General features: G+C 37.6%; 5 protein-coding genes, 1 non-coding gene and 1 pseudogene across 12 annotated transcripts in view; 4 read left to right on the forward strand and 3 right to left on the reverse strand.

Annotated features, from left to right (window-relative positions):
- IRAK4 (interleukin 1 receptor associated kinase 4) overlaps positions 1–1,280 on the forward strand; it is a 31,034-nt gene extending 29,754 nt beyond the window's left edge. For all 3 annotated transcript variants that reach the window (XM_060024611.1, XM_069541197.1, XM_060024612.1), the window contains one exon: positions 1–1,280. This exon is cut by the window's left edge and continues 620 nt beyond it. The gene's annotated coding sequence lies outside the window, so the exon portion shown is untranslated.
- Positions 1,281–9,690: 8,410 nt separating this feature from the next.
- Positions 9,691–22,679, reverse strand: TWF1 (twinfilin actin binding protein 1). The gene is made up of 9 exons (XM_060024614.1): positions 22,578–22,679; positions 20,844–20,921; positions 18,737–18,915; positions 17,472–17,567; positions 16,222–16,326; positions 14,406–14,531; positions 13,988–14,138; positions 13,698–13,819; positions 9,691–11,780 (listed from the first exon to the last, which is right to left on the reverse strand). Exons 1-9 carry the CDS (start codon positions 22,600–22,602, stop codon positions 11,610–11,612), a joined length of 1,053 nt encoding a protein of 350 aa, XP_059880597.1. The 5' UTR covers positions 22,603–22,679; the 3' UTR covers positions 9,691–11,609.
- An 18,929-nt stretch (positions 22,680–41,608) lies between these two features.
- TRNAE-CUC (transfer RNA glutamic acid (anticodon CUC)) lies at positions 41,609–41,681 on the reverse strand. The gene has a single exon. It is a non-coding gene; the product is annotated as a tRNA-Glu (tRNA).
- Positions 41,682–64,106: 22,425 nt separating this feature from the next.
- TMEM117 (transmembrane protein 117) lies at positions 64,107–599,049 on the forward strand. Of its 5 annotated transcripts, none has more exons than XM_060026169.1 (8): positions 64,107–64,413; positions 73,572–73,876; positions 157,460–157,592; positions 342,265–342,364; positions 395,668–395,765; positions 501,632–501,791; positions 585,746–585,875; positions 597,101–599,049. In XM_060026169.1, exons 2-8 carry the CDS (start codon positions 73,600–73,602, stop codon positions 597,748–597,750), a joined length of 1,548 nt encoding a protein of 515 aa, XP_059882152.1. In that variant the 5' UTR covers positions 64,107–64,413; positions 73,572–73,599; the 3' UTR covers positions 597,751–599,049. The 5 variants fall into 5 exon arrangements, with proteins under 5 accessions (XP_059882152.1, XP_059882153.1, XP_059882157.1 ...); XM_060026170.1 differs by having other exon boundaries at positions 73,572–73,603; XM_060026174.1 differs by lacking the exons at positions 585,746–585,875; positions 597,101–599,049 and adding an exon at positions 556,684–557,044.
- An 83,907-nt stretch (positions 599,050–682,956) lies between these two features.
- On the forward strand, positions 682,957–683,295 carry LOC132434500 (E3 ubiquitin-protein ligase RBX1 pseudogene; annotated as a pseudogene).
- Positions 683,296–695,184: 11,889 nt separating this feature from the next.
- On the reverse strand, positions 695,185–1,071,601 carry NELL2 (neural EGFL like 2). Its single transcript, XM_060024615.1, has 20 exons — positions 1,071,139–1,071,601; positions 1,070,570–1,070,698; positions 1,020,455–1,020,605; positions 983,471–983,647; positions 983,288–983,384; positions 980,829–980,901; positions 980,576–980,658; positions 979,215–979,343; positions 977,624–977,726; positions 929,561–929,652; positions 926,333–926,435; positions 919,527–919,655; positions 871,714–871,839; positions 817,723–817,845; positions 814,863–814,958; positions 737,638–737,778; positions 716,291–716,484; positions 714,624–714,800; positions 712,903–713,127; positions 695,185–695,895 (listed from the first exon to the last, which is right to left on the reverse strand). Exons 1-20 carry the CDS (start codon positions 1,071,191–1,071,193, stop codon positions 695,845–695,847), a joined length of 2,454 nt encoding a protein of 817 aa, XP_059880598.1. The 5' UTR covers positions 1,071,194–1,071,601; the 3' UTR covers positions 695,185–695,844.
- Positions 720,658–722,530, forward strand: LOC132434501 (protein adenylyltransferase SelO-like). Its single transcript, XM_060026175.1, is given in 3 exon segments — positions 720,658–721,926; positions 721,929–722,027; positions 722,030–722,530. Coding segments are annotated over 3 exon segments (1,662 nt in total). The 5' UTR covers positions 720,658–720,731; the 3' UTR covers positions 722,398–722,530.
- Positions 1,071,602–1,153,433: the final 81,832 nt, after the last annotated feature.

Genomic DNA, 1,153,433 nt, shown 5'->3' on the forward strand with positions numbered 1-1,153,433 from the left:
AATCATTCACCATAAGCCAGTTATGCCCTGATGATACTCCCATGATGATATGGCCATTGTTAGATTATGTTATATGGGAAATTTGAAAGCATTTGCAGATGCAGTTATAGTCCCTCATCAGCTGACTTTGACTGTCAATAAGGAGATGCTGCTTTGGGGGCTGGACCTAATAAGGTGAGCTTAGAAGAGCTTACAAGAAGTCTGAGAGATTCTCCTGTAGGCCTTGAGGTAAGCTACCATGTTGTAGGAAGGCCACATTGGCTAAGATCTATGGGTGGACTTTAGGAGATGAAAGCTACCTTCCAGCTATCAGCCAGCAAGACAAAATTGGAACCTTCGTTGTACAGCGTCAAGAAACTGAATTCTTCCAACAACCTAAATTAGCTTAAAAGAGTGCTCCAAACTTCAGATGATACCATAGCCCCCACTGACACCTAAATTTCGGCCTTGTGAGAACCTCAGTAGCAAACATGGACTTCTGTGCCTGGACATGCAGAACTGTGAGATAATAAATAAGTTGCTATAAGCCACCAAGTTTGTGGTAATTTTTTATGCAGCAATAGAAAATGAATACAGATATTCTCATGATGATTCTCCAACGGGGATACCCCATCATGTTCACAGGTTCTGTCCACAATACCAAGTATCTGCAATTATTCATTCATTCAATAATCTTGGTATCATTAGTTCTTTCATTAACACACTCAAAACAAGAGTATGTAGAGTGAGCTATAGTAGAAGATGATCATCCTCTATATTGTACTGTTTAGACCTTCCTAAATGCTTTCTTGGGAAACAGAGATAGTACTGTTTTCAAATCACCTTTATAAACTAAGCATTTAAGCAAAAAACATTTGCTAGTTGAAAAGCAAAATAAATAAAATGACTTGGTCACATTAATCTCAACATGAACTCACATAATTTGAGGCACAGTATGGCTTATAACCCTGAAAATAATAATGTTATTTTAAAATATAATGAGGGACTTCCCTGGTGGTCCAGTGGTTAAAACTCCATGCTCCCAATGCAAGGGACACGGGTTCGATCCCTGGTTGGGGAACTAAGATCCCATGCCCCGTGGCATGGCCAAATAAAATAAAATTATTAAAAAAAATTTTTTAAATAAAATATAATGGGGCTTCCCTGGTGGCGTGGGGTGGCCCGTGAGTTAACTATTACTTGAAATAAAAGCATATATGTAAAATGCCATGGATGTAGCTGTGGTTATGGGCTGTGACCAAACCATATTAAAAATTTTTTAATGAGTAACCTGTTTCATTGATTTTGAAAATTTCACAGTATAATTTGGTAGATGTTTCCATTCCATCAAATGGAATTGATATCAGACTTTCCAAAATTAGGCATGGCTTCTCTCTCAGGATAAGACTGTACCTTAACTCTTTTGAGAGCCACAATACAGTCAATCCAAGATTCCAAAGCAAGATTCCACACGGTTTCATGCCTGATGGTGTGTGATGCATCGTGGACCCTTGAACTTGTGTGACTCACTTAACTCTAGGAATGAACAGCAGGGGGGTTGCCCTCAGCTTGCAGCTGAGCAGGACTTGACTAAAGTTCTGAGGAGAATAATGTACAGGCTCTTTTCACTGTTTCCTCAAGGCAGAATTTAATGGCCTGTGGCATGGATCGAGAAAATATGAGAAATGATTAACAAGGACCTAGAAGAACTAAAAAACAAACAGTGATGGACAACACAATGAATGAAATGAAAAATACACTAGAAGGAATCAATAGCAAAATAACTGAGACAGAAGAATTAATAAGTGAGCTGGAAGACAGAATGGTGGAAATGACTGCCAAGGAGCAGAATAATTAAAAAAGAATGAAAAGAGGGCTTCCCTGGTGGCACAGTGGTTGAGAGTCCGCCTGCCGATGTAGGGGACACGGGTTTGTGCCCCATTCCGGGAGGATCCCAAATGCCGCGGAGCAGCTGGGCCCATGAGCCATGGCCACTGAGCCTGCGCGTCCGGAGCCTGTGCTCCACAACGGGAGAAGCCACAACAGTGAGAGGCCCGCGTACAGAAAAAAAAAAAAAAGAATGAAAAGAAATGAGGACAGTCTCAGAGACCTCTGAGACAACATTAAATGAACCAACATTTGAATTATGTGTCCCAGAAGAAGAAGACAAAGAGAAAGGGTCTGAGAAAATATCTGATGAGATTATAGTCAAAAACCCCATAACATGGGAAAGGAAATAGCCATCCAAGCTCAGGAAGCACAGAGAGTCCCATACAGGATAAATGCAAGGAGAAACACACCAAAGCACATATTAATTAAACTAACAAAAATTAAATTCAAAGAAAAACATTGAAAGCAGCAAGGAAAAAGGAAAAAATAACATACAAGGGAATCCCCATAAAGTTATCAGCTGATCTTTCAGCAGAAACTCTGCAGGCCAGAAGGGAGTGGCAGGATATAATTAAAGGAATGAAAGGGAAAAACCTATAACCAAGATTACTCCACCCAGCAAGGATCTCATTCAGATCTGACAGAGAAATCAAAAGCTTTACAAGCAAGCAAAAGCTAAGAGAATTCAGCACCACCAAATCAGCCTTACAACAAATGCTAAAGGAACTTCTCTAGGTAGGAAACACAAGAGAAAAAAAAAAAAGACCTACAAAAACAAACCCAAAACAATAAAGACAATGGTAATAGGAACATACATATCGATAATTACCTTAAATGCAAATGGCATAAATGTTCCAACCAACAGACACGGACTGATTGAATAGAAACAAAAACAAGACTCATATATATGCTATCTCCAAGAGACCCACTTCAGACCTAGAGACACATATAGACTGAAAGTGAGGGGATGGAAGAATATATTCCATGCAAATGGAAATGAAAAGTAAGCTGGAGTAGCAATACTTATATCAGACAAAATAGACTTTAAAATAAAGACTGTTACAAGAGATAAGGAAGGACACTATGTAATGATCAAGGGATCAATCCAAACAGAAGATATAACAATTGTAAATATTTATGCACCCAACATAGGAGCACCTCAATACATAATGCAAATGCTAACAGCCATAAAAGGGGAAATCGACCGTAACACAATCATAGTAGGGGACTTTAACACCCCATTTTCACCAATGGACAGATCATCCAAACTGAAAATATATAAGAAAACACAAGCTTTAAATGACATTAAACAAGATGCACTTAATTGATATTTGTAGGACATTCCATGCAAAAACAACAGAATACACTTTCTTCTCAAGTGCTCATGGAACATTCTCCAGGATAGATCACATCTTGGGTCACAAATCAAGCCTCGGTAAACTTAAGAAAATTTAAATTGTATCAAGCATATTTTCTGACCACAACGCTATGAAATTAGAAAGCAATTACAGGAAAAATAGTGTAAAAAACACCAACAGTGGGCTTCCCTGGTGGTGCAGTGGTTGAGAGTCTGCCTGCAAAAAAAAAAAAAAAAAAAAGCAAACAATAAAAAACACAAACATATGGAGACTAAACAATATGCTACTAAATAACAAAGAGATCACTCAAGAAATCAAAGAGGAAATCAAAAACACATAGAAACAAATGACAGTGAGAACACATGACCCAAAACCTATGGGATGCACCAAAAGCAGTCCTAAGAAACTTGACAGCAAATTAATCCTACCTCAAGAAAAAAGAAAAATCTCAAACAACCTAACCTTACACCTAAAGCGACTGGAGAAAGAACAAACAAAACCCAAAGCTAGTAGAAGTAAAGAAATCACAAAAATCAGAGCAGAAATAAATGAAATAGAAGTGAAGAAAACAGTAGCAAAAATTAATGAAACTAAAAGCTGGTTCTTTGAAAAGATAAACAAAATAGGTAAACCTTTAGCCAGACTCATCAAGAAAAAGAGGGAGAGGACTCAAATCAGTAAAATTAGAAATTAAAAAGGACAAGTTACAACTGACACCACAGAAATACAAAAAATCATAAGAGACTACTACAAGCAACTCTATGCCAATAAAATGGACAACCTGGAAGAAATGGAAAAATTTTAAGAAAGGTGCAACCTTCCAAGACTGAACCAGGAAGAAATAGAAAATATGAACAGACTAATCACAAGTAATGCAATTGAAATTGCGATTAAAAATCTTCCAAAACGGGCTTCCCTGGTGGCGCAGTGGTTGAGAGTCCACCTGCCGATGCAGGGGACACGGGTTCATGCCCCGGTCCGGGAAGATTCCACATGCCATGGAGTGGCTGGGCCCATGAGCCATGGCCGCTGAGCCTGCACATCCAGAGCATTTACAGGTTCCAGAAAATAGGACAAATCTCAATGAATTTCAAAATATTTAAATCTTACAAAGCATGTATTCCAACCACAGGAGAATGAAATTAGAAATTAATAACAGAAGGAAATTTGGGGAATTCACCAATATGTGTAAATTAAACAAAACACTCTTAAATAGCCAATGAGTAAATAAGGAATCATGAGGCAAATTATAAAATACTTTGAGAGGAATGAAAAACACACAACAAAACTCATGCAGCAAAAGCAGTGCCCAAAGTAGACACAAAAATTTCCCCCCAGAATTCTAGCAAGCTGAATCCAGCAACATATAAATAGGATTACATACCAAAACCAAGTAGAATGTATCCCAGAAATGCAAAGTTGGTTCAGCATACAAAAATCAGTGACTATAAAACACCATTTAAATAGAATAAAAGACAAAACCCACATGATTACATCAATAGAGAAAGCATTTGACAAAATCCAACACTCACCAATTAAGAATAGAAGGTAACTTAACTTCCTCAATCTGATAAAGGCCATCTAAAACAAAATAAAACAAACACCCCCTCCCCCCCATTAGTATCATATAGAATAGCCAAGAATAGCCAAAATATTATTTAAAAAAGAAGTACAAAGTTGAGGACTCACATTTCCCAGTTATGAAAATACAGTAATCAAAACAGTGTGATGCTGGCATAAGGACAGACATATAGATCAATGACATAGAATTGAAAGTCCAGAACTAAACTCTTACATATATGGTCAATCGTTTGCCAAGACCATTCCATGGAGGAAAGAATGTTTTTTTCAATAGATGGTGCTGGGACAATTGGATATCTACCTGGAAAAGAATGAGTAGGACCCTTACCTCACATCATATACAAAAATTAACTCAAAATGGGTGAAATACCTAAAGGTAAGAGCTAAAATTACAAAACTCTTAAAAGAAAACAGGTGTAAATATTTGTGACCCTGGATTAGGCAACTGTTTCTTAAATCTGACACCAAGAGTACAGAAAAAACAGAAAGAAAAAAAAGGATAAATTGGACTTCACCAAAATTCTAAACTTTTGTGTATCAAAGGACGTCACCCAAGAAAGTGAAAAGACAATCAATAGAATGGCATATGTGAAAATAATATGTGATTAGAATCTACTATCCAGAATATACAAAACACTCTTACAGGCAATAATAAAAATAATTTCAAAATAGGCAAAGGATTTGAATAGAAATTTCTCCAAGGAAGATATACAAATGGCCAATAAGCACATGAAAAGGTGCTCAGCAGCATTAGTCATTAGGGAAATACAAATCAAAACCACAATGAGATACCCCTATAGCTATTACAAATATTGGTGAGGATGTGGGGAAATTGGGAACTTTGTACATTGCTGATGGGAATATAAATGGTGCAGCCATTGTGGAAAATAGATTGGTAGCTCTTCACAAAGTTAAACATAGAATTACCAATGACACAGCAATTCCACTCCTGGGTGTGTATCCAAAAGAACTGAACACAGGTACTAAAAAAATACGTGTACACATCTGTTCATAGCTTCTCCCAGAACTGGCAAATAGTCCCAAGGAAGTAGTAGCCCTACATACTGGGTTCATCGCTTTGGATTTATGTTTTCTCCCATATCTTGGTTCTATATTTCATCACTACCTTAGTAGCACACTGATGCCTTTGAGCAGAATTTTTCCCCTAGTTTTCCTCAGGGAAAGGTTTGATCTGAATTACCCGATATTTTCCTAGTTTAAGTAGAATAATATTGATTCTATCCTGGATACTCTTCTTTCTAGACCTTTGTATCTTATCTACTTATGGAGTTTCAAATATCATCCATATGCATATGGATAGATTCTTGTAGTTCTCATATTTAGCCAACCAGTCTGAAATATATACCTTTCTCCCAAACAACTGCACTTCCTGGAATTTCTTGAACATGACATCTGTGTATCTGGGCATATGGTCGTCCATCTTTCTATTCCGCTTTGAATGCTCTTCCCTCTGCTGTCCACCCGGCAAACTCATAACAGTTTTTTAAAATTCAATGCTGGTATCCACTCCACAGTCTTTTCTGATTCCCCATGCAGAAGTAGGTGCCTCTCCTCTGTGTTCCCACAGTATCCCAAGAATAATTAATAATAATAATGTTATGTACATTAATTTATAAACTTATAATTTTAAAAAATTATATGTTGCACTGTTTTTATTAAATAATTTAAGGACTATTCAAAATGCTTCCCCTATATTAACTTATCTCTCATAACAATCCTATGAATCTGATGACATTATTATTCACATTTTATAAATGAGGAAATTGAAGTGAAGTAACTTGCCCAAGATTATGCAGCTATTAAATTGCAGAGCTGGAATTTTAACTCAGGCATCTGACATCAGCCTGTAAACCTTTACTATGCTCTCTGTCATCATATTGATCATAATCATCTTCTCTGTCATTTGCTGGGCTAACTGTTAATGCCAAGCATTATGTTAAAGGGCATGATCACATTTTAGAGCTCTATAATGTAGGTCCCATTTTTTTCTTATTGAGGAAATTGATGCCCCCAAATTTAAGTAACTTCTCCCTTATGTTCATTGTGTTAGATTGCAATTCTCCACTCTTCCCTAGATCCATGCCCTTTACAATATGGTTTTGTAATTCTTCCCATCAAGAGGTAAATTTCATTTCCCTAGTCCTTATATCCAGAATGGCCTTGTAATTTGCTGTGGTCAACAGACTGCAGGAAAAGTGACGTTTCAGTTCCAAGCCTGGGCCTCCAGAGCCCCTGTGCACCACTTTTCACTTTCTCTGTCATGGGACGCTGCCACTGCCATGAGAACAAGCCAGGGCTAACATGCTGCTGCTGAAACCATGCTCAGCAGAGAAAAGTCATCTCAGATGAGGTCATCCCAGACCAGCCAACCTGCCAGCAGACCACAGATGTGAGAGAGGTCAGCCAACCGGAGACATGTAGAAAATAATTGCTGTTTTAAACCCCTACATCTGGGGGTAATTGGTCATGCATTAGTATGGTAGCAATACATAACTGATTCAGTCATATAGCCAGGAAGTGACAGCATCTCTCTCTCTCTCACACCCACACACACACACACGTGTGCAAAAGTATGATCCATGTGCTCTTATCCATACAGCTTGATAATAGGAGAATAAGAAATTAATTTAACCCCCATTCCTGAAGGCATGAATGTGGAGGGGGCACAGGGAAACCAGCACAGGAGGTAACATAGGAAGGAAGAGGAGGGGAGGGGCCACGAAGAACTTTCCAACCCCTTCAAACTGACTTGCCCTCTCTCTGTCCCTTTCCTTTTTTTTTTTTGCGGTACGCGGGCCTCTCACTGTTGTGGCCTCTCCCGTTGCGGAGCACAGGCTTCGGACGCGCAGGCCCAGTGGCCATGGCTCACGGGCCCAGCCGCTCCGCGGCATGTGGGCTCTTCCCAGACCGGGGCACGAACCCGTGTCCCCTGCATCGGCAGGCGGACTCTCAACAACTGCGCCACCAAGGAAGCCCTGTCCTTTTCTTAAGAGACCCATCCCTCGACCCCTCCCTCTTCCCTCCCCCTCCCCCAGACCTGGAGGATCCTTCAGAGGGAGGTTCAGACCTCTTTCTCTTCCTTTGCTGGTGTAAGCCATGGTGGTGTGTGCTTCTGTGTGAGAAGTAGGTTTTTGAAGTTCCTGTTCTTTCCGTTCCCAAGTCTCTGGGGCTGAAAAGGAGGAAAAGATATTAGTTATCAGATTTTTAAAATGTAAATAAAATATACTCCCCCCCCACACCTCAGAAAAGCACCTCTTCCTGTTAAGCGTCCGGAGGTTTATAAGGCACTACCGCCAGACTGGATTCTAGCAAATGCAGATGGTAGTGGATCAGCATTAGCCATTGAGTAGAACTTAGCCTTTGGTCTTTCCAGAACAGAGTCAGCTGAATGAGGATCCCCACGGGAAGACACTTGCTGCTCAGGAATGAGTCAGTACTGGAGTCTCCTGGGGTAGAACCTATAATCTTCCGAGGGCAAGAGGTTGTGTCAGTGCTAGTGATGTTTGCTCTGCCCAGAAATACAGCAGCAGAGGCCAGAGCCTCTGTCCTGAACCTACCACTGCTTCAATGTGCTCCCTTCCCCACTGTCCAAGGAAAGGTAAAATCTCATTCTTTTATTTATTCAACAAATAAAATATCCACTATGTCCGAGACACTGTTCCAGGTGCTGAGGATGCATCAGTGAATAAAACCAAGTCTCTTTCCTCCATCAAACTTGTATTTTAGTGGAGGAGACAACCAATATATATACATAGATATATAATTCCTAAGTGCTTTGAGGAAAAATAAAGCAGATTAAGGTGAGAGGACAGGGAGTACACTTGAGCAGAGACCTGCATTGAGGGAGGAAGACACGTAGATATTGGGGTAGAGGAAGCCAGTGTGAGAACAGTACACTCAGCGTTCCTGAGGCAGCAGTGTGCCTGGTCCTTCAGAGGTCCAGCCAGCAGCTGAGCTGCAGCAGACTGATCAAGGGAGGTGGAGATAGCCATGGGCCAAGTCATGCAGAAGTTAGTGGGCAAGAGTGAGGGCTACATTTTTTTCTATGAGATGTTACCTTTCATTGTAACCACTATAGACCAATATACAGGAATACTTAGAAAGTTTGTTGACTGAACGGGGGGAAACCCTCACTTTATATCATTTAAGACAAACTGTACCCAGTCATGGCTACACATGAATCATCTGTGTTACTATGTGACTCCTGGGCCCACTTACTCATCAAAATCTCTGGAGATGAAGCCCCAGAATCAGTACTTAAAAAAAAACTCCAATCCTCATAACATATGGTTGTATATGCAAAGAAAACGTGTGAAAGGATTTATACCAAACTACAATATGAACCTCAGGCACATGATTTTAGTTCTGAGTAGAAATGCCATAAAGAATTTAACTTTTTAAAATAGTTCTCAAAATCATACCTTTTAAGGACAGTTCTGTCTTGGTGAAACTGCTACCAAAGACATCCATCTTGTAATATAGCTCTAATAAAAAGGATCAATTTGATACTGAATTGCAAACTGGAATGCACTCAGTATTTGCTGGGTGAATGTCTTTTAACAGCTTACTGTCAAGTATGTCGGTCACCCTATTGTACTGGGTTGCTGCTATCACAGTAGGAACTAACTCATGACGTTTCCATTACTGCTGCAGTAGTGGAAAAGTTCTAATCTAGGAAAGCACTCTATTGACACAACTTGCTTAGGTTTCAAACTATTTAAAATCCTTTTTGATTTAGATAGGTTAATTAACAAATAGATGAGTGGGCTATCTAACCTATCACCAGGTATTGCATTATGCAGACTTATCCAAAAAAAAAAAAAAAAAACAAGGTTATACTAGAAAACCAACTTAGTACACAATTTAGAGAAAAAAATTTTATTGCAATATAAAACGCACTTATAAAATGTCCACAGAAGGCATGTAATTCTTCACTGCTATATAAATTCACTGGGAATACTTTATTCACCTTCTATTGTTATGATGACATCACCTAAAACATAAACGATGAGTTATACTCTATAACAAATGCATCATTGATTTTCAACAATCATTGGTTTAATAATAATTAGTTTAAGATTATATAATCACATCTATATTCTGGAATGTCCACTTACTTTCATGTAGTGTAATAGAGTTTAAGAGCATAATTGCACATGGATGGTAGAGAAAAACATTCACTACTAAATTATTTTATACCTTCATGACAGGTTAACTTTCTTCCTGACCGAAAATAACAGCTTCAGCAGCTTGGCCTATGGTCGACAACACAGCTCCAGGATTCTCAATGCAGTAGTTTGTGTGTATGTGTGTCTATGTGTGCACCCACGGAAAAACTTAAACTACATCTTTCATAAACAAGTGCAACATTACCGTCAATTATTTTGCATTATAGTCTGATTATTTGTAAACAAACAAAACCCCACACACTCTTAATTCTAGAAAACAAAAAAATCTGTCAACTCATAATTATTCTAACATGCTTTTAGTTGAACACACATTGAATTTCTGAAAGGTGCATATATTACCTTAGATAATAAAGTGTAAAAATGAGTGTTTCATATTTTATACTATGAAATGTACATTTCTGGTATCTGTTCTATGCAGCATAAAGTTTAGATCAAGAAATTCTAAATCCCGGATCCCCACAGTTCGTTTAGAAAAGTCCTCTAAATTATGGCTCTTGCAGCAGGTTTATCAGATTAAACATGGTGAAGTTTTCTAGCTCCCTCTATTTCAAGTATCAGAGAAAAGGAGGCTCAAAATCTCTGTAGGTTGTAATTGAAAATGCAAAGCTGTAGAAAACAGTTAACTGTGTTTTGAAATAAGATATAAATTGAAACAAGATTTGTTTATCTGTGTTAGGCTGATGAGTACTAGGACTTTAAAATAATTTTGTTAAATCTGAATATTTGCCTATAAATATATGGTTTTAGAGAGAAATCAATCGGTTTAAAACTTTTTCAATATTGTTGACTTTAGTTTTGTTTGCTTTTGAATGATATTAATTTAATATTCAACTGGACATAAATATTTGGTCTCACACTACCTATAATGAAATGACTTACTTTTGAAATGGAAAATTTTTAAAGCACTAGAAAAAGCATTTACTAAAGCAGTTTCAATGTGTCTTTCAACATCATCAGAAATCCTGAAGTATATATCTGGTACCCTTAACGTTTCAGAGTGAGTTGATTTTCTGAAATTTTAATGCCATTTAAAAAATGAAAAAGTCAAATAGAAAAGACTGCTGCAATAAAGCACTGTTTCTAAAAGTTGTAGACATGATCTCACAGTCTGAGTGAGCACTGCTCTTCAGAGCACCTTTTCCTAGGCACATGAAGTTTTCAGCTTAGAAAATAATCTAATCTGGTCCTTAACATATTCATTAAGTGGAATGAATATTTTAAGGTCTTCCTCTCTCCCTTGAAGAAAAAAAAGTGATGTATCACCGAAGAGTAATAAGAATTGTATCTTACTTTAGATTTTCTGGAATTGGCCCAACTCTATAAAATTTTAAGAACTATGTGAAAGTGTGGAATCATCACTCTATGAAAACTGTGATGAAATTAAACATCATTATGTCAAACCCTTTTCTAGCTTTAACTCAAAAATAGAAATCATGAGTCTTCTATAACATTAATTTAAAAACACACAGAAGTGAAAAGTGCTGATTTTCAAAAAGTACAATTTTTTCCCCTACTATACATCAACGTGGAATGATTTCAGTTCTCCTGTACTAAAAGCTGGACTTTTAAAAAAACTAGTATTGTAATAATTTTAATCAGTAGTGGCTTCAGTTTCAGCTGGACCCCTAATTAGTCTTCGAATTCCTCTTTTTCCTGAAGGACCTTTTGGTTTTGCAAAACTTTGTTTATGTGCATGCTGCTTGGGGTGTACTTCTTCATAAAGGAAGTCTGCAGTCAACTCATCCCCATTGTCTATCTCGATCTGTAAGAGATAAAATTAGCAAAGTGTGATGCAATGTGAGAAAACACAACATTCAAAACCTAATACAGATTTGGATAAAGAGGATGTGGCACATATATACAATGGAATATTACTCAGCCATAAAAAGAAACGAAATTGAGCTATTTGTAATGAGGTGCATAGACCTAGAGTCTGTCATACAGAGTGAAGTTAGAAAGAGAGAGACAAATACTGTATGCTAACACATATATATGGAAATTAAGAAAAAAAAAATGTCATGAAGAACCTAGGGGTAAAACAGGAATAAAGACACACACTTACTAGAGAATGGACTTGAGGATATGGGGAGGGGGAAGGGTAAACTGTGACAAAGCGCGAGAGAGGCATGGACATATATACACTACCAAACATAAGGTAGATAGCTAGTGGGAAGCAGCCGCATAGCACAGGGAGATCAGCTCGGTGCTTTGTGACAGCCTGGAGGGGTGGGATAGGGAGGGTGGGAGGGAGGGAGACGCAAGCGGGAAGAGATATGGCAACATATGTATATATATAACTGATTCGTTTTGTTGTGAAGCAGAAACTAACACACCATTGTAAAGCAATTATACTCCAATAAAGATGTTAAAAAAAAAAAACCTAATACAAGCAATGAGCCAGTTTTCAGGTGTAAACGCTCACCAATAAGTGCATAATACTCATTCCAGCAAGAGAGAACCAAGGACCATGTGAAAATAGTTCACTTTCATCTTATTTGGGGGGAGGAGGAGGGAGCTAAATGAGTTGCTTGAATATATAATTAGCTATACTCATTTTCTATTTGGTTCTCTCTTTCTTCTCCAATTTAACTAATGTTTAAAAGTAGTACAGTAGGAATCACCACTATATTCTTAAGTTGTTCTGCTTTGGTACACTACATATTTTCAAGAAACATTACTCATGGTCCTTTCATCACTTGGGTCACTTGAAATCACTCTATAACACGGGCTGGTGAACGATGGCCTGCAGGCCAAATCTGCTCAAGTTAAGAGAGTGTTTTACATTTTTAAAGGATTGTAAAAACAAACAAAATAATAAAACAAAGAAGAATATGTGACAAAGACCATATGTGGCCTGGCAAAGCCTAAAATATTTACTATCTGGTCTTCTGGTAGAAAAAGTCAGCCAGCCCCTGCTATAGAAAGTGATTCTTAAGAACTTAAAAAGCTCTTAAAGGGCTCAGTACCTAAAACACTGGTAATTTGTAAGGACCTGTGTTTTAAGAGTTGAAGGGCTCAAGAATAAACCATATCTTTTCCCATGCCTCACCTGCATTTAAGAAAATAAATTTAAGGAAACGTAGCTCCCAAAATTCATGTTTATGCCCATTCTCTCCTTTCCCAACAACTGGAAAGATTCTCAACCACCCCATGGTTCAGTTATAAATAGAGACTGTAGTTCCTTATTAATAAAGTCTTGAGACAATCACAAGTATGCAGCTTGAGTAGCACCATCCAGCAAAACTTCCTGCAATATGGAAATGTTCTCTAAATTCTGCACCATCCAACACAGTGCCATTGGCCACATGTGGCTAAAATGAGCACTTGAAATGTGGCTGGTGCTTTTAAGGAACTGAATTTTAAATTTCGTTTAATTTTTATATATATTTAAATTTAAATAGCCACATGTAGCTTGTGGCTACACATTAGAGAATACAGATCTACAGGGAGACTGGGGTCATGATAGGCCGTCCTCAAGCACTTAGAGGAGTTCCTAAGGATTTATGATGAGAATAAGAAAAAAAAACTTTCATTTATAAACCACAATACATCACGAACTACACGAAAGACAATAAAAATGTAACAAAAAACTGAAAAATTAAAAATAGGTAGGTATTAAATATATTAATAAGATAAATTAGATAAAATAAATTAGATAAATAAATAGATAGGTAATTACCTTTCTAATGACATCCATTTGTAGTTGTCTTTCTACAATCTCTAGCAGAGGGCTCTTGCAGCTAGAATACAGCATCCGTTCTCTTATACTGCATGTGTATCCAGGCATTGAATAAATAAAAACTAAATTAAAATAATAATAAATCCAATTAGCAGCATATCAATTAAAGCACACACTAAACCTCATAAAGCTACAACTAAGCCCTCTGGCCAAGAAATAAGAAAGAATATAGTGATGAAATATCAATCAGCAAACAAAGTATTACGTTAAAAAAAAAAAGTATCATATACCTATAGACTCCAAATAGTCTCCTTCATGGGAATGTTTATACAGAAAGAAATGATAACGTGCTGAATCTCTGGGAATCCTCTTTGGCAAATCTTTTAGTTCTGTATTTATTGTGTTGGCCAAAATTATAATTTCATTTTTTATATCTATTTCCTGTCAATAAGAAACAAAATGCATTTATTAAGACAGATACACAGAAATTTAAAATTTATAAATTAAAAAACAAGGAGACAAGGGGAAACTTACACAATTTCACTTTTTCCACAGTGAATATATATTGCTTTTGTAGTTTAAAAAAAAATGAATAAAAAATAAAAAGGAAGCAAATAAAAAGATTTAAAATCCATTAAAAACAAACCTTATACAAGCCATAGATACCAAAAAGTGAAGCCATTTCATAACAATCATTATATCTCTTACCAACTGCACATAGTTGAGCTGTCTGTTATTCAATTTTTCCAAAGCCTGAAAAGCTTCTCGAGAAATAGGAAATGCTACTCCTTGTAGTGTTTGATGCTTAGTGTCCACACTCACGTCAGTTTGTACCTAGTATGACAGATTCAATTTACCGATGAAGTTTAGCATTTAGCAGTGTCAGATGGCAAAGAGAAGAAAACCCAACCTCTACAGAGTGAGGGTCATTCCACCCTTGCCCATTTTAATATAATTAAAATTAACAATTAAAACACTATGAACTTAAAAAGCAAATAATTTTCACATTTGTTTCAGGTTCTGCTAGCACTTTGTCAACATGCAGAGTGTATGCCACATTTTGATGAAAATGCCGGAAGTGAACATCTGAGTTGAGTGTGCAATGTTAGTGGGGCTTTGCTTATATGTTTGGTTTGGCACAATTGCCATGAGCTACGTAAGCTCTCAGAAGTGTCTTCAGATTACACTTTTAATTACAAAGTTTTACTTGATAAAATTTATGAACAGTGTGATATAAATATAATATGCATAGAACTTTACTTTGTTCTGCTAGACATAAAATGCAACACAAACACCATGCACTGAGTTGAAAGGAGTACAAACAATATACAAAGACACAACACAGCTCAACAAATTATACTACTGCAGAAGTTCCACACTTAGAGCTTTCATTACTAAGAACATGGGTGTGCACGTATCGGAAGAAGAGAAGAGTACGTCAAGAAAGCTTTCAATGCACATATTTAAGACTTTTATACTCAGTAAATGACAGCATAGTATAGGGTCTCATTTGCAGTGTTGCAACAAAGTCAAATAGAAATTTTACTTTAAAAAAAAATGAATGGAGATTCTACAGCATAAATGGTATTGTATAATGAAAACATCATAGAACATATGCAAATGCATACCCCAATAAGATCCTCTGGGTTCTGATTGCAAGGAATAAAACAAACTATCAAACTTGTAAAAAAAAAAAAAACCATGTAAAAATCCATACTCAAATAACTTGAGTTAAAATAATATAAAGATAGATCCTTGCTATCAGGTCAATATTAAATAATATTCAATCACTTTTCAGACTGATTCTTATTAGTCTGTTACTCAGACAAGTGAATAGTAGTTTCTGCTACTTGTTCTTTTCTATAAAATTCCGTTAGAAATACAGTAGCTATTCTAACTTAGAATTGCTGCAGTAAACACATTAGAAATATGATAAACTATAATATGGATGAAATTTATTGACTCTAATATGCTAAACAAGTACTCAAATAACCATCTCCCATATATATCTATATATATGCACACACCCATCCAAGTAATGTCCATAGAAGTTAATTTATAGAGCCTCTAGAAATCCTAAACACACTACAGCATTTATGTTTTACTCTCTTTAGTCGTCAGTATTCTCTGAAATAACAAAACAAACCTTCAGGCAACCTCATTAGATATAATATCCCTCACACTACATGGGTAACACATACTTTTCCCATTTATCGATATTTAGTATTCAAAGTACAAAGTTAAAAACAGTTGTACTTCTCACAGGAAGATTACTAATCTATAACCTACATTATAAAGACAGGAGAAAGCTATTTATGAAACTGACATGAAGTTTAATATTCACTTTTAACTTTTTCCTGAAGACACATTGAGCACAGTCTTGTCAGTCTTGTCTCTAAACTGAACAGAATAAATGTAAGCTATCTAACTTATTTATTCTCTAGTTACCTCTTCATCGATTAATTAAAAATACAATATTTTTAATCACTTAGAATCTTGCAAGGTTTCAAAATGGTAATAATACCTCATTAATTTTAATCTGTCGTAATTCTTCTTCAGCTGCAGTCAGTGGGGCAGGAGAAGACTGTGACAGCAAATATTTCTTATATCCATGTAATGACACATCTTCCTGTGAGCACAGAAACTGACTGTTACTAGTTGTGAGGCTACTTTAGGAAAACAAAATCATTAATTTAACAGAAAATATTTTAACTAAAAATAAACAGTAACAATAATTTTATTACTTCTTTTTTTAAAAAAAAATTCTATTCTACAGGTTTCAAAAGTTTTAAGGGGATTAGCTACACTTCATTTCCTAAAGCTTTACAATTATTAGATCTTTTGTGAGTGTGATGGTGGTAACGCCAGCCACATGACAAACCTGATCATGCTTCAAGTCTATAGGACAATTATAATTAACCTGGGGAAGCCTGCCCCATAGTTATTCAATAATCAACATATTCAGATTCTGAATTCTGTACTGTAATGAATTATATAATTTCTCTACAATTATTCATAGAAAATAATTACAGTTCTTATTTAAAATAAAAAATATTCCAAAGAAGTTTACTTCTCATCAAAATTTTGTGGTTTGGAAGACTGAGAATAGAATTGAGAAACCAGGCCACTTCACAACTGATGTGAATAAGCAAAGGATACCCATCTAGTCTCGTGCTCTATCCACCAGAATACATTACTCCCTGAATCACAGTAAAAGCTCTAAAAAACAAAAAACCTGTTGAAAAAATACACTGTAATTTTCTTAATTTGGGAGTATATCTATATACATGTATTTACCATACAAATTTTATAATGGAGTAAATTCTTAATCATAACTAAATTTATTAATCAACAATTACCCCAATTAATTATCAATCAATTTACCTGCCTCAATGTTCTAGTTCAATTAATACAGCTATTGCTTCCACAGCATAAGTGTAAACATCCAAAATATCTAAAACCTACTATCTCTTTTAAGTAGTCTCTCATTTTTCTGAGCCTATCTCCACATCGTTAAAATGAAAAGGTTGAACTAAATGAGAGGTTGAACTAAATGATCTCCAAGGGATATTCTAGTGTTTGAAGACTAACAGAGGAGATTCCAACATATTTTAAAAGTGTAAGTATGATGTTTCAGTTAACTTGCATATCATATGAAACGTAATATTTTCTCTTATTCTTTATGTTTACCAATTCACCAGTCATAATTCACATTAACTATCCCATTACCTCGGTGCAACATGCAGAATCTACATAAAAGTATACGTTTTGTACCTTTACTGTTCCAAACACTTCATCTTTAATGTGGCCACCTCCAAACTCCTTTTTCAGAGTTGCTCTTGTTGCTGCATACAACATTTTTTGACGAACCTAGTAATTGTGAAAGTTTACTTATAAGTTTATAGATGAAAACTATCATTACAAAAGAAAGCACTTTATAAGTGTATGAAAATCTTCAAGCACATTAAAAAGAAATTAAACTGTGACAAAGCTGAAGTCCGTTGACTATAACATGTTAAAATATGTATATACAAATAACCATCATAACATCAGCATCTAAAATATCAACAGCTACTAAGGAAGACTTCAATTTATAAGTCACATTTTTTGAAAAGTAGAAAAAAACTAAATTTTAGAAAATCATTCATTTTTGTCAAAGTATAAAATGAATTCAGGAATTAAAAAAACTACTTAAAACACTATTTTAAAATCACTGAAATGAAGTAAACTTGATAATGACATTTTACTCAAAACAAGTCTAGGTCAGACGCTACTTATTTAGTTGTTTAAGAATCAAATATTCGTGGCATAACTATGGCATAAACCATTCTATGAGGGACAAAGTAGAAAAGAACTACAGTATATACTATTATTAAAGAGTATGATAGCATCTATGGAAAACTACTAAAGATAACTGCCAACCAATAGAAATCATTTCATAATTTTGTACTGGCAAATCCAGTATTTCTTTCAGACAGCATATACAGAATTAAATAGGAAGTGATGACTTTTGAGAATGATATCTACATAACTTTTAAAATTATTTTTCTACAATAAACAAGAGAATTAATTTTTAAAATATTGAGCAGTATCCATATACTAGCTTTTTATTTTATTCTATTAATCAGTCTACTAACTCTCCTAAGAGAAATACTTGTTTGTGTGCATGCCCATCACTTGAATGGTAGCTATTAAGAATATTTAATAAAATGTTCAGTTAGTTCTATAAGAATTATTTCAATTATTACTCTCAAAATAGTAACCTTCATTCTTCAGAGGTCCACAGAGTCATTTATAATTGCCACAAATTTTTCAATTTAAAATCAATAATAATTCTACTGATTTCAATCAAGGTCAAGATTTCTGAATCTAAGTACATTACCCCTGATTCTACATTACCAATCACAAGGATTTTTTCCATGATCATTCCCATCTATGAGATATGACTGTTGCTTCTTAACTTTCTCTTGGCCTAGGAATATTTCAGAAAAAAATTTTCTAGCTTTTAATGTTAAATAAGTAACCAAAAAATTACTTACATGAGAATGGTCTGGAGACCACGCAATGAATATCCATTCATATCCCTGGGCATTCTGAGAATCTAACCTGAATAATACGTAGCACGGTTGTTTGTCCTCCAACAGGGGTAAAACAAAGGAATCATAATCCTTATCCCAGGAATCTAAAGGCTGCCTACACGCTCCAACCACAAGTTTCTCTATGAAGAACAATTTTTAAAAGATATATAAATGGTTTAAAATGCCAGATGGTAGAATAATGAAGAATAGAAGAACAAATTAATAGTTAGTTCTTAATTGCTATTATTCACATCAAAATATAGAAAGGGCAAAGGTTGTAACACAGAAAATAAATATAATATAAAGCAATATTAAAAACAGATATAAAAATTATAACTAGCATAGTTAAAATAATGTTATAAACACAAGAAAGGAACGTACAAAAATGATTATAAATAGTTGAGTTGGATGGCTGAAGAGAGGGTGATTATATTCTATTGTCCAAATATTTATGCTATAAATTATCAACAAAATATATTTAACTAAGTGTCCTACCGCTCAAAGGTATAATTTCTGAAATTAAACACTGAATTGTACAGTTAAGAAATACTAAATAAAAACAGGTTTAGCTCCTATTTGGCCATAATGCTACAAATTTTAATATTTGTCCAGAAACAAATTGGTACAGCCACTTTGAGGCATTATTGGGCGAATCAAGTGAAACTGCTAATGTACTCTGCATAGAGAATCTCTTGCACATATATACCAAGGTGTTCACTGCAGCACTATAAAATAACAGTGGAAACTGAAAATAGCCTAAATATTCATCAATAAGAGAATGGACATATAATATGTGGCATAATCATATTATACAATTCTATTCATATTTAAAAAGAATTAGTGAGCCTCTATCAAAACTAATTATAAAAGCAATGTTTACAGGAAAAGGAATGATGCAGAAAAAGATGTCAGTTTATGTGAACTTAAAAACTCTAAACAGCACTATATGTTATTTAGGGATACATATAAAAAACAGATTGAACAAAAATAAGGTTCCTAACATAGTTGTCTCAGGAGAAGGTCAGGAAGTAAAACTGTTTAAAGCGAATGTTCTTATATTATATTACAACAACATTAAATTACAAAAGGCTTGAAGCAAATATGATAAAAATGTTAGCAGTTAATAATTTAAGAAGAGAGGGAGGTATTGTTATTTATTCATAATTTCCTTATTTAAAAAATTTTCTCAAAACAAAAATAAAACCAGAAAATAGTGATATTCTAAAATATGCTGCTTTCCAGTATATGTTTATTCTTGTTGAGTGTGTTAACGTATGTAGAACAACTGCCTATTTTTCAAACTATTTTGGTATTTTTAATATATAAGAGAAAATGGAATGCAAATTAGATTTACTTCCAGTTTATGAAAGAACAAGGTATTTTTCCAAAGCAAAATATTTAAGGTATTTAAGAAATTAGGTCAATGGAATATTTTAACATATTCATTTGAGATTAATTAGTTATAATATTAATTATTCACACTCAAACCAGCTGAATTAAAAGACTCTCCCACCCAGTGAATTTCCCTACGTACAGCTTTATTTTGAAGGTATCGATTTATAGTCTGTTACACTCAGAACTTTTTCCCATAACAAGAAAGGGGAATCATTTCTGCAGCATACACTGCAATCAGGTTGAGAAAACGGGAGAGTTTAAAATCCTTCCTTTCTACCTCAAAACTAACTTTACTGAATAACAATTCACAAGTAACTTTTCTTTTGTGTGGGATAATCACCTGTTACTGATTTTCATTCCAGAGATGCAAGCACTGATATTAGATACAAACTGTGGTACAGAAACTGAGACACAAAAAGTGTAAGAGGAAGATGTCACACCAAAAACAACATCTTTTTGTTTCCGTGAGAGTCAACTACAGAATGCAGAAGGTAAAGTAAGCAGGGGCCCGTAGGACATGTCCAAAATGTAGAGGAGCCAAGTTAACTAAAGGCGAGCCCTGAACCTGCTTCACATTTATTAATAGTCCGAATCACTGACAATGATTTAGAAGTTTAAAAATACAACAGCCAATAATCCAAGGACAAACAACGTTTAAAAATGCTTAACTAACCATTTTCAATCGATATCTTCAGAAGTCTGTATTTTCCATTTCTTGCTCTGGCAAAAATATCTTTAACATCCTCACTTGCTGTGGAAAAAGATACAGAAAAGTAAACCTATTTTTAATACTTACGTATTAATACTTTCTGATGCTACTTGAATAGGGAAAAAATGAAATGTAATACAAAGAAAACATCTTGAAGATGCAGTATTCTCTTATCAGTAATTTAAATTACAAAAATTAAAAGGTGTAACAGTAGACATTGTATACAGCTAAGAAACATAAACATATTTTAAAAGTATATTAATTCTAACCTGTTTTACCTAGATAATTCCATAGCAGAAATTTACACTGGGAATGAATATATTAAAGTTTCTCAAACCCAATAATCACAAATCACAATTTTGAAAAACACCTTTATTGCTTGTTTGAAAAATGCTGAAAACCTGCTTTCACTCTCTTCTGGTCCAATTTCAAGCTTATAATAAACAAACACACCTCCTTCATCAATTCATTTTTACATTTTCACCTTTAAAAACAACAATTAATGTCAAACACCCTATCCTGATTAAAGAAAAAGACAATTCATTCAAGCTCGTACTTCTGGTCATACTTCTCTAATTCATATTTCTTAAAAACCTGGAGTAATCTCACTGAGCAAATATATATTTAATAACCTATCCCTTGTGCTATTAAAGCTTCAATTTCGTTCTAATTTTATTCTTGAGTTGTATATTGAGAACAAGAACCACTGTTTAGTAGTGCTTGCTATAACGCTCAAGCATGAAAGTCAATAATTATATATATCAAAACTAACGCAGACAAAACAATGCTTTTAGATTTGCGACTGTTTTGCTTGTGTTTGTGCGTGCAGGAGGAGGTGTGGGGTGGTGTCAAAGGCCCTTAAGAACAAAACACAATTAGACGTTTATCTGGGGAAAAGATTCTTTGTCCATTAACAGGAGGAGCTTGTGTTTACATTACAACTCGTTAAGTGATCGCGAGTAACCCGGGACATATTTGATTCTGATGAGGTGAGCGCTTTCAGACCGCCCATTTTCAAACCAGGAAATAATACAGGTGAATTATAATTGCACATTCAACTGCCTGCCCGGGACGATTAAACGCAACCATACAGATCAGACTTTTCAGTTCCCTGGGTAGTATCTAAGAACAACCAAGACGCCTCATACTCAAGATACAGACAACGGTGTTGATGTTCCAATTTTGGAAGAAAATGTGGAAGAGTTTGGGAAGCACCCTTACTGGAAATGAAAAAGATTCCCGCATCTTTCTTTTCATAATCCAAATCTTGTAACAACTCTAAAGTTGGACCGTGAAAAAGAAAATTCGCCCGTCTCTCGACAGCAAAAAGAGCCCCAGTCGCCTCCACGGTTCCAGGTCTTCCCAGTCCGATAAAAAAGGGGAAAGTTGGGCTAACGGCGGCGGCGGCGGCGGCAGGCACGCCCCCTTCACCCCGGCCGCCGCGGAAAGCCATTTCCTTCGCTCCGGCGAATTTCGGGTCCATCGGCAACGTGGCGGCGGCCGGCCCGGGCTGGGAGGGTGGCAGGCCGGGAGCGCCCGGGACACGAGAGCGCGGAGAGGCGCAGAGGCCCGGCTCGTCCCCGAGACCGACTCCCTGTGCTCCGGGACCGACTCCGGCCCTGCCCATCCCGCCGCCCGCCCGGCTCGCCGGGGGCCTCCCAAGAGTCCCTTCCCCGCAGGCAGCGCCGGCGCCGTTACCTTGGATGCCGGTCTGATGGGACATGGCGGCGGCCGCGGGCTCCCGGCTCCGGCGCTGAGTGCTGCGAGCGGCCCCGGCCGGCGGCTCCAGGAAGTGGCGGCTACTCCACCAGCCCCGCCGCGTCATCAGCCTGCGACCCGCCCCGCCCCGCCCCCGCCCCGCGAGGCCAGCGGCGTCCTCGCGCGGCCCCGTCGCTCTCGCTGCCTGCCTCCTGACACCCGTGCAGTCTTGGCGCAGCCGGACTGCAGGTCCAGACCCCCGGCCCGCAGCTTCAGCTCTCTGCCGGGGGTCACAGTTCACGTTTTTTGCCGCCGTTTCTCCCCCTCCACCACGGTGAAACACTGCTGCCCGGCAGGATGGCTTTGCCCTCTGGGGTCTGCCCTCCAGTGACCCTGCCGACACCGCCTTTCACTGGTTCAGCAAAAACGTTGCTCAAAAACAGAAATGAACGTTTTACTGAACACACGTTTTCAGCTTTAAAAAGATGTGCATGATATCCTTTTTGGTTTACTCTTCCTGCAGTCTATACAATTTAATGTAAACGGTCACTCCCCGCCCCTTTTTTATAAAAAGAATTAATAGATAGGCAGTCTCCCATGAAAATCCCCCACGCTTTTAAATTAAGTTTATCTCAGACTGTTAACTATCCTTTCTTTACTTGGGCACATTTAGACACCAGGTTTTCCTTTCTCTTCATTCCAAAAAGAGACAGCCACTGAGAGTGAGATTAACTGACTTGAGTACTCCTCTGTGGTCAGTTCTATCATTGCAAACTATAATACTGCTCTGCTTCAGGTTGGCGGTTTATTCTTTAATCAGGTAATTACTCAAGATTCATTCGTAAGGATGAATTTGTAAGGTAACAGCAGTTGTTATTAAAAATTATTTTTCATTTTCTGCTTTTATGAGCATGTATTTCCCTTTCTAAGGATAATTTTAGTAGTTATTTTTGTACTACTTTTCTAGGACTCTTAGATTATAGTTTCCTAGGTGGAAAGCTGGGTCTTTTGTTTTTAGGGCCTTGAACTGACAAGTATACAAAAGTACAATCTGATTATCAACAAATACTCTGAACAGGCCAATAATATAAATGCAAGTTAACAAAATCACTCTTCAAATGCAATGTATTTTTAATTAGTTAACTAGCCGCTGGGTAATTGATTTCTTTACGAGGGTCACAGCAAACAACGTTGCTATGCCCTGTTTCTTGTTACTTCAGCCTTATTTCTCAAACACTTCCTCATATTCTGGAATAAGCAAAATGTAATCTGAGTTTTATAACTTGTTTGGATTTAAGAAATGTAGGGAGGTGTTTCATGCTAACCAAATTCTTCCTGACACAACAGTTCACCCTAATTTACCAGTTTTGATAGCATTGTTGAGCACAGAGAGTTCATCTGCAATTTTCTGACTGATTGATGTTATTGTGACTAGGGAAAATTGCTTAAGGAGGTTGGCACTACTCAAAAGTACTGATGAGAAAAAAATAATTCTCCCATATTCATGCTTAGAAAAGACCCCGGTGTGTTCAGCCCTGGAGAGGAGGAAAGTCCAGGTAGGTTGGATAAGACCACCACGGCATCCACCAGAAAATGCTTATTTTCTGCCAGTACAGTAGTTTGACTTAAAACTGCAAGGGGCTTGGGTGCATTGTTTATGAAACAGCAAACTTCCTCTAGCAAAACAGGAAATCTGAGAAGGGAAAATGTTTGCTAAGATGTGAACAGCATGGCCAAAATGATCTTTTTTACTGTCCATCAACATTTCTACATATAGTTAAATAATTTCCTCTATTTTACTGTATTTTCGTATGTGCAACAAATGGGTTCTTGATGCTTTCATAGGATATTGTTTTATGCAAATGTTTCTGGTTGATATTGACCATACACTTAAATCTCACTAATTTATTATGCCTGATGTTCATTTCAGATTAGATCATTGTACTAACTTTAGAGAAATGGTTTATTGAGTATAAATAGTGCTAGTGGTGCATATATTTTACCTATATAAGAGAACAGATTATGATAGAAATCCTGTTGATTTGGTTAATCTCTTGCACTTACATCTTTAATTTGATCCCAATCATATGACTGCTCACCTTATCTTTTTAAAATATTGTGTTAAAATACACATAACAAAAAATTTACCATCTCAACCATTTTTAAGTGTTCAATTCAGTAGTGTTAAATACATGCAACCACTCTCCAAGACTCTTTGCCTCTTGCAAAATTAAAACTTTATATTAACATTAAATAACTTTCCATTCCAACCCAACCTCCAGGTCCTGGCAAACAACATTCTATATCTGTTTCTATGAATTTGACTACTCTTAGTACCTCACGTAAGTGGAATCATACAGTATTTGTCTTTTTCTGACTGGCTCATTTCACTTGGCATAATGTCCTCAAGTTTCATCCATCTGTAGCATGTAGAATTTCCTTCCTTTTAAAGGCTAGATAATATTCCAGTGTATGTATATACCACATTTTATTTATCCATTCATCCATCATGGGCACTCAGGTTGCTTCCAACCTCAGTATTCTGAATAATACTGCTATGAACATGGGTGTACAATTAACTGAGTCACTGCTTTCAATTCTTTTGGGCATATGCCTGGAAGTGGAATTGCTAGATCGTATGGTAATTCTGTTTTAATGTTTTTGAGGAAACTCCATACTGTTTTCCATAGTAGCTTCACCATTTTACAATCCCACCAACAGTGCACAAGGTTCTAGTTTCTCCACATCCTTGCCAACACTTGTTATTTTCTTTTTGATTTGTTTTTATAGTGGTCATCCTAATGGACGTGAGGTGGTATCTCATTGTGGGTTTTATTTACATTTCCCTAATGATAAGTGATGTTGACCATCTTTTTATATATTTGTTGGCCTTTTGTATATCTTCTTTGGAGAAATGTCTATTCAAGTCATTTTTAAATTGGGTTGTTTTGACGTTAAGTTGTAGGAGTACTTTATATATTCTGGATATTGACCAGATATATGATTTGCAAGTATTTTCTCCCATTTTGTAGTTTTCCCTTTCATTCTGTTGTGTCTTTTGATGCACAGAAATATTTAATTTTGATTTTGTCCAATATATTTTATTTTTGTTGTTTCTCCCCTTAACTTTAGAATATCTTTCCTAATCTTTTGAATATCTTCTAGCTTTCCTTCCCTAAGTTTCTGCTAAATGTCTTATAAATATCATCTACAGTTTCTCACCTCTTACTCCTTCAATCCAGGGTTTCCAAACTGTGTGCAGAGATGCCCCAGGCACAGTGAACTCATAGGAGTGCCTGGGGTATATTACACAATTCTGAGGGAAACACAGTAGTACTTGATGTCTTTCTGATACCACACAAAATATTAGCTCGGGATAGTTTATAGTTTCAACATTAGATCGCTCTACGTTGCTTTTCATAATGTCATATCTTTGAAAAGCTGGATATTCAGTGGTTGCTGTGATAAAAGCAATTACAGGGCAAAAATCAGTGTTGAACAGGAAATGACAGTGGCTAGCATCTTATCTAATTCCATAATTTAGGAAGTTCTGTGGTGTGTAACAGGTGCATGCATCCCGTTAGTAAGTAACTGATTATTTAAAAATAAAATCAAATATTTTTCTTTCAATTTTTATGTATTACTTTTCAAACAGCATCTAAGTTGCTAGTACATAAATACTGATTAAGTTGCTTGGAACTGACTACTTAATAAACTGAACTATTAAGTGTTTCTTTTGACTTAGGAATACTATGAAAAAATCACTGAGTTATGAAAGACTCCATGAACTGAGAAAGTTTGTAAACCTCTGTCTTAGAACCTTTGTATATGGCTTTCTCCATACCGCTCTGTTGAAAGCATTTTCTTGAATATGACCAATGTCTTCCTTCTTGATAGCAAAATCGATTCTATTATTCTCAGATGTTTTTATTAGTTTCCTGTAGCTGCTAATTAACAAATTAGCACAAAGTGGGTGGCCTAAAACAACAGAAATTTATTCTCTCACAGTTCTAAAGGCCAGAAGTCCAAAATCATAGCTGCCATCCCTCTGAAGGCTCTAAGGGAGAATCCTTCCTTACTTCTTCCAGCTTCTAGTGGCTGTTGGCATTTCTTGATTTGTGGCCACACCACTCCAATCTCTGCCTCTACGGTCACATTGCTTCTTCCTCGTCTGGGGGGTCTCAAATCTTCCCCTGCCTTACTTTCATAAGGACGCTTGTCATTGGATTTAAGACCCAATCAGATAATCCAGGATGATCTCTTCATTTCAATATCCTTAACTTAATTGCATCTGCAAAGAACCTTTTTCCAAATAAAGTAACATTCACAGGTTCCAAAATTAGGATGTGGACATATCTTCTGGAGTGTCACCATTCAACCATCAACCTGCTACAGATGTTTGAGGCTTTTGATACTCTTGATCGTTGCTTCTTCTTGACACACTCCTTTTTCTCTTCTTTGACACTGCACTAAACTGATCCCCCTCTTAACTTGGCTCACAGTGTCCAGAGTATTATTGTTGTACATTACTCTGGATGTTACTGTGAGGGTGTTTTGGGGATGAGATTAAAGTTTAAGATGGTAGACTTTGAGTAAAGCTGATTGTCCTCCACAATGTGGATGGGCCTCTTCTAATTAGTTGAAGACCTTACTAGAACAAAGACAGAACTCTCTAGAGCAAGAACAAATTCTGCCAGCAGACTGCCTTTTGAATTGAATTGAAACTCTTCCCTGAGTCTCCAGTCTGCGGGATTACCCCATCAGATTTTGGACTCGTCAAGTCTCCACAGTTGCCTAAGCCATTTGCTTAAAATAAGTCTCTCTTTCTGAATATACACACATCCCGTTGATTCTGTTTCTCTGGAGAACCCTGACTAATACCCTTTAACTCCTTCTCTGTCTTCTTTACCTCATTCGTCGACATGTGAAAAATGAATTCATTATATCTTCATCCAACTAGACCTACTCTAGACTTCAGTGTTTCTCAATGTGATATCATCACTTAAAAACAGGTCCTTCTAACCTGCTACACAGCTGACTCCAGACCTGGGAGGCCTTGCTTATATTAACCACATCGCATGTATCAGATACAAAATTAACATAGATCGTAATTAAATTGCTCAAATTTGGAACTTTGAGGCTGAACTCTTCCATATCCAATCTATATTCAGTGAACCACTCTTGTCAATTACCTAGCAAAGTTCAATGAAGTAGGCGATTAATGTTTAAAAAAAAGAAAAAGAAGACAGAATAGGCAATTAATGTTAAAAAAGAATAAAGTATCCCATTTACCCAGTCCCTCACTTATACCTCTTTCAAATCCTCACATCTGATTATTTTCCAAATCTTATAGATTCAACCATTTTACTTTCAGAAGCAAAACATCTTCGGGTTCCCTTTTTTGTGTCTTGTTGCTCTACTCTTCTTACCTTACCTTATATTATTTTCTATATTGACCCCATATGAACAAATCCGTGCTCAGCTGTCAAGTTCATTTCCTGAAATGCTCTTTGACTGGTCAATCCTCCACATGCTGACTCTCAGTGCCTCCCCCTACCTACAGAATATGGTCCAAGCTCATCAGCCTGGCACCCAAGGCCCTCTGCCATGTCTTTCCTAACTGTGCCCTATGCCCCAATCAAACTACACTGCACTGTCTTATGCTGTTTTACTGATCTGGAAGACAACTCCTTACTCCCTAACTATACACCCAGCACTTTTCTGCTGTCTCTGCCTTTTAATAGTTAACCCATCCTTTGGAGCCATATCAACTTCCATGAAACCTTTTTTCAGTGTCAAATATGTAAGAAGTCTTGTTTCTTTAAATGCCTTTAGCATTTTGTGTGTCTGTTCTAGCACCTCTCTTACTCTTTTCTGTAGTCATAGATGTACTTGAACTTACTGCAGTCTTCCTATTAGACTGTGTAATCCTTGATATCAAGGACTTTATCTTGCTCCTTTTTGCATCTCACATGTATTTATTACTTATTTATTCATTTGTTCTTCCATTCAATACACTGTTTCTCAAATTGGGGATATAATCATGATCACAGTGCTCTGTAAACATTTGTGGAATTTAAAAGATCTTGATGACTTTTATTTTACATGTGGAAATGAATGTTGATAAGTCGCTTATCCTCAGTGGAACTGCAAAATAAGGATGCTGAACAGTTTTCCAAGAATGCTTTTTTAAGTTATCAAACTGTATGATTCTTTGGTAATTTAAATGATTGTATATCCACTCAGTAAAACAACTGTTTGGAAACAGTTCCAATTAGTTTATGCAATTCAACCAAATTTCTTTTGAAAAATCTGCATTGTAAGATTTTTCTTTAAAAAACCTTTATTTTTATGGTAACTATTTTTATGTTTTTAGCGGTGACTACTCAGACAGTTATAAAAATTGCCTCCTCTCACCCTACCTCTTTCTTTAAAAACTGATGTAAAACAGTGGCACCTTATTGTCGGCCCTATCAAATTATGTATTCTTATTCCTATAATTTATATGTATGAATCCTCTGCTCTAAGCATGAATATTTTCCCACTTTTCCTCATCTATTATGTCTCCAGATGTTAAACATTTGTCAGAACTGTCATAATAATAGTACCTTTGATTTGTATAATGGTTTAAAATTTTGAAAGAACACAGGTAGACTTATTTGAGCACCAATATAATCCCATCTGACAGGCTGAATGATGTATTATCAGGTTTTATTTTTTAACTTTCAGAGATTTGAAAACCTGAGGGATAGAGAGAGGAAGTCAGCAGCTTTTAAGGCTAGGGCAGGTGTTTACAAGAGACGGAAACCATTTTAAGCCAATGTATGCAAATAACAGGAGAATCTCATGTATCCCAAGAGCCTGACTTCATTTCTGCTTCTCTCTTTTTCTCTCTCTCTCCTAACAGGATCTCTCTGCTTGTGCACTCAAAATGACAGAACATGGCCACCTTACCTTCCCAATTGACTGTCATAGTTCTAGCCATATGCAGAGATTGAATAGTTGTTTCTAAGTTCCAAATTCCTAGGAGAGCATATGATTGACCCTGCTTGGCTCAGGTATCAAATCATCCTTGGCCAAGTTGGCTGGTTTACCCAGTGCACACTGCTCCATGAATGAAAGGCAATTACCGTAGGAGGGGAGATGGATCTTGGATCTGAAAAATAGTCTTAGAATTTATACGTTTTACAATTTGGTGGAGCTGGTGCTTAGAACCTCAGAAGTCACAAATCAACTGCATCCCAAGGGCAGTTAAATAACATAAATGAAAAAAGGTGAGAGATGGAGGCTGCAGTACCCGGATGGGCCACAGGCTCAATCTAAAGGGAGCTGCTACTACTCAACTCCAGCTCCATGGGAGTATGGGCCTGGGCAACCAATCTTCTGATTTTCAAATAAACTCAGAAATTGGGATTTTATGTAAAATCTCTGTTTAATTTTTTTTAAATCCCAATGAGTGAGAAAAGAAAAGAAAAATAAAAGCCATGACTGCAGGTCATATCTGAACTATCAACTTGTAGTTTAGTACTTCTGACCTAGATCTGTCTGGTCAATTGTCAAATAATGACATTGAAAAACTCACATCCAAGGTAGCTTCAAGATGGCGGAGGAGTGAGACGTGGATATCACCTTCCTCTCCACAGATACATCAGAAATACATCTACCTGTGGAACAACTCCTACAAAACACCTACTGAACGCTGGTAGAAGACCTCAGACTTCCCAAAAGGTAAGAAACTCCCCACATACCCGGGTAGTGCAAAAGAAAAAAGAAAAAAAGGAGACAAAGAATAGGGATGGGACCTGCACCAGTGGGAGGGAACTGTGAAGGAGGAAAAGTTTTCACACACTAGGAAGCCCCTTCACTGATGGAGACGGGGGGTGGCGGGGGAGAAGCTTCAGAGCCATGGAAGAGAGTGCAGCAACAGGGGTGCAAGGGCAAAGCAGAGATTCCTGCACAGAGAATCACTGACGACCAGCACTCCCCATTCCAAGAAGCTTGTCTGCTCACCCGCCGGAGTGGGCGGGGGCTGGGAGAAGAGGCTCGGGCTTCAGAGGTCAGATCACAGGGAGAGGACTGGGGTTGGCGGCATGAACACAGCCTGAAGGGGGCTAGTGCGCCACAGCTAGCCAGGAGGGAGTCCGGGAAAAAGTCTGGACCTGCCTAAGAGGCAAGAGACCATTGTTTCGGGGTGCGCGAGGACAGGGGATTCAGAGCACCGCCTAAAAGAGCTCCAGAGACGCGCGCGAGCCACGGCTATCAGCACGGACCCCAGAGACAGGCTTGAGACGCTAAGGCTGCTGCTGCCGCCAAGAAGCCTGTGAGCAAGCACAGGTCACGATCCACACCTCCCTTCCCGGGAACCTGTGCAGCCGGCCATTGCCAGGGTCCTGTGATCCAGGGCCAACTTCCCCGGGAGAATGCACAGCGCGCCTCAGGCTGGTGCAACGTCACGGCGGCCTCTGCCGCCGCAGGCTCGCCCCGCCTCCGTACCCCTCCCTCCCCCCCGGCCTGAGCGAGCTAGAACCCCCGAATCAGCTGCTCCTTTAACCCCATCCTGTCTGGGCCGGAAAGGATGCCCTCAGGTGACCTACACACAGAGGCAGGGCCAAATCCAAAGCTGAACCCAGGAGCTGTGAGAACAAAGAAGAGAAAGGGAAATTTCTCCCAGCAGCCTCAGAAGCAGCGGATTAAATCTTCACAATCAACTTAATGTACCCTGTATCTGTGGAATACGTGAATAGACAACAAATTATCCCAAAATTGAGGTGAGGGACTTTGGGAACAACGATACATATATTTTTTTCCTTTTGCTCTTTTTGTGAGTGTGAATGTGTATGCTTCTTTGTGTGATTTTGTCTGTATAGCTTTGCTTTTACCATTTGTCCTAGGGTTCTGTCTGTACTTTTTTTTTTTTTTAATATACTTTTTAGCACTTATCATTGATGGATTTAGTTTTTGGTTTGGTTTTTCTCTTCTTTCTTTTATTTATTAATTTTTATTTTTTAAAAATTTTAATAATTATTTGTTATTTTAATAACTTTATTTTGTTTATTTATTTACTTTTTTTCTGATTTTCTCCCTCTTCTTCTGAGCCATGTGGCTGACAGGGTCTTGGTGTTCCGACCGGATATCAGGCCTGTTTCTCTGAGGTGGGAGAGCCGAGTTCAGCACATTGGTCCACTAGAGACCTCCTGGCTCCATGTAATATCAAATGGCAAAAGCTCTCCCAGAGGTCTCGATCTCAACGCTAAGACCCAGCTCCACTCAACGAGCAGCAAGCTACAGTGCTGGACACCCTATGCCAAACAACTAGCAAGACAGGAACACAGCCCCATCCATTAGCTGAGAGCCTGCCTAAAACCATAATAAGGTCACAGAAACCCCAAAACACACAACCAGACATGGTCCTGCCCACCAGAAAGACAAGATCCAGCCTCATCCACCAGAATACAGGCACCAGTCCCCTCCACCAGGAAGCCTACACAACCCACTGAACCGACCTTAGCCACTGGGGGCAGACACCAAAAACAACTGGAACTACGAACCTGCAGTCTGCGAAAAGGAGACCCCAAACACGGTAAGTTAAGCAAAATGAGAAGATACAGAAACACACAGCAGATGAAGGAGCAAGGTAAAAACCCACCAGGCCAAACAAATGAAGAGGAAATAGGCAGTCTACCTGAAAAAGAATTCAGAGTAATGATAGTAAAGATGATCCAAAATCTTGAAAATAGAATGGAGAAAATACAAAAAATGTTTAACAAGGACGTAGAAAAACTAAAGAACAAACAAACAATGATGAACAACACAATAAATGAAATTAAAAATTCTCTAGAAGTAATCAATAGCAGAATAACTGAGGCAGAAGAATAGATAAGTGACCTGGAAGATAAAATAGTGGAAATAACTACCGCAGAGTAGAATAAATAAACAAGAATGAAAAGAATTGAGGACAGTCTCAGAGACCTCTGGGACAACATTAAACGCACCAACATTCGAATTATAGGGGTCCCAGAAAAAGAAGAGAAAAAGAAAGGGACTGAGAAAATATTTGAAGAGATTATAGTTGAAAACTTCCCTAATATGGGAAAGGAAATAGTTAACAAGTCTAAGAAGCGCAGAGAGTCCCACACAGGATAAATCAAAGGAGAAACACACCAAGACACATATTAATCAAACTATCAAAAATTAAATACGAAAAAGAAATATTAAAAACAGCAAAGGAAAGACAACAAATAACACATAAGGGAATCCCCATAAGGTTAACAGCTGATATTTCAGCAGAAACTCTGCAAGCCAGAAGGGAGTGGTAGGACGTATTTAAAGTGATGAAAGGGAAAAACCTACAACCAAGATTACTCTACCCAGCAAGGATCTCATTCAGATTCAACAGAGAAATTAAAACCTTTACAGACAAGCAAGAGCTAAGAGAATTCAGCACCACCAAACCAGCTATACAACAAATCCTAAAGGAACTTCTCTAGGCAGAAAACACAAGAGAAAGAAAAGACCTACGATAACAAACCCCAAACAATTAAGAAAATAGTATTAGGAACATACATATCAATAATTACCTTAAATGTAAATGGATTAAATGCTCCAACCAAAAGGCATAGACTGGCTGAATGGATACAAAAGCAAGACCCGTATATATGCTGTCTACAAGAGACTCAGTTCAGACCTAGGGACACATATAGACTGAAAGTGAGGGGATGGAAAAAGAAATTGTATGCAAATGGAAATCAAAAGAAAGCTGGAGTAGCAATTCTCATATCAGACAAGGTAGACTTTAAAATAAAGACTATTACAGGAGACAAAGAAGGACACTGCATAATGATCAAGGGATCAATCCAAGAAGAAGATATAACAATTGTAAATATTTATGCACCCAACATAGGAGCACCTCAATACATAAGGCAAATACTAACAGCCATAAAAGGGGAAATCGACAGTAACACAATCATAGTGGGGACTTTAACACCCCACTTTCACCAATGGACAGATCATCCAAAATGAAAATAAAAAAAGGAAACACAAGCTTTAAATGAAGCATTAAACAAGATGGACTTAACTGATATTTATAGGACATTCCATCCAAAAACAACAGAATACACTTTCTTCTCAAGTGCTCATGGAACCTTCTCCAGGATAGATCATATCTTCAGTCACAAATCAAGCCTTGGTAAATTTAAGAAAATTAAAATCATATCAAGTATCTTTTCCGACCACAACGCTATAGTTCTAAATATCAATTACAGGAAAAAGTCTGTAAGAAATACAATACATGGAGGCTAAACAATACACTACTTAATAACAAAGGGATCACTGCAGAAATCAAAGAGGAAATAAAAAAATACCTAGAAACAAATGACAAAACACGATGACCCAAAACCTATGGGATGCGGCAAAAGCAGTTCTAAAAGGGAAGTTTATAGTAATACAATCCTACCTCAAGAAAGAAGAAACACCTCAAATAAACAACCTAACCTTATACCTAAGGCAATTAAAGAACAAAAATAACCCAATGTTAGCAGAAGGAAAGAAATCATAAAGATCAGATCACAAATAAATGAAAAGAGATAAAGGAAACAGTAGCAAAGACCAATAAAACTAAAAGATGGTTATTTAAGAAGATAAACAAAATTGATAAACCATTAGCCATACTCATCAGGAAAGAAAGGGACAAGACTCAAATCAATAGAATTAGAAATGAAAAAGGAGCAGTAACAACTGACACTGCAGAAATACAAAGGCTCATGAGAGATTACTACAAACAACTATATGCCAATAAAATGGACAACCTGGAAGAAGTGGACAAATTCTTAGAAAAGCACAACCTTCCAAGACTGAAGCAGGAAGAAATAGAAAATATAAATAGACCAATCATAAGCACTGAAATTGAAACTGTGATTAAAAATTTTCCAACAAACAAAAGCCTAGGACCAGATGGCTTCACAGGCAAATTCTATCAAATATTTAGAGAAGAGCTAACACTTATCCTTCTCAAACTCTTCCAAAATATAGCAGAAGGAGGAACACTCCCAAACTCATTGTACGAGGTTACCATTGCCCTGATACTAAACCCAGAAAAGGATGTCACAAAGAAAGAAATCTACAGGTCAATATCACTGATGAACATAGCTGCAAAAGTCCTCAACAAAATACTAGCAAACAGAATCCAACAGCACATTAAAAGGATCATACACCATGATCAAAGGGGTTTATCCCAGGAATGCAAGGATTATTCCATATACGCAAATCAATCAATGTGATACACCATGTTAACAAATTGAAAGAGAAAACCATATGATCATCTCAGTAGATACAGAGAAGGCTTTTAACAAAATTCAACCCTGATTTATGAAAAAAACCCTCCAGAAAGTAGGCAAAGAGGAAACTTACCTCAACATAATAAAGACCATATATGACAAACCCACAGCCAACATCGTTCTCCATGGTGAAAAACTGAAACCATTTCCACTAAGATCAGGAAGAAGACAAGGTTGCCCACTCTCACCACTCTTATTCAACATAGTTTTGGAAGTTTTAGCCACAGCAATCAGAGAAGAAAAAGAAATAAAAGGAATCCAAATCGGAAAAGAAGAATTAAAGTTGTCACTGTTTGCAGATGACATGATACTATACATAGAGAATCTTATGGATGCTACCAGAAAACTACTAGAGCTAATCAATGAATTTGGTAAAGTAGCAGGATACAAAATTAATGCACAGAAATCTCTTGCATTCCTATACACTAATGATGAAAAATCTGAAAGGAATCACTCCCATTTACCACTGCAACAAAAAGAATAAAATATCTAGGAATAAACCTACCTAAGGAGACAAAAAACAAAAGTATGCAGAAAACTATAAGACACCAAAGAAAGAAATTAAAGATGATACAAACAGAAGGAGAGATATAACATGTTCTTGGTTTGGAAGACTCAACATTGTGAAAATGACTATACTACCCAAAGCAATCTACAGATTCAATGCAATCCCTATCAAACTACCACTGGCATTTTTCACAGAACTAGAACAAAAAATTTCACAATTTGTATGGAAACACAAAAGACCCCGAATAGCCAAAGCAATCTTGAGAAAGAAAAACGGAGCTGGAGGAATCAGGCTCCCTGAGTTCAGACTATACTACAAAGCTACAGTAATCAGGACAGTATGGTTCTGGCACAAAAACAGAAATATAGATCAATGGAACAGGATAGAAAGCCCAGAGATAAACCCACTCTCATATGGTCACATTTTTGATAAAGGAGGCAAGAATATACAATGGAGAAAAGACAGCCTCTTCAATAATTGGTGGTGGGAAAACTGGACAGCTACATGTAAAAGAATGAAATTAGAACACTCCCTAACACCATACACAAAAATAAACTCAAAATGGATTAAAGACCTAAATTTGAAGCCAGACAGTATCAAACTCTTCGAGGAAAACATAGGCAGAACTCTCTATGACATAAATCACCGCAAGATCCTTTTATTTATTTATTTTTTTTTACATCTTTATTGGAGTATAATTGCTTTACAGTGGTGTTCTAGTTTCTGCTTTATAACAAAGTGAATCAGCTATACATATACATATGTTCGCATATGTTTTCCCTCTTGGGTCTCCCTCCCTCCCACCCTCCCTATCCCACCCCTCTAGGTGGTCACAAAGCACCAAGCTGATCTCCCTGCGCTGTGCGGCTGCTTCCCACTAGCTATCTCTTTTACGTTTGGTAGTGTATATATGTCCATGCCACTCTCTCACTTTGTCACAGCTTACCCTTACCCTTCCCCATATCCTCAAGTCCATTCTCTAGTAGGTCTGTGTCTTTATTCCTGTCTTACCCCTAGGTTCTTCATAACATTTATTTTTTCTTAAATTCCATATATATGTGTTAGCATACGGTATTTGTCTTTCTCTTTCTGACTTACTTCACTCTATGACAGACTCTAGGTCCATCTACCTTATTACAAATACCTCAATTTTTTTTCGTTTTATGGCTGGTTAATTTTTGACCAACCTCCTAGAGAAATGGAAATAAAAACAAAAATAAGCAAATGGGACCTAATGAAACATAAAAGCTTTTGCATAGCAAAGGAAACCATAAACAAGATGAAAGGACCACCCTCAGAATGGGAGAAAATATTTGCAAATGAAGCAACTGACAAAGGATTAATCTCCAAAATTTACAAGTAGCTCAAGCAGCTCAATATCAAAAAAAAAAAAAAAAAAAAAAACCAATCCAAAAATGACAGAACACCTAAATAGACATTTCTCCAAAGAAGATATACAGACTGCCAACAAACACATGAAAGAATGCTCAACATCACTAATCATTAGAGAAATGCAAATCAAAACTACACACCAGTAGAATGGCCATCATCAAAAAATCTACAAACAATAAATGCTGGAGAGCGTGTGGAGAAAAGGGAACCCTCTTGCACTGTTAGTGGGAATGTAAATTGATACAGCCTTTATGGAGAACAGTAAGGAGGTTCCTTAAAAAGCTAAAAATAGAACTATCAGTAATCCTGCTACTGGGCATATACCCTGAGGTAACCATAATTCCAAAAGAGTCATGTACCACAATGTTCATTGCAGCTCTATTTACAATAGCCAGGACATGGATGCAACGTTAAGTGTCCATCGACGGATGAATGGGTAAAGAAGATGTGGCACATATATATAGTGGAATATTACTCAGCCATAAAAAGAAACGAAATTGAGTTATTTGTAATGAGGTGGATGGACCTAGAGTCTGTCATACAGAGTGAAGTAAGTCAGAAAGCGAAAAACAAATACCGTATGCTAACACATATATATGGAATCTAAAAAAAGAAAAAAATATGGTTCTGAAGAATCTAGAGACAGGACAGGAATAACGACGCAGACCTACTAGAGAATGGACTTGAGGACACGGGGAAGGGGAAGGGGAAGCTGGGACGAAGTGAGAGAGTGGCATGGACATATATACACTACCAAGTGTAAAATAGATAGTTAGTGGGAAGCAGCCGCATAACACAGGGAGATCAGCTCGGTGCTTTGTGACCACCTAGAGGGGTGGGATAGGGAGGGTGGGAGGGAGACGCAAAAGGGAGGAGATATGGGGATATATGTATATGTATAGCTGTTTCACTTTGTTATAAAGCAGAAACTAACACACCATTGTGGAGCAATTATACTCCAATAAAGATGTTAAAAAATAATGAAAAATAAAAACTCACATCCTCCATAAAGTTTTTATACAATGGAAGAAAATACAGTGTGTACAGCATTAATGTAAGTAGTACACATTTGTATATAATGGGTATACACATAAAACATACAGAATCATTCATCCACCTTGTGTCTGAATGAGAAACTTGATGGAAGCAATCATTTCTTCTTTACTTTGTGAGATAATTTATTATAAAGAGCTGCACTATTTGCTTTAGGCTTTCATAAAGAACAAACCCTGTTACAGGATAAAAAGCCGTGTAGAAGCTATATGTCCCTGAACAAAAATTTTTAACCTGAGTCTCAGTTTTCTCTTATGTCAATATGATGTCTCATGATTGTCATGGACATCAAGTGAGATACGATTTTATAAAGCTTTTGACATGTATTAGGTGCTCAGTGTATGTTAGGCTTCATATCTGCTAGTTGGAATTAAGTTCAACACAATACTGTATTTTTGAAGCATACAGTATGAAACATACAGTGTGTTTCAAAATAATGTCATTAAAAACAGAGCAAGTAAAGTTAGATTGAATTTCCAAACATCAAAATCAATGATCCAATGTTGGTTTCTTATGTAGGTTCATAAAACCACAGTATCACTGTTAACTGCTTTGTCTCATTTACATTAGAGTTATAAAGCATCAAATAAGAACAATAACCCTTGGTCATTAAAAAAAAATAGATCAAGCATTAAGCAACTTTTTATATGCATGTAATTATAACCCCCAACAATCTGTAATAAACACCTGGCAATATTGCTGTAACTTTTAACACAATAGAGTATACCACAGAAGATTCTTCCATTTCAGTGAGGCTCTGTGTGTTTGAGTGAATCACCAAGGAAACAGAGCAGTTTGGGTTAAAGATCAGTTCCAGCAAATAATATCGCTTTGTTACTCTACCTGAGTGAAATCTGGGCTGAAGTAATCTTAAGTGATATGTACTTTCTAATGAAACAGTGAACGCTTTGGTTCAAAAGAGCTGTTTATAATGACAAGGATGCATATTGGAATCAAAGTGCAGGAAAGCACAAGGCAACCAGCTTTTTCATGCATTATTTAAAGTGGGATTTTTTCACCCTGCTTTGGAGAAGTGCCTTGGCAACAGGATCTTGAACCTCATTCTCATTATCTCTAATGTCTTCATGTGAGTAGGATGGTTTAAATGGCTAATGGGGGTATTTGCAAACTACTTTGAAAATACACTACTCTTTCCTTCCCTGTTTCTTTGTCTTTTCTAGGGATTCTAATTCACAACTAAGCTCACCTAACATTTTAAGAGCACGCATGAGAAAGCCTCTCTAATACTAAGTCCAAAATGGGGGACAACCTTCTATGTCCTTTAAGTATTTTTGTAGTCACAACAGAGGCAACTTCAGCATTTCCATATTAGAGGAATTTAGGGCTGGAATCTGCAGTCTAGTTTGAAAGCAGTGCAAGGGGTTGTGAAGCTGAGCTAACCTAGCAGGGGGTTTTGTGCTTGTGTATGTGCATCTGTGTGTGAGATAAACTTGAGAAAACCATTCATATCAAATAATTGAGGGGGGGTGGAGTTACAGCTGAGCAAGATTATGGGAGGGTTAAGGCCCCTTCACGCTCATCCTAAACTACCCTTTGGAGGTGTCTGAAAACCATAATTTCATTGTTGGGATCCAAAACGGATTAACATTTTACTAAGTACAGCTCCTTAACAAGCTCTTAACAAAGCTTCAGTGTATCCTATTCTGCTTTTTAGGGGTAGACTAGATTCATGTGGTGACTTTTATTTAGGGATGTGCCAGTAAAGGAGTTAACTTACATTTTATATGTTAATGATGGGCACAGTAGTACAATGAATTCCAGGAAAGGGAATGTTCAAAAGTCATTGAATAATTATATTGAATCATATGTATTTTTAATAGCTTTCGGTGAGACTTGTGGGTACTACACAATATTCTTCTTTCTTAATAAGAAAGCTCAGATTTTATTTGGTATGGCAAGGTACCCAGATAAAAGTTTGCAATTCTACCTCACTTGCAGCTTGATGTGACCTTGTGATTAAATTCTGGCCAATGAGATGGAAAAGCTGTTAGGTGAGTCTTGAAGGCTCCTTAAAAAAAGGCTAAGTAGCTGGTGAGGACCCTTTTTAATTTCCCGACTTCTCCTGTTTCCTACTAGGATGAGGATGTGAGGGCTGAAGTTTTAGCTGCTGTCTTAGACCTGAGGCAACCTTGATGAGAAAAGCCACAAATCTGGAGAGTGGAAAAGAAAGACAGAGGGGAATCTCTCTCTCATATCAGACCTGGCATGCCTACCTTCAGACTTCCTTTACATGTAAGCAAAACATCTTCTGGGACTTCTGTGGTAGCGCAGTGGATAAGATTCCGCGCTCCCAATGCAGGTGGCCTGGGTTCAATCCCTGGTCAGGGAACTGTATCCCACATTCATGTCACAACTAAGAGTTCACATGCCACAACTAAGGAGCCCATGTGCTGCAACTAAGGAGGCCGTGAGCCGCAACTAAGGAATCCTGGAGCCGCAACTAAGATCCGGTGCAACCAAAAAAATAAATAAATATTTAAATATTAAAAAAAAAAAAGAAAAACATCTTCCATCCTATTTAAGCCACTATTATTTCCAGTCTCCGTTATTAGCAGCCACATATATTTCATAAGTGAGAGATTTTGTTTCACCAAAACTGTTCCGTTTAGTTCATAGAGACCCAGGATAGCAGGTTTGTAAAATGAGAGGTGTTGTTATCCAAATCCCTTTGGTTTCTGAATTTTGGATAACAATGAGCGAGAATTTGGTTAGCAAGGGTTACATGTAGTTTTAAAGGTGAAATCACAGCTAGTTGGTATTCTACATTCCCTGTAATCACAAGATAGAAAGCATCAAAGTTTTCCTTTAACTTTGCTAAATAAGAGAAGCAAATCCTCCTAGACGTAAAAATATTCCTTTGTACAAAAGCAGATAAATATGCATTCTTTATCAGATTTAGAAATACTGTAGATCTTACAAAATATATAAATGTTTCTCTATTCTTTAAAAAACCATTTTTAAACTTTAGCAAGACTCACTTCTATAATAACTGCAACATTTGGCATATATTTTTTGAATTTCAACATTTTCCTAAATATTGATTCAATGTTATTTAGGAACTCAAAGAGTCTTCACTGTCTTGAAAAAATATTTAGGAGTCTGTTTGTTGCCTAGCTTTGCCAAATAGCATTGTAAACAGGTATCAATATTCCCTCTCTGAATTTATGATGTCATCTTACAATCCTGGTTTGTACCTCCTTCTTTGTTACCTACTGCCTTAGACTGGACATTATTTTATCTGTTCTCTCTTAAATGAGTTCTCAGAGACAGCTCCTAAAAGAGAAAACTCTTAGGAACAATTTCTCTCTGGTGTGTCATGTCAGTTATGTCTGACCTGTTGTCAGTAGAGAGTCAAGCTTGTTGGAGAATTGAGCGGAATGTGACCAAGGACTCCTCAGGAGCATGGAGACTCGTCTCACCTTTTCTTTCTCTTTACTCACTGCAATGCAGCACATTTTAATACAAATCATGTGCTCCTTGGATTTACTACAGTAAAAGGAAAGTGAAGGATATATTGATATACCAGAGAAAGAAATGGCAAATTCTTACTTTTGTGCTTGCTATTCAGTTATCAGGTTGGCAAAGTTTTCACTAGTTAATGGATTCTTCCATGTACTTCTCATTTCTACCTCCCAGTTCATCACTAGCCTTTTCACTTGGCAATTCTGATCAATCCTTTTTTTTTTTTTTTTCCTGGCCACACTGCACGGCTTGTGGGATCTTAGTTCCCCAACCAGGGATTGAACCCGGGCCCTCGGCAGTGAGAGTGCCGTGTCCTAACCACTGGACTGCCAGGGAGTTCCCTGATCAATCTTATTAAACCAGTTTACTTTGATCCTAGGACTAGGCTGGTCTCTCTCATTAAGAGCAAGCTGAATCTGCCACTCACCTCCCAGGTCCAGTTCCATTTGGCCTCACTATTAGAACTGTGCTGCTTGGAGTCATGTAACTCACTGGCTCAGTGGGTCCATACACCTACCTACTACTCATAATAATACTTTTACCAGTCTTCCCGATGATGCTGGGTGCTGGGTTTCATTCAAGTTTTCTGAACTGTTTTTCCTTTTCACCTTTCACATCCTGAACTCTTCTTTTTTTTCCTTCCTCAGAAATAAAGCACAGCTTATTCCTTTATGCAGTAGCTCTCTGCTGTGGCAGCCCACATCAGCCCACATCAGTCCATTTCTTTTGCCAGGGTTCATTAGGCTCCCTCTCAAAGAAACTCATTTCACAGCCCTTACTCATTGGCTGTTGTTTCTTCCTGAACCATTCTTTCACAGGACAACACACAGGTCCAGTTAAATCACAGTTCACTTTCCCTGGCTCTAGACACGATAACCTCCAATCCACTTTAACTTTGATCCTGTTTGTTTTTAAAGATTGTTTTTCTTCCCTCCCTCCCATCCCGTCTTTCCTCCCTCCTTCCTTCCTCCGCCCCACAGCCATTGTCAGTGCCCTGGTGTTTTCCATGTCACTATCCTAGCTCATTAACAGTGAAGTGGAACAGAGGGAGAGACTCCCCAGGGGATCCTCAGGTATATTCTTATTGTTGCGGCTCATCTTAGATGTTTATAATGGCGCTAGAATAAGTGTTGTGGGCTGCACCCCACAGCACTGCAAGCCCTGTACTTGCCCAGCCTCAAGACTGAAGAGCCTAGAGTCAGCGACAGAACCGTCTATGGTTTAACGGATGGTGGGGAGGAGGGCTTACGTGTCTGAGGCGGGGTCCTGGAGCAACACCGCACCACAGATGGCAGGCAGGACATGGCAGCCGTCTTCGCTACTGGGGAGGGGGCGAAGTTATAGGGGGAACTGACGTCAAGTTGGCTCTTCTGTTACCAGGGAAACCAGCAGGGGAGCGGGGGGGCCCCTCACCTCCCCTTTGATAAGCTATCATAGAGGAATTGTTCTGATCTAAAGATTAGAACAATCACTAGCTGGGGCAGGGCAAGTATGTAGGCATTTACTGATTAGGCTCTATGATTAAGAGAGAAGGTCAGTCATGTGAGTAGGGTGTAGGTGAGGCAGGGACTGGTGGAGCAGGGATGTACAGAGAGCAAGAGAACTGCCATCTTGGGTGGCCTGATCATACAGTGTTCAAAAGGATGTAGATCTTTCTGTTCTACAGTTCAAGTCTGGATAGAAATACATTTGAGAGAATGGGTAATGAGCCTGAGAAAAATACAGCTCAAAGTGAGGTAAATTGCACTTCTAAGAATTTAAAGTCTGAATGTGCAGATGGGAGGCTGTATTTCCCCGTGGGAGAAGCTCTGGGTTCTACTCTCACATCCATGACCGCCTAGCTGTGTGATGTTGTATGTGAGGTGTTAAAGCGGGTAAAGAAGGGGTGAGAGCAGCATAGTCATCTTTGAGCAACAATAGATCCCCGAGTTGTTTTGGTACTTTCTTATCTTGCTGGGTTTTTTCTTTCCATTCTCCTCACTGCTGTCCTTCTAACATTACAGTAATTTTGTGATTCTTCCCTGGTTTCTCTGGGTGGTGTCTCACCCCAGCCTGCCGGTGCTGGGCCCTCTGCTCTAGACTGTACCTTTCATTCCTCCTACCACAGCAAACTTGTCCAGGCTCTCAGTTGTTAAGAATACCTGCCAGGTAACCGGAAGCCAGTCTGGTAAACTAATTCACAGCAAGGTGCTCATTCACGGATTCATCAAACATTTACGGAGCATCCCAGCTCCTGTGCTCAGTGTGAATGACTGACCAAGGCCATCCCTCTGCATTATCAACATACACTGTGGCAGCCTTGAGCTTTGGGGTCAGACAGTCCTGGGTTTGAATCTCACCCTGTCACTTGCTAGAAAATCTTCCATCCTGAAAAAGTTACCTAATCTCACTTTCTTCATCTGTATAATGGATACAAGACAGTAATAACTCCTTGCAGGAGTTTTTGGGTTTTAAGGACAATGACATACAGTGGCTAGATCAGAGTAGATGTTAAAGATATAGTGACTGGGCTTCCCTGGTGGCGCGGTGGTTGAGAGTCCGCCTGCCGATGCAGGGGACACGGGTTCGTGCCCCAGTCCGGGAAGATCCCACATGCCGCGGAGCGGCTGGGCCCGTGAGCTATGGCTGCTGAGCCTGCGCGTCCAGCGCCTGTGCTCCGCAACGGGAGAGGCCACAACAGTGAGAGGCCCGCGTACCGCAAAAAAAAAAAAAAAAAAAAAAAAAAAAAGATATAGTGACTATTATGGTATTATTGGTTATCCTTTCCGTATATCATTTATGGGGACCTTTCACATTTTAAATGTGGATGTAAATTGACAGTGCCTTAGCAATAATAAGAATTACAAGGCATATGACAGGTTGTGAGAGACATTTAGTGAGTCAGAAGTCTTTCCCCACCTCTCACCCACACCAGTTGTCTCAGTTCTGACACTAGAATACGCAAGTATCAGCTGTCTGAGGAACTGAAGCAGAGCGAATTGCTGAAGACACAGGAGAGGTGTTAAAAGGATACACAGAGGTATGTTTTCAAATGAGGCAGCCTGGCTCTAAAATGCCAGGAAACAGCAACAGCAGATCATGAAGTGAAAAGTAGGTCACTTGTTTGGAGTTAAGGTGTCAAGTAGCATGCAAGGTGAAGAGCCTAAAGCCATAAACAGTAACACGCTGTGGAGATTGCTGCAACAGCCGTAAACCAAATGGCTGCCTTCCTGCATATGCCTGATGGACAGAACTGCTGGTCACTGCAGCCATCTTTTTGCCACACTTTCACACATGCAAAACAACAGCCAGCCATCAGCAGTATCATTTTGAACGTAGAGGACAATGATAAATCAAGAGACCAGATAGCTGGTTATGCACATGGCCAGGAGGGCAACTCAAGAGAAAGTGGGAATAAAGCTCTCCATTTATTTAGTTTGCCACCTAAATGTGTGTTGTACTTTTCAACTGTTTATGGCTTCAGATTTTAGGGTGTCAAATTTCAGAGTGCCTAAATGAAATACCTGCTTGTTTGCATATTCTTGTACGTTGAGTAGGCCTCCTACTATTGTAGGATGTTTCTGTGTTGTGAAAATTTTTTAAAAAATACTGGTTTTGTGTGCAGGTTATAAAGAATTTTAAACTCAAAGCCTGGGGCTACCACTTCAAATGGCATTTGAGCAGTCATCTGGGACTGTCATCTTGGGGGAAAGAGAGGAGGGAGACAAAATGCTGTTTGGATGGTGAGGGACACTAGTGGGCCGTATGTTCTGCTCCATTACACGCATTGTCATCCCACAGTTCTCTCTTCTTACATTTGCCTCCTGCGCACTACCCACGACAATCTAAAACTCTGGAGAGATGATTGAGATAAAAGAGTATCTGAGGGAACAGGGATTTTGGTGAACCCCGAATTTAGGAACTCGATGCAAAGAAAGAAAAGACTTAGCTATCATATACCAGTGAGTCATTTTGGCCATTTGATTCAAGCAGAATCCTCCACATTTCTTAGCCTCCTGATATTAACTGCATTATGATTATTACTTTTTAAAAATGACTTATCTATCATGAACTAAAGAGTTCTTTACAGTGATATATTAATATTGTTGAAGTTACTGAAAATAAACTGCTTGAGACCCAAACTATGATGTGATGCTAACATTATTTTCTCTGACATCTGATACATATTAATTTTATTGCAAAAGGGTGTAACTAAAATTTCACACAACCTGAAGTCCATGAAGAACTTAAAATAAATTGAAGTTACTAGGACACTAGGAGCTGTGTAAGAATACAGAAATATCCTAGCTTCCCTAACCCTTTCAGTTGTCAAGGAGCACACTGGATCTGGAGCATTCGAGCAGATAAAGGGCCTTCGAAAAGTCAGCAAGTAAATGAATACAAATATTGGTTCAAATATGCTCTTTAAAAATAAGAATAAATGACGGAATTGAATAAAACTTCATATAATTTAAATTGCTAGGAAAAGCAATTTGTGTAGGAAGTGTGACTGTTAATCTACTCTCAGAAAGTAATCTTTATGGATCTCTGTCCAAGGCATTGGCCTTACCTGAAAGGATAACAGGCTGATAAGGGAAATATATTCCTGTTAGTAAGAGTTATGTTTAAAACTTAATTGTTGAATAAAAATTCCTCTTGGGGGCAGAATTGAGGGTGATTTAGGAGATATTCCCTTTGTTGTATGATGGGGAAGAATACGTACATTTGTTTATTTTTTATTGTTTTTGGAGTCCTGATTTGACAAGAGCAAAATTTGAATTATGGCCTTAAATGACTGGAATGGGTTTAGGATTTTCATAAATCTAGACAGCAACTAAGGAACGCTTCCACTCTTCCTAAAGGCAGTGGAAACTATTTAAATATGTTAGAGTCAACTGACAAGGACCTACACCATTCTTTGGAGTTTTTTTAAAAAAGAACTTTTATTTTTCAGACTATAAATTATGTTAGTATATGAACATCATTGTCCTGGAGTATTTTGGATGGAACAGTCATTAAATGGGTTGATTCCACTTAGCATCGATGCAGAATATATAAAAGCATGTTTTTTTCTAAGCTCAGGCTTACACTGAATTATTTCTTTATTTCCCACTAGCATAAAATTTACTTATATCAGCTATATTAATGCAAACATAAGAGCTTTATTCTTCAGAGAGGTTAGTTTCATGATCTAAATTTAGAGCTGCTTCTCAGTTTACCTCATGAGTGATTATGCTATTTTTTAAAAAAAATAGTAGAAGCAAAGAAATGTTATGGCCACTTTTGATTTATCTTCTTGAAAATGTGTTCTTAGTGGTAGAACAGTTATATGCTTGCACTTACTTAGCAGCTCAAAAAACTGGGGGAATAAGGTCTTGCTTTTCAAAGATGCCTCTCTCATGAGTTTGTAGAATCTTAAGCACACCTTCAGAGTGTTATTTTTAAAAAGGACTTTGGTTCTTTTCCTATATGCACTTTAAAACTTGCAAGTAAGTTTATACAAATAGATTCTCACATCTACCCATGTATGTATGATTAGTTCTAGGTGTCTGAGTGAATCAAGTTTCTTGTGGAGAATAGAAAGTACATAAAAGTAACTGCTGACATTTTTTTAACATTCCATTTACTGGAAAATAAAATGAACTTTTCAACAAATGTTTTTCTAATTTATAAGGAATCTGCACTCCCCCATCCCCATCTTAGCCTTCTCTTACTTTTTAATTTTGTATCAGTTCTCTTAATCTTAACATTTTAATATCACCCTTATGGGCTCAGGTCAGATTTTGATATATTTTTTGACGGAGTGAGAAAAAGTGATTAGAGGGATGTATATGTCCATAATATGTTAAAGAACTACATATCTTCATAATACCTCTCCACTCTTGATTTCTTTTCATCACTTTCCTTTTCCTTCCTTGTTCTTTCAACTTGAAATACCTCTCAGTATCACATCACTCTAGTGAAACTGATGGGGTTTCCATAATTCTCCACGATGGACTGCATAAATTGAGAACACGGGGTTAACATGAAGCCAAAGATTCTGAATTGCAGAGGGAGAGGCAGCACTAGTTCACAGCTACTGATTAAGTCACTAAATAAATGGGAGGGAGGAGGCCTTGTTGAACCAGTCGTTTGTTGACCTAATCATTCACTTCCTATGATGTGGTGTAGACACAGTCTATGCCAAGCTTTTACTTGTTTTCTTGCTTCTTAACTATGGTCAAGGAAGAAAAGAATAGGGGCCTCTACCTGTCTCGGAGTCTTTCTATTTATTGCAGGTTCTTCTGATTTTCAATTCTAAAGCTTGATTGGTGGCAGACTCCACTGTAAGCTGAACTTCCCTATCTTGTTTCTCGGAGTAGTATTGCATTTCCCCTTATGATATTTCAGAAGGGATGTTTGACCCAACAGCATTGATTTTCTCTATCATCCTAGTTGTGATGGGGTGGTTAAATTGCAATATGCCTCGTTACAGCACATAACTCTGTAGGCTGATGCTGAATTCTAGAAAGAGTTGTATTGCCATTCTAATCATTTTGTGGTCCTTTTCTGTATGGAAAAGATCTAAGCTTATATTTCCCAGATAAAGGCAGTTGCATAAATATGGTAAGATAAAATTAGAAAAAGAAAAAAAAAAGCCTATGTTTTTCAGATATTCCAGCTCTCTAGTCCTTACCAGTATGTAATTAAAGGAATCAATGCAGAGCCAATGCATTGCTGTAGAAAAATAAGCAACAAGCATTCGTTATTCTGCAGATGTGCAGAATCTGCATCTTGCCCATGTTATTGTCCTCATGATCAAAAGACATCGGGAGGAAGAGCACTGTTCTCTCATAGGTATAAGACAATTAGTCTCAAACATACAGAGACAAATAAGTGATTTAAATCTTTACCAAACCTGTCAATTTATCTATGAGCAGTTTTAAGACACAAAATGAATAAAATTTGCGTTTATTACCACTCGGTATAAATTATTTATAACTAGAATCTTAGGGATTAAATAGGCTTAATTATCTGTGTCCAGTACCGTTATTGTTCACGTGAAGAAACCTTGTGTGTGTGTATTCGTAAAATTACACGTAAGTACATGGAGTATAAACCTTGGGTGCATTAGGCCCTGAAGGCACAGAGATTAATGAATTATCCAAGGTGATACAGATGGGTAGTGGCAGGGCTTCCCTGGTGGCGCAGTGGTTGAGAGTCCGCCTGCCGATGTAGGGGACACGGGTTCGTGCCCCGGTCCGCGAAGATCCCACATGCCGCGGAGCGGCTGGGCCCGTGAGCCATGGCCGCTGAGCCTGCGCGTCCGGAGCCTGTGCTCCGCAACGGGAGAGGCCACAACGGTGAGAGGCCCGCGTACCGCAAAAACAAAAACAAAAACAAAAACAGATTGGCAGTGGCAGAGCTAACTAAAACCCACCTTTCCTGACTCCCCTTTTAATTCTCCTTTTGTTGTATTTCAAATGTGATTATTTGCAAGAGTACTGAATTATTAAATCATTGTGTTTCTTTAGTGGGGAAGGGCAGGGATTTGGATCTCCTCAAGGAAGATACATTTTTATAGTAATTTATTTTATTTTGTGTATTTCTTGAGTGTCAGCCATGAGAGTATAGAAGAAGACCACTCAGGGTGAACAAGCTATAGGTGTGCCCATGTGGGTGTGGGCCTACCATGATTCTGTTTGTGTCTTTCATGGGGACGACTACAAAGAAGTAAAAGATGATGGGTCTCAATGTCTTTCCATAAACTTTAGGAGATCTGGGCATTTGTGGATATGGAACTGATATTCAAGATTTCAAGACTTCTCTATGGGCACCCAAGGTTCAACCTACGGGCTTATGTGTATCTTTACTAAGGCACAAATGTGAGTTGACTTCTGTGAGAGACCAGTTTCAGAAAGATAGTCACTTAGCTATTGTGTGAACCCTGATAACCACACCCACATTAAAACAAGATGTTTATTTTCTTGCTGTTAAATCCCGCAGAGGAACTCATATGAAGTATTAGAAACTTTGGTTTTGCAGATTCAAGTAAATTCATGATTACTGCTTGTTCAGTAATGATAATATTGTAACATAGGTCAGTTACATGACAAAACTAACTTTAATAATTTTAAAAATGGCTATAACTTAGTATTTATAACATCATTAAAGGTCTAAAGAGTTCTTTAACGTTTTTATTATGTTTTACAAATATTTTATGAAAAAGTTATATGATATAATGATACTTTGGAAATGAGGGAATCTTTTTTATAAGTTCCCTGGATTTCTCTCCCTTAAATGCAGTAAATCTATTTGGGGACAAGGCATTCATACACAGAGCAACCTATGCATTCACAGAGAAGAACGCAAATTAACATAAAATAATATACAAGTAAAATGCCATTAAAACATGCTCTATTCGTAATGATAAAATTCTTTTCCTAGTAATCTTATACTATCGCCTGTTACTACTTCTGTGGCTCCTTCTATGTCTCTAGGCAAATCTAGTGGTTCATAGGATACTAGTTCCTCAGTTTCTATGTTGTGATAGAATGATATGTATCTGGTCTTTTTCTCTATAAGATAAGCAGGATAATGCTATCTTAGTTGTTCCTACAGTACAGTACACAGTAAATAGTTGCTAAAAGAATGAATTAAATATTGTTTGAAGTGGTGATCCATTGAAATTTGAAAATCTTTTTCTCTACAGAGAATTCTATTGTACAAATTGAAACATATAACATACATAAGAGGTACTGAGTAAAAGTCATGGACCCAAAGGGGTTCATGAGTTTCTCCATTAAAATTTTGGTGAAACATTCATATAGGAATTTTTTGGTAAAAATGTGAGGCCTTTCACTAAAGCTGTTACCCATGGAAATGAAACTTAAAAAGAAGGAATAGAAAATGTACAAGGATATACCAGATGTTTTACTATTTTGTTTAATCCTTCCTGTGTTCCATAACTTACATATTATTAGCCAGATATTTTAGACAAGGATATCTGTTTTAGATAGAGTATGTAGCAAAATACTATTTGAACCCAGGCCTGTCTATCCAACTCCAAAAAATCTACTATGTTTTCCTTATACTACACATTCACTCAAGGTAAGAGATGAGATGGTCAAGAATATTCTTTTGAATAAGGCTGAAAACTATCTCAGACAAAATTGTATGAGTGAGTTTTATTTTTAATTTTTGTGTGCTAACAATAAATTAACTGAAACACTTTCCGCATCAGTTCAAATGCTGATTTTCAAGTTTTCCCCTGTTATTGTAGAGAGAAAACACTTTGTGCCAGCTTAGCAGTTTTAAGTGACAAATTGCTTACATTAATATATATATTCTCCCAGCACTAAAACACTAAAAATTACATGCAAAGGTCTAGCATTGCTATTTTCAAAAATAACGACCAATCCATTAGCTAATATCTGTGGATATAAGGGAAACAAGAGGCTCTAGAAAGTTCATTATTACAGGGAGGAACATGCTTCTCAAATTCCTCTCACCAAACCGAGCCCTCCACAGACCTAAGGAAGCTCTCTGGTTAAACAAACCAGCGCTGCTCCCTCCCAAAGAAGAGTGATTTCACTGCAGTAAGAGGCTTGCCAGGGTTCATTCCAGGGAACCCAGGTGTCCAGCTGATTTGTGGTAGCAGGGAGCCTAGCCCTGCTGGTAGAATGCAATAGTATCCATATCGGTGTCGGACTTCACCTTGGCCTGAGGTGAGTGCTGCTTCCAGGGCAACTGCCCCAGTTCTCGCCATGTGACCTGAGATGCTGGCAACTACGTCTCCAAGAAGTGCGCTTTGAATCAGAGGATAAAACCAGCAGGTGAGGTAGGGCCCGTTTCACATGATTTCCCCATCTATGTGCCGTGCTCAGGGGGACTTCGAAATCTGTGACAAGAGGCTAGGGAGATTGGGATGCAGGGGGTGGGGGAAGCTGAGAGGATAAAGCCCCTTGATAGAGTGCGTTATAGGCCTCTAATATCTTCAGCGGTCAAGGGTCCAGGTATGTAACTCAAATGACTGCAGAAGGCCATTTTGGGGCAGCTGTTTTGCCAATCAAGAATGTAAGTCCAGCAAAGCCAGTTCTTCAGGTTTTCATGAGAAGCTAGAAATTCATTTTTTTTTAATGTGAAATCTGTTGGTTTTTAAATATTTGCAACTAAGAGTTTTTTGTTTGTTTGTTTTGCTTTGCTTTTTTGGCCTCGCCGCGCGGCACGTGAGATTTTAGTTCCCCAACCAGGGATGAACCCGCACTCCCTATAGTGGAAGCTCAGAGTCCTAACCACTGGACCTCCAGGGAAGTCCCCAAGTTAGAGCTTTGAAGTAGTGTGAGGTCAAAGAAAATAATTCCACAGGCCAAATTGCCACCACTTTGTAAGCTTTGGTATAAGGCATCTATCTGGGACTCTGGAGGGAAAGGACCTGCCTCATTCCCTCTAAGAGAGATGGATTTCATTGGTCTGGGATGCGTCCCAAGCATCAGATTACCCTAATGTAAAGTTGATGTTGAGCCCTACTCACTTAATAGGTGGCATGAAGTGATGGAATTCCAAGTGCTGCAGGGCCGTATCAACAAGGCTTCCCTGGCTGCCTTTTCTCCTACATTCTCTTATGCAACTTCATCAACAGAGCCATAACTTCAATAGTTCCCTCTACCTGTGTTTCTCCAACTTAAATGTGCACAAGAATAACTCAGAAGCTTATTAAAATAGAAATTACTAAACACACTGCAGGAGATTCTGATTCAGTAGATGGGTTCTAGAATTTGCTCTTAACATCCACCTTAGTTTACTGTAACACAGATGGTCTGGAGACCACACTTTAGAAACACTGACTCATGATGGATACTGATGGCTGGCACATCTGTTATTTCAGGCCTAGTTTCTTGCCTAAGTTATAGATCTGTATACACAACTGCCTGCTGGAAATCTCCACCATCTTTACCTGGATATCTCAGACTTACTGTCTGAGTCCAAGTGTATTATTTTCTTCCAAAGCCTGCATACAGACGTATTTTTTATTTCATTGAAATGCATCATCATCAACTTAGTTTCCCAAGCCAGAAATCTGCATTTGCACCTTTGATGGGTGGGGACTAGCATTCAGGGTGTAAGGGGTATACGGTGGGCACCAGCATGCCCACCAAGCAGCTGCTTTCCTATCCAAGCTTTGCCGCGTCTGCTCAGTTATCCTACCTTGGCTTTCTAAGTGTAATCCAGTTCTTCTGGGACAAGACAACAATAATAACAGCTTTATTTATTGAGGTTTACTCTGTACCAGGCACTCTTCTAAGTGTTTCACATGTATTGATTCAATCTTTTCTTGAAGCCACTGAATTCTCTGTCTAGTTTTTGCCAGCTCCATACCCCCTGAAGCTAAATCTGCTCCCCGTCTTTCCATCTGCTGACTGCGACCTCTGCTTCAAAATAGATAATGTCATCTTTTCCCCACAATCATACCACCCACCTAACTACAGACCCTGGGATCTAGGATCCCTGCTATTATTTTCTACTCATGATTCCAGGGATATGGATGGCTTCCTGAATGAAATCATATTTAACTATGGTATGATAAATCAGGTTGCCACCTACTCTAAAACAATGGAGTGCTAGAGTCAGAAGGGCATTCAGAGATTGTCTAGTCCAATTTCTTTACGTTACACACTTGGAAACCGAGGCTTCGAACCACAAAGTGATTTTCTAAGAGTAAGAGAGAAGTAAGAGAGCTGGGGATCAAACCTCAGTTTTCTGTTTTCATGTCTAATGCTGGGATGCAAACCCTATTCTAGGGGAGCTACCTGATACTGGGGATTTTTGTTGTGTATTTTCTGTATCTGCCTGCATATAGAATAGTGCCTGGAATAGTGCAGTGATTGTGAATATATACACCACAGATGCATCGATCTATGCTTGACTGTCAATACAATGACCAGAAAACCCCTCTGACATGAAGAACTGTGATTACATTGCAGGAATTTTATTATGTTTAATGTAGTATGTGGACTATTTAGCACCTCTAGTAAAAATGCAATGAAGGAAATAGATATAAGATTGTGGCAGCAAGGAGCTAGCTTAATTATTCTGTACAAGTGTCCCTCAAGAGAAACCTGCCCTGGCCACCCTTTCTAAAATTTCCATATCTTTCTCCATGCTCTGATTCTACCTACTTTTATTTATTTATTTATCCTTTTTTTTTTATTGAAGTATAGTGGACTTACAATATTATATTAGTTTCAGGTGTACAGCATAGTGATTCAGTGTTTTTCTGATTATACTCCATTAAAAGTTATTATAAGATAATTCCCTGTGCTATACAATATATTCTTGTTGCTTATCTATTTTATACATAGTAGTTTGTATCTCTTAATTCCATACCCCTAATTTGCCCCTCCCACCTCTACTTACTTTTCTTAATAGCATGTCTCACTACCAGAAATTATATCATTATGCATTTTGTGTTTACTATCTATGCAATCACTAAAATAAACTATATGAGAGCATGGGCTTTGTTTATTTTCAACACCGCATCGCTGGAAGTGTCTGACACAGTAGAGCTTCCTGAAAATGATGGTTTTAAGTTTTGGAATGGAAGCTTAAATAACATGCAACACTTCGGCATTCAGAGGGCTAATATACCTCTGCAAATAGAAGCAAAATAAAGACCCGGGGCTGTACAGTGCTGGAGTCGTAATGTGAGAGATTTGGATAACATTACTCAGAGGAATATTTTTTTTTTACAAAAAAACACTTTATCATTAAGTAAATGACTTCTCCCATGTGTTTTTTACCCTGTATTGGAGGAGTAACCCAGTACTGTAAGTAAAATCATGACATTTGGACGGGGGATACTTGCTTATTGGTGAATGCAAATGTAATAAGTTAAATAGTGTCCCCCCAAGATTCATCTTCCCTTGGTAACTCAGAACATGATTGTATTTGAAAATAAGTTCTTTATAGATGTAATTAGTTAAGTAAGGATCTTGAGATGAAATCGTGCTGGATTTGCGGTGGGTCCTAAATCCAATGACTGTATCTTTATAAGAAAAAGGAGGGGGAGATTTGGACACAGAGACAGAAGAGAAGGTGACATGAAGACTGGGGTGATGCACATATCAAGCTGAGGGACACCAGGAGCCTCCAGAAGCTGGAAGGGGCAGGAGAGGGCTCTCTCCTATACTCTTTGCGGGGAGAAGGCCCCGATGTCACCTTGACTTCAGACTTCTGACCTCCAGAACTGTCAGTGTCTGTTTTAAGCCACCATTTGTGGTGATTTGTCATAGCAGCCTAGGAAACGAACACGGTGAAGACAGGAGATATTTGCTTACTTGTGGACAGGAGGATGTGGATTGTGCCGTAGATAAATTAGTCCACAATATTTTGAAGTTAAGTATTATAATACCTAACTCACTATAAGAAGATAATGCTCTCTGTCAGACTCACCCTTTTTTTTAAATTAATTAATTTTTATTGAAGTATAGTTGATTTACAGTATTATATTAGTTTCACGTGCACTACATAGTGATTCAGTATTTTTGCAGATTATACTCCATTAAAGGTTATTACAAGATAATGATTATAATTCCCTGTGCTATAAAGAATATCCTTGTTGCTTATCTATTTTATGTATAGTAGTTTGTGTGTTAATCCCATACCCTTAATTTGTCCTTTCCCCTTCCCTCTCCCCTTTGGTAGCCACAAGTTTGTTTTCTATGTCTGTGAGTCTGTTTCTGTTTTGTATATATATTCATTTGTATTTTTTTTTGATTCCACATATAAGTGATATCATACAGTATTTGTCTTTCTCTGTCTGACTTATTTCACTAAGTATAATATCTTCTAGGTCCATCCATATTGCTGCAAATTGCAGAATTTCATTCTTTTTTTATGGCTAATATTCCACTATGTATGTACACTACATCTTCTTAGTCCAATCATCTGTTGATGAACACTAAGTTTGTATCCAAGTCTTGGCTATTATAAATAATGCTGCTATGAACATTGGGGTGCATGTATCTTTTTGAGTTAATGTCTTCATTTTCTTCAGATATATACCCAGGAGTGGAATTACTGGATCATGTGGTAGTAGTTCTATTTTCAGTTTTTTGAGGAACATCCATACTGTTTTCCATAGCGGCTGCACCAACGGTGTACAAGGGTTATTTTTTCTTTGCATCCTCTCCAACAGGTGTTATTTGTAGACTTTTTGGTAATAGCCATTCTTACAGGTGTGAGGTGGTGTCTCTTTGTGGTTTTGATTTGCATTTCTCTAACAATTAGCGATGTTGAACATCTTTTCATGTGCCTGTTAGCAATCTCTATGTCTTCTTTAGAAAATGTCTATTCAGGTCTTCTGCTCATTGTTTGCTCAGGTGGTTTATTTTTTTGATATTGAATTGTGTGAGCTGTCTATATATTTTAGATATTAACCCCTTGTCAGTCACATCATTTGCAAATATTTTCTCCCATTCTGTAGGTTGTCTTTTCATTTTGTTAATGGTTTCCTTTGCTGTGTGAAAGCTTTTAAGTTTAATTACGTCCCATTTGTTGATTTTTGCTTTTGTTTCCCTTGCCTTAGGAGACTGATTCAAAAAATGTTGCTACAATCTATGACAAATAATGTTCTGTCTGTGTTTTCTCTTAGGAGTTTCATGGTTTTCATTCTTACATTTAGGTCTTTAAACCATTTTGAGTTTATTTTTGTATATGGTGTGAGGGAATGTTCTAATCTCATTATGTGCCTCTCCAGTTTTTCCAGCACCACTTGAAGAGACTGTCTTTTTTCCATTGTATATTCTCACCTACTTTGTCATAGATAAATTGACAGAGGTGTGTGGGTTTATTTCTGGGCTCTCTATTCTGTTTGCTTGATTTATGTATCTGTTTTTGTGCCAATACTACACTGTTTTGCTACTGTAACTTTGTAGTATATTCTGATGTCTGGGAGGGTTATGCCTCCAGCTTTGCTCTTTTTTCTCAAGATTGCTTTGGCAATTTGAGGTCTTTTGTGGTTCCATATGAATTTTAGGATTATTTGTTCTAGTTCTGTGACAAACATCATGGGTATTTTGATAGGGATTGCGTTAAATCTATGGATTGCTTTGGGCAATATGGCCATTTCAGCGATATTAATTCTTCCAATCCAAGAGCATAGGATATCTTTAGATTTCTTTGTATCATCTTCATTATCTTTCATCAATGTTTGTAGTTTTCAGAGTATAGATCTTTCATATCCTTGGTTAAGTTTATTATGATTTTTTTTTTACTTTCTCTTTCTGATATTTCATTATTGGTGTATAGATTTTCAACAGGTTACTGTATATTAATCTCATATCTTGCAACCTTACTGAATTCATTTACTCTAATAGTTTTTGGGTGGAGACTTTAGGGTTCTCTATATAAAGTATCATGTCATCTTTATTTTATTTATTTATTTATATTAACTAGAAATAGAATTTAGTTAAATATTTAAGAAAACAGAATAGAAGGCTACGTAAAAATCCCACATGGTAAAACTTAAAAAAACCACTTATTCCTTTTAACAAAGGTTTAGGCGTATTATTTAGAGTTTCACTTGTCTTCAGTAATATTAATAGCATGTAAGATAATATTGGATGTTGTATCTGCTATTTCACAGGTAATATTCTATGCCACTTAACACATTTTGACTCATTTATTCCCAACAAATCTATATCCTAGATACCATTATTATCTTTATTTTACAAATGAGGAAACAGAAACACAAAGATGAGTGAATTGACCAGGGTTAAATGACGATCATATCATCTTAAAACAGTGACACTTTTCCCTGTCACTATTTGCAGAGACATCTTTTTTTTTTTTTTTGCGGTACGCGGACCTTTCACTGTTGTGGCCTCTCCCGTTGTGGAGCACAGGGTCCGGACGCGCAGGCTCTGTGGCCACGGCTCACGGGCCCAGCCGCTCCGCGGCATGTGGGATCTTCCCGGACCGGGGCACGAACCCGCGCCCCCTGCATCGGCATGTGGACTCTCAACCACTGCGCCACCAGCGAAGCCCAGAGACATCATTTTAATTACTTTCTAAAATTTGGAAGAGTGAGTGAGCCAGGCTTCTGGGTTGAGCAGTTCTGATGGAGGAGGGGGCCCCAGGCACTGAGAAAAAGGCTTTTGAAGCCCCTTTTTATTTTTTCATAAATTGAAAAAGTGGAGGATGGGGAAGATGGCTCCCCCTAACCCTTAGGGGAGGCAGGGAGAACAGCCCTTCTGGTCTATGGGTAGAGTCAGGCTACTGTTTTTTATTTCATGGCTACATAAAAACAGGGCCATTGTCGTCAAATACAAATCATTTTCATTTCTTATTTTTTTAAAAAATTCCTGGTGCTAATTATTTCTCTTATTATCCGCCTGCCCTGAGTCCCTTAGTGCTAAAATAGGTAAAACTGAAAAGTACATTTTCAATAATCTGGCTTTCCTTACTTCTCCAAAGACATAATTCACTATCCCCTACAATCTGCTCCTGTGAATGGACCATAACATTCCTGATCCTTTGAGCTTCTTCTCTTCATCCCCTCCTCCCACTTTCTCTCCTACTGGTCTTCCCTCTCTTTCTCCCCTGCTTCAGCATGTATTGATTGAGAACCTTATGGGGAACAAGCATTGTTTCTGTGCTGCTCCCCTTTGCCTGGAATTTCTTCTTTCTCCCTTTGCTGCTTATCTAAATTCTCCTTATCCTTTAAAGTTTGCTTCAAGCACCGTCTTCCATTTGGTTAATACAGCAATTACTAAGGATAGTTTTTTTTCTCCATTTCAGATTTCTATAGCTCTTATGGTCAGTAAAATGCATTTGGCCTTGATCACATGTCACCTTTTATTACTGTTTATGGTGATTATAATCTATCTCTTGTCTGCTCATTTAGATCATGGAGTTTCCTGAGGAAACAGACATGCTGTGTTTGTCTTTGAAACCTCAGCACCTTGCAGTGCTTTGATGGGCTAGCTGCTTTGGATATGTTTATAGATTGGGTGGTATATTTGGTACTTTATATGAAATCAAGAGTTTTGAAGGCTCTCAAATCAAGCTTCTCCCCCTTGGGCTAGGTCTATGAAACCTGTCAAAGCGGGTCTGTTGCAAACAGTCTGAAGAAGAAAAAAAAAGACCATTTGTTTTAGGAGAATCAAGCAGGAAGAAAGCGAAGGTCAGCTCAAAACTGCCCAAAGGCAAATTTGCCATTTAAAGCCAGCAGTTGCATTCCTGTGGATGAAGTCATCCCCAATCTCAGTCAAGTGCTGCTTCTTGGGAGTGAGGCACTGGTCAGTTCTTAGGGTCTCTTGTATTTGCAAGAGTGGGTGAGAGGCAGAGCACAGAGCAAGTAGAGGCAGTAAAAAGAACTGAAGGGAGTGGCCAGTGAAACAATTGCCCCTCTCTGTCATCATAACAGAAATGGTTCTTTGAAGGAACTGTTGCATTTATGCAGATTCTTCAGGACAGGGGTGAGTCAGGGCTGATGCTGGCCACCAAGTATGTGGCAGCTCTACTTTTGCTATGACTGCTAGTCCAGGCTTTGTTTGCATGACTCCTTTGTTTTAAAAACTGTACAGAAAAATCCCTTTGCCCGGCCATTTATAGGTTGAAATGGAGGCTAGGCGAATCAGTCATTTGGTAAAAGAAACTCTGTGGAAATATAAGCAGGGCAGGGATGAGATAAATAATTATGATAATAAAAAGAATATTTATGGAGAATTTAATATGAACGAGGCCAAATGTTAAAAGTAAAACACACATTATTTAATCCTCTAACAACCTGTGAGGCAAGTACTAAGTAATTTGCTTAATATCACATTGCCACTATCTGTGCAGAACCAGGATTTCAGAGCACAGGCTCTAATATTCCAAGCAGTAGACATGTAATGATCTTCTCCCAAGCAAAATTCAGGACATGTGGACTAACTAAAATATATCAGGGACTTGCCTGGTGGCGCAATGGTTAAGAATCTGCATGCCAATGCAGGGGACACGGGTTCAAGCCCTGGTCCGGGAAGATCCCACATGCCGCGGAGCAACTAAGCCCGTGCGCCACAACTACTGAGCCTGCACTGTAGAGCCCGCGAGCCTAGAGCCCGCGCTCCGCAACAAAGAAGCCACCGCAATGAGAAGCCCACGCACAGCAACGCAGCTAAAGAAAGCCCGTGCACAGCAACGAAGACCCAACACAGCCAAAAATAAATAAATTTATAAAATATATCAGTGTATTCTGGGTACAGTGGGGCTCGACATTTACAATTACGTCTGCTGAGGAAAATCCTGGCAATAGAGTCATTGACCTTTAAATACCAGAAGAAAATTATGGATCAGTTTCAAATTTCTATTCTTGCCTCTTTGGAAACAAGGGAATTATGCTGTTTATATTTGGAGTGTGCAATAAGCATCATCTTGGTTGACCTGTTGGAAGTTAAAAATGATTTTGCTTGGAGTACATCAAATCACTGATGAAAGGGTTTCCTGATAGACTTGATACAGACTACTGATACTTCCGCCTATAGTTTCCTCTTGCTTTCAAAGGGCCATTTAGAGAGCATACAGTTTGGTCATGATCAAAGTTTTCACCAAATTTTGAAGTGTATATTGAGCCTGTCTTTTCCTTTTTTTAAAATACAGAGTATAACTGTATTATTAATCTACTGGGATAGATGAAGCAAACAGAAGAACATCATCTCAGGTGGTTACTTCTAGTTTCTGCCCTCTTGGGTCAGACTGTACAAAGGAATTATATATAAACAAGACATATTTTAAGCCTGTCTGTCTGCAGGGTTGACTCTGTATGTGGAAGTAGAGTAGGTAGAAGACTGGATAGTGGCATTTGAGAGTTTCCTACTTAAACTATTTATATCATTGCCCTGACATTGTCTGAAACTGTGGTCAGTTTACTGCCTATAAAGAAAAGAAATGGAGTTGTCTGGGTTAAAATATGGATGGGATGAGTGCAAGATATGCAGCTCTGCCATCTTGGTTTCTTCTTGGGGCTCCTATCTATAATACCGTTTTCAAACACTGCTGACCAACACTAGAAAAATAGTTAATTTCTGTGAGTAAACAGTCACCATCTGTGCACTGGACCAAAAAATTTTGGTCTGGAGGAAAGTTTTCATAGAACATAAGGTTTGATGGGAAGGAAGAATGGCCTTTATTGAGAGCCTATCATGTACCTGGCATTCTATAGGTGTCTTACACACATTAAGGCACTTGAAACTCCCAGTAGTTCTGTGTGGTAGGTGGCAACTGGGATGGAAAGAGACTGGAGAATAGGGAGAACAGTAGCCTAAATCCTGAATAGGATCTGTCCTTGAACAGGCCAAAAGACCTATCTTGGGCCCATAAGTCCATGTCCAGGTGTAACATCTCACCACTTTAATGGTGAAGAAAAGAAGACCTAGGGATTCTTACGGTAATCTTATAGTAGCAATTTGCTCAGAGTTGCAGCTAGGGTTGTGATGGGACCAGAATTCACACCCATATTCCTATTCCAGGTCTCCTAACTGTAATACCCACATCCTTTTTGAGGTACACAGGGGGGACATATAAGATGAGAGGTTAAAATGTGGGCTGGCGAGACATACTGCCTGGTTTCTGATCCTTACTCCACCACTCTGGCTAGTCGAGAGATCCTGCATGAACTGCTCAGTCTCTGCTTGTCTCTTTCCTCAAAGGCAAACATAGAAGTGAAACTAACTGCAGCATCTCACAGGTCTGTTGCAGAGATTAAACATTTTAATACATGAAATGGGCCTGGTGCACAATAAGTCTTCCATAAATCAAGTTTTTATCACTACATGTTATTGTGACAAGGATCAAGTGTAAAGGCTATTCTCCTGTCTGGCTATTAGACAGGGGTGAACTGGAGATCATGGATGGCTATTGAAGCAAAGAGCACAAGCTTCTTGGTCAGTGGTAAAAAGGGAGCATTAATATTGAAGAAAATCCTGCTCATTTCAATATTTTGCCTTGAAGTGGTCCTGGAGAACTGTATTCTTTAAAACTTGAGGTCTCTAAATTAAGAACAAATAGTAAGCATTGGTTACGTTTATTCTTAAAATTATTATTAAAGGAAGCCTGACCATAAGTTAAGAAGGCAGGGATCTAAAGGTAGGGTAATGAGTACCATGTAACTGAGGCCAGACATTTCAGTTCTGATTAACTGAAATTCACTCTAATAGATACCAGAGTAATTCAACCAATCATGGAGTGGAGTGAGTTCTATTTTTCAAGTAGACAGAAGAGAAGCTGCTCAATGATTTTTACCCCAATATCCTTTGAAATACAATGTGTTGTACACACTGTCTTTCAGGAACAGGAAAAGTGTCTTTTGTTTTGCTTTGTTTTATTTTTTTGGGGGAGGGGGTGATAGTTAAGAATCCACAGTCCTCAGTATTATGCTGTACAATTTTTGAAGCTTTAATATTTTCCAGTTTTAACTGATTGAAGATTCTTTGCTTTAAATGATGACATAAGGAAAATATAGCATATGGTGAAGAGGTGGAGAAAAGGGAAGCCTAGTACACTGTCAGTGGGAATGTAAATTGGTGCAGCCACTATGGTAAACATTATGGAGATTCCTCAGAAAACAAAAAATAAAACTACCATATGATCCAGTAATCCCACTCCTGGGTATACATCTGAAGAAAACAAAAACACAAATTTGAAAAGATACATGCACCTCAATGTTCATTGCAGAATTATTTACAATAGCCAAGATATGGAAGCAACCTAAGTGTCCATCAACAGGTAAAGAAGATGTAGTATGTGTACATATATATATATATATATATATATATATATATAAAATGGAATACTACTCAGCTATAAAAAAGAATAAAGTTCTGCCATTTGTAACAACATGGGTGGATCTGGAAGGGTATTATGTTTAGTGAAATAAGTCAAAGACAAAGACAAATATTGTATGTTATCACTTATACATGGAATTTAAAAAATAAAGCAAATGGATGAATATAACAAAGACTCACGGATATACAGAAAAAACTACTGGTTACCAGTGGGGAGAGGGGTGGGGGGAGGGGCAACATTGGGTAGGGAATTAAGAGCTACAAACTACTATGTATAAAATAAATAAGCTACAAATATATATTGTACACCACAGGGAAATATAGCCATTATCTTATAATAACTTTGACTGGAATATAATCTATAAAAATACTGAATCACTATGCTGCACATCTGAAAGTAATATAATATTGTAAATCTACAGTTAAAAAAATATATATATAGCATATGGAACTTATGTTAATTAGTTACATGGTTTAATAATTTTTTGTAAAATAATCCTGATTACAGTTACAAAACCACAGTAGACTCTAATAGTTAAACTGTGGAATTAATCTGCTATTTATTGAGCCATTACTATAACTCATTATGGTAGGTATTGAGGATGCAATGGTGAGTAAGATTTAGTCTCTGCCCTCAAAGAGTTTATTGTTTAGTGGGGGAGAAAAAGAAGTTGTAAAAAAGTACAGCAAATGTAAGAAATGTCACAGTAAAATGTACAAAGTCCTAGCATAGGAAATAACTTTCTGGGAAAACTTGTGAAAGCTTCACTATGCTGAGAGTTCCATAAGATGATCACAAACTGTGACTACAATGTAGATATATGCGGTCATTCTTAGAAGTAGAACAAATGTCAAACTAGTGAGAAGTATGGCAGTGGACTCCCAACGATCCCTGTGTACACTAGCTACACTGCAGGACTTGGAAATGGCTCTCTCTGTACCATCTCAAAATCTGCTGACATCTCAGCTCTCCCCGTTGCTACCCAATTTATTCCTGAATCATGCTGCCAGTCCAGGAGAGAGACTGTTCTCCTCCTAAGTTTGCTACTGTTAAGTAGGAATGAATTATCCCATTTTCCATTTGACTATACAAACTAGCGGTCACTTCTGTTAGCATGGAATATCAGTATGCCGGATAGCCGTTTTTAATACATTATAAGCAACCTGTAAATTGAGGTAGCAGTTGTTATTGGGTGTGGATGGAGACAAGGCCACACACATATATAATGGAAAAGACGCTACAACAGGAAGAAAGGAACCTGTTAAACGTGGTCAGAGGGTCTTCCTCCTGCATGCTGCAAAGGAATCACTTGAGCACTATAGAATTATAGTTTATTGAGAGCTTCAGGCTGCAAAAAGGTTAAAAATTGTGCTCCTGTGTGCTTCCGTATATATGTGTGCATAAATGCATGTATGCATTTATATATGTGTGTATACATATGCAGCTCACTTCTAAGTGTGTATGAATGTGTTTGTGCTTATAAAAGTGTGTACATGTGTGAATATATGAGCATATGTTTTGTGTAAGTTAGACAGGCTGGAAAGTAAGTTTCAGACTTCTCAGATCGTCGCGGGCTCTGTCTCTTCCCACCCCCAGCCCTCCACGCCACCAATAGACAAAAGCAGGAAGGATGCCCTGTGACCCGACCGCGTTAGAAAGTTTGCAGCTCTTAGAGGACATTCCACCTGGGAACCTCATTGGTTGCCCGCAGGATGGTGGGTTTTATAAGAAGTCGGCCGATTCCCCCCGGGAAGAAGGGGCTGCTGTTGACAGGCTAGGCTGAAGCCCTGCCGCCCCCGGCCGCCACCCCCTACCCCTCCGGGTACCGAAGTCGGTCCCCGCCCGTCGCCGCCGCCACCGGCTCTGCAGAGGAGGGCCCGGCCCGGGCAGCTCGGCTGCGGCGCAAGACCCGCGGGCTGGAGTCGGGCCGCGGCGCGGGCCCGAGAGGAGGGAGCGGGAGGGCAGGGGCGGGGGCGGCGGGAGGCCATGCCTCCAGCTGCGGAAGCTGCCGCACAGCTGGAGCCGGCGCAGTCTGCGCGGCGCTGTCGCCCTCGCGCTCCCGCTGCCCGGCCCGCGGCCGGCGGACTTTGCGGAGGGCCCCCGGCGTAGGCGGCGACGGGTGTGGGCCGAGCCGGTATTTATAGCTCGGTGACAGCTGCGGTGGCAGCGACGCCGCCGGCCCGTCTCGCCGCGCTTCCCAGCGAGGCCGCGGGCGCGGCGGAGGGCTGCGCTCCACCGGGTCTCCCGAGTGCGGACGCCCCGAGCCCGCGCGGCCCCCTTGGTGAGTACGCGGCCCGGGCGGCCGCGCGCGCCTCCCCCGCCGCTCGGTCCCGCTGCGGCGGAGCCCTCGCGGTCCGGCCGCCCGCAGCCGCGCCGCCTCCTCGTCCTGCCCGCGACTGCGGCCCCGGCCGCGTCCCCCGGCCCGCTGCCCAGCGACTCCTCTCCTCCCTTCCCGGGGTCGGCGCGCCGAGGGGCAGTGCAGTGCCCGGGAGGGGGGCGCGCACCTGCCCTCCAGCAAAAGGAGGAGGAGGAGGGCTAGGGGAGGGCTCGGGGCTCGGGGCGGCGCGGGGGCGGGGGGCCCTCAAACTACCGGGATCCGAGGGTGAGTGTCGTCGCCAGGACGGACGGTGAACTTTCCTCGCTTCAGGGGTTCCTAGGATGCGAACAGAGTAAAAGCCCCAGTATTGTTCGTTAATTAAATTAACAGGTTGTAGTTCAGGAGTGTTCGCCTTAAAAAACAAACCCCTCCAAACCCCACAAAACTTCAGTGTTTGGGTGTTTACTGTCTTCATCGTGATTAATAAAGCTATTTGTCGAGTCCTATTTTTGAAAATGCCAGAGGCCCACAAGTGTGTTTGACTCATGTGGGTCCACTCTGGCTGCCCTTATTCATTCTACTCGCTGTGGAACAATAAACGAGTGTGCGTGTATGAGAGAGAGATGCTCGTAAACATCACATGCTTATTTTAGTATTTATGTGTAGGTAGAAGTCTCATGAGCAACATTTTTTTTTCGAGTAAAAGTATGTTGAATAAATGTATTTGAATAAATGTATTTTCCCCCTAGTTATAAATGATATGTTGTTTGAAATCCAGAGAAGGACTTCCAGGAAGATTTCAGGGTTTTGTTTTGTCTTCAGAAAAAAAGTTCTTCCAATTTATTGAATGTAAAGTGTAGTAGAATCCCTGTAAAAGCAATTTTTGTTGTAAAGTATTGAATTTTTGCCATGCTTATACTTTCCAGCTCTATTCCTTCTCCCCCAATCTTTGTACTTTAAAGGTAATTATGGATTTTGACATTTTGCCTCATATTTATTCCCACCCCATCCCACCTTCACCTGATCCTTGTGATCAGAAACCAGTACTTGTTTGTTGTACTTAATTTGCTTCTTAAAACTGTCAGTCAATTAAAAGCAATTTCAGATATGAATGAATTTTATTTTATTCATTAACTGTTACTTTATTTGGTGTTGTGTTTAGAATATGAGCATGGCAATTAATTTTTTATCATCAACACATGTAATGAAAAGGAAGTCTAAATATTTTTAAAGAATTCATTGGTGATTATTTTTCAACTTTAGGACATGAAAAGGACATTTTGATCAAAATCTTGCCATTTTGATGGAAAGTTGGCTAATGTGTTAGTTCAGAGAGAACCCCTGAACTGCTTTGCTTTCATGTTTTCTATTTTAAACACTTGCATGGGTTCAGTGCTTTGTTATGCCAAAGACTGAAGGACAATAACAAGGGAAGAACATAATTTAAAGGTTGAAACTATGTGAAGAGAAAGTCTAGGAAGTGATTTATGGATGCGATCCTCTGAATTAGCTAGGGTACCACAAATACAATCCTGGTATTTGTACAGAGCCACTTATGGTGGTTTCATTGATTGACTTAAAAGGTTGATTCTTATTTAAAAGGCTGTATGGTCTCTTGCATTGCACTAAAAGTAAGAAGTTCCAATTTTACTTCTGTTATTACCGCTGTTTGTATTTTTAAAACCTGTATTAAGCATTTGCATTACATAAAAATACTGTGTGTCATCCCCTCATGCCTGCCTGCCTTTTCGTCGAACAATTCAAGATAGTAAACTAAGACCTATCCTTACCTCAGGACTGGTCCTGAGGTTTTCTCACCTTCTGACATTTCTCATTTTACAGACTTGGATATTCCATTATCCAGAGTCTGTTCTGTCTGGAATGGAATATTCAGTGCTTTTTTCTCACCCAGGACTGGTCTGTTATCCAACCGTCATCACACAGTTTTTCATTTACTCATCCATCAGCAAAGATTTATTGAGTGCCTACTAGGCGCACATCATCACCTAATTCTTACCCTTGCTCCCTCCCCATTGGAAATTTATTAGGTGTTATACTTTTCAGGGTAGGGAATACACAGTAATTAAGAGTATTGACTTTGGGGTAATAAAGAGATAGTTCTCTCTGCTTCTGCCAATTGGTAGGTGTATGACCTTGGGCAAATTATAACCTTTTAAAATCTCTATTTCTTCACTGGTGAATCCAAAGGTTTGGTCTAAATGTTAATTGAAATAATGCATGAAAAATGCTTGCCAAGAGCCCAGCACATAAAAAGCACTACAAAATGTTAGTTGTTATTATGTTGCCTGTCTGCTCCAACAGTATTCATCTCAAGAAATGCATTCCCATCTCAGGAAATGGCAAATCCATTCTGGGGTTTGCCAGGCCGTGTCCACATCCAGTCTATCAGTACATCTTGTCATCTCTTCTTTTTAAATGTACCCAGAATCTGATAAATTTCCAAGCATCAGGCAGAGTGGTCAGATTGCCTGACTCTCTGCTGCCCATCTCCCACAGGGTGAAGCCCACATGGTAGGATGGCCTCAAGGCCTGATGGTGATGCTGCCTCCCAGACCTCGAGTCCTTTCATACTCCTCTGCACCCACACCCTGTCCAGTCACACTAGACTCCTGGCTGTTCCTTAAATGCACTAATGCACCCAGCACAGGCCTTTACAATTGGGAGTTCCCTCTGTCTGGATCACTCTTTCCCCAGATATCTGCTTGCCTCGCTTCCTTCTTTCACGCCTGGGCAATTGTCACCTTATAGTGAGGGCTTCTTCAACTTCCCTCACTCCTGACACCCCCTATTAACTTTCTCCTGTTTTAATTTTCTCCAGCAACTTATAACTTTCTAAAATACTGTGTGTTTCATTTTTCTCTGTTTAATGTCTGTTTCCCTCAGTTGAGACTCTAAGATGCAGGGCAACAGGGGTGTGGTCTGTTAGTAACCTTCCCACATAGGCCAGTGCCTGGCACAAATAGGCAATTGGTAAATCGTGAACAAATGAATGAAGAGATTATGGAATTAGCATGGAATTAACAAAAAGTGGACTTCACCACTTTCTGTGTATGATTTTAGACAAGTAGCTTGACCTCTCTGAGCCTCATTTTCAATATTTGTAAATTAAGGAAGATATTCATCCTTTATGTTGTTATATTAAAATCCTTTGACACTGAGAGTAACATGTGAAAAGCACTCAGTAAATGTAATATAGAGTTGATATTATTTTCATGCTCATGTTTAATGGGAATGACCAAGAGACACTTGTATTTTAATAGTGGTCCTCAGGGTAGGAAGTTCCTGAAAGTGACCAGGCACTTTACAAATGAAATCTCCTTTAGTCTTCACTACAACCCTATGAGGAAAGTACTTGCATTAGGATTCTGCTGGTGAAGAAATGGAATCTCAGGGCGGTTAGGGATTCCCTCAAGGTCACGGAGCTAGTGAGTAGCAGGGTCAGGTAGAACTGGACCATATTCCTCTCACTGCCATTTGTTTTGCCTTCCTGATTCCTTTGATCATTTCTATAAAGTCATTCTAAAGGTGTGATTTCACCCATTAAGAACACTAAGAGGTAAAATGTGACATAAACATAGGCTATCGTTATTTATCTTTTAAGGAAACAGTATTCAATAATTTAAAGTTCTGTCTGCCCTTTTGATAGGCAATTTTAAAAGCGATGATTTCCTAGGGATTAAATGAAATGATTGTAAAAAGTGTTCTGTTAACTGCAAGGAACTTTACATACATTAGCATAATACTATAGCTAGGTAACTGAAGAAAATACCCTTTAACTTTGTCTTGTACTAATACAGCCAAGAAGTGTCCAACACACAGCTGTCTGCTGCACAAAGTGCATACTGCAAAAAGTAAAGCACAAGAAGTCTTTTTAAACATTATGCTTTAGGAAATTAGACTCAAGGTGCTGGAATAAAGTTCACACTCTTGGCAGAGACAGGCGCAGTCATCTTTAATAAGCCCTTTGACAAGAGCTAAGAAGGGTTACAGGTGAATTTTCAGACATAAATACCAGGGAGCTTCAAAAACTTTGGAGAAATTCTTTTTTTATCCTAGAACAGTGCTCCACAATGAAAACGATGTTATTACCTGGTTAGGTATCACTAGATGCTAAGACCTACGTTAGCAGAGCTGGGCTCTGAGGGAGTTTTACTTGGCTAGTAACAGTGTATTTTGTATAGCATATTTTATTAGTTCTTCAAGGACTTTGCCATATGCATTCATAAATTTTTTAAAATAGAAGTGATACGCTCTATCTTGAGGATACTTGTCATTATGCAAAAAGTATCACCTGAGCCAGGGTTCCTGCTGAGAAAACATGAAATTCATACTCCTGAAGTCCTTGAGTATTTTCACTTATTTGTAAAATAAGTAAGGAAGGCAGGGTACTCTTGGTGTAATCAAACAAATTATTACAACAATTATTAAGGTATCGATGTTGTCCAGGTCCAGGACGTGCTTATCTTTTACGTAAACTGTTGGAGGTGCCTCCAAACTAGTCTCGCCATTTTCATCACGCCTCATACCAGTGGATCATTTTCCAAGCTGGCAGAGAAATCTTTTTAAAACCCTGCTCCAAACAGTTTCGGATCTGAAAACTTTGAATCCATAGTGTCTACTCAGTAAAATACAGAACAGTACTTTTGTATAATCTTCCTTGAACTGGCCCCAAATTATCCTTAACTCTCCCAGGATACTCCCAAGTGCTCTATGTTCCAGCCCCACAGAACTACTGATACATCTCTGTGCCTGTCCCAGATAGCCTTTCCTGTGCCTTTGCTCAGCTGATCTTCCCAACTTGAGTGTAATTACCCTACCTTCCATTTTTCCATTCTTAGCCTTTAGTACCAGGTGAAATACTGGCTTGTAGTAAAATGCATGACATTTCTAATATCTACTCTAAATAATAGTCCCTCTAGAGTTGGAAACCATGACTGAAGGCCTGTGGATTATCAGACAGTATATAAAGTTTCAGCCTGTAGTTAACCATCATCTTTGTCACTGCTATTAGGTGAAAAAGCAGAGGCTTCCAAGGTATTGCTGGGGGCATCTACCTAATGATGATATTATCAGGAGAGAGAATTGAATGGTGTGAATTAGTCTAGTTCTCAGAGGTGCAGTGTTCTCCCCAAGCAGAGTTGGAAAATCACAGAATGAATATCAGTGATGCGTCGCAAAAGGACAATCAGATCGACTCAACTACTTATACTGATGCTCAAAGAAGGAAAAAATTCGAGGAATCCCAGTTCTTTCTGATCATGCTACCGAGTCAGTTTGAATAGTAAAAGTAGACTCATTTATCCTACAAGTACTTTGAATCTTTTATATCAGTGGGCTTTATTATTAGGAACTTTATACACAACATGAAAAGGGCAAGATTTTGGAATGTCTGTCTTCGCGTGGGGAAGGTGTAGCATAGAATGTTGAAGCCACGTAGCTGGGATGTGAATGCTGGCTGTGACATAGGCTTGTTTTGTTCTGTCATGCAAGTTACTAAACTCAGCTTCAACGTTGCTTACAATAGATTATCTCTTCATTGGACTGCTATGAAATTTAAATGAGATGTCTGTAAAGCTCATTAGCATGGTGTGGGCTATATGCTAAGTCCTGAATAAATGTTAGCCTTAGTAATAATGATAACAGTGCAGAACCTGGGGCTGAAATGAGGTAAGAACTGTAGGGGTGGGCATGGGGTGTGTTAGTGCTTGTTCCTGGCTGAGTCATCCTTGCAGTCTTTGGACTCAGCTGTTCTTCTCTTCCCTTAGTGGAAGGAATGGCAGATTGCTCTGCCTTCTCGTCTCACCTAAATGAGGGGACTGATCTCCGCTCAGCTTATCCACTAGGTGCTTACTGATTACCCACTATGAGCTCAGCACTTTGCTTGCTCTGAAAGTAAACAGCCCCTTCTCTGGGGACTTTGTGTTCTAGTGAGGGAGACAAACACATAAAAAACAAATCATTTCACTGTGATCTGCTAAGAGCTACGACAAAAGCACATTTGTTTATGATAAAAGCTCAACTGTGGTAGCAGAATTGAATTTTAAAAAATTAAAAAACATTTTTAGACTGTGTACACAGTGGAGCATTGTCAATTTGAACCACCTCAATCCTGGATTGTTAACATTAGAGTCACCAAATGGTTGTACTGATCATCAGGATGCCTTATGGGAACTCCAGAGAGGAAAGCAGTTTTGGTGCTCTGGATAACAGGCCGAGATCACTTGGCAAACTTTTGGCAACCTTGTGTACGAAGTCAGGAAGCGGAGATAAGCACAGGTGTTGTTTAAGTTATGATGTAGGTTTGGAAATTTGGGGCCCTCTAGAAGACGTTGCTTCCCTTTAGTGTATGAGGCAAGAATAAATAACCACGTTTAGCATAAAATAAAAAGACCAAATGATCCTGTTCACTAAGCTAGTGTCTAAGTCACTGAATCTAGTTAGGGGAGATGAAGACTAAGCTGTAAACACGATGGGAACTATTTATTGCAACAAACACTTCCGGCTTTGTTGTGGTATATTAGATCAAGGGCTAGGAATGGATTTTGATTGAAGTGCTGGCTCTTCCACTCGCTAGATATGCAAATTACATAGGCAGCACCTGCTCTGCTCCTTTGTTTTCCTACCTGTAACATGGGAATGATAGTAGCATTCACAGCATGCTGTGGGAATTAGGATCTCTACTAGGGCAGGATTGTTTCCAGTACTATAGCTCTCTCTCTTGAAACAATATAAATATTGGAGAGGAACAGCTGTCTCCAAATTGTTTGAATGTTGTAATTCAGTTTGGACATGTGGACATTACATAGCCCACAAAGCAAGGTTCTGAAGTTAACAACAGCAACAATAAAATAAGTATGTGCCAACTCTCCACAAAGCATTTATTTAAAAAACAATCAAGGTTATATGTAGTCAGTGTTCTAAATCCTGCTGCCTTGCTTGTGTGTGGGTGGGGAAGGGAGGTGGTGGGACAATTACACCAGAATTCCTCACTGGTAGGAGAAGCAATGTAGAAACCTGTTAACTTGTTAACTGCCACCCCTGTCCAGTTCTGATGGGCATGTAGGAACTACTCCTGCTTCAAGACTCATTGGCCTTGAGGTATTTCTATGTATTCTCTTCTAATAGTGGTCTTTCGACATTTTCAAAGATGTTGCATAAAATCAAGTTGACAGCTGACCCATTCTGGCCTTCTAGCCTATTGAATACTGTGAAAATGCATGATGTGTTTTCTTCTTCATCACTTTCTCTGCTCTCTTTGGTGTGAGAACCACACAGGTCTTTGGGTGATGAACCTCACATTAAAAAAAAAAAAAAAAAATCACCATTCCTTAGCGATCTGGGCTACAGATGCTGGGAACAGATATTTTGGAGTATTCATGAAGATCACAAAGGACTTGTAATTGCTTAGAAGGTTTAGAATCCAAGGCACAGTAACTATTTGTTGTGCTAAATTTTACTGCCAGTTGTTTTGTGTGTTTACGTAGCTTTTCTAAAATAGCTAAGCCAGGTCTTCATTAGCTTAGATAGTGGGTTTACTTGACATTCATCAGCCCAGAATGCTGGACTGGAACTTGGGAGCCAGCCTTGGAGCCTATCCTCAGATCTTCCATTGACTTCCAGTTACTTCAGGTTTTTGACTTGCTCTCTGTATTTTTAGCCACATGTAAAATGAGAATTTCATTATTATTATTATTACCCCAGATTTAATCAGCTTTCTTGCGGGGGAAAAAAAGAACTATAGCTTAGTCTGAGCACCAAATGGGCTCACCAAAACTGAACCCCAGAATTAGATAGACTGAATCACCCAGTCCCACACCTGATGGACCTAGACAGGCTTGTGTTCCTATGGGCAGGCTGGCTCCCAAAGAGGAAAGAGAGAGGAGCTGAGCAAGACTTAGGGGGTGGGGCCTGGACATCAGCATTTTAGGAAAGCTTCTGTATTCAAAGTGTACATCCACGTTAGGGCCTGGCCCTTTAGGCATATCACATATTTTGCAATGCCTCTGTGCCTTTGCACATGCCTAGATTGAGCATCCTTGCCTCCTTCACTGGGGAAAAAATCCTACTGATCCCCCAACCTCCAATTTGGGTATGTCCTCCTCTGTGAAATCTTCCCCTTCCTCTTCACTTCCCACAAGCAGAGTTGCCTAAAAGCTCTCCTACATGCAACTACTCTGCCATAGACTTAGCTATTTCATGAACCATATTCTGTGTTGAAATTATTTGGCAAGTAGACTGTGAACATTTTTGTAAAAGCCCACACACACACACATTTTTGTCAATGTGAAAAAAAAAAAAAGAAAAGGTCTGAAAGTATATCCATCAAATTATTAAGGGACCTTAACTCTGAGGAGAGGGGTTTGGTCAGAGGAGGATTTTTTGTTTTTAATAAATAAATCAATACATTTATTTATTTTTGGCTGCGTTGGATCTTCATTGCTGCCCACGGGCTTTCTCTTGTTGCGGGCGCGGTGCGCGGGCTTCTCATTGCAGTGGCTTCTCTTGTTGCAGAGTACGGGCTCTAGGGCTCAGGGCTTAGTTGCTCCACGGCACATGGGTTCTTCCCGGACCAGGGCTCAAACCCGTGTCTCCAGAATTGGCAGGCGGATTCTTAACCATTGCGCCATCAGGGAAGCCCAGGAGGATGTTTATATTTTGTTAATATGTCCTCAGTTTACCTCTACATTGCTTTAATTTTTAAATGATATGTATTATGATTGTAACATAAAAAGGATAATCTAAAATAGGAAGAGTGTTGCATTATTTTTTTTTTTTTGCTGTATATTGCCTCCTGAGATGATTTTTACCTATGGTTTCAGTCATCATCCCAATTTTGGACCATGATCTGCCCTCTCATGTCCCTCCCTCTCCCGCTACTCTTTCCAATACTCTCCTTCTTTCCTAAATCCCCATAGATCAGAGGTATGACGAGATGATGGGGAAGGGACAATCCTCAATCTCAGGCTTGTCTTGGTGCCATAAATAGGAACAGGTCTTTTCCAAATACCTCTCTATTGAGCTGTTATAAATCTGAACAGATAACAGGAAGACAGAGACTACTTGTTTTTCTGCTCTAACCCTGTGTATCTTTTCTTATGCAGGTAAACTACGGAATTGAAGTTTTGAAGGATGGGTAAAGACTTCCGTTATTATTTCCAGCATCCCTGGTCTCGGTTGATTGTGGCTTACTTGGTGATCTTCTTTAACTTCTTAATATTTGCGGAGGACCCAGTTTCTCATAGCCAAACAGAAGCCAACGTTATTGTTGTTGGAAACTGTTTTTCATTTGTAACAAATAAGTACCCTAGAGAAGTTGGCTGGAGGCTTTTGAAGGTGCTTCTATGGCTCCTTGCCATTCTCATAGGACTAATAGCTGGCAAATTTCTGTTCCATCAGCGTTTGTTTGGTAAGTACCCATGAAATGTAATGCAGATAATTATTTAATTCTATATTCCAGGATAGAGCTTTGTTATTTCTAACTGCCAGTTTAGAATGCATTTCAGTTTGCCTTCCAGCCTTAATTAGTTATGTGCTGTTGTAGCTCTGGTTCTTCAACTGTTCTGTGTTTAATGGTGTACTTTTCTATGGCCTTAGGAATATTAGCATGAGGTAAAATTAGTTCTAAACTTAATTTTATAAAATGGTGTTACATCTAACATGATTGTATGTGTAATCTTATTTAAAGAAGACATGTAAATAGCTCTTTTCCCATAAGTAGTACCTAAGTATGATATCATAAAAGGTTTGTAAATCATAAAGAGAATGCTTCCATATCACACCACATTCTCATTAAAGTAAGTTAACCATTGCCCATATATTTACACATATTGTTCATTCAGGGAATTAGAACAGGAACTCTTATTTTTTCCCCTCATTTCTCTCTTTCCTTTTTTTTTGTTTTTGAACATTGGCTTTAGGATGTTTATTTTGAGCCTGATCAACCACAGAACACTATTATAGTAAGGAATCTCTTGGTAGTAAGCAACAGAAAAAGAGACTAAATTTGTTTAAGTTTAAAAGGTAACTTACTATACGGGTATTGGGATATTTCACAGAGACCAAGAGTAGAATTTGTTTTGATAAATGGGATAATGGAACCAGTGGCTTGAATTCTACCAGGATGTTTTTGTCTCGACTTCTCTCTCATATCTGCTTTATTCTCCTTTCACACTGAAGATCAGTTTACATCCACTTAGACAGACTGGCTTGACTCTTGGTCCCAAGCTTAAACTCTTAGATTTAAACGAAGTTGACCCAGGTTGGGTGTGGTTCCTACCTCTGGTCCAATCGATTTTGGCCAGGAGGTGGGTGCAATTTATTCAACAAATTCATTGGTTACTTATTATGCCAGGCACTATTCTAGACATCGAATCAAAAAAGCAGGGTATCTGCCCTCATAAACACATCCTACAGGAGGGAGAAAGGTTCTAAACAAGTAAATGTATAAAATGCAAAGAGGTGATAAATGCTATGGGGAGAAAGAAAGTTTTAAATGCTACTGGGTCAATTAGGGAGAGAACTTAGCAATGAAACTTTGAATTTAGCAATTATAAGATCATAGGTGACCTAGTGTGGGTATTTTCAGTCTAGAAGTTTGGTGAGAAACAGATGGCAATGGTTTAGGGAATAAACAACAAATATATATGCATACATACACATAACATTATATATATATTCTTCTCAATCTCTACTCCTCAAACTGTTGCCATCTGTTTCTATTGCATAAACATATAAAATGTACATATTTTATATTATAAAATATGTAGTTTCAAGAAATTTGATGAGGAAATGGAAGAAGGAAATGGGAAGTAGCTATACATGGAAAAAAGGCTAAGGGGAGATTTTGTTTTTCTTGTTTTTTTTTATTTTTATTTTTTGCGGTACGCGGGCCTCTCACTGTTGTGGCCTCTCCCATTGCGGAGCACAGGCTCCGGATGCACAGGCTCAGCGGCCATGGCTCACGGGCCCAGCCGCTCCGTGGCATGTGGGATTCTCCCGGACCGGGGCACGAACCCGTGTTCCCTGCATCGGCAGGCGGACTCTCAACCACTGCACCACCAGGGAAGCCCCTCTTGTTATTTTTGATGATGGTGATTTTATTTGAGGAGTGAGATTAATTGATCTGCTTGTCATGGGGAAGAAGCTAGACTGAAGTGCAGGTAAAGATATAGAAGGAAGACAGCATCTCTGAAGGTTGCTTTGGTCTGTGACTTAGGACACAGGCCACAAACAGTGGCCTTAGAGAGGACAGGAGGAGACACCCCGGTTCCTCAGAAATAGTCATGAGTGAGATCAAGGTTGGTACTCTAGTACATTTGAGTTGGAGGAGTAGAGAGGTGAGTGTGCTCCCACCTGGTGATTTCTATTTCACTACGAGGAAGGAAGAGCTAAAGATAAAGATGGAGGGATCGATGAGCAAGGGGCTTAAGAAAGTGGTCCAACTTCGGAAGAGCTACTCTAGGGAATATAGATGTGAACTGACTAGGACAAATGAAAGGGTTACTGATGATCACCGAGGGCTGAGGTGGTTAGTCGCTATAAATTTGAACCATACCAATCTGAATAGTGGAGCAGCTTTCTCTGTGAGAGCTCAGTCACCTGGAACAGAATTGGAGTGATTCACCTGGTCGGGGAATACTCAGGCTTGCTGTACTGGAAACAAATGATGGAAAATCAATGGAGAGTTCTAGTAAAAGAGGTATTGATTTGATTAGTAGGGGGTTCTGGCTGGGTGTGGAAAGGAGGTGAGGAAAACAGTGGTTTCGGAGGAGTGGGCAAGGGCCTGAAGATTTGGATGAAACGGAACAGGTGAAACGGGAGTAAGAGGAGGGAACGGACTGATGGGTGTGGTTAGATGGCATGTTGGAACAGAAGTATAGGCATTCTTTAGTGGTGATTCCCAACTAGGGTGTGTTCTTTAGAGAGTGGGCGCTAAAGTTAAATGGAGAGTTGGGGGTCATTGACACAGAGGATAACTGGGAACTGGGTGTGAGCTGGGCCATCCACTGAACATTGAACAAGCATGGTGTTGTTTATAGTAATCATATGGATGGAAGAGGTCAAGGGGAGGGGGTAAGCGAGAGACAGTCAGTTTTCAAAAGTGGGTGAAGGGTGCTGAGCAGGCAAAACAATAGATATCCATTACAAGCAATGGCTGGATGCATCTGTAATCCATTCCATAAACTTGCTCAGGGTAGAAAGCTAAGGCAAGCTTAGACCAAAATATACAGTTTGGAGAAAAGTTATCAGCCTATATTATAAAAGACTGAATGAAAATCATATGGTGGAGGTAATGATATTAATAATAAGGGCAGATCATTTGGTTTTGTAATTACTGCATTTCATTAAGTTATTCTATTGCTGTCCTATCTCTTATACTAAAATCACATTTAGTCATGGCTTACTTTTTTCTTTTTTTTTTTTTTTGCGGTACGCGGGCCTCACACTGTTGTGGCCTCTCCCGCTGTGGAGCGCAGGCTCCGGATGCGCAGGCCCAGCGGCCATGGCTCACGGGCCCAGCCGCTCCGCGGCATGTGGGATCTTCCCGGACCAGGGCACGAACCCGTGTCCCCTGCATCGGCAGGCGGACTCTCAACCACTGTGCCACCAGGGAAGCCCCATAATTCACTTTTTTAAAAGGCCTTATTTAAACCTTTAACAATTTGTAGGTGCAAGTTTGTGGTAGGTGGTGGTAATGGTAATGATGGTGTATGTATGTTGAGAAGAGTGGGATTGTTCACTACAAGTACAGAAATTTTTGTTACAGAAATTGGAATGGTTTACAAAATAATTAGAATCATTTTGTGTGATCAAGTAAACAGTTTCTTTTTATTTTTGTAATTCTCCAATGAAATGCCAAATAAAAATATTAACTAGAGTGCCACTACCGCTTTCATTTCATTCACTTGAGTCTTCCCTCACTTATTTTATTATGGAAAGTCTCTTCTTTGTAGATTCCAAAAAGACGACACAATATTGCCATTTTAAAGCATGCGTGAGGAAGAGTGAATGATTCCGTGATCACTTGATTTAATCCAGTTCATTGGTTATAAATTTTATTTTTTATGAGACATGAATATTACAATGCTGTGGCTATTTAGTTAACAACATGAAACCCTCTCATGATTTATAATTTGTAGTGGGATTTGTCCCAAATAAAAATGCTGACTCTTGCAAATTGGAAATTGCTTTTTTTAAATTTTTTAGCATCTTTATTGGGGTATAATTGCTTTACAATGGTGTGTTAGTTTCCGCTTTATAACAAAGTGAATCAGTTATACATATACATATGTTCCCATATCTCTTCCCTCTTGCGTCTCCCTCCCTCCCACCCTCCCTATCCCACCCTTCCAGGCGGTCACAAAGCACCGAGCTGATCTACCTGTGCTATGCGGCTGCTTCCCACTAGCTATCTACCTTATGTTTGGTAGTGTATATATGTCCATGCCTCTCTATCAGAGACAGAAACGATTAAATGCATTTAAAACTATTCCCCTCTCACCTGTGCTGTATGATTGGAATAAAATGAGAGAGTTGGTTTTCCTACATAGTAGCACTAAACTTGTAAGACTTCAGGCTGGTCACAAATTTCCCAAATGCAGAATATAATTTAAGAGCACATGTGAAATGAGAATTAATACATTTTTTAAAAATTTCTTTAGGTTTAACACTGAATCTTGTTGAGGTAAGTATTATATCAGGATTTATGAAAATTAGATTCCATTGGAATATCAGTTTATACTTTTCCAGTGCCTCTCTTTTCAACTTTTTTGGATGATTCCATTGTTTAAAAAAATAAGTGTGTGTTCAAATAATGCATCCTACCCTTTTGGAGGATTATACATTTGGGATATCCATGAATAGAGAAATCTAAAATTATTATGCTGATAAGGCTTACATAGAAAGGGGAACTTAATTTTTTGAGCTTATTGAAGAAATCATTTTTATTCCAAAAAAAGAATTGAAATGACTTACAAAAGCATTTATGTTTAATACAATAGGAATAGTAAATGAGTACCACAGAATCAAATATGTTTTGATTTCATGAGTTTTGCTACCGTGTTGGTTTTGAGCTTCCTTGGAGGCAGGGCAAAAGGGGAAATGTGGTACATTACATATCTTTGGATATCAGAAATGATAAAAATTGCAAGTTTCATGGGGGAATTTTTCTTTGCACTAAATTCTAGAATTTCTTGCCCTAAACTCTGGTAAGGAATTTTTTTTTTGGTATAAGACACACTGCATGGTGAGGTGGCAAGTGCAGAAATGGATTTCGTATTCTTGTGTTTTAAAGCAAACTTTCATAAAAGTTTAGAGTATAACTTTTAAGCATAAAAGAAATTTGTGATATTGTATTCACTGAAAGTAATTCTATGAAGGGCAAAGTGATCAGGGTCTAAATAATGCCTTCTGATTGAATAGCTTTATCTAGGGATGGATATTAGAACATCAAGATTATGACAAATGTATTTCTCAAACAGACTGCTCTTGCTATTTGTATCCCTTCATTTCTTTTTGTTTTCTAACATGTGCAGAAAGCCTCTATTAGTTGCACTTTCCTTTTTTACATGGATGAAGGGCAGGCCGACTTAGACTGCTCTGACAGGTATAGTGTATAGTAATGATGCTGGACCTGTTAATATTGCATAGTTCCTTTTTGGAAACATATATATTCATGTATATAGTTATTTGCCTAATTATTTCATTAATGTTTCATGTCTTAGCCATACCATAAGCCGCACAAGGGCAGAGATTGTGCTGTGTTGCTTATCATTTAATCCTCAGTGCCTAAAACAATGCCCGGAATGTAGTATTATTTGATAAATTTGAATGAATAAATAAATTAATATTCCTTTGTCTTTTACATGTTATCTTTGCCAGTGTTGCCTTTTTACTGTAAGCTATAGAAGAGTATTCATTTGTTCATTTATAAAATACCAGACATGGTCTCTGCTCTCAAGGAATTTAAAATCTGGTTAAAGAGATAAGATGCATATGCATGAAAAATTAATTACTCTGACAATACAAGGAAATGCACATCAAGTATCAAATGTACAGACTGTGAGAGTTGTGGGAATTCAAGAAGGGAGGTCACGGTGGGCCAGGAAGGGGAAAGAAAACTTTGCTGCCAACGTGGGATGTAAGGGAGTCTGAAGCATGAGTGGGATTAGAATAGTCAAATATGGTGCAAAGAATTCATTACAAATTTTAGGTCATGAGGTAGATGGTGTGAGCAAAGGAGGAGAACAGTTTAGATTTTTTTTAGAGTGGGGGAAAACTGAGGAGGTCATGCTCATTTTGACTGGAGTGAAAGGTTTGTGTTAGGAAAGAGCAGGAGTTGCAACAGCAAGGTAGGCTGAGTCTGAATTCTTTGTCTTTTTCTGCCAGTCTTGTACTTTGGTCTTTCTCCCTTCTACTGCAGTATTTGGATCAAGGAAAGTATTTGAACAAGATGGGAGATGATGGCAGGATTAATCTTGAAGCAGAATCTAGAGGGAATTGGAGAGGGAGAGGTTAAGGGAGTAGAAAAGAGTAGGAAAGTATTTTTGGAGGCTTGTGCAGTCATGCGGGCTTGAGATAGTTCAGGCCAGTCTGGAATAGGGGTGGTACAGTGGGCATCAGGGTGGGGACTCTCGGAACCTTGTGAAGCCTCAACAGCTGATGAGATGTGAGGAGGTGAGAGTAAAGGTGAAATTATGGGTGACTAGGAATATTGGGATGAATGACTAAGGGAGTGATTGTCTTATTAAAAAAAGAAAGACTCATTAGGGGAATCCAGTTAGAGAAGATAATGAGTTCAGTAAATGATGGGTTGAGGTAATGAGAACATAGGCAATGGCCCATTTACCTTGAATAGTACTCAGTACAGCACAGTATGGATTTATGTACCTTAATCCAAGCCCACCATTTCTTATCCAAACCTCGAGACCAGACATGTTTCAGACGTCAATGCATGTGCTTACATTTAGTAGCTTGCCCTATGGGACTGAGGAAATACTCCATCATCAAACACATCGATATATCTGTAGCTGAATGTATATGTATGTGTATGTGTATGTGTATGTGTATATGCATAAGTATTCACATGAAGTGGTATAAAGGCTATAAACAGCCTCAAATCAGTTCAGGTTAGGTCTTGCTGCTAAATGAATTCAGGTTTGGTCAGGTCTTACCAACACATCAGTTACAAATATAGAGTCTTTCGGATTTCAGAATTACAGTAATTGGATAATGGACCTGTACTTGACTATAAGCAACATTTCGTATAAATCTTTGGTCCCCCCAAGATATCCACCTGCATAGAAATCACAATTCTTTTTTAGAAGGCTGTGATTTAAAAAATTATGGTTTGACTGATAACTAGACATCTACAAAAGAAAAATACATGTGGAAGGTTTTTTCTTTGTTTATATTATGCAAAATATTAAAGAGTTTGCTATTTTCTGTGTACCTATGTCTGTTTTAGTTTTAAACAGGAAATTCTAAATAAAGCATTGTCAATACATCTAGAAATCTGAGGAAACAAATTCTAGGGTTTTTTTCTTTCATTTTATTTAAACAAAAAGCTGTTGCCCATAAAATACCAAGTAACTCAACAATGTTTTGTCATTTAATGGATTTAATAAAGGTAAATGCTTGTTTGTTTTCTATTGTCTTAGCTTTAAGTCTAGTTCGAATTTTTTTTCTTTGTGTTTGAGCTACACATGTGATTTTATCATTTTAGAATAGAAAAGTTTAAGACATTCTAGAAAGTGTGGGTAAGATAGTCTTGGGGATACAGGAAGATCAACACATGAAGAAACAGATTTCATCAGATATTTAGGAAGGAAAAACTATTATTTTAATGCAATGATGTGGGTACGATCTGACCTCTTTTGTGTTAATTTAAGATCTGAATACCCGAGTAGTGTAAATGACTCTGCTAGTTGATAGTAACTATCCTGATAGTTTATAGTACATTAAAAATAGTATATTTATTATTACCCAGGGTGATTGTCAACAACTGATTATTTTAAGTATTGCATTCTCAAGACGATAAGTACTTCCTTTTGCAGGAATTACTTGAACAAATGCTATGTATGTGGTCAAATGATACTTAGATAGAATATCTACAGTTTTAAGCTTTGTCTTCTCGAGATACAGTGTTTGATACTCATGATCGATATTATTTAAATGTTTATTACCATCTTCATTCTCAACCAATGTATACACAGTGCCAGAATCTTCATTTTTCTACATGCTTGCATTGTCAACACATAATTCCTTTTTGTGGAGTAAAATAATTTTGAGCTCAGAGTGACCACAGAATTCATGTTAGAGAAAATGTTATACCATTGCTTGGAGTGGCCTTTAACATGGGAGAAAAAAAGCAAGGTTTTTGATATGAGAGGTTAGGAAAGGTGAACTGGGAAAATGATATTTAGCATTAAAATAATCCCCAAGGAACACCCCTCTTCAAAGGGGAATTTGATGTCTAATAGTTACTGAACTTGGTAGCCCTTTACAAAAAACTTCTCCTGTTACTTTAATGTTCTCTCTCATTGAGCAGGAAAGGAAGGTGAAGCTGGAAACCCCAACTGTACAGCCGCTTCCTCCCATACCTGTTTATCAGGTGCCTTCATTAGTTTGCAGTGCAGCCATTAACACTAAAGGGCCACCTGCTGCAGCTTCCAGTGTGCTGGGACTGTCTGGCTGCTCTAGTTCTCATAGGACAGAGGATACAAACGCTGTAAAAAGATACCTCGAGGACTTAATAAAACTAACTCAGGTTAGAGCATTGTAATTAAGCAATTATTAACCAAGTACCTTTCTCGGTACGTTTTACTATACTTGGTAGAGATGAGCAATTCAGGGGCCAAGGTACTCTTTGCTTTCCAGGTCCAATCCTGGCCTCCACTTCTTCTTCTCATTTCCCACCTATGGGGGGTAATGGCATAAATTTCTTACGAAAGCAGCTATCAAATGGAATTGCCGCAACTAGACCCTCACACACGGTGCTAAGAGAAACCGCTTCACTGATGAGTGAAATATAACTTGCCAGGGTGGAACTAGCCAGCTGGTTAAACAATACATAGTAAAATTGGAAGCGAAAAGTGCTTGATCACTTGTTCATTTAAAACCACATTGATAGAAGTTTTGTTTGTTTTTCAAATAATAGGGTAAATAGTCTTGGGTGGGAGAGGAGTGTGATTTGAAAGGACACTGACAAAAGTTTTCCGTGGTTTGTTTTCTTTTCTCTTTTATTAATGCTCATACCTAGAATCATTTCTTGAATCAGGTATTTTCACTGGCTTGAAGTCTGCGCTACTTGGGAGGGTGATGAACTAACAAGGGTGTTAACAGTCGGCATCATCGGGAGATCTATTTCGAAGGGTGAGTGTTGGTTTATGGGAGAACGCAGGAGAACATTCTGATGTGGTAGCTGTGTTGCTTTGCAGGATTCCAGATAGAAGGGGGAAAAAAGGCCATTAGAAGACCTGGGGGTGCACAAGGGGTCAGGCTGGAATACGGGGTGCACAGCCTTGCCAAAGACAAAGTCTAGTTGCTTTCTGGTGGTGGACTTGAAGCTGCATATTTGATTCTGAGTATCAGTGGTAGTCGAAGCAGTTCTGTTGTTTTTGATTTATATTTTTATTGTGGCTGTGACTCAGACTTATTAGTGATGGGTAAATAGAAATGTACAGGGTTGATTTGCCTGGCTCCAAGGTCACAACAATAGCCAGCAGTAAAATTGGAACATAAACTGAAGCCTCCTGGTTCCCAGACAGGTGCCGTTTCAGGCATCCCAGATGGGGAACAGGCAGCCGGTGAGCCTCAGGACTGGGTTGTGCAAGGCCACTCCCCACGGCTTCGCTCCACTTTGCCTGCGTGCAGGGATCTTTTCTGGCACCACCTCCTGCCTGACCAGCCCTCTGTTATGGACAGAGAAAGTCATTTAGTTGACCCCGCGAGAAGTTGTACAGTTCCCGGACAGAGCCTGTCATTGGTGCTGACCCAGAAGATCTCAGCATGGTGTTCTCTGCCCTGGCAGCCATCAGTAATCTCACAGCCTGTGCTGGACTTTACTTCTTCCCTGGATTCCAGAGGAATGTGATCACGCTTCAGGATTTCCCTAGGCTTGTCTGTGCTCGTGATGATTCTTTGTGTGTCCTTGAGGACATGCCTATCGAAATGGATAGACCCGCTAAGAGTTAGGTGAGTGTGTACACACGGAAACCTGGGAGAGCGAGTTTGAACTTACCTTCCAGCAGCCCGGGGAAATTAACGTTTGTACTGTAAATTTTAAACTCCATATTTTCCTGCTGCTTCCACATCCCTATGAACAGGCTGTGAGCACCTGACCCAGGTGACCAGGTGCACCAGTGTGAGGAGACTGGCCTTTGCCACAAGTTCCCCTTCTTGTCCTCCCCTGACTGTGGCCTAGTGACATTCAAACACACCAGTCAAATCCATCACACCTTTTGATTATGTGGCCCTGACCGCCCGTAAAGGTACTGGCCTGCGGGTCCTTACTTTCTTGCACCCCGCCTGGCTGATTGAGATTGCTCCCTTGGCCCTCCAAGCCTCTGACCCTGTGTGGCCTCCCTGTGGCATGTCTCTCTAGGATCTGTGAGTATAATAAATATTTTCCTTTGTCTCTCTTTGTGTTTCCTCTTGTGACTGTACCTGACTGACCATCTCATGAGAGAATATAAAACAGTGCCTTGCTGCTTCATGACCTATCTCCCTCTTTCTTTTATGTCCTTCCCAATTGATTCCTGTTTGAACTGTACCATTTTTCAGCATCATCACTGACAAACATCAAGTACCTCTCATTTGCAAGGGACAGTGCTAGGTGCCATGAGACACTGTCTTTCAGGAGGTTGCAGTGAGCTAAGAGATTAGACACATGCATGAAAATACAGCTGTACTATAACTGCAATGCCAGCATATGATAGTTGCCATGTAAGCAGGATGGGCAGTCTATTCTGAAGGGGCAAGAGGTCATTCCCAATAGAAGTGGTTCAATAAGTCTCCTTAATAGGAGCAAGAATTCATGGGAACCATAGCATCTCAGTGTGAATGGAGTTGGTGAGAGCATCCTTGCTATATTTTCAGCCAGTATTTGAGCACCTCTAATAATGGTGAACTCACCATCTCCCAAATACTGTGTATCTGACCACTGTTTCTACAACAGTTCCTGAGTCTGAATCTGAGCCTTGCCTTGCACTCCCAGTAGGATTCTGTTGGAGAGAGAAGGAGGGCATTCTAAGCTGGAGAAATGGCAAGCACAAAGTTGTGGGGAGGAAAAGGACAAATAGTTCTGGGGTATAGTGTGAATCTGCATCAGCAGATTTGAGGCGGGAAAGGGAAGCTGCAAGGCAAATTGTGGAGAGTATTGAGTTTCAGGTTCAGGAGCTTAAAATTTATTTTGGAAACGACAGCAAGCCATGGAGCATGTCTGTCCCTTTCAAATTTTAAATTACAAAAGTAGTACAATCTTGTTGTGGGAAAAAACCCAAACCCTAAAATATGTGAAATCAAAGAAGAAAATCTAAATCTTTGACCACAGGATGACAAGATCAAGGTACTGTTGTAGGAAGATGAACGCAGGATGAGTTGACCTTGAGGCAGGGGGTGTGCTTCCGTGGCTGGGGTGCACCTGCCCTCAGGTGATCAAGGCTTGATTTAGCAGAGGCAACGAGGATGGGGTAGCAGGGAAGGAAGGAAGAGAGGGTGTGAAGGAAGTTCAGGCACACTCACTATTCTTCTCCTTTTATTGATAAAAATAAGATTTGATTTCAAGTACTGCAGTTTCCTGAGTCCATGCCTATCATTTACCAAACATAAGATATATCAATCCATTTCTAAGATTGGAACTTAAATTATCATTAGATCATCCTACCTTCTTTTCTAAGTTTGCTGAAAGAAATGAATATATTATTCTGGTTACTTGTAACACTAGAAGACACTTTGGGAAAAAAGATTTATGCTCACAGATATAAATAAAGCTGTGAAGACACTAATGGCACTGAATTTCTGTTTTGAAGCTTAGTGTCTGTTTGCCCTTTTCCACTCCTTTGAATCATGCTCTTTGATTTGTCTCAATTCACTTGCAAAGTATAGGAATCTTGATTATATAGGGCTTTATTTTGTTCATTCTGTAAATATTTACTGAGCATTTTCTAGGCCCTGGGGATCCAGCATTGAACAATACAAAGCTCCTACCCTGATGGAGCTTATGTTTTAGTGGGAAAAGATGGACAATAAACAAATAAGTCATCACATGTTATGTCAGAGGGCAATACCTTCTGTCATGACAATAAAGCAGGAAAACTCTAGGGAGGGGTCTGGGAAGTTGCTGGAATTCCCTCTCTGAAAAGATGACATTTGAGCAAAGGCCTGAAGGAGATGAAGAAGCAATCCAAGTAGATTTTTGGGGGGAAAAACTACAGAAGAGAGCAGGGCAAGCCCCAAGGCACTCGTGTATTTTGAGTGTTTGATGAACAGCAAAGAGGCCAGTGGCTGAGCAGAGTGAGCAGAAATGAAAATGGAAGTGGGGTTGAGATGTGCTGGCAAGATCACAGGCATCTCATTGTAAACAGTCCTTTTCCCTTAAGTGCAAAAAGGGGAACACCAATGAACAAACACATCAGCGTGACTTTAAGAATGTAGTTTCTAAGATAGATATACTGTATTTAAAATCGGTGTTTTAGTGAAGCCCTTGAGCCCTGCTTCTTGGTTTACTCTGAAATAGTGCACAATCAATGATTTTTATTCTGGCAATTTCTTTACTCTTCTGAACTCCCCATTATGGCTCTTTTATGGGGGTTGTCACCTCACCTCCCTCCCTCCCTCTAGTGGGATATAGAAGGGAAGAAAGCTGCTTTTTTAATGGTGGGTTTTTAAGTGATTTTAAAATTTTAAAGGCACTCTACTCTGTGCCTGTTCCCATCACTGCCGCTAGCAGTATTCACTCTGTAGTGGTATTTTCAGCAGTGGAGGTGGGGAAGACGTTCCTGGCGGCAGCCCCAATTGTCTGTCCTGACTCTCACATTTCCCCCATAGAGTTTTAAGCATCTTTTCTTTCTCTAGGGATGAATATATGTTCTGTCCATATAAGGGGGTGGGGTGTTGTAGAGATGGAGGTTCACAGCCCTTCCTAGGTTTTTCCCCCATTATAACCCCAGCCATGAGTCTGTTAGTTTAGCTCCAGGAAAAATGACCCTATTCATTTATTTCTAGGTTGCTTTCCTGCTTCTATTTAGAGCCTAAATAGATTGCTAGACTGTCCCCTTTATTAAATTTTGGAAACACAAGCACTTGACAATCCTTGTTTAAACCAGGACAGAGAATTTATTTAACAGCTGAATTTTAGATGGCAGATCAAATTGAAAATGAAAGAAGAGTATTCTTACTCTTTCTCAGAAAACTATCAGCAGTGGGTGGAGGGAGATTTTCAGACAAAATACTTTGAGCAAGTCTAGATTTTCTAGCCCTAGATATACAAGAAGGATTAATGAAAGAGATTCATTCAAGAGGTATTTCTAGAGTGCCTGTTTTATGGGAGACCCAATTCCAGGCACTGGGGATACAACAGTGAATAATAATAAAAACAAGAAGACACTCAGGATTCTTTTTCTCATATGTTGTATGCTCTGGTGGGGATATATAAACAATAGTGGTCATTCATGCAGTTCATCAAATATTTCTGTCTCACACATCTCTGGAACATGGTGAGATTGTACTTTGTGGTCTTGTAATTAATTCTGACTGGTTAGTTGTGAGCAGGAGTGGTATGTAGCACTTCTGAGCTAGAGCATTTGATTGCACATGCAAGACACTCTGGTCTTGTTTCCTCATTTCCTCAGCAACCAGCAATGCTCCAGATGGTTGTTGCTCTATTGACCTGAGGCCCAGAGTGAAGGCAGTGTGGAGTAGAGCTCTTAGCTGACCCTTAATGGACGTGTAGTAGGAGAAAGGAATAAACTTTTGTGCTTTAAAGTCATTGAGATTTTGGAGTTGTTTGTTGTCGTGGCATAACCTGGCTTATCCTGACTGATATAGTAAGTTAAAAATAAACACAATTTAAAAAAGAGATAACTTCAAATAATGCTATATTCTATAAAGAAAACAAGACAGGGAACTGTGGCCGAAAGTGCCTGGAGTACGGTATACAGGCTCCTCTAAATAGGGTGAGGAGGTTAGATTGGAACTAAGACTTGAATGATGAGAGGGAGCTAGCTGTGGGAAAATCTGGAAGAAGTGCACTGAAAATTGAAGGAAGAGCAAATCAAAAATCAAAAAGAAAACCTTTTTGGTATGATTGAGAAACATCAAGGATGTTCATGGAGACTAGAGAGGGAGGAGGAAGAAGAAGTAGGTAAGAGCTAATGTTGTAGGAGTTGGCAGGTCATGGTCAAGAAATGTTGTCTCATTTTAAGACTAAGCTATCATAGGGCTTTGAGCAGAGAAATGACATGATCTGATTTTTATAGTAATTATTTGGGTTGCTCTGAAAACAATGGCTGTATGGGGGAAATAGTGAAAACAGGGAGACTAACTTCTAACTGGTAGTTAGGAGATTGCTGTATTGGTCCTTATCAAAGAGTATGATGGTTTGATTCAGGATGGTAGTATGGAGATGGGAAGAAGTGGATGGAATTAGGATGCATTTTGGAGGTTGATCCTATAGGATTTGATGATGGATTAATTGTGGGTGATACACATAAGATTTAAGGATGGATCGTGTGTGTGTGTGTGTGTGTGTGTGTGTGTGTGTGTGTGCGTGTGTGTGTTTGAGCAACTGGGTGGATTGTGTTGCTATTCAATAGAGAGATTGGGGGAATAAAAGATTTAGGTATGAAAAATCAAGTTTCTGTTTTGGACACATTGAGTTTGAAATGCCTATCTATATTCATTATTCAATACATGTTGGGTATGTTTGGGATTCCAGTTCTAGTAATATGAAGTAGCTTATATCAGACTAACCTTCTGCAGATAGAAATTCTAACTTTTTATCCTTTCTCCTCCCCCAGTACTACTATTTTGAGGCATTGGAGAATGACCAAAATAAGGCAGAAACAGGAGGGGATTCAATCTTGTTAAAAGGCTGCCATACTTGTGAGATCCATATAGCTTTAACCCTGAAGGTACTTCCCAGCCCATTAAGCATGGTAACAGCTAAAACTCCAGTAGAAAGCCACAGTTCTTTTGATTTGAGGACTCAGAATATGCAGTTCAGGGCTGATGGAGCAGTTGGAAAGTAATGAGGGAAATCCTGGAAAAGTCATATCCACAGAGTAGAGTGCTCCAAATTTTATGTATAAACTCTGCTTGAATTCTTGACTGGCCCTGGGCTGTACATTCTTGGTGGAATCTTCAAGAATCCCAACAAAAGCACTAGCTGGAAGGTTGAAGGAGCTGAACAGAGATTTTACTGGCTGTCTACCACAGGAGAGACAGTTTGGAGTTTGACTCAAACTAAGTTAGAAGGATTGGTAAACACCTTGGGCTTTTCATTGAACCTCCAGAAGGGCTGTCCCTTAGAAGTAAAGGCTATATCCTAGGGCTATGGGATTTGCCCCAGGCCTGAGGAGGAAACCAGCACAGACCCAACCTAACCAAGTATAAAATCAAGCCTACACAAGTTCCAGGTGATTAGCCAATAATTTAAGTGAATGATAGAACAAGAAATCAACACTCTTTAGAGGAAGATAACAGAATGCAGAGTCTCTACAATGTATCATTCATAATGTCCAGCATAAAATAAAAATTGATTATATTTACAAAAACAAAACAAAAACAAAACCCCTGGACAATTTGACCCATAGTCCAAAGAAAAAGTAGTTAACAGAAACAGACACCTAGATTACGCAGAAGTCAATTAGCAGACAAAGACTTTAAAGTAGTGTTTATACATTGTTCTTAGGCAAGGAGGATCATACGAAGAAGACCACTAACAATTTCATAATCAAACTGCTGAAAATCAAAGATAAAATGATAATGTTGAAAGCAGCTAGAGAATAAAGTCACATTTTATATAGGGGAATAATGGTATGAATGATGGCTAACTTCTTGTTGCAAATAGAAATCATAAATATGGGGATAAGTTAGAAGACTATTTTTTCCTTTTCTTAATTTCTTTAAAAGACAACTGGATGTATAAAGGAAAATTTATAATATTGTATTGTGAAGCTTTATAAAATATGATATAAAATATATGACAATAATAACGCAAAGGATGGAGGTAAATGGAATTATACTGTGGCAAAATTCTCATTTTTATGAAGTGGCACAATGTTAATCTTGAACTATGATAAGTTAAGGAGTCATGTTGCAATCTTTAGAACAATCACTGAAAAATAATACAAAGAGGATAGATCAGAAATCTAATAGGAAGGAAATTAAAATTAACTAAAAAAATATTTGATTATGCCAAAAGAAGACAGGAAAGAAGTAGCAGAGTAGCAGTATACAGATGGGATAAGGATAAATCAAACAGCAGAGTGGTAGACCTAAACCCAAACATATCTATAATTAGATTGTATGCAAAAAACCTAAACATTACAATTAAGAGGCAGAGATTGTCAGACTGAATTTAAAAAGCTTGATCCAAGCATATGCTTACTGTTTGTAAGACATAAACTTTACGAAGACAGAGCAATTGAAGTTGACAGGATTGAAAATGAATATATCACATAAACAGTATAAGACAACTGGTGTGAATATGTTAATGTCAGACAAAGTAACCAAGGTAGACATATCAAAATGATGAATGGCTCAATTCATCCAGAATATATAGCAGTCATAAATATATATGTACCTGATTACAGAGGTTCAAAACATCTGAAAGTAAAACTGATAGAATTAAAGAGAGGAAAATCAAATCCATAAACATTGTTGTATAATTTTACTGTTTTCCTTTTAGTAATTGATAGAATTAAATTAGACAGAAAAATTAATAAAAATATAGGTTATTTTAAAACTAATATCAAACAGAAAACATCATAATACACATTCTTTTCAAGTGGAATGGAATATTCCCCAAGGTTTATTCTTCTTTAAGCAAAAGGGAGAATCAAGGATTTATATATTTATTTAATTTACTTACTATGGAACATACAACAAGTCTAGATGAATTTCAGAAGATACTCATACAGAGTATGTTTTCTGATCACAGAGGAATTAAATTAGAAATAAACAACAAATACACACAACACAGAACACATATACACACAGAGAGGAAATCCCCAAATATTTGGAAATTTAAAAACACAATTCTAAATACTTATGGTCAAGGAAGAATTTACAAGAGAAATTAGCAAATATTTCTAACTGAATGATGATGAAGATATAACATCAAAATTTATGGGATGTAACAAAAGCAATGCTTAGTGGTAAATTTATATTTAAATGCTTGTATTAGAAAAGAAGAAAGGTTTTAAATCATTGCTCTAAGTTTCCATCTTCAGAGGTTAGGAGAAGAAAAGCAAATTGAACCAAAAGTAAGTAGAAAGGAGAAAAAATAATGAAAAGCAGAAAGGAAAGAGAAAAAGGACAAACAATGGAGAAAATTCACAAAGCCAAAGGTTGATTATTTTGAAAAAATTAATAAGACTAGAAATTATACTAAGATTGACCAAGAAGCAAAGATAGAAAACAAATTACCAATACCAAGAATTAAAGAGGGGGTGTCACTGCAGATTCTAAACAGATCAAAAGTGTAGGGAATGCCAATTTATTTATGCCAATAAATTCCCTCAAACCCCACAAGAGAAATAAATTTCTTGATAGACATAGTTTAGCAAAACCGACATAAGAAGAAATCATCTGGATAGCTTTATATGTATATAATAAATTGAATTCATTATCAAAAATCTATCCACAAAGAAATTTCCTGGCTTAAATGACTCCATTTCTTGTGGCCTTGAGGACTTATAGGTGTTATCCTCTAAGCAAAAGAGAGAATCAAGGATTCATTCGTTTAATTTATTTTATACTTGTATAGTAGTTATGTGCCTGGCATTGTTCTAAGCACTTTAGAAATGATAACGTATTTGTCAGATGTTTACAGTGGTAAGGACATGGAGAGATGAAGAAAAATTTCAGGAATGATTACCTCCTACAATATATGCTATATACTTAACAGAACTGAATGCTTCTGGCTGTTTTCTGCCCACAGATGTCAGAAATTTGTGGGCAAACTGGAACATGCTTTCAAATGTGTACTCTGAAGTTGTGATCAATCAATCGGTGTCGTATTCTCATTTTCTTTCTGCATGCAGAGTAGAATGCAATTGTTAAAATCCGGAATATGAGGCCTAGTTGTGTTGCTTTCTGTTCCCTGTTCTTGCCTCATCATTTTCTGCCTTTCAAATTCATGCCGTCTGTTCCCTTGCATCTCTACATGTCAAATCTTATCTCTTCATTACAATTTATTCCAAATATTGCCCCCGATTTGTCTTTGTATAAACCCTTTTCATATTGCATATTGTAGGGGTTTAATAAGCATTTTATGAATTGCATGAATAGATGAATGAATGAAGGCAGGTGTCTATTATGTTAGATGATGCAAAGAAGGAACCTCCTCTTTGCAGCTTTATCCTCACTGGTATCGTGCTTTTATGACTAGAAATTAACTCTGAATAAAATGTCTAGTTTGGCTGCACATCAATGACTAGCATTTAATACAATTGCTATTACAGAGCAATTTTGCAGCACTTGAGAGTGGATTGCCTTATTGATTTGATTTTGTAATTGATGTATGCCTACAAGAAGTTAATGTTTCGTAAAAGATTAATTGGAGGTATTTTTCTAAGCATTTATTTATGTTTGGAACACAGTATGAGGCCTTACTGGGTCTTCAACAGTTCATCCAGATATTGTTCTGATAGAAAAAAAGCATGCTAGCAGTTGATAAGCTTTCTGGGTCCTATCTTAATTCCTTCATTCCTTAGACAACATATTTGTTAATTATTAAATATGTAATTGTGCTAAATCATAAATGGTAATTGCTCAAAGGCTATTGATGTAAATGAATGCAGTAGTCTCTGCTGTTTCATGGGATGAGTTGTGAGTAAGGCTTTTCAAAGTCCCCTATCTTCAGAACCACCTGCTACATATACAAACTGCAGGCTCATCATTTTCCATTTTTGACTTATATCCTGTAGTAATCAAGGATTGGCTTGGAAACAGTACAGGCACAGACCGTGATTATGAGCACAGATACTATTCTAAAAATAAATGAAAAAATTGTCATAGAAAACCTATGACTAAGGCATTGTATCTATTTGGCCAATGTAGAATGCAGTGACACAGCAGGTATTAAGAAGCAGGAAAATTTTTTTTGGCAAGATACTTTATTTTAGGCATCTAATTTGCTAACTTTTAGTTGAGAATTTCTGATTATCTACGTTGTGTATGTGTTTTTGTTTTTTGTGGTTTTTTTTTGTGGTATGTGGGCCTCTCACTGTTGTGGCCTCTCCCGTTGCGGAGCACAGGCTCGGGACGCGCAGGCTCAGCGGCCATGGCTCACGGGCCCAGCCGCTCCGCGGCATGTGGGATCCTCCCGGACCGGGGCACGAACCCGTGTCCCCTGCATTGGCAGGTGGATTCTCAACCACTGCGCCACCAGGGAAGCCCCGTGTGTGTGTTTTAAATGGTTTTTTTTAACAATGATCCTGACTTTCTTTAATATTTATTTATCCATTCATTTGTTCATTTATTTATTTATTTTGGCTGTGTTGGGTCTTCGTTGTGGCATGCAGGATCTTTGTTGTGGCATGCGGGATCTTTTTGTTGAGGTACGTGGGCTTCTCTCTAGCTGTGGCGTGTGGGTTTTCTCTCTCTAGTTGTTGTGCCCAAGCTCCAGAGCATGTGGGCTCTGTAGTTCTCTCTAGTTGAGGCTCGTGGGCTCAGTAGTTGTGGCACATGGGCTTAGTTGCCCTGTGGCATGTGGGATCTTAGTTCCAGGGATCTACAACCAGGGATCGAACCCATGTCCCCTGCATTGGAAGGAGGATTCTTTACCACTGGACCACCAGGGAAGTCCCTGTGTGTGTGTTTAAGTGTTACCAGAGAACTAGCTTACTCAAGAATGAAAAATTACAAATCATTATATGACCTACTTGAAGAGGTTGAGCGTGATTTGTTGACAATACCCCGGTTGCAAAGGTAATTTTGAATCTTTCCATCTTTAAATAATGGCATTTAAGATAATAATGTGCCTCCCCACTCTACCGTCAAGTAGTATATGACTTGCTCCATGGTGCAAAGAAATAATGTCATGAAGTAAAATTTAGCCATCTTTGAATTCTTAATACCCTTACAAGCATTATGCAATTTCTATAATATCCATAGATTATAGCCTACTTTTCTTCTTGTGATTCTTTTCTGGCAAAGAGAGAAAGAAAAATGATGATACAAATGACGTATTTTACTGCAATGGAAAATATATTGAAATAGAATATTATAAAGTCAGAGTCTGAAATGTAGGGGCAGTAGTCAAAGAGGATGGAGGAAGACCAGAAGTGAATTCTTCAAAGATGCCATGGGAGACAAAATTTTAAGAAGTGGGTGCTCAGTAGAAATGAGTGCTTTAAGAAAGACAGAAAGATGTTGCAAATAGAGAAAGAGTCATTAAATATGGTGATAGTTAAAATAGCAACAACAGTTTATGATAGAAAACTGCTTCCATTTTATCCTTTTTTATGGAATGATAATGCTTTATAGATTTAAATTCTTAGAGTGTTATCCCTCAGTTTGAAAAGGAATGAAAATCTGACTTTTCTTTCTTTTAAAAAAGCTTAGTACAGTATAAGATGGCTCATTGAACAAGTACTGTGCAGCACAGGAATTATTTACAAAGTTAATTATCTGTTTAAGAATCTACTTTAATCAAAACCTTTAGTATATGAGAGTATATTTACATATATCTGAAACCTTTTAACTGTAATGTATGATATAAATGAATCACGCTCATCCAGCACGTTCACATGTTCACAGCTCTGATGAAGCTCTAATTTATCAGTTATTTTTTGTATCAAATGTAATAAAAAGATTGGATTTCCTATTGTTTTTGCTTGTCATGGATATTAATCAAAATCTGCGACTTATACTGAAGCAGGAAAACATTTTTGTTAATTTTATCTCATTAAAAAAGAAATAAGCTGCTCACTTTCATTTTAATCTTTTAAAGTTTTTTTCTTTCTTTACTGTTTCTACCCATTTTTACTGTATCTTTTTTTGTTAGCTTTTATTTCTTACCTTTTGTTGTCATTTCCTGTTTCATTCTGCGAGTTTGTCTCTTGCCTTTTCCCAACATCAGTACTTGAGTTTTTGCTATTTTGTTTCTTGCATTCTTTTTATTCTAGCTTAAAGTTATCTGCATATACTTGTTTCCTTTTTTATTTCTTTTTATTCTTTCAATCATCTTTTACTTATTTATCGTTACAGCCCCCAAGTTATAATTGTTATTTTGTAATAGCTTACTATTAATCTGAACTGAAAAATCCATATATATCTTCACTCACTGTCCTCTAATCTATTTTGACTTCCTTCTTTTCATTTCTTTATTTCACTCTTCTTTTCCTATCCTAGTTTCTCCCTCTTTGTAATTGTTGGTGTTTTTTTTCTTTGGACTAGTAGAACTAAACTTTCTTACTTTATAACTTTATAGGAGGGAATGAAAATAGTGAAAAGAAGAGAAAATTCTGCTTTTCTATCACAATAAATAGGAAGGTATTATGGAACTTCAATTTGTCTCTTCTTTTCGGGGTGAGAGCTTCAAAAAGATGTATAAGCAGTATTAAATCCTGGAAGATAGCGTCATCTAGTCTGTCTGTTTTCCCCAATTTCTATTCCCTCTTTTTGTTTTAATCTAAACAGGTTCTTGGATAGTTGATCCTGCATTCTTAGTGTTCTTTTTAATTTGACTTGTTCTTCAGTTAAAGTCCTTTGTTAGTACTTGGCACTCATAACACGCCGTACATATCAGTTGAGTTAATTTGAGCTACTATCTAATGTACCAGCTTCATCACCATCTAAATACACACCCAAACCTCTAATTTCTGGAAGGGTAATGGTGATACCAAATTGGATCTTGTGGGATGGAGTAAAGCCAGGGTAGCCTAAAACCCTCTGGGGGTGCAGGTGGGAATTATGTTTTCTCGCTAGTAAATAACATTTGATATTTAATAAGTTTTCTCTCCTAGTTTCTCAAGTAATAGGAGATCCCCAAGGGAACTGAACTGGTTAATACAGACTGTATTAATTCTCCTCTGTGAAATACAAGTTAGCCTCAATCATTTAATAGATACAAGTTACCCCAAAGTATTTTATAAATGATGCATTTTTAAAAAGTGAAATACAAATAGTTTCTTTGTATCATTAAGATTTGCTAAAACCCAGGACAAGGGGTTGAAAAGAACGGTGGGGAACGATGTGTGTATGTGTGTCTGTGTGGGGTATATGTATGTGCGTGTATATGTGTGTGTGTGTGTGTGGTGTGGTAATGAGGTGTGTATAAACAGAGTCAGAGACTGGTAGGTCAAAAGGATAAGCAGAAAGGGCTAAGCCTAAGCTGAGTTTTACAGGAGGTCCAGTAGCTGCATGTCTCCTACTATGCATAGTCCTGGGTGCTCAGACCCCTGGACCAGATGTGACTGAGTTTTTTTTTTTTTTTTAATTGGATTAAAATTTCTTTACAATGTTGTGTTAGTTTCCGCTGTACAAGGAAGTGAATCAGCTATATGCATACCTATATCCCCTCCCTCTTGGACCTCCCTTCCACATCTGAGCTTCTGAGATATGTTACTGCTTTATGCTTCAGTAGCTCAAGCAATTCAATTTGGCTTCTGTGTTTCTCATTTCCATTCTAAAAGTCATGCAAGATCATGTCTAACGGAGTTTCTTTCATAAATTCATTTCTCAATCTCTTTATTTCCTTTTCCCCCTGACTATGACTTTGGCTGGATTGAGCCTGGATCTGCTTAAAATTCAAAAAATCTAATTTGGGACAGAACCTAGAACAAAAACATGTTGGGCTGCTTTATTTGTTGTTGAAAGGAAGAGTGACAAATTATCACACTGTTATTGAGTTTGGCGACCAATGAGCAAGGGAAAAAATTGTGAGGCCATTTTGCCTTGTCTTTATATCTCACCCTTTTCCCTTTCCTATTATGTATTACTTTTTCAGAATGATATGGGTCCACAGGCCCAATCCACTGTGTAGCTGGAGCCTCTGCCTTTAGTTCCATTTGGTAAATGTACTCATGTGGAATAATTTGAACAGCTTAAAATTTTAGTCTGTTCAAACACCAATACCTTGCTGGGGTAGTTTTGATTGACTTACTCCCTTTGGGTAAATTACTCATTATTTCAGATTTCCTCTCCAAAATGTCATCTTGAGGTATGGTAGAAGAGTGTGCCTTTCATGATCTGCATGGTGTCCAATGGCTCATCCTGTCTCCATGGCTTTGTCCCTTTCGTTCTGGCTCTTGTGTGTCTTACTGGCATTTATGGTAAAGATTGGCCGCTGATAAAACTCCTGATTTGGTTTCTCTTAGATTGTTCAGGTGTGGTGGTAATCCCTGGCTGATTGGGCTCTCTGGGTCTTGACCGGTTCCTCTGTTGGCTCCCACCCTAGGTGTTCCACCTCTTCTTTGCCATGGCTGGCCTCAGCCAGGTGTGGGCTCTCCACTCAGTTTCCTTCGGTGGTGTTCTCTCATCTCTAGGGTCATTCAGGAACTTAGGCTGGTCTTCAAGATGTGGTTTTCAAGGGCACCCCTCTCATTAATATCCAGCTGCCAGACAGAGGACAAGAGGATGGACAAGGCATTCTTGCTTCTAACTACCTCTGCTTGGAAGTAGCACACATTATTTCTGGTTATATTCCATTGGTGAGAATGTTGGAATCTTAAGATCTGAGTCTTAATATTCTACTGCTTACTTGCTCAGTAACCCTCACTGGCCATGGTAATAGATTAAATTGTACAATTTCAAGTGTTTTTTTGAACTTTTGACCTGCCCTCTCCACCTCCTAAAGACTCTCTCTTTACCCTTTCTGAGTGCGTCTGTTCTCTTTCTGCTTTCACAGACACACAGTAATTTTCATTAAGTTACTGCCTTTATCAACACTGTGCTTAGCATAATGCCTGATATATAGATACACAATAACTATTTTTTGGATAGATGTTAGACAAACAAAAATATGAAGTGAAAAATTATACTTAATCTTACCCCAGAGAAATAACTATTTTTGGCATATCTTTTTCCTCAGTATCCCTCTCTTTGAAATTATTTTACAAAAGTGAAATTCAGTTAAGTATTTTCTTTCTTATTGAGCAGTATTTTTAGAAACATCTATCCCTGTCAAGAAACATGTATTTTCAAAAATTTTAATGGATAGCATACACTCAATTTTAGTGTATGCTTAGTGTTCCATTGGGTGTGCCCAACATAATTCAATAGTTTCCTTAAATTTTGGGATATTTCCCATTTTCCTCTTTCATAAAGTTCCAAATGATATTCATGTACATGCATTTTGAAAAAAATCTATGCTCCTTTGCTCAATTATTTCTTTCCTAGAATCAGAATTTGTGAGTTAAAAAATATGCAAATTTTTTTGGCTTCCCTGGTGGCGCAGTGGTTGAGAGTCCGCCTGCCGATGCAGGGGACACAGGTTCGTGCCCCGGTCCGGGAAGATCCCACGTGCCGCGGAGCGGCTGGACCCGTGAGCCATGGCCGCTGAGCCTGCGCGTCCCGAGCCTGTGCTCCGCAACGGGAGAGGCCACAACAGTGAGAGGCCTACGTACCGAAAAAAAAAAAAAAAAGTATATGTGTGTATATATATATATATATATATATATATATATATACAAATTTTTGAGTTGTTATTTATTGCTAATTTGTCCTATGAACTTTGATTTTTCAACTTGAAGAAATATCTATTAAAAAGCAGCTATAATCTTTGACCCATTAATTGGGAGAATCTATCCTATAGAAATAAAAGTGGTTTTATGTAAACATATGTGTAAATATTTATGGGACTTGTAGCAGCAAATAGCTGGAATCAATGTGAATGACCACAAATAAGAAAAAGGCTGAATAAAATGTGGACCATCCATGCTACATAGTATTATGTAGCCATTAAAATTTTCTATGTCTATTGACCCATGGTGATGTCCATGATGCTAAGGGAGAAGTACAAGTTCCAGAGTAATGTGCCTGGTATAATTTTGTATTTGTAAAACCAAAAAGCAAAACACATGCACACATATATACATATAATCACACTTTATATGTTATATTTGAGTTAAATTATAAATGATAATCATAAATGCTAGTATACATGCTGATTTGTGAATGAGTTTGTTAAATATTACTAGACTAGGGGTCTGAACACTACAATGTTAATATTATTTTTAAATGGTTATATTTCAGCTGCACATATAAATAGTTTTATCCATGGCATATGTTGAAATTATTCTACTCCTGTAAGAGTTTCAGAATTTAAACTCTGCTATAAATTCAACATAGGTCATAAATTAGTGGTAACGTAAGTTAATGAATAAGGCAGATTTTATCTTATATTTTCTAAAACTTTAAAATCAATAAAATTTAAAGCATTTTTTATTCAAAAACTTTAAAGCATTTATACAACTTCATAAGCAAAGAACTTTAAAGTACTCAATGAAATTGGATGGTGAAATAGAAATGAAAAGCTTCTATGGTGGTTATTGGTGACCACCATATGCATCAGTATATAATTCTTTCTATAATCCCATTGCTCCCCATTGGTAAAGTCAGTGGGAGTACCACATCTCTCTGAAGCAAACTTTTTTTTTTAACATCTTTATTGGAGTATGATTGCTTTACAATGGTGTGTTAGTTTCTGCTTTATAACAAAGTGAATCAGCTATACATATACATATATCCCCATATCTCCTCCCTCTTGCATCTCCCTCCCACCCTCCCTATCCCACCCCTCTAGGTGGTCACAAAGCACCGAGTTAATCTCCCTGTGCTATGCGGCTGCTTCCCACTAACTATCTGTTTTACATTTGGTAGTGTATATATGTCCATGCCACTCTCTCACTTCATCCTAGCTTACCCTTCCCCCTCCCCTTGTCCTCAAGTCCATTATCTATGTCTGTGCCTTTATTCCTGTCCTGCCCCTAGGTTCTTCATAAACATTTTTTTTACATTCCATATATATGTGTTAGCATACGGTATTTGTTTTTCACTTTCTGACTTACTTTACTCTGTATGACAGACTCTAGGTCCATCTACCTCACTACAAATAACTCAATTTTGTTTCTTTTTATGGCTGAGTAATATTCCACTATATATATGTGACACATCTTCTTTATCCATTCATCATGCGATGGACACTTAGGTTGTTTCCATGTCCTGGCTATTGTAAATAGAGCTGCAATGAATATTGTGGTACATGACTCTTTTTGAATTATGGTTTTCTCAGGGTATATGTCCAGTAGTGGGATTGCAGGATCATATGGTAGTTCTATTTTTATTTTTTTAAGGAACCTCCATACTGTTCTCCATAGTGGCTGTATCAATTTACATTCCCACCAACAGTGCAAGAGGGTTCCCTTTTCTCCACACCCTCTCCAGCATTTGTTGTTTGTAGATTTTTTGATGATGGCCATTCTGACTGGTGTGAGGTGATACCTGACTGTAGTTTTGATTTGCATTTCTCTAATGATTAGTGATGTTGAGCATTCTTTCATGTGTTTGTTGGCAATCTGTATATCTTCTTTGGAGAAATGTCTATTTAAGTCTTCTGTCCATTTCTGGATTGGGTTGTTTGTTTTTTGATATTGAGCTGCACGAGCTGCTTTTAAATATTGTAGATTAATCCTTTGTCAGTTGCTTCATTTGCAAATATTTTCTCCCATTCTAGGGTTGTTTTTTCATCATGTTTATGGTTTTATGGTGCAAAAGACTTTAAGTTTCATTAGGTCCCATTTGTTTATTTTTGTTTGTATTTCCATTTCTCTAGGAGGTGGGTCAAAAAGGATCTTGCTGTGATTTATGTCATGGAGTGTTCTGCCTATGTTTTCCTTTAAGAGTTTGATAGGGTCTGGCCTTACATTTAGGTCTTTAATCCATTTTGATTAAAAGAATTAATTTCATTCTTTTACATGTAGCTGTCCAGTTTTCCCAGCACCACTTATTGAAGAGGCTGTCTTTTCCCCATTGTACATTCTTGCCTCCTTTATCAAAAATAAGGTGACCATATGTGCGTGGGTTTATCTCTGGGCTCTCTATCCTGTTGCATTGATCTATATTTCTGTTTTTGTGCCAGTACCATACTGTCTTGATGACTGTAACTTGGTAGTATAGTCTGAAGTCAGGGAGCCTGATTCCTCTAGCTCCGTTTTTTTTTTCTCAAGATTGCTTTGGCTATTCGGGGTCTTTTGTGTTTCCATAAAAATTGTTAAATTTTTTGTTCTAGTTCTGTGAAAAATACCAGTGGTAGTTTGATAAGGATTACATTGAATCTGTAGATTGCTTTTGGTAGTATATATAGTAGGATTAATTTGCTATCAACTTCTTTCTTAGGACTGCTTTTGGTGCATCCCATAGGTTTTGGGTCATGTGTTCTCGTTGTCATTTTTTTCTATGTGTTTCTGTATTTCATCTTTGATTTCTTTAGTGATCTCTTGGTTATTTAGTAGCATATTGTTTAGCCTTCATGTTTTTGTGTTTTTTACAGTATTTTTCCTGTAATTGCTTTCTAATCTCATAGCGTTGTGGTCAGAAAAGATGCTTGATACAATTTCAGTTTTCTTAAATTTACCAAGGTGTGACCCAAGATATGATCTATCCTGGAGAATGTTCCATGAGCACTTGAGAAAAATGTGTCTTCTGTTGTTTTTGGATGGAATGTCATATAAATATCAGTTAAGTCCATCTTGTTTAATGTATCATTTAAAGCTTGTGTTTCCTCATTTATTTTCATTTTGGATGATCTGTCCATTGGTGAAAGTGTGGTGTTAAAGTCCCCTACTATGATTGTGTTACTGTTGACTTCCCCTTTTATGGCTGTTAGCATTTGCCTTATGTATTGAGGTGCTCCTCTGTTGGGTGCATATTTACAATTATTATATCTTCTTCTTGGATTGATCCCTTGATCATTATGTAGTGTCCTTCTTTGTCTCTTGTAATAGTCATTATTTTAAAGTCTATTTTGTCTGATATGAGAAGTGCTACTCCAGCTTTCTTTTGATTTCCATTGGCATGGAATATCTTTTTCCATCCCCTCACTTTCAGTCTGTATATGTCCCTAGGTCTGAAGTGGGTCTCTTGTAGATAGCATATACATGGGTTTTGTTTTTGTATCCATTCAGCCAGTCTGTGTCTTGTGGTTGGAGCATTTAATCCATTTACATTCAAGGTAGTTATTGATAGGTATGTACCTATTACCATTTTCTTAATTGTTTTGGGTTTGTTATTGTAGGTCTTTTCCCTCTTTTGTGTTCCCTGCCTAGAGGAGTTGCTTTAGCATTTGTTGTAAAGCTGGTTTGGTGGTGCTGAATTCTGTTAGCTTTTGTTTGTCTGAAAAGTTTTAAATTTTTCTGTCAAATCTGAATGAGATCCTTGCTGAGTAGAGTAATCTTGGTTGTAGGTTTTTCCCTTTCATCACTTTAAATATGTCCTACCACTCCCTTCTGGCTTGCAGAGTTTCTGCTGAAAGATCAGCTGTTAACCTTATGGGGATTCCCTTGTTTGTATTTGTTGTTTTTCCCTTGCTGCTTTTAATATTTTTTCTTTGTATTTAATTTTTGATAGTTTGATTAATATGTGTCTTGGCACATTTCTCCTTGGACTTATCGTGTATGGGACTCTCTGCACTTCCTGGACTTGATTAACTATTTCCTTTCCCATATTAGGGAAGTTTTCAATTATAATCTCTTCAGATATTTTCTCAGTCCCTTTATTTTTCTCTTCTTCTTCTGGGACCCCTATAATTCAAATGTTCGTGTGTTTAATATTGTCCCAGAGGTCTCTGAGACGGTCCTCAATTCTTTTCATTCTTTTTTCTTTATTCTGCTCTGCGGTAGTTATTTCCACTATTTTATCTTTCAGGTCACTTATCCGTTCTCCTGCCTCAGTTAATCTGCTATTGATTCCTTCTAGAGAATTTTTAATTTCATTTATTGTGTTGTTCATCATTGTTTGTTTGCTCTTTAGTTCTTCTTGGTCCTTGTTAAATGTTCCTTGTATTTTCTCCATTCTATTACCAAGATTTTGGATCATTTTTACTATCATTACTCTAAATTCTTTTTTCAGGTAGGCTGCCTATTTCCTCTCCATTTGTTTGGTCTGGTGGGTTTTTACCTTGCTCCTTCATCTGCTGTGTGTTTCTCTATCTTCTCATTTTGCTTCACTTACTATGTTTGGGGTCTCCTTTTCACAGGCTGCAGGTTCGTAGTTCCCACTGTTTTTGGTGTCTGCCCCCAGTGGCTAAGGTCGGTTCAGTGGGTTGTGTAGGCTTCCTGGTGGAGGGAACTGGTGCCTGTGTTCTGGTGGATGAGGCTGGATCATGTCTTTCTGGTGGGCAAGACCACATCCTGTGGTGTGTTTTGGGGTGTCTGTGACCTTATCATGATTTTAGGCAGGCTCTCTGCTAATGGATGGGGCTGTGTTCCTGTCTTGCTAGTTGTTTGGCATAGGGTGTCCAGCACTGTAGCTTGCTGCTCGTTGAGTGGAGCTGGGTCTTAGGGTTGAGATGGAGTTTTCTGGGAGAGCTTTCGTTGTTTGATATTATGTGGAGCCGGGAGGTCTCTGGGGGACCAATGTCCTGAACTTGGCTCTCCCACCTCAGAGGCACAGGCCTGACACCCGGCTGGAGAACCAAGATGCTGTCTGCCACATGGCTCAGAAGAAAAGGGAGAAAAAAAGAAAGAAAGAAAGAAAGAAAGAAAGAAAGAAAGAAAGAAAGAAAGAAAGAAAGAAAATAAAGTTATTAAAATAAAAAAATAATTATTAAAAATTAAAAAGTAATAAAGAAGAGAAAGAAAGAAGAGAGCAACCAAACCAAAAAACAAATCCAACAATGATAACAAGCGCAAAAAACTATACTAAAAAAAAGACAAAAAAAAAAAAAGACAGAACCCTAAGATAAATGGTAAAAGCAAAGCTATACAGAAAGAAGTCACACAAAGAAGCATACACACTCACAAAAAGAGAAAAAAGAAAATAATATATATATTGTTGCTCCCAATGTCCACCTCCTCAATTTGGGATGGTTCGTTGTCTATTCAGGTATTCCACAGATGTAGGGCACATCAAGTTGATTGTGCAGATTTAATCCACTGCTCCTGAGGCTGCTGGGAGAGATTTCCCTTTCTCTTCTTTGTTTGCACAGCTGTCCGGATTCAGCTCTGGATTTGGCCCCGCCTCTGCGTGTAGGTCACCTGAGGGCGTCTGCTCAGACAGGACAGGGTTAAAGGAGCAGCTGCTTGGGGGGCTCTGGCTCACTCAGGCCATACGGAGTGTGGGGCGAGCCTGCGGCGGAAGAGGGCAGCATAACGTTGCAACAGCCTGAGGCGTGCCGAGTGTTCTCGCGTTGAAGTTGTCCCTGGATCAAGGGACCCTGGCAGTGGCGGGCTGCACAGGTTCGCGGGAGGGGAGGTGGGGATATGACCTGTGCTCACACACAGGCTTCTGGGTGGCGGCAGCAGCAGCCTTAGCGTCTCATGCCTGTCTCTGGGGTCTGCGCTTATAGCCGCGGCTCATGCCCGTCTCTGGAGCTCGTTTAGGCGGTACTCTGAATCCCCTCTCCTCGTGCATCCCGAAACAGTGTTCTCTTGCCTCTTCCGCAGGTCCAGAGTTTTTCCTGGAGTCCCTCCCGGCTAGCCGTGGCGCTCTAGCCCCTTCAGGCTGTGTTCACGCCGCCAACCCCAGTCTTCTCCCTGCGCTCCGACCGAAGCCCGAGCCTTAGCTCCCAGCCCCGCCCGCTCCGGCGGGTGAGCAGACAAGCCTCTGTGGCTGGTGAGTGCCGGTCGGCAGTGATCCTCCATGAGGGAATCTCTCCGCTTTGCCCTCCACACCCCTGTTGCTGCGCTCTCCTCCATGGCTCTAAAGCTTCCCTTCTGCCCACCCCACCGTGTCCACCAGTTAAGGTGCTTCCCGGTGTGTGGAAACCTTTCCTCCTTCACAGCTCCCTTCCACTGGTGCAGGTCCGTCCCTATTCTTTTGTCTCTGTTTTTTCTTTTGCCCTATCCAGGTACGTGGGGAGTTTCTTGCCTTTTGGGAGGTCTGAGGTCTCCTGCCAGTGTTCAGTAGGTGTTTTCTAGGCGTTGTTCCACATGTAGATGTATTTCTGATGTATTTGTGGGGAGGAAGGCGATCTCCACGTCTTACTCTTCCGCCATCTTGAAGGTCTCGCTCCTGAAGCAAACTTTTACAAGCTGTCCTGGTGCAGCACCCAAAGCTGTAAATAAATATAGTTCAGCTATTGGGTGAGGCAAGTGTATCATTAGTTAACATGAAGAGAAGTGCAGTTCCTGCCTGCTCCTCATTGTGGGTTTGATGTGGGCTATGGCTTTTCCACAGAGACTTTGGATTTTAAATGATCTTTTACCTACTTGCTGTATTTTAAGGAGAGCCTGTCTTCTCTCTGCAGATTTCATCAATGTATACTTTATCAGAATGCACAGTTTAAAACATTCACTTATTCAAGTTTATCTAACACAGATAACTGCTAATTTGTTTCTGCTGCGTTTGGGATAATCTATCCCTAGACCTTTCTGTGTTATCTGGAATAATTGAGAGCCTGCTGGTACACAGAGCCACAGTGCTATAGAAGCTGCTGCTGAGCTTCCAGGAGGCTCCCTTTACTGGAGGAAGATTGAGAGTGATTCTGGCTGGCTAGAAAAAGTGTCCATGAAGGCTGTAATAGACCTTGAGAAAGGAAATCTGTTTCACCAAGACAGAATAATGATTCATATGTAAGGAAGGTAAATATTTTTCAAGTATCATTTTATTTTTTAATGTTCCTTAGTTTATCAACTTTCAGTAGGAGGCTTTCTGAGTCTTAGTTTTCTCATTTATAAAATGAAGTAGTAATAACTGCCTTCAATTCTGCAGTTTCGTGAAGATCAAGTAGTTAGGGGGATGCAAAAGCTCCTATAAATTTGCACACCATTCTAAGGCATTATTTTCTTTCTTGGTGTTTGTTTTTTTTTTTGCCTTTTTATTACTTTGATAACTTCCTGAACTAAATACTACTACTTGAATACAACATATACCTAACTATGTTACATACTTAGAGGACTTTTTAAAAATTTTTATCTTTTATCTTTTATTTTTTTCTGTGCAGAAAGGAAATCAGCCTGCAGTCACTCATGTCCAGTTTCAAAATTATCTTGTAGAATTAAGTAGTTGAGGCTTTGCAGAAGCCTGGGGAACATGAGGAATGGCAGGTGAGTGCCCATTCCTTCTGGATGTGCAATTCCTAAGGAAAGTTATATTGCCCACTTCCAGTTAGTTGTGCCTTGGAACCGGGTGCAGGGGTCCCTGAAGACGCACCTGCAGTCCCAGAGGCAGTGCTTTCTTTTAGCCACTTTTCCATTGAGCCAGAGTGTGTGACCTCTTTCTGCTGCAGGTTCTCAAAGTGATTGTGTTTCACTGCTCTCATGAACACATCTTGTAAAAGAAACAAGGTTGTCTTTTAAACTTGTGCTCCTGTTGACAAGAAAAATAAAACCCAGTCTACTTTCAGGACCTTAAGTCCTGAAAAGGATTCTTAACAAAAATGAAAACGATTGACTTCTCTTATGTCCTAATAAGAAGTCAATCCTCTCCATTTTTGTTAAGAATGCTTTTGTATCAACTTCCCATTTTTCATGTAGAAGTACAGCATATTATGAAGAAAGAGAATCGGTATTGATAAATAGGCCATTTATGCTTTTTCTGTCTGGGACTAGAAAATTCTAACTAGCAGGGCTGGTTAAATAGAGAATTCTAAAACGCAAAATGAGAAGATGCTTGTTAAATCCACTTTTTAATGCTTGTTTTTTGTTTTCATTATTATTATAATCATGACATGCAATACCCATCTTGTGTACGTGACAGCATGCGACTTTTTGGTCTGCTATACCTTCCTATATATTTTATGCCTGGCTATGTCAGTAACACAGATATTATTAAATAAGGCCAGGATTTATTTTATTCTCCATCTATAGGTTATGCTCCACTTCAAAGTTTATAGAGATGAAGGGAATTTAGACCAATTATTTTCATATGATTTATAACAAAAAAGCACTTGTGAATTCTTTTGTGTCAGTAGGGAGGGTAAGAAATCTGTTTGCATTTTTGCTTATATATATTATTTGACCAAATAAATATAGGCTGAATGTTTAGTTTTTTAATCAGAAATTAAGTGTGGTGCTAAATGAAGTAGGTTAGATTCTCTAGACTCTCTCTCTCTCTCTCTCTCTTTTTTTTTTTTTTTTTTTTGGAGCAGAGAAAGTTTTATTGCAGGGCCAAGTGAGGAGAATGGGCAGCTCATGGCTCGTGTCAAGAAACCTGAACTCCCTGATGGTTTCCAGGGAGTAGTTTTTATAGAAAAGATTTGGGGAGAGGGCTACAGGATATGTGACTTTCTTCAGATTGGTTGGTGGGGAGGTAACAGGGCGGTGCTACAGGAATCTTGTGCTCAGCCTGCAGTTACCATCCTTCACCTGGGTGAGGGCCTTAGTAGCCATTGGCCACATGTGACTATTGAGCACTTGATGTGAGGCTGGTACAAATTGACATGTGTTGGACAAGTAAAATACACACCAGGATGAGTACAAAAAAAGATGTAAAATATTTTACTAATAATTTTTATATTGATTACATGTTGAAATGATATTTTGGATATATTGATTAAGTAAGATATATTATTAAAATCAATTTCACTCTTGCTTTGATTTTTGACTGTGGTTCCTAGAATATTTAAAATTGCATATGAATCTCATTATATTTCTATTACACAGTAGTGCTCTAAACAGTCTTGGTATAGATGTATTGTTGAGATCCTTCCCTTCATTGAGTTCCCTCATTTAACCCCTGATTTTGAGGGCAATTTAGGGAGATGTGCACTTTCTGGAAGCATTAATTTTCATTGTTTCACATCAAAAATTTCATTAGAATTATTTCAAAAGTTTGCTTATTTCTTAGAGGTTTCATTTATAGAAAGTCGATTTTAAACTCACTTTGGGTCAGTGAGTATGAACATTATGCAGTTTAGCTGTGTATATAAAGGAGGCTCTTCTTAGGGAGAGGGCACCGTCTTGTGGAATGTACTGACTATAGCAGTTTATTTCAACGATCAGTTGTAGTTTTTAAGATCCTGGAATAGGCAAGTAATTTGGAGAAAGAAACTAAGACTAATGATAAAGATATCCACTTTTCTGTAGCATCTTCTTTCACAACTAGGTATCATTTCAGTTCTGGGACTTATTTTTCCTAGTTATGCAATGCTTAGTTTGAGACAGTGTAATAACATGCTGATTTGGTATGCTTTTTAAAAATAATGAAGCTCCCATTCAAGTTCTTGACCTATTTTTTTCCCTCCCCAAATTTCCAACTGAGACTTCTGTATTTCATTATAAAAAGAGTTCTGTATTTTTGTCTTTTTTCTTTGCAAAACATGAGGGTGTTTAAATTATTTGATCCAAACAAGTAAGCTTCATTGGATAAATGAGGGAGAAAAGATAAGTCATTAAATTCTCAAGAAATAATTTTAGTTATTTTGTAGACACAAATTTTAAAAAGGGAAACTGTTGAAAGAGTCTGGTTCATGTATTTCTTGTTTTTTTTTTTATGTTTCTTCTTGATGTATTATGTGTACATATAAAGACGAATTATTCAATTTATATCTTTTTATCATCACATTTCATATTCAAAGCCTGTCAAAAGTAACTGCCAAACCACTGAGATCTTAATACTGAGAACAGAATAGATTTCTCATGATTTGGAATTACAAACAAGTCCAGCAAAACAATTAGGATATGAGGCAACATCCAGCCAATCAGTTAACCCAAATTCTCCAAAGCATTTGTTGCCTTTTTAAGCTGATGTAAGAGAGACTAAATATAAAGAATGGCTATGAGGGAATGGGTCAGTTGGATTTTCCTTTCATTTGGAGTCCCTGGCAGCCCATTTCTAAAATTGTGGTTGTTTTATGCATATTACCTTCTTCGGAATCCAACAATAATATTAAAAACTATGAAAACATAACACAGATACCAGGACAAGACAGAACCAAGGAACTAGCCAACCAAATCTGTCCTAAGAAGGAAACATGAGATTGGCTTACTGCATTAGAGAAAGGAGCCAAAAGTTACCCATATTGACAGCAAGGAGGTGAAATAATGGTTTCATTCTTATGAAAATATTATTGCTCTCTATTGCTTTTTAGTTAAAAAGCTTTCATGCATTTCAATGTGGGAACAGACTTTAAAATCACTATTTAATATTACATAGTATTTAATTTATTTATTAGATAAATAAATTCTCGATGAAATAAAAAATTCATTCAAACTCACTTTCCCAAAAAGTCAACTTTTAAATTTACAATATTAGTTTTAGTCATAGCTATTGTTCAGTTCTATTTCCAGAAACAGCCTCCAGTAAAGGCTTCTGTTGATGAGAGACCTTGACCCATGTCCTTTCAAGAGGACAACATTTTTTTTGTAGGGATTATCCATTTAAGTGGAGTCTTCCAAGCAACTGTCTCCACCGTCTCTCTTTGTTCTTGCTCCACTCCTACTGTTTTCGTTTTTCTGTCCCATCCCATTTGTGAAAGCAAGGCAGTGAGCCAAAAAACACCTCATGGATTAGTAGCAACCACAGTCACTTGAGAGCAGGGTGGCCACCTGGCCTCTTTTGGTGTGAACAATTCAGCTCTGTGTGTATTGGTCCTAGTCAGGGCGGGCTCTGTAAGGACACTGTTTGAGAACAAGGTGCCCCATGCCCAGGTAGGCTTGTTGTCAACACGTGAGTGCTTCAAAGAGAACAGGATGCAGCTTCCCCCTTTGCTGTTCTCTTGCTCTTGATAGAGATGGAAGGGCCTCACCTATTTTCAATGAGGTGTTCAATGCTTGCACCAGCTGTCATTCTTTCCCAAAGTAGGAATCAGGACTACTGCTTGGAACAAAGCTAGAATCCAGTTCTCAGGAGGAGATTTCCTAGGAGAAAATGTTATTTGGTATCTTGTAAATAGCTTTTCTCTAGGGACAGTAATGATTAATGCAGGCTAAGAATAAAGAATGTACTTTTCTTCCTGCTATTTCCTGCCATGTACACAAAACTGCTTGAAACAAGTCGTTGCAGGTTGTTGAAACAGCATCATGCAAAATTAAATAGTTGGAAGGCAACCTTTGGTGGCAAATATAGGGGCTTTTACAAGAAGCTAAACTAAATAGGCTTTTTAAAAAGGTGCAGCTGGAGTCTGCTTAGGGTTCAGTCTGCTTTGTGACCAGGACTTTGAGCCGGTGTGAGACACATGAGAGCTCAGAACAGGGGGCCCAGCTGCAGGAGAGACAAACACTCAGACTCCAGCAGATCTAATGTGCTGCTTCTCACTGCCAGGCCTGGAGGACAGGAAGGGGTAGCAGAAATTACATTCATTTGGAATCAGAGTGAGGGCTGGTGTAGCCTCAATACCCAGGAAAAAGTCAGTCTACTCAAGGATGACAGGGGTGAGAAGACAGATTCCATGGACTAGGCTTGGAAGCAAAGGGAATGTGGTATTGAAGAGTAGATTGAAGATCAAATCAGGGATTAAAGATTCCTTCTTTCTGCTATGCTCTGCAGGCGGTGGTCTCTTAGATGGCTCTGTGTGTCTTTGTATTGCTGGTATGCCAGAGGTAGCCTCTGTATGGGGCACACCTGTAGAAGAGGGGTGAAGCAAAAGAGATCTTATAGAACAATACAAAATATCTATATGCAGAAAAACTAAGTTAAATATTGGTTCTACCACTTAACAGATGGGTAGCTTTGAACAAATTGCTTTCTCTGAGTATCACCAGTTTCATACCTGCAAAAGGGCATAATACCTACCTCATAGTGGTTTTTTGAGGATTAAATATAATATAGTATATAAAACACTCCACATTGTACCTGGCATGTTGTAAATGCTCAGTAAGTGCTAAGTTACTATTATTTATCAGATTCTATATACTATGAGTACGACTTTCTCATACCTATTGATCAGATACATCATCCGTTTACCACACACGTTTCATATCGCATGCTCTTCACTATTAGGAGTTTGCATCATCAGTGCAAATGCATGGCTGTTATGGGAAAGCAACTCTAAACTCCTGCCCCATTGTTAATGAGTGGAGAGAAGAGAAGGGATATTTGTTGGGCTGTTACTGTATGCTTTTGTGTACGTCACCTTAGTTTACCTTTACAACAGCTTTATGAGATAGGTGCTATTATCTTTCTGTGAATAAGAAGAAACTGGGAATCAAAGAGTTTAAGCTGTCCAAGCTCACATGGATTAATGGTGGAACTGGAACAGTTTTTTTGAAAGCAGGATGTATGCTTTTTCACTTTTATCACATTTCACTTTTATTAAATAAACTAAATTTTGGGGGGAATATACTGTAATAACCACTTTGCTGAAATTGTAAAAAAAAAAAAAGTAATGCATAGATTCTATTTACATTTCATTCTTAGGACAGCGGGTGAATCATTCACCTCCCAGGCAACCATTGGATGCCAGCTGGGAAGGGAGCATGACCCTGGTGATGGGTGAGGCAGCTCTCTTCAGCAAAGGGTCATTCTTGGAGAGGGCTGAAAGCTGAGAGCTGTCAGCTGACAGCATTCCCACCTGAAGAGAAAGCATTTTGCGGTACGCGGGCCTCTCACTGTTGCGGCCTCTCCCGTTGCGGAGCACAGGCTCCGGACGCGCAGGCTCAGCGGCCATGGCTCACGGGCCCAGCCGCTCCGCGGCATGTGGGATCCCCCCCGGACCGGGGCACGAACCCGTGTCTCGTGCATCGGCAAGCGGACTCTCAACCACTGCGCCACCAGGGAAGCCCAAGAAAGCAGTTTTGAAGGGGGACTTGGTAGGTGTAGCCCAGCATCCATGACACCTTTGGTGATACGTAATTTAGAAAAAGGAGGAAAGTCACATTTAATATAGGAATACAGATTTATTTTCAGTGTTCTGTTTTCGAAGCAGTTATAAACTGTTTGAAGCTTAATTTTCTGTGTTTTCCTTTCAAATGTTAACAATTCCCTTTGCAACTTCTATACTAGGTTAACTGTTTCCACACGTTGGTTTTGCCTCTAAGACCGCTATTGAAAATCTGTCAATAAATCTCACTCCAAGCAGTGTAAAACAGTGTAAAAGTACTTTTTCTCTCCAGTTCACATGAAGAGCATTTGTACGTACAGCCATTCTGGATGGGTTTAAGATAAAACTAGTGTCCTTTTCTTTTTTCATCAGGTTTTAGGCCTAGAGATAAGGACTTTATCTAAGGATTATTTTCATATGAATATTATTAAAGAAGGCACTGATTCAGTTCAATTCAATTAGGTATCATGTTATATATATTCTAAAAGTATTTTAGAAATTCCTATTACTTTTTTATCTAAAGAAGAAATCTGGGTAGAAAGATAGTGCTTTTTGTTACTCTTATTGGTTCCTTAATGATTTTTTAAGGAGATGAGGTCCAGAGAGGTGATCATGGACCTTGCCTCTTCTCTTCCAGGACCTCCTCCTCTGCCCCTCGTAGCCTCTTACTTTACTGAGAGGTATGAGATAATCATATTTGACATCTCTCCATTTCCTTCTTCCATACTGCAAGCTCTGTGTGTTTTTTATATGACCTTTCTTCTTTCCTTACCATTTGTCGAGTACATACGATGTGTTAGGTTCTCTTCTAGGTGCTTAGAATATGCCAAAGAACAAAATACACTGAAGTCCCTGCCCTCACTGAGCTCACAGAATAACGTACATTTATATTAAATAGGTCCTTATTTCCATTCTTAAGTCCATCTCTTAAATGTTTTCTTTGGGAAATTCCTCTTGAATCTATAAACTTTCTAAAAGTATACTCATATTCACTTACTTTAATATATATATATTTTTATAATCAGGCTACCCTAAAACCACCACACTCTCTTATTTTTCTCCTCCATTGTCTGAGTAGTCTGCATCTAGTGTCTCATCTTCTTTAGTTCTCCTTCATTCCTTGTAATCCAATGTCTTACCTTGAAAGTTTGCAAAATTTTTTCTGGGAAACTATACTCACACATTTACCTCTTTTAGCTTCCACTGCTGCCATCCTGCCTCTCTCGGACCATTGCAACAGACCCTTTCCTAACGGGCCTCTTTAGCAGTAATTACTTCGGTCTTCAAGTCTACCTTATAAGCTGCTGGCAGAATATGCTTTGTGATGGGAAGTCCCCAACACCATCCCCAGTTTTGATGACTCACCAGGACTCACAGGCCACAGTATATATTAGTACTCAACGGCTGTGATTATGTCAAAAGAATACAAAGCAAAATCCATGAGGGGCAAAGCTACATGAGGCAGAACCCTGGGGAAACCAGGCACAAGTTTCCAGAGTCCTTTCCCAGTGAAGGCACACAGAACACATGCAGTTCTTCCAGAAAGGAGTTGTAACACCATGTGTGAAATGTTGCCAGCCCAGGAAACACATTACAGACTCAGTGCACAGAGTTTTTATTGAGGGCTGGTCACACAGGCACCCTCTGCCTCTGGCACATATCCAAATTCCAGACTCCCAAAAGGGAAGCATGTTTTCATTTTTTTATTTTTAATTTAAATTTTTTTAAATTCACAATGAAAGCAAATTTTATTTTACTATCTTTTGTATTTAGTTTCATTTATCATAGCACTAGAGTTTAAATTATATCAATTTGACTCATTTGGCTTAATTTCACACTTAAGAGACAATGCAAATTTGGAAATCACACTTATACGTAGCATACAGTTGAAATGTTTTTAGCATGGTCATATTATTTACACAAACAGTTTAGGTACAACGAGACAGCCTTATTAGTTATAGAATGGTGAGAATTTCCAAATCCAAATTCCCACATGCCAGCCAAGGGCCAACTTTGCAAGTAGGCCTTTCTAAGGATGGCAGTTTAGGCCCTCTATGTTAACTCTGGTCTGCACACTCCTCTTAAAGAGTAGTTAGGTACTAGTTAGGTACAGTGTTAGGTACTAGAGATGCAGTAGTGAGCAAAATAGATAAAATCCCTATCTTGGGTAATACAATTTCAGGTGGTAATCAAGGTTATGAAATAAAATAAAGCAGTTTAATGAGATAAAGCAGTTTAATGAGATGGGGTGGACACTGTTTCAGATGGAGTCACAAGGGAAGGCCTGTCTGAAGAGGTGAAATTTTAGTAGAGACTAAAAAGAGGATTTTTGCAGAGGGAATAGCAAGTGAAATGCCCAGAGATGAAAACAGCAAGAAGATTACTACCGCTGAAGTGGAATGTGGAAGATTACTACAGCTAAGAGAGTGGAAGGAGATAAGTTTGGAGAGATTGTCAGTAACTGCACTATTTCTCAAAGCTTTTGGAACAGTGAGTGACATAATCTAACATATTTTTAAATGTTCGTATTAGTTGCTGTCAAAAACTAGGGCAAGCGTGGAAGAACACTCTGTTCTAGAAGTCTTAAGATGTCATGGAGGGTTGGACTAGAGTGGGAGCAGTGGAATAATGAGAAGGTATTATGACACTTTACTGCTTAAGAACTCCAGTCACCCAATGGCTACAGTATGTAGTTATGATACCTTACTCTGAACTTCAGTGCACGTTTGATCTTGAACCAATCTCCTAACCACCCAAAATTTCTCAAAATTTCCTCTTATATACTCAATATTTAAATCAACCTAAGTTTCTAGCCATTAATTAAATATGATATATTTTCCTCACCTCCATAATTCATTTTATACTCAAGTCTTCTTTTTTTTTTTTTTTTTCGGTACTTGGGCCTCTCACTGTTGTGGCCTCTCCCATTGTGGAGCACGGGCTCCGGACGCGCAGGCTCAGCGGCCATGGTTCACGGGGCCCAGCTGCTCCGCGGCATGTGGGATCTTCCCGGACCAGGGCACGAACCTGTGTCCCCTGCATCGGCAGGCGGACTCTCAACCACTGCGCCACCAGGGAAGCCCTCAAGTCTTCTTGTGAAAAATTATGATCCCCTTTAGCTAGTCTTTTACATCCAGATATTACTTATGCTTCAAAACTCCTTTTCTATGCATCCTTCCTGATTTTCCACTTTGGAATTAATTTCTCTTCCCATGCATTTCACTTCTCTACTGCCACCTACAACTCTAACTTAAACTTTGTGGCTTCAAATACCAGTTTTACTTTGCTCATGATTTGTGGGTCAGAAATGCAGGAAGGGCGCAGCTACATGGTTCACCTGATGTGTCGTCAGCTAGAGTAGCTGAGACTGGAGGATCCATTTCCAAGATGGCTACTTCACTCACCTCAGTGCTTCTTGGCATTTCTGCCTCTCCACCTGGTGCCTCACCCTTCAGGGCTTTGGTTTTTCACAGCATGGCAGCCTCTCACATGGAGCCTGAGTCCTCTAAGAGACCAAGATGGAAGCTGCCAGTTTTCCTAAAGGTTAGGTGTGGAACTGACATACCATCACTTTTATCATACTGTACTTCTCACTGCAGTCACAGGCCAGCCCAGATTCAAGGGAACGGGGGAAAGGCTTTACTCCTTGTCAAGAGAATTACATGTGTATACAGGGAGGAAAGGAATTAATAGCAGCCATTTTGGAGAACCTATCACACCATAGTACTTTACTCAAATATCTATTTTCATAGTGTTCTCTGGTATTATATGTATTTGTATAGATGTCTCATATGTCTTATTAGATTGAAAACTCTTTGAGGGAGGAAATAATGTCTGGTTCATCTTTGTATTGCTAGTGTCTAATCTGTTGTCTGATTTTCAATGCTCATTTCTTGAACAGAACTTACATGGCAATATTCTTAGAAAATACATACTGAAATGAAAACATAATTCAGTTCAACAAATAATTATTGAATATCTACTAAATTCAGTAGGTAGATTAATTGTAGGGTTTGAACATTTCTTACATTTGAATAGTTTTACAGTTTACAGGTGAATTAAAGTCTTTAAACATTTACTGGGTAAACTTCTGTGATGTGTGCTATGGGGGATATGAAGATTAATAACACCTTATTTAACATCCATTTTTAAATTTGATTCTCACAACCATGTTTGAGGTGTGTGGAAAGAATTTGCCAGCCTCATATTACAGATGAGGAACAGTCAAGGGAACTTTTGGCAGATCTGGGCCTATAATTTAAGTTATTCTCTTTATTTCCAGGGCAATGATATTTCCTACACCATGTGGAGATCTAATGCTCAGGCATTAGAGGCCCTGCATAATATGGCCATAAACCTACCCTTCCATTTATACCAGTCACTACTCTTTAAATACTGGGTATTCTTGTCCTGTGAACAGACCCAAAACATTCTCATAATTTTGCTGATGTTTCCATCTAGTTTCCCCTTACTTATTTATACTTATTAACATTTAATATTAAAATATTAATATTGATTGAGATGCTACTTGGTGAGATACTGTACTGGGCACTAGAGATACAAAGGTGAGAGGGAAATGTTCCTTACCCTCAAGGGGTTCTCAGCCAGTGTTAGAGACAGTGTCTCCTAGATAGGGCCTCATCTCTCTTCCGCTTCCTTTTCTCATCTCTTGTTGAAATCCTACTCATTTTCAGATGTCAGAAAAAAATGTCACCTCCTCTATGAAGTCACTTTCATTTCTCTGGTCATCTTATCACTTTTATGTAGTAGTTTTTGTATTGTTCACAGTTTGTAATTGTATGGTTGTCTTCAATTTCTTTGAGTCTCCGACTCTGCTGACATGGAGGAAGAAGCAACATTTGGGTTCAGTTTATAGGACCTAGTATGATATATGTACCCCCACAACTTGGAACACTGATTGAATTATAACAGCTACTCCCAGGTTGCCTTATGTACCCCTGAATTATAACAGCTACTCCCAGGTTGCCTTATGTACCCCAACAACTTGGAACTCTGATTAAATTATATCAGCTACTCCTAGGTTGCCTGAAACAAACACATCTTTTGTGGTTCTCCCCTCCTATAGACCCTTTTGGAATTCTGCCTCAGTCCATGGCCTCTGCTAATGGCTTGGTGACCATGATTATCCCATGTGACTTCCCCTTACTGCTGTTGATTGGACTAGGAGTGTGCACATGACCCAAGGCAATGAACTCATTAGCTGAACCACAGCTTATCAGCTGAAGCTTGTCAGATTCTCTAATGAGTTTGCACTAAGACTGGGAAGTTTCAGTTTGTGGTAGACATTCGCCCTATAATTTAATCTGCTTTTGAGTCAAACGACCGTATTGGTCTGTACACAAAGAGGGAAGACAAAAATTAGAGACTCTTGAGAGGGTGGCTTTGGCTGTAGTTGTTCCTCAGTTCAAATTCCTCTACATTTGAACTTCACTTTAGTTTCTTTCTTTATGAGATTGCCTCTCAGATGATTAAATAAATCCTCCTTTGCTTGAGTGTTTTTTGCAATCCAGAATGCTTTGACCAAAACATTACCAGATTCAATCTTTTCTCAGTCCATATCTTCCTCAGTCTCTGACCACATTTTTAAACTGCTGGACCACGTTCTCGAAATGTATGTTTTCCTTGGCTTTTAAGGTATTGATTATTCTAATTCCTCCCTCACCTGACATCTCCTTCTGTGCTTGCCTTTCTTTTTATACTACAAAATATAGGAATTCCCTGTGGTTTTTCTCTTGGCTTTTGTTTCCTTTGCACATACTTCTCTCTTGTTCTTATCTATTCCCGTGGTATTAGCTGTCATCTCTATGAAGGTGACTATTAAATATACTTCACACGCGCGCACACACACACACACGCGCACACACACTTCATAGCCTTGACTTCTCTCCTAAATTCCACTGTTTGCTTATTGACATCTGAAACTCAACAAGTCAAAGTGGAATTCTGTATCTTTCCCTCCAGATGAGTTCATATAGCTACTGTATACTTTTAAAATTAATCCTATGAGTCTGAGTCCTCATGACTTTCTTATTTTCTTTTAATAGTGTTATTTTTCTCTTAGTAAAATAGCTAGAATTTTATTTATGCCCTTCTGGGTACTTTCAGTGTCAATCTAGACTTTCAGGATATATTATGATTAATAATGATTGATAATAGACCCTACTTGAGTCATGATTAATAATAGTGAACCCTACTTGAAGTACACATTTCTAGACCTGGCCTAGATCTGACTGTGGGGTAGGAGGTTGTTTTCATCTTATCTGTGATTCATTTTAGATATCTAGGGTGTAGGAAAATATTGACTCCAGAGTCCAAGCGGTGTGTGGATCCTGACCTAATACGCTATCCCCTAAACAGTTCTGTATGGGTGAGAGCACCTTGTGATGTTGGTATTGAATAACTTAGTTCACAATGTCCAGCACAGTAGTTATTTGTGCTCTAACAGACTGCTTCTCTTATACAACACTTCTCTTGAAATTCAACTCCTGAACTGATTTGTTAACATTTGCAATAGAACCAGAGAGTCTGAGACCTACAGAAGGTAGGATTGGCTTTAAGATGCAAGTGGCCTTACAGGTAGTTGGAAGAGCAACCTATCTGACTAATTCAAGAACTTTCAGACTCTTAGTCCAGCTAAAGAAGACAGTAATCATCTTCCACTTGGCGTGGAGCAGCTGCCAGTCAATGGGTATATATCAAGTATACGCGATAACCAAGCATTACGGCAAGATCAAAAAGATCTTGAGAATGAAGCCTCTGCCCCCATACAGGTACTTTTCAGACTAATGAGAATTCAATACAAGGCCTAATTCAACCATGTGAGAGCAGCTGATTATTATGCTGTTTTGTTTAAACTCATATTGCTTGAAGTCTGGTCCTGAACATGTTTAATAAAGAAACCTAAAATATTTCCTTTGGCTCCAGTTGAAGGCATCGTAATAGCAAAGAGCTTTGTAAGGCATGAAGTAAACATCGGATTATCTAGAGCACAGTTTCCTGAATATCTTACTGATGGGTCCTCCGTCCAGAGCACAGTGGCAATTTATATCCATGATTTGTGAAAGATTCCAAACCGTCTCCTGGACTATCAAAAGACCAGCTTATTTTCAGTATATGTTAGAGGATTTTGTTGTGTAAAACACTGGTAGTCCATATATGCATTTTGAAGTAGCAATGCTAAACAGCCTTATTTCTTTTTTTTTAAATTTTATTTATTTATTTATTTTTGGCTGTGTTGGGTCTTCGTTTCTGTGCGAGGGCTTTCTCTAGTTGCGGCGAGCGGGGGACACTCTTCATCGCGGTGCGTGGGCCTCTCACTGTCGCGGCTTCTTGTTGCGGAGCACAGGCTCCAGACGCGCAGGCTCAGTAGTTGCGGCTCACGGGCCCAGTTGCTCCGCAGCATGTGGGATCTTCCCGGACCAGGGCTCGAGCCCGTGTACCCTGCATTGGCAGGCAGATTCTCAACCACTGCGCCACCAGGGAAGCCCCAGCCTTATTTCTTGATCATTCTGAATAAACAGAAATGTACTACATAGTAAATTCAGCATATTGGACTCACATAGGAAATTGTGCTTTGTTTTCTTAATGAGCAAATTCAATGAACGGAAAGCCTTTGAAATTCATTTTAGGTGCATTTTCCCCACATTTTAATTCTTTTTGAAGAGAGAATGTACAAAAATCACTAACTTTCAGCAATTGTAAAAATAACTGTCATTATTGAGCACTTGCTCAGTGCCTAGCAAGGTACTTTATATACATAATTCTCTTTAGTTGTCCTGTCTTGAATTAGCAGGATCATTAGGCCTAAGTAGTGTATTAGAAAGAAAATGAGCTTCGGAGGCCATCAGATCTGGATTTGCCACCACGTAAGATCTGCAACCTGTACAAACTACTTTTCTTATCTCTGAAGAGGTTTGTCATAAGGATTCATGTGTATTTGTTTTATCCTCATATGTATATTAATATAAAGCTGGTCAAAATCAGTAGCACTCAGTAAGAGTTTACACTAATCCCTTGGATGAGAATTGAAAGTGAGTTTTTATTTTGAAACTTGGAGCCCGCCTACAGTTTTCTCAATCTGTTCTCAAACTGTCTGATTCTCCTAACAGCAGTAAAAATCTACTGGTGGGTTTAGACAGCTGGAGCTTGCTACCTTGTATTGCATTTGAATAAGGTATTTACATACAGTGTTTTTGGTGTATTTGCTTGCATGCGTTTTTCTTAAGATCAGCCTTAGAGATCTGCTGGGACCATGTTCTGAGGATAGGAGCAGCCACCACACAGAGGCAGATTAAGAAATTGTAGCACTGAGTGCAACTCTTTTGGGAACCATCCCTGTTAATTTATTAACTATTTAAAAAGGGAAATCAATTCGATCCTTTATTATACTTGAAGATACTCTCATGCTTTTAAAGTATTTTATATTCTCTATATTTTTTTCCAAGTTAAGAGCAATGCATACTTAGTATAGAGCATTTGAAAACTATAGAACCAAATGCTCATGCAAGAGAGAGAGAGGAAAGAAGATTAAAATCATCTGCCATTCCACCACTCTTGACTAACCAGATTACAGTTTTGATTCTGGATTTTGCCCATTTTATTAAGTATTATAAGGTAACATAATTTAAAAAGACTGTATGGTTTCCCAACATATATCTATCCTGTAATTTATTAAAGCGAATCACATTGATTACTTAGGTCATTTTTTTTTCTGTTAATATAAATGAAACATTTTTGTGTATAAATCTTTGTCACAATATCTGAATTTTTTAAGGGAAGACCACTAGAAAGGGAATTATTGGTTCAAAATAAATTGAATTTTTTAAAAAATCTGGAAACAAATTGTGCAATAGCTTTCTGAAAAGAATGGAACAAGTTACATTTCCACCAGTAGCATATAAGAGTTCCTTTTTTTCCAGATGCCTTCTTTTTCAACAGTAGAGCATTCATTTGGCCTTCTTTAACTTATTTGCATTTACCATTTCCCTCACTAAGAAAATTAAAGTTAAATTTGTGTTAGTGTACAAAATAAGAGAGCAAAGGAATTTCAGAAATACTAATTTTTTAGAAGGATTTATGAGGAATAAGTGAAGCATCTGAAGGCATACTTAAGATTTGTTTCAAAAAGAAAAAAGTGTATATATTCCATGAAATTATTATTAATCCTTTTGCCTAATCATTTTTTGGGGGGAGCCTAGGAGAGAACGGGATTCAATTTTCAGCAAATGTTGTACCATTTCTTATGTCATTGTCTAAAATTTGTACTTCTTTTTCTGTTATGTGGTTATAATGATGTCATATATAGAGAAAATGATAATGTTAACATTTCATGGCTTTGGTAAGACTATTGATTATTCAACCTACATAAGTTTAGAAATCTATCAAAAATCCTTTTTGATCAATTATGCATTCCGTTGGTATTGGTGAATTTCCAGTTGGTTGTTGTATATCTTGAGACAGAGTCAGGCGAGACAGTGTTCACTCCATTGGAACAGAGGAAGTTTAGGGGATCTGGAAGTTGGAACTAGACATGCCCCTGAGTGGAGGAGGTTGAGGATGGGATAGGATGTGGGACCAGGACATAACTACAGACACCGGGGGGGAATCCATTCAGGAAAGTACTTTGGGGTACACAGAGAACAGATGTAATGGTTTTATCAAGACAGAGAACCAGGCACAGAGGGAAGTGAGCAAGAGACCCAGTTACCACAGCAAGAGGATCAATTGGGACTTGGTTTCAGGAACAAGCCAGAAGCCTAGTTGTTAAAACTTTGCCAAAGGATCAGTTATCAGAGTTGGACTAAGTAAGTTTGACCTGATATCTAGTGCCCTGTATTGAGCCAAAGTTCCCGTCTCATGAGGATGCTATTGATCCAAAGCCTGAGATAAGACTGAACATCCAGGAGAGATTAAATGGCTCCCACTGTGGAGAAAGGAGACATGGGGGTAAGAGGGTATTGGAACCAGACAGACCACAATAGTATCACTGAAAAGTGACTATCAATGTTTTAGAAGAAGTTAGATGGATATATGGTGACCCAGAGGAGACAGGCCTCGATTTAGTGCTATTTAACACTCACATTAAATTGATAAATTAGAGAACAAGCCATTAATTACTCAAATGACATTAAATAAAAATAGTAGCTTGTAATTTGGGAAATAAGATTTCAATATTATCTTGAAAAACTGGATAAATGATTAAAACCCAACAGTAGATAAGCAAGGACAAATGCCCAACAGTAATTTAAATAGAAAAACAAGTGCTACCAATCAAGTATTTCTACTAAATTACAGACTAAAGGATTGAAGACCTTTATTTTATGGTTGACCTTTTCTGGAAAACTAATGAGCTATTAATGGAATTTTTAAACTGTGACATTCATAATTTTATTCTTACCATTTTAATATCTCTTGAAATTTACTTGATTTTGTAGTGTCCAGTTACATTTAGAACAAGAGTAAAATATATATCAGACCTCTCTTGGTGCTACTTGGCAGGTGCTTTTCAGAATAAGTATTATGTTTTTTTGGCTCCAAGTTAAAGAAAGTGGATACCATGAAATTATGAAAAGGAAAATCTGGTTTCTCTAGTGCTGGTTGGGAAAAGGTCACTAAGCACTACTGATTACTGCTTCTTCTGGTATTTTAATGAGAACTTTTATAAGATATTGAGTTTTGAGGACATGAGGCCAATTGAATACAAAAGGGAACTATTGAATATAGAACAGAGAAAAATACAAATTAGCTGAGAAGACATCGGAATGAGTCATCCCACTTTTCTTAAATGGAAATATCAGTGCAGCAGAAAATTTTATTTGAATGATTTTCATGTGTTGCACTAACAATCTGCCTTCAATTTCATTTAATTGTTACAATACTTGAAAAAATATAACCCATTGAAGTGGATTTTTAGATAAAGACAAGATGAAGAGGTTAGTGATAAGGGAACATTTATAGCCTAAGATGTGGGCTTTTCAGGAGCTCTGACATTAGAGAAAATGTAAAAATGTCTGATATAACTGCACTTTTTTAAAAAAGTTTCTGCCAGTGGGCTTTTTTTCTTGGAGATGATTCAACCCAAGTAACACTCTATCTGGCGGCTCAGCTCTGCCTGGGCCATTTATATGCCTAGCCATGGTTATCTGATTATCTGACCTTTTGGAATAGGAATCCTGTCCTTTATAATCTTCCTACCACCAAAAGTGGGTGAGTGAGTGTTTACTTCTGCCTCAATGTCTCCTTTATGTACTCAAGTACCATTCTTCTGATGTCTTAACTTTTTCTTCCACAAAATGAAACAAAGCTCAACTCTTTAACTTTATCACTATCATATTTAAAGATCGTGCATTCACAGAGTATTGCGTTTTATCTAAGTCAAAGCATGATCATCTTGTCAGGTGGTATAATTTAAGAAAAGAAACATTTTGATTTTTCTAAAATTGGTTTGCCTAAGAAATCTTAGCACTGTCACAGATTAAAAAGGATGATTAAAAAAAATCTTTTCAAAATCATAGGATAAACCAGATTCTTTAAATAATTCACTAAAAGAAATTTTATTTACTTAAAAACAACCATTCACTTTTAAAATCCTTTATGATATTAGTGTTTTAAATGATAGCTTCATCCTTTAAATGGGAATTTCTCAGTATACCCGGAATTGCTGGCAACCATTTTATAATGTAGACAGTTGGTTTTTAAAAGATTCAGAAACTATTCCTTTCATTTGTGCGTGAAACAAGCATTGAAATTGGTGGAAAAATTCATGGCTAGACAGATAAGGCATTTTTCTGTTTTTAAATCCAAATAGCAGAATGTGTTTGAATCAGAGAGATCTGTTGAGAATGATTTGATTTCTGAGTTGCCACTGAATCTCCATGGCCTGAAGAAAAATCTTCACCCAGTCCAGGGAAATGTTTACATTTCAGTTCAACATGCATATATTAAAATACATTTAACTTCAGGCCTAAAATTACATGAGTGCATTAGTTGGCCTATAGCATAAATGTTAAAACTGATTTTGATACTACCAGCGCTAGAGTCCTCACCATGCCCTTTCACAGGGGAGTCTTCCTCCTGAGGTCCTGGCCAGCTCTTTTGTACCAGTTGACCAATATTAGCATATCAGAAGGTCTGTTTTTTGAGCACAAGGGTGTGTGTTTGTGTGTGTCCAGTCTCAAGATTTCTAGTTCCCTAAATTTTGCAGAGAAAGCTTTGAAATGGTGGCTTCAGTTGAAAGGCATCAGATGAGTTTCTTAGTACTTAAGCTAGAACACTTGAAGATTCCTTGTTCTTTCTCTTATCCTCAACATGTACCCAATTGAGCTTTTGAGGCACACAGTGGGAGGGTTGGTGGGCAATGCTGATGGGGAGTGGGGAGCAGAGGATAATTTTGCTTCTCTTCCTGACCGACCCCATGGATCCAGACTTTTCTCCCATTACATTTCTCTCATCAACTGTTATATCAATTCACATATACTATTTAAACCATTTGTAATTTTTTATTCTATTTTATTTGTGTGTGTGTAAAAGAATAATGCCAGAAAAATATCATGTCTGGGCTTTTTATCTGTAGTTTAATTGTGTTAGAAATAACCTGAAGTGTTCAGATTAGAGAAGGATGAAGACTAACTTGTTCATTTAATTTAGGACAGTTATTTAGTCTTGGAGCAAGAACTTTCTTTTCCCATGAACTCCTGGATCTGGCTCTGACATCTCCTTATACTTTATAGAGAAGAGAGTAAACTCTGCCCCCAGCCTATTCTGTTGACAACCCTATTTTTCATTCCCTACATGTTATCTTATGATCCTGTACTCCCAAATACCTAAAATTTTTCTGTTGCTTTTGTTTAGATCAGGTGACTGAATATAGTCAGGAAGATATATTTTCTTAGAATTATCAAGCACATAATATCCTTTATTTCTTTATTTCTATACAATATGTTGTGGTTACCATGATTCTGTTCATTTTTACCGACTATCTTTACCAGCATGTTAAGCATTACGTTGTATTTTGCCACTAATAGTTTTCTACCCAAATATTATCTTCTCTATATTTCTTTTTATTTCTATTTTACTTTTTCTATTTTATTTCTATTCATACTTATTCATAGTTGACCAATGTATGTTAGATGAATTATTAAACAAAGATGGTAGAATGGAAGCTCCATGAAGGCAGGGATTTTTGTCTGTATTTTCAACACTTACAAGAATGCCCAGTATATGGTAGACACTCAATAAATATTTGTTCAATGAATGAAGAAAATGTGATTCCCCCCCACCTTGGTTAATATTGTCCTTAAGGTGCTGATGTCTTTATTGGTGCTTTTCCATGTGATTTTCAATTAACATGTAGCCTTTAATCCCTTTTATGTCCTTCAAGAAAATTAGTCTCATTACTTTATATTTTCATTTCAACCAGAAATAAACTTCACAGTTTAAGCATTTACCTATCATATTTTTACACTGTGATTTTGGATGACTTTAAAAACCAGAGCCCACTCGAAGGAAGACTTGGCATCATTGAGATTTTTCACAAAAGATGTCCTAGGCTTTGAAACATTCCAAAGGAAAAGTTCAAAAACTGTTTCGAGCAACTGGAAATATTTTGAGAGATGCAATACTTTTTATAAGCCCCAAGTCAGTGGTTCTTAACCTCATTGGGGCCACCAATCCTTTTGAAAATTTGGCATCTATCAAACATCTGACCCTGCCAAATGGACTTACCAACGTATAACTCAGTGCATTTGCTTTAAGAGGTTTATAAGCTTCTGAAAGCTTGGACTCTGGTTTATAAGGTTTATAAGCTTCTGTTCTTGGACTCCGGTTAGATAACCTGACTTTAAGGACATAAGTACCAAACTTTAAATCATTGAGCTGGGTGTCTGATTCTGATTCATCCTCCACCACGGGAAAGTGCCTTATGCTTAATAAATATTAAATGAAATGATGTCTAGTAATAAAAAAGTCATAGTTTTATCATCATATTTTAAACTTTTTACTGCCCACATATTCACACAGGTTAATAAAATTTGTCTTAGGTGTCTGTCCTGTCATGTTGTGATATAAAGGACCTAATTATATCCAAGGGGAAGGGAGCTAACTGAGAAGGACTTTTCTTTATAGAAGGCTGGGGCTATTTGAATGGCATTTGCACAGGAACTGGACACAGAGGAAGCTATTAGAGGTATATTTGACTGTGTGCAACTGTCACTCTATTTAATCCTAACACCCAGTTCTCTGAAGTTTATGAGTCATTTCCATTTTTGCCACTGTGTGACAAGTTGCCATTACTGCTAGACTGTATTATCTCCAGAAAATCAATATAAATTGGATTTAGGCAAGGCACAGCGTCACACAATATACTTTAATACGAGAATAAAGGAGAACTTGATGTCTCCTTTTCATTAAGCACTTTGTTCACTTCCATCTTGGTAAAAAGAAAAATAATTTTTTATTTGTTTATGGAAATACAGTTGAGAGCAGCAATATTACAGGCGAGAGAATGTTAAATATATCTTGTCAAATACGATAAAAGGTATCATGGGGACTTCCATTTATATTGATGCATTTCAATAGACTTAATTCTCCCATATGTTTTTGGGATGTTAGGTATAAATATCCAGATGTGAAAGGTAGAAATGCTTTATCCTTTCCACTGTTTCTCTGGTGCATCCTGAGGTAGACAAAGGATCACAGGAGAAGGCTTGGGATAAATTCAATTAAGTGCAAGCCCAGATCCTGCAGCCTGATGTATAATCGATGTGTGGAGAGCAGGGGACAGGAAGCGGGGTAGGGAAAGAATAGGTGTGGAGGGCTTGGTGCTAGCAACACTTGTCTATGGAGAAAATAATGGAGTTAGTAAACTTGTTCTGATTCTGCTTTGGTTTTTACTCCTCTTCCTCACTGTCAGTCCTTATTCCCCTCCTCATACCTGAAGGTGTCTTAAGAATGAACACACTCCGCATTCTTCCTCGAGATTGTGAGCACTTCTTATTCTTCCTTAATCTTTGCTGCAAGTCTGATATGGTGATTGAATGAACTAATTCATTCATTTCTCAAGTGATTGTGGAGCTCCTACTACGTTCCAAGCACGGTGCTAAGTATTCAGTAGAGAACAGAAGAGACACAGTTCCGGCCATTGGAACTCTCAGCCTCTGGTTAAATGCATGATAGAGAAAGATATGGGGAACAGTGGGTTACTCTTACAGTCCCGGACTGATAAATCTCTATATGGAAGGGTGCCAGGATTGATGAAATTGGGCAGTAGCAGTGGCTCATCTTTCTTCTTCTGTCTCTCATTGATGAAATCAATTCAATTTTAAATCGAGGCTCTGTCTAAAATGCATTTGAGTATATGGAAACTTTGGGATCAAAGGGAGAGGAAGCAGGGAGCTTCAGAGGGTAGAGATTTGATCATATTTGACTTTGTTCATAGTGTAACAGTTATGGATCACTCGATAATACTCAGTGGTGTAAATTCACCACCACCACCTCCCCAAGCCCGCAAATTTGAATTAAAACCAATTATAGATCTGCATATCAGAAAGTACGCAGTATCTCCTTGGGGATTTCCTTCTCCTTTTGATTTGCCCAAGAACCCCAGCAGCTTATACTCTAAAGGGACGGTCTGGGTGCCTTCATCCCCAAAGCAAAGCACCGATGTTTGAACCGTATTATTGCCATTTCTTTTTCTGCTTCTACACCTTGTCAGCATTAAGTGAGGGTCCTCTCAGGCCTACAGGTATCCCTGTTCTGCACTGCCCTCAAGGCACAGGTCCTACCCATTGTTCTATGAAGGAGGTTTGGCCCACCCTTCAGTGACATTTACCAAAGGAGCTTCACACTTAGGTTTCCCCTTCAGTTAATATTCCTGTGATCAGCCATTGCCCCCTAGGGTCCAGGCACTGTGACAGGTGGCTGGAAATGGAGCACAGACCAAATTCGTCCCTCTACTGTTGACCCTGGACATCTTGTTTTGAGTCTGGTTCATTAGCCATAGCTCTCCTTGCCTCAAGGTAATTTTGTTTCTAGACGTTTATTACTCTTCTTTGCCCCGGACCAATAAATCTCCCTAACTTCAAACCTTAGTGGCTCCTTATGCTCATTGATCTACATCCCCTTCAGTGATAACTTTGCATAGCCAAACACTCTTGCTTGATCACAAAAGAGATTATTGCACCTTAGTCCCGGGATAATGGCTGTCTACTAACCCTAGAATTGCCTAATTTAGATGACTGCTCAGGTAAAGGAGGATAGAGAATGTTTGCTTCCATTATTGAAAGAAAGAAAAAGAAAGAAAGAAAGAAAGAAAGAAAGAAAGAAAGAAAGAAAGAAAGAAGGGAAAAATTCAGTAATGTTTATTGAGTATATATTATCCTCACGTAGAGGAGGAGGTGAGGGTAAGGAAAGACTTTTTTTTTAATGAGAGGATATGACCACATTTCTCTGTTGCTACTATAGACATTGCCACTTCCTGCCCCTAACACTAACAATTCTCCTATTTGATCTAGAAAAAGAACTGCCATGTCCATGATGGTGAATAGTGGCAGGGAAAGGGTGAGGACTGGGTAAAGAAAAAGGGGAGGATAGAGTCCTAGCAACTACTAACTCATTCTCCTCTCCCCAGCTCTGTTTTCGGGGCACCTGATTGTACTGGTCTCTTTGGCCAGCAGAAGAGGGAAAGCATGGAGGGAGACAGGTGCAAGGGGAAATGGAATGGAGAGAGGGGAGGGATTCCCTGTCCCAGCTGTTTGCTCTTCACTGCCAAACATTTTCAGTGACTTAAAGCAAACCATGTTAACCATTTTTTTTTCTTAAAAAAATATTGCTTATATTATTCAGCTAAAATAAGAATATTGTATTGAATTTAGAAAATGTAGGAAGATTCAAAGAAGGAAAATTCTCTTGTAATCCTTTCATCTAGAGACCACCACTCTTAATATTTTGATGTGTGTTCTTGGGAATATGTATTTATAAAATATGAACTTAGACTGTGTATTCAATATTTATAATAATTCCATCCCTTCCAGGTCATTAACTATCATTTATAAATGCATCTTAATGGCTGCATGATTTTATCACTTTATTGCACCCTGATATTTGGTTGAACATTTAGGATGTTCATAGGATGCTGCCTTTTTTACTAGTTAAAACACTCCAATGTGAACACCTTAGTCCATAAATTTTTCTACATTGTCAGGAAGATAAACACAATGAAGTGCTGTTACATTACTGCTGCTGGAATATGTAACTGCTAGGTCCTGATGGGGCTCTCTCTGCAGCTCCTGGGACTGAAAAATCAAAGATTATCTATTGCAGCTTTCCTACTCCATCCCAGGACTCATCTATTTCCCAGGGTTGAAGGGGCTAAACCATAAGCCAGGTAGATATACTGGGCAGAGCCTCTGCTTCCTTCTGATTTCTTGTTGTCCTGAAGTAGATGTAAGCTTCTTCTGGCTGATACAGTTTCAGTATTACATTCAATGCCTACACTCCCCTCTGCTATTCCTCCGTGGTCCATCCTTCTTTCCTGCTACAGTTAGATCCAGGTTAGGGTTGCAACCTCCTAGAGCATATTCAGATTATCTGACACCACTTAGGTAAGACCCTTCTATGCCCAGTTGTAGATGTGATGAGTTGCATGCAGAGATAAAACAATAATAACAACTCACCTTGAGGGCATGCTTTGTGTCAGGCTCTTGGGTAAGTGATGTATAAATTGCAATACAACCCTAAGAAAAATCGTAAGATGTGGTTAATATTAGTACCCTCACTTGGCATATGAAGAACCAGAAGTGGGGAGGGTTACATAGCTGGCTCTAGGTCATCCCAGTGGGCAGTGGCTAAACCACGATTCGAGCCTTGGTGGTCTGTTTCCCAAGCCCTCACCCTTACTCATTATGTATAGCGTAAACGTAGGTGTATAATGTTTAGCTTAATTTATTTTTTTTTAAGTTCCTGGGCTAAAATAAAACCAGGAAGTTTCATAATTCTTACGTGAATTTTCAAACCAATTATTTTATTTATTTCTAACATTAGGTTTCTTTTAGACTTTTATCAGGCAAAAAGCAAGAAATTTTATAAGGATTTATAAACTCACAGAATGTTGCAGCTGGAGTGAGGGATCTCAGCGATGCCCTTTTCTTATGGGCTGGTTGTATAGACTTAGGTTGTGATTTTAGACCTTGGCTGGTTGAGGTTGATTTAGATTTCTGTTCTGATCTCTATTCCAGTCTCTCGGTCTGTGACATTGAATCATCCTTACTGGTTTGTTAGATTGATATCTTAGTGTTCTTCTCTAGTGGGTAGGGGAATCCTTCAGTTTCTATTTCCACTGCATCAGAATACACTTATCCTCAAGGACACAGCCTGTGATAGAACATAACTGCCAGACACAGTCACATTATTTGACAAAAATATTGCATACATGGTGCTGTAGGACTCCCGGCAGTGCTGTGATCACGGCTTTCACCAGAGACCTCAGTCTGTCCTCGCCCAAACATTTCTTTTTTATTTTTATAGTTAGTGACTGTGCACTTTTTGTGTATGCAGGCTCCATCTGGTGTAGTCTGATGAAAGTTGATGGTTATTTTTATGTCATCAGCAATCATATTTTTTGGTTCCATTTTTAGAACATCTCTTGCAGGAATTTTGAATACCTTTTTTAAAGAATTTCTCTTTTTTAACTTGTCACCAAATTCCAGCAAAGTTTTTCAGTGCCAACCTCACCTGAGAATTAATCACTGCCTAAACAAAAGGTTATTTCACCATACTAACCCTTTTGGATGGCTTTGTGTAACTGAGTAGTTAGTTAGAAGCTACTTCTGATTCTATATTTCAAGATAAATGCTTTCTGGACTCTAGGCCTTTTCTTTGAACTTTTCCCCCCTCTCCTTTTCTTTCTTTCTTTTTTTTTTTTTTTAACTAATTTGATACTTGCTTGGTACAATGCTTGAAGTGGGTCTGGGTTGCTCTTGGCTCTATGCCTGCCTCCTGTACACAATTTTTTTTTTTTTTTTGGCTGTGCCTCATGGCTTGCGGGGTCTTAGTTCCCCAGCCAGGGATTAAACCCATGTCCTCAGCAGTGAAAGCACGGAGTCCTAACCACTGGACCACCAGAGAATTCCCTCTATGATTGCCTCCTTAACACTGGGAATTACCTGTGTTCTACTGAGTTCCACAGCTGTCTGCCTTAGCCACCACTCAACGCCACTTTAACATTCTCACCATACTTCTGGAAATGCTTTCTTCAGTCTCAAGTGACCTGTCTTCATTCTTTTAATCTCTGTAAAATTTGATAGTCTTAACCGTACTCTCCTTGAGGTTTTCTTATTTGATTTCCATAGTAAACATTATCTACTATATTACTCTGCTTTTTTTTTTTTTTTGGTCTCCTTTTTTGGTTTCTTAACTTCCAGTTTCCTACAAAGTACTAAGTGAACCACATGACATAGCTGCTTCTGTGATTCAAAAGCTCAAACTTCTATGATTCAGACACTAGTGTTGTATCTCTAGTCTTCCTCTCCATTCTTTTCTTAATGGTTGCTGTCTCTTTTGGTGACTTTATTTACTCTAAAGAACTCACTGATTAGCTCTGGGTTCGTGCAGGCCGAGTTCATATCTCTAGGTCCAACATCACTCATGATATTTCCATCTCTTTTAGGACCTCTCCATTTTGAGATTTTACTAGAACTGCAGATTCAGATTTGACCTCTGATTCCTTCCCTCCACAGCACCCCTACCCCAGCTGTCCTTCTCTGTATCTTTCCCTTCTCTGTTACCGCCATTACTATTTCCCAGTTTCCTGAGTTTGAAACACTGAAGCCATTCTCTGACCTCTCTTTCCTTTATACTCAAGAGGATATCAGTTACCAAATTTTATGGATTTTATCCCTTAAATGTCTTTGTACCTCTTCCTACCCCTCTCCTTTTTTCATTCTTTTTGCCATCATACCACTTCAAACCTGTACTATTTCAATAGCATTTTAAAGTCTGTTCTTTACAATGTGGATAACTTTGTATAAATTTATCTTCTGAAGCATAACTCAGAGAATGCCTCTTCTCTGCTTGGAAACCTAATTATTCATTGTGTTCACAATTAAACATAATACTTAGCCAGATATTTGAAGTCTTCCACAATCTGACCCCAATTTACCTTTTTGCTTTCCCTCCTGCAGTCTGCTTCCTGTATCTTATACTTCATTTACACTATTGCTTTTTGTTAGTCCTTGATCTATATTTGCTTTGTATATCTTTTACTCATGCTGTCCTCCATAACTGGAGTCTTTGGCTCCAGTTATAATAAACCTGCCCACCTTTCCATCTTTTATTATGCTTTTATTGATTCTCTTAAAATAAGGTGATCTATCCTCATTTGAACCCTATAGCCTTTTCTGGTTTTTCTGTTGTGCTTTTCCTACTTAGCTCTGTATTATTTGCATTTGTTGGTCTGCCATCTATCTATCTCTCTCTGCCTAACTACCTATCTCTAGCCTAGAAGCTTGAAAAATGTAGACACATGATTTTCTTTCTGATCATTTCCCTCCAGCACATGCATGTACTCAGAGAACATATTCAATAAATATTTGGTGGATGCAGATGAATCAATGTGTTTTGCTCCTTTTCCAGCGCTTGGTTTCCCTTACATACAGTTTCTTATATTAAAAAAAATTATTGTTTGGTGGAAAGAGAAAAAGATTTGGAATCTGATAGAGCTACATTTAGATCCTAGACTTACTAGTTATATAATCCTGGACAAATTATGTAATTTCACTGAGCCTTTACTTTCTCATCTGTAAATTGGGGGCAGTCATACCTAGTGCTTACTGTGACATTTGAATGAGGTATTATGTGAAAGACCTTGGAAAAGAGGAAGAGTGAGTAAAAGTTTTATTTTTTCTACTCTCTCTTTCTTTCATTCTTTCTCCCTTTTTCCTCTATCATCATATATTAAATAACAATGCAAGTGTTATCTAATCATATTTTGTTATTTACATTTTGTTACTGTGTGTCTCATCTCCCCAACTAAATGTCAAGTTCCTTGAGGGAAGTAACAGTTTTCACATTCATGACATAAGTTAACATTAGGCTCTACATAGAGAGTCGCTCAACACATATTCATTGAATAAATGAGTTTCACCTCTTTACTCAGTTGACATTCTTTCCATTCAATGACTTTCTTATATTGGCTGCTTTTCCATCTTTTCCTGTTTGGTTGCTTTCCTCTTGTTCTTCACACATCTTCCAAATGCCCGCTCTTATGCTCTTAAGGTGACCTTTCTTCGTGAACTCTACTGTACATAGTCTTAAATCTTTCTTTCTCCAAATTGCCTGCACGAGAGCACCTCTTGTCAGCAGGACCAGAAAAAAGCACAATAGGGAGTCTTTTCGTTGGATTTAACACTGAGTCAAATATATCTCACAAACTGGTTTCTCTTCCTAGTCATTCCTTTTCTTTCATGTTAGAAGACAGCATGCTTGCAATGGATTCTCTTAATAGGAAGGGCTGTACATTTAGGGATTGGAGCAGTAACTTCGTTGTCTGTAAAGGTTGATTATGAATCTAATTATTTCTATTTTTTTGTTTGCACTTAAGGACATTTTAGAAAAATAAGACATCCTTGATGACATCCTGATAGTGATGGAAAACAGAGAATGCTACTGAAATTAACAAGCAGGCAAATCTAGCCTTATTTGTGCTTCTGGTTTAATTATACTTAGTGATGTAAATGTCTGCGTTTTTTATTTTTTTTAAAGCAAAGTCATTACACTAAGGTGATGAATTTGGTGAATTTATGTTAGCATGACATCACCTTAATATTATGTTTCAGTTGGTCTGAAAATCATCTTTGCTTTGAGGTTTTCTTGGTTAAGCCATGTTAATTTATTAACCTTACCTTTGCCTAAATTCTTTGAATCTCCTTATTGTGACTTCAGACAACTTAGGTAGTTTATATAAGTATAAAAGTTGGAATTCATGAAAATGCTGGTTATTGTCTGGGTGGTTGCATTTTGTCTTTTTGTAGAGTATTTGGTTGTTCTAATCACTGATGTTTTTAAGTCCTTTAGGACACCCGAGTAGAAGCACCCCTCTTCTCTGCCCAAGTTCTAAATAAATTAAGAAGTAAGACAGAAATAAATATTATGGTGACCAAGATATTACCTCTATTCTGACCATGTACTGGAGAATGTAGCTTGTATCTGCAGACAAGAGGACTTCTTAACACTCACCTCCAGAATTAAGTAGGCTTCCCAGTCCCAGGCAACACTGCATGGACACACCTCCCCTGGAGGAGCAGAGCAGAATTTGTCAGGCTCTCTTGGAGAAACTGGGTCTCTCGAGAAAAGATGCTAAGCTATACATGCCAGTTTTCTTCTTCCAGAATGATCAGTCAGATAACTCACTTCCCCTCTGAAGTGAAGAGAGGTGAGAAGTAATGTACCTGGTGGAGTATTTTCTACCTGGAAGGAAACAACCTGGGGTAGGGAATAGATATTCCCCAATAGTGTTAATCATCTTGTGATAATTTGGTGGTTAGAAAAAATGGTATGAACAGTTATAATGGATTTATCTTGACATATGTAATAAAAGAAATAGCCGAGATTTCAGGTAATACTTTGCATTTAAAAGCTACCTAAAAATTTTTTTTTATGTATTTGATGTGCAAATTATGGTAACATCTGGTCACACATTGGCAATTACACAAATGATTCCCAATGTGGTCCTACAATAGGTATCACTGTTTTATCTTATGTCTTAATGATAAACCACTGTAGCATCTAGCCTGTTACAATATCAATATTCATCACCACCAACACATCATAAGTTATTACTTCCCCGAGGCACCGACAAATAACTATTTCTAAGACTGTACAAGAGACTAATTCAAATGAGATTATATTTGGAAAGATTTTCCTACTGATCTCTCTGAAGCTGCTGGTTTGCATACTTGATTGAATAAAAACAGAATTTTTCTGTCATAATTTCAAGTTGGTGTACTTCAGAAATAGTCAATTCCATTTTGTATAGTCATGGAACTGCATTGAGGACAAATAGTTCTTTGAATTGAAGGTATTGAAATATACCAATATTCTAACCACAGATTTTTCATGCCCTCTCATACAGAAAATAAACGTCAGTAATATTCAACAGTGATTAAGTCATAGAAGAGAAACAGTTGTGATGTTCAGGATGGGAAAGCAATTTACACTATACAAATATTAAATATTAAATTATAGCCATCAAAGCTTAGAATAAAGCTACATAAGTAACCCTTTAATAAAATACCTATAACACAGCCTAGAAGACCATAACACTACATAAGTGTCTATTATATAAGAACTAAATAAAATAATGGATTCTGTAGGAGTAGGATTTCAAGCAAAAGTGGTACAGTAGATTCTAATGGGTTGTATACATTTATCTCTTTTCCGTAAATACAATTTGTAAATGCAGAATGTGGTGTGATTCTTTGTTTTGCTTGTTCATCCTTTTTATATCTGAGATACATTATAAATATTAGTAGATTAAAACTTGGAAGTAATATTGCCTGCATGCTCAAAGACGAAAAAATAACCCTAACATCTAAATTATAATGCATTGTTACTCATTCAGTTTGCATAGACACTGATGATCTAAAGTAACTCCTATATTTTTTATTTTATTGGTAATATATGCATCAAAACTCTGGCTAATAGTGTATAAAATATAGTAAGAAATATGACACATTATGTGCATTATAGAAGAGATCCAAAGAAAATATCATTAGTGACATTTTCTCCACAAAGGTTGCCCTTTGAAATTACTCAATTATCTCAAGGCTTTTATGCTATGACGGTTATTTCCACAGAGGTTTTTTGCTCTGTCACCATAATGTCAAACACTTTATTAAGATAAAGTAAGCATTTACACTATGAATAGTGTACTTTTATTTTCTATTTTGTGATCTCAGGTCTTTCATCATAAAAATCATATATCATATTAGGTTTTGGTATTTCCATGCTTCACATTCTGAAGTGGCTCCTATTAGCTTTCGGAATAATTACAGAGCCTAGAGTTATGTATTGCTGTGTAACAAATTATCCCAAATTTTAGAGGCTTAAACAACAATAAATATTTGGGATCTCACACAGTTTCTCTGGGGGAGGAATTTGGGAACAGTTTGGTTGGTTCTGCCTTGGGAATCTCTCATGAAGTTGCTATGAATATATCAGCCAGGGCTACAGGCATGTGAAGGCTTGACTGGGGAGTTCTCTACCAAGATGGCTCTCTCAAGTGAATGGCGAGTTGGTGCTAGCTGTTGGCTGGACCCCTCAGTTCCTTACCACATGGATTTTTTTCATGGGCGACTTGATTGTCCCCAAGACATGACAGCTGATTCCTCTCGAGTGAGAAATTCAAGAGAGAAACCAAGGTGGAAACTGCAGTGTCTTTCAAACTTTGTCTTGGAAGTCACTCATTGTCACTTCAACCATATTTTATTGGTCACAGGCCAGTCATAGTTCAGTGTGGGAAGATTCTACACAAGGAGTGACTAGCAAGAGGTGAAACTCAGTAGGAGCCATCTTGGAGTTTGGCTATCACAATTTACAAATGTGTGTTTTGGTTAAAAGTATTGAATTGGGTTAGAGGATCATATTTATGTGCATAACCATTTCACTGACTCTTTGCAGCCTCTAATTTCTAGCCTTCTTTAAAATCTCAAGCACTTATTTCTTGTAGTCCCCAGGGGCATATCATATGGGCTGATGAAGCTATATTCTGTTCTAGTGCCTTCTGTTGATGTCTAATGCCTGGAGGTGGAGTGGGGTTGAAGCTGGTTGAGGCTGGTGCCTCCATTGCTATGGCTTCATGTTTTAACCTACTCCGTTTGAGATCCATGCCTATGCTGTGGTTTCCAAGCACTCCCAAAATTATAAGCTCTCAAGCTGCTAAAATAAAGATGAACTCCATGAAATCCTTCTTATTTTAAATTTGTACCAGTTTCCACCCAAGAGTGGAAAAAAGTTTCTATTTGCATCTCTGAATTATGTACTTTATTCCTAAGTACCCAAAGAGTATGCTTCTATGTCTCACAGGGCTCAGACCTTGATCCACAGGCTGAGCTTTACCATAATATGTACCACTGTGCTTTAGAAACAGTGTTGTCTTGCCTGTTTCATTTTATACTCAGCTAGAATACCTCAAGAAAATAAAGTATTTAAATTATTAGGAATTTTTCTTTTCAGTTCATCAGACCTGTCTGAATCCCAGCTTAGGCTCAAACCAGCCATCTGCACAACATGGCATGTGTTTAACATATGTATCCCCAGTACTTTCAGTAGCTGTGTAAATAATATTTGTTGGAAAAATATTGAACTTAGAAGATTGTTAACCTATATGCTCATTAAATGTATGTTGAGAAAAATCCAGCTTTGGTTCTGTATGTCTTGGAATTATTCATTGCAAACATCTGTCAAGGTATCTTTGGTACTTTAATGGAATAATTAAACTCAAAATGGGCAGTGTGAAACTCAGGAGAAGCACCCTGGCATATCCTTCCCAAATACGGATAATTGATTTTCCTACATTTTATGTAAAGTGCTATGTAACTGTAGGTTCAACACTCTTCTTCCCTCTTCCAACCAGCTGCATCTACTAAGCTCCTATCCTGTAGAATTTCAGGAACTGTAGTGCTTAAGTTCTTCTGAGAAGTTTTTTTCATAAGCTGTGGAATATGTCTGAGAAAACAAATAACAACATCTGAATTTCACATTTAAATTAACAGCCATCATAGTCAATATCTACTCTTTTAAATAGACATTTTAATGAATTATAAAATCCTTAGAGGAAAGAGTTTTTGAAAGATTGAAATTATGTGTTACTTAAATGTTTAAAAGAACTCCATTATCAAACCGTCTAGGCATGCTATTCTCTTTATAAAAAGATGTTTGAACTACTGAAGAACTTTTTAATAGTTTTAGAATAATTCAAGTTTTATGCTTCTTTAATCAGTTTTGGCAAGTTAAATATGTTTCAAGGAATTTGTTCATTTTGGATCCCTGTTGTGTTTGTGGTTATGTACCTTTTTCATTTCTAGTGCTTTTTATTGCCTTCTCCCTTTTTTCTTCATCAATCTAGTAAGACATCTGTGTGTTTTATTAAACTTAAATTTTTTTGGCTTTGTTGATTCTTTGTATTTTATTTTTACCTTCAATTTAATTAATAATTGTTCTTGTCTTTAACATCACCTTACAAGTTTATTCTTTTTTTTTTTTTTTTTGCTGTACGAGGGACTCTCACTGTTGTGGCCTCTCCCGTTGTGGAGCACAGGCTCTGGATGCGCAGGCTCAGAGGCCATGGCTCACGGGCCCAGCCGCTCCGCGGCATGTGGGATCTTCCCGGACCAGGGCACGAACCCGTGTCTCCTGCATTGGCAGGCGGACTCTCAACCACTGTGCCACCAGGGAAGCCCAGGCTTTCTTTTTTAACATAAGCAATAGATGACTAAATTTCCCATTTTGTAATGCTTTCTTTTTTATTCTATATATTTGATGTGGAATATTTTAAAAATTGTTCAATTCTAAATATTTCTTCATTTCTGTTAAAATTTTTGTTTTATGCATGAATTGTTTTGAAATACGTTTTAAAATTTCTGAACTGTGAGATATAAAAATCACTAACTTTTTGTTACTGATTGCTAACTGTATTTTGTCTGGAAATGTGGTCTGTGTGATATCTGATCTTTGAATTTTGCTGAGATTTCTTTCGTAACATAATACATGGTTAATGTGTAAAATTTTCAATGCATGTTTGAAGAGAATATGTATTCTCTAATTGCTATATGGAGGGTTCAATATAAGTCCATTAAATCACGTTTTAATTTTATTATTCAAATATTCTATTTCTTTGTTAATGTTTGTCGTCTGCATGACCTATCAGTAAATAGCAGAGGGATGTTAAAACCTCACACTATGATAGTGGGTTTCTTAATTTCTCCCTCTAGTTCTATCAGACTTTATTTATATATTTTGAATCTATCTCATTTGATGCATTGTGCCAACTTGAAGATCATTGTATCTACCTGGAGAATTTAATGTTTGTCATTATGTGGTTATTCTCTTTGTTCCTAATATTATTTTCTCACTTAAAATCTATTTGTCTAGAATTCATACCCATTCTAGCTTTCTTTTGGTTAGTTTTGTCTGATATATACTTTTACACCCTATTACTTCCAACCTTACTGTATTCTTGCACATTTCTCTTGCAAACACACATCTTTGATTTTATTTCTCTGTCAGTTTTCTATCTTCTATCTAACAATTATTGTACTATGTAAGATCAACATATTACATTTATATTACGATCTGATTCTCCCACTTTTTTGTGTGTTTTCTATTACATAGTTTTTCCTTTTTCTTCTTTCTTTACTTTTTTGGGAAGGGGGGATGAGGGTGATTGTATTTTGTTCATTTGTTTGTTTCTTTCACTTTTCTATCCCTCCTCTACCTCTGCATTTGGTTTATAATTTATGCTTTCAATACCTATTCTTTTAGTGGCTATCCTTGAAGTATCGCTGTTTCAAGTAAAATTTAAAAACCTAGCAACTGTACAGCTAATCAATGTCTTAGTCCTCTCCCATATGATAAAAATTCTTAAAACATTTTAACTAAGGTCAATGTTTTCTTAGTTACATGAGATTGTTGTTGAGTATTCTGGTTTATTTTTATTTTTTATAAATTTATTTATTTTTGGCTACGTTGGGTCTTCATTGCTGCACGGGCTTTCTCTAGTTGTGGTGAGCAGGGGCTACTCTTCATTGTGGTGCATGGGCTTCTCACTGCGGTGGCTTCTCTTGTTGCAGAGCAGGGGCCCTAGGTAGGCGCGTGGGCTTCAGTATGTGGCATGCGGGCTCAGTAGTTGTGGCTCGCAGGCTCAGCAGTTGTGGCACACAGGCTTAGTTGCTCCGCGGCATGTGGGATCTTCCCGGACCAGGGCTCAAACCCGTGTCCCCTGCGTTGGTAGGTGGATTCTTAACCACTGCACCACTAGGGAAGTCTTCTGGTTCTCTTTTTAACCCCATAAAGTAGACAATAACATTTTTATTATTTTATACAAACAGTGTTTGTTTAGATTTGATGCGTGTTGATCAGTTTATTTTTTCACCATTCTTTCTTGTCTCAGATATTTCTTTTGAGGTCATTTCTGGAGTCAGTTTCATTTTCCTTGAAGTACAACCTTTAGAAGTTTTTTGAAGGTATATAGAAGATATACTCTCTCAATTTTTATTTTTCCTTCAGTTTTTAAATCCTTGTGACAATTGTCTTTCAATTACAATTTTTAGTCCATTTGTACTTATGTAATTACGAATGTATGCATGTTTGAATCTATCATTTTGCTACAGACTAGCTTTTGATTTGTCTAATATTTTCTAAGTTCTTTTTTTCCTCCTCTTTGCTTTCCTTTGGATAAATAAAATATGTTTGTATTTTATTTTTTCCCACCCTATTTCTTTGTTGCTTATACATACTTTTATTCTTTCAGTGATCACCCTAGAGCAGTGGTCCCCAACCTTTTTGGCACAAGGGACCGGTTTTATGGAAGACAGTTTTTCCATGGACTGGGGGGTGGGGGATGGTTCAGGATGATTCAAGCACATTACATTTATTGTGCACTTTATTTCTATTATTATTACATTGTAATATATAATGAAATAATTATACAACTCACCATAATGCAGAATCAGTGGGAGCCCTGAGCTTGTTTTCCTGCAACTAGATGGTCCCATCTGGGGGTGATGGGAGACAGTGACACCCAACGTGTGTTGCTTATATCCAGTCTACTCCGTAAGATGCAGCTTAATTGTCACTTGCCACAAGGGTTTTGATATGAGTCTTCAACTTATTGATTTATTATGGTCTCTGTGAATCAAACCTCTCTGCTAATGATAATCTCTTTTTGCAGCCGCTCCCTAGTGCCAGCATCACCACCTCAGCTCCACCTCAGATCATCAGGCATTAGAGTCTCATAAGGAGCGCGCAAACTAGATCCCTCGCATGCGCAGTTCACAGTTGGGTTCCAGCTCCTATGAGAATCTAATGCCACTGCTCATCTGACAGGAGGCGGAGCTCAGGCAGTAATGTGAGCGATGGGGAGTGGCTGTAAATACAGATGAAGCTTCCTTCGCTTGCCCATCTCTCACCTCCTGCTGTGCGGCGCAGTTCCTAACAGGTCACGGACCAGTACCGGTCCATCGCCTGGGGGTTAGGGAACCCTGCCCTAGAGAGTAAAACACATCACTGACTTAATGAGTCTACCTTTAATTAATATTGCCAATACTTTACAAGACCTTTATAGCTTTTAACTCCATTTACTCCCTATTTTTGTCATAACTTAAATTCCACATATGTGTTAAACCAAAAAGATAATATAATTATTGTTTTTTTTAAAACAACTTTATCAAGGTATAATTGGCATACAATAAAGTACATATATTTAAGTATAATTGGCATACAATAAAGTACATATATTTAAGTGTATAGTTTTGACATATGTATACATCTGTGAAACCATCACCACAATCAAGATTAAAGTTTCTCCATGAGCTTTTGTAATCCCTTTCTCTTATCCCTTCAAACCTCCGGGCAACCACTGTTCTGCTTAGTTTGCATTTTCTAGAAATTTATATAAGTGAAATCATATAGTATGTACATATTGTAACTGCTGTTAAATTTATCTATTGGTTATTAATTTCAGTTATTATTTTTTAGTTTAGACCGTCCAGTTGATTTCAAAAAATAGATTCCAGTTCTTTGATAAAATTCATAATCTTTTAATCTACTTCTTGAACATATTAATTATAGTTATTTTGACTTCTATGTGCATCATTAATGAGTTTATATTATCTATTTTTTTCTATTGGGTTTTCAGTAATTTTTCTTGTCTTGTCCTGTGTGCTTCTTTTTTTTAAATTGAATATTAAAGATAATACGTGAAGAATTACAGAGGTTCATGATGATATAATCTTTCCCAGGGAAAATTTAATTTTCTTCTGGAATGCAGATAGAAAATGAGTTTCAGGCTTTGTTTGGGCTAGTCTGTTTCTGGTTTGTCCTCACTGTTGTGTTATAGCCCTTAATGTACCACATCTGAAATCCTAGACTTCATTCAGAGTTCCTGGTGTATCCTGAATTGGTGTATCCTGAATTCCAATTTTTGTTTCCTCAACATCATGAGACTGCTAAAACCTATGCTTAGGGTTTTTCTCTTAGTTATTCTTTGCTTGGTATTACCTCTCACCTACATGTCAGCAAATACTCTATAGGAAATTGTGTTAGAATTTTGGGCTTACTTTTGGAGTTTCCCTTTTTCTGGTAGTTCGTCCCTTGTGTCCTTGTGGCATTGGTAGCCCAGAATTTCAATTTCTGTCTCTCTCACCCAGTGAGACTGCCTCAAATTATAAGCCACAGTTTTCCATATGGTCTCTGAAAATCAGCAAATCTCCCAAGGGGAGAAAGCAGCAATAAATGAGAACTTATCTAAATGCATTTCTCTTTCAGGGATCTTGGCCTTCAATCTTGGCTGCCTTGTTTGCTCTTTGGTGCCTTTAAATAGCTGCCTTTGTTACAATAGACACTTTGCTAGGTTGACAGTTATTTCCTCTCAGCACTTTGAAACACTGTTTTATGACATCCATTGTTACTGTTAGGATATCTTCTATGGGTATGGTTGTTGTTACTTTGAAGAAATCTGCCTTTACTGACTGATTTTAAGATCTTCTCTTTGTCTTTTTACATAAGTGAGCCCTCCAATTACTCCAGTTTACCTCTTGGAGAGAATTTCCTGGCTTCAATGCAGGAAGAGGGAAATCAGGCAGAGCCTGGTGTCTCCTTGAATTGAAGAAAAGGAGTGTGGTGTGTGGGGAGGCCAAGACAGCTAGATTTCACAGGGCGGAATACTGGAGAGGAGAGAGGAACACAGCGAAATAACTCCAAAGATTTTTCAGATCTCCCTTGAGTCTTCAATTGAGTCATGATCAGCATATGCATGTGAGGAAGCCACCCAAGGTGCCACTCAAAAGGAGCAGGGGTAAAGTCCTTGGCTCTCACACAGGGCCAGGAATAGTTTGCGTCTCCACAAGTCAGAGAGGAAAAATCTGGAATTTATGGTGCATCAGGTAGAGTACTCAGAACGATGGTAGTGGGACAAAATTAGCCCTAGATTAAAGGCTTCTTTGATCCTACCTAACAAAGTCTAAAAGCAAGACTCGATAGGATCAAACTGTTTACAAGTAACTTAAATGCATCTCAGAACAAAACTCAAAAGTACTAATAGGAATACAGAAATATCTAGCACCCAAGAAGATGAAAATTGATAATGTCTGGAATTCATTAAAAACTTACCAGGCATGCAAAAATGCAGGAATATATGACCCATGATGGAAGAAAAATTAATCAATAGAACAAAGCCAGAAATGACACTGTTGACATAATTAGTAGACAAAGATCTCAGAAATTATTACTGTAATTCATATGCTGAAGAAGGTAGAGAAATGCTAACATGTGTTGAGACAGCAGATTTTAAATACTTCATATTTGGTAATTCCAATATCTGAAGTCCTTGTATGGTCTAAATATTTTATTTGCTGTTTTTGTCAACTCTCACTCATAGTAACATTTCTTTTTGTGTTTGGCGAGTATTAATTTTGAACTAATACTTTAAAAATATAATCTGTGGGAATTCTGAGGATTTAAATTAGGCTTGTTTTCTTCTAGAATGTATTTGGGTTTGCCAAGTTTGGAATCCAGGAGACACTATTCTTTTAGGACAACTTTAGACTCTTTGGAGAATTGTGATTTACTGTGGAGACTCATGTTCAGTTCCTAATATGCAGTATCTCCAGGTTTAGTTTTATTTCATTTTCTTAGTGCTCTTATGGGCCTTTGGCCCTAAAGTAACCCTAAATTTTAAATTTGCTCACTAGCACCCTTTAAATTTTAGCTTACTATACTTCCTGCTTCCTGCTCCTTTGCAATACATGAAAATGTACATTTGTTTTATTTTCACAATTATATTTATATTATATTTACATTATATTTATAGTATATAACACTTGCCAAGCACATAGTAGGTGTTCAACAAATGTGTAAAATGAATATTTTTATTGTGAAATTATTACCAACAAAATTAAGAATTTTCCATATAAGCTACTATCATAAACATCAAAATCTGTTTTTGCTTTCGAGTATGCCTTGTAATTTTTTTCTTGATAACGGGACATGATGTACCAGGTATACATAGGCCTTTAGTAATATGGTGGTAAGATGTGGGGGAAGAGGAGGCATTCTATAGTCCTATGATTAGGCCTCAGTGTTTTAGTGAGCCTACGCCTCTGGACTGTGGACTTACACGTACTTCTTAGTTCCCCCACGGTTCTCTAAGGTGGGAGAGGATGGCTAGAGAGGGCTAGAGTTGGGTATTTCTTTTCCTCCAGATCACTTAGGTTCTGATTGAAATTCAGCAAGTTAGGTCTGGTGAAGTAACTTCTCCTGAGGGCAGTCCTTGTTAAGAAGAATAGATTCCATATAGGGGCAGGACAGGAATAAAGACACAGACGTAGAGAATGGACTTGAGGACACAGGGAGGGGGAAGGGTAAGCTGGGACAAAGTGAGAGAGTAGTAATATACACTACCAAATGTAAAATAGATAGCTAGTGGGAAGCAGCTGCATAGCACAGGGAGATCAACTCGGTACTTTGTGTCCCCCTAGAGGGGTGGGATAGGGAGGGTGGGAGAGAGATGTAAGAGGGAGGGGATATGGGGATATATGTATACATATAGCTGATTCACTTCGTTATACAGCAGAAACTAACATACCACTGTAAAGCAATAATTAAAAAAAAAAAAGAAGAATAGAGTGTTCTGGCACATTTTAAAATGAGCCCCCCTCCTACCCCTCCTATGGCTAGGTTTCTCTGGAGTTTTTAAGTTTAAGTCTTGTACACACTAAGCCCTCCAGCAATTCGTTAATTACAGTTCAAGTCTTCCTATGCCAGCACTGGTTCCCAAGGCAGTTTTTTTTCGTGAGTTTCTGCTGCAGTCAGCTGTGACTCCCTGTGTTCACTTGTCTGCCTCTCAAATCGTGGGGGCAATGGTTTGACCTCACCTCTGTTACAGAAAAGTTATTGATTTATTAGAAAAGTTATTGATTTTTCAGTCTGTTCATATATATGCAGAACTTGGAAACTGTTATGAATTTTTAATATCTTTATTTAGTAAATCTATAAATGGAATGGGTAGAGAAAACAACAAGTTTGCAAATACAAGGAGCCAGTCTGAGTTAGAGGACTTGTGGAAAGCTGTGAATGAAAGCGAAGTTCAGGATAGCAGGAAGGAGTCATGTATACATGAATACAGATGATAGGATACTGGAAATGTGGGTGACATGACAGAATTTTGGCCTGGTTTTTCCTTCCCAGTATTTACGGTTGTGGGAGGACCAGTCCCTCCCGTCCCATCTCCACCTGTGATCAGGGAGCTAGTGTCCAAACCTTGTGATCAATCAGGATTGCTTGAAACCATGGAGCAGCCTTCAAGGGATTACTTTTGACAACTTAACTTTTCTTTTTCAGTTGGATCAGTAGAATGCCCAACACTACATAAAAACCTATTTTAAAAGTATAAGTATTATTATTTTTCAAAGCTGGTATCCATATAATAATGATGATGTAAAAATTTCATAATAATAGTGATGATATTAATGTGTAAAAACAGGAAGCTCTACTTTCTATCCCATCGCCCATTTCAAAATACAAAATTGTGATAATAACAACCTGTATCATTTCCAAAAATATTTTATTTTTTACTTTTTTTTTGACGGGTTTTGACTCCAAAAATGCTGTTTAATATGATTCCATTTAGTAGATACCTAGAAAAAAAGAACAAATTGATTTCATCAAAATTATAAACTATTATAATATTATATGTGTGCATGAATTAAGTGTGCTGCTAAATCTTATCTTACAATCTTATCTTAGGCTACAAGCTAAGATGTAATGTTAATTTAATATTCATTTTATTCAATAGCTCCTTTCTCCTTAAAAGGAAAAGTAACAGATAATAAGTGAATGCCTTTTATTTCCTTTTGGAGTTATGTTTTTTTCCTCTTGAGCAATAATAAGCAACTTAAATCAATTAATTCTAAGAATGATCTAGTGGAAAGAGCCATATTATAATAGTAAAATATAATATTTGGACTTTCTCAATGAAATGGAAGATTTATTCCTGTTTTTCCTGTGGAGAATAATTTATGTCAATATTTGTTTATTTAGTGGATACACAGTTTACTCAAAATTATTGTAATACATACATTTTTAAAAATTGACATTAAACTCTAGATCTGAAAATACTATAATTTTTGCTGTTTCTAACTGTGGTCTTATTTTCCTTTCTTTCTAGAACCTTTTGAAATACATATTATAATGCATACTTTTAGTATCATATGCAATTATATTTCAATTCTTCATATTTGATTTTCTGTCGAACTCAGTGAATCACAAACATTTTCTATGTAAGCACCTACTTCTAATAAGGGATGATAACCATCTGTTCAATGTTTTTAAATTCTCTTTGTACACTGAAATAACAAGATTTGATCTGAATATTAATGAAATGGGGCCCTTATGGTACAAAAGTTTCATCATTTTATACTTATTATATAAAGCCATGTTTATCTAACTAGAATATCCTTCATCCCTAATGATATTCTGGTGTGTTTTGTTAGATAATTTTCTTTGTTGGTGTCCCATCCGTGGAATCATTCTCTTATTTTAGTTACTTTTATTTTATTGACATTTTAAAATTAGTAAATCTTAAAAAATATCATGTTCTTATAAACTATAAATTTATACAAATCAGTCATGAATTCTTCATATACTTATTTTAGTCTGATTGGAAGTAAAGTTCTATTAATTTTCAAGTGCTCTGATCCAATTTCACTTTATACTTTACTATTCTAGATATAAGAAATAGGACATATCAATTGTCACATATTCTAATATTTAAAATGTTAAATATTAACTTTAAAGAATCTTGTCAGTGTGTTACTTTGGGTTCATTTTATATATTAGGCATATGATGACAGATAAGACATAAGAAAGAATATTGTTTCTCATAACGGGTAAGACTAATTTCTTTTTTTTTAAACTAAAAGTCTTTTGAGTTAGCAGACTTTGAGCTAGTCTCTCACCAATACAACAAACCCTACAATCCTCAGATTTGACTGGATCATAAAAATCATGTAATCCAACCCATTACACTTGGCTTCAGTAGCACCCATTCCTCCTTGCTTGCCCTGAAGGGAACTTACTACCTCCTGAGAGAATCGATCCTATAAGCTCTTCTGATGATTACTCCAATATATGAAATATTTAACAGTGAGGATGATTTCGTAGAGGAGCTCATCTCTGACTTACATTTTAAGGCCCACAGGAAATATAGGTGTTAGTTGAGTGATGGGAGAAGAAGAGTATCCCAGGCAGAGGGTCAGCATGAACATAGGAAACTGCAACCTGTTTAGTGTTTATGCAACTAGAGTGAAAGGTAGGGAGTGGTGAGAGAGGAGAGGTAAATGTGGGTCAAGTCAAGCCTTGTATCCCATGATAAGGAACTTGAATTTTATACTGTAGGAGAAGAATGATCATTGAAAGATTTAAAGTGAAGGGACGATGTGACCATATTTATATTTTAGTTAGATTTATTGGGGGTGGATTGAGATGGGAAAAGAGGCTGGAGTAAGGAAGACCAGTTCGGTTGTTGCAACAGTCCCATTTAAGAGACAATGGGAATCCAAATTATGGGAGAAGAGCATGCATGGAAGTTTATAAAATAATAAGACTGTTGATTGAAATGGAAGGTGTGTAGGAATCAAGAATCAAGAATGAATCCAACCTTTAGTTATTTTGAAAATGATAAGATGGCAAAGTCAGAAGTAGGGGTGGATTTAGGGACGGAAAAGGTCAGATTGGAGATGTGGGTATACTGTGTGTTGGGACGAGAGGTGGAAATTTTGAATTCTTTTTTGTATACTGAGTTTGAATTGGCAGTAGGACATCGAGGAGGACAGTGGGTAGGTGGCTCTTCCAGTCTGAAGATCAGGAGGAAAAGTCTATGCTGGAGATATTGGGTGTTAAACCCACAGAGTGAGTGAGCCTGTTACTGAACCCAGGTCCAGCTGCTCGCAGCTTGAAAACCAGTTCTTGAGAGACAAGTGTTGGTAGGAAAGGAAAGGTTGCTTTATTTCGGAGGGTGGCAACCAGCGGGTAGGGCAGATGCCTGTCCAAAGGCCGACTCCCCCCTTGACAATCAGGGGGCAAGAGCTTTTATAGACAGAGGGAGGGGGCTACATGCAGAAACAATATAGTCAGCTCTGACAGTCATCTTGAAATTGGTCATCAGTGGTTTGACCAGCGTCATCTTGGTTGTTTTAAGTACAGTTAATCTTTAGTTCCAGGGTTTGTTCCTATTTCTTTGAGGCCAGTTCTCGGAATTGTGGCAGCTTATGTCATGACTTCAATTTCATGGCTTCAATTTGGTCATCATGTAGTTATCCTCCTCCACTTGGTGGGGGCTTCAGTGTCTGTAAAACAGCTCATAGGATATGGCTCAGAATACTATCTATAGACCTTAAGGAGGAACTAAAGGTCCTTGACTATGCTTAATGATTAAACTATTATTATTTGGTCTCCTTTGACTGTTTTCCTTTGTTTCTGCATTTTCTCACTTCTCTGATTAACTTGTTTTTTTTTTTTGGCTGTGTTGGGTCTTCATTGCTGCGCGTGGACTTTCTCTAGTTGTGGCGGGTGGGGGCTACTCGTTGCAGTGTGCAGGCTTCTCATTGCGGTGGCTTCTCTTTGTTGTGGAGCACGGGCTCTAGGCGCATGGGCTTCAGTAGTTGCAGCACAGGGGTTCAGTAGTTGTGGCTCGCGGGTTCTAGAGCGCAGGCTCAGTAGTTGTGGCACGTGGGCTTAGTTGCTCCATGGCATGTGGGATCTTCCCGGACCAGTGCTTGAACCCGTGTCCCCTGTATTGGCAGGCAGATTGTTTTTTTTTTTTTTGAGGTACGCGGGCCTCTCACTGTTGTGGCCTCTCCTGCTGCGGAGCACAGGCTCCAGATGCGCAGGCTCAGAGGCCATGGCTCACGGGCCTAGTCGCTCCACAGCATGTGGGATCTTCCCGGACTGGGGCACAAACCCGTGTCCCCTGCATCGGCAGACGGATTCTCAACCACTGCGCCACCAGGGAAGCCCTGGCAGGCAGATTCTTAACCACTGCGCCACCAGGGAAGCCTCTCTGATTAAACTTATTCTCTGGCTAAAGTTTTTCCACAGACAAAAGGCAGGCTGAGGACATGGCGGGGTGGCAAGGACCATAGGGTCCTGCTCCATTTCAAGACCATGTAGTGGTATGACAAGGAGAAAGACTGAGGGCAGACCATGGGGAACATTATTGTTTATGTGACAAGCAGAAGAGATGCCCCCCAAAGTGATAAGAATAAACAAAGTGGAAAAAGCACAAGGAGTATTTGGTGTTAGGGAAGCCAAAGAAGTAGAGTGTCAAAAAAGACAGAGTGGCTACTGCAGTGTCAGATGCAGCCGAAATGTCCTGTAAGTTAAAGGCCGGTATATTTCTATTGCGTTTGGCAATGGTGGGGGCCATTAACATTTGCCAGAACAATTTCAATAGAGTGTTTGCATTGCAAGTAAGATCTCAGTGAGTGGGGCTGACGAAGATTACTCTCTCTTGAAGTCTGGATGAGAAGGGAAGTTGAATGGATGGTAGTTCAAGGATATGAGGTCAAGAAAGCCTTGTTTATAGGATGGACTTAAGAGGCTTTAGAGGCAGAGGGAAGAGAACCCGGAGAGTGGGAGAGATTGGAAACACAAAAGAGGGAAAGAATGGATGATGAAGCAAGGCACCAAGAGAGAGGAGGGTATGTTTTTAAAAAGGTACACATGGTGTCTTTTGCGGGAGGAGCACGAAGAAAAACAGAAGAAGAAAGTAAGAATAACAGAGAAAGTAGATAAGTGGATGAATGAGTGGGAAGAAGGTTGAAGGAAATCATATTTAGTAGTAGCAATGTTTTCTTGAGGTTGAGACTAAGGTCATATTCTGAGAGTGAAAGAGGCTTAGTAGGAGTTTTGAGATGAAATTTGAAATGGATGTATTAATGTGCAGTGCTGTGGTAGCAGCTGAAGTTGGGGATCGTGATTATGTAGTAGCTTATCAACCCATTTGTGTAGCTTTTTCCACAGAAGTTTACTGAAATTGGAGAAAACAAATTGTAGCTCTGAATCAGAGTTGGGGTTTTGAAGGGCAAGTATAAAATAAACCTGGGGTGCACAAGAAACAAGGGTGCTGCAGAAAAGGAAGTCTGATAAGGACACAGGAGCTTCATGCTGAGTAGGAGGGAATAGATCTCAGGAGGTAGTTAATTTATGGGGAGAAAATGAGGAGGAGGTGAAGCTTGAAGAACAGCAGGGCTCACAGGGTGGGTGCGGTAGGCACCAGATTTACAAAGACAGAGAGCTTTTAGTCATACAGTGGAATATTGTTTGTTGATTTGTTTGTGTGTCCCTTCCTTTTTAATCTATTGGGCAAATATTTATTGATTTAAGACATTCTATGTGTCAGTGCCATGGGGACACCAGGGGAGGAAGACAAATATGGCCTCACTGTGTTGCAGCTTGTAGACAGGTGTGGTGCACGCACAGTAGACAGCAAACTAGACAGTCTTGGGCATTAGGTCTTTGAGATTGAGTGGTCTGAGTAATGACTACATCACTGCCAACAAGATGTGTTTTCCTGCATATTTTACTTGTAGAATTTTTCTTTTGGAGGACTTGAGGACAGGTCTTAATTTTCCTTCTAGAATCTGCCCATCAGTATTTCATCCAATATAAATAGTTTACCATGTGTTTTGCTGAGTACTAGGGACATTAAAAAAAAAAAAAAGAAGTAAAGATTTCACTTGGGCTATTTCTAACCCCATTTTTTCTTACCATCTCAGGGCCTTTTATTCACTGGTCATCTTGTATCTGGTAAGACAATGCTAACTACAGTAATAAAACCCTACAAAACATAGAATTGACTACATCTCAATTGAATTTCTCGCTCACTTAAGCCCAAAACATGGCAGGCACCTCTGTTCCAAGCAGTGATTCAAGGACCCAGGGACCTTTCATCTTAGGGCTCTACATTTTTCAACTTGTTTGCCATACTTGCCTTGCATTTGTGGGTCAATGTAGCGCTAGGGAACTAATTTCATCTGGCTCTAGGAGTGGAGCATGTGACATAGACTTAGTTAATCATTGCTTTTCATAACTCTGGCTATGGTGATTGGTTCAGGACCCAAACAAGCCCAAGTAGATTTAATCACATGACTTCTCAAGAAATGCTAGGGCAGTAGCAGTATGCTTTCCTCCCCAGACAAAAATGAAGACATATTCGTCAGGATTGCTACAGTCATTTTAGGGTTACAAAGAGTATGTATGAATGTGCTGGAGGAGCTGGCTGAGATGGGACCCCACCCTGAAGGAACAGGGCTGGAAAATGCAGATAAATCAAACCTTGGTCATATTGTCTGAGTGCTGGATAAAGCCTTTCTTGAAGTCATATTATTGTTTAGTTAAACTAAATCTACATTAGTTTCTAAACATTTATAGTAAGGAGAAAACTATTTTTTGTTCAGGGAACAAATATCCTTGTTAGGAAATATGAGAAGCCTGTAGACTTATAGTTTAAGCTGGTATTAGTTTTTTGTTTGTTTTATTTTTGTTTTTTAATTTAAAAATGATATTTACTTATATCTTTTGTAACACTGTTTTCGGAGCACATCTGAAGTCCAAGTGTTCCGTAGTGATTAAAAGCAAGGATTTGGAACCATTGTTTTTGTTATTTGCAACAGAAAATATTCTTACTGGTATGTTAAATGCCTGCTATGCTGATTTTGACTGCTTTTTGACCCCAACAAATTAAATATATTCCTTTAAATAACTGCAGATTACATTTGTTTCTTATGTATATCTATGTATACATTAAGTAGTTGCATGTACACATTATGTATACATTATAATGGGCTGCATCATATGTAGGATATTTTGCAGCAGAAGACTTAATGGATAGTAGTGTTAACTTCAGTTTAGCGTCCTCTTGAGGAAAATGCCTGCTTTCATATTTCCTGGTCAGGGTAGTATGTGAAATGCCATACATTTCCCTCTAAATTAAATAAATCTTGCTTGGACTTCCCGCTCATCAAGGTGAACAGAGAGTACAAAATTGGTAATATTTTAGATCATCTTTTTTATATCTAAAGTTTAAAGCAGTCCCAGGGCTTATAGGGGTCCTGGAAACAAATCCTTGAGTCTGCATTTACCTGTCTTCCCCTCTCCCATTGCTGCTTGGGTGATGGTCTTCTGCCTCTTCTTTAGCACAATGGTGCCACCTAAGAGAGTGTAGGTTTGCAACCTCAGGAACTTCCTGGGTGAAATCTTAAACTGGCCCCGTTCTTGGAGGGAAAGGACAGACCAAAGAATGAGGCAGACTGCTCCAGATTGGTAGGTTTAGCAAGCAAATGAACTTATGTATGAGGCTTGTCTTGAGTGGCTGCAAGACAAGTAGATCTCTATACCTGCCCACGAGGGTCAAAAGTTTATACAGAGGCCTTAACTGGGTTCGTCACATATTCTGTGCAGATGGTCTCAATAACACATTGCTCTCTCAAGACTGTCTTCTTGAAAACGGTCCCACTGGAGGTGCGGTGGGCAGAATGTACATTCCAAGGCCAGGGGAGGGGGTGAGGAACCTCTGATTGCCCAGGTCCAACTCCTGGGTCAGCCAGCTGTCACGTCCTCTCGATGACCTCCACCATCCTAACCAGGTCACTGTGTTCCTAACGAAGGTGGGCGGCTGCTCTATTGGCTCCTTCCTTTGGGGCCAGTTCAGTCTCCTTCCCTGAATTCCAAGGCCATGACCCTTGACACTTTGGCCTTCACCAGCATCCATGGAATCAAACCCAAATGAGGTTCTGTCACCTTGGAGGCCAAAATCTTTGTATCCTCAGTGAATCTAGACACCCTCACCCTATTTAATCTTGCCTTAACAACTTCCCAGGAGTACATTAGTCTCTTCCCTGGAAGCACAAACACTTCTACTCCTTCTCCTCTGAGATTGTTTAGTTTATTTCTTTGTTCAAGGCCTCTTTGTGAAAATTATGCCTGAAGAAAAGGAACCCAGAACTTAGCATAAAAGTCTGGCTGTGAGGTACAAAGGAAATGTTCCTTTCTATTATTTTGCTGATGAGAACACAGCAGCAAAAAAGACAAGAAACCAAGTAGTCTCTCTGTAATTCTCTTACACTCATCTACCTCTGTCTTCCACAGTATATGTGAGCTCATCATATATTTTAAAATATGCTTTTAGGTCATTATCCTTGTTAGAAACTTATGACGTCTTAGTGGTTCTAAACCTACTGTATCTCCAGGAAAGATTCTGAGGTTCTAAGCTATTTCAGTTTACTTTAATCAACATTCGTAACAATTAATCCCTGTGCCCTCCAACCCTAACCTCCAACACAGATATAGGCTTGTGTACCACCTTGACGCTTCAGGTTGTTTTAAGATTTGTTTTCCAATTACCTTGACCATATCAAAGATTATAGTCCATACAGTGCAAGACAGATTTTATTAGTAACATAAACATACACTCAGATTTACAAATATATCTATGATTAAAATAAAAGTCGTTATCACCTTGTCAGAAATGTACCCCTCCTAGTGATGTCTTTTACCTCTGTTGACCTATGAAGACTGTTTTCACTCAGTTATCTCCTGAAACTCCTCTAAAGTGTTAAAAAAAACTCTGAATTCTGTGACCTATAGGAAAGGTGGCGTATAACTTATTGTCCAAACCAGTGCACTTCAGAAAGGAAGGGGGCGCTATTAATAATTATTCTAGGACAACAGTTATAAGCCACTGATGTCCCAGGGAAACCAAATATATGGTCACACTGCAGGGGAGGAGATAGTGCATTTTCATGTGACATCCTGGGGTAACTCTGAGGTTCCTAGTTTGATTAGATTGCATGGGGAGTCAGCTGATGGCCATCTGTGTATACAGCTTTCTATCATTAGGATGGACACTCAATGAGTTAAGTTGAAGTAGCTTATGGGAAAAATTTTTAATGTGATTTGACTCAACATTTAGGTCACACCAGTTCTGGCCTTAATATATTGCAGTACTTTTATTGTGTGTTTCAAGTGAATTGCAAGCCGTGTTAACCTGCCATTTTGTTCTAATGACTCTAATGACTGAAATTAGTGCCAGGCAATGAGTTTGGCAATGACAGCTTAAATGGTACTGTCACATTTCTCATTTTACTAACTCTGTATTATTTCAGCCATGTACAGTTAACCCACTGTATTTTATTTGCAAAGCACTCTTAACTCACCAGCATTATTATCTGACTTTTAAAGTACATCCATTAGTGAATTTTTTGACATATGCATACGTTAAGAAAGAAATTCGCATTTAAATTTTCCAAGAACTCTAATTGCTGGTCTTAGCAGTTCTTCAATATCAACTGCTGAATTAAATAAATAGGTCAAGGCTGAAGGACTTGCAGCAAAGGGAACATTGAGTCAAATCAGTCTAAAATAAGATCACATTTTCATTAAATATCCAAATGATGGTTGACTGTGAACACTTCCTACCCTGCTCACAGCTGTATCTCCAGCACCTAGAACCACAGCTGGCATGTAAGCACACATTTAATATTTGCTCAATAAGCACACATTAAATATTTGTTCAAAGAATAAATATTATTCTCTACAGCTTGCTTTAAGATATTCATGGCATGGGTTTTTTACTCTCAAGCATTCTGTGTTAAATATCTATTTATAATATTCCTGTCAATGTGTTGTGTGGAGACGTGCAAATCCCTGGCTTTCTATAATTATTGATTCAGTTAATCAACAAGTTCTGTAAGGCTGTAATTTGCAGCGTTAGTATCCTTTGCTTCAGTAGAACATTTTCCACATTCTTCTTTCAGTTATAATTCACATTCCCCCTGACTTTCAGATTTGTCCTTTGCTTCTCTTGTGCAGGCCAAGAAACCAGATAATGTAACCAAATCCGTTTTTGCTCCATTTAAAGTTCTAGCTAGGGTAGTGTTTCTGTGAGCCTGGTTTCCAAATGAAATCTGAAGTGCTATTTTAATGAAAGAAAGGGACAAGGGAAAATTAGTAGTTAAATCTTAAAAGATGATTTCTTCCTATGCTCAGTGGCCTACATGAGAGCTACTATCTGTCCCTAGAGAGAGACCATTTACAGATGGAAATATACATATTTTCCCCATACGTTTAACATATCATCAAAAAAAGGGAATATTTTCTCTAGTGAGAAATTTTGTTGTTAAGGTTTCAGGCCTACCCTATTTGAATTGTAGTTCCTATATGTGAATCATCTCCTTCATCATTATTTAGATAAACTTTCTCTTAGGAGAAGCCAGGGTGACCTATGTTTATTTTTTTCTTAATCCTGTTTTTTTTTTTTTTAAATCCTTCTCACCTTTCAGGATACTAGTGCTCTCAGTTCTCTTTATCATAAATCAAAATATTTATCTGGACTGATTATGATACTAGTAATTTTTACTTTAGTGTTCATCTTAATACATTTTCCTCTTTGAAGTATTTGCATTTTAACATTCTTTTTTTCTTTTTTTATTGAAGTATAGTTGATGTACAGTATTATATGTTACAATATTATACACTGTTTTACAATGTTTAAAGGTTATACTCCACTTATAGTTATTATAAAATATTGGCCCTATTCCCTGTGGTTTACAATATATCCTTGTAGCTTATTTTATACACAATAGTTTGTACCTCTTAATCCCATACCCCTGTATTTCCCCTCCTCTTTCCTTCTCCTCATTGGTAACCACTAGTTTGTTCTCTATATCTGAGTCTGCTTTTTTTTTTTTGGTTATATTCACTAGGTTGTTTTAGTTTTTAGATTCCACATATAAGTGACATCATACAGTATTTCTCTTTCTGTCTGACTTATTTCACTTAGTATAATACCCTCTGAGTCCATCCATGTTGTTGCAAATGGCAAAATTTCATTCTTTTTTGTGGCTGAGTAGTATTCCATTGTGTATATACACCACATCTTCTTTATCCATTCATCTGTTGATGGACACTTGCTTCAGTATCTTGGCAATTGTAAGTAATGCTGCTATGAATATTGGGGTGAATGTATCATTTTGAATGATACATTCAAATGTATCATTCAAATGTAAATGTGGGGTTTTTTTTTGATATATACCCAAGAGTGGAATTGCTGGGTCATGTGGTAGTTCTGTTTTTAGTTTTTTGAGGAACCTCCATACTATTTTCCACAGTGGCTGCACCAATTTACATTCCCACCAATAGTGTACAGGGGTTCCCTTTTCTCTGCATCCTCACCAACATTTGTTATTTGTGTTCTTTTTGATGATGGCCACTGTGACAAGTGTGAGATGATATCTCATTGTGGTTTTGATTTGCATTTCCCTTTTTTTGATGATTAGTGATGTTGAGCATCTTTTCATGTTCCTGTTGGCCATCTGCATGTCCTCTTTGGAAAAATGTTTATTCAGGCCTTCTGCCCACTTTTTAATCAGGTTGTTTGTGTTTTTTTGATGTTGAGTTGTATGAGCTGTTTATATATTTTGGGTGTTAATTCATTGTCCGTCATATCATTTGCAAATATTTTCTCCCATCCAGTAGGTTGTCTTTTCGTTTTGTTGATGGTTAACTTTGCTGTGCAAAAGCTTTTAAGCTTAATTAGATCCCATTTGTTTATTTTTGCTTTTATTTCCTTTGCTTTAGGGGACAGATCCAAAACAATATTGCTACAATTTTATGTCAAAGAGTATTCTGCCTGTGTTTTCCTCTATGAGTTTTAGGGTTTCCAGTCCTACATTTTGAACTTTAATCCATTTTGAGTTTATTTTTATATATGGTGTTAGAGACTGTTCTAGTTTCATTCTTTTACATGTAGCTGTCCAGTTTTCCTAAGCACCACTTATTGAAGAGACTGTCTTTTCTCCATTGTATATTCTTACCTCCTTTGTCATAGATTAATTGGCCATCCTTTCCAATTTTAGCCATTGTCTTTCTAAATGGAATTTTAGGTATCAGGTAGAAATTATGTTTTGCTAGGAGCCATACCAACTCCATAACACATGCACACGCCACCAGGCCCCACACACCCCACAGACTTGGGCACCAGCCTGCATGTGGTTATGATATTTTAGCTAAGAGTAATGCTAAGGCTTCTGTCTCTTACGACAGAAACTTTATTTTTACTGTCCATGTTTTCATGTACCTTTAACAACTGGATCTTCTTATAAGTGAAGTATGACTTGGTTTTATCATCTGGCCAGTACTGGGAATGGCTCTATGGAAGCAAAAGGGAATTATATGGAATTTATGCAACATCGTTACCATTTGCCTTACTTAAGTAGTTTCAGTAAATGAACCAAAAACATATTTGTGACATAAAAATAGCAGGTAATAGTGTTCTAATTAATTTGTTTTCATGCCAGCCTAGTGAATGATTTCTGTATACCAGATTCTCATACTAGTATTGTTTGCTCTAGGATGATGATATGGGAGTTGTCTTGGACTTCACTATTTATGTACAAAAGAGCAAAAAGGACATTAGATAGTGGTTTCACCCATAAGACAAGTGCTAGGGCAAAGGCTTCAGAGTATTTGTGAGATAATAGAGATTCACTAAAATAAAGCAAAGCTGTATGGATTTTGAGTTACAGTGTACACTGATTTCCAATAATATTTATATTGCAGGTCAGTTGCTTCGGTTAAAAATGTTTCGAGAGGATCATGGATCGTGGATGACAATGTTCTTCAGCACAATTCTCTTTCTCTTCATATTTTCTCACATATACAACACGATTCTTCTAATGGATGGGAACATGGGGTAGGTTGTCTTTCCCCTTTCTACTGTGGTGAGTGTTATATTTGAAACTTGTAAGAATTCAATAATTTTTTAGTTTGTAGTAACCTAAATCTTCGTTACAAATATTCTACCCTAATAGGGATAATCTGTGCATTTTTCTGAAGACATTTAGAGTCTCTTATCCAAGAAGCTTATCGCACTTTGCAATACTTATATAGTGTTCCTTATTCTTTAGGTCTTCTCTGTGGAGTAGTTTGAGAGCAGGTAGTAATTTCATTATAGTGACAGAGAGTATGAGAATCAGGAAATCTTCTTGACTTGTTTATAATCACACAATCAGTAGAACTGTCCTAAGATGTAGCTCTCCAGGTTTGCAATTACATTGCTTTACAATGCGTGGCTAAATAAAAGTGTTTGATACTGGTGGCATTTTTTTTTTTAAACTCTCTTGGCAATTCCAACAGAGAGAGCTTTGTTATAAATGGGCCTTTTTAAAAATGGGCCACCCTGTATTAAGTCCAAGGTTGTAATCTATACTTATCAAATCACTAATCAAATCACCATGGCATGAAGGTGTGCTAACAAGTAGATTGTAGATTTTTTTTTTAACTTTCTCCAGTTCTTGGTTTGCTCTTTACAAGTTTTAAGGGCAGAATGTAAGGAGAATATCTTAACTTACAGCTTTAAGAATTAGATTAGTGACAATAAGAAACCACTTTAGATACTTGTTGTACACTGAAGTAGTTCCTCTAGAAGGTTTTGATCTATCCTCTCCAATAGATTGGAAAGCTAGCTCGTATCCTTTTCTTCTAAATGTAGGCCAGGCAAGACTGCTGGCCAGTTCCACAGTGCAATTATTTTGCTGTTATGTATAGATTTTGTCCACCACTGTTCAGTGCTGAGAGGGATAACTCAATTAAAATTTTATTGTTTTCTTCCCACCATTAAAGAGATGAATAGTAAAAGAAAAGCAGGTACTTCACAAGGTTTATACTTTAGTCCATACTAACAAGTGGTAAATTCAAGAATGTGATTGCAGATCAAATATTCAGGCTTTAGGAAGTTACTAAAATGCTTTGTCTGTAATTATTTCTTGGGCTTCAAATGACGCCATTCCTACTGGGTCTATTTTTCAATGATGGAGTTACAGATTCTAACCCATGGCCAGTCAGAATAAGCCTCAGCCTTGGAACAGTGCCTGTATAATGGAACCAGGTAATGGTGTTCTTGGATTTATCTAACACAATCAAAAGTCTCTCTGAGAGGAACTGTGCATTCTCAGCCCTGGGACCAGAAGAGGAAGTGATCCATGTAAAACTTACTCTTTTTAAGCTGTTGCTGGAAATAAAATGTTAAATAGTATATGTACATAAAATATATCCTTTGCTCTGAAGTTGACTTTTCATCTAATTCTACTTTTTTTTTAACATGGAGCTAATGAGGTCTGTGCTAACCAGAAGTGCTTACTCTCAGGAAAGAAGCAGAATTAAAAATAATAAATTAAATGCAATAATAGATATTCCATGGCACATTGTAAAACAATCAACAGCTAATAACAAAGCTAACCTTAGTGAGAGCTAACAGTTATGGACCACTCAGTAAGAGACACAAATTGTTTCAAACCTCACAATGACCCTCTGCAATAGGTATTTTTATTATCTCCATTTTACAGATCAAGAAACTGAGGACCAGAGAGGTTTTGTCACTTGCCCAAAGTTACATGATAATTAAATCTCTATTTTAAGCAGTAATAGAGCAGGGGTTGAGCTATTAAGTAGTGAATTCTAGTAATACCGCCTGCTCTTAAGCTAGCACACATTTGATGATGGTTGACCCTGTTGCTCAATCACCATATGCCTATTAGCCTTTCTTTGTATTTTTATCATTCAAGCTGAATTTGAAAATTGAAAGAAGTAGGAGATATGTGCAGGAAATAAGAGAAGAGTTAGTCTAGAATTTATGTGTATCTGTCGTAAGTAAAATTGAAGGTGATTGTCTTTTATTCTCAGACTACATAAATTCCATAGTCTTATGTAACTCGAACTCTTCACCAATATGCCTCATCTTTGTTGAAAAGGATTTTTGCTTGAGAGGACATCTTTGATGGTGCTATACTTTTTAAAGAAAAATCCAAAGCAAGGGGAAAATGGTTTATTTCTACACATTTAAAAATTAAATCTCCATTTATAAAAGATGTATTATCAACAGTTACAACACATGCCATTTGACCTAGTGAGCGCTTTAATGTAGAAATGCAAACCTGGAGGAAAATCAGTTCTTAGAGCAGGTGGATACCACTGTGCCTTTGGGGTAGAAGCACCGTGTTACCTGAGGCATTGGCCTATCCTGATCAGGACAGGGAATGATGGAGCCAGAGGGTACAGAAAGGACAACAGGCTGGTTTTATATCAGAGGATTGCTGGTGGTAGAGAGGAATTCTGGCTTCTTTACACCGAATCTGATTTGCATTGGGGATTTCAACCTGTGCTGGTCTGTGGATCTTTCTAGGAATATCGGTCTAGAACCATTTTGAAAAGGATTTCAAGGATTTTCTATGATGGCTAGACTTGTGTTTATGTATTTTAGAACTCCTTTCCAAAACAGAAGCCGTGAGGCCTACAGAGAGTGGATTTAGGATTTAAGAAAGGAAAAAAAGAAGTTTCCCTAGAATGATTTGCTTTTTTCCCTCCCTTTTCCCCCCCAATTTTAGAATTGTTTGTAAATTTAGTCTCAACCAGAGTCCCTTGATCCCTTGTTACCGAGAACAAAGTCCCTGGGTTTATCTGATCAGAACTGATAGTTTTAGCCAGAGCTCGCTTGATAAGAGTCAAGTTGAGTGCTCCTGGAGCTCTCATTACAGTGAGTGCCCTGAAGTGTACACTCACTCATGGCTTCAGCCATCTGTGGGAAGCCAGGCTGAGAGGCAGTGAGATGGAGAGGGAAAGAGAGGAGTTAGAGATGTGCTGAAGGGACCAAGACAATCCCTATTTCCTACACTCGGGAAAGTCTCCTCTCACCTTTGATTCTCCCTCCACACCTCCTGCCACCAAAGTGCTGCTTTATTCTTTAAGTCACCAAGATGAACTCAATTCATCTTCCATAGATGTGTGAGGTCGTAGGTGAGGGTTCTGCTGCAGAGAAGGCTCTCATCCTGGGCAGAGTTTTACATCTAGACATTTTATGAACAACTTCCTTTTTACAAGGTGGCAGACTAGCTAACCTGAAGCCTCTCCTCCCACAAAACCTTCAGGAATGCTGAAAAATACAATGCAGACTTAGACTTCTTTTCCCTCTTCATTTAATATTGCTTATTTTTATTTTTTAGATGCGATTAACATTGATTGATTGATTGAAATATAGTTGATTGACAATATTATGTCAGTTTCAGGTGTACTGTATAGGGATTTGACATTTGCACACATTATGAAATATCACTATGATAAGTTTAGTAACCATCTGACCCCATACAAAGTTATTACAATATTATTGACCATATTCCTTATGTTTAATATTACATACCTGTGGCTTATTTATTTTATAACTGGAAGTTTATACCTCTTAATCTCCTTCACCTATTTCGCCCCCATCACTTCCCTCCCCTCTGGCAACAACCTGTTTGTTCTCTGTATCTATAACTCTTTTCATTTTGTTTTGTTTGTGTCTTTGTTTTGTTTTTTAGATTGCACATAAAAGTGAGATCATATGGTGTTTGTCTTTCTCTGTCTGACTTATTTCACTTTGTGTAATACCCTCTAGATCCATCCATGTTGTTGCAATAGCAACGTTTCATTTCTTTTTTTTTAATGACTAATTATATATGTAATGCCACATCTTCTTTATCCATGCGTATATGGATGGACATTTAGGTTATTTCCATATATTAGCTATTGTAAATAATGCTGCAGTGAACATAGGGATGCATATATCTTTTCAGATTAGTGTTTTTATTTTGGGGGGGTAAATACCCAGAAGTAAAATTGCTAGATCATATGGTAGTTCTATTTTTCTTTTTTTTTTTTTTTTTGCGGTACGCGGGCCTCTCACCGTTGTGGCCTCTCCCGTTGCGGAGCACAGGCTCCGGACGCGCAGGCTCAGCGGCCATGGCTCACGGGCCCAGCAGCTCCGTGGCATGTGGGATCTTCGCGGACCGGGGCATGAACCCGTGTCCCCTGCATTGGCAGGCGGACTCTCAACCACTGCGCCACCAGGGAAGCCCCTATTTTTCTTTTCTTGAGGAGCCTCCATACTGTTTTCTATAGTGGCACCATTTTACATTCCCAGCAACAGTGCACGAGGGCTCCCTTTTCTCCACATCCTCCCAATGCTTGTTATTTGTGTTCTTTTTGATGACAGCCATTCTGACAGGTGTGAGGTGACATCTAATTGTGATTTTTTTTTTTTTAAGTTTTTTTTTCTTTTTTTTTTCTTTTTTTTTGCGGTATGCGGGCCTCTCACTGTTGCGGCCTCTCCCGCTGCGGAGCACAGGCTCCGGACGCGCAGGCCCAGCGGCCATGGCCCACGGGCCCAGCCGCTCCGCGGCATGTGGAATCCTCCCGGACCAGGGCACGAACCCGCGTCCCCTGCATTAGCAGGCAGACTCCCAACCACTGCGCCACCAGGGAAGCCCCTAATTGTGATTTTGATTTGCATTTCCCTGATGATTAGTGATGTTGAGCATCTTTTCATGTGCCTGTTAGTCATCTGTATGTCTGGAGAAATGTGTATTCAGGTCCTCTGCCCTCTTTTAAATCTGATTGTTCTTTTGATGATGAGCTGTATGAGTTCTTTGTATATTTTGAATATTGACCCCTTATCCAATATATTGTTTGCAAATATCTTCTATTTAGTAGATGGTCTTTTCATTTTGTTGATAGTTTCCTTCGGCTGTGCAAAAGCTTTTTAGTTTGATTTAGTCCCATTTGTTTATTTTCACTTTCGTTTCCCTTGCCTGAGGAGACAGATCCAAAAAAATATTGCTAAGACTTATGGAAAAGAGCATACTGCCTATGTTTTCTCCTGGGAGTTTTATGGTCTCAGGTCTTACACTTAAGTCTTTAATCCATTTTGAGTTTAGTTTTCTATGTGGTGTGAGAAAGTAGTCCAGTTTGATTTTTTTGCTTGTAGCTGTCCAGTTTTCCCCAAACCCTGATGGACTTTTTATAAATGCATAGCTGAGCTTACCCAAAGATAAGGAAAAACCCTGAGGCCAAAAATGAAGAAGGATCTGAACACCAAGGCAGTGAGCCTGTGAAGTGACACTCAGGCAGTGACTCAGGAACTTGAGTTTTAACTTTCACATTTGCATCAGAAACAAGGATCTGGGCTTGTATAAGTGAGAAATTGAAACAGAAGCCTCCACATTAGATGGTCCTGCAAACTGCTACTGAGAAAGGATGGAATGGAAAACATCACTAGCACAGGGAACATCAAGAAGCTTGTCTGACTTAGATTGGGCTTTGGGTAGAACACAAAAATCTTCCAAGAACTCGTAGCCACAGGTGTGGTTTTTATGGTTTTCATGTACATTTTCCTTTGGACTTTAGAACCCTCCACCCCCTGCCCAAGTCTCCCTGGCTGTTCTCTTCTCCCAGTTTCAAGTTTCTCCTTCTCTCTGGAGTACCTCCCCACCCTCAAATAACTTCCAGAATTCCTCTGTTTCCTTATACAGAGCAATTTAGTTCCCTCCAACTTTTGTCCACTTTGATTTATCTGGGGCTTTTCCTTTCATGACCAAAATCATATTAATCCATGTTCCAATCAAAAGGGCCAATACTCTGAGATGAATGCTGTTGACGTCTCAGAATATGAAGGGGCTGCTGCCGTGGCATTTTGCATATTTTAAAAATAGCAATTGTCCTTTCTCTTTTCATTCAGCTGTGTATTTAATTAACTGTCTCTTGGGAGAGAAAAATGAAGATTCTCAAAGAAAAGGGGGCAAAGCAAGCAACCAAGTTAAAATTAGTGTTATGTAGTAATCACGGTTCAACAATACGGTGCCTTGTTTACATACAGGACTGAAGCTTCAAGGCAGCGAGACATAAATAGGAAAGAAACACGAAACCATTTTCCCCTACAGTTACAGGACTTGATTAAAATTGATTCTAAATGAATCTCTCTCCAATTTAAAAAATTTCCTCTGTGTTCACTAGGTGCCTTATAGCCAATCTATTAGAAGTTCTTTATGGATAGAAATGGAGAGCTCTGCTCCCAAGTCCAGATTGAGGACTTTACTGACAGAAACTGAGTGAGGCACATAGGGCTGGGAAGGGTTTTCAGTGTTTAGACACTTCAAACCCCTTTTGATGTTGTCTTTCTGAAGAACTTCTTAGTCATGGAACATTTTAGCATCCATAGTATTACGCCCTAATTTAGGAAACGCTTGCTTGGTCTTTTCAAATATACCAGTCCCCCAAAGGATAACATGTGTGTAATGTGTGAGAAATGAAACGGTGGGAAAGAAAAGCATTTGCACCGTGGTTGAGGCTTATAAAAAGATTCTGAAAGCAGCCACTTGATGGCAGCAAAGGGCATGTTTTCATCACTGTTTCATTGTTAGCACCGGCAGGTTTTCTCTCCTTTGAAAAGAAGACTCTTCCTCCTTCTGAATTTCTGCAACTTGGTGTTGAAATATTTGCTCTCTTAGTGTTTAATGGCAATTTTTAAGAAATCCACATAGTGAGCTCTCTAATAAGCACCTCTTTCGTGATGTGCTTGGCCCCCTTTTATGTTCTAAAACAGGTTTAAATAATAGCATATATAAACATCTGTTTGCACACATACACATCTATATGTTTATAGACTTATTCCAGTGTTACAAGGATAAATATCGTGTTTCTCACTGAGGAAATTAGACACGACTCACTGATAAAAATTCTTCTATGAACTAGAATAAGTGTCCAAAGAGTGCATACTCTTTAGAGTAGGATATGAAGAAGCTGATGTTTTCTAGTGTCAATCACAAAGAAAAGTTTTATTTTTTCCAGATACAAAGCCTTTTCCAGAGGAGTTTTACAAATATTAATTAATATATCAATATGTGTTAAGTATTGCAGGGACAGAATTTGAGAAATTAAGACAAAGTGATTCAGGCAATTTCAAAAATAAATATTAGTATTCATATTCAGGACCTGAAAAAAATGGAGGTAAGAATTAAGTGATGAGTGTAATGAAAATGGAGTAAATTCTATCTCTTCTGTTTTCTTTCTGATAAGTTTTAGTAAGAACTTGTACGGAGCACTCACTGAATGAGCGCCGTGAGCACAGTGAGTGGGATGTGATAAGGGTGCTCGGTTGAGGAGAGGAGACAGGAGGGAATATTTGCAATGGACACTCTCTTAACATCTAAAATGCATGGCTTTTAAGTACAGAGGTGGCAGCAAAAGCAAGCAAGGAAAAATAAGAAAAACAAGTGAGAGACTGGCCTAGACTACTTGTCTATAGGTTGCATGGAATTGTTCAAGATCTAATAATGCTTTGTAAAGTCCATGTGTACAGCTCACCTAGGCCTTAGCCTGTCGCTCTTTTATCCTCGTTTTTTTTTTTTTTTGAAAGAATGACCATACTCTGGTCCAACAATGTGTCCATACATTGTATCAGAAAAGACTCTGATTTATAGCTTCAGTTTCTCTTGTCAGGGATGTATGTTTCAGCAGGTTATTTTGCCCAAAGCTGAATTATTCTTTAATGGAAAAAAATCAGGTGAAATTTTACTCCAGGCCATACTTTTTTCTTTACTAAATTCACTACTTTTAAAACCTTCACTAATGCTTTCAGATTCCTTAATCAAACTTTTCCTCTTTCTAGTCACCACTGGTCTAGAAATAGGAGCCCTGGTACATGTTTTTATTGTTAAGAACTGTGATTTTCATTTGCTTTTGCTCTTCAGTACAAAGTTGGTTGACCTGCTACCACTGTTTATACTGGTAGCTTCATCCTAAGGAAGGAATGTTTGTGAATTTGTTTTGAAAGATGCTATATTTATTTTGTGAAATGACAAGAAAAAATTTAAATTGTCTTTAATAATGTTAAACTATACAGTTTGTGTATGACCTAAACTGACAAAATAACTGAAGTACAAATGTATCCATTTAAATTGTAGTAAATGAAAAAAGGGATCGGATGTTACTTTCAGTGGTATGTAATAAAACACCAAATTTAGGGATGGGTAAAGGATGGACGCCTGGGGCAGGGTTCAGGAGCTGGGGTGGGGAGAAAGCCTAGCTGTAAGTGTTAGTGAAGCCTGGAAGTACTTGAGTCAATGGCTGAAAAGCTTGATTGGCTGCTAATACAAGGCTGAATGCAAATTTTGCTAGAGTGGTGCTTTAAATAATTTGTTGGCTTCACTCTTAATTAGGCTAAACATTGACTTGCTTGTACGTTTAATTCACAATAATAGCACAATTAATTACTAAGGCTGGGAGGAAGGGGCAGAGCTGGTTGCCCAGAATGGGCTCATGAGAAGAAAAGCTGGAAGTGAATGGCTGAGTCTGGTCAAGACGGCTGACCCAGTGGGGTACTGGGGAGAGGACGGGAAGGAGGGAGGCTGGTGAGAAAGAAAGGAAGGGAGAAAGGAAGGTGGGGAGAGAGAGAGAGACAGACAGACAAACTTATTTAGCCAAAGGCAGTATAGCACCAGGGCTCCGGTGGCTACTTTTAATACCATTGGTTGCACGTTACTTGGTTTTGATAGTACAAGGGTAAAATAGCGCAGTGTGCCCAAATTGTCACAGGTTTACTGTTAGTGTTGTCTGCATTGATGAAATTTTAAAACATTAATGAAAAACACAACCAATGTTGCATCCTTATTACTCTATGGCATACATTATCATCTGTCCAGAATCGACATTGATTTGACACACTTAGGAGGTATTCTGTGATCATTGTTCATAGTTGCTTATTTCAGCTCTCTTATTAAATAGTTTATCAGCTTGTTACTGGGGAAGAATTCTGATCCAGGAATGAGATACCTGGGTTGGAGCCCCATCTTAGCTACTTACTGGCAAAAATAACTCAGAAAAGTTAAACAGTTTCCTTTTTTTTTTTTTTTTTAGAAACTGGTCGTTGTGATAGGGTTCTTATTAGTATTAGTGTTATCAGCATCATCATTATTATTATTAATCTGGGGGAAATGCGTGCTTCTAAAGTGGAGAAACAAACTAAATTAAAGATTGCTAAAAATCTTGGTTGCCTTTAGTTTTGCTTGGTATGGAAGGCAATGTGGTGTAGTAGAAACAGCATGGACTTTTGTCCTGACACCCTGTATCTGTGTGACTCTAGGGAAACTACTTCCTGAGCCTGAGTTCCTCCAGCATACAATGGGGATATTGGTACCTACCTTCTTGTTGTTGTGACAATCAGAGATAACAATGTATGCAAAGCAGTTGATGTGGTTCCTGCCATGCCACGAGCTCCTGATAAATGCTAGTTGCTGTTATAATAAGAGAACATTTTAGCTTCTCAAATCTTTAGCTCTCATTAAATATCAGTTGTTATAGTAACAAGTACTTTGGTTAATGTAATGAAATGACATAATTTATGGCAATGATCTTACTACATTATAATCAATTATAATAATTACTATCAATTTCATAAAAAATGCCCAAATCAATGCCTGGCACCAGTAGGTCTTCAATAAGTATTAATTTCCTATGCCATAAAACATCATACATCATCTTAAATTTACTTGATTTAGGAGTGAAATTAGTACATGGAATACGTAGCACCTGGCTCAAATGCTATTGGAACACATCTTTATGAGTGCACATGAGCTATTCTTTCATTTTTCATCAGTGAAAAGTAAATACAGAAAACAAATATTTCATTAGGATTCAGAAAAGCAAATCAAACACATATTAAGTTACTCAATGATTATCTGCTAATTTTGACCTTTTTGAAAGGAGAGGGAAAATTTGGTGGAATTATGGCTGACATCATGTAAATTAATGACATAGTGGTCTCTCTGTGTGTGCGTGTGTGTTGTGTGTGTATCCATCATCTAGAGACTATATAATAATAAACATCTTTAGGTTCCTTCTCAATTCCTTTTCCTCAGTGGTGAACATGCAGGAAATAAATACTTTCCAGACATGAAAAACTGATGTATATGATAACCCAAGGTTCAAGGTTTACCAAAAGTTGTATAGTTAAATAAATTAATAAGAGATGACTCAGCACTAGCTTAGAAGTGACATTTCTGTGACAAGTTATCCCATTTGTAATCTATTAACCCCGTAGTTATTCTTGAGGGATTGATGAAAAGCAGTAAACAGAGTTCTATTGATAAAATATTTCATCATTCAAAAAGTTCCCTGTTCTAGTAATGTCAATGGCAGAATAATTATATACACTGCTCTGGTAGCTTGGTTCAGAATGTCTACAACCTCTTTTGCACCAGAGCAAGAGGATAATGACCTTTTCATGGTGGAGAAGAGCAAGCCTGCCTGAGCTCTTCTCAAGGGGAGAATCACATTGAAATCTCTCTGTTTCAGGCTATCATGAGGGTACCCTGACACTCTACTTTTTTTTTTTTCTAGAGAAGCAAATGTGCATAATACACTGGATTAAGTTACTGTCAAAAGACACAGAAAAGCATAATAATAATTGCAATATTGAAATTCCTTAGAAATGGGATGCCCAAAGACAGATCCTGATTAAAGCAACATTAAATGAATATTCTTACCTAATTAAAAAAAAACTATATTACATCCTTTATAATAAAAGATCAATAATATAAAAAAATTTGAAGTAAAGGGGTATTAGATTTTGACTTATATTTTGTAGCCTACATATTTTAATTCTCTCTCCTTAAAATATGTATTTTAAAAGATTAGGAGGACGGTTCTCAGGTATGTTGAAAAGTGTAAAATATTCAACATCATGTGCAGTTAACAGGAAAAAATATATATCACATATAAAATGATTATATTCTTTTAGCAAAAAAATTAATGGATTTGTTTGCTTCAAGACTGTCCATATACTATATTTAATATATATTCTGTTTTTTTGATATATTATAAAATATACATTATATATAATAGTATATATTATTCAGTATACTATTATACACATATATGTATATATGTATAAAATGTTAATTATTAGGTAATCAAATCTATTTATTAATTAAGTCATTTACTTTTATTAGAGAGTTTGATGTGTAAACTTAAAGCTAAGCACCCAAAATAATTCACTGATGATAAAGTTATGAGTAACTACCTAGGGAGAAGTATGTATGTATGTAGTATGCATACATACATATGTATGTATGCAGCAGTATGTATGTACTGAACCTTATAAAGTCATCGTAATTGAATATGTGGATATTCATAAAACTGAGAAATAAGTAAGATTTTGTAGGTGTTAAATGAGGAACAGATGTGATATTTATGTTGGGATTATATCAAATTAACACATACATAGGGTTCAGAAAAAGGAGAAAGCTAAGTCAACTTCTTAAACAATTTAAGTGTCTGGAGAAGAGATGGTGTTAATCATCATTTCACTACACCATCTACAGTGGAGCCAGTTTAGGGTAAGTTTATGAAAATCGACCTAAACTAGTGAAAAAGCTAGATTTGTGCACCCATTTGGTGAATTGCTTCCGGGGAATTTACCTATTACTTAGACCCTCAGGCTATGGGACAGTTCTTAATTGAAATTCACAATAGAGGGACTTCCTGATGGTCCAGTGGTTAAGACTCCATGCTTCCATTGCAGGGGGCATGGGTTCAATCCCTACTCAGGGAAATAAGATCCCGCATGACGCATGGCACGGCCGAAAACTAAGTAAATAAAATAAAATAAAATTCACAATAGCCATTTCTCCTTGTTTCTTAGGAACACGGTCTCAGACAAAGTCAGGCTATTGACACTGTTAATTTCTCTGAGCTTGGCCTCATTGATTAAAAAATACACTTTTTGAGTACTTCCTTTGGGTACCAATCACCAGTTATAGTTTAAAGACTCATCTCCCTGAGATCAAAGAAGTATCCAGAGCTGGTTCAGGAAGCAGGTTACGGACACATTTAATCATAGCCAGACAATGAGTGATGATGGATTACAAAGATAAGGTAAGAATGTAGGAGTAGGAGATCCAAGTCAAGGTTGGCAACAAGAGATTATCTGTCATGGTTATAGACTAAATGTATAGATTACTTAAGAGTCAACCACAGTTAAAAAAAAAGAAGAATCAGCAGCAAAGTAGAGATAACATCAAGAGTTTTGGAGTGTCTAATGATCACTGTGTACCCTCTTCCCCAGCCTCCCAATTTTTGTGTACAATATGAGGATGTTTATAGACTTCATGTTGAGAGCCACAGAAGTAGGTATCTCAGAATTAGGACACTAAATAGGAGGCTCCAATGAAAAGATCTTAAAACTAAGATATATCAGTCAGGAGAGGTTAGTGTCTGTCTCTACTTCTACTTCTCAGTAACAAATATATTGTACTTCTCCTTCCTATGTACATTAACTTTAATAGCCTTCTCTACCTTCTAACACACAGTGTCTTTCTTCCTATGAAGGGAATAGATATATAAAACTATTTTTTTAAAAAAAACATCATCCTGTGATTTGACATAACAGGCAAAGATGAATTTTTCATCAAAATCTAATACTTATTCAATTGTATATGGTGATAATATTAGATGGCCGATCAGGACGTTAAGTGTGCCATGATTGATCAGAGGAGAAATCTGTTTGATAGCAGGAAGGAAAGATATCAAAGTTAGTTAGATTGGTGATTAGTATGCCCTTGGTTTGGTTCTTATCTATAGCTAGTATACATTCTGATTTAGTGAATGCATCCATTCTGATAGGTACTTCTCATGCCAAGTCTGTTCTAAACACTTTCAATAGCATCCCTGGTTAATAGAAATAAATGAGTTAATGTAGTGAATTCGGGAGAAAAGACACAGGTCAGTGAGATCTTAGGAAGATATGGATAAAATGTATAATAAGTCAGAGGAATTATGAAGTGTCTTACCTTATTATGACTACAAAAATGAGATGAGTCAAGAACACAGAATTTGATCAATTAGAATAAAGGAGCCAACTGAGGCTGAACTTATGCAGCCCTTCTGGTTTCCCTGGCAACAGGACCCCCTTCCCAAGCAAGTAATGTTATAGTATGGGTGAAGTAATAACTGGAGGTAGAAGAATATGTGTTCAAGTCAACTCCTACTTCTGGGAAAGGGAGGAGTTTGCTAAAGGCAAAGGATGAGGTCATGAGAAGGGAAGAATTTAAATTAAAAAAGAAAAATAAAAGAATTAAATTAAGTCTGAGCTTGAAAGCTTCTGGGCATAGCACTGCACATAGCAACGTTTCTTCCCTGATTTTGGTTGAAACCAGGGTAGATAGTAAATCGCATGGCTGAATAGCTACATTATCTTTTCCATCATAGCCCAGAAATGGCACTGAGAAATGGTGATCTGTGTAAATTGGCTTGGAGTGAAGCCCTATGCTGTGTGGATAACTGCCTGTTTTTACAGTTACCAAGGAAGTTCTCATTTGCCCAGAAGGATCAAGAGGCAGTCAAAACAGGCTTGCCCATATATTTCTGTGAATTTAGTTTACTTTGTTTTCTGTAGGTTTTATTTTTCCTTGCTAAATACATCTTTTCAAAATCTGCCCAATGGTCTGAGCCTTTTCTACTTTTATTAAATGTATGTCATATGTGCACCACTGCTTGGAGAACCAAGAGGCTGGGAAGAGTCCACAATGGGACAATGAGAACCTCACTCTTTCAATTCTATTTTTCCTTCTCTGAACCTTTTTCACTAGAAAAAGAAGAGGAAAAGGGGTGTACCCTCCATTCCACTCTCTATAGCTCCCTAAACAAATCCCTATAAAAAACAGAATAGAAATAAGGAAAAAAAAACCCACACAGTATTACCTAAAAATAGGATGATTTTATAATTTATTATCCAAACCAGGACACTATTGGAAATGAAGGGGAGGGCTATTAATAGTAACATGAGAGAAAAGGCATAAACTGTCATGTTCAAGGCTAATTGAAATGTATGGTTACCCTACCTAAAATCAGTAGGTGATAACAGAGAGATCAGGAGGGAAAGAAGATCATTCGGGGATGTTCTAGAAGAAAATCTTGGCTTTGATGCACACTGAGTATTTGAGTTTCTGGACAGTTGTAACTAATTTGCAGTCAAGTTCTATTCTAATAAGGACCATGAAATTCTTCTTTTTAGCTACATTGTGTTTTATTGTTTTGGATTGGTGCCCACTTTTCATTGTTTTATCTTTTCAGTATTTTCCAGAATAGCTTGAGGTATAAAAATTACATACAATAAATTGCACATACTTAAAGCCTTCGATTTGATACCACCCTCCTGCCTTTCCCCACCCTGACCTTCATCCCCGGGCACCACTCGTCTTTCTATCATTATAGTTTAGCTTTCTTTTACTAGAATTTTATAACTTGAATCATACAATATGTGCTTTTTTTGGGTCAGGATTCTTTCACTCAGTAAGATTGAGATTCATCCATGCTGTTGCATGCACTGACGGATCTTTCCTTTGAATTTCTGTGTAGTATTTCTTTGTATGAGTATACCACAATGTGTTTATCCATTTGCTTGTTGATGGCTATGTGGGCTGTTCAAAATGTTGGGCTATTTGAGCTTATTTTAAGATTAAAGATCTCTTGGACCTTTTCCAGAAATAACCTGTATCAGGTTAAAATGTACGAAGAATGAGTTATTAGGCAAAAAATGAAGTGATAGGGATCCACATTCATAGTGAAGCCTCAGAAAGGGCCTTAGTGATTGACCAAAGAATGGCCAAGGTTAAGGGCTGATGTCTGCACCCATGGCTATAGCTTAGGAAAATTAAAATCAGTTCCCTTTTGCTTAGGGCAAAGCAATGAAGCACCATTTTCTCATCTTAGATCCCAATAAGAGTGAAGAAGAGTCCCTGTAATGTGAGAAAATGACTGTAACCGTGGGCAGTGTCTGAGATGGTCCCAATGATCCCCACTCCTGGTGTTCAAGCCCTTGTGCTCCCCTCCCCTTGAGTGTAGGTTGAACATAGTGACTCACTTCTAATGAATTGAATATGGTAAAAGTGATGGGATGTTCATTCCAAGATTAGACTGCTGTCTTGCTTTCCCTTCTGTTCCCTTCCCTTCCCTCCCATCCCCTTACCCGACCCCTGCCACCCTTACTCTGGGGAGCACACTGCCCCACTGGGAGTTGTCTTATGGAGAGGCCCTCTTGGCAAAGAACTGTCTGCCAACAACAGCCAGCAAGGACCTGAGGCCTGCCAATAGCCAATAGCAAGCCAAGTGAACTTGCGACCAGATCCTCCCCAAATCAAGCCTGGAGAAGACTATAGCCTCAGCGTACATGGTGATTATAGCCTGTAAGAGGCCATCAGCCAGAGGACCCAGTTAAACTGTGTTCATATTCCTGATCCACAGAAACTATGAGATAATAATTGTTTACTATTTTAAATTACTTCAGTTTGGGATAATTTGTTTTCCAGCAGCAGATACACTGTGCTTAAAATAGTGAGTTAGTTCTATGTGATGAAAATGTTCAGAAAGCAGAGCAATATATATAAATATTTAGACACGCACACATCCAGAATGGCCACAAAATCCCTGTGTATGCTGGATGGGAGTTTTTCCTATGTTTTCCTCCACTCTGTGCACTAATTTTTATTTTCAGCTCTGTTTTTCTGGCTGTCTTCTTTCATGTTGATGGTGGAGAGACTTTAGAGCAGTCCTATAGAATATTAACAAATAATCAACAGGTAATATCAGGCACAGAGACCATATGTTGTATCATACGGTGGATACTTAGGGGAAGCACTATTGATCTTTCTTATGGAAACGGTAGAGAAAATTTTCCAATGAGTTTTCATAGAGAAGACCCTCTAAAAATATAGAGAATGGCATCCTCAATGACATTTGTAGCAATTTCCTTACAGCAACTAGAACATTAGTGAATTTTAGTGAATTGGTTCTTTTCAAGTGTGTCAATATGGTCTTTATTTCCAGTCTTAAGGACTAACCTAATTGTAGGTGTGGCACCCAAGGGGAACTCATTAGTTTCCCAGGAGAGCATCTTACATATTGGGCTTTTTCAACAATATCAAGCATCACAGCAAAGGCGGTTGTCAAATTTTTTCTGCAGGTGGATGGTTTCTTTTAGACGTAAAGTTCTACTTGTGAGCAAGGAAAAAGTAGCTGGCAAGTAACATCTTAACATTTTTTCTAGTTATATAATTCCATGATTTGTTGTCCAAAACCTATTTTTTTTTCTTTTTTAGTATTGTTACAAAAAAGGTATATATTCAGCTTGAAAACCTGCTGAAGGAAGGTTAAATCCAGGTGACTTCTCGTCCTATTCTGACTATAGGGGTAGCTAAAACTCTGCAGGATTTTTCTATTTCTCTCTTAAGAGCAGCACAAATTCTTCGAGTCATCAGATTACAGGTGCCATATACCACTTTAATTTAGGAATAATTGTGCAATGCTCTTTCAATCAGGCCTGAGAAAGTACCTGTATTTAAAACTATTTCCAGACTTGGCAGCTTTTTTACTGCAGCCTGCACAAGAGCAAATCATTCTTACTAAAATCACTTAACACTTCCTCGTGAGCTTTGTGTGACACACTGATTTATATGTATATCCTTTTAGCAGGAAATGAGTTTGAATTTCACTTCAGGAAGTAAGAATGATATTACAAGCAGAAATATAAAAAGATATGATAAAACACCTTCAGTGAGTAATGTCATAGCATCCCTTATCGAAGAAAGCACAACAGAGCCCTGGGAATATCCTTTTACTTCGCGAATGAAGCAGAAGATTCTCTGTAATAGTTTTAATAAAAGATAGGAGCAATATACTCCTTGTGATAGATGTCTGCTAGTGTGCTGCAGATTGATTATCATCCCTTCAAGAATCAATTTAAAATTATACCCTACTCTCATATAAAAACCCTTGGAGGCTTCTGGCATTCACTTTGTAATTCTTCCATCCTGTCATCTGGCAACTTGCTGATTATTCTCTCACCCACTAAAAGGCTTTCGCACCTGTCTCATAGTCTTGCTCTTTGCTGTAAATCTTGCCATCGTTCGGGGTGTATCCAAACTCCACATGGTCGCTTACCGACTACTTGTAAAACCATCTAATGTATTCTTCTCAGTCTTTATTTTACTAGACCTCTCCTTCTCGCACTTGTCACTTATGATCATTCCTGCCTTCTTGAAATGCTCTATATTCTTGGTTTCTATGTCCTCCTCTGTTCCATACAGCGAATGGCACTATTATCTAACTAGTTTCTAAGGCCAGACACTTAAGTACTGTTCATTCTTTCTTGTCTTTGCTTATTTCCTACATGTGATAAATCGCAAAGGGTCTTTGATTCTACCTGTTAAATATCTCTCAAATCCATCTACTTAGGTCTGTCCTTACTGCTACTCCCCTATTGTTTCTTCCTTGGATTTCTGCAACAGCTGCCCCTTCCCTTTCATTCGCCACACTATGGTGATTCCTCTAAAACATGGATATCCCTGCTTACAACTCTTCAGTCGATTTTCATTGTTTTCATAATAAAGTCCAAGTTCTTCCATGGCTTAAAGGCTCAAAATAATATGGCCCCAGCTTACCTCATTATTTTGCTGTTTTGTTACTTTTGCCCAAAGACTAAGTTCCATCCAAAGGGAACTTTTAGTTCTATGAATAGAATGTTCTCTTTCTCACCTCTGGCTAACTCTATTCAGATCTCTGCTTAGACATCACTTCCTCTGAGAAATCTTCCTAACACTTAAAAGTCAGGTAAAATGTTCCTTCTTTATATTCCCATAATTTTATGCATCATCCACATCATAACATTTCCCACACTGTGTTTTAATTGCCTTTTTACCTGTACATATTTCCAGTCAAATTATGGGTTTTATGAAGGCAGTAGATTTTTAATTTTTGTTTTGTTTTGTTTTTAGGCCGAAAGGCACTTTGTCGACATTTGTGTACATTATGAAATGATCACCATGATAAGTCTAGTAACCATCTGTCCCCATACAAAGTTATTACAATATTATTGATCATATTCCTTATGCTATATATTGCATCCCCATGACTTTTAAAATTTTTTTTTTTTTTTTTTTTTTTTTTTTTGCGGTACATGGGCCTCTCACTGTTGTGTTGTGGCCTCTCCCGTTGCGGAGCACAGGCTCCGGACGCGCAGGCTCAACGGCCATGGCTCACGGGCCCAGCCGCTCCGCGGCATGTGGGATCCTCCCGGACTGGGGCACGAACCCGTGTCCCCTGCATCGGCAGGCGGACTCTCAACCACTGCGCCACCAGGAAAGCCCTAAAATTTTATAACTAGAGATTTGTACCTCTTGATCCCCTTTAGCTATATCCACCCCTCCTTCTCCTCTGGCAACCAACTGTTTGAGTCTGTTTTCATTTTGTTTTGTTTGTTTGTTTTGTTTTTTAGATTCCACATAGAAGAGAGATCATATGGCATTTGTCTTTCTCTGTCTGAATTACTTCACTTAGCATAGTACCCTCTTGATCCATTCATGCTATGACAAATGGAAATACTTCATCTTTTTATGGCTGAGTAATATTCCATTGTGTATATAGATACCATATCGTTTTTATCCATTCATCTCTGGAAAGACACTTGGGTTGCTTCCCAGAAGTGAAATTGCTGGATCATATGGAAGTTCTATTTTTCATTTTTTGAGGAACCTCCATACTGTTTTCCATAGCAGCTGCACCAATTTACATTCCCATCAATGAAGGTCCATTTTTCTCTACATTTTCACCAACACTTGTTACTTGTTGCCTTTTAGATAATAGCCATTCTGACACATGTGAGGTGGTATCTCATTGTGGTTTTGATTTGCATTTCCCAGATGATTACTGATTCATGAGTGAGCATCTTTTCATGTGACTGTTGGCCATCTGTGTGTCTTCTTTGGGAAGAGAGTCTATTCAAGTCCTCTGCCCAATTTTTAATCAGATTTTTAAAAAAATGTTGAGTTGTATGAGTTCTTTATATATTTTGGAAATTAATCCCGTATTGAACATATCATTTGGAAATACCATCTTCCATTCAGTATGTTGTCTTTTGGTTTTGCTGACAGTCTCCTTCACTGTGCAAATTTTTTTGTTCAGTGTAGTCCCATTTGTTTATTTTTTCTTCTGTTTCCCTTGCCTGAGGACATGAATCACCAAAAATATTACTAAGAGTTTACTGCATAGGTTTTCTTCCGGGAGTTTTATGGTTGTAGGTCTTACATTTAAATCTTTAATCCATTTTGAGTTTATCTTTGTATATAGTGTGAGAAAGTAGTCCAGTCTGATTTTTTGCACAAAGCTGTTCAGTTTTACTAGCACATTTATTTCAGAGGCTGTCTTTTTCCCATTATACATTCCTGTCTTCTTTGTTGTAGATTAACTGACGATGTAAGTGTAGGTTTATTTCTGGGTTCTCTATTCTGTCCCATTGATCTGTTTTTATGCCAGTACCATACAGTATAGGTGAAATCAGGGAGTGTGATACTTCTGTTTTTTCTTTATCAAGATTGCTTTGGCTATTTGGAATCCTTTGTGGTTCCATACAAATTTTAGAATCCTTTGTTGTAGTTCTGTGAAAAATGTCTCTGGTATTATGATAGGGATTGCATTGAATCTGTAGATTGCCTTGGGTAGTATTGTCATTTTATCAATATTAATTCTTCCAATCCATGAGCACAGTATATCTTACCATTTGTATGTGTTCAGTATTTTTCATCAATGTCTTATAATTTTCAGAGTACAGATCTTTAACCTATTTCATTATATTTGTTTCTAGGTATTTTATTCTTTTTGAAGCAATTGTAAATGGAATTGTTTTCTTATTTTTCTCTTTCTGATAGTTTTTTATTAGTGTACAGAACTGAAACATATTTTTGTGTATTAATTTTGTATTCTGCAATTTTACTGAATTCATTTGTTAGTTCTAATAGATTTTTGGTGGTATCTTTACGATTTTCTATGTATAGTATCATGTCATCTACAAGCAGTGATAATTTTACTTCTTCCTTTCCAATTTGGATTTCTTTTATTTCATTTTCTTGTCTGATTGCTATGGCTAGGACTTCCTATACTGTGTTGAATCAAAGTGGCCAGAGTGGGCACTTTTGTCTTGTTCCTGATGTTAGAATAAATGCTTTAGCTGGCTCTGTCATATATAGCCTTTATTATGTCATGTTCCCACTATACCCACTTTATTGAGTGTTTTTATAATAAATGAATATTAATTTTATCACAAGCTCTTTTTCTGCATCCATTGAGATGATCATATGATATTTATCCTTTTTTTGTTGTTTTTTTTGCGGTATGCGGGCCTCTCACTGTTGTGGCCTCTCCCGTTGCGGAGCACAGGCTCCAGATGCGCAGGCTCAGCAGCCATGGCTCACAGGCCTAGCCACTCCGTGGCATGTGGGATCCTCCCGGACTGGGGCACGAACCCACGTCCCCTGCATTGGCAGGCAGACTCTCAACCACTGCGCCACCAGGGAAGCCTGATATTTATTCTTTATTTTAAAATTTGGTGTATCATATTGATTGATTTGCAGATACTGAACCATCATTGCATCCCTGGGATAAATCCCACTTGATTATAGTGTATGATCCTTCTAACGTATTGTTGGATTTGGTTTGCTAATATTTTGTTGAAGATTTTTACATCTATGTTCATCAGTGATATTGTTTGTAAATGTGTGTGTGTGTGTGTGTGTGGTGTCTTTGTCTTTAGTATTGGGCTGATGCTACCCTTGAAGAATGAGTTAAGAAGCATTCTTTCCTCTTTAACTTTTTTGAATTGTTTGAGAAAGATAGGTGTTAAGTCTTCTTTAAATGTTTTGTAGAATTGTCCTGTGGAAAAAAAAAAGTCCTGGATTTTTTGGGAGTTTTTTGATTACTGGTTCAATTTCATTACTGGTAAATGGTCTGTTCCTATTTTCTATTTCTTTCTGATTCAGTCTTGGAAAATTGTACATTTCTAGAAACTACTCATTTTTTCTAAGTTGTCTATTTTATTGGAGTATAATTGTTTGTAGTAACCTCTTATGATACTTTGTATTTTTCTTGTTTTGGTTGTCATGTCTCCTATTTCATTTCTGTTTTTATTTCTTTGGGCTCTCTCTCTTGTTTTCTTGATAACTCTGGCTAAAGGTTTATAAATTTTGTTTGTCTCTTCAAAGAACCAGCTCTTAGTTTCATTGATCTGTTCTGTTTTTTAAAAATATTCTCTATTTTATTTATTTCTTCTTTGAGCTTTATTGTTTCTTTCCTTCTAACTTTGGGTTTTGTTTGTACTTCTTTTTCTAGTTCCTTTAGATGTAAGCTTAGTTTGTTTATTCAAGATTTTTCTTGTTCAGAGGTAGGCTTATATTGCTATAACCTTCCCTCTTAGAACTGCCTTTAATGTGTCCCATAGATTTTAGAGTGTTGTGTTTTCATTTTCATTTGTCTCCAGGTATTGTTTGACTTCCTTTTTGATTTCTTGAGTGACCCATTGGTTGTTTATTAGCATGTTGTTTAGACTCCATGTTTTTGTGTTTTTTTGCAGTTTTTTCATGTAGTTGATTTCTAGTCTTATACCATTGTGGTCAGGAAAGTTGCTTGATATGATTTTAATCTTCTTAAATTTATTGAGACTTTTTTTGGACAAAGCCTGTGATCTATCCTAGAGAATATTCTATGTATATGTGAAAAGAATATGTGGTCTGCTGTTTTAGAATGGAATGTTCTGTATGTACCTGTTAATTCAATCAGACCTGATGTGTCACTTAAGACCAACGTTCTTCTGCCTGTTTTCTTTGCTGCAGTATTAACGGCCCCTACTGCGGTGTCTACCTGGCACATACTAAATAAATATTCGTTGATTGAGTGGACTTATTGGATTTTCTTTCCAGAAGATGTATTATTTAGCAGCCTATAAAGGTGACATTTTAAATGATACTACAGTGAACTGAAAGAATTAACATAATTATCAATTGCCTAAATTGCTACCAGAGAATGAATATCCAACACATATAGGAAAGTCTTATACATGTGTCAATGGTATAGTACCATGGCACTAAATTACCAATCAAGAAATAATAAGCTGATCACATGTTAATGAGATCTGTGTTTTGAATGATTTTTCTAGGACTGCTGTGTCTATAGAACTGTGTTTACTACTGGCATTTTACTTATTTATTTCTTTAGCTTCAGTGAGCCTTTCAAAACTTTTCAGCTCACTCATCATATTTTGTCAGCATTCCTCCATGACATGGAGTTTGCAGATAGGGCAAAAATATAAAGCTGCTTTACAACCAAAAGTTTTTACCCTAAGTTAAGTGATGGATGCACCCTTTTTTACAACACTGAGAGATTTTTTAACATTAGTACCTTGATATCTGTGTGAGGTGCCAAATTGCAGATATAAGACCCCAAATAGCCAAAGAAATCTTGAGAAAGAAAAACGGACCTGGAGGAATCAGGCTCCCTGACTTCAGACTATACTACAAAGCTACAGTCATCAAGACAGTATGGTACTGGCACAAAAACAGTAATATAGATCAATGGAAGAGGATAGAAAGCCCAGAGATAAACCCACGCACATATGGTCACCTTATCTTTGATAAAGGAAGCAAGAATATACAATGGAGAAAAGACAGCCTCTTCAATAAGTGGTGCTGGGAAAACTGGATAGCAACATGTAAAAGAATGAAATTAGAACACTCCCTAACACCACGCACAAAAATAAACTCAAAATGGATAAAAGACCTAAATGTAAGGACAGAAACTATCAAACCCTTAGAGGAAAACATAGGCAGAACACTCCATGACATAAATCACAGCAAGATCCTTTTAGACCCACCTTCTAGAGAAATGGAAATAAAAACAAAAATAAACAAATGGGACCTAATGAAACTTAAAAGCTTTTTTACAGCAAAAGAAACCATAAAGAAGACAAAAAGACAACCCTGAGAATGGGAGAAAATATTTGCAAATGAAGCAACTGACAAAGGATTAATCTCCAAAATTTACAAGCAGCTCATCCAGCTCAATTACAAAAAACCCAATCCAAAAATGGACAGAAGACCTAAATAGACATTTCTACAAAGAAGATATACAGATTGCCAACAAACACATGAAAGAATGCTGAACATCATTAATCATTAGAGAAATGCAAATCAAAACTACAATGAGGTATCACCTCACGCCAGTCAGAATGGCCATCATCAAAAAATCTACAAACAATAACTGCTGGAGAGGGTGTGGGGAAAAGGGAACTCTCTTGCACTGTTGGTGGAAATGTAAATTGATACAGCTGCTATGGAGAACAGTATGAAGGTTCCTTAAAAATCTAAAAATAGAACTACCGTATGACCCAGCAATCCCACTACTGGGCATATACCCTGAGAAAACAATAATTCAAAAAGAGTCATGTACCAAAATGTTCATTGCAGCTCTATTTACAATAGCCAGGACACGGAAGCAACCTAAGTGTCCATCGACAGATGAATGGATAAAGAAGATGTGGCACATATATACAATGGAATATTACTCAGCCATAAAAAGCTTTTCATTTTGATTTTTGTGTGGCTTTAGCTTACTTGATCAGGGATAGTGTTAATGTGTGCACAGCAAAGGTTCAAATGCTGTATGTGTCAAATAACCACAGCTGGCACTCCTCACTGCAGCAGTTCAAAAGAATGGTTGTCTGTGGCCATTTTGATCACCATGAGCATGAATATGGCATTTACTTTGAGATATTTTCTGTAGTGATTCAAGATTTAAGACAATCTTCCTGGGCTCTCTTGCATTTTTTTCTTCATGGAGAAATATAATTTTTATTATAAATAAACATGTCTGGGAAGTTACATTTTTCTCCATATATTTCTTGCTCTTCTTAAAAAAGGGAAAGCATACATAGAGGAACCAAGAGGGCAAGACTTTGGAATTGGAATAATGGACAGCCCTTGCTGGTTTAGGAGATTTGGAGACAGTTAATTGGGCAAATGTAAGTTTTTCAGTAAGATGGTGGAAGTTTGAGTCTTGGCTCTGTTTATTAGATGTCAGATCTTAGGCAAACTGTTTATGTCTTTGAGCTTCAATTTCCATATCTATAGATTGAAAAAATAGCTCTTAGACCTGTTTTGAGGAGCATATGAGATGAAGATGGTGGACTTGAAAGTGTTCATGCGGTGTAAAGTGATGTAACGCTTTCAAGGATGATGTTTTGTTGTTGTCGATTTTTTTCTCTCCACATTAAAAACCAGTTACTACTTTGGAGTGTATTTAGTGGAAAAATCTGAAACAAGACTGGCTGCCCTTTGCAATGGTATGTACTTTGGGACTGTCACATGCTTACTGCTGCAGAGCTTGGCATTCAAGCCTACTCAGGCAACCTTGGGTCCTTGGTTTGGGATTAGTTTCCAAGATGGTATACTTCTTACTGAGATACTTCTTTGGATGCCTGCTATTTAAAGGAAGCTACAAGTGATCTTCTTTGACTATTTCTAAGTCAAGATTATGACCCATTTTTATATGCCAAATTTTAGTGACTTTCTTATTTTTAAGGTAGTGAAGTTTGCTTGAGTACTGAGACATCTGAAAAGCTAAAATAGACAGTTTTGCATAGTTTTGTCAGCTTAGGTATATTAAACAAGGATTCTTATGGTTTGTAGTAGAACTGTATGTGACCTAGTCTTTTCCACAGAACTATTCTAGTTGTCAGGCAAGAGAAAGAAGGGCTTAATTAGATAGAATAAATAACTTTTTCTATACCCTTCAGTCATTTGAGTTTAAGCCACAGGTGGAAGAGTTTCCTGCCTTTGTTATGCTCTGGAAAGATCTGTCTGTGTCATCCTACCTGGCTTTTCACCTGACACAGAACTGTGACATTTCACTCACTATCTTTTGTCATTAATCTCAGTGTCTAGAGAAGCCCTGATTGTACACCTCTGATTGAGTCCTAATGTTAGAGACTTAAGTAAACTTTAGCATTTTAAAATTTGATTTTATTCAGAAAACTTTTTATTTTATAGGAGAATATTGATGTTATTGTTTGTTTAAAATGAAAGAATATGTAACTTGGAATTATTCTTTGAAAAGTAAGTTTTATGAAGGACTTACTCTATTTCTGAGTTCTTGGTTCTTTAACATATTTTTAAAAGAGTGCTTAGTGCTTAAATACTGATACCTGATAATAGAAGAATGCTCTTTTCTGTTCTCTCAGAAGAACAGAGTTTCTGTCCTTAATTCTCTTTGTCTTCTTAATCTGATAACTAAGATAAGCAAAATTTGTGATCTGTCCCTCTGTCTTACCTTCCCTTGTTCCAGATGTACATTTTTTGTTGTCTTTCATCCCAGTTACCATGTATTTAATACATCCTCCTCAATTTTGTTAAAACATGGAGATAGATTTTTTTACTAGACAAGCATAAAGTAGACAATTATGTATTTTTGTATCTTTACATTCTTCCTCCCCAGCTTTACTGACTTATAACTGACAAAAGTTGTTTATATTTAAGGTGTACAATGTGATGATTTGATATATGTAAACATTGTGAAATGATTCCTAAAATCAAGCTAATTAACATATCCATCCTCTCACATAGTTACCTTTTTTCTGTGGTGAGAACATTTAAGACATAGTCTTTTGGAAAATTTCAAATATATAATACAGTATTATTGATTTTAGTCACCATGCTACACATTAGATCTCTAGACCTTATTCATCTTGCATAACTGAAATTTTGTGCTCTTGGACCAACATCTCAAAGAGGTAATACCTCATTGTGATTTTGATTTGCATTTCCCTGATGATTAGTGATGTTGAACATTTTAAAAATATATCTGTTCAACATGTGTGTGTCTTCTTTTGAGATTTATATCCTTAGTAATATGGATGTGTCTGTTAATAAAATGTAATGCTAATGAATAATTTAGCCTCCTGAGTGTAAATTTAGGGGCAATCTAAAGCCCAGGAAGTTCAGGGAGGTATTAAAGACCAGAACAGTTTATATAACCCATCAAAGTCAAAATGCCATTCAGCATTGCCCTCAAATACTTAGCAACAAAGGAATTTGTTGCTACCTCATGAATGTCTTGCCTTGAGCTACCGCTTATCTATCTTGTAACTCATCTTGATCCTGTGACCCAGTTCTTAGCCTGGTTTTTGTCCTTAAGTTGTCACTATAAAATCTCTAACTGGCCTATGTCTTTGTTTCCATTCTTCCTTTTATTTGTCTCAAAATCTTATTTCTATTTGCATCAAAGGATATGACCAGGAAGACTAATTGTATTTGCTAATAAGAAAAAATTAGTTCTATATGTCCTTGACAATGCATATTTGTAATAGATTTGGGGTCAAACTCTGCTTCAAATCCTGACTCTGCCACTTTTCTAACTCTCTTGTCTTTGGCTATAATAATTATAGATAATACTTATCAAAACCTTACTATTTTCCAGGTACTGTGTTACATGATTTATATGTATTATTTTATTTAATGCTCATGAAAATCTTATTTAATGCTCATGAAAATCTTAGTCCATTAACAAAGGTTAAGTAGCTGATACTGTGTTTGACAGTCAGAATTCAAATGCAGGCTGTCTGACTCCAGAGAACCTGCAGTTTTTGCCACATTGAGTTTTCCTAGCTGTAAAGTAAAAATAGTAATACCTACATTATAGGAGTCATTTGGTGATTAGTAATATAATGTGTGAATATGATTCTTTTCTTTTTAAAATCAACCTTTAAACACCAAACATAAGCAGACTCTCAGGGTACATTGCATTCTCCACTAAACAAAGATGATTTTTGCCGGAAACCCAAATGCCTTTGTGATACGATTCATTACCTTATAGTGAAAAAATAGAGTGTTTTGGTTTTAGGATGACATGGAGAAGCACATGTTAAAAAGACCAATAGCCAGATGACCCTTAGCATCTCTAATGGTGTGCCACTGGGCTCTGGATCTGCCCCTGGCCCGTCAGCCTATCAGTAGCGTGGGTGATGGTAAAGAGGCTGAGGAACTTGGCTAAAGGAATTAAGAATCCTTTCTCCATAGACTAGAGTGATGGGTTGAAAGTAACAGGAAAATTAGAGGCAACTTTAGATCCTACTCTTGGATTCTACCAGAAAAATACAGGTTATATTCTTAATGGAAGTTTGTTTAGTAAAGCTCTTAAAGTTTTAGCTGACTGGAGGCTGAATGGGAATCACTAGTGTGTCATGAGTATTAACAGAGCTAATACCATAATACATAGAGTTGTTTTCCAAAATAAGGAAAAGATTTGTACTCTGCAGTATCAGACCATGTCTCACACATTTTGATCAGGTCTCGGTTCATATGCCCAAAGGTTTATGGGCCATCTGCTTGTATTTGGAGACCAGACCACACTAATAAAGGATTTTCTGACTATTTGATTTGAGGAACTGTTAAATCTGGGTTTTAGTCCCAGGAATGTTATCGCTATTTCAAATACTTGAAGAACTGTCATGTACAATTGGGAATAGTCTTAATCTTTTAAATGCCAGAGGGACAGAAAAGAAAGATGAATGAATCACAGTTACAGAGAATCAGTTTGGGCTTAATATAAGAAAGAGCTTTTTAACTATTAAAGCCATCTGAAACTAAAGTGACTGTTCTGTTGGTAGAGCAATGAGTTAGTTCCCTGCCAGGATTCAAACAGCTACTAGATAAACTACTTGTCAGGGAGAATACAGAAAAGATTTTTGCTTTGAGTGACTGTTTAAACCTGGTGAACTCTAATGTCTTTTCCAAGTCCAAAATCCTTGATTGTTAAGAAAAAAGGAGACATTAATTTTTGCAACAGAGCAAAATATTGCCTCATAAGATGAAGTCTAAATGAGGAGAAAAATGGGTTCTACTATGAAAAGTAATATCTACTTTTCAAGAGATATTAACCTTTAGTTTTGTAATTTGTACAATTTAAAAATTTATTTTATATGTATTTAGTTTTACTTGTACAGGTAAATAACACTTTCTTTTTATCTATAAGTAGGAATGTGAATTTATTACTTTAGGACAAAACTCCAAATGTCAGGAAAACTGGGTCAGCTTAAGTAGTTTCCTTGAAGAATGCAATATTGGAAGTCAGATTGTCAGAGGGATCCAGGGTGAGTCTGAATCTGAACAAAGGGGAGTATGTGCATAACTGAATGTTTACTCACATCACGTTCTAATGCCTCCATCTCCACAAAAGGGAGAGGTCTGCTAGACAGGCTCAATCGACCCATTGACTTGACAACTACCCTCTTTACTAAGTATAGGAAGGGATAGGTCCAACCAAGAAACCCACACACTCTTGTTTTCTGGCCATTTCCCTGCTAATTAAATACATTAAAAGATAGTACCTTGGATCAAGTTATAGTTAAATCCACAGTCTTGTAGTTAGTTAGTTAGTTTAAGGTACTTTTATTTTTGCTTGGACCCTATATTTGTGTTTTATTGCCCAAATTTCTCATGAAGTACTTTATTATGACCCATTTTTTAAATTTTTATTTTTTTAATTAATTTTTAAAACTGAATTATAACTTCAATGTTGTCTTAGTTTCTGGTGTATAGCAAAGTGATTCAGTTATACATATATGTGTATATTCTTTTTCAGATTCTTTTCCATTATAGTTTATTACAAGGTATTGAATGTAGTTCCCTGTGCTATACAGTAGAACCTTGTTGTTTATCTGTTTTATATGGAGTAGTTTATATCTGCTAATCCCAAACTCCTAATTTATCCCTCCCCCATCCCCTTTCCCCTTTCGTAACCCTAAATTTGTTTTCTATGTCTGTGAGTCTGTTTCTGTTTGGCAAATAAGTTCATTTGTATCATTTTTTAGATTACACATGTGTGTGACCCGTATTTTAAAATTGCCTATTTTGATCAGGTTTCTATAAAGTATCTAAGAAGCCCAGTGATGAAGTCTCTTTTTAAATTGATGGTGAATTTATTATGATTTAATTTTTTACATTACTATAATTATTTTTTCCGTGCATATACTTGACAAGTTTTTGAAATGTCATCGTAATATTTTTTCACTTTGCTCATACTAGGGAAAGGTCTCTACTTTCTTTCAAAAGTTATTTTGTCTGCCTCTTTTCTTCAGGAAAAATTACATCCCGAATTACTCAGTTGCAATCTCTCTTGGGAGCAACCTGGGAATAAAATATTCTTTCTTTTACTTCCCTTGTGATATCACCAATCAGAAAATAGAGAGTATTTATGTATTATATATTTTGTTTAGACTTGAACTACATGAATTTTTGGACTTGAGCTACATGAATTTTTGGAAAAAAAGTCCTTTGACCCCATTTCCCCTAGTTAAGGATTTTCTTAATATGTGTCTTTTTAAGCAAATTCTTATTTAAAAATCTTACTACAAAGATGAAAATAACTATGCATTTGAAAAAGCTGCACAATAAACCACCTCAAAATTGAGTGGCTTAAAGCCAACTTATTTAGTGGCTTAAATGAAATAGCCATTTAATTTGTTCATGTTATCTGTGGGTCAGCAATTCAGGTTGGGTTAGCGGGTGTTCTTTTGCCCATCTCATGCAGCTGTAGTCTGTTTTAGGATGACCTTACGTGTTTGTCTGTTGGTTCCTGCTGTCGGCTGCACCATAAGTCCCCAGCAGGGTTGTATAGGCTTATTCACATGGTGGCAGCATTTCAAAAGTTGCAAGAGAGAGTTCCCAATAGCAGGAAGACAAGTCCAATGAACAAACAATTTTTAAGCCTTTGTTGGTGTCACATTTGCTTATATCTCATTGGTCAAAGAAAGTCACATGCTGGTGAGGGAGTGGGCGGTGCAAGGTCATGGATGCAACAAGATGTGACAAATTAAGTTGTTACTATAGCCATCTTTCATATTTGTGTGTACATTTATTTTAATTTTTTTGATGCATTTTAACTTTGGTTTTGGTCAACATAAGATGAGCATAGACTCTAAAGAAAGTAAAAGTGGTATGGACAGGAGGGAATAAAATACATTGAGAGCTCATGGTGCCAAGAACTTCTCATTTAATTTTGTGAATCAGAGTGAAAAAACTGAGTTTAAGAGAGGGTAAATAACATGTCTAAGGTCACAGTTAACAAGTCTAATGGTCTCAAAATCAGTTTAAAACAGAAAGAATAGAGTAGAAAATATAAGTAATGATATATATGAATGATATCAACTGTTTTAGAAACTGTCTTTATTTTTATGTGTTGGTTCACAATGCATAATAAAATTCTTATAATGGATAGCTTTTCAAAAAACTTTCAGGCCACTCTATTAGCCCGTATGGTCTCCCATGAGCATGTGAAACCAGAATGCTCATAACGAGGGGGGATTAAAAATGTACCACTATTTCCCATTCCTGATTTATCTGAAAGGTGTACCTTGACTACTATATTACATTGACATAGTGTTTTAATCAGGTGATGAGAACCTGACCTTTTCCACTGCAGCTAATCTCTTTTTATCAGCATCTACTAACATTTCTTTGAGACTTAAAGAAAATCATGACCTTAGGAAAGATTTGATATTCTGGAGTGGAAGAGATTAGAACATAAATTTCCCTTATTGATAGACACTTTTAGAAACCAATAAAGAGCAAAGCAGGCATTGAAATAGTTTGGATGCAACGCTGGTTTGAACTGAAACATTTGTTACTCAGATTTGGTGTCTTAAAGAGGTGAGGAGAAAGCATTCTATCACAATCTATTACTGTTTCTTTTTAATCTCATTTTTCTTCAATCATGCAAAATGGGACGTTCATTTTAAAATCACCCCGCATACTAAAATGTCTTCTTTTATTTGCAAAGTGGAACCTTTCCATCAAATGTTGGAGGAGAAAGAGACTTTTAAAGAAATATCAACAAAATAGGAGCATTTCCAATGGAAGTTTCTTTGAACTGAAATAAGTTTCTGCTTGATGGGTTTATTTGAAGCTTCTCCCTTTGAGATTATTTTTTCATATTTACCCAATATGAATAAAGATTGCAAATTAATAAACTGGAAATCACTTGGTAGAAAACAATAGCAAGAAAATGTCCATAAATTCCTACAAATCTCTGCATGCAAAGAATTCAAACAGTAGCTTGAAATTCACAAGAGTGCTTTATAGATTGATTAGAGATTTTTTAAAGCTGTCATCTTCTGTGCTCACCAAGTAAAGTGTGGGCTGGAAAGTTATTTTAAAGTTATTTTATTGCAAGGAAAACAGCAGGATTCTGCCATAGCCCAAATGCTAGTAAAATTGCAATAAAACATTGAAAATTACAAGGTCGAATCTTCATATGAAAGTAATATTCAGACAAAAATGAAACATTGAAAATTACAAGGTCAAATCTTTATATGAGAGTAATATTCAGACAAAAAAAGGTGATGATATTTCTAAAATGTGGCATATTCCAAAGAAGCACTGAGAGACAAAATGGCCAGCTTATTTGTCATGATATATTTTGATAATTACCCCCAATTTAAGAAATTATAGTGAAGAGCATAACTTTAAAGACATGACAAAAAAAAATAAAAAAATAAAGACATGACAGTTTTTCATTTTAAAAGTGCTTGTGAAATGTAATTGTGGTGTGATTATTTCTTATTGATTTTATTTTCAAATATTGTTTTGTATTTGGAGTATTGTTTTGGAAGGAAACATTCAGCAACAACAATCAGTTTGTAATTAGTGCCTGATACATTAAATTAAAAAAAAGATGTTAGTAAACAAATGATAGAAATTGAAAATGAAGGTGATTAAAAGAAGGTAATTTCCCAAACAAAATAAGATTAACTGAGTATGGAACCCCAGCAGGATTCCTACTTTGGCTCATTGGGCCATACTTTTGACTGCTGACATAATAGGCTCATCCATGCTGGAAGAACAAACCATTAGGAGAGACCCAGTGTGGCCACCTTGAATAGAAAGTTCTGTAATTTTTTGGTTCAATAATATTTTGTTAGTACAATGTTCTAATTGCATTACACCCGGATTCCAAGTCACCCTCCCACTTCTTGTCTTAAATTGTCATTTTGGGGTCAAGAATAAAAGCCTTTGAATGACTATTTAAATATTTATTTAGGTTTTTGTTTTTTCACTTTGTGAAATTATACTTTTATTAGAAATACTTTTACTATTTACAGTCAAAGTTATACCGATCAGTAAACAACCCAATACAAAGAACCCCCTTCACTATACATCATTTAAACATGAACGATCAATTCAGTTTTCTATTAAATCCACTTAACATTTTTAAATTGAAGTATAGTTGATGTACAATATTATGCTAGTTTTCAGGTGTACAACATAGTGATTTGACATTTAAATACACTATGATATGATCACCACAATGTCTAGTCCCTGTCTGTCACTATACAAAATTATTAGAGTATTATTGACTATATTCCTTATGCTGTATATTACATCCCTGTGGCTTATTTATTTTATAACTGGAAGTTTGTACCTTTTAATCCCCTTCACCTATTGCACCCAACCCCCAAACTCCCTCTGCTCTGGTGACTACCAGTTTGTTTACCATATCTATGAGTCTGTTTTGTTTTGTTTGTTCATTTGTTTTATTTTATAGATTCCACATAAAAGTGAAATCATATGGTATTTGTTTTTCTTTGTGTAACTTATTCACTTAACATAATACCCACTATATCCATCAGTGTTGCCACAAATGGTAAGATTTCATTTTTAATGGCTAAATAATATTCCTGTGTGTTTGTGTGTGTGTGTGTGTGTGTGTGTGTGTGTACGAAATCTTCTTTATCCATTCATCTGTGAATGAACACCTAGGTTGTTCCATATTTTGGCTATTGTAAATAATGCTGCAGTGAACATAGTGGTGCATATATCTTTTCAAATTAGTGTTTTCATTTTTTTCGGGTAAATACCCAGATGTGGAATTTCTGAATCCTATGGGAATTCTATTTTTCATTTTTTGAGGAACCTCTATACTGTTATCCATAGTGGCTGTACCAATTTACATTCCCACCAACAGTGCGTGAGGGTTCCCTTTTCTCCACATCCTTGCCAACAATCGTTATTTGTTGTTTTTTTGATGATAGCTATTCTAACAGGTGTAAGGTGATATCTCATTGTTATTTTATTGGCATTTCCCTGATAAGTAGTGACATTGAGCATCTTTTCATGTGCCTGTTGGCCATCTGTATGTCTTTTCTGGAGAAATGTCTATTAAGGTCCTCTGCCCATTTTTAAATCAGATTGTCTCTTTTATATTAAGTTTTATGAGTTCTTTGTATATTTTGGATATTAACCTCTTAACATACAAACCATTTGCAAATATCTTCTCCCATTCAGTAGGGGGCCTTTTTATTTTTTAATGGTTTCCTTCCCTATGCAAAAGGTTTTTAGTTTGATGTAGTCCCATTTGTTTATTTTTTCATTTGTTTCCCTTGCCTGAGGAATCAGACCACCAAAAAATATTACTGAGATTGATATCAAAGAGCTTACTGCCTATGTTTTCTTCTAGCAGTTATATGGTTCTAGGTCTTACATTTAAGTCTTTAATCCATTTTGAGTTTACTTTTGTATATGATGTAAGAAAGTGGTCCAATTTAATTCTTTTGCATATAGCTTTACAGTTTTCCCAGCACCATTTACCGAAGAGGCTGTCTTTCTTCCATTGTATATTCTTGCCTCCTTTGCTGTAGATTAATTGACCATATGAATGTGGGTCTATTTCTGGATTTTCTATTCTGTTCCATTGATCTTTGTGACCATTTTTGTTCCAGTACCATATTGTTTTTCATTACTAAAGTTTGGTAATATAGTTTGAAATCAGGGGTGTGATGCTTCCAGATTTGTTCTTCTTTCTCGAGATTGCTTTAGCTATTCAAGGTTTTTTTTCTATACACATTTTAGAATTATTTATTCTAGCTCAGTGACAGATGCCATTGGTATTTTGATAGGGATTGCATTGAATCTGTAGGTTGCCTTGTTTAGCATGGCCATTTTAACAATATTATTTCTTCCAAACCATGAACATGGGATATCTTTCCATTTATTTGTGTTGTCTTCATTTGCTTTCATCATTGTCTGATAGTTTTCAGAGTACAGGTCTTTTACCTCCTTAGTTACATGTATTCCTAGGTATTTTATGGTTTTGATGCAATTGTAAATTGACTGTTTTGTTAATTTCTCTTTCTGATGCATTGTTATTAGAGTATAGAAATGCAACAGATTTCTGCATATTAATTTTGTGTCCTGCAACTTTACTGAATTCACTGATGAATTCTAGTAGTTTTTTGGTGGCATCTGTAGGATTTTCTATGTATAGTATCATGTCATCTGTAAGCAGTGACAGTTTTACTCCTTCCTATCCAATTTTGATCCTTTTTGGGTTTTTCTTGTCTGATTGCTGTGGCTAGGGCTTCCAATACTATGTTGAATAAAAATGGCAAGAGTGGTCAACCTTGTCTTGTTTCTTATGCTAGAGGAAACACTTTCAGCTTTTCACTGTTAAGTATTATGTTAGCCTTAAGCTTGTCATAAATGCCTTTTATTATGTTGAGCTATGTTCCCTCTATACCCATTTTGTTGAGAGTTTTTAACATAAATATATATTTAATTTTGTCAAAAGCTTTTTCTGCATCTGTTGAGAGGAACAAATGATTTTTATTCTTCATTTTGTTAATATGGTGTATCACATTGATTGATTGACAGATATTGAACCATCCTGGCATCTGGGATAAATCCCACTTGATCATCATGCATGATCCTTTTAATGTATTGGCCTGTAACTTTCTTTCTTTTCTTTTCTTTTTTTTTTTTCTTTTTTTTTCTGTGGTGTCTGTCTGATTTTGTTATTAGACTGATGCTGGCCTTTTAGAATGAGTTTGGAAGCATTACTTCCTCATCAGTTTTTTCTGATAGTTTGAGAAGGATAATTTTTAACTCTTATTTAAATGTTTGGTAGAAGTCATCTATGAATCTGTCTGGTCCTGGGTTTTTTGAGAGTTTTTGAATACTGATTCAATTTCTTTATTAGTTACCAGTCTATTCAAATTTTCTATTTCTTCCAGATTCAGTCTTAGAAGATTGTATGCTTTTTGGAATTTATCCATTTCTTATAGGTTGTCCAATTAGTTGGCATATAATTGTTCATAGTAATCTCTTATGATCCTTTGTATTTCTGTGGTGTCAGTTGCCACTTCTCTTTCATTTCTGATTTTATTTTGTCTCTATTTCTTGTATTTCTGTTCTGACCTTTATTATTTCCTTCTTTCTACTAACTTTGGATTTTGATTGTTCTTCTTTTTCTAGTTCCTTTAGATGTAAGCTTAGATTGTTTGAGATTTTTCTAGTTTCCTGAGGTAGCTCTGTATTGCTATAAACTTCCCTCTTAGAATTGCCTTTGCTGCATCCCATAGATTGTGGAATGTTGTGTTTTCATTTTCATTTGTCTCTAGGTACTTTCTGATTTTCTTTTTGATTTCCTCAGTGATCCATTGGTTGTTTCCTAGTATGTTGTTTAGAGTTCATGTGTTTGTATTTTTTTGCCATTTTTTTTTGTAGTTGACTTTAAGTTTCATTGCATAGTGGTTGGAAAAGCTGTTTGATATAATTTCAGTCTTCTTAAGTTTATTGAGACTTTTTTTGTGGTCTTGCATGTTATTAATCCTAAAGAATGTTCTATGTGCATTTGAAAAGAATGTGTATTCTGCTACTTTTGGTTGTAATATTCTATATATATCTAATAAGTCCAACTAATGTGTCATTTAAGGCTAATGTTTTATTATTGATTTTCTGTCTGGGTGATCTGTCCATTGATTTAAGTAGGTATTAAAGTCCCCTACTACTATTGTATTACTGTCAATTTCTCCTTTTATGTCAAGTAAATATTTGCATTATGTATTTAGGTATCTCTCTCTTATCCTTCTGAGACCCCTATAATGCAAACATTAGCATACTTGATGTTGTCCCAGAGGTCTCTTAAACTGTCCTCATTTCTTTTCATTCTTTTTTCTTTCTTCGTTCAGTGGTAGTGATTTCCACTACTCTGTCTTCCAGCTCACTGATCCATTCTTCTGCCTTATTTAGTCTACTATTGATTCCTTCTAGTGTATTTTTCATTTAGTTATTGTATTCTTCAATTCTGTTTGCTTTCTCTTTATATTTTCCAATTCTTTGTTAAAAACTACTAATTTCTTGCTCTGTTCATCGATTCTCCTCCTGAGTCCTTTGACCATCTGCCTATCTCCATGGCACTTAGATTTTCTTCTGAGGTTTTATCTTCCTTTATCTGAAACATATTTCCTGTTGCCTCATTTACTCTAAATTGCTGTTTGTATTTTTAAGTATGTGGTAGATTAGCTATGTTTCTTGACCTTGTAGAAGTGGCTTTCTGTAGGAGACATCCTATGCATCCCAGCAGTTCTGTCCTCTCTCATCACCCAAGGGCCAGGGGCCAGCTGGTCCCAAGGTAGTGTTTGGCCTACATTTGCAGACTTGGTCTGTAGGCTGTGGGACTCTAGTTTTCTTGCTTCTGGTGTCTTCCCCCTGGTGGGTGAGGCTGGGTCTTGGCCCTCTGGTGGGCAGCACTCTGTCTAGGAGTATGTCTAGAGGCAGCTGTGGGCTCAGAAAGTCTTTAGGCAGTCTATCTACTGATGGGTGGGGCTGTGTCCCCACCCAGTTTTTCATTTGGCCTGAGGCATCCCAGCATGGGAGCCTACAGGCTGTTGGGTGGGGCCAGATCTTGGTGCCAAGATGTCAGCCTCCAGGAGGACTCACGCAGATGAATGCTCCCTGATATGTTCACCACCAGGGCCTGTGTCCCCAGGGTGAATCACAGCTGTCCCAGCCCCTGCCTCCCCAGGAGACCCTCTAAGACCAGCAGGTAGGTCTGGCCCAAGCTCCTATCAAATTACTGTTTTCTTGTGGGTCCTGGTGCATGTGAGATTTTGTGTGCAACCTTTAAGAGTAAAGTCTCTATTTCCCCCAATCATGTGGTGCTCCTACAATCAAGTCCCATTGGCCTTCAAAGACAAATGCTCTGGGGGCTCCCCTTCCCAGTGCTGCATCCCTGGACTGGGAGGCCTGACATGGGGCTCAGAACTTACACTCCTGTGGAAGAACCTCTGTAATATAATTATTCTCCAGTTTGTGGATCTCCTACCCAGGGTGTATGGGATTTGATTATATCTTGAGTCCACCCCTCTTACCCATCTTGTTGTAGTTCCTTCTTTATGTTTTTAGTTGTAGAAGATATTTTCTGGTATGTTCCAGTCTTTTTCATCAATAGTTCTGCAGTTACTTGTGATTTTGGTGTGCTCATGAGAGGAGGTGACCTTAGGGTCCTTCTACCCCATCATCTTGGCTGCTTCTGTTTAATGTTAATTGTTAATGTTAAAATATTAGATGTTAAAAGCAACATTGGCTCACTGTAGAAGTTTTTAAAACACAAAAAGTATAAAGAAGAAACAAAAATCACCTACAATTCATGTACTTAGAAGTAATTATAATTAACTTTTTGGTATAAATTCATGTACTTGTTTGTTTGCCTTCTTTTTCTGAATGAAGGTGTAGCTGGATATGGAATTACAAATGACTGTTATTTTCCTTTGGCACTTTGAAGATATTATTCTGTTGTCCTATTACATCTATTGTTTTTGACATCTATATAATTTTTATTCTTTTCTAGATAATAATTGTTCTACTTCCATTACTGCTTTTATGATCATTTTGTGTTTGAAGTTCTGCATTTCCCTGCAATATGTCTAAGTGTGGATTTCTTTTCATTTATCTTGCTTAGAATTTTTTTTGATTCCCAAATTTTAGAATTAACATCTTTTGTTATTTTTGGAAAATTCTCAGCTATTATCACTGTAGATATTGTCTCTTCCTCATTTCCATAATATCCTTTCTGGCATTTCAATAAGACATAAATTGTACCATTTCATCTTATTCTCTTTCCTTCTTAATTATTTCTTCTTAAGAATAAGATCTTCTTTTTCTATCTATCTCTCTGTGCCATATTATATATTGTCCACAGATGTTTTCCAGTTCACTAATTACCTCTCAAAACTTTGAACTAAACTTCTGCTGTTTAACCTACCACTTGGAGTTTAAATTTTAGATTGTGTTTTTCATTTCCATAAGTTTTATTTTATTTTAAAATCAGTCTTTTTCCTCCTTCCATACTGTTATGGGCTTAACTGTGTCCCCCCACTGAAAGATTTTCATCATGAATTTTGTCAAATGTTTTTTCTCATAAGACAATCATGTGATTTTTATTCTTTACATTTCTTTTTGGCAGTTTTTCTTCAGCACTTTGAATAGGTTATCCCACTACTGGCCTGCAGTGTTTCTGTTGAAAAATTCACTTATAGTGTTATGGTGGTTCCCTTGTATGTGACAAAGTCACTTTCCTGTTGCTGCTTTCAAAATTCTCTCTTTGTGTTTAACTTTTGACAGTTTGATTATATTATGTCTTAGTATGGATATCTTTGGGTTTATCTTTTTCTTCCCCAGACTTGGGACATTTTCAACCGTTATTACTTTGAATAAGCTTTCTTGTCCTTTCTCTCTTCTCATTACAGGACTCTAATAATGTGTATAACAGTTCACCTGTTGGTGTCCCATAAATCCCTTAAACTTTCTTCACTCTTTTTCATTCTTTTTTTTTCTTTTTGCTCCTTTGACTTAATTATTTCCAATGATATATCTTTGAGTTCACTAATTCTTTCTTCTGCTTACTCTAGTCTGCTGTTGGATCCTTCTGGTGAATTTTTTAGTTCAATTATTGTGTCCTTCAGCTCTATGATTTCTGTTTGGTTACTTTAAAATATATTTTCCACCTCTTTGTTAAAATTCTCCCTTTGTTCCTGCATTGTTCTCTTGACCTCGGTGTTTACTTTTATGACAGTTATTTTGAATTATCTATCAGGTAAATCATGTAAGTTTTTTGTTCTCTATGGTCAGTTTCTGAAGCTGTACCTTATTCCTTTGCTTGTGATATTTTTGCCTGATTCCTCATTTTTCTTGACTCTGTGTGTTGGTGTCTGTGCACTGGACAAAGCAGACACCTATTTCAGTCTTCACAGAGCAGCCTTGTACAGAAAAAGACACCCATAAAGCATCCTTGCCAGCAGTTCTGGAGGCCTCTATGAACTCTGTCCATTTTGAGGGTGAAGTAGGCATCTTTTGTTTTAGTCTACTTGTTCTGTGGTGAGCTGGGGAGGAGGGAAGAGCTACAGCAACTATCAGTGCAAACTGCTGTCTCTGTTCTCCCTCAGCTAGATGACGCTTGACCTGTCAAAACTTCAAAACTGGTAAGACAAATGCTAATTATTTAGGCATCCCTGGAAAAGTTAGGGCACTGGATGTATGGATCAACTTTCCCTCCCCCAGGGGAATCTGACAGTTGGGATTTTTCATCTGCTTTTGGTATGTTGAGCAAGGGGGAGGATCTGTGGTGTCTATTAGCCTAAGGTGTCACCTTCATTCTCCCCCAAGCTACTAGACTGTGTCAGACCCCATTGGAGCTCCAAGATTGGCAAGACAGATGGTAGTTCTTTAGGTGGTCCCAGAGAAGTTAGGTCATTGGACATACAGATCACCTCTTTCCCTCCCCAGGGGGAAATAGAGATGGGATTTTTTCATCCACTCACTTGTGCTTAGCAGGCGGAAGATCTATGATGCCTACCAGCCCAAGACACCATCTCTGTTTTCCCCTGGGTGGCTAGTTTGTGCTGAATCAGAGCTCTAACAGTCAAGACAGAAGCCATTTTTCTCGGGAGGCCCTGCTCAACACATGAACCGATCCCTTTCCTTTCCTGAATGAAGCTGGGTGTTAGGGGGTTTCTTCCTGATTATATGGCACTATACCAGGGACAGGACTCTGACAAGAGGATGTCCAGAATCTCCCAACTGGCTTCATTAAGTCTGGTTTTGCATTCTCCAATGTGTAGGAGCCTTCCAATGAGTTTCTTGATGTCTCACAAAGGTAATTTTTCTGGGAATTGTTGCTGAATTACTGTGTTTGGTGGTGATGGAGGGAGGAAGAAGGGTTCAGGGCTTCCTACTCCACTGTCTTACTGATATCACTCCATTTTTCTAGTTAGTTTGTTTCTTGGGAGTCTTGTGTGCCCTAGGTGAGTTTATAGAAGAATAATCCAGTGGACAAAAATCGAATCTCATTTTAATTTGTTTTACTTTAGGTACTAATGAGTTAGAACATTTAATATGCTTGCTGACTACCTGCATTTCCTCTTTTGTAAAGTTAGGGTGAGTATACATATTCATCTTCTGGAAACAAAAATGAGTTCATTTATCAGCCTACATTCTGTTCTGATGATTCAGTGTTATCCATTTCTGGGTTCTGTCATATCTGCAAGTTATAAGTCTTTCTTGGCCTCCTCCAGGAAGTTGAAAATTAATATTCATTTCTATATTTGACAGAAAAACATATGAGTGTTTGCAGATGGGGTGGAATCTTGTTTTTAACTCTATTTAATACCTGCCATTAATCATAGAAAACCACCAATTTCAATCTGTTGAGATATTGTTACCATATTCTAATTTTGTAACAACTAAAATAATACCCTCCTTTTGGGTTAAAACCCTTTTAGAATCTTAGCCTTAGGAAAAGAAATTAGTGCTTTGGAAAACATGAACAATTGAAACATTGTAATAGAAAAATTTCAGTTAAATATCTTCTTATAAAAGAATAAAATAAGATACTGTGTGGCAATAGTTCTCCACAAAAAGGGCACATAAGATTCACCTGTTGATTAAAAAATATATCAGATGCCTAGCAGCATTTGCAAACGTGAGGTCTAGATATATATCTTTGTGTTATTTAGCCCTTGGTTTAGAATTACTTTTCACAAGAGATAGAAGAGTGTGAGTTACAAGGTTTAACTTTTATAAATTACATATATGTCACATATTTTTCAATTTTTAATGACGGAAACTTGGCAGTGTTATAATTTATGATTATACTACGTTAATATGGTAGTGTTTCATTTGCTGTTGTTGTTTTTCTTTAGGAAAGCTATTGTTAACTTGTTGTAAATTAGAATGAAAACATTTAGACTTGAGGAAATATGAGAGATTATAATGCCTTAGGAAGTTCTGTAAAGAATTGCACTAAATATTTAACAGTGGTTACCAGTGGGAATTGCATGGGGGATAGGTTGGGAGGTCAATGAGAGGTTGCTCTGAATGATAACTGGCATTTTTCAAAACTATTGTATGTATTTTAGTGTTTGTTAAGTGTTAACACATAAATGAAAAACCACTACTTTTTATTTATAAGTAACTTTTTTTCCCCATTGAATTTCTAAGTTGGGCATGGGGAAATAGATGTCACCTCAGAACCAACTTCAGTTGATAGGTAGTGACTATGTGGGGGCAGTGTTTTAAAGAGGATTCAAAGACCTTCTCTGAGCAAGGTGCTCAGCGGGAAGTATCATTTTCCAATAAACAGTGTTTACGGTGCAAGAGGAAAGGGAGGGATGGTATCAGTGTGCGGTGTTTACTGACACTGCTACAAGTGCTAATAAGATAGAAAATGTAGCATCTAATTTTTTATTATTTGGTTGTCATAAAATATTTTAACAATAGATTTACAAATGGCACGACTTTATTCCTTCCAACTTTTTTTTCATATTTCTGGGACAGGTTTTCGGAATTTGTTATTCTTGGGCATATGTTTATTTTCTTCATTGCTTTCCAGTCACTGCTCTTGATTCAGACCTTACTGGAATTGGAATTAGGCTGACTGGCAGTTTTGCAGTTATACTTTCCTGATAACTCATTTGTATTTGAAATTGAGTTCTGGTTTTACAAATGTGAGGCCTAAAATATCTCTGCTGCTACATTTTTTTTTAACTGCAGTATTATTCCACATTCTACCGTTTATTCTACCCATGGCTGGTTTCTCTATCCTTTTTCAAAAAATGGTTGATAGCTGTGAATGTAGCTTAACATTTGGGTATTGGAGATTTCAGCTCTGACTTACAAGATTCCGATCAGATTAATGACCTCTTTTCATCTGAATATATATATTTTTCTGGACAGTTGTCCTCTCTGTTAGGGGATTCTGCAGTTAGCTGCTTAAGCCTTCTAAAATGTTAAAGCTCTTTTTAGCAAATTCTGGCTCCATAGAACCTGCTCCTCTATTTCTCGGGTAGTAGTAGTAGTAGTAATAATAACAATAATAATAATGATGATAGTTATTATTATTACTTGGTTTCTGCCCAAGATTTCATCCTCAAATGACAACATGGAATGATTTACTTACATTTGTGAGCTTAGATCTTAAAATCTCTTTTATCTTCAGGATCAGTGGCATTTCCTGACTCCTAAAGAAAGATTTTTATTTCTGTATTATATCTGAATACCTTAAAGGCAATACATTTGAATGAAACAATGACTATATTATATACTTGCTCTCAGATAGCGTTTTAGGCTGTATCTCCAAAATGGGAAACATGCCCTTTGGTAAGATTTAACCTAGTACATAAATCAAGCCAGCATTTCCTAATGTAGAAGTTGATCTGCCTTAGGAAATATTAATTGTAAGAAAATTGATTTAAAAAAAGCTCTTAAAGGCAGTTCTTGGAATGGAGGGTATTAGGGCACTGGATCATCACCCCTCAGTCTAGAACGCTAGCATTCCTGGCAGCTGTTAACCCTCTGCCTGCTTTAAACCCACATTAGAAATGTAGACAAATGTAGGTATTGAGGCTCAAGCAAATATGAGGTCTTTTCTCTTGCAGCTTCAGAAATTAGACTTTGAACCATTTTATCATCCAAAAATGACTTCAAGGTAACCGCATTTCCTTTTAAAATGCTATCATGAGATATTTCACTATCCTCTGGAATTTTAGAAGAAGATGAAATTTAACACTACTGTCTTTTAATCTAAATGGCGTGAGCATTTAGAAAATGATCTTGTATTTCAATGTTTTTATACTTCACACTGTAGAAGTTTTTGTAAAGTTTATAATATCGCAGTCCATTCCTCTGAAGTGTATACATTAATAGGATTTGTATACATCTTTAATTCATTTAAATTAATTAGGATTTAATGTGTTGGATCTTTGATCCAGAGATCTCAAAGCCTCTTGCCTGTCTATATGAGCTCATTATTTTTTCACTGTATCCCTGTGAGGTAGTTGTTAAGCATTATTCCTTATTTTACAAATGAGGTACAAATGAAGCTGAGAGAGGCTTAAGGGACTTGCTTGAAGTCCCAGAGCAAGTTAATAGCAGAAAAGCAATAAAGGCATAGTCCCCGGACTTGAGAGATTTTCAATCTTTCCTCAAGACATATTCCTAATTCCACTCTAAAATGCTACATTGTCCATGAAAATTAGCATATTATTACATGCCCAGTGCTTTAGGAAATTAAAATGGACCTAAGAGGAATTTAATGAAATATCTCTTTCTCTCTATTACAATTGATAGGGTTTCCAAAGAGCTATGTGTGATCGAAGTGTCCTTACTGCACATAAGTAGGTATTTTCTTTTGTCCAGTCATATAAGGAGCCCTGAAAGATGGCATCAGAAATAGTAGCCAGAAGAGAACATGGTGACTGTAAGTGTGGTTGAGATTAGTGGTAATTTTCTTACTAATGGAGATTCTTACAAGCTCAGGGATTTTTCTATTAATTAGCAGGTATTCGTCCTTTAAACTCACTGAATCATACAGTCATTGAACTGTTAGTGTTATTAGGGGCTTTAAAATTTTCTGGAAGCTTACACAAAATGCATGATTTTGTTCCAAAGCATTCTTGACAAGTCATCACACAGTCTCTGCTTGAGCACTTTGGGAGATGGAAACATCTCTTTCCAAGAGACTTTGTTCCACTGGTGAATAATTGTAATAACCAATGCACAAATATTTATTGGGCACCATATATATTTATATATATATATTTCTTTTATATATATTATATAATGAACGAAATATAAGGTAATGTCTCTGATCTTGAGAACCTTGGCCAAGTTAATTTCTGAACCTCAAATTCCTCATCTATATAATGAGGAATTGTTTTGAGGACAAAATGAGTCAAACATAAAACTTTTAGGAGAGAACCTGCTATGTAGTAAGTGTTCAATAAATGTCAGTTCTTATATTCTCTATGGACGAGATGAGAGAGAGAGAGAGAGAAAGTTACTTATTTATTTATTTGTTCCCCATCCCATTGCCTTAGATCAGCCCATTATCACTTCTTACTTGAATTACTGCAGTAGCCTCCACACTGGTCTCCCTGTTTCCAACCTCTGCCTTTGCAGTCCATTTTCCCACATCGAAAGAAAAGAGAATTTAAGATACAAATCTGAGCATGTTAATCACCATCTTAAAAGTCATTGCTCTGCATGTACTTCAGTATGAACTGGTTTATATGACTGATAACGCCCTTGTTGATCCAGCCCCTGACTGCTTCTTCAGGCTTATTTATACTACACCTGTCCTCTAACTTATAATTCCACATTCTGAAATTTAGACAATGTGGCAGCTCTGCATGCTGTCTCAGGTCTGCAGGTCTCCAGGTCTGGCCTGAGCTCCCATTCCACTCCTTGCCTGAGCTGTGGTACACTTCCCATCATCTGATCCTATTTTACTTCCTTTACTAAGGCTTTGTTCTACTCTTCTGTCAAGTTCAGTTTATACACCTTCACCAAGAAGTAATTTGATCCCTAAGGTGCTCTCAAAGACTTTTATTCCTACATTCCTATCTACTTACCACATGGGGTTACGATAACATTTTTTCACTCTCCACCTCTAAATTCAAGAGCCTTGAGATAAGGGACCATGTCTTATTTGCTGGTCTTTCCCCAGAGTCCAATTCTTGGCACATGGTGGATATTCAGTAAATGCATGTTGAATGAATAATAATAGACAACAGTGTGGAACTGTTAAATAATTGCTTCAGAAAAATAGTGTGATAAAAGTTATAGAAATGGGAGACTGTCCCTGACTATGAAGGCAGAGAAAGGAGCACAGAGATGGAAGTACTTGAGCTAGAATATTTTTCTTTCTGGAGTAAAAGGCATTCAAATAAAACTCTAGGGCATCAGTTACTCAAACTGTAGCTTTTGGGCCAGAATGTAATCCCAATTTAGCTACTTCCTAGCTGTAAGACATTACACATCTATACAATGGATATTATAATGATATCTATTACTATTATATACCTCAGCTCAATTAAACCTATTCTTAACTCTTTTGAGAGATAGACTAAGGAGATGTAAGCTGTCTTCCTAAGCCTGATGATGGGGAACACATATATACTTGGTATATACACTAAAACTTATGTTAAGGATTTGGGATTGAGCAAGGAGCCCTGAAGAAGATGGAAGGGGTGAAAGGTCTGAGGAGAAAATGGAAGGGAAATGAAAACATAAATTACTCTATGTATGTATATATTTATGTCTCAGAACATTTATAGAATTATGTATGTGAAATTCTTTTCAAAATACCTATAGTTAAGAAACTTTTTTCTTTTAAAACTCTAGTTTTATCATGAGAACGTTTGATTTGTTGTATTTTTTCATGACAATGGAGATGTTAATGTAGAATATTTTGATATTCTTTTTTTTTTTTTTTTTGCGGTACGCGCGCCTCTCACTATTGTGGCCTCTCCCGTTGCGGAGCACAGGCTCTGGACGCGCAGGCTCAGCGGCCCAGCCGCTCCACGGCATGTGGGATCCTCCCGGACCCGGGCACAAACCCGCGTCCCCTGCCTCGGCAGGCAGACTCTCAACCACCGCGCCACCAGGGAAGCCCTATTTAGATATTCTTAATCTAAGCCAGGGATGAACCCGAGTCTATTGGGACTTCTATGAATAGGAGTTCTGGATGGGATTACTCCTGGAAATTAAAAAAGTGCAAAAGTTTGTTAATGCATTTCTCTTTCTCTGAGGAGAGAGACCATTTTATTCCCAAAAGGCCCCATAGTGTTACAAAAGTCAAGAATCACTGGTATTTCTATACTTTCTCTAGTCAGAGTCAGGTAATGAGCTGTATCTCTGAGGAACAGAGGTGTGTTTATTAATAATAGACCCCTCAAAATATTTAGTTACAGTGGAATATCATGATTCAACAGACTTGATATATCTTTATCTTCTAATATTCCTATTTCTCATTATAACAAAAGAGAGCTTACTAGGTCATTTTTAATTTAGCATTTAACGATGTATAAAAATTCTTTCCATAGAGTAACTTTTGTATAATCATTAAGTTTTATTATTTTCCAGGATTAGAGCTTGGAAAGCAAGCAGACAAACAAGCATACACATAAACAACAGCAACAAAACAGTAGTAAAGTCCAGGATTTTGGAGATTGGGAATAGCTACATGGTCTTGGCATTTTGTATTTTTCTTTCTTTTTTATCTAGTAGTACATTTCAATGCTCCTTTTCCTTTTCAGTAATTGAAAGGTTTCTATTATCCCTTTGTTAGAGTGAATATATATGTTCAAGGGAAATCACATTTTGTGTTTACTTACCTGGCACACGATTGTTCAAACGTGGCCTTTGCTGGGCTTGGGAGAGGAGAGGAGGAGAGGGGTTAGGATGGGGGTTGAAGGAGAAAAATGGACTTTTGATTCATGCCTAGTGTGTGCCAGGCCCATCATGCGTATACTGCAAGTGTTAGCTCATTTAGTCCATACAGCAATCCTGTTGTATGTTAGAAGCAGCATCTTTGTTATAGGTGAGAAATTTGAGGCGTCAGAAATTAAGGAATTTGCTGAAGGTCACACAGCTTGCAAAATTGGCCTTTAACCTCAACTTTGACTCTGAAGCCTATAAGGTTCCCTCCGCCTCCCCCCGACCCCCAACTAGATACCTTTTGCAAAAACTGGTATCTTCCAAAGGCCCTTTTAGATGCCTTAGTGTTTACACAGGAAATGACATTACTGTTACCAGATAAATTGAAACTATTTTCCCATACTCTTTGGAGAGCTAGAATAGCCCTCAAAGATGAAAGCGTCCCCAGAGTAGTTAGTTGTCTTCTCATTAGCTAGTCTAGCTAGTGATCTGGACTTCGTATGATCCGTAGAATACTGAATGATCAGAGGTCACAGGCTATAACAAAGTAGACTATTAACTCAAACATCACAGAAACAATAATGATAATATGATAAACAGCCAGATTATGAAATTAGCAGCCTATGTGATTTTAATGGGTCATCTCTGAAAACTTCCTCTTGCAGCTCTGTCTTTAAATAAGTACATAAGACAACTTTCACAGATCCCACAGAAGTCACAAAAGAGTTTATAAAACTTCTGTCTCAGGCTCAAGGGTTGTTACTAGGGTTATAAACTGAGCTGGGTATGAACCTGAGTCTCAGGTATTGCAGGATTTAATCTGAAACAAGTATAAAAACAACAATAATAACAACAGAAATCTTTTATTGTTTTCCCTCTGATTATATAGGTAATAATATAAGCCTGTTTAAGAAAAAAATGTAATACAGTAAAACATTTTTATGAAAATGAAAATTATTTGATTCTTTTACCCATGAAAAACACTGTTAATATTTTAGTGCATTTTCTTACAATGATTTTAGTATATATTATTTTCTAAAGTTTAGATTGCACTCTATATGCAGTTTTATATCCATTTTTACTCAAATTTGATGTATCCATTTTCACTGAAACATATTATTAAACTTTTTGTAAACATTATTTTTATATTTAAGTGGTTTAAAAATATAAATTTAGTGGATATCTATGGGATTTTCTGCTTAGCATCATCTTGTCTCCTGTGTCTGGTCCTCCACTGCCTGCATGGTTGCTGTAGAAGCAACCACGTTCTCATTTAACCATATTCCATTGGCTGTATTTGGTTGGATTGGAGGTGGGCACTTGGCCAAACTAAATTACTGCTTAAGAATTACAGAGACAAGGTAATCTAGACATTGGCAGAGGGAAAGGCAAGGACTGGAAATGTTGTCAGAGCTCCAGCCAAGAGTATAGCTGTCAATGGAGATCTCTAGATCCAGCCAAAGAATTGAAATGCATTAGAAAACAAAGGCAAAGTCTGGTTGTGGAAACTAGCTGATCACAAGCAAGGCTGAATGGGAAAGTTGAAGAAGCATGTCTGTGGGAGCCATGGTGTTATTGCAGATGTGTTAGCATGTAGGTGTGCTATATTAGTAGGGGTTCTTCAAAGAAACAGAACCAATAGGAAATCTATATATGAAAACTATATATAATATATATGAGAAAAATTATATATATGTAAAAAATGAGATTTATTCTAAGGAATTGGCTAATGTAATTAGGAGACTGGGAAGTTTTATGATCTACCATCTATAAGCTGGAAAGCCTTCTGTCTAAATTCCAGTCCTAGTCCAAAGACCTGAGAACCAGGAGGGCTGATGGCACAAGGCTCAGTCCAAGGGCAGCAGCCTGATATCCCAGCTGGAGTAGTTAGGCTGAGAGAACAAATTCTCCCTTTGCCTGCCTTTTATTGTTCTATTCAGGCCCTCAACAGATTGGATCATGTCCACTCACATTGGGGAGGGCCATTTGCTGTACTCAGTTCACCAGTTCAGATGCTAGTGTCATCTGGAAACAACCCCACAGACATATCGAGAAATAATGTTTAATCTGAGCACCCCATAATCCAGTCAAGTTGATAGATGAAATTATGCCAAGTAACAGCCTTTAGAAAGACTAATTTTAGAGTGTATCAATGAATCGGCAAGACCAACGATGTGGAGATTAGCCAGCACCTGCTTAACCACTTGCTTGCTGACTGTCCTTTAGCAAATTATTTCACCTCTCTAAGCCTGCATTCCCTTATCTGCAAAATGAGGATAAAAGTATCTATCCCATACAGTGGTTAGGAGAACTGAATCAGCTTATAATTTATATGTAATGGGATGCTATTTTGAAATATTAAAATAAAAATTCTTTGGTTTAAAGAAGGGAGAGTAGGAGGAGAAATATATTAGTCAGGGTTCTCCATAGAAACAGAACCAGTAGGGGATGGAACGAATACACACACACACACACACGCACATACACACACACATACAAAATGATCCAAGGAATTGGCTCATGTGACTGTGAGGGCTGGCAAGTATGAAATCTGTACAGTAGGTCGGCAGGCTGGAAACTCTTAGGCAAGCGCTGATGCTGCTGTCATGAAGTAGAATTTATTCTTCTTCAGCAAAATCTCAATTTTGCATTTAAGGCCTTTCAATGGATTAGATGAGGCCACCATACATTACTGAGACTCATCTCCTTTACTTAGAGTCAGCTGATTGTAGATATTAACCACACTTACAAAATACCTTCACAGCAATGCCTAGAATAGTGTGTGAATAACCGGGTTATTCAAGTGGCTCATAAAACTAACCATCACTGGAAGTAAGAGAGTAAGACACCTGCTGCTGATGGCTACTGAGAATACCCAGCAAGCTTTGCAGGGAAGTGGCACAGGGAGAAAAACTGTCTCCTCAGACACATTTGGGGACCTTAGGGAAGGGAAGTTCTGTGTCTTGATCATTGTGTACAGCCAGGGAGGTGAGATGCCATGCTCAGTAGCCTCTTCATTCCTAGAGCACAGCGGCCATAGAGCAGAAAATGTTGCAGGTTGATAAGCCAAGGTAGGTGGAAGGGCAAGGCAACCTTACAGAGTTCCAGTGGGAACTCTGATGCAGAGAATAACAAAATCCTTTCCATCCTTGCCTCTGACAGTGGTATGGACATGTTCCGTCCACAAGTCAGATGAGATGGGAAGGATGAAAGGATGAGAAAATAAGAAAGGTGGACAGAAGACCTTAGACCTGGGCCATTGAGGACCTGCATTTATTATAACTACCCACCCTGTATCAGGTGGGTATTACGGTCTTCTTTTCAAAGATGAGGAAACTGATGCCTAAGATCAGACTGCTCAGAATCATCACAGAACTCGATCACAGGTTTTCTGAATTCTGCTTCCAATTAAGGTCAATATTTGATCCATCACAATGGATCTCAAACTGTAGTGTGCAGCAGAATCACCTGCAAGACGTGTGAAGAAGACCTAGATGTTCAGATTCAGAAGGTCTAGGGTGGGGCCTGAGAATTTCTAGCGGGTTCCCAGGTGATGCTGATGCTGGTTCTGGGAGAGTACTCTGGAAACCATTGTAGTATGTTATAGCCAACTTCGTAACCTTATATGATTTGGTAGGTATAAGTAGCTCAATGCATGATCAAAAGCTATGATACACTACTCATTACCACGGGTTGTTTATCTTTTGAAACTTTATGATTAATCACCTAGATGTTGCAAAGAAAATGGACACTTGTATTTCCATTTCTTGGTTACTATTATTTTTTCTTTCTTTGATGTTGTGCTTTTATGTTGGCTCTTTTCTTTCTTTCTTCATTTTCTTTGTTCTCCTTACTGTGATCTTTCTTGAGAAACTGTGTTTGTTGTATTGTTTTTCCCCCATGTTTTGTAAAATACTGTGATAAGTATGTGAAAATAATATAATATAATTAAGCTTAAGGTGAATTATCTTGCGTTTAGCCTGAGAACAGCACAAAGCCTGCCATAATTTCTATTATTAACTTCACTTTGGAGGTTTTATTTGTTGAGGGGCATCATGAAAAACCTTAGAAACTTAGTACAGAAAAAACAAATTGGGTGACTGCAGTAATAATGTATAAATCAAAGATTTGAGATTTCAGACACAGATGATGAAGTTACCATGGAAAACATTATTTTCTCCCACTGGCTGTTATCACTCGGTTACTAGCTATAAGAACTGTCCAGGAATAGTGCATCGTCTGGAAGAGGGGAAGCTGGACTTCAAAAAACAAAAAGAAAATAGAAAATTCAAATCAGAAAAAAGGCTGTCTTAAATTGCTCATTATTGTGTCCATACAGATGTCCTTAATTAAAAAGAACAAAACCAAGGGAGGCCTAGATTGATTCCTCAAATAACATATTTTTGTGTCATGCCCAAGTGAGCAGTGATTAAGTTTTGACTGTATAATAAACTCAATGATATTTACTAGTATTTCCCAGATATGAACTTCTTAGATTGTATAGTTCTGAGACTTTTAATATACAGTCATTTCAAATATGGAACTTTGTTCTCGGAGCATTTGCTCAGAGGACTCTTTTTTTTTTTTTTTTTTTTTTTGGTTTATCTGTGTTGAAATGACAATTAAAGCAGCTAGAGGGCACTATGGATAAACACTTGCACCAAAGATATCTATTCAGGAGATCTATTGCCTGAATTTAGTTGTACAGGAAGTTTTCAATTACCCATATGTACTGTTCCAAAATTTTGTTTTTAAATTACTCCTTTGGAACTCAAAATGCATTTTTCTGACAGAACCAATAAAGTAAGTAGTGATATATTCCTAAGTTAACCTCCAAGAGTCTGTTCAATACACATTGTAACTGAGGTTTATTTGCTATATCCAAGTAAAAATGACAAAACAACAGAAAAGCCCCAATAAAATTAGACAACTCATTTATATATAATGGGGTTTAAAAAACAGAATGTAGAGGTTTTTTGAGGGGCGAGGGGACCAGTTTAATTATAGAAGCCCACTTGGCTTAGAAATACTGCAAAGCTGCAATCTCTACTTGAAAAGTGATAGAACAAAAATACTCAGTCATGAGCCGCTAATCCGTGGGTGCCCCCACTAGCTAGATTGCTAGCACTAGCGCCCCCCTCCCTTCTGTTGTTGGTGGGCTGGGTTGACTGCGTTCTGCCTCCCTAGAGCCTGATTAAGCTACTTTGCTTTCTGATGACCACCACTGCTGGCCACCTCTGCTTCCCTACCTGGTACTCTTCAGGAGCATTTGTTGCTTTTTTTCCTTTACCTTAAAGGGCAACCAGCTGTCCAGACAGCAGTATGTGTGCAGTTATTTCCTCCTGGCCTCAAGCTAGCAAGGGTGGTTTCCTTTAGCAAACATCTCCTCCAGATCTAGTTTTGGGAATTCCACTCAGCTCACTTCCCAGGGGCGCAGGACCACCCCGACAGACACAGCAGTCTCCCCTCATTCCCTCTGTTCCTCTGCCCCAGGAATGGTTCCCTCTTCGACTTTTGTCCTCCTAACTTAATGACTATTTTTGGAATGTCCAATTTTTTTTTTCTCTAGGACTTTCACTCCATTAGTCTACACTTCAATAAATGACTATTTTGACCTAGATGGGAAACAACACCATGCTTCCCTTTGCTCTTTAGCCAGAGTTGAAAATCAGTTTTCTTTCTTCTCCTCAGAGCTCATGGGGGTGAAGACGGAGGTGAATGGTGAGCAAAATGTCTGCAGGTGTGTGGATGAGAGGAATGTCCAGAGGGGCTCTTCCTCTCTGGATGGTAAACACCACAACCACCCTCATAATTTAGGTTGTATCAGTATCACCTGGGAGTGCTCGTCAAAAATGCAGGTTCCCAGAGGTGTGGAGTGAGACCCAGGAAGCATCCACTCCGAGGAGGGTGGTATTCAGGCCACACACTGATAAATTATGCAATAGCCCTTCCATCCGCAAGCCTCTTTCAGGCGAATGTGTTGTGATTTTAGAGTGCAATCTTTTGTTTATGGGTTTTTGTTTTAAGGCAGCACATGTGTCACTATCACCAAGGAGACAGGAAAGGTATTTAGTTGGTTTGTTTGGTGACGTTATGAAAAAATAACGTTTAGTAAAAATGGGCATCGATCTCATCTGCCCATGTAAGTATTTCCACCTACACTTTTCACAAAAGGGGAAAGCATTATTCATGAAACCTTCTGCGTGTGTGTTCTTTTTAGATGATAAATAATTGAAAGTAAAGGTTGGCATCAGTATGCCATGTCAAGCTTTTCTTTTCCTTTCTTTCTCTTTTTTTTTTAAGGGTAATGAGGAGACAGATGGTATTTTTTTCTACAGACGCCAAAAAAAAAAAAAAAAACCTCCCAAATCTCACAGTTGTGGAAGCAAGTCTTACACAATTTCTAAAAGCAGCTCTCAGATGCTACCGGCCCCTCCTTAGCCCCCTAGGACAGTGAATTTCATGGACAGTAGATTCGCGTACTCTGACTGCCTAAATAGAGGGGCTTTGGTTGAAACCAGAGCTTTCTAAATATACAGAAAATAAACATGTGAGAAGTGAGAACCAACTGTGTCCAGCTGATCAGTAGTGGCTAGATTTCAAATATGCTGGGGTTTAAATGAATAATAGGAACTGCACTATCACCCTATGCACACTTCAAAATATTGCTTCATTTTAGTATTTATAGCCTTTCACAACATCAAAAGTAACATTATTCCTTAAATAGAAGGAGGAAATCAGTTTTAGAAAGAGAAAAGTTTTTCAGTGTGTTTTGGCTAGACAAATGATGGCAAAAAACCCCAACTTTCTGATGCATCATTTTTATAGATCACTGAAATGAGAGAACTTTGATCTTTTTCAGTGTTCTTTTTAACATTTGACAAGTCTAAGTGCTTCTGTCTACGTAAGTCACATACTAATTAGCAATTACCCACCGTTATTTAATTAGGCTATCTAGTTGGTGGAACATGCATTACTCACTTTCAATTTGGTGCGTGCCGGCTGCTTGTGGTGACTAGACCACTCTGCTGGGCTCCATTTCCTGCTGTGTGACATGCAGCCACAACCTTTTGCTGCCTTTGTCTTGAATTTGGAGAGGAAACATCAAAATGGGTGGAACTGTGCTAACCCTGGCTAGTCAACTAGACTTCCAACATGGTTACAAAAGACCAAAAAGGAGTCTTTGCTGATTGAATGAGGAAAGGACTCTTTCATTTAAGAGATTCATTACATTTTCTTCTTTCTTAAGCTTTGGATTTGCTCTCAGATCATTTGAAAATATGTATGCTTTAAGGAAAGGTCAAAATTTTATCTTAGACCTACTGAATTTGCAGGAACTGTAAGCACGCAATAAAAACTCAAATTTTCAACACTTTTCTAAAGTTTTTGGTAAATAGGTTATATTAGATGAAATACATTTGAAAGAACTTTAATTAGAAATGGCCACGGTAATTTGGAGCCAGTTATTTTAATAAAAATGTTAACGATTCTTAGAATTTTGAAATGAACTCTTCTTCTATTTTTATTAGTTTATTTTTATTAGTACTTTTTATTCTATTAGGTGTTATGTAAATGGAGACTACTGCTACTATGAATTCTTCTAACTGCATATAGTATGTCTTGAACAACAACTCCAAGGACCTTATCAATTATTGTATCCAGAAGGTACTCCTGATAATTAACTCTCCACTCTTGTAGCTGCACTTAACCATAAGTAGACTTCATCTAAGTCAGTGGTTCCCAGCTCTGGGCAGAGGTCAGGGAAGGAGGTGATCCATGTATCCTAATTGTCTGTGGAGGTTTTTCGCTTGCTTAATTGTATTTCTGTATAGAAGACTGTTGTTTCCATGGGGCTGTATGAAAGGCAGCCATTTTTTCCAGATCTTGGGGCAAGCTCATCTGGTGTGACCAGACTCATCATTCCCCCACAATGTGAAACATGCAGAAACCTGAGGTAAAGATCATTTCAGGCAAATCTGTACAGCAGTCAGACTTCCCTCAGTGATCGCATACATGCAGTTCTCTCTGCTCCAAGACCCATTATATTTCCCAAGCATGCTCACCTACAGCACCCCAGAGAGAGAGGCAGCCTAGAAACCGACGCTCTGAGAAGATATTGACTCATTCACATTTGCACTGTTAATAAGCCCTGGCATCAGGACCAGGACCCAGATCTTTCGATACCTGGTCTGCATTTCTCTTCAGTGTACATTTCTCCACCTCCTCCTTATCTTCTTCTTTTATCTTCTTCTGAATAAAGGCATTTAGACAAAGAAGTTCAAGTTTAATGTGGTCATTATTTTAAGTTTTATGTAATGATTTAGTCCATAAACATAATTTTGGATTAATTTTTATTTCTCTAAAATGGCAGGTTCATCAATCAGCATAAATATTTATGGATTACCAACTAGTCAAGTGATGCCTTATATACTGCATACATTCCTAATTATTGAAAGATGGAATTATATCTCTGGAAGTGTTTTAATAAAGGTTCTATGAACATGAATAAGGAATCCCCCTAAGCTGCTTTGACTTTCCTCATTCCATGTATGGTAACCCCTAGCTTCTTTGAACAGAATGAAGGTTCTGTTCTTTGGACAGAATGATTGTTGTCACATTGTGATAGAATCTGATGGTGATAATACTCAGCAAATAGAAATCCTTCATCCCTCTACCACTCTAGCATAGGAAATGTTTTAGTCAGTCATAGCTTTTCCTTATAAATTTGCAGTTATTAACTACACTTATTAAAAATAAATTAAGAACAAACTGGGAGACTTCCCTGGTGGCACAGTGGTTAAGAACCCTCCTGCCAATGCAGGGAACATGGCTTCGAGCCCTGGTCTGGGAAGATCCCACATGCCGCGGAGCAACTAAGCCAGTGCACCACAACTACTGAGCCTGTGCTCTAGAGCCTGCGAGCCACAACTACTGAGCCCACGTGCCAGAACTACTGAAGCCCATGTGCCTAGAGCCCTTGCTCCACAACAAGAGAAGCCACCTCAATGAGAAGCCTTTGGCACTGCAACGAAGAGTAGCCCCCACTCACTGCAACTAGAGAAAGCCCGCACACAGCAATGACGACCCAACTCAGCCAAAAATAAATAAATAAATTTATATATACACATAAAAAAAGAAAAAACTGGGGTTAAAGAATTCCAGGTCTTTTGGACAAATCCAATCATCAGATCTATGATATCTTTGATAAGAGAAACAGCTTACCTTTTTAAAAAAATTTTTTAATACAATTTTTAAAGGTTACTTTCCATTTACAGTTATTACAAAATATTGGTTATATTCTCCATGTTGTACAATACATCCTTGAGCCTATGTTACACCCAGTAGTTTATATCTCCCACTCCCCAACCCCTATATTGCCCTTCCCCACCCCCACACTGGTAACCACTAGTTTATTCTCTATATCTGTGAGTCTGCTAGAGAAACAGCTTAACTCTTTCAATGAAAATAGTAAGTTCCTCTGTTAGCAGTATTCAGATATCACAGTCAGTGAATCAAAGTTATTTTATGTCTTTAAATTACATGGAGCCCCATCTGACAAGAATGAACGTTCTAAAAGAACACATGGTGTTACGTCTCATACTACCTTCTGTATATTCGTCCTCTGGTCAAAGATCAACTGTGAAAGATTTATCACATAAATAGTAGAACGCATTGTAGAACTCTAGCTCATTTTGAATTCAAGACTCCTGACTTCTATCATTGGCTGCCATCTACCATTGCGATCTTGGGACATCATTAACTCCCATCTATAAATTGAAGGAATTGGCCTAACATTATCGTTTATGCCTTTTAATCCTAAAGTTTTATGTGAATATTTAAGTAAATATGCTTCAAATTCTGGGCAAACTCCCAGGCTATGAATGCTGATTGAAACCTGGGACTAGGGAGTTTTCATTTAAACTCCAGTGATTTTACAGACATTCTTGAGTTCTCAGTAGTCAGGGTATTTTATGGATATTTTTAAGGGGTTGGCACTTTGCTAAAATTAGCTAGCAGCTAGAACTTAGTCCACAATCTCTACTCCGTCTGGGAGAATGCTGATAACACAATGGAGACTATGATACATAGAAATGACAAAATCCAAAATTGTTCTTCAGTTTACTCCTCAGTTTGTTAAACCAAAAATGTATGCCATGATTTCTAGTGCTATTGAGGTTGGTGATAGAAATTACAAAGCTTGCCAAACCCAGGTATTTATTTCTTTCTACTCGAAGTCTGAAATCAGAGCAGGACATATGAGCTTGTTTGTTAAAAATATAAACAGGAGTAAAACTCATGTGTTTAACTATTATTCTTTTCCACAGCACAAATTAATTAACATTCAGTCTTTAGAGTGGAGATTTGTATATTATTATGTAAATGACCCAAAGATGGCATCTGTGTACGAATTAGTCTAACAAGGGCTTCTATGTTCACTTCATAGCAGGCTAGGATAGTTAGCTGGCATCAATCAAATTCTCATACATTCAGTTGCTTTTCTATGTGTCCGGTGTGTTCCCCCTTGGGTTTATCCTCCTGGGACTCTCTGCTTGGTGACTTGGGTGACTGTTTCCTTTCCCATGTTAGGGAAGTTTTCAGCTATTATCTCTTCAAATATTTTCTCAGGTCCTTTCTCTCTTTCTCCTTCTGGGACCCCTATAATGCTAATGTTGGTGCATTTAATATGGTCCTAGAAGTCTCTTAGACTGTCTTCACTTGTTTTCATTCTTTTTCCTTTATTCCATTCTGTGGCAGTGATTTCCACCATTCTGTCTTCCAGATCACTTATTTGTTCTTCTGCCTCAGTTATTCTGCTATTGATTCCTTCCAGTGTATTTTTCATTTCAGTTAAGTATTGTTCATCTCTGTTTGTTTGTTCTTTAGTTCTTCTAGGTCTTTGTTAAACAATTCTTGCATCTTCTCTATCCTTGTCTCCATTCTTTTTCAGCAATCTTGGCTCATCTTCACTATCGTTATTCTGAGTTCTTTTTCTGGTAGGTTGCCTATCTACACTTCACTTAGTTGTTCTTCTGGGGTTTCATCTTGTTCCTTCCTCTGGGACTTATTCCTCTGCCATTTCATTTTGTCTAACTTTCTGTGATTGTGGTTTTAGTTCCACAGGTTGCAGGGTTGTAATTCTTGCTTCTGCTGTCTGCCCTTGGGTGGATAAGGCTGGGAGGGACTCCACTGGTGAGTGGAGGTGGGTCTTGTCTGATCCACTGATGGGCAGGGCCATGCTCAAGAAAACTTTAAGCAGACTGTCTGCTGATGGGTGGGGCTGTGTTCCCTCCTTGTTGGTTGTTTGGCCTGAGGTGTCCCAGCACTGGAGCCTACAGGCTGTTGGGTGGGGCTGATGGTAGCTTCTGGGAGGGCTCATGCCAATGAATACTCCCCAGAAATGCTGCTGCCGGTGTCTTTGTCCCCACAGTGAGCCACAGCCACCCACTGCCTCTGCAGGAGACCCTCCAATGCTAGCAGGTAGGTCTGGCCCAGTCTCTTATGGGGTCACTGCTTTTCCTCCCCCCTGGGTTTTGGTGCACACAGGACCTTGTGTGTGCCCTCCAAGAGTAGAGTCTCTGTTTCCCCCAGTCCCATGGATTTCCTGTGATTAAACCCTGCTGGCTTTCAAAGCCAGATCCTCTGGGGGCTCCTCCTCCCGTTGCTAGACCCCCAGAATGGGAAGCTTGACAGGGCTCAGGACTTTCTCTCCTGCGGGAGGGCCTCTGTGGTACAATTGCTCTCCAGTCCGTGGGTTCCCGCCCAGTGGGTATAGGATTTGCTCTTATCGTGATTGTGCCTCTCCTACCATCTCCTTGTGGCTTCTTCTTTGTCTTTGGATGTAGGGTATCTTTTTTGGTAGGTTCCAGTGTTTTTCTGTTGATGGTTGTTTAGTTGCAGTTTTGGTGTTTCTGTAAGAAGGGATGTGCCCAGGTCCTTCTACTCTGCCATCTTGAGCTCCTCCTGACCAGTACTCTTCCAAAATGTCAAGATCTTCAAAAACAAGGAAAGCCTGAGAAACTGTCACAGCCAAGAGAAACCCAAGAAGACAGGACAGTCAACTGTAATGTGGCATCCTGGAAGGGATCCTGAGGATAAATATATTGGGACAGGGGAGCCTTGTATGTGATCCTCAAACCATATCAGTGCCACACAATCCTTTCTCACCTCAGGGGGCTCAGTGCTCAGTGCTACAGCAAGTTATGAAGGCTGAGAAGTCCCACAATCTACTCGGCAGGTTGGAGACCCAGGAGAGCTGATATTTCAGTTCAAGTCCAAAGGCAGGAAAAAAAACTGATGTCTCATTCTGGAGGCTGGAAGGTCCAAGATCAAGGCACTGGCAAATTCAGTGTCTGGTAGGGAGAGCCAGTTTCCTAGTTCAGATGTGGTATCTTCTTGTTTTGCTCACATTATGGAAGCTCAGTTGCTTTAAATATATCCCCAATAAGCATATTTTTAGCCATTTAGAGCCTGCCTACTTTACGTACCCATGAAACTGCACCTAACATCTACTAACTATAGGTAAGACAGACTCTAGCTATGAGAGACCTCCAACTCTCTTGCCCTTTGGAGTTCTCTGACCCAGAGACTCTGCCCCTTGGTGCTGAGCAACATCATCTAGACACATAAATCCCCTCTCCAGTTTCTCCTGCCCCATGAGGTCCCTTGCCCTATTCCCCTTCTGAGTGGTGGCCGGTGCTGCTGTTTCTGGAAGGTCTGTAGTTGGGAGGAACTTCCCCTCTTAAGCAACTCTCATGCTGTCCAATAAAGCACGTTGTGTGTTACTGCGTCTCATGGCTCTGCCTCTTCCTTGATCAACCCCCAAGTCCTCAAACTTACCAGATATGCTCTGATGTATGTCTATGAGTATATTTTTTAAAAACAATGAACCAGATAGACTTGCTTTAGTCTGGGCATGGAGAAAAATGAATCTATATAAATGATGTACTAATAGTTGTTATTCCTTCATGGTGTGAAATAGCAATTTGATTGATTTATGTGAACAATAAAGGCAGCATGATATAGTGAAAGGAGTTAAAGTCAGAAGCCTTGAGTTTGAACCTTGACTATTTATTACTGTGTGACCTTGGACAAGACACATAGCCTCTCTGAGGTTCAGTTTCAGAGCTATAAAATAATGATGATACTACTTACAATCCTTTTTATTGACCTCATGACAATACAGAGGTGACAAAAAAGGCATAAAATAAGTTGGTAAACTCTAAAGCACTGTGTAATTAAGAGTATAGACTCTATCTTCAGATCTTAGCCATACAACTTAGGTGACCTAGGGGAACTTCCCTGAACCTCATTTTCTTTATTGCCAAATAAGAGTAACAATACTACTTCCTTCATAGGGTTGCCCTGAGGATCAAAAGAATTCTCATTCAAATATTTCTAGTGAGCAGACATAAATGTGTATTATGTATGTGTTTCAATGGTAAAAATATGTGAAGTACAAGTATCATATAAGACATCTACAGGTGTCATGAGGCATGTGAGCATATTACAGGAGCAAGATGTGTCAGAGTATGTGATAGTTCTAAAAAGCCATTAAGACTTTGGGCAATAATTCTGCATTTATGTGAAAGACAACTCTGAAATGTGAATAGTATGAAATATTAAAAGGAAATAATATTTAAGAATAAAAATGTCCTCAAATGATCAAAATAATTCTCATATGTCCCTTTCTCATGGTTCATATATATGAAGTCTTCACATATATTATACTTAAACCACAAAAATATTACCCAAGTACGGAGATGGATTAAAAAAAACAAGTAAGCTTCCTGTTTTAATTTCCAGACAGTGAATTACATCAATGAGTTCTGACATCTAATAAAATACCACAAAAATAGAAGCAGATTAATTATCAGACTACAGTTCAGTGGCTGCAACATGATGCTGAATGCCTTTCGTCATGTTGGATTGATGAAGCCCGTCCTTTTAACAGAAAAAAGCAGAGACTGTGCTTGAACAGCAACAGTAAGGTTACTTAGTCTTCCTAAAACTGTCCACATGAGGATGGGAAGCCCTTTCCAGAAGACTAGCGTGGTAAAGTGGGATCAGAATACACAATGAACTTTTGCTCTTTGTGAGCCAATGCACAATATTGCTAAGTGCAGCTATTAGGAGGTGTGTACACTTGGTCTGGTGCACTGCATTAAGGGGGTTACAGCAAAGACAATGTAGCTAAGACGAAGTCAATTCATACATCTACTTAGACTACATGCTGAGCAACAGAAATGTCTTTGATGGAAAATGAAGAAATAAAAATAAGGTGACCTGGACAATGTATATGATAAAAATATTATTGCTGGATAGGCAGATGTGAAAGGGAGCACTCCTTAACCTTAAAGTGTTTATTTCTGTGATGAATGTTTAGAGCAGGGGTCCCCAACCCCTGGGCCATGGACCAGTACCAGTCCTTGGCCTGTTAGGAAGTCGGCTGCACAGCAGGAGGTGAGTGGCAGGCAAGCACACGAAGCTTCATCTGTATTTACAGCCGCTCCCCATCACTGGCATTACTGCCTGAGCTTCACGTTCTCTCAGATCAGTGGTGGCATTAGATTCTCATAGGAGCATGAACCCTACTGTGAACTGCACATGTGAGGGATCTAGGTTGCTGCTCTTTATGAGAATCTAATGCCTGATGATCTGAGGTGGAGCTGAGGCAGTGATGCTAGCACTGGGGAGTGGCTGCAAATACAGATTATCATTAGCAGAGAGGTTTGACCGCACAGAGACCATAATAAATCAATTGCTTGCAGACTCATCAAAACCCTATCAGTGGGCTTCCCTGGTGGCGCAGTGGTTGAGAGTCCGCCTGCCGATGCAGGGGACACGGGTTCGTGCCCCGGTCTGGGAAGATCCCACGTGCCGCGGAGCGGCTAGGCCCGTGAGCCATGGCCACTGAGCCTGCGCGTCCGGAGCCTGTGCTCTGCAATGGGAGAGGCCACAACAGTGAGAGGCCCGCACACCGCAAAAAAAAAAAAAAAAAAAAAAACCCTATCAGTGAGTGGCAAGTGAAAACAAGCTCAGGTCTCCCACTGATTCTGCATTATGGTGAGTTGTATAATTATTTCATTATATATTACAATGTAATAATAATAGAAATAAAATGCACAATAAATGTAATGCACTTGAATCATCCTGAAACCATCCCCCCGCACCAAGTCCATGGGAAAATTGTCTTCCACGAAACCAGTCCTTGGGGCCATAAAGGTTGGGGACCACTGGTTTAGAGAGCATAGATTGACCACATGCACTGATGAAAACAAGTTATTAAGAAACAAAAGCAAGGAGTTTATTTAATGTCTGTTATATGACAGATAGGTATGCTATAAATCTTTTGGGGAAGAAAGCAGGATACAGCTGAATAAATGCAAGGAAGGAAGGGAGGGAGAGAAGGGTAGAGGGAGGGAGGAAGCAAAGGAGGGAGGGAAAACAAATAACAGATGAAAAGAAGTCAAGGGATTATGGTGATTGAGGAACAAACTTACCCAAACATTTCCTACTTGATTTTTCTTAACATATGGATAATTACTTTAACCATTAGTCAGTATAGGTATAAAATATTGTATCTTTGAATGTATATATATATACACACACATACATACCTTTGAATATGTATATATATATATATATATATATATATATATATATACCCATATTCTTTATCCATTCCTAAATATAGACTGATTAGATTAGTTAGATTTCCAGTTACAACTAAAAGGTGAATAGGTTGCCCCACCACTTATATGATAGGGCTCACTACATAGTAACTAAGTGAGTGAATGACCTTAGACAAATAACTTGATTTTGCTAGGCTTTAGTTTCCTATTGTATAGGATGGAGATTGTAATGCTCAAATGGTTGTAAGGAGTAGATGAAGAAATGCCTGTAAAATATTGACATACATTAAAGACTTAATTTTTCATCATCATCATCATCAACATCATCAAACAATGAGGGAGAAGACAAGTTGAACAGATAAAGCCTAGGAGCATTTGATCATCATAAGCAAGGAGTATGCAACTGTGTAGATTCATGCAATACTGATTTTCATTTAAGAAGGAACTAGGTAAAGTTGAGATTTGTTTAACTTTTCATAAATATACATCCTAGTCAGCCTTCTCCTTCTGCTAATATAGAAATAGGCAGAGTTGAGACTTTAACTCATGTGGAAATTTAGGAAAATAGACAATGAGGGTAAATGAAAGATATGGAGAAATGAGTAAATGTTAGAATTGAATTCACTTATTTAAAGGTAAAAAACAAGAATGCAGAGAGAAATTCCTCTTTTTTCATTGCTCTAATGATTGGTGTTGAAAGGACTTTTCATGAGTTTAGGAACATTTAGTAATGAAATGCTGGGACAATTTGCAAATTCAGATGTTGTATTTTAGGACAAAAATGATGCTGGCAGCCTGTTGGAACACCTCATATTTTATTCTACTAAATTTGTATTAAAGAATCTTTCCTTGAGAAAAGGAACATTTCTAGAGAAGATTTCTGAAGTTTAAATATGATAACAGATGGTATTTCAAATCTTCTGTCAATTACATATGTGATATAATTCCAAATTTAAATTCATTGCACAGCTGCAATTCTTAACTGAAATATTATGAAATTCAGGTACCATCAAAGGGATATCCATCTCCTCATGGACCACTTACATATGCGTTTGGAGGAAATTTCAGCTTGCCCAGGTCGCCTGTCCTTCCCATTCAAAGATGACTCTGGAGAGTGATTACTCTTTAGTTGTCAACACAAATCAGTGTGGGACCAAAAAGCTTTTCCACCTTTTTCATGGTAAAGCATATCGACTAGTGTGAGGCTGCAGCAAGCGACCCTGTTAGTCTATAACTTATCACTTCTTGGCCTTGTGATTATTCTAACTCTTTCACTCAGATGAGAAGTACGGGCTTTTACCTCACTGTGGCTATTTTCTAGATGTCTACAGTGGTATTATCAATACTTTGTTTGACGCATGTCCATATGTCCAAGATAATACATAGGCTATTCAGATTTTGTACTCCTGCAGCTTTGGCTCCCTGCTGCCATACTTTTTGTTTCCCCTGTGTTTCCTTGTAAATTTAGACACTGATTAAAAACCGGAGACCCACTTCATGACCTTAACACATACTATCCCATATGCCTTTGTTGCTTTTCCTGAGGTTTTCATGTGTCTGTGCATGTATGTCACTTGCTCAGAAAGACATTCCCTGACTTTTTTATTTTTTAATTTTTTTAATTTATTAATTTTTATTTTTTACATCTTTATTGGAGTATAATTGCTTTACAATGGTGTGTTAGTTTCTGCTTTATAACAAAGTGAATCAGTTATACATATACATATGTTCCCATATCTCTTCCCTCTTGTGTTACCCTCCCTCCCACCCTCCCTATCCCACCCCTTTAGGTGGTCACAAAGCACTGAGTTGATCTCCCTGTGCTATGCAGCTGCTTCCCACTTGCTATCTATTTTATGTTTGGTAGTGTATATATGTCCATGCCACTCTCTCACTTTGTCACAGCTTACCCTTCCCCCTCCCCATATCCTCAAGTCCATTCTCTAGTAGGTCTGCGACTTTATTCCCATCTTACCCCTAGGTTCTTCATGACATTTTTTTTCTTAGCTTCCATATATATGTGTTAGCATACGGTATTTGTCTTTCTCTTTCTGACTTACTTCACTCTGTATGACAGACTCTAGGTCGATCCACCTCACTACAAATAACTCAGTTTCGTTTCTTTTTATGGCTGAGTAATATTCCATTGTATATATGTGCCACATCTTCTTTATCCATTCATCTGTCAATGGACACTTAGTTTGCTTCCGTGTCCTGGCTATTGTAAATAGAGCTGTAATGAACATTTTGGTACATGACTCTTTTTGAATTATGGTTTTTCTCAGGGTATATGCCCAGTAATGGGATTACTGGGTCATATGGTAGTTCTATTTGTAGTTTCTTAAGGAAACTCCATACTGTTCTCCATAGTGGCTGTACCAATTCACATTCCCATCAGCAGTGCAAGAGTGTTCCCTTTTCTCCACACCCTCTCCAGCATTTACTGTTTCTAGATTTTTTGATGATGGCCATTCTGACCGGTATGAGGTGATATACCTCACTGAGGTTTTGATTTGCATTTCTCTAATGATTAATGATGTTGAGCATTCTTTCATGTGTATGTTGGCAATCTGTATATCTTCTTTGTAGAAATATCTATTTAGGTCTTCTGCCCATTTTTGGATTGGGTTGTTTGTTTATTTGATATTGAGCGGCATGAGCTGCTTGTAAATTTTGGAGATTAATCCTTTGTCAGTTGCTTCATTTGCAAATATTTTCTCCCATTCTGAGGATGGTCTTTTGGTCTTGTTTATGGTTTCCTTTGTTGTGCAAAAGCTTTTAAGTTTCATTAGGTCCCATTTGTTTATTTTTGTTTTTATTTCCATTTCTCTAGGAGGTGGGTCAAAAAGGATCTTGCTGTGATTTATGTCATAGAGTGTTCTGCCTATGGTTTCCTCTAAGAGTTTGATGGTTTCTGGCCTTACATTTAATCATTTTGAGCTTATTTTTGTGTATGGTGTTAGGGAGTGATCTAATCTCATACTTTTACATGTACCTGTCCAGTTTTCCCAGCACCACTTATTGAAGAGGCTGTCCTTTCTCCACTGTACATTCCTGCCTCCTTTATCAAAGATAAGGTGACCATATGTGCATGGGTTTATCTTTGGGCTTTCTATCCTGTTCCATTGATCTATCTTTCTGTTTTTGTGCCAGTACCATACTCTCTTGATTACTGTAGCTTTGTAGTATAGTCTGAAGTCAGGGAGCCTGATTCCTCCAGCTCCGTTTTTCGTTCTCAGTATTGCTTTGGCTCTTCGGGGTCTTTTGTGTTTCCATACAAATTTTGAAATTTTTTTTCTAGTTCTGTGAAAAATGCCAGTGGTAGTTTGATAGGGATTGCATTGAATCTGTAGATTGCTTTAGGTAGTATAGTCATTTTCACAATGTTGATTCTTCCAATCCAAGAACGTGGTATATCCCTCCATCTATTTGTATCATCTTTAATTTCTTTCATCAGTGTCTTATAGTTTTCTGCATACAGGTCTTTTGTCTCCTTACGTAGGTTTATTCCTAGATATTTTATTCTTTTTGTTGCAATGGTAAATGGGAGTGTTTTCTTGATTTCACTTTCAGATTTTTCATCATTAGTGTATAGGAATGCCAGAGATTTTGTATCCTGCCACTTTACCAAATTCATTGATTAGCTCTAGTAGTTTTCTGGTAGCATCGTTAGGATTCTCTATGTATAGTGTCATGTCATCTGCAAACAGTGACAGCTTTACTTCTTCTTTTCCGATTTGGAATCCTTTTATTTCCTTTTCTTCTCTGATTGCTGTGGCTAAAACTTCCAAAACTATGTTGAATAAGAGTGGTGAGAGTGGGTAACCTTGTCTTGTTCCTGATCTTAGTGGAAATAGTTTCAGTTTTTCACCATTGAGGATGATGTTGGCTGTGAGTTTGTCATATATGGCCTTTATTATGTTGAGGAAAGTTCCCTCTATGCCTACTTTCTGCAGGGTTTTTATCATAAATGGGTGTTGAATTTTGTTGAAAGCTTTCTCTGCATTTATTGAGATGATCATGTGGTTTTTCTCCTTCAATTTGTTAATATGGTGTATCATGTTGATTGACTTGCATATATTGAAGAATCCTTGCATTCCTGGAAAAAAACCCACTTGGTCATGGTGTATGATCCCTTTAATGTGCTGTTGGATTCTGTTTGCTAGTATTTTGTTGAGGATTTTAGCATCTATGTTCATCAGTGATATTGGCCTGTAGTTTTCTTTCTTTGTTACATCCTTGTCTTGTTTTGGTATCAGGGTGATGGTGGCCTCGTAGAATGAGTTTGGGAGTGTTCTTCCCTCTGCTATGTTTTGGAAGAGTTTGAGAAGGATAGGTGTTAGCTCTTCTCTAAATGTTTGATAGAATTCGCCTGTGAAGGCATCCGGTCCTGGGCTTTCGTTTGTTGGAAGAGTTTTAATCACAGTTTCAATTTCAGTGCTTGTGATTGGTCTGTTCATATTTTCTATTTCTTCCTGATTCAGTCTTGGCAGGTTGTGCCTTTCTAAGAATTTGTCCATTCCTTCCAGGTTGTCCATTTTATTGGCATAGAGTTGCTTGTAGTAATATCTCATGATCTTTTGTATTTCTGCAGTGTCAGTTGTTACTTCTCCTTTTTCATTTCTAATTCTATTGATTTGAGTCTTGTCCCTTTTTTTCTTGATGAGTCTGGCTAATTGTTTATCAATTTTGTTTATCTTCTTAAAGAACCAGCTTTTAGTTTTATTGACATTTGCTATCATTTCCTTCATTTCTTTTTCAGTTATTTCTGATCTGATCTTTATGATTTCTTTCCTTCTGCTAACTTTGGGTGTTTTTTGTTCTTCTTTCTCTTATTGCTTTAGGTGCAAGGTTAGGTTGTTTATTCGAGATGTTTCCTGTTTCTTAAGGTAGGATTGTATTGCTATAAACTTCCCTGTTAGAACTGCTTTTGCTGCTTCTGATAGGTTTTGTGTCGTCGTGTCTCAATTGTCATTTTTTTCTAGGTATTTTTTGAATTCCTCTTTGATTTCTTCAGTGATCACTTTGTTATTAAGTAGTGTATTGTTTAGCCTCCATGTGTTTGTATTTTTTACAGATCTTTTCCTATAATTGATATCTAGTCTCATAGCGTTGTGGTCGGAAAAGATACTTGATACAATTTCAATTTTTTTAAATTTACCAAGGCTTGATTTGTGACCCAAGATATGATCTATCCTGGAGAATATTCAATGAGCACTTGAGAAAAATGTGTCTTCTGTTGTTTTTGGATGGAATGTCCTATAAATATCAGTTAAGTCATCTTGTTTAATGTATCATTTAAAGCTTGTGTTTCCTCATTTATTTTCATTTTGGATGATCTCTCCATTGGTGAAAGTGGGGTGTTAAAGTCCCCTACTATGAATGTGTTACTGTCAATTTCCCCTTTTATGGCTGTTAGTATTTGCCTTATGTATTGAGGTGCTCCTATGTTGGGTGCATAAATATTTACAATTGTTATATCTTCTTCTTGGATCAATCCCTTGATCATTATGTAGTGTCCTTCTTTGTCTCTTGTGATAGTCTTTATTTTAAAGTCTATTTTGTCTGATATGAGAATTGCTACTCCAGCTTTCTTTTGGTTTCCATTTGCATGGAATATCTTTTTCCATCCCCTCACTGTCAGTCTGTATGTGTCCCTAGGTCTGAAGTGGGTCTCTTGTAGACAGCATATATATGGGTCTTGTTTTTGTATCCATTCAGCCAATCTGTGTCTTTTGGTGGGAGCATTTAATCCATCTACATTTAAGGTAATTATCGATATTATGTTCCTATTCCCATTTCCTTAATTGTTTCAGGTTTGTTATTGTAGGTCTTTTCCTTCTCTTGTGTTTCTTGCCTAGAGAAGTTCCTTTAGCACTTGTTGTAAAGATGGTTTGGTGGTGCTGAACTCTCTCAACTTTTGCTTGTCTGTAAAGGTTTTAATTTCTCCATCAAATCTGAATGAGATCCTTGCTGGGTAGAGTAATCTTTGTTGTAGGTTTTTCTCCTTCATCACTTTAAATATGTCCTGCCAGTCCCTTCTGGCTTGCAGAGTTTCTGCTGAAAGATCAGCTGTTAACCTTATGGGGATTCCCTTGTGTATTATTTTTTGTTTTTCCCTTGCTGCTTTTAATATTTTTTCTTTGTGTTTAGTTTTTGAAAGTTTGATTAATATGTGTCTTGGCGTGTTTCTCCTTGGATTTATCCTGTATGGGACTCTCTGTGTTTCCTGGACTTGATTAAGTATTTCCTTTCCCATATTAGGGAAGTTTTCAACTATAATCTCTTCAAATATTTTCTCAGTCCCTCTCTTTTTCTCTTCTTCTTCTGGGAACCCTATAATTCTAATGTTGGTGTGTTTATTGTTGTCCCAGAGGTCTCTGAGACTGTCCTTAAATCTTTTCATTCTGTTTTCTTTATTCTGCTCTGCGGTAGTTATTTCCACTATTTTATCTTCCAGGTCACTGATCCGTTCTTCTGCCTCAGTTATTCTGCTACTTATCCCTTCTAGAGTATTTTTAATTTCATTATTGTGTTGTTCATCATTGCTTTTTTCCTCTTTAGTTCTTCTAGACCCTTGTTAAATGTTTCTTGCATTTTCTCTATTCTATTTCCAAGATTTTGGATCATCTTTACTATCATTATTCTGAATTCTTTTTCAGGTAGACTGCCTATTTCCTCTTCATTTGTTCAGTCTGGTGGGTTTTTATCTTGCTCCTTCATCTGCTGTATGTTTTTCTGTCTTCTCATTTTGCTTATCTTACTGTGTTTGGGGTCTTCTTTTTGCAGGCTGCATGTTCGTAGTTCCCATTGTTTTTGATGTCTGTCCCCAGTGGCTAAAGTTGGTTCAGTGTGTGTGTAGGCTTCCTGGTGGAGGGGACTAGTGCCTGTGGTCCTGTGGATGAGCCTGAATTTTGTCTTTCTGGTGTCAGGTCCACATCTGGTGGTGTGTTTTGGGGTGTCTGTGGCCTTATTATGATTTTAGGCAGCCTCTCTGCTAATGGGTGTGGTTGTGTTCCTATCTTGCTAGTTGTTTGCCATACGGTGTCTAGCACTGTAGCTTGCTGGTCGTTGAGTGAAGCTGGGTGTTGGTGTTGAGATGGAGATCTCTGGGAGATTTTCACCTCCCTGACTTTTATATCGTTGGTTCCCACTGTTCCCACCTTCCACCTGTTTCTATTATTTCTTGTTTAAGTACTGTGGGTTTTCTTCATAGCACCTACCACAATTTGTAATTATAGTATATTTACTTTTTAAAAATTTGTTTCTCCTCTACAGTCATGAAGGTGGGCCCCATGTCTGCCTGAAACATTTTTATATTCCCAGATCCTTGACTGGTTAATAGACATTCAGTTATTTTCTTATCCATTTATTTGACATAATTTAAAACTTGTAAAGAAGTTGCCGTAATAGTAGAAGAACTCCCAGATATCTAGATTCACTATTACCATGATTGCCATATTCTCCCAATCATTTTCTCTTTATATATACCTATTTTTATTATGTATAAACCCCTAAATATTTCAGTTTTACCTTTTTAAAATGTCCCTTTAAGGACATTTTTTTTGTTGTTGTTTCTTATAAAGACAAGCCAATTGTGAAGATCAGGACACTTAACACTGATATGATATTAATGATTAATCCACAGTCCACATCCAAATTTTGACAACAGTTCCATCGTCTATCATAGCAATTGTTTAACCAGTCCAAGAACCAAGCCAAGATCACACATTGCATTTAGATATCATATCTCTTTATTCTCCTTTAACATGAAATGAATCCTTAGCTCTTTATAACCTTGACCTTTTAAGAGAGGATAGTTCAATAATGTTGTAGAGTATCTGTAAATTTGGGTTTATCTGATGTTTCCACATGATTGGATTCAGGCAGTGCATTTTTGTCAGGAATATTACCTGAGAGAAGTTTCCTTCTCACAGCATCACATGGGGAGGCACGTGATGTCAACCTGCCACATTTTAATCAAATTTCTTTTTTTGAAAACATTTAAGTTCTGTTCTCTTAGCAAATTTCAATTATACAATACAGTGTTATCAACTATAGTCCCCAATATTGTACATTAGATCTTCAGACCTTATCCATCTTATAGTTGAAAGTTTGTGCCCTTTTACCAACCTACTTCCCTCACTTTCTAGCCCCTGGCAACCACTTTTCTACTTTCTGTTTCTATGAGTTTGACTTTCTTTCTTTTTTTTTTTTTTAAGATTCCATATATAAGTGATACCATGCATTATTTTTCTTTATCTCTCTGGTTTATTACTAAGGAATTTATTACTAAGGAATTTGTTAATCAAATTCCTTAACAGTGACTTACTGAGTGAATGGTAGAGGGTTACATTCTAGAACTTCAAACATACTGTTAATCAGTATGCCTTACAAGTGGTTTTAATGAAACTGTTCAAATATAGAGATGACTTGTGTGTGAATCCAGGCCTCTAGGGTCCTTCTGTCAGGCCTAGAGTTAGATGTTAATGCACTCTTAGGTTTTCTATATCTATTTGAAGTATATACCTGTTATTTACTGTCAATAAGCAGTTTGACAAGCAGTTTGACAAGGTTATTGTTCTTTTAAAAAATATTATATATTTCCATACACGCCTGTATGGCTAGAACATAGGCATGAGGTGAATGAATCAATGAATCTATCAGTGTTCACATTTAGATTTATTCTGTGATAACATGCCATTTCTGAATATTAATCCTTTGATTGTCTCCATAATATGTCCTTGATAGAACCATACTAAATCATAGCTGTAGGGCATTTCCCTATTTCCCTCAGCCATTTTCCTCAGGTAACAGATGAAATAACTGAGGTCTTAAAATTATGGAGTGGTTTGCCAAAGTTCACGCAGTGGCGTGATTGGGATCCAAATATTTCCTTAACAGTGGTCTCCAGATTTTAGGGTAATTCTCTTAATCTCTTCACCAGAAAGGATTTTCTAAGTGTAGAAGCATATTTTGACATCAGCTTCCAAGTTTCTTCTTTCTCCTTCAAGGATGACAAGAGAATCTAATAAAAATGCTTTTACTGTAACTCTCCTTGATTGGAGAAGGGTAATGGACTGGATGGGGCTCTGCCAAATGGGTGTTCTCAACTCGCCTCAGCTTAAGGATGCTGGTGATTTTCTCAAGATAGAATCAAAGTCTATTAATAGAGCTTGATGTTTTCTTCAGTTCAATGGAGAAAGAAATGTACTGATTTTGTTTTTTTGTGATTCTCGTCTACCTTGTCAACAGCAAAGATCATTTGTCATTATGGTATTATCCATTCATTCTCTGATGCTGTTAATCTTAGAGCACTGTGTGCGTTTTTAAATACCTCAACAAAAGAAAGATGAGAAAAATAAGGAGATGGAAAATTCATTTCTTCTTAGGAAAGAGGTTTCCTAAGCCATTTCCGGGAAGCCATTTCCCGGTTTTCAAAGGTTTCCTTTACACAATTTCACTTAATGAAAGACTGACATTGGTACCTGTTTTCACTAACCAAAAAAATCTTGCTTTTATGAGGCAGGTGAAAGTGAAAATAGGGTTTAGGGTTTGTTTTGTTGCAGTGAGTCATTATGGAGACAGCACACACCCCAAGCAGCAAGAGAGCCACTGCCAAACTCCTTTCCTGGGAACTGCAGGTAGCATCTCAGCATCAAGCCACCATAGCTTTGAAATGTGTCTGTGAGCATCAGTGCTTTTTCTTGATTTATTTTGTGCATCCGTTAGCAGGATGTGTCCTAAGGTAACTGCTTCTTCACTTTGCATTTTTTCAGCTTTCGAAAGGTTTCACAGGAACCCTCTACTTTTAGATAGTGGGGGAAACCTCTACTTCCACTTACTACATTATGACCGATTTTACATCGGAGAAACCCTCCTGCTGCAAATGTCTAGAAATGCTGGATAAGAAACAGCAAACATACTCTTATGTTAGTAGCTGAGACCATAAGAGAGTAAAAGAAATTCACAGGGGCCAAACACAGAGAGTCATGAAAACAGGGGTTCTGTCCTGGGTTTTATCAGCCTCGCAGGTAAATCAGTAACATTTGGCTTTTCATGTTATTGTATTAGTATTAGAGTTAAATCATAGATATAAATAATAAAATAATATATATATAATCAATATAAATAATTGTTTTTAAATTGGTCCAAATAAATTAAAACATATGTGTGGCTTTAAGTGCAGTTACGTTTATGGTGATTGCTCCTAAAGTCATGTTAGAATTCTGTAGATGCATAATTTTGTTTCTGGTAGCTATGGTAGACTTTAGTCTTGGGCTCAAAAACATTGCTAAGAGAGAGGGCTCACATAACATTTTAGTGGTTGAAAACCTACCAGAGCTATCCATTCAACAAATCAAACTAAAATAAAATCAAAATTCAGAAAATTAAATGATTATTTTACATTTTGAAAAACATGAACTTTGTAAGAAGGTACTATAGTATATATATTAAAAAAATAAAGATTCAAACAAAACAACTCTCTAGGTATTTGAGAAGTCTTCATGGTCTCAATTTTCTCACCTGTGAAAATAGAGGAGTTGAGGATATGAATGTTTATGTATTGTGATTAGGATTTTGTTCATTTTGTATCTATTAACTGTTTACCATATGCCTGATGCTGGCATTTGAAGATGAATAAAGTATTGCTCCAGCACTCAAGAAACATGGTCTAGTGAGGGAAACAATCATATGCTGATCATTAAGACACAGTATTATATTTACCTAGAAATATACATAGAATGGACTGATTAAAGAAACTTGAAGCAGGGAGACTGGACAGAAGACAGCTGCATTAGTCCAGGGTTAATACTGAACTGATTGTTCTCATTCATTGCTGTTACCTTAACTTAGCATTTTAAACTGAAATATGCTCCTTCTTTAAAGTCCATGGTCTTTATCATTATTCTCAATCTGGGTGAGATTTAGATGACTTTCACCTGCTGGCAGTGCTACAGTGTTGAGGCCTTGCAATGAGCTAAACCTGCTATGCCTGATAAAACCTTCGGTGGGTGAGAATGGGATCATTCATTCCCTCTGTGTGAATGTCATTTGATAACAGATGAAAACAACTAGAATCACAGTAGAAAGGTAAAGCTGGCAATTGTAGAGACTGTTGAGGGTCTCTTGAGTTTTCTTTTTTTTTTTTAACATCTTCATTGGAGTATAAATTGCTTTACAATGTTGTGTTAGTTTCTGCTGTATAACAAACTGAATCAGCTATATGTATACATATATCCCCATATCCCCCCATCATCCATCTCCCGCCCACCCTCCCTATCCCACCCATCTAGGTGGTCACAAAGCACCGAGCTGATCTCCCTGTGCTATGCGGCTGCTACCCACTAGCTATCTATTTTACATTTGGTAGTGTATATATGTCCATGCCACTCTCTCACTTCGTCCCAGTTTACCCTTCCCCCCCCCCGTGTCCTCAAGTCCGTTCTCTACATCTGCATCTTTATTCCTGCCCTGCCCCTAGGTTCATCAGAACCATTTTTTTTTGATTCCCTATATATGCGTTAGCACACGGTATTTGTTTTTCTCTTTCTGACTTACTTCACTCTGTATGACAGTCTCTAGGTCCATCCACCTCACTACAAATAACTCAATTTTGTTTCTTTTTATGGCTGAGTAAAATTCCATTGCATACATGTGCCACATCTTCTTTATCCATTCATCTGTCGAATGGACACTTAGGTTGCTTCTGTGTCCTGGCTATTGTAAATAGAGCTGCAATGAACATTTTGGTACATGACTCTTTTTGAATTATGGTTTTCTCAGGGTATATGCCCAGTAATGGGATTACTGGGTCATATGGTAGTTCTATTTTTAGTTTTTTAAGGAAACTCCATACAGTTCTCCATAATGGCTGTATCAATTTACATTCCCACCAACAGCGAAGAGAGTTCCCATTTCTCCACACCCTCTCCAGCATTTATTCTTTGTAGATTTTTTGATGATAGCCATTCTGACTGGTGTGAGGTGATAACTCACTAGTTTTGATTTGCATTTCTCCAATAATTAGTGATGTTGAGCATCCTTTCATGTGTTTGTTGGCAAACTGTATATTTTCTTTGGAGAAATGTCTATTTAGGTCGTCTGCCCATGTTTGGACTGGGTTGTTTGCTTTTTTGATATTGAGCTGCATGAGCTGCTTGTATATTTTGGAGATGAATCCTTTGTCAGTTGCTTCATTTGCAAATATTTTCTCCCATTCTGAGGGTTGTCTTTTCGTCTTGTTTATGGTTTCCTTTGCTGTGCTAAAGTGTTTTAAGTTTCATTGGGTCCCACTCATTTATTTTTGTTTTTATTTCCATTCCTCTAGGAGGTGGGTCAAAAAGGATCTTGCTGTGATTTATGTCATAGAGTGTTTTGCCTATGTTTTCCTCTAAGAGTTGTATACTGTCCAGCCTTAAATTTAGGTCTTTAATCCATTTAGAGTATATTTTTTTTGTATGGTGTTAGGAAGTGTTCTTTTTTTACATCTTTATTGGAGTAAAATTGCTTTACAATGGTGTGTTAGTTTCTGCTTTATAACAAAGTGAATCAGTTATACATATACATATGTTCCCATATCTCTTCACGTTCTAATTTCATTCTTTTACATGTAGCTGTCCAGTTCTACCAGCACCACTTATTGAAGAGGCTGTCTTTTCTCCATTGTATATTCTTGTCTCCTTTATTAAAAATAAGGTGACCATATGTGCCTGGGTTTATCTCTGGGCTTTCTATCCTGTTACATTGATCTATATTTCTGTTTTTGTGCCAGTACCATACTGTCTCGATTACTGTAGCTTTGTAGTATAGGCTGAAGACCGGGAGCCTGATTTCTCCAGCTCCGTTTTTCTTTCACAAGACTGTTTTGGCTATTCAAGGTCTTTTGTGTTTCCATACAAATTGTGCAATTTTTTGTTCTAGTTCTGTGAAAAATGCCATTGGTAATTTTAAAGGGATTACATTGAAGCTTTGGGTAGTATAGTCATTTTCACAATGTTGATTCTTTCAATCCAAGAACATGGTATATCTCTCCATCTGTTTGTTTCATATTTAATTTCTTTCATCACTGTCTTATAGTTTTCTGCATACAGGTCTTTTGTCTCCTTAGGTAGGTTTATTCCTAGGTACATTATTCTTTCTGTTGCCATGGTAAATGGGAGTGTTTTCTTAATTTCTCTTCAGATATTTCCTCATTAGTATGTAGGAGTGCAAGAGTTTTCTGTGCATTAATTTTGTATCCTGCTTCTTTACCAAATTCATTGATTAGTTCTAGTAGTTTTCTGGTAGCCTCTTTAGGATTCTCTATGTATAATGTCATGCCATTTGTAAACAGTGACAGTTTTACGTCTTCCTTTCTAATTTGGATTCCTTTTATTTGTTTTTCTTCTCTGAATGCTGTGGCTAAAACTTCTAAAACTATGTTGAATAATAGTGGTAAGAGTAGACAACTTTGTCTCGTTCCTGATCTTAGAGGAAATGTTTTCAGTTTTTCACCATTGAGAACAATGTTGTCTGTGGGTTTGTCATATATGGCCTTTAATATGTTGAGATAGGTTCCCTCTATGCCTACTTTCTGGAGAGTGTTTATCATAAATGGGTGTGGAATTTTGTCAAAAGATTTTTCTACATCTATTGAGAGTATCATATGGTTCTCATCCTTCAGTTTTTTAATATGGTGTATTACATTGATTGATTTGCATATGTTGAAGAATCCTTACCTTCCTGGGATAAACCCACTTGATCATTGTATATGATCTTTTAATGTGCTGTTGGATTCTGTTTGCTAGTATTTTGTTGAGGACTTTTGCATCTATGTTCCTCAGTGATATTGGCCTGTAGTTTTCTTTTTTGTGACATCTTTGTCTAGTTTTGGTTTCAAGGTGACAGTGGCCTCGCAGAATGAGTTTGGGAGAGTTACTCCCTCTACGATATTTTGGAAGAGTTTGAGAAGGATAGGTGTTAGCTTTTCTCTAAATGTTTGATAGAATTCGCCTGTGAAGCCATCTGGTCCTGGGCTTTTGTTTGTTAGAAGATTTTTAATCACAGCCTTAATTTCAGTGCTTGTGATTGTTCTGCTTATATTTTTTATTTCTTCCTAATTCAGTCTCAGAAGGTTGTGCTTTTCTAACAATTTGTCCATTTCTTCCAGGTTGTGCATTTTATTGGCATATAGTTGCTTGTAGTAATCTCTCATGATCCTTTGTATTTCTGCAGTGTCAGTTGTTACTTGTCCTTTTTCTTTCTAATTCTGTTGTTTTGAGTCTTCTTCCTTTTTTTCTTAATGAGTCTGGCTAATGGTTTATCAATTTTGTTTATCTTCTGAAAGAATCAACTTTTAGATTTATTCATCTCTGCTATTGTTTTCTTCATTTCTTTTTCATTTATTTCTGGTCTGATCTTTACGATTTCTTTCTGTCTGCTAACTTTGAGGTGTTTTTGCTCTTCTTTCTCTAATTGCTTTAGGTGTAAGTTTAGGTTGTTTATTTGAGGTTTTTTTTGCTTCTTGAGGTAGGATTATATTGGTATGAAATTCCCTCTTAGAACTGCTTTTGCTGCTACCCATAGGTTTTGGGTTGTTATGTTTTCATTGTCATTTGTTTCTAGGAATTTTTTGATTTTCTCTTTGATATCTTCAGTGGTCTCTTGGTTACTAATTAGTGTATTGTTTTGCCTCCATGTGTTTGTAATTTTTACAGTTTTTTTTCCTGTAATTGATATCTAGTCTCGTAGCATTGTGATCAGAAAAGATACTTGACACAATTTTCTTTTTTTTTTTAATTAATTAATTTATTTATTTATTTATGGCTGTGTTGGCTCTTCGTTTCTGTGCGAGGGCATCCTCTTGTTGTGGCAAGCGGGGGCCACTCTTCATCGCATGGGCCTCTCACTGTTGCAGCTTCTCTGTTGTGGAGCACAGGCTCCAGATGCGCAGGCTCAGTAATTGTGGCTCATGGGGCTAGTTGCTCTGTGGCATGTGGGATCTTCCCAGACCAGGGCTCGAACCCGTGTCTCCTGCATTGGCAGGCAGATTCTCAACCACTGCGCCACCAGGGAAGCCCCCAATTTTCTTATATTTACTAAGGCTTGATTTGTGGCCCAAGATATGATCTATCCTGGAGAATGTTCCATTAGCACTTGAGAAGAAAGTGTATTCTGTTGTTTTTGGATGGAATGTCCTATAAATATCAGTTAAGTCATCTTGTTTAATGTATCATTTAAAGCTTGTGTTTCCTCATTTATTTTCATTTTGGATGATCTATCCATTGGTGAAAGTGGGGTGTTAAAGTCCCCTACTATGATTGTGTTACTGTCAACTTCACCTTTTATGGCTGTTAGCATTTGCCTTATGTATTGAGGTGCTCCTATGTTGGGTGCATAAGTATTTACAATTATTATATCTTCTTCTTGGATTGATCCCTTGATCATTATGTAGTGTCCTTCTTTGTGTCTTGTAAGAGTCTTTGTTTTAAAGTCTATTTTGTCTGATATGAGAATTGCTACTCCAGCTTTCTTCTGATTTCCATTTGCAAGGAATATCTTTTTCCATCCCATCACTTTCAGTCTGTATGTGTACCTAGGTCTGAAGTTGGTCTCTTGTAAACAGCATATATGTGGGTCTTGTTTTTGTATCCATTCAGCCAGTTGTCTTTTGGTTGGAGCATTTAATCCATTTACATTTAAGGTAATTATCGATATGTATGTTCCTATTAACATTTTGTTAATTGTTTTGGGTTTGTTTTTGTAAGTCTTTTCCTTTTCTTGTGTTTCCTGCCTAGAGAAGTTCCTTTAGCGTTTGTTGTAAAACTGGTGGTGCTGTAAAAAGCTGGTGGTGTTGTAAAGCTGTTGGTGCTGTAAAGCTGTTGGTGCTGAATTCTCTTAACTTTTGCTTGTCTGTAAAGGTTTTAATTTCTCTGTCGAATCTGAGTGAGATCCTTCTCAGTAGAGTAATCTTGGTTGTAGGTTCTTCCCTTTCATCACTTTAAATATGTACTGCCAGTCCCTTCTGGCTTGCAGAGTTTCTGCTGAAACATCAGCTGATAACCTTGTGGGGAATTCCCTTGTATGTTATTTGTTGCTTTTCCCTTGCTGCTTTTAATATTTTTTCTTTGTATTTAATTTTTGATAGTTTGTTTAATATTTGTCTTGGCATGTTCCTCCTTGGATTTATCCTGTATGGCACTCTCTGAGCTTCCTAGACTTGACTATTTCCTTTCCCATATTAGGGAAGTTTTCAAATATAATCTCTTCAAATATTTTATCAGATCCTTTCTATTTCTCTTCTTCTGAGACCCCTACAATTTGAATGTTGGTGTGTTTAATGTTGTCCCAGAGATCTCGGAGTCTGTCCTCAATTCTTTTCATTCTTTTTTCCTTATTCTGCTCTTCAGTAGTTATTTCCATTGTTTTATCTTCCAGGTCACTTATCCATTCTTCTGCCTCAGTTATTCTTCTATTTATTCCTTCTAGAGGTTTTAAAATTTCATTTGTTGTGTTGTTCATCATTGTTTGTTTGCTGTCTAGTTCTTCTAGGTCCTTGTTACACTTTTTTTGTATTTTCTCCATTCTATTTCCAAGGTTTTGGATCATCTTTATTATCATTACTCTGAATTCTTTTGCAGGTAGACTCCCTATTCCCTCTTCATTTGTTTGGTCTAGTGGGTTTTTACCTTGCTCCTTCATCTGCTGCATATTTCTGTGTCTTCTCATTTTGTTTAACTTAGTGTGTTTGGGGTCCCATTTCACAGGCTGCAGGTTCGTTGTTCCATTGTTTTTGCTGTCTGCCCCCAGTGGGTGAGGTTGGTTGAGTGACTTGTGTAGGCTTCCTGTTGGAGGGGACTGGTGCCTGTGTTCTGGTGGGTGGGGCTGGATCTTGTCTTTCTGGTGGGCAGGGCTGCATCTGGTGGTGTGTTTTGGGGTGTTTGTGAACTTAGTATGATTTTAGGCAGCATCTCTGCTAATGAGTGGGGTTATGTTCCTGTCTTGCTAGTTGATTGGCATGGGGCATCCAGCACTGGAATTTGTTGGTTGTTGGGTGGAGCTGGGTCTTAGCATTGAGATGGAGGTCTCTGGGTGAGTTCTTGCCGATTGATATTATGTGGGGCCGGGAGGTCTATGGTGGTCCAATGTCCTGAACTTGGCTCTCCCCCATCAGAGTCTCAGGCCTGACACCAGCCTGGAGCACCAAGGCTGTGTCAGCCACATGGCTGGATCCACTTCCAAAGAGCAAGAAACAGAAAGCACTTCCTCAGAACTAAAAGCCTCACTGTTGGCCACCTGTCTGGGTCTCTGCAACACATAATCCCTTACGTCATAAGCTGATGGCATGTCCAAAGCATTGCTGTCGTCTGACTGGCTTCCTGGAGTGACATCCTGAGTTGCCATAGTCCACTCCACAAGAGCAGCCACCTTAAACCGGAAGTAGTGGCACCATGTGTGCTATGGGAAAAGTGGAGTTTGAAAGGAAGTTGCCTGAAGCATATTTTCTCTTGAGTTTTCTTTATGTTTTATCAGACGAAAGATATGGCAAGTATTTTACTGCACAATTGGAGGCCATGTCCCATTCTCTCCCACAGAGTGTTTTCAAACTCTTTACTGTCAGTGGTTTAGCTCTGCACTCTTCTATACAGGTATTTGTGTGCTAATAATATAGCCGAAAGTTTCTAGATCATCGGGATCATTGCAATTCTCAGAGATTATCATCTCGAGAATCATCAAGACAGAGGAAGAGTAAGATGCAGAGCTCACCTTTTCCCCACCGATACATCAAAAATGCATCTACATGTGGAACGACTCCCACAAAACATCTGCTGAATGCTGGCAGAAGACCTCAGACTTCCAAAACACAAGAAAATCTCCATGTAACTGGGCAGGGCAAAGAAAAAAGAAAAGAAAAAAAGAGAGACAAAGGAATCGGGACAGGAACTGTGCCTCTGGCAGGGAGCTGTGAAGGAGGAAAAGTTTTCACACACTAGGAAGCCCCCTCACTGGCGTGGATGGGGTGGGGGCGGGGAGCTTCAGAGCCACAGAGAAGAGCAGAGCAACAGGGGTGCAGAGGGCAAAGCAGAGAGAATCCTGCACAGGGGATCGGTGCCGACCAGAACTCCCCATCTTGAGATGCTTGTCTGCTTGCTGGGGCAGGTGGGGGCTGGGTGCTGAGGCTTCGGCTTCAGAGGTCAGACCCCAGGGAGAGGACTGGGGTTGGCTGCATGAAGGCAGCCTGAGGGGGTTAGCGTGCCACAGCTGAGGGAGTCCAGAAAGAAGCCTGGGCCCGCCGCAGAGGCAGGGGACCATTGTTGGGGGGTGTGTGAGGAGAGGGGTGGGCCTGCTATAGGAGCTTCTTTCTCCGTGTGCTCACAGACAGCAGGGCACTGCCTACATGAGCTGTAGGGGTGGGCATGAGCCACAGCTGCTATCTTGGACCCCAGAGGTGGATGCAGCTCCTGCCACTGCCACCACTGCCACCAGGGGTCCTGTGAGCAAGCGCAGGTCACTGCCCACACCTTCCCAGGAGACTGCGCAGCCCACCACTGCCAAGGGCCTGCATCCACGGCCAAGTTCCCCGGGAGACAGCACAGCACACCCCAGGCTGTTACAACTTCCTGCCAGCCTCTGCCGCTGCAGGCCCTCCACCACATCCCAATTGTGGCTGCCATATTCATCCCTCTCCCCGGCCTGAGCGAGTAAGTGTGCCCTAATCAGCTTCTGCTTTTGCCCCCTCTTGCCTGGGCCTGGGTGGGGAACAGTTGCCTGAGGGTGGCCCACACACAGAGGTAGGGCCAAAACCAAAGGCGAACCCCGAGGACAGTGCCACCAAAGAAGAGGAACGGAAATCTCTCCATGCAGCTACAGGAGCAGTGGATTAAATCCCTTAAATAGGATTGGTAAACCCTGCATCTGTGGAATATCTGAATAGACAATGAGTGTTCCCACAACTGGGGCTGTGCACTTTGGGGGCAACTGTGGACTTTGGGGTCAAGTACATGCAGTGGTTGAGGGGGGTCAGAGTCTGAGTTGGCCCTACAGCAAGTCTAGAGACCTACCTGGGGGTGTTGGAGGACGTCCTGGGCTGGCAGGGGATGGCTGTGGCTCAATGTGGTGGCAAGGACACTGACAGCTGAGGGCCCAGGAAAATATTATCATTATTACTATTATTATTTTGTTTCTTTTTGTTCTGTTGTTTTTTATTATTCTTTTAATTCTTTTAAAATTTTTTCTTTTGTTTTTTATCCTTTTATTTTTACTATATTTTTATTTTGTTTTTTTCTATTTCTTCTCTATTTTCTTGGTTATATTGTGTTTTTTTCCTTGTTTTTGTCCTTTGTTTTGCTTTGTCTTACCTTTTTAAACTATATTTTATATTTTTCTGTTTTTACTTCACTTTTTTGCTGTTTTGTGTTTTTTCCTTTTGCTTCTCTTGTTTTGTTTTTATCTTTTTTTAATCGTTTTTGTGTGTCGGTTTTATGCTTTCTTTGCCTTTTTTTACTTTGATTTCTGCTTTCAATTTGCTCTTTGTTTTTGTTTAGTTTTTATTGTTTGTTTTTGTTTTTGAGGTCGTTTATATTTTGCTCTCTTCTTTTTTGTTTTCTCTTCCCCCCCCCACCCCGTTTTTGTATGTATGTGTGTTTCCTTGTGTGTTTCTGTCTGGTTCTGTTTAGTTTTGTATTTATCATTTGTCTTGAGGTTTTGTTTGTCTGTTGATTTTCTGTCTTTCTTTTTTCTTTTTTTCTGTACCATGTGGCTTTCAGGGTCTTGGTACTCTGGCAGGGGTCAGGCTTGAGCCTCTGGGGTGGCAGAGCTGGGTCCAGGAGGTTGGAACACCAGAGAACTCCTGGCCCCAGGGAATATTAATTGGCAAGAGCTCTCCCAGAGGTCTCCATCTCAACACTAAGACCTGGCTCCACCCAACAGCCAGCAAACTCCAGTGCTGGACACCCTGTGCCAAACAACTAGCAAGACAGGAACACAACCCCATCCATTATCAGAAAGGCTGACTAAACTCATACTAAGCTCACAGACACCCCAAAACACACCACATGATCCTGCCCATTAGAGGGACAAGGTCCAGTTCTAACCACCGGAACGCAGACACCAGTCCCCCCTGCCAGGAAGCCTACACAAGCCACTGGACTAACCTCACCCACTGCGGGCAGACACCAAAATAAGAGGAACTATGAAACTGAAGCCTGTGTAAAGGGGACCCCAAACACAGCAGGTTAAACAAAATGAGAAGACAGAGAAATATCCTGCAGATGAAGGAGCTTGGTAAAAACCCACCATACCAAACCAATGAAGGGGGAATAGGCAATCTACCTGAAAAAGAACTCAGAATAATGAGAGTAAATGTGATCCCAAATCTTGGAAATGGAATGGAGAAAATATAAGAAACATTACAAGGACCTCGAAGAACAATAGAACAAACAAACAGTGATGAACAACATAATGACTGAAATTAAAAATAGTGTAGAAGGAATCAACAGCAGAATAACTGAAGCAGTAAAACGGATAAGTGAGCTGGAAGATAGAATGGTGGAAATAACTGCAGCAGAGCATAATAAACCAAAAAGAATGAAAAGAATTGAATACAGTCTCAGAGACCTCTGGGACAACATTAAATGCACCAACATTCGAATTATAGGGGTCCCAGAAAAAGAAGAGAAAGAGAAAGTGTCTGAGAAAGTATTTGAAGAGATTATAGTCAAAAACTTCCCTAACGTGGGAAAGGAAATAGTCAATCGTGTCCAGGAAGTGCAGAGTCCCATACAGGATAAACCAAAGGAGAAATGTGCCAAGACACATATTAATCAAACTAGCAAAAATTAAAATGAAAGAAAAAATATTAAAAGCAGCAAGGGAAAAGCAATGAATAACATATGAGGGAATCCCCATATGTTTATCAACTGATTTTTCAGCAGAAATGCTGCAGGCCAGAAGGGAGTGCCAGGATATATTTAAAGTGATGAAAGGGAAAAACCTACAGCCAAGATTACCCTACCCAGCAAGGATCTCATTCAGATTCAACGGAGAAATCAAAAGGTTGACAGACAAGCAAACGTTAAAGGAATTCAGCACCACCAAACCAGCTCTATAACAAATGCTAAAGGAACTAGTTCTCTAAGTGGGAAACACAAGAGAAGAAAAAGACCTGCAAAAACAAAGCCAAAACAGTTAAGAAAATGGTAATAGGAACATACATATTGATAATTGCCTTAAATGTGAATGGATTAAATGCTCCAACCGAAAGACACAGACTGGCTGAGTGGATACAAAAACAAGACCCGTATATATGCTGTCTACAAGAGACCCACTTCAGACCTAGGGACACATACAGACTGAACATGAGGGGATGGAAAAAGGTATTCTATGCAAATGGAAAACAAAAGAAAGCTGGATTAGCAATACTCATATCAGATAAGGTAGACTTTAAAATAAAGACTGTTACAAGAGACAAGGAAGGATACTACATAATGATCAAGGGATCAATCCAAGAAAAAGATATAACCATTATAAATATATATGCACCCAACATAGAAGCACCTCAATACATAAGCAAATGCTAACAGTCGTAAAAGGGGAAATCGACACTAACACAATAATAGTGGGAGACTTTAATACCTCACTTACACCAATGGACAGATCATCCAGACAGAAAATTCATAAGAAAATACAAGCTTTAAATGCCACAATAGACCAGATAGATTTAATTGATATCTATAGGACATTCGATCTGAAAGCAGCAGAATACACTTTCTTCTCAAGTGTACATGGGACATTCTCCAGGATAGATCACATCTTGGGTCACAAATCAAGCCTCGGAAAATTTAAGAAAATTGAAATCATATCAAGCACCTTTTCTGACCACAGCGCTATGCAATTAGCAATTCATTACAGGAAAAAAAAAGTTATAAAAACCAGAAACACATGGAAACTAATCAATACGCTACTAAATAACCAAGAGATCACTGAAGAAATCAAAGAGGAAATCAGAAAATACCTAGAGACAAATGACAATGAAATCATGATGACCCAAACCTATGGGATGCAGCAAAAGCAGTTATAAGAGGGAAGTTTATAGCAATACAATCCTACCTCAAGAAACAAGAAAAATCTGAAATAAACAATCTAACCTTAAACCTAAATGAGCTAGAGAAAGAAAAACAAAAAAAACTCCAAAGTTAGTGGAAAGAAAGAAACCATAAAGATAAGAGCAGAAATAAATGAAATAGAAACAAACAATAGCAAAGATAAATAAAACTAAATGCTGGTTCTTTGAGAAGATAAACAAAATTGATAAACCTTTCATCAGACTAATCAAGAAAAAGAGGGAGAGGACTCAAATCAATAAAATTAGAAATGAAAAAGGAGAAGTAACAGCTGACACTACAGAAATACAAAGGATCATAAGAAAACTCAAGCAACTATATGCCAATAAAATGGACAACCTGGAAGAAATGGAGACTTCCTTAGAAAGCTATAACCTTCCAAGACAGAACAGGAAAAAACCGAAAATATAAATAGACCAATCACAAGCACGGAAATTGAGACTGTGATTAAAAACCTTCCAACAAACAAACTCCCAGGACCAGATGGCTTCACAGCCAAATTCAATCGAATATTTAGAGAAGAGCTAATACCTATCCTTCTTAAACTCTTCCAAAAAACTGCAGAGGAAGAAACACTCCCAAACTCATTCTACGAGGCCACCATCACCCTGATACCAAAACCAGACAAAGATGTCACAAAAAAGGAAATTACAGACCAATATCACTTATGAACATAGATGCAAAATCCTCAACAAAATACTAGCAAACAGAATCCAACAGCACATTAAAAGGATCATGCACCATGATCAAGTGGGATTTATCCCAGGGATGCAAGGATTCTTCAACATATGCAAATCAATCAGTGTGATACACCATATTAAGAAATTAAAGAATAAAAACCATATGATCATCTCAGTAGATGCAGAACAAGCTTTTGACAAAATTCCACACCCATTTATTATAAACACTCTCCTAAAAGTGGGCATAGAGGGAACTTACCTCAACATAATAAAGGCCATATATGGCAAACCTCCTTCTCAATGGTGAAAAGCTGAAAGCATTTTCTCTAAGATCAGGAACCAACCGAGGATGTCCACTCTTGCCACTATTATTCAACATAGTTTTGGAGGTCCTAGCCATGGAAGAGGAGAAAAAGAAATAAAAGGAATACAAATTGGAAAAGAAGAAGGAAAACTGTCACTGTTCACAAAGGACATGATACTATACATAGAAAGTCCTAAAGATGCCACCAGAAAACTACTAGAGCTAATCAATGAATTTGGTAAAGTTTCAGGATACAAAATTAATGCACAGAAATTTCTCGCACTCCTATACACTAACAACAAAATATCAGAGAGAGAAATTAAGAAAACAATCCCATTCACCACTGCAACAAAAAGAATAAAGTACCTAGGAATAAACCTACCTAAGGAGGTAAATGACCTGTACTCAGAAAACTGTAAGACACTGATGAAAGAAATGAAAGATGACACAAACAGATGGAGAGATGTACCATGTTCTTGGATTGAAAGACTAGTACCCAAAACAATCTACAAATTCAATGTAATACCTATCAAATTACCAATGGCATTTTTCACAGAACTAGAACAAAAAATTTTACAACTTGTATGGAAACACAAAAGACCTCGAATAGCAAAAGTAATCTTGAGAAAGCTAAACAGAGGTGGAGAAATCAGGCTCCCTGACTTCAGACAATACTACAGGGCTACAGTAATCAAGACAGTCTGGTACTGGCACAAAAACAGAAATATAGATCAATGGGACAGGATAGAAAGCCCAGAGATAAACCCACATACCTACGTTCACCTTATCTTTGACAACAGAGGCAAGAATGTACAAGGAGAAAAGACAGCCTCTTCAATAAGTGGTGCTGGGAAAACTGGACAGGTACATGTAAAAGAATGAAATTAGAACACTCCCTAACATGATACACAGAATTAAACTCAAAATGGATTAAAGACCTAAATGTAAGATAGGACACTATAAAACTCTTAGAGAAAAACATAGGAAGAACACTCTTTGACATAAATCACAGCAAGATCTTTTCTGTCCCACCTCCTAATTAGAATAAAAACAAAAATAAATAAATAGGACCTAATTAAACTTAAAAGCTTTTTCACAACAAAGGAAACCATTAAGAAGATGAAAAGACAACCCTGAGAATGGGAGAAAATATTTGCAAATGAAGCCACTGACAGAGGATTAATCTCCAAAATATACATGCAGCTTATGCAGCTCAATATCAAAATAAAAACAAATCAAAAAAATGGGCAGAAGACCTAAATAGACATTTCTCCAAAGAACACCTACAGATGGCCAAGAGGCACAGGAAAAGATCCTCAATGTCACTAATTATTAGAGAAATGCAAATCAAAACTATAATGAGGTATCACTTCACACTGGTCAGAATGGCCATCCTCAGAAAATCTAGAAACAATTAATGCTGGACAGAGTGCAGACTAAAGGGAACCCTCTTGCACTGTTTGTGGGAATGTACATTGATACAGCCACCGTGGAGAACAGTATGGAGGTTCCTTAGTGCAATCTCACTAGTGCACATATACCCAGAGAAAACCGTAATTCAAAAAGTGTCATGTACCACAATGTTCATTGCAGCACTATTTACAATAGCCAGGTCATGGAAGCAACCTAAATGCCCATCGACAGATGAATGGATAAAGAAGATGTGGCACATATATACAATAGAATATTACTCAGCCATATAAAAGGAACAAAATTGGGTCATTTGTAGAGACGTGGATGGACATAGAGACTCATACAGAGGGAAGTCAGAAAGAGTAAAACAAATATTGTATATTAACGCATATATGTGGAATCTGAAAAAATTTGTATAGACGATCTTATTTACAAAGCAGTAATAGAAACATAGAGAACAAAGGTATGGATACCAAGGGGGAAAGTGGTGGTGGTGGGATGAATTGGGAAATTGGGATTGACATATATACAGTATTGCCACTATGTATAAAATAGGTAACTAATGAGAACCTCCTGTATAGCACAGGAAACTCTACTCAATGCTCTGTGGTGACCTAAATGGGAAGGAAATCCAAAAAAGAAGGGATATGTGTATACATATGACTGATTCACTTCACTGTACAGTAGGAACTAACACAGTATGGTAAAACAACTATACCCCAATTTAAAAAAAGAGAGATTATCTTCTCACCTTACATTGAGAGCTACTCTCCCACCAATATTGCTATATATATTACTCTTTCTAGAATCGATATAGGTATTATAAAACATACCTAAAATGATATGTTTTATATATTTTATAAAACATATAAAACATATCATGTAGCAGAGTATATAAAATATTTGCAAGTTTAAAGAATAATAATGAAAGGAACAATCCTCTACCCACCACTCCGCTTAAGCACAAGGACCTTAGCAACATCCTGATGCACTCTCTGGGCACCCCCTGCCCCCCACTCCCTACGCTGGGGAAATTTCCATAATTAATTTTGTGTTTATAATCGTTTGCTTTTCTTCATATTTTATCACATATAAATGCATTTAAATGAATATACTATTTATTTTTGCATTTCTGGAACTTAATATGAATAATGTATGTTTCCAAGACTTGCTTTTCTTCACTCAACTTATTTTGTCTGAGATGTATATTGTTCATGACTAAGGTTTATTCATTTTCAGTGCTGTATCACATTGAAGGAAAATACCACACATAATTTGTCCTTTCTGTTCTTAGTGGAAATTTTGGTTGTTTGCAGTTTTTTTGCCATTTCAAACATTGTTGATAAGAATATTCTTTTACATATCTCTTTGTGTACATATGTACAAATAGCAAATATTAGTAGGAGTCAAATTGTAAGTTGTAGGTTATGGGCATCTCCACTTTGTTAGATAACAGCAAATTATTCTCCAAACTGACTGTTCCAATTTACACTCCTATCAGCTGTAGATCAGTTCTTATTTATTCACATTGTCATCATACTTTTAAGTTTTTGCCCAGCTGGTAGGTGTAATATGACATCTGCTTGGGGTTTTAATTTGAATTCCCTTGACTATAGATGGAGTTGAGTGTCTCGTTTTATGCTTATTGATATCTCATATTCTTCTGTGGAAAATTTTCATGTCTCTTGCCCCCACCCTTTTTTTGTGACTGAATTCTTTAGTTTTTTAATTAAAATTTTTAGGAGTTCTTCAAATGCTTTGGAGGTTAATCTTTTTTCTAGGTATATGTGTCATTAATAATTTCTTCAAAGTTGTGGCCTTTTAGATCTTTTATTATGAAACATTTCAAACACACAAAAGTAGAGAGGATTGTGCCCTGAGCCCAGGTAACCATTGCCCGGCAACAACAGTATCAATTTCCTCCTCAGTGTGTGGTTACTCTTGTTTCATTTGTATCTCGACCCACAATCCAATCCCCATCCATCAAGCAAATCCCAGTTGTCATATCGTTTTATTGTGGTTTGTTTTTCACTTTGTGGGTTGTTCTTTTGATGAACAAAAGTTCTTAATTTTAATGTAGTTGAGTTTATTAACTATTTTTCTCCACAGATTTTGTGTTTATATTTCTTGTTTAAGAAATCCTCTGTAAACTTAGATCATGAAGATATTCTCGTGTCTTCTTCTGTATATTTTAAAGCTTTCTTTTTTTTTTAAACATCTTTATTGGAGTATAATTGATTTACAATTGTTGTTAGTTTCTGCTTTATAACAAAGTGAATCAGCTATACATATACATATATCCCCATATCTCCTCCCTCTTGCATCTCCCTCCCACTGTCCCTGTCCCACCCCTCTAGGTGGTCACACAGCACTGAGCTGATCTCCCTGTGCTATGCGACTGCTTCCCACTAGCTGTCTATTTCACTTTGGTATATATAAGTCCATGCCACTCTCTCACTTCATCCCAGTTTACCCTTCCCCCTCCCCATGTCCTCAAGTTCATTCTCTACATCTGCGTTAAAGCTTTCTTTTTTCACATTTAAGTTCTTATTACATTTGAAATTAATTTTTATGTATGGTGTGAGATACAGATCCAATTTTCTTTGTTTGCTCATTTTGTTTTTAAATAAGAATACCTCTTCGTCTAAGCACTAGTTATACTAGGTACCCCCTGCCCTTCCCAGCCAATCTTTAATGCTATCTCTGGCATGTATGAATTTTCCAAATTTGTGAGGATTTGTTTCTGGACTCTTATTATGACTCTCTACTAATGCCATGTTATCTTAGTTACAAAAACTTTATAATAAATTATTAATAAAGTAAAAGCTCTCAACCTTGCTCTTCATCAGAAATCTTGGCTGTTCTTGGACCTTTGCTCTTTCTTATAAAGTTTTGAATTAGATTATCAAGTTCTACCAAAAACTTTTGGGATTTTTATTGGTACCACAATCCACATATAGATAAATTTGTGGTGAAATTCTATGTTTCAAATTTTGGGGTTGTAACATGTGAATGTGTTGCTCTTTTCCATTTGTTTAGTTTCTTCCTCTCTTTGTTCTGTTCTTTAATTTTCTTCTTCTCAGTGAGGTCTTCCCTGTCCAGCCTACTTAAAATTATAACCCCTCTCCTCTCCTGCAATGCTTTTATTTTACTCCCATAGTGTTTAACCCCATATTACATATTGTTTCTCCTTGATATAATATAAGTAAGAGCAGATTTTTATCTGTTTAGTTACTTCCTGGAATAGTTCCTGGTACACAGTAGGTACTCAATAAATTAATTTTTATAATATCCTCCATGAAGATCTTTAACATCTTTTGAGAGATTTATTCCATGGTTCAGTGATATGCTGGTAAATGTTTAACAATAGGCCTTCTGGGGTAGGGGAGAAGGGGAATGATTTGTAGAGCTTGCTAATTTCCATGGTGTAAATTATCCTACCATGGCCAATTTCAAGCTACTAATGTGAATGCAGAGTTGGGAGGAGATGTGAAGTAGCACAAAATTATAGTATTCCCACCAAACAAAAACAATAGATGTAAATAAACTCAAGGTCATAGATAATTGTAAAATATTTTTTTAACATCTTTATTGGAGTATAATTGCTTTACAATGGTGTGTTAGTTTCTGCTGTAAAACAAAGTGAATCAGCTATACAAATAATTGTAAAATTTAATAACATAACTGAGTATTTAATTGTACATTTATATAATTTATTTTTTTGTTTTGCGATACGTGGGCCTCTCACTGTTGTGGCCTCTCTCGTTGGAGAGTACAGGCTCCGGACGCACAGGCTCAGCGGCCATGGCTCACGGGCTTAGCCACTCCGTGGCATGTAGGATCTTCCTGGACCGGGGCACGAACCCATGTCCCCTGCATCTGCAGGGAGACTCGCAACCACTGCGCCACCAGGGAAGCCCTATATAAGTTAATTTTTAACAATGGCTTTGCTTAACAATTGGCTTGCACAATTCTTGAAAATTTAACAATGAGTTTTTGCAAGCTGTATATACCAACTCCAGAATACCACTGTCTAGGTTGTTTCTGTTTTGTGTGACTATTCTAAATATCTTTTCTCACTTTATGAAATTATGTTTTCTAACACTTTTTTTTTGTTGGTGTATAGGAATGCATTTAAGTTTTACGTAATGTCCTTATATCTGGCAAACTGGGTAAAACCTATTCATAATTTGAATAATTCTAGGCTTCTTTGTAGACAATCCTATGATCTGTAAATAATGACAGTTTTATTTCTTCACTTGCAATCCTTACATATTTTATATCCTATTGCTCTGTTATTGCATTCACATGAACCTCCAATACAATATTAAATTTTAGTGGTAAGGGAAAATGTCTTACTTCTGATTTTCAATGAGTGATTTTAGATTTTGTTTCTTTTTGATATCTTCTTAGTTAGACAAAAAGTTTTCTTTTATTCATAGATAAGAATTTGTTTTCTTTTTTCCATGAGTGGGTGTTAAATTTTATGATATGATTATTCTGCATCTATTGAGATGATCATATACTATGTAGCAAAAAATGTTAAACTTGCCAGGAGTATTTTGTCACATACCTAATAATATAGCATCAAAATACAAAGAACAATGATTAACAAAAGTAAAAGGAGACATGGAAAAATAAGTACACCGAAAAAATAAATGTATGTGAACAACATAATTAGATACTTGATCTACTGGAAGAAAACTGATCACCCCATTGAATAATGTAAGAATATATAGTATTCTCAAATCACATGGAATATTTACAAAAATTGGCCATTTAATAGGTCAGCTATAAAGCAAGTCTCAGAAAACTTCACAGAATCTGTATCATGCAAGCAGTGTTCTCTGACCACATTAAGTTTCTTTACTACCTCTGAGTAATGTCTTCATATGTATATTCCATTTCACTGATTCTCCTTTCAGCTACATATAATTTTCCTTTTAGCTTATTCATTTTTCTTCACATTTATAATTATAGCTTTCAGTCCCTAAAATTCTATTCGTTTTTTGAGGGGAAATCTGCTGTGGTTTATTCACTTATTTTTAATAATCTCTTAAAATCTTTGCAAAAAGTTTCTTCAAATATCATTAAACATAGTTATTTTATATTAGATTACATACTGAATATAATTTCAACAATTTTTGCCTGATTTTGTTGTTGTTTCCTGCTATTTCTGTATTCTGGTTGTTTACATCCTCATGTTAATATAATATATACACTTGAACTTAGAATCCGTGGACTTTTTTGAGCTTTGCATTTAAAGTGCTTCACTGCTGAGAGAATTTGAGTTTGCTTCATGCATAACTATAGCCTCTAGCAACCTTGGATTACTTGATATCAGTATCTCAGCTTGAGTATTTTTTTGACCACACAAATATAGTGAATTCAGTCTTCAAATCCCTCACCTCCATCCATATTCAAGACAAGTACACTTTTTTCCTCTCATTCCCTTTTGTAGGGTGTATTTTATTTTCTAGTTCATTATTTTGTAGAGGGTATTACTTTTTCAAAATTCTTACTTTGTTCAGGAGTGTATAGTTTTACTAGCTAATTTTCATAGTCCATAGGCTTTGTCTCCAATCCCTTACATGATTATTGACTATAAAACCCAAAGTGCTAGGCCTTCAGGGAAAAATCCCAAATTGATCAGTGTTCCATTCATTATATGTATTACTGGGTATGGTTGGCTGACTTTGTTTAGGATATTTGCGTTTATGTCCACAGGTGAAACTGACTTCTAATTTTCCTTTTGCATCAATTTCTTATCAGAATTTAGTATCAAGGTTATGCTGACCCAAAATAAGTTGCGACAGTTTCCCTTTTTACCTATTCTCTGGAAGAGTTTGTATAAAGATGGCTTTATTTTTTTTCTCTAAATGCTAGTGGTATTTCCCAATGAAGTATCTAGGCTTGAAATTTTGTTGGGAAGAAAATTTTAATTACAGGTTTAATTTCTTTAGTAGTTATAAGACTGTTGAAAAATTTTTTTTCCTTACGCCAGTTTTGTTGTGCTGTTCTAGAAGTGTATTAATTTTATTTACATTTTCAAATTCATTATCATAAATGTTCTAATAGTCTTATAATGTTAATATTTATAGATTTTTATAATGATGTCCCTTTTTATTCCTAACATTATTACCTTTGCTTTTTCTCTCTTAATCTTGATTGGTCTTTCCAAGGGATTATCAATTTTATAGTCATTCCAAAGACCCAACATTTGGCTGTGTTGATCCTCTATAATTTTTCTTTGTTTTCTATTTCTTTAATTTATTCTCTAACATATGTTAATTTTCTTTTTCCATTTTATTCATATTTATTTTACTGTTTTATGACTTGTTGAGAGGATATTTAGGTCATTAATTTACAGCTTTTTTCTTTTATATATATTAAAGGCTATACACATTCTTATACATTTCTACAACAGTATTAGCAGAATCTGACAAATTTTGGTATGTAATGTCACTTGCAGATCTTTTTTTTTAGCTCTTATGGATTAAAACTGTTTTCATTGCACACAAATACACGGCAAAAGAGTTAATTGAACAATAAATATTTCAAAGCATGTTCAACTCCTAACAAGGTAGTATGCGCATTGGTTAAGAAAAATTTTAGCTTGGTAGAGTAATACCAATTGGCCAAAACCGTGCAAAGTGTATTTGTCACACTAGCTGTCAATGGCTGTGAGCATATTAACATTCAAAGCATAGGAGATATAAACACACATCATTTGGGATGTTTCTTTCTGGAAAAAAATAACACTTTCAGAAACAGTATTACAACAAATCAGTATTTCTTAGGAGTGGCATTTAATGATGTAATGATGTTTGTCTTTATATTCTTCACAGCTCTTGGCACAGTACTGATATTTGAATGGGCAGTATTAGAAAATATATATTAAACAATGAATAATTCCATCCTAATTTTAATGGTGGTTGAAGAATCCCTGGGTTAACCCCTATCCATGTGTTTATTTCTTTGCATGTGATGTTATGTGTGAGTACCGATAGACAAGTTTATATGTATTCATGAATAAAATAATGACATTTTTATTACTCTACAAAATCATTAATCTAAAATTTCAAATTGCCTGTAAAAATGATTTGTACCCTGACGCATATTCAGAGTATAATTTGAAGAATTAAATAAAAATAAATGATTATAGTTTTACAAATTATTATTGTGGGATTCAGATTAGGAAATACCTAATTTTTAATATTTTTAAGGATTAATCAAAACATTGTGTTCAAAATTTATAAAATATTTTTAAGACTATTGAAAACAAAGAAAACAGAAACAAAATTTAAATATAGTCAAACCATTTAAGAACCGTGACATCAAACATAATCATTTGTGCCCTCCTTTGAAATGAAAGCCTGGGTTAATGGGCTTTTCAGTTGGAAAGAAAGGCCAAAGAATTAACTTAAGATTTTGCCACCTTGCAAATAAAAAAATTTCCAGAGCAAATAACGACCAATGCTCAGTGAATAATAAAGCTTTGTTTTATTTGGCAAATGTTACAGAAAAGTTAACTACCGTCAATATTTGGTTAACCAGGGTGGTGGAGGGACAGATAAGGCACAGCAGTCATTAATTCACAGTTCTACTGCAGAATGAAGGGAAGTGAGGTGTGGTGGCACCACTGGAAAGCTAGGAGCCCTGCAGGGGAACAAGCTGCTGGGTAGTTGGGGAACCCAGACCACAGTCTTTGTTTGCTAGGTGGGACTTTCCAAATGGCAGCTACAGCAGGTCAGAATGTAAAACAGGTCAGTCTACCTAGCAGACTCGAGGTACTGAAAAGTTGATTTGTAGATGAATCTCTTTCCTGGTTGTCTCTCCCAGCCCTTTGTCCCTGTCTCTGGGAATCTGTTTCTGTCTCTCCTTTAAAATCTTTTACAAATCTAATATTGATGGCACAAGCATATTTTGAGGCATCGTACTTGCTAGGTACATGATCTCAAGGAATTATCAATCTGGTAAGAGAACCATTCAGAGATCTGTTGCTAATAATATAGTTCTAAAGAGTGATTTCTTAAACCATTTTTAATCTGTCACCTTTTGTTTCACAAAGAATGTCTTATATTCCCTTGAGTTAAGAATTTACATCAGTAAAGAGTGAAGATTTAATCTTACTGACAGCCCTGAGGACATTCAAGGGCAATATCACCCATGTTCTGGGAAGTTTAGGAGTGAGAGTGATGGCATGTATTAAGGATATTCAGATTGCTACTTCTTCTAAATGAAAATTTATTATTTCATTATTCCTGAGCCTTCATTTATTACGATCCTTGGGACTTGAGATAACTGAAGACAACAATAATAATCCCTTTATGTGTTATGTACTGTGGAGCCATTCATTTTGAAGGATTCCCAAGTGTGTCGCAGGCTACATATAAAGTTCAGGGTGGGGAGCTCTGGAATGGTGAAAGAAATGTACATAGACGTACACACGGATGCCCTTGATATCCTGAGGGGAACTTGCAGTCTCAAAATATGACAAATCCTGTGGAATGTCAGAGGTGTTACAAACCCTCCCCCCTAATTCACAGTAGCTATGGCAATTGGATGCTGGAGAGGGTGATAATAATAATAATGATGATGATGACGATAATAATAGATAATATCTACATTTGTTCTAATGAACAACAGTAGCAAAAACTATGCTATATATATATGCAAGAAATGTCAAGCCTCTTTTCATTTCTCAAGAAGAAATGAATAATAAAATATACTGGAAGCCTGGGGGAGCATAATTAAAAATTATTGTAAAACTAGGCTCTGGCAGGGCTAATGTTGTAAGAGGAAAATTGAGCATTATGTATTCTTTCACTACATATTTCCCCTCAAGTGGTAAATCAGGTAACCATTTAGGGGCATTATTTAGATTTTCCATGATCAAGTTGTTTGACAATGCAAATCATATCATCCTGGTAAAGAAGTTGAGATGCATAAAATGGTAACTAACAACTGTGTGAATGGAAGCAATGGTGAGACAGAGATGGGGACAATATGGGGGCATTAGTCTCTGAATGGCCGTGTCCCACATGCACCCCATTTATTATTCAAGTTAATGGAGAAACAGTTGAACCTGAGTATGTAGTAGCAACTTTAAAAGAAATCATATGGACTTAATCAGCATTATCCATTTTGTCAATATGTTTTTAAAAACCTACATTCAGTTGGCAAGCTAACATGATACATTAATTAATGGCACCATCACTGGTGTCAAAACGATCTGGATTCAGAGACCAGCTCTACCCCTAAGTAGATGTGGAATATTGGTAAGTTACTTCGTTTTCCCAAGTTTCAGTTTCCTTATCAAATATAAAGATGAAAATAATAGTAACCATAGTTCACAGAGTGATCATGTAGATTAAATGTGTGTGGCACATAATAAAACTCAGTAAATATTAACAATGCTGGTAAAGTTATAGGAAGATATTTATCTCATTGAATGATTCATTTTCTTCAAAATGTTCGAGGCATTTTTTTTTTGCAGCGGTTCTGTGGGACTTGTTCACCCTTTCCAATCCCCTTTGATAAAATAAAGGCCATATCACATGACTTCTCTGGCATATTTTATGTAAAAGTAAATTCATTTGGCTACTTCTAGTCCCCCTTGAAGTAGGCTCAGTACAGTCAGGGGCAGTAATCAAACTTCCCAATGTGCTTAGTGAAAGCCCCTTTCCTTCTGACTCAGGCTGCTTCAGGCTGACTGCATGCAATGGTTGGCCTCTTTATTTCATCATCTGGCATTCTGATTTCTTTTCCCAATTTTCTAGGCTGCCTCTGGCTCCTACAGCAAAGGAAGGGCCAAGAGGTAAGGGGTAGAAAAAGTAATAATTGACTGTAGCTGTCATGGTCAGCTTTGCCGGCACTCTCCAGGCAGTCGTGGGTGCTTTTGTGAGTTCTTTGGAGATCCTCATGCAGCACAGCTGGAAATTTCTCCCTCCTAGTTCCCTTGATGTGGATCTCTTTGACTAACAATTCTGGTTCCACCCTCATTTCCCAGAATGGTCTCTCCATTGGCTAGAATCTAAGAAAACTCTTGTTGGCCCTCTGAAATGTGGCCCATCCTTGACCCAGGGCAAAGAGTCACAAACACTTTAGCTCAACTCGTTCTGCAACTGTGGCCTGTCCCCAGTGCAGGGACCACTCTGGTCAAGGGTGTCGGGTCAGGTAGCCAGCCAGAGTCTCTTCCTTGTTAGATTTCTCAGTTGTAGACCACATACCAGCTGAGTGTATCATCTTAGTTCTAGAGACACATATGCATCTCTCCGATATTGCTTTCCCAGGGCTTATTGTTCAAGAACATCACTCCTTAACTGTCAGGAATACCAAGAGCTCTTATAATTTCCAGCCTCTCCTCTCAGTCTCTCCAGCCTCAGATGTGGGTATTCAGGTCAGGGTTGTAGAAGATGTTCTTTATCACCTCCTTCTTTAGAGGTCTCTGACACCAACTGGGCATCCTACAATTCAATTCAATTCAATTCAATTCAGTTCAATTCTAACTACCCTAGTTAGCACACACCCTACAGGTTAAGGGTCTGAGTTCCACAAGACTGTTCTCGTTTCAGATGCTAGCTGCAAGTCCTCCATTCCAATGCTGCCTGCACTTCCGTCCAACTTGGCTACAAATTCAGGAGTTTCCACAATCCCCCTTCAGGTCTGAAAATATACTAGGATGACACAGAACTCAGGAAAGTACTATACTTACAAAGACTATTTTATTATAAAAGATACAAATGAGCAGCCAGATAGACTGATACTTAGAGTAGCAAGTTCTAGAAGAGTCCTGAGCACAGAGCTTCCATGCACCCTCCAGGCACATCACCTACCCAGCACATCAGTATGTTCTCCAACCAGGAAGATCTCCAAGCCTCAGTGTTAAGAGTTATTCTCTAGGTTTTATTTCACAGGCATGATTGAGTAATTCATTGGCAGTGTTATTGAACTCAATTTCTAGTCCCCTTTCCCTCTCTGGAGGTTGGGGAGTGGAGCTGAAAGTTCTAACCCTCTAATCCTGTGGCTGGTTTCTCTGGCAACCAGTCTTTCCTTCCAGAAGCTACCTGGCCATACCCCACCCCTCCCTCTCACCACCATGTGTCACTTCACAAGCGTAAACTTCGGTATCGTCCAGAGTGGCTTGTATGGAAAACAAAGAGACTTAGGAAACCCAAGAATTTCTGAAGCTTTTTGTCTGGAACCTGGGACAAAGATAAATATATATATTTTTATTACACCACCACCTTGAAATTTGGGAGTTATTGGTACCTACTGTTTAAGGTCCCAGCCAAAAGTGAGATGGGAAGAATCCCACTTAATATCCTGTTAACAGTGAAAGTGCAGCATAACTATTCTGATGTAAATGTTAGTTCATATAGGACAAGTATGACCTTTAAATTTGGGTGAGATAATTTTAAATGTTCTTGGAATTTTGTAATCATAAGTGAAAGGAAATGAGGCAAATCAAAGCACTAGTTGAAAAATGGCATCCCTGATAACTAGTGACATATTTTTAATGTTTGCAGTAAACACCATGAAGGTCTTACCTTTGGTGGACCAGTTTGAATGGAGATCTCCTGGGTACCAAAGCATATATTGAGAAAGATATTTTCCTATTTTGAAAGGTTTGTATTTAGAAAGAATCTTTGTGCCTGTAAATCTTAATCAAGTGTTAGAGAGGGATAACTTATCTGGTAATTTGTAAATTTTCAAAGATGTCTGAGGCAACTGAAATGCTTTGACTTTGAAGAACACCTTGGGGTCATACTGAGACTTCTTGAAAGGCTGCTCTTTTCCATCATCTGGAAATTGATTTTCTTGCAAATCTCCCTGAATATATGAACAATCAGTTTTGAAATTCAACTGAACTGTGTCAAAGCATTGGTTATGATAATTGTGAAAAGCTGCATGGACAGGTTATCTTAAAAACCGTATGTCATATTTCACAAAAGATGTCATAAATAGAATTAGGAAACTTTGGAATTCTTTGCAAAATATGTATTAAAGATCAGAAGTATCTGTTATCACTTGGAGCACTATTTTCCATTAGCTTTTAAGCTTATGAGTTAGGTTGTGTGATGAATGATATTTCAGATAACAATAAGACTGTTGAGGTAGACTTGCCCTGTTCTCCAAAAACTGTCCACGCCGCCAAATACGAGCGTAGTCTGCAGACCAGCCACACCATAAGCTAACCTGTGTTAACTCTACTCAGATATTTAGCAGAGAGCTTCATATGAAATCAAGGGTAATCATTAAACAAATCCATTTCGTCTGCCATCACTAATCAAGGTTGTTTTAATTGTTGCTACAAAAGAATTGCATGTCCTCAAAAGGGCATATCACCTACATAATAAGATGTTTGCCTGAGTTGTTTTCCAGGAACTTGGAGTCAGCTATGTCTAGTCTGAACTGAGCTGGTTAAGACTGGATAGGACCTCTGACCCTCCAGCTGGGCATGCGCAAGAGTCCACTCAGTGACCTTTTGAAGTCAGGGGGTTGAAAACTCCACCCTCAGGTCTTGCTAAGCGCCTTTATTTTTGGACATGCAGAGGCCTGTAGCTTAGTTACACCTGCACAGAATGGCAATTACCACACCTTTTCCCCACGCTCCCCACATTCCCCACACTTTAGACCACCGCACTTCTTTATTCTTTATCCCATAAATACCCCTAGCCCCTCGCTTTCAGGGAGGCAGATCTGAGACTCATTCTCCTATCTCCTGGCTTGGCTGCCTTGCGAATAAACCCTCTCTTAGCTGCAAACTTAGGCATCTCAGCGGTTTGGCCTGCTGTACATCAGGCAATTCAAACCTGGTTCAGTAACATATTTATTACTTTATTTATAATAGGTAGACGATTGTATGATTCAAATTCATACTGTTAACATAGAAAGCAACTTAGAATAAGGCAAGTATAAATTTGTGGTACAAATTTTAAAAAGTTAGCAGGAAGCTTTTTATTTTGTTAAGTAGAGACAGGAAAATTCAAATTAGACAAACCTGTATTAAATAAAACCTTTTTATTTCTCTACTGATTATTTATACCTATGACTTTTTTTTTCATGAAAATAAGTACACACTTTGGTGAAGAATAAACATATAGCTGTTGGGAACAGTTTTCCTAAAAATAATACAATTCACTGTAGAAAAATTTAAAATATAAATAGTCAAAAATCATAGATAGTCAAAAATCAATCTTAAGAAAAAAATTTAGTGAATAAGAGCATGGACTCTGGAGCAGAACCCTTGAGTTCAAATCCTGGCATGTCCACTTCCTAAGTGTGTGACATCAGGAGGATTTGCTTCCCTCTCTGTGCTCAATATTCCTCATCTGTAAAGTGGTAACAATAATAACACCTTTCTTAAAGGGTAGATATGAATATTAAATTAGTTAATGTTTGTAAAGTGTTTAGAACAGTGTCTGAAACATATTGAGTGCTATATAAATTTACTTTAAATAAGGTATATACACATGCTCTTTGAGCAAAAATTTTATCCTACTGTACTTGTTCCTGTTTTTTCATGTATGTTATAATCATTTCCACATCTTTAATATTTTATACAATTTAATTATTAAACTCTTAGAGCAATTTATCCATGTTTAATCCAAAAATTGTATATCCTATTATTATACTTTTGGCTTTGTTGACTGAAAGAAAACACACAATGTAAAAGCTGTGAGACGAGTTCATTCACTGTCTTAGTGAGGACTGTAGCCTGGGAGACAGCCTGTCAGGTAGCTCTCAGAAACTGTTCTGAAGAGGTAAGGGCGGAGGTCAGTATAAATGTGATTTTGGTGAAGGGGGTCCATGCAACCATGCACACATGCCACTAGAAGGTTGCTGCTAGTCATGAGAAGTAGATATCTTAGTTAATGATTTTAGTACTTTTCTAAGTATGGGAAGATGCAAGAATCAGGTTCATAAAATTTTTCTCCTGAAAATGTCTATCTGAAGCACTGTTCTGCCAGTTTTCCCAGAGCACAGAGTGCCTCATTCCTGATCTCCACCGTGAACTCCTTTCAGGGTGTGTTGAGGGTCAGCAACTGCAGTGGCTAGTGACTTGATTTGTGTAGAACCACGTAGCGAGTGACACTCTTTAGTTAGCAGCTCGTTTCCAGCTTCTTATTCTTTAAAACAAAGTCATAATGTGATTCATACATGTAAATTTGTAGCAGCCAGGATTTTAGGGTAAACTGTAAGAAGTGGAATTACAAGACACATACATGTATACACATTCATAAGCATTTTTAAATAAATTTAAAAATTGTTTTTTTAAATGTCTCACTAATTTTTTTCCCAGGATCAGGGAATGAGGATACTGCCACCCCTTTTAAACCTCAGTTCTCAAACTACCTGTTTATACCATATTGGGAAACCGTGTTTCCAATAAAAACTTTCTCATTTGTCAAACTAACATTTTACCTTATATTTTAATCTTTTTTCCTAGAGATTAAGTATTTTGAAGTCTTAATTACACTTACTTGCACAGAGAGTTGGAAGAAATTTTGGAATGTTAATAGCAGTTGTGGGTGTTGGAATACAGCTTTGAAGAAGTGTGTGGCAACTTTAGCAGATAGCAGGGACTTGAGCTTGACTGCCTCTTTTGTATTTTAACATAGATTTATACTCAGACGAGACATCTGTGGAAAAGCGCGTGACACAGGTGGGAAAATGAACAATAGGTCGTCCATTCAGCCTGATAACAACTAACACTGTGTGCCAGGCACTGTGCTGAGTGATGTGTGTGTGAATAAGTGATGTGTGAATAAGTATAAATAAGTATAATATAAATATAAATAAGTATAAATATAAATATACATAGCACATGTGTTTCACAGAATTTCAAGTCTTCATAATACCTTTATGGGACAGGCTGTATTCTTATCCCAGTTTTGAAGACCAAGAAACTGAGGTACAGAGAGGTTTTATAACTTGCTCACGTTTCCTTAGCTATAAGTGGTGGATCCTCACAATTTAAACCGGGCAGCCTGGTTCAGACTCTATGCATGACACATATTACCTTTCCAGATTCCTTAATCCAGGAATCAAAGGCAAGAAGGAAGCCACAAATTTGACGTGTGTGGAAAATTGCCTTCAGAAAGTGGAGCTATAAGTGGAGCCTACATCATGGTTTCAAGGATAGAGAAATAGCAGCCTCATTTAGGTCACCTGAAGGTTGAATGAGCCGAGCGTGAAGTGAGGCTTGGGTTGCACTTAAGGCCGGCACAAGCTGTTATATACAGAGCAGACATGAGCAGGTGCCTATATGCGGGGTGGAGGAAAGGATGCCAGAGCTTGATCAAAGAAAGTCTCATGCCTATGAGTTATCTCGGACTCTCTGGGAGAAAGCCAGAGACCTCGACCTATTTGTGCCTAGGAGTTTTGAAGGAAATTACTTTATATGATGGTTCTCTTGCATTTCTGTAGCTTAAAAATTTGTATTTTACTTTGAAGCATTAAACCTAAGGCGGTGGCTGTGTGGTGTGATTCCCTGACCCCATTAGAAAAGTAAGCTGTGTGTCTAAATTACCAAGGTGGTAAGAGTGTCTTCTGAATGAATCACTGATTCAATAAAAAATTTCTTGGTCACCTACTATGTGCCAGTTATGGTCCTGAAGTTCTGGAGATTCATGCCTAAATAAGACAGAGATATAAGCCTTGTTCTTAAGGAACTTCTAGTGGGAGGCAAATAATCTGCAAATACACAAGATAATGACAGATCAGAGGGGGAATAAGTGGTCTCAGGAGAAAACAAGGGATATCATTGAATAACTGCTTTGTGAACTCCCCAAACACAAACTGCTTTGTGTATACACCACTCGTATCTCTGAAAGAGTAAAAGATTTTCTCCTCTAAGTTAGCATGTGGTGGCAGATAATGTCACAGAAGTTCTGAGAGAAAATTTGCTGTAAAAAGTGCTATGTGCTATGTGCTATGTTTATGTGCTATGATTATGTGTTTTGGATAAAGGCTAGAAACTGTATGGCCAGCTGACAGTTTAGAAAACTGAAGATTTGTCCCAAAATATGTCAATTGCATTTAAATTATTGAGGACAACCTGAAGAACACTATTCAAAGTATTTAGAGATCTAGGCTCTGGGCCTAATTCTGCCATTGATAAGCTGTGTGACTGTGGGGGAAACCATATATTTCTCTGTTCCTTGGTTTATTTATCTAAAAATAAAAATATAAAATATATGTCAGGATAAAATCAGATAACAAAGCTTGCATGAAGCTGACTTGTTTCGCATTAAATGGTGTCTGTATTTTAAGCACCGGTGACTGAATCTGGTCTATCCAGCACCTATATAGGCTGCAGTTCACAATATCAGGATTTCACCAGTTTTTCCAATTTTATTTAACCAAGGTTATTCTATGTAAAAATAAGTCATCGCTGAAACATTTCTTTCATTCCAGTTATGTTGATAAGAAGCCATTTGAGAGCAGCTGTGTTTCATTATTTATTTTTATTCAATATTTAATTTGGAGAAAACCAACAATATAGAGATGTAGGAAATAGAGGTGCTCTTTTCTGGAACAATCATCGTACTTGTTATTGACATCAGATATTGGATAATTTAACTTGCTCAAAATAATATATTCGCTAAGAATCTCAGCAGCCTCTAGTCAAAAAATGAAAGCTCACTTATACAACAAGAGATAGTCAAATCAGTATGACAGAGTCTGAAACCTGTGTTTTCTCGCTGAACATGATCTTCTATAATCACCATAGAAAGCTATTTCACCAGGTGTCACCCAGGAAGGCATTGGTAGGCGATATTACCTGGATCAGTTTTGCTATGCTGTGAATACCAATGTCATCAATTTCTTGGGTTTTTGTATTTTTCTCCACTATCCATTTAAAGATGAACCGAACACTGGATCTTATTTTCGGGATACTTCTTCCTTTACATTGTTTCAAGCAGTTAAATTCATATACTGAAGGAGTAAAAGTTGTCATGGTGATTTTCAAAAAAATCCACATAGATACATTCATTCTAAAAAGTGTTTCTTCTTTAGCAGGGAAGTGGTTTCTGTAATGTACAGAGTTATTGCAGTAAACTGCAGTTGTGGATATGAAGCTGTTGTAGACTCATATGGATTCTGCTTTTAAACCTTTTCTTCAGCTTTTTTTTGGTTCACTGTATTGTCAATGTATTTTGTACATTTTCCTCTGTCAGCTTTGCAGATCAGAGGAATCAGTTGTATGAACTAAAGAAGGAAAGAATGTATTTTAGTTTATTCAGAGCATCTACAGTTTAGAAAGAAATTAGAATAACAGATACATTTATAAACAAATGGCTTATTGACACCCACCTTCTTGTCACTTTATCAAAATCACTTTAAGATAAAGCCAAAATGTATAAATAAATAAATGTGAAAGAATTATATATCACATTTTTTTCAGAGTCCCCACTGTTATAAGGAGAGAAGCTCATCTTCTGAGACAATTCTGCCTACCTTTGTGCTAGCAAAAGTATTGCAGTAGTTCAAAAACACATGATAATCGGACTCTTTCTGTTTGGGGAGGTCCTTACTTTAAAAAAACAGTGTAAATGGGTTATGGCATCATTTTGTAAGTCATTTACAAAAGTTTGCACCATTTTACCTCTTGTCACATTGAAGAAATAAGGCATAATTTTCATTTTGTCAGCAAATCACTCTGTGACAGGCAAGTACCTACATAGTGTATACAGCAACCTTCTCTAATGGATTGCAGGTCCCACATGAGAACTTGCACTGTGCTCATTAAAATTACAGCAACAGAAAAAGCAGAAAAAAAATGCCACCAAGTATTTGACTATGACATTTATATGTACTTCTTCTTAACATGCCTATGGGCATGTCACTGTAAATTGTCCATGAGGATCATAGTGACAGCTTTATGACTAAAGTTAGAGACCCATCCTCTCACTCGGCTAAATGGTGACAGCCTCAATAAGAAGAACATAGTGAAAATAGCTTATATGTAGCTGTATAATTCTGTTATGACACATTTTAGGCATAGACTATCCCAAGTACCTTGGGAATTTGAAACAAAAAATGAGAAAGTGAGTATCATCAAATGATTTCCAAATATGACAAATAGAGAGGCTCCTAGCCCTGGAACAATTACACATGCAACAATAGTATCTACCTCTTAAGAGTATTGAGAGGATTAGTGAAAGCTTCTAGCCCAGTGACTAGAATGTCTGAGAGACTTCATATATATTTCACTTTTCCTCTCTTGTAGTATTACCCATCTTTTCCTTTACCAAACTATGTAGGGAAACTCATGTGAGGTGCAGAAGGTGTGGTATCAACAACAACCAGTGCAGTCATTCAGGGGGAAAGTTGGAACAACTGAAGAATCAAGGGAGAGGCAGAACATGGTCTAGTCTTTGAAGGGACTTGGAATGTAAGTTAAAGTTGGGGGAAATGCAGAGATTATTCTAGACGAGAGGACCTGCAAGAGCAAAGGCTGAGCAGCAGGGGTTCACTTGGTGTTTCTGAGGGTCAGTGGAGGAACAGCTGAGGTTGGAGGCTGATGGCAGAGGGCTTCAGCATGATATGCCCAGAAGACTGTGGACTTTGTCTTCTAGGCACTGGGAAGTTGTTGAACAATTCTACTTGCTAGAACAGTGGCAACATTTAGAGAGAAAAGTTTGTCTGCAGAGGAGCTGTTTTCAGAGATAAGAAGACGATTCATTTTTAGACATAGGAGATTTTAAGAGAAGAAGGAGTAACAGGAGAAAGTTTAGGGCTGTATATGTCAAAGCCACAGAGTTGGTGAGTTTTCAGAGATATGTGTGTGTTCAGAGACACACACATAGAGACATACAGAGAGGGAGGGGTGAATGGATGGAGGGAGGGGGAGAGAGAGAGAAAAAGAGAGAGGCTAACAAGAAGATGAAGAAGAGGAGGAGGACAGGACCCAGAGGGGAAAATACAAGGTCTTAACTAACTGGCATATGCTAACATGTAGCATATCAGAGGAGACAAAACCAGTAAAAGAAAAAAGAATGGTCACTGAGTGAAAAGGAGAAAGGAGAACAGAGAAGATTGTCAAGTGTGCTGGGCGGAGTGGGAGGGGGTGACTTAGCTCCTACTAGGTTCAGTCACTGTACGGTGACTTTAACTCACTTTATTTTTATAACAACCCAACTGTCGCCAAATTCCAGAACAGAAGAGGAGGTTTTGGTTATTAAATCAGATCATCCATGCAGTTTTTAAGTGGCAAAGTTGGATTTACACCAAGGATTATCTGACTTCATTCAAACTCTGCTTTTATGATTACATCCCCAAGGCAAGAGTTCAAAAAGGAAGGTTTTAAGTGGTTCTGAGAAGGTACACAAAAAAGAAAATTAGACAAACCCATTGGCTTTGGTAGTTAAGAGATTTTTGGTGAAGGTCAAGAAAATAGTTTCAATTGAGAGTTGAAAAGTTTCATTGCATGGGAATTAAGGAGGAGTTCGTGGTTAAAAATCAGAGGCAGAGGTCCTATATTCTTTGGGGAAATTGGGCAGTGCAAAAGAGAAATATGATAGTAGACCTTTGGTGTCTGGGGTCAGAGGAGGGTTTTGGGTAATGATATGGAGAGCATTTTATCCTCTTAGCAACTCATATGAGAATATCTTTGCAAGATGGGAAGACCTTTTCTGAGAAGATGATTAAGAAGAAGCTGCTGGAGCTTGGCTGGGCTATGTTTTATACGGAAGCAAAAAAGTTTTACTCTGAAAATCAGCTCTTTCTAGTGGGAGGGTTTCCAGACAAGATATAGTGGCTGGGGTCAAGGAAAGAGACTGAGGTAGAGACGTGTTTAATGGAGATTTTTTTTAGTGAAAATTTATATGTTGTATGACATGACACCTTCTGTTATCCTCACACGTTTCAGTAAAACGACAAAATTCAACATATAGTTGGTACTATTAGTTGTTTTTTCTTGTAAGATTTATATCAGTGTTGGTGAATTACAGAGATAGTCACTTCATAAGGAGGACGGCTCATAGTCATAAGCATTTAATTTGTTATGGCTGTTTTATGTCACTTTAAGATTAGAATAGTTGAATTAATTAATTTATGGGGTAGATGAAGGAAGTAGTAGAGGGCAAGAGATCAAAGGTACAGTGAGATTAGATGGACTCAAAAATAGGTGTGAGGAAGCACGGTTGAATGTTGGGCTTGAGGAAGGCAAGTGTTTTGGCCCATCTGAGTGAACAAATGAATAAAATGATTGCCAAGCAGCAGAGACAGATAGTTGTCAATGCACGAATTGCATTCGTTTTATAAATTTTTCTAGCAATGTTGCCATTTGGAGTAGAAATGAATAAAGTCTAGGGATATATTTAAGTAAGAAGGTCTATATGCTTGCTTCAGATTGTATCAGGAGGGCATATGTCAGTTTTCTTAAAAGAGAAAGTCCCACTAACTAAATGTATATGTCTTAGGGCATCTAATTAAAGTATCTATGTAGGTGTCCATATCATCTATGAAATATCTCCATTTTTTTGTCTCTGAGACTCTACCCTTTGTGGAATAATCCAAATGTGGTTAATCTCCCCATTAACTACTTCAGTATTTTGCTCTTATGGGCTATTTTAAATGTTTCATGGCGTTTTCTCTACCCATTGTCCCTTCTAAGAGGAACGTTCATGTTTAAAATTCCCACTGAAGGGATGGACCTGGGAGCCATGGTTTTAACCAAATTGTCTGAATCTGCCCTGGACCACAGCTGATTGGAATATGGGAGTCCCCTGACATGCAACAGCTAAGCAGTACTTACTTAGTGACTTATGGTCCATGGCTGAGCAAGAAAAGAAGAGCTGGGCCAATATGTTTCTCCCTCTAGAGAATCTTATTTGATAAATGCTGTGACAAAAAACTGCAAGTGGTTATTGAAATGGAAAGAATGTCCCGAAGTTTACTTGTGGCCGTAATGATGGGATAATCATAATTCTAGATCCAGTTTCTAAAAGGACCTGAAGATATAATCCTAAAAATATAATTTTAACACTTTGTTTTTAAAAAGCATTAACTCTCCACCTCATGGATGAAAGGGTGCAGTGCCCCTGCTGTCGGAGCTGCGTGATGTCTTCTCACTTGAACAGTCGGAATATTTAGCTGAAACTGAAACAATGCGGTCCCACCTCCGACAGAAAGTGAATGCTCTCAGAACCCATAAAGAGACTCAGACTCCAAATACTGTCTCCAAGAATCTTTTATCATTTTCTTTACTAAAATATGAGGACTGTACATTAGTATTTCTTCAATATAGAATTATTTCTATTTTGAAGTAAGAAGGAAATTTTAGGAGTATGAAAGAATGCTGAAGATCCATTAAATCCCTCGTTGACAGTTTTTAGTCTCTGCATAACCTTGAATATTTTATTAGCAATGCCAGTTTGCTTTTCAGTATGCAATCTTACTGCTCAAAGGAACCTCCAACAGACTTGCCAGTTGAAAATATAAAGTTTCTATGCGGTTAAAGAGGATAAAAACTTGTCACTCCTGGTTTTATTTCTTCACTCTGTATATGGTTCTTACTCCATTTCATCCTTGGGAGATGTAATAAGGCCAATTAAAATTATACGCAATTTTCTGATGTTGTAAAGGATGCATGGCTCTGAGGGAAGAAAGTGGCTAATGGTGGTTGCCAGGGGCAACCAACAAAGAGGCTGTAAATTAATAGGCTTGCTTCTTTCAAATATGGCATTAATTGGATGGAAGGAGGGAAGTTTAAAATTGTTTCTTAGGGGAAAATCTTCATGCATTAGGGGGATTCTTAGATTCTTAATATGTTTGCATGCCAAGTGGAATTTGTGGGCCTCTTGGGGATCTCCTTGAAGAGATTACTGAGAAGCAATTCTGAAGAGAGACCTATGGTTTGCTGGATCAAAAAAGAAAACCACAGAGCATGAGGTGATTCGCTAAAAAGGGATGATGACAAACTTCAGGAGTCAAGCCAAAATTAAATAGTTTGGGTGGAGGTTTTTCCTTAAAGGCAAGGACACAGTGTCAATCAGTTGATGTTATTTCTGTTTTGCTTTAGAAAAGTTTAAAGAGCATCTGCTTAAATATTGATGTTTATTCTAAGTTAATTTAAACTTTAGCTATTTGCATAATATATGTGTTTTTAATTGCAAAAGGATTTGGAAGCTCACGCTAATTTGTTATTTCAATAAAGTTTAGGGCTTGCAATTTAGAGCAAAAACAAATCCATGATTCTGCCACTAATTGGTGCTAAAGTTATTTAAATTGCAAGGGTATTTTGTCAAGTGGCTCCTTGAGGAAGGTGTGTGCATGTTCTGTAAGTCTGTTGGTGAAGACTTTTATGAAATGTTTTGCAGTGTCATGTGTATAATGACTCAGGTGATGAATCCATTTTTTAAACAGAATTTTCTCTTCTGAATGGTATGATTCTCAATGTGATATGATAAACTACTGTTTCTCTCTTCAGTTTTAAGCAGTAGGAGGCTTATGCTTAATTTAGTGCACAATTGCAAAGTCCCTATTAGGTTACTTTTAGTAATATGACCTGATAAAATAAAGATTAAAATTAATAATAATAGTAAACTATAAACTCCATGAAGCAGAGGCTTTGGTTATTTTCACCATTATTCTCAGTGCCTAGAATAGTTTCTGGATATATTTGGAGTTCAATAAATATTTATTTATTTATTTGAAGTATAATTGACCTACAACACTATGTTATTTCCTGGTGTAAAATATAGTGATTCCATATTTCTATACATTACAAAATGATCACGGTATGTGTAGTTACCATCTGTCACCATACAAAGTTATTACAATATTACTGTGTTCCTCATGTTGTACATTTCATCCCTGTAATTCATTTATTTTGTAACTGTAAGTTTGTGCCTCTTAATCTCTCTCACCTATTTCACTCAAGCCCCAACCCCCCTCCACTCTGGCAACCACCTGTTTGTTCTCTGTATCTTTGACTCTGTTTCTGTTCTGTTCACTTGTTTTATTTTTAGAATCCACATATAAGTGAAATCATAAGATATTTGTCTTTCTCCATCTTACTTATTTCACTTAATATAATACCCTCTAGGTCCATTCATGTTGTCCCAAATGGCAATATTGCATTCATTTTATGGCAGAGTAATATTTCATTGTGTGTATATATATATATATATATATATATATATATATATATACACGCCATGTCTTCTTTGACCATTCATCTATGGATGGACACTTAGGTTACTTCCATATCTTGGCTATTGTAAATAATGCTACAATGAATATAGGGGTTATGTATCTTTTCAAATTAATGTTTTTATTTTCTTCAAAAGATGCCCAGAAATTGAATTATTTTTAATTTTTTGAGGAACCTCTGTACTGTTTTCTATAGTGGCTGTACCAAGTTACAATCCCAGAGGCAGTGCACAAGGGTTCCCTTTTCTCCACATCCTTGCCAACAGTTGTTAATTGTTGTCTTTTTGATAATAGACCTCTGACAGGTGTGAAGTGGTAGTTCATTGTGATTTTGATTACATTTACCTGATGATTAGTGATGTTGAGCATGTTTTCATGTGTCTGTGGGCCATCTGTATGTCTCTGAAAAAATGTCTATTCAGGTCCTCTTTAACTCTGGTAGTTTTTTTCGTGTTGAGTTGTATGAGTTCTCTGTATATTTTCGATATTAACCCCTTATCAGATAAATTGTTTGCAGATATCTTCTTCCATTCAGTAGGCTGCCTTTTCGTTCTGTTGATAGTTTCCTCAGCTGTGAAAAAACTTTTTAGTTTGATGTAGCCCCATTTGTTTATTTTCAGTTTTGTTTCCCTTGCCTGAGGAGACAGATCCAAAAAAATATTGCTATGACAGATGTCAAAGAGTGTACTCCCTATGTTTTCTTTTAGGAATATTATGGTTTCAAGACTTACATTTAAATCTTTAATCCATTTTGAGTTTATTTTTGTATATGCTGTGAGAAAGTGGTCCAGTTTTATTCTTTTGCATGTAGCTGTCCAGTTTTCCCAACACCATTTATTGAAGAGGTTGTCTTATTTTCATTGTATATTCTTGGCCTTTTTGTAGATTAGTTGATCATATAACTGTAGGTTTATTTCTGAAATTTCTATTCTGTTTCATTGATCTACCTGGCTGTTTTTGTGCCAGTACTATACTCTTTTGATTACTTTAGCTTTGTAGTATACTTTGAGGTCAGGGATCATGATACCTCCTGCTTTGTTCTTCTTCCTCAACGTTGTTTTGCTTATTTGGGGTCTTTTGTGTTACCATACAAATTTTAGAATCACTTGTTCTAGTTCTATGAAAAATTCTATTGGTGTTTTGATAGTGATTGCCCTGTATCTGTAGATTGCCATGTGGGGTATAGTTGTCTTAGCAATATTAATTCTTCCAATCCATGAGCATGATCTATCTTTCCATTTTTTTGTGTTGTCTTCAATTTCCTTCATCCATGTCTTATAGTTTTCCCAGTACAGGTATTTACCTCCTTGGTTAGATTTATTCTTAGGTATTTTATTCTTTTGGATGCAATTGTAAATGAGATTTTTTACTTTTTTTATTTATTTATTTTTTTGCGGTACGCAGGCCTCTCACTGTTGTGGCCTCTTCTGTTGTGGAGCACAGGCTCCGGACGCGCAGGCTCAGCGGCCATGGCTCACGAGCCTAGCCACTCCGCGGCATGTGGGATCTTCCCGGACCGGGGCATGAACCTGTGTCCCCTGCATTGGCAGGCGGACTCTCAGCCACTGTGCCACCAGGGAAGCCCAAGTGAGATTATTTTAATTTCCATTTCTGATAGTTTGTTGTTAGTGTACAGATTATGTATATTAATTTTGTATCTGGAAACTTTATTTATTAGTTCTAATTTTTTTTAGCATTGTCTTTAGGATTTTCTATATACAGTATCATGCCATCTGCAAACTGACACTTTTACTTCTTTCTTTCTGATTTGGATTCCTTTTATTTATTTTTTTCTTGTCTGACTGCTGTGGCTAGGACTTCCAAAACTGTGTTACAAAAAGTGGTGAGATTAGGCATCCTTTCTTGTTCCTTATGTTAGAAGAAATGATTTCATCTCTTCACTATTGAGTATAATGTTGGCTGTATGTTTGCCATATTTAGCTTTTATTGTATTATGTTCCCTGTATACCCACTGTGTTGAGAGTTTCAACATAGATAAATGTTTAATTTTGTCAAAAGCTTTTTCTGCATCTATTGAGATGATCATACAATTTTTATTTTTCAATTTGTTAATATGGTGTATCACATTGATTGATTTTCAGATATTGAACCATCCTTGTGTCCCTGAAATAAATCCCACTAGATCATGATGTTATGACCCTTTTTATAATTGTTGAATTTGGTTTCTTAATATTTTGTTGAAGATTTTTGTGTCTATCTTCATCAGTGATATTGACCTATAATTTTTCTTTTGTGGTATGTTCGTCTGATTTTAGTGTCAGGGTGATGCTGGCCTCATATAGTGAATTTGGAAGCATTCCTTCCTCTTCAATTTGTTTCGAATAGTTTGAGAAGCATAGGTGTTAACTCTTTAAATGTTTGGTAGAATTCACCTGTGAAACTGTCTCATCCTGGACTTTTATTTTTGAAAATTTTTTTGATTACTGATTCAATTTCATTACTGGTAATTGTTCTGTTCTGTTTTTTCTATTTCTTCATGCTTCAGTCTTAGAGATTGTACATTTCTAGAATTTATCCATTTTTCTAGGTTGTCCATTTTGTTGTCATATAATTGTTCATAGTAATCTCTTATTATCCTTTATATTTCTGTCGTGTCAGTTGTAACTTCTCTTTCATTTCTGATTTTATTTATTTGGGCCCTCTTTTTCTCTTGAGTCTGGCTAAAGGTTTATCAAATTTGTTTATCTTTTTAAAGAACAAGACCTTTGTTTCATTGATCTTTTCTATTTTTTTAGTCTCTGTTTCATTTATTCCCACTCTGATCTTTATTACTTCCTTCCTTCTACTAACTTTCAGTTTTGTAATGTTTTGACATCATATTTTATATCTTTTTATCCTGTGTATCCCTTAAGTACTTATTGTGTACATAGATGATTTTACTACTTTTGTCTTTTAACATTCCTACTAGCTTTATATGTGGTTGATCTACTACCTTTCCTGTATGTTTGCCTTTACCAGTAAGATGTTTCCTTTCATAATTGTCATATTTCTAGTTGTTTTCTTTTCTGCTTAGAGAAGTCACTTGTAAAGCTTGTTTAGTAGTGCTAAGCTCATTTAACTTTTGTTTCTCTGTAAAACTCTATCTCTCCTTCAAATCTGAATACCCTTGCCTGGTATAGTGTTCTTGGTTATAGGTTTTTTTCCTTTCATCATTTAAAATATATCATGCCACTTCATTCTGGCCTGCAGAATTTCTGCTGAAAAGTCAACTGGTGGTCTTACGGGAGTTCCCTTGTATGAAACTAGCTGCTTTCTCCTGCTTCTTTCAAGTTTCAGTTTTTATCTTGAATGTTTACCATTTTAATCACAATGAGTCTTGGTGTGGATCTCTGTGGGTTCTTCTCAATTGGGACACTGTGCTTCCTGGACCTGGATGTCTGTCTCCTTTCCCAGGTTAGAGAAATTTTTAGAGAACTTCAAAATTTCTCTGCTCTTTTCTCTCTCTCTCTTCTCATTCTGGGATCCCTATAATGCAAATGTTTTTATGCTTGATGTTGTGCCAAAGATCCCTTAAACTTTCCTCCTTTTAAAAAAACTCTCTTTTTTTTTCTGTTCAGTTTGGGTGACTTCCACTACTCTATCTTCCAGATTGCCGATCTATTTTCTGTATTATCTAATCTGCTATTGATTCCTTCTAGTGTACTTTTTATTTTGGTTATTGTATTCTTCAGCTCTGTTTGGTTCTTCTTTATATTTTCTAACTGTTTGTTAAGCTTCTCACCGTATTCATCCATTTTCTCCTAAGTTTGTTGAGCATTTTTATTATCATTACTTTGATGTCTTTACCAGGTAGAGCTTATTTTCACTTAACTTTGTTCTTCTTCTGGTGTTTTAGTTTGTTTCTTTGTTTGGAACATATTCTTCTGTCACCTCATTTAGGCTAATTTTCTGTTTTCATTTCTATGTATTAGGTAGATTGGTTACCTTTCCTGACCTTGTAGAAGGGGTCTCATGTGGGAGACATTTTTTGGGGCCCAGCAGTACGTTCACCTCTGGTCACTAGAGCTACATCCTCTTGGGGTGCCCCCTATGTGGACTGTGTGGGCCTCCTGTTGTAGTGAGAATGACTACTATGGGCATGCTGCCCTGCCTGGTTGGCTGTCAGACCCTGTCTCGTGTGGTAGCTCCTGGTCCTCTGGTGGGTGGGTCTGGGTCCTAATGCAGTTGACTGTAGGACCTGGGGGGCCCAGGACTGGAAGTTAGCCAGCTGCTGAGCAGAGCTGGGTCCCAGTTTGATGACTGCATGGGCCAGGGTGTCCTGGGACTGGTGCTGGCCCACTGGTGGTGGGGACCAGGTCCTGCAGCAGCTGGCAGCAGTTCCCAGGGGACCCAGAGATGTTGCCAGCCTGCTGGCGGGCAGAACTAAGTCCCTGCAAGACTGGCTGCTCAGCCTGGGGGAGTCCCATGACTGGTGCCAACCGGCTGGTGGGTGGGTAAGCCCTCGCACTAATAAGCTAGAGAGAAGATTCCTAAATAGTGTTTACCAGCACCAGTGTCCTCGTGGTAGAAGGAGTTCCCCAAAAGGGCTCTCACCAATGTCTGTGTCCCCATGGGGAGTCCCAGTTGCCTCCTGCCTCTCTGGGAGGCTCTCCAAGATCAGCAATTGGATCTCACCCAAGCTCCTTAAGATTACTGCATATGCACTGGGTCTCACAGTGTGTGAGATTTTCCATGTGTCCTCTAAGAGCAGAGTCTCTGTTTCCTTTAGCCCTCTGGCTCTCCTGTACACAAGTCCCTGCTGTCCTGTGCAGGACCACTAGGCTGGGGAACCCAATGCAGTGCTAAGACAATTTGCACCTTGGGGAGAACCTCAGCAATTGTGATTTTCCTCATGTTCATGGGTTGCCTACCTAGGGGTGTGGGTCTTGATTATACTGGGTCTCTGCCCTTGTTGCCAGCTTATTGTGTTTCTTTTTTTTAATCTGTGGTTGTAGAAGACCTTTTCTGCTAAAATTCAGGTCATGCTCATCAGTAGTTATTCTGTAAATAGTGGTAATTTTGGTGAGTCTATGGGAGGAGTTAAACTTAGGGTCTTCCTACTATATATACCATCTCGGCCACCCAGTCATTATTATTTCTTGAAAATATTGGATAAATAATTCATAGAGAAATATATATATGATTATAGGCTTATATTTTTTATTTCGAAAAGATAAAACTCCAGAAAATCATTCAGGGTAGGGAACTTCATAAAAAGTGTTGAACTGAAATTTTCCTTGTAATCAAGAAAGAGTTCATGTGGTAAGCAACAGAAAAGAGATAAAGAAGAAATCCCACTCTTGTGCAGATAAACAAATGTAGCTGAAATTCAGTAAAGTTGTTACTGAGTTCAAGTTTTTACTGCTTGCCACATGATAGACCAGTAAAGTGAGAAACGAGTTGTTGGGGCAAGGAATAGTGACTTTATCTGGAAAGCCAGCAGACCGAGAAGATGGTGGACTAGTGTCCTAAAGAACCATCTTACCTGGTTAGAATTCAGGCTTCTTTTATACTAAAAGGGGAGGGGGGTGGTTGGTTGTTGCAGACTTCTTGGTGTCAGAATCCTTTATTCTTGCATCTGTCCAGGTACGTCAGGTCATGATGTTCCTGTAAACCTGCAAGAGGACAAATGTTGTTGAGGACAAATGTTGTTGACGACAAGTGTTATTCTCTGTTCTGCAATGTTTTATCTCTATGTAAATGGGCAAGTGTTATACCTTTAAAGTCAGAGCCTTGAGAATGGACTATCCTGTATATTTCGCACTACAGGCAGCATTCTTAACTTGTAGCAAAAGCAATAGAATAGAGAGGTTAAAGTAAAAGAAATGGACCCAATATGGAGTCAGATTTGTTCTTCCCTATTGAAAAGTGGGGCAGTGATTTACATTGTTACCTTTGTAATGTGGTCCCTCTCTCCATGGTAATGATGTTATAAGGAGAACATCACATACAAATGAAGTAAACAGTAAATTAGTTTTGAGATCCAATTAGGATCTTTAAGAATGATCAGGTGAGGCATCTGGCAAGGGTTTGAGGAATAAGTAAATGAGATTATGGCTATGGGCCTTAGTTTTAGAAGCAAAAGATGGTGTTCTAAGCATTCTCTGGAATTGTTTGTAGAGTTGTTTATCTTCCTGCTGACTTGGTGAGTCAGACTAAACAAGCTAACTGTTTTGAGTTACCTGTGTCACCTGTTCTTATTTGAAGCCATTGCTTAAATGGAGGAAACCCCAGGCCTTGAAAAATATGGACTGTATTTATTTGGTGTAGGTAGTTTTGTAAGTTGGCATGGGTATCTAGCAGTGATGAGAGCTTGTTGTCACAATTAATTATTTTTCTTGATTCTTACAGAGGAATTTGAGCCCACCCAAAGAGTTTAGAATAAGTAGAATGGGGAATCGCCATTTAAATCTCTACTCCTTATGACTTTTAATTATGTTTATTTATGTAATGGTTTACTATGCGTGTGGCTTGTTATAAAGTGCCTCAAATCTTTGTTTTGGATGTTGTCATGACATAAATAATAATTTTAAAAAATGGTGTTAATCTTTTTACAGCTCAGAAAAGCATAAGCCCTCAGGTATTAACTCAGCTTTTTGAATGAAACCTATAGTTTTTAGGAAATATAGGGATCTGTATTAATTTTAAAAGTTATGTGGATAAGTAAAACAGGGCTAGGCAGGGGGACTTTTTGCAATTTGATATTGGATAGCAGAATGGCCTCACTGAAAGATAACATTTTAGCAAAGACCTGGCAAAAGAAAGGGAGTGAGCCTGGCAGATATCGATGGGAGGTATATTCCAGGCTGAGAAAACAGTAAAGAAAATAAAAGAGGCTTGAGGTAGGAGCGTACCTGGCGTGTTGAGTCAAGACCAAGGAGTAGACCTAGTCAGGGGAAGATGGCGGGCGATGAGGTCCAGGCATTCACAAGAGGCAGAGTGTGTAGGGTCTTTTTAGGCCTTGGGAAGAGTGCCTATACTAAGTGAGGTAGGGAGTCATTGGGGGCGTTTAGAAGCAAAGGGGCGACATGACCCAACTTAAGTTTTAAAAAGGATTATTCTGGCTTCTATCATTGTCTCAGTTAGGAACACATATGGCTGCAAGACACAGCGTATCTAATAGTAGTTTAAATGAATAGGGGATTCATTTTCTTATATTTGCTTTTAATACAGGAGATTTCTGGAATTGGTCCAACATTTCCATTTTGCCATCATAGACTCAGGCTCTTTTTCTCTTTCTTTTCTACCATCCCCCACCTACTGGCTTTCCTCTTGTGCTCTTTGCCTCCTTGTTATAGTGTGGCTGTATAGTATAGCACAGAACAAAGTCATCACATCTTTGTTCAGGGAAACAAGGAGGAAGGAAAGGCAACACTAGCCACCTCTACCTGGAAATCTTCACCTTTGTGTAACAGGCTATTCTTTCTGTAAGAGAGGATGAAAAATTATAATATTTGTTTTCTTGGCCTCTACGGAGAGGCAGGAAAAGGAGTTGGGGATGGGTGCTAGGTCAGTTAACCTACAGTGTCTGACAATCGCGGACCATTTTATCTGCTGCTTTATCAATTTACCAGGCTCTTTGATGTACATTTTCTCATTTGGGTCCTACAGTAATCCTTTGGGGGAAGGCAAGGAAGGGGTGTTAAGCTCCATTGGAAAGATTAGAAAGTCAAGACCCAGAAGTGCCTTCCTCACTGGTAGTTTAGTGACAGGTCAGGGACAAGAAAAGATGTCACTGACTCTCATTCATTATTTCCTGGCACCTAACTTGGGAATCATATGAAAAGCCTGGCTTCTCTCCCTAGCTGATGCATTACCATACGCATCCAACCTCCTCCAGTAAATGAGAGGCTACTAGAAGGCTCCTGCTCTCTCGGAAGGCTTGGCGACTACAATCACTCTGTGGCTTGTTTTCTGGTTACCTGGAACCAAGGAGGTCTGAGCTCCTTGAGGCAACACAGAAAGCCAACGAGTAAAGAAAAGCATTATTCTGGGGAGGAAAGAGGCAGAGTCATCCATCTGGCCGGTGACCCGTGGAAGAGTTGCTGAAAATTCATGGATTGAATGTTTTTCTGGCAGAAACATTTAAAATGCACCAGAAGAGCTCTCTCTGTAAAGGAAGTACCTTTTAATTAATATTATGAATTGTATAATTATTTTATAAAGGTAACAATTGCCCTTTGTCTCTTGACTAAATCTGTGGTTTACTATTTCTATAAGATGTGCCTGAAGCTGGGTTTCCAAGTGGCTCTGAGAAGCAGAACAGCTGCGCTCTGTGTCAGACGAGATTTTTCCTCCTGTCTCAGAGTGGACGCGGCTAAGAGGGGCTGGTGTAGCTCTTCAGCTTTAGATCCATCTCCTGCCCAGGTGTGCATTCACCCTTCCCTTTCACTAGACTGATGTTGTTTTATCCAAGCGACCTTGGGACCAAAATACTTAATGCCCTAAGGCTCCGACTTGGCTATGAAAAAACACAGAAAGGCCCTAAGTTTAGGAATAAAAATGTAAAAAATTATAAGGAATGGAAATTTTAACTTATATATGATACTGAGAATGCAAACTGCATTTAATCCTTTCAAAAAAGTGCGAAATATCACTATTTTTATTACTACTTCTGTTTTACAGGTAAAGAAACTGAAATCTAATTAAATTACTTAAAGTTACAACCAATAAGCAGTCGAAAACCAGGTTTTAGATCCAAGCATGTTTTACTCAGTTAAATACTAACAGCTTTCTGCGTCCTAAACACTCTAGCGAAAAAGAAACACACACACACAAAAGAACTCTAGGGAAAAATTAGGAAAGGTGATAAAATTCTAGGAAGTCTCAGGGACTGAATTCAGAAACAGGTAATACCAGAGGTATACTATAAATGGGATTTGTTGTGGCCTGGTTCAAGATCAGTGTGGTTGGTTCTCAAATATCTATGTGCTTGAAAATCGTTGAAGGAGTTTCTTTTAAAATGTACATTCCTGGGCTCCAACCCAGAGGTTCTGGTTAAGTAGGGGTGAGGCAGAGTCTGGGAATCCGCACCTGGTAAGTATCCAGATGACTTTAATGCAGGTTCTCTGCAAAAGACATTTAGAGAAATATTGCTCAAAACTGAAACTCAGTAGTCAGAACTGCACCAAGAATTCAGGAGCCTTCCGGCTTCACATCCAGGAGTTGGGAGAAAACAGATTGATGCACTGCTCACGAATGAAGATAAACAGATTTTCTCCAATAGAGACTTTTCCCATTTATTCCAAGACTTTGAGAACTTAGAGAAGGTATAGAAGAAGCAGAGAAACCCCTTTCTAGGTAAGATTACAGAAATTAAAAAAAAAAAAATATATATATATATATATATATATATATATATATATAGCGAGAGAGAGAGAGAGAGAGGGAAATGTACACCATGTGTATTATTTTTCCCCCTTATTTTGATTCTATAATTTTTTTTTTATTTCCCTCACACAGCCAGACACACTAGAAGAGAGTCTCAGAGGAAGCTAAAAATACTGCTCCTGTCACTGACAGACTTCACATCCCCATTGCTTCTTTCTTTCTGAATCCTTAGTAGAGAAGGTATCTTTTGTCTCTTGCCTTTTTCTGACAAGAATTAGGTTCCTGGGCTCTGAGTTACTTTTGTGATAGGTTCTCACCTCTCTGGCCAAATTCACCAGATCTGCCTTGAGGCCAAGAGTTCAGTTCCCCTGGATGTCAGTCAGACCTGATGCTGGGCTCAGGCTGAGCAGGGCCTTTATTTTAAATAGAGAGCTCAGCCTGGCAACACAAAGAATAAAAGAGAACAAAAGTCCCAGGCTGTAGTCTTGAATATAAGTTTGTTCCTTCATTCAACAAATGTTTATTGAGTGTCTATTGTTTGTCAGGTATGTGCCAGGTGCTAGGCTGAGAAATAGTTTATGGTTAAAAGAACTGATTTAGAAAACCACATTGTCTTTGGTTTCCTGTTGGAAACCTTTAAAATTTGCTTACCTGTTCTGTATTATAAGCTTATTTAAACATATGAATAAATAAATTACTCTTGAGAATTTATTACTATGCCTGTTGCCCAGAAAACCCTGTGTATTTTGAGGTCATGTAAAGAAGAACAGTGCTAACAGCATAGACTTAAGAGTCAGACTGATTCTGGGTCACATCTGGCTTTTGATTCCTGTTAGTGGGGTGAACCCAGGCAAGACTTACTTCTGTCCTTTGAGTCTCATTTTTTAAAAATCTATAAAGTATACTATAGAGGCTCTTTCTGAAGAGTAAATAACTAAAGCATTTGGCACATATTTAATACTTAATAAATTTCAGTTACTGTTATTGTTGAGGTTTTTCAAATGCCCCCGAGGAGCTTATAGTATAGGTGAGAACACAGAAATGTCTTTATATTTAAAGATGAAAAGCAAGGCAGTACGATGAGCACCAGATCCGTCAGAGCAGCACCAAGAGCTGTTGGAGATGGAAGCAAGGAGAGTTATTGGAAGGGGCCTCCCGGGGAGCCACTCCTGACCATGACCATGTGGTGTAGACACAGCCTGACACCACCCTTGACGCCGCCCTCTGACTCTATTTGCAAATCGACCTTCAGTGTGCAGTTCTCTATTTTGAGCTACACAAATCGAGAAACATCGAAAATGTAAGCGATAGAAGAAAAAGAACAATTATTTCTGTAAGGGAAAATGAAAGGATGTGTGATTATTTTAATGTAGGAACATGGTTCTTAATATAGTTTCTGGTCCATGAGCCATTTTGGAAAGGCAAGAAAAAAAAATACAAGACAAGAAAAAAACTAATGATGATAGAGCTTTTGTTTTTCATTTTTATTGCCTTCTCATGCCTAACAGGGGTTATAGGAAGCAAGTGCCAATTAAACATGTGTTGAGGAATGAATGTGATTTCTGTATTCTCTGACTGATTTTGCATTCAAAGTCATAAACAAAAACGATTTTTGTTAAAAGCAACATATGTGGGATGGGAGGACTGGCAACTTTTGAAGTTATACCAGTTGCATTATAGCCAGGGTGATCATAAAATCTATCATCCAAAAGGGGACACTTTTGAGAATAAAAAGGGAATTTTTATTAATAACTAAGCTGAGATGAGTATCAACTTGGGTTGGGTAAATTGGAATATATGGGCAGCATAATGATAGTTTTTATTTATTAAATACACATCATTAGTCATTTCTTAGTTAATATCAGAAATAAATTCATAGATCCTATAAAAACAAGCTTACAAAGCCTCAGCCATGCAAATGCTATGAGAAAAGTCAAGTGTTTAACATAAAAGAAAGAAATGAAAATAAATAGTTATTGAATGCTTATTTGTTAGGCATCATCTCACTCAGTCATAGATATAAAGCTCAGAGAGATGTAAATTCCTCAAGGCTTCATTGCTAGTAAGTAATAGATATAAATGAGGCTTTAATTCCAGATCCGTCTGACTTGGGATTTTATCAGAATGTACGTTGACAGTCTGGTATTAAAGCAGAAAGATATATAATAACTGCATTTAAGTAAAAATTGTGATTCTTAAAATAATTCACAGTGTCTCAGAAACAGCAAGAGAATTTCAGAGGAAGAGGTAAACTGAACCTCTCCATGAAGGTTGAAGTCTCTTTTCCTGGAATCCTTCAGAACATGGGAGCATCCCTTACTCTGAGTTAATTTAGAACACAAAATGGAAAGGGATGCAAGCTATTATCCATGTATACTCATGCATTATTTTTTCTTAGTCCATTTCTTCTTCTTCTTTTTTTTTTTTTGTGGTACGCGGGCCTCTCACTGTTGTGGCCTCTCCCGTTGCGGAGCACAGGCTCCGGATGCGCAGGCTCAGCAGCCATGGCTCACGGGCCCAGCCGCCCCGTGGCATGTGGGATCTTCCCGGACCGGGGCACGAACCCATGTCCCCTGCATCGGCAGGCGGACTCCCAACCACTGCGCCACCAGAGAAGCCCTAGTCCATTTCTTCTTTACTCCAAAGGTCCATTCAATTTTCTCAGAAATTGAGTGTTTTCAATTTACCCTTGCCTTGTGCTTTTTCCATGGTGATAAATGCTGATTTCTTTTTTTTAATGTGCTAGACCTTTCTCTTTTTCTTTCTTTCTTTTTTTTACTGGAGTATAATTGCTTTACAGTGTGTGTTAGTTTCTGCTGTACAACGAAGTGAATCAGCTATATGTATACCTAGAGTCTATCATACAGAGTGAAGTAAGTCAGAAAGAGAAAAATATCGTATATTAATGCATATATGTGGAATCTAGAAATATGGTACAGATGAACCTATTTGCAGGGCAGGAATAGAGACACAGACGTAGAGAACTGATGTGTGGACACAGTGGGGGGAAGGGAGGGTCGGATAAATTGGGAGATTGGGTTTGACATAAATACACTACCATGTGTAAAATAGATAGCTAGTGGGAACCTGTGGTGCAGCACAGGGAGCTCAGCTCGGTGCTCTATGATGACCTAGATGGGTGGGATTGGGGGTGGGTAGGAGGGAGGTCCAAGAGGGAGGGGATATATGTATATGTAATGCTGATTTCTTCAAGTGGCTCACTGGTAACCTTGTCTCTATGTAAGAAACTAGACTAGGGTTACTTTGTGATTCCCATCTTGAACCTGAGCTGTGCTCTCCCATTAGGTTTTGGTCAAGACTGAGCGCACCTGAAGAATGATGGTGATGTTGCATTAGGAATAGGGGAGCTGGTGACCTTGAATCTGGGAACATAGTGCTGGCTATAGTCAGACCTCTGTTTTCAAATCCCTATTCAGGCATGCAGTAGCTGTGTGGCTTTGGGCAAGTTACTTCGCTTCTCTGTGCAGGGCTGGCTTCAAGGATGTGTGGTCTATGCAGTTACACAGGGCCTGGTACTCAGGAGGACTCTGCCCTTGGTTTAATGCTCTGCTATCCCTATCTTGAAATTTGTAGTAGTTTTTGAACAAGAAGCCTTACATCTTCATTTTGCACTAGGCCTCAAATTATGTAACAGGTCTTGTTTCTAATTTGTTTTATTCATTTATAAAACAGGGATAGTGACATTTTTCTTCATCTTAGGGTGCATAGGATCCTCCTAGGAAAGGATATGCCAGCAGGAAGGTAGAGTCAGGCAATGAGCTTAACCCAAACTGTTTAATTCATTAAAAAAGGAACGTTGAACTTGACCATCGTGTGGTATTCACTCCTCTCCGTGTCTGTTGGTTTAGCTAGCTGTGGGCATGTGCCGTGGGTGGGAAGTGGGCAAATAAAAGTGCTCTTTTAAATGAGGATATCTAGGAGACATTAGAAGCACAAGGCAAACGTGTATGGAAACACCATCACATAGTACGACATGAAGATTAGGGAAGTTTCTCTTTATTTCAGCAAAACTGGGCTGTGGTCCCACCATGTTGGTGCTGGCATCATGGCATCGGCACCATAGCTTGGTGGACTGGCATTGGCCGAGTGCCAGTGGCAGTGCCAGCAGTGCTGGTAAAGTTCCCTCTGAGGTTTTAAAGGGCCTCAGAGAGCCAAGCAGCAGATACACCCACAACCACCACCACCACCACAAAAATGAACTGACATCATCATGGGAGGAAGAGGGGGAGAATGGCAGACGTCAGGTGGTTCCTTAGGCACCGTATTAAAAACACAGGTGAGAAATTTTCTGAACACTCTGAGAAATAATTGGAATGGATTTTGTAAAGGGCTAGAGGTACTTTAAAAGCTAGTGAGGGGGCTTCCCTGGTGGCGCAGTGGTTGAGAGTCCGCCTGCCGTTGCAGGGGACACGGGTTCGTGCCCCGGTCCGGGAAGATCCCACATGCCGCGGAGCGGCTGGGCCCGTGAGCCATGGCCGCTGAGCCTGCGCGTCCAGAGCCTGTGCTCCGCAACGGGAGAGTTCCCAACAGTGAGAGGCCCGCGTACCGCAAAAAAAAAAAAAAACTAGTGAGGAAGTGGCATCGGAGAAAGGTGGGTTGTTGATAAAATTAAGACCTGTGTTGTATTCTGAGTTAGTGTGCTCTGTGACATATAGGTTACCTCGACAAATGAGCCTCCTTTATTACTATTAATTAATGTTGGGAATAATTGTGTTTCAATTATATATTAGGCAATATAACTTTCTAGCAAATCATAATCTGAACACAAAAAGCAAGGAAAGAAACCAACTCAATAAAAATGTTACTAATTCATCCCTTCTTTATAAAAAATAATAATGCTTATTCCTGTGGTGTTTAGGAAGGTTTTTATTTCTTGCTCACACCTCATGGCTCATGAAGTTGAAGGCCATTTAGTATGCAAGTGAAGGATTCTGTTCGTGAGCCCACATTTATACAGTAGAATTAAATATGGATGGCAAATCAGCACATATTCCCAATTAGCCAATGCTCAATGTATTTGAGTAATCCGTGTCCACAAAAATATGTTGATTTTTGGTAATGCATGGTTAAAAAGCGTTGTCTTCTTAGCAGTTGAACTTTGTTATTGAGATCAGTGATGGATAAAGAGCTGACCCTGGATTCACTGTAGCAAGTTGTAAAATGGTTAGCCCAACGGATGAGACAATGACAACAAAAATAAAATCCACCACCCACTTCTAGGAACCAAAGTAAAGACGGGACTTAAATTAAACTACTGGTTTGACACTTTGTACAATGTATGTAAAAAAACTCCGTACTAAGAAGCAGATTTCTCAGTCTGCAGTGCCTGCCATGGAGAAGAAATACGCCATTTAACAAGTACCTTGCCCAGGTGTTTTTGCTTCTACCAGCTGGCAACTACAGAAGGTAGCACTGTCTTATACTCATCAGGAGACATTACAACAAGTTCCCAGGGAGTTAAATAGAAGATATCCAGGCATGCTCAGCAGGAATGAAGCTTTAGTATTCTTAACCTGCTGAAGGCAGTGGAAAGTGTTCATTAGAACAGTTGCTCAAATGAGTCACACTTTTATCTCCCTCCTAACCTGTTTCTTTACTAGGCTACTCTGAAGCTGGCATTTCCACAGGTACAACTTGCTGCAAACAGGTCAAGAACTCTGCTCTGAATTTTTGCAAAACTTAGAAAGATTTGTTTTCATTTAATGTATGAACCATTTTTGTTTATAGCCTATGTGAGAATATTTACCAAAAGGCTTTTTGGGGGCCTTACTTTGGAATGATCCGAGCTAAATTTATTACTTACAAACGTGAACAATGGCTTGAACTATACACTTTCTAGCCCTTTAAGTGACCAAATACAATATCACACTTCAGCCCTGAGCTTGGTTAATTCACTGCACCTTTATGTTGATTCAAAGGGAGTGACTCCTGTAGGATTTTGCTCTCATTTTGAAATACCATCTGCTAAATTACCAAATTATGTTCTAAGCATTTTTTTTTAAATTAAGGGTTACCTTCTAAGAACAACTTAGAAACATTAAGATAATCTCACTTGCAGTTGTACCTTGAAAAAGAGGCAAAATGTTACTGCTTCATGATTTTGGCAGAGTATTTCAAACTAAACAAACAGCACTATTTCATTTTTATTTTATTTCATTTTTTCTAACATCTTTATTGGAGTATAATTGCTTTACAATGGTGTGTTAGTTTCTGCTGTATAACAAAGTGAATCAGCTATATGTATACATATATCCCCATAGCCCCTCCCTCTTGCATCTCCTTCCCACCCTCGCTATCCTATGCCTCTAGGTGGTCACAAAGCACCAAGCTGATCTCCTGTGTTATGCGGCTGCTTCCCACTGGCTATCTCTTTTACATTTGGTAGTGTATATATGTCCATGCCACTCTCTCACTTCGTCCCAGCTTACCCTCCCCACTCCCTGTGTCCACAAGTCCATTCTCTACGACTGCATCTTTATTCCTGACATGGCCCTAGGTTCTTCAGCCATTTTTTTTTCTTTTTGATTGCATATATATGTGTTAGCATACAGTATTTGTTTTTCTCTTTCTGACTTACTTTACTCTGTATGACAGACTCTAGGTCCATCCACCTCACTACAAATAACTCAATTTCATTTCTTTTTATGGCTGAGTAATATTCCATTATATATAGGTGCCACATCTTCTTTATTCATCTGTTGACGGACACTTAGGTTGCTTCCATGTCCTGGCTATTGTAAATAGAGCTGCAATGAGCATGTGGTACATGACTCTTTTTGAATTACGGTTTTCTCAGGGTATATGCCCAGTAGTGGGATTGCTGGGTCGTATGGTAGTTCTATTTTTAGTTTTTTAAGGAACCTCCATACTGTTCTCCATAGTGGCTGTATCAATTTACATTCCCACCAACAGTGAAAGAGGGTTCCCTTTTCTCCACACCCTCTCCAGCGTTTATTGTATGTAGGTATTTTGATGATGGCTATTCTGACTGGTGTGAGGTGATACCTCATTGTAGTTTTGATTTGCATTTCTCTAATGATTAGTGATGTTGAGCATCCTTTCATGTGTTTGTTGGCTGTCTATATATCTTCTTTGGAGAAATGTCTATTTAGGTCTTCTGCCTATTTCTGGATTGGGTTGTTTGTTTTTTTGTTATTGAGCTGCATGAGATACTTGTAAATTTTGGAGATTACTCCTTTATCACTGCTTCATTTGCAAATGCCCATTCTGAGGGTTTTCTTTTTGTCTTTTTATGTTATCCTTTGCTGTGCAAAAGCTTTTAAGTTTCATTAGGTCCCATTTGATTATTTTTGTTTTTATTTCCATTTCTCTAGGAGGTGGGTCAAAAAGGATCTTGCTGTGATTTATGTCATAGAGTGTTCTGCCTATGTATTCCTCTAAGAGTTTTTATAGAGTCTGGCCTTGCATTTAGGTCTTTAATCCATTTTGAGTTTATTTTTGTTTACGGTGTTAGGAAGTGTTCTAATTTCATTCTTTTACATGTAGCTGTCCAGTTTTCCCAGCACCACTTATTGAAGAGGCTGTCTTTTCTCCATTGTATATTCTTGCTTCCTTTATCAAAAATAAGATGACCCTATGTGCCTGGGTTTATCTCTGGGCTTTCTATCCTGTTCCATTGATCTATATTTATGTTTTTGTGCCAGTACCATACTGTCTTGAATACTGTAGCTTTGTAGTATAGTCTGAAGTCGGGAAGCTTGATTCCTCCAGCTCCATTTTTCTTTCTCAATATTTCTTTGGCTATTCGGGGTCTTTTATGTTTCCATACAGACTGTGAAGTTTTTTGTTCTAGTTCTGTGCAAAATGCCAGTGGTAGTTTGATAGGGATTGCATTGAATCTGTAGATTGCTTTGGGTAGTATAGTCATTTTCACAATGTTGATTCTTCCAATCCAAGAACATGGTATATCTCTCCCTCTCTTTGTATCATCTTTAATTTTTTTCATCAGTGTCTTATAGTTTTCTGTATTGAGGTCTTTTGTCTCCTTAGGGAGTTTTATTCCTAAGTATTTGATTCTTCTTGTTTCAATGGTAAATGGGAGTGTTTCCTTAATTTCTCTTTCAGATTCTTAATCATTAGTGTATAGAAATGCAAGAGACTTCTGTGCATTAATTTTGTATCCTGCTACTTTACCAAATTCATTGATTAGCTCTAGTAGTTTTCTGGTAGCATCTTTAGGATTCTCTATGTATAGTATCATGTCATCTGCAAACAGTGACAGCTTTACTTCTTCTTTTCTGATTTGGATTCCTTTTATTTCTTTTTCTTCTCTGATTGCTGTGGCTAAAACTTCCAAAACTATGTTGAATAATAGTGGTGAGAGTGGACAACCTTGTCTTGTTCCTGATCTTAGAGGAAATGGTTTCAGTTTTTCAACTTTGAGAACAATGTTGGCTGTGGGTTTGTCATATATGGCCTTTATTATGTTGAGGTAGGTTCCCTCTATGCCTACTTTCTGGCGAGTTTTTATCATAACTGGGTGTTGAATTTTGTCAGAAGCTTTATCTGCATCTATTGAGATGATCATATGGTTTTTCTCCTTCATTTTGTTAATATGGTTTGTCACATTGATTCATTTGTGCATATGGAAGAATCCTTGCATTCCTGGGATAAATCCCACTTGATCATGGAGTGTGATCCTTTTAATGTGCTGTTGGATTCTGTTTGCTAATATTTTGTTGAGGTTTTTTGCATCTATATTCATCCGTGATATTAGCCTGTGGTTTTCTTTCTCTGTGACATCTTTGTCTGGTTTTGGTATCAGGGTGTTGGTGGCCTTGTAGAATGAGTTTGGGAGTGTTCTTCCCTCTGCTACATTGTGAAAGAGTTTGAGAAGCATAGTTGCTAGCTCTGCTCTAAATGTTTGATTGAATTTGCCCGTGAAGCCCTCTGGTCCTGGGCAATTGTTTGTTGGAAAGTTTTTAATCACAGTCTCAATTTCCGTGCTTCTGATTGGTCTGTTTACATTTTCTATTTCTTCCTGGTTCAGTCTCAGAAGGTGGTGCTTTTCTAAGAATTTGTCCATTTCTTCCAGGTTTTCCATTTTATTGACATATTGTTTCTTGTAGTAATCTTTCATGATCCTTTGTATTTCTGCAGTGTCAGTTGTTACTTGTCCTTTTTCATTTCTAATTCTACTGATTTCAGTCTTCTCCCTTTTTTTCTGATGAGTCTGGCTAATGGTTTATCAATTTTGTTTCTCTTCTCAAAGAGCCAGCTTTTAGTTTTATTGATCTTTGCTATTGTGTCCTTCCTTTCTTTTTCATTTATTTCTGATCTGATCTTTATGATTTCTTTCCTTCTGCTAAATTTGGGAGGTTTTTCTTCTTCTTTCTCTAGTTGCTTTAGGTGTACAGTTAGGTTCTTTATTTGAGATGTTTCTTGTTTCTTGAGGTAGGATTGTATTGCTATAAACTTCCCTCTTAGAACTGCTTTTGCTGCATCCCATAGGTTTTGGGTTATCATGTTTTGATTGTCATTTGTTTCTAGGTATTTTTGGATTTCCTCTTTGATTTCTGCAGTGACCTCTGTGTTATTAAGTAGTGTATTGTTTAGCCTCCATGTGTTTGTATTTTACAATTTTTTTCCTGTATTGATATCTAGTCTCATAGCCTTGTGGTTGGAAAAGATACTTGATATGATTTCAATTTTCTTAAATTTACCAAGGCTTGATTTGTGACCCACAATATGATCTATCCTGGAGAATGTTCCATGAGCACTTGAGAAGAAAGTGTATTCTGTTGTTTTGGGATGGAATGTCCTATAAATATCAATTAAGTTCATCTTGTTTAATGTATCATTTAAAGCTTGTGTTTCTTTTTTTTTCATTTTGGTTGACCTGTCCATTAGTGAAAGTGGAGTCTTAAAGTCCCCTACTATTATTTTGTTACTGTTGATTGCCCCTTTTATGCCTGTTAGCGTTTACCTTATGTATTGAGGTGCTCCTTTGTTGGGTGCATAAATATTTAAATTTGTTATAACTTCTTGGATTGATCCCTTGATCATTATGTAGTATCCTTCTTTGTCTCTTGTAATAGTCTTTATTTTAAAGTCTATTTTGTCTGATATGAGAATTGCTACTCCAGCTTTCTTTTGATTTCCATTTGCATGGAATTTCTTTTCCAACCCCTCACTTCCAGTCTGTATGTGTCCCTAGGTCTGAAGTGGGTCTCTTGTAGACAGCATATATACAGGTCTTATTTTTGTATCCATTCAGTCAGTCTATGTCTTTTGGCTGGAGCACTTATTCCATTTAATTTTAAGGTTATTATCAATATGTATGTTCTTAATACCATTTTCTTAATTGTTTTGGGTTTGTTATTGTAGGTCTTTTCCTTCTCTTGTGTTTCCTGCCTAGAGAATTGCCTTTAGCATTTGTTGTAAAGCTGGATTGGTGGTGCTGAATTCTCTTACCCAGAGGTCTCTGAGACTGTCCTCAATTCTTTTCATTCTTTTTTCTTTATTCTGCTCTGTGGTAGTTATTTCCACTATTTCATCTTCCAGGTCACTTATCCATTCTTCTGCCTCAGTTATTCTGCTATTGATTCCTTCTAGAGAATTTTTAATTTCATTTATTGTGTTGTTCATCATTGTATGTTTGCTCTTTAGTTCTTCTATGTCCTTGTTAAACATTTCTTGTATTTTCTCCAATCTGTTTCCAAGATTTTGGATCATCTTTACTATCATTACTCTGAATTTTTTTTCAGGTAGACTGCCTATTTCCTCTCGATTTGTTTGGTTTGGTGGGTTTTTACCTTGCTCCTTCATCTGCTTTGTGTTTCTGTGTCTTCTCATTTTGCTTAACTTACTGTGTTTGGGGTCTCCTTTTCATAGGCTGCAGGTTCGTAGTTCCTGTTGTTTTTGGTGTCTGCCCCCAGTGGCTAAGGTTGGTTCAGTGGGTTGTGTAGGCTTCCTGGTGGAGGGAACTAGTGCCTGTGTTCTGGTGGATGAGGCTGGATCTTGTCTTTCTGGTGGGCAGGACCATGTCTGGTGGTGTGTTTTGGGATGTCTGTGACCTTTTTATGATTTTAGGCAGGCTCTCTGCTAATGGGTGGGGTTGTGTTCCTGTCTTGCTAGTTGTTTGGCATAGGGTGTCCTGCACTGTAGCTTGCTGGTTGTTGAGTGGAGCTGTTTCTTAGAGTTGAGATGGAAATCTCTGGGAGAGCTTTTGCTGTTCGATATTATGTGCAGCTGGGAGGTCTCTTGTGGACCAATGTCCTGAACTCGGCTCTCCCACCTCAGAGGCACAGGCCTGACACCTGGCCGAAGCACCAAGACCCTCTCAGCCACACGGCTCAGAAGAAAAGGGAGAATAAATAAATAAATAATTAAAATAAAATAAAATAAAGTTATTAAATTTAAAAATTATTAGAAATCGATAACTTAAAAAGTAATAAACAAAGAAAAAAGAGAGCACCGAAACCAAAAAAAAATCTAAATTAAGGAACAGAACGGAAAGAACCCTAGGAGAAATGGTAAAAGCCAAGCTATACAGACAAAATCACGGAAAGACGCATATACATACACACTCACAAAAAGAGAAAAATGAAAATATATGTATTTATATATATATTAAAAAAAGGAAGAGGGCAACCAAATCAGTAAACAAATCTACCAGTGATAATGCACTCTAAATATTAAACTAAAATAATATAAAACCAGAAACAAATTAGATGCAGGAAGAAAACCCCAATCTAAAGAAGCTCCCAAAGTCCACCCCCTCAATTTCGGGATGATTCATTGTCTATTCAGGTATTCCACAGATGCAGGTACATCATGTTGATTGTGGACATCTTATCTCCTGCTCCTGAGGCTGCTGGGAGAAATTTCCCTTTGTCTTCTTTGTTCAGCTCCCGAGGTTCAGCTTTGGATTTGGCCCTGCCTCTGCGTGTAGGTCACCTGAGGGCGTCTGTTCTTCCCTCAGACAGGAGAAGGTTAAAGGAGCAGCTGTTTCAGGGGCTCTGGCTCACTCAGGCCGGGGGGTAGGGAGGGGTACGGAATGCGGGGCGAGCCTGCGGCGGCAGAGGCCGGCGTGACATTGCACCAGCCTGAGGTGCGCCATGTGTTCTCCCGGGGAAGTTGTCCCTGGATGCCGGGACCCTGGCAGTGGCGGGCTGCACAGGCTCCCTGGAGGGGAGGTGTGGATAGTGACCTGTGCTCGCACACAGACTTCTTGGCGGCAGCAGCAGCCTTAGCGTCTCATGCCCGTCTCTGGGGTCTGCGCTGATAGCCGCTCTTGCTCCCGCCTCTGGATCTCATTTAGGCAGTGCTCTGAATCCCCTCATCTCATGCACCCTGAGACAATGTTCTCTTGACTCTTAGGCCAGTCCAGACTTTTTCACGGATTCCCTCCCGGCTAGCCGTGGCGCTCTAGCCCCCTTCAGGCAGTGTTCACGCCACCAACCTCGGTCCTCTCCCTGCGATCCGACCGAAGCCCGAGCCTCAGCTCCCAGCCCCCTCCCGCCCCGGCGGGTGAGCAGACAAGCCTCTTGGGCTGGTGATTGCTGGTCGACACCGATCCTCTGTGCGGGAGTCTCTCCCCTTTGCCCTCTGCACCCCTGTTGCTGCGCTCTCCCCCGTGGCTCTAAAGCTTCCCCCCCGCCACCCCCTATCTCCACCAGTGAAGGGGCTTCCTAGTGTGTGGAAACTTTTCCTCCTTCACGGCTCCCTCCCAGAGGTGCAGGTCCCGTCCCTATTCTTTTGTCTCTGTTTTTTCTTTTTTCTTTTGCCCTACCCAGGTATGTGGGGAGTTTATTGCCTTTTCGGAAGTCTGATGTCTTCTGCCAGTGTTCAGTAGGTGTTCTGTAGGAGTTGTTCCACATGTAGATGTATTTCTGTTGTATTTGTGGGAAGGAAGGTGATCCCCATGTCCTACTCTTCTGCTATCTTGAAGGTTTCCCCCTCAAAGAGCTCTTTAACATTGTATGAAAAGTGACTCTCCTCAGCTGGATATTTCATTTCAACACCATTTATGACACACAGCTGGTTCATCTGTGGTCAGTCATTTGTGGCAGAGGATGTACTCTGTGGGCAACTCAAGAATGTATGAGTGATTGGATGAACCACAGGGAAGGCATTTTCGACTCAACTTACAATATCTTTGCTTTTACGTGTTTCAGTTCCTGTGTTTAAAGATATATCAATATATTTTGAATAAGGCAGATCTGATGAACTCAACATAAGATTTTATAAGACCAAGGGGAGATACTACAATATTCTTCATCCTCAGAGAGGTACTTTTAAAAATGAGTTCAAATTAAATGCAGTAAAGGAGTTCTTCTGTAAGTATATCCTGGTTTGGTAATTCTGTCCAAGATACCATTTTAGAACTTTTAAAGCCATATGAGAAACACAATAAATTATTTTGAATGTCATGCATAAAGATTATAATTTTTAGAAAGAGACTTTTCTGAAAGAGAATAACTTTATATCTAAGCCAGGTTCAGTAAACTATGGCTCATGGGCCAAATCCCACCTGTTTTGGTATGACCCATCAACTATGAATGGTTTTCTCATTTTTTTTAAAGTTAACATTTATTGAATATGTATTCCACACCAGGTGCTACATGTCTTAACTTACTTAATCTTCACTATACTCTTATGAGTTTAGCATTATCATAATCTCCATTTATCAATGAGGAAACTGAAACAGAGAGAGCCAGAGTTGCCCAGCTAGTAAGTGACAGAGCCAGGAGATGGGCAGTTTGACTCCAGAATCTGTGATTTCAACCAGCATACTATACCACCTCTGAAACCTAAACTCCCTAGTGTGTTATGTTCTTTTACTGCTTGCTTTGTCCTTATTCTTCAATAGCTCTCTCTGTATATCTTTGGCTCTAGACAAATGAAACTCTTTTCCATTGCTAATGTGTCTTCTAATCTGTGCAGGATGTGGATTGCCACTGAGGTTTGTCCCCCTCACTGGAATGCTCTTAACCCATCTCTATCTTTTCAAGTCCTGACTGCCCTTCAGGCACTAGCTGTTGCTAGTAATAACCAACTAGAAGATGCTCTTCATATTAACACCAAAACCTTTATCAACCAACTAAACAAAGAAGATATTTACAGAATCATAGGAGAAAATTTGAATAACGGGAATGTATTCACATTTTTAAATGGCTGAAAAAAAAGAAAAATAATATTTCATGACACACAAAGTATATATGAATGAAATTTCAACGTCCATAAATAAAGTGTTATTGGACTACAGCCATGCTTATTCATTTATGCATTGTCCGTTATATAGTGTCTGTCGTGTGTGGCTGCTTTTATGCTGAAATAGTGGAGTAGAGGTGCTGCATCAGGGAGAATCTGTACAAAACCTAAAATATTTACTATCTGGCCCTTTACAGAAAAAGTTGGCCAACTCCTGTTCTAAATTACTTAGTTTCTGATCTTGATCTGCAATTGTATAATGAAAAGGTAAGTAGTTTTTAATAGTTAAACTGGACTTTATGTCATAATTATTTATGGGCTAATATTATGAATGCATAATTGTAACATGTTTGATTGTGTTGGCATTTTCATGTTACGTAGTAGGTTCCCAGTAAATATATAGTTTTGAAGACTTGTTGAATTTAGTCATAGTTGTCATGTCCCTGAAGCAATTAATGGCCATAAATTTGAAAACAATACATTTGTGAAATCACAAACCATATTTGTGCCTGATTTAACCCAGCTAAATGTAATCCTAATTAGATGCATGGTGTTCTAGCATTTCTTGTTCCCAATTCATTTTTTATGGTTCTTCTATGCCATGCAGTCTTAAAAATATGTGCAAATCTCTATGATAATTCTCACTGAGAGACAGAAGCTTCTGTGATCTGTAATCATCCAATTATACATAAAGAAATTGATTTGTAAAAATCAATAGTTAGATGGCCTTGGAATATAAATCTTAGCTTTCTGCTGTAGAGTGGCTTTCTTCTGTTGACACCTCTCTAGGTTCTAAGTCTGAGGCTTCCATGATTATTGATTATAATTATTTTTAAAGTTAATGACTCCCTTGTGACTGCTTTTGAGGCTGGAGTAAGTCCAAAATGCAAAACTTCTGACTGAGTTAGTAAACAAATAAATCTCTAATCTTATCAAGCAGGTTCTTTACTGGAAGCTGTGTAAATTAGAAGCACAGTGTCTCACAATTCCATTAATAAAATCACATCAGCATAATATAATAAGTCACATATATAACAGTGAGGTTTTGGAGCCAGTGCCACCGTTACTGTGAGAGGGAGTTAGTTGTATAAATCTTAATCTGAGAAACTATTAAAACCTTTTCAAACAGACAGGGATATGAGAAAAACTTTTCTAGGTAAAGACTATTAAAATATTATTTAATTTCTCTTTACGAAATCTTAAGCTGTATATTTGAGATATAAGATCATTTGAACAAAAATGACTATTTGGTTATATGTAAAATAAATAGAATAATTCTCTTAGAATGACATTGATACCATATTAATCTTTATTTACGCTGTTTCATATAAAATCAAAACTGTACGCATGCTAGTTATGGGGTCTCTGGTAATGTAGAAAATTTGAGTAAGTGTTAGAAAAGGATTTAACAATTAACATTTTTAAGGGTCTGTTAGTCTAAATTCAGTTTTTTCACTAGGAATAGGTGAAACTTAATTGACACTTCTGACCACTTTAAGTGACCTCTAAGTGTGTATGAAGTATTTTCTATAGGTTTTCTAGCTACTGTTTTCTATAGGTTTTCTGTTTCAAGTCAATCTTTCTATAGAGCTGTAGCCATAGACATTATAAAATGTTTTTCATACAAATAAATAGTAAATATCACATTACCTGTTCTTATGTTTTTTTCACAGCATTTATAGATGATTAATCAATAAAATATAGTTGGGGAAAATGAGTTATGTAAAAGTACTTGTAGGAAGTAAAGGAGGAAAGTTAGAAATAATTACAACTATGAAATGATAATTATGTAACATGGTGTTACATGTAAATCTTTAAAGACATTTAAATATACCAATTTACAAATACAGAATAATGCATTCAACATGCAGGCATGTTATACAGCACAATGATATAGTGAGTACTACCGCCCACATAAAGAATCAGAACACTAGTATCCTGGATCCCTTCAGACATTATTTTGAATGTTGTTTTTATTATTCCCATGCTTTTATTTAAAAATAGTTTTATGGGGAATTCCCTGGGGGTCCATGGTTAGGATTCGGTGCTTTCACTGCTGAGGGCCAGGGTTTGATCGCTGGTTGGGGAACTAAGATCTCACAAGTTGCGCAGCTTGGCCAAAAAACACCCCAAAGGTTTTATGTATCATAACCCCCCCTCCCCGATTGCCAGTATTGCTTATCTTTGAACTTCTTTTGTAATTTGTATTTTCTGTTCCTGATACTGTATCTGGTGTTATTTCATTCATTTTCTCTGCAGTAAAATATTCCACTGTGTGAATATACCACAAACTATTTATCCATTATCCTATCATTGGACATTTGGGCAAGTTTGTTTTTTCTCCCTATTTTATACTGTGCTGCTATGAATATTAGTGTAAGCATCTTTTGACATTTGCAAAAGTTTCTCTAGGGCATATAATGAAGAAGAGTAGTTTAAGCTATGGAAGATCATAGTTTACCCAAATAATGACTTTACCATATAATGACACATTGTTTTTAAAAATACTTATGCAAATTTATCACCAGCAACATTCCATTTGATCCACATCCTCACTAGCACTTGATATTGTCAGAATTCTTAATTTGTGCCAATCTATTGGGTGTAAAATGATCTCATTATAGTCTTAATTTTCATTTCCCTAATTACTAATGAGAGTGAACATCTTTATATTTTTATTACTTTTACATATTTCTTCATTCATGAAATATCTTGTGTCTTGTCATGCCTTTTGTCTATTTTTTCCCTCCCTATTGGGTTATTGTCTTTTTCTTATTGATTTGTATTAAAATACATTTTCCTAAATAAAATTACCCTTAAGTGCAACAAAAGACACCAGCAAAATATTTTGGAATCCAACAGAGCTTCAAAAAATTATGTGGATTCTGTAAAGCAGTGATAATTTTTATTTATTTAAAATGGTCTCCAACAAGAGAATGCTCATCTCTGATTAAATATTATATTCAAGGGTAGATGATAGAGTAAACCATATATATATATATATATATATATATATATATATATATATAAATTAGAAATATGTTTATGTTTTTTAAACCCAGAACTAAGAGTGATCTTTCATTCTAAAGTCTTTTAATTCTAATATATATATTATTGGGACAAGCTGAGTACTAAACTTGGCTTGACACTTTTATTTTATGTTAATTAATTATCATTTTTACTTTGAAAAGTCTTCCAATATCCATTGAATTAAAAAGTTCAGCATGATAACTACTTAGGTCATAGCTATCATATTTTTAGGTCTTTTTTATTTTTAATGCTCTTGCCAGTAGTATATCATCATGCCATTGTCAATGGTAACGTAGTGTCAATATAAAAGCTACTTAAACACTATTATATTAATTATTGTAATTATTTAAAATACAACTTTAAAATCCAATTGTGCTCTAAAGTGATATTTCAACTGTAAGAGGAGAGTGTATTTTTGAAGCATGAGCTTTCCCTATTAGGTGTTTTTCGTTCTTTCCTTCATCTGTATCAGAAAAGGTCACTATCCGGGGATAATTATTCACTTCACCTTTTCTACCTGGTGAGATGGCTTGAATTCCCAAGACCTTTTCTTTTCAGTGCTTCTCACTGGATCTCAGGCCTCCATGCTAAGTCTAATTTATTCGTTGACTTCATATGTTTACAGTAGCATAACAATGAGTGTGTTGGATTCGGTGCTGAAAATATTCTCCATGCTGTTGCTTCCTATATAAAAGAGCACTCTGCTTTGCTGGTATCATCAGATATTTAAACCAGTGCTCCCCAAATGGGGTGAGAGTTCATCTTAAATCCAGTTTCTGAGGAGTAGGGAAACTTTATATGGGAGAACTTCTCTGAGACTTTTGCTTCTCTGTACCATCTAATATTAGCAGAATTTCTGAAAATTACATTCAGTGATTGCTGTGTCTAAGGTGATTGTGAAGGTTAAATGAGGTCAGTGCCTGACATGGAGTTAGTGTTCATGAAGTGTTACCAATGAAGAAAATGATATTGCTTCTATATTATTTACAAATTTGATGTATACCATGTTTTTCTATTAATTCATAAGCCTGCCTTACTAAACCTCTATTTTAAATATGAGCAGCTCTTATTTTATAGTTTTTGGGGGGCTGCCTTTGGACTTATATTATTACCCGTAATCAGCTGAAAACTAATTTGACAGAGAGTTTGTCTCATTTCACAGATAATAAATGCTTGATAAATATTGTTTTGGTTAAATAGTAAAGGATCCATGTGTATTTATGTCATAACCACAAATTTAAGAAATGTGGTTAGCCAGTAGAAATATAGCATGTATTCACTTGAACTTTTAAATAAAAATCGTATTTATAAGGCCAATATCATTTCAAAGTGGCTAGTGCTTCTCGGGGCTCTGTTATAACCACATTCTCTGGTTCACTATCACTAAATTATCCATTGGGTGCTTGATCTGAGTATACTTTCAAAAGTGGATCACCTCCAGCTTTCTCTTGCAGGGATTCAAGAGTCCATTTTCAACAACACAGAAAATAGATGGACAAAGATATATTAGGGAAAAGCAAAATGCTGCTTTCTAACCTGTGAAAGATAGTTGCGAATAGTACATTTTAGCCCATGTATATTACCTCACTGAATCTGTACTACTTCAAAATTATACAAATTCTCTTCTCACTGGAAGAGAGAAGTGATCTTCTTTATCCCCATGCCTAATTACTTCTGAATATAACAATTTTAAAGTGTGTAAACATATTTTTGTCCCCTTCCTGTGGCTATCTTTTCCAGAGAGAAGAAAGAGAAGAAATAAAGTAGAGGTTATTTTAAAATTGTAACTTCTTCCAGAGTCACAGTTTTTGGAGCGAGAGAAAGAGAGAGAGAGAGATATTAAATTTTCCCTAAAGCCATTGTGGCATGCCCCAATTCTAGCCTTTTTATTGACCTCATCTTTATCAGACCTTTCTGCTAAAGTAATCTTTATTATAGTCTTTTCTATGGATTTCAATATAATCTCTCAGGTTACTCTGCAATATGAAGTTCGAAATTGCATGAATTCTTCTCCTTTACCAAAGTTCCCTTCTATAAGTCATCTAAAGAACAATTTACTCCCAAGCATCAGTTTTAACAAAGAAGAGTGATCCAGAAAGCTAACAGCAGGGGAAAATGGAGCTAGTTTCTGCCGTACTCTTATTTCAGTAGGGTACTGAATGTTTAAAATGCTTTGCCTTGGGGTATCCTGGATGTTGCTTCCAACGCTTGACTTCTGCCTACATCCTACTTTGGTCCTGTTTTCCATTCCAAAGCTAGGTTTGTTCTCCATTCTGGCTTCATATTCAGATTCTATTTGGATTCAGACTTGTTTGACATTCTCTGCTTCTGGCTCAAATCACAAACAAAAATCTATCTGGATAGATCAGAGGTTCAGATGTTTGAGGGCCATTTGTAGGCAGCTGTGTTGTGTAATTGAGATTTTGGTGATTCTTACAATATCAAACAAAACAGTGAAACCCAATTTTCCCCCCAGTTTTATTGAGAAACAATTGACATACCTCACTGTGTAAGTTTAAGGCATACAACATGATGGTTTGATTTACATATATTGTAAAATGATTACCACAATAGGTTCAGCTATTATCTTATCATCTCATCTCATACAGGTACAATAAAAAGAGAATAAGAAAAAAAAAGAAAAAAAATTTCTCCTTGTAATGAGAACTCAAGATTTATTCTCTTAACAACTTACCTATATATCATACAGCAGTGTTAACTATAGTCATCATGTTGTACATTACATCCCTAATATTTATTTTATGACTTGGAGTTTGTACCTTTTGACCACCTTTCTCCAGTCCCCCCACTCCCCACTGGTAACCACAAATCTGATCTCTTTTTCTATGAGTTTTTTTTTAATTCCACATATAAGTGAGATCATGCAGTATTTGTCTTTCTCTGTCTGACTTATTTCACCTAGCATAATGCCTTCGAGATCCGTCTTTGTTGTCGCAAATGGTAGGATTTCCTCATTTTTTATGCCTCAATAATATTCCATTGTGCATATATATATATATACATACATATATATATATATATATATATATATATATATATATAAACCCCACAGTTTCTTTATCCATTCATCCATCAATGGACACTTAGTTGTTTCCATGTCTTCTCTATTGTTAATAATTGAAGGACAATTTTTAAAAATAGTTTTCAGTTTTGTCATTGTAATGCATGAACACAGTATATGAGGCCAAACAATACTTTTGGGTTATTATTACAACAACCAAGATCAAGTCTTTTTTTTTTTTTTTTGCGGTACGCGAGCCTCTCATCGGCAGGAGGACTGTGGTACCTGGGCCTCTCACTGTTGTGGCCTCTCCCGTTGCGGAACACAGGCTCCAGACGCTCAGGCTCAGCGGCCATGGCTCACGGGCCTAGCTGCTCCACGGCATGTGGGATCTTCCCAGACCGGGGCACGAACCCGTGTCCCCTGAATCGGCAGGAGGACTCTCAACCACTACGCCACTAGGGACGCCCCCAGATCAATTCTCTTTTTTTTTTTTTAACATCTTTATTGGGGTATAATTGCTTTACAATGATGTGTTACTTTCTACTTTATAACAAAGTGAATCAGTTATACATATACATATGTTCCCATATCTCTTCCCCCTTGCATCTCCCTCCCTCCCACCCTCCCTATCCCACCCCTCTAGGTGGTCACAAAGCACTGAGCTGACCTCCCTGTGCTATGCGGCTGCTTCCCACTAGCTATCTACCTTACGTTAGATAAGGTAGATATATGTCCATAGATATAAGTGTATATATGTCCATCCAAGATCAATTCTTGAGTCTTGTTTCCCAAGGCCAACAACTTTTGTCTCATTTTAATTGAATTAACATGTATTATTTATATTATTATGACTTTATAAATAATATTGATTGTTAATATAGATCTCTTCCTATTCTAACTCTTTTTACTTTTGTCTGTGCCATACATACCTTTAGTTCCAAATTATGTCTTATTATGTTACTAATTTTACCAACAAAAAGTAACTCAGGTTTTTAATCAACATATTATATTTATCTATAAAATACTTTTTAAAAAAATTTTATTTTTAAAAAAAATTTTATTTATTTATTTATTTTTCTGTGGTACCTGGGCCTCTCACTGTTGTGGCCTCTCCTGTTGCTGAGCACAGGCTCCAGACGCACAGGCTCAGCGGCCATGGCTCACGGGCCCAGCCGCTCCGCGGCATGTGGGATCTTCCCGGACCGGGGCACGAACCCGTGTCCCCTGCATCGGCAGGCGGACTCTCAACCACTGCGCCACCAGGGAAGCCCAAACATTTTTTTTTAATTTATTTATTTAATTTATTTATTTTTGGATCTGTTGGGACTTCGTTGCTGCATGTGGGCTTTCTCTAGTTGCAGCAAGCGGGGGCTACTCTTCATTTGCGGTGTGCGGGCTTCTTATTGCAGTGGCTTCTCTTGTTGCTGAGCAGGGGCTCTAGGCACGTGGGCTTCAGTAGTCTCAGCACACAGGCTCAGTAGTTGTGGCTCGTGGGCTCTAGAGCCAGGCTCAGTAGTTGTGGTGCATGGGCTTAGCTGCTCCACGGCATGTGGGATCTCCCCGGAGCAGGGATCGAACCTGTGTCCCCTGCATTGGCAGGCAGATTCTTAACCACTGCACCACCAGGGAAGCCCTAAGTGTATAACATTTAAAGATATTTCTTTCTTCCTCTTTAATCTGCACATATATTTAGCAAAGGAGCAGTGTGTGTTTTATTTGCTTATAAAGTCCATTTAAGCATCTCTAAACCTATATTATAAAACAGTAGTTCTCAAACATTTTAATATCAGAACTCCTTTACATTCTTAACAATTATTGAGGACCCCAAAAGTTTATTTTAGAAAATTCTGGAAAACATAAATGTGCACAAGCACACCATTCCATCAACTGATAGAGTGATGATGTCACCATATACCACTGAGCCTCAGGAAAACTCCCTGGTACACTTGAGTTAATCAGAATGAAAAGTCAAATAACAGCTTATGTTAGTTATAAAAATAGTTTTATTGCAGAGCTAAAAGGGTCTTGGTATTTCCAGGTACCCCTGGACGATATTTTAGAAACTGCTTGTATAAAATGTGAAGTGGTAGTAACAAGAAATTTTTGTAGATTAGCTTGAAGTTTGCAATGTGATTTAACAAATGTTTCCTATTTGACTCCCCCCAGTAGCACTGTGAGATTATGATTATGTCATTTTACATGTAAGAAAAATTATATTCAGGGAAATTAAGTGATTGGCTCAAGGGAGCTCAACGAGTAAAATTAAACTCAATTTTTCCAACTGCAGAGCCTGTGATTTTTTCCATTATAACATATTTCCCCCAAACTTGTGTAACCTGAAAATTCTCCATGAAACTAGGTGAGTTGAGTTATATCTGGTTCCAGCACAGCCTCTGGAGCATGAGACCGATTAGAATCAGAGCTGAAGTCTCCATTAAACTTTTGAGAGATCCTGTGATGTCTCATCTATCTGGTGCTGGGTGACACCTGAAAGGCAGATTTTGTTCATGGGTAACCCACAGATTTGGGGGTCTTCGTTAGTTGGATCCTGGGATTATATCTATCTTGAGCCTAAATTTTTGCCTTAGAATGTACCTGTACTTTTCAGAGAGTCCTGGTAGGCACAAATGGTTTGTAATTGGGCTACCACTCAGGGTCACTGGATACGTGGAGAGACTTGCTAATATTTTCCTAGGCCCCAGCACTAGACTCAAATGGCTGATGGCCAGGAGCAAAAATATCAGGTACTGTTTGCCTGGGAGATGGCCCTGATGTATTTATCTCTTTGGAGGACTGCACTTTCTGTACTGTCTTTAAGCTTTAACCTTTGGGCAAATCAAAATGACAGCACCATACACCCTGTACATCAAAAAAAGGACAGGATCAAAGACCATTCTTTATCTCTGTTGCTGCTCAGGGCTTTGATTCTTCAAGTAATAAACATGAAGAAAATATGGATCACAGGTGTAAGGAACACAAGTATGTGCTGGGTAAGAAACTATAAATAACAATGTTAAATTTTCTTTGAAATGAATGAAAAGGAAGGATGGCTTTATAGAGATGGTGTAAAAAGCTATTTGACTATTTTCTTTGCTCTGCAGTAAACTGATCTAGTTAGATGAAATAAAATGCCTGCTTTTTACAGGTAATAAAATGGTAATATTTTCTAGACTATATCTTTCGTTTGTTTTACTTGTCTGCTAAATTAAAGCAAAACATACAAAACAGTAACATCATAACAAAGCTCTCTTCTGCTGACTGTGAAGAGAAAGTCCCATTTCTTCACTTGGCCTTTAGGTACTTTGTCGTTCTTGTGCCCAGCTCAAAACCACCATTTCCATGTGGTCACCACTTCTTCAAACAACCACCCCACCACTGTAGGCCAGGTGGGTCTCTGTATTGCTCCAGCCCACAGATTCCCACCTCTGCACTTTTGCTTGTTTGGTTCCTTTGGCTCAGAGTACTCCTCCCTCATTTCCTCCCTCCACTGATTTCTACCCATTCTTTGACCCCTTCTTTATCAGTCCAGCACACAGCAATCTCTTCTAGAACAGGGGTTGGCAAACTTGTTCGGTAAAGACAGTAAATATTTTAGGTTTGGCGGGCCATAAGGTCTCTGGTGCAACTACTCACTTCTGCTGTTGTAGCACAAAAGCAGTCTTAGATAATATTTTAAAAAGTGAGTCTGGCTGTGTTCCAATAAAATCACCTACAAATAACTTGTCATAATTATTTATAAAGGAGCCATAGTGTTCCAACTCTTGTCCTTGAGCATCTATTATGATTAGTGGTCATTTGTCATGTACTTTCTTCTTTTCTTACTGTTTTCATGTATTTATCCGATACTTACTCAACTAGACCATAAGCTCCATGAAGACAACCTTATTCTTTGTATTCCATACATCTTTCCTGGTACCTTAAACATGACATATATTTGGATATTTGTGGTTTACTTAAATACCTTTTTAAATCAAGAAAAAACCCTTGATCCCTCTTTACTTCCATACTGTTGCCTTTTTGTTTGTGTACTAATTCTTAACGTTGCATTTATGTGTTGGTTCTTTGCTGAGTGCAGGCCAGCCCATGCTGAGTTGTAGTGTATTGCTCTCTATGTTAAGACATATATTAAAGATCAGGATAAATGCTTTGACATGTATCCTAAGAAAAGATTTTATGACTTATTTGCTGACAGAATGGTTATGATAAAACCTCTTGCTTAGCCTGCCAACATAACATTCATTTCTTAGGAGAACAAAGTACCATAGGTTGGCCTCCTGAGAGAAAGCCTGCTGAGTTTCACCATTTAATAAAATACAGTACACAGTGTAATTTGTAGAATGTCAAACTTCAAAGAACAATTTATAACAAGAATGTTTCTATTTACAGCATGCCACTGAGGAAGGGATAATAAAATGTCAAGTTTGACAATGTCCACTGATTGATATTAAGGTCAGAAAGGAAAATATTTCTATTCTCAGCATCGCAGAGTCAGTTGGCACAATGGAGGGCAGAATACAATCAACTTTGTATTCTTTCCAAAATTCAAGCCTTTGGAATGGACAGCAGCCTAGATGTTATATTTGCCCAAGAGAAGCTTAAGTAGAAAAACAGAAACAATTGAAAATTGCATGTTACCAGGTTTTCTCCCCTCTCTGTTAGCCTGGAAAATTTTCTGATAAATCTAGTCCAGTCATAAGTTTTTATTCATGCTGTATCATAACAATCTATTTGGATATGCTAGCTGTTCCTTGCCAGTACTATACCCACATTCTCTGGCAACAAAGATGGGGTCTGAGGAGATTAATTGTAAGCCATGAAATTTGTAGAACTGATGAGGGGGCAAGTATAGCTGCCGCAGGTACACAGGAGATACTGAGCTCAGATGCCTCATCTTGGAATATGAATTAGCATGATTCACTGGTAGCAAAGAAAGGTTACTCCAATCACAGTGAAGCATCTGATATGTGTCAGATACTTCTCTTTATAATAAAATAACACAGAGCTAGGTATAGAAATAAGTCATTCTCATATCAGTGTGTGGGATTAAGTGCTCAACTTTGTGAGGTCCTCATTGCGTTCTGAATTCTTCACATGTTGATAAAATCATAGAATTTCTGGATGTATATTTCTCACCACACCTTCTATCAAGATGTTGCTGTCTCAGAGTAAAACAGTGAGCAGCTAAGCTCAGCCCCGTGGCCCAGGTATTGAGGAAGGGCTTGAAACCTAGAACTGGGGGCTTTCCTGAGTGATGTATGATGAGATCAACTCACCTAGGAGGTGGAGGACGATGTGCTTTAATGCTGGCTTATGTAGATGACATTACTTTATCACCACCTAGGGAGCATCCAGAGGCATTGAACACCCAGAGGCATTGAAATTGCATCACCTTTCACCCCACACATAGGAGTGTGGTATTGCCAATAGAATAACCATTGTGGAAGCCGATTCACAGGAACAAAAATGTTGAAATCATTCAAAAGTAGCCACACACAATAGAAAACCAGAGAATTCAAGCTGTGTGGAAGAGTTTCAGCACTTTCCACGTAGAGACTGAGAGGCTGAGTATTAGTTTCTCACTTTTTTTTCTGCTAAAGTTATTGAACTTGAATGCTAAGCCAGGGGACAGACATGAACAGAGTAAGATAACCCCTGTGCACATGGAGCATACATTACAAGCAAATAACTTTGTGGTTATGATGTTTTTAGGTGCTGCAAAGGAGGAGTAAAAGTGCTTTGAAAGTCCATAATAAGGAGAATTGACCTGACCTAGTTTGGAGCAGGGTTGGGGGCAGGAAATTTCTACTGAAGCAGTGACATTTAAATTGCAGTCTGAAAGATGACCAGAAATTAGACTGAGATGGGGATAAGAAGAGAGGGCAAGTGTTCCAGGGAGAGGGAGAGAGCCTTTGAAAATTCAAGATGAGCATGATAAAAACGGAGCTGGAGGAATCAGAGTCCCTGACTTCAGACTATACTACATAGGTACAGTAATCAAGACAATATGGTACTGGCACAAAACCAGAAATACAGATCAATGGAACAGCATAGAAAGCCCAGAGATAAACCCACGCACCTGTGGTCAACTAATCTATGACAAAGAAGGCAAGGATATACAACGGAGAAAAGAGAGTCTCTTCAAAAAGTGGTGCTGAAAAAACTGGACAGCTACCTGTAAAAGAATGAACTTAGAACACTCCCTAACACCATACACAAAAATAAACTCAAAATGGATTAGAGACCTAAATGTAAGACTGGACAGTATAAAACTCTTAGAGGAAAACATAGGAAGAACATTCTTTGACATAAATCACAGCAATATCTTTTTTGATTCACCTCCTAGAGTAATGGAAATAAAAACAAAAATAAACAAATGGGACCTAATGAAACTTAAAAGCTTTTGCACAGCAAAGGAAACCATAAACAGGAAGAAAAGGCAACCCTCATAATGGGAGGAAATATTTGCAAATGGATCATCAGACAAAGGATTAATCCCAAAATATATAAACAGCTCATGCAGCTCAATATTAAAAAAACAAACAACCCAATCCAATAATGGGCAGAAGACCTAAATAGACATTTCTCCAAAGAAGACATACAGTTGGCCAAGAAGCACATGAAAATCTGCTCACCATCACAAATGATTAGAGAAATGCAAATCCAAACTACAATGAGGTATCACCTCACACCAGTTAGAATGGGCATCATTAGAAAATCTACAAACAACAAAAGCTGGAGAGGGTGTGGAGAAAAGGGAACCCTCTTGCACTGTTGGTGGGAATGTAAATTGATACAGCCACTATGGAGAACAGTATGGAGGTTCCTTAAAGAACTAAAAATAGAATTACCATATGACCCAGCAATCCCATTACTGGGCATATACCCTAATTTGAAAACCATAATTCAAAAAGACACATGCACCTCAATGTTCAGTGCAGCACTATTTACAATAGCCAGGTCATGGAAGCAACCTAAATGCCCATTGACAGACGAATGAATAAAGAAGATGTGGTATATGTATACAATGGAATATTACTCAGCCAAAAAAAGGAACGAAATTGGGTCATTTGTAGAGATCTGGATGTATCTAGAGACTGTCATGCAGAGTGAAGTTAGTCAGAAAGAGAAAAACAAATATCGTATATTAACGCATATATGTGGAACCTAGAAAATGGTACAGATGAACCAGTTTGCAGAGCAGAAATTGAGACACAGAAGTAGAGAAGAAACGTTTGGACACCAAGGGGTGCAAGCAGCAAAGGGTGAGGGTTTTGGTGTGATGAGTTGGGAGATTGGGATTGACATGTATACACTGATGTGCATAAAATGGATAACTCATAAGAAAAATAAATAAGTAAATAAACAAATGAATCATAGAGGCCAGGATACTTCTCAAGGGAAATGGAAGGTGTCAGCACAGGTTTCACAGTTTTGTTTTAGGTCAGTTCTAATGTTTACAGTGAAAGTCAGACAGATATGAATAAAAATCATTTTTTATTTTCAACTCAACTATAAGAGGTTCCTATTTTTTGCTGGGAAGTTATAAATCAACCATATCACTGAGAATCAGTTTGTTTTCGTTGAATATGATCTTTTTAAAAATGTCATTTCTGTGATGAACTTTTTTTTTTTGTATACCTGTTGGCTATTTTTATGTCTTCTTTAGAGATATATCTGTTCAAGTCCTTTGACCATTTTTTTCTCCAGCTTTATTGAGATATAATTGATATATAACATTGGGTAAGTTTAAGGTATACAACATATTGATTTGATCCACATATATTTTTTTAAAATATTTATTTATTTATTTATTTTGGCTGTGCCTGGTCTTAGCTGCGGAATGCAGGATCTTTACTTGTGGCATGTGGACTCAATTGTGGCATGCATGCAAGATCTAGTTCCCTGACCAGAAATGGAACTTGGGCCTCCTGCATTGGGAGCTCAGAGTCTCACCCACTGGACCACCAGGGAAGTCCCGATACTCTTATATGTTGACAAATGATTACCACCATAGCATTAACCTTTGCCCATTTTTAAATTAGGATTTTTTTCTATTTAGCTGTAATAGTTTCTTATATATTTTGGAAATTAACCCCTTATCAAATATGTGGTTTGTGAATATTTTTCCCCATTCCTTAGGTTGCCTTTTCACTCTGTTGATTGTTTCCTTTATTGTGCAGAAGCTTTTTAGTTTGATGTAGTCTTATTTGTCTATTTTTGCTTTTGTTGCCTGTGCTTTTGGTATCATATCCAAGACACCATTGCCAAGATCAATGTCATGAAGACTTTCCCTTATGTTTTCTTCTAGCATTTTTAGTTTCAGGTCTTCAGTTTCCATTTTAATTTTTTTGAGTTGATTTTTGTGTATGGTGTAAGATATGGGTCGAATTTCTTTTTTTCTTTCTTTCTTTCTTTCTTTCTTTCTTTCTTTCTTTCTTTCTTTCTTTCTTTCTTTTCTTTCTCTCTTTCTCTCCTTCCTTCCTTCCTCATGTAGAAATCCAGTTTTCCCAACACCATTTGTTGAAGGGACTATCCTTTCCCCGATGTGTATTCTTGGTGACCTTGTTGAAGATCAGCTGACCACATATGTGTGGATTTATACCTGGACTCTCTATTCTGTTCCATTTGTCGCTATATCTGTTTTTATGACAGTCCCATTCTGTAAAACCATAGTGAGATATCACCTCATAGTGAGATATCACCTCATCATAGTTAGGATGACCATTATCAAAAAACAAGAAAAAACAAGTGTTGGTGAGGATGTGAAGAAATTGGAAACCTGTGCACTGTTGATGGAATGTAAAATAGTGGAGCTACTAGGAAACAGTATGGAGGTTTCTCAAAAAATTAATAATACAAGTTACCATATGTTCCAGCAATTCTACTTCTGGGTATATATCCAAAAGAAAATCAGGATCTCGAAGAGATATTTGCACTCTCATGTTCATTGTATCATTATTCATAGTAGCTAAAATGTGGAAGTAATGTAAATGGTCATTGATATATATATATATATATATATATATATATATATATATATACACACACACACAAATACAGATATATTTATATATATACACACACATATACAGATATATATATATGTATAATGGAATTTTATTCAACCTTTAAAAAAGGAAATCCTATCACGCAGCAACATGGATGTATCTTGAAGGAATTACACCATGTGAAATAAGCTAGTCACAGAAGGAAAAAATACTGCATGACTCCAGTTATATGAGGTATATAAAGTAGTCAAACCCATAGAAGCAGGAAGTAGAATGGTGATTGCTGGAGACTAGGGGTAGGGGGAAAATGGGAGTTGGTGTTCAATGGGTATAAAGTTTCAGTTGTGCAAGATGAAAATATTCTAGACATCTTCTGTACAACATTGTGCTTATAGTTAATGATACTGTATTATACAATGAACAATTTGTTAAGAGGATAGTTCTCATACTATGTGTTTTTTTACTGAAACATTTTAAAAAAGAAATATCACTAACTCATTACTTTATCTTGGATGCTAGTAAGAGAGAACTATCTGAGGGACAAAGAGGTTTAATACCTATAAGAAAATGAATTCTTCTTAAAAGAAGGCATATAGACTGGATGACCACTTAAGATTCCTTTAGCTATGGGTTTCTATGATATAAGAACACCTCTGTTTGAAGAAGTATGAAGTGGTTTGCATATCATTAGGAATGCTATTTCTAGTATAGGGGTAATTTAGTAATACTAATTTACTAACAGAGTATATTAATATATTAATGGTGGCATTTAAAGCACTTATGGATAAAAAATCAAGGAGAATGAAAGGCAAAGCATAAAAGGATCTACTTTAGCTATGTCATTTATGATGTATTATGGTCCTTGTTTGATACATGACTGTAATAAAGCATTGCCATTCAATTAGAGTAAGTTAACTTTAAAATTAATACTGTACCTATGCTTGATTCCATTTAAAGGGCTGGAGAAAGGGAAGAGGATTTTGAACCATTCACTATGCATTAGCTTCAATGACAGAATATAAATCATAGTAAGTCATGGGCCTCTGCCCAGTTCTGATCTCTGTGTGGTGCATGTCAATGTCAAACTTTAAAAATGTGTGCCTAGGTTAAAACGGCATGCATTTGGTAATTGGACAGAAGTGAGTGGAATGAATAGGAGGTTAAAATCTGGCCCTTTGGAAATGTTTTGACACTTTACCCGGGAGCCTGCATTTATTAATAGTAATGTTTCCTAAAGTTTTATTTTGGCCAGCTTGCTGATTATATAGAAAGCCCTAGAAGGAGTGATGAAGGAAATACATTAGCAAAAAGTATTAAAATATTATCTTTGACATCTCTAGCACAAAGATCAAGATCAGGTGGTTGATAAGAGAGCATAATTCAATCGATAGGAACATCCATTTTAATTTTCCTTTCTTGTGAGATATTTAATTCTTCCCATTCTTGTTATGAAGATACATCAGGAATTCCATTATTACTGAGAAAATCCATCCTGTGGGCATTCATTTTGATCTTTGAATTTTGATCTTTCTCAAAATTCACTCATTATCAATTCATGAACAGAACGAATCAGGGAAATAAAATGCACACATGTGTAAGTGTACATATATAGTGTATACTCAGTTGAAGAGAAAAAGAGAGAAGGAATTAAAATTTCAAAAATTCCTACTGTGCCAGGAACTCTGTTAGACACTTTAACTAGTTTATAAATAAGTAATAAATATTATTTGTCTGAAAATATGTGACATTCTTTAATATCTACATACCGTCTCATTTTTACAGCAGTTGTGTGATCTTATCGAGAATAGTTAATTAATTAATTATTATATTATCATGATGATCAACTTTTTTTTTGGTGGGGGCTGGTAAGACAAAAAATATATTCTTCAGGCACTGAAGAGACTCACTACATCACTACAACCTGTTCTTTCTGCTTCTGTAATGTGGTAAGCAGTTAAAGGAATAACATTTGTCTGTTATATATCTATTTATTTAACATTTACCTATTGCATGTATATAGGTATATATACATACGTGTTCCACTAAGATAAATATTGCACAAACACATACCAGCATTTTAATGAGAGTCTGATCCTGAAGCATCAACATTTTTACTTGCTTTATTCAGTTTAATTTTTTTTTCTGTCATTTTGTGTATGGACTTTTCAAGACAGACAATTCCTTGGCAATAACATTGAGAAAAAATAAGCAAACTCATTCAATGACTAGGATTGGGAAGTTATCTTGCATGAAGTTCATGCTGAAGATGGTTTTGAATGAGGGGGTGGGTGGTTTGCAGATAGAAATTTGGTGGGACCACATGGAAATAAGTAGGAAAGTGAGATGAGAAATATAAATTATTTCTTAGATGCAGAATAGAATGGAGGTTGGACAGTGAGTATATGTCAGGACAGGAGTAGAAATGAGAAATGAAAGTGGGCTCTTAGATTCAAAGGAAAGCTGAGGAGAAGAAGCACTAGGGATAAAGAAGAAAGAGAGAAGAAAAGACTCAGCTCACAGTTTCCATTTACTTCCAAGTAGGTGATAATTCCCATGACTTAGAGATGGCTTCTCGATCTTCACCAGTCGCCATATTGGAATTATGTCAAACAAATAATCTGGACTAGGTCAGAGTGTTTATGGTGCTTGAGGACAGTTCACATATGCATCCATAATGAATTCTGAAATAAGGAATATAGACTGTCCCTCCTGAGAGTTCATATTTAGTCAGAGCAGATGTAGGCCAGCAGGTTCTATGGTAACCTGATTGAATATTAACGAATTTGACACAGAATATGCATTGGTTAGCCTTGAAAAGATAGAAAAAGGTGAATTGAGCTCATTCAGCCCACAAATCTATATTGAATGCCTACCAGGTACCAGACATGGGACATGGTGATGAATGAACAAGAAGACAATGTCCTTGACCCTCTCACAGGTCTTAGAATCATTGAGGTATGGCCATTAGCATTCTGTGTGTTATATTGGGGTACTGTGAGTCCACCCCTAAGGGATGGAGCCCTTCTTAGAGTGCTACCAAAATCAGGTTGTTGAGTCTTGAGGGCTGGGGCCCAAACCCTATGCTATCATCAATCTCTCAGGCTCTTGAGAAATAGCCAGCTTGGCCATTTGGTGATATCCAATATTTCTGATTAGCTGTTCTTTTTCTCTCTTAATACTTCTGGAAGGAATAGGTCTTATTCATTTCCTCCAAACAATATAGAGCATGGGTCTGAGAGATACTACTTTTCTTTTTTTAACGTCTTTATTGGAGTATAATTCCTTTACAATGGTGTGTTAGTTTCTGCTTTATGACAAAGTGAATCAGTTATACATATACATATGTTCCCATATCTCTTCCCTCTTACGTCTCCCTCCCTCCCACCCTCCCTATCCCACCCCTCTAGGTGGTCACAAAGCACCGAGCTGATCTCCCTGTGCTATGCGGCTGCTTCCCACTAGCTATTTATTTTATGTTTGGTAGTGTATATATGTCCATGCCACTCTGTCACTTTGTCACAGCTTACCTTTCCCCCTCCCCGTATCCTCAAGTCCATTCTCTAGTAGGTCTGTGTCTTTATTCCTGTCTTACCCCTAGGTTCTTCATGACCTAGGGGTTGTTGTTTGTTCTTTTTGTTGTTGTTGTTTTTCTTAGATTCCATATATATGTGTTAGCACATGGTATAAACCCACGCATGTATGGTCACCTTATCTTTGATAAAGGAGGCAAGAATATACAGTGGAGAAAAGGCAGCCTCTTCAATAAGTGGTGCTGGGAAAACTGGACAGGTACATGTAAAAGTATGAAATTAGAACACTCCCTAACACCATACACAAACATAAACTCAAAATGGATTAAAGACCTAAATGTAAGACCAGACACTACCAAACTCTTAGAGGAAAACATAGGCAGAACACTCTATGACATAAATCACAGCAAGATCCTTTTTGACCCACCTCCTAGAGAGATGGAAATAAAAACAAACAAATGGGACCTAATGAAACTTAAAATCTTTTGCACAGCAAAGGAAACCACAAACAAGACCAAAAGACAACCCTCAGAATGGGAGAAAATATTTGCCAATGAAACAGCTGACAAAGGATTAATCTCCAAAATTTACAAGCAGCTCATGCAGCTCAATTACAAAAAAACAAACAACCCAATCCAAAAATGGGCAGAAGACCTAAATAGACATTTCTCCAAAGAAGATATACAGACTGCCAACAAACACATGAAAGAATGCTCAACATCATTAATCATTAGAGAAATGCAAATCAAAACTACAATGAGATATCATCTCACACTGGTCAGAAGGGCCATCTTCAAAAAATCTAGAATCAGTAAATGCTGGAGAGGGTGTGGAAAAAAGGGAACACTCTTGCACTGTTGGTGGGAATGTAAATTGATACAGCCACTATGGAGAACAGTATGGAGTTTCCTTAAGAAACTACAAATAGAACTACCATACGACCCAGCAATCCCACTCCTGGGCATATACCCTGAGAAAACCATAATTCAAAAAGAGTCATGTACCAAAATGTTCATTGCAGCTCTATTTACAATAGCCAGAACATGGAAGCAACCTAAGTGTCCATCAACAGATGAATGGATAAAGAAGATGTGGCACATATATACAATGGAATATTACTCAGCCATAAAAAGAAACGAAATTGAGTTATTTGTAGTGAGGTGGATGGACCTAGAGTCTGTCATACAGAGTGAAGTAAGTCAGAATGAGAGATACTACTTTTAAGTCAGCGACAGAATGGGTAAGCTCTTCTTTCTTGCTTCCTTTTAGTGGTTCTCTTGTGTCATTCCTTGATTTCATCTTATCCCAGACATCTCCTGCCTCAAGTATGGCTGGCAAAGGGCCAGCGCATCATCTTACGAGATGTCTATCTACTGTTCAGAGGTCAGAGTCATCTCGTGATGTGTTAATTTGCTTTTGACATTTGTTTCCAGTCCATCTGCTTAGAAGTCTGCTGTAATTTAGTTATTGGCAAAGCCAACCTCAGGCTATATCGAAAAAAAAGAAAACCTGAAGTTACCTGCGGTTTTCTAAAGAGATCATTAAGTAGGGCAGCAACTAATTATCCTTCCACAAAATGTCTTTTCTTGGTATCAGCATTTTTCTTTTCTTCTTATTTTTTAGAACTTGTGAGCACAAAATACTTAAATAGATTTGTGCCTGATGACTAATATCTATTTTTACCATTGTCCTATGCAGATCTCAGTGGTGTTTTGCTTTTCATGCACCAAATAGTATTATAATTCACAGTGGACTTGGTTGAAGAGATTAGTATTAGCACTGTACTTTTTCATCCAAATTTGAAATGTGAATGTGAACACTTCTCTTTAGGGTGCTATAAGTACTGGCGTATATGTTTGTTTAATTATTTCACTATTCCTTAGGTTTGTAAAAAACAATAACACAAGAGGATGTTTAAAATTTTAAAAAACAGGGTTTTGATTTTGTTTTGTTTTCAAACTAGCGGTAAACCCTGTTTCCATAAAATATGGTGAACCTGATAAAATTAGAGAGACTCTAGCTAAAGCCTGGTGGGCAGGTGAATTTGGTGGAATCCTGGCTTAGAACTCTATACAATACTGTTTTAAAATCTGGAGGTTAGAACTGCAATGTTAAATGCTATTGGTGGAGAGAAAGAAATGGTATATTACTTTGCCATATGTATATGGAAGAGCACTTTGAAAAAGTCCACCAAGACAAACTGGTATCAGTAGAAAGGCTAAAATGGACCTAGAAGCCATAGCAAATTGGGAGCAGAGCAAGCATATGGCCATGGGAATGCTAAGGACGATGACCTGACACTGAGTTAAGGGGAACGCTAGTTACAGATTGCAGAGGAACATTGGAATCAGACTGCAAAAGCTTTCAGGAAGTGTTTAAAGTTGTATTAAAATTTGAATGATTCTTTTTGAGCAAAGGAATCAGGACTGCAAAGATAGTGACAGAGTTTAGCTTAATCCATTTATCCTCTATAATGGGCTGGACACAGTGCTAGGTACTTTCATATTATGTGGTGTACTGAAAACAATGCTGAAGCTAAAAACTAAAAACATGGGTTATTTCATGCCTCATAAACATGCCAGATGGGAATCACTAACATTCTATTACCTACTAATATGTGGGGCAATGATATATAATGACCAATAGTGTTAGAATTGGGATTTATTCTTTGCATTTGCAACACTGGTCATTTTTTTTTCGTATGGGCAGTGCTAGTAAGAGAGTTTGGAATATATAAAAATATCTGTACATTCAGAGACCAATAAATTCCATTTAAATATCCTAATCATCTCAGATTTAATGTACATATTAATGCTTAGATACTGCGTATTGTAGGAGTTTTTAGTGCCAGATTCATTCTATTTTTAACTAAGTCTCACTCATTGCCAAGTACTGATGTGTTTTCATCCATAAAAATAAAATGCTTGATGATACTTTGCTCATATTCTGCTTATTCTCTTCTGTCTATAACTTTTCCCAAAGCAAAACTCCTCTGCCCCTTCAGTCTCCCTCACATTTATCTTACTCCTTGCCACCACCGTAAAGCTCCCAGATAGTACAGTTTTTATCTCTGAGTATTTCCTTCTCAGCCCACTGCAGTTTGTCTCCTGCTCTCACTGCTCAGAACAAGCAGCCCCTCGGGTCACCGTGTCGACCCACCAAGTGCCGGTCCTGGAGCTTCTCGGCAGCCTCTGTGCCACTCTTCCTATCACTCCTCCGGCTTCTTTGACTGCTTGCTCTCAGTCTCTTTCATGGGCTCTTCTGCTTCTGTTTTTTAATGGCTCCTGAATGTGGGCCCACATCTTCCATTTCTGTAGCGTTTGCCTTAGTTTGGGACTCATCACCTCTCACCTGGTCTGTTTCAAGAGACTCTCAAAATCCTCACCGATTATTGGGCACAAGCCTCTCCCACCAGCTCCAGATCACACTACAAATGGTGGTCAGAGTAGTCACCCCTTAAAACAAGCCTGATTCTCCACTAGATTGCTCAAAACATCCATTGCCCAGTGGGTAAAACAAAAGTCCTTACCATGGCACACAGGCCCCCTGAGTCTGACTTCCCTTCTCCATCCCTGCCTCATGCCCCTTCTCTCTCCTTCCTAACAGGGGCTGATACCTCTGAACTGCGCCTGCCCGTGTGTCTGTCCCCCTCCCGGTCTGGGAGTCTCCAACACCTTTAACCTCTTTATGCCTTTCCTCATCGATAACAATAAGGGTAACTGCAATGTCTGTATTAAGAAGGGATTGTGATGGTTGAAGGAAATGCTGCCTGTGTAACCGGTGAATTTCCTACAAGCACTGTATGATGATCTATACATGTTCATTGTGACTTCTGTTATTAGATAACTCTGCGGTGGGCTCGGGAGGGTTTGTAGAGGATGCTCAGGAAACCAATAAAGATAATTAAAAGTTTTGAAAATTAGAGCCATGGAAAACAGGTAAACGAGCAATTATTCAGCCAAGGGAAGAAAAAGCCTAAGGGGAGATAGAAGAGTGAAAAATTATTTCCTAGAGGATAAACTCAGACCATCCTCTATTAATACAGAGAAGGAAACACAACAAAGCATGTAGGATTTATATTTGCCATAAGAAATTTATATTTCCCAGATAAGGGATTGGCTCTCTAGAATTGCTTATTCATGAAACTCCAAAAATTTGTTTATCTATAGACCTAAAAAGATATATTTTCTTATGTCTAACCTTAGGTATGAAGTGGGCTGAATGCAGATAATTGGATTAGGGCAGCGGTCCCCAACCTTTTTGGCACCAGGGACCGTGGAAGACAATTTTTCCACAGACCTGGGTGGGGGGGATGGTTTTGGGATGATTCAAGCACGTTACATTTACTGTGCACTTTATTTCTATTATTATTACAGTGTAATATATAATGAAATAACTACAACGCACCATAATGCTGACAGGAGGCGGAGCTCAGGCGGTAATGTGAGCAATGGGGAGCGGCTGTAAATACAGATGAAGCTTCGCTTGCTCACCTGCCGCTCGCCTCCTGCTGTGCAGCCCGGTTCCTAACAGGCCCAGGGGTTGGGGAGCCCTGAATTAGGAGATCTCATGAAGTCCTTTTTCCCTCAGTAAGTCTGTCTCTTTTTGCCCCTATCCAAACCCTCTGAATGTCTCTCTCTGGCTTTCTGTCTCTCTGCCTTTCTATTTCTGTTTCTTTCTCTGTTTTTCTTTCTCTTTGTTCTCTCCTCTTTCTCCCTCCATTCCCCAATATTTCTACCCCATCCTCCAGCCCCAGTATGCAGTATAAGCAAAAGTTTTTCAGAAATGGTCCAAACACTGCTCTTCTCCTCTTCTTATCTCAAGTTTATTTTATTTTTTGGTTGGCATTACAAATACTTTGCGTTAAAGGAAAATTTCTATTTCTGTAATGAGTTGAGGACAGAAAAGTTTTTATGATCACTTTCTTTGACAGTGTTATTTTCTGAGATCTTCCTCCTGCCGTATACTTTCCTCAGCAAAACTCCCTGTCCCTTCCTTTTGAGAAGATTTTTTCCTATAACTTCTGGACAGTGCATTTGACCAGGGAAGTGTAAAGTTCCTTCATTGCCTGATGTTAGAAGTCCAAGGGAAGGGACATTAATCATAGCACTGCTCTGAGGAACACAGAGCCCTGCTCACCTTTGAGCAATATCTTTGAATGTCCCATTTCTAACCCTGGGATTTCGTAGATTGTAGCTGTTGTATCTTTCTACTTATGTGTGGACTTCCCCTCTTTCTTTTGTTGATGATGGTGACATTCTTCTTTGTCTTTCTCTCATTAACATTGCCTCATATTTCTTCTCTATGATTTTTTCTATTCTTTTCATTCCTTTTTAATTTTCAGCCTTTGGGGCAGATTTCCCCTTCTCTTTTTATGAGATTGGCTCTTCATGGACGTAACCGATGCTAGAATCCTATCAATCGGCCTGCTGATTGATCAGCACCTGCTACTGGAATTCACGTGGCAATGAGGTGACAGATATTAAAGCTCATGTTATATGTGAGAAAGTCATATGGCTGAATTGATACAACCATTTCTCTTTTCTCTGAGCAGAGACAGTATCTCATCCTTGACTTTTTTATTAAGTGTTTACTAGATTTTCCCCTTAAGCACTTTAGAAGTTAAAAGGTAATTTAATTTTGTTCCTTTTTTCTTTTTTTTTTTTTTTTTTACTAACTCTCATGTCATAGTTGAAGAGAACAATCTAGTGTCCATTATCACAGGTTCATTGTGACCCAGCAAACCCCAGAACTAAAGCTTCACAATACAAACTCTAGGGAGAAGAGTGAAATTGACACAGCTCTTGAAGGGTAGAAGAGAGGAAATTAAGATAAGAGAAAGGATCAGTGGTCACTGTAAGCAGTGTAAGTTTCCAGTGTATGAATGACCGCTCTGGACTACCATTTCAACAGGTGCCTCCAAACATAAGCTGCCCTGGAACAGTTATTGGGAACTGAGTGTAAATAATGCTGCTGTAAAGTAGAATTATTTGTCAATATATTAACTGTAACAGCAAAATCAAGTCACTTAAATTATAGCTTTGTGTTCCCTCCCTCTATCCTTTTCTTCATTTTTTAAAATTATTTTGAGCACACACAATCAATTCAATCAAAATTATATCATTTAAATGTTTTCAGTTAAGTAGGGTTTAGGTTGTATTTTTCATGTGTGTGTCACAAATATTTATCGAGCCAGTACCATTTGCTAAGTGTTACTAAATTATCTTATTTATTAATTCATTTAAGCCCCACAAAGGGCCTATGATTTGTATTATTATCTTCATTTTAAATATATGAAAGCAGACACAGTTTTCTAAGAGGGTTAATAACTTGCTTGAGGTCAAACATGACTATAAGTGACAGAGCCTAAGATTTTTGGAAATTGAACTCCAATTTTCTTTCTATTATACCTTAGCTGTTCCAGTGGGTCTGCTGCTTGGAATGACAATTATATATTGTTGTTATGGTGAATAACAATTATATATCTGGGAAAGTACAATTGAAGTATGGAAAATTTCTTCTACAGGTTATTCAAAACAAATTAATACTGACACCAAATTAATAATTGACAAATAATAGATATTGAGTATTTTGTTTTTGGAATAAAAGATGAGTTTTAATTATAGATTGAAAATTTCCTATGTCAGATTTTGAGATTGCTTAGTCCCATTCAAAGAAATGTAGACTTTCTTTTGTAAAACAGAACTTATATGGTAAAAATTTTCTTGTTACTCTTATATCTCTTTTCTCTTTATTAAGCTACTTTACTACTAACACTGCACTCATAATTTAAGGTATCTTCCTTAGATGGCAGTCGGGATAAATGATGACTTGTCTACCTCTCAGTAAAGTTGATGATGGTATAATAAAACAATAACAACAACAAACAGACATTTATTGAGTAAATTTTAGGAGTCAGAGAAGAATTGTTAAGTAAACTTTCCCCTATTCCCCAGGGCTGGTAAACTGTAGGGTGAGGATTTGAACCCGGGTTTCAGTGATTCCAGAGCTCAGAGTATCAACAGCTACAAAAATTCAAAAAATAAAAGAAAGTCAAGAAATACAATCAATTTTTAAAAATTTAATTCAAAAAATACTAGAAATTCAAAAACTCTTCGAACATCTGCCCAATTCACATAGTCCCTTTGAAAAAATGTTAATATTAAAATGAATTTCACAAAACAGTCTTGTTTTCTTTGTGGACAGATGGCCAGAATTGTATCTATGAAACATTTTTTCTTCATATTTTGGAGGCAGGGTATGCAATCATTTTAGGATAGAGCTTCTAAAAGTTGCTCATTTCCTACACTGAACCAATTTAATAACATGGCAAAAAATAACATGGCCATTAGTGTCTGACCTGGCTTCTAGGGGCCAAATAGGCCCTTGCAGTATTTGTTTATGTGGGTCTATAACTTTGTTTATTTTTCATTCTGACACTTTCTAGTAAAATAAGTAAAATTTTCTCAACATTTTAAAACAGACTAAATCTTTGTTCATAGATGTGTTGAACTATGATCAATGCATCCACCAGATAGAATGTAAAAGGAATAGTTCATCTTCTCATTCTCCCTACTTGTCCCACTAATCACTTGTGCCAAAGGGAACATATTATTTAGTCAAGTTTCTATTTTACAGAAAAATGGCAGCTCTCACTTCCGTATTTCCTTCTTATGTCTCTGCTTAATGGCAGGCAGGAATGAGGTAGCTGCTGGTGCTTGCAAATGAGCGGCCATGGAAATTATACTACTTTGTGGCAAGATAGAAACTCAAAGTAGTGGGCTCACCTCTGCATTTAGGACTGTTTTTTAGTATAGTATTGGGTGAATGTTATAACTCAGAGGTACTGAGTCCAAACCTCAGGGGGACCTTTCTCTGTACAGCTCTCGAATACTTGAGCATATGCCTAAATCAGGTCTTGGATCTGCTGGACCAAAGAAACCATTCTCACATCCACTTCTGGTTTGCTCAGTAGCCTGGGAAAAGTAATTTATTCTCTCTGTGCTTTGTTTCCCCGTCTGGTCAGTGAGGCTAATCATACTTACTGCTAACCTCCATCACAGCAGTCTGCTGAGATTAATAAAAGAATATCCACTGAGCGTCATGAGCTACTCCCAGATTCCTACATGGAGATTCGATAGTCTAGCCGTGCTAGTTTGGTTTTTATATAAAAAAAATCTGAAACAAACCATGGATAAAACATCTCTCCAGTCTTTAATACACTGTAGGATTTTCTTTTTAAAACTTTATTCTGAATGAATTTTCAGAAAAAGACCATAAGTCACATATCTTTCTTACCTTTCAGAGCTGGATACATGAACTATTTTAGGGTTGGGCAATAATGTAGCACTTGTGTTACCCACTCCTCTTTCTGTACCCATAGCAGACATTGCTGATTCCTGAAAACCCTCCACTCCCTTGAGTAAAGACAGAACCTTAGACTTCATAACACTGTGCCAGGCAGTTAGGACCAATCCATCAGACTCGGGATGAATTAAAGCTTCTGTCATTCCTGATCAACTTTCTAATTTACAGAAAAAGTATCTGAAGTCCAAATATTATGTATTTTTTTTACTAAAGTCATGTAACTTTTTATTTTTGGTGTCATATGAACTAAAACTCAGATGTACATGATCCCCTCCAGTTTTATTCTGTGATACTGTATATCTATAATTATACTGTAAGTTTTAAGTCTGGTTGCATTTATAATATTCCTTATATTCTTCATATTTTTCTGATTGGTTGCCGCATTCATTTACTCCCTGATTAAGTAACATTTATTGAGCCACTACTATGCCTGCGTTAGTGTTTTTGCAGTCAAACAACTTAGAGTTAAGTAGAGAAAATGAGTCATGTACAAAAATAGCCATGATGCATGATAACGTGCATTCTGGTTCAGTTCCCTCCGTTAGTAACACAATTGTGTTTCCCTCTTTCCTTAAGCCTATGTGGCCTAATTATCGGTGTGTCTTTCTGTCCCTTTACAGGCAAGCTTTTGGAATTAAAATAAATGCCTGTACTCATTGTCTCCATTTCCTTTCTTCCTAAATATGATCAGACCCCTGCACTCTAATATTTACTCAACTCGTGGCATGTTCTTGCTGAGATCAACAGTGATCTAAATGTTAAATTTAACAGATATATTTCAATTCTTAATTTTTCACCTCAGTTAAACATTTCATATTGTCAATCATTTTCACTTAAAAAAACTTCTTATTATATTCCATTTTCTTGAATTTCTTATTGTATTTCATTCTGACGATACTCCTGATTTTTTCTGTCTCTAGACAGATCCTGTTCCTGGATCAGCCCTCTCTTTAAATAGTGTGGATTCTTTTTCTCCTTACAATTCCTTTGAGGTTGATGTTCTTGGGATTCTGATCTTAGTTCCTTTCTTCTCTTTATGGAATTTTACCCACTTTTATAACTGCGAAGTGCAAACTCCACCTCTTACCTAAGTGCTCTTACATCCTTCTCTGCACTCCAGTACGGACTCGTATATTCAGCTACCTATTGAGCATGTCTCTAGTGTTCCACAAGCAGATAAATCTCAGCTTTTCCAAAACTGAATATATTCTTCACGTTTGCTTCTTTCCCTGTATTTTCTGATTTGATGAATGGCATCACCACCCACTCAGTTGCTGAAGCAGAAATACAGAAGTTACTTTTAACTCCATCCTTTCTCTTACTGTCTTCATCCTGCAAATGAGGACATTTTGTCCCTTATTAGCTTTGACTGTGTCTCCACCTCCTCTCTGCTGCTGGTTCCTTAGGCCCCTATCTTTCACCTGACTCATTGCAGCGGCCTCCTAACTGGTCAAATTTCGTCTCATTGTGGCCCTATCAATCAAGTCTCCATGCTGCTATCAGCTTAGTATCAATAGAACACAAATTGAATCATTTGACATACAAACCTATGATCATTGAAAGCCCCCTTTACATTCAGGATTAAATTTACACAAGTCCCTCTTCCAGCTCTGTTCCTGCCTGTATTTTCAGCGTTGTCGCTCATGACTCGGATCTGCTTCATCAATTAACCCTTAGCTTGGGATTCAGTTTCTGAGTACTTTGAGCTCCTTGAATGCATCATGGTTTCTCTTGCCGAGTTATTCTTGCATAGATTGTTTCTTCCACCTGAAATTCCCACTACCCCTCTTGCCTTCCCCAAATGGACTCATTCATTAAATTCTAGTTCTGATGCCATTTCTACATTGAACCTTTCCTTGAACCATAGTGTATTTTTTTTGTTTTTAATTACAGCACTTTCTGCATAGCATTGCAATTGTCCTTTTTGATCTTTAGCTGTCTATCCCAATGCCTTTTACTCTTCATAACCCATTAGTTGAATCAGATGCACCATAACTGGTTCTTTCCCCAAAGTCTACCCACTCTGTCCTGGGGCTTCTGGACATACTCTTGACAGAGTTCCTCTGCTGGGGTTTGCCAGTGCATTGGCTAATGGTGAACAACTGCAATGTCTGATCCTGAAGTCATCAGGGTTTGAGATAAAACCAGGCTATGCCTTGCTTTTGACTAGTGAGGGAGAGAAAAACAAGAGAATTATGGAATAACCTCCCACTTAATTTAGAGCATCATTTTAATATCACCTATATCGGGCATGCAGACTGTTTGTGTTTTTATCTTTGTGGTCAGGCATTACTGTTCACTTCACCATGATATATGTCAGAATGATACTATCTGACTCTTTCAAGTACCTCCTGCTTCTTCGAGTCAAAAGATCTTATCAGTAAAATGTCTTACTATATGTTTGTGTTATAGATTTATTGGGATGTATTGATTATCAGTTATCTTGTTTATAATCATTTTATAATTTATTTTTATAAATTATTATCTATCTAGTTATCTATCATCTCTCTAATCTTCTGCCACATTTTGTCCTTACTCACACCTTGATTCTTTTATTTAGAAAATATGTAGAAAATATATTGGAGGAATTTGTAGTAGTTGCTCTGAATGATGGAATGTCAGATGACATCTCCCCTTCAATTTCTAATACTTTTTCTATTTTAATTGTGAACTTTTTTTACCTTTATGATTAATAAAACTTTTTAAAAGAAGAAAAGCAGGGTTTCCCTGGTGGCGCAGTGGTTGAGAGTCCGCCTGCCGATGCAGGACACACGGGTTCGTGCCCCGGTCTGGAAAGATCCCACATGCCGCAGAGCGGCTGGGCCCGTGAGCCATGGCCGCTGAGCCTGCGCATCCGGAGCCTGTGCTCCGCAACGGGAGAGGCCACAACAGTGAGAGGCCCGCGTACCGCAAAAAAAAAAAAAAAAAAAGAAGAAGAAGAAGAAAAGCAACAAAATAAAGGGGACAATATATTCATGAAAAATAATAACATTTTATATTCAGACCAGTTCCTTTCTCATTGAATAATGACCCAAGTTTCTTTTTAAGAATTATTCAACCAGCAAAAGTTTATTTCAGCCAGCAAATGTTTATTAAGTGCCTAGATTAACCAGGGGAAAAAGTACTGTGATTTAGAAGACAGAAAAACCTAACTCAGCTGTAGAAGGTAGGGGAAGAGGACAAGGAAGAGAAAGTGATACTGGAGCTTTATTTCAAAAGATAAGCAAGGGTCGACTGCTGAAAAAGATAAAGGAAGATATTTCAGGGATAGGAAACATCAATGTACAAAATCTCACAGACATAGAAAAGCAAGGGAGACTCAGTATGGGAGGAGATTACTATGTGTATGAGAAGGAGAGGAATAGAAAGATTGTTCACCATGTTATTTTGTTCATCCATAAATTCTGGTAGGAATTGGTGAAAGGAAGTACTTTTTCTTTTTTTCTTAGCTCTTCAAGTATTATGCAGTATGTCATTTTATTAAAATTAATATACATTGCATTTTTTCTTCAGCCTCCGTTTTCCAGGTATCAGTACTTTTTCACTTCTTTAAACATCACAGTTTATTCGTATGACACCCTTTGGACAAAACTCGCTATATTTTTATTTTGTCATAAGTAGTTTCATTTTCATCTATGGTTTTAAAACACAATCCTTGCATTTTATTTTTCCTGTTCTCAGGCATCATTGGGGAATATAACTCAGCCATTAGCAAAGAGACTTTCCCCAAATTTCTAAAGAAACGAAAGTAATATTAAACTGCCCATCTTTACTCGGTTTTTGGGGGGGGGAAACTGACTCCAAAGTGAACAAGAGCAGTTAGGGTGGGGTTATAGCACTTCTGATGCTCCACTTTGAATGCAGCGTGTGCCAGGCACATCCCTTCATGATTGCAGCTCATTTCAACCAGAAGGTCTCTAATTTAAATAAATTCTGGTTTTGTTAATCATCAAAGATATAATTATGTCATCATATGCTATGTGCTTTTAAATCAATGATTCTGAAGCAGATTGTTCTTTGATATTTCCATCATTTTTTTCATGAGCTGGCATCGGGAATTGGGGCAGCTAAAAGAATTTCAGCACGCTGAGCAGAGTTTAGATGTCTCCTGATGGCTGGATGGTCACGGTTTTTCTGAATGAGATTGACTATTAATCTGGTGAACAGTGTCTAATGAATAAATGAGGGTCCTTTGTTGGAAGTAAGGAGACTGTAAATGTTTCCTTTTTATAAGTCCCAGCTTTGATCATTCCTGATCTACCCAAATGTACTTAAATGTGTCATTTTGGTGCTTATGATTCGTAGACTATATTCTGCTTCTTATGGCATATTCTGCTTTACAATGGTCCTTTGTAATGACTCCCGAGACACTTTGTGGCTCAATGTGGCCATGATGCTCGCTCCAAATTGCCTTCCAGACCACCAGGAGCAGTGTAAAGAAGCCTTAGCTACAGCAGTGGTTCTCAAGTCAGGCTGTGTGTTAGCATCACCAGGAGATTTAAAAAAAATACTGATGTCTGAAGCCCACACCAGCGTAAGTTAGGCTTTTTTGGGAAGGGGCCCAGGCAATGATGTTCTTCAAAGTTCCTCAGGTGAATCTAGATGTAACCAGGACTGTGAATGAGCTGAGCATTGATCAAGACTGAAGGATGGGCAGGACAAGCTCACCTGTGGACCATGGTGAAGGGAGCTGAGAAGTCTGGGAAGCAGTGTCTTGGAAAGAGAGGAAATGAAATCCAGATAGACTCTTTAAGGTAGCAGTAGTCTGGGTGGAGAGGAAGAGTCAGGCTTAAAGTCAACAGAATGTTGATTGGAAGGCTCGAAGAGGGAAAACTCAAAGCAGAGGGTAGACGATGGGGGCTGGAACAGCTGCCGTGCATGACCTGATGTCCTTGAAGGTGTGTGCCCAGATCAGGTAAAGCCATATTGTGAAGAGACAAGTTCAGGGGGAAAGGGACAGTTGGTTAAATAGACAACAAATACTTCAAATTAGTAGAACTTCAAATTAGTAGAAGTAATAATTTTCCTCGTTTCCAGCAACGAGGAAAATTTTGAGGGCAGCTGATTTGCATGTGGATTGTTAGACAAACTAAAGCCACTGATGACTTTATCAAGGCAATGTTAAGTAAACGGTGCCATCTTCCTGGTTTTCCTTACATGTGGGAGTTTATGCATGGCCTATAAAAATCAGGTAAGTTTCACCAGGCTCTGATACTGATACTCATCTGGAGGCATCCCTTGGGCCTGATCTTCTGCTCACTTGGTAGGTAGCGCTCCTGCCATGCCCTTGCTCCAGCTCCAGGAGCTGGATAAAAAGCTAACCACGTGGAGATCAGCTCGGTGCTCTGTGACCACCTGGAGGGGTGGGATAGGGAGGATGGGAGGGAGACGCAAGAGGGAGGAGATATGGGGATATATGTATACTTATAGCTGATTCACTTTGTTATACAGCAGCAACTAACACACCATTGTAAAGCAATTATCCTCCAATAAAAGAGGTTAAAAAAAAAAAAAGTTAACCATGTGTATACCAGAGGGCTTACTTTTAAGCTCAGTAGTTGCTACTAGCTTTCCTCGTGCCTGCCTATGGACATGGTCCGATTTTGTACTTTGGTGCCCATGTTTCCATTAAATCAGCTCCCTGGAGCTGGTGATTTGGTTTTTTCAATTGTCTCAGCATCTTTAAATAGGCCTTAGTTATCTGCTAAGCCTAGATTTGGGATCCCAGCTCAGACTCCGATCGCTCAGGCCCCGTCCTGGTTTCTGGTAGTTGGGACACATACATGGCAACCATTGTTAAGAGGTTGAGAGGTGTGTCCCCATGCCCTCTCCTGCCTTGTAACCCACAATTTCACAGGGAATGAGTCACTTAAGGATTCTATAAAGATGTCTAAAAGTATATGTTTGAGTATGAGTGATCCTCAAATTTTTAATGAATATATGCTTTTCTCTCAATAACTGAGCATAAATGTATACAATACTCAGTTTGGTTTGATATCAACTTCCAGGCCTTCCTCACCCATCAGAGGTTGTGTTTCTCCAGAAGATTAATTTCTCTCCCTTTCTCTTCAGATTTAACATACACTCACTAAACACCCGCAGCACTGGATACTATGTTAGATACCTCTACTTGTGTTTATATGATGCCCTGCAACTCTCAGGATTCCAAAAATAGTTTCTGATCTTCAAGGTTCTGGCTGCCAGTGATTTTATATGCTGTTAAACATTCTGTGGTGTTTCTCACAGGCTGATGACTGCTTACTAAAAAGTGCTACTTGTATTATATACAAGGGATAGTGTGTTCAAAGGATAGTCTATTTTTGATGAACAAAATAGGCTGTAATAAAAAAGACTAATATAACCACAACCTCTATGTTCAAGAGGAACTAAAAGTGAATACCTTGGGGTTTCAAAAGAATGCTTTTTATGTTGGACATGAATGTACATAATTTACCTGTTGCCATGTAGCTGCAAACAGAAGAGTAAAAAGTTGATGCTTGAAGCAAAAATAATTTTAGTGTAAGAACCTCAGAAAGGGCTAGAAGGAGAAGAGCTTACAGAGTCTTGTGCTGAAACAACAAAACATAACTCATTACAGATTAAGGTGCAGATATGCGTTCATGGAAATTGAATTACAATTTCAGAAATACTGTGAAATTTCACAGTTTGAATGATAAAATATTAAGGTGTGACTAAATGAGTATGGACTTCTCAGAGTATTGGTGTGAAACATCATCTCTATTTGATGAGGTACTATTTGTGTATTTTGTGTGTACGTGTATTGGGGAAAGTGGAGGCGACGTTACAGGACTTCTGTGTTAAATTCCAAAATTACAATCATAGGGATTTAAAAATGTTGTAGCAGGTGTTGATGGGAGTTGTAGTTTTTGGATGTAAAAACAAGTGTATCTTTAAATGTAAATTGGGAATATGACTTCTGTGCTGGTTTGTTTTTTGTGTCAACTTAGCTAAGCTCTAGTACCCAGCTGTTGAATCCAACACTAATCTCGGTGTTGCTGTAAAGGTCTTTTGTAGATATGGTGAACATCTGCAATCAGTTGAGTTGAAGTAAAGGATCTTACTCTCCATAACGTGGGGGACCTCATCCAGTCAGTAGAAGTGCCTTATGAGCAAAAACAGGATTCCCAGAGAAAAAAGAAATTCTTCCTTATGATTGCAGCATCAGCTCCTGCCCAAGAAGTTCCAACCTGCTGGCCTGCCCTGCAGATCTCAGGCTTGCCAGGCTCCACAGCTGCATAAACTAATTCCTTGAAAGAAATCTTTTTGCTTATGTGAATGTATGTGTGTGTATATGTACTTGTGCCCATCTTTCTATAACTATCTGTATATCTACCTATCTATCTGTCTGTCTGTCTATCTATCTATCTATCTCCTACTGGTCTGTTTCTCTGGAGTACCCTGACTGATAACAGTTTCCTAAATAGAAAGCACTTTTTTTTTTTTTTTTTTTTTTTTGCGGTATGCAGGCCTCTCACTGTTGTGGCCTCTCCCGTTGCGGAGCACAGGCTCCGGACACGCAGGCTCAGCGGCCATGGCTCACGGGCCCAGCCGCTCTGCGGCATGTGGGATCTTCCCGGACCGGGGCACGAACCCCTGTCCCCTTCGGCAGACGGACTCTCAACCACTGCGCCACCAGGGAAGCCCAGAAAGCATTTTAAAGACATGAAGTCGATAATATTCAGGTAGCTGTTGGGATAGTTGAGTGGGGCTTATTGTTCTAATGTTCCCATATCAGTGAGTATTTAAAAAGACAGACTTTGTGAAGGCTCTGCAAAGCCTTCAGTGATGCAGCGCTCCCTGGCCTCCCTTCCTGTCTCACTGTGCATCTGGACAGCAGCCCGGAACTGCCCCTGCTTCTCCCTTTAACATGCTTGCTGCTTTCAACCCTCTCTACGTTTGTATGTCTGTTTCGTTCTACTTCAAACGCATTTTCCTTCCTCTGTCCCTCCTCTTGAAGCCTGCTCTTCCCTGGGCCCCTCCCCTTCATGTCAAAAGAACTGGGAGTCTCTCGTCTCTACCTCTCCCCTGGTGTACAGCATTTTCCACATAGGGCACTGTTGGTTTATTTGCATGTCTTTTTTCATTTGCTAAATGCTAATGACTACATCTTGCTCATCTTGGTATTCCCAGCACCTCGCACAGTTCCAGCCATATGGGAGGTGTTCAGTCAATATTGTTGAAAGAATGAATAAATAGGTGACCCTCTCGAGTTAAATTGCAGACTGGGAGGCGTCTTAAGTGGCTATTCTTTTAGGGTTGGATATGCCCCTTGTATCTGAGGTGCCTGAAGAGAAATCTCCAGGCAAACAAACCTTTAATTCCTACCCAAGGCCTCTGCTTTCAGTGTTTGTGAAGGATGATATATACACCAAACAGATTTAAGCTGATTGTGCAGAAATATATGGCATCATATGTTGGTGGCCTGATTTATTTTAGCCTAATTGTTGACTTGAGACTCTGCCTGCATTCATTAGCAAGGAGTCCAGTCTCCTTTCTGAAGTTTGACCTACTCAATTGACCTTAAATTCAGTGCCTTACCTAGTCCAATGTGGGGTCACTGGGGTCTTTTTCAACTATGAGCCATAGAGGAAGCTATTGATTATTCTCCTACTGTCCATGTGTCTCGCTGCCATATAGTGTGACTTTTGAAGTTCGCACCTGCATAGTTACACGCACTCCTGTCCACTCAGCCTTCGTGCCCTCCCTGGCCCAGACCCAACGTTGGCCATGAGCGTATCCCTCACCTCAGAATGACTGGGTTCAGAAGAGCTCCCATCAGTCACACGGTTGCTGAAAACAGCTCTCCCATCCCTGCCCCTGAGTCAGCAGCTTGGCTACCACTTTGCTTACGGCTTTCGTTTGAGGAGGCCTCATGATTCTTTCCTGCCAGTGGGCTGCAGTCACGTCCTCCACAAGCCTCTGTACCTCCCCTCTTGAGGAGCAGATGGACCCATTTTCTCCCCTGTGACTGTCTCTGCATGTCAGGGATCTTGGAGAGCGTTGCCAGAGTCTCAGAGGTTGAATACACCCTTGCCTATTCCACGTCCCCAGCATGGAGCTCCTGGAAAATTACCCAAGTGATTCTTCCAGGAACCGAGAGAACAAGTGCTTCTAGGTGACTTTCTGCTTCACCCCTTGAAATCAGTGAAGCAGATAATACATTTTTATGGGTCTTTCAAATGGCACTTGATTTAATCTGTACCTTATCAGGCGTAAGGGATGTCAAACTGGTAGTTCTTGCATTTCATAAGGCGATATCACCTCTTTTCCATTAAGAGATACCAAGAAACATGGTTAGTTAAAAAGCAGAAAGATGTTTAAAATGCAGCGCCTTATGGAAGAAACTCAAGCAATCTAAATTCCAAATGTGAATCGTCCACAGGCTCAGAAACAGGAGCTAAATTACCTTGTGGGTACTCAGTAACCTTCCCTACATAATTAGTTTTCAGCTTCATCTTTCATTTTTATTTTATACTGTGCTTGCTTTAGCCAGGATCCTTCACTAATTGTACTGGTCCCGCACAGCAGGCTTACTCACCCTTCAGGAAGCTCTCTCGCTCCTCTACGTCCATTTGTGGTACTCTCCAATCCAACCTACAAATAATTTTCTCCCAAAAACTGTGTTGGTCTTTTGCAACCCCAGTGTTTCTCCTATTAGGTGACAGTAATAGCTACCATGTCTTAATATTTCCTATAATAATAAGTACTTTCTTTTTGGTAATTTTTTTGAAAATATGGAAATAACATACCTATACAAAAGCACATAGAACACGTATATACAGCTTAATTATTGCAAAGTAATTATTATCAAATATTTTTAAGTGAACACCCGTGTTACCCGTGTTATTACCATTTGTATTAAACAAACAAACTAACAAAACATTGCCAGCACCCCAGAAACCCTCTGGCTGTCTTTCCTTATAATAAAGCTCTCTTTCTCCAAAGTAACCCCTATCTCACTTTTATGCTCTATGCTTTCTTGCTTTTTTTTGTAGTTTTACCACTTATAATACTTTCCTAATCACTGTAGTTTAGTCTTGCCTGTTTCTGAGCTTTATATACTTATAATCATACAATATGTTCTCTTTTATTTTTGTCTGGCTTCTTTTATGTAAGTCTCTGAGCTCCATTCAGGCTTTGTATAATAGTAATTTGTTCACTTTCGTTGTTGAATCGTCTCCATTGTATGGCTGTGCCGTGATATATCTATCCATTCTTCTGTTGCTAGACATTCTGGCTGTTTCCACTTTCAGGCTATTACAAATAATGATGCTATAAACATTCCTGCACATTTCTCTTTGGCCCATGTGCACATCTGGGCCTGGAACTTTCCTGTGGAGAAGTTTCTAATTATACATTCAAGTTTGTGAATAGATCTATGTTTTAAATTCTTTTTGATTCCTATGTACATTTTGGTAATTTGTAAATGTTTTTCTAGATATGTGTTGATTTCATCTAAATTTCATCAAATGCACACTTATTATTTGTTTAACCTCTGCAGGATCTGCAGCAATTCCCCTTTTTCATTTCTGACATGGTTATTTGTCAGAAATTGTTACTTGTACCTTCTCTCTTTATATGTTGATCAGTCTTGCTAGAGAATGATCAATTTTATGTCTTCACAGAACCAACTTTGTTCATCCTCTCTATTGTATAGTTCCATTTTTTCTCGCTACTTGTTTAATTAAATTTTATTTTTAAAACTTTTTATTATTTTTGTCTTTTTGGGTGTATTTTGCTACTTCTTTAATTTCTTGAGAAAGATTCTTAATTCATTAATTTTTAGCATTTGTTCTTTTTAAAATATATTTGTTTAAAATTGAAAGTTTAAGCATGATTTTAGGTATATCTAACAATATTTCTATTACTGGCCAATTCAAAATATTTTCTCTGTCCCACTGAAATTTCAGTTTTGACTCACATGTTACTTGAAGTGTATTTCTTCATTTCCAAAGATCTGGGGGGATTGTCAAGTTATCTTTTTATTATTGATTTATAGTCTAGTTACATTATGGTCAAAGAATATCCTTTATATAATTCAGTCATTTAAAAATTTTTGAGACTTGCTTTATAGCCTTGTTTATTTTCAAGATGTCTAAATGTTCTCTGTTGCATGAAAAGAATGTGTATTCTGTACATATGGTATGAGTCTCTCTTTCTTTCTCTCTCTCTCTCTCTATATATACACACACACACATTAGAGAGTTTGCTAATCATCTTATTCAAATCCTTTATCTCCTCACTGATATTTTTGTCTGCTTCTTTCATTGGTTATTGAGAGAAATATGTTGATATCTTATACATTTTATATGTGAATTTGTCTATTTTTTCTTACACTTCATAAATTTACTTTAATTCCTGTATTTTGGTGGTACCTTATATCTTCCTGATGGGTTGAATCTTTTGTCATTAGTAAGGTTCTCTCACTTTATAGTAATACATTTTGCCTTGATTGATATTATTATAGCTATACCACATTTCTTCTTGTTATTGTTTGCATGTTATCTTTTAAACCTTTTTTACTATTCTGTTTTCAACCCTCATGTAGTGTTAGTTTTAGCTGTATTTTTTTATAGACAGCATATAATTGAATTTGCATGTCTGAAAAATATCTTTATTCTCTCTGGACACTTTTTTCTCTGCTCTCTGTATTGTCTATTTCCTCTGAGTGAGTACCTCATTTTTGTTTAGTTTTGAGCTTTTTTTTCTTGTTAGAAATTTACCTCAAATACATGGTAGTGTATGAAGTGAGTTCATTTTCAATAGTGGGCTGTAAAAGATGGTTGGAAAGTCTCTGTGCATAACAAGGCTTGTGACCAGTAAGACTTGTATGGAGGGGGATTGTGGTCAATGGGAATTTGCTTATTTCACTAGATGATCTTCAATTGTTAATGATTTTTTTGGCGAGGGCAGAGCTGGTCAGTATTCTTTAATATGAAACTTGTCTTCAACCCATATAAACAGTATTTAGGTAATGGGACTCGTTTAATATAAAAGGTGTATTTTTATAGCTTTTCTTCTCGTTAAGGTGTCTAACTCTCTGCTAGAATTTCTCCAGGTAGCAAATGCTCATCTTAGCTCGTGGGACAAAAGTCATTTTCTGGTTTTATTGGCTGGAAGAGAGTACATAAACTACTCATCATGCAGGATTTCCAACTCCTGTTTTAAGTTCCATCCTTCCTCTCCCTCACAACCAGAAATACTGAGCCTTCAGTCCCTGAGTATTGTTGAGGTTCAGAGGCAGAATTTAGTTCCTTCCTTAATATCCCCAGAAGGATTTCATACAACAGAAAAAGTTGAAACTGTCACTATTTCTCAATCTGCTTTGCAAAACATTTATACTGCTTTGGGTAGTATAATCATTTTCACAATATTGATTCTTCCAATCCAAGAACATGGTATATTTCTCCATCTATTTGTGTCATCTTTGATTTCTTTCATCAGTGTTTTATAGTTTTCTGAGTACAAGTTTTTGCCTCCTTAGGTAAGTTTATTCCTAGGTATTTATTCTTTTTTTTGCGATGGTAAATGGGATTGTTTCCTTAATTTCTCTTTCTGATCTTTTGTTGTTAGTGCATAGGAATGCAAGAGATTTCTGTGCATTAATTTTGTATCCTGCAACTTTACCAAATTCATTGATTAGCTCTAGTAGTTTTCTGGTAGCATCTTTAGGATTTCCTATGTATAGTATCATGTCCTCTGCAAAAGTGACGGTTTTACTTCTTCTTTTCCAACCTATAATCCTTTCATTTTTTTTCCTTTTCTGATTGCCTTCCAAAACTATTTTGAATAAGAGTGGCAAGAGTGGACATCCTTGTCTTGTCTGTTCCTGATCTTAGAGGAAATGCTTTCAGTTTTTCACCATTGAGAATGATGTTTGCTGTGGGTTTGTCATATACGGCCTTTATTATGTTGAGGTAGGTTCCCTCTATGCCCACTCTGGAGAGTTTTGATCATAAATTGGTGCGGAATTTTGTCAGAAGCTCTTTCTGCATCTGTTGAGATGATCATATGGTGTTTGTTATTCAATTTGTTAATATGGTGAATCACATTGATTGATTTGCATATATTGAAGAATCCTTGCATCCCTGGGATAAATCCCACTTGATCATGGTTTATGATCCTTTTAATGTGTTGTTGGATTCTGTATGCTAGTATTTTGTTGAGGATTTTTGTGTATACGTTCATCAGTGATATTGGCCTGTAGTTTTCTTTCTCTGTGACATCTTTGTCTGGTTTTGGTATCAGGGTGATGGTGGCCTCATAGAATGAGTCTGGGAGTGTTCCTCCCTCTGCAATTTTTTTGGAAGAGTTTGAGAAGGATAGGTGTTAGCTCTTCTCTAAACGTTTGATAGAATTTGCCTGTGAAGCCGTCTGGTCCTGGACTTTTGTTTGTTGGAAGGTTTTTAATTACAGTTTCGATTTCACTACTTGTGATTTGTCTGTTTATATTTTATAGTTTTTCCTGGTTCAGTCTTGGAAAGTTGTACCTTTCCAAGAATTTTTCCATTTCTTCCAGGTTGTCATTTTATTGGCATATAGTTTCTTGTAGTAGTCTCTTATGATACTTTGTATTTCTGCAGAGTCCATTGTACCTTCTCTTTTTTCATTTCTAATTTTATTGACTTGAGTCCTCTCCCTCTGTTTCTTGATGAGACTGGCTAAAAGTTTATCAATTTAGTTTATCTTCTCAAAGAACCAGTCTTTATTGCTCTTTGCTATTGTTTTCTTTGTTTCTATTTTGTTTATTTCTGCTCTGATCTTTATGATTTCTTTCCTTCAGCTAACGTTGGGTTTTGTTTGCTCTTCTTTCTCTAGTTCCTTTAGGTGTAAGGATAGATTGTTTCTTTGAGATTTTTCTTGTTTCTTAGGGTAGGATTGTATTGCTATAAAATTCCCTCTTTTTCGTGTTTTCATTGTCATTTGTCTCTAGGTATTTTTTGATTTTCTCTTTGATTTCTTCAGTGATCTCTTGGTTATTTAGTAACATATTGTTTAGCCTCCATGTGTTAGTGTTTTTTACTTTTTTTCCCCTGTAATTTATTTCTAATCTCATAGCGTTGTGGTCAGAAAAGATGCTTGATATGATTTCAATTTTCTTAAATTTACCAAGGCTTGATTTGTGACCCAAGATGTGACCTATCCTGGAGAATGTTGTGAGCTATCCTGGAGAATGTTCCGTGTACATTTGAGAAGAAAGTGTAATCTGCTGTTTTCAGATGGAATGTCCTATAAATATCAATTAAATCTATCTGGTCTATTGTGTAATTTAAAGCTTGTTTCCTTATTAATTTACTGTCTGGATGATCCGTCCATTGGTGTGAGGTATTAAAGTCCCCCACTATTATTGTGTTACTGTCGATTTCCCCTTTCATGGCTGTTAACATTTGCCTTTTGTATTGAGGTGCTCCTATGTTGGGTGCATAAATATTTACAATTGTTATATCTTCTTCTTGGATTGATCCCTTGATCATTATGTAGTGTCCTTCCTTTTCTCTTGTAACAGTGTTTATTTTAAAGTCTATTTCATCTGATATGAGTTTTACTACTCCAGCTTTCTTTTGTTTTCCATTTGCATGAAATATCTTTTTCCATCCCCTCACTTTCAGTCTGTGTGTGTCCCTAGGTCTGAAGTGGGTCTCTTGTAGACAGCCTATATACAGGTCTTGTTTTTGGACCCATTCAGCCAGTCTGTGTCTTTTGGTGGGAGCATTTAATCCATTTACATTTAAGGTAATTATTGATACGTATGTTCCTATTACCATTTTCTTAATTGTTTTGGGTTTGTTTTTGTGGATATATTTCTTCTCTAGTGTTTCCAGCCTAGAGAAGTTCATTTAGTATTTGTTGTAAAGCTGGTTTGGCGGTGCTGAATTCTCTTAGCTTTTGCTTATTTGTAAAGCTTTTGATTTCTCTGTTGAATCTGAATGAGATCCTTCCTGGGTAGAATAACCTTGGTTGTAGTTTTTTCCCTTTCATCACTTTAAATATATCCTGCCACTCCCTTCTGGCCTGCTGAGTTTCTGCTGAGAAATCAGCTGATAACCTAATGGGGATTCCCTTTTATGTTATTTGTTCCTTTTCCCTTGCTGCTTTTAATATTTTTTGTCTGAATTTAATTTTTGTTGGTTTGATTAATATCTGTCTTGGTGTGCTTCTCCTAGGGTTTATCCTGTATGGGTTTCTCTGTGCTTCTTGGACTTGGGTGGATATTTCCTTTCCCATGTTAGGGAAGTTAGGGAAGTTTTCAACTATGATTTCTTTTTTTTTTTTTTTACCATCACTAATTTATTTATTTATTTATTTAACATCTTTATTGGAGTATAATTGCTTTACAATCGTGTGTTAGTTTCTGCTTTATAACAAAGTGAATCAGTTATACATATACATATGTTCCCATATCGCTTCCCTCTTGAGTCTCCCTCCCTTCCATCCTCCCTATCCCACTCCTCTAGGTGGTCACAAAGAACCGAGCTGATCTCCCTGTGCTATGTGGCTGCTTCCCACTTGCTATCTATTTTATGTTTGGTAGTGTATATATGTCCATGCCACTCTCTCGCTTTGTCACAGCTTACCCTTCCCCCTCCCCATATCCTCAAGTCCATTCTCCAGTAGGTCTGTGCCTTTATTCCTGGTTTACCCCTAGGTTCTTCATGACATTTTTTTTCTTAAATTCCATACATATGTGTTAGCATACGGTATTTGTCCTTTTCTTTCTGACTTACTTCACTCTGTATGACAGACTCTAGGTCCATCCACCTCATTACAAAGAGCTCAATTTTGTTTCTTTTTATGAATGAGTAATATTCCATTGTATATATGTGCCACATCTTCTTTATCCATTCATCTGTTGATGAACACTTAGGTTGTTTCCATCTCCAGGCCACTGTAAATAGAGCTTCAATGAACATTTTGGTACATGGCTCTTTTTGAATTATGGTTTTCTCAGGGTATATGCCCAGTAGTGGGATTGCTGGGTCATATGGTAGTTCTATTTGTAGTTTTTTAAGGAACCTCTGTACTGTTCTCCATAGTGGCTGTACGAATTCACATTCCCACCAGCAGTGCAAGAGTGTTCCCTTTTCTCCACACCCTCTCCAGCATTTATTGTTTCTAGATTTTTTGATGATGGCCATTCTGACTGGTGTGAGATGATATCTCATTGTAGTTTTGATTTGTATTTCTCTAATGATTAATGATGCTGAGCATCCTTTCATGTGTTTGTTGGCAGTTGATATATCTTCTTTGGAGAAATGTCTGTTTAGGTCTTCTGCCCATTTTTGGATTGGGTTGTTTGTTTTTTGTTATTGAGCTGCATGTGCTGCTTATAAATTTTGGAGATTAATCCTTTGTCATCAACTATGATCTCTTCAAATATTTTCTCAAATCCTTTCTCTTTCTCTTCTTCTTCTAGACCCCTAAATTCGAATGTTGGTGAATTTCATGTTGTCCCAGAGGTCTCTGAGACTGTCCTCAATTCTTTTCATTCTTTTTTCTTTATCCTGCTCCTTGGCAGTTATCTTCACCATTGACTTTATAGGACAAACGACAAATGTAATTTGCCAGTATACATTTGAAGGGCGATGAAATAAATTTTCTTTCTTTTTTCACATGGGTAAAATAAATGTATTTTGCTATATAGCTCTTTCACTGTTTGTGCCAGTAAATTGGTGCATGAAGTTATAGATTGATGTCTAGCCTCATTTAAAAGGATTGTTTTAAAACAATAAGATTCAGTAGATACCATGAAGAGATTTTACAATATTTCACTTTTTCATTATTAGCCAACTAACTTATATTCAAATTAATTAAATTTCCAGTGTATGATTGCAGAAAGTCAAAAATGGGTTCTTTATTTTGATTTGATTATATCCTACCCTCTAGTTTTTTATTCTAGAAGAGGTATAAAAATGATAGAGTGATACTCTATTCTAACTTTGTTAGAACATCATAATTAATTACATGGCCCACAATTTATCTGTGGTTTTCTTATATTGCGAATCCTTGTTTTTATCTTTATCCTTTTATTCTCTTCCTAGTTGGCCCTGGTGTCAGATGATCTAAATAATCTTTTTATATTAATTCATTAATTCATTTCTTCATTCATTTAAGTAGTTTTGTATTCCTAAATCATACTATACACCGAACAAAAATTTTCAGCTGCCTAGATGAAAGAAATATTTTCTTTACACTTGATGAACTAAGTCTTGTGGTAGAAAGGGGCAATGTGAGACAATCATTAGAAGACTTTGGGAAATTTGTTTAACATAGATGTATATTCAAAGTGTTACAGTAACGCCGGGGAAGGGGTGACTTATAGGAATAAGAGCAGTCGATTTCTCAGTGGACAGGCTTAGTTAGTAATCTTAGGCCAGAAAAAAGGTATGGCATTCCAGACAATGGGAGCATTGCATGCAAAGATGCTAAGGTACGTCATAGAATGGTGGGATAGTTGGTGAGACTGGTTTCATGGTGGGGAAGAGGGCCTGAAAAAAGGAGACTGTGAGATGAAATATGAATCTGAAAAATAAGATAGCTTGGAGAGAGTGAAGAATCTTCTTATCCATGCTTTGCTTTTTGGGAACCACTACATTATTTTGGAAATGTGAGCCCGTATGTCAGAGATCTAACATTTTTTTTTCATACCTATTATGAAATAGTTGTGCTAGAAGCTCTATATTCTTTATTTCATGTAATCCTCAAGAAACCCTGTGAAGGGAAGTTATTTTTATCCCCATTCTACAGATAAGGGAATGGATGATTATCAAGTTATTCATTTGTCCCAGGTCATAAAGTGGGGAGGTGGTTTGCAAACCTAATACTTTCTGGTTCCAGGACTCTTGCTCTTCTAGTACACCATATTAATTCTCCAGAAGTTACCATAGTGGCAATAAAGAATCTATAGTGAAGTGAAGATAATCACAGGGAAATAGGAGGTTATTGTGTAATTCAGATTAGAGATGATTATGAACAGAGTTAAGACATTGGTAGTGGTGATAACAGAAAAACTGCATAGATTTGAGGCCCTTTCAGAAGTAACCTCAGTGGTTAACCAAATGTTGAGGGTAAAAGGCAGGGAGGAATTGATGTTATAGTAAGGTTTCTGTATCTACTACACACGAATTTCACTGAATGGGCTTAAGCAAGACAAAAATGAAAGGAAGAGTTGATAAGTGTATGTGTTAACAATCAGGATGGATTTGTCCAATGAAAACTCCATCTATAGTCTTATATATGTCTTCTTTATAGAAGTTAGAGGGAATGAATGACTAAAGTTGGGGAATTTGCGTTGGTATTTTATCTGTAAGCATTTTTGGGTCCGGATGTAATTTTGATCACTCCAGCCTCCTTCTAACAATTGTCTGCAGCATTTGTCACCTTCCAATGGATCTTGCTCTGTACTTCATACCCTAGGTCTTGCCTGGAAGGTCCATACACATGTATTGAGCTCTATCAAAGTCTTTCAATAGTCAAGAACTAGCTATTTTGAGCAGAAATACTAAAATGCGGTTATTTGTATAACAGTTGAACAAGTGACTGGATTAAAGGCTATTAATCATTTCATTACAAGTGAAAAGATTGAGAAAGGTTAATATAATAAATCTAGGTTTAATTTCTGGCATTTTATAGTGACAGATTTTCACCTCAAGCCTTAAGAACATTTAGAGTTTTTGCTTGAGTTCCATTGTGTTTAATGCAGGTAAGTCAACTTCTTGTCCATGATTTACTTGTGTATGAAGCCCCCAATCTTGTTTATGTTGCCCGAACATGGCTGAGAGAGACAGCTGTGACGTCATGAATCCAGCTGGCCACAGATGGGTCTTCGGTGAAGCATGAATCCTTACTGGTTTGGTGATCTGTGTTTACTGCCTCTTGTCGAACTTTTAGAGATTCAGCTCCTAAATCACCTGGCATTAACTGCATCTACTTACATATAAGTAATAGACTGAAGTAAACTGGAGCCTCTGTTGCTAGTACTCAAGACTCTCACCTGTAAGGCCAATTCATTATATTATCATTTCATCGACTACTTAGCCCATGTTAGAGTCTGTTTAGTTTATGGCCATTTAGCACATAGGTTTCACTAGGCACAGTAGGCTTAATAGCTCATGTTTTCAGGTTGTTATGATAATTATGAACCTTTCCAAGATCCTGTTGACGTTTACACACATGTGTTATGGATTTGACAGTTAAGCCTGAAATCTCAAGAAAAAAATACTGAAGTTGTAACTTGAAAAGAAATTCGTTTAGAATCTTTAAAGAAAATATTAACAATAAATACTTACCTGGAAGGCTGGTAAGACTGCCAGCCTTTCTAGATCTAAGCATAGAAAGCCAGCTAAAGCTCAAAGCAAAACAAACAAAAGATGTATGACTAGTTGAAATAATTAGCTAAAACTCTGAACGAAACTAAAACTTTAACGGTGCCTCCTAGCAAATAAAATTTAAACTGTTGTGTATATAAACTCCACAACTTCACATTTTCAGAGTCTAATGTGATATTCAAACTGGCCAGAATTGCTGATATAAATATATGTACACTCTGTCCTTTACAACCTAAGCAGGAAGTATTGTTAAATGTTAATGAATGTGCAAATCAGTGAACTAGTGGTTGAAAGTTTTTATGGCAGTTCTGCATATTTGTAATTCTTCTTTATATTTGTCCAAAACAGCAAAATTAAGAATAGCTACTAATTTTTTTGGTACAATATATCATTTTAAAAAACATTTTTATTTTATGTGGGACAGTAGTTGATTTACAATATGGTGTTAGTTTCAGGTGTACAGCAAAGTGATTCACTTATACATATACATTTATCTCTTCCTTTTCAAATTCTTTTCCCATTCAGGTTATTACAGATTATTGAGCAGAGTTCCCTGTGCTACACAGTAGGTCCTGTTGGTTATCTACTTTAAATATAGTAGTGTAGGGCTTCCCTGGTGGCGCAGTGGTTGAGAGTCCGCCTGCCAATGCAGGGGACACGGGTTCGTGCCCCGGCCCGGGGAAGATCCCACATGCCACGGAGCGGCTGGGCCCGTGAGCCATGGCCTCTGAGCCTGCGCGTCCGGAGCCTGTGCTCTGCAACGGGAGAGGCCACAACAGTGAGAGGCCCGCATACCGCAAAAAAAAAAAAATATATATATATATATAGTAGTGTGTATATGTTAATCCCAAACTCCCAATTTATCTCTCCCCTCACCACCTTTCCCCTTTGGTAACCATAAGTTTGTTTTCTATGTCTGTGAGTCTGTTTCTGTTTTGTAAATAAGTTCATTTGTATCAATTTTTTTAGATTCTGCATATAAGCGATGTCCTATTATATTTGTCTTTCTCTGACTTAATTAGCATGATTATCTCCAGGTCCATCCATGTTGCTGCAAATGGCATATTTCATTCTCTTTAATGGTTGAGTAGTATTCCATTGTGTATATATATATATATATATATATATATATATATATATATATATATATACACACACACACATCTTTATCCATTTAGGATATTAAGTTGCTTCCATGTCTTGGCTATTGTAAACAGCGCTGCAGTGAACATTGCGGTGTATGTATCCTTTCAAACCATGTTTTTCTCTGGATATATGCCCAGGAGTGGATTGCTGGGTCACATGGTAGTTCTATTTGTAGTTTTTTAAAGAAGCTCCATACTGTTCTCCATAGTGGCTGTACCAATTTACATCCCCACCAACAGTGTAGGAGGGTTCCCTCTTCTCCACACCCCGTCCAGCATTTATTATTTGTAGACTTTTTGATGATGGCCATTCTGACTGGTGTGAGGTGATACCTCATTGTAGTTTTGATTTGCATTTCTCTAATATTTAGCGATATTGAACATCTTTTCATGTGCCTGTTGGTCATCTGTATGTCTTCTTTGGAGAGATGTCTAGAATAACTACTAAATTTTATATATATCACTCTTCACTTTTAAATATATTAATTAATTCATAAATTCTCTGTGCCATCTCCTTTGCATTATCATGCTCAGTACTCACCATGTGCCCACAGCCACAGAGGAGTGACATTCCCCTATTTTGTGCCAACATATCTTTCTAGATGAATACAGGACAGTTATTCTGCAATCAAGGAAATACAAATGTAGTTGGAGAAGTGAAAACACAAAACAATTAAAAAACATATTTAATGGTTTTCTCTGTGGTAAAGTTCTTCATAATTCAATCTTACTTTATTGCTGTTTCTAAGGTTTAATATACATAGGTTTACCTATGTAATATATCAATAAATATGAATAACTTAGGTCACTTTGTTAATTCATACATTAAGCATATGTTTATTGATCACTTACTGTTTTCAAGCAGTGCTCTAGGTTCTGGGGAATTAACAGGAAAAAAATAGCTAAAGTAAGTCCCAGTCCTCCTGGAGCTTATTATCTAGTTTTAGCTATTGTCTTCTCTCATGGTTTTCAGTGATGGGAAACTCTTTCTTAACATCCTAGTGATTTTTGAATGAATGATGGATTTTATACATAAAAATGTATAGAGGATCTAGATGATACTTTATTCTTCCTGAAAAGGTTCACTCTTTCCTCTATTAGTTGGAAAGAATAGAAGCTGATCACTTTAATTCAGTCATGGAATGGACTGGGTAAGGACTGATTTACAGCTTCATCAAGGACCCATCCATCTCTGGTTTTCTCTAGCCTGCCACATCCCTGTATATCTTGGGCCATTCTCTCTAGCAGGCTCTGAACTATAATAGTTTCCTCAGCATGGTGAAGTTGCCAAACCTCTGCTATACTTTACAGAGACTTTCTGCTTCGTCTCTCAGCATCCCCAGTGTTCAAGTTCATAATTTGGTAAATGTCTTGAAAGGACAACCAACTGTGTATCATGCTCTCTTCTAGGCCTCTGTTTTCTCACAAGAATCTTGGCTCCTTAAATTTCAAATGTTGCCCCTCTAACCCACTGAGACTGCCCTCTGCCCAGGAAAACCCCAGATCCTCCTCTTCCTGCCTTGCACACAGAATCAGTTAATGTCTCCAGAGAAAATATAGTATAGCTAACTTTTCCACAATTCTCTCCAATCTGGTATCTTGGTTTTTCTTGTCCTCATTGCTTCATCAGCTCTCAGATGCCTTTAAGCAGATTTTGGGAGTGACTTTTATATTTTGTTTAGATCTTTTCGTTGTTCTTGGCTGGATCATTGGTCTGTTGCATGCTTACCATCTCATCCCTATTTTTAGATACTGAAATAGAAGAATGATGCCTTCTCTTACACACATCTATACAACCACAAAGAATGTAGCCAGAAATTTCTACCCCAGCCCAATGTATTCTAGAATTAATTGGCAGAGTGGACACGTAGAGATGTATCATTGAACAAAATCTTCAAAATAGATGTCATTGAAAAAGCTGGACAATTAACAGAGCTAATACTCCATAGTACACTGAGCTCACTGCCCAAGAACTGCTTAGATGGATGAACTCAGTATAAGTGGAGTCCAAAACCTAATGGTAGCTCTGGGGAGTTGTAGCTTCTGGATGTGACTCTTGACTTCTTATTATGAATTATCTTCACAGGAAGTAATTCTTGATTGTCATTGTCTTACTAAAATACTGGGGAACAGAGATATTCTTTGTGTTTTTTATATCTCTACTAACACTTGTAGGAAGAAGGTATAGCACAGTGGTTAAGTGCCTGGATTTGGGAGTCAATCAAATTTAGATTCAAATCTTGTCCATTTACTAGATGCTTGACCTTGAGAAAGTTGCAAAAACTCTCTAAAGCCTTAATTCCATATCTGTGAAACAGGAATAACAATAGATTTCACTTTTCTGATATGAAAGTTGATGGAGATTCAGTTTTCAAAGTGCTAATAACAATCTCTAGAACATTGCTAGCATGCAATTTATGGTAGCTAAAATTTTTTTGGCTATTATGGAAGAGCATGGAATTAGAGACCCAGAATTTTGAGATGAGACCTTAATATATTTACATAGCCCCTCCATAGACTTCAAGATATTTACATAGCCCCTCCAAAGAATGAAGCATGTGGAAAAGAATTGTTTTGAGAATTCATAAGTTTGTTTTTGTTGTTAAAAAACTATGTAAATACCTGTTTATGTTATGGATAAAAAACTATCTGAAATAACTCTGGAAAAAAATAACTGAATTGGAAATGGTTTAATTCTCAGCGACTTCAAAAATGTGCTTCTTCATAGTTTCAATAGATAACTAACAAACATATCATTCTCTACTGAATATTGTTTTAAAGTTAATACTCCAATATGAAATAAAAAGTTAAAAAATGAAGTTAATCTAAGAAGAGTCATGTTTAACTGGAACTCTAAGTTGTACAGGTATTATCATGTTTAAGAAAAGGAACAAAATTTAAAGGAAAAGAAACCTAGCAACTAACCCCAATAAATTAAAAAAAAAAAATAAAGTAAAAGAAATCTGAGTGAAAAACTTAGAGTTAAAAATAGAGAGAGAGACAAATTTGGTTCCTAGCTACCATCCATTTGTTATGTGGTATTGATTGAGCAGGTTAAGTGATCTCTTTGAGTCCCGTTTTTCTCAGAGAAATTACAAGATGGTAAAAATGATACTTATAATTTTCTTGACTATCAAACAAGAAAATGAAAATGCTTAATAAACAATAAGCATGGTCACATTACTTGTACTTAATGATTGGGTGTACCTATGAATCTCTCTTTGAGCTGTGAGGCATATGAATTGGTGTTATACAGGAAGAAAACAAGAATTAGCTATGTAAAAAGAGTGATGAAATGAAGTCTTCTGGTTATTGCTATTTAAGTAATAATTTAAACTATGTATATTTGAGTCAATTTTTACATCACTGTGTGGAAAATTTTCTCTAATCTTGATATTCTTCTGAACATTATTCAGATATATTATACCTAAAGCCTATTCCCAGCACCTTTTCAATAGTTCTGACTCGACAGAACTGAAGGAAAGTGAACCCTTCTCTTCCTTTCAAGTTACTCTAATTCAGGAATTGTTTCTGCGCTCCTCATACTTGAGTGAGTGTGAAATGATGCCTTTGCTGAGTATTTCTGTTTGATTTTCCAAAAGCTATTGTCAGTCCTATAGCTCAAAAACAAAAGGCACGTGGTAATTGGTATAGTCACAGTCAGTCTTCAAATCTAGTTGGAACTGACCCAGACACCCTCAGAGCTCCTCCTAGCCTTTCAGATTTGTAAGCATAGATGATGAGACGAAAGCAAGAAAGCTTGTGGAAAGGGGAAAAAGCCCCTTTGCGTGTTGCTGAACCAGAAAGCTTTGACTGTATGGCTCTCTGAGTCCGGACAATGTCTTGTGTGTTTGTTTCCACAGAGCGTATATCATTACAGACTATATGGGCATCCGAAATGAAAGTTTCATGAAATTAGCTGCAGTAGGGACCTGGATGGGGGACTTTGTCACAGCTTGGATGGTAAGAAATTTTAACTTCACCCATTTCAAACATCAGATGGAAGACATGTTCATAATGTTGGATACACACTACTTTTTTTTTTTAACAAATAACTTCATGAATTATTTTATTTCATGTTACATGTCAAATAACATTCCAAAGTAAAAAAAAAAAGGATCTTGTTTTCATGGTTAGCATTATTACATTTGTGCAGAGCCCTCAAACATGAGAAAGTCTCATTTATTTCACAAAATTTGAACGTACAGTCATTTCAGTAACTGGTTTGTTAGATAATCCAAGTCCAGTTATCCCCGGTTTTTCAAGCAACAAGTCACAGGAAATGCTGAGCTCTAACTGTTCGTGTGCCTGTCAGCCCAGCATCCTGATCTCCAGCCCCTTTTTGACACAGCCGTGCTCTTTGTTTTGTTATATCATTCCTCTGTCCTCTCAAGGATTAGAGATATAGTTTCATTTTCTCAACTAATGTGAGTTGGATTTTATTGGATACGCATTGCTTTTCATGGTTTAGAGCAAAATAGTTACCTCTGTTTCAAGGGGAACAAATTCATCAATATGGACAAATCTAGAGATTATATGCAATATCTGTTTACCTCAGGTAAAAACGTCAATACAATTTTAATACTAATGACTGTCCACCAGGATATATTTATTTATAAAATGCATATATATGTGTATGTACAAAAACATATACATATGCACATATGTGTGGCATACAAACATATACACATTCATAAAATTAGTGGAAAATTCTTTCCTGTGAAATTCTAAATAATTTTGTGAAGATTGTTTGTTGTTTTCTGACATGTACACTTTTCAGGTAAGAAATACTGTATGGCCTGTCTCAAAAGACCATATGAAACATTCTTTAAGGACTTTAAAAATAGTTTTCTACATTTGTTTTCCTCAATGAATCTACTAACTTAATGGTAACTAAGGAGTTCTGAGAGTTGTCTGTTTTAATCTGTTTTGTGCCTTATCAGTCTTTGTTACTATACGTCTGCAACAATTAGACAAACCATGTTTCATGCTGAGTTCATCTGCCAGGAGAGTAACTTCTGTTTCTAACCATTGAGTTAATTAAAGACAGTATGTAGCTTAAAGGCCCTAGGTCCTGTAAGTTTACAGGAGAGTCTCAGAGTGCAAAGAGCGTGACTCTCATAAAAAAGGAACACTTTAACCTTCATTGACACCTTTCATAAGTGTAGCCAATCCTGACACCTTTCATAAGTGTAGTTAATCCTAATTAGCTTTACTCAAATTCATTCACTTGAAAATGAGAGGACTTATCAAAAGGAAGATGATGCCCAAACTAAACACGATTTGGCAGGGACGTGCAACTACAGATGTGTTCCTGATACTGCAGGGAGATTCTCACAACAGTTACTGCCACTTCTATTGATAGTTTTGCTTCTTACCTAGAACACGTGTTTTCAGGGCACAGGAAGCAGTTATATCTTAACTGCTACTACTGTCATCATCCTGCAAGAGTATCAAGTAACCATAAAAGAGTTTGTCTAGCCTGTTTTTGAGCTCCCTCCCACTTCTGTTCAATTTTAGAATGTTACCAGAACAAATTACCAGATGCATTCCATTTTGTTAACTTTAAAATCGAAACTTGAAGATGTTATTTATTTGTAATCATTAGAAATAGCAATGAGAATAAGCCAGACATTAAGACCAGGCTGCCTCATCTATTTCCATTGGAAAAAACTATTTAAAAGGAAATATATGAACTTTAAGCTTGTAATTTCCTTAAAATTTAAGGTAATGCCTTTTGGAAATTTCTGCATTAATTGTGGATTATGATTTTTGACTCCACTTTATGATGGCTCTACTTACCAAAATGGAAAAGAGAACTGGAACGAGAGTTCAGAAATTTGGATTCTCTGTTGCCACCTATGGTTTGACCTTCCACAAATAATGTACAATCCTTTGAGCCTCAGTCTGTACATTTCTTAAAAGGGATTAATAGTTCCTACTGGTGCTACAGGTTTTTTGTGACGATTAAACGTGTGGTCCTAGAGCAGGACTTAAAATGCTGACATGTAAGGGAGGTATAAGTGCTTTATTGTTATTGTTCATGATTTTGGACCCCCATCCTCTTGACTGGGCCCAGTTCCTTGAAGTAATGGCAAAGGCAGGTCATTGATCCAAACCTTAGGCTTCCCAGACTTCCTGTCTCTTCTGTGAAGCTCCAGGAGCATGAGAATCCCACCTTATCCCAGGCATGGGGTTCAGAGCATCTGGAGTTTCCTTCCTGTTGCCCATGCTAGAGCAGACTAAACCAGTATAGTACTTTGCTTCCTTACTTCTGCCTGATACTGATCCTGACCAAAGTCAGGGGAGAAGCAACAGACCAACAAAACCTAAGAGCTGCTCTGGAGTTTTCAGGCTCAAGTTAGCCATTTGATGCATAAATCACTTTATTTCCCATGATGACATCATTATTTATTTGTAACCCAATTCCACCCAACTTCTCCCCAGACTTTCCCACAAAACAGTGTTTCCTAGGCCATATATAGCTCTGCCCCTATTTATTGGTTATATTATTATTATTTTTAATTAGGCTATTTTTCTTTTGAACCATATGGTGGGGTCCAATGCCTAGGCAGCATTGAGAGGCAAATGCATAGTACAGCTTTGACCAAAGACCTTTAACCCTTCCTGGTTGGATTTTTACCATGCACTCTTCTGCCCTACTCTTATGGTTTAGGGGAGTACCAATAATTCCACAGTTCAATCTGTAGTCTTTCTCTCTCTCCATCATCTCTCTTACCTTCAGAGTTTCTCCTAAATTTACTGCTTTAATGCCTTCTCTTTCTACTAACCAACCTGATAACTTTTTACCTTTTCCTATACCATAGATTACTGCTCCAATCAATACTTCCAATACCACAGAAGTAGGACTAGATTGAGGGTCAAGAAAACTATGTTATAGGTTTAACCCAGCAAACCTTTTGGGGCCTCTCATCTGTTCCTTTCCGCAAACTGAAGAAGAATCAAAATCCCTTTCTGCTTATGTAATCTGAAAAACTGACCTTTCCCCATTAGCCACAGGGATAGAAATGGCAAAAGAAACAGTTCTCTCCTGATTTGAAAGTACAGTCACCCAGGGAGGATTCCCAGAGCACATCATTTCTATTCCCATTTCTATTCACTGACTAGGCGGTACGTTTCCATATAAATATTTATATGTCTACATATGTGTCATTGATAACATTTTAAAAAAATAATAGTTTTCCTCATGAGAGGAGTCTAAGGAAGCTTTGACCTTCATTTCTCCATAGAATTCTCATCATGAAGGTGACCGTTGTGGAAAACCAACGGACTATTTACATTTCCAATAAAAGCGTGACTTTCAATGCAGTTCAGAAATAGAGGCTTTTTCTTTGGTGGAAATAATTCAGAACTTTTCCTTGGTTTTAAAAGGCACATCAGGACTGATGTGATCCACAGGCAAGGCTGATATCAACCAATCTGACAAAAATCTTTGACCCTCACACTACCGAGTGTCGAGCTCTGCTAGGTTCAGTTCCCTGGCAGTCCTGACTTTTTCGGGCTCTGTGGTATGCCTTGTATGGAAGGATATAAATATATGTCAGGGTTCAAGTTACTAATTTTTTTGTCAAATAGACTTTTTAAAACTTAGTATAAAAGAAATACATAAAATGACCAGTGAGGTAATTCATCATTGAGCTGCCCCTTTATGTTAAGAGTTGCAGAGACGAGCTCTATCACGAGCACACGCAGAAAGCAAAAACGCTGGGTGTCTCATGCGACACCATTGCCATGTAGCCCCATGTTTGCCCATGCTCTGCGCCATTAAGCAAAGAGCCAAGGAAGGTCAGCTGTTCCACAGCACATGGCTCCAGCTTGACCACCTCCCCCATGTGCAAGACAGAGGTCACAGTCTCTGCTGAGGTCTAAGGTGACAGGGGATCCTGAGGACATCATGATGGCCCTTGCTTCTGCCCCTCACTTAATACCAGAGGGAAAAATCACTTCCTGTATATGTATACCTAATCATCATCCCCTTTCTCCATCTCCTGATTCCTCCTGCTCTGGTGGCTTTCTCTTACAGCAAAGTGATTCTGTTATATATATATATATATATATCCACTCTTTTTTAGATTCTTTCCCATATAGGCCATTACAGAGTATTCAGTAGAGTTCCCTGTGCTATACAGAAGGTCCTTATTAATTATCTATTTTATATATAGTAGTGTGCATATAGCAATCCCAATCTCCCAATTTATTCCTCCCCCTGCCCCTTATGCCCTTGGTAATCACGTTTGTTTTCTAAATCTGTAACTCTATTTCTGTTTTGTAGATAAGTTCATTGGTACCCTTTTTTTAGATTCCACATATAAGTGATATCATGATATTTGTCTTTCTCTGTCTGACTGACTTAGTATGACATATATATTCTTTTTTAGATTCTTTTCCATTATAAGTTATTATAAAATATTGAATATAATTCCCTGTGCTATACAGTAGGGCCTTGTTGGTTATCTTTTTTATGTATAGGAGTGTGTGTATGTTAATCCAAAACTCCTAATTTATCCCTCCCCATCCTTTCCCCTTTGGTAACTGTAAAAGTTTGTTTTTTATGTCTGTGAGTCTGTTTCTATCTTGTAAATACATTCATTTGTATCATTTTTGTTGATGTAATTCTCCTAAAAGGTGATGTAACCTTTTGTACAATTTTGCATTCTTTGGCAAAATAAAGATTGAGACTCTCAGATCCCCGCAGATGATTCCTTGAGTGGTCATTGTTGCTTTCAGGAGCATAGTTCTGCTCCTGGGGGCAACAGAAGGAAACTAGGTTGAGATATATCCCTTTAGCCACTTAAGCAGAGAGCTTTTACTGTACTATGTAAGACAGAAAATTGGTTAAACTTCAGTGGACAGAGGCAGAGAGGATTAAAGAATGGTGTATACTTGAGAATAATTTATACTCTGGGTTAGTATTTATTTACAAATCTAGAACAGAATAGAGAGAGGAACTATTTCTGCAGCATTCAAGAGTAAAGTATTCCTTCTAGCTTAAATATAGAAAATATGAAATACATTTTGTAATTATAAATACATACCTAAAATTTGGTGAGTTTTTCTATTGTCCCATGTTTATTTCACACTTACTAAGGAAGGAGTGTGATTATCTGTGCTATTTTCATTTCACCAAATTAGTAATAGTTTATTTAGTTTAAAGTTTTCTGTTATACATGTCACCATTTTGTGGACTGTTCTGCACATGCTAAGTTTGTCAGTGAACAATAACCTGGGATATAACTGACATCATATCTAGTTTGTTATTCTGTCTGGAATTGAGTTTTTCAATTCATATTATGATCAATGCCAATTTTCTAATTATTTCTTTTCCACTGATATTTCAAAATGACAGAATAAAGAGCATAATTGAGTTGATTTAATATCTGTAATAAAGTAGCAATAATAGCTTTACTGAAGTTCATAATAGAAGAGCATTTAAACTGTGAAATGTTGAATAGAAGGATCATAGTTAGCAAACACATCAAACAAGTATATATGACAAATGGAAGGGGCAAATCAGATATTAAACCATGCGAGCTGGACCCAAGAGCCCAGCATTAATTTGAGATGTTCTCTTTTGCTCTCTTTCTCTGCCTGTTCATTGAAGCTATTTCGTGGTTGCAGTCTGCTTTCTGATTAGTTAACCCCATGTTTGGTAAATTTATATTGCATTTTCCTATTTTATACAGTGAAGTTGGCAACTGGATCAAGCATTTTAATAAGTAATAAACTATCTTTCTATAAAGATTCTTAAGTGAGATACCATAGAAAAAGAGAATGTCTCAGAGATTTGGGGGCACATGGTTTATTGAGGAAATGCTCTTCAGGGAAATCTGTAAGGAGAGGAGAGAAACAAGAGAGAGATGGGGAAGGAAGAGAGCAAAGATGTAGTCATATGGTCTCAGGTAGTCTCTCCTTGGCTTGACCCACTGGGCAGGTGTTATGTTCTTGGGGAGCGGAGTGTACCAGTAAGTGAAGGGGATCTGGGTGGGACACCAACATCACCAACATTGATTACCACATTGAGAAAACCCAAGGACATTAGACTGAGTGGCATTCATAATTGCCAGAAAACATTGTCAGTTCGTTTGATTATTTGATTGAAACAGAGAACGTAAGAGAGGAAATTTTTTTACATTTCTTTTTTATGCATTAGAAAATTTGAGGGGACCAAATGTGGTCATTTTGCTTCTGTGTCTATAAATATTTTAATGTATCTATAAATATTTTAGCATTGTGTTTCATGTTCCTTCAAAATAATAAGTTCTTACTAAAAAATTGATAAGACAGGAGAGTCTAACCTCCTGTTTTCTGATAGCATCAAAAATGGTGATCAGGAGTCTTTTAATTTTTAGGAATCTTGGAGTTTTAAAGTCCTAACAGAATATAATATGAAAAAAAGGATTTCTGAATAAAATAGATTATAGTATAGAAATTAGATATTTAGGAATAGAAGCACAAATTCTGTCTCTGCTATAACTCTCTTAAACTCAATCTCTATCAGAAATTCCATAGTATGTTATAGGTATATTGTATATAATTTATATTCATTTATTAAAAATTTATGCAATATATTATTCTAAGTGTATGAAAGGTACCAGGGAAGTGTATTGGATTGAACTATGTATTGGATTGAACTACATTAAGATGTGAAGGACACTAAGCACATCTCTTATAGAAAGACAGCCCTACTAGAGGCAGGAGATGCTCGCTTTTCGTCTTTTCCATCCCCAGCTTAGTTTTAGCATTTTTCAATTCCATTACACTTTATTCTGTTACCTGGTTTATACTTCCTCAAGGCAGGTTTCCTTTTGGTCCACACATTTGTTATGATTTTTCTAACATGATGTTCCACACCTTTTAAAGCACCATTTATCAGTCATTTGCCTGAAGTTTAAATAAAAGTGGGGGGACATTGATATTTCTTTCCTCTGAAAGTCAATAATATAATGAAATGAGTACCAGTTGTTAATATTAGCTCAGAACCTCAAAAAAGAAACTATGTGCTTCTTTTTGTAGTCATTTTAGAAGTAGTTGGATTATTCCCTTTATACATTTTTTTAAATGTTTTATTTAGTGCCTATTCCTGTGGGCCAAGCCCTATTTTATGTTTTTGTGTGTGTTGTGTGTTGTATGTGTGTGTTGTGTGTGGTGTGTGTATGTGGTGTGTGGTGTGTGTGTGTGTGGCATGTGTGTGTGGTGTGTGTTGTGTGTGTTGTGTGTGTGTGTAAAATTTTAATTAGTTTTCAGAATTTTCAATGCTTTCAACTACTATGCTATTTTGCCAAGCTAAATAATTTTCTTGGAAATATTTAATCATAGATATCAACAAGACATGGAATATAGCTGTAGAAGTTGGTTTGATACTTTTTTTCTGCCAGTGTGTCAATAAAATTTGTCGAATTTTGTCATTAGTTGGGAGATATGTCATTAGTTGCATATCTTTTTAGTTACTAAATGATAATACATCACATCTTTGCCAAACTACTACTTTTAAAGTTTAGAAAACTCAGATATTTTTTCCTGTTCCCTTTTGACAAATATAAGTGGTTGAAAGCCTCTTATTTCTGGGACTGGAAGAATGTAAAAACTAGCTTTATATAATCTTTTTTTTTAATATATAATCTTTTTAAGATAGATACTTCAATTCCTGATTTTTTTAGTGTTAATTTTTTTGTTTATATAAAATTGCTATCCTTTAGCAGTTGTTTGGCCCAAGAAAGATTTTTATATTCACAGTGTACATTGCATTTGTAGTTAAATGTTCTATAAACATCAAAATGAAATTTATAACATGAGTGCTAGTACTTATGTTTTATTTTTGTTGCTTTATAAAAATGATTACATTCAGTCAAGAGACTGAAATATTTGAGTGAACAGAAGGAATATTTTGATAATGAATGATTAAGTAAAACTATGTTTGGCATATATTCTTCTCTGTTCTTATATATCTGAAGGCTGATTTGGAAATAAAGAACTTCCGTTTGCCTTGACTGACAAAATATGCTAAGGTTTATCCCAGACCTGAGCTTGACTCCAGTATCTTTTACTAGTCTACCAAGTTGCTCAGTGAAACATCTTATGTAGCTTTGTGAACATACTACTGCACAAGGAAAGGAGTAAATTGTGCATACAATACTAATGGAACTTATTAATTAAGTATAATATCAAATAAATGACCTTTGACATTTCTGAAGATATCAAATAGAACAGATGATTAAGTTCACATCAGTAGTTTCTTTAATGCAACAGACCAGGGCTCACAGAAAGAAAGTTAGGACACCACATGTGCCAACTTAAAAATTCCAGAATGTTCTTGACTGCTAAGCAGAGAATATATTTGAGAAGTATTGCCTAAATGAGTCAAGTGCTTGAGATGAAACAGGAAACCTGGAGAGATGCCATCTGTTTTCACTGAAAAGAATAGCACCTCTCATAAAGGTTTTAAAGTATATCATGAAAAATACTGTGAACCTGTAGCTTTGGAAGAAAAATGAAAGCTAATAATTTTCAAGATCTGAGTACTTTTTCCCTTGACTTATCTTATAATTATCCTAATTTCTATTTGACATTTTCAATTTCAACTAGAGGTGACAGAATCAATGAAAGATTTTTGACAAATCCAAGTGCAGATTAAAAAAAAAAAGCAATGCATCTTATTTCACTTCAATAAAAAAATTAGCAAAATGAATCAACTTTCTGTGTAACCATATGCTAGATATCTCAACTCATTTATTCATTAAATGAGTATTTATTCATATAGTAACCTTATACTTTACTCTACAACCTTATTATACAATGCTTTTCAGTATTAAAGGGGACTAAGTATAATTAAAATTATAAAATTGTTGAAATATTTATTGACCAACAAATTGGATTTACTATATTGGTAGAGATATAAAATGTCTTTTCAAAGACCATTTAAAAATTCATTTTTTTCCTAAAGTACAAAAATAGCATATACCCATGTGTAGTAAAGCAAATATATATTTTACAAATCCTTTATTTTGATTATATGAACACAAATAAAGAAGCAGAATAATTATTCTTGGTACCAGTTCATGTACTTTACTTTCCTAGTCCTAAAAGTCTCTATGGTAGTGTCATTGGTATCTTTCTGAAGTTGTTGACACCTCCAAATGATGATATAGACCATAATATTTTTGAGAAAATATGTTCTCTAGTGTCAAAAGCCCTGTGAAACAGTGTATTCTACTAAATGGATGATTGTGCAAATTTATTTTTAGTAGTATTTTAGCCCCAATATTTCTGCGGATATCATATTTTTGCTTCCATTCCAACTACCTTGTTTTCACAAATATTTTTACATGATACAACTCATCAAATAAGTTTTCTCTGTGTCATTTTAAAATATTTTACCAAATTTTGATGCTGCGAAGTTACAGACCTTTAGCAGCCCAAGACAATTCTGAGGGTCTCCGTCCCTTATTCATTAATCTATTCACTTAATAAATACACACTAAACACCTACAGGAAAATAACAAATGAGTGATGGAGTAAACATTAGCATATATTAAATATGGTAAAAATGGAGTTCTAATATCATTGCATTTAACGTTAATTTCCTCTTTTTAAAGGAGTCTCCTAAGTGCCTTGCCCTAGCCAGCCCTTCACAAGACTTGCTGGGTTGGCGAGTGTTCAGGCTGTGTGGGAATTGTTGTCCTACAACATCTTTTGGTCGAGTTAGATCTTCCCCACCTTCTTTGAGTATCCTCAGTCGTCAATTTGTGGTGAGGTTTTAATGAGTGACGGTGGCTTTCTGTGTTAAACTTGCATAAATAATAAATACTGGAGTTGCAAATTCCGATGCCCTGAGGGCCAGCCCACTCTAGTACATTGTGAGACATCGGTATGAGATAAAACGATGTGCAGTCGGGAGTAGCTGTGTTGGACCAGAGAGCATATTCCCACAAAGAGGCAACAAAAATTCAGTTTTGTGCAAAAATACCAGGAATGAGATGTAGGCTATAATTTCAGTACAGATTCTGACCCCTGTCCACCTGCTTCATGCTTTCATTAAGCTGCAGACTGACACAGGACGTGAATGTGGAGAGATGGGCGTGATGAGTGAACTTTGGGCAGGTGCCATTTCGGAACATCTCAATCACACCTCTTGGTTACGGCCACTGACATGCAGGGGAACAAGAACTCCCTGTGCTCTAATCACAGCTGATGAGAACACCCGGAGTCCTTGTACCACTTAGTGCTCATCTCACCCAAACAGTGAAGGCTCAAGTGGGCAAAGAACATTTTCACAGTAACACTTTCTGAAGTGTTAATGAAATGCTTGTTACTGAGGTCAAGCTAGCCATTACCAGCATGGGTGCAGAGAGACCTAGAGCTCATGCCGAATTTGTTGACTGACTAGTTTTGGTTCATCATAGGGAAACGGTGTGCAGGTGGGTACCTAATGACTATGCATTGTGCAGTTCTTAAAGTGAATGCAACTATCATTAAGGTTTCAACATTTATAAAGCTCTGAGGCAGTTTCTAAATAGGTACAATGAACCAAGCTTATTGTTTAGTTGGTAGCCCCAATCAATTTTTTTATCTGCATTCCATAAGGCAGTGGTTTGCAAATTTGTCTTTACATTGGAATCTCCTGGGGAGCTTCAAAGACCACTGATGCCTATGTCCCACTCCCAGGGATAGGGACTTAAATTATCTGGACTGTAACCTGGGTGTTGGAATTTTTAAAAGGTTTCCAGAGTTTTAATATGCAGACAAGTTTGGGGCCATTTCTCTTAGGTGATTCCAGGAAGTTTGGTGTGAGAGTATTTTGACATATGCTATGGGGTCATAACCATCTGATATTAAGGCTGATGGGAAATCAAAGGAAGGAATCTTGTGTTGCTGGGAGACTATACAACAGAGAAGCAGGCATGAAGGCAAAATGGGTGAGAAGAGGGCTGGTCTCACACACCTTGCCACAGGGTGATGTAAGTGCTCTGTAAGTTTTCCCCGGCCTCCAGTGGTATGTCTAGAACTTGATTTGGGCTTCTTACAGAGCAACTTTGGCCTTGGCTTCCTTCTGATACTCACAGCAGACTCCTCTGAATATATACCAGCCTTGCTGAAAAGCTGACCAATACCATCTGCCTTGGCTTTGGCTCAAATTATTCAAGAAGACTGCCTCTCCAGATAGCAGGACAGGCACCCCCCCACCTCCTTCCAGCTCATAAGATGGAGAAGAATAGTCATGCCATCATTTTGCCTATTCTAATAGAGTATCATCTACGTAAACTTCCTTTCAATCCACCCCTACCAGCAAATGACCCACTCCCCCAATTCTCCGTGTGCTTTAATTTGATTCTTTACTTCTCACTGAATGTTACTAAGTATTGGTGCCATTCACTCAGAGGGTGGGTTACTTTTAATAATTATTACTTAGAGAATATGGCTCTGAACTGCTGTGAGATAAAGATAAAGCATGTGGAATTATGATTGTTACTATTGTTAGTGTTACTTAATTTAAAAAATTGTAGTGTTTCATAAATGAGAACATCTTAAAATACAGTCTGCAATATGCATTTTCTGAATGAAGACTTTTTACTCATTTTAACATCTTTTAATTTTTACTATACTGTCCTTCCCACAGCTCAGCCAAACTGAACTAACATCAAGATTGTATAGTCACCATTTGACATGCTTTTTTAAAATGAAGTCAGCTTTAAGTAGATCCCTCTGAATTATAAATATACATGATGTTAATGTTATGTCATTTGCCAGAATCTCCTCTGTTTATAGGAATTAAGACATGAATTATATGGTTTATATTTAGTGACGAAAACTCCCAATGAAAAGTTTATATTCTTCAACAAATGCTTATATCTCAGCTATGCTTTCCAAAGGTTGACAAGACAATCTTGAGTAAATAAATCATAGTTCCCATTTACTAAAATAAGAGATTAAAAAGTAGTATTGAAAAATGCTGAATTTTAAAATATAATCTTGACACAAAGTAGATATTTAAACTTTTAACTGCCATGAAACTTTATCTCATAATTTTCTCTCCTGATGGGCTCTGAGTTCCAAATAGTATTGGAATTCCTCTACTAAGATTAGAGGCAAAAAAATACACTCATTTAAAAAGGTTTCTTGCCATTTATTTTTAGTCCTGTTTATTTTAGTAGGGTCCAAGTACAGGTTTTATTAAAATACTAATTTTATAGTCTCTAAAATGGATTACATGCAGAAAAATATGAAGGGAGGGGGTTTGGGCCAAATATGCCATTCAAGAAGCAAACTTGAGAAGCAGATGCGTAAAGATGACATTTTCCCAGTCAATGACAATTATCAGGAGGCTCTCATCTGATTTCCTGCCACGTTATGTTTCCACGACAGTTCATTGACTTGTCTATAAAAGTAAAGCTTGGAGTCAATTAAGGTGTGACAACAAAGGAATTCAATAGAAAACCCAGGGGATTGTAAGATAAGTGTAGATTTTAATTCGGAAGTTTTGAGAAAACAGCTGCACAAGAACAACAATTTTTGATGCACAGTGGATCTTGACAGAAGCTCAGATCCCTGATATTTCAGTCCTGTTCATTTGTCAACATAAAGGCGAGATAGAGTCTTATGGGATTAAGCAAACTCCACGTCTAAAAATATAGTTTGACATTTCTTGAATGCACTTGACAAGACTCCACATAAAATTATATGAGCATTCTTTCCAGCTAAGAGAAGAATTTTAAGGGAGGCTGAGTTCTTTTATTCAAATTCAGATTTCATCTTTGGTTGCCATGGCGTCTTAAAAAATTTAATTTTATATTGTTGAGTTTTAAATGTTAGGTATAGGGTGTTTGAGTATAGATGGAAAATAACAAACTTTAAAAATGTTATTGTAGGGCTTCCCTGGTGGCGCAGTGGTTGAGAGTCCGCCTGCCGATGCAGGGGACACGGGTTCGTGCCCCGATCCGGGAAGATCCCACATGCCGCAGAGCGGCTGGGCCCATGAGCCATGGCCGCTGAGCCTGCGCGTCCGGAGCCTGTGCTCCACAACGGGAGAGGCCACAGCAGTGAGAGGCCCACGTACCACAAAAAAAAAAAAAAAATGTTATTGTAAAAATTAAATTGCATTTCAACACACACAAAAAATGAGCAAGGCCTGAAAACAATTACAGAGATTCTACACAATAGGAAAAGTGATTATTGACTGTGTTGTCAATAGCTGTCCGTGACTGCCCTGCTCTCTGGCTTCCTTGCAGTGGTACAGCTGGCTGACAGATTGTGGCTAATGGGCAAGCGGAGAAGAAAGGTGGTGAGGGTTGCAGGATACAAGATGCCAGCGGCCTGAGAGACTGGGCTGATGCATGTGTGATGGCCGGCGCTGGTGAGGGGCAGGGATCTGCAGGAAAATTCTGTGGTGATTGGGATGATTGGGAGTCGGGGGCGTTCAACGAAAAATATTTAGTGGAGAGAGAAGTGGAGGGAATTGTGTAGGTCTTGGAATAACCTTTCAGCAGTGGGGGCAGTGAGCGGCAATGATTGCTAATCATCAAATACTACAGCTATGGGAAGTGGAAGGCTGGTACATGTCGTGCCTCAAAATGCTAAGTGCTCCTCTTAGATACAATGTCTGTTACCACCTTAAAAGCTCTGCCTTCTTCGCTTTTCCTTCCCTTTGAGAAACATTTGCCAGCCTGTTGGACTTGAGCTCTTATTCTCTTTTCCTGCAGGAACAGCAGACTGCAGCGTCCAACCACATTACTTACTCTTTAAAAACCTTTCTTTTTTTTTTTAAAGAAACAAAACTAAAGTCAGATGGTTTAGTTTTCTGAAACGAATGCAAAGGTGTGAATGCTTAATGAAGCTGAAACAATTGCAGAGCTGTGCTTTTGCAAGCTTGCCGAATGCCAGCCCCACTTTTCAGGTTAGCAGTTTTTTTTTTCCTAAACAGTGGGCCCATCATTTTTAATGGGCTTTGCCCATTCATCCTTGAAATTCATGAGTATTATGTGCAGCCAGATAATCACAAGACTTGGTGTCAAACTGTGAGGCATATAATTTCTGCACGCCTATGAGTTAGCACTTGATACCCTCAAATACATTTCCTGTTCTCCCTAAACATACCACTAAAAGTAAAAACGCTGACAAAGTCATTATTAATTACTTTGTGACTCTGTTGAAATCATAAACAGAATAAACCTAAGTGGGATGGTTCTTGAGGTACTAAAAGGGACTCAGAAAAAGAATCCAAGCTACCAGATTACCTGGTGAGAAACAAAGTGCTGATGTGGAAATGACAGAGAAGGCAAAGAAACAAATGTAGGCAGTTTACAGTACTGTGCCTCTCCACTCAGGCTCCGAGTTTCAAGTCAGAGAGTGGAAGGAAGCACAAAAACCCTGGCCAAACGAAGGCTGAGAGAGAAGCGGCAGATTGTAAATTAGCAGGACCCCGTCACTAACCTGGAAAACAACATGACATTTCCCGAGCTGTTCTGAGGATCAAAATAAAGACTGAGAATGTGTAAATACCCAAGCTACTCCCTGGAATAAGGCTCATGAATTTGTAATCAGCGGTAACTCTTAAATCACCAAGTCGGTTGTCATTTTAGTGAGCATCTAAATTACTTTAGTCATGTACTTTTTCCTCATATATACGTGTATATATATATATATATATATATCCATATACAGGTACATATATACATATATATATATGATTCATCTGGTGGAAAGTCAATATATTAAAAAATCTAAGTTTCTCCATTTTTCCTTACCTTTTAAAATTTTTATTTTAGAAAATAAATGATGAAAGGAATGATTGGTTACAGTGCAAAATAATCCATCAATGAAGCTTATTTTAAGAAAAAAATGCTATTTATTTTTTAAAAAATGAATTGTACATAATTTTTCAGGAATACTACTATTGAATAGTATTGGATTTCATGTTACTGTTTAAAAAGCTATTCTGTCCGTGCCCGGTTTCAGATTGGTGATTCTAATGGAATTATTGTAGTTGCCATAGTAACAACAATCACATATAAAATTCATTGAGCCCATGTGCCAGGAACCATTCTAAATGTTTTAAATCATTTGAATTATTTAGACCCAGTCCTATTAGATATATTTATTATTACTCCCATTTTACAGTTGAAGAAATAGAGGCATTGTACGCCAAAGATTACACAATTATTAAGTGATTATAACCAAGAGGTTTCATGAGCCTTGGGCAATGGGTTTATTAACGGATACTGAGTAACAGCTCATTTATGTGACACCAAAAATGTTTTTTTTTTCCACTTAATATTTAATCTAAATGCAACTTAATCCCTGGAGGTTTGTAATTGTGTTTTGATGAAAATGTTGCTGAAGTTTGTTGTATGTGTCCCTATCTTAATAAACAAAAAATGATAAAGATAAGTTAACCCTTTTTATTTATAGTGGAAAGAATGTTGAATTTGCCTAGGTCTGGGTTCAGATTTCAATCCTATTTCTTAGGTGTTACATGACTGGGGCCTTAGTTTCAGTATTAGTGAAATGTACTGATACCTACATCCTTGTAAATCACTTAGTGTGGAACTTGGGTCTCAGTAGGCTGTCGTAAATGCTAGCTGTTATTATTTTTATTACTTCCATTTCCTTAAAAGGAGAGTGTGTATAATGCTCACTTTACAGGGGTTTTGTGAAGTAAATCAGTAGAATTGTATATGCTGTCATTTCTAAATGTGTGTGTGTGTGATATACCCTAGCACAATGCTTAGTAGTTAAAATTCAATAAGCATCTAGATTAGATGGGTTAATGCAGATGAAGCACTTAGAAAAATGCCTGGCACATAGGAAGACTGATTGCATGTTAGTTATTGTTATTACTGTGGTATCATTTAGTTTCCATCCTTCAGTTTGTTGTCCTTTTATATTTATTCCCTATTCTTGTTGATTTATGGTTATGGTAGGTTAATTAATTCATTAATTTTTATTGAATGCTTCATTGTGCCAGGTGATTTGTTAGGTCCTCATCACCAAGGTCCCTAATTCAGGAAGGAGAGAATTATGTAGTGAGGAAGGTGGTGAGATCAGCTATATGTTGGTTTGAGGCATCTATGGGACATCTGGGTACAGAAGCAGAGTCAGCAACCGGATATAGAAATTAAATCGGGCTCTAGACTGTCATTTGGCAATCATCAAAATTTTTCTATTATTTGAAACCATGAAAGAGAATTTAAAGAATAAGAAAAGGAGTTATGCTGTATTGGCGCTCCAGAGAACATAGACATTCTAGACAACAATTGATACATATAAAAATAAGGAAAAATAAAACAGAGTGAATAGTCAGAGACATAAGAAGAGAACCATAGCAACTTTGGGCACTGTGTGTGAGCAGAGCGTTCGCAGTCCACCCTGACCTTCAAATGCCTATCCAGTTCTTCTATGACAGTTGACACAGTGCCCCTTGTTTAGGCCTTCATACAAACTTTGGGGTGGCTGCTACTGCCTGGTCCCACTCTCCCCACTTCCTACGTGTCCCTGCATGAAGCCATCTGCTATCTCTCCAGGAATGGCAGTTGACACTCTGCCCTCACAGTGCATTTTTTCTCCCTCCCCAGAGCTGAATGGTGTTGGACAAAAGAATTTGAGCCTGATCTTTCCTGTTAGAACTACTCCATCATCTGTCGCTCTCTGTATCTCTTAGGTCCTCAGTATCTGACCTAACGCATAGCCATTAACTGGCTGCTTGAGCTGCCCTGATCCAGAAGCTTTTGTTGCCAAAACATTACTGCTTTCACAAATCGCTATTATCTCTTCTTTTTTTTCTTCCTTTCTTCCACTTCTATCTGTTTACTGTAGCATTAAGATGGAATGGTTGAATGCATGGATGAGGTTATGGTAGTTGTCAGATCGAATGAATACTGATCACACAGAGGCCCGTGTACTTGTTCCATTGAAAACATCTCTGCTGTCATCTTGCCTCTGTTTCATAAAAGAAGACTAATGTGCATTTAGTTGTGTGGTCATCTCCATGGGTATTATACACCTGCCTTTCTCAAAATTAATTATTGAATCATAGATTTTAAAATACAAACAAACAGCCTTTTCCAAGTTATTTTTGTACCCTAGAAAAATCTTCAGTGATGCTATCTGTGTATTTTGACTGGTCAGCAGCATTGGGTAAATACGTACGGCTAATTTCTGCTATGCCAGCTTGTGGATCAAAGACACCTCCCGGCCAGCCTCAGCCCTCTTTTCTGGCTTACTTACATGTCTTACAGAAGACATTGCCATTTGAAGAAGTCAGCTAAAATACTTCAGAAATGGCTTCCTGCAAAGTTTACATTTTCTTCTTGGGAAGAAAGAGAACAATTTAGTAAATCCATAACGTCTACATTTAAACAGAAGTCTAGATACCAGCACACTTAAGAAATAAGATTAAAATTCTTCAGCAGTATGTGCATCATTTTTAAATTGCTCACCAAAGCTTTTCAAACATTCTTAATAACTTCTGTCCACAAGATGATTCCATAACGTAACATCTAGGGATATGGGGAGCTTAAAAATGCTCTAAAACCAATTTTTTTTCAGGATGAGCTCTATATTTATCTAGTAATAGTATAGAATTTTCTATCTTTAGCTAAGTCTGCATTTCTGAAATGATCTTTCACTGAAGTTACAAGAAGATAAGAGAATCAGTCAGTAGATAAATTCTTACCTTTGCGTGCTTTGCGTTAGAAGCAATAGGTAAATGTGTGACACTTTTGAAAGCACGGTGATAAAGATTTTTGATAGTCATCAGTTTTATTTGTGAGAATTTATAGCATTGAACATGAAAAGAGAAAAACTGGATTTATTTTACTTAAGCTAGAGTGATGATTGGAAAAACTATTTCACTGACTCCTCTGAGAAGGAAATGGTGAGTGTCACCAAACCCTACTAATTTCAAGCATTGTTGGATTGCCATTGATTTGCTAGTATTCAGAAATGGGAGCTCTAAAATGTAACGTTCTAGGTAGCATCCTGATTACTTTTTATGCTTTAAGACAAGCATATCTAATCTTTTAATGGCATTTAGGATTATTAAAGCCACTCATCATAATATACCAGATCAACTGGATTTTTTCTGAAGTATTTTCTTGTTTTCATTTAGCATTGAAGCCCTAGATTGCAGCAACCTGTTGTTTTCTTTCTTCCCAAACACGAGGGATCCCAAGTTAATTGAACTGGCTCCCAAGACTCCTGGGGGCATGGGCAGGAGCTAGGGTGGTTTTGGGCGTAATGTCTTCTCCATCGCCCATGGAATACGCAGTGGAATGAGGGAGACCAGAGACACAGCACCAAGGAGTCAAAATGTAAACCAAAGCCACAGAACCACACCACTCTGAGGGGCTGGACAAAAACCCTGGTCAAAGACAACAGGATGGGAATATAGAACAAGAGTTTTGAAATGGAGAGAATAACCTGGGAAGATTCCTTAAGCTCTAGAACCTAGTAAGGGGATTTCTGAATTAAGGGCCTAGCAATCTTAGCTGTGGTCGGGTGGGCAGTTGGAGCAGCAGATATCAATACAGTGACCCTGTCAATATTCTGAGAATTGCTTAAACTAAGGTCTGGATGGTACATTTTAACCACATTCATGGTTAGTAGCACTAAGTCCTTCAGTTGGACTTTCTTTTCAAGTGAATCTATAAAAATGAACATTTGGGGGAGGTATTACCAGTAATTTTGTGGAAGAAATGAAGTTTCACGTTGTGTTTGGACCAGAGTCAACTTGAATCTTCTTACTAAGAAGAGTCTTCCGGGGAGAGCCAGCCTAAGCATTGAAAATGCTTGCAGTTAGGGGAGGTGTCTTTATGGGGTGAATTACACAAGACTGGTCTGTTTCTAAATGGACAAATCAAATGTTCTAAAATAAACATGTTTTACTACTTAAGTGGTCATGCTGCTACAAGCCTTGCAGTTAAAAGATTATATTTATTAGCCCTCTAGTCAGACTGTTATGTTCACTGATATTTAAGCATTCTGTGAAATCTTCCTTATTGAATGGTTAAGAGCAACTTCTGCACAGAATTCTCTAAGTACTTTGTCTCTGAAATTAGCCTCCTTACCCAGATTTACAAAGCTTCTTATCAAACACAGAAATAGCTTAAAATATTCCCAGAGCCTGTCAAATCTTAAAGCCTATAATTTTCCATTCCATACTAGTATTGTGTCTAGCCCCCTGTAGTTGATTGATAAATGTTTGTTGAATGAACACTCTTCTTACAAAAATTGCCACACCTCTTGTAGGATTTTTATATCTTTCTTCTACTTGAGTTTCCCAGAAGTTTGGGATACACTAGGATAGCTCCTAGAGTATTTATTTCCTTTATGGATTTTTATCTAAAATCATATGCAGTAAAATGTACCTTGTTATACTAAGCATGAATTTGTATACCACAGGAAATATCTCCACGGATGATTCTACTGTCAAATCATGCAGCATAACAATACTGAATACACTGTAGTCTTGTTGGATTATAAAGTTTGTCTTATATTAAAGTCTCCTCCCCCCTAGAGACTAATACAGTTTTTTTGGATGCCTAGGCACACTCTTCTTGCCCCTATTGTATTTGAGATTTATAGTGTAGAAAAAATAGAAACTGCGGGATCAGATGTTTGGGGTTCTGGCTTCAGTTCTGCCACTTCCAATCTGTGGGACACTGAGTAAGTTACGTAGCCTTGTTGAATCCTAGTTTCTTTCCCAGGAGAGTAAAGAAAGTGATGTGTACAGATACACAGTTCTGAGGTTGCATTACATAATATAGGTCATAGTATGCATAATATAGGTGAGTAGTTCAGAGCCCTGCACAGTCAGAGCTAAAAGAAAAGTTATTTAGTCTCCTCTTGAAAATTCCAAACTGTCCTTTTATTTTCTAAGTTACTATATTTCTAAGTCAGGTAAAAAAATCTTGGATCTGCAGGATTGATGGGCCACCTTGTAGAACCTGCTGCTGTGGTGATTATCCTCCCAAAACATTTTATTTGTACAAGAAATATATGGGTGTTACTGAAGCAATGGAAAAGAAAAAAGAAAAAAATAATCACTCATTCCAACCACCTGAGAAAACCATGGTTAATATTTTATTTTCTTTAAAAATGTTTATGCCTTTGTAAATTATTATAATTACATTTCAATGTTATATTCTAAATTCTATCATTCAGCACACTAACATGAGCATTTACTCAGTGTTATCAAAATCCTTGCAATGACTGCATCATAGCTCTGTATGATTGTAACCTAGTTCAATTAGGATTTTTCATTGTTACGTATTTAGGCTTTTTCTAGTGTTGTGCTATTCTAAATAATGATGCATGTTGTGCATGAAGCTTTTTCAATTTTGTCTTGTTATTTTCTTGTTAGAGATTCCCCAAATTAGAACTTTTGAACCCCCAAATATGTACATAATTTTTTATTGTGGTAATATAAACATAACATAAAATTTACCATTTTAACCTTTTTTTTTTCAGTGAGATACCATCAGGCTGCCACAAGGGCGAAGAGTCATAAAATCTAATGTTGGCAAAGACATGTGGAAATGGTCATTTTCATACATTGTTGGGCATTGTTCAGCATTTCTATAAGCTTTTAAGAAAGAAACTATCCCACACCAAAATTTTAAGTGAACTATCTTTTAATTCAGCAATTCCACTCCTAGGAATCTAGGCAACAGAAAATACTTGCACATTGCCAAAAAAGTGTATATACCAAGAATTTCACTACTATGTTGATTATAAGGGCAAAAAGAGGGAAATAACCCAAGTGTATCTCAGTAGTCAAAGAGTTAAATTATGATAAGCTCAGATTTGAAAATATAATGCAACCATTAAAAAAAATGAGTTAGGGATACATATGCCTTCATGGAAAGTTTTCCATGATGGAAAATGTCTACAAGCATATATGCTAAACTATTAAAAGTTAACTGTTTTTAATTATACAGTTCAGTGGCATTAATTCACATTCCTGTGGAACCATCATTATCATTAATCTCCACCACTTTTTCATCTTTCCAAACTGAAACTCTGTATCCATTAAATGATAACTTCCATTCTCTCCTTCACCCAGCCCCTGGCAAGAAACATTCTACCTGCTGTATCTATGAATTTGACTACTCTGAGTACCTTATATAAGTGGGATCATATAATATTTGTCTTTTTGTGACTAGCTTATTTTACCTAGCATAATGTCCTCAAGATTCATCCATGTTGTAGCATCTAGCAGAATTTCCTTCATTTTTAAGGCTGAATACTATTCCACTGCATGCATATACTACCTTTTGTGTGTTCATTCATCCAATGAAGGAGATTTGGGTTGTTTCCACCTTTTGGCTAATATCTGGCTATGAATATTGGTGTACAGATATCTCCTGAAGTCCCTGCTTTCAGTTATCTCTCCAGAAGTGGAATTGCTGTATCATATTGTAACTCTGTGTTAAATTTTTTGAAGAACCACTATACTGTTTTCCGCAGCAGCGACCATACTATTTCACATTCCCACCAGCAATGCACAAGGGTTCCATTCTCACCAACAGCTGTTATTTTCTGTTTTGCTTTGTTTTGTGTTGTTTTGTTTTGTTTTTTTAGTAATAGTCATCCTATTGAATGTGAAAAGGTATTTTACTGTGGTTTTTATTGGAATTTCCCTAATGATTGGTGATATTGAGCATCTTTTCATCTGCTTATTGGCTATATGTATATCTTCTTTGGTGAAATGTCTATTTAAGTCCTTTGACCATTTTTAATCAGATTGTTTGTTTTCTGTTATTTAGTCGTAGTTCTTTATATATTCCAGATATTAATCCCCTATCAGATATATGATTTGTAAATATTTTCTCCCATTCCACGAGTTTCCTTTTCACTGTTGATAGTGTCCTTTGATGCACAAAGGTTTTAAATTTAGTTGGATGAAGTCCAGTTTATCTATTTTTCATTTTGTTGTGTGTGCTTTAGGTGTCACATCCAAGAAATCATTGCCAAATCCAATGTCTTGAAGCTTTTCTCTTATTTTTTCCTCTAAAAATTTAATAATTTTAGCTCTTTATGTTTAGGTCTTTGATTTATTTTGAGTTAATTTTTGTATGTGATATAAGGAAAGGATGTGACTTCATTCTTCTGCATGTGGATATCCAGTTTTATCAACACTATTTTGTTGAAAAGACTGTCCTTTTACTGTTGAGTGGTCTTGGCTCCCTTGTCAAAAATCACTTGGCCATATATTCAAGGGTTTATTTCTGAACTCTCTATTCTATTCCATTGGTCTGTATGTCTCTCTTTATGCCAGTACCATATTGTTTTAATTACTATAGTTTTGTAGTAATTTTTGAAATCAGGAAATGTAAGACCTCCAACTCTATTTTTCTTTTTAAGATGAACTTTTTATAAAACTGAAGTTTCTATGTAGAAATAAGCACGTTCATTTTAGGCCAAAGAACCAAGCACGTTTCTTTCTACCTTCTGGAGGGAGAACCAGTAAATTTTACATCCTGATAGATCGATGCACTCTTTTCCCTGTGACTTAATTTTTTTTTATTTTAAACTTTTTTGGGGGAAATAATTTTAGACTGAAAAAACCTTTGCAAAAATACAGAGTGTAACTTTGTATCCTCCAACCTACTTCCCCTAATATTAATGTCTTATATAACCATAATTTAATTATATGAAAGAGAAAATTGGCATTGGTGCAACGCTATTAACTAAATACAGATCTTATTTGAATTTAATCAGTTTCTCTGCCAATGTCTTTTTCTGTTCCAGGATCTGATACAGAATTCCACATTTTCTCTTTGTAATTGACAAAAAAACCTTTGGAGATATATCTTTGAGATGACACAAATGTTCTATTTCTCCTCAGACTTTTGCCACTAACTTTAGCATCCATTAGTGAATTTTTCCTGAAACAATTATTACTGTGGTGTTTGCCTAGTGGTGATTTTGTATTTCCCTCATTCCTTCTACATTCATTGATTGGACTTCTTTTGAAAGGAAGAACTATCCCTTCTTCCCCATTTATTTATTTAGAGCATATTTTTAAGCCTCTTAATACAGTTAGCCAAATTGATTCCTAAGAGATTTCTCCTGAGTTATGCTTCTTAGCAATAGTATTTAATATTATAATAAAAATGTTTTGCTCAGTCAGTGGGTCAGCATATCACCTTCTCAAAAGGCTCTCTCTGACTACTCTGTCTATGTTAGACTCCCCCCAACTCTAATATTCTCTATTTTATAAACTGAGCACCATGAGAGAGAATATCAGGGGACAGTAACTTAAAGGGGATGGTCAGAGACAGTAAGATTTTTGCTGAGACCAGAAGTATGAGAAGGAGTCAGGCAGAGAGAAAATGGAGGTAAGAGTGTTCCAAGCAGAAGAAACAGTGTGTGTACAGCCCTGAGACAGCTAAGTCATTGATGTACTCAGGAATCTCAAGGAAGGCTAGTGTGGCTGGAGCATAGTGGGCAAGGCAGAGATGCTTAGGAGATGAAGTTGGGTGGTAAGCAGTGGCCACATCTGACAGAGTCTTGAAGACTTTGTTAAGAAGGATGGCTTTTATGGTAGGGACAGTGGAAGCCACTGGAGGACAATTTTCATAGGTAGTTTCAACGTTGTCAGTTCTGTTATTTACGTCTGAATTTGTTTCCTAGGGCTGCTATAACAAAGTACTACAAAATAGCAGGATTAAAAAAAGAGATATTTATTCTCACACAAGTTTGGAGGCTAAAAGGCCAAAATCAAGGTTTTAGCAGTACCATGCTTCTTTTGAAGACCCTAGGAGAGAATTTTTTCTTGCCTCTTCCCCGCTTCTGGTGGCTCCAGGCATTCTTTGGCTTGTGGCAACATCTGTGCCTCCATCTCCACATGGTTGACTTCCCCCCCATGCATTTCTGTATCTTTATATAGTGGCCCTTCTCTGTCTCCCTCTGTCTCTCTCCTCTTCTAATGAAAGACACCAGTCATATTGGATTAAGAGCCCACCCTATTCCAGTCGGACATCTTAACCAATTACATCTGCAAAGACCCTATTTCCAAATAAGGTCGCATTCTAAATAAGGTACTAGGGGAAGGAATTTCAACATATCTTTTAGGGAGACACAATTCAATCCATAACACTGCCTGTATTTTTTTCTTTTACTTTTGCACACCCACCTATATGGTAGGTTTTGGTAATTTTCAAAATCTTCCCTGTTGTCAAATTGTCCCCCATTTAAGTAGCCTGTTCTTGTTTTACTAATGTAATAACTTCATGTATTTTGCTTAGGCTATAAATTAGAATTGTTTTTGCATTGGAATTTTATAGTTGGGAGCCATTTTCCCTGATGTCTAGTTGATTGCCTTCTTTTGAGTTAGAATGTTCATTTTTCCATACATTTGTGGGATATGTGTAATTTCATGAATTGTCTGTTTTGACATTTATCCTTTGATCACTTAGAACACTAAAATTTTTCTTGCTATCATCTATAAGTACTTAATATGGAAATTATATTAATGTTTCATCTGTTAAGTTTCTGCACAAAACATCCCAATTTGGTTTTGGTACTTTAAATATTTATTTTTATAAAATATTTAGTTTAGAGTTTTTTATGTGTCTCAGTTTTTTTCTTTGAAATTTCTTTTATACATCTTGAGCACAGAAAATTTATTAAGAAGTCAGGTAAATATTCTCCCCATTTGATCTTCTAGTTTTTGTGTGTTTTTTTGTGTTTTTTTTTTGATCTTCTAGTTTTTATGGGTGAATTTTCTTTACATTTAAAGAGCTTTAATGCTTCTTTTTCCTAATTATTAAAATGATGCACTTCATATCTATTTATAAATGTAAAATAAGTGGTTAATGTTTAAGAAAATTCAGAAAGGTTTGAAAGGAAAACAGTTTCCCATACCTCTATGGCTCACTGGTAACTGCTTTTATTATTTGGTTTATTTATTTTCAGGCTTTTTTCCATGCAAATATTTTAACCATATTAATTAAATCTCTGTGTACAATCTGCAGAGTCTCAATTTTCTTGACATTATGATCACAGCATGTTATTGAACATACTTTGTAAATACTTTTAAAGATTGCCAAATGTACCATCATACAGATACTTTAATAAAGGGGTCAGAGAACTATGGCCCATGGGCCAAATCCAACCTACTGTTGGTTTTTGTAAATAAAGTTTTATTGGAATACAGCCACACTCGTTTGTTTACATATTGTGTGTGGCTGCTTTTATGCTACATTGGCAGAGTTAAGGAGTTGTGACAGAGACTGTATAGACCAAAAATCCTAAATATTTCCTATCCAACCCTCTACAGAAAAAGTTTGTAAACTTTTCTCTAGTATACTTTATTATTCTTTGAGTTTTGTAATTTAAGTAGTTTACTTCTTTTGACTTAATATATAACATGGCAACGAATTTTTGCCTATTATATTTTTCTTTACCTTGAGTTTTCTTAGGCCAGAATTTTGAATACCTTTAATATAGTTATTTGTTTATCCTTTTTCCTTCATTCAACAAAATATATTAAATATGTATTTTATAACTAATGCTGTATTAGTTTCTAGGGATACACTTACAAAACAAGATACATATGATTTGTTCCTTCATAGAGTTTACAATTTAACAAAAACATATATATTAAAACATGTTGAGCATTTAGACAAGCATTTTGATAAGCATTATACAGAACTTATTTAATGAGATTATCACACGTCAGAAAATCCTGGCTTAAACTGAGGAGGTCAGGCCAGTTTTTTTTTTTTTTTTTAAGTGGTGGCATGTGAAGAATGAAAATCAGTCTTCAGGTGGAAGAGTGGCATTGGCAGCAGGAATATGGAATCTCAGGGAGAAGCAACACAATGAAAAAATCCAAAGAGAGATTCAGAGAAGTATAAGGACCTCAAAGTCTCAGGATTCTGGCTGAAGCAGCAGTAGTAAGGGGGGAATAGAGCTGGAGAGATTGAAGGAGCAGGTTTCAAAGGCTTTTTTAAGGCCATGGTAATTATCTTGGATTGTAAGTGTTTAAGAAACTACTAAAGCAGATTTGCTCACTACGTTAGCTGGAAAATGGAGACTGGTTTGGAGAAAATGAAGAGTCAATGCAGAAATATCAGTTAGGAGTTCAGGCCAGAGAAGATGGTGGTTATGGTGAAGACAGAAAGAAGGGAACATTATTTGAGGGATATTTTGGAGGTTGGGTTGACAAGATTTTGTGGTAACTAGTGGTAGGCATTGAGAATAGGGAGAAACCAAGGATGACCCTGGTTTCTGGCTTATGAAACTGGGAAGACTTCCATGTCATTCAGTGAGACAAAGAGCATTGGAGAAAGAGGAGTTTCTTGGGAGCAGGGATGGAGATTATGATGATGAGGTTGAGATGGCTGAAAGACTCCTGAAGGCCCATTACTCAGGAAGAGTATAATGTTGGAGATACATATTCTGACATCTATGGCCGACAGGTGATTATAGATGTCATGGGAGTTGGTGGGCTTACCTGAGTATAAAGTGAGGTGAACATGATAGCCTAGGATAAAGGCCCAAGGAACATCACCATTTTTGGTTAGATAAAGGAGGTAGAGCTATAGAAGGTAGAATAATAAAGGCTGACAACAGAGATGGGAGTAAATAAGAATAATGATATCATAAATCAAAGGACAGACAGTTTTTAAAGAAAGGAGTGACCAACAGTGACAAATGTTGCTGAGAATCATGCCAGCAAAATACTGGGAAAGGAATTACTTGTTTTATTGAAATGGATGGTCTTTAGTGATGTGTATGAAATTAGTTCAGTCGAGTTGTGATGTAGAAATGACTTGGAGATTGTTGGATTAAGTGGGAGGCGACGGTAAGGAACAGCAAGTATAAATGATTTATTAAGAAGTTTGTGAAAGAAGAGACAAAACATGGAAGCTCAAGGATGAGGTAGAGCTAAGGAAGTTTTTTTTTTGTCTATTTGTTTGATTTTTAAGAAAGAAGCTTAATCTTATACATATTTCCAGAGTTCTTCTTGAACATTATTACTAATTTGTGCTTCCACCATTGGCAAGTGAAAGTGCTTGCCTCACGTAGGGCTAACTAGAATAATAGAATTTAAGCTCTGCTAGAGCAGGGATTTTTTTTTTTAACATCTTTATTGCAGTATAATTGCTTTACAATGTTGTGTTAGTTTCTGCTGTATAACAAAGTGACTCAGCTATACGTATACATATATCCCCATATCCTCCCCCTCTTGCATCTCCCTTCCACCCTCCCTATCCCACCCCTCTAGGTGGTCACAAAGCACTGAGCTGATCTCCCTGTGCTATGCAGCTGCTTCCCACTAGCTATCTATTTTACATTTGGTAGTGTATATATGTCCATGCCACTCTCTCACTTTGTCCCAGCTTACCCTTCCCCCTCCCTGTGTCCTCAAGTCCATTCTCTACATCTACGTCTTTATTTCTGTCCTGCCCCTAGGTTCTTCAGAACCTTTTTTTTTTTTTTTAGATTCCATATATATGTGTAACATACGATATTTTTTTTTCCCTTTCTGACTTACTTCACTCTGTATGACAGACTCTAGGTCCATCCACCTCACTACAAATAACTCAATTTCGTTTCTTTTTATGGCTGAGTAATATTCCATTGTATATATGTGCCACATCTTCTTTATCTATTCATCTGTTGATAGACACTTAGGTTGCTTCCGTGTCCTGGCTATTGTAAATAGAGCTGCAATGAACATTGTGGTACATGTCTCTTTTTGAATTATGGTTTTCTCAGGATATATGCCCAGTAGTGGGATTGCTGGGTCGTATGTTAGTTCTATTTATAGTTTTTTAAGGAACCTCCATACTGTTCTCCATAGTGGCTGTATCAATTTACATTCCCACCAACAGTGCAAGAGGGTTCCCTTTTCTCCACACCTAGAGCTGGGATTTTTTTTAAAAAGATCTTTTTTGTTCTTTGCTGTATACCTAGCACCTAGAACACTGTTTGTCACCTAGTAGGTGCTCAGTAAATTCACCTGTGGAATGAATGAATGAGTGAACCATATATCCTTGTTAAATTGAGATGTGTAAGTGGTATCTCATTAGTGCTTAAGTGTGGAAGTCTTTGTTAACCAGTAATCGCATGCATAGAGATCCCTGTTAAACTGTGAACTCCTCGGTGGAAAGAGCTATGATTTGTTAATCTATGGATCTCCTCATCTTGTACATATTTTAGCACCTAACAGGCCTTAAACATGTTTGTTCAGAATGACTAAATTTCTGCCTTACATATGTGGGGGAAGGAAGAGAGTTCGATTAACAACCTAGACTCCAAGGGCTATTGAACAGAGAACTTGTTTTCAGCTTTTTAAGCTTTGGTTTACTAAGCCAAAAGCAAGTATTTTCCCTTTTGAAATATTCTGTAGGAAGATTCAAATCAGGTGGTCTTCACTTGACTATGGCCATTTCACTTTCTTCATTGCCCCAGTGCTGGAATTCCAGCTGGTGATGGAGAGAATGTTATGTAATGGTCTTAACATAATTAAAAAGCTGCCCTCAAAGAATTTTATAAAACAACACAGGAAGAGAGTGACCAAGTTAAGAATATTAAAAAAAAAATAGCTATGAGGGCTGGTACAGTATAACGGAGGACCAACTCAGAAAGGAAAGGGATAAAGTTATATGTGACTAAGGCCCATAGGTAACGCATGTTGGCAACCTGTTATCCCAGCTGCATTTCTCAGATTTAAAAAATTGAGTTACAAACCATTAAAGAGATACAAGTAGCGTTTCCAGCAAGAACCCCATTCCTTGCTGGTTTCTTGTGGGAAAGAACATTCTGTTTACAATGCAGTACAGACCATTTCAGGAGGGAAATAATGCTTTAGAACAGAAATATACCCAACTATTTTGGGCAAAATGGTCAATACACAACTATTTTGGGCAAAAATATACTGGGCAAAATGTTGAATGTCTGTCTTCCTTTCCCTCTTTTCACAAAAGATTTACTGTTGTAGCTCATTTAAAGCTCAATGCCAAATGAACACTCTCTTGGCCATCCCATCACCTAAATCTTAAAACAATCTACTCTTTCCACATGTATAATCAAAAACCTGGGCAGTAATTGAAATATTTATTTATTTATAACTTATTTTTATTCTACATTTGCCTGTGGCTATGATTCTGCAGGTACTGTGAAACGGATTGTTGCAAATTTCATTAAAGGTCATGAGCTGGGTATACTCAGGTTGAAACCCCTCACACTTCTTTTTCTTAGATCTTTGCCTCACCTGATTCACCATGCCTCAGGAAAGTTATTAATAATTCAGTATTCACAACTTATAAAGTGAGAACTGATTGGGGTATGAGTTGATTAAAATTTACAGTTACAAATTATCCATTTAATTATAGTTTTTCTGTTTTGAAAGAGAATGTAATGATTATTTTATTAATGTCAATTATCACTGGATTGTAACCTACAACTTTGCCAATGAATTGTCTAGAATAGACTTGGATGCCTCCAGTGACAAAGATTTCATTACCTCACAGGAAACCTCTTCTAGCTCTTGACAAGTCTGACTATTTGAAAGCTTTACCTTACACTGACCTGAAATCACTTCTCTTGAGCTTATATTTTGGGATTGTTGTTCCAACTGTTGCAGACATACCAAATTTTCCTATTATATATTTAAAGATACATGACATAATTTACCTACATATTTTCTTCTCAGGGCAGGCATCTACAACTTAAGTCATTTCTCAATTGACTTGACTTCAAGATGCCTCAATATCCCAGTCACTGCTTTATCAATATTTCTCTTAAAATGTGAATTATGCAATATAATTCATTACTCCAGCTATGGCCCAGCCAACCCAGAAAAGAACTATACTATCATCTCTAATGTTTTAGATATACTAGTAATTTAGCCCAAGATTACATTTGTTTTTGATAATCCCATCAATTTATTCTTTCATATTGAATGTACTGACAACTATACTTTGTCACATAGGCTACTGTTAAGCCATTCCTCTCCCATTCTGTCTAATTTGTTTATTAGCTATGATGATAGAAATGATATTTAACCTTATTTAATTTTAACTTGTAAGATTCAGGCCATTTCTGCATTCCTTTAATATATACTTTGATCTTTTTTTCTAATCTAGTCTACTTATTCTGCCAGTTCCCTGTCAGCCACTGGTTTGAAGCACAGAACTGTATATCATCCAATTCATTTATTGATACATTAAACCTCAGCATTCCCTCTAGGTGGGAATTTTTAATTTAAAATAACTTTCTACATCTATTAGTTGCCTTCCCTATCTTATTATATACCCTTACTTTTTTTTTTGTATTTTAGTGTATTAAAATACTCCTGTGGACATAATTATAACTATTTTTAACCATTAATTGTGTTGTTATTTTTTTATATATAGGATTCTAGGATTTAGTATACTCAGAAATACATAATGAAAAAAGCAAAACATTGCCAATAATCCTCAGGTAGAGATAGTAACAGCTTAAATTTTGGTGTATTTATAATATTTTGCCCACTCATATAAGAGAATTGTTGTTAATTGTTATATTACATTATTTGGTTAGTATAAATATGTCATTGTTCATTCAGGCATCCCCTATTATTGGATGCATGTCCACATAGCTGTTGTTGCATGTGCCACTGTATTGCACTCTAGTCCCTGAATCAGGCAGAGGGTGTCTGCTGTATGAAATAACGGTTTTGGGGTCATTTATTTAATGGTTTTCCCACCTCTGTGTAACATGATGCACAGGAAAAAAGAATCTGGTTGATGTTTGAGATTAAGCAGTTTATTAGATCTCTTGTTCATTCTCAGACCTACCTAATATATACATATAAGCTCCTAATTTCTTACAGTGTTATTATTGGTGTCTTTTTCTTACATGCCACCTACCACCTGTTCTAACACAAAGCAGCAATTTAAAAACAGGTCACCAGAATGTTCTGTAGCAATACGAGCAGAGCGTGATATATATCCAGTAGGAACTTCTAAGGGCATTTTGGCAGGAGGAATGCAGAACGATCAGCAGATGATTTGCCTGGAATCTCTGCCAAAACCCCCACTGTGTGAAAAGGGCTTTTGGGAGTCGTGATAATGAGGTGTGGTTAGGATTCTGACATCTGCTCTTTCAGATATCATGGGAAGCCCCAGCCCTTCCAATACCAGCACTGACAGCTGAGTCAAGCAACCCCTGTTGACTTGCCTTCCCGCTGAACCTTATGCCTCAATGAGAACAATCAGAACATTTTCTCCTACAGAGACCTAGGGTTGGCAAACCAAGAAAAGTTGGTCCAGTGAGAGCAGTATCCTTCACTTTACAACTTGTTTGTTTAATTGATAGCCAACTTAGCAAATTCTCTCTGAGCTGTTAAAGGCACATGAAAAGATGCAGAGAGAGAGGCGTGCATGTGTGAATTGCTTACCGTCAAACCTCCCCATATGTTGTGTCATACTTACGCAGTTTTCCTGTGGAACAGGGTAGGTGACAAGGAGAATGATTTACTATCATAATAGCCTATAAGAAACTTATGTTTTAAAAACCTAGTAATATTCAGAACTCTGTTCCGTTTAACATAATTTCGAGTAGCCACGTTGTATATCTAGGAAGATTAATTTTACTGTCCCTAATAGAAGGACTACCTTAGCATCCCTCATTTTATAACAACTTTGTGGTAGAAAACCAAGAGGAAAAAGGTTATGAATTTGTAAAAAAAAAGATAGATACTTTTACACTAAGCAAGCAAAAGTAATTTCATCACCAATCTGCCAAATAACTGCTACTCTGTGCTCAGTTCTTTGGAACACATTAAAATTTCAATTCATGAGAGTAAGACTCAGTAGTGGTTCTCTTGTAGGCTGAAGGAATTACCCTATCTTTATTTTATTTATTTAACATCTTTATTGGAGTATAATTGCTTTACAGTGGTGTGTCAGTTTCTGCTTTATAACAAAGTGAATCAGCTGTACATATATCCCCATATATCCTCCTTCTTGCATCTCCCTCCCACTCTCCCTATCCCACCCCTCTAGGTGTTCACAAAGCACCGAGCTGATCTCCCTGTGCTTTGCGGCTGCTTCCCACTAGCTATCCATTTTACCTTTGGTAGTGTATATATGTCCATGCCACTCTCTCACTTCGTCCCAGCTTACCTTCCCACTCCCTGTGTACCCTATCTTTAAACATGCCTAACATTCTCTTCAGGAGCGATTTGAATGGAGAGAACCTGGGAGTATGTGGAAAATAATCTTACAGTAAACCAGCAGTAATTTTATATTTAAGCATCCTCCTTATTTAATTCTGAAGGCAGTCAAGTTTTCTAGTACATATTAGTTTCTTGCACAGATGGACTCTCACTAGGGAGGCTTCTTAAAACTATTTAATGTATATGTGTTTTTTAATTGTATCCAGACTTTTATATTTGCATATTTATTTTCCCCATATCAGTTTAATCCAGATGGACAGAAGTAAATAAGAAAAAATATCAAGGTCATTATGATCTTGAATATTTTCTCTGATTCCTATGATTTGTATGTTTGTCAAAGCAAACTTCTCATTTTTCAAAAGTATATTATTTTGTGTTATATGCTAGAAGAGGAATTTTGATTATGTGTACTTTCTCCTATTATGCCCTTTAGAGAGAATGCTGTTAACCTAATATTTCTTTTTTCATTTAATCATTTATCAAATATTTGAAAGTCCCTGAAGAGCAAAGCCCATATATTTTTAATGTTTGGCCCTCAGTAATGTTTTCTGAAATAATATAATGTGCCAAAGAAAGTGCGGGGCATTCAGGTTGAATACATTGGGATCTGTAACCTAGACGTGCTCACAGTCTAATGGGGGAAATGGGCATATTGTATTTGTGCTGGGTCTTGAGTCATAAATAGAATTAAACCAAAGAAGTGGGTAGCTTCTCAGGCAAAGTACTATGTCCTAATGTTTGAAGATCGATCGTCTACTGCCCTTAACTAATCCCATTTGACCATCAGTATTTGCTTTTTGAGAGAGCTGCTTTATGTAAGGGGTGCAAGTATACACATATTGAGCAGAGAGATGCTTTTTAAGATCCTAACTGACTCATATGGAGCTCTAACCAATGATTTACTTAGTATTGATCTATCCACTAGGTTTAAGGAAGAATCAATATAGCCAGCTTTCTATTTCAACAGGCAGCTGATGAAATTAAATCCTTGCTTTTAGGTGGCTCTGAGAACGGTTTAAGAGATGAAGTCAAAGAATCCAACCTGGTGTTTGGGGGAAGAACTTGCCCATAGTGCCTCTTTCGGAACAAATTTGAAAGAGGGATGTAAAATACAGTAAAATAGTTAGGGGCACCTCATGAAGCAGGAAGGCATACATCCAGGCCTCAAAGATCACATTAAATTACTTGGACAATGTGAACTACCTACATCTCCATATCTGATTTTACTTCCTGATTTGGGCTCCTCTTTTAGGCCTGTGGTTCTGTTTTCTTTTTCAGTAACTTTAGTCATCTTCCGTTTGAGCATCTAATAAACGACTTTGGCTTTACTTCTCTGCTGACCCTTTGCTGCTAATCCTGATTCATTTTTCTTTATTGTTTTTCTGGTACTGGTTTTCCATCTTACTACATCTTAATGCTTAACCCATTCAAGGACCCCTTAACTTGGTAAAGAGAAGCTGAGAGTAATGGCAGATTATCATGGTTTCTAGAGCAACTCAGCCCTAATTGTGCCATTCCTAGTGACCAGAGGGCCAAAGAACTCATCAGGTACCAGTCACTTCTTGACTCTTGTCTTCAGAGGTCATTGGATAAAAAAGGAGGCCAGCAGCCTTGAATGACGAGTCTCCTTGCTCCTGCTTCTCTGTGGTTAGCATCTTCCACCCGCTGTCCATTTTGCTGAAATACCACCTTCTCAACGAAGCCCAAGTACATTTGCAATCATCCCCATCTTCTGCTACTGCTTTCCCCTGGCATGCCCGTCTGTCTTACCATGCTCATGTTTTTCTCTTTTCCATGTCACTTATTGCCTTATAATATACTATGTAACGTATTTATGTTTATTGTTTAAATTTTGTTTCTCCTTCTACAATGTTAATACCATGATTTTTGTTTGTTTTCATTGATGTAGCCCAAGAATCTAAAATAGTGCTTTAGCACATTGATAATTCTTAATGAATTAAGAATTCATAATAGAATAAGTGAGTGAGTGATTCCCATGTCCAATTCGTTGCCATAATTAGGAATGGATTTGTTTTGCATTCTTAATACTTATTTCAAATATCTGTTTGCTGGGAATCTTTCTTTCAGTCAAGTGCTATTGCAGAAAATGGTATTTCTCTGTATTGTATGAAAGGATTACTTATCGCTGTGAAAAATATATAAAGGTTTGTGAGAATGGTTTTGATAAGCTACAGACACTAAAAGAATGTTAGATTTTCTTCTGTACAATAGTATATTCTGAGACATAAAGGTATTTACCTTAGGCTCATGTTATCATAAGCATGAATTTATTAACTTGTTTGTAATATACAAAAGGATATGACAGCATGCTATACCTGAAAGAAAAAATAATATATTGTCTTGTTACTCCTCAGAACAACAAAAAAATATCAGCAACCTGCAATGCTTAAACATCTCTTTTGTAAAAGGGAAAGGGAAAAAGGTTCAGAAACTTTAAATAGGCAAAGAAAAGCAGTAATGTGTTGCTCTTCTTCAAACTTAAAGGAAAGAACTTAGAAGTGGTACCAAAGTTAACTTCTCTGCATCACTATAAGGGGATGTAGAAGTGATTTTAGAAAAATTAGATTTATTTTATGAATAAAAATCCAGAGTTTAAATCATTTCTTCTAAATTCTTGGAGCTATGTGCTAGATGAGATGGCTGAAAATGTGTGAAATTCTGGGGTTACCTGTTTTTAAATGAATAGCAACCGAGCATGGTTTTCTGACAGAGCTTCATAGACCTATGCCAAAATAAGCTTCATAGACCTATACCTATGCCTGATTAAATTGCTCAATTAAAGGACTAGAGATGACAAACAGGACCAGCTCTAGACCAAGGATTGATCCACACTAGCTGTACACACCGTGTGAACTGTAGAAGTGTCCAGCTAGGGAAAGTAATAATAAGGAAAATGGCCACTCAAAATACAGAATTTAATGAAATAGACAACCCACTTTCATGATATTCTAATATCATGAAATTTAATTTAACATGAAACATTCTTGTTTGTTGATTTTCTTGAGCTATTAAACCAGATATAGAGCAAAGATATTGTCTCTTAAAATCGTGGTTCTCAAAAAAAGGATGTATAGAAAATCATTTGTAGGACTTTGGAAAAAATACTGAGATCTGGATTCAGACAAATAGGATCCGATTACCCTGGGGTAAGACTCAGCAACTAAGTGACAGGAGTGTTACTTAGGTGATTCTGCTGCCTGTTGTGGCTTCTACCAGAAAGAGAATTCATTTACTAGATAAATCCGTGGATAAATGAAAGGAACAGATTGAGTAAGAACCCGATGATAAATAATTGTTTCAGTTACATATGTCTGAGATTTATAACTCTTTATCCACAATTCCAAAATCTCAAAAGCTTTGAAAGCCAAAAAAAAAAAAAAAAAAATTTTACAACTCACTTCATGGCAAAACCTACCCTGCCTTCATTTTTGGCAAAACCAGATCTGAACTGACACAAGGCCCTTTGTGCTCTTTATTTACCCTGACAAGTGTGAAGACTCACGTGTTTTGTTACAGAAATATGAATATGTTTTATTGTGGAAGTGTTACCTCCTAAACTTATGTCTACTATGTTCCCCTTCTAGAATCTGAAGAATTCTAAATCCTAAAATGTATCTGGCCCCAGTAAATTTTAGATAAGAGTTGGTAGACTTGTAATGGCTTCAACTGACATTTTGTTTTGTTCTGCATTTGAACTGATTTGAGATTTTCTACTGACTGGTTCTAAACTCCTTGAAGGCAGGGACTCTGATATGCTTGCTTTGTTCAATAATGACCTTACATATTGGATCATTTAATAGTATTTTCTGCTCCAGGCCTATATTAGTCAAGGTTCACCAGAAAAACAGAACCAATAGGAGATATAGATAGATATAGATATAGATTTAGATATAGATTAGATATAGATATATGTATATATATATGAGGATATTTATTATAGGAATTGGTTCCTGGGATTTTGGAGGCCAAGAAATCCCATGATCTGCCATCTGCGAGCTGGAGAGCCAGGAAAGACAGTATAATTCAGTCTGAGTCCAAGGGCCTAAGAGTAGGGGTTCATTGATATAAGTCCAAGTCCAAAGGACTTTGAGAACATGGAATCCAATGGTATAAGTCCCAGTCTGAGTCCTGAAGGCCCAAGAACCAGGAGCGCTGATGTCCCAGGACAGGGGAAGATGGATGTCCCAGCAGGAGCAAAAAGAACAAATTCACCTTTCCTCCACCTTTTGGTCTATTCAGGGTCTCCATGGATTGGATGATGCCCCTAAGTCCAAAGGCTATCTTCTTTACTCAGTCTACCAATTCAAATATTAATCTCTTCTGGAAGCACGCTCACAGACACACTCATAAATACTGTTTCATCAAGTATCTGGGCATCCCTTAGCCCAATCAAGGTAACATAAAATTAACCACCACAAGGCCCACAACAATCTCGTGAGGGACACAGGGCTTATCATCCTCATTATAAGGATGAACAACCTGAAACAAGTCAATGAACTATCATAGTGCTTAGTGGAGGTCACAAGGTTAGTGGTCAGTGAGTATTTAGTAAATTGACCGTTGCTTTAAATTGAGTTGAAGTAGCAACTTATTTTTTTCCCATAAGTAAAGAAGTAATTTAGTGTGTGGTGGTTCAAAAACCTTTAAAAGAAAAATATTTAATAAATACTTATAAAATATGTCAACATTTTCCAAATCATGTGATAAAACATAAAGGACATTTTATTTGTATATTTATGATCAGAATAAGCTTTACACATAAAGAGCAATGTGTAAGGGTAAGATTGACACTAAATTGTGGCTCTAAGATGTTTCTTTCTAATTTTTCAGATTTAATGTAGTAATCACACCCCTTTGTATACCATTGCCTCAAATAATAATTTCAATCTTAGCGGAGTAGACCAGTAGTAGGGGAAGTGGGTTTGGGATAAAACTGTAAAGAATAATCTCATGTCAACCTCATTCCCACTCCCGCAGAAGAGTCTTCAGTAGCAGAGCCAGGGGGCCACACATAGCATCCAACGTCCTCTGCATCTGAAGCTTGGCCCTTGGCTTCCTGCTCTGTCTCTTAGAACATACTGGATGCTCAGTGTTTTCAGAAAATGGGGTTGTCATATTCCAAATGTAAGTGTCAGTGAGGGAAGAGGATTAAGAACAAGATGGCCTACTTTGGCTGTAAATGCTAAATTGCTCTGTGCATGTCATGAAACTCCTCTGTGTCTGCTTCACCATTTGTTAAATGAAGATTTAAATTGATGATAAATTATTTGTTGGAATAAAACATCGATAATATTAATGAAGTAGACACAGAGCACACTGGCTCACAGCTTGGACTTTGGAATCGGGCATACTGGCATTTATTCTGCATCTTGGTTCTGTCACACTCTGTCCTTGGACCAGTTATCAAGCCTCCTCTGCTCCCAAAACTGGGAACACAGTAATGCCTAGATCATGGAGAAAATGCATGTTAATTTGCTGTCAATAAACATGTGTTAAACTCCCAAAGATATAAAGTGAAAACTTGATTAGCATCTACTCTGCTTCAGATTAAGGTAGAAATGAGTTATGTGAGGGGAGGGGAGGCAGTTCTCAAGTGCACCCAGCTTTGTACTTGTAGACTGGAAAACAAAACAGAGAACCTATGAGTTTATTTGGCTATGCACCTTTGAAAATTATTGAATATCTTTATTCATTCTAGAATTAATTATTTCTAGACATGAATCTAGCCTTTCTAGGATTAATGATGAAAACTTGGTATCTTTGTTAAAACATCATGTTCTGTACACTGCTAAAGTGAGCGTGATAGAAAGGGTGTGGAAAAATTGAACTGTTACTGGGAATATGGTGAACTAGATAACTGGGGAAAAGCAAAAATAATAACAAAATCAACCACCTTCCAATAACAAACACCTTGACTATATTCATATTTTTAAATAAAACAAATAGAAAATAAAAATAGCAATCTTTTCAAAACCATGGTCTTTTTCTTTTTGGAAAATAAAGGATATCCTTACAGACCGAAAGTAAAATATGAATCAAACCCAGATAGTTAAGGAGAGGGACAGTGACTGGCCTGAGGGCATCTGCCCATTGTTAGTGACTTAGAGCTCTTTTTTTCACACTCATGTGAGGAAAAGAAGACAAAACTGAGGGTCCAGATGAGATGTACTGTCAAATTAGAAATAGTCAACAAAAAGCCAGGAACCTGGAAAAACTTCACTCTCAGTGAGAAAGTTGACTGGTAAAAATTTGCCCTAAATAAGGAAACACCTTAGAAACTTGGCTGCCTTGTCATGGGTTCTGAAGAGAGGAGAAAATGAAGTCTCCCTGAGAATTTATAACCATAAACTGTCCCCCAAGTGGGTGGATGGCCCAAATTCTCACCTCCTGCGGGTTCGTAAACTTTACACTAAGAATTTATTTTAAAGTGATCCCAGGTTAGAAGTTTTCTTAGGCCCTTCACAGAACCAAGCATGAATTCTCTCTGAGGGAACATGTTAACAAACCTGTCCTTAAAATATCTGCATAAATAAAATGCCAATAAACATGACTGTATAATCAAAAATTACAAAAGACACAATAAGTATCATGAGTAACAGCAGTAAATACAACTAGCAGAAACAGACCCACACAGATTTTAGTTTTTAGAATGTTCTATATAGCACATAAAAATATATTTTCAAATAATATATTCAAATGAATAAAGAAGGAATTGAAAATGTAACTAAGGAATGGAAGACTGGGTAATTTGAAAATGACCCAAACAGAACTTCTAGGAATAAAAATACATAATGATTGAAATGAAAAATTATTTTGGGGTTAAAGAACATATTAGACAAAGATAGATAATTATTAAAGTATAAAATACATCTGAAATATATTTTTCCATAGTGATGTACAGAGAAATAGAGAATATTTAAAAGAAGGTAAGAGACATGAAGTGACAAGTTCTTATGTGCATCTAATCAAAATTCCAGAAGGTGGAAATAGGATGGGGTGAAGCAATATTTGAAGGAAAAAAAAAAAACTTAGATTTTACAATTTTTCAGCTTCCAGAATCACAACAAATTCAAAATAGGAAAAAAATTCCACCCCTAGACAAGTGAAAGTGAAACTACATATCATCAAAGGAAAAATAACCTTAAAAGTAACAAGAAAACAAAACAAGTTACCTATAAAGAAATGAAAGATTGACGATTTCTAATCAGCAACAAAAGAGGCCAGGAGAATATCTTCCATATGTTAAAAGAAAATTTTCTTAGAACAGTAAAGCCCATAAAAACTCTTGTGTAACAATACCAGCCAAGTAGAAATTTTCAGAAAAAAGTAATACAAACTTTATCTTTACAAACTCACTAAAGAAACTTCTCAAGGCAACATTACAATAAAGATATAAGAATAATGATTCTAAAAAGGCACTCTGAGATGCTAGAAGAGATTTGTGGACAAAAAATGTTTAATATGCTTTTAAATATAAGCAAAAAATGACTGTGAAAAATTAACTATAATGACTTATTTGTTAAAAATAAGCAGGTGGTAATAAAAGCCAGATGGAACTAAAATTCTAGACAAATTTACATGTAAGTTGGGAAGGGGTGATCAGAATTCAATCACTATAAGTTCTTTGAATTGTTTGGGAGTAGAGTAGTGATACTGATTAACTAGATTTTAGTAATTTATGTATACTAAGTAAAATTTCTAGGACAAATTCTTAGTAAATAGAAATAAATACAATAGCATTGAAATCAATACAGAAGAAAGAAAGAAATTAAATGCAAATAAAAATCAATCTGAAAGAAGGCAAAAATGAAGGAAAAAAAGAAAAGTTGAAGGAATAGAGGTAAAAAATGAAGTGGTAGAAATAAATTATATTAGTAAGCACAGCTAATGTAACTTTCTTAAAAGACAAAGATGGACAGATTAGCTTAAAGCAATTTTAAACTATATGCTGTATATTAATTTTCTGTTGCTACATAACAAGTTATCATAAATTTAGCAGCTTAACACAAAACCCATTCATTAGCTTACAGTTCTGTAGGTCAGAAGTCTGCATGAGCTCCACTAGGTTCTCTGTTTCAGATCTCACAAGTCTGAAATCAAAGTTTTGACCATCCTGGGCTCTTACCTGGAGGGTCTGGGGAAGAATCCCCTTCCAAGCTCATTCAGCTTGTTGGCAGAATTCACTGGATCAATTAGGCAAGGGTCATTTGGGATCATTCTTTGAATTCTGCCTGCCACATGGTGTTTTCAAGACTCATGCCCCAAATATAAAGAAAAAGAAATTTTGAAAGTAAAGGAATGGAAAATAGGTACTAGGGGAAGAGTATCCAAAATAAAATTGATGTAGTTACATTGATAGCAAGCAAAATAGACCTTTGGGAGGGAAAATAAAGCCTTTTTAGGGTTAAAGAGAGTTAACCACTGGTTAAAATGAATTCACCAGGAAGGTGTAACAATTTTAAACTAATATGTACCCTATAACATACCTTCAAAATTTATAAAGGATAAATTGACAAAATTTAATAATTGATAACTCCACCATCATAATACTTACAATAAAAAAAAAGAAACACTGAAAATGAATAAATTAAGTATACAGCATTAAGATCTTAGGGTGAATAAAAACAGTAGAATCAGTTAAAAAACAGAAGAAAGGAATAAATATGAGCAGAGATTAATATAATAAAAATAAAGGTACTATAGAGAAATTAAAATGACCAAGGAAATTTTGAAAGCCTAATAAAATTGACAAATCTTTACAAGAGTAATCAAAATTAAAAGAAAAAAGGTACAAATAAACCATATAAAAAATTAAAAAGAAATTATCAATAGAGATGCAGTGGAGATCAAAGGTATAACTAAATGCTTCATTCTAGATAAATCTCAGAAAAATAATGAGTGAAAGAAGCCAGATGTAGGAAAATCACACTGAATTATTCTGTTTAACTACAAATACACAAAATATATATAACTAAATAATATTGTATTATATTTGTGGTTACATCCAGATGACATAAAGCCACAAAGAAAAACAAGAAAATGGGAATTATAAAATACAACATTAGAATTGTGGTTACCCCAAGGTAATTTGACTGGGGATAAGTACACAGAGGGCTTAAAAGTTTTTGTTTTTATTCTATTTTTTTCAAGGTACATAGTGGAAGATGCTGTAATATTTATTTGTATTCTTTATGCCTTAATATACATTATATGCACTTTGATATAGATAAAATTTTAATAATTATAATAAAAACTTTTTTTTTTTTTTTTTTTTTTTGCGGTACACGGGCCTCTCACTGCTGTGGCCTCTCCTGTTGCGGAGCACAGGCTCTGGACGCACAGGCTCAGCGGCCATGGCTCACGGGCTTAGCCACTCCACGGCATGTGGGATCTTCCTGGACCTGGGCACGAACCCATGTCCCCTGCATTGGTAGGCGGACTCTCAACCATTGCGCCACCAGGGAAGCCCAAAACATCTTGAATATGTAGATGTCTGTGAAATATTAACAAAACGACAGAAAACATATTGATTAAAGCAACTTCCTAGGTTTAATTTTTAAAATATGCTCTAAAACCAATATTTTACTTGTATTTGAAATGAAAATATTTAGTTTTAGACACTGAATGCTGAAATAATAATCCCACTGCGAAGATACATATTTAGGATACTGCTTTTGAATTCTGAGCTTGCTGTTATGTCACCCAAACATTTAGTCCATAGTGTTATAATTATATCAGACACCAATATAACATAGAAATAATGCTTAAATTTATAAGGTATGTTACTTGGTGGTTGCCTTACTTGATAATCTCTCAAATTTTGAAAACAGAACAAAGGTGGTTATGTCAGATGGTTGATTTATCAGCCTTTTCTTGAACTTGCTTTTTACTAGCAGTAGGAATGACAAGCCAGTTCTTTTCAACCCACTGGCCTATAGGTTTGGATTTGTCACCTTTCAGAGTTGACTAAAACATTTTAATAAATATCATGCAAGCGATATGGCAGGTTACATAGTGGTGCTGGGTCTGGGAGACTGAGCCAACTCCATTGGTTCTGTCATTAGAGCTAGCATGTTTTAGGCCTTTCACTCAGAAACTGGAATGCTGAGATCTTTAAAATGAGATTTATTTTCCCTTTAAGGAGATGTTTGCCCTTTCTGTGTTCTAAGGCTGCTTGGTGAATAATGGTTCTTATAATCACATTTCTGAAAGCATCTTTTATATGTCTTTGTATTGGCCCTCCATTCATATGTACAGTCACAAAGCTACCATATTATGGCCTGTTTTGTATAATTAATTTCTCTAGTAGCAATCTCTTATCTATGTTAACAAAATAAGGAAAGTATAGATGCTGAAAACTGCTTATTTCTTCAAGCCACAAAACAAAAATAAATGCTTAACCATGTAATATTAAGCTACTATCATTTGATAATTTAGCCACTCATAAGGAATAACATGGCAGAAGATAGTCTAAATATTTTTCTGCTGGCTTCTTGTTCAGCAAAATCAGTAATAATTCTAGTTCTTTCCATTTACTCTATATTATAATTCAAAGTGCTAGACAGCAAATTGTACTAGGGCACATTGTATTTATTCTGCATCTGTTAACACACTATTTGAAACTCTGCAGACCTTGCCTGGGAAGATACTTTTAGATTGTGTATATTTCTGTATTCAGGTAAGTCAGGTATCTTTTTCTAAGTGCTTCTATATACTGAAACATGCCCAATCTCCTTACTTAATAATAAAACAGTCCATGACTCTTTGTAAATCAGTAGGGATCCAGCAATAAGGTGCAACATATCACAAAAGCAGTGTAGGCTATCAATGGAGATAATAAGCAGGTGCATTAATATTCATGCCTTATGAAATCCTGGTTGTGCTTCTAAAAAGCTGTAGAATACATTCCAAGTTTAATGTTCACCAGTAGATGTTTGCCAGTGATTTTCAGATATTTCTTGTAGCAATTCATTCAAGGCATCCCTAGGTAATTTAGGAAAATTTCATCTGTATTTTCCATTTACTTAATTGTATGCTCAGCTAATGTACCTCAGTGAGTATGCATAATCCTTTCTGGTTGACCATTGGCTCTTTCTTTGACTCAGCTGGAAGTGCTGTTCTGTAAGACTGACTGTATGTGTGTGTCCGTGTGTGTAGTGGGGGTCAGGTGGCAGTGATAGGAGAAAAACTACATGTGTTGTCCTGTACAGTACAGTATTTCCATAGTGTCAAAAAGTGCATTTAGACTTTGTTTCCATATAGAATGACCAAAAAGGGAGGATAAGAAAATAATGCTATGCTACAAGGAATGCAGAGATACCAATAAAACAGGACCACTACATAAAGATGCACAGGCTGGGTACTGTCCAAGTCCAGAGGCCACCACACACTACCCCCCAGAGTTATACAATGTATCAACACCACAAAAAAAGCATATGAAATTGTACTACTGTTCAGTCTTTAAAATAGGGGATTGCTATGTGTCCTTATTTAGTTCATCTATAAATAAATTCATAATAAAGCAAATATATTATGCACATGGATAATGTGAGTAGCATGCATCTTAGACTTAATATCCTTGTTTGAAATTGTATTTGATTTCTTTATTTTTCCAGACATTGATAAAGACCACTTCTACCTCCTTTGGAATCTTAACTGTATACCTCCTGTGTCTTCCTACCTTTCCAAGAGGTGAAGGGGCGGGGTTGGGAGGAAAAGGAATATTCTACCATCCATGTACTACACTCCTAACACCACTACTGCTACTGCTGCTATTAGCACCACCATCACCACTAAACAGAGAATTCTGAAAGAGCTCTTTGGACTAATACTATTTATCCTAGCTTTCCCCACTGGTCTGTTCTGCATTCCATGCTCCTCTTGATTTCCTTTGTTTACTCATTCATCCAGTTATCCTTTTATTCATTCATTCAATAAATGTTTACTGAGACCCTATAGTATACTAGATAGAATGCTAGAGGATGGGGACAGAGTGTGAACAAAATATACAAAATCTCTGCAATCATGGAGCTTATATTCTGATAATGAGTAGGTTTGCAGGGTTAATTCAACCACTTTAAATCTTTTGCATTTTACAGAGTCTCCCTTTACATTCAGGATATTGTTGCTAGAGCTGGGAGATTTTACTTCCTCCCTATTTTGTATGAAGGGTTTATACCACATCAGCTTTTTATTAAAAAATTTCAATTAACACTTTTATTTTGAGATAACTGAGTCATGTGCTATTGTAAGAAATACTACAGAGAAATCCCATACACCCATTATCCAGATTCCCCCACTGTTACTTCATAGTACGGTATCACAGCTAGGATATTGACATTGGAGCAATCCACCAGTCTTATACAGATTTCTCAAGTTTTACTAGTACTTATTTGTATGTGTGTTGTATGTGTGTTTTTAGTTTTATACCATTTTATCACATATGTATGTTTGTGTATCCATCACCACAGTTAGGATACAGAACAATTCCATCACCACAGGGATCCCTCATTCTGCCTTATACAACCATATTCACCCCCTGACCTTTGCCACACCTTATTTCCTAACCCCTGGCAACCTCTAATCTGTTCTCCAGTTCAAAAATTTTGTCTTTTCAAAATGTAATCTAAATAGATTTGAAAAGTACGTGACCTTTTGGATTGACTTTTTTTTCACTCACCATAATTCTCTGGAAATTCATACAAATTGTTGTATGTGTCAGTAGTTTGCTCTTTTTCATTGCTAAGTACTATTCCATGACACAGATGTATAACCATGTATTTATCCACCAACTGAAGGATATCTAGATTGTTTCCAGTTTGGGGCTATTTTTAATAAAGCTGACATGGACATTTGTGTACAGATGTTGGTGTTATCATACATTTATTTTTGTGTAGGAAAAATGCCCAAGGGTGCAACTGTTGGACTGTGTTGAAATTGATGTATAGTTTCATAACAAACTGCCAAACTGTTTTCCAGAGTTTCTGTAACATTTCACTTTCCTGGAATATATGGGAGATAGTCTCCCACAATTTCTCCACACCCTCATCTTCATTTGGTGTTGTTACTGTTTTTCATTTTAGTCACTTAGGTAGGTTTTGTCTTTATATAATATTAGCCTTTGATGCATGGAACTAGAGTTTCAAGAATACATTGACGTTTCCTTGACAATCTCTTAGGAGTATCTCAGTTCATTTGAAGACTTTTGCACTGCTGTTTGGTGATGAGAATATGTTGTATCAGAAGATGTCAAGATTCCATAACAAAAAGTTAGGATCTCAAAGTAGACCTGAGAAAAAAATCACAAAGAACTCTCTTTGTCATGATGATGTCAAGTTTGCTATTGTTGTGACCGTTCTGTAGAAGTAGGATGGACCCCATCTCAAATGTGTTCAAGTGTTGACAGTGATGATGCCACACTTGCACCAACAGAGTATGAAAAGGTTTATTCCTCCCATAATGAAGGTTCTCAGAGAGCATGGCGGCTCCCAAACAGGGCCAAAAATGGCTTGACGGAGTCAGAAAAAGAGACTGACATGGGATTTTTATGGTGGATTTGGGGTGGGTCTGGAGTGAGAATTCCTGCTCGTGGTTTGGACTTCCTGCTGATGCCAAGGGAAGGAGTACTAGGGTTTTCTCATCAACTTATGATGCCAAGGGAAGGAGTACTAGGGTTTTCTCATCAATTTACCCAGATGTGGAGCAAAAGGAGAAGAGTGGATGGTGAAGCTTAAAAGTAGTCAGCAGTCAAATATAAAAAAAAAAAAAAAAAAAATGGAGTCAGACTTCTTACTATAATTTTGATGACATTGGGAAGAATTTGGGGATATATGGCTGCAGCATGAACAAGGACTTTCCATCAATCTGCTTAGAAGCATAGAAGTAAAATGAACAATTTAAAGAAATACTAGAGCCCTGCTCACCATCTTTTCTTCCTCTCCAGCTTAAGTGCTGACATTTCCTGGTTTGCGACCAATGACTTATTACTCACTGTCATGCTCATGTTATTCATAATGATAAACGATAAACTAAATCCTCTTGGCCTGGGTATGTGAAGATTCACTCATTTTGGTATTGGCTTTGGCTATTGGTAAATCACTGTGTCCTGAACCATAATTCTTTGGGCAGCTAAAGCCCTCAAAAGTAAAGTTTGCTATTACAAATTAAAGGAACTTTGTAACTTCCCATCCTGTCCCTGAATGAACACTATAGGGAATTTCAAAACACCTGCCAAAATATGAGTTTGCTTGGTGTTGAAAATTTGGCATTAATTGCCTATTCATTCTTCGTAAGTGCCAATTACTGGCTTATAATTCCATCTAAAGAATTCTGTACAGTTACTGTGTACCTATGATATGCCTCAATGAAATCTAAATAAAAGTGGCATCAATAAAGTTAGGAAAAGAATATTGCAGCTGTGGGGCAGTACATTACTAATAATCTCAATTTACTTTCTTAACTGGACAAGGAACTAAAAACAAAAACAAAAACCAAATCTTGGTCATAGTAACAATTATATAAGGACCTTTATCCAAGTGTTTAAAAAGTAATTGCGGAAATCCATGAAAATCATCCATTGCTGGTGGCATATTTTGATCTAATTTTCATGAGATGGAAGACACTATTAAATTGGGAAACTATTAGCACTATTATCTTTTTTTTTTTTTTTTGCGGTATGTGGGCCTCTCACTGTTGTGGCCTCTCCCGTTGCGGAGCACAGGCTCCGGATGCGCAGGCCCAGCGGCCATGGCTCACGGGCCCAGCCGCTCCACGGCATGTTGGATCTTCCCGGACCAGGACACAAACCCGTGTTCCCTGCATCGGCAGGCAGACTCTCAACCACTGCGCTACCAGGGAAGCCCCTAGCACTATTATCTTTAAGAGATGAAAATTATAAATGCTCTTACAGAATACTTATCATTCCATTAACTAAACCCTTTTTCAAAATTCACTTATATAATAAATATAGGTAGCCAGATAACCTAATTACATTTTTATATTACACATATGCTGAACATGAAGCAAAGCTTTTCTTCAGAATAATCTCTCAGAAAATCTGAAATTACCTTATGTTCAAATACCTACAAAATCTCATATTATGTTTCATTATTTTATTTTGAATAAAGTTGTATTTGGGGAAGGCATTAATCTAAAACAACGTTAAATAAAAACTAGCTTTGAATGCTATTTAGGTCATCTAATGAATACCATTAAAACAAGGAGACAAGTATATCACAGATATAGTAATTATTTTTGATGGTATGGCCTCAAAATTGCCCAAAATACCTGTCATCATGAAAAGGCTTTAATAATCATTTTAAATAACAATACAGAATTTCCATTTTAAAATAGGAAGATTTGGGCAATGAACTAAAAGAGTGTGGCGTATAAGTGTCAGAGATTCTAACTTTATCTTTAACTTTATCTGATTCTAACTAAATCACATCTCTAAATCAGAAGCATGTTCCACGATGGAGGGTTGCCAAATGTAGTGACTGTCAAGTATGTTTCATGACAATGCTAAGAGGACATATGGTGACTACAGATCTCAGGCCGAGTTGCCAAAGAACAGTTCTCCAAAGTAGGTGGCCCTCCCTGAGAGGCCTGGAATAATGGGGATGGGGTGTTCTGATTGGGAGTGGGCCCTGTCACCCCTCAACATGAGCCTCTTGCAGAATGCTAGTCCAGGGAAAACCTCACATCATTCAGAAGGCGATCCATTCCAAAGGGACGAGTATGAGAATTTTGTCATTAAGAATAAAAGAGGAAGAAAATAACAAGAAAATCCAATAACAGGTGAAGAACCCTCCACCAGAAAAATGATACCACAAGCCAGAGGAAAATTTTGATTAAAATATCCCAGTGAATTAAAAAAATTAGTGAAATCATTGTCTTTATAAAATAAGGTTTCAAAGCAAAGATACAACAATGTAGAGAGGATGGTGTGAGACAGTAGAAGATGAAACAAGAGATGGTAGGCTCAGGAAAGGAATGCAGAAGAGAAAAATGTAGAGAAAAAAGGTCAAATTGGAATCTCCATAAACATTAGTCAACACACCCAAAATCATAGTAAGGGATATGATATGACTGAGTGAGTGAAATTAAAAGTTAAACAGAGGTGTAGACATAGAAGATAGAAAAAAACCCAGAATCTGCATAATTGTGTCTCTAAAAAATAGAACTAAAAAAATGGATAAGTAAAGTAATGGTTAAGTATTCCCAAAAGACTTAATAGAATAAAGAAACATGAGACTCTTTAGACTTAAAGGGCAAATTGTGCCTAGAAAAGTGACAGCAATCAATAAACTTAGCAAAATTATTACACTAATAAAAAAAAGAGAGAGAGAGAATACTGTGGGCATCCAAGCAATTAAAAAATCAATTCACGGGGCTTCCCTGGTGGCGCAGTGGTTGAGAGTCCGCCTGCCAATGCAGGGGACACGGGTTCATTCCCCGGTCCGGGAAGATCCCACATGCCGCGGAGCGGCTGGGCCCGTGAGCCATGGCCGCTGAGCCTGTGCGTCCGGAGCCTGTGCTCCGCAACGGGAGAGTCCATAGCAGTGAGAGGCCCGCGTACCGCAAAAAAAAATAAATTAATTTAAAAAAAAAATCAATTCACCTGTAAAGGTGGAAAAAAATTTTCTGGTTCCAGTTTTCTGATACTGCTCCTTGGCATCACTCAACAGTGTTAAGAAAGTAAAACGATGCCTTCAATTCTAAGGAAAACAGTTGTGATTCAGTAACTTTATACTCAGCCTAATTATTGGTCACGTGTAAAGAAAATAAACAATTTGGTTGTAGGCTGCATTGTTTTCACAAATCTTCCGGAAGAATGTTATAGAGAAAAGTTCAGGCATTGGAAGTAGTGGAAAAACTCCAGCAGTAGTACTGGAAAAGATTGTTGAGGCAATTTGAACTAAGGTCAAAAGAAATGCATGGCTTCTGATTATGGCCCAGAATATAGAGGTATTCCCAAACCATAACAACATAGAAATGATATATGGTGTAAAAAAGTATAATATTCTGAAGTTCACACCTTTTATAGATGAGGGGAAAAGGTATCATTTAAAGATGATGAATAAAATAGGGACTTAATATATTCAAAGAGTCAAAAAATTAATAGGAAAAATAATATAATAAGTACAATAGGGTGATGGAGGGGGAGAAGGCAGAGGGAGAAGAAGCAGAAAAATAATTTTGTCAATGCTCATACTAGGGAATAAATAAAATCAACAGAAATAATAAAATACATCTATTAAATGAAGTTTAATTATAAAGATAATAATCAGAAATAATAGAAACCTTTTATATTACAGTAAAATGCACATAAGAATGTAGGATAGAAGATGAAACAAAGAAGAAACTATTTAAATAATTTTACAGGTACTGATATAAATATAATAATGTTCAAGATATATTGTTAAATAGAGAAAAGTTGTAAAAGAGCATTGCAAAATTGTATGTGTATGTTTGTTCATTAATATCCTTAATGTATATGCTCGTGTATTAATGGCATAGCACTTATTTCTCTTAAATGATACTCCACTGCATAATAGCTATCTCAAGAGAGGCACTATGTAGCTACTGTTATTGTTATTATGTTATGACCTTGTATCCTAATAAATCAGTATTTTTTATTAATATCACATGCTTAACATAAAACTATATGTAGTACCTACATGTGAGTACCTACATGTACAGTTGGGCTACTGACCTCCCTTCCCTTTGATTTTTCACAGCAATTTAATCTGTAATGTATTTTAACATTGTACTGTAGCTTTGTCACTTTCTAACGGTTCAATATATGATAGTTTTGTCTTTATGGAAGAGATGAGACTGATTGTCAATCCCTTTGACTCCAAATCCAGTTATTCAACACAGTCACAGGAAGCAGAATGATAGACATCAACAATAAACATCTATAATTATTATAACACCTGCTAACGTGTATTGTGTGCCTATAGATGTTGAATAAGAAACTGAGACACAGTGGTTGATTACTTCGCCCCAAATCAAAAAATAGTAAGAGACAAAACTTGGATTAGAAGCCAGGGAGGCTGGCCCCAGAGCTGGTGCACATAACAGTACATTAGAAGTGTGACCCTGCTCACTAACTTCTCTTTCTCCATGGGCGAAAGGCAGGATACAATGACTTATTTTATAAAGTTGCTACAACAATTCTTAAGAAGAATACATCTAAGAGCTTTGTAATCCATGAAGCTCTCTAGCAAATGCAAGATATTACCGATGCCATTGTATCTTCTTGCTGCCCTTGTTACCACCATGTCATATAGGCTAAACTCACAGAGGAGCAAAGTTTTCACTTAGATTGCTGTAGAGATCACTTGCTTTTATGATCATTTACTGACTTTTAAATCTCAACATGCATGTTCCTGCTCAGATTGTACTATACTCAAGCCCCAAGATGAGCTTATATTCTACTGAGAAAGACTGCCAACAAGGCATAATGTGATAAGGGGCGTAATGAAGTTTTTTGCAAAGACCTAGCAGAGAGGAAAGGAGAAGGGAAGGATTGTGAGACTCAAAGATTTAGACAAATGTCTCCCAGCTTAGAAAGAAAGACCAGCAATTTCAAATTCTAATAATCTTCCCTGGAGTGAAGCATCAACAAGTTTCACATTGTATTTATGCTACATAGCAATATTTTTGCATTGTCCTCAGTCCCCCCTTTCCTGCATGTATTCCCACAAAGACTGTCCTTGACCAACACCAGAAATGAATTTGATTTCTCTAATGCAGAAGGTAATTGGATTTTTCTTTATTGAATGCATCCCTTTAATGACTGTCTCTGCTCCTGCCAATTTAGCTGCAAGTGACCTGACATTGATCTGATGATATGACTTAAAGAGTTGGAGCTGGGAGTGAAAAAGACCAGCTGTCTGGCATCAGAAAAAATGTTTTTTGCCTCATCTTGCTATTTTCCTGAGAAAATCCTTTGTCCTTGAATGTCATTTTTCCAAAACCTGCTGTGATAATTGGTCATATAGCAGCGGATTGCTTCCTTCTAGAAAATATGATAAGTATTTCCCAGAAATTCAAAGGATCGTGAGAGGTTACTACAAACAACTCTATGCCAATAAAATGGACAACCTGGAAGAAATGGACACATTCTTAGAAAAGCACAACCTTCCGAGACTGAACCAGGAAGAAATAGAAAATATAAACAGACTAATCACAAGCATTGAAATTGAAACTGTGATTAAAAATCTTCCAGCAAACAAAAGCCCAGGACCAGATGGCTTCTCAGGCAAATTCTATCAAACATTTTGAAGAGCTAACACCTATCCTTCTCAAACTCTTCCAAAATATAGCAGAGGGAGGAACACTCCCAAACTCATTCTACAAGGACACCATCACCCTGATACCAAAACCAGACAAAGATGACACACACAAAAAAAACTACAGGCCAATATCACTGATGAACATAGATGCCAAAAACCTCAACAAAATACTAGCAAACAGAATCCAACAGCACATTAAAAGGATTATACACTGTGATCAAGTGGGGTTTATCCCAGGAATGCAAGGATTCTTCCATATACACAAATCAATCAATGTGATACACCATATTAACAAATTGAAGGAGAAAAACCATATGATCATATCAATAGATGGAGAAAATTTAACACTCATTTATGATAAAAACCCTCCAGAAAGTAAGCATAGAGGCAACTTACCTCAACATAATAAAGGCCATATATGACAAACCCACAGCCAACATTGCTCTCAATGGTGAAAAACTGAAACCATTTCCACTAAGATCAGGAACAAGACAAGGTTGCCCACTCTCACCACTCTTATTCAACATAGTTTTGGAAGTTTTAGCCACAGCAATCAGAGGAGAAAAAGAAATAAAAAGAATCCAAATAGGAAAAGAAGAAGTAAAGCTGTCACTGTTTGCAGATGACATGATACTATACATAGAGAATCCTAAAGATGCTACCAGAAAACTGCTAGAGCTAATCAATGAATTTGGTAAAGTAGCAGGATACGAAATTAATGCACAGAAATCTCTTGCATTCCTATACACTAATGATGAAAAATCTGAAAGAGAAATTAAGGCAACACTCCTATTTACCACTGCAACAAAAAGAATAAAATACCTAGGAATAAACCTACCTAAGGAGACAAAAGACCTGTATGCAGAAAACTATAAGACACTGATGAAAGAAATTAAAGATGATACAAACAGATGGAGAGATATACCATGTTCTTGGATTGGAAGAATCAACATTGTGAAAATGACTCTACTACCCAAAGCATTCTACAGATTCAATGCAATCCCTATCAAACTACCAATGGCATTTTTCACAGAACTAGAACAAAAAATTTCACAGTTTGTATGGAAACACAAAAGACCCTGAATAGCCAAAGCAATCTTGAGAAAGAAAAATGGAGCTGGAGGAATCAGGCTCCCACAGTTGGAGGGAATGGTGAAAACATCACAGTGGTGATGTGACTTTACCCAAGACGGGCAGGATTTGTGCACCTGAGAAAAAGAGGTGGAACATTTTTGGAACAATACTGCATAATTAGAATAATATGCCATAAAAAGGGTTCATGTCTTATATCTCACACATCATTGAAGGGAAAAAGGGAGAGAAAGGAAGGTAATATTTTGACTAGTGATATAGGTAAAAATCTAGACATATCAGGAAATGTTTGAATTTTGGAGTTTCTGATTTAGACAAACTTAAAAAGAATATGACATTTTATTTATTATGTTTTTGTTTCTATGGAGAAGTTAATAGTATCTTAAAGATGACTCCTTGGATAAGGTAATCTTGATGTTTCTTTAAAAAATATCACTATTTGATACTTTGAACAGCCTTAAATATGCTCATTCATTATGTGAAGTCAAATGAACTGTTAAAACTTTTAACTGAAGTATATTCTTCTAATTTTCATCTCTGCATATATTCTAATGTTAAAATACATACATATTTTATTCTTAACAAAATGTGAATTATATACATATTTAAACCTGAATGGAAGATTTCTGAAAGTGCTAAATAAGTTTCTTTCATTGCTTCAGGTCACTGATATGATGCTTCAGGACAAGCCCTATCCTGATTGGGGAAAATCTGCAAGAGCTTTCTGGAAGAAAGGAAATGTTAGGATTATTTTATTCTGGTAAGAGATTGTTTCATTTATTGTCATATGTCTTGCCTCATTCACAAGGACTTGCGGTGGATTTCGTTTTCTTTAGATATATAAAATTCTACCTAGAGAGGCACTTCTAGTGCACACTGTGCTCCATTAAAACGATGAAAACCATTATCCTATTTATCAATTAATTTCTGCTTGCACATTGTTGCATATACACATTTACAAGAGATACATTTACTAATATAGTAAAGCGAATAAGATTTTACCAGAGGTAAGTAGGTTTTTGAGTCAGCAAAAATAAGCTATAAGTTTCATCAATGGAATCGGGTATAAAAATGTCCCCAGTGAGTATTGAATTTCCAGTGTATTTGACAGGATATAATTTTGCTTTGAAGAAATCATACAGTGAAGGAACCTCTTACAGACCACATCTGGCTCTTTGGCACTTCTTTTTGTACCAATAATTGCCTTTAGCTCTCCAGCCCAATCATTGCAATTAAAAAACAATCCATGTCTTATGGAACTTTGTCTTTTGTGGAGTCAACATTATTTATGTATATCTGAAGAAGCTTAGACAGAAATGGTAGGAATATAGAGACAGCAAGAAAGGCACTTCCACCAGGCCGTGTGACAGTGATTCAACCCGATGTATGAAAAGTTATCTACATTAACACCCAGAAGCCTTGTAATTGATGATGACTTGTGCTTCCTAAATTGCATTCTGTTCACCTGCCTTTCAAAATGAAAAAAAAAAAAGTCTGTTTATTCTTGGATCTAACTCTGAGGGTTGATTTTTTTTCATGTACAAGCTACAAAAGTCATGGTCACTAAGTACTTGGGGGAAAATATACACTCTAAGCTATCTTTGTGCTTTAGCACTATTACTAAATGTTGCTTCAGATGTATGGCATTTTGAACTCAATTAACAGCAAGTAAACAAAAAGTAGATTTTTCAATAACGTTGTAAAAATGAATATGATTTTGTAGATGTTTATTCACAACTTGCCTCAGAGTCAAGTGTGGCCTATTTTATGGCACATTTACTTCGTATTGTTTCCTGTTTGTAAGTTCCCCATGTAGCTTGACTAAATAATATGTAATATTATAATTTTAGCAAGTATTCATTGAAGATATGTTTTGCTCCAGGCACTATGCTAAGAACTTACTCATTTAATCCTGATACCCCTGTAAGTAAGTGCTATTATTATAAGCATAGGTCTCTGAATTCAGGGCCCCAGTTACTAAGCATTATATTAGACTGTCTCTAGAAAAACAAAGGATACATTGGTGTGCAAATTCTAAATGATTATCCTTAATCCTTGTTTAGATAATGGTGCTAAACAAGAACGTGAGATTCTGGGAAATCATTCTACCCTATAGAATTCTGTACAGGGGTTTTAAGAATCATAATTTAAAAGGAGATAAACTCTAATATTAAAAGGCTTTATGGACTATCTCTCTTTTAAAATATCTACTTACTATGTTTACAGATATTTTGTATCATTCAATGTATCTTCGAAGGCAGCCCATTGATTATTGTTCAATGTGGCCAGTTACCAAGGTCACATGTATATCATTTGCAAAGATGAGCCATGCATATCTGAATGCCTCTATTATTGTTGTCATTAGCTACACTTATTTGCAATTGTTGTTTCAGAGGAGAGGAATCCATACTAGATTTCTTCTTAATCATCTTAGTACATTTTCCTTGAACGTTATTACTCAAATCTATGTATTACCAATCTCTGTTTATACAAGTGTGTTTATTTTTGACATATGTGATAACACAGTTCCAATGGATAATCTAAAGCATATTTTGAATGTTGTAAAATAATTTAATTAGTCACTGACAAATAGATAATATTCTTAAATGGAGAGCAAACTAAAATTCACACTTATTCTTATAGTCATTGTTTCTGTAAAATTATTGATTATTAGGTAATATATTTGAGAGATGATTTTTATTGTTATGTTTCAGAAGTAATATTTCAAATCATGGAGAGCATAAAACAACTGGAGGAAAATTTAAATGCCGCTTTGAACATATTTTTTCTTATTTTATCCATTATATACCATTAGATTATCTTGACAACAGTATTCATGGTTTTAAAAGAGAAAAATCTGATGCAAAATATTGAACATGGAAATTATGTGGGAAGCAAAAAATCTCCCTTTTTGTTCATACTCTTCAGATAAAAGGGATTTAGCAAGTATAAAGGGCATTTGTTTTTTTAGCTCTAGGAGATGAAAATACAGAAATCATTGGCAAGGTTTTAAATGAAATAAAAGATAGTATTTACATACTATGTGTCACCCACTCAAAAAGAGGTATTTTCTTTTGGTTTTACCCTAGTTAAGGAGAGACATATTCGTGTAATAAATCTGTGGTGAAGAAATTTTGCAAAGGAAAGCTTTTATACATTGCAATGTGATTATGAGTTTAAACAGTACAACATGCAATTTTGTTGTAGTAAACTTACCTTTACCTAAGTGTAGCTGCTGTAACTCACAAATGCCTGTCAGAAACTATTTCATTTGCAACTGTGTGGCTAAGTTCTTTCTGATTCTTAGTGATAGATGTCTCTACATTGGAAAGACTGGTTCCTATTTCTTTCTGTAATCCTGCAAAGATGAGTCTGCTATAACACATGGGCCTTTACGCCTGGGAGGAGACTAAATTGTGGTTGATTTGCAAATACTAAATGGGAAAGGGCAGACTATTTATAGAACTTCCCTTCCAAAGCCCCATTCCCAGCCCTTTTGTTAATTAAAAAGAATAAAAATTTAAAATCAAAATCCTAGGTTAATGCCATATACTGTTCTGTTTTCCAGAGGGGCTACCAATACCCCTTTTCACTCACCTGTGTCTGAAGTAAATGTATACATAAACGTAGACATAAAAAAAATAAGTAGTATGATATTTATATTAGCTTCTATCTCCCCACTTTATTTACTCTCTAGAGACACAATTTATATGCTTTTGAGGGGAAGCATCTTGGGATATTTCCCAAAGGCTCAACTTTTTAAAAAATAAGGAAGACACTCTTCTGTGATTAGTCGGGGAATTGGTGGAGGAAGGAGTTGGGAGAGCTCGTGGTCATTAGGGCTTCCTGGATAATTCAATTCCTTGCCTTGGAGACACACGAGAGGTTTGTACCTTTCTGCCCCCTCTGATCACATGACTTGCTTAGACCAATTAAAATGTGCGTGAAAGAGGCTTGTGTCACCTCTAGGTAGAAGCATTTAATTGCCAGCGAGAAGCACTGAAAGGGGCTCCTTTCTAGGTAGCCGTTGTGGAAGTCTGTGTCTAGCTGGAGCACTTGTCATTCAGGTTCCCTGAATGACCTGGATAAGCCCAGCATCCTTTACAACACATGTAGTGTGAGCGAGGAATATACCTCTGCAAGTGGTAAGCCATTGAGATTGGGGGATTATTTGATACTGCAACATAAACCAGCCTATCCTGATGTATCCAGTCACTGATCCCTGGAAATGGAGTGCTGTCACAGCAGAAAGCAGAAATTTTAGTCTTGAGGGCTGGACAGCAAATGGCAAGAAAACTAATGAAGGCTGGAAAGATGGTAATACAGGTATTATAGTGGCAAAGCATTTGGTAAAAACTGTGGTCTGTGATTACTTAGATGCCTGGAAATTGGAAAACATAGTGCATTGCTGTGTGCATCTGTGTACAACTGTCCACTTCAATTCCACTCTGTTGCACAGTGAAAATTATGTGGGTTTTTTTTGATGATTAGTATATTTATATTTTTTAAAAGTACTTTATCTAGTGCTCTCATGGTTTGGGTGGGCATCTTTTGATCATGATTAACTTTATTCTTGACTGAGAAACAAATGAGCTGCTGCTGGTTTTCCTGCTTTGAGTTTCATGGTTATTATTCAAGTCTAACAAGGTTGTTTAACTTTGACCATTCAAGAGCTAATCAAGAAACAATTATTGTCTTTTTTTTTTAATGGGGAAACTTCTTTATTTTTCTTATTTTTATTTTTTTAACATCTTTATGGGAGTATAATTGCTTTACAATGGTGTTAGTTTCTGCTTTAGAACAAAGTGAACCAGCTATACATATACATATATCCCCATATCTCTTCCCTCTCGCATCTCCCTCCATCCCACACTCCCTATCCCACCCCTCTAGGTGGTCACAAAGCACCGAGCTGATCTCCCTGTGCTATACGGCTGCTTCCCACTAGCTACCTATTTTACATTTGGTGGTGTATATATGTCCATGCCACTCTCTCGCTTTGTCCCAGCTTACCCTTCCCCCTCCCTGTGTCCTCAAGTACATTCTCTAGTAGGTCTGAGTCTTTATTCCCATCCTTCCCCTAGGTTCTTCATTACCATTTTTTGTTTTTAGATTCCATATATATGTGTTAGCATACGGTATTTGTTTTTCTCTTTCTGACTTCACTCTGTATGACAGACTCTAAGTCCATCCACCTCACTACAAATAACTCAATTTTGTTTCTTTTTATGGCTGAGTAATATTCCATTGTATATATGTGCCACATCTTCTTTATCCATTCATCTGTTGATGGACACTAAGGTTGCTTCCATGTCCTGGCTATTGTAAATAGAGCTGCAATGAACATTGTGGTACATGACTCTTTTTGAATTATGGTTTTCTCAGGGTATATGCCCAGTAGTGGGATTGCTGGGTCATATGTTAGTTCTCTTTGTAGTTTTTTAAGGAACCTCCATACTGTTCTGCATAGTGCTATATCAATTTACACTCCCACCAATAGTGCAAGAAGGTTCCCTTTTCTCCACACCCTCTCCAGCGTTTATTGTATGTAGGTATTTTGATGATGGCTATTCTGACTGGTGTGAGGTGATATCTCATTGTAGTTTTGATTTGCATTTCTCTAATGATTAATGATGTTGAGCATTCTTTCATGTGTTTGTTGGTAATCTGTATATCTTCTTTGGAGAAATGTCTATTTATATCTTCTGCCCATGTTTGGATTGGGTTGTTTGTTTTTTTTGATATTGAGCTGCATGAGCTGCTTGTAAATTTTGGAGATTAATCCTTTGTCATTTGCTTCATTTGCAAATATTTTCTCCCATTCTGAGGGTTTTCTTTTCATCTTGTTTATGGTTTCCTTTGCTGTGCAAAAGCTTTTAAGTTTCATTGGGTCCCATTTATTTATTTTTATTTTTATTTCCATTTCTTTGGGAGGTGGGTCAAAAAGGATCTTGCTGTGATTTATGTCATGGAGTGTTCTGCCTATATTTTCCTCTAAGAGTTTTATAGTGTCAGGCCTTACATTTAGGTCTTTAATCCATTTTGAGTTTATTTTTGTGTATGCTGTTAGGGAGTGTTCTAATTTTATTCTTTTCCATGTAGCTATCCAGTTTTCCCAGCACCACTTATTGAAGAGGCTGTCTTTTCTCCATTGTATATTCTTGCCTCCTTTATCAAAAGTAAGGTGACCCTATGTGCGTGGGTTTATCTCTGGGCTTTCTATTCTGTTCCATTGATCTATATTTCTGTTTTTGTGCCAGTACCATACTGTCTTAATTACTGTAGCTTTGTAGTATAGTCCGAACTCAGGGAGACTGATTCCTCCAGCTCCATTTTTCTTTCTCAAGATTGCTTTGGCTATTCAGGGTCTTTTGTGTTTCCATACAAACTGTGAAATTTTTTGTTCTAGTTCTGTGAAAAATGCCATTGGTAGTTTGATAGGGATTGCATTGAATCTGTAGATTGCTTTGGGTAGTATAGTCATTTTCACAATGTTGATTCTTCCAATCCAAGATCGTGGTATATCTCTCCATCTGTTTGTATCATCTTTAATTTCTTTCATCAGTGTCTTATAGTTTTCTGCATACAGGTCTTTTGTCTCCTTAGGTAGATTTGTTCCTAGGTATTTGATTCTTTTTGTTGCAATGGTAAATGGGAGTGTTTCCTTAATTTCACTTTGAGAAACAATTATTGTCTGAACATACATGTGTGGAAGAGTGACATGATAATAATAATAATAAATGGAATAAACTAATAAAAACGACCTGAGAATCAGGGGAAATGTCAGTTAGAAGGGTTTTAGTAATAGCTCTACTAATAACCAACTGTGTGACCTGTATGACTACTTTGAGTTTCCATTTTCTTTTCTGTAAAAGGGATGTTTTGTTATTTTTTGTGGTCCTTTTCAGCTCTACAATGTTATTTTCTACTGTAAGATTAAGGTGTGGGAGAGTGAGTAATTCTGTCTGCTTTGCTCTGGAGGCCAGAATATGGACTGCTATAGTCTGAATGTTTGTATCCCTCCAAAATTCCTGTGTTGAAATCCTAATGCCCTATGTGATGGTATTAGGCAGTGGGGCCTTTGGAAAGTGCTTAGGTCATGATGGTGGAGCCCTCAGAAATGGGATAAGTGAGTTTATAAAAAAGGTCTCACAGAGACCCCTAGCCCTTTCCACCATGTGAGGACACAGAGAGAAGGTGCCAACTATGAATTAGGAAGGAGGCGCTTACCAAACAGAACCATGCTGGTGCCTTTATCTTGGACTTCCAGCCTCCGGAATTGTGAGAAATAAATATCTGTTGTATATAAGCCACCCAGTGTGTGACACTTTGTCATAAAAGCCCAAATGGACTAAGATATGAGTCAATGAGTGTTAAGTCACATGCAAGCAGCTTTGGATACATGTATGAAAGAATTCCTTAATAATGAGAGTGTCTGAGTGCTGAATGAGCCTGCCTGATGAACTGCTGAAATCCCCATCAGTGGAAGTATTCCTGCCAAGGCTACATAGTCTTTCAGGGATGCTATACAGGATTTTCACAATGAATGAGAAAAAAGTAAATCACTTTAAATTTTCATCAAACTTGAAGGTTCTGTGACTTGACATTTTTAACTAGAAAAGTATTGCATGTTGATTTTTAATAGAGAGGATGCTAATTATATTTTAATATGCTCTATAATCCCATCATCATTATGAACAGAATTTTTACATTAGACAATGATTCATGAAAGGTTCCAGGGGCAACTAGATTATGCACAGCATTTTTCCTCACTTCCCAAATAATAAATTAGCCCATATCTTCTCTCTGGATGGATTTTGTCTTTTTGCCTTCAGCCTTCCTTCTATCTCAACATGTCTCTTTAATTAAAAGCTGCCTCTGTGAGGAAAAGCAGAACATTTTTAGCCCAAAGCATGTAACTGTACCTACTGAATCAGTCACCTTAACTTTAAACATTGCACTAAATTAACAAGCTCCATTTAAATCTGGCTACTTCTCAGCAGAAGAATCCAAGGATATGCTTCACCTGGTTTTCTTGCTAGATATTGTTTCCTACTTCTGGCTAAAAAGATGATTGATGTTGCATTACTGTTTTGTTGAATTAATGTGTTGTCATATTATTTAGAGATTTTCATTTAAAAAGTAAATTCTGTATTTATACCAGAGGGATTTAACTCTCAGGTGTATATTTATGCCTGGGCATTAACACAATCCCATGCCCTTCGAGACTTAATTTTGCTGAATTAAGAGCAAGTCTTGTTTGCATTTAACTTATTTAAGTAAATACTTAAGCTCTGAGTACAATATGAAATAGTGGTTAGAAGCAGACTCTGAAGCCAGTTGCCTGGCTTTCGGTCCTGGTTTTACTACTTACTATTGTGTTAGTTGTTTTAACTGGTATTATGACATGTTATGACTGGTATTATGAGCACCAGGTGCTCTCCATGTTGCTGAGAATACAACTTTGAGAGAGAAAATAAGGACTCTGACAGCATAATTTTCTATCCAGTGAGAGATATGGGGGCAGGAGGTAATACCCACCAAGGTGTAGGTTCAAGGTGAGCTCTCAGGATGGTTTTGCTAGGGCTGAAGTGTCATTTCAGGATAAGTAGGGGCCAGAAACATGGTGATTGGTTAGGTATGTCGAGTGAGGCAGAGGGAGAAGTTTAGGGTATCGTTGAGTAGTTAGGCTTGAGCAGCTGAACAGGAGCTTATGTTACTCACTGAGACAGGAGATCCTGGTGGAGAACTGAGTCTTAAATGGAGGCATAATGAATCCAGGCTTGAGCATGCTGAACTTGATGTACTAATTGAGATACCTAGTAAGCAGGTCCTTATATGGAATCTGAAGCTGAGGAGTGAGGGAGTGAGGTCTGAGACAGAAATATAACTAACATTTATTTCTTGGTTTACATTTTTATACTTTTGTAGATGTCATTATCTACATGTATGGGGTGTTTGAGTGGGTGTACAGTGAAAATAAAAGATCTACTAGAGTAAACCTACGGAGCTCTTTTATTTGGGAGCAGGCAGAAGAGGCATCTGGAGAGAAGACAGAGAAAGAGGGGACAAAAAGAATGAAAAGTCCAAAAAGGGTGTGTCATAGATGCCAAGAGAAGAGAGAATATCAAGAGATATAACAATGTCAATAGTCAAATGCTAGCAATATATCAAATAATATCAAAATGCAAAGTGTCTATGGGATTTCACTCTAAGAGGACCATCAGTGATGAGCTTGGCAAGAATGTTTTTGCAGAATGTTGCTGATAGATGCTAGACTTGTACCGGGTCAACCCACGATTAGGACAGGAGGAAATAGGAACAGGGAGGATATTCAGAAGGTGAGAGAGAAGGCTGGAGAGATATCTATATTTAAACATGAATAATCCCCAGGAAAATTTTAAATGTATTTACTGATTTGGCTATTAATTGATTTGTCTTGTCCAGAGCATATTCATTTTTCTCCCAAGAGATAGAGGTCATTTCGAATTACTTGTTGCCCGGGTACTGAATAAAAGGCTCTTAAATTAAATTCTGTGGCGAAATTTCACTCTTTGTTATCTCATTTTTTAGTAGAAAGATAGAGAATAAATAGTTCATAGGGTTTTAAATTTAAAAACCTTTAAAAATTTAAAGAAATGCATTAAAATCAAAATGGTGGCTAAGTTCTCTACATATTTATGCTCAGATCACATTACTTGAGAGCAGGATAGCATCTCACTTATCGTGTCCCTAGGACTTAGCATGGTGCCTGGCACACAGTAAGCATTAAATACACTCTTGCTGAATTAACTACTTTGGTGAGGACTTTCAAATATATAATACTCTAGGACAGTTTTGAAAATTTCTTTAGATAGAGGACTTCACTGAAGACGATAAAAGGATGATTAAAAGTATTTTGACTTTGTGATTAACTGATGCTTTATAAGAAGATATATAATCCTTATGAATTTTTTTCTGAAAAATTTTTAGAAATATTTATTTTCAGTATTTTTAAAAAATCATCTTGGTTGCAAATTATGTTCTTTACCTACAACTAGAAGGTGCATTTAAAAATCGTGGGATATGTTTCTACAGTAATGCAATGTCAGCCCCACACTGACCGTGAGGGTCTTTAACTTAGGATCTTTTCCTCATCTCTTAAAGGTGAGTAAGGTTTAAGGAAAAAGGATTAATTAAACAGTGTTACATTAGTTGCTAGTAACCTCCCTATTATAGGCCTTCATTCTAATAGCTAAAGCCTGGAATAGCAACTCTGAGTCCAAGAACAATCCTCCAATTTATGAATCTTTGAAAGAAAATGCCCTTTAATAAAGGCTTGGAGATACTGCATAGTTTTTCTGTATAACAGCTGTTGGTAGAACATAGTTATTCCTCTTCAGTCTTAAATTTATTGGTTGAATGGAATACTCCCCTGAGCTGGGAGACCTAAGTCATACTTATTAAATTTCTAAAGTATAGGTCATGTTTTCAAAGGTCCCTGAGTTCATATATAATAGTATAAATGCACAAAATTAAAATAGAAACAATAAATTCTAGAAGAATAGAAAGCAACATTTAACCAAGTTTAGTGACTCGATCCATTCCAGCAGTGTGGGAAACCCTGCCTGTCTTTTCCTTCTTTGTCATGAGTGTGTGCCCCCTGTCGCACCATCTCTAATAGACGAAAAATGCAAATCTTTCATATTAACAAAACTCCAAGTATTTCTATGACTCCATCTGTTAGAAAGCCCAGATATTATTTTCACTTTTGTTATTTCCCCACATCTCCCAGTAACCATTGGTAGAATTCTTTGAGATATTTATCTTCATCCTGCAAATATTTACAAAGTGGCCATAATACAAGTGTCTTAGAGTAAAATGTCTTTGCTAGCATAAAAATCCTCCTTAAAAACATGTTTGTTTTTATGTGCTTTGGTCAAACCTGCCTATTAGGATTAAGGTTTCCTATTCAGGAGACAACTATCATATCAGAAGAGCTGTCATTCTTTATTTAAATCCCTCCCATCAGCTTTTTGTAGATTGAATGGGCCGAGAAAAACATCTCGGTGTCACCAAGGTACAGCTGGTTGTTTAGTGCCCATGATTCACTATGGTTCACATCCAATGCTGAGATCTGCAAGCCACCAATTCAGTTTTTTGGTACATTAGTCACTGTTGGAAACTCACAACTGATCGATTTTCAAACCAGAATTGCTGGTGACTAATACGCCGATGTTCTCTGCAAGGCAACTCTTTTACCATTATCAACTGGAAGTGAATCATTGTTTATTTCATGAACCACTGATCAAAATTAAGGGAGATGAAGAGTGCAGGCAGTGTTCATCCAAAACAAGCTGAGGCCTCTGACAGTCCCCATCAATGTGCAGTTTCTTTCTGGTACCAGACTGCTGCTATCACCCAGATCTAATATGAATTCACCCCATTAGCTCTGGTCCCAAAATGCCAGCTCTTGTTTTCAGAGTATCCTATTCCTACATTCCACCCCTGCCGGCCAGAGCTCCCTGTGCCTTCTCTCTTTAGAAGAAGGGATGGAGGCATTAACCATATTAAAGGCTGAAATGCTTTGATGTTTGCTGTTGCACCTAGGAAGCTTTCTGATGAACTAGAGGTAGAATGTATAGGCAGGTGTCAAATCAGATGAGGCACTCTGAGTTTGTCCTCACATGTATATTTATTAGCCTAAAGGTTAAATATAGTCTGATTATAATGGCTGGGCATATGAGTAACCCACATTCTGGAAACCAAACAAGAACCAATGTCTCCATACGTAAGCTGGACGAAGCTTTGCTATTGAGTGAAAAACAAAAATTCAAGCTTGTCTCATACATTCATTCAATCATTCATATTAGTTGACTGTGTTAGGTATTCTACTGGGAATGCAACAGTGAATAGGAAACATACCTAGTTCTTGCCCTCATGTAAGACTTACTGTATATCTTACCAACTAGCTTGCTGGTAGGATAGAAAAAAGAAAGAAAGAATTTTAAAAAATTATAAATAACAGTAAGTTCTAGGAAGGAAACAAATGTCAGGGACTGTACCCCTTTCCAGTTCTCTCCCTCTTCAGGTCACATTTCTTGAAAGACTTACCCACACTCACTCTCCACCTTGTTATTTGCCAATTACACTGTCATCTCTTCTCTTCTACTCCATGGTGGTTTCTTGCCATCAGTTCTCCTGAATTTCAGCTTGTGTCACACTTCCACTGCACAAACCAGCACTGTTTTGGAGGTTAATCAAGCATTGGTGACTTTGGTGGGCCATCTTTTATTTAAAGTGGGCAGGTATGGAAGGACATAATTGAAAAGTAATACTTTGACTTTTTTTTTCCATCATTTTCAAAACTCAGCTTTATTGAGATATAATTTACATAAAATAAAATTTTATTTACAAAATTTTAAGTGTACATGAGAGTTTGGGATTAGCATAACATTGTGCTAATTAACACAACATTGTAAATCAACTATACTTAAATTAAAAAAAAAAAAAACACATGGAGAGGGACTTCCCTGGTGGCGCAGTGGCCAAGAATCTGCCTGCCAATGCAGGGGACACGGGTTCGATCCCTGATCCAGGAAGATCCCACATGCCACGAAGCAACTAAGCCCATGCTCCACAACTACTGAGCCTGTGCTTCAGAGCCCAGGAGCCACAACTACTGAAGCCCACACGCCGCAACTACTGAAGCCCGCACACCTAAAGCCTGTGCTCTGCAACAACAGAAGCCACTGCAATGAGAAGCCCGCGCACCGCAATGAAGAGCAACCCCCGCTTACCACAACGAAGACCCAACACAGCCAAAAACAAAATGTAAACAAATTAATAATATCCTGTGATAAACCACAATGGAAAAGAACAGGAAATATAATGCATATTTATGTAAAACCAAATCACCCCTGCACAGCGGAAACCAACACAACACTGCATATCAACTATACCTCAATAAAATAAATTTTTTAAAAGTGGTATACCTGATGGAAGGCAAGTACAGTAAGCCATGGGCATAGCAGGTGGACTTAACCCAATCTCGGGAATCAGAAAGTTGCTCAAGCATTCCAGCAAAGGAAAGAACGTGTGCCAAGCTCTGAGGGGGCAAGCAGGGTGACCTTGATGAAACAAGTGAAGTCCGATAAGGCTAGAGCCTCATAAGCAGCACAGGGGACCAAGCTCATTACCGTAGGGGAGGGCCTGGGACTTTGTGTTTTTGCCAAGTTCTCCAAGCTCTCCTGACGCCCTGAGAACCACAGCCTTAGAAGAGTACTGCATGAGGCTCCGTTTCCCATACCAGGCCTCACCGGATGGAACTTGCCTTCTAACAGATCTTGCGTCAAGTCTCCACATTGTGCAATCCTCTATCACTTCTTCACTTTTTTTGCAGACTGTGGGTTTTTTTTTTTATTATTATATGCCTTCATTTATTATTATTGTTTTTTAAATTGATGTATAGTTGACTTATTTTTTTTAAATACTTACTAATTTATTTATTTATTATTATTTTTTTTAACATCTTTATTGGGGTATAATTGCTTTACAATGGTGTGTTAGTTTCTGCTTTATAACAAAGTGAATCAGTCATACATAAACATATGTTCCCATATGTCTTCCCTCTTTATAGTTGACTTATGATGCTGTGCCAGCCTCAGGTGCTCAGCAAAGTGATTCAGTTATACATATACATATATATATATATATATATATATATATATATATATATATATACACACACACACACATATATATTCCTTTTCACGCTCTTTTCCATCATGATCCATCACAGGACATTGAACACAGCTCCCCATGCCATCCAGCAAGACCCCATTATCTGCTTTATATATAGTAGTTTTATGCCTGTATTTTAAAACTCAGCTTTCTTCAGGTGCAATTTGTATACAACAAATTTTACCAATTTTAAGTAAGAAATTTCAGTGAATTTTGACAAATGTATACAGTTTTAAAACCACCATCACCCAAAAAAGTTATTTTGTGCCCTTTGCAGTCAATCTTCTTCCCCATTCCCAGCCCTGGGCAACCACTAATCAGTTTTCTGAAAGAATAGTTTTGCCTTTTCTGTAATTTCATATAAATGAAATTATACAGTATGTGGTCTTCCATGTCTAAGTTCTTTCATTTGTATAATGCCTTTGAGATTCATCATTTTGATGTGCATATCAGTAGTTCATTCCTTTTAGTTGCTAATTCATATTCCATTGTGTGGATGACCATGGTTGTTCACCAGTGGATGGACGTGTGGGTTGTTTCCAGTGTTTGTCTATTACAGATAAAAATTCTATTAAAAAAATAGTATGAGTTTTTGTAGGAATGTGTTTTCATTTGTCTTCAGTAAATACCCAGGAGAGAGATTGCTGGGTCACATGGTAAATGTATGTTTAACTTTGTAAGAAACGGCCCAACTCCTTTCCAAAGTGGTCATTTTGTGTCCCACCTAAAGTGTGTGAGCGTTCCAGTTCCTCCACGTCCATGTCAACTCTTGGTCTGTCAGTCATTTTTTTTTTTTTTTTTTGCGGTACACGGGCCTCTCCCGTTGCAGAGCACAGGCTCCGGACGCGCAGGCTCAGCAGCCATGGCTCACGGGCCCAGCCGCTCCGCGACATGTGGGATCTTCCCAGACCGGGGCACGAACCCGTGTCCCCTGCATCGGCAGGCGGACCCTCAACCACTGTGCCACCAGGGAAGCCCTGTCAGTCATTTTTTTAAAAATTTTTATTGAATTATAGTTGATTTACAGTGTTTTGCTGTTTCAAGTGCACAGTAAAGTGATTCAGTTATACTTTTTCAGATTCTTTTCCATTATAAGTTATTACAAGATGTTGAATATAGTTCCCTGTGCTACACAGCAGGTCCCTGTTGGTTATCCATTCCACATACAGTAGTGTGTGTATGTTAATCCCAAACTCCCAATCCATCCCTCCCCACCCTCGCTATCCCCACCGGTAACCGTAAGTTTGTTCTCTATGTCTGTGAGTCTGTTTCTGTTTTGTGGATAAGTTCATTTGTATCATATTTTCGATTCCACATATAAGCGATATCATATGATATTTGTCTTTCTCTGACATCAGTCTTTTTAATTTTACCTGTTTCAGATTGTGTTTTAATAAAATCACTCTTCCTGCAGGAAGGAAAATGAGTTTGAAGGGACAAAAGACCCACTGGGTGGCTCTTGCGGGAACCTAGGTGGGAGGCTCTGAGAGAATTAGAAAACCTACGGTCTACTTTCTCATCAGCAGACAGAGGGGCTGCAGGAAAGGAATTGTAAAGAAGAATTTACCTTTGAATGTACCGGGCACACTGATTTCACAGAGGAAACATGGACCTGACCAACATTGAACAGGGAGCGAGTGGCAGGGCCAGAGGAAATGACTGTCCTGTGGATACCTGCTCCTGACCCTGCTTTGGGGACTCGGGACCCCAGCGGTAGAAGGGCAGGGGCAAGAAAAAGATGTAGTTCTTTTGTCCTTAGCTGAGATGATGAAGTAAATCCTCATAGGAAGGGAGTTATAAGTAGTGGTTAGTTGTCTGTAAAATTAATTCCAACAGCGTTCGATTCATTCAATATTCATTTTCAAATTGGCTGAACTTGACGGACACTGCGTCCTGTCTGGGAGCACAGACCTCCTGTCCAGTTCCTCACAGTTAGGGGAATTCCCTGGCGGTCCAGCGGCCAGGACTCGGCACTCCCACTGCCAGGGCCCCAGGCCCGATCCCTGGCCAGGGAACCGAGATCCCGCAAGCCGCTTGGTGCGGCCAAAAAAAAAAAAAACTTGCTTGCACACAGGTTAGTGAGTGAGTGAAGGGAGCTGACCATCATTTCTAACAGTGTTTCCTCAGGCCTCTCATGTATTTATTTGTAACCCCTTGCTGAGTGGGCCCAGACATGCCCAAGGACAGCCCTGGAGTGAACATCCCTGCAACATCCCTGTTGCACAAGGTGAAGTTCACTACACTCACTTTGCAAGGATGAATTAACATAGTCTCTATCTTCTAGGATTCCAGCCCTGAGTGCGTACATCCTCAGCTCTGGTTCCCAGAAGCCACCCAAGCACCTGTTTCGCGCCTCCCCCCCACCACTACCTGAGCAAGCTGAGATGGGGGTCGCCCCCAGAGAAACACTAGGAAGACAGAGGTTATACAAGTATACCAATGCCAGTCAATGGCACAGCTCGCAGCCCACCAGATTTATCATGAGGCCAATCAGCTCTCAGCATGCCCCGGGGAGAAAAATGCTCATTCCTTGGGAGAACAGAAAGTGGAGCTTTGGCCGAAACCACTTTGCCTTCAAGAGCAATTTTTTAATCCCTTTGTCTGGTGCATGAAATCAGTTCCCAGAGCACAGGGGTTATTAATAACTGTGGGACCTTTTCCCAGCCTCCAGATCAATTGGCAGAAGCCTCTGGTTCCTCCCTCCTGGATGCTTCTATTATTTAGAGCTAGGAAGTGGCCTCCTCCTTGAAATGCGTATAGTTTTTCACGTGACTTGGGAATTGCACAGCGCCCCGACCCCCCAGCCCCCAGCCCAACAAACCCAGTCGACCAGGAGGCCTCATCCTCTAGTCCGTCTTCCCGAGCTGGCTCAGCCTGCTGGGGTCTTTGCTTCCGCCGAGATGGCCTGCTCTCCGCAGAGCAGTGCAGCCTGTACCTCTCCTCCAGGCTGACTCTTCACAGCCCAGTGCAAGCCCGAGTGCTGACAGGGAATCCAACTGCCAGCAGTAGAGCCGGCCTGATTTAGAATAAGGTCACTTTGAGCCGGCTTCTCTCCTGCAGCTGGTGGAGGCCCCAAGGCAGCTGTTGGCTAGGTGCTAAGCGAGGCCCGGACCTCAACCTGGGGACCTGGGGGATGCTATACCAGCAACTTCCGTGCAGGGGGAGTGTCGTAACGTAGGTCTTCCTTCAGAGCTGCCTCTGTCCTTCTCCTCCTCTTCCCACCCCTCCTGGGGGCCTAGCCATGCCCGTGGCTTTCCCAGGCTCTCAGCTCAGGAAATTTGGATCCTCTGTCTTGCATCCTGCAAGCTCCACATCACCCGCCTGTCTGCTTGCCACCTCCCCAGAGGTGGCTCACTGGCACCCTAACCCCAGCACAGCACGGGGGACGGGCAGGCCTGGGGTCACCTCCTGGCCCCAGGCCTGTTGCTCCCTGTGAAGAAGCTAACACAAGAACACCCACCTTGTGAGGGTGGGTGACTGCGGGCGCAAAGCCCTGCCCACACGCGCACACAGCGGACACATCCTAAGGGATGCTCAGAGCTGACTGCATCTTCCCGCAAACCTGCTCCTTCCCCCCCACTTCCTGTCTCAGTCAACAGCATCATTGTCCTCTTAGTCACTCAGAGAGAATGACAAAGCAGTTGTCTCGTCCATCTTTCATTAGTCCGTGTTTTCCTTTTGTGGCAAAATATACGTAACATGAAATTTACCATTTTAACCACTATTAAATGTACAGTTCAGTGACATTGAGTACATTCACATTGTGGTGCTCTGATGGTCCATCTCCAGAACTTCCTGTCTTCTCCAGCTGAAACTCTGTCCCCATTAAACACTAACTCCCCCTTCCCCTCCTCCCAGCCACAGCACCCACCCTTGTACTTTCTGTCTCTATGAATGTGACTATTCTAAGTACCTTATGCAGGTGGAATCACACAGTACTTGTCATTTTGTGACTGGTTTATTCCACTGAGCATGATGTCCTCGAAGTTCATCCAGGTTGTAGCCTGTGTCAGGATTTCCCTCCCTTTTTAAGGCTGAATAATATTTCATGGTATGGATATACCACACTGAAAAAAATCCAATCATTGGTCTTTTTTTCTTTTTTTTTCTCTTTTGGCCACACAGCGCGGCCCACAGAATCCCAGCTTCCCGACCAGGGACTGAACCCGGCCCCCCACACTGAAAGCACCAAGCCCCAACCACCAGATGGCCAGGGGATTCCTTCCTTGGTCTATTTTTTTTAAAGGTTTTTTGGAAAGGAAATTAACACACAGAATTTTTTTTTTTTGGCTGTGTTGGGTCTTCGTTTCTGTGCGAGGGCTTTCTCTAGTTGCGGCAAGCGGGGCCCACTCTTCATCGCGGTGCACGGGCCTCTCACTACCGTGGCCTCTCTTGTTGCGGAGCACAGGCTCCAGACACGCAGGCTCAGTAGTTGTGGCTCACGGGCCTAGTTGCTCCGTGGCATGTGGGATCTTCCCAGACCAAGGCTCGAACCCGTGTCCCCTGCATTGGCAGGCAGATTCTCAACCACTGCGCCACCAGGGAAGGCCCAACAAACAGAATTTTTTTTTTAAGTTTTCCAAAGTGTTTCTTTTTTTTTAATCACCCATTTTATTTATTTATTTATTTATATTTATTTATTGGCTGCACACCTCGGCATGCAGGACCTTAATTCCCCAACCAGGGATCAAATCCGGACCCCCTGCACCGGGAGCATGGAATCTCAACCACTGGACCCCCAGGGAAGCCCCCAACACACAGAGTTTCAAAACCCACTCAATACAGAGGACTGTGTAATGAGAGCGTGTCTCCTCCCAGCTCAAGGGCAGGGCCGTCCCCCCAGCACCAGCCCTCTGACCCTCCCCCAGCAGTGACCGTCCCACTGCCCGTCTCTGGTTGCTGCCCGATATTTTCCAGTTCTCACTGGTTTCTCCAACCCAGACTCTGCCTTCTGGGAGCTGTCCCACCGGGCTGCCAACGGGGCAGTCTTCAGGCGAGCCCTGGCTGTGGCCCTCACCCACAAGGCATTAAATCTGTGGATCAATTCAGAAAGTCCCTTAAAAGTATGAAGCCTTTTGGTCCATGAACACGCGACGTCCCTCCATTTATTTAGGTCTTCCTTAATTTCTTTCAGCAACGTTCATTGTACAAATTTTCTACTTCTTTTGTTAGATCTATTCCTAAGTATTTTATTCTTCTTGATGCTATTAGGAGTGGAATTGTTTTCTTCCTTTTCAGAGCAAATGTCTTTTTGCTTCACTGGGATTCATTGGAATTCTCTCCGGGTTGCTGATTTTTACTTAGTGACGTTGAGTGATGACAGAGGCCTTGTGTAGGCAGGCGTCCAAGGCCTGGATCTCTCATGGGACACATGTGTGAGCTCTCTGAAGAAGCTGCAGGCCTCCACAGAGCACAGTTCCCTGCTGTGGGATACTGATGTCCAGTTTCAGGATTCCAACCTTGCCACTCAGCTCCGGCCCTAACGGCATCCCCTGTAGCCACTTTCTGGGTTTTCCTCCCTGCCGTGTGCATCCTCTTGGGTAGAATTCAAAAGCAATAGCTCAAATGCGTTAGCTCCCACTCTGTTCACCTGACAGGTAGAGGCTGACTTTCCAGATCTTATAACTTCTGACTGTTGTAAGGGAGCCCAAAGCACAGATGGGAATTCTGGAGGTTCAGGTCTCAGTGGCAGCCTTGGTCCCAATCAGCCACGTGACGTTGGGGAAATCACTTTTCCTTTAGGGTCCTCTATTTACTCATCTGAGTTTTGCCGCAACTCCTCAGGCGGGTGCCCAACTCCATTCTCTTGACTTTTTTTTGATGTTCTTTAAGTCAAACAATGAAGTGGAACTTTCTCATATGTGTATTAGACTTTATGCTATTTTCTTAAATGTAAAATGTCATTTCGATAAAATTAATACTAGTATATGAACATCCCTTTGATTGTTTATTTAGAATCAGAATGATACTCTAGAAAAGCACTTTCTCTTCATTCTTTAATTAACACATATGTGTTACATGATCACTCACTTTGTACAGGCCGTTGTAGTTCAGTATTTCAAGCTTCTGAGTTTTGGAAATGGAAGGAGAGGAAGCATGGTTGGGAGGAAGGATCTGGCATGCCTGAACTACACATCAAAATTTGGAACAAAACATGCCTCAAGAGGTAAAATAGGAATGTCAACTGACTTGAGAGGTAGGAGACATGTATTACACGAGCGTAAACTGTAGACTGAATGTTTGTGTCCCTCCAAAATTCATAGGTTGAAACCTAATCGCCAATGTGACAGTATTTGGAGGTGAGGCCTCTGAGAGGGGATTAGGTCATGAGAGTGGAGGAGTGGAGACCTCGTGAATGGGGTTAGTGCCCTCATGAAAGAGGCCCCAGGTTGCTCCCTCACCTCTTCCACCAAGTAAGGACACACCAAGAAGATGGCTGGCAGTGAGCCAGGAAGCAGGCTCTCACCAGACACTGAATCTGCTGGTGTCTTGATCTTGGGTGTTCCAGACTCCAGAATTGTGAGAAATACATTTCTGTTGTTTGTAAGCCTGTCGATGGTATTTTGTTATAGCAGTCCAAACAGACTAAGACAGCATGTCCAGCATAAATAATACTTTAAATATTTTACCGGTTTGAATGACAAATCTGATGTTCTTATTTTGAAATATTTCCAGCTTACAAAGTTGTAAGAATAGTACAAAGAATTCCTGTATACCTTTCATCCATATTCCCCAGCTGACAAATTTTTAAGACATTTGCTTTATCATTCTTTCTCACTTGCTATATAATTAGGTAAATGTAATGTTTCAATATTAATTTCCTAATTTTGATAATTAGACTGCAGTCATGTGAGATAATGTCCTTCTTTCAGGAAAGGATAAATATTTCACTGTACTTCCTAAAACTCTTTTCTTTTAGCAAAGAGTAAATACTTTGTTTTAGTTCCTAAAACAAGGATATTTTCTCACACAGTCTAGTTGCCAAAATCAGAATATTAACATCACTACATTATTTTATTCACAGACCTTATTCAAAGTTCACCAGTTGTCTCAATAATGTCCTTTAGATGAAGAGAGAGAGAAATAATAAAAATTAAAACATTGTTTTGTTTTCATCTAGTTTGGTATTCAATACAGAAACATGCAACACATCTATTTGTCAAGCCTCTTTAGAAATTTTAGATGTATGTTCTTTTATGGGTGCTGAAATAAAATATTTTCATCAATTGATGAAGATATGTTAGAACTCCTTCAAGATTTGATGAGCTTTAGACAACACATCATATACTATGAATATTTTTTTTATAATACACGCATTTAGGAATTGAATATATTCTTAGTATAACACATATTCAATTTGGCTCAGTGAACTTCTGAGAAATAAATGTTGCTCTCTGCCATTCTTCTTTAAACCTGTCCTTATATTTGTCTTATGTAGTTCAGAATCAGCAGTACTTTAAGCAAGCATTCAATACGCTGCTAAAATAGACTCCATTTTGGGCTCGAATTGTGGAAGAGAGAGAAAACTTGCATCATGATCTCAGCTCCCAAGATCCATGCAAATGATTTGGGCAAATCAAAACACACATAAGTACAACGGATGGCAGGTAACATGAGATGGTTCGTGAAAAATTATCTCATGCTGACTATGAGTTCCATTTGGAAATGGAACATTACCAAAGAGGATTAAGGTTGTCATGGAAATAATCATAGAGGAAGTTGGCTCTAATTAGACCCTTGAAGAAAGCAAAGGTTAAGAAGAAGCACAGAGAAATAGAGCCTTCAGATAAAGCAAGAAGTAACAAGAGCACTCATATAGGAAGATTGGAACAGTCTGTATTCTAGGGTCCAAATGGGTACCAGGCAAAAAGAAAGATTTTTTTTTACATTAAGAATCTTATCACAGGGCTGGGGTTTCAGAGCAGGAATTGCCCACAGTTCTCGGAGGCACTGGGGTACTGAGAGGTGGGTTACACACATGGACTTACCTGAAAAGATAAGACTGCCTCTTAGGAACTGCCAAAAGCCTATTGACCATAACTAAGCTCCAAACTCAGAACTAGACAAGCAACAGTGTTGGCCCAATGCTGTGTTTCCCCTGGGTTTGAGTCAAAGATACTTAAGAGTCCTCTAATCTCCAATGAAAGACTAAGATTTACAGTTTAGGCTTTATTCCCAATTATGCTAAGAAAGTCTGCATTTTTGTGGTTTTCTTACCATGATCTTCTAACTGTGAGTTTAGGGGAGGGACCATGTTTTGTTTGGCTCAGTATTCCCAGGGCCTACTAACCATTTAATAAGTATTTGTGCAACTTCTGATGCCAGAATAAATGAATACAATCTTCCTTGATAAACAAAACTAGAACCTTCTGATATATATATTTTTTTTAGTAGAGAGTTGTTCTGGAAGGAGAACATCCTTGTGGGGAGGGCTCATCAGTACAAGTAGCCCCAGTTTCGTCCCTTGGGGTCTTGCCCTTCCCTTGGGGTTGTCTCATTTACATTCCTGCCACCATCACCAAAACCTGGGCCAAGCATTATAAGACACACATTCTTCGTTTCTCGTTATCATAGTTAATAGAGTCCAAAATGTCCCAGAAGACCAGTACTAAACATTAAAAAAAAACAAAAAGAAGTATTTTCAGAATGTGAAGATGTCATAAACACAGTCTGGTATCCTACATACAGGTTTGGGATCCTCTACCATCTCCTCACTTCAGACATTTGAACAATTTCAGGGACATTTTACCTTTTTCCACTTGCTGCTCTGACTGATTCTTTGGGGTTAGGGCCACCATATTTCTGGCTGAAATGGAGTCCTTTCTGAGTGAGTTTGGCACAATGCTACAATTACCTTTCCAGTTGTGAGTCTGAGTTATTGACAGACTGTGGTGATCAATCCACCACCATCTGATCTTGCCCTCCGTGTAGCTATTACTCTACCCAGAGTATTATATGTGAACCATACAGGAGCCCAAACCTCCACAGAAGAATTAGCAGTAGCTTCAAGTCCCTTTTATAAGATTCTCAACCATATTACCTTTTCAGTCATTGCCTCACTATTGGAATATCCTTATAAGTCTATTCCAAAATGACTGTCATTTGCTGAGTTCTTCCTGCATGCCCAGGACTGGGCTGTTCACAGTCATCCTTTCATTTGATCCACACCACCACTCTGAAAGGTGATTATCATCATTATCTGCAGTTTAAAGAAAACCTGTGGCTTACAGAGGTCACATAGCTGGTGAATAACGAAGCTGAGATTCGAGTGAGGGCAGGCTGATTTCAGAATCTGCACAATACTGCACTGAGCAGCCTCACTTATTCCAAGATTTTAAGACATTTGGCACAGTTAACAATGATTAGCCACATTTTTCACAAATAAATTGCTATAACCCTTTCTTTCTTCTTGCAAATGAATTTGGGTTGACTAAATAAATAAAGTCCAAGAATCCTTTGAGTTTATCTACTTATGTTCTAATACCCTCTTATGATTGACACAGAAATTGAAACAAAAGTCAGTCCAGTGACATATTCAAGGTTACAAAATTAATTAATGTCTCTATGGCAAAAAACACTCAGGGCTATTGGTCCCTAGTTTAATATACTTTTTCTCCTGTATCACATTGCTTCCCTATATTATTTTTTTTAATCGATATAATTTGACTAAAAGAACTTGCTGATGATTGGATATGTTAAGGTAACAAGTCTTATAAGCCAATAGTAATAATCAGAACATTCTGTGTAATTTAAATTAATGTAATTGTATATCTTTTTTTTCTCAATTACAAGAATTAGGTAAGAAGAAGTTGCACAGTATGTAGTTTAATATGCCAATAAAGCATGATGTATTAACAGAACCTTCACTTAAGTGCTCATATAAAAAGCCAATTGCTGTTTTTCTTATTTTATCTTCAGGAGTTTCAAGGATTTGATTTCTTTAAAGCATATTTGCAAGGTTGAAAATAAAGATTACAGTTGATGTCCTAAAAGCTGGTACTAACAACCACAACAAAAACACAGCATTTTACTAGGGGACACTAGAAGTGAGAAGATATTAAATATTACAGCTAGTCAAAGGAGGGCCCTTTCTCCTTGGAAAATAGTGAATTTAACATTCCTGCAGAAAATATCTGCCAGAGAGAGAATATTTCAGCATTGATTGCAAGAATAGAGTAGGTGATAACCAAAGTTTTTTGTATTCTAAAATTCTGTGATTCTGGGTAGACAATTTTCTTATCTAAGTTTATCTATGTGTTTGGACAGACATGAAGTGCTCAGAATAATAATTAAAGCAACTCAAAGTAACATTGTAAGGAAATGTTCGTTTTAGCTTGCTTGTTTTATGGAACACTATCCAGCCATTAGAAGCTATGCTTTGGCAGGATATTTAATGACATGAAAGGTGGAGATAAAAAAAGATGCCGATCTAAGTAACTTTGGGAAACTGTTTTGACTGGGAAATGAAAGTCCAAGAAAAAGGGAACTAGACATAAAGAACTGTGTTTATTGGGTAAAGTTATTTCTCATGGGGACGAGGGTTAATTGTCAGAATTAACAATTCTGAGCCTGCTTCACGTGCATACTGGGATTGATCAATGAATAAATGAATGGTGCATAGTTTTAAGCACATTTCTCACTGTGGAAGAGGAAAGTTAGAAATAAGCAAGGCGGGTTGGGAGAAGGCCACCATGAATAATGTGATACTAGATTAGAGTCAGAAGCATCAGTATAAACTCATGTTTAGCTTAATATAGAGACAGATGGATACTTACAGAAATAATTTTAGGTACATTTGTATATATGGGTTAGAAAATATATACATATATTTCCTGTTCTGTGCCCTGAGAGGGCTTAGTCAGAACGACACTCTGGTAGCAAAGAACACACCTGGGGCCCAAATCTTGGTTTCTAATGTTGTTCTTCAATAAAAGGAACCAGGGCACTTGGGAGAAATGACTGATTCTAGGTCTGGGTCAGAGAATATATAAAATGATCCTGGAGTATCTTGTTGTACCAGAAGTTAAGGAAGTGTTCAAAACCAAAATGATAGAGGCATGTCAAGTATCAAATAAATATTCATGAGTTCATACTAATAGAAATAAATGACTGAATAAATAAATGGAGAAGAAGATAGAAGTCTCCCATATAGAAGAATTCTAAATAATTTATGGAGAAACTCCTCCCTTAAAGATAGTGAAGCCTAATTCCTCACCCATTGAGCATAGGCTGAAGTTTGTGCCTTGCTTCCAAAGAGTAGAGTAGGGAAAGGGGCAAAAAGTAACCTTACAGTGGAGAAATCTGGAAAACATTACCCCAGCTCTGTGTTCAAGCTTAATATCATCAGTGATGAATCATGTTGGTAGTATATAGATTAAGACTCCATACACCTCTAACATGCCGTCCTATTATAAACATTTTATACTTACTGGGGCTCAATTTTTGAACTTCTATGTCTTCATTAGATCAGAAAGAGAGAAGAAAAGGCTCTTTATCCCCTTTTCTAACAATTTGAGGGGGCTTCTCCCAAACTGTTAAGTAAACTTTAGTTGTTTATAGGAGAAGATGTCTACTTCTGGATAGACCTCAAGGTGGTAGCAGCCACAGGCTTCATATGGCCAGTGATCTAGTCTTTGAATAAGATTCTAATTATGGGCTTTTTTGTTTTATTTACTGATATCATTCCCATCTCAGTATAGAGATATCTCAAGCATATATGTGTTGTAGGTATGCAAAGAAGTTTGAATATATTGTGATCTCTAACTGATCATGCCTTCCTTACAAGCTGTCATGTAGCTACTAGGATTTGGAAATATGGGAGATTATCACAAAAATTTAAATTACTAGTTAGTGATACCTCGGAGGCTTTGGGTCTAAATGGTCACTTTTGGAAGACTCAGTCTTATTTAGTTAAGTCTGTCTATTTTGGGTTAATGTTCAGTTTTTCAGATCTCCTTCCCCCACCCACCCTCTTGACTTTCTTGCCTTACTTGATAACAGAGGAAAGGAAAGTCTCTGTATCTTTGCTGATCTCCACAGTGGAGTTGTTGGTTTAGCCTTATCTGTGGACAGTGATGGCTGAGGTACAAATGATTCTGTCTGACCTTTTAAGTCCTTTTCTAGTTAGGAATTCCATTCGCTTCTCCTGGCTTAAGTCTCAACAGTCCTTTTGTCTTGACTGCAGGCCTCTGCTGTCCTCTCCAGGAGGTATCTGGAATGGGTTTAATCTTTTATACCTAGCCCCATCCCTCTACAAATGCCCTAAAGCTGTGATATCATTCTTTTGTGGGAAAGACCTGCCACCTTCCTTGGGCTACAGCCGGAGAAGCCCTGACTGTGCTTGAGTGCTTTCTTATTCATCTGGGCATTTCTACATGTCACTACTTCCTCCTTAAAGTGGACCCTGGTGGTGTAGGGGGAAAAGATACTTGCAGTCTGGTCTCCTCATCCTTCTTCTCTCCCTCTTTTATTTCCAATACTCCATGGCTGGAAGAGCAGATTTCTCCTATTTCCATGGACAGGAATTTATCTTATATTATATATCCATCCTGTATCCAGTCCTCTTGATAGAAGATCCCTGAGATATTAGAAACTAGGAATCACCAAGGATACCAAAGATTAAAATATATTGGCTTAATAGTTTCAGAATATAATCCCCATTGCATCTCTGCCCTGGTCTTGCATGCAAGCAGTAATATAATGCCCTATATTACACTTTCTAGGAATTTAAATCTTTTCAGAATACTTCCTTCTGTAAACCACATATTGGTGGTTGTAGACCCAGGAAGATGTTGAAACTATAAACTTTGGGGAAAAATTGTAAACTGAGAATTTGAAAAATCTCCTTGAACTTTCATTTAGTCCCTGGTCCTTAGGCCACTCCATATGAATTTCTTTGCACTGTTTCCCTTATTCCAGCATTATAGTGCCAGTGTTCCTATAGATGACTTGGGCCCTTCACCTGTGTCAAAGTCCCCTCAGCCTTCACCCCAGGCCTTCTCTCCTCGTGGGGGCTTCTACCTAGACCATCATTTGGAGCTCAATCCTTCAGTTTCTACGTGTATTTGAGAGAGTCTTTCTTACCACCAAAATTAAAATTCACTTATTTTTCATACATGGTTCCAAACAAACACTATTAAAAAATATTCTAATTTTCCCCAAATTGGCACTTCCTTAGTTGCTGAGAATACGCCACTCACTTTTTAAATCCAAAGCACTCCCTTCTTCATAAACCATGAGTTTTCTACAAGTTTCAGGGTCTTGCCTCTTACTGTCCACACCAGAGTTTCACTGTAATTTACTAGCTTAGCAAAGTATAGGTTGTATAGGCTGACTTGGGGGGTCCTAAAACAAACCGATGCAAAACTAGAAATTTAGGTCAATAATAAACAAAAATACCAAAAATGCCAAGAGAAGCTTCTGAGAAGTATGATTGTCTGCCTCACTCTGCCAATTGGCTGGGCCTTTTCAGAAGATGAGGACTTCCTGGGATGTGATCCATCACCCTGGCTGTCAGCGCACCTCCCCCATATCTTGATAACTTTGTACTATTTACAAAGTTTAGTATTCTTTCATCTTTTTTGGTAAATGATCCTTCCTCTATGCCCTAACCCTTATAGACTCCCTTCTTACTCAAGGAAAATACCTGTAACTTCATTCCAATTTCTATCGTCTGTCTTTGCCTTGACCCCCTTACACATACACACACAGGTACAATACACCTGCATGTGCATACACATTAGCACACAAATGCACATAAGCCCACACACATATACACTCAGACGTGCAGGCACACACGAACATATAGTGGACCGATTGCAATCCTTGGTCCATGACAGTTATTTTGTTGACCCAGGAAAGACTGTCTTTTTTCTGTACATCTAGATAAAGTCAATCTTGGACTTTATGGATTTCAATCATTGTCAATCTGCCTAAGAACCCACAAAGTACAATACTTTAAATTGGACTCTTTTGTTCCATCCACCTCAAGTCTACCTACTCTTCAATAACCTTTCTCTACCTCCTTCACCTGTGCGAAGTCCAGAACAAAGGGGAGCCAGGAATGAGTAATTATTTTTTAAGTATTTATTTTTTTTTAATGAAGTCTTAATCTAAAAGGAAATTACCTTTGGCAAAATTTCAAATATTAGAAAGCATGTGAAGGAGGACTTGGAAGTCATTGGGAACTTCATTTTTGCCCCTGAAATCCTACTGTATAAGTATGATCCCCAGTCCCTTTGTTTGTGAAGCTGGCCTTGCTTCTGAATATTCTTTTAGTAACCAAACCACGCCAGAGGCAATTGGATTCACTATGATAACTCAATGAGTGCAGCTGTCATTGTAGGAAAAATGGAGAATTTCACCATAGCTTTGTTCTCTGTAGGCCCACTGCATTTCAGTTTTCCTCAGCCCTCCTCTTCTTACATCTCCCCAGAGTTTTCTGGAAGCTTAGGGCAGAGCAGTCACCTGTCCCACCAGGCTTCCACCCTTCCCTCCATCCATAAGGGATGGGAATGCTGAGCTCCGTGTCCCAACATATGCATGTTTTATTCATATCTGCAGGTTTGGTAGAGTAGAATCACTACATGCTATGCTTTCTCAGTGCAGCATTTTCATGTGTCTTGGTGTGGAGTGGTAAATTTGGGGTAGGGAAGGGAACAAAGACTATAAGTTGAAAGAAACACTTTATTTTACTCAAATGAGAAAGAACACACCACTTTTAGGTTTTTCCTCACACTTGTAAAATACTGGCTGGGATTCTCTTGTAATGTATCATGAAGCAACTTAGTACTTAATGAAATGAAATTTGAGTACCACGATAAGGAAATGACAGGCTTAAAAACTGCCAGGAAACTACATTAAAATATATTTGAGGGCTTCGCTGGTGGCGCAGTGGTTGTGAGTCCGCCTGCCGATAGAGGGGATACGGGTTCGTGCCCAGGTCCGGGAAGATCCCACATGCCGCGGAGCGGCTGGGCCCGTGAGCCATGGCCGCTGAGCCTGCGCGTCCGGAGCCTGTGCTCCGCAACGGGAGAGGCCACAACAGTGAGAGGCCCGCGTACAGCTAAAATATATATATATATATATATAAATATATATATATATAAAAATATATATTTGACATCCATTTGAATTATCCCAGTCACATTGCAAAAATAGTGCCAAGTTGCCCTTAGGCACTTACTGCAGTCTGTTCAGGTACCGTGGCCATCTTCTCTGTGTCAGTGAGCGCTGGGCTGAGACGTGGGCTCTGTTTCTGGGTAAGAACGGGATGGAGGGCAGAGATAAAGGTCATTGAAATGCCCTTAAAATAGCATTAATAGAATGGGTTTTTTCTAAATAAGATATAATATGCTACCAGCAGACCCCCTGAGTTTAGTATCATAGATTTTCTTCTACCCGAAGTGGGGAGAGTTTACCTCACTTAAATTCCAGTGAAATCAATAAATATATTGAACTCAGAACATCTTTATATGTGTATATATGCATATATTTAATATAAAATTGATAATACATGTTTAATATATGTATATATACACAAATATCATATACACATTTTATGGCCTGAATATGTCTCCCCCAAATTCATATTTGAAGTCCTAACCCCCAATACCTCAAAGTGTGACTGTAATTAAGTAATTAATAGTAATAAGTTAAAATTAGGTCATTAGGGTGGGACATATTCCAACATGACTTATGTCCCTATAAGAAGAGGAAATTAAGTCACAGATACACATAGGGAAGATCATGTGAAGACACGGGGAGAAGACAGAGGAGAGAGGCCTCAGAAGAAACCAGCTCCACTGGCACCTTGGTCTTGGACTTCTAGGCTCCAGATTTGAGAGAAAATAAATTTCTGATATTTATGCCACCTGGTCTGTAGTGCTTTGTTACGGCAGCCCTAGCAAACTTATACACATGTATAATATAAATATAATAAAAATCAGCCTAACCGATCCCAGTCCCCAAACAATGAATTTTTTTAAAGTAATAAAGAGTTAAATAATGCAAAAATAACCTAATATCATGGATTTTTGCAAAGGTGATTTCTCAGGCCTGGATGCCGTTGGCTCATTACATGTTATGTCCAGTCTTCCACATATTCAATATTTGCACTACAGAGTCACAGCAGTGGTTGATTTGCAGAAACAGGACCCTGGGGCACTTTATTATTTGCAGTCATGAAAGAAAAGATTCAATCATGTTTAGTCTATTACACTTTTGAAAGCAAGCAATGGACTATTCAATTTTTGAAATATTTGCAAGTTGGAACAAAATGGGTTTTCAAGTTAGCTAGAAATTCAGTTCACTCAAACAGCTTTTTCTGCCTAAACATGTGTTAAGGCAGAGCAGACTTTACTGAAAACAAACCTTATACTTAACTTCTGTATTTGAACAATAATACGAACTTACACGCTTTGCATTTCTAGTGTGCTTTACAATCGATAAAGGACCTTTCAAGGCTTGTCTCCTCTTCTGGGAAGCCTTCCCAGGCTCTGCCAATAGATTCAGCACCATTTGACCTCATGTCACCCAGCTTTCCCTCTGTTATAGCTTTCACTGCACCATAATGTGGTCTGTTTACTGCCATGTTGATCTCCTCAAAGGCAGTGACTAAGGCTGTTCACATTTCTGTTCCCAGGGCCCAGCAGAGTTCCTGGCACACAGCAGATGTCCAGTAAATATTTGTGGAGCTTCTTATGCCTTCCCAGAAATACTATTTTTACAACTGAAGAACCCAACATCCAGAAAGTTTAATTGACAAGTCGGGTTAGGGAGAGACACAAAAACCAGAAGTTGGGATAGGCGAGGTAGTGATATGGGAGCACTGGTAGGCAGTCAGAGGCTGGATCACCTTAGGGGTTAAGATTTTATTCTAAGGGAGATGGAAAGCCATGGAGAGTTTTAAACAGATGCACAATATGATTTCATTTACATTTTTAAAGATTGCTCTGGCTGCTGAGGGAAGCAAGGAGACCAATTAAGAGGACATTTCAGGCAACTTGATTCTAGATATATTTTGGAAGGAGAACTGAAAGGATTTGCTGACATATTAGACCCGAGGGGGTTATTTATTAGTTTGGCAAATATTTATTACCTGTTGTGTGTTAAGTCACCGTTTAGAAACTGAACAGATATGGGAAAGATCAGATAAGATACCTGGTATCAGGACATGCAGTTTACATTCTGGTGGAGTTATACAGGCAAAACCAAACAAACAAGCAAATAATTAAATGAAAAGCCCATAAGGGTTTTTGCCATAAAGAAGATAAAACAGGGTGGTGACCCAAAGAGGCCACTTTAAATTGTATGGTCAGGGAAATTCCCATGGATACTTAATTAGAGAACTGAATGACAAGAAGGAATCAACCATATGAAGATCCAGGAGAAAGTATTCCATGCAGAGGAAATGGTTCATGCAAAAGCCCTGAGATAGGAACAAGCTTGGCATGTTCCAAGAATAGAAAAAAGGCCAGTGTGGCTTACAGGGAGTGAAAAAGTTGGAGAGTCCTTCGAGATTAGGTAGCTCCAAAAGGCAGTAAAGGGCAAGATGTGGTCTGGAGCCTGGGGGTCGCCTAAAGAGTAGAGCAGAAAGCCATTGCGAAATTGTAGTCTGTTTTGAAAAATAGTTACTCTAGTTACTGTGTACAGAACGGATTGTAGGAAGGCAATATGAAAAAGTGACCTGGGCAAGACATGATGTTGGCTTGCATCAAAATGCTAGTGGTGGAGATGGAGGGGTGAACATTGATTCAGAATATATCTTAGAGGAAAAATAGACATGAGGAGTCATAGAAAGAGATGATCCGAAGACGACTTGTAACTTGTGGCCTTGAGCACCTGGGCAGATGATGGTGCCACTTAGAGATGGAAATGGCAGAGGAGCAGATTTGGAGATGAGAATCAAGATTTCTCTTTGCACGTGTGTCTATTAAACACCCAAGTTATTATGTCAAAAAGGCTGGTTATCAGAGAAAGAAAAGGAAAAGAGATGTTACTTCCAAAGTTTCTGGTTTGAGCAATAAAATATTAAATGTTCAGTTGAGATACCTATTAAACATCATGTTAGAGATACTAACGAAACAACCTAGCTTATGTAGACCATTCTAGCTTAAATGAATCAATACCAAACAAAACAAAAAACCCAAACTCTGTATTTATGAGTGAATGGAGCCACACCACCATGACCTCCCATAGGTTGAGACAACGTCACAATTCCTAGTACATAGTTGCCAGAGAGGGACATGTGCTTACTGAACCCAGATGCATGTACCGTGCTCAAGGAAAGGACACACCACACAGCTCATGCACATTGCACAGGGAATCTGGAGCAACTCGCTTCTGGATTTCCGCCTTCCCCACTTTTCACTTTTTAGACACCATCTTTTGACTCCCTCTAATCCCCGGGAGCCTTTCCCACACATTTGCCTCCTTGCTTTGTAAAGTTGGTAGAGACCATAGATATGCTTCTATTTTCACCAGCTCCACTGTTTATAAGGCGTCCTTTGGGAACTATAATTAATGTTTTAACATCGAACAAGTGTTCACTACATTGGAAGAAATTTTATTGTAGATTACACTTGTAAGCATTGGGGGAAAATATTACTCTTTATTCCAATGCTTTTCATATGGAGTCACATTCAACACACAAATGAATGGAATTATTTACTTATAAAATCAACACAAATCAGACTAAGTTTACATTTTTGAAATCCTGCTTTGTTCAATTTTGTGAGCTACTTAACTCTTCAGTCACATGCATGTGTTTAATGATGTGCTTTTCCATACAACATCTAAAAGCACCCTATTATCCGCATTCCAGATTCAGATTCAGTGTCAAGCCACTCTTCTGACCTGAGCAAGGTGCTTTTATACTACCTAATTTAATCAGCACATCAACTCTGTGTAATAGTAATATTACCCGGTTTTGTACATGAGGAAACAAGAGTGGCCCATGACTTGCTTGATATCATGTAGTTAGTAAGTAGAGGATCTGACACCCATACCCTTCTTTTGAATCATGATCAAGTTAACTTGGTTTAAAAATTAATCATGCCACCTTGCCCTACTATAACTATTCTTTCAGCTTGCTCTTTAGCCAACTTATTGAAACACACGCTATGGTTTTATAGAAATATTTACTTTCATTCACTGAATTTTCATATTCCAAAATTACAAAGTGTAAAGCAAATGGTGGCTCTCAATTCTCTTTCTCCATCTGGCTTTTACCTGAGCTTCAGGTTTATGAAAGTTTCATAAGAGCAGGGCCTCTGTTGTTCACCCTTATATTCTCAGTGTCTAGAACAGCAGACATCCAATAAATATATACCAAATGGTTGGTTAACCCTATTGTTTACTGAATATCTCATCTTGAATGTCCCAGAGACTCCCAAAGGGAACTGTTTTCTGCTCTATTCTGCTCTTTTCTCCTCTCTCCCACCCCACCTCCCATCTCCCTCTCCCTCTCTCCCCCCCATCTCTCTGTCTCTGTCTCTGTTTCTCTCTCTCTCATTCTCTCTCTTTCTGTATCAGAATGCCACTATCATCAATTTACTTTTATTTTCTATTCATCACTGCTACATCCAATAATTCAGCAAGTCCTGAAAATTCTTACTTTTCGTAGCTGTGGAATCTGTCCAGTATTTGCTATCCTTTCTGCCATTTCCCCAGTTCAGATTATCACCCTTTTTCTTCTGAAATACCACAACAGCTACCTAACTCATTTCCTGCCTACATCCTTGCCCTTTCTTAACCTATTCTTCCCTCAAAAGCCAGAATAAAATGTCTGTCTTGTTTAAAGCCTTTCAATGGTCCCCTTAAGATGGCTCTTATGATAACTTCCAAAAATTTTTAATAGGATTTCAAAGCAAATCCAACAATACATTAAAAGGATCATACACCATGATCAAACGAGATTTATCCCAGGGATGCAAGGATTCTTCAGTATATGCAAGTCAATCAGTGTGATACATATTTGTAAGCCTTACATATTGACAAACTAAAGAATAAACACCATATGATCATCTCAATAAATGCAGAAAAAGCTTTTGACAAAATTCAACACCCATTTATGATAAAAAAAAACTCTTCAGAAAGTGGGCATAGAGGGAACCCACCTCAACATAATAAATGCCATATATGACAAACCCACAGCAAACATCATTCTCAATGGTGAAAAACTGAAAGGATTTCCTCTAAGATCAGGAACAAGACAAGGATGTCCATTCTCACCACTATTATTCAACATAGTTTTGGAAGTCCTAGCCATGGCAATCAGTGAAGAAAAAGAAATAAAAGAAATCCAAATTGGAAAAGAAGAAGTAAAACTGTCACTGTTTGCAGATGACATGGTATTATACATAGAAAATACTAAAGAGGCTACCAGAAGACAATTAGAGCTCATCAGTGAATTTGGTAAAGTTGCAGGATACAAAATTAATACACAATCTTTTGCATTCCTGTACACTACGACGAAAGATTAGAAAAAGAAATCAAGGAAACAATCCGACTTACCATCGCATCAAAAAGAATAAAATACCTAGGAATAAACCTTCCTAAGGGGACAAAAGACCTCTACTGTGAAAACTATAAGACAGTGATGAAAGAAATCGGAAATGACACAAACATGTGGAAACATATACCATGTTCTTGGATTGGAAGAATCAATACTGTCAAAATGAATATACTCCCCAAGGCAATCTACAGATTTAATGCAATCCCTATCAAACTACCAATGGCACTCCTCACAGAACTAGAACAAAAAATTCTAAAATTTATACGGAAACACAAAAGACCCTGAATAGCCAAAGCCATCCTGATAAAGAAAAAGAGCTGGAGGAATCAGGCTCCCTGACTTCAGACTATACTAGGATTTCAAAGTGGATTTTATGAAATTGTGTTTGACTCTTTAGCTTCATCCCTTGTCACTTTCCACCTTCAACTCCCTTGGCACTCTTCCTTCTAGCCATAATGAATGTCTTTGATTTCTACATGACTTGACACTGTTGCTTGCCTTTGTATCTTGACACATTTTTTGCCCTCTGCCTGGAGCACTTAAAACTTTTTTTTTAATTGTGAAATAAAACGCACACAGAGAAAAAGACTTAAACATAAGGTACCATATAACGAGTAATTATAAAGTGAAAACCTGTGTATCCTCTGCTAAGTCAAAAAAAAAAAAAGTCACCAACATACCAGAGAGTCTCCAATAGCTCTTTTATATTAAACCCTCCTTATCGCCTTCCCTCCACAGCCAAGTTAGCCACTATTTGGACTTCATTTCCTTACTCTTTTTTTTTTTAATAAATTTATTTATTTGTTTGTTTGTTTGTTTATTTATCTATTTTGGCTACGGTGGGTCTTCGTTGCTGCGCACGGGCTTCTCTAGTTGCGGTGAGCGGGGGCCACCCTCCGCTGCGGTGTGCGGGCCTCTCATTGCGGTGGCCTCTCTCACAACGGAGCACGGGCTCCAGGCACGCGGGCCTCAGCAGTCGCGGCTTGCGGACTCCGGAGCACAGGCCGAGCAGCTGCAGCACACGGGCCTAGTTGCTCCATGGCATGTGGGACCCTCCCAGACCAGGGCCGGAACCCGGGTCCCCTACACCGGCAGGTGGACTCCCAACCACTGCGCCACCAGGGAAGCCCCTCCTTGCTTTTAAAAAAAAATAGTTTACCAATCACACGTGAATTCCTAAACAGTATGGTTTAGTTCTTTCCCTTTTTAAAATTTATATAATCATGCTCTATATTTTCCTTCTTTCACGCATAATTATGTTGGTAAGCCTTATACATGGTTTAGTGAGTATCTCTAGTTACATCAGCATGTCAATTTCCCCAAGAAAACTGGAATTTGGACTACAACTTCACTGAAACTATAGATCAACTTGTGAAGAATTCACATTTTAACAATTTTGAATTCCAGTTCTTGAACAGGGATACATTTTCCTTTATTTGGGTCTTTTAAAATGTTTCTCAACAAATTATATACTTTCATTCACTGAATTTTCATATTCCAAAATTACATTTTGGAATGTAATTTTGTACAATTCCTAGTACAGACTCTAGGTCCATCCACCTCACTACAAATAACTCAATTTCATTCCTTTTTATGGCTAATATTCCATTGTATACATGTGCCACATCTTCTTTATCCATTCATCTGTCGATGGACATTTAGGTTGGTTCCATGTCCTGGCTATTGTAAACAGAGGTGTAATGAACACTGTAGCACATGTCTCTTTTTGAATTATGGTTTTCTCAGGGTATATGCCCAGTAGTGGGATTGCTGGGTCGTATGGTAGTTCTATTTGTAGTTTTTTAAGGAACCTCCATACTGCTCTCCATAGTGGCTGTATCAATTTACATTCCCACCAACAGTGCAAGAGGATCCCTTTTCTCCACACGCCCTCCAGCATTTATTGTTTGTAGATTTTTTGATGATGGCCATTCTAACCAGTGTGAGGTGATGCCTCATTGTGGTTTTGATTTGCATTTCTCTAATAATTAGTGATGTTTTGCATCTTTTCATATATTTTTTGGCCATCTGTATATCTTCTTTGGAGAAATGTCTATTTAGGTCTTCTGCCCATTTTTGGATTGGGTTGTTTGTTTTTGTAATATTGAGCGGCAGATGCTGCTTGTATATTTTGGAGATTAATCCTTTGTCAGTTGCTTCATTTGTAAATATTTATGCACCCCACATAGGAGCACCTCAATACATAAGGCAAATGCTAACAGCCACAGAAGGAGAAATCAACAGTAACAATAATAGTGAGGGACTTTAACATCCCACTTATACCAATAGACAGATCAAGACAAAAAATTAATAAGGAAACACAAGCTTTAAATGACACAATAGACCAGATAGACTTAATTGATATTTTTAGGACATTCCACCCACCAAATGCCATGTCCTCCTAGTCTGCCATCTTGACTCCACCCCCTCACATTCAAATCTTTAATCCATTTTGAGTTTATTTTTGTGTATGGTGTGAGACAGTAGTCTAGTTTCATTCTTTTGGATGTGGCAATTCAGTTTTCCCAACACCACTGTTTGAAGAGACTGTGTTTTCTGCAGAGTATGTTCTTTCCTCTTTTGTTGTAAATTAATTTTCCATGTATGGGTGGGCTTATTCCTGGGCTCTCAGTTCTGTTCAATCAGTCTATGTGGCTGTTTTTCTGCCAATACCATACTGTTTTGATTACTACAGCTTGAGGTAAAATAATTTGAAGTCAGGAAGCATGATACTTCCAGTTTGTTCTTTTTTTTCAGGATTGCTTTGGTATTCTGGGTCTTTTGTGGTTCCATACAAATTTTAGGATCTTTTGTTTTATTTCTGTAAAAAGTTTCATTGGGATTTTGATAGGGATTGCATTGAATCTGTAGATTGCTATTGGTGATATGGACATTTTAACAATGTTAGTTCTTCCAATACATGAGCTCGGTGTATCTTTCCATTTGTGCCTTCTTCAATTTCTTTCAACAATGTCTTTCAGTTTTCACTGTACAGGTCTTTCACCTATTTGGTTAGATTTATTTCTATGTATTTTATTCTTTTTGATGCAATTATGAATAAGATTGTTTTCTTAATTTCTCTTTTTGATAGATCATTATTAGTGTTTAAAAATACTACATACTTTTGTATATTAATTTTTTTATCCTGCAACTTCGTTTATGAGTACTAATAGTTTTTTGATAGAGTCTACAGGGTTTTCTATATACAGCATCATGTAATCTGCAGACGGTGACACTTTTACTTCTTCCCTTCCAATTTAAATGGCTTTTATTTCATTTTCTTTTCTGATTGCTGTGGTTAGGACTTTCAATACTATGTTGAATAAAAATGGCAAGAGTGGGCATCCTTGTTTTATTCATAATCTTAGAGGAAATGCTTTTAGTTTTTCACTATTGAGTATGATGTTAGCTGTAGATTTGTCATATATGGCCTTTATTTTGCTAAGGTATCTTTCCTCTATACCTACTTTGTTGAGAGTTTTTATTATAAATGGATGTTGAATTTTGTCAAAAGCTTTTTCTGCAACTATTGAGTGATTATGTGATTTCTATTCTGCATTTTGCTAATGTGCTGAATCACGTTAATTGATCTGCAGCTATTCAACCATCTTTGCATCCCTGGAATGAATCCAACTTGATCATGGTACATAAACATTTTAATGTATTGTTGAATTCAGTTTGCTAATATGTTGTTGAGGATTTTTACATCTATGTTCATCAGGGATATTGGCCTATAACTTTACTTTTTTGGTATTGTCTTTGTCTGGTTTTGGTATCAGGGTAGTGGTGACCTCAGAGAATGAATTTCCCCTGCTTTATTTTTTGGGGATAGTTTGAGAAGGATAAATATTAATTTTATTTTAAATATTTGATAGAATTCACCTGTGAAGCCATCTGGTCCTGGACCTTTGTTTGTTGGGAGTTTTTTGATTACTGATTCAATTTCATTACTGGTAATTGGTCTGTTCAAATTTTCTATTTCTTCCAAATTCAGTTTTGGAAGATTGTATGTTTCTAGGAATCTATCAATTTCTTCTAGTTTGTCCAGTTTGTTAGGGTACACTTTTTCATAATAATCTCTTATGATATTTTGTATATCTGTGGTGTCAGTTGTAATTTCTTCTCTTTCCTTCTGTTTTTATTTATCTGGGCCCTCTCTCTTCTTTTCTTGATGAGTCTGACTGAAGGTTTATCAAGTTTGTTTGTCTTTTCAATGAACCAGTTCTTAATTTCATCCACCTCTTCTATTGTCTTTTTGGTCTCTATTTCATTTATTTCTGCTCTGATATTTATGACTTTTTTCATTCTACTATCTTTGAGTTTTATTTGTTCTTATTTTTCTAGTTCCTATGGTTGGATTATTTGAGATTTTTCTTATTTCATAAGGTAGGCTCATGATGCTATAACCATCCCTCTTAGAGTTGCCTTTGCTGCATTCCATAGATTTTGGAACATTGTGTTTCCATCTTTATTTGTCTCCAGGTATCTTTTGATTTCCTCTTTGATTTTCTACAGGACACATTGGTTGCTTAGTAACATGATGTTCAGACTCGATGTGATTGTGTTTTTTTGCAGTTTTTTCCTTTTTGGTGATTTCTAGTTTCATAGCCTTGTGGTTGGAAAAAATGTTTGACATAATTCAGTGTTCTTAAATTTATTGCAACTTATTTTGTGCCCTAACTTATCATTTATCCTGGAGAAAGTTCCATGTGCACTTGAAAAGAATGTGTATATTACTGGTTTAGGTGAAATGTCCTGTTTATATCTATTAAGTTCATTTGATCTACTGTGTCATTTAATGCCAATATTTCCTTATTGATTTTTCTGTTTGGTTGATCTACTTATTGATAAGTGGGATGTTAAAGTCCCCTACTATTATTGTATTACTGTCAGTTAATATTTGCTTTATGTATTTAGATGCTCCTTAGTTAATGTTCTTGATTGTATTTTTTCATTAATTTCTGCTCTTATTTTTTTCTTTTTTTGTACATTTTTTACTGGTTTTTTTCTAACATCTTGAGATGAATACTTAGTTCATTACTTCACAGGCAAACTTTTCTAATATATGCACTTAGTTATATATAAAGTATTACTTTAGTTACATATGAATATTTTTAAATTATCTATTTGTTGCTTTTTAGCACCTTTGAATTTTGGTCAGAGTATGTACTTTGTGTAATATCAACATTTTGAAATATGCCAAGACATATTTATAACCATTTGTTTACAGTCACTTTTTGAAAATCTTCTGATGTGTTTAAAAATTTGTATTCTGTATTTTGGAAGTACATAGTTATCTCTATGTCCTTTAGGGCAAGTTTATTCATTGTTTTCAATTCTTCTATAATTTTACTGATTTTTTTTTTTTTGTCTGCTTGTTTCAGTTACTAAGAGCTACATGTAGGTATTAAGGCTACCCAAAAAAATTATGGGGTCTGTTTCTTTACACTGTGCTAATAATTTATTTTAAATTTTGAGACCATCTTAATGATGCATACAATTTAAAAATTCTTATATCTGCTGTCATTTTCTAGTGATTCTCTTTATATCTGAAAATGCTTTTTGCCTTTAAAGTCTGCTTTTTCTGATATTAATATAGAAAACCTGCTCTCTTCTTTTTTCCATTTGTTTACTTTCAGCATTTTGGATCTTTAGATGTCTCTTAGTGCACATATTTTTTTTTTTAACATCTTTATTGGAGTATAATTGCTTTACAATGGTATGTTAGTTTCAGCTTCACAACAAAATGAATCAGTTATATATATACATATGTTCCCATATCTCTTCCCGCTTGCGTCTCCCTCCCTCCCACCCTCCCTATCCCACCCCTCCAGGCGGTCCCAAAGCACCGAGCTGATCTCCCTGTGCTATGCGGCTGCTTCCCACTAGCTATCTACCTTACGTTTGGTAGTGTATATATGTCCATGCCTCTTTATCGCTTTGTCACCGTTTACCCTTCCCCCTCCCCATAGCCTCAAGTCCATTCTCTAGTAAGTCTGTGTCTTTATTCCTGTTTCACCCCTAGGTTTTTCATGACATTTTTTTTTCTTAGATTCCATATATATGTGTTAGCATACGGTATTTGTCTCTCTCTTTCTGACTTACTTCACTCTGTATGACAGACTCTAGGTCTATCCACCTCATTACAAGTAGCTCAATTTCGTCTCTTTTTATGGCTGAGTAATATTCCATTGTATATATGTGCCACATCTTCTTTATCCATTCATCCGATGATGGACACTTAGGTTGTTTCCATCTCTGGGCTATTGTAAATAGAGCTGCAATGAACATTTTGGTACATGACTCTTTTTGAATTATGGTTTTCTCAGGGTATATGCCCAGTAGTGGGATTGCTGGGTCATATGGTAGTTCTATTTGTAGCTTTTTAAGGAACCTCCATACTGTTCTCCACAGTGGCTGTATCAATTTACATTCCCACCAACAGTGTAAGAGGGTTCCCTTTTCTCCACACCCTCTCCAGCATTTATTGTTTCTAGATTTCTTGATGATGGCCATTCTGACTGGTGTGAGATGATATCTCATTGTAGTTTTGATTTGCATTTCTCTCATGATTAGTGATGTTGAGCATTCTTTCATGTGTTTGTTGGCACTCTGTATATCTTCTTTGGAGAAATGTCTATGTAGGTCTTCTGCCCATTTTTGGATTGGGTTGTTTGTTTTTTTGTTATTAAGCTGCATGAGCTGCTTATAAATTTTGGAGATCAATCCTTTGTCAGTTGCTTCATTTGCAAATATTTTCTCCCATTCTGAGGGTTGTCTTTTGATCTTCTTTATGGTTTCCTTTGCTGCGCAAAAGCTTTTAAGTTTCATTAGGTCCCATTTGTTTACTCTTGTTTTTATTTCCATTTCTCTAGGAGGTGGGTCAAAAAGGACCTTGCTGTGATTTATGTCATAGAGTGTTCTGCCTATGTTTTCCTCTAAGAGTTTGATAGTTTCTGGTCTTACATTTAGGTCTTTAATCCATTATGAGCTTATTTTTGTGTATGGTGATAGGGAGTGATCTAATTTCATACTTTTACATGTAGCTGTCCAGTTTTCCCAGCACCACTTATTGAATAGGCTGTCCTTTCTCCACTGTACATTTCTGCCTCCTTTGTCAAAGATAAGGTGACCATATGTGCGTGCGTTTATCTCTGGGCTTTCTATCCTGTTCCATTGATCTATCTTTCTGTTTTTGTGCCAGTACCATACCGTCTTGATAACTGTAGCTTTGTAGTATAGTCTGAAGTCTGGGAGCCTGATTCCTCCAGTTCCTTCTTTCGTTCTCAAGATTGCTTTGGCTATTCGGGGTCTTTTGTGTTTCCATACAAATTGCAAAATTTTTTGTTCTAGTTCTGTGAAAAATGCCAGTGGTAGTTTGATAGGGATTGCATTGAATCTATAGATTGCTTTCGGTAGTAGAGTCATTTTCACAATGTTGATTCTTCCAATCCAAGAACATGGTATATCTCTCCATCTATTTGTATCATCTTTAATTTCTTTCATCAGTGTCTTATAATTTTCTGCATACAGATCTTTTGTCTCCTTAGATAGGTTTATTCCTAGATATTTTATTCTTTTTGTTGCAATGGTAAATGGGAGTGTTTTCTTGATTTCACTTTCAGATTTTTCATCCTTAGTATATAGGAATGCCAGAGATTTCTGTGCATTAATTTTGTATCCTGCCACTTTACCAAATTCATTGATTAGCTCTAGTAGTTTTCTGGTAGCATCTTTAGGGTTCTCTATGTATAGGATCATGTTATCTGCAAACAGTGACAGCTTTACTTCTTCTTTTCCGATTTGGATTCCTTTTATTTCCTTTTCTTCTCTGATTGCTGTGGCTAAAACTTCCAAAACTATGTTGAATAAGAGTGGTGAGAGTGGGCAACCTTGTCTTGTTCCTGATCTTGGTGGAAATGCTTTCAGTTTTTCACCATTGAGGATGATGTTTGCTGTGGGCTTGTCATATATGGCCTTTATTATGTTGAGGAAAGTTCCCTCTATGCCTACTTTCTGCAGGGTTTTTATCATAAATGGGTGTTGAATTTTGTCAAAAGCTTTCTCTGCATCTATTGAGATGATCATATGGTTTTTCTCCTTCAGTTTGTTAATATGGTTTATCACATTGATAGATTTGCGTATATTGAAGAATCCTTGCATTCCTGGAATAAACCCCACTTGATCATGGTGTATGATCCTTTTAATGTGCTGTTGGATTCTGTTTGCTAGTATTTTGTTGAGGATTTTTGCATCTATGTTCATCAGTGATATTGGCCTGTAGTTTTCTTTCCTTGTGACATCCTTGTCTGGTTTTGGTATCAAGGTGATGGTGGCCTCGTAGAAGGAGTTTGGGAGTGTTCCTCCCTCTGCTATATATTGGAAGAGTTTGAGAAGGATAGGTGTTAGCTCTTCTCTAAATGTTTGATAGAATTCGCCTGTGAAGCCATCTGGTCCTGGGCTTTTGTTTGTTGGAAGATTTTTAATCACAGTTTCAATTTCAGTGCTTGTGATTGGTCTGTTCATATTTTCTATTTCTTCCTGATTCAGTCTTGGCAGGTTGTGCATTTCTAAGAATTTGTCCATTTCTTCCAGATTGTCCATTTTATTGGCATAGAGTTGCTTGTAGTAATCTCTCATGATCTCTTTTATTTCTGCAGTGTCAGTTGTTACCTCTCCTTTTTCATTTCTAATTCTATTGATTTGAGTCTTCTCCCTTTTTTTCTTGATGAGTCTGGCTAGTGGTTTATCTATTTTGTTTATCTTCTCAAAGAACCAGCTTTTAGTTTTATTGATCTTTGCTATTGTTTCCTTCATTTCTTTTTCATTTATTTCTGATCTGATTTTTATGATTTCTTTCCTTCTGCTAGCTTTGGGGTTTTTTTGTTCTTCTTTCTCTAATTGCTTGAGGTGCAAGGTTAGGTTGTTTATTCGAGATGTTTCCTGCTTCTTAAGGTGGGCTTGTATTGCTATAAACTTCCCCCTTAGAACTGCTTTTGCTGCATCCCACAGGTTTTGGGTCGTTGTGTCTCCATTGTCATTTGTCTCTAGGTATTTTTTGATTTCCTCTTTGATTTCTTCAGTGATCACTTCATTATTAAGTAGTGTATTGTTTAGCCTCCATGTGTTTGTATTTTTTACAGATCTTTTACTGTAACTGATATCTAGTCTCATGGCGTTGTGGTCAGAAAAGATACTTGATACAATTTCAATTTTCTTAAATTTACCAAGGCTTGATTTGTGACCCAAGATATGATCTATCCTGGAGAATGTTCCATGAGCACTTGAGAAAAATGTGTATTCTGTTGTTTTTGGATGGAATGTCCTATAAATATCAATTAACTCCATCTCGTTTAATGTATCATTTAAAGCTTGTGTTTCCTTATTTATTTTCATTTTGGATGATCTGTCCATTGGTGAAAGTGGGGTGTTAAAGTCCCCTACTATGAATGTGTTACTGTCGATTTCCCCTTTTATGGTTGTCAGTATTTGCCTTATGTATTGAGGTGCACCTATGTTGGGTGCATAAATATTTACAATTGTTATATCTTCCTCTTGGATCGATCCCTTGATCATTATGTAGTGTCCTTCTTTGTCTCTTCTAATAGTCTTTGTTTTAAACTCTATTTTGTCTGATATGAGAATTGCTACTCCAGCTTTCTTTTGGTTTCCATTTGCATGAAATACCTTTTTCCATCCCCTTACTTTCAGTCTGTATGTGTCTCTAGGTCTGAAGTGGGTCTCTTGTAGACAGCAAATATATGGGTCTTGTTTTTGTATCCATTCAGCCAATCTGTGTCTTTTGGTGGGAGCATTTAGTCCATTTACATTTAAGGTAATTATCGATATGTGTGTTCCTATTCCCATTTTCTTAATTGTTTTGGGTTCGTCATTGTAGGTCCTTTCCTTCTTTTGTGTTTCTTGCCTAGAGAAGTTCCTTTAGCAGTTGTTGTAGAGCTGGTTTGGTGGTGCTGAACTCTCTCAACTTTTGCTTGTCTGTAAAGGTTTTAATTTCTCCATCAAATCTGAATGAGATCCTTGCTGGGTAGAGTAATCTTGGTTGCAGGTTTTTCTCCTTCAACACTTTCAATATGTCCTGCCACTCCCTTCTGGCTTGCAGAGTTTCTGCTGAAAGATCAGCTGTTAACCTTATGGGGATTCCCTTGTGTGTTATTTGTTGTTTTTCCCTTGCTGCTTTTAATATGTTTTCTTTGTATTTAATTTTTGACAGTTTGATTAATATGTGTCTTGGCGTATTTCTCCTTGGATTTATCCTGTATGGGACTCTCTGTGCTTCCTGGACTTGATTAACTATTTCCTTTCCCATATTAGGGAAGTTTTCAACTATAATCTCTTCAAATATTTTCTCAGTCCCTTTCTTTTTCTCTTCTTCTTCTGGAACCCCTATAATTCGAATGTTGGTGCGTTTAATGTTGTCCCAGAGGTCTCTAAGACTGTCCTCATTTCTTTTCATTCTTTTTTCTTTATTCTGCTCTGCAGTAGTTATTTCCACTATTTTATCTTCCAGGTCACTTATCCGTTCTTCTGCCTCAGTTATTCTGCTATTGATCCCATCTAGAGTACTTTTAATTCCATTTATTGTGTTGTTCATCGTTGCTTGTTTCATCTTTAGTTCTTCTAGGTCCTTGTTAACTGATTCTTGCAATTTGTCCATTCTATTGTCCATTCTATCTCCAAGATTTCGGATCAACCTTACTATCATTATTCTGAATTCTTTTTCAGGTAGACTGCCTATTTCCTCTTCATTTGTTAGGTCTGGTGGGTTTTTATCTTGCTCCTTCATCTGCTGTGTGTTTTTCTGTCTTTTTATTTTGCTTATCTTACTGTGTTTGGGGTCTCCTTTTTTTTTTTTGCAGGCTGAAGGTTCGTAGTTCCTGTTGTTTTTTGTGTCTGTCCCCAGTGGCTAAGGTTGGTTCAGTGGGTTGTGTAGGCTTCCTGGTGGAGGGTACTAGTGCCTGTGTTCTTGTGTATGAGGCTGGATCTTGTCTTTCTGGTGGGCAGGTCCACGGCTGGTGGTGTGTTTTGGGGTGTCTGTAGACTTATTATGATTTTGGGCAGCCTCTCTGCTAATGGGTGGGGTTGTGTTCCTGTCTTGCTAGTTGTTTGGCATAGGATGTCCAGCACTGTAGCTTGCTGGTCGTTGAGTGAAGCTGGGTGCTGGCGTTGAGATGGAGATCTCTCGGAAATTTTTGCTGTTTGATATTATGTGCAGCTGGGAGGCCTCTTGTGGACCAGTGTCCTGAAGTTGGCTCTCCCACCTCAGAGGCACAGCACTGAGTTCTGGCTGCAGCACCAAGAGCCTTTCATCCACAGGGCTCCTTAATTTGGGATGATTCGTTGTCTATTCAGGTATTCCACAGATGCAGGGTATATCAAGTTGATTGTAGAGCTTTAATCCGCTGCTTCTGAGGCTGCTGGGAGAGATTTCCCTTTCTCTTCTTTGTTCTCACAGTTCCCAGGGGCTCAGCTTTGGATTTGGCCCCGCCTGTGCGTGTAGGTCGCCGGAGGGCGTCTGTTCTTTGCTCAGACAGGACGGGGTTAAAGGAGCCGCTGATTCGGAGGCTCTGGCTCACCCAGGCCGGGGGGTAGGGAGGGTCACGGAGTGCGGGGCGGGCCTGCAGCGGCAGAGGCCGGCGTGATGCTGCAGCCTGAGGCGCGCCGTGCGCTCTCCCGGGGGAGCCGTCCCTGGATCCCGGGACCCTGGCAGTGGCGGGCTGCACAGGCTCCCCGGAAGGGCGTGTGGCTAGTGACCTGTGTTCGCACACAGGCCTCCTGGCGGCGGCAGCAGCGGCCTTAGCGTACCATGTCCGTCTCTGGGCTCCGCACTCTTAGCCGCGGCTCGCGCCCGTCCCTGGAGCTCTCTCAAGCAGCGTTCTTCCACATATGTTTTTAAAGTATCATCTATAATTATTTCCTTTTGACTGGAATATTTGGCCCATGAATTTATCAGTAAATGCTGATATATTTGAGTTTAAATGTATCATCTAAATTTGTGCTTTAATTTTTACCCTTTTGTCCTTTTTTGGTTGGATCAGTATTTTTCCACTATTTTATTTATTTTCCCATCAATATGAAAGTTATAAACTCAGATTTAAATCTATTAGAATTACTGTAAGAGTTTTAAGAAATTAATCCTTATCAAAATCTAATGTTAACATCTTTACACTTTTCTCAATTTGTTTTCTTTTTTCTTTTTTTAAATTTTTATTAGAGTCTAGCTGATTTACAATGTTGTGTTAGTTTCAGATGTACAGCAAAGTGAATCAGTTATAAATATGTCAATACATATATCCATTTTTTTCAGATTATTTTCCACATAGGTCACCACAGAATATTGAGTAGAGTTCCCTGTGAAATACAGTAGGTCCTTATTTGTTATCTATCTTATATATAGTAGTATGTATATGTCGATCCCAATCTCCCAATTTATCACTTCCCCCCACCACCACATTTCCCCTTTGGTATCCATAAGTTTGATTTTGAGATCTGTGAGTCTGTTTCTGTTTTATAAATAAGTTCATTGTATCATTTTTAATTAGATTCCACATATAAGGGATATCATATGATATTCAGATACCAACATCCAGCTCACCCTCGCTACAGAGCAGCGAAAGGAACAGCTGTGGTATCATTGTGATCCTTTTCTGGATGTCCCAAGTATTCTTGTCCCTGAAGCCTGGTTTGTCCTGCACAATGATTCTTCTGGAAGCACATTTCAGATGTGCACCAGCTCAGAAATGAGTCAATGTTCTCCCACCATCAGTTAATAAAAATCCTTCTTCTGGCATCCCTGTGGGTCTCACTCTCCACTACCCCACTCCACATAGCTTTCATGCCAGCTGTGTGGACAGCCATGGCTTTCCCCAGTGTCTTGAACTTTTCCACCTTCATGCTTTGCTCATGCACTTCTTCAGCCTGGGGTGTCCTTTTCCCAACTTCTGTTCCCTGGGTTGAAATCAATCCATCTAACCCAGATCTCAGGTTCCTCCCTGGGCTACTGCTACCTCCAACTGGCTAGATCCCATGATCAGAAGTGCTATACCAGCAAATGTTCTGCACACCTGACCTTTGGGTCAGATGATCATACTCAATCCAATGCCATTTAGTTTGGAAGACATTTGGCACTTGTATAACACACTCAGGAAGAGGCGCTGATCATATGAGCAAACTGCCAAGATGAGAGAAAAAGAGAGAACACACTTCTCCGATGATCTAGAAGTGACGACTTAGGGACAGGTTCCATGAAACATAACTCTGCACCAAAACTTTAAAAATCTTCTACTGGATGGAAGGATGTGACCACAGAGAGAAAGCCAGGGAGTTTCTAGCAGTGAGGAAACTGTTCTGTAACCTGATGGTGGGGGTGTTAACACAAAAACCTCTAAATGTGGCAAATTCATGGAACAGAACACCAGGAGAAAGAAAAGTCAACTTTCCTATATGACCTTTTTTAAAATTTTAAGTGTTCCACCAGAGAAATGAACTATGCATTAATAATCAGTCATTACTTTTTCTGAAAATAGCTGTCAAGCAGGGTGGAATTAATAACTTTTGGTGTGAGTCCAGCTCCAAGGTGATAAACAGCATTGACTTTGTGTTTGGGAATGAGGGGAGGCAGTTGAGGAAAGAGAATACTTTGTGCCAAACAATACTGTACAGTTTGAAAACTTTGTCCTTGGTCTGTGTAGCACTAGACTTAATTTGCATTTTCCTTTCCCTCAATTCATTTTCTTTTTTCTTTTCTTCATCTATTATCTTCCACCTGGGATCATTTTCCATCATTACTTCTGCCTGAAGTAAATTCTTTATTATTCCTTTAAACGTAGGTCTATTATTAGGTTATAATATTCCCCAGTCATTTTTTGAAAATGTCTTAATTTCACCATAATCTTGAAGAACATTCTGCTGACCATGGAATTCTAGGTTGGAATTATTTTTGCATTTAATATACTGAATCTATCATTCAAATATATCATTTAACTGCCTTTTGGTTTCCATTGTTTCTATTAAGAATGTGGGTGCTGTTCTAAGTATTTCCTTTATAGGTAACCTGTCCTTTCTCTGTAGCTGCCTTTGAGATTTGCTCTTTGGTTTTATTCTCTTTCTCTTTTTGAAAAATGATACGCCTATGCCTTGATGTGGATTTAAATATCTATATATAAAATGATGTATATATCTTGCTTGGAATTCTTGTCATTATTGAATCAGTAGACTGGTTTCATTCCTAAGTTTTCATAATTTCTTAATTTCTATTTTTCTCACATATTGCCACTATGCTATTCTCTTCCACTTCTCTCTCTGGGTTGCCAATTAAATGCATATTAAACGTTCTCACTATATCCTCTATTATCTTACACTCACCTCTGTTTTTTCATCACCACTTTGTCTCTCCATGCTATGTTCTTAACAGGTTCTTCTAGCCTGTGTCTAGCTAATTAGTTCTCTCTTTAATATTCTGTTAATTCTGTTCTTAATTTCAGTCATTATTTTTATATAGAGAGTTTGGGTTTTTTTCCCAAATTTGTCATGTTATTTTACTAGTTTTTACTTCACTCTTGAAATTTTAAGCCTCAAGTTTTATTTTTTGACTTTTATTTCTCGGGACTTAGTAAGCATAGTTGTTTAATGGTCTATGTCTGATACTTCTACTATCTGAATATTTTGAGTGAATGCTTATGTTGTTTCTGTTTGTTCTCACTCTTGGTAACTTGTTTTCCTTCATACCTAGGCATTATTGGCTCTATACTGACATTTTGTATCTTGAGAAAAAAAACAAAAACTGCTTTATAGGCATAATTTGAAGCTTAAAATGATGGTTTCTTTCTTCAGAGTAATTTTTTTGTTTCTTACACAAGTTACTTCAGATCTTCCTCAATACAAGTTCAAGGCTTGAAGTATCCTGAATTACCCATAATGAAGTAATAAAGCTGGGATAAGAGTCCATGCAAGGGCTATGTTATTAACAGTTTACTCTGTCTTTAAGGTGTAGCCTTTCATGTTACTAACTTAAAGCCAGGGATGATTTATCAGAGTGCCCACCCTCGTGAATAACTAGGCTTTCATTTTCAATTACAAACTGCTCAAGGTTGTCAAGTCAGAATTGATTGATGGAAGATGTCTTCCAAACAAAACCAACTTTGACTGACAAGAGATTACCTCTCTGGTATACCCTTCTTTTATATTTTATTCCAGTAACTTCTCACTACCTTGTTAGCTCTTTGATACTTTTAAAGAATATGGTTTTTATATCTTATCCAGCCTTTTTAGTTTCTTTCTTTTTTTTTTCTTTTTTTAGCCAGAGTTTGATCTGAATTTCCTAGTTCCCTATTTCCTGATGCTGCACTCTCAAATTTTATCTGCCTAGAACACTCACTCTTCATCTGCTTAATTTTTTATATTCTTTAGGACTTATATAGACATCATTTTTTCAGTAAAGCCTTCCCAGGCCCTCAAATATTGTCTAAATTGCCTTCCTTGCTTTCATAGAATATCTTTCTTCTCTATTACAACATATATTCTATGTTGTAATTTACAGTTGTTTATACACCCCCACCAGTCAGTAAGCTCCTTGAAGACAGTGAGTATAGCTATTTTTTAATCATTTATTCATCATTATCGAGTACAATCATGACATACAATAGACATTAAGTAGACATCTGTTGAATAAATGAATGAATGTTCATGTTCAGGGCACAGGTGAAACACTATAATTTGGAAATAACTTTATGTATTTCAAATACACACATACAGAAATATTATTTCTGTATTCATTGAAACCATACTAAAAAACAATTATATCTGCAGATATTTATTGAACACTGATGTATGCAAAATGCTGTACCATAATAGGGCACTCAAACTCATTTATAGACTCAAGAAAAAACAGCCGTGAAAGTAATTCTTTATATATGGTCATGGGTTTGAGTTCATCAGTGAAACATGCTTAAACTTTCACATTGCTTTAAAAATAAATGTGAAGAAATTACAGGTAGGAAGAAATATGTATATTTTACAACATAGCATTTATAAGAAAAGTTGAAAGTGAAGCATAGGCAAGAGGGCGAAGCATTAATTAAGCAGTTCCATGTGGAGTCTATTTACAAAGATTATAAGTACATGATGGGATTTAAAACAGAGTTTTGTGTCTCAAATGCCAATATAGTTGTACATAATAGTAACAGTAAACATCTGAGGAAGGGAGGATGAAAAGGAAGGTGGGGAGGAGGAAGCAGGCAAGCAGTGGTTTCCAATTTTACTGGATCTAGACCTTTTATACATATAAGGCTAAAAAGACTCAACCCAATTGCAACTCTATTCTCAACAGTAATTCTCATCATAGCTAAAGACAAAGATACATTTTCCTTATCATCTGTGAAGTCACAGGATTTGTTCCATCCCGAATCCTACTGACATATTCAGCTGGCCTCAATTTGATTAGGGTATATTTTAATACAAGTACACTCAACTGATTATCATGCACCACATGTGATCTTATCATTTAGATCACTCTTATCCTAGATATTATACTTTTAATTCTGCCTGAAGTTACTTTAGATTATTTTGATAGTCATGACCCACTGTGTGTTCAAATAGAGCTTAAAGTCACATATCTACATTAATATAGGCCTCCCCCTTTTTATTTTATTGTATTTTATTTTATTTATTTATTTACATCTTTATTGGAGTATAATTACTTTACAATGGTGTGTTAGTTTCTGCTTTATAACAAAGAGAATCAGTTACACATATACATATGTGTCCATACCTCCTCCCTCTTGCGTCTCCCTCCCTCCCACTCTCCCTATCCCACACATCCAGGTGGTCACAAAGCACCAAGCTGATCTCCCTGTGCTATGTGGCTGCTTCCCACTAGCTATCTATTTTACATTTGGTAGTGTATATATATCCATACCGCTCTCTCACTTTGTCACAGCTTACCCATCCCCCTCCCCATATCCTCAAGTCCATTCTCTAGTACTTCTGTGTCTTTATTCCTGTCTTACCCCTAGTTCTTCATGACACTTTTTTTTCTTAGATTTCATATATATGTGTTAGCATACGATATTTGTCTTTCTCTTTCTGACTTACTTCACTCTGTATGACAGACGCTAGGTCCATCCACCTCACAACAAATAACTCAATTTCATTTCTTTTTATGGCTGAGTAATACTCCATTGTATATATGTGCCACATCTTCTTTATCCATTCATCCAATGATGGACACCTAGGTTGTTTCCATCTCCTGGCTATTGTAAATAGAGCTGCAATGAACATTTTGGTACATGACTCTTTTTGAATTATGGTTTTCTCAGGGTATATGCCCAGTAGTGGGATTGCTGGGTCATATGGTAGTTCTATTTGTAGTTTTTTAAGGAACCTCCATACTGTTCTCCATAGTGGCTGTACCAATTCACATTCCCACCAGCAGTGCAAGAGTATTCCCTTTTCTCCACACCCTGTCCAGCATTTATTGTTTCTAGATTTTTTGATGATGGCCATTCTGACTGGTGTGAGATGATATCTCACTGTAGTTTTGACTTGCATTTCTCTAATGATTAATGATGTTGAGCATTCTTTCATGTGTTTGTTGGCAATCTGTATATCTTCTTTGGAGAAATGTCTATTTAGGTCTTCTGCTCATTTTTGGATTGGGTTATTTGTTGTTTTGTTATTGATCTGCATGACCTGCTTATAAATTTTGGAGATTAATCCTTTGTCAGTTGCTTTATTTGCAAATATTTTCTCCCATTCTGAGGGTTGTCTTTTGATCTTGTTTATGGTTTCCTTTGCTATTCAAAAGCTTTGAAGTTTCAATAGATCCCATTTGTTTATTTTTGTTTGTATTTCCATTTCTCTAGGAGGTGGGTCAAAAAGGATCTTGCTGTGATTTATGTCATAGAGTGTTCTGCCTATGTTTTCCTCTATGAGTTTGATAATTTCTGGCCATACATTTAGGTCCTTAATCCATTTTGAGCTTATTTTTCTGAATGGTGTTAGGGAGTGTTCTAATCTCATACTTTTACATGTACTTGTCCAGTTTTCCCAGCGCCACTTATTGAAGAGGCCGTTCTTTCTCCACTGAACATTCCTGCCTCCTTTATCAAAGATAAGGTGACCATATGTGCGTGGGTCTATCTCTGGGCTTTCTATCTGGTTCCATTGATCTATATTTCTGTTTTTGTGCCAGTACCATACTGTCTTGATGACTGTAGCTTGGTAGTATAGTCTGAAGTCAGGGAGCCTGATTCCTCCAGCTCCGTTTTTTGTTCTCAAGATTGATTTGGCTATTCGGGGTCTTTTGTGTTTCCAGGCAAATTGTGAAAATTTTTGTTTTAGTTCTGTGAAAAATGCCATTGGTAGTTTGATAGGGATTGCATTGAATCTGTAGATTGTTTTGGGTAGTAGAGTCATTTTCACAATATTGATTCTTCCAGTCCAAGAACATGGTATATCTCTCCAACTATTTGTATCATCTTTAATTTCTTACATCAGTGTCTTAAAATTTTCTGCATACAGGTCTTTTGTCTCCTTACATAGGTTTATTCCTAGATATTTTATTCTTTTTATTGCAATGGTAAATGGGAGTGTTTTCTTGATTTCACTTTCAGATTGTTCATCATTAGTGAATAGGAATGCCAGAGATTTCTGTGCATTAATTTTGTATCCTGCTACTTTACCAAATTCATTGATTAGCTCTAGTAGTTTTCTGGTAGCATCTTTAGGATTTCTATGTATAGTATCATGTCATCTATAAACAGTGACAGCTTTACTTCTTTTCCAATTTGGGATCCTTTTATTTCCTTTTCTTCTCTGATTGCTGTGGCTAAAACTTCCAATACTATGTTGAATAAGAGTGGTGAGAGTCGGCAACCTTGTCTTCTTCCTGATCTTAGTGGAAATGGTTTCAGTTTTTCACCATTGAGGACGATGTTGGCTGTGGGTTTGTCATATATGACATATATTATGTTGAGGAAGGTTCCCTCTATGCCAACTTTCTGGATGGTTTTTATTATAAATGAGTGTTGAATTTTGTCAAAAGCTTTCTCTGCATCTATTGAGATGATCATATGGTTTTTCTCCTTCAATTTGTGAATATGGTGTATCACGTTGATTGATTTGCATATATTGAAGAATCTTTGCATTCCTGGAATAAACCCCACTTGATCATGGTGTATGATCCTTTTAATGTGCTGTTGGAATCTGTTTGCTAGTATTTTGTTGAGGATTTTTGCATCTATGTTCATCAGTGATATTGGCCTGTAGTTTTCTTTCCTTGTGACATCCTTGTCTGGTTTTGGTATCAGGGTGATGGTGTCCTCGTAGAATGAGCTTGGGAGTGTTCCTCCCTCTGCTATGTTTTGGAAGAGTTTGAGAAGGATGGGTGTTAGCTCTTCTCTAAATGTTTGATAGAATTCACCTGTGAAGCCATCTGGTCCTGCGCTTTTGTTTGTTGGAAGATTTTTAATCACAGTTTCAATTTCAGTGCTTGTGATTGGTCTGTTCATATTTTCTATTTCTTCCTGATTCAGTCTTGGCAGGTTGTGCATTTCTAAGAATTTGTCCATTTCTTCCAGGGTGTCCATTTTATTGGCATAGAGTTGCTTGTCATAATCTCTCATGATCTTTTGTATTTCTGTAGTGTCAGTTATTACTTCTCCTTTTTCATTTCTAATTCTATTGATTTGAGTCTTCTCCCTATTTTTCTTGATGAGTCTGGCTAATGGTTTATCAATTTTGTTTATCTTCTCAAAGAACCAGCTTTTAGTTTTATTAATCTTTGTTATCATTTCCTTCATTTCTTTTTCATTTATTTCTGACCTGATCTTTATGATTTCTTTCCTTCTGCTAACTTTGGGGTTTTTTTGTTCTCCTTTCTCTAACTGCTTTAGGTGCAAGGTCAGGTTGTTTATTCGAGATGTTTCCTATTTCTTAAGGTAGGATTGTATTGCTATAAACTTTCCTCTTAGAATTGCTTTTGCTGCATCCCATAGGTTTTGGGTCATTCTGTCTCCATTGTCATTTGTTTCTAGGTATTTTTTGATTTCTTCAGTGATCACTTCGTTTTTGAGTAGTGTATTGTTTAGCCTCCATGTGTTTGTATTTTTTACAAATTTTTTCCTGTAATTGATATCTGGTCTCATAGCGCTGTGGTAGGAAAAGATACTTCATACAATTTCAATGATTTTTAAATTTACCAAGGCTTTATTTGTGACCCAAGATATGATCTATCCTGGAGAATGTTTCATGAGCACTTGAGAAAAATGTGTTTTCTGTTGTTTTTGTATGGAATGTCCTATAAATATCAATTAATTCCATCTTGTTTAATGTATCATTTAAAGCTTGTGTTTCCTTATTTATTTTCATTTTGTATGATCTGTCCATTGGTGAAAGTGGGGTATTAAAGTCCCCTACTATGAATGTGTTACTGTCATTTCCCCTTTTATGGCTGATAGTATTTGCCTTATGTACTGAGGCCCTCCTATGTTGGGTGTATAAATATTTACAATCATTATATATTCTTCTTGGATCGATCCCTTGATCATTTTGTAGTGTCCTTCTTTGTCTGTTCTAATAGTCTTTATTTTAAAGTCTATTTTTTCTGATATGAGAATTGCTACTCCAACTTTCTTTTGGTTTCCATTTGCATGGAATATCTTTTTCCATCCCCTTACTTTCAGTCTGTATGTGTCTCTAGGTCTGAAGTGAGTCTCTTGTAGACAGCATATATATGGGTCTTGTTTTTGTATCCATTCAGCCAGTCTGTGTCTTTTGGTAGGAACATTTAATCCATTTACATTCAAGATAATTATCGATATGTATGTTCCTATTCCCATTTTCTTAATTGTTTCGGGTTTGTTATTGTAGGTCTTTTCCTTCTCTTGTGTTTCTTGCCTAGAGAAGTTCCTTTAGCATTTGTTGTAAAGCTGGTGTGGTGGTGCTGAATTCTCTCAGCTTTTGCTTGTCTGTAAAGATTTTAATTTCTCCTTCAAATCTGAATGAGATCCTTGCTGGGTAGAGTAATCTTGGTTGTAGGTTTTTCTCCTTCGTCACTTTCAATATGTTCTGCCACTCCGTTGTGGCTTGCAGAGTTTCTGCTGAAAGATCAGCTGTTAACCTTACGGGGATTCCCTTTTGTGTTGTTTGTTTTTCCCTTGCTGCTTTTAATATGTTTTCTTTGTATTTAATTTTTGGTAGTTTGATTAATATGTGTCTTGGCGTGTTTCTCCTTGGATTTATCCTGTATGGGACCCTCTGTGCTTCCTGGACTTGATTAACTATTTCCTTTCCCATATTAGGGAAGTTTTCAACTATAATCTCTTCAAATATTTTCTCAGTCCCTTTCTTTTTCTCTTCTTCTTCTGGAACCCCTGTAATTCGAATGTTGGTGCTTAATGTTTAATGTTGTCCCAGAGGTCTCTGAGACTGTCCTCAGTTCTTTTCATTCTTTTTTCTTTAATCTGCTCTGCAGTAGTTATTTCCACTATTTTATCTTCCAGGTCACTTATCCATTCTTCTGCCTCAGTTATTCTGCTATTGATCCCATCTACAGTATTTTTAATTTCATTAATTGTGTTGTTCATCATTGATTGTTTCATCTTTAGTTCTTCTAGGTCCTTGTTAAATGTTTCTTACATTTTCTCTATTCTATTTCCAAGATTTTGGATCATCTTTACTATCATTATTCTGAATTCTTTTTCAAGTAGACTGCCTATTTCCTCTTCAGTTTTTAGGTCTGGTGGCTTTTTATCTTGCTCCTTCATCTGCTGTGTGTTTTTCTGTCTTCTCATTTTGCTTATCTTACTCTGTTTGGGGTCTCCTTTGTGCAGGCTACAGGTTCATAGTTCCCATTGTTTTTTTTTGTCTGTCTCCAGTGGCTAAAGTTGGTTCAGTGGGTTGTGTAGGCTTCCTGGTGGAGGGGACTAGTTAGGTCTCCCCGTTTTTAAATCCAAGTGTAGGATTTTTAAGTTGCCCTTGTTAAATATATTTTTTTATTTATTTCTAGGTTAAATTATCATTTCCAGCTTGTCATGGTCTTCTTAAATTGTGATTTTGTCATTCAAGGTGTTATATTTCTCAATTTTTTATGAGTCATAAATTTTGTAAGCAAAATCTGTAAATGTTTATCTAAATAATCAATTAAAATGTTGAACAGGATAAGGTTGAACACAGACCTGACAACTTGACACTACTGCCCTCTCCCTTCCAGGCAGGCATTATAGCTCTTGCTGTTTATCACTTTTGGGGACTGATAATTCAACTAGCTACAGCTCCACCTGCAGCATTACAGACTGTCTCATCAGAAAATGTTATCAAATACACTGTAGTTAAGATGCTCCCTAGCACTGCATTACTCTCATTTATCAACCTCTCATCAAAACATGAATTGTTCATTTGTATGATATGCTCTTCTTGAACCTATTTTTGCTCTCAGTGATTTCCATATTTATCCTAAATAGTTCTGATCTGTTCAATAATCCATTATAGAAATTTTCCAAAGGGTGGCATAAAATTTACCAATATATTGTTTTCAAAGCTATAAAATATGACTTTAGAAATTGGGGCATTTGATGCTCTTCACATCTTTAGCTTTTTTTTTCTTTCATAAGTTTATAAAGCAGGTTAAAAATACCAGCATTAACTCATTTGTCAGATGCTTAGTTATCTTGGGATAAAGTCATACACACACACGTGTGTGTATGTACACTCATACTTCGAACTGAGGGCTTTTGTCAAAATTTTAAAGATCTTTGTTGAGTCACAAAAAACATAAGCCAAGTAGACACTGATAATTTTTGCTTTCCGTTTGATAAAATAACGTTCTTTCTATGATTTTATTTAAAGTAATAACATATAGAAATTATTTTAAATAGGAAATGCATCCACATAAAACAAAATTCAAGTTAAGTGAAATATATTTGGGCAAAATGAATCTCCCTCTATATTAGTTAGGATCATGTTAAACTGAGAGTGACAGAAACCTGAGAATAACAGTGGCTTGAAAGACACCAGAAGTGGGCAATCCAGGGCTGCATGATTTGCAGACTTCCAACCTTTTTATATTTTGCTGCACTGTAATCTTTAGCATTCTAACTCATGAGCCAAGGTAGGTGCTGGAAATCCAGATTGACTCTTCACATTTCAGCCTGTGAGTAAGAGGAAGGGAGTAAGTAAGAGCATGCTTCTCTCTCTCTTCTTTTAAGGGCACTTTGCAAGAGTGCACATATGACTCACATTTACATCCTAATGGCCTAACTAGTTACATTCCTACTCTTGGTTTGGTTGCCAAGTGCATATGGAATAATAACATGTTTATCCCTATGGAAAAGGGGGAACAGCTTGCAACAACTATGGCTTCTGTCATCCTTTCCAACTCTCATCTCCCAGTCACTCAGTTCTCCCAGAATCTATTGCTAACTATATTTTGTATCATTTTAGAAATGATGTGAGTACATTTATATTTTATACATATACACATGTATATATTTAATTGCTTTTTTGTTTATTGTATAGCAATGTTATCAGAGTATATTATAGACACTCTTCTGTGCAATGCTTTTCATTTAATAGTATGTTTTGTAGATCTTTCCACATAACATAGATGAACCATAATTTATTTAACCACTCCCCTATCCTTACACATTTATATGTCTTCAAATGTTTGCAGTGAATATCTTTTTAACATATATTATTTCACATTTGTATGAAACTCAGTATATGTCTCTACAAATGTAATTATTGGGCTAACTGGAATGTGCACTTTTAATTTTGATAGGTGTTAATGAAATGCTTTTCTTAGAAGTTGTACCAAATTTCACTATCACCAGTAATGCATGAGATTATTTTATAACTTATGTTTTATCAGACATTTTTACCAACACAGCATATTATCAAAAATTTTAATCCTTGCTTTTGATAGATTAAAGAATGGTGAGTCCTTGTAGTTTTGATTTATATTCCTCTTATTTTGAACAAGATTGATAATTTCATTCTTATTTAGTAATGGTGGACTTTTGGGGGTTTCATGGGGGGTTTTTTGCCTTACAGAAATATTTTATTTTTATGTAGTTTAACATATCAATCTTTCTGTTTATGGCTTCAAGGATTTGTATTACAATTAGAAGTTCTCTCCTGCTCTGAGATTATGAAATAAATTATTTTTCCTTCTTCTGGTAGTTTTATGACTTAATTTCTTTGTGTTTAAGCCTCTGATCCATCAGGAATTTCTTTTGTTTTAGATTATAAGGTGAGAAATCTACCATTTTTTTTAAGTTATCAATCTAGTAGTCCTACCATTATTTGTTCACAGAGCCTTCTTTTCTCTCACAGATTTGAAATACCATGGACATTATAGACTAATCTGTGAACTTTTTAAAATTTTCTCTAGTGATGCATATTTTTCATCCTTCTATGAATACTAAACTGTTTCAGGTTGTCCATTTTATTGGCAAATAGTTACTTGTGGTAGTCTCCTCGGTCCTTTGTATTTCTGTGATGTCCATTGTTAACTTCTCCTTTTTCATTTCTAACTTTATTGATTGGGGACCTCTCCTTTTTTTCTTGATGAGTCTGGCTAAAGGTTTATCAGTTTTGCTTATCTTTTGAAAGAACCAACTTTTAGTTTCATTGATATTTTCTATTGTTTTTTTTAGTCTCTATTTCATTTATTTCTGCTCTGAAAAAAACATAAAAGTTTTAATTAGTGGAACCTTGTATTTTAATATCTGGAGGACTGGTCCCCATTTCTTTTCATTTTCAGAAGTTTATTGACTATTCTTTTATATATTTTAGACAAAATTAAAATAGATATTTTAATTTTAGAGTGAGATTATGATACTTAAAAATCCTGTTGACATTTTTGTTAAGAAACTATTCTCTTTTACCAGTGGCTCTCTCCCTTCCTTGCTTTTCTTTCTTTGCATATAGTACAGATATCCCTTTTTTGATATATTTAACATTTTCCTGAAGTCATCTAGTCATTTTTCCAATCAACTCCAGATAATTGTAGAAATTAGAAGTCCTTAATATTCTTGTGTTGACCTTTCATTTTGAATTCTTCTTGTTATCTTTTTGTACATTACCTTTTTTTTGCATCTTTATTGGAAAATAATTGCTTTACAATGGTGTGTTAGTTTCTGCTTTATAACAAAATGAATCAGCTATACATATACATATATCCCCATATCTCCTCCCTCTTGCATCTCCCTCCCACCCTCCCTATCCCACCCCTCTAGGTGGTCACAAAGCACGGAGCTGATCTCCCTGTGTTGTGTGGCTGCTTCCCACTAGCTATCTATTTTACATTTGGTAGTATTTATAAGTCCATGCCACTCTCTCACTTTGTCCCAGCTTACATGGCCCCCTCCCCATTTCCTCAAGTCCATTCTCTACGTCTGTGTCTTTAATGCTGTCCTGCCCCTAGGTTCTTCAGAATCTTTTTTTTTTCCTTCTTAGATTCCATATACATGTGTTAGCATACAGTATTTGTATCTCTCTTTCTGACTTACTTCACTCTGTATGACAGAATCTAGGCCCATCGACCTCACTACAAATAACTCAATTTTGTTTCCTTTTATGGCTGAGTAATATTCCATTGTATAAATGTGCCACAACTTTTTTTTTTTTGCTTAAAATAACCATTTTTATTTTGTTAAAGCAGCCCTAATTAATGTCTCAAATAAAAGCATCCAAAGTACCTTTTTTTTTCATTTCTCCACTAGAATTTATTTACGTATTCATAGTCATTATTTTTCTAAAAAATAAGTGATTCCCTATCCTTTTAGTTGACAGGTTAATTAAATGGAGAAATTTGAGTACTGTTTCGGCACTCTGGGTGGAATTGGTTCACATTTGTTTTCATTATTCGTTTCTTCCTACCTGTCACCACTGTGCTGTTAGAACACAGTACTAGCTCCTGTTTTTTGATGTCTACCTCTTCCCAGCTAAGTTCACGTTGTCTATTTTTTTTTCACACACACACACTGTATTTTATTTTTACAAGAGATAAATAAACTGACACCAAGTATTGTAAATGGATGACCACAACAAAAGCAACAATTATTGCAATTAACAAACACGAAACACACTCATACTATGTCATAATGTTGACATTCAGTCCAGTAATCCTCCACTGTAACAGCTCCTTTACTTTGCAGTGAAAATTGATTTGTATATTTTTTGCCTCTGAGTCCTTGTGGGAATTTTTTTTTTTATTTTATTCAAACAGAAAGTCACAAAAATTATAATCATCCTCATCACTTCACTCAGTCCCACGTAATTAATTTTTTTTCATCTTGATCTTTTGTTAGCACTTTTACGAATTCATCAGTTTTCCATTAGAGTTCTGAAAATGCTTATTCATTCAGTTCACCAGTATAGTCAGTTACCAGAAATCTGTACTTGTTAGTCTTTTCCGTGAATTCCTTGAAGATAAAACCCTTCTATAGGAACACTTTTGCAAAAGCATCAGAGTACACACAGAACTGTCTGTAAATGACAAAAGACTTAAAAATGACCACAGTTAAAGATGTGATGAAAGTTCATAATAATGCAATTGACAAAGAAATTTAGTTATTTCTGAGATATACATTTTAAAGTAATAACTAGAATTATGACTTATAACATTATACCAGAACATATAAGATTTTTAGAAATTTCATGTAATGCCTGAAACATTTATATTAACATATTTCCATACAAATAACCCAAAGAAAGTTTAGTATTAGTTGTTTTTGTTTGTTTGTTGTTTTATACTGCAGGTTCTTATTAGTCATCAATTTCATACACATCAGTGTATACATGTCAATCCCAATCGCCCAATTCAGCATACTACCATCCCCACCCCACCACAGTTTTCCCACGTTGGTGTCCACACGTTTGTTCTCTACGTCTGTGTTTCAACTTCTGCCCTGCAAACCGGTTACACTGAACCATTTTTCTAGGTTCCACATACATGCATTAACATATGATATTTGTTTTTCTCTTTCTGACTTACTTCACTCTGTATGACAGTCTATAGATCCATCCACATCTCAACGAATGATTCAATTTCGTTCCCTTTTATGGCCGAGTAATATTCCATTGTATATATGTACAACATCTTCTTTATCCATTCATCTGTCGATGGGCATTTAGATTGCTTCCATGACCTGGCTATTGTAAATAGAGCTGCAATGAACATTGGGGTACATGTGTCTTTTTGAATTATGGTTTTCTCTGGGTATATGCCCAGTAGTGGCATTGCTGGATCACATGGTAATTCTATTTTTAGTTTTTTTAAGGAATCTCCAAACTGTTCTCCATAGTGGCTGAATCAATATACATTCCCACCAACAGTGCAAGAGGGTTCCCTTTTCTCCACACCCTCTCCAGCATTCGTTGTTTCTACATTTTCTGATGATGCCCATTCTAACTGGTGTGGGGTGATACCTCATTGTAGTTTTGATTTGCATTTCTCTAATAATTAGTGATGTTGAGCAGCTTTTCATGTGCTTCTTGGCCATCTGTATGTCTTCTTTGGAGAAATGTCTATTTAGGTCTTCTGCCCATTTTTGGATTGGGTTGTTTGTTTCTTTAATATTGAGCTGCATGAGCTATTTATATATTTTGGAGATTAATCCTTTGTTGATTCATTTGCAAATATTTTCTCCAATTCTGAGGGTTGCCTTTGTGTCTTGTTTATGGTTTCCTTTGCTGTGCAAAAGCTTTGAAGTTTCATTAGGTCCCATTTGTTTATTTTTTTTTATTTCCATTACTCTAGAAGGTGGAGCAAAAAAGATCTTTCTGTGATTTATGTCAAAGAGTGTTCTTCCTATGTTTTCCTCTAAGAGTTTTATAGTGTCCGGTCTTACAATTAGGTCTCGAATCCATTTTGAGTTTATTTTTGTGTATGGTGTTAGGAAGTGTACTAATTTCATCCTTTTACATGTAGCTGTCCAGTTTTCCCAGTACCACTTACTGAAGAGACTGTCTTTTCTCCATTGTATATCTTTGCCTCCTTTGTCATAGATCAGTTGACCTAAGTGTGTGGGTTTATCTCTGGTCTTTCAATCTTCTTCCATTGATCTATATTTCTGTTTTTGTGCCAGTACCACATTGTCTTGTTTACTGTAGCTTTGTAGTATAATCTGAAGTCAGAGAGTCTGATTCCTCCAGCTCCGTTTTTTTCCTTCAAGACTGCTTTGACTATTCGGGGTCTTTTTTGTCTCCATACAAATTTTAAGATGATTTGTTCTAGTTTCGTAAAAAATGTCATTGGTAATTTGATAGGGATTGCATTGAATCTGTACATTGCTTTGGGTAGTATAGTCATTTTCACAAAATTGATTCTTCCAATCCAAGAACATGGTATATCTCTCCATCTGTTGGTATCATCTTTAATTTCTTTTATCAATGTCTTATAGTTTTCTGCATACAGGTCTTTTGCCTCCCTAGGTAGGTTTATTTCTAGGTATTTTATTCTTTTTGGTGCAATAGTAAATGGGAGTGTTTCCATAGTTTCTCTTTCAGATTGTTCATCATTAGTCTATAGGAATGCAAGAGATTTCTGTGCATTAATTTTGTATCCTGCTACTTTACCAAATTCATTGATTAGCTCTAGTAGTTTTCTGGTGGCCTGCTTAGGATTCTGTATGTATAGTATCATGTTAATACAAACAGTGACAGTTTTACTTCTTCATTTCCAATTTGTACTCCTTTTATTTCTTTTTCTTCTCTGATTGCCATGGCTAGGGCTTCCAAAACTATGTTGAATAATAGTGCTGAGAGTGGACATCCTTGTCTCTTTCCTGATCTGAGAGGAAATGCTTTCAGTTTTTCACCAATGAGAATGATGTTTGCTGTGGGGTTGTTGTATATGGCCTTTATTATGTTGAGGAAGATTCTATGCCCACTTTCTTTACAGTTTTTATTATAAATGGGTATTGAATTGAGATGATCATATGGTTTTCATTCTTCAATTGGTTAATATGGTGTATCACATTGATTAATTGCATATATTGAAAAATCCTTGCATCCCTGGGATAAATCCCACTTGATCATGGTGTATGATCCTTTTAAAGTACTGTTGGATTCTGTATGCTAGTATTTTGTTGAGGATTTTTGCATCTATTTTCATCAGTGATATTGGCCTGTAGTTTTCTTTCTTTGTAGTGTCTTGTCTGGTTTTGGTATCAGGGTGATGGTGGCCTCATAGAATGAGTGTGAGAGCGTTCCTTCCTCTGCGATTTTTTGGAAGAGTTTGAGAAAGATGGGTGTTAGCTCTTCTATAAATGTTTCATAGAATTCACCTGTGAAGCAATCTGGTCCTGGGCTTTTGTTTGTTGGAAGATTTTTAATCACAGTCTCAATTTCTTTACTTGTGATTGGTCTGTTCATATTTTCTATTTCTTCCTGGTTCAGTCTTGGAAGGTTATACATTTCTAAGAATTTGTCCATTTCTTCCAGGTTGTCCACTTTATTGGCATAGAGTTGCTTGTAATAATCTCTTAGGATGCTTTGTATTTCTGTGGTGTCTGTTGTAACTTCTCCTTTTTCAGTTCTAATTTTATTGATTTGAGTCCTCTCCCTGTTTTTCTTGATGAGTCTGGCCAATGGTTTATCAATTTTGTTTATCTTCTCAAAGAACCAGCTTTTAGTTTTATTGATCTTTGCTATTGTTTTCTTTGTTTCTAATTCATTTATGTCTGCTGTGATCTTTATGATTTCTTTCCTTCTGCTAACTTTGGGTTTTGTTTGTTCTTCTTTCTCTAGTTCCTTTAGGTGTAAGGTTAGATAGTTTACTTGAGATATTTTTGGTTTCTTGAGGTAGGCTTGTATAGCTATAAACTTCCCTATTAGAACTGCTTTTGCTGCATCCCATAGGTTGTGGATCGTCGTGTTTTCATTGTCATTTGTCTCTAGGTATTTTTTGATTTCCTCTTTGATTTCCTCAGTGATCTCTTGGTTATTTAGTAACGTATTGTTTAGCCTCCATGTCTTTGTTTTTTTTACATTTTCTCCATGTAATTCATCTCTAATCTCATAGTGTTGTGGTCAGTAAAGATGCTTGATATGATTTCAGTTTTCTTAAATTTACGTGAGGCTTGATTTGTGACCCCTGGAGAATGTTCCGTGTGCACTTGAGAAGAAAGTGTAATCTGCTGTTTTTGGATGGAATGTCCTATAAATATCAATTAAATCTATCTGGTCTACTGTGTCATTTAAAGCTTCTGTTTCCTTATTCATTTTCATTTGGGATGATCTGTCCATTGGTGTAAGTGAGGTGTTAAAGTGCCCCACTATTGTTGTGTTACTGTCGATTTCCTATTTTATAGCTGTTAGCAGTTGCTTTATGTATTGAGGTGCTCCTGTGTTGGTGCATATATATTTATAATTGTTATAACTTCTTCTAGGATTGATCCCTTGATCATTTTGTAGTGTCCTTCCTTGTCTCTTGTAACATTCTTTATTTTAAAATCTATTTTATCTGATATGAGTATAGCTACTCCAGCTTTCTTTTGATTTCCATTTACATGGAATATCTTTTTGCATCCCCTCAATTTCAGTCTGTATGTGTCCCTAGGTCTGAAGTGGGTCTCTTGTAGACAGCATATATATGGTTCTTGTTTTTGTATCCATTCAGCAAGCCTGTGTCTTTTGGTTAGAGCATTTAATCCATTCACGTTTAAGGTAATTATCGATATGTATGTTTCTGTGACCATTTTCTTAATTGTTTTGTGTTTGTTTTTGTAGGTAGTTTTCTTCTTTTGTGTTTCCACTTAGAGAAGTTCCTTTAGCATTTGTTGTAGAGCTGGTTTGGTGGTGCTGAATTCTCTTAGCTTTTGCTTGTCTGTAAAGCCTTTGATTTCTCTATTGAATCTGAATGAGATCCTTGCCGGGTAGAGTGATCTTGGTTGTAGGTTCTTCCCTTTCATCACTTTAAGTATATCATGCCACTCCCTTCTGGCTTGTAGAGTTTCTGCTGAGAAATCGGCTGTTAACCTTATGAGAGTTCCCTTGTATGTTGTCATTTTTCCCTTGCTGCTTTCAATAATTTTTCTTTTTCTTTAATATTTGCCAATTTTATTACTCTGTGTCTCAGCGTGTTTCTCCGTGGGTTTATCTTGTATGGGACGCACTGCACTTCCTGGACTTGGGTGGCTATTTCCTTTCCCATGTTAGGGAAGTTTTCGACTATAATCTCTTCAAATATTTTCTCGGGTCCTTTCTCTCTCTCTCTTCTCCTTCTGGGACCCCTATAATGCACATGTTGTTGTGTTTACTGTTGTCCCAGATGTCTCTTAGGCTGTCTTCGTTTCTTTTCATTCTTTTTCTTTATTCTGTTCCACAGCAGTGAATTCCACCATTCTGTCTTTCAGGTCACTAATCCATTCCTCTGCCTCAGTAATTCTACTATTGATTCCTTCTAGTGTAGTTTTCATTTCAGTTATTGTATTGTTCATCTCTGTTTGTTTGTTCTTTGATCCTTCTAGGTCTTTGTTAAACATTTCTTGCAGTTTCTCGATCTTTGCCTCCGTTCTTTTTCCGAGGTCCTGGATCATCTTCACTATCATTATTCTGAATTCTTTTTCTGGAAGGTTGCCTGCCTCCACTTCATTTAGTTGTTTTCCTGGGGTTTTATCTTGTTCCTTCATCTGGTACATAGCCCCCTGCCTTTTCATCTAGTCTATCTTTCTGTGAATGTGGTGTTTGTTCCACAGGCTGCAACCTGTAGTACTCCTTTGCCACAACTTCTTTATCCATTCATCCATTGACGGACAGTTAGTTTGCTTCCATGTCCTGGCTATTTTAAATAGAGCTGCAGTGAGCTTTGTGGTACATGACTCTTTTTGAATTATGATTTTCCTAGTGTATATGTCCAGTAGTGAGATTGCTGGGTCATATGGTAGTTCTATTTTTAGTGTTTTAAGGACCCTCCATTCTGTTCTCCATTGTGGCTATATCAATTTACATTCCCACCCACAGTGCAAAAGGGCTCCCTTTTCTTCACACCCTCTCCATCATTTATTGTTCGTAGATTTTCTGATGATGGCCATTCTGACTGATGTGAGATGATACCTCACTGTAGTTTTGATTTGCATTTCTCTAATAATTAGTGATGTTCAGCATCCTTTCATGTGTTTTTTGGCAATCTGTATATACTTTCTTCTTTGGAGAAATGTCTATTAAGTCTTCTGCCCATTTTGGATTGGGTTGTTTGTTTTTTGATATTGAGTTGCATGAGCTGCTTGTAAATTTTGGAGGCTAATCCTTTGTCAGTTGCTCATTTGCACAATTTTCTCCCATTCTGATGGTTGTCTTTCATCTTGTTTATGGTTTCCTTTGCTGTGCAAAAGATTTTAAGTATCATTAGGTCCCATTTGTGTATTTTTGTTTTTATTTCCATTTCTCTAGGAGGTGGGTCAAAAAAGATCTTGCTGTGATTTATGTCATAGGGTGTTCTATCTATGCTTTCCTCTAAGAGCTTTATAGTGTCTGGCCTTATATTTAGGTCTTTAATCCATTTTGAGTTTATTTTTGTGTATGGTGTTAGGAAGTGTACTAATTTCATCCTTTTACATGTAGCTCTCCTGTTTTCCCAGCACCACTTACTGAAGAGACTGTCTTTTCTCCATTGTATGTTCTTGCCTCGATTATCAAAAATAAGGTGACCCTATGTGCATGGGCTTACCTCTGGGCTTTATCCTGTTCCATTGATCTATATTTCTGGTTTTGTGCCAGTACCATATTGTCTTGATTACTTTAGCTTTGTAGTATAATCTGAAATCAGGGGGCCTGATTCCTCCTGCTATGTTTTTCTTTCTCAAGATTGCTTTGACTATTTGGGTTCTTTTGTGTTTCCATATAAGTTGTGAAATTTTTTGTTCTAGTTCTGTGAAAAATGCCATTGGTAGTTTGATAGGGATTGCATTGAATCTGTATATTGCTTTGGGTATTATAGTCATTTTCACAATGTTGATTCTTCCTATCCAAGAACATGGTATATTTCTCCATCTGTTTCTATCATTTTTAATTTCTTTCATTACTGTCTCATAGTTTTCTGCATACAGGTGTTTGGTCTTCTTAGGTAGGTTTATTCCTAGGTATTTTATTATTTTTGTTGTAGTGGTATATGGCAGGGTTTCCTTAATTTCTCTTTCAGATTTTTCATCATTAGTGTATAGGAATGCAAGAAATTTCTGTGCATTAATTTTGTATCCTGCTACCTTACCAAATTTGTTGATTAACTCTAGTATTTTTCTGGTATCATCTTTAGGATTCTATATGTATAGTACCATGTCATCTGCAAACAGTGACAGCTTTACTTCTTGTTTTCCATTTTGGATTCCTTTTATTTCTTTTTCTTCTCTGATTGCTGTGGCTAAAACTTCCATAACTGTGTTGAATAATGGTGAGAGTGGACATCCTTGTCTTGATCCTTATCTTAGTGGAAATGATTTCAGTTTTTCACCATTGAGAATGATGTTGGCTGTGGGTTTGTGATATATGACCTTTATTATTTTGAGTTAAGTTCCCTCTATGCCTGCTTTCTAGAGGGCTTTTATCAAAAATCGGTGTTGAATTTTGTCAAAGGTCTTTCTGCATCTATTGAGGTGATCATATGGTTTTTCTCCTTCAATTTGTTAATATGGTATATCACAATGATTGATTTGCATATTTTGAAGGATCCTTGCATTCCTGGGATAAAGCCCACTTGATTATGGTGTATCATCCATTTAATGTGCTGTTGGAGTCTGTTTGCTAGTATTTTGTTGAGGATTTTTGCATCTATGTTCATCAGTGATATTGGCCTGTAGTTTTCTTTCTTTGTAACATCTTTTTCTGGTTTTGGTGTCAGGGTGATGGTGGCCTCATAGACTGAGTTTGGGAGTGTTCCTCCCTCTGCTATATTTTGTAAAATTTTGAGAAAGATAGGTTTTAGCTCTTTTCTAAATATTTGATAGATTTTGCCTGTGAAGACTTCTGGTCCTGGGCTTTTCTTTGTTAGAAGATTTTTAATCACAGTTTCAATTTCAGTGCTTGTGATTGTTCTGTTTATATTTTCTATTTCTTCCTGGTTCAGTCTCAGAAAGTTGTGCTTTTCTGAGAATTTGTCCATTTCTTCCAGGTTGTGCATTTTATTGGCATGTAGTTGCTTGTAGTAATCTCTCATGATCCTTTGTATTTCTGCACTGTCAGTTGTTACTTCTCCTTTCACATTTCTAATTCTATTGATTTCAATCTTCTCCCTTTTTTTCTTGATGAGTCTGGCGAATGGTTTATCAATTTTGCTTTTCTTCTCAAAGAAACCAGCTTTTAGTTTTATTGATCTTACCTATCATTTCCTTCATTTTGTTTCCATTTATTTCTGCTCTGAATTTTATGATTTCTTTCCTTCTGCTAACTTTAGGGTATTTTTGTTCATCTTTCTCTAATTGCTTTAGGTGTAAAGTTAGGTTGTTTATTTGGGATATTTCTTGTTTCTTCAGGTAGGATTGTATTGCTATATGCTTCCGCCTTAGAACTGCTTTTGCTACTTCCCATAGGTTTTCAGTATTCGTGTTTTCATTGTCATTTGTTTCTAGGTACTTTTTGATTTCCTCTTTGATTTCTTCGGTGATCTCTTGGTTATTTAGTAGTGTATTTTTTAGCCTCCATGTGTTTGTATTTTTTGCAGACTTTCCTGTAATTGATATTTAGTCCTATAGAGTTTTGGCCAGAAAAGATACTTGTTGCAGTTTCTTATGTCAGGGCCGAAAGTAAGTACATCACATGAGATGAATTGTGCCAAAACACAGCAGTAGAGGGCTGCTGCTCGCTCAGGCACCACAGCACTGTCTTGTCCTGCTGTGGTGCCTTTAATTGAAGCATTATCTATGTTTACATGTTAAGACTTGTTTTCTTAACATTCCAGAAATGCCAAAGCAGCTAAATATGCTTTTACTGATTATACAAGCAACAATGGGCTTTCTTAAGAATATGCCGTGCTTCGTCCTTGAGCGCAGAAGTAGCACAAGGACATTTCCTTGTGTTCCCATTATTCTGATTATTCTGAGGACATTTCATGGATCAGTGCCCAAAGTGGCCAGGACTGTTTGCAGTTCTGGCTTTTTCTCATGCATCCAACTTGCCGGGGGGAGAGCTCATGGGTCACATCTCCTTCCATGTCCTCAGATATTTCTCTACAGATACTTGATCTGATTTCAATTTTCTTAGATTTACCAATGCTTGATTTGTGACCCAAGATATGGTCTATCCTGGAGAATGTTCCATGAGCACTTGAGAAGAAAGTGTATTCTGTTGTTTCTGGGTGGAATGTTCTATAAATATCAATTAACTCCATCTTGTTTAATGTATCATTTAAAGCTTGTGTTTCCTTATTTATTTTCATTTTGGATGATCTTTCCATTGGTGAAAGTGAAGTGTTAGAGTCCCCTAATATTACTGTGTTACTGTCGATTTCCCCTTTTATGGCTGTTAGCATTTGCCTTATGTATTGAGGTGCTCCTATGTTGGGTGCATAAATATTTACAATTGTTATTTCTTCTTCTTGGATTGATCGCTTGACCATTATGTAGTGTCCTTCTTTGTCTCTTGTAACATTCTTTATTTTCAAGTATTCTGTCTGATATGAGAATTGCTACTCCAGCTTTCTTTTGATTTCCATTTGCATGGAATATCATCTTCCATCCCCTCATTTTCAGTCTCTATGTGTCCTTAGGTCTGAAGTGGTTCTCTTGTAGACAACATATATACAGGTCTTGTTTTTATATCCATTCAGTAGTCTATGTCTTTTAGTTGGAGAATTCAATCCATGTACATTTAAGGTAATTATCAATATGTATGTTCCTATTTCCATTTTCCTAATTGTTTTCTGTTTCTTATTGTAGGTCTTTTCCTTCTCTTGTGTTTCCTGTCTAGAGTAGTTCCTTTAGACTTTGTTGTAAAGCTGGTTTGGTAGTGCTGAATTCTCCTAGCTTTGCTTGTCTCTAAACGTTTTAATTTCTCCTTCAAATCTGAATGAGATCCTTGCTGGGTAGAGTAATCTTGGTTGTAGTTTTTTTCCTTTCATCACTTTAAATATGTCCTGCCTCTCCCTTCTGGCTTGCAGAGTTTTTGCTGAAGGATCAGCTGTTAACCTTATGGGAGTATGCTTGTATGTTATTTGTGGTTTTTCCCTTGCTGCTTTTAATATTTTTTCTTTGTATTTAATTTTTGATAGTTTGATTAATATGTGTCTTGGCATGTTTCTCCTTGGATTTGTCATGTATGGAACGCTCTTCACTTCCTGGACTTGACTGACTATTTCCTTTCCCATATTAAGGAAGTGTCAACTATAATCTCTTCAAATATTTTCTCAGTCCCTTTCTTTTTCTCTTCTTCTTCTGGGACCCCTGTAATTCAAATGTTGGTGTGTTTAATGTTGTCCCTGAGGTCTCTAAGGCTATCCTCAATTCTTTTCATTCTTTTTTCTTTATTCTGCTCTGCAGTAGTTATTTCCACTATTTTATCTTCCAGGTCACTTATCTGTTTTTCTGCCTCAGTTATTCTGCTACTGATTCCTTCTAGAGAATTTTTAATTTCATTTATTGTGTTGTTCATCATTGTTTGTTTGCTGTTTAGTTCTTCCAGGTCCTTGTTAAACGTTTCTTGTATTTTCTCTATTCTCTTTCCAAGATTTTAGATCATCTTTACTATCATTATTCTGAATTCTTTTTCAGGTAGACTGCCTATTTCCTCTTCATTTATTAGGTCTGGTGGGTTTTTACCTTGCTCCTTTATCTGCTGTGTGTTTCTCTGTCTTCTCATTTTGCTTCTCTTACTGTGTTTGTGGTCTCCTTTTTGCAGGCTGCCAGTTTGTATTTCCAGTTGTTTTTGGTTTCTGCCCCTAGTGCCTAAGGTTGTTTCATTGGGTTTTGTCAGCTTCCTGGTGGTGTGGACCGTTGTCTGTGTCCTGGTAGATGAGGCTGGATCTTGTCTTTTTGGTGGGCAGGACCGCATCCAGTGGTATATTTTGGGGTGTTTGTGACCTTATTATGATTTTAGGTAGCCTCTCTGCTAATCAGTGGAGTTGTGTTCTTGTCTTCCTAGTTGTTTGGCATAGTATGTCCAGCACTGTAGCTTGCTGCTCCTTGAGTGGAGCTTGGTGTTAGCATTGAGATGGAGATCTCTGGGAGAGCTTTTGCCATTTGATATTATGTGGAGCCAGGAGGTCTCTGGTGGACCAGTGTCCTGAACTCGGCTCTCCCACCTCAGAGGCACAAGTCTGACACCTGGCTGGAGCACAAAGACCCTGTCAGCCACACAGCTCTGAAGAAATGGGAGAAAAAAAGAAAGATAGAAAGAAAAAAATAAAATAAAAGTTATTGAAATTAAAAACTATTAGTAAAAATAAAAAACTTTAAAGGTAATAAAAAAAGAAAGAAAGAAGAGAGCAACAAAACCAAAAAGTAAATCCTCCAATTTTAACAAGGGCCAAAAACTATACTAAAACAAGAAAAATGGACAGACAGAACCCTAGGACAAATGGTTAAAGCAAAGCTTTACAGACAAAATCACACAAAGAAGCATACACATACACACTCACAAAAAGAGAAAAAGGAGAATATATATATATATATATGTAAAAAAAAGAAAAAAGGAGGAAGAGAGCAACCAAATGAAAAATAAATCTACCAATGATAATAAACTATAAATATTAAACTTAAATAAACATAAAACCAGAAACAAATTTGATGCAGAAAGGAAACCCCCAGTCTACAGTTGCTCCCAACATCCACCTCCTCAATTTGGGATGATTCATTGTCTATTCAGGTATTCCACAAATGCAGGGTACATCAAGTTGATTGTGGAGATTTAATCCACTGCTCCTGAGGCTGCTGGGAGAGATTTCCCTTTTTCTTCTTTGATCGCACAGCTCCTGGGGTTCACCTTTGACTTGGCCCTGCCTCTGTGTGTGGGTCGCCTGAGGGCGTCTGTTCTTCTCTCAGACAGGACGGGCTTAAAGTAGTAGCTGATTAGGGGGCTCTGGCTCACTCAGGCCGGAGGGAGGGAGGGGCATGGAATGTGGGGCGAGCCTGTGGTGGCAGAGGCCAGCGTGACGTTGCAACAGACTGAGGCGCACTGTGTGATCTCCCAGGAAAGTTGTCTCTGGATCACGGGACCCTGGCAGTGGCGGGCTGCACAGGCTCCCGGGAGGGGAGGTGTGGGTAGTGGCCTGGGCTCGCAAACAGGCTTCTTGGTGGCTGCAGCAGAAGCCTTAGCATCTCATGCCCATCTCTGGAGCTCGTTTATGTGGTGCTCTGAATCCCCTCTCCTCGCGCAACCTGAAACAATGGTCTCTTGCCTCTTAGGCAAGTCCAGACTTTTTCCCAGACTCCCTCCGGCTAGCTGTGGTGCACTAGCCCCCTTCAGGCTGTGTTCACACCGCCAACGCCAGTCCTCTCCCTGGGATCCGACTGAAGCCCAAGCCTCAGCTCCCAGCCCCTGCCTGCCCCGGCGGGTGAACAGACAAGCCTCTCGGGCTGGTGAGTGCTGGTTGGCACCAATCCTCTGTGCTGGAATCTCTCCTCTTTTCCCTCTGCACCCCTGTTGCTGTGCTCTCCTCTGTGGCTCCAAAGCTTCCCCCCTCCACCATCCACAGTCTCCAACTGCGAAGGGGCTTCCTAGTGTGTGGAAACCTTTCCTCCTTCACGGCTCTCTCCCACTGGTGCAGGTCCCGTCCCTATCCTTTTGTCTCTGTTTATTCTTTTTTCTTTTGCCCTACCCAGGTACATGGGGGAGTTTCTAGCCTTTTGGGAGGTCTGAGGTCTTCTGCCAGTGTTCATTAGGTGTTCTGTAGGAGTTGTTCCACATGTAGATGTATTTCTGATGTATCTGTGGGGAGAAAGGTGATCTCCACATCTTACTCTTACGCCATCTTGAAGGTCTCCTCCGTCCGTTAGCTTTTGATAAAAAATCGTCCCTTGGTATCTACAGGGGATTGGTTCCAGAATCTACATTATCTTTTTATGCTGGCATTATCAGATTTAGATCAGATTAGAGCTAATGTCTTCACAGAGTATACAGAAATAGTTCTCTAGGTTAATATCTTGTATGATTTAAGGCCAGGATCAATTAATTAGAAGGCTATGCCTGAGAAACCCTGGAGGCGACTTTATCTGTTATTACAATCTAAGAGTTTACATATTTCTCAGGTGAAAAAAATCAGATTAAATACTAAGTACGAATGAATTCAAACCATTTATTCTTTAAATTTAATTATTTAAGGAAAAAATTGGGAGGGGGAACTAAGAAAGTACTACTGAGATCTCTAGATGGGATAGTTAAGAGGGCTAAAAGGAGCACTTTTGGTGGACATTAGAATGATTATTAGGAAGAAAAGGTAGTAGGATCAGGAAAACAGGACTCTCTATAATCTCAATTTAGCTTACATTTTTAGATGGAAACGACCATTTAAAAGAAATGTATTACAGATACAGTGGTACATAGCATTCCTATAACTTCATATGTTCAGGGTCAAAACAATTATTAATGCATCATTTTGTAGAAACTGCTTTCACTCATTCTATATTAGGCTAGAGGTTTAAGAATTTTAATTTGACCACAGACTGTAGCATAACAAAGAGGTGAATAAATATGAAAATGATGAGGTCAGTTTCTCAAGCTGAACCACATTACGTTAAAATTAATTAGTTATATTTTATTTTTAATGACCCATGTATGAAGGTAGAAATTTTACTTTGTTGGTAGGGTAATGTACACTTCACCATTTTAAGTTTGTTTGTAAAAGAATATTATGAAACATTTAGCTTTCTCCCTTGAGTATAACTAAATAATAAGGTATTCTGGGTTTTAGCTTTCTGTTTCTGAGTACAAGATTTATGTTTTCTTACTATAAATACATTTACCACATGAAGGAGAGCTAGAAGTTGGCAGAATAAGTTATTAATGTATCCACAATGTTTATTCTCCTTTTAAAGAAGACAGTGTGCTTTTGCCTTCAAAAATCTGTTTCAACTTCTTTTTTTTTCTCTAGTTTCTGTAACTTAGTTTGCTGCACATCGTGTTTTAAAAAGCCAATTCAGATAAGATGTTTAGTGTCATCATTTAGACATGCTGCTTTCTCCTGCTACAAGGAATTTAAATGACAGCAATATATTTTGAACAATTCCTGAAAACACACTTTTTCTTTTAATCTATACACAAACTCAATTAGCGTTCAGGTCAGTAGGAAGGCATTTATAGAATCAATCATTTTGGGTTAAGGAGTAGACACCCTGAAAGCTTATTAATTAATGGAGTGGAAATAATGCCTGGAACCTCTCCAAACAATAACAGTCTCAATGGAGCAATTAAATATGTATGAAGAATGTTTGCTGAGAAGTTCAAACACATCAACCTGGGGTTTATATTTTTGGTTTAATTTATTCAGCACCTTCCAGTGAGCTGATGCTTAATGGTCTAAAGACATTTCTGGGACCTGTGTACACTGCATCCTGCACAGAGCTTTGACTGACAATCACTCAGAAACTGTGGTTACTTTTAATCATCTCAAGAAGTGCAGGAGAGGAGGGAGAATAGGAGTTTGAGATTAGCATTCGGGTACCCAGCACTGCCTCATGAATAAATTTGGCACTGTTAAGCCTATGCCAGACAGTCTTCAACCCATTTAATTGAAAGTATCAGCATTATCAAAACTCCTGTTTCTGCTCACAGCAGTGGCATTTAGGCCTTCAAATTACAGTTCACTTATGTTATTGCTGTAATCTGCATCTTCAGATCATTACTTTTCCCTCTCACAAAGAGAAGTCTGTGTGGTAGTGACTAGCTGCACTTTATGCCATTAGTGAATAATGGAGCTATTGTAATATTACTGATTAAATCAACTATAAAAAAGATTTTGTGAATAAAAGGCAACAGAGTGATAAGGCAATATTTTCTTCTATGCGCTAGTCTTTTTTTTAATTACAAAGAACATGAAGATATTTAATAGAGAAAGGCTGTTTTGTTTATTTTTCTGGGGGTTTATATTCAAATGTATGTGGGGCACTACTAATGATCTCCAACTGGATAATGATGCCCATTATTCTAGGCTGAAGTCTGCAGTACATGAAATTATCAAACAACTAGAATCCATATAATGGGCAGAATATCCCAAAAAGGTCAGGGTTTTGAGAGAGTTCTCAGTGGAATGATCACTCTGGTAGATGCCCCTACTCTTTCCCTGTTACATATAACGTGATCCTGGGAAACTGGCATTACAGGGATGAGAGCCATGCAGCAGAGTGAGTGACAACTCTGAGGGATGCACCACAAAGCCCAGGCACTCATCTTTGAAATAGATTTACAACATTATTAAAGGAAAAGGCTGAAGCATCACCATAATTTAACTGGATGTAAAATGAAAGCAGGCCTTCTAAAATGGAAACCTAAAATCCCAGGGAGGCATTTAAAAGGTGGTTACTGACAGATGTGTCATGGCCAATTTATGAGCTGTGAAAGCTCCCTGCTTTCAAAGCTTCTTTTAGGACCCCGACATTTAGAGCACATAGGCCATTGGTTGGATGCTTTTCTTACCCCGAGGAAATCCTAAAGGTGCTTATAAGATAATTGATTCAGCTCCCCTGAGACCTGACATTTAATGGTCTGTGATGGCAACATACGGCCAAGTGTAGTTTGACCACTGTCCCAGATCACCGAGGAAATGTTTCACAGCTCCTTCACACATATGTAAGGTAGTTTTTTAAAATGGTGTAATTAACTTATAACCTTGGCCACTGAATATTTAGAAATATTGAACAATCTTATTAGTTGACACTGAATCTACCAGCAGTCCTAACTAATCTTTTCATTAGTGACTCTTGTACCCTAGGTGTACAAGAGTTAAAGAAAATGATGTTAAAGTCCTTCACCTGTAGGTAAGTCAATCACACATTTCTGAGGTCACAGACTAGTAGATAACAAAGTAAAACAGGCATCACTAGCTTCTGAAAATGCTGATTGGGCTGGATCACTTTCAGAAATCTCTCCTATCTCAGTGGTAAGAACCCAGCCAGAGATCATCCCTACCTCACCCTCACCGCCCCCTGCCTCCAGCTTCATTACTAACAGAAAGATAGCTTCTTACCATAGTGTTCAAGGCTTTACGTCATCTGGTCCAACCCCATTTGCTGTTTCCATCCTTTGACTTCCTGTACATCAGCTTGCCTGCCATCTACTCACAAGCCCACAAGCTCTCCATGTGCGTCTTTGGGGAGATACGCACCATGCGCCACCCTTGCCTAGAAGGCCTTCCTCCCTTTTCCACTTATTTAACTTTATCCATATCCCAAGAGTCAGCTTAAATGCCATTTTTTATGGAGTCCTCCTCCATCTCTATTACATATTTAGGGCTCCTTCTCTTCATTTTTACTTCCCTTGGTTCATCCTTACATTATAGAATTGCTTCCTAGTATTTGAGTTGGGTGTTGACACGGGCTTGATTTACCCTGGGATGGAATGCATTTCTCAGCTGAGTGACCTGGAACACCTCATTTAACCTTCTGAGCCTCAGTTTTTCCACAGGGTTGTGGAAAGCCCCTAATGGTGTTTGACGCAAAGTAAGCATTAAAGACATTTAAGGAATGTCAGACCCACCTACCCCTGTCCAGGAAAGAACAAAACTTATTGTTCTCCAGCAAAATGAGAACAATAAAGATTATCAACTAGTTGTTGTTGTTGTTGTTGTTATAGTAATTACTTAGCAAAGAGAAGAAGACAAAAACAATGATTAAGAAAGAAGAGAAAGAGAGAGAAAAGACAGAGAGAAAGATAAGAAAAAATGCAGTCCTCTCTGTATTGAGCCTCTAATTTTAAAAAAATCAATGCTTGAAACACAAAGGTCTAAGAACCAATGCATTTTTGATCTATGGTTTTAAACGGTATGTCTAAGATTACCTTCCTACTTCTTAGAAAATTTACCCATCAAAACACAGGAAAGAAATAAATGAATGAGAATTTTTTAAATTATTTTTTATTGAGATAATTATGGCATGTAATATAGTGTAAGTTCAAAGCGTAAAATGTGTTGGTTTGATACATTTGTATATTTCAATATGGTTACTTTTTCAAATTGGTAACCAAACATTAATGAATATGGTGAGTATCTGTGGGTTGAGGAGGACATATTTGACCTGATTTATTATATTTTTTAATTATACAATTAAAAGTTAAAGCAGTCTGATATTGGCCCCAGAATCAAAAAGAAGATCAAAGTATGACGGTAGACATTGCTGAAATTTTCACCATATTTGGAAAGGATGTTCAGGAGGATCAACTTAAAATGTGGGCTCCTATGATTTATGCACAGCTCAGTCTGCCCTAAGGAGGCACCTTAAGGCAAGAAGCAGCCATCCACTCAACACACTGAAGCTAGAAAACTGGAGCATAACCACGTCAAGAGATGGAGAAAAGACTGGAAATGGGGAATGAACCAGGTGCTGTTGTAAATGCTATGCTAAGAAGGCTGCAATTATTTTCTCCTACAAATAATGAGGCAGGGGGTGGCAGTAGACTTACATGAACTTCCCCAAATTGAAAGCCACAAGGGCAGAATTGCTGAATTTCAAGCGTTGGTTGTAAAGAGCTCCTTTTCCCAAAGACAAATCTAAGTAACGGACTCCAGGAGATTAGAAACCGGATTGTTTGATGGCTTGATTGATTCAGCTGGTAAGTCGGTATTCTCTAGGTGCTTTATATGCTGACTTCATGCCATTCTCACAGCATTTGTATGAGGCTGACATTGTTACCCACACTTTGCACTTAGACCATTTGGACAGAGAGAGATTAGGTAATTTGTTTAAGGCCACACACTAATAAGTGGAAGAGCCACACACATCCACTGTGACTTCAGAATGTGCATAAAAGCCACGATGCTATACTGACACCCCTGCGCACCCTGACAACAAACACACACAGACACAATCGAAGGCAAACATTACAAAAACATGAAGAAAGGTCTTGTTGTCAGTAGAGAAGCTTAGAAAATGATCTTTTGGGAAAAAAATTGTTTGATCCTCATTTCTTTCCCTTTACCCCATTTGGCAAAAAAAAAAGGCAGACTAAACAACAATTCAAGCAAAGTAATAATAACCACTATGAAACAAAAAATAAAAAGAAGTATTGATTAGAATGGCTTATGTGTGAATAGTTAAGTAACCTCATAACAAATTTATAACCATCAAAATAAAAAATCACAAATGAAAAGATTGTTATATTGACTACATAATATATATGTATGTAGATTTGCTTACATATGTTTTGGATAGAAAATAGTTATAAAAGTTTTTAAATGATTGGCACACTGGAAAACTATTTTCAGAGGAGATGATTAATATTCTTACTAGATAAGGAATCAATCAATTTGGAAAACACTGTGAAAATAGACAAAGTTTATAGAAAATGCATAATTATGACTACTAAAAATGTAAATTTAACAACTTATTATTAGTCACAGAAATTCAAATGAAAACTGCACTATACCATCTTCACCCATCAAACTGGCCTAGATATTTTTTAACTTTCTACTGAGTAAGATAAAAATAGACACTCTCTTACACTGCTGGTGGAGAGTGTAATTTGAATCAAGTTTCCAAGAAACAACTTTTACAATATGCAAAGTACTCATAAAATAATCATACCCTTGATTCAGTAATTATTCTGCTTGTAATAGTATACCTTAAGAAAATACTAGAGATTGACTAAGATCTATAATACTGACATATTAGAAACAAATAACAAGTCTAAATAAGTTAAATAAGTTTGTGTTTTGGAATATTGTTTAATGTTAGCTGTTTAGCTAAGATAATGTTTTTGAAGGATATTAAAGTTTTCTGATAAGAAATATCCAGTGTAACAAGTTTAGTGTAAAATCAGGAGACAAACTTGGAAATGGCAGGATCACAGTTTTGTAGTCCACAGTTTTGTCCATACACGTGGACATGTGTACATACACGCACATGGGCATGCACACATAGCTATAGAGAAAATACTGGAATGAAATACAACCAAAGAATTACAAAGCACTGGCAGGAAATCATCCATCAAATTACTGTAAGAGTAATTTTATTTTCTATTATGTACTTTTCTGTAACTTTCATGAGTATTAGAACATAATTTTAAAAAGGAAAATAGGTTTTGAAAAACAATCTTTTCATATTTTACAATTGTCATTCTAAACATTGCTGGATATTGATGATAACTACAGGATTGTTATTCAGTGAAGTGAATTGTTGATCACCTGACTTAGCGAGACAATCCAGACAATGCCTCAGATCCCCAACGGCATTTTATATTAAATTATTCATATCAGTCACTTATAACTCCAGTTACAGTACCAGAAACACTAGTTAGGGACATCATTTGTGGTCAGCAGTTTTGAAAAAACTTTGTTTTCAAATATATACATACACACTATATGCACATATATATACACACATATAAAGATGTATATATAATTTATATATACCTAAGTTTATATATAAATTTTATATATCATGTATGTACATATATAACAAACTACATGTATATTTTGAAAGGAATAGCATACCTTTTTCTGATTTTTTTATTGCATTTCTGCATTTTTAAAAATTGCAGCCACATCTGACCTATAGTATTTAAAGCTCTGTTGGTCAGATATATAGAATCTCATTATTATACTTCAAGCAGTTAGTATTGAATGTGGACCCAAAATGTCATGTTTTAACCTTTTAAATATGAAAAATGGAAGAAATATGCAATCATATATTTCACTAAAACTAAATTTCATTTCAGCCTCATCTCATGATTTGATCAAAATCACAAGATGAAATTACTCTTATAAATAATACATGGTTGTTTCATGTGGATTTTGATGTAGATTTATACAATGTGGAATTTTACTGCCTTATATTACTATGCATTCTTGGATTTTATACCAAAAGTTATGGTCAGTAGTAATATAATGCAGTAGAATTTAGTATGATGTCACAACCCCCAAAAAGAATTTACAGATACAATTATAAAGTGTAAAATAACATGAGCTTTTATTTTATTTGAATTCTGCTTCTGAAAATAGCATTATTTGTGATAATAAAAGAAATGGTTGTGTTTTAAATGATCAGTGCCTTTAAAGCATTTTCATTATCTTAAAAAGATGCACAATTTTTTTCTACAGGCTATTGATTTTTACCAATCCCATTATGTGATGATAATTTGTTTGGTTTTGTCTTTTTCAAAAGGGTTTGTAACTTGAACATTATTTAGATAAACAGCCCTGTTCTATGCTTAGTCTCTTCCATTTTTCCAGGTCTGTAACTCGGTCCAGCTGCCCCTAACAAATGACCTCTACCCATCCTATTAACCCTTCCTCACATAGAAGAAAAAGGATTTATAAAATGTCTATTATATACCAGATGCTTATACACATGCTACCTCATTGACCCCTCAAATAGCCCGCGTATTAGGTCACTGGAAGAGAGGGGAAGGAGGTGTTCCACACCCATGAGACTCTCCTCTTTCTTAAACCAGCCACTCTAATCTGGATGCCACTCGACTCCCAGTCCATTCGTTCTACTCAGTGAAATAAAACACATCATGCACAGTAAACTTTTTGTTTTGCATTTTCTTCTCAGAACAAAGAGGTATAATACTCAATAAGGAGGAAATCCAGGGGAAAAATATGGTGTTTCTATTTTAAATAAAGTATATGTTGTGCACATATGTTTTTCAGTTGAGCCAAAATTATTTCTGCTATAACATTTCTTAACTCATTGCTGTTCAGTCATAACTTTGGTAGTTTTCATCCTCTTCTTTAGAATAATTTGTATCCCATATCTTTAAAATAAGAAGATTCAGAAAACCTGGAGATTATTTATATTTATCACCATTATAGAAAGAAAAAACATAATTTGAAATGGAGAGACATTGATTTTGTCAAAGCGTACGAAGTTTCACTTAGGCAGGATGAATAAGTTCTGGACCACTAATATACAGCATGGTGACTATAGTTAATTATATTGTATTGTATACTAGAAATTTGCTAGGAGAGTAGATCTTAAATGTTCTCACCACGATAAAAAGGATAACTATGTGAGGTCAAGGATTTGTTAATTAGCTTGATTGTGGTAATCATTCCACAATTATGTGTTTAGCAAAACATCACATTGTACACCATAAATATATACAGTTTTTGTCAATTACACCTCAATAAAATAAAAAAAGAAAATAAATAAATTGTATTAAAAATAGTTTGAATATTACTTTTTTTCATCATGAAGCTTAATTACCTTTTTACTAGGAATTTTCTTATCTTGGCTTAGCTTTCATTTCAACTCAGTAGGTACTAAAGTGTTAGGTAGAAATTTGTGAACAAAATGCATCTGTGCCGTCATGTTTGATGTTAGACAGTAATACAAACCCTTCCAAAGCATAAAAGAAGCTCTCTATTCATTCCATTAAGTTTTTAAAAGTATGTGTTTATATTTTTGCTTTGACATTAGCTCTTGTAGCCTTAGGCAATTACTGTCTATAATGTATGAACAGGTATGGCCTCACTGAATAATGGCTGTTCTATTTCTTTCAATAGTTTGAAAGACTTGTCGCTCACATGACTGATTATGAAGTTTCATTCACTTATAAAAAAAATTTTTTTCTTCTTCCCTGATGACATATGGTGTGTATTCTAGGGAAATATTTTTAACATTAAAGCATCACCAGGGAAAAAAAAGATTAGAGTGTTTTGACATTTCTTTTATTTAAATTCTTAGAGGAGAAAAATCAACCTTGTTAGATGAAAGAATCTATATTTATTCAAACTCTTTTGAAGAAACATTAAAGATGGGTTCAAAACATTTGCAATTGCATTTTACCTTGGAAAGCTTTCCACAATTCAATAGTCAATGTTTCTTTTAAGGCATCTCGATGAAGAAGATAGATTTCCTTGAGAATCACATGTAAAACTCAGAATTAGCAAATGTGCAGTAGTGACTGTGCTCACAGGCTGCTGGAACGTTGAGATTAGTATTGATCAGTTCAGCCCCTCATCCAGGTGTTGCATCAGTCTGCATTTTTCAACAGGGGGCCACCAGCAACAGGTGGCTACTGAGTGTGTGAAATATGGCAGTCTGACCTGAGATGTGCAGTAAGTGTAAAGTATACCATGGATATCAAGGATTTAGTAAGAGAAAAAAGAATGTAAAATATCAAATCCCTAAGTTTACATGGATTATATGTTGTAATGATAATATTTAGATACATTGGGCTAAATACATTATTAAAATAAATGTCACCATTTCTTTTCACTTTTTTTTAAATGTGGCTACTAGAAAATTAAATGTTATGTATGTGGCTCACATATGTGGCCTGTGTTATATTTCTGTCTTTGTGTACAAAACATTTGAATGAAAATATGCTTCTCTATTCATGTCCAAGTCACTGTTGCTTACTAAATTACATGTGAGGAAGAACTGCTCTCCTAATGGCCTGAGCTGAGTCCTTCTATGAGGTGGCAAGCCTTATACTCAATGTTCTAGTTATGCAATATGGTAGCCTACAGTATGAATTCCTACAATATACTGGGTGAGTTACATAAATCCACTCATTTACTCTTCTCAACATGCAGTGATGTAGTTATTAACTAACCCCAGGTTCAAAAGGAGGAAACTGAATCTGAGATGGCTTAAAAATTTGCCTGATATTACAGAGTGACTAAGTATCTGAGTCAGGATTCAAAACTAAGTTAGAGTCTTTATAGCCCATGCTTCTTTTTTCTTTTTTACTGTGAACTGCTTTTCTTTCTTCTATTTCAAGCCTTTCCAGGAAATCTATTAAGATATTGACTTCTATCCAGGAGAGATGTCAAAGTGTATTCATCTTTGGGGGCGATGATCATGATTAGGATGATTATGGGCAACCAGTTATACAAGATTTCTCCAACCTTAGCTGCTCTACAATTAGTATGCAATTAAATATGTAACTTGAGGGACAATAAATCATGGCATTCACTGAAATGGGCATTTTGATATTTCTGTGCACATTTATCAATTTATCAATACAATGATTAAATAATAACAGTGCATACTAAACATATTAAAAATAACATTAGCATCTTCAAACCAAAATGATTTCTTAGAGAAAAAGGCATTGGAAACCAAATATATACTATAAAAACTCATTATTAAATCATTTATACCCTTGCCCATATTTAGTACTACTAATATTTGATGAATTGAATAATGAAACCCATTTGTTTATGAAATCATTTTCTTCTTTAAAAAACTAACATGAAAATGATTACAGAGGTACATGATATTTGAGAACATTTAGAATATTGTGTTGATACCTGCTTCGACTAGGTTATTCTGGTTCACTTCACTGCTCAAAATTGGCTGTGGGGCATCTTCCCTATCAGCTTAATAGGCCAAGGTAGGGACTGGTGGTAGCTGAGGTATTTTTCCAGGGCACATAGTTCTTCTGTCCAGAAGACCCAACTTGGCCACCAAAATAATCCCACAAGTATCCATAGGTTAGAGAAAGGTAAGAAAGCATGTTCTTAAGCAATCTGTAGTCACCACTGTGTTTACAAGGGGAATTCCTATGAAATTGTGCCTTATAGATCCACTTGTGATTTTCTGACTTCTTTCCTGGCTAAGAGGGGTCTAAACCTTTCCTCAGATCCTGCCTTGGTAATCAGGTGCACAGATGTAAAAACTCCTTTAATGTTAGATGAGAAGCCATGTGATATCAAAAGAAATTGTACCTAAAGGATGCTATAATTGTTACTTATCGAAAAGAGGTCTTTAGTTAGAAAGAACTTTCCATTCTGTAGGCTTTATCTGATATCCTCTATTTTCAATCCATTGGTCATACCATCCATTATTATCTCCTACAATAAATACAAAACCCCAAAATTTGTACATTATTTCTTACTTGATATTTGGGGAAAATACTATTCAGAGTGAATTCATTTTAAAGCTGGCTACTCCAGTGATTGTTATTTGCCATGACAATATGTACTTCAGGCTATGAAAGTTTAGGAGGAAAAAAAGACAAATATCAATTCATGGATAGAGTTTAGTTTCATTTTTTTAAACTATCTTCCATATTTCCTTACTCCCCACTAGTTTTACAGTGAGAAACCATATGTAAATTATAGATCCTGGCAGCTGGAGAAGAGGCAGATGGGCATAAATCTTGAGGTTAAGCATCTTAATCAGACTCCACAAGTAAAAAGAGGGAGAAAAAATTTTAACAAGCTGCTTTAAAAATATTCAGGTTTGTATTTATGAGTTGCATATTAGAATTTATATAGCATACACTTTAATCTACAAGTATCCTTATTAATTGAATAAATTGAGTTCTTCATTTGTCTTGGAATTTTTATATATTTTTGAACAGTAAGTATATACAGGTTATAAAAATATACTGTATACTGTCCTTCTTAAAATATAAATTTAAAAAAATATAAATTAAAATGCAAAAAAATAAATGAAACACATTTATATTATTTAGTAAGGTTGATCCCCAGCATTTACTATATATTTGCCTTTACTAGTGGGATTTTTTCTTTCCTATAGATACTGACTTCTTCTTGTAGCCTTTTCTCTTCCATTAGAGAAGACCCTTTAACATTTATGGTAGTTTAATAGTGGTGAACTCTTAGATTTCACTGGCCTAAAAAATTCTTTCTCTCTCCTTCAGTTCTTGGTGATAATCTTGCTGGGTAGGGTATCCTAGGTTGCAGACTTTTCCCTTTCAGTACTTTAAATATAACATGCCCCTCCTAGGGGTGCAGGTCCCACCTGATTGCTTCTCTTGTCTTCCTACCTGATTCTGTGTGATCTTTCTTACAGCCTTGAGTATTATTTACAAGAGTTTCCCTGCCAGTCTCAAGTCAGTTTTCAGCGAGAATTGCTTCACAATTTTTGATCTGTTCTTGGGGGCACATGAGCTCCACATCCTTCTACTCCACCATCTTGTTCTCCCCCCATCCCCCTTGGAAATCAGGGTAGGTACTATCTTTTTCTCACAGGTGAAGACACTAGGGCTCGAAGAGGGTAAATAACTTACTCATTATCACATAATTAGTAAGTAGCCGAGTTGTGATTCAGACGTATGTTTGCCTAACTCAAAAACTAATTTTCCATGCCATTTGATCAAAATATCAAAATATAATATGGAAAGTGCAAAGAATCTGAAGTTTTTGGTCCCTATATCACCAAAATTATGGATTTTTAGTATCTTAGTTAGAAAGCATTTTGATATCATTAAAGATTTGGCCTATTTTCATTTACTTAAAGGTTTATGTTCAAAAAAGTTGATGCTGCAGATATTTGTGAGTATTATTGTTATATGAAAAAGTCATATTAAAAAATAAAGCTTAAGGAAGCAGTCCAATTTAATAATAGGAACATAGATGGAAGATACTGTGATGTTCAATTACTCCTGCTGTTGATATTATGCCACTTAACTGGTAAAGAAAACCGCTGTAATTTTCCCAGTTGAGTGATAAATTGAAAAGTAGGAATGTTTGAAAAACCTTTACATGTGCCAGCATTTTGAATGGAGTTTGGAAAGATGCATTATAGTAAAGCTCAATTAAAAGCAAGTCAGGAAGCCCATCTGAAAGAAGTTCTGGAGTAGCATTTTTTTTACTTTGCATCCTATAAAAATCACCTTATGGTAATTCTCTATTGATTTGAGTATAAATTTCACAATAGTGACCTTTGTTCAAAGTTGGAAAATTACCTTGTTTAATGAACTGGAACGTAAACAGCCAATGTTTTTGCAATTAAAAGAAAATCCATACAGGCTTTACGTAAGAGAGATACCTGTAAGGATTAATATAGGTGTGTGCCAACTTCTTCAGGGTTTTCCCTGAACATTTTTGATACTAAAGACAAGGTCTGTCTTAAAAGTAAGAAAAAGGTATTATACAGACTATATTCAACATTCTAAAATTTGAATTGTACCACAAATTTTTCAGTTTATCACACATAAACATATAAAGTAATGTGTATGTATGTGTGTGTTCCAATTTCTATAAATTTGCAAATAAACATGATTTATTTGTTTGTAGCTATAATACTATAGAAATAAAAAGAAAACTCACTTTTCCTTTGGCTGAATGTCGATGGCAGGGATCCTTTATTCACTCAGTGAAGAATGGGAATTCTGTTCATTCCTGTTGCTTCCACAAATGCATATGTTTGAGGGAAGATGAAGGAGGCAGCTTGTCTGAGGTACAAAAGTAATAGATATGAATACCTTCATACTCAGCCACCTAAGTAAAGTTTCATGTGGTTTGTGTTCAATTTTGTATAATTTTATAGCAGTTAACTTAATATGATATACCACTATTTTCATGGAATGTGATTCATTTTTAATATTACTATCTTCCTAAATGAAGCAGTTACCTTTAAGAATGCAAGCTAGGTAAGAAAAATTTCTTGACCAGAATTTGTGTTAATCCCTGCTCTCTATTTTTTATGTAATATTATTTATTGAAATTGTGCTTTGTATAAACCTCTGATTTTTGCTCTATCATGGAGAGGTAGTGGCATTTATAAGTTAACACTTTAATTTAAATAGGCCAGTGTCATGCTTAAGTGGCATTTATCCCAGGAATGAAAGGATTCTTCAATACATGCAAATCAATCAATGTGATACACCATATTAATAAATTGAAGGATAAAAACTATATGATAATCTCAATAGTTACAGAAAAAGCTTTCAACAAAATTCAACACCCATTTATGAAAAAAACTCTCCGGAAACTAGGCACAGAGGGAAACTACCTCAACATAATAAAGGCCATATATGACAAACCCACAGCCAACATCGTTCTCAATGGTGAAAACTGAAACCATTCCATCTAAGATCAGGAACAAGACAAAGTTCCCCACTCTCACCACTATTACTCAACATAGCTTTGGAAGTTTTAGCCATGGCAATCAGAGAAGAAAAAGAAATAAAATGAAGCCAAATCAGAAAAGAAAAAGTAAAACTGTCACTGTTTGCAGATGACATGATACTATACATAGAGAATCTTAAAGATGCTACCAGAAAACTACTAGAGCTAATCAATTAATTTGGTAAAGTAGCAGGATACAAAATGCACAGAAATCTCTTGCATTCCTATACACTAACAATGAAAACACAGAAAGAGAAATTAAGGAAACACTCCCATTTACCACTGCAACAAAAAGAATAAAATACCTAGGAATAAACCTACCTAAGGAGGCAAAAGACCTGTATGCAAAAACTATGACACTGATGAAAGAAATCAAAGACGATACAAACAGATGGAAAGATATATCATGTTCTTGGATTGGAAGAATCAACATTGTGAAAATGGCTATAGTACCCAAAGCAATCTAAAGATTCAATGCAATCCCTATCAAACTACCAATGGGAGGGGGGCTTCCCTGGTGGCGCAGTGGTTAAAAGTCCGCCTGCTGATGCAGGGGACACGGGTTCATGCCCCAGTCCGGGAAGATCCCACATGCCGCGGAGTGGCTAGGCCCATGATCCATGGCCTCTGAGCCTGCACGTGTGGAGCCTCTGCTCCACAACGGGAGAGGCCACAACAGTGAGAGGCCCATGTACCACAAAAAAAACAAAAAAAAACTACCAATGGCATTTTTCACAGAACTAGAACAAAAAATTTCACAACTTGTATGGAAACACAAGGGACCTTGGATGTCCAGAGCAGTTTTGAGAAAGAAAAATGGAGCCGGAGGAATCAGGCTCCCTGACTTCAGACTATACTACAGGGCTACAGTGATCAAGATAGTATGCTACTGGCACAGAGACAGAAATATAGATCAATGGAACAGGATAGAAAGCCAAGAGATAAACCCACGCACATATGGTCACCTTATCTTTGATAGAGGAGGCAGGAATGTACGATGGAGAGAAGACAGCTTCTTCAATAAGTGGTGCTGGGAAAACTGGACAACTACATGAGGCTTCCTAACACCCTGCACAGGGATAAACTCAAAATGGATTAAAGACCTAAATGTAGGGCCTGACACTATAAAACTCCTAGAGGAAAACATAGGCAGAACACTCTATGACATAAATCACAGCAAGATCCTTTTTGACCCACCTCCTAGAGAAATCGAAATGAAAACAAAAATAAACAAATGAGACCTAATGAAACTTAAAAACTTTTGCACAGCAAAGGAAACCATAAACAATGCAAATGAAGAAACTGACAAAGGATTAATCTCCAACTGACGAAGGATTAATCTCCAAAATTTACAGCAGCTCATGAAGCTCAATATCAAAGAAACAAACAACCCAATCCAAAAATGGGCAGAAGACCTAAATAGATATTTCTCCAAAGAAGACATACAGATCTCCAACAAACACATGAAAAGGTGCTCAACATCACTAATCATTAGAGAAATGCAAATCAAAACCACAATGAGATATCACCTCACACTGGTTAGAATGGCCATCCTCAAAAAATCTATCAACAATAAATGCTTGAGAGGGTGTGGAGAAAAGGGAAACTTCTTGCACTGCTGGTGGGAATGTAAATTGATACAGTCACTATGGAGAACAGTATGGAGGTTCCTAAAAAAACTAAAAATAGAGCTACCATAATACCCAGTAATCCCACTACTGGGCATATACCTTGAGAAAACCATAATTGAAAAAGATTCATGTGCCACAATGTTCATTGCAGCACTATTTACAGTAGCCAGGACATGGAAGCAACCTAAGTGTCCATTGAGAGATGAATGGATAAAGAAGATGTGGCACATATATACAATGGAATATTACTCAGCCATAAAAAGAAACGTAATTGAGTTATTTTTAGTGAGGTGGATGGACCTAGAGTCTGTCATACAGAGTGAAGTAAGTCAGAAAGGGAAAGACAAATACCGTATACTGACACATATATATATATGGAATTAAAAAAAAATGGTTCTGATGAACCTAGGGGCAGGACAGGAATAAAGACACAGACATAGAGAATGGACGTGAGGACATGGGGAGAGGGAAGGGTAAGCTGAGATGAAGTGAGAGAGTAGCATTGACATATGTACACTACCAAATGTAAAATAGATAGCTAGTGGGAAGCAGCTGCATAGCACAGGGAGATCAGCTCGGTGCTTGTGATCACCTAGAGGGTGGGATACAGAGGGTGGGAGGGAGACGTGGGGGGGGGGATATGGGGATATATGTTTACATATAGCTGATTCACTTTGTTATAAAGCAGAAACTAACACAACACTGTAAAGCAATTATACTCCAATAAAGATGTTATTAAAATAAAATAAAATAAATAGGCTGGTGTTGAAGTAGATATTACTTTCAATTTGGGAAGTTAATGATATGGTAAAATAAATTCAGAGTTGCTTTCACCTATAACATTAAGTTTTTTTAGAATTCTAATGCTTCTCTGTATGTTTGTTTAATATGATTTCTCATGCCATTGAGAAAAATATGGGATCAGTTCTGCATTTATTATTTTAAGCATTTCTTGGATGATATGGCACCTTTAAGGCAAGATATTGCCATCTAGATAAGAGGGCTATCCCTGGAGATAATTGGCTATTTGATTGAGCTGCCATCAATGATGCTATATCTTTTTTTGGAATTATTTGTCATTATGCTTCTTGTAAGGAAAAATAATTGAAAAATTCTGTACTGTACATGAGAAACACAAATAGAAAATGCACATGTTCTTTCACCAGCTAAAACAAAATAGAGTAATCAAGCCATATTCTTATAGTTCATAATTTATTTCATTGAAGGATCCCATTAACATTTTCAAAGTAATAGAATTGTTTAATGTTTTACAACATTTCAACTTAATAATTAGAATCTCTGTTTTAGGCTCTAAAATGTTACTTACTCAGTTTCATGTCTTTCTAAAGAATTCTTGGTATAGTTACAAGCAAGCCAACATTGACTATCTATATATATGAGCTACAGTTAATATGATAGAACTATCAGTTTAATGCGTGATTAGGAGATAACATATTGTTTTCTGAATAGGTTATTTTTCCTCTGTTTCTTATTCATTTTTTCTGTCTCTGTTTTCTGCCTAAAAGATTTCCCACTAGCTGGAAATTCAGAATCCATTCTCAGTGTTCTCTCTCACCTCCTTGATTTTACAACTATTAATTAAGCTTCACTCTATGACATTTTGTTTTCTTCACCAAGCACAAATGTGAACATTGACCTTCAGCATGACTCAGTAGCAGTGCTATTCCCCTGAATATCTGTTATCTTAACCCTGTGGGTCTGGGGACATAGGACAGTGTTTATGAGAGGAGGGTATGTGTGTGTGTTGGCAGGGGGTGGAGTGGAGAAACCTACTCAGAGATCCCTCAGATGAGAATGGCATTGATGAGAAGATGTAAGGGAAGGCAAAGGAGAGGGGAGAAGTCTCACCTAACTGAGGCAAGGGAAGTAAATGATAGCATGGGCAACCTTTGTTCTTTAGTGCATATGTGTATGTGTGTCAGGTGGACTAAACTACTCAGAGAACCACAGAAATCTGACAAAGCAGATGCTTTTCTAGATACCATAAAACCAACAAAAGGAGAAAATATAAAGATGTGGTTTTACTACATATATTATAATATAATATATATTACATTGTATATTATAATATGTATATTACATATAATATAATACATATTACATTATATTATAATATATATTACATATAATACATACATATAATACATATAATACTGAATTTCACCATGTATATGGTTATTCACTGAAAGAGCCAAAATAAATAATAGTAACTACCATATATTAAAGCTAGCAATATTTTTGAACATTCTATAAACATTACCTTGTTTAATCCTCCCAACAACAACCTGATGAGTTATGTACAGATAATGTAAGTGGTTCCCAAAGTGACAGAGCTGGAATTAGAAACCAGGCAGTATGATTGCAGAAAATGTGTTGTAGGCATAGTGGATTGATGAACAAACAAATGAAAAACCAGCAAGAGAAAAAATATCAGCTTTGTGAAGATTGCTTGTTAAGAAGTAAAATAAGATGACATGAAAAAGAATGCTTAGGTGACTAGTTTTGATTGGGAGTTCAGAGAACACTTATCTGAGGTTTAAGCTGAATACTGTATAAGAAACCAGGAAAGCAAAGATAAGAACAGGAATTCAAAGGCTGCAAAGCAGGAAGGAACTTGGTGTGATCCAGGAACATAGGACAGGCCAGAGTGAAAGTGGTACCAGATGACATTGGAGATGGAAACAAGGTGAGATCATGTAGGTCTAAGGTAGGGATTTTGGATTTCATTCCCAGTGCAATTGAGACACCATTGGGGGAAGCAAGTGATACAACCTGGATTATGTTCAACAGGTCATTTTTGTTGCTCTGTGCAGCATATATCATAGGGAATCAAAAACTACAAACAGTATACCAAGTACCCACTACTTAGGTCAAGAAATAAACAAATATAGGGACACACCACCCACCAGCCTCCTAGATTACAGTTCTTTAGTCTGTGAGGTAAACAGATTAAGGTAACCAGAATTCATGTCTTATAATAATAATTTATTTGATTTTCTTTATAGTTTTACAAACTTACACAAACATCCCTAAATAATATATTATGGATTACCCATTTTTGAATTTTATGTGATTGTATATATTCTTTTACACCTTGCTTTTTTTACTCAACATTACATCTGTGAGTTTCCTCTGTGTTGTTGGTGTACCTGTGGGTTATTCATCTTCATCACTGTGAATGTTTCTTTGCATTAATACAAGGCAATTTACTTATCCATTGAATTAATGTTGCTTCCAGTTATCTTTTTGTTAGTCATTGTGATCAGTAATGCTAGAAATATTCTAGTGTGCATTGCAAGAACTTCTTTAGAGTATATACCCAGAAGTGGCTTGTACAGTATGTGCATTTTCAATTATATTACATAACACTAAATGGTTTTCCAAAGTGGTTATAACAGTTTAAACACTATAATTTAGTTCACACTGTTCCATATCCTCAACACTACTTGGTATTGTCAGACTTACATTTTTGTCACACTAGCAGGTGTGTGGTAGTATTTCTTCATGGTTTAAATTTTAATTTCCTTGAACTTTAATTAGTAAGAGCACCATTTCATATTAAGATTGACCCATAGTTTTCATTTTGTTACTTTGTCAGACATTAAATGAATTGGGAAACTTTCTCCTATGCTTTATAATAATATTAACTTTATAGAGGTCTGATACCTAAAACAAGTTTTCTTCTGTCTCTACTGTCTAATGTTTAAACTAGAATGGCTTTGTGGTTTGTTATGTGATGTTATTACCCTGTAACTAATGCATGTATTATGGTAAAGACAAAAATTCAAGTGGCACCAAAAGACATAAAATAAAAAGCAAACCATTACCACCTCTAGGCCCACTCCCAAGAGTGGCCACTTAAAACTTTTCCTGTATTTGGTTCTTCTGGTTTTTCTAATCTTAAATAATCCTAAACAATTTTAAATTGTATCAAGTTTAAACAGTAATAACAACAAACTATCAAAAATAGGAAATTTACTCTCCTATACCACCTTCTAATGCCCCTTCAGCCCAGTCTTTGCAGCATTTCTTATTTATTTTCTTAGTGTTGGTTCTTCTATTTCTTGCCTTTAAGTAATGGCTCCATATTTCTCTGTGCCTTTTTTGCCCTTCCACACCCTCCAAGCTTCTATCAGGTATATTTTTTTTACACTGTTGAGGTTAATTACACACATTGTTGGAACTGTAATTGCCTTCCATGTTTTATCTATTGATTCAGTCCAACATTTGTAAACCCACTAATGGTTTTTAAATTATACACTATATTTTTAAATTTGATTCACTGAAGAATCAAATAATATGACTGATCATGTAATTAAGGTGATGACATTAAATCTGACATTAAGAGAAGACCACGTAACTGGTACCAATGTCAGATAGATCCTCTCTTTTCATATTCAAACAGCTGCCCAAAATCATGGATAGTAAGAGAAGAGAATAGAGAGAATTCTACCACGGCATTTCTCTTCCTGCTTTTCATACCTGCCATCTCCTTGCTTTGAGCTCCCCAGAATCTTACTGAAATGAAGACCTCTCTACTAAGCCTTTGTGTGTACCTATGCTCCTGCTTCCTTCATTCTGTGTCACATATATCTAAATCCAATTATCCCCTTCTTCTGGAAATTCAAAATCTTTCTCACTCATGTTCTCCTTGCTATTATGGGTTTACTTCCTTTTATAGATCATCACTAAAACATCAATGGGATTGGGAATGGTTAACAAAAGAACTCAGTTTATCATCTTGGTGTAAAAGATGTTTATCTTAGCTAATTGTGGTTTAACGTTTGCTAAAAGTCCATAACTGCACCATGACAAAAAAGGCTATTGGTAGAAAAGGAAAAATTACTTTCCCTAACAAGTATAAACAGGTAAGAATTTGAGGCTTGGCACAAGCAGGCATAGGGGTCTAGTCAAGGCTTATCTGGAAAAGCAAAGCATAGATTAAGACTATTTGATAAGATAGGTTCAGAAAACTCTTTCAGGATCAAAAGTCATACATTTAAGTACTAGAAAGAAGGGATTTTAAAAGACTAATTTTCTTTGTTTTTCTTTTCACATGTTTTTCTCTTTTTTCTTTTTTCTAAAATTTTTTTATTGGAGTATAGTTGATTTACAATGTTGTGTTAGTTTCTGTTGTACAGCAAAGTGATTCAGTTATATATAAATATATGATATATATACACACATTTTTTCAAATTCTTTTCATTTATGGTTTATTTATAAGATATTGAATATCATTCCCTGTGCTATATAGTAGGACCTTTTTGTTTATCTATTTTATATATAGTAGTTTGTATCTGCTAATCTCAAACTACTAATTTATCCTTCCCCCACCCTCTTTCCCCTTTGGTAACCATAAATTTGTTTTCTATATCTGTTTCTGTTTTGTAAATAAGTTCATTTGTATCATATTTTAGATTCCACATATAAGTGATATCATATGGTATTTGTCTTTCTCTTTCCGACTTACTTCACTTAGTATGATAATCTCTAGGTCCATCCATGTTCCTGCAAATGGCATTATTTCATTCTATTTTATGGCTGAGTTTTTTTCTCTATATATATTGCATTGTTCTGTAGTTAAGCTTCAACTCTATGGCAGCATTTCCCACTTCCCCCTCCTATACACATCTCACTTCTCCTTGAGGGTGGCCCATCTGGGGTCTGGAAGGGGAAGAATGTAGGAAGAAAGAGTTCCCACCAGCTAGTACCAACATTTTAGACTCCTGTATCCCACAATGAACAGTTCGAACTATTATCACAAGCATAAGAGTAGATGTTTGACATTTCTTTTGAAGGTTCCCATCCAGTATGCTGTAATAGTGCTTATTGGGCTCATGCAGTCCCAACATCTGGTTACCAAACACACAGTGAAATTCATGTGGCATCACCAGTGTCAAAAGATCTGTGAACCAGGAAAGAGTATAAACATCTTACAGTGGAAATGAGGAAAAAAGGATGACCTTCTAAAATCCCTCAACTGGAAAGGAAGGCAGAATGGCACTAGAGCCCTTCATTCTTAGATGAGGAATAGATGGTGTTAGAATGATAAGGGTCTAAATTGTAGCTACCGGGAATGGGGCCAGTAAACTAAGTATAATGAAAATGTACAAGTTTGAACTGGATGAGTTAATTCATCCGAATTTTATTTATTTCAGAAAAAAAAAAAAACCTCCCTTTGAAAACTACCTACCAGAGAGTCACACACCTTAGATCCTTTAAATGTTCTTGAAATTAATCATAATATGATGATAATTTTTGAAAATCACCTAATTTCATTAAGTTAATGGATGATACTTTCCAAGTCTGCATTGGGCCAAATCAGATATTTCTGTGCCTGTGCAAGCACACAACCAGCTCCAGGGTGGGTAGTCTTTTTTAACTTAATGCTACCAAACAAAGCAGAGCAAATCATTATCAATGAGAAATAAGGGTTTGTGTATTAAACACATCACCTCTAATTTTTTAAAAAAACGCACAAGTCTTATAATTCAAAGAAAATCTCCTTAACTACTTGAGAGTGAGATAATTCATAGTAGCTTTATCCTTGAATACCTGCTGAATAATTTGGAGAAATAAGACTAAAGAATGATTGGATTATTACCTTTAAATTATAAAAACAATATTTAAAATCTTCAGTTATCTCACATACATTCCTCACAACATCATAAATAGGTAAGTCAGAATAGCACAGTGGCTAAGAGCTTGGCATTGAAGTCAGAGACACATGGGTTTAAAATCTAAGCTCCATATTTAATAGATTTGCGATCTTGGATTACGTAATCTCTCAAAGTCCAGTGTTCCTTATGCAAAACGAGGTGATTAATTGTACTTACCTCATACGATTGGTTTGAGAATTGAGTATATGGGTGCAGTAATATAACTACCTAATACTTTATAACTGCTATCATCATCATTTACTTCCTCTTCATCATCATCATAATCATTATCACCAGTTCAGAGATAAGAAATTAATCCTGAGAGGGTAACTGACTTTTCTGAGTGCACATAAATAAGTACTATAAGCCATGACCAGAAGCCTGTTCTTCTCTTTCCCTTGACGAGGTTTTCTTTTTAAATATATGAAGAGTTTTTCTCATGGAGTAGATTCTGACTAATAACCTTTTAGTGCAAGGATAGTTAAATTTAACTAAGAGAAATTGCATTTAGGTATTAGGTGGCATTTTAATATGCTTGGATGCACTTTGAAAGCATCGTTTTTTCTTGTTACATTTTAAGAAAAGACATCAATACAACCTTCCCTGTACAATTATTTATGCACTTGAAGACAAGAAGCTGGACCAAAACTTTTTTTAAGGCTAATTTTGGTTTTTTAATTCAGTGAGCATTTTCCTGTGATTAGATGTTTCACAGAAGCCTGGCTTTATTTTCCAGATTGGATAGGTAATGATTTTAATTGATCTTAATTATCTCAGATTTCAAGAGCTAAGCATTTCTATATGTGGCTTGGAAATATTTCCAATAAGCAATTATTTTAGGATCCCAAGAATCCTAAATTTCTAGAGCTGTATTCGTTTTCTATTGCTGTATAACAAATCACCACAAACATAGTGTTTAAAAAAAAAAACCACTCATTTATTTTCTTATAGTCTGTAGGTCAGGGCTGGCAAGATGTGTCTGGATTCTCTGGTCAGGCTTTTATCAAGTTGTCAGCTGCCTTCTCATCTGGAGCACAGGGTCCTTTCCAAGCTCCTTCCTGTTGTTGGCAGATTTCAGTTCCTTGTAGTTAGAGGACTGACATCCCCATTTTCATGCTGTCTGCCAGGGCTGCTTTCAGCTCCTAGAGGGTCTCATGTTCTTGTCCCATGACCCCCTCCAGCTCAACAACAGAGAACCTCCCTCTCACACTGCAAATCTCTCCAACTGCCTCTACTGCTACCAGCCAGAAAAAACTCTCTGTTTTTAAAGAGCTCATGTGATTAGGTTAGGCCCACCCAGATAATCTCCCATTTGATTAACCAGAGGCCAACTGATTAGTAATCTTAATTAAGTCTGTAAATATCCCTTCTGACATATAAAGTAACATAATCACAGGAATGATATCTCACAGTATTCATAGGTTCTGCCCAGACTCAAGGGGAGGAGATCGTACAAGGTCAAGGATCATTGAAGGTCATCTTAGAATTTTGCCCGCTTGCAGGGCCCAGGGTACTACCAGGGCAAATATAGGTTTCTGCAGCTCTCTGAATAGCTATCTCATAGTCTGTTCTCAAACCAACTTTCTTTCCAACTTCCCTACTTCATTAAGTACTATCCAGGTTTAGCATAAGTTCTATTACTTTTGCTTTCAAATATATTTTTTATTTATCCTCTGTATCATTATAACCATATCATTCATGCATTACTGCAATTGTCTACATTCTACTCTTTGTCGATCTGTGCTTTAACTTCCCTCCAGGACTGAAGCCATCCTGCAAAACAACGATTTTGCTTGTGATATTTGCATAAACTCTAATAAAATTGTCAATTACTTGGCTAATTGCAACCAAATGGTTTTAAATTGATTACCCAAATAATTTCCTCATTTGTCTCTTCCTCTTTACTAGTAGAGATCCTGGGAGCAGAACACGAATTAGGCCCATATCTGAGTTTACAGAGAAAATATCTGAAACTATATTTACATCCAATTTTGCAATTTTCAAAGGAGCCGTGTTAAAGAAAGAAGTGTGCTCAACAGTGGTCCATCTTCAGTCTATATCCCATAAAACCTCTATGTAGTATTTGGGGGTTTTGACCACAAATTCATTCCTGAAATTATCTTTCTCTCTGGCTTCTATAATATTATTTTATTTTGGATTTCTTCATATATCATGTCATATGTCTATGGCCTTGTCATCCTCCAGCCTTCTCTGGATATACCATAAAAAGAGGTGATCTTCAAGACTCTGTCCTTGATTTTCTCTGTTCTTTTTATTCCTTTTTCTTTTTTTATCTGAAAAATTTTATTAATCGTCATGTCTTTAACAATTACTTGTATTTGAATGAATCAAATTTCAGGGCCTGATCTTTCCTTGACCCAGATTCCTATCTCCAGTTGACTATTATTCATTCCTGTATAGATGTCCCACCAGCTCCTTAAACTCAACAAAGTGTTCAAAACAGGATTCATAATATTTCATTCCTGGTTTCTTTCATATTTCTCACTTCAGTTAGTGACATCACAATCTTTTTAGTCACAAAACCTAGAAACTTTGGAAACATCTGGCACTCTTCCCTAATACTTCACTACCACCCACTACCATTTCCATATTTTCTTTCAAATTTGTTTTTTGCCTGCAATATCCATTCCACTATTGCAATCTACTCATTTTTTAGGTCTAATTTCATTAAATGTCCTAGCTACTTTTCATACCTGAATAAAAATAAATCAGATATTCCTGAAAACTTCCATAGCATCATGGTTTTTGCTTAACTTCGGGTTTGATTGTTTTGTATATATTGCCATCATTTAGCTGGTGACAAGTTCCTTAAGGGCAGAGATCATTCCCATGTCCCTTCAACTTACGTCTGTGCCTTATATGCTCAATAAATGTTTTTTGAATTCTCTGTGCCCTTGCATGCATTACAATATGACTTTCTCTTTCAAAAAGCAACTGTTTTTCAATCTTGTACATTACCTGAAATTGCTTTTTCTACCAGGGAGCTATCTAAATTCTTGATAAAATTACACTTTTACGTAGCTTCAAAATTCTCCACTGGGTTGACCAGACAAGGTGGATAATGTGCTTTTAAATTGCCAACAATCTATCCTTAATTAAATCAAATTTATAAGTTGGTCCTCTGATCACTAGTGCCAACATGCTCTTTCCCTATTTTTGAGTGATGTATTTTTTCTAGCTGGTCCTGAATTATTTATAAATAAATCAAAGATTCTTCACAGGTTCCCAAAAGAAAATAAATATATATCTGTGGTCATAAAGCTTTAGATGTTTTTAAAAATCCTTTCCATTAGAATTCAAGAATGAATCATGTCCCTTATGAAACCTAATATTAATTTTTTGATCTTCCATTGTGACATGACATTATTTCCTTTAAATATTTTTGCATAACTTTAGGGAATTTTTCTGTTCCTGGAGTCTACTTTGTAGTCTTCTTTCATAAAAGAAAAGTATTTTATGTTCATAATCTCTACTTTCCTAGCCATTATATCATGTCCTCAATGTCTTTGAAAAGATTCTTTCTTCCAGGGATACTTGTGGAGAGTTCTGAAAGCATTCTTCCTAATGGACAGTCTCCTGATGATACATCTTCTTCAACAGATATTTGAAATGATACTGAAAATATACTTTTGGTCTTGGTTTGACTTATGTAAACATCTTGGCTGGCTTCAACAAAGTCGCAAAATTTTACCTGAACCTTTATTTTTAACCCAGTATGTAAATTCATCCTATTTTTTAAATCAAATAAAGCATACTTTCGTCCTGCTCACCCCAGAAGATCCTGGTTTTTCTTATTTTTTTAAAAAGCAAATTTAACAGGAAAAAAATGCAACATGGTATGTTTAACTTAAATTTTCTACTTTGCATTTTGAAAAGTCAAAAGTATGTTTGGAGTATCATAGCTATCGTTTTATTTTCATTAAATAAACAATAATGGGTATAGTTCTTGCTGGCATTATCTGTAGTTAATGAGCGTTTATTTATACCCTTATCTTTATTACCACTTTCATTACTGAACTTGTGGTAATATTTTATACCTGGGGTAACAATTAGTAGAGTATATCTCATATGCTTCATCCTACTGAATTGGTGAATTATTTAGTAATTACAAGGTAATTCACTAGGAAGAAAAATTGTGCTGGTGAGTTTGCTAAGAGACACAGAGGATTAACATGCCCATTAAGTCCATGCAACCTAATTTTGCATTGCACAGGCCTCTTTCTTTGCTCTGTAAATACTGGAGGAAGTACCATGAGTTGCAGAAGAATCTGAACTTGGTGAAGGGTAAGGGATAAGTATTTCCTACATCAGGTTAAATAGATTGATTTATTCATACTGTTTTTTAAATATCAACAGTGTGCTGGTCATTGATAATCAGTAATGAATGACACAGCCCAAATCCTAAGGACTTTGCAGTCTACTAAGTACTTTTTCCTAGAACATGTGTTTTATTCCACCCCTAAAACTATGAAACACAAAGAAAATAAAATGATTTCTCCTGACCAAGACTAACTCTGCTCTGTATCAATAAGCTACTTTTAAGAACCTCTGAGTAAACCAACATCACTCAAACATAGGTAGAAGAATTCAAAGCCACTAAAAGAAATGTGGTCATTTCATTTCCACCTCTTATATCAAGATTGCCAATGGCCAGGGCTCCACATAAAGTTGCGATGGTTGGACACTGCAGAACTCCAAGGGACATTGTTTACATAGATTAGGATGCCAGGACACTGTCCACGTAAATTACAATCTGTGTGGCCAAATGGCCCAACCCAGAAGTGCCTTTTTCAGCCACCTCTTTCATGCCCTTGCAGGAACAAGTTACCAAGTTCCTTCTTCATTCCAATTTGCTTAGTGTTTTTTGAGCTCCTGCTATGTTCAGATCACTTTCCTTCATGGAATAATAGACAGATATAAATAACACATAAATGTATATTTTAATGGACAACATTAGAGTCTAATAATTTCCTTTATAGACTCCAGATCCCAGTGCAGCCACAAATAAGACAAGTTAATAACTGCATCTTCTTTCTCAGGGATCCTATCTTAACAAGTGTGTTCAGGTTGGCCAAGAACTGACTGTGACATTTACTTAATGAAAGCCACATGGAGAAGCTGTGCTCCCTCCCTAGGTCATTTAGCAAACATCACCTTTGTGTTCCCTTGGTGCTTCCTGATCCCAAGAGTGGGAAACTGGAAGGACACTAAAACCATTTCCTTACAGACTTCTAAGGAGCGATCTTGACTTCGTCAGCTAGGCTACAGTACTGAGTAAACTCATGAATTTCAGGATGAACTGGCTTGAGGACCCAAGTGGTGATTGTTTTACTAACAGAGTTGCAATGGCAACATTGATCATTAAAACAAGCAAAACGGAAAGTGTCAGCATTCTCTCATGGCCATCTGTGACTTCTCTGTGCTGGTAGTTGGTATTCAGAATGGAACTGGATGCTTGAACTGGCTCTCAGTTTTGCAACGAAAAGTGAAGGAAAGCATCCTTCTGTTTATGCCTGCTTGTTGTATTTTTCCCTCTAAACCACATGGTGAGAAATTATGATATTAAATCATTTAAAATTCTATTGCCATGCCACATTTCATTTCATGTATTTCGTACTTTGAAATATGAGACTATATCTAACTTAATTGTGAGACTAAATTTACTATCTTGATCTGTGCATTCATTCTTTTTTGTAGTGATAACATTAAACCTTTCATTTGTAATAAGATTTGCAGATTTTTATATTGCTATGAGAAATCATGAAACACGATCTGACTTGTTTTGATTGAGTTCTGAAATTTTAACACAAGTATTATAGAAAGAAATTAAAGTGATTTTTTCTTCCTGTAACCATCACAGTAATTGTGCAGCCAGATCAGAAAGGAATATGATATTCATAACTGGAATCAAAGATTATAAACATTTTAGAACATGAAAAATGGCTAATATATTAAAACACATAAAAGCATATTTATTATCTTGAATCACATGAAATGGCTATTTTTAGTAGGATAAAACATGGTCAAATTTTGGCAATTTTGTTTGGTTCAACATATATTCTTTTAGTTAGGAGATTCTGTACATTCCTGCCGCCTGGTTTAATCAAAATGAAATTGTGTGATAATTAACACTGAGTTAGCCCTCTGTGGATAATCGAAGCCTAATGCCAGTTCTTTTCTCTCTTGATTTAATCCCTGATTTCAGGCTGTTTAACTATGCAATAAGTCTATCTTAAAGTGGTTATGATTGGAAGAAGAAAAGCAATATTAACTAATTTAATTACTTAAAATAGAAGTTCAGTATTTTTTAAAATCCAGAAATTAGTGTGAAAGAGTGGTTTAGACTATGAATTAAACCAAATTGGGGGATTATCTTGATTCATTTATATGTACTACTCTGTTTCCAGTCAACATACACAATAGATATTTGGGTAGGCTATAAAGTATGTTCCCAGATGAGATCCAGATGATATTAAAATTTTTAGCATGGGCTTCCCTGGTGGCACAGTGGTTGAGAGTCCGCCTGCCGATGCAGGGGACACGGGTTCGTGCCCCGGTCCGGGAAGATCCCACATGCCGTGGAGCAGCTGGGCCCGTGAGCCATGGCCGCTGAGCCTGCGCGTCCGGAACCTGTGCTCTGCAACGGGAGAAGCCACAACAGTGAGAGGCCCCAACGGTGAGAGGCCCACATACTGCAAAAAAAAAAAAAAAAAAAATTAGCATATCTGAAGATTTTTAGCAAAAGAGAGAAAGTGGTTTACTACAGGGCAAGTCCTTGCTCAGAGTTAGTTCTCATGGTAGTTCTGTCCCTGGCAGTCTGTGTGACATGAGTGAGTCCCCTAACCTCTCTGGAAACATTTCATTTTTTCACTTTACAGACAACTCATAGTGCACATATAAATTCACACTTCTTAGCAACTCTGTGCTTCCCAGGAGCTCAGCCCAGAGATTGGGAAGCAGTGAATTAAAAAAGCTCTGTTATCCTTTCTTGGTCTCACATTCTAATTCCTATTAATCTAAGAGGAATTAGCAACAATTGAGGAAAAGCAAACAAACTAGAAATCTGAAAACAGGGAAGTGAGACTAACCACTCGAGCTGATAATTATGTATGAGTTCTTTCCCTTTGACTGGTGGCCAGAAACCAGAGACAGTAGAATTGATGAGCCAGGATGTCCTGCTGGTGCTGGCTGCATATTGAAAGGAAATAATCCAGATAATTGTTTAATTGGATGCTATTTAAAAAGAGAAGCTGAAACTCCCAAGAATCGTGATCCAGAGTAAACATCTTTTCAACCATTCTGGTTAAATAAAAACCCAAGGGTGCTGCATTGATGGTTAGCATCCCTGAGGGTCCATTTTCACTGCCATGAAAATATCCCTGTTAACTGTTTCCTGTCAGTCCTTGTCAGAGTCTCTGTGAGTTTTACTTTTCAATATTAAGTATTCCTGGATGATAATTTTCCAACATTATACTTATAATAAAAATGGAAAATAAGTGAAATCTTAGCTACAGACCTAGTAACAAGAGTGTAAAATCAAGTGCTTCCTATGAGAGACAATACGTACAATGGTTGTGACACATACTGTCATGAGTCAGCCTAGGTTTGAATCATCTTATATCTTATATAACGTATAAAGTCTTTAACTCAGGTCCAGTTATTTGAACTTTCTGTGACTCAGTTTCTGCACTTGTAAATTGGAGGTAGTGACAGTAGACTTGTAGTAAGGATTATACTATTTTGTGTAAAGCTCTTATACCAGACCCTGACACATTACAAGTGGCATATGACTGTAACAGTAATTTGTAATTGAATCATGGTTCTTTTAAACTGGTGTTTTAACTGAATTATCATAGCATGGTAAAGTCTATCAGTTTTACAAGATGTGGCTCAGAAAAACAAGCCACAAGCAATACATTTGCTTCCATACCTATATCTAGATAAGGCATTGAATATAATTTTGGAGGTTGAATGACCAATTAATGTATTTTGGTCCCCCTTTTCCTTTTCTTTTTTCCATTCTCTTGACTCATTTTTACAGCTTTCTCTGAGCTATATGCATTCATATTTAATGATTGCCATTTTTATTCTTTTTTTAGTATTAAATATTAAATATAGGGCAGAATACCTCCTTTAATTTCTCTTTAGAGTAATAAAATATTACCAGTAACTTTTTCTTAAGATCTGTAGCAATACTCTTTGTCAAAACAGAAGTACTTAATAAAGCCAGGAAAACACCTATGAAAAGGTCTTAGGAAGAGTATTATTATATATTGGATAAATGAAATGTATCAAATAAAGCAAACATCTAAGACATGAATTGGTGCAGATTTGATCTCAGGAAGCTCTTATACAACAGGCTTTATGATAAATTCTCATTACCAAAGAGTTTTAATGATTAATTTTAATGACTTTATTCACAATGAAATTGTTAGCATGAATAAGAATAACTCCTTTGAACAGATTTGTGGCTGCCAAGGGAGAGGGGGTAAGGCAGGGATGAATTGGGAGTTTGGGATTAGCAGATGCAAACAGTTATATATAGAATGGATAAACAACAAGGTCCTACTGAATAGCCCAAGGAAATATATTCAATACCCTGTGATAAACCATAATGGAAAAGGATATGAAAAAGAATGTATATATATATATATATATATATATATATATATATATATATATATATATATGTATGTATAACTAAATCAGTTTGCTGTACAGCAGAAATTAATGCAACATTGTAAATCAACTATTCTTCAATAAAATAAATTAAAAAAGAATAACTCCTTTATAAATCTTGTAATAGATGAGGTTTGTGATTGCTCAACAAACGCTTATTCCAAAATCTCAGATTTTGTCACCTAAAAATATTCCTCTGCATTAGTATTTAATTTTACAGTATCAGTTTACATATTTAGACCAACAAAGTAACATTAGAGTATGAATTCCAATGCAATCATCTGTCTTCACAAAAAGAAGTTTCCACGTAGCTCTTGGGGAAAATGCAGGGATGATATTAAAAATACTAACCTGTTAGGACTTCCCTGACATTCCAGTGGTTAAGACTTTGCCTTCCAACACAGGGGGCATGGGTTCATTTTTTCCTGGTTGGGAACTAAGATCCCACATGGCTCAGGGCCAAAAAACCAAAATATAAAAAAAAACAGAAGCAATATTGTAACAAATTTAATAAAGACTTTAAAAATGGTCCACATCAAAAAAATCAAAAAAACAAAACAAAACAAAAAAAACTAACCTGTCAACCACAGGCTTGAACCAATAGAATGGATGCTGGCCATAGAGTTGGAGTGAGGTGCTGGAGTACCCATGTTTCACCAAGACTCCACCCTGTAGTGCTGGATAACAGGAAGGTGTGGGGCCTTGTGAAGGAAGCTGGGGAGGAAAAGAAGGGGGAGCTTGAGAGAATTGGGATCCCAACCATTTACCAACCTGTACGGTCATACAGTACATCCTGAAGAATTATATATATTCATAGCATCCTTGTGAAACACACATATGAAAAGCCAAGAGTGATGAGGAAGTACCCTTATCACCAAAAGGAGATTCAAAGAATAGTCAATATTTATCTGTTCTTCATGGAAGTTGTTATGTTCCTTGTTGACAAAAGAAATTGTGGTAATTGCATTCAAATTTCCTTGAAGTTTCTCAAACTCAAAAAGACAAAAACAAATGAATCAACTTAACCTGGAGAAAATTTTGTTTAAAATTCCAATATTCTTATGTTTGACTATATAATATTTGCAATTTCTTTCTATTTGTATTTTAATAATTATTTTGGATTTCTCCCATGCTCATTTAATCCATTTGAATTTCTGGAAATGCTCAAAGATATTCTAAACAATAGCAAAGATAATTTTTAATTTATGTTTTGGAGATCATGAGTCAAATTCTTTTGAGAGTCTGCAATTTTAATAAAATAAGTAAATTTAAAAAAAATTTTATTTTCCAAAATTAAAAAAAATGTATATTTTCTATTCATGGGGGGAAAAATCTAAAGAGGAGTTCATTATACTTATTTTATCAGAGTATAACTTGTTCCAAATAAAAAGTTGTGAAAAGGAAAACCAAAATTTCAGTTTAGAAATTTCTATTCTGTTCAATTGTTAAGAGAATTCCAGGATGATTCATATTATTCCATTTTTCTTTTCTCTTATTTATTTATTCCTTTACATTAAAATTATTTTCAAAATATTTGTTGTTCTTTATTTTCCTTTTTATAATTCAAAACAATCTCTATATACAAATATAGCTCTGAAAGCAGAGGCTTTACAACATTATGGACAATTCTCTGGCAGATTGAATTTTCACTGCCCGGATTTCAGATTTACTTTGAATGTCAATATTAAAGACTAATTTAAATATTTTTTGATTTCTATAAAAAGCTTAATTGATAATTGTTACAATTTCAACAAACATTCTTTGAACTCCATCTGCATATAATTATGTAAGATTTTACAAGAACTACAAAAATAAGTAAGAGAAAAATCTCAGGCCCCTAGTATCTTATAACGATGGATGGAGGATTAGACATGGTGTGACCTGGACAGGTCACTAGGCCACAAGATATCTATGATATGAGCACCATGAGGAGAAGAGGCTACACAGTTGGCACGTAGAGGTGGTTCCTCTACAGAGCTCATCAGGCTAGGGAATAATGAAGGGACCAGTCTATCTTCCCTCTCTTCTGTAGAATAACCATGGAATCCAAAGACTTCCTTACCCATCTGCCTTATGTTCCTGTATATGTTTGTTCACCACCCTCAGTAAAACAATGTATGTGTAATGAGAGTTACAACCAATGCTCTTTTGGGGACATATATTGCACTAACCAAGATTATTCGTAATATTTTATTGTTTAACTATTTGTTCTATAACCATTACCTTATTGCCCTTTAGGGAAAATCTTGGAAGAGATGCTGTCATACCTTTTTCTAATTGCTTTTGAAAGAAAGCTCTTAATTTGCTTCTTTTTTCATCTTCCTCTGGTGACTATGCCTTAGGATAGGTACTTGGCAAGGGGTAGACTTTTAATACAGCAGATCACATGCACTCTGCACTGTTTATATTATTACGTCTAATGTTTTTTACTGAGTGTCTTGTTCCTTTCAGGACGGTTCTTTTCACTCTGACATCTGTGGTTGTACTTGTCATTACAACTGACTGGATCAGCTGGGACAAGCTGAATCGGGGATTTTTGCCCAGTGATGAAGTTTCCAGAGCCTTCCTGGCTTCTTTCATCTTGGTCTTTGACCTCCTTATTGTAATGCAGGTAAGTGGCTTTGTATTTTCCTCCTCTCACTGAAGCCACTCCATGCTCTGTTCTCAGTAAACAAACACTATACAGTGAAAGGCTCCATAAAGCTAGAGAAATGCATAGTTTACAGTTGCTATAAATGGAGCCTTCTCCGATCATATTTTCAGCAATTTTACTGAGAGGATAAACCAACTGGGCTTTTATGAAAAGGGTACCAAAAAGTCATTGTACGACCATTGAAAGGTGGCCCCTGGAAACCATACAGAATGGTTGTGGTATTTTTGCCAAAGCTTCAGGGAAAAAAACAAAACAAAGCAAAACAAAAAAACGCCTGCCATTTAGAAAATGGAAAGCTGCAGAGATGAGGATGATATAAACCAACAAAGCAGGGATAAGCGATTGCCAAAGCAACTTAGGGCTTTAGAGCAGTTGAAATGGAATAATATAAAAATGCTTTTTCTGCTTATGGAAATTATCACTTTCTTTCAGTATTCACCAGAGATCATTCCATTTTCATGTAAACAATATTTCTGCCCTGCTTAGCAACAGATTCTTTGTACAATGGCATCGTGCTTATCAGTGCTACTCGTGTAATCTTCTGGTGTGAATGCTTTGGGGTCTTAGGGGTGTTCCTTTGAATCGAGCGAAAAGAGACATTAACCATTACTTGGCACTTTATCTTGTTCATTAAATACCCATCCATTTGCTAGACCTTTTCTTATTACTTTCATAAGGCAATTTTGTGTTTTCCTCTCCAGAGGCATTGTAAGTGACCAGAACAAAGGCTCCATTGCTGAAGGGAAAGGAAACTTCATTGTGTTCTGAATTTATGTGAGATTTCACAGGATAGCAGATTGGTTTTCTCATTGCTACAGGCAAAGAGAGGCCTTTATAAGAGATTAAGTGTTTTAGTGTTAGTGTTTTAAAAGAGAATAACAATCTGGCATGGCTTTGTTTTGGTTTTTGGGTTTTTTTGGTATATAACATAGCCGAGGTGTGAGAGGCTCAAGAGGGTTCCTAGAGTATATTATTATTTTAATAGATGATGATTTAAAATACATTATTGTTTTTAAAAATTAAATGAAATTGAATTCTTTGTCTCATCTAAAAATTGATGTATTTCTTTTTTATTTCCCATGGGATAGTTTAGCATAGTGAAGAAAGCCCTGGACTTTGAGTAAGGAAGCACTGGCAAGGTTCCGTATCTGTCTCTCACTTGCTATAGGACCTCCTCTGGATATTTATAAAACTGAATTTATAGCACTTACGCAATAATGTCGTGCATTACTTTTTAAAGGCTATTTTATCTTTTTTCATCTAATACTCCTCCTAACTAACATACTATTATATGTAAAATATCTGCTTTGGCCAAGTGGCCTACTGGTACCTCATTGAACCCACCTTAAAGTCAAAGGTACTAGTAGCCAAGTAGACCATTATCTTTTTTTTTTTTTTTTTTTTTTGCGGTACGCCAGCCTCACTGCTGTGGCCTCTCCCGTTGCGGAGTACAGGCTCCGGATGCGCAGGCTCAGAGGCCATGGTTCACGGGCCCAGCCACTCCGCGGTATGTGGGATCTTCCCGGACCGGGGCATGAACCCGTGTCCCCTGCATCGGCAGGTGGACTCCCAACCACTGCGCCACCAGGGAAGCCCTATCTTTTAATTTGTTTAAATTTATATATGTGAAAAAAAAATTGTATATGTGAGAGCACAAATTCCCTGATTTCCTACTACCATCCACCATCTTTTACCCTCTTCATATAGTTTTAATTATTCTTGCAATAGGTTCACTAAAATCAGGGACTTGAAGTGGGAAAATGTAACATTAAAATTTGCAGATATTATGGACTCACTCAAAAAGTACTTCATAAAGAGAGATGGAAGGAAGGATAGTCAGGATTTATGCAGGCAGAGTCAGCAGGATTTAGAAGGGAAAGGCATTCTAGATGAAGGAAATGGCATGAAAATGTGGAGTCAGTAAAGTACTGAAGTGTGTACAGAGTGGCCAGAGCACCAGTTGACTGAAGATGGAGGGCCCCTGCTGAGGAATATATCAGTTTGGACCATTTTGGCTACAGGTAACAATAACCCTGCCAAGCCAGCTTAATCAAAGAAGGAAATGTATTACTGCATTATAAGGATGGCCTGCAGAATTAAAGAGGAGGGATGCAGTAGCATTTTAGGGACACATGAAAGCAGAGACTAAAGTGTAACAGGGAACCCAGTCCTAGCTCTTATTCTCCATCTCTCATCTTTTTCTCTTTCACTTCTGCTTTCTTTTTCTCTCTTACTGTAAAGCAGCTTTTTCAGCTTTCCAGTTCACGTAGAAGAAGGTGGCCACAGCCAACACCTCAGAGGGAGACTACTCTTGGCTGTCGGGTCTAATTCTGGATTCCAGGGAAGGAATAGCAGGGACTGGATTGTCCTGCATCCAGCTGTGAACTGACTGGGGGTGAAGCAGTCCCAGAGAAAAAGGGGGAGAGGTTGGGCCTCAAAAACCAAATTAATACAAGGAGTTGAAAATGGGGCCCCCAAAGTAGGTCTGTTAACTCCTTTTCTCTCTCCCCCAACACCTGGTCAGCCAGCCAGGCCTATCGATTCATCGTTTGTTACGTCTCTTGTAGCCATACCTTCCCTGCTCATTTCTCTGCCACCATTCCAGTCCTGGCTCTCCTCTATACTATTGTAAAATAATTTCCAGTGAAACCTTCTGCCTCCAGATGTCCCCTTGTCCCACACGCCCTACACAGCTCACCTTCCTAAGCTTCCAAGCTGAAATGCCATGTTGTATATGTCACTTTTCAACCAAAAATATTGTCAGTGACTCCCATTGTCCGAGAATGAAGTCCAGACTCTAGGAGCTCTCTCTCAGGGCTCTCCACGGTCTGCCCTTGGCTGTGTTTTCTCCCATATCTTCTGTGCTCTGGCTCTACCCAGCCCTGAGGGCTGTTGCTTGGCCCCAACCACAGCATGCTTATTCCAGGATGTCTGTGAGCCTCTGTTTCCTCCTCAGGTTGTATCTGTCTCCTGCTCTGCTCATTTACACTTTACCATTGAAGACCATTCCAATGCCCTCAGTAAAGCCAGGGAATGAATTCCTCCTTGCAAGTCCTGCAGCACATTTTACCTGAACTGCAGATCAGCATTTCACCTTTTCCTGCTCTATAGAGCAGAAACCATAGCTTATAATGATATATCCCTGGAGCCTCTCTAGCACAGAGCCTTACAAGGGCGGCAATAGGCCCAGAGTAATAGAGGATAAAGAAGTGGCATTTCAGCACTGAGTCTCATGCAAACTCTGTCCCGCTCTGGGAGCATCATGTTGAAGTGCAAGGAACTAGTGCATGTGGTGAGAGAGTGAATTTAAGGAAACAGCCCCAGAAGCCATATATAGTCAAGCTTTTTAAAAATATCTAATACAAATGTCCTAACAAGTCCATAACCAGCTAAACTCTGATCTAATCCACTTTATGTTCACATATTTTAGACAAGAGAATAATAGAAAAGTAGCAAACTTCGTGGAAATGGAGGCAGTAGTTTTACTGAAAGGTTTTCCCTCATTAGAATTAAGTGATTTAAAAGCAATAGACCCTAGGCTTTTCTAATGGTAGGAAAATTCAACTTATATGATTGAAAGAGATTTTAATGTTTGGTTAAAAAAAAAAAAAAGAAAAGAAACCATTAGAATATGATATTACTGCTGTAAAGATTTTATTTTAACAAAATTAGTAGGCCAATTCTGAATACTTGTAGAGAAAGTGCAATTATTTATTTTTATGAATATTTTAAATAGAATTTTGTATGTTTATTGTGAAAACTATTGGTTGTATCACATATTTCTGTAGTTTTAGGAAATTCACTAGAACTAAGGCATAAACAGTTGCCAGTAAAGTATAACATGACTCATATAAATCACACATTACTACAGAACATAAGAGGTAAATTGTACAGAACACTTCCCTCTGAGGAAATCTTATCTCAAATTCATTTAATATTTATAATTACATCACTTAACTTTTATATACTCCTTTAAATCCTTGCATAAGTATTTAATTTGCAGTTCTATCCCACCTACTCATCTTTTCTGCTAGATTGAAGAAAAGATATACCTAAGACATATAAGAATTAAAAATACAACATGTTATAGAGTAAGCAAAGAACAAAAATGTGTCTTAGGAGTTCACCAAAAATAAAGAGAGAGAGAGCAGTGTAGACATGTAGCCAACGTAGTGAGGGAAAGCTTCAGAGAAGAGATTAGATTAGAAGGACAGGCAGCTAGAATTTGAAAAGGCAGAGCAATGAACAAGAAAAGTTTTCTAGCTGGGAGTAGTATCATAATCATCAAGGTAAGAATCAGTTTTGTTCCATTAAGTTCAGAAAATGTTGACAGATTCATTTCTAGTGTGCACTGCACCCGGTGCTGGAGACGGGGGACAGGGGGAAGGGAGATCAAAGATCAGTGACACACCGCACAGGAGTTTGTAGCTGCAGAGAGGAATTCACAGTTTAATAGAATAAATAGGAGTAGAAAAGTAGAGACATTTGAGAAAGACTATCTTTATTTAGATGAATGGTTCAGGTAGAAAGTAAAAATTCCCACCTCGCACTTTTAAATTCAACTAACCCACGCTGCCAGGATCTATTTTCTGATATGAAGGCTTTAGAAGAAGGAAGTTTCTCTTCATAAGCTAAAGAACATTCTGGGCTTTTTATTAGACAAGAAGAGAGAGAGTGAGAGAGGGAAGAGAGAGGAGGAGACGGAGTAGGAGAGGTGAGAAGCCAGAAAGATGGATACAGGCAGGAGCGAGTGCAGGAGCCAGTGTGTGGGGCAGGTGGCAGGATTAGGCAGTGGTGATGACCACGGAGGCTGATGAAGTTATATCTATGGGCAAGTTTCTCATAAATGCTTTACATAACTGGACTCTGGCAGATTGGTGTAAGGAGATTAAAAAACTCTTCAGCTTCACAACTGGACCAGTGTAGCCTAGCATCAAGATAGCATCTGCTGAACAAGGTGCCCAGGAGGTGGATACAGTTGTGAGCTAAATTGCTAGAGTTTATAGGTAACTATGGGAAGGTTTTGCACATATATATGTATCCTTGAACCTTCCTTTTCTTTAACAGCCTCTCCCCTAGAAAGCTTCTCGCATCATCTTGTGTGTGTGTGTGTATCTTAGATTTATGTATATTATGTATATAAATAGATACATAATATAGATAAAATGCACATCATATATATAATAGCTTTACATGCTTCAAGGTGATGAGAGAAATCTTTTAGAAGAGAGGCTTTTAAAGAGAAGAAAAAAGATTCAAGGATCATATTTTCATGAATACATGTGTGAAAACACTGTTGATACATCCTTTCAATACTTCTCGTAATTTCTTGTAATTTATCTATATACCTGCCTATTATCTTTGTACCTACATACCTGCCTTCCCCCTGTAACATGTGAGCTCGAGGAGAGGAAATGTATTTTTTCATTCCCACAGCTAACTCATGTTCAGTACATTGCAGCTTTACCATAAATATTTTGCTGAATGAAAGAACAAAGGAATGAACATAACATTATTTCAGGAAAGCCAAAGATCATGAGATTTTTCAAGAAGTAAAATGTTTACCAACAGCAAGAGAATGAACCATCAATACTATTAGATTAAGTCATATCCACTGAAGTATGATCCCACAGTAATTAAATATCCAAATAAAAATTTGAATAAAATGCTCAGTTAAGTGTTAAAAAGAACTCTTTGGACTAGTTGGAAAGCACATAGAGAGAAGTGATATTTCCTGAAAAGTCCTGAAAATATTTCAGTGCATTAATTCTTAATGCACTGAAGAAATAATTATGAAAATTACATTCAACAAACATCTCACTGTGTAACATCTAAAAATCTAATTTTTTTTTTCTGTTTCGTGCATCATTCTTAGAAGCAGATTGACTAGTTTAAAAAAAAATAGACATTATGCCTCTTGGTAGACTTTCAAACTCTGTTGACCTGACTTTAGTAGGGCACTTCTTTTGAGGTCATAATTTTTGAAAGTGGAGTCAGTTCCTTTAGAACGTAGGGCAGAGCAACAAGTGTGAAACTATTTTAATTAAAGAGCCATAGTGTTTTGACAAGTGGTCATCTATTTTTCGGATAAGTTATTTCAACTGTTTTGCTTACAGGTTACTTAGAAAGGGTTGTTTAAATGTCTGTTCACCAGTTTTAACATATTGTTAACATATTGTTCAGCTTTGGGAATACTTTATATAGCTTTATTCAAAGTATTTAAAGTTCCTCTTCACATTTATTTTTCATCTTTATTTTTCTTATGCAAGGTCTACAGTCCTATTTGAAAACGCAGTAATGGTAATTTCTGTTATGGGTCCCACATGTTGACATGGAATAACGGTTAATTCTTTAAGTAGTTCCTAGATTAACCATAAATGCCTGTTCTCTTCATGATATGTGTCTTAGAGGTTGAATCGCAACTTTATTTACTGTCACCGTTTTGTGCTTCTGACATCATTGTTGGTCCAGTGGGTAGACAGACTGTTATATATTTATATATATACAGATATAAATCAATATATTTATTAGTGGTCCCAGAAACTGGTCTCCACATAGCAGACAGACTTACCACGGTAAGTCATGTTCATGCAGCCTGACGGAGGCCAGCCAAGTGGGCAGGAGATGCCAGAGAACAGACCTTGGCAGGTGACCCAAGGTATCAGGAACATTTGGCAGAAGGTAATAAGTAAGCTGGAAGCATTGGGGTTATCAGGCAAAACAAAATTTAGCATCCAATCATGGGTACTGGTGTGACAAATACACTCACTCGAAAATGAAACTAAGTCTGCTTAGCATATGAAATAGATCACAATTTTGAAACAGGCAGTAAGTTCTATGAGGGATTATTGTGAGCAGGAAAGATCACGGAAGTCTTTATGGATAATGTGGGGAGAATGTAGCTTGAAGGAATTATAAGATTTGGTTAAGCGAGCGGAAAATAGAGACATTCAAATTTTAGCCCCATTTAAATGCTTCAAACCCTGAGGTATTTTTTAAAAAAGAGCTAGAACGTGTTTAAAAAACTGGGAAGATATAAATTCTATACTATTGCACATGAGCAGTAATTTTTTTCAAAGCCATGCTGAGGCAGCAAAACAGATCTCCCATAAATTAGTATTTTTCCAGTGGCTGCATTGTTTCCAGGTGCTGTGGAATGATCAGTGCTTGATCGTCATCCTGAAAGAGTTTTCCAGCCCTGGCCTCCACCCCATCTTTGTGTGTGTGTATCACGATTCTCCCTGGATGTCTTGTGTAGTGTTGCCACTTATTGCATCAACTGTACATGACAAAAAAAGTGCAATATCGAAGACTGACATGGTTGGTCATTTCATCAGGCCCTCAGCTTCACTGGGGCAGGTTTCAAACAGAGTATTATACTTCAGGTCAGAGCTTTATAAGTTTTTTTGGAGGAGGTAATGAAGAGGATGTGACCCCACCAGTTGATCCCAAGCAGGACCTGATACTTGAAGACTTCTCCCTGCTCCCCTGTGTTTGGTATACCTGCTGTCCACTTTTCCCATAGTGGGAGCTCTTTTCAAGGGTGCAGGCTTGAGAGATCAAAATCTAGCGGAGACCATCTGACAGGTAGTTTCTAAGTCAAAGGTCCATTAACTCTGGATTTGAACATGCAAGAAATACTGTGCAGCAAGCGGCTCAAACTCCAGTCTAGTCTAGTTAGACTAGAGATTGGGTCTAATACTAGGAGACCATAGTGAGAACCTTTCATAGTGGAAATGAGGAACAAGCTTTGAAGAGGGGCAGAGTGTGCAATGGAAACATAACTGGACTAAAAAGAAAACGGAGATGGAGGGAGACAAGGAAGCAGGGAGGCAGAAAGAAATGTAAAAGGCTAGCATTCACTGAGCACTTACTATGACCTGGATGCCTAGACACACTATATCTTTTTTAATCTTCTCAAACCCCCCTACAGGATTCATATTGTTATTATCTATAATTTTATAAATGAAGATGGGAATTGCCCAAGGTACACAGATAGAGTCTGGCTTCAGCAGAATGGGGATTAAAAAACAGAACTGTATGACTCCAAAGCCCATACATTTTTCAGACCTTGTAATATTGTGCATATCAAATTAAGTAATATACACAAGTAATGTCCAAAGCAAAGCACTTGACATGTGGCAGGAAGCTTGGTGAATGAAGGGAACACTCCTGCAATAGACTAGAGCCAGGACTCTATTTCTTTTCTCTTTTTTAAAAAATAATTTTATTGGAGTATAATTGCTTTACAATGTTGTGTTAGTTTTTACTGTACAGCAGAGTGAATCAGCTATATGTATACAGATATCCCCTCTTTTTTGGATTTACTTCCCATTTAGGTCACCACAGAGGACTGAGTAGAGTTCCCTGTGCTATACAGTAGGTTCTCATTAGTCATCTATTTTATATATAGTATCAATAGTGTATATATGTCAATCCCAATTTCCCAATTCATCCCACCACCCCCCTTTTCCCCCTTGGTATCCATATGTTTTTCTCTACACCTGTGTCTCTATTTCTGCTTTGTAAATGAGATCATCTATGCCAATTTTTTCAGATTCCACATATATGCGTTAATATACGATATTTGTTTTTCTCTGTCTTACTTCACTCTATCTGACAGTCTCTAGGTCCATCCACGTCTCTACAAATGACCCAATTTTGTTCCTTTTTATGGCTGAGTAATATTCCATTGTATATATGTGCCACATCCTCTTTATCCATTCCTCTGTTGATGGACATTTAGGTTGCTTCCATGTCCTGGCTATTGTAAATAGTTCTTCAGTGAACATTGGGCTGCATGTGTCTTTTTGAATTATGGTTTTCTCTGGGTATATGCCCAGTAATGGGATTGCTGGGTCATATGGTAGCTCTATTTTTAGTTTTTTAAGGAATCTCCATACTGTTCTCTGTAGTGGCTGTATCAATTTACATTCCCACCAACAATGCATGAGGTTTCCCTTTTCTCCACACCCTCTCCAGAATGTATCATTTGTAGATTTTGTGATGATGGCCATTCTGACTGGTGTGAGGTGATATCTCATTGTAGTTTTGATTTGCCTTTCTCTAATGATTAGTGATGTTAAGCATCTTTTCATGTGTTTGTTGGCCATCTGTATGTCTTCTTTGGAGAAATGTCTATTTAGGTCTTCAGCCTATTTTTTGATTGGGTTGTTTTTGTTGTTGTTGTTATTGAGCTGCATGAGCTGTTTGTGTATTTTGGAGATTAATCCTTTGTCAGTTGCTTCATTTGCAACTGTTTTCTCTCATCCTGAGGTTTGTATTTTCGTCTTGCTTATGGTTTCCTTTGCTCTATTTCTTAGAGTGTGATCTTGGTTAAGTCACTTCATGTCTAGGAATCCATTTTCTCATCTCTGTCATGACAATTTTTTCCTGACCCATGTTATTTTTATGATAGTCTTAAAAAGGCCCTTGAAGTGAGCTATTTTTACATATTGAAATTACATAATCTGGATAGAAGAAAACAATTTGGTTGGAAAAAAGTTTCAGCGTTATGCTTTGCATTACAATTAATCATTCAGGCTTCTTTTGATCTTAGCTAGAGAAAACTATAATAATGTGGTGGTATATAAAGACCTTGGAGTCTCAGTGCATTGCAGCCATAATATGCTAAAAGAGATGTATGCTAAGGGGATGATTCAAACCCTTACCTGATCATAAAAATCACCAAAATTCTTACAAAATATGTGAATTCTCTGGCTATAGGAAGATTGCCAGAAGTTTCTGGCTTCATATGTGTGCAATGGTGCCAGGGGATTAAGCATTACAGATGATTCTTGTGACCACGGTCACCTAGAAACCGGTTAAAAATGCAGATTCTTGGGTCTTCTTCTTACAGCTAGTGGCATCAGAAGTACTAGAGGATTTGGCCTGTGAATATGCGTTTTTATTTAGCCTAAATGTGATTTCTCTGAAGCTCACTGCTCTAAGGTAATGCCCTAGAAATAAGTGAATGTCTATAGTTACTACGATTCAGATAGCTATACATAAAAGAAACCCAAGAAAATTCCAAATTTCCAGATGGTACTTGGAATTTATTGCATTTGATGAATTATTCAGAATTCTGCATTTCTCCTATAAAAATACATCATTCCTGTGGTGCATATTGTGAAAAGCTGAACAGTTAACATCAAATATGTATGTGGTGCACTTTTCTCTAATTTTTGATGAAAATATATTTTATAAATATCCCTTTGCTGAAAATGTATTTATGTCTGAGATGCTTACCATTTATTTAATTTTTGTTTGATTTCAATAGCTGCGTACGTTTATTTGGCAAGTTGAGTAAGATCTAAAGTATAGTAATAGCATGAAACCAAAGAGGTATATATTTCTCAGTTTTATAACAAAATTAATTTCTACACAAAAGTATGTCTGGGAGAAAAAAGAAAATTAGTAAATTAGTTGTTTATAATTCTTTTCATTCCTTCTAAAATGAATAGGTAGCAAGGAATATCGTTTGTTTTAATGAATGGATTGATAGGTATGGATGCAAAATTAGGAAACTCAAGGACATAGAGGCAGTTCCTGCTTATGCAGTAGGACAGTAGGAGCCAGGAAGCTGGAAGGAGTTGTTGTGGGAAAAGAAAGAGAGAATACATAGAGGTGGCAGCTGCTACAGCTAATAGAACTCGGGAGAGAGAGAAAAGTTTTGTTCTATCATATGCAATGTTATACCCAGATTCCCAAGAAAATTTCAGTTAAAATATATATTCTCCAATCCTTTTGGCATTATTTTCCTCCAGCCCCATCCTGCTTTTTCAATTCAAGATGGGCTTCTGGACAAGATTCAGGGGAAGGACAAGGTTGTAGAGGCCAAGGTACGTTTTGATTACACACGTATGAAAATTAGTGGATGTAATGAGTAAGTGTAGAAATAAGATCTCAAGGGGGCATTTGCTTTATCTTACGACTGCCTCAATTATTAAACATTTGAAATTCTTTCGTTTTTGGGTTTCCATGGAACTACCTCTGTACTGGCTCAAAGCCGAACTGTATGTCTCTTTCTTTTCAATCCCATTTGTCAAATCCCCTTCCTCTTACTACCTTTAAACATCAGTATACTCTGAGGTTCTGTCCTAGCCTCTTTATCTTTTCTTCCCAGCTATTTTTCCAAGGCAGTTTCATTCACCACCATGACTTCCAGTCCTTATAGACTGATCTTTCTCTAATATTTCCCAAGTCCAGATGCCTCTGCTGAATTTCAGACCTGGATATCTAACTGCCCACTGGCTATATCTGCCTAGATGTTTGATGGGCTTCTCTGGTTTATCATGTTTAAAACCAACCAGTCATGAATCCCTCAGACTGCTATCAACTCAGTCACTCAAATAAAAAAAATTGGGAAATATAAAATATGTCTCTCTCTCTCACATATCTTCCAGCCAACAGTCAAGCTTATGTGTTCTTTTTGCTAAACATCTCTTGAATTTGTTTCTCCTTTAGACCCTTTAATAAACCTCTTCCTCAGTTCAGGGTACCATCAACTTTCACTTACATGAGTACAATAGTATTTTGCTTCTTTTAGGCTAACCCCATTTCTCCAAAATAATCTTTTTAATATAAAAATTTGATCCTCAAAATTCTTCAAATAGAAATTCATTTCCATGCTATACTGGGCCTTTTATCATCTAGTCCATGCCTTGCTTCTCACCTATTCCTGGCTGACACCTTCCCTTTCCTCCCTGATCCCCACCCTTTACATTTTATATTCCATTAATTCTTAAATACCTATTGATTACCAAATTGATAAAGTCTTTCCTCATGGCACAGGCCTTTGCACATGCAAAGAGTGCAAGAGAGGCAAGAGCCTCTCCTCAATGCACATGCTTGGTTGCCCTCCGCCATCTTTCAACCCTCAGCTTAAATGCTATCTTCTCTGTAAAGCCTCATCTGCCTCTCTCAGATAAACTAAGTGCTTCTTTTCTTATATGTCCATGGAAATTTTTATAAATTTCAATTACAGTTATTCCCCTATTGAATTACATTTATTCATTTTATGTATATAACTATTTCACTGAAAAGTTGTGAGAACTGTGTGGAATAGTTAGGTCAAACAGAGAATATTCAACAGATGTTGGTTAAACTTAGACCAGTACCTAGACCAGTACTGACAGGTTGCTGGGACTCAATAAACATGTTTTAAATGAAATTTTTTATAATATTTGCAAATAAAAGTAATTTTTTTTTAGGCTTTGGGGTCAGTGTACTTGTATGAGCTACTTATAGGTTTTCTGGTGAGAATTGTATTTGTATTGATCAGAAGTTGAAACCTTTGTTTTTACAGGGCTTATTTAAGGTTTTGTTGATATTAGACAACTTATACATTAAATTTGGTGTAGGTTCTAGAAATATTTATCATCTAATTCAATTTTCTTTATATTTTGCAAGACACAACCATCATAGACCCAGAGTACAGTCTTTGTTCTGACTATACTGTGTGTTTCCCTGAGCCCAGTTTTTGCTCAGGTAGACTCTCCTAGTTGAAACTGGTATCCTCCACGACTGCTATTAGCATACCACTTACAGACAGGTACAAAAGAGGCTAAAAGAATAAGAAATTTTGGTGCTATGATTGCTCCTCCCTGTAATATGAAACAGGCTAGAAAAGTCCTGATTGAAAAGTCATCAGAAAGAGATTCTGAGCATGACAGACCTGCTATATTTTTCCTAATCCCTGAAAGAAGGAAAAGAGGTAAGAATATTATGACTAAGCCTTGACTTACGCTGTCACTGTTGTTAGGAGAGACATGGTGACTCCCCCAGAAGGGCTTCCTTATGGATGGAGTGATGGAGAACTACAACTGACTTTCACATTAGGAGTAAAACCGTCTGTTATTATGGGTGAGAAAACGACACCAAATAAATTAACACTTTAAAACTTTAAAAGCTCATAATCCTAAATTCAGTCATAGAGAGTCCATGATACTTTATTAATTTATAAAAATAGCAACCATCGGGGCTTCCCTGGTGGTGCAGTGGTTGAGAGCCCGCCTTCCTATGCAGGGGACACAGGTTCGTGCCCCCGGTTCGGGAAGATCCCACATGCCGCGGAGCGACTAGGCCCGTGAGCCATGGCCGCTGAACCTGCGCGTCCAGAGCCCGTGCTCCGCAAAGGGAGAGGCCACAACAGTGAGAGACCTACGTACCACATAATATTAATAATAACATCAGTCTGTTTTGTATCTTAGTATAGAATCACTCAAGGGTTCAAACTTAGTGACAGATATACATTTAAATATATATTTACTAAATTTTTATAATAAAATTATAAAAAGTTATGGCTTATTTTGATGAAGAGAGGAAAAAATTTGTAGATTTTAACAAGGTAAAGTGGGAGAACTTGAAAAAGGGATTCTAATCAAATGAGATGTTGTAACTGGAAAAATCTCTAGCTGTATGATCTGGAGGACAATGAACTATAAAAAGGACATAATTTGATTAGAATAAAATGAGTTGATGATGTTTATCAGACAAGCCTTGTCATGGAGAAGACACTAAACCTATCATCCTCAGCATGGTCCAGGTGTTATTTCTTTCTGCATTTGTATGGTTAGCAGCTCAAGAACATTTTCTGTTTGACCTCTAGAGTTCTCTTGATAATACAATGTGTATTTTCTGAGATGGTCCCAATGAGATAAATACTTAAATGAATAATGGAACTTCTCAAAGATCTAGAGGGTTTAGCAGTCTCACTCTTTCTGTTCAAATTCATGAGCCACTTCATCTCACCACTAAAATGGCTTTCTGACTTCCTCATCTCTCAGTAAGAATAAGTCTGATATGTTTTTGAATGTTTTAGACAATTATTTCCATCTCTGAATGATTGTGACTTGCTTATGAAATCAGAAAGGGTAGAGCATCAGCCACCAAGCTTGATGGAGGTGGGCCAGTGTAAGTAGTTTCAATACTTCTTTTGAGATCTGTTTTAAAGCTGTGCTCTAAAAAAGGGAATTTGCAAATCGAATTAATATACAACCATAGTCCCATGATGCACAGTAACCTTCAGGGATGTTTCAAAGCCAATCTGCCAGAAAGATTATGACAATATATACACACCAACAGTGACTAAAAATACCTGGCATGGTAGGCAGAATAATGTCCTCCGACCACTACACACACACACACACACACACGCACACACACACACACACACACACACACACAGAGATATTCACATCCTAATCCCTGGAACCGCCAAATATGTTAAAGTATATGGAAAAGGGAAGTTAAGTTTACACTGGAATTAACGTTTCCAGTCAGCTGACCTTAAAATAGGGAGATTTTCCTAGAACACCCTGGAGTGCCCAATGTAATTATAAAGGTCTTTAAAAGAGGAAAAGGGAGGCAGAACCAGAGACATGGTAGCATGAAAAAGACTTGGCCCAACACTGCTGGCTTTGCAGATAAAGGAAGAAGGCCAATTAGCCAAGCAATGCAGGCAGCATCTAGAATCAGAAACGGGCAAGGAAATGGATTTTTCCTAGAGCTTCCAGAACAAAGACAGCCCTTCCAACACCTTGATTTTAGCTCCATGCGAACCATTTTGAACTTTTGACCTCCAAAACTATAAGATAACAAATTTGTGTTGTTTTAAGTCACCAAGTTTGTAGTAATTTTTTATAGCAGTAATAGGAAACTAATATATCTTTCTCCACATCTTTGCTAATATTGGGTATTATTGATCTTTTAAACCTTTTGCTAGTCCAAAGGTCAAAAATATCTTACTGTGTTTCAATTTTTTCATTGTTAGTTAGAGCTTATTTCCTTCTCCTAGATATTTGATGGATATTAAAATTGCTTTATGAACATCCAGCTCATGAGCTGATCCTGTTTTATTTATTGATTGATTGATTTTTTTTAACATCTTTACTGGAGTATAATTGCTTTACAATGATGTGTTAGTTTCTGCTTTATAACAAAGTGAATCAGCTATACATATACATATATCCCCATATCTCCTCCCTCTTGCGTCTCCCTCCCACCCTCCCTATCCCACCCCTCTAGGTGGTCACAAAGCACCGAGCTGATCTCCCTGTGTTATGTGGCTGCTTCCCACTAGCTATCTATTTTGCATTTGGTAGTGTATGTATGTCCATGCCATTCTTTCACCCAGCAATCCCACTACTGGGCATATACCCTGAGAAAACCATAATTCAAAAAGAGTCATGTACCACAGTGTTCATTGCAGCACTATTTACAATAGCCAGGACATGGAAGCAACCTAAGTGGTCATCATCGACAGATGAATGGATAAAGAAGATGTGGCACATATATACAATGGAATATTACTCAGCCATAAAAGGAAACGAAATTGAGTTATTTGTAGTGAGGTGGATGGACCTAGAGTCTGTCATACAGAGTGAAGTAAGTCAGAAAGAGAAAAACAAATACCATATGCTAACACATATATATGGAATCTAAAAACAAACAAACAAAAAGTTCTGAAGAACCTAGGGGCAGGGCAAGAATAAAGATGCAGATGTAGAGCATGGACTTGAGGACACATGGAGGGGGAAGGGTAAGCTGGGACAAAGTGATCCTATTTTATTATTGAGGTTCTAGGTTTTTTTCCTTACATATTCATTTGACTATTAAGTTTCATTTTTGCTGTTGGTGTCTAACACATTAAGAAAAGTGTTTTCTAAGTTTTATCAGGAATTTATGGTGAATTTTTATAAAATAAGGCAGCTTTTCAATATCATGGGAGACTATCACAGATGTGTTTTCTTTTAGTATGTTTTACACTTTGAACTCTTAATACAATAAACTGTGAGAATAGATTTCTTATTTTGACCCACCTTACATCACTAGAGTATATCCCACTTTGTGACAGTGCATTATTTATAATAAACAGCTGAATCAATTTTTGCAAATGTACTTCTAAGTGAGATGTGTGCCACCTTTTTTCCTGCTAATTTTTGTCATCTTTACTTTAGTCCTTAAATGAAGTGAAAGCCTCTGACTTTTGCTGTACTCTGGAACCATACAGGAGCTATTTGTGTTACACTCTATTATTCCATGCCTTGCTGCACATCCTCTTTCTCTACCCCTTTTTTGTGTAAAGTCAGTAATCTCAAAGATGTTTAGAGAGAGAAGGAAAATACCCATATTATCTCAGACTGCTATTTTGAGTACCTCCTTACCCCCATCTTTTAAAATTAGAGTTTTATTTTTTCACATCCTTCAGCCATTCCTCTCATTATGGAAGAAAAAAGAGGTGAGACATAAGAAAGGACCTCCATGGAGAAGTGTTTTGGGCAACATAGCTTCTCGTTGCCTGTAATGTCATTAGATTTCTTTCCCTATGGTGTTTTATTGTTATTACTCTGACTGTCTTTATCACTATCATGATTATGCCTTATATAAAATCCTGTTTGTAGTATACCAAGTTATAAATATATTGTTAATTCATCTTGTATTATGTCAACTTGGACTGTACTAATAGAAGTATCCAGGGTGAAAGAGGTAATAGCCCCATGTTATTTTATCATGGTCAGAACATTTCAGCAGAATTGTGTTGAGTTTGGAGTACTATATTAAAAATGTATTGACTTTCTTTAAATTGAAGTTGATTTCCAATATTGTGTTAGTGGCAGAAAGGCTTTCAGCTTTTCACTGAGTATGCTGGTTTGTCATAAATGGCTCATATTATGTTGAGATACGTTCTCTCTATACCCACTTTGGTGAGACTTTTTATCATGAATGGATGTTGAATTTTATCAAATGCTTTTTCTGCATCTATTGAGATGATGTGGGTTTTGTCTTTCCTTTTGTTAATGTGCTGTATCATGTTGATTAATTTGCATATGTGGAACCATCCTTGCAGCCCTGGAATGAATCCCACTTGATCGTGATGTATGATCCTTTTTATGTATTGTTGAATTCAGCCTGCTAATATTTTGTTGAGGATTTTTGCATTTATATGCACCAAAGATATTGGCTTGTAATTTTGCTTTTTTGTAGTGTGTTTGTTTGGTTTTGGTATCAGGGTGATGGTGGCTTCATAGAATGACTTTGGGAATGTTCCCTTCTCTTCAGTCTTTTGGAGTACTTTGAGAAGGATAGGTATAAGTTCTTCTTTGTAAGTTTGGTAGAATTTCCCAGTGAAGCCATCTGGTTCTGGACTTTTGTATGCAAGGAGTTTTTTTTTTAAATTACAGATTCTATTTCACTTCCAGTTATCAGTATGCTCAAATTATTTGTTTCTCCTTGACTCAGTCTTGGCAAGCTGTATGTTTCTAGAAACTTGTCCATTTTTTTCTAGGTTGTCCAATTTGTTGCCATATAGTATTCATAGTATTCTCTTATGATTTTTTATATTTCTCTGGTATTGATTGTTATTTCTCCTCTTTCATTTTTTAGTTTGTTTATTTGGGTCCTCTCTGTTTTCTTCTTGGTAAGCCTGCCTAGACATTTGTTTATTTGGTTTTCTTTTCAAAATAGCAGCTCTTGGTTTTCTTGATATTTTCTACTGTTTTTTGATCTCTATTTTATTTATTTCCCTTCTGATCTTTATTATAGCCTTCCTTCTGCTTGGGCTTTTTTGTTCCTCTTTTTGTAATTTTTTTGGTGGTAGGGTAAGTTGTTTATTTGAATTTTTTCTTGTTTCTTGAGGAAATCCTGTTATCACTATGAACTTCCCTCTAAAAACTGCTTTTGTTGCATCCCATAGATTTTGTATGGTTGTGTTTTCATTGCCATTTGTCTCAAGGTATTTTCTGATTTCCTCTTTGATTTCATCAATGGCCCATTGGATTTTTAGTAGCATATTGTTTAGTCTCCATGTAATCATTTTTTTTCTTGTTTTTCTTTCTGCAGTTGATTTCTAGTTTCACAGTGTTGTGTTCAGAAAAGATGCTTGAAATAATTTCTATCCTCTTAAATTTGTTGAGGCTGTTTTGTGCCCTAGTATGTGGTCAATGCTAGAGAATGTTCCATGCCACTTGAAAAAAATCTGTATTCTGGGTTGTTTTTGGATGTAGTGGCATATAGATATCAAGTCCGACTGTTCTACTGTGTCATTTAGGATCTCTGCTGCCTTATTGATTTTCTGTCTGGAAGATCTGTCCATTGATGTCAGTGGAGTATTAAAGTCTCTTACTATTATTGTATTCCTGTCAATTTTTCCTTTGAGTCTGTTAGTATTTGTTTTATATATTTAGGTGCTCCTATATTGGGTACATATATGTTAACAAGTGTAATACTCTCTTCTTGTATCATTATATAGTGTCCTTCTTTGCCTTTCTTTGTGAACTTTATTTTAAAGTCTATTTTGTCTGATATGAATATTGCTACCCCTGTTTTTTTAGTCATTTCCATTTGCATGAAAAACCTTTTTCATCCCCTCACTTTCAATCTATGCATGTCTTTTGCTCTAAGGTGAGTCTCTAATAAGCAGCATATTGCAGGGTCTTGCTTTTTTAGTCCAATCTGCTACTCTGTGTGTCTTTATTGAAGCATTTTTTCCATTGACATTTAAAGTAATTATTGATAAGTATGTATTTCGTGCCATTTTAAACATTGTTTTCCAGTTGATTTTGTAGTTGTTCTTTGTATTTTTCTTCTTTTTTTTCCTTTTGTGGTTTGATGGTTTTATTTTATATTATGCTTAAGTTCTTTCTTTTGTGTTTTTGTGAATCTATTGTACATTTATGATTTGTGGTTACCCTGATTTTCAAGTATGTTAACCCATAACTGTATCTACTTGCTTTAGACTGATAGTCATGTGAGTTCAAACACATTCTAAAAGATCTATATTTTTTACTCCTTGCCCCTACATTTTGTGATTTTGATGTCCTATTTTACATCTGCATGTTTATCCTTTTGCTGTTAATTATAGTTATAATTGCTTTTACACAATTTTTTGATTGGTTTAATCTATGTATGGCATTTAAGTGATCTTCAATCCGTTTTTTTCTTTTTAATTAATTAAGTTATTTATTTTTGGCTGTGTTGGGTCTTCATTGCCGTGTGCGGGCTTTCTCTAGTTGCAGCAAGCGAGGGATACTCTTCGTTGTGGTGTGCGGGCTTCTCACTGCAGTGGCTTCTCTTGTTGCAGAGCACGGGCTCTAGGTGTGCGGGCTTCAGTAGTTGTGGCAAGCAGGCTCAGTAGTTGTGGCTTGTGAGCTCTAGAGCACAGGCTCAGTAGTTGTGGTGCGCGGGCTTAGTTGCTCTGCCATATGTGGGATCTTCCTGGATCTTCCAGGGCTCGAACCCATGTCCCCTGCATTGGCAGGCGGATTCTTAACCACTGCACCACCAGGGAAGTCCTTCAATCCTTTTATATATTTGCCTTTCCTATTGCCTTCTTACCTTTCCTATAGATTCTTGCTTATTTTCTATTTCGAGAAGACCTTTCAATATTTGTTTTAGGGTAGATTTAGTATTGCTGTGTTCTTTTAGTTTTTGCTTGTCTGAGAAATTCTTAGTTTCTCCTTATATTCTAAATAATATTATTGCTGGGTAGAGTATCCTGGGTTGCAGGTTTTTCCCTTTCAGGACTTTGAATATATCCTGCCACTCCCTTCTGGCCTGCAAAGTTTCTGTATAGAAATCAGCAAATAGCCTCATGGGGGCTCCCTTGTAACTGACTTTTTGTTTTCTCTTGCTGCCTTTAGAATCCTTTCTCTTTTTTGCTTTTTTAAATTTATTTATTTTTTAACTTTTATTTTATACTAGAATATAGTTGATTTACAATGTTGTGTTAGTTTCAGGTGTACAGCAAAGTGATTAAGTTATACATATACATATATCTATCCTTTTTCAGATTCTTTTCCCATATAGGTTATTACAGAGTATTGAGTAGCATTCCCTGTGCTATACTGTGGGCTCTTGTTGTAGAATCCTCTATGTTTTTTTTTTAATTAATTTATTTATTTATTTATTTTGGCTGCGTCGGGTCTTCATTGTGGCATGTGGGTTCCTCTAGTTGCGGCACATGGGCTTAGTTGCAGTATGTGGGATCTTAGTTCCTGAACCAGGGATAGAACCCAGGCCCCCTGCATTGGGAGCGTGGAGTCTTAACCACTGGACCACCAGGGAAGTCCCTTTTCTTTATCTTTTACTTTTGCCAATTTAATTATGATATGTCTAGGTATGGGTCTGTTTGGGTTCATCTTGTTTGGGACACTATGTGCTTCCTGTACCTGGAAGGAAGGAATTTTGGTAAGTTTTCAACCATAATTTCTTCAAATACATTTTTGATTCTCTTTTCTCTTTCTTCTCCTTCTGGAGCCCCTATTATGCATAGATTGGCACGATTTATATTGTCCCATAGCTCTCATATGTTGCTTTCTTTTTTTCTAATTTGTCTTTCTGTCTGCTGTTCTGATTGGGTGATTTCCATTATTCTATCTTCCAGATCACTTATTCATCCTTCTGCATTACTTAGTCTGCTAGTCATTGATTTTAGCTCAATTTTTATCTTGGCAACTGAGTTGTCTAATATTTATTCATTCCTCTTTATAGTTTCTAGTTCCTTGTTACAGTGATCTGCATTTATCCATAATCTTCCTTAATTCCTTTAGCAATTTTATTACCTCCTTTTTAAACCTGGGGTCTAGTAGACTGGTGAGGTCTGTTTCATTCTTTGTTCTCTCAGGGAATTTCTCTTGTTCATTTGATTGGGAGTAGTTCCTCTGCTTTTTTCGTTTTACGTATGTTTCTCTGTCTTTGTGAGTTTAGGAGAAACAGTTATCTACTGTCGTCTTGCAGGACTGTTTTTATGTGGGAGTATCCCTGTGTAGACTGTGTGAGTCCAATATTTTTGGTGTGAGGAGTGTTTTTGGTATGGATGCCAGCCATGTCTTTCCTCAGTGTGTGCTGGCCGTTATCACCTTGATAGGGGGTGTGACTGGTGTTGTGGTGACCAGAGCCTGCACTGGATGTTGGGCACTCTTTGTTCTGTGGCTGTCATAGCTCTGTTAGGGGTAGGATCAGCTCTCCACTTGGAGTAGAAGCTCCCAGATCTGGTTCCAAGCTTCAGTGTGAGGTAGGTAAGACTGGAGTGCTCCTGTGGGGAAAGGAGTGGCTGAGTACTCTTCCACAGGGTCTGTCTGTGGGACGTGGAATTCTGATGCTGCCCATCACTTGGTGTGCAAACCAACAAAGTCTGCTGCTGCTGGACCTGCCCTCTGACCCGTCCCTACTGTGGTAGAGCTGATGATAGGCTCAGGTATCAGCCCTGCTCCATCCTGTGTGATATCACAAAGCCTACTGCCACTGGAGCCATGCCCTGTTGAGCACGCTGACAATGGGGTTCTAATGGCAGACCCATGCCCTGTCCTGTGTGGAGTGATATTGGGGCTCCTATGGTGGAACCACACCCCACCCTGTGCACATTAACAATGGCAGCTGGGGACCACACTCTAGGCCCTTCTGGCTGTCTCTGCACAGCTAGACTGAGTCCTCTCTCAGGGACTGTCACTGGAGACTGAGTTTCAGCAATTAGGTACTGTGCGTACCAGCAGCCCCATCTGGCTTTAGTTTCCAGCTGGGAAGTACAGCAACTGGCAGCCATCAGTGCCCATCTCTCTCTGTCCTGATTGTGAGCAAGCCAGCACCTGCACACTCCTGTGAGCAGAATACACTCCTCTCTAGCTCCCTATCTGTCCCGGGAGACCTCTCAGCTGGCAATGGGGGTTCCCAGAGCAAGGGAACATTTCCTCTTTCACAGATCCCTCCCAGGGGTAGAGGTCCTGTCCTGATGGGTTTTTTTTTTTTTTTTGGTCCTACCCAATTGTAAGGGAATCTTTCTTGCAGCTTTTGTTGTGTAAGAGATCTGCCAGTTTTCAGTTACTTTTCTGTGAGAATTGTTCCACATGTAGATGTATTTTCAATATGTTTGTGGAGGAAAGTGAGCTCCATGTCCTTCTACTCCACCCTCTTGATCTCCACTCCTCATGTATTGACTTTTAAATTACAGAAACTTTACAAGTTTTTGAAAAAAATTGGAAAGATAGAGCAGAATAAAGAAGAAATACAATTATTTATAATATACTATTGCAGATAAATTCATCATTAGTTGTAGACTTTAGCTTATGATAATAATTACATCTATTTTTCTGAAAACAGAATCATACTCTACATTATTATTGTTTTATAACCTGATTTTTCACTTCACAATGTTATTAAAATTTTCCACGTTATTACATGTTCTTTCACAAAATTATTTTAATCAATGTATTATAATTTTATCAGTGATGGTATTGACAGATTCTCTATTGTTCAACCTTTGTTTCCATTTTATTACTATTTGTGGTGCTTCAATGAACATGACACAGTGAATATTTTCTTGAGATAAATTCCTACAAGTTGAATTGCTAGGTAAAAAGAGTTGCATGTTATAATGACTTCTAATATGCTTGGCTTAATTTCCCTCTAGAGGTTGTTTTATTTATAATTCCACAATAAGTGCTGGAAGGTGACCATCCCCCTCAACAGCAAAGAATATTGGATTTGTATTAATAGTTTCCAACTTGACTGGCAAAAAAAGGAGTATTTCATTTTGATATACATTTCCTTAATTATACTTATCCATGATCATTTTAATTCAACTCTTTTAAAATTTGGATTTCTTTTTGAGTTTTAGCAAGATAATACAGACCTGTACATTCTCCAGCCACCTCAGGGGGCCTGGGGTAGCATAGCCAACTATAAACAAACAAAACCTTCTGCATCCCTCTGCAGTGAAACATGACTATCCACACTAAGTACGACATACAGAGACTATCAATACCCTCTCTTCTTGATGGGTTTTACCACCAAATGAGCTCAAGTCAGATTAAATTTTACTGCTGTATGAATGCTGAAAATATCTTTATTTTCAGAGCTTTTCTACTTCGAAATTGAGTGTAAGGGATGGTAGACATGTAGTGAAGATGGTCATTTTTTTCCTTCTCTATTGTCTATTTATATTTATTCTTTTTTTTTTTTTTTTTTTTTTTGTGGCCTCTCCCGTTGCGGAGCACAGGCTCCGGACGCACAGGCTCAGCGGCCATGGCTCACGGGACCAGCCGCTCCGCGGCATGTGGGATCTTCCTGGAGCGGGGCACGAACCCGTGTTCCCTGCATCTGCAGGCAGACTCTCAACCACTGCGCCACCAGGGAAGCCCTATATTTTTCTTTTTATAAATTAGTGGCTCAGCTTTTTATTAGGATGCTTACTATTTTCCTCATTGGCTTGTAATTGCTGTTTGCACTTTGAAGATCTTACTTCTTTTCCTGTTACATGTATCATAAATATTGTCCTGAGTTTTGTTATTAAGATTGTTTGCAACAGCTGTTGTCAAGCTTGGGTCTACCCAAGAATCACCTAGCTTGTCTGTGTGTGGTGAGGAGTAGTTGTGTATGTGTGCATGCATGTGTGTGTATGTGTATGCACATAAATGTTTGATGCAAATTCCTAAACACTGCTCATAGAAAATATGATATAAAAGGTAAGGGTAGAATTCTGGAGTCTGAATCTTAGAAGGCCCAAATGTGATTCTGATACAGGTAATCAAAGACTCACATTTCGGTTTGTGGCTAAGTTTGTTCAATATGTAGCTGTTTTCAGTTTAGGTCTGGTGAAATTTATCAATCTTTTCCTCTGTGATTTCTGCCTTTTATGTTAAGCTGTGGGCACTGTGTTTCAAAAGAGACATAGACAAACTAGAGAACATGCCCAAAGGCCAACAACCAGGATGCTGAGAGAACCAGAATGACAAAGGAATGATGGAAGGAATGCAATATTTAGCTTGAAGCATAGATTTTGGGAAGGAACATGCTAACTCTCTTCCACTGTCAAGTGGAACAGAGCATGTAACCATTCTCTGCTGTACCAGAAGGCTGTACTAAGAGCAGTGTCTTGAAGTCCAGGGCATCAAATCCATCTTCCATTGTGAATTTCCATTTACAAAATGTCTTTCATCACGTCACTTCTCTGGAATCCTTTATGGCTTTTGTTGTCTCTTGGAGAACACTCAGTGTCCTATGAGAGCCCTCACAATCCCAGCCTCATCTGCCAGCCTCACCCCTTCCACACTCACCCAATGTGCTGCCCAAATGAGGGCTTGATGTTTCTCAAAATCTCAACAGGTTCATGAGTCTTTCCTCCTTCTCAAATCTGAGTTTCACAAGCTATCTGATCTGCTAACCCCCCTTCCCTCTGCCCTGAGCCAGATGTTGAGCTCTGGTCAGGCCAGAATCCTTGGGAGTTCGTTTCTCACATGATCCTCTTTCTGGAATCTCACCACTGTGACCTTACCCAGAAAAGAAGTCATTGAAAAGCCCAAAGTTGTATTTATATGCACTTACATATATTAATATGTAGTTAATATTTTATAGGCTAGGTATTAGGGCTATGAAGATGAATAAAATACGTATCCTTTTTTCTAAAATTCTCAACATCTCAGAAAAGAAGAATTAAGGAAAATTAAATGGGAAAGTTTAGTGAATATTTAAAAATTGGAGAGGGCATCGCGACTATGTAATTCACATTTCAGCAGTTATCGAAATTCCAGTGATTTATAATGCATTCAGACATAAAACTATGTTTAAGAGAATAAATAAGAAAGAAAAGCATTAAGTTTGCCTTATTTATATAGAAGACTAGCAGCATTGTGTTCTGAACCAAATGCATAATTTTTGCCGAGATGATTAAATGAAAGATGTTTATGCTTCTGTTGAAAATTTGATTGGTGTTATACAGCATGTTAACTGAAAGACATGCTCATTTTTACTTGCTTAGGCATCCCTATAATGTTCAATAAAGCGGCTGCATGTTTTTGCATAACAAAAGGGAAAGTGCCTAGTTAATCGCTGAATGTCTTGGGATAATGAACCTGTTACACATTTTAGCATCTGTTACATTTATATTTTATTGTGACCATTAATGGATATTTTTCCTTTCCACTGTATAGTAGAAATGGTTTTTTTCTTATTGTCACACAGCAATTTGAAGTAGGAGTTGTAGTTTTTCTAGAAGCAAATTACTCAAGTATATTATTGTATTTGGAGTCACTCCTTTCAGGTATGTGTGGTGTGCCGCTGAATTTCCAAGTCAGTAAGAACGCCACAGTTGCTAGGTCAGAAGCTCTCAATATTTTAATCTCATATCTCCACACTTCCAGAGTTGGCTAGTAAGCTGTCATGGAATGCCCATTAAGGAAAGCATTCCTCAATGTTACACAGTGACTTAAATGGCCAGACCCAAGCCCGAACTTCTGTGACAGATTACAAATGTGTTTTACTCTGTAGAGCAGTGAGCCAGCTAAGTAATTTCTAAATAGTAGACTTGTCATCCAAATGCAGTTTGACATTATCTCTAGTTGATCAAAACCCTGAGCTTTTTCTCAAGGAATTAATAACACTTTTATTCTTTGACTATAGAACATCTTGAAATTTGATGCTAATTGTATTAGCTGAGGCTGATTTTCTTTGCAAGTTCCAAAGCAATGCAGCATGCACTATCTTGTGAGCTCCTTGAAAGCATGAGACATCATATTTATCTTAGCATCACCACCATTTGACCAGTGTGATGCAATAAGAGTTTCCATAAATATGTATTGAGTTGAATTAACTTCATTTGCCATGGATTATAAAAACTACGAAGAATTTCAGCACTATTAACACTCTCAGTTCTACTTAAGAGTTTGAAGCTTTAAGGAACAGTGCATTTTATTCTTCCAGTAAGTCAATGACTCCATGAGAGAACTATTAGCTCTTATAGTTCATTCGTTCAGCTACTTTTGGAAAACTATCATCCCAGACCAGATACAGCAGCAAATTCTAGCCAAGGCAAAGCAAATGTTATAATCGATGTTATAATTTATAACTAAAAGATATCTTTTTTTGGGATTTGGACCAATTTTTCCCAATCTCCACCTAAATTTTTTCTACCATTTCAACTCATTTGTTTCTAGAGAATTCCAGAATCTTCTGTAGCAGAAAGATCTTCTCTTTACCAGGGAGTTCAGAGACCATTAAAAAGCCTAGTGATATGAGGTAAAGGGAAAGTCAGAAATAGTTTTTAAAACATACAGTATATAAACAAAGTCTCCTGTTGCATCAATAATGTCTTCTCTCAATGACTCTTGAAATCAGGGTGAGTTGCTTAAGGAATTTATGGAGCTGATATGATGTCAGAAGTAAGAAAATATATCTTGATATCTCAAGACACAATTGTATTTCCAGAACCCTAGCTTCTGCAGATATGCTACAGGGGCCATTGAGGGGGAGTCAAAGGCCATAAAAGCGGTAGTGAATAGAAAAGAGATTATCCACCTTCAGAACACTTTCAGTTTTATTGCAGATTCCTATACAATGTCTCTCAGAGTTTCACTGTTCAAAATATTTTGGACACCACTCCTCTAAAACAATGGACAAAAGTAATTTTAAATTACTTATGAAGAAGTTTAAGATTTTGAAAAATCAAGCTGCCAACATACAGAATACAAGCTTAGTAACAACAGGCATGAAAACATTGCTAAGTTTGAACCAACACCATGCTGTGGCTGCCAAATCAAAAAACAAACAAACCAAAAAACAATAGGAACTAAGGCTGTATTAAAAGAAATATGGAATTTAAAATATTGAAGGTGATAAATTCAGTTCTAGTCTGAACTGATCAGCCCAACTTATCCAGAACTGTGTTCAGAAAGATCACATAGAGATTGGTTCGAGATGGTGGAGTAGAAGGACGTGCGCTCACTCCCTCTTGCAAGAGCACAAGAATCACAACTAACTGCTGAACAATCATCAACAGGAAGACACCAGAACTCATCAACAGGAAGACACTGGAATGATAAAGGGGTCAATGCAAGAAGAGGATATAACAATTATAAATATATATGCACCCAACATATGAGCACCTCAATACATAAGGCAAATGCTAACAGCTATAAAAGAGGAAATAGACAGTAACACAATAATAGTGGGGGACTTTAACACCTCACTTACACCAATGGACAGATCATCCAGACAGAAAATTAATAAGGAAACACAAGCTTTAAATGACACAATAGTCCAGATAGATTTTATTGATATTAATAGGACATTCCATCTGAAAACAGCAGATTACACTTTCTTCACACACGGAACATTCTCCAGGATAGATCACATCTTGGGTCACAAATCAAGCCTCAGTAAATTTAAGAAAATTGAAAACATATCAAGCATCTTTTCCAACTACAATGCTATGAGATTAGAAATCAATTACAGGGGAAAAAAATGTAAAAAACACAAACACATGGAGGCTAAACAATATGTTACTAAATAACCAAGAGATCACTGGGAAAATCATAAAATACCTAGAGACAGGGCTTCCCTGGTGGCGCAGTGGTTGAGAATCTGCCTGCCGATGCAGGGGACATGGGTTCGTGCCCCGGTCTGGAAGGTCCCACATGCCGTGGAGTGGCTGGGCCCATGAGCCATAGCCATTGAGCCTGCGTGTCCAGAGCCTGTGCTCCGCAATGGGAGAGGCCATAACAGTGAGAGGCCCGCGTACCGCAAAAAACAAAAACAACAACAAAAAAAACCTAGAGACAAATGACAACAAAAACACAATGATCAAAAACCTATGGATGCAGCAAAAGCAGTTCTAAGAGGGAAGTTTATAGAAATACAATCCTACCTCAAGAAACAAGAAAAGTCTCATATAAACAATCTAACCTTACACCTAAAGGAACTAGAGAAAGAAGAACAAACAAACCCAAAGTTAGTAGAAGGAAAGAAATCATAAAGATCAGAGCAGAAATAAATGAAATAGAAACAAAGACAACAATAGCAAAGATCAATAAACCTAAAAGCTGGTTCTTTGAGAAGATAGACAAAATTGATAACCTTTTAGCCAAACTCATCAAAAAAAAGAGGGAAAGGACTCAAATCAATAAAATTAGAAATGAAAAAAGTTACAACAGACACTGTAGAAATACAAAGCGTCCTAATCCACTACTGCAAGCAACTCTATGCCAATAAAATGGACAACCTGGAAGAAATGGACAAATTCTTAGAAATGTATAACCTTCCAAGACTGAACCAGGAAGAAATAGAAAAGATGAACAGACCAATCACAAGTAATGAAATTGAAACTGTGATTAAAAATCTTCCAACAAACAAAACTCCAGAACCAGATGGCTTCACAGGTGAATTCTATGAAACATTTAGAGACGAGCTAACACCCATCCTTCTCAAACTCTTCCAAAAACTTACAGAGGAAGGAACACTCCCAAACTCATTTTATGAGGCCACCATCACCCTGATACCAAAACCAGACAAAGATACTACAAAAAAAAAAATTACAGACCAGTATTGCTGATGAATATAGATGCAAAAATCCTCAACAAAATACTAGGAAACAGAATCCAACAACATATTAAAAGGATCATACACTATGATCAAGTGAGATTTATCACAGGGATGGCAAGGATTCTTCAATATATGCAAATCAATCAATGTGATGCACCATATTAAAAAAATTGAATAAAAACCATACTATCATCTCTATAGATGCAGAAAAAGCTTTTGACAAAATTCAACACCGATTTATGATAAAAACTCTCCAGAAAGTGGGCATAGAGGGAACCTATCTCAACATAAGAAAGGCCATATATGACAAACCCACAGAAAACATCATTCTCAATGGTGAAGTACTGAAAGCATTTCCTCTCAGATCAGGAACAAGATAAGGATGTCCACTCTCACCACTATTATTCACCATAGTTTAGAAGTCCTAGCCATGGCAATCAGAGAAGAAAAAGAAATAAAAGAAATCCAAATTGGAAAAGAAGTAAAACTGTCACTGTTTGCAGATGACATGACACTACACATAGATAATCCTAAAGATGCCACCAGAAAACTACTAGAGCTAACCAATGAATTTGGTAAAGTAGCAGATACAAAATTAATGCACAGAAATCTCTTGCATCCCTATACACTAAAAATGAATGATAAGAAAGAGATTTTAAGGAAACAATCCCATTCACCATTGCAACAAGAAGTATAAAATACCTAGGAATAAAGCTACCCAAGGAGGTTAAAGACCTGTAGTCAGAAAACTATTAGACACTGATGAAAGAAATCAAAGATGACACAAACAGATGGAAAGATATACTATATTCTTGGATTGGAAAAATAAATATTATGAAAATGACTGTATTACCCAAAGCAATCTACAGATTCAGTGCAATCCCTATCAAATTACCAATGACATTTTTTACAGAACTAAAACAAAAAAGTCTTGAATTTTGTATGGAGACACAAAAGATCCTGAATAGCCAAAGCAATCTGAAGGAAAAAACGGAACTGGAGGAATCAGACTCCCTGACTTCAAACTATACTACATAGCTACAGAAATCAAGACAATATGGTAGTGGCACAAAAGCAGAAATATACATCAATGGAACAGGATAGAAAGCCCAGAGATAAACCCATGCACCTATGGTCAACTAATCTATGACAAAAGAAGCAAGGATATACAATGGAGAAAAGACAGTCTCTTCAATAAGTGGTGCTGGGAAAACTGGACAGCTACATGTGAAAGAATGAAATTAGAACACTCCCTAACACCATACACAAAAATAAACTCAAAATGGATTAGAGACCTAAATGTAAAACCATGACACTATAAAACTCTTAGAGGAAAACATAGGAAGAAGACTCTTTGACATAAATCACAGCAAGATCTTTTTTGACCCACCTCCTAGAGTAATGCTAATAAAAACAAAAATAAACAAATGGGACCTAATGAAACTTAAAAGCTTTTGCACAGCAAAGGAAACTATAAACAAGACAAAAAGGCAACACTCAGAATGGGAGAAAATATTTGCAAACAAATCAATGGACAAAGGAGTAATCTCCAAAATATATAAACAGCTCATGCTGCTCAATATTAAAAAAACAAACAACTCAATCCAAAAATGGGCAGAGGACCTAAAAAGACATTTCTCCAAAGAAGACATACAGATGGCCAAGAAGCACATGAAAAGCTGCTCAACATCACTAATTATTAGAGATATGCAAATCAAAACTACAATGAGGTATCACCTTATGCCAGTTAGAATGGGCATCATCGGAAAATCTACAAAAACAACAAATGCTGGAGAGGGTGTGGAGAAAAGGGAACCCTCATGCACTGTCAGTGGGAATGTAAATTGATACAGCCACTATGGAGAGTAGCATGGAGGTTCCTTAAAAAACTAAAAATAGAATTACCATATGAGCCAGCAATCCCCCTAACGGGCATATACCCAGAGAAAACCATAATTCAAAAAGATACATGTTCATTGCAGCACTACTTATAATAGCCAGGTCATGGAAGCAACCTAAATGCCCATCAACAGACAAATGGATAAAGAAGATGTGGTACATATATACAATGGAATATTACTCAGCCATAAAAAGGAATGAAATTGGGTCATTTGTAGAGACATGGATGGACCTAGAGACTGTCATACAGAGTAAAGTCAGAAAGAAAAACAAATATTGTATATTAATGCATATATGTGGAATCTAGAAAAATGGTACAGATGAACCAGTTTGCAAGGCAGAAATAGAGACACAGATGTAGAGAACAAATGTATGATCACCAAGGAGGGAAAGCAGGGGGGGAGGGGTGGGATGATTTGGGAGATTGTGATTGACATATATACACTAATATGTATAAAATAGATAATTAATAACAACCTGATATAGAAAAAAATAAGTAAAATAAAATTTAAAAAAAAAGAAATATCCATGTAAAACTGGACCATTTTCAGAAGAAATTGTCCAGGATAGTGAAGGTTACTAAAAAATTTGGAAGAGAAAGTTTTCAATAGAAATAAGATAATTTTCTTAAAATACTAAGACGTTGATATAAGACAGAGAATTTGTCCTAAGGATAAAGTCCTTAATCTTATTAGGTGATGGAAATGAAGTTTTCAAAATTTAGATTGTGAGAAAAAGAGAAGTATGATAGGTATGAGCCATAGCTTGGGGTGGGTTTTTTTTGTAATTTTTTATTGTGGTAAAATAATGAAAACCTAAAATCGACCAACTTAACCATTTTTAAGTGTGCAGCTCTGTGACATGAAGTACATTCACATTGTTGAGCTTTTGACAAAGGCTCTCTCCTTGACCAGAGTCTAGTCAAGCCCTCTGAGAGCTCTTCTCCACCAGGCCTCCTCCTTGGGCTTTGTCCTCAAGACTGCTGAGCCCAGTTGTAGCAAATATCATAATAAATCAGCTTGGAGTGACTGCCCAGCCTTGGATATCTGATCACCTGGCATGCCTTCAGCAAGAATCCTGTTAAGGTCGTTTAGTAATAATCCCCTACCCTTGATGTGTCCTTTTAGTAATTTTCCACCCAGGGACACCACCGCCCCACCCCCTTTCCCCAGCCACTCTGTTCCTTAGATGTAAATTCCCAGCTGTCTCTACTGTGTTTAGAGTTGAGCCCAATCTCTCTCCCTTATTACAGTGGTCTTGACACCTATTGCAATAGTCCTGAATAAAGACTATTTTAACAGTGTCAGAATGATTAACAGTGTCAGAATGATTTTTTACCATTTTAACAGTGTCAAAATGATTTTTTTCTAAACAAAATCATCACCACCATCCATCCCCAGAATTTTTTCATGTTGGAAAACTGAAACTCTGTACTCATTAAACAGTAACTCCTCATTCTCTCCTAACCTAGGCCTTGACAACCACGGTGCTACATTCTGTCTCTATGAACTTGACTTCTCCACGTATCTCATATAAGTAGAATCACATGGTATTATACCTTTTGTGACTGACCATTTCACTTAACACAGTATCTTTAAGATTTATTCATGTTGTAGCATGTGTCAGAATTTCCTTCCATTTTCAGACTAAATGGCGGGGGGGCGGGTGGTGGGATGAACTGGGAGATTGGGATTGACATATATACACTAATATGTATAAAATGGATAACTAATAAGAACCTGCTGTATAAAAAAATAAATTAATTTAATTTAATTTTTAAAAAAAGACTGAATAATATTCCATTGCTTGGATATACCACATTTCGTTCATGCATTCATCCATCATGGACACTTGGGTTGCTTCTACCTTTTGGTTATTGTGAATAGTGCTGCTGTGAACGTGGGTGTACAAATATCTACTTGTGTCCCAGCTTTCAATATTTGGTGTATATACTCACAAATAGAATTGCCGTATCATATTGTAATTGTAATTTAAATTTAATTCTAATCTTTTGAGGAATTGCCGTACCATTTTCCATAGCAACTGCACCATTTTCCATTCCCACCAATAGAGCACAAGGGTTCCAATTTCCCACATTCTCTCAAACACTTGTCATTTTCTGTTTTTTTTTTAAATAATACCCATCCTAATGAATGTAAAGTGCTACCTCATTGTAGTTTTCATTTGCATTCCCTAATGATGAGCCATTCTTGTTTTCCTTTAAAATTATAAACTTTTTTGTATTTCTGAGTTATTTGGAGCCCTCTAACCTCCTAAGCTCCTATGTTGTAAGATAGGTCTGTCCAATAGAAATACAATGTGAACTATCTATGTAATTTTAAGTTTTCTAGTAGCCACATTTAAAAATATAAATGTATAAAATTAATTTTAATAATATATTTTAATACAATATATCTAGAAAACAATCATTTTAACATGTAATCAGTATAAATATTATTGGGATATTTTACATTCCTTTTTCATACTAAGTCGTTAGTGTGTGGTTTCTGCTTATAGCATATCTCACTCAATTCTAACTGTCCCCATTTCAAATGCTCAATAGCCACATGTGGCCAGTGGCTACCGTGTTGCACAGGTCTAAGCTCTTGATTCTAATTAAATACTCATTAAAGCTATGAAAAATTATAAGGCAAGAAAAACCAGTTATCAGTACATGACGTACAGAAATTCTCTGTACACGGGCAGCTTGTGGGTGGATGAGGACACATTGCTGCCTCACCACCATCCACATATTGAATACACGTGTACACAGACTCACATACGGAAGGAAATCTCCCTCTGGACAGCAGCAGCCAGAGGGTCTCTCCATTTTGCTATATTACTGTTAGGTGATAGTATTGTTTTCTACTATTTTACATTTTTTAAAAACTCACAATATTTCAACTAAACTCTAAGTTGTAAAACATGGTTCAGCTAGTCTGAGCCACAAATGCTTTGATTGCCCAGGAACCAATATATAAACAAAGTTTGGAATCACATCATTTATGAATTGGTCAGTTTCTGTATAGAGGTGACTTCTTCAATATTTGATTTGTGGATCACATAAAGGCCTTTTTAATCAGCTCTAATATTTTCCCTATTGGCATGCTGATTTTAAGTTTTTCGTTTTCATTTTCTTTGCAGCCCGGGAGTCACATGAGTGGTACCATTCAAACTCCTTGATTATCTAAGTGCCTTTCTAATCTCTGCAGGAGCTAAGTCACTATCCTGTAAATAAGGCACCAGCGGTGCCAAATCAGAAATTGTCACATGAGATATTAGATCTTCCGAGATCATTGTCGGTTTTAATAACAGTGCCGTTTCATAAGCCAAGCGTCCCCTTTGGGGCCAACCTGTCACTAATAGCCATTAAGTTCTAGCCCATTTCAGTGCTCCTCAGGGTTTCATATTTGTTTCATCTATGTACAGCCTGCATGCCAAAAAGTTAAAGAGCTTTTAAACAATTAAGAAGGAACCTCTTGTCAGTTTAAGCTTAACTGTTGACAGTTTGGATCACAGGGTAATTGTTCATGAATTAGTGGTACAGTGAGGTTCATTGAAATTTAATGGACAGTATTGACTACCTTTCTAAGCTTCCTATAGAATTCAATATTTTTTACTACTCAGAGTATCGGATACCCCTTCTTGTACACTGGATTGCTCCCTCCCTTCTAGAGAGTATCTGCGTGGGGACTGAATCCCTGCCTGCTGCCACTCTTCTGTCCCTCAGGGCACCCAGCTCCACCATAATGCTCAGTGACAGGTACCCATGGACTGGCTGGACTGGCAAGGAAAATTTTCATTCTTACACCTTGGGCACAGTGGTTTTACCTATGCTTCAAAACTAAATTTAGCTCATTAAAGTAATATTTATTCAATAATTATGTGAGTGCCTACCAAGTGCCATCTCTGTGCTGGAGGCATCACACTTATTAATTTATCACATAAATCAAGCACTGATTATTTTTCTGTTATGTGTGTGTAAACTGAGGCCCAGAGGAGACACACCCTTCATGGGTCACTTACCAGCCCTGGTGCACTGGATACGTTATGGAACTTCTCTGGGCTTCAGCTTCTCTTATTTATGCAATGGGATCAGTATTACTGCCACTAAGTGTTGCTGTAAGAAATAAATTATGTAATGCTTTATTTTATCCCTTTTCTTCTTTTCTTCACTTTGCAGAAATGGAATAAGTTTGCACACAGTATTTCACTTCTTATCAGAAGTGGAAAAAATATCTCCTCATTTAGACTAATGAAGCCAGTCTTTCACTGCATTATACCGGATTGTTCTGTATCAGACAAAGAACTGGGCCAAATGAAACAAAAACTAAATCTGCTTATTTAAGGCTACCTTGGAATGTTTTGTAATAATATGAGCACTGGTGAAACTGTTCTGTAGATCCCTGTTGTAGTCTGAGTTAAAAATTATGACCCCAGGGCTTCCCTGGTGGCGCAGTGGTTGAGAGTCCGCCTGCAGATGCAGGGGACGCGGGTTCGTGCCCCGGTCCGGGGAGATCACACACGCCGCAGAGCGGCTGGGCCTGTGAGCAATGGCCGCTGAGCCTGCGCGTCTGGAGCCTGTGCTCCGCAGCAGGAGAGGCCACACAGTGAGAGGCCCGCGTACAGCAAAAAAAGACCCCAATATAAGCCTAAGACTTTTTTTAGGCAGTATCAGCTTACATCTGGAGGCTTATAAAAACAAAATTAAACTACACACACACACACACACACACACACACACACACACACATACACACACAAATGTAGAATTATATCACTATGGAAATACTGATATTCAATTTATATTGAATACTGATATTTCTAGTCAAGCATCTGAATGTGTGTATACACAGTTTTAACTAATACCAGAGGATTTTAAATATCTGTAACTTTAAAATACCTTTAAAATAATTTTATATAAAGCTATACCTATTCAGCTGAAACTTATACTAATAGATTTAAAATAGGTCTTTGTATGTTGACAGTTTTTTATCACGTTATATATTTTTATTACAATTGATGAGTGATAGATTACTAGAATGTTTCTTAATATTTTCAAACCAATAAATAACAATTGTGTTGTCAAAAACAACTCAGACAATTTGCACATCTCTCACCTCTCTGAGGCTGTGTTGTTCTTACTGGAAGTGTCTTTGATCAACCACTTCCAAGTTTCTTGCTTCAGACTGCAGGGTATGAACATCATTTGTTTGATAAGTATTTATTAAATGCCAACAATATTCCATGCCCTGGGCATAAAATGTGGTGGATAAAAATGGTATTGCCCTTTTGGAACCTGGAATCTAGTGGCAGAAGCAGATATTAATCAATGAAGTATAGAAATAAATACAAAAATACAAGCTGTGGTGATTTTTCTTATGGAAAAGTACAAGGAGATATGAGAATATTGAAAAGGGGGGACGTGGCATGGTCTGGAAAGCTTGATTACAGATCACTTCTCTGACCAATCAACTAGGTAAAGATGGTGATGTAGGGAAAGACATTGGACTTTGGATGGATATAAGCTTGAGTTTCAAATATGTCTTCTTTGTCCTGAGGTAAGTTGCTTAAATTATTTGAAATCTCAGTTTTCTCATTTATAAAAGGACTTTATTGTATTTACCTCAACACAGTTCTTAAAGACTGTAAAACAGATTTGTTCGTGGCTGGCACATAATGTGCATGTAGTAAATGATAGTGTCCTATCTCTCCATTGCTCCTTTAATGACAAACTTTTTCTTAATGCCTAATACAGTAGCATTCTTCTTCTTAAGTATTATTACAGATTCTATCCAAGTGAAAGACTTGTAATTACACAATAGCATTGTACCTGCAGTAAATACTAGAATTCAATATAGGGCATTTTATTTCAAGTCAAATGTTTGACCAGGAGTGTAATTAAGAGAATGGATTCATTGACTTTAGGAAAATAGCATGCATTATGCATATCATTAGCTTGACTGAGTAAAACCATGTGTCTTAATGGAAAACCCACCAAACTAAGAGTTAGGAGAACATGATTGTAAATGAGATGCTTGAAAAGTCAGGGTGCAGCTCTGGGTCTCAGACCAATTTTAAATCCCTTTTAGCTCAATCATCTTGGGAAGCTGAAAAATTAAATTAGTGCCCAGTTCACATGGTTGATTCTTATTCTTTCTGGGATTCTTAGCTTGAGCATCACCTCCTCTGAGAAACCTGCTCTGACTACCTAAGGTTTGGGCTATTGTCACTCCCCTAGGCTCCCTTAAAAGAAGAATCTGGCTACTATTTACTGAATGTGTGCACATAGGACTGAATCTTCCCCACACTATGCTCTCCGTGAGGAGGTGAACAGTGCCCACCTCACGCCTCAGCTCTTGGTACAGTGCCCAACACTTAATAGGCGCCATGCTGCTGAGACAATATTTGGTGCGTCATCTAAGTCAGAAAAAAGATCACCAGTTACGTGCTCAGCACCATAAAAATGTTCTGAAAAACCATATAGGCTGAACTTTCACCTTAAGGAGATTATAGTTAAGTGAGCAGTGCAAGACTGAAACACATCACAGATGTAGAGAATAAACTTATGGTTACCAAGGGGTAAGGGGGGTGGTGAATGGGGAGATTGGGCTTGACATATATACACTACTATGTATAAAATAGGTAACTAATGAGAACCTACTGTATAGCACGGGGAACTCTACTCAATAATCTGTGGTGACCAAAATGGGAAGGAAATCTAAAAACAGAGTGGATATAGGTATACGTATAACTGATTCACTTTGCTGTACAGCAGAAACTAACACAATATTGTAAAGCAACGATACTCCAATTTAAAAAAAAGACTAAAACACAAACAAGCAAAAATCAGACAATATAAGAATGGCATCACTGGACTTCCCTAGTGGTGCAGTGGCTAAGAATCCACCTGCCAATGCAGGGGACACAGGTTCGATCCCTGGTCTGGGAAGACCCCACATGCTGCAGAGCAACTAAGCCTGTGCACCACAACTACTGAGCTGGCACTCTAGAGCCTGACAGCCACAACTACTGAGCCTGCGTGCCAAAACTACTGAAGCCCGCGCACCTACAGCCTGTGCTCTGCAACAAGAGAAGCCACCCAATGAGAAGCCCTCACACCACAACGAAGAGTATCCTCTGCTCACCGCAACTAGAGAAAGCCCGCACACAGCAATGAAGACCCAACACAGCCAAAAATAAATAAATAAATAAATTTATTAAAAAAAAAAAGCGTATCATAAGATGAGGTATGCATCATAAATTCTTCATGGGGTCCAATGATGGTCATGGAAAAGATGGGGCTTTGAAGACTGGAAGAGAATTCACTAAGTAGAAAAGGAATGGACAGGTCATGACTGAAATATGAAACAGTGTGTCAGTCAGGGCTGAAAAGAGCAGCGGGATCCATGGTAGTTAGTTGTGGGAACTGAAGCCGGAAGTCAGGCAGTGAAGGGTCTTGTACATCAAAGGAGCCATTTACAATTTTCAGAAGTTTCACACACATGATTTCATATAATCCCGTAGTAACCCTCATTTTTAATCCTCTACTCTTACATTGCTCCTCCCTCCTTCCCTCTCCCCACTGGTAACCACTAGTTTGTTCTCTATGCCTGTGAGTCTGCTTCTTTTTTGCTTTATTCACTAGTTTGTTGTATTTTTTAGATGCGACATACAGTATTTGTCTTTCTCTGTCTGACTTATTTCACTTAGCACAATGCCCTCCAAGTCCATCCGTGTTGCTGCAAATGGGAAAATTTCCTTCTTCTTTATGGCTGAGTAGTATTCCATTGTGTGTGTGTATACACACACACCGTATCTTCTTTATCCATTCATCTGTTGATGAACACTTAGGGGCTTCCATACTTTAGCAATTATAAATAACGCTGCTATGAATATTGAGGTGCATGTATCTTTTCCAATTAGTGTTTCTGGTTTTTTCAGATATATACCCAGCAATGGAACTGCTGGGTCATATGGAAATTCTATTTTTAGTTTTTTGAGGAACCTCCATACTGTTTTCCACAGTGGCTGAACCAATTTACATTCCCACCAACACTATAGGAGGGTTCCCTTTTCTCCACATCCTTGCCAATATTTGTTATTTGTGTTCTTTTGATGATAGCCATTCTGACGGATGTGAAGTGATACCTTGTTGTGGTTTTGATTTGCATTTCCCTGATGATTAGTGATGTTGAGCATCTTTTCATGTGCGGAGAATTTAAAGAATCTTTTGTTAAAAAAAAAAAACGCTAATAAAGCAAGTTAGGAGAAGGTTGAGAAAGAAAGTAATCATGCAAATAGTAAGACTGAGTCAATTGTATTTAAGAAATACAACTTATCTTTCTTATTTAGAAAAGATTTTGGCCTAGAATTAAGTAGGTGAGCATTTCCTCTTTAAAGTAGAGCATGGGAATAAAAGAAGAAAATGATTAGGAAAGAAGGGATAGAAGGAAAGAAAAAGAAAACACCCAACTGATTCAGAATTTATACCACCTTTGGCACAGACTCCGTCTCTTTTGTTTTTATTAACTTTACATTTAGCTGTGTTTAAACATTTTAATAATGAAAAAAAAATCAAGAGGAGTGTGCACTTGATGGGTTTGGAAATGTGGGCCCCTGATGGCATTGAACATGAAACTAATATGCTCATAATAAAGTTTCTAGAAATTTAGGATAGATTTTTAGGATAGAAGTAAGTCTAAAAGAAGGAAGGCTCTGAACAAAGTCATTTTAAAATAATATTTTATATTTAAATAATGTCCTGAACATCTAACTCATGCCCATTTCTTTTATCTCATTGATCATCATAGCAGTTCAACCAGGTAGGGCAGCATTTACAGAGGAAGAACAGATGCTCAGAGAGGTTAAGTAACATGTTCAGGGTCCTCTAGTTAATTAATGGCAGACTCAGGATTAAAAGGCAGAATTCCTGAATTTCAAATCTATATCATTAAAGTCATAACTTTAATGATAAAATTATGATAATGATAAAACTTTAGATAAAATTTATCTAATGGTAGCAATGCTATAGTTCCGTTTTTTAGTATATATTGTCTAAAGACATTTTTACCATAATCTTGGTGAAAACATGTAGAGATTTTTGTTGGTGAGGCTTTTTTGCTTTTAGGTTAAAAACATATGCATGTTTGTAAACCCACAAAACAGCATTGAAGAACATTAGTCAGATTTTGCTGGATAAACCCAAATTTATAATACTTACATGGAATAATACTCAAATAGTAATAAATGTTACTTTAGCTTACATACAAAAAGCCAGAAACAATTCTTGCCATTAAAACCACATAGACTTTACACTGCAGTTTTAAAGGGAAGATATTTCAAGTATAAGAAATAAAACAAGAAATTAGTATTTACTACAAAGGCTGCTTTTTCCTGTAGAAGAGATATGATATGTGTTCTATAAATAGAGCGAATTTAGGACATGGCAATCAACACATTTAACTTAATTTCTTGAGTTCTGTTAGCTGATTCATACCCTTTGGCCAGAGAACGATGCATGTGACCATTTACTGCTGAATGCTTTAGGCGAGTCTGTGTAGTATTTGTGCTAAAGAAGACAGATTCTGGAGTCAGATTTGCTGTGGTACAAACCCTGATCCCCCATTTACTAATCTGTTATTTTATGCAAGTTTCTTAACCTCTGTACGTCTTATTGTCTTTGTCTATAAAATGTGGATAATAGTAATAGTAAATTTTATCTATGAGTCCTTTAAAATAGTATAGGAATAAATAAATTAATTGATGGTAAGGAATAAAAAGTTCTCATGCAAGCAAAACCACTGCTATGCATATATTTTATACATAGGTACAGCCATACATATATTTCCTATTTGCCGTGAACTACTAATTTGTATTCTAGGACATGTCTATTCCATTCAGTTTTCTAACCATTCACTCCAGAAGTGTCATTGTTAAGTTTGCAGGAAAATGGAATGGAAGCTTTTATGACATTTTACTGATTTTTAGTGATCTGTGGTGATTAACGAAGTTTTATTGGATACCAGAAAAAAATTATTCCTGTATTCCTAGTTTTATGTTTTAAAGCAATCCATTAGGCATTGGAAAAGTGCCTGAAAGTTACATTTTAAAGGCTTTTCTTTTTAAACCAAAGCTTTTTTTTTTCCCAATAAGGTTTATATGTAAAACATTATATCAGTCATAGGGTAAGTACTTGTTGGTAAGAGTACTTACTCTATGACTGTATTTTATAAATGTTTAAATCTAGATTTTTCTTCCTTGCCCTTCCTCCCCTCTCATGCTGCACTCTACATCTGTTACAAAATTATTCATTCAAAACAACTTGAGTAAACTTCATCAACAAGACCTGCTGTTGGCTAGAGCAGTTCTTGCACACCCAGAAATTGAAGCTGCTGACAGGGTTAGTGCTATGAATTTAAACATGTGAGAAGTAAGACTGATGTTTTAAATATTATTTGAAACTCAATGCCTTCAGTAACTGATATTCCTTTCTGCTGTGTGTGATAGCCTTTGTGGTTATGGAAACTTGTAGAAAATATCTGGTGGAAAATAAGGTAAGAATGTAGCAGAGCTGCTGTGAGGGGATAAAGAGGTCCAAAGAGATGGAGGGGTGATCCCAGTTCTGGTCAGTCATGCCTTCCATCCTTCAGTGACACCCTCTGCTATGGACTGAAAACCAAACTCCAAAGGAGTTCCAAAGGACCAAATCATATATCTGTCTGAAAAGAAAAATAATGTATCTTCTGACAGAGATGAGGACAACCAGCCTTGGAAGAGATCCTTAGGAGTCAGAGTCACAGCATGCAACCGTTCTAACACGCACATTTTCACATCTAAATGCATCTCAAAAGTCAGTGAATACATTTAATGCATTAATTCTGTATTCTTTTCATTCAAAAAAATTTTTATTAAATTAATTGTTAGTGTATCTTATAATAGACTATATATTCACTATATATGTAAACATATTTATTTCATTTATTATATATATACTTTATATACACACATATACATTCAAAATATTTTGGCATTAAATGAATGAAGAAATGCAAAATATTTACTTTGTGAAAAACTGTATAAATCAAATGTTGATGAAAATATGTACAGTCTAACAATATTTCATTCCTTTGCAAACCACAGAACAGAGAAAGCAGCAGTGAATGATTAAGAACCACTAATCTATGGTGGGGAAATACTGATAATATTTAAAGTAGAAGGAAAAGCACTGTTGATTTTTGATTTTTTTCCATTACTCCAGGGGATGGATCAAAAAAGATCTTGCTGTGATTTATGTCAAAGAGTGTTCTTCCTATGCTTTCCTCTAAGAGTTTTATAGTGTCCGGTCTTACATTTAGGTCTCTAATCCATTTTGAGTTTATTTGTGTGTATGGTGTTAGGGAGTGTTCTAATTTCATTCTTTTACATGTAGCTGTCCAGTTTTTCCAGCACCACTTATTGAAGAGACTGTCTTTTCTCCATTGTATATCCTTGCCTCCTTTGTCATAGATTAGTTGACCATAGGTGCATGGGTTTATCTCTGGGCCTTCTATCCTGTTCCATTGATCTATATTTCTTTTTTTGTGCCACTACCATACTGTCTTGATTACTGCAACTTGGTAGTATAGTCTGAAGTCAGGGAGTCTGATTCCTCCAGCTCCATTTTTTCCCCTCAAGACTGCTTTGGCTATTCGGGGTCTTTTGCATCTCCATACAAATTCTAAGATTTTTTGTTCTAGCTGTGTAAAAAATGCCATTGGTAATTTGATAGGGATTGCATTGAATTTGTAGATTGCTTTGGGTAGTATAGCCATTTTCACAATATTGATTCTTCTAATCCAAGAACATGGTATATCTCTCCATCTGTTGGTATCATCTTTAACTTCTTTCATCAATGTCTTATAGTTTTCTGCATACAGGTTTTTTGCCTCCCTAAATAGGTTATTCCTAGGTATTTTATTCTTTTTGTTGCAATGGTAAATGGGAGTGTTTCCTTAATTTCTCTTTCAGATTTTTCAACATTAGTGTATAGGAATGCAAGAGATTTCTGTTCATTAATTTTGTATCCTGCAACTTTACCAAATTCATTGATTAGCTCTAGTCTTCTGGTGGCATCTTTAGGATTCTCTAAGTATAGTATCATGTCATCTGCAAACAGTGACCATTTTAATTCTTCTTTTCCAATTTGTATTCCTTTTATTTCTTTTTCTTCTCTGATTGCTGTGGCTAGCACTTCCAAAACTATGTTGAATAATAGTGGTAAGAGTGGACATCCTTGTCTTTTTCCTGATCTGAGAGGAAATGCTTTCAGTTTTTCACCATTGAGAATGATGTTCACTGTGGGTTTGTTGTATATGGCCTTTATTATGTTGAGGTAGGTTCCTTCTATGCCCACTTTCTGGAGAGTTTTTATCATAAATGTGTGTTAAATTTTGTCAAAAGCTTTTTCTGCATCTATTGAGATGATCATATGGTTTTTATTCTTCAGTTTGTTAATAGGGTATATCACATTGATTGATTTGCACATATTGAAGAAGCCTTGCATCCCTGGGATAAATCTCACTTGATCATAGTGTATGATGCTTTTAATGTATTGTTGGATTCTATTTGCTAGTATTTTGTTGAGGATTTTTGCATCTATATTCATCAGTGATATTGGTCTGTAATTTTCTGTTTTTGTAGTATCTATGTCTGGTTTTGGTATCAGGGTGATGGTGGCCTCGTAGAATGAGTTTAGGAGTGTTCCTTTCTCTGCAATTTTTTGGAAGAGTTTGAGAAGCATGGGTGTTAGCTCTTCTCTGAGTGTTTGATAGAATTCACCTGTGAAGCCATCTGGTCCTGGGCTTTTGTTTTTTGGAAGATTTTTAATCACAGTTTCAATTTCATTGCTTGTGATTGGTCTGTTCATATTTTCTATTTCTTCCTGGTTCAGTCTTGGAAGGTTATACCTTTCTAAGTGATGTTTGATTTTAAGGGATATTATAAGTGTTACATTAGAACTAAAGTTTGCAGAAATTTGTTTTTAAAATATTTTTATAAGAAATATTTTTAAAAATTTATTGAAATAATTATTTCTTAAAAACAGATCTTGACCTTCTAGGAAATTGATGAATTATTTCAGAAATTTCACACAATTTCCTGATCTAAATTAAGGTGAAGAAATGTGGGATAAGTGTGAGCATAATTTGGTGGATTCAGAACTGATTGAAGATTGGACTTAAAAATATATTAATTAAAAAAATCAGTGTCAGTCTCTAATGTGACTTCTAAAGGTTTGCAGCAGGCTTTTATTTTTAGGCCTCTCCTATTTAAATTCTTTCTTTTTAAGTACATTATATAAATTGTATTCTGGTCAAATTTACAGATGAAACAAAGATGACACGTATAGATAATATATTGGATTATAAAACTCTAGGCCAAATCTAAGAAGATGCAGTTTAACAGAAGTAAAGTGTGACTTCTATCCTTTAAACACACACATATGCGTGCGCACACACACATACACAGATGAAAAAGATGGTGGAAAATAGTCTTTAAAGTAACATGTATAAAACATTTTTTAAAACAGTGGTTGAAAAGTGGATGTTTATTGACTATAAATTGGCTTTCAAAGCCAGAAACTAAAGGAACCGAGGAGGAAAAAAACCCATAAAATTATAAATGAGAAGAGTAAATAACCATGAATATAGAGGAAATTAAAGGAATAATTTCAAAAGTATTTCAAAAGCATTATGCAAATATATTTGTACCTGTGTACACAGGCACACACACTTTCAAAAGCCAGCAACATACGTAATGGTTAAATATTAGAACTCTCAATACATTTCCTGTCAACTTAGGGACAAGATAAGGATGTTCTCTCATTAGAGTTGGTTGGCAGATAACAGAAGGCATTCTAGCTAGTTTAAGTAAATATGATCACATGGCAGAACTGATTATGAAATTGTTGGAAGAGTTTGTGGAGCAGGCTCTAGGCTTAGATTCCAAGTGTGTCTCCCAGAATGCCAGTCTAGAACTGGCCTGCCAGGAGAGCTGCTCTCACTGTCGTGATTATGAAGTGGGGAAATCTGGCAGCCACTACCCCACGGCTGGCTCCGTGACCACACCATCTCAGGTATGACCTATGGCAGCAAAATGAATGCCCTGCCCACTACCTCTCAATACCTACAAAAGTAGCCATTAGACAAGGATCTCTGTATGGTTGAGATAACCTCAAAACCTCTGTGACGGTGCTCCTGGTTTGCAGAATCAGCAGACCAGAAGCACAGCCCAGTTTGCCTTACTTCCACCCTCCATATCCCATGAGGAGACATCTTCTCCTTCTCAGTGTGAGATAGATTACAGGTATAATCCAAGCTTGAAGTGACCCTGGGAAATATTGTCTTAGTTTCCTAGCCTTTAGCAAGCAATAAGTCATTTTAAAAGGAAAGTGAAGCAGCCATGATTGAAATGATCTAAAACATCTGCCACATTACTACCCCATTGCTCTGGAAGTAGTAGCCAATGAAATTTAAAAAGAGAAAGAAAAGCAGAGATATAAAGCAGGAAGCAGAATTATCATGTTTTTAGTTAATATGGACATATACTCAGAAAACCAAGAGAATCAGCACAAACACTACTAGAAAGTTTTCAGAAAGATATTTGGTTTTAAAATTAATATATAGAAATCAAATAGCTTTTCTATAATCAGTAACCACTTAGACAATACAATGAAAGAAGTTATCCCATTTATAAGCACAACAACAAAACATATACCAGCTCCCATAAAATTAATAAAAATGTGTAAGTTTTATGTGAAGAAGGCCTTGAAAATTCCTGCTAGAGTATATAAGAAAAAACACATGTAAAAGCATGCTTTGCTTTGAATAGCAAGATTCAATATTACCAGTATTTTAATTTTCCTTAATCATATGTATAATATAGTTATTATAATATATATTCCCAAGTCAACAAGACTTTTTTTGAACCTGACAGTTCCACATTTAAAATGAAAAAATACGTATGCAAAATTAGCCATGAATATCTGAGCCAGATATTAAAATATATCATGAAGCCATAACTAAAATCATTTCTGCATTAGGAAAGAAATAGACAGAACTTCACTGGATTAGGGTAGAGATTTAGAACACAGCTAAAATACATATAGAAATAATTTAATGTAAAATGAAGGTGATATTTCATATCAGTGGGGAAAAGATAGATTATTCAATAACTCCTGAGACAACGGGCTGGGTATTTGGAAAAAAATAAAGTTGGGTCTCAACCTAAATCGTTAACAACAAAATCACTTCTAGATGAAACAAGTATATTAAGGTGAAAAATTAGTAAAAATATGAAAAGATAGTTGATAAATATAAATGGGTAATAACCATTAAAGGAGGTTCAACTTCACTCATAACTTAAGAAAAACCAATCAAAGTAAAGATGTATCATTTTTTACCTATCAGATCTACAGGCCATAGGATTGCATTTATAAACACTGTGATCTGACTGTGCTTTCTACTTTTCTGGAAAGGTTAGCCAGCATTACCAAAGTTCAGTTTTAGAATGTCTGGGGAGCCTGCCTGCTCACTTTTTAGCCAGTTTCCAGGTATGAGGTCCTTTCCTGTTAAAAATATAAGAAGCTTGGGGAAGAAACAGCTCATCCTCTCATCTCTAACCATCTAACTACTCAGCTGTACATGTAAAGAATTTGTTTTCTCAAGAGATACCACATAGTTGCCTTTGGTGGGGAGGTGGGGAGGCATGGGCTAGAGGCCTTGGAGGAGGGGGAGACTGGTTTTGAATTAGAGGCATCTATATGCCTATAGGCATGTTGGAATTTCTGACCACATGAACATTTTCATATTTCAAAAGAGCCCTAGCATCTAGAACAGGGTTGGTGTGTGTCATGCTGTGTCCTGAGGGGGTGAACTGGGCTGGGATTGGGTTCAGATGTAGACACTACCCTCTAAGATTGGTCTGTGAACCAGCCAGAACGTTGTAGGAAAAGCAACCATGACATAAGGGAATTTGCAGTCATGCCAGAACAAGCATCCGGATGTGTCATGTAGTTGGATGAGGAACTGGGATAGAAATTAGAGCAGTGTTCATGAAAGAGAGTCTGGAAAAGGCATGAAAACATGTTGGCTGTGGGCTCAAGGGATATGATGGCATCAGGGAGGATATTAAAGGAAACAATTTTGGATTGATGAAAGAAGAGAATGCTAAGCAGTGAGGCTCTCCAAGGAGGCTGCCATGTTCGGTAGTGAGTTCTCCCATTGTGAGAGCTGTTCAGAACTGAGCCTCCTGTCAATCAGGTAAGGGGAGCAAAAGGGATAGAGATCAAACTCGGGATTCTACAGACTCACAGACGTAGAGAACAGACTCACGGCCGCCAAGGGGGAGAGGGGGTTGCGGAGGGATGGATTGGGAGTTTGGGGATAGCAGATGCAAACTATTATATACAGAATGGATAAACAGCAAGGTCCTACTGTATAGCACAGGGAACTAACTATATTCAGTATCCTGTGATAAACCATAATGGAAAAGAATATGAAAAAGAATGTGTGTGTATATATATATATATATATATATATATAGTCTGAATCCCTTTGCTGTACAGCAGACATTAACACAACATTGTAAATCAACTATACATCAATAAAATAAATAAAACAAACTCAGAGTTCTTAGAGGCTGTCATAATCCATCTTGTACTCACTGTTAGTAAGAGTCCCCAGATATTTTAAAAGACAAGAAAGGAATAGTTCTATATAAGAAAACAAACTTAAAATAAGTTTTAAAGCTAGGAGTCAGCCAGCTAGTCTCTCAAGAGCTATTCTGGGGAACCAGCTCTTTAAAGCAGAACCACAGCAGAATGTTTGTCACGTCTAAAGGCCACAGGACCACTTTTACTACCTTTTCGATTTTGCTTTTGCTTTGCTCTCTGATTTTTTCTGAAGATTAGCCAGCTTTACTACATCTCAGCTTCCTGGAAAATTGAGGGAATCAACCCTGTTCTTTTCAGCCAGCTTCCAGCTGATGGATTCCAGACAGCTGCTTGTAGGCAGCAAGAGGAGGTGTGACCTTGGGGCAAAGGTGGTAAAGCAACTTTGGTCCGACCTTCCCTTCATCACAGACCACCAAGCCCTGACAGTGAATGTTTAATACCCTCGGGAAGATTTCTGGCCTTTGTTCCAAACAATTACTGAACTAATCTAAATTACACAAACACAGACCATTTATCAAGGCCATCCTGCAACGAGTTGCATATCTAGGCAAAGTGTTCCTAGTACAAAGGGTGAACTCAGGATAAGGAAAGCAGAAATGAGGTGCTGATTAGTCAAAAAAAAAAATGACTCATTAAATATCTAACAATGGAAGAGTTTGCAGGCTGTTTACCTGAATGATTTTGTTTTATTAGTATGTAGACAAAAAGATGTTTTTCTTCTTTTATAATAACCCAAGAAACAAAACCCTTTGCAAGTTTAGATTGAGACATTTGAATTCAAAAGATTTTAACATTTTTGACAAATAAGGAAGACGTGAAGGAAAAGAGACAGCCAGCTTGAGGGAATTGGCGATAGAGACAATATTTCCAACCCAGAGACAAGAGCCAACTCTCCTTTTCAGGCCTTATTTCCTACAGTGATGAGCAAATTCTCTAAAAGTTAGTGGCTGTCTACTAATTGCCCCTAATTAGAACTGGGACTCTCCTTCAGTTCTACACACTCACCTGAAAAATTTACATCAAAAGTTAATATCACATAAGCCAGTCCCCAAAAGACAAGTGTTGCATTGTTCCACTTACGTGAGATAACTGGAGTAGTCAAATTCATAGAAGCAGAAAGTAGAATGGTGGTTGCTAGGGGGAGGGGAGAATGGGGCGTTATTGTCTAATGGGTACAGAGTTGCAGTTTGGGCAGATGAAAAAAGTTCTGGAGGTGGATGATTATGAGGTTACACAACAGAGTAAATGTACTTAACACTACTGAACTTAAAAATGGTTAAGATGGGGCCTTCCCTGGTGGCGCAGTGGTTGAGAGTCCGCCTGCTAATGCAGGGGACACGGGTTCGTGCCCTGGTCTGGGAAGATCCCACATGCCGCGGAGCGGGTGGGGCCGTGAGCCATGGCCGCTGAGCCTACGCGTCCGGAACCTGTGCTCGGCAGCGGGAGACGCCACAAACAGTGAGAGGCCCGCGTACTGCAAAAAACAAACAAACAAAAAAAGGTAAAGATGGTCAATTTTATGTTATTTAACCACAATTTAAAATAAACAAAAAAGTTAAAGATTAGTAAATAATATCCATAGACAAGAATATTATAGTGACTGGCTTAAAAAGTCCACAGTTTTGCATCTGCTGTGTCACAGTCTCTCTGGAATAATATTTTTAGTGGGAGGAGCTTGACACTAAGCTGATCATCCTTGAGTGTGTTGGGCGGACACTGAAGTGGACCATGAGTCGGGACCAAGCCCATGGTCCTGGCAGGGAGTTTGGAAGCCTGATAGGGTCAGACAGGGAGGGCAGCTCAGACTGGTAGGTTGCCTGGGTTGGTCGATGCTGAGCTCAAGGGTGATGGGGAGTAAATATTAAAGCAGGTCTTATAATAGTTGAGAAGTAAGTAGGGAGAAGCAGGCTTGCATTCAAAACCACAACTACAATGTCACAGAACTATAGGTAACTAATTAATGCCACCTGAGAACCAAAAGTTATGCTGGAAAGCACATGTCTGCTGCTCTACATATCTTTAATAATAGAGGCATCGTATTGTTTTCATATCCTCAAAGGAAAGCCAGCTGGGAGTATGATTTTCACCAAGTAAAGACTGAACAGGCATCCTGGGTCAGCTTCATAGGTGTGCAGCCTGATGCAGTCACATGGGTCCCATGCGCAGAGGACCTGCACTTGGTTTAAGGCTCTGCTGCGGGGCTCTCAAAATTTTTAATACTTTTTGAACAAGGGACCTGACATTTCACTTTGTGCCGAGCTCCACAAATGATGTAGCCAGTCCTGCTGGCAATAATCAGAACACCAAACGGCTACCTAGGTTAAAATATCATGGTAATGCAAAGAGGTGGATGCACAAGCCGAATTTGGGCAGATGAGGTGTATCACCCAAAGGACTGAGGTTGGTACAGAATCTGGTGGAGTCAAAAAAGGATCACAGACAGGGAAATATGTGCTGTTGTATACATACGTGACTCTAAGCATGCCTGTCGGTCCACTGCTGGGGACAGAGCCCTGTGGGTGGGCAGTGTCATTATGCAGTTACATGGTTGCAAACCCACATTTTTCCTGCCTTTCTACTCACACCATGAAGGAGATCCTGGATGGGAAAAGGCCAAGGCTCTGTCTCTGGTTCTCCAAGTGACCTGACTTGGATTGCAGGGTCCCCCACGCCTCCCACCAGGACATCTTATTGCTTACTTGCTCTTACAGCTCTTGTTGTCATTTTTCATCTTTAGTCCCCAGCAGGATGGGCCTGCCCAGATTGGGGCACATTAAACCAGTAATCGGGTTTTAGACCAGAGATTTCAACCAGCTGGGAACTGGGAGGGGAATGGGATTTCCAAGCTGCAAGCCGGGACTTGAGGGCTGGGTGAAGGGCAGAAGGGAGAGAGGGGGGCTCCTTTGGCACCTGGCATGGTGGAAAGGAGATGGATCCAGGCCCAGGGCTCTCACCAAAGGAGGACTGTTGTCTGGGTGGAGTCACCTGAGCTGAGTCGTCTGGAGGGAATTGTATTAGCTCTGAATTTCAATTCATTTCACCGGCTCCCTTTCCTTCAGGGCATGTTCCCCTCAGTTCCTTTGTCACGTGGAAAAGCGAGAGAGCCATCGCAGCACTTTGTCTTCAGTCTGACCTGAACTCATTTCCTGGAATTGTCACAGAGCAGATGGGAGGGACACTTTGAATAGGTTATTTTACCTCTCAGAGCTGAGTTTACATATTCTTAATTTTATAAAACAGATGAAACACACTTTCATAATATTACTGTGAAGATTAAATAACATAAAATATGTCAAGTGTAAGAGCACAAAACAGATCCTAAATGACTTGTATCTATTATTAATATTATAGGCATTATAATATCTTGCAGATAGTGAAGGGCTGAAAACATATCAGACAGACTAGTACAAAAGTCTATAGGGATTAAGGTGAACAGAGAGCTAACTATGATTCATTTACATAGTCAACATATCATGATTATTACTTTATTTTCTGATTGTTAATGTTATTTTGTAGGTATAGATTTAATTAATTCTACATTTAAAATTGAAAATATACTGAATAGTGAGCCTGGTACTGTTAGAGTCTCTTTTTTTATGGTTCTGCAAATAAAATGACAATTAGTGACAGTAGATAGCTGTCCCTACTGTTAGGGATAGCTCCTTATACTCTACTAAGATTATTTATTTTGTGTGTAGAAAAACAGGATATTTTAAAGGTAAACGGGACCTTACAGATCATCTACTAAGGTTTCCTCTTTTAACAAATGAAGAAATTGAGATCTGTGAAACTGTGTCTTTTACAGTATTGAATTACTTTCCTCTAAAATTCTATCTGTTCAATAAAAATAAAATCATTTTATTTGTTTAATTCGGTTATCTTTAAATAAGTTAACTTACATCACTTCAGTCTAGGTCCAAGCTGGGAAACAAGACTTCTGTTATTTGGTTCCTTTGCTCTCCTTTTATTACGCTCTTGAAATGATTATTTTGGACAAGTGCTTGCCAGTGTATTTAATTTATAAATGGCATGTTGCTTTAGTAATGGTGTATACCACTTGCCGTATTCCACCAGGGTGGATTTAAATTATTTTACCTGCACAACTTTCAGTTCCTGCACAATGATGCGTATTCTATGCCCTTCACTCATTCAGTGTGTAAATAGGGTTTTGGTCATTCTGCTTCAAAATACGGAGTGTGGTTGTCCATAATCTCATTTTCAAAATACACAGGCAACATGCAGCACACAAAAAACACAACAGAGTCTCTCTTTCAGTCTCCCTCTCTCTCTCTCTTCCTCTTTTTCCTTTTCTCAACAGGAGAAGGACTCATAAGTCTATTTGACTCTTAGACTCTTGCACACACTGCATGATAGCCAAGGTCTGAAGCAGCAGAACATGCTTGGTTCCTTGTTTTCTAGGCTGTGTCGCTTCAGCATGTGTTGCTGCGTTGCTCCTCACTGTGTCAAATGCAGCTTGACCAGTTGAGAGTTGAGTGCCTGCTCTGTGGTTGACAGCCTCTGTGAATTTTAACTGAGTTTTCCAACACAGGGGAAAAGATGCCACAGGCCAAATATAAGTAAAATCTTCAGGTCACTGAAGCGGTTGTGCCTTTGCAAATGGGTGTATTAAGTAAGCATATCATTGAAAATAATGTCCCTCTGAGGGATGCCTTGTGAGAAGAAATCATTTTGGGGGCCAATGAATTAATTTTAATTGCTTTTTGTCTGATAAGGACATTGATTTGGCATTTGTTTACACAACTGAATATAATTTGTTTATTTGTCAATCTTCTCCATCATGATTTATATCCAGTCTATTTTTACATGCACACACACACACACACACTGTGTGTATGTGTAGTCTTGCAATTAAATCAATCTTACCTATCCTTTAATATTTTATTCCATGGTAAATAGTTTTCTAAGTTAAAAGTTTGAAATTTTCCCCACAGTTCACAGATTCTGGAAGGATCTCAAAGCCATGCATGTTAAACCTCTACTTAAGGTACAAAGATGTAGAAATAAATTTGAACTCAGAAAAACTCACAACCTGTGATAGAATCATAAAAATCTCTCGTGTGCTCCCAAGTACTCTTGGGTTCAAAGGAACTTAAGTTTTAAGTATTCACAGAGGAAAAAGGTATTCGTTTCTCTGAATGATTCCTGTCTTTCAGCATAACCTCACAGTTTCGATGGTGTGCATTAAGTATGTATTTAGTTGTGAAGGAAATTCTCCCACATAAACCCCAAATCTTCTGTGTATGAGCATAGGAGTGCTCTGAAGAGACAATCATCATTCATTAATTTTCTTATATCTGGCTCTGTTCCCAAAATAATTCAGGGTGGTGACATTCTTCAAGTAAGATGTTGCTTCCCTCTTAGGGAACTTTGCGTTTTGCTTAATAATAGAGATCATTTTCTTACAAGAGTTAGTAATCACGGGACCAAAGTGACAGGACAGCATTTTTAAAAACTCAGAGAAATAGTCAGAAAACTTTAGCTATCCCTATCATCAGAATTTTTCCTGTAAATGTTTCCGTATTCAGCTCTTAGAACAATGGTTTCAAATTCAGCTGTACATTAGAGTGTCCTGAGCTTTTAACATAAGTGTCCATCAACAGATGAATGGATAAAGAAGATGTGGCACATATATACAATGGAATATTAGCCATAAAAAGAAATGAAATTGAGTTATTTGTAGCGAGGTGGATGGACCTAGAGTCTGTCATACAGAGTGAAGTAAGTCAGGAAGAGAAAAACAAATACCGTATGCTAACACATGTACATGAAATCTAAAAAAAAAAAAAAAATTGTTCTGATGAACCTAGGGGCAGGACAAGAATAAAGACGCAGACATAGAGAATGGACTTGTGGACACGGGGAGGGGAAAGGGTAAACTGGGACGAAGTGAGAGGGTGGCATGGACATATATACACTACCAAATGTAAAATAGATAGCTAGTGGGAAACAGCCTCATAGCACAGGGAGATCAGCTCAGTGCTTTGTATCCAACTAGAGGGGTGGGATAGGGAGGGTGGGAGGGAGACGCAAGAGGGAGGAGATATGGGGATATATGTATACGGATAGCTGATTCACTTTGTTATGCAGCAGAAAGTAACACACCATTGTAAAGCAATTATACTCCAATAAAGATGTTAAAAAAAAAAAAAAAGAATGTCCTGAGCTTTTAAAAAATACCTATATCTGAATCTCACTGTCAAATAATTGAAGTGACTCTGTAAGGGTAGAATCCAGTGAGTCAGGAATGAGCACCATGGCCTCAAAGGGATATATTTATACTTTATTAAGAGGGTTAATCACAAACAGGGACCAACAGAGTAATAGAAAATACTTGACTTGGCTTCTAGTTAGAATCTTACGTGGGCATTGTGATAACAAAAAAAAAAACCAGAGGAACCTTTGGGAGTTGATTTGTTTGGAGGCTATAAAAAGTGTTTTTAATGGAGATTTTCTTAAAACAAGAACATTATTTAACATAAGGACATCTCAGAAATTACCAAGGCATGCTTTACGGTAGAACACACCAGATAAAAAATTGAGTGCCTAGTAGGTCATGGCATTAATTACTGTAGTTTCAGAAACTGTATATATAGTTATATATAGAAACTATATATATATATATATATATATATATATATATATATATATATATAAATTATTTTTGTATTTTTTATGTTTGTATCTCAATTTTTTTCTTAAGTTTTCTTTGGAATGTTAATACTAGACCTAGTTACATTTAAAAGAGCAAAAGGAAAAGCATTTTGTTTCAGTTGTGGTTTTTGCTTTTGGATTAACAAAAGGGGACTTTTTTATCTTTGCGGCAATGTGTGCTGATGGCAGGAAGAACCAAACTAAAAAGCCTCAAGACATAGAATGAAGCTTGAGGGTAAAGCATTGAGATTATTACTATGGACCTCTTCTTCCACCAGAGTTTATTTTTCTCTACAAAGCTCACTTTTTTCTCATCCTTAAAGAGTGTTGCTTTTGTTAAAGAGCTGATTCCTTTACATCCTAGCCTGTATTTCCAGGTTTAAAGTCCTGTGCCAGTGAGATAACTAAACAAAATTTTGGGTTGAAAGCCTTTCCCAATCACAGTGAGTACTGAAATTATATTATTATTATTAATCAAATATACATTTTTAACACAGATCCACTGGTACAGGAGTTCAAACAAACTGTTTGCCCCTCTTAAAATACTATAGGCTGATATCAATGATATGTTTCCTTATCACTTTCAAAGGCTTAGATCATAAAGTATGATGGAATATCTTCAAACGTTTGCAAACCTATGTTTAATTTTTTTCTGTAAAAGTTAATAGATAATAGATCAATTTAACTCATTCTTCAGGGCCTCTGTTATACGAATTTTCTGTTGTTTAAACAATAAGTAAATTTCTTTATTACAAACACATGTTAAAAGAAAGCCACCCTTTCAGTAAAATATGAATGAAGTAGTTACTTCAACAGATATGAAAACTGGAATCAGGTCGTCTGGGTGCTTTGGCAGAATTTGTAATGGAGGAAATTAGGCTCTGTTTCATGTGTGTTGGTTTAAGCAGTGCAAGCTGCTGCTTTCTAAGCTCTTGTAGTATGTCTCCATTATTAATCGCAGCATGGCAACTGACATTCCTGTCAGATCAACTTCAGAGTGCTGGGTGCTGGTCTATGTCACTCCATGTAAGAATACATTCTGGAATCTACTCTTGAGGTTCCCAGACAAATGCTGAGCATTCTTTTGGAAGTAGCATCCTTCTCCCCCTGAGGGCTTAATCTGTCATTTTTTTTCCTAATTTAGTAAAACGCAGCTGCCTTATAGAGTAGATTCACTCAGCCGCTCACTCACTCACCCACTCTTTTGGTTTTTTTTTTTTTTTTCCCCATCCTCTTACTCTGTTCTCAAAACTCTATCAGGCGCTAAGGACATAAAAGATGAAAAAGACAAAGTCCTTGCCTTCAAGTTATTGCAATGCAGCAGAGGAGAAAGACAAAATCAGCCAACTTGCCATATGCAGGGTACTCCTAATTCAGCCAGGAAAAGCAGAGATGGCATCCAAAGAAGGTCATGAGGATCCTGGCTTCAAATGTCAATGAAAGGAAATGAAATACAGGATGGAGAGAAGTAGCCAACCAATAGGTTATGTTTTCAACTGACTCAGTGTTATCCAAAGCGTATGCTCATATCATTGATATTTTCTTAAAAATCCTCAGTATTATTTTCTATTTCTTCTAAAAATAGTTCGTTTCTGGGACTGGCCTATCTTCACTGGGAAAGACTTGCCTGACATACTTTTTGATTCATTCAAGTCCTATAAATAAATTTTGATTCTGGTACAGAAATCTAATTTGTCACACAGGGAAAATAATAATTACATTTTGCTTGTGTATTTTTAATAAAAATTATTTTAAAATTCAAATCAAACTATTGCATTTGTCAAAATTCAAGTGAGTTTACAGCAATTAGAATATATTTTAGAGTATTTTTGACAACTCATCTCAAGTGATTTCTGAAAACAGAACTGCTTTTAGAATGATGTTCCTGTTCTCCACACAGCACTGAAATTGGTAGCTATATCACCATGGCATAAAAAAAGCTGAAATTGCATTTCACAGCAATCGCCCTCAATAAAGTCTTCTCTGCATTGGGGTCATATAGGAGGCTAGTGAACAGCTTTATCTTCCCTTCATTTTTATTTACTTTTCTTGCCTTTTCCCCTTTTGTTTCTTAAGACAGACGTATATGCATGATAACTAAATGCTGTAAAAAGAACATTTTACTGAAAAGAAAGTTAACTGCTTTTAATTTGAGAATTAATTTTTAGTAGTATTAAGCTGTAAAGAGAATGTCATAGGAAGAAATTTTATGTCTTCTAGTTCTTTTGAAAATTCTGTGCAGCACCATAATCACTGGAAAAAGCATGAAATTATAATTAATCCGACCAGCATACTTATAATATATAACTTTTTATTAGTATTAAAAATAATAAAATCAGCAGACCCAAAGTAAATGGATATACAGTGCTGTTTTTATTACTATTTCCAAAGGCTGAGGTAACTGAAGTTTCATGCATGATGTTGTAAAAATTAAATGATGCACAATAATTTGAAAAATGAGTTTTTCTTCTACAAGTTGGCCTTTTCAGCTCTATAATTTTGTTTAGAAGTCTATATCTTTTGGTTGATATTGCTTTAGAATGATCAAGTTTCTGTTTGAATATAGTAATGAGATAGTGTTTTGAGCTTCTCAAAATGAAAGTCTAAGACATAAAGAGATTTAGTTCTGTTTGATTTGACACTTCCTTTCCATTGGCTATTTGGAAATTACATAGACTCTACCTGGTTACTCATTTGAGACATGTGGCATTACCCAGGATCACCCAATCTGTATTTACCTTGAATCAGACATGATCACATATGTATGGAGAGCCCTAGGGGACTGGCTTGCCAAGAGTTCATTTGCATGATGGATTGAGGAGGATTTGGGGAAATAATCCATCCTATAGGAATAGAGAAGCTTGATAGAGTAGGCTATATATAGCACCAGAAGAATGGAGTTCATAGAACAGAAAGAATGACTGCAACAGGAGACTGGATCAGCCTAATTGATACCTGACCCCAAGAAGAAGCAGAACTGGAAACATCTTCAACAGTCATTGGTTGGAGGCAAAACCAGTAATTCTAGCAGTGGAGGCAGACAGTTTCACAAAGGCTAATCAGAATCCTCAGTGTCTTTCCAGCATTTTCCTAGCAAGTTCATGAATAATATCTTTTGTGGTCAATATCTGTTGTGAGTCAGAAAAGAAAAAAATGGAAAAGGCAGATGCTACTTGGTAAAAGCAAGAACCAAGTTCATGTGCAATTGTGAGACCCATTGGTCAACTTCCCAGTACTAGTGTATGTGTGGCAGTGTGGGGGGAGATGATGAGGCAATTTTTTAAGAATAAGAGGTCTTGAAATGCCTTGACTTCCTTTTCCTCTGGAGGTGTCTTGGGGAAGACAAATGAGTAAGATATGATAAGAAAAAGAAGGACAGATTACATGTAAAGCAGATAAAGGAAAAGAGCTGCACTTGTCAAACAACAACAAAATGAAACCCAAATTAAAAGTATAAAGACGCAAAGTGTAGTGAAATTAAGCTCCTTTCATCCATTTCACATGTATAGTATTGTCTTCTGAATGAGTTTGTGGAGTCAGCAGAATCTTAGGAAGAAATAACAGAATTAATAGGATAAGGGGGATCACAGTAGTGCCTCACTAGGTATTCAACTAAATTCCTATAAACGATTTTCTTCTGTTTATTATATTTGGAATATTTTTTCCAGTTTCTTTCCAGAATTGACTTCTTCCCCAAGCTGCAGACCCACATTCCACTTGTCTTCTGGACACTGCCACCTGAATATCCCACAGGAGTCTCATACTTAACAGTCAGAACCTATTATGTGACCTTACCATTCTCCCCCAAATTGCTCTGCCTCCTATATTTTGTGGTTGTTGTTAATTATGTCACCATCTATTCAGTCTCTCAAGTAAGGAAAATAGATTTGCCTTTTGCTTCTCCCACACCTTTGGTTCTCATATCCAATATATTGACATCAGTGCCATCATTAATTTCTCAAACCTCACTCCTGCCTTCCTAGCACTGGCCTCATCAAGTCTTCCATAGACTTTTACAGTAACTTCTTATCACAAGATGCTCCCCACTCTAGTCATTAATCTACCTACATTATTACTATAGTCATCTTCCTAAGGACAGGTCTGATCATGTCATTCACCAGCTCCAGAATCTCTTGTTGGCCCCATTGCATGTTGTATAAAGTCCAATCATGGAAGCATTGGAAATAAAACCCTCAGGTACTGGCCTCTCAGTCTCATTCCTACCACTCAGATTCAGCCATACTGAACTTCTCACCCTTCCCTGCACAAACCTGGACCATTCACAACTATTTTATGCTCTTTTGCTTTAGTTGGAAAAATCTTAGCCATCTTAGTCATCTTTTCAACAGGAGGACAAAAATCACCTTCTCTGGGGAGCCTTTTTGAATGCTTTCGGGCAGGATGACTTTCTTCCCCCATCTCTGTCCTTTGACACTTTACTTCCTACCTGCAACCTAGCACTTACCATGTTCATGATGATTTCCCTATCTTGGTGTCTGTGTCCCATTAGACTGTGAGATCCTGTAGGACAGAGAAGTATCAAAAATTCTCTGTGTCCCCAGAGCCTCACGGGGAGCCTACACAATGGCTACAGAGTAAGTGTTGACTATACGAATGAATAAAAAAGCATAGTGAAATGACTAAGTCAGAGGATGGACACTTAGTGTGGCTTCAGAAAGCAGAACAATAGGAGGGCAGGATCTGGCTAAATGCAGAGCAGAACGTTCTAAGTGTCAGAGCTCTTTTTAGGAAGTAAAAGTGTCCCTTCCGTAGAAAAGCTCGGAAGTGGTTGACCACTTATGAGTGGTTGGCTAGGGGATTTGTGCATAAAGTAAGGGGTGGCCGTACTGTATGCCTCTAATTCAGTTCAGAAGTTGTGTTATTCTTCATTAGTACACAATCCTCAGATCATCTGATGATTTCGAGTAATCAGTAATAGCTGAATTTTAACTCTAGCTCTGGAAACTTATTTCCCATAAATAACTGGGAATGTATTCAGTTGGAACTCAGCAGAGACAGGGAGAGTGGTATATCAAGCAAACACAAATGGCACACTGTAATTTTTAGAGGATTGTACATAAAAACTAAAGTATCCTGTTTTTAACCTTGAAAGGAAGTGGGCATTTGCCTTTTGGTACTCTCAGTGCAGGAAGCAACTTCCTCCCACTCCTGCCTTCTAGTTTGGCATTAAGGGACATTGCCCAGTCTGAACTTGGATTGAGTCCAACCCTGTCTCCTTGTGCTAAATTGTAGGTCTAATATCTCTGTGGTTTTATAATAACATAAATCATTATAATGCATTGTTTTTATATAGCACCTTTCTCTAAGGAACATAAAGTGCTGCATGGACGTTATCTCATTAAATCTCACAGTGCACTGGGGACATTGAGAGGATGCAGGTGATATTGTATCCCCTTTGAACCCAGAGTTGAAAAGGAATTGCTTCAACCAAAACTAAATAAAAGCAAGATTGAATAAAAGCAAGATTTATAAGACAATATAAGATTAGAGTTTAAAGAAAGAAATTGTTGGAATTAAAGAGAGATTAAAAAAAAGGAATTGCTCTGAAAAATGTGAAAGTGTCTAGAGTGTGTTTATAAATATTTGTAGCTAAAAAATTAAAATAATATATGACACTTTAGAAATTTGAAAAGCAAGGGCTTTTTAAACCATTGGTAATTTTACTGCAATACAGAACAAATTTGGTATATTATCTTCATATCTTTTGCTAGCTTTTTGTTTGGTTTGTTTTTTAAAAAAGTATATATGCAAGATTACTCTTAGAATTATAGTGTATATTCAATTTTATATTATGTATTTTTAACTTAACAATATATCATAAAGTTTGCATAGTTTTAATTCTGAGAAGCTTGTATAATTTTCCATGGAATGATATACTGTAATTTGTTTCACTCTTCTATCATAAGATTGTTTCCACTTTTTCACTTTATTGAGTAACAGTAAATTGAAACTCTATCTGTATGCATAAGGATTTTTATATTTTAAATTATTTCCTTAGCAGAAAGATTTCCACATGTAGAATTATCAAATTAATATGGATGTATAAGTATGTTAAAACAAGTCTACATAAACATACTCCAAAATTAACGAATAAGTCAGAAAAAGAAATAGTAAGAAAATAAATCTATCTAAAAACTTACTATGTTTATAAGTTGGCAAAGCAACCACTTTAAAAGTGGAAAAGTAAGCAATATTTTTCTATGCACAAACAAGTGTTTTGATATTATTTTCCACCATGTCTATATTTAATTACTTTGATAGTGTGAAACCAGATAAAAAAGAGAAAGTTGACTCTCATAGAAAACACAGATTTGTACCAGATGTAGGAAAGTAGATTTACTTGGATAGAACAGATAATTTCTCTGCCATTTTAATTTACATGGACAAATGTTCTCTGAAAATAATTAGGTATGTGTGCGTATACCAATACATGAAGTCCCATTTCAAGGAGGTAAATAAGATTGTAGTTTTCTTATTAATTATAGAAGCATTGGGGGAAATGGTATGCACATAGCTGTTTTCAGTGGTGAGTTGTTATAAGGTTATCTGATTTATGCCATAGTCATTTACCAAAGTAATTACCTCAAGACTGAATCAGGAGGGAATAGAAAATATGAACAGACCAATTGCCAATAATGAAATTGAATCATTAATTTTAAAAAAAAAACCTCCCAACAAACAGAAGTCCAGGACCAGACATTTACATGTTAGTTCTTCCAAACATTTAGAGAAGAGTCAAACTATTCCAAAAAATTGTAGAGGAAAGAACACCTCTGAACTCTTTCTACAAGGCTGACATCACTCTGATAATAAAACCAGACAAAGATATAACAAAAAAAGAAAATTATGGGCCAATATCACTGATGAACATAGATACAGAAATCCTCAACAAAATATTAGCAAACCAAATCCAACAATACATTAAAAGGATCATACACTGTGATCAAGTGGGATTTATCCCAGGGATGCAAGGATTTTTCAATATCAACAAATCAATCAATGTGTTACACTACCTTAACAAATTAAAGAATAAAAATCATATGCTCATCTCAATAGATGCAGAAAAGCATTTGACAAAATTCAACATTTATTTATGATAAATCCTCTAAACAAAGTGGGTATAGAGGGAACATACCTTAACCTAATAAAATCCATATATGACAACCTTACAGTTAACATCATAGTCAATGGTGAAAAGCTGAAAGCAGTTCCTGAAGATCAGGAACAAGCTAAAAATGCCCACCCTTGCCACTTTTTATCCAACATAGTATTGGAAGTCCTAGCCACAGTAATGAGACAAGAAAAATAAATTAAAGTAATCAAAATTGGAAAAGAAGTGAAAGTGTCACTGTTTGCAGGCGACATGATGCTATACATAGAAAATCCTAAAGACACGAGTAAAAAACTATTAGAACTCACCAATGAATTTGGTAAAATTGCAGGATATAAAATTAATATACAAAAATCTGTTGCATTTCTATACACTAAAAATGAACTATCAGAAAGAGAGATTAAGAAAGTCCCATTCACAATTGCATCAAAAGGGATAAAATTCCTGGGAATAAATCTAACTAAGGAGGTAAAAGATCTGTACTTGGAAAACTGATGAAAGATATTGAAAGTGACACAAACAGATGGAAAGATACACTGTGCTTATGGATTGGGAGAATTAATATTGTTAAAATTACCATACTACCCAAGACAATCCACAGAGTAATTGCAATCCTTATCAAAATACCAAGGAACTTTTCACAGAACTAGAACAAATTAGTTTAAGACCTCGAATAGCCAAAACAAGCTTGAGAAAGAAGAACAAAGCTGGAAGAAGAACAAAGAGCATTCCCTGATTTCAAACTATAGTACAAAGCTACAGTAGTGAAAACAGTATGTTACTGGCAGGAAAACAGACATAAAGATCAATGGAATAGAATAGACAACCCAGAAATGAATTCACACTTATATGGGCAATTAGTCTATGACAAAGTATGATTTCACTTACACGCAGAATCTAAAAACAAAACAAATGAACAAACATAACTTACAGAAGCAGAGTCATAGATACAGAGAACACATGGGATGATGACTAGACTTATGGTGATCATTTTGAAATGTACAGAAATATGGACTCACTATGTTGTCTGCCAGGAGCAAACATAGCTTTGTAGGTCAACTACACTTCAAAAACAAACAAACAAACAAACATAGAAAAAGAGATCAGATTTGTGGCTACCAAAGGTGGGGGATGAGGAGGAATTAGATGAAGGCCGTTAAAAGGTACAAACTCCAGTTACAAGATAAATATGTACTAGGGATGCAGTGTACAACATGATAAAGATAATTAATACTGCTGTACATTATATATGAAATTTGTTAAGAGAGTAAATCCTAGAGTTCTCTTCACAAGGAAAAAGATTTTCTATTTCTTTAGTGTTGAATCTATATGAGGTGTTGGATGTTCACTAAATTTGTGGTAATCAAATCATGACATATGTAAGTCAAATCATTATGTTGTATACCTTAAACTTACGCAGTGCTATATGTCAATTATATCTTAATAAAACTGGGGGAAAAAGTGGACTTGTGAATGATGATCATTAGACAACCTAAAGTTAGATAAACCAAAATTATTCACTGGGAAAAGTTCATTTGGTCTGTGTTTAAAACCAGTAACTCCTCAAATTATAGCAAAGGTGAGCAATTTGTATGGCTCCATCTTATTCCTACAGCATGGTGATGATCTACACACTCTCAATAGCCTGTGGTTACTGTGCAAATGGAAGATAGGAAACGATTGGTTAATTCACTTGTTCTCTCAAGGTTTGAATAGAAACTCCTACTGGGGACCTGTTTAATGCCTCTGTTATTATACTTCCATATTTTCCTGCAAGTACTGTTTAACTTGTTTATTTCCCCTGTAGAGAATGAGTTTCTTGAATTCTGATTTATATCTTTGGTATCCCACAGCCTTGTACAGTTTCTAGCACACTGTAAGCACCTTGTAAATATTGATGAATAATTAAACAATGAATGGTTTGTACTTCCTACTATGTATTTAGCATTATGCTGAGGACTGAGAGAAACATAAAGAAGTGTAACTTCAAAGAGCATATAATCAACACATAAATATAAAAAGTTAATGAACACCATGCAGTAGTATATCATGTAGCTATAACAGAAGATTCCTTGGCACCAGCACTGAAGAAAATAGCCAAGAAGAGTTACGTATACCAAAGACTGTGACATTGCGATGGTTAAGTGAGTGATGGATGGGCATGGCCATGCAAGTTAACCCAGAAGTATCAAGGTCTATTTCCATCATTATGTGATTCATGTCTAAATTACCCACTAGACTATAAGAACCAAGAAATCATAGTGCGTATAGGCTTTTGTTCATCATTGTATCACTAGGACCAAGCAGAGTACCTGGCATAAAGTAGAGAATTGAGCACTTGCTTTGCACAATATCCTCTGTTCTTTGTGTGGCTGGATCAGTCCCATCATCAGTTCTCAGATCAGGTATCATCTCTGCCAAGATGCCTTCCTGAGTGGCGACTTTGTTATTCTCTTTCTCAGTCTTCAGTTTATTTCCTTCAAAGCACTTATTACTTCTTATTTCATTTAATTGACACTAAGTCTTTCATCTTTTGCTCCCTCTAGACTTAAGCTACTTGAGAGTAGGGACTCTGTTGGTTTGTTTTGGTCCCTGTTGCATTCATAGCATATATCACAGTACCTGGTACCTTTCACTGGAGAGGTTTTATCCACCAAAAGATCTTCTCTAACCCTATCTAAAGTAGCTTCTGCTACTCAATCATCTTGACTTATTTTCTCTTTAGCACTAATCATTTTCTGAAATTATTCTGTTTGTGTGTTTATGCTACATTCAAACTGTAAACCCCATGAAGGCAGAGCCTAGAACCAGATCTACCTGGTTCCTTACTGTATTGCCGGTGTGGAGAAAAGGGGCTGACACAACCAACTGCCGTGTGTACAAATATTTAGTAAATAAAATATGTGGCATGAAAGGAAAAGACAAGATACATTTCTTTTAAAAAAAGGCAAAAAAAACAAAGAGGGGGATTAGCTTTCAGCCAGGATAGCAAAACAAGTGTTAGCTTAGAAATGGTGGTGGCGGAAGCAAGGTCTACTTTTAATGGAAAATAACGTCTGTAGAAATCACAGAGTGGGGAGGAGGGAAAAGAAAGAAAAAATTGTGGCCAACTCATTGGCTCCCTTAGGGCTCAATGTGGGAGACAATAAAACAAAAACAACAATGAAAAAACAATGGTTAAACTAAAACAGTAATAGGTCATTTAGAGGCAGGACATGCTAAATTCCTACTCACCTTCCTGAGTGTGGTATAAAGAACACCGGGTGTGAGGCTGGGAAGACCTGGGTTTGGCTCCTACTCTTCCACTTATTACCTGTATGATAGTGGGTAAGTCTGGTACCTTCTCTGAACCTGGGTTTCCATAACTGCAAAATGGGAAAAAGAAAACCTACTTCATACCATAGTTTTAAAGATAAAATAAGGAAATGTATGTAAATAGCTATGCTGGTGCGGAGCCTGTCTCATTTAGCTCATTGAATAGTGGCCGTTGTCATAACAGTTCACCACTTACAGTGCCCAGCTGGAGGTGTGGCAAGCAGAATATTTGATAATATTAGTAAAAAGAAATCCATTTCCTCACATTTAAATCACTTTAGAGGGCATATCTTTATTTTGGACCATAGCATGAGTAAACTATTGATCATGCTATATAATTGTCAGTGAAGGAATGCTAAATCATAAACCACTGACTTGAAACAGAAAAATAGAAAAACTGTTAATTATGCTCATATTTATTTTTTCGCATTGTACGTAATTGAGCCTCAGAAAGTACAATTGAAATCTTTCACTGATGCTGAGTTAATTAGCAACTCTTGCAGGTGCTTACATTAAAACACCCAAACATTCTTCATCTGTATTGTTTCCAAAGAAGAGATATGAAGAAGTCTGCATTTCTGGCTAAGGCAATCATGTATCTGTATTGAAAAGCAAATGATACATGATTAGTTGAAGTTTTTAATACGGGTGTGTAGATGTTAAAGAGTGGATTTATTATTTAAAAGAGAAACACAATGTTAAAAGTCCTGGTATCTCTGAATTGGGAGTGGGGGTGGGGATCTGTCAGCAAGTCATAACTTTGTAAAACAATTTGGAGCCGTTTTCAGAAAACTAATTTCTGAAGATAATCTATTGCCTGAACAGTTTCATAATGATGTTGATTTGCCAACTTCTCCTCTAGTGAGAGGTAATGAATCAAGTGCACCTGGGTTTATACAGGAAAAATAGCATGTTAATTGATTTATGTCTATGTGTTGCAGATATCCATAAAGCAAAGCCCTTGGCAACTGGCAAATGTAATAATTTCACATTTACGTATGACTCACCAAGTACAATCCAGTGCTTGAAGGCAAAATTTTGTGTTTTATGTTTAGTTTTTACGATTGCTTTCATGTAGCTTCTCTGTGCATTAAAAGTCAATTTTCAGAACCATAGGCTTACCAATTTTTACGAATAAACATGTTAGGAGATATTATCCTGAGGTACCATAAAATTATTTTCTGATAATTTTTACCACCTTCCCAAAGTTAACTGTTACTTTGTTTCCACATATGCTTAAGGATATTATTTGTAATATTTCTAAATATGACGCATTCCATTAGAAATCTGATATATTACACAGAGATGTTATGTGGAGCTTCATCCTCATAACATTACCAATGTATTTTTCAATGTTGTTTACACTGATAATTCTGTTTAAAATCAAATATCAAGATGGGCTTTGAATAGATTATCAATAATGTTACATTTATGGAAATTGTGTCATCTTCTACCTGTCATAATTATGAGCAAGAAGAATTAATCCTTGAAGTAAAGGGTGCCCAGTAACATAGTAACTTAGTCCACTGATATACAGAACAAGGAAGACTTGAGATAAAATAAAATAGTTTTTTAGATAACTATGCGGAATATGTATATTTTATATATACATTACATAAAATTATACTATACATACATATATAGATAAACATAAGAAAGAAAACTATAAGGATAATGTATGTTATATTTGTTATATTGTCCTTATAGTTCTCTTTCTAATGTTTTTGCACTGCCTTGAGTCACCTATGTAATACAAAATTTTATCGCTTAATGATATGTCCAGCCACAATGTGTTAACAGCACAAATCTCACTGTCATACAACTTCCAAAGAAACATAAAAGTTTTGTCTCTTTAGGAAGTTGCAAAGTTTGATAGCCAACACTAGTGGGCACTAAATCATCCCCAAATCCATCCTGTTTTCCATTGCAGTGATATAGGAGTCTGCCATCAGAGTGCCTATGTATGATGAAAAATTTCCTCGGGTGAGAAAACCGAAGTGCAAAGAAGTTGGGGAGATAGTATTCATTACTAGAAATATTCTAAGTTTAGAGACAAATCTATGCATTGGCAGTAAAAATTCTAAGATGGTCATAAACCATCTAGAGTTAAATGTGCACCTCAACCTGCATATTTTGCAGGCTTTGTCAATGACTCTCAGGATAAACATAGACCCGCTGCCATTATTTCACTTTGCAGTGGAAGTGAGACAGGATTCCTTCTTCGTGTGCTGCAGGTACCAACATTATTTCAAGATGAGCTACAACATACCACTTAAAGGAAAGTTTTCATTACAGATAAGTTAGCATCCAAAGGAAACACATATTGGCATGACAGTTGGCTTTTAGGTGGGAAGATAATTGCAACATTAGAGCTTAATGAAAAAAAGTCATGAACAAGCTTGGTATGGTATAAAAAATATCTTTGGAGTCAGACTAACCTGGTAACCAATCCTTTTGGTACCCATTGTGCAGCATTGGGCAAGCTACTTGACTGTTCTCTTAGCCTCAGTTTACTTCCTTATAAAATGAGAAAAAGCTCACTTGACATATATATTTGCATGTGGTTTACAGTGGATCAAATTCTTGACACAGAGCAAGTTTATGATAAATGTTGGTTTGCTTTGTCTGAATAGCATATGAAAATAAAGTCAATCTCCTAAACAGGGTTTGTTTTCTCCTAAATAGGATTCTCAATAAGGCGGATGCAGTGAAATACAGTTCAAGATGTACTGATTGAATTTCATCTAATCTTTTCTCTACCAGTTGTCTGTTGGGTAATATGGGACGAATCTAGTGACCTCACTGACCATCACTGTCTATATCTGCAAAAGGAAGAGTGTAATTTCTTTCTTTATTAATGCCATTAGATATTCTTTGAGAATAAATGCTTTGCCTATAGTCAGCATTCAATAAGTATTGAATTAGTTGAATAATAGTGTGATACTATCCTATGCGGAAGTTGCGTGAGTTACTGGTAACTTCTGCAAGAAATATAGACTTCACATTCACTCTAAAAGTGCCATGTGGACTCTATAAACCAAGCCCACTGTAGTCACCTCGGGCTTTTCTGAATGCATCGTGTCAGCATAAGGACAGGCAACTGCTAACATGAGTGTAAGGCTTCTTTACCCCAGCTTGGAAACTTGTTTCCCAAAAAGATCCTGAGGGTGGTAGAATCTCTCTCACATAGGTTCCCAACAAGGAAAACAATGTATTTTAGGTTTTTCTTGGCCATTGACCTCTGGACTAAAACTAGGTTCAGAAAACTTTTCATCTCACTGACGGTATAATTCTCCAGCAACAAAATGTATTTTATTGTTCCCATCCCTCCACCCTGTCTCTATATATCTTGTTTTCCTAGTCTATCCTCTCTTACTTGAGGGTTGATAATTTTTCTCAAGAGCTCAGAGGATGAACACTCTTGACCCAAAACACACTGAAGAAAGGCCTGGGATGTCTGGCCGTTCAAATACATTGCTCTAAAGGTTTTACTTTCTGTTCGTGTTATCACTGGGTGGTCCGTGGGGGTCAGAGGCAGACATTCTGTGATTGTCTTTACTGAGAAAGATGAAACAGAAGGAAATCACATCGGTAGAGCAACAAGGATCCAGCCTATTGTTTCTAAAACTCTGCTACTTTCCAGATACAATTAACTTAGCCTAGCGTTGTTTTGTTTTTTCAGGAAAACAGCCATTTTGACTTCACAGACAGTGATAGTCAAAGTATTTAGCTACTGATACAGTGGAGGTATTCATCAACCAGAACGGACACCCGCTGTAAAGTATCAGCGCATCCACCCTGGTGCACACCAGCTTTTAACTTTAGCCATTGCAGAAGCTACTTAAAATATAAAAAGGAAATTTCAGGTCCCACTCAGAGTCCCTTATCCTGCCAAAATTGACTTTATTTGACACTAACAAATTTATTTGAAATTAACAGAATCATAATCTCTCTCCAGTTACTGCCTCTTTACTGTGTTCCCACTCACAGCAAAGCTCCTCGTAAGAGTTCTGTAATTATTGTCTCTACTTCTCACTTCCCATTTTCTCTTGAACCAACTGCAGTCAGGACTTTGTCTCCAACATCAGCTTCCTCTGGAGCTTGGAGGTCTTATCGAGATCAACAACTCCTGGGAGTTCCCTGGCGGTCCAGGGGTTAGGACTCCGTGTGGGGGGTGCAGGTTCCATCCCTGGTAAGGGAACAAAGATGCCGCACAGTGCAGCCAAAAAAAAAACCCGTAAACCCTCTCCTACAGTACTGAATCCTATGGTTAACTTTCAGTCTTCTTACTTTCAGCTGCATTCAATAAAGTTGACCACTTCTGCCTTCTTGAGACACTTTTCACCTAGCTTCTAGGATGCACTTTCTCCTGTTCTTATACACCATTCTTGCTTTGTTTTCCTTACTGCCTCTTGCAACTTCCAAATGTCAGAGTACCTCAGCGCTCAGTCCCCAGCCCTCTTCTCTTGGCTTTCTGTACTCCCTTTCTAGATGATTTCATCCAGCTTCATGGTTTTAGATCAGTAGGTGCATGGGTGACTTCCACATGACATCTCCAGTCTTGATCCCTCCCTTATGCTTCCCAGCTGCCTGTGCAATACCTCCACTTGATATATAGTGTGTTCTAAATAGACCTCTGGATTTCTTACCCACCTCCCTATCTGCTACAAGTTTATTGGTTCCCCGAATTCTCCCTTCTCGGTAAATGATGCTGTCATTTACCAGTTGCCGGAGCAACTGGTAAATCCAGAAACTCAGCTGGCGACACTTCAAAATACATCTTGATCTGAACACCTGACCACCATTGTTTAACCACCATCATCTCGCACCTAAATTACTACAGTTGTCTTTAAACTGGACTTTATTCCACCTACAGCCAACCTCCCACTCTCCACATCACTCACACTCCTATAGCCACTCTATCCTTGCTGTTTCTGGACATTCCCAGCTCATTTCCTGCTCAGGGCCTTTGCATTTGCTCTTCCTTCTAGCTGATCAGCCTCCTCCAGAGATTTACAGAGCTTGTTCTTTCATACCAGTCAGCACTCCATACAAAGGTCATCCTCAAAGAGGCTTTCTTTTGACTAACTAAACTAGCACCCACCTCTAACTCACCACTCTCCATCACCTTACCCTGTTTTATTTCCTTTAAAGCATTTATCTCTATTTGACACCATATTTTATTGCTATTTGCTGATTGACTGGTCTCTCTTCTATTAGAATATATGCTCCATGAGACATTCTTGACAAAAAATTATGAAAATAGAAATGAACTTATTGCAAGAAACACTAGAGGCCCTTTACCTCAACCACCCATCTGATATTTAGATCAACTTCATACCCTCTCTATTGTTTGTGAAGTGAATATTTTTATATTGAATCACATTTATCCACTGATCTCCACTATTATTAATTTTTTACAGAGAAAAATGACTTCAATATTAAATAAAAATTTTACCAAGCACAATATCTACTCTTTTGACAGTATGCAATTAATTTTCCTATATAGCCTATAGAAGAAATTAGTCATTCAGACAATTGAATGTGACCATTCCTGGCAGCGTGCATAGAGCCAGAACAGATACTGGAGCAGTGACATTTTATACCAAATGTCCAAATACAATAAAGCACAGAATAAGCAAGGGCTATGTGACATTGAACCGCAGCCAGTGTCTGAAAAATAACATGAAATTATGCTGTCTAAAAATTTCCTTCCACTAGATTTCACTCTTTCCTCTTTAGGAAAAGAGGAGTTATCAGGAGTTCTCATTTAATTAAAAAATATATCAGTTTATTATGTAGCTAATATTCACTCTTCTTAAGAAGTGCAAAGTAGGTCAAGTTGTTGTTTGATGATGGATGGAAGACTTTATCCAAAAGGATCTATCATTGAGTTATGACACTGTGTTTCCTTAGACTTTGCACTATCTTTAGTTGTCAGCAACTTGTCCTAGTCAATGGTTTGTCTACACACCTCCACACACATATACACGTAGGAGTCTCTACAATGTCAAGCACTCTTTCCTTGCATATTGGTGAACTCTATTGCCCTAGTGAGGGATATTGATTTCCTATTATTCCTAGATGCCACATGATGCATTTCTATTAGTTGTAAACACTTACAAGACTGACTTTTATTTTCTGCTCCATCACATCAGTCTGCCAGGGCAGGACATCTGTAAATGAGGCCCAGTGCATTTCATCAGACACTCTTCCACCTTGGTGCTTAAAATAATGATGCTTTCAAGCTGTCTAAATATAAAAAACTTGTCTTTAACAACCCACTCCTATCTTGCCAGAGCCTCACAGTAAAGTCTCTTAAAAGTAACAAACTACACTCACTTCTCACTTCTTGACTTATTTGCTTTTTCTACAGGCACTAAACTGTTACTTATATCTCATTGATGTATGTTGGCTTCAGAATTAGACAGGAAAATTCCTATTGGCCTTTGCAAGTAAGAAAGATTACTGATGAAGAAAATACATTAAACCACACTACAAAATAGGCCTTCAGGATGAATTAGATTGTTTAGACAACAACAATTTTGAGAGCTTATCGATATCTTAGAATGCATAAAAAGCACCTGTCAACTTCTTTAAACATTTTAAGTAAGGATTTACAGTTTGACTTGGATTTGTTTTAATGATGAATGAGATCTGCCGTCTCTTCTACTTGTTGAAAAAAGCCTACTTCAACCAGAAAGCCAAGATTTTTCCCCAAAGGTTTTAAATCTTTTAAATAGCATATGTGACTCCTGAGAGAAAACTCCAAAAGGTTATGGAATTCATTTGCCATTGAGGGAAAAAAAAACAATAGTGAATATTAGGAGAAAATAAGAGTATAATTTATAAGAAAAGAATATTTGTCAAAAGACATCTAAGAAGTAAGCTGCTGGTCTTTCTCTTTAGTACATCCTTCACATTTACTGCAGGGTGTCTCTGATATTCAACATTGCCTTGACCACCTTCCTGGCATCATCCACTGCGGGAAATGATCCTCCATATTTTTTTAATCACATGTTGGTTTACATTCTCTTTTCATGTTCTCTGACTTGGTTGGACGTGTCTCATAAGCTTCTTTACATTTATATGGTAACTAAAAGTATGTCTTGGATCATCCCAATGAGCATTTTTACTAATTTTCCAAACATTAACTGCCTCATCTCACAACACTTACATTTGACCACTTTCTTCCTCACATTATCCACTCTCTTCTCCTCTGTGATCTTTGGCAAATGGCTTTATCTTTAGGTTACTCTCTGTGTAATTCCAGTATACCTTGTTTATAGGGAAAAAATAAAGCAACAATTTTCTTTCATAATAATGAATCTCAGTTTGACGTGTAATATTATTTATAAAAACAAGTATTTTTGTCTCTGTTTACCTGAATTCCATTTACATGAAACCAAAAAGAGATGGTTGTTTATCTTTAACTTTCAGAGAGCTCCATTCATCAATTCAACAAATATTTGAGTTCTTACTATATGCTGAGTACTGCTTCAGATATGGGGAGTATAACAGTGAACAAAACAGGAAAAATTTCTGTACGCTCCTTGGAGTTTACATTCCAATGGGAGAGACAGGTAATAAACAAACAAATGAGCAACACCTACTATATATCAAGATTTCCAAGGATTTATTCAGCTAAGTGACACCATGGCAGTTTTGCTAATTAGGAGAAGCATAGGGTTACTGAAAGAAATCAGGCACTCGAGATTCTTAATAAGAAACAAAAATATCACCCAAAGCATGAGTACAATTCTTCAGGCCACCACTGCTCACTGTCATCTAAAATCTTGTTGCTAGGACATGGTAAGCATAGAAAAGCTAAGGACACTTTACAAGCTGGGGACATTTTTGGTAGAATGATGTTCTGATATTCATGGATCTAAATTCAGTTCTGAATAGGAGAAATAGAAATTAACAAAGAGAAAGAAGCATATCTGTAAAGTTGGCTTTTGAAATTATTTAAAGCTGTATAATCTAATGCCTATAAAGAGGAGATATACAAATTATTACATTGAAAAATGTTGATATTTTATTGGTATTTAGGAATCTATTGTCATTCTATTCTAAGTGGTTATCAATACTTTTTGTTAAACTATAATATAATATGCGTCTTAAATTTCTCAAAAACCAGATGGCCAGTCTTTAGCCTCCAAAATACGACTTTTGTTCTGATACCATGGTTTCATTTTTGCAGGGTAGAGTATTCAATGTTATTACATTTTTATGCTTTAACACTTCTCTAAATAGAAATGGGGTCCCTTCATTTGATTTGGGAAATTGAATGCCAGTTGGGGAATTCAAAACCATGTTGGTTTCAAGCTTGAGTTTCTCTGCACAGTGCCAAGTTCTTTTCCTTGGCCCCAAGGCATGTGTCTCAATGAGAAAATGTGGGGAAATGATGAATCGAGGATATCCTGAGACCATCTTGCCTATATACTTAACATTGTCCTGAAATTCTGTCTAGATGTGGCCCATGATTAATAGGGCCACACTTGGATGTAATCACATTTGGTCACATCCATTCAAATTACATGTCCAAATGCAATTTGCACATCAGTGTTCAAATGTGATTTTTATAGCTATAGGCAAAAGTAAACCATTGTATGTAAGAAATAGGAGTAGATACATACCATGGTGCTGCTCATTTATTTTTATATGGGAAATATACCCTTCTGAATAAAAATTAACTTTTTCTCCCATATGAAGCAAGATACAAAGTTGGAACTCTGTTCATCACCATAAACTGATGAGAACTACAATAGGGTGTGTGACTCAATGTACCTAAATCATTCTCACATCACTGAGTCACAAATGGGACAGACAGCTGAAGGCATTGTTAGATTTGATAGCAGACTGTAATAAGGAAGCTTTGAATTACTGAATACTGATAACGTTTCTTAAAGAACAGAGTAAATGAACATTTTATAATAGGCAATCACAGGACCAGCCTGTCTGTACCCTGGTCTTAGTAGCCAAACACATCTTGACTTGTAATTCTCTTAATTCAACACTTTCATCTGGTTTTCAAAATATAATTTATAAAACGTATGCAGCAGGGAGACGTTCAAGATGGCAGAGGAGTAAGATGTGGAGATCACCTTCCTCCCCACAAATACATCAGAAATACATCTACATGTGGAACAACTCCTACAGACCACCTACTGAATGCTGGCAGAAGACCTCAGACTTCCCAAAAGGCAAGAAACTCCCCACATACCTGGGTAGGGGAAAAGAAAAAACAGAGACGAAAGATAGGGACGGGACCTGCACCAGTGGGAGGGAGCTGTGAAGGAGGCAAGTTTTCCACACACTAGGAAGCCCCTTCACTGGTGGAGATGAGGGGGTGACAGGGGGAAGCTTCAGAGCCACGGAGGAGAGCGCAGCAACAGGGGTGCAGAAGACAAAGCGGAGAGATTCCTGCACAGAGGATCGGTGCCGACCGGCACTCACCAGCCCGAGAGGCTTGTCTGCTCACCCGTCGGGGCGGGCGGGGCTGGGAGCTGAGGCTCCGGCTTCGGAGGTCAGATCCCAGGGAGAGGACTGGGGTTCGCTGCTTGAACACAGCCTGAAGGGGGCTAGTGCGCCACAGCTAGCCAGGAGAGAGTCCAGGAAGAAGTCTGGACCTGCCTAAGAGGCAAGAGAACACTGCTTTGGGGTGCGCGAGGAGAGAGGATTCAGAGCACCGCTTAAACGAGGTCCAGAGATGGGCAGGAGCCGCGGCTATCAGCGCGGACACCGGAGACGGGCATGACATGCTAGCGCTGCTGCTGCAGCCAACAAGAAGCCTGTGTGCGAGCACAGGTCACTATCCACACCTACCCTCCCAGGAGCCTGTGCAGCCCTCCACTGCCAGGGTCCAGTGATCCAGGGACAACTTCCCCAGGAGAACGCATGGCGCGCCTCAGGCTGGTGCAACGTCACGCCGGCCTCTGCTGCTGCAGGCTAGCCCCGCATTACGTACCCCTCCCTCCCCCCCGGCCTGAGTGAGCCAGAGCCCCTTAATCAGCTGCTCCTTTAACCCTGTCCTGTCTGGGTGGGAACAGACGCCCTCAGGTGACCTACACGCAGAGGTGTGGCCAAATCCAAAGCTGAAACCTGGGAGCTATGCGAACAAAGAAGAGAAAGGGAAATATCTCCCAGTAGCCTCAGGAGCAGCGGATTAAATCTCCACAATCAACTTGATGTACCCTGCATCTCTGGAATACCTGAATAGACAATGAATCATCCCAAAATTGAGACCGTGGACTTTGGGAGCAACTGTAGACTTGGGGTTTGCTTTCTGCATCTAATTTTTTCTGGTTTTATGTTTATCTTAGTTTAGTATTTAGAGTTTATTATCATTGGTAGATTTGTTTATTAATTTGGTTGCTCTCTTCCTTTTTATTTATATATATAGATATACATATTTTTTTTCCTTTTTCTCTTTTTGTGAGTGTGTATCTGTATGCTTCTTTGTATGATTTTGTCTGTATAGCATTGCTTTCACCATTTGTCCAAGGGTTCTGTCTGTCCATTTTTTTCTTTTTTTTAGTATAGCTTTTAGCACTTGTTATCACTGGTGGATTTGTTTTTTTGTTTCCGTTGCTCTCTTCTTTCTGTCTTTCTTTCTTTTTATTATTTTTAATTTTTTTTTATTTTCAATAACTTTTTATTCTAATAACTATTTTATTTTATTTTTTTCTTTCTTTTTTTCTCTCTTTTCTTCCAAGCCATGGGTCTTGGTGCTCCGGCCAGGTGTCAGGCCTGTGCCTCTGAGGTGGGAGAGCTGAGTTCAGGACATTTGTCCACCAGAGATCTCCCGGCTCCATGTAATATCAAATGAGGAAAGCTCTCCCAGAAATCTCCATCTCAAAGCTAAGACCCAGCTCCACTCAACAACCAGCAAGCTACAATGCTGCACACCCTAGGCCAAACAACTAGCAAGAGAGTAACACAGCCCCACCCATTAGCAGAGAGGCTACCTAAAATCATAAGGTCACAGACACCCCGAAAACACACCACCGAACATGGTCCTGCCCACCAGAAGGACAAGATCCAGTTTCATCCACCAGAACACAGGCACCAGTCCCCTCCACCAAGAAGCCTACACAACCCACTGAACCAAACTTACCCACTGGGGGCAGACACCAAACAATGGGAACTACGAACCTGCAGCCTGTGAAAAGGAGACCCCAAACACAGTAAGTGAAGCAAAATGAGAAGACACAGAAACACACAGCAGATGAAGGAGCAAAGTAAAAACCCACCAGACCAAACAAATGAAGAGGAAATAGGCATTCGACCTGAAAAATAATTCACAGTAATGATAGTAAAGATGATCCAAAATCTTGGAAATAGAATGGAGAAAATAAAAGAAACGATTAACAAGGACCTAGAAGAACTAAAGAGCAAATACAATAAATGAAATTAAAAATTCTCTAGAAGGGATCAATAGCAGAATAACTGAGGTAGAAAAACAGATAAGTGACCTAGAATATAAAATAGTGGAAATAACTACCGCAGAGCAGAAAAAAGAATGAGAAGAATTGAGGACAGTCTTAGAGACCTCTAGGACAGCATTAAAATCACCAACATTTGAATTATAGGGGTCCAGAAGAAGAAGAGAAAATGAAAGGGACTGAGAAAATACTTGAACAGATGATAGTTGAAAACTTCCCTAATATGGGAAAGGAAATAGTCAAGTCCAGGAAGCACAGAGGGTCCCATACAGGATAAATCCAAGGAGAAACATGCCAAAGACACATATTAATCAAACTATCAAAAATTAAATACAAAGAAAAAATATTAAAAACAGCAAGAGAAAAACAACAAATAACATACAAGGGAATTCCCATAAGGTTAACAGCTGATCTTTCAGCAGAAACTCTGCAAGCCAGAAGGGAGTGGCAGGACATATTTAAAGTGATGAAAGGGAAAAACCTACAACCAAAATTACTCTACCCATCAAGGATCTCATTCAGATTTGATGGAGAAATTAAAACCTTTACAGAAAAGCAAAAGCTATGAGAATTAAACACCACCAAACCAGCTTTACAACAAATGCTAAAGGAACTTCTCTAGGTAGAAAACACAAGAGAAGGAAAAGACTTACAATAACAAACCCAACACAATTAAGAAAATGGTAATAGGAACATACATATCAATAACTACCTCAAATGTAAATGGATTCAATGCTCCAACCAAAAGACATAGACTGGCTGAATGGATACAAAAACAAGACCTGTATATATGCTGTCTACAAGAGACCTACTTCAGACGTAGGACACATACAGACTGAAAGTGAGGAGATGGAAAAAGATATTCCATGCAAATGGAAACCAAAAGAAAGCTGGAGTAGCAATTCTCATATCAGACAAAATAGACTTTAAAATAAAGACTATTACAAGAGACAGAGAAGGACACTACATAATGATCAAGGAACCAATCCAAGAGGAAGATATAACACATAAATATTTATGCACCCAACATAAGAGTACCTCAATACATAAGGAAAATGCTAACAGCCATAAAAGGGGAAATCAACAACAACACTATGATGGTAGGGGACTTTAACACCCCACTTTCATCAATGGACAGATCATCCATAATGAAAATAAATATGGAAACACAAGCTTTAAATGATACATTAAACAAGATGGACTTAATTGATATTTATAGGACATCCCATCCAAAAACAACAGAATACACTTTCTTCTCAAGTGCTCATGGAACATTCTCCAGGATAGATCATATCTTGGATCACAAATTAAGCCTTGGTAAATTTAAGAAAATTGAAATCATACCAAGTATCTATTCTGACCACAATGCTATAGGACTAGATATGAATTACAGGAAAAAATCTGTAAAAAATACAAACACATGGAGGCTAAACAATACACTACTAAATAACCAAGAGATCACTGAAGAAATCAAAGAGGAAATCAAAAAATACCTAGAAACAAATGACAGTGAAAACACAACGACCCAAAACCTATGGGATTCAGCAAAAGCAGTTCTAAGAGGGAAGTTTATAGCAATACAATCCTACCTCAAGAAACAAGAAACATCTCAAATAAACAACCTAACCTTACACTTAAATCAGTTAGAGAAAGAAGAACAAAAAAACCCCAAAGTTAGCAGAAGGAAAGAAATAATAAAGATCAGATTAGAAATACATGAAAAAGCAATGAAACAAATGATAGCAAAGATCAATAAATTAAAAGCTTGTTCTTTCAGAAGATGAACAAAATTGATAAACCATTAGCCAGACTCATCAAGAAAAAAAGGGAGAAAACTCAAAACAATAGAATTAGAAATGAAAAAGGAGAAGTAACAACTTACACTGCAGAAATACAAAGGATCATGAGAGATTACTACAAGCAACTACATGCCAATAAAATGGACAACCTGGAAGAAATGGACAAATTCTTAGAAATGCACAACCTTCTGAGACTGAGCCAGGAAGACCTAGAAAATAGAAACAGACCAATTACCAGCACTGAAATTGAGACTGTGATTAAAAATCTTCCAACAAACAAAAGCCCAGGACCAGATGGCTTCAGAGGTGAATTCTATCAAACATTTAGAGAAGAGCTAACACCTATCCTTCTCAAACCCTTCCAAAATATAGCAGAGAGAGGAACACTCCCAAACTCATTCTATGAGGCCACCATCACCATGATACCAAAACCAGGCAAAGATGTCACAAAGAAAGAAAACTAGAGGTCAATATTACTGATGAACAACCATGCAATAATCCTCAAAAAAAATACTAACAAACGGACTCCAACAGCACATTAAATGGTTGATACACCATGATCAAGTGGGGTTCATCCCAGGTATGCAAGGGTTCTTCAATATACACAAATCAATCAATGTGATACACCATATTAACAAACTGAATGAAAAAAGCCATATGTTCACCTTAATAGATGTAGAAGAATCTTTTGGCCAAGTTCACCACCGATTTATGATAAAAACCCTCCAGAAAGTAGGCATAGAGGGAACTTACCTCAACATAATAAAGGCCATATATGACAAACCCACAGCCAACATTGTTCTCAATGGTGAAAAACTTAAACCATTTCCTCTAAGATCAGGAGAAAGACAAGGTTGTCCACTCTCACCACTATCATTCAACATAGTTCTGGAAGTTTTTGCCATGGCAATCAGAGAAGAAAAAGAAATAAAATGAATCCAAATCAGAAAAGAAGAAGTAAAGTTGTCACTGTTTGCAGATGACATGATAGTATACATAGAGAATCCTAAAGATGCTACCAGAAAACTACAAGAGCTAATCAATGAATTTGGTAAAGTAGCAGGATACAAAATTAGTGCACAAAAATCTCTTGCATTCCTATACACTAATGATGAAAAATCTGAAAGAGAGATTCAGGAAACACTCCCATTTACCATTGAAACAAAAAGAATCAAATACCTAGGAATAAACCTACCTAAGGAGACAAAAGACCTGTATGCAGAAAACCATAATACACTGATGAAAGAAATTAAAGACAATACAAACAGATGGAGAGATATACCATGTTCTTGGATTGGAAGAATCAACATTTTGAAAATGACTATACTATCCAAACCAGTCTTCAGATTCAATGCAATTCCTTTCAAACTACCACTGGCATTTTTCACAGAACTAGAACCAAAAATTTCACAATTTCTATGGAAACACAAGAGACCCCGAATAGCCAAAGCAATCTTGAGAAAGAAAAACATATCTGGAGGAATCAGGCTCCCAGACTTCAGACCACAGTACAAATGCTAAAGTAACCAAGACAGTATGGTAGGGGCACAAAAAAAGAAATATAGATCAATGGAACAGGATAGAAAGCCCAGATAGCACATACTGTCACCTTATTTTTGATAAAGGAGGCAAGAATATACAATGGGGAGAAGACAGCCTCTTCAATAACTGGTGCTGGGAAAACTGGACAGCTACATGTAAAAGAATGACATTAGAACACTCCCTAACACCATACACAAGAGTAAACTCAAAACAGATTAAAGACCTAAATATAAGACCAGACACTCTAAAACTCTTAAAGGAAAACATAGGCAGAACACTCTATGACATAAATCACAGCAAGATCCTTTTTGACCCACCTCCTAGAGAAATGGAAATAAAAACAAAAATAAACAAATGGGACCTAATGAAACTTAAAAGCTTTTGCATAGCAAAGGAAACCATAAACAAGATGAAAAGACAACCCTCAGAATGGGAGAAAGTATTTGCAAAGGAAGCAACTGACAAAGGATTAATCTCCAAAATTTACAAGCAGCTCATGCAGCTCAATATTAAAAAAATAAACAACCCAATCCAAAAATGGGCAGAAGACCTAAACAGACTTTTCTTCAAAGAGGATATACAGTTTGCCAACAAACACATGAAAGAATGCTCAACATCACTAATCATTAGAGAAATGCAAATCAAAACTTCAATGAGGTGTCACCTCACACCAGTCAGAATGGCCATCATCAAAAAGTCTACATGCAATAAATGTTGGAGAGGGTGTGGAGAAATGGGAACCCTCTTGCACTGTTGATGGGTATGTAAACAGATAGCTAGTGGGAAGCAGCCACATAGCACAGGGAGATCAGCTTGGTGCTTTGTGACCACCTAGAGGTGTGGGATAAGGAGGGTGGGAGGGAGATGAAAGAAGGAGGAGGTACGGGGATATATGTATAGCTGATTCATTTTGTTATAAAGCAGAAACTAACATACCATTATAAAGCAATTATACTCCAGTAAATATGTTAAAAAAAAAAGTATGCAGAAGGAAAGGAAGCCATGGCTCTCATAACATGTACATACAATCTGTGCATGAAACTACTATACATACATAGATTTCATGCCAAGAGAATCTCAGTAGTTTCTAGTAATCTCCCGTTCGTCAAATCTCCCTACTCAGCAGTCTGATTGGAAACCAACTATCCTGAGGCAGTTGCTTAGTGGAGAAAAATTTACAGTTGGTCTTCTTGTTCAAATTAGGGTCAGCTAAAATATGAGAACCTTATGTGGTGGCAGGGAGGGATAGTTTAAAGCCCCTCATGGAACTGACTTTGGGTGAGAGATGAGCAGGTGATGAGTGTCATCAATGATTCTCTATTAGAACAGGTACAGCAGGTACAAATAATTCCATTACTGAGTCAAAAACAAAAAGGGTTGTCACTTTTCATGGTTAGAGCCTGCATGTCCCAGCAGAAAGTATGTATTCTTTGACCCTGGCTCTGCCACATGACAGCTACATTATTTTGTGACAATTCAACCTTTGTGAGGCAAATTCTTCTCATCCATAAAATGGGTTAATAATAGCAACATTTGGGGATGATTTTGTATGTAATGTAACTCTGTAGCTTAGGATGATGCTAGAACACTGCCAGTGCCCGATACTTTATACCGCAAGCATCCGCAGGTTTCCTTTAGCCTCTCATGTTGCTGGTTTACCAGCTCCCGCCTACACAGTAGCAGTGCCAGCCCCACCACACTGCAAGTCCCCCACAGTTATTTGTGTGTCGCCACAGTGTGACCCACAATTTGCTCCTGTTCTTCTATCCTTCTTTGAAGCCACCTCATGCATCTCTTTGAGAGAGGTGCCCTTCTCTATGGTCCCGCTCCTGGTGCCCTCTGGGAGGACTCAGCTCTGACCCAAGTCCCATCAGAGACCTCAGGAGGCCAGTGCTGTGCCATGGATGAGGGAAGAAAGGAGAAGATGGCTGTTTTCCTTTTTCATCTGGACCTTGAGGCAGCCTTGGATGCAATCCTCCTGAAAACAGATCTATCTGCTTCCTCTGCTTCACTCTCAGGATAACCCTGACCTTGGAATCATGCTCAGAAATCAACTTTGCTTGCTGGCCTGTCTCTGTCTCTTCCATCTGTCTCCAGCAGTGTGCTAATTGCTGTCCAGGCATTATCCCATCCTCACAAGAAGCCTGTAAGATTGACAGATGAAGATGGGGACTCAGAATATCATCCTCTCTCCTCTTCTATCTCCTATATATAAATACTTGGGGTATCACCACCCTCAGATGCCCCCATTAAGATGAGTCTAAAACACATTGCAAGTGGTAGCAACGGTTATTATTTTTTTAAAGACTTTTTTGATGTGAACCATTTTTAAAGTCTTTATTGAATTTGTTACAATATTGCTTCTGTTTTATGTTTTGGTTTTTTGGCAGCGAGGCATGTGGGGATCTTAGCTCCCTGACCAGGGATTGAACTCACACCCCCTGCACTGGAAGGTGAAGCCTTAACCACTGGCCCACCAGGGAAGTCCCAGCAATGATTATTATTATCATCCCATTCTAAGTCAAGGTCAAAATTTATGCTGATTCAACGAGTCTGCAGAAATATACAGAGTAGGAACTGAACTACAGAAATCAGAGTACCAGGGAGAGAATGGGGGTAGGGAGTTAAAAGACTAAGGAAGACAGTTTTGAAAACCAAAATCTGGTCATTATAAAAAATAATGTATAAGGAGGGAATCTAAGAGAATTTACGTATCATCTCTTTTAGTAGTTCTCTTTGTTTTTAATTTATTAGATGGCATAAGATACTTTTCTCACACTTTCCCCCTAAATCCCTGCCTTGATCCCTTCTTTAAAAAAATAAAAAGACAAGTAATGCCATCTTCTAGATGAAGAGCAAGACTTTCTCTTCTCTTTCCCCTACTTTCCATTTCCTTAATTCATCTTTCTATCTCCAAGTACAGGTGGGAAATAATTGAGGAACAATTTGGGGGGGAATGAAATTTTGATTCCAGTCTACAAGAAATCTCTAGAGATTACTTTCAAACTAAAATCGATTTCATACCCAGTAGAAAGCTTTCATTTCATGAAATGAAAATCTAAATGCTAACAGTCTAAGAACATCTTTCCAAAAGAAGGCACCCTAAGTACACTTGCCGAATTACTACCAAGATGTATTCTCTTCCTTTTTTTTTTTTAACTTTTTTAAAAAAAAATTGAAGTGTAGTTGATTTACAATGTTGTGTCAGTTTCAGGTGTACAGAAAAGTGATTCAGATATATATATATAGAAAGAGATACAGATATAGGTATTCTTTTTCGGGTTCTTTTCCGTCATAGGTTATTACAAGGTAATGAATATAGTTCCCTGTGCTATACAGTAGGTCATTATTGTGTATCTATTTTATATAGATAATAGTGTGTATCTGTTAATCCTAAACTCCTACTTACACCAAGAAATAAGAGAGAGAATTTCTCTATTGATCATGCTCTGTGTTTTTTATCCAGGGCTAGTGAAATATTCTCTGGTTACCATTGCCAAGCATAAATTTTTTATGGCAGATGTCAGTTATATTTTAGTAAAAGACTAAATTCATTTTCAATTCTCTTGCAAGAGTCTTTCAAGTAACATAGAAAGAACAAGATATTATCAGTGGGGGAAAAAAACAAAATCAAATGCACTTTAATAAAATGCAATCATTCACAAGTATTATTACCAATCCATTTCCTACTAATATTTTAGATCAAAATGTACCAAATTCATTCGGCTCCAATGCTTTGGGTTTTCTGAATTTCCAAAATTACATGTCTATTTGCTGCTGAAATCTGAAAAACCAGAAGAGGTGAGACCAACAAGAAATTTGCATACACACCAATAGAAAGGGATGATAATGCATCATTTTCTTCTTATATATTTATTTCTTATTCGTGGTTTAAAGTGATCCATTGATCAAGAAATTAATAGACATTGAAAACTTTCCTGGTTACCACCACTCACATACTCGCCTTTCCTTTAAGGTCTATTCTGCCTTAGTCAGAATTTTTACCAAAGAGGGGGGTGGAATGGACATGGAAACTCCTAAAATGTTCAGGCACACTATTATCAACACACCTCTATTAGCTGCATATATAGAAATCTTGGAAAAAGATAAGTTTTTTATATTGAGATGGCAGATTGAAATCTTAAATTAATATTTTGTTTATTATTTTTTCATATCCAAGTTTTAAAAAAATATTCTTTAAGTATAGGACTGTTAATTAATGATCATTTCATTACTAGAAATAAAAATATGGATTCAGCTTAAAGGTTTCTTCATTATTTAGTGTATTTCTTCTTCACATGCTAGTTATGAACTTTAATTTGGTACCTCTATCCAAAAACCAAGAGCAGATGAGACACCTAAAAATATCTTCATTTGCATCTGTTTTCCTTCCTTATGAGACGGAGAGTCATCCCACCTGATTTTGCCTTGAAAACAAGGAAATAACTAATGACAATTTGGGAATGAATTCACTGTTCATCTCGCAAGCTAGTATGTCAGGCCCTCCATCGTTTGGTTCAAATTGATGCTAAATTGCAAGAGGGTAGGACAGGAGTCTTTGGCATTTTTCCATTCCATATAGTTGCTAGCAGAGATGATTAATAAAGCTCCCTTGATGTGAATTAAGGAACTCGGTTAAGTGAATTAGATCCTATTTACTTTGTCTTCTTACACAAATATGCTATTATAAGGTTCTTATTTTTTTAAAGTAGTGGAACAAAATACAACTAAATTACCCCATATTTTAAAAATATGGGTCACTTCCTTCCTATAAAAATTTAAGACCAGGTCTCCAGAAAGAAAGACAGAAACATGTATTGATGCACATCAAATCTGCATTGGTTTCTTATTATCACATTAAAGGGACAATCTAAGGATATAAGTTATGACTTAATTTTGATTTTGTTTGCATACTGCTACCTAATGTACATAAAACAACCATCACATAACAAAACGGATACACCCAACAGCTAGCTGCATTTAAATGATTTTAAAATAGGTGCTTATAAAAAATTAATTTTTGGTGTTTATCTGCTTAGGAATGAAACAAATCACAGATATGTTTTCATGTTGATTTTCTCTGGCAGGACTGGGAATTCCCACATTTCATGGGAGACGTCGATGTAAATCTTCCTGGTTTGCACACGCCTCACATGCAGTTCAAGATTCCTTTCTTCCAGAAGATCTTCAAGGAGGAATATCGTATTCACATAACAGGTATAATGTTGAACACAATTTGATTGTCTCCTAGTTAGAGTCATGCTAGCTGCTATAAAAGGCAAAGCAAATGGTAACATTTTAGAGGCCTACAGGAATATGGTTTTATTTTACTCACGTAACAGTGCAAGGCGGTTCCAGATCAGCAAGGGGCTGTGGACCATCATTCTGGGACTTAGATTCCTGGTGACTTTAACAATTTCAACTTCAACATCCAGTGGGCAAATGGCAATAATGAGAATGGGGAAAATGACTAAGAGGGTTTGCCTGTTTCTTAACCCCCTGGCCTGGAAATAAAACATGTCACCTCCATGCACATTCCATGGGGAATAACGAGTGAGATAGCCCCACGTAGAGTTGAGGAGAGCAGAGAGATATGGTTCCCCATTGGGCAGCCACTTGTGATGTCAGCTCTCATGTTCTAGCCTAGGAGTATCAGAGGTGAGTCATATCTTTGTTATGGATTGTTTGCTATCTCTGCCACCCTCCACAGACCACTACACCTCGGTTTTGTTCATTAGGTGGGTTTCTTTTTCACAACATACAGCTCAGTATATTTTTTCATCGTGAATACTCTTTATGCTTTGTTCTTCATTTATTTCTGAGATCAAAACAGTGATACCCTAGAGCTCCAATCAGACCATGTGCCTTTAGGGAGTTGGGCCGCTTCTCATTTGATTGAGTAAAACTTATGGCTGTGGCAGGGCTCATGTTTGTCTTGGGCGATTCTCTTGTGGATCCTCAGATTATTCCATTTTCAGATGTGTCCTGCTCTTGAAGTAGCTCGAATATGATTTATTATAATCTTCTTCCATGACAACTCAGTCATTCTCATCTAAACAAGGCTTCCCAGAGCTTCGTTTTGTACCTCTTTTTCTCCTTATAACAAGAAGCAGTCAGCTGAATGTTCACAAAGAGAGAATGGCATTAGTTCTCAAGCTGTTCAAATGCAGGTAATGAATGTGTGTGTGTTTTAAGGACAATGGCCTAGGATCCCACACCTGCTATAATAAAAACTGCTGAAGAAATCTGTGCTTACACGACCGTCTGTGCTGCCGAATAAAAATAGCCTGAGCACAGAAAACGTGAACATCTGAGTACTGCAAAAAACCTTTGCTCAACTTGAAGGCTGTTTTTTGCTTTGAGCATGAGGCAACCTTCCTAAATTGGAGAATGAGCTCATGAATAGGGAAGATGCAGCAGGTTTCTTTTCCTATTCAAAATGAATGAGGCTCTTCTATTAAATTCACTGGGTAAATCAATCAATTTGAGTTCAGGTCACATAGTGTGGTTTCAGAGTCCCCACTTAATCTCTGCAGCATGCACCCTCTCCGACTTCTAAAGCAGCTATGACACACGTGGTATCATCATATCCCTTTGGGTGGGCTTTTGACGGGACCATCTGTTCTTGCTATCAGCTCTTGTCTCAGACCATCGTGGCACTAATATTGTCTCTGACTGAATATCAGAAGCCTTATCAAAAATATACTGTTTGAGTGCAAAATATCAGGTTTAAAAAAGGGGGTAATGGAGGAAGACTCAGAAAATCCACCGACCAGAAAGAAAAATAAAGCTGTTAAAATATTTAATTTCGGTCACTTTTGCATAGCTTTGTCATATATGCTGCCATTTATAGACAGGGGCAGGGGTAGGTTTTGTGGTTCCCAAAGCTTACACAATTTGGAATGCTTTACTTAAGAATATGAATACAAAATTACAACTAAAACTTGTATTCAGTGTCTGGGAAGGGAGCCAGGCACACAGGAATCTCTGATGATTCAGCATCATTACTTTCAAGGTAAAGCCTCCTGTGCCTTTGAACTAAAACATTCATCCCACCAAGTATTATTTTCTAAAAATGTAAAAGGAGGAAAGGCTAGCTAAGTTTTTGCAATAGAGACTTCACATTAATAAAGTTTTCCAGAAGATGGAAATATATTATAATTAAGGCTTTGGGGTAGTATTTGCCAAATTATGCTGATTATCATATCATCCAGGAATTTTATAAATATACAGATTGTTGGGCCCCATTCCTAGTGGTCCCAACCCAGTAGGTCTGGGCAAAGGCCAAGGAATGGGACTTTTGTAAAGCTGCCCTGGGTGATGCTGACCATTGAGAACTGCTCCTTTCTGATTGAGAGGACACCGGTGAGTTCAGGCTGTCTCCCTGAGAAGAGCCATGCAAATGATTGGGTATCTGGACCTACTAGGGAGGCTTTCAAGGGGCTTAAATTCAAAATAAGATAGGATACATGTGGGTTTTGGGGTGAAGGGCTCCACCATAAACTATTTAAATCCAGTTTGTGGTAAGATGGTCGTGTGCTTCCCCAGATCCAAGATAAAAATTTCTAGGAAAATGGTGACAGGTTTGGAGGCTGAAAAAAGAACTTTCCCCTCTTGTTTTGTTCTGCTGCTCTCTTTGTTCTCTGAATTGGTGAAGAGGTTGCTGAAGCCACTCTGGAGTATCACCCATCTCCCCTGAAAGGCCTTTGACTTTATCTGATGTTGTAAGATAGTTGTTTCTGGGCAAACCCAGGTAAAATCCCCCAAACACAGTGCTACATGTATTTTAACATGCTCAGTCGTTAGTAGCCCACAAATTTCCAAGTGAACTACAAATGCTAGCTTGAGAGGTTCCTTCAAGTTCTGCTTCTTTTTGTAAAGAGACCCTAATGCTTTCCTTGGTTAGCAAATCACCCCTGGGAGTATTAAGCGTGAAACCCTCTATATCCGTCTATGTTTCTCAAACTTTATGTGTATGAGAATCACCTGAAGAGCTTGTATGAAAGGTCTATCAGCCACACACCCAGAGTCAGATGCCTGAGGTAGGAGGTGGAGCCCAGAATCTGCCATCCTCTGAAGCACCACCAATGCTGCCTACGCAGGCAGCCAGAGAGCCACACTTTGAGAAACACTGCGACTGAGAAACATTTTCTATAGTTAGAATTCCTCTCATCTCAGCTTTTATTTATTTTCTATGCACTTCTTAAAACAAAAGCCAAGGGGCAGAATGCAAATTCAATAGAAATGGGGTAGCCAGTGAGAAAGGCACATGTAGGGGCCTGACAGAAGCTAGAAAGTTCAGAGCTGGGGCCAACAGAGGAGGTCCCAAAGCAGAGCATGACCGGGGAAAAGGTCCAGAAGAAGCTGGAGCCAGGGCTAGGAAAGGATCCTGCAGACCTCCAGATAGCTCTGTCTATTGCTTTCTCTGTCTGTGTTAGTTCTGCACCAGAAGAGCCTAGACAACGATGGCTGGGGTTCTCCCAGGGTCAAGGAATGCTTGATGGCCTCAACTATTACTTCTCTGTGATCTAGAAAAGATGTTCAGTGCAAGCTGAGGCAATGGAATGTAAAGACTTGGTGCATAGGTTCCAGCCCTGCTACTAACTGGTGGCAGGGCCCTTGTCAAGCTCTTTAACCTCTTAGAGGTTCAGTTTTCTCATCTGTTAAATGGGGACAGTAATGGTACTTATCCCATAGGATTGCAGTGAGAATGAAATTAATTAATATGTACAAGGCACTTAAAACACTGCCTGCCATGAAGTAAGCACTCAATAAGCTCTCAGTATTTTTACCTAAAGCTTTTCCTTTCATCCCTCCAGAATCTGGCTTTCCTATTTAATTCACAAACATTAGGTAGCCTGAGAGAGGGCTCTCAAATTACTTTTCCACTATTCTGAGTTCTTTCCTGTTATTTACTGTGCTGAGTCCTCAAGAAAGAGAAATCTAAGAATGAAAATTAAAAAATCTCTCTCCCAATGAAATGCTCTGTATGTAGACGGTTATCCGACACTGATGAGTTCCCATTGACATTCTAAAAGCCTTTATGATTTGAGTATTTTTTAATCCTGATTCCTAGCTTGTTTTATTTATGCATGTCAGAAATAACTTGAATTGTTGCATCTGTTTAGCTCATCTGGATCCCCCTTGACAGATGGTTTGCTGCAGTATGTCTGAGCTTTCAGTTTATAAGCTGGGCTACAGCTTATAAAAAATAAATCATCTCTATCCAAGGGTGTGTTAAAATATTTTTTTCTGGGAATTTTGACTTCAGTAATAAAGGGGATAAATGGTTAGTGATTCGGTCACATTGGTGCTTTCAGCGCAAGTCCATTGTTCTCCTAAAAGTCAGTGCTAAATGCAACTGTGTAATTATCTCTTTTGCCCTCTTCCCTTTTACCTATAAGGTGAGTGCAAAGATGGATTCAAAATGTGATGTACTAAGTCTCAAGAGAGGAATGGCCTCTCAATTTAGTCTTGGAAGCTCCTATGAGTCCTATTAATGCCAATCCCGGTGGAAGCTCTGCCATCTGTCATCCCAGCCAGACAAAGGAAGTGTCCCATTGGTGGCCATCATCTGAGTAAATTAGGAGAGGGTTGGGGGAAAGGCCAGAAGGGAGGCCTGTGCATCTGTGAGGAGAGAATTCACACTGCTGGCACGATGATACCCATGGGAAGCCTTTCGGCAAAAATGGAAAATGTAGAAGTAAACAAGCCTGTGTAGGTCTGTGTTCTATTTCAGTTTCCTGAGATGCGTGAGGGCACAGGTGCTTTACAATGGTGAGAATGTGGAAAATAATGCTGAAAACCCCTTCATTTTATTTCCATAGGTGCCTGATTTCTGGCAAATGAGTTCCCAAAGATTGTTTTTTAAAGAGCTCTCCTGTGTCAAACAGATCATGGAAAGTGCTGGCGAGGGCAGGCCAGTGGTCCATCCAGCAGAATATTTTGTCTGGCAAAATTAGCAAGGGACTTGTTATAGGGAAATACAATGCATCCCCTTCACCATGACAGTCCCCAGGGATCGTGAATTTATCCAAAGTACACAAGGATCTCTTGCTATTCTCTCAGTTATGAACTTTTCTAAACCTTCCCTGCAGCAATTTCCATTTTCAGCGCATTTGTGAAGCTCTAGGAATGTACTATGTAAGTAAACTATGTTTACTTCTACATAAAGCAGCAATCCCTTTTATTTGTCCCAAACTCATCTTCTTCAAGGCCATGGTTGCTTTGCCCACTGCCTGTCAGTCCTTGCTGTCCCTAAGCTGGTCTGTCCTGTCCAGGCTGAGATATTCTGGGTTCACTTATGCATAGATGAGGATTTTTGTAATAAAACTCACGTGATTTTCAGGAATTTGTCTTTACATCCAGAAGAAAGACTTGAAATATATAATTAATATAATCTTTGAGACAAATATTTTGTTTTTCCCAATTTTCCAGATTTTATCTTATTTTTATCTTAATTTTATTTTATTTTAGCAGTATCCTGGAATTCACCAGATCATGGCGACACGTGTATTTGACTTGAAAGACTAGAACTTCACTCCTCGAAATTTTTCTGGACATAGTATCTCAGACATTTACGTAATGATTAGTGGACATTTTCTGAGTTAACGTGTCTAAAGCTAAGCTAAGATCTAGGGAATACGGAAATGAGTGGCACAGTTCCCAATCTCAAGAAAGTCAGAGTTTGAGAGTCATCTAATTCAGTACAACTGCATGGCCCTTTCTTTCACATTTTATCATCACAAGTTTCTACCTCTATTCATCATATTGGATTATGTCCTAAAGGAGTAGCCTCCCACTTATGGAAATGACAATGACAAGAGAGGTACTTTGAGAAGCTATATTCATTTGCTTTTAAGTCTTAAGGAGATAATTTATTAACTCAAGTTAACTCTCATTAGTTCATCAATTATTTAGTCGTTATCTTCAATTTGCTAAATGGTCTCCTCATGGCCCAAGCACTTAATGTGGTTTCTAGATATCCCTAAAATACCTAGGGGGATGTAAAGAGATGCTAACTCAGTGAGCACTGTTTTCACTGATCATGTCTGGAATGAGAGGACATTGAATACGGCCAAGAAGCCTGTTACAGCAAACTGTTACTTATTTAATTATCCGAACGTTGTCTTCTTCAAGGCCATGGTTTCCTGCTATCCCATAATGGATACTAAATGGCTCTGTGGAGCGTGACCACTGGACGCAAGAGTCTGGCTTAGCGGTGACACCCACTTGGTATAGAGGGTGCTCACAGGACAGCTCAACCTCAATGCTGACTGGGAACCCTACTGAGTAAAAGTTTTTACAAAATATTATAATTGTATATTTGAATCATGAAAGGTTCATTATATGGTGGAAATATCATCACTTATAGCTTTTTTCCTTAGTTGAAAAAATAGCACTTTCCCCCAAACTGTTATCATTTCCTATGCTGAGTGAGGGTGATATTTAATGAAGAATTCTTTTAAAATTAACTAGCCCATTCTTTTAAAATTCTTTTAAAATTAACTATAAACTCCCACAAAGTAAAATGATAAAACTACCACTGTAATATCATTTTTAACAATCAGTAAGATTCATTAAAAGCACAAAACACAAGAAAGAGGTAATCCCACCAACACCATGCAGGGATTGCTCGTTAAAGGAGACAATGAGGTATTTCGAGAAGGAGATTAATAGAAATAATGTATGGATTACTACCCTTCCTCCTTGCTGATTACATCATGCTATGTAGTTGAAACAGCAGGGGAAAATGCTATGTAGTTGAAACAGCAGGGGAAAATGCAAAATCTCTCATGTGATAAATGCCAAAATACCAAGCCTCTTGTTATGGTTGATTGTCGGTTCACAACAACACACATGGAAAAATGACAGTAGAAGCACTTCTAGTCTTTTTTTTTTTTTTTGCGGTACGCGGGCCTCTCACTGTTGTGGCCTTTCCCGTTGTGGAGCACAGGCTCCGGACGCGCAGGCTCAGCGGCCATGGCTCACGGGTCCAGCCGCTCCACGGCATGTGGGATCTTCCCGGACCAGGGCATGAACCCCTGTCCCCTGCATCGGCAGGCGGACTCTCAACCACTGCGCCACCAGGGAAGCCCTTTTTTTTTTTTTTTTAGCCTTTTGTGTCTTATACCTTGTCATGTGTGTCATTTCAGGGACTCAAAATTATCTTTTTATGGCAAACTGTTTCTCAGAATATACAATCTTTTTTTTAAGGAAAGCTTTCTGCATCTGAAAATTGTGTATTGCATCTTTTTTGCTCTAATGGTGAGAATTTTCTGGTCCATCATAAAACACTGAGATTTAGGTGATGTTTATTTCACAGAATCATCAAAGAGACTTTTAGGACAGGGAAGAAATCTCAAGGATTATATGGCTCAACTCCTTCACTTTATAGACAAGAACACTAAGGTTGAGTTGTCCCACCTGATTTTGCTTTCTAGTTTGCTGCATCTCAGAAAACTGTTTTTAAAGAGGAGAGAGTATTACCAAAGTAATAAAACACTGTATAGGAAAATAGGAGAATGGATGATAGAGAAAGATGAACATCCTTCCTTGTACAAATGGATAAATGGACCAGAAGTTATGTCAGGTGGGCAGGAAACAAACAAAAAGTAAGAAGAGCCATTTCTTCTATATTTTCAGCTGTTCCAAGTTTCGACTGAGTGGCTACAGCAGTGGGGGGAAGGACAATGCTACCTTCACAGAGGAGAAAAGGAAATAAATCAATAGGGATCCTGCTTCAGTTGATTCTCTCCTCTCTGCACTTCCCCACCTCCCAACACGATCTGTCTGCAGAGGAGGGAAGAATCTATCTGCTTCCAAATTTGTGTGTATAAAAGACCTTGTCTCTGGACTAATACTACTGCAAGCTGTAGACAAATTACAGTTGCTAAGGATTTTTAACAAGTTAAATATGGTGATTCAGAAAGCATATTTATATATAACTATACACTGGATCCTCTTGGATAATTAGTCCAGTGATATCTACCCAGTAATGTCAGTGCTTAGTAATTTATTCTGTTTTATCCAAACTGAAACATTTAGGATATATCTTTGTTACAAATCCTTACACACTCTTCTCTCTCTCTTTTCTATCACTAAGATCTTGTATTAACTGGATTGAAGAAGTAGAAGGAAGAAATGGCAGAAATAACACTACCCTACATTTTTGGCAAACAATACATTTCAGAGAACTTTTAAATATAACCTCTCATTTTATCCTAACAATAATCCTTTGAAGTGGGTATGTTGGTATTATTCTCCATTTCATAGAACAAAAAATTAAATAGTTAATAAGTAGAAGGATTTGGGGGAAGAGGACAGAATCATAGAACTGGGAGGCATCTAGTTCTGTTTCCTCAATTTGAAAATAAAATTGCTGAGATCTGGAGAGGTTAAACAAGTTACCCAAGGTTGTATTATTTAAGATGAGTATTAGATCTCCATCTGCTGATGTCTAGCCTGCAGTTTTTGTCACTATGGTACTCTCTCTCACAAATCAGTAAAGATGTGTTACAGCAGGGTGATGGTATCCCTGTCAGGCAACACATTCTTAATGCATGTCTCCTTCGTCCTATCTAAATATTCAGACACCAGGTCATGTGAGAAGCAACATAATGTGATCCTTTAGTGTGACAGTTTAGTGGTCAAACTGACCCAGCACCATTCAACTTGGGTAGAGAAAATAATTTGAAAAAATCCCCTTCTATCCTCAGGGTTCCTTCAGTTTGATCGCTGTACATTCACTATCACTTTTATTCTCTGGTTTTATTTTTTTCCTTTGACTATTAAACATTCCCTGAGCATCTTCTCCCCACCAGGAAAGCACCCTTCTCCAAGCTCCATGAGCATTCCTGTTTTTCCTCGCTGATTCCACGATGCTGTTAATGTTCAGTTTCTGACGTCATTACCCTGGAAACAGGACCCTTTATGAAGGACTGCTCTGTTCATGAGTTTATAAAAGTGACTAAGAGAGGATACACATTTTTCCAAGGGACCTTTATGAGTCAAGAAGGTGATGGTCAGTCACACAAGTCCAAGGACCTCTTCCCCTCACCATCCAGTCTGGCTTTATAACCCGTGTAGGTTACAACAAGGGAATAAGTATGGATCTTCTACAACAAAGAAGTATCCAAAGCCCCTCTCCCAACTGCTTCTATCACAGAAGCTACAAATTAGTGCCTCCGAGATACTGAATGATAATCCCTGAACTTTTATATATCACCTGTCTCTCATTCCGGTTGGCCTTTTTTTCCTATGATATTCTCCATTCTTTCCCTTCTCTCTCCCCTCAGACCCTCTCTTCCACATTACCTGATCTTTTTCTGTATGTTATTCTATCTGCAGCAAAATAAAAGCATATACTAGAAAGAAACATAACATTTTCCAAACCGTTCCCTGTCTTGCTTTTCTTTCTGGGACCACATGAATTGCTATTTCCTTCAAAATCTTTTCTGCAGAATTTAGCCCTCAGTTTTTATTCTGTTTTCTCAACATCTGCAGCATTAATGGTTTGTATCACTCCTTTGGCACCTCTTAAATGTGGCCTCTTATTATTATTTATCTGTTGATGTCTGTTTCCTATTTCCCCCATAAGATGATGAGTTCCTTCCTAGAAGGCAGTAGCATATGTCTTCAGCATCTACTAAGGTACCCTCCACAGAGTCTATTCTGAGCACAGTAAATGTTTGGTAATGACGCTCACCTTTGTATTTGAATTTCTCTGGCTTGAGCTTTCTTAATTTGTTGTATGGTTGATTCTGTTTTCGTTTTGAAGATTCAAGAGGGCAGGAGTGGTTTGAACTTAACAGTACCAGATGTTATAAACATTTTATCATATCTGGAAAAGTTTCCAATGTTCTATCGTACTTTGCAGTTTGGGTGTGCCAAATAAATCATTCAGGCAAGAGCTTCCATTACAAATATTATAAACCCTGTATAGTTGAATGATTTCAGGACAGGCAGAGTTATAATTTCCCTTCATATGATTTATACAAATTCTCTTCATAGAGAAGAAGTTGCACCTTCCCATGCAAATGAAGACATTATCATGACTTAGGCAAGGCTTTGATGATAATAATAGTAACAATTACTGAGTTCCTATTATGTACCAGGCATTGTGCTTAGTATCTAATAATCTCATGAAATGCTAACAGCTTAATAAGTACTGTTATTTTCTGCTTGTAAAGAAATTGGAGTTTAGAGAAGTTAAACAACTAACCCAAGGTCACATAGCTAGTAGGTTTGGGAGCCAGTCCCGGATTAAAGTTCTTCAACCTTGCATATAATAGGAGATTGAAAATGTGTAATGACGATGATAAAATACTTTCTTAAACTCCTTACAAAGTTATATTTTTATAGAGCTATGTGTTCTATTGGAGTACATATTTAAAAATACATTTTTACCAATCTTAGTTTAAGAAGTTTGCCCAAGATCCTATCTCTCATGTGAAGCACTAACTTAATAATGTTCACTATCACTATTTTTAAATACAAAATAAAATAATTTTGACATAACACATATAATTATAACTAAAACTTTTAGAACCTGTTATAAATATCACATAATTTTGCAAAACTATGAGCTGAGTATTACTATATTATTATGACACACTAAAACTTGGAATAAATTATAATAAAAATTATAATGGAATCTAGTATCCCTTGAAATTTTTTCAACATTCTTTCCATTTAAAGATGCAAAGGTTTTACTAGGTAGTATGTCTCTAAATAATACCTTATTTATGTAAGATTTTTAAATACTACAAAGAAGTCATAATAATTACAGTCTCTCCAAATCATGTCTTCTACAGCTATGGTTATATTTATATGTCTGATAAATGGATTCTGTTCAATGAGAATTTGATGCAATTATTTTTAAAGTCTTGAAATGAATGCTCAAGGATTATTGATCTGAATCACATCAACTAATAGTTTAATCAACAGGTCACCTACAAAGAGCAATGTGAATTCAATTGATATACTGCTGTGCTTGCACTGCAAAATGATTTATTTCTTTCCCTGGCTTAATTATAAAACTGTAAGAGATAGTCAATCATACGTTGGACTTCTCTTAAGAATTTCATCAGAACTTTGTTTTTAAACCTTAATTAAATTGTTCTATAGAATAACCTACATGGAACCAAATTTGAGTATAACTGTGGTGCCTTAAAAACCAGGAGACTTAATTTAGAAAGTGTAGTTACCATAAATTACTGGCTCTGGGATCTACAGTTACATTTTCACATGCCTAGAATCCATTTAGGAAATCCTCATTGCCAATTCACTTAATGGCAGCATAACACTCTCAAAAAATTTTTAGCAGGTCTAAAATATTAACAATTTATGCTATAATACCAGTATCTCCATGTTGTAGGAGAAAACTCTATTGCAGTTTTATAGGTCTTTGACTAATATGCAGTATTTCTTTTTTAATGCAGGTAAATGGTTTAACTATGGGATTATCTTTCTCGTCTTGATTTTGGATCTTAATATGTGGAAGAATCAGATATTTTATAAGCCTCATGAATATGGACAGTATATTGGCCCAGGGCAGAAGATATATACAGTGAAAGACTCAGAGAGTCTAAAGGATTTGAACAGAACCAAGCTATCCTGGGAATGGCGGTCCAATCACACCAACCCTCAGACTAATAAAACCTATGTTGAGGGAGACATGTTCTTACACAGCAGGTTCATAGGGGCAAGCCTTGATGTCAAGTGTCTGGCTTTTGTGCCAAGTCTGATAGCTTTTGTGTGGTTTGGATTCTTCATTTGGTTCTTTGGACGGTTTTTGAAAAATGAGCAAGGCATGGAGAATCAAGACAATACTTACACACGCATGAAAAGAAAATCCCCATCAGAACAAAGCAAGGACATGGGAATCACGCGAGAAAACACCCAGGCCTCAGTGGAAGACCCGTTGAATGATCCCCCCTTGGTGTGCATCAGGTCTGACTTCAACGAGATCGTCTACAAGTCTTCCCACCTAACGTCGGAGAACTTGAGCTCGCACTTAAATGAATCGACCAGCGCCACAGGGGGAGGCGACCCAGATCCAACGACTTCTAAAAGTACACCAACGAACTAGAACCGATTATTGGGGGATAGCACAAAGAGCAACCCTGGGTGTAACTTTCAAAAGTTAGTCTTTCCTTTTGTAAATGTTAAGGTTTACATAGCGTTAGGTAAAGAAATACAAATGATGCCACAACGGTGCTCAACATGCTTTTTCTAGGACTCATTGTTTTCTATTTGTATTATGATACCTGTGCCTACAGTATATCTAACAGTCCTCTAGAGATTGCTTTTTCACAGTTGTACAAGCTACTTACTGACTTTACAGCCTAGTAGATTAGCTGGTTACCCATGTATCTGATGTTCAACCATAGTGGTGCCTTGAGACATTAAACTTTTTAACTGTACCAGAAACGAAGTATGGAACAGTTCTCTAACCTGCTTCACATGGGTTTTTTTTATACAATTATTTTGATCTCCACTTGATGTCTGAGCAGGAAACAGATATAGCCAAGATGTGGCTCAGGAAGTATGTCTCGGTTTCTTATTCAGCAGCGGAGCTGGTGACTTTGACAGCTGGACTGCAGAGAAGCATTATGATTACCTTTGAATTTTTATTGGCTGTCTGCCAAACACAAATACAGATGCAGAATTCAGTAATAGGAGAGTGATAATCCATCATGGGTCACTACTTGTGAAATGTGACTTTCTCCAACCAGTAATTGCAATTAGATAATAATACCTAATTATGTTTTCCCAATTAAGGTAAATTGCTACCTGATTAAAAATCCTGCCCTTCACCTTTGGGAACAAAGGTTAAGATGCACAGTTAGGTGAACTCTCAAATTTATTGACATTTACACAAAGCCCTAGAAAACCAAGAAACTGAAGTTTTAATTATGTGAGGGTTGCACAGCCTACCATTCACAATATTTGTACATCTTTCTGTAAATATGGTTGTTGACAGTGAAAATTGAAAAACATATGCCAACCCTGAGCAAGGGAACTCCTCTAAAAAATCATGCTGTGGAACTATGTAAGGTAGAAAAAAGGATGTGCATGAAAGAGTCTGTTTACTGGCTTGTTTTGTGTGTGTTTTGTTGTTTTTGTTTTCTTTTTTTAAGAACTAAACATCACACATTAATAAATCAGAATTATACATCAGTAATTATGTATTGTAGTTTTTTGTTTATAGTAGAAGAGATCAATTGTATCTTAGTTTAACAACAGTTCATTAATTTTTTTTTTTTAACTCAGAGCCAAGCAGGCTAAGAAATGGAATGCTCCCAACTTGCTTTAATTTTGTTCCGTAAATTGTGGTTACATGTTCCTTGAGGGGGTTGGGGAAGATCACTTTTAAGGCAAAATTATTTTCCTGTCACATACTGACATAGCTGTATTTTGTCTTTATGATTTTTTAAAACCTCTATTGTTTTGATCTATCTGCTTTTAAGCTTGCAGCATGTTAAATTTAGCATACATAATAGAACTGTGCATTTATCTGTCACTTGAGAGTCAGCTTTAATAAACATCTTTCTATGATTGTTTACTAGGCAATTGTAACCATACCCCTGCTGTTTATTTTACTTTTAATAGCCACACATGGGGTACTTAGAATCATAAGGATCTCTGACACTAAAATTGCAGAGATCAAGCTCACTATAGTAACCCACTGACCGTTCTGTACAAAGAAACTTACGATGTTATCCCTGACATGTAGGAACATTGACCATGACCAAATTTGCATAGTGGATGATTCAACTTTTGACTCTGGGACAAGTAAATAATGCCACTTAGGACTATATTTTTATTTATTCTGAAAGTCATTGTCTTGTAGAATGAAGATGAAAGTTGATTTAGAAAGTGGGTGTTATTATCAGTATGTAGTCCTTATGAAAATATTATTTGAGAATCTTTATGTGGCTTTTAAGGAAAAAGTGCTTCAATGAAGGATTCTAGTCAGCAGAAGTAAGATAGAAAACAAACCAACCAACCAATCTTAGAGCACTATGCTTATACATTTCAAAGGATTGACTAGAGAAATTGGCTATCAGCTGATATGAATATTTGTCTTTAAAGTTTCCATGAGTTTAGTATCAAATAGAATAATATCCAGGGATGACACGTTAATAGTCAAACAAGATTTGATCCTTCAAAGGCTTCCAATATTCAATTGTATAGACCAATCTTGACCTTTTTTATCTATGTGTGGGTCTCCCTCCTTCTTTTGCTACCTCTTTTGTGTATTGCACATTCCTTTTGCAACTATTCCAACTAAAGATTAGAAAATGAAATAAAATCTAAGTCAAAATCTCACCCATCCATGTTTAGTCTCAGATCCTGAGACATATGTCACTGGACTATGACCCTGCAGAGCTTTATGAATACCAAAACTTTTGGACTATGGAGGACACTTAAAAAATGTGTAGTAAATTCAGAAACATTTTTAAAATTCAGAAAAATGGTGAGTTTAAAAGGAGGATTAAAAAATTACTAACCAAAATTCTAAAGAAAGCATAACAAATATGATGCCTTAATTGAAGTGATGCTTAAAGACTATAAACAATTATATATCTACTGTTCAGTAATTATAGTATTTCCTTTCATGCAGTTCAGAATCTGTACTTATTTGACACAATTTTAGTAACCGGCATCATAGAGAACTTCATTAGTAGTATAAATTGAAAATTAAATAAACTCTATGACTTTATGCCTGATAATATATACCTAGACATAAATCCTTTCACCACGTGCTCATTTAAATTATATAGCCACAGTCAGTTATCCCATCTCCCCATGGTGGCTCCTTATCCTGTCCACTTATCTTCTAGCACATCTAAAATCATCAGTGAATCCTATTAGAAATGCTAAGAATTATTTCCTCCTCATTTGTCCTAAGAGTCAGTCAGGCATAAAAATCTCCTGTCACTTTTATACCATCGGATTTCACAAGTAGTGTCCAATAGCACTATGAGCTGACAGTACAAGGAAAGAAGTTGTTCAACACAGACACTCAGATTTGAAGGTGCGAGTAGCACTGTCGTGTCTCACCACTGGGCTCTGGAGCAATTCTGTTACATTCTTTGGCTGTCCTGTGAGTCCCAACACAACCCAAAACAAAACATGAGAAAGGTAATGCTGACAAGCCTCTTATATAGCCTCTTCCACCAGAGGGCAGACAGCAGAAGCAAGAAGAACAACAATCCTGCAGCCTGTGGAACAAAAATCACATTCATATAAAGATAGACAAGATGAAAAGGCAAAGGGCTATGTACCAGATGAAGGGGCAAGATAAAAACCCAGAAAAAAAAGTAAATGAAGTGGAGATAGGCAACCTTCCAGAAAAAGAATTCAGAATAATGACAGTGAAGATGATCCAGGACCTTGGAAAAAGAATGGAGGCAAACATCAAGAAAATGCAAGAAATGTTTAACAAAGACCTAGAAAAATTAAAGAACAAACAAACAGAGATGAACAATGCAATAACAGAAATGAAAACTACACCAGAAGGAATCAATAGCAGAATAACTGAGGCAGAAGAACAGATAAGTGACCTGGAAGACAGAATGGTGGAATTCACTGCTGTGGGACAGAATTTAAAAAAGAGAATGAAAAGAAATGAAGACAGCCTAGGAGACCTCTGGGACAACATTAAACGTGACAACATTTGCATTATAGGGGTCCCTGAAGGAGAAGAGAGAGAGAAAGGACCAGAGAAAATATTTGAAGAGATTATACTCAAAAACTTCCCTAACACGTGAAGGGAAATAGCCACCCAAGTCCAGGAAGCACAGAGAGTCCCATACAGGATAAACCCAAGGAGAAACACACTGAGACACAGAGTAATCAAACTGGCAAAAATTAAAGACAAAGAAAAATTATTGAAAGCAACAAGGGAAAAATGACAAATAACATAAAAGAGAACTCCCATAAGGTTAACAGCTGATTTCTCAGCAGAAACTCTACAAGCCAGAAGGGAGTGTTATGACATATTTAAAGTGATGAAAGGGAAGAACCTACAACCAACATTCCTCTACCTGGAAAGGATCTCATTCAGATTTGATGGAGAAATCAAAAGCTTTACAGACAAGCAAAAGCTAAGAGAATTCAGCACCACCAAACAGCTCTACAACAAAGGCTAAAGGAACTTCTTTCTTCTGTGTGGGAAACACAAGAGAAGAAAAGGACTTACAAAAACAAACCAAAAACAATTAAGAAAATGGTAATAGGAACATACATATTGATAATTACTTTAAACATGAGTGGATTAAATGCTCTACCCAAAAGACACAGGCTCGCTGAAGAGATACAAAAATAAGACCCATACATATGCTGTCTACAAGAGACCTACTTCAGACCTAGGGACACATGCAGACTGAAAGTGAGGAGATGGAAAAAGATATTCCATGCAAATGGAAATCAAAAGAAAGCTGGTGTAGCAATACTCATATCAGATAAAATAGACTTTAAAATAAAGAATGTTACAAGAGACAAGGAAGGAGACTACATAATGATCAAGGGATCAATCCAGGAAGAAGACATAACAATTATAAATATATATGCACCCAACATGGGAGCACCTCAATACATAAAGCAACTGCTAACAGCTACAAAAAAGGAAATTGACAGTAACACAATAATAGTGGGGAACTTTAATACCTCACTTACACCAATGCACAGATCATCCAAACAGAAAATTAATAAGGAAACACAAGCTTTAAATGACATAATAGAAAAGATAGATTTAATTGATATTTATAGAACATTCCATCCAAAAACAGCAGATTACACTTTCTTCTCAAGTGCTCACAGAACATTCTCCAGGATGGATCACATCTTGGGTCACAAATAAAGCCTCAGTAAATTTAAGAAAATTGAAATCATATCAAACAGCTTTTCTGACCACAAGGCTACGAGATCAGAAATCAATTACAGGGGAAAAAAACGTAAAAAACACAAAGACATGGAGACTAAACAATATGTTGCTAAATAACCAAGAGATCACTGAAGAAATCAAACAGGAAATGAAAAAATACCTAGAGACAAATGACAATGAAAAACGATGATCCAAAACCTATGGGATGCAGCAGAAGTAGTTCTAAGAGGGAAGTTTATAGCAATACAAGCCTACCTCAAGAAACAATAAACATCTCAAATAAACAATCTAACCTTACACCTAAAGGAACTAGAGGAAGAAGAACAAACAAAACCCAAAGTTAGTAGAGAGAAAGAAATCACAAAGAACAGAGCAGAAATAAATGAAATAGAAACAAAGAAAAAAATAGCAGAGATCAATAAAACTAAAAGCTGGTTCTTTGAGAAGATAAACAAAATTGATAAACCATTAGCCATTCTCATCAAGAAAAAGAGGGAGAGGACTCAAATCAGTAAAATTAGAAACAAAAAAGGAGAAATTACAACTGCAGAAATACAAAGCACCCTAAGAGACTACTACAAGCAACTCTATGCCAATAAAATGGACAACCTGGAAGAAATGGACAAATTCTTAGAAAGGTATAACATTCCACGACATAGCCAGGAAGAAATAGAAAATATGAACAGACCAATCACAAGTAATGAAGTTGAAACTGTGATTAAAAATCTTCCAACAAACAAAAGTCGAGGATCAGATGGCTTCAGAGGTGAATTGTATCAAACATTTAGAGAAGAACTAGCACCTATCCTTCTCAAACTCTTCCAAAAAATTGCAGAGGAAGGAAAACTCCCAAACTCATTCTATGAGGCCACCATCACCCTGATACCAAAACCAGACAGAGATACTACAAAAAAAGAAAATTATAGACCAATATCACCCATGAATATAGATGCAAAAAACCTCAACAAAATACTAGCAAACAGAATCCAAAAACACATTAAAAGGATCATACACCATGATCAAGTGGGATTTATCCAAGGGATGCAAGGATTCTTCTGTATATGCAAATCAATCAATCTGATACACCATATTAATAAATTGAAGAAGAAAAACCATATGCTCATTTCAATACATGTAGAAAAAGCTTTTGACAAAATTCAGCACCCATTTATGATAAAAACTCTCCAGAAAGTGGACATAGAGGGAATCTTCCTCAACATACTAAAGGACATATATGACAAACCCTCAGCAAACATCATTCTCAATGGTGAAAATCTGAAAGCATTTCCTCTAAGATCAGGAACAAGACAAGGATGTCCACTCTCAGCACTATTCAACATAGTTTTGGAAGTCTAGCCACGGGAATCAGAGAAGAAGAAGAAATAAAAGGAATACAAATTGGAAAAGAAGAAGTAAAACTGTCACTGTTCACAGATGACATGTTACTCTACATACAGAATCCTCAAGATGCCACCAGAAAACTACTAGAGCTAATCAATGAATTTGGTAAAGTTGCAGGATACAAAATTAAAACACAGAAATCTCTTGCATTCCTATACACTAATGATGAAAAATCTGAAAGAGAGTTTACAGAAACACTCCCATTTACCACTGCAACAAAAAGAATAAAATACCTAGGAATAAACCTACCTAGGGAGACAAAAGACCTGTATGCAGAAAACAGACACTGATGAAAGAAATTAAATATGATACCAGCAGATGGAGAGATACATCATGTTCTTGGATTGGAAGAATCAATATTGTGAAAACAACTATCTTACCCAAAGCAATCTACAGATTCAATGAAATCCCTATCAAATTACCAATGGCATTTTTCCAGAACTAGAACAAAAAATCTTAAAATTTGTATGGAAACACAATAGACCCTGAATAGCCAAAGCAGTCTTGAGGGAAAAAACAGAGCTGGAGGAATCAGACTCCCTGACTTCAGACCATACTACAAAACTACAGTAATCAAGACAATATGGTACTGCCACAGAAACAGAAATATAGATCAATGGAAGAGGATAGAAACCTCAGAGATAAATCCATGCACCTATGGTTAACTAATCTATGACAAAAGAGGCAAGGATATACAATGGAGAAAAGACAGTCTCTTCAATAAGTGGTACTGGGAAAACTGGACAGCTACATATAAAGGAATGAAATTAGAACACTCTCTAACACTAAACACAAAAATAAACTCAAAATGGATTAGAGACCTAAATGTAAGACCAGACTCTGTAAAACTCTTAGAGGAAAACATAGGAAGAACACTCTTTGACATAAATCACAGCAAGATCTTTTTTGATCCACCTCCTAGAGTAATGGAAATAAAAACACAAATAAACAAATGGGACCTAATTAAACTTCAAAGCTTTTGCACAGCAAAGGAAACTACAAACAAGATGAAAAGACAACCCTCAGAATGGGAGAACATATTTGCAAACGAAGCAATGGACAAAGGATTAATCTCCAAAATATATAAACAGCTCATGCAGCTCAATATTAAAAAAACAAAGAACCCAATCCAAAAATGGGCAGAAGACCTAAATAGACACTTCTCCAAAGAAGACATACAGATGGCCAAGAAGCACATGAAAAGCTGCTCAACATCTGTAACTATTAGAGAAATGCAAATCAAAACTACAATGAGATACCATCTCACACCAGTTAGAATGGGCATCATCAGAAAATCTACAAACAACAAAAGCTGGAGAGGGTGTGGAGGAAAGGGAACCCTCTTGCACTGTTGGTGGGAATCTAAATTGATACAGCCACTATGGAGAACAGTATGGAGGTTCCTTAAAAAATCTAAAAATAGAATTACCATATGACCCAGCAATCCCACTACTGAGCATATACCCAGAGAAAACCATAATTCAAAAAAACACATGCACCCCAATATTCATTGCAGCACTATTTACAATAGCCAGGTCATGGACACAACCTAAATGCCCATTAACAGACAAATGGATAAAGAAGATGTAGTACATGTATACAATGGAATATTACTCAGCCAGAAAAAGGCATGAAATTGGGTTATTTGTAGAGACGTGGATGGATCTAGAGACTGTCATACAGAGTGAAGTAAGCCAGAAAGAGAGAAACAAATATTGTATATTAACGCATATATGTGGAACCTAGAAAAATGGTACAGATGAACCGGTTTGCAGGGCAGAAATTGAGACACAGATGTAGAGAACAAACGTATGGACACCAAGGGGGGAAAGTGGCAGGGGGTAGGGGTGTGATGAATTGGGAGATTGGGATTGACATGTATACACTGATGTGGAAAAAATTGATGACTAATATGAACATGCTGTATAAAAAAATAAATAAAATTAAAAAATTAAAAAAGAAAGGTAACGCTAATAAACCACTCTTAGCTGCCCCTATAACTAATGGCTTATGATGCTACTGTATTATCTGACATTCACCCAAAATCTCAGCACCCCACCATTGCTTGTCACCTATCTGTCCTCACTGTGAACTGACCCTTATTTTAAATTAACACTCTTGGATATGCAACCCCAGTCTGGGTCTTGTGCTTTTATTGTCTTTTCTTCCCTCAGACAGTGAAATGGCTTCTCACTCTAGCTGGCCTGATTTCCTCCAGCTTTGTGTTTCAGGACACAACTCTAGCGTATTAGCCAGCCCTGCCCTTAAGAGGGGTAGAGCAATTGAATTCATTTCACAACAGATAAACTGACACTTTTCTCCTTGATCCCTATTTTCATTTTTAAAGATGTTTGTGTGCATGGGGTTGTGATTAATGAGAACAAAAATAGATAAGAGACTCGAGGTCATACATGTTTGGCTTACTACCATTTCGGCTGGACCAGAACTGTACTATAATTTGAACAATTAGAGAAGTTGAGATGTAGTATTTGTAGCTCACAAGTCACTCTTGTTGAAGATAATTGGAAAAAGCTGTGGATATTTATAATGGAAAAACAAGGTAAGGCAGATGGTGGAGAATGGATGGAAGCAGCAGCAAGGAAGACCTGGAAATGAAAAATGGCAGCTGTAGTGCAAATGAGCTTTAAAACTTCAGGGAGGGGAGGGACACGTTGTCAAAGGAGCTTCAACGTAAAGTTATCATGAGTGCAGTACTCCTACCTGTTAGGCAGGAGACTCAAAAACATATGTTCAACACAACTGAGGGGGTTACACAAAAGGTTGGTTGGTTGGTTTCTTAAGCATCCTTGCTTGCACTCAAGTTATGCCACTTCTGCCCCAGGGAGTGTGGTGAGACCGGGGAGAGGACGAGGTGTGGGACCTGGGAAACAAACTACAGAAGTAGGTGTGGGGAGAGTGGGCAACACGAGAAGAGAAGGACAAAATCAACACATTTCAGAGAGACTGCAGCATCCTTAACGGGAGAACACACACGAGGGCAGAGTCTGTCTGTTAACATATTATCAGCAAATAAAAGCCAACACCTTGTAAATAAAAATATTTTGCAATAGACATTCTGAAAAATTTTAGTGAGAAACAAAATTAGATAGTATTATTACTAATTTAACATGTGTAAAATACCACCGATATTATTTTAATTGTGTGTGAAGTATCAGTTATTTTACTTCAGAGAATATAAAACACATACAAGGTATTTCATAGGTTTATTCTAAAGCTCTGTCCTCAACACAGTTTTTCATAAGGTCTTAAGTTTTTTAACACCAAATAATTGTGCTATTGGGCATTTTGAGGACTTAACCTGCATGATTGAGAAGGACCACTATAATTTATAACTGAGAACTACAGTAATAAAACAAATTTATAGATGTTCCTCATCTTAATAAATATCTTGCTCTATCTAGATCTTTGTTCAACCCTCATTAATATTATACCATTTTGAGTATTTTCTATGTGCAAACAAATTATCCCACTTAATCCTCACATTAACCATTAAAGGTAAGTATGCTTAGTTTCACCTTATAGATGATGAAACTGAGATTCAAAGAGGTTTCTTAACTTGCTCAAGGTCACGAAGCTGGCAAATGCAGAGTTAATGTTTGAACGCGTTTGTCTGACTCCAAAGCCCCATTATTTTCCATGACAATCCTTCATAAAGATCCAGCCAAACTAGAATGTCCCTTTCAAACAGGATCTTTGCTGAGAATAACCTGAGGAGCAGTTGTAAAATCATAAGATGCTTGATTTCTAGCCGTTTTTATCTCTCAAGAATCTAAGTTAAATAATTTCTAACAGCTGTCTGGAAGCAATTTACAAGTTAAATCATATGATCGAAAAGATAAGTCTGAATTAAATGGCAGAAGCATTCTGTTCATTGCCAGGTGTTCTGATTTAAGCTACATTTATGAAACCACAGCACAGATTTGTCCTAATACAATTTCCAGCATTGGCATTGGTTTCTTTCGTGGTTTCACTTTCCTGGGGGGAGGGGAAAGAATGGACCTCTGCACGTTTTGAATACATCCCCAGGCAGATGTCAGAAGAGTAATAGGTAGGCATGAATATTTAAACTAGGGAAAAATTGATTAGAGATTGGCCAGTGTTAGAAAGCATAATTTGAATATGGGCTCTGGAAACAACTATATTTTGAAGTAATTGTCCATAATTTATCTTTTAAAATCTTTACCAAGGTGAGCAAACTGTACTGTGGTATAAACAAGCACTGATATTGAAAACATGTCCCTTGAACACTATGAACCTTAGTTTCTCATCCCCAAAATGGGAATAGCGCACAGAGTTTTTTAAGAGAATCAGCTTAGACTGTATGTGAACGCATTCTGTGAACTGCAGTGAGCCGTGCAGTTGGAAGGTAATATCACAGACGTGAGCTCCAGTTCCCTCCAGTGCCCCCCTTTCCAGGGAGCCCACTGGGCTTGCCTTCACCAACAGCTCCAGACACCCTTGAATATGGTTAGGCAGTTTGTTCCCAAGTTTCTCTCTCTCTGTAGTTGTTTTGAAGTCTACAAACTGCAATGTAATCCCTTTTCACTTTTAACAGAACTTCATGTTCCTTCGTTTAAAGCAAGTGACTAAATTGTCTGAAATCAATGGCCATAATCCCTTGGAGCTGCTGGGCCAAACTTATTCCTCAAGGTTTCCTCTGCTCTACAGTTCTTCAATTATTTCCTTCCTTTTATGATTGCTTTACCAGCTTCTCTTACAGGGACTTTCTCATCATGCCAGTAATCCACCACCTTTCATAAATCCTGACGTGAAAGTGCTTGTGTCTTCGCATTTAAATGAGAGCCAACACACACACCTGAGTCCCTGCCCTTCAGCATCTTCCAGCTGTATTTGGACGCAGTTGAGGTAGCCATTTCTGAATCAGGGTGTCACCCCAGCCTTGCCTTTTAGGAAGACCCCACCTCCATATCACAGGACATCGAGCTGACACCTCGGCCAAGCCATGGTGCTTTATAGAATGATATTTTCAAACAGGATGGTGGTTTTCCATTCAGCTTATAGGCTTATTTGCCTTGAATTCATTATTTTATCTGGATAGCCCTGTTGACTTCAATCTAACCAACACCAGAAAAGATCTGCAGTTTAAAATAGTCACTCTTGACTGAAACAAAATTTGTAAGATCGGAGAAAGAGCAATGGCCACATCAGGAACTCTAACACTTACTATTCAGATTTGATAACGATGAAATTACTATAAAATTATCCTTGAACGAATTATAATGTTTCTTAATTTTAAGAGCAGTATTTAGAGCTTGAAATATGCCAGAAAGCTGGGAGATCCTGCCATTTACATATGCAAATGGCTTCCAGTGGGAATAGATTGTATTTACTTTGTGTCTCACAGGTCTTCTCTCCTACTGTCTGTCATTATCACTTAGTGCCATGCAGAGATCTCATCGTCTCTCTGCAGGATAGCTGCAGTGTTGTCTTAACTGGTCTTCCCAATGCTCCCCTTATCCAGTGTAATCCATTTTCCACACATTTACCAGAACAATCTTTCCAGAGTCTGATCATATTACTTCACCTTTTCAGTTACCACTGATTGCTCAGTAGTGGTTTTTAATATTATTCTGCACAATTCCATATTCCCAATGCCTTCACGCAGTAAGATTTCATTTCTTGCTCATGTTGCCATTGAACTGGGTGTCCACTGACTGGCCTTCCATTCAGCCATGTGGGGATCCAACCTATTCCAACAAGCAGTTCCTTGAGCCTAAGTTTTCTGTGTATCTAGTTGGCTGGTGAGGAAAGAGAGAGGGTGAGTAAAATCTTACAGAAAGTTTTAGGAAGAGACCTGGAAGTGACATACATCACTTTCTGCATGCCGTTGGCCAGAACTCTGTTGCGGGGTCTGCCTAACTGCACGGGATGCTAGGAAACGCCTTCAGCTCTCTGCCCACAAAGGACAGGGACAATTGGGGTAATTTCTAGTCAGAGAAGCATTTAAAAAATATAAACTCAGCCAAGTCTCACATCTGCAAGTTCAAACTCAGTGGCTTTAGGATACAACAGCAGCTGAGCTGAGGTTTTTGTTTGTTTGTTTGCGGTACGCGGGCCTCTCACTGCTGTGGCCTCTCCCATTGCGGAGCACAGGCTCCAGACGCGCAGGCTCAGTGGCCATGGCCCACGGACCCAGCCGCTCCGTGGCATGTGGGATCTTCCCGGACCAGGGCACGAACCTGTGTCCCGTGCATCAGCAGGTGGACTCTCAACCACTGCATCACCAGGGAAGCCCTGAGCTGAGTTTTAAAAGTTCCATAGGTGACTGTCTCACAAACATCAATTTGGGGATCATTCATAAAATGCAGAATCCTCTCTGGCACTAAGGACCCTCTCTGACTCTTCCATGCCCAGAGAATTCTGATCATCCATCCATGTTGAACTACTTACTACTTTCCTAATGAGCCACTGTACCACTCAACTCTGCTATTGTCACAGTGTCTCCTGTTTGGAATCCCTTTTCCACCATGACACCTAGGATTAACTCAACTATCATCTCTTTTAAGTCTTTCTTCCCCTTCCAAAGTGAAAATTACTGCCCGTCCATAGTATTCCTACATGACCTACCTTTTATCTATCAAAGCGTCTTTAACATTCTCTTCCTTTTTAGGTTTGCATGTCTGTACCTCCTGTTCAATTATAAACTCCTTGATCTTGCATATAATGATGACGTGAGGTAAAATTTGATTGAATAACTATGTAGTGAAGCAATGTACTTAGAACTGACTCATTTGTGTAGCATAATATTCTCAAATTCTCTGATCCCCTTGATGATAAATATTGTAGGGGTGTGAACTCTGCCAAACAAACCCTTTCAGTTAGGTAGGAGGCAGAGTCATTATTTACATTTGATCTGGGGAGTGAGGGTACTCTAGAGAAACAGAACCAATAGAATATAGAGATATAGATGTAAGAGCTACAGATATGTACATACAGATATGAAGATTTATCATGAGGAATTGGTTCAAAAGATAATAGAGGCAAAGAAGTCCCACAGCTGCTCTCTGCAAGCTGGAGACACAGGAAAGTGGTGATGTAATTCAGTGTGAGTCTGAAGGCCTGAGAACCAACGGAGCTGATGCTACAAATCTCAGTCTGAGGACAGGAGAAGATGAAATGAGACATTCCAGCTCAATCAGTAAAGCAAGGAAGGAGGGACAGATTCCTCCCTCCTCTGCCCTTCCATTCTCTTCAGGCCGTCAATGGATTGGATGATACCGAACCACGCTGGGGAAGGCAATCTACTGAGTCCACCAACTCAAGGGCTTATACCCTCTGGATACACTCCTACAGACACACCCAGATACAATATTTAACCCGAGCATCCCAGGCCCCCTCAACTTGACACATAAAGTTAACCAAAATCTAATTGAAAGGGAGCGTCACAGTTGAGCCAAAAAATGTGTACAAACTCTTCCTCAAGTAAAGGAGGCTCAAGATAGGAGCTAAGAACCAAACCAGGACAAAGCATGAGCGAAGAGAAACAAATCAGAGCGGCAACTGAAAGTCTATGTTCTAATCCTGAGACAGAGGTTCTAGATCTTCACCTGACAGGTCAGCTGCTTCTACTACAGATTAGCATGGGTGAGGTTACTGTGATATTGGGTAGGCAGTGACATGACGACTGACTGTGTATCCTGAGACGCTGTGTCTTAGAAGAAAGGAAATACACTACTTCATTCTATGTAACTTTGTGAGCAGTTCATAGCTCTCTGCAGATCCAAAGCACTCAGGGAATCCAGGGGCAGGGCACCACAGATTGAAGAGAAATGATGGAACAGTTTGCGGGATTTTACGTGTTGTTCTCTGGAAGCCAAAATTGGAAAAGAAACACAAGTCAGGAGCTCTGAAACTCAGATGAACTGTGATTATAGCAGTACTCCTATAACTTGTATCTCAGAATTCCTTAGAAGCCATTTACATATTGAAAACATCAATTATTCCTCCCATTTGAAATACGTAGTCCTTGTAATCAACTGCTTTGAGTCAATGTTCAGAATTATTCATGAAAGAGTTATATTTTAATGGCCTTTGGTGAGAACCAGCAGCGGCATCCATTAATTTGATTAGTTTTGTATGGGCTGGAAGAGAAAACTGGCACACAGCGCTAACTGAATCAATAGGGTGGGGTCTAAGTGTGAGTATCCCAGCCAGCCTCACCAGCCTGAGATCCAGCAGAATGATGGCTGTGGTGGAGAGCAAAATGTCAGGGAAGAGATGCCTCATGTCCTCTCCTTCTGCCTCCTTGGCATTTTATCATCAGTCACCTCTTAGTTCCAGGCAGTGGATGTACGCTGTATCCTACTCCACTCCACCACCAGCCTCACTCCTTGATGTCCTTTCTAAAGGACAGAGCAGAGAAGTGTTTTTCTAAAACCCAAGGGCTTACATATGTGTCACAGCCCAACCTGAAAAAACAGGGTAATGAGTCTGCGCGTTGAGGAAAACAAGAGTCAGGGCCAAGGGTTTCATTTCCCTGCATGGTTCATCCATTTGAAAAGGCCGAGGAGCAGCTGTCCAAAAAGGCAGAAAATGCTCTGTATCCAAGGGATCCAGTGAGGGGGAGGGGTGGCAGCAGACACTGCTGAATCTGTCACGGTGTGGTCATGGTTCCAGAGTAATCTGTCTAGCTTGATGCAGGCAGCATTCCTGGGAGAGGTCCAAGGAGGGGCACAGGGATGGCCCAGAGCTGGAAGATGGACCAGTTTGCAATTTCTGGGGCACTTGGCTTATATTTAAGTGGTGTGGGATTCAGGGAAGGATACCAGTAGAGCTGGAAGGCAGACAAGAGACCAGGCTCTGTTTTAACCCTGCCCACCAGACACACCGAGTAGGAGGGGGAAAAGAAACCTAGCTTTGACTTTGTTGTCTTTAGGTCCCTTCTCCACAATTGGACAAATTACTCATCTCCTGCTTGTGTGAGAATGACACACCAAACAGGCCTTGTTTTAACTAGGATTCTTAGTTTGTGAGTTCACTGTCTGCAACAGGGAAATGGTAACAAATGTGGGTTGGAGCATCCAGTTTAAAGACCCCAGAAGAGGCTCTTGTAACTTAGATCTTCATAAGGACTGAAAGATTACCTGCAAAGATTTCAGCTCATACAATGAAGTGAAATATATACTGTTCTTCAGAAAGTTAACCTAAGCCTAGAGACAGGAAAATAAAGAGGTAGATGTGTCTGGGTTTACATACACAAATAATATGCAAGTAGAAATGTAATCATTGTATCTCAGTTCTAGCTCTGGTCCACTCCTTAAAAAAAAAAAAAAAAAAAAAAAAAGCAACAGCAGCAAAAACACCAACAATGCCAATAAAAAGCCTCTTAATGACTTGTGATGAACATGGAGATGTGCTGCCCTACAAAGGACTTGCTGCCCAGCTGCAAGGGATGCTGTCAGCAGACACCTCTAACTGTCAGCTCCTCTGGTCAACCTCAGCTGCAGAACCACCCTGCCCAGGGCCATACCCTTCCTACAGCAACATAAATACATTATTTTCTATCTCAGTCAGAAAGGAGTTTCAGAAACCATTTGCATTCACATGGATCAAACAAAATATTTACTTACAGTGCTACGCATGGAGAACTCACCTGCCCTTAATAAAAACATCATCCAAAGAAATCTGGATCATCTAGACGTCCTACAGAACTTCACACTGACTAATTTTATCAATGATATCATATCTATAGGGCCAAATGAGCAAAAGATGGCTAGCATACAGAAGGTCTTGGTAAGAGATATGATGGGTCCTGAGAAAATTCAGCGGACTGACACATTCATAAAATTTTCAGGGGTCCAGTGGTTGAGAACATACTGAGATATCCTCCTCAAAATTAGTGTATCTTGCATCTCCTACCACAAAAAAAGAAGTAAAAGAGAATTGAAGAAGAAGAAGAAGAGGAAGAAGGAGAAGAACACAGTGATGGAGGAGAAGGAAGAGAAGGAGAAGGAGAAGGAGAAGAAGAACACTGCCTAATGATGAGCTACATTTCACATATAGAAATATAGCCCCAGTTCACATACCAGGCAATGAGAAAGGCTTCTAGATTTAAGTGGATTTAAGCCTTGATCAGGAAAGGACTGAAGCAGGTTTAAGATGAGGGGCAAGCAACTCTGCCACCACTTGGATCATAAGATCTGCAGACCCTACAGTGTTGGTGGCATCAGTGATGAATAAAGAGGCTGAGTGGAGTTTGTGCCATGCCCCACTGAAAGAGTCACAACACAGACCCCCGGGTTTCTGAAGCAAGGCCATGCCATCTGCAGCAGAGAATTATATGTGTAAAACAACTCCTGACATGGTATTAGGCCGTGGTAGAGATGGGACACCATCTGATCATACAGCTCCATTGCTTATTGTCCAGTGATAGGTTGGGTAGGCCCAGCAACAGTTCGTTGTAAGATGAAAGTGATACATCTGGTGTCAAGCACAAGCAGGATGAAAGAGCACAAGTAAGGGGCGTAAGAAGGTAGGCCAGACCCCACCCCTCCCTGCCATGGCATCTGCATATGAATTCCTCAAATTCATATACTGAAGCTTAATCCCCAATATGATGGCATTTGGAGGTGGGGACTCTGGGAGGCTATCAGATTTGGATGAGGTTTTGGGAGTAGAGACCCCATGGTGGGATATGTGCTTTTATAAGGAGATAAAGAGCCCAGAGTGGAATCTCTCTGACACGTGAGGATCTTACAAGAAGACAGCTGTCTATGAACCTGGAAGCCGGTCCTTACCAGACACCAAATCTGCTGGTACCTTGATCTCGGACTTCTCAGCCTCCAGAAATGTAAGAAATAAATGTCTGTTGTTTAAGCCATTCAGTCTATGATATTTTTGTTATAACAGCCTGAACTGACTAAGACAGCATCCATATCTATCATAATAGCATACTTCTCTCATCTCTTGTATGGACATAGGACAGATCCCAAATGACCAACTAATAGGAAAAAAACCCAAGCTTGGTTTATGGATGGCTTGACTTGGTATATGAGAGTCAGCTAAATATGAACAGCAAATCTAATATGGCTCATTCAGGGGTGACCTTGAAAGACATGGGAAAGAGAAATTCTTCCCAATGGGCAGTGCTGTGGTTGATTTATCTGGTCACATACTTTGTGTGGAAGAAAAAAGTAACCCAAGGTTGGAATATATATGGACTTACAGGTTGTGGCATGAGGCCTGGCAGGCTAGTCAGGGGTTGTGGAGGCATATGAAAAGACACAAAGAGAGGGATCACAAAGTGTGAAGGTCTTTGTATCATATGTTAATGCTCACAAGAAAGCATTCACCATGAAAAAGGAATTAAACTACAAAATAGAAAAAATGACTCAACAGTTGATGTCAGCCTCTACCACTGGACACCCCAGGTGAAAAAAATATATATGACGTATTCTGCCTTTGCTTTCTAATCTTGCATTTGTGCATTTTGGGGAATTGCTGGGGCTGAGTCGTCACGGCAAAAAAATTAACAAGGGATAAACTAGAACAGCAAGCTGGATGGGCAGCCTCTACAGGAAGAAACCAGAGCTGCCCACTGAAAACCTATCATGTTGTGAGAGATGTTTTGTCTGTCATAATCCAGAGAGATTTTTCAGCAAAATCAGTTACTTTGTGCTCATTAAAACAGCAAAACAATATGTCAGCCTGACCCTCTCCACCATCTTTCTGTGAGCCTTGGGGCTGTCCAGAAGCGATGGGGAGACCTGCCTGTCCTGACAGCTGATTAGAATACTTCAGCGAGACGCTGCTATGAATAGGAATTCTTAAATAAGTGCAGTAAGCTCTTTCCTCATTCTGCCTGGGTACTCAAAGACTTTCTAAGGATATTGAGATGCTTTTTAAGAGAGTACGTTAATTAGGGAATATTGGATCAGATGTCTTCTTGCATCCAAAGAACATGTTTATTCCAGCATCTTGAGATCGAAAAGCAAAATATAGAAGACTGGCAAAGAAACAAAGACAGATACACAGATGCAGTCCTGTTTTTACTGCACTAAAATAATATCACCCTTATTGAGCAGATGCAGAAATATCCGATAATCCATAACAGGTGGGAATTCACTTATTCTAGAACCATAAAGGCTGATGTGGCAGGGGATGGATATTCATTACCAGGTGATCAGGCAAGCTGTCTCTGTAAGTACATCTTCCAGTGTGGGCATCAGAAGAAAAGACAAATAGTGCTCCCATGGGAGCCAAATCTGATATTGAATTGTCTCCCTAGGTAGAGGAGGGAGACCCCACCATGGCATGCTTTCTGAGGTTTTCTTCTCCAAGTAGTGTGTTATGGAGCTTTAATTTTGTTTTGCAGAACAAATTTCCACACCAAGATAGTGGTCACTACACTAAAACCAAGTAGATTAGCATAAGTATTTTGTACACCCCCAAAATCTCTAAACACAAAGCTTGTGTAAGCATGCATGCATGTGCGTGCACACACACAAACACACACACACATACACTCACAAAGTGAACCATTTCAGCACCTGTGATGAGATGATGATTTGGATTTTCTGAGTATGCAATGTTTCATTGGAAAGATAGTAACAAATTAAATGTAATGATATTCCTTCATGAGCTGCTCCATGAAACCTGTCTGGTTGATGGGATTATTGGCCCCTTCATAGCAAAAAGCATGTCTTATAAAGCTTTCTATCTTAAATAGCATCTTCAATAAATACATATTGAATGGATGAATGAATGAATGAATGAATAAATGAATAGATGAATGGAAGGATGGATGAATACTATGTATGTGGTGTGAGAGCTTTACATAATATATGATTTTATCCCTTTCATTTTCATAACTAATCTCTTAAAACTTGTTTGCCCAAATTATCCAGAATCCAGTAACACCTCCCTGAAGTGTTCTCACTTCAACTGTTAACCCCAGGTCACTCAGCCCATCTGCATTTGAGAGATATGCCAGGTCTGCTAGTCCATTATCATTACTGATCCTCATTGCCATATGTGGTTGCTGTTGGAAATTGGTCCCTTTTAGTCACAGGGGTTGATTCACACTGCTGAGATGACTCCCTTAAGAATTTATACCCTTTAAAAGGGATAGGATCAAGAGGAATCCCCCCCCGCACCCCCGCTTTAAGTTCCCAAAATGAAGCTCTTTAGTTTATTTATCCTCAGTGTACGGCCATTTTTTTATACAGAGCACAATGCAATGGACAGGATGCTGGGTCCTGAGAGTCCTTTGGCTTCGGTATCATGATGTATTGAAAGCAGCCCTGCCCACAAAGCATTTTTAAACTTGGAGTTGAGCCTAGACCCTCCCTTCCTATATGGTGCACACTCCTTTGGGGCCCTTGATGTTCCTTCTTGCCAGATAACTAACTGAAAGCATGGGAATCCGTTATAGAGTTGCTGATAATATTAAACCTCAAAGAGGTGATACAGGTCTCTCTTCCTCCCAGAAGGCTTCTGGGCCCCATATTTACTCTCCTCTACATACCAAGAGGGAATCCCCTTGTCCATGACCAATGCCCTACTCCTTCTTCCTCAAGGGAAATCAGCCTTACCTTTACATAACTAAGAACTACTCAACAGCCTATGACCTAAACACAGAAGAGCTGCCACAGGGTAAATTGTTGGGTCTACTCAACAAAGGAAAAAACAACAGGGCCATGGCAAAGGACCACAGCTGCTACAACAGTTTTGAGTTCAGTCTCACCCAACACTGCACTGCAGTGAAGACAGTAACATGTGTTGAATCCCTTACTGTGAGCCAGGCCTTTTGTTAAGCACTTCACACTCATTAGCTCACTTGATCCCCACATAATCTCTGTGATAGACACAATCATTATCTCCTTTTTTACAGATTAAGAAACTGAGGCTAAGAGAAGTTCAGAAACATGGATAAAGTTGCAGAACTAGTATAGCCAGATTCAAATTTATGGACATATAAGTAATCTATAGATATATAGTTATGGTAGGGGAGCAAAGCTTGCTACCCTAAATTATCTCTTTGGCTTGCAGAGTATTTTGAGATGAAAACACTAGGAAGGCCCAAAAGACTCAGGGAAGAAACTTTGGCCTAACCCTTAACTGCCTGAAAGAACAGAGGGCCTGTCCCAGAATAGAGCTATCACCAGAGATATCTGCAAAGAATATAGGCTAGTTTTGGTGGAGGAAACTCTAGGCAGGGCCTAGAGATCAGAGTCTACTCTGTGTCCCATTGTCTCTGCCTGGCCCAGCAAACGTTTGCTTTTCCATCTCCTTGCAAATTGCCTCCCTCCACTTTGAGGTCTCAAACCACTACCCCTAACAAACATCCTCTTTTGTCTTTAGCTGAAGGTGGTATTTAAGGTGAGAGCTTTGGCCATTTTGGTGAGTTACTCAATTTTGCTGGGTCTCTCCCATGTACATATGTTATTAAACTTTTGTTTGATTTTCTCCTGTTAACCTGTCTCATGTCAATTTCATTCTATGATCAGCCAGAAGAACCTAGAAGGGTAGAGGAAAATTCCTTCCTCCCCAACAATATGTATAGCCCTGCTCTGTGCTTACACCCAGATTTCATACCAGTAGTATGATGGGAAGACAGCAGGAGGCATGGAGGGAGAGATCAAAGAGATTCTTCCAGTAGAGGTCAGCTCATTTTGTCTTTTTGCCTGTGCCGTTGTGGTCCCTTGCCACGGCCCTACAAACAGAATTTATTTTTCATGCCCTCCCTGTAACATCTTGTAGCATTAAGGTGGGGAAGTCTCAGTATCACTGAATCAAATTGGATTACAAACATATTGTATGCTTCATTTTCTGCAGCATTCTGTGAGAATTAACACACAAAATTCCTACATGTTGGAATGTGTCATTTCTTTGTCCAGTTTTTGCTATGATATGATCTTTCTTTTTTACTCCTTTGGAAAACCAGTTTTCTCAAATGCAGATCCCAAGAAAAAATGCTAGTGGAAAACTGCTTTTAGCTTTTGCTATATACTTCTATTGGCAGAGGATTTTACATGGTGCCAAAGAAAAGCAAAGAATAAGTAAATTTGAAAAGAGATTGTTTTTAATGATCAAACATCCATCTATTATGCACAGCTATATATTTTTTTAAACGTCAGGATTTACATAAGCAAATTATTTTTCCTTCCTTAAAATCATTCCTCTTCTTGTATTCCAGATCTTGCTGTTATAATATGTAAAATTTACTTCAAAGTTCTTCAACATAGGGTGATACAAATGTGTGCATGTTTGTGTAAACTATGTTCTAGGCAGTAAGTGGTCTTGAAGGAAATCTCATTTCTAGGGGGGTTAGTATGATGAATGCCAGAAATGAGCTCTCATTGGTGAAATTAATATTTAAGTGATGAGGCTATTTTAATGATACTTCTCATTTTTGGATGAACGCAGAATAAGAACCTGGCAAATCCGGCGAATTGTACTCTTAGTTCACTCAAGACTTAATCCCTAGAGGACCCGTGGGGGTCCAGCCACTGGATCAGAAAATCCCTGTTTCCTGATAATTACTAGAAAAGTGACCACATTCTGCCTCTAAAGTATTGTTCAATCTGTCTCAGGTGAAACTTTCATGCAAGTTGCATTGTCACCTAAGAGCACAGAGAGATGGAATGTCAATAAGATTACAAGACAGTTTGTATGCACTGTTTCATGCCTATTTAGAAAATAATAAATGTCTAAGGGGGAGGCAGAATTTTGTCTAAAAACCTGCTTTCATTATGAAATGCTACCCTTAACGCATAATAGGTAATCTTCATCATCTCAGATTTTAGAGACTGTATTTATCTATGAAAGCATCTAAGAGGGGTGCATCACCCAATCAATTTAAGACTGTTTGCATTTGGTTATTGTTATCATTCATCTACTTACACAAGCCAGAAACCTCAGCATCAACTTTGATATTACTCAATTTTTAAAAAAATAAATTGAAACTAGCAGCAAATCTAAACCTTTCCAATATACTTCAAATACTTTCTCTACCTCCACGGCTACCATGCAGACTACCTATTTATCATCTATCACATGAATTACTGCCACCTGTCTTTCTTCTTGATCTGCCCTTTCACATTTCTACCATAATATTTCAGTGTCACCTATTGTTCAGAAACCTTCAATAATTCCCCTCCCTCTTTTCCTTTTATAAGAATAAAACAGAATTTCTTACATTGGAATTTAAGGACTGTCACCAGTTTACTTTCTGGTTTCATCTCCTCCTCCCAATTCTCGCACAGTTGCCACACACCCGCCGGTCATTGCCAAGGTCCTTGCTATTGCTCCTGGGGTTCCCTCTGCCTAGAACACACACCTTTCCTTCTTTACCTTTCAAAGCTTAAATGTAAATTTCACCTCCTCCACTAATCTTTCCTGATCCCCTTACTCAGAAGTGATCTTTCCTGCTTCTAGTACTACATGTATGTAAGTTTGATAAGCATCATAATTAGTCATTTTATTCTGACCCCCTACTAAATCTGAGTGTTTTAAAGACATGGATCACACCTTCATGTTCTTTATAGCACAGTAATAGTATATACCCACTTGATACCTTTGAATTGCATGCAGTGCATTCAAACTCAGTTTAACTTAGTGGTTTCTTAAATGTTTAATCTAAGAGCAGTGGCATTCAAATTTAAGTGAATATAAAAACTATGGTTGTGATGGTGGAACAGGAGGACGAGGGAATTATATTTTCAGATTGTACAGCCCAAACCCCAAGATCCTGACTCAGGATCTAGAACACGCACTTTTAAACTCATAGCCCAAGTAATTCTGAAGTAGATGATTCCAGGATCACATCCTGATATATGAGTGGGTGGCAGGGAATGAACTAGGAAATACTAATGTGGGTCCAGGGAGAAGGACTCACTGGCACTGAGAAAGGAAGCCTGGAGAGCTAGTTGGCAGAATGCCATTCTCTCTGGGTTCTCTGTCTCCATATTGCACCAATAAACCCAAATTGATGTTGTAGGATTTCACTGAAGAGTAAAGTGATCTGTGGCAACATTCTTTGTGTTGAATTACTCTTAAAGGCCACCTGCAGGCATACATCAGTGTTGACTATTTCCTTATTTTGAACAGAGCATACCAGAAGTTATTTAACAGACTTTGGTATTTAAGTCAGGAAGTGGCGCGGGGGCTGGGGGGTGGGGTTGGTAGAAGGAAAGTCTAATAGAATCCCATCATTGTAGGCTGAAACAATTTGTAACCAATCAGTAGTAGTTCTTCTGTAATCATTAATCCAAGTGCTTAAGCTCAATTGTATTATAATAAATAAATGAAAAAATTAGCAGTTGATCATTTAAAAGGATAAGTAAAACAGTTCTGGTCTCAGCTGCAACATGTAAAGAACTTGGAGGTTCCCATCTTTACACCATGAAAAAGTTGAACTAACTGAAAATCAATATTTCTTAGACTCGTCAGAGAAATTGAGGTCACAGGGGCGAACTGCTACCCTGAAAGTTGGAAAGACAGGTGAACGCAGAGAATCACAGCCAAACACAGCTGACATCAGCTTATCTGGATTAGAAGCTACTGGAGCCCAAAACTGATAAGAATACTTAAATGATAATTTTGATGAGTGGCTAGAGACTGAGTGCAGACTAGCTTGAGAGTAAGAATTGTTGGGGGCCCAGTCTTTGGGGGGCCCACACACTTCCTTGTAATCCCCAGGTTCTCATGCTGAACAGCCAAGAAAAAAATTCACCAATTTCTTGCAGGGAGAGGGCAAAATAAATCATTTTGAGAAATATCCATTCTTTATAACAAAAGCCCAATCTCTAAGAGAAACAATTTTGCCAGACCCTCATCCACCTGAGGGAAGAGCAATTATCCAACTCCAGTTCCTTCTAGCTCTCCCATCTCACCTATGGACAGATAAAAGCAAGTTTAGAACCTCTGTAAAAGTCACAGCCCAGGGACACAGACCCACTAAAAGACTGAGATTCAATCATAAAATTGTAGAACGTTTCTCATCCCCGCCAAACCCTACCATCACATCAACAGGGCTTCAGTATAATAATAGTGGATAACAGCTGAAAGAGCTGCAAGATAGAAATTCTATTTAAGAAGCAGTTCTTTGGGAAACCCAAGATGAGAAGATATACAAACAAGGACATTAAAGGAAACTGAAGCCTCTGTCACCTACAACTACAATAAATATTAAACATGGCCCAAGTCCCAGTCAGATTAACATAAAACCTCACACTAGTTCCTATTATCCTATGCATATCCAGCTTTCAACAAAATATTACAAGGCATGTTATGAGGCAAGAATAAAACACAGTCTAAGGAGAAAAAGCAAGCATAATAACTAGATTCAGAGATGGCATAGATTTTAGAATTATCAGTTAGGGAATATACACACTATGATTAATATACCAAGGTCTCTAATGAAAAAGTAGACAACATAGAAGAACAGATATGTACTGTAAACAGAGAGATGAAAAATATAATAAAATAAACAGAAAATGCTAAAGATTAAAAACTGTAATTAAAATGAAGAATGCCTTGGTGGGCTTATCAATAGACTAAACACAGCCAAGGAAGTGGACTTGAAGATATGTCACTAGAAACTTTCTAACTGAAATGCAAAGAGAGAAAAAAAAAGAATAAAAATTCAAGAACTAGAACATCTAGAACTGTGGGATAATTTCAAAAGGTATAACATTTCTGTAATTGAAATACCAGAAGGAGAAGAAAGAGAAAACAACACAGAAGAAGTATTAATATTTATAATGTCTGAGAATTTTCCAAAATCAGTAACAGACACTAAACTACAGGTAAAGGAAGTTTACCAAGCATGATTAATACTAAATAATCAATACATAGGCATGTCACATTCAAACGGCCGAAAAAACCAAAGAAAAAGAGAAAACTGTAAAATGAAGGCAGAGAAAAAAATTATGTCTTACCCAAAAAGGAGTAAGGATAGAAGTTACATTGGACTTCTTGTCAGAAACCATGCAAGCAAGAAGCTAGTGAAATATTTAAGAGCTGAAAGAAAAAAATCAACTTAGAATTCTCTACTCAGTAAAATTATCATTCAAAAAAGGAAACATAAAGACTATTGTAAACAAAATAAATTAATTAACTTTAAAAAAAAAGAAAAAGCTTCATTAAGCTCTGAGACAGGCCTGGGCCTTCCGGGAACAGAGTATTTAAACAGCTTTTATTTAGAGAGAGTAACTTGATTTTCTGTTTTAGATATAAACAAATAAAAGAAAATCCCTACATTTCACTCACCTAGTAAAACCACCTCCCTTGTCTCCGTTGCTAAAATGACATTAATTTTTATTTTAGTAACAAAGGGCACAGGCATCACATTGCTTTTTTTGTAGTGATGAGATGTTGGGCAAGTAAGTTAACTTATTTGTGGCTTGGTTCCCTCATCTACAATAGGTACAATGATAACACCTACCTTACAGGGACTTTTGAGGATTTATAAGTCAATATAAGCAATGAGTGCAACCATTCTGATTATTATCCATGAGGAACGGAAATCAATCAATCTACCCAGGGTTGATTATGCAAATGAATTTTTAACTTATATGTATACTACTCAGACCAATTCATTTTGTCCCTCATTTTCCAGCAATTCTCTTTGTATTAGTGATGCCTAATTCTACATTTCTAAGATCTCGCTCCTTAACTTTAGATTTAAATATGTAAATACCTGCCAAATGTATACACTTAGTCACCAAAGACATTGTACATTTACTGTATCTAAGACTTTCCCACAGGCCTTCCTATTATATTGATAATTTACTTAAAATTTTACTTCATAAACAGTGTGGAGTATTTTTAAGTTTTAAACAATTATACAAGTTAATTTCATGCTACACCCCCAGGGGGGTTTAGTTAGTATTACAAGTACCCCAACAGAAATCAAGCTCCGAGGGTTTTTACTAAATATTTGAATTACCATTATCAAAATCTAAGACCCTCGAGTAAGTAATTAGCCTAAGTGCTATTAGAACCTTAAAAAAAATTATTAAAGATATGAATGTGTTCAAGAAAAATGACTGGCTATGTTCTACAGTCTTCATTTGCACAAACATGGAGTAAGAACACGACAAGAGCCTGAGGCTAACATGCCAGTGGTGGGGCAACCCCCCACTCCACACAGAACTTTGTAACCCAACCAGGCCAGAAGCCTGGCTGCCCCTTTTCTCAGAAAGTTCTGGAATCACTTCTCCTAAGCCTTTTCCGCAAGGTGCTTAGTCAGGTGGTTTGTGCAGAGTGTGGCACCGTTTTTGTGACTTCTGGCTAAGCACGTTTGGGCTTTTAGTAGAACTTGGCCTAAGACTGGCTTTCACAGTGGCACACCATCTAGTAGCAAGGTTGTGGGGAAGAGAAAGCTTAGACCCCACCTACCTCTGTTCCACCAGAGGCTACCATATTTACCAAATAAGCTGATGTCTTCTGATCTGCCAAATTGGCTTTAGAACAGTTTGCATCTATTTTTTATTTGTTAACTGGCCCTACAGTTCACCCAGATGCTCAAGTCTTGAAGGTAGAAGTTATCCTAGATTATTTGCTTTCCCTAACTTCACCCATTCAATCAGTCCACATACCTAGTCTCTACATCCATACGTTTCTTCAACTACATCCTTGATAAATGTGCCGTAATTCAGACCCTCCCTCTTATTCCTGGAACTCTAGAAACATTTTTTAACTCTTCCTCCCTCTCATCTTGCCATACCTTCTAACACACGCCCCATTGCAGCCACTCCAACATACTCAAAGTCTAACCGTTTTCCTTATTCCACTGCCTTACATCAGCTTTCCTGGTTGGCCTCTATAATCACCTGAGCCAATCCGAGTAATAAACATGTATTGCAATATATTGCAACTATGTTGTTACATGGTCTTCTGTCCCCTAGACTGAGGGTTTTGTGGTTTGGGGGGTTTTTTTGAAGGTAGGGGCAGTGTCACCCTTGTAGCGTAAGCTCTGAACACAGTATCCACCGTACTCTAGTTGCTCTTCGAAGTCTCATTTTCATCTACCAACCCCTTCTACCTCCCCTCTAAATCACATCCCCTTTCCTTTTCAAAGAGCATTCAGAGAAAGAAAAAAAAAAAAAAAAGGAAGATATTTATCAGCCTGAACATTTTCTGACATCAAACTGATACCGCTTTAACCAAAAATAACTAGACGTTTGTCACCTTTTCTAGTTGCCTTGATGATGCTGCGGTGAAAGAGGTACAGCTCCTCAGACCTGGCCCTGGACAGCTGGCAGGAGGAAATTGCTTACCAAGGCACAACAACTCATGCTTATGTTAAAATCTTCAGCTAATGTCGTTCAGGAAGAGAAGGTTTCTGATGAATTTCTGCTGCCCAATTCATGCACAGAGAAATAAAAACAGCAGCCAGTGTAATTAGCAAGCAGATCTTCCAGCAACAGGATTTACACCTGGACATAAACATGTTCACTGAGGTTGGGATGAACATTTGCTAAGGTAAACGCTTTTTGAAAAATTGTAAAGCTAATGATCTTGCACTGACAGCATAACCTTGAGCTTATTGCCAAATAGAATGCCAAGTGTAAACACTTAATGAAAGAAAGCAAGGAATGATAATGGTCCTTCTTGTGACCCCCAGATAAGTGACACTTTGAGTGCTTTTGAGGTCAGTGGAAACACTTTCCTACTTGCTGGTAATTTTTTTTTGCAGTTTTATGTACTTTTTGATCTGACTTGATATGGCTGAGAAGCACTTCCTCAGTCAGTGCAAGATGCAATAATTGCTTTTCTTCCTCTGATATCTTATCCCCAGAAGTAGAAATAATCAGCCCTGAACTGCAGTAGAGGCCAGTTATTATTTTGAAATATTGGTGAAGGCCATAGGTAAGGCTATGGTTAAGGCTCATTCTGTGGATTAGGGACATTTCTGGATTTTATCATGTGTGAGGGTCAGGAACGGGAACCACGTGAAGGTAGTAGAACACACAATAAACTTCCTATCATTGGAGGTTCCAGTAACCAAACCTCTCTTAACCAGAAGAACAGCATAATGAAAGAAACACAGAGTATAGAATGAAAGGACTTGGGAATTAATTCTGTTGTCCAACCTCAAATAAGCTAGACAACTACTCTGAACTCCCAGTTGCCTTATCTCAAGAAAAGGTGGATAGTAATTTAGATATTATAAGATAGTTAGAGAATAAAATGAAATAAGAATATATGTGAAGCTGACTTGTATGGTACCTGGAACAAAGAGGTCAATAAATATTACTGGGTAAGTGTGAAATAATAATAAGTATTCATCCATTCTTTAAATTAAACGATATCCATATTATAATATTTTTCTTTCTTTCTTTTTGCCTCTCCAACATCCCATTTCTTCCCCACATTGGGAACTGCCCATCTGCATATATGTGATGAAGTGCCCACTTTGATTATTACAGAAGCTGAAATAGGAGATATGCCCTCTACTTACTTCCAGAAAACCAGTAACAGGCACATCATCCTACTATATATTTGTTTATTTATCATATTTATCGTTACTGTCTGCACTTTCTTCAATACCATAAGCTTCATAAGGGAGAGCACTTTTATATATTTTGTTTGTGAGTATATCCCCAGCACATGGAATGCAACTTGACACGCAAAAAAGACCTCAGTGGATTTGATGCTTCTGTCTATAATATTGAGTTATGAACAAATAACGCAGAAATTAAGGGAGTTAAAATTTATTCCAGCTGGTGGACCATAGAAGTCAAGGTGTTTGGTGGAGGTACTCAACAGAGATTATGTCCGCAGAACCACTGCACTAGCAGAGGAAGAGTCATGCTAGAACCCACCTGCCTTTCAGCTTCCAAAGACCTCTGGGTTCCTGCCTGTTCTCAAATCCTGCTTTAGCAGACTCTCCCAAGTCTTGTGAGCTACTCAATATCCTTTCTATAAATCCATTTTTTCTTCAAGCAGATCTGGTTCCTGTTTCTTGAAGCTATGTGACTGATACGGAATTTATGCTTCTTTGGTGCCTACAGAAGAGTAGCTGCTAAGATCACAGTTAGTGGGAACATTATGACAGATGAAATCCCATTTTGATGGTGTCACATATGACTTGAACTGACCACCCATATGTTTAATCATCAACTAAACAACTGGGATGACAATTAGCTGCATTAGATTCATGCTCTTCCAGCTCTCATAATCTTGGATTCAACAATCACATAAACATCACTGAATACCTGCAAACAGTGCCTTGAATTAGAAATAATTCTTGACTTTAAAATGGTGACATAGGTAGGCAAAGATTTTTTTAGGCCATAAATAGTACTAAGGAAAAAAGATATTTAAACTTCTGCTCTTTAAAAGATAATTTTAAGAAAATGAAAAGGCAAGCAACAATGGGAGAAAATATTTGCAATTTCTAATAAATGACTTCTATCCAGAATATATAAATACATAAGAAAATAAATTGATATAAGTATAAATAATATAGAAAGGACTCTTACAACTCAACAATAAGAAGACAAACAAACCAATTTTTTAAATGAGCAAAAGACTTGAATAGATATTTTTCAAAAGAAGATATAGGAACAGCAGTAAGCGCATGAAAAGATGGTCAACATCTTTAGTCATCAAAGAAATGAAAAATAAACTCTCATACGTTGGTGGTGGGAGTATAAATTATAAAACCACTTTCAAAAGCATGTTATCTATTTTATATAGATAAACAATGCTTATCATAAAATCCACCTCTTCTACCCTGAGGTATTTACACAAAATAAATAAAAACTTTTGTCCACAAAGGCATCCACATAAATCTTCACTGGAGCTGTATTCAAAATAGCCCAAACTGGGGGCTTCCCTGGTGGCGCAGTGGTTGAGAGTCCGCCTGCCGATGCAGGGGACACGGGTTCGTGCCCCGGTCCGGGAAGATCCCACATGCCGTGGAGCGGCTGGGCCCGTGAGCCATGGCCGCTGAGCCTGCGTGTCCGGAGCCTGTGTTCCGCAACGGGAGAGGCCACAACAGTGAGAGGCCTGCGTACGGCAAAAAACAAATAAATAAATAACCCAAACTGGAAGTGACCAAATGGTCTATCAGTGGGTGAATGAATAAACAAATTATAATATATCTATATAACTGAATACTACTCGGCAATAAAAAAGGAGAAACTACTGATACACACAACAGCATGAATGAATTTCAAATATTATGCTGAGTGAAATCAGCCAAATTCTAAAGAGTTTGTACTGTATGATTTATTCTAGCCCTAGAATTGGCAAAATAAGCTCTAATGATACAAATTTGATTAGTCATTGCTTGATGCAGGAATCAGTGGGACAAGGGGGACTGACTGCAAAAGGCATGACAAATATCTCTGTGGTGATGGAAATTGTCTATATCTTGACTGAGTTAGTGGTTAGATGGGGTATACATTTGTCAAACTCCTCAAGCTATAAACTTACAATGTGTGTATTTTATTACATGTAATTTTTTTTACCTCAATAAAGCTGATAAAAAAAGATGGTTGATAATTTAAATATACAAAGCATGAGGCAGGATGTGGTAAGTGCTACCATAACAATAGAAAGTTAAATATCAAAGGAAGAAAGAAAAATCACTTCCACCTGGAGAAGTTAGACAAGGTCTAATGGAAGACACAGTGTTTGAGTGGAGGTTTCAGGTCTGGATGGCATTTCAATAGAAGAAGATGGAGGAAGAAGCACCAATAGAGTGTACAGGTGATGGCAAAGAATCAGGTATGACTGGGGTACATGTTGCATTTATTCATTAATTCAGCAATATTTTATTGATGGCCCACTAGAACCGGACACTCTCACAGCAGACAATATGAAGTTCCTGCTTTCATGGATCTTACATTCTAATGTGGAGAGACATACGAAAAACAAATAAATTTATAATACATCAGCTGTGCAATATATAGCTGAGAAAAGGGAAAAGAGAATTTAGGGGTGGGGGATTGGGTCACTTTGTTAGATGAGGTAGTCAGCAAGGGCCTCTCTGAAAGGGTGACATTTGAGTAGAATCATGAATAAAGATCACTGCATATATCTGGAGGAAGCACATTTCAGAACAAAGGAAGAGTTAACGCCAAGACCTTGAAGATGGAGCATGACAGGTGCGTTCAGAGAACAGCAATGAACAAGGAAGGATGTAGTGACTCCAGGAGGAGATCAAGGGGGAGCTTGGCAAGAAATCTAGAGAGTGATGGGGATGGTAGGAGAGGGGCAGAGCTCACAGGGCTGTGCTTCTCATTAGTCTGCAATATGAACCACCTGGAGATCACATTAAATCTTCAGATTTTGATTCAGTTGGTCTAGGGATAGGGCCTGAGACTTTGCAATTCCAGCAAGCTCACAGGTGATGTGAGATTACTTTTAAATAAAAAGGATTAGGACCTTGGAGGATATTTTAAGGAGTAGTATCATCTGCCAGGTGCATCTCGGGGGTCAAAGGCAGATTCAGGGAAAACAGGAGGCATTTGAAATACATTCAAGAGGTAATGGTGATTTGGACTAAGATAGCTGTGGAAGAGTAACAAGAAACAGTTGAGTTTTTGATATGTTTTTCAAATAGCTGAAAGGACTTTTACCAACAAATTAAATTTGTCATGTAAGAGTAAGAGAGAGGTCAAGGATGACTCCAAGGATTTGGTCCTAACAAATGAAATAGTATATGAATCTGTAGTTCAGGGAAAAGGGCCAAGGTTGAGATATAAATTTAGAAGCGGTGAGGGTAGAGATGTTACTTCATGCTATGAGATGAGAGGAGATCACCAGGTGAGTGTAGAGAGATATCCTAGCACTGAGCCTGGGCATACTCTAAAGTTTAGAAGTCAGGAGGATTAGGTACAACTGGTAAAGGAGACTGAGTGTAAATGATACTGACCAGGGTTCTTGGCCTTCCCCAATCAATAGAAATTGACTAGAGGCCAGACAAGAAATTCAGGCAAGGCTTTATTGGGACCAGCTGCAGGAGGGAGAGAAGACAAGGAATAGGTTCCCTTGTTCGCTCTCTGAGGGAGGCGAGCTGGTTCCTTATGAGGGTAGGGGTGTGCCCAGGGGTTGGGCCAGAGGGATGGCTTAGGTGTTCTGCCCACCCCTTTGTGGTGTTGAGTGCAGGGGGCTTGCACAGTACCCTGCTTTTGCTCCCAACACCCAATTTTTGCTCCCAGCTCTTCAGAAAAGGCAGTTGGGTTTGTCTTTTTGTATCTTTTGGTCCAGAATTTGACCCAACTGCACATGCACGCAGTTATTTTTAGTCCCATACAGTTTCTTTGTCCTCTGTTCCTAGAGGAGAGGTGTGTCCAAGTGCCAACACTGCAGCTCTGCAGCAAAGCATCCCAGTCTGCAGGCCTGTCTCATAAATGGTCAGTGAGGCCTGTCTCATAAATGGTCAGTGAGGTATGGTGTCCCAGAAGCTAAATCATGAGAATTTTTCAAGAAACATTGATCAGTGTGTCGAATCTGCCAATTAGTTGGGTAAGATGGAGACTGAGAATGGTCATCGGGTTTAGCAAGGTAGGGGCCATGAATGACCTTGACAAGAGCTATTTTGTTGGAATGGTGAGTTATAAAAGCTTGATTAAAGTGGGTTTTAGAAAGAATGAGAAAGGAGGAAGTGGAAACATTGATTTTCTGTGGTTCTTTAGTGAAGCTCTGGTATAAGGGAGAACAGAAAAATGAGACATAACTGGAAGAGAAATGAGGGTCATGAGAAGAATTGTTATGATGGGAATTATTACTTTATGCTGTATGTTGATAGGCAGGACTTAGTAGAGAAAGAAAGATAAGGGATAATTGCTGGATGAAGTTCTTGAAGAGATGAGAGAGTGAGGTATTTAGAGCACAGTTGGAAAGAGTGACCTCAGAGCCATGGTAAAAGGTGGGAGGGCAGAGTATATGGGTTTAGATCTAGTGAAGTAGGTAGGTATAGTGGGAGCTAGTGGAAGGCCTCATTGGTTCAGTGCTTTTTCTTTTTTCAATGAAAAAGAAAACAGCACCAGGTAAGAGGGGACAAAATGTGCTAGACTTCTGAAGAGAGAGGGTAAGTTGTGACATAGTTTTCTGAGAGGATGGGAAAAAGGCTAGGGAAATGTTATCAGATTGGCAGACAACAAAATTCAGTTTGAATTTAAGCAGAAAAAGTCAACATATTGACTTCTGTAAGATGTTATGGAAACATCTTATGGAAAAACTCGAACAAAGTTTTTGGCCAACCCAATGGTTTGTCTTTTCTCCAACCATGACATAAACTGTGAGTATAGATTGGGAACAGGCAGAGAGTTGGAGTTAAGCAGACTTCTGCCAGACAGATATGTTGCAGGGAGAAAAAGGCACAAAAGATAAGAGTATACAAAAAGAAAAATTAAAGTGATAGAATATGGGATGTAAGCATATAAGGAAATATAGGATATAAAAAATTGAGAAATACTGTAAAGGTGATCATTTGATTATATGTCTGTGAATAGAGTCACAGAAGTTGTGTAATTTAGATAATAGAGTAAGCCAGTTAATATAATCAGAGAGAAAGAGTGTTGAAATTTATATTACCAAGGTTGTGCAGTTTTCAGCACTAACATGTCCTAGAATTCCCTATGAAAGGGGAATGTGGCATAAGTACTGATAAAATGAGAATATTAAAGAAGAGATTAAGGTGCCCAGGGGCCAAGACATTGGAAGGATCGTCCATGTGATCACTGAAATCACCAAGATTTAGAACTAGGTGGAGGAAACTCTTCCCAGTTTCAACAGTTGGTCATATATTTATGGCAAAGGCATCCTTGGAGATAATACAGGGAGCCAAGTGCTAAAATAGTCAAGAAATGAGGAAGAATGGGGTATAGAGGACTCCAAAAAAAAAATGTTGCAGGATGTCACCTGGGGTTTTTACAGATGTACAGAAGAAGAAATGGTCTAGAAATAACAGTAAAGAGCAAGAAGGACAAGAATTTCTCTTGTCTGAGAGGGAAATTATGATTTAAGAGGAAACCTTAGTTCAATCAGAACACGAAGGCCAAGAGAACATTCAAGGAAGAGGATGATGTGGAAGGGGTTGGTAATCTGCTAAGGATTTGGCCATGAGCATGAAGCAGACTAATGCAAGATGCGGCTGAAAATGTAGCTAAGGACCAATCATGGAGAACCAGAAATAAGGGGGGTTTAAAAGAACTGTAAAGGAATACTAAATAAAATTCAGAGACAATTATAGAAAACTATCCTAGTAAAATACAAATTTCCCAAGTTTTTTTCCTTTTTTAAATTTTTTATTTTTTTAAATTTTTATTGGAGTATAGTTGATTTACAGTGTTGTATTAGTTTCTGTTGGTTAGAAGTCTAACATGGATTTCAAAGGCTTACAATCAAGGTATAAGCAGGGCTGTGTTCCTTTCCGGTGGCTCTAGGGAAGAATATATTTCCTTACATTTTCCAATTTCTATAGGACTCCCACATTCCTTGGCTTATGGGCCTTTACTTCTTCTTCAAAGCCAGTGAAGTTGCATATTTCTGACCATTCATCTGTAGTGAAACTTCCTACTGGCCATATCTTGGAAAGTTTCTATGGAAATGACTCATATGCTTAGATTGAGCCCACTCAGACAATCTAGAATAATTGTCCTATCTCAAGGTTCATAATTTAATCACATTTGCAAAGTCCCTCTTGCCATGTAACACAGCATATTCATAAGGATCAGGACATGGACATCTTTGGGGGGCCATTATTCTCCCCATCACACACCATAGAGGTGCTCTGGGCCACCCAGCTCTTAGGGATTGTCCTGATTGCAGGGTGTTCCTTCTTTCTAATTATCTTTATTTAGTATTCCTTTTGTGTGTTTCCAATCACTCTACTGTTAACTATTTAGATTTAACTATGCAAATGCAGAACTATTTGCTCATAACCAATGCCTCTCCTCTTACACTTCCCCTATCTTGAAGTTTCTATTCTGATTCATTTATAATGTCTATTATTCTTGAGTGGTTTTTCTCTGACAGGGTGGTATCATGGCATGTTCTTTGAATTGTGTATCCTCAAATTTTTCATCATAACTAGTGGAGAATATCATGCTCAGATATGAGATTTCTAGGCTGGAGTCCTCTCTTCTCATCAGTCTGTAAGGTTTTTTTCCCACTGTGTCTAGTTTTATTGCTGCTACTGAGAAGTCTGATACAAAATTGCTTTCCTTTTTAAGGGTTTTCATTGTTATTGGAAGCTTGTATGTTTTCCTCTTATTCTTAGAGTTCAGAAATTTTACCAGAATATGCCTAGGTATATGTTATTTTTTTTTTTCAGCCATTCCTTCCTAGATCTCAGCAAGCCCTTCTAATCTCTAGATTCAAGTGATTCTTTTTTTTTGCGGTACGCAGGCCTCTCACTGTTGTGGCCTCTCCCGTTGCGGAACACAGGCTCCGGACACGCAGGCTCAGCGGCCATGGCTCACGGGCCCAGCTGCTCCGCTGCATGTGGGATCTTCCGGGACCGGGGCACGAACCCGTGCCCCCTGCATCGGCAGGCGGACTCTCAACCACTGAGCCACCAGGGAAGCCCTCAAGTCATTCTTTAACGCAGATGAAATTAATTCCCTCTCCTCCTCCTCTTCCTTCTTCTCTTCTTCTTCTTTAAATTATAACCTATGTTCCATATACTCCGTTACCTTCTTCTGGAATTCCCATATGTCTATGTTATGTTTATTAAATCTGTCCTCCAAGTCTTTTACATCTTCCCTGATGGTTTGCATACCTTTGTATTTTTTTCTGTATTTTGAAATATTTCTTCTACTTAGTTTCTCAAGCTTCAATTTTGGTTCTCAATAATGATAATTCTTTTTTTAAATTCATTTATTAAATATTTAAGTTGAAAATCAGTCCTTTGAGAGGCTATAATTGAATGTCTTTAAGGACACTTACTTTTCCTTAGAGGAGTTGCCACACATAGATATGTTTACAACAGGGGCTTAGAAAGAGCTTCTAGTCCTCCTTGAGCAGCAGCATTCCCTTGTGTGCTGGTGAGAGTACAGCAGTTTCTGTTGCTGTGGGCTAATTTGGAAAGTTGTCAATCCTGTATTGGGGTTCCAAGAAGAACACTGTGCTCTGTTGCCTCCCAAGCTATGAAGCTTACTAGTCTCTAATTTCAGGAGTAAAGAGGGTTCAGCCCACTGTGAAACTCTGCTGGCTTAGAAGGTGAGGCTACCAGCACATCCTTACAAGAACAATCAAGAAGAATGTTACCACTGTTGTTTTGTTTTATTCTTTTTGAATGTCTATGGATCTCTAAGGACCAAGATCAATCAGGATCCAAGAGCCACTTTTCTCTCTCTAAAATGGGAATAATATTCTTGAGAGAAATAAAATTATATGTATAAAATGCAAAAATAAAATTAAATGCAATGTGAAAAATATATGTAGTTGATAGATGAATATATTTCCGTATCTTCCTCTTCCTCCCAGATTAAATTTAAAAAACTCTTAATTATCTTCTAGTTTAAGCCAGACAATCTTATGTACATTTTCATATATATTTATTTTATTTCCACAAAAAGACCCATGAACAAATATATTCTTTAGAGATAAGAAAAATGTTGCTCTGAGCTTCTATAAAGTTTTTACAGAATTCAAACTCAGATCTTTGATTCCAGGTCCAAAGTGCTTTCCACTATTCCACAGCATTGCCCTTACAATGTAATATTATGTGCTCTGGCTTTAAAGAATGAGGGCTGTCCATTCTGAAAGCATTTATACATCTTTTGCAAGTCATAGCACCTCTTATTTAATGACATGAAATAAATTTATGCTTGAGTTTAGTTTATGAAAAAAGTTTCTCTGTTGACAAATTTAAATATTTTCTTCTGCCAGAACGTCAATGCTTAACTCCCCCATCTTCTCTCTCCCTTTTTTTTCCCCTCATGCCAGGAAATTTAATTCAGCCAAATTAAGACCTAATTATGGTAATCAAATCATCTTGAGTAACTAATAACACTGGATCCCTTTACTTCCTAAATTTAAGGGATCTTCTCTTTCTAACATTTTTTTCTTGAAATCATAATCAAATAATTTTGAATAAATAAATTTTAAAAATCCACAATAAATAAAAATGAGTTGTAAGTTTCTGCAATTTTGACAGATATTTTAAGTGGTTCTGGGTCCAAAACATTAGAGAACAGGTGGGTTAACTAAATAATTTTGGGGGCAATTTGGGGCATAGATGAGGAGTAAGACAAAGAGAAAAGTAAACTGCTCTCCTGAAGAAATTAAGGAAAAGTTATTAGGGTTGGAAGAAAGTGATTTTGGGAGGAAAAACAAGGGAGAGGAGACTGAATCAGAGAGAAAGGAGTATAATAAACACTGGGAGTGTAGAGCTCAGATACAAGAGATGACCAATGAAAATCCCTCAGGGTATCTCATGCATATGTCTAGTCCAATAACCCTTGATGTAGAGCTCAGAAACTGACATGGGGGGTGCACTGGCCAGCTTACCTCCTTTACCTCTCCCTCAGCTCTTGTTGCTAGATTAATATCACTTGGCCTTTCACTAATGAAGCCGCATCAAGAGAGCTATAGCACAGCTACCAGCCACAGCATCCCCCTGGAATATGGAAACTCACACCTACTTGACACTGTGACCTGTTACTTCTCTTTTCTCCCTGAAAATACAGGCTGTTTTAACTTCTTGCCTGTTTTGTGCAGGTCTCAGCCTATCAATAACCAATGTCGTGATTGGACCAGTCCTTATCCTCTTTATTTTGATTATAACACATCTTTAGTAACAACCATCAGGAAACTTTGAAAAAATAAAAGTTTATTACTTACAGAATCTGGAAATTATAATAGCACACCTGGGACCACACAGTGAGGTAACAGGCAGGCCTGGGGTTCTGTTTTTATTGGGGGTGAGGATACAGGCCTAAGATTTCAAGGGCTCAATCTTTATTGGTGAATTTTAAACATAAGAGCAGGAATTTAAAGCTTAGGAAGAGAATTTTTAAAAGTGGCCCAAATGGTAAGCTATCAAAATCAACCAAGATCTCTAAAACAAAAGAACCTCAGTTGGGGAGGTAGCCTGGCTCTTCATACAGTTGGGTGGTTGTCAATGTGTTTATTTGAGATAGCTGTCTTTGAAATGGCTGCCTTTTTGAAATGGATACCTGGACAATCACAGCTTACGTCAAGAACTTGCATTACAAAAAAGAAAAACAACTGTCAGGGCTTACACAACACTGCTTAGCTTAAACTTCTCCAAACCTAGAGGAAGCAGCATGTTAACATATGGCCTCAACTTTAGATGATGACTTGTTCAGCTCTCCCAAGAACTCTCTTATGATGTTCTGTTGGGACCAACGTATCCTCATCACCCAGGATTCTGCAGTTCTGGTAATTTCCAACTAGGGAATAAAATGTATCTCTGTGTAGGCAGCCCCAAACTCACTTGAAAACTCTTCTAGTTCCCCTTCTTTGACTTGGAGTAAAAAGCAGGTGTAGTCCACAGGAAAGGAGAGCAAAAGTTCAATTATTCCCTCTGTAGGTTTATATCATTCTTCAATTCTTATTTCAAATAGACTGTAATGTTTAATAAGAGTTCATGGTCACAGACTAGTTCTGCTCTCTGTAAGTATATTCAGCATGGATGTCTCAGCACCTCTTATTAGACTTTGGGAGTTATCACCAATTGTCTTCAAAAAGCCCAGATGTACAATTAGTTCTCTGAGAATAGACTCTGAGACTCTGAGATTTGCATGCAGGAGGTATATGGGGAATGTACTCCAGACCTACACCTATGAGGGGTGAGTGAAGTGGAATGGGGCACAGGAAGAAATTAAACTGTGAAGAAGTTGCAACAAAAATTTCAGCTAACCCTACAGAGAGCTCTAGAGCTGGAGAGCCCTTCAGAGTTGCCCCAGATTGGACCAAGGACTTGAACCCTGCATGAAGGGGACATAACTTTGGGGGATGGAGGAGAAGGAAGTGATAGAAGAATGAGTTACTAATCAATTCAATAACGTCCACAATCTTTTTGGTCTTTTATCTTTGACTCGCCTTTTTCAATGGCAATTTGCCATGTCATTCCACCCAAATTTAACTGCAAAAAATAAAATATACCATCCTAGGTGAATGCCAAACTGATTTCCTTAAGCCTTAGTGCCACAAATGGAAAAGTGCTCAAAAGGGACACCAAAGTCAGAGAAGAGGAGATTCGTTCAAGATGGCAGAGTAGAAGGTGGTGCACTCACCTCTTCTTCTGACAGCACTGAAATCACAACTAACTGCTGAATAACCATTGACAGAAACATGCTGGAACTCACCAAAAAGATATCCCACATCCAAAGACAAAGGAGAAGCCACAATAAGATGGTACAAGGGGTGCAATCACGATAAAATCAAATCCCGTAACTACCAGTGGGTGACCCACCAACTGGAGAATAATTATACCACAGAAGCCCACCCACTGGAGTGAAGGTAGCCCCACGTCAGGCTTCCCAGCCTGGGGGCCCAACAACAGGAGTAGAAATCCCCAGAGAATTTGACTTTGAAGGCCAGCGGGAGTGGATTGCAGGACTTCCATGGGACTGGGGGAAACAGAGACTACATTCTTAGATAGTACACACAAAGTCTTGTGTGCACCAGGACCTGGGGGAAAGGAGCAGTTACCCCATAGGAGACTGAGCCAGACCTACCTGCTAGTGTTGGAGGGTCTCCTGCAGAGGTGGGCAGTGGCTGTGGCTCAATGCAGGGAAAAAGGTACTGGCAGCAGCAGTTCTGGGACATACTCACTGGCATGAGCCCTCCCAGAGGCTACCATTAGCCCCACCATACAGCCTGTAGGCTCCAGGGCTAGGTCACCTCAGACCAAACAACTAACAGGGAAGGAACACAGCCCCACCCATCAGCAGACAAGCAGATTAAAGTTTTACTGAGCACTGCCTTGCCCACCAGAGCAAGACCCAGTTCTACCTACCACCATTCCCTCCCATTAGGAAACTTGTGCAAGGCTCTTAGACAGCCTCATCCACCAGAGAGCAGAGATCAGAGGCAAGAAGAACTACAACCCTGCAGCAGAACAAAAACCACAATCACGGAAAGTTAGACAAAGTGCAATGGCAGAGGGTTATGTACCAGATGAAGGAACAAGATAAAACCCCAGGAAAACAACTAAATGAAGTGGAGATAGGCAACCTTCCAGAAAAAGGATTCAGAATAATGATAGTGAAAATGATCCAGGATCTTGGAAAAAGAATGGAGGCAAAGATTGAGAAAATGCAAGAAATGTTTAACAAAGACTTAGAAGGGTTAGGAATAAACAAACAGAGATGAACAATACAATAACTGAAATGAAAAATATACTAAAAGGAATCAATAGCAGAATAACTGAGACAGAAGAACAGATAAGTTACCTGGAAGACAGAATGGTGGAATTCACTGCTGCAGAACAGAATAAAGAAAAAAGAATGAAAAGAAATGAAGACAACCTAAGAGACCTCTGGGACAACATTAAATGCTCCAACATTTGCATTATAGGGGTCCCAGAAGGAGAAGAGAGAGAGAAAGGACCCAAGAAAATATTTGAAGAGATAATATCTGAAAAATTCCCTAACATGGGAAAGGCAACAGTCAACCAAGTCCAGGAAGCACAGAGAGTCCCAGGCAGGATAAACCCAAGCAGGAACATGCCAAGACACATAGTAATAAGCTGACAAAAATTAAAGACAAAGAAAAAATATTAAAAGCAACATAGGAAATATGACAAATAACATACAAGGGAACTCCCATAAGGTTATCAGCTGGTTTCTCAGCAGAAACTCTTCAAGCCAGAAAGGAGTGACATGGTATATTTAAAGTGATAAAAGGGAAGAAGCTACAACCAAGAATACTCTACCTAACAAGGCTCTCATTCAGATTTGACAGAGAAATCAAAAGCTTTACAGACAAGCAAAAGCTAAGAGAATTCAGCACCACTAGGCCAGCTTTGCAACGAATGCTAAAGGAACTCCTCTAGGCGGGAAAGAGACTAGCAACTTAAAAAAACCTTGTACATATATAGACTGCTATATCAAAACCTCATGGGAACAGCAAACCCCAAAATTACAATAGATACACAAACAAAAAGGAAAAAGCAAGCCAGACACAACACTAAAGATGGTCATCAAACCACAAGAGAAGAGAACAAAAGAGGAAGAGAAGAAAAAAGACCTACAAAAACAAACCTAAAACAATTAAGAAAATGGCAAATGAATGTACATATCAATAATTACCTTAAATGTAAATGGATTAAATGTGTCAACAAAAGAGACTGGTTGAATGGATACAGAAACAAGACCTGTATATATGCTGTCTACAAGAGATCCACTTCAGATCTAGGGACACATACAGACCGAAAGTGAGGGGATGGAAGAAGATATTCCATGCAAATGGGAATTAAAAGAAAGCTGGAGTAGCAATATTCATATCAGACAAAACAGACTTCAAAATAAAGACTATTATAAGAGACAAAGAAGGAAACTACATAATGATCAAGGGATCAATCCAAGAAGAAGACGTAACAATTATAAATATCTATGCACCTAACATAGGATCACCTCAACATATAAGGCAAATACTAACAGCAATAAAGTGAGAAATTGACAGTAACACAATAATAGTGGGGGATTTTAACACCCCACTTTCATCGATGGATAGAGCATCCATATAGAAAATCAATAAGGAAACGCAGGCCTTCAATGACTCACTAGATCAGATAGATTTAACTGATATTTATAGAGCATTCCATACCAAAGCAGCAGAATATACATTCTTCCCAAGTGCACACAGAACATTCTCCAGGATTGACTACATGCTGGACCACAAGGCAAGCCCTGCTAAATTTAAGAAAACTGAAATCATATCAAGCATCTTTTCCGATCACAATGCTATGAGATTAGAAATAAACTACAAGAAAAAACTATAAAAACACAAACACGTGGAGCCTAAACAACCAATGGATAACTGAAGAAATCAAAGAGGAAATTAAAAAATACCTAGAGACAAATAAAATGAAAGCACAATGATCCAAAACCTATGGGATGCAGCAAAAGCAGTTCTAAGAGGGAAGTTTATAGCAATAAAATATTACCTCAGGAAACAAGAAAAATCACAAATAAACAACCTAACCTTACACCTAAAGTAACTAGAGAAAGAAGAATAAACAAAACCTAAAGTTAGTAGGAGGAAAGAATTCATAAAGATCACAGCAGAAATAAATGAAATAGAAACAAAGAAAACAATAGCAAATATGAATGAAACTAAAAGCTAGTTCTTTTAAAGGATAAACAAGACTCATCAAGAAAAAAAGGCAGACTCATCAAGAAAAAAAGGGAGAGGACTCAAATCAATAAAATTATAAATGAAAAAGGAGAAGTTACAACAGACACCACAGAAATACAAAGGATCATAAGAGACCACTACAAAAAACTGTATGCCAATAAAATGGGCAACCTGGAAGAAATGGACAAATTTTTAGAGAGGTACAGTCTCCCAAGACTGAACAAGGAAGAAATAGAAGACATGAACAGGCCAATCACAAGCAGTGAAATTGAAACTGTGATTAAAAAACTCCCATCAAACAAAAGTCCAGGACCTGATGGCTTCATGGGTGAATTCTATCAAACGTTTAGAAAAGAGCTAACACCTATCCTTCTCAAACTGTTCCAAAAAATGGCAGAGGAAGGAAAACTCCCAAACTCATTCTATGAGGCCACCATCACCCTGATACCAAAACCTGACAAAGATACCACAAAGAAAGAAACTACAGGCCAATATCACTGATGAACATAGATGCAAAAATCCTCGACAAAATACTAATGATCCAAACCAAACAATACCTTAAAAGGACCATACACCATGATCAAGTGGGATTTATCCCAGAGATGCAAGGATTTTTCAATATCTGCAAACCAGTGTGATACACCACATCAACAAATTGAAGAATAAAAACCATATGATCATCTCAATAGATGCAGAAAAAGCCTTTGACAAAATTCAACACCCATCTATGATAACTCTCCAGAAAGTGAGCATAGAGAGAATATACCTTAACATAATAAAGATCATATATGACAAACCTATGGCTAACATTATACTCAATGGTGAAAATCTGAAAGCATTTCCTCTAAGATCAGAAACAAGACAAGGATTTCCACTCTTGCCACTTTTATTCAACATAGTTTGGCAATCAGAGAAGAAAAAGAAATAAAAAGAATCCAAATTGGAAAAGAAGTTAAACTGCCACTGTTTGCATATGACATGATATATTACATAGAAAATCCTAAAGACACTACCGGAAAACTATTAGAGCTCATCAATGAATTTTGTAAAGTTGCAGGTTACAAAATTAACACACAGAAATCTGTTGCATTTCTAAACACTAACAATGAAAGTGCAGAAAGAGAAACTCAAGAAACAATCTCATTTGCCATCACATCAAAAAGAATAAAATACCTAGGAATAAACCTACTTAAGGAGACAAAAGACCTGTACTCTGAAAACTATAAGACACTGATGAAAGAAATCGAAGAAGGCACGAACAGATGGAAAGATATACCATGTTTGTGGATTGGAAGACTCAATATTGTCAAAATGACTATACTACCCAAGGCCATCTACAGATTCAGTACAATCCCTATCAAATTATCAATGGCATTTTTCACAGAACTAGAACAAAAAAATCTTAAAATTTGTATGGAGACACAAAAGACCCCAAATAGCCAAAACAACCTTGAGTAAGAAAAACGGCTCTGGAGGAATCAGGCTCCCTGACTTCAAACTATACTCTAAAGCTATAGTCATCTAAACAGTATGGTACTGGCCTAAAAATAGAAATATTGATCAATAGAACAGGATACAAAATCCAGAAATAAACCCACTCACCTATGGTCAATTTATCTACAACAAAGGAGGCAAGACCACACAATGGTGGAAAGACAGTCTCTTCAACAAATGGTGCTGGGAAAACTGGACAGCTACATGTAAAGAAAATGAAATTAGATCATTCTTTAACATCATACACAAAAATAAGCTCAAAAATGGATTAAAGACCTAAATGTGAGACCAGGCACTATAAAAAACTCATAGAGGAAAACATAGGAAGAACACTGTCTAACATAAATTGCAGCAATATCTTTTTTGATTTCTCTCCCAGAATAATGGAAATAAAAACAAAAATACACAAAAGGGACCCAATTAAACTCAAAAGCTTTTGCACAGCAAAGGAAATCATAAACAAAACAAAAAGACAATCCACAGATTGGGAGAAAATATTTGCAAATGATGTGACCAACAAGAGATTAGTCTCCAAAATTTACATGCAACTCATGAGGCTTAATATCATCAAAACAAACAATCCAATCAAAAAAATGGGCAGAAGACCTAAATAGACATTTCTCCAAACAAGACATGCAGATGGCCAAGAAGCACATGAAAAGAAGTTTAACATCACTAATTATGAGAGACATGCAAATAAAAACTACAGTGAGGTATCACCTCACACCAGTCAGAATGGCTACCAACAAAAATCCACAAACACTAAATGTTGAAGAGGGTATGGAGAGAAAGGAACCCTCCTATGCTGTTCGTGGGAATGTAAACTGACACAGCCACTATGGAGAACAGTATGGAAGTTCCTTAAAAAACTAAAAGCAGAGCTACCATATGACCTTTCAATCCCACTCCTGGGCATATACCCAGAGAAAACACAATTCAAAAAGACACATACACCACAAGGTTCATTGCAGCACTATTTACAGTCACCAGGACATGGACAATGAAGCGCTATTTACAGTCACCAGAACATGGAATGGATAAAGAAGATGTGGTACATATATACAATGGAATATCACTCAGCCATTAAAACGAATGAAATAATACCATTTGCAGCAACATGGATGGACCAAGAGATTGTCATACTAAGTGAAGACAGAGAAAGAGAAATATTGTATGGTATCCCTTATATGCAGAATCTAAAAAGAAATACAAATGAACTTATTTACAAAACAGAAACAGACTCACAGACTTAGAAAACGAACTTATTGTTACCCAGGGGGAAGGGTGGGGAGAAGGGATAGTTAGGGAGTTTGGAATCAACATGATGTACACACTGCTATATTTAAAATGGATAACAAACAAGGACCTACTGTATAGCATAGGGAACTCTGCTCAATGTCATGTGGCAGCCTGGATGCGAGGGGAGTTTGGGGGAGAATGGAGACATGTATATGTATGGCTGGGTCACTTTGCTGTGTATCTGAAACTATCACAACAGTGTTAATCAGCTATACTCCAACATAAAATGAAAAGTTAAAAAAATAAAGCCTTTCATAATCAAAAAAAAAAAAGTCAGAGAAGACCATTAGTCAATGACCATGTCTTCCATATTAGTAGGAACATCATTCAATCTAACAGTCACAACCAAAGGGTACATTCCTATTGACCCATTGCAGAGGCTTTGAATTTATTACCTCTGCTTTCTCTAATTAGACCTTTGGAGACCTAAACAAATAATATAATCAATTAGAACTTAGAGTAGAAAGTCGCTCTCAAAGGGCAGTGTTGCATTTTCTGTCAAGATTTGCTCATTGCTCCTAATTTAAAAATCTACACTCCATTTTCAGTGTCTGCATGGGCATAGACTACACCACAGAAATGAGCATTACTGAAACGTAAGTATTTTCCTCCATAGCACATCTAACATAGATTCACATTAAAAGTCAGTCTTACTCAAATGATTTCTGGTAATGGCACTTTATATTTAAATTGCATAAATGCTTTTAAATCTGGGACTTGCTATGTGGCTTTGGGCAAATCACTTTCCCCCTTGTCTCAGTTTATCTTAAAAGACATTAGGGGAAAGAGAGAGGTGGGAAAATTAATACCTGTTCTGTGCAACAACCAGATTTGTTCTGAGGATGAAATGTGTGAAAGCACACAAAACAAAACATAAAACCATTCAACAGTCTTATGTAGATGATTTGCTCAATGATACTATAGTATGATATAGGGGTTCTTAAACTGCATATACATTGCATTGGAATTACTTATAGTACTTATTTCAAATGAGATTCAACGGGCGCTATTGCAAGAGATTCTGATTCTGTAGTTCTGGGATGGAGCCCAGAAATCACCATTTATAACAACTACCCAGACAATTCAGATACCAGTGGTTCAGATCCACATGTGCAGAAATACTCAGAGTAGCATAATTATTGCACCCATATTTCCTTTTCCCACTCTGCTGGTTATTGGTATGTGGCCATGGACAATGGCACTCAATGGTCCTGAGCCTCAGTTTCATCACATGAACATCTGGAATTAAATGGATCTTACTTGAAAGAACTGCATTAAGAAATGCAAAGGATATTCTTTGTAAGATGCAAACCACTCTGTAATGATTATTAGTAGAATTTTATGTCCTTATTCCTGGAAAAAGGAGTTTAGCAGGAATGGGTAGAGATGTGGTTAAAGTGATATAGCTCTGGAAAGGTTAGATGAGAAAAAGGCAGAAAAAGAACATAGGTGACATTCTTCTTGGAAAGGTAGGAGTGAGTAATGAAACAAAGAACTAAAATGTGGTTCTTCTCAAATCTGCTTACGTACAGCAGTATTCGTTTTAATGACATTCCAGACCAGGACTACTTCTACTACTTCTGTGTAGGAGTTATGATTTTTAATAAAAATGCATCCTACCATGATAAGCAGTATAAAATACAGTTTTTGCTCCAAGGCAATTTTCCACTAGTATGTTTTGCCTTAAGTTTAAAAGTAGCAAAAGCCATATACTCACCAGAATGTACATATGAATTCATTATGCTCAAGTGCACAAAAATGACTTCCAGCTCTGATTAAACCAACCCTCCATTATTCCTTTCTCAACAATCAGCAATATTAAGTAGGTTAAAATTACTACATTTGACAGGTATTTAAAATCAATAACACAATCATACTAACCTTGCACTTTTTGACATGTGGAAAGTGTTCAGATTTCTCTTTGTTCAGTCACTACCACACAGCTTTGCAGGTGATGAATAACTTTCTTCCAGTTACCTAGCCAGCCTTAACATTCATTGAGCACATTCAAGGATAGAAAGCTCTTGGAATTGAATTTGGCAGGAAAGGGTGGTTATTGATACACTCATAACATCCTCAGTAAGACCTTAAAGAGCCATAAGGTCTAACCTTGAGAAGTTCTGCAAAACTGTCAATTACTCCTTGTAAACTGTGCATCTAAATAGGAAAAACATGTATTTCACTGTCAGGAGGATGCAGAGCTTGACTGAATCTTTTCCTGGGCTTATTCATCTCACTGAGGTTAAAAATGGGCTGTTGACTTTTCTCACTCCATACAGTCTGTTGAGGAAAACTAGCAGAGGCACCTACCCAACAAAAAGCAAGCTAAGGTTATTATGCTATAAAAATGAGATGCTGGAAAAGTTTTGAAACATGTAGCACTAATTAGTGAGCACCACTCAGAATACAAAGCCAGTTACCATTATATGAAACATTTTAAAGTTTGTGTCCCAAATCTCATCTCAGGTTATTCTGTCATTAAATGCAATGCTGGACTAGCACGCTATTAATAGTACCTCCTTCTCTGCAAATAAATGACATCTTTGAAAACATATTCTTTCAGCAAAATCACTGAAGACAGTTGGATCATTTTAGGGGCACTGATGTATTACTCATTATCAGAAAAAAGTATCATGATGCAGAGAAAAAAATGAATTGGTTATAAAGCAACTTTTGGTTCTAAAATTGTCATATTAAAATTCAGTCATTATCTTTCTCTATACCCCAAACTGGAAACTAAGCCTTGTGTTTATTAAGGAGCAATTAAAACTGTGAGAGGACCCAATGCTTAGTGCAGTAAGTGGCACAGGGTAGGAAATCAATAAATAGTTCTGTACTGAAGAAATAAATTATATTTTGCTTTCGATTTGTCAGATTGTGATATTTATAGTAATAGATCTGCTGACAGCTTGCACAAACAGGTAAATATTAGTAATTGATGTTTTTAACAGTTCATAGTCAGTAGAATGGATCAAACAACTTCTAGAGGATAATGATGCCCAGTGTTCAAACTCCAGGAGAGAAATTACAGTGCGGAGTCCGTTTTTCTCATGACCAGTTCATTGGATTGCTCTCAAAATGTCCTTATCGTGTTATAAAGACCTTAAAACACTTGGAAGCGTGCTTTATTGGGGACTACATGGTACATAAAAGTATCTTTACAAATGCTTTTTTCCAAAATCATTAGTTCTGCAAACACGTGTAGTTAACCCATTAATTGCCCCACCCTCTTTAGCCTTCTTAATCATGAATGAGACACTACAGTGAGGCGGGCTCTGGTTTCAGATTCCTGTGTTTAATCCTGGCTCTGCCCACTCATTAGCTGTGACACCTTATGATGTTCATTTCAGCTAACTGTGCCTCAATTCTACCATCTGTAAAGTGGGCCTAATGAAAGCACTGTTGTAAGGATCAATTAATTGCACTAGTTAATTAATAACATGTGAAACCCCTAAAAAGTAGAACAAAGTATGCACTTCATAAATATTAGTTATTATGGCTATTCATGGTTTATTTTAATGTGGAAATAATTTGTTTCTCACATGGATAGATATCATAAAAATGAAATAAATATGCAAAAGGCAAATCAAAATGTATTATGTGAATTTATGATCCATGACTTGATTTTGATCCATTCCATCTTTTGGTTTTCATTTTACCAGCCTCAAAGTCTCTGAGACTTATTTTGGATAAGAACTTATTTTGATGATACGTTTATTATATTTCAGAATGATCAACCCATAGCTATTTGGGCATCTTTGTGGGATCATTTACGTTAACTGTTTACAAATTTTCTGAGTTTATAAAGGGTTGCTTTTGCTCTCCTGGGTCATAAGCTCGGAATTCCCTTCTGAGTTAATGTACATCCAAGAGCTCAGGAATCACCTTGATTCCTCCTCTCCCTTATCTTCCACATCTAATCCATAAATCCTGATAGTTCTGATTACTGATTCATCCACTTCCTTCTCTGTCCAGAGTCTCCATCCTATTCCAAGCCAAGATCCTCTCTTCCCCCTTTGTCTCTGGCTTCTATACTCTTTAGATATTCAGGGCTTTTGTATTTGCTGTTCTGTGTCCAGAATAACTTCTACTTGAACATCTTATAAGGTTGTCAATTGTTCTGCTTTGCTATGGGCTGAATTTTGTCTCCCTAAAATTCATATGTTGAAGCCCTAGTCCCCAGTGTGATGATATTTGGAGACAAGGCCTTTGGGAGGTAATTAGGTTTACATAAGGTCATGAGGGTGGGTCCCTTATGATTGGATTAGTGCCCTTATTAAGAAGATATAACAGAGAGTTTGCACGCTCTCTCTCTCTTTCCCCCTCTCCCTTTCTCCCACTCTTCCCCCACCATGTGAGGCCATAGTAAAACATCAGCCACCTGCAAGCCAAGAAGAGAGCCCACACTGGAACCTGACCATGCTGGCATTCTGATCTCAGATTTCCAGACTCCAGAACTGTGAAGAAATAAATTTCTCTTGTTTAAGCCATCCAGTCTATGATATTTTGTCATGACAGCCCAAGATGACTGAAACAATTTCCTATACAGCATATATCACAATCTGGATTTATCTTGTTTATTTGTTTAGCTCCACAAAGGCCAGAGCTTTATTGTCTTATTCACTGCTCTACACAGCAGCTAGAACATTGACTGACACACACATCGTAGATACTGAACAACAATCTTTGAATAAATGAGCAATGATGCACTGATGAGACATTTCTTCCAGATGTGATATTTTTCCTTCAAGGATTATTTGAGGGGTGAAATACCAATGTTTTAGTGAAAATCCAGTTTATAGTTCACTGATTGAGTCACAGATTCTACTCCATTCCATTTCTAGGCAAAGAGAAATAAACCTCCGGCAGCTAGTTGCATACTCTTTTGTTAAAAATGTCCTAAAGTGTAGAATCTACATGTGACTCTCAATACTTTATGGCTAGGGTACTATGTTTATAGCAGGGAGGCCCAGTTTGCCAGTGTAAGCCTTTTTTATTTTTCTCTGGAATCCAGATTTGACTAAATACTTCTGAAAGACTAATGAGAATGAGTATGACATCAGTTTATTTGCTTTGGGAACTGAGAGTAACGTCCTTGGGGAAAAAATGTTAACCTAAGGGAATAGAGGACTGAGGTTCATACATTTGGACAAAGGAAAATGGGCCATTATTGAAAACAAAAGCTAACGACAAAAGGGAAGAGCCATTTTGGGCTGGACATAAAGTTTCCTAAGGGCAAAGGAAAGGAGAACATATCAAAATTCCAAAGACACCTTAAAGAGCTGTTTCACTAATGTGGAGACAGTGGAGGCACAAGGCAGCTCTTCTCTGTAGCCTATGATGAGTGCAGTTTGCAGGACAGTGAAGGGTGGACTTCCCATTTGTAATTTTTGTTGTAGCACAGTGTGAACCTAGGAGCTCCAACAGCAAAACAGAACAATGAACATCTGGAAAGGAGACACCACAGAGGAGGACATTCTGTCTTGGTGATTTCATTCATCTCTGGCCTCTACGGCAGCAATCATTGTGTCAATGCCAAACAGGACACGGCGGCTGAGAAATAGTCCCCAAAGACTCTTGGATCATTATGGGTTTAATTAAGGTGACCTGTTAAGAATGGAGAATTGATTCTATTGTTGGAATTCTAATTTTTAACTCCAGGCTATTGTACTAGATATTGCATTTCTGGTGCATAACATCAATCTTCACTGGGACTTTGGTCCTCAGTCTTGGAAATAAATGGCTGCTTAATAAATCAGCTCTGATATTCTATCTCACATGATGACTACTCTAAAAATATTCATATAGTGCTTTATAGTGTACAAAGCCAATCCGCCCAGCAACTCAGTAATGAGAGTAAAGTTTGGGTTTTAGGGAAAGAATTCAGTGAATTCAAAGGGAAGAGCCATGAACTTCATTTTAATCCCTGGTTCTTCTTAATCAGACTGAGAAATTCAGTGCTTAAAGGCAAAATTTCTCACAGTGCTCAGCAAATGCAAATAATTTCACTCTCAGTTGTTTCTCCCACTGTCCCAGGGCACAGTTCAGGACCTCAAAGGAACAGAGAGAATTCAATGAGATACACTAGCATCAATGGGACCCCCTTCCCCCCACTTCATTCAGGCCTGGAGCCCGAGCAACATTAAACAGGTCATTCTGAAGAATCAGCAGAAGAAAGCTGCAATTAGGTACAGAGGACTTCTGTGAAAAGGAACCTATGTTCAGGCTCAGGCTGTCTTATCCTGACTTTGTAGAAGTGACGTATTTGTAAAATATTAAAACAACCTGCCCTTGATGTTCATATATTACAAAACTGTACAAAATGTATTTTTAAATTCTCACACTAAAAAAATTTTAAAATACACATTTTCACTAAATGAAAGGAGAGAAAATTTTATATATATGTATACTCATATATATTTTGTCCAGGGAGGAGAAGTATCTAAGTCCATAGTTTTCTCCTTATTCTATTAGGATCTTCCATTTTACAGATGAGAAAATTAAAAATAAAAGAGATTTTATAACCAATAAGTGATAAAACCAGATCTTTATCTCCAGAATTATCATCCTCAGTTTGGGAGGGGGTCCATTTTGGAACTCCAAGCTAACTCCCAGTTATGTAGTTTTCCCTCACACTCTTCCCCAAAAGAATATGACTATTAGGCATTGAGTTGCTCTCTTCTGAAATTGCCATTAATCTTTTTTTTTTTTGAACTCAATATCAGAGCACCAACTGCCCTTTCAGTTCTACTAGTACATCAATGTGTTCTTATTTCTATAGCAAGGATTTCATCTTTAGTCCAATCTATGTGTAGCTGACATTCTGGTAAGTCTAGAACACTCTGGCATGGCACTGACTGAAGTCTCTTTTCACAGGGTCTGAGAGGCCTCCTGGAAATATGTTCGTATAAAGGGAAGAAGGAAGCAGGCATGACACACTTGTAACAAAGCCTTTGTCATTGAAAGAGAATGAGCATTTTGAGTACATAATGGCTGTCACTCAGATCCATCTCTATCCCGGATGCATGTCTAGAGAGAGAGAATATGATAACTAAAAACTGAAAGAGCAGCTTTACATAAAAGCTCTGAAAATGTTGGTGTACAGGCAGTGCTGCTTGGGGACCCCTCTGACAAATTATAACACAAGGGAAGAGAGGTGTTCCACCCCCTACCCATTTATCTACTGTGGACCTGAGTGCATTGGCAATGATGCCTGGGGGAGCAATGGCAGAGTTTTCTAGAAGATTATGGTGCCCAGAGGGATCTTTGGAACCTAATGGAGCAATAGCAGAGTCCCAAGGGGGCTTAACTGTATGTGAGAACACATTAGATAGCCCTTTGGATTTCTTAGAACTACTTTGGAGTGAATATTGCAGGAGCTGAATCTACAAGTGGGTGCAAGAGCCAATGAAATTTATTTATAATAATTATATGCTTTAATTATTATAAATAAGAAAGTATAACTTTATAAAGATTAACCTCATTCTCTACTCACAAGTTGGGGATGCCTTGGAAACAAAGATTAAGTTCTTCTCTATTTTAACTTCTGTCAGCTGAGCATGTAGAACTATGGAGCGTGGAATGGGGGAAGTACCTTGCCAGCTAAAGAATGTTACTTGCCATCCAGCTCTACAAGGATTGAGTCATTAACCACTGCAGTCACTGACCTTCAACACCGCCTGAAAGGAGTTCAGGGTAGAGATCAGGAATGAGGCACTCTGTGCTCTGGGAAAACTGGCAGAACAGGTCTTCAGATAGATATTTTCAGAAGAAATTTTTTTATGAACCTGGATTCTTGCATCTTCCCATACTTAGAAAAACATTAAAACCATTAACTAAGATGCCTGTTCCTCATGACTAGCAACAACCTTCTCCTGAAATGTGAGATTGGTTGCATGTACCCTCTTCACCAAAATCACCTATATACTGACATCCCCCCTTACCTCTTCTGAAGTTTCTCAGAGCTGTCTGAGAGGTGGTTGTCTCCCAGGCTATAGTCCTCAGTAATCACTGAATAAACTTGACTCACACCTGTTGTGGAGCACAGGCTCCAGACGCGTAGGCTCAGCGGCCACGGCTCACGGGCCCAGCCGCTACGCGGCATGTGGGATCTTCCCGGACCGGGGCACGAACCTGTGTCCCCTGCATCGGCAGGCGGACTGTCAACCACTGCGCCGCCAGGGAAGCCCAACTCACACTTTTTATGTTGTGTTTTTTTGTTTTTCTTTAGTCAACAACCTTTAATTAGGCAACACATTCTCAAGTCAAGACCTTTGGTCCTTCCCGGATAAAATCTGAAACTGGTCCCCATATATGGCAGGCAAGGGGAGTCCCAAGAAAAAGGCAGACCTTTCCAGATTGGTAGGTGGCAAGTTTAATAATCAAGGGAATTTACATACAAGACTTGTCCTGGGCAGCCACAAGATGAGTAGCTCTCCACCCTCACCTGCCAGAATTTTAAAAGTTTATATAGAGGTCTTAATTGGGTTCAGTCACATATACCATCCAGATGGTTTCAACAACACCTTACTCTTTCAGGGCTGCGCCCTTGAAAGCAGCTCCCACTGTGGGAATGGTGGACAGAATGTACATTCCAACACCAAGGGAGGTGGTGAGGATCCCGATTGCCCTGCCCAGGTCCAGCTCTTGGGTCAACTGGTAGTCATGTCCTCTTGAGGACCTCCTTCTGCAGCCACAGTTTTCTAAGGTTTTTAATAAGAAAGTAATTGTAATATATGCAGTTGCTTACATCCACTGCTTGTCCATGCAATTCCGGGGTTCTATGACACCTGCCAGTTCCTGAAGCCATTTCTTCTACTAACGTTTTAGCCAATTGTAAAAATGAGAATTAAATGTAAATATAATAGTAAAGCAATAGGTAGGAGCCTGAGACTCAAAACATTCCATCTTCTAATCTATTACCAAGGAAATCAGCCAACATATTCCCCTTATGTAAGGGGAAATGAGTACTACTGGCATATTTATATACATTATGTGATTGTGTTATATATATTTCAGCCTGCATGAACATGTTTAAATGTATTTTTACTTTCACGTACGTGCACATACATTTTAATATATTTTTAAAATCATATCCCTATTTTCTGTATCAGCTCTTCAACAATGACTGTATTTGCCTCTTCAGAAATATTTCCATGGAATGCTATTGTCAGGTTTTTGGGACTTTGTTTTTAATGGATAAACCATTTTTGTCCTAGGTTAATGGAGGACATGCTATCCCACTGATTATTTTTCAAATTCATAAATCTATCCAGTTAGGAAACTTTAACATTGTCAGAAAGGTTAGAGGAAGAGGTGTAGAGATCATGTGCTTGTTAAAGAAAATAGCTTTAGATATTTTTTAAATGAAAAAAATGCTTAGTTCTGGGCATTTATACAAGTACAAATATGAAATTATAATGGGCAAGGTGATGTGGTTCAACATAGGTGCATTCACCAAATTACAAGTTAAAGTTACATTTAGATGGTGTCACCCTTTTGTTTAGTTTCAGGGAAAAAGCATTTTAAGGACCCAGGTCTTCTTATAGGAGACATAAAATGTAGTTTTGACCTAGGGCTGAAAATGTACATTAGAACAAATATGTTCTAACTTTACAGGTAAAATTAGAGGGTGAAAACCATTTAAAATATTTTGAGTTTTTCTGATTGGGTTTCAGGGGATTCTGTGTTTGGAAACTGGAATTGGTGGAGGGTCTAAGTTTAACTAACATGGAGAGATGCTGGTGTTCTCTTAGCCTCTGAAGATAGAAGAAAGAGCAATGTAGTGAGAGGAAAAGAGAATATTTGCAGGCCGACCAGACTCTGCCATGTGTGCAGGTGGCATAATCATGAAACATTTAATAGATATTTTACTCTGTAATTTTATGGCATATAAAGTTGGTTAATATTGACAAGCATGTTGTAATAGTAGCAATTCCATTACTTAGTAACCATTGATCTTGAGTTGGATCCTTTGCTTTTCTGAAACTTAGGTTCCCATCTGTAAAATGAAAAAAATCATTATCTCTAAGTATTATTAAATTGTGGGGATTAAAGGAGAATATGTGTAAGTTTTATATGAGTATAAAATATCTTTGATAAAAACTACGTTTAACAAACACTTGATCAGTGTGTCCCCACACACAGATAAACAGAAAGGCTCAGGACCTTCCTACAAAGTAGCAGTGAGGAAGGGAAGTAGAGAGAAAGAGAGGAAGGAAGGAAGAAAGAAAGAAAGAAAGAAAGAAAGGAAGAAAAACGAAAGAAAGAGCAAGCCCAGAGACAGTGACAGAGACATCAATGATTTTTGGAGAGAGGATCTTACACATTGGAAGCAAAAGAGTCCTGGAGCGACACCCCACCATGTATGGCAGGTGGCAGGCAGTTACCAGAGAAACCAGCAGAGGAGCACGCACCTTACTACCCCCTTGATAAACTATCATAGTGGAGACATTCTGATCTAAAGATTAGAACAATCACTAGCTGGGCGGGGGGGCAAGTAGGCACTTACTGATTAGGCTCTATGATTAAGATATGGAATCTAGAAAAATGGTACAGATGAACCTATTTACAGGGCAGGAATAGAAACGCAGACATGGAGAATGGACGTGTGGACACAGTGGGGGGGGGTGGGGGGAAGGGGGAGATGAATTGGGAGATTGGGATTGACATATATGCACTACCATGTGTAAAACAGATAGCTAGTGGAAACCTGCTGTATAGCGCAGGGGTCTCAGCTTGGTGCTCCAGGGTGACCTAGATGAGTGGGATGGGGAGGGCGTGGGAAGGAGACCCAAGAGGGAGGGGATATATGTATACATATAGCTGATTCACTTCATTGTACAGCAGAAACTAACACAACATTGTAAAGCAACTATACCCCAATTAAAAAAAAAAGATGGAAGGTCTGTCATGTGAGTAGGGTATAGGTGAGGCAGGGGCTTTTTGAGCAGAGGATGTACGGAGAGCAAGAGAACAGCTATCTTGGGTGGCCTGATCATAGCGGAAGGAAGGAGGGAAGGAAGGGAGAAAAAAAAGGAAAGGAAGGGAAAGAAGAAATCAGCCAATCTAGTTGATGACATATTTCCTCTTAAAAAAGAAAAAAAGAACCAGATTTAAGCTGAATTTAGTCAAACTGGTTCTTGTAAATAGACACAATGCCATCCATTGATGAGCTCCTATTTGAAAGACTAAACTAAATAAAACATAAGAAAATTCTATTAATTACTCACCATAAGTTTAGAATTTTTTCAGACAAGCAGAGAAAAAAGCTAGTTTATTCTCTGTGAATATACCTTTCTATGAAAATTAATAATAAATATAAATAAGGTTACAGGTGGAAAGGAGTTTAAGCCTCTTCAGAATAAACTTTTCAAGGTGTCCTCAGGCCCTTTAGCTACACCTAATTACAATCATTTTGATCTGTTCAAAAACAGGTCCCAAAGGGCTGCTGGTAAGCAATGCTTTTTTGACTACTTCCAATTATTGTATTAATTAAAATTTAATTGGACAACCAAGCTCAATTTCAATTAATTAATTAATTAACTACCTAATATAATAGCAAACCAATTGCATTAATTTTACAATGAATCAGATTAGCTTCCTCAGGAAACATGAATTACTGTGGTGTTAATGGTGTTAACACAGCTGCATTTACGTTCACATTTTAGCCCTTTAATTCTCAAATCTTTCACATTTGTAATCCTCCCACTTCTTATTTTCTAACTCTGTCAAATCACAACACTGGAGTTTGTCTTTAGTTTCCACATCCAAGCTCAAAGCAGGTTTGTTCAACCAGCTTATTCATAAATATTTGAACTTCACCAAGATGTGTCATTTTGGTTGAATTATTTACAATAGAGAGAGAGACGAGACACATTGTGACTTCTAGGTCATAGTCCTGGTTTTAAGACACAAGAAGAACTAATAGGAGGAGCTTGCTTAATTTCCATGGCATTTTGCTAGTATATTTAACTTTCTAATTCTCTTTCATACTTAGGAAGTGTGCTTGGCCTAACAGTTGCTTTCTTCCCAGGAATTCCTGGAAAAAGTCTAAGGTGTAAGCAAAAGTAGTGATGTTGAACAATTTCAGTTCTCTCTTGGCTTTAATTAAAGCTTCTGATCTATTAAAATGTCAGGAACAGGGCTTCCCTGGTGCCGCAGTGGTTGAGAGTCCGCCTGCCGATGCAGGGGACACGGGTTTGTGCCCTGGTCTGGGAAGATCCCACATGCCGCGGAGCGGCTGGGCCCGTGAGCCATGGCCGCTGAGCCTGCGCATCCGGAGCCTGTGCTCCGCAACAGGAGAGGCCACAACAGTGAGAGGTCCATGTACCGCAAAAAAAAAAAAAAAAAACAATGTCAGGAACAGTGCTATGTCTTATCTGTGGCCTCATTACAGACATCCACTCATCCATCAGAGCAGAAGTCGCATTATGATATTTTGCTTTGGTCGCAGTGAAAAGGGAGGTGAAGTAGGAAAAAGGGATTCTCATCCAGGGAGTAGTCCCTCAACACAAAGAAAAAACAGTGGAGTGGAAGCTGGGGCTCAGTGTGACCTTGTAGATTAGCTTCCTTGCCCATCCCCATCCCAAACAGCACAGCAGGAAACTCTCCTCCTGCTCCTACTGCCAACTCTTTCTCGCTCCCTCCCCCTAGTCACTGCTCCCAGCACACGGTAACTTCTTGTTGCCATGAGGTGTTAATTTCAGGACCCACTGCAAATATGTCTGGACAGTAGAACAAAGAAAACACTCTTGAATGAGTGTTGGAAAGTTTTGGAATGTTCTTAGAGTAATAGTACATTAAGTGGTTGCTGGGAGGACAGGAACCATGGCTTTCTTTTTCAATTCTTCTTCCCATTCTCAGAATCCTTATCACACCTGACACATTTTGGAGTTCTGATAAATGCTGGATGAATTAATGGACAAATAATCTTAAAGTCACCACAGAAAGAAGCCTTGTCCATGGAGTCTGGCCATAATTCTTCCATTTCTTTTCACCTATTCACATATCCTGTTGTTTTGATAAGTGGATTCTATGTGGAAACTAAGTTATCACAATGTTAATTCTTACTCACATTTTATCATACCCAAGATGAAAACAGATTCATAGGGAATTAAGACTGACTTGCATAGAAGTTTAAATCTATTGTTTCACTCTGAAGTTGAGGAGGCACTTGGCTGAACTCTGGAAGCATAGAATCTGATATTTCATTAACATTTCCTGGTAACTTCCAAAATGTTACCCAGTAGTCAGGCAACAATCCAAGATTCCTGCTATGGCTAATTTAAAATCTGCCAAAGTCAATGGTCATTCTTTTAAAGTTAGAAAAGAACACTGAGTCAGTTCAACATTGTGGTTTTCAAGATTCAGCATCCAGTAAATATGGACTAAGTAATTTGGATCAGCTCTGAGGACTGTCACTGAGAACAACTAGGAAAGATGGACACAAGATAAAAATCAGCTGCTTAAAGGTTCAGAGATAACAGACAGTGAGGAACATCAGGTCAGCACTGGCAAGAGAAAGAGACTCCTCCCGAATGGCTGGTTCTGCCCTGGGGACATTTGCTGATCCTGGTGAGACAGCTGAAGACTAAACAAAATTTTCAAAACCTTAAAGGTCCACAGCTGGAGTTTGCTAAATCAGCTGTATCTTAGATTGGGACCCCAAAATGCTATACCTCAGGAGAAAAGGGGACCCAGAAGTAAACTAGCCTTTCTCTGACTGAAGCCTAGTTTCAAAATGAAACCAAACAGGATACTGTGGGACCCTCCTGGGCACAAAATTCTTTCTGTGTCTCTCATTTCTTGTTTGTAGGAAATAGGCTTCATTCAGCCTCCTTGCCCTTCCCTGATTTCCAAAGGGCAGATTCAAACATTTGTTAATCAAGGAAGGGAAGGAATGCAGAAACAAGGGAGGAGAAGTCGAAGAACAATAGTTCAGCCTTGGGGCAGTGTCCTGTTTCCTCCTCAGGGAATATCTTTGAGTTCTTCTGCAGGAACAAAGGGCCTCACCCAGGTGGAGGATGGTAATTTCAGGCTGAGCAGAATATTCCTGGAAAACCTGCCCTGTTACTTCAACACCAACCTATCAGAAGAAAGTCACACACTTTGCAGCCCTCACCCCAAATTTTGCCTATAAAAACTCTCTGCAAACCACCAAGGAGTTCACGGTTTTTGAGCATGAGCCACCCGTTCTCCTTGCTTGGCCTTACGAGAAACCTTTCTTTGCTCCAAAGTCCAATGTTTCGGCTTATTTGGCTTCACTGTGCATTAGGCACACGAACTTTTGTTCGGTAACAAAACCATCTATATCACTCAGAAAATCTCATTCTGAAATTGAAGTGAAAGGATCCCTGAATATTAATGCCTCCAGGTACCTGTAGAAGCAAATAAAAATTCTCCTGGAGGAATACATTGTTTTATACCTCAAAGTATTTCTGGAAGTACTTTTTCAAACCAAAGCCACACAGAGAATCAATGATATAACAAAACCCATGAGAAGATAAGACAACGTGACTGAGACCAGCAGAAGAGAATAAACAAAGGCAAATCCTGAAATTCCAGATAGCAAGTGGGAATTATCAGATACCTTGGAATTCAAAATCACTAAAGGTAATTTAAAATTATTTTAATTGCAACAAAGAGTTGTTGAGTACTCCTCTAGATAAAATCAGTAATGTAAATACCAATAAAGCATTGTTCCCACTTTCAGGGAATTTACAGTGTAGTCATAGAAAATATGTACAGGCAGACCTTGGAGATATTGCAGGTTCTGTTTCTGACTACCCCAACAAAACAAACATCTAAATAAAGCCAGCCACATGACGTTTTGTTTTCCAAATATATATAAAAGTTATGTTTACACTATACTGTAGCCTATTGTGTACAATAGAATTATGCCTTAAAAATTCCATAACTTAATTTTAAAATATTTTATTGCAAAAAGTTACTAATTATCATCTTAAAATGTAGGATTGCCACAGACCTGAAATTTGTAGAAAATGCAATATCTGTGAAGCAATGCAATCAGTCAAAGCACAATAAAACGAGTTATGCCTATGTGCATATTTTTTCTTTTTATTTAGTATTTTTTAAACATCTTTATTAGAGTATAATTGCTTTACAATGGTATGTTAGTTTCTGCTTTATAACAAAGTGAATCAGCTATACATATACATATATCCCCATATCTCTTTCCTCTTCCATCTCCCTCCCTCCCACTCACGCTCTCCCGCCCCTCTAGGTGGTCACAAAACACTGAACTGTTCTCCCTGTGCTATGCAGCTTCTTCCCACTAGCTATCTATTTAACATTTGGTAGAATATATAAGTCCATGCCACTCACTAACTTCATCCAAGCTTACCCTTCCTCCTCCCTGTGTCCTCAAGTCTATTCTCTACATCTGCGTCTTCATTTCATTCCTGTCTTCCCCCTAGGTTCTTCAGAACCTTTTTTTTTTTTTAGATGCCAAATATATGTGTTAGCATACAGTATTTGTTTTTCCCTTTCTAATTTACTTCACTCTGTATGACAGACTCTAGGTCCATTCACCTCACTACAAATAACTCAACTTCATTTCTTTTTATGGCTGAGTAATATTCCACTGTATATACGTGCCACATCTTCCTTATCCATTCATCTGTGGATGGACATTTAACATTGCTTCCATGTCCTAGCTATTGTAAATAGAGCTGCAATGAACACTGTGGTACATGACCCTTTATGAACTATGGTTTCCTCTGGGTATATGCCCAGTAGTGGGATTGCTTGGTCATATGGTAGTTCTATTTTCAGTTTTTTGAGGAATCTCTATATTGTTCTCCATAGTGGCTGTATCAATTTACATTCCCACCAAAGGTGCAAGAGCGTTCTCTTTTCTTCACACCCTCTCCAGCATTTATTGTTTATAGATTTTTTGATGATGGCAATTCTGATTGGTGTGAGGTGATACCTTGTTGTAGTTTTGATTTGCATTTCTCTAATGATTAGTGATGTAGAGCATTATTTCATGTGTTTGTTGGCAATTTGTATATCTTCCTTGGAGAAATGTCTACTTAGGTCTTCTGCCCATTTTTGGATTGGGTTGATTGTTTTTTTGATATTGAGCTCATGAGCTGCTTATAAATTTTGGAGATTAATCCACTGTCATTTGCTTCATTTGCAAATATTTTCTCCCATTCTGAGGGTTGTCTTTTCATCTTGTTTATGGTTTCCTTTGCTATGCAAAAAGTTTTAAGTTTCATTAGGTCCCATTTGTTTTTGTTTTTATTTATTTATTTATTTATTTATTCTCTAGGAGGTGGGTCAAAAAGGATCTTGCTGTGATTTATGTCATAGAGTGTTCTGCCTAAGTTTTCCTCCAAGAGTTTCACAGTGTCTGACCCTATATTTAGGTCTTTAATCCATTTTGAGTTTGTTTTTATATACAGTGTTAGGGAGTATTGTAATTTCATTCTTTTACATGTAGCTGTCCAGTTTTCCCAGCATCACTTATTGAAGAGGCTGTCTTTCCTCCATTGTATATTCTTGCCTCCTTTATCAAGCATAAGGAGACCATATGTGTGTGGATTTATCTCTGGGCTTTCTATCCTGTTCCATTGATCTATATTTCTGTTTTTGTGCCAGTACCATACTGTCTCGATTACTGTAGATTTGTAGTATAGTCTGAAGTCTGGGAGTCTGATGGCTCCAGCTCCGTTTTTTTGCCCTCAAGATTGCTTTGGCTATTCGGGATCTTTTGTGTTTCCATACAAAGTGTGAAATTTTTTGTTCTAGTTCTGTGAAAAATGCCATTGGTAGTGTGATAGGGATTTCATTGAATCTGTAGATTGCTTTGGGTAGTATAGTAATTTTCACAATGTTGATTCTTCCAATCTAAGAACATGGTATATCTCTCCATCTGTTTGTATAATATTTAATTTCTTTCATCAGTGTCTTATAGTTTTCTGCATATAGTTTTCTGCATAAGTCTTTTGTCTCCTTAGGTAGGTTTATTCCTAGGTATTTGATTCTTTTAGTTGCAGTGGTAAATGAGAGTGTTTCCTTAATTTCTCTTTCAGATTTCTCATCATTACTGTACAGGAATGGAAAAGATTTCTGTGCATTAATTTTGTATCCTGCTACTTTACCAAATGCATTGATTAGCTCTAGTAGTTTTCTGGTGACATTTTTAGGATTCTCTATGTATAGTATCATGTCATCTGCAAACAGTGACAGCTTTACTTCTTCTTTTCCAATTTGGATTCCTTTTATTTCTGTTTCTTCTCTGATTGCTGTGGCTGAAACTTCCAAAACTATGTTGAATAATAGTGGCAAGAGTGGGCAACCTTATCATCTTCCTAATCTTAGTGGAAACGGTTTCAGTTTTTCACCGTGGAGGACAATGTTGGCTGTGGGTTTGTCATATATGGCCTGTATTATGTTGAGGTAAGTTCCCTCTATGCCTACTCTCTGGAGGGTTTTTATCATTAATGGGTGTTGAATTTTGTTGAAAGCTTTCTCTGCCTCGATTGAGATGATCCTATGGCTTTTCATCCTTCAGTTTGTTAATATGGTGTATCATATTGATCGATTTGCGTATACTGAAGAATCCTTGCATTCCTGGGATAAACCTCACTTGTTCATGATGTATGAATCTTTTAATGAGCTGTTCGATTCTGCTTGCTAGTATTTTGTTGAGGATTTTTGCATCTATGTTCATCAGTGATATTGGCCTGTAATTTTCTTTCTTTGTGACATCTTTGTCTGGTTTTCGTATAAGGGTGATGGTGGCCTCATACAATGAGTTTGGAAGTGTTCCTCCCTCTGCTATATTTTGGAAGAGTTTGAGAAGGATAGGTGTTAGCTCATCTCTAAATGTTTGATAGAATTCACCTGTGAAGCCATCTGGTCCTGGGCTCTTTTTTGTTGGAAGATTTTTAATCATAGTTTCAATTTCAGTGCTTGTGAGTGGTCAGTTTATATTTTCTATTTCTTCCTCGTTCAGTCTTGGAAGGTTGTGCTTTTCAAAGAATTTACCCATTTCTTCCAGGTTGTCCATTTTATTGGCATAGAGTTCCTTGTAGTAGTCACTTAGGGTGCTTTGTATTTCTGCAGTGTCAGTTGTTACTTCTCCTTTTTCATTTCTAATTCTATTGATTTATGTCTTCTCCCTTTTATTCTTGATGAGTCTGGCTAATGGTTTATCCATTTTGTTTATCTTCTCAAAGAACCAGCTTTTAGTTTTATTGATCTTTGCTATTGTTTCCTTCATTTCTTTTCCATTTATTTCTGATCTAATTTTTATGATTTCTTTCCTTCTGCTACTTTTGGCAGTTTTTTTGTTCTTCTTTCTCTAATTACTTTAAGTATAAGGTTAGGTTGTTTATTTGAGATGTTTCTTGTTTTTTGAGATAGGATTGTATTGCTATAAACTTCCCTCTTAGAACTTCTTTTGCTGCAACCCATATGTTTTGGGTCATCATGTTTTCATTGTCATTTGTTTCTAGGTATATTTTGATTTCTTCAGTGATCTCTTGGTTATTAAGTAGTGTATTATTTAACCTCCATGTGTTTGTAGTTTTACAGATTTTCCCCTGTAATTGATATCTCATCTCATAGCGTTGTGGTCAGAAAAGATATGTGATATGATTTCAATTTTCTTAAAGCTACCCAGGCTTGATATGTGACCCAAGATATGATCTATCCTGGAGAACGTTCCATGAACACTTGAGAAGAAAGTGTATTCTGTCATTTTTGGATGGAAGGTCCTATAAATATCAATTAAGTCCATCTTGTTTAATGTATCATTTATAGCTTGTGTTTCCTTATTTATTTTCACTTTGGATGTTCTGTCCATTGGTGAAAGTGGGGTATTAAAGTACCCTACTATGATTGTGTTATTGTCAATTTCCCCTTTTATGGCTGTTAGCATTTCCCTTATGCATTGAGGTGCTCATATGTTGGGTGCATAAATATTTACAATTATTATATCTTATTCTTTGATTGATCCCTTGATCATTATGTAGTGTCGTTCTTTGTCTCTTGTAAAAGTCTTTATTTTAAAACTATTTTGTCTGCTGTGAGAATTGCTACTCCAGCTTTCTTTTGATTTCCATTTACATGGAATATCTTTTTCTATCTCCTCACTTTCACTCTGTATGTGTCCCTAGGTCTGAAGTGGGTCTCTTGTAGACAGCATATATATGGTTCTTGTTTTTGTATCCATTCAGCCAGTCTGTGTCTTTTGGTTGGAGCACTGAATCCATTTACATATAAGGTAAGTATCGGTATGTATGTTCTTATTACCATTTTCTTAATTGTTTTGGGTTTGTTATTGTAGGTCTTTTCCTTCTCTTGTGTTTCCTGCCTAGAGAAGTTCCTTCAGCATTTGTTGTAAAGCTGGTTTGGTGGTGCTGTATTCTCTTAGCTTTTGCTTTCTGTAAATTTTTAATTTCTTCATCGAATCTGAATGAGATCCTTGCTGGGTAGAGTAATGTTGGTTGTAGATTTTTCCCTTTCATCACTTTAAATATGTCCTGACTCTCCCTTCTGGCTTGCAGAGTTTCTGCTGAAAGATCAGCTGTTAACATTATGGGGATTCCCTTGTATGTTATTTGTTATTTTTCCCTTGCTACTTTTAATATTTTTTCTTTGTATTTAATTTTTGATAGTTTGATTAACATGTGTCTTGGTGTGTTTCTCCTTGGATTTATCCTGTATGGGACCCTCTGTGCTTCCTAGACTTGATTAATTATTTCATTTCCCATATTAGGCAAGTTTTCAACTATAATCTCTTCAAATATTTTCTCAGTCCCTTTCTTTTTCTCTTCTTCTTCTGCAACCCCTATAATTCAAATGTTGGTGAGTTTAATGTTGTCTCAGAGGTCTCTGAGACTGTCCTCAATTCTTTTCATTCTTGCTTCTTTATTCTACTCTGCAGTAGTTATTTCCATTATTTTATCTTCCGGGTCACTTATCCATTCTTTTGCCTCAGTTATTCTGCTATTCATTCTATCTATAGAACTTTTTTTTTTTTTTTTGGCGGTACGTGAGCCTCTCACTGTTGTGGCCTCTCCCATTGCAGAGCACAGGTTCTGGATGCACAGGCTCAGCGGCCATGGCTCATGGGCTTAGCCACTCCATGGCATGTGGGATCTTCCTGGACTGGGGCATGAACCCGTGTCCCCTGCATCGGCAGGAGGACTCTCAACCACTGCGCCACCAGGGAAGCCCTATAGAATTTTTAATTTCATTTATTGTGTTGTTTATCATTGGTTTTTTGCTCTTTAGTTCTTCTAGGTCCTTGTTAATCGTTTCTTTTATTTTCTCCACTCTATTTCCAAGATTTTGGATCATCTTTAGTATCATTACTCTGAATTCTTTTTCAGGTAGACTGCCTATTTCCTCTTAATTTTTTGGCCCAGTGGGCATTTACCATGCTTCTTCATATGCTGTGTGTTTCTCTGTCTTCACATTTTGCTTAACTTATTCTGTTTGGGGTCTCCTTTTCACGGGCTGCAGGTTCATAGTTCCCATTGTTTTTGGTGTCTGCCCCCAGAGGCTAAGGTTGTTTCAGTGGGTTATGTAGGCTTCCTTGTTGAGGGGACTAGTGTCTGTGTTCTAGTGGTTGGGTCTGTATCTTTTCTTTCTGGTGGACAGTACCACGTCTGGTGGTGCACTTTGGGGTGTCTGTGACCTTATTATGATTTTAGTCAGACTCTCCACTAACTAGTGGGGTTGTGTTCCTGTCTTGCTAGTTGTTTGGCATTGTGTGTCCAGCACTGTATCTTGCTTGTTGTTGAGTGGAGCTGGGGCTTATCATTGAGATGGAGATCTTTGGGAGAGCTTTCACCATTTGATATTATGTAGAGCTGGGAGGTTTCTTGTGGTCCAATGTCCTGAACTCAGCTCTCTCACCTCAGAGGCACAGGCCTGACACCCGGCTGGAGCACGAAGACACTGTCAGCCACACAGCTCATATGAAAATGGAGAAAAAAAGAAAGAAAGAAAGGAAAAAGCAAAGTAAATTTATTAAATAAAAAAATAATTATAAAAAATAAAAATCTTTAAAAGTAATTAAGCAAGAACAAAGGATAGAAGAGAGCAACCAAACCAAAAACCAAATCTACCAATGATAACAAGTGCTAAAAACTATAATAAAAAACAAACAAACAGAAAAGGACAGACAGAACCTTAGGACAAATGGTAAAAGCAAAGCTATACAGACAAAATCACACAAAGAAGCATACACAGACACACTCACAAAAAGAGAAAAAAGAAAAAAATGTATATGTCATTGCTCCCAAAATCTACCACCTCAATTTTGGGGTGATTCGTTATCTATTCAGGTATTCCACAGATGCAGGGTACATCAACTTGATTGTAATCTGCTGCTCCTGAGGCTGCTGAGAGCAATTTCCCTTTCTCTTCTTTGTTTGCACAGCTTCTGTGCTTCTCTGAAAGAGAGGCAAATACTGCTACATGGGTAAATGTTAGAAGCAGGGAGAAGTGACTGAGGTGACGGAGGAGGAGGCTTACCTGAGTCAGTAATAACTGGGCTGTGGAAGAAGTGTAGAATTTTACTAGCATTATCTTTCAGGATGACAACTTCAGTACACGTCTCCTTGATTGAAAACATTTAGCATCTTTGCATCCACTGTAAGATAAGGTCTGTGTAACAGGCTTATCCAATGGACTGAATCAGATGATACAACCGATTTGCAGCTCAGATGGAGAAACACATCCAGCCCAGTCTGAATTAATATTTCAGTTTACCACCCAATTCAAAGCTAGGGGATCCTGTAACAGAGAAGGGGTGGGGAAGCATTGTCTCTTCTTTTGTTTTTCTCTAATTCCTCCTCTCATTCTGTTGCTTCTAGCTCTAGGATCTGGGCTGGTGAAAAGACTGAGAAAAACAAGGGGTGAAAACTTTTTAATCACATAGGGATGTATGTAATTCTCTCTTCACCAACAGTGCCCTCCCAGTAGCAGCATCCAGATGTTGGCTGTCTTGTGGAACATTTTTGTGGGCTCCTCAGACGGATCTCCACACTACATAATTCACACAGTGGGTAAAGCATTTTCTCAGGAACCTGTTTTGGACCCTTCCATGCCCCCCACCCACCTGCCTGACAGCACTTGCCCTGGAAACTCATCACATGGTGTCTTATCCCTGAGGCACCCTCACCCTGGGAAGCAGGTCTCCCATGGATGAGCATCTATGAGGCACCTTTGAAACTGGGCACCTCAGATTGGGACTTGAACCCACGTGCCAGGACTCTAACCCAGCCAAAACCCTTACTGGGACTTGAAACCACGCAGCCAGGACTCGAACTCAGCCAAAACCCATGGTCTTCCAAGTGAGATCACACACCTGGTTTCAGGACTTAATGAAGCTCAAGTTCTTGATGTCTTATCACAGAAAGAATTCTGTGAGAGACAAAGTGATAGGTAAGAAGTGGATTTATTTAGAGAGAAACATACTCCACAGACAGAGTGTGGGCCATCTCAGAAAGTGAGAGCGGCACCGGGTATGGTGTTGTCAGTTTTTATAGGGGTGGGTAATTTCACAGGCTAATGAGTGGGAGGAATATTCTAGCTATTTCAGGAAGGTGCAGGGATTTCCAAGAATTGGGCCACCGCCCACCTTTTGATCCTTATGGTTGGCCTTGGAACTGTCATGGCACCTGTGGGTGTGTCATTTAGCTTGCTGATGTGTTACAATGAGCAACTTGAGTATACCAAGTCTCAATGTCTAGTGGAAGTCGACTTATCTGCCATCTTGGGCCCATGTGGTTCTAATCAGTTTATGTCATGCCATTCTTTCAAAGGTTGTGCCCTGCCTGTTTCCCTCATGTTTCACCTTTGGCCACCCTGATGCCAGGTGAGAAAAGAGTCCTGACATTCTCCTTATTCCCAGCCTTGCTGCCTGAATGTGGACCTCTGCCCAACTTCTCATCCTCAGGGTTCTCTGGTCAGGAAATATATACATCCTCCAGGTCTATGTATGTTTCTCAATAATTCTCTCCCCTCTGGCAGCCCCAATGGGAAGAGCCTAAAAGTTTCTGTAGTTGAACAAGCATCAACATAGGGATAAAATGCTGGCACCCTCAGCCTCTCTGAATGTCTCTCTCTCATTCATTCTCTCTGTCTCTCTCTCTCTATCTCTCTCCATTTCTCCTAGTTTGGGGAGATGAAGAGAAGAAAGAAAATGCAAAATACTTTTCCTCTAAGCATAAGATTCATTGCCTCTATCAATCCTCTCTTCAACAAACTGAATTCTTATATAAGCTGGAAGAAGGGGTGGGGAAAAGAGGAGGAAGAGTGCTTTGGACTCATCTTAATAAGATCTAATAAGGTGTCTGTTGCTCCTCTTCACAATGACCTTCAATTTGGGGGCTTTAGACAAATTTGGAGAGAAGAAGAATTGTATTCAATATTCAGTCACTTCTGATTTCCTAATTATGACTTAGAAGACACTCAAGATCTGATTCCCTGACTTCTACACTGCCAATGTCCTTGATTTCTGGTAACATCCCAAACATGATTTGTTCTTTCATGCCTCCCCCAAATTATTGCCACTTCTCGTGGAAATCTCTGTTGTTTCCCACTGGGTCAGCCTAATTTCTATTGACCTTTCCAGAGAAAAGCACGGGTCCCTTCTGTGAAAACAGCCTCCTTTGTTATACCATTGCCTCTTTATATATATCCATCATGTCAATATTAAATCAAAGAGTAATTATAGAAATCAACTAAAGTTTACCAGGAGATTAAAATCTCTGTCCTTCTGGAGTTTAGAATCTCATTATCATTAGTCTAAGAGCTCCAAGAGGGCAGAAGGCATATTTCAGTTACTGCATGTTCTCAGAGACAAACTAAACACCCTTAAGAATTGAATGGTAAGTGAATGAGTTAGTGAAATAGGTATTGTCAAAGGAAGAATACAGATATAAAGAAAACATAATGGGAACACAGAAGGGAGAGGGACTCCCACTACAACCATCAGGAAAGCATTTTAGAGGAAGTGATATTTGTTCTAGACTTTGAAGGAAGGTACTATGGGTTGAACTGTATCCCCTAAAAATACATATGTTGAAGTTCTAACCCCCAATACCTCAGAATGTGTCCTTATATGGATATGTCACTGCAGATATAATTAGTTAAGATGAGGTCATACTAGAGTAGGGTAGGCCCCTAAGAGATATGATTGATTATATTTATATGATTATAAAAAGAGGAAATTTGGACACAGATATGCACACAGGGAGAACACCAGTAAAGATAAAGGCAGAGATCAGAACAATATAGCAGAGGCCAAGGAACACCAAAGACTGACAATAAACCACCAGAAGCTAGGAGAGAAGGGCCTGGAACAGACCCTTCCTTACAGCCTTTAGAAGAAACCAACCTTGAGGACACCTGATTTCAGACATGTAGACTCCAAAACTGTGAGACAACAAATTTCTGTTGTTTGAGACACTGCGTTTGTGGTATTTGGTTACAGCAGCCTTAGCAAACTAACACAGAAGGAAAAGATTTCATCAGGCAAATAGGGAGATGCACAATACACCTGGAAAAAAATCTAAAGTGAGAAGAATGCTGAGTGTATCCTGTGACCAGCTGATATTCCTCAGGAGTGGAACAAATGTTGCATGAGCCAGGAGACAAATATGCAGTGGAAGTTAAGATTATATCAGGATTTGGGAGCCCAACTGCAGAAAACCTGGAATGTTATGCTGAAAAGCTTGGGTGCATGGAATTTTATGGGGAGTTTTTTTGGTGGATTTTTGTTTTGTTGGGTTTTTTTGTTTCTGTTTGTTTTATGTAATAGGAACAATTCACACATTGTTAAGTTGAAGAGAATCTTATCAATCATAATCCAATCACTCATTTAATCAACAAGCACTTATTGAATGACTGCTATATTGTTCTAGGCACTGAGGATACAGTAGAAGGAGAGAGACAAAAAATACATAAAACAAACAAATAGTTTTCTGAGGAACCTCCATACGTTTCTCCACAGTGGCTGCACCAACTTATATTCGAGAGAAAGACAAAGACCATATGATATCACTTATATGTGGAATCTGAAATATGACACAAATGAACCTACCTATGAAACAGAATCACAGACATAGAGAACAGACTGGTGGTTGCCAAGGGGAGGGGTTTGGGGGAGGGGTGGAGTGAGAGGTTGGGGTCAGCAGATGTAAGATTTTATATATAGAATGGACAGACAACAAGGTCCTCCTGTATAGCACAGAACTATATTCAATATCCTATGATAAACCATAAGAGAAAAGAATATTAAAAAAAAGAATGTATATATGTATGACTGAATCACTTTGCTGTACAGCAGTAATTAATACAACATTGTAAATCAACAATACTTCAATAAAAAATAAATGTCATATTGAGAAAACTGTTGTGGAAGGAAAAAGGATAATAAGTGGGGAAAGATAGATAAATATATGTCAAATAATGTTATCAAATGAAGAAAAATAAACCATGTTGGGGAGATAACGAGTTTGAGACAAAGGAAGGGGTGGGGGGAATGGGATTATTGAGGAAGGTGGTCAGGGAAGATGTCTCTGATAAGTGGCATTTGAGATCAGCAGGAAGTGGGGAGCAAGCTGGGCTGTATTTGGAAGGTTAGCAGCCCTGGCCCCAAGGGTAGGGGTGAGAGTGGGTGGTATGTGCCTTACAGTGTCTGGGGGAACAAGGAAGCCAGTGTAGCTGCCATACGATGAGCAGAGGGGAAAGTCTTAAGAGATGGAAGTCAGAAGGTTTGGGAGGAAGTGAGTGATAACAGGATGTAATGATGAGAAATAGTTAGAGCTTGCTAACTCTTGGTCCTTTTCTCTTGGGATTGCACATGAAAAGTTATGGCCATTCCAAACTGACCACTGTGAATTCAGTCAAGACTGGGTGTACACTTCCTGCCCTGGAATGGCCAAGGAAATATGCTGATACATTATGTGCCACCGCACAATTGTTACACCCCCAAAGACACAGAGCGTCTGATGACACCTCCAGCTCTTCCAGTGAACAAAAGCAATTTCAACATTGTTGGATGTATGGATAGCACTTCTGAATGTAAGTGTCGGATTTTCACCCCAGAAGAATGGTGAATTGTTGAAAAGCACTCAGCTTGATTCTTTTTTCCCTGCAACACATCCTTTCTCATAGCATTTAAAGCATAGGAGCCAGGAAACTGCCAAATGTTATGTACAGGAAATGTTCTCAACATTTTAAGAGTCAAGTCACCAATAGAGGTGATTGAATATTTACATAATTAGAAAGCATGGTCAGAATTTAAATAAATCATTATAGGCACTGTCTCCACCGAAAGCCCTAAAGCTCCCACCCAGCTCCAAATTAATGCAAAGGGAAGAATGGCACTGAATACACACCAAACCCCAGCTGTAATCATTACTCAGACCTCAGTCAAGAATCTGGCCAATTTTAAATTAGACAGAAACCATACTTTGCAGGTATCCATGCCTATCATTTGATTAATGTTTACAAACAAGAATGAGTACTCACAGCTCTCTGGTGCGGCATGAAATATTTTATTTTCCTCTCTTTGGTGGCAGAGAAATTTGCAAGAATAACTTTAAAGATTTTTTTTTTCATGATTACCCAAAAATCTTGGATAAAGCAGAAAATTGAACTTGGTCTGATGCTCTAGTTGGGAGAACAATACTCATTTCCAACTTCCCGGAGGTTTGAAATCTATCCATGGTGGTGACAAATCTTATCTAAATTGTCATTTTTCAGAAGCTTGCTGCCAATGTGGTAGGGGAAAGCTGTTCCCCTCCCTACTCTCACCCGTATATAAATAGAACGTACTCTCATTAGGACTTCATTTTAGATTCATTGGAAAAGACATGAGTTTCACTTCTGAAGTTTCTATCTTATCAGGTATAAAGAATATCCATGGGAAATTAGAAAACATTTTTGTAAAAACAAGAAACTAAATACTGCTTCAGTCTAGGTGTTATTAACATCAGCTTCTCTTTTTGTTTTCATGTATTCTCTTGAATAGGTAAAGCAAACTATCTAAAACTCTTTATGACCACCATTCTCTCTTCTATGTAGAAAGCAGGATTCATCTGCTTGAAAGAGAAAGATGGCCACTGGAAAGAATCTTAGAGTTTATCTAGTTTAACCCCTTCACTGTAAGAACCATTGCCCAAGGGGCTAAATAACTTGCCTTAGGTGACATGATAAAAAGAATTGCCCTGATATTAAATACAATTCTGAGATACGGATTTGAAGTCTTCTGTTCAAAATGAAATATTTAAGCTCTTAGGGACTGAACTAAATTTCAAAACTCCCAATCCTGACTAGCTACAGCATCACGGTTTCAATGAAGTAGGATAATGACGCCCCAAGAGATCACGTCTGAAATGTTTTGGCATGTATTTAATAAAAGTTAACGATTATTATCAAGATATCGTTTTTGGCTGCCCACACATATTAGACAGCTCTTATATGTCTCTATGTTTATGATATAAAGATCCTCCAAAGCAAAGTGCCATGACAAGAACAATTTCTTAGTTATAAAACCACATGGAGATTTAAGGACACAGAAAATATAAGGTAAGAACGCAACCCCATCATCTTCTACGGACATTAACACAAGAGCATCTGCCATCTCAGACATCCTTTGCTTGCCTATTTTAAGGATACCTGAGATTCTGGCTCAGAGTGTGTTGCCAGGAGCTTCCCGGGGACAGAGGCAACTCAAAGTAGCCAACCATGTGCCCGCTCCCTAAGGACACTGGGTGGAACTCAAGGTTTTGGCCTGAGTCTGAGCTGGAGGCAAGGTACAACCTGATTTATGTAAACACTAACAGTACTATATCCTATTCTTCCATTCCTGCCCAATTATTTCAGGTGTGGGATCCCTGGCTAAAGAAGGAGGAAGAAAGAAGAAAAGGAGGACTATTTCTAGGTCTGGACATCCTTCCTTTTCACTCCTTGGATTCCGGGTGGTTGTCCCTTTTATCGTCATATCACACATCATGAAGGATGTTAAGTAATCATTGATTTAAAGTTTACAGCTGTGCAAGGCTATTAGTTCCATAAGAATAAGAACCATGTCTGTTTGGTTTATTGCTTTCTCTCAGTGTCTAGTGTGGTCCCTGCCATATAGCAGCCCCCCAGGAATTGCTGTTGAGCGAGTGATGCATGCATGCATTCCCTCTGCTGATAATGTATGGGGTGGCTTCAGGTCCTCTCTTTGTAAATAAGGAATGAAGGAAGAAAGTGGGTTGGAGGAGGAAAGTGAACTAATATTTATTGATTATCCCTTATGTTCTATGCATTTTCATATGTTGCTTCAGGAAAGCCCTACCTTGCAAACAGTGGGCAAGAAAATGCAGACCAGCTGCTCGTCTAACAGCCTGGTAAATGTGATAAGAATGGTAGAAGCAAAAGTATACAAGGCATAGGATACTAAGTGTCACAAAGAGAGTTACAAATAAAGGCAAAGCCAAAGTATGAAAAAATGAATTAAAAGTCACTAATTCAAATGCAGGGTGATAGAAACCCAGGTTTTTACTTCACATCCAGTGCCAGAATTGCCACAAGTTTAAAGTGCAATAGTATCATATCTCCATGGGGTCTATTAGGGCATCACACATCCTTGATTCTTGCATCTAAGAGTAGCTTTAAATCTATTTCTTAAATTATGATTTAACAAAAGAAACATGTAGAAGATTAAACTGTAAAAACCTGGAAGTTCCTGTGAGACCCTTACTTCATGCAGCTTTCTGTGGAAAGCATCTTGGTTGGAGGAGGAGTCTGATTTCTACATTCTCTCCTGAGCCTTCAGTAAGAGTGCATCTATTTGGAAGGGATGCAGACACAGGGCTCCCACTGCCTTCAAAGGACTGCCATGCTGAGCCAACTCAATAGGATAAAAAGAAAATAGTTGAGATAAGCTGTACCTTCCCAGATAGCATTCATAGCGCTTCCATGTAAAAATTGCAGGGCAGAAATCGAAGGGAAACATAGGGGCATTCAGAAAACAGATGGCAGAATAATCATTCTATTTAATTACCACAGTGCCTGATGTAAACTAGGACCAACTGATTCCAGCATCTTCCTTTTCCTATTTCCCTCCTTTATATTCCCACCTGAATATAAAACCAGCTCATGGCTCTCAGTTGAAGATGTAGCCTCACATTCCCTGCAGAAGTGACAGACCAATTGAAATTCTTTGATAGCAAAAGTTATGTCCAGAATAAGACCAGGAAACAAAACTAAGGGTTTTTTTTTAAATTAATTAATTAATTAATTTTTGGCTGTGTTGGGTTTTCATTGATGTGCACGGACTTTCTCTAGTTGCGGCGAGCAGGGGCTACTCTTTGTTGCGGTGCGTGGGCTTCTCAATGCGGTGGCTTCTCTTGTTGTGGAGCACTGGCTCCAGGCGCATGGGTTTCCGTAGTTGTGGTGCGTGGGCTCAGTAGTTGTGACTCGTGGGCTCTAGAGCACAGGCTGAGTACTTGTGGCACACGGGCTTAGTTGCTCCGCGGCACGTGGGATCTTCCCGGACCAGGGCTCGAACCCGTGTCCCCTGCATTGGCAGGTGGATTCTTAAGCCCTGTGTCACCAGGGAAGTCCCAACACTAAGTTATTTGTAGTGTAACTTTTTAATTGTGTATATTATTCCTTATCTACTTGCCCAGAGAGAATAGAGATTTGGACTAGTCAAAAAATGCTTTTGATGTTCATTGTATATTTATGTGTCTATAGGAGAATGAGGGATTAAATAATTACTTAGTTATCCAAGCAGTGTATTCTTAAAACCATGTATTCTGGGGTGTGTGTGTGTGGGGGGGATATGGGTGTGTGCAAATAGAGATTGGGAATGTTAGAGAGTGAGGGAATTTCTATTTTTTATGCAGATGGTCAGAGAAGTCCACAGTGATAAGGTGATATTTGAGCAGAGATATGAAGAATATGAAGGAAGTAGCCACCAGGCTATGAGAAGGAATAGGAGAGAACTGAAGTCCAGCAGAGGGAACAGTACATGAAAATAAGGTAGGCCATGCTTAGCACGTCTGAGAAACAACAGGGAGGCCACCGTGGCGAGCCAGAGTGGAATGATAAAGGGGGGAATGGTAAGAGGGTAAGAGATGATGTCATAAAAGCAGTAGGGAAGGAAAGATCACAAAAAGTCTTATTGTCTATGGTCAGGAGTCTGACTCTTATTCCAAGTGATTCCATTAGAGGATTTGGAATGGAAGAGTGACAAGACATGACTTACATGTTTAAGTTATTACCCTGGTTACCCTATGGAAAATAGACAAAAATGGGACAAGAGCTGAAGTTGGGAGACCAAAAATGTAGGTTATTGTGATACTCTAGGCAAGGGGCAGAAGTAGCTTAAACCAGGGTTATAATGTGTTGTGGCCTCTCCACGGGATGCACCCCTGTCCAAAACTGAGCTCAGATGTCAGACATTATTACCACGCAATCCCCCATCCCCGCCAACATGCATTAAGAGGGAGCATGGAAAGGTTTATTATTTATATAACAAGGCTTTGTGGAGAGACCTGGGCAGACCTCCCAAGATGGTCCAAAAATGGCTGAGAGAGCAGGAAGACTACACTGCCTGGGGGTTTAGGGTGGTCAGGGAGTGGGGCTGGAGTGAGGGTTCCCATGAGTGGTTTGACTCTCTCCTGGTGCCAAAGGAGGGAGAGCACCTGGGGCAGAAGGGGAAGAGGGAGGGGTAAGCAGTCAAACATCCAAAAATGGAGTCAGATTCTTTATTACATAATGGGAGAGATGATAAGAGGTGATCAGATTCTGGAGCTCTTTTAAAGACAGAGGTATAATATTTATACTTGGAATGGAAATTGAAATGCAAGGGAAAGAGAGAAGTTAAGGATGATTCCCTCCCTCACTATATCTTGGCAAATAAAAAATTTTAAAGACAAAAAAAAATTGGTAAGAAAGTTCTTTTATTTAATCATGTTTTCCCCCCCACTTCTATTAATACATTGAAGGTTTTATTTAAAAAAAAAAAAAAGAAACATGATGTCCTTTACTTTTCTTTAATCCTCTCCAACCTCCTCAACCATTTTCCCTGAAAACTAGGACAGTGCTCTGCAAGTAGGTATGTTCAAAGAATACTTATGGATTGAAAATATTTACTGTAATATATTATTAGGGTATTATGTTGACTTAAAACTACATGCTACCTTGTTTATCATTCAAGTCAAACACTGATGTTAAGTGAAAATTTCTTAAATATCCTAAATTATAAAACTGGGATTTTGTATCATTATTTATCACAGATCTATTTAAGTATCTGGGGTATAAAGAACTTTTTACTTACAACTTTTATGTTAAAAGTGACCTTTTATTACTTTATAGTTAATTAAGAAGACAGCTGTGTTATAATAAAAGTGTCCTAAAATAGAAACCTAAATTTCTGGGTTATATTCCCATTGTTGTCATAAACTAAGAAAGTATGTGATCTTATCTGTGTACATCAGTTCTCTTTTCTGAGTCTCAGCAGGAGACTGAGGAAGCAGGATTCAATAATTCCCATGATTCTTCAGTGATGCTATGTAAGTGCTGATATCAAGTTTAAAAGTTTCAAGGACATTTGAACAATGTATGGATTCTCACAACTACTTGTAACAAAACCCTTTACCTTTGTCTTGTCAAATACAAGTGAAATGGTTTTATGGTTAGACAAACTGAGAGAAACTATGTAGCGCCCATGTGAGGAAAATTTGTAAGAATTACTTTAAAATAAGATTTTTTTAATGAAAAAATGTCTATTGTTGAAAATAAGAAAAATACCAAACAGTGTAAAGAATATTTAATGAAAATTAACAGAATTGACTGTATACTGCATTCCTGATCTCTAGAGATTTAGAAAGAATAAGGTCAGTAGAACCCATTTGTTATTAAAATTTAACTTTCAAATACTTTGTGTACCTATAGTCCATCGTTTTATTGATAGGTCACTCATTTGAAATTAAAGAGATTGTAAAAACTTAAAACAAATGCAAATTATCTAAAATCACCTTGACCCTGGATTATTAATATTAAATGTAAAAATATTGATATAACACTGTCAAAATTATTACTATATGTTATGTATCCCGTCAAAAGAAAAGAAATTTTTGTATGTAATTAAAAAAAATAAATAAAGTTAAAAAGAAGGCTAAAAGGAATATAAACCTATAACTCAATTCCTTTTTTTTGACAACTAAAGAACCACTTTCATAATTGATATAATCTGATTTAGAAAAAAGTTCTATCTCACAAATAGTACAGCCCAGTCCCACTGTAATTTAAATGTTGCCAGTCACTTTTTGCTGTTTCCGGTCCTCTGTTCTATGAGAAGAATCTCTACCTTCATTTTGCTCAAAACCTGCCGTATTTGGTAATTATTCTGATAATTCAGTTTCCAATTCAAGTAATATCATGACTTGCATTTTAGTTGGTTTTTGTGACTCTGTCCATGGTACCACAGACAGTTTTTGATGGGAAAGGCAGTGGCCACTCATCTTTGTATGCCTAGAACTTTGCATAATGCTTGGTCCATGAAAGGAGTCCAACAAATATTTGCTATATTAAACCAATGGATAAGTTCAAACAGTGATTGGAAGCTGAATCATAAAAATAAAATCTAATCTTTTGTTCTGATATGGGCTAAGTGATTTAGAAAGGCTAATTGAGTTGTACAAGAGCAACTTCAATATTCACTGGAACAGAAGATATTTTTGCCAAAGAGAAAAGATTGGGAAATTTATCAGCACATCTGAGGACAGAGATGCATTCTGTCTCGTGGAAAGAAGAAAGAATCAAAGAGGGCTGGAAGCCAAATTAGACAGGTGAAAAGGTATCAGGCCTTTACAAAGGCTAGAAGGGAGTTTGTTCTTAGGGAATTAGATAGTTTATATTTTCCTCTTGTTTAATTTTATCTTAGAATCATAGGTAATTTTTTAAATGCCAATATAGCTCACGTGTGCAGAAAGTAATTAAGTTTTTTTTTGTTTTTTGTTTTTTTTCCATTGGTGGATCATGGTTTTAAAGAGTGAATATGGCATGATAATGAGAGTGAGGGAACCCTAGCAGAAAGATACAAGTCATGGAGCTAGATGAAATATTATTTGGGGATTCTTGTCCCAAAGCTCCCCTTTATTCAAACCTTGGGAATTCCATGTTTGATGATAAAGATCAGCAAGTGGGACTGATATAAATGAATAAAATAAAATGTTCCTCAGCAGAGTTTATATCAACTTGTATAACCTACTTCTCATAGCTCTTACACCTCAATGTCCACCACCAATCATCAGCCATACCATTTCTTAGGGCAATCTTGACCTTAGGCAAGAGGGATGTATGTACTAGTCCAGTGTTCTGGGGCTTAATTTTAAGCCACTTAATGGCAACTTGACTCTAAATGTGAGTGCTGATTTTGATAACTTAGATTTTGTTCTTATTACTAAGACCAAGCTATCACATCAACACCCACTTCATTGTAAGGGGTTTAGAAAACCAAAACCATGCAAAGGTAGGCATGGCATTCCAACAGAAGGTAGCAGAGTCGTTTCCAGGACATATCTTGATGGACTGGCAGTGACCAATACTAGCTCAGAGCAACATTTGAAACATGACATAGGGTTACAGAGTGGCCAGCCAGTGAGCAATGCAAAGAGGTGAAAATCATAGTATTCAGAGATTTAGGCTGGTAAGTAAAATTCCAGACTATGTAGGTCCAATGCTTGTTTCTAGACCCTGCATATTCTTTTTTTTTTTTTTAGCCCTAATATACCATTCAAGCCTTGAGGCAAGACAAGTCTCTGGAAGTTTTACCTTGATAAGAAGTAATAACTCCTTTAGACAGTGCTATATTAATTCATCATTCAACAAATATTTACTGACTATTCATCAGTTCATAAAATTCATTATGTAATTAGTAGGTAACAGTGCTGTCAGGCACTATTCTAGGTGTTAGGATTGTAATATTGAACAAAAAAAAACAAGCAGAAATTTCTGCCCTTATGAAGTTTATATTCAGATGGTCTTCTTCCCTCATCTATCACATTTGCTGCTCTTCTAGAAAGGGTCTGTGGTCTCAGCCTAAGGGTGGACCCCACCTGGAGAAGCAGTGGTAAAAAGGCTTACTATGATCCTTGATCCTTTGTGTTGGGAAGGGAGGTGGAGTAGGGAATCAGTGGGCAATCATACTTGCTGTCCAAATATCAACCCAGGATCTCAGTGGCATCTTGATGCCATTAATGAATTTTCTTACAAACACATTCCTATACAATGAGAAAAGAATAGGTTTGTAAGAGACAGAAACAATGGTACTGGTCTAGAACCCACTGTGGTATAATGTTAACATTGATGTCATATTCTTTATTGGTCACAGTTTATTTGAAGAAACAGAAACAACTCTGGGTATTTTAAGCAGGAACTGACATGATGCAGAGAATTAGATGCTTACAGAATAGTTAGAAGTTATATAAAAAGGTACTTTCCTGTTTGGGCCTCCAGGAATATTCTAGAACAATAGGTCATCACTGGAACTATGCCAGGAAAAAGGGACACCGCTACTACCTCTGAAACCGCCACTGTTCAACACACAGAAAACTGGACAACAGATACTGAAATATTACCTGAGAAAGCTCATGACCACAACCATGCCTGAGAGAAGAAATAGCCAAAAAGGGGAAGAAAGGTAGCTTCCACCTTGCTTTCCACCTTCCAAATTTTCTGCAACTGCACTCTAACTAGTGGAATTAATTTGCAGCCAGAACTCTAGCTGCAAGAGAGTCTAAGCAGGCAGAATGGAGGCTGAGTGAGCCCCATGCAAAATATGTGGCATCCACTTTAACCTCCAAGGTGAATATGTGAAAGTACAGAGTCTTAGGCCTTCATTTGACCTAATGAATCTGTTTCTGGGTACAAAAACGGACGTATTAACAAACACTTACCCTAAGGGATTCTCATGCTTAGGAACATTTGGGGAAAAATTAATTAGAATGATTAGAACGAGATCTGGGATACACAGTCATATTAAACAACCAGAAAATATTTTTTAAATATGTGATTTAAAAAGAAATATTGAGCCATGCTTATATAATTTAATTTTATGGACCTGACTCTACTCTGAATCAGAAAGTGAAATGCTTATCATCTCAGGTAGTTTTTCACTTCACAACGCGAAATGGGAAAAAAAAAATTTCTCTCCTCAGTGTTTTGCTCTCTCTAGTTCTTCATGCAACTGGGACAAATATTGACAATTTGGTGGCTGCATTTTCTTACAGAAGTTCGCCTAGTGCTCTCTCTGGGGGTATTTCAAAGTAGTGTCCTATTCAGACCTCAAAATTTACTCTTTTCTAGTTTGCAAGCAAGGAACAGTTTAGCGTTATTCCAAGGAATGAGAAATTGCTCATTTAGGAAAGCAAAAACGCATGTTCTTTCTTCATCTAGGGGAAGATTTCCATTGAATAAATGATTGCATCTGGCTTCTAAAGATTTATTGATTTAAATGCATTAAATTGCTCAACTCAAAAATAAGTGGGAATTTATAATTCAAAGAGAAACTTCAAATCAACCTTGCATATAACCTTCCTCACAGTGCCTTGAACAATGTTGGCTGAATTAATGAAAGTTGAATTCCCTGTGCTGATTTACTTTGCTAAGATAATGCATCTGCAGCTTTTCCCCAAAGTGACTTAGTACTTCCTGGAAATTCTCATGGTTTTTGAGGTTTCCATAAATGTGAATTTCAATCATGTAATTAAAAGGTTGTTTTAGTCATGGTAAGTAACACTGGCTGTTGTAACAAACAACCCACAAGTCTTGGCAGCTTAAGACAATGAAGGTTAATTTCTTATTCAGTGATCCAACTGACTGTTGAGTGATCAGCCCTCCATCTAGTGATTAGTATTGTAGTTTGCTGGTATCTAATAGCTCTACCTCTCCTAAATCAGAGTCAAAAAACATTTTGTGTAAAGGGCCAGATAGTATATTAGGCTTTGCCAGTCAGGAGGCAAAATCAAAGATATTATGTAGGTGCTTACTGAACAAGAGAGAAAACAAATTTCAGCAAATATTATTTTGATGAAATTCAAAATATGATAACTGAGTATAGTTATTTGTAATACAAGCCTACCAATGAGAAAAATTGAATTATTTTGTTGGGGGATACAATTTTGCTTAATTGAGGTTTAATTACTTTCCCTATGGTCAAAATGACTACAAATGTTCATCAGTTAATACTAGTCTGTATTGAATTTTTTTATTTCATCTTTTCACCTGGATAAGTTCTGCCAATACTGATATCAATCCATGAGTGTATGATTTTAATTGACTATATTCATCTCTTGAAAGGTAGTTTCAGGATTCTATAAGATTCTTCTCTTGCCTTTTAACCTATCATCACATTGTAGACTAATCACTTCTGATTGAAGATTAGAAGGAAGCTCCTCAATTGAACAATTATATGGATTATGAAACATGAAAATTTTTGTACTTGCATCGAGATGCCAAAAATACTGCTGTTACAGTAGTCTGAGCTGGGAAAGCATATCACTGCAAATTTGTGTGGGAATGGAGATTTGGGTTTTTGTTTTAAATTTACAGCACAGAAAGTGTATAAAGCAGCTTGAGGTTACCTGTGGCTCAAACAAAATTAGGTTGTTATGGAAATGACTACAGTGTATGTGTTTCACATGTAAGTGCTATTTTGCCTTGAAATTCTAGGTTGAATTCAGTATGCACTATCAATTCTGTGCAAAAAGATGATTTCCAAAGTCATTCAGTATTTGATGATAGTGGCTGAGCACAGCTTTCCTTGTTCAGAAAATTTTTAATTTTGAGTCTGTTTATTTTGACAATAAATTAACACTGCTAAACCATCAAAGTACTGTGTAGTAGGGCAGGGTAAGAAATCCAGCTTCTATTTCTGACAAAAATTCATGGAACTGGAGATGGATAAATCCATGAAAGCAAATGAAATATACTGTTGACACTTCTGTTTCAATAACACATGATAGATTCAAATATTTTCCGCAGAGTCTTTGCTCATAACTAAGACAATTAAAAACCATAGGCTAGGGGCTTCCCTGGTGGCGCAGTGGTTGAGAGTCCAACTGCCGATGCAGGGGACGTGGGTTCGTGCCACGGTCCGGGAAGATCCCACGTGCCGTGGAGCGGCTGGGCCCGTGAGCCGTGGCCGCTGGGCCTGCGCGTCCGGAGCCTGTGCTCCACAACAGGAGAGGCCAAAAAACATAGGCTTTAAATACCTTATTTTTTCACAAACTTTGTGAATTTGTCCAACAGAACCTTTTTCTGTTCCACACATATTTTTACCATCATCGGTTGTAATACATCTTAGCAGATTCCACTTTAGGTTGTACTGAATTAATGTTTTCTTCAACTTCTCTGAAAAGGTACTCACCTGTAGTTGTTCCACTCAGATGACTAAGTAACTTAAAACTTGGCATCCAATAAACAACTGAGTGGTATAGGTAACATTTACTCATCAAGAACCAAAACAAACCACTCAAAATCATCTACGTTATGATTAATGTTTTTGTCAACTCTCCATGTTGTTTCCAATATCCTTAACTTTTTGAGCAACTGTTCTCATCAAAAGGGTAATAGTTTTGAATTATTTTTTCTGGATGCATTTCTTCAGCTTCAATCAAACACAATTTAATTAACTCACCAGAAGTAAAGAGCTTTCTTGCTTGGCTAAAAAATGAGTCACTGGAAAATGTATTTAGGTTGCAGCCTTATTTTTTTCTTTACTTTTGTGAAGAAATTCTACTGTGATAAGATATTTTGTTTTAAATTTTCTAATTTTTCTGGACATTGTTTTCCTGTCAGTTGGGAATATTTCAATATGTGCTCTGTTTGGTAATATCAAGACTTATTGTATTAGTTTCTTATTGCTGTTATAACACCACAAACTTACTGACTTAACACAAATTTATTATCTTACAGTTTTGGAGGTTAAAAATCCAAAGGGAGTCTAACTGGCTAAAATTAAAATATTGGGGAGTCTGTGATTTTTCTGGAGGATCTATGGGACAATCCAAATCTTGCTTTTTCACAGTCTCTAGAGGATTCCTAAATTCCTTGGCACATGGCCCCAGCCAGCAATTACATCACTCCAACATCTGCTTCCATCATCCCATTTCCTCCTCTGACTGACTGTCCCATTTCTCCCTTTGTAAAAACGATGTTCATTGTGATTACATTAGAACCACTAGGGTAATAATGGTCTCAATGCCTTTCTGGAATGATGAGATTCTGAACCAGACAGCCAGAGCTGCTGTTAAGGGATTTTAAATTGTGTGCTTTTAACACTGCAGTGAAATAACTTAAGATATTCTTTGTGTTCTTAGTATGAGGGGCTACTATATGTCATGTTGGCATAAATTGTTTTGTTAAAGGGAAGGTATTTCTAATGGTGTTTCAGTGTTTGTATTGATACAAAGTAAGTTATTACTTTGCTCTGGGTGTTTTGGCCACTGAGAAAATACTGTATTGCAAAGGAAACAATCTTATTTCTTAAGACAACAAACTTATATTTTAAAAAGTTCTTCACTTCTGTTCATTGATTTCTAATTGACTTCATGCTTTATGCTGGGAATTGAGAAGTTGTTTGAAGTAGGATAGGTAAACATCAGCATATAATATAAAATTCATTCAGGTCAGCTGTAGTGTTTAAATTACACATTTTAAATCCCTTTTTACAGACACTAAAGTAAAAAATATGTCTTTCTGGGTTGTAAACATGTGATAATAACAATATTATACAGTCAATGTTAAATAAAACCCAAAAGTGGAATGTGCAGAAAATAGGATTTGGTTAATTTGTGGCATCATTTTTATGTTTGTCTTTTTTTGAAAACAAGATTCCTAGAATAGGTTGGTACATTCTGATAAAGATTTACAGCATTCCATTTTGCTTATAGTGTTGTATCACAAGGGACTCCCCCAGGGACCATGACTTGCCGGTGTGTGTATATATTTACAAAAACAAAAGAAAAAGTTACCCATTGGGATACAAGGTAGCTGTCACAACTAAAGACTGTGTGGCTTTTTGAGGTGCAATTCCCTGATTTACAAAATTATTTACAATGGGTCTTACTGTTTTTGTGACAGGATTTATTCAGACTGCTGTGCTCTTCATTTGATGTGCCAAAATGTTATTAATCTAAATATTTGTAAATAAAGTCTTGTATCTAGATTAAATTTTAAAATCTCTCTCAAGATCCATTAAATTAGTTGCACCTGCATAGTTCCTTTTTTTCCTTAATATTTTTACTTTATGTATATACAGTTCCTTTTGACATGTAAAATAACATATTCACAGGTTCCAGGAATTAGGATATGGACATCTGGGGGGCGGTGGTATTATTTTGCTTACCACAGCTAAAATATCATTGTATAAAAAAACAATGCTTTGCCACCTAATTTGTTAACAAAATAATCCACACTCCAGTATGCCTCAAACATGCACCATATGAAGTCCACTTTTTTCTTCCTTTCTTGTTTTCACCTGATGAATATGCACTGATAGTAAAAGGATAAAATAAAATAAAATGTTACAGTACAGTGATACGGATGGCAGTCAAAATGTGGTCAAGTTATAACTGCATCATTGCAATGTAGAATGCACTGAGTCAGCAGGGGGCGGCAGTGAGGGCACCAAACATGGTCTCTGCTGTAGCTATTCAACCCTGCCACTTAATGTGAAAGCGGCCAGAAACAATATAGAAATGAATGTGAATGTGTTCCAATAAAACTTTACATTGCAAATTAAATTTTATATAATTATATATATATAATTTTGAATGTTGTGGAATATTATTATTCTTATTTTTAAAGGTAATTTAAAAATGTAAAGCCATTTTTGCTCATGGTTGTACAAGAATAGGCAGTGAGGACCACAGGGGGTATGTTTCCAAAATGGCAGCAGTGATGGATATCCCAAGTGGCACCAACAACAGCATGGGAAAGCAGCACACTGAAGTGAAAAAATGAAATGCAGTAGCCCTCTGGGCCTGGGATATTGTGGCTCATAACTGTGCCATCTGCAGGAACCACATTATGGATCTTTCCATAGGATGCTGAGCTAACCAGGCATCTGCTACTTCTGAAGAGTGCACCATTGCATGGGGAGTCTGTGACCATGCTTTTCACTTCCACTGCTTCTCCTGCTGGCTCAGAACATGGCAGGTGTGTCTGTTGGACAACAGATAGTGGGAATTCCAAAAGTATGTGCACTAGAAAAAAAGAATTCTTCCATCAAGCTCAGCTGTTCTGTTATTCATTTAATGACTTGCCCTCTTGTTCCTTAATTATAAATTAGATAGACCCGTGTCCTTTATGCTTTGTCTTTCCAGTTTGCTATTCCTGCAGCCATATCGTATTGATATTCTGTGTCAAATGAAATCCAGGTGGATTCTAGAACAGATGCTGTCTGTTGTATAGATGTGAAAAAAGTGAACATAAATAAAGAGTCCCCTCTTCCCAGGTTGGAAAGCCAGCTTTTGCAAGAGAGATGTTTGTTCATTAGAGACAGAGCAGAATTGTCCTGTGAGCACATCGCTTGGTCACGAGGAAGCCTGCTTACTGATGGCAATCTTGGGAAAGTTGCCTCTCTGCTCCAAGCTTTCCTCCTCTATCAAGTAGCTTCTAAGGATTAAACGGCATCAGGTGGATACAGAAAGAGTCTTTGTAAACTGTAAAGACACTGTACAAATGTGAACTTTCTGTATGACATGTTGCTTTCTCTTCTTAGTTTGGAAAAGTAAACTTAAAAAAACCTAATATGTAATCTTGGCTGGCTCAGAGCAATTTTTGAACTTAAATTGAAAATTGATATTTAAAATTGAGTTAATGGGAGAATTCAAGTTTCCTTCCCTACTACCACCCTTTGCAATTGGTTTAAAATGTCTTTTTTTTTTTTTGGCAGCGCATGCGCCATGTGGGATCTTAGTTCCCTGACTAGGGATTGAACCTGTGCCCCTGCATTGGAAGTGCTGAGTCTTAACCACTGGACCACCAGCGAAGTCCCTGTTTAAAATATCTTGGTCTAATACTGATACAATAGCCATATAGTCTCTAACTGAGAAACAGTATAGTTTACTGCAGTGGTTCTCAAAGTATGGTCTGAGGACTCCTGGGGGTACCTGAAACCCTTTCAGAAATTTCATGAAGTTCCTTTTCCAACTGCATGACCATGAGGCCAGCTTTTCTTTATATGCTTCAACCAAAGAAACATGTTGAATGAAGAAGCTGACATGAGAATCCAGCTGTCTTCTATTGTCAGATATAAAAGAGATTTGCAAAAATGCTGCTCTTCTAATGATTTTTTTTTGAAAAAGTTACTTTTAATAAAAATATGCAAAAAAATAGGCAGTGAGCCATATTTGGCCATATTTGGCCTATGGGCTGTAGTTTTCTACCTACTTCTAGGGCCTTGGAGCCCTCCACTGCAGGAGGCTGTGTGGACTATGCCTAGAGTTAGACTACTTCACTTCTGCCCACCTTCCATTACTTAGAACTCAATTACCTGATCATACCTAACTGCAAAGGAGGCTGGGAAATGTAGTTTTTCTATGTGTCCAAGAAAAGGGAATATGTGTATTGCTGAACATTAGCATTTTCACCATTGCCTGCTCTTTCTGATAACCAAATTTTCATTCTCTCCCCTTTTCCCACATATAGATTACACTCATTTCCAGGATCTGAGATAATGCATGTCCTCTACAATCTATCAGATACAGTTTCTCATAGTCCTGTGACTATGCACTTAGTATCCATCCCTGATATCCACCATAAAGAATAGTTCCGGTTGGAAAGGGTAAAACAGGGAGACACAGCCGTTACTGGTCAGAGGTAATCCAGTTGGACAAACCCAGAGAGCAGGGGGAGATCTTTGACTCTTCTCTGAATCAGCTCTCTGGAAGAAACTCTTTTGCACATCGTGCTCTGTGGCCCCCTGACTCTATCCTTTGGGAGCTTCCTCCTTATCTATTATCCTCCTTGCACATCAGAAGTGGGCTGTGCCTTCCTGAGGCTGCAGAGTTTTGTCAGCCCAGTTTGCCCGATGATTATTTTATGCTCCCTGAGACCACCCACGTGGGTTTATGTGATATGCAATTTCTTCATGAGCAAAGCTTCAGGTCTATTTGCTTGCAATCAGTACCATGTACCTGTAACCATACCCAAAGATGCTTCCCAGACGTTGGTCTCTAATCAGCTTGATTTTGATCCCTCCAATTGTTTTTTCCTAATTTAATGGTGGTTAAAAGTGGTTATTAATGTGTGTGATCTTTGCTGCAAGACTTAAGTCACTTTGAGCAGCAGAAGTTTTTTAGTTACCCCAAGCCTTTCTCAATCACATCACTTACAGTTTAGGATCTAGAAACAAAGATATTTCCAACACTTTGATGGCCCACATTTTTAGATTTTTTTCTATTCCTTCTCATTTCTGCTTATAAAGTGACCAACTTTTTCCGGAGCTCATTTCATTTCTTTCTTGTGCCAGATGTGGACAACACTAGTCTGTATGCGCTAACATTGTTTTCTAACCTCTTTCCCTAGAGTTTCAATTCAGTAAGCACAAGATCTGCCTACCAAATTATTGCTGGCAACAGATTTTTGCAAACGTCTTTCCCATAACACAATGCTTTCTTGATTTTCAATCTGCTGACTACCTTCCTACTGATAAACCATAGTCTCCAATTTCCACTGGAAAATTTAAGTATTATTTAGGCTAAGTGCAGTAGCAAACAACATTAAAATCTCAATAGCTTAAAGCAATGCAATTTTTTTTCTCATTCATATCATGAAACAATTTGGTGTTCACTGGGCAGCTTTCTAGGCAGTCATTCAGACTCTAGTCCTTGGGAGGGGATTTGAAAGAGCTATATAAGGTTTCAAACCTAATGAAATAGGAGTTTAGGTATAAGAGAGGAACTTGTACATCTTAGGAAAAAGTAAACCAAAACTTAGGTCCAGATAAGGAGCAAGACTCATTAGCTGTCAAGTGCCAGAGAATTGGGCTAAAGCTCTTAAAATATCTCCTCGGATTCTCCTAGGATTGATCAAGAAACTTCAATCAGCAGGGAGGCATATATTGCCCTCAGCTGTAGGATCTAGAAGGAGACAGGAAAGGAAACCAGAGAGCTGTTACATCTCCCTCCAAAGGGCACCCTAGCATGGCTTGTGAGTTGACCAGGACCTGGGCAGAGCTCCTGCTTTTAAAGTGGGAGTCGTCACTCTTTCCTTGTATTTCTCATCATTTGCATTGTAACCGTGGAAGTTGGTTTAAAGCTTAGGAGTACCTTTCAATTTCTTTTGTTTTGTTTGGGAACTCACAAAATTATTTATATCAGGATTAGCTGTGTATTCAGTCCTATGGTGAACCTTCTTTGATTTTCTTTCTTTTCCCAGTTAAAGCCACTAATCTCAGTGACTGTAATATAACTATAACATACAAATAAGTAAAAGAATGTAATCTTGACAACTTTGCACGTTAGATATTATTGTCGATAGGACAATAATGTTAGGATAGATATCCATTTTTTAGAAAGTGAGCTTCACCATGATTAAGTTAGGAAATGACAGGGCAGGGATGTGAACTCAGGTCCAACACATTCTTGGTTTTTAACGACTTTCAGAATATTTAAGGGAATTTTGCTGCTCCTCCAATAATCCCAAGATGCAGATATCTTTGAGGACATAGACTAAAAAAGAGGTGCCTGTACGTGCTGGCACGTCCTTGAGTGGGGGTAATGGCTTGGGATCCTGTATTGATCCTGCTAGATAGTAAATGGACCACTTCAGAGGGCAGTGGGTAGGACTTGCCCTGAGTAGAGGCGATATTTTCTTAGCGCTTATGTTAAGGATATTTAGCCTTCATTTGCTTCAAATGGAGGAACATTCTGATGCTATTTCTAGGGATCTCAAGAAATCTAAATCTATCTCTCTTACAGTTTTGGTAGTTAGAAATCAGGTTGCTCTGCAATCTTTCCTAAACTTTTCTGAACTGAGGAACTGAAGCCTTTCTCTGCAGGGCTTTGGCTAAATTAGCAGCCCTCATGGGACAGCCGTCTGGTACATCTGCCTCATATCCAGAGGAGCCAGGACAAGACTGGGCTTCCCAGAGCCCTGGTGAGCTGGATTCTGCAGCCGCCTCTAGGCTCTGAAAGAAAAATTCTGTGTTTGAATAATAATAAATGTAACGGGCTCAGGAAGAGAAATGTAGAAAGTATGACTTATATTTGCTAACAGGGAAAGACTGACTCATTTGAGGATCTGAATAAATGAATATCTCTTGGGAAGAAAATTTAACAGAATAATTGGTAGCAAACTAGTGGCTTTAGGTTGCTGTTAGTGGCTTTTTGTAAAAGAGTTAAGAGTGAGATTCTTCTACCAGCCTCTTTGGCACCTGAGAATAATAATAAGTATTAAGAAAAATATACTTACTGCATACTTATATTAAGTACTGGGCTAGATACTTATGAATATTCATTAAATCCTCACAAAAGCTCTACAGTGTAGGCAGTATTGTTAACTCCATTTTGTAGGTGAGCAGACTTAGGCTGTCAGGCCTAGGGAAGATATCTGAGTCTGTCTCCCTGGGTTCCAAAGTGGTAACTGCACTTAGCCCAAAATTAGGGAAAATAAACTCACTTGCCTCTGCATGTCAAATAGGGAAAGAAAATCCTGGGTGCTGGGTTTGGTTGGCTCTGTCCCTTATGCCTGATGAACCCTGAGAATCAGTTTCTAGAGCCCTGAGGTCTTCACATGTGCAGCAGTAAGACATTTACAGATCTTTGGAAAGGCAGAAGCCTTTCTGTGGACATAGATCCTCAGCCTTAATTGATTTAGGGTGAAAAGGTAGAGAGTTTGGGGCTAAGGGAAGAGGGAGGCAAGTTTCATTGAGGTGGGTTATGTGTGGATTCAGCAAATGTGATCCCTTCACTTTGGCTTTAATAAAATGCTTTTGGGATTTTGATCATGAATTTTCTCTATGTTTACATATAAGAAAGAGAACAACTGTTTGGGGCAACAAATTTCTGAATACCCAATGGGTTACATATATTGCTGTTGACGTTTCCCCTGGTTCATATAGCATAGGGTAGAGGTTGACAAACTATGGGCTACTGGCCAAAAATGGTCGCTCATTCACTTATATATTATGCTCTCCAACACATGCTTTACCTTGGTATATTAGCTCTACAATAGCAGAGTTGAGCAGTTGCAGCAGAGAATGTGTACCTCAACTATTTACTCTCTGGCCGTTAAACGAGGCTTTGGCCTCAAACTCACTTTTAGTCAACGCTCTGGACTCTATGTGAGCTGGAACTTCTTTCATTCTTCCTTAGTCTAAGACCTGATGCTATAGGCAGAATCTGGTCCAAGATGGAGAAAAGAGCCTCCCGAATTCACATTCTCCCATGGACATACTAAATCTACGGCATAATAGTAGACACATAGATCAATGGAAACAAAATAGAGAGCCTACAAAGAAACCCACGGAAGTATGGTCAATTGATACGACAAGGGAGCCAAGAATGAACCATGGGGAAATGATAGTGTGTTTAATACATGATTTTGGGAAACCTGACAGCCACATGCAAAAGAATGAAACAGGACCACCATCTTATATCATACACAAAAAGCAACTCAAAATGGACTAAAGTCTTGTATTTAAGACCTGAAACTGTAAAACTCGGAGAAAAAGAAAACTGTAAAACTCCTGAAACTGTAAAACTCCTAGAAAAACAAAAGGGGATAAGCTATGACCTTGGTTTTGGCAATGATTTTTTTGGACTTGAAACCAACAGCAAAGACAGTAAAAGGAAAAATAAATAAGTAAGACTACATCAAGCTAAAAAGCATCTGCACAGCAAAGAAACTAATCAACATAATGAAAAGGCAACCTGTGGAATGGGAGGAAATATTTGCACATCATATATATAATAAGGGGTTCATATCCAAAATATATGAACTCACACAACTCAATAGCAAACAACAGAAACATTCTGATTTAAAAAATGAGCAGATGATCTGTATAGACATTTTCCCAAAGAAGGTATACAGATGTCCAACAGGTATACTAAAAGGTGCTCTATCTCACTAATAATCAGGGAATTGCAAATCAATTTTACAATGAGATATTACCTCACACCCGTTAGAATAGCTATCATCAGAAAGACAAGAGATAACACGTTTGGGCAAGAATGTGGAGAAAATGAAAGTCTTGTGCACTGTTGGGAATGTAAATAGGTACCATCACTATGGAAAATAGTATAGAGTTTCCTCAAAAACTTAGAAGTAGAGCAACCATATGGCCCAGAAATCTGACTTCTGGGTATATAGCTGAAGGAAATGAAATCAGGATCTTAAAGAGATATCTGCATTCCCATGTTCACTGCAGCATTATTCACAATAGCCAAGATACAGAAACAATCTTCATGTCTGTCAACAGATGAATGAATAGAGATCTTGTGTGTGTGTGTGTGTATAATATTCCAACATATATTGGAATATTATTCAACCATGAAAAAGAAGGAAATCCTGCAGTTTGTGACAACATGGATGGACCTAGAGGGCAGTATGCTAAGTGAAACAAGCCAGACAGAGAAAAACATGTACTGCATTGTATCACTTATATATGGAATCTAAAATAAAAAATCAAACTCATCAAAACATAGAGTAGGAAAGTGGTTGCCAGGGGTTAGGGACAGAGGAAATAGGGAGAGGCTGGTAAAAAGGTAAAAACTTTCAGCTATAAGATGAATAAGGTCTGAGTATCTAATGTAGAACATGGTGGCTATAGTTGATAACACTGTACTGTATAATTGAAATTTGCTAACAGAGTAAAACTTAAATGTACACACTCTCTCTCTCTCTCTCTATATGTAATGAATGTAATGTGTTAATTAACTAGATGGTAGAAATCCTTTCACAATGTATACAGATTGAAATTCATCATGATATACTCTTTAAATATATTACAATTTTTTTGTGGATTATACCTCAATAAAGCTGAAAAACAATCTAAAGCATAAAAGTATTGATAGTCTATTCTGTGCTAGCCATGGGCCAAATATGCCAATGCAATAACTATCTTTATTGTTAATCATCATTTAGTGAAGTGTTTTACTGGTGTCCCGCTCTATGTAGAGTGAGAATTTCACCAAGGTGATACGACTCTGTTTCTATTGGCTTTGCTTCACAGTTAAAATGATTCAAATTACTGGGGCTTCCCTGGTGGCGCAGTGGTTGAGAGTCCGCCTGCCGATGCAGGGGACACGGGTTCATGCCCCGGTCTGGGAAGATCCCACATGCCGCGGAGCGGCTGGGCCCGTGAGCCATGGCTGTTGAGCCTGCGCGTTTCGGAGCCTGTGCTCCGCAACGGGAGAGGCCACAACAGTGAGAGGCCCGCGTACCGCAAAAAAAAAAAAAAAAAAAAAGATTCAAATTACTGAAATAAAATCAAGTTGTTTTCTTCAGAACAAGGCAAAGCTATCTTCCTTTGGAATATATTTTAGAGATGATGAAATGATGCACAAAGACCCGCACTGATAAATGTATTTACTATAGACGAAAAGCCCAAATTACTAGGAAAATTCAATTTGAAGTAGAAAATACATGCTACTAGATTCTTTACGGAATAGTGAAATACCATCGAATAGAACACGATTTTATACAGCACTGAATATGCTCTAAGAAAGACGATTTCATAAACACACTTGGGAGAATATAATTTGAATATAAATGTTCTCTTATTTAGCATTTTAAAGTTTTTATGAATTTCAAATATATCAGAAGAGCTCAGTTGGTGAATTGGGAGAAAAAAATTTTTTTCTTGTCTGTAAAATAAAGCTCAGTTAAGGATTCCTTATTTATAGTCTCAGGTCCTAAACCAAGTGCGTCCCTGGCTGGAGATATTTCTCTTGGAATATGGTGTTTAGTTCTAGGCATGACACATACACGGGCACATGAACAACAGGAAAACATCTAGAAGAGAACCACTGAGATATTTTTTCTCAAGACAGATTAAAGGAATTAGAGGAATTTAATAGTGGAAGAAGAGGGTTCCAGAAGAATATCTGAAGATGAGTTAACATGTCCCAGCGAATAGAGCTAGGACCAACGTGACATACATTAAGTTGAAATTTAAGAAAACTCATTTCAGTTGATGTTCAGAAGAACTCAAATAGTTCTTGGATGTTTTCTAGAGGAGGTGCTTTCCCATGTATGGAATATATGTAGGGAACTATTTGGAGATGTAATAATACGAATTTTGAACAAATATAAGAGGTTATAAAAGTAACCATCAGTGATACATATTAAAATTCTTTATACTAAAAATGAAAAGAAATAAACTATAAAAAGTAACAATATTTTGAGAAAAACATTGGCAAAGATTTGTGGAAGGATTTCCAACAATTATACATGAATATTTTTTTACTGTTTATCTCATGTATAATTGATCAAAGGACTAGAGATATATGAGCAAAGGACATATGTAGAAAATGGCAATGCCTACATAAGTTTAACCTCACAGTTATTTAAAGACATTAAAATTAAAACAGTAATGTACCATTTTACACCTATAAAAAACTACAATGGAGAGCAAAAATTAAATTGATAATATCCAATGGCAACAAGGTTGTTTTAAAAGTAATTGCAGGGCTTCCCTGGTGGCACAGTGGTTAAGAATCCACCTGTCAATGCAGGGGACACGGGTTTGAGTCCTGGTCAGGGAAGATCCCACATGCTGCGGAGCAACTAAGCCCGTGCACCACAACTACTGAGCCTGTGCTCTAGAGCCCACGAGCCACAACTACTGAAGCTCGTGTGCCACAACTACTGAAGCCTGCACGCCTGGAGCCTGTGCTCCGCAACAAGAGAAACCATCGCAATGAGAAGCCCTTGGCAAATAGAGAAAGCCTGTGCACAGCCACAGAAGACCCAATGCAGCCAATAAATAAATAAATAATAAATAATTAAATAAACAAAATAAATCTATCAAAAAATAAAAAGTAATTGCATACATTGACAGTGGAATGTTCTTTGATACAGCCTTTGGACAAGCAATAAAACATGTTAAATCAAGATAAGGGTAGGGGATTAAGAGGTGCAAACTACTATGTATAAAATAAATAAGCTACAAGGATATATTGTACAACACAGGGAATATAGCCAATATATATAATAAAAATAAATGTAATATAAACTTTAAAAATTATGACTCACTATGTTGTATACCTGAAACTTATATAATATTGTACATCAACTATACCTCAGCTAAACTACATTATTCGAACAGTTCACAACTTGCTTCATTAAATCTACTGTTGATAATATAGTCTAAAAAATAACTTACACCATATGAATTGCAGCAGCACCTATAATAGTGAAAAAGTTAGAAGGAAATAGACTATATTTCTAACATCAATGAAATATTTACTAGTCCTTAAAATTTTATAAACTTATAATAATATAAACATTGTTTACAATAAAATATTATGCAAAATGTAGAAATAAAAATGATACTGTGATTGCAACAATGTAAAATATGTAAGCATTTGACAAAGAGCAAAGAAAACCAGTACCAAAGGTGGTGATATCATGTGACCATTTTTTTTTCTTTTATTACCTGCCTTTAACTAGTATTGTATTTATTTAAAAACATAATTAGGAATGGAAACCTTGTAGGCGTTACGGTGTATATTTGTTTAAAGCCTTGCTTCCACAAATCTAGGTACTTCCATACGTGCATGTAAAAACTAACTGGCTTAGTTTTGGGTATAGAAATATAAATGAAAACACATCTAGTCGGGACTTCCCTGGCAGTCCATTGGTTAAGACTCCTAGCTTCCACTGCAGGAGGCAGAGGTTCCATCCCTGGTCAGGAACTAAGATCCCACATGCCATGCAGCATGGACAAAAAAACCCCACATTTAGTCAATTTGTAAATTCATTTACCTGAATGTCAGCAATAGATAGTATTATTTTAAAATATCTGAAATATACAGAATAAAACGATAAACAGATATTACCAACACAGTTACACATCCTGTGCACCTGGCACCCCTCTTCCACCTCTCAGAGACAGCCACTATCCTAATTTGATATTTATCATTCCCATGCATTTTGATATGCATTTTATGCATATTTGTACTTGCATAAACATAACACAAAGTTTTGCGCATTTAAAAATTTTATGTAAATACTGTAAAAAATGTTCCTTTTTTGCATCTTGTTTTTTACTCAACATGTTTCTGAGATTCATCCATGTTGCTGTATGTATTCATTTGCATCCTCTAGAGTAGTCTGTAATATAAACATACCACATTTTGTTTATTGCTGATCCCACTGATTGATGAATATATACAAATATATGGATGTAGATTGAGTATGTGTGTGTATACACACACGCACAGGCACATACTATTTCTCACTCTCCTCATAAAAGCAAATAAAATATACTTTAGGGAGATTTAATATGAAATCCCAAATCTATATATGGGAGAAATATGTAGAAAAAACTTCAAATTAATACCTTCTTGGAGACTAAATTGCTAGTTACCATAGTAAATAATGCCCCCCCAAAATAAACTTAGGACTTCCCTGGTGGCGCAGTGGTTAAGAATCTGCCTGCCAATACAGATGACACAGGTTCGATTCCTGGTATGGGAAGATCACACATGCCACCGAGCAACTAAGCCCATGCGCCACAACTACTCAGCCTGTGTTCTAGAGCCCCACAAATACTGAGTCTGTGCGCCACAACTACTGAAGCCCACGCACCTAGAGTCCATGCTCCGCAACAAGAAAGGCCACTGCAATGAGAAGCCCGCACACCACAACGAAGAGTAGCCCCTGCTCGCCGCAACTAGAGAAAGCCCGCAAGCAGCAACGAAGACCCAACGCAGCCCAAAAAAAATTTTTATAAAGTAAAATAAACTTTATGCTCTGCTGAAATTTTAAATTAAATATAAAAAGGCTGCAGAAAAAATCGTTTATGATAAAACCAGGGAATATTGAGATACTTGAATTCACACATTTAATAAATATTACACATGCCAAAGTATTAAGACATTTATAAATTATCCTTTAGCTCAGCTCCTGTTAGGTTGTTCCCATAACAATGGGGAAGGGGTAGTTAAAATGCCACTTTACCATTTCTGTAGCTTGTGGGAGTCATATCCTGTTCCTTTCCTTTTTTTTTTTCTTTAAAGAAGTCTCTAAACTAAAAGTGAATTTAATAATATATTTCCTTTTTCACCCTAGCACAAAACATATGACTAGGGCAATATTGGATTAACTCCTCTATTGGGCATCAGTAAGTTAATTTTTTTCCTCTTGAGATTCTAGTGCATCAAAAATTTTAACATGTAATATCATAATGCCTTCTAAGACTGGGATTCTTTAAATTTTTATATCAAATTGTGAAGGACCAATTCTTGAAGATATTCCCAACCCTCACATACTACCCTACTTATGTATATCAAAGTCCTGACAGGAAACAGATGTCACACTCGAGCTGGCTAATTAAAGACAGTTTAACAAAGGGACGATTTATAAAGATGCAATAGGAGATAGGGAAAACAACAAGAAATCGATCAGGTACCTGAAAGGACAAAGCAGCCAGAGTTGTTATTATCTCTAAGCCAGAAGAAGCAAATAGAAGTTATCAAAAACTGGAGGGGGTAGCTTAACAGAGAGGGTCACCTGTCAGGAGATGTCACCTTCAGTAAGTGACACAGCTAATCATGGTAGTAACCTGGCAGGAAAGGAGCCAGCAGAATAAATATCCAAACGTCCTCTTTCTGATACCCTGCCGGTGGTCACCACTGGTCAAACCGCATCAGAATCCAGAGGACAAGAGAACCTACTAATACAACGTATACAGGTCAGCCCCCAGGATATGAGGCAGGGTAAAAGATGACTGAGAGGATCCAGAGAGGCAGAACAAAGGTATCCATCACCCACCTCCCCGCCACTTCGGCATGAAATGGAGTGAAAATCACCTTTCAGTTTGGGAATAGCATGGTGGGAGTTTCTCATCAGCGGAACTAGAAAGCAGTTTGTATACTGAGGCATCTGTGGGGGAAAAGGAACACATTATGCAGACACTTGGACATGTTATAAGGTAAGAGAAATATTTATTTAATTTTACACAAGAACGAGCTTATACTTAACAAATTCAACCAAATAATATTAAGTGCAGTAAAACAATGAAATAAGGATGACATCTCTTGTTAGAAAATATTAAGTAACCATGCCTGTGCATTATTTTTATCATGACAATAACTCGCTTCAGATTTCTTCTCAGAGTGTATACTGTACAGATAACATGTTATAGCTTCTTTGCTTTGCTTCGGAAAACAGAATTCGTTCACTGCCTTACATTTTATTTTTTGCAGTGAAGAACTGAACTGATTTGTGAAGATTCTGATCTAGAGGAAAATTTTCTGCACCAGTGAAGCTAGAGGCTTCCGAAGCTCCCGTAAGCTCAGGCTTTACATCCAGAGGTCGTGATGTCATGGTGTGTATTTCACACGCATTCTTCTACATGCCAACATCAGACGCAGTTGAGGTGGAATTCTGGTCTAGTTTTGCCCCAAGAAGTTTCCTTTTGTGGTTTTCTCAAGCTCCACAAATTTCATAATTGAAAGTTTACTCAGCTATTAACAATGCTGCACTTAGCTGCCCACAAATCATCCACTTCAATTTTTTTTTTTTTTTGGTCTTTTTAATGAAAGAACATTCTTTAAACAGAAATTTCCAGTGAGACAGTTAACTTCACAGTTCCTGAAGGCACTGTGGATCCACTGAGCAACAGATGTGGCCATTCTAGAGAAGAGAGGGGAAAAAAAGCATGGTATTACTTTTTAAGCCATTAGTCAATACTCATCGATTGGTACACATAACATAACTGAATGGTTTATTTGTTATTTATGTGCCTCTGAAAGTTCAATGGCTCAATCACTTTTCATGCCTCTACTGTTGCAGAACAAACTATGGCCAGTTATTTGCGGCAAATCATAAGCCAACTTTATTTACCCCATGGCACTCTCTTAGCTCACATTTGTTGTTTGGTTTGCCCATTCACAAAATAAGCATTGACTAAATTGAGCCCGAGATATGCTGATGAATGAATAAAGCAGATATGGTCACTACCCTCATAGGACAAGGCTTATAGTTTTGTGGGGGGGAATTAACAAGCAAATGTATAATCAAAAATTGTGAAAAGTGCTAGAAAAGAAACAAACTAGGTGATGTCATGAGATTAATAAATGTCTGGCTACTTAGACTGGGTGGCCAGAGTAGACTTCTCTGTAGAAGTGATGTTTAAACCAAGACCTCAAGACAGATCTGTAAAAAGGTAGGCCAAGAGCCAGGGAACAGAATAAATAAAAGGCTTTCAAGTGAAAAGAGTTTTGCGTAGTTAAGAAACCTAAAAAGGTTTGGTCTGGGTGAGAATTTTAAGTTGGTGAAGAAAACAGTGTAGAGATGAGGCAGGAAAAATAGTCAAGAAAGAGCCAGATATGCATAATTAGGTTTTTTGTGTTTTTTTTTTTGTGGTACGCGGGCCTCTCACTGTTGTGGCCTTTCCCATTGCAGAGCACAGGATCCGGACACGCAGGCTCAGTGGCCATGGCTCACGGGCCCAGCCGCTCCGCGGCATGTGGAATCTTCCCGGACCGGGGCACGAACCCGTGTCCCCTGCATCGGCAGGCGGACTCTCAACCACTGCGCCACCAGGGAAGCCCCCATAATTAGTTTTTATAACAAAGTACCAAAAGAGTATGGTGTATTACAGAGAGGAAAAAAATCTGTATCTTGTTCTTTTGAATCCTTGCGCTCTTTCTTCCACTGGCTAGCTAATAATGAAAATGTTAGTATTGTTACCACAATCATAAGATGATAATACCCTTCTACTTTTTGAGTGCGTACTCTGTGTCAGATACTTTGCCAGGCACTTTAAATACATTATCTAATTTCAACCTCAGAGCATTCCCAGTAGGATCACTATTAATAGTCATGTTTTTTTAGGTTCAGAAACTGAAGATCAGAAAGCTTAAATATCATGGCCCAAATCACAAAGCTAATATAATGGTACAGCTGGGATTAAAATTCAGGTTAGCCTGACTCTAAAACTCATCTTCTATTAGATATATTCTCTCAGATAATTGACTTTAGATGATTGAAAATGTATCAGACCTTAATATGATAAAACCAAAAGGGTCTGTTCATGTAAGATAAAACTTAAGAAAGGACTTTGGTACTTTAGCCTTTGTTGAAGCTTACCAAATGAGGGAAAAGCCAGTCTATATCCAAGAAGAGTGTTATCAATTTAACTTAATCCTCTTTCTTTTTAAATTGTTATTAAGCAGAGTTCTTATTCTGACAGCAAACGAAGGTGACATCCATCTCTTGGATCTCTAGCTGCATTTTAAAGCTTTGTCATTAGGCTCAGAGGCAGAGGTTTTCTGGCCATAACCTGGTCACATGATCTTTCCCAATCCATTGACCCAATGAAGGGAGGGGTGTACCAGTTCCTGAGAATATCAGTTTCTCAAATTGTATGGATTTTGAGCAGAAAGAGAGTTAGGGAATGTTTGGAGTATGAGTATGTTTTAGGAAGAGAAGGTATATTTTGCAAGTCTTCCAGTAGTGTTTTTCTCATTCCATATCAATTCTGCTATAGCAACATAAATGCTCCACAGAGCATGTCATTGGAAGCTCCCCAATTAGGGAAACATAGCTCATACAAGAAAGATTGATAAAATATTCCACTGGGGTTCCTGTTTCAGTAATGGCAGAGTTACTTTTAAGACTATCGACTGACTATCCCTCCTATGGATAACTATAAAGTTTGGAAAAAATATAAAAACTATTTAAAGCAATGGAGAGTGACTAAAAGCAGGTAGACACTGGAGGAGTTTCAATCTTTAAAAGAAGGAAGATGTACTGTTTGAGATTCATTTTTAATTGGCATTTTCCCTTAGGGCACTCCTAGTCTGTGATGCTTAGGATAAGTAAAACTTAAGCAGAAAGCCACAATCTGATAGGGCCCACGTGTCAGAGGACAACATTTAGGGCTCTGTTGGGCTGCCAGAGTGGCTGGAAATTCAGGAGGAAATGTCTAGAAAGGAGGGAGTGAATCAGCATGTCAACTCCCCTCAAATCTGTGGCGGGTCTTTGAATTGCAGAGGAGACTCTAAAGAGACAATCAGAGAGTCACAGCTTGAAGTTTGAAAGATTTGAGCAGATATTTCAGATGCTGCTCACTGTGGGTTTAAAATCTATGTCCTGCCAAGTTAGAAGGGACAGATAAAAAATTCAGGCTTTCCATTGAAAGCCCAAAAGGGCCATGATTAGGAAGAAAATGATGTCTCAAGATTAAGAGATTCACCCGAAAACTAAGGGTACACCTGGAATAGACCCACCTAACCAATGTAAAGCCCAGCCTTTCCAACGGCAAGATGACTGGCCAGTAATTTGCAATCTGCTAGAACAAAAATAGTCTTCAGAAGAAGCTAACAGAATGTAGGGTCTATACTATGTATTATCCACAATATCCAGTAAACCATAAATATTACTAGACATGTGAAGAAAAGCAGAAAAAAGTGACTCCTCACCAAGAGAAAAACTAGTGAATAGAAATGACTCAAAGTTAATCCAGATGGTAAAGACTAGAAAGTAGCTATTACTAATACGTACAAAGATGTAAAAAAAAGATGGTCATAATGAATGATAAAACATGGTAAGTTACAGCAGAGAAATGAAACTATAAATAGAATTAAATAAAAATTCTGGAGCTTCCCTGGTGGCGCAGTGGTTGAGAGTCCGCCTGCCGACGCAGGGGACACAGGTTCGTGCCCTGGTCCGGGAAGATCCCACATGCCGCGGAACGGCTGGGCCCGTGAGCCATGGCCACTGGGCCTGTGCGTCCGGAGCCTGTGCCCCGCAACAGGAGAGGCCGCAGCAGTGAGAGGCCCGCGTACCGCAAAAAAAAAAAAAAAAAAAAAAAATTCTGGAACTGAAAAGTGCAATATTCGAAATGAAAAATTCATTGGATGGGTTTAACAGCAGATTAGAGATGGCAGAAGAAATAGTCAATAAATTAAAAAAATAGAAATTATCCAATCTTTAAAAAAAAGAGAATGTGATCGAAATAAAAATAGAACCTCAGTGACCTTCAGGATAATATTAAACCATATAACACATGTGTAATTAGAGTCGCAGAAGAATAGGAGGGAAATAATGTGGCAGACCAAATATCTGAAGAAACAATGGCCAAATTTTTCTCAAATTTGGTGAAAAAAATCTACTTAGATACTCAAAAAGCCCAGCAAATACCAAAGAGGACAAAAAAAAAAAAAAATACTTAAGTGCATCATAGTCAAAACTCTAAAAACCAAAGATAAAGAAAGAATCATGAAAGGAGACAGAGGAGAAAAAAAAGACATATTACATATAAGGGAACAAAAGTACAAATGATAGCTGAATCCTTATCAGAAATAGTAGAAACTAGAAAACAGTAGAGTACCACTTTTAAGTGCTGGGACAAATCTGTCAATCCTGAATTCTATATTTAGTTGAATATCCTTCAAAAATAAAGACATTTTCAAATAAATGTAAGTTGAGAGAATTTGTGGCCAGTATATCTGCAATATGGAAAATGCTAAAGGAAGTTATTCAAGATAAAGGGAAATAACACTAGATGGAGATTAACATGTGTGAGAAGAAATGAAGAGCACAAGAAATGGTAAATATGAGGATAAATATAAATATGAAATAAATATAAAATTAAAATATAGCATTTTTCTTCTATTAATTTGCTTCAAAGATATTTGACTTATTAAAGCAAAAATATTGATAGTAATACAGATTTTTAGTTTATAGTATACATAGTTATAAATATATGATTATTATAGTGCAAAGGTTAGGGGAATGGGATTATATTATTCCAAAGTTCTTACATTTTATATGAATTAGTATAATATTAAATCTTATTATACTGTAATAAATGAATGATATATGTTACAACTCCTATACGAACAACTAAAACAATCATAAAGAGTTATAGTTAAGAATTCAAAAGAACAAGTAAAATTGAATAACATTAAAAATATTAACAAATAAAAAGAAGGAAGGAATAGATGATTAAGAATACAAAAAATAGATGGAACAAGTAGAAAACAAATGGCAAAATGGTGGGCCAAAATCCACCAACATCAAAAACAATATTAAATGGACTAACACTTCAATTAAAAGCCAGAGATTGTCACACTGGATAAAAAAGTAAGAACTATTTATACATTATCTATAAAAAATGCACTTTAAATATAAAACCATAGATAGGTTGAAAGTGGATGAATCAAAACAATATACTGTGTGGCTACAAAAGTACCAGACAATGGACTTCCCTGGTGGTGCAGTGGATAAGGCTCCATGATCCCAATGCAGTGGGCCTGGGTTTGATCCCTGGTGAAGGAACTAGATCCCACATGCATGCTGCAACTAAGAGTTTGCATGCCACAACTAAGGAGGCTGCCTGCCACAACTAAGGAGCCCATGTGTTGCAACTAATGAGCTGGCAAGCCGCAATTAAGGAGCCCACCGACTGCAACTAAGACCCGGTTCAACTAAATAAATGAATGAATATTAAAAAAAAAACAAAGTACCAGTCAAAATTGACATCAAGTCTAGAAGCCTTGCTAGAGATAAGGAGGGACATTACATAATGATAAACTGGTCAATTCACCATTAGATATAAAAGAATACATACTGTGCGATCCATTTATATGAAATTTTTAAATAGGAAAATAAATTTGCTATACTGAAATAAAATTGAGGTTTCCTATGAGAAGTAGATATTATCTGGAAGGGGACAAAAGGGTACTTGCTAGATTGCTGGAAATATTCTGTATTTTGATTCACCAAACTTATAAAATTATATACAAAATAACTATGCATTTCACCTTAACAAACATTACCTTGATAAAAACTAGAATAAAAAGTGACCCACTGAAACTCAGTCAGGTTGCTATGAATAGTAATCACCTACTGTCATAACTAATTATAACATCTATTTTTATGTAGTAACACAGTAAGTTTCCTTAACACCTTGTTATTTTTGGCTATATTTACTGGCAAAGAAGTCATCATCACTCTTTGCATGGTAAACTCTATAACATTAAGATTAGAAGACAGCTGACTTTTAGCTTTCAGTAAAATGTTTATATATGACATATATAATATATATTTTACTCTTATTTATATTTAATATATTTATTATTTACTTATCAATCACTATATGGTATTAATATATTAATATGTTTATAAACTACACATACTACAGATATAATAAATATATGTAATTACATATTCATATATAATATGTGGCTATAAATAATCTATATAAAAATTAATAATTTAAAATCCCACTATTATGAATATTTTAGTATGTCCTAATAGAATTCACTTCATATTCCTTTATTTTCAACCTTCTTGTAATCAAAGTGCATATGTAATCACACATAGTATTTTTATCTTGATTTTTATTATAAGCATTGTTAGTACATGAATAATTGAATAATGCAATCATATAATTACATATTATATAATTATGATATGTTATATGTTACAGAGTTACCATAATTTATTTAACCCATTTTTCATTTGTTGGATATTTTGATTTCTTCCTTGATTCTGCGTGGCAATTAATGTTGAGGTTAATATTACGATGCATATAGTTTGCTCCATATTTTAGATTATTTCTTTAGGTTGGATTCTCAGACCCAGGATTAGTAGGATCTTCTGGACATTTTTGTGGGGACAGGGAGTGGGCAAGGAGATGTATGTCTGGTTCCTGACATGTATTTTTCAATGTCACTAACATTGCATAAGAATTACAATTCCAGTACACCTCTGTCAGCATTGGAAATTATGGTGAAATATTTTTTTACCGTAGTATGTGAAAATAATAATTAAGTTAGTTTATATTTAAGTGTCAATAATTTAAAACACTGATTTCCTCTTTTTTTTGCAGTATTACATGACAGTCTATGTCTATTTTTTTATTTTTTTAACATCTTTATTGGAGTATAATTGCTTTACAAAGGTGTGTTAGTTTCTGCTTTATAACAAAGTGAATCAGTTATACATATACATATGTTCCCATATCTCTTCCCTTTTGCATCTCCCTCCCTCCCACCCTCCCTATCCCACCCCTCTAGGTGGTCACAAACCACCTAGCTAATCTCCCTGTGCTAAGCAGCAACGTCCCACTAGCTATCTATTTTACGTTTGGTAGTGTATATATGGCCATGACACTCTCTCACTTTGTCACAGCTTACCCTTCCCGCTCCCCATATCCTCAGGTCCATGCTCTAGTAGGACTGTGTCTTTATTCCCGTCTGACCCCTAGGTTCTTCACGACTTTTTTTTTCTTAGATTCCATATATATGTGTTAGCATACGGTATTTGTTTTTCTCTTTCTGAGTTACTTCACTCTGTATGACAGACTCTAGGTCCATCCACCTCACTACAAATAACTCAATTTTGTTTCTTTTTATGGCTGAGTAATATTCCATTGTATATATGTGCCACATCTTCTTTATCCATTCATCTGCTGATGGACACTTAGGTTGCTTCCATGTCCTGGCTATTGTAAATAGAGCTGCAGTGAACATTTTGGTACATGACTCTTTTTGAATTATGGTTTTCTCAGGGTATATGCCCAGTAGTGGGATTGCTGGGTCGTATGGGAGTTCTATTTGTAGTTTTTTAAGGAACCTCCATACTGTTCTCCATAGTGGCTGTATCAATCTACATTCCCAACAACAATGCAAAAGTGTTCCCTTTCCTACACACCCTCTCCAGCATTTATTGTTTCTAGATTTTTTCATGATGGCCATTCTGATCGGTGTGAAATGATATCTCATTGTAGTTTTGATTTGCATTTCTCTAATAATTAGTGATGTTGAGCAGCTTTTCATGTGCTTCTTGGCCATCTGTATGTCTTCTTTGGAGAAATGTCTATTTAAGTCTTCTGCCCATTTTTGGATTGGGATATTTGTCTTTTTGATATTGAGCTGCATGAGATGCTTGTAAATTTTCGAGATTAAACCTTTGTCAGTTGCTTCATTTGCAAATATTTTCTCCCATTCTGAGGGTTGTCTTTTGGTCCTGTTTATGGTTTCCTTTGCTGTGCAAAAGCTTTTAGGATTCATTAGGTCCCATTTGTTTATTTTTGTTTTTATTTCTATTTCTCTAGGAAGTGGGTCAAAAAGGATCTTGTTGTGATTTATGTCAGAGTGTTCTGCCTATGTTTTCCTCTAAGAGTTTGATTGTGTCTGGCCTTACATTTAGGTCTTTAATCCATTTTGAGTTTATTTTTGTGTATGGTGTTAGGGAGTGTTCTAATTTCATACTTTTATATGTACCTGTCCAGTTTTCCCAGCAACACTTATCGAAGAGGCTGTCTTTTCTCCACTGTATATTCTTGCCTCCTTTATCAAAGATAAGGTAACCATATGTGCGTGGATTTATCTCTGAGCTTCCTATCCTGTTCCATTGATCTATATTTCTGTTTTTGTGCCAGTACCATACTGTCTTGATTACTGTTGCTTTGTAGTATAGCCTGAAGTCAGGGAGCCTGATAACTCCAGCTCCATTTTTTGTTCTCAAGATTGCTTTGGCTCCTCAGGGTCTTTTGTTTTTCCATACAGATTGTGAAATTTTTTGTTCTAGTTCTGTGAAAAATGCCAGTGGTAGTTAGATAGGGATTGCATTGAATCTGTAGATTGCTTTGGGTAGTAGAGTCATTTTCACAATGTTGATTCTTCCAATCCAAGAACATGGTATATCTCTCCATCTATTTGTATCATCTTTAATTTCTTTCATCAGTGTCTTATAATTTTCTGCATACAGGTCTTTTGTCTCCTTAGGTAGGCTTATACCTAGATATTTTATTCTTTTTGTTGCAGTGGTAAATGGGAGTGTTTTCTTAATTTCACTTTCAGATTTTTCATCAATAGTGTATAAGAATGCCAGAGATTTCTGTGCATTAATTTTGCATCCTGCTACAAATTCATTGATTAGCTCTAGCAGCTTTCTGGTAGCATCTTTAGGATTCTCTATGTATAGTATCATGTCACCTGCAAACAGTGACAGCTTTACTTCTTCTTTTCCGATTTGGATTCCTTTTATTTCTTTTTCTTCTCTGATTGCTATGGCTAAAACTTCCAAACTATGTTGAATAATAGTGGTGAGAGTGAGCAACCTTATCTTGTTCCTGATCTTAGTGGAAATGGTTTCAGTTTTTCACCATTGAGGATGATCTTGGCTGTGGGTTTGTCATATATGGCCTTTATTATGTTGAGGAAAGTTCCCTCTATGCCTACTTTCTGGAGGGTTTTTATCATAAATGGGTGTTGAATTTTGTTGAAAGCTTTCTCTGCATCTATTGAGATGATCATATGGTTTTTATTCTTCAATTTGTTAATATGGTGTATCACATTGATTGATTTGCGTATATTGAAGAATCCTTGCATTACTGGGATAAATCCCACTTGATCATGGTGCATGATCCTTTTAATGTGCTGTTGGATTCTGTTTGCTAGTATTTTGTTGAGGATTTTTGCATCTATGTTCATCAGTGATATTGGCCTGTAGTTTTCTTTCTTTGTGACATCTTTGTCTGGTTTTGGTATCAGGATAATGGTGGCCTCGTAGAATGAGTGTGGGAGTGTTCCTCCCTCTGCTATATTTTGGAAGAATTTGAGAAGGATAGATGTTAGCTCTTCTGTAAATGTTTGATAGAATTCACCTGTGAAGCCATCTGGTCCTGGGCTTTTGTTTGTTGGAAGATTTTTAATCTGAGTTTCAATTTCAGTGCTGTGATTGGTCTGTTTATATTTTCTATTTCTTCCTGGTTCAGTCTCAGTAGGTTGTGCATTTCTATGAATTTGTCCATTTCTTCCAGGTTGTCCGTTTTATTGGCATAGAGTTGCTTGTAGTAATCTCTCATGCCCCTTTTATTCCTGCAGTGTTAGTTGTTACTTCTTCTTTTTCATTTCTAATTCTATTGATTTGAGTCTTCTCCCTCTTTTTCTTGATGAGTCTGGCTAATGGTTTATCAATTCTGTTTATCTTCTCAAAGAACCAGCTTTTAGTTTTATTGATCTTTGCTATCATTTCCTTCATTTCTTTTTCATTTATTTCTGATCTGATCTTTATGATTTCTTTCCTTCTGCTAACTTTGGGGTTTTTTTGTTCCTCTTTATCTAATTTCTTTAGGTATAAGGTTAGGTTGTTTATTTGAGATGTTTCCTGTTTCTTAAGGTAGGATTGTATTGCTATGAACTTCCCTCTTACAACTACTTTTGCTGCATCCCATAGGTTTTGGGTCGTTGTGTCTCCATAGTCATTTGTTTCTAGACATTTTTTGATTTCCTCTTTGGTTTATTCAGTGATCACTTCGTTATTAAGTAGTGTATTGTTTAGCCTCTATGTGTTTGTATTTTTTACAGATCTTTTCCTGTAATTGAAATCTAGTCTTACAGCGTTGTGGTCGGAAAAGATACTTGATACGATTTCAATTTTTTTAATATTACCAAGGCTAGATTTGTGACCCAAGATATGATGTATCCTGGAGAATGTTCCATGAGCACTTGAGAAAAATGTGTATTCTGTTGTTTTTGGATGGAGTGTCTCATAAATATCAATTAAGTCCATCTTGTTTAATGTATCATTTAAAGCTTGTGTTTCCTTATTTACTTTCATTTTGGATGATCTGTCCATTGGTGAAAGTGGGGTGTTAAAGCCCCCTACTATGATTGTGTTACTGTTGATTTCCTCTTTATGGCTCTTAGTATTTGCCTTATGTATTGAGGTGCTCCTACATTGCGTGCATAAATATTTACAATTGTTATACCTTTTTCTTGGATCATACCCTTGATCATTATGTAGTGTCCTTCTTTGTCTCTTGTAATAGTCTTTATCTTAAAGTCTATTTTGTCTGATATGAGAATTGCTACTCCAGTTTTCTTCTGATTTCCATTTGCATGGAATATGTTTTTCCATCCCCTCACTTTCAGTCTGTATGTGTCCCTAGTGGGTCTGTATGTGTCTGAAGTGGGTCTCTTGTAGACAGCATATATATGGCTCTTGTTTTTGTATTCATTCAGCCCGTCTGTGTCTTTTGGTTGGAGCATTTAATCCATTTACATTGAACATAATTATCGATATGTATGTCCCTATTCCCATTTTCTTAATTGTTTCGGGTGTGTTATGGTAGGTCTTTTCCTTCTCTTGTGTTTCCTGCCTAGAGAAGTTCCTTTAGCATTTGTTGTAAAGATGATTTGGTGGTTCTGAACTCTCTCAGCTTTTGCTTGTCTGTAATGGCTTTAATTTCGCCAACAAATCTGAATGAGATCCTTGCTGGGTACAGAAATCTTGGTTGTAGATTTTTCTCCATCACTTTAAATATGTCCTGCCACTCCTTTCTGACTTGCAGAGTTTCTGCTGAAAGATCAGCTGTTAACCTTATGGGGATTCCCTTGTGTGTTATTTGTTGTTTTTCCCTTGCTGCTTTTAATATGTTTTCTTTGTATTTAATTTTTGACAGTTTGATTATTATGTGTCTTGGCATGTTTCTCCTTGGATTTATCCTGTATGGGACTCTCTATGCTTCCTGGACTTGCTTAACTATTTCCTTTCCCATATTAGGGATGTTTTCAACTATAATCTCTTCAAATATTTTCTCAGTCCCTTTCTTTTTCACTTTTTCTTCTGGGACCCCTATAATTCGAATGTTGGTGTGTTTAATGTTGTCCCAGAGGTCTCTGAGACTGTCCTCATTTCTTTTCATTCTTTTTTCTTTATTCTGCTCTGCAGTAGTTACTTCCACTATTTTATCCCCAGGTCACTTATTCGTTCTTCTGCCTCAGTTATTCTGATATTGATCCCTTCTAGAGTATTTTAAATTTCATTTATTGTGTTGTTCATCGTTGCTTGTTTCCTCTTTCGTTCTTCTAGATCCTTGTTAAATGTTTCTTGCATTTTCTCTATTTTATTTCCAAGATTTTGGATCTTTACTATCATTATTCTGAATTCTTTTTCAGGTAGACTGCCTATTTCCTCTTCAGTTTTTAGGTCTGGTGCATTTTTATCTTGCTCCTTCATCTGCTGTGTGTTTTTCTGTCTTCTCATTTTGCTTATCTTACTGTGTTTGAGGTCTCCTTTTTGCAGGCTGCAGGTTCGTAGTTCCCGTTGTTTTTGATGTCTGTCTCCAGTGGCTAAAGTTGGTTCAGTGGGTTGTGCAGGCTTCCAGGTGGAGGGGACTAGTGCCTGTATTCTGGTGGATGAGGCTGGATCTTGTCTCTCTAGTGGGCAGGTCCACATCTGGTGGTGTGTTTTGGGGTGTCTGTGGACTTATTATGATTTTAGGCAGCCTCTCTGCTAATGGGTGGGATTGTGTTCCTGTCTTGCTAGTTGTTTGGCATAGGGTGTCCAGCACTGTAGCTTGCTGGTCGTTGAGTGAAGCTGGGTGCTGGTGTTGAGATGGAGATCTCTGGGAGATTTTTGCCGTGTGCTATTATATGGAGCTGGGAGGTCTCTTGTGGACCACTGTCTTGAAGTTGGCTCTCCCACCTCAGAGGCACAGCTCTGACATCTGGCTGGAGCACCAAAAGCCTGTCCTCCACACGGCTCAGAATAAAAGGGAGAAAAAATAGAAAGAAAGAAAGAAAGAGGATAAAATAAAATAAAGTAAGATAAAATAAAATAAAGTTATTAAAATAAAAAATATTAAGAAAAAAATTTTAAAACTTAAAAAAAAAAAAATGGACGGACAGAACCCTAGGACAAATGGTTAAAGCAAAGCTATACAGAGAAAATCTCACACAGAAACGTACACATACACACTCACAAAAAGAGGAAAAAGGGAAAAAGTAGTCTATCTTGCTCTCAAAGTCCACCTCCTCAATTTGGAATGATTCTTTGTCTATTCAGGTATTCTACAGATGCAGGGTACATCAAGTTGATTGTGGAGATTTAATCTACTGTTCCTGAGGCTGCTGGGAGAGATTTTCCTTTCTCTTCTTTGTTCGCACAGCTCCCAGGGTTCAGCTTTGGATTTGGCCCCGCCTCTGCGGTTAGGTCGCCTGAGGGTGTCTGTTCTTTGCTCAGACAGGACCGGGTTAAAGGAGCAGCTGCTTCGGGGGCTCTGGCTCACTCAGCCCGGGAGGGAGGAGGGGTATGGATGCGGGGCGAGCCCGGCGGCAGAGGCCTGCGTGATGTTACAACAGCCTGAGGCGTGCCATGCGTTCTCCCGAAGTTGTCCCTGGATCTCGGGACCCTGGCAGTGGCGGGCTGCACAGGCTCCCCGGAAGGGAGGTGTGGAGAGTGACCTGTGCTCACACACAGGCTTCTTGGTGGCCGCAGCAGCAGCCTTAGCATCTCATGCCTGTCTCTGGGGTCCGCGCTGTTAGCCACGGCTCGCGCCTGTCTCTGGAGCTCCTTTAAGCAGCACTCTTAATCCCCTCTCCTTGCGCACCAGGAAACAAAGAGGCAAGAAAAAGTTTCTTGCCTCTTCTGCAGGTCCAGGCTTGTTTCCAGAATCCCTCCCGGCTAGCTGTGGTGCACTAACCCCTTCAGGTTGTGTTCACGCCGCCAGTCCTCTCCCTGCGATCGGACCGAAGCCTGAGCCTCAGCTCCCAGCCCCCACCCACCCCGGCAGGTGAGCAGACAAGTCTCTTGGGCTGGTGAGTGCTGGTCGCACTGATCCTCTGTGCGGGAATCTCTCTGCTTTGCCCTCTGCACCCCTGTTGCTGTGCTCTCCTCCACGGCTCTGAAGCTTCCCCCCTCCGCCACCCACAGTCTCCGCCCACGAAGGGGCTTCCTAGTGTGTGGAAACCTTTCCTCCTTCACGGCTCCCTCCCACTGGTGCAGGTCCCGTCCCTATTCTTTTGTCTCTGTTTTTTCTTTTGCTGTACCCAGGTACGTTGGGAGTTTCTTGCCTTTTGGGAGGTCTGAAGGTCTTCTGCCAGCATTCAGTGGGTGTTCTGTAGGAGTTGTTCCACATGTAGATGTATTTCTGAAGTATTTGTGGGGAGGAAGGTGATCTCCGCCTCTTACTCTTCCACCATCTTCTCAAATCCTATTGATTTCCTCTTTTTTGATAGCTGTATTCTTTAGTGAATTGTTTATTCATCCTTTGTTGATTTATTTATGGGGAAATAAGTATTTTTAAATTAATTTTCGTATATTTTTAATCTAATAAAGAAATCATGTCTGTTGAAAATATCTTTTAGTATCTATTTGTGATCTATTTTGCTAATTTTGTTTATCTATAGAAGTTCTAAATTTTCTTTGAGGTAGATTTTATCACTTTTAAATTAGAAAAGGCATATTCCTTCAAGAATTTTGATAAATATTTGATTATTTATCTTTGCTTTGATTTATTTTTAATATTTATCACTTTTTCCACATGGAATTTGTTTTGATACATAATATAATAGTATATACAACTTACATCCTTCAAACTGCTGTCCAGTCATTCCAGTATTTATAGAATAATCCTTTCTTCCTGTTTTGATTTGCAAAGCTCTCCTGATCACATATTAAAGTATTCATTATAATACTGTTTATTAATGGGGTATTTCTTTCCATAGATAAATTTAGTTATCTATTCTAATTTTAGCACAGATGTCCACTTTCCAAACTTTAAGTTTATGGTTTCTAATAGATGAAGGCAACATTTAGAAAGTTAGGAGCTTCATCTACATAAAACTATTTTTTTCCATACCTCAATTATCTCAGTATTATAACTAGTCTCCCCAGGAGTTAAAAGTGGCCCTCCGGTTTCCAATTTCCCAAGTGTCCCACTCAGTGATAATTTATTAAAGGGAATGACTCTCTAATACCTCCTCCCTCTTTATTTCTCAACTGGGTACATCCCTCTTTATTGTCTGGAGCTCAAAACATAATTGCCTGAAAACTCTCTGACCCATCATAAGGGTGTGTAGTCTCTATTAGATTTAGGAAAGACAAAATTAGTAATTCTTTTTTGATGCAAGAATTCAACTTCCGAGTGGAGGAAACATTTTTTTTTAACCTAAGCAAATTACATTTGAAGAGCTCTTTAAAAAGGGAAGGGAAACTCATAACTCTATTTCTCCCAGCTAACTCTTAATTCCTCAGGAAGTAAAACTGGTTCATGCGTTGTACAGCCTCTTAGCACAGTGCAACTTTCCTTTAGAGCATCCATCAGAGTTTGTAATGTTGTCTTTACCTGTTTCATGACTTAATTAATGTTTCTATACTCCACTACCTACAATAATAATAGTCAACATTTATCGAGTGCTTACTCTGAATGCATATGAAATGTGTCGGAAACTTTGTATGGATCTTCTCACTTAATTCTTACAGCAACTTTCTCAAGTAGGTACTATGATTATTCCTAGGTAAGTATTATTAGTATTCCCATTTTTAGATGAGAAAGATGGAGCCACAGAGAGACTAATAAATATCCCTTGAGGTGACATTGCTAGTGAGGTTGACCAGGCTTTCAATCCAGGTAGCCTGATTCCAGATGCCACATTCTTCACCTCTAGGCCAGCGCTTTCCAATACAATATTCTGCGATGATAGGAAGGTTCTCTATATATGCTATCTAATATGACAGCCACTAGCATGTGTGAGCATTTGAAATGTAGCTAGTGTGACTGAGGATTGGATTTTTAACTTAATTTCAATGAATTTAAATAGCCATGTGTGGTTACTGGCTACTGTACTGGACAGCAGAGCTCTAGAAGCTGCTGGGCAAAAATTTCCAGGAATGATTGTACCCATTTTTGCTTATCATTCTACCCTGGTTCTGGCACAATACCCCACATAATTTGTATTTATTGACTAAAACAAATAACTCAGAAGTGGTAGGATGGGGAGATGATAAGCGGAAACGGGGCTCTGAAAGCACCAAATTGTAAAGGATGCTCACCTCCAATGAAATCTCTCAAGCTTGTTTGGCATAAGTTTCATTTTTAAAATAGCACAAAATAAACATAATAAGATGAGTATTAGGGATTCATTTGGTAACATTGAGGATATTCTTATAACTCATAGTTAATAAGAAGGGAAGAGGGAAATGGCATCAAATAGTAACCTCTCAGAATCGGCACTTATCTGACAAGAAATGAATTTAATGTCAAAATATACTTTCTGGACTATATTTTTACCATGAGCCAAAAAATCCTAGTAGTTGTTTGGAAGGTGGTGAATGACAAGCTCATTCACACTCTTTTCCCCAGAAAACACTCTAATGTTTTTCTGCCTATTACTGAATGCATCTTTCTTTTGTTGGAAGTATCTGTCTGAGCTATATCTGGTGTTTTACATTCTATCACCCGGTATATGTATTTATTGTCATTGCTCAGAACAATAATCTAACAGTTAGATTAAGAGTGTAAAGAGACTCAACTCCATTTGGTAATTAAATGTCAGAAAGTATTTCCCTATTGGTCATGAATGCTGAAGTTTCTAGATAATGCACCATTAAATGTACTCAAATGTACTCATATCAAATGTATATAGAGAGGGTGGGAGGGAGGCTCAAGAGGGAGGGGGTATGGGGACATATGTATGCATGTGGCTGATTCACTTTGGTGTACAACAGAAAGTAACACAGTATTGTGAAGCAATTATACTCCAGTAAAGATCTATTTAAAAAAATGTATATTAAAGCAGCACTGCATATACATTATTAGTAACTTTTAGTAGTAAAAGTAACTTCCAAATGTGCTAATGCACTTTTAGAAAACTGCAGTAAATGTTTCCCGAAAAGCTGTGCTTGATTGACAAATTGCATTAATTGAAAGAGCTAGAAATTTTGGTTTGAAATAGATAATAGCATCTCAAAACTTAAAGCATTTCACATTTCTTTGTCCTGTTACATCAAGCCACTCTAGTAAGAAATTTGTACTACATGAATCTGAATGAAATTGCTCTATTGAAAAAAAAAATTTAAATGGAAATGCTCACTTAAAGAACCAGAGCAGTTATAGATATTTGGCTGTGCTATGGTGGGAAAAATCTGACATCTTTGCTTTCTTCTTGTTAAGCTTTCCAGATTATTTACTTAGTTCTAGTGTTGATTCTAATGCTTTCAACGTTGTCACCATCTGTGAATTCTATATACTCTGTCTACATTACCAGTATTTCTATTCTCAGTGAAGTAAAAGGCACAATGCTCTATTTTCCTATGAGAATAAAAAGAAAAATCTTTATAATGATTTTTTCTCCAGCCGTAGGAATAAAATATGGTAAACAACAGATCTTAAATTTTTCAAATCAATGTAACTCACCACCACAAACCAAGAAATATGCCCATTTTTGCCATATTGATTTTCACTTTGGAAAATGTAATATGTTCACTTTGCTGATATATCTTATCTCATAAAAGGACTAGATAAAAATCAATAAAATAATATTGTCTTCTATCATGAAAGAAACATGAAGTTTGGTGTTGTACTATTTTTTTTTAAGATGTGTACAGTTAGATGCTTTAGGGCAATTTACGTAGGTTCTTTCTGTTCTGGTGATATTAGTAACCCATCATTCTGGTTTCTGACCAAGCACCTGCTTCTCCCTGAATATGCATTAGAGGATGCACAGGACAGTGAGCCTTGGCACTAATAAAGCTGAGTGGCCCTGCTCCCATCTCTGTTTGAACAGTAAATAGGAAAGAAGATGCTTCCCATTGGCCAGGTTAAGCACATTAGTGTCTGTGAATCCTGGGTGCAGCTGGCCAAGTGCTCCCCACTTGAATATAATGAATGGGCTTTACCTTGCACTGGCAGAGAGTACACTCAGTGCCATGTTTGATCCAAGAGGACCCAGTGAAGCGAACCACATTCATCTCGTCCAGGCAAGTTTTGGTGATGTCATTACGGATGGTGTCGGCCTGACAAGGGTCGGTGACACAGCGCGGGCAGCACTCATTCTCTAGGAGGACGCTGAATTCACACTCCACCTCTGGGCAAGGCAGGGGCCAACAGTCAACTTCCCCTTGCTATAAGGAAAGCAGATGAACAAGGGCAAAGGGAGGGGGAGGGAGGGCGTGGAGGGAGGTGAGGAGGGAGAGAGCAGTATTTACCGAATACTCAATTTATTGATGGACATTTATACTCAGACCTTCACAGCTATGAATCTTGCAGGGAATCCACAAAATCCCTATCAGAGAGATGAGACCTATACTGCAGATGGATTATAAAACAGTCTTCAGGGGTTAAACAAGAACAACAATAAAGGAAAGCAAAAACTCTTTCTCTTAAAACAAACAAATTTGCATGCCCTTCTCTTTCCCATGACAAAGGAGAATTGTTTACTACAGAAGAGGTTTTTAGTTTCTGCCTATGAGATGCTTTTTTCATTTTTACGATCTTTTTCCCCCACCTTCTCATTTATTCCCTTCTGCAAAAACAAAGTTTTGTCCACTAACAAGAAAGTAAACTGAAATATGAAGGAAATTTGACAGTTTTTCTTTGTTCATTTATACGTTCCTCAGTGTAGGGACTTTGGAAAAAACAAAACGAAACTAGGAGCTGATTTCAGTCTTTTTTATTCCACATGAGAAAATTGTGTGAATTGGATCTTTTTAAAATTTAGTTCCCACCTGTTTCCTATTTTTTTCATAATTCTGAGTCTCAGGGTCTTGGAGATGAAAGCAGCCTTCAGGTACAGAAACTGACCTTGCTCTTTCAATTGATTTTGGGGTTGAAAGTATAAAAAGGAAGCAACAAAAAAGCATTGCCTTAAAAATATCTTCACACAAATAGAAAGGAAACTAGTCCTAACTTTAAAAGTAGCATCTGTGAAACTTTCTTCTATAAAGACATATAGACCAATTTTCCTTTTTATTTACACCACTAGAAAGAAACAAGAAATTTGGTTAAATGAAAAACTGATTGGTATTTTCCTTAACAAGTCTTCATTTTCTTTATCAAGTCTTCATTTTCACCTATTGTTTCCAGTAGAAGTTTCATAAATATGTACATTCGATTCTAAGATTCTAGTATTTATTGCATATCCATATTATCTGTAAAACAGGGTGCCCACCAGAACAGCATTGACAGTAACAATCTTTAGAAAGAAAAAAAAGTGTGTTTTTTCTGTTTTTGTTTTCTTACATCTAAGCATAATTGATAGAAATGGATTAACAAAAGGTCTATTGGAAAAAGTGACTTTTTTTGAATGCCATTATTCTGTTCATAACTGTCTCTAAGTAAACCTAAGCTGAGAAGCCAGGAGAGCCTTTTCTTCTTTTGAGCTCTGGAGATAGTCCTGAAAGCCTGACATGACATGGTGTACCACATCTACCCCCAGATATTCCTTCTCAGGCCCTGAATGCATAACCATCACCTTATCATCCTAACCAGGTTCACTTTTTGTAACTCCCAACACTATGGCCAGGTACCAAATATCGGTGCAGGGGGGCAGGGCAAGGTTGTTTTACGATTTCAATTCTGGGTTTAAACGTTTCCCTGAATTTCACGTAGCTGAACTTACCAAGCAGCGGCACTGTTGGCAATTCTGGACCCAGGTGTCACCACTGTTGTACAAGGTTTCCCCATTTTGGTGGAGGCACTGACTGCTCAGCCTTGGGTCACATTCGGGGCAGCAGAAAAGATCAACCGTGGGATTCTCACAGTCACAGACCATCCGTCGACACATTACAAATCCATTCTGTATGACAAGGGGAAAAAAGCAGTTACCAAAAACCTCCACTTCTCAATATACTAACATCATATGTATGTGTGTATCTGTGTGTGTGTACACGTGTATATACACACACATATATACATTTTATATATATTACATGCTATATCTATAATCTCAGATGTTGATCTGGAAGTTGAGCTAACTCACACTGTTTACCCAATATAACTGATTTTCTTTAAAATTCCATTTTGTAGCTAACACCCAGAAATTACTTAAGCTGGAGAACTTCCAATTTTCTTTCCACACATTACTCTTTAAATGACTTGACTGGAAAGAAAATTTTCAGAACTAACCAGTTAAAATGATAACCACTGCATGGCTCTTATGTGTAAATAAATTGTGTATGTACATATAAATATACATTTACTTGTTTATTAATATAGTAATTTGAATACTAACTAAATTTTGTTTTGTGTCAGGGCTTATATGTTTATATTTGGTAGCTAGTCAACAAGTTTTACATATTATTAAGTTTCTAGAATATTTTAACCATATGATTTGTACAAGCTGTTATCAATTTCTTTAATAATAGTTGAGTCCTTGGTATTCTTCATTTAACTATAATTCAAATGTCTATTATCAACTGGGTACACATAATAGAACACCTCTCTAAAACTGAAATATAACCCAAATAGATATTTTTCACTTACAGGCCATAGCATATTCATTATGGTTTCATTTATGCATTCATTCAAATATGATATTGTGACTACAGAAACATTAGCATAGTTAGAAACAAAATTTTACCATATGAATAAATAAACACATTGTGGTATTTCCATACAATGGAATACTATTCAGTAATAAAAAGGAATGGGTTACTGATATGTGTAATGAATATAAAGGAATGTCAAAACATAATGCTGAGAGAAAGGAGTCAGACACAAAAGAGTATGGACAGTCTTCCCTTGGTATCGTGGGTACCAAAATCCGTGGATGCTCAAGTCCCTTATATTAAATGGCATAGTATTTGCACATAACCTATGCACACCCTCCCGTTTACTTTAAATTATCTCTAGATTACTTATAACATCTAATACAATGTAAATATTATGTAAACAGTTGCCGGTGTGGGGGAAATTAAAGTTTTGCTTTTTTAGAACTTTCTGGAATTTTTTTTCCCAAATATTTTTAATCCACAGTTGGTTGAATCCATGGATGGAGACCCTGCAGATACGGAAGGCCAACTGTGTTATATGATTCCATTTATATGAGGCTCTAGAAAACACAAATCTAATCTATAGAAACTAGAAGCAGTGTTTGTTTGAGGCTAGGGCTATGGGACTAAGAAAGGACTGAGGCAACATTTTGGGTAGGTAAAAATGTTCTGTTATATTAATTGAGTGATGGTTAAATGGACGTATGCATTTGTCTAAGTTCATCAAGCTGTACACCTGAAATATATGCAAATTACACCTCGATAAAAATGGTTACAATGTTTTGTTTATACTAACCTGACACGAGCACACAGAGCACCTGTCATTTTCCAACACCCAAATCTGACCATTGTGCTTAACTTTTCCATCATGGATGCAGTCCCCTGTGCAATTCTTTCCATGAGGACATCGGCAATCATATCCACCATCCAAGTTAAAGCAAATGGTATCATTGGCACAGCTGTGCCTCCCGGTCCCACACTCGTCAATATCTACAGCCAAGAAAAGGCAGCAGGCAATGTGCTTAGAATATGCTCCGTTTCAAACAACTGCAATCAGGTAAGTTGTCTCCTGACATAAAGCATTCAACTGGAAATTAATTTTCATCTTACTGGCATGCATTTCCTATTAATGCTGACTAAAGCAATGTTAATGATCTAGGGATTTCACACAAAAATATTATCATGCTTAGTTTCAAACACCAAATAACCTTGGCTAGATTTTTAACTTTTATATCTCTGTAAATAACCATTAGGTTTTATGAAACATTTATATTTTTTTGAAAGTTACAAATAGGACTCAACGTTTCAAACACAAACAGTTTGGCAGTGGAAATTCTAAAAGTGCCTATTTTTTTTAAATTGAGGAAATCATCCTCAGCGTTAAAATGGTGCTTACAGAAAATCCTTTCTTAGTGGGAAATGAAATTCATGGAAGACCTGAGGCATTTTTATTCAGTTTCAAGCCCTGTTCTCACAGCTGTGTCACCCATATGTAAGCTCTTTCCAGTGTACTGCCCAGGTGTTCTTCCCTTAACAGTCCAGGCATTTTCACACTGTCCTTACACCCTGCCTCTCACCCATGGAAGGGCAAGTGACCATAAGCAATTACCATCTCTCGCACAAAGAATCCCCCAGTTCTTAACTTTCCCATTTCAGATAGTTTCATCTCCTGCCTCAGTGGGCAGCTTCCCATTCTTCACCTGACCTCACCTATTCCATGGCAATCACAATCAAAGCATTTTCATACAGATGAAAAGCAAACATATGTTGACCCCCAGATCAGGTCCATATGAAGATATGAGATTCATTTTATTTATCCACACCATTTAAAGGTCACAAGCCAAAATACATTTCAGGGATATTGTATGAGTGGCAGTAAGGATTTATTTCCTTTTTCATCTGAGTAAAGGTCAAGAAATAAAGAATTAAATCACAGCAGGAAAAGTGGGTTAGAGAGAAGGTGGAATATATAGCTTTTAACTAGAAGAACCGTACACTGATTTCCCTTCAAAATTATACAGTATAGTAACTATCTTCCTTAAATGGTTTGATTTCAACATTGTTGGGGACATGCACTGGCCAAGATTATACTTTAGCCACATTTAAATTCTTAAATACTTAAATTCTGTCATATATGTTTTCCTGAAAATAAGTTACATGATTACTTCTCTCTACGTACTTCGATTTTTATTAGTTCCCATATCAATAAAACCAATGAACTGAGATGACAGCTGAAAAGGTTTCTATTATAACTACAGTTAACTTTATTATAGCTTGATTTGTCAAGGATAATACTGCTTATAATTAAAAACTATGATCAAAAAAATAACTCTTAGCCAGCATAAGGATATATTAAAATTTTTAAAAATACATTTATATATATATATATGTATGCATACATGTATATCAGATCAGAAAAAAATTTTCTCTTGGTAATAGAAATGAATTTTATAAAACACGTCTATATTTGGTCTAATCCAAATAATAAGGTATCTCTGATGAGTTGATATTTGTCTCCCATTAAGTATTTTTGTAATTAGCAATTATGGTAAGCAAGGAAAACATTAACCATAGTTGTTTGGTCTCTTTGATCACAATCTTTACAAATACCTCTTACTACCCTTTTAATATCCACTATATTTATATATATATTTTATATATTTAACCCTTTAAATATCCACTAATATAAGGACACTATTCTGTTAATGGCAATGGCTGGATTTTTACAATCATTTCATTTTGCCTTACATTTAAAATAAAAGCTCTGCTAACAGGTTTCTTTGTTTGGTTAAAGGCAGACAGTGTCCTTGGATTTGATGCAGAAGACAAAGAAAAGAAGATATACAGGTACAAAGAACATATGTAACCTTAAATAAAGTACATTAACAATCAAGAAATAGAATAAAAAGTTGCTTACGACAATGGTTGGCATGTACTTGTCATGCCTGGAGAAATATATAGGCAAAAACATCATAATGGACTATTACCTTTTGCTATCCTATGAGATTTGAATTAATTTGAACTTAACTTTCCTGCTTGTTATCTATACTGGGTTTCCCAGTGCAGAAACTATTCTCAATTGAATGATAGTATAGAAGTTTGGAATTCATTTTTACATATAGTTTTATCATAATATAAGATTCCTGCATTATATACATAATATATACATAAAGAGTATATATTCTACTTTGAAAAACCTACTATAGTATACAGAAATTCCAACTTTAAAAATACTGAGACAGCAGAAGCAAGAAGAACTAAAATCCTGCTGCCTGTGGAACAAAAACCACATTCACAGAAAGATAGACAAGATGAAAAGGCAGAGGGCTATGTACCAGATGAAGGAACAAGATAAAAACCAAGAAAAACAACTAAATGAAGTGGAGAAAAGCACTCTTCCAAAAACAGAATTCAGAATAATGATAGGAAAGATGATCCAGTACCTCAGAAAAAGAATGGACACAAAGATAGAGAAGATGCAAGAAATGTCTAACAAAGACCTACAAGAATTAAAGAACGAACAAACAGAGATGAACAATAACAATAACTGAAAAGAAAAATACACTAGAAGGAATCAATAGCAGAATAACTGAGTCAAAGTAACGGAAAAGTGACCTGGAAGACAGAATGGTGGAATTCACTGCTGTGGAACAGAATAAAGAAAAAAGAATGAAAAGAAATGAAGACAGCCTAAGAGACCTCTGGGACAACATTAAATACAACAACATTCGCATTATAGGGGTCCCAGAAGGAGAAGAGAGAGAGAAAGGAACAGAGAAAATATTTGAAGAGATTATACTCAAAAACTTCCCTAACATGGGAAAGGAAATAGCCACCCAAGTCCAGGAAGTGTAGAGAGTCCCATACAGGATAAACCCAAGGAGAAAAATGCCAAGACACATAGTAATCAAATTGGCAAAAATTAGAGACAAAGGAAAATTATTGAAAGCAGCAAGGGAAAAACGACAAATAACATACAAGGGAACTCCCATAAGGTTAACAGCTGATTTCTCAGCAGAAACTCTGCAACCCAGAAGAGAGTGCAATGACATATTTAAAGTGATGAAAGGGAAGAACCTACAGCCAAGATTACACTACCCAGCAAGGCTCTCATTCAGATTTGATGGAGAAATCAAATGCTTTACAGACAAGCAAAAGCTAAGAGATTCAGCACCACCAAACCAGCCCTACAACAAATGCTAAAGGAACTTCTCTAAGTGGGAAACACAAGGGAAGAAAAGGACCTACAAAAACAAACCCAAAACAATTAAGGAAATGGTAATAGGAACATACATATTGATAATTGCCTTAAATGTGAATAGATTAAATGCTCCAACCCAAACACACAAGCTCACTGAATGGATACAAAAACAAGATGTACATATATGCTGTCTACAAGAGACCCACTTCAGACCTAGGGACACATACAGACTGAAATTGAGGGAATGGAAAAAGACATTCCATGCAAATGGAAATCAAAAGAAAGCTGGAGTAGCAATACTCATATCACATAAAATAGACTTTAAAATAAGGAATGTTACAAGAGACAAGGAAGGACACTGCATAATGATCAAGGGATCGATCCAAGAAGAAGATATAACAATTATAAATATATATGCACCCGACATAGGAGCACCTCAATACATAAGGCAACTGCTAACAGCTATATAAGAGGAAATCGACAGTAACACAATAATAGTGGGGGACTTTAACACCTCACTTACACCAATGGACAGATCATCCAAACAGAAAATTAATAAGGAAACACAAGCTTTAAACGACACAATAGACCAGATAGATTTAACTGATATTTATAGGACATTCCATCCAAAAACAGCAGATTACACTTTCTTCTCAAGTGCGCACGGAACATTCTCCAGGATAGATCACATCTTGGGTTACAAATCAAGCCTCAGTAAATTTAAGAAAATTGAAATCATATCAAGCATCTTTTTTGACCACAACGGTATGAGGTTAGAAATCAGTTACAGGGGAAAAAACATAAAAAACAGACCTCCCGAGGGCGCTTCCCGCCTGGCAGGAGGAGGAGCGGCTGCAGGGAGGTGAGCGGTGGTGCGGTGGCTGGACCCCCTCGTAACCCCGCCCACCCACTGCTGGCTCGGGAGAAACCAGCGTGATCTTCCTCCTGGGGAGCGGCCTCCCCCAACCCCGCCCAGCCGGTGCCTCCGGCAATCTCCGCAAAAATGCACCCGTGTTAGACCGGCTGTCATCTAGAAATGCCCCAGGGTGCCCGACGAACAATCACGAACTCTCCTTCTGCGTATTTAGGCAGAAGTAGGACGCAAAGGATCGGGTTCCCGTTTTGCTGCCTCATCCGGAGGCTCCAGTTTCCGCGGCTGCTTCTCTCGGGTGTTAACTGCCACGCCGTCGTCAGCTCCTTATGGCGACCTGGCCTTGAAGGAAGTGCCAGCCTTTCGCATCTTTACAGTAACAAGTCAAACCCCGAGCAGGGCTATTGTGAAAGAGAAGTTAGATTAGCCTCGTCTCTCGACTTTTGGACGCTCTCCTCTGAAAACCTTATAGCTGTGTTGCCAATTGATCCTGTTAAAGAAAATGATGTGCGTAAAGTGAAAAACTGTGTTTTTTCAATTGCCTTCCCCACTCCTTTCAAATCAAGAGTACATCTTGTAGCAGTTTCAAAGCAAGTGCTAGAAGATATTTTGGACCTTGATTTATCTGTCTCAGAAACAGATGATTTTATCCAGCTTGTAAGTGAAGAAAAGATAGTACTTGGATCCATTCCACTGGCTCACAGATATGGGGGCCACCAGTTTGGGATATGGGCAGATCAGCTCGGCGATGGAAGAGCCCATCTTATTGGAATTTACATGAACAGGCCGGGTGAAAAGTGGGAGCTCCAATTAAAAGGCTCAGGAAAAACCCCATACTCCCAAAACGGCGATGGCAGAGCTGTGCTTCGTTCCTCCATGAGAGAATTTTTGTGTAGTGAGGCTATGTACTATCTCAGAATTCCCACTAGCAGAGCTGCAAGTCTGGTTGTAAGTGATGATGCAGTATGGAGAGATCAGTTCTACAATGGAAACGTTGTGAAAGAACGAGGTGCAGTAGTGCTGCGTGTTGCAAAATCATGGTTTAGAATTGGATCGTTAGAAATTTTGGCTCATTATGGTGAATTGGATTTACTAAGGATGTTACTAGACTTCATCATACAGGAACGCTTCCCCTCAGTAGATGTCAAGGAACCTAACAGATATTTGGATTTTCTTTTTTCTACTGTGGTGTCTGAGACAGCACAGCTTATTGCCTTGTGGATGTCTGTTGGTTTTGCACATGGTGTTTGTAATACTGATAACTTCAGTTTGTTATCCATTACAATTGACTATGGTCCATTTGATTTTATGGAGGCCTATAATCCAGATTTTGTACCAAACACATCTGATGATGAAAGAAGATAAAAATAGGATATCAGGCTAATATTGGAATGTTTAATTTAAACAAGTTGTTACAAGCTCTAACCCCATTACTGGATCCTAGGCAAAAGCAACTTGCTGCTCAGGGTATCCCATTCTTTACGATACAAGATTTAGAGAATTGTTCAAAGCCAAATTGGGATTACTTGGAAAAAGCAAGGGTGATGATGATTTAATTGCATTTCTCTTACATCTCATGGAAAAGACAGAAGCTGACTTTACAATGACATTTCGGCAGCTCAGTGAGATCACTCAAAGCCAGTTACAGGAGCTCAGCATTCCTCAGCAATTCTGGGCACTGAAAATGATCTCAAAGCACAAACTCTTTCCTGCCTGGGTGTCCCAGTACCTTTGGAGACTGAAGAGTAACATGAATGATTCAGATCTACTCCTTCCTGGGCCAAAGATCTCAGGGTTAGCTGCTCATCTTAATTGGGGGAAAATCAATTAAGGGAGACTTCTATCACCGAACCCAGCATAGAATAATCTATTTGACAAATTCTTAATGACCACCTACATTTTCTTGACAATCCTGCATTTCATAATAATGGTTATATATAAAAATATTTTTGAACCAAATAAAGTGGACCTATTCTCTAGAAAAAAAAACATAAAAAACAAACACATGGAGGCTAAACAATACATTACTAAATAACCAAGAAATCACTGAAGAAATCAAAGAGGAAATCAAAAAATACCCAGAGACAAATGACAATGAAAACACGACAATCCAAAAGCTATGGGAAGCAGCCAAAGCAGTTCTAAGAGGGAAGTTTACAGCAATACAATCCTATCTCAAGAAACAACAAACAGCTCAAACAAACAATCTAATCTTACACCTAAAGGAAGTAGAGAAAGAAGAACAAACAAAACATTTCTCCAAAGAAGACATACACATGGCCAAGAAGAACATGAAAAGCTGCTCAACATCACTAATCATTAGAGAAATGCAAATCAAAACTACAATGAGGTATCACCTCACACCAGTTAGAATGGGCATCATCAGAAAATCTACCAACAAATGGTGGAGAGGGTGTGGAGAAAAGGGAACCCTCTTGTGCTGTTGGTGGGAAGGTAAATTGATACACCCCTATGCAGAACAGTATGAAGGTTCCTTAAAAAATTAAAAATAGAATTACCATATGACTCAGCAATCCCACTACTGGGCATATACCCAGAGAAAACCATTATTCAAAAAGACACATGCACCCCAATGTTCATTGCAGCACTATTTACAATAGCCAGGTCATGGAAGCAACCTAAATGCCCACTGACAGACGAATGGATAAAGAAGATGTGGTACATATATACAATGGAATATTACTCAGCCAGAAAAAAGAATGAAGGTAAGAAAATGGCAGCTTCCAGGAGGGCTCAGATTGGTGAGTACTCTCCAGAACTGCCGCTGGCCGTGTATTTGTCCCTGCAGTGAGCCACAGCTGCCCCCCACTTCTGCAGGAGACCCTCCAATACTAGCAGAAGAAGAGAGGGAGGATGAATAGAAGAATATAACAAGTTGGCAAGTTCTGGAATGCCATGCAGATGACAGGCTCTTGGTGCTCCAGCCAGGCATCAGGGTTGTGCCTCTGAGGTGAGAGAGCCAAGTTCAGGACACTGGTCCACAGGACACCACCCAGCTCCATGTAATAACAAATGGCAAAAATCTCCCAGAGATCTCCATCTCAATGCCAAGACCCAGGTCCATGCAACGACCAGCAAGCTACAGTGCTGGACACCCTATGCCAAACAACTAGCAAGACAGGAACACAACTCCATCCATTAAAAGAGAGGCTGCCTAAAACCATAATAAGGTCACAGACACCCTAAAACACACCACCAGACATGGACCTGACCACCAGAAAGACAAGATCCAACCTCATCCACCAGAACACAGGCACTTGTCCCCTCCACCTGGAAGCCTACACAACCCACTGAACCAACCTTAGCCACTGGGGACAGACACCAAAAACAACAGGAACTACGAACATGCAGCATGCGAAAAGGAGACCCCAAACACAGTAACTTAAGCAAAAACAGAAGACAAAAACACACACAGCAGATGAAGAAGCAAGGCATAAAGCCACCAGACCTAAAAAATGAAGAGGAAATAGGCACTCTACCTGAAAAAGAATTCAGAATAGTGATACTAAAGATAATCCAAAATCTTGGAAATAGAATGGAGAAAATACAAGAAACATTTAACAAGGACATAGAAGAACTAAAGAGCGAACAAACACTGATGAACAACACAATAAATGAAATTTAAAACTCTCCAGAAGGGATCAGTAGCAGAATAATTGAGGCAGAGGAACGGATAGGTGACCTGGAAGATAAGATAGTGGAAATAACTACTGCAGAGCACAATAAAGAAAAAAGAATAAAAAAAATTGAGGACAGTTTCAGAGACCTCTGGGACAACATTAAACACACCAACATTTGAACTATAGGGGTCCCAAAAGAAGAAGAGAAAAACAAAGGGTCTGAGAAAATATTTGAAGAGGTTATAGTTGAAAATTTCCTAATATGGGAAAGGAAATAGTTAATCAAGTCCAGGAAGCACAGAGAGTCCCATACAGGATAAATCCAAGCAGAAACACGCCAAGACACATATAAATCAAACTATCAAAAATTAAATACAAAGAAAACATATTAAAAGCAGCAAGGGAAAACCAACAAATAACATACAAGGGAATCCCCATAAGGTTAACAGCTGATCTTTCAGCAGAAACTCTGCAACCCAGAAGGGAGTGCCATGACATATTTAAAGTGATGAAGGAGAAAAATCTACAACGAAGATTACTCTACCCAGCAAGGATCTCATTCAGATTTGAGGGAGACATTAAAACCTTTACAGACAAGCAAAAGCTAACAGAATTCAGCACCACCAAATCAGCTTTACAACAAATGCTAAAGGAATTTCTCTAGGCAGGAAAGACGAGAAGGAAAAGACCTACAATAACAAACGCAAAACAATTAATAAAATGGGAATAGGAACATACATGTCCATAATTACCTTAAACGTGAAAGGATTAAATGCTCCAACCAGAAGACACAGACGGGCTGAATGGATACAAAAACAGGACCCGTACATATGCTGTCTACAAGAGACCCACTTCAGACCTAGGGACACATACAGACTGAAAGTGACAATATGGAAAAAGATATTCCATGCAAATGGTAATCAAAAGAAAACTGGAATAGCAATTCTCATATCAGACAAAATAGACTTTAAAACAAAGACAATTACAACAGACAAAGAAAGACACTACATAATGATCAAGGGATCGATCCAAGAGGAACATATCACAATTGTAAATATTTTTGCACCCAACATAGAAGCACGTCAATACATAAGGCAAATACTAAGAGCCATAAAAGGGGAAATCGATAGTAACACAATCATAGTAGGGGACTTTAACACCCCACTTTCACCAATGGACAGATCATCCATAATGAAAGTAAATAAGGAAACACAAGCTTTAATGATACAATAAACAAGATGGACTTAATTGATATTTATGGGACATTCCATCCAAAAACAACAGAATACACATTCTTCTCAAGTACTCACGGAACATTCCCCAGGATAGATCATATCCTGGTTCACAAATCAAGCCTTGGTAAACTTAAGAAATTTGAAACTGTATCAAGTATCTTTTCCGACTACAACGCCATGAGAATAGATATGACTCACAGGGAAAAATCTGTAAAAAAATACAAACACATGGATGCTGAACAATACACTACTTAATAACCAAGAGATCACTGAAGAAATCAAAGAGGAAATAAAAAATACCTAGAAACAAATGACAATGAAAACACGATGACCCAAAACCTACGGGATGCAGCCAAAGCAGTTCAAAGAGAGAAGTTTATAGCAATACAATCCTACCTGAAGAAACAGGAAACATCTCAAATAAACAACCTAAACTTACACCTAAAGCAATTAGAGAAAGAAGAACAAAAAACCCCCAAAGATAGCAGAAGGAAAGAAATCATAAAGATCAGATCAGAAATAAATGAAAAAGATACGAAGGAAACAATAGCAAAGATCAATAAAACTAAAAGCTGGTTCCTTGAGAAGGGAAACAAAATTGATAAACCATTAGTCAGACTCATCAAGAAAAAAAGGGAGAACACTCAAATCAATAGAATTAGAAATGAAAAAGGAGAAGTAACAACTGACACTGCAGAAATACAAAAGATCATGAGAGATTACTACAAGGAACTGTAGGCCAATAAAATGGACAACGTGGAACAAATGGACAAATTCTTAGAAATGCACAATCTGCTGAGACTGAATCAGGAAGAAATAGAAAATATGAACAGACCAATCACAAGCACTGAAATTGAAACTGTGACTAAAAATCTTCCAACAAACAAAAGCCCAGGACAAGATGGCTTCACAGGTGAATTCTTTCAAACATTTAGAGAAGCGCTAACACCTATCCTTCCCGAATTCTTCCAAAATATAGCAGAGGGAGGAACACTCCCAAACTCATGCTGTGAGGCCACCATTATCCTGATACCAAAACCAGACAAAGATGTCACAAAGAAAGAAAACTACAGGCCAATATCACTGATGAACATAGACGCAAAAATCCTCAACAAAATATTAGCAAACAGAATCCAACAGCACATGAAAAGGATCATGCACCATGATCAAGTGGGGTTTATCCCAGAAATGCAAGGATTCTTCAGTATATGCAAATCAACCAATATGATACACCATATTAATAAACTGAAGGAGAAAAACCATACAATCATCTCAATCAATGCAGAGAAAGCTTTCAACAAAATTCAACACCCATTTATGATAAAAACCCTCCAGAAAGTACGCATAGAGGGAACTTTCCTCAACATAATAAAGGCCATATATGACAAACCCACAGCCAAGATCATCCTCAATGGTGAAAAACTGAAACCATTTCCACTAAGATCAGGAACAAGACAAGGTTGCTCACTCTCACCACTATTATTCAACAGAGTTTTGGAAGTTTTAGCCACAGCAATCAGAGAAGAAAAAGAAATAAAAGGAATCCAAATCGGAAAAGAAGAAGTAAAGCTGTCACTGTTTGCAGATGACATGATACTATACATAGAGAATCCTAAAGATGCTACCAGAAAACTACTAGAGCTAATCAATGAATTGGGTAAAGTAGCAAGATACAAAATTAATGCACAGAAATCTCTAGCATTCTTAAACACTAATGATGAAAAATCTGAAAGTGAAATTAAGAAAACAATCCCATTTACAACTGCAACAAAAAGAATAAAATGTCTGGGAATAAACCTACCTAAGGAGACAAAAGACCTGTATGCAGAAAACTATAAGACACTGATGAAAGAAACTAAAGATGATACAAATAGATGGAGAGATATACCATGTTCTTGGATTGGAAGAATCAACATTGTGAAAATGACTCTACTGCCCAAAGCAACCTACCGATTCAATGCAATCCCTACCAATTAAACTACCAATGGCATTTTTCACAGAGCTAGAACAAAAAATTTCACAATTTGTATGGAAACGCAAAAAGACCCCGAATAGCCAAAGCAATCTGGAGAAAGAAAATCAGAGCTGGAGGAATCTGGCTCCCTGAATTCAGACTATACTACAAAGCTATACTAATCAATACAGTATGGTACTGGCACAAAGTCAGAACAGGATAGAAAGCCCAGATATAAACCCAGGCACATATGGTCACCTTATCTTTGATAAAGGAGGCAAGAATATACAGTGGAGAAAAGACAGCCTCTTCAATAAGTGGTGCTTGGAGAACTGGACAGCTACATGTAAAGAATGAAATTATCACACTTCCTAACACCATACACAAAAATAAACTCAAAATGGATTAGAGACCTAAATGTAAGGCCAGACACTATCTAACTCTTAGAGGAAAACATAGGCAGAACACTCTATGACATAAATCACAGCAAGATCCTTTTTGACCCACCATCTTGAGAAATGGAAATAAAAACAAACAAACAAAAAAAACAAATGGGACCTAATGAAACTTAAAAGCTTTTGCACAGCAAAGGAAACCATAATCAATACCAAAAGACAACCCTCAGAATGGGAGAAAATATTTGCAAATGAAGCAACTGACAAAGGATTAATCTCGAAAATTTACAAGCAGCTCATGCAGCTCAATATCAAAAAGACAAACAACCCAATCCCCAAATGGGCAGAAGACCTAAGTAGATATTTCTCCAAAGAAGATATACAGATTACCAACAAACACATGAAGGAATGCTCAACATCATTAATGATTACAGAAATGCAAATGAAAACTACAATGAGATATCATCTCACACCGGTCAGAATGGCCATCATCAAAAAATCTACCAACAACAAATGCTGGAGAGGGTGTGGAGAAAAGGGAACACTCTTGCACTGTTGGTGGAATGTAAATTGATACAGCGACTATGGAAAACAGTATGGATGTTCCTTAAAAAATAAAAATAGAAGTATCATACCACCCAGCAATATCACTACTGGGCATATTCACTGAGAAAACCATAATTCAAAGAGTCATGTACCAAAATGTTCATTGCAGCTCTATTTACAATAGCCAGGACATGGAAGCAACCTAAGTGTCCATCGACAGATGAATGGATAAAGAAGACGTGGCACATATATACAATGGAATATTACTCAGCCATAAAAACAAACGAAATTGAGTTATTTATAGTGAGGTGGATGGACCTAGAGTCTGTCATACAGAGTGAAATAAGTCAGAAAGAGGAAAACAAATACTGTATGCTAACACAAATATATATTGAATCTTAAAAAAAGAAAGAAAATGTCATGAAGAACCTAGGGGTAAGACGGGAATAAAGACACAGACCCACTAGAGAATGGACTTGAGGATATGGGGAGGGGGAAGGGTACGCTGGGACAAAGTGAGAGAGTGGCATGGACATATATACACTACCAAACGTAAAATAGATAGCTAGTGGGAAGCAACTGCATAGCACAGGGAGATCAGCTCAGTGCTTTGTGTCCACCTAGAGGGGTAGGATAGGGAGGGTGGGAGGGAGGGAGATGGAGAGGGAAGAGATATGGGGACATATGTATATGTATAACTGATTCACTTTTTTATAAAGCAGAAACTGACATACCATTGTAAAGCAATTATATTCCAATAAAGATGTTAAAAAGGAAAAAAAGGAACGGATTTGGGTCATTTGTAAAGACGTGGATGCATCTAGAGACTGTCATACAGAGTGAAGTTTGTCAGAAAGAGAAAAACAGATATTGCATATTAACACATATGTTTGGAGCCTAGAAAATGGTACAGATGAACCTGTTTTTCGGGCATAAATTGAGACACAGAGGTAGAGAATAAACGTATGGACACCAAGGGGGGATAGCGGAGGTGGGGCGTGGTGACAGTGTGAAGAATTGGGAGATTGTGATTGACATGTATACACTGCTGGGTATAAAATGGATGACTAATAAGAACCTGCTGTAGAAAAAATAAATTAAAAAAAAAAGAGGAAAGCAAAAGTACCAAGAGACAACTGACAATGAAAACACGATGATCCATAACCTATGGGATGCCACAAAAGCAGTTCTAAGAGGGAAGTTTATAGCAATACAATCCTACCTGAAGAAACAACAAACATCTCAAATAAACAACCTATACTTACACGTAAAGGAACTAGAGAAAGAAGAACAAACAAAACACAAACTTAGTAGAAGGAAAGAAATCATGAAGATCAGACAAGAAATAAATGAAATACAAATAAATAATAGCAAAGATCAATAAAACTAAAAGTTGGTTCTTTGAGAAGATAAACAAAATTGATAAACCATTAGCGAGACTCATCAAGAAAAAGAGGGAGAGGACTCAAATCAATAAAATTAGAAATGAAAAAGGAGAAGTTACATCAGACACCACAGAAATACAAAGCATCCTAAGAGACTACTACAAGCAACTCTATGCCAATAAAATGGACAATCTGGAAGAAATGGACAAATTCTTAGAAAGGTATAACCTTCCAAGACTGAACCAGGAAGAAATAGAAAATATGAACAGACCAATCATAATAATGAAATTGAAACTGTGATTAAGAATCTTCCCACAAAGAAAAGTCCAGGACAGGATGGCTTCACAGGTGAATTCTATCAAACATTTAGAGAAGAGCTAAGACCCATCATTCTCAAACTCTTCCAAAAATTGCATTCTCAAACTCTTCCAAAAACTGCAGAGGAAACAACACTCCCAAACTCATTCTATAGAAATATAGGCCACCATCACCCTGATACCCAAACCAGACAAAGTTACTACAAGAAAAGAAAATTACAGACCAATATCACTGTTGAATATAGATGCAAAAATCCTCAACAAAATACTAGCAAACAGAATCCAACAACACAATAAAAGGATCATAAACCATGATCAAGTGGGATTTATCCCAGGGATGCAAGGATCCTTCAATATACACAAATCAATCAATGTGGTATACTGTATTAACAAATTGAAGAATAAAATCCATATGATCATTTCAATAAATGCAGGAAAAGTTTTTGACAAAATTCAACACCCATTTATGATAAAAACTCTCCAGAAAGTGGGCATAGAGGGAACCTACCTCAACATAATAAAGGCCATATATGACAAGCCCACAGCAAACATTATTCTCAAAGCTGAAAAACTGAAAGCATTTCCTCTAAGATGAGGAACAAGACTAGGATATCCACTCACACCACTATTCAACATAGTTTTGGAAATCCTAGCCATGGCAATCAGAGAAGAAAAAGAAATAAAAGGAATACAAATTGGAAAAGAAGAAGTAAAGGCGTCACTGTTTGCAGATGAGATGATACTATACATACAGAATCCTAAAGATGCCACCAGAAAACTACTAGAGCTAATCAATGAATTTGGTAAAGTTGAAGGATACAAAATTAATGCACAGAAATCTCTTGCATTCCTATACACTAATGATGAAAAATCTGAAAGAGAAATTAAGGAAACACTCCTATTTACCATCGCAACCAAAAGAATAAAATACCTAGGAATAAACCTACCTAGGCAGAAAAAAGACCTGTATGCATAAAATTATAAGACACTGATGAAAGAAATTAAAGATGATATAAACAGACAGAGAAATATACCATGTTCTTGGATTGGAGGAATCAATATTTTGAAAATGACCGTACTTCCGAAAGCAATCTACAGATTCAATGCAATCCCTATCAAATTACCAATGACATTTTTTACACAACTATAAAAAAAAAATCTTAACATTTGTATGGAGACACAAAAGACCCTGAATAGCCGAAGCAGTCTTGAGGGAAAAAAATGGAGCTGGAGGAATCAGACTCCCTGACTTCAGACTATACTACAGAGCTACAGTAATCAAGACAATATGGTACTGGCACAAAAACAGAAATATAGATCAATGGAACAGGATAGAAAGCCCAGAGATAAACCCACGCACTTATGGTCAACTAATCTATGACAAAGGAGGCAAGGATATACAATGGAGAAAAGACAGTCTCTTCAATACGTGGTGCTGGGAAAACTGGACAGCTACACATAAAAGAATGAAATTAGAACACTACCTAACACCATATGCAAAAGTAAACTCAAAATGGATTAGAGAACTAAATGTAAGACCGGACACTATAAAACTCTTAGAGGAAAACAGGAAGAACACTCTTCGACATAAATCACAACAAGATCTTTTTTCATCCACCTCCTAGAGTAATGGAAATAAAAACAAAAATAAACAAATGGGACCTAATGAAACTTAAAATCTTTTGCAAAGCAAAGGACACTACAAACAAGACGAAAAGACAACCCTCAGAATGGGAGAACATATTTGCAAAGGAAGCAACGGACAAAGGGTTAATCTTCAAAATATATAAACAGCTCATGCAGCTCAATATTAAAAAAACAACCCAATCCGAGAATGGGCAGAAGACCTAAATAGACATTTCTCCAAAGAAGACATACAGATGGCCAAGAAGCACATGAAAAGCTGCTCAACATCACTAATTATTAGAGAAATGCAAATCAAAACTACAATGAGGTATCACCTCATACTAGTTAGAATGGGCATCATCAGAAAATCTACAAACAACAAATGCTGGAGAGGGTGTGGAGAAAAGGGAACCCTCTTGTACTGTTGGTGGGAATGTAAATTGATACAGCCACTATTGGGAACAGTATGGAGGTTCCTTATAAAACTAAAAATAGAATTACCATATGACCCAGCATCCCACTATTGGGCATATACCCAGAGAAAACCATAATTCAAAAAGACACATGCACCCCCCCCCCCCAAAGTGTTCACTGCAACTCTATTTACAATAGCCAGGACATGGAAGCAACCTAAATGCCCATTGACAGACAAATGGACAAAGAAGTTGTGGTACATATATACCATCGAAGATTACTGAGCCATAAAAAGGAATGAAATTGGGTCACTTGTAGAGACGTGGATGGACCTAGAGTCTGTCATACAGAGTGAAGTAAGTCAGAAAGGGAGAAACAAATATCATATATTAATGCATATATGTGGAAGCTAGAAAAATGGTACAGATGAACCAGTGTGCAGGGCAGACACAGATATAGAGAAGAAACGTATGGATACCAAGTGGGAAAGTGGCAGGTGGGGGTGGGGGGGATGAACTGGGAGATTGGGATTGATATATATACACTAATATGTATAAAATGGATAACTAATAACCTGCTGTATAAAAAAATAAGTAAAATAAAATTAAAAAAAATACTGGTAAGTGCTTTAGTGAGTGATTGGAGAAATAATGTTGCTGAAGCCAGTGGTCAAGTCTCAGTTCCCATCGAACTTGAGCTAGCAGCAGCTTTTGACACAGGTCCTTCCCTCTCCCTGATAAATTTCCTTTACTTGCTTCCTATCACACTGGTAGCTCTTTTTGGGTCTTTCTTCTGCCCGCATACACATTCTCCAGGTGTGGCAGTTACATTATGAATAAGATTTAGCCAAGCAAAGAGGAGGTAAAGACTGGTCTAGTCAGAGGTAAGGGTGTGTTTGAGTCCCAATGTTCAGAGCCATCAAGATGTGTCAGAGGATCAGAAGTATTGGTATGACTTGAATATCTAGGGAGAGCAGAGTGGGTAGACAGGCAGCTGAAGAGGTTCTCCAGGATCAGTTAAAAGTCATGTTGTAAGAAATTTGAACCTTACCTTAAAGACAATAAAATGTCATTTTAGGGAATTGCAAAAAAAAAAAAAGTCATAATCAGGTATGCATTTTTGAAAGGGTCCTTTGGCTTCACTGTGGGAAAGGGATTTAAATGGATTAGAAATTGAAGCTAGGAGACTGATTAATAGACTGTTCAGTATTCCAGGAAAGTGATGGTCATATAATAAAAGGAAACACTTATATAGTGGTTGGTATGTATCAAATTCTAAGTACTTTCATATAACGACTCATTTCATATAATGACTCACAACAACCATGAAAGGTACCATCATTATCTCCATTGTATAGATCAGGAAATTAAGGCCTAGACATGTTGAATAACTTTCTCAGGGTCACACAGCTAGTAAGGTATACAGCCCAGATGGGAACCCAAGCTGTCAGGCTCCAAGTCTGTGCTCTTAGGCATAATGCTGTATTGAGTAGTAGCAGTGGGGATGCATAGAAAGAAACAACAAAGCTAAAATCTTCCAAGATAGAAACAACAAAGATAAAGCAACTTCTTAGTGATTTGTTGGCTTCAAAGACTAGGGAGAGAGAAGGGTCATGAATGATTAGATTTCCTGCTTGGAAAATTTGGTTGATGATATTTATACAAAGAAGAGCAAGATTTTGCTGGGGAGTGGAAGTAGGTGGCAGGGATGAGCAAAGACATGAGTTAATTTGACATGTTGAAATACACTTTCCTCTGGGCTTCCAGGTAGAGCTGTCCAGCTGGATATGTGGGTCTGGAATTCAGAAAATAGGACTGGGCCAAAATATAGATTTGGTGGAGATACACTTTCATCATTCCCTTTCTCAAAAGTAGACTTTCAGACTCAAGTTCAAACTTATTAGAAAGGCATTTAAAGCTACTTCCTTTGCTGGAACTCTCTTTCCCTATCTCAATAAGCCAATAATCACATTATACTTAAGTCCTGAAACAATGCTAGATATTCAATCCTTTCTTGATCCCAACAGGAAATAATTTCTCTCTTTGTTTCATTATGGCTCTGAATTCATACTTTTCTTATGTATTCATCATTTTCAACTTTGCAGCTTTCTCCTCTATTGAAAAACTTACTACATTCTATCTTCTATGACAGTTGTTACTGTACATATTTTATCTTGACTACAAGCTGAGAGCAGTGATCATACCTCCTTTATATTTCTTCACAGCAGGTGCCTGGTAAAGGACCTCAAGGTACCTGTGCATAGATTCAGTAACCACTTCTCGAGTTGAAATAGATTCATTTCATTTTCATACTTTTCCTTGATTTAAGTTTAGAATTTATAGTATTTGGCTTGAACATAATACTCAAAAGATGTTACCCTATAAACATTTTTTGAGGGTCATACAAGTTCAAAAAATCCTCACCAAGCATAAAGATAATCCAGAAATAAAAGCTTTAAATAAAAGGAAATGTGGGCATGAAAATACAATATTCTTACCTGGAAAAAAGATACTGGGCTTTATTCTCAGAGAAAGACAAAATTTCAGGCACATTAGGAATGATGATATGGACAAGGAAAGTGGTACCCTGTACATTATCTGGAGATTAAATGTCTACACCTCTGAGGTAAATGGATGAGCAAAACAGTTTACACTTTGTATGAATGCAGTTTATAAGCATGTATTTGTAGATTACACAGCCTAAAAAGTAGTGAAACAGTGCAAAGTTATTTATTCACATTTTCAAATATGAATATTATACTTCAGCATAATTGTAAACCCACTGCTGTGGCTTTGTCCACGTTGAAATGCTTCTTTTCTTTGTCCCCAGCACAGAAAAATGGAACCTGCTCAGATATAATCACACTCTTAAAATTGCATCCTTCTAAATACTAATATAACAATTCTACAAATCACTGAAATTGCAGTAAATAGATAGTTGGTAAAAAGAAGCACTTTAGTTCTCTCTTGTTTTATACAACATAGGTGGGTTCTTTTAAAAGTATTCTTCAGAGCACACTGTCTTCTGAAAGAGTAGTAGATTTTTATGATAATCATTATAAATTATACTGGAAGATAATAATAGAATCATCTTTCTAGAATTGTGGTTCTTTTTTTTAAAAAATAAGATTTCCCATTCTTTCTGTACTTACGGAATTTCCTCAAAAAGCCTTTTCTGTGTAGGCATTTCATAGAATCCTTTACTTCCCTATATTCATCTTTATCATGTGTCATTTTCCTTGTTACCTTTGGACATTAATGAATGCACTAATTACGTTTTGTCATTTTTTTCCTGACCGTTACATCTTTACTGTATATCATACCATATGTCTGGTGGAAAAGGGAAGTACTTCTTTTTTCTCAGTTAAATAAGCAGAGTTATCGACAGAGAAAGAAGAGAAAGAAAGTGGTATCTAAGATTTGAGGAGACGGAAGAAGGTATGCAGGGGAAAGTAACTAAGGAAATAAAGTTGGAATACTGGGTGATGTCGATGGTCCTCAGAGCAGGTAGCTTACAAGATGGCCCCCAACGATCCTCACCATTTAATATTCACACGCTTGTGTAATCCTCTCCCCTTGGACTTACTGACTGGCTTCTAACAAATAGACTATGGGAGAAGTGATGAAATGTCACATCTGAGATTCAGTTATGGAAAGACTGTGGCTGCCATCTTGGGCACCTGCTTATTCTAGGGGAAGCCAGCCCCCAGCCGGAGTAGCTTATGTGTTAAGGAAACAAGGCCTGCCAATAGACACATGAGTGACCTTCATTCTCTCCACTCCCATCCCAGACAAGTCTTCAAGATGAGACCACATCCCTGGGCAACAACTTGATGGTAGTAACCTCTTTAGAAACCTTGAACCAGAGGCATTCAGTTAAGCTGTGCATAGATTCCTTACCCACAGAAGTTGTGAGATAACTTTTGTTGTTTTCAGTTTCTAAGTTTTGGGGGTAACTTTTAACGCATCAGTAGATAACTAATACAGCTCCCTTGAGACATGTGGTCATAAATTTAAAAGAGAGTGAAAGCAGTTGCAAATATAAAGTAAGATAGTCAGCAGAGGTATGTATTTTTTCTAGTTACATTCTGATGCACAGAAAAGGATACCAAGCAAAATTAAACACAGGTTAGCCCTAGAGCAGAAGAGGAAGGGATGGGGAAAAGGGGGAGATGAAATAAAGATGCATTTTCAGCTTTGCTCTATATATTTCTGTATGCTTTGAATTATTTATAATCAGCTTGTATTCATTCTTTATGTATGTAACTCAAAATAAAATAAAAGACAATCTTAAAAAGGTAGCACTGAAGACTTCTTCCTCATAATATACTATAGAAAACAGGCAAAATATTTTATCAGGGAAGGGCAAAATCACACGGTTTGATCGGCTTCTTGAATGGCATTCTCTACAGGGCTGGAAGTACGCATTCTGGAACATTCACAAGTGCCAGGTAGAGTCTTCAGACCACAGCTAAGTGTTTATTTGCAAATGCCAGGTTTTAGCCCCTGGTAAGGCAGTAGCGTTCCCGTTCCGCATAAAAATCCAGATGAACGTTCCGCTCAAGGTCCAGAGCTCTGCAGCTGCTGGCAAAGCACGCTGGGAGCCTTGGCATCTATCACCCATGTCTGTTTCACTTTTCTCTGTGTGAAAACCTCTTGAGGCCCAAGGGTAAAAGACATCTCATCATTTAAGCGTCAAGCACTGCTAAGTTAGATTCTCCAAGGCTTTCATCAACTGTGTCATTTTAGCCGCATCATTCTCTTAGGCTGTCACTCTATGAAGGTGTAAACACCAATGGAGAAAATAATGACTTCTTGAGCTTTGTTTCGTTTTCCAATCCTATGCCAAATCCTTTTAGTATGGTGGTTTCCCTGACAATTATTCACTGTGCTTTACTTACTCTGCCTGCCTCCTAAATATTGTGCCCCTTAATAGAGGATATAAGGGAACAGAGTTGTCAATTCACTGAAAATTATTCAAAATGAATGGTAAATAATTGACTATAATCTTTTCAAATTTCCACTCTTATTAGATTGACATCTTCTGTGAAGCAGGGACCATATCTTCTGTATCCAACATTCACTAAATATCTCTAACTTTGCCAGGTAAGTGATATGTTAGGAACAGCCCAGAGTAGCATGCATTATGTTTCCCTTGGCCATATATCATTGTATTATTTCCTCTACCCTCATTTTCCCTCTATCCTGCTTTCTTCATCTATTTTTTTTTTCCTAGTTCTTTTTTGGGTCATATTTTTACATGCTGCCATTTAAAAAATTTATCTGACATTATGGGTTTACTCATTCTAAAACACGCTTCAACAGTTAAAAGTGTCCAGAGAAAATTGGTTTACTATTGCAAGTTTTAATTATCTAAAAATCAGTTATCATAATTAGCAAGCAAAAGTTAGATTTTAACATATTTCTAATCACTGTTGTATAAACACACAGCAAAAATCACCAATACCTTAAATATTAGCTCAATGTCTACTATTTACATCTTACTGCATTTTCCTCAATTTTAAGACTTTAAACTCTAGGTCTTCTCCTTGTACTGACCTTCACACGATTCTCCACTTGGTGAAAACATCCCATTGTCATGGTAGCCATCTCTGCACTCACAGTGGTACCATCCGGGAAGGTTGATGCAGTTAGCACGGCTGTCACACTGAACAAAGCCATCAGAGCACTCATCAATGTCTATTTGGGAAAGAAAACAGAAACGGGATGTTATACAATTGCTGCCTTTCTCTCAAAGAAACTAAAATATTCCGTTAGATGGCTACTAAAATATTTAGTGCCAGCAAATCCTTAAAACTGGGACAACATAAAATCAAGAAAGTCTACTTGGTTGTTGAAAGCTATAGAGAAAGAATGTAGTGGTATTAGCAATAGGAGAAACAGCTAGACAGCTTCTATGTTGCAAAAGTCATCCAACTGTAGAAACTGGAAAGAAACCATCTGTGATAGTCATTAGTGCTGCTCGCCAAATATTTCCAGCTCCTTTTCTGGACACAAGCTAGGATTGCCGTGTGACTTCCTGAAGTCAATTAGGGAATGACATGTGTCACTTCCAGAGAGAGCCTTAAAGAGGCAGTGTGTGATTCACACATACCCTTCCCCCATCACAATGACCAGCGATTTCCAGAAGCTCTGAAGATGAGCCTGAGTCCTGAGTGAAGACGATATGGGGCACGTTCCTCCTCTAGTTGGGGTGGACGTAGAGTATGAGCAAGAACCAACCTTTTTGCTTTAAGCCACTGAAATTTTAGGGTCTCTTATTACTAGCAACATAACCTCCAGTATATGGCAATAGCATTCATGCATCAATGTGCTTCCGATTTTTGAGAATATATCCCATCTATGTCACCTTTTAATGTGTTTCACATATATCATTACTTCATTCAACCCTCAAAAAAATCTTGCCATTTAGACAGCATATTGAACATATGAAAAAAAATGAGGCAAAAGGAAATTATGGGATTTAACCAAGGTCACCTAAGAGTTCATATTTGCCTAACTTTCTGGTGTGTGCTCCTTCATACAAGTAGACACAGGCTGAAATTGGCAAAATTGTCTAAACAAACAGAGAATGTATCTTGAGTTTCATATATTTCCTCCAGTGGCTTATTACTATTCTCAAATGTTGTGAGCCTTTTATTCTTCTTATTCAGTCTGCTGATTAATGGGAACATCTGATGTCCATCCAAGCCTCTTTAATCAGTCATAGAGGAAAAAGTAATTCCTAGAGTTGCTTTACAGAGTGTCCCCTTCTTCTTAATACCTTCTGGGTTTCTGGGTGCTTTGGGGTTGCCTCAGGCCTTGCTAAGTGATCTGCTGGCACCGTACCATCACAGCTGCCAAAAATATCCATCTTGACAACCCTTTGCCATGACTGCAGATTCCACTCGCCAAGGTAGAATAGCCTTTTCTTATATGTTTTCCGCACCTGCATCATATTCCCTGCTGCAGTGACCAGCATGACAAGTCCCTCCTATTGATGGGAAGACCAGATACTTTTTAGAGTCCTTTCCTCCCAGACAATCCACTCCAGCTCAGCAGTACTACTGCCTTCTTAGTCTCATCTAACTTCAAATTCTTGGAAATATATATTTCTTTCATTTTCTTTTAAAATTTCCTCTTTTACTATGTTCAATTTTTAAAGAGACACATTTTTGAATAAGTAAGATTATTAAAAGAAAAAAAAGTCATCACTCATATACTTCTTGAGAAGCCCGGAGTTCCTTCAGTAAAACAAGGCACAAACCATTCTCTTAGATTAGGTAGTAAGCCAAAATAAATATTTTATATGATTGCAAAATTTTAACATTCTTTCTGAACTATGAGTGATTTGCCTCTGTGGTTGCTCTTCTGAAGAGTCAGTTTCTTACCGTTAGTAATTCCTATTGTCAAAATAATTGTTAGTGGCCAAGTCAGCTAACCATTGACTTCCTGACACATAGCTGATGTGAATTGCTTCCATTTAGTAAGGCCTCATACGTTTTATGAAACAGCCTATCTGTACTTCAGGGACCTCCCTAACTGATGATTTATAAATGGGACTAAAATGCTATGCTCATTTCAGCTTTATATGGTCTTTTCTTCTAACCCAAAAGATGCAGGAAATTGGTTATGTCATTTCTTAAGTGCATGGACAAAAGAAAACAGGTTGGAATTTAAGCTTTAGAAATGAGTTTATTGGAAGAAGGTCAGGAGGGGGATGTTTAGAGCACCTCATTTTAGAATAATTTGGTCATTAGCATTGGTGATTTGGAAGTAAATATTAATAGAACAGAGCTTTATCCACCGAAGCAACTTTCACATCTCTTATTTACCCTTTAATTTAGTTATTTTTTCTTGCTGCAACACAAGGGCTACCTCAGGTCACATGACACAGATATATCTTTCAATATTTACTCCTCACTCATTTTCTCTTGTCACTCTTTCTAATCACCAGGCCCACTCCTATACTGCTTCATCTCCACTTCTCTTTGTTTGTATTACAGCAACCTTCCTTGGTCTATATCCATTAAAGTTTAATAGAAATGTTACACAGTATATTAGTGCATATTCCCTGAAGACTGGGGATTGAAACATGTGCTGGCCATAATGTATTTTCCTATACAATCTGAGTATCATTATTTGACTACTAATACTAAGTAGTATTTTAGAGGATAGATATGCAAATATATATGTCACTCATTAATTTGTCATTCAATACTTATTGAATACCTGTTATATGCCAAGTATTAAGTGCTGGGGAAACAAGGATACATAAAGCAGAAGTAATTTCTGCCCTTACTGGGTTTACTATCTATCTAAAGTGTGTTTTATTTTAAGAAAATTAAACTTATGAAAATCTGAATTTACAATCATGCAGGACAGTGTTTCCCGCCGCCACTGGTATGGTATTTAGGTGATAACAGGCAAATACTTTATTTTAATAGCTACATTTGTATATTTCTGAATTATTTCTATTTATAGCAAGTGATACTAATAGTACAGTAGTGAAATTGTATTTAAATTTAAAAAGTGAGAGGGATTACAGAAACAACAGTAAGTAGATATTGGTATAAACAGTATATAAATATGACAAAACTTATTAAGGTGGCATATGAATGACTGGAGTTTTGAAAACACTAAGATACAGTATGGAGCAATTATTCATATCTCAGAAGGATTTACTGAGTAGTTCATTAGGTAGTGAAATGTCTTAATTCATTTAAAATATGACTCAACTTATAAAATATAGTATAAGTATACATATATCATGGTTCAAATTATATACTTGCTACCATTTAGGATAGCAAAGTAAAACTAGCCAGATAATATACACTGCTTTGTTTTACACTTTCATGTTCCTGCTAATTTTGATTTGTTTACGAAAACTTTTCTACTTTGGTGAAAGTCGGTAGAAAATGAGAGTGTGCTTGAATTGCCAAAGTATGCCCTTTCCACCAGAAGGTATGTTTGTTTGGCTCATGGGTCTAATTAAAGTGGAAGATGAAACAAGCAGCCTCATCTGTAAGCTATCTGATGGTATGTATATCTTTAGTTACTCAGTAATCATTAATAAGTAAAGAATTGAAATCTGATCCACAATTTAAGAATTCAGTATATTTTATCCATACACAAATGTAGACATTACTATGAGTTAGAACATATAAATGCACACATACTGTGTGCAATTTCAGATATGCACATATTGTGCTTTACATAGCATGTAATAACAGAAAGTAGTAAAAGAAAATCAGATGATTTACTTCTTTGGTACTTTCTTTAGGTCAGTTAAAACCAAACTTTATATTATCTAATTGAGTTAGAAACACAGAGAACAGCAGACCTGGGGTGGGGGGGGGGGGGAATGTTATTATTTTATTCCATATAAGAACTACCAAGTTTGAACAAATTACTTTCCAAACCGAATTAGAGTATTCAGAAAGGTTAGTACAGGATGTATAAGCTCATATGATTTAGTCTTAATTATAAGGACCTTAATTTTATACTCTGTAGGTACATTATATAAAAAACTAAAAATAAATTTTATGAAAAACTATGATTTCATTATATATTCTGTCTTAGAAAGGAACTAGTTCCTTAGGGACAATTAGAACTTTTTCACTAGCTACATTTAGAACAGTCAGCTAGTGATGATATTGAGATGCTGTCCCAGAGCACAGAGAATCTAAAATCCAAAAGATATTTAGCCATCCAACAGCAGTCACGAATAGCAGTCGTACTCCAGAGATCAAAATCAGCTTAGAAAATGGAAGTGGAAGGCACTGTGGTGATAGATTTTCTAGAAAGTACATATGTTTTGAGGTAATCTTTAAAAACACACCAACAAGCAGAAAACAAGAAAGGAACATGTATGAATAAAAAAAAGCTCACATATGTCAGTATCTTGTTTTCTTTGCCTCCCTCAGGTGTGGTGACACAAGACTGCATGCCTCCTACAATGTCACAGACCACTGGCTTCAGAGGAGGCCAAACAAAAATGGCTTTTGACATCAGCATTTAATGGGTCACTTTGGAAAATGACAAATTATTTCTTTGTAAAATTAAGTGTAGTTATAAAATGAGACACTTGAATGATAAACAAACCCTTTCTCATGCATAGTAACAGTTATTTCTATCAGAACAACATAACTAAGAATAATAAAAAGTGTGTAAATATCTAGAACCATCCATACCTAAAACAGACCCTAATCATTAGCTTAACCTGCTACCCTATTCAAAAGAAAAGAAAATACAATTATTTTTTTAAAATGAGCATGGTACTTTTAATGGCAAAGTCAAATCATGAGAGTACTGTGTTTCAAAGTGTTTATTATTAATAAAAACCTGACAATTTCTCATAAAAAATAGTACTGGACTATTTATATCACTATCCTATTCACTGGTAGTTAAATTATATTGATAAACAGTAGGAAATTAAACACCCTCAAAACAATTAATCAACTCTTGATTACCCACATGTGGATTATTTGCTTTCTAGATTATCCACAGCATTTTTTTAAAAATCACAAGGTCATTTTCCCTCTGTCTTTTGTTGAGCTTCTGGGGAGTCTGCTTTCAACATTTAGATGTAAGTGCTCAATGAAAGCAAACTCTTTTGAGCATTACATTGTTTTTTACAACTATTCCAGACTTGGGTATAAAATATCCAAAATGTCATAAAAAGACTGATTTTCTCATGTGAACTTTTTGAAAGTAAAATGACAATATATGTAAATAAAATTTGAAAATCCTAAAATCCTCTTCACAAGTTGGATAATAACATTGGATTTAGTGAAAATTATTTTCACTACTTTATAGCTCATAATCAGGAAGTTGATGACAACTCTTTAAAAAAGCATAATATAATTTCTTCATCATGTTATTTAGTCCTCACAACAGCTGTGTGAGTTATTCTTATCCCTATGTCATAGACAAAGAAGTGGTGAGAGCAAAGGCATTGCCCAAGGTCACACCATGGACCAGAACTCTTTCAACTCCAAGTCCAGTGCTCTTTCTCTCACCACAGGCTGCCTCTGAAGACCAACACTTGGCCAACAAGAAACAGCCTATACTTTGAGATGTCTCAGTATATATCATTTTTTTTTAACATCTTTATTGGAGTATAATTGCTTTACAATGGTGTGTTAGTTTCTGCTTTATAACTAATCAGTATATATCTTAATGTGAGTGAATTTCAACTCTGTGGCTTGTCAGCTGTGTAACTTTGAGTTATCTTACTAAACTTCTCTGGGTTTTCTGTTTTTGAAATAGAAGTAATACTCTCTATTTCTTAATAGTTCGCTCTTAACTACTGCCATTAACTATACGTGGCATCACAGGAGGAGCAGTGCCTGGCTCAGAATAGCTACTCCTTATCTTTCTGCCCACCTTTCAAAAGTATCTTTGATTCTTTGGGTTTTCTGTCTATCAGTTTGAAATTTCTCACAAAAACTCCCAAACAAAACCAAAAATGGGGGGAGGGGAAGTCTGCATTGATTCTATAGATTGATTTGGGGAGAAGTGACATCTTTACATTATTGAATCTTTTCATCCACACACATGATGTACTTCCTCTTTCTCTAATAATTTTTATAGCTTTTATGGTCTTTATCGATTTCTGAAAGGACGCCTTCTATATAGTTTGCCTGGGCTTATTCCTAAATGGTTTTTTTGTCTTCCTTTTTATTGAAACCAACATTATTTTTCTCTAGCTTTATTAAGGTATAATTGACAAAATTGTAAGATATTTAAAGACTACAATATGATGATTTGATATATGTATAAATTGTGAAAGGATTCCCCCATTGCCCCATTAAGTTAATTAACACATCCATCACCTCACAGATTTACCTTTTTTTTTTTCTTTTGGTAAGAACATTGAAGTTCTACTCTTTTAATAAATTTCTATTATACAATACAGTATAATCAACTACAGTCATCATGTTATACATATTATCTTCTCAGACCTAAAACCAACTGTACTGAGGTAAAATTTATATACAAAAAACATCACCAACAATTTCATGAGTTTTGACACATAAACACTACCACAATCAAGCTATAAAACATTGCTTTCACCCCCAATTTTCCTTAATATCAAAAGTTTACAAATAATTTGTATAAATATGGGCAGTGACTATGCCTGTGTGTTTTTCTTTCTTTCTCTAACATCTAGCAAAGAACCAGACACATGGTTAGAGATTCATAAACATTTACTGAGTGAATGAATGATCTGTTTGTAATATCAGGTAACTAAGTGGCAAGCTCAGCATGCCAGCTTTTGGGTCCTGCTAGGTCAGGGGGAATTAAGGCAGGAGTGGCAGCTTGAAAGCATTCACTAAGATGCAATAACAAGACATGATAAGAAGACCCTTTCTCATCCTACTTCAAATATTTATGTCAAAAACTTGACTATAATATTAAATGGAGTAGAATTGGTATAGAAAATGTGTACATTATATATATATATATACATGAAATACAATGTAAATGTAATTATATATTTAATATATATAACATATATTAATTTTTTAACAAAGAGTACATCCAAACTTCTGATTAAAGATGAAAGATTAAAAACATTGTTAAATCTCTTCTTCCTCCCATCTTATAAGCATTACGTTAAAGGGACAAAGAAAAGTGTAAACAAAGATAAAATGTAAAACGCCACCAGTGGAGAAGAAAATTCAATGAATTTCTGGGTTAGTTAAAGGTCTACTGATGAACAATCAACCCAACCACCTCCTCCCACCTTGAGCAGACAGCTGAAAGAAAGCAATTACTCCCAAAGCCAGAATGGATGGTTCTTCTGTAAAGAAAATAAATAAATAAAATATCTGGAGGAAACTAAGTAGCTAATGTAGGAGTTATCCTTTGTAACAAAGTCCCCTGCATCTCAGTGTTTAGAGTTCAAAGTGTAAAAAGTGGCACCTTTTTAGCTCACCCAATGTAAGTCTGCCAGTCAACAAACCTTACCTTCATATCAAAGGTCAATGTTTAATTCACTCTTAAACATTAATGTGAGATCAAGGAGAAACAAATACTTGAGAAAAGACTATAACATTTAACAGAATAACCAAGATATACCACCATAAAAACTGACCCTGAAGGAAATAGAGATAATGTACAGAACAGGAGTTAAAATATTTCTAATTAATACTTTCTAATAGATTTGAAAGAATATTTCATTCATAAGAAAAGCACACAGTGCTATAAAAAGGAATATTCAGAGAATAAGAAGGAGCTCTTGGAAATTAAATATATGATAGCTGAAATTTTTCAAAAATGCAATATAATACTTGAAAGAACTTGAAAGTTGAAGTAGTCTTTCTAAAAGAGTAACATATAGAAAATAGAAGAAAAATATGATAGGAAAGAAATCAAACAGCTTTTGTACCAACCAACAATCAAAATGTACCAACTCAAATGGTACATACAGTTTATGATTAAAGACAAATTTCATACCGAGAAAAGAGAAAACTCAAAGTGAAGAAACTATCTTAAATAATAACAGTAATAACTGAAGAAGTTTTCACAGGACTTTAGTCTTCAGATTAAAAGGCCCCATCAAATACTCCAAATAATGAATAATGAAATGATAGCCAATACTTACTGATGACTGACTATACGGCAGACACTGTTCTTTGCAATTTACCTATATTTACTCATATAGTGCAGACAGCAGTCCCATGAGGTAGGAAATTTTATCACTCCCTCAATTTTAAAGAGAAAGAAACTTAGATACTGGGAGTTTAAGTAATTTTCTCAAGATTATTGAGGGGCAAAACTAGGATTTGAATCCGGATACTCTATATATAGAGGTCAAACCCTTACCCCATGTACAACGCTACCTCAAATGAATGAAACAGATTCACATCTAAATGCACATTGTGAAATTTCACAGTAAGTACAAAATATAAATCTTCCAGAAGGGAAATAACCCTTATGTGCAACCTAAAGGTTACACATAAAGGGATAAGAATCTGTCTAGCATCACATTTCTCACTGTTTGTTGTAAGAGAGTGAAGCAATGATTTTGACCCTAGAATTCTATACTTGGCAAAACTGTCAAATACCTGGAAAAGCTGGATAAAGATATTTTAAGATATATAATTTCTTAGAAAGTTTTTGTGCTATTTACTATTTTTAAAAGATTTTACTGATGATGTAATGCAATAAAATAAAGGACCAAATCCATGTAACGAAACACCTATCAGTAGTTCACCACTCTCTCCTAAAACTCTCCACGTTGCAAGGATATATCACTGTCTTAGTTCTTTCACCTCATTGCCCCTATATCTTGGTTTTCTTCTCAGGTCTTATCTTCTCAATCTCCGAAAGTTTGAGTTCCCTAGGGATCTATATTCAGATATTTTCTTTTCCATCTACTAACTTAATGATTTCATCTAATACTAGGGCTTTAAATACCCAAACTCCATCAATACACTGAAAACTACCTGTAGTGGGTCGAATACTGTTCCCAAAAACTTCATGTCCACTAAGAACTCAGAACATAACTCAATTTGGAAATAGGGAAGCAAGGAAAACTATGTATGGTAGATAAAACAAGAAATGAAGATGAACACATATACTGGTGAAGGCTAAAAAGGTAACTTACATAAGAAAAGGGAATATGGAAGGGTGGTGGTATAAGGAAGGTAAATCGTCATCTATCATAGAAAAAAGTCTACTGGTAACGTCTAAAATTGACCAGTTAAACAAAGCATGGTATAAACATATTAGAAGAATTGGAAAGTGGTCCCCCTGGAAAGTGGTCTCCCCTAGTACCTTGTCTCAACTGGACTTTCACAGAGAAATAAGTTCTAATGCCCTAAGGCATCCTGAGTAAATCATGAATGAACTTCTCTCCTGTGTATCTGGTATGGTACTAGTCACGTACCATCCTTGGGAGATCTGAGAAATTAGTTGCTCGGGTCATTTTCTGGTTTGTAGTTCAGGTGAGGAACCCCTTTTAGAAAAGCTGATAGATAAAAGCTGATAGATAAAAGCTGATAGGTAAGCAGAAGTGAGTCAGGGGACTATTGCTTTTCATTCCAAGTTCTTCTGTTTTTGATTTTTTAAACGTGTCTAATTTCTTTCATATACATAAAAATATTTTTAGAAAACATTCAGAAGCTTCATTTTTAAAGTGTTGAGTATAATATGATAGCAACTGGCTAGCAGTGATATCTAGATGAAAAGAAAGATGAGCCAGAAGCTCTGGAAAAAGATATCAGGACCAGAAACATGCGGATAATATAATCAGAACTGATACTACAAGATGCTTCTGAAATTGGAACAGGGATGAAACTACTAAAGTGAGATAACAAAGAGCCAAGAAAGAGACAAGGACAGTCCTTGTGGGAAAATGGAGGGAAAGAAAAGGCAGAGGAACTGTAGGAGGAACCGTTAGCAGCAACGTGGGAAGATCACAAGTGTAACCACAGGAACCGAAAGGGAGAAGAGAACCTCGAGGGAGAAGAAAGGACTGTCAACAATGCCAACGACTTTTTCCAATGGCCTCTTGTTGTAAATTTAAGAATAAATACTTCTGGCTTAACAGAGAATTGAAACTCCCTCTGATGTGTGAGCAACAAGTTGAACAAAGCGCTTAATAAAATGGAATTCTGGAAACTCCTTAAAACCTAAAAATCTTTGCCATTACAATATCCCTTTTACAAGGTAGCTTAGCTTAATGTGTAGGATATGAGACTTAGAATAGTTTTACTCATTCATTCAAGTACATATCAAATTCTCGCATAGAAAACACACTAGTCATTATGGTGGTATACATGAGTTCACAGTCTAATAAAAACTGTAGCATCAGCACAAGTACCTCAGATGCAAGGTAGATATGAGGCCTGTAGGAATAGTACAGGTGAAGAAATATGTGAATTCAGGAAAGAGACATGACCTCACTCTGAAACTCTGATCACTGAAAACTAGGCCACTGGAGTAAAACACAGCTGAACAAAAACTTCCAGACTTATTCCTGCAAATACTAGAAAATTACTTAAAACGTTTATTCATTTATTACATTGTAATCAAGTATCTACTTTTAAAATCGGCATGCTTTTTTTGTACATTAGATGGTATTATGGTTAGGCTCCCAAGATAATATGAATGTGAAGCACCTGCTGGCTCTGTAATAATAAGTAGACTGGTTTTAATCAGGGTAAAAGCAGGAAACTCTTAATTCCTATGCTTCCCTGAGCCACTTTCTAATAGCAGGGATTAGATCGCCTACTTGATATTGAGATTATTTCCGGAAGGAGAAAAAAGAAGCTGATTTCCTCAAAGTATCCAGCAAGAATAAGATGGCTAAAGTGCCTGTGTGTAATAATTTAATGCAAGCTTTCTAATTATTAATATAGCACTATAAAAGGCTTTTTGCATTTTGATGAGCTCACTTACTGGTTATTCAGGAAAACAAGCTTTGAATGGCACACGAGGAACGGTAAGATGACAGTCAAAATAGCTACTCTGTATTTATTTGTGAGCTAACTCACAAACTTATATCAGGAAAAATACTGCTTTGAGCAAAATGAGCTCACTGATGACAATAAAAAAAGAAATGGAATACTAGTTTCCATACATATCTGAATGAGAAGTCATCGGAAAGAGCTTTGAGTGAGTGCTAAGCAAGAAATGTACTGATGAATGGCCTCTGTTGGCTTTGAGCAAGCGTCAGATCTCTGACAGACTATCTACTTTCAGACCATTTTATTATAACCACTGCTTCCATCTCTGCTAAAACACCCATTAGCTTGATACAGGCTTCTCAGCCAGTAATGAAACATCACAGCTCTCCCACTTAGTTAATTGAAGGGGAAAAATACCAAAAAGAAAGCAATTGAGCAAACCAATAACTCCTTCCAATTAAAATTAAGTGAAACAGCCTACGGGTTTCTTAAAGACAGGTTTGCTCTTTTATGGTGCTCCCAAACCTCTTAACCACCCAGGCTGACGGTCACTGCTTGGTCCTGTCAATATGAGGTCACTTAATCAAACTTCTTCCAGACTGATCATATCTTTTGTTCACTTTAACAACCTATTTCTTCATGATCAATCAGATCAGTTGTGCAATTAGATTTGATCACTAAGGCAACACCAAATCACACATCAAAGGGTTTCCAGTCTTGAGTGCTTGAGCTAACAGATTCGGCCTAATTCTGTACTTGAGTAATGTATTTTAAAAAGGAAAAAAATCCTTTAGACAACATTTTTATGATTATCTGATATAAAGAAGGGACAAGGAGAGGGAAGATAACCGACAGTTGTCCGGCTACTAAGTGTCAGATATTTTATCTGGAAATAAAATACCATTACACTACTGCTTACATACACACACACCCAAACTTTTAAAAAAATATTCATATAGTGACTGGAGAAATGATATGAAGGTACCCAAAGGAAAAACAATCCCTATATGAGCAAAGCTGCCACAACTACTTGTAGTTTTCTATGGAAGCATGTGTGTTTCCCAGGAGTTCATCCCGCTGCTCAGAGGCAAGACCCATCCAAAGTGGTCTGGCAAGGTTTGTCCTTCTAGTGGGTTCAGTGCATCAGTCAACAACAGAAGCAACGGGAAGTCTAGTTTTATCTACACTATCTCAGCATTAAGCTGCTAGAGCAAAGATAACGATCTAAATGTACAGTGATGAGGGAGTGATTAAATAAATTACGGCACATTCATAAAATGGAATGCCATACAGCTTACTAAAATGATGTTTCTTTTTTTGTTGTTAATAGGGGTATAGTTGCTTTACAATGTTGTGTTAAGTTTCTGCTGTACAGCGAAGTGAATCAACTATATGTATACAGATATCCCCTCTTTTTTGGATTTCCTTCCCATTTAGGTCACCACAGAGCACTGAGTAGAGTTCCCTGTGCTATACAGGAGGTTCTCATTAGTTATCTATTTTATACATAGTGGTGTACATTCTTCTAAAAATTATTAATGACATGTAAAAGCACTTATGATAAATATCATGTAAAAAAGCAGGATTAAAATTATGAAGAAAGTATTACTCCAGTATGTAAACATGTATTTCATTTTGAATAAGCAGTCATCTTCAGCTGGTGATATTATAGATTATTCTTATTTTGTGTATTTCTTCATTTTATAAATCGTCAGATTAGTATACATTGCTTTTATAATTTAAAAAGATTGTTATATAATATTGTATCTTATATAATTTTATACAGCAACTATACTTCAATACATATTTAAGAAATTAAATATACATTGCTTTTATAATTTAAAAAGATTTACAGAGGGGTTCCCTGGTGGCGCAGTGGTTGAGAGTCCGCCTGCCGATGCAGGGGACGCGGATTCGTGCCCTGGTCCGGGAAGATCCCACATGCCGCGGAGCGGCTGGGCCCGTGAGCCACGGCCGCTGAGCCTGCGCATCCGGAGCCTGTGCTCCGCGACGGGAGAGGCCACAACAGTGACAGGCCCGCGTACCGCAAAAAAAAAAAAAAAAAAAAAAAGATTTACAGAAAGGATATGGAGTTTATAAATAAAACCAGGATGGATTAGAAGAGTAGCTCCTATGCACCCTTGTAAATTAATGTCTCAAGAAGATGGTCAAGGCCATCTATTCTCATCTCCCATGTTACCCTTCCACAGATCCCATGGTCCAAGACTCATACTGGCCCTCCCCTTCCTTGCACATAAACTGGACTCTTCCATCTCCATGCGTTTGCCTACAAGTTTCCCTTTTCCTAGAATACACATTCTCTTCCTTGGACTCATCAAAATCCTATTTGCAAGGCTCTTCTCAGGTCTTATGTATCCAGGACACCACTGCGAAGTCTCGGGGTTCTAGTTCTCCTGCTGCACTTGTTGAGTTTACCACAGTTGGCTGAGAGCCATTAGACTTTTTTCCCTCCAGGTTTATAGAAATATAATTCGCATATAATACTGTGTAAGTTTAAGGTATACACCATGTAGATTTGGTACACTTATATGCTGCAAAATGATCACCACCATTGCTCAGCTAACATCTCCATCATGTCACATAATTACCATTTCTTTTTTTGTGGTGAGAACATGTAAGATTTACTCTCTTAGCAACTTTCAAGTATATAACACAGTACTGTTAACTATAATCAAAACTCTGTGCATCAGATCCCCAGAACTTATTCATCTTCTAGCTGGAAGTTTGTACCCTTTGACCAACATGTCCCCATTTCTCCCAACCCTCAGGCCCACCCGGGTAACCACCATTCTACTCTCTGCCTCTGTGAGTTTGGCTTTTTTAGATTCTACATGTAAGTGACATCATACAGTACTGTCCTTTTCTGTCTGACTTATTTCACTTAGCATAATGCTCTCAAGGTCCATCCATTGTCACAAATGGCAGGATTTCCTTCTTTCTTATGACTGAATAATATTCCACTGTATATACACCACATCTTCTTTATCGATTCATCCACTGATGGACCCAGGTTGTTTCTAAATGAGCCCTCGGAGGGTCTGAATTTTACATTACTCATCTTTGAGTCTTCTGTTTCTAAGGTACATCTGGTGTACCTTGGGTCTCAGTAAATATCTGTTGAATTCTGATGAATTCATCCTTAACAGGACTGAGTCCTGAGTAGGAGGCACCTGGATTGACATATGAGTGTTTGAAAGCATTTGAAAGACAATTAATGAAATGAACTTATTTAAGCAATTATATTTCTTCAAAGGAAATAATTCTGTAGTGAATTTAAGAGCACAATTTAAGTGCTGCTCTTTTAAACTTTGGCTCACAGTGAGTAAACCAAAAACAAGAAGGATTTGGGACTTTAAAATCAAAGAAAAAAAATATCAGTGAGGCTGACTTAAAAGATTAAGCTGCCCAAGTTTTTTTTAACATGGTTTAAAGAATATCATATATACTGAGAACTGTCATTTTATTTTCAATTAACCAACACTTTATTTAAGATCCACACTAACAATAACTGCTCTGAAATTTAAATTTGGGACTGTAAAGCCAAATAATAAATATTAAATTTGTTTACATTTTAACTGGAACTATTTCAAATATGATGAATAAAAAATAGCTGTAATTGCAAACTATAAAACTCAGCAGTCTATGCTCCTAATTTCCTACGGCAGATCATTAAAAAACAGGAAAACCCTCTGTTAATTCACCTTTATTTATGCTCTGGTGGCATGTTTGCCCTGAACTATGAAGATAGCCTCTGGAATTCTTTCCACTCTAATATCTCTTGTGCTTAGAGAACAAAAGAAATTCACTTAACTAGAAAAGTGAAATGTATTAGACAGGCAGGGAAAAATTGATGAATTCTACCTCGTTGGCTGTAAATTTTCCTACCCACATATTTAATCCCTTGTTATCTTGAAGAACATAGAGTCATAGTACCTACTAATAAGAGAAATTCCTGGGAAGAATACAAACAGTTATAGTATGCTTACTGTGGCAGATTGCTGGCACATCTCAGAAATCTGTTTCTTCTTCTTCCTTGGCACACAGCTAGACTACCTGAGTTTCAGCCAATGGAAGAGGTGTAGCCAAGGCTTTCAGGAAACAGATGTGCTGCCCTCTACCCTCTTTCTTCCCCTTCTGCTGGCTGGATACAGTTAACGAGGTCCCCAGAAACAGGAAAGGAGGGGTGGGAGAGGAAGCAAAAGAGAGAAGGAGTCTGGTTCCCTAAACTTCCTACCAATAAGAAACACTTACTTTGGACAAAAGTTACTTGAGAAATAAACTTCTATTATGATTAAGTCTTAATGTATCTGGACTCTTATTTGTTATTGCTAATAGCCCCCTAATTCAATACTATACCCTATATAAACTATCTGGAATCTATCCTTCTAGCTCACATGCATAGGAAATCTAAGTTATGTTTGTCATGTGCCCTGCTTTATGATTTATTTTCCCTTGAATATAGATATTATTTTTTCTAGAAGCATATGTAATATACATAAGACTTGTATGTCCACATTTGTATTAATTTAATTTATTCATTCATGCAACAGATTTGACTGAGAACCTACTATTTAGCAGACCTTGAGGATACAGGAGTAAAAAGGATATGGGACTTGACTTTGAGAAGCTCCTAAGGTAGCAAGAAAGCCAGATCTGTGCAGCAGGAGTATCACCTGATGTACTAATAGGTGTGCTTCCTGTTTACTCGGCTTTCCCTCTGTGCTATGAATGGCCTTCTCTCCTAAGGGTCCTTCCTCCCTCCTCCAGGACCCATCCCCAGCTCACACAGAGGACACTGAGCTACCTACTTTGTAAACAGCAGCAAAGGCTGGAAAATTCAAAGGTGGAAAGATTAGTTAAGGGTGTTTGGAAAAATAGGAAAGGATTTAATGAGGAGATGATGCTAGGTCTGGGGGAGGATCCAGATGTCCATCTGAGGGTAGCATAGATAGGACCTGGTGCCCAATTTGGAGTGGAGAACCTCACAGTGACTGTGAGGTAAGTTTTGATTATTCATAAGACAAAGCACCCTTCTGTAACACTGTCTACAGGAATCCCTTCAAAATAAGTGTAATTACCCTGGACACACAAACTGGAGGTGCCCAGGGAAACACAGGTCATACATGTAAGCATCTCTGGGTATACTCTGAAGAGAATGATCCCAGAAAATGACTGGTCTGATTGCCAGTAATAGGGATTCACAGTGCACAGCCTTGGGATATTACTGCTAATACAGTATCGGCGGTGACATCTGGAATGCAGTTATGCAATTTAAAAAAAATTACCTTGAGATCACTTAGTTAGATTATCTAGGTACTTTTCTCACTGCATGTAATTTTGACAGCATTTTTAGATAGAGTAAACACAAAATTTTCCAAAAGATTAATGTTATCAGAGGATTAATTGGTAACTTTGACTTGCTCTCCATGTCTCTTACTGCTTCAATATTATGAAGTAGATGAATTATACCCCTTACAGCTTGTCCTTTTTAAAGATGATCCAGAAATTAAAGTCCTATAATTATATCCTAGAGGGGTTTCTAAAACGTCTCTACATATTTTCTTCAAAATAATAACTTTTTTCTGACTGATTGACCCAAACTCTCTCTCTACTCAGATTGACTGTGTTTCTGGCATTTCAAAGAAAACTTCGATTATAGGGTCTCTTGCAGTGAGGCTAATTATTCTAAAATTTTACATGTGATTATTGCCTTTTCCTAGTTAAAAAAAAGACTTCTACCCATAGTTATTATGATTACTACTCCTAGCTCTCTTCAGATTATACAGAATTCTCCACAAGGAAGACATTTACAAATTGATTTTTGGCATATGATGTTAAGACTATATGAAAACATGAAAAAAGAACAAAAATGAGCCACCTACATTGTACTTACATTGTGAAGAAACCATCCCAAATCCTTGAATTAATAATACTGCTCTTATCTCAGTGTCTTAAAGTTATTGCTGTGACTTTCAAATTTTATGGTGTCATAGGACAAGGATCCCAAATGTGCCATATGATATGACATAATTTGAGATTCTCATTGCTGAGCCTTCATTTGGTCAGCTTCTATTATCCACTCTATTTATCTCCCTATTTCAATTGGGCCACGGAGGGATGGTTAAAGGTGAACATTTCCTATAAATGAGTCTCTTCACCTCTATTTCCCAGGTTGATTCATGACCTAACATACCCTTTGACCCTAAGAAGGCAGATTTCTAAGAGAATAACTGCTAGTTTTAGACTGTTGTTTGGCTTCATATCCACAGCCAGGGAACCCTATTAAATATACTTGAGACTTGCTCCCTCAGCAAATATATAAAATGTTCTTCCTTCTTCTTAAAATAAAAAAAAAATCTTTAAAAAATGAAGCAACAATTCAACTAAGTGTAAAGGATAAAAAATTCAAATATATAGTGATTTACATACACATTGGGAATACTTAAAATAAGTAGCTTGTTTTAGTCAGTAAATCATAAAGTGCAGGACAATGAATTGAACGCTGTGAGAAAAAAAGTGGTTAAGTGTTCCAAATTAATGAGAAGGCTGATTTCTATACACATACTAATGTACACACTCACACATTATTACACACACACACACACACACACACACACACACACACACACCAGAGCTGTGTTCTTCTGGAACCTAATGCCTATCTTAGCTAATTTACATATACTAGCTCCACCCAAATATGATTTGGCCATGTGCAAAACATTTTATGACTTAATTAGATTCTAATATGGTAGAGGTACTAATGTAACAGGACAGACTTCAGATTACAGATATCAGGTACTACATGTAGGAAATTACCTTATGTGGTAGTTGCTAAAGGCATGTTACTATATTATCATAGATAATTTTCAGGAAGGACTCCACACTTAAGCTATAAAATAATGTAACATTCTGATGATAGAAATTTTAGAAGAATTGCACATTTGAAAATTCTGAATTGAGCCATAGTATGTTAAAATATCACTCTTCATATGCCTCTCTCACCAGCCTGGATGCCCTGTCAACTAATAATAAAGATCAATAAATCAAATATAGAATAAAGAAATGGTAGAGTACACACTGTAGAATTCCATTTCCATAAAATTCTAGGAAATGTAAAGTAACTTACAGTGATAGAAAGAAAATCAGTAGCTCCCTGGGGAAGGGGGAGGCGTTACAAAAGGGCACATTTTTTGCAAAGGGAAAGCTGGGGGGTGATGGATATGTTAACAATTTTGATTGGGATGATGGTTTCACAGGTGTATGCTGTATATCAAAACATCAACTTTCTACATGTGCAGTTTATTGTCTGTTGATTTTAACTCAATAAAACTATTAAAATATGTAATAAAAAGGAACATGTGTTCTCAGCTTGATGCACATATACTATAAAAATAATCAGAAATTGGTTTTTAACCTTTTACTGGTGCGTAACTGTCGATGACTAAACAACTTCCAAGTACTCAAGTGAACAAACTGTCCTTAGAAAAAGAGCCAAAATTAGCAATAAAAATAAGAAAATCAATTACAGAAACTGGGGGAAATAGAGAGGGGGAGTTGGTGTAAAGGCACACTGTTTGAGTTTGGGAACTCAGGTGTAGCAGTAATTAACAGGAACGCAGTATTTTAGCCTCACATTAAGAAACAGAAATTTTGCAAAGGCACAGGTTCAGGAAGGCTGGGAAGCTTCCTTTGCAGCATGGGGAAACCAGGTGACAGAGGAAGGAGCACCACAACCCTGAATACTCAGCTGAACTCAGCAGGTCTGTCTGCCTGGAAGTTCTTCCCAGATGGTGCTGAAAGCAACGATAACTGCATGGGGGTCTAGGGCAGCCCAATCAACACTGGTTGGGGTTCCCGGGAAGGGTTGGTGGGCAGCAGGCTGCTCACCCTGTTTGGAAATCAATGAATCTCATTGTGGGAAATAGAATCTTGAAAGGGCTAGAAGGGCAGGCCCAGTCTGAGATGGAATCTTTTTTCCCCCTGAGTACTTACAGCACTTGCTGGTTCGTCATATGTCTCCTAACATAAATGACTTGCTTTATAGCTATTTTGATGTGTGTCTTACCACCAACCACCCTCTATTTGAGCTCATATTCCTACAGTGGAAAGACTGTTTATGAATCTTTGATCCCTCATATTACTAACAATAAAACTGATTGAAGGAATAAAATTAATGTTAGTAGGCTTTCCTAAGGCTCATTAGCACTGTTTCTCAGCCGACACCGTCATCGGCTTCAAAGACAGTGTGCTGCAAATAGAGTCAGCTGCCTAGTTCGCCTAAGTAAAGGATGGACATCAGAATCCCAGAATTAACGAACGATAAACCTCGGACTTGGTTTATTAATGGTTGCAGAGGCTGCTGTGACAGGAGGCCAAGAAATATGAACTCAATTCTCCAATTTAGAGAGTTTCTTGGGCTTGCCTGCTGTGTGATTCAACTTGACTGGGGTTCTGAGCAGTCTATCTAAGCAGGAGACAAGTTCAGCAGCAAATCTGCCTGAGGGTGGATAACATACTATTTATCTGTCATTGCCACTTCCCTTACTTTATCAGTGGGGGTCTGATTGAGGAGAGGATGGCTAGGTACTAGCCACTGGGAATCTGGGGAGGTTAAGCCGTCAAGGCACACACACTTGAGATGCACACGTCCAAATGTGCATGCTGCTTTCAGGTCCACTGTGTCGAGCATAGCAGTCAGAAAGCACCAGTCTGCATTACTGAGAACTTACCAAAATAAGCTCTTGAGCTGCTTTGGTCTCCCTGATACGTGGAGGGGGAAGGGCACAGTCTCTAAGTTGATGATGTTAATCCAGCGTAGCTGGCATGATACAAGGGGAAATACGGTTTCTGTAGTTTCCTTTAGGGCTTTTATGTCCAATTCAATCAGACAGGTATTATGAGTCTAAGTTCCAAACACCATGTTGGGCACTGTGGATGCAGCAACAAAGAAGCTAGTCGTCCCCATTCCAGGCAAATAAGTGCCTTCCCAGAGGGGCTGGTCTGAAAGCCTAACCAGGATAGAAGGATGGGCAGAGCTTGCCCTTGGAGGTGGTGGGAGTATGTGAGACCAAAAATTATGAGAAACAGGTAGCAATGAAACAAACACTAAACTTGGCAGGCGGTATTACCAGTCATCAGCCCAAAAGGGTTAGAGGTAGAGGGTGAAGCCAGATGCCAGATCATTGAAACAGAGGAAGCAGAGGAAGTGGGAATCAACCTGGAGGAATTCTTCTACCTAAAGAAACAGATATTCGCTCTTTTATAGCAAGCTGGGGCCTCCTTCAGGATATGAGCAGATCTGTTAAGAGCCCTAATCCAGGCCAGATCCAGCTCTGCAGAAGCTAGATTATGGGTACAAATATGTTAAGAAATCACTAGAGATAAATTTGCAAAGGCTATACTAGAGGTATGTGCTCCACCAGAAAGGCTAGGCAAAGCAAGTGACTTTCAAACTAACTAGAAAGACAAGCTGATGAAGGAATTCCAAACAGAGAGATCAGCCTACTTATAGACATAGGAGGATGACAGAGTTCAGAGAAGAGAGAGTGGCTCAGTGTGGCAGGGGCATATTCATGTGAGGGGAAGTGGCAAGTGACAAGGTAGAGGATACAGGTTGGGGTCAGATGGTGAAGGGACTTGTTTGTTGGAGCTACAATTTTAGATACTATCCTGAAAGCAATGTGGAGACAAAGGAGCTTTTGAGTAGAGGGTGTTCACTCATGATTTGTCTCTTGAAGCTTTCTCAGCAGGCTTCTGGTGACAAAAAGCAGATAATGAGCTCCCACAAACCCTCGCCCATTCTCCTAGGCAACGTCTTGGTTACAGCTTTGAACCTGAGTACCTAATCACTCTCTGCTTTGGGGAGCTTATCCCTTGACTATCCTCTCTGCCTTGCCCCTTTTGGATTACAGATTATTTACCAAACAATAATCTGATTTTCACCCCAAGGGGCCACTGCTCCCACTATCTGCTAAAACAGTATGGCAAAAAGGAAACAAAAAGTACCAATATTCTTTGCCTGGTCCTAGCCTCTGGAATGTTATTAATCAAGGGTAGAGACAGGACAGTCACATGGCCAGATCTGTTTGGAGGTAGATTAGAAGGGGAAGACAGTAGGAAGAAAGCTAAATTAGAGGAAGGAAGACCAGTAGGGACAACAAACAGAGGTAATGACAGTAGCAGCAGAGAGGATCAATGCAGAGATACTGAAGAGGTATAATCTATGAGACCAGGTGTCTCATTGCCTGTTGAGGGAAAGAGGGAGAGAATAACAGAAGATCACTTCGCTGTTAGCCTTTAGGTGCTTATGAGACATCTAGGGAAAGATGTCTAGTTGACCACTGAAAACACAAATCTAGGGTTCAAGAGAGGTTAGAAACAAAGCACAGACTGGGTATTGTTTGCTATATACTGTTGTAAATGAAGCCATAAAAATGAATGAGAAAAAGGGGCTGCCTAAAGGAGAGTATTTAAGATAGGAAATACGACTAAGGAAGAGGAATCAAAGGCAGAAGAACAGCCTCAAGCAGTAAGAGGTAGAAAGGTTTTCAAGAAAGAGAGAATTTTCAACAGTGTCAAACTGGTTAAATAGAATGAAAATGGAAGAGAGGTCTCTGGGTACAGCAATTCATAAGGGAGCAAGGGGGGTACAAATAGAAACCAGTCGAAAAGTAAATGGAAGATCAATAAAATAAAGAGTGTGTATACAGATTTCATTTTAAAACAGTTTGACTGTGAAAGACAGGAAAAGGGTATGTCGGTATTTTGAAAGGAAAGGAAAAGCAAGGATTCAAGGAAAGTTTTAAGATAATGAAATGAGTATATTTATAGGCTGAGGATATGAGACCAGCAAAAAAGGAAAGGCTGACCAGAGGGCAGACAGCAGAAGCAAGAAGAACTAAAATCCTGCAGCCTGTGGAACAAAAACCACATTCACAGAAAGATAGACAAGATGAAAAGGCAGGGGGCTATGTACCAGATGCAGGAACAAGATAAAACCCCAGAAAAACAACTAAATGAAGTGGAGATAGGCAACCTTCCAGAAAAAGAATTCAGAATAATGATAGTGAAGATGATCCACGAGCTCGGAAAAAGAATGAAGGCAAAGATCAAGAAGATGCAAGAAATGTTTAACAAAGACCTAGAAGAATTAAAGAACAAACACCTAGAAGAATTAAAGAACAAACAAACAGAGATGAACAATAAAATAACCGAAATGAAAACGACACTAGAAGGAATCAATAGCAGAATAACTGAGGCAGAAGAACGGATAAGTGATCTGGAAGACAAAATGGTGGAATTCACTGCTTTAGAAGAGAATAACAAAAAAAGAATGAAAAGAAATGAAGACAGCCTAAGAAACTTCTGGGACAACATTAAGCACAACATCATTCACATTACAGGGGTCCCAGAAGGAGAAGAGAGAGAGAAAGGACCAGAGAAAATATTTGAAGAGATTATAGTTGAAAACTTCCCTAACATGGGAAAGGAAATAGCCATCCAAGTCCAGGAAGCACAGAGAGTCCTATACAGGATAAACCCAAGGAGAAACACGCTGAGACACATAGTAATCAAATTGGCAAAAATTAAAGGCAAAGAAAAATTATTGAAAGCAGCAAGGGAAAAATGACAAATAACATACAAGGGAACTCCCAAAAGTTAACAGCTGATTTCTCAGCAGAAACTCTGCAAGCCAGAAGGGAGTGGCATGTTATACCTAACGTGATGAAAGGGAGAAACCTACAACCAAGATTACTCTACCCAGCAAGGATCTCACTCAGATTCAATGGAGAAATCAAAAGCTTTACAGACAAGCAAAAGTGAAGAGAATTCAGCACCACCAAACAAGCTCTACAACAAATGCTACAGGAACTTCTCTAAGTGGGAAACACAAGAGAAGAAAAGGATCTACAAAAACAAACCCAAAACAATTAAGAAAATGGTCACAGGAACATACATATCGATAATTACCTTAAATGTGAATGGATTAAATGCTCCAACCAAAAGACACAGGCTTGCTGAATGGATACAAAAACAAGACCCATATATATGCTGTCTACAAGAGACGCACTTCAGACCTAGGGACACATACAGACTGAAAGTGAGGGGATGGAAAAAGATATTCCATGCAAATGGAAATCAAAAGAAAGCTGGAGTAGCAACTCTCATATCAGAAAAAATAGACTTTAAAATAAAGAATGTTACAAGAGACAAGGAAGGACACCACATAATGATCAAGGGATATATCCAAGAAGAAGATATAACAATTATAAATATATATGCATCCAACATAGGAGCACCTCAATACATAAGGCAACTGCTAACAGCTATAAAAGAGGAAACTGACAGTCACACAATAGTGGGGCACTTTAACACCTCCCTTACAACAATGAACAGATAATACAAAATGAAAATATACAAGGAAACAGAAGCTTTAAATAACACAATAGACCAGATAGATTTAATTGATATTTATAGGACATTCCATCCAAAAACAGCAGATTACACTTTATTCTCAAGTGCACACCGAACTTGAGGATAGATCAGGATAGATCTATCTCCAGGATAGATCACATCTTGGGTCACAAATCAAGCCTCAGTAAATTTAAGAAAATTGAATCATATGAAGCATCTTTTCTGACCACAACGCTATGAGATTAGAAATGAATTACAGGGAAACAAACTTAAAAAACAAACACACATGGAGGCTAAACAATATGTTCCTAAATAACCAAGAGATCACTGAAGAAATCAAAGAGGAAAACAAAAAATACCTAGAGACAAATGACAATGAAAACAATGATCCAAAACCTATGGGATGCAGCAAAAGCAGTTCTAAGAGGGAAGTTTATACCTATACAAGCTTACCTCAAGAAACAAGAAAAATCTCAGATAAACAATCTAAACTTCCACCTAAAGGAACCAGAGAAAGAAGAACAAACAAAACCCAAAGTTAGCAGAAGAAAAGAAATCATAAAAATCAGAGCAGAAATAAATGAAATAGAAACAAAGAAAACAATAGCAAAGATCAATAAAACTAACAGCTCATTCTTTGAAAAGATAAACAAAATTGATAAACCATTAGCCAGACTCATCAAGAAAAAGAGGAAGAGGACTCAAATCAATAAAATTAGAAATGAAAAAGGAGAAGTTACAACAGACACCACAGAAATACGAAGCACCCTAAGAGACTACTACAAGCAACTCTATGTTAATAAAATGGACAATCTGGAAGAAATGGACAAATTCTTAAAAGGTACAACCTTCCAAGACTGAACCAGGAAGCAATAGAAAATATGAACAGACCAGTCACAAGTAATGAATTTGAAACTGTGATTAAAAATCTTCCACAAAACAATACTCCTTCACAGGTGAATTCTATCAAACATTTAGAGAAGAGCTAAGACCCATCATTCTCAAACTCTTCCAAAAAATTGCAGAGGAAAGAACACTCGCAAACTCATTCTATGAGGCCACCATCACCCTGATACCAAGACCAGACAAGATACTACAAAAACAGAAAATTACAGACCAATATCACTCATTAATATAGATGCAAAAATCCTCAACAAAGTATTAGAAAACAGAATCCAACAACACAGTCAAAGGATCATACACCATAATCAAGTGGGATTTACCCCAGGGATGCAAGGATTCTTCAATATGTGCAAATCAATCAATGTGATACACCATAGTAACAAATTGAAGAATAAAACCGATATGATCATCTCAATAGATGCAGAAAAAGCTTTTGACAAAATTCAACACCCATTTATGATAAAAACTCTCCAGAAAGTAGGCATAGAGGGAACCTATCTCCTCAACATAATAAAGGCCATATACGACAAACCCACAGCAAACATCATTCTCAATGGTGAAAAACTGAAAGCATTTCCTCTAAGATCAGGAACAGGACAAGGTTGCCCACTCTCACCACTATTACTCAACATAGTTTTGGAAGTCTGCACCATGGCCATCAGAGAAGAAAAAGAATTAAAAGGAATACAAATTGGAAAAGAAGAAGTAAAACTGTCACTGTTTGCAGATGACATGATACTATACATAGAGAATCCTAAAGATGCCAGCAGAAAACTACTAGAGCTAATCAATGAATCTGGTAAAGTTGCAGGATACAAAATTAATGCACAGAAATCTCTTGCATTCCTATACACTAATGATGAAAAATCTGAAAGTGAAATTAAGGAAACACTCCCATTTGCCACTGCAACAAAAAGAATAAAATACCTAGGAATAAACCTACCTAGGGAGACAAAAGACCTGTATGCAGAAAACTATAAGACACTGATGAAAGAAATTAAAGATGATACCAACAGATGGAGAGATATACAATATTCTTGGATTGGAAAAATCAGTATTGTGAAAATGACTCTACTACCCAAAGCAATCTATAGATTCAGTGCAATCTCTATCAAATTACCAATGGCATTTTTTACAGAACTAGAACAAAAAATCTTAAAATTTGTATGCAGACACAAAATATCGCAAATGGCCAAAGCAGTCTTGAGAGAAAAAAATGGAGCTGGAGGAATCAGACTCCCTGACTTCAGACTACACTACAAATCTACAGTAATCAAGACAATATGGTACTAGCACAAACACAGAAACATAGATCAATGGAACAAGATAGAAAGCCCAGAGATAAACCCACGCACCTATGGTCAACTAATCTATGTATGACAAAGGAGGCAAGGATATACAATGGAGAAAAGACAGTCTCTTCAATAAGTGGTTCTGGGAAAACTGGACAGCTACATGTAAAAGCATGAAATTAGAACACTCCCTAACACCAGAAACAAAAATAAACTCAAAATGGATTAGAGACCTAAATGTAAGACTGGACACTATAAAACTCTTAGAGGAAAACATACAAAGAACACTCTTTGACATAAATCACAGCAAGATCTTTTTCGATCCACCTCCTAGAGTAATGGAAATAAAAACAAAAAAAACCCAAATGGGACCTAATGAAACTTCAAAGCTTTTGCACAGCAAAGGAAACCATAAACAAGACAAAAAGACAACCCTCAGAAAGGGAGAAAATATTTGCCAACAAATCAATGGACAAAGGATTAATCTCCAAAATATATAAACAGCTCATGCAGCTCAATATTAAAAAAACAAACAACCCAATCCACAAATGGGCAGAAGACCTAAAAAGACATTTCTCCAAAGAAGACATAAAGATGGCCAAGAAACACATGAAAAGCTGCTCAACATCACTAATTATTAGAGAAATGCAAATCAAAACTGCAATGAGGTATCACCTCACACCAGTTAGAATGGGCATCATCAGAAAATCTACAAACAACAAATGCTGGAGAGGGTGTGGAGTAAATGGAACCCTCTTGCACCGTTGGTGGGAATGTAAATTGATACAGCCACTATGGAGAACAGTATGGTGGTTCCTTAAAAAACTAAAAATAGAATTACCTTATGATCCAGCAATCCCACTACTGGGCATATACCCAGGGAAAACCATAATTCAAAAAGACACATGCACCCCAATGTTCATTGCAGCACTATTTACAATAGCCAGGTCATGGAAGCAACCTAAATGCCCATCGACAGACGAATGGATAAAGAAGATGTGGTACATATATAAAATGGAATGTTACTCAGCCATAAAAAGGAACGAAACTGGGTCATTTGTTGAGACGTGGATGGACCTAGAGTCTGTCATACAGAGTGAAGGAAGTCAGAAAGAGAACGAATATCGTATATTAATGCATGTATGTGGAACCTAGAAAAATGGTACAGATGAACTGGTTTGCAGGGCAGAAGTTGAGACACAGATGTAGAGAACAAATGGACAAACAAATGGACACCAAGGAGGATAGCCGCGGGCGGGTGGAGATGGTGGTATGATTAATTGGGCAATTGGGATTGACACGTATACACTGATGTGTATAAAATTGATGACTAATAAAAACCTGCTGTATAAAAAAATAAGTAAAATAAAATAAAAAAAAAGGAAACACGGATACAGAACACAGAATGGATAACTGAGCTTTAATCCCATTTCACTACTTCTGCATGCATGAAAAATAGTTCATAAAACAAATTATTTTATTCTTCTCTGATGTTCAAGATAGAAGGTAAGAAATGGATCTTTAGGAGATGGAAGTTATAGGTGGAATTCTTTTCTTTCTTCTCCTGCTTCTGCTACCAGTAAAATCCTGAGTACTGAATTTGAAGCAGAGAACATCGTTTTAAAAGTGTTTTATTATTTAAATATGCATAAATTTAGTAATACTAATCCTAGTAAGTCATCATTCATCTTCAATTTTGGGAAAGGGTGACCCTGCTTAACTTGAAGCGTGAGTCTAATTAAGTAGTCTAATGATATATAGCATTCAATGATATATTTCCAAATAATTACAAGATAAGAAAACCCATTAGCTATTAAAAGTATGCTGACATAACTCAGTCTTCCTTACCGGTTTAGAAGGAACTTACAGTGCCCCAGGGCCATCATTATAAATATTAATTATCACTGAATATATAGAACTGTCAGTTCTACTGATACTTTCTAGTAGAAATGGTCTTTTCTATTTTCAGACTTGCTAAGTACATTGATAGATAGGTTGGAAGAAATAAAAGGTTTATGTCACAGATATTACAAATGTAGAAAACTGCCAGTTTGCTTCTGGTCCCTAAGATGCTATAATTATTTCCTGCTGAAAACTTCCTACCATGGTTATTAGTAATCCGATTTTAATAAATTTACTATAGGTCAAGAATAGAGCACATATTGCTGTACATTCCTAGGACAACTGTTTTGGGAAAAGTACATAAATGAGATGATAACACATTTCTGTGGTTTAATGAACTACTTTGTGATATCACATGATGGAACATTTCTGTTTTCATATTCATCCAGCTGGATCATTTCAGTAATAAAAAGATATGATACTTGACTTACTAATTCCAACTAAAAATCATCCCTAAAGTTGTTAGTATGTTAAGAAATACTCAAGTCAGAAGGCGAATGTTATTAATATATAGGAGTGAGGTGCACCTGCAGAAGAAGTATTAGAATGCAAAAATATACGTTTGTGGCAAAAGGGCAGCAAAACAAGCTATATTCAGGAAATTCTTTATTGATGAAAAAGAACAGAGATATAATTTCCATTATCGAAGGAAAAGCTGAATGATCTAAATATTTTAACAGTTTTCGGGGCTGTTGCAGCTCCCAGTATTTATATAATGTTCTCAAGGAGTTGCAGCATTTTACTATGAAATCATGTGTGTGGAAGCACTTTGTTGGGTTGGGTCTCTACATATGCCAGGCACTGAGCTAGGCCTTGAGGGCATAAAGACAGCCTGTGCCCTATTAGACTCGCACTCTAATAAACACACATATATGTATATGAATACATATAAACATACATATGAAATGCATATATGCATATGTATATAAATTATCTGTGAGGACTGTCAGAAGAACACACAACTTGTTAGTAATCTATTCATTATTTTAGATACAAGTGGAACATTTAAGCTGTATTATTTTGGTTTTCCCCAAAACTACACTGAGATATCTTTTCAGAGTATGCTCTCACTTTTTCTTTCATCACATGCCACAGTCTGCAAATAATACTCCTGGGCATTGTCCAGTGGATTTCAACAAAGGGACTATGGGGAATTATCAGTATTATCATCTATATCATCTATCTCAATCTACACTCATTCTGAAGTTCCATTCGAGAATGAAATACTAAAAACAGCTTTGCATCCCTTAAAGCAGTGGTTCTCAAAGTGTGGACCACTTGAGTCAGAATCCTCTGAGGATGCCAGAAAAAATGCAGATTTCTGATTTCTTCCCTAGACCTATGAAGTCAGAATCCCAGGTAATGGAGTCTGGTGATCCGAATTTTCCATTCAGTGCCCAGGTAATCTATGTATGCCTCAAAGTTAGAAATCCACCCACCCACGGAGCCAGCAATGTTCTCCCCTCCAGCATTCAGATCTGTGAAAGTACTCACTTCCGTTTGTTTTAGCCTTCAAGAGACTTAGTATCAAAATTGATCTTGAACTCTAAAAATAACATTTTTATCAACTCCAGCTAATTCATTAATCAAAAGTTGCACATTGTCTTATGTATCACTCAGAGAAAAATGCTGCCAATTAAACAATGATACACCATCAGTTATAAGATGCCTCCTGATTTTGTAAATGTTAAAATAGGAAATATGTGTAACTAAGAATTGATGAAAGACTGTTATCCCTAAATAACAGTGAGAGAGCTGTCAAAATTTAAGGTTTTGAGGGATGAGCATAAGTTTGCTAGGAAGCTCTGTGTTGGAGAAGTGTACTTTCAGACAATAGGAAGAGCAGGTGCACAGATACAGGGACATGACATTCACAAGCCTGGTGTAGAGAGGGTTCTCAAATCAGTCTGCTTAAGTTCCAATATCTGCCTTGATATTTAGCCGTTGAGTGATACTGGAGCAACCTAATTTTAAACGTTTCATACTTCTGTTTTCTTATTTGTAAAAGAGAATTTTAATCTGCTTCATAGGGGTGTACTTATAGAGTACAAACGGAGTGTTGAACACTTTGTCCAATACATAGAACACATTCTCAATTACAGTTTATTGTTATTATTATTGCTATAGGGAATGGTCTAGTGGGGCAGGAATGGGAAGTGGGAGAAGCTGAAGCCAATGTGGTAAGTGGGGATAGTATTTTGATGACTGTATATTCCTAGGGAGTTTAGAATCCTGGAGTCACTGGAAGCAGGAGAGTGGCTGGTCTGATATGCATTTCAGAACAATTACTCTGTCAGTTTGGACAATGCATTTCAACAGAAGAACCACAGAAACAGGGAGAGCACTTAGGAGGCTCTGGCCATAGCTCAGGCAAGAGCTCATTAGAGTGATGGCAATGCGGATGGAGGTTGGGAAAGACTTCCTAGACACACTGAGAAGCTATTGAAAAGGTAAAATTATATGACTTCTTGACTAATTTGATGTAGTGAGTGAGTGATTAGTGAGGCTATTTCCCAGGTTTTTTTAGTTTACATAATTATTTATTTATAGACAATAGATGCATACTTTAGAGATTTACAACAGCGTTTGTCCTTAAGAAAATTAAAAATGCAAATGGAAATCCTTAGATGTCAACATATAATTAGTTGATACCACTGTGATACCACAGATACCACTAAATAAAAAGAAGATAATGTCAGGGAAAAGAAATGGCATGGATGGTAGGTTAATATTATCAGGAATGGATGAAGTTGGTTAGGAAAAGAAAACGACACATCAATCACAGAGTTCATATGCCCTTTTTGGCATGTAGCCTAGTAGAGACTTCATATACACACACAAAAATCTCATGAATAACAATAAGGACTATAATAATGTGACATATATCCACAGCTGGGGTGGAGGTGGCCTGTACCTGGAATCAGAAAATCTGAGTTCAAATCTTAGCATTGATCATTTAATATCTTGTGCTCTAAGGCAAATTAGATAATTTTGCTGATCCAGCTTCATAATCTGCTAAAACAGGGACAATTACACCTATTTGGTAGAATTTTTATTAAAGTTTTTTGAAAATTGTGAAGTGCTGTATTTACTATACTATATACATTTTGTCTGATAGTGAGTTTTACACTTTCAATGAGACATACAACTCTCTGTTTTAATGAGTCAGGTTAAAAAGTACTTAAATTATTTTTAGTTTTTAAAAAATTAACTCAATCTTCATTTCCCAATGCCATCTACTCTTTAGGAACTGTAATATCTTTCTACTCAGTTTTCAGATACATCAGCCAATGAGATGTAATGCTAATGGAATTCTTTTGTGAAAAAAATACGAGCTAATAGAAAGGGAATGCAAATACTTAACCTATTTTAGGGCAGATTCTGATTTTCAGTTGTCAGGATATAAAAAAATTGTTCTTGAAATAAGAATCAGAGTTGAATGAACTCTGCACATATAGTTGATTCGGAATTTTTCTAAATAACCCTGGGGTAATGGAAAAGTGAAGAAGAGAGGAAACAGTATTAGAAGAAAGACCAAAATAAGGGAGAAAGGAAATGATGATCTTGGCTAGTACCTGAACATAGCCTAGAAATACAAAAGAAAAAATAGGCATTTTTTAAAAATTAAAGGCATTTTAAATGCCTTTTTCAAATTAAAAGGCATTTTAATTTACTTAAAGGCATTAAATGCAGGCATGTTAATTATGTGACATTTATTCATATTGCATTTATCCTTAGGTTTTCTTTTTCTTGATTTCCACATCATTACGTTCGGTACAGGAATATCTTTCCTGGGTCTAAATGGGCCTACCTAAGATACACAGAGTGGCCCATTTGCTCTGATCTAGGCCCATCTTGATAGTGTATGAAATGCCTAGTGCCTGTTCCAGCCCTTTTTTACACAGGAAAAAATGTGTTTTTTAAGAGAGAAAAAAAAGTTATTTGGTGCCTGTTCTGTGCTCAGCCCTATACTGAGTATTGGAAATACAACTGTGAATTGTGTAGACATGGTCCTCATGAAGTTTATCAGTTTAATAGAGTGAGGGATGATCAAATAGGTACTTACAATGCTGGGTATTATGTGCTATGGTGTAAGAATCTTAGGATATGTGGAGACACTTAAAAATAGTTCCCAGTTTGAACACTGGGGCCCCAGAAGGCTTCCCAGAGGAAGACATATCTAAGTTGAAGTAAAAAATACAAAGGAGTTAGACAGATGGCAAAAGACAGAAACATATTAAGGCCAAGAAGCTAGAGAAAAACCTGGCTTCTGTGAGGACCACTTGGCTGGTGTGTGTGTCTGTGCTCATGAGCACATGCATGTGTCTTGGGGGTAGAATGAGGGAAACAGCAAGACACAAGGCTGAAGAAGCAAGCGGAGGTCAGAGCGTGAAGGTGCTAAAAGGCCACATCAAACAGCTTGATCTTTATCGTAACATTATTCAGAAACCATTGAAAAGTTTTAGGCCAGGATCCAACATCATCAATAATGCTTTAGAAAGAGCATTCTGACAGCAGTGTGGAAAAGAGATTGGAGGGGCAGCAGGGGGCAGACAGGCACACATGTAAATCAGGCACAGACACCAATTAGCCACTGTCACAATATTCCAGGAGAGAGTCTGACTCAATGAACTAGTCACAGGAATGGGGGGGCGGGGGCGGGGGGAAGAGAGTCAAGCAATACATCATCCTGAAGTGAAATCATATCAAGGCCCTTCAGGTGGCTAAAAGTGGACTAGATATAGGATGAATTAGAACAAGGAGCAAGAAAGAAAAGGACAAAGGCCATAGAAATGAGAAGGATGCCTAAATATGCCTACTATGTGCTCAGCACTATGTTCTGCGTATAATATGTTATCTAATTTAATTTTCACAATTATATTGTAAGGTACCTGTCACTTTCCTTCACAGTTGAGGATTTTCCCACAATTTTACAGCCATTTAATAAGGAAAGGTGGCCAAGCTAGCAAAATGCATTTGAGAATTTTTAAATCGGAAAGGGACATCCAAGTACACACATAATGCACATAAGTAAACCTATAAAATCATACTGATCAAAAAATAAAGATTTGAATACTAAATACAGAAGTAAACAGGAAAGGTATTTATATCGGGCGTAGTTGGCCTGAATGGCAAGACGGGAGTCATTAAAAGTTTTATGGATGAAAGGAAGGTTGAAAAGGAAAGGGATTTGATTTGATATATGATTGTAAACTAAGTGATTTGGTGGCAGGAAATGTAGCTCAGTATGTGTACTGAGCTACATTTGCTTGATAAACGCTTGGTAAAAGTGAAAGGCTCATACCTATTACAATTTCATGAAAGACTACAACATAATCATATAATTAGGAACCAATCTTAAATAATCTGATTCTACATTGTGGCTCACTTTATAACAAAAACTATCTTAGTTTTCATGTAATTGTGTTATTCCCATATTTTCAATGCTTTAGTTCTATTCAGACTGGATTTTGATTTGAGATTTGATATCATGGAAATGAAACACAACAGTGAGAGCATGGAAGCATAAAAGCCTTTGGCGCCGATTCATCTAGCATAAGGTATTATATTCTATACTTCCACAGTTCATCATATCATTGCTGTAATACTTAAAAGAGAATCACCTAGAAAAGAAATATAAACTGATTCTTAAAAGCTAGAACTTGAGGGATGTGTACATAATAATAGCAACATTACTAGAAATTAATGTAATTGTTTTTGACACATAAACACTGATAGAATTCGCTTTGACAAGGTTAGACTGCCACACAGTCACTTGTAATTCTGAACTATAGCGCACGCATGTGCATGACTGTGTGTATGTATGTGTGTACGTAAAGCACACTGTAATATAGCTAGCCCGTTAATTAGAAAGCAGTATCTACAATATGCCTACCGTGATGAACTCCTTTCTTTAGCTAAACTAATCACTGCCACATACACTGAAAGTAATCTTAATTTGAATTTATAAATGGCTCTGTTTTAGACCTGGCTAAAGATTGTTAACATTATGTTTAGATTTCAGTTTGATATAATTTGAACATTATGTCCAAAGGCTTTTATGACTTGGGATCCAGAAATAATATGAAGTTACTGATATACTTATTAAGATACTAAAATTTTGATTTATGAAAATTTTTATGAGAAGACATTCATTGTATTCAGAGAAGCCTTTGATTATCACTCTATTAGGTAGCACTATATAACCCAAAAACATTTTTCTCCTTAAAAAGAACAAGGACTAAGAAATCAGTCACAGTTTCCAGCCAGGGATTTAAAGACCAATTTCAAGGCACTACAACAGGTTGAGTTAACACAGCAGATAAGTTCTTCCCTATAAATTTCCTACTGATAAGTTTCATGATAGAACAAGCCTCATCTGCAAAGCAGGTAGCATTTTTTTATCTGAGCAAAAGCATGATTGCATTTTTTAAAAGTACCCTGTCTTTGGAAAACCAATTTAGTTCTATTAATGAAAAGGAAGCACAATGTGATCGAGAACGTAATATGGAATTATAGTTCATTAATTCTTCGAGTATGTAATTTTCCAGGCTCCTGATCCCCCAATGATTTCTGCACACCCCCATAGGTCCCACTGAATGTGAGCAAAAGGAAATTTAACTGTGTTGCTATATCACGCGTGGCAATGGTGATGCTCACAATTAAGTAGAAACATTGTGAAAGGGACTTTTTCCAGCGACTGCTTCGCCATATAGCCCTGTTAACATTTCTTTGTTGTCAAAAATTGATCAATCACAGGCCCACAGACAACTGGGATGGTAACAGTCTCCTATTAGGTGGCCAATACTATCAAAGGAGATGACTCTTGTGACAATCGAAGCTGATAATTCAGAACACTTAATTAGGCATGAGAATTAGTTGTATGTTTCAGTCTTTTTTTTAAAAAACTTGTATGCAATGTATTTTCCTATTGGTATCATTGCCATGAAGTATGTCAATGCCCATTAAAATTTAAACTAAAAAAATATGTATACTGAATGACAGAACACAACTGTAATTCTGAGGGCTGGCCCCGAAAGTTACATCCTGATTCTCTATCTTGTATAAGGACTGTCTCTTTAAAATGGTAATGCTCTATTTATCTCCCTGCCAAATTGTCCTCGGAACTTAAATTGCTTCATTCTCCCACATCTCAGACATTTCAAAATTGTTACCTGTAGCCCGTGAATATGGTGTCAATTAGTGAATGTCACTATATGCCATCTGAAGAACTGGACAGACATGTATTTTGTCCAAACCAAATGTAGCAAACTGTGTAGTACTGCCTTCTTGCCTCGTAAGGACAGCTAACATTTCAAGCCAGCTGTGGAAGCTGCACTGACAATCCCACTGGGGTTCTTCACCCCCAAGGAATCAAGGTCACAACAACCCTATTGTGCTTTATTAATAGGCTCGAAGCACAGCATATACTTTATATCTTAAGAGAGAAAAGCCAGGTGGGATCTTACAAAGAGTATTCTGAAAACAGCTGAGTGAACAAAGGCAATTTTAGCAGCAAGAGGAAAATCCACCATGGTGGTCAGCCTTTAAATAGTCCTTACAATCCTGTCCCCTTTTTAGATGGTAGAGTAGTAAGTGGGGCAATCTTTAAAGAGTTTCAGCTATTCAGTCTCCCCTCTCTATATATTTTTATGCATAGTGGTGCCTTTTTGGCTTAGCCCAGGGTATACAGGTCTGTCACTCAGAATACACAATTCAGGCACAAGCAAACAATTAGCCTGCACTGATATACTGATATACTGTCTCTGATCGCAGATCAGCAATGGCTGAGTTTGAAGGATAAGTGGTTAAATTTGAGAATGTTTATTAAGAACACAATCAGGTAATTATTTATTTTTTCACAGACTGTCCATTTCCTTCATTCTGAAGTAAAGCTATATAAGGGGAGGGATTTTAGCTTGTTCATCAGAGGATCTCCAGTCTTCAGAAGAGTTCCTGCCACATGGTAAGCATTCAATAAATATTTACCAGATAAATGAATAAGTTAATTTTCCATATTTGGTAAATATCTTTATTAAGATACCAAAATGAGTTTTGAAGCATTTCAGCACAATACATGGAATATGAGTTCTTACCCTCAGACTTACAAATATTTTTGGGGGCCCCATGACTATAAGAAAAATAAACTGCACAAAAAGTTGATGACACAATGTCTTTTCTCCTGGCTCAGGTCTAAAACAGCTTCCAAGTTTTCAACTGTATTTTAGTAGGAACTTATGGCTCAGTATCAACCATAAAAATTTCATAGTTGGAGTATGTAGATTACAGCCACCCACATGAACAATAAACATAACAAGAAAAAGAGAAAGACGGGACTTCCCTGGTGGCGCAGTGGTTAAGAATCCTCCTGCCAATGCAGGGGACACAGGTTCGAGCCCTGGTCTGGGAAGATCCCACGTGCCATGGGGCCCGTGCTCCACAACTACTGAGCCTGTGCTCTAGAGCGCACGAGCTACAACTTCTGAGCCCGCATGCCACAACTACTGAAGCCCGCATGCCTAGAGCCCGTGCTCCACAACAAGAGAAGCCACTGCAATGAGAAGCCTGCGCACTGCAACAAAGAGTAGTCCCTGCTCGCCCCAACTAGAGAAAGCCCGCATGCAGCAACGAAGACCCAACACAGCCAAAAATAAATAAATAAATAACTTTATTTTTAAAAAAGGGAGAGAAAGAAAGGGAGACCGTAACAAAAGTGTTATGGACTTTTTAATATTACTAGTAAAACAGCACATAGCTCAAAACAGAAATAACTCTGGATGGGTCATGATTGCCATTTCGTATTTTCTTCCTTTCTTTAAAGAAATATTATTATTCCAAGCCCATCATTACATGTTTTATTTATATCTAATACTTTTAAGATCAAATGACTCAAATGTTTGCTAATTTTGATAATAATAATTTGATTTTCTTAAGAAATATAACAAACACAAAGCTCAGCTAATTAGAAAACACTAGGAATTTTTTTTTAGAAAATATAGAAAGCTTTAATATTCATCTGTTTTAAGATATCTTTTGGACAACTATGTTTCAGTGTTGTTTGGTTTTGAGTCTGTTTATATACATGTAAATGAAAGAGCTAGAGTAATATAAGGGTGATGGGAGATTTACTGTTTAGATGGTAGAATGGACAACAGCACAGATTTTAGCAACAACCACAACAAAAATCACCACAAATAACTAACCAAGCAGAAGGGCACAGTGCAATGGCTTACCTAAAGAAACATAAGTTTCTGCAGCCGACTGCAGCCATTGTGACATGACCAAATTCCTTTTCCCATCCCATTTCCAAGAAGCCATGTGAGAGGATAGACCAGATTCTGAGATTCTCAATAATACTCTCAGATCTGGCAAGAGGAAAACTAAGTGGCGGCTTCTCTCTTCTGTTTAGGGAGTGGGAGAAACAGCAGCAGGGGAAAACCAGGTTGAAATAGATGTGCAGGACAGGACTGATTCTCGAAGAGGAAAGTACCGAAGTGACGCATAGAATGAGGGGCTGACCCAAAGCCTGAGGGTGAATCTCTATAGAAATGGGACAGTTCTCTGACTTCATGGATTGAACTGACACCAAACATTTTATGAAATCCTAGAAGTGAAGGTGAAGCTCAGATATCACTCCCAGGGCCGAGCTCTCCCCTCAGCCTAACAGGCCCTCAAAGCCAGAGAAAATTATGGATAGAACTCAAAATACAGAGTCCTTAAACCACAACCAAGGAAGGCACAGCAAACAGTTCTCAGATGGCGTGGAAAGAAGTCAGATAGAAAATCTGGACCAAACTGTCCAAGTGTGAGTAAAATATGAGGAAAGGGAATTGAATCCAATGCACAAAAACTATGGAAAACACTCAATACCATACAGCACAGAAAGAAAAAAATCAGCCTAGGGAAAAGCATAACCCTAAAAGAGAAGGAAATTTTCCACAGCACTTAATAGGAATATATTGATTTAAAAAAAGCTTTATAAAATGAGACAGTAGAAAAACAAAATAGAAAAGGAAAATTGCAAGCCTAAAGGAAATAAAATTGAAGACCAAAACAACATCTCTACCGACGTAATGCATATTAGAAACAGAAAGAATGAAACATACATGGCTTAAAATAAAGTTTCCAACTTAAAAGAAAGTTTGTCATATTCATAGAAAATATAGTTGGAAAGAAAAAGAAGATTTAAGTCTTTAGGATGAAGCTAATAGATATGGAAGACTGGCAAACATAATTCAGCTAAGGGTAACTGGGGTCTCTGAAATAGAGACCCTAATACAGGCAAGAGGAAACCTGTTTAAAAATATTTAATATAGGTCTTCACAATGAAGAAAGATTTTAATTATACACAGGAAGACCACACCATTTTCTAGGAAATATGATACAGAATGTTCACACAGACACACTCTCCACTCAGATCTTTGCTTGGCCACCATCTTGGGAACCTTCCAGTCTTGGTTCAAGCACTACCCACTAAGAGAGTTCTCCCCTAAACATGCAATTCCTAGTACTTTACTTTTACGTAACCAGAGTTTTATTTGTTTCCTCATACTTTTACCATCTGAAAAATCTGTGCAAGTTATGGTTACAAAAAAACTTAAATTTCACAAACTTTGAAAATGTATAGAAGGACCTTCAAGATGACGGAGGAGAAGACGTGGAGATTACCTTCCTTCCCACGAATACATCAAAAATACAACTACATGTAGAACAACTGCTACAGAACACCTACTGAACGCTGGCAGAAGACCTCAGATTTCCCAAAAGGCAAGAAACTCCCCACGTACCTGGGTAGGGCAAAAGAAAAAAACAGACACAAAAGAACAGGGATGGGACGTGCACCTCTAGCAGGGAGCTGTGAAGGAGGAAACGTTTCCACACACTAGGAAGCCCCTTCGCGGGCGGAGGTGGGGATGGGGGTGGGGAAGCTTCGGAGCCGCGGAGAAGAGCGAAGCCACAGGGGTGCAGAGAGAAAAGCAGAGGGATTTCCGCACAGAGGAACAGTGCTGACCAGCACTCACCAGCCCAAGAGGCTTGTCTGCTCACCCGCCGGGGCGGGCGGGGCTGGGAGCTGAGGATCGGGCTTCGGTCGGAGCGCAGGGAGAGGACTGGGGTTGGCTGCGTGTGAACACAGCCTGAAGGGGGCTAGTGTGCCACAGATAGCCAGGAGGGAGTCCGGCAAAAAGTCTGGACCTGCCTAAGAGGCAAGAGACCACTGTTTCGGGGTGCGTGAGGAGAGGGGATTCAGAGCACCGCCAAAACGAGCTGCAGAGATGGGCGCGAGCTGTGGCTATCAGCGCAGACATTAGAGGACGGCATGAGATGTTAAGGTTGCTGCTGCAGCCACCAAGAAGCCTGTGCACAAGCACAGGTCACTATCCACACCTCCCCTCCTGGGAACCTGTGCAGCCCACCACTACCAGGGTCCTGTGATCCAGGGACAACTTCCCCGGGAGAACACACAGCTGTTGCAACGTCACGCTGGCCTCTGCCACCGCAGGCTCTCCCCGCATCCATACCCCTCCCTCCCCACGGCCTGAGTGAGCCAGAGCGCCCTAATCAGCTGCTACTTTAACCCCGTCCTGTCTGAGCGCGGAACAGACACCCTCAGGCAACCTACACGCACAGGCGGAGCCAAATCCAAAGCTGAGCCGGGGGAGCTGTGCGAACAAAGAAGAGAAAGGGAAATCTCTCCCAGCAGCCTCAGGAGCAGCGGATTAAATCTCCACAATCAACTTGAGGTACCCTGCATCTGTAAAATACCTGAATAGACAACGAATCATCCCAAAATTGAGGCGGTGGACCTTGGGAGCAACTGTGGACTTGTGGCTTCCTTTCTGCATCTAATTTGTTTCTGGCTTTATGTTTATCTTAGTTTAGTATTTAGAGTTTATTATCATTGGTACATTTGTTTATTGATTTGGTGGCTCTCTTCCTTTTTTAAAATTTATATATTTTTTTTCCTTTTTCTCTTTTTGTGACTGTATATGTGTATGCTTCTTTGTGTGATTTGGTCTGTAAGCTTTGCTTTTCCATTTGTCCTAAGGTTCTGTCAGTTATTATTATTTTTTTTTAGTATACTTTATAGTGCTTGTTATCATTGGTGGATTTGTTTATTGGTTTGGTTGCTCTCTTCTTTCTTTCTTTTAATTTCATTACTTATTATTTTTTTTATTTTTAATAATATAGTTTTTTATTTTAATTATTTTATTTTTTCATTCTTTTTTTTTAATCTCCCTTTTCTTCTGAGCTGTGTGGCTGACAGGGTCTTGGTGCTTCAGCTGGGTGTCAGGCCTGTGCCTCTGAGGTGGGAAAGCCAACTTCAGGACATTTGTCCACCGGAGCCCTCCTGGCCCCACATAATATCAAACGGCTAACGCTCTCCCAGAGATCTCCATATCAACGCTAAGACCCAGCCCCACTCAACAACCAGCAAGCTACAGTGCTGGACATCCTATGCCAAACATCTAGCAAGACAGGAACACACCCCCACTCATTAGCAGAGAGGTTGCCTAAAATCATAATAAGTTCACAGACACCTCAAAACACACCACCAGACACGGTACTGCCCACCAGAAAGACAAGATCCAGCCTCATCCACCAGAACACAGACCCTAGTGCCCTCTACCAGGAAGCCTACACAACCCACTGACCCAACCTAACCCACTGGGGGCAGACATGAAAAACAATGGGCACTATGAATCTGCAGCCTGCAAAAAGGAGACCCCAAACACAGTAAGTTAAGCAAAATAAGAAGACAGAGAAATACACAGCAGATGAAGGAGCAAAGTAAAAACCCACAAGACCAAACAAATGAAGAGGAAATAGGCAGTATACCTGAAAAAGAATTCAGAGTAATGATAGCAAAGATGATACAAAATCTTGGAAGTAGAATGGAGAAAATGACAGAAACGTTTAACAAGGACCTAGAAGAACTAAAGAGCAAACAAACAATGATGAACAACACAATAAATTAAATTAAAAATTCTATAGAAGGAATGAATAGCAGAATAACTGAGGCAAACGAATGGATAAGTGACCTGGAAGGTAAAATAGTGGAAATAACTACCAGAGAGCAGAGTAAAGAAAAGAGAACGAAAAGAATGGAGGACAGTCTCAGAGGCCTCTGGGAAATCATTAAACACACCAACATTCGAATTATAGGGGTCCCAGACAAAGAAGAGAAAAAGAAAGGGACTGAGAAAATATTTGAAGAGATTAGAGTTGAAAATTCCCCTAATATGGGAAAGGAAATAGGCAATCAAGTCCAGGAAGTACAGAGGGTCCCATACAGGATAAATCCAAGGAGAAACACTCCAAGACACATAATGATCAAACTACCAAAAATTAAACACAAAGAAAAAATATTAAAAGCTGCAAGGGAAAAGCAACAAATAGCATACAAGGGAATCCCCATAAGGTTAACAGCTGATTTCTCAGCAGAAACTCTGCAAGCCAGAAGGGTGTGGTAGGACATATTTAAAGTGATGAAAGGGAAAAATCTACATCCAATATTACTCTACCAAGCAAGAAGCTCGTTCAGACTCAAAGGAGAATTAAAACCTTTACAGAAAAGCAAAAGCTAAGAGAATTCAGCACCACCAAACCAGCTTTACAACAAATGCTAAAGGAACTTCTCTAGGCAGGAAACACAAGAGAAGGAAAAGACCTACAATAACAAACCCAAAACAATTAAGAAAATGGCAATAGGAACATACATATCGATAACTACCTTAAATGTAAATGGATTTAAATGCTCCAAACAAAAGACACAGACTGGCTGAATGGATACAAAAACAAGACCCGTATGTATGTTGTCTACGAGAGACCCACTTCAGACCTAGGGACACATACGGACTGAAAGTGAGGGGATGGAAAAAGATATTCCAAGCAAATGGAAATCAAAAGAAGCTGGAGTCGCAATTCTCGTATCAGACAAAATAGACTTTAAAATAAAGAATGTTACAAGAGACAAAGAAGGACACTACATAATGATTATGGGGTACCATCCAAGAAGAAGATATAACAATTGTAAAAATTTATGCACCCAACACAGGAGTACCTCAAAACAAGGCAAATTTTAACAGCCATAAAAGGGGAAATAAACAGTAACACAATAATAATAGGGGACTTTAACACCCCACTTTCACCAATGGACAGATCATCCGAAATGAAAATAAATAAGGAAATACAAGCTTTAAATGATACATTAAACAAGATGGACTTAACTGATATACATAGGACTTTACATCCAAAAACAACAGAATACACTTTCTTCTCAAATGCTCACAGAACATTCTCCAGAAAGACCATATATTGGGTCACAAATCAAGCCTTGGTAAATTTAAGAAAATTGAAATCGTATCAATTATCTTTTCTGACCCCAACACTATGAGAGTATATATCAATTACAGGAAAAAAATCTGTAAAAACTACAAACACATGGAGGCTAAACAATACATTACTAAATAACCAACAGATCACTGAAGAAATAAAACAGGAAATAAAAAATACCTAGAAACAAATGACAATGAAAACACGATGACGCAAAAACTATGGGATGCAGCAAAAGCAGTCGTAAGAGGGAAGTATATAACAATACCATCCTACCTCAAGAAACAAGAAACATCTCAAATAAGCAACCTAACCTTACACCTAAAGCAATTAGAGAAAGAAGAACAAAAAACCCCCAAAGTTAGCAGAAGGAAAGAAATCATAAAAATTAGATCAGAAATAAATGGAAAAGAAACGAAGGAAATGATAGCAAAGATGAAAAAAACCTAAAAGTTGGTTTTTTGAGAGATAAACAAAATTGAAAAACCATTAGCCAGACTCATCAAGAAAAAAAGGGAGAAGACTCAAATCAATAGACTTAGAAATGAAAAAGAAGTAACAACTGACACTGCAGAAATACAAAGCATCCTAAGAGACTACTACAAGCAGCTATATGCCAATAAAATGGACAACCTGGAATAAATGGACAAATCATTAGAAAAGCACAACCTTCCGAGACTGAACCAGGAAGAAATAGAAAATATGAATAGACCAATCACAAGCACTGAAAATGAAACTGTGATTAAAAATCTTCCAGCAAACAAAAGCCCAGGACCAGATGGCTTCACAGACGTATTCGATCAAACATTCAGAGAAGAGCTAACACTTATCCATCTCAAACTCTTCCAAAATAAAGCAGAAGGAGGAACGCTCCCAAACTCATTCTACGAGGCCACCATCACCCAGGTACCAAAACCAGACAAAGATGTCACAAAAAAAGAAAACTACAGGCCAATATCACTGATGAATACACATGAAAAAATCCTCAATAAAATACTACAAAACAGAATCCAACAGCACATTAAAAGGATCATACACCATGATCAAGTGGGATTATCCCAGGAATGCAAGGATTCTTCAATATATGCAAATCAATCAATGTGATAAACCATATTAACAAGTTGAAGGAGAAAAACCATATGATCATCTCAATAGATGCAGAAAAAGCTTCTGACAAAATTCAACACTCATTTATGATAAAAATCCTCCAGAAAGTAGGCATAGAGGGAACTTACCTCAACTTAATAAAGGCTATATGTGACAAACCCACAGGCAACATCACTCTCAATAGTGAAAAACTGAAACCGTTCCCACTAAGATCAGGAACAAAACAAGGTTGCCCACTCTCACCACTATTATTCAACATAGTTTTGTAAGTTTTAGCCACAGCAATCAGAGAAGAAAAAGAAATAAAAGGAATCCAAATCAGAAAAGAAGAAGTAAAACTGTCACTGTCTGCAGATGACATGATACTATACATAGAGAATCCTAAAGACGCCACCAGAAATGAATTTGGTAAAGTAGCAGGCTACAAAATTAATGCACAGAAATCTCTTGTGTTCCTATACAGTAATGATGAAAAATCTGAAAGAGAAATTAAGGAAACACTGCCATTTACCATTGCAACAAAAAGAATAAAATACCTAGGAATAAACCTACCTAAGGAGACAAAAGACCTGTATGCAAAATTATAAGACACTGATGAAAGAAATTAAAGATGATACAAACAGATGGAGAGATATACCATGTTCTTGGATTGGAAGAATCAACATTGTGAAAATGACTCTAGTACCAAAAGCAATCTACAGATTCAATGCAATCCCTATAAAACTACCAAAGGCATTTTTCATAGAGCTAAAACAAGAAATTTCACAATTTGTATGGAAACACAAAAGACCCCAATTAGCCAAAGCAATCTTGAGAAAGAAAAACAGAGCTGGAGGAATCTGGCTTTTGGACTTCAGATTATACTACAAAGCTACAGTTATCAAGACAGTATGGTACTGGCACAAAATCAGAACTATAGATCAATGGAACAGGATAGAAAGCCCAGAGACAAACCCATGCACATATGGTCACCTTATCTTTGATAAAGGAGGCAAGAATAAACAATGGAGAAGAGACAGTCTCTTCAATAAGTGGTGCTGGGAAAACTGGACAGCTACATGTAAAAGAATGAAATTAGAACACTCCGTAACACGATACACAAAAGTAAACTCAAAATGGATTAAAGACCTAAATGTAAGGCCAGACACTATCAAACTCTTAGAGGAAAACATAGGCAGTACACTCTATGATATAAATCACAGCAAGATCCTTTTTGACCCACCTCCTAGAGAAATGGAAATAAAATCAAAAATAACAAATGGGACCTAATGAAACTTCAAAGCTTTTGCACAGCCAAGAAAACCATAAACAAGACCAAAAGACAACCCTCAGAATGGGAGAAAATATTTGCAAATGAAGCAACTGACAAAGGATTAATCTCCAAAATTTATAAGCAGCTCATGTAGCTCAATAACAAAAAAACAAACAACCCAATCCAAAAATGGGCAGAAGACCTAAACAGACATTTCTCCAGAGAAGATATACAGATTGCCAAGAAACACATTAAAGGATGCTCAATATCACTAATCATTAGAGAAATGAAGATCAAAACCTCAGTGAGGTATATCACCTCATACCGGTCAGAATGGCCATCATCAAAAAATCTAGAAACAATAAATGCTGGAGAAGGTGTGGAGAAAAGGGAACCCTCCTGCACTGTTGGTGGGAATGTATATTGATACAGCCACTATGGAGAACAGTATGGAGGTTCTTTAAGAACTAAAAATAAAACTACCATATGACCCAGCAATCCCACTACTGGGCATATTTCCTGAGAAAACCATAATTCAAAAACAGTCATGTACCACAATGTTCATTGCAGCTCTATTTACAATAGCCAGGACATGGAAGCAACCTCAGTGTCCATTGACAGATGAATGCATAAAGAAGATGTGGCATATATATACAATGGAATATTACTCCACCATAAAAAGACACGAAACTGAGTTATTAGTAGTGAGGTGGATGGACCTAGAGACTGTCATACAGAGTGAAGTAAGTCAGAAAGAGAAAAACAAATACCATATGTTAACACATAGATATGGAATCTAAAAAGGAAAAAAATGGTTCTGAAGAAACTAGGGGCAGGACAGGAATAAAGACACAGACGTAGAGAATGGACTTGAGGACACGGGGAAGGGGTAGGGTATGATGAGACGAAGTGAGAGAGTGGCATGGACATATATACACTACCAAATGTAAAACAGATAGCTAGTGGGAAGCAGCCGCATAGCACAGGGAGATCAGCTGTGTTCTTTGTGTGCAACTAGAGGGGTGGGATAGGGAGGGTGGGAGGGAAAGGCAAGGGGGAGGAGATATGGGGATATGTGTATACGCATGGTTAATTCACTTTGTTATAGAGCAGAAACACACCATTGTAAAGCAATTACACTCCAACAAAGATGTTATAAATAAATAAATTTATAAATACTCAAAGCTGCCGATGAGATCACTTAGTATATCTCCAAAGTATGGAATTATGCTAGTGAATTAAGTGGGCCCTTCATAACTGAGACAAAAGTGAAGGCTGTTAACTGGCTTGAAGGAAAAAAAAATGAAATCTTCACCAACTCCTCAAAACCTCAGAAAATGTGATTGTTTTATTCCACCCAGGAACCCGGACTTAGTCAAGTGTAGGACTAGTTCTGTTCCCTTGGGATTATCATTTTAAAATTCCTCAGATGAATAGGTGCAAAGTCATTCATCCATCTTGGCTCACTTCCAAATGGCAAAAGCCTCATCTAGACTTTGAATATCTTCAGTGGCCATCTGCTGACCTTTCTGCTCATTTCCACACGAGCAAGGGTGGAATACCAAGCCCACGTCCCAAGTTCACTCCTCACGTCGGTCACATGACTGATTGCCGCTACACTGGAAAGTCATCAACTTGTCATGGCTTGAGTGGCTCACAGAAGCTCCTGACACCCCAGATGTCACCCTCCAATACTCCCAAGACAATAGCTAGACTAGCAGAGTAATCGGGTATCAGGTAAATGCTTTCTTTCCTGTTGAAGGGAAGTTTGCTGAGGCCCACAAAAGCGGGAAAAGACATCATCACATCCAGCAGCGGGAGCCAGCCACCTCCCCATAGGGTTGATGGAGAAGCACCAATTCAAGAACCAGCAACTCTGCCCCCCAAACCACCCATGGAAGAGCCACATGGGAAATGGTTTTTGAAAGTGTTCTTTGGAAATCTCTATCATGTCATAGTCTAGTCAGCTTTTTAAATGGAATCATAAATTCCTGGCCACCTCCACGTCACCTGTGCCCTGAGAGCGACTCTGCAGAGACCGGAAAAGGGACAGCTGAGCGTGTGGTGAGGTTAGCAGCTATGTGTGGAGTGAGGGCTAGAGGGCTTGGTTACGCTGAACCGCAGCTGGGCGGTACAGATGCCAGCAGGCCAGGCTGGCAGCAGAAGGAGGACTGACCTGAACTCAGTAATCTAAGTGCACAAGTTACTTTAGCATTTCTACCCCTTAATGAGAAGCACATGGTTCCTTGTAAGACAAATATATCTCCAGCAAAACAATTTTGGCCAAAGGAAGGCATTTATTCATTTAAAAAGTACACCCAGTCAATTATGCTGTGTGATTACATATGCAGAAGAAGCTGTGCAAATATATCTTGTCATACCTTTTTAAAATTTGTAAAGATTTTTGTTGAAATATAGTTGATTTACAATGTTTCAGGTGTACAGCAAGGTGATTCAGTTATACATGTATATATCTATTCTTTTTCAGATTCTTTTCCATTGCTGGCTGTTACAAGATATTGAATACAGTTCCTCTTGTCATAACTTTGTATGGTGACAGAGGGTAACAAGACTTAAAGTGGTGATCACATGTAAAAATATTGAGTCACTATGCTGTACACCTGAAACGAATATAATACTGTAAGTCTACAATACTTCAATTTAAAGAATGAAAATTAATACAAGTAAAGAAACAAAGAAAGTGTATAAAATAAAAATAAACAAAAATCTGGAGGCGGGGTAATAAGTTTATCTTTAACATCAAGGACTTTATCAATATTGTTTTACATTGAAAAATACAGTTTAAATATCTACAACAAACACTTATTTTTATAATCTTCCTCTTTTTTAACCTTAGAGGAAACTTTTAAAACATAACATATCTTGTAACAAAAACCAGTAAATATCTTGTATGCCACATTAAATGGAATTTGAAAAGATAAAGCAAAAAAGCCACTTAATCTTATTCGGTGACAATATAACTTTTTATGAAATATTACAAATCTGATTGTTAGCATTTGTAAATGGATGGGAAAATACCATTTGAATCAAGAGATACTAATACTTCAGAGATTTTGCAATGATGTTCCTTCTGCCAAGAATATTCTTGCCCCATATATTGGCATGGCTGGCTCCCTCATCTCCTTTAGGTATTTATGATGATGCCACCGACTCAGTGAAGCCTTCCTCAGACATCTAAAATCGCAACCTCCAAATGGACCTATACTTGACACTCCTCCCAATCTGCTTTAATTTTCTCACTACGAAATATATATTATAGGATTCAAACTATACCATAGTCTAAATACAGGATAAGCTATAAGGCATATCTTGTTTGCTATGTAGTCTCGTCTAACATACTACATGCTTTATTTACATATCTTTTTCATGGTTTGCGTTCCCTCCCTACAACGTAAGCTCCACACAGGCAGGAATTGTCACCTATTTTTTTCGCTATTGTATCCTCAGTGTTGATACGGTGCCTTGTACATAGTAGTCGCTAGAGCAAATATTTAATAAACAAATAACTCAAGAAAATAAATAGAAATTAATGAGCACAACTGAGTATCATCTTATTAGCTAACATTCTAAATAACTTTTTACCTTACTTAAAACTTACGAGTTTTAAGTAAATAGGGATATCTGAATAATTGAAGTTTGAGGATTCACTCTCTTCTTCCTTTATTTAAAAAATAAATTTTATGTATTTATTTATTTATTTTTGGTTGCATTGGGTCTTCATTGCTGTGCATGGGCTTTCTCTAGTTGTGGCGAGCAGGGGCTACTCTTCATTACGGTGCACGGGCTTCTCATTGCGGTGGCTTCTCTTGCTGCGTAGCATGGGCTCTAGTCGCACGGGTTTCAGTAGTTGTGGCTCTCGGGCTCTAGAGCACAGGCTCAGTAGTTGTGGCACACAGGCTTAGTGGCTCTGCAGCGTGTGGGATCTTCCCAGACCAGGGCTCGAACCCATGTCCCCTGCATTGGCAGGTGGACTCTTAACCACTGAGCCACCAGGGAAGCCCAAGGATTCACTTTCAGTCAGGTATTTACAGGCCGATAATTCTACAAACTCCTAGCAGCTTTGGTTCTTAGAGCCTTGGAAGCATCTGGACTTCCTGATTAGCTGTATCTTTGCTACAAAGCACTGACATCTGCCTACATGTGGCATCAGAGAGATACGAAGTAGAAGAGTAATTTATAAGGAAATGTCACGAGATAAAGCCTTGGTCTGTGGTCCTGCCTTTTGGTCATCCCTTTGGCTCCAGTATCTTGGCTAACATCTTAGTAGAACTGCATTGTGCTTGCTTAATGCACTGGGACTGAAGAGGAAATGGAAACATGAACTTACTTTGACAGAGCACCACAGTCATCCAGGCAAGTTCTCGATAATGCACATAAGGCACTCAGCATACTGCCTGCTACACAGTTAGCGCTCAATACATTTTCATTTTCTCCATTATTAGCACATCTCTCTTGAGTAGCTGCCTAACTCTTCTTTGCACTCTTCCTTCCAATTTCTTCTCTGAGTAATTAAAACTCTGACCTCATTTAAAACATTGAATGGTTTTTCTTTGGTTGGAGGATAAAGACCAAAATATTAAGGACCCACAGCCCTCATAGTTTGGCCTCTTCCTTCCTCAAAAGCCTCATATCACAGCAGGCTCTCCCTGGCCTCTGTGCTCCAGGCACGCTGACCTCCTTTCCATTCTTCAAATACGCCTCATTGCCCCCATCACAGGCGCTTTGTACATGCTGTTTCCTCTGCACGGAACACTCTTCTCCCCACTTCACTTACTGAACTTTTACCCTTTCTTTAGAGCTCAGTTCAGCCCACTCGCCTCAGTGGAGCATTTCTGGTATCCCTGAGTAAGTCATATCCTCCTGCCTCCCCCAGACATGATGTGGAAGCGGTCTGTGCAGCTGCGCAGTGCGGCAGCCTACACCCTCTGTAGGACCAAGTAGAGTCAGACCTCTGAATTATCAGAGGGTTGTTTGGTCAGACCTCTGTGCTCCTTAAACCAAGCACTCCTTGAGGGCAGGCAGTGAGCCTTTTCCATCATTACATCACAGTGCCTATCCTAATAACAAGTGTGGGTTGAATGACTACATCCTCACTGTCTCTCTCCCCAGCACTATCATCATCATTTCTGGTAGATGCTTTTCTTCTGGTTACCCTGAGAGCCTGCCTTCTCTTAAAACCAGCTCCAGCTGAACGGGTGCACCTTTGATCATGCCATTTATATGAGTTACCCTATTTCCCTTGACCCTTAACATAGAAACTGACCTAATCAAAATGCATTTTTGAATTCGGCCCAGATCTCACCAACTGGAGGAAATTACTATTTTTTGAATCTTTTGATTTCTCCATGTGCTATAGTAATTTGTGTATTTTCAATTCCCTCTACTGAATTTTAAACTCCTTAGAGACAAGAGCTGGGCTGCACTTATTTTGAATACCCTGCAGTACCAAATATTTTCCCTTAAGTATAGATGTGTGAATTAAAGTATTATTTGAAGCCATAATTCTCTTTGATTCTACTACTTTATACTTGGTTCCTCTTCTCTAAACCTCTACTTTACCAGTATTTTTTTCTTTACTAACTTCCTTCAAGGAGCCATACCTTTCCTTTTATAAACATTGTAAACATAACATAGCAATCTAATTTTAAATATATAATATTTATATTAAATATATATTAATATATATATTTAAATATATATTTAAATATATAAAAAATCAACAACAACAACAACAAAAACCCCATCTTCTCATACAGTATTTCAGGTATAGGTAAAAGAAAACAATATAAAGTTTCAATTTTGAAAATAAATTTAAAGTAAAAAAATTGATCAAGATAGAAAAAGGCCTAAGGATATGAAAAGACCCATTAAGAGAAATAAGAAAATTCCTTAAAAGCAATGAGAGTACTGCATAAGAAGGCTATTCTACTTTCTTCTAGATCTTGGTTTGATTCTATTCAAAATTCAGATACATGGGTCTATTTAATTAATATCTTGCTTACTTCCCAAAGGGTATATAACTAATTTAAAATGAAGGTAGCAAAAAACTCCCAAGAGAGAGTAAGAGGCACCAGGGGTCAGCAAGTGAGCCTCCTGGCAACAAAGTCACAACTGGAAAGATGGAGGGTTTTTAACATCCAGCAAAATGGTACATACAAGTTTTCCTAAAGAAACAAACTTTTCCCCTGGTTTGAATTCTAAGAGTAATTTATAAGCGAAATGTCTTAAGGTGATGGTCAATGTTTTATTATTGATTTGCAAAGAAACAGAAAAAGTTTTCAAATGCCTACTTTCTCTCTTTCCTAAGTTCAACCGTAACTTAGTAAAGACCTTTCTCAGAGGTGTTGCTTTGTTTGTTTGTACAGAGATGGGGCTCAGAAAACCAAGAGGAATGGATTTTGAGATTTCATTATGATTATCATGCTCTAAAGGTATCAGAGGTTTTAAACCAGCTTTTGTCAAGTGTTAGATCAAAATCACTCCCAATTTTAATTTTCTGATTAGTCCCTGAAATGCTATTATTTTGTTTAGTAATTAAAGAGAGAACATATTCCTTTAGATTCAAGTAAATGGATGACCAACTTGACAAGTTTTAGTAAAAAAATCAGAAGTTTGAATTAGCTCACAGAGTTTACTTACTCTTGCAGGTGTACTATGGGGCTACTCATAGCTAAGACTTATTTTGTTTTCAAAAATTAATTTTGGATCTGCTAAAGTGCACGGGAAAGTATTCACCAGAGACCCTCAGTTACTGTGCCGAAAGGCATAAAAGTAACCATTTTATTCTGAAACAAGTGTAATACTTAGCACCCTGGCTGGCCTCATACCTGTCCATCAAGCACCTTCAAACAGCTGAAGTAAACTGATTTTGAGTGGAACCATATTCTGTCAGGTCCTATAAGATGTTAACTTGAAAATTTATATCCCCAGCAATTTAGATGCCTTACTACATAATATGGAATTCTTTAGTACCGCCTCCTTTAAATATGAGTTTAGTTTTAACACTGTTTAGTTTAACACAGTTAAATTGTTCTTTATCACAGCATTAAATCTGCAGAGTAAGTTGTTTTTTAAGGCACATTTAGACTCAGAAGACAATACTTTAATTCCTGGTCCTGCCAATTTCTGGTTGTGGAAGACCAGAAAAAAAAAATCCATTAACTCTTTAAGCCTAAATTACTTCACCTCTAGAATGGGGAGTCTCTGTCATAAAGATAGGGCTTTCTGAGAGAGTTAAAAGACATAATGTATTCCTTAGCTCTATGAAACTGTTAAGCCATATTCAAGTATTTATAACAACTTCATTTTCATGGAATAATTTTATAGGATTATTTAAGCTATCTGGAAGGCTTTTTGGAACCAAGAAATGAGTTCTTGGGATGGTTCTTGGAATGGTAATGATTGGTTTTAAAATGTGCTACAATGGTATGTGTTTAGAGAAGGAACCTGTCTAAAAGTCATTTTGAATGAATTTTGTACCCACTTCAAATTAAGGATAAATTTGAATTAGACATAACCTTCTTAACTGCATAATGTCATTCTTCTGTTACGGGTTCATCAGAACAGAGAATAGTTTTGTGAAGATCCACATTGATTTAAGGGAAAAACAGAGGAGGTATCTGTTGAGATTGAGTTGGGAGTAAGGGGCAGCCAACTCCCCTCACAGTCTTGCTTCACAGATGGGCAGCTCGGACAGAAATGCACCACAGAAATGGCACAAAGTCCTCTAAAGGGACAGACGTAGGACAGATGCCATTCCATGGACCTCAGATGCTCTCCTCCACATCTTCTTCTCCTCACAAAACATGCACCTACCCTTCAAAATAAACTGACCTCTGGTGTATCTTCTGAAGTTCCACAGAAACTGGTTCATCTTGAGAATGCAAAGTAGAGTCAACCTCATGGATTGTCTGCCAATACTCACAAACCATTCCATGCTCAACTTTTAATATCTACAGTAATAAGATATGGACACTATGCATAATTAAACGTATAAATGATTTTTTAAAAATCTATTGTCCAATGACTGATACCATAGTGATCTCAGTGCATGAATTTATTCTTCTTCTCCAGAAATCACAAGAAAAACCAATTCACTCTTGAGCCAAAAGCAAATTTACTTCTCTAGGCCATTTTAGACCACTTCCCATTTTTAAGATATAAATTCTTATCTGGACATATCCATATACTAATATTGGAAACAAAAATTAGAAGGCCTAGATTGGCTGCATTTCTGGAAAGTTGCTTTAAATTCCAAAAATCATTATAGGGAAACCTCAGGACGTTTTACTGTTTGTGACCTATATATTTCATCTCATCTCATCTAACAAATGCCCTATAAGTAAAAAGAGTTTGAGGAGTTTTAAATTACTGCAATGTTTCTTAAGTCAGTATAGAAAACAGTATTATTGCAAACATGGTCAATATGGTAAAATATTTATAGGTAAACCTCATTTTGAGACAAATTTTTTAAAAGATTTAAACATTTGCATAGGACAATTTATATTTCAACTTCTGAGGGCTTTAGTCAATTATGTAAGTAATTCCATTTCTATTTTAGGTGATTTCCATATGCATATAATTTCAGGTTTCTCAGTGAATAAATAAAATTTTCTAGTAGTTCTAGACTAAAACCTATACTTAAAGCCACCAGTCTTTACTCACCAATGTATCACTAATGGACAGCTACTCTTGTGTTCTTAGGTTTTAATTAGAAGGAAAGTAGTTAGTACTCTTCATCTTATGACAATTTAATTTAAAAGCAAAAGGCATTTCCACTTAACAATCTACATCGCCCACTTGATATACTGAAGGCAGAATAAACTAATGAAGGGTTATAACTTGAGTCATAACTGAGAAATCATCTGTTCATTAAAGATATTATTGTAAGACACTCTTCTAAATATCAGGAACAATGTCTTTACAGTTGTTTAAACACTGACAATCAACCCACAGATTGAGGGAGATAATACCATGGAATGAGTCTTAGGAAAGTTACAAAGTAAGTTTTAATACTTAAAAAAAAGTATGTGTAAAACCTTTAATTTTCTTTGGTTGGAGGATAAAGACCAAAATATTATAAAGACCTTTAACTACATGTTTTTTTATAGACCGTTTGAAAGAATAAAATACACATTTTAAAAAAAAATTCAGAGTTCTTTTTGAAGTGAAAGTTAGGGTTCCTAAATGCCTTGGAGCCATTTTCCCTGTGAGATTGTAACAAGGTAATAACAGTCAATTGAAAAATATGATTGCAAATATGATTTAACTTGAACATAGAGGTCTTAGAAATATGTTGGAAGTTTTGAATTTGCGTGAAAGAAGAAGTAAGGTCAAATGAGGGCCTAAACATGTAAATATTGAAAAGAAAAGTATCCAATTATGGCTGGAATTTTAAAAATTCAATTCAACAAAAAAATTTAAGCTCATGCTACATAAACGCAATGCTAAAGCAGTCACTTTTGAGAAAGGGTGTGAAGAAAGAATTACAAAACAATTGTATGCTACCATTTTTTCCAAATCTTTTCAAGGCTAGTTCCTCCTTTTCATTTTGGAACCAAGGAAGTTAAAGGTAAGGTCATTACTAGTAGGGGATAGGTGAAGGTTGATGAGACAGAAATGGGCATGAAGCAGTTATTCTGGAGGGTGGAAAAGGAACATTCTAGGGAATGGTAGCACTGCATTCCCTTTGGTCATTTGTGCTGGAGAGGAGGTGAACAATCGGGAAGCCTGGGGTAAGGAGAGGGGTTGTACAGTTTGATGGCATAAATTCAAAACTTAAAAAAAAAAGATTTTTTTTAAAAATCTTTTTAAAAAAGAGATTTTCAAAAAAAAGATTTTTCTAACCACTAATATTCATACTCTACCACATTAGTCTATTGATTTTCTTTATAGTATATCACATCACATATCATTTATTTATACATATGTTTGTCTGGATCCCCACCAAAATGGAAACCTTGGGAGAGCATGACCTTGTCATCCTGGTCACTACTATCTCCTGGGGGCCTAGGATAGTAACGAGCACATCTTAGGCATTGCTCGCTGAGTAAAACAAATGAATAAACGAATGAAACTACTGATTAGGCTTTTTCATTGTGTCATGAACTATGCTAATTGTTAATGAAAAGACAAAGATTTACAATATTATTAGTTTTCTTTAGGAAGTTCATTCTATAGGAGGGTTTAGTTCTTGAAATAGATGAAAACACTAGGAAATATATGACATGTACCCTAAGTGTGATACAAACTGTTACAAGTGTTCAAAGGTACAAGTAGGGTGGTTTCTCTGTTTTGGCTCAGATGCCACTTGAAGGATGCCTTCCGCACTCACCCCCTAGACTAGGTCAGGTGCCCTGTTATATCTTTTCATAGCACCTTCAACTCTTATCACAAAGATACTTAAATAACTATGTAATTGACTTTTAAATGTGTGTTTCCCCTCTGAAAATGTAAGCTCCATGAGGAGAGGAAGTCTCTACTTCTTCTAACACTGTCACCTCAGAGCCTATTCCCAGGTGACCAGTCGGAGTGACCGTCTTACAGGACAAATAGCCTAATGACAGAGCAAGATGTGACAAACGTCACACAAATGACAGAGATTTCATTAAGATGTGCTGATAAAGCAGGCACGCAACTCCAGATCCCGTGTTACACAACACTCTTTCAGCCAACAAATCTATCATGCTCTATAACCAGGTCTTTCAGTTTCACATGAAAAGTAGTGGCTTGAGTATTATTCCTATATTATATATCCGGGCCTTATTTATACAGTTGTTTTTTGGGGAAAGGTTAGGGGAAGGGATTATTTAATTCAGGTTTCACCTCTTCCATTTTTAGCCAACATCTTGTTCTTAGAATTCATTTATTCATGGTCCCTTTTCTAATGATCTCAGTGGATGACACCTTTTCTGGTTTATTTTTCCTCTGCCTTACTGAAAAGCTAAGTAGCTATAAATCCTGTGGACAACTGCTGTTCCTCCTGCTACCAGGCAGTTAGTTAGGTGAAGGCAGATGACACATTGGATCATATTAACAAGGCAGCCAGAATCCATTAGCTCTTTGGTAAATTTTCCAGCACAGTGTGGACAGTGGATACACCTGCTATGGGCTTAGTCCTCTCACTGTTATTGCTTGTGTAACAGTGATTTCTGTGATCATCACAGTCTACTTTCTAGTGACCATTATTATGTCTTTGATACAGCTTATTGGGCTTTTGTGGCTTCATCTGTCCACACATTCTTGAAATCAAGCACAATTTTATTTGCTTATGTTATATTCCTTTTTAGTAAACACAGTTGCCAAGTTGAAAATATTCCTGTCATTCTCATAGACAATCGGTGGGACTATAACTTGGGCACATCCTTTCTGGAGGGGTGGGTGATACCTACCAAATTTTTCAATGTTCGTACAATTTGACTTTGCAGTTTTACTTCGAGGAAATAGTCCTAGAAAAATGCTGTCATGTTTGTACAAAAATGTGCATATGAGGATGTTCACTGCAACCATTTGAAATAGCAAAAAAAAAACAAAAAAAAGAAAGCAACCTAAATGTCTATTCATATGAGAAGAGTTAATTAAGCTATGATACATTTACACATACATAGTAAATGCTCTGCAGTCTTCCGGAATGAGACAGAACTAAATGTACTCACTGAAAGACCTCCAACTTGTAGTAAGTAGAAATAACAAATCATGGGATAATAAGTACAATATTATCCCATTTGCACACCGTGAGAGTGTGTATGTTCAGGTGTGTATAAACACACCAAACAGCTAATAGTTGTTACCTCTAATGTTGGGTTTTTAACCTTAAGTCCAGTGCCACTTTGCTATGGGGCTCTGTCCTGTGCAGTGTAGCATGGTAGCAACATCCTTGGCCTTTAGTCACACGATACCAGTAGCATCCCCACCTCCCCAATTATGACTATGAAGAATGTCTTCAGACATTGCCATACATTCTGTAGGGGACAAAATCACCTCTGATTGAAACCACTGCTGTAGTGAGTGGGGTAGAAGCAATGGACTTTGAAGAGAGACTAGATATATAGATAGATAGATAGATATACAGACTTGTTTATGTGTCATATATGTAAACTTTCTTAAAATGAGAATTTATTTTATTGCTGTTAATTGTTATAATGAATTATCATTCTCATAGGCTCTGCTAAGACTAGGATTACCTATGTACCCCTCTAATTCTAAAGTTTCTCCCCCGTTTTGCAAAGATATTTAAAGTAATTATATAGAATTTACCAAATAGCCTGATAAGAAATGCTACAGTTTAACTTGCCTTGCAAGTGTCTTAAGGCAATTTCTTCTCTTCTAAAATAGGGATAATGAAAATTATTTCACAGGGTTTCTATGTCATGTACAATACCAGACACATTGAAGTAGCTAATTTTCCCCCATTTTGTTCTATAGCATATTAGCAACTAAATTATTTAGATATAAGGGTTATGTTTTGAGGAGGCTGACATAGGCTTTATGAGAGCAAGGATGTTGCCCAGTTTCTTTCCCCACCATATTCCCAGTACCTAGACCAGTGCCCTGCACAAAGCAGGAGCTCAGTACATATATGTTAAGGGACTAAAAGTGTATCCACCTCACATGCAATACAAATAACAACTATCTCTAATCTAAAACACTAGCTGTTGAGTGATGTATGGACTTGAACATTTTAAAATTACATACACAGTTACCTCTAATCAGAATGAAATGAAACTAAAATAATTATCATAATTATTACTGACAAACAATAGCAGCTTAAAAATAACAAGTTTAATAATCATTTAAACTCAGTAAGTGCATATTACATTACAAAATTATCACATGTATTATTTCATATACATTTGCATAGCTTGGTAAAGGAAACGATTTGAAATAGCACTTTTCTTTTCATGACTAGTTATGCTGGGTGGGTACGAGTCATAGAATCAGAGTCAAAAAGAACTTTTGACGTCATGTAATCTAACCCTATGTGTCAAGTAAGTATCAGATTTTATTTTTAAGTAATTTCAATGTAGCAAAAGAGATGTGTTTATGTAATAACACTAGATTCTCTAAAATCCATCAATTAGTTGGAAGAAATCTCAAGGAAAAATGTCCTGTCTGGGTCTAGTGTTTCTTGATTTTTTATGGATCATATAATGAGCCCCCTTGGTGGTCACCAGTCTACTGCTAAATTAGTAAAACCTTCTGTTTCTAAAATGATGAACAATGTTTATGATTCTGTAAGAGTTGGTTTAAATCTGGAATCCATGTGTTTGACTGCTTGACCTAGATGAAGTGGAAAGGAAAATAGCTGGCACAACTGGTGGTGACTGATAAGCACCGTAACTGAGTTAGTCTCATCGAGCCTCGTCACTCCTCGTGAGGCATCAGGAAAGAGCTCCCAAACCATGCTCCACTGCTGAAGCTGTGGGGATCTGTTAGTGCAAGTGCTTCTCTCCTGACCCTGTGCCCCAGGGGCCCCAAGACTGCCGAGATGAGCTCCCAGCCCCCTTAGGGGACCTCTCGGAGGGCACAGTACCTTGAGGATCTTCCCTTTTAGATCACAGAGCACCAGAGGTGACAATGAAAGAGTCAGTATGTTAGACCTGAAATTATGTAAAATGTGTTTCCTGGAATTAGAACCAGAAGAAAAGAATCTGAGCCTAAGTGACAGTCATCATTGTTTTTTGTTTGTTTTATTGTGTAGATGTTATATGACACAAAATTTTCAGTTTTAACCATTTTTAAGTCTACAGCTCAGTGGCATGAATTAAGTCCACAGTGTTGTGCCATTATCACCACTATTTCCAGAATGATTCATCACCCCAAACACAAACTCTGTACCGTTTAGGCAATAACTCCCTATTTCCCCCTCCCCTCACTCCCTGATAGCATCTAATCAGGTTTCTGTCTCTATGCTTTCACTCAGTTAATTTCAATAGAATTAGCTCACTTAATACTCATAACCACCATAAGGGTACCTGGCTAACTCTTTCTTACAAAGGAGGAAGCTGAGATTAAGAAGGATGCAGTCACTCACTCAACTACCACACAGCCTTAAGTGGTGGACCCGGGAGAGTGAACTCCAGCATCCTGACTCCAAAGCTTACACTTTCTTTTTTTTTTTTACATCTTTATTGGAGTATAATTGCTTTACAATGGTGTGTTAGTTTCTGCTTTACAACAAAGCGAATCAGTCATACATACACATATGTTCCTGTATCTCTTCCCTCTTGTGTCTCCCTCCCTCCCACCCTCCCTATCCCACCTCTCTAGGTGGTCACAAAGCACCGAGCTGATCTCCCTGTGCTATGCGGCTGCTTCCCATTAGCTACCTATTTTACGTTTGGCAGTGTATATATGTCCATGCCACTCTCTCGCTTTGTCACAGCTTACCCTTCTCCCTCCCCATATCCTCAAGTCCATTCTCTAGTAGGTCTGTGTCTTTATTCCTGTCTTACCCCTAGGTTCTTCATGACATTTGTTTTTCTTAAATTCCATATATATGTGTTAGCATACGGTATTTGTCTTTCTCTTTCTGACTTACTTCACTCTGTATGACGGACTCTAGGTCCATCCACCTCATTACAGATAGCTCAATTTCATTTCTTTTTATGTCTGAGTAATATTCCATTGTATATATGTGCCACATCTTCTTTATCCATTCATACAATGATGGACACTTAGGTTGTTTCCATCTCAGGGCTATTGTAAATAGAGCTGCAATGAACATTTTGGTACATGACTCTTTTTGAATTATGGTTTTCTCAGGGCATATGCCCAGTAGTGGGATTGCTGGGTCATATGGTAGTTCTATTTGTAGTTTTTTAAGGAACCACCATACTGTTCTCCATAGTGGCTGTACCAATTCACATTCCCACCAGCAGTGCAAGAGTGTTCCCTTTTCTCCACACCCTCTCCAGCATTTATTGTTTCTAGATTTTTTGATGATGGCCATTCTGACTGGTATGAGATGATGTCTCATTGTAGTTTTGATTTGCATTTCTCTAATGATTAATGATGTTGAGCATTCTTTCATGTGTTTGTTGGCAGTCTGTATATCTTCTTTGGAGAAATGTCTATTTAGGTCTTCTGCCCATTTTTGGATTGGGTTGTTTGTTTTTTTGTTATTGAGCTGCATGAGCTGCTTATAAATTTTGGAGATTAATCCTTTGTCAGTTGCTTCATTTGCAAATATTTTCTCCCATTCTGAGGGTTGTCTTTTGGTCTTGTTTATGGTTTCCTTTGCTGGGCAAAAGCTTTGAAGTTTCATTAGGTCCCATTTGTTTGTTTTTGTTTTTATTTCCATTTCTCTAGGAGGTGGGTCAAAAAGGATCTTGCTGTGATTTATGTCATAGAGTGTTCTGCCTATGTTTTCCTCTAAGAGTTTCATCGTGTCTGGCCTTACATTTAGGTACACTTTTGACCGTGATGTTAGGCTGCCTACATTTTGGAACCTCTGAGTTTGTGTTCATTCCTCTCAGTCAGTTCAGTGAAAAACGAACCACTGGACACCAAAATACTCCTTTTATGACATTTAAATTCAAAGAGGAAGATGAACAAATTTGCTCCAGGCAGTCTTTTCAAGTCCAGAGAAGCTCAACTTTTAAGTAAGCAATACTTGCTAAAAAAGTACTTCCGTTAAGGTTCCTCTTAAGTACTATTCTTGATTTTGTTTGTAACAACAAAAGCAAACCCAAATTTCTTCAGAATGCCTGTTGATGTCCTCCTCACAGAAACTTTGCACAGACCCGTTCTTTTTCTGGAAATTGCCAACTGGCTCCAACCCACTACATATGTACCTTACCTGTTGCTCAAATGATTGGTGTCAACTTTCGGTCTCACCTTCTTCTTATACCCATTCCATTTGAGAAAGTATCCCTGCCTCCTTCTCTTCCTACTCCCCTCGCTGAGTCACATTAATGCCCACTCAACTCATAACTCATAGTTTAAAATATACTCGCCCCAATCCAATCCATAAGTACTGATTTACCCTTTCTGTGCATATGTCAGTAGCCAAATTCATCAGAATCAGGTGACAGCTATTATTAGTAAGTCACTGATTAGGCTTGTAGTTGTTTCCCCTATCAACTAAGAACAACTGCTTTCTTTCTTTTTTTTTTTTTTTGCGGTACGCGGGCCTCTCACTGTTGTGGCCTCTCCCGTTGCGGAGCACAGACTCCGGACACGCAGGCTCAGCGGCCATGGCTCACGGGCCCAGCCGCTCTGCGGCATGTGGGATCTTCCCGGACCGGGGCACGAACCTGCATCCCCCGCATCGGCAGGCGGACTCTCAACCACTGCGCCACCAGGGAAGCCCCAACTGCTTTCTTTTAACAGACGCCCCCAACTCCTTGTTACAGCCAACATCACCCGTTAGGAAAGATGACACACTGCATTTTCAAGTCCCTGAACGACACAAGTATACATTTTCTATAATGCAGCCCAGGTTTATCACTTAAGGGATGTAAGCCATATAAGTAATATTCTGCTTAAGGTATTAAGTGATTTCCCTTTTCAAAAGAATTTTTTAAAGTAGCATACTTATGAATTTCATAATAGTCATCTCTTTTATCTCAATAAAACAGAAATGTTTTTTAGTCATAAAAGCAAATCCATAAATTACTGGGTTGATTTCCATGAATCACTGAAACTCCCTAAAAGTTTAAGGTAATGTTCTTGTGCTTTAAGACTAATAACAGTACGAGGTAATTTGAGGGAAGTAAAATAAAATTGGCACTAACATGGTTGTTGAGAGGAAGGCAAGAATTCTTCTGGTTGGACAAATCAAGGAGAGTTTCACAAAATAGTGATACTTGGATGGTAAAATGAAGAAGAGGTGACAAGTGCATGTCTGGGGCCAGGTGTAACTAATTAGATCGAGAGCCTACCATATGCCTGCTATGGTGACCTTGGAAGCATTATTTAACCTCATTAAGCATTGGTTTTTAAAATGATCATGGAAATAATTACACATACCTCAGAGTATTGTTTTTATGATTAAATAGAGTTAATCAATGTAAAGCAATTAGCACAATGTTTGGCATATGGTAAGTTTTCAATAATGACTAGCTGATGTGTCAGGAAATTTTAACAGGCAGTTCAAAATAATAATTGAAATAGTTTTTACATCATAGGACAGTGGCACATGTCATAACAGAGGAAAAAGTCTTGCTTTAGGAAAATATGGTGATGACCCCTTTGGGTATGAAAGGCACTGCTCCCTTCTTCCAGAGCATGGGGAGAGGAAAGGGGGGGGGGTGGGGGGAGAGAGGGAGGGAGGGAGAGAGAGAGAGAGAGAGAGAGAGAGAGAGAGAGAGATTTAAAGGTTTAAATTGAGAGCTACAAAGAGAGGATAAGGGTCTCAGGAAAAAGAAGGATCTAGAGACAATAGAAGTATGATGCCAGGGCTTTAGAGTAGGAGATATCCTGCCTGGGAAGAATTACTCTGTAGGAATGAATCTGGGGACCAGAAGCCTTTATAATTCTGAGGGTCCCTTGAGAAAAAAGAGATTACCAAGATATATATAACTATTGCTAATTTTACAAAAATATATGACCAGGTAAGCACATTGCTAGGGCTCTTCCTAAGACCTTGAAAGAAGGAAGCACGGTCAGATAAGTAGAGCTTAAGCTTTATTGGCTTAAGAGAAATCTGACTCTGACCCAGGCAAGAAACAGTCAAAGCATTTTCAGAAAAATGGGATCTCTATGTGATTTTGGTTTCTGGCCTTTGCTTTGTTCCTATTCAGACCTCAGCCTTTACGCTCAAAACTCTGGTTAAAATTTTACTACAGATTATTGGTGTTGCTTTAGGGGAACGAAGGAAATGAAAGGAGATGGGTGGTTTTTCAGGCCAAGGTGATTCCAATACGGAGGAAGGAAAGCATTCAGGATCCAGGTAACACAAGGGAAGCGAGCTGCTGTGTAGTGCAAAATGTCCAAGTAGAAAGAGACAGTAGCCCCTTGAGGTGTGGGAGTTAAGCTGTGGAGGTGTCTGGACAGGAGGATTCCTTTTGAAGACGTGAGGGTAGACGAGCTCCACAAAGGAGACAGTGTTAAGAAAGAGATCAAGTGTGTAATTTAATCTCCACATTCAGGAGATGAGAAGAAGGAAAAAAAACTGCAAACAAAGGCAGTCAGGCAGGAAAGGAGTGAGAGCTCACGTGTGTGAGGGCTGTCAAGTGGCGGTACAGTGCAGCATGTGCTGATGGGCTTTAGATTTAGGTCATCCTGTGTTTAACTCCAAGCTCCTCAATTGAATAGCTATGTCACCTTGGGCAATTCACTTACTTCTTCTCTATCGTTTCCCCCAAAATGTGAGTCACAATACCTACAACATAAGGTTGTAGGTGTGACAACAGTCTAGAGGTGTACAGCAGGTGCATGACAGTCTGAAGAAAATGTCATGTCAAGGAAACCAATAAAAGGGGTTGTCTGAAAGAATGTGGTGCAGGAAGGTAAAGAAACTTGAACACTTCAGAGACAGTGATTAAGAAGTTATATTCGATTTCCAAAAGAGACATTCCAGTAGTGGGGCAAAGTCTAAGGTAAATGAGCACAGCAAGTGTACAACAAACATCTCCCTTCTATTTGCCTTTAGGAATGTCAACTTGAAGGTAAAGATTTGATCTTAGATAATATGGTATTAATATTTATTAATAATTTCAACACATTCTGGTAATTCTCCCCATTCTGCTCCTACATAAGCTAAAATTAGTTGATTGACTCTAATCTAATTGATTTTAGACACTTACTAAATATTACCTCTCACTCAGTGTGGGGTACAAAATTATCTGTGTAACAGAGATTCAGCACCCTTTGGTTTGTAATTAAGTTTTGTGACTTATGGAAAGAGTCCCCTTCCCAACATTCACTGAGTAAAGGTTTTGACATCCTGTAATATGAAACTTTTTTTTTTCAACATCTTTATTGGAGCATAATTGCTTTACAATGGTGTGTTAGTTTCTGCTTATAACAAAGTAAATCAGCTATACATATACATATATCCCCATATGCCCTCCCTCTTGCGTCTCCCTCGCACCCTCCCTATCCCACCCCTCTAGGTGGTCACAAAGCACCGAGCTGATCTCCCTGTGCTATGTGGCTGCTTCCCACTAGCTATCTACTTTACATTTGGTAGTGTATATATGTCCATGCCACTCTCTCACTTTGTCCCAGCTTACCCTTCCCCCTCCCCGTGCCCTCAAGTCCATTCTCTACATCTGCATCTTTATTCCTGTCCTGCCCCTAGGTTCTTCAGAACCATTTTTTTCTTTTTTAGATTCCATATATATGTGTTAGCATACGGTATTTGTCTTTCTCTTTCTGACTTACTTCACTCTGTATGACAGACTCTAGGTCCATCCACCTCACTACAAATAACTCAATTTCATTTCTTTTTATGGCTGAGTAATATTCCATTGTATATATGTGCCACATCTTCTTTACCCATTCATCTGTCGATGGACACTGAGGTTGCTTCCATGTCCTGGCTATTGTAAATAGAGCTGCAGTGAACATTGTGGTACATGACTGTTTTTGAATTATGGTTTTCTCAGGGTATATGCCCAGTAGTGGGATTGCTGGGTCATATGGTAAACTGATACAGCCACTATGGAGAAAAGTATGCAGGTTTCTTAAAAAACTAAAAATAGAACTACCATATGAAACTTACTTTTGATTCTTGGCTATTCAGGACTGTTTATAGGTCTCTGTGTTTTAATTAATTTCTTTTTGTTATAAATGGTCAAAACCAGGAAGATAGTAATGAATAAGTTGTCATGTTTACATAATCCATCGGGCTGACTGACTTTCAAGCAAAAAGAAATACAGTTGCAATTAACTGATTTTATTTTCCTTGAATTAAACGTTTTTAACAAGAATAATAAGTAGTGGGGCTTCTCTGGTGGTGCAGTGGTTGTGCCGATGCAGGGGACACGGGTTCATGCCCCGGTCCGGGAAGATCCCACATGCCGCGAAGCGGCTGGGCCCGTGAGCCATGGCCGCTGAGCCTGCACATCTGGAGCCTGTGCTCCAGCAACGGGAGAGGCCACAACAGTGAGAGGCCTTATTTATTATTAATAAATAATAAATAAATTATTATTTATTTACTTATTATAGAATAATAAGTAAATAAATAATAATAAATAATAATAATAAGTAAATATATAATAATATTAATAATATTATTAATAATATATATTATTATTAATAATTATATATATTAATAATAATAATAAGTAAATAATATATTAATATTATTGATATAATATAATATAATATAATAATAAGTAAATAAAATAGAATAATAAGTAGTAAAAATATTCTTGGCTCTATATAAAAAAGGAAAAAAGTAGGTTCATTTTAAGACTGGGGTTGAGCCTTTTAAAATCTGAAGAAAAAAACATACTTGAGTGAGTGATTTATATTTTGAAGGTTTCTCAAAGCAAATGAAAACACCTCATCTAAGAAGGAGTGGAAAGAGTTCCACATCTTAAAAGACTATCAAAGAATTCCTTTAACTTGTTTTGTTAATAAGGCTTTTGATTAAACAAGAGGTGGAAGTTCACTCTTTTTCAGCCTTATAATTACCTTCAGCCTGAATATTGAGAAAATTGGCAATAAAAAGCCTGTCTAACTGTTTAGATTGCACTTTTCACACATCTAATCAGCTGTTTGCTTGCCTTCCAGGCCCCACCAATAGGTGTTTATCATGAAGCTTTCCCCTGTAAATTACAACTGCCAGGTTACAGCTCCAGAATTCACTCTTCTTGAGAGCAATTTCTTCTGGGGTTACCATATCAGACAAGATTAGTAGTTAGCAATCACGTAAAAGGTATACTATTATTGTTGTTTCCACCTGTTCTTTCCCTGTCATTTAGGTAAAATGCTCCCCTGTGCATTAGACAGAGCTATAAACTCCCAAGAGCAAAAAAACCCCGACTTTTACTTTCTGCATCTTCATATGTGTGCCCAGGAACTTAATAAATGTTTAATTTAGATAATTTGGCACCTGTATTCCACAAAGTTTGTTGCCACTTTCAAAGGCATTTAATCATCTTTAAGGTGCAGTAGAGGTCACAGGTTATTTTAATTTGATCAGCCCTGGGCATGATTCCTTATCTCCCTACTTTACTGGCTATACAGCCCAGAAAAAAATTACTTAATCTTTCTGAATCTTACTTTCCTCATCTGGTAATATTAACTTCTCTAGAGGGTTACTGTAGGGATTAGGGGTAAGGTCATAATAATAACTAACATGTACCAAGTCAAGGCTGTAACTGTTTGTATGTATTCACTACTGTAGCCTTCTCAACAATACAATAAAATAAGGATTATTATTATCATTCAATTTTAAAACAAGGAAACAGAAACATATAAAAAGTCAGTAACTTGTCCCAGTCCACACAGTTAGTTAGTGGCACAGCCTGGATTTGTACCCAGAGGGCTATCTTCCAAACCCACTCTTAACTCTTAATCATCAGGCCATTGCCTTTTTATTATTTCAGGAAGTACCCTCAGAAACGCAGTTTGAAGTAACTACTGTTATGAAAAATTGTAACAAGAAGAGTCCTAGATCATTCCAATAAACCAAGGGCAACTAGACCCATGTGAAGATCCTCTAGGCCTTAAGTGCTTCTAACATTGGTCATCTAGACTCTACCAGAACATGGAGGCTGGGCCATCCCACTTTCATATGATTCTTGAGATCAGCCTATTTCTTATTTGGAGCTCAACCTTGTCTTCTGGTAAATTTACTAGTTTTTCACATTACAGCTACACATAAAATCCTAAGTTCACATACTAGTTTAGCTCTCCATGTATTTAAGGATAGTTTGTACGCTATCTTTCAAGTTCCTTATTTTTTTCATCTCTTGGTTAAACACCTATAGGGTTTATTCAACAATCCTCTTATACCTGCCAAGGCTTTCACCTCTCAGGTAACTTTTCCCTAGTCACACTCCCATTTGCCAATAACCTCTTAAAATCTGTTGGCCAAAGTGAATATGATATTCCACCATGGAATAAGTAATACAGAATTCAGGGAGACTATTATTTATATTATTTTGTGTACTCTGTTTCTCTTAACACAGACTAAGTATATATTTTCTTTCAGAGCTAGCACGTTGTACTTTTGCTCATACTTAACTTGGATCAGCAGTCAAGGAAACCATGAAACTGTTAAACTCTATCCCGTGCAATTGTTTTTTCTAACCCAAATTCAAGAGTGTATTTATATTTTATTAAGATTCATTGAATGCCTACTGTATGCAAAACATGATGCTGAGCCCTATGAGAAACACAGAATTGTAGGTTTCCTTTCTATTCTCAAGGAACCCATATACCAGTAGGGGGGAATAGGGAAAAGGGGGAGGACAGAAAGGACAACTAAAAAACAGAAGACAGTGGAAGGGTAGGGCAAAGGGTACAATGAATGTGGGCCCAGGATGTAAGAGCTCAGAATTAAGAATCTAAAAATGAAACTCTGGTAGAAGCAGTGTGTCCTTATTTGAAAGCTGAAAGTAGGACAACTACAGGAAGTGTTTTTAAATGTTTGTTAAGTGTCATAGGGTTATTTCGATCTTGTTCCTACAATCTGAATAAATTTGAATCTTGGTCCTGTTTTTGCCATATTAGCTACCTTCCCCAATCTATGTCATTTGCAAATTGGATTCATCTTCTTTAACTTGAGTGTACACCCATATATTTGATATTAAACTGTCCCTGTGCACCACATTTTAGTTTAAATCTAAAAATAAATTACCTAGAATATATTTTATTCTCTCAAAAACTAGGAGAGTTCTTAAGGAAGAGTCACTTATCAGCTGGATAAAGCTGACTATATGGGTCTGTTGTACCTAAGTGCCAGTGGCTTCTTCCAGAAAGTTTACATGAAGGAAGAAACAGAAACTAGCCATGGATATGAACCCTCCAGGGAGCATCAGGAATTGAGGGAAAAGAAAGAGGTAGTTGCATCCACAGCTCTGTTCCTAGCATATTCTATCAAGCTGTTCATATTACAATTGTTTCTTCCTGTGTTCCACCCCATTTTCATTCTGCCACCATGAGTGTCACCTCACAGTCCGCAGATTTATTAGCAACCAGAGTTCAGAACTCGCAGGAGTCACTAAGCATCAATAAAATCACACTTATGTTTAAAATGAGTGGCTTTTTTTCCAATTTCAGTCACACTGAAAACTGCATCACTTAAAACCTTCTTTCTACAAACACATGGCTTAAAAATAATTTTAAATTCGTAAGTGAGCTCATTTTAAAAAATGGAAATTCCTATATGGCACAGAAGAAGCTAAACACCAGATTTGGATTTTATGGCCCACATGGTGACAGCAGGATCCTTGAAGGGCTGCCCTTCAGCTTAAGTGTAGGATAGAAACACACACACACACATACACACAAATAAAACATTCACCAGCACAGGAGATTAGGAGAAGACACCATTTTGCCTGTACTTCAGTGGGGAGGAAGAAATGTTTGCTCTTACAGAGTTCTGAGGTTTAAAATTATACCATCTCTGTGGTATACCACTTGGCAAAGAAATTAACTCAAATATTGATTGCAATACTCCTGGTATACCTGCAGAAGCAAATTCAAAATGCCTCTGGAGAGAAAAGACCTCAGGTTTCACAGGTAAATCTTCAATGAAGATAAGATCAGACATTAAAAAGAAACAAACAAACAACCACATAAGGCAACACTGTATCATGGGCAAGAGTCAACAAACACAACAAAAGGCAGATTTAGATCCCCTAAACTTCAGATGATTTAGACCCCTCTGAACTTCAGACAATACAGCAACGTGATAAAGATTATAATGTAATATAAGTGTTTTAAAGACATAAAAGAAGGAATCAAAACCACAAGAAATGAATAAGAACTAAGGGGAAAAAACAAAAGAACTAAATGATTTGAAAAATATAACTCCTAGGAATAAAAAAGATAGTTATTTAAAAAAAATTCAGCAGATAAGCTAACAAAGGATTAGACAAAGCTGAGGAGAGGAGATAACTGATAGACTGAGGGACAGATATGAAGAAATCACAAAGGTCACAGCACGAGAGATAAAGAGATGGAAAATACTAAAGAAAGTTGAAGAAACATAGAAAGATAATGGCCAACATACATCCAATAGGAAGTCCAAAAGGAAAGAATAGAGAATGAGAGAGAAGCAATATTCAAGGACATAAAGATGGAGCGTTTTCCAAAACAGGTGAAAGAGATGACTCCTCAGAGTCAATCATCTAAACGAGCCCCAAACAAGTTAAATAAAAATACAGATATAATGCACTGAAACTGCAAACCCCAAGGAAGGGAGGATCTTCAAAGAAAAGATGTATTTTCAAATGAATGATTGATACAATTGAACTGACAGCAGACTTCTAAACACAAATCTCAGAGGCCAGGAAGGCAGTGGAATACTTCCCTCACAGTGCTTAGAGAAAACACCTGGAATTCTACACCTAGCTCACCTAAGACTGAAAATGGCATAAAGCCCATATTAGAGAAAGAGAGTTTGCCATTAATAGACTCACTCTAAGAGAGTACTAAGGTAGGTCCTTCAGGAAGAAAGAAACAAAACATAGAAGAAAGAAATGGAATGCAAGAAGCAAAGATAATTTGACTATAAATAAAATGTGTCCTAGATATGTTCTGAATTAGAGAAGACTGAGTCCCAGATAGCTATTCGTGTCTTTACCACTTTCTAAAGTCTCTCCAAGATATCAAGTTTGTACCTCCCCTATCATATTACTAATGAATAGAAATTCATCAGCTTATGTCTGTAAAAAAAAATTTAGACTATATGAAGGAGAAAGTGGCAGAACATTCCCAGCCAAAGTATGGGGGTGCCCAAAGGAAAAGAAAGATCTTGTACCCAAGATGTGATTCTTATTAGCAACCCCAGAGTTACAAATTAAAAGTCTATTATTTGAGTGGTAGCATGCTCCTATAACATTGACTTTCCTATTGAATCATTCTGTCTAGTGAGAATATATCAATAGTATGATTTCCAAGGCATACTCTTTTTTTTTTTTTTTTTTTTTTTTTGCAGTACGCAGGCCTCTCACTGTTGTGGCCTCTCCCATTGCGGGGCACAGGCTCCGGATGCGCAGGCTCAGCAGCCATGGCTCCCGGGCCCAGCTGCTCCGCGGCATGTGGGATCCTCCCGGACCGGGGCACGAACCTGCGTCCCCTGCATCGGCAGGCGGACTCTCAACCACTGCGCCACCAGCGAAGCCCTGTCCTTTTAAATTTTATTCCATGTACATAAATTGCTTTTTCAAATATTAAGTATTCAGTTAATTAATTTTAGAATAATATCAAAGAAAAATCTAAAAAGTGACTTTATTTGGTTTGCTTTGAATAAAAAGAAGAGGGGATATGAATACTAGGAACTCAAAGGTATAATACAATATAAGTTATATTCAAGGGTGATCCCTTGAAAAAATTAGCAATACTTTTAAAGCAAAAGTGAAGATCTTTTCCAAATTCCCAAATAATCCATTTGGCTTTTTTTTTTCCTTTCTTTTTTGGAGACCTGCCTTCTAACAGTTTGAAACCTACGTTTTTCTCCCTTACATTAACTCCATGACGTGTCATCATTTCCAGTGCTAATTAGGTAGGCCTTAAAATAAAAGAGCCTGAAAAATTTCCCCATCAGAGTTGTTATCTATTATACATGACTGATACATGGAAAGAGTAAGATCTTTTTCCAATTAACCTGAAGGACTTGGAAGAATGACTTTGAGATTTAACACTGAGAACTTTTAACTACTTTTCGAATAGTACAAAGACAAATTTCCATAAAACATTAATTTTTAAAGATTTGCATTAGGACTAAAATAAAGTAATTATAAGTAAATGTAAAGAATGCAAATTCCTAAATTAAACATGTTAAACCATTACAGTGTAGTAAAGTTATACTTAAAGCAGGTTTATAAATACGTCAAGAAAACTAGAATTATTTCTAATTCCTAACCCTTATTTTATAACGTTTCAGGGTACATACCGCTAATTTAAGGACATCTAAAAGCTTCAAACAGCTCTGTATGAACATTTTACTTAAAATATGTAATATAGTCACATCAAATATCATCTTTTGAGTGCTTACCACATCAAAGACATGGTGCCGTGCACCTTGCTTATATTACTTCTTTTAATCTCCAGAACAACCCATGAGGTAGATATTATTATCTTCATTTTATACACATAAAAATTAAGGCATAAAAAAATGAAGTAACATAGAAAAGATCACACAGCTTGTCAACAGTAGAGCTAGACTCAGGCTGATGTCGCTCTGACCTCAATTTTTGTGTTCTTGAACACTCTGTTAAATGCTTCAAGGAGAACCAAGGTTTGGCATAACATTAAGCAATTAAAGGGTTATTTAAAAGAGGTCAAGGGGGCTTCCCTGGTGGCGCAGTGGTTGAGAGTCCGCCTGCCGACGCAGGGGACACGGGTTCGTGCCCCGGTCCGGGAAGATCCCACATGCCACGGAGCGGCTGGGCCCGTGAGCCATGGCTGCTGAGCCTGCGCGTCCGGAGCCTGTGCTCCGCAACGGGAGAAGCCACAAGTGAGGGGCCCGTGTACCGCAAAAAAAAAAAAAAAAAAAAAAGGTCAAGGATCACCAACATAAAGAGAAGACATGTCTTAAGTACCTAAGTTAACTCATATGTAGGTATGGTCAAAAAGCTTTTCGTGAGAGTTTTTGTTTTTAATTTGGTAACAGGAAAAAGTAACATTGGGATCTAAACACCTAATTCTTCCAAAGTTCATTACTATGCAGTCATTCATCAAATGTAATTTATTCACTTTTATGACTAGAGACCAAGTCTGAAGATCGGCAAATATGATTGGAGTCTCCATCTTAGGCAGAAAATGGCTTTTGTATGAGTTTGTATTTGTTTAGCTATAGCAAAATGAATTCAGAATAATATTAAAAAAAGATCACTGTTGTTGGTAAAGTGAAAGTATTTAAAGTTTTTCTTTCTGTTTAAACTATGTTAGCTCAACAGTTTTACTCAAATTCTCCTCTTCTCCCACAAAAAGATATACATTTTGGTAATGGAATTTCACTGTGAGTCATTTTGGTTAAAAAAAAAAGGTATGTATGCTATGGAAGAAATGTTTTGAAATTTTCCTTTTGTTTCTGAATTTGTTTCAGTCTATGTAAAATGATATAAAATGATGTAAGCGTCTAAAAAATATGCCTTTTAGAAAAAGTTACATGATCATGAAATTAAATCAATATGTTCCTTTAATGATGAAAAATGCTAGTTAAACAATATCAGGAAATGTAATACAGTTCGACATTAATAATATATGCTAACTATGCATACTACTGGCAAAATAACTTTGTTACTATAAGCAAATTGAAGGATTTTTACTACCTATACTGTAACAGTAATAATACAAATTTTAAAACATCAATCAACCTCAACCAATTTGAAGTTATCTTGGACGTAAAGCACCATTCACAACATTCACAACATTCACATATGCCTCATGCTTCATTTTATCACCTTGAAACTACAGATATTAAAAAGCTACAAAAACACTTAGGAATGCAACTTAAATTTATATTCATTTAATTACTCACTGTAAATAATTAAAATCTCATCTCATGTTTTGATCTGTGGTCAAGAAAACCATTATTTTACACACACACATACACATACACACAAAGCCATTTATCACTAAAATGTTTGATTTCCTTTTCTTTGATATTGCAGCATATTTTTTTTAGCTTTGCCATTTGATATCAACTTTTTCCCAGTTATAAGCGTCTTAATTTGATTTAAGTCAGCAGTTACTTATAGGGGACTGTCAAATCTTTTAGAGTTATGCTGTAAATCATGACTGAAAGATTTACTTTCAGTATAATAAGACAGCTTTGCATATTAATTAGATCAGCAGACACATGTTTGTGGAGGTTCAGCAATTGTGCAGTAAATATAGCATGGCAGTGATAGAGCTGTTAAACCTCAGCACATAGATTTCTAATACATTTTATTGAGTTTATCCAAGAAATAATCACCCTGCTAAACCCAAGTTAACCACATGATGGAATATTAGGATGTTTAATTAAAAATGAAGTTATGCTGTACAAGTGGGTAACCTTACACAGCAGCTAAAAAAGAAGGCCATGAAAAATTAATTTTACTCAATAAAAACATACACATAGCCCTTTTGTGACATTGGTAAATGGATTCAACCATTTCACTAAGATACACATGATTCAGAAATAGACTAAAGAAATTTGGGGGAGGGGGTTCAGAGGAGACTTTTTCAACTAAAGTAACAAGGGTTGGTAAATGTCATGCCCATTAGTATTGTCTTTCAAAAAATCAGTAAATCCTTTTACGTCATCCTCAGAGATCCATTGTGAAGGCTCAACAGATGACCACTGGGGCCAGGAATTAATCTCCTCGGTAAGCTAACAGGCAGTATCCAACTCCAGCAGGCCACATTTATGCCATTCCTATACATGGGCAATCTAGGCAATCCTGATGCTCTCCCTACCTTGGGAGAGAAAAACTGCCACAGAAGTCACTGTTAAAGACAACAGGATTATCTGGTAGCTGAAGGGGTGGGCATAACAAAAACACAGACTTCATGAGTGCTGACAGTAGGATGAATTCCTCTGAGCATATACCATGGCATAGGCAGAAAGGAAAGAAGGAATGGAGGAAGGAAGGAAGGAAGGGAGAGAGGGAGGGAGGGAGGGAGGGCGGGCGGAAGGGAGGGAAGGAGGGGGAAAAAGGAAACACTGGACTAAGAATCAGAAGATGAGTTCTAAATTGCAGATCTGTATCTATAATTAAACACCATATATAAGTAACTTCACCTCTCTGTGCCATAATTACCTCATCTGCCACGTGAAAGTATAAGACCACATGACCCTAAAGCCCTCTTTAAACTAGTATTTTAAAATATCCAGCAAATATGGAAGCAACCACATCATCTCTTTCTTCCTCATTTACACCTTGTTTATTTATCCAACAAATATTTGTGGAGCACCTAATAAAGTATATCTCAAAGATTCAAAAGTGAACAAGTTATACCTTTACCCCCATAAAACTCCATGCCTGGTGTGGAAATGAAGAGAGGAGACAGATGGACAAGAAAGCGAAAGCTGGGTAGATTAGCAGGGGTCAAATCTTGAAGGTCATGGTAGGACACGTGACCTTTATCCCGAGGGCAATGGGAGGCACTGACGTTTTTTTTCTGTCTGGGGTGATACGATCAGATTTGGGCTTTTATAGTCTGCGGAGATTGCACTGGAGAGAGATGCCTGAGAGGCCTGAATACTGTAGCTGCAGCCAGACTTGAAAGAAAGGGACCCTAGTACCGAGAACAAAAAGGACTTGACTGGATGTGCAAGGGGTGTGAGGGGATGATTCCCTGAGTACTGGTGGGAGGGAGGGAGAGGGGGAGGAAGGGGGGGGCGAGGGCAGGAAGAAGGGGTAAAACTGGGTGGATACGGCTGCCGCTCACTGAAACAGGAAATAGAAGTGAAGATCCAGGTTTTGGAAACAGAAGAGGAAGAGGACATGAGGCAGGAGACATGGAGGCGATGAGCTCAGTTTGGGGTCTCTGGATTTAAGGTTCCCAAAGAAACATTGGACATTTGGGTTTGTATCACGTGCCACAGAATGAAATAGCAGTTAGTTCTCTTTATGAATCATTGAAGATTCTCTCTCTAGAGGTTCTTAACTATTTGGAAATCATATAACACATATGAAATCTTTAAGAGCCCGGGTTCTCCCTGCAGAAGAATGTACACGTGCACAGATACTCAGGGAATTCATGGACCCCAAAGCCCATCCATAGACCTACAGGGGTCCAGGAATTCCAAGGTGAGACTCCCTGCCAGGGGGATGAGGATAAATACGGCAGCGATCGAAAAAGGAAGTAACTCAGAGTTCCTTGTCCTGACGACATCAGGGAAATGTAGAAAATGTTTTGATTGCTTTGAGTAAATTGCACTAGCAATGACAGACAGCAGATATGGCAAAAGACTGGCCTGATGCTCACCAAACCAGTTTCATCTTCCTGGACATTCAGCTCAGCTACACTTTCTTAACCCCTCGAATCCATGTGGTTAGATCTTACCAACGGTATGTGACGGGAAGGGACACTTCTGACCTGAGGCAGTAACGCTACGTGTGCATTTTCCGTGCTTTCTCTGTGGTCCTCTTCTCTAGCAGTTTTAGAGGTCATGTACTGGGTATGGCTTCTTCACTAAATGGCAATAGCCAGGGCCCCTAGTTTGAGGAACCCCAATCCCCCTCAACTCTCTCCTCAATACCGCATTCAACATAAACTGAGATGTGAATGAGCAATACACCTTTTATATTTACCACTGAAATTTTGGGACTTGATACAGAAGCTGAGGTTAGTTACCTTTATTAATAAAGTAAATATCAATAATAATAATAATACCCATCATATGTAAGGTCCAGAGGTTAATAAAATAATTTTATACTAACTGCTTTAGTTTTCTTTACAGTACCTATTTTTTTTTTTTTTCCGGTACGCGGGCTTCTCACTGTCGTGGCCTCTCCCGTTGCGGAGTACAGGCTCCGGTCGCGCAGGCTCAGTGGCCATGGCTCACAGGCCCAGCCACTCTGCGGCATGTGGGATCTTCCCGGACCGGGTCACGAACCCGTGTCCCCTGCATCGGCAGGCGAACTCCCAACCACTGCACCACCAGGGAAGCCCTACAGTACCTATTGTTACCTGACATTTATCTTCCTGTTTATAGTCCCTCTGTTCCACTACACTATAATTTCCATGCAGACAGGGCCTCAGTTTTGTTCACTGCTATATCCTGTTTCTAGATCAGTGCTCAGCATATAACAGATCCTAATTAAACATCTGTTGAATAAATGGGTGAATAAATTATTTCAAATGAGTCTCTTCTCATCTGAAGGTATTTTTTTAAAGGGCACACCTTCTATTTATAACTACATCAACAAAAATGGTGATGTTGGGAGGTGAGGAATTGGGATCTAACCTGGAGCAATAATTGGGACAGATGCCTTAAGGCAAGTGTTGGTATTACATTTTCCCAGATAGGAGGCATTCTCTCTCCTCTGTCATCAGAGTGACTTCAGAAGAAACTTTGAAAAGCAATTATATAGATAAAAACCTGGATTTGAGATGGAAAGACCTTAGTATTCAGCTACTAGCTCTCTGATGTTAGAAAAATTAAATCATGATGAACCCAATATTTTTGTTTGTAAATGGATAATACCTCCAAGATAATACCTATCTTCGAGGAGATCTGTGAAGTGTAAGGTGACGTACACAGGATAAAAGACACAGAAGTTACGCACCTTGCCCAAGGCCACATAACAAGGGAAGAGTAAAACTAGATTTTAAACGTACATTTTTCTCAAAGCCCTTGGCATTTTGTGTTTGTCCTCTTACAGACTGAAAGATCAAGGATAACTACACAGAGAAAGCTAAGTATTCTGTTGGGTTACTTTTAACTCCAGTTTTAAATTTTACATTGCTTAGATTAATCTTATGCCATTCCACACTTTCACAATCTCTCCATATAATTTTTTTTTAGTGGGGAAATGATACGCAGGATTGAGCATGACCATTATTCATCCCAGATTTTCTGGGACAGCCTTTATTTCAAAATTGCACACCACTGAAATTCCCTGAAAAAGCCACTATTTCAGTATCCAGACTTCGTACCAGAAACAGCATAAAATACTGTATTCAGGAAACATAGTTACCATAGGTCTGAATGTACACCTTGTTAGTGTACCTTGATGCGTGTGTGGGTACTACTGGAGATCACGGGATAGAAACATTGTAGAACCACTGCACTGGAAGTACCTGATTTTGATTTACTAAATCCTATGATAGTTAATTATCAGAAATCTGTATTTTTTATCAAGTTAACAAGCTCTATGGGTGATTCACATGCACGATGAGCTTTGGAACTCTTGATTTTGGAAATGATCTCCTTAAGAAAGAGGCCCACATATCAAAGACAGCCACTAGGCATTTTCTGTTAGACACCTTTGTAACCAGTTAGTCACTGAAGTTTGAAAAGCACCACTTAGAGGTACTTGCAGAAAGAAAGGATGTAGTGATCCTTTTGTGAGCATCCTTCTGTGCTCAGTGGCAGTACTTATTCAGTAAACTTTTCACTTCTCAAATGGACCAGAGCATTTTCTGTCTCACGTTCTGATCAGTGTATTTATTAAACCCGATGACTGCAGGTGGGATGGAGACAGGACATTCACTGCATCTACTGCACTGAGATTTATGGAAAGCAAGAGGAGGTGGTAACCACTAATCACTGGTGGCAGCAGCTTTCTCTTAGGGAGAATAATCAGACTTTGTGAGGTCATCTGCTGTTAGAACCCACTTAACCCAAAGAAACCAAAACTACTACTGATATGATTTTAATTAGGGGCTAATACTCAAGGCACTTTTTAAATTCTCAAGGTGTGTTTTCAATGGACAAAACATCTTACTTTCAGTCATAAGCTATATATAGACTACACATATATATATATTTTAATATTTTTAAAAGTTTCTAGTATTAGTATCTATCAGAAAGAGTAAGTTCAGGACAGACTTGGATGAGGAATAATTAAGGGGTAGAAAACTTTAAACACTTTGTAAACAGACAACAATGAACAAATATTAAATGGACCAGGTAAAAATGTATTAAAAATTCTCAAATGTGGAGGCAGGAAGTAGTGTGTCCCAGGAAGCGAGCTGGCCATAAGCGTGAATCCTATGCTTTAATATGGGCATATAGATTCCGGGAAAACTGGGCTCCAAATGAGTAAAGTGAACTATGAAGTCATAAAATCCTGGGTAATCCAACATATTTTTCTGAAAAAGTTCAATATACTTCTAGTTATAATAGCTGCAAAACCTCCTTAGAGTGACTTTGGGCAAACGCCCAGTGACGACGCCTCACTGAAACTTCCCACCTCCTGCCTCCTAAGCTTCTGTGTTAATAGCAAGTGCCATGCTTTGAAAGCCCACTTGAAACATTATCTTCCTCTCGGGTTCCTTTATACATGGGCGTAAAACTCCATCTTCGAGGAGATGGTATGATATTCTTACCCGTTTCACAGCTGCGCCCGGTGAAGCCTTGTGGGCAGCCACACACATTAGCGGCAATGCAAGCTCCTCCGTTCCTACAGCCATCTTTGCAAAACGCTGCAATAATTCAGATACATAATTTTAGCACTTTAGAAGGAAGTGGTTCAAGATACTCCAAACTAGTTTTTCTTTATTGCCTTTGATATAAATGCTATTATAATTTCATATTCAAATAATACTTTCCATATAGCTAAGAAACTTCAACACCATTTGTAGAATAGTACTCTTTCCAATGTTAAGTATTTCACCTGTAAAAGAAAATACTGAGCTTTCTTTTAACAAAAAAACAGTAGCCTTACAAAACAGGAATCAGAAGTAGTATTGCACCTCATTGTAGCAATCCAGCTTGAAATTAAATCTAAAAAAAATGGCAGCTATCCTAGGCATCTTCTTAAGGGAAGAAACCACCACCTAAAGAATAAGATACGGAAATAAGAAATAATTGAATCCTATACGGCTCTGATCATTCTACACACTGTCCAAACTGTCAAAATACTAGAGAAGTGCCCCAACCTTCTAAAAGTTCTAAATCATTCCTGGTGATGAGTTAGCCAATAATAGAATTTGATAAAGGAGTCTTCAAGAAGGGTCTTGAATCCCTCTGCCAAGGATAGGTCAGGATCCAGGATCAAGGGCAAAGGCACTGCATAGCCTGTTGTGTTAGAGTGGGTGTGTGAGTGAGGGGAGTTCTTCTGTGAGTAGAAAAAGAAGCCAAGCTCTGAGCCGCTGCAAGCGTGATCTTTTGAGATGCGCCGCCCTCAGAAAAGGTGAGAAAAACAAGATGGGCAGGATGGAGTACCCTCAGAAACTTCTGTTTCCACTTCAGCTTATTCTTTGACTCTGTAAGGCAAAGGCTGTTCCCTCAGCCTGGCAAGGCCTGTTGTGGATGAACTCCATCAGCCTGTTCCATGCCTGGGGCAAAAGCTTTTGCTCTAGTTTTCAGGCATGTGCTTCCTCTAATTAGTTAGGATGTACTTACTCAGAGTGGGAAACTGTAGAAATCTGAGATTCTGCTACTGAGTTAAAGGAAGGGGCCCAAAGAGGCCATTTGGCTTCTTTGGTTCTAGGTCTTAATCTGTCTACATCCTAGGCAAAAACAATACCTAGTCACCAAGAACTTGCAAAGAGATTAGGAATTGAAGCCTCATGAAAAGAAAGGGTACACCCACCAGACCATGTGTATATATCCTCCTTGGAGTAATTTGCAAGGTTGCAGCCTCTTGATAGAGAATAGGACTCAGTGATTCAGATCCTACAGCTAAACTACTTCTCTCTCAGCTTTTGACATTCCCAGCAGAGACACACACAGGAACAGAGAGTCTTTACTCAGGCAACCTATAGTCCTAATTTCCAGAAGAAATTTATAGACGCTGGAAAGTTCTCCGTCCTTCAAAGATAAGAATTATCTGTCTGCATCTTCTCATGGCTTCAAGAATTCTTTACGCTATAAACTTTATTTTTCACATTAATAAGGAGTGAGAGTCAAATGCAAATAAGAGTGAGAAGCTGTTGGACTCCCAGATGAAATCTTAACTCTCTGAACATCCAGATGCTTTGGGGAAGTCCTAAGGGTGCATTTATACCATCTATGGACTTGAAAGTCTAGCTTTCCTCAGGATCCATCCAGTTTCTGAGGAAATCTTTGTGGGATTTAGACTCCCAAATGCGTCGGCCTTTACAATGCTCTAAACTACAGATTTCCATAGACTTTGACAGAGTAATCCTCTGGCCCCTCCCTATCTGCATCCACTGTATGACTGTAGACCAGGTCTGAAAGTCATGACCAAAGGACACGGCATTAGTGACAATTCCTTGTTATCTCCTGTCTCCCATATACATGTAACAAAGAAAATTAATTTAAACTCCAGGATAATGAACACAGTACATTTGAGGAATGGACCAGTTTTGAAGCTTAAAATGCCTGAATTAGACAAATGATAAATAAATCTATATGACGTAATAAGGAATATGGGCTTTATCCTATGGAAGTTGGCGGAGTTTCCAGAATAGAACCTCCGTTTTCCTTTCGAAGTGGGAGGGAAGCTCATCTGATGAAGGAAAATGAGGGCATGGATAAAAGAGTGAAGTAATGGGATGGTGGTGGACTACAGCCGGAATATCCGCTGATGGAAATGAAAACCTGAGAATTATTGACTGGTAACGACAAACCAGGCAAAATGGGAAATGATAACACATAGAAACCTAAAATTCCCAGTTAATTAGTATTTAGCTCAAGAGAGAGAGAGCAGAGAAGAAGAGCTCTCAGACTGACCCCACATAGATATTTCACAGTGGATCATGGTAGTGAAACATGGGTTGATAGGGCTGCCGAAAAAAATACAGCTGTAATGTTTGGACTCAAAAAGAAATATCGGAACCTGGGAGGAGACTGGGAATCTGGATGAAAAGGACAGGTCAGAGAGATTAAAGATGAAAAACTGTGGAAAGAACAGAGTGGGCAAACTGGAAGCAGAAGGACGTGGGGTTAGATAATAAAAAGCTAAAGTTTAGATTTCTAGAGTAGAGTAGTTCTGTACAAAAATGCCCAGGACGTGATTATGGCTATGATTCCACTAGGGAGGAATAGAGGTGGAAACCACTGTGGTTGAGGTCATGGAGCATCAGATCAGAGTTGTTGAACAGTTTGGCCATTTAAACACTGACGTAATCCAAGAGGAAGCCCATGAGCTACACTTCAAAGTTCTCAATGTCTGTGGGATGTACCCAGAAGGCAGGTAACAGTGATGAGAAAGGGTGGAGGGAGGGAGGGACGGATTGCATTATCCCTAATGGAAGAGGGGCCAGCACTTAAATCTTTTACCTTTGCACGTAGTTCCATTGCCGGTATAGCCTGGCTTGCAAACGCAGTTGTGTCCTCCGACAGTGTTGAAGCATAAAGCATTTTCATCACAGTTGTGCTGATTTGTGACACACTCATCATGTTCTGAAATGAGGATACGTTTTTGTTATTCAAAGACAGATTTTCAAAACGACTGTGCTTTAAATTGCACCTTCATCTTTGTTATTGTATGCTATTTCTTTCCAACACAGACATACACAAATTACCTATTAAAGAAGAGCTTGTATTTTGAAGTACTGTATACTCCTCTCTTGAAGTACATACACAGTGTACACATCCACAAACCTTAAACACAAAAGGATTTGGATACAAGGCCCACCAATAGTAGCAAGGAATAGAAGGAGAGGAGGGGGAAGGATGGGGATTAATTCTCAGAAGTAGATCCCAGAGCCAGCTGTTTACAGTCTCAGCGGTTAATATTTGGGGAATTATCTCATGATATAAGTCTGCTACCTAACTTTTTCCTGCAGCATGGAAAGGGTGATAGGAAAGGATGTGTAACTGTATTGCTCCATGAATCCTGACCTGCAGGATAATGGACTTGAAGCCCTGTGGAATTAGATGCAGTTAGCATCTACATTCACACTTGCAGGCATAAAGATACACGTGCAAACTGCTGGGGGAATATCTGAGTTTCTTAGTAAGTTCCCTCTTTCTGCAAAGGAAGTACCACACTTCTATTAAAAAAGACTAAAACTTGCCTTTATAATATGTGCAAATGCAAACTCTGAGATATACAATCAATATACCTCCTTTAACTGTGTGTAACTTGACACTTTCAAAAGCACTGAATCATTTGATTCTCACAGTCCCGCTGTGAGAGAGGCAGAACCAATGTCATTATCACCATTTTAAAGATGTGTCAGTGGTGGCTCAGAGTAGCCTGACCAAGTTCATGGAAATATTAGGCAACTTCAGAATGCTAGCTCAGTGTTAGCAAAAATGTAAGTGTGAGGAATAAATACAGTAAATATGAGAAAGAAAACAGATCTAACATCGAAATCAAGATGAGTAGGAAATGAAATACAAGTGAGGAAATGCATACAAGTTAGTTCAGCCATCTAAAATCCCTACAGCCTTACTACTTATTACCCAGTCTCTTACATAAATAGTATTTAGGTCTAAAATTAAATATATATTTTAATACACTTACATTGATCGAGCCATTAATTCACTATGATATAAATAATCAAAGCAAGAAGAAATATTGCTTTTTCACTTTAGAACTTTTTGCATTCCAAACAATATGTATCTACGTATATATTATTCTAGACAACATAATAGTACTGTATCTGTACTTTTGAAAAAAAAATTGCCTTTGACATACGTAGCTGAGATTAGACTAAAATCACTTAACTATAATACTAAAATAGAATGCTCTTTGTTTTATTTTTAAAAAATAAAGATTAACATTTCATGATTCTATGTCCTGTGTTACACAAGCACAAAGTTATGACAGTTTTAGCTATAGGCCTATAATAAAATCTATAAAGATTATTCCCAATTACCTTTCAGACAGATTTCAATCACTAAGGTTTTAGAATTACACAAATAGATATTCTCCAAATTCCTGGCTGAATTTCCCCAAATTGTATAAAATTCCACCTTTATTATCTAGAATCAGAATATTTCAGAGTTTTTAATAAATTCATGCATATTGATGATAGCTTAGGAAATGGCTGGATTACACATGGGTGTCCTATTGGGGATACCCTTGGACACTATTAAATATTGGAGGGACCAGAATGGGTAGCCCACCTACTTCTGGGTTCAGCTGCCTGAAGCAAAATAAAGCCACACTGTGAAGTTTGCAGCTGCTGCCAGTTTTCTTCCCACTGCAATTCAAAGTGCTGCAGTTAATCTATAAATCTCTATACAGACAGCCGTGGGGCCCTTTAAAGACAGCTGCTGATTGATTTGATGTTGTTTTCATCCCGCCTTGGTTGCCCTCTTAATTAGACGGTACTCACTGGGTAGAGGAAGGGCCTAACAAGATTCAGTTTAGCAACCAGTATAATGTTCAACAAATGTTAACTAATTACACAACCTGGAATCTGGTTTGTCCTTTACTCTCGGCGGCCACTGAAATGAATAAGTGGCTTCTAAGCAACTCACGGGTGAAGACAATTTTCAGGTTTTTAAATGCACTGGCATGCACCTGTACATATATTGTTCCCTCTGGCTGCAAAGCCTGCCCCATGGATTCTCCTGGAAAACCCTTAATACTTTTAAAGATTACACTAAAATGGCATGTCTTCTGTGAAAACACCTTTCTCTCCCCCTCCCACAGAGCTGGGGCTTCTGTCTGTTTTCCCTAGCACCAGATACAAGGCTGTTTTACTATATTTTATCCTAAGTGTCTACTTCTCCTTGGTTCTCTATTTTCATGCCCACCTGGGAGTGTGAATTTTTGGAGAAGAATTTTATATTTTTCTTTGTATTTCATTTCAACATTCAAAGAAAGTGTCTTGAATAAATGACTGAAAGAATGAGTGACCAGGGACTTCCCTGGTGGTGCAGTGGTTAAGAATCTGCCTGCCAATGCAGGGGACACAGGTTCGAGCCCTGGTCCGGGAAGATCCCACATGCCACGGAGCAACTAAGCCCGTGCGCCACAACTACTGAGCCTGCACTCTAGAGCCTTTGAGCCACAACTACTGAGGCCCGTGTGCCTAGAGCCCGTGCTCTGCAACAAAAGAAGCCACCGCAATGAGAAGCCCATGCACTGCAACGAAGAGTGGCCCCTGCTTGCCGCAACTAGAGAAAGCCCGCACGCACCAAAGAAGACCCAACGCAGCCAAAGGACGTACTTCCTGTACCGTTATCATTCAAGTCAATCCCAATTTGTTCAATTGGAGACTAGACACCAAATGGAAAGCTACCGAAACCTAAGCTGTTTTTTTACTGATTTTACTATGGTGGTGTTTTATTTGGTTTGGGATATTTCAACTATTAATTAAGATAGCAGGACATATTCTGAAAACAGAAAGTATTAATTCTTTTATATTGTCACTTTAATTTTTTTCAAACTACTTAAAATAAAGTTGGTTATACTCACAATTATCAACTAAACTGTGATCTTAAGAAAAGCCTTTTAAAATGCCTGTACTGTAATCTCACAGAACTAACTTTGACAGCCCTTTAAAAAAGAGAATGTGAATGAAGCAAGGAGCAAATATTCTATAAGGTCATCTCAATAAATAGTTAATTATTGCTGCTCCATATCGACTTTTGGTCAAATGTCAACTTCTTACTGTTTCCCTGACTGACATACCCCTAAGGACTCCACCACCGACCCACCAGTCAGCCTATCCATTTTTAATACTTCCTTCAACATTTTTAACATATAATACATAAAATTAAATAAAATAAGGAGGAAAATATTAAGACAGAATTTAAATCATTCAAACATTCCAGTGTTTGACAAGAGCATGTCAGGATATAACTGTGAATGACTTCTAAGTTTTATTTCACATATATTGAAAAGGAGACACATCAGATCTGATGTTCAGAATATCCAATCCATAAGATTCAATGCTATCTTCATATCCTCAGATAAAATGTCACTGTTCATGTGACATGACAGTCCAAACAACAGTTGGGATTGAAACTGAATGCACCCCTTTCTTTTTCTTTTCTTTAAAAATATTAGCATATAATAATTTTAATCAAAATTTAAACACTTTTGTACCTATGAATTTTAAATTTAAATAAAATGGAAAAAAAGGAAAAAAGTTATGGAAAGAAAACATCACCCCTCAACAGTTCTAAACAAAAGTAGTATGGGTGTCAATTATTACAGTACCTTATATACAGAATAGATAATGTTACAGTGAGAGCTAGCAAGGATTTGTCCCGAGTGCCATATTTTGTATGCTCTGCCTCTTTACATACTATGTGAAACTGATTTCATACCAGTGACAAGGGTCAGTATAGTAAACTTCCTCTATGAAAATAAAGTAATAGTATACACATTTGAATTTATCTAAACGCAGATGTTACATACAATAATACTTCAGTTTCACTGATTAACTCCTAACCTGTTTAAGTTAATGTAAAATCATTTTAAGACTCAACACCCAACAGATCATCAGTCAGAATGACATAGAGTTGGATTCAAATTGGATTTTAAAATTGGTGTTCATATTGAGCTGTTTCCAGAATGAATGTACTATCTAGAGACAAGACAGCCATCCTAAAATTCATATAGCTTTTCTCACTATGATTTCAGCACAGACATGCAATACACATAGCACATGTTCTATTCAAGAATTTCACTATGATACAAAAGGCAAATACTACAGAAAAGAGGAGTGAAAAGCAATTTAAATATATCTACATTTCAATTACATACAATTTTCTTCAATGTCTATTGTGTTTTAGGATCTTTTCAGGATTAAAAGTATGATTATAAATAGTAGTTATCCTCACAAAGCTTATAGTTTAGTTGGGGAGATAAGACAAAAACACAAGTGCCTTTAGCGCATGGCTTCATTATGAGAAATGCTGAAGCAAGGAAGTAATCTCTGTTTTAAAAGGTCATAGAGATCAAGGGAGGGAGTCATTTCTAGTTGGGTCAGGTGGGAATGCAAGACTGACTTCATGGAGAGCAGAGCATTTGGCATGGATATTCTTTATGCATGTGTGGGGAAGAGGCGGGTTCCAAGCTGAAACAGCATTTACATACTTTGCTTCTTTTGTTTTTGGAATCTTGAGTCTCTTACAAATTTGACTGACCCTGAATGACTTGTAATAATCCTAGTTCTATTTCAGTGCTTGCATACCACATACTTTGTAATATACACTATCTCATTTAATCCTCATATTAATTAGGAAACATTATTTTTCAGAAAATTAAACTTGGCTTATAGAAGCTAAGCATCTCGCCTGAGATCACACAGCTTGGTAGGTGGTAGAGCTGTGAATCACAACATCTGACTCCAAAAGCTAGGTTATTGATTGCTATGCAATAGGGCCTCCTGACATTTTATGCGTAGGTTTTCCCTGATCTATTTTTTTAACCTAGTGTTCTTTTTTGTAATTATCCAGAGGTTTTGAATGTTTACACATTACAAGTCTTCTAATGTTTCACAATTAGGAAGTTATCATCTCTTTATTGTATTTTCTAGTATCTTTTAACCTTACAGGAGCCTTATTAAAAATTATAGAACTCCTAGGGCAAAGCACTGAGGTAATTTCTGTTCATATTAAAATCCACATTTTCACACAGTTGAGAGACGTTTTCAAAAGAAAAGGAAGATATCAATATGGTCAAGTACAAACACCTGAAAAACAAAGTAACCAGCTCACAGAACTTGGACTCCAGCACTAATTCCCCCAGCTTAAAAATCTCTGGAAACTCAACCGTAATGTAGTTTGGCAACCAGATAACTCCAATGTCCAAGAGTCCTCTCCTCTGATACCAGTGGTCAGGCCCTAGTAACACTGTCCACTGCTTCTCGAGAATTCTGTTTTATATCCCCCAGCAATATACTAGATCCTTGGGTTGACACTTTTACACAGCAAATTCCACTCTTCTGGTAACAGAAGGTAATATAGCTTCATAGCTGGCCCAATAGCCTCAGAGAATCTTTCTTTTCCTCTGATAGATTTCTCCAGTCACAAGAATTATATTGTCTATGCTGCATCTTCTACTTTCCTTTCCAAATCTAGAAATGTTGGGAAAACAGCAGCTATCACAACATACAGGGGTAGGTTCCACAAAGAAAACTGTTTCACTTTCCCTGACCCAAGTGTTTCCTGGAATATAAATTTACAGTGAGCAAATTCTCTCTTAGAATGTAGCAGGATATGGCTCTAAACCTAGTGACAATCTACCTCAGGTCTTAACCTGGGAACAAGCTCCCTCAGGCTTAAGACTGAATAAGTCTTGGAGCAAGGAAGCCAATGGAAGTGTAATAATCCCAGTTTATTGATAACACTATCAAACTGGATGCTCAGATGGGTGGTTTATCTCAAAAGTGAAGAGGTGCTTGGTTACTTTCCTCTTATATTTCCAGAGACCAGATTGCTTGCCTTAACATATCAATGAGGTTTGCAGCAGTTCATCCATGAGTTTCACTCACATGTGTCCCCACCAAAGTCAGTGTGTAGTTATGTGTAGTGGCCTGTGAAGAGCTTCAGAACAAGACAGCCCATGGGTCTGCAAATGAGATCTCTTAATTTACTCTGAAAAGAATGGTGAGTCCCCGGATAATATATGCCATCTCTATTTCTCAAATGAAACAACTCTTTGGACTTAACCACAGTTCCTTAGTACATTCACAAGATAATTATTCTATGGCAGGTCTTTTCAAAGTGAGTACAAACTGAAAATAAAGAATGTTCTCTATCACAACTCAACGATTACTAGATAGTTTGGGGGTTTATTGGAAAGAACTGGAATTCCTTCCTTCCTTCTTACCCCTCCTTCCTTCCCCTCCACAGATATTTAGTGGTCTGGTATTGAAGAACAATATTGTGCTCACTGCCACCAGCAAGACACATTCCTGAAATCAAAACATTTGTCCTCATGATTACTGCTTCGTAAGGATGATCGTTACAATTCATTAGCTTAAAATATCCTCCATCAGCTGTTCTGTACTAGGGCCCTAAGTAAATATGAAGACAAAGTAGAACTATGAGAAAATTATGTACTATTTTAATAAGCAATAGCAGGGAGGCAGTGTGACACATACGCTTTCCAGACAGGCTTTGAGATGCTATTTTATCCTAAGTTCTCAGTAGCCGTGTGAAAGTTAGCTGATCTTTCTAAGTTCAAAATGAAAAAATTAAGACCTATGTTAGGGAACTGTTACAAAGAATAAACTTCAATGATGAATGTAAGCACCCTGGCAAATCATAGACACTCAACAACTATTAGTTACTTTCTCATCTTATTATCCACTTCAGTGGGAAAATTCATTTTGTCATTATTAGCCAGACGATGTCCTCTATTTCAATTTGCAAAACCTAAATGTCTCACAGAATTTGCTCTCTTCATAATCTTCTCTGAAATCAAATACATTTTGGACATTTTTCTGGTTTCCAAAATTCCACTGAAATAACTTTCAATGGTTATATTAAGGAAAAAGAAACCTCTATCATGCTTACCCAAAGCTGTTCATTTTGTTTCTTATGGTTACCTTATTTACTCACTTTACATTATAGAGAAAAATCTATTTAGTACAATGTCATTTTAACAGAAATCTACTTTTACTTTTAACACTATTCAAGTAACTATAAGAAATTATACTTTAAACTTGCTCAATGTCTACAACAGCAGCAAACCCACTAAAACTCATTTTTAACACCCAAGCGTTTCTTGTTCACTACTCAAGTTTCCTGTTCATTGACCACACCAATTCAATACTGACTCCTTGTTATTCTTCAGTTTGTTCAGCAACTCGGAATTTGTTCAGATTTCCTTCCTCCGACATGCTTGGTTTACTTTCTTCTAGTCTTTCCACTGTATGTTCAGCCTCCTTGCCTAATCCCTATTTGATCAAGAATCTTAACAACCAAAGCACACTCAAATTTCCTCTCTACCCTTACAGTAATTTCACAAAGTAATTCAAATTCTATTTTTATGGCAAAATCTTGCTTTGTCCTATTTGGTGTTTCAGGAAATAAGCTTTGTCTGAACACATTGTAGGGCAACAAAATACTTTGAACCATCAGTCAGATAGTTTTCATTTGTTCTTTCAACACACATTTATGAAACTTCTGCTGTGTGACTCTAGTGCTCCGGAAGAGGCAAAGATGCATCAAAATGGGATTTGTGACCTCAAGAAACTTTTGAACTATTACAGGATGGGTGATGTGAATAGATAACAACTGTGACATACTGCAGCCATTGTTTAGTGCTGTAAGAGAGAAAATACCAGTAATAATGACAATAGCTAATTTTTAAGTGCTTACTACATGCTATAAAGACCTGCACTAAGTGTTTTATATGCATTACCCCCTTCAGCCTTCACAAAAACCTTTTTAGGTCAGTACTATTATGACTCTTATTTTACAAATAGGAATAGAGAGCTTTCCCAGAGCAAGGACGCATCTTGCCCAAGATCACACAGCTAGGAAGTGACAAGGCCAAGAGCCTTCAATGTTTGAAACAACTACAACCTATAAACAAAGATTTCGAAAGGCTTAAAGACGAAGAGATGAAGATCGACTGAGTGGTATTCCCATAATCCTGGGAAAGTGTCCTATAACAAATAGGCCAAAAAAGTGAGTCTTAAAAGATAGGAAAGGTTTTAACAGGAAAAGGATAAAGATGGGAACAAGTATTCCATATGGAGAGAGCATGCATGCAAAAGACAAAAGCATGGGGTACGGTAGGGCTATTCAGCGGTTGAGCTGGCATAGGTGATGACTGACAGGACAGTAAGGAACAGTGTGAACAGCTCAGGAATACGGCGTGATTTTATCTGGTGGGCAACAAATAGCCACTTCCCCCTGTACAATAAAAGGTGGAATGATAAAATTAAAGTTGATTTTTAGGGAAATTAACTGTAATATGCAGATGAGGAGAGGCTAACTTTCCTTGACAAAGTAGGAGTCCCGTGTTAGCAAGCCAGCCTCCCTCTCTCTCCTTAATCCTTCTTTCTTCCTTTTATTCTTCTCCTTTTGAATCAGAGTTAGATCATTACTGAGAGTTGAGAAAAGAGTCTGTGCAACACTGAGAGGCAAAACAAAGGGATAAGGAAGAGGAAGGGGAGGAGGAGGGCAAGTGGAAATGGAAGAAAGCAAATAGACGGAAACTGAGCGCTTATTATCCGCCCAGCACTGTGTTGGGTAATGCACCTGCACAGCATAAGGAAGCACTACAAGGACATAGGAAGAAGAGCTGAGAAGCTATCCCCCCAGATCATAAGATTCAAATCCCTTTAAGGCAGCAATCATGTCTTGCTCATTTTACACAGCCCAGTTCCTATGTTTTGTGGAATGAAACTGTGTTGAAAACAGAGCCTGCAATAGAATGGACCACAGTGATGGAGAAAGACGGACAGATTTAAACACAGAACTAATGCACCCCACAGTGAATCTATTTTTGAGTCAAAAGAAAGAAAGGTATTAAAAATAGCTCAGGTTTCAAATGTGGGTGACTGGGAAGATGGTGGTGAGTTGAATAGAAATAAGAGGGCTTCTTTAGGGATTCTGTTATTCCTGTTTTAGTTTGGTTTGATTTGGTTTTTATGGAAAAGAAAAAATAGAATTGAGAAGTTAAAATATAAAAGCAAAGATCATATTAGGAAATTGAATTTACTCTACTGACGGTGACAAGAAACCAAGCAAAAATTCCCCACCCCAAATCTGTCAGATAACCACCTAGATGCTAAAGCCTTGGGTCTAATTCGTCAATCGCCCCCAACATCCAACAAAATGACTGGCACAAAATTGATCTCCAGGGACTGTTAATGAGTGAATCAATCACCATAATGTACGTCTCTAACATGTAAAACATTCGAGATCTGCTAATGCAAACTGTTCAAGGTATGTATCCTGTAGTGACAATTCTGTACATCCCCTGCTTTCTCTTCCATTCCCCTCAGCAGCTTTGCTGCTTTCTCTTAAAATGCCTGCCCCATTCACATTCCCTCACTCTTGGCACATAACCTCCCAACAACTTCACAGAAAACCACCAGGTCATCAGGAAAGAACATCCTCAGGTTTCCCACCCACAGTTGAATCTGTAGCTACGTGTACCAATAAGCCTTTCTTCCTCCCAAACCAGGAATCTGGGAGTCACCACAGACCTCTCTGCACTTCCTCCCACTCACTGCATCCAGGGACCAATTCATCCGGATTCTACTTCCTTGGCAATTCTCATCCCCATCCCCCATCTCCATACCCACTGCTCTGCAGCTGCCCGTATTTGGGCACGAGATATCTCCTTTGGATTACTGCGCTAGTCTCATTATGACAACGCTGCCCCCAGTTTTGTACGTTTCCAAAGCATTACCAGAATGACTTTTCAAATAAAAACTGATATTGTCTATCTCTCCCCCATTCTCTTCTTCTCAATTTTTCTAGTGACATCCCATTGTTTTAACTAGCCATCAAGGCACCGCCTACTCGTTAAGACTTTCATTATGACATTTTGCTCTTACCATACTGCATCATTTATAACTCCCCCATGGCAGCTACTTAGTAATGATGACATTAATTGAGATTCTACTAAAGGCCAAGGATCATACCAGAATCCCTGTATATTTCACACATGCATCCTTGCTTTTTGCCCCAAAGGTCCTTCCCCACTTTCTTTGTCTACCTCTCCTACTCACCTCCCACTCAGATCAAACAATGATTCTTTCTTCAGAAAACCTTCCTTAAAACTCCGTCAGTCTAATGTAGCTGAGCCCCTTAGGACCCATGAAGCCTTGTGCTTAACTCCATCACAGCATTTAAAAGCCACAATAGTAGTATTAAGAGTAAGGACTTTGGAGTCAGCGTACCTCAGTTCAGATCCCAGCTCTGCCTTTTGCTAGCTGTCAAATCTTACCTTAATTACTATTTTTTTAACATCTTTATTAGGGTATAATTTCTTTACAATGTTGTGTTTGTTTCTGCTTTATAACAAAGTGAATCCGCTACACATATACAATTATCCCCATATCTCCTCCCTTTTGCATCTCCCTCCCACCCTCCTTATCCCATCGCTCTAGGTGGTCACAAAATACCAAGCTGATCTCTCTGTCTGATTCCTACTAGCTATTTTACATTCGGTAGTGTATATAAGTCCATGCCACTCTCTCACTTCATCCCAGCTTACCCTTCCCCCTCCCCGTGTCCTCAAGTCCATTCTCTACGTCTGCATCTTTATTCCTGTCCTGCCTCTAGGTTCTTCAGAACCTTTTTTTTTGTCTTTTAGATTCCATATATATGTGTTAGCATATGGTATTTGTATTTCTCTTTCTGACTTACTTCACTCTGTATGACAGACTCTAGGTCAATCCACCTCACTACAAATAACTCAATTACGTTTCTTTTTATGGCTGAGTAATATTCCACTGTATATATGTGCCACATCTTCTTTATCCATTTATCTGTCAATGGACACTTATGTTGCTTCCATGTCCTGACTATTGTAAATAGAGCTGCAATGAACATTGTGATACATGACTCTTTTTGAATTGTGGTTTTCTCAGCCCAGTAGTGGTATTGCTCGGTCGTATGGTAGTTCTATTTTTAGTTTTTTACGGAACCTCCATACTGTTCTCCATAGTGGCTGTATCAATTTACATTCCCACCAACAATGCAAGAGGGTTGCCTTTTCTCCACACCCTCTCCAGCATTTATTGTTTCTAGATTTTTCAATGATGGCCATTCTGACCAGTGTGAGGTGATACCTCATTGTAGTTTTGATTTGCATTTCTCTAATGATTAGTGATGTTGAGTATCCTTTCCTGTGTTTGTTGGTAATCTGTATATCTTCTTTAGATAAATGTCTATTTAGGTCTTCTGCCTATTTTTGGATTGAGCTGTTTGTTTTTTAGATATTCAGCTCCATGAGTTGCTTGTAATTTTGGAGATTAATCCTTTGTCACCTGCTTCATTTACAAATATTTTCTCCCATTCTGAGGGTTGTATTTTCGTCTTGTTTATGGTTTCTTTTGCTGTGCAAAAGCTTTTACGTTTCATTAGGTCCCATTCGTTTATTTTTATTTCCATTTCTCTAGGAGGTGGGTCAAAAAGGATCTTGCTGTGATTTATGTCATAGAGTGTTCTGCCTATGTTTTCCTCTAAGAGTTTGATAGTCTCTGGCCTTAAATTTAGGTCTTTAATCAATTTTGAGTTTATTTTTGTGTATGCTGTCAGGGAGTGTTCTAATTTCATTCTTTAACATGTAGCTGTCCAGTTCTCCCAGCACCACTTATTGAAGAGACTGTGTTTTCTCCATTGTATATTCTTGCCTCCTTTACCGAAAATAAAGTGACCATATGTACATGGGTTTATCTCTGGGCTTTCTATCCTGTTCCATGATCTATATTTCTGTTTTTTGTCCCGGTACCAGTCCAGGAGCCTGATTCCTCCAGCTCTGTTTTTCTTTCTCAAGATTGCTTTGGCTAATCGAGGTCTTTTGTGTTTCCATACAAATTGTAAAATTTTTTGTTCTGGTTCTGTGAAAAATGCCATTGGTAGTTTGATAGGGATTGCACTGAATCTGTAGATTGCTTTGGGTACTATAGTCATTTTCACAATGTTGATTCTTCCAATCCAAGAACATGGCATATCTCTCTGTTTGTAACATCTTTAATTTCTTTCATGAGTGTCTTATAGTTTTGTGCATACAGGTCTTTTGACTCTTTAGGTAGGTTTATTCCTAGGTATTTTATTCTTTTGGTTGCAATGGTAAATGGGAGTGTTTCCTTAATTTCTCTTTCAGATTTTTCATCATTAGTGTATAGGAATGCCAGAGATTTCTGTGCATTAATTTTGCATCCTGCAACTTTACCAAATTCATTGATTAGCTCTAGTAGTTTTCTGGTAGCATCTTTAGGATTGTCTATGTATAGTATCATGTCATCTGCAAACAGTGACATCTTTACTTCTTCTTTTCCAATTCGGATTCATTTTATTTCTAATTCTGCTCTGATTTCTGTGGCTAAAGCTTCCAAAACTATGTTGAATAATACTGGTGAGAGTGGACAACCATGTCTTGTTCCTGATCTTAGAGAAATGGTTTCAGTTTTTCACCATTGAGAATGATGTTGGCTGCGGGTTTGTCATATATGGCCTTTATTATATTTAGGTAAATTCCCTCTATGCCTACTTTCTGGAGGGTTTTTGTCATAAACGGGTGTTGAATTTTGTCAGAAACTTTTTCTGCATCTACTGAGATGATCATATGGTTCTTCTCCTTCAGTTTGTTAATATGTGTGTCACATTGATTGATTTGCTTATATTGAAGAATCCTTGCATTCCTGGGATAAACCACACTTGATCATGGTGTATGATCCTTTTAATGTGTTGTTGGGTTCTGTTTTCTAGTATTTTGTTGAGGATTTTTGCATGTATGTTCATCGGTGACATTGGCCTGTAGTTTTCTTTCTTTGTGACATCTTTGTCTGGTTTTGGTATCAGGGTGATGGTGGTCTCATAGAATGATTCGGGAGTGTTCCTCCCTCTGCTATATTTTGGAAGAGTTTGAGATGGATAGGTGTTACCTCTTCTCTAAATGTTTGATAGAATTAGCCTGTGAAGCTATCTGGTTGTGGGCTTTGGTTGTTCGAAGATTTTAAATCACAGTCTCAATTTCAATGCTTGTGATTGGTCTACTTATATTTTCTATTTCTTCCTGGTTCAGTCTCGTAAGTTTGTGCTTTTCTAAGAATTTGTCCACTTCTTCCAGGTTGTCCATTTTATTGGCATGTAGTTGCTTGTAGTAATCTCTCATGATCATTTGTATTTCTGCAGTGTCAGTTGTTACTTCTCCTTTTTCATTTCTAATTCTATTGATTTGAGTCTTCTTCATTTTTTTCTTGATGAGTCTGGCTAATGGTTTATCAATTTTGTTTATCTTCTCCAAGAACCAGCTTTTAGTTTTTTTGATCTTTGCTATTGTTTTCTTCATTTATTTTGGATCTGATCTTTATGATCTTTCCTTCTGCTAACTTTGGGATTTTTTTGTTCTTCTTTCTCAAATTGCTTTAGGTGTAAGGTTAGGTTGTTTATTTGAGATGTTTCTTGTTTCTTGAGGTAGGATTGTATTGCTTTAAGCTTCCCTCTTAGAACTGCTTTTGCTGCATCCTTGTCATGTTGTTGTCGTGTTTTCATTGTCATTTGTTTCTAAGTATTTTTTGATTTCCTGTTTGATTTCTTCAGTGATCTGTTGGTTATTTACTAGTGTATTGTTTAGCCTCCATGTGTTTGTATTTTTTACAGATTTTTTCCTATAACTGATATGTAGTCTCATAGCCTTGTGGTCTGAAAAGATACTTGAAACGATTTCAATTTTCTTAAATTTACCGAGGCTTGATTTGTGACCCAATATACAATCCATCCTGTAGAATGTTCCATGAGCACCTGAGAAGAAAGTGTATTCATTTGTTTTGGATGGAACGTCCTGTAAATATCAATTAAGTCCATCCTGTTTAATGTATCATTTAAAGCTTGTGCTTCCTTATTTTTCATTTTGGATGATCTGTCCATTGGTGATAGTGGGGTGTTAAAGTCCCCTACTACGCTTGTATTACTGTTGATTTCCCCTTATATGGATGTTAGCATTTTCCTTACATATTGAGGTGCTCCTATGCTGGGTGCATAAGTATCTACAATTGTAATATCTTCTTCTTGGCTTGATCCCTTGATCACTATGTAGTGTCCTTCTTTGTCTCTTGTAACATTCTTTATTTTAAAGTCTATTTTGTCTGCTATGAGAATTGCTACTCCAGCTTTCTTTTGGTTTCCATTTGCATGGAATATTTTTTTCCATCCCCTCACTTTCAGTCTGTATGTGTCACTAGGTCTGAAGTGGGTCTCTTGTAGACAGCATATATATAGGTCTTGTTTTTGTATCCATTCAGCCAGTCTATGTCTTTTGGTTGGAGCTTTTAATCCACTTACGTTTAAGGTATTTATTGATATGTATGTTCCTATTATGAGTTTCTTAATTGTTTTGGGTTTGTTATTGTAGGTCTTTTCCTTCTCTTTCGTTTCCTGCCTCGAGAAGTTCCTTTAGCAATTGTTGTAAAGCTGGTTTGGTGGTGCTGAACTCTTTAAGCCTCTTTTTGTCTGTAAAGGTTTTAATTTCTCCATCAAATCTGAATGAGATCCTTGCTGGGTAGAGTAATCTTGGTTGTAGATTTTTCCCTTTCATTACTTTAAATATGTCCTGCCTCTCCATTCTGGCTTGCAAGGTTCCTGCTGAAAGATCAGCTGTTAACCTTATGGGGATTCCCTTGTATGTTTTTTGTTGTTTTATGCTTGCTGCTTTTAATATCTTGTCTCTGTATTTAACTTTTGATAGTTTGATTAGTATGTGTCTTGGCATGTTTCTCCTTGGATTTATCCTGTATGGGACTTTCTGTGCTTCCTGGGCTTGACTATTTCCTTTCCCATATTAGGGAAGTTTTCAACTATAATCTCTTCAAATATTTTCTCAGTCCATTTCTTTTTCTCTCCTTCTTCTGGAACCCCTATAATTCAAAGGTTGGAGCATTTAATGTTTTCCCAGAGGTCTCTAAGACTGTCCTCTATTCTTTTCATTCTTTTTTCTTTATTCTGCTCTGCAGTAGTTATTTCCTCTATTTTATATTCCAGGTCACTTATCCATTCTTCTGCCTCAGTTATTCTGCTATTGATTACTTCTAGAGAATTCTTAATTTCATTTATTGTGTTGTTCATCATTGTTTGTTTGCTCTTTAGTTGTTCTAGAGCCTTGTTAATTGTTTCTTTTATTTTCTCCATTCTATTTCCAAGGTTTTGGATCATCTTTACTATCATTGCTCTGAATTATTTTTCAGGTAGACTGCCTATTTCCTCTTCATTTGTTTGTTCTGGTGGGTTTTTACCTTGCTCCTCCATATGCTGTGTGTTTCTCTGTCTTCTCATTTAGCTTCACTTACTGCGTTTATGGTCTCCTTTTCACAGGCTGCAGGTTCATAGTTCCCTTTGTTTTTGGTGTCTGCCCCCAGTAGCTAAGTTTGGTACAGTGGGTTGTGTAGGCTTCCTGGTGGAGGGGACTAGTGCCTGTGTTTTGGTGGATGAGGCTGGATCTTGTTTTTCTGGTGGGCAGGACCGCATCTGGTGGTGTGTTTTGGGGTGTCTGTGACCTTATTATTATTTTAGGCAGCCTCTCTCCTAATGGGTGGGGTTGTGTTCCTGTCTTGCTAGTTGTTTGGCATAGGGTGTACCAGCACTGCAGCTTGTTGGTCATTGAGTGGAACTGGGTCTTAGCATTGAGATGGAAATCTCTGGGAGAGATTTCGCTGTTTGATATTACTTGGAGCCAGGAGGTCTCTGGTGGACCAATGTCCTGAACTCGGCTCTCCCACCTCAGAGGCACAGGCCTGACACCTGGCCGAAGCACCAAGACCCTGTCAGCCACACGGCTCAGAAGAAAAGGGAGAAAAAAAGAAAGAAAGAAGAAAATAAATAAAATAAAATAAAGTTATTAAATAAAAATTTTAAAAAATAGAAAAATTTTTAAATAATAAAAAAAGGAAAGAAAGAAAAGAGCAACCAACCCAAAAAACAAATCCATCAATGATAATAAGCATTAAAAACTATACTAGAAAAAAAAAAGGATAGACAAAATCCTAGGACAAATGGTGAAAGCAAAGCTATACTGACAAAATCACACAAAGAAGCATACACATACATACTCACAAATAGAGAAAAAGGAATAAAAAAAATGTATCTACATATATTTAAAAAAAAGGGAGAGAGCAACCAAATCAATAAACAAATGTACCAGTGATAATAAACTGTAAATACTAAACTAGGATAAACATAAAACCAGAAACAGATTAGATGCAGAAAGCAAACCCCAAGTCTGCAGTTGCTCCCAAAGTCCACCGCCTTAATTTTGGGATGTATCATGATCTATTCAGGTATTCCACAGATGCAGGGTAGATCAAGTTGATGGTGGAGATTTAATCCTCTGCTCTTGAGGCTGCTGGGAGAGATTTCCCTTTCTCTTCTTTGTTCGCACAGCTCCTGGGGTTCAGCTTTGGATTTGGCCCCGCCTCTGCGTGTAGGTTGCCTGAGGGCGTCTGTTCCCGCCCAGACAGGACAGGGTTAAAGGAGCAGCTGATTAGGGGGCTCTGGCTCTCTCGGGCCGGGGGGTTGGGGGTGGAGGGAGGGGTGCAGAATGCGGGGCGAGCCTGCAGCGGCAGAGGCTGGCATGTTGTTGCAACAGCCTGACGTGTGCTGTGCGTTCTCCTGGGGAACTCGTCCCTGGATCATGGACCCTGGAAGTGGTGGCTGCACAGGCTCCTGGGAGGGGAGGTGTGGACAGTGACCTGTGCTTGCACACAGGCTTCTTGGTGGCTGCAGCAGCAGCCTTAGCGTCTCCTGCCCGTCTCTGGTGTTAGTGCCGATAGCTGTGGCCCATGCCCATCTCTGGAGCTCATTTAGGTGGTGCTCTGAATCCCCTCTCCTTGCGCACCCCAAAACAATGGTCTCTTGCCTCTTAGGCAGCTCCAGACATTTTCCCAGACTCCCTTCCAGATAGCTGTGGCACACTAGACCCCTTCAGGCTGTGTTCACACAGCTAACCCCAGTCTTCTCCCTGGGATCCAACCTCTGAAGCCCGAGCCTCAGCTCCCAGCCCCCACTCACCCCAGCAGGTGAGCAGACAAGCCTCTTGGTCTGGTGAGTGCTGGTCAGCACTGATCCGCTGTGCGGGAATCTCTCTGCTTTGCCCTCTGCACCCATGTTGCTGCGCTCTCCTCCATGGCTCTGAAGCTTCCCCACACCGTCCATCCCCGTCTCTGCCAGTGAAGAGGCTCCTAGTGTGTGGAAACTTTTCCTCCTTCACAGCTCCCTCCCAGTGGTGCAGGTCCCATCCCTACTCTTTTGTCTCTGTTTTTTCTATTTTCTTTTGCCCTTCTCAGGTATGTGGGGAGTTTCTTGCCTTTTGGGAAGTCTGAGGTCTTCTGCTAGCGTTCAGTAGGTGTTCTGTAGGAGTTGTTCCACATGTAGATGTATTTCTGGTATATTTGTGGGGAGGAAGGTGATCTCCACATCTTACTCCTCCGCCATCTTGAAGGTCTCTCCTTACATAAATTATTTAATCTCTTTACATCAGTTTTTTCCTCTGTTAAATGGACCTAATAATAGTATAGGAATAAAATCTCCAGGAGGATCTGGGGCAGTACTTGGTAATCAAACAAATATTTCTGCGGTAAAAGTGTGACTATTCATACCAAACTGGATAAATAAAGATGAGAAATAACATGGCGTCAGATCAAATTTTGTTGCTAAATGAATTTAAAAAATAAAACCATCCACTGTCCAGAGCTGTCTGGGACTTTTTGGAGTTCAGAACTATAGAGAAGGGATTGTGCATCTGTATTTTCTTCACAAAGCTGCAAGAATTAACTGAGGTAATGTATAAAAGGCACTTAGAACAATCCAGTGCAGGCAAATGTTTCATAAGTTAGCATCACACTGTCAGGGATTGTTAATTCTTTTACCCACCCCCCATTAATCAGTATACATCCTGAGATAGCAAAGTTTTATTATAGATCTTTGAATCCTCAGCTCTTGCCAAAACACCTGACATGTTTTAAGTGCTTGGTAAATGTGGATGAATAAATATTCAGCTTCAGTCTATACAAAATCAGTGTTTTCAATTCCTCAGAGCATTTCACATCTGATACTTTACATTTTACATTGAACTCATTCAAAATCCAAGTAACATGCTTGGGATTTATCATTTAGCGCAGTACCTATATATTGCTTAAGCGATCATGGTATGCTTAACTTCACCAAGGCAAAGGTTCAAGCTTGATACTCCTATGTTTTCATGTTGGTGCTGCCTCTAAATGTGGACGGAGGCATGTTTTTTTTCCATTTATTAAGATTTATTTGAAAGAAAGGAAAGGTGTTCACTAAGCTAGTGAAAACTTCTACTGCAGGAAAAAATCATCCCCACCTAACGCCATGTGATCTATTCTTTCCTTTAAAGCTCTCAGCCCTGCTCTGCTTTAATGCCTACAAAAAATAAGAATAGAGAGTGTATTCAACAAACTGCATCAGAAAATGTATCTCAGAAAATGCAACATAAAAGGGAATTTTTGAAATACAAAATTATCTAAGAAAAGCAACCACAGTATTCCAACCTAGACAAGTCTTTTCAATGCATTTTAAGATGATCTTAGATTTCCATACTTAGATCAGACATCGTATTCTGACCCTTTATCTTCCAACTTACAGAAAATAAAATGATTCCTCAAATATTAAAGGGTTGGGACTATGGGGCAAAGGAGAATCGTTGACCTTTTCACTCGGAAACTTCAGTTTTAAAATGAGCTTCATTACAAATTCATCTCTCTTAGAGAAAGTTATTTGAGTCTTTACCACAGCAAAATACAAGATATAAGACCCTTTTCGATTCCAAAGGATTTTATATATACATATATATATTTCTTTAGTACCCTTAATAAAACATAAGATATATGTGAAAGTATTTCTGATACACTTTTATTTCATGCTTCTCTGTGCACTCTGTGCTTCACAGCATTTAACTATCTCTGATATGTTAGAGCTGGTATCTTTTGATATCTTTTAGTATTTCTAATTGCAATAATGTTTATCGATATTACAAATATTTAAGTTCTACTATGTTTAAGAGTCGTAATTGTTATAAGATGAATAAGGCAGAATACCTGTCCTCAAAATATTTATAGCTGTTGTTTTCCCATAAAATAATACACACAAATGTATCTCTTTATGTGTGTGCAGTATGTGTGTGAATATATTTTGTATGAGTGTGTGTGTGTATATATATGTATGAATGCATATAATTTGTATGCACTAGACATAGAAGATAGATAGCAAGTTGACGACTAATTTACACCTGTGTTTTTTTAGTTCTTTGAGGCAGGAATCAACTTAGTAGTATAGTAAAATCTTTTTTTCTGTCATTTAGAATCGATTTCTTAAAATCCAAAAATAATTTTCTCTCCTGATAATAATGGTTAGTGTCTCTTCTTTTTATTTTATATTCTTTTCAAGAATTTGAAATGGCTTTTACTCTAAACCTCATTCTGAATCACTCACTTTTACTTGATGAGTTTCCTTTAAATGCAGTAACTCTTTTCTCACTGTTTCTCACAGAGGGGAGCTCTTGCCCTCAGGAATCTCTGAAATTGTTCAGAGGAGTTTAAGAAAGACTTTAACCTGCCATCCCATCACTCACGTTCCCTGAATAGCATACACCCCACCTGAACAAGCTGACAATTCTTCCCTTCTCCTTATGCCCCTCACGGGTCCTCACACCTTTTGGCCTCTGGGTTCCCAATCAGATTGCTGGTTGAATGTGAATAGAAACCTGACCTCAAAACCAGAAGACGTGTAGCATAAGGAACAGCTGAATAGCAAGTGGGGCTCTATCTGATCCTAACTTTCTTTTCTTGCCTTCTTACCTCTTGGTTTCTTGCCCTTGTTTCCCAGTGCAAGCTTTATTTACATTCCTCCCCAATTTACTCATCCCGCTTTCTTTTATTCTTCCACAGTATCAGTTAAAATCTTTTTTTTAAACTGTAACTTGTAATCTTCTCCCTGCCTGCAAGTATGTTTTAATTACAATCAGCAGTGTCCTGCTCTGGGGAAAACACGTGCTCTTTGTATTCACAGATCTTATTCTCCCCTCCTCTAATTACACCCAGCACCCCCCTCCTCACTACCTGCTTTCCTCCCCTCCTTCCTCTGGGGGCCCAGATCTAGTACAACTGGCCAGTAAGTGTATTTAAAGGCTCTCTCTTTTAGTTCCACATATCTTTGCACGAATGATAAAATCCATTCATTCACTCAGAATGTCTCTTTAAGATAAAGTAGAACAGAAGGAAAAAGGCGAGAAGGCAAAATGGGAAATATTTGCAAGTTACCAAAGAACAGCTGGCTCAGGTAGCCTCCTGGGCCTCTATGGCAGATTGACCAAGTAGACTGTGACTTACTTCTCTGTTGGCCAGTCCTGCTTCTGTCTTCTAATCTGGCCTCTGAATTATCCATCCTCCATCCTCAACCCATTGTACCCCAAGACGAAATGATAAACTAAGCATTATGGACTGGATATTTATGTCTCCCTGAAACCCTTTTGTTGAAGCCTGATCCCCAATGTGATGGTATTTGGAGGTGGGGCCTTAGGGAGGTGATTAGATCATGAGAATGGAGCCCTCATGAATAGGATTAGTGCCTTTACAAAAGAGACCTCAGAAATCTCTCATGCCCCTTCTGGCATCTGAGGACACAAGGAGAAGACTTTCATCTATAAACCAGGAAGCATGCTGACACCAAACAATCAACCTGCCAGCACCCTGATCTTGACCTTCCCAGCCTGCAGAACTGTAATAAATAAATGTTTGCTGTTTAAGCCACCCAGTCTGTTATAGCAGCCTGAACGGACCAAGACACTAAATCAAAATGATTATTTTGCAAGTGGGATATGGCCATTCTTAAAAGTCCCAGAGCTAGGAAAAATAAAATGATGGGATCATGGTTGGAAACCTTTGAGAGATAGAATTCTCTAGAAGAGAAGACAGAAATCATTCAGCTATACATATTTCTGAAAAACTGAATGTTAGGAAAAGTACAACATGATGTTAATTGTAGATTTATTTTGGGAACAGGAAGGTAGAAGTGCAGAGATTTATTTGTCTTCTTTCTTTATATTGCAGAGTAGAAGGTAGAAGTGCAGAGATTTATTTGTCTTCTTTCTTTATATTGCCATTTCCTTTGTCACTACCTTATCACTTTCATGGCTCAGCATCTTTGCTTAACCTGTTTCCTTAGCTTGCTGTGCTTCCTTCTATTATAGGACTGAAATGCAGTTGTCTATGTACTTACTAATTTTCACTTCTAGGTTATGCTCTCCTAACGACAAGGAAGATGTGTTTTGTTTTTATACCCAACTGACATTAAAAAGATCGATTGGAAGGGACGTTAGTCCTGCCACAATGGGCAGCAACCAACTTCTAGCCATCGTTGGACATCTAAGTAAGGATAGAATGTAAGTCTGAAGTGTAAACACAGCTTTAAGAGATTCCTAGCTCCCTAGTCAAACATATTTCACCAGCAAACTTTCTGTAGGTAGCCTGCTAAATCTCAAGTGTTTGGCAGAGTGTTTGACTAGAACTTAATGTTCTACCTGTGTTTGCTGATTAAATGTTTTTATGCATTAAAAAAATCAGTTTGTCATGATACACCAACAGAAGAAGAAAACCCATCAAGAATGTTATAAGAAGCTACTGGCCTGTATACTGAATATGTGCAGGCTTTTCTTCATGTCTAATTGGCTCTCTCTGTCCCAATTCAACTATTCTAGAGAAAGACACCTAGAAAAGTGTTCACTATTCTGTGTTTAATCACATCTACTAATACACTATCATATCCCCAAATCTTTCCTGAATTAGCTTGAAAACTAAACATGCCAGCACAAATGAAGTTAATATTTTTCTTCCTTTAGGATTATTCCTACCAAGTCTACATTACCTAAGGTAAAATGAAACTCAAAGGCAATTTCAAAAATATCAAAAGATATCAAAAGAACCTCAACTGTAATCAATAGTCTTCTCTGACATCTCTACAAAAATTTTTCCCTATAAATTTGAAATCACGTGATTTTTTTAAAGTGGCCATTTATATACCAATATATTTGAGTATATTCTGTTAAAATGCAAATATTCCCACTGGCAGCCTTATTTCATAAGGCAGGCAGAAAGACTCTCTCAAAATTTAAGATGTCCCCAACATCCTTCTGCTCTTAACCCTTCCCTGGATTCTCTTCACTCACATTTCGAATAAAATCCAAAGTCCTTGCCATGGCCACAGTGTGCCCCAGTGAAGTCATCTTCTACCTCTCTCCTCCTCCCAGCCACACTGGCCTCTCTGTGTTCCTTGAACAGACAAAACATCTTGCAGTTTCTTCCTCTTGAGACGCTTTTAACCCACACGTTTCATGGCTCAGTCACTCACTTATTTCAGGCCTCTGCTCAGAGGGCACCTCCTCAGAGAGTCTCTGTCTCACACCTCTGCTTACCGGGATTCCTTCTTCGCAACACCTGCTTTTATCTGATGTTAAACTATATGAAAGTGTTTGCTTATGTGTTTATGGTCTGTCTTCCTCATTCCTCATTAGAATAAAAGTTTCATAAGGGCAGCAACCCTAATTTGTTCACTGGTGTATCTACAACACCTAAAAGAGAATTGATTCCCAGTAGAAACACAGAGAATTTTAAAAGGGAAATTGGACCTTAGCAGGTGTATCCTTCACCAAATTTTTTATCGACCACATGAAGAAACTGAGGCTCTAGAGGATTAAATCACTTATCCAAGGTTAATGGTTAAGAAGCAGCGGAATTGGGTCTGAGTTATATTTATTTCCAGCACAACAGCCTTGGACTATATGAAACAAAAATTAAGAGGAATGCCTAGGTCGACTAACAACTTTAGAGAAATTTATACTTTTTGTTTTCTAGAAATTCTCTCTATAAAAGCTGCAGTAGTTTTTAATCTCACTTTATTTTTGTTTCCCTTTCATTCACCAAGAGTGAGTCCTAGTGTGACTTTGCAAATCCCAGAGCATGAAAGCTAGCAGGGTGTGACAGCTGGTATGTCCCATGCTCATCACATTCAGTGGTCTGTAACAGGGTAAATGACACAATTACCTGCTGTAATTACTGCTGCTGACAATACAGTCTCCCTGGTGAATGCTTTATGAAATTCAGAACTGCTTTCCCCGTCAATACAATAAAAATCTTTGCCTACAGATTTCAGGCAGTATTTTGCTAAATAAACGTTTAAAAATTAAAACCCAAATCTAAATGGACATTTATTACTTAGCATAATTCAAATATTGTGTATTCATTCTGCTTTAATCTAATTTTTGCACTGGAATGCTAATTTTTGTAACAAAGTTTTGCTTTAAATCAAGAATGTGTTCTCAATGGTTATAAAGATGTACGGAATACTTCACAGAAAAGCAGATACACCAAAAAAGTCAGGAGAACTGAATAAATTAAGCTTCCGCCAAAATATTTGTCTAGAGTGGTCTAATGTACACCAAACGTGTTACTTATTTCATTTCAACTATAAAGACACTTGAGAATACATACAGAAACAAATAATTGTAACAGTTGACAGAGGCTCTGAGTTTGGCTGCCAGCCAAAATCCTTCACAAATTACAGGTAGGCTGTCAGAATAAAAAATAAAAATGCACAGGTACATACTTGCCTGTAGAAATAACTTGTTTCCCTTTTCTTTTAAAGAAAAAAAGGTACTATTACCAAATTCCCATTCCAAGACTGGGATTAGCAGATTGAATAGCTTATACATAGTATTAAAAACCAGCACACTTAGGAGAAAGTTGTACAAACTCTTTTTGCAAATACGTTCAACGAACTCACTTTTTTCTCCCTGTGGATAACACCAACATGTTAACAGAAGTATAGGAGTAACCAGACGATTTTGATTTTGCCAATAAGTGGTTCCTGCTTTAATCATGCAATATATTCCTGGAAACCATACCAGAAGACCAATTATCATTAAGTGGAACTAACTGTGTCCTTATTGGGTTCACATGTTCTAACACAGTTTGGCATTATCAGCAGAAACCGATGCATAAATGAGGGAGGAGGTCAAGAGTAAAGGACTTGTACTTGATAATCAGTGTTGAATGTGCCCAGCAGTGAAACACCAAGATGAGAAGAGAGGGCTGATATGGAATTCAAGTACACAGTGACTTGAAACAAACAGAGATCCTCATTCCATAGCGACACAAAAGAATTGGACCCATCTTAACTTTTAAATTTAATATTCTTCGTTTTTTGTAACAAAATGAGGGTTAATAAATGCTATCCAAATTTCAAGATGGAAATGCTATATGAATATCAAGAAGGAAGAATTAAGATAAGGATACAAATCTCCACATCTACCTTATATCTTAATGCACTAAGAGCAGAAAATTTGTGCATTTTATGACATAACAACATGAAATGCTAGTTAATAGTACAACGGGTATTATAGCGTCACTTTTGAAAGTGGAGGCAATGGTAATTCAGTAAATCCTCTCAACTTTTCAGACTTTGCAGTTTTCCAGTGACTGCTGAAGAATTGCAGCATACCCACCCACTTATATGGTAGAAAGTGGTAAACCACTTAGCTACTTGCAGTATGGTATAATCCAAGTCAAAATGTGGTCTCATGCAGCTGAGACTGAAGGTGAGTAAATCTGTTATTCCAATGTCCAATCCCACTGGGTTCTGTATAACCCTCCCCACTTGAGACCAACCCTCTGTTATTGGTCAGCATTTTGCTTCACGGTGTTTGGACTTGCTGATTTCTCCACCTGTAATATTCTTCCCCAGGCACTTCCTCTCTCATGAGCCCAGTGAGGCTTTGTCTGCTCATATAATCTAAGTAGGTACTCAATGCTGGTCTCTATAGCATTTCTTCATAGCAAATATTTGATAATATTCATCCATTTGCTTGTTTACTAGTCTGCTACCTACTCCTACCCTCCCCCCCCAGATGATGATGAAGGCAACCAGAGCAGGAATTGTGTGATTAGCGTTGCACTCAGCCCAGAGCAGACTCTCAAAAATTATGAATTGGACCCATGTATCCTTCAGATTAAAGGGCTTCTTTCCCTCTGTATGCCTCTAAATTTGAAGACTAGTAAAATATGCATTGAGGGATAAGACTAACAGCTTCTCTATTCAGTGTAGAATAATTGTATATTATCAGGCTTTTATTTGAATGCAATTACATTTCAAGATATATGGTATTCTATAAAGTGTATCTAAATTTGGGTAAAAAGGAGTCCAACGATATAATTTTATTCTACTGTACTAAGTTTACTTATGAATGAGAACTATTACTATACAAATGGCCTAAATAGTGACTTTCAAATTGAAGCATGAAAGGGTATAGTTTCAGTTCCAGCATATTAACAGAGTCCACTACAAAAGCAAAATATTGGGTTAGTAGAGTTTAATGTATCTGCAAAACCAACAAACAAAAACAAACAAAAAACCCACTTGGAAATCACCTAAGGAGAATTTTTTTTTAAAAGTTTACTGAAAATATTTTTTCCTATTTATAAGATTATCTAGTCGATAGAAGTATCTAAAACCAGGTTTTAGGTATTTTAGTTTTTAGAGGATTTAGATACTTTTTGGTTTTTAGACGATTAAAACATGAAGACCCGCTAAAGAAATACTGTGTTTAGCAATAGAATACAGGGTTGTGTTGCCCCTGTAGTAATGATTCAGAGGCAAAAGCATCACAAAGATATCAGAGGCAAGTTGGTTTGGAAACGTCCAGGATGTCACCTTCATACTCACATATTAATACAAGAAGGCCTTCATTGATGGACTCCACATTTCAGAGGTAAATTGGGCAAATGCAATGAAATAATATTATACATTGGCAACTCTCTCTGGCACTTCTGGGTTAAAATGTTATTTTCCTCATTCATTTTTATGAATATCATGGTAAACAATGCAGAAAACATTTATTAGCAAATCGCTTTCCCCAGACTCCACCGTCAACCACCAAAGCTGGCTTACATTGTTATTTTTGCCGACTCTGTCATAAATTTTCAACTACACTGCAATTGTTATTTCCTAGCCTAGATAAGTACATGGAGGGTTTCAGAATATAAGTTTACCCTAGAAATGTCTTTTCTAATCTGCCTTTGTCCTCTGAAAAGATTCCCATAAATAGTACTGTCTTGACTAAAAACAGCATCATTTAAAGCATAACCTTTTGGTTACATGTTATAATAAATAGTGAAGCACTCACTCACTATTACTTGTTCCTATGTACTAACAGCCCCATTAATTATTGTTCATTATCCATACAGAAGCAAGACCTATATGCATATTTTGCATATTTAACATTCTACCATGTTGGGGGTATAAAATTTATACTCGTATAATCGAGTAGAGTTGATGTGAGCAGGAAAATGCCTCATTATTTGGCTTAAATTTATACCCAGGCTTATATTTAGCTACTACTTGTTGAACATTTACAATGTGCCAAGTACTACACCATGTGATTTACTTTGTTCTTTGATTTAATTTTCATACCAACCCTATGAAATAGGTATTGTTATTCTCATTTTATAGAGGAGGAAAATGAGGCATAAGGAGTTTAAATAAATTCATCCAAGGTCATAGAATTTTAAGTGGAGCAGCTAGAATTCAAAGTCAGATCTGTTGAATTCTAAGTCTGAACTCTTAAACTTTACAATAAGTTAAGAAGACCTAATCAATCTAACTGATCTTCTTCATTTAAAGTCTTACATCTTATGAAAAGTAAATGAATTACTCCTTAACTGTCCCAGTCACATGGCCACACTGTGGATTTGACTACTACAAGGCATTACTCCATATTCAAGATTTCACAGTTGGTGTTTTCTTGTGGGTTTCATCCTGGGAACTACCCTTTAAGAAGTCATGGATCATGTCCTGTTATAAGGGTCCCATTTAAGAAGGATAAAGTTTAACTAACATATCAATAAGCAGTCAAAATGGAGAGACTCATTAGGAATAATAACTGAGGGAAGAGTTAGTTAATTCAAAAAGGATACTCGCAGAGACTTAGTAGTTTTATGAACATTATTTTGAGTGCTGTTATATGCAACCAAGATTAGACTTATTTCCTGTGTTCCAAGGGGCAAAATATGGATGGCCTAGTCATTGCCCCAACAACACAGTAGTTTTTCCGTGATCACTTCATTTGTGTTGGCCTCCTTACTTGAAATCCCCTTCCTTTACCCAATTCACCCAAATCCTATCCTCCCCATAAGACCTAATGCACATTCCACCATTTTCATGAAAATGTTTCTGATTGAGACAATACCCATTGAATTTCTCATCCTTAGAGCTCCTAGATATTGTTATAATGTTTTCTTTTGATCTTATTTGTTATAAGTTTCTAACCGACTAAACTCTTTGAGAATAGGATCCATATCTTTTATTTATAGCACGTGAAAAAGATGTTTAGGAACAATGCTGTGCTACCTTTCTCATTTTCTTAAGAATTACAGTAATAAAATTCAAAACATAATGAATAAAAATAGATGTTTATACCTATGCACCCCAACATTCATAGCAACACTACTTACAATAGCCAAGATATGGAAGCAACCTAACTGTCCATCAACAGATGAATGGATAAAGAAGGTGTCACCTATATACACAATGGAATATTAGGCAGCCACAAAAATAAGGAAATCTTATGTGCAACAACATGGATGGACCTGGAGGGTATCATGCTTAGTGAAGTAAGTCAGATAGAGAAAGACAAATACGATGTTTTCAATTATATGTGGAATCTAAAAAATAAAACAAATGAATAAATATAACAAAACAGAAACAGATTCACAGATACAGAGAATAAACTAGTGGTTACCAGTGAAGAGAGGGGTAGGGGTAGGGGCAAGATAGGGGAAGGGGATTAAGAGGTATGAACTACTAGGCATAAAATAAATAACATACAAGGATATAATGTGCAGCACAGGGAATATAGCCAATATTTTATATTTTATATTAAATGGAGTATAATCTATAAAAATATCGAATCACTATGTTATACACCTGAAATGAATATGACATTGTAAATAAATTATATGTCAACTAAAAATAGATATCTATAAAAGTTACTTTGGGTAAGTAATTTAATAAAGTAGTAAGCAAAGGTTCCATATGTTGTAGGAAAAACACATCTAAATATTCCAAGTGTTAAAGAGGAATCACAATGGAAATTATGAAATATTTAGATCTAAATGATACAGAGAATACTGCATATTAAAATCTGTGGGATGTAGCTTAAGTAGAGATTAGATAGGAATGTATAGAGTTAAATGTATTCATTAAAAAACATGGCTTTCAAAACGAGTAGACTTGGGCACCAGTATTTATTAGTAGCGTGATTTTAGGCAAGTTATTGAAAATTCCAACGCCTCATACTCCTCGCTTATGCAAAGGGGCTAATAATACCAAATGTATGGTATTGTTTTGAAATTTAAAGCATCTAGAACTATGCCTGACACATTGGCAGAAATCTTTTTTTAATATTATCTTCATGTCCACTTAAAAAGCTGAAAGAACAAAGTGAAAAAGAGATGTTGACCAACATGTAATCAATGGCATTAACATATTTAAAAGAAGAAGAAAAAGATGGTCTACATAAAGCCTGGAAGTGGGAAACTGAAGGAGGTAGAATTTGATATATTCTTTCTTCATTATCTGGGGAAGGGGTACACTGACAAAATACACCGATATCCCAGTTTTCTTAGAAGCATCTCATTAATTCCTTTTGCTCTAATCATGATTCAATTATCCCTATGGTTTTTATACCAAAGCAGTGCTGTAACTAGCCCACAGAGAGCAATAGTCTTCTTGATAACTATGCTCCAATATAAAATAAAATTTTTTTAAAATGAAGAAAAAATAGTGAATGGAACTATCAGTGAAAATAGTATGAAGAAAAAAATCAAAATAGTAAGAATAGGAAACAGGGTAAGAAAAAAGGAAGAAGAAATATAAGCCCATAAAGGAGTAGGAGGAAAAAAAAGCATGCAGACAGGAAAAAGAAAAGTCAGAATAGTCTGGTTAATATAAGCCAAGAGGAAGACAGGTTTAAGAGGCAAAGGCAACAGTATAAAAGGCTAGAGAGACATAAGTAAAGGTGTTTACGAGGTCACTGGTCACTGGTCCATGTAAGCCAATTCAGAGGAGGAGAAAAAGAAGCCAGTGTATAAGATGTGAACAAGTGGTAAAGGAGAGCTGGTGAATCAGAGTATTAAACCATACTCTTCACATACGTTGTGGTAAATGGTAGCTAGATTGAGGTCCTCTCCATGCTATAAAATGTCAAATCCATAGGAAATCTTTTGCCCAGTGTGATTAGAAGTCAGGTGATAGAGGAAAACAGAAATCACAAAAGGTAATAATGCATACATATTTTAAACACTTTACTTAAAATATACAAATGAGAATTTATTTGTCAGTCTCTAATGGAGACCAAATCTTTTACCTTGAGTTCCTAAAAGTCTTTCTTTCATAAATCATAGTGATTATGCATTCTGTGGAAGTTCCAACTTTAATTTATTTAAAGTGGAGTGAGAAATTGAAGACACTTGCAGAGCAATTTGAATGAAGAATGACAGATTTCTATAATTTTTCCAAATATTTTACAATTTTCTTACCCATACCTAATTTGATAGCACATTTTTAAGTGACTTGACCTGAATCAAGTTTTTCATACATATTCAACTTATTTTTTGTGTGTGAAACAACACTATTTTTGGAAAATATCAACATATCTGGTGGGTAGGTTAAGTCGTGGTTGGTTAAAAGAGCTTCTACTATGTAGGAAAAAATGCTACCTTTCTTCCTGCACTTATACCATCCCTGTAAAATTCTTTACCCTAAGGGAAAATCAGACATAAAAAAAGGTTGCCAGGTGAAAAGCTCAGCCTTAAATTAAACCTTTATAATTGACCACATATCCTAAATATAAATGACACTGATCCATTTCCATCCAATACTAAACAAGCCTCACAAGTTCAGAAAGAAGTGGGTATAAAACTGAAATACATCTTCATGAGAAAAAAGGAAGTATGTATATAAAAGTGCTCAATATATTTGCATTTTCTATGATGATTAACCTTAGGAAACCACCTGGCCAATGGCAATGACGTGCACAGCATGTAATTCTGAGTGGGAAGAATTGATTAGAGAAAATTCCCAGGAAAAGTCTATCAAACAAATCTTGAGGAGAAAAGGCTAAATCTTCTATGGAGGGCAACGAACTATGAGAAGAGAAATCAGCAGAGCTCTGGAATGTTTTGCAGATATCCTGTATTGTGAGCTGTAGAGGGTTAACACTCTGCTGCAGGTAAAGCTAATCTGTAGCTTCACCCAAGGACCCTGGTTAAGTGTTTATTGATAATACATCTTGGAATGACTCATTCACACTATCTCACTTGCTCTACACATCAGGATCACCGCCTTCAAGAAACTACAGACTGGCAATACGGAAACTCACTCTTCAGGTGGTGCACGTAGGTTGGCATGAGTTAGAACCACTCTAGATCAGCATGGTCCAACAGAAACGTAACGTGAGGTGCATGCATAATTTTTCTAATAGAAAAATTTTAATAATATATTTTATTCAATCATTTCAAAATATTATTTCAACATATCAATATAAAAATTGTGAGATATTTAAAATCCTTTCTCTTCATATTAAGTCTTCAAGATCTAGTGTATATTTTACACTTGATCATGTTAATTCAGTCGAGCCACATTTCCAGGGCTGAACAGCCACGTGGCCAGCGGTTACCCTAGTGGACAGCCAGCTGTTCTTTGTGTTTTTCTCGCTGTGTCCTCATCACCCTCCATGAGGATCAGGCCTGCCCATAGGGGAAAGCAGAAAAGAAAGTCTACAGAGAGTAGACTTGATTGTAAATAAGGACACAAATGGATAAACGACACACATCCACGTATATTTGCTTGACACCTGTGAACCTGTGCCAGCTAACCCCTTTCCAACTTTATCTTGTTCACCCCACCCCATCCCATCCCTGACACACATGTGATTCATCCTGAGCTGAACTGGGCCACCTGCTATTTCCTAACAAGACCTTGAGTTCCTTCATTGCCAATTAATTCCCTTATTTAAAAAGCTAATTCCTCTTCCTTGCTCATCTTGACATTTTACTCATTCTTCACTATCACTAATGTACCCAGCTGCTCAATCTAGAAAGATGAATCATGCTTGACTCCTCTCTTGACCTCATTCTGTACAACCCATAGATCACAGGTCCTGATGATTCTCTCTCAAAATGTTTTGAATCTGCTAGCTTTTCTCCATTTCCAGGGCCATCACCCTAGCCTGGGTTACTCTCATCTTTTTTTTATTTTTTGGCTGCATTGGGTCTTCGTTGCTGTGCATGGGCTTTCTCTAGTTGTGGCGAGCGGGGGCTACTCTTCGTTGCGGTGCACAGGCTTCTCATTGCAGTGGCTTCTCTTGTTGTGGAGCACGGGCTCTAGGTGTGCAGGCTTCAGTAGTTGTGGCACACAGGCTCAATAGTGGCTCATAGGCTCTAGAGGGCAGGCTCAGTAGCTGTGGCGCACGGGCTTAGCTGCTCCGCAGCATGTGGGATCTTCCCGGACCAGGGCTCGAACCTGTGTCCCTTGCACTGGCAGGCAGATTCTTAACCACTGCACCACCAGGGAAGCCCCGCATTGTCATCTTTAACCTAGACGAGCCTCCTAACTGGTCCTTCCAAGTTCACTCTTACCTTCAACCAAACTGTTCTCCAAACAGTGTCTTTAAAATATAAATCAAATCACATCTCTCCTTTGCTAAAAACGCTTCAAAGGTTTACTATGATACCTAGACTAAAATTCAGTGAATGATTTAACTCCATTCCATCCCTTCATTCTCACCTCATGCCACCTTCCCCCTTTGCTCACTATGCTCCAAACCCTAGGCCACTTTTTAGTCCCTCGAACACATCAACTTTTTCTCCTAGCTCAGGGCCTTTGCGTATGCTGGGCAGTCATTATCTTTTCTCTTGTATATATATATATATATCTCCCAAATGAAACTGTAAATTCTTTTGGGGGCAAGCACTTATTTGTGTAGCTTATTACTCAAGGCTCATGCTCAAGAAATATTTGTTGATTGCTTCAAAAATACGAAAGGGTTAAAAAATGGTTAGCATGATCTTTTGAATTATCATCATCATGATCATCATACTATTAACTTACTGAACACTTCCTGTGCACCAGGAACTATGTGAAACATTTTTCACTGAAACTTCACAACAACCCCACAGGGTACATGTTATTATCACTACTGTAAATAATGACAATAAAACTGAAGCTGAAGGGGTAAATATTTTGTCCACTGTTACCGGGATTATTTAAATAATAGAGCTGGGATTTGAATCCTGATCTGTCTGTCTCTACAAACAATTAATCTGCCTCCTTGAATTTCCAAAAGCTTTCAATTGAGCACTTAATTTTTCTCTAGCTTTGATTAAAAACCATATTAACAAACTCAAAATTTGTAAAAATCAGTACATGTGTGAACAGTTTCTATGTTCTACATTGTTCAGATAGCTGACATTGCACTGCTTCAGCTGCTATTTTGGGAACATGGTTGCCTAGCAACGAGCATTATTAGACTGAATGAACTTCCATATTATGTTTGTTATAATATAGTTAACATGCTATTCATATAGAAATATCTGAGGAACAAGGTGGGCAAATTTGGTGCAGCATATAATAAAGCAGAAACTCTGCAGTAAAGCATAACCAATAAGGTGGATGCTTTTCTGTTTGGGATGCTTTCGTTTCCAAATACTTCTCTCAGTCATCATATGTATGTATTTAGAATCCAAAAGAGTTTGGGGTGATCACATGGAACTGAGGATGTTAAAACTTTAGAATTAAACCAGTTAAGAGGAGTACTGTTGGAGAGAATTATGTTTACTTTATAATGAGGAAAAAAATGTTCCACAAATATCAGATCCTATCCAGAATTCTCACAGCTACTTTCTTTTGGAACCAGATGTAACTAAGGAGCATATGGCTAACTCCATACAAAGCCATCACCACTAACAAAAAAAAAACAAAACAAAGCATGTATCAGAAAAATGGTGACTAATACTATCATCTTATATGAAAGATAAATTAGTGGGGAAAATAAGTAAGCACAAAATACATAGCCAAGGGCTTCCCTGGAGGCACAGTGGTTGAGAGTCCGCCTGCCGATGCAGGGGACACAGGATCGTGCCCCTGTCTGGGAAGATCCCACATGCAGCGGAGCGGCTGGGCCCGTGAGCCATGGCTGCTGAGCCTGCACATGTGGAGCCTGTGCTCCGCAACGGGAGAGGCCACAACAGTGAGAGGCCCACACACTGCAAAAAAAACAAAAACAAAAACAACAAAAAAATACACAGCCAAAGCATGAACCAGAAACAATGCAAAGAGGGTCTTAATTCCTTGTCAGCTAAATCATATCTCTTTTCCTTCAGCCTATTTATTAAAATATTTTCTTTCCAGAAATAAAGTAATAAGATTAACTGCAAAATTCAATCAAATTTAGTTCATGATAAAAAGAGATTTGGACAAGATGAACGATAATGAAATGATTCATGTTTTGCAAGGCATCTAGGAATGCCCAGTGCCTGACATAAAGCCAGTCTCCCCTGAGGACTTGAGAGGCAACCTAAAACCACATTGAGGAAGATGCCCCTTTTAGTGCTGATGTGTTGTTAAAAAAAATAGTGAGGAAAAATAAATTATAATAATGAGGAAAGGAAAAAGAGGAAATCATAAGCACAAGAAAGGTGATGTAGCAGATTTGGCACCTAAAATCCTAGTCAGGGCCCTGGTATTTAAAAATTGTGAGGCCTTGTATAAATTTCTCAATTTTCAGAAGTACAGTTTTCTCCTCTGTGAAATGGGGATGATATTTCCTTCCTTGCGATATTCACAAGATTTTTTTGAAGCTAGAAAATATTGATCAATGAGGTCATTATTGCACTTTCCCACTACTCAGTTTTTGAGTCTCCTGGGATGGGTATGGGCTGGTAGAAGAAGCTGGTAACTAGATTATCTTCTAGGCAAGAATTTCTAAATGATTCTTAACCTGATAATTGTGCTATCCAACCTGAAGATTTTGAAAACCTATATAATTTTTAGAAATCAATAAGAAAAACATCAACAACCAAAATAGATAAAAGGGTCAAAGGATACGAACACACAACTCACAAAAGGAAAAAAAAAAATACACACATGATAAAACAACGTTCATATTCATTGGTAATAAAAGACATCAAAACGCCAAGATATATACATATTTAAATCTTAAAATTGATAGATAAAAGGGATAAAGTACCAGTGCAAAAGAGAGTTCAGGGAACCTTCTTGTATACTGCTAAGTGGGAATACAATTGGTGCAGACTTTCGAAGGACAATTTGATAATATACATCTGAAGTATTAAAATGCACAAAACTTAGGCCTAATGATTCCTTTTATAGAAATGTATCCTAAAGAAATTATTAAAGAGGCTTTCAAAAATTCCCACACCACATATTATCGGTAACAATGAAACTTTGGTAAGCACTTAAAATTTCAAACATATATGACTGACTAAATAAATTAGAGTTTATCTATTTTGTAGAATGTTAAACAACCGTTATAAATAATGCTGTGAAATATTATTGATATGAGAAAATATTCATACCAAATTGATCATTTTAAAAGATTAAAAAATAATATTATAGCATGATTCCAATCTAATTTTAAAAGGTATACATGCATTGCATGCATAGATAAAGGACTATTTCTAAAATATTAACAGCAGTCTCCTTAGGAGATAGGATAGTGGGAGATTTTTATTTCCTTCCTCCTTTTGGGGGCTTTTCTGTATTTATTTTACTGGGCACATCTAATACTTCTTTATCAGCAAGAAAAGAAAGCATATATAAAAGAAAACATGCAGCAATATGAAAGCAGCAAAATTTAGGGTTTCATGTAAATGTGGTATATTTAAATTCACCAATGTTGAGCTTTCAAAAACATGTGTGTTTGTTTTCTCTTGAACTTCAATAGGGTTTCTATTGATATATATTATCCTAATTCATTTTGGTGGACTAGTTCTGTTATGTGCATATGAGATTTTACAAAATTAAAAAGAAAATACCATACTTTAACAAATACAAGACTTTAAAAAAAGACTAGAAACATGGGTAAGAGTTTCTACTTGGAAAAATATCAATGTAAAAAAAGACTAGAAACACGGGTAAGATTTTCTACTTGGAACAATATCAATGAAATCACCAGGGAAAATCTAATCTAATCTAATCAGGGAAATGTTTGATAGGATAAGACAAACTAGAAAGGAATAATAATAGAAGAACATTTGGGTTGAAAGTGCCTCAAATTTACATTTACTACTGTTAACAAAAAGATTCAGCTATTGATAGACTGTGAACACAGAAACCAGTGCAAGGAGATTAACAACGTCATTCTATTCCTCTGCTGGGATAATCTTGGGATAACATATTCAGATCATTATGTTGCAGTAAAAGAAAAAATACAGACAAAATAGGCTTGGCTTAGCAATAAACATGAGTGAGGGGCTAGCAGGACTGAGAGAAATGAGCTCATTGTGTGGCATGTAACTGAGTTTAATTTTGTATAATAATCTGAGATAAATTCTATGCAATGTAACTTAGAAATGAAAAAGTCATGGCAACCACCTACTAGTATTTTAGAAAGTATACCTCAAACTTTTCCTCAAATAGAATCAGTCATGTATGGCAACTGGATATGGCAAAGAAGAAAAGTATTAATTTAATTCAGTCTCAGCTTCCTGGTGACATATTTGCCAGTCTTTCAAAGGCACTAATAAACTCCACAGATACACTATACCAGACAAAGTAAAGTACATACATATGCAACATTTCACATTCCCTAATATATTAATTTTTTATTCTGTAAAACTCTGACGTGATGTGCTTTGATGCTCATGGTAGCTAATCAACAAATATTTGTTGAATCAAGTAATGGACCCAAATGTCTACTAACAGTCATTCATCAAGTACCTCCCAGGAACCGTTCTGGGTATCCAGTGATGAACAAAGCAGAAGTAGCAGACATTTTCCCTGCCTTTGTGGAGCTTACAGGAGCTGGAGAACAATAGGCAATAAGAAAAGCACATGGGAGGGTTTGTGTGTATTAAATTTTGAAAGAAACATAGGTGACATGATTGAGAACCACAGGGGATGGGGAAGAGGCTAATTAGATAAAGTGGACAAGGAAGATAATATTTAAGTTAAAACTTAAAGGATAAGGAAAGCAACTCTGCAAAAGGAAAAGTGTTCCAAATAAAAGGGACAGAATATAGGAAATCTCTGAAGAAGAGATAGGTTTGGGATTTTTTCCAGGAAATAAGAAGAGGCCAATGAGACCAAACATGAGAAGCAAGGCAGAGTGGAATAAGACAAGGGAGCAGAGGTCAGGAGAAGCTGTATCATAGGTTTGTAAAGGGAGCCACTGAATGGCAATAAGCGATGGCATAACAGTTCAATTTTTGCTTTTAAATTATTGCTCTGACTGCTGTATGCAAAACAGATTGGAGATAGTAAGAGCAAACATGAAAAACCAATATGGTGGTGACAATAGGGTGACTTGGACTTGTATAATGGGAGGGAGATGGAGACAAGGGTGTGGATTTGAGCTCTTATTTTGAAAACTAAAACAAAGAACATGTAAATGAATTGGATGTGGAGGGTGAGTGAGGAATCAGGGCAGCTTAGTTGCCCACGCACGGCTTTAGCAAATGGGTGTTGGCTGAAGCAAAAATGGGTTAGATTGGGAAAGAAATGTTTTCTTATTCTGAATTCCAAATTTCTCCTTGAGTACAATAGTCTCTTTTATAGTTAAATAATAGAATAAAATTTCATATTGTCTGGTTAAACATTATGTTATTTTACAGTCATCCTTTTTTTAAAAATTTTTATTGGAGTATAGTTGCTTTACAATATTGTGTTAGTTTATACTGTACAGCAACGTGAATCAGCTATATGTATACATATATCCTCTCCTTTTTGGATTTCCTTCTAATTTAGGTCACCACAGATCACTGAGTAGAGTTCCCTGTGCTATACAGTAGGTTCTCATTAGTTATCTATTTTATACATAGTATCAATAGTGTATGTCAATCCCAATCTCCCAATTCATCTCCCCCACACTTTGGTATCCATATGTTTGTTTTCTACTTCTGTGTCTCTATTTCTGCTTTGTAAATAAGATCGTCTATACCAATTTTTGAGATTCTACATATATGTGTTAATATATGATATTATCAGCAGTCATCCTTATAATACATTTATAAGGTGGGTATAATTTCTCCATTTTACCAAGAGAGAAAGAGTCTCAGGGAGGTATAGTAACTGTTGAGTTTTCCAGCTAATAACTGATAAGTCCTTTCATACACCCCTCATTTCCTAATTTCTAGCCAATGTTTTTCCCCTCATTTCTTTCTTCCCTCATTTTGCAACCATTCTTATAATTTTGTACAAGCAAATGGCCATAGTACATTGCCTGTAACTCTGTTTAGCAATTAATTAATTTTAGTTAACTGGCTAAATGAATATATTTCTATCTTATGTCATAGACTATGAAGTCCCCAAGGGATAGGCATAGGTATTATTTATATTTTTATCATCCAAAGCAACAAGCACACGTCTTCCTAATAGCAGTTAATAAATATTAAAAAAAAAATACTTATGCCAAGCACTGCAATATATATATATATATATATATATATATATATATATTTATAGTCTCCAATCCTCACATCAAGTGTGTAAGGTAAGTATTATTCTTCTCATTCCCATTTTATAGAAGAGGAAACAGAGGCACTGAGTTAAGTACTTGCTAAAGGTCATACAGATAAGCTGCATAGAGAGAACTCAAACCCAGGTGCTCTGGCTCCAGAGTGATGCTTGTGTATAGTACTATACTGGCTGCTGAATATGAAGTGAAGAATTCAATTAAGAAAAGAAGTCAGAGAAAAACTTGAATGAATGGAACTTAAAATCACTCTTGATCCATGCAGCCATTTTGATTTGCTAAATCAAAATACTACCGGGGCACAATTTTTACCTCCCCGAGTGGCCCTATCACTTAAAAGCTTACAGATTTGGGATGGTACATAAACTTCTTTGGCTTCAGTTCCTTCCTATGTAAAATGGGGCTGACAATAGTGCTGATCTAAAAGATGGTTAATAAGATTAAATGAAAAATGCATATAAAAGGTTTAGCACTGTATCCAGCATAGAGTAAGCACAAATAAATGTTAGCGCTTGTTATTATTAGCACAATGTCTTATGTCTAAGTGCTCAATAATTAGTTGTCTAATGAATGCCTGGCTTTATGAGTTCTGCTGGAGAGGACGTAACGAATTGTGACAGTGCACATCCATTCTAATCCTCTAGAAGGAATTTGAGCCTACTAGAAACCAAAGGCATTGAGGAAGATGCCAAGGAGTGGGTAGTAGGTACCTTATACAATGCTACCTGGGACTAGTTCTGATACAAAACCTAATGGCCCTGAACTTGAGAATGGTAAGACTCAGAGACAAAATTCACGCATGCATGTTTGGCTCACGTAGTTACACTCTGGCGACAGTTTTGCTTTCCTTAAAATGAAAGAAGAGACTAGCCAAATGTGCTTTCCTCTCCTTATTTGAATAGGATTCCTCCACTTAGAATAAATGAGAACTTGAGCAAGTTACTCAACCTCTCTTCTCATCTATGAACAGGGATATCTCCTGCATGAGATTAAGTTAATTAAAATGTGGAAAGCGTTCACAAGATGATAGCTATACATTCCATAGAGATGCTATCTAGCTCTAAGACCTATTCTTGAATTCTGTTGATAAAACTACTTCTGAAAACACCAAAATGCACTGATTGTGTGAATGCTTTAGCCAATCACTTGCTTGCTCTCGTTCTAATGGAGATAGGATACCAACTTTAATTAACTGATTCAAGAAATATTTATTAAATTCACCAAATTTTACTCTGTGGGTGCGGAGATGAAAAAGACATAAAAGCCTGTCTTCAAATAACATGTATAATTTAATGGGGGAAGACAGATGTGTAAACAACTAATTACAGAAGTAAACAGATATAATTAAGAGCTATAGAAATGCAGATGAAGAAATCTAGTAAAATATCATACTGTGACTAAGAAGGTGAATACTAAATCCACTTGAACTTCACGCCATTAGCTGCTAAATTAACTCACACTTTCTAATGAAGACTCAAAGAATCTTCATTCAGGTGAGACCATGTTCGCTGACTCACAGAAGGTGAGTAGCATTTCAGTAAGAAAAAGGGAAAGAAAGCTATTTTGGCCAGTAAAAACTACATCAGCAAAGACATTCTTCGAGAATGGTACTGTAAAACCTGCCACATGCGATAAGCGGGGTCTAAAAATCTAATCGAGTAAGACAAAGGTAGCAATGCGGTTGATGGAAATGCTACTTTTATTTGGTTGCCCAATTACTGTGTGATACATTGTGTGGCTGGAAGGGGAGCAGACAGGTGCTGCTATTCCTGGTTCTTGGCCATTTAGCGGGTCAGTTTTCTTGGCTGACTCCCCTTGCACAGCAGGGGAGTCTGCTGTGCAGGTCACTATGTTTGGGTGCAACCTTGTTGTGCGGGAGAGGTGTGCAGAAGCAGACAGGGATGGTTATAGGGCTAGACTCTGAGATTGACGCATGTTGGGAGCATTGAAGCCTTCTCCTGCTGGAAGGCTCTGGAGCATGCTCTCTGCCGAATCCTTACAAAGTTAAATATGCTTTGAATTGAACTGCTGAAGTCTCAGATGATCATAAATCAGTAACTTCCGTCTTCCTTTCTTCCTCCCAGTACCCTAAAAAGCTAAGACCTTTGGTTCATCCAGGTGGAAAACGGGACTGGAGCCAATTACACCACAATTTGTATTATAGTGTAGTACCTGATCAAGTTTTGCATTACAGTGTGGTACCTTATCAAGTTCTATAGTCGTTTTGCAAAGCAGAAGAAGCCTGTGGCTTGTAGAAGGATATAGCTGGACATGAAGCTGGGAAGACAGACTGCTTTGCTAAGCTGTGTCAGTGTTACTCTCTGAACAATGAGAAGTCACTGAAGTTTCTAGAGAAGGAAATGACTGCACAGGATAGGAAGACAAAGCTGGTGACAAAGTTGAGGTAATAGTGGAGAGGCAAAATATTACAGACAGTGAGATAGCCAGTAGTACATCTAAAACGTCCAGGTGAAAAGCAATGAAGGTTTGAACTGAGATAGTGACAGTGGGAATAATAACAATAACCATACCACGTTATGTTTTCATAATGCTTTGAAAGGTTTTCAGCCTTCTTTTACTTATAGTCTTATCAGGGAACCCACATCAGCTGAGAAGTAAGGACAATATAGACTTCTCTCTCTGTCTCTCTGTCTGTCTCTCCTGTCCTCTCCACCCCTGCCCGCCTCTTTGCCTATCCAGCACCTCAACTGCTTGTGTGTTTTGAAAACATCTTCCTCTGTGTGAGTCCAGGTAGGAGGCAGAGCACCTCTCCCACCATGGAAGCCAAAAGAAGGCAAGACATTTATCCCAGCCAACCTCCTGTCACTTGTCAAATACACAGCCGTGTGACATAAACTAAAACAACTCCATGCTTCTGCCCAGGAAGTTTGAATGTAGAGTGGGTGGCTGGAAAGCAATGGGATAGTTAGCTCTCATGTTCAGTGCTGTGTGTCCCCAGCAGCAGGGTGACAATATCTTATAATTGCCCCTTCCTGAGAAAACTGTTAGAGCTTCAAAGCCTCCAGAGGCGCCCTGGTCTCTGAACATTTTCCAGACTGCTTTTCAAGCTTTATATGTTTTCTCTGAGCCACTTCACTTTTCCAGGAAATCACTTTAAGATAGCCAGAGTTTTTCCTATTACTTGCGCCTAAGAGCGCTGACTACATACAGACAAATCATATTTTCCCTGTTTGCTGACAGGAAACTGAGATGCAGAAAGGCTGAGAGCTGCCTGTGGTCACAAGGACAGTTGGTAGGTAGCCACACAGGGCTCTCTGCCCCTCTGCTCTCTTAGTTGTTTATCACGGGCCTCGTCAGGTTCTACATAGAAATGTGGAGAGCTTTACTGCTAAAGGAGGGATAATATCACTAATTGTTACGTGTATAAAGAGAAGCCAAACAAAATCAAAAGTATAATTAATATCAACCAAGCTAAAGCCAACAGCCCCTGGCCCAGCTCCTCTAGCATAGGACTTGCAAATGGTAACAGCCTCTTTCGCTGATTAACTCACAGTGAAATCCTGCAAACTGAATCTAGGTGTTATATTCCCTTAGATAATTACATTCATCTCCTTACAAGCCATTGACTGCTACCCCCTTTTGTAAAATATTACCTCTATCAAAGAATAGACTGGCCATTAGAAAACAAAACAACATTTCTTATTTGGAACAGTTTCACTTCCATGGACCTTTTCTAGCTTATCAATTAATTTTTTGTGTTTTTCAGTTCTAAACAATTTGTTCTGTATAAACTTCGCAATGAACTCAATTTTTAGGAGTTAAAAATTGGCCAACACTACACTAGAATGGCATATATATTCTGCTTGTGATATTACTGTTTAAGGTTATTTAATTTCACAAGGAAAACCAATACAGATGAATTCAAAATTTACTGAAGTGTCCGATGCTTCTCCTGAGGTTTATTTCAATGTGACTGATGGATTTGGTAGGAACATGACTTAGAAAAAGCCAAACCTTTGACATTATTTCTGTATTAAAATCTCCATGGCTTAAGACGACCATATTTATTATCACTTTAATACTATAAATCATAGGTTGCAAACTGAAAATACCCTAATTCATGAGTCAGAGAGATAAGGTAAATGGACAAGGCAGACTGGCTATAGGAATTCTGAAAGTCAAACATCAGTTTTCTTACTGGAACTGCTGAGTCTCGGGGGCTGGGAGATGAGGACTTGTGATGAACTGGGGAGAACCTCTTCCCCTAAGAGGGTTGCTACTATTCAGCTGCATTTGATAGCTGAGGTGCAGTGATGCAGACCGAGAATTAATGGGGAACAATCTGGAAATCTGGCTGGAATTCCAGATTTTCATAATGAATCTTTGACTGTTTAAATGTTCAATCATTAAGATGTCCCCACAGCCAAATATATTGCCTCTGAGAGCCAATTTTGGTCACTCTCAAATATAGTCTTGCTGGCATGGAGGCTTCCTGAATGAAAGGTCATTCTCGACATCCCTGCATTCCATCCCGAAGACCTATGGTAGCAGCATTCCCCCAACAACTAAGTCTACACATGCGTTTTTAAAAGAGTGTTTTCAAAGTTACTGTCTGCCGACTTTCTTCATATTATGAAGTCCAGAACATTTTTAAAAGTAGGCAGATGGGAAATGTATTATGTCATCATTGGGTTTACTGTGTTTGGGTAAATGTATAGTCTATTTCTGCATAATTTTGTGTGTTTGTATCGACACATGTGTTTGTGTTCATTAGAAGCAGACTAGGAAAATGTTTTTAAAATAACGAGCACCCTAAAGTTTTACACCAAAAACCAAATATGAAAAAAGCAACTCAATCATTAAAGTGAGGAATTTGGACATAAATATGAACTGGATCCCCTCTCTACTTAATAGACTATCTTTCTAACTCTCCCCACAAACATCAGACTTGCTCCAGTATTACTGGAACTGAATTGTTGCTCCTCAACAATTAGAAAAGAGATGGGAACTGAGAATCATTTTTTAAATATAGTTTTGGACAATTCAACAGTGTTAGCTAATAATAATTGTATATTAGCTTTCTATTACCACCATAACAAATTACTCTCAACTCAATGGCCTGAAATGACATAAATTCATTATCTTATAGTTCTATAGGTCAGAAGTCCAACCAAGCTAAAATCAAGATGTCCAGAGGGCTGCATTCTTTTCTGGAGGCTCTGTTTGTTGATTTTTCCAGCTTCTTCAGGTTGTTCCTCTAGAGGCTATTCCAGTCCAGGGCCCCCCCTTCATGTTCAAAGCCAATAATGTTGTAACTCTCTGACCATTCTTCCATAGTCACATTTCCCTCTGACAACAGCCGGGAAAAGTTCTTCTCTTTAATGAACTCATGTGATTAGATTGAGCCCACCCAGATGATCCAGGATAATCTCCTCATTTCAAGGTCTTTAACCTTAATCAGATATGCAAAGTCCCTCTTGCCATGTAAGGAAACATATTTAAAGGTTCTGGGGATGAGGATGCGGACATCTTTGGAGGGACATTATTCTGTTCACCACAACTGGTAACGATAATAACTATCACTTCTAAATGCTTACCATGTCTCAGCTGTCATGCTGATGACTTTGCATGCTTCGTCTCACAAGATGGAGGAGATATGGGGATATATGTATACATATGGCTGATTCACTTTGTTATACAGCAGCAACTAACACAACATTGTAAAGCAATTATACTCCAATAAAGATGTTAAAAATAAATAAATAAAAACAACGTATAAAGTATGTAGTATTTTTGCACTTTAAAGATGAAGAAACTGAGGCTAAGAGGTTAGATAAATTGCTCAAGATCACAGCTAGTAGACAGCAGAACAAAGATTCAAATCCAAGAAATCTGAATAAGCTAGTATCTGTACACTAAAACGCCACAAAATATTCATGGAGAAGGGCCCAGAGAGGAGATTAAGATTTGACTTGGACCAACTAAAGAGAGAAGCTCTATGGAACTCTTAGGCATTTCCTATCTTTTTTGTTGTTGTTTGCTGTTATTGCATTTCCTAACATTTAATGGATATGTCTGTGCAACTCTACTGTATAAAAATGCCTCAGGTAGTGACTTAATGGTTATGATTTTGTTCTAGAAAAATTCTAAATTCGGTTCTCATTAGGACACACTGAAATTATTCTTTCATGGGGTTCCAAGAACACCGAAAAATCATTCTGTCTTCTTTGAAATGAAATATCCTATCACCTTGATTCTAGCTCTGCATTGATGGTTAGAAGTATCATCAGTTTAATAATCAACTTTTCAGCAAAAAAGAAAAGTAACATAAAACAAAAACAAAGCAAAACATGGACACTTCAACATGCACATCTCAGCTAGAAGGTGCACAGACTGAGTGAAATGTTTTAGAAACCATGAAATGTATCTTAGAATTTCCACAGGGTTTTCTGGCTTTATCTCTAACAATTCCATTCACACTAAACTTGCTATTATACAAAAACCCATACTTTGGTACCTACTCTTCCTTCTTCCTGAAATGCCTTCTCTCACTTCTTCCTCTCCTGAAATGTCTGTTCATCCTTAAAAACCTCAATTTAAATGTCACTTAGTGATGCCTGCCCAAAACTGGGCTTAAACCAGATTACTCACTGCTTCTTCTGGGGTGGCCACAGCTCTCTGCACATTCCTTTGTTACAGAATGTACCACAATGTACAGTAATGATTTATTTATACCATCTCCATGTATTAAATTGGACAATAACCCTACTGTGCACCCAGATCAAAGCTCTGGTGTCAAGAAAAGTGAAAGAAATGTGTGACATATCATGAATTTTTCACAATCACTCACACACAGTTCTTACACAATGAGTTGTTACTACTCTTTCATTACTCTTAACCTGGTGCTCTTTATCTGTACTTAGCTGAAGCAGGTTAGTTAACTATTGATAATATTTAATGTCTGTAGTAGGCAGCCTTTAAGATGGTTCCCAGCGATCTCCACCTCATGATAGACATGGCTTTGTGTAATCCCCCTCTTTAGTATAGGCTGGACCTAAGTGATTTTCTTCTAACCAATATACTACAGCAAAGGCAATAGGATGTCATTTCTGTGGTTAGGTTACAAAAGATGTTGGTTCCGTCCTGCCAGCAGGCTCTCTCTCTGGCTGGCTTTGATGAAGCGAGCTGCCATGTTGGAAAGGCCCACATGGCAAGGAGCTGAGGGCAATCAACAGTCAACAGCCAGTAAGGAACTGAATCCACCAACAACTACAAAGGTAAGATTAAAGAAAAACCCTTCCCCAGCCCTGGTGGACACCTTGATTGTAGCCTTCTGAGAGACCCTGAAGGACAGGACCCAGCTATTCTACACCCAGACACCTGACCCACAGGTTGTGAGCCAATAATTACATGCTGTTTTAAGCTGTTAAATTTGAAGGTTATTTGTTATGCAGCAGTAGATAACTAATACAATATTAGTCCCTTTGATAAAAGAACTTAGTTTAAGCAACCTCTTATGTGGTATCAGAAGTTTTCTGAAGAAAGTACCCATCACTGAACTACATGGCGACAGATAGACTGGTGAAAGCATTACCCAAACAACGAGTGAGGCTCTGCCATTCCCCAGCAGAGGCACACAGGAGAGAGGAGGCTCCACATTTGAGAGAAGAAACTCACCCTCTGAGCCCAAACCCGTGACCTGGATGTGACACTGCAAAGGCACCTTGGGCTGGGGAGAAAAGGGGAACACCAAGACAGGGCGATGTCACCAGGTAGATACACACCCACTGCAAGATTAGATCAGCAGCAGAGCCAGACGATGAACTCTGTTTCATGGAGCACACAGTGAAGAGGCACAAGGAAAGCCAAACTTCCATTCCGGCTAACATGTTAAAGCCAACAGTAAAGGAAGAAAGTGAAAGGCATCTATTAAACCTCAACTTCAATAATCCTGTCCTCCACAGGTGTCTGTTGCTAAGACACCACTATTAGTACACTCCTGGCATGTATAATCTTTTTATTCCCCTATGTGAGTTTTCAGCTCTGTGCTCTTCACATAAAAGTCTCATAATAAAACTCAAACCATAATCCGTTTGGGACAAAGGTGAATGAGAGTTTACCAACCAAGTCAAAGCAAGTGAGGCTGCCTAATGAGGCGGCTCCCATCATCTCAGTGCTCAGATGAGCTTGCACAGAGGCAAGCTTGTGTGGACACACATCACCGGGTGCTTGGATCAAACCACGGCCGGGCTGGAGGTCAGACATGGATACGAGGGCTGCACTGAGATGCTGACTAAAGGCTTTGACAAGCCTGGAAACTGCTACGTGGGTGCTGGCGTGTGACCCCCACTCACTGACAGACTCAGATAGCACAGGCTCTTTTCCAAGCTTTTCATCTCGAAAAAGGCAATTCAGTTCCCTGAGCCTTTGAGCCTCTTCCGTTTTGAGCTGATTGCTAATTGTATGCGTGCATATATGTGTTTCAGAAAAGAGATAAGCACATTGCCTTGGCCTCCACACTCACTGTGCAGACGAGTCTCACTTCTGTTCTCTGCAAGTTTTCCAAACATGGTCTGAAGTTTTCTAAACATTAACCCTTCCTGGTAACCACAGTACACATTCTTCTAGAGAGGTTTTCTTGATTATGTTTGTTTAAAAACCGCTTTTCATTATTAATTCTTTGAGTCCTAAGGCTTGGTACTTTAATTTGCTTTTGTGACCATGTTTAGATGTTCAAGTTACTCAGTAATAACGACACAGCATAATAATATATAGCAAACCGCAGGAGATGAATGATGCAGCTTTTAGCATTAGAGGCCATATTTAACACCCCAAATCTGACTCTTCATATTTTCTGAAATATGCCACAATTGTATCGTATTTTGTAATGCTGATTCCAGAAAAAGACAATTTGGAGTGATTGCTCATAAAAATGCAAAAAGTCTTTCCCAACTGTCATGGCAACTAGTGGCCAGATGGCAGGATTGTCTGATTGCTGATTTTGATTCTTTAGAAAAGAAATTCACATGGAAGCAGCCAGGCTCATAAAATCTGCCCTGCTTGAGAACTGACCAGACTCACTCATTCTTTGGAGGCCACGGACTCTACTCCAGGTAGATTAGTGTCCACCATAGGCCCTGGAAGCAGATATCTAGCTCCAAGCCTCCCCATCTAACACTCATTCTCAAGAATAGGAGGAACCTCCCTGATCCCAGGAAGTACAACACATCCTCCTATGGGAGGATTTCTTCTAACTTCCAGAGAGAGTGCTATTCAGTTACACCAAGGTTTCTCTTTCTTTTTTAAGCCCCTATTCACAGGTACATAATAAGTCAGTTGACTAAATAAAAACACACTGAATCCATGGCTCCAGCAAGGCTATCTATTTATAATAATAATAAAAATAACTCCACTGAAAAGTAACCAGAGAGAAGTGCCCAGTTGAAAAACTCCTAGGGACAGAAGACATTTCCTCAAGAGGCTCACTTCTCTAATCACAATAGAGACAACGACAATAACTGTAGCTAATGTTTATTAAAGATTTCTTCTGTGCTAGGCATTTCACTAAAGATAAAGAGCCAAGGCTTTTTATAACTAAAATGACGTTTATTTAGGAGTTTTGTGAGGGCTGATATGCATATTTTCACTTCCTCTTCTTTACCATTGTTCTCTCTGATCTGTGCCTCTCCTGGCCCCCTATCCTCTCTGCCGTTGTCCACAATATTCTTACTTCCTTCACTATTTATATACCAGTAATTATCATGGTGCCCACACAATGAATTATCTACCTTCTTCCGTACTTGTGATTTTGATAAACCCACCGAGAGCTATTTTTAAACAGTTGATAATAAAGTTATTGTACATCCATACAATAAATTATCAGCTTCAAGTTCAATTCTTTTTGGAAGACTGCAGAATGAAAAAGAATAATGTTACGCTGCCTTTCCAAAATACCATCTCTTTAAGCACTTTAAGCAAATGACCTTTTCTAGCATTAATTAATAGGGAACTTCAAAGAAACACACAAAAAGGAGACAGCTATTTGAGAAAAGGCCACGCATGGGTTACAACGGACTTAAAATCTTTGCTCTGGTTGCCCAGTAGTAAATCCTCTGCAACCTTCTGTGCATGTCAATAGCATCTAAAACTCTTGAAAATGCTAGAAAACCAACAGTAATAAAGCCCAACAAATCGGATGGTAATGATGATTTTTTTAAAAAAAATAGTCAGTATTGACCTTGTTAGAGAAAAAGAAGTAACTACAACGAGATCATAAAATGTAAGTGCTAGGAGTTTTCGATGCTGTAAAAAGTTAAGTACTTTAAGAAGTAAAACTCCTTGGGGAACACCAGAGGAGGCTCTTTGTTTAACAACAAAAATCAAGTATCTAGAAGAATTTCTTGTGCTCAGATACTTTATGGACCTTCTGTGATATGTGACATGGACCAAAGCCTGCATTAGAAGCTCTGGAAAAACGGAAGCAGTCAGGGTCAGTGGAAAGCTACTGGGGAGGCATCAGGATAGCGTAATTTGAGAGGCCCTAAGAAATCCCCTCTGCCACCTCTGTGAGGTCTGCGATTTTTCCACCTGTTAAGCTAAGGACAGGTTTTTTTAAATTTATTTTATTGAAGTATGGTTGACTTACAATGTTGTGTTAATTTCTGCTGTACAGCAAAGTTATTCAGTTATCTATCTATACATTCTTTTTCATATTCTTTTCCATCCTGGTTTATTGCAGGATATTGAATATAGTTCCCTGTGCTATACAGTAGGACCGTGTTGTTTATCCATTCTATATATAATAGCTCACATCTGCTAACCCCAAAACCCCAATCCATCCCTCCCCCACCTCCCTTTCCCGTTGGCAGCCACAAGTCTGTTCTCTATGTCTGTGAGTCTTAAGAACAGGTTTTTGATAAGAGAAAGGAGAGGAAAGAACTTGGGGGAGAGTGGGCCTTACTGAGAAGGGGTCCATTTTGTGGCCAAAGGCCATTGGAAGGACACTGGGTACCTCAAGAACTGAGAGAAGACATCACTATACAAGGCCTAAAAGAAACCTGGAGAGGAAAAAGGAAATTAAAAAGAAAGTGTACATCCTACAGTTTCGAGTGGGTGACCCTAACTTCTCAACCTTGGCACCACTGACATTTTGGGTCATATAATTCTTTATTATGGGGGACTGTCTTATACTGGATGTCCTGTGCAGGATAAAGATTAATGACTCAGTTGGAAAGTAACCAGAGAAAAGCTCCCAGTTGAAAGCGTTCCAGAAAAATAAGACATTTCCTCAAGAGGATAGCTAGTCTAACAATATTATAGGATGTTTAGCATGTCTCTGGCTTCTACCTATCATTAGGCCAGTAGCAACCCCCTTTCCCCACAGTTGTGATAACCAACAGTGTGTCCAGACATTGTCAAATAACCTCTGGCAGGTAGGAAGACAAAATCGCCCCTGTTGGACAACCACTGCCCTAAAGGATGAATTTTCTCTCTAAGTTGGACAAGACCTTTTCCATTCCTTGGTGGTAGACTGGTCCACCCTTCCCATTCCCCTGTTCCCACTCTAAAAAACTACACAAGAGTGGGAAGATTACAAGCTCATCAACACGAAAAAAGAATGAGAACTCTGTTTTTTAGTTGTAATACTCAAAGCAGAGAGATATATCGGGAAGATCTGAAATGAATGCCTTTTCCTTCAGGATATTTTTATCCTTTGATAATTCCAAAATTCTTGATCCCATCTTTATTTCCAGAGCTATCTTATTCTTTGTGCATTACACAAGACTAGTTTCAAGATGAGCTGTCTAGTAAGACTCAGAAAGATTTGCCCAATCTAATCAGTGCTTATGTGAGTAAACCAAGAAAGGCATTAGTCTAGATAAATAATAAACACACTTTATTATTCATGAAAATTAAGTTATTTTTGTAATCAGAGAGATGGAAGAATGGGCTTCTAACATCTTGGCTCATATAAACCAAACCCTTTTCCTTCCCTTCCCTCTGCCTTTTCTATCCTTTCTTTCCTCCCTTCCTTCCTCCTTCCCTCCCTCTCTGCCTCCCTCCCTTCCTTCCTTTCTCTTTTCTTGTAGGTATAACCATGCTTTATTCTAGAATAGGACAGGATATGAGGACAGAGATTATGAAGTATTAACTAGAAAAAGAACACCATCACTGGAAGGAAAATTATATTAATGAGTTCAGAAGAATATAAAGTGCTGCATCGACACTTTATCAAGAGTGTAAACTATGCAAATGGTGCAACTGAGTCATCAGTGAAACTGCATAATAGAGTCAGAGGCCCAGAAAATGGCAATTTCTATGTTTTCTACTGACTTCTGATTTAGGATTATTACTGTACGATCTGTAGGGGAAAAGTTCCTCTTGGAGTTGAAGCTAATGAAGTGAAACTATAGAAACGCAGTTTAACTACTGAATATTATAAATTGAATAATGCAGTTCTAGATAAAGTATGAGTCTTCTCCCCTTATTTTTGTGTTGTTGCAAATTAAACCAATGGTGACTAATGTAAGAGCTAAGAATAAAAAGTCTTATCCTCTGGGCCCCTTTTGCTTCTCACTGACTGTATAACCATAGGTAAGGCAATTAATCTCTCTGAGCCTCAATTTCCTCATTTGTAGAAGTTAGGAAATTGGATTAGATTATCTGTAAGAATGCTTCCATCTCCAAAATTTTCTCATCATGGCAAAAATATAACTCAAATTATCTGAAAGTGAAACAAACAAAAAAAAAATCTGTGCAATTCTACCAGCTGTGGAAGGTGATTACTCTATAGCATATATAATTTCTATGCCAGACTACAAGGTTATAAAAGCACAAAAAGGCTTCTTTTATTGATCAAAGCTCCTGACTATAAAGTAACATGTATTGCCTTGGATTCTTCCTTAAATTAGAATGTCCATGATTAATTTTCAGATGGGGTTAGCACATTTGAGAGTCTGCTGGGTACAGCATTGACAATGTCACTTGTTACACTGTGGCAGGGTGCTCTTCAATAGCAAAGAGGGGCAGGGATACAGAAACAAAACAAATTCAGAACTTCAAGAGCTCAGTCACAAACATCAGAGAATGGCTCTGCAGTGGTGTTCTGACATTTATTCTGGAAGGCCTACTCCTGCAAGTATGTGAATGTCTGTTTCTAAACTTCAGAGAAAATAAATCCCAATCTTTATCAGACATATAAAGTCCTACTCTGGTCTTATGAGAGCTCTTGAAAAGGTACTGCCTAGATGCCTTCAGCCATAAGGCAAACCCACATCATAGAGGAGTCAAGCCTTCTTCAAGCCTTCTGTTCAGATGCTAATGCTAAAGGGCAGAGGAAAAGATACAACGAGGAAAAATTTAAACATTCATTGCCTTTACAGGAACCCTAAATATGTGCTGGCCCTGCATGGTTTAGCATAAAATGTTGTGTCAAAGATCACCTGACTCTGGAGGACAAAGTAAAATCCACTCATATTCCCAAGAAAATCCAACTTTTATGTACGGATGGAAATTCTCAAATTTGCAGACCTACTCATAGTAGGTAGAAAATTTCAGGGCAAGAAAGTCTCTCTTCTTTAAACGGAAACATAGAAATAGTGGTGCTAGCTGGAAACACTGGTGCATCATTAAGGAAACACATTCCATCACCTGCCAGATCATGAAATTCCTGGCTCTGGCTCCTTAGGCAAAAAATCACGGCCTGAACAGCTTTTCCTAAGGTGACTTTGGGCCTTCCTTGGTATTCCTACAAAAGGACACTTCATTTTTATCATTAGATGCTTTGAAATCTTAAGGGGAAATTCTCCATAAGTAGTCCAAAAAAAACACCCCAGCAATTTGTGGGATTTTATTTGGAAAGAAAATACACTGGGAGAGGTAAAGCCAAAGCAGAAGATGCTCTGTAAGGGATGACAGCTGAACTAGTCCTTGGATTTACAGCCAACAGACAGGCTCAGGATGGAAATGAACCTCTTGAAAATACCCTCCCCCAAGAAACACTCCTCATTCAACACTAGGTCAAATCTTGTGTCGTGTACTCTTCCTTACTTGTCTCTAACTCTAACACTTTTTAAGATTGTAAGAAAAACAAAAAGAATCACTAGGAAGTACAAAAATATACAAAACTTTTTAAGTCTCTAATGCCGAAGAATTAGCAGACTCCTTGAAAATTGCTAGCATTTTTATTTTTAATGAGTACATCTCAAAATATCACTCAAGTAGTTTTATCTTAGTTTTTTTGTTTTGTTCTGTTAGCCGTTACACTGGAATGCAGATTTATTGATATTACCAATATTACGGCAAACTGTTTATTTTATTCTTCATGTATTCACTAAGACTTGTTCTTTTATATTCCCTTTTTATTTTGAAAAATCTCTCCATAGTGCTCCGTCAGGATACTTTGCCACTCAGTGTGATTATATTTTTTCTAAAGAAAAAGTGCAGAATTGTTCCCATAATGTGGAAATGTTTAGGATGAACTGACAAAAAAGCAAGAATCTGTAAATCCACTGGCAACTCTATGTTAAATATATTTTCTACCTTCAGAATATCTTTGGTTATTCTCCATAGACTGAGAAGGCAATTCTCATTACATTTTATTTTCATCATTCTGTTTTTATATAAATGCTACACTTGAATTTAGAGGAAGGACAGTCCCTTTGCTCTAACTAATAAACAGGATATCAAGTATAGACAGTCCCCACTTAGAATGGTTCGACTTACGACTTTTCAGCTTCATGATGGTACGAAAGTGATAAACATTCTGTAGTAAATGTACTTCGAATTCTGAATTTTGATCTTTTTCCAGGCTAGTGATATGCAGTATGATACCTTCTTGCGATGCTGGGCAGCGGCAGCGAACCAAGTGTAAACAACCGATACACTTAGAACCATTCTGTTTTTCACTTTCGCTACAGTGTTCAATAAATTACATGAGGTATTCAACACATTATTATAAAATAGGCTTTGTGTTAGTTGATTTTTTCCAACTGTAGGCTAATGTGAGTGTCCTGAGGACGTTTAAGGTAGGCTAGGCTAAGCTATGATGTTTGGTAGGCTAGGTGCATTAAATGCATTTTCAACTTATGATATTTTCAACTTATGATGGGGACATAAGAGTAAAAATGACAAGATAACACTTTAAGTGCTCTCCAGTTTTATGACTTTATATGTTTTTCTAAAATATGGTATGTATATGTTTCTTCTATTTAAAAAAAAAGCCAAAAGAATGTTGTATTTCACACCCACATTTCTTCAATCCCCATAGGCTGTAAGCTACTCTGTTAGCACCACTTTCTTTCATATTCTACAGAATATGAAGTGAATAGGTTGTCTTATCCTAGGACCAACTTCAGACATTACTAACACTCGAGATATCCCTGAGGAGGACTCTGGATGCTACTGAGGGGAGTGATATTTCATAGCACAAACATAAGCAAAACTTCTTTGATGTAGATACTCCACTGTACTCCCCAGAGGCATGAAGACACTCTTCCCATTTCCTAGCACTCCACGGATCTATTTCTGAAAACATTACATTACTTATGTCATTATTCCTCTATTCAAAAGTCAACTGTCATGTAAAGAAACATTATTTAAGGGTGTTTCTCAGATTTGCCATAGAATTCACACAAGTTTTGAGTATAAATACTATTTAAGTATAAAATTAGTAAAATATTGATTTTGTTCCTCAGTTTATCTTTACATTTCTAATAGGAATTTCTTACCCAGAGCAAGGAGCTAGCCCTTTCCTTAGAACAGATTCAGAATTAACTACCAAATCAAGAAGATATGCTGTTGCTTATAACTTGTTTTGTTGTAAGGGGGCATTTATGGCACACTTCTCCAAACACTTAGAGTTAAAAGGAACTTTTAAAAGTAAATTTAAGGCATAGAAAGATTTTATTTCACAAATAGTCACTGTTTACCTGTGCATGAATAGTCATCAATTCTGATGTATCCAGTTTTGCAGATGCACATGAAGGAACCTGGGGTGTTGACACACATCGTGTTCTCACGGCAGTAATGGCGCCCTTCAGCACACTCATCAACGTCTGTGAAGAAAAAGTAGGGCAAAGGCGTCAACAGTGGCCAGTAGTCTAGAGTTTCTCTATAATTTTCTTTGGTGGGGAGAGGGCAAAAGTTACTAATTGAAAAGCATTTTTTAAATGTATTCAAAGCATCTCCTTTAGTAGAAACCTTTGATGTTCAAATGACAGAAATTATAACATTTTTTCCTAAAAGCTCTTGTTGGAGTTTCAAAGATGTCTTTATATTTCAACTTGCATCATTCTAAAATACATCTAAAAATATTCAGTCCATTCATCTACCTTAGATAGAATGTTTGATAAAATGAGTCAGAAAATAGAGACTGGGCTGCCTTAGAGTCTTGGACGTTTCAATCACTGAGCCGACCACATATTATGTTTTGATTCACTGGCTATTCTGTACACTTGGGGAGACCCTGCAAGAGGTAAATAGAATATTCAATATACACCAGAACTTGAAAAACTTCACTTAAAGATATGAAACCAATAACATGTCGTTTATTAGAGATACGAGTAGAGATACAGTTATACCAGTAAGTGTTGAACAGAGATGAAATTACAATCTAGAGCCTGATAGAAATGAGAAGCTGTAAAATAGAAAAACAAGATATCATATTGAAGAGCTTCCACAGTAATTCACACAGCAAGTTTTGAGTGTAGGGACTTGCAAATGCTAAGCCATAATAATAAGCACTAGTACTAACTGGGAAGAATGTGAATTTTAACAATAAAACTGTCCCAATTTTATAGCCCCTCTCTGCCTGAAACATAAAGTATTTTACAGGTATTTTATCATTATGTTATACTCTTTATTAAGGGCCTTAATGCATTGACCAGGCAAGATGCTTCTCCTCCAGAAGTGTGCTTTCTCAAATCCTCATGGTAAATCCACGAAGTAGCATTGACCTCATTTGTACTATTAAAATAAAGGGATCAATTACAGGAGATAGTCAGGTGACCCAATACTACAAAAGTCATGCCATTCATATAAACTCAAGTATGTTCTCAGTCCTGAGAGTGTCAAAAGAAATAGCTGACACAGTCTCTCGGGGCGGGGTGGGGGGGGGCGCTATATTTTAGAGCTAGAGGACTCTTGGCAATTATGCGGCTAACTACTTATTTTACGGATGAAAATACTGAGATTTAGAGACACTCAATTTTCCATTCAACTTCTAAATGAAAGTCAACACAGTAAATTGCAAACATCTTAGCATACAAAGCCCCTCCCAGTTTGACCATTACTTTCTGGCTTTATATTCTATGATCTCACTCCCTCTTCCCTCTCAGTGTTCTGGCCACACTGAGCTTCTGGTCATTTCTTGAATGGGCCACTCTTTCTTACTTACGTGCTTTTGCATATGCTGTTCTCTCTTCTCCTTCTCTCCCTATCACCACCCGCAGCGGATCTTGTCTACCAGTAGATTCACCCTTCAAGAATCTGTTTAAATGTCTCTCTGAGAAAACTTCCCTAAGGAAGTAAAATGCTCCCTATGCTGTGCTCCCTTGGAACTTTGTAAATGTTTCCATTATAGATATATCCATTGTACCTTTATTAATTTTTGTAAGTTTCTTTTTCCAGTAAGTCAAATATACCCTTGCAGGGTAGGGATCATCTATTTGTGTTTCTTAATTCTGGCTACACATTATATTCATGTGAGATGCTTTTAAAAAACATTCGTTTTTGCACCAACTCCCCAAATCCCACTCCAAAATCTTGTTTAATTATCCGTGGTGCAACACAGACATAATATTATTTTTAATCTTCTCTGTGAAGAGTCTAATGCAGGGGTCAGCAAAAATTTTCAATAAAGAGCCAGATAGTAAATATTTTAGGCTTTGGGGGCCATAAGTTCTCCACTGCAACTACTTAACTCTTGTTGTAGCATGAAGGCAACCATAGACAATATGTAAATGAATGAGCCTAAAGATATTCCAATAAAGCTTTATTTACAAAATAAGAAGATGAATCAGATTTAGCCTACAGGCCATAGTTTGATGACCCCTTGTCTAATGCATAATCAGAGTTAAGAATCACTCAGAAGGACCGAAATGGAGGAGTAAAAGGACGTGAGGCTCACCTTCCCCCAACATCAAAAATACATCTACATGTGAGACAATTCTCATAGAAAATCAACTGGAAGCTGTAGAAGATCTCTTATACAACCAAAGCTGCAAGAAAGATCTCCACATAAGCAGGTTGGAAATTTTTTAAAAAAGAAAGGAAGAAAAAGGCATCAGGATGGAACCAGCACTGCTGAGAAGGATCTGTGAAAGTCCACACATAGACCCTTGTCCTTGGGGAACCTCTTTTCCTGCTAAGAGGTCAGCTGGGATGGGTGGGGCCTGGACTTTGCTCAAGAGGAGCATGTGCATGCTGGCTTGCTAGTAATCATGGAGGAGAGAGCGGGGAGCTGACGGCTGCTACCTCACCACACTCCCAAAAGTCTGAAATGTGTGCTGGGCAGGGCCGCTAGTGCTCGGTGGCTAGGCGCTAAGTCTCGGGCAGAAGGGCCCTTGGAGGGGACTCGTTCTAGCTGTGTGGAGACAGCCCAGAAGGCCTGGGGAGTGGTCCATGCCAAATCTCAAAGCCCACTGTCAGCACAGCACACACATGGCAGCCGTGGGTCTGGCATTGGAGCCATGATCAGTGCTCGCACGGGTGGAGGTGGGTCCAGACGTGGCAGACATTGTGGGCTCACACATCAAGGCGGCGGGTCTGGCCTCGAAGCCCATTTTCAGAGCTCACAGGGTAGGGGCAGTCTTTGTCAAGTGGCACCACAGAAATGCACGTCTTGGGCGGACAGTCCCTGGGGAGGAGTATACAGCAGTTCATTTCCAGAGGGAGCCCTCTGGTTCCACCCACCCCACACCACAGATCTGGGGCACACAGGTCCTGGGAGAGGCCTGCCACAGAGGCAGCCCGGGCCCCAGGGAGCAGCATAACTATCTTGATTCCTGCAGCCACAGCACTTCAGCCCCCAGAACCAGCCCACTCCACACTGCAGCCTAGCACTAGGTCTGGGACAAACACAGTGGAGTAAGGGACGCACACAACCTTGGGCTGCTTCTGGGCAAAACCACGGATGCCTGCATGGACAGCACATAGGTTCCCTGGGCCTCACTTGCTTCACTGGTCACATCCTTTGGGACAGAGCAGGCATTCAGGGGCAACAGAGCCTTATAGAACCTGGATCTCAGGGCTTCTAGTCCAAGAACTGGGGAGCAGACCCCGCCCCTGACAGGGCTGTGACAGCCACAGAGTAAAGAGGAGGCCCTGTCCAACACTGCTGTGCAGTCTCTGGACACCACAATGCAAGTCACACTCCTTATCAAGGGGCTAAGAGCCAGCATTCCCTGAGGAAAGACGTGGCTGGCATCCAGATCAAAAACAGCCCTTGCCACAAAAATATTGGACTCGTACAGTCTACACAGGGATGCTCCCACGTGGAAACAGCCCTTTTAGATCACAGTAGATAACGGTTTCTCCTAAATTCATAGAGACAGAGAAAGTTAAGTAAAATGAGACAGCAAAGAAACTACTGCCAGTTGAAAGAAGAGAAATCCTCTGAAAGAACAAATAATGAAGTAGACCTCACCAGTCTACTAGACCCTGAGTTCAAAAAGGAGGTAATAAAAATGCGAAAGGAATTAAAAAAGATTATCAGTAGAAATGCAGATCACTGTAACAAGGAACTAGAAACTATAAAGAGGAACCAATAAAAATTAGACAATTACTGAGCTAAAGACCAATCTAGAAGCAATGAATAGCTGACTAAATAACACAGAAGAACGAATAAGTGATCTGGAAGATAGAATAATGGAAATCACTGAATCAGAACAGCAGACAGAAAGACAAAGGAAACAAAAATAAAAGCAACATACGAGATCTATGGGATAATAAAAACTGTGGCAACGTACGCACAACAGGGGTTCCAGAAAGAGAAGAGAGAGAAAAGGAGATCGAAAATTTGAAGAAATTATGGCTGAATACTTTCCAAATCTAAAGAAGAAGACGGATTTCAAGGAATAAGAAGCACAGAGGGTCCCAAACAAGATGAACCCAAACAGACCCACACTAAGACATATCTTAATTAAAATGGAAAGAGCTAAAGATAAAGAGAGGATTCTAAAGGCGGCAAGAGAAAAACAAAGAGTCAGTTACAAAGGTACCCCTATAAGGCTTTCAGCTGGTTTCTCTGCAGAAACTTTGCAGGCCAGAAGGGAGTGGCATGATACATTCAAAGTCCTGAAAGGAAAAAACCTGCAACCTAGGATACTCTACCCAACAAGATTATCATTTCAAATAAAAGGAGAGATAAAGAATTTCTCAGACATGCAAAAACTAAAAGAATACAGTAATACCATACCTACCCTAAATAAATATTGAAAGGTCTTCTCTAAATAGAAAAGAAGCAAGAATCTACAGGAAAGGAAAAATCACAATAGGAAAGACAAATATATAAAAGGATTGAAGGTCACTTAAATAAGCCATTATATAAAGAAAAAAAATTTTGTAAAAGCAATTATAACTACAATTAACTGCAAAAGGCTAAACATGAAGATGTATAATAGGACATCAAAAACACTGGGGAAGGGAGTAAAAAATGTAGATCTTTTAGAATGTGTTTGAACTTATATAACTATCAGTCTAAAGCAAGTAGATATAGTTATGGATCAACATACTTGAAAACCAGGGTAACCACAAATCAAACACATACAACAGATTGACAAAAATCAAACAGAAAAGAACCCAAGCATAATACAAAAGAAAACCATCAAACCACAAGAGCAAAAACAAAAACAAGAAGAACTACAAAATCAACTGGAAAACCAGGTTTAAAATGGAAATAAGTACATTGCTTTAAATGTCAATGGACTAAATTCTCTAATCAAAAGACACAGAGCGGCAGATTGGATAAATAGCAAGAACCTACAACATGCTGCCTACAAGAGACTCACTTCAGGGCAAAAAACACACACGGATTCAAAGTGAGGGGATGGAAAAAGGTATTTCATGCAAATGGAAATGACAAAAAAGCAGGGATAGCAATACTCATACCAGACAAAATAGACTTTATAACAAATTCCATAAAGAAAGGTAAAGAAGGACATTATATAATGATAAGAGGATCAATACAAGAAGAAGATATTACACTCATTAACACATATGCACCCAATATAGGAGCACCTAAATACATAAAACAAATACCAACAGACATAAAGGGAGAAACAGAGGAATACAATAATAGGGGGAGACTTTATTTAACATATCACTTACATCAATGGACAGATCTTCCAGACAGAAAATTAATAAGGCAAGAGAGGTCCTAAATGACACAACAGACCAGTTGGACTTAATTCATATTCACAGGACACTACATCCAAAAAAACCCAGAATATACATTCTTCTCCAGCACACATAGAGCATTATCTACTCCTGCTACTTCTGTATGTTTGCACTGGTCTGTAAAGAAAGTATCACAATCGATTACAGCCTAAAAGAAAAATCAAACTACAAGCACCCTGGTGGAATATGATGAAAACTCATTTGCTTCCAGAGTCTTAAGATCATAATAAGAATCATATGGGATTATTAAGGTGTTCAGCTGGATCAAAGGACTTTAACCCTGCCCTTCTGAGAGGGTAATGAGGAGAAGTCAATGTTCTGAAAACCACTGCAGAAGCCCCCTGGGCTTAAGCTGTGAGCTGGAGGGATGGCCACAAAGAAGTCCATGTGCACAAAAGCATGAAGAATTTATCTTTGGAGATGAAAGAGCTAAGAACAATGAACGTAACCCAGGGACAGCATCTTGGTTATCAAAAGGAAAAACCAGTGAGTACACTGTGACATCACCTCAAAACAAGAGTAGTTCCTAGTGAGAGATTATAGTTCCTGGTAGAGTCAAGGAAGTAGCTTCAGTGCCTGGAGCAGGACTGAGTCCAGGTGAAACAAGCATTAAGTACAGAAGACACTGTGCCTCTCTCCAAACACTATCCTAGAGAAGAAAGCCTACCGCAGCAGGAGTAGCCACCAAACCTGGCAAATCAAACTCGTAAGTACGTATGAAGCAACCCAGATCCCTCCTAAGAACACTTAAGGAATGGGAACTTTGAGAATACTAAAGTCCTATGGGACGGGATGGAGAAAAGAGACGGTAAATTGGGGTAATTTCTGTTAATGTGGCTCTGTTTACAGCTACAAGCTATGGAATATTTTGATTTGTAAGATGAATAAAGGATAATTTGTGAAAGGGTAAGTTGGCCTTCTAAATACTGTCTCTAACAATCGCTCATTGTTAGGTCTACATCCCAGACTGTTGGGGGACATCAGCCTGTCCAATTTTCTTTTGCAGATGTTTCCTTTTTAAGCTGTCATATAGTCAGAGAAAATATATTCCGTAACATCTTATGGAAAAACCCAAGGGAACTCTTTGGCCAACCCAGTTCAACATAGGGTTGTAAAGCAAAAATGAGGAACCTATTTAATATGAAGCCTTTTAGGAATTTGAGTGATTTGGATCACACAGGAATACAGGATTCACAACAAAGAGATATGAAGTGTCAGACCTATTTCCTGGAGCAGTGTTATGAGGGGAAAAGAAGTAAAATGCCAAAAAAAATCATCGCAATACTGCATACCTAATTGGCAATTGCCTTTTTAAATTTCTCATGCCGCATCTTCAGGAAAGGAACTCTCCAAAGAGTCACATTTACATACTAGAACTACAAAGCTACATAAACATCATTTCCGTTTACATGTGCAGATTCAGGCACAAAAATGGCATAACTAAAAAGTAATCTGGTGAAAAACATATTCAATCTTAATTCAAGGTATGTTTTAGTTCCAAATCCCAATTCAAAAACTCAGTGAGTCAAATTCTTACAATTCAGTTCAATTCTCTATATACTTATTGAATGTTTTCTATGTCCAAGTCACTTTACTGGAGTTTGAGTCATACTGATGACCCAAAGGGGTAAAACAACAACCATAGGTGGATAGTACCACGGACAGATTATGCTTCAATACAATTATCTATTAAGTGGGGAGAACAGCACAATATTGGAGAGGGCTACTAGAAGGTAGCTTCCTGCCAGGTGGAAGAATTCAAACATGGCTGGACACACTGTAGAGATTCAAGCAAAGGGTACACTGCTGAACCATGGGGCTTTTAACATCCCTTCCAAAATTCAGTACAAAGGGAGTTAAAGCATAAACCCTGCCTTAAAAGGACTTACAGTCCAGGAAATAGTAATATCATCATCATTATCCATTTAGGTGCCTTCTATGTTTTAAGCCTACATTTTAGAGAGTACTATCTCTAAGAGATTCATGGTTGCTTGAAAAGACAGTATTGCACGGTCAAATAATTTCAGAACCATATTACTATCCTGTCCCCATTCCCCTCCTTAAAAGTCACAATGTACATGATCAAAGTACAGACTTTGAAATATCTAGTTGTTTTTAAAAAAATCTTCATTCATTTATTCAACAAGTATATAATGAACACGAAACATGTCTATTTACTGCATGAGGCAAAAAAACAAACTCTAGCTGAAGAAATAATACTTAAAAGATAATGTTATGAAGTGACACATACTGTCTATCTGAAACATACACCATGTGCATTAAATGGGGAGCAACAAACATTTTTTTTCTTAACACAGTGCTTATTTCTTCTGAGCACCATTTAATTCAGAACACATTAGGGAATTTATATTTGGTGATACAAATGATTTTATAACTCTTCCCTCCCCCAACGTGAGGAGCCGATAATGAAATTAAGAAGCCAGGACATACTTACATGAATAACAACATGAGGTCTTTTATGCTAAGTGTCAAAAGAAAAAAAAAAAGAGGAAGGTTGATGACTAAGGACAGAGGCAACCAAGGAATATGTGATGGTGTGGCAGGACTGGAAGTGGCTTTTGAAGAAGTAGGCTTAAAGTGACTGACTTGCACAAAGTTGGAAGGGGCTGCCAAAGAAGAGAGTTTCCTGTCAAACAGAGGTGTTCAAAAAACAGTACTGTAAAGATTCAAGTCTGGTGTAGGCAGCAGAGATGGCAAAAATATGAAATATTGAGGAATGATGAACATTCCATTTGAATGAAGTTTGTGCAGGAAAAAAACAAACACTGTTATGGGATAGAAGACACATGCAAATGCACTTAAATGCCCAACAAATATAAGAAAGGTATCTTCTTTGTTGTGATACGAAGACATTAAAGCATTTGGAAGGAGGAGGTTGGGGAAGCAGCATAGAAAAATACATCTCACAAGAGTTGGTAAGGTGCACTTGTGGAATTAATTTAAAAAGGTACAATCAAGGTGAGGAGAATGTTCATGAATTAATAAAAGGTGGAGTCTTAGGTAGTTACTAAATCTAAAGTAACCTTCCCAGCCCCAGTTGCTCCACGTTACTTATCAGTGTCTGAAAGCATCTTATTAAGTGATTTGTTAGTATGTCTGTTGTCTACTTCTATTGGAATATAAGATTCTGGAGGGTAGAGACCTTGTTCTAGAATAATGGCTGGCCCTCACTAAATATCTGCTGAAGGAATCAATGGACCCTTTCATGGCTTTTCATCTGGAAGGAGAAAAGATAAGTATCCTCATTCACACTGGCCTGACCTGGAGCTCAACTTGGCAGAGTGAATCCTTTGTCTTCCCAGGATACTGCCCAGGCATTCACTTAGACGTGGGCTTTTTTGTATGAACAGTGAACATAAGCCACGGTGGTGAAATTGTCTTGTGTCACGGAAAAACACTGCGGTGGGAATAAAGAAGGCTGGAGTCTAGTCTTTGGCTCTATTATAAACCTGACAGGCATTTCATCTCTCTGGACCTTAATTTAATCATCCGTAAAGACAAAGGCTAGAGGTTTCCGAGTCGTTACCAGCCCTCATAATTTACAGTTCTAACAAAGAGAACATGATCTATATGACTGCACTGAAGAATCTGATTCTCTAGGATTTTGTAGGACACACAATCCTACTCTACCAAACTTAAAAAAGCAGAGGTAAACTGTGTTTCTTACACTTGAACAACTTCTCTTGCCCCAGGATAATTCAAGCTGGTCCATTTTAGAAACAGGAATTTATAAATTCCCTTTTACCCTATCTGAAAGCTGAGGCCAACTTCGTAACTACTCAGAATCATAGATTTTTAGCCCTGAAAGGAACTTTAGAAATCATCTAAACTAATCCCAGCCATTTACTATCAAAGAGATGGAGGCACAGGGATGCCAGAGACAAATTAAAAAGGTGGCAAGGATCAGTCAGATCATGAAACTTTTGTGAGCCACGTTAAAAAATTTGGACTTCATCCTATACAAAATGGGAAAGGTTTTAGGAGAGGGTTAATTGAATCCGATCTGTGTGTTTGGAAGATCCCTCTAATACAAGTTTACACGGTTAATGAGTGACAATCAAAATGAAAACACTGTTTCCAAACCCCAGGTCCCAGGTTAATGTTCCTTTTGGCCATAGACTGGTCTCCACACCAATCTTGGAGGCAGTGGGCACCCAGGCATGCTGCCCCCTCACCTATGTGCTTCTGCCACGCAACCCAGCTACCCCCACCTTATGCCTTGCATGTCACTGGTGCCATTTTTTTTTAAAGTGTGGTGTATTTCTAAGGCGAGGGCATTTTCAATACTGTCCTGCATGGTAATGAACACTAATGCCTTCTTGCTCAGCCAATAAGATCTGAAGTCATACAGCTCAACAGCAAGGACTCCTCATATTGAAGAATGATACAGATCAGTATGGGTTATTACTAAATCTTGGCCCACCAGCTGTGAAAAACTGCCTTGGGAAAGTTGGCAAAGAGATCAAAAACTTAATTCATAAATCAAGAAAAAGACGAAGTTCTGAGAAATGTAATTCTGGAAAGAGATTTGAGAGTAACATTTGGGAAGATACGAGTATTTTTAAGAATAAAAAATTTGCAAGTAAAAGTAGGCTGCTCAGTGAAGAATCAGTAAAGAATAAATTAAAATGTCATTTACAAATAAGCTAGCGTTTAAAGGAATTGCCAGCAATCATGTTTTAAAGTCAGTGGCATTAATGAGTTTGTTTACCAAATATTAATTTTTATGTATTAAAAACTATATCTATCATATGCTACTTAAACATATGATCTTTTTGACATCTCAAAACAGTAGCCACATATTTCCTTCATTTATTTTTTAAAATTCATTCATTGTAAATTGGACGGTACATTCTTCAAGAAGAGTGAAACCACTAGCATTATATCAGTTTCTTGCTACTCTTAACAGACTATATTACTCCTAGCTTAAGGGGCAGAGGAAACAAACGCATGAGTAGTTTATCCATATGTAAGTAATATTTATTGAATTCTTACTATGTCCAAAGTGTTAACATGAAAACCAATGGCATAGCCTTGAATAAGCCAGATGTATCTGTCCTTGCAGAGCTTATGGTCTTTCTGACAAGAGACACAATTAATAATAATGATAATAATAATAATGATGATTATGCTCATTATAAGAGTTTGATAAGGATAGTACTACCTAGAAAAAAAGTGAGGGCTCAAAATCTAGTCAAACAGGCTTCCCAGGGCTTCCCTGGTGGCGCAGTGGTTGAGAATCTGCCTGCCAATGCAGGGGACACGGGTTCGAGCCCTGGTCTGGGAAGATCCCACATACCACGGAGCAACTGGGCCCGTGAGCCACAATTACTGAGCCCGCGCGTCTGGAGCCTGTGCTCCGCAACAAGAGAGGCCGCGATAGTGAGAGGCCCGCGCACCACGATGAAGAGTGGCCCCCACTTGCCACAGCTAGAGAAAGCCCTCACACAGAAACGAAGACCCAACACAGCCATAAATAAATAAAGCAAAACTGTCAATAAGTAAAAATAAATAAACACTATTATATTAAAAGAAAAAAAAAAAACCCCCAAAAAACAGGCTTCCCAGAAGCTGTGACATCTGAGCAGAGGACTAAAGGATATGGGAAAGAAGAGAGCATTTCAAACAAGGGAACTATGTGCAAATGCTGGAAAGTGAGAGAATTTTACATATTCAAAGAATAGCAAGACGTTCAATGTGTCTCACGAAGCAAGCAGGAGCGGTTTTGTGTTGAGGTCTTGCAAACCGCATGAAAGAGTTTGACGTTATCTTGCGATCAATGGGAATCTACTGGTTTTTTCAGTGAATTTTCGCATACATCATATGTTCACATGGTATAAAAATTTTAAAGATACAATAGAGTGCACAGTAAAAGTAAGTCTGACCTTCAGCCACTCAGTTCTCCCATCCAAATTCCCAAGACAGCCACAGTTACTAATTTCTGGTGCAACCTTCCAGAGATACCCTAGGCCCACATAAGCACATGCATGGGGTGGTGGAGGGGGGGGGCGGGGCAGTGTGTGCTTCTCAGAAGGGCATTAAGCAGGAGAAAGAGATGACATGAGTTGCTCAGCAAGATCTTTTTAACTGCAAGGTAGAGGATGGATTAGAGAAGAGCAAAACTGGAAGCTAGGAGGAAGCTCTCCTAGTAGTTTGGGTCCCTGTGACTGTGACAGTCTATTCTAGTTAAATATGGAGAGAGTGTGGCAGATTCAAAACAATATATATGGGATCTAAAAGTGACTGCAGGGCTTCCCTGGTGGCGCAGTGGTTGAGAGTCCACCTGCCGATGCAGGGGACACGGGTTTGTGCCCCAGTCTGGGAAGATCCCACGTGCCGCGGAGCGGCTGGGCCCGTGAGCCATGGCCGCTGAGCTTGCACGTCCCGAGCCTGTGCTCCGCAATGGGAGAGGCCACAGCAGTGAGAGGCCCACATACCACAATAAATAAATAAATAAATAAATAAATAAATAAATAAATAAATAAATAAATAAAAGTGACTGCACTCTGGGACTGACTGGATACCTGCAGATGAGAGAGGGAAGCTCTCCAGGATAACATCTTCCTTCTCAGCAACTAGATGGACCTGTACTGTGGGGAACTGGAGGAATGAATTTGGGTTACAGAGGAGTATGCCTTTAGACATGCTGATTTTGAGGTGCTTAAGACATATCCAAGTAGAAATGTCCAAAAGGCAGTCAGATATGTGGCCCTAGAGCTCAAAACTGCAGATCAAGATTTGGGGGTCCTAAGCACAGAGAAGGTAATTAAAGCCATGCTGTTAGACATCACCACCCAGGGAGAGGGTTCAGAATGAAGAAAGAAAAATTAAGACGGAGCCCTGGGGAACTTCAACATTCCAGGGGCAAGTAAAGAGAGGGGACTGAGAAAGACTGCTCAGGGATGTAGCAGCGAAATTAGCAGCACATTGGAGGTAGACGAATGTTGAAATAGTGGTAGCTACCACCTCTTCAACGCACCTTCTCTATTTGGGGAATCTCCATCTGCCCAAGAGAGAAGTCACAACTCTAGTTTTCAGTGTACTTGGCAGCTAGAATATAGACCTATGGCCTAGGACGGCCAATCAGGGGCACTCATGCCAAACTTCAACTCAGAAGAGAACTCCTGACTAAGCAGGTTGTGAGATCTTCTAGTAAGCACGGTGGAGAAGGCAGCGGTACAACTTCCGGAGTCCAGTCCTGGGTGTCAGCAGTGAAAAGTGTGCAGTATTTGTGTGAGTTGCAGTGCTGACACCAAGAGGTGGAGAGAGTGGGATCTGTACCCAGATGTGATAGGTGTTGTCGTGGCTTAACGTCATCTAAAGCTGTCCTCCCACATATATTGTGAGCCACCTAACGTCCTTCATTATATTCCTCTTCTGTTTAAACTGCCGGAGTGGATTCTGTTGTTTGCAACTCTGACACCCGATCAATACAATGTGCTTTCATGAAGACAAGGTAAATAAGTGTTTGAAGGCAGGAGGGATCAATAGAATTAACTGCTGCCTAGAGGTCAAGCAAGGTACGGACTGAAAGATGTCTGATTTAACAGTATAGAAGTCATCAGTGACCCTGGTGAGAGCAGTTTGGAGGGGATATGGGATGAAAAGTCTCGACTGAAGTGGTTTAAGGAGAGCACCTGACATGAAGAAATGAAGACAGTGAAATCAGATCACGTCTTTAAGAAATTTGCCTATAAAGAACAAGGGGGGGCAATAACACAAAAGCTAGAAGGGGAGGTGGGGTTAATGGAGAAATTTAAGGGTATTTAAATGCTGATGGGAAGGAGCAACCAGAAAGAAGTTGAAAACTGCGTTTGAGAGCACTGGATGGAGCAAGTTTCCTCTGAAGACAGGAAGCAATGAAACTCCACACTGAGATGAACCCATGACTGCTGGGAGGAAGGGTGTCTACTCCACTGAGACTAAGGAAAGGCAGAAAGGGTGGGTGTGAAGCATGTGGGTTTATGTAATGAGAACAGGAGGATGAGGAATTACGTCTCCATTTTCTGTTCTGCTGGTAAAGAAGTTATCTGCTGAGAATAAGAGAATGGGTAGAGTCAAAGGTTTGTAGGGAATGGTGAAGGTCTGAAATAATCATTATAAGAAAGGAGAGGAAACTGAGCTGGGGTGCAGAGTAAAATCATCAAGCAGAGTACAGCACACAGCTAGGGCTGGTAACATCACACACACAGTTGTAAAGATCGACCACCTGACTTTTTTTTTTTTTTTTGTGGTACGCGGGCCTCTCACTGTTGTGGCCTCTCCCGTTGCTGAGCACAGGCTCGGGACGCGCAGGCTCAGCGGCCATGGCTCACGGGCCCAGCTGCTCTGCGGAATGTGGGATCTTCCCGGATCGGGGCACGAACCCATGTCCCCTGCATTGGCAGGCGGACTCTCAACCACTGCGCCACCAGGGAAGCCCCACCTGACATTTTTGTAAAACCTTGATTCTTACAGTTCATGTTCATAGGCATTATATGTTCATTCTCACAATAGCCCTGTAACCTAGGGAGAGCAAATAGAGTTACCCACTTTTCACAGCCAAGGAACATGTTTGAAGTTGAGAAGTTTTTCAGATGTTTGCTCTAAGTCAGTGGTTGGCAAATCTAGAACAGAATCACTCCATGTAACCCACTGTTCCTCCACAATTTGGTCTCTATCTTTACAGTGTAACCTGCTAACACGCCTGGACGTAAGCCTCCTGTTGCAAAAAATTCCGAGACATGTCTTACTCTTTCTCTTTACTTACTTCTCTCTACCAAACTAAATTGCATTCACCCTTCAGGGCCCAGATGAAGCCCCAATTCCTCCACAGTGTCTCCCAAACCTCTTTGGCCACAGGGAGTCCATCTGTCCCTACTTCTGCACTTTTTATCTGTGCATATGCATGCCTAGTTAGTAGCTGTTTTGGCTGAATCCAACTTGCTTGAAACTAAGGAACAGACAGGCTCATTTGAAAGATTGTCTTGCCATGTTGGATGTGAAAATTCATCAAGTTGAACCGCATTCATTCCTAGAAGGCAGATTAGTACTTTTAATATTAAAAATTAACTTAACACATATATATTTATTTTACCCCAAACAAGTCATTACAATATCCAAATTGCTGCCCATTCAAAGTTATTAGATTAATCTAAACATCATCACAGTGCTTTCGTGAAAGATATGAAGCCACTCCAATTTCCAATTGTTCGTTTACACATAAATCACTGACTAAATTGCATTGCTAAATTTGACAGTTTTAATCAATGTTTAATGCTGATTAGGATGTATGACCTCACAACAACTCAGTATAAACAAACGTATATGTTCTACAATTTCAGTCCCATTTCTTTACCGTCACTTTCTTATTTAAGGATATGAAAAATTTGTAAAAATCTGTTTAAAAGCACATTCTTCATATTAAAGTAAAATTACTTGGAGGAAATTTAAAATGGAATTAAAAGTAAAAATATTTTTATGTATTATCAAAATCCTAGGGATCTATTTTTATACCACACCAATGAATATGAGATCCAAATTAGAACCATAATGTCTTTGCCTTTTCACCAATATTTCACCTTCACTAAGGGTAGCACCAATTTCCTAACTATCCCTTCTGTCCAAACACATACAGCTATTTTAGCTCTGGAATTGTCATTTGCCAAAACTAGCCAAGTCCTTCTCCACATAATTCAAATTTCTCACTCTTCTCTGACATTTAATTTGTGCTTCCCACAATCTACAGATATTGTCTCCTTAAAACTTATTCCTATTTCTATTCATAATATTAATAATGAGACTAATATTTATTCCAATGTCTGTTGCTTTGACCATGCCATTTCATTTTTCTTCACAACATCACATGTTGTCACAACTGATCCCAAACATAATTTTACATCATTGAATCAAAGTTAGATTTATTTCATTTGTGCAATCCTTAGGTATTTGTAGCTATACTGTTTTGCTGCCATTAACCATGCTCAAACTTCCATCTCCTATCTCCAAGCCTTTTTTTCCTGATGTCATTTCTGCTCATGATAATCTTATTTTATATTGGAGTTGTTCTTCTTTTTGAAGCTAATGAATATAAAATGAGAGGAAGAGAATTGTAAGAGGAATGCTAATAGTTGTGTTGTCACTTCAAGCAAGCATTTGCTAACTGGCTTCGACGCTTTTAACAAATATAACCAGAACATATGACTTGGACTTCTTGAAAGGCAAGATAGAGCTGGTATTTGTAATTTAACCTCTAAGTTATATCTGACCTTAAACTTAATGAAGTTGCAAAAAAGACTGTCTCCATCAATTTAAATTTTAACCCTCCTACACTGTTGATGGGAATGTAAATTGGTACAGAGACTATGGAGAACAGTATGGAGGTTCCTTAAAAAGCTGAAAATAGAGATACCATACGATCCAGCAATCCCACTCCTGGGTGTATATCTGGAGAAAACCATAATTCAAAATGATACATGCACCCCAATTTTCATTGCAACACTATTTACAATAGCCAGGACATGGAAGCAACCTAAATGTCCATCAACAGAAGAATGGATAAATAAGATGTGGTACACATATACAATGGAATATTACTCAGCCATAAAAAGAATGAAATAATGCCATTTGCAGCAACATGGATGGACCCAGAGATTGTCATACTGAGTGAAGTAAGTCAGAAAGAGAAAGACAAATATCATATGATATTGCTTATATGTGAAATCTAAAAAAAGGGTACAAATGAACTTATCTACAAAACATAAATAGAGTTACAGATGTAAGAAAAAAACTTACGGTTACCAGGGGATAACGGGGTGGGGATAAATTGGGAGAATGGGATTGACATATACACACTAGTATATATAAAATAGTATATAGTGTGTATATATACACACTAGTATATATAAAATGATAAAACTGATAAAACCTATTGTACAGCACAGGGAACTCTATTCAATACTCTGTAATGGCCTATATGGGAAAAGGATCTAAAAGAGAGCGGATATATGTATATGTATGGCTGATTCACTTTGCTGTAAACATGAAACTGACACAAGTTTGTAAAATGATGATACTCCAATAAAAATTATAAAAAAATAAATTAGAGGCCTGAATCAAGACGGCAGAGTAGAAGGACATGCTCTCACTCCCTCTTGTAAGAACACCAGAATCACAACTAGTTGCTGGACAATCATCGACAGGAAAACACTGGAACTCACCAAAAGAGATACCCCACATCCAAAGACAAAGGAGAAGCCACAATGAGATGGGCGCAATCACAGTAAAATCAAATCCCATAACTGGTGGGTGGGTGACTCATACACTGGAGAACACTTATACAACAGAAGTCCACCCACTGGTGTGAAGTTTCTGAGCCCCACGTCAGGCTTCCCAACCTGGAGGTCCGGCAACAGGAGGACAAATTCCTAGAGAATCAGACTTTGAAGGCTAGTGGGATTTGTTTGCAAGACTTCGACAGGACTGGGGGAGAAAGAGACTCCACTCTTGGATGACACAAAGAAAGTAGTGTGCGAATCGGGACCCAGGGGAAGGAGCAGTGACGCCAGGGGAGACTGAAGCAGACATAACTGCTAGTGTTGGAGGGTCTCCTGGAGTCTTCCATTAGCCCCAACAAAGAGCCCAGGTGGGCTCCAGTGTTGGGTTGCCTCAGTCCAAACAGCCAACAAGGAGGGAACCCAGCTACAACCATCAGCAGTAAAGTAGATTAAAGTTTTGCTGAGCTCTGCTGACCAGAGCAACAGTCACCTCTACCCACCACCAGTCCCTCCCACAACAAACTTGCACAAGCCTCTTAGATAACATCATCCACCAGAGGGCAGAGAGGAGAAGCAAGAAGAGCTACATCCAGCAGCCTGTGGAAAAACAACCACATTCACAGAAAGATAGACAAGATGAAATGGCAGAGGGCTATGTACCAGATGAAGGAACAACATAAAACCACAGAAAAACAACTAAATGAAGTGGAGATAGGCAACCTTCGAGAAAAAGAATTCAGAATAATGATAGTGAAGATGATCCAGGACCTTGAAAAAAGAATGGAGGCAAAGATCAAGAAGATGCAAGAAATGTTTTTAAAAAAACCTAGAAGAATTAAAGAACAAACAAACGGAGATGAACGATACAATAACTGAAATGAAAAATACACTAGAAGGAATCAGTAGCAGAATAACTGAGGCAGAAGAACGGATAAGTGACCTCGAAGACAGAATGGTGGAATTCACTGCTGTGGAACAGAATAAAGAAAAAAGAATGAAAAGAAATGAAGGCAGCCTAAGAGACCTCTGGGAAAACATTAAGTGCAACAGCATTCGCATTATAGGGGTCCCAGAAGGAGAAGAGAGAGAGAAAGGACCAGAGTAAATATTTGAAGAGATTATAGTTGAAAACTTGCCTAAAATAGGCAAGGAAATAGCCACCCAAGTCCAGGAAGCGCAGAGTTACATACAGGATAAACCCAAGGAGAAACACATGGAGACACATAGTAATCAAATTAGCAAAAATTAAAGACAAAGAAAAATTATTGAAAGCAGCAAGGGAAAAATGACAAATAACATACAAGGGAATTCCTAAAGATTAACAGCTGATTTCTCAGCAGAAACTCTGCAAGCCAGAAGGGAGTGGCATGATATACCTAACGTGATGAAAGGGAAGAACCTACAACCAAGATTACTCTACCCAGCAAGGATCTCATTCAGATTCGATGGAGAAATCAAAAGCTTTACAGACAAGCAAAAGCTAAGAGAATTCAGCACCACCAAATCAGCTCTACAACAAATGCTAAAGGAACTTCTCTAAGTGGGAAACACAAGAGAAGAAAAGGATCTACAAAAACAAACCCAAAACAATTAAGAAAATGGTCATAGGAACATACATATCGATAATTACCTTAAACATGAATGGATCAAATGCTCCAATCAAAAGACAGAGGTTTGCTGAATGGATACAAAAACAAGACCCATATATATGCTATCTACAAGAGACCCACTTCAGACCTAGGGACACATACAGACTGAAAGAGAGGGAATGGAAAAAGATATTCCATGCAAATGGAAATCAAAAGAAAGCTGGAGTAGCAATACTCATATCAGATAAAATAGACTTTAAAGAATGCTACAAGAGGCAAGGGAGGACACTACGTAATGATCAAGGGATCAATCCAAGAAGAATATATAACAATTATATATGCACCCAATATACGAGCACCTCAATACATAAGGCAACTGTTAACAGCTGTAAAAGAGGAAATCGACAGTAACACAATAATAGTGGGGGACTTTAACACCTCACTTACACCAGTGGACAGATCATCCAAAATGAAAATAAATCAGGAAACACAAGCTTTAAATGACACAACTGACCAGATAGATTTATAGGATATTTATAGGACATTCCATCCAATAACAGCAGATAACACTTTTGTCTCAAGTGTGCACGGAACATTCTCCAGGATAGATCACATCTTGGGTCACAAATCAAGCCGCATTAAATTTAAGAAAATTGAAATCATATCAAGCATCTTTTCCGACCAAAATGCTATTAAATTAGAAATGAATTACAGGGAAAAAAACATAAAAAACCCAAACACAAGGATGCTAAACCATACGTTACTAAATAACCAAGAGGTCACTGAAGAAATCAAAGAAGAAAACAAAAAATTCCTAGAGACAAATGACAATGAAAACACGATGATCCATAACCTATGGGATGAAGCAAAAGCACTTCTAAAAGGGAAGTTTAGAGCTATACAAGCCTACCTCAAGAAACAAGAAAAATCTCAAATAAACAATCTAACCTTACACCTAAAGGAAATAGAGAAAGAAGAACGAAGAAAACCCAAACTTAGCAGAAGGAAAGAAATCATAAAGATCAGAGCAGAAATAAATGAAATAGAAACAAAGAAAACAATACCAAAGAATAATAAAACTAAAAGCTGGTTCTTTGAGAAGATAAACAAAATTGATAAACCATTAGCCAGACTCATCGAGAAAAAGAGGGAGAGGACTCAAATCAAGAAAATAAGAAATGAAAAAGAAGTTAACAACAGACACTGCAGAAATACAAAGCATCCTAAGAGACTACAACAAACAACTCTATGCCAATAAAATGGACAACCTGGAAGAAATGGACAAATTCTTAGAAAGGTATAACCTTCCAAGACTGAACCAGGAAGAAATAGAAAATATGAACAGACCAATCACAAGTAATGAAATTGAAACTGTGATTAAAAATCTTCCAACAAACAAAAGCCCAGGACCAGATTGCTTCACAGGTGAATTCTATCAAACATTTAGAGAAGAGCTAACACCCATCCTTCTCAAACTCTTCCAAAAAATTGCGGAGGAAGGAACACTCCCAAACTCATTCTATGAGGCCACCATCATCCAGATACCAAAACCAGACAAAGATACTACAAAAAAGGAAAATTACAGACCAATATCACTGATGATTATAGATGCAAAAATCCTCAACAAAATACTAGCAAACAGAATCCAACAACACATTAAAAGGATCATACACCATGATCAAGTGGGATTTATCCCAGGGATGCAAGGATTCTTCAATATACGCAAATTAATCAATGTGATACACCATATTAACAAATTGAAGAAGAAAACCATATGATTATTTCAATAGATGCAGAAAAAGCTCTTGACAAAATTCAACACCCATTTATGATAAAAACTCTCCAGGAAGTGGGCATAGAGGGAACCTACCTCAACATAATAAAGGCCATATACAACAAACCCACAGCAAACATCATTCTCATTGGTGAAAAACTGAAAGCATTTCCTCTAAGATCAGGAACAATACAAGGATGTCCATTCTGACCACTATTATTCAACATAGTTTTGGAAGTCCTAGCCACGGCAATCAGAGAAGAAAAAGAAATAAAAGGAATACAAATTGGAAAAGAAGAAGTAGAAGTGTCACTGTTTGCAGATGACATGATACTATACATAGAGAATCCTAAAGATGCCACCAGAAAACTACTAGAGTTAATCAATGAATTTGGTAAAGTTGCAGGAAACAAAATTAATGCACAGAAATCTCTTGCATTACTGTACACTAATGATGAAAAATCTGAAAGAGAAATTAAGAAAACACTCTCATTTACCATCGCAACAAAAAGTAAAAAATACCTAGGAATAAACCTACCTAAGGAGACAAAAGACTTGTATGCAGAAAACTATAAGACACTGATGAAAGAAATTAAAGATCATACAAACAGATGGAGAGATATACCATGTTCTTGGATTGGAAGAATCAACACTGTGAAAATGACTCTCCTACCCAAAGCAATGCACAGATTCAATGGAATCCCTATCAAATCACCAATGGCATTTTTTACACAACTAGAAAAAAAAATCTTAAAATTTGTATGGAGACACAAAAGACCCTGAATAGCCAAAACAGTCTTGAGGGAAAAAAACGGAGCTGGAGGAAGCAGACTCCCTGACTTCAGACTATACTACAAAGCTACAGTAATAAATACAATATGGTACTGGCACAAAAACAGAAACATAGATCAATGGAACAAGATAGAAAGCCCAGAGATAAACCCATGCACCTACAATCAACTAATCTATGACAAAGGAGGCAAGGATATACAATGGAGAAAAGACAGTCTCTTCAATACGTGGTGCTGGGAAAACTGGACAGTTACATGTAAAGGATTGAAATTAGAACAGTCCCTAACACCATACACAAAAATAAACTCAAAATTATTCGAGTCCTAAATGTAAGACTGGACACTATAAAACTCTTAGAGGAAAACATAGGAAGAACACTCTTTGACATAAATCACAGCAAGATCTTTTTTGATCCACTTCCTAGAGTAATGGAAATAAAAACAAAAATAAACAAATGGGACCTAATGAAACTTCAAAGCTTTTGCAGAGCAAAGGAAACCATAAACAAGACAAAAAGGCAACCCTCAGAATGGGAGAAAATATTTGCAAATGAATTAACAGACAAAGGATTAATCTTCAAAATATATAAACAACTCATACAGCTCAATAATAAAAAAAGAAACAACCCAATCCAAAAATGGGCAGAAGACCTAAACAGACATTTCTCCAAAGAAGACATACAGGTGGCCCAGAACCACATGAAAAGCTGCTCAACATCACTAATTATCAGAGAAATGCAAAAAAAACTACAATGACGTATCACCTCACACCAGTTAGAATGGGCATCACCGGAAAATCTACAAACAACAAATGCTGGAGAGGGTGTGGAGAAAAGGGAACCCTCTTGCACTGTTGGTGGGAATGTAAATTGATACAGCCACTATGGAGAACAGTACGGAGGTACCTTTAAAAACTAAAAATAGAATTACCATATGGTCCAGCAATCCCACTACTGGGCATATACCCAGAGAAAACCATAATTCAAAAAGACACATGCACCCCAATGTTCATTGCAGCACTATTTATACTAGCCAGGTCATGGAAGCAAACTAAATGCCCATCGACAGACAAATGGATAAAGAAGACGTGGTACATATATACAATGGAATATTACTCAGCCATAAAAAGGAATGACATTGAGTCATTTATTGAGACGTGGATGGATCTAGTGACTCTCATACAGAGTGAAGTAAGTCAGAAAGAGAAAAACAAATATTGTATATTAACGCATATATGTGGAATCTAGAAAAATGGTACAGATGAACCAGTTTGCAGGGCAGAAATTGAGACACAGATGTAGAGAACAAACGTATGGACAACAAGGGGTGAAAGCGGTGGGGGCTGGGGGCGGTGATGAATTGGGTGATTGGGATTGACATGTATACACTGAGGTGGATAAAACTGATGACTAATAAGAACCTGCTGTATAAAAAAATAAATAAAATTAAATTAAAAATTTTTTAATTAATTAAAAAATTATTAATCATGTGATGCTTCACATGTCACTTCAAATGGATACTTCTCCAGGGTGGTGGCTTTTTTAAAAAATGACTTTTTTTAATCTAATAAAAAGCTGATAGAGAACCAATGCGTCACATAAGACACCTGTAGCTGATTTTGCTTAATTCAACGCAGACCTTTTCTCCCTAACATTAATAAACAAGTACATATACATGTAATTATCAAGTACTTTAACCTGCTACTCATTTATAGAAAAATAACATGAATTCCCATGGCTACATTTAAAGCTTTATCATATAATTTACAAAATGAGGACAAATTGTACATACTCTATATCCAAGAACTGGTTAGAATATTATTCATTTGGCATAAAGTGGTTTGGTTCTAGAAATAATGCATGGTAAGTTAGTTACTGAAGTAGCTAAAGATCTCTTTATAAGTGGCTTAAAATATGACATCTGCGTACTGCTTCCTCAAGTTTCCAATAAACTAATAGTATAATATCTTAGTTCCCAAATAAATTCATGTTGCATGAACTGACTGACACACTGGTGGTAATAAATAAATATATGTGTAAAACACAAGTTCAATGGCACACTCTTACCAAAGACTTATTTTTCTGGAAGACATTTCCACCTACTTAATCTTGTTTAACGCCCCCCCACAGCAACCTCATGAAACAATTTCTCCCTATTTAATAGGTGAGGAGACTGAGGCTCAGATATATTAAGTGATTTGTACAAGTTCCCACAGTTAGTAAATGGAAAGATTTTGATTTGATCATATAAACATTTTACATTCATTTGTCTATTAAATCTCCAAATTTCTTCTGACATATATTTAAAAAAAAAATTACAGGTAGATGTACATCTAAATCTGCAACATATCCATCTGGGTACCAGAATACCTCCTTATGCACAAGGAGTTTTACAAAATAAGTAATTGACTTTTCAGCATCGACTAGTAAAAGGGTAATGGTTATAAATGCTTGTTTAACACTGGCAGGTAGTAAATGTCTCCAACATATTACAAAGAAATGCAAAGGTAAGCATTCTGTTGACAATAGCAGGTCAAACAAAACCCAAAACCATACCTACCAGAAGGTCACTACCCTGAGTGTTTCTATGGACTCTAGAATAAATCAGCGCATACCATCACTGCCCCTGGGCATCCTCTAGGCCTTTCCCTGTCCTCTGAGTCTCTGCCAAAGCTAGTACATATCCCTGTGTCCCTAATTTTGCCCCTTAAAAAAAGCTCCCATCCCCAAACTACAAAACTCTTGAGATACCACACAGTGTCTTTTTCAGTCTTCACAGCATGAAAAAAAAAAAAAAAAGGTTCTTTTACCTAACTTTGTTTTGTTCTTTGGAACCTAGGCCCTACAGTAGCCTTGTTTATGTCCTACATATGAGAGTTTATCCCCTTTCCCATCATCACATTATGTCTCTCCCACCATTCAGTGTTAAACCAGCCGAAAGGTCCAGGCAGCCCTCACAAGCTTGTACATACACCCCTCTTCACCTTTGGCATAAATCTAAAAGCCCTCAAGAAAATCCAATAATATAAACAGATACTGGGGGTAGGCATCATGCTCACATATAGCCATGTTCCTATTCTTTACTTAATTCAAACCAATGGTTCTCAACTGGAAGCAATTCTGCCCTCCCAGAGAAATTTGGCAATGTCTGGAGAAATTTTTGGTTATCACAGCTGGAAGTGGGGAGATGGACACAGGTGTGCTACTGGCATCTAATGGGTAGAGGCCAGGGATGCTGCTAAACATCCTACAATGCACAGGACAGCACCCACAACAAAGAATTATCCAGTCCAACATGTCAATAGTACCAACGTTGAGAAATACCGGTTTAAACTAACACCACTGTGATACACAGGGATATATGACCACACAGGCTCAACAATTCATCTTTCTAGAGAGGAACAGATTAATTAAAGGCTCAAAAGTAATCACAATTTTGAATCCATTCTGAGAAGGATGTCAATATAGAACTAGTTTAGAATAATCCTTTTCAAACTTGAACGTGCACGAGAATCACCTGTGAAGCTTGTAAAAATGCAGATTTTTGAGACCCAACCCAGGATAAAGGCTGCATCCAGGAACATGTATTTTTAACAAGCTCTTTGGGTGAATGTGATGCAGCCTGAACCTCTAAACTCTGAGCGCTCTAAGAAACTAAGCTGAGGAAGTGAAACTGTATACTGATGAAAATAAACTGAGTTTGTGAACACTAAACTTTTCCTCCAGTTGAACATATGGCTTAAAAACACTGGATAGCTGCCAAATCACTGAGATGATAATAATAACTAATAGTTAATAATTAATAATAAACTCTATGCCTTAAACCAGTGCTCTTCAAATTTTCATATGCATAGGAATCACCTGGAGATCTTGTTAACATGCAGATCTGATTCAGTAGGTCTTAGATACAGTATGAGATTCTGCATTTTTAACCAGCTCCCAGGTAATGGCCTATATTTTTAGTCCTTGGACGAGCATGTTGAAAATAAGGTCTTAAAAAACAACTGCCAAAAGAATACAAAGACAGGACTACTTATTTCAAAAGTGCAAAACCATCAGTCACAATTCTCATCTCCATCTGCATCTGGAAAATGGGACATAGACTTTAGATGTTACCTCCACTACAAAGTCAGCTCCACGAGAGCAGAAGTGTAATTGGTTTTACCCATGACTTTATGGCCAGCACCCATTCAAGACCCGGCACATGGTTTGTACTCAACAAATACTGCGAATAAATGAATGCTAACAGAGAGTCTCTCTATGAAGTCTAGTGATAAAAGCCAATCGTAAATCAAAATGCCAAAAAAAAGCCTAGAGATCCACCTCAGAAAGAAGAAAATACTTGTTTTTAATCCTATTTAATACATAGATATGTCATTAATTGATAACTGATTTATGATTTCTCCTCTATATAGTATCCAAAGTGATCATGAACTCAGACTTAACTATGAGTGTTTTCTAGAGATGTGCATTCTTTGGGGGAAAAAAATCAGCTGACCATAAAAATCACATAAGTATGGTATTTTGTTTGAAAAGAATAGTATATAGGTAGCATTGACAGCTTCTTCAACTTCCTGTGCATGAGAAACTATGCCTAAGAAGAAATTCAGAGAAATTTAATCTTTATTAGGTTTGATTTAAAAAATTTAAAGTCCTCCCTTCATATCAGAGGGGGCCCTGGTTTCAAAGAAAAAATGCCCTTTTCCTCTGATTTGAGTATCTTAATGTAAACTTAATCAAGTTTACAAATGAACAGAAATTGAGTTAGAGAAAGCTGAAGTTAAGTATCACAGAGAGTAAATGATGAACGAGGCCAGAAAAACCACTAATGCAAGTTCAAATTTTGTTATGTCACCTGATAGGGATTTTCAAAAGATTTGCACCAAAACTCCTTAATTGGAGAAAGAACGATTTTCATGAAAACACAAAACAAAACAATACAAAACAGTATTTCCTCAGCATTGTAAACATGTTAAATAGATATTCCTCAATGCCTAAAAACACTTTAATACTTCCATATATCATATCAAGTCTAAAATCTGTTTTATGTGGCAAATTTTCCACTTGATTAGATGGACAGATGGTTCTATTAAAAGGTTAATTCATATTTGGAAACATCAGAAGTACTTTTTCTCATCTCCTTTTTTTGTTGTTGTTAATTTGTAACTGTGTTGGTTAAGTTTATTCGTCAACATGACTAGGCCACGGGGTGACCAGGCATTTGATCAAACATTATTCTGGGTGTATCCATCTGTGACGGTGCTTCTGGATGAGATTTACATATGACTTGGAATAAAGCAGATTGCCCTCCCTAATGTGGGTGGGCCTCATCCAATCAATTGAAGACTTGAATAGAACAAAAAGGCTGAGTAGGAGGGAAACTTTGCCTGCCTGACTGATGAGCTAGGACACTGGTCTTCTCCCACCCTTGGAATTGAACTTACACCATTGGCTCTCCTGGTACTCAGGTCTTTAGACTTGGACTAAAACTACACTATCAACTCTGCTAGGTATCCAGCTTGCTGACTGTAGATCTTGAGACTCTTCAGCCTCCATAATCACATGAGTCAATTCCTTATACTTTCTCTCTCTCTCTCTCTCTCTCTCTCTCTCTCCCCTCTCTTATCTATTGACATATATGTCCTATTGGTTCTGTTTTTCTGAAGAATGCAGACTAACACAGTAACCTTGGACCTTTTTATTTAAGAAACTCTACTGTAATACTCAATAGAACATGCATCATTAACCATAGTTTTGAAAGCTAAAATCTGCTAGAATTTCCTAATTAATCCCATAGGGCTTGGTCCTCTGGTTATTTATCCCTACTCTGTTAGCAGGCCTCCCATTAGCTCCAGTGGGGAGTTGTGTGCTAGTTTACAGTCAGAGAATTGAGCTCATTCTGTATCTTTCCCTTTATATCTCTTGAAGCAACTCTGTGAGGCTATCATTCATCTTACTGTTAAAGAAATCGTCTCAGATTGGCTCTATATTCCATAATTAATGAAATGCAGATACTGACTAAGTCAGGAATTCATTACTAAATGAATTAGATGTGAAGCTGAGAAAGAAAAAAAAGAAAGAAGGAAGGGAGGGAAGGAGGGAGGAAGGAAGAAAGGAGGGACAGAGTAAGGGAAGGGAGGGAAGGAAAGGGCAAGAAAGAATGAGAGAGAGTTTGTTTCCCACTGTCTTCCAGTGTGGCTTATTTACCATGGTCCCAGCTCATTACAGTTCCTCTAATGCCAAGAAGTTGCTTTTCAGATGGACTACAGTTTTTTTATTCCTTTTCAGAAACATTCAATTTTTAAAGCCAGTTAACTGCTTTTAAAAGAAAGTCTTTCTGAAGAAAAATCTATATGGTACACTTACCCATAAAAATAAGAATTAGATTAGGTATCTAATAAGTAAATTAAAAGTAGTAAAAGTTTAAAAACACCAAATTTGAAGATAGGTGACATGAATTTGAACCCTCGTTTACTGTTTGCTATCTAAATAAGTGATTTGGGGGAAAATCATTTTATTTCCAAGCTCTTCAGTTTTCTCAACTATGAAACAGGAGATTATAATAATGCCTGCATCACAGGACTGCTGCATGAAATAAATTGTTGTATGTGGAAAGCTTTCTAAATGTCTCTAAAGAGCAATATGGTTATTATGTTGGTTTTGTTTTTTAATATTAGCCTTAGTGGCAAACAGTATAATAAGAAAAAAGAATACAACATAGGAAAAAACTGAGAAATTACTTGTTTTCATTAAGATTTATGCTTACATTACTTTGTACATGGGCCAGAATTTACTGAAATGCATAACAAAAAAGAAGGTAGAAAAGGTATCATAAGCCAAAGGAATGAATTAAAAAGACAGGAATGGGGTGAGAGGAGACAGTGTTTCTTCTGGTGTGACTGGTGAAAACAAACAAACAAACAGGTATTTGAACTGGATATCTAAATATAGTGGTTTATAGTTTATGTTTGAAGGTATGCCATGCCTGGCACATAGCAAGTGCTAACGAAATGTTTATTAAGATTCCAATCTTCACGTTCAACTAGCATTTAGTTAAGCAACTTCTACATACCAAACATTTGATGTTCAAGTCAGTTGGTTTGCAAATTGTAGCTAGAATTCAAATCTTAGGTGAAAATTTAAGAGTGTTCAGTGAAAGCAATGGTGGATATGGGAAAATTTCTGGGATTTGTAGTCCTTTAAGTATGCATGCCATTTATCAGTACAATGAGTGAGATAAACGAATAAATTCCTTTCCTTGCACTACTCAAAATATTTTTCAAAGGAAAATGCATATCAATCTAAAACAACTGAATCCATTTTTAGCTATAAAAATCTATATGACAATTAGACTTTCTTATACAATATAAGCACAATTTAATAAGTTCAATACTTATCCTGAATAATTCTTTAGTGATGAGGTAGCCTAAAGTTGCCCATCTGTTCAGCATATCTAAGCATTTCAAACCATCAATAAACAAATATTTCTTAAACTCTAAATTGTCTATCTCTGTTTTAGAAGTTTTGGAAAATTCAAGGAAAGTAAATAGCCTGTGACCACGAAACACTTATATTATAGGTGGTACAAATATATACAAATGCACACGTACGAATCCCTTAATAACTAATATAATAGATAATAAAGTATATTACAACCGGACAATTGGATATAAATTAGTACAGAACAAGGTATTAATTCTTCAGTCAGATAAAATAAAAAATAGTTTTGAGAAATTAAATTTATGTGCACCTAATTCATCAAGAAAATCTTTTTAAAAAATTAAGCAGCCTAGAACAATAATTAAATCATAGATAGTTAGAACAAAAAGCAGAAGGTATACCTGTCAGACTGTATTAGTTTTCTAAGGCTACTATAATAACGCATCACACACTGGTGGCTTAAGCAACAGAGATGTATTGTCTTAACGGTTTTATAGCCTAACAGTCCAAAATCAAGGTATCAGCCTTTCTAAGGTCTGAGAAGGACAATTTGCTCCACGCTCCTCACCTTGCTTCTGGTACTTTGCTGGAAATCTTTGGTGTTCCTTGGCTTGTAGGTGCATCACCCCAATCTCTGCCTGCATGTTCACATGACATTCTCCCCGTGTGTCCGTGTCAAAATGTCTCCACTTTATAAGGACAACAGTCATACTGGAGTAGGGTCCCAGCATTTTCCAGTATGACTTCATCTAAACTAACTACACTTGCAACAGCCCTATTTCCAAATAAGTTCTCATTCTGAGGTAACAGGTTAGGGCTTTAACATATGACTTCTGGAGAGGCACAACTCAACCCGTAACACAGACAAACCATCATGAGCAAAGAAAACGATGAAAATACTGGAAGAGATTTGCTATGGATTAATGGATAAATAGCTATGTAGGGCCAGGCAACAGAAAGGCTTGGAACCTTGGCAAAGGAGTTTGAGCTTGATGTGTTGAGCAAAAAAAAAGGCACCATGGGCTCTCCAGCAGAAGAAATGGGTTTTGTAAACATTAATCCAGAGAATGGGTCCTGGTTGGGTAGGAGGGAGCGAGACACTAGAGACAGAATGACTAAACAGAAGGTGACATGAAGTAAAAAAAAATGATATCTGGCAGCAGCAGTCAGAATGAAAGAGATAAGATGAATCCGGGAAAAACTGGTCCATCAGCAAGGGATTATTCTTTTAGAGGGTTCAGATTTTCTATATTCTCATTAATTTGAAGAAATGCCTCACAAACTTCCTTTCATTAATAAGGCATCCATTACCAATTTTGGTAAACAAATGTGATATGCAACTATATAAATGACTCACCTATGCAGAATTATTTTCCAGTTCTTAGTGTACTGCTAAAAGCTTGGATAGCAACAACGCCAGCAATTTTAAGGTGTCTGGGAAACAGGAACAAGCTTCTTCATCATAATGCACTACAGCTGACACAGCTGTAATCCCTGGCACCTCTTACGCACTGAAGAGAGAAACTTACCAAATAAATGACTTCTGAAGACACTATCTAAAATGGAATGCCAAGATGGTCCTAAAATAGTACTCAATAGTGTAAGGAAGTGTCAAGAGGAAGTAGAGTCAAAACATCAAAAGCTCCTACCGTTTTCAGTTTAAAGTCAAAACATGTAGCAAAGAATCATTCTGAAAAACACAATGTCCAACGTAATTTTTGACAATCTTTATAGACTGTATGTATTGCAAGAGACCAAATGAAGCGGAAAGTACTAAAAAATTTGGTAACACTCTGTAGGGAATGAGGAACATTGAATGGATGGAGATGGACAAATGGTTTTTAAAAGAGAAATATGATAAACATATAGTTCATAAAAAACATAAAGCAGGGCAATATACTCTCAGATATTTTAGAACATTAATATCTAAAAGCTGGACAAGTCATCTAGTTATAAAATCCTAATTTAAGTCATGTTTATAAATATCTAAGGAGTCACAAAACTCTTTTAAAAACAAGAAGCTATCGTCTGCATGGCTGAGTCACTGGGGGTGAGGCCAGACAGAACCAAAAAGGAAAAAACAGGTGGCAAAGAAACACCCTTCCTTAGCCCCACTGTCCCTTAAGCTACTGCTTTGTCTTTCTCCTTCCCTTCATAAGCAAACATCTGGAAGGAGTTCTCTTCCTTCATCAGAACCATTTTTCCCATGATGCAATACTGAATGTACTCCAAACTGGCTTTTGTCATCACCTATGCACCAAAATCGCCATGGCTGGCCCTCAGTGTCATCCATAATGTTCAACACAAAGGATGTTTTTCAGTCTTTATCATTCTCGATCTCTCAGAAGCATTGTACGTTTTTTGAAATCCCCTCTTTTCCTTGGTTTCTGTGACACCACCTCCTCTTCTCTTCCTAATTGTCAGCCACGACTTTCCTCTCTCCATCACCAAATCATCTTCTTTATAAAACACTCAAACACCAGAGTTTTTCAAAACTCTCTAGGTAATTTCTTCCATTTTCTCAACTACCATTTATATGCCAAAGAATCCCAAATGTTATGTACAACTTAAACTTCTCTGAACCCCACACTGAAGTATATTCAAGTGGCTACTCACCTGTCCCTCAAGTACTACAACCCACCATGATGATTTTCCCACCAAATCTGTTTCCTGAGTGAGCAGCACTAACACCTGCCTGTTTCTCAGGACAGAAACCTGAGTATCACCCTTGAAACCTCTCTACTCATCATCTACTAGCACCAGTTAATCATCAGGATTGGTTTTACCTCACTAATGCTCTCAAATACACCCACATCTCCATCTCCCTTTCTTCGGCAGGCCACTGCTGTCTCCCATCCACTGGTTTCCCACATCCAGTCTTCCCTTCATTCAGCCTGAAGCAGAAGTGATTATTTAAAACACCAACGTGATCAGGACATTCCTCTGCAAAACTTTTCATCAGCTCTCCCTTGTTCTTAGCACAAAACCCTTAGTCTTTACTATGCCCTTCAAGGCCCTGCTTCCCATCATTAATCTCATTGGGCACCTCTCCCCTGCTCTCTGCCTTCCTTCAGTTATTACAAAGTGCTTCTTTTCACCTTAAGGCCTTTAGACATGGTGATTCCTCCAAAGGAGATTCCCTTCTTTCCCACACTTACTTCTATGCATAGCTGATTTTTACTTAATCTTCAGAGTACAGAGAAAAACTCTTTTATTCAAGCACTACCACCCACACAGATCAGAGCCCCTGTTAACCTATTTCTCTTTTTGCCATTTGCCACATGTGCAATTAAATGCTCTTTGGTGCAATGATCTTCCTTGCCTGAGAGAACATCAGTCATGTACACCTTATTTACTGCTTCACCTCCAGGCTAGCTTGGAACAAAACAAGCATTCAATAAATATTTGTCAAATGAATAAATAAACTCCAAATTTTACCAGTGCTATTTTAACTCTGATCAAGAAAGTTATAGTAAAAATAGTCTCAATTATAATTATATCATTAAAACAACCCCACAGATTTAGTAAATAAAATTTATTTTATATCACTTGCTTACTTTTGCATATAATGACAAGTCTAATTTCTTAGAGGACCAGAACTCTACAAGACCAGCTGATAGACAACATGTACAATTGCATAAAAAATTTTAAATGCTGCTTCTAGTGAGTCAAACTATCCTTAATGGGATAGCCCTGGCCCCAGAGGCAGCTACCATGGGAGTCGGCCCACACAGCAGCAGGCTGGAACCAGTCCCAAAAACCCCAGCTCCTGTAGCCAGCCATGCCAGGACTCAGCCTCACCCAGCAGTGGGAAGCAGCCATGGCACAGGCAGGAACTAGCAGCTGACTGGGCAAGGGGCCAGGCTTGCCTAACAGTGTGCCAACAGTTGTTGCATTGTCACAACAGAATGGCCAATACAATCCACATAGGGGACACACCTAGAACAGATAGCTCTGGAGACCAGAGGGTAGTGTGCTGCTGGGACCCATAGGATATATCCTACATAAGGCCACTTCTACAAGATCAGGAAGCATAACTGAGCTACCTAATACTTAGAAATAAACAAAGGGAATTTGGCAGAATGAGGAGACTAATATATTCCAAAGGAACAAGACAAAACCCCAGAAGAACTAAATGAAGTGGAGATAAGTCATCTACCCAAAAAAGAGTTCAAGGTAATGATTATAAAGATGATCAGTGAACTGAGGTGAAGAATGAATGAACACAGTGAAAAGGTTAACAAAGAGTTAGAAAATATGAAGAAGAACCAAACAGAGCTGAAGAATACAATAGCTGAAATAAAAAATACACTAGAAGGAATCTAGGAATACACAGTATATTAGATGATACAGAGGAATACATCAGTGAAATGGAAGACAGAACAGAGGAAATTACACAAACTGAAGAGAAAAAAAGAAAGATTTTTTTTTTTTTTAAATGAGGATAGTTGAAGAGACTTCTAAGACAACATCCAGTTTACTAACATTTGCATTACAGGGGTTGCAGAAGGTGAAGAGAGAAAGAAAGGGACAGAGAATTTGTTTGAGGAAATAAGAGTTGAAAATTTCCCTAATCTTAAAAAGGATATAGATATCCAGGTCTAAGAAGCAAAGAGAGTCCCAAATAAGATGAACCCAAAGAGGTCCACACAAATATACATTATAATTAAAATGGCAAAAATTAAAGATAAAGAGAGAATCTTAATAGCAGTAAAGGAAAAGCTACTAGTTAGCTTTTCCTAACTAGTAGCTTTCCATACCATAAGAGTATGTGCTGACTTTCCAGCAGAAATTTTGCAAGCCACAAGGTGAGTGGCACAATATATTCAAAGTGATAAAAAGAAGAAATCTACAACCAGCAACACTCTACCCAGCAAGGCTACCAAGCAAAAGCTAAAATACTTCAACACCACTAAACTGGCTTTACAAGAAATGTTAAAGGGACTACCCTAAGCAAAAAAGAAGATTATACAACTAGAAATATGTAAATTATTTTTAAAATAATCTCATTAGTAAAGGCAAATGTACAATAAAGGTAGTATATCATCCACTTATAAAGGTAATATAAAGGTTAAAAGACAAAAGTAGTAAAATCATCTGTAGTCCCCAAAGTAGTTAAGGGATACACAAAACAAAAAGATGGAAAATACAATGTCAAAAACGTTAAACAGAAAAAAAAAACAACATTAAACAGGGTGTGAAGAGTAAAAATGCAGGGTTGTTAGAATGTGTTCATACTTGAGATCAACTTAAAATAATCAATATATATACATACATATATAGTGTTATATATGAACCTCATGATAACCACAAATTAAAAATCTATACTAGATACACACATTCAAAAAAGAAAGAATCCAAACATAACTAAAGACAGTCATCCAATCACAAGGGAAGAGAGCAAAAGTAGAAGAAAGAACAAAAAAGAACTACAAAAACAGCAAGAAAATAATCAACAAAATGTCAGTAAGTACATACCTATTAATAATTACATCAAATGTAAATGGACTAAGTGTTCCAATCAAAAGTCATAAAGTGACTGAATGCATAAAAGAGCAAGACTCATATATATGCTACCTATTTCAGATCTAAAGTCACACACAGACTGAAAATGAAGAGATAGAAAAAGGTATTCCATGCAAATGGAAACAAAAAAGAAAGGGGGGTAGTAGTACTTATATAAGGCAAAACAGACTTTAAAACAAAGCCTGTAACAAGAGACAAAGAAGGACATTACTTAATGATAATGGGATAGATTCAACAAGAAGATATAACACATATAGCTGATTCACTTTGTTGTAGAGCAGAAACTAACACACCATTGTGGAGCAATTATACTCCAATAAAAATGTTTTTTTAAAAATATATATATAACAATTATAAATATTTATAGACCCAACACAGGAACATCTAGATAAAGCAAATGTTAACGAACATAAAAGGAGGAATTAACAGTAACACAATAATTGTAGCAGAATTTTACACTGCAATTAAATCAATGGACACATCATCTAGACAGAAAATCAATAAGGAAACACTGGCCTTCAAGGACACATTAGACCAGATAGACTTAATATATATATATAGAACATTCCATCCAAAGCAGCAGAATACACATTCTTTTCAAGTGCACATGGAACATTTTCCTGGAGAGAGAGCACATACTAGGCCACTAAACAAGTCTCAAATAAATTTAAGAGGACTAAAATCACATCAAGCAACTTTTCCGACCGAAGGGTCTGAGACTAAAAATCAACAAGAAAAAAACTGCAAAACACAAGCACATGAATGCTAAAAGATATGTTACCAAAAAAACCAATGGGTCACAAACACACACACACACAAAAATCAACAAGGAAATCAAAAAATACCTGGAGACAAATGAAAGTGGAAACACAACAATCCGAAATCTATGGAACCCAGCAAAACCAGTTCTAAGAGGGAAGTTTATGGCAATACAAGCTTATCTCAGAAAACAAGAAAAATCTCAAATAAACAACCTAACCTTATACCTAAAGGAACTAGAGAAACAAGAACAAACAAAACCCAAGATTAGTAGGAGAGAAATCATAAAGATCAGAGCAGAAATAAAGGAAATAGAAACTAAAAAGAAATAATAGAAAAGATCAATGAAACTAGAGATGGTTCTTTGAAAAGATAAACAAAATCAATAAAAAAAACCAAGAGAGAGGGCCCAAATCAATAAAAGGAGAAATGTAACAGAAGTTACAACTAACACCACAGAAAAATAGGATCATAAGTGATAACTACAACAACTATATGCCAACAAAATGGACAACACAGAAGAAATGAATAAATTCCCAGAAACTTACAATCTTCCAAGACTGAATTAGGAAGAAATAGAAAATATGAACAGACCAATTACCAGTAATGAAACTGATTCAGTAGTAAAAAGGACTCCCAACAAACAAAAGTCCAAGACCAGATAGCTTCACAGGTGAATTCTACCAACCACTTAAAGAAGAGTTAATGCCTAGACTCCCCAAACCATTCCAAAAAACTGAAGAGAAAGGAACACTTTCACACTTGTGCTATGAAGCCAGCATCATCCTCATACCAAAATGAGACAAAGACACCACAAAAAGAAAATTACAGGCCAATATCACTGATGAACATAGATGCAAAAATCCTCAGCAAAATACTAGCAAACCAAATTCAACAATACATTAAAAGGATCGTATGTTATGATCAAATGGGATTTATCATCAGGATGAAAGGATGGCTCCATGTCAACAAATCAATCAATGTGACAAATCATATTAACGAACTGAAGAATAAAAATTATGTGATCATCTCAATAGATTCAGAAAAAGCTTATGACAAAATTCAACATGCATTTATGATAAAAACTCTCAAGAAAGTCAGTATAGAGGGAATATACTTCAACATAATGGAGGTCATATATGACAACACACAGCAAATATAACACTCAATGGTGAAAAGCTGAAAGCTTTTCCTCTAAGATCAAGAATAAGACAAGGGAGCTCACAATTGTCACTTTTATTCAACATAGTATTGAATGTCCTAGCCCTAGCAAGTAGATAAGAAAAAGAGATAAAAGACATCCAAATTGGAAAGGAAAAAATAAAACTTTTAATATTTTCAGATGACATGATACTATATATAGAAAATACTAAAGATTCAACAACAAAAAAATCAAAACTAATAAATGAATTCCATAAAGCTGCAGGATACAAAATTAATATACAGAGGGCTTCCCTGGTGGCGCAGTGGTTGAGAGTCTGCCTGCCTATGCAGGGAACGCGGATTCGTGCCCCAGTCTGGGAAGATCCCACATGCCATGGAGCAGCTGGGCCCGTGAGCCATGGCTGCTGAGCCTGAGCCTGCACGTCCGGAGCCTGTGCTCCGCAACGGGAGAGGCCACAGCAGTGAGAGGCCCGTGTACCGCAAAAAAAAAAAAAAAAAAAAAATCAATATATAGAAATTTGGTGTGTTTCTATACACTAGAAATTATAAGAAAGAGAAATCAAGAAAAAATCCCATTTAATATTGCATCAGAAAGAACAAAATACCTAGGAATAAATCTAGCCAAGGAAGTAAAAGACCTGTACTCAGAAAACTATACAACATGATGAAAAACTGAAGATGACACAAACAAATGGAAAAATGTGCTGTGCTGATGGATTGGAAGAATTAATGTTGCTAAAATGACCATACTCCCCAAGGCAGTATACAAATTCAATGCAGCAATCCCTATCAAAATACCAATGATATTTTTCACAGGCCTAGAACAAATGATTCTAAAATTTGTAAGGAAACAAAAAAGACCCCAAATTCCAAGGGAACCTTGAAAAAGCTGGAGGTATCATGCTCCCTGATTTCAAACAATACTACAAGCTACAGTCATCAAAACAATATGATACTGGCACAAAAACAGACACACAGATCAATGGAACAAAAGAGAAAACACAGGAGGAGTTTCAAGATGGCAGAAGAGTAAGACGTGGAGATCACTTTGCTCCCCACAAATACATCAGAAATACATCTACATGTGGAACAACTCCTACAGAACACCTACTGAACACTGGCAGAAGACCTCAGACCTCCCAAAACGCAAGAAACTCCCCAGGTACCTGGGCAGGACAAAAGAAAAAACAGAGACAAAAGAATAGGGACCGGACCTGTACCAGTGGGAGGGAGCTGGGAAGGAGGAAAGGTTTGCACACACTAGGAAGCCCCTTTGCAGGCGGAGATGGCGGGTGGCAGATGGGGAAGCTTTGGAGCCACGGAGGAGAGCGCAGCCACGGGGGTGCGGAGGGCAAAGCGGACAGTATCCCGCACAGAGGATCGGTGCTGACCAGCACTCTCCAGTCCAAGAGGCTTGTCTGCTCACCCACCGGGACGGGCAGGGGCTGGAGCTGAGGGTCCAGATTCGGTGGGATCCCAGGGAGAGGACTGCATGAACACAGCCTGAAGGGGGCTAGTGCACCACAGCTAGGCGGGAGGGAGTCCGGGAAAAAGTCTGGAGGTGCCGAAGAGACAAGAGACTTTTTCTTGCCTCTTTGCTTCCTGGTGCGTGAGGAGAGGGGATTAAGAGCGCCGCTTAAAGGAGCTCCAGAGATGAGTGCGAGCCGTGGCTATCAGAGCGGACCCCAGAGACGGGCATGAGACGCTAAGGCTGCTGCTGCAGCCACCAAGAAGCCTGTGTGCGAGCACAGGTCACTATACACACCTTCGCTCCTGGGAGCCTGTGCAGCCCGCCACTGCCAGGGTCCCGTGATCCAGGGACAACTTCCCCGGGAGAACACACGGCGCGCCTCAGGCTGTGGCAACATCACGCCGGCCTCTGCTGCCACAGGCTGGACCCGCATCCGTACCCCTCTATCCCCCTGCCCTGAGCGAGCAGAGCCCCTGAATCAGCTGCTCCTTTAAGCCTGTCCTATCTGAGTGAAGAACAGACGTGCTCAGGCAACCTACACGCAGAGGCGGGGCCAAATCCAAAGCTAAACCCCAGGAGCTGTGCGATCAAAGAAGAGAAAGGGAAATTTCCTGCAGCAGTCTCAGGAGCAGGGGATTAAATTTTCACAATCAACCTGATGTACCCTGCAGCTGTGGAAGATCTGAATAGACAACGAATCATCCCAAATTGAGGAGGTGGCGTTTGGGAGCAATGAAATATATATATATTTTTCCCTTCTTCTCTTTTTGTGAGTGGGTATACCATTTGTCCTAGGGTCTGTCTGTCCGTTTTTTTGTTGTTTATTTATATTTTGTATAGTTTTTAGAGCTAGTTATCATTGGTGGATTTGTTTTTTGGTTTGGTTGCTCTTTTCTTTATTTCTTTCTTTCTTTTTTGTTTTTTTATTAGTTAAAAAAATTTTTTTAATAATTATTTTAATAACTTTATTTTATTTTATCTTCTTTCTTTCTTTCTTTCTTTTCTCACTTTAATTCTGAGCTGTGTGGATGACAGGCTCTTGTTGCTCCAGCCAGGCATCAGGGCTGTGCTTCTGAGGTGGGAGAGCCAAGTTCAGGACACTGGTCCACAAGAAACCTCCCAGCTCCACATACTATCAAACAGCGAAAATCTCCCAAAGACGTCCATCTCAATGCCAAGATCATGCTCTACTCAACGAGAAGCAAGCTACAGTGCTGGACACCCTATGCCAGACAACTAGCAAGACAGGAACACAACACCATCCATTAGCAGAGAGGCTGCCTAAAATCATAATAAGGCCAGAGACACCCCCAAAAAAAACTCCACCAGACGTGGACCTGCCCACCAGAAAGACAAGATCCAGCCTCATCCACCAGAACACAGGCACCAGTCCTCTCCACCAGGAAGCCTACACAATCCACTGAACCAACCTTAGCCACTGGGAGCAGACACCAAAAACAACGGGAACTAGGAACCTGCAGCCTGTGAAAAGGAGACCCCAAACACAGTAACTTAAGCAAATTGAGAACACAGAGAAACACACAGCAGATGAAGGAGCAAGTCAAAAACCCTCCAGACCTAACAAATGAAGAGGAAATAGGCAGTCTACCTGAAAAAGAGATCAGAATAGTGATAGTAAAGATGATCCAAAATCTTGGAAATAGAATGGAGAAAATACAAAAAACGCTTGACAAGGACATAGAAGAACTAAAGAGCAAACAAACAGTTCTAAAGAACACAATAAATGAAATTAAAAATTCTCTAGAAGGGATCAATAGCAGAATAACTGAGGAAGAAGAATGGATAAGTGACCTGGAAGATAAAATAGTGGAAATAACTACTGCAGAGCAGAATAAAGAAAAAAGAATGAAAAGAAATGAGGACAGTCTCAGAGACCTCTGGGACAACATTAAACGCAACAACATTCGAATTTTAGGGGTCCCAGAAGAAAAAGAGAATAAGAAAGGGACTGAGAAAATATTTGAGGAGATTATAGTTGAAAACTTCCCTAATATGGGAAAGGATATAGTTAATCCAGTCCAGGAAGCACAGACAGTCCCATATAGGATAAATCCAAGGAGAAACACGCCAAGACACATATTAATCAAACTATCAAAAATTAAATACAAAGAAAGCATATTAAAAGCAGCAAGGGAAAAAAAACAAATAACACACAAGGGAATCCCCATAAGGTTAACAGCTGATCTTTCAGCAGAAACTCTGCAAGGCAGAAGGGACTGGCAGGACATATTTAAAGTGATGAAGGAGAAAAACCTACAACCAAGATTACTCTACCAAGCAAGGATCTCATTCAGATTTGACGGAGAAATTAAAGTCTTTACAGACAAGCAAAAGCTAAGAGAATTCAGCACCACCAAACCAGCTCTACAACAAATGCTAAAGGAACTTCTGTAGGCAGCAAACACAAGAGAAGGAAAAGACCTACAATAACAAACCCAAAACAATTAAGAAAATGATAATAGGAACATACATATCAATAATTACCTTAAATGTAAATGGATTAAATGCTCAAACCAAAAGACACAGACTGGCTGAATGACTACAAAAACAAGACCCGTATATATGCGGTCTACAAGAGACCCACTTCAGACCCAGGGACACATACAGACTGAAAGTGAGGTGATAGAAAAAGATATTCCAAGCAAATGGAAATCAAAAGAAAGCTGGAGTCGCAATTCTCATATCAGACAAAATAAACGTCAAAATAAAGAATGTTACAAGAGACAAAGAAAGACACTACATAATGATTACGGGGTATCAATCCAAGAAGAAGATATAACAATTGTAAATATTTATGCACCCAACACAGGAGTACAACAAAACATAAGGCAAATTTTCACAGCCATAAAAGGGGAAATCAACAGTAACACAATAATAATATGGGACATTAACACCGCACTTTCACCAAAGGGCAGATCATCCAAAATGAAAATAAATAAGAAAACACAAGCTTTAAATTACACATTAAACAAGATGGACTTAACTGATATATATAGGACATTCCATCCAAAAGCAACAGAATACACATTCTTCTCAAGTGCTCGTGGAACATTCTCCAGGATAGGTCATATCTTGGGTCACAAATCAAGCCTCAGTAAATTTACAAAAATTGAAATCGTATCAAGTATCTTTTCAGACCACAATGCTATGAGACCAGATATCAATTATGGGAAAAAATGTGTAAAAAATACAAACACATGGAGGTTAAACAATACACTACTTAATAACCAAGAGATCACTGAGGAGATCAAACAGGAAATAAAAAAATACCTAGAAACAAATCACAATGAAAACACAATGACCCAACACCAATGGGATGCAGCAAAAACAATTCTAAGAGGGAAGTTTATAGCAATACAATCCTATGTTAAGAAACAAGAAACATCTCAAATAAACAAACTAACCTTACACCTAAAGCAATTAGAGAAATAAGAACAAAAAACCCCAATGTTAGCAGAATGAAAGAAACCATAAAGATCTGAGCAGAAATAAATGAAAAAGAAATGAAGGAAACGAGAGCAAAGATAAACAAAACTAAAAGCTGGTTCTTTGAGAAGATAAACAAAATTGATAAACCATTAGCCAGACTCATCAAGAAAAAAAGGGAGAAGACTCAAATCAATAGAATTAGAAATGAAAAAGGAGAAGTAACAACTGACACTGCAGAAATAAAAGGAGCATGAGAGATTACTACATGCCAATAAAATGGAAAACTTGGAAGAAATGAACAAATTCTTAGTAATGCACAAGCTTCCGAGACTGAACCAGGAAGAAAGCGAAAATATGAACAGACCAATCACAAGCACTGAAATTGAAACTGTGATTAAAAATCTTCCAACAAACAAAAGCCCAGGACCAGATGGCTTCACAGGCAAATTCTATCAAACATTTAGAGAAGAGCTATCACCTATCCTTCTCAAACTCTTCCAAAATATAGCAGAGGGAGGAACACTCCCAAACTCATTCTATGAGGCCACCATTATCCTGATACCAAAACCAGACAAAGATGTCACAAAGAAAGAAAACTACAGGCCAATATCACTGATGAGCATAGATGCAAAACTCCTCAACAAAATACTAGCAAACAGAATCCAAAGGCACATTAAAAGGATCATACACCAGGCTTCCCTGGTGGCGCAGTGGTTGGGAGTCCGCCTGCCGATGCAGGGGACACGGATTCGTGCCCTGGTCCGGGAGGGTCCCACGTGCCAAGGAGCGGCTGGGCCCGTGAGCCATGGCTGCTAGGCCTGCGCATACGGAGCCTGTGCTCCATGGCGGGAGAGGTCACAGCGGTGAGGGGCCCATGTGCCGCGCAAAAAAAAAAAAAAAAGGATCATACACCATGATCAAGTAGGTTTTGTCTCAGGAATGCAAGGATTCTTCAATATACGCAAATCAACCAACGAGATACAACATATTAACAATTTGAAAGAGAAAAACCATATGATCATCTCAAGTCATGCAGAGAAAACTTTCAACAAAATTCAACACCCATTTATGATAAAAGCCCTCCAGAAAGTAGGCATAGAGGGAACTTTCCTCAACATAATAAAGGCCATATATGACAAACCCACAGCCAACATCGTCCTCAATGGTGAAAAACTGAAACCATGTCCACTAAGATCAGGAACAAGACAAGGTTGCCCACTCTCGCCACTATTATTTAACATAGTTTTGGAAGTTTTAGCCATAGCAATCAGAGAAGAAAAAGAAATAAAAGGAATCCAAATTGGAAAAGAAGAAGTAAAGATGTCACTGTTTGAAGATGACATGATACTATACCTAGAGAATCCTAAAGATGCTACCAGAAAATGACTAGAGCTAATCAATGAACTGGATACAGTAGCAGGATACAAAATTAATGAACAGATATCTCTGGCATTCCTATACACTAATGATGAAAAATCTTAAAGAGAAATTAAGAAAACACTCCCATTTACCATTGCAACAAAAAGAATAAAATATCTAGGAATAAACCTACCTAAGGAGACAGAAGACCTGTATGTAGAAAATTATAAGACACTGATGAAAGAAATTAAAGATGATACAAATAGATGGAGAGATATACCATGTTCTTGGATTGGAAGAATCAACATTGTGAAAACGACTCTACTACCCAAAGCAATCAACAGATTCAATGCAATCCCTATCAAACTACCAATGGCATTTTTCACAGAACTAGAACAAAAAATTTCACAATTTGTATGGAAACACAAAAGACCGCGAATAGCCAAAGCAATCATGAGAAAGAAAAACGGAGCTGGAGGAATCAGGCTCCCTGACTTCATACTATACCACAAATCGACAGTAATCAAGACAGTATGGTAGTGGCACAAAAATAGAAATATAGATCAATGGAACAGGATAGAAAGCCCAGAAATGAACCCACGCACATATGGTCACATTATCTTTGTTAAATGAGGCAAGAATATACAGTGGAGAAAAGACAACCTCTTCAATAAGTGGTGCTGGGAAAACTGGACAGCTACATGGAAAAGAATGAAATTAGAACACTCCCTAACACCATACACAAAAATAAACGCAAAATGGATTAAAGACCTAAATGTAAGACCAGAAACTATCAAACTCTTAGAGGAAAACATAGGCAAAACACTCTATGACATAAATCACAGCAAGATTCTTTTTGATCCACCTCCTAGAGAAATGGAGATAAAAACAAAAATAAACAAATGGGATCTAATGAAACTTCAAAGCTTTTGCACAGCAAAGGAAACCATAAACAAGACCAAAAGATAACCCTCAGAATGGGAGAAAATATTTGCAAATGAAGCAACTGACAAAGGATTAATCTCCAAAATTTACAAGCAGCTCATGCAGCTCAATATCAAAAAAACAAACAACCCAATCCAAAAATGGGCAGAAGATCTAAATGGACATTTCTCCAAAGATGATATACAGATTGCCAACAAACACATGGAAGAATGCTCAACATCATTAATCATTTGAGAAATGTAAATCAAAACTACAATGAGATATCATCTCACAGCGGTCAGAATGGCCATCATCAAAAAATCCACAAACAATAAATGCTGGAGAGGGTGTGGAGAAAAAGGAACCCTCTTGCACTGTTGGTGGGAATGTAAATTGATACAGCCAGTATGAAGAACAATATGGAGGTTCCATAAAAAACTAAAAATAGAACTACCATACGACTGAGCAATCTCACTACTGGGCATATACTCTGAGAAAACCATAATTCAAAAACAGTCATGTACGACAATGTTCACTGCAGCTCTATTCACAATAGCCAGGACATGGAAGCAACTTAAGTGTCCATCAACAGATAAATGGGTAAAGAAGATGTGGCACATATATACAATGGAATATTATTCAGCCATAAAAGGAAACGAAGTTGAGTTATTTGTAGTAAGGTGGATGGACTTAGAGTGTGTCATACAGAGTGATGTAAGTCAGAAAGAGAATAACAAATACCGCATGCTAACACATATATATGGAATCTAAAGAAAAAAAATGGTCATGAAGAACCTAGGGGCGAGACAGGTATAAAGACACAGACCTACTAGAGAATGGACTTGAGGATATGGGGAGGAGCAAGGGTAAGCTGGGACACAGTGAGAGAGTGGCATGGACATATATACACTACCAAACGTAAAATAAATAGCTAGCGCGAAGCAGCTGCATAGCACAGGGAGATCAGTTCGGTGCTTTGTGACCACCAAGAGGGGTGGGATAGGAAGGGTGGGAGGGAGGGAGATGCAAGAGGGAAGAGATATGGGGACATATGTATATGTATAACTGATTCACTTTGTTATAAAGCAGAAACTAACACACCATTGTAAAGCAATTATACTCCAATAAAAATGTTAAAAAAAAAAAAAAAAGAAAAGAGAAAGCCCAGAATTAAAACCAAGCTTATGTGGTCAATTAATCTATGAAAAGGGAGGCAAGAATATACAAAGGGGAAGGATAGCCTCTTCAATACATGGTGTTGGGAAAACTGGACAGCTACATGCAAAAGAATCAAACTGACTACTTTCTCACACCATATAAAAATAAACTCAAAATGGATTAAAGATTTAAATGTAATACCTGAAATCATAAAACTCCTAAAAGAAAACATAGGCAGTACACTCTTTGACATCAGTCTTTGAAATAATTTTTTGGATCTGTCTTCTTAGGCAAGAGAAAGAAAAGCAAAAACATACAAATGGGACTGCATCAAACTAAAAAGCTTTTGCAGAGCAAAGGAAACTATCAACAAAACAAAAGGCAGCCTACTTAATGGGAGAAGATATTTTCAAATGATATATCCAATGAGAGGTTAATATCCAAAATATACAAAGAACTTATAATGACATCAAGAAAACTAACAACCTGATTAAGAAATGGGCAAAGGATCTGAAGACATTTTTCTAAAGAAGACATACATATGACCAAGATGCACATGAAAAGACGTTCAACATCACTAGTCATCAGTGAAATGCAAATCAAAACTACAATGAAATGTCACCTCACACCTGTTAGAATGGCTATCATCAAAAAGAACACAAATAACGTGTCGGCAAGGGTGTGGATAAAAGGGAACGCTCGTGCACTGTTGGTGGGAATCTAAATTGATAGTCACTATGGACGACAGTATGGAGGCTTCTCAATAAATTAAAACTAGAACTACCATAAGATCCATCAATTCCCCTTCTGGGTATTTTTCCAAAGAAAACAAAAACACTAAAACAAATGAATAAATATAACGAAAGAGAAACAGACTCACATAAACAGAGAACAAACTGGTGGGTGCCAGAGGGGAAGGGGGTTGGTGGATTAGTGAACTAGGTAAGGGATATTTAGAGGTACAAACCTCCAGTTATAAAATAAATGTCTTGGGATGTAACATAAAGCATAGGTAATATAGCCAATAATACCATAATAACTTTATACTGTGACAGATGGTAACCAGACTTATCATGCTGATCATTTTGTAATGTATCCAAATATCAAATTACTACGTTGTACATCTGAAACTAATATAATATGTAAGTCAACCATATTTCAATAAAACATTCTTAGCAACAATAAAACAAAATGAAAAAGAAAATCAAATTTGATCAGAATACTGCAGAATCTGTTAACATGAATAACAAAAGATACACTAGAAGTACTCATGTATAAAAAATTCAAGATCCCATAATAAACCAACAAGTTTTCCCATTATTTTAACTTCTGAAGATTACTTCCTTAAATGAAAAATAAACAACATGAGGAAATTTACAAACCATTTTCCAGTATGATCCGTTCAGAACAGAAAACAGCTGCCAATCTGCACTACAGATAAATGTGTAGATAAAAACAGAGACCTAGTCTTTACAACTACCTCAATTTTCAACAGGTTGTATTGATAAATAATCTAAATTTCTGGCCTCTTGCCTTGAACTCTTTCCTGTCTCAATAAATGGCAACATCATCCAAGTGCTGCTCAGAATCAGAACCTTGACTCCCATTTATCACTCTTTAATTCTCCTCTACAGTAAATTATCTGCAAGCATTGTTGCCTCTACTTCCAAAACATACGTAAACATGCTCCTTCTCTTCATCTCTCTTACCACTCTCTCAATTCAGGCCATCAACAGCTTTGCTTAGGCTTCTGCAATAGCCTTCCAACTGGTCTTCCTGTGTACACTTCTGTTCTTCTGACCACATCCAACCCCAGAGTTCATCTAACACCTTGCAGCCACAGCTATCTTTTTTGATACAAGTCTGTACATATCACTCCCCTACTAGATGAATCTAAAATACTTAACAGTCTCCCTACATTACCTGGCCCCTACCTAACTCTCCAATTGCATCTTAACTGACTCATCTGCTGCATCACGTTATCCTTCTTTCTGTTTCTAGAATATCCAAGCTAGTTACCACTTAGGGTCTATCTACTTGCTATTCCTTCTAATTGGGATGCTCTGTTGCAGATCTTTCCATGTTACTTCCTTATCATCAAGTCTCAATTCAACTGTCAATCCCCTCCCAACCCCAAACCCAGAGGCTTTCCTTGACCATCTCATCTAAATTAATCCCCAATCAATTTCTATCACATCATCCTGTTTAACTTTCTTCCTATTATTTATTACTACCTTAAATTACCTTCTCTACTTCTAAGTTACCACTTATTCTCTGTCTTCTCCCTTGAATGTTAGCTCCTGAGCACTGGAACCTTATCAGTCGTATTCACCATTTACTACCCAGTGCCTAGAAAAGTGCTTGGTACACAGTAGGTGCTCACTAAATATTTATTACAAGAGTGAATATACTTAACAACAACAAAAAGAAGCAGCTCAAAATATGAATAATTATCTTAAGATTCAAAAAGAAGTATTGTATGAATTTATATCATGTGATTTCATGTTACACACATTAACAATATCAGTGGAACTTATTACATATTAGAGATTCCAAATATTAATGAAAAATACATTATTTTACTAAGTTACTTTAAATTCATTTCTAATATAAAACCTTTCAAAATGAGGAATTTTAAATCTACTTATGAATGGGGAAGGGAAGCTATATGTCTTTCTTTTGGCAAAAATAGAATGGTCTCTTTAGGACTAAATCAGAAGCATTTAAAGGAATACGCTGAGGAAAAAAAGGTCAATTTAAAAATGAATACCAGTTTTTAAGGCAGAGAAAATCTACTGAAACCTGAGGGAAACAAAAGACATTGGTTTCCCAAGGGCCAGAAAATCATCATGTAGCTAAACACGATCTCTAAGGACTGACGGCACACTCTTGACATCTGGAAATGGTAAGTCCAAAACTGTCCAAGTGCCCAAATACCACCATATCAGCGTTTGTACTTGCAAGACCCACTAGCTAGTCACACAGTTAATGAGAATGACTCAAATGTGTGCCTTGGGGGGGGAAATTATAAATTACTACATCTCTTGGATTTCTAGGGTCTTCCCGAACAGTCAAAGCCACAGAATTTGTGAATGCCAGGGGCCCCATCACTGTATTTGGACTGTTTCAATGAGACAATAAACTACCTGGGATATTAGTTAAGATTTTTAAAATAACTAGGAAACTATTTTCTCCACTGGAGCTATTTAGTAAATACCACAGAGCATGAATACAACCACTGAGATTACAGACAGTAGCAAACAAAAATGGTGCTGGGCACTTTATGTTCCTGTTAATTGACTGTCTTTGTTATACAACATTGTCGGAAAAAATCTGACTACAATTCTAACTGCAAGCCGCAGTAATCATGTCAATGTGTGAACTACCTGAATATCTAATTATGAAAAAAAGAAGGCAATTTCACAGTGGAAGCACTGTCCTAATTCAAGAAACCCAGCCATATTAACTGATTAGTCTGACATGTAGCAGATAGCTGAAAAACTTTAATTTGAAAGATAATTATTTTTACCTGATTAATATGCTTCAGATTAAATTCACTGCTTTTAATGGGCCCATCAACTTGACGATCTGGGAAATTAATAAATTTTGCATGCAGTAATCCTAGGAAATTTATACAGCCAAGCTACACATCATTACAAGGATTACCTTCACAGTAGGCATTGTCCTCTCGAAGAGCCCTAAAACCATCTCGACAGCTGCAAACGGCCCTGTCATTCAGATTTCTGCAGACAGAATTCTCCATGCAGTTATGCCTTTCAGAACAAAAGTCATAACCTACAAGAAAAAAGAAACTTATTAGGGTAAATAAAATCATAACAAAGCAAATAAACTTTGTCTCCTTAAAATCTTTCTTTAATTTAGAAGCTATATTTCTCTAAACGATTAAGTTGATATCTTCATCCAATGTTTATAGGACCATATGCTATGTGTACTAAAAAGTTTTTGAGTGTGTTTAACTCAATTAATTCCTTCTTGAAGTTAACTCAATTAATTCCTTCTTGAAGCCTCCTCTATTTCTGACTTTATAAATGCTATCTCTAGTCCCTAATATTCCAATTACAGTCCTCCAAATATTGGAAACAAAGAAAGATTCTTGGAGTACAAAATGAAGATTTACAATATAGAAGACAACACAGTGAGGAAGGAAAGTGATCTGAGAATTACTGATTGAACACTGTCAATAACTATGAGTAATACAGACCAAGCCAGATGAGATGTGCACATTATGTATTTAAGAAATGAAACAGACAACTTGGCATCCTTAAAAAAACCCACAAAACTCTAAACGTATAAAAAAAATCACATCATTTTAATCTAATTTTCTCAGGAAATCTGCAAGACAAAGTATGTCCACTCAAAAGAAAAAGAAAGTTTTTATGAATTATAAAGATTTCACAGATTCCAGAGTCGTTATGTAGAGGAAAGAAAAATGGAACATTTCATAAACAGTGACACCAATCATGTGTAATTTCTCAAATCTCTTTTTCCTGTGTGAATCCCTGTTCAAAGATCATCTAAGATGCTGAAATAAAAAGCTGGAACACTGGAATCCATATTTAATGGAAACTATATGATTATACATCATTCAAACAATTTTCAAATTGCTTGATGCATAAATTTTCTGTCTAGTTTTACATTGTCTAATGAATTATTTTTTCACCATGTATAAAAGAAAAGAGGTCCAGAAGAATACATTTCATGTAGCTCAGAATAAACTCATCTGCTTACATGCAAGAAAAGACTTTTACTTGAGCAAATCATGAAGATGTGAGTTCTACACTCATCTTACTTGTTATCAAATTACCATACAGTGCTGTAATTCAGTGAAAGGGTGAACTAAGCTATACCACAACCAAAAGGTATACTCTGGTTCAGCACAATGGTTGATGTCCATTCCAATTGGTTTGTGCCCATAATGACTATTTTGAATATTGACCCAGAGTTAAAACAAATCTCCCATGAAATGCAACTACAATGTATAGTAAAATAGTGTTTGTACAATTTAATAAGCCTTAGGAAGGCTGAGGCTCTCAAAATACAGTGATGCATTTAAAAAGGATAGGAAAAATCAAAAGAATTAGTGATTTCTACAGAAATAAAATAAAATAGAACAGAGTGTACAAAGATTGGAAAAATACATAGTCAATAACAGCACTGAAATCACTTGACAACTTTTCTTGACAAGATTCTTCACAATCTAAATTCTCATGATTAAGGCTGAAAATTTAGAAGCAAAAGGTTCACTCTTAAGGAAAGGAAAAGTTAAACATGTTTTCTCCTTGGGTCTTTTTATTTCCTTCTTTAAGTAGCTAAATTGAGACCATATTTCTTAAAATGTATTCCAGTGTCTTACAATGCCTGATGAGGGATAATTTCAGCTAAAAAGTCATCCTCATTCTCTATACCAATAGCTCAGCACATCATCAACCTAAAATGAGAATGTTCCACAAAATCACTTTATATTTATTCTAAATTAAAACAATGTTACTAAAAAAAACTGGCCCACTCGTTAAGATACACAGAGAATTAAGGGACCATGTTTTAACAGCGCTAAATCTGTAGAAGTTTACCTGTAATGCTTCAAACAACTTTTAGAGAGCAGTGACTAAGAACAGGAACTGTTCCTGACGCACTTTTACTTTTCTTTCGTAAGTTTATATTTTTCAAAACTATCTTTCAACACTTCATTTTGATGCATTTTCTCTTCTCCTATTTTTCAGACTCTGTTCAATCCATGCTGTCACTGTCTATGCCATAAGCCTCCTCTATTACAATCCATTTCCTGTCTGTATAAGTAATGGTAAGACCCCCTCATCTCAGCATCAAATATCATGCACACGCTCACCATGCAGTGTTTAATTGCTGCAAGAATTTTCTAACTATAAGATAACAGTATGATTCTACTTTTCATTGTTTTAGGTTCAGTTATGGAGTACTTCACTTTTCATCAGATGAGTTTTTTAAGTTAACCTGGAGACTTGAAAACTGAAAATTTTGTCAAATACTAATTTACTCTAAACAATGTCAGATAGCTATTTTGATTTAGTCTCTCAAGAAATAAGTTGATTGAATCTATTGGTTGTTTTACTGCTTAGATTCAAAAATGCCAAGGTTAAAATGTTAACTACTGATGGTTAGAAAATTCAGACTCAGCTAAAGAGGCTTGTTTCCAATCTATAGGGAAAAACTTCAAAAAAAATCAGAGTATGGGTTGGCAATAAACCATAGTCCTACCACCATTATAGCCACATTCCTACTCATCTGTGCTTGGTTTTTGGAGTTGAAAGACATGGATTTACATCTGATCTCTACCACTTACTGGCTATGTAAATTACTAGCTGTTTAAGTTAATTAACCTTTCTAGACCTTCAGCTTTTCTCACCTGTAAAATTAGGATAATGTCTACCTTGCAAAAGGTTCAAATGAGATCATCTATGTAAAAGTGTAATAGTATAGCATTTGTTAATAATTAAAGCAGTTAGAGTATTACTAATAAGCCATAAGCCAAATATGTTGAGATACCTATCATAGGAGGAAATTCAAATATTTGCTATAAATGGATAGATTAATGATCTAATACAATCAGGTCTTTCTTTTATTTCCTCCTTTGGGTTTTAACCTCAAGGATACCAAGTTTTCTATTCCTTTTAAGCTTTCCAAATTTACATGAGATTCTTTCATTAAGTGTACTAGATCTTTCTATAAAATATTAATAAGCATTTTTCTATGAATGAGGATACAAAAGGGTAAGGAAGGGCCAGATACAAAAGATTATGCATAAGAACAATATAAATAAATGTTATTCATAATAACCAGGAGAAAGAGAATGCAATAGTTTTGAGGTGAATATTTGTTGGTTTTGCCTTACAGGTGTCTATTCCTCCTTTTTGTGGAAAAAAAACACAACAAAACAAAAACCTAGTCATACCTGGGATGAACTCTTCACCTCTACTGTTAGCCTAGGTGCTTACAGGAAAATGGACTACACTGCCCACTGGTTAAGGCCACACCAGTCAAAGCATCCCACTGGTATGGACATAGTAATTTCTTCAGGTCTGAGCAAATGATGCAGTTCAGGTTAACGCAGATAATTGAAACTCAATTCTGGGACCTTTGTTCAACTCACGAGGATATTGAACTTTCTCTTCCACCTACTTGAGTATCATAATAACGTGAGCATAAGAATGTCAGGGAACACACAGAGTCTGAAAATAAGGCCACCTCAGAGGAGACAAACAGAAAGATGCATCTAAGCAAAGGGGCGAGATTTGAGATCTGAGTCAAGCCACTCACTGGGGCCATGTATTCCACTGTTTGCTTAAATCAGTTGCATTGGGTATTCTATCAATTGTACCTGAAAGAATATTAACTCATATCAGTATCGTCTGCAAGATGATGGATAATCCTGATTTTTCCCAAAAGGTAGTTCACGTGCATGGATGAACATTTAAAAAAACAGTACTGATAGCAATGGAATTATTTAAATGTGTATAAAAAAATACATGAATCTAACAAATAATCCCATTATTTCATGGATACTACTGCTTAGGAATAAAAGTAAATTTTCACAAAATGAGTTGACTAACAGTGGACATTAAAACATTAACTAAATAATGTTATTTGTGGTACACAGATAACAAGAATCATGAAGATGTAATTGAATGATGTGGGAAACTATGAATTGTCCAGAAGTTGGGTGCAAACAATTTACACCCACTCAGCCTTATGCACACGGTGCCTCTATCACTTCTAATTGTAAGGCACGACAAAGTCAATGCTAAATTAAAGTTGGGCTTCCAGTGAATAGGACTTGATGGTCTGTAAGCAGAGAAAGGGGCGGCCAAGGGAGGAGAAGAAGAATGGGATGGGCTGAGATATGAAAACATATAGTTTCACGTTATTTCTGTACCTTTCTAAGTCAGAGTCCTCGCTGTATCATGAAGTCTCTGTTGTGTTGTAATTTGTCATAAGCTTCCTTGAAAGAGCTCTCAAATATGAAAAAAGTGAAAAGAACATTCCTGCTCCACTGTTCCTGAGCTGCTACAATGGAAGACAGCAGGGTACCTAGAAAACAGCCCTGGCTGGATTTGACTTGGTGCCTAGAAGTTTGGAGCCTTATTTCGGTGCACAGCTTGGTTTCCAACCACCGGCGGAGCCTCCAGTGGAAAGGTCAACAATTTAATCTCATGCTCTGCCCTCAGGGAATATTTACTAACTGTTGCTGAACAACTTAGTTTTTCAGATGTGAACATGGCATCTTTAGCACTAGGCAGACAGGCCTGGAAACTGGAGGCCAACCTTACTACAAATGAATTTGTCACAATAGGTGTGTAGCAGTTGATTCAAACTTTAAGCCTTCAAAACTTGACGTTTTTTAGTTTAAAAGTCAGAGAATACCAGGAGGACTCATTTGTTTATTCTATTTATTTGAAGTCAGAAATGGAAGTAACCTTTATTTTAAACGGTGCTAAATGTTTCAAGAAAGGCCAACTTGTCCAATTTCAGTTCCAGTTCTAAACCAGAGGTTCTCAATCCAGGCTGAGTAAAATAATTTATTGAAGAGTGTTTTTTAAGGTGATACCAAGGCTCCATCCCATATATCTGAAATCTGGCTCTGAAACACTTATTCAGGAATTAGGAAAAGGTCTTTGAGCTTCTGCCTTAGCGAAGGCAACTCCATATTGGAAGCCCCAGTTACATTTTGAGAAAAACCTATGACCTAGGCCTGACTAAGCTATAATATGATTAAATGCTTAAAGAATAACCTTCTACATGCTTGAGAAATTCCAGGAACTACAGGACATTTCAAGCCTGCAGCTACAGACAACTGCTCTCCCTACACAATCAAGGTGACTCGGACCAGACCACTGCACCACCAATTTCAAGGCAATTATCGAAGCAGACTGTGTTGCTCCACACATCCCCCCTACTGCACACCTCTGAAACTTTTCCTTTACAAACTCTTGTCCCCTAACTGGCAACTCGGAGATGGTTTTGGGGACACTAGTCCATCTTCCCAGGTTGCCGGCTTCCTGAATAATACATCTTTCTTTTTCCACCAAACCTTGTCTCCAGAACATTGACTTTTGAGCAATGAGAAGCCAAACCTGAGTTTGGTTCTGGCTCTGGCCGGTCACATATCAATGATATCAGGATCTCAGGTGGAGGGGGTGTAGGTCACGGTATATTTTGTCATTGTATTGATATTTTGAGTGGGCTGTGTAAACATATTAATTTTTAAAACTATAGGCAATTTAAATGTAACAAGTTTTGTAGCTAGCTTTTCCATTCTTAATTTGCTCTTGGTAATGTATTAAGGCTCTTTAAAAAGAAATGGATGCAATCAGGCCGTCTTAATTGAATGGATGGAAGAAGTAGCTAAAAAGAAAATGAAAAAACTGTACCACCCTCCTAAAAATGGGAGAGAGGGATCTTATGTTTCCTTTTTAATAGATGAGATTAAAAGGAAACAAAATAGTATATGTTTTATAAAGTTTCTTTTTCTTACTTTTTTCCATTTAAGTTTTATTTTGCACCAATAAAGGCTAGTATTAAAACAAGTGCGAGTAGCTCATTTAAGGCACTGTTATACAGTACCAGCTACATGAGTTATGAGTCTCAGCTACATCCCAGGTGTCATACTAGGTATTAAGAATATAGAGATGAATATAAAGACCCAGCCTGTTACATTTTGCACCTCAAGCTGCAAAATCCAATGAAGGAGACAGATTCACAAACACATAATTTCAGGATAACACAAGAAGGCACATATAATTTCATGATTGGTAGGGAACATAAAAATTCCATATAATTAATCCTTTAGTTTAATACTTAAATCTATAACAAAATACCAAGTTTAAGAATCTTTAGTGATGGGCAACTCACTGCCTTCTGGGCAGCCCACTGCATTTCTGAATACCTCAAGTTTTACTGTTTTCTTACACTGAACTAAAAATCTAAGTTCCTTCTACTTATTGGTCATAGGCTTATCATCATAGAGGCAACACAGAATAAGCAATGCATGTCTGATGGCCTCTCTCTTCTTGGTAGTGTAGAAGCCTATCAGTGCAGGAGAGTGGAATTGTGAAGAGAGGGATTTGAACAACATGGGAATTATGCTCAGACAATTATAAAAACAGACTGAAGAGAAAAGAAAGGAAATCGTCCCCCACCCCCAGCAAAAAAAAGAAACAATAAAATAACTCAGCACTGTTGTGTAAATGTTTTCAACAATGTCATGCTGACTCAGGACAAGTACACAGAGAGAAGTACAGAAACCCAGAGCTTGAGACAGGTACAATACACCCTGCAGAAATGCATGGGAGCATCTCGATTTTAATTTGATGGTCTTTGGAAATAACTTGATTATAAAAAGTTCTATTTCCTGTCAGTTGAAGTAGCCTCTTAGAATGACTCATGCACATAAATTTTATTTTACAGACAAGCCTTACCTTTACAAACTTTGCAACAGCTATGAGACAAGGTAATCTGATGAGACTCTGGACAATCCAGAGCTGGACAGCCTGAACTCTCAACCAGCTTCATGGTCTGGTCCTGTCAGACAACAGAAAATAAAAGCTTCAAACCTCTTAATTAGGAATAACTCAGAAGTTTCCAGATCCGACATCCAAGAAATTTCTTCGAACATGAGAGTAAAATTTTCACCCTGAGAACCTCTGCACAGGTCACACACTCACTTGCAAAATAACATTAAATGACAACTGGAAAGCCTTTCAAATGGACAAGCAGCCCTGGCAATGGAAGCATGCCACGCTGCAGCCATGCCTTCAATTTCCAAACATCAGGGTAATCCTGAAAGATTCTGTTAGCTTACAACATATTTGCACATCCAGATGACAATTGTGTCAAAGATACAGCTTGAATTCTATCAATAGCTCACTTTGGAAAAAACAATAAATAAAACCCGGGCTTTTTAAACATTCTCATTTCAAAGTTTCCTAAACTGTTATAGATTATCCCAAGTGAGTGTGATGAGGAACACTGGGGATCTCTCACAAAACTACAAGGAAAATGAGGGCAGGATTTATGTCTCTTGAGCATGAATGTCTTGCATTTTTTCTGGCATATAACAAGCAATCGAAAAATTTTCCTGAATGAATGAATAAATCAATGTAAAACGATTACAGTTCTAGCCACCGAAGTAGATAAAACCCTTCTCAAAGAGAAACTAAAATACAGAACAGAATACTTTTCTGATAAATGTAACAGCACTGCCCTTGAAGCCAACATTTTGCTTCTATACTGTCAACCTCCAGTCTCTTTAAGAGCGAGGGTCATTAACTGTTATACTATGCTTACCAATACATAAGTAATAAAATAACCGTTGGAACTTGAAGGCTTCTGTTTTAATACTGCTCAATAGCTTAGCTTTTTAGATATCATTTCTATAAGTACTGCTTTTATTGAAGAAATCGTAATTTCAATATCTCCCTCTTCCTGGCTTATCAATGGAAAGGACCTTCTCCAAGTCACCATAATGGCAGGAAAAAAAAAGAAAGAAAGTGTCAGAAGACATGTATACAGTGGAGTCAAACGCTATTCTCTCTTTGGTTTGACGGTAATATCCATTCTGATAATCTTATTTTCAGGACCACCCTGTTTTTCTGTGTTACTATGAAACTCACAGACCCCCCAGGACACATTTTCAAGGCCACAAAACTGACAATAAAGGAACAAAGGAGGACTAGAATTGACAGCCCAGAAAACGGAAGCCTGAGAGAGATGACAATTATGTAAAATAGCTCAGGGGCCTGAAGGGAGAAAAAACAATGGGAGTCCTTAATGTCAAGAATTTAGTGAAGAATACAAAAGCTTATGAAATTCTGGTAGAGCTGTGCTGTAGAATCCACAGCCACTAGCTACAAGATTCTGACAACTTTGTATGATAAAATAATGTAAAATATTTCATTAAGAATTTTATATTGATTACATTAGAAATGATAATATTTTGGATATATGGGGTTGAAAACAGAAAATTTAGCCCAAATAAAAATCACATGTGTGGCTTGCATCATATTTCTACTGGACAGCATAGCATTAGAGGGTAGGAAGTGATTTCTTTTGTTTGAGCAAATAAATGGTAACATTTATTCATTCACCCAATATTTATTAAGCACCTGCAGAGTTGCCTATACACAGACTTCTCACAAATCGAATTTAAAATAAAATCACTTTATAGGTATTTTAAAATCAAATAGGAAACTATCTCAGTAAATTTTAGATCATAATTATCAGTATTATGGAATACACTTGTCAAATGAAAAGAACACACACACACACAAAGTGGAGAATCTTCAAATGCCCTCACAATTTTCAGATTTAGGGCTGATATTTCAAAGTTAGAGTTTACTTAGAAACCAGCTGATAAAAGTTTTCCACCTTCCTTGAAGTAAAATTTCTCTGATTTCCTTGGTGTTGCTAGATCTCACTCCAAGCCTTCCAATCCTTATATCTACCGTGGGACCTGCTCCACTCAAAACAGCATTGGTGAAGGGATGCTGACGGAGAAAACTCCATCTGGAAATATAGCTTCAGCAATTGTGTTAGTGTTCCTATGCCCCAGCTCCCTTAACTTTAAGATGGTAACCTACATCATGGGAGAGCTTATTTAAAGCCAAAAGAAGCAGCTAGAATACCTTATAATGGACGTGGACAAATCAGAGCTTTCACGTTCCAGAAACCAAATCTGTCACAGTTTTGCATCTTTATGTCTCTGCCTTGCTTATCCCAAATGTCTTCCAACTTAAGATGCACGAGGTATACAGCTGGATTTTTCAGATTCAACTTATCTTGGCAAAATTCTGAGGATTTTCCTTTCGCCAACACTTAATCATATGAATGCTCACAGTTTATTGCCAGCAGAGTAAATCACTTATCTTAATTTTCTAAATAACCTATACATACTAAATCATCCCCACAAACCATGTACAGGAGGCATTTGAAGAAGAAAATGAAGGATCAAATGTAAATGAACCCTAAAGCAGAAACTTTATATGTAGACAGTTTCCTTTAGACAGAATATGGCTTGAAATATAACATTATGGTCAAGGAATATAAAATCATAGTTTATAAAAGCTAAATGTGAAAAGTGTTATGAAACATATTTAGTTTTTCAATTAGTAGGTCAAGAAGCAGACTTAAAATGAATCACGTTTGCTTTAGAAGCATACGTCAAAAGCACATGTATAAAACATTCCCCTTAAAATTATTTAAAAGATTCCTCCCAAAGGAATTAAGATCAATATCAATCTCATCTCCATCCAACACCTAATTTTTATTAGGTAAATTTGGTTCTGATTTTAATTGGACTGATATTTATCACAAGTCAAAAGCAAGAGTGAGAACAGGCCGAGTCTAATTTTATCTAATACATTTTCTTCAAAACAGCAAACAAGGAGTTGATTTGTGTTTGGAAAATGTAAGACAACTTCATAATATGACAAAAGAGTGTTTTTATTTTTTGGGAAAATTTATTGGGAAAATTTACATGATTGCAAAAACAATGAGAATTTCTATACATTTGAGCTATAATTATCATCTTAAATTTTCTCTTTGCCTTAGAATTTTAAAGGTATTACAAGGGTGAGATTTTTAAAGGAACATTTACTGTGTTCATGTAACGGAAAGAAATTTGAAACACACATGAAGAGCTTCCTTACCTGGCACTCATAGAGAACACATACGCCAGAAGAGGAGTAGACCGTATTTCTTTCTCCTTCAAAATAGGTTCGTCCATGAAATTGGCATATAGCTTTGGAGTAAAAAAACATATATATTTTTTAAATGTTTCATTAAGAAAAATAGCTTACAGGTGTTCAGATCATTTTGCCACAATATTTCACATGTCCTTGTGACTTTTCAAGGTGTTTGAGTAACTGTAAACCTAAATTCAACCCAATATAAGGCACATGTAGGCTCAAGTTATTTTCATGCCCATTAAGTTCAGAGAGTAAAATAAGGTACAAAAAGGATAAGGGGCAATGGCAAGTCAGAATTAAACTCTGAAAAAGGAGTGCTGATAAGCAGACTCAAAGCTAATTACTTGCCTGTTAGATAATGTCCCACTTCAGGGCACATTAAGCAGGTGCTCAAAGAGCTACAAATCAGGGGCAACACAAGTAAGAGAAAAGTTCATTTTTATATACCATTACAGAATTTTTTTTTTTTTTTTTTTTTGCGGTACGCGGGCCTCTCACTGTTGTGGCCTCTTCCGTTGTGGAACACAGGCTCCGGACGCGCAGGCTCAGCGGCCATGGCTCACGGGACCAGCTGCTCCGCGGCATGTGGGATCGTCCCGGACCGGGGCACGAACCCGTGTCCCCTGCATCGGCAGGCGGACTCTCAACCACTGCGCCACCAGGGAAGCCCCATTACAGAATTTTAAAACAGAAAATTAGAAAGAAACTATTTTAATTCCAGTACATACATGTAAATGTTATGTTTTATGGGTTAGTATCATTTTATTTGCAAGTACATGTGGGTTAAGGCACCCTATTTAAGATGTTGAAAGGTCTTAATCTGGGCCTGCCTTGCTTCCATCACAATTAAATAAAATTTTAAGATAGAACTTCAGACTCAGTGGTGAAAACATTTTTAATGAGTGAAGATGCATACAAAGTATCAAAGAATTTTTTTGAGACTTTCAAAATATTTACAATTCACAGCAAACATTTAGCCAATGGAAACTGCTTGCTCGTTTTGAAATGAATGTTTCACACTACCTATGTTGACTCATCACCTAAACAGAGACAGATTTACCCTGAAGCTAATTAAGCTTAACTTTCAGTATCCTTCTTGGGCTTAGCCCTCCATTCTAAGACTCTGAACCAACTTTTGTTTTCACAGATTTGCACTGTTTTCCTTTCAAAGGACACTCAATATTGTAGATGCTTTGGAGCTCCATAACATCTAGATCAACCCAAGCTAATCACTTCAAAAGACCAGAGGAAGCAGTCATCTGATAGGAAGAAAACTCAAGCAGTTTGTTAGCCCTATTTACTAAATCCAATTTTTAATTTTAACTACATGGATTTTACAAAAGGGGTGTGTATATTTCCTTTTAATTCCATTGTGTGCATTAGAATAAAGTCCCTCTTCAGAATTTATACATCCCATTATCTTTAAAAGTATCACATTGCCTAAAAAAATTTATAACAAAGAAATTAGACATACTTCTATTAAATATTGAGTATATATATGGTTGTAGAAATATTCATATTTAAGCCAACTTTCATCTTTGCCCAAAAGTTAACTGATTATTTAAAAGCTGCACATTTAAATAATGGAAAGCGTGCACATTTTAAAAATGCCATCCTTCAGCTGATCTCCTTACTCAGCTTTTATTAACAAATTTCACTACATAATATATATTACTGGAAAATTGATTTTAAAGTTTTGGAGGTTGTTGGAAGTGAATACAACTTACTTGCATAAATTATATTACTTAAAAGCTGGCTGAAGCTTGCTCACTCATGAATATTCAAAATGAAAATAGGGAGTTGTCAGTTGCATACTATCTATCATATATGAATTACAATAGCATGTGCATTTACTTAATGAACCTGATTGATTGTAAAATGTCTATATCCAACGTGTAATTTTTAAGATTGTGCTTTGTTTTTTCTTATGAGATTCAATAACCTCAAAGTACCAAGATCTGGCTTATGGCATGTTCAATTATACTTAAGTACCACATTTTATAAGATAAGGAGAATAAATAAAACCTTCTTCTATTCAGCACCTGCCAGTCAAAGGTTCCTAAGCCTATTATATTATACAACTCGGTAACTGCAGTCTATTCAGGCCCAAGGGTACGTTGAAGAAAAAAATATGATGTTCCAAGTCTTTCTTAGAGCGGAGGGAAAAGGAAACACTGTAAAACCACAAAGGTAAATTCTTCTTATACAAAGTCTTATGATAATTTAATACTCATGCAGAGCAGATGGACCTTCTGCTCTAAACTCTTAATTCAAAAGACTCAAATAGGCAACTTGTGAGACAATAGGGCACCAAATGGAGCTTGGCAGAGTGAGAAGCACAAAACGAATGAGATCACAATTGCTTCATTTCCTTTCAAGCAATCAGCACAAACAGAGTGAATTTGGCTTAGAGAGAACCCAAAGTGAGTGATTTTTGTCTCGTTTCTTTTTTGATCAGTTGCTGTGATTCTCCATAATTCTGAGGTTTACTCTAAATACCTAGTAATGCCATCAGGGTATGCCTTCCCTAGGTTCTTTAGGGGAAAAATGTTAAGAAACTCAGAAATATATGCATACATATATACATCTATAGGTATATATTCCTAATCATTCCTAAAAAATACTACAAGGAATCTTGAAAATCCATAAGGATGGCTCTGGGACGTAGGAGTAGACTGCAGGAGTGAAAGTCGTATTAATCTGTTGACACATTTAACAAATACGTACTGAGCTCCTGCTAACATGCCAGGTAGCCTGCTAGGTACTAGGATTCAAAGATGAAAGAGACATGTTTCTACCCCTCACTACTGAGTTGGGAAGACAGACTCGTACACAACTAACTATAATAAAAGCCAAGCTCAAGTGCTATAACTGAGAAATTCATAAGTGACAGGTAAACACAGGAGACCAAGTGGTAAACTGGGGGTGGGGGTGGGGGCACTGGATCAAAGGTGAGGAAACAAGGGCTGGAGAAGGACCCAGACTCTGGCAATAGCGACAAGTCATCATCACCCCAGGGATAAGGAACAGGGAGAGGAAATGGTTTTATTAGAGCCCACAGTGAGCCAGAGTTATGAAGGAGAGGCAGCCCAGTGGGAGTCGAAATCATGAGAGACACAGGTACCACCAGAAACCCAGCCTGGTGCAGGGAAGGAGCAGGGGAGAAACACCGCCAACTCTCTCTCCTCTGGCCTTCCTATTTCCTGCCAGTGCATCCCATTGGCAAATCCTACCCAAAGCCAGCTGGCAAGGAGACCAGGGTGATACAGTCTGCAGAAGTCCAGCTCCTGGGGTACAGAGTAGGACAGAGAAAGACAGGTGGGGTGTGTGGGTGTCCAGGAGAAAGAATAACCAACCCCAAGCACTGGTAGCTATCACAGTAATTCAATTTAGACCATGAAAAGAAATAGTTTACAAGGATAGGTTGCTTACAAAAGCATGAGAGAGTGGAACACAGTAAAAATAAATTTTAAAGAGGGAAAATTGAGACATTTAAAAAATACAGCTCTATTTAAAAAAAAAAAAAAACCCAGATAGCTTATCAAAATGAGATCCATAAGCAAGGAGAAGGCAAAATGAAGGAACTGGACAGATCAAGTGTTAAAACAGAGGAGAGGAAACAGATTAGGTGCTGCCTTGATTTTAACCAAGGCTAGCCCCTGTAGGTATCAGGGACAAAGCCTCAGGGATAACAATGATCATTGTGGCTGCCACACTGACTGCAAGAAAGTCTCTAGAATTCCCTAACTGAACTGCACCTCCCTGCTTACCCTTCCCCAGCACAGTATAAGAAATCACTTCCTCAACAAAACAACAAAGGAATAATCATTTTGCTGTATTGATTTCTTCTTCAATTCAACTGCATTAACATGTTCATAGAGGCTTCATTTCTTTCCTAGTTTTGGGGTGTGTGTGTGTGTGTGTGTGTGTGTGTGTGCTGGTGTGTGCATATATAGCAATAAGTTTCTTGTGACATAACTCTGGATTCCTATGTCCAAATCATTTACCAGCTTAAAGCAGAATTATGCCAACTAGGCTGCATTTTCAAAGATCTACGCTAAGTGATTTATTGAGTATATTACACGTACATATTCGAAGGTAATGAAGCCTCTAGGGGGAAGGGTATTAATTCATTGATACAGTCTTATCCCCTTGCAGACTAAGAAGCTAAGCCCCCATGCAGTCAGACTAACCCATAGCACTACTGCTACTCTTAAGTTATTAATATTAACCAATGTCAAAGGCATATTCACTACGACTCTCATACACACACACACACACACACACACACACACACACACACACACACACACACACTACCATACACACACACCAGGGGGTGCCGTTCACATCGTGTGAATTATGTCACTCAGAGCTGTCCAATGAACAGTCTATTAAGCCATAGGGAGAGAAATTAACTAGAACTTGGGGAAATTCAATAGGCTGCTGTAACAATTGGTATACATGTTTTACCAAGGTTATATTAAATATCACTAATCACATAGTTAATAGCACCATAATTATGAGAAAATCTGAAAAAGCAATTAATGTGAATTATTTTCACTTAATCTCTCCTCTACTTTAACAATTAACAAGAAATAAGAACACAGGAAATGCAACAGATGCAAATTTGAGACTCTTCAGTTGTAAAAATGTGAAAAGGAATTTATAGAACAGATTGAGAAATGGATAAGTGAAAGAAGCCAGTAAAACTCTAAAAGCTATAAGTTACACATTAAAATCATGATTCATTGGTCATTAATGCAAAGATAGAAAATGCAGATCCCTCTAATGAGATCTAAATCAACTTCTGCAAACCTTTGTAGAAAAAATTATCCAAATCTATCTAACAATATTTTAGAATATAAAAGCAAATAGACATATATTTCACTTCTAAACATTTCCTCAGTGACTATATATTTAGATTCTTTTTATTACTGGATTGAAAATACATGAGTCTACACTAAATTTCCCTATTGGTATCATCACCTTTAAAAATGATACAACACAGAGGGCAGACAGCAGAGCAAGAAGAACTACAATCCTGCAGCCTGTGGAACAAAAAACACATCCACAGAAAGATAGAAAAGACGAAAAGGCAGAGAGCTATGTACCAGATGAAGGAATAAAATAAAACCTCAGAAAAACAACTAAATGAAGTGGAGATAGGCAACCTTCCAGAAAAAGAATTCAGAATAATGATAGTGGAGATGATCCAGGACCTCAGAAAAAGAATGGAGACAAAAATCCAAAAGATGCAAGAAATGTTTAACAAAGACCTAGAAGAATTAAAGAACAAACAAACAGAGATGAACAACACAATAACTGAAATGAAAACTAAACTAGAAGGAATCAATAGCAGAATAACTGAGGCAGAAGAACGGATAAGTGACCTGGAAGACAGAATGGTGGAATTCACTGCTGTGGAACAGAATAAAAAAAAAAAGAATGAAAAGAAAAGAACACAGCCTAACAGACCTCTGGGACAACATTAAACGCAACAACATTCGCATTATAGGGGTCCCAGAGGGAGAAGAGACAGAGAAAGGACCAGAGGAAATATCTGAAGAGATTATAGTGGCAAACTTCCCTAAAATAGGAAAGGAAATAGCCACCCAAGTCCAGGAAGTGCAGAGAGTCCCATGCAGGATAAACCGAAGGAGAAACATGCCGAGACACACAGTAATCAAATTGGCAAAAATTAAAGACAAAGAAAAATTATTGAAAGCAGCAAGGGAAAAACGACAAATAACATAAAAGGGAACTCCCATAAGGTTAACAGCTGATCTCTCAGCAGAAACTCTACAAGCCAAAAGAGAGTGGCATGATATATTTCAAGTGATGAAAGGGAAGAACCTACAACCAAGATTACTGTACCTGGCAAGGATCTCATTCAGATTCGATAGAGAAATCAAAAGCTTTACAGATAACCAAAAACTAAGAGAATTCCGCACCACCAAACCAGCTCTACAAAAAATGCTAAAGGAACTTCTCTAAGTCTGAAACACAACAGAAGAAAAGGACCTACAAAAACAAACCCAAAACAATTAAGAAAATGGTAATAGGAACATGCATATCGATAATTACCCTAAATGTGAATGTGTTAAATGCGCCAACCAAAAGACACAGGCTTCCTGAATGGATACAAAAAACAAGACCCATATCTATGCTGTCTACAAGACCCTACCTCAGACCTAGGGACACATTCAAACTGAAAGTGAGGGGATGGAAAAAGATATTCCATGCAAATGGAAATCAAAAGAAAGTTGGAGTAGCAATTCTCATATCAGAAAAAATAGACTTTAAAATAAAGAATGTTACAAGAGACAAGGAAGGACACTACATAATGATCAAGGGATCCATCCAAGAAGAATATATAACAATTATAAATATATATGCACCTGACATAGGAGCACCTCAATACATGAGGCAACTGCTAACAGCTATAAAAGACGAAATGGACAGTAACACAATAATAGTGGGGGCCTTTAATACCTCATTTAAACCAATGGACAGATCATCCAATATGAAAATTAATAAGGAAACACAAGCTTTAAATGCCACAATTGACTAGATAGATTTATGGGACATTTATAGGACATTCCATCCAAAAACAGCAGATTACACTTTCTTCTCAAGTGCACATGGAATATTCTCCAGGATAGATCACATCTTGGGTCACAAATCAAGCCTCAGTAAATTTAAGAAAATTGAAATCATATCAATCATCTTTGCTGATCACAATACAATGAGATTAGAAATGAATTAAAGGCAAATAAATGTAAAAAACACAAATACATGGAGGCTAAACACTACGTTACTAAATAACCCAGAGATCACTGAAGAAATCAAAGAAGAAAACAAAAAATACCTACAGACAAATGACAATGAAAACACGACGATCCATAACCTATGGGATGCAGCAAAAGCAGTTCTAAGAGGAAAGTTTATAGCTACACAAGCCTACCTGAAGAAACAACAAACATCTCAAATAAACAGTCTAACTATACACCTAAAGGAACCAGAGAAAGAAGAACAAACAAAACACAAAGTTAGCAGAAGGAAAGAAATCATAAAGATCAGAGCAGAAATAAATGAAATAGAAACAAAGAAAACAATACCAAAGAACAATAAAACTAAAAGCTGGTTCTTTGAGAAGATAAACAAAATTGGTAAACCATTAGTCAGACTCATCAAGAAAAAGAGGGAGAGGCCTCAAATCAAGAAAATTAGAAATGAAAAAGGAGAAGTTACAACAGACACCACAGAAATACAAAGCATCCTAAGAGAGTACTACAAACAACTCTACGCCAATAAAATGGACAACCTGGAAGAAATGGACAAATTCTTAGAAAGGTATAACCTTCCAAGCCTGAACCAGGAAGAAATAGAAAATATGAACAGACCAATCACAAGTAATGAAATTGAAACTGTGATTAAAAATCTTCCAACAAACAAAAGTCCAGGACCAGATGGCTTCACAGGTGAATTCTATCAAACATTTAGAGAAGAGCTAACACCCATCTTTCTCAAACTCTTCCAAAAAACTGTGGAGGAAGGAACACTCCCAAACCCATTCTATGAGGCCACCATCAGCCTGATACCAAAACCAGACAAAGATACTACAAAAAATGAAGATTACAGACCAACATCACTGATGATTATAGATGCAAAAATCCTCAACAAAATACTAGCAAACAGAATCCAACAACACATTAAAAGGATCATGCACCATGATCAAGTGGGATTTATCCCAGGGATGCAAGGATTCTTCAATTTATGCAAATTAATCAATGTGATACACCATATTAACAAATTGAAGAAGAAAAACCGTATGATCATCTCAATAGATGCAGAAAAAGCTTCTGACAAAATTCAACACCCATTTATGATAAAAACTCTCCAGAAAATGGGCATGGAGGGAAACTACATCAACATGATAAAGGCCATGTATGACAAACCCACAGCAAACATCATTCTCAATGGTGAAAAACTGAAAGCATTTCCTCTAAGATCAGGAACAATACAAGGATGTCCATTCTCACCACTATTATTCAACATAGTTTTGGAAGTCCGTGCCATGGCAGAGAAGAACAAGAAATAAAAGGAATACATATTGGAAAAGAAGAGGTAAAACTGTCACTGTTTGCAGATGACATGATACTATATACAGAGAATCCTAAAGATGCCACCAGAAAACTACCAGAGCTAATCAATGAACTTGGTAAAGTAGCAGGATACAAAATTAATGCATAGATATCTCTTGCATTCCTATACACTAATGATGAAAAATCTGAAAGAGAAATTAAGAAAACACTCCTATTTACCATTGCAACAAAAAGAGTAAAATATCTAGGAATAAACCTACCTAGGGAGGCAAAAAACCTGTATGCAGAAACTATAAGACACTGATGTAAGAAATTAAAGAAGATACAAACAGATGGAGAGATATATCATGTTCTTAGATTGGAAGAATCAATATTGTGAAAATGACTCTACTACCCAAAGCAATCTACAAATTCATTGCAATCCCTATCAAATTACCAATGGCATTTTTTACAGAACTAGAACAAAAAATCTTAAATTTTGTATGGATTCACAAAAGACCCCGAATGGTCAAAGCAGTCGTGAGGGATAAAAACGGAGCTGGAGGAATCAGACTCTCTGACTTCAGACTATACTATAAAGCTACAGTAATCAAGACAATATGGTACTGGCACAGAAACAGAAACACAGGTCAATGGAACAAGATAGAAAGCCCAGAGTTAAACCTGCACACCTATGGTCAACTAACCTATGACAAAGGAGGCAAGGATATACAATGGAGAAAAGACAGTCTCTTCAATACATGGTGCTGGGAAAACTGGACTCTACATGTAAAAGAATGAAATTAGAACACTCCCTAACACCATACACAAAAATAAACTCAAAATGGATTAGAGACCTAAATGTAAGACCAGACACTATAAAACTCTTAGAGGAAAACATAGGAAGAACACTCTTTGACATAAATCACAGCAAGATCTTTTTTGATCCACCTCCTAGAGTAATGGAATTAAAAACAAAGATAAACAAATGGGACCTGATGAAACTTCAAAGCTTTTGCACAGCAAAGGAAACCATAAACAAGATGAAAAGACAACCCTCAGAATGGGAGAAAATATTTGCAAACGAATCAATGGACAAAGGATTATTCTCCAAAATATATAAACAGCTCATGCAGCTCAATATTAAAAAAACAAACAACCCAATCAGAAAATGAGCATAAGACCTAAATAGACGTTTCTCCAAGAAGACATACAGATGGCCAAGAAGCACATGAAAAGCTGCTCAACATCACTAATAATTAGAGAAATGCAAATCAAAACTACAATGAGGTATCACCTCACACCAGTTAGAATGGGCATCATCAGAAAATCTACAAACAACAAATGCTGGAGAGGGTGTGGAGAAAATGGAACCCTCTTGCACTGTTGGTGGGAATGCAAACTGATACAGCCACTATGGAGCACAGTATGGAGGTTCCTTAAGACACTAAAAATAGAATTACCATATGATCTGGCAATCCCACTACTGGGTATATATGCCAGCCATAACTGAAACAGACACATGCACCCCAATGTTCACTGCAGCACTATTTACAATAGCCAGGTCATGGAAGCAACGTAAAGCTCATCGACAGACGAATGGATAAAGAAAATACGGTACATATATACAATGGAATATTACTCAGCCATAAAAAGGATCGAAATTGGGTCATTTGTTGAGACGTGGATCGATCTAGAGACTGTCATACAGAGTGAAGTAAGTCAGAAAGAGAAAAACAAATATTGTATATTAACGCATATATGTGGAACCTAGAAAAATGGTACAGATGTACTGGTTTGCAGAGCAGAAATAGAGACACAGATGTAGAGAACAAACATATGGACACCAAGGGGGGAAAGCTGCGGGGGTGGGGGTGGGGGTGTGATGAATTTGGCGATTGGGATTGACATGTATACACTGATGTGGATAAAACTGATGAGTAATAAGAACCTGCTGTATAAAAAAATAAATTTAATTTAATTTAAAAATTTTAAAAAAGTTAAATGAAATAAATTCATTTTAAAATAATAATAATGCATTTTGGAAAAAAAAAGAAAATAAATAAATAAAAATGATACAACACAAAATTAAAGGTTATAGATACCAAGAGAAAAACAGTATAATTCACTTAGTGAGAAATGGGATTTATAATTTCTTGAAAATTCTCTTTGAAAACACCAGGTATCAGTGATCTTTAAATTGTTTAAGCTGTCTGTTAAGGGCAGAGTTGTATAAAGTAGTGGCTTTTACATGATGTTCTTTCTAATCTTGATTTCCACTGGGAGGGCTCTTAAAAACCCCATGTACAATGGCAATTATTTCATTTTGAGTCAACATGATACTTATTTGTTAGTTATATACAAATCAAAACTGTTGGATGAGGGGCTTCCTGGAGGCGCAGTGGTTGACAGTCCGCCTGCCAATGCAGGGGACACGGGTTCGTGCCCCGGTCCGGGAAGATCCCACGTGCCGCGGAGCGGCTGGGCCCGTGAGCCATGGCCGCTGAGCCTGCGCGTCCGAAGCCTGTGCTCCTCAACGGGAGAGGCCACGTCAGTGAGAGGCCCGCGTACCGCAAAAAAAAAAAAAAAGAAAACTGTTGGATGAGAAAATATCTCATTAACTGTAATTATGTATAAGTATATTTTTATTATAGCTTTTAAAAAAGAATGCACAATAAATGTATTCATGAAACAGGCTAAGATTCTGTGGAGTCAAACAAAAACATCTGAATGTGTTTCAATATTCTTAAAAGACTCCAATCGGCCATGCTGCATTTATCCAGCCCACAATCTTGTTTGAAATCTGGACTCACTTGGAGTCAATTCTTAACAATATGGTTGTAATAAAAGTTTTAAGCACTACGTGCTATAAATTAATTTTCCCTCTTTCTACAATGCTTAAATTTCTATTAGAGCACTGAACCTATTTTTCCTTTCCTCTAGTTAGTTGTACATTTTTTTTAATCTTTCCTACATGAGATGGGGGCAGTGTCTTAATTTGTCTTTGGATCTTGTACTCAGCACCCAGCACTGGCCATAAATAATAAATTTTAAAGGTTTGTTGAATTTTTTTTTGTAAGTTCTCTTCTAGCTTCCTATTTGATGAAAAGCCTGAAAACAAGAAAATTGGCCTCTCTGATCTTCATGTGTCCCTTTATATTTGGCCCTATCCTTTGATTTTGCCTCTTATAATAAAGGTCCTATAAATTGGGTCTCACAGAAATATTTTGCCTTTTCTGTTAAATGGCAGCTTATTCTCCACTGAAGTAGAACTGGAGCACTTGAAATGGGAGCAGATCTATCAGTTACTGAAAAATAGCTGGCTACTCAAAGCAGTATGAATAATACAAGACAACACATACAACGGAAGTCTGCTTGGACAATTTAATGACAAAACCTTCTCCTTTCTCTACATAAAGCCAGTTTTTATGAGTCAATGCTGTTTAAATGATCAAAATTTCAGTGTTTAAATAATTCACAAATTCATTAATTATACATGATTGCTTCCTTTAACTAAATCTCATTAATTGTTTGGGAATTTAGTTGTTTGCAAAACTAATATCAGAGTTTAGGAAATGAGAGCATGAGAGCAGATGCACAAACCTCCTTTCTCATCCTATATATATCATGTCCTTGCACTTCTAAAGGACCAAAGAGTGCTTCTCCTAGGGGGCCTTAATTTAGGTCAGTAGCCTATTCTTCCAAAACGAGAACAGGCCCTGAAACACCATAAATCTAGCAGTAGTGAGGGGTTAGGAGGCAAAGGAGGATAAAAATAACTTCTAGAATACAACAAAAGCATAAATTCTAACACCCTATCCAGAGCAGCCTTTGGTTAGAAGGGTAGATACTGGGAAAGCAAGAATTGGATATTTAGAAGATCATAGCAAGAAGGCCAAGTCTATAGATGGAAGGAGGAACTCAGTACTTTTGCCCCTAATTTGATTCTACCTATTTAAATTGTAACTAAGATAGATCCTGAAATTCTTTTCCTTTAGCTACCTTTCTACCACTGGCCCCTATTCTTGATCCTACCTCACATACCACAGGATGGATTCTTTTAAAAAAGACAATGTAATGAATTCATTTAGTCTCCTGGGGATAAGAAAAATAAATTTAATGAGTGAAGGTAAAGATTTGGAGAAAAACATAATATTCATGTCAATACATGAACACGTTTAAAGTGACAACATGAACATACATGAGGTGACAGCTTTTACAAAGATAACATAATATATAATATAATATGGAAACTGCCACACACTGCTAGTTCAAAGCCAGAACTAGAACTCCTCTGAAAAACAGACTTCTGTGTACATTTTCTTACCACTAAGAATCCAGTGACCTCAGTCAAAATTTAAATGCCTAATCTTTAGTTTAACTTTGAGGAGTGTATTTCCAAAATGACTGGCACCTTTTAGACATATGCTGTTTCATTATTATATTGACAAAGACACTGAATGTTTTGTGAATTGTAAAGCATGATCCTTTTCATTATAAACCACACACTAGTGCTCAACTAAGAGATTACAAGTAAAGACCCTGAAAGAGTGATTGTGCAATTTTAAAATAGCATCTGTGTACAGGCAAAACAAAGAACGTATGGTAGGGGGTGGGGCCTGGGGAAGGTAGCTGTCTTAGGAGGACATATTTTAAATGTAGTTGTCTGAGTGGTATATTAATAACGCCTTCTATTATGCAAAGCGTATGAGCCAAGGGAAGAGAAGAAGCCAAAGGTTAAGGGGAGCCAGCTCCGTGTAGAATAAGACATGCAGACGGACAGCACACTGAGGAGGGAGGAGAGAGCAGAGGAAGCAACGGAGGACAAAATAATTATAAAGCATAAATTGAGATGGAGCAGGAGAAAGGAAAGCAGAAAGCAACGAAAGTTTAAACAAAAGGAAACTTGCAACAAGAGTGGCAACACCTGGTGGAAATAAGAAGCATTTATGATAACCTCCTGTCCACCAGGCACTGTCCTAGGAAGGCACCTTCCTGCCTTCAAGGAGCATTCAGTCTAGTGTGGGAAACAGAGAAGCACACGTACAAGGAAATCCACACAACTCAGAGGAAGAAAAACGTCTTATGAGAGTGAACTGGAAATGCTTTCCAGCAGAGGGGCATTTGAAAATGACCACTGAAGGAGAATCGCTTTAATGTGATTTAAATCAGAGACAGAGTACTCACAATACAGTCAGAGACCAGAATAGAATAATAATCATAATAGACTTCGGACCCAGATCCTAAAGAACATCTCATCAGGATACCTTTATAAGCTGGAATTCATTTATGATCAGTTGATTTTATAACCAATTTATATACTCCCAATCTACTGGGCCAACAGTTCTCAACTGTGGATGCATATTAAAATCACTTGAAGAACATTTAAAACTCTATGCCCAGCTGCATAATAATAAGAATCTCAGAGGGTAGGACTTGGGCTTCTTTGTTTTTTAACACTGCCCACGTATACAGCTAAGCTTGAAAACTATATTTCTATGCAGAGGAAAAAGAACTAGGAAAAGAGAACATTAGAATTAACATTTAAATAAGGACAGTCACATAGATATTCAGTAGAAGACTCTTTATTCCATGTTATCTGGACAGGTATTTGGTCCATAGTTTGAAAAAAACCAGTTAAAGTGAGAAATCATAGACAACAATAAATATGTACCCTAAACATTTTAATTAAAAACACATCCTCACACATTCAACGTTTTGAAGTAGAACACTTTTCTTCAGTATGGATTCTCTGACTGTGCTTCATCGTAATCTTGATTATATAAATAAAATTTATAATGTGTTGCTCATAATTTCTAAGTTTTTGTTTGTTTTAAGGGAAACAAGACAGATACTCACAAAGCAATCTGAAAAGAGATCATTCTTATCCTATGTTTTCTTTCACGTTTTACAACTGTCTTACTGACACCTAGTTCAAGAGGATATTTTTTAGCAGTATGAGTTTATCATCTTTTCCCAAAGCATTCAACTTTTATTAAAAGAAATTTTATTTCTTTTCACATTCATATTTCATTGGCTTGCATATTATGTTATGAATATGTATTTATAGCATTTCAATAGTATTAGAATTACAGTACAAATACAGTTGCCATAAACAGGTTTGCGAACAAACATCTACCTCTTGGTTAGCATGCAAATCTAACTTATGTTGTCATGGCAGCGTAAGTGTACAGGTTTAGCCTCAAGTTCAGCTGATACTTTTTTTTTAACAGCGCCAATGGAATCACAGAGGAGTGTTTCTCTGATCACTTGGAGATCTTATTTAAATGAAGATCCTCGTTAGGTGGATCTGGAATGGGGCCTGAGATTCTGCATGTCTCACCAGCTCCCCAGTGATACTGATGCTGCCGGTCCAGTGATCACATTTTGGGTAACAAAGCTGTAGACCATTGATTATTAACCCAGCTTGCACATAAGAATCACCCAGGGAGTTTGTTGAAACTACCAATTTGTGGCACCCAGACCAATTAAATCAGAATCTCCGGGGGAGGGGCCTGGGCATGAGTATTTTGTAACAGCGTTCAGGTGATTCCAGTGTATGGCCCGTGCTGAGAATCACCTGTGTAGATTAATCCATCTAGTCAATTCAGTGATCTTTTAATATACATCTCCATCCTGGATAATATCAGAGAGTAACTGATAGGATGTTACTAAAAGAATTTGGCCAAAATTATTTTAGTCTTATGCTATAGTTAAGGATAACATCATAAACCTAAAGTTCTATTTCCAGTGGCATCTTAACTTCTAAATCATTTTCTTATGTTTATAACTACAAAAAAGTAATAGGAGTAACGGAAGTGGAAGACAAGGGAGAGGGTGAAGGAGAGGGAGGGGACGCCAGGGAGAGACAGAGAAAGAGAGAGAATTCATACACCCTGTAAGACTAAAGATTAAGCCTCGTTAAATACAGCTGTACTTGTATTTTGGGACAAAATATTTGTTAAAATACATCACTTTTTCTTATTTTCAGGCAATTTTCCCCCTTAGGGAGCCAATTAAGCAAAATTTTCTACAGCTATGCTAAATGAAACATTGAGGTTAAAATGTTAAACACATTAAGCCTGGAAATTAAGAATTAAATTACCCCCAAATTTAACACTTCTCATAATAATACGTCAAAATGTGATCACATTCCCCCAAAGCCTCTGGAATTAAGAAGTGAAAGGGCTTCCCACAATTTTTTATGCCTTTGAAGATACTATCACATGTATTGCTGCATTTCCCCTCACCTCCATTTATTAAGAAGAAAATTATGGAAACGTTCATTCTCATCCTCTCGATAAATACTTCTTGAATAGCCACTATACACCACACACTGTGCTCAGCACTGGGGACACAGACGTGAACAGAAAGAATGAACTTTGCCCTCATAGAATCTGCAATATAGAGGAGGATTCAAAGACAACTAACCAGGCAGATATGCAATAACTGAAGGTTAACACTAAGTAAAGAAAACAAACAAGAATCAGGCACTGAATAACTAGGAGGGTATTTTAGATTTGATCAGGGAATACTACTTTGGATTGATCAGGGAATACCTCTCTGAGGAGATGAAATTTTAGCTGAGACTGAAGGCTGAGAGGACCTAATGTGGGAAAAACGACAGGAAAAATATTCCAGGCAGAGGGGGAAATTAGCTTGGCTTATTTGAGAAACAATGAGTTCCAGCACAGAATTTTTTACTTACCTATTGTTACTGATTTCTAGCTTATTTGCATGTGGTCAGATAGTATACCCTATATAATTTAATTCTTTGAAATTTGTTGAGATGAGCTTCATCATCCAGTATATAATCAATATTTGTGAATGTTCCATAGGTGCTTAAAGGAACACATGAAGTGCACTTTGGGAGAGTAATGGTCTATATAGGTTCTTTAGGTGTGGACTGTTAATCACATTCAAGTGCTCTGTATTCTTAATGATTCTTTTGTGTGCTTGTATTCTGTCAATTCCTGCAACTTCATTCTGACTGTGAATTCATCTATTGCTCCATGTAGTTCTGTCAATTTTGTTTCATATATATTGAGGCTATATTATTAGGTGTATACAAATTTAAATTGCTATGTCTTATGTATGGAATCTAAAAAAAAATGGTTATGAAGAACCCAGGGGCAGGACAGGAATAAAGACGCAGACATAGAGAATGGACTTGAGGATACTGGGAGGGGGAAGGGTAAGCTGGGACGAAGTGAGGGAGTAGCATGGACTTATATACACTACCAAATGTAAAACAGATAGCTAGTGGGAAGCAGCCACATAGCACAGGGAGATCAGCTCAGTGCTTGTGACCACCTAAAGGGGTGGGATAGGGAGGGTGGGAGGGAGATGCAAGAGGGAGGAGATATGGGGATATATGTATATGTATAGATTATTCACTCTTTTATAAAGCAGAAACTAACACACCATTGTAAAGCAATTATACTCCAATAAAGATGTTCAAAAAAATTTTAATTAAAAAAATAGTTATGTCTTCCCTGTGATTTGAAATGTTATCATTATGAAGTAACTGGTAATACCTTTTGCCTTAATGTCTACATTGTCTGATATTAATTGGGAGAAACTAGCTTTCTTTTCCATGGGCTTTTTACTATTCTTTCACTTCTAAATTTTCTGTATCTTTATGTTTTAGATGTGCATCTCTTAAACAGTAGAGTTGGATTTCATTAATTCAGTTTCAAAATATTTATTTTTTAAATGGGATCATTTACATTTAATGTAATTAATTTTAAAATCTACTATCTTGTGTTTTATCCCTCTGCCTATGCTGTTTCTTTTTCTCCTAGTTTTATAACTTATTTTCTATTGTTTTTTTTCAATCTATTTTCCCTCACACTCAATAACACATTTTAACACATTTTACTCCCTGCTATACTATAATGTTATTGTTGTATTTTAAAATTAATTCTATATATTCTTAAATAAGATCTTATGAGAATGATGATAATTGTCTTATTCTACCAATATTCATTTAGGTTTACTCACATGAACTTCATTTTTTCAGCTTTTTACATTTCTGAAACATTTTTACTTCATCTATGAAATTATTCTTATTAAAAACAGAATTCCAGTCAGGAACTCTTTTCCTTCTGTATATTGAAGATACCATTTCACTCCCTTTTGGCTTCACCTGTTGTTATTGAGAAGTCAGTGGACACAATTTGGAAGGAGAATAAAGTTAGAGGACTGACTCTACCCAACTTCACTACTTACTATTAAGCTACAGTAATCAAGAGAATGTGATACCGGCAGAAAGAACAGACAAATAGATCAATGGAACAGAATAGAGAACCCAGAAATAGACTCCCCATAAATCTAGTCACCTGATCTTTGAAAAAGAAGCAAAGGAAATGCAATGAATCAAAGGCAGTCTCTTCAACAAATTCTGCTGGAACAACTGGACGTGCAAAAAAATAAATCTCGATCCATCACAAAATTTAATTCAAAATGGATCATAGAACTAAACGTAAAACACAAAACTATAAAACTCCTAGAAAATAACAGAGGAGAAAACCTAGATGACCTTGGGTATGGTGATGCCTTTTTAGATACAACACCAAAGGCAAGGTTCATGAAAGAAATGATTGATAGCTAGACTTCATTAAAATTTAAAACTTCTGCTCTGCAAAAGACAATGTCAAGAGAATCAGAAGATAAGCCACGGATTGGGAGAAACTATTTGCAAAAGATACATCTTTTTTTATTTTTTATTTATTTATTTTTTTGTGGTATACGTGGGCCTCTCACTGTTGTGGCCTCTCCCGTTGCAGAGCACAGGCTCCAGACACGCAGGCTCAGCGGCCATGGCTCACGGGCCTAGCCACTCCGTGGCATGTGGGATCCTCCCGGACCGGGGCACGAACCCGTGTCCCCCGCATAGGCAGGCGGACTCTCCACCACTGTGTCACCAGGGAAGCCCAAAAGATACATCTTGATAAAGGACTGTTATCCAAAATATACAAAGAACTATTAAAACTCAACAACAAGAAAACAATCCGATTTAAAAATGGACCAAAGACCCTAACAGACACTTTGCCAAAGAAGATTCTCAGGTGTCAAATAAACATCTGAAAAGATGCTCCACATCATATGTCATGAGGGAAATTCAAATTAAAACAATGAGATACCACTACACACCTATTAGAATGGCCAAGATCCAGAGCACTGATAATACCAAATGCTGGAGAGGATGTAGAACAACAGGAACTCTCATCTATTGCTGATGGAAATGAAAAATGTTACAGCCACTTTGGAAGACAGTGCAGCAGTTTCTTATAAAACTAAACAAACTCTTCCTATGGGATCCAGTAACTGCTCTCCTTGATATTTATCCAAAGTAGTTGAAAACTAATGTCCACACAAAAACCTGCACACAGATGAATGTTGCAGCTTTATTCAAAACGTCCAAAACTTGGAAACAACCAAGATGTCCTTCCATAAGTGAACGGATAAATAAACTGTGGTACAGCCAGACAATGAAATATTATTGTGCTAAATTGAAATGAGCTGTAAAACTACGAAAAGACATAGAAGAACCTTAAATGCCTATTACTAAGTGAAAGGAGCCACCTGAAAGGCTACATACTGTATGATTCCAAATATATGACATTCTGGAAAAAACAAAACTAAGGAGACAATAAAAAGATCAGTGGTTGCCATCAGCTTGGGGAAGAGGGATGAATAGGCAGAGCACAGAAGATTTTTAGGGCAGTGAAAATACTCTGTATGATATCATAATAACAGATATATGTCATTACACATTTATCCAAACCCATAGAATGTATAAGCCAAGAGTAAACCCTAAGATAAATTATGGACTTTGGGTGATTATGATGTTCAGTTGGTTCATCCTTGGTAACAAATGTACCATTCTGGTGAGAGATGTTGATAATGGGGGAAGCTATGCATATGTGGGGTGACCGAGTATATGAGAAACCTCTGTATCTTCCTCTCAATTTGGTTGTAAACATAAAATTCCTCTAAAAATTGTCTCTAAAAAAGTCAGTGTGATCAGTCTATTCATTACTGCTTTGAAAGTAATATTGTTATTGACTCCTTTTTAGAATTTTTCTTTGTCTTCAATTTTCTGAAGTTTTACCATATTGTGTCTAGATGAGGATTTACATTTATTTATCTTTTATGGGATTCACTGGGGTATTTGAATCTGTAGATTGGTGTCTTTTATCAATTCCAGAAAATCCTCAGCCATTTCCCCTCCCTTCTCCTTTTGGGACTCAGAGGAAACGTATATTAAACATTCTCTTGCATCTTCCCTGTCTTCTTCCTTCTCTTTAGTATATTCCATGTTTTAAAAAAATCTTTGTTCTGACCTCTGGATAATTTCTTATGACCTATTTTTTAGTTCTTTAATTCTCTATGTATCTCTGTCTACTCTGCTATTAAGTCCATCTGTTGAGGTTGTACTTTTTCCCAGTTATTGTATTTTTCATTTCTAGAGTTTGTTTCTTTTTTTCAAATTAGTTGTTTTCCTGTTCCCCGAAAATAAATCCAGACTTACCTTCTTATTTCTTTAAACATATGAGCATGCTTGTATTACATTAAATGTTGGTTAATTCTAATCTGACCTCTCTGCAGTCCGTTTCTGTTGTCTGTTGTTTCTGCCAGTTCTCATTCTCAGTGTTTTGTTTCCTTAGGTGTCTAGCAGTACTTGAAAAAAATATGTCTAAGAATAACTTGAAGTCTAAGATGAAGGCAGATTGCTCCAGAAAGGAGGTTCATTTTCTTTCACCAAGTGCATTATAAACGACTTTAAACTAAATCCAAGGCCTGAGGCCCCCTGAACAACTAAGATGACTGCAACTCAGGCTTCATGTCCTGAAGGTGCAGTCTTTAGGATGCCAGCTTATTGTGATGAGGGTATCCTGTGTACTCCCACCTTATACATCTATTGGGTTTTTATTTCTGTCCCCTTTGTCTCATAAGGCTATAGGGAGGAAAGCTCAAAATAAATAAATATCAAGATTAGAATTTCTTTGGTCAAAATAGCTTGTAGTGGTCCTGAGGGTTGACTCAGTGTTGACAAACTATGGCCCACAGGTCAAATACATCTGCCATTCTTTTTTTTTTCCAGTATCGTCATTTTTCATTATTTTTTAAATTGAAGTATAGTTGATATACAACATTACGTAAGTTACAGGTGTACAATATTGTACAGCCTGGGAGCTAATACTAGTTTTCACTAGTATTAGTGAAACTAATCTTGAAACTAATCTTTAAACTCACATCTTTAAATGGCTGGGGGAAAAAAAAGAAGAATATTTTATGATGTGAAAATTATATGAAATTCAAGTTTCAATGTCAATAAGCATGGTTGTACTGGAATATAGCCATGCTGGTTCATTTATATGTTGTTTATATGTAGAGACAGAGTTTAGTAGCTGCAAAAGAGAACATGTGACCTGCAAAACAGAAATACTTACTGTCTGGTCCTTTACAGAAAACAATTTTCCATCCTCTATTCCACCCAAATTGTTATTCTAGGCCAAACATGGTAATCCAATTGCCTTTGCTAATGATAAGTTGAGTTATGAGATGTGACACAATTCTGGCCAATGAGAAATGGGGAAACCTGTGAGGAGACTTCTGGGAAAGATTTTCTTGCTCTTAAGAATGTTATACAGATACAGACCAGCTGATGTTTCCTTTATTTCTCTGGATGCACTTTGTCTGGATGTAATACCTGGAATTGATATAATCACCTTGCTATGATCTTGAAGATCAAGCCAATACACAAAGAAGGGCAGAAAAAAGAAGCAAAGAGAAACAGAGGTGAGACCGTGGCATACCTTTCCCTAAGTTGCCCTGTCTGTGAAGTGCTTTTTGCATGATACGATAAATTTTCTCTTTTATTTTTAGTCCACTTGCATCAGAGTTTTCTGTAACTTGCATTCAAAGACATACAAAGCTAAACCCAAAACTGTATGGCACGGTATTGGACTGTGAACAAGTGAAAAAAAGAAAACTTGCTACAGCATTTAGTATAGGAAAGGACATCTGTACAGTTTAAAATGCAAGATAAAAAGCTAAGAAATAGAGCCTAGAATGGGGGATGGTGTGAGGTTTAACAAAGGGGCAAAATGAGAAAAAAAAAGTGTGTGTATATATATATAGATAGATAGATAGAATATATAAATTCTAATGAATGTGAACTAAATATTCTTTAGTTTGGGACTTGGTTTCTTCTGTACCAGTTACCAGTTGACATGCAGGTAACCTCTGTGCTGTATCAAGGAAAGGTCTAAAATTCACATATGCCCATTTTTCAGCATGTGGTCTTTGAATTTCAGATAGAAGTAAGATACAGTACAACACAGCATACTAGGAGGGCAGCATGTGTCATGGCAATAGCATATGGACAAGAGATTAAAAACTCTGACCCAGGATCAATATGGACAATCAATGTGGTCACATAGTAATAAAAATGATAGTAGCAATAATAGCTAACACTTTTTGGAGCATGTTATATACCAGGTAATGTTTCAAAGTTCTCTCTCTCTCTCACTGTATACATATATATAATATTATATTATAATATATATATATTATGTATATGTATATGTGTGTATATATATATATGTATCTCAACTCTAACTCTACCAGTAAATCCACTTGACTAACCAAAGTCACTCACATGGTAATTAGCAATGTCAAGATTTGAAACCAGGTGGTCTTGCTCCAAAGTCCAGGCTTTTAATCACTATGTTACACCGTCCTTTGTCTGACTCTCAATTTTCTCATCTATAAAATGAGGATTCTTCATCAGAGCAGCAATATACTCTATAAAATGTGGGCTGAGCAAATTAACCAGCACTTAGTGACAGCGGAAGATTAGAAGTCACAAAAGCGTTTTTCAGAAATTTCAAACTGATGGACACATTTGTCAATATTGTCATCTTAGAATACAAATAACATTAACATTCATACAGGCTAACAGATAATATGTAAATAAAAGTGTCCCTTTATACTTCTTTGTGTCTTAAATGTAGTCAACAACAACAAAAAAACCCAGCTGTTTCACAGTACATACGCTTTCATAAATCATTGGTAAGAGTATTATTTGCTCTATCCCTTAATCTCTATAGACAAGGAATCACTCCTTAGGGCTTCCCTGGTGGCGCAGTGGTTGGGAGTCCGCCTGCCGATGCAGGGGACACGGGTTCGTGCCCCGGTCCGGGGGGATCCCACGTGCCGCGGAGCGGCTGGGTCCTTGAGCCATGGCCGCTGAGCCTGCGCGTCCGGAGCCTGTGCTCCGCAAAGGGAGAGGCCACAGCAGAGAGAAGCCCGCGTACCGCAAAAAAAAAAAAAAAAAAAAGAATCACTCCTTATTTTGCATTTCCTCCTCATCCTATGTTTTATAGAAATAATTAAATCTTACCAAGTGTATTCAACAGACTTTTTCTCTTCTTTAATACTTAAAATACTAAATATTACTCATGCCAAGGAACCAAACGTAAATACATCAGTATTGTTATTATTATCCTCACTATATCTATAATGTGGCTTGAAAGGGATCATATAATAGACTGAACATTGACAAATAGTTTCCATGGCACTGTAATTAAATAGAGCATACTTCGTTTACTGAATAGGATTGGAAACATCCAGCAGCTTTGGCTTACACAAACCAAATTCTTCAAATTTGGACCATGTGAAAGCAATGAAAAGGTCTATCCATTTAGCGAATTAAAACAGTCAGAATTTAAGATCAGCTCTCCAAATTAAGTATTCAAGCAATAAAATCAAATGCCAAAGAGGGAATATTAGAGACTACCAAAGAGAGAGGAAGAGACCAAAAAGAAAACAAAAACAAAAAAACAATTAAAGTTAATATTTCTCCACTTTATAGGATTTGTATTATGGTAAATTTGCACACACATAAATAATTTAGAGACTGTGAGAGGCAAAATGGTTCTGACAGAAGCAGAGATCTCAGCATTAGCTTAATATCACTCATGCCACATCAACCTTGCATGACGAAACCAGTCCTCTAAACAAAAAGACGACTCCAAAAGGACTGACTGATATTTTGCTAGCATTGACAAGGGTTTAAATCAAAGATTAACAGGTAATGAACCTCCTGAAGCTCCCTGTTACTTTAGTTCAGTCTCTCCCAACAGGTTTAGCTAAAGGCAAACTGCAAAAGAAATTTCCCTGGAGGATTCAGGATAGAAGGAGCTACTATAAGGGTGAGAAGATGAGTAATGCATTATAAGCTCTTTTAAAAAATTATTTATTACACATATTTAATATTTTTCAATGCTATCTCAATTTCCCTATCTCCTTGCTCTTTTTCTCAAGTATACTGACATATGGAGAAAAAAGAATATAAATTTTTGTCATCGTCCTACTATATTTCCTGATTCTATTTTAATATACTTTCGGCCACTTTTCTTTCCTTCTGGCTTTCCCCAGCTAGGACATATGTAGCCCACATCAAAAATTACTGCAGCGCTGAACATTTCCATCCCTTAGAGAAGAAACTATTTAGTCACCTCTTTAGAAAACAGAGTAAGAAGAATTTATGGCATCTGAGGATTATTGCATGTATTTCCAAGATGCCATTATGCTTAGCTAACGAGAGAGGTGATGGATGCCTCATAGGAATAGAAAAGGAGAGGGGAACAGCGAGGGCATTCTTAGAACAACTGCAGATTGTGGGTGGAGAAGAGGAGAGGTGATGCCATCATTCAGAAAGTAGTTATGCAGAAAGGCAAATTGATGCCGGAACCAAGAAACGGCCATAGCAGAAGCAGCACTATCTTGCACGTTCTGTCACTTGGTGAGTATACATGGCACTGAAATGGCGGGACCGATTCTCAAGCAACAACATTATCACCACAGAAGGGGCACAGAAAGTATGTGAACCATGAAAACCAGCCTAGGAAACTGGAGAAAATTAGAAATTACAGAGGGGATTCCAAGTACATATATCCACCTCTATGTAATGTGCATTGCAAGAAAAGACCTCTCCTCCACGGGGGGTGGAACTAGAAAGGTGTCCTTTTTCAAAGGGAAAGAAAGTCACTCAAAGGAGATTATTTTTTTCCTTTTTTACATTTTTTCAAAAACAAAACAGAGTTAACAAGTGCATATTGCTAAACATCAACTGAAAAGGGGAGGTATGTTTCTTTACAGCCTGCAGAGCAGATGGTGTTCAGAGAAACCCATAACTGCCTAGCAGAGCTAAATAGATAAGAAGGGAAATTTTATTAAAATTTTACGTTAGGATAAATTATTTTGAGGCTTTTATGAGAAGGTAGATATTTCCTAATACATTTATGCTAGAGGGTTCACTGACAGGAAACAAGAAGTTTTAGGGGGGTTATAAGCTTGCATTCTTTTATGTGACTATATTGTATAATGCAAGCAAAATCAAGCAACTCGAAAAATCCATTTATTCTATTAACAGTCTGGATTACCAAGGCTAAACATCACTAATAGAAAATAGAGTAATCAGAAACCTGCATTACTAGAAAATTCACTGCATTCAGGTGAATATTACCCATGGAAAAGATAATATTTTTTTCTTTTCTCAGAGATATTCTTTTCTCAGGTGCCCCTCTCCCAGGTACCACGATAACAGCCAAAGCAACATGGCTGACTAAAGCTTTCAGGCGAGCCTACTTCTTTCTATTATGTTTCTATACATCCAGGCTTGGATAAATCACACACATCCAGAGAGCTAAGGCTAGATAACAAGCACTAAAATATTTTAAATGGAAAAATGAAGATTAACAGGTTATGAATGCTGTTACTCAGATGTTTTAATTGGAATTCTGCATTTCTAAAAGTGATCCAATATCAAAAGAAAATTATAATAAGAGTAATTATAAAAGCAGAGTGGACAATATTTAAAATACTACTAACAGGAGGAAAAATAAAAATCATGACTTGGCAACAGCCTTTCACTCCTGAAGGTAGAGAACAGAAACAAGGCTCCCAAAAGGGCCTCGCAGAGCAGATTAAATGACCACAGAATTTCATAAAGAACTCATTGAATGCTTAAGAAGGCTTCTGTGTAGGTCAAAGAGGACCAGTCAGAAAATTGAGGTCATTAAGGCATGAGCGACAGGGAAATAGAAAATAAAATACAATTACAAAGTAAGTGAAAAGGAGAAGGAAGGAATAGCAAAGGTATTATTACTGTTTTGGTTTCAGATGAATCATTTTTTCTTAAATACATTCAAAGACCAACATATTTTTTTCCATTCAAGTATATTTTATTCTTTATATTCTATTTTAGACAGAGATCCTAATGGTCTCAAGGGGGTGGCTCAGGTGCTGGGAACAGCTGAGCCTCTGAGATAACTATATCTCACATATATCTCATTGCAAATGTGAAGCACGTTTTATCTTCCTTTTAAAAATAATCATTAAAATTAACTATTAGCTACACATATTTAATTTTAATTTTGTTTTCAAGAAACAAATCTGTGAAAGGTAAAACCAGAAACTATTGGTAAGATTCAATACCTACTTCTATGGCCAAGACTTCATTTCATATTTTTCCTACATTTACTTTTGACTCCCTGATTCCACAGCTACATACATTAATAAAAACATTATTACTTCAACTTTTAAGCAAGCCTTCCTTAATTTGCTGAAATTTATGGGCAAAATAATGAGGTCATCAAAATTTTCAATATGTGAACTTGTAATTTTGCTATAAAACTACAAAATTACATTATTCTGAGCTTCAATTAATTATCTAAGCCTGCGATTTGAACATTTTTGTAAAAGGGTAATACCACCATTTTGCTTTACATACATTTCTATAAAACGCTGACTACTCTACGATCGTCTAAAGTTGTAAAATTAGTACAGGAGCTACTACAGTTAGAAAGCAGTACAGAAAAGACCAAGAACTTAGTTTTATCGACATCATTAATACCTCATACCTAGTTTCTTTCATCTCATAAAGTTACTTCATATACATTATGTAAAATAATCACCCCGTATTGATTAGTTATCATAACAGCACCATTTAATACGGGTTTATTTTGTTCCAGCAGTATAGTTGACATACAGTGTCTCATTTAAGCTCACAACAAACACAGAAATAAATAAACAAGCAAATTAAACTCAAATGACTTAACCAGGTTCACAACGTTTATACATGACAGAGACTGGACTCTAACCCAGATCTGACTTCAGCTGCAGTTAATGACAGCCCCACTATAGCTTTTGGTTCCCAGCAAAGGTAGTGCGTTATTAGAAGACCACTAAATCTCCATTCAGAAAGCCCTGGAAACTGCCCTCTGACTCAGCCCAGGGGACTCAGCTCTACCTCAGTTTCCTTCTTACGTCTCTAATCCTTCCTGGCCCACTTGCCATTCCCTAAATGTATACATTCCCAACTTCCTACCTTCAGACTGTTATCCTCTTCTCCTGAAAATCATCTTTTCCTCTCTACACAGCACCATCATTCTCAGTCACTTCAACTGTGCCTCAGCAGGCCTCAAAATGTTGGTGTCATTGACCCCTCTGCCAACCACATTCAGTGAACTGCCGAGTCATGCGCTGCCACAGGGGTGCCCCACTCACTGCCACCACCCAGGCTTGAGTCCTCATGACTAGCCCCCAAATCACTGGGCAGGCTGAGAATAACATCCCAGGTCCTTACCATAGTTTGCAACGTCCGGTGGGATCTTGTAAGCCCGGCCTCCTTTCCCGTGAGCCACAACTACTGAGCCTGCGCGTCTGGAGCCTGTGCTCCGCAACAAGAGAGGCCGCTATAGTGAGAGGCCCTCGCACCACGATGAAGAGTGGCCCCCACTTTCCACAACTGGAGAAAGCCCTCGCACAGAAACGAAGACCCAACACAGCCAAAAATAAATAATTTTTTTTTTTTTTGGCGGTACGCGGGCCTCTCACTGTTGTGGCCTCTCCCATTGCGGAGCACAGGCTCCAGACGCGCAGGCTCAGCGGCCATGGCTCACGGGCCCAGCCGCTCCGCGGCATGTGGGATCTTCCCAGACCGGGGCACAAACCCGCGTCCCCTGCATCGGCAGGTGGACTCTCAACCAGTGCGCCACCAGGGAAGCCCTAAATTAATTAATTAAAAAAAAAAAATCATACCAGTAGAAAAACTAACATAATATTTGTCAGACCTCAAATTTTAAGGAAGGCCATTTTAAGAATTCATAAAGGAATAATGAGATACCACATTCCTCCTTTGGATCTAACAACAAAATTCTAAATGATGACAATGGTATTGGTGAAGGAGTATGTTAACACAGCTGGTATCCAGTCTGGTAGTTTGTGGCTAAAAGTATTAAAATGATAAATAGTCTTTGGCTCAGTTATTACCCTTACAAACACTTACCGTAAGGAAATAATCCTATACTTAATAGTGAAACACAAGAGGCCTCCTCCTTCTGTTTCTCTGTTATCTAATTGGAACCGCTGAAATCATCTTTACCTCTCTTCTTCCAGACTCTATATTCAGCCAAAAGCTAAGTATCGTATTATGAAAACTATTCCTTTTCCTTCAAGTTCACTGCCACCCACTCTGGCTTAAATTCCACTAACTTGTAACTAGACTATTGCATACATTTTCTACAAATAAAATCCAGTCCTTACCATAGGCCAATATCTGATCAGGATTTCCAGAGCCACCACTACTATCAGAATTAATGTGATTAGAAGTATATTGGAAAAGGGACAAAATGATCCGTATTTATGAAAAATATGAATGATTGTCTATAAAAAAAGAGAATCCTTGAGAAACTATTTGAAACAATAACTGAGTTATAAAATAAGTAGACCAAAATCAATAGCTTTCCTTTATAGAAATAATAAAGTATAAAATAAAAAAAAAGAAAATCTATTCATTTAGCAGCAGAAACTAATGCAAAATACTGCAAAAAGCACTGCAAACCCACTATTTTTCCAACAGGATATAATATTGACAACACTATGAGACAACTAATTCAACAAAAAGTCAAATGTCTCCTTTTTTTTTCCCTTTTGTGAACCAACCAGGTGAACTCTATTCATTCACTCTTCCTGAATACCAGTCTTTATACTGCATATGATTCTTCTTTTATACCCCCAAAATCTCACTGCCAAACTCACCTAGTCCTCTGGAATTCTAACTGTATCCCTTTTGTAGTTTCATCCCCTTGGCTTCTGGCCTTAACTGAATTCTGGTTTCCCCACAAGATGACCACTTGCCTAACGGACCTCTCAAGGGATAACTGTATGCTCTTTTACCACCACGGATACTTCATTGTTATGAGCTGATCTGAGTCCCCCTAAAATTCAGATGTTGAAATTCTAACCTCCAGTACCTCACAATGTATCCATAGATGGAGGTAAGGCCTTTGAAGAGGTGATAAAGTTAAAATGAGGCCATTAGCATGGGCCCTAATCCAACTTGGCTAGCGTCCTTATAAAAAGAGGAAGTTTGGACACAACAGGAATGTGCAGGCACAGAGGAGAGGCCATGTGAGAACACAGCGAGGAGGCAGTCGTCCGGAAGCCAAGGAGAAGGGCTCAAGAGAAATCAAACGTTCCAACACCTTGACCTTGGACTTCTAGCCTCCAGAACTCTGAGAAAATAAATTTCTGTTGCTTAAGGCACCTAGTCTGTGGTATTTTGTTATGGAGCCCCAGTAAAATAATACACTCATGTGAAGTTCACATTCCATATCTCAGAGTAAGAAGATATAGTTGGTGTCACTTCTCTACCCTCACAAAAAAAATCTGCTCTTTGAGGCTCACGTCACCAACTTTCCTACCATTTTATACACGTGCACGCACACACACACAATATTGGACACTCCCCATATTTCACTACTGACTTTGAAACCTGGGTCTCCATCCAATCTTTCTCCATCCAGATGTCTGCAACATTCTGCAAGAGTTTGGCATCCATGTGATTGACCCATCCAGCACCCCACCTCCTGGCTCCTTTGACACCACCCTCACCTCTACCTCGCCTGCACGTTCGTATTCTGCCCTTGTCTCCTCAAAATGGCTCTGCCTCCAAAATCTCTAAACCGGACGTTCTACTTACTCTCCAACTCAAACCCTTCACGCTTCCAAGTTGCTTCCTCAACTGCTCTCACTGCATTTACTCTTCAACTGTATGAGTTCTTCCTGTTCAATATGAACCCACTTTCTCCCTATTGACTAGCCCTCAACTGTCCTTACCTTCTTTTCTATCTATCTTAAATCTTGTGAGTCTCCTAGTTCTGATCCATTTTTGGCCAACATCATAACCTTCTTTATGGGATTTTTGTCCAGAAAACAAAATCCCAACCGTGGATAAATCAATCTACTTTCCTCATGCCTACGTCTGGGCTGTCAAACGGTAAGGGAAGATCTTATATAAACTGATGGAGGAATAGCAGCCTCTAGTTAGCAACTTTAACATTTCTTAGCCAAATATCTTTCAACCCATCTCTACTCAACCTGTGACTCTGCTTCTTCTCCCCAATAATTCACCTTGGGTCTCATTTCACAGAGAAAATAAAAGCTGTCAGATGCCACTCCTTCAACTTCCCTTCCACCGAATCAATACATTTAGCTGTATCTGTATCCACCCACTCTCCTTCTCCTCTTGCTCTACATACTGAGTATCTCTCCACCCAGCAAAGGCAAAACCCTCTAATTATGCTCTGAACCCTACCCTTTCTGCTCAGTTTATACCATCAATTAATTCCTCCCTTCTATTTTCAATCCTTCTCTCTTTCTCTCATGCCACCAATATTTAAATATTATCTATTCCTATTCCCTGCCATCTTAAAAAAAAATCCCTGGACCCTACCATGTGCTCCCAGTAAATTCTCCATATCTCTTCCCATCCACACGCAAATTTATTATTACAAAAAGCATCACCACTTTTCCTCCTATCCATTCCCCATAGCCCACTGTAATCTGGCTTCCTTTCTGGTCCACCAAAATGCTCTCACAATGTCAGTCACCTCCAGATTTTGAATCTGATGAAAAAATGTTGTTTATCATCGTTCCTGTCCTCTCAGCATATTCTGTTGTTGTATACCACTCCCTCCTTCCAAAAACATTCTTCCCTTAGCTTCCCTGCTACAAAAGTGCTTCTGGGGCTTCCCTGGTGGCACAGTGGTTGAGAGTCCGCCTGCCGATGCAGGGGACGCGGGTTCGTACCCCAGCCCGGGAAGATCCCACATGCCGCAGAGCGGCTGGGCCCGTGAGCCATGGCTGCTGAGCCTTCGCGTCCAGAGCCTGTGCTCCGCAAAGGGAGAGGCCACAACAGTGAGAGGCCCGCGTACCGCAAAAAAAAAAAAAAAAAAAAAAAAAGTGCTTCTGATCTTCCATGTAAATCTCTGGCAACAATTTCTCAGACTATTTTACAGGCTCATCCACCTCTTATAAATTTTAAATGTTAGAATACCTGAAGGATTGGTCCCTGTCCTCATTTTCTCTCACTATAGTCTCTTCCTAAGTAACTCTAACCATTCCCATGGCTTCAATTATCATCGATGTACAGATGACTTCCATATTTGTGTCTCCTGTTCAGACTTCTCTTCTAAGTCAAAAATTTATACATCAAACTTTAATATTTTCTCTTAAATATCCATGGGCATCTCAAACTCAATATGCTCAAGCTAAACTCATAATCTCCCCAAACCTGCTTCTACTCCAGTGCTCTCTACTTCAGTAAGTAGCATAATCATACACCTACTTGCATCAATCTGAAATATAAAATTTATTTGTAATACATCTCTCTCTCCTTCATTCTCTGAAATCCAATCAGTGTAAACAATCTATCTACTTCCTACATATTCAAATCCATTCACTTCTTTCCAATTCCACAGCCATTATCCTACCCCAGACTGCAACCTCTCTCAGTTGGACTAGTGTTTATGTTTCCTAATGTCCCCACATCCCCTCCTGCTCCTCTAAATCCAGTTTTCATACTGCTGCAGGGTAATCTATCTAAAATGTAATACTTTATCACACTTTACTATTTTAAACCCTTCAAATGCTTCCTAGTGCTTTAGAGTTAAATATCAAGATCTTTCAAAGGACTAGAATGAATAATTCTGTGCCTACAAATTTGATGACTTAGATGAAATGACTCATATATGGATGGTAGCAGATTTAAATGGATGTATACATTTGTCAAAACTCATTAAAATTTATACTTAAAACGTGTACATTTCATTGCATGTAAATTGTACCTGAAGTAGATTTTTTTAGAAGACTAAATAAATATCAAGATCTTTCGTATCACCTGAAAGACCCTGTATCATCTGTCATTGCATCTTTCTCCACCTTCATCGCAAAATACTCAACTTACACTGTCACACCAGTCACTATACTTGAGTCACACTGGACGAAATACCATATACTATACATCAAATTAGAAAATATTTTCTTTCTAATATAACGATGACAATATCTTGTGCTGGAGTGGCATATAGAAACAGGCAGTCATATATTACTGAAGTGTAAATTAATAAAACCTTTGAGTTCAACAACCTGTGTCAAAATTCTACAAATTTTGTACAATGTTTGACCTAAAAGACCTGTTCTTTTAGATTCAACCTGATATAATAATTATGGTAATATTTTTACAATAGTGAAACCTGGAAACAAAATGAACATCAAGCTTTGTTTATCTGGTATAATGTATCTTCTTTTATGTATGGGAAAGGTCTCTTTTGACACAGGAGATATGTTGACCCAACATTAATACTGCATGTATGCAAACTTATCACTGTTTTTAGCATAATCTAAAGAGACTATCCCAGATACATGTTTTTAGTTTTCTGATATGTTATCTGTGATCACTGAATTATTGGGGAATTTTTTCTTATCCTCAGAGCATTCAAAATCAGGAAATGGTTTTAATTTGCCCTGAGTGAAAGTCTGCAACATTCATGACGAAGTAAAGAATTTAGAAAAGACAATTCCTTCTATTCTTTTCTTTTAATATTTATTTATTTGGCTGCACCGGGTCTTAGTTGCAGCACACGGGATCTTCGTTGAGGCACACGGGATCTTCATTGCGGCACGCGGGCTCTTATTTGTGGCACGTGGGATCTAGTTCCTTGACCAGGGATCGAACCCGGACCCCCCCGCATTGGGAGTGTGGAGTCTTAACAACTGGACCGCCAGGCAAGTCCCATCCTTCTATTCTTTTCAGGATGAATGTTTTTCTAAATGCTATTAGCTTTGTCAATTGCTGCCACACATAACCCCTGGTTACTCTGCTTTATTGAAGCCCCACTTCAAAATATAGAAAGAATAAACTTGACCCAGTGAAGAAAAGTACAATCAATTATTCTTTTTGCAGAAGATGCACAAATATAATAATCTAAACCTACTGTTAACATGTATAGATGAGCTAGAGTACAATAAAAAATTCTCAGAAAAGGGGCCAAAATATGGAATACCTTATTCAATAAATGATGCAAAAACATTTATTGAGCATGTACTGTGCATTAGATACTGTGTCAAGTGATGGAGATACAGAGATAAATGACAAATAAACCCTGCCTTGTGTGAAACAGAATAACAATTCATTCTATATAAACCTGCGTTAGAATTTCTTCAGAAGCGTCACTCCTTATTTGCCTCACCCACTGCTATTTCTACCTTGGAACTGAACTCCTGGGAGTTGCCTACTTCTGATCCTCGCCTTTCTGGGACAGTATTCTTTAAAAGCACCACACTACATTTCTCTTCTCTTCTATTTGAATCACTACCCAAAAAGTAAAACTTCATGCCTCTAACATACCATCTGTTACTTCAATCAGGAATGGCCTCAGCCATGGTGGTTGACAACTAGATTCACCAAGTTCCTGTTACCACAGAGAATTCAGGCTGCACCAGTGCTGAAAGTTAGCCCCCGGGTAAGAATCGAATTTTTGAGGTCAGTGAAGCCCACCATACTTCATATCCCGTCATTCTTCACCACAACTCCACAGTCTGAAAGCAACAACCAGATCCATCTCTCCTGCTTTCATCCTCATATCTCTCTGGCTTTCCTTCCCCCTGAATCATCCTCCCAAGGTACTGAAGATTGCGGACATGGATATCGCTTCCTACTCCCTGTTTCTATGCCCCCTTCAAAGTGACTTTACAGGTCCTCCACCATCGCACTGGCCTTGTGACTTGACTTGGCCAAAAGAACATGGTGGAAGTAACAATGTTTGACTGAGTTCCCAGCCTAGGTCTCAAGAAACTTTGCAAGCTTGGACTTTCTTAGAAATCTGTAGCTGTCAGATAAACAAGCCTGGACTAACCTCCTAGTTTGAAAGAAGACATGGAAAGAGACTCCCATTATCCCAGCCACAAAACGTAAGGCTGTCCTAAAACAACCGAGTTAACCCACCAGCTAACTACAGATGCATGCACAAGTCCTGCCAAGACTAGACCAACCAAATCAAGACTGAAAAAAAAATTCCCAGGTGCTCAATCCAAATTTCCAACCTGCCAAGCTACTGTTTTAGGCTACTGAGTTTTGGGATGTTTTGCTACAAAGCAAAAGCCAACTGATCCACAAGGCTTCCAACTCTCCATCAGAGCCCTTGTCCATATATATCCTCCACAATCTAACACCTTACAGAATGCTCCCTTCACTTCCCTCCTTTGATTGAAACTTAGATTTTCTTCCTTCACTTCCCTCCTTTGATACTTAGATTTTCAGTGAGGATAATGTTTCTTTCTCTGAAACCATGCCGTTTAGAATTTTCATTTTCCCATACCACATTTATGCCTGCGATAGGAGGGAAGTGTCACTTCCAAAACACCACTCTTTCATCCTTATGGAAGAACCCATCCTCCTTTGATTTCCACCCCTTCCCCACTACTACCTCTCCTTATTAATATCATCTATCTATGACAGAGTCACTGGAACCTAAAAAGCAATCTTCCTTTCCACTTTGTCTTGGGAAACTTCGAAAGGTCTTTGGAAGTTTTGTTCAACACCTAGCATCTAAGTTTCCTTGCCTCCTGGTATACAGCGAATTTCATTCCTTCACCACTTAAGCATCCTATTTCCATAGCCATACCCTTGAACTTGTCAACACCCAGAATTAGTCCACCCTGAAATACTGCAAATCTTAAACCATGAAACTGCTTTCAGTAATACATACAAAATAACAAACAAAAACAACCACAAAAACATTTTCTGTGTTATCCATCAAAGAATTATCACAAAAAAAGGTACCTGAATCAGACACACATATGACTGAGCTTTGAAAACCGTTTAGAAACAGATAATTCTCATGATATGTAAAAGTCATCTAGAAGCATAAATGAGAGAAAATAACCCAAGGAAGTTTTTAGAAAGAAAAATGATGGTTTTTCCAGATAATAACTCATACTAAAAAGCTAAAATAATTCAAATATTGTAGAATCAGTACCGTAAGAGACAAATAGATTAATAGAAAATAAGAGAAATCCGGGACTTCCTGGTGGTGTAGTGGTAAAGAATTCACCTTCCAATGCAGGGGACACGGGTTCGATCCCTTATCAGGGAACTAAGATCTCACATGCCGGGGCAACTAAACCCACACACCGCAACTTCTGAGCCCATGCGCCTCTACTAGAGAGCCCACGTGCCGCAAACTACAGAGCCCATGCACTCTGGAGCCCGTGTGCCACAACTAGAGAGAGAAAACCCGCACGCCACAACTAGAGAGAAGTCTACGCGCCACAACGAAGAGCCCATACATCGCAATGAAGATAACACGTGCCCCACCTAAGACCAAAGCAGCCAAAAAAAAAAATTTTAAAAAGAAGTCTTGTGGTTGAACTGTGTTTCCTAAACACTATCTTACAGACTGAGCAAATAGAATAAAATAAAAATATTACAGTAAAATCTTTAAAAAAAAGAAAAAAGAAGAGAAATCCTAGAAACAAACCTAAATACATGTAAATATGTAAATATTTAATATAAGATAAAGTGGCATGTTAATCAGTGAACAAAAGAGTTAGTCAACAAATGATACTGGAATTATTGGTAACTTGTTTGGCAAAAAAAAAAAAGTTAGCTAGAATTATTATCTCAGGTATGCAAAATAAATCCCAGATTGTTTAAACTTAAAATGAAAAGGGAGGGGCCCTTCAGAAATTAGAAGGTAATATTTTTATGAATAATAAGAGCAAAAGGTCTTTTTTAGCATGACTCAAAGACTCCATTACATAAAATTTTGAATCTTCTTTATGTTGGAAATACTAAATAGAAGGAGTAACATTATGAAAATATATTTGCAACATACATAACAGATGAGTTTTAGTATAAAAAGAGCTCTTATGAATCAAAAAGCAAAAATACAAAGAATTAAATTTTAAAGTGGACAATGTAGATGAAAACTTAAATCAAAAAATAAATACAAATTTCCAAGAAATGCAGGAAAAAATTCCACAATTCAGATCCTTAGCTCTACTTTTGACCTCTGTCCCAGACTCCAGACTCGGATATATAACTCCTTGCCTACATTTCCATTTAAGTGGCTAATACACCTGTCAAACAGAACATATCTAAACTGAACTCTTGATCTTAGCCACCCTCCCAAATCCGGCTCAATTATCCGTTTTCTCATCTTAGTAGTAACTCCATCCTTCTACTTCTTCAATCCAAAAACTTTGGAGTCCTCCTGACTCTTCTCTTTTAACTCAAACCCATATCAAGCCATCAGAAAATCCTGTTGGCTCTACCTTAAATATATATTGCTCCTACTTAATGAAGCTACCATCATCTTTTCTCTGGATAACTGCAAAAAAAAGACCTGCCTTGCTTAAAATGTGCAACTTGCATCCCATTGCCCTTAGGATGAAAATAAAACTCCTTAATCTGACCCCTTCTTATCTCTCCAGCTGCATCTTACACTGTACCCTTGACTCTCTGCACATCAACCACGTCAGCTTCCTTTCACAACATCCTACCTCCGTACACTGTGCCCTTGACTCTCTGCACATCAACCACATCAGCTTCCTTTCACAACATCCTACCTCCCTACACAAAACCTTTGTATATTAAATTCTCTCAGCCTGAACATTTCTTCCTTCTTCTTTTTACTAGTGTAATGCTATTTATTTATCAGATCTCAACTCAACATCATTTTCTAAAGGATGCCTTCTCTGATCTCCACGCTAGATGAATTTCACTTACTACAGGTACTTTATCAACATCTTACTGCTGCAACATTCCACTGCATACTTGATTATAATATGATCCATGTCTGTCTCCCTGACTTGATTATCAGGTTTATGAGGGCAGAGAAAAATCTTAGTTTGTTCACCACTGTATCCCCAGTGTGTAGCAGAGAATAATTCACAGGAGGTGCTTAATAACTATTTTTCAAATTAATGAAAATTATAGGAAAGAGACACAGTGGCAAGATACATGATTTCACTTTTATTTCCCTCAATTTCCATATGCATAGGACAGTCATCCCCCTACTACTATTTCCAGTATTATTCCAAGCTCTCCAGCTCCTAAGCTCACTCCTAGGCCTACGGCAAACTCAGCCAGGAGAGTTCATCCAATTCCATTTCACATTCAGCTGCTTGTCTCCCCCAGCTCCAAGTCCTACAGCATTTAGAAATCCTGGGCTGAAGGGACATTAATAGATGAAATAAACCAGTGAACAAGTACAATGTTCATCTTGTTCTATACAAGCCCACCCCCTCCCTCCTTCCCGACTAACAAAAGTGACCTTTCTGAGATTCAGGGCCTGAGAAATGCTGGGGGTAAACGATAGGCATAAACACAAATGAGAAATTCTTAACACTGCTTGCTGTGAGATAAACTCATTTGTGCTCAGAAAAGCGCAAATTTTTATTGGTTTAAGGACATGATACCCACAAAATAGTGTGAGAAGAATGTGTTACCCACTGCCCTTTTATTCTCTTCCTCCAAACGTAATAAAGAATTAGCTTCCCAAATCTAACAATAACAACTCAGGAAAAAAAAAGTTCCTCTTTCATGTCTTCTTATAAGTGATGCCACAATAAACTATGAGGAAAAGGTTGAATAAAAACTTGAACAGGTTGAATAGCTAACTCTTTGCTAATCAAAGTGTGTTCAGTGTGTTCCACAAAACAGCACCACCCAGGAGCTGGTTAGAAATGCAAACTCTCAGGCCCCACCCCAGAACCACGGAATCATAATTTTCAGTTTAACAAGATCCCCGGGTGATTCATATTCCCATTAAGATTTGAGAAGCATTGAGCCAAGTGCTGTGCTCCTGCCTACAGGCCTCACAGCTTGTTGAATGAAAATTCAGGTCTCAGGAAACTTATGAATATATGTATCACGGATCATTGGGGTCACTTGCCAATGGTTAAAATCATAAACATTATATCTGTATATGATCTATTATGCTCTGGAGACTTAAAATTCTCTCCTAAGTTTCTGAGTTTGTTGCACAAGTGTTTGTGAGACATGCCTTTACAATCTGAATTAATATTTATAAGTGAGGGCCACTCTGAAGTCAGCCAGCTCAGAAATGATTTTATACCAACAATGTAATTAAAGTGTAAAACAAACAATAAGACCAAGATCTGAACATCAAATCCTAAAAACCTGGTGTGGCCCAAAGTCCAGAGATCATATAGCCAGTTCCCCAATAGAGGCAACGTTCCAGCAACTGCGGTGAAGAGTGTGTAAATAGCAGCTGTTGTGATTTAGAAGCAAAATCTAGGCAAAGGTTCTAGTATGTAATGTGGATAGAATATTCTAGTAGTAGGACATGGGATTATAGCAGCCATTCAAAGAAGAGATATTTTACAAGTTTAACATTCCTGAGTTGGATGTGGCTCCATTCTTACCACCACCAACTCCAGTAACGACTTTTAAAGCAATTTCATGTGATTTCATATGTAATTTTTATAGTTAAATAGTTCTGAATTGGAGGCCAGCTTTTGTATAAAAAGAAATGTGCCTGAATTGTACTCTATCACAAGCATCTCTAAGCTGAAAAAGAGAATTCTTTTCTGACCCTTCCTCACACTGAACTCCTATATCATTATGTTTTCTTCATCTAATTTTTAATCTATACTAATTTTACACAGTCTGCAAATATGTACCAGAGAGCACAGGCCACACACAGGCATCCAGAGGGGAGCCTGGTGATGCTGAGTTGCTATTTCATCCTTCCTGTTGGGGACGGTGGGAGCCATGGCTTTATTCTCCAATCGGCACTATGACGTCCATTTACCTTTACTATGCAGTTGGTCTTCCTGACTTACTACTTTCCACAACATTGCCAAAATCAACTTGTAAGATGCTTTAAATTGCATATGTCTATTTTCTCCTATTCCCAATTTCAAAATGCCATTTTGTCTGATCTCTATTGAGAAGAAAATAAGCTCATTTTTAAAACAATTACCTAACAACACGGCAAATAAGAAGCTGCATTTTCCAAGATAAGTGTTTCTTCTTCTCTCAAACTGTGTCTACCATGAATTCTCGCTCTTTTGCTTTGGTATACATCTCAAATCCTCTCACCCGTTTCAAAGCCTTACACTACTAAGGACTAGCTTTCTGATCACCTAAAGAGTCCCATTTTTAGTCTCCTAGAACTGTGCTAGACAGTTTGATTTAATTATTATTAAAGACAAATTTGCATAAAGCTTTCTTCTGAAGAGTGTGAGGCCATTTAAGCAATGTCATTAGATGGGCAGAGACAGTCTTTTGAGAAAATGTAATGGGGCATGAAAAATAATAAAATCCACAAAATACATTTATTCAAGGATCTTAATAATGAAGAGAAATTACAATTCAGGGTAAAGAACTAGAGGCTGAGGACTCTCTATTATTTTAAAATAAAACATGATTAAATAGGCACAGCAGAAGGCATCAACATCAGAGGGCAGTACCCGTGTTATGTCTTCTGGAAAACCACTTTCATTTCAGAAACAAATAAATTCAATATATTCTCATGCCATCTATGGAATTTACCAAAGATGCAGAACAGCAATTAATTTTAATAATAATTTCCTATGAGTTCACCAGACAATACTGTTTGAGGTAAAACAAGAAAGTTCAGGCTTCCATAGACTTATCTTTCATGGAGGGATCTCCCATGAATTGATATTACCTTGTCAAAGTTGCTTGGGAAAAAGAAAAATGCCCCTGGTGCTCTTTTTAAAGACCTCGTGAAACTGAGAGAAAAGTGGTGTTTTCAGTTTTCCCTCAGCGCTGCCACCAAGTGCTCCTCACTAGAAGGGAAAAACACCCAGCTTTTTGTAATTTAGAGCAAGAAAATAATTGGAGAGCAAAAGCTGACAATATTTAAAAGTGCCACAGTCTCTGACCCAGAAATTCCACCCTCAGCAATTTACTGTATAAAACCATATAAAAGTACACGTAGATTATGCAGGAATGACATCCCACAATATTGATTTTCATAAGAAAAACCACAACAACAAATCAGAAACAACAAAAATATCCTTTGAGGGGGAAGAAATAACATTATGATAAATTATACAGTGGAGTACTATGCAGCCGTTTTTAAAAGTTTGTTGATATGGAAACATCTCCAAGATAAAAGTACAGGAAGATGTATGACATCGTTTACTGTACATGAAAAGCCTACACACGCATATGTGAGTGGACACATTGAAAATCACCTGGAAGGATACACAAGAACTATAAGTTCAGGGGATTTCATGGTGGGAAAAAAAAAAAAAAAAAGTTCAGGGGACGGAGGAGAAGGGAGATTTTTTACTTTTTATTTTATATCCTTTTGGATGGATGAAGGTTTAATGTATGCAGGCATTATTTTTAGTTAAAACATTAAAAATGCTGGTTGCCAAGGGGGGGTGGTAGGGGTGGAGTGGGAGTTTGGGATTAGCAGATGCAAACTATTATATATAAGATGGGTAAACAACAAGGTCCTACTGTATAGCACAGGGAACTATATTCAATATCCTGTGATAAACCATAATGGAAAAGAATATGAAAAAGAATGCTTTATATATATATATATATATATATATATATATATATATATATAACTGAATCACTTTGCTGTACAGTAGGAATTAATACAACATTGTAAATCAACCATACTTGAGTAAAATAATTTTTTCAAAATGCTGTAGTAGGATTAGGAAGAAAGAATGATAGAGTCAAACATCTCAGAACTGTGGAGTACAGGACACAGCAGGAAATCATCGTGGCATTGCCATCATCCTGTAATTCTGCCCTGCCTTTTCTTGGTACCTCAGCTCTGCTACGAGCTGACAAATTAACAATAGATTTTTTTTATTTTGCTAAAAGATCATTAAAATGTATCATGCAATGTCTCATACAGTCATTAATCTGAAGGCTATATTGTTAATTATTCTTGCTTATTAATACATTGCCAGTTCGTGTTTTTTCCTCTGATTTGATATTTATCAGTTTTTATAATGCTTAAAAGATAGCAGTATGCCAAATGCCTGGATGAAACCTCTCTTTAATAAAACTTAGCTATTTGTCTTTAGTGAAAATACTCCCTATCCTAAGTTCAATGACCTTAACTAATACACATGTGAACTATTTTCTTGCCCATTTCTTCATACTTACCTACAGAATTAGAAAAGTGTCATAATTCTATGATTTTATCCAGGATTATTTTAAATACTAAATTAGGGTAATTTTGGTGAGAAAAGACAATCCAAACCAGGGCCATGCACTTGATTGACACCAACACCATGAGCGCTCAGCTCATTCAATTGTTTGCTGACATAATATTCCTTAATAACCACAGACATTCAGGAAACTTCCCCAAAATATTGTGTTTGATATGTAACACAACGCACGTTCCTTTTGATTGCTATTTCTACCTTTTTCGTTATTGCGTAGATCCCCCCGAGTCAGCATTAGCATTCTAGTCACGTAGCCTCTCGTGTGTCTATAAAGCCCAATAATTTATAATCGTGTTCATTCATGAGAACCTCCAATGCATACTGCATATTTCCCATGCTTCCAGAATTACTGTAGAGACAGCTAAGTTTATTGGTTATGTTGCTCCAAAATTATTTTCTTTTTTAACGTAGCCTATATAAATTATGTGTTTCTTTTTTTTAAGAATAAAGATTCTTGGTGAACTATATCCCATTGCTTTTTCTTCCTCCTCCCTATATTCACATGTTTAAAAGTCTGTGAGTCAGTTTCATTACTGCCATTCCTTTCTTTAAAAAATCCCCAAATTACTTGAGTGACTGTCATTTAGTCTCTGTCCCTACTTTGCTATGCATTTTAAGTGACAGGGCTAGATCATCCATATTTGCATGATAACATGAAAACAAAAGAATCAAACCTCCAAAACTACCATCTTCTACCCCCCAGAAAAAGAAAAATGCTCTTTGGGGAAATGTTTGTATTTAAAACTCTACTCTTATTTTGTATTATTTAAAATTAGGGAAAATGGTCCATAAATGTATGAAAAAGTGCTCATCTTCATTAGTCTTCAGGGGAATGCACATTTGAACTACAGTACAATATGATGCACCAGTGTAATTTATCATAATGCCTAAAATTAAAAAGACTAAAAATGCCAAGTGTGGGTGAGATTGTGGAGCAACTGGAATGTTCATACACCATTGGTGGGAGGCCAAACTGGAATAAGCACTCTGGAAAACTGCTTTGCTATAGAATAAAACAGTTTTTACCCTGTGGCCAAACAATTCTAAGGTATATACCCATCAGGCGTGCATAACACCAAAAAAGATGTAAAGAACATTTATAGAAGGACTATTTATAGAGTCAAAAACTGGAAACCACCTGACTCACTCTTCAATAATAGATTGGACTGTGATACATTAACACAAATGGAACATATACAGCAATAAGTATGAATAAACGACATCTACATGCAAAAATATGGATGAATCTCACAAACATGATTTTGAATGAAAGAAGCCAGACTGAAAAGAATATATAAAGCATGATAAATTGGTTCCACGTGTAAACCTTGGTCAAGACCTATCCAAAATATTGAGGGCAGAATGGCCTTTAAAAAGAGTAGTACTGTATATCAGAACAGAATTTGAAAAAAAATTACCTTGCATTACAAACTAACTGTTTGATCTTAGAAAAGCAATTTAACCTCCCTGGCTTCATTATTCCTATGTAAAATAGGGATACTGAAGCTTTACCTCCTCAAAAGCAAATTGCTATTCTGAAGATCTCTAGGTCCTATATTGCTTTAAGATCTATGACCAAACGAGTTTCACTAGTTTGTATTTTCATCAATAAAAACATACATGAATCTTTTAATAAAAACAGTAATAATAGGTAACTTTGTTCTAAGCACTTTACATATACTAACTCATTCAGTCCTCACACCAACCCTTACATATAATATCACGGATGAGGAAACAGACTCTGAGAGGTTAAGTAACTTGACCGAAGTTGCACAGCTAATAAACAGTAGAACCAGAATTCAAACCCAGAAAATCTAACTCTATAACCCACATGCTTAACCACTCAGTATGCAAAGATATCAAAAGTCCATTTTATCTAAGCTACGAGGGTTTTTAAATTAAGTTTAAAACAATATGATGTCTAATCAGCACAAAACATATTAAAATGTAATCTATATTACATATTAAAACCCTGATTTTGTTCAGCCAAAATAATAATTTTAATTTATTCATATAAATCTGGCCTCTTTGAGAAAACACCAATTAAAATAACTATGGCTACTAGGCAAGCACCAACCAATTCTGATGGTCACATTCACATTTCCTGTATTTGATGCCTTTCTAGAAATGGAGAGGAAATCTGCCTTCCTTGTTGTTGTTTATTAAAACATAGCCTTTTCTGCAAAAGTCATTACAGCATTAGTTCAGATTTGCTTCAGATTCCCTATTTTCATGAATCACTTTTTCTGTGAAGCAGAGGTCTGTGTTCAAACTTGAATCTACAGTCCACTGAAAGAAAATAAATGAATTCACTGAATACTTTAAAAATGTTTTCTAAGTTCAGTGATTTTAGTAACTTTCCATTTCCTAGAACTTTAGTTGATTATTTTCTGACAATTTTTTAAACTGGGTTGAGATTTTATGTACTTTAATTAGTTTGACTTCATCCTATTTCAGATTTAATGTCACCCAAAATATTTATACTTTGCATTTTCTAGAGCTGCCTTGAATTTGAGTCAGTCCACCTTGCTGTTGGCTAGTTGAGAGCCTGTGACTGGAATAAAGGGTATGGCAGAGGTGGCTGAAAAGTAAACAGAGTGGTACTCTGCTTACTTTGTAGTTTCACCTAGACTTAGCCAGAACCCCAAATGGCTTTGAATGGTAAGCTTAGTTACAGTCGATGAAAGGAGATCACTGAGATTAATTACAGCAGGTGGTTTTGAAGAGGGAAGTAGGCTGGCAAAGCACAGCACTTTCAGATAGAATTTCTCTGGCGCATCTAACTAAATGTGCGTTCTTGGGCAAGTCACATAATCCCTCTAATGAGGGAGATGGAGACAATGCCTACCTTATACAGTTACTGTGAGGTTCACCTGAGGAGCCAAGTATGTGCCTCCTAATCTGAGGAAGTGATATGACTTCATTAGAGTTGTGACTATTATTACCTTAATGATTTGGCACTGGTGCATTCCTGCCTTTGGATTTCACCCTCTGTTTAACTCCACCACAGTGGCTCAATGGTAGAGGCATAAAAGGTTTAGCCCCTCCTCCCAACACTTTGCTTATGTCCAGTCAAATAAAGAAAAGTGACAGGCTTGGTTCTCTCTGACTTCTTTCCCAGAACAACAACCTTCTTACTATTCAACAGTATTTATGTGTGGATAAAGGGCTAGAGCTGAAGTTACAGAGGGAAAATATAAAGCAGGCTGCAAAATAGGGCTGCTCAGAGTTGCACAAACAGCTCTGACGCAGCAAGGCTGAAAGCAGTAAATAAAGAACAGCAGAAAGGACTGGCCGCGTGCAAGTGCTTCGTTCCTTTCAGCCTTGGCAGAGTAACAGTTCAGCGGTTAGGTTACATGTTTTCCCTTCCGAGGGCTTTAGAAACAATAAATGATTAATCTCTTTAAATAGTTCTCACTAAAGAATATACTTTGTTAATTTTATGCCATTAAAAAAGGCTATCGGGGGCTTCCCTGGTGGCGCAGTGGTTGAGAGTCCGCCTGCCGATGCAGGGGACACGGGTTCGTGCCCCGGTCCGGGAAGATCCCACATTCCGCGGAGCGGCTGGGCCCATGAGCCATGGCCGCTGAGCCTGCGCGTCCGGAGCCTGTGCTCCACAACGGGAGAGGCCACAACAGTAAGAGGCCCGCGTGCCAGAAAAAAAAAAAAAAAAAAAAAAAAAAGGCTATCGGGCCAAAGAGTTTCAAAGATCAAATGAGTGCAGTGTGTAAGAGGAAGGCTGTGGTGAAATGTCTATTTAGGTCTTCTGCCCATTTTTTATGCTGGAGAGGGTGTGGAGAAAAGGGAACCCTCCTGCCCTGTTGGTGGGAATGTAATTTGATACAGCCACTATGGAGAAGAGTATGAAGGGTCCTTAAAAAAACTAAAAATAGAACTACCATATGACCCAGCAACCCCACTACTGGGCATATACCCTGAGAAAACCGTAATTCAAAGAGTCATGTACCACAGTGTTCACTGCAACACTATATAGCCAGGATATGGAAGCAACCTAAATGTCCAGCGATAGATGAATGGATAAAGAAGATGGAATATTACAATGGAAATATTACTCAGCCATAAAAAGGAACAAAACTGGGTCATTTGTAGAGATGTGGATGGACCTAGAGTACGTCATACAGAGTGAAGCAAGCCAGAAAGAGAAAAACAAATATCGTATATTAACGTATATATGTGGAATCTAGAAAAATGGTACAGATGAACCTACTTATAGGGCAGGAATAGAGACGCAGATGTAGAGAACAGACATGTGGACACAGAGGGGGAAGGGGAGGGTGGGATGAATTGGGAGATTAGGTTTGACATAAATACACTACCGTGTGTAAAACAGATAGCTAGTGGGAACTTGCTGTATAGCACAGGGAGCTCAGTTCGGTGCTCTGTGATGACCTAGATGGGTGGGATGGGGGGTGGGAGGGAGGTCCAAGAGAGGGGATATAGGTATACATATAGCTGATTCACTTCATTGTATAGCAGAAACTAACACAACATTGTAAATCAATTTTACCCCAATAAAAATAATAATAATAAAGAGGAAGGCTTATGTTTGTGTTTTAAAAAGTAAAACACATAGAAATTATATTCCACTGAAATTAAGTTCTTGTAAATTATAACACTGATGCTACTGGGGAAATTTACATAGGAAAATGATACTGCTTCCTTCCCCTCATATGTAACAGTGAAACACACACACACACACACATACACACACACACAGGACATCATGGATCTGTATAACTATTAGCTTCTCCCACTTTCAGCACATATGAAAATCTGAACTATCTAAACAAGTCAGCTAATGATTATTAAATTTATTGTAAATATTATTTATCCTTTATAAAATATTTTTTGCAAAACTTTTCAGAAGCACATTTCCTGAAATATTTCTAGTGACCGTTTTTAAATTTATGCATGTGGATATTGTATATTGCATTTATCTGAAATGCCCAGAATAAGCAAATACACAGGAACAGAAGGTAGATTAGCGGTTGCCAGGTGCTGGCAGCGGGGCAGGGGGCAGAATGATTCTTAACGGTTATGGGGTATCTTTGTGGCATAATGAAAATGTCCTGGAATTAGGTAGTGATGATGGTTGAACAACCTTACAAATATACTAAAATATACTGAATTGTATACTTTTTTAATGGGTAAATTACATAGTATATATATGTATATGCTATATACATATATATATATAGTATATAAATTATACTCAATAAAGAGTTATGTCATTTCTTTTCTGCATAAAAAAATTTGTGCCTGAGACACATTCCCAAATAATCTCTAATAATGTTTACCGTATGAACTAAATACTTATTTCTCGTAGGAAAAAAAAAAATCTATGGGTGTTTACCGAAAATATCATGCTAGCCCTCGTAAGATGTTGACTTCATCAGAATCAGAGGTTCAAATACTCGAAATACAACCAACCATAGGACACAAATCCTTTATCTTCCACGGCACTCATATCACTGAATATGACCAGAAAGACAAAGTCACTTAATCCTTATTATTTTTTAACCGTATGAAACGGAAGACTCGAATGAATTATTTTGACACTTCTCCAGCGATGCTATGGTCCCCTCACTGATCACTTATTTGCAGCTTTCACTATTTTATGCATGAGATACGGTTGCTTTCCAATCATTAACACCGAAGTCTGCCAGAAGCACTTTGTATTAATGAATTTCAAAATATTTTACCATTTTATGAAGTCTAACTACATGCTTTCTGGGAAGATTTCAAGCACAGTCTGACTGAATAGGCAGCTTACTGCTGGTAACAGAGACAAATGGTAAAAGCAGACCTGAAATTCACAACTTCTGACTAATCCATCTATCATGATGGTCCATTATTCCAATCAGCCCGTCTCTAATAAAATCAACATCACTTAATGTAAATGTGAATGTAAATATTCACAGGTAACAATGCAGAAGTATCAGTGGAAAGGATGAAAGAAATAAAAGCCAAAAGTATGATTCCTGCTACTGTTGTGTAATGAATATAAGTCCTACAGAGGGCCCTTCTTCCTCCTACCTCCAAGCATCTACAAAGAAAACTACAGAATATCGTCACAAGCTTTTCATTATTAATAAAAGTTCAAGGAAGAACTCAGATTACCCCTCACCAAGGAAATTAGCTGGTGACATGTGTGAGAACGACTGCATTCAACCTTTCCTGGTCCAGCCAGATCTACTTGACTAGGCTAATACACTCTCATGAAATGGACTGGCTTCAAGGTAAAGTCTAACAAAATTAAATATACACGAGCTCCTGAGGGAATTAAATCAATGGACTACAAAGCGACTTCCTGATTTTTCTCTGATAACTTGTCACTCTCGCCAGAAGGAGCACCCTGCACACTGCGTAGGCAAGAGTAAGGTATGGCGGTGGTAACGGAGACCAGTGAGCATAAAAACCCTAGAAAAAGCAGCTGTTACTTTTGTTTTCCTCTCCTTCCCTCTCCCTTGCCCTCCCCCCTTTCTGTCTTGTGTGCGTGCACGTGCATGCGTGTGTATGCTTATACTCCACTTACATAGCCCTATATAGTTTGCAAACTTTATAACAACCCAGTTTTCATATATGTTACTATTGCATGGTAAAAAAAAAAAAAAATAGTAGCTAAATTTTAAATGCTACTTTTAACATGGACTTAAGGCAATCTTTTAAAGTGTAAGTAACAGAGATGCGATGATTTATGTTATTAAATAAATGATTTAGAACCCATTTGAGGATAGCTATCGATTCAAAGAGCATTTCCAGACATCAGAAGTGAACTGCATACAACAGCTGCTGAAAGGCAGATGGCTTCCTCATTCAGTGGCATGAGCCTCTTTTATGAATTAAGATCATGGCCCTGCCCTGTCCACACTGGACAATCCTATAACAATGTGCACTTCTGTGGTTTGGACTAATAGAGTTTTGTATCTTCTGCTGTTGAAGGTCACTTGTATCTTGGATTTTCTTGTTTATCTTGACTGAGTGTGGACTATTCTCAACCTAGTTGAGAGGTATTTGTATCAAGCAGTGTTAATGAGAGAAGTGCCTTCCACTGAGTTTCTTACATATCTTTGCCACTACTGTCACTGTACAGAATAGATTCCTCCAAGAAAAACTTTCTTGCTAAAATACAAGTATAGCACTTTTAAGTGGAAAAGAACTGCTCAACCAAAATAGAGAAGGTATTTCCATCATTTCTAAAAGCTATTTAGCTTACCCAGATTAAACCAATGATGGGTGAATATTTACTAATGCAAAGCTTTATTTTTGCCAAAAAAGTATTCATCATAAAAGTTATGCTCACGTTTGCATTCCTTACAGCACTTGCCATCCACGTATGCAAGAGCCGACTTGAGGGGGCAGTCAGGATTTGGGCAAATCAGAGTTTCACACTGGATGGTTCCATTCTGAGAAGAAAACAGTATTTTAAAGAATTTCCAAGTTGCAGCTTGGTAGCTTTCAAGTATTGTTTAATATATTTCTTAAATTTCAAACTCTTCATGTAAAATGTCATAAATACCACTATTCTCTTTGGTTATTATACAGCAAAACCCATAATACAGTAAAACCCACAGTAATGCAAACTGGGTCATAACACAGATGGTGATTGGCTCCACCTTCTGTCCAGCAACTGAGCTAGAGTTCTCACCTCCTGTTGTGAAGTGGATGAGGACAGGTGTGGAGGGAAGGGCACCTGCTGACAGAGAAACAGCAGGCTGAGGGTCAGCCTGGGGCACTCGTGTCTCCCCAGATGACTCACAAAATGAGCATCAACAAACGAGGAGATTTTTGGAATAGCTGCTGCCGTGCTGGAGACCCAGTCTCAGGATGCAGAAATCTTCCCAAGGATATTTAAGCTTGGACAGGCCACCACCATGAACTGATGCTGACAGTCATCACAAGAGGTGCCAAACGGCAAAGGGGACCTCAAGGAATTTGATTCCCGAAGGTCACCCAGAGCTCCCAGGTAGGTTAGCTGCTTTTCTAGTCGTTTTATTGACTTCACATACCACATCTTGTATTTTACTCAATTTGATTTTTGGCACCCATTTAACAAGTTGGGAAGGTTTTACTGTATTTGTAAAATGCTATGACTTTAATAGGAATATATGTTCCTGAATAGAAATCATACAAAGCAGGCACACACAGACACACCTGTACGGTTATTTCACAGCTAACTTTGACCTTCTTACGTCATGATCTCCCACTTTTGAATAAACTGGATGAACTTGGGAAAAAATTTTTTTAGACCTCTGACTTCTTTACAGTCAACCAATTTTAACAGGTAATTCATATGGAATTTAAAAGTTCAAAACTAAACTCCTTTTGAACTTGTCTTTGAAAATGAACTTACATGTTTGAAATAATAATGCACTAAATATTCTACTTAATTAGTGAGCAATTAGAAAACTCAAACTTATTTATACTCTATAATTTGTATTCCGCTGTATTAGTAAACTTTTAAAGATTATTTAAACTCCATTATTTGTTTGCACAGCCCAATCTGGACACAGTATTTCCTGTTGCACTTAATTTAGTTTTATCAAAATGCATTAATAAAACATGAGGGGAAAATCCCTGGAAAAGTTAAGGATAACAGGATAGAATCCTTTGGGAATCCCTTTACTGACCCAATTTAAGTTGTTAACTTCATGTGTGGACCAGTAAACTTAAAACTTTATAGCATTCTGAAACCGTAATCATCTTTATAGGCTAGAAAGTGTCTTTAATAAGGCAACACACAGTCCTTTAGATTTGACCGGGTTTGCTGCCACTTTAGTGTTGTGTTTTGAGGAAATGGGTCCCGAAATTTTCATGATGACATTGTTTTAATAAATTTTTAAAGGGTGGGGACATCTGAGTTCCCTTAGTCTGAACTCCAGCAAAAGCCATACCAGGCATGTGCAGTTCTTACAGCCGTCTGTCCACGACTCGAGTTCTCGGTAGGTGGTTCCCTTCATGGTGCAAGTCCTTTCACAATAGCACTGGTCCAATCTATTCATTCGCTGTTCGGCTCGAGACAGCTGTGGCACAAAGGAAGGGGTTCATATTGTTCACCATTCCAGCAATGCAGAAAGGCAAAATACTCCAACAGGCATCTGACTGTTTTTCAGATGAATAGCTGTAATGATGGCTGTGCCCATCAACTATTTATTATAAATATACATAAGCCTTTATTTTTTTCATTTTATTCTTTTCCATTGTGATTTATTACGGGATATTGAATATAGTTCCCTGTGCTATATGGTAGGCCCTTATTGTTTATCCACTCTCTATATAATGGTTTGCATCTGCTAATCCCAAACTCCCAATCCATCCCTCCCTCACCCACCTCTCCCTTGGCAACCACAGGTCTGTTCTCTACGTGTGTGAGTCTTTTTCTGTTTCGTAGGTAAGTTCATTTGTGTCATATTTTAGATTCTACATATAAGTGATATCGTATGGTAACTGGCTTTCTCTTTCTGACTTACTTAATTAGTGTGATAATCTCTAGGTCCGCCCATGTTGCTGCAAATGACTTAAGACTTTAATTTAAAAGAAAGGATTTTTCCCCCCTTCTTTTTGTAGTAAACTTGCCCCCTGCCTTTGGGGGAAAAAAGCAGGATTTATAGGACGGAAAAGAAGGCTAAGTCAAAATAGCATCATCCACGATGCAGAGAAGCATTTTCCATTTTTAAAAATGTCTAATTTCATGACTATGTTTGCTCGAGTGCAAACATAAATTTTAGAATATATATTGGGTCAGAAACAAATCATTGCTATACAACACAACTTCCAGGTCATAAGTAACTGCTATGCAACAAGACAACAGCCTGGTGAAACTATAGGTAAACTTGATACAGGCTTAAGACAGCCAACATTCCTACAACTGTAACACAGTGGTAGAAAGATTTCGTGGGACCATTTCCTTGACATAATTCTAGTGCTCATATTCTTTACAATGTCCTCTTGCCTCCTTCCTTGCAAACAAAAACTAAATAATAATAAACACTAAATTAAACAATAAATCCTATTGTCGTAATAAGCAGTGTAGTAATCTGCCTCATTCTTGATTTACTGAATCGTTCGTTATACAGATGGCTAGGGTCTGAATATTTATAAGCCCCTTTCTTGAGCAGGGATTTCGGTTCAGTCCTGGTACACAGTAGGGTATGAGAAAAGTCTCAAAGGTGAACAACTGTGGTTATAAAAGGAATTGTAAGGAACCTCAAGGATTTGTGAGCTCCCCCAGACCCTATTTCTAAGGAGCTTTTACCTTGGCTGATGTTTTGGCTAAAATGTCCTGCAGCTCCATGATTTTCTGCACGAGTCCATGAAAGTCATTGCAAGTTGGACAGGCTAGAATTACAAACACCACATTGGTCAAGTTATATTTATAAGGAGTTCAATCTGGTTAAGTCTATGCTGACAACTAATATAGAAAAACTCTAATTTCAAACTGACATTTTGGACAAAACTAAGCAAGAAGCATACTTTTCATTACACGGTGTGAGAACTAATGGACTTACTGCGATTAAGATCTGGGCACTGAGCAATAAATCCTTGGGGCATGACAAGTAATTGCACGTCTTGCATTATACCCTGTGTGAGAAAAATTTTGAAAAAGACGTATTACTTTCATCTACCCAAATTATGTTCAACAGTCAAGTTCAGGAAGGGAAACATTACAGGATAGACTCACCAAAATCCCTGAATAAAATCTTTTTGAATACATTGCTTTGACTTCAAACCAAAGGGAAAGAAAAACATCAGGCAGGCAAAATAGATGGTTACCCACGTACTTTCTTATTGATAATATTTTTAAAGCCTTAAGAGTAAATGTCAAGATATAATTAAGAGACAATAGTATGTGTCTGGGGAAGTTATTTTTAGTTAGCCACTGAAGAAAGGCTTGAAAATGACCTTTAAAAATCAACCTGAAAATCACTTTGGGTTTCAACAACAGTGAAACTGATAGCCGTTTTAAGTTAACTGCAATCATCAAAAAGAAAACAAGAGAAAAGCTAAGTCATAAGAACAATGCTTATTCTAGCATTTCTTGTTTCTCGGTTGGATATTTTAAAGTGAATTTCTCAATTTAAAAAGGACAAGAGATTTATTAAACAGCTACAGCAAGACTTAGTGATGAGTCCTTAGGAGTACAGAAAGTTTAGCCTAAAATTTTTTTAAATGCCAACTGGAAATGACCCATTTTACACAGAAGGTCACATCACATGTTTACATGTGAAATTTACATGCATCCTTTGTCATTAAGATATAATTAGCTTCCAGCTTACAAGGCTCTTAAAGCAATGGCCAAATGGTAGCTCAGAAACGACCTCATCAGACACACTCCAGCGTCCCTTTCATTCACCACCCCTCTCTCTTCCTTCAACATCTTTATATATTTTCTTTAAGTAATATTTCACTTTATCCCTTTTGAAAAATGGAAATAGAACATTTAATGACAGAGGTGACATACCAACATATTATTAAGACAATTTTGAATGTACCTACAAAGATTTACCAGTCAACTCCTGGACTAGGTATCTTCTACATATTTAATCTGATTCATTGCATGGTACAAAAACAGTGTCAGTGTAAGTGATAAATATTTAAGTATACTCTGTGGCAATTGCTGGATCTGCTGTTTGCTTGGGGTTTGGATCAGGGAAGCAACTTGTATACAACAAAATCCTATCACTTGGTAGCAGCAACATGAAAGCAAAGCTACCATGTAGAGTTCTATAGTTTGTGTACTGCCCAAATCTAGTGAGCACCATTTACAGTCTACAGTAAAAATGACGGCCCCTAGAGTAGGACACATAACTGACGTGTGAGGTTTCTGACGCCCCATCTGGGCTCCGTGGGGAAGAGTGCCATGATTGAATAGAGGAGAGACTCAGCACCTATAGCAAAAACTTGCTACCCCTTATGTGGGAAAAGAGCACTGATTTTTCAGGACTCACGAGCATGGGATCAATTCCCCATGACTGGCTTTGGATAAGTTGTTTAAACTCTCTGAACAAGTTTATGCATATGTAAAAGAGATTTTAAAAGAATTTTAAAGGCCCTGCACCAAGGCTAGCAAGACTAGGATTCGATGAAGTAACACATTCAAAGCACCTGGTTTCCAGGTAGCAGTTTAAGTAAGTTTTAAAAATACCTTCCAGGGAATACAAACCTTTCTTAGAACACAATGTTAAAGTTACTGGTACCTACTCTAGCTAGAAATCCCTGAGTTAGACACATCACCTATCATTGTTTCATTTAACGACCATTTGCCGATCCTCTTCTGTATGACAGGCAGTGTCGGAGTCATTGGAGGGGAAATGATTACACTATGGGCTTGTAATCAAGCAATTTTCTGAACTTTATTTCCTCAACCTTAAAATACTGAAAGTTAAACGGTATGTCTTTTAGATCCTGTGATGCAATTCCATGGAGTGTGTCTCTAAACAGACAATAAGAAAAAGATATAAATTATAACTGCTTTCTAGTTTTGATAGATTTGCGCATATATATATATATTCCTTTCTCACTTTCAGAAGTACGAAGAGACCATGAATAATGAATATTGAAAAGTTTTAATTCTCTATTATTAACACCCCAATAAAAGTCTCATCAAAGGTTATATTTCAAAGGTAGAGAGTTTATTTGTATATTAACATTTTAGATTTTTATTGTTTTGAATGCCTGATTTCAAGAAGATGTTAACTCTGCCCTGATTGGGCCTTATGATCATCTCTGTTATGTTTAAAGTTCAAACTCATTCAGGAAAAAAAGAGAAAATAGTGCTGACCAGCTAAATGAAACACCAGTGTAAAAAAAAAAAAAAAAAACTAAAACAGAAATAGACACAAATAGAAAAAAACTATACACATCAAATTATTTTGCTTTACACCATAAAAAGCAAAACGTACTTTTCCAAATTCATTAAAAAGCATTTCTATTTACACTTTATGCTCAGACCTTAGTCAGAAGATACCTTAAAATATCCGTGTGCATTATTTCTCTGTCCCAGCCAAAATGATGTGCCCACAGGCAAGTCTGTGGAAGGCTTTTCCACCACTCTTTCATATATTCTGCAAAGAAGCACCAGGTAAGTAATGTGCATTAACCGTCATTTCTTAGAATCTTCCGTTACCTGAACTGAGAACATTTCACTTACTTATTGCAGTCGACGTGTAAAATCAAGTGGGAGGCACTGATGGCTAAGGAGAGCTTGTGCCACTTATCATCAGCCAAAATGTAAGGAAACACTTCTGTGTGAGGATGGTGGCTGCCGGAGGAGTGGTAGTGCAGTCTGACTTCATTCCGATGGCCGCTGCTTTCCAATTCCAGGTACCTGCACAGAGAAGAAGAATCACACGAGGCCCATTGAAAATAAAGCTCAAAAATGATGTACATGACCTCTGTCTCCAGAAAGATGGAATAGACATAATTTTCCTATTCCTCCCAATAAGTACAACTAAACAGGATATTATAAAACAAACAATAAGAAGAGTCTGAAAGATGGAGAAAATTTTTTAAAAAGGCAAGGGCACTCAGGGCCCGAGTAACAACAGAATGGTGAGTGAAGAGGGTTTTCTTTTTGCCTCATATATGCCAGTCTTGGAGGTGGAGAAACCAGCAACCTGGAAATACAATGGATGCAGACAAAACAATTCCCCTCAAAAGCCTGCTCACTCTAGCTAAAGTACCTAAAAAGGAGAAGCCCAGAAAGACAAAAACTTTTAGAGAACAACCACTCTATTCCAGCCAAGCACCACAGGAAACACTGTGATTCCATCTGCTAACATGTCAGCAAAGGCTAAGTGGGGAGCCTAGATTTCCACTCTCTTGAGGCAGAAATCAGGTACCCAATGCCTCTGCCAGGTGGTGCCAACAAAGGCCAAGTAGAGAGCCAAGAACTGTAACCCTGTCAGCCAGTGATAAGACGAACCATGGCATCAGTGGAGACCATGTTCCATCCCTAGTAACAAAGCCCACTGCCTTCTCAGAGGAGGCCTAGTGGAGAGTCAGAACTTTCACCATCACCCTGCAGTAATGACACCATCCCTACCAGAGTGTTTGGTAGAGACCATGTGGGCAGTTGGAACTTCTACCCCCTCACCCAGAAATAATAAAAGTTCTCACTTAATTGTCAACTGAAGGCCTAGTAGGGAACCTGGATTTCCAGTTCCACCTGGAAATAACAAGATGACACCCCCTCATCCTCTGCCAGTGCATTGTCACAGAAAGTCACATAAAATATGGAGTTTAATGAGATCCAAGTCTCAGAACATCATACAAATATATCCATGTTTCAATCCAAGTCTCAAAACATTATACAAAAATATCCAGGTTTCAACCCAAAATCAAACAGCATACCAAGAATCAGAAAGATCTCAAATATAATGCAAAAAGACAACCAATAGATATCAACATCACAAGATGACAGAGATGTAAAAATTACCTGACACAGATTTTAAAGAAGCATTGATTAAAATGAGCAATTACAAACATATTTGAACAAACTTGAAACAAATGAAAAAAAGTTAGAGGCTGAGATTGGTTCAAGATGGCGGACTACAAGGATGTGCTCTCCCTCTTGCGAGAGCACTGGAATCACAACTAACTGCTAAACAATCATCGACAGGAAGACACTGGAACTCATCAAAAAAGATACCCCACATCCAAAGACAAAGGAGAAGCTACAATGAGATGGTAGGAGGGTCGCAAGCACAACAAAATCAAATCCCATAACGGCTAGACGGGTGACTCACAAACTGGAGAACACATACCACAGAAGTCCACCCACTGGAATGAAGGTTCTGAGCCCCACGTCAGGCTTCCCAACCTGGGGGTCCAGCAACGGGAGGAGGAATTACAAGAGAATCAGACTTTGAAGGATAGCAGGATTTGATTTCAGGACTTCGAGAGGACTGGTGAAAACACAGACTCCACTCTTGGAGGACACACACAAAGTAGTGTGCACATCAGGACCCAAGGTAAGGAGCAGTGACCCCACAGGAGACTGAACCAGATCTACCTGCTAGTGTTGGAGGGTCTACTGCTGAGGCGGGGGGGTGGCTGTGGCTCACCACGAGGACAAGGACACTGGCAGCAGAAGTTCTGGGAAGTACGCCTTGGCGTGAGCCCTCCCAGAGTCTGCTATTATCACCACCAAAGAGCCTGGGTAGGCTCCAGTGTTGGGTTGCCTCAGGCCAAACAACCAACAGGGAGGGAACTCAGCCCCACCCATCAGCAGACATGCAGATTAAAGTTTTACTGAACTCTGCCACCAGAGCAACACCCAGCTCTACCTACCACCAGTCCCTCCCAGCAGGAAGCTTGCACAAGCCTCTTAGGTAGCCTCATCATCCAGAGGGCAGACAGCAGAATTAAGAAGAACTACAATTCTGCAGCCTGTAGAACAAAAACCACATTCACAGAATGACAGACAAGATGAAAAGGCAGAGGACTATGTACCAGATGAAGGAACAAGATAAAACCACAGGAAAACAACTAAATGAAGTAGAGATAGGCAACCTTCCAGAAAAAGAATTCAGAATAATGATAGTGAAGATGATCCAGGGCCTCAGAAAAAGAATGGAGGCAAAGGTCGAGAAGATGCAAGAAATGTTTAACAGGGCTTCCCTGGTGGCGCAGTGGTTAACAGTCTGCCTGCCAATGCAGGGGACACGGGTTCGTGCCCCAGTCTGGGAAGGATCCCACATGCCACGGAGCAGCTGGGCCTGTGAGCCATGGCCACTGAGCCTGCGCGTCCGGAGCCTGTGCTCCGCAACGGGAGAGGCCACAGTGAGAGGCCCGCAAACCGCAAAAAAAAAAAAAAAAGAAAAAAAGAAATGTTTAACAAAGACCTAGAAGAATTAAAGAACAAACAAACAGAGATAAACAATACAGTAACTGAAATGAAAAACACACTAGAAGGAATCAATAGCAGAATAATTGAGGCAGAAGAACAGATAAGTGACCTGGAAGACAGAATGGTGGAATTCACTGCTGCAGAACAGAATAAAGAAAAAAGACTGAAAAGAAATGAAGACAGCCTAAGAGACCCCTGGGAAACCATTAAATGCAACAACATTCGCATTACAGGGGTCCAGGGGGAGAATATACAGAGAAAGGACCATAGAAATATTTGAAGTGATTATAGTCAAAAACTTCCCTAACATGGGAAAGGAAATAGTTACCCAACTCCAGGAAACACAGAGAGTCCCAGGCAGAATAAACCCAAGGAGAAACACAGTGAGAACACAGTAATCAAACTGACAAAAATTAAAGAAAAATAAAAATTATTGATAGCAACAAGGGAAAAATGACAAATATCATACTAGAGAACGCCCATAAGGTTAATAGCTGATTTCTCAGCAGAAGCTCTACAAGCCACAAGGGAGTGGCATGATATATTTAAAGTGATGAAAGGGAAAAAGTACAACCAATATTACTCTACCCAACAAGTATCTCTTTCAGAGTTGATGGAGAAATCAAAATCTTTACACACAAGCAAAAGCAAAGAGAATTCAGCACCAACAAACCAGCTCTACAACAAATGCTAAAGGAACTTCTCTAACTGGGAAACACAAGAGAAGAAAAGGACCTACAAAAACAAACCCATAACAATTAAGAAAATGGTAATAGGAGCACACATATCGATAATTACATTAAATGTGAATAGATTAAATGCTCCAAACAAAAGACACAACTTGCTGAATGGATACAAAAACAAGACCCACATATATGCTGTCTACAACAGACCCACTTCAGACCTAGGGACACATACAGACTGAAAGTGAGGGGATGGAAAAAGATATTCCATGCAAATACAAATCAAAATAAATCTGGAGTAGCAGTACTCATATCAGATAAAGTAGACTTTAACATAAAGAATGTTACAAGAGACAAGGGAGAACACACATAATGATAAAGGGATCAATCCAAAAAGAAGATATAACAATTATAAACATACATACACCCAACATAGGAGCACCTCAACACATAAGGCAACTGCTAACAGCTATAAAGAGGAAGTCGAAAGTAACACAGTAATAGTGAGGGACTATAACACCTCACTTACAATAGTGGACATATCATCCAAACAGAAAATTAATAAGGAAACACAAGCTTTAAATGACACAATAGACAAAATAGATTTAATTGATATTTATAGGACATTCCATCCAAAAACAGCAGATTACACTTTCTTCTCAAGTGTGCATGGAATATTCTCCAGGATAGATCACATCTTGCGTCACAAATCAAGACTTAGTAAATTTAAGAATACTGAAATCATATCAAGCATCTTTTCTGACCACAATGCTATTAGATTAGAAATCAGTTACAGGGAAAAAAATGTAAAAAAACACAGACACATGGAGGTTATTTTATACGTTACTAAATAACCAAGAGATCACTGAAGAAATCAAAGAGGAAATTAAAAAATAACTTGAGATAAATGACAATGAACACAAGACAATCCAAAACCTATGGGATGCAGCAAAAGCAGTTCTAAGAGGGAACTCTATAGCTATACAAGCCTACCTCATGAAACAAGAAAAATCTCAAATAAACAATCTAACCTTACACCTAAAGGAAATAGAGAAAGAACAAACAAAACACAAAGTTAGTAGAAGGAAAGAAATCATGAAGATCAGATCAGAAATAAATGAAATAGAAACAAAGAACACATTAGCAAAGATCAATAAAACTAAAAGCTGGTTCTTTGAGAAGATAAACAAAATTGATAAACCATTAGCCAGACTCATCAAGAAAAAGAGAGAGACCTCAAATCAAGAAAATTGGAAATGAAAAAGGAGAAGTTACAACAGACACTGCAGAAATACAAAGCATCCTAAGACACTACTACAAGCAACTCTATGCCAATAAAATGGACAACCTGGAAGAAATGGACAAATTCTTAGAAAGGGATAAGCTTCCAAGACTGAACCGGAAAGAAATAGAAAATATGAACAGACCAATCACAAGTAATGAAATTGAAACTGTGATTAACAATCTTCCAACAAACAAAAGTGCAGGACTAGACGGCTTCACAGGTGAATTCTATCAAACATTTAGAGAAGAGCAAACACCCATCCTTCTCAAACTCTTCCAAAAAAGTGCAGAGGAAGGAATATTCCCAAACTCATTCTATGAGGCCACCATCACCCTGATACCAAAACCAGACAAAGATACTACAAAAAAAGAAAATTACAGACCAATATCACTTACGAATGTAGATGCAAAAATCCTCAACAAAATACCAGCAAACAGAATCCAACAACACATTAAAAGGATCATACACCATGATCAACTGGGATTTATCCCAGGGATGCAAGGATTCTTCAGTATACGCAAATCAATCAATGTGATACACCATATTAACAAACTGAAGAATAAAAACCATATGATCATCTCAATAGATGCAGAAAAAGCTTTTGACAAAATTCAATGCCCATTTATGAAAAAAACTCTCCAGAATGTGGGCATAGAGGGAACCTACCTGAATATACTAAAGGCGTATATGACAAACCCACAGCAGACATCATTCTCAATGGTGAAAAACTGAAAGCATTTCCTCTAAGATCAGGAACAAGACAGGACGTCTACTCTCGCCACTATTATTCAACATAGTTTTGGAAGTCCTAGCCATGGCATTCAGAGACGAAAAAGAAATAAATGGAATACAAATTGAAAAAGAAGAAGTAAAACTGTCACTGTTTGCAGATGACATGATACTATACATAGAGAATCCTAAAGATGCCACGAGAAAAGTACTAGAGCTAAGCAATGAATTTGGTAAAGATGCAGGATACAAAATTAATGCACAGTAATCTCTTGCTTTCCAACACACTAACAACAAAAGATCAGAAAGAGAAATTGAGGAAACACTCCCAATTACCATTGCAACAGAATAAAATACGTAGGAATAAACCTACCTAGGGAGACAAAAGACCTGTATGAAGAAAACTATAAGACCCTGATGAAAGAAATCAAAGATGACACAAACAGATGGAGAGATATAGCATGTTCTTGGTTTGGAAGAATCAATATTGTGAAGATGACTATACTACCCAAAGCAATCTACAGATTCAATGCAATCCCTATCAAATTACCAATGGCACTTTTTACAGAACTAGAACAAAAAATCTAAAAATTTGTATGGAAACACAAAGGACCCTGAACATCCAAAGCAGTCTTGAGGGAAAAAAAGGGAATCAGACCCCCTGACTTCAGACTATACTACAAAGCTACAGTAGCCAAGACACTATGATACTGGCACAAAAACAGAAATATAGGGCTTCCCTGGTGGCACAGTGGTTGAGAGTCCGCCTGCCGATGCAGGGGACAAGGGTTCGTGCCCTGGTCCGGGAATATCCCACATGCCGCGGAGTGGCTGGGCCCGTGAGCCATGGCCGCTGAGGCTGCGTGTCCGGAGCCTGTGCTCCGCGACAGGAGAGGCCATGACAGTGAGAGGCCCATGTACAGCAAAAAAAAAAAAAAAGAACAGAAATATAGATCAATGGAACAGGATAGAAAGCCCAGAGATAAACCCACACACCTATGGTCAACTAACCTATGACAAAGGAGGCAAGGATATACAATGGAGAAAAGACAGTCTCTTCAATAAGTGGTGCTGGGAAAACTGGACAGCTACATGGAAAAGAATGAAATTAGAACACTCCCTAACACCATACACAAAAATAAACTCAAAATGGATTAGAGACCTAAATGTAAGACCGGAAACTATAAAACTCTTAGACGAAAACATAGAAAGAACACTCTTTGACATAAATCACAGCAAGATCTTCTTTGATCCACCTCCTAGAGTAATGGAAATAAAAATAAACAAATGGGACCTAATTAAACTTAAAACCTTTTGCACAGCAAAGGAAACAAGACGAAAGGACCAGCCTCAGAATGGGAGAAAATATTTGCAAACAAAGAAACAAAGGATTAATCTCCAAAACATACAAACAGCTCATGCAGCTCAATATTAAAATAAGAAACAACCCAATCAGAAAATGGGCAGAAGACCTAAATAGATATTTCTCCAAAGAAGTCATACAAATGGCCAAAAAGCACATTAACAGCTGCTCAACATTACTAATTATTAGAGAAATGCAAATCAAAACTACAATGAGGTATCACCTCACACCAGTCAGAATGGGCATCATCAGAAAATCTACAAGCAACAAATGCTGGAGAGGGTGTGGAGAAAAGGGAGCCCTCTTGCACTCTTGGTGGGAAGGTAAATTGATACAGTCACTATGGAGAACAGTATGGAGGTTCCTTAAAAAACTAAAAATAGAATTACCTTATGATCCGGCAATCCCACCGTTGGGAATATACCCAGAGAAAACCATAATTCAAAGACACATGCACCCCAATGTTCATTGCAGCACTATTTACAATAGCCAAGACATGGAAGCAACCTAAATGTCTATCAACAGATGAATGGATAAAGAAGATGTGGTATATATATAGTTGGAATATTACTCAGCCACAAAATTGAACGAAATTGGGTCATTTGTAGAGACGTGGATGGATCTAGAGACTGTCATACAGAGTGAAGTAAGTGAGAAAGAGAAAAACAAATACCGTATATTAATGCATATATGTGGAAGCTAGACAAATGGTACAGATGAACCGGTTTGCAGGGCAGAAATAGAGACACAGATGTAGAGAACAAATGTGTGGACACCAAGGGGAGAAAGTGGCTGCGGCATGGGGCAGGGGGGGTGATGAATTGGGAGATTGGGATTGACATATATACACTAATATGTATAAAATGGATGACTAATAAGAACCTGCTGTATAAAAAAATAAATAAAATTCAAAAATTAAAAAAACAAGTTAGAAAGCCTCAGCAAAGAAATAGAAGGACCAGATAAATAAAGATGAACCAAATGGAAATTTTAAAACTGAAAAATAAAATAACTGGAATAAAAAGCTCAACAGCAAAATGGAGGGGACCAAAAAAGAGTCAGTTAACTAGAAGACAGAATAAAAATTATCCGATATGAGCAGCAGAGACAAAACAGACTGAAAAAAAATGAACAGTCTCAGAGGCCTGGGAGATTATAACAAAAGTTCTAACATTTTCATAATCAGAGCCCATAAAAGAGGAAAAAGAGGGTGAACTAAAAAAGTACTTGAAGAAATAATGGCTGTAAACTCCCCAAATCTGGTCAGAGACATAAACTCACAGATTCATGAATCTGTGCAAACCCCAAACAAGATAAACTCGAAGGAATACTGATCATAACAAAACTTCTGAAAACTAAGAATAAAGAAAAAAATATTGAAAGCAGTGAGAAAAAAAATTGACACGTTATGTATAGGAAAAAGCAATTAGAATGGTAGTGAATTCCCCAGAAGAAACAATGAAAGCCAGAAGGAAGTGGAAAAATATTTTTAATGTGACGAAAGAAAAAGCTATCAGGCCAGAATCCTATACCCAGTGAAAATAGCCTTCAGGGTTGAAGAAATCAAGGCATTCTCAAATTAAGAAAAACAAGGATAATTTGAACCAAGTTTTAAACTTAGATATGTTATGTTTGAAGTACCTAATGAGCATTCAAGAGGACATGTAGGGAGGTCAGCGAGATCTACCAGGCTGAGATGGAGAGAGGTCCATTATGGAAATAGGACTTGGGAGTCATAGACATAGAGATTGTATTGAAAGCCATGAAGGCATAGGGATTACCCAGGGAATTATTATAGATGAAATGACACATTAACATTTTGAGGAGGAACTAGCAAATGAAACCAAAGGCCAATGAGAGCAGAGGAGAAAAAAAGTGACAGTGGTGTCACTCACTAAAAAAAAATCTGATAAAATACCAACTATTCACTCATAGGGGAATTATACATCCATGTTCTGGAACACTATGCCACTCTCTGAAAGCATGAAGTTCTGACGTGAAATAATGCCGTCGTTAATTACCAATATGAATTAAACTTAAAAAAAGCTCTATAGAATCCCATTTAGTTTGAGAAAACTGTGTGTGTGTGTGTGTGTTTAGAGAAAAAATGATCAAGAAGGATATATGCCAAAATGTTAACAGTAGTTACCTCAGGGGAGTACAATTTGGGGGAAAGGATGCAACAACCTTCTCAAATATTTTTATAACCTTGAATTTTCTCCATTAATTATGTATTACTTCTTTAATATAATACATACATACACACATATATAGTAAAATTCTATTTTAAGATAAAAAATAAACTAAGTAATCCAGAATATAAATCATGTGTAAACTTATTAAGAATAAAACACCAAGTTGTTTGGTCTTTGATCCAGAAGATACCAATCAGAGAGTCCCTTCTATCTTATTATTTGATAACAAGTATTCATTATTTAATCAACTAGTGAGTTCTATAATGATAGAGAGATATTTGCATTTTAAAAAAATAACATCAGCAAACAGATCACCCCATTGCTATATACCTTTAGTTCTTTTACCACATGGAGGCAAGAACCCTACCACTGCTGTCAGTCTGGTCTCTTCCTCTAGATATTACTGTCACCTGTACTGAATTCCTAAATTTGAGGCACCAGAATTATCCTTAATAGCACGGAGGCTGACACTATGCTGCACAAACAAGAACAACCCTTCAGTAGTTAAATATTTTACCAAAAATTACATTTTTATCAGCATCATTTGCTCAGTTTTTTTTAATGAAATAGATATATAATACACAAAAAACATCTAGTGAAAAGAAAAATAAATAATGATGTAAAACACTTAGAAGTGTGCCTAGCATGTGGTGAGTATTCAATAAATATTATTCGTTTCCAGAACTCCACCTGTCCCCCATTGGATGGCATCTAAGTGGGAGGTGGCCTCCCCTCACCTATCCCCCCACCCCAAGGCTCAGCAGATCAGTGTGGTTAAACTTACCCAAGCCCTAAAGCCTGACCTCCACTTCACATCCTGGTAGCCCTCCTGGTAGCAGTAAGCTACTTCATCTCTCTGTGCCTCATCTGGTTACCCAACTATAAAACAAAGATACAAATTGCACTTGCCTCAAAGGACTTCCGTGAGGATTGGAATGAGTTAATTTAAGAAAGCACTCAGAACACTGTTGGGCACGCCCAAAACACGTTAGATATTTTCTCCATTTCAAAAAGCAAAGGTCAAATCCTCCGTCTTCCTCCCCACAGTACAGCCAGGGACAGGTCCATGACACATGTTAGCAATCTGACACTCTTCCTTTGGACTGGGTATCTGGATGAAGCACAGCAAGGAAGAGAGGGAGGAGGGACCCCTACATTGTGATAGGGCAGCAGCATCCCAGTCTGCTATATTAAGGTCACTCTGCATCTTGCTTCCTGTTTGCTGACCTGCCAGGGCACTTTTGATTATTGCCTCCTCCAAATTCTGGTGCCTCAGCCTCCCATCAGTACAGTAAGCTACCCTGCCTGTCCACCACCCCCGAAGTCACCTTACAAGCAAGAACCCTAACTAATACATTACAGTTGTGACCATGGGGAAAATATATAATTGGAATAAAATGTATCAACATTTTTAAAAGCAACTGAGTGACAGAACTATGTATGAAGTTTAACCTTCTTTGTATTGTCCTTTATTTTCCCTTTTATGTTTAATGAGCATTTACCACCTTAAATTGAAATCACATTTTAAATCCCAAGAAGATAATTTGTCACACTTCAACACATCATGTCGCCCTGATTTGTTATTCACAATCTTGAGAAGTAACTAAAATCAGAAATAAAGTTCACCCTTTATAATAATTTATGCCCTTGTTAATCAAATATCCTTTGCAATGACAGAAATATAAACTAAGACTAGGCTTTGAAGAAATAGGCAACAGTGGTAGGACATCATTCATTTTAACAACCTCCTTCATAACTCAAGATCAAATGATAAAAATAAGGTCATGTCTCATCCGCCAAAAGGTTGCACACAACATGAAATGAGAATTTTTCTGCTGCCTTAAATTAAACCTAAATAGAAAAATGATCAGATCACCTCAGAACATTAAGCTACAACCCAGTTGTAAATCAGTCACTTGAAGAAAAGCCACAGGCACTTCTAGTGCCAACTATATCATTAGTGTGGTTCATGGATGGTACAACTGCAAAGGAGTTATGTGCACAGGCTTTGGAATTGAAAACCAGCTCTGCCTCTCACTACCGTCTATGACCTGACCTCTCACTGCCTCAGTTTCCTCATCTGTAAAATAAGGATTCAACGGGATAAGCCATATAAAGCCTGGCATCTGAAACACAGGAAGCACTCAATAAATGGTAACTATTTTAATTATTTGTCAATAGTCCCAATTAGGCATCATTTATAAAGTCCAGCTTTTTATAGCCAATTCTGTGAATAACAAGCAATTTGAACACATTTTTTTGAAATTTTTTTGAGACAAAATTCTCATAACATAAAACTTACTGTTTTAAAGCATACAATTCAGTGTGCTGAATACATTTTTAATTGAAATAATGCAGAAACCAGGAGGCATAACTTGCAGATAAAAACAGATTAATCCACTCTCATAGAAACTAAGTGGACAGCACTGGTATTATGGGGGCTCTAGTGTAACCAGTAAAATATGAAACATGAAGTCCAGTGGTAGGGGCAAATTTACTGTAAGTTAGGCTGCTGCGTTCACTTATTAGAAAGAAAACGGCTGTTTCACCTCGCCTCTACCAATGATTCCCTGAAGTATTGAGGGAGATGGCAGAGTGGGGAGTAAAAGGTGTACTTTTTGGCATCCTTCATTAGAATCATATTGATTCTATTTTTATTAGTTTTTAACAGTATTTGGTCATCAGCAAGCCAGTATAATGCAGCAATTTAAAAGACCTCAGAGTCTTAATCCTGTCTCCATAGTTCACAACTGGACAAGTTAAAAATCTTCTCCAAGCCTCATTTTCCTTCCCTATCAAATAAGGGTAATAAGAGTTGTGAACTTACATGGTTGTTTTGTAAATGAAATAACTTATAAGGACTTACTTTACACAGTTCCTGAGAAAGAGTAAGCACTCCAAACACATCATGATTATGATTTATATTTCCTATGACATATTTATGCATGTTATTTAAACATCAGCAAATTTTCAGGGCTGATTTTAACTTAAACATGAATATCAGACAGAAAGTAATTTAGTGAGAATCTACCCAAATAATGATGTTTGCATCTCATCTATGATATTCCCATCAAATGGTCATCCAGTTTGTTTGAATTCGTCTGGTGACCAATAATTCATGACTTCCTAAGGCCAATCATTTCATTTTTATAAAACCAAGACCTTGCTTATATTAAAACATAAAGGGAAGATGGTTTTTTAAACTATGATTTATTTGTTCATTTATTCCAGCTAATATTTACTATGGGAACTGAGAATATGGCAATGAATAAGGCCAAACAACGGTGAAGTCTGGAGATCCTCAATAATAAACTCATTATTAACTGAAAAATGTTTAGCCATTTCAAAACTAATAATAATACGACTATAAAAATCTTACTGCAAGAAGAGGAATGTAGCTAGATCAGTGAGGGTAACAAAGCTGCTTCAGGAATAATATAGCTAGGAAGCAAAATTATATCACCAAAGGGAAAGAGCAGTAGCAAATGGAAGCTTCATGATTGAAGCCTTGGCATCATACATGACGGCTTGAATAACAATCTCTCCATCTTATTACCCCACATAACTGAGTTTACAATAAAATAAAAGGGAAAGTGGCCATTCATGAAATGGAGGTAATTTATTACTAGCATGACACAAAAAACTCTAAGAAACAACACTTTGAGCTATGAACCTGGAGGGGAGGAGAATTTAGTGGCATCATGAGTACTTTTTAAATATCACTTTGCGAACGGTCTTATACAAGGATGGAGAAAGAACAGATATGATAAAGCACTGGTAATAAGTGGGTACTCACTCCACAGCACAGGTTATGCACGAAAGTTGAGTTGAAATGTTGTTGGATAAAGGGTAGCACCTACTGAATGCTATGTCCTCTCATAACCTCCATTCACTTAGTTGTGACGGAGACCAAGCAAGTGGAAATTAGTGAAAGACTGAAGAGAAAGGGTTCAAAGAAGAGGCAGACTCAAAGAAGATGAGTCTTCCCTACTTTATCAAGAATGAACCCAGGAACACACTGTTGTAAGGTTGAGGAAGATCAACTAGGGAATACGGATTGCTGTGATGATCTGAAAATGCACATATGCAAGTTCGTAGAGAATCTGGCTTACAGATTTGACAAGGGGTTCACAGATCCCATGAGGTCCATTCATGGACTCCAAGCTAAGCATTCCTGCCTTGTGGAAAGACCAAGCAGAATATGGCTACTTGTGAAAGATCTGACAACTTGGTTTTATATATGTATACAATTTTTCTGATATAAAATAATTGGTTATAATAATACAAAAATTCAGAAAATTCACAAAAAATGAAGACGATAAGTAAGATCACTAATGGTCCTGCTGGCAAGAGATGATCAATATAATATTTTTGCATGTATCCTTTGCAGTCTTCTTCACTTAACCATACACTGTGAACAACTTTCCAAGTCAATAAAAGTAAAGCCACATCCTTTGTAATGGAAGCATGGTATTTCATAGTATAGCTGTGCCATGATCTAGTTAATATCCAATTTCCTATTACTGTTTCTGATTTTTCTTTTTTTTTTTTTTTTGGCCATGCCATGCGGCTTGCAGGATTTCAGTTCCCTGACCAGGGATCAAACCCAGGCCACGGCAGTGAAAGCACTGAATCCTAACCACTGGACTGCCAGGGAAGTCCCCAGTTTTTCATTCTTAATAAAAATATTAAGAGAGAGTAGGGTCCAATAAAGAGTGAGAGGACGGGAAATGGAGACAACCAAAGGGAAACAGAGAAACAGCAGTTGAATAGGTAAGGTCAATAGAGGGTTTTACATTTGGCTTGCTTTTCAGACTATAAATATTATAGCATATTTATGTGCTTATGGAAATATCCGATAGAGAAAGTACAAAGTAATAGTGCAAAAGAAGAAGTGAATTCTTGAAGCAACGCCCTGAGAGGAAATGCAATTTCAAACGCAGTTTGGAGTGCTGGCCTTTGTTAGGGTTATGGACACTAAACCTAGAAAGAAGGATAGTTGTAATTAAAATCATCCCACAAACATTACTCCAGTCTCAGATGACTAGATCAGTGAACTCTTTTGAATACTTCAAGGAGAAAGTAACAGCAATCTTTCACAAATTCTTCCAGATTACCAAAAAGGGAACACATCCTAACATATTCTATGAGGCAAAAACCTGACAAAGACATTACAAGGGAAACTACAAACCAATTTAATTCATAAGAATAGACGTAGGGCTTCCCTGGTGGCGCAGTGGTTGAAATTCCACCTGCCAATGCAGGAGACACAGGTTCGTGACCCCATCTGGGAAGATACCACATGCCGCGGAGAGGCTGGGCCCGTGAGCCATAGCCGTTGAGCCTGCGCGTCCAGAGCCTGTGCTCCGCAACAGTGAGAGGCCCACGTATCGCAAAAAAAAAAAAAAAAAAAAGGTAATTCACTACATGTTAACAAAATAAAGGGAGGAGGAACCAACATGGTGGAGTAGAAGGACATGCTCTCACTCCCTCTTGCGAGAACACCAGAATCACAACTAGCTGCTGGACAATCATCAAAAGGAAGACACTGGAACTCACCAAAAAAGATACCCCACAACAAAAGACAAAGGAGAAGCCAAAATGAGACAGAGGAGGGGTGAAATCACAGTAAAATCAAATCCCATAACTGGTGAGTGGGTGACTCACAGACTGGAGAACACTTATACCACAGAAGTCCACCCACTTGAGTGACGGTTCTGAGCCCCACGTCATGCTTCCCAACCTGGAAGTCCGGCAACAGGAGGAGGAATTCCTAGAGAATCAGACTTTGAAGCCTAGTGGGAATTGACTGCAGGACTTTGACAGGACTGGGGGAAAGAGAGACTCCACTCTTGGAGGGCACACGCAAAGTACTGTGCGCATAGGGACCCAGGGCAAGAAGCACTGACCCCACAGGAGACTGAAGCAGACCTACCTCCTAGTGTTGGAGGGTCTACTGCAGGGGTGGGTGGTGGCTATGGCTCACCATGAGGACAAGGACACTGTCAGCAGTTCTGGGAAATACTCCTTGGTGTGAGCCCTCCCAAAGTCTGCCATTAGCCCCAGCAAAGAGCCCAGGTAGTCTCCAGTGTTGGGTTGCCTCAGGCCAAACAACCAACAGGGAGGGAACGCAGCCCCACCCATCAGCAGTCAAGTGGATTAAACTTTTCCTGAGCTCTGCTCACCAGAGCAACAGTCAGCTCTACCCACAACCAGTCACTCCCATCAAGCCTCTTACATAGCCTCATCCACCAGAGGGTAGACAGCAGAAGCAGTAAGAACTACAATCTTGCAGCTTGTGGAACAAAAACCACATTCAAAGAAAGATAGACAAGATGAAAAGGCAGAGGGCTATGTACCAGAAGAAGGAACAAGATAAAACCCCAGAAAAACAACTAAATGAAGTGGAGATAGGCAACCTTCCAGAAAAAGAATTCAGAATAATGACAGTGAAGATGATCCAGGACCTCAGAGAAACAATGGAGGCAAATATCGAGAAGATGCAAGAAATGTTTAACAAAGACCTAGAAGAATTAAAGAACAAACAAACAGAGATGAACAATACAATAACAGAAATGAAAAATACACTAGAAGGAATCAATAGCAGAATAACTGAGGCAGAAGAACGGATAAGTGACCTGGAAGACAGAATGATGTAATTCACTGCTGCAGAAGAGAATAAAGAAAAACGACTGAAAAGAAATAAAGACAGCCTAAGAGACCTCTGGGACAACAATATACGCAACAACATTCGCATTATAGGGGTCCCAAAAGGAGAAGAGAGAGAGAAAGGACCAGAGAAAATATCTGAAGAGATTATATTCGAAAACTTCCCTAACATGGGAAAGGAAATAGCCACCCAAGCCCAGGAAGCGTAGAGAGTTCAACAGATGATAAAACCAAGGAGAAACACACCAAGACACATAGTAATCAAACTGGCTAAAATTAAAGACAAAAGAAAATTATTGAAAGCAGCAAGGGGAAAATGATAAATAACATACAAGGGAATTCCCATAAGGTTAACAGCTGATTTCTCATCGAAACTCTACAAGGCAGAAGGGAGTGGCATGACATATTTAAACTGATGAAAGGGAAGAAACTACAACCAAGATTACTCTACCCAGAAAGGATCTCATTCAGATTCGATGGAGATATCAAAAGCTTTACAAACAACCAAAAGCTAAGAGAATTCAGCACCACCGAACCAGCTCTGCAACAAATGCTAAAGGAACTTCCCTAAGTGGGAAACACAAGAGAAGCAAAGGACCTACAAAATCAAACCCAAAACAATTAAGAAAATGGTCACAGGAACATTCATATCAATAATTACCTTAAACATGGATAGATTAAACGCTCCCACCAAAAGACACAGGCTTGCTGAATGGATACAAAAACAAAACCCATATATATGCTGTCTACAAGGGACCCACTTCAGACCTAGGGACACATACAGAATGAAAGTGAGGGGATGGAAAAAGATATTCCATGCAAATGGAAATCAAAAAAAAGCTGGAGTAGCTATACTCATATCAGGTAAAATAGACATTGAAATAAAGAATGTTACAAGAGACAAGGAAGGACACTACATAATGATCAAGGGATCAATCCAAGAAGAAGGTATAACAATTATAAATATATATACACCCAACATAGGAGCACCTCAATATATAAGGCACCTGCTAACGGCTATAAGAGGAAATAGACAATAACACAATCATAGTGGGGGACATTAACACCTCACTTACACCAATGGACAGATCATCCAAAATGAAAATAAATAAGGAAACTGAAGCTTTAAATGACACAATAGACAAAATAGATTTAATTGATATTTATAGGATATTCCATCCAAAAACAGCAGATTACACTTTCTTCTCAGGTATGCACGGAATATTCTCCAGGATAGATCACATCTTGGGTCACAAATCAAGCCTCAGTAAATTTAAGAAAACTGAAATCATATCAAGCATCTTTTCTGACCACACGCTATGAGATTAGAAATGAATTACAGGGAAAAAAAGGTAAAGAAAACAAACACATGGAGGCTAAACGATACGTTACTAAATAACCAAGAGATCACTAAAGAAATCAAAGAGGAAATCAAAATATTCCTAGGGACAAATGACAATGAAAACACAACAATCCAAAACCTATGGGATACAGCAAAAGCAGTTCTAAGAAGGAAGTTTATAGCTGTAAAAGCCTACCTCAAGAAACAAGAAAAATCTCAAATAAACAATCTAACCTTACACCTAAAGGAACTAGAGAAAGAAGAACAAACAAAACACAAAGTTAGCAGAAGGAAAGAAATCATAAAGACCAGAGCAGAAATAAATGAAATAGAAACAAAGAAAACAATAGGAACAATCAATAAAACTAGAAGTGGTTCTTTGAGAAGATAAACAAAATTGACAAACCATTAGCCAGAATCATCAAGAAAAAGAGGAAGAGGACTCAAACCAATAAAATTAGAAATGAAAAAGGAGAAGTTACAACAGACACCGCAGAAATACGAAGCATCCTAAGAGACTACTACAAACAACTCTATGCCAATAAAATGGACAACCTGGAAAAATGGACAAATTCTTAGAAAGGTGTAACCTTCCAAGACTGAACCAGGAATAAACAGAAAATATGAACAGACCAATCACAAGTAATGAAATTGAAATTGTGATTAACAATCTTCCAACAAACAAAAGTACAGTACCAGATGGCTTCAGGTGAATTCTATTAAACATTTAGAGAAGAGCTAACACCCATAATTCTCAAACTCTTCCAAAAAATTGCAGAGGAAGGAACACGCCCAATCTCATTCTATGAGGTCACCATCACCCTGATACCAAAACCAGACAAAGATACTACAAAAAAAAAAAAATTACAGACCAATATCACTTATGAATATACATGCAAAAATCCTCAACAAAATACTAGCAAACAGAATCCAACAACACATTAAAAGGATCATACACCATGATCAAGTGGGATTTATCCCACGGATGCAAGGATTCTTCAATATACGCAAATCAATCAATATGATACACCATATTAACAAATTGAAGATAAAAACCATATGATTATCTTAATAGATGCAGAAAAAGCTTTTGACAAAATTCAACACCCATTTACGATAAAAACTCTCCAGAAAGTGGGCATAGAGGGACCATAACTCGACATAATAAAGGCCATGTATGACAAACCCACAGCAAACATCATTCTCAATGGTGAAAAACTGAAAGCATTTCCTCTAAGAACCGGAACAAGAAAAGGGTGTGCACTCTCACCACTATCATTCAACATAGTTTTAGAAGTCCTAGCCATGGCAATCAGAGAAGAAAAAGAAATAAAAGGAATAGAAATTGGAAAAGAAGAAGTAAAACTGTCACTGTTTGCAGATGACATGATACTATACATAGAGAATCCTAAAAATGCCACCAGAAAACTACTAGAGCTAATAAATGAATTTGGTAAAGTTGCAGGATACAAAATTAATGCACAGAAATCTCTTGCATTCCTATACACTAATGATGTAAAATCTGAAAGAGAAATTATGGAAACACTCCCATTTACCATTGCAACAAAAAGAATAAAATACCTAGGAATAAACCTACCTACGGAGACAAAAGACCTGTATGTAGAAAACTATAAAACACTGATGAAAAAAATTAAAGATGATACCAACAGATGGAGAGCTATACCATGTTCTTGGATTCGAAGAATCAAGTTTGTGAAAATGACTCTACTACCCAAAGCAATCTACAGATCAATGCAAGCCCTATCAAATGACCAATGGCATTTTGTACGGAACTAGAACAAATCATCTTAAAATTTGTATGGAGTCACAAAAGACTGTGAATAGCCAAAGCAGTCTTTAGGGGAAAAAAACAGAGCTGGAAGAATCAGACTCCCTGACTTCAGACTATACTACAAAACTACTTTAATCAAGACAATATGGTACTGGCACAAATCCAGAAATATAGAAAAATGGAACAAGATAGAAAGCCCAGAGATAAACCCACGCACCTATGGTCAACTATTCTATGACAAAGGAGGCAAGGATATACAATGGAGAAAAGACAGTCTCTTCAATAAGTGGTTCTGGGAAAACTGGACAGCTACATGTAAAAGAATGAAATTAGAACACTCCCTAACACCATACACAAAAATAATCTCAATATGGATTAGAGACCTAAATGTAAGACTGGACACTATAAAACTATTAGAGGAAAACATAGGAAGAACACTCTTTGACATAAATCACAGCAAGATCTTCTTTGATCCACCTCCTAGAGTAATGGAAATAAAAACAAAAATAAACAAATGGGACCTAATGAAACTTCAAAGCTTTTGCACAGCAAAGGAAACCATAAACAAGACGAAAAGACAACCCTCAGAATGGGAAAAAATATTTGGAAACGAATCATCAGACAAAGAATTAATCTCCAAAATATATGAACAGCTCATGCAGCTCAATATTAAAGAAACAAACAACCCAATCCAAAAATGGGCAGAAGACCTAAATAAACATTTCTCTAAAGAAGATATACAGATGGCCAAGAAGCACATGAAAAGCTGCTCAACATCAATAATTATTAGAGAAATGCAAATCAAAACTACAGTTAGGTATCACCTCACACCAGTTAGAATGGGCATCATCAGAAAATCTACAAACAACAAATGCTGGAGAGGGTGTGGAGAAAAGGTAACCCTCCTGCACTGTTGGTGGGAATGTAAATTGATACAGCCACGATGGAGAAAAGTATGGAAGTTCCTTAAAAAACTAAAAATAGAATTACCATATGATCCAGCAATCCCACTGTTGGGCATATACCCAGAGAAAACCATAAGTCAAAAAGACACATGCACCTCAATGTTCACTGCAGCACTATTTACAATAGCCAGGTCATGGAAGCAATCTAAATGCCCATCGACAGACGAATGGATAAAGAAAATGTGGTACATATATACAATGGAATATTACTCAGCCATAAAAAGGAATGAAATTGGGTCATTTGTTGAGACGTGGATGGATCTAGAGACTGTCATACAGAGTGAAGTAAGTCAGGAAGAGAAAAACAAATATCGTATATTAACACATGTATGTGGAACCTAGAAAAATGGTACAGATGAACCGGTTTACAGGGCGGAAGTTGAGACACAGATGTAGAGAACAAACATATGGACACCAAGGGGGGGAACCGCAGTGGGGTGGGGATGGTGGTGTGCTGAATTGGGCTATTGCGATTGACATGTATACACTGATGTGTATAAAACTGATGACTAATAAGAACCTGCAGTATAAAAAACAAACAAACAAAAACAACTAATACTAAACTTTCTTTGGGTTATTTGTATGGAAATATGTTAATATAAATATTTCAGACATTACATGAAATTTCTAAAAATCTTATATATTCTGGTATAATGTTATAAGTCATAATCCTAGCTAATACTTTAAAATGTATATCTCAGAAATAACTAAATTTCCTTGTCAATTGCATTATTATGGACTTTCATCAAATCTTTAACCGTGGCCATTTTTAAGTCTTTTGTCATTTACAGACAGTTCTGGGTGTACTCTGATGCTTTTGCAAAAATGTTCCTATAAAAGCGTTTCATCTTCAAGGAATTCATGGGAAAGACTCTGACAGGTACAGGTTTCTGGTAACTGACTATACTGCTGAACGGAATGAATAAGCATTTTCAGAACTCTAATGGAAAACTGATGAATTCATAAAAGTGCTAACAAAGATCAAGATGAAAAAAAATAATTACATGGAACTGAGTGAACTGATGAGGATGATTATAATTTTTGCAACTTTCTGTTTGAATAAAAAAAATCCCCCCCAAAAAATAAACAAATAAATAAAGGAGAAAAATTAAATATTTAGAAGTTGTAGAAAATGCATTCGAGAAAATTTAACATCCATTCTTTTTCTCAATTCTGAGGAATAAAACTGAAGTTGCTTTATATAAGGTGAAGAATCTACAAATAAACAAAAATAACAATAATAACTATGAAAAACATCATACTTAATAATGGAATATCAAAGCTTTCCCCATGAGATTGGGAAGATAAAAATATCAGCCAGCACACTTTTATTCCATATTGAATGGCCAATGTAATAAGATAGAAAAATGTATTAAAGGTATGAGAATTGAAAAGAAAGAAATATCACTGTTATTCGTAGTCAATATTATAACGAATTGCAGATAAATTAATGCATAAATGAGTAATAATAAATTATAAATTAATGTAACAAAGGTCACTGGAAGATCAATGTACAAAACTCACTTGTATTGCTAACAAATATAAAACAAAATTTTAAATGTGCCAATTAAATTAACATCAAAACATCACATATCCCAGAATTTAACAGAAAATGTGCGATAAGCTTACAAAACAAATGAAATAAAATGTTATATAAAAATGTTACTGAGAAAAATTTTTAAATCTCTAATGCAAATACGTAAATCATTGGTCAAATTTACTTACAGATTTAATAGATCCCAACCAAAAATCAAGCTGATTCTAAAATTACAAGGAAATGTGAAAAAGACAAGTATACCCAAGATAATCTTGAAGAAGAACAACAAAATCTGGAAGGTTTACACTACTATATCTAAAATTATTATGAAACAACAGTAGCTAAAACTATGCAATGTTGGCACATGAATAGAAATATAGACTAATGGAACCATACAGATAGTTTAAAAACAGGCCCATACAGATCAGGTTCAGCTGATTATAGCAAAGGTGACTGCAATTCTAAAAGAAAATAATCGTTCTTTCAAAGAACTGGGGAGCATCAATTAAACATTCATATAAGGAAAAAGAAGATTTCTGCAATGATTCCCAACTTATAGTTATCACCTACGAGTACAGACCATGTAAAATAAGATCCCCAATTGCTGAAAACTCAAGGAATCTATTTGGAGACTGGATTCATCCCATCGCACTCCTGATGGCATCACCAAAGCTATTCTGCCTCTAGTCCTTACTCCAATGTAGAGATGCTGATGACATTTGAAAGGAAGTTAGAAGTATAACCCTTCACTAATTCCCCAAGAGGGCTTACACTGAAGAGTGGTAGGTTGAGAAAGGGTCAGTGCATTCCTTCCTTTTTTCTAAAATTTTTCCAGCTCACTATCCCTTTATGATATATAGCATTGTTCTAATTTCAGAAATGGTCATACTTTTTTCTATAAAACTCAGATTAACATATTAGAGAGGAAAATTTGAAGATTTGGTCATTAAAAATAAGCACTAGCTGTTCTGTTTTGAAAGACTCTGAGGTGCGAGTATTTGTGTGTGTGTGCACACGCATGTGCACGCGCAAGGGTATATTTAATATAGTTAAGTAATAAAATACATATGGTTCCAAGGGATTTATTAACTGAGGTATCACTTCATTTGAATTTAAAGATGAAACTCCTATTGAAAAGTTATTTTATAGTTATCTCTTCTTTTTTAACACCTTTATTGGAGTATAATTGCTTTACAATGGTGTGTTAGTTTCTGCTTTATAACAAAGTGAATCAGCTATACATATACATATATCCCCATATCTCCTCCCTCTTGCATCTCCCTCCCTGAAAAGTTATTTTAAAAGACCTATATAAAACATGAATTTCTTTTTTCCAATGAGTATATATAATTCTATTTCTGCAGAAAGGAAGTGGAGTAAATTATCCCTGGATCTGTGAAACCATCTGTGATGTGTGTTAATGGTCAAGTAGGGTTCAAAAACTACAGAAATGATATTTTATACATCAAATTCTCATAACATCCACTTTGATATGAAAGGATCTAAAAATATACATACATAGAAAAGTAGAGCACAGTCTGGGAGGGAATAACATATTCATTGAGGAATCATTAATTACTTGATCCTTTAGTATATAAGACACTATGTACTTAATTTTACATTAAAAAATCCATAATACATCACTTTTTAATTTCTGAATTTGGTTACTTAAGTCAATCTCTTTTGTGGAAAAAATTCACAAAACAAAACATCTTTTCTGGATGTAGTTTTACCTTTAGAATGATTTAAGTCAACTCTGCCTGAAGGAAAGAACTTGGTGACCTCTTAAAATCCATATACATTTATATACACAATTTAAACATTACTGTAGTTTTGGATGAATTGGAATTTGTGTGTATGTGCATGTGTAATTCCAAGAGAATACAGCAATGGTGTCTTCAATTTCCAGATACTTAAGTGGCTTTACAAGTGTATTAAAGTGTGCATGCAATCGTGCTATCTCAAAGTATAAACAGCAAACAATATTTCTGGAAGAAGATTATGTTCTCAAGATGGTAACTTTTCATCATCACCTTCACCTAAAACAATGATTCATGATGCTTTTAGGAATACATCCATCTGGAGTGACTAAGTGACTCCCAAAGACCCTCGATGCCCTTTGATTCCAGGAAGTATTTTATCTGGTTTCAAATCTTCCTCTTAACATTTTGCTTTCCTAAGGTCGTTTAAAAAATCGATAGGACTTCCTTAGGTCAATAGAGGTTGGTCTGTGCAGGAATTTCTGGCAGCTTTACACGTAACACATTCTGAAACTACGGGCAGACAATAAAGGAGAAGCATTGATGCGTGTAAGGCAACTAGAAGTTCTAGGGAGGCTGTATTTGAAAGAAAGGAATTAGTCACAGGGGAGAGTAAGCTGTCAACACTGCAGCATCTGTTTTCTGACATGCTTCATGGGTCATCATGTCTCCTCTATTGTTCAGAATAGATAAAAGCCAAGGAAGAAGGCAACAGGATTCATGGGTCTTCCACTGAGGTGACATTTTGCTCTTAGTGAGCCTATTACTTCAAGCGTTCCCAATCGAAATGGCTACTGGACCCCCCCTAACTAAAGAAAATAGATCCAACTGGGCCCCAAATTCTAGTAGGGAAATGCGAAAAATGTAGGAATCTTAGTTTTAAGTTTTAGCACAAACTTTTTATGGAGAGTCAATTTTAAAAAATGAAAAGACAAAATATTTTCCCAATCATGCAGACCACGACAGCTTTATTTATACTGTTATCAACTTCAGCAAGCCATGATGATGCTATTGAAATAAAGAAATAAATTGCAAGAAAGAAAACTTCTGGATAAAAATGTTTACTATAACAAAAAAGCTTAATAGAAGAAAAATATATGATTGTTGTCTTCAAAAGCAATAGAAAGCAAGAGTATTAACCCTGTCAATAGAGTTCTTGGGTTTTGAGGAGGAAGAAAGGCCATAGTGTTGCTCTAAAACAGGTAGAGAGAGAAGTTGTCAGGATGGTGGTTACAGGAGAATGGGCTCTCGTGTCAGGCAGCCTGGTTCAAATGTTGATTCTGCCACTTACTGTAACCTTGGACTTGAGACTTAACCTTTCAAGCCCCCATTTTCTTATCTGGAAAATAAGGATAAGAATGGTATCTACCTCCAAGATTGTGATGCACATTTAATGAGATTAATCCATGTAAGGTGTTTAGAAGACTACATGACACAGAGTAAGAACTTAATAAAGTGTTAATCCTTATAATGCAGAGACAACATTTCAATGAACCTAAGAAATCAGCCAACTACCATACACTGGATATCAGCAGATTCTCTGCACTTCTCATTCAGTCATTCCTCAAACATCCACCAGACATCTTTACAGCAGGCACTGTACCAGGTACAGAGAATACTGGGAAAAAGAGACAAAAGTCCAGGTCCTCAAAGAGTTCCCATTTCATCATTTTCCTGAATTGACACTCCCCAGGATGATGATTTGCTATAAATGTAGGCCTTCCTTTTTCGTGTCCAGAATTTTTATATTTCTGCCAGATCTTTATTTTACATGGCCAGACATCTTTATACTGTCTTATTACTCTATATTCTCATATCTAGTTAGAAATGGAGAGATTAAAAATAAGCACAACCTTTCTTAATGTGATTGAACAAAACACCTGCAATAGATCCTGAATTCTGACAAACTAAAGGATAGAAAGATTTTGTCATATATTTATTTCAGTTACTGGCTGATGAATAACAATCAGAATTATTTTTTAAATGTAGAAAACATGCAATTAGAAATGTCAAAAACTGAAAATCCAATAACTAGACATCATAGAAGGCTAAATGTATTTCCAGCAAAATTTGCCTGGAAATACATCTTATATACACTCTGATCTTGTTTTCACAAAGGTCTTTGAGTTTAGTTCAATGAATGCAATACTCTATATAAAGCTATCAAGAAAAAGGTAGAAAAGTTGGGCAAATCAACTTTATGGAAATAACATTATTTTCTCTGAATTTCATTCAGTATAAATGAATACTTTTCATTAAAGAAAAATACAGTAGTTAATTTAAAGATACCTTGCATAGTGAAAGGGGATATGCACTTAAAATGAGATACAAGGGCTTCCCTGGTGGTGCAGTGGTGGAGAGTCTGCCTGCTGATGCAGGGGACGTGGGTTCGTACCCCGGTCCGGGAGGATCCCACATGCCGCGGAGCGGCTGGGCCCGTGAGCCATGGCCGCTGGGCCTGCGTGTCCGGAGCCTGTGCTCCACAACAGAAGAGGCCACAACAGTGAGAGGCCCGTGTACAGCAAAAAATAAAAATTAAAAAATGAGATACAAAAGTCTGAATCACCATTTTTTAGGAATATATTTTTACATGACATATATTCCTTAAGTTTTTGACAGTATAAAAAATGAATTTGAGTTAGAATGAGTTCAATTTTCCATTTTATCATTTTATTCGTGTCACTAAGAAGCAATCGTATCTTATACAGGTGGGAACAGTCAATGGATGTTAAGGCAGGTGGGTGAAGGTCTGATGAGGAACAGGATATTGGAATGAAATTGAATTATCTCCCCATAAAATACTGATCAAAATCAAAGGGAAAAAATAGTGCAGAACCTGGCAGATCACTAACTTGACCAGGTGATCAAGTTTAATATCACAGCAGTAGAACAGACTGACACAGTGTACCTCCAGATGTGGTCAGCATCATTTCTGTGGTATTCCTAACAAGAATGCATAGCCTGAGTGTGATGAGGAAACATCAGATGGACCCAGGTTGACGGTGATAATATGGAATGAAATGCCTATACTTCTGAGACTGTAAAGGATGCCCAAAACAGGGAATGGAACTGCTCCAGATTGAAGGAAATTATAAGATATGATAACCAAATGCAACATGTGTTCTAGAATGGAATTATGGCCCAAGAAGGAAAAAGAGACATTGTTTAGATAGTTGGTGAAATTTAAATGGGGTCTGAGATTGGATGGTATTGTGCTGTCAATGCTGATTTCTTGATTGCATTGTGTATGTTGGTTATACAGAGAGTGTCCTTGTTTTAATAAAATATATACTAGAGTATTTAAGGGTGATGGAGTATATTGTCAGTAAAAGGCGTACTGGACTGAGATAGAGGGTGATGGAGCAAATGAGCTAAAAAGATTACCAGTTAGGAATCTGGTGAGAGAAGAGGCAGTTCTTTGTACTGTCTTTGTAACTTTTCTGTAGGTTTGAAATGATTTCCAAAAACATTTTTAAATTAAAAGCAATCATTAACCTGGGAACTCTCCTGCAAATATAACTGTCAGTGAGTTGACATTCTTAACATATAAAGAATTTTACAAATAAACAAGAAAAATGACAAGACTCTGGTGTAAAAATGGCAAAGGATATTTAGAAACTATTCATCTAATCAGAGATACCAACAACTTACTAATAAATATATGAAAATGTACAAATTCACTAATATTCAAAGAACAGTAAACTTTAGAAATGACAGTCATTTCTCAGATATCATGTTAGCAGAAAGTATTTTAAATATAGTGCTCAGTGCTTCAAAGTGTATAGTTCAAGTCATCTGCAAAGTAAATTGTTTCCTCAAAACACATATCTTACTTTCTTTTCAGTGCTGATCAGGGTATTTTTACTGGCTAAGTTAAATGGATTTAAGTTGAAATATTCACTGATTCGCGTATTCTCTAGTGCACTCACATCCTCAATAATAATCAAACATAATTTTTACACCACCTAGAGTTTTAAATAACCAAAGGTCAAAATACAAAGGAAAGATGACAGCATGCCAATCATCTCCTTCTTTAAATGCTCAATGGGTAAAATCACTGAAAAGAAGAGGCAAAATTTGAATGACTTTCATTCAACTATTATGAAATACATCAATATATGGTTTCAAAAATATGACAGCTTGCCAAGATCAATGGAATGCAAGTGTATACAACAGCTGGGGAAATAAGATTTCTTAAGTAATGGAGATAACGTAAACTCCATGTCAATAAGGACACCAAAACAATTTTTTTTTTTTTGGCGGTACGCAGGTCTCTCACCGTCGTGGCCTCTCCCGTTGCGGAACACAGGCTCCGGACGCGCAGGCTCAGTGGCCATGGCTCACGGGCCCAGCCCCTCCGCAGCATGTGGGATCTTCCCGATCCCACGAACCCGTGTCCCCTGCATCGGCAGGCGGACTCTCAACCACTGCGTCACCAGGGAAGCCCCCAAACAATATTTTGCATGGACTTTTTTAAAAGGCACATGCTTCACCACACTACAGGAGATAACAAAACAAGTTACAAATAAGCTCAATTCTATTTCCTGTCACTTCCTAATAAACTGCAGGAAGGTCATTTTAATTTGTTAAATGAGTCTTTCGAAAAATGATTTTAAGTGATTGACCAAAGGCCTAAACAGCATTTGGGAAGTTTCACAACGACATCGTAAGACTAAAAGGAGAAGAGTCTTAATGCCAAAGAATTAAAATATATTACAACAAATCCCTCAACATTCAGCTTGGAAAAGATCATTGAAATGTCAGTGCATATCAATGTATGGCAGATTAAGAAAAGAGAATTAAATGAACTTTGATGACACCCTGAAAATTTTCTTATTATGCTTGAGCTGCATCCAAAAACTCCAACTTTCCTCCAGAGACAAAAGAGAAAGCAAGTTAAATACTATAGCAGATGTTACTTTTGATACAAATCAGAATCCATTTTTCTGGTAATATAGTAACTTAAGTCTTTTACAAATTAGAAGATATAATGGAAAAATAAAGATCCCACTTGAGTAACAGAATAGCCTGTAAGGTTCCTAGGAAAAAATCAAACAAAATATGTGTATGCCCTTTATAGAGATAATTATAAAGAAGAAATGAAAGAAAATGAAGAGATAAGTCATATCCCTGGATTTTAAAAAATGAATATCGAAAAATGTTAACACATTAATCTATAAATGTGACATAATTCCAATATAAATCCCAATGGCATTTTTTTCATAAAACTTATCAAACTGATTCTAAAGTTTATACCAAAGAATAAAGTTTCAAGCATAGCAAAAAATCTGAACAGGAAGAACAGAGACCTGAACTATGAGTTAGCAAGTCTTATAAAACTACAGTAATCAGAGTAGTGTGGTCTTCCTGCAGGAGCCACAAGGAATCAGTAGAGCAGAATACAAGGCCCAGAAACAGACCTCTGAATTGACAGAGATTTGGTACTACATTTGACATTACAAATATGTGAGAAAAGAATGGGCTTTTGGGTAACTGGCATTGGGACCACCAGCTTCACCTATTAGATATTACACAAGATAAGTATACCTAGATCTAAGTTCAAGATGTCCATTTCTTTTCTTTGTTAGGCAGGACAAAATGATCAATCATTGAATACAGCGGGGCAGATTAAGATGGAAAGTTAAATACAGATGTATCATCGTCCCCTTTCCAGATCTCCAATTAAAAGATCAATAGTAAACTAATCAACAGTATTTGCATTAATGCCTATGTATCAGTATTCATTGCAGAGTCAAATATTGTGCTGAGATAATCTCTCATTCATTGTCACAAATTCTTCAACATCCAAAGAAAAAAGTTAGGTAGCATCAAGGACAGATGAATTTTTTTCTTACTTCCCCCAAATTGCCCAAAATCATGCCAAATTTTCTATTCTATAGAGTAGACCATAAATTTCTCATAAAGGAAATTTTAAACCACAGAATGTAATCTAGGGGACTGTACCAAAGCTACATCAAGGGACAGCAAAAGGATTTTACTTATCGTGAAGAAAATGCAGTTTTGCAAAACATGGAAAAAGAGAACAGAGTCCTTTTGGAATTCGGGGAAATTTTCTCATCCATTTTTACTTACAAATATACTTTCACTTTTCAATTAGCCTTTACTGTTTTCATATTTCTCCTCTATATTTCTTGTACAAATAGATAAGTGAATAATATCTTAGAATTACTTCTCTAGTCTTTTTTTTTTCCTTTCAAAACACAATAGCCAGAAAACTGTAATGATGAGAAAACGCCTTTGATCTGCCTAAGTGTCTTAATTCTTTCATACATAGAGTACTATATATTATTGTCTGTTGTTTTTAGGTAATACTGATGTTGGCTAAACATACACAGAAATGCCAAAAGAGCCAACAATCTTTTTACACTGTGCTCACATGAAGTTTGTGGTCCAATTTTTAACAGCAGCCCCTACTTGAAAAACATCACTGGAAACCAGCATCTCAGGTTTGGAGGCCAAATGAGACTGTTCACGGCACACCAGGGCACTGCTTATAAGGTTCCCAGTAGCTTCATAATGATGTCACTTTGTTTGAAGCTGTGTTTCAGTACCAAGATGTGACTTAAGCACACTTCCAGTCCCAAGATACTGTGATGTCTGCCTTTCCCACTTCCATCTTGCTCTTAGCTCACTTCAGACACCCCAAGACCCAGAGCGCGTCCATTAGTCTCATATGTCCAAACCAACAAAGTTGTGTGATTAGGTTTCCAGCTTTCACACAGTGGCTGAGATGTTGCTACATAGCTCATTACAGGTGTCTAAGTTCTTATTCTCTAAGAACTTGACTTGCAGTCATTTGGAAGCAGCGTCTACCAGTTAGTGAAATCCTCACGCCTAGAGCTAATGGCATTTCAGGAGAGATAAGGCACCCTGCATCAATAGAGCAAATTTGAACATTCTCCAGATCCTTTACCCTAGCCTGGAGAAAACTCTGTGATGTCATTTGTGATTCCTGGTGTACTCGTGATGATCTTTCGCTCGATCTTCCACTCATTTTTTCATCCACCAAATATTTATTTAGCATCTAACTTTGTATGACAGCATGGCAGGTAAAATGGAGTGTGCAAGTTTAATGCACAATCCTTTACAGCAAAAGAAAAAATCTAATCAAAAATTGTTGTCAGCTACATAAAATTTCAGGCAAACAGACAAGTACTCCTGGGAAAAGGATTAGAAAGCTACATCCTGGAGTCTTATGGTGGTTGTCTACAACCACTGCAGGCATGGCGCTGATAAATGTTTAACATTTGGCTCTCTGTTTTCTACAGAAATAATTCTAAGATATTGGTTCATTTATCCGTTTGTTTAGGGAAGATAGAAGAAAAGAAATATGAAAAAAGTAGACTCATTAAAAACAGAATATTTATCAACAAAAACACATTTTTTAAAAAGAGCTCTACTCTGTAGCACTTGCTTATTTCCATAGTCTACTTCAAGCTACAACAGTGATGTCAGCCAGCTCACAAAGTTTCAATTCTTATCAGCCAGTATAAGCCTGCTCCAGCACACCACTGACTGGCTGAGAAACATTTTCTTCTTTTAACTTTTCTTACTTTCAAAATGTCTTTAATGATAATAGTGGTTGCCCCCAGGGACAGAAATCAGGTGGCCGGGGAGGGATGAAGGTAAACTTTTTCTCTATATCTTATTGTGCCTTTTAAATTTTGAACCATGGGATGTATTACCAATTTTTTTTTAATTACAATTACAATTTAAATTTTTTAAATCTTCAGTAAATATTTGTTACCAAATAGATTTAGATTTTTAAAATATAAATTGTGATCAAAGGCAGCAAATGATACTTTTTGCCATCTCATATGCAATGAATACATATATATATATGTGAAACATTGAAACAACAAGATGTTATATGTTAGAATGCCACAAGGAGTGGCCCAGATTTAAAAACCTGGAGAAAGAAATTCATGTAAACTGGGAAGGTCAGTAAAAGCTTCACGGAGCTGTGAGTGAAGTTCTGAAGTGTGAACAGGACTTGGATGAGCAGAAAGAAAGGGATCTACACAGAGGTGATGAGCAGACTGGCCACTGTGCCTGGCATTTATACTCCTACTGAATGATACCACTTTTCTCCATCTCTGCCAGTGCCGGAGCTGACATTCCCCGCAGCCTCTATTTCTCACCGACCTCTCCCTACTTCATTTGGAGTCAGAGCAAGATGCGCAATAGCCAGATATCTCAGGATAGCTCACTGCCATCAACCCGCAGGGAGATAAGAGTGAAGTCAGGGACTGAAACGAGAAGCAGGGAAGCCGCTTCACATCATCTCTAGTAATAACATTAATGTTTATTTAGTGCTTGCTCTGCAGCAGGCACTCTATGGTCAAACTCACAAAGCCTAACTCACGGGGTTATGAATAACTCAACTTCTTGCCTTCTACCAAGCAGGCAAGAACCTGTGGTCAGTGGAGCACCACAACCTCACCCCACCCACTCCCAAAAGCAACTAGGAAATGAGCTTCTTTCCTCATGAGGAAGAGCTCTTCTGTGAACTAAGACAGACCTGACGGAAGGCTGAATCCACATCTAATCACTGCCAGTTAAAGGATGACAGATCACCTGTTTCTTTTAATGAGCATTTTTCAACATTTAACTGGTTTACAGCTAACAATCCTTTGAAGCACATAAATGCATTCACTTATCCAGGACCATATTTTGCAAGCTAGTCATCTTAATGGATACGTCAGATAGTTCTACTGATCAAAATTTGACATTTTTTGGATAGTTTGGCATTTTTAATGATAAAATTAAAATTTTGTGAGAATCTGATTTCCCTGATTTAATTTGCACCCAGTAATGGAATACTCTTTGGTCATTAATGAACAGATTATAAATGAATATTTACTGGCATAGGAAAATCCTCAAAAAATTTTGCTAAATTATAAAAAGTTATAAAATATGTACAATGTGATTTAATTTTTTTAAAAAATAGTATATCTATACATTTTAAGTAGACATTTATAACTGAAAGTATTAGTAGACACTATCCCCAGGGGGATAAAATTACAGATGATTTTTGCTTCCCTCCTTGTGATTTTCCTAATTTGTAAAATTCACTATCAGCATTAATCTTATATGTAATGTTTGAAATTTGTAGCATAGTTAAAATTTCCACATTCTAGAGGATCCATCCATCATCACGCGAGAGTAGAATCCACACTACTTACCCAGAAAAAGCCTGGCCCTGCCCTTGGGAACTGCCTACTTCAGCCACCACAGGAGGATGTGGGTACCTTCTGTTCAGGCATGGCCTTATTTGGTTCCTCAATTTTCATAATAAAATGTCAGTATTTCCTACAACTCAATTGCTGCTGAGGTTCAACACAACTTTCATTTAACTGTCAACAAAGAATAGCTGCAATTTGGGTATTTCTCAGAGAAGTCTAACTTGAATTCAGTATTATTCTCAAGACACTGGGAAAAGCCAACTGGTATGGAATATTGCCTAGAAGACATGGTATTTTATCAGGATTTCACATAGGAGGTGCTATTGGCATTCTGAGCAGTAAAACTTGGTTGCACAGAACTTTTGTGCACACTACCAAGGGCCTCGAAGACAGTACAACTTCAAACACCTTTACACCTAGATGCACGTTACTGGCATCGTTATAGATTTGCTTTTTCTGAAGCGCGCTGTGGCTTGACATCACCAGCTGACACGAGGTCCTCTGAACTTGTTCCTCTAAAGGCACTCACTATATTTTACCATAAAAGGTCATAGGAGAAATAAGTCTCTGGTCTCAGAACCAAGAATAGTTGCATTCCCTTATCATCTAAGTGGTTGTCTGTTTCTTCTTTGCCTTGGTTTGCATATTTCATTTTATTTTTGTCTTATTGTCCTGTAGATATCTCTATAAACCTCCTTAATTTTTTGTGAAAATAAGCAGAGAATAAATAAGTGTTCAGGAAATGATGACACTAAAGAGATGGCTGAGAATGAGACTAAGGAAAGAAAGATATCTTCAGCAACAACAACAGGAAGAAAAACAATACAAACCAAAGCACAAGGTCTGAGAGGGTGATGGGAGGTTAGGAGATATCACAGTGGATGCGTAAAAATACCGGACTCGGGAATCAGAATTATGCTGAGTGTAAAATAAGTCAGACAGAAAAAGACAAATACTGTATGATTTCACTCATATGTGGAAACTAAAAACCAAAACAAATGAACAAACATAACAAAACAGAAAGAGAGTTACAGATACAGAGACAAACAGGTGATGGCCACAGGAGAGAGGGTTTGGGGCGAGGAGAGAAATAAGTGAGGGAGACTCAGAGGTACAAACTTCCAGTTACAAAATAAACGAGTCACAGGTATGAAATGTACAGTGTGGGGAAGATAGTCAATAACTACGTATGTGTGTACGTATGGTGCCATCTTAACTTATTGTGGTGATCATTTTGAAATATATAGAAATACGCTGCGTAACAGGAACTAATAGTGTTGTAGGTCAATTATGCTTCAAAAACAAACAAACAAACTCACAGAAAAAAAATCAGATGTGTGGTTCCCAGAGGCGGGTGATGGAGGAAGAGGGCATTGGATGAAGGCATTCAAAAGGTACAAACTTCCAGTTATAAGATAAATAAGTACTAGGGATGCAATGTACAACCTGGTAAATATAATTAACTCTGCTGTGTGTTATACATGAAAGTTGTTAAGAGAGTAAGTCCTAAGAGTTCTCAGAAGAAGGAAAATTATTTTTCTATTTCTTTGATGTTGTATCTATATGTGATGATGGGTGTTCACTAAACTTACTGTGATAACTACTTCATGATGTATGTAAGTCAAATTACTATGCTGTACACCTTAAACTTATACAGTGCTGCGTGTCAATTATTGATATATCTCAATAAAACTGGAATAAAAAAAATCAGAAGTGGGTTTGGGTGCCGACTCTGTCACCATCTAGATAAGTGATACTGTGAAAAAACAGGCAGAAGAGAAGCTAGTCTAACAACTTCAGACACTGAGAGAAGGCACAGCACAGAGGTGCAGGAGACCAGCTCTATAATCATACTACCTGAGTTTAAACCCTACCCGCATTTACTCTTGGGAGCCTTTAACAACTTAACCTCTCTAAAACTTGTTTTCCTTATCTGTAAAATGGTAATGAGAATAATGACCTTGCAATATGATGGGGCTTTAGTGAATTTTTTTCTCTAGTATCATCAAGCACTTTATACGGATTTACAGATGAGGAACCTGAGGTTCAGAAGAGGTAAGTGATTTACCCAAGGTCACAAAGCCAGTACCCAAGGTCACATAGCCAGAGCTATGACTGGAATGCACGCAGTCCTTCTCCAGATCTGCACTCTGAACCACTATCTAATATTGACGTAAAAGGAACTAACCCATGGAATGCACTGAGCACTGTGCCTAGCACACGGTAAGCCTTTAATAATTGTTGGCTTCCCAAGCAAATGAAAAGTGCCTTCCAAATAGATATGATTTTAAATATCATAGAAAAATATCCTATATCTCAAATATGGTATTTGTTTAGGTAAATGTTATCAAATTTGCAGATGATACAAAGGAAGAATGAAGAATTAATAATCAATTTAACAAGAATAATCGGAAAGCATGAGAGCTGAGCACAAAGATTTATGTATAAATATGTCCATCACGGTGTTGTTTATCAAAGTTAAAAAAGGAAAGAGTTCAGTATCCAAAAGTAAGAACACACACCGACACAGACAAAAAACTGGATTAAAATATGACAGAATTTCAATATCAGTCTTCTTCTGGTGATATGATTCGTATGACTTTTCCTATTTCTTTATTACACCTGTCAGTTGTCCACATTTTCTACAATGAAAATATGTTGCTATGCTAATTTGAAAAAAATATATATTATTTTTAATTGAAATAAGTCAATATAAAGCCCTACACACAACTTTAACAAATCTACTTCATAGGAACAGTAAGATAGGATCTGTCTGACAGCAAATCTTCCTTCAAAGACCTATCTGATAAAAGTTGGGTATTTCGGTAGTACATATCCTTACTATGTCTAAGGTGCTAAAAAAAATTTTCAAACTATTTTAATATGTATCAGTTGGAAAGTGCATAGATTATAAGAAATGCATGCTGGTCAAACATTTGTAGAGTTAATGTATTCAACTCTAGGGACCAACAAAACATTGACCATCTGGATGGGATGGTCGTGAGGGATGTCATCTGGAAGAAGGTTAGGCGAGTTCCATGTCTCTACAAATGGGGTAGTAAGAAGCCACAGGGCTTAGAAAAATCTCTCGCCCAAAATACAGGGGAAGTTTTCTTAGCAAACAGAAATAATCAGCAATAAATCAGGCTGCTCTGTGAAGGAACAATATCTTTCGCTGTATGTGAATCATGTTGCCTAAAGCCCACTGGAGAAGAGCAGGGTCGCAGCGTTACAAATGAGGAGCTCCCCTGATGTCAATCACCTGAAGACGAGGACCAGGAACATACCAAGGCGAAGAGCCCTGGTGAACCCTTGGACATGGACCTCTCCCTTTCTTGCTAAGTCTTTTTTTTTTTTTTTTTTGCGGTACGCGGGCCTCTCACTGTTGTGGCCTCTCCCGTTGCGGAGCACAGGCTCCAGACGTGCAGGCTCAGCGGCCATGGCCCACGGGTCCAACCGCTCCGCGGCATGTGGGATCCTCCCGGATCGGGGCACGAACCCGCGTCCCCTGCATCGGCAGGTGGACCCCCAACCACTGCACCACCAGGGAAGCGCTGTTGCTCAGTCTTAAGGAGCCCAAGCCAATTACCTGGTGAATGTTAGGATGGCACCCTGCTTTCAAAAACAGGCCAAAACCTGGGAGGAGAGAAATCCAAGTGAGGGGCCTGGGAAGTTATGCCAATCCTTTGGGACTAACGATAGAATTAGATGGGGTCTTAAATCCCTGAGAGTAATCCAGGTAGAATGTGATCAGGAACCCTACTCTCTGTGTCAATTTTCTATATTTTGTTCTCCACATATATTTGCTTCTGTTTGCCCTTTAGTATTTAGCAAAGATTTGCCAAGTCCCAGGCTGCCCCAAGAAAAGAGGTTTCTGCCCACATCTGAACAGGATTATCAAATCCATTATATATGTAAAACACTTTACATATATGAACTCTTTGATCCTCACAACTACCTATGAAGGAGGTACTATTTCTATCCTCCTATTACAGATGAGGAAATTGAGGCACAGAGAGGTTATATGACTTGCCCAACGTCCCCAGATAGTCACGAAGTGGGCATTCAAAATATGAACACAAAAGAACTTTCATTGTCAGAACTGTGGTTATTCTTTCAGGAAGGAATCACTTTAAGCTGTTTGATGTTATTTAGTAGCAATTTATGTATATGCTAAGTGTTATGAATGAATTTCTTCTTCCCCCTCTCCCCTCTTCCTCACTACTCCCACCAGCTCTCCTAATCATGCTTCTATGCGTGCGAGGAGCTAAGAAATACTAGACAGTATTTTGATTCAACACACATCCAAAAATACAGCTGTAACTGCCACAGTCTAAGAAGTGCGCTGAAAAAGAATTTATCTGTCTGTGATTAAAATTATAAGACTATTAAACTCTAAACCCAGGCAATATCCTAAAGAAACAGAATATGGTATTTTTGCGGCTAACTGTTCACCAATTAAGAGGAAGTATGTTTGACTTTAACATTGAGGAAGATAACTCATGAGGAAGTTAGTAATTAATAAATGGGTTTTAGGAATGGTGACTTCCCTTCGCTCTTAGCAACATCAAAAGCAATAGCTCCTTCTGCTTTTAGGCTGATCTCAATTACTTGTGTTTCTGATTTTGCATAATGTAGCAAAATTATTCTTGCTGTTTTAAACCAATCATGAATATCTTGCTTTTGTTTACTTCTCTTTAATGTGTTAATTTCACCATCTATAATGAAAACACAGGAAACTCTAGCAGCCGCACGTACCTGTGATCCAAGTGGTGAATGGAGAAAATCACTCCGGAATTTAAATGGGTCTGTTTTAGGGTCACCAGAACAGTAAATTCATGCTTATTTCTCAGCTTCTGAAAAAACTGTTCAGCTGTAGCAGTGGATGCTTTTATACTTCTGGGAGTATCTAAAAAAAGAAACATACAGTAAATAGACTAGAACTTGGCTTTATAAAGCATTCTTTACAGGCAACGTCTTTCAGAAAACATTATCAAGCAACTGCTGATAAATACTGAGCTCCAGACTCTCCTGGTAAATTGGTTCAAAAAGACTTTTTGCTACACATAACACAGGACAGTAAATCACATGAATGACTGAGCTTGTGTTTCAGAGATCTTTTTGCAAAAATGTCTTTGAGGTGAAGAATCAAAGAGCCCTGTTTGAAAAACTGAGCTCCCAAGTTTTCTCCTCACACTCTTCCTAAATCCTGGATACCACAGCCACGTCAGTGTCAACATTGAACAAAAGGAAGTCCTTCCGAGAAAAGGACCTAAAAAACCATGATAGAGCCATTTAGCTTTTCTGACACCTCGTGACAGAAAACTGGATTTAAATCAATGTGCCACCTTCCACACTGATATCTGTAGCCAGAAGGCTTGCTATAAATAGATTTTTTAAAAGATCATTGAAATTAGTCACTCTCAGCCTTCTATGCAGTGGATGAAACATTAAGATCAAATTATCGTGCCATATTTTTGAAAGAAATGCACAGAACTCAATTCCCACATCCCTCTCCCCAGGCTTAGAGAACACCTAGACAAGAGAGATTTGAGTAGGAGAGCAGATTTTTATCCTGCACTTTCCTGTGGTTTAGTCGTGCACTCCAACCTCAGGACCCAGAGGACATGGGAGAAATAGCCAGGGGTAGAAATGGATCTAGTGGACAGGAAAAACCTATCATTCAAGCCGTCCGCTCACAGAGCATAACGCTCTCCTATTCAGTGTGTGCAGAGGGTTGATGGGAGCCAGAAACACAGTTTCCGTAGCTATCAAATCATTCTCCTCTTTTCTGTGCTTTAGACTAGATAGACTAGATAAGGAGTTCTCAATGGGGAAGCTACTGGCATTTGGAGAGAATAACCCTTCCTGTGGAAGACTATCCTATGCACTACAGAACATTTAGCACCCCTGGTCCTGGCCCAATGAATGCCAGTGGCACTCAGTCCTAGTCACTGTGACAACCCAAAGTTCTCCCACACATTTCCAAGCATTCCCTTTGGAACAGTGCAGCAGAAATCAGGTTGAGAACCACAACCTTGATGAAACAGAGATTATGAGATTAATCTAAAGTTCCCCACCTTTCCAGCCACACACATTTATCGAATAAAATTGTAATCACCTGGTCTGTGTCCATCACTGGGGATGCATAGACATGGAGAAGCCCTCAAGATACCCATAAAATGGAGGAGGGGACAAATAATCCCAATAAAACAAAAGAAACGCTGTCATACAGGGAAGTACAAAGTGGTGTTGGACCACAGAGGGAAAGTAGCCAACATGATCTGGAGGGCAGGATCTCAAAACAGAAGGCATTTGCTCAGGAGTTCACCAGGTAGAGAAGAGAGGGCAACGCATTCCAGTCATAGAAACAGCTTATGAAAAAGCAAAGAGACGTGATAGGGCATGACATGGCTGAAACAGCAAGTAGCAGCCATTGCAGGATGGGGCTGGGTAGGAAAGCTGAAGAGGAGAGGCAGGGCTTTGTGTGCCAATGTAATAGACACTTGTTTCTGTCACCATGCTCAATTTACTCTCTAGATAAAAAATTAAAAAATAAATAATAATAACTCTTATCTACCACTGAAAAATGATCCCTCCCCACTCTTAACCCATGGCTTCCTCTGTGCTAAAAGTATCCAATCAGAGCGTCGCCTATTCCTGTCCACAGTAATTGATTCAGAAACAGGCACCTAATCCAGGGCAATGAAGTCAGGCCCAGGATATTGGTTCCAGGTTTTAGGAAAAAGAAACTTCCTAGTTTCCAAAAACAAACTTCCTCAGTTCTAGTCAATAGTCACAGTTCAAAAGCGTAATAATAATCCACAATTTCAGCCATGGTAAATGTAATAGTTTCTCCCTGGATTCCACTAGAGAGAAGACAGGCTTTGCAGAGATGCCATCCAATCCCTCTGAGATCCAAAACCGTCTGCTCCCCAAGGAGGCACAGAAAATGAGACTCTGTGAGAAGGATTCATCTAGTGTTAACTTTTAATCCACTCCAATTTATATACAGGTGAATCATTCACAAACTTCATGACTTCGTTTCAATTCGCTAGATAAGAACAAATTAAAATTGAATTACAAATATCACACTCCCCCTCCCGGCCCTGCGCCGCTCCGACCCTTTTCAGGCAGGTAGAGCTTGAGCAGAAACCTTTGTCTTGCTGAACAGGGTGATAGATGGGGACATAAATGAAGGAAACTGAGGAAGGACTACATTAAATACAGGAATGATGATCAGAGCCACAGAGAGATGGGAAGGTGTAGCCCAGCAAGCTTGAGCTCTTATAGTGAGAGAAAAGAAATTGAGAAAAGGGTGCCAGCTGCCTGACAAGGTGGAACTTTAAAGAAGAGATGCTTGAAGAGGAGTTTTAGAAAGCTTTGTCATTTGGTACGCGAAGAAAACCTTCACTAAATCTCTATATTATTCTCCACTGCTTCTGGAGTCAGATTTGTGAGAAGGGTTGAAAGGCTATATTATTTGTGTGGGGTTTTATCTGTTTTGTCTTCAGATGAAATTACATGTGAAGACTGACCTTATGATGAAAGGAAGAAGGACCTAAAAAATGGATTACATTTGAGTATTGTTGGTAAAAATGTAAACCACCACGGTTGAAAACATGAGGAAGGCAAGTGTAGTTGAACGGAAACCATTTTTTTTAAAGCTTTGTCAATCTGCATTTTGGAAAAATTTCTCTGGTAGCCATGTGGAATATTTGAAGAAAGAAAAAAATTTGAACGTTGGGAAAACTCTTGAGAAAATGGCAATTCAGGTGATTATTGACTTTTGTTAAATTTCACATATTTTAAAAATCACATTTTGACATCCCTAAACTACCTTTTCTAAATCAAATTGATGTTTTTGGCTTTCACCGGGAATCGTGATACAGAACTACTTACTGGTTCTTTCACTGCCTGTCAGGCATGTTGATGTGAGAAGGGCCAAGTGAACCCCAGGTGCTTAAGGAGACCTGCAGGGCAGAACCATCCTCTATCCTGCCAGGGTGGTAAGTGTTGTCCCAGAGGGTCTCCATACAGCTTATACTTAAACCTATTCACTTACGCAGGGTCACAATTCAGGACACGCTCTCTCACCCTGTCCAGGCTCTCCTCCCAGCCCATTACCTTCCTGTTTTGCTCCCTCTGTGGTGGTTAGAGTGACTTGCAGGAAGAAGGGACCCTCCAATACCAAACATGTCCTACAGAAGCTCCATTCAGCCTATGCTTTAGCGACAGGAAAAATGAAATTCTTTTCTTTCCATCCCGATTAACCAAGTTCACTTGTATAGCGGTTTAAAAACTGGGTCTTGCATGAATCTATAATCCCCAGGTGAAGACAAATTACTGAATGAGGCAGAGAGAGCACCTCTAGGAAGTATACTAATTTTCAGCTTTCTGTCAACAGAACACCATCTCCCACCAATCCTTACCTCACCTTAATGATATTTAAATCTATTGTTCCCCCTTAAAAACATGTTTTTCAAAAATTTATTATGCCTGCGTCCGGGAAGGATTTGATGGGAGCCTGAACTCTGTGAGTAGCTCAAAAAAATTAGGGAGTATAATCATTTTATTATTATAGAATTCAAGAGATTTTTAGAAAGCAGAATCTAAAGAATTTGGTCACTGATAAAACACATGCAAAAGGCAAAAACAGGAGAAACAGGAGAAAATTGAATCCAAAGTTTCTAGCTTGAGAGACAGAATGAAAGGCAAATGCAGTAGGAGCATGATGGTACCCAAATGGGATTTCAGTTTTAGAAACGGTCGTTCTGAGGTGTTTGGGAACGTGCATGTGGACATATCCGGTGGGAGGCTGGCACTACAGAATCTGATCTCAAGAGAGAGGTCAAGGTCAGCAGTATAAATGTAGAGGTCATCAGAATACAGTATCTAAAGTCATAGGCATGCCTGAGTAAATCATAGGAATCACAGGAATGAGAAGAGGATAAAAGGATGGACCATAAAAACACTAAATCTGTCGCACAGCAGGGACAACATATATAACTTTACACGTGTACGATACAATGCTGCACGTCTAGCACCATCCTTCAAAAATGTATAAATAATGTATTTTCCCCTGTGAACCCACATTCCATTTTATTCTCACAACGCTTAACAAGGACAACTATTACAATTCTGTGATTCACCCAAAGGCACCAGGCATGCTAGAGGTGTAATGGGGATGACAGTTTCGGGTCCAGCATTCCTTCCACTAAATTGCCCTGCCTCCTGGATGTGGCATCCTCACCCATGCTTAACTGCCACTCACACACAGAAAGGCAAATTCGGGAGCATCAACATAGAAAATCATCCAGAAAGAAGTAATTATATAACATAACATTTTTAGTTCCTTAAGTGACTCGCTTAGTAGTGATTTTAAGAAAGGTCACTTTCCCCATTTGCATTTCTGTTTCCCACTTTGTAAAATTAGCACTCCTGCCTTCTATTTTCATCTCAAAGATGATATACCATTCAGAGAGACTTCTGAGTTCCTGTGATTATTACTCTAAGATCCAACTCTAGTCCTCACCAGAAAGTCAAGTCAAAGAAACCACCACGGAAGAATAATTTTACTTTATTTTTGTTATCATTTCAGTTTTCAGAATTCATAATTAAATTCAGGTATGTATTAAGCAATTTCTCAACAAGGTCTCCTGTTAGGAACCACACATAAAAAATAGATGGTTATGAGAACAAATTCTCACCCCAGAAAAATAAGTTTCCAAGGCCAGCTATGCAGATGACTAGCTGTGCCTGCCATGTAGCAACACCACGTGTTGGCTTTTAGAATTATGATACATATTATTATTACTCTCACAAGCAATGAGACTGTGGAACCCACTAAAACGACCAAGAGCCATTATACCCTTGTGGTGATTTTTTGAGCTTACTTTCATTCTAAGTGTCTCAAACTCAGCCACAAAATACCAGTTCTCACATATGAAAATTAACATAGAAGTTTCTGGCAATGAAATTATTCTTAAGATAAATTCTGCCTACCACCCCCTGTTTCTAGAGAACTGTGAATGATCATTCTTTGATGGACAAAAGTCAAAGTAAGCTGAATGTCTTTTCAAAGAAGGGCTGACGACCATCATTTGAACTGCCTCTTCAGAGCAAAACAGGCTGAGAAAAGGGGCCTTTAAATGCTATAGGAAGCCTTACAGAAGAACTTACCAGCATGCCCATGCTGTATTAGGTCTTTTTAATTGGAGAACTGCTTGAGTTTAAAATAAAACTTTTTTTCCAAGTTTTCCATTTTTATTGCGTGCAGAAGCCTAAAAATCCCACTAAGAACACAACGTGTGGCATTTTCAAGCAGTTATTAATAAATAATGAAGCAGGTCAGAAGCAATTACATCAAAATATTCATTTTTAGTCATGGGACAACCAGGATGGAGTGATGAGTTCATGTTTGGATGCAGTGTATCCTCCACACACATAGTTAGGGGGAGAGGAGAGTGAGGGTGAGATGGAGAGACAGAAACTGGTTTCTTTCTATACAAAATAGACTGTAGCTTAATGCAAGTGTATCGTGGCAGCAAATATGCATGTTTACTGAAAAAGAATCAGACTAGAGCTTCTTTAAGTATGTTTAGTGCATTAGTAGTAACAGTAAAGAGAAGGGGTCTGTCCATCTCCCAATAACAAAGCAATCGGTAAGAATTCTTTTCTTCTTTTGCACTTTAACTGCATCACTACAATTGCCATCATGAATCAAATGAGTCTCTGGCCCCTGACAGGTGTCTATCCTGTCTGCAGTGTGTAGAAACCTAAACTGATTTCCCGCCACATAAGCAGACTAATAAAAATACCATGTGCAGATTCAATTATAAAAACGGTCTAATCTCAGGCATAGAGTGGTTGACTTAGAATGTTCCAAAACTCACCAAATTACCCTTTTGTTCAGTCTCTAACTATGAAAGGTTGTTGTCTTCTAAATTCAGGTTAGAAATATATGAAATTAGAACTATTATTATATCAATAGTTGTTGTTCATTGCTCTTACTCTTTCAATATATCCATGCCTTTACAGTGCAAAACTTTAAAGGCAAAATAATAACAATTTTAAAAGCCATTAAAATTTGATTAACACAATATATACAGCTTGCAAAGTCCTTAAACATCAACAATCTCATTTAAGTCTACAGCAACTTTGAATAAATGAGATTATCAGCTCCACAGTAATAGAAATTACAGATGAGGAAAGAGAGGCACAGAGAAACCAAGACATTTGTGATTATCTCTGTAAGTGGCTCAAAATCAGAGCTGATTTCCATCAACTTACTCTTTTAGGAACGTGTTGGTTCAACGGGAGCTTCCTGAGTGAAATCTGAAACTGAGCAGGTACACGAAGGGCAAGGAGAGACCACAGGAAGAGGCAGATGGCTCCGGATTGGTAGGTGGCAGGTTTAACAAACAAAGGAACTTACACACCAGGCTTGTCTTGGGCGGTGGCAAGACAAGTACAGCTCTGCACTCGCCTACCAGAATTTTAAAAGTTTATATAGAAGCCTTAACTGGGTTCTGTCACCTATGCCATCCAGATGGTCTCAACAACACATTGCTTTCTCAAGGCAGTTGCTTCCTTGAAAAGAGCTCTGACTGTGGGAACACTGGAATGTACATTTCAAGGATGGGAGGGGGTGAGGAGCCTCTGATTGCCGCCTCCGGCTTGTGGGTCAACTGGCGGTCATGTCCTCTCAATGACCTCCTCCAATAGCACTACCCAAGGCAATTACGAGAGGATGTAGGAATGAACCTACCAAATTCAAGTGGCAGATCCTGGATCCCAACCCAGGCCAAGGTGCTTCCTGTTATTACAGGAGCACGATGCATACTCTATAGACAGTAGATAAACCCTCATTTTTAGTTAACTTTTATAAAAAATATATTCTGAAGATAAATAAATACATTTTTCTTGATCTTTGGATCAATTTAGGTTTTTCAGATCTACAAAACTATTCATATCACATAATCTCTCAGTTGCTACTTGAAACTACTTGAAACTATTGAGATGTAAACAATACTAAATTTTAAAACAAAAAGCTTTTTAAAAAATTTTAAATAATTCTCCTCAAAAAGTTACTGGGCAAAATGTATGAGTAATCCACAACTTTTTTTCGTCAGCAAACTCACATCTAAGGATGTCACATCCTCACCCTTTAGACATCTATATGCCCTTTACATTCCTAGGTTCAGGGAGTTCAAGGACATACTCTTGGGATGTCAACTTGGAAATATCCCTTCATTTAACCTCAAAACAATCTCAAAAGTTTCTTTCAAATCTACAACTAATTATAATTTGATTCAATGCATAATAAACATATGTACCTTCAAGTATTATTTACAAAAAATGTTTGTTGGCTTAATGTTGTGAATATCTAACAACATAAAAATATACATACATAAGTGAATATAATCAGAAATCAGGAACAAAAGCATCCACTAACTAGTCAAAGAAACAAAAACAAATAGCAGATTCTACTCCTGGATTTAGCAACTAACTAACTGACTTTAAATAAATCATTGGAATTTTCACCAGTAAAGTAGAACAAAATGTAGTCAGGGTGCAGGGGGACTACAAATAATAAAACACCTCTATACTTTGAAGCTTAAAATTAAAGTATTAAAATTATATACATAACAGACATAAGACAAGATATTAAAGTTATTCCACTTTGTTTTTATTCCATAGTAACAAACAACTTTCTGATAATAATTGGCTTCCAAGGTACATTTTCCTTCGGACACAGCAGTAGTGATCAAACGGTATGAGTATCCTGATTTCATTCATTATTATAATCCTCATTGTAGATTAAAATTAAAATTGGTACTTGAGTTTATAATCAGATTAATGCTTTTAGCTAGTGTTTAGCTGTCCCTCAGAAATTCACCAGTGAAATTAGCAGCTCTTTTGTTACCAGCAAGAAGGTAAAGGAGCTGAAACAGTATTCCTCTTTATCATCTCTTCTCTCAACTGCAATACTGCTCAAGAAGATCAAATAGGCAGAAATACTAAGCAAATAAAAGGGAATATGATGATCGATGACAATGCCAATGCCAATAATGATGATGATGATGATAATGACGTCATTCACAACTTCAATAGACTGGCTGCATTCCTCTGTTGATCCTGCCTCACTATTTATGGATAGCAGTCTCAACAACCTCATTTGAACATATGTAGCAGATTTGAGAATTAGTAATTTGCTAGACCTTTATTTAAAGTAGTCCAATATTATGTCCAACTGAACCTAAACTGTATACAATGTGTTGGCTAATATCATGAGCCAATGTCTTAAATACATCAGGAAAACTAAATTCATGGACTGCCATAATTTACAAAACATGCTTTTGCCTTGACTAAAGCCACTGAAAACTTGAATAAATGTTTGAATTTCTTTAAAAAAAAACTTGAGTTTTTTCTAGTCCTACCATTAATAGTAGAGGAAAAGGCTCAACTGCATCTTCCTATGCTGATACAGTTATAATGGATGAGGTATTGCTTAAACTAAACTACTCATCTTAATAGTGAAGTGTACAAATTCATCAATTATGTAATCTTTCTTTTCTCTTGTAAACTATCCCATATACAGTACCTAGCTATACCTTAAATACACATATAATTACTCTTTGTAAAATGTTCATCTATTAAGCAAGTAACTAGAAATTCGAAAGAAATATATATAAATTAGTTTTTTAAGTGAAAAGTGAATCGTAAGTCACTCCTTTATTTTCTTTGAGGTCTGATCAAATATTCATACAGTCCCTGAGAAGGGTAAGAGAGAAAACAAATATGTGCATTCACAAAGCTGGCTATCATTTTATCCACATGCATGTTAGTGTTTGTCTTAGCTTAGTAGATTTATTAGTGTAAAAAGAAGGAAGAAAACATAGAGAATCAAGGTGAGATTTTCATTATATATCATCAACATTCAATTGAACCTCTTAATTGACAAGAATAAAGAATAGGTATCTCTAAGATAGTTTTACATCTATAAAATTATGAAGGTTATAAATTGTGCAACCTCAAATTACACAAGCAGATTCTAACAGAATCTCTGCTGAACAGCCAAAGAGATAGTAAGTAGTGCCCCATCAATTATGCAGAGCTGAAGTGCTGAAATACACGATTTCATCTTCTACCTAATAGGCCAAGTTGACCTGAGACATCAATTTTGGGAGTTCTGTTTTTATCCTTCTTTAATTACAATAATCAGATTATTTTAGAATAACAAGACACCAAAATATCCATTATCATGGTTTATCACCCTATTGAAATTGTGCTATATTTTACGATTATTCTTTTCACTGCAAGAAAGAAAATAGCATTATAAAGTACCAAAGGACACGGGGCATAGTATAATCAGTTTCTCAGTCCAGAGTCTCAGACACCAGCCCTTATGTCAGTCAACCTCTGCCCTTGTTCCCCAGGCCCCGTATCCGTCTCCCCTCCATTTCTGAACCAGTTATGATAAAGAGGCCAGAAAATTAGAAATGATGCTCAGAATTAAGTCTTACTGCTCAGATATTCAACAAAAAAATGAGCTCTGAGAATTTGTGCAGCTTCTAAAATGAATCATTTCCCACACCTGCTATGTTGGCCCAATATACAAAGTTGAGCTGCTGCTTCAGTTTCCCAGCCTAGAACTCAAAACCCTGCCCTGCCCCGCCCCCCATCTGCTTGGTTGAGGCTCTAATGCCCAGTCAGGAATCTTGCCAATTCTCTCTGCTGATCCTCAGGAATGGATGAATCCTGCTAAAAAGTGTCAGAATGCTAGATCCATCAAATGATGCCTGCCTGCCTTTGAACTGTGGAGGCTACTGGACTTTCCTCATTAGCAGACTGGATACTACCCCAACTCCCACTCATCCTCATACCCTCCCCTCACCCCATCGTACAATCCTTGTGGAGTTTTTCCTGCTCCTGGGAGTTTTTCTAAATTATATTCTCTATTTAAGTGAGGGTACTATCCCTGGATAAAGCACAGAAGATTCACTTACTGTCTAAGCTCATCTCTGGACTTCACTTTACTAGAAGCTATATAATCTCTACTACCGATTCATCCATTCCCAGAAGGCTTACATCTAATCCTACCAAGCTCATGTCTCTCCCATTTCAAGACCTGGATTTCTCTTTAAGTGCTCATTCCTGGCCTAAGGATTGGCTCTAGTTTCCTGCTCACTTTCATTAATTCAACAAATATATATTGAGCACTTGCTACGTGCTGAGCATTCAGCAATGAAGATCAGGAATAATTCAATACAATGAACTGTCTACTGTGGCAAAGACTGCCTGTTGTCCTCCAGTAGCAATAATTACCTTCTTTTTAGTAATAAAACTCCCTACTTTCATCTGGGCACATGGCTGTGCAGCTAGAAACTACATTCCAGCTAAAGAGGCCGGGTGACTTCAGTTCTGGCAAAAAGGATGTGAGTAGAAGTGATATGTGCTATGACCCAGATTTTATTATTGAAAAGGAAACTGACTGCTCTCCACTCTCCTTTCCCTCAGGCTGGAACCAGGATGTTGTGGTAGCAAGCCAAGTTCTTCCATGAGGACAAGGGCATTGTGGGACCTTGAATAATCTCACGTGGCAGAACTACCCATCAGCCGTGGAACACCTGCCTACCTTTAGATTGTTAGGTGAGAGAGAAATAAACTCCTTTCTTTTTTTTAATTTTTAGTGGAGTATAGTCTAATTACAATGTTGTGTTAGTTTCTTCTGTATAGCACAGTGAATCAGTTATACATATTCATATATCCACGCTTTTTTAGATTCTTTTCCCATATAGGTCATTAGAGAGTATTGTGTAGAGTTCCCTGTGCTATACAGTAGATGCTTATTAGTTATCCATTTTATATATAATAGTGTGCATATGTCAATCCCAATCTCCCAATTTATCCCTCCCCCCTTTCACCGCCCCTGGTTACCATAAGATTGCTTTCTACATATGAAAGTCTATTTCTGTTTTGTAAATAAGTTCATTTGTACCATTTTTTTTAGATTCCACATATGAACAATATCATATGATATTTGTCCTTCTCTGACTTACTTTACTCAGTATGACAATCTCTAGGTCCATCCATGTTGCTACAAATGGCATTATTTCATTCTTTTTATGGCTGTAAACTCATTTATTAATTAAACACTGCATTTGGGGGTCTCTTTGTCACGGGAGCTTAGCCTATTCCCTAGGTAATATGTCTCCCCAACTCTCCTATGACTCACTCAGACGGTCCCTGAGGTATCATTCTTTAAAACAAGTATCAGCAGATGTGAGGTGGTATCTCATTTTGGTTCTGGTTTGCATGTCCCTTATGATTAGTGATGTTGAGCACCTTTCCATTTGCCTGTTGGCCATCTGTATGTGTTCTTTCAAAAAATGTCTATTGAGGTCCTCTGCCCATTTTTTAACTGGGTTATTTGCTTTTTTGATTTTGAGTTTTATGGGTTCTTTATATATTTTGGATATCAACCCCTGACCAGATATACTGTTTACAAATATCCTCTCCCATTCAGTAGATTGCCTTTCATTTTGTTCACGGTTTCTTTTGTTGTGCAAAAGCTTTTTGGTTTGATGTAGTCCCACCTCACATCTGTCAGAATGGCTATTATCAAAAAAACAAGGAACAGTCTACTGACCCCTGGAAGCAACAAATATAGATATAATTTCCCTTAGATAAAAAGTAATATTTTTAGAATAAAATTCTTTTAGAATAAAATAAATACCACTTGCAGCAAAATGGATGGACCTTGAGATTATCATACTAAGTGAAGTAGTCAGAAAGAGAAAGACAAATACCATATGATATCACTTATATGTGGAATCTAAAATATGACACAAATGAACTTATCTACAAATCAGAAACAGACTCACAGACATAGAAAACAGATTTGTGGTTGCCAAAGGAGAGGGAGGATGGGGGAGGGATGGATTGGGAGTTTGGGATTAGTAGATGCAAACTATTATGTATAGAATGGATAAACAACAAGGTCCTACTGTATAGCACAGGGAACTATATTCAGTATCCTGTCATAAACCACAATGGAAAAGAATATGAAAAAGATATATGTATAACTGAATCACTTTGCTGTACAGCAGAAATTAACACAACATTGTAAATCAACTACACTTCAATAAAATAATTTTTTTTTAAAAAAGCAATTCTTTTATATCTTTAACTATGTTTATGCCTAGAAAGTAAGACCAAAACAATGTGATGATCTGCTTAGTTAGGGCAAGTCTAGACGCTATAGAATCAAAAACGAGACAAATAATTCCTGTTACCTTGCCTTCATCACTGCTGTTGATATGTTTATTGGGGGCATATCCTATCTTCTCTCATTCTGTGATAGGCTTTCCAAGTGCAGGGATCAATTTTGTAATTCTCCTTCTTGGCACAGTCCATGTAGAAAATCAATATGAGGCCAACTGTCTTGTTCATTGATGACTTCCCCACCTACGTCTATGCCTTTTCATAACAGTGTTCGTTGTTTGCTCAAATAGCTAAGTAAAGGCTAGAGATTTATTCTGCCTTCAAATACTCCTTTGCATTGCCACCCAGTTTAAAATTTATGATTTAAAAGGTAGAATAGGTGATAACCCCAATGAACTAAACTAGAATACGTACAAAAAATTTTACAATAATGTTTTATATTGTTATCTATTAAGACCAAAGGCTCTCTCCTTTCCCCTTGCAATACAAACTGGCAAGTCTGTAGAGGGACTCTAGATTTACGAAAAGAACTTAATCCTTTGTAGCACTCTGAGATGAGCATGTTCCTAGAAAAAGGAATAATAGAGGTCTCAGTTAATGACAGGTTCAAAACATTCCCCTCAGATGATTACACTGCAGGTTGAGTAGTTTCTTAGAAATGTTACAAATTTCCAGAATGTCAGAGAAAATAATTTCTAACTGAATGGCAAGAAACACCTTCCAGAACCAAATGAAAGCACTGGACTTGTCTTATCTCAGCTCCACTCAGCTCCACTATCAGTTTTGGGATAGTTGTGAGTTGACCTACATAGAATATTCAGAACACTTAACAAATTAATGTTCTTTGTTTTTTTCCTTTGAAAAAACTATTCAGGCAAAAAGTCTACACAGTGGTCTACAGATAGTTTTCCTCACTATATTTTAACACCCTTTAAAACAGAGGAGAACCCAGGCATGAAAATAATCCTGTAATTATACTGCAATCAGGATTTAACATGTCACATCCCACCCTCTTGACAATTCTTTTTCTCTTATGATGGTCTATAGCCCTGATTGTTTATTATGCACTTTCATTATTTTTCAGTGTAGCACTTTGTGCTGTCTTACGTCTTTCTCTGTTTCTTATGTAATTCCTTTATATGCCAATCTTAAATCCTCAGAAAGACTGATTTTAATCTCCTTGAAGGCAACGAGTGTACATTTTAGTTCTCTTCTATTCCTAACTACCAGCAATTATGGTCCAAGACAGAGAGAAGGAGTTTGATAAATATCTGTTGAATAGAGTTGAATTAATTTTCCTTTTTAAGGTCTGGAAGATAAAACAACGTACCCACCTTGGTTGTGAAAGGATGTCATTCCCCTCCCCTCTTAATTCTCCACTGAAGCAAGGTTTACAACCCTGAACTTGCTGTACAGCTATAGGCAATGCCTGATAATCTCACAGACAAACACAGCTGACCCTGAACGCGGGTTTATGCAGAGGTCCTGGGAGGCATGGCCCATACTAAGTACGAGTCGCAACTATCTTATTAGTTCAGGCTAGGAAAATTGCTAGAGTTTAAAATTCTTTTGAAACCATAATGTCTGAGTGTATCTTAAAACAAGCTGCCTCCTTTCATCCCAGAATTTCCTGTTTGAATGCTATCCCAAGTCATATATTTCTTCCTCTTTAGTTCATATTCCAATTCCACAAAATTGTTTTCTTTCTAGCATTTGGAAGATAAAATGGGTATTTCCACCTTAATGCCATAGTTAGATATGGCGCTGAATTACATACAGATATGTGAAAGATATATTTCCATTTCTAATTTAGGAAATTAGGACCAAACATCAACAATAATATTCCCTATTTAAATACCAACATCTAACGATTCATTCACATATTTCCTCATTTGCATAGCTTCTCTCCCTTATCTGTACCACCTCACATTCACTCAGTAGAAATATACTCTAATTTTGTTTTTCTTCTGAATTCTTATTTTCAGTATTCTTATTCATTCTTCCCTCTTGCTTCATAAAGTATGAGCATAAATGCAGAAGATATAGACGTGTGTGTATATATGTGCGTGTGCACCCATACATACATACACTCACACACATTTTTGCTGTGGTCGATCTGCAATTTATAAATGTGGCTGTTTCTAAACCATCATTGATTGATCAGTTTTTAGGACTTTGGCATGCAGTTTTACACAGAAGCAACACTTTACATGATGGTTAGGTCCTGAGAAGACTCCATCTACTACAATATGCTATGGCTGACTTAAATCCAATAGATTCTGGTTTCTTAAGTCCAGGATGCTGAACTCAGAACACCTGGAACCTCGATGGGCAAGGGAGAAATCTGGACGCCAAGATGAGGTAAAGGGATGGGATAACTGAACAAGCTACAGACTAGATCCTGAAGAAGGGAGCCGGCAGTTCAATATCTAACAGTCAAAGAAGTAAACGTGAACCCTGGCTTGGTTCAAGTTGGGAAATTCAGGCAGAGGAAGCAATCTGTGCAAAGCACGTGGTATGCAGAAGCACAGTACCTTCATGGACCCGCCAGTACTCTATACCGTTTATACTGCTGGAGCATAAGGCGTGTAGGAGGGAGGGAGGTGGGAAATGGAAGGAGTTTAGATGGGTGGTCAGGAACAGATCAGGGTTCTGTGATCAGCCTTTGCAGAGATACTGTGTTACTCAGAGAACGGTAGGGCTAAGACAAAACCAAAGCAGAAGCCCAGTTATCTGAACTGGACCAGCAGAGTGAGGCGGAAGGAGAAGGGACGGCTTAGCAGGCATAGAGCAGCACAGCAGCAGGCACCAGTCATTAGCACAGTGAATTTTAATGAGTTGTATGCCCACACTAGTGGGGTGGGGTCCCAATAAACTCCCTGTCCTGGTCAGAACTGGCTCAGGAACTGGGAATGTTTGGCATACACGGCCTGGTTACGCAAACCTAAAAGTGCTGAAACAGACCACCCTTTACAGCTGGGCCTCTAGGTGAAACCACATTCAAACTTCACACTTAGGACCCTAAGAATGTCTTCTCCCTAAGTAGCACTGTAAAGGGAATGGAGATTCTCCATCCCTGAGCCACATTAGGCTACAGGAGCAACAGCAGGAGCCTGAGATGCTCCTGGCAGCTCCGAGGGAATAAGGGAAGGAGGGGAGAGAAGAAACTCAGGGATCCCAGCACTGATGGAGAATGACTAAGATACCCAAAGCCAGTAAAGAAGGAAGAGAAGCAGTCCTGGGGTGAAGAGCATTCTCTAATTGGAGCACCACTGGCATGAAAGAGACCTCCCCCCTCACAAAGGATGCTTGGAGATACTGGCAATGTCTGCACATGGATCGCGTGAGAGGTTTGTGATGCTCAAATTCAGATGAGTGTGATGGGGAAGCTAGGGCTAATATTTTTCTCTTTGTGGATTCTTCTAAGTCTAAAAGAGAGATTTTTACAAAGAGATGAAGAAGGACCTTGTACTTTAAGAGGAGGGAGGAGGCTTCCCTGGTGGCGCAGTGGTTGAGAATGTGCCTGCCAATGCAGGGGACATGGGTTCGAGCCCTGGTCTGGGAGGATCCCACATGCTGCGGAGCAACTAGGCCCGTGAGCCACAACTACTGAGCCTGCGCGTCTGGAGCCTGTGCTCCGCAACAAGAGAGGCCGCGATAGTGAGAGGCCCGCGCACTGCGATGAAGAGTGGCCCCTGCTTGCCGCAACTAGAGAAAGCCCTGGCACAGAAACAAAGACCCAACACAGCCAAAAATAAATAAATTAATTAATAAACTCCTACCCCCAACATCTTCTTAAAAAAAAAAAAAAAAAAAAGAGGAGGGAGGCACAGAGAGCATGAGGTGGTCCCAACAGTGATCGATGCTGCTGCCCCTAAAGAGTGGTGGTCACCTCTGCGGTGACCCCTGCAGCCAGAAACAGCAAGCTCTGCGACGGTAGAGACCGGGCCTATTTCCCTTCCACTTCCACTGTATACACAGCACCTAGGCTAGTGCCTGGCCCATAGTGAGCCTCCTACAAATAATTGTTTAAAGAATAACAAGACTTAGCATTTACTATGTGCTTAGTATACGAGGCACTTTTCTAAGTGCTTTCTTTGCATTAGCTAAGTGTCCTTATTTACAGAGAGACAGTTACTTGTTCTAGGTTGGGGTTCCTCAACCGCAGTGCTATTCCCGTTTCAGACTAGCCAGTTCTTTGTTGGGGAGGATCCACTGTTCTGAGCACTGTGTGATGCTTAGCAGTACCCCTGGCCTCCAGGAGAACCCCACCCCGAAGAGTGACAACCTAAAATGTCTCTAGACATTGCCAAATGTGCCCTGCGGGACAACGCTTACCCTGGTTGAGAACCACTGCTTAGGATTTCCAGCTGATAAATGGCTATGCCAGGATTTGAGTCCAGGTTACCCACTGCAGAGAATGCCCTTAACCTCTCCATCTCAGCTGCCAGAAAGCACACAAGCTAACATTTAGCCACTGCTTGTTAGGAACCAGGTGCCCTGTGAGCACTTCCCCACACCCTCTCATCTCGTTTTCACCATAGCTGTGCGTCTGAATGGCTACCTTGAAACCAAACACTACAGAAGAATCATCTAAAGTATTTTTCTCAACAAGTTGATTCATATCTTCCAGACACTTTTTCAAATATTTTTGGAGGACTGGAACTACATTTTGGTTTTCTGATGGCTAAGGCCCTGACTTTTCTGTCCCATTTGGGGGAACTGCAGTGTTCCTTACAGAACTCAGTAGATTAGATTGTCCACATTAAATCAATTCGGATTTCTATACAGCCTTAAGGACTTATACTGTGCTACTTTTATTACAATATCCTAAAATCATCTTAAAGTAGAAGCACAAATCAGTGGAGAATAGCTTCCCAAAGATGTGAGCTCCAGGAGTTAAATGGCCTTTGTGAAACCTGCACAAGGGGGACTTGACTGTAATGCTGCCAGTGCACTTCACAGAAGCCTCGACTCTAAGAACAACAGGAGCGGACTTCCCTGGTGGCGCAGTGGTTGAGAGTCCGCCTGCCAATACAGGGGACATGGGTTCGTGCCCCGGTCCGGGAAGATCCCACATGCCGCGGAGCAGCTGGGCCCGTGAGCCATGGCCGCTGAGCCTGCGCGTCCGGAGACTGTGCTCCGCAGCGGGAGAGGCCACAAAAGTGAGAGGCCTGCGTACCACAGGAACAAACCACAATCCACAGAGCTTCTCTCTCTCATTTTAAAAACTTATGTCGAAACTGAAGTCCAAGGGATTTAATTTCAAATCCTTCTACCTGTCTTTAGTATTTAGAATATGTAGGATGAAAATACCTTTATTAAAGGTAATAAAACCCACTGAGAAATACAGTATCAGAATTTGGTATCATGGTGCTTCCCAGAGCACAAAAAGGATGTCTGAAATTATGTCGACAGAGGATACCTTGAAAGGTCAGTAAGATCTCTTATGTCATTGACTATAGTGAAAACCCAACAACTACCACTCATCTGGAACAAGCGTGAAAAACGTTTTTGGTAAGTAATGTCAATATGAGTTACGTAGGTAATTTACAAATTGTGAGCACCAATCTTTCACTGTAAAAATGGACCTACACTTTGAATAATCATTTTTGAATATGTGCGTGCATTCTGGACTAAGTGTACACTGAATGTCTATGCTATTCCCATCATTTGTTAGCTATTTAACCTCTCTGGGCCTCAGTTACTTTGGCTCCCATCTGTAAAATGGGAATAATAATAGTACATAGGGTCATTGTCAGGAGATATATATATATATATATATATATACACCACTTAGAACAGTGCTTGGCTATTAGTAAGTGATGTTAATAAGTGCCCAATTAATATCACACACACTTTGATATTCAAAGAATTCAAACTGATGTGTGTAAATGGATAAACAAATAAATAAAACACTTATCTAACAGATGTAGATATGAACAGTCATTTCAACATGCACATCAACAGCTTTTAGCAGCCACAACTGTAAATGAGTTCATCAACTAAATGGGGATATGTTGAAATATGAAATTTTCTTCTGCTGGTCTGGGAGCACAGCTTCAACATCTGAGAAGGAGGAGGACCTGATGACTGTAAGATGGCAATTTTCAGAGTGTGATGAGGGGATTTAATTTTGTGCAGCTCCCACACCTCCCCACGCACGCTTCAATCTGTGCCACATGAGTGAATTTATGTGACACTACTTCCTATTCTCATTATGATCTTTGTAAAATTTTTCTCTTATTCCTTTATACCATCTGTGAAGGATTATTCTGTACCATTGTACTAATTATGCTTCTGCAGAATATTTATGTGCCCCTTTGGTAACCTTGGTAACTCCGGACAAACATTTTAAAGACAGCTAAGACACTTTAATCACTTTTAGAAAAAACAGTCTATGTTTTCATGTTACTTATATATATAACAATGGTACTAAAGAAAAAGAAAATTGTACTAGAAGAAAACAGAGATGATCAATTATATATAAATTATATGCAACATGTCATAAAAACAGAATTATTTGCAACCATCACCCAGATCAACGCTTGAAGCATCCATAAGATTTCTCTTCGTAAATATCGATTAAGAACATGAGCACTAGTCACTAAACCAAAAAAATCCTGCATTACCTTAAGAATAATATCAGCATTTGAATACTGAATAATATCACAACTAAAACACTTTCCAAAAGGCCCTTCAGCTCTGTGCAGAGATACTAATATGAAATGTGTACTGGTAATAATCTACTTCAAGTTCTTTCCATTATTGGAATTTTTTTTCAACCTTCTAACACAACTTACTCAATGAAGTTTTCACTTGAAAACTATCATTCCCTCAGTGTGCTGTCAGGACTCTGATGATGGTGAAAAGTTCTCCAAATGACTCCACTGAAAAGGACCATAATAATTCTGCTCTTCTCACCCAGGATGACACGATTTGCCTGCCATCTGGGGACACAGCTTTGGATTGCTTTTCTGGCAGCTTGGCTTGGCTACACTGCTTAAGTCAGGCTTTCTCAGTTCCTCCCATAACCGATGGCACACACTTGCAAGACAGATGTCACAGGTCAGGTTCCCATTCTGATTCTCAGAATTCAACACTGCCTTACTGTCACTACCTTTCCAACCTCACCCCAGCCCATGCTCCCACATGCGTGTTATATTCCATCCACACTGAACTACTTGCATGCCTCCAAGCGCACAGGCTCTTGAACTCCCCGTATCTTTGCAAATGCTATGCCTCTGCCTGAAACGTCCTTCCTTACCTCTTGGTCTGTCGAACAAGCACCTAAATGCTTTCCAAGTTCCAGCTGAATCAAGCACCCTGCTCCAGGATGCAGTCCTGAAGACCCAGCTACAGTTGGTAGAGGAGGTGATTTATTCCTCAGAATGCCAGTCCACTGAGTGCTGGAGCATTTAACGCTGCAGAGCTTGTCAAACTACAGTGTCCTTCACTACACTGTGAACGCCCTGAAACCAAAACTCAGGCCTTATCTATCCCAATTTAGTCTACTTCCTGACATAATTTAAAACTCAATAAATGTGAATAGATTAATAATAACCCTCATTTATCAAGAACTTATGTTCCAAGATCTTACATTTTTTAATCTCACTCAACAATCCCATGAGGAAATGATAGATGACAAAATAAAGATTTTTAGTCATCATAGAAAACAGTCTCTCCAGTGATGAATGCCCAAATGAAGAAATGAATGACTGAATGAATAAATAAATCTTTCAAATAAACTAGAATATTGGGGCTAGTGATCATCACCACCCATTGACTCTCTTCCATTTCCATCACTTCCACTCGAGGTCAAGCTCTTGATATCCCACTTCTGGACTGCTGCAATAGTCTTCTAGTCTCCCTGCGTCTAATCTTCGCCTCTTCAAATCCATTCTACCAGATGGTTTATTAAACTGTATGTGCACGGATGCATTCCTAACAGTCCGTAGGTTACCTATAAGAATTACATCATTTTGTGGGACTTCCCTGGCAGTCCAGTGGTTAAGACTTTGCCTTCCAATGCAGGGGGTACAGGTTCTATCTCTGGTCGAGGAGCTAAGATCTCACGTGCCTCGCGGCCAAAAAACCAAAACATAGAACAGAAGCAATATCGTAACAAATTCAATAAAGACTTATAAAAAATGGTCCACATCAAAAAAAAAATCTTAAAAAAAAAAGAATTACATCATTTTGTGACTTGTTTTGATACTAAAATTTAACATTTGTATTAATATACTCTTGAGCATCTGGAAAACTACCCTCTGGAGCACTCTCATGAAATTTCGGTGACTGCCTTAGTATTTTTGTTTACAACTGCATTGACCCAAGCAGTACTATTATAATTCACAGAGACAACTATGAAAAGATACATGTAAGTAACATGACGGCTTTCAGGCCAAGAGATGGCCAAGTTACAATACTGAATAAATACTAAGAAAGGTTTTACAGCATTCAGAGCAAAATGATGAGAGAATTGAGTCATCCCACAGTACCTGAATAGGGCTTGAAAGAACCTGCATCCTAGCAGTCACATTTATGTTGTAAATAACAAACATATTTGGTATCATATTTACGTTGTAAACAGCGAAATATTACCTATCATGTTAAACTAATGTTGTTAATTTGTATTTACAGCTTTGTTTGTATTTAAATTGTAAATGTGTTTTGATTAAAGTATAGTGTTATTAGTATAAATGTTATTAGCACAAGGAATTTATACTCTGTTTTATATTTACATAAATTTAAGGAACAATACAAATAATTTAGGTACATAATGGGAGTCAGAAAGAATTAACTTTTCCTTTGGAAAAGGTTTATACAATAGCCGTGGTTGAGAAATATTGACTAAATCATCCCAGTCATTCTATATAGTGGCCTTTTTTTTTAAGTAATGTCTCTCCATAACCCAAAAGTCAAAATCCAAACTGGCCCAGTAAGTTCAAAATGCATACCTATTGCTTTGATGTTGAAATGTACTTTCCTAAACAAGGCTCTTTACTTTTCTTTCTAAATGGCATCATATATATTGCATCTGCTCTTAACAAACAGTAACTAAACAATGTGTCATAAAGGTTCCCTGCCAACAGAAATTTCTACCACTTTTTTATAGATCTCTAGCTTAAAACAAATTGTACTATGTATAAGTCAAAGGTGCTACAGTAAATGTAGCAATTCATTTTCTCTCCTTTTTACCAAGGCAGGAATAGGTCAAACACATGGGAAAGAGATATCTTTTAAAATGCTAAAAATGTCTTTCTAAGGCAATTGTTTATGTGTCTGAATTGAGGAGATAACAAGTAGTTTTGCAAAACACTACAAGCAGGCAGACCCCTAGGCCTGATATTTTTAATATTCTGAAAGTAGTGTTTTGTTGTTGGCATAACTACCTATCGGGGGGAAACCATAATAATTTTATTAAAATTCAACAGTTTAAAACAAATAGCCCAGTGAACACTTGTGCACTGGGCAATGCCTCAGAAATCTATTAGCAGAAAGTACAATGGATAGAAGAGAACAGAAATTGGCAAGCTTTATGGTATGACATTTCAAAATGATTGCAATCCCACTGACTGCCCAGAGTAATTGAACTTCTTTAAGTGTACTCCATGGTTTTTTCCACATCTCTTACTTCTATATCATGTACCTTGCCTCAATTTTCTATAGATCAAACCTTTAAAATTAGATCTCATCAAGAATGAAACTGATTGGTAATAATATTTACATTTCTCTTTCTGAAAGGATAGCACATGCTTCTTGTCTCGGCCATAATGCAGGAATGGCTGTAAGACTTACCCACTACTATCTAAAACTATAATATTAGACAAAATGTAGAAAGCAACTATTTTTAGTCACTGGACAACAGATACCACAGGGTTGTGATCCTTGCGAGAACCTTGGCGTTCTGCCTGTGTACCCTCCTAACTGAGGCATAGGCACAGGGAAGCAGATGGAGCCAAAGAGATAGCCACAGTCTTCGCTGCACAGAGGCAGAAGACAGATGTGCAGAGGAAGAGCTCCAGGAATCTGCCTGGGGTTCCCAAGAACCAGCTGTAGCCAATTATTAAGCTGTGCATGCACTGTGAGAAACTCCAAAAGACTGGCAGAGAACAGCTCCTGGGGAGAAGGAGCCAGACTGAGATTCCAGAGGACACACACAAGACACTGGCTTATGACCGTCCAGAGTAGAGAGATCTCTTCAAGCACCCAAGAGCATTCAAGCCAGAAAGGCCATGCCTTAGGAAGTGGATCCATTCTAGCTATAGAGTAATGGCTACTCTAGAGCCACCTTAACAAATCTTAAAACTACGCCTTAATAGAACAATGATAATCCTCCAGTATCTGCCTGATTAAAACAAAACAAAACAAAAAGAAAAACAAAAACACTCAGCATTCTTTAAAAGAAGACAACAAAATCCAACAAAATGCAAAAAGCCTGCAACAGTCGAAACAATCCTGAAAAAGAGAAAGGGAGGGAGGAAGATGGAAGACTTATACTACCTGATTTCAACACTTACCATAAGTCACAGTAATCAGAACAGTGTGGTATAAGAAGAGCTCAGACAGTCTAGAAAAAGAGGTCTGTCCAATACATTTTGATAAAAACACCAAAGAAATTCAAAGGGGAAAAGGTAATATTTCAATAAATCATGCTGAAAAAAACTGGATGTCCTTATGGAAAAGAAAATCATCTTTGAATTCCATCTCATGCTATAAAAACAAAAACAAATTCAAAAGGCATTACAGACCTCAATGTAAAAGGTAAAAACTACAAAACTTCTGGAAGAAAGCACAAGAGGATATCTCTGAGAACCTGAGTTGGCAGAGATTTATTATACAGAGCACAGAAAGCATCAGCCATTAAATAAAAAATAAATAAGTTGAATTTCATCAAAGTGAAAAACTTCTGTTTACCAAAAGACTTCATTAAGAAAATAAATAGGCAAGTCTACTGTTTTGAATAGTGTCTCCCCAAAATTCATGTTCACTTCAGAATGTGACCTTATTTGGAATTAGTTAAGATAAGATCATACTTTAGGGTTTAGGGTGGGCCTAAATCCAATGACTGATATCCTTATAAAAAGGTCATGTAACACATGCAGACACAGAAACACAGACACACACATAGAAGGAAAAACACCATGTGAAGACAGAGACAGAAATTGGAATAACGCAGGTACAAGCCAAGGAACATCTAGGATTGCTGGGAGCTACCAGAAGGTAGGAAGAGGCAAGAAAGGATTCTTCAGAGGGAGCTTTGCTAACATCATGATTTCTTCTGGCCTTCAGAGCTGTGAGAGAATAAATTTCCATTGCTTTAAGCCCCCAAATTGTCAAATTGTGGTAATTTGTTACAGCTACCCTAGGAAACTGAAACTTCTCCTCATCAAAAGACTTCATTAAGAAAACAGGCAAGCGCTTCCCTGGTGGCACAGTGGTTGAGAGTCCGCCTGCCGATGCAGGGGACACGGGTTCGTGCCCCGGTCCGGGAAGATCCCACATGCCGCGGAGCGGCTGGGCCCGTGAGCCATGGCCGCTGAGCCTGTGCGTCCGGAGCCTGTGCTCCGCAACGGGAGAGGCCACAGCAGTGAGAGGCCCAAGTACCGCAAAAAAAAAAAAAAAAAAAAAAAAAAGACAAATTTCGGATGTACAACATGAATGAATCTCAAAAACATTATGCTGAACAAAGAAATCTAGACACAGGAAATAGAACAAGCAAAACCGAGCTATGGTTATGGAAATCAGAGTTTCCTCAGAAGTGGGGGTGGCAGAAGGGGAATGGCAGGGATCACCTGGAAAGAGACACAAGGATGCTTGAATTTGTTTTACATGAGAAATGTTGGAGTACCTGGAATCATGAGATACAGGATCCATAGGTACATGTATTTGTCAGACTCACTGAGCTGTACACTTAGTGTCTGTGCATTTCACTGTGTATAAATTAGCATCTGAAAACTATTTTTAAAGATGAGCACAAGTCTACTCAATTTTAAAATTCATTCCATAACTTAAATAAATCATTATTGTAGTAAGAAGTGTTCACTTCTGATGATCGGGTCACAGCAAACCTCTATTTTCCATATCTCGTATAAGTAAAGAAAAACGCCTCAGAGAGTGTTTATGAAGGTGCACAAGTGATATAAAAGGAATCTAATTTTTAAAAATTACAGTTGGTACCCATTCTATTATTTTAATTCTAGCAAGCCATAAAATGCCAGATAATTCCAACCTGTCCCTTGCTGAATATTTTGGACATAGCCTCCTTCAGCTATATTTTCCATTCAAAAACGGGAATAATGAGAGTCCCAAAGTGCCAGTAAATTTCCTAAATGTAAGGTGAGCCTCCTTTTCTATACAAACTAGAAGAATTCAAAGTATTTGATCACTTTCTAACTTGAGAAGATGAGATTAAATAACACAGACTCCAAATTGTATTCTAAAAAGCCAGCTGTCCTACTAATTGTTGTACATGTCAAACAAAAGACCTTCCCCATCACAAATGAGTGATAAAGGAATAAAGACTATTAATTTAGTAAAAACCTTTCCTTTTTTTAACATCTTTATTGGAGTGTAATTGCTTTACAGTGGTGTGTTAGCTTCTGCTTTATAACAAAGTGACTCAGCTATACATATACATATATCCCCATATCTCTTCCCTCTTGCACCTCCCTCCCTCCCACCCTCCCTATCCCACCCCTCTAGGTGGTCACAAAGCACCGAGCTGATCTCCCTATGCTATGAGGCTGCTTCCCACTAGCTATCTATTTTGTATTTGGTAGTGTATATATCTCCATGCCACTCTCTCACTTTGTCCCAGCTTACCCTTCCCCCTCCCTGTGTCCTCAAGTCCATTCTCTAGTAGGTCTGCGTCTTTATTCCTGTCTTGCCCCTAGGTTCTTCATGACCATTTTTTTGTTTGTTTGTTTGTTTGTTTAGATTCCATATATATGTGTTAGCATACGGTATTTTTTTTTCTCTTTCTGACTTACTTTACTCTGTATGACAGACTCTAGGTCCATCCACCTCACTACAAATAGCTCAATTTCGTTTCTTTTTATGGCTGAGTAATATTCCATTGTATATATGTGCCACATCTTCTTTACGCATTCATCTGTCGATGGACACTTAGGTTGCTTCCATGTCCTGGCTATTGTAAATAGAGCTGCAATGAACATTGTGGTACATGACTCTTTTTGAAATATGGTTTTCTCAGGGTATATGCCCAGTAGTGGGATTGCTGGGTCACATGGTAGTTCTATTTGTAGTGTTTTAAGGAACCTCCATACTGTTCTCCACAGTGGCTATATCAATTTACATTCCCAGCAATAGTGCAAGAGGGTTCCCTTTTCTCCACACCCTCTCAAGCATTTATTGTAAAAAACCTTTCTTAATCAAATGTTACGATTCCTGACTTAAGGTCCACCAAGCATAGGGAAGGTGACAGGAATGAGGCACAGTATTTAGGCTATGCTTTTCAATACAGTACAGAGTCGTGTACCCCGTGGCCTGCAGTGTGGTGTGCAGTGGCTATATCAGTACACTAGCCATGTAAGCCTATTTAACTTTAAGCTATTACATTTTTTATAATTAATTTTTATTGGAGTATAGTTGTTTTAGAATGTTGTGTTAGTTTCTGCTGTACAGCAAAGTGAATCAGCTACATATATACATATATCCCCTCTTTATTGGATTTTCTTCCCATTTAGGTCACCACAGAGCACTGAGTGGAGTTCCCTATGCTTTACAGTAGGTTCTCATTAGTTATCTATTTTATACATAGTAGTGTATATATATCAATCCCATTCTCCCAATTTATCCCACTCCCCCTTCCATCCCTGGTATCCATACATCCGTTCTCTACATCTGTGTCTCTAATTCTGCTTTGAAAATAAGTTTTTATCTGTATTGTTTTTCTAGATTGCACATATAAGCGATATTATACAATATTTGTTTTTCTCTTTCTGACTTACTTCACTCTGTATGAAAGTCTCTAGGTCTATCCATGTCTCTGCAAATTGCATAATTTCATTCCTTTTTATGGCTGAGTAATATTCCATTGTATATGTGTACCACATCTTCTTTATCCATTCTTCTGTTGATGGACACTTAGGTTGCTTCCATGTCCTGGCTATTGTAAATAGTGCTGCAATGACCACTGGGGTGCATGTATCTTTTTGAATTATGGCTTTCTCTGGGTATATGCCCAGGAGTGGGATTGCTGGGTCATATGGTACTCTATTTTTAGTTTTTTAAGGAACCTCCATACTGTTCTCCACAGTGGCTGTATCAAGTTACATTTCCACCAACAGTGTAAGAGGGTTCACTTTTCCCCACACCCTCTCCAGCATTTATTGTTTGTGGAGTTTTTGATGATGGCCATTCTGACTGGTGTGAGGTGATACCTCACTGTAGTTTTGATTTGCATTTCTCTAATAATTAGTGATGTTGAGCATCTTTTCATGTGTTTGTTGGCAGTCTGTATGTCTTCTTTGGGGAAATGTCTATTTAGGTACGGAAACACAAAAGACCCCGAATACCACAGCAATCTTGAGAAAGAAAAATGGAGCTGGAGAAATCAGGCTCCCTGACCTCAAACTATACTACAAAGTTACAGTCATCAAGACAGTATGGTACTGGCACAAAAACAGAAATATAGATCAATGGAACGGGATAGAAAGCCCAGAGAGAAACCCACGCACCTATGGTCACCTAATCTATGACAAAGGAGGCAAGAATATACAGTGGAGCAAAGACAGCCTCTTCAATAAGTGGTGCTGGGAAATGTGGACAGCTACATAGAAAAGAATGAAATTAGAACACTCCCTAACACTATACACAAAAATAAACTCAAAATGTATTAGAGACCTAAATGTAAGGCCAGACAGTATAAAACTCTTACAGGAAAACATAGGGAGAACACTCTGACATAAATCACAGCAAGATCTTTTTTGACCCATCTCCTAGAGTAATGAAAATAAAAACAAAAGTAAACAAATGGGACCTAATTAAACTTAAAACCTTTTGCACAGCAAGGGAAACCATAAATAAGATGAAAAGATAACCCTCAGAATGGGAGAAAATATTTACAAATGAAGCAACTGACAAGGGATTAAACTCCAAAATATACAAATAGCTCATGCAGCTCAATATCAAAAAAACAAACAACCCAATCAAAAAATAAGCTATTAAATTTAAATAAAAATTTAAATGCTCAGTTCCTCATTCACACTAGCCACATTTCAAGTGTGCAATACCACACATAGCTAATGGTTACCATATTGGACCTTTCCACACATTACACCCTTCTATTGGACAACTCCAATTTAGAAAGCAAGCTGGGGACAAGAAACAGTCCTTAAGGTAAAAACTACATTTTAAATTCAATGGAAACTTGGTATTCTGAGGCAAAGGCAATGGCCCAATACTAAGGATTAAGATTTAGAACCTTGTGAACCAGAGATTTTTCATAAACACACACACACACACACACGTACACGCACATACACAACCCTAAAGCAAAAACTAGAGGTCAATCAGTCTTAGTTCACATGAGAGTCACCCCAAAGATCTTATAACAGCAAATTCACTTTGCCTCCATTTCCAAGGAAAGTTTTTGAGCCAAGATGTATTTTTCTTTGCTTGGTTATTCTCTATTTATGTCAAGGATTTAATCCTGAAGGCTTTTAAAATTCAAGACTTTAGATTAGAAAATGACGAGCTCCATGTTAAGGCAGTGCTGATGCTGGACCTATAAAAATGCTAATATAATAAAAATGGAGTTGAAACATTTACACCAAGAGCACTAATAACCATATGGATCAATGATTGGAGTGGATCCACTGAAGTCACTGACTTGGCCATGTACATGGTTTAAGGCCATTTAAGAGACAACTTACAGGCCAGATGTCTATAAAAGTGCTCTCATAGCATCTGTGGTTTGTTATGCAAGTATATATTTAGAGATTATTGACCCCCAAAGACCACAAAAGTTCCTTTGGAGCCATCACAGTTAACGATGCATTTATCTTAAGGGAAAATTCCAGCACTGTCAGGCAGTCTATGGTGTCAGCATCAACATGGACAGTCTGCTTTTATGAAGATTCTTAATGCCACAGATGGGGATGGCTTCTTTAGTGCCACTGTGGTCTCATCATACCAAACCCCGCTAAGAGAGTCCTCAGTTTACGGATCACTAGCAATATCGATCAGCACAGCTCCTCTGGAAGAATTATCATTTATCATGTTGATATTACTCCTGCTGCCATCTATTGTATTTTAAGTTGCCACAATAGTAGAATAGCCTGGGTTCCAGGTGAAAAAATAATCTAATTTTTCTTACATACTCTCCCCTTTCAGACAATGTGCCAAAGCGTTATGACAATTTATTGTAAGCAATGGAACCCATCTAAGATGATCAATGCAAAATAAATCCTAAAACATATTTTTTCTGGTTTTTCTCGGGCCAAGAACTTTTAAATTCTCTAAATGATCTTTCCATTTCCATTTGAACTCTATATGTATGATACATACAGATGTTACTTGGGATTTTTCAGTTACACCACTTTCCAGGATTAAAAACAAACCATCTCTCTCTCATGGCATTCTGACATCTCACAAACAATAATGTTCTGAAGCCAGTATCAGCCACAGGTCTTTGCAAAGTGGCTTTTTAATCTCAGGATATCTCGTAGGGACATAGAGAAAGCAGCTGATTATCACCAGGCAAAGTTTTCCCCCATACTACATAATGCCAGATACCAGAACTCAGAATATTATGTAACATTCTATGCTTCTAATAGCTTCAGGTAAGCCAGAACAGAAAAAACCCCACAGTAATGGCTAGAGACTCAGCTGTACAGTCACCACCATCACCAATATTACTATTGGCAGGGCAGTTAGTGACCCCATGCCAAGCTCACTGGTACAGCAAGGATGCAAACAGGATTAAGAATGGAATATGTAAATCACCATTCTTATAAAGTAAGTGCATTGGATTATTATCTTATTCATATATGTATTTTACTTCTATTAATCCTCTTCCAAACTAAGGTGCATGTTCCTGAAGCACTATAATCATATATCCTATTACTATTTACTGTTTAACTCCACTGAGACTAATATAGTAGATTTAACACAGTGGACTTATTTCTATTTCTTATGTGTAACAGGGATAATATTTTATAAATTATTAATATGCCTCTGAATGCATTCACCTTAGCTAGCCTAAGCGTCCTTCTGCCTAGGAGGAAAATTTTGGCTCAGTACAGACAGAATGCAAAGAAAAAAAGCCTAAGTAATATTCAACTTCTGTAATTCAAAAATAGGATTTTGCAGAAAGACTACAGCCTTGCAAGCCTGCTACTATCTCCAGAGAGGGTTTTATAAATTTCTCAAGTCCTTCCTTGTATATACCAAGAGCCAAGCTTGTAGAACACAGCTCTTAGAGATGCCTAGTAGTGTACTAATGATACCCCTTCCACCAGAGTAAACTCAGAAGTGCAGTGGGCTAAGGAAGAGGGATGTCTTGAGATTTACCTTTCCCAAGGTCTGGTTCGGGACCTTGCCAGGGAAAAGACCAGAGAAACAGTGAGGTGGCTTTAACAAAGAGCGATACAGAGGGGTCAGCCACCCAGACTAGGGTCAAGTGGGAGTTAGAGCCAGACCTCGTGAGGCTCTAGAGCATCAGCAGGACCAAGATAAGTCAGTAAGCCAGGTGATACCACTGGCTCTGACCGAGTGCACAAGTACAAAAGCCAGTGTACAAGTAACAACAGCCATAGACTTGAGCCACGACTGCCAGCACAAGTAGCAACAGGTGGACATGGGATATCACCCCAGAGAGCAGCAGAGAGATGGACATCAACACACACACACAAATACCCTGCAGATAGTAGAACCAGAGGATAAGCCTCCCGAAGATCTCAAGTCTTTCCTTTGGGTATGAGGTCACCAAAGCCATATCCTCCTTACGAACCATCATCATTGTAGAAAAAAACAGAAGGCACAAACTATCTGAGACTGGGGTTTGTTAATCAACAGACTGATCACTCCTTCTCACCTGAAAAGAGCTCAGGTTTAAGCAGTGGTCACTGGACAAAAATCATTTAATAAGAATCTATTTCAATATTTCTTTGAAGGCAGGGATTACAAACCCCCCAACTGGCCCATCCATTTCCAGAAACATAAATTTGAATTTGAATAGCTTTAAGTGAAACTTGAACTTTCCATTTAGCTATTGACCTCACTACTTATAATCTCATAGCTGGTTCAGTGAGCTTATTTGTGTTACTTACCCTGGCCATGTAAGCAATAATTTTGTGATGGTCTGCTTTAAAAATTTTAAGATGATATAGGTCTGTTTCTTTCTGCTGAATTTACATGTTGGTAAGAAGGAACTCACAAATTAAGAAGTTTTTAAAATTAGATGAACATCAGATTTCTTGGACAGGACACAAAATGCACAAACCACAGAAGAAAAAAATTATATATTGGACTTCATCAAAAGTAAATATCCCTGTTCATCAAAGGACTCCATTAAGAAAATGAATAAACAAGCCACAACTGGGGGAAAACATTCACGAGGTATATATCTGATAAATAACTCATATCTACAATATATTGGGATGGCTGAAAAGTTTGTTCGGGTTTTTACAGAAGATCTTATGGAAAAACCCGAACGAACTTTTTGGCCAACCCAATACGAAGAAATTCTATGAGAACCAACAATAAAAAGATTTTTATTTTAAATGGACAGAACAATTGAGCAGATATTTCACAAAAAGAAATAACTGAATAGTATATTATGCTATAGCAGGAAAATGCAAATTAAATCCAAAATGAGATACCCGTTCATACCCACAAAACTGGCTAAAATCAAAAAGACTACAAAAACAAATGTTGGTAAGGATGTGGAGCATTTCTATAGGAGCACAGAGTGATACAAAACAGTACAACCGGGCTTCCCTGGTGGCGCAGTGGTTGAGAATCCGCCTGCCGATGCAGGGGACACGGGTTCGTGCCCCGGTCCGGGAAGATCCCACATGCCGCGGAGCGGCTGGGCCCGTGAGCCATGGCTGCTGAGCCTGCACGTCCGGAGCCTGTGCTCCGCAACGGGAGAGGCCACAGCAGTGAGAGGCCTGCGTACCGCAAAAAAAAATAAAAAATAAAAATAAATAAAAATTAAAAATATATATATATATATTCATAGGCAAACTTCATCTATCACATAAGAAATCAGAGCATAGTTGTGGCGGACGGAGTGGAAGACAGACTGCAAAGGAGCCCAGGGAACTTTATGGGGGAATGGCAATGTTCTATACCTTGTTCTGGATGGTACACACACAATTGTATACAATTATCAACCCATATCAAACTAAATACTCAAGATTTATACATTCAACTGCATGTTAATTGTGTCTCAATGAAAATATATATTTATAGACCAACACAGTTCCATAGGGAATAATGATCATATTGAGAGACAGAACTACTAACTTAGTAGTCCTGAAAAAGATTTTTTAATTATTATTTTTCATGACAATTTAAAAAAATGCAGACATAAATAATTCCAACAACATAAAAAAGGAACTAAGTAGGAAGGGAAGTCTCTGTGCAAGTGGAAAAGTGTAAGAGACTGAGTGACAAGGATGTCTATTCTGTGCACTTGGTCATTTTCTTAATGGTATCAGGAGAGTCATTTCAAAAATACTTTAATTTGCTCTAAAACCATAATATATTCACGGTTTTGTTAATAAATTGTTATTAAAGATTATTTTTTATAATATTATTTTGGAAGATTACATTTAATTAGAGGGTGAGGCTTCTCTCATCAAAGAAAGAGGGTATCGATACAAAATCACAATTTTTTCTTCTGTAAAAAATTAATATTGGAGGTGTACACAAAAACAATGGAGTACAGATCATTGAAAAAAGCAAATTTATGAAACAAGTTTCTCACAGTTCTTGCAAAATTTAGCAACTTGAAGTATATGATAAACAGTAATAAAATGAATAATTTGAAACGATAGGGACTTGCAACATAGCCCTGGCAACACCGTTAAATGGAGCCCATAGGGACTGTATAAAGCTTTGGCAACAATGACAACAATGTAGATGTTAATGAAAGAGAACAGCCAAAGAGATCAGGGAGGAGAAAATGCAATTTAGGAAGAAGGTGGTGAATCCAGATGAAGGGATTAGATGAAACAGACAAATACGATTTTGCACTTGGGGGTTATCCAGAGGCTCTGGGAGCCTAATAATCTTACATACAGTATGCTTAAAATACCTATATTGTAGATACCTATTTATATAATTATGAATAAAATTCGGCTAGAATGCTATCCATATTGTATTAATCAAGTAATTCATCATTCCCTTTTTTGTTCAAAGAATTAGCAAGAGAACCCTAAACAGTTATTGTTTATAATAGAAATACCTTAACCCATCTGGTCAGCACACTACTGTCTTGGAAGGATCTGACTGGGTTAGTCTGACAAACTCACACACCCACCACCATAAATCAAGAGGAGTAAAGAATCCACATTCATAAATAAATATTAATGGTAAACCTCAGGAAAAATTTGGTAAGGGATTTCGTAAAGTCATTTCTATGCATTTTCTATAAGAAAAATACTGAAACATTAAATGGACTAAAACTCCAGACAAGTCCAAATTTGGGTTTTTTTGCTTATGATTGCATGTCAATAACAATATATGTACATATTAAAAAAAGATAACCAACCACTGTTAGTTCATGGTAATACTAAACAGAATGATATAAAGTCAAGTTATTATCTATCTTTTTTTCAGTCTTTTTTAGCATCCTGCTAAATCTTCAATTTTCACCAGCAATGTGTTTATTTACTGCTATAGCTACAGACAGAATTAAACTGTAGCTCCAAAGATATAGTGCTTTCAAAATCAAAATGCAAAAAAGCTTCACAGGTCTATCTGGAGGACTGAATAGTGGCTAACACTTGTTATAAACCCCATTCCTCCTACAGAGGGAGGATGCGCCATGTGAAAAATGGGCTATTTCAGTTCCAAATGTTGGCAGCAATCTGTACCAGTGAGACCCAATTCCAGAGCCAGCAGTACCCAGGTCTTTTCACGCATCACATACTGACAGCTGAATCTGCTTGCGGTATCTTATGCCATACAGTGTTCTTCCTCAATACCTACAATGCCACAAAGACGGATTTTGTCCTTCAAAAACATTTGATCTTTTCTCCGAAAGTGCACTCCGTTCTACTTTCTCTAATTAAAAATAAGTCTCTCTGCAGCAAGAATGTAGAACATTCATTCTACACTTCCCATCGTCCTCTCTCATATTTTTATAGATTTATTTTATGAGTTCTCTCCATTTAATCCACTAAAATCTAAATGCATTCACTGTCCAATGGTCATCAATATCAACAGAGCATTTGATTTACTATTTTTGCTTGAATAGAGAGCTTGTACCTGAAATTCTACATCTCAGTTTAATGATTTGAACATTTCCTTCTGTGGGGTCATATCCCAACATACACTGTTGGAAAAAAAAAATAACAAATTATATTTTCCTTACCTACTTCTTCTACTAAGATAGTGTGGAAAGAAAACGAAGCCTCCGGGACTTCCCTGGTGGTGCAGTGGTTAAGAATCCACCTGCCAATGCAGGGGACACGGGTTCGAGCCCTGGTCCGGGAATATCCCACATGCTGCGGAGCAACTAAGCCCGTGAGCCACAACTACTGAGCCTGTGCTCTAGAGCCCGCAAGCCACAACTACTGAAGCCCGTGTGCCTTGAGCCTGTGCTCCTCAACAAGAGAAGCCACCGCAATGAGATGCCCATGCACCACAACAAAGAGTAGCCCCCACTTACCGCAACTAGAGAAAAGCTCCGGCGCAGTAATGAAGACCCAATGCAGCCAAAAATAAATAAATAAATAAATTTATAATAAAAAAAAAAAAGGAAAACGAACCCTCCAATATCTCCCAGTAGTACATATTTGTTGCATGGTTATATAATGACTTCACAAAGTCTAAAAAGAGGTAGTTCTGCATTTGCACCTCTATTCTGTTTTCTTCCCATGAGAGAAAAGCTTTGTTACACACAGATGGCTACAGTTTAAACATTCCCTCTAGTTTCTTCATGACAGCTAGGATAGTGTTTACTTAAAAGCAGGCCTTTTCTAGTCTGATGCCTGTGTAATTAACATCAGTCCCAGAAAGTTTCAGAAATAAGACTGAGCCTGCAACTTTCCACAGCCTATCTGGCCTTTCCCCAACTTCACCCTCTGACTTTGCTAATTTGCTGACCAAAAAATACCTATAACAAAAAGTAATCAGCCATTAAATAGGTGGGTTCTCCCCACTAGACACTTTCCTGCCTGCTCAATGATTCACAGAGTGAACACTCATTTTTTTTTCCATTAGTCTCAGAAACATGTTCTAATTTGGAAGTGTGTTATCAAAGAACAATTTAAATTACACTATTGCCACTGGAAATGCAACTCAATTATTAAAAAGTAGACCCACAGCAGCAAAAGGATGAAAAGTACTACGAGATACTTTGTTGTAGAGAGGCATCTATGATAAGGCTAATGAAATTTTTGCAGCAACTTGAAAAAAACTGACCTCTGCATCAGAGTCAGTGTTCCAAGGTGAGTAGCAGTAAATACACATTTATTCTGGGTTCTTTTCTTTCCCTTTATAGGCCTGATTTCTTGCAAATTCCCATACTGCAACTTAACATTCCAACTCAAGTGCTTATATCCAATTCATTTCAACCTCAAAAAATTCTTAATTTTAACCCATAATAGCCTATGAAAAGTATAATTTAAAACAATGTCCTGTCTCTTCAGGATTACTGTTTATCACAGAAATTAGTGATGAACTTCAGGAAGAATTTAGTAAGGGTTATGGTAAAGGCAACTCAGATTTGAGTTTGAAATGTTAAAAGTCCAATTAAAATGAGTTCCAACTTCTGACCCTCGAATTTTAAGTTAAAGAAATTTGGTAAAGTCATGTCCACATGTTTTCTTTCAGAATAGTAATGAAACATGAAGTGTCCTAAAACCCCAGACAAGCCCAAGTTTGGATTCTTTGGTCTCAAATTTGGATGCAACAATCCCACCTTTGAGACATCTTAAAGCAAATCTCCCCTTTACTTGGGGTATAATGTTTCCTCTCCTGTAGTGAAAAATCTCCTTGTTTTCATTTGAAAGGCAAAAACAGAAAGCCTAGAGTCACAGTGCTTTTCTAAGATGTTTGAATTAAATTATTTATTAAGTATCCTATAAAAATTCAGTCTGAACATCAGGGGATAGGAAGTATTAACAGAAGCAAAGTATTTACATTTCAACTGAACTTTTGAAAATGTCTCAGAAGGAAGAACAAACATGCATGATGGTAACATAAAATAAGCTGCCTCTCAGGAGTACTCAAACACTTTAAACAAATCTGTATTTATAGTATAATTAGCAATTTGATGAAATGTAGTAAGAATACACCAAAGTATATCAGTGAACATGTCCTCCTCCAAAATCAACAGGCTCTCAGGAAACATCCAGGTTCAACATTGAGTTACTAGGAGCACTGCCTCTCATTGGTAGCATGCAGCAACCGTTTTTATGTGTCTTTTTTTTTTTTTTTAACAATCTGTTAGTCTCCAGGAAGAACTCTGCTCAGTTACAAGTATATGTCAACACACACAACTCATAGTGAGGATGTTCAGCTACCAATTACTGCCGGAAATTTAAATGAGTTCTAAAAATATAGGTTATATTCTGCTCTAAAATACTTAATCTATTTGGCACTTTTTCTGGAACATTTAATGGTCCACCAGTACAATGTGTTAGACTATAAGAACATAGAATTAGACATACTGTTTGCCTAGGGGATTCTCCATTTAAATAGACAAGCAAAATAGATTAAACACTAAGACACCAGGGAATGGAAGAAATAAAGTGGATCACTACCATTAAGAAGGAATATTCATATGACACAAATGAACCTATCTACGAAACAGAAACAGACTCACAGGCATAGAGAACAGACTTGTGGTTGCCGGGAGGCATGGGGGTGGAGGGAGGGATGGATTGGGAGTTTGGGGTTAGCACACACAAACTATTATATATAGAATAGATAAACCACAAGGTCCTACTGTGTAACACAGGGGACTATACTCAATATCCTGTGATAAACCATAATGGAAAAGAATATAAAAAAGAATGTTCATATATATATAACTGAATCACTTTGCTGTACAGCAGAATTAACACAGCATTGTAAATCAACTATATTTCAATTTTTAAAAAGAAGGAATATTTATAAATCAGATACAAAATGCACAGCACAGTAGTAAATGACAGAATATCTCTCAGTAGCAAACTTCAGAGTACTAGAACTTCAAGATGCTTTTTAAAAGGGAACTGTTTTGAAGAGAGAGTCAAGGATTGTCAGACAGATGAAAAAGAAGATGTCCTGGACACCTGTAGTTACAATAAAAAGTTAATTAAAAGGGAAAAAAAAGTAATTCACTTTTAGCTGGGACTAAAGTAACCTTAGAAATCATTTAGTCTAATCCCCACCCCACACCCATTGAAACATCTTCCCTGAAATAGGTCATTTAATCTCTATTTGAGTATTATTAGAAGCATGTTTATTGGATGGATGGATGGATGGACAGATGGATGGACAAGTATTGCTTAAAATAAGCCTCTTAATTTTTGAATTTATTTGTTGAAAATGCTTTTCTTACATTGACTCAAAAATTTCCTCTTCCTAACTTCCTTTGCAGATCCTAGTTTTGCCCTCTATAACAGTTCTGCCCAGTAGAAGAAGTAGGAGAGCCACAAATGTGAGTCACATAAATAATTTTAAGTTTCTATTGGCCACATTTCAAAATAAAGGAACAGGGGATTTTAATTTTAATAACGTACGTATTTGACCAAATATATCCAAAATATTATTACAACATATAATCAACATTAAAATATTGAGATTTTACATTCTTTTTGTAGACTGTCTTCAGAGCCCCATGTGTATTTTGATACTTACACTGCATCTCAGTCTGTAGGAGGCACATTTCATGTGCTCCAGAGCCACATGTGGCCAGTGGCTGCTACACTGGACAGCTTAGTTCTAGACAGTGGTTCACAAATCTGGCTGAACATCAAAATCACAGGAAGATTTTTCAAACTATAGATTCCTAGGATTCACCCCCCAGAAATACAAACTTAGTTAGTTTAGGAAGGCCAGAGAGTATTTTTAACAAGGCAGTCAATTAACCACTGATCATCAGGCTGACATTTGGGCATTACTGCTCTAGAACAACACAAAATAAACCTAAGCCCTCCCGTACAGGACTGTCCTTCAAATATCTAAAATATAGGGTCCTATCTCCAGTGTCTTTTATTCTCCAGGCTAAAAATTCCAAACTCTTTCACCTGTTCCTCATCTGACATGGTTTCCAAACCTTTCAATTCTCCAGTTGCTGTCCTCTGGATACATTCCAGTTTGTTTGCTTGATTTGCAATAGTGGAAAAGTACCACAGCATAGATAACCCAAATCAATCCCACCTGCCTTGGAAATCTTTCTGAGTACGTCCATATGAATATGAGTGTCTCTGCTAAATGGTGAATTCACAATACTTCAAAGTAAAATTTTAACAAGTGTTCACGATGTCCAGGTTCTTCACCATGCTGCTGTTTCCTCTGTGGCACACTTCATCTTGAGATAGAGAAGAGCTCTCTCAGAATAATTCAGAGACTAAGTTAAGCGGAGCTACCCTTTTTCAATGCCTCTCAACCCTCTTACCTTTTCTTATGACTGGAGAAGAACGTAGGTGTTTGGATTTAGTACGAGTTCTTCAGCCGTCTTTAAAGTTACATAAATATAAAATATAATAATGTCACCAAAAACAATTGATTTGTCATGACTAAATGGACTCAATTCAACATTACAAATATTCACTTACTGATGGTTTACTGAGCATATCATGTGTGCCACCACAATAGGCCAGGAGGCCACAAGGAGCAAGGCAGAGTCCCAAGCCTCAAGATCGCAATCTAGTTAGCAAGACAAGTAGATTCATGTGACAAATATTTATGGAGTTCTTACTATACGCTAGGCACTTGGGTGATATATTAGTTAATAAAACATCCAAGAAGCCCTGCTCTTATGGAGCTTACTCTCCAGAGGGAAGAAAGAGAATAAACAATTCAAATGATAAATAAGTGCGTTACATAGCATGTTAGATGGTAAATGTGATGGAAATTAACAGATCAGAATAAAGGGTATCAAGAATACTTGTGGGGTAAAAGACAAGTTGAAATTTTACTCAGTGGTCAGGGTAGGCCTCATTAACAAACTGATATTTGAGAAAATATCTGAAGAAAGTTAGTGGGAAAACATGTAGACATCTGGGAGAGTAGGATTCCAGGCATTACAAACAGCCAGTGCAAAGGCCCTGAGTCAAGAGAGTGCCAGGCCTATTTCAGGAACGGGAAGAAGGCCAGTGGGGTTAAAGCCAACAGCAAGGCAGAGAGCAGCAAATTAGGCCAGAAAGTAATGCGGCGGGGTGGCAGTGTTCATGTAGCTCTTTGTAGGGCATAATAAGAACTTTATTTTTGACTCTGAGTGAAATGAGGAACCGCTGAATGTTTGGGGCAAAGCAGTGACACGATGTGAATTATGTTTTGCAAAGATCACTCCGACAAGTATGTTGAGAACAGACTGCAGGGGAACAAAAGGGTAAACAGGAAGACTGCTTAGGAGGCTATTGCAATAATCCAGGGAAAAGATGACGATGGTGGGCTTCCCTGGTGGCGCTCAGTGGTTGAGAGTCCATCTGCTGATGTAGGGGACACGGGTCCGTGCCCCGTTCCGGGAAGATCCCACGTGCCGCGGAGCGGCTGGGCCCGTGAGCCATGGCCGCTGAGCCTGCGCGTCCGGAGCCTGTGCTCCGCAACGGGAGAGGCCACAACAGTGAGAGGCCCGCATACAGCAAAAAAAACCAAAAAGATGACGATGGTGTGGATCGGGGAAGTAGCAGCAAGGAAAATAAAAGTGGTCAGAGTTTTTATGTTAAAAAGAAAACCCTAGCTATAACACAGCGAGGTGGTTGTTTCAGTAAAGAAAGCTTAGAGAACACAGAAGAAGAAACAACAATTCTACCAAGGAAAGATTAGTATCTTAGGTGAGTCCTGAATAATATGTAAAAGTTCACCAGGAAAAAGAAAGAGGAAAAACAATGCAGAGAAGGAACTGGCACAGAGTTGTCAGTGGCCAGGAAAAGTATATGGCGTGATCCTTTCCCTGGGGAACTTATAGTCTCAACAGAGAGACAAGACAGTAAATCACTTAAGACCAGAGTCCCAGGTGCCACTGGAATGAAAATTGGCAAAGGGACTATAGAGAGAAACAATCATGCCAGCAAGATATTCAAGAAAAGCCAAAGAGGGAAGAGATTTGGGAACATATGTATATGTATAACTGATTCACTTTGTTATAAAGCAGAAACTAACACACCATTGTAAAGCAATTATACCCCAATAAAGATGTTTAAAAAAAAAAAAAGAAAAAGAAAAGCCAAAGATGTAGCAGGAAACGTAGGGAAAGTGACTCTGATTCAGAAAGGACCCAAAGGACCACCCCCAAAGGTTCTGTCAACGTTACCCTGGCCCCTAAACCATCATTCAAGGTTCCCTGGAATCTTATCCTCTACCACCAGCTCCCACCAACAGACCAAGATGGTACCTTGTCAAGGAAAGCCAAGGTGACCCAGACAGAGCCAGGGAGAACAACTGTGTTGTTTTTCAGAACTTCTAACACTTCTCCCCACAATACATGACTCAAAATCTAAGCTAAACCTTTAATACACTTAAAAAGTAATGTGTGTTGGGGTGACTGTAGAGGAACTACGTTCTGAATCTTCTTTTGCTGGTTTTCTCTATGCCCCCCCAACTTCTGAACAGTGGTACAGCAGGGCAGATTTTACCCCTTCCTCTCCAAACTGACCATTTGTTCTCATTTCTCTCTACCTAAAACCGCATGTCCTCTTCTCCCAAGTAAAGCCCAAACAACAAAAATAGAACAGGAGATGCTTCCGGGCCAGTTTCTCCCCCACTCCACTCTACCTTCACCTTCATCCCTGCATCCCATGAAAGTCACCTTAGGTTAGCTCCTCCACAACATCCAGCATTTCTACCAGGGAGCCCCTAAAACAATCCAAGGGAGCTTGATCTGCTGCTAAGCTAATTCCAGATAAAAACAATATTTAACGTGTATTGAATGTTTAGTAAATGCCATACACAGTTTTATTCATATAATCTACACAGCAGCTCTAAGAAGCAGTACTGTCATTATCTCAATTGAAGCAGAGATACGTTAAACAACAAATTCAAGTTCACACTAGTGAACAAAGGAACCAAAATTTGAACCCAAGATACCTAGCTCTGGAGTCCATGTTCCTAATTACTACTGCACATCAATTTGAACTTGGAATTGTCTCCATCGTTTCTTCCCTTTGTCTAGACAGGTAGAGTGTGACCTTCCAAGCACTGGTTTGTTGTCCACATTCTAAATCTTCTCTTTGAAGGGAGAGACACCTGGTTGTCTGGGTTCCCCATCCCTTCCCCAGAATGAAGGCTGTCAGGAGGGTTGCCATCAAGAACAACTCAGCAAATACTTGTCCAAGGGCCCGTGTCCAGTTCCTGGCAGCAGCCCTAATGGGAAAGGGAAGAGCTGTGCTCCACTTTTCTTCCCATCTATTTTCTCCCTAATTCTTCTTAATTATAGTGGTTTATATCTGAGTTTCAACAAATGTGAAGCAGAAGTTACCATAACAAAAATTATCCCCTAAAAAATGAGTTTCCACATGACTGGCATCTGTCTTCAATGTCAATTCTAAACTAAGACTAGCAAAAGATGAAAAGTTTCATAAAATTGATAAAGACAATGTAAGAGGAATGCTCAAATGACACACAAAGGCACTAACTTATGATGATCTTATATAGGTAGATAAATTTTTAACATGAAAAATAAAAATTTGACCAAAATGATAAATACCTCAAAATAAATGATTTCTTATTAAAAGGTTAAGAGATAGTCCTCAGATATTTTTGCAAAAATAAGCAAACAGAAAACCCCAACACTTGATTTTATTTACTTGTTCTTATAACGGACTAATAGTTAAATGATTACCTACATTTTGTCAAATGTAGACTAGGACAAATGATTGTCACAGTTTCTAGCTTCTTTAACATAAAGTCCCAAATTTACTTTTTCACTATTTACAATTAAACTTTGGTTCCTGCTTTACCTCCTGTAATAACTTATGTAGACATCTTCTTTCCTCCATTATACTGTATGTTCTATCCTTATACATAATAGCAGTGCAATAAACATTTGCTAAATTGAGTTAAAGTAAAATCAACAGGAGACATCACACCATAAGGCCTTAATATCTAATACCAAAGTTACCAGTTAGCATACAGACAATAATTATCTGAATTATGGACAGATAATAACAAGAACTCAGAAAAGGATAGGTGTCTGCAAGAATGGGGTCTGGGGGCTTCCCTGGTGGTGCAGTGGTTGAGAATCCGCCTGCCGATGCAGGGGACACGGGTTCGTGCCCCGGTCTGGGAAGATCCCACATGCTGCGGAGTGGCTGGGCCCGTGAGCCATGGCCGCTGAAACTGCGCGTCGGGAGCCTGTGCTCCGCAAAGGGAGAGGCCACAGCAGTGAGAGGCCGGCATAACGCAAAAAAAAAAAAAAAGAATGGGCTCTGTGACCAGCATGAGGTGAATGAGCTAGTGGGAGATGGAATAAAGCCACAGAAAGGCCCTTCACTTCAGTTATTATCCAGGGTGCGCTTTGGCCATGACGTTTGAGATCATTCACCAGTCAGAGCCTGTCAAGACTGCTCCAGCTTCTCCCAAATCAAACCTAGTTGGCATCCTACAGATACCCCTGTCCCGTCGCGGAGCACAGGCTCCGGATGTGCAGGCCGAGCGGCCATGGCTCACGGGCCCAGCCGCTCCGCGGCGTGTGGGATCTTCCCGGACCAGGGAACGAACCCGTGTCCCCTGCATCGGCAGGCGGACTCTCAACCACTGCGCCACCAGGGAAGCCCACCCCTGGCACTTTTGATAGAGAACTCTAGTAATTCTTGCCCCTGTCCATAGTTCTGACTACCATACTTACTGGGTGCCAAACACCATGCTAAGTGCTATCCATTCCAGTTCCAAAATATGCATGCTTTCTAATTTTCCCCCTCAACCTCTGGATGAAACTTTTGGGGGAAGAAGGGGTGCATTTTTGAAAAATAAGCACAATTGAAAAAACCCACAACTTGATTTTACTCTGTTTGTCCTCAGAATGATGGAGAGAATCCCTTAAAGACTCATCATTTAGTATGAAGACTCTGAATTTACACTTAAAAAACTTTTAAGTCCCAAATGACTAAGATAACTTTAACTGACTAGTTCAAGTTTCTAACCACTGAACAAATTTATTCTCATGGATAGTAGAAGGAGGGCTCAAAAGAAAGTTTAATTCAGTTACAAAATAAATTAACATTAACATTTAACATCTACAGCAGTTTCCTATCGCTGCTGTAGCAAATCACCACAAACTTAATGGCTAAATCAATGCAAATTTATTATCTCGCCGTTCTAGAGGTTCAGAAGTCCAAAATGAATCCCACTGGGCTAAAATCAAGGTGTCTGTGAGGCTGAGATCCTCCTGGAGGTTCTAGGGGAAAATCCATTCCCTCACTTTTTACAGCTTCTAGAAGCTGCCCACATTCCTTGGTTCAAAACCACCTTCCAAGTGCAAAGTCAGCAAGGACCAATCAAGTCTTTCTCATGTTACATTACACTGACACTGACTCTTCTACCTCCCTCCTCCATATTTAAAGGAGTGCCATGGCCATGGCCCTGGGTACATGGCCCTGTGGGCACCCCCCGAGTGATTCCATAAAGTCCACTCAAATAATCTCCATATTTTAAAGTCCACTGATTAGCAACCTTAATTCCTTCAGCAACTTTAATCCCCCCTTACCCCGTAACATAACATATTTACAGGTTCTTAGGATTTAGTATGTGGACAGTTGGAGGACCATTATCCAGCCTACCATAATCTGTCCTTCAGCAAGACTTATAACCATCCCACAGGCAAAACACATTTACTCTATCCCAAAGTCCCCCAAAGTCTCAACCCATTAGAATATCAACCCAAAGTTTAAAATCTGGTCTAAATCTTATCAATTCAAAAGCCCTAAATCTCATCATCTAAATCAGGTATAAATGAGACTTTGGGGGCTTCCCTGGTGGCGCAGTGGTTGAGAGCCCGCCTGCTGATGCAGGGGACACAGGTTCGTGCCCCGGTTCGGGAAGATCCCGCATGCCGCGGAGCGGCTGGGCCCGTGAGCCATGGCTGCTGAGCCTGCGCGTACAGAGCCTGTGCTCCGCAACGGGAGAGGCCACAACAGTGAAAGGCCCGCGTATCACAAAAAAAAAAAAAGAGACTTTGGGTATTATCCATCCTGGGACACAATTTCTCTCATCTGTAAACCTGTAAAACTCAAGAAACAAGTTAACTGCTCTCCAAATAAAATGGTGGGATAGAAATAGAATAACAGTTATAGACATCCACATTCAAAAAGGGAGAAAATGGAAGTTAAAAAAATTAGACACCAGATCCATGCAATTTTGAAATCCAGCCATGTAAACTGCATTTGGTTTTAAGATCTGCGAATAATCCTCTGTGATTCTTGGCTCCACCCTCTAGGCTCTAAGCTCTGTCTTCTGGGCTCTCAGTTCTGCCCATGAAAGGTGGCACATGTTTGCAGCTGAGTAATTTAACCAGCCTATTTCTTGCTTGTAGAATTTGGGGGACCCAACAACCTTCCTTCATTACATCTTCTCACTTGCCCTTTCAGGTTAAGCCAGGAGTGTTATTGCTGGTATGGTTTTCTCAAGAACCTTGTGGGTCTCCCACATGCGTCGTAGAGATTTACTCCATTAAACAACAGGCTCCTTCACAAATACTTCCTGGATAAATCCATCTCTATTACAGGTTTCCACTGAGTTGTCTGAGGGAATACATGAGTCACACGTTCAATTTCTTCAAAGTGCCCTCTATGTGACTGAATACTCTGACCTTACTTCTAAGGCACTAGCAAAAGGTTTTTAGACCACACTATTGGCTTTCTCTCCTGAGTAGGCTTTCCTGCCAGTGAATCTCCTAATTTTAGCATATTTTGCAATCTGGATATGTTAAGAATTTCTCAAATACCAAGTTCTGGTTCCTTTCTTGCCTGACAGTTCTTCTCTCAATCTATCTCTCTCCTTTCACATTTTACTATAAGCAGCAAGAAAAAGCCAGGCTGCACCTTTAAAACTTTGCATATATATCACCTCAGCTACATATATAAACTCATGTTTACAAGTCTTGCTTTCTACATAACTGCAGGGCAGAATTCAGCTAAGCTTTCTGCCACTATATAACAAGGATATCCTTTCCTCTAGTTTCCAATAACATGTTCCTGATTTCTATCTGAGCCCTCACTAGCATTGCCTTTAATGTCCATATTTCTACAAATAGTCTGTTCATGACAGTGTAGGTATCCTCAAAGGTGATTTGGGTTTTGTTTACCATGTTCCATCTTCTTCTGAATCTTCACTAGTAGAATTGCCAATGTCCATATTTCTACTAACAGTCTATTCAAGGCAATCTAGCCTTTTTTATCATGTCCCTCAAAATTCTTCCAGCTTATGCCTATTGCCCAATTTCAAAGCCACTTCCACAGTTTTAGGTATTTCTTACAGCATCCCCACTTCCATGAATCAAAATCTGTATTAGTTTCCTATTGCTGCTGTAACAAATCACCACACACATAACTGGCTTAAATCAACACAAATTTATTATCTCACATCTCTGGAGGTCAGAAGTTCAAATTGTACCTCACTGGGCTAAAATCCAGGTGTCAGCTATGCTGTGTTCCTTCTGGACACACTAAATGAAAATCTGTTTTCTGGCTTTTCTAAATTCTGGAGATTGCCCACATGCTTTGGCCGTGGCCCACTTTTATCTTCAAAGCCAGCAATGAATGGCAGGTCTAGTCATTCTTCTTTGCATCACTCTGAGGCTGACTCTTCTACCTCCCTCTTCCAGATTTAAAGGACCTTTGTGATTACATGAGGCCTACCCAGATCATCCAAGATTTGCAACCTTAATTCCCCCTTGACATGTGACACAACATATTCTCCGTTCCTAGGCTTAGGATGTGAACATCTTTGAGGGACTATTATTCTGCCCACCACAGTATATATTGTATAATGATAAATTTTCAATTCTTCTGTATAAATATGATCTACTGTGTAAACTGGTCCGTGCTTTCTTTGTTTGCTTCATTTCATATCATAACACTTACATTTCCACTACTCTGGATTTCTTCCATTTTCTCAAGTGCACCATGCTCATTTCAGGTCAGGATCTTTGCTCATGCTATTTCCTTTGCCTGTGTTACTCTTCCTTTCTGAATCCCCACAGCGCCTCTTCCCCAGACTACTCTTATGTATCCTTTGGCTATCAGCTTAAATGACTCTCCTTCAAAGGCAGTTTCCTTGATCCTGTGACTCCCTAAACAAGAATGTAGATTCCCATTACATCCTTAGCTTCTCTTCATATCGTTTATCTTAACAGTGATGAAATTATTATCTGTGTAATTGTTTGTTTAATGACTATTTTTAAGGCACTATGAAAGTAAAGTTCTAATTTCATTTGTTATAGGCCTAACACCTAGCAGAATAGGTGCACAAAAAAATTCTTCATAACATCAATTTTATAATTTAGGGTACTGAAGCTCATAGAAATTAAGTAACTTCACCATAGAAACACAACTAATGAAATTCCACTTGGGTCTAACTGGTTTCAAAGCCCATCTCTTCTAAGCCCACAGTCATTGTGTTATTCTATTCTAATGAGGCATCAAAATGACCATTGTCTCTAAGTCCACAGAGACTCTCTGATCTTCATACTGAAGAAAAGTACTCACTGCCACCTCACTTTCCTTAATGCAGTTACCGTTGCCTAGTCAAGCCAATGACTCACCACCAAATGCCCAATTTCATTCCTGTTTTCAAATACTGGCATAAGGTAGACTTGTGAACATTTTTTTTCCTTTAACATCTTAAAGTTCTTTAAAAATAATCACTAAATATTTATTTCCCAATGACCAACTCGGGGAAAAAAAATGCTTTGATTTTATCTACTTCTCTCGTGGGGATTAGTGACATTATAAAATCTGTGAACACCTTAGAAGAAACTTTATTAAACCAACAGAGGAAACTATCTAGTTTGGGAACCTGGCCAGACAAAATGTTAAAACCAAAGATCTAAAAATCATGTTAGAAAGTCCTAGAACTATGCTTCTGTATTCTCTCATTCTTGGTGTCTCATGTATAAACAGGAAAGATTATTATAATCATTATCTGGAAGAATATTCCCTAGACTTTAAACAAGGTTGGTAGAATTCTATTTATAATTGCAGTAGCCCTTAACATTTCAGAATTCTTTACCACCTTTCATAGGTCTTTTGACTGTCAGAACCTGGTCCTCTATTTTTTAAAACCATAAGTGTATTGTTGTGTCTATCAGTCAGACTGTAGCTAGAAATACATGGAAGATCTTGATATAGATTCCAAATTGTTGCCTGGTCACTTTTTTCTTTTGAAAAGTATAATTGGCACAGATCAAAAGATGATCTAATTTAGCATCTTATTACTTCAATTCCCAAAGCAACTGTAAACCAAATTTCAACAACAACAAAACAATTTTAGTGATGCTATATATGACAAAAATCAGGTATGACTTTGAAATACATTTCTACTTCCTTTTATTATACATATGTAATGAATATAATAGTTATTAAGTAATAGTAGATTCTTAGTGCACAATAATTTACAAAAACTATTTAGTTTCTAAAAGTACTGAATTATAAGCATATTAAAAAAACAATAAAGAGAAGAATGAACTAGCTAAATGGAGAAGCAATATTAAATGAGCAAAAATCATTGGGAAATTGTATGTTGAGATTTCTTTAATTTAAAGATAAGAGACAAAAGAAGATAGATTTGATGGTTCAAAAAGCTCTTCCATCTATTTGGAACATATCTGATAGCACAAAGTAACATATCTGATAGATTTATGTGAAATCTGAGAGCACCTCACAGGTTTGTAATGTGTTACTATTCCTGCTATGCCATTTTGAAGACTATACAAAAATATCCGCCGCACCCTCAATTCACTATAAAGCGAATCCATAAAATCTTCAGAGGCTGAAAGCTTTTGTCTCTCTAAAATCCATGTAATCCCAGCAAAGCCCAGAACTGACTTCTTAAAAACAGTTTCCACATTCTAATAGCAGAGAAAAGACCTTTCCAAGGTAATGCAAAACTATCAAGCAGGGCCAAAGGTCTACCTATTGTCAATTTTATCATCTAAATCTGAGAATCAGAGAAATCATTAGAGCATAATAAACACATCAGTAATACATGCCTACTGAGAACACAGCAGGTAGCAAATACTTGCTGATTGATTGGCTATATGAAATAAGGTGCATAATTTGGCATGAAATAAAACTTTACACCTCCAAATCTTGTACACTATATTTGTCAGGCATTTACTCTGTCTAAATATTGTGCTTGGTACCAACAAGGAAACAAAACAATTCATCGGTGTGCACTGATACGTAGTAAGTATGGCCAATTCATTCACAACACAATGCCTACCGTGAAGAACTGGCAATTTAAATAAAAATGAATCCTAAACATTTCTTATAAAAATTTAACCAGGAGAAGATATTGGTGCCTTGAGACTATTTCCTAGAAATTGTCTAGCATCAGAACATAAAATGCACAGTCCTGAAGGTTTCTATTTGTGACAGCTCAGACGGTCTTCAGAGAAAGACAAGAAGAGCACCAATATAATTTAAAGGACCTTTGGAAATTTTAAGGGAACTTCAACGCCATTTGTTTATCAGGAGCTATAGCTTCTGTAAAGCTTTCCACTTAATCAAATTGGCAGCTCTGAAATAATTTTGTTTCCAGCTCACAGGGATTGAAAACTCAGAGATTGGAAAAAAAAGGAGAAGAAGAAAAAGAGAAAAACAGAAGCTTAACTCTAATGACACTTTTATTCTGCTCTGTGAATTTTGCTGACGGTCTAAGTCTTATTTCCTTTATTAGATTTGGTCATTGTTGTTAAAGGAGTCAATATCCAAATCACACCCCCACTCCCCACCAAAAAAAAGAACTCTAAGTAAATAAAATATTATCACGAATATCCCTCACAATAACAGCATTTAGTGGGCTCACCATAATTAAAACAGAAAATTGCATTTAACTTATTGTAAGAGTAAACTTGCTTTAAATAAATGCAACACGTCAATTTCCTCCTTTTCCAACTGTAAGCTTTGGTGTTACTGTCCATGGTGACACATACTGGCTATACCACGCAACAACACCACTACAGAAACACTCAAGTTTTATTTTATGCCTATTTCTTGGTGGCAAATTTGCTGAAGTGGTTTTATTTTGCATATCCAACTCTTTAGTAATTATGAGTTGCACTTTTTTTGAAGCCACAGCACCGAAATCACAAAAGAAAAACTGGGTGGGGTGGGGAGAAGATACTTTAGTCAGTCCATCAAATATGTTAAACCAAATTCCATTTCTCTTTTGCCTTCATCTGTACTTTACCATATGTGAAACTAGTCTTTCTGTATGTGTTTAGCTACCTTTTAGAAGCTCATGCTACAGCACCTTCCCACAAACCAAGCAGTCTTCAAAAAGGTTGGTAAATCAAAGCTGAAGGATCGATGCATTGGAATTTGCTCTGACTACATAACACACCTAAATATAAATTTAAATGTAGACACTTGTGCATAGCCAAAGTCCACTGACTTCAAAAGAAAAGTTTAAAAATCCTAAGTACGCGATTAATGGTGAGACAAAGTATACTTTTGAATTAACATTTATTTGAAATATTTTCAAAATAATTTTTAAGAGAATATTATTTCCTTTCTCCTATCATTGATGGAGAAGAATCATTATCTTTCAATGAGGAATCCTGTCTCAAATATAGTGTGTTTGTGACATACAGTAGTTAAAACTATTGAAAGATATTAATTTTTCCACAAAGCTACCCACATAAAGAAATTCCTCTGCAACTGGGCACCACTGTACTTGAAACTTTCAGAGATCAGTGTCTTAACTAAGATTAAGCTACCCTATTCCCTACCTAAATCAATTTCACCCAAATGAGGCGTTTGTTTTATAATTCATTGTTACTCAGACTCCAAAATCAACCATCTGCCATCGGAGTTTCTGTACAGTAATTAAGGGACTATCCATTAGAACTGGCAAGAGTACAAAGTAAGAAAGAGGAGGGGGCGGGGGAAGAGAGAAACCAAGCCACTTAAAAAGAGATGGAAGGTGTGTGTATTTCACACTGACCCCTCCACATCTCAGCTCAGATGTCATCCATGAGGCAAAACAGAAGTTAGGAAGAGGGGTCAGGCCAGCTCCTCCCGGGGTTATCCGAACTGAAACCACACTGGGGACTGAGCACGCGCCTCTTACCTTGAAAAAGAAAGGCTTTCGTCCCATTATGTAGCCCGGGGACCTGGCGCACTCCGGTCGTGGACTCCCCAAGTCCTAACTCCGTTAAGACGTCAATCTGTTGGGAGGGGTCCACACCAAGCCCCCAGACTGGTGGGAGTGGGGGAGGGAGGAGGAAAGAAAGAAAAACCTCCGTCAAAATATAAGTCTCTTCCTCCAAGGCAGCGAAGAACCGCGTCTTAGAGACAATATTGGAAACTGACAAGAGGCGACTCCCTCCGCTGCCTTACCTGAGATCAGCAATCGAGATTTAAAGAGCAGAGCACCCAGTCCCATTTCCGTGACCTACTTTAAACCCCTCTCGGTGCAAAGTTCCCCTTGGCCCTCAGACCCTGGACTAGGGGTGTGACCCGCCCTGCTGTCTCCAAGACAAGCACAGAAAAACATCCAAATCCAAACCCACCCCCTACTCCAAGCTTCCCACTCCAGACCTACTTCAGGTGGAGGAAGAGCGAGGCGTCCCCAGGCAGCTCGGACTGCCCAGAGGCGGGGGCCATCCCTTCTCCCGCCCCAGCTCTGAGGCCACTCACCTGCTCCGAGACCGAAGAGCAAACAGAATGTTCTCAGTAAGACCCGAGACTCCATGGTGTGGATCTGCTCAGTCCATCGTCTCCCTCTTTAAAAATAAAAAACGAAGAGGTTCTTGGAATCAAGCGGGAAAGACAGCGTTTGTCTTTCCTGCCGCTGCCTTGGATTTACTGATTAGTAAGAGGAGTACGATTTGGTTGCCTAAGAAAAAAAAGGGAGGACCCCCCAGACGCGTGAAGAACTTAGACCCTCCAACGCGCACATCATTCCCACACGCAGACCCAGGCGGCGGGGCGCGGGCTGGGAGGCGGCCCTGAGGGAGGGGTCGGACTCGCCGGGGGCTGCTCCGCCGGGGAATTAGCTCCGGAGCCGAATCAAAGCAGCCGAAGGCACTCACACCCGGAGGAAGGAAGGCCGCCCCAAGAAAGCCGGGGCTGGGGCGGCCCCGCACCCGCCTGTCTTCACCCCCGCCCGAACCTGTTGTAAAGGCAGAGACAATGGAGAGAGCGCTCGGAGACACGCGGAGGAGAGACGGCTCTTCGGAGAGGGAGGGGCGGGCCGGGAGGCGGGGAGAGAGGAAGAAGGGAGGGAGCCCGAGGGCGAGGCCCCGCGCCCCGTGTCCCTCTCCCGCACGGGCTCCTCGGTCTCCAAGCCCCGTCTAGCGAGCCCCGGAGCCGTTGCAGCCTCCGCCCTCCTTCTTCCTCTCCCGCCGACCCCGGCAACGCCAACCTCCTTCGGGATCGAAAGATTCTATTTCAAGGTGCTAAGTTGATGGGCGGTCTTTGCTCTCACCCCGAGATTTCGGGCGCCTGTCTAGAAAGACTGAGAGAGAAAGGATCACCCAATCGCAGAAGGCGAGGCTAGAAGGAGACGCACTTGCCCGCCCTTTAGGCAAAGGCGGGAAGCCCGCATACAGTCGCGCAACCTCGGGGACTAGAGAGGGGACTCCCTCTCGGGGGGATTGTGGAGGAAGACTGCGAAGGCAAGCTAGACTCCCGTGGTGGGGCTGGAAGTAGAGAGAAACTGACGGAGACGGGTGGCGAGCCTGGGAAGCCCTGGGAGCTCTGCGGGAGAGGTTCCCTAGCCGGGGCGGGGCGCTGGAGAGCTTCCCCAGGGCAGAGTGCGCAGTGGAGAACTTCGCCAGGAACTGCTGGACAGCTCCGGGACCTCGCGCGCCCCCTGCCAAACACAGCGCCCAGACCCGGGCTCTGGTTCTCCAGGACAGCAGGAGGCAAGGCCAACAGAGTCAGCGTGCCTGCCCATCCCGAAAAGAAGATAGATAGATAGATAGATAGATAGATAGATAGATAGATAGATAGATAGATAGATAGATAGATAGAGAGATAGATAGATAGATAGATAGATAGATAGATAGATAGGTAGATAATCGATAGATAATGACACACACGGGCGATGGGGCCGAGGGGCAGAGAAACGAGCAGAAGACGACTACAGAGCCTGGGCAAGAGAGAAGAGCCACCCCATCGTTGACCACACTCATGCAGGCTCTACCCACCCTTCACCATATGCACCGAAACCGTAACAGTGAGGTCATTTGAGATCTAATTCTCAGCAGGCAAAAGTATACTTGAGGTTAACAGCATATAGTATTCTATAGCCCTTAAATTTTGAGGTAAATTTTGAATAATGACATTAAAGTCCCATACTGAAAAAGTAAGTTTCAAAAGCGACTAAATTGTTAATCTGTACAAAGATCAACTGAGTTTCTTAACTTTCCATCCAAACAAGTAGATTCTGAATTCTCCAAAAGGATCCTACCCAGCTAGTTACCAAAATAGCTACTGGGTAGAGTCTGAGGCTCCAGTAGAGCAATATGTACTATGTTATACTATAATGGGATGAGGGGAACATATTTAGCTCTGTCCTTGGAATGTTTAAGGGAAAAAATCAGAATCTGTAAGCTTTTCCAAATTAAGTTTTAATGATCTCTCCTTGTCAGTTTTCCCATTTGATTTTATCTGTAATTTTGTAAACTTTGAGAAATATTCCAGTACATATATGTGATGAAATATTGTTTTATGTAACTTTGTAAATTTGCAAAACTACACAAAATGAAATTAATGTAATTGAATTGAATTAATTCAAAGGAAATTATTCACCATGAAATTAAAAATCTTTCTATAGAAGTACAACCAAAATAATGAATTGTAGTAAGTATCTACAAAAGTTACATTAAAAATTGAAACATAAAATGAGAGGGAAAAGTAAATATACATATGCACACATATTTACATATAGACGTTCTCCTATCCTACTCGCACTCAACCAAATCATAGAATCAGGGGTACTCGCCAATCTCTGACTCTCACCCATGACATGCTGAAAGCTGGGGGTTAGTAAACTTGTCACACGTGCTTATGCTCCCTCCAGAAGAGTGGTATTTTGTATCCAGAATTAATCCAGTTGAACCTGCTACAGTAAATACGTGACCTAATTAAATTTATGGAAACCATTAAAATATGAGTACAGAGAAGAGCTGTTTCCATAAAATGGAAATGCAAAGCTTTAGAAAATCATAATAAAGGTGAATCATTGTATTATTTAGGGCAGAGGTTCTCAACCTTAGAGCTATTGACATTTTAACGTTGGATAGCTCTTTGTTAGGATTGTCCTGTGCCTTGTAGGATGATTAAAAGCATCCCTGGTCTTTACCCACTAAATGCCAGTATTTTTAATATTCCATTTTATCTATATGTCTTATAACTATATCATTTGGTGTAGCTTTTTTTTTTTTGCGGTAAACGGGCCTCTCACTGCTGTGGCCTCTCCCGCTGCGGAGCACAGGCTCTGGACGCGCAGGCTCAGCGGCCATGGCTCACGGGCCCAGCCGCTCCGCGGCATGTGGGACTCTCCCGGACCGGGGCACGAACCCACGTCCCCTGCATCGGTAGGCGGACTCTCAACCACTGTGCCACCAAGGTAGCTCCATTTTGTGTAGCTTTTTAAATTGCTGTTGTAGGGAATACAATATACATACTTTTCACCATCTACTGTAAAGTCCATGTGTTACTTCTTGAATTGGAACGTAGAAATTTTACCACCATATTGGTCCCTTTATCCTCACCCCTTTAAGTTGTGATTGTCTCCTGTATTAAACAGATCCTTTATACAATGTTAAAATTTTTGCTTTCAATCATTGTGATAGGCATAATAATGCTCCCTCCCCCAACACACACACACATACACACACACACACACACACACGCACGCACACACACACAAAGGAATACTACCTTGCCAATACCTTGATTTTAGCCCAGTGGAATCTGTTTTAGACTTCTGAACTACAGAACTGTAAGATAATAAATTTCTGTTGTTTTAACCACTAAATTTGTGGTAATTCGTTTCAGCGTTCACAGAAAACTAATATAAATACTAACCACGTAAAGTTCAGTCAAAATGGTAGACTCTACTGACCCTGAAAGAATCCTCTTCTACTCATAAATACATCACAAAGCTAAATAAAATTTTCAAGATTTTTTTATTCATAGATGAATTTTACATAAAAAATGAAAGAAAAAAATTTCCAGATGCTAGGGGAAAGCAGAGATAGCTGAAAATTGGCAGACAAAAGAGTAACTCATGCAATGATTGGGAGAGGGTAGGACACAGGGTTTTGGACACAGTAGGGGCCTTAAGACAATGGGGTAGGATTTTACCATCCACACAAGAACTGGAAACAATAAATTATGGCCAAAGCCAGAAGATGTGAAGATGTTACTGATCCCTCCAATAAAAATAGGGAGATATGAATGATTATATTACACATATGTTTTGCACAAATTGGCTCAAGAATTGACAAGAATGCTTGCCAGCTGCACATGACCATAGGTGGAAAACAAAGTCACCAGTAATAAATGTCAAATCTCAAGCCTTGGCACTTATAAGCACATGGTCCAAAATTACATTTGCACTGGCATAAGAAATTATAAAATTAGAACAAAACCCCTAGAGTCTCCTGCAGAAGCAAATGTAAAAATTCTGTTAAGGGAGCTTCCACAACTTCTGGCATATAAGAGAAAAAATTCTGATGAAGATATAATCACAATTAAATAATAACAATAATATCAATAGCAATAATAAATTGCACTGACGTAAAATACCATGAAAATGAGTCAGGAGACAAACATACCAAAAAAAAAGAGAATTAGAATCTCATGAACTCAGAATATCAGAGAAACATGATCAAAAAGTATTTAAAAATATATTTTAAATGACTGGAGTTTTTTAAGGAATAGAAAAAAATAATGAAGGAACAGAACTGTATGAGGAAATATTAGGCAGATTTCAAAGGAAACCAAATAGAACTTCTAGACAAACAAGCATATTTAAAAAAAATTTTTTTTAAACACTGGCTAGAAAAAGCAGCAGATAGGTGGGAATGTGAATTGGTACAGCCACTATGGAGAACAGTATGGAGGTTCCTTAAAAAACTACAAATAGAACTACCATATGACTCAGCAATCCCACTACTGGGCATATACCCTGAGAAAACCATAATTCAGAAAGAGTCATGTACCAAAATGTTCATTGCAGCTCTATTTACAATAGCCCAGAGATGGAAACAACCTAAGTGTCCATCATTGGATGAATGGATAAAGAAGATGTGGCACATATATATAATGGAATATTACTCAGCAATAAAAAGAAACAAAATTGAACTATTTGTAATGAAGTGGATGGACCTAGAGTTTGTCATACAGAGCGAAGTAAGTCAGAAAGAGAAAGACAAATACTGTATGCTAACACATATATATGGAATTTAAGGGAAACAAAAATGTCATGAAGAACCTAGGGGTAAGACAGGAATAAAGACACAGACCTACTAGAGAATGGACTTGAGGATATGGGGAGGAAGAAGGGTAAGCTGTGACAAAGTGAGAGAGTGGCATGGACATATATACACTACCAAACGTAAAATAGCTAGTGGGAAGCAGCCGCATAGCACAGGGAGATCAGCTTGGTATTTTGTGACCACCTAGAGGGGTGGGATAGGGAGGGTGGGAGGGAGGGAGACGCAAGAGGGAAGAGATATGGGAACATATGTATATGTATAACTGATTCACTTTGTTATAAAGCAGAAACTAACACACCATTGTAAAGCAATTATACTCCAATACAGATGTAAAAAAAAAAAGAAAAAGAAAAAGCAGTAGATAAAATAGAGCTGAAAATTAGAGAACAAAAAAACCTGGGAATAAAAAGTGAGATCTGAAGATATTATTGAAAATCTGGCAAGAATGATACAAAGATGGAAAATGTGAACAGTGTTACAATTAGAAGATCCAAACACAATTACTTAGAGATGTAAAATAAGAGACTAGAGAGAATGGAAGTAGATAGTGTTATTGGAAATATTTAAACAAATAAGAGTGAAAAGCTTTCAAGAATTAAAGCATGCATGAGAATCTAATCCTGGGTGAGATGGAATAAGCACACCCCAGCCTCTCTCTCCCACTTAATGCTACCAAACCTGGACAGAATGCATGGAGTATTTGAGGACTCTGAAAATTAAGTAGTAGCAGGCAAATTGAGAAAGAAGACCAGAGTTTGAAGTACCACCACAGTGACAGTGAGTAATTCTAAGAAATACACCATCACTCAAGTCACAGACTGCCTCTGGGTGGTACGCATATGAGATAAATCTAAATACACTACAAAGTCTTTGAAATCTCTCCAAAGAAGGCTAGTCAAAACTGACAGTCTAAACCCAACTGTGCCAATTGCCTGCTTTTAAAAAAAAATTGACATTCTCCCTGGTACTTAAAATTCACAGTACTTACCATATTCAAATGTTCAAGATATAATCTGAAATTATTTGGCATAGGGAAAACCAGGGAACCTTCAACTTACGTAAGAAAAATGAAATCAACAGATACCAATGCCAGGATGACAACGATGTTGTAACTATCTGAAAAAGACATTTAAAAAGCTATTATAAAAATACTCCATAAAACAAGGGCAAACACTCTTGAAACAAATATAAAGATAGGAAGTAGCAGCAACTAAATAAAAGATATAAAAAAAGAACAAAGTGGAAATTTTAGAACTGGAAAGCATAATAACTGAAATTTAATAACTCATTAGAATGGGCTCAGTAGCAGAATGGAGATAACAGAGGAAAGAGTCAGTGAGCTTGAAGACAGATCAATTGAAATGATCCAATCTGAAAAACAGAGAGTGTTTTTTGTTTGGTTGATTCCTGTTTTTGCTTTTATACTGTTTTTGTTGTTGTTGTTGCTTATTTTTAAGTGAATATAGCAACAGAAATCTATGAGACAAAATCAAAATAACCTTAATGCTATTAGGGTCCCAGGAGAGGAAAAAGAGTTCAATAGCAAAAAAAGTATTTCAAGAAATAATGGCCTAGAGGCAGAGTCAAGATGGCAGTGTGGGAAAATGCAGAGTTAGCTTCTCCCCACAGCTAGGGTGCCTGCCACCACTGGTAGGGGACTCTCATGCCCAAGGAGATGGGAGGAACCCCAAGGTGAACCGGTAGGACATAGGGGGACTGAGTGGGGAGGAGAGGTGGAGGTCAGACAGGATTGATGCCCTTGAAGTCAGGGAGATCAGGAGAGGCAGGTGGAAGGAACTCGCTGGGAAGAGCGGGAGAGAAGCTGAGGATGATTGCCTGGCCAACTTGGGCGGCAAGCCTGCTGAGCTCCCAAGCCAATACCTCCCCTCCAAGCCCCATCCATGCTGCGTGGGTCCTGGGGGCATAGGAGGGAGGCCAGGGAGATCAGGAGATGCAGACGGGAGAAGCCTGCAGCAGGGGCCCTCCAGGAAGTGGGAAAGGAGCCAAGGGCGTTTGACTCACCCACTCAGGTCCAAGGAGCCTGCCGAGCTCCCAGGCTAATCCCCTGCCCTCCAAAGCCCCCTCCAGGTCGCATGGGTCTTTGGGGGCATAGGAAGGAGGCCGAGGGGAGAACAGAAGAGGCAGGTGGGAGGGGCCCTCTGGGAGGAGCAGGAGAAGAGCAGAGGGTGATTTCCCCTCCAACGTGGGAATGGGAGCCTACTAGGCTGCCAGGTGAGGTCTCCTGCCCTCTGAGACCAGGGGTGGGGGGCATGCCTGGGTCCTTTTTGTTGCTTGAGACTAAGCTCCACCCCCCACAGCCCCTAAGGTCTTTTCCAGCCCTGTGGGTCCTGAGTACTGGCCCCGCCCACTGCCCAAACCTCACCTTTGCTAAGGCCCCGCCCTCGACAGCCAAGGACTTTCCCTCCCACTTTTTTTTTTTCCCTCCTCTCTTTTACTATTGTGGTACTGGTGTACCTTCTGGTTGTTGATTCTTCTATATTTTTATTTTTATATTATTTCTAACATATCTGTTAGTTTCCTACTCTAATCTTATTTTTTACTTTGTTATTGTTCTTTTTTTGTTTGTTTTTGGCTGCTCCACAGGGCTTGCAGGATCTTCATTCACGAGCCCAGGGGCGGGCTGAAGCTCATGCAGTGGGAGTTCCGAGTCTGAACCACTCTAACAGAGAACCTCAGACCCCAGGGAATATTCATTGGAGTGAGGTCTCCTGGAGTTCCTCATATCAGCACCAAGACCCAGCTCTACGAAATAGCCTATAAACTCCAATGCTGGAAGCCTCAGGACAAACAACCAGTAAAACAGGAACACAATCCCACTCATAAAAAAAAAAAAAAAAATGAGATGGCAAAAAAATAAGTCACACATGAAGGAGCAAGGTGAAAACCTACAAGACCAAATAAATGAAGAGGAAATAGGCAATCAACCTGAAAAAGAATTCAGAGTAATGATAGTAAAGATGATCCAGAATCTCAAGACATAGAATGGAGGCATGGATTGAGAAAATACAAGAAATGTTTAACAAAGATCTAGAAGAACTAAAGAACAAACAAACAGAGATGAACACAATAACTGAAATGAAAAATACACTAGAAGGAATCAATAACAGAATAACTGAGGCAGAAGAATGAATAAGTAAGCTGGAAGACAAAATGGTGGAAATAACTGCTGAGAAGCAGAATAAAGAAAAAAGAATGAAAAGAACTGAAGACAGTCTCAGAGACCTCTGGGACAACACTAGATGCACCAATATTCGAATTATAGGGGTCCCAGAAGAAGAAGAGAAAAAGAAAGGGTCTGAAAAAATATTTGAAGAGATTATAGTTGAAAACTTCCCTAACATGGGAAAGGAAATGTCACCCAAATCCAGGAAGCACAGAGAGTCACATACAGGATAAACTCTAGGAAAAACACACCAAGACACATATTAATCAAACTAACAAAAATTAAATTCAAAGAAAAAATATTAAAAGCAGCAAGGGAAAAACAAAAAATAACATACAAAGGAATCCCCATAGGTTATCAGCTGATTTTTCAGCAGAAACTCTGCAGGCCAGAAGGGAGTGTCAGGATATACTTAAAGTGATGAAAGAGAAAAACCTACAACCAAGATTACTCCACCCAGCAAGGATCTCATTCAGATTCAATGGAGAGGTCAGAACCTTTACAGACAAGCAAAAGCTAAGAGAATTCAATACCACCAAACCAGCTTTGCAACATATGCTAAAGAAACTTCTCCAAGTGGGAAACACAAGAGAAGAAAAACAGCCACAAAACAAACCCAAAACAATTAGGAAAATGGTAATAGGAACATACATAATGATAATAAACTTGAATGTAAATGGATTAAATGCCCCAACCGAAAGACACAGACTGAATGGACACAAAAACAAGACCCATATATATGCTGTCTACAAGAGACTCACTTCAGACCTAGGGATACATACAGACTGAAAGTGAAGGGATGGAAAAAGATATTCCATGCAAATGGAAATCAAAAGAAAGCTGGAGTGGCAATACTCGTATCAGATAAAATAGACTTTAAAATAAAGACTGTTACATGAGATAAGGAGGGATACTACATAATGATCAATCCAAGAAGAAGATATAACAATTATAAATGTTAAGGCACCCAACATAGGAGGACCTCAGTACATAAGGCAAATGCTAACGACCATGAAAGGAGAAATGGACAGTAACACAATAATAGTAGGGGACTTTAACACCCCACTTACACCAATGGACATATTATGCAAACAGAAAATAAATAAGGAAACACAAGCTTTAATGACACAAGAGACCAGATAGATCTAATTGATATTTATAGAACATTCCACCCAAAAGTGGCAGAATACATTTTCTTCTCAAGTGCACATGGAACATTCTTCAGGATAGATCACATCTTGGGTCACAAATCAAGCCTTGGAAAATTTAAGAAAATTGAAATCATATCAGGCATCTATTCTGACCACAAAGCTATGAGACTGGAAATCAATTACAGGGAAAAAAACTGTAAAAAACACAAATACATGGAGGCTAAACAGTGTGCTACTAAATAACCAAGAGATCACTGAAGAAATCAAAGAAGAAAATTAAATAATACATCGAAACAAATGACAATGAAAACACGACAACCCAAAACCTATGGGACACATCAAAAGCAGTTCTAAGAGGGAAGTTTATAGCAATTCAATCTCACCTCAAGAAACAAGAAATATCTCAAATAAACAATCTAACCCTACACTTAAAACAACTAGAGAAAGAAGAACAAAGAAAACCCAAAGTCAGTAGAAGGAATGAAATCATAAAGATCAGAGCAGAAATATATGAAGTAGAAATGAAGAAAACAATAGCAAAGGGCAATAAAACTAAAAGCTGGGGGCTTCCCTGGTGGTGCAGTGGTTGAGAGTCCGCCTGCCGATGCAGGGGACATGGGTTCATGCCCCGGTCCTGGAGGATCCCACATGCTGTGAGCGGCTGGGCCCGTGAGCCATGGCTGCTGAGCCTGCGCATCGTGAGCCTGTGCTCCACAACGGGAGAGGCCACAACAGTGAGAGTCCCGCATACCGCAAAAAAAAAAAAAACAAAAAGAAACCAAAAAAAAACTAAAAGCTGGTTCTTTGAGAAGATAAACAAAATTGATAAACCATTAGCCAGGCTCATCATGAGAAAAAGGGAGAGGACACAAATCAATAAAATTAGAAATGAAAAAGGAGAAATCACAACTGACACTGCAGAAATACAAAGGATGTAAGAGACCACTATAAACAACTATATGCCAATAAAATGGACAACCACGAAGAAATGGACAAATTCTTGGAAAGGTACAATTTTCCAAGACGGAACAAGGAAGAATTAGAAAATATAAACAGACCTATCACAAATAATGAAATTGAAACCGTGATTAAAAATCTTCCAACAAACAAAAGTCCAGGACCAGATGGCTTCACAGGTGAATTTTATCAAATATTTAGAGAAGAGCTAACACCCATCCTTCTCAAACTCTTCCAAAATATATCAGAGGGAGGAACACTCTCAAACTCATTCTACAAGGCCACTATCACCCTGATACCAAAACCAGAAAAAGATATCACAAAAAAAGAAAATTATAGACCAATATCACAGATGAACGTAGATGCAAAAATCCTGAACAAAATACTAGCAAACAGAATCCAACAGCATATTAAAAGGATCATACACCATGATCAAGTGGGATTTATCCCACGGATGCAAGGATTCTTCAATATATGCAAATCAATCAATGTGATACACCACATTAACAAATTAAGGAATAAAAACCACATGATCATCTCAATAGATGCAGAAAAAGCTTTTTACAAAATTCAACACCATTTATGATAAAAACTCTCCAGAAAATGGGCATAGAAGGAACCTACCTCAACATAATAAAGGCCATATATGACAAACGCACAGCAAGCATCATACTCAATGGTGAAAAACTGAAAGCATTTCCTCTAAGATCAGGAACAAGACAAGATGTCCACTCTTGCCACTCTTATTCAACATAGTTTTGGGAGTCCTAGCCATGGCAATCAGAGATGAAAAAGATATAAAAGGAATACAAATTGGAAAAGAAGAGGTAAAACTGTCCCTGTTTTCAGATGACATGATACTATACATAGAAAATCCTAAAGATGCCACCAGAAAACTACTAGAACTAATCAATGAATTTGGTAACGTTGCACGATACCAAATTAATGCACAGAAATCTCTGGCATTCCTATACACCAACAATGAAAAATCAGAAATAAAAATTAAGAAAACATTCCCATTTACCACTGCAAAAAAAGAATAGAATACCTAGGCATAAACCTGCCTAAGGAGGCAAAAGACTCAGAAAACTATAAAACACTGATGAAAGAAACCAAAGGTGACATAAACAGATGGAGAAATATACCATGTTCTTGGATTGGAAGAATCAATACTGTGAAAATGACTATACTACCCAAAGCAATCTACAGATTCAATGCAATCCCTATCAAACTACGAATGGCATTCTTCACAGAACTAGAACAAAAATTTTTAATTTGTATGGAAAAACAAAAGACCCCGAATAGCCAAAGTAATCTTGAGAAAGAAAAATGGAGTTGGAGGAATCAGGCTCCCAGACTTCAAACTATACCACAAAGCTACAGTAATCAAGACAGTATGGTACTGGCACAAACACAGAAATATAGATCAATGGTACAGCATAGAATGCCCAGAGATAAACCCACACACATATGGGCACCTAATTTACAACAAAGGAGGCAAGAACATACAAAGGTGAAAAGACAGCCTCTTGTGCTGGGAAAACTGGACAGCTACATGTAAAAGAATGATATTAGAACACTACCTAACAACATACACAAAAATAAACTCCATATGGAGTAAAGACTTAAACGTAAGACCAGACACTATAAAGCTCTTAGAGAAAAACATAGGAAGAACACTATTTGACATAAACTACAGCAAGATCTTTTTTGACCCACCTCCTAGAGTAACAGAAATAAAAATAAACAAATGGGACTTAATTAAACTTAAAAGTTTTGCACAGCAAAGGAAACCACAAACAAGACAACCCTCAGAATGGGAGAAAATCATCAACTGTTGAATAGATAAAGAAGATGTGGCACACATATATATAATGGAATATTACTCAGCCATAAAAAGAAATGAAACTGAGTTATTTGTAGTGAGGTGGATGGACCTAGAGTCTGTCATACCGGGTGAAGAAAGTCAGAAAGAGAAAAACAGCTACCGTATGCTAACGCATATATATGGAATCTAAAAAAAAAGAAAAGAAAAACGGTACTGATTAAGCTAGTTGCAGGGCAGGAATAAAGAGCTAGACATAGAGAATGGACTTGAGGACACGGGGTGGGAGGGCGCAGCTGGGATGAAGTGAGAGTAGCATCGACATATATACACTACCGAATGTAAAAGAGTTGGCTGGTGGGAAACAGCCGCATAGCACAGGGAGATTGGCTCAGTGCTTTGCAATGACCTAGAGTGGTGGGATAGGGAGGATGGGAGGGAGGCTCAAGAGGGAGGGGATATGGGGACACGTGTATGCATACGGTTGATTCACTTTGTTGTGCAGCAGAAACTAACACAGTATTGTGAAGCAATTATACTCCTATAAAAATCGATTAAAAATATATATATATATACACACATTAAAAAAAAGAAATAATGGCCTTAGACTTCCTTAATCTGGAGAAAGACATAAACTTAGCAGATTCAAGGAGCTCAGTGAATTCCAAATAGGATAAATGCAAAGGAGTCCATGGCCAACCATATCATAATCAAACTGCTGAAAACAATAGAAAAACAAAACTATCACAAAGAAAAAATTTTGAAAGCAACCAGATAAAAATTACACGTTACTTATAGGGAAGGAACAGTTTAAATGAATGCAGGTTTCTCATCAGAAGCCATGCAGGCCAGAAGGAAGGGAACAACATTTTTTAAAGTGCGCAAAAGAATTCTGTCATCCCAGAATTCAAAGCTGGTGAAAATATCCTTCAGGCTTATCAAATGTTACCAGTCTGCAAGAGCCACGAGTCATTGGTTTAAAAACGTATCCCACCATGCAGCCCTTATTTTTAACTGCCAATAGACAAGCAGATTGAGCATTGGCTGCTTTTGCCAATACACTGCAGGACTTAGCGTTCATATGAATAGAATAAAGCATCCATGTGGACCCAGCTGGTCTGCTAGCTTCTGGCCTTGCTCAAGGTTTTCTATTAAAGGATGGGGTTTTGCCTAACATTAAGAGACAAAGTAACCCTCCCCAGAAGGGCTAAAGGTCAGAATATTCTTTTTTTTTTTTTTTTTTTTTTTGCTGTACGTGGGCCTCTCACTGTTGTGGCCTCTCCCGTTGCAGAGCACAGGCTCCGGACGCACAGGCTCAGCGGCCATGGCTCACGGGCCCAGCCGCTCCGCGGCATGTGGGATCTTCCCAGACCGGGGCACGAACCCGTGTCCCCTGCATCGGCAGGCGGACCCTCAACCACTGTGCCACCAGGGAAGCCCCAGAATATTCTTAATGATATCCAGAAGCCAGCTTTACTTACATCATATTTCCCCCTTCATCTTTTAAACTTAACTCCAGAAATGGTAAGTACAGAAGTTATTAAAAATTCCATTTTAAGAGGAAGATTTTTATTTGATTCTGCCTCTGCTATCATCAAAAATCATTCTCTTTTTCTAAGGCTATTCATAGCCCACATTGTAAAGGAAATCGATTAAGTTCAGACCTCAAGACACAATAAATCATAATCTTTCCTGACTCATTACATAATTCTTAGTGCTTAGTTACTGACATTAGAATCTTCTTTTTGATGAACATGTAGTTACTAGATGGGAAGTCCAGACCAGGTTTCCCAAATTCACGGCTTGAGAACAAGGATAAATTTATGTTAGTATCTTAAAGAGGCTGGCAGGGACCCAGATTCAGCATAAGCCTGGCCAAAGTATCCATTCACACATAACATCAAATCCTCTGACAGAAAGAAAAGCCTCAAGAGTTGCGTCACCCTGCCAGAGCCAGACTCTATCTCCAGCTTTACTGTCTTGGCCAAAGGCTGGAGCTGAGAAGGCAAACAGGACGACATAGCTGCTGAGTGAGCAGGTAAATAAATGTGTTAGTGGTGCAGGGGGTCTTCAGGTCATCCTCATCCTTTCCCTGAGCTGACTCTTACATTCACAGAGTTAAGTCAGGGACTTGCTGGGAAGACTAGCCATCACTCACGATCACTTAATAGGAAAGCTTGAAAAGTTCTCATTTTGCAAACTAAGACTCAGACAAGTCAAGCAATTTGTTCAAAATCACACAACTAATTAATTTCAGAGCTAGCTCATAAGCCTTGTCTGCCTAATTTAGTCATTTATACCACAGATATTTGTGGAGGTCCAACTACCAGCACCATGCTCCGTGCCTCAGATCAGCAAATCTCAACTAGGGCCCAGGCACCACTTTGGACAAAGGGACCTTATAAAGAGTGACAGATTAATCTAAAAATATAACTGCTGCTTCTTGATGTTCCAAGAAAATCAAGATGCACCACCCACATGGACTTTCATGAACAGCTATATGAAATCCCACCTATATCTCTCTGACCAAATCTCTCATTAACTACCCCTGAACTAACTCTGCCCTAGCACTTCTTGGGTGTTCCTTGAACCATCCAAGCACACTCCTGACCCAGGAACTTTGCACATCCAGTTTTCTCTGTCTGGAACACTCTTCTCCCACACAGCTGCTTCACTTCTTTCAAGTGTCACCTTCTCAGTGAAGTCATTCCCAAATGGCCCTATTCAAAATTGCACCCCCTATACATTTCTAGTACTTCCTACCCTCCTTATTTGCTTAATTTTACTTATTTATACATTTATTATTTACTTGCTTATTTGTTCATTGTCTATTTTCCCCCACCCAAGGATGTAATCTCCATTTTCCACAGGTTCTTTTCACTGATTTATTTATTTTTTAAATTTTTGTTGGAGTATAGTTGATTTACAATGTTGTGTTAGCTTCTGCTATACAACAAGGTGAATCAGTTATACATATACATATATCCACTCCTTTTTAGATTCTTTTCCCATATAGGCCATTACAGAGAATTGAGTAGAGTTCCCTGTGCTATACAGTGGTCCTTATTAGTTATCTATTTTATATACAGTAGTGTGTATATGTCAACCCCAAACCCCCAATTTATCCCTCCCCTCTTTTTCCCTGCTGGTAACCATAAGTTTGTTTTCTACATCCTTGAGTCTACTTCTGTTTTGTAGATAAGTTCATTTTTTAGGATTTCACATATGAGCAATATCATGTGATATTTGTCTTTCTCTGTCTGACTTACTTCACTCAAAATGACAATCTCTAGATCCATCCGGGTTGCTGCAAATGGCACTATTTTGTTCTTTTTTATGGCTGAGTAATATTCCATTATATATATGTACCACATCTTCTTTATCCATTCATCCATTGATGGACATTTAGGTTGCTTCCATGTCTTGGCTATTGTAAATAGTACTGCAGTGAACATCGGGGTACATGTACCTTTTCGAAGTATGGTTTTCTCCAGATATATGCCCAGGAGTGGGATTGCTGGGTCATATGGTAGCTCTATTTTTAGATTTTAAGGAACCTCCATACTATTCTCTACAGTGGATGTGCCAATTTACGTTCCCACAAACAGTGTAGGAGGAATCCCTTTTCTCCACACCCTCTCCAGCATTTATTGTTTGTAGATTTTTTTTGATGATTGCCATTCTGACCCGGGTGAGGTGATAACTCATTGTAGTTTTGATTTGCATTTCTCTAATGATTAGTGATGTTGATCATCTTTTCATATATTTTTGGCCATCTGTATGTCTTCTTTGGAGAAATGTCTATAAAGATCTTCTGCCCGTTTTTTGATTGGGTTATTTGTTTTTTTGATATTGAGCTGCATGAGCTGTTTGTATATTCTGGAAATTATCCCTGGTCAGTTGCTTCTTTTGCAATTATTTTCTCCATTCTGAGGGTTGTCTTTTCGTCTTGTTTATGGTTTCCTTTGTTGTGCAAAGGTTTCAAGTTTAATTAGGTCCTATTTTTTATTTTTGTTTTTATTTTCATTAATCTAGGAGGTGGACTGAAAAAGATCTTGTTGCTATTTATGTCAGAGAGTGTTGTGCTTATGTTTTCCTGTTAAGAGTTTTATAGTATCTGGCCTTACATTTAGGTCTTTAATCCATTTTGAGTTTATTTTTGTGTATGATGTTAGGGAGTGTTCTAATTTCATTCTTTGACATGTAGCTGCCCAGTTTTCCCGGCACCACTTATTGAAGAGACTCTCTTTGCTCCATTGTATATTCTTGCCTCCTTTGTCATAGACTAGGTAACCATAGGTACATGGGTTTCTCTCTGGACATTCTATCCTGTTCCACTGATCTATATTTCTGTTTTTGTGCCAGTACCATACTGTTTTGATGACTGTAGCTTTGTAGCATAGTTTGAAGTCAGAGAGCCTGATTCCCCGAGCTCCATTTTTCTTTCTCAAGATTGCTTTGGCTATTTGGGGTCCTTTGAGTTTACATACAAATTGTAAAATTTTTGTTCCTGTGAAAAATGCCATTGGTAATTTGATAAGGATTGCACTGAATCTGTGGATTGCCTTGGATAGTATAGTCATTTTTATAATATTGATTCTTCCAATCCAAGAACATGGTATATCTTTCCATCTGTTTGTGTCATCTTTGATTTCTTTCATCAGAGTCTTATAGTTTTCAGAGTACAGGTATTTTGCCTACTTAGGTAGATTTATTCCTAGATATTTTATTCTTTTTGATGCAATGGTAAGTGGGCTTGTTTCCTTAATTTCTCTTTCTGATCTTATGTTGTTAGTTTATAGAAATGCAACAGATTTCTGTGTATTTATTTTGTATCCAGCAACTTTACCAAATTCACTGTTGAGCTCTAGTAGTTTTCTGGTGGCATCTTTAGGATGTTCTACATATAGTATCATGCTATCTGCAAACAGTGACAGTTTAACTTCTTTTCCAATTTGGATTCCTTTTATTTCTTTTTCTTCTCTGATTGCCATGGCTAGGACTTCCAAAACTATATTGAAAAAAAGTGGTGAGAGTGACATCCTTGTCTTGTTCCTGATCTTAGAGGAAATGCTTTCAGCTTTTCACCATTGACTATGATGTTAGCTATGGGTTTGTCATACAATACATGGCCTTTATTATGTTGGCCATGTATGTAGCCATACATGTAGATTCCCTCCATGTCAACTTTCTGGAGAATTTTTAATCATAAATTGGTGTTAAATTTTCTCAAAAGCTTTTTCTGCATATATGGATGTGATCATATGGTTTTTCTTTTTCAATTTGTTAATCTGCTATATCACACTGACTGATTTGCGTATATTGAAGAATCCTTGCATCCCTGGGATAAATCTCACTTGACCATGGTGTATGATCCTTTTAATGTGTTGTTGGGTTTGGTTTGCTAATATTTTGTTGAGGATTTTTGCATCTATGTTCATCAGTGATGTTGGCCTGTAATTTTCTTTTTTTGTGGTATCTTTGTCTGGTTTTGGTATCAGGGTGATGGTGGCCTCAGAATGAGCTTGGGAGTGTTCTTTCCTTGGTAATTTTTTGGAAGAGTTTCAGAAGAGTAGCTGTTAACTCTTCCCTAAATGTTTGATAGAATTCACCTGTGAAGCCATCTGGTCCTGGATTTTTCTTTGTTAGGGGTTTTTAAATCACAGTTTCAATACTTGCGATTGGTCTGTTCATATTTTCCATTTCTTCCAGGTTCAGTCTTGGGAGATCGTACCTTTTTAAGAATTTGTCCATTTCTTTCAGGTTGTTTATTTGATTGGCATATAATTGCTTACAGTAGTCTCTTATGATCCTTTGTATTTCTGTGGTGTCAGTTGTAACATCTGCTTTTTCATTTCTAATTTTATTGATTTGAGCCCTCTCCCTTTTTTTTCTTGATGAGTCTCGCTAAAGGTTTTTCAATTTTGTTTATCTTCTCAAAGAACCAGCTTTTAGTTTCACTGGTCTTTGCTATTGTTTTCTTCATCTCTATTTCATTTATTTCTGCTCTGATCTTTATGATTTCTTTCCTTCTACTAACTTTGGGTTTTGTTTATTCTTCTTTCTCTAGTTACTTTAGGTGTAACGTTAGGTTGTTTGAGATTTTTTTTTTGTTTCCTAAGCTAAGATTGTATTGCTATAAACTTCCCTCTTAGAACTCCTTTTGCTGTGTCCCATAGGTTTTCAATCATCATGTTTTCATTGTCATTTGTCTCTAGGTTTCTTTTAAATTTCTTCTTTGATTTCATCAGTAATCCATTGGTTGTTTAGTAAAATATTGTTTAGCCTCCATATGTTTGTGTTTTTTTTTTACAGTTTTTTTTTCCTATAACTGATTTCTAATCTCATAGCATTGTGGTCTGCTCTCCAAACCTCACGTTCCAGCATCCAGCCCCCATGCATACTGGTGGACACCCACCTCAGGCTGCAGCAAACAGGGCTGTGGGATGGAATATCTGTGTAGGTCTCACTCTGTCCTGCCTGCCACAGACCAGTTGTTGTGCCCTCCTCTGAGTCCCTGAAGTTCCCCTTCTGTCCCAGCTGATCTCCCTAATCAGCTTGGATTGGTGAGGGGGCTTCCCAAGATGTGGGACCTCTCCTCACCTTCAGCTCCCCCTAGGGGTGAAGGTCCCATCCTGCTTCCTCTCCTCTTCCTTTTCCCTTCTTCTTTCTTCCATCCTACCCAGTTACATAGGGATCTTTCTTGTTCTTTTAGGTGTCCGAGGTCCTCTGCTAGTGTTCAGCATGTACTCTGTGAGAATCGTTCCATTTGTAGATGTATTCTTGATGCATTTGTGGGAAGAAATGAACTCGTCCCCCTACTCCTCTCCCATCTTCCGAGACCTCTCACTGATTTATTCTTAATACCTACAACAGTGCCTGACACATTGTAAATATGTCAAATACAAGAATAATGTATATAAACACACCTAGTATGTGTCGAGCCTATAGTAGGCATTAAATAAATGGTAGCTATTACTACTTAGAATTTACCAGAATATGTTAACTTTTTTTTTTTTTTTTTTTTTTTGGTGGCCTCTCCCGTTGCAGAGCACAGGCTCCAGACGCGCAGGCTCAGCGGCCATGGCTCATGGGACCAGCCGCTCTGCAGCATGTGGGATCCGCCCAGACTGGGCCACGAACCCGCGCCCCCTGCATCGGCAGGCGGAATCCCAACCACTGCGCCACCAGGGAAGCCCCTAGAATATGTTAACTTTTGATCAACAGGACATAATCCTCTAGGGCACGTAAAACCTCCTCATTAACCTCTACAGATCGTTCTACATAGTTGCTGAGATATAGCAAAAGTCCATCTTGTTCATGTCTAGATCACTACTATACATTCAAAATGGGTTCAACAAGTGATTTTTGATGGAGGTCTAAGTTTCTAAGTAAAACCTCTTGTGTAAAATTAGCTGCAGTTTTGTAACATACATTTTTTTAGCAAGAAAAAGAAACTGACAACTTATTTTCACTTGTTATTTATCTCAGTACTTCAGGCTCTTATTGGCTCTTATTGATTATACACAAGAATGTGCCTCAAAATGCCTCCAACTTAGGATGAAGCACAGATATTAGTTTCATTTCCCTTAGTTTCCTCCCTCTCCCCCAGCAAATTGCATCAATGTGACTGACAACTATTTTTCCAACATTACAGGCATATTTTTCACCTTATTGCCTGTCTACTCCCTTTATCCACACATGAAATTTTCTTTTTCCTTTGGCTTAACTATTGTGGCATCTTGTTTCCTCCTATAAGGTAAATACTACTACTACTACTACTATTATTATCATTATTATTATTACCAAACTATTACAAATGAAGAAACCAAAGCATAAAGAAATTAAGTAAACTACCTAAGGTCAATGTTAAGTAAGGGGCACAGTTGGGATATGAATCATAACTATTTGATTCCACACCCAAATTCTTTTTATAAAACATTGTATTCTAGAGGGGATGTTAGTTTAAGTCTTTGGAAATTCATGTACCAAAAAACTGTTATTCATGACACTTTATCAGCACATGTACTAGTTTGCTAGGGCTGCCATAACAAATTACCATAAACTGAGTGGCTTAAGACACAGAAATTTCTTCCTTCACAGGTCTGGAAGGTAGAAGTCTGAAATCAAGGTGATGGTCTGAAGCCTCTAGAGGAGGATCCTTTCTTGCCTTTTCTAGCTTCTGGTAGCCTCAGGTCTTCCTTAGTTTGTGGCTGCACAACTCCAGTCTCTGTGTCTGAGACCAAACTCTTAATCAGTCCTCTCTATAGAACTTCTCTGAGCCTAAGTTAAATACATCAAATCCTTTTCAGCTCCAAAATTCTATTATTCTAAATAAAAAATAGCTAAATTAACCCTTCACATACTTAGTAATTGTACCTAATCATATAATCATGATTTTGCTAATAATAATTTAGCAGCAAAGGTCATCTATCACTTAAATGACAATTGTTAACATTATTTTAATGCAATTAAATCAAGTATTTCTGGGATCTAATTGGTACCTCTTCCTGAGCAGAGTGGGTAGAAGTTGCAGGTCAGGAGAGATTGCAGAGTGGTACTTGTACTATCTTAAATCGAGTTGGCAAATGTTTGAGACTAGCTGTGTTCTTGTTCTGAGCACCTACGCAAACCCGACAGCTGGGGTCTCCCAAGCCTCCTAATTGTGAATATCCAGATAGCATCCTAAATAATGGGAATAGTAGCTATCCTTGAACCTTCAAAGCCTTCTTCCTGCCCTTGGGACAGTGTCCAAAATCCTAAACCTGCCTACAGAAGTGTTTCTCAAACTATCTGTAGTGACAGACTAATTTTTTTCCCCAGTTTTATTGAAGTGATGAACAAATTTTTAATCTCTAAGCCATCATGAATCAACAGATTAGAGATTCAAAATTTTATGTTTGTAAAGTATAATAAAATGAACTTCCAGAAAAATAAATTTTGAAAGACATAGAAACTCAACAGACCTAAAATTACATTTCAATAAATCTAATCAGAACAAACATAACAGGAAAAAATTATAGAAACTATATACATTGCTTATTGAAAGCTTGCATGTAGGAGAATAAAATGGAGAATTACTGATTGTGCTCATATCTTTTGTCATTCACAATCATAAAGAAAAAAGTTATAAAGAAAATAGAAATCCCCTGTATTAAATTGCTTTACACACACTTTGAATGAACACCATGTATATCAACAGTTGAGCTTGTTTCCTGCTTGTTAACTTATCTGAGTTGGATTGATGACAATGCTGCTCTCAGGGGATAACATACATCTATGTCTTATTTTATTAACACTCATCATAGAGAAATCAGTCTCCCAAGGTATATTGTCAGGAATGGAAGAAAATGAATTACTGTAAGCTCAGGGTGTTTGTTCTTAATTTTTATCTAAAGTGAAGCAAACAATGCCATATTTTCAAAATCTATCTTTAATCCTTTATCAGTAAATAGTTACAATAATTTATCATGTAAAGTCATGGTTAAATCTACATTATCTTTCAAAAATTAAAAGGAATGCTGCATCCACTATTTTTTATGCATAGATCTTCTTCTGATACAAAGTAAAATTCCAAAACTTCTATCAAATTTGTAAGGTACTCACAGATGTCAAAATTCTAAGATCATCAATTATCCCATTGATATTTTTCATTAAATTACGCAACATGTCATAACAATCCATAGAAACTGTTCTTCCAAGTTTCTAACTCTCAATTTTACCCTTCAGTGTTGTCTATTAATGAAATATAGTTTGCGTTCCTTCCTTGAATGAATGTATTTAGATAATTTAAAATACCAAAGATGTCAAATATATAAACAAATCCATGCTGTCCAATTCACAACTTTAAAATGTTGAGATAAAACTGATTTCTTATCTTGCAGAAAGACTTTCTTTTGTGGTTCATACGTTCTCAACTGAACATTTTCCCTCTATAATCATCATAACTCAGCCTGCAAAAACAGCTGCTTATTACCAGCTTTCATGTTCTTCACATCATCACAAAGAGAATAAGGTAGTAGAATTTAACACATTAGCCTTACCATACCTCACAATTTTTGCTACGTCGCTAAACACACTGTCTGTTCAGCTAACTTTTTTTCTCATAATAAGACTTTCTTGATAAAGAAAGTAGTGTGTTACAGGGAACTATATTCAATATCCTATAATAAACCATAATGGAAACAATATGAAAGTGAATATATATATAATATGTATAACTATCACTTTGCTGTACAACAGAAATTAACACAACATTGTAAATCAAGTAGACTTCAATAAAATAAATTTTTTTAAAAAGTAGTGTGTTAAATTATAAGCTTCTTAATCTGAGTATTTATTCCAGAATGCTTTTCTGTTATTACAGTTGCACCACAGGAGGACACTTCTACATAAAACTTAAACTGAAAACCACCTGCTTAGATATTGTGGTAATATCAAAATGCAATCAGAGTTTCTAAACATTTCCTCTTCAGTTATCTCATGTGGACCCATTATAAACAGTTTAAAACTAGCATCACGCTTTGAGTAACTCTGGTCTACAAGACTCTACATAATTCATCCTCACTCAGATCCCCAGCTTCATCTCCTGCCACTTTGCCTCTCACTCTCTATACTCTGGTCATATATAAATACCCCATGCTCTCTCCCACTTCACACTCCATACTTCCCCTAGTATAGATGCATAGTATAGACAAGATGAGCTTCTCGTTTTTATAACCATTTTTTTAATATTTGTGCTCCCTTCTAGAATGTAACCACCATAGGGACAGAGATTATGTCAACCTTCTTTTATCATCAAATGCCAGGAAAATTGCAGGTGTACAATAAATATGAACTGAACAGAATTTTTCTACAGCAGTTTACAGGGTGCAGCAACAAAAATGTCTTATATCTTCAGAAAAAAATATAAAATACCATTTTCAGACTCATTGGGTAGCAAAAGTGAAAAATGATCCCTCACCTTGATAGTACGACTGCATCCTTCTCGGAACTATTTAGCCCCTGAGCCTTCTGGAGGCAGAAAAAGAAAAGGAATTAAGGGGAGGTGGGGTAAGATGGAATAGGAAGGAGGGAAGAAAAAAATTCAGAAGAGGGCCAAGTACAAAAGCAGCTAAGTTTTCTGTATTATGCCATTTGCTTTGTCTGGAATAGCCTTCCATACCTCACTTTACAACCCCAGTCTCATCCCACACCCTACCTGATGAACTTCCATCCAGCCACAAGACTCACGTGATTATCACCTTACTTACACACACACACACACACACACACACACACACACACACACACACACAGTAGGGGTTGGATGCACCCGGTTCTCTACTGTATTCTTCAAATCCATAACACTCAGCATTCACCTCTGTTGTAACAAATATCGCATCATTTTTACAAAGTTGTTTACTTATCTATCTTCCAGCTACCTAGAATATATCTTCCTTCAGGGCAAGAATTCCTGTTCACCTTTGAGGTGCCAGGACCTAGTTTAATGCCTGACCCAGTGTAGATTTCAGTATGTTTGCTGATATAATGAGTGAATAAGGTTTACGTCCATAAGAAGTCAGAAGGATGGGGGTAAGGGGTGGGGAACAGGGGAGTAGGGAAAGGGGAAAAAAGGAATTAGGTATGGAGTGGGGGATGGAAATTAGGCCAAATGACAATAAAAGTAATTCTTAAGGATAAAGTAAATGAGGATAGATAGGTGGGAGAAAAATTAGATAAGGACAAAAAGGCACAACAGACTATTTTTAGTTATTACAAAAATGCCCTAATAGTCTACGAAATTTTATCTTTTTATTTGCCTTTTTTCTCTTTACTTGAGTATCTTTGTTCTTTTGTTTATTTTGTTGTTGTTGTTGTTGTTTTTCCCAACAGTGATTTACTGAGAATCTACTTTATAGAAAGCATTGTGCTAGGTTCTAGGATATGAAGATAGAGACTGAGCTGGTAAGCATGATAAGAGCAAGGACAGAGATTTTCATAGACTAGAATAAGGTCAGGGAAGAAGGACATCTCACCACCAGACCCTGCATATTTCCCATATGGATGTTTTCAGCCCTTCAGTCGAAGAATGGACTCATAATGTAATAGGCTTTTTGAGATGAGTTCCCAGTGCTTTGCCCAGATGACAAAACATTCTGACCTAGAATTTATTTTCTTATTTCTCAGTGTCCAAACTTAGAATTTGGCCTTTAATCAGTATTAATAACAACAAAAAATATACAAGGCTTCTCTGCTTTAAGGTATCTTCTTAAGCTAACCAAATAAATAAATGATTTTTCATATTTTATAGATTATTTTTTCATTCCCACTGCAGCAAAGAGATCAATTTTGCCCTAATTTATCTCTAATGTAATAGGGAAGGTACTGATTTTCTGAATTTATTAATTTCACTTCGGTGACATTTTGCCTTGAATTTATGACATAGATTCATAATAGCCTAATGGAATATATCCATTTTGACCTGGTTTAGTAGCATCAATATTTTCATTACTGCCATTTCTGTAAAACCTCAAAATTGATATCTGACGCCTGCAGCTATGTCTGGGATTTTTAAATTGGTAATCTGATGATAATATATGATAATTATAATTTATGAACCCTATTCACTTAAAGTCCTTTAGTGCATGCCAGGCAATAAATATCTATTTATTTAATTCAATAAGTAAATGTGCAAATAAATAAAATAAATACTTATCTAAGTTTATCTTTATACAAGTAAAATAAATGTTTATCTAAGTTCACCTTTAAACAAAAAGTTTTGATTAAAACATTTAAACTTCAGTTACATTCTGGTTTCTAAATAGCATGGTAACATGGTGTCGAAGTAGAAACTGAGTGTAATGCATACTGAATTTTCAATTAACTATTGATACTGCTTGCTACATTTTCATAAATCAAAGAGAATGTGAGAAGGGTTGGTAAACTCCCTTTCCATAAGAAATTCTAGCTAGGATGCAGGCTAGAAGCTGTGATGACAGACATAAAAAGAGACAAGGAGATGGGAGCTAAAAGATATAATGAGCAGTAAACACATGGGTGAGAGGTATGAATCACAAGGGAGGTGATAGGAAAAAAGGTGATATCTGTTTTCACATCAGACTGGCTGGAGTTGGCCAGGAGAGAAGACAGGAAGTAGAGAAAGTAGAAAGGAAGTCTCCTCCTGCGGTCTTTCCCCTTGGCACAGAACAGTAGCAGATTGGGTCCTTGCTTTGGTGCTAGAAGAGCATCTATTTATCAGGATGAGTGAGTGTCAACTCTGGTTAAAGTATGATATGATAACATGACAGCAATTTAGTAAGGAGCCATAAGTTCAGTTAGAAGAAACAAAGCAGAACAGTTGAAATGTAAAGAGGAATTCCCAACTTGTTTCTAAGATTCCTATTTAACTTAGCCGTGCGTAATTGATTAGTATTCATACTGATGATTAAATAAAAATATATTGTTGCAGATACATGCAAAATCACAGTTTGGTCTAAATCTCCATTACAAACAAATAAAGGAAAAGTTTGTCTTGCAACTGTCACCATACCATGTAGTTGAGTGAGAAGCACTAAAGCCGTAATTTTCAAACTCTCTCTCTTTTTTTTTAACACCTTTATTGGAGTATAATTGCTTTACAATGGTGTGTTAGTTTCTGCTGTATAACAAACTGAATCAGCTATACATATACATATAACCCCATATCTCCTCCCTCTTGCATCTCCCTCCCACCCTCCCTATCCCACTCCTCTAGGTGGTCACAAAGCACAAGCTGATCTCCCTGTGCTATGCGGCTGCTTCCCACTAGCTATCTATTTTACATTTGGTAGTGTATATAAGTCCATGCCACTCTCTCACTTCGTCCCAGCTTACCCTTCCCCCTCCCTGTGTCCTCAAGTCCATTCTCTATGTCTGCATCTTTATTCCTGTCCTGCCCCTACGTTCTTCAGAACCATTTTTTTAGATTCCATATATATGTGTTAGCATACGGTATTTGTTTTTCTCTTTCTGACTTACTTCACTCTGTATGACAGACTCTACGTCCATCAACCTCACTACAAATAACTCAATTTCATTTCTTTTTATGGCTGAGTAATATTCCACTGTATATATGTGCCACATCTTCTTTATCCATTCATCTGTTGGTGGACACTTAGGTTGCTTCCATCTCCAGGCTATTGTAAATAGTGCTGCAATGAACATTTTGGTACATGACTCTTTTTGAATTATGATTTTCTCAGGGTATATGCCCAGTAGTGGGATTGCTGGGTCATATAGTAGTTCTATTTTTAGTTTTTTAAGGAACCTCCATACTGTTCTCCATAGTGGCTGTATCAATTTACATTCCCACCAACAGTGCAAGAGGGTTCCCTTTTCTCCACACCCTCTCCAGCATTTATTGTTTGTAGATTTTTTGATGATGGCCATTCTGACCGGTGTGAGGTGATACCTCATTGTAGTTTTGATTTGCATTTCTCTAATGATTAGCGATGTCGAGCATCCTCAAACTCTTTTAAACTCACGTTCCCTTTATAAATATAACCCCAGGGGATTCTGATCTGTATCCATACCACTCAATAAAATTTTTGTTGAGTTTTTTAAAAAATTTTTATTTTATATTGGAGTGTAGTTGATTAACAATGCTGTGTAATTGAGTTTCATTTTCTACAGTTTATGTTATGAAATAATATAGCACTCCCCCACCTTTGATATCAACACCACCATCCTGCGGCATATACTTCCCCCTTGAGATTTACAGCCTTAAAGGAATCACTCAACCTTTCTTTGGTGGCATTATACTGCCAACATAAATAGAGATGGAATAGACAACTGGGTTACATTATCATCTAACATGCCTACACTGGTAACCAGTGAATTCAACAATTAATAAAACATAATACATACATCTATAAATATAAAATATTTTGCTATATTTGGTTTTATAAAATGCTATAGTCTGATTACAAACCCTATCTTCTATTGGTTGCTCCTTCTCTGATTAGGCTAGAGAAAATAAATCATTCAATGTGTTATGAAGAAAGAAAAAAACAAGAGTCTGAGATTTCCATTTAGGTCAAAGTACTTAGAAGAGTAATTATTATTCAGTAAGACAGGGAGAGGGGCTATCAGGGCAGGTCTTAGTTTGGCTAAATCAGAAAGCAAGATGTCATGTTTTAAAAGGCTAAAAGTTGTGCCACTTCACAAAAATCATCCAACTAAGCAATCCTTGTTGGTTGCTAAATATAATTGCTAGCGTAAGCTAATGTGAAACACACAGCAAAGTTTAAAAAAAGAAGAAAATGTTTATTTTAGTTCAGGATATCCAGCTGAGGTTAGCTCTATAGGCTTCCTTAAAAAAGCTGTCAGAAGATTTCTAACATCTCCATCTCTTAGTTAACTGTCCTTTGTTAATAAATGACTGAAGTTAACATAATTTCACAATTCTAATCAAAATCAACTAACATTCCTTAAAGGAATTACATGGCTAAGGTATACACAGGAGTGGTTAAAAACTACAATGTAATCTATTTCTAAGGATATGTGCCCTTAAGGAATGTATAGTTTAGCCTCAGGGATATAGATGTATACACATGAAAACTGTTGGGCAAAATAAAACGTAATTGGTTTTATGAGAGAGAAATTACTTAGAGTATCAGAGGAACACAGAGGACAAAGGCAATAGATTAATTGGTAGACCAGTGGAGTTTTCTTGAAGAATGGAGAGTTTGATCTGGGCTTCAAAAACTTGGTTTTTAAAGGGTAGAAAAGAGAATGAGGGACACTCCAGACAGATGGTACATCATAGGCAAATGTTTCCTCCCTGTCTGAAAAATTAAAATCTAGTTTAGATGCATAAAGTGGATAAGTAGGAGATAAGGATAGAAGTTAAGTGAAGCCCACAGCTTTGAAAGCCAAAATGAGTCTGGATTTTATTTTGAAGACAACAGGAAACTGCTGAAGGTTTTTAAGCACCAGAGTGACTCAATCAGAGAACTTTAAAATGTCCTTTGTTCTTTTGTACAAATGAATACTAAATACATTACTGACATCCTTTTATAAAAAGGCCATCTATACAGTACTGGTGAAATCAGAATGTTAAAATAAAGCTGTGAATCCTCTCAAATTTGACAAGATAATATGAGTAATAATTACCTACCAAGGTTGGTCAAATACCTGTCGGGACTGCCAGATTACAGAACACAGTGCAAAAATTGATCGTAACATTCTCAGAAACAACAGAAAACCAATGAAGGTTCACACCTTCATTGTGAAGGTGCAGAAAAGAGGAGTGTTGTCCAGTGTTAAAACTTAGCATCTTTAAAATCTAGGCAAATTAGTAAGCATGGTCAGGAGCACCCAGAACAAAGCTATCAAATGTCTAGGACTCTTTTGTACCTTTTGCTTATAAAGATAGCAAATTAAAAAACTAAATGTTACTTAGAAAGACTATACTTTATTTCACTGCATTAAATATCTCAGATATGGGGGGAAATGGGAAAAAGCTAAATCAGACACTATGATAGAAATAATGCTATATGTTCAACAAACTCTATTTTCTTTTAGTCTAAAGACACAGCAAGAATAGATTTCCCAAGCTCCCTTGTTTAGCACATGCTCTTGACTGAGTTATGGCCAATAGAATATGGGTAGAAGGGATATTCAGCACTCCCAAGACTGGCTCCTAAAACCTCCATACTCTCTCTTTCCTTGCATGCTGGCCAGGTGCAAAAATATACAGTGCAATGCTCTGAGACTCTTGAAGATTTAAAAGACAAAATACAACAAAACCACATGATGGAAGGAGATTAAATCTATGAATGTGAGGAAGAGGAACCCTCCTCCTACTTCCCAACGACCCTCACTGGATTGTGATACAAACTAGAATAAAAGCTACTGAGATTGGGGATTGTTTGTTATAGTCAGCTCATCCTGACTAATACAGTTTCCCAAAACTTTATTCCTGTTTAAAAATCAGAAGAATTATACAATATACATTCTAATTCTCCTCAAATCACTTAAAAGTATTTCAAAGCAATAAATACACCAAAACATGATGTTATAAATATAATCAAATATTGAGAATACTAAAAAGTAAATTTGAAGAGAAAGGATTTAAGGGAAAGGGATAGAACCACTAATCATTATATTTTGAAGTGAGGTAGCCTGATAATTCATTAGGGATTCATTTATTTATTGGTGATTCTCCAGTGAGCATGTCCAGTGAGGATCAGACACAGTTTGGGGAGGAGACAAAAGTACGCTGAACACTAAATTACCAAACCAAATTTTATTCAGCTTTATGTGTTTAAAAAGAAAATTCTTATATGTAAGAGTTCTGATGATGTAGATTTTTTTTCTTGTATGTTTTTATTTTTCTAGAATATTCTTTATTCTTTCCTCTAATGTAGTTGTATTTGTCAGCTGGAATTTCTCATTATCTATTTTTAATATATTTTTCATTTTTTGGCATTTTACGTGGCATTTTTATACTTTAAATTTTTCCCTTTTGATAATATTCTAAGCATAAATTCTCATGACTGTTTATAAATCTTATCTAAGATGACTTTAATTTCCAAGTATGTTCCTTCTGTAAGATATGCTTTCTTTCAGTAGCATAGGTTTTTAAAGTGAGATTTCAGTGAGCCCAGACTGACCAAGCAAAACATAGGGATCAGAAAATGGGTAAGAAATCGATTAATATAAATTCCTTCTTTAAAATCTGGTCATTTGAGCACTGACAGATCCTTAATGTCTCTTCCCAAATCATTTTTTAAAATAAACTGAATTATTTGATATCCTCTTCTGGCCAATATCATCATCAAAGTATCCTGTAATCCTCAGGTAGACCATGCATTACCTGACTGGCACTCATAGCCCCAGAGGGGGCCGTTTGGTTTGAATCCTCACAAATAGACGTCCCTTTGGTACGACTATCATACATATATTCATTTATCAAACGTTTAATGAAGGTCTACTATGCACCAGAAATTGCTGATACATGAATGAACAAAACAGACAAAAACTGCTACCCTCTCAGAGGCTTATTCTGAGGAAGAGATACAAATAATAAACTAAATTAACTACAATTAATTATACAGTATGTTGGATGGTCATAAGCACTATGGAAATAATAAAGTAAGAAAGTGAAATAGGCAGTTTATAGAGAGGTTAAAATTTTAAATAGGGTGTTTAGTAAAGGTCTCTCAAAGATGGTGAAATGAATACTCAGAATTACCTAAGAAATTTACACAAAGTAAAGACTTGAGGCAATTGTCACAAGGATTAAATAAAACCAAAGCAGAACCCCCAAAATATTTTCTTCTATAAAAACTAGAGTTGAAACAACTTTTTGCTTTAATAATGTAGATATTTTGAAAAAATTGGGAGGAAAAACCATTAGTATTTATTTTTTAGATAATTATCTCAAATATCTCCATGACTTCACATATGTAACTAAATGTAACAAGAAAAACAATGAAAGTTGAACATCTGTTCTCCTTCTTCATTCACTCATTCAATATCAACAAGTCTACAAAATTCTCTGCTGGGCACTTTAGAAACTACAGTAATGAGTCATACAGGATCCTAGCTTAGTAATGTGATTTATGAAGAATATACTCAATTCTAATGTATACTAAATTAAATAAAAAGTAGAGCAATAATGTAAAAAAAAAAAAGGGCATTGGGGTCAAGGAGGTGAGCTGTGACAGTAGCTTAGGGAAGAGAGTTTCTAAACAGAGGGAACAGCAAATGCCTTGAGGCAGGAATGTTCTAGGCATACTTGTGGAACAGAAGGAGAATAGTGTGCCTGGAGCAGCAGCTGTATGGCTGGGATTAGGGGGACAGTAAGAGCACAGGAGGTCAAAGATGTAACAGGGTGCCAAGTCACCTGAGCCTGTGAATCACTGTAAGAATGCTGGCTTTTTCTTTAAGTGAAATGGAAAATCACTGAAGGATTTTGAACAGAGAATGATATTAAATGACTTATATTTAAAACGTTTAATTCTGGATGCTCTGACAATGACTGGAGGAGAAAAGGGTAGAGGAGCTAGGAGACTACTGCAATAATCCAGGGGAGAATGATGAGGCTCAAACCAGGGAAATAGTGACTAAGTACAGTGAGAAGTGGTGAGACTGTGAATATATACTGAATTCAGAGCAGATAGAACTTACCAACAGATTTGATGTGGAGTATGAGGAAAAGAGAGGAATCAAGGGGAACACTAAGATCTTTTATATGAACAACTAAGAGAGATAAAATTGACATCTATTGAGATGGAAAATCTAGAAGAAGAACTGGTTAGGGGAAGAGAGGCGAGAATCAGAAGGTAAGTCTGGAACACATTAAACTTGAGATGACTATTAGACGTCCAAATGGATATACTAAGCTGGCAGATGGAGTTTCGTGATGCAGATTCAGAGGAAAGGCATGTATAGGAAATATAAATCTGGGCGTCATTGGCATGTAGATGATTTTTAAAGCCATAAGACCAAATGAGATCGCAAAAACTGTGAGAAAAGACAGACGGAAAACAATAAGAGTTCTGGGGCACTCCAACATTAAGAGTTCTGAAAGAACAGAAAGACATAGCAAAGAACTGAGAACAATAAGCCAGTGAATTAGGAGTAAAACTAAAAGAAGGCAGTGTCATGGAAGTGTCAAGTGCTGCTTGTAGGTCAAGAGAAATGAAGATTGATATTTGATCTTTGGATTTAGCAACATGGAGGTCATTAGTAACATTGGCCAGAGCTATTTCAGTTGAATGATGGAGGCAGAGCCAGTTTGGAATGCTTCAAGAGAAAAATGAGAAAAATGAAATTAGAGACAGTGAGGATAGACAATTTTTTGGAACAATTTTGCTATAAAGGGGAGGAGAAAAATGCAATGGTAAGCAGGAGAGAAAGAAGAGTAGGATCAAAGGAGGTTGTCTTTGTTCTTGTTTTAAGATAGAAGATGTAACAATATGTTTATAAGGTGGTGAGAAAGAACCACTAGGGAGGAGAAAGCTGATGACTGAGAGAAAAAAGGGAGAACCACTGGAATGATGTTCTTGAGTACATTCTAGAAATGGAATCAAATACACAAGTAGAGGGTTGGCATTTGCTGAAAACTTGGATACTTCTTCATCCATACTAACAAAAGAAGATGGAGCTGAGGCACCCAAAGGCAGAGGTGGTTAAATGTGATGGTACAAGCTTAAGGATGGTCTCTTCTGGTTGCTTCTATTTTCTCAGTGGAAGTTAGGATGGGGCAGAGATGTTGAAGGTTTGAGGAAAGAGGGGAAGGTGTGAAATAGACATGGAGAAGTATAGAAGTATGAGTGGCATGGGGAGGTATGATTGCAAGGCAGCATGATAAGTCTATTTGAGTTCAGTGATCAAAACTCTTGCCAGTCTTATGATGGCAAAAGATTAGAAGGTATGTACAAGAGAATTATATAGTGATTAATTATGAAATTTAAGCTAGGTTAAAACCTTGGTAAAATATGAAGAAATGAGGGATAGTAAATAGGTAGGGGTCAAATGATTGTTCAATCAGGGTATTAGGAAATAAACTGGAGATAAATAGGGAAAGATGCTTGGGATCAAGATTATGGCAAGGCTGCAGTTATTAGTTAGGATATGGTCTTGAATGAACATAGGTTGTATTTGAGAAATAATGGAGGACAAGATCTCTGAAGGAGAGGATGTCAAGGAACCAAGTGTCTAGAGTAGTAGAAGCATGATTCACATGGATATTAAAATCTTTAAGAACTGTGGCAGGAGAAATGTTGGGAGAAGTAAAGTAAGCCAAGAGCTAAAATATTCAATTAATAAGGTTATATTCAACAAGGAATCTAAAGTAAATGAATTGAAGAAACTTTGTGCTGCTAAAGATGGGTATTCATCATAAGGAATGGGAACCTGCTTTTGCCTTCTACAGAATATTAATGACCACACTAGAGAGACAGATAATTGAAAGCTATTTCAACAATCAAGACTAAAAAGGAATCTATTATGTATTGGGTAAACCATCTGGACATCTTTAAGGTTGGCTCATGCCTTTCCATTCTATAGGAGGAGTCCTTCAGAAAAGATCCCATATGACTAATGCACTTCAACTTTCACTGAAAGAAGAGTCAGCTGACATAATTTATTTAGATTTACTTTTAAAGTATTTGACCTTTAAAAAATACCTATACACAGAGCACGTAAGAACAGAGAAATTATGAAATCAATACAATGCTCTACTAAGTTTAAAAAGGAAAAAGTAGTTACATTTAAAGATAAAGTACTATTTTTCAAATATGGGGGCAGGAGGAATGCTAAGGAAGGACACGTTTGAGCCATTTAACATGAGATTATCTCCTCCCTGAGTATTCTAACTACTGTACATCAACAGGGAAAGCTGCAGGTTTCAGACGAGTGTTGCGATCACTCTGACCATTGATTACATTTGTTCAAACTTAAGGAGACTATAAGAAATAACATATGTTTCTAGTGGTGACCATTTAGCTATATGATGGCATTGTGATTCAGCAGCAGTTAAATACTAAGTATTCCCAGTTAGATTTTAAATTATACTCACATGGTATAATCTTTCACAAAGATAAAAAGATGAAACATCATCAAAAAGTAAATGTATCTCTTTAATCTTTGCCACTCCCAAAAGGAAATCTACAAAGCTCTTATGGGCAACCTGCTTTGGGTGATTGTATCAAAATCAAAAGTACAGTTTACCCTTGAAATATACCCTGAGAAAACCATAATTCAAAAAGAGTCATGTACCACAATGTTCACTGCAGCTCTATTTACAATAGCCAGGAAATGGAAGCAACCTAAGTGTCCATCAACAGATGAATGGATAAAGAAGATGTGGCACATATATACAGTGGAATATTACTCAGCCATAAAAAGAAACGAAATTGAGTTATTTGTAGTGAGGCGGATGGACGTAGAGTCTGTCATACAGAGTGAAGTAAGTCAGAAAGAGAAAAAAAAATACCATATGCTAACACATATATATGGATTCTTAAAAAAATAATAAAATGGTTCTGAAGAACCTAGGGACAGGAATAAAGACGCAGACATAGAGAATGGACTTGAGGACACAGGGAGGGGGAAGGGTAAGCTGGGACGAGGTGAGAGAGTAGCATGGACTTATATACACTACCAAATGTAAAATAGATAGCTAGTGGGAAGCAGCCACATAGCACAGGGAGATCAGCTCGGTGCTTTGTGACCACCTAGAGGGGTGGGATAGGGAGGGTGGGAGGGAGATGCAAGAGGGAGGAGTTATGGGGATATATGTATATGTATAGCTGATTCACTTTGTTATAAAGCAGAAACTAACATACCACTGTAAAGCAATTACACTCCAATAAAGACATTTTAAAAAAAAGAAAAAGAAAAAAAATCCAGGTATAATTCATAGTCAGCCCTCCATATCCACAGTTCCTCTGTATCTGTGGTTCCACATCTGTGGGTTCAACCAACGGCAGATGGTGTACTACTGTAGTATTTATTATTGAAAAAAAATCATGTATAAGTGGAAGTGTGCAGTTTGAACCCATGTTGTTCAAGGGTCAACTGAAAATGAAAACTAAAGAAGCTTTTCAAGATAGTTCTCTGTCATGACAATATTTACTATGTGATAAGCAAACAAAAACCAGTACAAGACACATCCCTGCCTTCAAGTCATCCATAAACTAGAGAGAAAGACACACACATAAGAAAACTATACAGGTACAATATACATTTGCATACCAAATGCTAAGGGACCAAAAAGGAAGGGAGATTAAGTCTTTCTGAGTCAAAAGAGGGCCATAGGTGGTATCTGAACTGGGCCTGAAGAACTGAGTTAAGGCTCAGATTGAAGGATGTTTATGAAGGTCTGTGTTCTGGAAGAAGGTGGTATTGGGAAGCAAGAAGGTCATGCAGAAGGAAAAGCATCAGCAAAATGTAGAGGAATAAATTCAAAGGACATTTACATTAATTGTGAAGAGAGGTGTGGTTCATGAGGAGAAACAATGGAAATGTTCTGTAAAATGAAATTAGAAATGTAGCCTTGTAAGTAATTTATTTTTAGATAGTTAAGTAGTCTGTTAGACTAAGCAGTCTGTTTTTACTCCTGTTAAGTAGTTATTTGCCAAAGTGTGTTCCATAAATATTAGTTCTATGGAATGTTGTCAGATATGACATAAAAAATGGTTCTCTGATCAAATAAGGTTAAACAAAATTTAAAGGATTTTTTTACTTTAGACTTTTCTGCACTCCTTAATACACATTGTGAATCTCAAAAAGAAAAGAAAATATATAGTTTTACAAATGAATTTGACCACAGGAACCCCACCCTCACTTTTTTAAGGAGCATATTAGAAGACTAATGTTTTGTGGGAATGTATTCTGCAAAATGCTACTGGGCCAGTGAGGACATCACTACAATATAAACTGGCTTCCTACCACATGACATCGTACATATCTATTCCTCACCCAATAAAATTGTTTTAGTACCTTCTACATGCCAAGCTTAATCATGCATAAAAATACATGAGCCTTACAAATTCAAATTATGGTCATAGGAATAAAAATATTAGATTCTTCCTGAGTTCATCTGAACAAAACAAAAATGAACTTGGATTCTTATTATAAAGGACACAAAATCATCAGGGTATAGTGGCAGTTAGAACTGAGATTCAGGACCCAAACTGTCTAAATTTAAATCCTAGCTATTCCACTTACTAACTGTGTGAGCTCAGACAATGACTTGACCAATCTGTGCTGATTTTCTCCTGTGTAAAATGGGAACTGTAACGGTACGTAACTCAGGGGTTGTTCTGATGGTTAGATAAATTTAATAAGTTAATACTTACAAAGTGCTTGGAACAGTGCTAGGTATATAATAAGCACAATGTGTTTTTCTGTTATGTAAATAAAATAGATATGCTAGGGTCAGAGGGAGTGTTTTCCTTTCACAAAGTATTTTATTGCACATTTATTCTGGGAAATTTTCATAATAAATCCTTAGCCTGTTTAGAGATTGGTGAAAATGAGATAAAACAAGGCCATTTGGGCTCTTCTCTTAAGTAGGAAACTTTACTGAGACATCAATCTTTACCCTAGGTATTGAGCCACAGTCTCCTAGCTCTCATTATTTTCTCCCCACACCTGGTTAAAAAAGTCAGGATATAAAAATGTAACAGAAGGATGAAGGAATAAAGTTGATTGCTAGTTTCTTTATAGTACTTCTTCCTATTTTTCACACTGTCCAAAATCAGTATGCATTACTTTTATATTCAGAAAAAAAAGTTACTTTAAAAAGTTAGCTTTCAAACTAGAGTTAGAAACAAAGACGAACGCAATATAGTCATTTTTCTCCTTTTCAATCCAAAAAATAGTGGCCAGCAATAATTGGGAGCTCAAGGTAGGAATAAGCATTATGCTTCAAATTAGAAATAGTTGTGAATTTACCAAAGAAATCCCAAAACTCTTAATATAATTTTAAAATTCATGAACATTAATATATTTTAAAGAAAACAATATGATTCACATTGAATTCTTAGCTGCTTAAAAATTCAGGTCACTGTACTTCTCTACAAAAAAAAAAGTGTTCAGAATTACCTTAAAAGTAAAATTGTAAGAAAGAGTTTAAGAACTCAAATTCTGAGGATTAAAACTAAGAAGTCTTCTTATAGACATTTCATAATAATAAGGTCTAAAAGGTTTCTTTTTCTTCCAGATTGAATAAAAGAATATTCCCCATTTCAGCAGGTGTTGGATGGATCATTCTGACTACCCAGGTCAAAAATCTTGGAACCATTGCTCTCATGTTCCACACCCAATCGTCCAATATATCCTTTCTACTCCTCTTCAATATATATCCTGAGTCTGGCCACTTACCACCTCTACCCACAATCGTCTTGATTCAAGCCAGCATCCTAATTGCTCTCCCTGCTACCATCCTTCCCCTTAGTCTGTGCTCCAAACAGCATGCAAAGCAATGATCCCATTACAACGCAAGTCAGATGGCGTCACTCTTTGGCCCAAAACCCTCAGTGCTTTTCCATCTTGCTTGAAGTAAAAGCAAAAGTCCTTGCTGAGTCTTCCATGATCTGATCCATGTCACCCCTCTGATCACACTCTTCCTCCCCTGTTCCATTTCAGTCTCCTGGGCCTCCTTACTGTCTCCATAACAAGCCAGTCAGATTGTTACTGACCAGGGTTCTTGGCTTCCTTAATCAATAGAAATTGATCAGAGGACAGACAACAAATTCAGGCAAGGCTCTATTGGGGCCCCTGCTGCAGCAGTGGGGATGGAGAACAAACAACAGGTTCTCTTGCTCGCTTGCTCCCCAAGGCGGGGGACGAGCTTGTTCCTTATATGGGGTGAGGGTAGAGGCGCGTCCAGGGGTCAGGCCGGAGGGGTGGCTTAGGTGTTTTGCCCACCCCTTAGGTGGTGTTGTGTGCAGGGGGCATGCTCAGTACCCTGCTTTTGCTCCCAACCCCCTGCTTTTGCTCCAGGCTCTTCAAATGTGGCAGTTGGGTTTTTTGGTCTCTGTATCTTTTGTCCAGAATTTGCCCTAACTGCACATGCACGCAGTTATTTTTAGTCCCTTACTGTTTCTTAGTATTTTGCTGCTCGAGGAGAGGTGTGTCCAGGTGCAAGCCCTGTAGCACTGCAGCAAAGGGGCCCAGGTCCCAGCCTGTCTCAAGTCCTGTGCCCATACTGTTCTTTCTGCCTGAAATGCTCTTCCTACAGTTATTCATGTGGCTCAAATGTCACCATATCAATAAGGTTTTCCCAGACCACCTCTTAATTTTTTGTAAGAAAGTTTTTTTTTTACTGAAGTATAGTTAATTTACAATGTTGTAAATGTACAGCAAAGTGGTTTCAGTTATATGTAACGAATATATATATATTTTTAAGATTCTTTTCCATTATAGGTTATTACAAGATACTTAGTATAGCTCCCTGTGCTATAGAGTAGGTCCCTGTTGTTTACCTGTTTTGTATATAGTAGTGTGTATATTTTAATCCCAAACTCCTAGTTTATCTCTCCCCTCCCCATCCCCTTTGGTAACCATAAATTTGTTTTCTATGTCTGTGAGTCTATTTCTGTTTTGTAAATAAATTCATTTGTATCATATTTAGATTCCACATATAAGTGATGTCATATAATATTTGTCTTTGTCTGCCTAATTCACTTAGTATGATAATCTCTAGGACCATCCATGTTGCTGCAAATGGCATTATTTCATTCTTTTTGGTGACTGAGTAATATTCCATTTTATATGTATCCATTCACCTGTCACTGGATATTTAAGTTGCTTCCATGTCTTGGCTATTGTAAATAGTTCTGCTATGAACATTGGGGTGCGTGCATCTTTTTTAATTAGAGCTTTCTTCTTTTCTGGATATATGCCCAGGAGTGGGATTGCAGGATCATATGGTAACTCTATTTTTAGTTTTTTAAGGAACCTCCATACTGTTCTCCATAGTGGCTGCACCAATTTACATTCTTACCAACAGTGTAGGAGGGTTCCCTTTTCTCCACACCCTCTCCAGAATTTATTTATAGACTTTTTCATGATGGCTGTTCTGACTCATGTGAGGTGATACCTCACTGTAGTTTTGATTTGCATTTCTCTAATAATTGGCAGTACTGAACATCCTTTCATGTGCTTGCTGGCCATCTGGATGTTTTCTTTGGAGCCCTGACCACCTCTTTTAAAATTGCAGACTGCCCCATACATATATTTTCTATCGTCCTTCCCATAATTTTCTCTACATAGCACTTAACACCATCTAACATCCTATATATTCTCCTTATGTATTTCATTGTCTCTCCTTAATAGAATGAAAGCTTCATGAAGGCAGGATTTTTCTGGTTTGTTCCCTGGGGTATTATTCCCAGAGGCCAGAACGGTGCTTAGCACATAAATAAGTGCTCAATAAATATCTGGTGAATGTTAAATGAGAGTGGAGTTATTGGGTAGGCAATTGAATATACACTCCTGGAATTTGGAGAGATGCCTGAGCTGGAGATATAATTTTAGGAGTCATCAGTGAAGATGGCATCAAAAATAAAGCCTGGATAGACTCAGTAAAAAGGAAACTTTCAAGAGAACTCATTTTCATATCTGTTGGAAAAGTATAAAGATAAAAAATAATGCACTTTTTGCAAATTTCAAATTAGCGAAATTTATAAAACTGGAGGCAAGTAAGATGATACAAAATATGCAACTAATTGCAGGAGTCTGAGTCAATTTTTAATTGCTTTCTAATTGCATTTCGCTTTATTTCATATTCAAGGTTATCTTACCTTCTCAGTAAATGAAGAACATGGATGTCTTCTCATCTGTTTACCATCTGATCTTAAACAACAACCATGGAACACTAATAAGGAAATGAAACACATGTAATGTGTTCCTAAAGAATTCACATTCTAGTCTGCATCTTCTGTGACCTTTTAATTGTACTGGTGACTGACAGGACATGTGGGAATTGAAAGTAATATACTTGGAAGTAAATGGAGATTGCAATTCTCCTTCCAATAATTTGAAACTTACACTGAAGCTTCTTCAAAATATAAATGCAGAGTCCAAGGTCAGACAACACTTTACTGAGAATCAGCAATTAGAATCCCAAATGGTCCCCTCAAAGGCTCTGCTGTCTGCATGTAGTGGAAACAGATGCGTAAAGTGGGAAAGTATTGTAAAATAACCACCACCACTGCTTGGTAATTTGTGTTAATTAAATGTATGAAGTTGTCAGCCCACTGTACTTCTTAAATGATATCACTCATCAGTCCTTGCAATTTGTTTCAACATGATACAAATACAGTCGGAAGTTGCCTAGCTGCAGAATAATCTAAAAGCTTTTCCAAACACCTTTAATGAATATTCACAACCACCACTTTCCAAACTGCAATATTTCATCACCTACTATATTTAAATTTCTAAAATCTGCATTATATATTTCAAGTATGTTTAAATCAAAGTTAAAGTATTGGAAAAGCCTACATAATTTAACAAGTAACATGTATTAGAGGGTGCTGACTCAGCAGATGATAGGCAATCAATGGGCCAACCTTACCTGCATAAAAACTGCAAATAACTGCAGGCTTAAAGTTATGAAGGTGAAGAAGCTGAGAAAGAAATTAAAATTTTATAAAAGCAATAGACAAGGGAAATCAAATGAAAAGAAAATGTACAAAGGCAAGAGAGTTGAAAATATAAAAACAACCTGAACCGTTGCTAAAATAGAAATCAAGTAAATGAAATGGGTTCAGGATCTGAGCTAAAAAGAAATTGTTATTACTCAACCATCAAGTAAAACTCACATTTTAAAAAACAGAAATTATTATAACCAAGGTGGGAGTAAAAGAAGCAAGAGAATCCTGGAATACTATGGAAACTGATATGAAATAGGTCATGGCTGTGAATTTTTCGTAGTTTCCTTTCCAACAGAATCTCTAGAGCCTTCTCTTCTCTATCACATCTCTCTAGCGCTCCTCACTGCGTCCAGCATTACACCACCTTCCTGACCACAGCACAGCCATTTTTCAAGAGATTTATATGGAGTATGGAAGTCAAGAAAATGACAAAATTTGAGACCCTTCTGGTTGACTCATTAAAGTCATATTTAACACTTATTAAATGTCAGTGTCCTAGAATCATAGACTCTCAAGGTCAAAAGAGATTTTAAAGGTCTTCCAGTCCAACCAAGTATCCATTCTCAAATTCCCTCTGTAACATTCCTGCCACACAGCTGTATTATTTTTACTGAAACATGTTGATTGATAGAGAATCCACCATCTTCCAAAATGGTCCATTTCACCTTCAGCCTGTTATTCATTCCGTTCTTATGTCACCTAAACTAAATACTTTACCTGGGACATTTATTGATAAGAAAACATGAAAAAATCACAGTGCCTGGGGCCTACCTCAGAGAGACTCTGATGTAGAGTCAGTATATTGTCAAAGCTCCCGAAGTGATTCTAATATGCAGCCAGGACTGAGAAACATTGCACTAGACTAGTTCACGCCACACCAGGATGATTATAAAGATTGATATACAGACGATGATACATTCCTTGCTGATTATACGGAAGAATTAAGCCACATGATAGCATGGAAAGAGTACAAGGTTTGAATTCAGACAGGCCCGGCCCAACCACTTCCTAAGTGAGTGACCTCAGCCAGGTTGCCTAGCTGTCCTGAGCCTCAGTTTCCACATCTGCAAATAGAGGATAATAGTAACTACTGGGGAGTCTGAGGAGATACTCGACTCCACATGACCAGTTCGGTGCTATCATGTCCACCTGAGCCTTCTCCAGGTAAACATGGTGGACAGACCCCAGGGTGGTCCCACAATTCCCACTCCTTGGTGTTCATACCCTGTAAAACGCTCTCCCCTTGAGTGTATGTGGGATCTGTGACTTCCTTCTAACCAACAGAATATTCAGAGATGAGGTGATTTTGCAGATAATTAAGGTTCCAAATCAGTTGATTCTGAGTTAATCAAAGGGATGAGTCTCCTGGGTGGGCCTGACTTAATCAGGTGAATGCCCTTTAAAAGAGAGACTGGGTCCCCCCTGCAGGCACAGACAAGCAGGAGATACTCTCTCTTACAAGGCAAGGAACTGTGGATGGGCCACTAGAAACTGCAGGTGCCTCTAGAGCCTGAGGGCAGCCTCCAGTCAGTAGCCAGTAAAAAATTCAGAGTTCTCAGCCATATAGCTTCAAATGAATTCTGCCCACAACTTGAGTGAACTCAGAAGCAGACCCTCTCTCAGTCAAGCCTCTAAATAAAGATGCAGCCTGTGAGACCCTGGACAGAGGACCCAGTTAAGCTGTGCCCAGACTACTAAGCCATGGAAACTTTGACATAATTAATAGCGTGTTGTTTTGAGCCTCTAAGTTTGTGGTAGTTTGGTCTGCAGTATAAAACTAATACCATTTTGTTTGAATTTTTTCAGTCTTTTCATGGCTCTGGTAACTCTACCCCAAACATCTCCACTTTAGCTAAATTTCCTTTGAAGTGTGGCTTGCAAAAGTGGATGCAACCATCACAGAAAAAAATTATTCAGGCAGAAAGCATTAATGGATGCTAAATCTGGGGTTGTGGCAGTCGCCTAAATTTAATGAGAAACATGATATTTATAATTAAATTTGATTATGCCCTGTTTTTATATTTATATATAATAATTTGTATTAATCTCTTCTAGTTTGTATTAATCACTTGAGTTGCATAACAACCTCACTAGCTTTACATTATTTTGGGGATATAGCCATGTACATGCATGTGCACAAACACCTGTGTAGATTATCCGGCCAATCAGGAAAAATCTCAGAAGCTTAGTATTCCTCTTTTCATATTTGCACAGGCAAAGTACATTTAGAAGTACCTCTAGGGCTTCCCTGGTGACGCAGTGGTTGACAGTCCGCCTGCCGATGCAGGGGACACGGGTTCGTGCCCCGGTCCGGGAAGATCCCACATGCTGCGGAGCGGCTGGGCCCGTGAGCCATGGCCGCTGAGCCTGCGCGTCTGGAGCCTGTGCTCCGCAACGGGAGAGGCCACAGCTGTGAGAGGCCCGCGTACCGCAAAAAAAAAAAAAAAAAAAGACACCTTTATTACACTTAGGAAATTCCAAGGTTTTTAGGAGATCTATGATGGAAATGGGGATAAAGAACAAATATATATTTCTTTTTATACATCACAATATCGCATGCAGTCTGTAGGGTGAGCCCTAATCCAGTATGACTCTATCCTTAAAAAAAGGTGAAATTTGGACACAGAGGCACGCACACAGAAAAAAATGCCCTGTGTACATGAAGGTAAGATAGGCTGGGACCTGGGACCCTTTACTGCAGTGCTTGCACCTGGACAAATGTCTCATTGAGCAACAAAACACAAAGGAACTTATAAGGGACTAAAAATAACTGCACTCGTGCACAGCTGGGTCAAATTGTGAACAATAAGATACGAAGAGGCCGAAAAACAACTGCCACTTCTGAGGTGCTGGGAGCAAAAGCAGGGTACTGTGCATGGTCCCTGCACACAGCATCACCAAGGGGGTGGGCAGACCGCCTAAGCCGCCCCTCCACCCAACCCACCGATCCGCTCCTACCGTCAACCCATTTAAAGAACGAGCTAGCCACCCCACTCAGAGATTGACCAAGGGACACCTGTTACTTGTTTTCACTCCCTTGTGCTGCAGCATGAGTCTCAATAAAGGCTTGCCCGAATTTCTCCTCTGGCTTCTTATCAATTTCTATTGATTAAAGAATCCAAGAACAGGTAGGTAACAGGTAGAGATCAGGGTGATGCATATACAAGACAAAGAACACCAAAGATGGCCAGAAAACCATCAGAAGCTAGGTGAGAGGCTTGAAACAGTTCTCAGAGGAAACCAATTCTGCCATTGCCTTGGTTTTGGAATTGTAGCCTCCAGAACTGAGACAATAAATTCCTATTGTACAAACATCCAGCGTGTGGTACTTTGTTACAGCCACCTGTTTAAAAAAAGAGACAACAGGCCTAAAATGGGGTAACTTGTGCTAAGCCCCAAGTCAGCAAACCTAGACTTAAAACCTACTCTAACTGCAGTTTCAGCCTCTCCTTGGAATGTAGTCTTAACCAGTCATCCTGGAACTTCCTGGCCAGCACTACTGAGAGAATCTGCCTTCCTCCAAAAGGAAGGCGATCTTGTCAGAAATAATCCTTTCTTTTATTTATGATTTCCTATCCCACTCATTTCTGACTTTAAAAGCCATTCCTTCTTTGCAGCTCTTTGGAGTTCCTTTCTATTTGCTAGATGAGACGTTGCCTCATTCATGAATCATTGAATAAAGCCAATTAGATCTTCAAATTTACTCAGTTGAATTTTGTTTTTTAACAAGCCCTAGCAAACTAATACATAATTCAATGTTAAAAATAAACCCAAATCCCAAAGGAAACCAAAAAAAAAAAAAACCCACATAAAATGAGTGTTCACTTTTTTGATAGTCATACATTCATAAGGTGATGTTTATTTTCATAGATAATGATAGTACAAAAAAATGATTCTCAAAGTAGTCTTTACACATGGATTAACCTTAGGTCAGAAACTGAAGAGATTCTTAAAAGAAAGAGGAATATTCTACAGAGAAAGAAAAAGGAATAATTTAGAGTGCATGTATTTTAATAGAAACTAAGGAAGAATTTTCAAATATACAAATGGAACAGAACAATAAAGAGGGTTAAAAGACAAGCGTACTTTCTTAATAAAATGATGAAATCACAAATGCTAGAATAGATTAAGAAGATAATAATGAGTTGTCGAAGAGAATCCATTTGGACATATCTTTTAAATTTTAATTCTTTACAAAGAACTATAAATTGTTATATTTGCAATTTAATCATTACTTTTTAAGTCTTTCAGTTCCTTGAAATTTCCTACTAAAGAATTGTCAGTAAAAAGATGTGGAAAAAGATGTTTTGTGTTGAATTTGAATATATTATTCACTTAATTACAACCTTCATGTAACAAAGGTTTCTTAATGTAGTCTCATTTAAAATTAATATATAAATACTCAGTGAATCCAAATGTTTAATGAGCTACAAGGTTTATTAACATTCCCATTTTATTTATTTTTAGCTTTATTAAAGCTCATATATTGCCCACAGGCTTGTGATGCACATATCACATAATAAAAAGGCAAAATTAAATTTAAATTCTTAAGTAGCAGAGTGAACACGAACATGGCTACATTATTTCAGAACTGCCAAATTTAAAACTGAAGATTAAAGTTTTTATTTGCTATTAATTAATATTATATTTATACATGAAGAGAGTGCAAACAAGTGCAAAAGTTATCAACAGACTTATAAAATGATATTTTACATGAAAATTAATATAATTTGTAGCTTAGGAGTAGCGTTACTGCTCAAATAAATACCTCCCTCATCTATTGATGATGGCAGAAATTATTACAGTGATTGATTCCTGAGTAATATAAATATTTTTAAAGAGGGCAACATTTTAAGCTATCCTCAGTGAAAACACTTGAGATCTCAACCTAAGTGCACATTTTTATAGCTGGCAGGTGTGGCCTTAGGGAGGGAGTGAAGGAAAGAAGCATCTGGAGGCTGGAAGCACCAAAACCGGCATTTGTCAGTGTCCTTATTTTATTTATATTTACCTATTCAGGATTCTATTTTTCCAAATGAACGTCTTCATGTTTTGGAAGTCATAGCCCCAGACACTGGATAGACTTGTGCAAACCATGGTCTAACTTCAATTTATTTGCAAACATTTATTGAGTATCTATTACGCCCAAGATACTGAGCTAGATTTTATGGCAGATACAAACATAAGAAAGATATAGTGACCAAGTCTTTGGACGCTTACAATCTGCAGGGGTATAAAATAAGTTTAAAATTTACTAACAACACAAGCAGTATAGCATGATGGGTAAGAACAAAGACCCAAGAATTACACTGGGTTGAATTGTGGCTCCAACCTAATGAGTCATGTAACTTCTCTGTGTTTCAGTTCCTCAGCCATGCAACGGGAATAGGTTGTTATGAAGACTAACTGAGTTAATAAATGCAAAGCACCTAGAGCAGTGTAAACAATAAGTATGAGGTAAGGGTCATTTGAGAAAACTAAAAACAAAGGGCTAATGTATTCAAGGGAGGGCAAGATGGCATTTGGTGGGAAAATCAGGAATACTTTCCTAAGATAGAGAGCATAAGGCAGCAACGTTAGTCATTCCCCCTCCCCCCTTCATAGGCAAAAGAACTTCTCCACCTTTGTAGAAAGTACCTCTGCCATTCTGTTGCCTGACAGGTTCACTTAATGTGTGGGTAGTACTGTAACATATTCTTTTTCTTTAGTTTTCTCTTTCTCCTTGGTCACAGTGAGAATAACTTGTGCTAAAACTGTCATTTTATAACAAAAATATGTCAACATTCCACACAGTCTTTGCAAGAATGTCAGGATGAATTTTTATGATGCGAGTGTCATGAATATCCTTCCACATTCATTTATTTTTAATATATGAAGAAGCAGGTGCTTGTCTGCTAAGGGAATAGAGAACACGAGATGAATTTGGTTCACATCATGGTATTGATTTTTTAGGATGGCACAGATATGGGTGTGGTTAGGGCTCAACCAATAGTCTAGAACAAATCAAAAATAATTTATCATGCTTATCCGAAGTAAAATACTAATGCCTTTTCAAATATTTGTACATTATATACAGCTTCCTTAAAAATAAGTCTTAAAAACTATATAAACTTTTAAAATGTTAACTTTTTCGATTTTCCTTTAACTTAGGGATATAGGTATTGTGGGTTGAATTATGTCCCCCCAAAAGATATACTGTAGTCCTAATCCCCACTCACATACCTGTAAATATTACCTTACTTAGAAATAGGGTCTTTGCAGATGTTATCAAGTGATAAAATCATCGTAGATTACAGTGGACCCTGATCAAATTACAGTATCTTATAAGAAGAGGTAAATTGGGACACAGAGATAGAGCACACAGACCCAAAGAGAAGATCACGTAATGAAGAAGGAAGATTGGAGTGATGCACCTTTAAACCAAGGAATGCCAAGGATTGCCGGCAAACACCAGAAACTAGGAAGAGGTGAGGAAGGATTCTTTCCCAAAGACTTCAGAGGGAGCAAGGCCCTGCTGACACCTTGATTTTAGGCTTCTAGTCTCCAGAACTGTGATAGAATAAACATCTGCTGTTTTAAGCCACCCCACCTATATTCCTTTTTTTGTTTGTTTGTTTGTGGTACTCGGGCCTCTCACTGTTGTGGACTCTCCCGTTGCGGAGCACAGGCTCCGGACGCGCAGGCTCAGCAGCCATGGCTCACGGGCCCAGCCGCTCCGCGGCATGTGGGATCTTCCCGGACCGGTGCGCGAACCCGTGTCCCCTGCATCGGCAGGCGGACTCTCAACCACTGTGCCACCAGGGAAGCCCCCACCTATATACTTTGTTATGGCAACCGCAAGAAACGAATACAGTTAGGTTAGTTCATTCACTCAGCAATACTTACTGCATCTGTCATGTATTGAGCACTGTACCAAGTGCTGCGGATACTGTGAGCAAGGGCAACAAAGTCCCAGTTCTTACGCACTTGTGTTCTTGCAGAGAAGACAAACATAAAACAAACTAACATTCATGAATCTGAATACAAACATTCTACCCAAAGCACCTCTCTCAAGTCGTTCTCTAACACATTAGTTTGTTTAATTTTCTTTATAATCTTCATCAAGATAATGAAATTATCTCGCTTGTTTTGTCCTATGACTGTGGTCAGTCTTTTCTCATTCTATCTCCGGTTTTTAGAAGAGTACATGACATTGTAGACACCCAATAATTGCTGAAAGAAAGAATGAATGCGGGACTTCCCTGGTGGTCCAGTGGGTAAGACTTCACACTCCCAATGCAGGGGGCCCGGGGTTCGATCCTTGGTCGGGGAACTAGATCCCGCATGCAGGCCACAACTAAGAGTCCGCATGCCGCAACGAAGATCCCATGTGCTGCAACTAAGACAGGGCACAGCCAAAAAAACAAACAAAAAAAAAGGAATGAATGAATGAATGAAAGAGAAAAGGTATAGAATAAGAGTACTTATGAAGGAGATACAACCTCTTCTAAAAGATCAAAACAGCCTTCCCTGTAGAAGTGATATTTGGGCAGAGTTATTAATAGAAGTTAACAGCTCACCAGGGACTAATGTGAGTTAATTTGAAGAATCGGCAGGAAAGAATGCTTCAAGCAAAGAAAATAGCACTTATGAAGGCCCTGAGGCTTTAGAGAAAAGAATACAATCCATTTTAGAAATTCAAAGGTCAAGGTGGCTAGGACCCAAAAAGTGAAGTGGAGGTCCCATCACGGTGAGTCTGGCGGAGCCGGCAGTGGCCAGATCATTGAGGCCAGGCTAAGCATTTTGACCTTCTCCTAGTAGAGTGGGAAATCTTCGCAGCGTTTTCAGAAGGAGAGTGAATAATCACGTTTATGTTTACCTTTCAAAAATTTCTCTCTGGCTCCAGACTAGGTAATTGAAAGCCAACAAGAGTGGACATGGTGCGGGGTGGGGGTGGGGGTGACTCAGGGGCTGTTACAGCAGTCTGGATGAGAGATAAGACTAGCTCAGAGCAGAAAACTAGCTACAGAGAAACAGATTCAAAGATTGTATAAGTATCGAAAAAAAAAAAAACAAGCAGAAGATTGTAGTTGATTAGATGTGAAGGAGCAAAGGATGAAAACCAGGGTTCTGGCTTGTGCTGCTGGGTCAATGGGGTATCATTTTTTTCTGATAAGGAACTAGAAAAGAATCAGATAGCAAAGCATGGGTAAGAGTTTAGTTTTGACCATGTTGAATTGAGGTTCTAATGACACATCCACATGCAGATGCTGAGTAGGCAGGGTCACAGATGAGTCTAGATCTTGTCAGAGAGGCCTGCACCAGAGACATCAATGAAAGGAATCACAGACCCAGAGATGGTAATTGATCAAAATACTTAAAGAGAAGAGAAAAAGGTTTTGGATTATGTCTTGAGAAACCAAAGCACTTGGATATATCCTTAATTTCTTTACAATCTAGAGTAAATCATTTTTATTTTCTTGAATACAAGCTCTCCATTGCTTGTTTTAAAAAATTAAACACGTACTGAAAAACAACAAATCTTCTGAATTTTATTCTTAACATTGAGATCTTAAATTTTACTAAATGGTGATGATAAAATTTAATTTGCTTCAAATATCTATCAATGATAAACCTATAGCAATTAAACCACTTGCATTTACTTTGTACACTTGTCAACCCCAAGTAAATTTTGGATAAATATTCTTCATGTAAGACATTAACTTGCCTTGCAATATTCAAGCTTCCTGTATAAACATCTACATACAAACCCAAACCCAAGAGAAGTATTGTCATCAGATTGAATTCTCATTTCCTTCTCAACTTTGAACTACTTTTCCATTTTCAATATGTCTTTGGATTATTGAGAACTTGATGACCAGAAGAGAGGCAAGAAAGAGAGCAATGACATAATACCATGACTAATTCACAAAACTAACTTTGGGTTATAAGAGTGTGAAAACACATGTGGGAAGCAATAACACATACAGAGTTTTCTTTCCAGAAACTGCTTTTGAAATGGGCAACATTAGAGAATGTTTATAGAATTCAATTTCCACTTAATTCAGAGGGAAAATTGCAAATTTTAAGATGCCTTCCTATTATTTACAAAACAAAGCTTATTTATAACCAACCCATCCTTGAAGAGCCTTTCATGTTAAAATTTATCTATTCTGTCCCTTTTCAACATCCTTGACTCAAAACTTGATTATAAAGTCATAAACACTCTCTCCTCTTCTCCCCTCATTATTTACATAATTAACTTATCAGTGTCAATTGCATAGAATCCTTTTTAGAAATCATTGGTTCAATTTTATTTTCATAGGTGAGGAAACAGCTCAAAGACATTAATCAACTTCTCCCAAAATACATACTACTTTTACTTTTCTTTGGTTCAAACCTGTACATTACCATTTATATGTGATAAGTCACCTTTCCATATTTTGGAGGGAAACACTGTGCTGAACTAGACCCTGTCTATCATTATACCCATGTTTTACCCCACTATAAGTAAACTTCACTCTAACAGTAGACGAACCAACTTCCCAATTATCTTTTAATGGTTACTGGCATCCCATATTATATTGAATAAAACTCTTATGAAAGAATATTAGTGCACTTCAGTTTGAGCTGTCCTTCTCTCTATTGCATTATGAGGTATTTATAATGCTCCTTTACCCCAGTATAAAGTAAAATCTGTATTTCCATGATGAGTATATTTGTACCGTACTTTACTTCATAATATGAAGGGGAATCTTAAGGGGAAATCGCAAACCTTCACTCCTTATCACAAAAATAGGAATTTGACTCCCACTGTTCCAGAAATCTCACAAAATAAAAAGGGTTTGTAAATGCTGAATTTTCTTAAAAAAAAAAAAAGATTACAAATATATTTTTATCTCCTCTTGAAGTTTACCCCATTTGCTTCTCATTTCTCAAAGTGGCCTTTGGAAACATTTCAATCTTCAATTCATGAGCAGGGAAAAAAACATTCATTCCTGATTTAATGAAGTAATTTTAGAAACAAGTTTCTAAAGACAGTAATAGGGTATCGCTATGGACACAAGGGAGAAAAAGGAAATTTTTGGCCAAGTATGACTCAACATCTACAATCTCAGAATATACATTTATGTAATGGGAGAATTAGGTATACACTTAAGACTTTCTCATGTTCTCACTGCAACTGAATAAAATCCAAGCTCCTTACTAAGTCCTAGAAGATCTGTCATCATCTTGATATTGCCTGACTCCAGCGTCATCTCAGAACACTTCCTCGCTTTTTACCTGTCCACCACGTGTCCCTTGAAGATGACAACCTACATCTGACTTCAAGACCCTTGCTTTAGATTTTCCCGATGCCTGGGATATTCTTACTCTTGATCTTTACATACCATAATGGCCTTCCCTGACCATCCTGTCTATACACACCTGCCCACCTCAGGTCTTCCCCATTATCCTGCAGGGCATTTGTTACTATCTGAAATCATTGCTATTTTAAGGTTTATTATACATTTTCCCCCACTAGATTGTAAACTAAATGAGAAAAGGGAATTTAATCCTAATTTACTGCTTGGTTCTTAGGCATGTAGATCAGCACATAGCTGATGCTCAGTTAATAGGTATTAAATAAATGTAACATTGATGTTGGTCTACTGCTATCTTTTATTCACTCAACTACATTTATTGTCTACTATGTGTAAGATAACTTGCTAGGCATTACCTAAGAGTAAAATAAAAAAAAAATTCTTCAAATTTCTAAAATCAATTCTAAAGGGGATGGTGGGGGAGGGATAAATTAGGAGTTTGGGATTAACGTATACATGCTACTATGTGTGAAACAGGTAAACGGTATGGACCTTCAGTCTAGTACAGGGAATTATACTCGGTATCTTGTAATAACATATAATGGAAAAGAATCTGAAAAGGAATACATATGTATATATATGTGTGTGTGTGTGTATGTGTGTGTGTGTATAGCGAATCACTTTGCTGTACATCTGAAACTAACACAACATTGTAAATTAACTATACTTCAATTTTAAAAAGCAAACGAAAAACAAAAACAAAACAAAACAAAAAAAAAACAGGTGCCAAGAAAAAAATGTCTGAAATCAGAAGGAAAATCACAACACACAAGGGATTAATCTCCAAAATATACAAACAGGTCATTCAGCTCAATATCAAAAAAACAAACAACCCAGTCAAAATATGGGTGGAAAATCTAAATAGACATTTCTCCAAAGAAGACATGCAGATGGCTAAAAAGCATGTGAAAAGATGCTCAGCATCACTAATTATTAGAGAAATGCAAATCAAAACTGCAATGAGGTATAACTTCCACTGTCAGAATGGCTATCATCAAAAAATCTACAAACAATAAATGCTGGAGAGGGTCTGGAGAAAAGGGATCGCTCCTCGCTCTTCCACTATGCAGAACAGTATGGAGGTTCCTTAAAAAACTAAAAATAGAGTTACTATGTGATCCAGCAATGCCGTTCCTGGGCATATATGTGGAGAAAACAATAATTCGAAAAGATACATGCACCCCAATGTTAATTGAAGCACTATTTACAATAGCCAGGACATGGAAGCAACCTAAATGTCCATTGACAGAGGAATGGATACAGAAGACGTGGTACATATATACAATGGAATATTACTCAGCCATATAAAAGAACAAAATAATGCCATTTGCAGCAACATGGATGGACCTAGAGATTGTCAAACTGAGTGAAGTAAGTCAGACATAGGGAGACAAATACCATATGATATCACTTATATATGGAGTCTACAAAAAGGGTACCAATGAACTTATCTACAAAACAGAAACAGAGTTACAGATGTAGAAAAACTTATGATTACCAGGGGTAAGAGGGGGGGAGGGATAAAGTGAGAGTTTGGGATTGACATATACACACTACTGTATATAAAATAGATAATTAATAAGGACCTACTGTATAGCACAGGGAACTCTACTCAATACTCTGTAATGGCCTATATGGGAAAAGAATCTAAAAAAGAGTGGATATATGTATATGTATAACTGATTCACTTTGCTGTACACCTGAAACTAACACAACATTGTAAATCAACTGCACTCCAATAAAAATTTTTTTAAAAAAGAAGGAAAATCAAATCCTAAAATTATAAAACTATAGTATTGAACTCTAACTTAGAGATCACCTAGTGCAGCTTCTTTATCCTACAAAGGAGGGAACTAAGGGATAGAGATAATAGTGTCTTGCCCAAGATGACACATGTTTTCTCTATGTTTCTTGAAATGAAGGTGCTAAGTCAGATCCTCAAAAGAATATTTATAGTGCTAACATATGAAGTTGCTTCCCACCAATGAAGTAAAATTTACTATTATAAACATTATTACTATGATTCTTACTACTACTTCTACTAAACTATGGTGTAGACATGACATAGGATTTTATTTCCTAAACATGAGAATGACTATGTCTATAACACATGCCAAATCCTTTAAACACCAAATAATTAGATCAATTCAGTCACCCAAATACATAAATTCCATCAGCTCTTTATCAATGAACAGACTATCTCCTGCTTAAACAAGCTGACAATAAAAATCAAGGACTACAGCCCCCAAACGGTTGAATCAGCAGTCCTGTAAAAGATACAATCACATACTGAGGCAAACATATTGAACTGATGATTTAATTCTGTGAGTAAGTTAAGGCTTGCAGTACCTCACACAGCACCTGTAACAGCGGGGTCAGTAACTACAGAATTGAATATGCTACAGATACTAAGTAACCATCAAACAGCGGCCAGACAGATGGATGACGGGAAGAATGATTTGATTCCTGAAACCCTCCATCACCAGGTGTGTGCTATCTGCTTCATACCTGTCATTGTGCTTGGAGCAGCTGATCTTTCTGGCATCATTTAGGGAAGCAAAGAATCCTTAGTGTTGGGGTTAATTTAGGGTTAAAATAAGCTTTTTTAAAGTTTATTTTATTTCTCTATGAAGATTTCACTTTACCCACATCCATCTCATCTAAATGACCATTTAGCTACTTTTTAGAGATATTCCTTTAATAACTTTTACATACTTCGCAACAGAATATGTAGAAAATCTGGTCCAATAACTAACACAAAAAGCCCTTCAACTGTCATTTTAGTTTACCAAGTATTTTTTTAAACTCATATCTTTTAAGAAGATAACACTTTGAAATAGAAATATTTCATCTTTTCACTCTGTTGGAAGGTAATGAATTTGGTGGGTTTTAAGTAATTTTTAAATTAATACAATCAGGTCTGCCCATTAGAGCCACGACAGCTTGTATTGTACATTGACAAAATAACATGGGGGAAAGTTAAGGGGCGAGAGGAAGAAGGAAAACGGAGCTTCCTTTTCACCCCAGAGATGCTCTGTTTGCTGCCTCTATCATAATAACTTAACAAATCCCCTTTGCAAAAGCCCTTATTGTGCCCTAAATAGCATAGAAAGCCTAAGTTATTCCTTACACATTAAGAACATAGTATTTCACATTAAATTTGTAGACTTCACCAAGAGCTACACGACATGGTAATTACATACACAATATAAGTAAGCGGTTGACATGGTTAACAGGCTCTGGAGTCATAGAAACTTGCATTCAGATCCCGGCCTCCACTCACCAGCTGCCTGACCCTTGGAACATTATCTAATTTCTCTAAGCCTCAGTGTCTTCATCTGTGAAATCAGAATAACAGTACCTGTTCCAAACCATTATTGTGAGTTAAATAAATGCTTGATGTCCCTGACACACAGTAGACCTTCCGGAAAAGTAATTAGTAGTAGTAATAATGAGAGTATAAATGGCTTAAATACTTCAATCACCAACTAAAAGCACAAACATATCTGTTAATGTGAATTCAGCAGTTTTAAACTTAACCATAGTGTTTCCACCCACTCACCACTACAAGATCCAAATGGGAGTAAATGGACAGAAGTGAGCCACACAACCTGTATTCTCTTTTATGAGAGTTTTCTAATTAGCACATTAACGAATTCACTCCTTAACAAATGTGCAATTTGTAAACACAAACTGTTGTCTCAGACATTGATAACTTAAGTGATTTTATAAATGGAAATGCATTACAAACTCTCAATTAGACATAATTAAGAATTGCACACAGTAATTTGTTTTCTCTTCATGTTGGACCTTTTAAATTTAATAAATTTATGATTCTAACAAGGAGACTATATCAGGCATTAATTAAAATCTTTAGTATTTGGGGTCAATATGTAACTTTCATTAAATGGATCCAGCATTATCAAAATAAATCTCAAAAATAATTCATTCCCAAACAGTATGGAGGTTCCTTAAAAAACTAAAAATAGAACTACCATACAGCCCAGCAATCCCACTACTGGGCATATACCCTGAGAAAACCATAATTCAAAAAGAGTCATGTGCCAAAATGTTCATTGCAGCTCTATTTACAATAGCCAGGACATGGAAGCAACCTGAATGTCCATCAACAGATGAATGGATAAAGAAGATGTGGCACATATATACAATGGACTGTTACTCAGCCATAAAAAGAAACGAAATTGAGTTGTCTGTAGTGAGGTGGATGGACCTAGAGTCTGTCATACAGAGTGAAGTAAGTCAGAAAGAGAAAAGCAAATACTGTATGCTAACACATATATATGGAATCTAAGAAAAAAAAGGGGGGGTCATGAAGAACCTAGGGGTAAGACGGGAATAAAGACACAGACCTACTAGAGAATGGACTTGAGGATATGGGGAGGGGGAAAGGTAAGCTGTGACAAAGTGAGAGAGTGGCATGGACATATATACACTACCAAACGTAAAATAGATAGCTAGTGGGAAGCAGCTGCAGAACACAGGGAGATCAGCTTGGTGCTTTGTGACCACCTAGAGGGGTGGGATAGGGAGGGTGGGAGGGAGGGAGACGCAAGAGGGTAGAGATATGGGAACATATGTATTATGTATAACTGATTCACTTTGTTATAAAGCAGAAACTAACACACCATTGTAAAGCAATTACACTCCAATAAAGATGTTAAAAATAATATTAATAATAATTAACTCCCCAAATATTAATATTTTAAATGTAAGCCTTCTGCATTGACATATATACACTACCAAATGTAAAACAGGTAGCTAGTGGGAAGCAGCCGCATAGCACAGGGAGATCAGCTAGGTGCTTTGTGACCATCTAGAGGGGTGGGATAGGGAGGGTGGGAGGGAGACTCAAGAAGGAGGGGATATGGGGTTACAGGTATACGTATAGCTGATTCACTTTGTTTTAAAGCAGAAGCTAACACACCACTCCAATAAAGATGTTAAAATTATTTTTTTAATAAAATAAAATAAATCTAAGCCTTCTGAACATATTTTTAGCAGTAATCTTTTTTCTTTTACTTTTCAGATTGAGTGGATTATATGAAAGTAGCAGTGAAGTTTTGTTTTCCTGCTTATATCCTATCTAAAACTGTGCTTTGCACATAAAAGGGGTTCAATATCACTATTATAAATGGGATTCACCTGCAAATTTATATGCAAATTTGGGGAAGACTTAACTTCAAAACAATCAAAAAATATTTAGGGGCTTCCCTGGTGGCCCAGTGGTTGGGAGTCTGCCTGCTGATGCAGGGGACACAAGTTCGTGCCCCGGTCCGGGAGGATCCCGCATGCTGCGGAGCGGCTGGGCCCGTGGGCCATGGCCGCTGGGCCTGCGCATCCGGAGCCTGCGCTCTGCAGCGGGAGAGGCCACAGCAGTGAGAGGCCCGCGTACCGCAGAAAAAAAAATATATATATATATTTAGAACAAACCTGAGAATGCGATTAACAACAGAATATTTAGTAAAAAAAAATTAGTCCTCTATATAAGATGTTTTTCTACATGAGGACAAACAAAAAAAATTGCCCAGTGAATTCAACAATTCATTCTGAACACCCAAACTACAAGTAGTACTAAAGAACATTAAAATTTTATCCATAATGCTTTAAAAATTAAATTCCTAATTCATATTTGAGTTACACTATGTTTAACAATTTTCCTTTCTCTTAATAAACAATTGTTTAAAGAAAAAATAGTGCAAAATACACCCTATTAAATCAGGTTTCGTAATTATTCATCTTGTACTAATGCCTGTTATTAGCTATTCTATGGTTATACCTATGGACCTCTTTAAAATCAGATAGTAAATCTGGCCTTTTATGAGTGACAATCTTATATTCTTTCTTATATGTCACTTTTATATGTAAAGAATTAGAGGGAGGGGGAGTTACTTTAAAAAATAAAATAAAACCCTGGGCTCATAGACTCCAAATAATCAAAAGGGCTATGGCGCCATCTTGTGGAAAAACATATCTAATTAGTAAAATGCTTTGATTCCATTAAGAAAAAAAAAAATGTAATTGAATTCCCTGGCCACCAACTGTAGTTTCTTTTAATGATATATTATTTTAAAACACTTTAATCTGGAATGTCTGTCAAACAGCAAAGGATGGTATTATCCTAGAGGATTAACATATATAATGCAGAAACCATGTGATTTATGTCCATGCTTTGGATAAAGAGAAATACAAGGTTAATATCTTTATTAGAGGTTGCTCTGGAACCAAAGAAGGAATCTGAAAAGAGTGAGAAGCGGGGGCGGGAGAATGAAGCTGCAGCTCTTGGCTTTTCCACCCTTCTTTTCAAATTGAAAGGAAATAGGAAAACCCTTAATATGGCTGCAGCACAGTTTCCGAAGGAATTATTAAGGGCGCATTTTCTTTAATTTCCATAATCAGAAATAAGGGAATTAGTCAAAGAGGTGGGAGGGAAAATAAGGTTGGTTGAGTGAGATCAGAGAAGTACACATCTCTTTCTTTCTTCCTTTAGTTCAATTAACCAAAAATGTGTTGGGAGGCTACAGTGTGCCAAGCACTTGCTAGGCACCGGAAGTGAAAGATGACTAATATGCACAGCCCCTCCCTAAACACACTTAGGGGACGAGTGAAGTACACAGATCATTTCAAGGTGGAGGGAATGCTGAGGAAGGCCACTCTGGGAATTATGCTGTCTGTAGGACATTGATCAGAACGTTGAGGGGTAAGAGAAAGAAGACAAGATTTCTCACTCATTCTCCCAAATCAGTGGGTAGAACCAAACGCCAAAACCTTGGGTGACCCCTATCTTCCAATGTACTTTTCAAAGTACTTTACAGACAACTGTGCATCCCATACAAACCCTGAAAAAAGCATAGAGTCCAGAATGTCCCTTCTATAGAATTAAACAACCTCTCTTTCCTCTGTGCTCCCATAACAATTTGCTCATAACCTAATATGGAACTGAGCTCCTTATGAATAACTCTGAACAATATTTACCTGCCTGCTTCTCTTAAGACTGTGAGTTCTTTGAAAATCAAGACTGTCTTACTCATCCTATTATGCTTAACACCAACCACGGTGCATATTCAGCACTCAGCACGTCTCTTGAATTGAATCAGTTATATTTTATGATAGTGTTTGTCTCTGGCCACAGTGATAAGCTCCTAGGTAAGAATGATTCAGGTATTCCTTAAGTCACCAAGTGCAGCATTAACCAATAGTGGTGCTGATTTGTTTCTAAGGCTGCCATTTACCAAGCTCTTGTTTTGGGGTTTTCAGCCCTGAATCTATTTTTAAAACTCCATCTCCTGAACAAACAAGGGCAGTGGATAAAAGAAAAATTGTCTCTGTATCTTTATCTATGTTTTTAATTTATGGGTGGCAGACTTGAGGGTGACTGTCTTCTAAAATGTTCTAAATTTTCTTTCTTTAATCAAATAAAAATCGAAAAATGTAGCTTACTTACCTGCTAGAGAACTAAAAGAAAAAAAGCAAGAAAAAATAATACTATCCAAGAAAATGACAAATCTTAGTGTGGTACATTTCCCTCCTGCTCAACTCTGTCCTCTCCCAACTCTTAGCTCTCACTCCCCTGCCCCAACCCCTCACCTGGACTCGATTTTTTACCTAAGATATTAACACAGGATTACAGAAGAGTTAGCAGCAGCCACAGAAAGAGACTTTGTTATATTGAATAAATCATTAAAACAGAGCAATCTGGAATCCAATTTTTGTCTTACGTGACTTACTTTTATTTCCGTTTTATTTGGTCACACTTAAGCACTCACCTCAAGATATTCGCAGTGCGCTTGATGTCAACAAGAAACAAAACTCACTTACCAACTTTTAATCAGCAAATGGAAGTAAAGATCTCTAGAGAAACCGCTGTTAAACAAGTTCAACTTCTTGTTTCAGAAGTGTCCTACACTTGCTGTGTGCCTGGATACTAAAATACAGAGAATGGAGAAATACATTGGAGAAAAAACAGTCTCTTTAATAAGGGGTGCTGGGAAAACTGGACAGCTACATGTAAAAGAATGAAATTAGAACATTCTCTAACACCATACACAAAAATAAACTCCAAATGAATTAAAAACCTAAATGTAAGATTGGACACTGCAAAACTCTTAGAGGAAAACATAGGCAGAACACTCTGACATAAATCACAGCAAGATCTCTTTCAATCTGTCTCCTAGAGTAACAGAAAAAATATATATATAAATAAACAAATGGGACCTATTAAACTCAAAAGCTTCTGCACAGCAAAGGGAACCATAAACAAAACGAAAAGACAACCCACAGAATGGGAGAAAATATTTGTAAACAATGTGACTGACAAGGGCTAAATTTCAAAAAAAAAAATCAAAAAAACAAACAACCCAATTAAAAAATGGGCAGAAGACCTAAATAGACATTTCTCCAAAGAAGACATATAGATGGCCAAGAGGCACATGAAAAGATGCTCAACATCACTAATTATTAGAGAAATGAAGATCAAAACTACAATGAAGGAACTTCCCTGGCAGCCCAGTAGTTAAGACTCTGCACTTCCATGTATGGAATGGGGATTAATTTGTAGAATAAAGTATGAACCCTGTTTAAAAAAAAAGGAAGACTGTGCTTCCAATGCAGGGGGCACGGGTTCAATTCCTGGTCAGTGAACTAAGATCCCACATGTCTCGTGGCATAGCAAAAAAAAAACAAAAACAAAAACACTACAATGAGGTCTCACCTCACACCAGTCATAATGACCATCATCAAAAAGTCTACAAACAATGCTGGAGAGGGTGTGGAGAAAAGGGAACGCACCTACACTGTTGCTGGCAATGTAAATTGGTGCAACCACTATGAAAAACAGTATGGAGCTTCCTTAAAAAACTAAAAATAGAGCTACCATATGATCCAGCAATCCTAATCCCAGGCACATATCCAGAGAAAACCATGATTCAAAAGGATACATGCACCCCAATATTCAGAGCAGCACTATTTACAATAGCCAGGACATGGAAGCAACCTAAATGTCCATCGACAGATGAATGGATAAAGAAGATGTGGTACCTATATATAATGGAATATTACTCAGTCATTAAAAAGAATGAAACAATGCCATTTGCAGCAACATGGATGGCCCTGGAGATTATCATACTGAGTGAAGTAAGTCAGACATAGAAAGACAAATATCATATGATATCGCTTATATGCAGAATCTTAAAAAAATGATAAAAATGAACTTCACAGACAGAAAACAAACTTATGGTTACCAAAGGGGAAAGGTGGGGGGGCGATAAATTGGGAGTTTGGGATTGACATATACACACTACTGTATTTAAAATAGATAACCAACAAGGTCCTACTGTGTAGCACAGGGAACTCTGCTCAATATTCTGTAATAACCTAAATGGGAAAAGAATTTGAAAAAGAATAGATACATGTATATGTATAACTGAATCACTTTGCTTTACACCTGAAACTAACACAACATTGCAACTAAACTATAGTCCAATGTAAAATAAAAACTAAAAAAATAAAAATAAGACAGGGAAGACTGTAAGTATGATTGTTCTATATGTATGCGGATCAAGTACCTAATTCCCAACAACTTTATTTTTAAGCGAGGGCCAACAGTATTATAAGCTGGTTTGCAAAGAGGAAATGCTTCAGCAATCATTAAATGAGAGGAAAAATATTGATGTAAAATAATAATTCTTATAGTTTTCTATAGGGTCAAGAATTTAAGCAACCACATATAAAATGCAATGCTGAAACGGGGAACAGTCATTATAATGCACTGCAAATCTCTCTAATTTAAAATGTATTCAAACTGTACTCTTGTAACACAAAGTGCTAAGTGTTACAAGTGCTCTTATTACAGTCTATTTTTAACTCCTACTTTTGATTAAACAACAGATAACACAAAAGGTCCAGGTGTGGTATCTGGTATTTAATTGTTTCCTTCTTTTTTCCCTTCAGAAGTAAGAGCACTGAGAGCATATTGCTCATTTTCTTGGAAAAATTATCGAACCTATCTGAATCTCTGTTTCTTCTTGGGAAGGATAATAACACCGCCTCATCCAGTCATTGTAAGGGATAAAAGATGTAACAGATGTAAATAGCTAATTGTAAATAGTTGCTCAGTAGAAAGTAGTTATCACTATTAGCACTGTTATTATTTTTTAGAGTGGCTTGTTATAAACTGCATATCCAAACTTCTAATCTTTACAATATTCATCAAAATTCAAATCTAAATAGACAAACTGCTCAAATCTTTTAGGTGCTATACAGAAAACCTCAAAGATGATTAGGCAACTTTACGATTACATGTTTCTAAAATATGTGTTTGTTCAAAGCTTCACCTTTGGGATTTTAATAATGACGTAGAATTATCCATCTATATTGTAGTTCGTTCTTCATCAAAAATCAGTTTCCAAAAAGAAAATCCAATGTTACCAATACAAGAATCCTAGTAGTGGCTGGTTGAAAAATTTGAGATCTTGTTGAAAAAGACAAGAATATGTTGTTTTAGCAGCTCTGGGGTAGTTAAGTTGAAAATGCCAAGGAAAGTTATATTTTCGTGGTTGTTATTTTATTACTTTTTCCAGCAATTTTCCATTTTAATACCTTTTAAACCTGTAATTTAGCTACACTTTATTCTTTATTGTATTTCAATCTGGGAGGCAGATTGAAATTAATCAACCTAATCAAAGACCTGAAACCACCAAGAATTCTGGTTCTAGTTCTAGTATTGATTTAGCTCTTACATTTCCATGAATTAAATTAGGATAATAACCTAACTGCTTTCAGGACCATGTTGGCAAGGACTCATCTGCTTCATCTTTGAGTCTCCCCTCTCCTTTCCACTGCCAGTGCTCAGAAAACATTTGTGGAACTGAATTTATCACAGTAAAATTGCTTCCATTAAACAATCAGATATTAATAAAAATTCAACAAAAAACATAAATGACTTTCCTCTTTCCTACAAACTATGCTTATTTTGTTTTTCACAGCACAGTTCTAACTGCCTCATATGAAGCCTGTGAAATTAATTTCTCCTGGTTTCGGTCACTCCAATCACTTCAGCAAGCCCAAGAGAGCCAAGGGCTGAGCTCTGGGGCATTCTGTTGTGTAAGACACAATTAAATGTCCAAAGAAGGGCTTCCCTGGTGGCGCAGTGGTTGAGAGTCCGCCTGCCGATGCAGGGGGCGCGGGTTCGTGCTCCGGTCCGGGAGGATCCCACGTGCCGCGGAGCGGCTGGGCCCGTGGGCCGTGGCCGCTGAGCCTGCACGTCCGGAGCCTGTGCTTCGCAGCGGGAGAGGCCGCAACGGTGAGGGGCCCGCGTACCGCAAAAAAAAAAAAAAAAAAAAAAAATGTCCAAAGAAGAATCCAGTCAAGGACACTGAGAAGAAAGGTAGATGATAAATCAAAATAGTATGGTGTCCTAAAACCAATTTAAAAAGTTTCAATAAAGTGGATGTGGTCAACTGTGTTAAACACTGGTGACAAACAGTAAGATGAGGACTGAGAATGGATCATCCAATTTGACAAGATGGAAGTTGCCATTGGCCCACAAAGGTGAGGGTTTTGGTAGAATAGGGGAATGAAAGCCTGATTAGAATTGTCATGAGGATGGGAGCTGAGGCTGCGGAAACATCAAGGTTTGCTATAAAGGATGGTAAATAAGTTGATAGCCATAGAGAGCATAGAAGCAAGGGAGGTTCCTTTCTCCTTTGTTTAATATTGTTAATTAATAATAGAGCACATTATAGCAGAGAAGAAAGACATGTAATGATGTAAGACAGAAAAGAGGTCATTATAAGCAGTAAAGTTCTTGAGAAAGTGGAAAGAGATGGAATCCAGTGCACAAGTAGAGGATTTTCCTAAAATAGAGAAAGAGACACTTTCATTGTAACAGAAGGCTATAGATGAGGGTAGGCTGGTTGGTGGAAAAATAGCTTTATCTTCTGATTGCTTCTGCGTTTTCAGTGAGATTAGAAGGAAAATCATCCACTGACAGTGAGGAGCAGAGAAGAGGGGCTCGAAATTTGAGAAGAAGAAGGTGTAAGATAGTAATCTCTGAGAGAGAGAAAATAAATCAATAAGGAAATGGGAACTGTGGTCGACTGAACTGCAGAGACTGCATTAAGGCCCACTTGAGACACAGTCATAAAATTTAAAAGAAATCGGTCAGAATAGTTAGGAGTCTTTCTCCAGCCATGAACTGCAAGCTTGGGAAACATTTATTAAATGTTTATCATGTGCCAAGAACTGTCTAAGCACTTTACTTTTATTAATACTGCGAGCCCACAACAGCCCTATGAGTTGGGCACACATGAGGAAATTGAGGCACAGAGATGTTCAGAAACTTTTCCAAGGCCACCTAGCTAATAAATATTGGACCCAGGATTCAAGGAGCTCACACCTTTAGCCGCTAAATTATACTATGTTTCTATAAATTGTTGGGATTAATCAGGATTGATTTCTACCATTCGGGTAAGGCAGAGAGGGAGGCAAGGAAGGCACGGATTGGAAGCCCCAGTGTAATCGAAGAATTACCATAGAGGCAGTGAGCTGAAAAGAGAGGAGAGGTGGCTGGTGACTGGAATGTTAGAAATTGAGATTTTGAGGGTAGTATCGTTAGTTATTCATAATTGACAAAATCTGAGGTGTGACCATAAGAACTGGCAGCGAAAGTCAGGAAGAAGGGTGAGGAAAAGATTGTAAGAGAAAAGGTCAAGGAACTAAAAAAATCAGGCATTGGACAGATTATCCACATGAACAGCAGCAGTGATGGAAAGAAGAATGTAAGTAAGTTGGATCTTAAACTCTTAACCAAATGAGGAAGATTGACCAGGAGATTGGGAGATTACTGCAGGAAGTAAGGATGTGTATAATCAGGTAGCCTTGCTCCAAACAGAGGTTACCAACCTGTCCCAGTTTGCAAAAATCTTTCCCAATTTTAATGCTGAAAGTCCTCCATCCTGGTCCTCTATTAGCTGAAGATTTTGAGAGAGAAGAAAGAATGCACTATTCTCAGAAAGATGCAAAATAATATAATACCTGCTCCACCCCCAGGCTCTATGTGATATGGATTTTTTAATTTTAAATTAAAAAAAAACTGTCATGTGGCAGGCATTACTACTCTATTTAACTCCTCATCTCAGAATAGGATGCTTTGCGCACATTAGCTGATTTGTTTGATCTCCCAAACGTTTCCAATACAGTTTCCTCCCATTTTGTCTGACTTGTTCTCTTAAGGGTAATGATCGTATTTCCTATCTCATTAAACCTAATATGCTCTAAAAGCTATAGCTAACTTTCTATGATCAACAAGTGTTGTAAGTGCCTGAATGGGCCCGATGGTAAATATTGCTGAGTTGAGAAAATCATATCCCACTAAAGAGCCTGAGCACTCTGGAAAGGATCAGTATTGCAATATCGCCCTAATCCCACATGTCTGAAATGGGAACTATCTCTGCCACAGAAACATCTGCATCTCCCACCCCACCGTTTCAAAGACCTCTTTTCTGGCTAGGGAATGGAGAGTCATAGTATTTCACAGATAGGAGAAACCCTAATGACACTTCAGAAGTTATTAAAGAGTCACGGAAACCATCTTTTTTGACTGAACACTTGCATGATCTTTCCACTCAGATCATGCACTAATTGTAGTTTCACCTGCAACAAATGCTGTATGATATTTTCCCATTTGTTTTAGTACATGGACAAAATCTGTGGCATATTATATGATTTCAAAATAGTACGTGCATAGAGAAAGGCTGAAAGAATAACTGAAAAATAATCCAAAAGCTGCAATGAGACCATCAGGCTGGTCTGAGCTGTCTTCCAGGTCTTTCCCGCCTTTTAACCCTACTCCTCTCTCTCCTTGCTCCTATCACTAAATTTCTCAAAATATTTCTTCAACTCCAACTCATTCCTTGGCTTGTAATCTGATATCAGCCCACATTCTCTAAAAAGGTCACTAATTACTACTTTGATAGTCAATTCAGGGAAAACCCCAGTTTCTTATACTTTTACGATTTTGAGCATATAAAGAATGAACGATGTAACTAAATATGAGCTAATTTTTGTAGTACACATGTTAGTCACACAAATTTATAAATCAGGAAAAAATCCTTTGGTAGACACCACATATCTTAATTTGGAGTTTAAACTTTGATCTCTCCAAATTCAGTAACAACCCTCCTTGAAATTTCAGTAACACTTAAAATCATTTGTTACCTCTTCTTCCTGAAATTGTCTCACCTGTCCTATTTTTCAAACATCTGTTCTCTGATTATTTTCTTTTCTTCCTTCTACCTTCAAAATTAGTCCATTAGACTAATTTTAGTCCATTAGAATTTGTATAATTCTTGAACTTTTAGCAACACTTTATGTCATCTCCTTTTAAAATTCTGTTTCCCTGAATATATTTTCTGAATGTTCCTTCTCTGGCTCCCTTAGTGACTTCTTGTCTTCTTCCTCTGGTCTCCAAAGGCAGGTAATTACCAAGAACCTATACTTGAACTTTTCCTTTCATTCTACAGTGTTGATCTTCATTAGTCATGTTGTCTATTCTTGTGATTTCAACTGCCATTTCTAAACAGAATGTACCCCAAACCCAAACATTTTTAGAATTCTCTCCTGTAGGAGTTCCAATCTGTTGCTGAACATCACCTGGATGTCCCATAATCACCTCACACTCCATCTAAAATAACACTCATCCTCCTAGCTATGACCAGTTCTTCCAATTTCCCTAATTCTGGTTAAGGAAGCCACCAATGTTATGGTCACAAAAACTTCAAAGCTATATTTTTAACCCACCCTAGTCAGTTAAAATGGTCAACTTCTTCCACCTCCACCATCGGTCTGACAATCATTCCTTCTCATTCACTTCTACCATCATAGTAGCCTTTAACTGCCTCCATTGCCAACTTCCAATTTATCTAGAATATTACTGCCTAATTAATCTCCCAAACCCAATGTTACGACATCCTTATCCAGAAACATTTAAGAGTCTCCTACTCTGTGGCAAAATGTATGTATTTCTCTGATGATACTTATCTTACAATCGAGTCACACCTCTTAGATTCTAAAATCAGAAATAAGAAAGTCATGAATCACCAAAAATCATCAAAATTATCCTGGAAAACTCCTTTGACGGGATCTCCACTGGAGACCACGAGTTGGTTCAGCCCGGCCAGTTTTTCCTCCAGCATTAGAACAGGTTCCTGTTTCTTTGGTTGAGCACCAGATGAAGTAGCTGGCTTGCTTTTAGGGCCCATTTTATATGAAAAATGCATATATGCATATCTTTAAAAATTAGAATCACACTCAGCTCAGTGACATGCTCAAACTTGAGAGGCCCCCAGAACAGAGACAACTGAGGAACCAAACTCTGAGGTTAGGAATAATGGCATATTCCTATTGCATCTTCTACAGCACTTAACGCTATTAATTGGTCTATTTTAGATATAAGAATAAAATAATATCAATAAACTCCAGTGGAAGCAGTGAAATAGACATATACTTGCTATCTGTATTTGATAACGAAAATACACGTTAAAGTATGTGTGTATTTAAATACATTTATTTATGTTCCAAATAATAAGAATAATCTAGTTATTGTATTAAATCAATAAGGAAATTACTGTAATATGTCATCATAATTATATTAAAATCAAGGGAAAAAATGATATCCCTACATTACAGCATGTAAGGCTTGCCAATATTATTTAAATACACCCTGTAAATATATCCCCAAAACCTCCCAGAAAATCATAATTATACTACCCCATGTAATCTAATAGTGTTACTAGAGCTATTCAAGTATTTACCTTGGGGAAGTATAAGATATCCAGAGCTGCTTCTGGGAGTCAATTTGAATAAACCACCCTGTGCATTTTGAGGGACACACAAAAATAAACTTTGGACTTGCTGCCGCATCCTCTAGATACCTGTATTTGATTGTTCCTGAGACTTAGTGATAGAATCTACCCTGTAGCATCCAAGAGTGCACACTTGGCAGGTTTGAGTTGGGGCAGTGCTAGTGGACATGGCTCAGAAGCACCCAAAGGGAAGCTACGAGGGTGACTCTAAGTGGTGTCACACAGTCTTGCTTCCCTGGGCAACACCCGCGGGGCTTTGATAATGTTCCTCGGAACGTTGATCCTCGAGGCACGATTAGAGTTTCCTACTGACCACTAGAGGGCTCATTTCTGCCGGCGGCCCCCTGGGGGCCGCGGAAGGAAACAGCCCACCAGCACAGGGCACTAAAGCTGAAATATATGAACATAGGGAGATGGACCTCAGGTATTTGAAGCTAGATGAAGATGCCTTCTGAGGCACTGATGCCTTGGCATGCTTAGTAGAGAAAGATCTTCCCACCTAGAACTTTTCACTCATATCCAAAGATGTTGCCCTGAAGGAGAAAAGTTACACGTCGGAATTAGAAAATAATAAAATATATACAAGCTTCGGGATCAGACAGACGTATTCAAATTCCAGCTTTGTCTTTTATTAGCATGCTATAATGAATAATGTGTTTAATCTCTCATCAGTTTCCTTATCTGGAAAATGTAAAGTGCTTGGTATAGACGGTGCTTCAAAAACAGAATGTATTCAATAAGAGGAAGTTGTATTTGTTTTTTTCTTAATTTTTATTTACTCTAATACAATTGGAATCTCTGAGACTCTGGATGTGTCATTCCGTGCTATCCTCAGCTAACTTTAATAAAATCTGGCATCTGTGTCAAAATCCACCTGGACTCCAGACCAATAAGAGCCAGACCTGGTGAAATGTGAGGTGCCCAGAAGTCTACTGCTCTTAAACCTGCTATGTTTTGTACTTTGGGCATACATTTTTAATAGTTCTCATGAACATCAGAGTGTAGTCTATCTATCTAACCCCCCACCTGGTATAGCCAATACGGTTTACATGGAACTTTCATCTACATGTCTGGTACCTTTGGTTCCCTAAGGGCCCAGGAGCTTCATCCTGAATTACAGTCGCCGAGTCACCGGAACCAGCACTGTGGGGAGGAATATAGTGGGAGGGGCCAACTTACCTAACTAACCCCTGCCAGACCTTTTGCCTGGTATTGGTCTCTGGATCTAGGCTCTGCCTGTTAAACACCGTCCGGCACAATGGCTCCCTGTTTAATGATTCTAATCCCACCTGATGCTGACACCCAGAAGTTTCCCCTGTCCCATCTGTCTCTGCATTCAACTCTTGGACACTGACTTCAGCCTAGGTTTAAACTGTTAAACCCTCAGCTTAGATTTTAAACTTTAGGTCTCTTTAGAGTCAATTTTCCTCAAGCCTTCACCACACAAATACCCAACCTTAGTCTCAGGTTGTTCCTATCTCCCTAACAGCTATCTGCAAACCATACAGTTATGGCTGCATTTTTTTTTTTTTTTTTTTCTGGTACGCGGGACTCTCACTGCTGTGGCCTCTCCCGTTGCGGAGCACAGGCTCCGGACATGCAGGCTCAGCAGCCATGGCTCACGGGCCCAGCCGCTCCGCAGCATGTGGGATGCTCCCGGACCAGGGCACGAACCCGTGTTCCCTGCATCGGCAGGCAGACTCTCAACCACTGCGCCACCAGGGAAGCCCACGGCTGCATTTTTTAATAGGAAAGATGAGGGCTATAGTTATTGTCTTGAGACAATGGACTAGCACTAAAATTCTTAACAGACGATATGGCTATAGAAATAGGGTCGGGGACTTCCCTGGCGGTCCAGTGGTTAAGACTCCGCCCTTCCGCTGCAGGGGGCCCGGGTTCCATCCCTGGTCGGGGAATTAAGATCCCGCATGCCAGGCTGTGTGGCCAAAAAAAAAAAAAAAAGTCAATTGATCCCACCAGTTAGTTTATATTTTTATCAAGGAAAAACCCAGAAACACATAAAAATGGCTATTAAAAGAGTTCTCCATCCTCAAACATGTAGTTAATGCACAATAACTGTATATTATTAACTAATATGATAGCTTTTGTCTAAATCTCTTTACGCAGGGATGTGCTTGGAGTTTTGCACTTCGTTTTTTTTTCTTTCGTCTTTTTTTTCTTTTTCCTGTAATAATGATGGATTTCCACTGGTCCATCTGTTTTACTCCTCTGAAACGCCTTATAACCAAGAGCATGTATTTTCAGAATACCTAGATGGGAGGTGAGTGATGTAGGAATTAATTAGTGGCCCAAGAATTGCAAGGGATAATAAATGGTCCACACAAATATTACAGAATTTAGACCTCGTTAGACCTCGATGTGTCTAATAGATGGACACTGATATTCATCTTAAAGTATTACAGAGCACCTCCATCTCCCCTCTGGTCTCAGTTTAGTATTCTACTTTTTATGCTTTTATTGATTTGTAAATTAATGAATTTGTTGAGGAGGTAAAATTAATTTATCTGACTGGATGTTTGTCAATATGGCTACGAAAAACCTGTTCAAATGCTGTACTGGTACATCCTGTCCTACAAAAACAAGCACTGTCTCTATCCATATGTGAAACAGAGAACTCACCACAGCAGTCAATTACAAAAACTAACCTTTGAATTACGTTGAATTAAACATCAAAGGATTAGATGCCTAAAAATGTAACAACAGATGTTTTTTTCCATATTCGCATTATAAAACTGCAATTCTGAAAAATGTTTTTCTAGGAGTTTACTGCTTTCTCAAGTCACTGGCATCAGATTTTGACATAAACTATTTCAGGCACCCAATTTAGAAAATAGACAGTTATTAAATGTCTAAAATGTCTATCGCCATAGATGTTAATGTGTTTCTCTCTGCCTCTTTCTCAAAAAGTAGTCAGTCCAAGGTGTGTGTATTCATTCTTACAAATATATTTCCCCACTCTGTAAAAAAGAAAAGCATAATTCAATTGAAGTAGATCAGAACTGTGCTTCCTTACACCATATAACGTGACAAGCTGTAAATAAAATGAACTTTTTATGAATACATTATGCATGGGATATGTTCCCGGGGTTGCATATAAAGAGTAGTTTAATGACATACATTTTTCTAGGTAACCAAAAGTGAGCTGCTATTTCACCAACCCATGGACTGAATATAAAGCAATTTTAAAGTGTCCTAGCACAAACTCAGTAGTCCTGGCACCTAAAATATTGACATGCCAGCACAGTAAGGTTCATCTAGAAAATTATCCCCTTAGAAAATTATGTTGGCCACCATGGATTTCTTTTTAATGCTTCAAGTATTCATTATCATATGAGTAGAATGTTTTGTTTATTTCAAATTTCTTCATGTGGTGTCTATCACTGCATATCCTTTAGATATAAATAAGCATGTACGATTATTGTTTTATAAAGTTATGTGAACAATTGGAAAATACATAATAGAACCAAAATTGTATAATTTAGCAGGGAAAATAACAAACCAAAATCATGCATAATGTATAAATGCTCACAATATATTTTATTAAAAGGCTGGATATAAACTTTATATAGACAGTAATCCTGATTTCACAAAAAGAAAAAATATATTTTTAGAAAAACCTGGAAGAAATTCAATAGAATGTTAATAATAGGTATCTTTGGGGAGGTGCATGTTCTTTCTTTGTATCTTCCTGTATTTTTCCATTCTCTACAATGAATGTTCATTGTTTGGGGGGAAAAATAACATTCTTTTATTAAACAAATGTTTATTGAGCACCTACCAAATGCCAGGCGCCATTCTTGGCACTGGGTGTACAGTAGGAAACAAAGAACTAATTCACGGCCCTATTTGTAGAGCTTATGTTCTTCAAGGAGCATGGGGGTGGGGCAGGGAATGGCAGATAACAACCAAATAAATGTGTAAGTAAATAGAATATTAGTGTTATGGAGGGGGGAAAAAAAGCAGGTTAAGGAGATAGGGAAATACAGGGAATGGGAAAGTGTGATTTTATACAGGGTGGTCAGGGAAGGCATTACTGATGAGTAAATGCAGGGAGGGAAAGAGTGCAGAACGATCTAGGCCGAAAAAACAGCAAGTGAAAATCCCTGATGCAGAAGTGTGCTCGGCATATTTGAGGAAGGGTGAGAGCTGGAGCTGGGAGTGAGCTGGTGTGTGATGGTACATGATGAGCTCAGGAGGAGGAGCCCAGCATCAGGGCTTGAGACATTGGCAAGACATCAGCTTAGGGAGATGATTGGGGGGCTTTAAGGAGAGGGGTGCCATGACGTGACTTACATTTAAAGGGGACACCCTGGCAACTGTGTGCAGAATAGGCTGCAGAAAGCAGAGGTGGAAGCTGGGAGACAAGTCAGAAGTTGGGACAGGGATCCAGGGAGAGATGAAGGTGGTTTGGATAAGAACGGTACCTGCAGGGTGGTGAGAAGTGATCAGATACCAACGTGCACTCTACACTAAGGGTGAACGAGTGAGGATTTGGAGATTGTTCACAATGAAGTTAAAGGATATATTTGCATCGGTGATGGCTAATTTTTTTTTTTTTCCCGGTATGCGGGCCTCTCACTGTTGTGGCCTCTACCGTTGCAGAGCACAGGCTCCGGATGTGCAGGCTCAGCGGCCATGGCTCACGGGCCCAGCCGCTCCGCGGCATGTGGGATCTTCTCGGACCGGGGCACAACCCCGTGTCCCCTGCATCGGCAGGCGGACTCTCAACCACTGCGCCACCAGGGAAGCCCACATTCTCTCATTTTTGATTCACCTGATAGCCCTGTACTTGGGGAATTACTGATTTGTCATTATAAAAGATGAAATCTTGATTCTCCCAGTATATGAATAAGAGAAATCAAATATTCTATCTAGTCTGTGAACACATCATACTGGATTATAATTGTATGGGTATCTGTCTATCCTTTAAATTGAACCGTGAGCTCCCTGAGTGCCCTGTTCAATGCTGTGTTCTCAGCACCCAACACAGTCCATATCACTGTGAGCAGATTCTCAGTAAATCTTGAATAATTAATTAATTAATTAGCTAATTAATTAATTAAACAATAGGGCAAATGAGGGAGTAGGTCAAGTTGATGAGGTTGTCTTTGCTCCTTCCCTGGCAATGCCTTTCTTCTACGTGTGGGTACTAGTTTCCTTTTCCTACCTCCGCATACAACCCCAGACTGGTCCTTGGTCCCCTCATGCTATTCCCTTTGTATGCCCCCCTGGCTCCAGCTCAGTTCAATCCTGTATTTTCCCACCTAGGGAGAATGCGGGATATGATGTTTGATTTTGAACTGACTCTGTTGCAAAATGGCTCTAATTCTCTGGACCAGACAAATGTTTAAAGATGACCCATTTACTTCTGAGTGCTTTTGAAACTTTATCAGAAGTGCTTCCGCTGGGCCCCTTGAGCTGTAACTTCAGTGAAGGAAACAATACCTCTCGTTCACCTGATCCCTTTCCCCTCAGTCCCTGGATTTTGGCTCCAGGAAATTCTCTTGGACAGGACTTCCAGTGGCTCTAGACAGCTCTCTTTGCCCCGTGGACCATATCTAGTCTACAAGGAACAGTCACACATCTAACCCACAGCTAGAGGGGAGTGCACCTGCTTCCTGGACACAGCAAATTGTGTTCGCTCTCCCACAAAGTGGTTCACAGCCAGTGTCTCCTGAACAATCAGACCTCAGTCTCTGGGTCTCCCAGAATCCAGGAGACACATCTCAAGCTCCTGGAATAGCTTCACTGAAACCCCCTTGCTCTAGGCTTAAGATAAAGGTAACAAAAATCTCCATCCTACTTCCTTAAAAGGGGGTTATTGAAAAAACAACTTGACAGAATTTCTCTCCCAAGAGATCTTTTCACAAATACTTCCTTTTTTCACTTTCCCCCTTTTATGTCAATAGGATGATCAACCTTACCACTTTGCCTGGGACTGTCCCAGTTTTAGCACTGAAAGTCCTTCATCCTGGTAAGTCCCTCAGTCTCAGGCAAAGTGTAGCAGTTGATAACTCTACCTCTAGATGAAAAGTCCAAGAGTCATAAAACCGGTTTTTGTTCACATGCTTTCAGAATCTGCATTTTGATGTGCTGCCTCAGTTCAGTATGCAGTACATATCAATACTATTTTATTGTCTCAAATTTTCAACTTAATATCCCATTACTTATATACAGACACACATATACATGTATGCCAGACAGAACTGTTATGATTGTCTCCACTTTACAGAAGAATAAGTGGAGGATTACAGGATTCAGTAACTTGTTCAAAGTCTCACTGTTGTTGAGAGCAAGGAACAACTAGAATCCTTTTATGTTGCTGGTGGGAATGTAAACCAGTACATTTAGAAAACAGTTTGGCAGTTTTTTCTAAAGTTAAATGTATACTTTTCATATGACCCAGCAAACCCACCTCTAGGAATTTACCTAAGAGGAATTAAAATATTTGTTCACACAAAGTTTTGTACATGAATATTCATAGCAGCTTCAGTCATAGTAGCCAAAACTAGAAAGAATCGAAATGTCCACTAACAGAATAGATTTTTTAAATTGTGGTATATCTGTGCAATGGCACACTGCTCAGCAATAAAAGGAAACAAGCTATTGATACATTCAACAACATGGAAGAATCTCATAAACATGCAGTTGAGCAAAAGAAGCCAGGCACAAAAGACTATATGAGGTATTAGGAAACTCTAAACAAATGTGATCTATACTGACAGAAAGAAGAGAAGTGGTTTCCTGAAGCCAGGAGTGGGGAAAAGGGGTTATCTTGGAAGGTGCACAAAGGAATATTTTATAGTGATGGATATGTACTATATCTTGACCGTGGTGGAAGTTCCTCAGGTATATACGTTTGTCATAACTTATCAAACTGTGTACATAAAACTATACCTCAGTAAAATTGTTTTTAAAACTTAAGGAAATAGAAAAAGAAGAGCAAACTAAACCCACAGCTCACAGAAGGAAGGAAATAATAAAAATTAGAGCAGAGATAAATGCAATAGAGAATAGAAAAAGAATAGAGAAAATCAATGAAATGAAAAATTGGTTCTTTAAAAATTTCAGCAAAATTGACAAACCTTTAGTTAGACGTACTAAGAAAAAAAGATTCAAATCACTAAAATCAGAAATGAAGGTGGAGACATTACTACTGATTCTACAGAAATAAAAAGAATTATAAAGAAGTAGTCTGGGGGCTCCCCTGGTGGCGCAGTGGTTGAGAGTCTGCCTGCAGATGCAGGGGGCATGGGTTCGTGCCCCGGTCCGGGAGGATCCCACGTGCCGCGGAGTGGCTGGGCCCATGAGCCATGGCCGCTGGGCCTGCGCGTCCGGAGCCTGTGCTCCGCAGCGGGAGAGGCCACAACAGTGAGAGGCCCGCATACCGCAAAAAAAAAAAAAAAAAAAAAAGAAGTAGTCTGAATAACTGTAGTCAAACAAACTGGATAACTTAGATAAAATGGACAAATTCCTACAAACACAAAACTTACTAAGACAAAATTATCAATAAATAGAAAATCTGAATAGACCTATAACTATCAAGGAGATTATATCAGTAATTATTAATCTCTCAACAAAAAACGCCCTGAACCTGACGAATTCTACTAAACATTTAAATTAGAGCTACTACCAGTGCTTCTCAAACTTTTCCAAAAAATCAAAGAGGAGGGAACACTTTTCAATTCATTTTTTGAGGCCAGCATTACCTTGATACAAAAGCCAGACAAAGACACTACAAGAAAAGAAAACTACAGCTCAATATCCCTTAACAACATTGATGCAAAAATCCTAAGCAAAATGCTAGTAAACTGAATTCAGCAGCATATTAAAAGGATTATACACCATAACCAAGTGGAATTTATTCCCAGAATGCAAGGATGGTTCAACATAAGAAAATCAATCATTGTAATACACCACATTAACAGAATGAAGGGGAAAAAAACCCACGATTATCTCAATTGATGCAGAAAAGGCATTTGACAAAATCCAACATACTTTCATCATAAAAACACTCACAAACTAGGAATAGAAAGAAACTACCTCAACATAGTTAAGTCATATATGAAACCCCCCCCACACACACACAAAATCATACTCAGTGGTGAAAGACTGAAAGCTTTTCCTCTAAGATCAGGAACAAGGCAATGATGCCCACATTCACCATCTCTATCCAACTGGAACTTATAACCAGAGCACTTAGGTAAGAAAAAGATATAATCCAAATTGGAAAGAAAGAAGTAAAATTACCTCTGCAGATGTTATGAACTTATATGTAAAAACCCTAAAGATTCCACGAAAACATTATTAGAATAAATGAATTTAGTAAGATACAAAATCAACACACAAAAATCAAATGCATTTCAATACCCTAACAAGTGAACAATCCCAAAAGGAAATTAAGAAAACAATTCCATTTACAACAGCCTCAAAAAGAAGAAAATACTTAGGAATTAGCTTAACCAAGGCTTTTACAATGAAAATGATGACATTTCTGAAAGAATTAAAGGAAGACAAATAAATAGAAACACAGTCCATGTTCGTGAATTAGAAGACTTCATGTTGTTAAGATGTCAATACTACCCAATGTGATCAATGGATTCAACGCAATTCCTATCAAAATCCCAATGATTTTTACAGAAATAGAAAAAAACCCATCCTAAAATTCGTATGGAATCTTAATGGGCCCCAAATAATCAAAACAATCTTGAAAAAGAAGAACAAAGCTGGAGGACTCACACTTTTTGATTTCAAAACTTTCTACAAATCTACGGTAATAGAAACAATGTGGTATTAGCATAAAGACAGAAATATAAACCAACGGAGTAAAATAGAAAGCCCAGAAATAAACACTCACATATATCTATCTAAATGATTTTTGACAAGGGTGCCAGGACTATTCAATGGAAAAAATCTAATCAACAGATGGTGCTGGGAAACCTAGATATTCACTTGCAAAAGAATGAAGTTGGGCCCTTACCTAATACCATATACAGAAATAAACTCAAAATCAATCAAATAAGCTGAAAATCAATAAAAGACCTAAATATAAGACCTAAAACTACAATACTCTTGGAAGAAAACATAAGGGTAAAGCTTCACAAGATTGGATTTGCCAATGGTTTTCTTAGACATGATACCAAAGGCACAGACAATTAAAGAAAAAGTAGACAAACGAGACTTCATGAAATTTTCAAAAATTTGTGCATCAAAAGATGCCATCAACAGAGTAAAAAGGAAACCCACAGAACGAAAGAAAACATTTGAAAAGCATATATCTGATAAGGGATTAATATCCAAAATATATGGAAAACTACTAAACAACAAAACAAAGACTAGATTCAAAAATGGTCAAAGGATCTAAATAGGTATGTCTCCAAAGAAGACATTCAAATGGCCAATAAGCACATGAAAAGATGCTCAACATCACTAATCATTAGAGAAATGCAGATCAAAACTACAGTGAGATACCAGCTCACATCTATTAGGATGGCTGCTATCCAAAAACATTTTATAAACAAGATAACAAGTGTTGGTGAAAACGTGGAAAAATTGGAACCCTTGTGCATAGTTTGTAGGAATGTAAAATGGTACAGCTTCTGTGGAAAACAATATGGTCATTCCTTAAAAAATTAAAAATGGAATTATCCCATGATAATTCTATTTTCATCTCCAAGCCAGTTCAGGCTCACCTTATCACCTGCCAATTCCAAAAAATTTACGGATGGCCATTATATAAACCCAGGTGATGAATTTCATGACCTTTGCTCCTAAGACACACTCCATCTCAGAAAAGAAAATGGAGACTCAGTGGTGGCTTAATACTTCTCCTTCAAGCAAGGTAGCATGTGGCGGTCATCTCTACCAGTAGAGGTGGCAGAGAGAAGCAGAGCAAGGAGACAGAAGAAGAGGAGAAGGAAGTAGATGAGAATGAGACTAAAAAGAAGAAGAAAGGATTTGGGGAACTAACAGTCCACATTAATTGTCTATCTTGACCTTTTCACTCTTTTTGCTTCTTTTCACAAAGCCAGTGTCTTAGTTCAGCCTGCTATAACAAAATACCATACACCTGGTAGCTAAAACTACAGACACTTATTTCTCATGATCTGTAGGCTGGAAGTTCAAGATGAGAGTGCCAGCATCGTCAGGCTCTTGGTGAGGGCCCTCTTCTTGGTTATGCCCTCACATTGTCATTCCTTGGTACACGAACACAGAGAAAGATCTTGCATCTCTTCCTCTTTTTAGAAGAACACTAATCCACCATGGGGACTTCACCCTCATGACCTCATCTAAACCTAATCACCTCCCAAACGGTTTGGAGGTGGTGCCAAATACCATCACATTGGGGGTTATGGTTTCAACACACCAACTTTGGGGAGACACAGTCAGTCTATGGAACCCAGTCAGAATTACAAGTTCAATGAAGTAACAATAATTAAACTCCATGACTGATATTCAGTGTTTACTTTTAAATTATTATATGGTTTGAAATACAAATACCTGTAAAATTGATTTAATTTTAGGTCAAGCAATAAACTAACATCTGTTGCCCAAAATAACTGAATTATGTTAATTATACTAACAACTTTAGTGAATACAAGATTATAAATTTCCAAGTGCCAAGTTTCATAAGATCTAAAAGTAAATTTTTCCAAATGACTTTAATGTGGAACTTAATGCTATTTATTGGCATTGAAAAAAGATTTCAAATAAAAGACATAAAATGTTAGTGTTTATCTAAATGGTGGAATAATGGGTGACTATTTCTGGCTTCCTCTTTTCACTTCTTTGTATTGTCCAAATTTCCTAAAATGTGTATTTATCTGTTTTATAGTTAAAAGAAAATTACCAGACTTCTGACTTTTAATACTACGCCTGGTAGCAGTGCATGAAATATTCTTTCCTCACCCAGATAATAAATATGAAAATGCTGAGAAAAATAGATGAAGGAATAATACTGCAAATTAAGTTTGAGATTCAAGCATGATGCAAAGCAGTTTCCCAGGCATCAACCTCCTGGTCATCAGAGTGTAATAGTGACCCGGACAGGTATTCTGAAGTCACACTCTCTGAATTTAGGTATTTTTTAAGTGTACCCTAAATTTCTAAGTGAAATCATGATGGGAGGAAGTCAGTTAACATAACAGAGGGAAAAACAGTAAAAGATTATTAGCATTTCAGTCATAATAGAAATTATCAGCCCTGTTTAAGAGAAAAAGAGTCAAACTTAATAATTATTATATATTTCTTGATGTTATACTGATGTTTCATTGTTGATAAGCACTATTCAGAAAATAACAATGTTTCCTTCAGATATATCAACAGGGAAGGGGTCAAAAATAGATAGGGGGCTTCCCTGGTGGCGCAGTGGTTGAGAATCTGCCTGCTAATGCAGGAGACACAGGTTCGAGCCCTGGTCTGGGAAGATCCCACATGCCGCAGAGCAACTAGGTCTGTGAGCCACAACTACTGAGCCTGTGCGTCTGGAGCCTGTGCTCGGCAACTAGAGAGGCCGCGATAGTGAGAGGCCTACGCACCGCGATGAAGAGCGGCCCCCGCTCGCTGCAACTAGAGAAAGCCCTCGCATAGAAATGAAGACCCAACACAGTCATAAATAATAAATAAATAAATAAAATTTTAAAAAAAATAGATAGGGATAGAGAAGAAGCAGCATTGGCTACCAGTAGATAATCACTAAAACTGTGTGATGGAAACATGAGATTTCATAATACCCTGATCCTTACACTCTTATTTGCTCAAAGTTTTCCTCAATAAAATGTTTCACATTTCTCCTTTAAAAAAAAAAAAGTTGCCGACATTTGTCACTTTTCACTCTAGCAAAAGAATAATCAAAAAAATGTAACAATGCCACCAGAATTAAATAGCATTGAGTCTATAACATCATCAAGCAGGACAGTGACCTTGAATGCAATAACCTGCATAAAGAAAAAGAAAATAGTATATTATACCAAATTGCTATTGACATTTACATTCAATTTGACATTTTCTGTTCCTTTTATTAATTCATAGATAACCTTTTTATATATTTGTTTTTCCCCATAAATGATTTTAATGTTCTTTATATTAATACAATATGGCAAAAAAGTGTGTTAGGACTAACTTTTTTAGTCTAGTAGAACAAATCTTCTAATTTTCATTTCTTATAAGAAAGTAATTGGTGTTTAAGTTGTTTTGGATTATCCTCCACTTTTCAAAAACTTTATTATCAGTTAGATCAAAAGACAGGTGGCCTGGCTACAAAGCTAGAAATGTATGGATGTCAAGGACTACAAATAATTATTTTGCTTTATGTATTTTTAAAACCCAAATTGGATAATCTGAGTATTTTCTAATTAGGAAATAGTAATAAGAAATGTAAGGAAGATAAGGTCTTACCAAGCACCTCTTCCTATTGTCTTTCATCTAAGACTTAGAATAGTCCTACGTTATTATGTTGTATACACACACACACACACACACACACACACACTTGTACACGTATAATGTTGGGAAAATGTAATTTAAAAAAATCTTCTCCACAAAAGTAGTAAAGGAAGAAAACACTTTCATTATTGACTAAAAATTAAAGCAGAATGCGATGTACATCACAGGCAACGCACTAAGAGATTGCAAAGACAGAAAGGAATCTCACCCTCTTATACAGCCAAGCAGACACAACCCATTACATACATGTTCTCAAGATAGACAATAACTAGTCCTCAAGTAAGAGGACATGACAGTACCATTTGTCACACATAGTATATCCTAATTTACCTGGTAATTAGGGTGACTATCTGGGTTGGTTAGATAATTGGCTTTATCCAGAGGAGAAACAAACTTCTCATATCTTTATGGCAGGAGGAAGTTTTGCAATGTGGAGCAAGGCACGAAACAAAGATAGGCTTCTGCCTTTCCAGAGACTAGAGAAAGGGGTGCTGTCCCCCTCAATGTCTACATTCAAAGAGGCGGCTGCCAGGTCCCCAGAGGAAGACATCCCTGGGTCAGAAAGTGAAAAAATGCCTTTCTAGTTTTCCAAAGAATTTATATACATCAGAGAAGAGAAAGTACTTAAAAATACAAGTTTTCTAAAGTAAATGCTCTAAGAAAAAGGAGAATTCTCTTCCCTTACTTGCAATGGGAACATTCAGCCTGCTATTTTTATTTGTCCTTACAATAACTGTACATAAAAACTATATACACATATATGTGTGTTTGTATATGCATGTAAACTATATAAAAACTATCTTTATATATGTGTGTATAAATATATGGTATAATATTAACTATGTATTTTAAAATGATGATAAAAAGATCATATGGTAAAGAATGGTATAAAAATTAACTAGATGGTAAAAATACACCAAAATTTAACATCAGTTATGTCTGTGTAAAAAAGTTCTGTGTCATTTTTATTTCCTTCTTTCTACTTTAATGTATGTTAAATGATTTTATCATAAGCATATACTCTATTTTTACCTGAAAAATAAAAGGTAAAAACATAGTTTAAAAAAACATTGAAAAATATTTCCCAAAAATTCTCTGCAAAACTTCCCCACATGGGGAAACAAGATGCCACTTTTTTTTTTTAATTAAAAATAATGTGAGACATTCAGTACACAGTTCCATACTATGCTTTGTTTTCTTGGTTTCAGAGTGGTTTACTATTCAGTAAGGCAAAGACCAGTGGTGGGTTTCTCTGAACTCGGTTTCTACAGCTGGCAGTGTTCGCATATCAGTGGAGGAGAAAAGTTGATTTGTTGTTAGCATGATGAGGGCAGAGAGCCAGACACAGGTTCAGTGGCAGAGTGGATGGGGGAAAAAAGGATTTCATAACAACAGTGATTCAAGTAACAGTAACTAAGCTATTTTCAGAATAGTTCCCTCTTCTGAGATGTAAGACACTAGTACTGTTTCCCAACCTTAGGAATTCTTTTCTCATAAGAGAAATGGACTTCTCTCCATTATGTAGCTCAACCCTTGCAAGTGGACACAAAAGCTCAAGATGTTTCCCCATAAGCTTCTCAGCCTCCATGCAAATAAACTCTGTGAATTGTCTCACCGGATCAACAAACAGATGGCAAAAGATATGAAGGCAGAAATAAAAACAATCTTGGCTCAGGTTGACTATTCCAACAGGAAGGAACAAAGCACAGATGTCAGAATGTGCAAGACCAGGGCTTCCCTGGTGGCGCAGTGGTTGAGAGTCCGCCTGCCGATGCAGGGGACACGTGTTCGTGCCCCGGTCCGGGAAGATCCCACATTCCGCGGAGCGGCTGGGCCCATGAGCCATGGCCGCTGAGCCTGCGCATCCGGAGCCTGTGCTCCACAACGGGAGAGGCCACAACAGTGAGAGGCCTGCGTACCAAAAAAAAAAAAAAGAATGTGCAAGACCAACGTTCTGCTGAGATCTTTGCCATCGAGAGTGCTTGGAACACCAGAAGCCTCAGGATGGGAAGCTCTGGGGGACAAAGCCCTCTAAAGCAAGGGTCCCCAACCCCCGGGCCAAGGACTGGTACTGGTCCACGGCCTGTTAGGAACCAGGCTGCACAGCAGAAGGTGAGCGGCAGGTGAGCGAGCCAAGCTTCACCTGATGCTCCCCATGCCTCGCATTACCGCCTGAACCATCCCCCACTCCCACCCTTGTCCGTGGAAAAATTGTCTTCCATGAAGCCGGTCCCTGGTGCCGAAAAGGTTGGGGACCGCTGCTCTAAAGCATAGTGTGACATGCAGGAATAAATCCAGGCCTGGAAGCCAGGCAGAACTGACTTCAAATCCCTGCTTACCTACTAACTAGTTATATACCTATAGGTAAGTTACACCTATCGACCTTTGTTTCCTCATCTGGAAAATGGGGATGTTAATAGATTCATTAAAGAGTCACTGTAAAAAGAAAAGAATATATGTAACATTCTCAGCATAGTGTAAGCACTCAATAACTGATAGCTCTGTAATATTCCCATAGTACTGCTGTGATGGGACTGGACATTGAGACTTGCTTGATTTGGTTGAGAATCAGCCTACATATGCAATTTTATTTTATTTATTTATTTTTGGCTGCATTGGGTCTTCGTTGCTGCGCACGGGCTTTCTCTAGTTGCGGTGAGCGGTGGCTACTCTGCCTTGCAGTGCACGGGCTTCTCATTGCAGTGACTTCTATTGTTGCGGAGCACGGGCTCTCGGCGTACAGGCTTCAGTAGTTGTGGCTCGCGGGCTCTAGAGCGCAGGCTCAGTAGTTGTGGCACACGGGCTTAGCTGCTCCACAGCATGTGGGATCTTCCCAGACCAGGGCTCAAACCCTTGTCCCCTGCATTGACAGGCAGCTTCTTAACCACTGCACCACCAGGGAAGCCCCCATATGCAATTTTAGATTCAGCCCACAGTGATCTCTCTTTGGCATATTCCTTCAACGCTTGTATCCATATTATGCCTCAAAGCTATCATGTTCACCTTGTATTTCTAAATTTACTATATCCCACACTAGAGTTGAGCTCTTTGAAAACAGTAACCATTGGATTTATGATGGATTAATGTTTCGTACTTCAAGCATATTTATCTACCTTGTGATAGGAACAGATAACAAAGAAGTAAGTTGTATTTTCTAAAAGAGAAAAAAATCTCTGTATATTGCCTATACATCTGTGTTTACAACTAACCATTCGATGAAGAAGGCAAGCAAAAAAATAATTTAATTCAATGGTTTGTGAATGTTTTGCTTGTATTTTTCACATTAAGCCACATGAAGTGCTTTAAAGAGCTACTAAGTAAACAACATAGTATTTAAATGGGTGTATGTATGGATGTAAACATTATTACACAGATTCGGTTTGAAAGAAAAGGCAAAGATATTCATACTCCAATTAAAAAATAAATAAAAATAATAAAATAGACATCACAAATATGCCACCCAAACCATTTTTACCCAAAAGAATTTATTAAACGGGGAAGGGGAGTGTGGGACGAATTGGGAGATTAGGATTGACATATAT

This window comes from Delphinus delphis, chromosome 11 (genome assembly GCF_949987515.2).
Source record: "Delphinus delphis chromosome 11, mDelDel1.2, whole genome shotgun sequence".
Lineage (NCBI taxonomy): Eukaryota > Metazoa > Chordata > Mammalia > Artiodactyla > Delphinidae > Delphinus > Delphinus delphis.

Excerpts from the sequence above, each read along its gene's own strand:
- TWF1 (XM_060024614.1), bottom strand. The coding sequence starts at position 22,602 with ATGTCCCATCAGACCGGCATCCAAG. Across the intron at positions 18,916-20,843 it reads GAAGATATCGATTGAAAATG|AGAAACTTGTGGTTGGAGCG; the intron begins GTTAGTTAAGCA and ends TGTTCTTCATAG. Across the intron at positions 13,820-13,987 it reads AGACTATTTGGAGTCTATAG|TTTTTATTTATTCAATGCCT; the intron begins GTATATGATACT and ends ATTTTAATTTAG.
- TMEM117 (XM_060026169.1), top strand. The coding sequence starts at position 73,600 with ATGGGTAAAGACTTCCGTTATTATTTCCAGCATCCCTGGTCTCGGTTG. Across the intron at positions 157,593-342,264 it reads CTAATGGATGGGAACATGGG|AGCGTATATCATTACAGACT; the intron begins GTAGGTTGTCTT and ends TTGTTTCCACAG. Across the intron at positions 342,365-395,667 it reads ACTTTGTCACAGCTTGGATG|GTCACTGATATGATGCTTCA; the intron begins GTAAGAAATTTT and ends TCATTGCTTCAG.
- NELL2 (XM_060024615.1), bottom strand. The coding sequence starts at position 1,071,193 with ATGGAGTCTCGGGTCTTACTGAGAACATTCTGTTTGCTCTTCGGTCTC. Across the intron at positions 980,902-983,287 it reads ATGCACACGGATATTTTAAG|GGTATAATGCAAGACGTGCA; the intron begins GTATCTTCTGAC and ends TTTCTCACACAG. Across the intron at positions 980,659-980,828 it reads GTGCCCAGATCTTAATCGCA|CCTGTCCAACTTGCAATGAC; the intron begins GTAAGTCCATTA and ends TTGTAATTCTAG.